At 43.4% G+C, this 941744-nt stretch overlaps 109 protein-coding genes, 2 long non-coding RNA genes, 4 other non-coding genes and 6 pseudogenes across 342 annotated transcripts; 62 read left to right on the top strand and 59 right to left on the bottom strand.

Moving 5' to 3' along the window:
- Positions 1–4066: 4066 nt before the first annotated feature.
- LOC100118995 (neprilysin-1) lies at positions 4067–12551 on the bottom strand. Its single transcript, XM_001602803.5, has 13 exons — positions 12151–12551; positions 11698–11920; positions 8420–8458; positions 8080–8325; positions 7625–7833; positions 7250–7429; positions 6973–7184; positions 6513–6729; positions 5828–6010; positions 5578–5740; positions 5058–5374; positions 4713–4981; positions 4067–4637 (listed from the first exon to the last, which is right to left on the bottom strand). Exons 1-13 carry the CDS (start codon positions 12271–12273, stop codon positions 4634–4636), a joined length of 2385 nt encoding a protein of 794 aa, XP_001602853.1. The 5' UTR covers positions 12274–12551; the 3' UTR covers positions 4067–4633.
- Positions 12552–16187: 3636 nt separating this feature from the next.
- On the bottom strand, positions 16188–36269 carry LOC100118918 (mitochondrial carrier protein Rim2). 2 transcript variants are annotated; one of them, XM_008211307.4, is made up of 6 exons: positions 35280–36260; positions 32844–33029; positions 32206–32501; positions 21437–21555; positions 20190–20412; positions 16188–18285 (listed from the first exon to the last, which is right to left on the bottom strand). In XM_008211307.4, the coding sequence occupies exons 1-6, from the start codon at positions 35321–35323 to the stop codon at positions 18005–18007; spliced, it is 1149 nt and encodes a 382-aa protein (XP_008209529.1). In that variant the 5' UTR covers positions 35324–36260; the 3' UTR covers positions 16188–18004. The 2 variants fall into 2 exon arrangements, with proteins under 2 accessions (XP_008209529.1, XP_001602784.1); XM_001602734.6 differs by having other exon boundaries at positions 16196–18285; positions 32206–32483; positions 35280–36269.
- Positions 36270–36992: 723 nt separating this feature from the next.
- On the top strand, positions 36993–43962 carry LOC100118884 (splicing factor 3B subunit 1). Of its 2 annotated transcripts, XM_032597215.1 has the most exons (20): positions 37020–37216; positions 37484–37662; positions 37741–37824; positions 37913–38039; positions 38613–38664; positions 38891–38959; positions 39254–39333; positions 39419–39595; positions 39686–39899; positions 39979–40380; positions 40468–40931; positions 41017–41374; positions 41455–41747; positions 41825–41950; positions 42033–42254; positions 42341–42712; positions 42794–42969; positions 43058–43330; positions 43410–43626; positions 43700–43962. In XM_032597215.1, exons 7-20 carry the CDS (start codon positions 39298–39300, stop codon positions 43856–43858), a joined length of 3489 nt encoding a protein of 1162 aa, XP_032453106.1. In that variant the 5' UTR covers positions 37020–37216; positions 37484–37662; positions 37741–37824; positions 37913–38039; positions 38613–38664; positions 38891–38959; positions 39254–39297; the 3' UTR covers positions 43859–43962. The 2 variants fall into 2 exon arrangements, with proteins under 2 accessions (XP_001602756.1, XP_032453106.1); XM_001602706.5 differs by lacking the exons at positions 38613–38664; positions 38891–38959 and having other exon boundaries at positions 36993–37216; positions 43700–43959.
- Positions 43963–44182: 220 nt separating this feature from the next.
- Positions 44183–46735, top strand: LOC100680081 (kinectin). Of its 11 annotated transcripts, none has more exons than XM_032597218.1 (10): positions 44194–44437; positions 44567–44628; positions 44688–44903; positions 44989–45133; positions 45215–45423; positions 45505–45651; positions 45722–45960; positions 46039–46215; positions 46287–46449; positions 46528–46735. In XM_032597218.1, the coding sequence occupies exons 3-10, from the start codon at positions 44754–44756 to the stop codon at positions 46588–46590; spliced, it is 1293 nt and encodes a 430-aa protein (XP_032453109.1). In that variant the 5' UTR covers positions 44194–44437; positions 44567–44628; positions 44688–44753; the 3' UTR covers positions 46591–46735. The 11 variants fall into 11 exon arrangements, with proteins under 11 accessions (XP_003427097.1, XP_008209519.1, XP_032453109.1 ...); XM_008211299.4 differs by having other exon boundaries at positions 46287–46455; positions 46528–46733; XM_008211301.3 differs by having other exon boundaries at positions 44198–44437; positions 44567–44596; positions 46287–46455; positions 46528–46733.
- A 78-nt stretch (positions 46736–46813) lies between these two features.
- Positions 46814–48388, top strand: LOC103316644. The gene has a single exon (XM_008211295.2). The coding sequence runs from the start codon at positions 47026–47028 to the stop codon at positions 48229–48231; it is 1206 nt and encodes a 401-aa protein (XP_008209517.1). The 5' UTR covers positions 46814–47025; the 3' UTR covers positions 48232–48388.
- On the bottom strand, positions 48304–56205 carry LOC100118741 (WD repeat-containing protein 75). Its single transcript, XM_001602588.6, has 14 exons — positions 55872–56205; positions 55595–55796; positions 55323–55507; positions 55134–55253; positions 54838–55046; positions 54607–54765; positions 54334–54527; positions 53908–54250; positions 53646–53832; positions 53399–53577; positions 53164–53333; positions 52904–53089; positions 48713–48831; positions 48304–48632 (listed from the first exon to the last, which is right to left on the bottom strand). Exons 1-14 carry the CDS (start codon positions 56000–56002, stop codon positions 48476–48478), a joined length of 2541 nt encoding a protein of 846 aa, XP_001602638.1. The 5' UTR covers positions 56003–56205; the 3' UTR covers positions 48304–48475.
- On the top strand, positions 50113–52868 carry LOC100680050. 2 transcript variants are annotated; one of them, XM_003427048.5, is made up of 2 exons: positions 50113–50459; positions 51966–52868. In XM_003427048.5, exons 1-2 carry the CDS (start codon positions 50172–50174, stop codon positions 52068–52070), a joined length of 393 nt encoding a protein of 130 aa, XP_003427096.2. In that variant the 5' UTR covers positions 50113–50171; the 3' UTR covers positions 52071–52868. The 2 variants fall into 2 exon arrangements, with proteins under 2 accessions (XP_003427096.2, XP_016837801.1); XM_016982312.2 differs by lacking the exon at positions 51966–52868 and adding an exon at positions 50546–50965 and having other exon boundaries at positions 50144–50459.
- A 258-nt stretch (positions 56206–56463) lies between the features above and the next one.
- Positions 56464–58662, top strand: LOC100118700 (ribosome biogenesis protein WDR12 homolog). The gene is made up of 7 exons (XM_001602556.6): positions 56464–56639; positions 56952–57037; positions 57108–57318; positions 57386–57702; positions 57781–58095; positions 58173–58305; positions 58376–58662. Exons 1-7 carry the CDS (start codon positions 56572–56574, stop codon positions 58512–58514), a joined length of 1269 nt encoding a protein of 422 aa, XP_001602606.2. The 5' UTR covers positions 56464–56571; the 3' UTR covers positions 58515–58662.
- Positions 58663–58667: 5 nt separating this feature from the next.
- On the bottom strand, positions 58668–65324 carry LOC116416158. The gene is made up of 2 exons (XR_004226689.2): positions 64951–65324; positions 58668–64853 (listed from the first exon to the last, which is right to left on the bottom strand). It is a non-coding gene; the product is annotated as an uncharacterized LOC116416158 (long non-coding RNA).
- Positions 59458–77057, top strand: LOC100118667 (protein ECT2). 11 transcript variants are annotated; one of them, XM_016982304.3, is made up of 18 exons: positions 59458–60035; positions 62903–63062; positions 64993–65203; positions 65277–65412; positions 65496–65708; positions 65833–65979; positions 66259–67431; positions 67907–68041; positions 68112–68361; positions 68736–68863; positions 68949–69345; positions 69421–69861; positions 69935–70089; positions 70173–70258; positions 70595–70687; positions 71570–71744; positions 73356–73474; positions 75464–75506. In XM_016982304.3, the coding sequence occupies exons 2-18, from the start codon at positions 62996–62998 to the stop codon at positions 75504–75506; spliced, it is 3969 nt and encodes a 1322-aa protein (XP_016837793.1). In that variant the 5' UTR covers positions 59458–60035; positions 62903–62995. The 11 variants fall into 11 exon arrangements, with proteins under 11 accessions (XP_016837793.1, XP_016837800.1, XP_032453104.1 ...); XM_032597213.1 differs by having other exon boundaries at positions 59468–60063; XM_032597214.1 differs by lacking the exon at positions 66259–67431 and having other exon boundaries at positions 59472–60063.
- A 5825-nt stretch (positions 77058–82882) lies between these two features.
- LOC100118519 (potassium voltage-gated channel subfamily KQT member 1) lies at positions 82883–156528 on the top strand. 14 transcript variants are annotated; one of them, XM_031923772.1, is made up of 21 exons: positions 82883–83174; positions 88152–88341; positions 119447–119535; positions 119726–119987; positions 131114–131284; positions 134858–134992; positions 135070–135152; positions 137713–137888; positions 140055–140177; positions 140661–140771; positions 140910–141094; positions 142255–142442; positions 142601–142777; positions 143557–143754; positions 146700–146770; positions 150875–151002; positions 152041–152137; positions 152325–152737; positions 152853–153145; positions 153713–153771; positions 155115–155228. In XM_031923772.1, exons 4-20 carry the CDS (start codon positions 119731–119733, stop codon positions 153751–153753), a joined length of 2847 nt encoding a protein of 948 aa, XP_031779632.1. In that variant the 5' UTR covers positions 82883–83174; positions 88152–88341; positions 119447–119535; positions 119726–119730; the 3' UTR covers positions 153754–153771; positions 155115–155228. The 14 variants fall into 14 exon arrangements, with proteins under 14 accessions (XP_031779632.1, XP_031779631.1, XP_031779630.1 ...); XM_031923771.1 differs by having other exon boundaries at positions 152853–153151; XM_031923770.1 differs by having other exon boundaries at positions 152853–153178.
- On the bottom strand, positions 105157–105566 carry hmm282804 (venom protein I). Its single transcript, NM_001170875.1, has 3 exons — positions 105507–105566; positions 105348–105428; positions 105157–105273 (listed from the first exon to the last, which is right to left on the bottom strand). Exons 1-3 carry the CDS (start codon positions 105564–105566, stop codon positions 105157–105159), a joined length of 258 nt encoding a protein of 85 aa, NP_001164346.1.
- LOC100679507 (probable inactive protein kinase DDB_G0270444) lies at positions 105776–107070 on the bottom strand. Its single transcript, XM_016983026.2, has 5 exons — positions 106824–107070; positions 106457–106546; positions 106232–106381; positions 106095–106154; positions 105776–106020 (listed from the first exon to the last, which is right to left on the bottom strand). The coding sequence occupies exons 1-5, from the start codon at positions 106872–106874 to the stop codon at positions 105883–105885; spliced, it is 489 nt and encodes a 162-aa protein (XP_016838515.1). The 5' UTR covers positions 106875–107070; the 3' UTR covers positions 105776–105882.
- LOC107980738 lies at positions 110327–111182 on the bottom strand. Its single transcript, XM_016983027.2, has 3 exons — positions 110843–111182; positions 110633–110758; positions 110327–110541 (listed from the first exon to the last, which is right to left on the bottom strand). Exons 1-3 carry the CDS (start codon positions 110891–110893, stop codon positions 110407–110409), a joined length of 312 nt encoding a protein of 103 aa, XP_016838516.1. The 5' UTR covers positions 110894–111182; the 3' UTR covers positions 110327–110406.
- A 1383-nt stretch (positions 156529–157911) lies between the features above and the next one.
- LOC103316673 (sodium channel protein Nach) lies at positions 157912–170545 on the bottom strand. Of its 4 annotated transcripts, none has more exons than XM_031923775.1 (6): positions 170466–170545; positions 161122–161320; positions 160866–161020; positions 160664–160807; positions 160215–160530; positions 157912–160154 (listed from the first exon to the last, which is right to left on the bottom strand). In XM_031923775.1, exons 2-6 carry the CDS (start codon positions 161263–161265, stop codon positions 159762–159764), a joined length of 1152 nt encoding a protein of 383 aa, XP_031779635.1. In that variant the 5' UTR covers positions 161266–161320; positions 170466–170545; the 3' UTR covers positions 157912–159761. The 4 variants fall into 4 exon arrangements, with proteins under 4 accessions (XP_031779635.1, XP_016838512.1, XP_016838513.1 ...); XM_016983023.2 differs by lacking the exon at positions 170466–170545 and adding an exon at positions 161924–166857; XM_016983024.2 differs by lacking the exon at positions 170466–170545 and adding an exon at positions 161924–166857 and having other exon boundaries at positions 160664–160768.
- Positions 166803–182728, top strand: LOC100118404 (muscle, skeletal receptor tyrosine protein kinase-like). Of its 2 annotated transcripts, none has more exons than XM_001602328.6 (8): positions 166803–167426; positions 179802–179984; positions 180075–180307; positions 180380–180542; positions 180639–180919; positions 181005–181178; positions 181269–181427; positions 181510–182728. In XM_001602328.6, exons 1-8 carry the CDS (start codon positions 167336–167338, stop codon positions 181810–181812), a joined length of 1587 nt encoding a protein of 528 aa, XP_001602378.2. In that variant the 5' UTR covers positions 166803–167335; the 3' UTR covers positions 181813–182728. The 2 variants fall into 2 exon arrangements, with proteins under 2 accessions (XP_001602378.2, XP_016838510.1); XM_016983021.2 differs by lacking the exon at positions 166803–167426 and adding an exon at positions 179652–179733.
- Or146 (odorant receptor 146) lies at positions 170627–173361 on the bottom strand. Of its 3 annotated transcripts, XM_032596350.1 has the most exons (10): positions 173306–173355; positions 172498–172864; positions 172301–172423; positions 172108–172225; positions 171751–172015; positions 171581–171679; positions 171413–171503; positions 171196–171332; positions 170985–171117; positions 170627–170897 (listed from the first exon to the last, which is right to left on the bottom strand). In XM_032596350.1, exons 2-10 carry the CDS (start codon positions 172681–172683, stop codon positions 170841–170843), a joined length of 1209 nt encoding a protein of 402 aa, XP_032452241.1. In that variant the 5' UTR covers positions 172684–172864; positions 173306–173355; the 3' UTR covers positions 170627–170840. The 3 variants fall into 3 exon arrangements, with proteins under 3 accessions (XP_032452241.1, XP_016837030.1, NP_001177547.1); XM_016981541.3 differs by having other exon boundaries at positions 171016–171117; positions 172498–173361; NM_001190618.1 differs by lacking the exon at positions 173306–173355 and having other exon boundaries at positions 170841–170897; positions 172498–172683.
- Positions 174380–176980, bottom strand: Or145 (odorant receptor 145). 3 transcript variants are annotated; one of them, XM_031922514.1, is made up of 10 exons: positions 176871–176980; positions 176526–176782; positions 176302–176424; positions 176101–176218; positions 175735–175999; positions 175268–175366; positions 175069–175159; positions 174851–174987; positions 174645–174777; positions 174380–174569 (listed from the first exon to the last, which is right to left on the bottom strand). In XM_031922514.1, exons 2-10 carry the CDS (start codon positions 176709–176711, stop codon positions 174516–174518), a joined length of 1206 nt encoding a protein of 401 aa, XP_031778374.1. In that variant the 5' UTR covers positions 176712–176782; positions 176871–176980; the 3' UTR covers positions 174380–174515. The 3 variants fall into 3 exon arrangements, with proteins under 3 accessions (XP_031778374.1, XP_031778375.1, NP_001177546.1); XM_031922515.1 differs by lacking the exon at positions 175268–175366; NM_001190617.1 differs by lacking the exon at positions 176871–176980 and having other exon boundaries at positions 174516–174569; positions 176526–176711.
- A 168-nt stretch (positions 182729–182896) lies between the features above and the next one.
- LOC100679453 (heat shock transcription factor, X-linked member 4-like) lies at positions 182897–184680 on the top strand. Its single transcript, XM_003427145.4, has 3 exons — positions 182897–183886; positions 184054–184174; positions 184263–184680. The coding sequence occupies exons 1-3, from the start codon at positions 183095–183097 to the stop codon at positions 184454–184456; spliced, it is 1107 nt and encodes a 368-aa protein (XP_003427193.1). The 5' UTR covers positions 182897–183094; the 3' UTR covers positions 184457–184680.
- A 223-nt stretch (positions 184681–184903) lies between these two features.
- Positions 184904–186139, top strand: LOC100679773 (actin-related protein 2/3 complex subunit 5-C). Its single transcript, XM_008211287.4, has 3 exons — positions 184904–185160; positions 185268–185340; positions 185567–186139. Exons 1-3 carry the CDS (start codon positions 184994–184996, stop codon positions 185804–185806), a joined length of 480 nt encoding a protein of 159 aa, XP_008209509.1. The 5' UTR covers positions 184904–184993; the 3' UTR covers positions 185807–186139.
- On the bottom strand, positions 185943–188147 carry LOC100118333 (programmed cell death protein 10). The gene is made up of 5 exons (XM_008211285.4): positions 187425–188147; positions 186764–186941; positions 186565–186697; positions 186326–186490; positions 185943–186247 (listed from the first exon to the last, which is right to left on the bottom strand). The coding sequence occupies exons 1-5, from the start codon at positions 187494–187496 to the stop codon at positions 186166–186168; spliced, it is 630 nt and encodes a 209-aa protein (XP_008209507.1). The 5' UTR covers positions 187497–188147; the 3' UTR covers positions 185943–186165.
- Positions 188148–188673: 526 nt separating this feature from the next.
- Positions 188674–193217, bottom strand: LOC100118295 (protein smoothened). Of its 2 annotated transcripts, none has more exons than XM_001602250.5 (7): positions 193008–193217; positions 192333–192623; positions 191570–192010; positions 190967–191477; positions 190687–190888; positions 190439–190609; positions 188674–190358 (listed from the first exon to the last, which is right to left on the bottom strand). In XM_001602250.5, exons 2-7 carry the CDS (start codon positions 192621–192623, stop codon positions 189035–189037), a joined length of 2940 nt encoding a protein of 979 aa, XP_001602300.2. In that variant the 5' UTR covers positions 193008–193217; the 3' UTR covers positions 188674–189034. The 2 variants fall into 2 exon arrangements, with proteins under 2 accessions (XP_001602300.2, XP_031779484.1); XM_031923624.1 differs by lacking the exon at positions 193008–193217 and adding an exon at positions 192699–192878.
- Positions 191477–192089, top strand: LOC116416171. The gene is made up of 2 exons (XR_004226708.1): positions 191477–191646; positions 191787–192089. It is a non-coding gene; the product is annotated as an uncharacterized LOC116416171 (long non-coding RNA).
- A 316-nt stretch (positions 193218–193533) lies between the features above and the next one.
- Positions 193534–196765, top strand: LOC100679641. Its single transcript, XM_003427043.4, has 6 exons — positions 193534–193876; positions 194013–194126; positions 194198–194302; positions 194400–194600; positions 194680–194809; positions 194896–196765. The coding sequence occupies exons 1-6, from the start codon at positions 193663–193665 to the stop codon at positions 196448–196450; spliced, it is 2319 nt and encodes a 772-aa protein (XP_003427091.1). The 5' UTR covers positions 193534–193662; the 3' UTR covers positions 196451–196765.
- A 210-nt stretch (positions 196766–196975) lies between these two features.
- On the top strand, positions 196976–240684 carry LOC100113887 (protein retinal degeneration B). 22 transcript variants are annotated; one of them, XR_004226706.1, is made up of 22 exons: positions 217521–218532; positions 218611–218761; positions 224436–224548; positions 224694–225030; positions 225202–225341; positions 225418–225535; positions 225720–226104; positions 226187–226362; positions 227034–227069; positions 227832–227942; positions 230178–230363; positions 230437–230599; positions 230835–231230; positions 231511–231797; positions 232279–232428; positions 232519–232781; positions 232852–233117; positions 233193–233523; positions 233601–233875; positions 234628–234743; positions 235391–235711; positions 238027–238138. XR_004226706.1 is itself a non-coding variant. In XM_031923618.2 (21 exons), exons 3-20 carry the CDS (start codon positions 224471–224473, stop codon positions 234728–234730), a joined length of 3813 nt encoding a protein of 1270 aa, XP_031779478.1. In that variant the 5' UTR covers positions 217521–218532; positions 218611–218761; positions 224436–224470; the 3' UTR covers positions 234731–234743; positions 238027–240684. The 22 variants fall into 22 exon arrangements, 19 of the variants coding, with proteins under 19 accessions (XP_016838326.1, XP_016838327.1, XP_032453101.1 ...); XR_004226705.1 differs by having other exon boundaries at positions 230835–231242; XR_004226707.1 differs by lacking the exons at positions 235391–235711; positions 238027–238138 and adding an exon at positions 234200–234301 and having other exon boundaries at positions 230835–231242; positions 234628–234742.
- LOC100679574 (keratin-associated protein 10-6-like) lies at positions 204032–209623 on the top strand. Its single transcript, XM_003427042.5, has 4 exons — positions 204032–208472; positions 208544–208845; positions 209097–209257; positions 209419–209623. Exons 1-4 carry the CDS (start codon positions 207970–207972, stop codon positions 209533–209535), a joined length of 1083 nt encoding a protein of 360 aa, XP_003427090.1. The 5' UTR covers positions 204032–207969; the 3' UTR covers positions 209536–209623.
- On the bottom strand, positions 228023–230316 carry LOC100118150 (farnesol dehydrogenase). 2 transcript variants are annotated; one of them, XM_008211262.4, is made up of 6 exons: positions 229565–230049; positions 229335–229483; positions 229098–229263; positions 228791–228914; positions 228539–228671; positions 228023–228443 (listed from the first exon to the last, which is right to left on the bottom strand). In XM_008211262.4, exons 2-6 carry the CDS (start codon positions 229464–229466, stop codon positions 228267–228269), a joined length of 732 nt encoding a protein of 243 aa, XP_008209484.1. In that variant the 5' UTR covers positions 229467–229483; positions 229565–230049; the 3' UTR covers positions 228023–228266. The 2 variants fall into 2 exon arrangements, with proteins under 2 accessions (XP_008209484.1, XP_008209485.1); XM_008211263.4 differs by lacking the exon at positions 229565–230049 and adding an exon at positions 230054–230316 and having other exon boundaries at positions 228134–228443.
- Positions 240685–240884: 200 nt separating the features above from the next.
- Positions 240885–242556, top strand: LOC100113852 (RPA-interacting protein A-like). The gene is made up of 3 exons (XM_001603977.5): positions 240885–241146; positions 241268–241502; positions 241568–242556. The coding sequence occupies exons 1-3, from the start codon at positions 241060–241062 to the stop codon at positions 241900–241902; spliced, it is 657 nt and encodes a 218-aa protein (XP_001604027.1). The 5' UTR covers positions 240885–241059; the 3' UTR covers positions 241903–242556.
- A 235-nt stretch (positions 242557–242791) lies between these two features.
- LOC100118070 (RPA-interacting protein) lies at positions 242792–244212 on the top strand. 2 transcript variants are annotated; one of them, XM_016982698.2, is made up of 4 exons: positions 242796–242810; positions 242871–243045; positions 243173–243428; positions 243514–244212. In XM_016982698.2, exons 2-4 carry the CDS (start codon positions 242941–242943, stop codon positions 243828–243830), a joined length of 678 nt encoding a protein of 225 aa, XP_016838187.1. In that variant the 5' UTR covers positions 242796–242810; positions 242871–242940; the 3' UTR covers positions 243831–244212. The 2 variants fall into 2 exon arrangements, with proteins under 2 accessions (XP_031779467.1, XP_016838187.1); XM_031923607.1 differs by having other exon boundaries at positions 242792–243045.
- Positions 244213–244382: 170 nt separating this feature from the next.
- On the top strand, positions 244383–249047 carry LOC100113823. 2 transcript variants are annotated; one of them, XM_001603927.6, is made up of 4 exons: positions 244383–244631; positions 244750–244972; positions 245176–245254; positions 248523–249047. In XM_001603927.6, exons 1-3 carry the CDS (start codon positions 244521–244523, stop codon positions 245244–245246), a joined length of 405 nt encoding a protein of 134 aa, XP_001603977.1. In that variant the 5' UTR covers positions 244383–244520; the 3' UTR covers positions 245247–245254; positions 248523–249047. The 2 variants fall into 2 exon arrangements, with proteins under 2 accessions (XP_001603977.1, XP_016838188.1); XM_016982699.2 differs by lacking the exon at positions 248523–249047 and having other exon boundaries at positions 244384–244631; positions 245176–246231.
- Positions 246043–248647, bottom strand: LOC100118034 (mRNA-capping enzyme-like). Of its 2 annotated transcripts, none has more exons than XM_001602067.6 (3): positions 248455–248647; positions 247035–248150; positions 246043–246953 (listed from the first exon to the last, which is right to left on the bottom strand). In XM_001602067.6, the coding sequence occupies exons 2-3, from the start codon at positions 248082–248084 to the stop codon at positions 246237–246239; spliced, it is 1767 nt and encodes a 588-aa protein (XP_001602117.1). In that variant the 5' UTR covers positions 248085–248150; positions 248455–248647; the 3' UTR covers positions 246043–246236. The 2 variants fall into 2 exon arrangements, with proteins under 2 accessions (XP_001602117.1, XP_008209466.1); XM_008211244.4 differs by having other exon boundaries at positions 248220–248639.
- LOC100118001 (MLX-interacting protein) lies at positions 248821–270652 on the bottom strand. Of its 10 annotated transcripts, XM_032597207.1 has the most exons (18): positions 269696–270636; positions 269319–269625; positions 268511–269243; positions 265645–266016; positions 257171–257277; positions 255146–255219; positions 254756–254881; positions 254248–254470; positions 254078–254173; positions 253569–253896; positions 252785–253337; positions 252132–252317; positions 251790–251934; positions 251477–251682; positions 250934–251394; positions 250726–250849; positions 250514–250643; positions 248893–250433 (listed from the first exon to the last, which is right to left on the bottom strand). In XM_032597207.1, exons 4-18 carry the CDS (start codon positions 266001–266003, stop codon positions 250312–250314), a joined length of 3240 nt encoding a protein of 1079 aa, XP_032453098.1. In that variant the 5' UTR covers positions 266004–266016; positions 268511–269243; positions 269319–269625; positions 269696–270636; the 3' UTR covers positions 248893–250311. The 10 variants fall into 10 exon arrangements, with proteins under 10 accessions (XP_032453097.1, XP_031779643.1, XP_032453098.1 ...); XM_031923784.2 differs by lacking the exons at positions 268511–269243; positions 269319–269625 and adding an exon at positions 266654–267181 and having other exon boundaries at positions 270200–270636; XM_032597206.1 differs by lacking the exons at positions 268511–269243; positions 269319–269625 and having other exon boundaries at positions 248821–250433; positions 270200–270652.
- A 268-nt stretch (positions 270653–270920) lies between these two features.
- On the bottom strand, positions 270921–275121 carry LOC100117965 (cGMP-dependent protein kinase). 4 transcript variants are annotated; one of them, XM_003427144.5, is made up of 11 exons: positions 274592–275121; positions 274255–274397; positions 273676–273813; positions 273406–273575; positions 273075–273328; positions 272667–272987; positions 272359–272590; positions 272047–272153; positions 271740–271979; positions 271584–271650; positions 270921–271515 (listed from the first exon to the last, which is right to left on the bottom strand). In XM_003427144.5, the coding sequence occupies exons 1-11, from the start codon at positions 274834–274836 to the stop codon at positions 271420–271422; spliced, it is 2013 nt and encodes a 670-aa protein (XP_003427192.2). In that variant the 5' UTR covers positions 274837–275121; the 3' UTR covers positions 270921–271419. The 4 variants fall into 4 exon arrangements, with proteins under 4 accessions (XP_003427192.2, XP_008209479.1, XP_031779646.1 ...); XM_008211257.4 differs by lacking the exon at positions 273676–273813 and having other exon boundaries at positions 274592–275107; XM_031923786.1 differs by lacking the exons at positions 273676–273813; positions 274255–274397 and having other exon boundaries at positions 272359–272604; positions 274592–275107.
- On the bottom strand, positions 275754–277309 carry Or75PSE (odorant receptor 75 pseudogene; annotated as a pseudogene).
- Positions 278216–279931, bottom strand: Or74PSE (odorant receptor 74 pseudogene; annotated as a pseudogene).
- Or73PSE (odorant receptor 73 pseudogene) lies at positions 280953–282565 on the bottom strand (annotated as a pseudogene).
- Positions 284086–315074, bottom strand: LOC100113791 (calcium-transporting ATPase sarcoplasmic/endoplasmic reticulum type). Of its 17 annotated transcripts, none has more exons than XM_031923533.2 (12): positions 309756–310677; positions 306783–306959; positions 299419–299436; positions 296609–296691; positions 295612–296486; positions 294526–295531; positions 294222–294442; positions 293848–294136; positions 293639–293772; positions 293430–293547; positions 293161–293278; positions 284086–284969 (listed from the first exon to the last, which is right to left on the bottom strand). In XM_031923533.2, exons 2-12 carry the CDS (start codon positions 306898–306900, stop codon positions 284941–284943), a joined length of 3009 nt encoding a protein of 1002 aa, XP_031779393.1. In that variant the 5' UTR covers positions 306901–306959; positions 309756–310677; the 3' UTR covers positions 284086–284940. The 17 variants fall into 17 exon arrangements, with proteins under 17 accessions (XP_031779393.1, XP_032453094.1, XP_016837880.1 ...); XM_032597203.1 differs by lacking the exon at positions 309756–310677 and adding an exon at positions 307942–308385; XM_016982391.3 differs by lacking the exon at positions 284086–284969 and adding an exon at positions 285333–286521 and having other exon boundaries at positions 309756–310190.
- Positions 315075–317747: 2673 nt separating this feature from the next.
- LOC116416113 (putative nuclease HARBI1) lies at positions 317748–319934 on the bottom strand. The gene is made up of 6 exons (XM_031922905.2): positions 319617–319934; positions 319033–319466; positions 318796–318928; positions 318552–318708; positions 318179–318425; positions 317748–318089 (listed from the first exon to the last, which is right to left on the bottom strand). Exons 2-6 carry the CDS (start codon positions 319458–319460, stop codon positions 317963–317965), a joined length of 1092 nt encoding a protein of 363 aa, XP_031778765.1. The 5' UTR covers positions 319461–319466; positions 319617–319934; the 3' UTR covers positions 317748–317962.
- A 60-nt stretch (positions 319935–319994) lies between these two features.
- LOC116416112 lies at positions 319995–322802 on the top strand. Its single transcript, XM_031922904.2, has 5 exons — positions 319995–320344; positions 320807–321020; positions 321131–321329; positions 321414–322271; positions 322427–322802. Exons 1-5 carry the CDS (start codon positions 320319–320321, stop codon positions 322639–322641), a joined length of 1512 nt encoding a protein of 503 aa, XP_031778764.1. The 5' UTR covers positions 319995–320318; the 3' UTR covers positions 322642–322802.
- A 2077-nt stretch (positions 322803–324879) lies between these two features.
- LOC100679341 (protein MMS22-like) lies at positions 324880–331704 on the top strand. Its single transcript, XM_008211234.4, has 19 exons — positions 324880–326382; positions 326475–326615; positions 326693–326846; positions 326915–327097; positions 327170–327283; positions 327347–327541; positions 327616–327878; positions 327952–328055; positions 328132–328307; positions 328380–328541; positions 328618–328858; positions 328926–329151; positions 329226–329322; positions 329397–329588; positions 329678–329848; positions 329935–330300; positions 330384–330586; positions 330666–330854; positions 330939–331704. Exons 1-19 carry the CDS (start codon positions 326180–326182, stop codon positions 330991–330993), a joined length of 3435 nt encoding a protein of 1144 aa, XP_008209456.1. The 5' UTR covers positions 324880–326179; the 3' UTR covers positions 330994–331704.
- On the bottom strand, positions 329873–333264 carry LOC100117847 (high mobility group protein 20A). The gene is made up of 8 exons (XM_008211235.4): positions 333022–333264; positions 332597–332794; positions 332353–332527; positions 332121–332235; positions 331861–332052; positions 331704–331785; positions 331400–331615; positions 329873–331279 (listed from the first exon to the last, which is right to left on the bottom strand). The coding sequence occupies exons 2-8, from the start codon at positions 332685–332687 to the stop codon at positions 331143–331145; spliced, it is 1008 nt and encodes a 335-aa protein (XP_008209457.1). The 5' UTR covers positions 332688–332794; positions 333022–333264; the 3' UTR covers positions 329873–331142.
- A 52-nt stretch (positions 333265–333316) lies between these two features.
- On the top strand, positions 333317–344240 carry LOC100117810 (serine/threonine-protein kinase atr). Of its 3 annotated transcripts, XM_008211223.4 has the most exons (37): positions 333537–333752; positions 333914–333995; positions 334084–334186; positions 334267–334466; positions 334549–334719; positions 334794–334951; positions 335020–335169; positions 335258–335453; positions 335522–335640; positions 335721–336283; positions 336356–336520; positions 336593–337093; positions 337178–337355; positions 337416–337778; positions 337863–337985; positions 338052–338299; positions 338387–338608; positions 338675–338846; positions 338916–339042; positions 339126–339250; positions 339329–339486; positions 339572–339732; positions 339798–339991; positions 340076–340160; positions 340242–340387; positions 340463–340719; positions 340790–341014; positions 341082–341339; positions 341432–341657; positions 341723–341910; positions 341985–342342; positions 342418–342561; positions 342636–342793; positions 342875–343106; positions 343171–343424; positions 343491–343644; positions 343732–344151. In XM_008211223.4, exons 3-37 carry the CDS (start codon positions 334131–334133, stop codon positions 344149–344151), a joined length of 7455 nt encoding a protein of 2484 aa, XP_008209445.1. In that variant the 5' UTR covers positions 333537–333752; positions 333914–333995; positions 334084–334130. The 3 variants fall into 3 exon arrangements, with proteins under 3 accessions (XP_008209443.1, XP_008209445.1, XP_008209444.1); XM_008211221.4 differs by lacking the exons at positions 333537–333752; positions 333914–333995 and adding an exon at positions 333317–333451; XM_008211222.4 differs by having other exon boundaries at positions 333539–333995; positions 343732–344240.
- LOC100117771 (actin-like protein 6B) lies at positions 344175–346327 on the bottom strand. 2 transcript variants are annotated; one of them, XM_008211232.3, is made up of 5 exons: positions 346198–346327; positions 345667–346009; positions 345277–345606; positions 344741–345190; positions 344175–344653 (listed from the first exon to the last, which is right to left on the bottom strand). In XM_008211232.3, the coding sequence occupies exons 2-5, from the start codon at positions 345988–345990 to the stop codon at positions 344438–344440; spliced, it is 1320 nt and encodes a 439-aa protein (XP_008209454.1). In that variant the 5' UTR covers positions 345991–346009; positions 346198–346327; the 3' UTR covers positions 344175–344437. The 2 variants fall into 2 exon arrangements, with proteins under 2 accessions (XP_008209454.1, XP_008209455.1); XM_008211233.2 differs by having other exon boundaries at positions 346101–346321.
- Positions 346328–346608: 281 nt separating this feature from the next.
- Or204 (odorant receptor 204) lies at positions 346609–348434 on the bottom strand. Its single transcript, NM_001190647.1, has 9 exons — positions 348282–348434; positions 348090–348209; positions 347880–347997; positions 347514–347775; positions 347318–347428; positions 347150–347240; positions 346930–347066; positions 346730–346859; positions 346609–346659 (listed from the first exon to the last, which is right to left on the bottom strand). Exons 1-9 carry the CDS (start codon positions 348432–348434, stop codon positions 346609–346611), a joined length of 1173 nt encoding a protein of 390 aa, NP_001177576.1.
- A 589-nt stretch (positions 348435–349023) lies between these two features.
- On the bottom strand, positions 349024–351041 carry Or203 (odorant receptor 203). The gene is made up of 9 exons (NM_001190646.1): positions 350892–351041; positions 350523–350642; positions 350329–350446; positions 349998–350259; positions 349797–349901; positions 349620–349710; positions 349381–349520; positions 349148–349277; positions 349024–349074 (listed from the first exon to the last, which is right to left on the bottom strand). The coding sequence occupies exons 1-9, from the start codon at positions 351039–351041 to the stop codon at positions 349024–349026; spliced, it is 1167 nt and encodes a 388-aa protein (NP_001177575.1).
- Positions 351042–354648: 3607 nt separating this feature from the next.
- On the bottom strand, positions 354649–356740 carry Or202 (odorant receptor 202). Its single transcript, NM_001190645.1, has 9 exons — positions 356591–356740; positions 356315–356434; positions 356133–356250; positions 355664–355925; positions 355358–355468; positions 355187–355277; positions 354983–355119; positions 354776–354905; positions 354649–354702 (listed from the first exon to the last, which is right to left on the bottom strand). The coding sequence occupies exons 1-9, from the start codon at positions 356738–356740 to the stop codon at positions 354649–354651; spliced, it is 1173 nt and encodes a 390-aa protein (NP_001177574.1).
- A 1088-nt stretch (positions 356741–357828) lies between these two features.
- On the bottom strand, positions 357829–358793 carry LOC107980646 (odorant receptor Or2-like). Its single transcript, XM_031923890.1, has 5 exons — positions 358672–358793; positions 358498–358588; positions 358275–358411; positions 358078–358207; positions 357829–358000 (listed from the first exon to the last, which is right to left on the bottom strand). The coding sequence occupies exons 1-5, from the start codon at positions 358755–358757 to the stop codon at positions 357947–357949; spliced, it is 498 nt and encodes a 165-aa protein (XP_031779750.1). The 5' UTR covers positions 358758–358793; the 3' UTR covers positions 357829–357946.
- A 3208-nt stretch (positions 358794–362001) lies between these two features.
- Or201 (odorant receptor 201) lies at positions 362002–364607 on the bottom strand. Of its 2 annotated transcripts, none has more exons than XM_031922516.2 (9): positions 364175–364607; positions 363655–363774; positions 363468–363585; positions 363090–363351; positions 362882–362992; positions 362709–362799; positions 362475–362638; positions 362263–362392; positions 362002–362177 (listed from the first exon to the last, which is right to left on the bottom strand). In XM_031922516.2, the coding sequence occupies exons 1-9, from the start codon at positions 364322–364324 to the stop codon at positions 362127–362129; spliced, it is 1197 nt and encodes a 398-aa protein (XP_031778376.1). In that variant the 5' UTR covers positions 364325–364607; the 3' UTR covers positions 362002–362126. The 2 variants fall into 2 exon arrangements, with proteins under 2 accessions (XP_031778376.1, NP_001177573.1); NM_001190644.1 differs by having other exon boundaries at positions 362127–362177; positions 362475–362614; positions 364175–364324.
- Positions 365650–367105, bottom strand: Or200PSE (odorant receptor 200 pseudogene; annotated as a pseudogene).
- Or199PSE (odorant receptor 199 pseudogene) lies at positions 367700–369436 on the bottom strand (annotated as a pseudogene).
- On the bottom strand, positions 368895–376171 carry CLGC1 (cys-loop ligand-gated ion channel subunit). 3 transcript variants are annotated; one of them, XM_008211086.4, is made up of 9 exons: positions 375436–375510; positions 374215–374404; positions 373742–373971; positions 373561–373643; positions 373300–373455; positions 372920–373075; positions 372136–372301; positions 371137–371323; positions 368895–370835 (listed from the first exon to the last, which is right to left on the bottom strand). In XM_008211086.4, the coding sequence occupies exons 2-9, from the start codon at positions 374365–374367 to the stop codon at positions 370554–370556; spliced, it is 1413 nt and encodes a 470-aa protein (XP_008209308.1). In that variant the 5' UTR covers positions 374368–374404; positions 375436–375510; the 3' UTR covers positions 368895–370553. The 3 variants fall into 3 exon arrangements, with proteins under 3 accessions (XP_008209308.1, XP_008209307.1, NP_001234899.1); XM_008211085.4 differs by lacking the exon at positions 375436–375510 and adding an exon at positions 375313–375399; NM_001247970.1 differs by lacking the exon at positions 375436–375510 and adding an exon at positions 376080–376171 and having other exon boundaries at positions 370554–370835.
- A 1589-nt stretch (positions 376172–377760) lies between these two features.
- On the bottom strand, positions 377761–382208 carry LOC100117610 (transducin beta-like protein 3). Its single transcript, XM_001601746.6, has 15 exons — positions 381506–382208; positions 381343–381394; positions 381054–381261; positions 380797–380971; positions 380550–380720; positions 380140–380315; positions 379872–380071; positions 379595–379798; positions 379315–379504; positions 379118–379239; positions 378880–379038; positions 378631–378796; positions 378322–378546; positions 378112–378239; positions 377761–378038 (listed from the first exon to the last, which is right to left on the bottom strand). Exons 1-15 carry the CDS (start codon positions 381529–381531, stop codon positions 377826–377828), a joined length of 2415 nt encoding a protein of 804 aa, XP_001601796.1. The 5' UTR covers positions 381532–382208; the 3' UTR covers positions 377761–377825.
- On the top strand, positions 381802–384559 carry LOC100117569 (HMG box-containing protein 4). 2 transcript variants are annotated; one of them, XM_001601717.6, is made up of 5 exons: positions 381802–382499; positions 382629–383206; positions 383288–383363; positions 383443–383583; positions 383663–384555. In XM_001601717.6, the coding sequence occupies exons 1-5, from the start codon at positions 382463–382465 to the stop codon at positions 384067–384069; spliced, it is 1239 nt and encodes a 412-aa protein (XP_001601767.1). In that variant the 5' UTR covers positions 381802–382462; the 3' UTR covers positions 384070–384555. The 2 variants fall into 2 exon arrangements, with proteins under 2 accessions (XP_001601767.1, XP_016838268.1); XM_016982779.3 differs by having other exon boundaries at positions 381876–382499; positions 383645–384559.
- Positions 384560–384812: 253 nt separating this feature from the next.
- LOC100117530 (protein yippee-like 5) lies at positions 384813–388293 on the top strand. 2 transcript variants are annotated; one of them, XM_031923759.2, is made up of 3 exons: positions 384828–385323; positions 385436–385563; positions 387618–388293. In XM_031923759.2, the coding sequence occupies exons 1-3, from the start codon at positions 385163–385165 to the stop codon at positions 387635–387637; spliced, it is 309 nt and encodes a 102-aa protein (XP_031779619.1). In that variant the 5' UTR covers positions 384828–385162; the 3' UTR covers positions 387638–388293. The 2 variants fall into 2 exon arrangements, with proteins under 2 accessions (XP_001603305.1, XP_031779619.1); XM_001603255.6 differs by lacking the exon at positions 387618–388293 and having other exon boundaries at positions 384813–385323; positions 385436–386594.
- LOC116738450 (protein yippee-like 5) lies at positions 386862–388293 on the top strand. The gene is made up of 2 exons (XM_008211220.4): positions 386862–387110; positions 387618–388293. The coding sequence occupies exons 1-2, from the start codon at positions 386950–386952 to the stop codon at positions 387805–387807; spliced, it is 351 nt and encodes a 116-aa protein (XP_008209442.1). The 5' UTR covers positions 386862–386949; the 3' UTR covers positions 387808–388293.
- A 186-nt stretch (positions 388294–388479) lies between these two features.
- LOC100117494 (tyrosine-protein kinase transmembrane receptor Ror2) lies at positions 388480–392382 on the top strand. Its single transcript, XM_001601666.6, has 6 exons — positions 388480–389250; positions 389334–389521; positions 389614–389875; positions 389948–390190; positions 390280–390467; positions 390562–392382. The coding sequence occupies exons 1-6, from the start codon at positions 389187–389189 to the stop codon at positions 391561–391563; spliced, it is 1947 nt and encodes a 648-aa protein (XP_001601716.1). The 5' UTR covers positions 388480–389186; the 3' UTR covers positions 391564–392382.
- On the bottom strand, positions 392289–394290 carry LOC100117446 (S-adenosylmethionine sensor upstream of mTORC1). 2 transcript variants are annotated; one of them, XM_031923758.2, is made up of 4 exons: positions 393772–393949; positions 393521–393693; positions 392549–393436; positions 392289–392515 (listed from the first exon to the last, which is right to left on the bottom strand). In XM_031923758.2, exons 2-3 carry the CDS (start codon positions 393689–393691, stop codon positions 392552–392554), a joined length of 1056 nt encoding a protein of 351 aa, XP_031779618.1. In that variant the 5' UTR covers positions 393692–393693; positions 393772–393949; the 3' UTR covers positions 392289–392515; positions 392549–392551. The 2 variants fall into 2 exon arrangements, with proteins under 2 accessions (XP_031779618.1, XP_032453086.1); XM_032597195.1 differs by adding an exon at positions 394185–394290 and having other exon boundaries at positions 392370–393436; positions 393772–393999.
- Positions 394291–394376: 86 nt separating this feature from the next.
- On the top strand, positions 394377–396583 carry Cox4I1 (cytochrome c oxidase subunit IV isoform 1). Of its 2 annotated transcripts, none has more exon segments than NM_001172340.1 (4): positions 394377–394442; positions 395512–395715; positions 395787–395979; positions 396058–396583. In NM_001172340.1, coding segments are annotated over 3 exon segments (504 nt in total). In that variant the 5' UTR covers positions 394377–394442; positions 395512–395517; the 3' UTR covers positions 396171–396583.
- A 3219-nt stretch (positions 396584–399802) lies between these two features.
- LOC100117376 (amyloid-beta-like protein) lies at positions 399803–431174 on the top strand. Of its 2 annotated transcripts, none has more exons than XM_001601585.5 (15): positions 399803–400234; positions 410262–410315; positions 412931–413062; positions 414194–414320; positions 415208–415298; positions 416197–416327; positions 416601–416841; positions 417195–417477; positions 418314–418496; positions 418581–418652; positions 419280–419470; positions 420086–420246; positions 420975–421318; positions 422497–422643; positions 423016–431174. In XM_001601585.5, the coding sequence occupies exons 1-15, from the start codon at positions 400145–400147 to the stop codon at positions 423124–423126; spliced, it is 2358 nt and encodes a 785-aa protein (XP_001601635.2). In that variant the 5' UTR covers positions 399803–400144; the 3' UTR covers positions 423127–431174. The 2 variants fall into 2 exon arrangements, with proteins under 2 accessions (XP_001601635.2, XP_008209440.1); XM_008211218.4 differs by having other exon boundaries at positions 399815–400234; positions 418323–418496.
- Positions 431175–431544: 370 nt separating this feature from the next.
- LOC100117342 (arfGAP with SH3 domain, ANK repeat and PH domain-containing protein) lies at positions 431545–442920 on the bottom strand. 13 transcript variants are annotated; one of them, XR_004226672.2, is made up of 19 exons: positions 441596–442920; positions 440553–440943; positions 439576–439648; positions 439354–439499; positions 439012–439266; positions 438845–438930; positions 438607–438763; positions 438259–438523; positions 437946–438173; positions 437644–437866; positions 437382–437562; positions 437035–437310; positions 436833–436952; positions 436738–436758; positions 436439–436649; positions 435479–435826; positions 434390–434565; positions 433930–434041; positions 431545–433061 (listed from the first exon to the last, which is right to left on the bottom strand). XR_004226672.2 is itself a non-coding variant. In XM_031923267.2 (19 exons), the coding sequence occupies exons 2-18, from the start codon at positions 440676–440678 to the stop codon at positions 433954–433956; spliced, it is 2997 nt and encodes a 998-aa protein (XP_031779127.1). In that variant the 5' UTR covers positions 440679–440943; positions 441596–442920; the 3' UTR covers positions 431545–433061; positions 433930–433953. The 13 variants fall into 13 exon arrangements, 10 of the variants coding, with proteins under 10 accessions (XP_031779127.1, XP_016837990.1, XP_016837989.1 ...); XM_031923267.2 differs by having other exon boundaries at positions 433930–434058; XR_004344621.1 differs by lacking the exon at positions 436738–436758 and having other exon boundaries at positions 435479–435805.
- A 396-nt stretch (positions 442921–443316) lies between these two features.
- Positions 443317–444438, top strand: LOC100113728 (40S ribosomal protein S19). Its single transcript, XM_001602766.5, has 3 exons — positions 443317–443454; positions 443660–443730; positions 444004–444438. Exons 2-3 carry the CDS (start codon positions 443660–443662, stop codon positions 444395–444397), a joined length of 465 nt encoding a protein of 154 aa, XP_001602816.1. The 5' UTR covers positions 443317–443454; the 3' UTR covers positions 444398–444438.
- Positions 444439–445064: 626 nt separating this feature from the next.
- LOC100113703 (F-box-like/WD repeat-containing protein TBL1XR1) lies at positions 445065–448325 on the top strand. The gene is made up of 6 exons (XM_003427038.5): positions 445065–445423; positions 445753–446040; positions 446358–446698; positions 446772–447116; positions 447223–447591; positions 447708–448325. The coding sequence occupies exons 1-6, from the start codon at positions 445366–445368 to the stop codon at positions 447837–447839; spliced, it is 1533 nt and encodes a 510-aa protein (XP_003427086.1). The 5' UTR covers positions 445065–445365; the 3' UTR covers positions 447840–448325.
- Positions 447957–456755, bottom strand: LOC100117305 (striatin-3). 3 transcript variants are annotated; one of them, XM_008211213.4, is made up of 11 exons: positions 455352–456345; positions 452721–452824; positions 452075–452251; positions 451295–451508; positions 450823–450984; positions 450615–450738; positions 450407–450528; positions 450028–450206; positions 449596–449933; positions 449194–449505; positions 447957–449110 (listed from the first exon to the last, which is right to left on the bottom strand). In XM_008211213.4, the coding sequence occupies exons 1-11, from the start codon at positions 455685–455687 to the stop codon at positions 448941–448943; spliced, it is 2238 nt and encodes a 745-aa protein (XP_008209435.1). In that variant the 5' UTR covers positions 455688–456345; the 3' UTR covers positions 447957–448940. The 3 variants fall into 3 exon arrangements, with proteins under 3 accessions (XP_008209435.1, XP_032453063.1, XP_001601585.2); XM_032597172.1 differs by lacking the exon at positions 455352–456345 and adding an exon at positions 452929–453024 and having other exon boundaries at positions 447972–449110; XM_001601535.6 differs by having other exon boundaries at positions 448679–449110; positions 450615–450735; positions 455352–456755.
- A 1344-nt stretch (positions 456756–458099) lies between these two features.
- LOC100113672 (cofilin/actin-depolymerizing factor homolog) lies at positions 458100–463916 on the bottom strand. The gene is made up of 3 exons (XM_001602442.6): positions 463473–463916; positions 459302–459544; positions 458100–458975 (listed from the first exon to the last, which is right to left on the bottom strand). Exons 1-3 carry the CDS (start codon positions 463473–463475, stop codon positions 458775–458777), a joined length of 447 nt encoding a protein of 148 aa, XP_001602492.1. The 5' UTR covers positions 463476–463916; the 3' UTR covers positions 458100–458774.
- A 2305-nt stretch (positions 463917–466221) lies between these two features.
- Positions 466222–471398, bottom strand: LOC100117263 (RNA polymerase-associated protein Rtf1). Its single transcript, XM_031923272.2, has 6 exons — positions 470809–471398; positions 469428–470100; positions 469117–469351; positions 468300–469026; positions 467952–468207; positions 466222–467864 (listed from the first exon to the last, which is right to left on the bottom strand). The coding sequence occupies exons 1-6, from the start codon at positions 470887–470889 to the stop codon at positions 467758–467760; spliced, it is 2079 nt and encodes a 692-aa protein (XP_031779132.1). The 5' UTR covers positions 470890–471398; the 3' UTR covers positions 466222–467757.
- A 147-nt stretch (positions 471399–471545) lies between these two features.
- LOC100117231 (WD repeat-containing protein 81) lies at positions 471546–479484 on the top strand. Of its 3 annotated transcripts, none has more exons than XM_016982181.3 (22): positions 471546–472190; positions 472264–472426; positions 472498–472753; positions 472840–473002; positions 473080–473628; positions 473701–473846; positions 473913–474106; positions 474179–474778; positions 474863–475304; positions 475377–475673; positions 475764–475900; positions 475990–476697; positions 476766–476941; positions 477012–477289; positions 477362–477461; positions 477548–477725; positions 477811–477893; positions 477986–478276; positions 478361–478654; positions 478722–478871; positions 478946–479052; positions 479142–479484. In XM_016982181.3, the coding sequence occupies exons 1-22, from the start codon at positions 471954–471956 to the stop codon at positions 479371–479373; spliced, it is 5781 nt and encodes a 1926-aa protein (XP_016837670.1). In that variant the 5' UTR covers positions 471546–471953; the 3' UTR covers positions 479374–479484. The 3 variants fall into 3 exon arrangements, with proteins under 3 accessions (XP_016837670.1, XP_001601532.3, XP_016837669.1); XM_001601482.6 differs by having other exon boundaries at positions 475764–475921; positions 477365–477461; XM_016982180.3 differs by having other exon boundaries at positions 475764–475921.
- Positions 479406–482587, bottom strand: LOC100117190 (RAD50-interacting protein 1). Its single transcript, XM_031923271.2, has 10 exons — positions 482263–482587; positions 481946–482184; positions 481704–481877; positions 481496–481630; positions 480933–481417; positions 480700–480865; positions 480467–480632; positions 480147–480373; positions 479777–480073; positions 479406–479690 (listed from the first exon to the last, which is right to left on the bottom strand). Exons 1-10 carry the CDS (start codon positions 482386–482388, stop codon positions 479507–479509), a joined length of 2199 nt encoding a protein of 732 aa, XP_031779131.1. The 5' UTR covers positions 482389–482587; the 3' UTR covers positions 479406–479506.
- Positions 482588–483002: 415 nt separating this feature from the next.
- Positions 483003–487274, top strand: LOC100117153 (carnosine N-methyltransferase). Of its 2 annotated transcripts, none has more exons than XM_008211197.3 (7): positions 483003–483362; positions 484227–484452; positions 484834–484991; positions 485121–485261; positions 485382–485544; positions 485664–485897; positions 485982–487274. In XM_008211197.3, exons 1-7 carry the CDS (start codon positions 483250–483252, stop codon positions 486156–486158), a joined length of 1212 nt encoding a protein of 403 aa, XP_008209419.1. In that variant the 5' UTR covers positions 483003–483249; the 3' UTR covers positions 486159–487274. The 2 variants fall into 2 exon arrangements, with proteins under 2 accessions (XP_008209419.1, XP_001601476.2); XM_001601426.5 differs by having other exon boundaries at positions 483004–483362; positions 484227–484434.
- Positions 487247–511254, bottom strand: LOC100117115 (protein KTI12 homolog). Of its 4 annotated transcripts, XM_032597181.1 has the most exons (6): positions 488624–488684; positions 488476–488537; positions 488227–488395; positions 487681–488081; positions 487545–487607; positions 487247–487469 (listed from the first exon to the last, which is right to left on the bottom strand). In XM_032597181.1, the coding sequence occupies exons 2-6, from the start codon at positions 488497–488499 to the stop codon at positions 487272–487274; spliced, it is 855 nt and encodes a 284-aa protein (XP_032453072.1). In that variant the 5' UTR covers positions 488500–488537; positions 488624–488684; the 3' UTR covers positions 487247–487271. The 4 variants fall into 4 exon arrangements, with proteins under 4 accessions (XP_032453072.1, XP_008209421.1, XP_032453073.1 ...); XM_008211199.4 differs by lacking the exons at positions 488476–488537; positions 488624–488684 and adding an exon at positions 511085–511254; XM_032597182.1 differs by lacking the exon at positions 488476–488537 and having other exon boundaries at positions 487253–487469; positions 488624–488717.
- Positions 489507–496063, top strand: LOC100117078 (probable chitinase 2). The gene is made up of 7 exons (XM_008211200.4): positions 489507–489668; positions 492547–492756; positions 493480–493645; positions 493726–493822; positions 493898–494290; positions 494366–494491; positions 494561–496063. The coding sequence occupies exons 1-7, from the start codon at positions 489599–489601 to the stop codon at positions 494813–494815; spliced, it is 1317 nt and encodes a 438-aa protein (XP_008209422.1). The 5' UTR covers positions 489507–489598; the 3' UTR covers positions 494816–496063.
- LOC100117036 (chitinase-3-like protein 2) lies at positions 498036–509596 on the top strand. Its single transcript, XM_001601332.6, has 7 exons — positions 498036–498295; positions 504048–504489; positions 504595–504676; positions 504754–504963; positions 505041–505208; positions 505291–505410; positions 505496–509596. Exons 1-7 carry the CDS (start codon positions 498220–498222, stop codon positions 505781–505783), a joined length of 1386 nt encoding a protein of 461 aa, XP_001601382.1. The 5' UTR covers positions 498036–498219; the 3' UTR covers positions 505784–509596.
- LOC107980695 (U-scoloptoxin(01)-Er1a-like) lies at positions 509683–511020 on the top strand. Its single transcript, XM_016982193.3, has 3 exons — positions 509683–510450; positions 510544–510731; positions 510805–511020. Exons 1-3 carry the CDS (start codon positions 510426–510428, stop codon positions 510937–510939), a joined length of 348 nt encoding a protein of 115 aa, XP_016837682.1. The 5' UTR covers positions 509683–510425; the 3' UTR covers positions 510940–511020.
- A 31-nt stretch (positions 511255–511285) lies between the features above and the next one.
- LOC100116961 (proteasome subunit beta type-4) lies at positions 511286–512837 on the top strand. The gene is made up of 5 exons (XM_001601271.6): positions 511286–511538; positions 511809–512015; positions 512094–512240; positions 512322–512520; positions 512602–512837. Exons 1-5 carry the CDS (start codon positions 511408–511410, stop codon positions 512704–512706), a joined length of 789 nt encoding a protein of 262 aa, XP_001601321.1. The 5' UTR covers positions 511286–511407; the 3' UTR covers positions 512707–512837.
- On the bottom strand, positions 512775–515357 carry LOC100116923 (methionine aminopeptidase 1D, chloroplastic/mitochondrial). 2 transcript variants are annotated; one of them, XM_008211208.4, is made up of 6 exons: positions 514211–514500; positions 514032–514129; positions 513727–513966; positions 513464–513655; positions 513127–513388; positions 512775–513053 (listed from the first exon to the last, which is right to left on the bottom strand). In XM_008211208.4, exons 2-6 carry the CDS (start codon positions 514104–514106, stop codon positions 512857–512859), a joined length of 966 nt encoding a protein of 321 aa, XP_008209430.1. In that variant the 5' UTR covers positions 514107–514129; positions 514211–514500; the 3' UTR covers positions 512775–512856. The 2 variants fall into 2 exon arrangements, with proteins under 2 accessions (XP_008209430.1, XP_032453071.1); XM_032597180.1 differs by having other exon boundaries at positions 514032–515357.
- LOC100113629 (60S ribosomal protein L34) lies at positions 514028–515976 on the top strand. Its single transcript, XM_001601899.6, has 5 exons — positions 514028–514272; positions 514427–514606; positions 514774–514845; positions 515441–515638; positions 515827–515976. The coding sequence occupies exons 3-5, from the start codon at positions 514781–514783 to the stop codon at positions 515921–515923; spliced, it is 360 nt and encodes a 119-aa protein (XP_001601949.1). The 5' UTR covers positions 514028–514272; positions 514427–514606; positions 514774–514780; the 3' UTR covers positions 515924–515976.
- Positions 515977–533029, bottom strand: LOC100678373 (zinc finger protein 77). Of its 12 annotated transcripts, XR_004344626.1 has the most exons (9): positions 530775–533029; positions 530566–530705; positions 517873–518033; positions 517681–517803; positions 517397–517539; positions 517192–517302; positions 517015–517124; positions 516587–516957; positions 515977–516504 (listed from the first exon to the last, which is right to left on the bottom strand). XR_004344626.1 is itself a non-coding variant. In XM_031923304.1 (8 exons), the coding sequence occupies exons 4-8, from the start codon at positions 517385–517387 to the stop codon at positions 516206–516208; spliced, it is 900 nt and encodes a 299-aa protein (XP_031779164.1). In that variant the 5' UTR covers positions 517388–517539; positions 517681–517803; positions 517873–518033; positions 530566–530673; the 3' UTR covers positions 516067–516205. The 12 variants fall into 12 exon arrangements, 9 of the variants coding, with proteins under 9 accessions (XP_031779164.1, XP_031779162.1, XP_031779165.1 ...); XM_031923304.1 differs by lacking the exon at positions 530775–533029 and having other exon boundaries at positions 516067–516504; positions 517379–517539; positions 530566–530673; XM_032597190.1 differs by lacking the exon at positions 530775–533029 and having other exon boundaries at positions 516073–516329; positions 516409–516504; positions 517379–517803; positions 530566–530673.
- LOC100116851 (bone morphogenetic protein receptor type-1B) lies at positions 530006–542553 on the top strand. The gene is made up of 4 exons (XM_001601190.5): positions 530006–530714; positions 539123–540122; positions 540209–540524; positions 540614–542553. The coding sequence occupies exons 1-4, from the start codon at positions 530618–530620 to the stop codon at positions 540740–540742; spliced, it is 1542 nt and encodes a 513-aa protein (XP_001601240.4). The 5' UTR covers positions 530006–530617; the 3' UTR covers positions 540743–542553.
- Positions 542554–543594: 1041 nt separating this feature from the next.
- Positions 543595–560207, top strand: LOC100116821 (RNA-binding protein lark). 16 transcript variants are annotated; one of them, XM_031923286.2, is made up of 9 exons: positions 543595–543791; positions 545002–545176; positions 545556–546101; positions 546271–546376; positions 546503–546605; positions 557837–558044; positions 558364–558639; positions 558726–559134; positions 559217–560207. In XM_031923286.2, exons 2-9 carry the CDS (start codon positions 545033–545035, stop codon positions 559342–559344), a joined length of 1920 nt encoding a protein of 639 aa, XP_031779146.1. In that variant the 5' UTR covers positions 543595–543791; positions 545002–545032; the 3' UTR covers positions 559345–560207. The 16 variants fall into 16 exon arrangements, 15 of the variants coding, with proteins under 15 accessions (XP_031779146.1, XP_031779147.1, XP_031779145.1 ...); XM_031923287.2 differs by having other exon boundaries at positions 543601–543791; positions 546506–546605; XM_031923285.2 differs by having other exon boundaries at positions 543601–543791; positions 546271–546400; positions 546506–546605.
- A 422-nt stretch (positions 560208–560629) lies between these two features.
- LOC100116786 (histone acetyltransferase KAT6B) lies at positions 560630–589405 on the top strand. Of its 6 annotated transcripts, none has more exons than XM_016981642.3 (10): positions 560630–561551; positions 569340–569729; positions 569963–570286; positions 576755–577269; positions 577616–577764; positions 581553–581953; positions 582038–582457; positions 582539–585418; positions 585500–586014; positions 586096–589405. In XM_016981642.3, exons 2-10 carry the CDS (start codon positions 569514–569516, stop codon positions 587219–587221), a joined length of 6546 nt encoding a protein of 2181 aa, XP_016837131.1. In that variant the 5' UTR covers positions 560630–561551; positions 569340–569513; the 3' UTR covers positions 587222–589405. The 6 variants fall into 6 exon arrangements, with proteins under 6 accessions (XP_016837131.1, XP_016837128.1, XP_008209412.1 ...); XM_016981639.3 differs by having other exon boundaries at positions 577616–579441; XM_008211190.4 differs by having other exon boundaries at positions 577616–579675.
- Positions 589210–593237, bottom strand: LOC100116717 (group XIIA secretory phospholipase A2). 5 transcript variants are annotated; one of them, XM_032597192.1, is made up of 7 exons: positions 593188–593237; positions 592269–592390; positions 591293–592197; positions 591080–591147; positions 590181–590997; positions 589748–590111; positions 589273–589479 (listed from the first exon to the last, which is right to left on the bottom strand). In XM_032597192.1, exons 3-5 carry the CDS (start codon positions 591525–591527, stop codon positions 590668–590670), a joined length of 633 nt encoding a protein of 210 aa, XP_032453083.1. In that variant the 5' UTR covers positions 591528–592197; positions 592269–592390; positions 593188–593237; the 3' UTR covers positions 589273–589479; positions 589748–590111; positions 590181–590667. The 5 variants fall into 5 exon arrangements, with proteins under 5 accessions (XP_031779171.1, XP_032453083.1, XP_032453082.1 ...); XM_032597191.1 differs by having other exon boundaries at positions 592269–592409; positions 593188–593219; XM_031923308.2 differs by lacking the exon at positions 593188–593237 and having other exon boundaries at positions 591293–591566; positions 591628–592197.
- Positions 591845–593773, bottom strand: LOC103316643 (glutaredoxin). Of its 3 annotated transcripts, none has more exons than XM_016981654.3 (3): positions 593157–593773; positions 592269–592390; positions 591845–592197 (listed from the first exon to the last, which is right to left on the bottom strand). In XM_016981654.3, the coding sequence occupies exons 1-3, from the start codon at positions 593284–593286 to the stop codon at positions 592000–592002; spliced, it is 450 nt and encodes a 149-aa protein (XP_016837143.1). In that variant the 5' UTR covers positions 593287–593773; the 3' UTR covers positions 591845–591999. The 3 variants fall into 3 exon arrangements, with proteins under 3 accessions (XP_016837143.1, XP_008209404.2, XP_031779173.1); XM_008211182.4 differs by having other exon boundaries at positions 592269–592409; positions 593188–593313; XM_031923313.2 differs by lacking the exon at positions 593157–593773 and adding an exon at positions 592546–592829.
- Position 593774: 1 nt separating this feature from the next.
- On the top strand, positions 593775–602367 carry LOC100116646 (Golgi-specific brefeldin A-resistance guanine nucleotide exchange factor 1). 2 transcript variants are annotated; one of them, XM_031923265.2, is made up of 17 exons: positions 593775–594318; positions 594906–595104; positions 595182–595409; positions 595487–595593; positions 595676–596213; positions 596298–596695; positions 596762–596939; positions 597013–597128; positions 597221–597409; positions 597488–597823; positions 597897–598105; positions 598177–598422; positions 598504–599002; positions 599600–600103; positions 600187–600897; positions 600985–601947; positions 602025–602367. In XM_031923265.2, exons 1-17 carry the CDS (start codon positions 594175–594177, stop codon positions 602121–602123), a joined length of 5664 nt encoding a protein of 1887 aa, XP_031779125.1. In that variant the 5' UTR covers positions 593775–594174; the 3' UTR covers positions 602124–602367. The 2 variants fall into 2 exon arrangements, with proteins under 2 accessions (XP_031779125.1, XP_031779124.1); XM_031923264.2 differs by having other exon boundaries at positions 597013–597140.
- Positions 599285–599356, top strand: TRNAD-GUC. Its single transcript has one exon. It is a non-coding gene; the product is annotated as a tRNA-Asp (tRNA).
- LOC100116603 (zinc finger CCHC domain-containing protein 24) lies at positions 602249–613263 on the bottom strand. Of its 9 annotated transcripts, XM_032597185.1 has the most exons (6): positions 612947–613263; positions 612302–612450; positions 606014–606283; positions 605626–605934; positions 604401–604565; positions 602249–603447 (listed from the first exon to the last, which is right to left on the bottom strand). In XM_032597185.1, the coding sequence occupies exons 3-6, from the start codon at positions 606233–606235 to the stop codon at positions 603334–603336; spliced, it is 810 nt and encodes a 269-aa protein (XP_032453076.1). In that variant the 5' UTR covers positions 606236–606283; positions 612302–612450; positions 612947–613263; the 3' UTR covers positions 602249–603333. The 9 variants fall into 9 exon arrangements, with proteins under 9 accessions (XP_032453076.1, XP_032453075.1, XP_008209403.1 ...); XM_032597184.1 differs by lacking the exons at positions 612302–612450; positions 612947–613263 and adding an exon at positions 606998–608573; XM_008211181.4 differs by lacking the exons at positions 612302–612450; positions 612947–613263 and adding an exon at positions 607217–608573 and having other exon boundaries at positions 604401–604577.
- LOC100116571 (cyclin-dependent kinase-like 1) lies at positions 605863–614823 on the top strand. Of its 3 annotated transcripts, none has more exons than XM_031923293.1 (6): positions 605863–605952; positions 611916–612153; positions 612239–612433; positions 612977–613268; positions 613338–613785; positions 613874–614823. In XM_031923293.1, the coding sequence occupies exons 2-6, from the start codon at positions 611986–611988 to the stop codon at positions 614274–614276; spliced, it is 1506 nt and encodes a 501-aa protein (XP_031779153.1). In that variant the 5' UTR covers positions 605863–605952; positions 611916–611985; the 3' UTR covers positions 614277–614823. The 3 variants fall into 3 exon arrangements, with proteins under 3 accessions (XP_031779153.1, XP_016837137.1, XP_016837136.1); XM_016981648.3 differs by lacking the exon at positions 605863–605952 and adding an exon at positions 611022–611361 and having other exon boundaries at positions 611961–612153; XM_016981647.2 differs by lacking the exon at positions 605863–605952 and adding an exon at positions 611111–611361.
- Positions 614824–615351: 528 nt separating this feature from the next.
- LOC103316642 (bifunctional methylenetetrahydrofolate dehydrogenase/cyclohydrolase, mitochondrial) lies at positions 615352–619257 on the top strand. 2 transcript variants are annotated; one of them, XM_032597179.1, is made up of 5 exons: positions 615397–615638; positions 615993–616480; positions 616554–618080; positions 618146–618699; positions 618778–619257. In XM_032597179.1, the coding sequence occupies exons 3-5, from the start codon at positions 618007–618009 to the stop codon at positions 619131–619133; spliced, it is 984 nt and encodes a 327-aa protein (XP_032453070.1). In that variant the 5' UTR covers positions 615397–615638; positions 615993–616480; positions 616554–618006; the 3' UTR covers positions 619134–619257. The 2 variants fall into 2 exon arrangements, with proteins under 2 accessions (XP_008209398.1, XP_032453070.1); XM_008211176.4 differs by having other exon boundaries at positions 615352–615638; positions 615993–618080.
- On the top strand, positions 615492–617497 carry LOC100116537 (annotated as a pseudogene).
- Positions 619258–619400: 143 nt separating the features above from the next.
- Positions 619401–621026, top strand: LOC100116505 (glyoxylate reductase/hydroxypyruvate reductase). The gene is made up of 4 exons (XM_008211177.4): positions 619401–619818; positions 619886–620206; positions 620267–620724; positions 620810–621026. The coding sequence occupies exons 1-4, from the start codon at positions 619628–619630 to the stop codon at positions 620935–620937; spliced, it is 1098 nt and encodes a 365-aa protein (XP_008209399.1). The 5' UTR covers positions 619401–619627; the 3' UTR covers positions 620938–621026.
- A 115-nt stretch (positions 621027–621141) lies between these two features.
- LOC100113599 (thioredoxin domain-containing protein 15) lies at positions 621142–622666 on the top strand. The gene is made up of 4 exons (XM_001600932.5): positions 621142–621443; positions 621529–621809; positions 621889–622115; positions 622187–622666. The coding sequence occupies exons 1-4, from the start codon at positions 621398–621400 to the stop codon at positions 622539–622541; spliced, it is 909 nt and encodes a 302-aa protein (XP_001600982.1). The 5' UTR covers positions 621142–621397; the 3' UTR covers positions 622542–622666.
- Positions 622667–622860: 194 nt separating this feature from the next.
- On the top strand, positions 622861–627091 carry LOC107980649 (cohesin subunit SA-1). The gene is made up of 2 exons (XM_016981644.1): positions 622861–622990; positions 623068–627091. The coding sequence occupies exon 2, from the start codon at positions 623106–623108 to the stop codon at positions 626577–626579; it is 3474 nt and encodes a 1157-aa protein (XP_016837133.1). The 5' UTR covers positions 622861–622990; positions 623068–623105; the 3' UTR covers positions 626580–627091.
- Positions 627092–627407: 316 nt separating this feature from the next.
- LOC100116404 (zinc finger protein 813) lies at positions 627408–632006 on the top strand. Its single transcript, XM_016981635.3, has 6 exons — positions 627408–628049; positions 628129–628240; positions 628307–629010; positions 629094–629457; positions 629539–630005; positions 630084–632006. The coding sequence occupies exons 1-6, from the start codon at positions 627780–627782 to the stop codon at positions 630645–630647; spliced, it is 2481 nt and encodes an 826-aa protein (XP_016837124.1). The 5' UTR covers positions 627408–627779; the 3' UTR covers positions 630648–632006.
- A 196-nt stretch (positions 632007–632202) lies between these two features.
- LOC103316641 lies at positions 632203–633537 on the top strand. Its single transcript, XM_032597134.1, is given in 4 exon segments — positions 632203–632253; positions 632320–632600; positions 632847–632931; positions 632933–633537. Coding segments are annotated over 4 exon segments (726 nt in total). The 3' UTR covers positions 633242–633537.
- On the top strand, positions 633537–635922 carry LOC100113569 (selenoprotein M-like). The gene is made up of 4 exons (XM_001600801.6): positions 633537–634157; positions 634237–634307; positions 634411–634480; positions 634554–635922. The coding sequence occupies exons 1-4, from the start codon at positions 634050–634052 to the stop codon at positions 634656–634658; spliced, it is 354 nt and encodes a 117-aa protein (XP_001600851.1). The 5' UTR covers positions 633537–634049; the 3' UTR covers positions 634659–635922.
- On the bottom strand, positions 635682–639564 carry LOC100113547 (E3 ubiquitin-protein ligase RNF185). 4 transcript variants are annotated; one of them, XM_001600581.6, is made up of 5 exons: positions 639129–639564; positions 638266–638432; positions 637686–637817; positions 637421–637596; positions 635682–637341 (listed from the first exon to the last, which is right to left on the bottom strand). In XM_001600581.6, exons 2-5 carry the CDS (start codon positions 638412–638414, stop codon positions 637244–637246), a joined length of 555 nt encoding a protein of 184 aa, XP_001600631.1. In that variant the 5' UTR covers positions 638415–638432; positions 639129–639564; the 3' UTR covers positions 635682–637243. The 4 variants fall into 4 exon arrangements, with proteins under 4 accessions (XP_001600631.1, XP_008209393.1, XP_032453085.1 ...); XM_008211171.4 differs by having other exon boundaries at positions 638787–639563; XM_032597194.1 differs by lacking the exon at positions 639129–639564 and adding an exon at positions 638987–639107.
- Positions 639565–639668: 104 nt separating this feature from the next.
- On the top strand, positions 639669–643477 carry LOC100116326 (WD repeat-containing protein 78-like). The gene is made up of 9 exons (XM_008211169.3): positions 639669–640317; positions 640377–640607; positions 640692–641044; positions 641109–641451; positions 641529–641864; positions 642119–642373; positions 642439–642580; positions 642645–643039; positions 643102–643477. The coding sequence occupies exons 2-9, from the start codon at positions 640386–640388 to the stop codon at positions 643387–643389; spliced, it is 2334 nt and encodes a 777-aa protein (XP_008209391.1). The 5' UTR covers positions 639669–640317; positions 640377–640385; the 3' UTR covers positions 643390–643477.
- Positions 643478–643522: 45 nt separating this feature from the next.
- LOC100116288 (solute carrier family 12 member 8) lies at positions 643523–647643 on the bottom strand. Of its 2 annotated transcripts, none has more exons than XM_001600771.6 (11): positions 647434–647643; positions 646903–647209; positions 646650–646830; positions 646427–646572; positions 646112–646352; positions 645820–646021; positions 645512–645746; positions 645113–645430; positions 644876–645037; positions 644616–644794; positions 643523–644535 (listed from the first exon to the last, which is right to left on the bottom strand). In XM_001600771.6, the coding sequence occupies exons 2-11, from the start codon at positions 647095–647097 to the stop codon at positions 644376–644378; spliced, it is 2019 nt and encodes a 672-aa protein (XP_001600821.1). In that variant the 5' UTR covers positions 647098–647209; positions 647434–647643; the 3' UTR covers positions 643523–644375. The 2 variants fall into 2 exon arrangements, with proteins under 2 accessions (XP_001600821.1, XP_008209388.1); XM_008211166.4 differs by having other exon boundaries at positions 644876–645034; positions 647434–647636.
- On the top strand, positions 647584–648910 carry LOC100679739 (probable 39S ribosomal protein L45, mitochondrial). The gene is made up of 2 exons (XM_003427150.5): positions 647584–647816; positions 647893–648910. The coding sequence occupies exon 2, from the start codon at positions 647981–647983 to the stop codon at positions 648872–648874; it is 894 nt and encodes a 297-aa protein (XP_003427198.1). The 5' UTR covers positions 647584–647816; positions 647893–647980; the 3' UTR covers positions 648875–648910.
- On the bottom strand, positions 648897–651171 carry LOC100116215 (survival of motor neuron-related-splicing factor 30). Of its 2 annotated transcripts, XM_008211168.4 has the most exons (6): positions 650902–651171; positions 650520–650740; positions 650221–650370; positions 649921–649926; positions 649614–649764; positions 648897–649522 (listed from the first exon to the last, which is right to left on the bottom strand). In XM_008211168.4, exons 1-6 carry the CDS (start codon positions 650938–650940, stop codon positions 649379–649381), a joined length of 711 nt encoding a protein of 236 aa, XP_008209390.1. In that variant the 5' UTR covers positions 650941–651171; the 3' UTR covers positions 648897–649378. The 2 variants fall into 2 exon arrangements, with proteins under 2 accessions (XP_008209390.1, XP_001600754.1); XM_001600704.6 differs by lacking the exon at positions 649921–649926.
- Positions 651172–651507: 336 nt separating this feature from the next.
- LOC100679015 (uncharacterized protein DDB_G0283357) lies at positions 651508–656604 on the top strand. Its single transcript, XM_003427140.5, has 4 exons — positions 651508–654327; positions 654403–655095; positions 655175–655412; positions 655494–656604. Exons 1-4 carry the CDS (start codon positions 651812–651814, stop codon positions 655755–655757), a joined length of 3711 nt encoding a protein of 1236 aa, XP_003427188.3. The 5' UTR covers positions 651508–651811; the 3' UTR covers positions 655758–656604.
- A 1813-nt stretch (positions 656605–658417) lies between these two features.
- On the top strand, positions 658418–666774 carry LOC100116180 (CSC1-like protein 2). Of its 6 annotated transcripts, none has more exons than XM_001600674.6 (12): positions 658418–658756; positions 659753–659876; positions 659951–660171; positions 660249–660629; positions 660725–660917; positions 660995–661112; positions 661260–661456; positions 661966–662292; positions 662380–662655; positions 662737–662970; positions 663237–663363; positions 666579–666774. In XM_001600674.6, exons 1-12 carry the CDS (start codon positions 658731–658733, stop codon positions 666632–666634), a joined length of 2280 nt encoding a protein of 759 aa, XP_001600724.2. In that variant the 5' UTR covers positions 658418–658730; the 3' UTR covers positions 666635–666774. The 6 variants fall into 6 exon arrangements, with proteins under 6 accessions (XP_001600724.2, XP_032453061.1, XP_031779128.1 ...); XM_032597170.1 differs by having other exon boundaries at positions 658432–658659; positions 666579–666772; XM_032597171.1 differs by lacking the exon at positions 658418–658756 and adding an exon at positions 659077–659378 and having other exon boundaries at positions 666579–666772.
- LOC100116149 (probable histone-lysine N-methyltransferase Mes-4) lies at positions 664536–675189 on the bottom strand. Of its 3 annotated transcripts, XM_008211161.4 has the most exons (11): positions 674454–675189; positions 674069–674307; positions 673410–673686; positions 672248–672663; positions 670649–672173; positions 670357–670579; positions 669646–670268; positions 669297–669564; positions 668987–669216; positions 668563–668897; positions 664536–665693 (listed from the first exon to the last, which is right to left on the bottom strand). In XM_008211161.4, exons 2-11 carry the CDS (start codon positions 674252–674254, stop codon positions 665511–665513), a joined length of 4266 nt encoding a protein of 1421 aa, XP_008209383.1. In that variant the 5' UTR covers positions 674255–674307; positions 674454–675189; the 3' UTR covers positions 664536–665510. The 3 variants fall into 3 exon arrangements, with proteins under 3 accessions (XP_008209383.1, XP_003427184.2, XP_031779126.1); XM_003427136.5 differs by having other exon boundaries at positions 673879–675189; XM_031923266.2 differs by lacking the exons at positions 673410–673686; positions 674069–674307; positions 674454–675189 and adding an exon at positions 672733–672983.
- A 464-nt stretch (positions 675190–675653) lies between these two features.
- On the top strand, positions 675654–678595 carry LOC100116111. The gene is made up of 3 exons (XM_016981676.3): positions 675654–676310; positions 677000–677459; positions 677546–678595. Exons 1-3 carry the CDS (start codon positions 676206–676208, stop codon positions 678013–678015), a joined length of 1035 nt encoding a protein of 344 aa, XP_016837165.1. The 5' UTR covers positions 675654–676205; the 3' UTR covers positions 678016–678595.
- LOC100116075 (spermine synthase) lies at positions 678596–685364 on the bottom strand. 6 transcript variants are annotated; one of them, XM_031923296.2, is made up of 8 exons: positions 685035–685364; positions 684138–684432; positions 682070–682181; positions 680866–680988; positions 680639–680793; positions 680474–680563; positions 680181–680372; positions 678596–680107 (listed from the first exon to the last, which is right to left on the bottom strand). In XM_031923296.2, the coding sequence occupies exons 2-8, from the start codon at positions 684417–684419 to the stop codon at positions 679961–679963; spliced, it is 1101 nt and encodes a 366-aa protein (XP_031779156.1). In that variant the 5' UTR covers positions 684420–684432; positions 685035–685364; the 3' UTR covers positions 678596–679960. The 6 variants fall into 6 exon arrangements, with proteins under 6 accessions (XP_031779156.1, XP_032453068.1, XP_031779155.1 ...); XM_032597177.1 differs by lacking the exon at positions 682070–682181 and adding an exon at positions 683586–683697 and having other exon boundaries at positions 685035–685258; XM_031923295.1 differs by lacking the exon at positions 685035–685364 and adding an exon at positions 684740–684871.
- A 657-nt stretch (positions 685365–686021) lies between these two features.
- Positions 686022–700606, top strand: LOC100115962 (trichohyalin-like). 10 transcript variants are annotated; one of them, XM_031923277.1, is made up of 13 exons: positions 692798–692945; positions 693977–694090; positions 694237–694388; positions 695985–696048; positions 696118–696362; positions 696423–696723; positions 698188–698319; positions 698391–698697; positions 699120–699431; positions 699501–699559; positions 699712–699878; positions 699999–700161; positions 700249–700606. In XM_031923277.1, exons 2-13 carry the CDS (start codon positions 693989–693991, stop codon positions 700306–700308), a joined length of 2064 nt encoding a protein of 687 aa, XP_031779137.1. In that variant the 5' UTR covers positions 692798–692945; positions 693977–693988; the 3' UTR covers positions 700309–700606. The 10 variants fall into 10 exon arrangements, 9 of the variants coding, with proteins under 9 accessions (XP_031779140.1, XP_031779141.1, XP_031779137.1 ...); XM_031923276.1 differs by having other exon boundaries at positions 698388–698697; XM_031923275.1 differs by having other exon boundaries at positions 698188–698322.
- Positions 686366–687912, top strand: LOC100116034. Its single transcript, XM_016981550.2, has one exon. It carries the CDS (start codon positions 686644–686646, stop codon positions 687871–687873), a length of 1230 nt encoding a protein of 409 aa, XP_016837039.1. The 5' UTR covers positions 686366–686643; the 3' UTR covers positions 687874–687912.
- On the top strand, positions 688988–690077 carry LOC100678785 (the record flags this gene model as incomplete). Its single annotated transcript, XM_008211695.4, has 1 exon — positions 688988–690077. A coding segment is annotated over one exon (999 nt), but the record flags the coding sequence as incomplete, so codon positions are not given.
- LOC100679888 lies at positions 690394–691756 on the top strand. Its single transcript, XM_008211156.2, has one exon. It carries the CDS (start codon positions 690511–690513, stop codon positions 691696–691698), a length of 1188 nt encoding a protein of 395 aa, XP_008209378.1. The 5' UTR covers positions 690394–690510; the 3' UTR covers positions 691699–691756.
- A 2867-nt stretch (positions 700607–703473) lies between the features above and the next one.
- LOC100115922 (PDZ and LIM domain protein Zasp) lies at positions 703474–729892 on the top strand. 9 transcript variants are annotated; one of them, XM_032597163.1, is made up of 16 exons: positions 703474–703895; positions 715394–715545; positions 715627–715798; positions 715870–716006; positions 716086–716186; positions 716366–716525; positions 718314–718499; positions 718580–718685; positions 719970–720023; positions 720465–720597; positions 721008–721052; positions 726883–727027; positions 727447–727633; positions 727779–727899; positions 728116–728231; positions 728318–729892. In XM_032597163.1, the coding sequence occupies exons 1-16, from the start codon at positions 703791–703793 to the stop codon at positions 728393–728395; spliced, it is 1998 nt and encodes a 665-aa protein (XP_032453054.1). In that variant the 5' UTR covers positions 703474–703790; the 3' UTR covers positions 728396–729892. The 9 variants fall into 9 exon arrangements, with proteins under 9 accessions (XP_032453054.1, XP_031779309.1, XP_031779311.1 ...); XM_031923449.1 differs by lacking the exons at positions 716366–716525; positions 719970–720023 and adding exons at positions 716691–716925; positions 718957–719403 and having other exon boundaries at positions 703475–703895; XM_032597161.1 differs by lacking the exon at positions 716366–716525 and adding an exon at positions 716691–716925 and having other exon boundaries at positions 703476–703895.
- A 1375-nt stretch (positions 729893–731267) lies between these two features.
- Positions 731268–735773, top strand: LOC100115848 (probable tubulin polyglutamylase TTLL2). Of its 3 annotated transcripts, none has more exons than XM_016981673.2 (9): positions 731268–731501; positions 732684–732886; positions 733538–733767; positions 733829–733961; positions 734032–734308; positions 734379–734581; positions 734662–734928; positions 735000–735289; positions 735357–735773. In XM_016981673.2, exons 2-9 carry the CDS (start codon positions 732803–732805, stop codon positions 735475–735477), a joined length of 1605 nt encoding a protein of 534 aa, XP_016837162.1. In that variant the 5' UTR covers positions 731268–731501; positions 732684–732802; the 3' UTR covers positions 735478–735773. The 3 variants fall into 3 exon arrangements, with proteins under 3 accessions (XP_016837162.1, XP_001600453.1, XP_031779305.1); XM_001600403.4 differs by having other exon boundaries at positions 734994–735289; XM_031923445.1 differs by having other exon boundaries at positions 731268–732886; positions 734994–735289.
- On the bottom strand, positions 735620–738088 carry LOC100115802 (40S ribosomal protein S4). The gene is made up of 6 exons (XM_001599883.6): positions 737834–738088; positions 737025–737283; positions 736606–736703; positions 736357–736528; positions 736138–736267; positions 735620–735793 (listed from the first exon to the last, which is right to left on the bottom strand). Exons 1-6 carry the CDS (start codon positions 737834–737836, stop codon positions 735667–735669), a joined length of 789 nt encoding a protein of 262 aa, XP_001599933.1. The 5' UTR covers positions 737837–738088; the 3' UTR covers positions 735620–735666.
- On the bottom strand, positions 735870–736008 carry LOC116416218. The gene has a single exon (XR_004226736.1). It is a non-coding gene; the product is annotated as a small nucleolar RNA SNORA16B/SNORA16A family (small nucleolar RNA).
- On the bottom strand, positions 736770–736904 carry LOC116416217. Its single transcript, XR_004226735.1, has one exon. It is a non-coding gene; the product is annotated as a small nucleolar RNA SNORA16B/SNORA16A family (small nucleolar RNA).
- Positions 738089–738233: 145 nt separating the features above from the next.
- Positions 738234–739764, bottom strand: LOC100113522 (deoxyribose-phosphate aldolase). The gene is made up of 5 exons (XM_008211144.3): positions 739555–739764; positions 739294–739481; positions 739073–739214; positions 738617–738993; positions 738234–738538 (listed from the first exon to the last, which is right to left on the bottom strand). The coding sequence occupies exons 1-5, from the start codon at positions 739589–739591 to the stop codon at positions 738368–738370; spliced, it is 915 nt and encodes a 304-aa protein (XP_008209366.1). The 5' UTR covers positions 739592–739764; the 3' UTR covers positions 738234–738367.
- Positions 739765–739842: 78 nt separating this feature from the next.
- On the bottom strand, positions 739843–742812 carry LOC100678489 (putative ATPase N2B). Of its 3 annotated transcripts, none has more exons than XM_008211146.3 (7): positions 742214–742812; positions 741582–741980; positions 741242–741421; positions 740919–741160; positions 740546–740855; positions 740343–740462; positions 739843–740259 (listed from the first exon to the last, which is right to left on the bottom strand). In XM_008211146.3, the coding sequence occupies exons 2-7, from the start codon at positions 741963–741965 to the stop codon at positions 740137–740139; spliced, it is 1359 nt and encodes a 452-aa protein (XP_008209368.1). In that variant the 5' UTR covers positions 741966–741980; positions 742214–742812; the 3' UTR covers positions 739843–740136. The 3 variants fall into 3 exon arrangements, with proteins under 3 accessions (XP_008209368.1, XP_003427154.1, XP_031779308.1); XM_003427106.4 differs by having other exon boundaries at positions 742249–742812; XM_031923448.1 differs by having other exon boundaries at positions 741582–741878; positions 742249–742808.
- Positions 742813–743274: 462 nt separating this feature from the next.
- Positions 743275–749670, bottom strand: LOC100115763 (TBC1 domain family member 9). 4 transcript variants are annotated; one of them, XM_016981671.3, is made up of 15 exons: positions 749368–749670; positions 748310–748476; positions 747821–747994; positions 747648–747744; positions 747308–747574; positions 747168–747224; positions 746874–747078; positions 746588–746793; positions 746231–746505; positions 745464–746155; positions 745018–745392; positions 744779–744941; positions 744371–744688; positions 744179–744288; positions 743275–744109 (listed from the first exon to the last, which is right to left on the bottom strand). In XM_016981671.3, exons 1-15 carry the CDS (start codon positions 749409–749411, stop codon positions 743888–743890), a joined length of 3372 nt encoding a protein of 1123 aa, XP_016837160.1. In that variant the 5' UTR covers positions 749412–749670; the 3' UTR covers positions 743275–743887. The 4 variants fall into 4 exon arrangements, with proteins under 4 accessions (XP_016837160.1, XP_001600394.2, XP_008209365.1 ...); XM_001600344.6 differs by having other exon boundaries at positions 744371–744703; positions 749368–749603; XM_008211143.4 differs by having other exon boundaries at positions 744371–744691; positions 749368–749603.
- Positions 749671–750203: 533 nt separating this feature from the next.
- On the bottom strand, positions 750204–751259 carry LOC103316638 (speckle-type POZ protein B). Its single transcript, XM_008211142.2, has one exon. It carries the CDS (start codon positions 751257–751259, stop codon positions 750204–750206), a length of 1056 nt encoding a protein of 351 aa, XP_008209364.1.
- A 1028-nt stretch (positions 751260–752287) lies between these two features.
- LOC100115676 (polycomb group protein Pc) lies at positions 752288–761567 on the bottom strand. Its single transcript, XM_001600281.6, has 5 exons — positions 759334–761567; positions 756126–756169; positions 755920–756043; positions 755117–755551; positions 752288–755035 (listed from the first exon to the last, which is right to left on the bottom strand). Exons 1-5 carry the CDS (start codon positions 759391–759393, stop codon positions 754292–754294), a joined length of 1407 nt encoding a protein of 468 aa, XP_001600331.2. The 5' UTR covers positions 759394–761567; the 3' UTR covers positions 752288–754291.
- A 76690-nt stretch (positions 761568–838257) lies between these two features.
- LOC100115635 (ras-related protein Rab-37) lies at positions 838258–890220 on the top strand. 7 transcript variants are annotated; one of them, XM_031923343.2, is made up of 8 exons: positions 838258–838624; positions 843002–843142; positions 844326–844595; positions 849013–849123; positions 886732–886840; positions 887923–888033; positions 888231–888372; positions 888613–890220. In XM_031923343.2, the coding sequence occupies exons 2-8, from the start codon at positions 843080–843082 to the stop codon at positions 888743–888745; spliced, it is 939 nt and encodes a 312-aa protein (XP_031779203.1). In that variant the 5' UTR covers positions 838258–838624; positions 843002–843079; the 3' UTR covers positions 888746–890220. The 7 variants fall into 7 exon arrangements, with proteins under 7 accessions (XP_031779203.1, XP_031779204.1, XP_032452604.1 ...); XM_032596713.1 differs by lacking the exon at positions 838258–838624 and adding an exon at positions 839398–839469; XM_031923344.2 differs by lacking the exon at positions 843002–843142 and having other exon boundaries at positions 838338–838624.
- TRNAM-CAU lies at positions 840318–840390 on the bottom strand. The gene has a single exon. It is a non-coding gene; the product is annotated as a tRNA-Met (tRNA).
- Positions 890221–891138: 918 nt separating the features above from the next.
- On the top strand, positions 891139–897349 carry LOC100679111 (zinc finger protein Xfin). The gene is made up of 5 exons (XM_003427077.3): positions 891139–891497; positions 891840–891986; positions 892102–892173; positions 892254–894224; positions 894310–897349. The coding sequence occupies exons 1-5, from the start codon at positions 891351–891353 to the stop codon at positions 895948–895950; spliced, it is 3978 nt and encodes a 1325-aa protein (XP_003427125.1). The 5' UTR covers positions 891139–891350; the 3' UTR covers positions 895951–897349.
- Positions 897350–906060: 8711 nt separating this feature from the next.
- Positions 906061–941130, bottom strand: LOC100115550 (atrophin-1). Of its 2 annotated transcripts, none has more exons than XM_016981769.3 (5): positions 940147–941130; positions 932541–932543; positions 925771–925839; positions 918478–919425; positions 906061–918392 (listed from the first exon to the last, which is right to left on the bottom strand). In XM_016981769.3, exons 3-5 carry the CDS (start codon positions 925788–925790, stop codon positions 917675–917677), a joined length of 1686 nt encoding a protein of 561 aa, XP_016837258.1. In that variant the 5' UTR covers positions 925791–925839; positions 932541–932543; positions 940147–941130; the 3' UTR covers positions 906061–917674. The 2 variants fall into 2 exon arrangements, with proteins under 2 accessions (XP_016837258.1, XP_031779202.1); XM_031923342.2 differs by having other exon boundaries at positions 906061–918399; positions 918479–919425.
- Between the last annotated feature and the right edge of the window lie 614 nt (positions 941131–941744).

Genomic DNA, 941744 nt, shown 5'->3' with positions numbered 1-941744 from the left:
TCTATTCTCGTAAAACAAAACATGTAGCGTGCGTCTGTAAATTATATAATTATAACCCTTATTAAAATTTCGAACGTGCGCGTGCGATAAGAGAGTGAGTTTCGAAATTAAGCGACTGACTGCGCGGGGAGTTTCGACTTTTCCGTTCTCCTTTTTTCGTTTCGACGCGCGCGTGAACGATCGATCGAACCCTGTATGCGTGCGTCCGTTAAAAAGTATAGGCAAGTGCAGTACTATTACTTTGTTTAGGAAATTCCGAAGGTCGTCGAGGCGAATGGACGTAAATTGCCGGGATTTATGATTGGTGCTTTGGAATAAATTAGACTGAACCTTATTGTTGTACCTTTTAAAAAAGAAAACTGCGCGAGTAGGAAAATTTAATGCGACTAGGTAAATTATGTGAAAATTAGGCAATTGGCATTATTATTATTATTATCGCCATCGTTTGGACGGAGTTTTCAACTCGCGTTTACCTCGTTCGCACAGGCACGATATATATATATTTATGTAGACGCTCACAGTTGTATTGTATAGTTATCTCTTTTTTCTCGGCGACAAAAATGGACTGTTACGATTGCACGACAATGACAAGTATTTTCTTTCTCCTCTCTCTTTTTTATTTTAATTTTTTTTACGATGAACATTATCGTATACTGCCACTGGAAAGAGCGTTGATTTCCAATTTTTTTTTTTAGCGAGATATTCCTTTTTTCGTATAATCATTTTACATTCGTACTTTTCGCGAATCATTGCAATTTTACGCGCGTATGCGGACGAAGAAACTTGTTTTTTTTTTATAAGTTAAATCTACGCTAACTTTCTTTTTTTTATAAAGACTCTAATGAAAGCTTCTTATTAGATGGATTTTTAAGACGAAACGCGTACATACGTGTATTTTTAAGTTAACCGCTAAGACTAAGCTTCGAGCTGTCTTTGTTTCATTAACGATGTAGCAAACTCTTCGTTTGGGATATGCAAGCAAAAAACCATTGACAGAGAAAAGATGGACGCGCGTCACTTCTTGTAGACAAGATAATTATTATGTATGTACGACTATAATCTACGCGAGAAACACGCAGACACACATGCCTATACATTTTAAACTAATCAACCAGAGGAAATGAGAGTTCGTTTGAGAGAAAGAGAGAACGAGTTTTGAATGAGAGCTGTCGGTGAGACGGAGCTGCGCAAATTATTTGCGTCACTGTAAACGACGAACCTTATGAAAAAATTATATGACAGACTCTATATAATGCATAATTCACCAATATGAAAAACAAAAAAAAAATCATCCGGCGCATTTGTATCTGTAAATTGTGCGCAGCGTCTATTGTAGCGCATCCGATCGATAATATAGTTTGAGAGCGTGAGTGAGTGGAATAGGAGAAAGAAACGATACGTCAACAATATTATTATATTCTAATCTAACGATTATTAAAAGTGAATAACAATATAGACAGTAATTATATAACGAGTTAGAAAGAAGAAGACAAAAAAAGGTCCTTGCGCGTGAGACGATAGGCGTTGATTTCTTATATTGAGAGAGATATTATGCGAAGCTGCAGCGACTCTGTAATGGAGCAAGACTCGCGTAAGTTGATGAGCAATTTGTAAGAGGAAAACAAACGCAAAAGTGCACAGCGCGAAATGGCACGCCATTGTTTTGCAAATATGTGAAACTCGGTCGCTTCTCTAATTGCCTTTTATATCAGTGCGGGTTTGTTTTTAATGGGAAACTAGAAGGGGCCGCCCTTGGGCCCTTCTTTTTCCGTTCACGCGAACTTTGCGCGCAGCATCGAACAGTTTTATTTCTTGTACATATATCTTGTTTTAACTCGAGAGGCAATTGGCGAGGCGACAGCGAGAAAGTCAGCAAAGTTTGAATTGCGATAAAATAGACTGACGACCGAGCGATGCGACGCGTACCGTTTTTCCCTCCCCTCGATGATATATGTAACGTGTATCACACACCTCGTTGCACGTGCGTCTTCGCGTTCGTCGAATCATCGCGTGGCCTCCTTTTCTTGGGCCGCTCTCCCTTCTTTGTGAGAAAAAAAAAAAAACAATTAACAATAACAATAAATAACGTGTTCCTGCAAGTTGTCTGCGAGCGGCCGCGAAGTGAGACGGCCCACGATGACCTGACGAGCGCCGCGCCGTGCGCATAAGAAACGATATAGATATTCCCGAAAAGTTTTAAGGAAACAAATGATAATGTGCGAAACGGAGGAGGAGCACGAGACAGCCGATGATGAAAAATAGAATATACGTTTAACGTTTGCCAGTCTACACACAGGCACTTGTCAGCGAACTCGACGACGGCCAAGAGAATTTTCAATTGTTGAACGGTAGAATCTATCTCGAAATGGAAAGTATTATTATTTTGATATATAACACTGTGGATGCACTGTGGTGGACAAATTGCCGCAATTTTCTGCGATAAAGGAAAATTGTAAATTTTTAAAGTTGATAGATATATTTATTTTGGAAAAAGCGCGAAGAAATGGCGAACCGCGAAGAAAATAAAGACTATTGAAAGAGAGAGGATATTTAAGCTACTTAACGAAATCTCTCTGGACGTCGTCGATTTTGCTGGTGCACAGGTTGTATGTACATAATAATATTGATATAATAATATTAATAATAATAATAATAATAATAATGATAATGATAAATGAAGAAAAATAATAAACTAAATACCGAGTCGAAGGAAAAATATATACAAACGATGATGAAGCGAGAGCGTCGAGGTAGTAAAGAAAGAAAGAGAGAGAGAGAGAGAGAGAGAGAGAGAGAGAGAGAGAAGAGACGACAAAACCATGTAAATAGCGATAGTTTGAGAGAGGAAGCGTGAGCGCGAATGTATGTAAAAGAGAGCGAGGAGGAGGGAGTCGATGAAAAAATGACACACATATGTATACATAGCGTACAATAAGAAAAAAAGACGAGTCTTGTTCTTTGCATATAAGTATATATAAAGAAACAAAAGAGAGAATACTAACCTTTTCCGCCTCTCGTCGCTCGAATGATTTGGTCAAGAAGCCTAAGCAACCGAATTATCCTTCGCGACAAAGAAAAGATAAGCAAAAATATATACATATATACAAAATATAGTAACGAGAAACAAGTCCTCTCTCTTTTCCTTCGATTAAGCAAGAAAGCCCTCCTTTCCCTCTTTTTTGCACGTGTCTGTAAATAAAAGATGAGAAAAATGTTGAAAGCGAAAAGCGAGATATAACGAGGAAGCGTATATAGGTCGAGAGAGAGAGAGAGAGAGAGAGAGAGAGAGAGAGAGAGCGAAGAAAACGAAGAAGAAGAAGGATACCGGAAATCGTCGCCAGTATATATAATTACTATATATATACGTATAGAATTAAGCACCCGGCATAAAGTTGCGTGTGTGTTTTACATTCGACATATATATATATATATATATATATATATATATATATATATATATATATATATATATCCGTTTGGTTCGATTCTCCGCCTTCTGTTTCTTCTTCCTTCTCTTGTAGGCGTGTATACACATTATATGCATATACATAGTCGACGAAGCGATTAGTTACTATGAATTAAATAATTGTTATTGCTTATTAATTATTATTAATTATTAATCATCATTGACTATTACTATTATTACCAATTATCATAAAACATGATTGTATTATTGTATATTACCGATCGATTAGTTGTCTCCCCCGTTGAAACGTGCAATATGTACAAAAAAAGAAGGAGAAAATATTGATAAACTGTGAAACACGAGCTGTAGCGCGCGAGTATATTATAATATATTATAATATCTGTGTAAAAGCGATCGCGCGAGTAGTTTCCTGCGGGAGTCGAGTGCCTCGGTCGCGCGTTTACTGTACTATAAGTACGCGCGGAAAGTCGGCCTCGACCGAAGCAGCAGACGACTCCGCGGATAGTGTATAGACGGGAGAGACGGTGAACATTGTGTAAAGGGAAGAAGGAAGGAAGTATAGGAAGGAGATCGAATGAGAGAGAGAGAGAGAGAGAGAGAGAGAGAGAGAGAGCAAGCGAGACATGTGGGAAGCGAGCCTTCTGTCTGTTGTATAGTACTTTTATTTCCACCTTTTTTTACATAAAAACAAGCAAGATCGGCATGGACCATGCTAATGTATGGATGATATGTTCCAATACTAGAGTAAATCTCTCAACAAACGCATAACATCGGTGTCTCTTTTCATTTATCTTTATATCTCATATGTATAATACCTGCACGCTCAACATTCCCAGTTAATCCCTCGAATATGACTATCTTGTATCTCAACTCTCGAGTCCGGTTTTGCGCATTCTTTTAAAATTTGTTTCTTTTGTTTTTCTTACGACGAAATAAGACGACGAACATCTAGACGAGAACGAGAGATCGATGGGCGACGCGGCTCTTTGAGAGTCGTGTCTGCGTGTGTGAGATATAGATGTGTAGCTGAGTGTGTGTGTGTGTGTGTGTGTGTGTGTGTGTGTGTGTGTGTTTGATTTGATTTATTATTTGTTCAATTCTCCTCTTCTCCCGCTTGACTCTCCGCCTCGGTGTCTCGGAATATTTTCTCGTTGAATAAGAAAGTTGTCTTCTTTGGCACGTCTCGACAAGGGGTAGCCTGCGCTACTACCTGCAACAGGGCGAATTAGCCTCTTTGTGATGCATATCCTATGCACAGAGAAAATTTTACTCCAACTCGACTAACCAGACGTTGCACTTGCGCGTCGGGTTCATGGGCGAGCCCTTGGGACAGTTGTAGGCCCTGGCAAAGTCCTCGCTGTTGGACAGCGGGCCGAGCACCCTTACGGGCCCCGGCGAGTGGACGCTACTGCGGATCTTGGTGAGCGCGTCCTCGGGACGCATCGAACCGCACCAGATCTGCGCGTAGTTGAGGAAGAAGAGCTGGTCGTGCGTCAGGTTGACGCCGGGCAGGAGCGGCTCCTCGCCGTGCGTCGCCACCCACTTTTTGTACGCCTGGAACGCATGAGAGGATCGTTTTTCGTTTCTTTTTTCTCTCTCTCTCTCTCTCGAACCGATGGATTACGCTCACCCTGAAGGACTGCTTGAGGCCGCCGTTGTCGGCGATGTTCTCGCCCTGGGTCATGCGGCCGTTGACGTACTGGTCGACCTCCTGGACCTTGTACCTCGAGTACTGGTCGACGATGCACTGGGCCTGCTCGCGAAACGCCCGGATCGTCGCGTTGTTCCACCACTGCATCATGTTGCCGTCCTTGTCGAACTGCCGGCCCTTGTCGTCGAAGCCGTGGGTTATCTCGTGGCCGATGACGACGCCGATGCCGCCGTAGTTGAGCGACTTGGGGAAGTGCTGCGAGTAGAACAGCGGCTGCAGGATCCCAGCCGGAAAGACTGTCGACAGAATGGCCATATCTCTACTTTTACGATTGAATAAAAACGCGATGAAATTTACGTTCATGAAACGAATAAAACTTTATAACGCGCTCAGCCCCCCCCGCGAAAGGATTTTCATGTTTAGAGGTAAAAGCAAGAGAGGCTATATATTGTGGAGAAATTATTAACAATTCGATGCACAAAACGCATCCAGCTCTCACCTATGTCGTTCTTGTTCGGGTTGTAGAATGCGTTGACGACGGCGGGCTCCGTCGACCATTTGTCCTTGTCCACGGGCTGTCGCAATTTCTGCAAGTTATGGTAAGCGTCGTACTTGAGGACGGCGAAGATGTTCTCGAGAAACCGGTCCTCCGTTATGTTGAGCTGCGGCGCACACAGGTGCGATTTTTATATTTCAAATGAGAGAGAGAGAGAAAAAAAGGGAAGAGCCGGATTGTTATGCTACAGTACCATTATGTACTCGTTGGAGAGCTCGACGGGGTCTTTGAGGAACTCGGGATAGCCGATGCGCTCGTTCATCGAGTCGGCCTTGTTCTTGGCCACGGCTCTCGTCTCGTCGTCCATCCAGTAGTTTTCAGCGAGCAGCTCGTTAAAGGCCTCGCGCAGCGTGTGAATCATCTCGAGCGCGGTTTCCTAGAAAAATGCACATAGTGTACACGTTATACCTTATTAGCAGCCGCTCCGCCAGTGGTGTGTGTGTGTGTGTGTCGTTCCCTTTTTTAAAATTCAATCTCCTCAAGGTCTCGCGCGCGCGCGACGACGTATATTTATAATCAACCTATCGAAATAGAAAGGGACAATGTGTGACGTGCGTTGTGTGTACGTCTAAGAAAATTGCGTGTGCAGCAATCGATTTTCGTCGTCGTCGTCGTCGTCGTCGTCGTCGTCGTCGTCAATAAGGGAAAAAAAAAAACTTTTGTATACCGCATCAGTGGTACACGAGCCGAAATAGTCGGACGAGCTTCCGCGCGATCCTCATCGAAGACTGCGTCGAAAATCGAAGGCGAAAGAGAGCTGCTCGCGAGCTGTGTGCACATGTTGTATAGGAAAAGGGGTCGGCTTTGATCGTCGAAGCGTCGCGCGTGCATATCGCGCACAATAGAGGGATAGTACGATGGGATTTTTCGATTTATACCTTGCTCTCGTGATTGAAGTTCTCCCGTATGAAGAGAGCGCCGACAGCCATGCCCAGCTTCTTGTTGGTCCACTCGACGCAGCGGGACCAGCGCACCCGCTCGCTCAGGATGCCCAGCAGGATTTTCCGGAACTCGATGCGCTTCTGCTGGTAGTCGTCGATCATGTGCGGCATTATCGACATCACCAGCCGCCAGAGGATGTAGTTGTGCAGCGTCCTGTGTATGAGGCAGAGAGTTTTCGATTTTTCAGAGAGCTGATATCGCTCGGCCGATTGTATCCTTCGTGTATTGTCGTTACACGCGGGTAATTGCCGTAGATCAAGGCGCGCTCGCGTAAACCGAATTAATCAATCACTCGAATTGTGTTCGGCGAGCGTGTAATCGTTGGGAAAATAGAGGGGAAGCTCGATCGAAATCGGCTTAAAATTAATTGGCTGTACAGAGCGCGCTCGGCATTACCTTCTCGGCGTTTTCTCAACGATCTGGCCCATCTGCACGAAGTAGGGCATCGCGTAAGCGACGAGCGGCTCCTCGTCGTTGATCGGCGACACGAGGAACTTCTCGAGGTAGAGCCGCCAGCGGAGCTGAGGCACTTCCCGCTGCAGCTCGCGCAGCGTCAGCTTCCTGTAGATCGACGAGGTGTCGTGTCGGTCAGCCTCCGGTAGGGAAGCCTGCGGCAGCGAGGAATCTGACGTTATGTTTGCTCATTGGGACGATTAAAAGAAAGGTCAATTACGTTAGCCAACTCGATCTCCAGGGCGATGACTTTCTCGAATTCCTCGGAGGCGTTCTTGGGATCGGCGCCGAGCAAGACCGCGACGTTGGTCATGTAGCGGTGATAAGCCGCGAGCTGCACTTCGCTGCTCCTCTTCAGATAGTAATCACGGCTCGGCAGCGCCAACTGCATCTGGTCGAGCTGCGAGTTATGAGTTTCCAACAAGTTTTTTCATCAGCGCAAACTTCTCGTCGAATTATACACAGTCATCGAAAGTCACGCGGCGAGTTAAAATTTCTTTCGACTTGCATCGAAAATGAATTTGAGATAATAAGCAAGAGAGACCGGTAAAGAAAAGCCCTAGTCGACGGCTAAGGTCTTACTTTGCCGGCGCACCTGGAGGATGTTCGTCGAGGAGTTCTTGTCGTCGGGCCCGACCCACTGCTCGAGCAGCACTCCCTCGTTGTACTCGCCCCGCAGCTTTCCCAGAAGCTCCTCTATCGGGTACCTCGGCTCCTGCCACTTGTCGCCCTCCACCGCCGGCCAGCCGCCCAGCAAACGCAGCCTCTCGCGCAGTGGCTGCTCCCCGATCTCCCGGATCTTGGCTGCACATCACAGCAAGGGAGGGAACGTTTTACTTTATACTATATCTCTCTATCTTGAATCGTCTATCTCATCGATTTTTGCGCGAGTGACTTTTCGTGTCGCGGATACGAGGACGTGTAGCCGCGCGCCGGATAACGACGAGAAACCCGATTCGCTCTCTGGTACGAGGATTAGACGCGGGGAAAAAGTATGTGAAAAGGCAACGCTCTCTCGGCGAATTTCGGTAATGCTTTCATTGTACCCACGGATGTCCATGCAGGACTTGTAGAACAGCTTGGCCTTGAGGGTGGCGTTGCTGTCGTTCAAGTCGGGCGGCTCCTCGAGTAATCCTTTAAGGATGACCTGCAGCTGATCGGCCAGCACCTCGAAGGTGGATACCGAGCTCCGGTCCTCGGGGATAACGTGCAGCTTGTTCCACGTGCCGCAGGCGTACTGGAAAAAGTCGACGCAAGGCGCCGCTGTCCTGTCCATCGCTGAGAGCAGACTCGCCGCTGTGGGGTTTTTTGAGATTTTTTTGTTTGTTTTTTTTTTTTTTTTTTTGGAAATTTCGAAAATATTGATCGGCGCATTTGTATGTACACGTACCTGTTCGGACGCACTCTTCCGTCAGGCAGACGTTAGGATCTGCAACAGAAATTACAGTAGGTCGCTCGAATTAGTATATATTTTCAGAGCAATTCGGGGAAATACGCGCGTCAAGGAGGATAAATATAGAGTTTGCCCAATCACGGAAACGAAGCTAATACACATTCTTATCTCCTCCTTCATAGAATACTGTGCAATCAGCTTTCGGAAAACCCCGAGTGCTAGAATCGTCATTAGGACGAGTGACACTTCGTTTCTTTTATCGAAACGTTGACTCGCGCTTGTTTTCATCAGTTAATGCGTTTCTCGAGTGCGAGTATAACCCAGGCCGGTTACGTGGACTCAATTTGGACGGTGAATTTAATTTGTGCGCGCTCGGCGAGCGTTAAACTTTGTAAACCGATGCGCTTTGCCGATAATAACCGCGCGGCGCACGTGTTGCGCGAAATTAATTGCAATTAAAACTTTCACTGCACCGATATGCGGATTATATGCTCTTGCCGTTATTAGCGCGGATTCATATAGCACAACTTTTATACACGTCGCGTTGACAGTCGCGGTGTGTTCTTTTTTTTTTTTAAAGAAATAACCTGCACGAGATTTGGGGCTAGAAACGAGAAGATAAAGCGAAACTTTGTTTCGAACGAGAAAAGCCAGGAAAAGTTCTGTATACTAGTTCGGAGTTTAAATCTCCCGCCAAAGTTCTGACTCTTTTAGCGCGCTTGTCTTACCCGCGTATCTTTTCGAAACGATTTATATATTACACAACTTCGAAGGGAATTCAAGTTTAACGAAAAACCCTTCCGATATTGAAAGACCTGTGTAAAAGCAACCGAACAACAAGTCTCTCGCGCGACGTTATACCCTCGGCCGTTTTCGCGTGTGCCGAATAAAAATCCTCGACGCGAAAATGCAGAATCGCAGAAAAGCAAATAAAAGAACGTAAATAGATCCACATAGGAATTGGCAGCGCGCGCTGTCACGTCAGTCGGCTGAAGGACAAAGTGCTCTTGTCTTCCCTCTGTCGCGCTCGCGCGAGTGTGTGTCATGTGCAAGCGCGCAAAATGTTAGACTCACTCACTCTCGCAAACGGCTGTTATTGAAATGTCCCGTGAAAAGCCGCGAGTATTGTTATGATATTCCACAATTATCGTCTCGTGTCACGAGTTTATTGAATTTTTTTCCCTCTGTTTTTTCCGATCTCTCTTACATAATTTCTCATCGTGACACACGTGCGCCGAGGAGGTGCTCTTTTCGCGGTTTTCACTCCTGTGCGCCTTTGTCGCGAGGAAGCGTCTGCGCTTCGTTATTCATTTTTATAAGCTGCTTATTGCGCAGTGTATAATTCTCTTGCACGTGAATTACTCGCTCTTTTTTACGAGCTGATAACAATGGGAATCCTTATAGCATAGTCGACGATAGGTGGCGCACTGGAGCTTTTCTATTTCCCTCATCAGTATTCTCGCTCGCGGCTCATATATAGCTGCGCGCAGACCTGCACAGCCTTGTTACGGGCCGTTCAAGCTATAACTGCTATCGCTAGATTTACGATCGATACCATTGACACTGTTGATCGATTACTATACTATCGCAACAGGCAAATATACCGTTTCGTATGACTCCTCTTTGTCATATCTCTACGATGCGGTGTGCGCGCCGTCGATCCAACGCAGCGTCCCGAACTTTTCTAAGCGAACAAGTTGCGGAACTGCTCGACTTCCGAACGGTGCGCTCGAACGAGGGAATAGAACTTTCAAAGATCGAAGATTAACCTGTGGATTTTGACAAGCCATTATACGAACTGCCCGACACACACACGCGCGTGCGCGCGCGAGTCCTTCAAAATTTTACGTAACCCGTCCAAGTTCAGCGAAATTGCGCGAGACTTGGAAACTTGGTCTTTCGCGAAATGTGTGTGTGTGTGTGTGTGTGCAAGTACGGAAGAAAAAAATCAACGCTCGATTTATCGAGGTAACCTACTTGCAGCCTTTGATTCGAGTAAAAACGTCACGGGCAAAAACTTTTACGAGCATACAGCTCTAAGAACCATCAGCTGCTTCTTATCGATATCCCGCTTATTAATAGTTTGACGGTGTCGTAAGAGCTCTAACTGAAAAATACACGCGCGGGGAACGGATTCCGAATATATTTCATAAAACTGATCCGGTCTCTCACTCTCTGAGATCGCGAAAGAACTCGATAACCTCGGCTCGATTACGTCTCGCGCGCGTCAAAGAGAACCAGACAGACGGACGCGTAACTTTGCTTTTGATCGTTTTTTTTTTCGGAAACTTTCACCCGTAGTACAGCACGAGCGCGACTTTGATTTTAAGATTTTTCGAGCATAATTAACCCGAGCGTGAGCTGCTCCAAAGGAAAAAATTCATTTTCTCCGTCAGCGCAAAAGTTTGCTTTGAGCGACTTTTCAAAGCTTTTATACGGGACGCTATATATATTATACTTATTCGTTTCGCACTTTTTCCGCTAATTATGAGAGAAAAGAGAGAGAGAGAGCGTATAATTGAAATTTATTCGAGACCATAATGTACTGGCTAACTCGATATAACACGCACACTCTGCTAGATAGAAGAAGCCAGAGAGGAATTGAATTTCGCTCGAAATTTCAAGCGTAATAGAGCAACTGATATACTGATCGCAACTGCATTTTCCTCAGCGACGCCGAGGAATTTCCAGCGTCAAAGCAGCGCAGCCGGAAAAATCGGCAAGAGCCTCGAAGCGATGGAGCGAGAGAGAGAGAGAGAGAGGCAAGCATTCGAGTATCGCGCACGTACATATAAGCTACACAGTTTGCCCCGAAGCCTCCTGAATTTCTTGACCGTCGCTGCGGTGATCCATTTTTCCACCTAGAAACTATTAGCATATCGCACAATGGGTTTGCCAGCTGATTTTCCAAGTATTGCCGGAAACTTTGTTAATATTGCTTCCGCTGCTGCTATACGAGGCAATAACTTTGATAATGCGCGGGCTATGCATATATATATAGCCTGGCGAATATTGCCTCGCGCTGATGGAAAATCTTCCCTCTCGTGAAATATGTCCTTTTCCCGAGAATCATCTCGCGCGAGCGGCGTGAATTATTACGGCGAAAAATTATACACGGCAAACGCTATATGCACTCTCTGCGCTTCTTGTTTGCTCTACTGCTTTAAACCGCGAGGAAGAAGTCGGAGGCTGATGGGAACGTTATTATTTAATCGACAGCGCGGCCGGGATGAAATTGAATCGTCGGAGTGGGTAATCGAGGAAAATCCACTTACACGGCTCCTGAGTGCACTCCCTCGACATGTTGAGGGTGAAGAGGAGACTGAAGACGCACATGGTCAACAGCGCGATCACGAGGATGCTGATGAGCTGCTGCTTGCTCGTCGGGCCGCGACGTCGCCTCGTCACCGAGCCCACGCTCGCGAAGCTTCCTATGGGCCTACGGCCGTTCGGCCTCACGACGTTCGTCGTCGTCGAGCCGCTGCGGCCGTAATTTACCTGGAAGGTGAGTGTATTTTCGCTGATTAAAGTTAAGCTTAATTGCCTTCTACTAGCTCGCTCTCTGGAAATGCAAAGTTGGCCGTTGGAGCATTAAAATCGCCCCCGTTCTCTTGTTCGAACGAATGAAAACCGGATCGGCGCGCGCGCGTAGTAAGTAAGTAGAACGAGTGCAAGTAGAGTCAGTCGCGGCGGTGCATATATATATATATATATATACATATAGGTACCTGTAGCGAAGCCGGCGCAGCTGTGGCGGGAACGTCCGGGCTGTCGGTCATCGGCATGTCGCCCTGCTCGCCGATGATCGGCGACCTGAGGTAGCCGTTGTTGCCCTCCATCCTCTTGGTCATCCTCTGCGTCGAGGAGAGGCGATCTATATCAGCCTCTGCGTCCAGCTGATCCGGCTGATCTCGCGCATAGCCCCCTCGTAACGCACAGAGGGGGAAGACTATGTGGGAGAGACGTGCGCTCCTAGACTGGCATGATCCCCTGACGAGATTGGCCCTGTCACGTGAAGACTGCTGCGACGTGGGTGTATATTTACAAGAGCGCGCGAGCGCGCTGGACGGCCGGTCTGCGCGATGCTCGCTCCTCTACTGATGCTGATGTCGGCGACGGCTCCGCGTACACACTACTCGCGCACTCCTGGCTCTGCCTTGTACTGCGCGCGCAGAGGGGGATGTTTCCTGGAGGGAGACACTGCGCGCCACGTAATGTAGCTTCGCTCTTCTCTCTCTCTCTCTCTCTCTCTCTCTAGCTCTGCCGACGGCTTCAGTCATCCTTTTCGACGAGCTACACGCAGGCGCCTAGAGAGCAGTGCATCGCCGCGATGTGTATACGAGAGCGGGCCATTGTCCGGCCGGCGGTGCGGCGCTTCATTTACTCGGAACACGGACACGCGTATACAGAGCTGCTGCACGCGATCTTAGACACGGGGTGCGTGCGCGTGTGTGCGTGCAGGAAGCGCCAGGTCGATAACGCGCACGCGTCCTTAACGCTTCGCTCTCCCTCCGTCCGGCTCTTTCGCGTGTATGTGTGTGACTACGCCTTATCGGCGTAAATGGAGAGCGCGATTTTCGGACCTGTGTCCGACCCTGTCTGTCTTTTACTACTGGCTCGCATTTTCCGAGCAACGGTATATAGAACGCCCCAAAGCAAAGAGGGGACGTTACGCAGGAAACTTCGACCCCCGCTTGTTCTTCTTTCGCCCCTATACACTTTTGACTGCCTCGGGCTGCAAGAGGTTGACGACCGCTCGTTTTGTACTTCCCCCTATTATTGACTGAAGCCGTAAATATAGAAAGTTCAGCGTTCAAAAGTGCATCTCGGAGCTCGATGTAGAGATGGGGATACATGGGAAATTTTTTGTATCTAAATTTTATTTATTACGTTTTCTCGCATCGACGATAGGTGGCGCATAGGCACCCCCTCACTTCCCTCCTCACTATTTGCAAGCTCATTGCATGATTTTTTATGTACACTACAATCTCATAAACACTTTGGAGCCAAGGCAAAAGGGAAACAAGCGTTCGTTTCTTCGTCATTTTCCCCAGATCAATATTACACGGAACGATCGCAGACCCTTTATTATGCCTCCCCTTCGCGCATTGCTGTGTCCACAAAAGGCTGATGGCTATTTTCTTTTTATTTTTATACTCGCTCTTTTCCCTTACTCTCGTCAACTCCGCGATTGATATTTTAAATCCAGCCGCAGTCTCTCTTTAGTTGCTTGGCATTGTCGTTGGATTTTTTAATTGAAAATCGCAGCCTTGTAATATGCGCAATTCAAACGTCGTCGAGTTTTCGATATTTTACGTGCCTCGAAGTAATCTTTCGCACTAATTGAACCATCAAGCTGTACCTTGCATTTCATTTCTCACAATCTCGCTAGATTTAGTGGATAAAGAGCGATGACTCAATTCAAAGTAAACGCAGGTGTAGCTTCGGGTTCAAGTTACTCTTTGTTTAAAAAGCAAGCTCTCACAAAGCTTTGGGCTCAAACGCAGATCTTCCTCGTCCTTTTGTCCCGTCATACACTCGAGCTTTGCATATTATGACACGAGCCGACGACGATACGAATCGAAAACGTTCGCTTCCACATCATCCGCATAAGACGCGTACAGGGCCTCTGAGATGCAAGCAACGCCGCACTCTTCAGATAACAATCGCCTCCTCGTCAAAAGACAGATCCCACGACTAATCGCGCTCGGCAGCAGCGCCCTCAGTCTCTCTCCAAGTGTCAAACAGTATACGAACGTCTCGCTCGCGTCGCGGCGCTGACAATGGATCCCTATCTGCAGAGCCTAATCGAGTCGCGCAAGAATGCGCTGAGTTGCCTCAAATTGTCGCTAGACAACGTCAACCAGATCCTCCGGATAGTCGCTTCCCTCAACAGTGAAATCTCAACGAGTGTCTCCGCCGAGAGCAACAACGACAACGATCCGCCGACTCTCCCACCGGCATCGGCGATCGAATTGATCGGTACCGATCAGTTGATCTGCCGAGCCGCGATACTCCCGCCCGATGGTAGCAGCAGGGATTTCAAGACCGCTCGAGATGTCGCGACAAAATCGACCCAGTAGCCGAGCCGTCGCGTCAGCAGAGAGCCGAGGAATCCAGAGATAAGGCGCCAAGGGAACCCGACACTTCCTCCCCGGCTAAAGACTCGTTCACATCGGCGGATCGTATCAAAGTCGAGCCGGTGGACGAGGTTGTGGACGTCGGCAAGCCGTCGGTCAGCAACGCCTCCGGAAACCTCATGGGCAGTTCCAAGCAGAGAAGGAACGTCGAAGACTCTTCCGGCGAGACCTCCTGTCGCAGGTCCACGAGGCTTCAGCCGATGGTCCGGCTGGAGGTACTGGACGACGAGGATCTGCAGATCGGCTGCAAATCCAAGAGGAAGACCGGAAGACCTCGCAAGTCAAGGGGCTCCGACGAGTTCCTCATCGACGAGGAGTACCAGGAGAGGAATAGGCGCTACGCCATCGGGAATCGGAGGAGGAAGAGGAGGAGCAGTAGGAAACCGGCCAAGATTGTAAGGCACGAGACCTCGCCTTCGAGGATTCAACCGAAGAGACCCGCCAAATCGGTGAGCACACCGATCACCGTGGAGATCAAGGACGAAGATGTCTGCAACTACGATTACGCTAATAAGGCGATAAGGTTGGAGTAGGCCGCAGAAGCGAGTGACAGGAGCGAGTTTTGAATCTCGGTTAAGCTTTTTTTTTTTTTTTTACGATTTTTTATACCCTGACACTGCAATATATTTGAATTGATTATTTTCTCAAACGCGGAAGCTTTACACAACGACATTTGTAAATAATATTCGATGTTCATTTGTAATAAATCAACATTTTATAAAATAAAATATACAAGTTATTTATTCCCACATCGAGCAAATTCCAATTACAATAATACACGACGAAAATTAATGAATCCGATGCGCTCTGGAAAATGTTATTACGCAATCAAGAGATTAACTCGGAAATGTAACAGAACCCCGCGGAATAATAACGCGCGCGGTATTCAAATACGTGCGCCTGGGACTTGTAAAGTTCGCGCGTGCGGAGCTTCCGCCAAGGCGGTAACCTTCAAGATTCTTGAATATACATACGATACGTCCCTGATGGGAAACTGTGATCTCGTGCATTTTCACCGAGTGGAGTAAAAAATATTGATTCGACACTGCCATTTCCTCACCCGCGGCAATAATTTCGGGAATCGTGTTTTACTCGAATTAGCAGCGCGTGATTATTTCCCTGCCTTGTGTGTAGCTTATCTCGAAGAAATGCGTTATTTTAACGGACCTCTTAAATTTCTGAAAATTAAAAGTTGTCAGGTAGATAATCCGAGGAAGATAAGTCGGGAGTACGTCGTTCTTTTTTATTACTAATGCGATATGGCGTTCTTGTATTGTGCTAGACTAGCACTATTGATGTTCATTACTCACGTAATTTTTCTTCTTCTTCTAATGCTTAGAATATTTCGTCTTTTTTCGTTGAGATACCTGAAGCTGATATGAGAAGTGGATTAGTAGAAATAGAGAAAAGTTATTAGACTTGATTGCTTTCGTTGAAATTAAATAATCCAGAAAATGAAATTTCAAAATTAGTTGGAACAATTAATTAAAGTCGAATATTACAAGCTGTATTGTAATGTTTTCAAAGTCGGATATTTTAGTCATCAGATCGGACATTATCGGAGCCACTTTGAATAATAAATATTGAGGATTTATAGGGGACAACAGTAATAAAAAACGCCAGAGTTTTGTCAATGCATTTTTAATATCTTTAAATATTACAACAGGGGAGGTTAATGTGTACAAGTTTACATAGGCTTTAATACATGTAGGAACATCGTTTCTCGACGCAATTGAAAACTTTTTTCTCGAATTCTTCCTTTAAGTTGTTGCTAATCTCTTTCTACAAGATAGTATATGATTGACTTTTTGGTTCATTTATCATCTATAATGTAAGAAAGCATTGCATTGAAAGCTTATTAAATATTTGACTTTATTTACGAAATGTGCAACAACATCGATACTTAAATCATGGTGTTGTTTCTGCAGTCGAGAAACTCCTTAAATCAATTCAATGCTCCGTTTATAAATTTTAGACGCAGCACTGAATTACTGCGTTCAATATATAACTAGCATTGTTTTCTGAGAAATCTACAAAAAAGCACGACAAACATTATAACAACTGTAATGCCTGCTTTCTAAATCAATAGTATGTCTCGTTTCAAAAACATCTTCTTCATCAATATCTTAAACAGCATCAAATTCTTGTCTCAATAAAAAATTCAAACGTAATATTCTGTATGAAAAAGAAAGATAATTTAAAGATGTCAACAAAGTACAAATAATTATTCTCCCGCATCTGAATTTGATTTTTAATCTTCCTCTTTTCCGTCCGTTCACTAGACGTACGCAGTACGACATAAGTACTCTAAAATTAAATTCAGTCTTTCGTGAACATAATTACTCTCTCACACATTCCTCGGCGCTCACTCTTTCCATGTATAATTCTTCAATTTCATTTCTATATTTACATTTCAGAAATGTGCGTTTTAGCTGCGAACAAAAATTTATACATGCGTATGCCCAAATAATGTAACAAATTTTTGCACAGGGTCTCGAGCTAAGCTAAAATCACAGAAGTATGCCATTCCCATCGCATCTTCTTGCATCGATCAGTCCGCCGATCAAGCAATGCTAAGAAAAAAAATGAAAATAATGACGGGATTCATAAACCACATAATTAATACTTAAATATTCTCTCCATCTCACTCGTTTGATCGAAGTAGAACAATATATACAACATGTCGTTACGTCTCCAAGAAATGTAAAGACTAAGAATCTACGAGTAGATTCTACCGCCTAACGACTATCACATATTTACAGGATTTACCGATCGTCCTTTCTATACAAAAAACGAACAAAAACTATCATTTGTGTAATATAAACGAAGTATAATAACAGCGCTGAGAAATCCGTACTCGTCGAAGTGCAAAAATGGCGCTTAACACGAACGCAAGTATCAATCATATCAACAGGGTAAAAAATCTATGTAATTTCAAAAGCACTTTTTTTAAAGCTTTACGTTCGACCGATACATACTTTTGGAATCGGGTGCACTATACACGATTTCGTAAAATCTAATAATTTAAAATAAGTCTGGAAAAAATTTAAGATTCAAAAAGTGGCGCGCGCTGCGCGCGCAGCTAGTGATTCGTTACTCCATCTACACGGGTGGCTGTGACTTAGCGCGGGATATTCGAGCTCCCGGCATCAGGTCACACAATACTTCGTTCGCGCTAGTGGGACGGTCCCGATGTTTCGAATTGAATTCCTCGAAAAACAATGGTAAATTTACGTGCAAAAAATGCAGCCGAAACCATAAATCTTAAAATTATTATTAACCTAATATCAAATTTCAAAACTTTAAGGTAACAGAATATTCGCATTTACAATCATTCGTCGAGGTGTTCAATCGAAAGCCTCAAACGGTCGTTAAACGCTATCGTAAATTGTCTTCGATTCGAGCACGGCCCTCCTTATTGTTCTGGGGCCGTTAGCAATCCCTAGGCGAGCTCGCGTTTATTTTTCGATTCGGAGTAGAACTGCGTGTTCTGCATCGAGTTGCTATTGTTGTTCGCTGCGTGCTCAAACTGATTGGTCAGCATGTAAACTACTGCCTCGTAGGTGGCCATCATGATAGCGGTGTTGGGGATCTGTCGTACTAGCTGCGTAGCGAGTCCACGGTACAGGCCACGATGACCTTCTTCTTTCCATATTGTATTCGTGGTCTGCCAGAAACCGGTATACTTGTTGCCCTCTTCACGAAGTCGTGTTCGCACCACCTCTGTAAAAAATATTTATTTGTTAGTAATTCAAAGGTTATTTTTGGTAATCCTCACTTTACTAATAAAGTTCATAGAACACATTGGCAAAATTAAAGGGAGGCAATTGTCGCGTAAACCACCACTTTTTTCACTACAGAGAGAGGAATTCATAAAGTTTGTATCACGTGCACAGCACGCGAAGTTGTGCGAATTTTTTATAAGGCAATTGCGTGACGATATGGCTTACTGCGACGAATGATAACACGTACAATTAAAGACCACTTGCAAATGCGTCGGGAAAAATGTATCTCACCGTCAAAACAGAGTCGCATATCGCGTCGTTAACGCCTCGATAATCTATATAAATCAAGCGCCTCCTTAATTGTAATGCAGAAAACGTGTTTTCATCGTAAAGAGTTCGCTCACGCCTCTTATACTTGTACAACTGCTCTGGTTTCGCGTTAATAATGATAAAGGAGACTAAAGGTGTGTATGGAACGGCATCGACAAGAGATAACATCGCATTTCAATAAATCAATCAGTCTTCTTCATTCAAAGATTAATTTCTTTTTCTTCTTTCACCCTGTCAGCTTAGTATAAGTTAAGCTTATAATCATTTTTTAGTCGTAATATTTCAGTGACATGATGAAAAATCGTAATTTCTCATTTTCACTTTACTGGATCATAAATCACAGCTACGGGTTGTAAATATAAAAGAAAACTACACCGTTAATTTATAGCGATACTGAATCTCTAAACTACTCGAAGAGATACTATCACAATAAAACCATTTACCTGGAAATTGCAATAAGTGGTTAACAAGTAACCTACTTAGATAGCAAATGCAAGGCCAAGTCGCACGAATTTAATTACAATAAGAAATCCATGTTCTGACTAGGTGACTGATTGGATCAGTAATAGTAAAACAGCACCAGATATCAATTCAATTTGCGGAAAGCTCTTCATCAAATCAGAGAAACGCAGGCATACGACGCGAAACCGATAATAATTCTGACGTCCAAATGTCTCCGCGTTCTGCCGACACATTGTATGTACAATGAACGGGTTCGTGCGTCTTGCGCAATAAGCGAACGAGGGGCTTTGGACATCGACCAAAAGGGAAGGTTAGAGAATTGGACCGAATTTAAGAACCGGCTGTTAAGAATTGGCACGAAGGCGATTGTCCTGAGTGAATTCGGTGCGGCGAGACGCCTAAGCGAGAGCGATGGTCTTTTTATACCCGAGGCTCTTTTGTGATTGCCCCTGTCTTTAACGACTTTCTTTGTACATAATTTCATGTCGGTAGCTTTTTACTGCTCGTAAGTTTACTTCGTTTGCGGTAAAAGAGGTGATTATGGTAATATGACGAGCGCTCTTTACATACGGCATAAGTTCGACTGTTCGTGTTATTGCTTCTAATGACCAATTGTTTTTTATGTTTCATAATTTTGACACGACGGTTCGGCGCCTTGCAATGAACATCGATTGAAAGTCAATCGATGAGGCGCTAAAATAATCTCTACTTCGCTGACAAAGTACTACATATTGCAAGTAAAGCATCTTACAAAGTAAAATCAATATTTCAATGAGCTTGACTTTTCATGCGTCCCAGTCGCCCGAGCTTTTTATATCTCGAGAAGCTTCTCGTAAAAGTTTAACGGAACCACGGAAGAGCATTCGGTCGGTTAGTGCGAAATATTCATGACTTGGCCCATTTTCAGTTATAGCCGCGCGGAGATTACTGTTCAGGTTATCGTAAAATCTAATTTGTTGCTGTTGTTGTACACATAAATAATTTCAAACTGTTAATGCTAAAGAGCAACGGTTATTCTAATTTCAACTGCAGACACTCCAAATGCTTCTTTTCTATAAATGTGTGTATCGGTCTCGCAAGATCCGAGCGCTGTACAACAGAGGACATTACCATGTGGATAGGCGATGCAGGATGCGACGGTCTTGGAGAGGGCGCCGGCGACCATGAACTCGACAAAGTCGCGCGACGTTTTGGAATTGTTGTCGGGCGACGGCATTCGGGCACGATTCGTGATCAGCCAGGCCTTGATCGCCTCGTAGATGACGAAGTGCACTACCGTCTCGCTGATGCCGAAGTATGAGGCGACGATGCCCTTGTAGAAGCCCATTATTCCCTGTGGAGAATATGAAAAATTAGTGAAAATATTGAAAAGGTAAAATTTTCCGCTACGGCAAAGATAACGGCATGAATTTAGTCTTTCGTTCGATTAACGATGCGCGTGTGAAAGTTACAGAAACTCGTAACGATTTTCGATCAAAGTTAAATCGCTTCAGACGTTCTTAATGGACTCAAATTGACTCCCTGACTCGAAGCATCAACAGTAGCAGCAGACCTCTGCACATCCTATACAGTGACCGGATAATCCCTCTCCCCATTGATCGGCAAAAATAACTGCCACCATCCGCTCACGGGTTCTCTGAACATAATACCCCATTCACGCAGAGCTTTCGCTAAAGAAATATCCCTTTGCGTAGATTTATTCTTAGAAACTGCCTCGGTCATCGCGCATTTTTTTATTACTGTTTCGAACGTCGCAAGCACAGAGTCGCACAAAAGAGGTGCGAAATAGCGCAAAACTTTGCATGCACGTCTTATCTTTCCGCAAGCCTGAATCTCGTGCGCGAGTCATAATGAGAATCAAATTCCCAGGAGTGCGCGACATAAACCCGCTTGTTTACTAAGCTCAGTATTTTCGCGGTTATTTTAAGCGCCGACTTTCTATTTGCAGTTTGCAAATCTCGATTTAGAAGCTTCTCGCGGCTCCGTGCCAGCGAAGTAACTCGACTTCGAAACTGGTGGAAAAAACAAGCGCCGTGTTTTTAATCCGCGTCTCTTCGATCATTTTGGTATCAACGAACCTTCCGTCGTACAGTGTTTACCTTCTCGAATGTGGGACGTTTGCATCGGTTTTCTAATCCAAGAATAGCCGATTTATCGTTACGAGCTGAAAACCGGTTTTTACGCGCACGTTGGACTTTCGCGTCTGTACAGCACAACGCACGCACAATCTCTCTATCATCACGATTGCGAAATTTCCTGTTTTTCTCGCGCTATCCAGTGTCCCTACGCGCACTTCCTTTGCATCTATTTATAGAAAGGCGCATGCATAATATAATGATAAAAATTGTCTCGCTTACCGACTGCTGGTATACACTTCGGATGCATTCGAGCGCGCCGGTTTGATTCGTGTGGTGATTAAGCTGCAGCCTCGTTTTGACGAACCAAATCGGGTTCGTTGCCGTGCACGAGACGAAGCCTGAAACGATCAAAACAAAGTCTTTCACAATTCGTCCGGTTGGTCAATTTTCTGTGCACATATTATCTAAAAATATATGCTAAGGTATTTCTATACTATCGTCGAGATAGCTTCGATAAGATTTTTCGAGTATATTAGATAAAATTTGTATTAAAAAGCGAGGTGTATCGATTACAAGTGCATCGTCGAGAAAGGGAGATAAGAATAGAATTGTGCGCTTATACCGAGAGGATGTAAACACAGAATGTATCTATACGCATCGCGCGCTCGGAACAACTTTTATAACCGGCGAGTTGCGCAACGATTGAAAACATAAACACACACATCCACCCAACACATATAATCGCTGTCTCTCGATTCAACTTTCTCGCCAAGTGCGACCTTGTCCATTACCCGCGCGTCGCGGAGAAAAAATCTCGACAAAAGCACAGCTGACCCAGTTTCGAGAAGACCCGGTGCATCGTCCTCTCTCTCTCTCTCTCTCTCTCACGCGCACGGGGGGGCTCTGTGTATATGTAATCGGCCGCGATGGCTCGCGCAGAGAAAGATACCGCAGCACATGCTGCCTGACACATTTGGCCCGCTCACGTGCGCACACCTCATAGCAAATTCAATTACTCTCTGTATAAATAATCGGCGACGCCGGAGAGTTGCACAAGAGCGTCTAGACGCGTCTTCGCGATTGTCGCACCAGGGATGGTTTATAATGTTTTAGACAGTGGAGAGAGAGAGAGCGAGAGAGAGAGAGAGAGAGTCGAAGATTAAATTATACTTGGCAGGTTTGGTCTAAAGGTTATTGAATTAAAAATGTGCGGTGATTTTCCATCCACGCGGTAGCAACAATTGCAATCGTATTATACGCGATGATCGCCCATTGTAAACTCTGCGCACAAGTAGCACGAGGGTCAAGCACCTGCGTCGCGTAACCTAGAAATAGTCGATTTCCATCTCGAAAATTCTCAAAGCGCACGAAAGTTGACATAGGCTACTCTATCTTCGAAACGCAAACGACGGAAATCAATGTCGCGCGGTGGTTTATTTATATTTACAACCGTATCCCTATACAGAACGCAATAGTTTCGCGAAATTTCCTCTGCGATGCGGGAGGGTAAGTGGGTCAGAGGCTCATCGGGGGGTGGCTCAGTCGACCGCACTTCGCTCTTAAAATTAACGAGATTTTTGCGTCGTATCGCTTGTTTATACCGGGGATTGAAAAACGCTCTCGCGACGAGAAAAAAAGCTACGACTCGCATGTCTTCTTATAGCGAGAACGATTTTTTCGATGCGCAATAAGCTTCGCGTGCATTCGTATATAACTCTCCTGTTACACGGATCAGCATAATTTTTGTTTTCCCCGTCAGGCGCGCGCGGCTCGCGAGTATTATTCATATCATGCGTGGATCTGTGAGGTAAGGCTACTTTGGATGCAAAGAATTTTCCGTGTGAAACATACCGTAGTAAACAAATCGTACATTTCGTATGGTTATACGTTTTGAGAACCTATTGCGTATAAATCGAGATTATTTTCCGCTTAGAAAATGTGAGCAATTAAAGATAAATAAATGTAGCTCCACGACACAAAATAGATAAAACTGCAGAAAAAAAAACTTATTCAAGGTAAAAAGCCGCGAACCTGTGCGCGTCTATTTTTAGCCTTCGGCCGTACCGTCAACTTCCTACAAACACACTTTATTCCGCATCCAGTCGCACATGCAAGTATGCATGCACTCATCGGACGGTCGATTCGAATAGCCGCACACACACACACACACACACACACAATGTATAATCTATCCCCGCATTTGTCGGCTTTATGCGCCGTTGAAGAAAGCCGCGCAGTTAGTAGTATTGAATTCGTGCATGCGGCTATAGCGCTTGTTTTGATCGTCGCCAAAGAGTTCGTTGCTCGAGTGCACCGCTCGCGCAGGTGGTACTGATGCGCGCTCCTATACTACGACTTCGCGAGAAAAGTCGTTTTCCTTGACAGGCTAATTGCGCGTGTGGAATCCTTCGTTCCATTAGGAGAAACAATGATCAGCTGTAACGTTTGTGTATTTTTTCTTTTAGTCGATTCGCCTTTGTTTTCTTACAGACATAGGCGCCCTCAAAGCGCATCGGTTCTCGATCGTTCCTTGCGCAGGCGTAAAATAATTTGCATCGAGCGGACTTAATTTGTTGAGACTATATCAATTTCGCTTGTTTGTAGCGGGAAAAGTTTCGTTGTTTTGGTTTGCGCCTGACGAATCCGTGTAATTTGTAGGAATTTTTGCATACGTCGTCTCGATTATCGCGTATGAGATGTTCTTTGTTTGAAAAAAGTTTTAACGCGCAGCTGAAGATATTATTTTGTTGACATATTTCGATGAACCCGCGCGCGGCTATGTGCGCAATTGCAAATCTAACTTTAGCGCCAAAGTTGATAGGCGGCCGTTGAAAAATTGAATATGCCACGATAGGATATCTATGGTAGTAGAATACTCGCATCTTACGACTTTCGAGGGAAAGAATGTTCTAGCTTTCGATAGTTTTATCAGTGTCGTTCAATGGCTGAGAGGGAAATCGAATTTTTCGTTGTTTTAATAGAACGAGAGCTCTCTGATAAATCAATCTATTATATATACATGCGTTTTTTAAATCCAACGTAAACAAGCTAGTTGTTGTGCATAGATATAGCGTATAACATTGCTCGCGAATATTCAGCAAAAATTGTACAAACTTCTATTCTATTTAAAAAAGACAGAAAAATTCTGCATGATGAAATGGAAACTCGAACAGCAATACACAACTTTGCGTCATTCATCTCGAAATAATAATAATTTTCAACCGCGATTCGATATTCATTATTCAACTTTCAATTTCCAGTTCGCCAAGTCAACAAAAACTCTTTCAAGCAACGGTGCACACTAATAATGTCGCAATTACTCGATTTAACAGGCGTGAACTCAATGAAAGACAGCCATAAACCGTCGCGACATTCCCTCAGTTCCGGTCGGTTATGAACAACCCTATTCGATCGATAAATTCGAGAAGAAAGGGGAAGCATCTTTGTTTGCGCAATCTGAGGAAACTCTCTCGTGCAATACGACACACCAATCATTGTACGTCGTAACAAGCTATATACGTTATGTTATACAGCGTAACGCTCGCCTCGAGTCGAGATGATAACGAGGAGCTTATCTAAGCCGAGGCGCCACGCAATCGGGGGACATAACCAGACGTAGCCGAATGATCGATCAGATCGATGCATCGAGCCACCGGCCGACCGATGATCAATTTGACACGGCGATAAGAAAGTTTGTGGGGGAAACGAGAGGGGAGCGATAATTTGTTTGCAGGGGATTCTTTGTGTGCTTATCTGCGTTCAATTAATTGTTCCTGCTATACAGTATACCAGCTCGAGAGTTATCAAATTTTCCCCTCGCTTTTTAAACGCTATGTAAACTCCTCGATTGCCGAATGAATTACGCGTTTTTTCAAGAGCACTTTTCAATATTCAAGTGCCGAAGGACGAAAAACACTCGTTTCCTTTCGCCTCGCGAGCTAGAACAGCAAGGGGAAAAAGGAATGCAAACATAATCCTCGCGCGCCTTCGTCAGACAATCGTCCGCTACAATACCTGGAGCGTCGCGTCATCGCGAGAAATCCAATACGCGCGCGAGTGCTGCAGTCTCTGCGTCGAAAAACCGAAACCGTACATCCATATTATTTTGCAGCGCAGCGTACATTGCATATTATACACGCGATAAACAAAGAGCGTCGCAATCTCAAGATCTCGAGCTCGATATATATAAGACGAAAATTGATAGCTACTGCGCGTTGACCTCATTCTATGCCACGGCCGTGCAATGTCGTTCGCTCGCGATTTGCGCCGCGTAAAAAGCTTGGGGAAACCCTCCCCTGCGGTCGGTGGGGGAGAAGAAGATAGCGCGCAATTCAACGCGACACAGACAGCTCGTGTCGTGTTTACGTATGCGTTTTTCAGACGGATAGGATAGCTTACCTATACGGATTCTTTATAATTGGTAAACAAAGAGTGGGAGGACTGGAAGTGAGTTGCAAAACGCTTTCTCATTGTGTTTTCGTGCAGTTTCTGCAGTTTGAAGAACGTGATTAATTTTTGCGTGGGCCGTTATTTTGAGCGGAAATATAAGGTAGATGGAATTCTTAATAACGAGTTTTGACTGTTGATAGGATTCTATATCTACTCGAAACGTGTATACCTCCATGCGGTTTCTTGGAAAACAACAAATTCGTTGTACTGTCTAAATGATGGATCGTTATTCGATTAACGACTCAAACAAAGCTGTTTAAAGAATGATAAAATTGGAGCATCGTTTTTGGTCCGCATAAAAAACCAACGATCGCCTTTAATATAACGAGCGAACTAGAACAAATTGTCGGCAAAGAGTACAGCAGAGCCCGTGATGGTGCACTCGCGAGGCTATTCTTAGAGCATAAGCGAAAACTGTTTTCGCGAGAGAGAGAGAGAGCATTTAAGCTCGGAGCGCGCGTTACGCCGATGCAAGACATTCGGAATTAACAATGTAATTGCCGCGAGTCGCGGGGAGTCTCACTCCCGCGACGCGAGCTACATGCGAAGATGTCAATTTTGTGCTGTAAGCCAGGCTAACGCCTCTAAGTCTCGGCATAATTCTAATGATTTGATTATTGATAAATAATCTAACTTGAAAAATTAGACTGATCTTTCGCGACAAGAAAAACTAACGCGATAATCCCAACGAAATGCCCGGATTTAAAAGCATCGTCAATATTGTCTCGTTTAACGATTTCGTAAGTAAAAGATTCAACAACCGAATTAGTCATGCTTGAAGAGCGATCGACCGCTGGAAAATTTCCTTGCCTGCACTCAGCAGCTGCAATTTTCATACGGTCACCTATCGACATTCGATCGAATTTCCTCCTCCGCAGCGGTCATCATCTCATCGGAGAAACGGCGTCGCGCGCGAGCTTGCGACCTACGTTAATGAAGTATCACCGGCTTTCAAGGACGTACGATCGTTAGTCCGCGCTTGCTTCGTAAACACGCCGGTTCTTTCCTCTCTCTCTCGCTCACTCTCTTGCCTATACGCGTGCATCTAGGCTAAAAATAAACGCAATCTCTCTCCGGTCGCCGCGTGCGCTGCTGTATACTATATAGTGGATTACGCGGGCCGAAAGAGATACAACACGCGCGTGTCCTCCTTCTCATTCATCGCTGATGCGTCGCTTGCAATGTCGGTGTGCGTGTGATGTGTTCGACGATGATGGGCTGATTTTGTTTGCCAGACTTGTTTTTCTTACTCGTGTGTCCAGAGGCGGCGCTACGTAATTTTCTGGATCGCGAGGCTTTGGAGTTTAATTAAAGCCGATGCTAGTCCGCCGGAGGCTCGACGTGTACCGACGTGGAAGTGTGCGTGAGCAAACGTGTGGTTTTCGATGCGAGATGCCCTGTATAAGTCGACGAAGGTGAAGGTGCACGGAAATAAAGAATTTTCTCGATCGATTTTACAAGAACTTCTAGAGTACCTAGTATTTCTTATTTGTTCATAATTTCATGACACATTGTGACCAAAACCGCGCGCAAAAGACACAGCTTGACCCCCATTCGATTTTAATTCACATTCGCGTTTATTTATCTTTTTTATTATTATTCGAATGTATTTATATCTGTAGCTATTTTTATAATATACGCTCATAAATATAAAAAATCTTGCTTTGATTTATTTTTAATTTCAACGGTTCGGCGTGGAAAACACGAGACTCGAAAAATAGGGCGCATCGTTAAGGTGCCTACGTGACCAACAGCATGCAATCGTTGTGCTCAAGGTACCGAAGATCTTTTGGCATCAGGCGTTTACTTTTCCTTACCACGAGACTACTTATGCGTGTATATTAATAAGTTCCAGAAGCGCAGTGTCACGGTATCCTTATCCTTTTTTCTGTGCTTATGCGCAAAAACACTGTCTCTTGTTTTGGCTTGTAATTATCATCTCGATATAGATAAAGTGTGAAAACACTCGGAGTAAAAATATATTTATAAAATAACGCTTTTAATTCATTATCACGTGTACATTGCACCCCTATGTGCCGAGCAGCTGCCTGTATAACGATTATCCGAACGAGAACGTAATAATAAATATTATCACCGTCTTTCCGGCTGGAGAGACTAACGAATTCGTGCGCTCCAGCCAAATATAAATGTTCTCCAAAAGCCGAACAATATCCACTGCACGGCATGCAATCAAGTTGACTCATCGCGGCTTTTTATAGCGCGAAGAAATAATTTTATTCGCTAGGTCGCATTGGATTACGTCTGCCACGTTTGCTTCCGCAGCTGAACGACCACGTTGAATAAGCGCAACTAATTTCCAGTCGTCGTGAAAAAAAAAGTTAATCGTGTTATAAGAAACGCAACGCCGATCCTAACCGAGACGAATATCGTTAATTCACCGATAATAATGGCCAACTCAATTGGGGGCGTCGGCTTAGATAAAAAAAGTCCGCAGTACCAAAGTATCCGCGTCATCTCGTCACAACAATGTACTTGAGCTATTTCGTCGTTGACGCAGACGTATCAAGCTGTGATAGTATCTAAGCAATTTTGTCGAGCTGTAGATACAGCAAGAAATTGCTCGAGTTTGACATTTTCAGCCTTGAGTGAGAAATTTATTGCGATAAGTTGCTGCCAAGATTAATACAACTTTTACTTTTATATTAATGAAATCAGTTTTGAACGATATAGAACCTTTGAATACTACTAATCTAATAATGTAAATTTCGTACAACTGAAAATTGATAATTCGGCAAAAAAGAGATCAATTTTGTAAACAGATAACGCACAAATCTCGCACATTTCAATTCCTGCCAACGACTCCACAAATTAAGAAGCGATCAAATAAACATCGTTTCGATCACAAGCATAATTAACACACTGCTTTATTTATCCGTAAACAAAGTTAATACCCTAATCTCATTACATCTCAAACACTCGGGTAACTGGTAATCCACGCACAAGACACTGGTTTTACGTCCGACGGCTCATCACGCTACTGCTTACGAGTTTTCCACAAATCACGAGTACATAAAAAAATAAAACGAAATCCAAGAATCCACGCAATCGATCCACGGATCATCCGAGAGCCGGAATCCCGCGCATAAACACGCTAAATCAATGAAAGATAGAAGGCAATCGTCGAGCTCGAGGCGAAGCACATGTGTGTTGCACGAGCAGCGCGTAAGTACATAAAACGAGTGTACGCAGAGCGGCTCCCCCGCGAAGAAGCGGCGGCACCGAAGACAGTGACGGAACGAGACGCGCTGCTCGAGGTCAGAGCTCAAGTCTGCTGAGTCTTTTCGACGAGCCACGTTATCGCCTCGTGTTCGCTCGCGAGATAACGAGCCTCGCGCGATCCTCCTACTCCGCCGCGTGTCTCGTTCTTTCCTATTCCCGCGACAAAGAGACGTGTTCGTTAAAGCTGTGCAGCGGTATATCATGTATCGACAGGATTGCGAAATCATTGATGAGCGTTCGCGGGGATGTCATGATTTTTCTCTTCATTGCTGTGGCTCGATACTATATGCTTCGCTGAATTGGCTGTGTGCTGACGAACGACTACTGCGTCGGTGAATTCTGCTAAGTGTGGAGGTTTTGACGATAGCGATATCGCCAATTTTTCTTGTTTCAGCGAAATGGCTTTAATTTATGATACTGAAACGTGATTTTACTAACCGTAATATAGAGGATAACAGTTTTTAAAAAAGCGTTGAATATGCAGACTTAAGCTTGAAATTGACATGATGAAAAGATATTTTGGCATGGATGGCAAATCTCTATAGCTACAGACTCGGTGCGCAGATAGGGGCAATAAGAAAAGAATTGCCTATGCGACACCTATCTTAGCTCGAGAGCCAGAAAGTTGAAATAGTGGTGGTGAAAGGGCCGGTCCAAAACGGTTTTGTTTCATGACTATTCGGGATCTGCACTATTACTAAGACCAATTTCGCCTAAAAAAATAAACAGACGTTAACTTGGTCGTGAAATACGCCAAAGTGTTTACAACGCATCGAGCCAAGCAGAGAAAGGTACGAGTTACTAAAAGCGTACATGCAACTGTTTCAATCAACTTGAAATCTCGGCATTACCCAATCCATTATCGAAGGTATTCCGCTTTTATACGTATCGCTCGTTTGAAAGAGTTTGAATTTCAAATCGAATGACATGCTATTATGTAATGTGAGCTGGATTCTCATTTTTGCTTAAATAACAAACTTCCGAGATTCTCAAACACGCCATTTTTGTACCGGCTGAGTAGGTGCTTTTTGTCGCATAATGAAGGAATACCGCAGGAAACGCGAAATGCTTTTGAAAAATAACGTGCAATTGATGCACGAATCAAACGCGTTATCCGGCCGCTGGAAAAAATTCCCTCGTGATTTGTTATTGTACTTCAGTGGCATTGTCCATGTCCGATTGACGATTGTTTGGCAAGTTTTATTTACGAAGCCGATTGCTCAACGTGTCTTCTTCGCGGGGGACTATACGCATTCTCACACGAATAAAGCTTTCTGATAAATAAGAGAATTAACGGTAGTCTTCTTGCGCCACGGAAATTTCTGATTCTGCTCAAAGTTACCTTGTTTCATCTCTAATTCCTACATCTCTTATTGTATAATTAAAAAGCGGTAAAAATCGAATTAACATTTTCAGTTGATTTGATTTTTATGATCTCGATATTATTTCTTTAAACCTGCAAAGTATAATCAAAATAATAAACGAAATAGCGAATCTCACACGCGGTGAAACCCCGTTCATCATCGAAAACCAAACAAACAGGCAGAGCGCAGTCTCGACGATTGCAGCGGAACTTGAAAATAAAATCGCGAAAATTAATTTATAGCACGTCCACTAATCCGACTTTGTTTATTTTGCGTCAAAAGCTCGGAGCTTATTCAGCTTAGCTGCACGATTCGACTCAATTCAGCGATGACGCACTTATGGTCCTATACAGCGCGCACCATATGGCTGCGAGATACCCTTCTTACCCCTCGAGGCAGTAGGAAAACAAAGTCGCAAAAATAAAAATAAGAAGCTCGTTAGGGCTTCGACGAAAAAATTCCGCGCACGTTGCCGGCGCGCGCTCGATCTGCGAAAACATACAAACATATATATAACACACGGCAATACGACGCAAAAGCCGGGAAACGTACGATAGGACGAGTGGATATAGAGATCAGAGTGCACCCGTGAACGTTTTCTCCCTCTTCGTCTCTCACGAATTTGGCTCCCCGCGTAGCCGGAATGCGCTTCTCTTTTCTCCTCGTGCAGTCGAGGAGCTTGTGTATAGGGGCGAGATAACGAGCAACTGTCGACGGCGATGTAGTGACGCGCGAGACGACCCGAGCTTATCGACTCTTATCATTCGCATAATTCTCGATTGCGGAAACTATTAATAACAACGCGTAGTCCGTGTGTCCCTCTATTTCCAGTCCTTTCTGTCTCGCGCACTTGCACTTCTGTCGATGAATGGGACTGTGCAATTGGAGAAATTAGTCCGCCGCGAACTTTGAAGCTGAAATGCGCACACAGCGGTACGAAACTCGTGATGATCGTTCCCCATGTGTAGTTTGGACTCTCGTTTTTTCGGGGATGTCTATGAGCGACGATGACTAGAGCCGCGCGATGATAAATTTGTATTTGTAATTCACTTATCGCGCCGGTTATCTTATTGGTTATTGAATGAAGCCGCTGCGAGTGCTTTGTTGTTAACATTTTAGATGCTTTGTGAGAATTTTTCCTGCAAAGAGAGCTGATTAAACGGCGAGTTACTAATTTAGCCTGATTTTTCTGTGTGCGCTGAGAATACCGGTGTTTTACGCCGTGGACGAGATATCGAGTTAACGCTTGCAACGTAAACCAAACGATTAGAGATTGTATATTTTTTTGAACGTATAAAAATTGTAGAAATTGTTGCGTTAAAGTACTTGAGCCGCGAGTTGAAATTATCTTATTGACGTTTACGTTGTACATTTCTCTTGGCGATAAAACTTTGACGCTTGATTTTTGGAGAAGATCCAACTGATGATGCACTTATACTCTGTGCGATGACGTAATTGCCGCAAATTTTAACCGGGCGATGCGAAATTAGAGTGTAATATTGACGCTAGCGGCGCGTCATCTGGACAAGTCATTTCGATAAACAAAGATTGATGACAAACAGTAGGTGATTACATTTACAATAGTCCTCAGGATGATTGAATTTTCAATAATGAAATACTCCGGTATTTACCGAACCACTAGTAGACGGCGTGGCCGCGAAAAAACTTTCCTTGTGTAAGTATAGAGCATTATACGTATGTCGCTAATTGTGATTAGCAAATGTTTTACGTCGTGTTACGATCCATTTAAAGTTCCACTGCAAAGTAAGGTACCGCAATTATTGTTAATATTTATTACGATGATCACGCAAAACCATCGAGTAATTAACGCATAGGCCGTTCTTAACTCATACCTTTTGCGATGTACGATAGACGTACATCATTCATGAATAATTGAATAAAGTTTATTTATAATAACCGCTCAATTTTTCCTCGTATTTTACTTGTAAGGAAAATTTAAAATTATATTTAAAAAAAAACTAAGAATTTACTGACCTGCACAAGAAGCGGAGCACATATGTACAAGAGGACTGTCTGGAGGTAGGCATGTGTTGAAGAAATTTTTGGTTTGTGAGTAGGTGCAAAAGTAGATGGCCCTGGACGGAGCGACCCCTATGATGTTTGGTACGAGACCTTTGAAAAGGGCCTTCGGACCCTCGTGCTCGACGATGTGCCTCAGGCACTGCATGATTCCTGGAGGCATTGGCATGTGATGTGGACGACCTCCTGGGGGAGGCGATACGGCGCAGTGTGACAGCGTTACCAAGGAGTATCTGAGTGAAAAGAAAACCCTAATTATTTCATTAAAAAGTCCTTAACGATTTTGAAAGGAAGGTTTTTTGCTTTATACAAGAGGAAAAAATCGAATTTTCGTTAGCCTTCGAAGAGCGCTTTTACATGCACTTGTCCTACTTTAAATCTGAATCTTGCGTACATAAACATTGATAATGATTGCAAATTGTGCAATACCAAAATAAACATTGATATATAATCTTATCGCCATCAAGAAAATGACTTGGAATTGAAAAATTGAGTTATGAATATCATCTTTTTTTTGGAAACGCTTTTTTATATCTGTTATTTATAACGTTTTAACGTATATAAGAAGCAATAAAGTGAGTGATAATATGTACCTTCTCGATTCGCCGGTGCACAACCTTCTTCGCTGCTGGGGGTTCGGGTAACCCGTTTTACATGTGACATGTCCGGAGGCCAACTCCTTGTTAATCGGTGGATAGAAGCCTGCTGAGGACGACTGCAGTCGCGTCTTGACTACTTCAAGAGGACATGTTACGATCGCCGCGACAGTTCCAGCAACTCTGTGGAGAAGATAAATATATTTTATTTTGAGCTTGAATGTAAATTTTGTGAAATAAAAACAAATCATCGAGGGGCAAGATGACAGGAATTTTAGAAGCAAAATTGAAAACCCGTATTCTAAATTCAAAACTATAGCATCTGTTATTTGTAGCACAATAACGCGCCTTATGTATTTACAATGTTTCATTTTGTGTTATAATTTTAGAACCGCGCAATCGCTTTTCAAATGAATCATACACAAATCATACCTACTTTTCAAAAACATTTCGAATTACGTAAATATAGCAGTACCGCGAGCAAAAGCAGCATAGCTTTTACCGAGTAGCCAGTAAAATCTTTTACTTGTTATAAGCGAGCCGAGATGCCAACTTATTATTAAGCCCGTCTTTATGTTTGTAAAACAATTATTAATAGCGTCAGCGACTCGTAAAACAAATAAATCATTGGCTCAATAAAATGCGTGTGAAAATTTCCTGCAACCCAAGGAAAACGTGTTTACATAGAGCGTTTGACTCTCTCGCGTACGCTTGGTTACCGTGCGCGCTCAAAATTGCGCAAAATTATTTAGTGTTGCATCGAAAAACAAATCCCTTTTGCAATACCCAAGCCGCTGCGCGTATCGACAAAATCGGCGGCAAGGGTTTGTTGACAAACACGTTTTGTGAGACGAAGCGACTGTCTATGCGCGTGAATGAAACCGTCAGTGTTGTCGCTTTAGGAAAAAAAGAAGGGAAACGAGGCGGTTAAACGTCTTTGGTTTCTCTTTCTACTGCGCTTATGGATGTCTGCAATTTCTGCAGCGGAACTTGTTTTTTCAGTCCGCGGAGAGCAGGCATTCCCGAGAGACAGAGAGAGAGAGAGAGAAAAAAGGCAATATCAACAAGTTTTTTGCTCATCTGTGAGCGAACTCGTTTTCGCGTCAAATTTCAGTCAGTCGCAAACTCGCTCTATATCATCAGGCACACAGAGATAGGTATACGTATTTTCGTACAAAATTCATTGCGTCAATCAGTCGGCTATCTCCGCCACTGAAATAAAGCGCGGATTCATGTTTATTTATCGCGCGGCCGGAATATGCGCGAAAAGAGGAGAAAGAAAAAACTTCGGACCTGACCACGTCTCTGCTTTTTGGAATATAAAAAATTGCCAAGGTTAGTCTCGCGCATACTCATATCCCGGAGCGTGTATTCATCAACCGTTCAGAAATTCCGATCATGAAAAAGTGTGTGACGAAAGGAAATAGACCAACAAACTCTTCATCAGATGTAAAAAAATCGCCAAGATAAGCACTCCGAGAGTAGATAACGAAGCGGCGAAGAAAGAAACTTTCGTTCTATTCGCAGATGGCATTAGTGAGCGCGAGTGTACGGTTGCGTAATAACGCGCGACACATCGGCTGCCGGCTACTGCGGCTTGTTTTACCCGGAAGTTTCTTCTGAAAATACGTGTCAACCGAGGGGGTAATGCACCGGAACACTCGGCGGCGAAGAATAAAAATCGATGCTATTTCGGAGAGAATGTTTATCTCTCTTGTCTCTCGTCTCATTACGGAGTGGAAAATTTTTTCTCCGAGGCAACGCGCCTATTTTAGCACGCGCCAGTCGTGAAGGATCCACTTCTCATTTTGCATCGAGATATTGCGTTAATTATTTCAGAAATTTTTACAGTTCGCTTGAAAATATCACTCGCGCACGGAGCCTTCACGTTCGGCCGGCGTGCGCTCGAAAGGTCGTCCAAGTTCGTTCAACGGCTCGCGCTTTCTCTCCGAACAGCCGAGACGACTTTTAGGAATTATACACATACATTCGCGGCCAAAAGCCTCGCGAGCGATCGATCGCGTGTCATGCTTCGCACGCCTACACCGCTAGGAGGAAACCGTAGCGCATCGCTTAGCTTCTTCTATATTTACATCGGCGGTGCACGTGTACAACGCGCCAACTCGTATATATACCGATCGTCGGAAGAATGCACGTAAACAACACCGGCTGCTGTCTATACATGTGGCTACAGATTCTGCTGCTGTTGGTGTCGTGACGGAGTATACCTTATATCCCGGAGAGGAAAAGAATACACACGCACGGGGCTCAGGTGTGGGAGAGCGCGCGTGGACGACGTTCCGAGCGGCACGTAGCCTCCCCGAAAAATCCGGCGATGGTCGTGAGAAGCCACAACTCGATCGTTATATACGCCTGATGTGTATATAGCGACGGGGTTAGATGCGAAGCTAAACAAAAGCAGGAGAAACCCACCCTCCGGCGACGAGGTGTATGACGGTGTCGCGCTGATGCGACATCCTCCCGAGTTCTCCCTCCTCTTTCTCTCTTCTATGCTGATATATCTGTGTCCTCGTCTCTTTATTCCCCACCAGTGCAGCTGGTGCGTGGAGCTATCCGCTAACAGTCAGCGCAGCTCGAGTACACTCGCGCACTCGCGGATTCCCGATGACGGTGGCCGAACAATGATGTAACCAGAGAGCGAAGACGGCGATGCTGAACGACGACGCTGATGGGCGACGACGTCGAAGGCACAGAGAGCGAGAGGAAGCGCGGGCACGAAGTTCGGCCTCTTCGTGCCTTCTTTCCCTTCCTCCGCTCCCTCCGACTTCTCGCGAAGCTTCTCTGATGGCTCGCTTATATATAGCTGATTCTCGCTGCTCTAGGCGTGCTCGCTTCTTCGATGATGCGCGGCGAGGGGAGAGAGAAAAAACGGTTCGTCGCTCAATGCTGCTTTCGGAACTGCGAATTTTTGCGCAGTTACCCTTTCCTCTCTCTCTCTCTCTCTCTCTCTCTCTCTCTCTCTCTCTCTCTCTCTCCGTGCACACACACGCGCACACGCACGAACGGATGTTATTGCGTACAGAGAGCCCGCACGTTCCGGCAACGAGGCTAAAGAGAGGTTATATATGGGACGACGAGCCGCCGCTGCCGCGCCGAGAGAGAATACGTGGAAGAAGCGAGGACCGAATGTATTATCGGGCACAACGTGCTCTCCTCTCCTTTTCTCGCGGCTTTGCACGAACTTATCCGCTGCTTGTAGGTATATACTTGGATCGATCGATCAATCACTCGAACTGTACAATTCGCGCAGATGCGAAGAGCCGGGATGTATGGCGAAGGATGGTATAGTGAGCGCGAGGGAAGAATATGTAGAACTGTGTAAGTAAACTGCGACACGCAATGTACACCGCGCCGCCGACTCAAAACAACTGACGAGAGAGCGTGTCGTGCGCGAGTAGGTAGAGTAGAGAGAGAGAGGGACACATACGCGCCGCTGCTTACCGCGCCGTCGCGGCCATCATTGGCACCGCGAGTGTAAGTGTGTGTATATATATATATATATAACGTTTTTTCTGATGGGTGTGTGTGTGTGTGGAGTTCATGTATAGGCCGGTACGCGGAGCAGCGGCTTTTGCGCATGAATGTGCCGTTGATAACGCCGGGATAAAAATAAACACGCGTGTGCAGCTCTCCGAGGACTGAATTGACAAGTAGAAAGGAGTCTTTATTACGCTGCTCTTGTTTCTTTACCGCTTGCTACTGTGCCTGATTAATGAGCTTCAGCTTTGTTTCTCGAGATAAGCTCCGTGTACTTTTGATGCGTTTTCAGCTCTGAGTTTTTCGGTTGCAGATCACGTGCGCTGCGCGTGCGATGATGGATTTTGTTGTAATTTTTTTTTTTTTTTTTATTCTGAGGATTATATTTTATTTTTGTTGTTGAACCGAACTCCGTTTTGAACTTACTTCAATTTTTTAATGATTAGATTATACAAAAAAAAGTTTGCAATTAAGTGCAGTGAAAACTATTGAAGATGCTTTTACGATGCTTGGATTAAATTTTTACAGTCAAATTCCTCGTGAATTAAAATTTTCCCGCATTCTGATGTTCGAGAGCGCATGCGCGTTGATGTTTCGAATTGTCGTCAGCGGCGCTGCCGAATGCAAACATGGCAGCATATATATGTATATATGTGTGTGTATAATAGCAGCGATAGTGTGCTTGTAACGCGTGCATCGTATAAGTATATGAGTAATAAATAATCGTCCCTTTCAAATATTTCAACGCAGTTTTCTCATCCGAAATAGTTCTTTAGTGTGATACGATTCCTGCACAGTTTTCGACAAGTGCAGAGCACGAGGCGTCAGTCCTCGAGACGCAAACATGGATCAGATACCGCGAACTCGAGAAGGTAAGTTTTCCTGATTCCCTTACTGCAATTTATATGTGCTTACGTTGACGCGACGATTACTTGATTCTCGGGTTTTCCCGGCACCTTTTTGAACTTTTTTGTTTATTTCGACTTGGACTTGGATAGATCGCAAATCAGCCAAGTACTTGTATTCGGAGCTTCTGACGATTCTATCAGGTTAACAAGTCCTCGCAACTTAACCTAAACATTGTGACAATCGTTAGTTTATCTGAAAAAATGGATGTCTCAAACAATTTTCTGTTCCAGATATTGAGGCGCAGATACGAGACATACAGGAGAAGAAGAAAACTGCAAAAGCTAATGCTGTTGAAGAAGATCAGGTAGCTCTAGGCAAAACTGGATTCTATGATCAAGATATCTACGATGGGACGAACAATAAGTTTGATGGCTACGTCACATCCATTGCAGCTAATGATGAAGTTGACGTAAGTAGATACATGGATGAATTTACGTTTACATTCTACTTGTTACACGCAGACTCTATATTATTTTTTCATCTGTAGGATGAAGATTACGAACCAAGTACATTTAGTACAAACAAGAGGGGTTTCAATGCTCCAGCTGCATTACTCAACGATGTTGCACAGGTAAGAAACTGCTGTCGAATTTTTTTTATTTTTCGTACTTTATGATCAGTAGTGACAAATTATAAAACACGTTTGTCCACATTTGTAGAGTGAAAAGGATTATGATCCCTTTGCGGACAGAAGACGACCAACAATTGCTGACAGAGAAGATGAATATAGGCAAAAAAGGCGGCGGATGATTATTTCACCGGAGCGTGTTGATCCATTTGCAGAAGGTTAGTATTTTTATCGCTTTTCATGATTTAAAAGATAAGCAGGTACTTGTAAAAACTCGATAGTTACGCAATTTCTTTATATTTAAGTTATTACATATTTTGGAATTATCTTTCTTCTTTTTTAACTGTGAATTTTATCTAACTACAGTACTTAAAATATAATTTACTACAACATTTGTTGATAATATCAATTGAGAAATTGAATAATCTGTTCAAGATTAGTTTAGTAAATTTATGAAAACGTGTAAATATTGTCATATTTAAAAGATAGGTGGTTGTTATTATAACTTAATTAGAAATTATTTTTAATGCTATGTATGAGTATGTGCGTTTGTTCAATTTTCTCAATTGCTATCTTAAAAAATGTTATGAAAATCAAATCCATATTTTTATTTTCTTATATAAAGTATATAGGCTTCAGATATAAAATCAGATATTTAGCCACAGTAGTAGTTATGCAGTTGGATGACATGAAAAGAGATGTGTGTTATCGTTAACTTTTGGTTTGGATGAAGTGAATGAATGTGTTTCTTCCAAGTACGTACTAATTCCTGCATTTTTTTCCAATCTTAGTGACGGTCTGCACATGTGGAATCATCTGCTTATCCTGGATACTAAGTCGAAGGTTATACGACTAAATTGTAAAAATCCACCTATTAAACCTGACGATTCAATGATAAAGATAAAAGTTTTTCTCTTGAAAAAACTGAAATTGTATTTTAAATTGAAATTTTTGAAATCTTGGTTTTAACTATTTTATCTTATCATTCAGGTTTAAAAAAGCCCCATAAATCAGTATGAATGGTTTGAGTGCATAAATTATTAATAACGAGATCAGAATTGATTTTTAGATGTCAAGTATTTTACAAACTGGATGATATGAGCAGGAGAGTGCTCTGCCTGTGGCACCAAAACTCCACGTACGTATAATGTATGCCAGCTACTGATGCAACTGTTTTACCTGCTTTACAATTTTAGTTAGGATTTCTTCTTGTCTTTGTTAACTTGTTGCATTCTTCAAGCGGGTAAAGGCCTCAAGTTCATTCAGTAGCTTATACTTGGAATATACTTTCGATATTCTAAGGGCATAATGATCTAGACATTCATCTCAAAACGATTAGGAGATTTCAGTCAGATAAATAATCAAACTTCATAACGTTATACATCCAAGTTTCTAATTGTCGCGTTTTGCGTGACTTGTTTCTTGATTACAGGTGGAAAGACTCCAGATGTCGGATCAAGGACATACACAGAAATTATGAAAGAACAGCTCCTAAAAGGAGAAGAATCAGAAGTAAGTAATAGGATATGAACAGCATTAACTATTATCGTTTTTTACAAATTCAATAATCACAACACTAATATTATTTTATTAACAGCTGCGTAAGAAAATAGCTGAGAAAGCTAAAGATGGAACTCTTAAAACGAACGGAGAAGCAAAAGTAGCTCCCAAGAAACGTGGTCGTTGGGATCAAACAGATGATACGCCAACCGCTAAAAAGCCGACTGCAGGACTTGGCACAGCAACAACCCCGACATCATGGGATAATGCAGATGTACGTAAAACCTACATAAACCTACATAAACGTAGTATTTCTGATGAAAATAAGTTATTATTTCGTTAATAATAAACTATTGAATTTCAGGTCACACCAGCTGTTGTAAGGTGGGATGAGACTCCCGGCCATGGCAAAGGAGGGGAAACACCCGGGGCCACACCAGGAGTGAGCACAAGAATTTGGGATGCAACACCTGGTCATGCAACTCCCGGTGCAACAACCCCAGGGAGAGAAACCCCTCTTGAAAAAGTAGTTTCTAGTCGAAGAAACAGATGGGACGAAACTCCCAAAACAGAAAGAGGTAATACATATGAATTAAATTTCGAAACACTTACAAATTTTCATAAGTATTCAATTATAAAATTAAAATGTTTAAATAGAAACCCCTGGTCATGGTAGTGGGTGGGCCGAGACACCAAGAACCGATAGAGTAGCTGGAGATTTAATACAAGAAACACCGACGCCGTCTGCGAGTAAGAGAAGGAGTCGTTGGGATGAAACTCCTACTCAAACTCCTGGATCCATGACGCCGCAGACTCCAGCGACGCCTTTGACTACTCCGCATCAAACTTCTATTTTGACACCTAGTGGCACAACTCCAATCGGTTCAAAAGCCATGGGAATGGCCACTCCAACACCCGGACATCTCATGTCAATGACACCAGAACAGCTCCAGGCTTACCGATGGGAGCGGGAAATAGACGAGAGAAATCGTCCCTTATCGGACGATGAGCTTGACGCAATGTTTCCTCCGGGCTATAAAGTGTTGCAGCCTCCTGCAGGTAAATTATTATTATTTTTTTTTAATATTTTCGTGATTCTAGAAAAAGCAAACTTGAATCGTAATTAATTATTTTTTTGGCATTCAGGTTACGTACCCATTAGAACGCCTGCTAGAAAATTAACGGCAACTCCCACACCTATTGCTGGAACACCACAGGGATTTTTCATTCAGCAAGAAGATAAAAATTCAAAATTAATCGACAATCAACCAAAGGGAAATTTGCCTTTCATGAAGCCAGAAGATGCTCAGTATTTTGATAAACTGTTGGTGGACGTTGATGAAGAATCACTAAGTCCAGAGGAACAGAAAGAAAGAAAAATCATGAAGTTATTGTTGAAAATTAAAAATGGCACACCACCAATGCGTAAAGCCGCGTTGAGACAAATAACGGACAAAGCGAGAGAATTCGGTGCTGGTCCATTGTTCAATCAAATTTTACCCCTTCTTATGTCTCCAACTCTCGAAGATCAAGAAAGACATTTACTGGTTAAAGTAATCGATCGAATTTTGTACAAACTAGATGATTTGGTCAGGCCTTATGTACACAAGGTACAATTTTTTATCTTATTAAAATGGTTATGCATTGTCTATTACACTAATCGGTATTAATTTTACAAAATGACCATCTTCACAGATTCTCGTCGTCATTGAACCTTTGCTAATTGACGAAGATTATTATGCCCGTGTAGAAGGCAGAGAGATCATTTCGAACTTGGCAAAAGCTGCTGGATTGGCTACTATGATCTCTACCATGAGGCCCGATATTGACAACATTGACGAATACGTCAGAAATACGACAGCCAGAGCATTTGCTGTGGTCGCGTCGGCTTTAGGAATTCCATCTCTTTTGCCTTTTTTGAAAGCTGTATGCAGAAGTAAAAAATCTTGGCAAGCAAGACACACGGGTATCAAGATAGTACAACAGATTGCTATTTTAATGGGGTGTGCTATCTTGCCTCATTTGAAAAGTTTGGTTGAAATCATTGAGCATGGTAAGATTAATTTTACTTTCAATGTTACAGAGCTCGCAATTGCTGAACCATTTATTCATCTTTAAATTTTTATTTTTAAGGTTTGGTGGATGAACAACAAAAAGTTCGTACCATCACTGCCTTGGCTATAGCGGCATTGGCTGAAGCAGCCACTCCTTACGGTATTGAAAGTTTCGATTCAGTACTGAAGCCTCTATGGAAAGGTATTCGTACGCATAGAGGCAAAGGTCTGGCAGCTTTTCTCAAAGCCATTGGTTATTTGATACCGCTTATGGATGCTGAGTATGCCAACTACTATACTCGAGAAGTAATGTTGATTCTGATCCGAGAATTCCAGTCGCCAGATGAAGAAATGAAGAAAATTGTGTTAAAGGTAAATTAATTGACGTCCAATTATTTTTGCAATAGATTATATTTTTCTGCTTATTAATTTTTTTTTTCCGCTAATAGGTCGTAAAACAATGTTGTGGAACTGATGGTGTGGAAGCCCAGTATATAAAAGATGAAATTTTGCCACATTTCTTCAAACATTTCTGGAATCATCGAATGGCCCTAGATCGTAGGAACTACCGACAGGTATCAATCGAGTTAATAATAATAATTTATTTAATTTGTTAAAATGTCATTATAATCGTGCCATCAAATTATTTATTTATAGCTTGTAGATACTACGGTTGAAATTGCAAATAAAGTTGGGGCCTCTGAAATCATCAACCGAGTTGTTGATGATTTGAAGGATGAGAACGAACAGTACAGAAAGATGGTAATGGAAACTATCGAAAAAATCATGAGCAATCTTGGAGCAGCTGACGTTGATTCTCGCCTCGAGGAACAGCTAATTGACGGTATTTTATACGCTTTCCAAGAACAGACGACAGAGGTATGATAAACAATAAAAAAATGTTTGTAACAATTATATGTCATTTTTATTTTATTTATATCTTTAAACAATTTGTTTTTTTTTAGGACGTAGTTATGCTGAACGGTTTTGGCACAATTGTGAATACACTTAGTAAACGAGTAAAGCCCTATTTGCCGCAAATTTGTGGTACAATATTATGGAGGCTTAATAATAAATCGGCGAAGGTAAGGCAGCAAGCTGCTGATCTGATATCTCGCATAGCGGTTGTTATGAAGACTTGTCAAGAAGAAAAGCTCATGGGACATTTAGGAGTTGTGCTATATGAATACTTAGGAGAAGAATACCCCGAAGTACTGGGCAGTATACTAGGAGCTTTAAAAGGCATTGTCAATGTAATTGGAATGACGAAAATGACGCCGCCCATAAAAGACCTTCTTCCAAGGTTAACGCCTATTTTGAAGAACAGGCACGAAAAGGTAAATTATTCCTTCGTAAACGCAATGTTCCTATAATCAAGCATAATTTCACATAGTCTATGTTTATTGCCTGTTATATAGGTGCAGGAGAATTGTATAGATTTAGTTGGAAGGATAGCCGACCGTGGACCCGAGTATGTATCGGCACGTGAATGGATGAGAATTTGTTTCGAACTTTTGGAACTGCTCAAGGCCCACAAAAAAGCTATAAGACGAGCCACAGTCAACACCTTTGGTTATATTGCCAAAGCTATTGGGTATGTGATATCATCAATAATATTATCCAGTTTAAAATAATAATTCAAGTATGGTGTAAATTATAAAATTTGTTCTCGTTCTTTACAGGCCTCACGATGTCTTGGCAACATTATTAAATAATCTAAAAGTTCAAGAGCGTCAAAACCGTGTATGCACAACTGTAGCAATCGCTATTGTTGCTGAAACATGCAGCCCATTCACTGTATTGCCAGCACTAATGAATGAATACAGAGTTCCAGAATTAAATGTTCAAAACGGTGTTTTAAAATCTCTATCTTTCTTATTTGAGTATATTGGAGAAATGGGTAAAGATTATATTTACGCTGTCAGTCCATTACTTGAAGATGCCCTAATGGACAGGTAATAGTTTTTTTATAGCTACAAAATTCAATATAATTCAATTCTGTACATTTAATTAAAACTAATTCAATTTATTTAGGGATCTCGTGCACAGACAAACAGCTTGTGCAGCAATCAAGCACATGTCGTTAGGCGTTCACGGATTTGGCTGTGAAGATGCCTTGGTACATCTATTAAATTACGTATGGCCGAACGTTTTTGAGACTTCTCCGCATTTAGTTCAAGCATTTATGGATGCTGTGGATGGCTTACGAGTATCACTGGGGCCAATTAAAATTCTACAGTACACTTTACAGGTATGCGTATATTTTTGTTGGAAGTGGGAAATAAGAAAGGTAATATTTGATAACCACTTATTTTTCTTTTCAGGGTTTATTCCATCCTGCAAGGAAAGTTCGCGATGTGTATTGGAAGATATATAACTCTTTGTATATCGGTGGACAAGATGCTCTTGTTGCTGGCTATCCGAGAATAATGAATGACCCAAAGAATCAATATATTAGATACGAGCTAGATTATGTTTTGTAATTAGGGTACTATTCTAAGTTATTACATAGGTATTGTATAACGTGCTAGCAACATAATTTGTGAATTTTTAAATATTGACTGTACAATAAAGAGATTCAATATTCAAATTGTCGCATTATTTTTGCAATCTAATTTAAAAAAAAATATTCGTAAGAAATAAGTGATTTTAGCAAAAATACCACGAGTTTTTGATCTATTAATAAAGATTTACTTCATTAATAATTTTATTTATTTATTTTTTTTTTTACCCAAACCACGTGACCGAGGATGCGCGTAAATACATATGTATATATCTATTAGCTACATATGGTGTAAGAGCACACTAGCGCCAAACTGATACACGCATTCTTGGTAGTTATACTTATATTGGCGGTTTGTTCATATACACTGAGAAAAAAAACAAAGTTATTTGACAAGTAACCTTAACCGGACAAAATCCATAGGCCAGAGTAGATGAATTTTCGAACTCGTGCTACCGCATTTACATTGTTCGTAAACTAGAAAATTATCAATAATAGATAATATGATCGATTAATGCAGTATAACCAGAAGCAAAATGCTATTTACGAGCAAGACAGTGTAGGTACATTTAGAGATTATGTTGGACTCCGGCTCTGGCTACCAGAGTCTCCGGTTGTGGCTACCGGAGACTCTCCAGTTGGTGCTACTTTGTGCTATCAAGTAACCCTAACTTTATTTTTTTCTCAGTGTACTTTATACTTAGCGTTGCTGAGGATGGTTGGCTGAAATTTTGAACCCTACGTTGTAAAGTAATACATTTTTTTGTAAATAGTTATCCAACTTACATAGTTGATAAATTGTGCCACAGGTTGTAACGTTAATTCCATCAGAAATGAACTATTAATAAGCTTGATTTTGCAAAAACTACAAAGAAATGGAGCCAGAAAATTTACAAAGTGTCCTGCAGGAAGCAGGTATTCAAGTTGATATGAAAAATCTTGAAAACCCAACAGAAGATTTCATGTTGTATCTTATAACAGAGTATTTGAACAAGTTTAATTTTGACGGCAATGAAATATCTAAGGTGTGAAATATTTAACTTCTTGTGTTATCTATGCCTTGATGTAGATAATTTTATAATAATAAATTCTAATGGTAATATTTTTTAGTCAACAATGGATCAACTAGAGTGTCTTTCTTGCCCTGACTCAGCTTCTGATGCAATCAAAGCTATAAATTTATACTCAGCTTTGTCTTCTGTTTGTAATGAAATATTTCTGAAAGACTTGTGTCTTACAGATATCACAAGTCCAGGTAAATCAATTTAACAACATTTAAAATTACTATAATTAAATTCTGTTGTCCTTAGAATTACTTTATTTTCAAATACTTTAGGTCCAAAAAAAGCACGTAGACAGATCAAGATTTTATTCAACTTTTTTGCCTATGTAAGGAACAAGATGACAGAGAATGAAATGGCTTTTATAGAGCTTGATAATCAACAAAAGGATATAGAGGACATGATAGACAAAAAGCATGCTATTATTGCCGAGACAGGGGCAATGATCAATGATAGAGAAAATAAATTAGAATTAAAACAACAAGTAAGTTTTCATATATTTACTGCTATTTAAACTATATATCTTTTGGTGAAAAAATACATAAATTTATTATGTATTTATTAGTTGCAACAAGAAATAGATAAAATTCGTTTGGAAATGGAAGAAAACAGCACAAGGTCTATTGAGTTAGAAAAACAAGTGAAAGATGTTATGATTCAACATCAAAATGTTAATCAAAACTACAATGATCTCAAGGCTAAAGCAATAAAGGTATTTATTATTTTAAGTCCTCAGTTAATACAACAGCTGATAATAATGTACTCAATTAATTTCTTGATAGTTACATAAAGAAACCACAGATTTGCAAGCTAAAATTGTAAAGTCTCCAGAAGAGTATGCAGCACGTTCAAAAGAATTGAAAAAAGTTTTGGAAATGAAAAAGGAAGAAAGACAGGTTTTGAATGATTCAATTACTCGAAAAAAACTACAAATTAAAAACAATGAAAACGCTCAAGAATTAGTAAAAACTCTAAATGATAAATTTTCAGCGAATGCAAGTGAAACTTATAAACCGTTGAAGTAAGTTGTTAACTTTTAATTAAAATAGTAAACACTATAATATGGCTATTTCTGTTAACAAAAATATACTTGATTCAGAGAAACTTGTGAAAAATTAGAATGTGTACAAAAAGAATTAAACCTATTGAAAGCAGATATTGATAAATGGTCAAATATGGAAATAAATTCATCTTGCAATCTTTCAAAAGATGAAGATCAAAAAGGGCATGAACAGCTGTTATTTGTATTAGACAATCAATACAAAGATAAAGAAAGGTATTTTATATTAGGATTAGACTAATAATTACAAAAAAAAATTAATGCAAGTTTTAATATTAACAAAATAGAGAATTGCATTCTCGGAAAAATTGTCTAGAAGAAAAGAAAGCAGATCTTGCTAAAAGTCAATCAATGATAAACGATGTACTCACCACTATATCTGCAGTTCAAGATGATAATGCACGTATTCTATTGCGATATAATGAGATATTTATCGTTAGTACAACCATGGTAAAAGTAATTTCTGTACATCAATAAATATTTTGTAGATTTATTTAAATCTAAATATAACTCATATTACTTTTTTAGGACAAGATACTACGGGAAGTTATAACAAATGGATTACATATATATGATCCCTATGAAGTATGAAATGAGTAAACATATGTTATAAGTGTAATGTATGATATTAATAGAAGCGATGGCGTTACTCTCTTTGTTAACTTTGAAAGACAATTTTCATCTATGCATTAGATATTTATAAAAAAACTAAAAATACATTTTTTTACGAACTAAATTATGAGTTATTTGACAATTTCCTGTAGCTACCTGAAAATCTTTACTCATGCAGAGTCAATCTTGAAACATCCTTTTTTACAAAAAACACCTCATTTAAGATTTTACCTCCGAGCCACATCAATGACTAAACATAAACAAGTATTTAGTAATCATTTATCCTTATCGAAGCTTTGCGAGTTTCATTTTATTCGGAGATAAGACTACGTCTGAATCAAGAGATATCCGCACGAGGCAGGCAGTTTAATAGTGCATTCTTTATGAAGATAGTATCCTCGGTTGCTTAGAAATATGGCGTTGGGTAAGAGAATTGAAGTTCTCGAGAAAAATGTCCAACTTGCTATGGCCAATGCAGTTGGTCCTGAAGTGCAGATTGTCGATTACAAACTTCGACCTTACTCAGAAGTGAAAGAAGGATACGTTGCTGTTCACTACGCACTTGCGGTAAATTACAAATTACCCAATAATGCGCAAGTTCAAGTTTACCATTTCTTCCTAAAGACAGCACACTCTTTAGACGTGGAAAATGCAGAAGCTTTAGTATTTCAAGATAGTTTGCCGTTCCCGAGAGAAGTCAATTTTTTCAATAAAATCATTCCATCTATGTTGAAACACTTGAAAGGTGACTCCTTCGCCCCGAAATGTTGGCTAGCAATGAAGGATATGCTATTTTTTGAAGACCTTGGGCTGATCGGCTACTCTACATCAAAATTAAAAGTTCAGGACTACAGTAGTTTGAAGTGTCTAACATCAACTCTTGGCCGATTTCACGCATCCTCCCTTTTGGCAGAGGCGGAGCTTGGAAAGCCTTTGAATCAAGTGGATCCAGAAATTTTCGAGGATGTCATGTTTCTGCAGGATAAAACATTCTTGGGGGGATTTCTAAACACTACTTTGACGATGGTAGCCGATCTAGTCAAGCTATTTGGTTTCAAATCTCCGAATATAGATAAGTTACGTGACTTTCTTATCGCGGCTGCAAAGCCTTCGCCAAATAAAATCAACGTGATCAATCACGGAGATCTTTGGAAAAACAATTACATGCTGAACGCTGGTAATCCACAAAAGTGCATTTTGGTCGATTATCAATGCCTTCGATATGCGTCTCCGGTTATCGACTTGAAGATGATGTTGTACATAAACTGTACTCCGGAGCAGCGGAAAATGCATGAACGCGAACTAATCGAACACTATCATTCGGAGTTCTGCACGACACTCGAGCAAAGTGATTTGAGTTTGAGAATACCCGAGTTTGAAGAGATTTGGAAAACCTATGAAGAATACAAACTTTTCGGTGTCACCTTCGCAGCTATGTACTTACCGGGTTTGCTCATGCCAGAAAGTGTACTGGGTAAAATTCTGGGAGACCCGGTCAGTTTTAAGAGATACGTTTTTGAAAATAGGTCGGAATTTGTCGTACCGCTAGTGAACAGTAATCCAGAATACGGAAGCGCAATCAAGGAAATCATTCGGGATCTTGTAGAAGTCGCCACATAACCAATTGCAGTACGTTGTATGAGATTACAAGAAAAATGTCGAAGCTGTGTTTGAAAAAAATGTATTGCAAGATTGAATAATATGTATTATTTTCAAACTGTATTCGTCAATAATTTTTGTACAATATTTAGACAAGTAAAAAATATTGTTTGCGTTGTACAAAGCTAACTATATTCCTCAACAATCAATAGATGCGAAAATCTATATACTATCAACAGCGATATCACGTCAGCTATTCCTTTCGTCAAAACAGGGCCTCGCGGTCCCAATCAAAATGAATGAGCTTTTCTTCCTTTTTCGCGTCTTTGTCCACCTTGTCCTTGCTGAGCGGAAACTCTTCAGACGTTACCGCCTCCTCCTCATCGCTATCCAATTCTTCCTCCTCGACATTCGCATTGCTCCTTGAACATAAAAAATTGTTTAAAAAAACATGTCTCATCAGATGAGAATGAACGAACTATGGATCACGCGAAATATTTACCTCGAAGACTTTTCGATCTGTTTGTTCTTATTGTTCTGGGTACCCATGAGCGAGAGTAGGAACGGCATGCATAGCATCCTCATCGGGGGCAGCGCGTGAGCCGGAACCGACATCAGGAGCTGGAATTTCGGAAAATCATAATTAACGCTCTCGCATATTTCTGCGTGAAGCTCGCGCGGCCAATTAGCGAGATGTGCGTAGCGATAAAGCGCGCGCTCGACATTTCTCGAATGTTTTTGTACAAAACAGCGAAATAGCGCTGACGGATCGTCGAGTGTTATGCACCGTAATGACGTCTGACCTAGCTGCAGGGATTCGCTGCGTCTAATGGATGATTGTTCTCGTGTGTGCGAAAATTATTCGTCAAGGCGAATGACGCGGTTTCTTCCCGAAACTGGAGAGGAGCTGCACCTCCTGTCGCGGACGTCATTTCAATTTTACGAGGCTTTCCCGCGACTTCGAGATGTTGGAACGTTTTTAAAATGAAATTTGGTAAATTTTGTAGATACAGCTAGAATTATACATAAGGGACCTTGTGCGTGCAGCAGACGATCTTAATCGCGAATCATCGACCTCACTTTTATTGCGTTATGCGTTGCGAGTTGGCGTTGCGGCGACGCTTTGAAAATTTCAACGTGTCTATAGTCGAGACGTTAGACTCGTGGAGCATAAACAATGTGTTGTATAAGTATGAGTGTAGAATATTCTGATTCGCCCAGAAACGAGGAAACAGTTTATTGCTGTTCGGTTTTCCCTTGGATTTTTTACTAACTACAACTTGGGCCTCGCAAAGTACCGACTGTAAACATGTTTGTTTGTATAATAAAACCGTCCATTATCTCGCTAAAATTTTACTTTGATAAATTCAAATGACAACAATCTACGTATCTGATGCGCAAGTGACGAATAAATAACTCTCGCTTCAAATGAACCCGGAAGAGCGTTAGTGGGTTAAATTGAACGAGAGAGAGAGAGAGAGAGAGAGAGAGAGAGTTCCAGCTGTAGAGTCAGTAAGAGGCAGTAAACTACGCTATAACCCATAAATAATCACGTAGCATTCTTCAAAAAGTGAGATTCTCATCAGTACAAAGATTTACATTCGAGATTAATTATATATACAACAAGCGAAAAAGAGAGCAAGCCGATAAAACTTTTTCAAAACAGACAACATCCACTTTCTCAGCTCCAAGCTCCTCGTGTTGTTTTCTAAAGCGCAAAACGTTCATCCACACACGCGATGCGAACAATCCCCGTCTAATTGAAAATATCTCGGAAAATTTCAAGAAACACGCGCGTAAATCCCGCTTGCACTGCACCGGGGTAAACAGTAAACAGCAGGTGCCTCCTCGGAAAAGGAAAATCCGATGAGAGTATATAAGAGGAGAAAAGCTCCGGTGTGTATATAACGTGCATATAAGCTGACAAACACAGCGTCGACGCCTAGGGAGGAGGGTGGGAGATGATGCGGCTCGCGCTATACTCTATATTAGATCATGGCGGGACCAGCGAAACTCGCAGTTCCCCGGTGACCAGCCAGCTCTCAACGCGACTCGTGTTATTTCCCGTGTCGCAAGCTCTACTGTCGCAAGCACGTGCACGTCGACAACGCCAGGCTATATCCTCGAGAATAGAAGAAGCAAACTTGGGCATGAAGTTCTGGGGCTTTGGACTCTTGGTGTACTCAGCGTGCCTGCTCTTCCTCATGGCTGCTACCTCCTCGGCTTATCCGGCTGGTGATCCCGAAGCCGTGAGTATTTTCTTTCAAATAGCTTAAATCGAAGGGCGAAAAGCTAATTTTTTTTTTCCACGAATAATAACGCCACTTTCCGAAAGGAATTGGCCTATCGAGGCATTATCTCGAGAGCGCAAACAAATTAAGAGGAGCTGCGTATCTAACAGCCGTCGCATACAGACGGCAGCGAGCTAACCGATCGGCGACGTCCCGACCTGAAAGAGGCCATCGACCTTTGGACACGATACGCTGTAATTTTGCACACACCTCTATTTACTCGAGAATCTTCAAATTCGTGCCAGCGAAAGCCAAAGAACGAGCCGCATCTAAACGTTCTCGGCTGCGCGCTATATAACACTCGTAATATTCGCACGTATATACTCTTTCAAAATCTGGGTCATTCGTTTCGCGCGCTATAATATCATAGCCGACGAGATGCGTCGCAAGCACTCGGGCGCGTACGTGCGCCCGCGGCGATTATTATTTCACGCGTACATATAGATATGGACACGCGTCTCCACTTGTGTATTATATATATATATATATATATATTCCTTCTCGTCATTGCCTGCGGGTGAGTATACCGCTATATACATCGATGCGCTTTCAGTACTTGTATTTTTACACATATCCAGCTTTAGAATTGTTCCAAATCGAAAAGCTCACCGACGCACAATCTCTGCAATCCGGTAGTTCGCAGGAAGTCGGCACTATTATAACGCGCGGCGGCGGCGCCCGCTTCCAGAAAGCGACGGCTGCTAATCGCGCGTCCGGCCCGGGGTGGAATGAACTGCGCGACAATAACTGGGGACCCGACTCGTCGCACATATATAGTGTGCGACGTATAGGGAATGTTTCGCCCCGAGCGGAGTTTAAATTAAAAACTCTCGTAATTTATAAAAAGCCTCGCGGGAGGTATATAATGGAAAATCTGTTGCGCGTAGGCTGCTGCTGCTGTTGTTGGGTAAAAAAAGACGCGTTTTATCCTTTGAGCCGCTGATCTGCGTTCAGAGAAAACGTTATTCGAAAAATAACGCGGGCGGAGGCGGATCGCGCAAGATCCGGAGTTTCGTTTTTACCTCGTATGCGCGAATGGAGAACGTGCGGCCGTCCAGGCGCGCGAGTATAGCTTGTGTATACGATTGTGGGCTTATGAAATGCGAACTTTTTCCAGGCGACGTCCTAGAACTTGAGAATTCGAAAAATAAATCGGGCATTGAAGGGAGCCTCTCAACAGAATGAGTCACGAGCGAAAGTCGCGGTACTGATGAAGATGACGTTCGAAGGCCTCGCGATTTGGAAACATCGTCCCCTGCGACTGACTGTTATACGGCCGTCATAATGACACAGTTTCTCCCGACTGACCCACTTGGGAGAGCTTTTTCTCTGATGCACTTGACGCCGCTTTCCAGGAGTTCAAGGGACAAACGATTTCGCGCGATTAAAATTCCCCTATTACACGTGCCTACCATATAAAGGACACTTCTGTACACGCGTGTGTGCGCGGGTTTTTGGTTGCAGGCCATCGAGAACATGAGGCAGATACCGCAGTGGCATTGTCTGCGCTACCGAAAGTTCGACCTGGTGCGCCGCTGTCGGAACTACCGGATCGGCCGCAAGCACTGACAAAAATTCAAATACAACAACAGGCCGCGAGATGAGAGCCGCTACTTAAGAAAGCAGCGCTGGCCTATTGGAACACTCGACCACGTGCTCGGTAGCGTGCGACACAACCCCGGCTAGTTGCGACGATGCTCCTCAAAAATGTTTCGGTGTCTTGTCATATATCAATTAGTATAGAGCTTTATCGACGACGCCGCGGGAATAGCCTATCTATATATACACACACACACACGAACACATCTACATAACATACTCTAACTCTAACGATGATTATCCAAGTACAGATGAAAAATATAATGCCTGTCTGCATGGTACCGGGCTAAAGTGTGAAGAACGTATAAAAAAAAAACCGTTGAATCGTTGACTATTCTACATTGGATTTCATTGCGGTGCGATCAGACTGCGCTTTGATGAACTGAGAAAAGGGTGTATAATATGCACGTGGAAAAAAATTGCATTACACGACTTATAGGAAGAAATATCGTATCACCTTCGACTGAGTACCTATATACGTTTGTTCATTAGGTAAACGAAATTTCTTGTTTGCATTTTACTCTCATAAGAACGACACCACGAAAGAACCAGTATTATTGATTACATGTGTCGAGAGATGTTCATTTTCAGTTGATCGACCCAAGTTATTTTTTATTATCTATCGTTGTGTTAGTCCTCATTCTGGATACTAGATTATTTTTACTTATATGTATAAGATTTTACATTGTACGATAAGAAATTAGCATGAGTCGTTGAATTATTTTGATCTCGTGACAAATTTCAGAAATAAATATTGTTACTCAACAATGTGCTTTTGAGAGTTATTGAATTGACAAACGTACCTCTTCCACGGCTCCTTTTCCACTCAATCTCGTGTAGTCGTGAACGTAAGAGGCCGGTTTCTCGGTATTCGTAATTTTTTCCGCAGCTGTGATGCGACTGAACGCCGTCAACGGTAAGTTACGACTTGCAGACAAATTTTCCAACGTTATCTTCGACTCCGATTTGGATTCTAGAGTAAGCAGCTCCTGAAAATAATATTACAAATTTAATATCTATGAATAGTGCAGCAGATGATTATACGCATTGGTAGAATACAAACTTGTTCCGAATTCAAAAAATGAAGCTGAGACTTCTTCTGCCAAACTGCCGAGCTTTCTTCGTTGTCCTGCAGATTCGGGGCAAAACAAGCGGCCAAGACCGCGACGTCCTTTTCGACAACATTTTTTCTAATATACACAGGGTCCGTATGTCCAGGGTCGAAGACAACAACTGAAAAGTGTAGCAATGATTATAGCAATGAGTATAAGAGAATTCCCAGCTTAAACCGCACTTACGCGTATTGTCAGTGGTGAACGCTGCCATGTAAACAGAAAAAGGATCTGCAGTCAATATCGTGAGGTTCAGGGATACACTCCATTTAACCCTTAAAGACAAAAGATCCCAAACAGCCAAGTGTTCAGTAGAAGCTACTACCACGAGATGACAGCATTCCTGTTTACCAAACTCCACTCGGCTGAAATTGTATGTTACATATTATTTTGTCTCAAAACTACTGTATAAAGAATAAAATGTGGTTATTACATTATAGGTTGTCGATATAGACAATAGCTTAAACTTTGTTTCAGTACACTGGTTTCAGGGACCCACAGCGTTAAAGTGGAGTCAAAACCAACACCAATAAGAGAACCGTCAGTGGAAAATCCAGCATCCAGTGCCGGCAAATTTCGATAAAATCCAACACTGTAACATTTCCAATGTTGTTTTTTGTCTACAAAAAAAAATAAAATTAATTCTCAACTTCGTTTCACGTACGATCGAATTGAATTATACGAGAAATATTAACCATCTGATGTTGATTCAGCGAGATGCCAGACTTTAAACTTGTCATCTTTTCCAACTGTTACAACAAATTGTTGATTGTTGTTGAGAGATTTTGGTCTGAATTTCAATGCATTTACTCCTTTTTCATGTGGAAGTTCAATTGACGTATTTAAAATGAAACTTTGCTTATCTGTACTAAACTCCCAAAATTTAAGCCTAACTTCAGGATAAGACACACTATCATCTCGCTCTTCCATTGTAGCCATCCAAGTACCATCATCATTAATAGCAACTCTAGTAACTTCAGTATTTACAATTATTGCATTCCTTTCTTGAGTTAGCAAATTTTGAGCAGTTATATTGAACTGGAATAATTGAAAAATTCAAGTTAAAAATAAATCTACCTGCATTCCATAGCACACATTCAAGACCATCTTCCATCACTTACATTATACAGCAAGCTCTTGGTGTGAGTGTTAAAAAATTGAACATGGCCAGTACGACCATTCAAAACCAAACTGTTGGTTCTTGGATCTACAGCCAGTCCAGCTGGGAATAGACTTTTTGGATTACTAGTAATACCCATAGTGAAGTTTTGAATTACTGCAGTCAGCTTATTTTGTGCATCGACAATAAGAATACCTAAGTAGAAAAGAACAAGTAAACATGACTATTTCGTGTACCAACGCTGTATAACTGTTTTAGAATTGGAAAAACTTACCATTGTCCAAAGTAGATACTGCCACATACCCTTTTTCTGGCGCAACGGTAAGATGTCTAATAGGAGCAGGTAACCGAGGAAGAAAAGAATTTTTTTTTTGATTTTCTAATGGCCATTTTACAAGAACACACTCACCACCACCGGAGTACATCAGGGTTCCTTTAAAACGTGAATAAAATGATTAATTTATTTTTTAATATCATCTATTAATGATGAAACATTATGTATTACCTGATGTACTAAAAACGATTTCTGTGACTGGTAATGTATGCCAATGGAAGGTTGTCTTGACTGGCTGCCTCTCGTCATAGTGTGTAAGTTGTCTCCATAATACAATTCGACCACTTGTATCTCCTACTGCCACACACTCTTCTGTGGGATGTCCAGATATGCATGTGATAGTTCTCACGTCGGGTCCGTTGTCAGTTCCAATTTTGTAGCTTTCATTTTATTGAAAAATAAGTTTTTATCACAAAATTCTTTGAGCTCATATAATCAACTATAAATATTTTATAATTTAAACTTACCGAAGAAACTTTAAATTCCACATAGGGCTCAATACAAATAAAAAAGTATTGTAAGCTATTGTTATAAGATTTTCACCATGGTTTCCAACAATATCAATGTAATAAACTTCATTAAAATTCCTGAAATAATTTATTAAACAAATTAAGACTCTACTGTAAATTGTAAGTAAACTAAAATATTTTACTTACTTGAGCTTCTGATATAAAGTCTTGGTTCCAAGAATCATGTCATACATTTGAATGCATAAAATCTTAGCATCATCTTGTTTTACAATATAAGTTATAACGGCATTGCAGACATATTTTTTAAACCTTGTGTAATGAGCAATGTGAAAGGTTTTGATTTTTACATCTTTGTCAGGTATTAATAGTTGCTAAAAGTAAAATTCAATAATTTAAAAAATCTTGTCTTGTGTATGTCTAATATTCACACGCTGATAAGCTAATGAAATTCACATTACCGTTTTCATTGTAATAAGTCCATTTTGAGAGTTCCAATACAGAATCTCTCCACTGTCTGTACAACCTAGAATAGTATCCGAGTTTTCCGGAGACAAAGTAATACTTATTATTTTATGTTTGGCTGGTTCCAATTCCTTGACAAAATCACCAGTTTTTGCACTATATGCTCTAATAACTTGCTTCCAGACAACGTATACCATCCTGAAACGTCAAATTTATCAATTAAACTGCACCTGATTGTTAATGCAATTCATGACATAAATAAACAAAACTTACTCTCCATCTTGAGAAAATAAGGGACGTTGATCTATAATGCTTCCACCACTTTTTCTCTTCAAAATCAAGTCATCAACCTTGGTTTCCTGGGACTTGGAAGGTTTGGTCTTCGGTTTGATAAGAAGCTGCATCTTGCCGATTAATTTTTCACTCGAAAATTAAATCAGCCACTGGGTTATATCAAAAGAGTTACAATATGCAGCTGCAACTAACATAACTCTAAGAAACCGAAAATAATAAAGCACGATCTTAACCCACGTGCGCGTGGTACATCAAAACACGACAACGTTGCGGGTTGCCGTAATGCCGTCTCTGCTTCGAACCAACGTGAAGTTGGTCGAATATCCGCAGTGCCGCGCCATATAAATTAAGTGATTGCGATATATTGTTGCGAACCTCATTATGCGTTAAAGTCAACAAATTGGACATATAAATATGCAATGATCAAGAGTATAATCATAATTTGTTATTTAGCTGTTTTTTTTTTTACGAACCGGTTACTGCAGACATGAAATTTAGAATTTTTGAATGAAGTGAAGTTGACTTGTAGTCGCATTTATTTCAATCGATTAATCGATTTTAACTTCAGAACAGAAATGAGAAACCGCGTGTGTCGGTGTGTAAAATCTATGTCATGCAAGTTGTGTTTATTTTATGTACATCTGAAAATCGGTAAATAAAACCCTTTTCATTCATCAAAATGGACAATAAAAATGCAGACAGTGACACCCCACAAATACAAATTCGTTTTGTAACCAAACAGCAACAGTAAGTTCTGAATTCACTCATTTTCGTAGCGAGGTTATAGTTTACAAACTTGTGTTTATTCGCAATTTTAATATTAATTGTTCAAAGACACTCGTTTGTCTATGTATGGTAACAATGTATTTCAAGTATTCAAGTAGAAAAGTTACTTTTCATCACTTTAAATTCGATCAAACGCTATTATTGTAAAATAAATTCATGTAGCATAACCTTTGAGGTTACAATATAAAAAATGTTCTAAAGCTATTTATCAAGTTTTAAGTAAATGTTTTATACATGATTTTCTATTTCATCGCGTAAAATTTTCAATTACAGATATGCAGTCCCAGATTATCCTTTATCAGTACCTGCAACAGTGATTATATCAGAGTTGAATGTTCTTGTAAATGAACTTCTAAAGGGTAAGCATCCTTTTTTTTGCAAAATATAATGGTTGATTGATTAATGAATGATTAACTGTTTTTCTTTCAGAATCTGGCACTGTAAGTCAAGAGGTAGAATTTGACTTTCTTGTATGTTCTGAGTTTCTTCGCACCTCTTTGGCGGAGCATATTGCAGAAAGGGGTGTCTCTATTGAAGATGTAATAGATGTTGAATATATTGAGAAACATCCTCCTCCAGAACCTCAAGACTGCCTTATACATGATGACTGGGTTTCTGCAGTTGCAGTATGTGAAAAATGGTAAGCTTCATACAGATAATGAGTTTAATTTTGTTCTATAAGTTTCAACAGAATAATAAAATTATAGGATTCTGACTGGATGCTACGACAATACTCTTCATTTATGGACAGCTAAAGGAAAGCATCACTTGACCATTCCTGGACACTCATCACCTATTAAAGCAGTAGCATGGATATCATTAGATGGTGAAAATGGAACTTTTGTCAGTGCCTCCCAAGATCAGACTGCAGTATTATGGAAGTGGAATGTCGAAAGCAATTCAGTAGAGAGCATTCATATATGCAAAGGACATGAACGAGGACTTGAAGCTGTTGGTGTAAATACAGCAAATAATTTGATGGCAACTGGTTCTTGGGATACTATGTTAAAAATTTGGTCAACTTGTAAGTCTTGCATTTATTAATGTTAATATTTTAGTCATCGTACAAGCTTTTAATGATTATTATTTTTCATGTTTTTAGCTTTACAAGATGATACAGAAGAAGGAGAATCTGCCTCAAAAAGAAAAAAGACTGAAAGTAAAACAAGAGTACCATTAAGAACTATGAAAGGTCACAAGGAAGCTGTTAGCGGTGTTGTATGGACTGATAAGACAGAAATCGTTACCTCTTCTTGGGATCATACGTTAAAAGTGTGGGATACTGAACTAGGAGGAATCAAGCATGAATTAGCTGGAAACAAAAGTTTCTTTGATGTTGATTATTCTCCTTTATCAAAAGTTCTAATAGCAGCATCAGCAGACAAACATGTTAGATTGTATGATCCTCGATCAACAGGTTTGTAGTGGATATGAATCTATTTTATTTTTTCTGAATTGATGATAATAATAAATATGTACATTTTTTCATTTCAGAGGGTGCTGTGTGTAAATCAATGTTCACCTCGCATACACAATGGGTGCAATCAGTACGCTGGTCAACGACTCAAGATCATCTTTTCATGTCTGGTGCATATGACAATAATGTAAAATTGTGGGACACGCGAAGGTATGTACTAACTTTTAAGGATTCTTACGATAAAAACAAAAAATTAAAATAATTTAAATTTTGGTGGCAGTCCCAAAGCTCCGCTGTTTGACCTCACTGGACATGAAGACAAAGTCCTAAGTTGCAACTGGTCAAACCCAAAATACTTGGTGTCTGGTGGAGCCGACAATACAGTGAGGATTTTCAAATCGAAATATGCTGTTAAATAACTGTACAAATAAATTTTTATAATGTTTATATGTGAAAAAACATAATAATATATTAGATACATTTTTTTGTATAAAGAGCTATTGAAGTAATAATAACGTGTATGCATAAGGCCGTAAAATTTCTTACATAAAGAAAAAAAAACTCGTATTCAATTGCTATCATACATTACATTTATTATATGTTATTTTTAAGTATAATTCACATATATTTTTACATCGAATAAATATAAGTTATTGCCAAACCTTTTCACGTTTTCTCAGAGCACAGTTGAATCACTTTTCAAATCTTGAATCACCTTTTCTATTGGTCGCAAGCGTTTCAGGTGGGATCGTTCACGTGATCCGATTTATTCACACGATCATTCAAACTAAAGCTTTGTTTTACTACATCGATCAAAGTTTATTTGCTTTTAAGAGAAAGTGAAAGTACTTGCACATGCATTAGAAAAAAAGGCAAAAACAGCTTTGCATCAACAAGATGAATCACTGTCCTACCGAGCAAATAAAAACACGCGTAAACAGAGAGGAGAGATCAGCACGTATTCGAGAACTGCTGATACCTATACACACTCAATCATATAGAAGCATAAAAGCTTGCGCTTATTTTTTCTGGACAGTGCCTCATCCGAGGGTGTATCCGTATACATCCGCCTACATCATAACACAGCAGCAAGAAGTAAGTTGCACGCTGTACAGTCATCGGCCGTAACGTAAACATCGTCTGCCCGCCGTTATTAAAGGTTTGAAAAGCCCGGCGCAGTGAGAGTAGGGGAAGAGTAGGTGGGCAATAACACCCCCCACTCCGATAATGTGCGAACCGTTGCTGCGACGATGACGAGCGCTTGCAAATACACGGGGCAGTGTACTATGGTGACTGGTGAGTCCTCTAAAGATGGCCTCGGCAGTCGGCACTCAACGCGCAGACTCCGCAAAGCAACAGTGCGAGTACGGCCGAGTGGCGCTTTTCAGTTCTTTCCATAACGCAAGTCTCCGTCAGAGGGAGATACAGCTATAGTGCCTCTTTCGCAGACCTTCAGTCTGTCTAGCTAACCTCCCCGAGCGGAGGCGTGACGAAGAACGCCATAAATAACGAGTGCGAGGGAGACAGATAGAAAAACGTTGCGCTCTCGCTAATAACCGTCGTCGACGGAACGGCGTGAAGGTGGCGAGAGAGAGAGAGAGTCAGAGAGAAAGAGAGAGCGCCATGCCAGTGTAAATATCGTCGGAAAGAAGCAGCAGTGAACGCGCGTCGCGTGTGTACCTATATATGTGTGAAAAATCCGTTACGAGGGAGAAAAAGCATACGTCCCTTGGTGTTCAGTGCGGTGCTGCTCCGGAAGAGAGAAAGCTCCGAGAATATTAATAACAAGCGAAGTAAAGTGTCCCGTGAGGAGCTGGCTGTATATGGTGGTTGCTCGGGCGGCCGCAGAACCGCGGCCTCGATGACGCGAGATTATGCATCAGCGGCCCAGCAGCTGAGGAGATTCGACAACCTCGTCGCCGGGAGCTGTTTCTCGTAACGTACGGCCCTGCCTGCTTCTTCCTCTGTGTGCGTGTGTCTGTGTATTATCGTTATATAGAAGCAAGCGCGTGTATATATAGAGCCTTGTTCATCTCTCTATCTCTCTCTCTCGTGGCTTCTTTTTTCTTCTAGAGACTCTTTCGCGCTCTTGGGTATATACCTATGCTCCGTCTGTTTGGCTCGTGATTTATTTTTTTCGCCGAGTCGAGAGGCAGAGAATCGGCACAACCTCACCTCCGCGCGCGGAGGGAGAGGGCCGGGATTATGTAGATGGTCAGGCGCGATGGCGAAAGAGAGAGAGAGAGAGAAACAAAGACGACCAAGGGACTGTCAGAGAGAGAAAGAAACCAACAGGTTCTTAGCGCGCGCGCCGCTGAGGTGCATAGAAAATGCAAAATATTTTAAATCCTCTATACCTGCACGTCAGACCGGCGGGAGTTTTAATTTTCGTGACTATACATAAAAGGGAAAGTCTTGGCGCTGTCCGGGAGGAGAAGAACAAACTGTGCAGGTGCAAGGGCCCAAGGCCTCGGAAGTGCAACGTACAGCCTATTTAGGGAGGAGGGGAAGTACCCATTGTTTTCTTCCGCGCGCGCGGGCAATTGACGGCGAGGAAAAGACGCGGTTTTCACGAAAGCCGAGAGTTAGTCACGTGAAGAGAAAATAACAGCGCGACACAAGAAAAACTGGCCGATGCTAAAGTAATAGAGTTGTTTTATGGATTTTGGCCGGAGTTTTCGGCTAGAATATTTTGTTGACATAGTTTTGCGGCTGAATGTGACGTTTTTATTGGGCTGGGAAGATTCATTTACGGAAGCGGACTGTCGGCCTTTCCAAATTCGGATAATCACCTAAATCGGTGATATCGGACGTTTGCGAAGTAAAAATCCAATATCAGCTCGATACGCGGACCGAAATCTCGAGGACGATCGAATCATTTTTTTTTTGTTTTCAAGAGCGCCTTTGTGACCTACTTTTGTCGCCTAATTCCACGAGAACGGTCTCCACGTGTAATCTATCATTATCAAGGTACTCGAGAAATCTACGTTTAAAGTTAAACAAGATTATACACACCCCCACCTCCGACACTTCCAGCTCATCCTCCCGCGCGCCTTTTTTCTCTATTTGATATCCGCCTGATACATATATTAGCCTGTTTACCGTACAAATTTGTCTTAAAATAAATTCGCTCTCTCTCTCTCTCTCTCTCTCTCTCTCTCTCTCTCTCTCTCTCTCTCTTTCGGAAACAAAGATTTCCGAGTATTCGGCTACGGCTCTGAATTTCTCATGGCGCCAAGACTTTATTTTCACGCTATCGCGCTTTATGAAATCGAGAGAGAAAAAAATATTGCTACATTGAGTGTGCAAATAATTTATCGAGCTGTTAAATCGATCGTAAAACAATTTCTCAAACTCGATTGATTTACTGGAGCGATTGAGTTTTTAACGAACTTTCTGCAAAACGATTTCAATGTATTTTCGTGCGCTCTCGGAAACTTCCCAATAACTTAGTATTTTAAGTGTTACACGCTAATCTCCGAGGCTTCAAAGTATAGAGGAAAATGTCGAGTATAGTCGTTGCTGCTGCACAAAAGGAGGTATTACGTCTCTCGGTCGTTTCTCGTCGATTTGGATTGCATTTCTGCCCGTTGATGAATTACGCCGCTGACTAAGCACTAATCGACGCGTTTTTTTTCACTAGTTTCCAAACGAAATGTCTCTCGACGACGACGGCCGAATCGCCGTAGAACTCGTTACGGGGATTTACGCACGAGGAAAATCTCGTTTTTGAATCGAACGAATTTTAAATTTATCGCTTCTTTTGTCACATTTGCGTAAACGTGAAAAAACTGTAACGTTCGCGGTGCTTTTGATCGTTGATAAAACACGCGTAATTTTAGACGAAGTATAGAATGCGAGAGAGAGAGAGAGAGAGAGAGAGAGAGAGAGAGAGAGAGCGCCTCGATTATCTATTCACGAGGAGAACACAATTGAGATATCAATTTTTATCATTCCGAGAAGCAGCCTGCATGAGGCTTAATAAATGCAGGAACGATAAGAATTTTTCGTTTGCACAAAGCCGAGCGCAGAACATTACACACTCGTCACACTCGCGAACCGCATGATATGAACTTCGATGTGCGTGCAATGATGTAAAAAGGGGCATTAAAATCTCCCTCGCGCACAATAGCTGTGATTATTCAAGCTCGAAGTAATTTTCGATTTCACTCAAGGATCTATTTATCTTCAATTAGTTCCAAATCGCGATAAGAAAGCATTCCAACCCGGTGCTCTCGATATGCGCGACGGACACGTGCGGAAATTTTAGCAAAAGCCCAACGTACACTCGTATATAGATATACTTTAGCCGAACACCTACACCGCCGAAATTCTGTGACGTCAGGTCGCGTTAAATTTAGCGTGAAAACACGCGTCATAATAGTAAATCGATATAACTTTTCGGCGCAAGCTGCGTGTGTGTCTCCTCTCGACAATCGTCGAACATCAAGGAAACGATTCTCGCGTCAGCTGTGCTTCTGCTGTGCGTTCAACAACCGCTTTTCGCTGCAAGCTCTCTTTCGAGCGTAACAGAAAAAAACGAAACGAAATCGGCCTACCGCGCTCTGTTTTATCAACAGCGAGCGCGCACCTGCGCGCGTGAAAATTCGGGGCGCTCGCGGCGGCAGTAGAACCGTACCGTCCGGCGCAGCAGCAACACAGAGAGACTAGCGGTGTGGTGTTTACAGAGCGAATATATCGCATTATACATAATACACGACGACTCGGCATTTTCCTCCCGAGAGCTGAGGGGAGAAATAAATTGAACATGTGCTAATCCGGGTTATGGCTGGTGTATGTGCCACAGGCTCAAGGAGCTGCCGCTGCTCTTCGCCCGTCGCTTCGCCAAGAGGAGGAGGAGGTGGACAAAGTCTCCGGCAGCAGCAGCAGTGCGGCCAAAATGGAAGAGCAGAGCGTGCACAGCAGTACCAGCGATATAAATAGTGAGGAGGCCGTCAAGACTGAATGTAAGTGCCCCCGAGAGTTTGCTTGTGCGCGATGCGCGATCTCGCTCACTCGCTTATACTATAAGCTCTCTCTTTCTCTCTCTCTCTCTCTCTCTCTCTCTCTCTCTCTCTCTCTCTCTCTCTCTCTCTCTCTCACTCGCAAGAGTGTCCTTTTCGACGCTCCGCGATGCGTGGAGGGGGTCGAATTTTTCGGAGATGATGATGCCGACGACTCGGAGGTTTGAATCCGAACCGTTGCGGAGAGGTGCGTCTTGCGTTCTCTCTCTCTGTATATCTGCGATCAGTTGACGAGATAGCGTTGATGATTCAGTTATACTCTTCTGGAATTCGAGCTTTCATTCAGAGGGGATGCTCTCGTGTAGTATTAGAGGCAAAAGCGGCTTTTATGATTCTTTTATCGCTGTGTGGGGATTACATTTGAGAGCTTGTTTTCCTCGTGACGACTCGTTGGGAAATCTTGAGAGCGCTTGCGAGTTTTCCTTCAGGTGATGATTGGGTTTTGACTCACGTCGATTTTCTCATCTTTAATAGAGCGTTTATGAGAGGATGATGTTTTGTATGCTAATTTCATTTCTGATAACTTGAAAAATTCGATTGTTGCTCTTAGGATTGAAAAATTCTGGTATATTCGCGCTTGGAAATTATTTACTTTATGTGCTCGCAGATGACTTTACTCAATCCATCAGTGAAAAGTGAATTAACTGAACTCAGCTTTGTTTATTTCAAGAGAGTACCGAATTGGAGCAGAAGTTTATTTTGGATGAGGTCGAATGCATTTGAAAAATAACGAGCCAATGAATTATTTATTGCTGCGAGAGAACAAACTCACAGGATTAAATTATTATTGTACTTGACTTTGTACCTACTGTACAGAAACTATGTAATTGTTTACATTTCAATAATAGACATTTTTTAATTACTTTTGAATTTGTTGAATACAGTCATGATGTTTTTGATTATAAATTTTTTCATAACAACAACAATAGAATTTCAGTTATTTGCTTAAACATTGAAGAATACTTGGACATTTTAATCTTTACATGAGTCAAACATAGGACTTTTATTTTGAGAAAGTATTTTCGTGATTGAAATAGCACTGTAAAGCTGTAAATTTTGAGATTGGAGTGAGTAATCTTTTCTTCTTGCAAGTCTCAGGTACAAGAGTTTATCTTTGTAAACCTCTGAATATGCAGAGCACATAGATAACATCATTGGTATTTCATTCTTTGTTTGGCCTGACCAGTGACCTTCAGCATAGGCCCTAAATTCTGTAGATTCATCTATCTCTAATACTTGTTTATTTATGGACTTAGTGGCTTGGAATCTAGTTACAGGGTTAATGTTGAATCAGGCAGTTGTGGAAAACAAATAAGTTTTCAATCTATTGTTATGAAATTATGTTAAATTATTACACGACAAATTTGGAATAAAATCAAATTACTCATGTTCTAGTGCAAAATTACAATTGCCTGAAATATTTGGCAATAGTAATTTTGAAAACAGTTTCCCTTAATTGGGATTTAATGTTAATACTCGTGAGAGTCATTGTTGTCAGAGGTAGTATAAATTTTGGTAGTATAATGGCAGTAAGAGTTATTTATTGCAGTTTTTATGCATAAAAACTTTACTATTCTCCACATGTGTATTTCAATGGAATAATTTACATCTTCTCACGTTATATTTTACTCCCATCCATTGAGCCTAATTAAAAGCCATGTATATATTGCATTGTTTTAATTGGAATCATGAGACTCGTTACAACTTGGATACATTTCTCCATCAACTATTTTCCTGAGAAAAAATTACAGTTACATTTAATTGCATGCAAAAATTGTTTTCTCTAACTATACGAATATAAGATATATTTCCATTATTTTCTTCTACTAACACCTTGAATTTGATTGACTGACACTTGAACTCTTCTTTATAGATCTAATTATACCTCGCAAAAAGAGGATATGCCTCGTTGGTGCAGCCAGTGAGGATCCTGCATTAGGTGCTGCAGCTCAGCAGTTCAACGTTCCAGTTCTTAAGTCAGAGACTGGTGTAGAATATATAGAAGATACAACCTACTGCACTTATTTTATACTCAAGCAATTTGAAGGAGTCGAATATGACAACTTACGCAAAAGTGCACACAGGTAAATTTAATCAGCTCTAGTAAGAAAATAGTCTTTATGTTATTTTTACAACAAATCTATGTTTAATTTTCAGGATTTTGGGGCCAACAGCTTTATTACAGCTGGCGGAGAAGAAGGAATCGTTACCTAGTATTAACAGACCAATGTACACACAGTCTATGCTAGGTACTGTTGTTGCATTTACAGGCTTCAGGAAAAAAGAAGAATTGGTAAGTTATACACATTGAATGTTTTGGATTTGTTGCAATAAATGCATGGGCATTGAAATTCATTCTTATTGCTATTTTTATAGACCAAACTCATCAACATGATTCATCACATGGGTGGCAGCATTAGGAAAGAAATGGGGTTAAAAGTGACGCACCTCATCGCGAATTGCTGTGGAGGTGAAAAATATAGATATGCAGTAACATTTCGAGTGCCCGTCATGTCTAGTGATTGGGTGTCTGCATTGTGGGATATGAGGGACAGTCTTTCCAGCTGCAGCGGTAACAATGAAGAATTGGTGAGTTCATATTATTTTCTTTATTCAAATGGTTGACCAACATAGGAACTGTATCTATCTAGTTATTTATAACGCGTAGTAAATTTAGAATAAAAGTGACGTCAATCTTTCAATCATATTGCAGGTCGCCAATTTCAAACTGAAGCCATTCTTTGGGGCCCGTGTTTGCTTCTTTGGATTTCCCGAGGATGAGAAGAGACACATGTGCGAGGTGCTGCAGCAGCAAGGAGGGGAACCTACAGAGATAACCGATCCAAATTGTACCCACGTGGTAAATATGAGCCTTGCCTCGCTTTCGAAATTCATTATCACAAAGCATACACAGGGCAATGAGTAGAAAAAGAGTCGAAAAACCGATTTCGCAAGAAAACTATTCAATCTTTTTCAACTTAATGCTATTTATTTAGGGCTATTTACTTTTACTATTTGTCAATTAAAAGTGAATAGTCTCTTGCTTAAGCACCGAAAAGAATAGCATAAACAATATTTCATTTTTTTTTCTTTTTTTCTTATCAATTTCCATTGCACATCGCTTTGCACACATGCTTAGGTAACAGACTTAGGCAAGCATCGCTATAGGATTACCAACAGCGCAAAAAACCCGCTGCCATACTTAAGGTTTTCCAACGACACTCTTCAGCTTGAATTAGCTCTCGCCAACAAGTCCCTGTCATACTCCTTTGAATATTACGATCCTTACACCAACACCATACCCTCGCCCGCAAAATCGATCTTCGCGTCGCGCCTTCTCAGCATGGGTAAGCGCAAGTTCCAACATGACGACGACAAGCCAACTCACGAGAACGTCAGCCAAGATTCGGCCATTTGTATGGACTACTCCAACGACTTGCCCAGTCCAAACAGCGAACCCGCAGCTATGACGTTCGAGGAAATCAGCGAGGAGGACGAGGAGACCATGGACCGAACGCTGAGCATTGGAGAGTCTTCCGAGGATTTATGGACTGACGGAACAATGGATGTCGACTCTGGTATCGACGATGTCAGAACGATGAGAAAGTCTGTGTCACTAATTTCCAAGTACGAGCACGGTAAAATCTACGGCACCAATACACTTGCCGGTAAGAAGCACACGCCCTTGAAGAACGTGCAGTCCTGTTCGCTCATCGCATTTAACAGCAGTGGCAAGAAAGTTGCAACTCCACGTCGTTACATCCGTTGGAAGAGATCTTCGTCACATACCGGAACACCTAATAAGCAACTAACCAGCTGTGCAAGTGAGCCCAAGCTACGAACCCACGTAACCAAGAGACACAGCTACCAGACGGCCAGCGTAACATTCAGCGACAGCGTAAACTACTTAAACGCGTCCGCGGGCGAGGGCAAAAAAACAAAAACTCGCAAAAGCTCGAAAACACTGACTAAGGCTCTCAAGCAGAGCTCCGCGTTATTCTCGAAAATCAGCGAGATTGTCTTTCCCTCCACCTTCAAGCAGTACATGCCGGTGACGCCTTGCCGACCGAGTCAGCAACAACGACGAGAGGATGACTGTGTCACCAGGCAGAAATATACACCATTACCTAGTCCGTTGCCGGTCCCGGCGAAAATGGCCAGGTTGGGATCGGATTCGGACTGCAAAGTCAGGGTCTCACAGCAGCAGCAGGAGACACAGTGCGTCTCGGTGACAGATTTAACAGCGCAGAAGAATTTGACTCCGAAGTGTGCCAGAAACATCAAAAGAGCGCCAGAGAAGTCCTTTCTAGTGGTATAAACTTCTTCGAAAAGTTGGTTTAAGGGGTTGATTTTATTAGATTTGATTTGCTCAATTTATTCTGAAAGAAATTAAAAAAGTACTTGCAATATTGGAACCACTTGCTTAGTGGTTCCTTTTTCAAGTAATGAACTTTCTTCAGACTAGCTGAACAGGTCATAGTAAAATCTCCATAAGTGGTCAGTGTTTTTCAACGAAGCTAATGGTCAAAATATCTAACTTAAAATTAAAAGACTGATGATTCTTAAATGAAACTTAAAATATAACGAGTTCGCGTTTTCAACAACGTGTCGTCCGCCGGTATTAATGTTCGGTTGTGGGTCAAACTTGATATTTCCAATCCATCCAAATCCTTCATTCGCCGTCAGATCCTTATATTGCATTTTGTGCTGTCTCGTGATGTCGTGCATTAAAATTTTGAAATGGAGCAAATCGTATGAATTATTAATACGAAATTGTTGATCAACAGGTTGTAGACGAATCTAACGTCAACGCGTTACCTGATCTTGCATCTGCAAGAGCACACATAGTTAAGGCTGAATGGTTCTGGACCTCTGTGCAAAATGAAGGTGCAGCCGATGAAAAAGACTACCTGTTTGAAGATGTAGGTTCCTGAGCTGTTTTCAAAACAAACGTTAAAATACGCAAATCGTATAACCATTATTTCGTTTCAGTACCTGGAACAAGTCATGTCGCCGTCAGCCTCGGCACGGCGGGACAGCCAACAAGCAGCGACGCCGACAACGGCTTCCACGAGACGGAAACGTAAGCGACTCGCGGAAACGTTGTCGAGTCTGGTACAAAATGGTGCGGATTCACCAGCCTTACACAAAAGACGTTCGAGCATAAGCGACGCAGGTCATCTAAGCGTTAGCGGTAGCTTCCTGGACTGCACTGCAAGTCCCGATAAACAATTACTAGATGGTGAGTTAGTTGAATGACTCTCGATATATGTTATTTGTTCACGTTTTTTTTTTAAATTTTCATTTGTGATAATTATTGCATAAGGGAACAGTTTTGTCTTCCTTTCTTTTATGGTTCATTAAAACCATTAGCTTCATGTCTCGTTTAAGAAAAAATTTTACTTGCTTATTTTGCAAAGCGCAATGCTTTTGAAGTGAGTGTAAATTATTCAATTTCAAAGAATATTTGAAACCTCTAATCGGATTGTCGCAAGCGTTTATTTGCATAACAAAAGGTTTGTTTTGTTTGCTGACTTTTGTGTTAATATTAACGATTGTCTGAGCCATATGTGAGAGGGAAGACTTTAATTTCTATGAACTGTTGACAAATCACAGATATTCCAGAGGTAGAGGCTGTGAACACAGATAGTGCGAGGAAAAATCTTTCTCCACGCCATCAAGTCTTTTTAGAACTTGTACAGACGGAATCGAATTACGTCGGCATTCTTAGCACCATCATGACTGTAAGTATCATATAGTTATTTGTTTTGATCAATCAAAATAAAATGCTGACAATTTGCTCACCACACAAAAATTAAATTTGTACAGCTGTTCAAATCGCCACTAGAAGATCTTATTGAAACAAGTGGAGAATTACTAAATAGTACAGAAGCCAAAATCATCTTCGGTAATTTTCCACCGATTTACGAGGTGCATAAACAGATGCTCGAAGAGCTGCGCTTTTGCGCGAATCACTGGTCAGAAGAAAATAGCATAGGAAACATATTTTTAAAATTTGCATCAGATTTGGTGAAGGCGTATCCTCCTTACGTGAACTTCTTTGAAAATACAAAGGAAATGCTGGATCAGTGCGATCAAAACAAGCCCAGGTTTCATGCTTTTCTCAAAATCTGCCAAACTAAGCCTGAATGCGGTAGACAAAGTTTGAAGGAACTGTTGATTAAACCAGTGCAACGCCTTCCCAGTATTAGTTTATTGTTAAATGGTGAGTTCTAATAGTATATTATATACCAAGGGACAATCCAATTGACTTTTATTAATATTTTACGTTGCATTTTAGATATCCTTAAGCATACACATAAGAGTAATCCGGATCACAGTGCCTTGGAAAAGTCATTAAGTAGCATTAAGGAAGTTATGACGTATATCAATGAAGATAAACGAAAGACTGAGGGTCAGCTCGCAATGTTTGATATATTTAATGAGATCGACAATTGTCCGCCGCATCTGGTGTCCTCGCACCGCTCGTTCATTGGCAAGTGCGACGTGCAGGAATTGAGCGAGGGACTGAGCGGCCGTGGCGATCATCTCGTTTTCTTTTTGTTCACGGATATGCTCGAGATCTGCAAGAAGCGATCGAAGGCGTTTAACTCGATGAAGAGTCCAAATACGGTTAATGGACTGCATTCTGTCAAAATGAGCCAGGTCAAGCCGTATAAGCATATCAAAATGTTGTCGTTAAGCACAGTTAAAAAGGTTGTGGATATTCGGGAAACAGAAGGTTGGTTTATACTCAATACGAGCTTCCATTACATAACTTATGCCTTTGTATATATATATTTTTTGTAAATCAGAGTGTCGAAACGTGTTTGCTTTAATGGTTCGGAGTAATCAAGAGTTGAAAGAAAAACTGTATTCTTTCACAATTACTGACGAGGAGGTGAATAAAACAAATTACCTGCGAACGTTGTGTCGACAAATGGCCAATACTGTTTGTAAAGCTGATGCGGTAAATTGATATTTTTGACTTATTTATGCTCATAACAAGTTGAGTACACGCATAATTTACTGGCATTTATTTATTGATTTTAGGATACGTTTCTTATCAGTCTCGATCACAGTCAGCTTGAAATTGATACTAGTGATGTAGCCTTAGGAACTTTAAGTAAAGCATTTAAGTAAGTAGTCTTTTTCTTTTATTACACGATTGTACAATTAATAATTATGATTTATTTATATAATTTAATCAATTGGGAAAGCCCTATTAGTAGTATGACTTGATCCTTGGGTCTCTTAAGCAAATTAATTGTACTACCTTAGTAGCAGTAACAATTTGTTACATATTTTCTAATCTGGTATAAAGTATATTACTTAAAAATTTGATATCTCAGCTCGCGAACTTTTTAAGTAATTATTTTTCATTTATGGTATTTTCACTGGAATAAATATGATTTTTTCTGGTTGATTTGCATGTAAACAAACAAATAATGGGGCGCCGATACGTTTGGTTACAGGAGCCTATTTCATAATTTTTACCTGGAGTATATGGACCCGTATGTGTTCCTACTCAATAGCATGTGTGAAACTACGTTACATGTCCCACTACCGTCAGTTTTCGCACCAGGCTGTTTAAATCTTTTTTTACTCGCTTCTGTCCTTTCCTCATACCATCTGCTTCGTAGAGTCCATTACTTAACACACTCAATAGAATTAAAAAGTTTGGATTGCTTTGGTAATGGTGTGGCCAGTTCAAGAATATCTTATCTTCTTAATTCATGAGTCATCATTTTTCCCAATTACATGCTCGTGTTTTTTTATCAAATAGTAATAGAATTTTTATTTCAAAATTTTTTCCTGCTTTATATTGTTTTAAATGTCGCATGCAGAGGCTTGAATTTGAATTGACCCTGCTAATTTTTATTTTGTTATTAATTAAATTGGGCAATTTACTTGACAATTGAAATTCTATAATTTTTAAAGTATTTTGTCCAGTTTTTCTTAATTTTATTTAATTGTATTCTAAAACTTGAACTGGTTTCGTGCATCTTGGGATTCGTTATACAGTTATTTCGTTGCAAACATCTTTTTGTTTGCGAAAAACTTTCTTCTCCTCCTTGAATTATCAGTAGTATGTAACAGTTATTAGAAACAATAACTAAGAATTCTTCTCTTGATATTGATTTTGAGGGGTGGTTAATTGCTGAGTAAAAATTGGTAAATCCAGTGAATACTTTCGATTCTGTCAGTTATATTTGTACATAAAATTGTACCTCTTTTTACACAATAGTCGACCGATATAGGCAAACTAGTTTTTAACCATGTTGATACAAACTCGTTTTGAAAAATTGAGTGATTTGTCGACATGTACATCTATTTCCAGCTTATCAAGGGGGACAGCAAAGTTTCGCGTTTGCACTTATCACTGTACATCAATGTTTCCAAGCTCAGCTATCGATGCAGCACTAACCCATTTTTGTACTGTGTCGCAGGTTCGCATCGCGCACGAGGATGAAGGTGGGCCGAGCATTCAGTTTCAACAAGACGCCGAGCAAGCTGAAGCGCGCTATGTCAACGATGATGTCGCCGTTTGGTTCGACCAACAGTTTAACCCCGGCGAGTCAGCAACTTGCTCAAATGAGGCTTGCCAGCTGCAATAATATTAACGTTAGTTAAACAATGAAAACTTCATCCACGCATGCAATGATTACAGAGTGTGGCATCCTGCTTTATATACTACGACTTCTGCTTGCTTCGTCTTCTCGGTGGCTGCCGAGAAAAGCGTTACAAGACGTTGGCGTGTCGGATTTTTTAATTTGAAATGTAGATTTGCTATTGTAGAACTAGATAACGATAATTAGCGTCCGACCCGCGCTACCTTTCAAGATCTAATGGGTGCTCTTTCTATTACTCTGTCTCTTCTCTTCCTCCTCGTAGCAGTATCGTTTGTCATGCTTTACATATACTTTATATAAATCCTGTTTTTTTTTGCCATCGCTATAAAAAAATTGATTAATTGGCCAGATGTGTACATTATTGATAAACTTAGAATTAAACCAAACAAAATTCAATATAATGAGTTTATACGAGGAATTTTGAGGGTTTGATTTCGAATGCATGAAAGATTCAAGTCTAAAAGTCATAACGAATACTCTGTTTGTTTATAAGAGAGAGCTTTTCTTTTACAAGCATAAGGTGTGAGGTTTACACATGAACGTATAAGTGAATATGCGTGGGTTTTAAACATTTGAACAAAGTTTTTACGCAGAGTTTTACAGTGAGTTTTTCGTGATTTTTCATGCATTCACACACGTAAACACATTTCCGCAAAATTTCCTTTTACGAGAAAACGTATTGATGATTTAAGCATTGAAATAAACCGTTTAAATATTTTATGCTCATGCCATCAATATGGAAATGCGGAGATATAATTTGTAATTAAGTAAGTATGATACGAACGATCGATTACTGAATCACGTTCATTCTTTCGCTGTAAGTCGAGTCAGACGAGGAAATTTAGACTCGGATTGCTTTTTCTGTTTTCTTATCTTATAAAATAAACGGTGAATGGTTTCTTTTTATAAAGACTTGATTGCGACGCTGCGTGGTTTTTCGACTGGCTCAAAATAATCCGCGGCGTATGTTGAATAAATTGGAATATAGGTATAACAATTTTTTCAAAGATAATGTAACTAAGATTAATGGTCTATTCTTACAGTAACTACACTGTAGTTACAACTACAGCGCGAAACTTTTTAGTTAAAAAGGAAGAGACTTGCTTGTAGTTACATACGTTTTTCTTTTTCAAAGAATTATCATGCCGACCACATTGCTCAATGTAAGTTTTTCCAAAAGTTAACACTGTCGAATGTCGGCAGTTGTGTGTGCAAAGGATATTGCCGTTGCGTGTTTAACACGCTTAAGAAATGTCTCTTAAGATTTGTGAATTTTTCTAGAACATTGAGCAGACTATATTTGAAAATACATCTTTACTTTTTTGAAATACATATGTATAATGCAAAAATATTTGATTTTTAATTGTTTTTTTTTTTAATAATTTTTTTTTGTTCTATGTGGATTTGGTTTGGTCTTTAATGATTGCATGCAGAATTTGTTTATTGGATTTTGTGTGATGCATGCACCATCTTTTCCTCTCATCCTACATTTGTATTTAGTAACATGAGTACTTTTTCTCTCGCAACCTAGAAAAAAAGTATTCGTGTTTGTAATAACATACTATTCCTCAAAATGTGACTACTATCGTATGTGTATTTCCAGGAACTGGGCAACGGTGGTTCGGGCTCACCGTCGCGAGACGAGGTTCTTGTTGCACCCATGTCGGTCCAGCCGACGCGCAAGGCTAAATGCAGTACCCTCAGTATGGCCTCCCTTCGAAGGTTGTAACACGTACCCACTCGCACGTGCATATATACAATAATAATGTGTACAAATAAGACGCTCGCAAAAGTACAGTCGCACACCTCATGCACTTTCAGCCTAATTGATTGAACGCGTCATGTGCACGCGCGTCTGTTTAACTTTTATTCGCTTTATCGCCTCTTGTCCTTTGTCAAAAGTCTTGTTGCCTAACTTGTGTTATCATGACTCGCTAAAGAGTATCTGTAAAGTCACTGCCTTGATGAGCAACGACGAGTATTCATGGTGTAGTAGTCACTTGAATTTGCAGTATTGAATATGCCTGGGATTGGCTGTTTTACTACATTGATACTGCGTTTGGCTCTGATCAGACAAGTCATTTTACAGACTTTAAGTTAACGACGACATTTAACTGCTACGTGCATAAATCAATTCCAGCTATTTAATAATACATTTTGTAACCAGATGACAAAGATAAAAATTATCCGGAATTCATCGAATGCCGCTTTGTAATAAAATATGCATTCGATTAATTGCTGTAAATTGACTCATAATTGCATTATTTTTGTCTTCTGGCACTGTGACTTATTTCGTTTCAAAGTATTCCATAATATTGCATTCAAAAAGCACGTAATATTTCGAATTAATTTTTGTAATTTGTCCAAAATCCTTAATATGGAGTATGTCGAAATGCATATGTCAACAGTACTACTTCATGTTTGTGTCTGTTTTGTGCAAAATTACAATAGCGAAATGTGTTTGCATAAAAATTGTTTATTTTTCAGTTTTTGAACTCGCAGCCAAATTGTAATTACAATAATGGTATTTAATATTGTGGAAATATTTCGTGTCATCGATTTGGGAAAGCTAATTGAAATCGTAAAAAATTGCAGTATATAACTACTGATAAATTAAGGTATAAGGCAATTTTTGACATTACATTTTCCCAAACAATCAAAGAATTTATAGTATTACATTTCAATACTCTCGACAATTTTTCTGAAATTATTAATTTACATTTTCAGATTTTTGCGCGTTTTTACTATTCTTAAAGTAGTGTTGTTATATTTTTCTATACTAATCTCTTAAACATTATTTATGAGTTAGACATAGTTTGTAGATATTTATTTTATAGAAAACAATTGTCATAAATAAAATATTTTCGTTAAATTTGCATTGTATGGTTCTGAATGCAGACACTTTTCGTCTATATTTCTTGAGAATATGTAAAAGATTGGTGCTTTATCGATATTTATAATTACATGCCGTTTGCATGTATCAAACATATCTACGAAATTTTATTTTTTGTTACATAATGTCTTGGTCGATAAAGTAGTACTTTCGCATATTTTGAAACTTGCTACTATTTTTGCGCAAGATGCTAGCATCTTACTCTCATTCATACATAAATAACCTAACGCATTCGACTGTGTCTAAATGTGTTCCTCATATAACAACGATGCAGCAATTAACACGTATACGTTCAACTCATAAATGATTGCTCTATTTATTACAAATATGAATTATAAATGTAGTTCACAGCATCTCGCTATGGAAAAGTTTCTAATTCCCTTATTTTTCTTGTTACACATTTTCTACCACTAATGTATTAACAAAAATATGACTGACAGCGAATTTATGTTCATAATATAAGTCTGTGTTCGCTGGCGACTCTTTAATGGCTAGTTTATAAATATATTATTAGAGTAATATCGCGTATGTATTTTTGGGATTGCACAAGCCAAAAAATATTTATTTTATACAATATTTTTATTCAAGCTATCGTCGATGTGAAAGTAATGATTATTCTAAACCTTCTCACCGATTTTTTTAGCATTAGAAGGGTCTTCTTGCTTGGTTAAAAAAATAAGATGCCTGACCAACTAATACTTTAGTCATGTTTGCCTTGCTTAATACAATTTATTGTTAAAACTCTAACCGCGAAGTTGATCTTTTAATATTCACGAAGGACGAATTGATCATCGTGTACTTCTCTCTACTGACTATAGAAATTGCTCCGAGGAAGTCATGCAGGACAAATCTGATCTCTGAGAAGAGATGTTTTTAATGGCGACAACAATAAAGACAGCAAAGAGATCGCTTGAGAAACAAGATATGCATCGCCTTCGTTTTTTGTCGCAACTGCGAACCTGGACAACGAAGAAACATCTATTCCTCAGATATCTGCCAATACATACTATACAACATTTTTAAATTTTTGTACTCTGATGAATTCGATTATTATCGAAACTATAATAATTGTTCTTCACTAAAGGTATGCATGTATTTGCAGTGAAGTTTTTTTGGTTGCTTGTTTCAAGTACAGGCATTTTTACAGAGAAATGTATAAAATTTTTCGAAATTTTTTATCGTTGCCTCACTCTGTATCATACGAGATGGAGACTGCCATTTCTCGTTTGTTATAGACGGTGAAGCCGTTGTAACATTTTTATGAAACTTTATAATGCCTTTTTTGTGATCAAACTCACTGTTGTGAGAATGGTTCGTTGTTTTTTTCTGTAATTACATTAATATTATAGCTATCAAAAGCTTTGTCTTCGTGTATCTATAACTTTTTTATACATATTTTTGTCATCGTAGTATTGGTGTGTTACAGAAAAAAGCTTTTTTACTTGTTGCCAAACCTTGTAAGAGCGCGAATGAGAATGTTACATGCATCGAGAATGATACTTTTTATAAACCAGTAGGTTGATTCAAAGTGAATAGAATATAGTGTTGCATTAACTGTGCTGTTTTGTAAACATGATGATTTACCTCAGGTGTAATATAATCTTTAGCAAGATGAATTTTGTTAAAGTAACAGCCTTGATGTTCGTCGACTAGTCTGGCTTTTCGAATTCACAGTTATCTACTCTAAAGCGGTCTGGCAGTTGACAGTGAGAACAAATTAGGAATTGAATTCTTGTAAAGTTTTACAAGAATCAAAATTGACGTAGAATCCTGTTGAATTGTGCGACATTAATATTAGGGCTTGTTCAGCGTGTTTACGAGATTACGAATGATTAAGCCTCGTTCCTAATATTTTAGAAGATACCGAAAGTTGAATCATCTCACGATTTAGTTACTTTTATCGAATTATTTACATACAAATTTTGACTATCCTTCAGGTCTCAAGGAATATCTTGTAAATTTTGAATTCTTGCATCCTTTATCTTGTACATACGTAATTCCCATGAAAGTCTGTCATAACAAAGAATATTTTTTGTTTCATAACGAATTATTTTAACAGGCTGCGTTGGCTATCTCTTCTGATTTGATTACAATACTTTCTTACCTATGAAAGTAAGAAATCAGTCATTCAGAGTGAATGAAAGCATGCGAAATTGAAAGGACGCAATCAGTTTAAAATAATTCTAAAACCATTGTAAATACGATATATATATACGAGCCAAGAACGTAAAATCTTCTAGTATGTAAATTAGTAGTATTTTTTATCACGCACGATAAGAGTATGTCTGCGTTAATTGTAATACGGTTGGAAAACAACCCTGATACTACACGTTGCCGCTATATTTATATCTTACACCTTGATAGATTGTATAAACTTTATAATGTAATCTCGAAAAAAGTGGTTCATTCTTACGTCTTTTTCTCTTGTTACTTCTTCCTCGCAACGCCCGTCCTCTTGAGAATCCTACGCTTTCCAAACGCAAAAGCATCGACTAACATTATTTTTTATGAACAAAATCAGAGCCTCCTCTCACCATGCTTTATGTACTAATTTGCATAGTTTCACGTGTCACAAGACCGACGCTAAAGCCCAAAAAATCCAACCATAAATTCCGCAGCGTAGCAAACGTTTCTCGTATTGGCTTTCATCCCCATCGGGGATTAATTTACACGTGGATCTCGGGTGATCCATTATCCGAACGATATCCCCGTATACGAGCGATAATCTTCGGTCTCGAATCGAGGGTATATATATATATATATATATATGGGGACAGCTAAGAAGGACGATGTTCGCACGACTGTCTATTAAGGCCTCGTCGCGAGACACTCGGGGCTTGTAACGACGATAAAGTGCGGATAATCCCGTCATGCAGGCCTGACGTGAAATCTCTCGAAACGGGGATTAATGAATGAAATCAGCCGGTGCATTAGAAGGGATGAATGATGGGTCGAGAGAAAAAGGGCGTAACTTTTACGAGCCACCGTGTCGCGCGGCTAAACGCCTTTGTTTCGGAAATTTTACGCAGATCATAATTATCTGCCGCGCAGAGCTCGCGCGAGACTGTGATTGATCGTTCCTACGTGTTCGAAAGATAAACGAGGCTCGATGACTAATTACATGGCCAACCTCGAAAAGTATATAACCAACGCGTATTGGACTCAATAGCGACGAGCTGCAGCGAATGGGGGCTTCATTAAAATCAAACGCCACGAGTAGCCCGGCAGCAATTTCACGCCCACACGCACCTTATCCTCGAAAAAGGACGCGCACGCAACAGCTGCTGCGGCGAACCACTACCAGCAGCAGCAGCTCCTCGGTCGAGCATCGTCCGGCGCAGAGACTAACGAAGCCGCGTACGCACCTCCGAAGGCCCGACGCTACGTGCGCGTGTATAGCATACAGGCTGTCCCTCGTTATTTTGCACGAGCCTCCACTTCTCCTCCGGGACATCGGGTTCGAGAGTCGCCATTCAAAATTCAGCTGTAATTGGCGCGAGAGTAGAGAGAGAGAGCGAGAATTGATCGAGGCGGAATAATTCAATGCGGCTGTACATCGAGCACTGGGAGACGCGAGCCGGCGCTTTGTGTTTATTTTAAAGGAGCTTGCGAGAGAGCTTTTGTTGTGCTTGGCCTGCGCGTTAGTCGAGGGTTCTTCAACGATTGGAACTGATGAATAATTTAACGGCGTGTGCGCTTTGCTCTCGAGTATTTGTTGTCTAATGAACTTTGAGATTGCGCTACTCGACGCTCGTCGCGCTTCGTAATTTTCTGTATAAATAATAGTCGCGAGCTTGCGGCTGATGTTGGACGGGCTGTAAAAATGCATTTCAAGGAAGAGAGATTCCGCCTTTTTGTTATATTTAGCTGGAAAATAACGTGGAAATGTAAAATAACCTGTTTTATAGCTGTCACTCTGTATAATAAATAAAAACGTCCTCGCGCATAGCTATAAATAATTCTCGTATGCCGATAAGCGTCTCAATTTATATCACCGAGGAAGAAAAATGCACACCTCTTTTGTCGCGCGCGGGGCGATAAGTTCGAGTTAAAAGAAAAGCGTCGCGGCGCCTCTGCCGGATTACCATCGTTGCCGCCGCAGCACAGATGTGTTCGCAGCTCGAGACGACGCTGATTTAAGAGACCGCGCGCCGGTGCAGTGGTGAGATAATGTCGCGTTTGTTGTCTGGCGTCTACGTCTTCTTCTTCTTCTTCTTCTTCTTCTTCTCGCTGTACTCGACGACGACGTCTTGCTTCCGAGTTTTAACGACACTGTATAAACGTATCTCTCCTTCCCGCTCATTCAAGCGAGAGAAATTTCAAGCTTTTCATTCGACTCGTCGACGAATTGATTCCGTTAAATTGCTCGAGTGTATTTCTGCTTGCTTACGAGCAAACAACGGGAGAGCGAAAAAGAGTATTTGGAATACGACCCACGCGCGTTCGACGGCCCAGATGTTCGATTCGTTTACACCAGCCGACGAGTTTTAAGTGAGTCTTGAGTACGGACTCGAACAACGGTGACCGGCCGTTTGAGTCATAGCGGTTCCTCTCTACCTCTTTTTTTTTTTATATACAGCGCACACACATATGTACTTCTCGTACAATAAAAATCTAGCCTATTCCGAGCTATACGCTCTATTAAAGCTCCAGCTATAATCCCGCGTATACGGTTCGCTGCACAAGCGAGGTAAACTCGCAATCTAATTGTACCTCCAGTCGCTCTCGAACAGCCTCGGAAACTGATGGCGCAAAGTCTGACCACGTCGGCTTTGTCGAATGTGCAGCTAGATAGCTATAGGTGTAGCTTTGAGAACAAGCGCCTAGTTTCTGTAAGAAACATCCGCTGCCGAGTATAAAGGGGAGAGAGAGAGAGAGAGAGCAGCTGTCGCCAAAACGCTGCTGCAGTTTGCGCGAAAGTGTATACTTGACTTCGTCGCGCGTCAGTGTCTCAATATCCGAGAGAAGGAAAATCGGATAAAGCTGCAGACGCGCGCCTACTGTATACTTTCGACTTGTTACTGTTATTCTTCTGAATCAGGGATCTCGCACAGCTGTGATTTTTCCTTTACTTTATTCCTCTCGTCTATTTCACGCTAAAATCCAAGCCGTACGACCGATTAGCCAATCCTCCGCGCGAGAAATCAATCAAGCTGCAAAATAAAAAAACAAAGATAATCGGAAACTCTATCAATTGAAAATGTAGACGCGTATCCGCGGATAGTGGAAAATTATTACAAATCGATCAGACGCCACAGGGAGACGAGCTCGACATGGAAATACTACTGCCATAGCCGATCGCTTCGGATGATGAGGCCAGCATCGCGGCTGAACTCGATAAGCTCGCGCTGGTCGACAGCTATATGTATATGGGTATAGCGAAAAACGCTATACACCTGCCAGTTGCAGCTGACGCGCTCGCAGAGAAGATACATGTATATACATCCAAGCTGAATATATATATATATATATATCGCGACGAACGTCTTCGTTTCTCCGGACGTAATCTGGAATATGTCGATATTCTGCAGGTGAAATTCCATAGTTTGTAACGCTTGAGTTTTTCACATTTATATGCATGGCTTTTTTGTTTAATGGAATAACAAATGGTTTACGGCCTTCATACGAGGGTGGGATCGGCGCGTGTTTATTCGAATGCTGTGTGTGTGTGTGTATAGCCTGTATAACTCACAGGATTGAAAGGGCGTAAAAGATTGAAATTTCGATTCGCGGCAAACACGTCCCGCGCCGCGGTCTGCCCGAGCGCCACGGGGCTGTTAATATCGCAAATCGATGTAAAATTTTGATCTATACACGCGCTCGAGTTCGTCCGACTGTTTTTTCAATTCCGGGATTACCAGTTCGGTGAATGCGCGATTTTGAAAGTTTGCGCGCCACGAATAGCTGTACCCGTAAATTCCAATAATGCATTGAATTATTTTATTTTTCTTGTCCCAAAACGTAAAATAACGCCGCGTTATAGCAACAGGCATGCCGGTATAAGAGTAAGGAGAAAGCGACGCTTTGATAATGTATATTCGAGAGCATAATACAGCTATGTGGGTTAAACGTTTCGGCCCTTGCGGTGTGTGCTGCGCGGCATATCGCATCTTCCTTGTGTGCGGACATTGTGCGAGCGTAAAGTGGTAATGGCCCAGGGGAGCCTCGGGAAATGTGTATCCGCGCCAAAAGCAGCGTCGCTAATAAACGCATCCGGATTGTGAGCGAAATATAGATGTTATAATAAAACGAGCTGTAAAGAGCTTGATGAATCGATGATGAAAAAAAAAAAAAAAAAAAAAAGTAAGAATTAAATATATCCAACTCAACCGACGTAGCCTGCCGCGTAAAATAGAGTGTGCGAGCCATTTGACGTTCCAGTCGAGATCAAAGCGAGACTCAAATCTGTATACAGCTCGAATACATTCGCGGCGGAATACATTCGCGCTTGTCCGATCGTAAACCGGCGAGTTTACGCACGTTTGAAAACAAAAGGTACCGCGAGAACGCGAAAAGCCACTCGGTCCATCTGGGGAATCAAATCACGGGAGTGTATTTATATCCTCACATCGGTAATGCGATATCGCAGGCGTTGCGTAAATGCCACCGCCGTATAACAATGAGCGCAGCGGTGTATGTGTATATCTAACGCAATGATAGAAAAGCCGATCTCGTCGCTAAGAAGAAGAAGCTGTGCTATGCAATTACGCGCGAAGAGAGCTTGCAAGCTTGTCCGGCGTATATTTATATTAGCTTCGCCTGCGATCTCGTTACGCTCCTCTCTCTCTCTCTCTCTCTCTCTCTCTCTCTCTGCTGTGCATCAATTAATTCAGATTAGCCCGCAGGCGGTCCCCGTAATGGCCGTAATACCTTTCGCAACCGATGGCGTTATGCGCTGCACACGACGTAATTATTTGTGCTCGATATATATATATATATATATATATATATAGAGTGAGAGAGAGCTTTTGCGCACACTCTTCCTTGCATAATGTTGCATGCCTCGTTAGTTAGACGTCGATATTGTGTAGCGATGCTGCGCAGCCCACGTGGACGTCGATTTAATCGATCGATTCCGCCGCGAGATTATTCTATTTTCATTTATTATATATTACAGCTGATTTACGGCCTTATTTTATCGTCCGTATTATGCGTTTTTATTCCGATTAATCGCTCGCTTGTATCACGAGATGAATGTGCCGAGCTTTTGTTACAAGCCGCTCGTTATGGCGCTGCTGTTATATTTGCTGTAGGTACTACACTAGACTCTTCGATGCGTTAACGCGTTGCTGCATTTGCGATTTTTCGCACTACATCTTCGGCTCTTACTTCGAGAGTAAGCTCTCGGCGTTTGAATAATTTACAAGGAGCACTGAAGCTACAAGTATTTCAATTTCCATATAGAATACACTCGGCGAGTCGTTCCTTTTTCGCTTGTTTTTCGCCAACTCAATCGCTATCGCCATATACTGCTAATCCTGCATCGCAGAGATAAAAGAAGAATTATTCGTTTCCATGCTTGGCCAACATATATATAATATGAGCATGACGCACACTTTATACACCAATTTCGGAGCGTTTTGCGGGCTTTTAGCCGTAATCTCTTCGAATCAGTGGCCGCCTATACTATTATCGTGCACAGGTCCGAAAGCTGCGGCGATTCCGAATAAATAATCTATTTTCAGCGGCGCTATGTACATATCCAAAAATCACGCGATGTCGGCCCCGACTTGGAAATAAAGCTTCTCGCGCAAAGGAAAGCCAGACAGATCGATCGTAAAGCGCGTTTATTATGGAAGCGTAAATATCCTCGTTATATTGCGCGCGCTAAATCTACGAAACGTCGTCCGTACCTTTTGAATATCATAGGACTTGGAATATCTCGCCTATACAGCTGCAGCATCATCGGCGTCGCAAGAAAAGCTCGACTATAAGTATATATGATGAAGAAAGCACGCGATGCAGTGCACGTATAGCTGTATATATGGCTGGATTAGGCTATATGCTTAAGAGAAGTAGATGCTCGAGCGCGATGGAATTTTAGAGTTATGTTGAAAAATTATTCCGAAGCTTTGAAGATTCAATCGCAAGCTCCGGAGCTCGTATATCGGAGAGACGCGGAGATATCAGAGCGAGAGAGAGAGAGAGAGAGGCGGGAGCTTGCGCGGTCGTGCAGCAGCCGTAGTCGGATGCTGAGGCGGGATAGAGCGCGATGCGGCCGCAGTCGACGTGCCGGTAGCAGAGCGAACGCACGTTCGCCGGGGGCAGCGCAGCGCGCCGCCGAGGCGCTTCTCTCCCCTCTGCCTATATACCTATAGCTATCATAGTTACAGGACTGTTGTACCACTGAGTTTGCAGTGCTTTGACTCGTCACCGACGACGACGATGCGGTCATAGTGTCATGTATATTTTGGTGATTTACAATATGATGTTGCTGTGAAGGTGCGCGATATCGCAGCGGATGCTATAATCGACATAGGTATCTTAAGTGCCGCGGGTGTGATAAGGAGCTGCTGCCTTCGCTCATAGGTACCATATCTTGTGTCTTACGATTTTTGACCTTGCGGGGATGAGCTTTCGTATGTACATAAGTATTTAACAAACGCCCTGAGCGACTTGATTTTCGCGTAAGCACCCTATACGCGCGGCGCTTCGAAAGTTCCTAATTGAATTTTCGATGTAGTTACCGTTCAATCAACGAACAATCAAACTAAAACTCCCCGCGCGCTCTCGTCGAGTATTAAAACGTCGTTCGTTAAAACTAGGCGAAATTTATTGAAGCTCGTTAAATTTCAAAGTTTCGCGCCTGCAGAGACAGGAATTTAAGCGTACAGTGTATAAAAATAATAATCGCATTGATTTTCCTCCTCCGCCATAAGCAAAGGAGCTCCGAGTTATTTACTTCGAGGAGAAGAGTCAACCGCGTTTGGCAATCGCGCTCGGCTGTTTGTTCGAGTTCACCACTTTTTATCTCGCCGCGCGGGCGAATCCGGCAGCGACGCTCAGATTTCACTTCGATTCAAGAGAGAGAGAGAGAGAGTGAGAGACGAGCTTTTATTACGTTCCTTTTTCGCGCTGTTTTTTCGAGCCGGCGTTGACCGGCAAAGTCGGAATGGATTTGCGGCGAAGTTTGGATGACATGCAGTTTTAGACCATACGCAAAGAAAGAGAGAGAGATAGAGAGAAAGAAACAAATAAACAAACTCGCGTATATTCCGACATTTCGCGGGAAAAGTTGAATAAGCAGGTCAAAGTTTGCGGAGCTTTTCCCTATCCGCTATTCACTGCGGATCCAAGTAGATACGCGCCGAGTTTGGTCAGACATTCTGCTGTCGTCGTGTGTGTGTACACAATAGCGTTATATAACGATTAAAGAAAAAAAGCCTTAAGAGCTAAAAACTCGGCGAGGAAATCGTTCCATCAGCGCGAACATCGCAAATCGATTTGAGAGAGAGAGAGAGAGAGAGACCGACGGTCAGTCGACACCTGTACAAATAATCGGCGTCTGCTTCTCTCCTTCGTTTCTTCCAATTCCACGGCTGCCGAGCACAGTATATACGTATCCTTATACCGCGGTGCCTTTGTGCGATCGACGTTTTCTCGCGTCGCGGCGACGTCCCGTGGGATATTGCCGAATCAATCGCCCACGCGTACACATGCATATAGCCCTCGCGTGCAATGCTCGAGGAAACGCAGGTGTTTGATGTGCCGGTCTGAAAGGGCGTTGCTTAATCGAAAGAGCGCGCACGGATCGATAATAGCTTACTAGAATCGCTACTTCATTTTTTAATTTATTCAAAATCAATATTTGAGCTTTTTTCGAGCTCGCTCTCTCGCCCCGGCTGTATTATTACCTCGTTCGAGCTTGCGGAGAAGCGTATACTTTTGGAATGTAAATTAATACCCGCATTGTTCTGGGGAGAAAAAAGTTCCATGGAATTTCCTCTGTTCCGCGTATTTACCAAGAAACCGCAGGAAAGCTCGTCGTGTGGGTTACGAGGCCGTCGTATTTTTCGTGACTCCCGGAAGCTGGCGAGCCGCTGCTTTTTGTACCGAGCTTTCAGAGGAATTGAAACAAAAATGAGTGAAATTTTAAAAGACAATAAAGAAGAGACTGAGCGAACTGAGTTTCGGATATAACGATCTTAAATTGGAAAATTCCAATTTTTACCCTTGACATCCTGCTCGTTAAAGCTTCTCTGGTGAGCATTGTTACCTCGCGCGACTCTCCAGCGCAATGCCTCTATACAGCATCGTCTTCCTAATTAGACGGCTATGTAGACCACTGCGTTGGTCGTTGTTCTGCGTAATATAATCAAACTTTACTCTCAAAAATCAATAGCGCAGCGTCATAACAGCGCGACGAGCTTCTCTCTTCCGCATAAAGCTCTCTCGGTATATGCAGCAGGAGAAGCAAACTCGCCGCGAAAACTGCAATATCGTAGCCACATAAATCTCGGCGTTTTCCTCACTCCCTTCCTCGGTTCGTATAATTCCGAGGCAGAAAAATCGAGAGCGACGACGTCGCCGGAGTGAGTAGGCGCTCGATTTAACGAGGGACGCCGCCGCAGGCTACACCTGCGACGTCAACGCGATTCGCCGACTTGGTACACGTACACGTAGACCGCGCTGTAGATTGCCGGATTCTTGGGTAATACGTATTTGGAAGCTTTTTCCTGCTGTGCCGATGACTTTTTCAGGTTTTGCGAACAACGGCGCGTTGATTTATTCGATTTCGAGCTTTCGAGCGCGCTATTTTCAAAAGGTGTATAATTTTTCGACAAAAATAAACGAACGTCCATGCGAGTGCGCATTGGCTTGTAATAAATCACGAACACAGAGCCGAGCCATTGTTGTGAATAATGAATAAACGAGACTGAATAATTTCCCGATATAAAACACTCGGGCGAATTCGATTAATCGACGAATTCGAATATAGGACATATTCCGCTGCGCGAGTTTCACATTTTCCAAAATAAAAGCTAATATCTTGATTACTCTCTATCGTGTACAATAAAGAAACTCGGGCGAAATGAAAGGGACGCGCTCGAAATACACGACGACGATGAATGCCCCCGGCTTACCCGACTCGGACATGATCTACTTAATGTCGGAAATCGCCCTCCGGCAGTGAGTAGTATACACCGAGTGTATAATGAATGGAAATTCTCTTCTCTCTCTCTCTCTCTCTCGCAAAAGAAAAAGCCTCCTCTTTCTCTCTCTCTCTCTCTCTCTCTCTGCTGCATCATAAAAGCGTTATTACATACACATTTTCCTAAACGTTTTGAATTCCCGGTGTTAATTAAAAGCTACGTAAGCTATACACAACGATTATTATGTTGATAAATTTCAAGCGCCACGAGTGATTCGGATTCCAGACGTTATTAAGGGCTGCAGCGCGGAGAAAGGCCAAATGAAATTACAACCGCTGCAGCAGCGGGGATTATTGCGCGGCTGGAATCGTGTGTCGTTGCCAAGTGATTTTAATTACTTCGCGAGAGGACACTCCGTTCGATTAGAGCGTCTCTATCGAAGTTTCGAATATGCGTCCTCTTGATGTTTTGAATTCTGTTTCAGATGTATTAATTTCCCGGCGATGCGATAACGCGCCGAAAAACAAAAGAGCATTATGGAATTGAAATCAACATGACGCGTTAATTATCGCGTCGTTTATAATCATCAGCGCTGCAGTATAGGGTGTGCGTCATAAGGACGAAAATCCGCGCGAATCTCCCGATAATTAACTGAAACAACGCGAGTTGGGGGAGAAAGAGAGCGTCAATCAGGACAATGAAGTACACGCGAACGCGAGGAACTTTCTCAAAATCACTCAGGGGCATCGCCGCTTCATTATTGGTTTTTCCAAGAGAGCATGGTATAGGAGCCCGCGACGAAAAAGAGGCGGAAAAATTCTCGCGACAAACAGAGAGCACACTTACGATATTACTCGGTCATGGCTTTACGTGAACGGCTGGAAATGCAAAACGAAGGAGAGATCCATGCCGCGCGCGTGTGTGTATGTGTACAGTAGAGCGCTTGAGGCCACTGCAAATTTTATCGCCGGCTCTTTCATCGCGCGACAACAGATGCTCCGACGCTTTTATATGCTTATCTTTTATGGATGCCCCGGCGGCTGAGTGTCGTTCGAGATTAGACGGCTAAGGGCTTCGGACTCTGTATACACTCTCTTTCTCTCTCTCTCTCTCTCTCTCTTTGCTGTGTTTTATTCATATGCACCGCGCGAGCGTCGAGATTTCGAGTGTCTCCGATTGTTTACTCTCCGCTCTCTCTTTTTTTCCTACTGAATATTTGATTCATCGCCCGCGCGCGATAAAGAAACGCCGAGTCGATCAAAGGGGAAACAAAAACTTATAGCTGACGAGGTGCAATAAACGGCGCGAAGGGGAAGAAGAAGAACGAGGGAACGCCGAGAGCCGTGTCTGTGTACATTCGGCATTCGCACCGGATTATTCATCGGAGTCATCGGATATTTATGCGCCGAACGATATAAAAAGCCGCTAACGAACCGATAAACGCGATCGTCGGTGTTTACGAGGTGGCAATTGGAAACTCGTTTTCCTATAACGACGAGTCGGCTTTCCTCTGCATGTATAAAATTTCGAAATAATTCAGAAGCTAATCGTTTCGCAGATCGATTGTCTTCCTTATTCAAACGACGAACAATCCTGTAATTGCCGAAGCGCGAAAAAATTCATGAACGCCCGATCGCGCATCCGATTCGAAAGCTCCCCTCCGTACAAATGCACTATTCTCTTTGTAGCGCGAGTATATAGTGCCGTTAACGAAAAAACGAGGCATTCGATGAATTAATCTGCAATTCAAATCGACGGAGAGCGAACACATTTTAATTAAGCGTTTTTCTCTATATTCGAACGCGCCGTGTGTATATCGATCGCATTAAAAAATGATCGGATAGCTCCCGTATTATAATGGAAAGTTTATCCCCGGCTTGTTTCGCTATTAAATTATTGATTCGGTACGAGAGCCCGGGCTTCGAAGGGAGACGAGAGGCCGCGTTGTAAGCATAATGTTTAGAATTTTAATGACGCGAGAGACCGAGGAGAAAGAAAGTCGAGCGTATAAGTCTTCGCGATGAAATTCAAGAATGCTCAACATTTAAGGCGCAATTCTAATTCATGAATTCACTTATAGGCCGCTTGCGCGCCTATCTTGAATTAATATTTTTATCGTCTTCGAAGGGCCGCTCGATCCTCGGCTCTCTTATCACCGAGAACATATACGCATTGCTGAGCGATACTGCTTTTGAATATACGAGAAGCAGATTCGATTTTACTCGTTCGAAAATAAAGATCCACTTGAATAAGACACGAGACGTTCGAGGCGATTAAAATTTCGAAAAGCCCGCGCATTCGTCCCACTTACACATACACGCAACGACCGTAAATTCCACTGCGAAAAGAAAGAAAGCACCGTCCCCAAAAATCTGCGAAAATCCAATTTACCATCCACTTCGTCTCTGCGCAGTGTGTCACCGGCAGCTCACCTGAGTTGCAGCAGCAGCAGCAGCAGCAGCAGCGGAATTTGACACCACAGGGGCAGCAGCAGCAGGTTCTCGGAGGAGCCTCAACGACGACGACAGGTCGCTAGGGGGGAAACTCGAGAGCGTAACAAACGGAAGCTCTCGCTACCTCTCTACCGGCAGAGCCACTTCCAGGTGAGTAATTAGTTTAGTTAACGACGATAGTTGACGTCCCGTTGCGCGCCCTCTACCGCGGCTCGCTTTGATGATTTACAGGTGTATGTTGCGCGGGGACGATTGAGTTATTGGAGGATTTTTGCGATTAGATTTAATTGAAAACGCGATGCTTATGCGCGCACACGCGGATTCGAGTTTTAATCGGCTCATGCTTTGACGTTTTCCCGATATATCAGGAGAGAGAATCGACAACGCGCTGCATCTGATTATAATTGAATTCACGCGGCGAACGCAGTCTATGGATGAGCCGCGTTTGTGATGTAGATGGCCCGAGTAATGAAACTATACACACACGCGCACACACGTGTGCTCCACTTCTCTATATACTCTATATACATACGCGAACAATTTAATAATTCACGACGCGCGATCGAAGCGATGAATACTGCGCGCGGCACTCGGAAAATCAAAGAGAGCGAATATTAACGAGGATCGCGAGTTTTTCTACGCTTCGGAGCCTCGACGGTATTTTATTAAGACGTCGAGAGACGGGAAGGAAAATTGCGCAAATGCCGGGAAATTAAATCTTCGTGCTGCGATTACAAGGGGTTATATATACGCGACGGATGGTTTCGCTCGTTGATTTCGGCGTAATTGATTCCGTCGTTATATATGCGGGGAGTCGTTGGAGAGTCGATTTTTTACAATTAAGCTCTCGCAAGCTTAAACTTCACAGCATTTAGTAAAATCTGCGGCCCTCTCCAGAATTGAAAAAGCCACAACATACACCCCCGTAAAATCTTCATTACACTCGCGCTAACGTCATAATTCCCTCCCACGCGCGTAACTCGAGGATGTATTACGAATCCCCGCCGGCGACGGCACTTCATGAATACAAATAGAAAACGAAATTCCATATTCCCCATGGCGGCATAAATCAGCTTAAAAAAAAAACACGCGCGCACCTCCGAAGAAAGGTGCCTATACGCGGTTCCAGCTCAATTGCATTTGCATCGCTATACACCTGCGGTGCGGGAAAAATATCGTTTGTCCTTCTCGAATTTCACTAGCAGCGGTGGATCGTTGTTCACGAGACACGTACACACCTGTTCGGAAAGTCGATATTTCGACGCGTGTGTCGCTGATGGCTCGTCTAATCGAAGTTGTAATAATACATGCGTTTTATCGTTCGTCGATTTTCGTACGGGATTACGCTGCTGTTTTACATCATCGTACGCGGGAGCGCGTAACGCCGAAATATTAATCTCCGACCTAACAGCCATTTTCCACTACATAAAGTTTAATAACAGCCGTCCATCAATCATCCCCCTGAAAAGTTCAGCATAAATAATAAGACTACGTACGTGTAGTCTAAAGGAAGAGTTTTACACCAGTTCGATATATCCCTCGTAAAAAATATCGCCGCGCACAAATTTCCGCGATTTGAATTTCAATTAGAAAACTTCTCTCTTTCTCTCCCACCCACGCAATGCGGCAGTAGTCGCTCATATATATATATATATATATACCCGAGAGATCCGCAAGGAATATAAGAAGCTCGCGCCGGACCTTATACGGCTCTCGAGTGTTTGCCGAATTTTCGCGAAACTTGACCCGAGAGCTCGACGCTATACTCGCACTCAGTCTCATTTCCGCAAGCTCTCTCTCTCTCTCTCTCTCTCTCTCTCTCTCTCTCTCTCTCTCTCTCTCATATATATAGATAGACGCGGATAGCTCTTTTTTTTTCACTCGATCCCCCGAATTTTTTTCTCCCTCGCGAAAACTTTGATCGATACGATTTCCCTTTAATTGTATAGTTGAAAAATTCCTCGACAGAGAAGTACCGAGAGGGAAACAAGATATCGACGCTGAGCAAACTCTCTCTCTCTCTCTCCCGCTCGGGGTATAATAAATTCCGCGAATCTGCTTATACGAAAAATTCCCCCGACTCTATAACGATCCTGCGCGAGCTTGCACTTGGCCGGGCTCCTCCCTTTATTTATCTCCTCGAACTCGCGGGGAGAGAAAAGTTCGCGCGAGAGAATTTCGATAACGACTATAACTCTTATATTCCCCGCTGCACTTTGTTGACGGAGCGTCTCTCGAGCAGAATCAAAGCTATTCGCGCGTTCTAATGCGCTTCGCTCGCTCTCTTTTCCTCTGAGCGCTGTTTTTTGAAAGCCGAGACGTCGATGTATCCGTTTCTATACTTATTTATCGATAGCGGCAGCGACGAATCCGCAATCGACTTTTGTCGCTAAATTAGCGAGAATTTTTTCGATGAATCTAAGAGAAAAATAGTTATTGCCGCTGCAGCTGATCAAGCAAGCAATCAGCGCGTCGTTCTTTGACGCGACCCTCTGTGACCTGTGAGCTTTCCTCCCCTGCACACATACACACTAGGTTCCGTTAATTCGCGGCTCCTTGTTACCGGCGCCAATTGAATCGAGCAAGCAAGTGGCTTTGACCCCGATTACTCGTCGGCCTACATACGCGCCGCACACACACACGATCTCGGCTCGACAAAGGAAGTTTGCTTCAATCGTCAAATCCACGCGCGTGCATTACGGCCCTCTGTATATACGCAGCGGCCAACTGTCCCGTACGCGCGCGGAGACTTGTTGTTTGTATGCAAAGGAGAGACATGGTCGATGCAGGTGCGCCGAGGCTCGATATTAATTGGCGGAAGTCCACGCTGAGAGAGGGATATTTGCGTCGTTTTGCGAATTTACGGGGGGCTACGCTCGGTATTAACGCCGGCACGAGAGCGACTGTGTGCACAGTTGAGAGACTACCCTATACTCTCTCTCTCTCTGCAGTGTGTCGGCGCGTGTCACGCTGGAATATACGCGTGTGAAGCGGGAATTGCGCGCGGAGAATTCGACGTTGCGGGGAGGGTCTGTAATTTGCGCCATGTGGAAATTCCGCGATTAACTCTCGAGTAAGAAACGGGAGGATGTCAACGTTTTTTCGGCAACAAGAAGAACGACGTTAGAGCTTCGTTTACATGGCGGCATTACATATCACCACAGTAGGACGGAAACTTGACCCAAGAGAGAGAGAGAGAGAGACGGCTAATAGTAAAAGACACCGCGCATGCGTACACTCGCACGGCGTTTTTCCTGCTCTCCCCCCTTATATGATACACACTGCAGAGCCGTGACCCTCTTAGCGGAATTCGCCGCTCGAGGAGGAGTCTCTTCCTTCTTCGGCGCATGATTTATGATAATGAAATCGAAGAATGTGAAATCTCGACGCCCACCTTCTACTTCTTCTTTTCCGCGTATATAACGAAGCAGAGGGCGTTTCACTCTCCGACGCGGTAGTATATACGCACACTGGAGAGAGAGAGAGAGAGAGCTTGCGGCGCGATATTGTTATTCACGCGCGTGTGTATATAAAGCGAAGATCGATGCGCGCTGCGGCTTCTCTATTAGCCGGATAAGTTTCTCGAGGCTGGAGCAGCCGATCGCTCATCATTACGGACTCTCGGCCGTTATACCGCGAATTTAGCGGATTCGAATATCGCCGAAAGCTTTAATTAGTTCGAACTTGCTCGAGAACGATCGATGCGACGTATAGCTCTTCAAAACGATTCGCTCCGCGGAGATCTGCTCCCGACAAAGCCTCGTAAGCTCAGCCGCTATCCTGAAGCAACGTCCGAATAAGAGCTGGATTTCATTATCGCCCTACGGGCTCATCCCCTTTTTCCCGTCGAGCGCGGAGGAAGAAAAAATCTTCCCTTTCACTTTCGCCCGCTACCGTAGCAGATTGCAGCGGTAGCTTTTCTTTCTCCATTCTTCCTTCCGCCTTCTTTTTCGCGAGCTTATACCGGCAGAAAATGCGCGCGGAATTGACTGCAATTTCGCGCAAAAAGCGCGCGGCAATTTGTCCTCCGCTGATCCCGGAGTATGAATAAAAGCTCCTCCCCTATAGTGGAGGAATGTTGTTTGGCCTATCCAGCTCTGCTGTGGGTAAAGCACACACGGTACTCGATGCGAGCATCGCGAGGAAAAATCGCTCGAATTTATAATCGAGTTTGCGCAATGATAACTCGCCGACGTCGAGGGCACGAGTTGCACCGAGTTTAAACTGCTGCAAGCTTCTGCTTGCAGCAGCGGACGGATTAAGACGCACTGCGCTTGATGGTCGTGTATGTGTGTGTGTGTGTGCGTGCAAAAAGGGAGCCGGAGCCATAAGCAAAACACACGGCTTGTTTCGCGGAAACAAACTTGGCTCGCGCGAGCGGCGACGCGTAAACTGATTCAGCAAAAGCTTCGAAAGCTCAAAGCCAGAAAGGCTCGTTTTTGCGCGGCTGGCTTAAACTTCGAACATCAACGAAAATACACCGAAGATGCGACGACGAATTTCTCTACTACGCTCTGCTGTGTACTACAAAAAAATAAAAAAAGAAACAAAAGAGCTCGTCGCGTCAGTCTTTTACGCTCAGCGAGATTGCCCAGCGGCTAGTTTAGAGCTTCTCCGCTGCACAAGGGCAGTTTCGCTTCATTTCTGCGCCTTTCTCAAGTGGCAGCTGGCGCGCGATAGGCGCGCAAACTTTGAAAACGCGGCTTTTGTAGGTGAATTTAATTAGGTCTCGCACGCGCTTGCGCCACGTCTCGATGCTATTTTTACAAGCCCCGCAGGCTATGCCACATTGTTTTCCGATAGTGCTTGCTAATGCTGTGCTTTTTTCTGCCCTCTCGTAGTAGTTTCGTACATTCAAGAGTCGATGAATAAGTTGAGCAGTAAATCAGTGCGATAAACAAGACATCTCGGTGTTCGATTCGAATCCCCGGCGATTCGATGCGTCCCGACAATCTCCTTACACAGTAGTGTACCATCCCTGTACACATCCCGTACACTCCGCGCTATAGACGGCCTCTAGGAGCTGATATTGATACACCTGCCGGTTGGGGTAACTCGTCCTCTATAGTCAAGCAGTTTCCGGGCTTATTTGAGTTCTCGGACAATACTAAGCTGCGTCTAACCGAATCCATCTTGCTGCCGCGGAGCTTTGCATTTTGAGCTACTGCGCCTGTATATACCTACGATCATTTTCGTCGACGATACGAGATAATAATACGTTCAGAGGCGTCCGCCCTTACCAAGGACGCTGACATCGATATAAAGCAGAGTTATTTTCTAATGAAGCGCGGAATTTTCAATTATACCCCGGCGCATAGTTCAGAAACAAGAGCAAGTGCGCAATTCTACAGCCAACATCTTTCAACAATACACACCAACACATAACACATCAGCTTCTAAATCTTGCGGCCTCTATTCCCACATGCGTAAATTATTCCATCCTCGTCCATTCGATATCCGGATACGCGGCGGCGTCGATATCCTCGCAGCCGATAAAGCCTTTTTTACTCCCTTTTGAAAGCTCCATCGCGCCGCCGCCGAGGCGTCAGACAGCGCCGATAAGTTCCCTATTCGTTTACTTTCCTTTTTCTTCTTCCCGTCGTCGCATAACTCGCGCACGCGCAAAACTGAAAAATCGCCGAGAGCTTTTTCTTCGCATTTTACGCACGCTTACATTGGTAAATCCGAGAGCAGCTCGATCGTTACAGAATGGGAGAGGAAGCGTCGTGTATAGAGATGTTATGCACTTCTATCGCTCTCGGTTGCGTATACAGTGATCCCTGTGGAGCTTGCGCGCGTATTCGCGAGATAATGGGATTTAAGGAGCTTTCCTTAGCTTTATGAGACAAACGCGAATCTTAGTCGGCTAGACATAAGTCGCGAGTCGGTTATTTATTCAACTTCGAACGAGAACGCGTGGAAGAGGACAAAAGGGGATTTTCCGGATTTTCAGCGCGAAATATACGAAGCGAAGTTCGTTTATGTGCCAGCTTGCGGTTGAGAGTCGCAAACAGCGATATGACGCTGTTTCGTATACATTCAACGCGGCACACAATGCGCGGTTATACATCAAAATTTCATAGTTTATATCGCGATCATATCGCGCGAGTTTAATTAGCGAGCGCGAAGTGTCACGAGGCTGCGATATCGATTCACATTAATGGCCCGTGAAATAGAGACCGATTATACGCGGTATTCGAAATAGCCAATCCCTATCTCGTCGCGGTAATCTTGATTAGCATCCGCGTAAATCGTCTATTCTTTTCTTTCTCTCGAAACGATGTACGCGAAACGAGCATTAATCGCGCATATGGTAACGAAATTATACGACGCGCGCATATAAGCTTCATATATACATATTCCGTCGGGAATTAACTCTGCGTAAATAAGCCCCGCCGGCAACGAGCGCGGCGCGAAATTATTCGGCGCTTCTGGAGTCACTTACACACTACTGCAAGAGAGACTAACTTTTTATGGCTTTCCCGCGAGCTTATATACCGAGAATGCCATACGTGCGCGCACCTCCCGTTTCAGGCATAAACAACACTCGGCCAGACGCAAGCTCGCGAGAGAACGCCGTATGCTTAGCATACTTTTACGCGAGCGGGCAATTAAATTTTAACGATTTAGACTCGCGATAGCATGTCAAGTGGAATAAACAAAGCCCCAAGATTCCTTAATTAATTTTTTCGAACCGCAGGCGCGCTCCTTGTTCTGGCTGTTGACAAATTACGAGCATAATTAAGCTCGCTTTTTCCTTAGAAACTTAATTCCCCGAAAAATCGTCGGCTTTTGCGCCCGCGCTGCTTTCTTTTTTTTTTTTTTTTTTTTAAACAATCCACAGCTGTGAATTGCGAAGCTCGGAAAAAGCGACGAATTTTCGCTGCGGAGTTAAGAAAGCAAAATCTCCGGACAAGAATAATATAACAGCGAGAGCGCGGCGAGCTCGGGAAAATATCGTTAGCCGGGTTAATGGACTCGATTTTGGCCCCGCGGCTCTCCTTTTAACCGCGGGAGAGCTGAGGGAGTCGAACATCGCCGGAATATTCCGACGTCCGGTCTTACTTCCACTTAGCCCGAATTTATACTATCGGTACATAACTTTTCCGGACAGAAATGAAACTCCTCGCGGTGGCCAGCGATACAGTTTATCAGCGTCGTCGTAAACATTTTATAGATGGACGGCCTTTCAAAGATTTTCGCTTTGAACTATATAGCGAACTTGGTGTGTAATATAAATACGACGATGAACATTAATCGTGAAAGGCTGTAGCTTCGTCTCTGGAAACGTGACTGGCATGCGCTGAATGCCTGGAATACTGCGCTGAAATATTCGCGAAATGCTCGACCGTTTCCCTCCCATATATCGATTGCAGCGCATACTTATTGTGTCTTACGGATTCCGCGCCGCGCTTTTTATCCCGATTACGTATAATCTTGTGTACGTCCAATGAATTTTATTTTTGTTTGCTCGACCGGCCCAACAATAAAGCTCTTTCCATTTTTACGTCTGCTCGAGGCAGTTAAACCGCTGACTTCCGCAAGCTCGCTTACGAAAAACCGCATTTTTCCAGACCAAAAACCTGGCTTCAACCGCAGCGCGTTACGCTATTTATAAAGCTCCTCGTTTACCGCGAGCGGCTTAAACAAACAAACTTCTCGTCCTCTCCGCGCGCGCGCATTAAAAAAAGCGCTCGCGAGCAGGCTTTACAGGCCAAACAGCGAAGAAAAAAAAACCGAGGGGGGGGGGGAGATGGACGGAATTCGGCGAGAGAAGCTTATCGGCACTGCGTTAACGGGCTGAGCTGTGAGCTTGCTACGGCCAGTCCATATTTCAACTGCGCGAGATTCCCCCCCCCCCTTTTCACCATGCAAACGCCGCGTCGAAACCTGCTGCCTTCATGCCGCCGCGCTGCACAGTATTGCGAATCTTCGTCGGTTAGATTTATGAAGGCGTTGCGTTTGATTGTTTCTTCTTTACTGCTGAGTATCTCTTATCCAAAAACACGCGCGTTATCGAACCCGATTTTTATTGCGAAAATTGCCCTCTTCATCTCTCTTTCTCTCTCTCTCTCTCTCTCTCTCCACAGAAGAAAAATTGTATCTCGCTCGAAACTAAGCTCCAATGCATTTCCCGTTCTTTATCCTCTGGGGGTAAGCAGACACGCACCGAGAGAGCGAAATCCGAATGGCTTTTTCTTTTTTGCGAGAGGAAGCCCAGAGCTACGCAAGATCGGCTGGAAACTGATTGTTGCAGATACGTGGAATTGCGCGCGAGTTTTTTCGCTCTCGGCTTGGATCGCACGTGACCTTTTGAAACTAATTTTGTAATTAATCTCGAAGACTGTGTCGGAACGAGCAAACTGTCGCGAAAAATAGACTTTATCGCAAAGCAATGTCGGAAGAGGTTAAGCATACAAAGTTCGAGCGAAGTATAAATAAGTACAGGCGAACGGAAAATTCGAAGAAAAAGAAGAGTGAAAAGACAAACAGGAGAAAAAATACATAGACGGAGATGAAACATTTGTGTAGGTAGATTGAGCAAGATAAGCAAGGCAAGCAGAAGTGAAACGGAAGATTTGAGATTTAATTTACGCGTGTTTTCGTGGATTTCATTTTTTTTTTAATATTATCACGGTTGCCATCGCAGTGATGTGTTGTATACTGTAAATTCTCGGTATTACGTAATCAGAGGATGTGCAATTAAAAAATTTTCAAATGAAATTCGCGCAAGAGCAAACAATTTATCAGTTCGTTAAAATCGCCCGTATGCACGAATAAATTCTACACGATCATATTTTGTAAATATACACCAACGATCGTAAACAATAGTATTTCGCGCTGAAATAATAAAACGAAAATTATTCTGCTGTAAACAGGAAATATAATCAATTCGAATGAAAAAATTTCAAAAAAATGACTTCCACACCTGCATTCCAATAAAAAAAAAAAAAATTACCCTTCAGCAGAGCACATGAACCAAAGAAGCCGAGCTCTATCTCGAAAAAAATTCAGCGGTGTACCTGCTCTACCGTCCGTCCGGCCACAATTTCCTAACCACCTTCCAATGCTCAGCCGTCCGTCACAGTCGAATTCGACAATTCCGTAAATTGCGCTCGGCTGCGGAATTCGTTTTGTTGTTTGCGCCGGTGTCCCGGGAATATAGAACGAAATGCCTCGATTCATTGAATAGCCAGACGCACACGTCCCGTTTTAATTTCTACTTCGAGACGATCGATCGATGATTTTTATGGTCGTCGTAAATATCTTCTACATCGCTTTTCACTTTTCGATGCGGCTATTTCAAAGCTGTCGATGAAACATCGCCCAACGCGCGCTAATTCGCAGCTCTTTTCGCGTGTATCCATTCGGAATGTGCGCGAGAGTGTATATAAAGTTCAGTCAGTCACTTCGGTGAATTTCGATTTGTTTTCGATTCGCGGTAATTACTCAGAAATACACATTGTTCACGAGAGTGGAAAGTCACTTTTATCGACTCTATGGGCAGGATGCATTGAAATCCGGATGCTGAATAAAACGCAAATATGTGCTGTAAATGTAGAAGGATATTCGAGGCAGTTTTTCAAGGGATTATGCATACATGTTATACAATTATATTTAAAGCGTGCAGCCGATTAAAGATTTAATCGTTGTTTGACCAAAGTTAATTACCTAATTTTGATGCTTGTTATGATTAAAGGGCAATTTACCGGAAGAACAGCTCTATTATAATTAGAGTTCGTTAGATATATCCATTTTCGAATGGCTACTCAATTTTGCACAGCTTCTTAACGATCCCTCGTTTAACTTTCCGCTCTTAGAGAGGTTGATTAAAGTTGAAGCGAGCTTTTTGCATAAAATTTCCAAGAAAACTATGCGCCCAGTAAAAATTCTGACGTAGAGCATCAGACTCGGTTCATATGTACAAAAAAGCCCTGCAAAATTCAGCCGAGCAGCTCCTCGAGTACAACTTCTTCAACGGTTTAAAGTACCTCCGAGCGGGTATATGAAATATTCCAGCGGGTCCGGACCAGCAAAGAGTAAAATATTCCGCCAAACTTTTCAACCCAATTGCGCATAGATTTTGATTTTCCGACCAAACAACGCGAATCTTTTCGAGTTAAAAGAAAAAAACAGCCACTGCACACTGCAGCCGGTTTAATATGACGAGCGCGTCAGCCCTGTGTCCCACGCACACAGCCTGCACTCTCTCGACTCGTATACACACGCTCGAGATACGAGAGACGTTAGAGAGCATCGGGCGGCGTCGAGAGCACCTAGTTTGCAACCCTCGAGAGCTACTCGCGCAGCAGCGCGGCGCTCTTTATCGGCCCTGCGGCAAAGTACACGTTCGCGTATCAGCCGAAAACTCGAGCCCCGCGCGCCGGCTTTTCAAAGATTAAAGACCAGTAGGAGGAGGAGGGGGGGGGGGGGAGGGACTACCGGAGCTCGATATAGGACCGCAAGTGCAGGGCTCAATTGAGAGCCTCGACGCGATGATGAGCCGCTCGTGTAGGGAGAGTGCGGACGCGATAAGGGAGCGGACGCGAGACGCAACGTGTTTTGCTCGGAATTTCGACAAAGCTCGCAAGCTCGAGTACAGTTAGCTGCGAACCGACGACGGCCTCTCGAGCTTCATTATATGTCGCACAAGTGGAGAGCTTCGGTTATAGTCAGACGCGAGTGACGAACTAAAAATAGTGTACCGTACATCTTTGCATCGAGTAAAAAGAGGGGCACGACAGGATAGATTCAAAGCACTTGAGCGGCAGCGATTTTTCCGGCTAGGTAATCAGCGTCAGAGTGTAATTGATGGATGGCCAGGCCAACGAGGTAGCTGCAGCGAAGCTCGTTTACTTTGAGTCTCTCTCTCTCTCTCTCTCTCTCTCTCTCTCTCTCTCTCTCTCTCTCTCTCTCGCGTTGTGATCGAATTAACCTAAATGAAAGGCAAACACGAGGCGATCGAGAGCAGCGGCAACGAACACACGACGATGCAAATACACAAAACGATATTTTGATAAACGGGTGCTGCTATTGCAGTCCTCGGGTCATTTAAACTACCGCTTTGTTTTTTCGTTCTCAGCCAATTACGCGAATAGATGGAAAAAAGAGAAAGGTATGTTCAATCTAATTTACGTTCGGTATCTGTAATAATATCCCGGAGCTGAGAGCCGATGAAACCCCCATGAAAAGGGATATATAACACTATATGGCATACCAGAGGTACACGTACGTGAGCGGAATATCGCTCGCACCTTTGCCGCACGAGCATCAGGATAAGCTTAATACCGAGCTCTCGGCGCGTCGATTTCCGTTCCTGCACTTATAAACACCTTCCCGCGTGCCCCGTTAAACAACTCTCGAGTGTTATCGCGCGCGTCATCCCTCGCGAATCTGCATCACTCGTCTCTGTCTGCCTCACTTTGCTTCCCACTCCGTTCCGGCCACTCCTTGCAGTCTCGATTCATATTTCCCGTGCACAGTGCGAGCGGACGAGGAAAGAAAAATTGTTGCTTCGATTTTTTTCAACCGAATTCAAATTTTCCCGCGTACTGTAATCGAGCGCGGACGACTAATTTTCCTGGTGAACCTTAATAAAGTAAAGTGGCTCTTTCTCTCTCTTCGTGCACTCGGTATAGCGCAGCTTTCTTTTTCCGCCGCTTTCCCGCATAATCTGCCCCCTCTGAGCGCCGTCGAGCTTATCAATCCATCTCCGTCTCGGGCTCCCTTTTTCTCTCGCTCCTCTCTGTGTTATATATAGTCGGCGGAGGAGGCATATCATCCTCCGGCGCGCGATATTATCTGCGGTCGGCCGCCGCGTCGAATTGAATTCTACGAATATTTCCCGCGGCAAATCCCCGGGGACTAATCGCCTCGATCCCACGATCGTTGCCGCCGACTCGCGGTGTTAAAGTCTTATATCTACTTTTTATCGTTCGCCGTATACAGTATACGAGGAAATTTGGATTCTGGACTGCTTTTTTACCACGATGATTAGAAAAGAAAAGGCATCGTCAGCTCTGTCCCCAAAGCAGAAAGTCGCGGCGAGAAAAGCAGGTAATCAAAAGCCGAAAAGACAAACCTCGAAATTCCTCCGACTCTCTCTCTCCATTGATAGGAGAGCTCAGAGAGAAAAAAGGGAGTAAACGAGCGAGAGCACAGCGAGGACGGCATTCATTGCAGCCAGCCCGGCAAAATCAATACGCGGGCAAGTTGCGGCTTCAATGAGCCGTAATAACGGCGTTGACTGAAAAATAAAAGGGGCCGAGAAAAATGAGAGCTTGCATTACTCATTCCTTACTCTCCTATATGACGCGTCAAAGAGCTTCGCTAGCCCCGATACAGAGACTCGCCATAAATTGCTCATAAGCGCGTATATAGATCGAGAGGTATGTAATCCCCTCCTCTCACGGGGTAGTGTCCCGCGAGTACTTTTACCGTTTCTTCCTACACGTCTAGGATGTGGAGGCAGCCGAGTAGCTATGTAGGTCGCAACCGGGCGTTCACACTCGATTTGAGTTTTCCGACGCGAGTTTTTCGAGTTATTATTGAGTCGCGCTGGGCTGGCGTTTTTAATACATCTCTCAGGAGCCGGCCTCCATCTGTTGCGGGGAGAGAGGCGACTCGTGTCGGAAAAGTTCCGTCGACGTGATTTCAACTTTGCGCGCGTCTACGCGTGTAATATTTTTCGTGTATAAGTTTCCGGCCCAAACTGTATACGCACACGCGAGATGAGATAGCGACCCCCGTAATTGAGCATCGGCTCTATACGATTTCGCAGAGCGGTAACTCGGGCTTCTTGAATTTTCAAGAAAGTTCCGGAGCTTCGGGAATGAAAATCGACGGAAAGCCGCCGAGATCGAATCGCATTTCGAGCTTTATCCCCGGCGCTTATTTCTCGCTCTATCTCGTGGTCGGCGCGCTATAAATAAGGCAACGATCCAATTAAAGGAGAACCGCAGGCAGAGGAGGAGAACAGTGCGACAAGGCATAAAGAATCCTGACCCCGCGAGCTCGCGTAAAATAAGCACTTTGCCGCTTTATATCCAGGAGCTGTGTGTTATTGTCACTCGCGCGCATAAAAACCGAGAAATAAGCGTCTTCTTCCCACAAGTGCTCGCTTTGTCGAATTTGCGAGCATTAGCAGCTGCGTCGACGGTTAAAAGTGAGCTTTTTACCCTTAGCGTTTGTGAGTCTTATGTTTTTCAGTGGAGAGACGGCTTTTTGGTCAGCCGAGTGGGATTCGGGCTGATTATTAATTTCGCGGCCTAATAACGAGTTATTTGGGCTTCGGTAGATAGAGGGCTCATATATTAGCGGATTTAATTGCTCAATTGTAGTGGAAACACGCGTATCATCCTGCAGAATTCAAAGCGAGGTGGTTCAAAAGACAGCGCGCAAATATAGCCGAGCTTGCTTTTCCTGACTCGACAACAGGAACATCCATAAAGCGCAGCGCGACGCGGCATCTGGAAAGTCGCCTGCATTACTATTGCCGCTACTTTTCTCCCCGCGATAGCTATGTACTTAACTCTCTCATGTGTGCGCGTATACGTGTGTTCCTACCCGATCCGATTCACCGGACTTATCTGGGTCGAATTTCTCTTTTGTGTATTTTCACGGTATCGCGCGCGCTATCTTCCAGCTGTGAATATTCCAGTCGCGAACGTCATTTCGATCCCGATGCATAGGTGGCGCGGAAAATCCCACGGATATCCTTACCTTCGATAGTCGCGGAATGACAAGAGACACATACGTAAACGTTCCAGTCAAGCGAAGACACATCCGTTGAAAAATCCAGCAGCGCTATAGTGTACGCGTGGAAAGCTCGAAATTGTAATTTCGCCCGACTCGCCTCGTGCTTATACCGCTCTCATAAAGTCATTTAAAATCTTAATGAAAACGCAGCCGGTCTCGTCTTTAATTTCACTCCAGCTCTCTCTCTCTCTCTCTCTCACTCTCTCTCTCTCTCGCTCTTCCTTCCCGCTTCGTATAACTCCGTGAAATACGATACGCGCAGCTATGTTTACATTAGACGCACGGTTAATCCTATTCGCGCGACGCGACGAATATTGCGCGAATACCGCATAGCCGTAAGAGGGGGAGGGTTCCAAAGCCGATCGCGCGCGCAAGCTCTACTTTCTACGTGCCGCATGACCGCGCGTGCGTGCCCGGGAGTGGATGTATGTGTACGTGGCTGGCTTGGAGAGAGTTAATTAGTGTTGATTTTGCTTTAATTAACGCCCTCGGCAATGGACTCGGAAATCGTCCTCGAGTTTCCCGGGGACGACGATGTAGCACATTAATTCAGCGCAGACATTCTTTGGCTGTTTTTATGTATTTTTATATGCAATGTGACCTTAATAGCCTGATACAATATATGTATCGAGCAAGCCCATTTTTCGCGTCGCCTGCTTTGTTTACTCGTGCGCTCTGTGGTTTTTCCTTTCGTATTCCTAATAAAAACGCATTCGATCGCGCGTCGTCCACTGCGTCTTACGAGACTCCTCGTTTAGCGCGCGCGTGTGTGTGTGTGTGTGCGATTGCTCGGTATTATGGGACACGGGGCAAATAAGGCGAGAAATTGCGACACGTACGCGTAGTGAATGCAACCCCTGCAATCATGCAAAGTGTTCGTTCTATTTTGGTACGCGTGATTTGCGGTTTCGGCTGGATATGGGTACTAAAATTCCCTTCGGAGCCGCGTAAATCATCGGAACGCTGCATTGAAATTCATTTGATTAGTATAATGCAGATCGGAGAGGCTGTTTTCGGACTGGATGATTTGCGGTGCCGAGTATGGACTCTTTCTATCTCTGCTGCATTATGCTGAGTAGATTCGATAGCGTTAGCGACATAGGTATATTATGATAGGATTATTTTTTTTTAGAATCAAATCGGGGCGAAGGCGATGCGGCTGAATTATTTTCGGCCCGTCACTGAGGTGGCTCAGTGTCTTCGTCCCGATTTTCGCGTTGCTGGATCACACGCAAATGCGCTATCTCGCACGTTCCTCTGCTATATGCAAAGATTCAAGGCTGGAGTACGAAACTCGAGTTCGAAATTGAGATATTATACAGCTGAAATAGTATAATAACGCCGTCGCCGCACAGTTTCTCAATCTCGCCGACTTAAAACTTGGACGACTCTCCGTTGGTCGATCAAGTCGTCTTCGCATTCGACAAAGCGTGAAACTTTCCCGGGGAGGAACGTCCCTCTGCGAGTGACAGTAATCGCTGTTTACGTAACTTTGACCCTGCGCTGATTCGCTCTAGGTATAAAAGCCTCTTCCTCTCGTCTCTCTCTCTCTCTACTGCATCTCGCGCGAAATGTAAAAAGCTCGCGCAAGAACCAAATTACAAGGAAAGGAGCGGCTAAATGATCTCCCGGTCTGCCCTGATATCCCGCTTTTTGCGCTCGCGGAGAGGCTTTTACCTCTTCTACCCGGTAACGACACGCGCCGCTTTTTTCCTTCTTTCTCTCTCTCTCTCTATTATTTACAGACGTTATTTAAACCATCGTTGCGTTTTCGAGCTATACCTGAAAAGTTCCGCCCTCTCGGCTCGAAACGGAACAGTCAGTCGAGCAGCAAATTAAGGAAAAAGCACCATACAAGTGCGTGATTCTAAATCAGGCTCGTTTCCTTCCACTTGGCCGTACTCGAGAAGGCGTGAGATTAATTAAAACGAGATCCCGCCAGTACACGTGCCACAACTTTCCCGAAATTACCTACTCCCCCGCGTAAACGCGCGCGCAAATTACACGAGTAAAAATGTAGCGAACACTTCGTACTTCTCGACGCTAAAAGAACCCGCCCAGCGGCGTCGTCCATCAAAGCTCATCCATTATGTAACCGCGCAAAGTAAATCCCAACTCAATCATAATTTCAGAGGGCAAGAAAAAGCTGTCTCTCTCCGGCGAGCGAGAGAAACACGCGTACAGATCGATGAAAAATGTACAGACCCTCTTTTTGGATATAAGGGAAAACTGCGTCGTACACACGAGGTATTAAAAATATCTCTCTCGTGCGACCGATACGTGCGCGGTACAGCGGTATAACGCGCCATAATCGAGCTGGAGGAAGAAAGTGCGCGAGACTCGGCTCTTCCCGGAATCTATATAACTTTCGGCTTCCTGCAGCGGCTCTAGGGCGTAAAGCGAGCGTATCTCTGCTCTGTTTTACGATTTTTTTCTCTTCTCGATCTCACGACCGAGAGCCGCTGCGGCTACACATCAGGCGAATTTCGTTTATTACCCCCGACTTGCGTAGTCTTTGAAGATAAATAAATAAAGCTAGAGAGTCGAGCCTTCCGCGCGGATTAGTCGCTCGTCGTGCGTCGACTGCGAATGCGCGCGAGCTTGGATTTAAATTCTATTCCGCTGAGCTACGCGTGACGAGCGTAATGCCGGTGTGCGCGAACTCGATTAGTCTTTTTTATCGCGACTGATGCCATTACGCTCTCAATTAGAGCCGGCAGAGCTGACGTCCGGATTATGCCTGGTTATGTATGTGACGCCGGGCTCGTTGTAACAGCGATTATTCTCCGTATGCGTTTACGCAGTTGTATGACGTTTTATATAGCTCCTTGTGTCGTTTTGTAAAATAAATCGGCAGCCTCTTGTAGTAAAAGCGTTTCCGATGCGTGCAGCCTTTTTAGAAATATTATACCTCGTGCGGGCCTTAGTGTGGGCCGTAAAAATTCTCCCACGTTAAATCGACCGTTCGGCTTGCTTTCTAAGATTTTACGATGCGTGAAGTAACCGGCGTCCCCTCAGAGCGTATAAGCTGCTGAGAGCTCACTTTTACTGTTTATACATTTTTGAATTTATGATGCGGAATTGTGTACTTTTTATTTTATTTTTTTTTTTTAAATTGAGGAATTACGTTTATTCGTTGGCTACGCACGTTTGCGTTGGAATAGAGATTCTCTTAATATAGTTTAACTTTCCGTACAAGTAATTAATTTAGCCAACAGCATTGTAAAAAGTAGGTTGTGATGTAATAGTATCAGAATTTGTGGGTAGTAGTTTCTCTATTTTCACGTCATCTTTTGGAACTGGTGAAAAACATTCGTCCGTTTTCTAAAATAAAATATGAGTTTAAAGAATAAAAATCCTGTATCAATGATATTATGTTCAAGGCATGTTTTACTTACGTTACATTTGTCTGCTCTTGATTTGTAACGACAGTACCAGCTTGGATCGTTACACAGAGGAGTTAGGTACATAGCTTCAATCTACACACACGTATGAAAGAGGTACATGCAATTTAATAATCGCCAATAAACCACTATATAATTCAAGTCAATAATTACCAAACTATAGAGCAGGCCAAGCGTTAGCAGCAGTAGAAGAAAAGAAATTTGTTTAGCCATGTTGTAGTTCACTGGGTTACTTACGGCGTACGAATAAAACTGCAATATCAATACCGACTTATAGCAACTACTTGTTCATACGTAAATACATTTTTACTACACTCGTGCCGGACAAATGACTCTCAATAGTGCAAAACAACGCATGACTCACATAACTTTTATGCGTTTGGTAATTATATTCGCGTCAAAATAATATTGTAAAAACTCAATTTTCTTAGCTGGTTTCGAATATTTATTAAAAAGCGGATTGAACTGTGAAGTACATTCGTAAACTATAACTAGGCTTGATGATAGAGAGAGGGGGCGGTTGAATCATTTATTCCTCATCTTGCACGAAGATATGCTTCAAAACGTTCTTGAACTCTTCCAACTGTTCCTTGTCAACCTGGTTGGCGAGCTGCTTGCTGACTTCTTCGAAGAGTTGCTTGAACAGCTCCTTGAGACCGTGGCCGATCTTTATGAAAAATAATATTTTTCAGTCATTGCATAATATGAAATGAGAGTAAATATGCGAAAATAAAACTTTACCTTCTTGACTTCTTCCTCGGTCACCTGCTTGATTTCTTCCTCGCTGGTGGCACGTCTGGCCTAGAAAATGCAATGGTTTAGTCCAAAGGGTTTTAATAATCTTTATTAACTGCAGTAAGGCAATGATATAAATTTACCCTCTTGGACTCTTCGGGTCCCTGTTTTTTCAGCTCCTCTTCGATGGCTTCCTTGATCTCGTCGAGGTCCTTTTGGAGCTCTTCTTTGTCGATATTCTTTCCAATCTGCTCGGCGATTTCCTTGAAGATATCGGTGACGGCACCATCGAGCTATGCGCAGCAAAAAATTTGATTTTAAGAAAAGTCCTGGAAAAGCACAAGCGTAATAAAAGTATAGATTCTTACTTCTTCGAAAATTTCGTCAAGAGCATCCTTGATTTTCTCTTCGGTCTCGGGAGCGAGGGTCACGTCGGTTTTGGGCTCGATAGCAGCACCCTGAATAAACAATTTTTTTTTAATAATTCTCGTAACATTACACGAGCTGCTGCTGAATAAATAATTTTCGACAGAATACTGAGATAAAGTTTCGCCAAAATTCATCTCTCCAACGAAGTAAACTTTCCGTTTTCACCGTGCGCAGTTTAACATTTGCCAACAAACTTGCGCATTCAATTTACAACTTTGGCTTTAAAGTTAAATTATTTACGACAAAGTCAAGTTGATTTTAAAGCCGCTTCACTCGCATGCGTACGTAGATATCGTTTTTACTTACAAAGGCGACTGCGCAGCCGACGAGGAGGAGAAACGCAACTTTGGGCATCATCGTGAAACTTTTAACGCTCTAAATTCGTCAGAACTTTAATGTAACTAGAATCGTCCCGGTATTTATATCGGAATACCCCGCGCATATGCTAACGCTGTGTCTACCGTCATTGTGTCAATAGAAATGTTCGTCCAGGTAGAAAATCTTCAAGTAGGCTATAATGGCTTTGGAATTGCGATAATGGGCGCTGATTTGCACTGCTCGATTCTTATTAAGTAATCGTGTACACATGATTAATGTATTCACTTTCATTAGGCATTCGAAACTTATTTTCCTCGCTGATAGTATTATAGACGCGTATTTGCAAATAGAGACGCTTTTTAAAATATAGTGCCTGCCCATCGGTAACGATTTTAAAACAGCGAGTCCGCACTTTCGTTTGCAGTATTGAGTAATTTGTCTGGAGGGATCGTTCGTTCGTATTTCGCTTATCAGTAGTAAGCGAGAATTGAAATTCAAATTGAATTTAACGGAAGATCACGTGATGGAAAATTATTAGTTTTGCTGTTACATCGAGTAATTGAAAAGTGAAAAATAATGTGCAATAATATTTTACACTGTGGAAAGGTTTATAATAAATGTGTATGAATATTTTCAACGCGCGTAGTCTCATAGAACGTATTTACATAATTAATCATTAATATAATTCTAGGGACTTACATCATCCAGCTTATATCTAAATCCACAATACGGGTTGACTGACTCACGGCAAAGCTCAAAACGTTAGTCACGTAATCTAACAAAAAGATATACGTATACCATAGCCAGTAGTGACTCAAAAGCCTTCGAGAAAATCGTAAACAGAAAAACCACGCACGCATAATCCGAGAAAAAAAGGCATCGATCATCATCATCGCTATCACCAGCACCACTGACTCGTAAGATATTTATCGCACCTGACAGTCAGAAAAACAGTCCCCCCCCCCCCCCACAAGAGCGCTGGAACCTTTCTCGAAAATCGAGCGCTCGAGGTCTTCTTTTCCAAGCGATCGTATCTCGCTATAATTGATCAAACCGCGCGAAAACTTCTCGTGATCGTGGTGGGATTTAAATTCACAGGCATTAAAAGCGAGGAGACTTGAAACACTTCCAGGCAACGAGATAAAAATCGCCTAGTCAATAGGTATACACTGCGACAAGTGGCCCATTGTAATAACAAACGACTTGGCATTGTGCTTTGGCTCGGGGTGAGGCAAACTCACTTATTCCATCGCGACTTATCGTCGTCATTACACACTGCGAGTAGTCTCGCATTGTTAGCCCTTTTCTTCGCGCAAACGCCATTTCCAATCTTCGCTGCTTTTTAGAAGCAAATCCCAGTGGAGAAGAGCTGCAGCGGAATCTGTGAAACTCAGCGGGATATCAGCGTGAAAAAGACAAGGAGCTGGGGCACACACGAGCGGAGAAGGCGTTGGTAATTCGTTTCGCTGGCCAGTAAATCAAGTGCTACCCCGACGCAGTAGTCTCGTATCTTATCCCTGATGTTTCCAAAACGCCGTCGCGCGTATACTCACAGACACGCGCGCGCTTAAACCACCAGCGTCTGCGTCAAGTGATATGACCTCATTTCGCTTCCAGCAGCTCGTTCGTCTACGTCGCGTTTGTGCTGCGTTGCTTCTTTGTTTTTTACACACTGCGCCAAGCTTTAGCTCTGTTTATGCAATACCCTCACGGCGGGGATTTTCTCTGGCGAAGGGGTGTTATTGAAGTTTCTTTTATGTATCAGCACGGGGGTTGAGGATTCAAATTAGCTGCAGGATTTCTTTGCATACCATAATGATTCCATTACGAGGAAAGGCAATCTACATTTCGAATCGGCGCGCCGTTTTATTTTCTCTCTCTCTCCCTCTCGGGCTACACGCGCAGGATAATTGCCGAGCTCACTGCTTAGCGCAGTTAAATTAGTTTCGCTCAGCCAGTATAGTGTGTACACTGGTGCAGGGATTTTGAGGAAAGAGCGTTTTAATTCAATTCATTTATTAAAATGTGCCCAACTCTGATGGCTTAAGCATTTACGTCATGGCATAGCTCAAGAGTGGCTTAAACGAACCTATACGGCAAAAGGTATAGTTTTGGTGTGGCTAGACATCACGATGACAAATATAAGAACCGTAAAGCTTCATCAAGCGTCTTAAGCCCTCGACGGCCGGAGCGAAAGTAAGACACAGAGCAATAGAGCCTATAGCTCGCGTTCCATAATTGCAGCTAGCGGCACAACTTATACTCCCCCAAGCCCATCTCGCTATTCCCGTCATCAGAATTTACAGCCTCGAACTCTTCTTGCCGGCCGGCGGAATCATCTCGTAAAAATCCGTGTGTATTTACGAGCCACGCCCACGTACGGCTGCACTTTTCTCTCTTACTTTCTCCGCACGCGCTCACGTCTTGTTTTCGGCGCGCGCTGACCGGTTCTCTCTTTTCTTCCGGATTAGTTTCCGCTCGCGGAAATCCGTTTGCGTGACCCACGGGATAATTGGCCCGGCAAGGAGGGACTGCTATCGTGTTTTCGGGAAAAAGTTCCGACGACTTCGGTGCTGCCGTTATGTGACTTTGAAAGTTGTCGCTGAAAAGTGCTCGGGAATAAGACGCTGTGTTTAGCTATCGGGTATAGATCGTTCGATACATCCTGGAGCCGAGGAAGCACGTCCTTTGACCCCCCCCCCCCTTTGATTCTCGCTAACTTTCGAAATTAGCCGTGTATACTGAATAAAGCGCAGCGAAATATCGATTCATCTCACCGTCTCACTACCACAGCACGATCGCGACGTCTCCACAGCCGAATTATCAACAGCGGCCTACGCTCCCTCGCGTACATGCACACACGGAAACACACTCGATCGAACAGACCAGGTCCCAAGCGAGCGGACAGGCTGCGAAGTCTCTCCGGGACTAGGAAAACAATCCCCAGCAGTGCCAAGTGTTCTCCGCATTCGGGAATATCGCGACGATCTGCTGCGGCGCATCTATCTTGCATTTCGGCATCGATCGACCGCAGCTCTGGTGACAGACACATTCCTCCCTCTTCCTTCGACGCAGACAAGAAAGACGGCGTATGTACTTGTACGTATAAACCCCTCGAGGAAATGACGGAGAGAGAGAGAGAGAGAGAGAGAGAGAGAGAGAGAGAGAGAGAGAGAGAGAGAGAGAGAGAGAGAGAGAGAGAGAGAGAGAGAGTAGGGTCGCCCGAAAATCCGATGTCTTCTGCTTCCTCGGAAAAATGACCGCCGCGGGTGTAGGAATTTATCGAGGTGTTATTTGTTATACGCGCGGGCGCGAGAATTCACTGGCCGCGAAACTCAATGGCCGAGCATTTGTTCCCGCTGCGCTTCAATGTAGTGTGTGTATAGAGTATTGATGCGCCTGTTTTCGCGAGATTTATCGGGCTTCAATTTCGCCGTGAGAAAGAGCTGAGCAGAGGAAGAAAAGTGTTATTTTTTTGAAGATTGACTGCGTTTAACCAGAAATTTTAGTTTATTTCGGACTATCGATTCGCTATTCGTACACTATACAGATGCGGTCATGCGTGGGTGAATTAGTTCTCGTTGGGTTTCTTCTGGCCGAAGATCTTCTGCATCTCCTCGAAGGCTTTCTTGAAGTCGCCCTCGTTGAAGCCCTCGTTCACCTTCTCGAAGATCTCGTTGATCTTTTCCTCGACGTTCTTGATGATCTGCGGGGGGTAAGAGATGACACGATTATTAGGGTATCGACCTGTTGTCGACGATGTATATAGTGATTTGTTTCGAAGAAAGGTCGTTTACCTCCTGGAGTTCCTCCTCGCTGACCTCAACGATCTCGACTTCGGTCGACTCCTTGGGCACTTCAACCTCAACGGATTTGTTGGGGACCTCGTTGGAAACTTCCTCGCGCAGAACAGTTGGCTTGGCCTGTATCGCGTAGAAAAGTCAATTAATTTATCTTTTCGATCGAAGTGTTTCGAGCTTCACTAATGACGTACGATCTATACTTACAAGAACCATGGCGCAGCCAACGAGGACGAGAAACAGCACTTTGGACATCATTTTGAAAGTTCGTTGTTTCGCACACTGTTCGAACTAGTATCAAACTGTACGTTGACAAATCAAACCCAGTCCTTTTATATCGACATCTCGAGGAGCAGCTATGAACAGCGTTTGTCATCGTCGAGTTTTCGAGAATCGCGGCATCTAATTTTTCGCCTCATTTAGTCCTGTATCAGACTCTCTCGTTAGCGTCGATTATTCATCCGATAAGCGCCGCGACTGTTTATTCGCCTGACGCAAACGTTGCACTTTTCGAGTGTGTCGATTCAGCCGTGGGTAAACAACAGGCGAATTATGCAGCGCCGTGTATGCGCGAACGAGTTTCTTTTTTTTTTGTTTTTTTTTTTTTTTTTTTGAATTATTAATCAGGCTTTAATTTATCCTGAAAATTACTGGAACGCGTTTTAATCCCTACGCTCATTTGCATCGTTAAATGATTGTATAATCTTGCACGCGACGATCTCTTCCAGTGATAAAATTAACTGATCGTTGCTGCCGAAGGATTACGGTATATTCGTTATTGAAATGGAAAAATTACATCGCATCAGCGCTGGAATAAAATAAACGTTGCGAGAACGGGCAGCAGTAAATTTTGATCCCTCCTCTCGATCTTATAGTACCACGCGCGAATAAAAGATTCATACCCCCCGCAGGTTGTAAAGCCGTGTGTAAGTACACGCTTGGGCCCATAACACTTTTGTTAAAATTGATCATTCGCGTTTCCGGGTTAAGTAGCTTAGGCAGCGTATACGTATATCCTTTGTGCATCACGTACAGGTGCACGCAGTCAGCTTGTACCCCAGCTTTGGTGGGTTATGCACACTCTGCTCTAAAATGTTTTACAGCGAAATACGTCTTGGAATAAATTTACGGAGGGGACTGCGCAATAATTTTGACCAAGTATAAGGGAAGCCTTGTAAACATGGAAATATGTTTTATCGGATACGAAGTACCTTCTGAAAAAAGAGCTGAACTTTCGCAAGCTCGACAGTTCGTCGACGGTCCGACAATACCACGGTTTCCTGACGAGCGTATACGCGTCTGTGCAACGTCGAATAAAGCAGCGATCCATGCGTGCGTTCGGCGATAACATTCCGCGGATGCGACTGCGATGTATACACGCGGGGCTGAATCGAAAGCCGAGAGATGAATTTCTCCAGTTACGTCGGAGCTATAGGGATTCTCGCTTTCTTCTCGTGTATAGTCCGACCGATCGGTTTTCAAACATTCGTTTTACGCCTGTCAAAAGGTCGTAGAGCCGAGTCACGCGAGAGAGAAGTGACGGCTGACGGATTTAAAGGCGGAAATTTTGACAGCTTCGACTTGGGATACCGTCGATTCTCATCTCAAGTAGGTTTTTCTCTCGATTTTGAATTTCCGGACTTTTATTTTCGCTACTCCGGAATCACGCGAGTCGTTCTAAAAATAATCGGAGCGTCGCGGGTGACGAAAAATGTGTCGCTCTTAATAAAACATCACAACACACTGCTCCTCAAAAAGCTCGCAACGATCGGCATGAATTTCACAGAGCATAACGTCTTCTGATGTAACGATCAGAAGACACTTGCGCAGAGACCAGATGTTTGCGCAGTCTTTCGCAATCGAGGTCACGATTGTTTTAGATAAAACGTTCATTAAAAAAAGAGTCATGAATATGGCGAAATTTCGCGAAATCACCGTCGGGAGTGAATGAACGCGAAGCCAAAAAATTCCTACCCTGCACATTTCTGCCGAATCGACTTTCCGAAATAAATCGTCGCACTGATATACGGAGTAAAAGCCTACGAGAATGTCGGTTCTCATCCTCGGATATTTTAAAGCTTGTTCGGTGCGGCGCAACGACGCCAAATTGCCGGACCATTTTTTTTTTTTTTTTTTTTTTGCCTCGGGATCTTTCACTTTCCACCCCATCCCTGGGCAAACAAACCCGACCCACTTAGAGCTTTACACGTGAAAGCCGCCGGTAACCCTCGGTATTTGACCTTTCGTCGCATTATGTACGCGCGTGTTCGCGCGAATGGTATGTCTCGCGAGGGGGAGAGAGCGACTTTTTGCACGCATTCAGAGCTGCGTGCATTTTTTAGACCTTGCTTGCTTAAGGGGGATGTGCTAGCTGAAAAATGCTCGCGGAACCTTATATCGGGGATTTATTCGGCTTTTCGATGCTGAAAAGGGAGGACGCAAGAGCGAAAATAATCTCAGCGGAGCATTAACTGATTGCTTCCACCGTGGGCAAAGCAAAGCTCGGCCGGGCAACAAATCAACGTCGTTTCCTGACTCTCCACCGTATACGGTATATATGTACACTCGCGGGCTCGCTCATAATCCAACTAGACAATTAGCGCAGGGAGCTCGCAAACTCTCCGGCAAAATTTCCGCGCACGCCAAGTCGGGGATAGTATGTATGTATATATGCGCAAGCCGCAGGGGGCAAGCAGATCGCGTGCGGTTGACCTTTGCGGCAAATGCTCGAATGCACGAATAGGAGCTTGAATAACAATAGACAGTAGTGTATGCGGTCTATTAAACCCCTTTTGCACGGCTTTCAATGGACATACCTGGCCTAGAAAAATGTGTTTTTATCACAAGAAATTGAATAAAAATGATTGAAAAAAATGGCCTCGACTGCGAGAAAAGTTATAGAGGATATACCGAGTACCGAACCCTAAGAATCGCCAAATTCTAGGGTTATCGCTTATCGCGCGATTTGGGTACCTTTGCTCGTTTTCTCGTTATGCCTATAACCTACCGAGGTTTGAAGCGTACGGAATATACTCTTTTATATCTTCTATATAATAACAATAATAACGGCAATAATGATTCCAGCGAGTCTGGGCATTCTGAGAGAAGAAATAATACAAAGGAAATACACGCAACTATTATTGGCTTCCCATTTCTCCGCGCAGCATCCTTTGAAAGCCTATGAAGATAAAAGGGTACGCTTATACAACGTCGATAAATCGATGCACGTGTATTTTGCATGGCGCAGCTTGTAAAACTCTCTTTCTCTCTCAAAAGGGAGAAATCATAAAGTATAATGGAACCTTAGCCGAGGTACTGGCAAGAGGGATTTCCTTTCGAATTCGACCAGGTTTGAATCGTAATCTGTCAAAGAGAATGCTTTGAAATTGCGCGGTAACGATGAAAAAAGCTTTTCTGAAAAACGCTCGTAAAAAAAACCGACGATGTTTTTGTCGCGATAAACGAGGATATTGAATATAGATCCGCAAACGAAGTTGTTTCATTATATAGACTGTATAGAATATCGAGCGCGAGCGGATAGCTCAATCGCAGGGAGAAGCGTATATATTCGTTGACAGCTGCAGTACACAGCTCTCTCGGCGCACCCAAAGTCGTGCATGGACTGTAAAATTTTATATACCTGATAAAAAAAAAACGTGATATCCCAGAGTTTCCGGAAGGCGATGCTCACACCGGCTTAAAATTCTCGCGCAGTGTGTAAAACTTTACGCCCGTGAAGAAAGGATTTTACTGTTCCCTGCACAAACACACCGAGAAATAAGCTTCGTAAGTGCGAGTCGCTCGAGAAAAGAGATTCTCCCAATTAAAAACGCCTCGGTACACCCAGCTGCATCGTTATTTAACAATTACGCGCTTCCCCCTCGCACACGGCCATACTGGCATATAACAATCGAACTTTATCGACCATAAGGAATCATTTTTTTCCTCTACTGCCCCAGTTGTTCGAGCACATCCTGTTTTATTAGCTCACACTCGGCTTCATCGAAACATTCCAAGACTTCTTCCGCGGAAGAAAAAAATGCTTTCCTCGGCATATACGCGCGCAGCTCGAATGCAAGGGAGAAAAAGAAAGGAGGAATTCCTCGAGGGATGTATCGTCGCGGTCTGATATTATACCCCACAGTCGAAGGCGTCCGTGAAAAAACAAACTCGAGGGGAAGCTATGCCCTTGCATAAAAATGAGAAAGGAGGCGTACAGCCGAGGGTCAGGTTAAAATTCAAGCGGCCCGCGGCGAGGAAGGCAATTAATCGTTAAGTAGCTCGAGTGTCGGGGGAAATAAGGATTCGGTCGAGCGACTATTGCGTGTTCGATTCCGTGCGTGGTTTGTCGACTGAAACTCGCGACGACGGGAATAAGTAATTTTTAGCGAGGGAAAAAATTAAACTAGTTTCCGCGAGAGTTAGGCGCACGTCTGATTGATAAGAGGATCCGAGCTTGCGAGAGGTATATCGGCGCGCATATTTGCCCTCGCTCGCGGATATATATATACGCGAGGATTTTTTTTCCGTACGCGCGGCGAAGCTCGCCGAGATGAAATTCCATCAGGCGTATCGGAACTCGCATTCGGCGGAGAAAATATGAAACGTGATCAGTCGTAAATATATACATCGCGCCGTGCACTTTCGCGCGCACGAGGCCGATGTGTGATGGTCAGAGGATCGTGAAAAAACGGCTGGTGTATTGATTATTCGCTTCTCCTTCACCGAATGATGAGAGCTTTGTGCGTGTATGTTATGTAAATGAGAGATGAAAGAGCTATACGGTCACATTTTAATCAAGCATAATTCGTGGATAATTCGCCTTCGATATGTCATTCCAGGGGCTACTTTTTTAATAACGAAATTTTCGGATTGCGGCTCTCTGGCGTTATTCGACCGCGAAACCGCGCGCGTGCAGCGAACATAAATACCTGCTGGCTTCTACACCGACTTCGTCGTCGTCGATATCGCGAAATTGGATTGAACTAGACTCAAAGTGCGGTTCAAAGTAGGATAAATAGAATTTTATGCAAAGCCGCAAGGCATCGCATTTGCATCCTCAAGTAGACTCCGCTCGCGATCTCATTACGCGCGGTTAATTTAAATATTTAGGCAATGAACGATTTCGCCCGCTATAAAACGTATCACTCGCGCGGCCGCGAGCGCGCGAGGAATTATTTTTGCCCGCGACGAATTTACAACCCTACTGCGCTACATCCGCAGACGTCGGAATATTTTAGAAATTCGTCGGGAATTCAAGAACGCGCGCTCGAGTCGCCATTAGTCTGCGTTACACCGAACTTGCGAGCTTGCGAGCCCTTGCCTAAGATATTGCAATAGTTGCCGGCGGACTTCGCTCGAAATTCTCCATTGATAATCGATATCCCAAAGCGTCGCCTGGTTTTCGAGGGCGAACCGATAACTCAGAGGATCTCGATTTCGAAAATTTCGCAAAAAGCTCTCTCGCTTTGAGAGTTACACGCGAAAATCGCGGAAGAATAATCATCCGTGCTGTATACATTCCGGAAGCGTCGGGGAAAAAGTTGGACTTGCTTGGTAATGTTGGTTCGGAGCCGACAAAAGCTCTTGGCAAAAGTTCATGCTCCGGCAAAACCGAGTCTTTCTTGTATTCGCGCGGGCTGTCAGGGTGAAAAATCGTCGTACCCCTTATAGCGCGGCAGATGCCGTTGAGCCGCGTGCGTGGGAAAAAACGTGATCAAAAGGGGCCGAAAGCTTCCTTATCGACGTCCGGTACGCGAGACGGCTCTTATCCGTGCGCGGGAAAGCTCCGACGATCAGGAAAGCGTCGCAGTCGGTAGGGAAGGTCGCGGAGCTTTTTTATTTTTTTCTCGAGTCGCCCGATCCAGGAAGCGCACGATCGAGTGGGTAAATATTATCATTTCCCGCTGAATGCGCTGCCGCGACGGAATCGCGTAAGATGAAAGCGGTGATTTCGTTGCGCGCGTGTTTGCTATGCAAATTTTCGGGGTGAATCGATTGAGCAAACGCGTGCTACTCTCGAGCCGAAGTCGCGTGTTTGTTTCGAATACACTGCACCGGTACAGTAGTAATGGCCGGTTGCGATCGGACGCGTCCCTTGAAAAAAAAAAAAAAAAAAAAAATTAAGAGAACTGTGTCGACTGAAAAAGCCTTATACCGAGAGCACGAATCAGTCGCTGAGACGGCGACTCGAAAAACAAGCTTACTCGGATTCCCCTCGATGCCGACTTACTCCATAGCCGTATAACAAGTACACGGAGAGGAAAGCTGACGACTCACGATCCGGCGTCGCGTCATGCTCGAAGGAGCATCACATGCAGTATACTCGGCAAAGCTACCTTTCCAATCAGTACCTCCGGATATCGTCGTAAAGCGAGCTTTCTCTCCCGCGCACAAATCGAAAAGGTACCCCCGCAATTTCCTTTCTCCAATGCTTATTGTAACTCGTTTTCTCCTCCTCGTATTCCTTTCTTCTGAAAAAGCAGAAAGGACGTCAGCTTGACGAATGGACCGCGACGCCCTCTCTTTGTACGCGTATACGACTCCCTTGCGTAAGATTCTCGTATACATGTATATACCGCGCGTGTGTGTGGACAGGAGCCAGTCAGCGCTTTCGTCGCTTCGGATTATAAGCTTCTTCTGTGTTTTTTTTTCTATTCTTATTTTCTCTTCTATCCGCTCCCTTGTTTTCGGAGGTTAGTGCAATACCGTGTTTTCGGCGCTGGACGCGTGGGTTGGTTTGCGAAGAAATGCGTTTATCGATCGAGAGCACATTGCGTGATACGTGGATATGCGGAGAGAGAGGGAGAGAGAGAGAGAGAGAGCTTTGTCGTCAACGCAGGATGAGAAGTCACTTCGAGGGAGTGGTGATTCCGGCGATGGTGTTGTTTTCCTATAAATTCATTGGGCTGCCCTCGCTCTCTCCCTTTAGCTCTCTAAAAAAGTTGCCTCGTCTTGATGAGATTTACTCTTCGTCGAGGTTGTCTTTCCCGAGCGAATCGAAGCGCCTCGCAAAATCTATCCTTAGCGCCGCTCAAAGCTCGCGACCCCGCACGTATGAAAAGCTCGCAACGAGCCGTAAAGCAGCTTACGCGCCTAGATCATTCCGGCTGCAGCGGCGTCGACAAGCCAACAAACAGCGTTTCTTTTGTTCTTCGTTTCTCTTTGAAAATCTGGCGAGCTTTCATCTTCCGCTCTCGCGTATCCCTTTGATTTTCGCCAATAACGAAGGAAAAAACGCGCGAAGTGCGATCTTTCACCATCGTTTATTCCACAACGACGACGACGACGACGACGACGACGACGACGAATGACTCTTGGCAGCCGGACAAGCCGTGCGAGAGCTGAATTTCCGCCAGTGAACTTGTTGCTAGTTATCGCCTGCTTAACGAACCGTCGCTCGCCGTGTATTTTCGCGCCTCGACGCGGGGCGATTTTATCGCGCTTTGTTCGCTACTGCGTGTGCTGTTGGGGGAGTGAGAAAAAGAGAGAATTCGATGTTTACGTAGGAGTTTGCAGCAGCTCGGCCAAATTGACGCTGTCGAATGGCTTGCTGCAAGCTCGACTTTTTGTTCGAATTAATTACGGAGCCGAGCGCCGCTTTGACGGCGGGCCGAGTTGAAAAATGTTGCGGGGCTTCTGATTAGGAAAATAAATTTTAATTGTGAAGTTTCGTAATTATATAGCTGCAGGCTTGTTAACGCACTTTTCCGGAGCACGAAAAGTTGCAATGGTGCGCGGCGACTGTGTAGAGGCTAAACCGAAGGGACGTAAGCTCTGCTGCTTAAACATTCCCTTTGCGCCGGCAACTTGATATATTAATTATCCGGGTTTGCGCTTCGAAAGCTCCTGCCTGCACCGAGTATATTATACTTTTTTCAAAATTAAAAATACCCTCGCACGATTCCGTTCAAGCTCGCTTGAATTAAAGCGTCTTTTTAGCCAGTGCGTTGGCATTGCTCTAGAAAAGGTCTCTTAAAAGACTACACAGATAATCGACCCTGACTACGAGAGCGCCGAATGACTAATGGATTTTACCAAGATCAACAAACTGAATCAGCCGTTATTTTCATGACTAATTCGGTGGCCCAAATCATTCTCGCGGCATGCGATCGCCTATATACCCGCAATATTGCGGCAAATATCATCTGTACCACTGCCAACAAACGCGTGGTACCCGAGAATAGCGCTTCGATAACGAACCGCGTGGAGATCGGAATTGTTATTTCTATAATAAAACGTGTCGCATGCTTCGTTATCGTCCGCTAATCGAGACCATCGTGTACCATATCCCTCATTGCTAATGTATGTTCCTAGAAAACTTTCACCTGCCAAGTTTGTAATATTATACTCATCGACGTCAACGTGCGGGGAGAAAAAACCGGTTATATGTTTAGTTGAAGAGGGCGCTTATATGGAAGTCGGTGTGGACTATTGGTTTGGGTAAATTCTATACTGCATTAGCGCAGCTCTGTCAACGGTAGGAACATCGCGTAATTGGCAGTTCAGCTAAAATTACGCGGGTAAGCATAAGGCTGCGGCTTCGCCGATCGACTTTAGACTCTATATACTTATAATCGAGTTTCGGAGTAAGGGGTGTGCTTTTTTGTAAATGTTTGTAAATTTTGCAAATGTAGACATAGATGTACCCTTTGTAATGTTCGTATGAATATTGATGGTAACCAAACATAGTTCGTAATTTATTGTATTACTACAGTTAAACTTGAGAATCGATGTCGTATTCTATAAAAATATATGAAAATTTGATGTTCAAAGCATATTTTTAATCTTAATCGTTTCGACTGTTCGCAGATGTCCTACGATTCAATGAGGCAGCATTGAATCGTTCCGAGAAATGTCCGACAAAGATCGAAAGAGGTTGCCTAGCTGACAAACAAATCGTAAGTCGGCTTTTCGCCTTTTCAAATTCCGCTGCACGCTTATACCACACAAACTTCATCCAGCATGCTATTCGGTATTCCAACAGATCACTCTTACTCACTTTTGGTGTGTCTTTTTTTTCTCTCTCTCTCTCTCTCTCTGTCTCGGCGCACGCAGCACCGTTAAAATGACGCAGTTTTTGTCCACCAGCGATAATGACGTCGGAGACGTCGTCGGCAGCTGACAGTCCAGCGCTGCTGCATCGGCCCCTGTTGACAACGTATTCCGACAGCGCAGCTCTCGGCGCCTACAGTAGCCGGACCGGTTGCAGCGCTGGGCTCGACGCGACGACTACTGGCTCGCCCCGAAGAACGACGACGGCGACGAGCAGCACGACGTCGCCGCCGACGGCACGATTCTCGCCCCCCAGTGTGCGATTTCACACCCTCGACATGGACCAAAAGACGCTTAGGTGAGCATTTGTTTTCTCTCGCGCTGTAAGCTAATTCGACGGCGCCGTGGGTGGCCCGGGGAGCTTAACGTTGGGCTTTGGATGAATCATCGTTGTATAGAGCGATCGATTGGTTGTTTCGAGCGCACTTTTGGTTGTTTTTTTTTTTTTTTTTTTGAAAAAGTCGCCCGTGGCTTATTTGTTCTAAATCAAAGCCAGAGCGCAAATCAGCGCGTGCGGATGAGTTACATAACGCGATCATGCCATACGGCAATAGATGCCCCCGTCATCCCTTAGTCACACCTCATCAAACTCCACTTTTTTCCCTGTATCACGATGACGCAATGTGTGTTGCCGCGGCCTTTAAAAAAAAGGAATCGGCTCTCTCTCTCTCTCTTCTCCCGTGTGTGTACACACACTGGCCGCTTTCGAGTCCCGCTGTATTTACACTGGCCATAAACCGCTTTTTCTCTCTCTATCTATCATAGCAGGGACGGGGAATATCGAAAAAAAAACAACGGCTCTCGTAAGATTCTATATAACTCGGAGGGATCGCTTTTCGAAAATTAAATCCGATTCGATTCCGACTCTACGTACACTACACTCGGCCCATTGATGATACGCGCGTATGTGTGTGTGTGTGTGTACTTATGCAGCGAGTGTATTCAGGTCAGCGTGTTATGAAATCTAATTGCCTCTAGACGTACACGGGCGTCATTACTAATTCACGCAACTTATGCGCCGAGTTTTTCGGAGCTGCTATAGATGCGCGCCTTGTGTGCAGTCAGCTCTTGAAGAGCGAGCAAAAGAGATCGAGCGCCAAGGAAAAAGGAAGCCAGGGTTAAGAACAAAGGGTTCAGCAAAAACCAGGCTCTCTTTCTCCGATTCGGCATCGAGAGATAAATAAAAGGAGTATACGCGATTTTGCGCAGTCTCCGCGGCTTCCGAGTGGGAGAGCTTTATTTTTAAAGACTGCAAGCGAAATTTGTTCTTAAACAAAACCGGCGCCTCTGCAGCAGTGCGTATGTACAGCGGTCGGGTATATAACGGAAAAGTACCCGTTAAGCTCGCTTCACCTACATATAGCGTGTATATATATATATATATACACGCAGACTCGATTAAAGCAGGCGCGACTCGAGATCAATAAATAAATATGCGTTTTCTTGATATACATAGACGCGCGCGCATCGCGGCCGGCACGCACAGCTAAAATTCCGAGCTCGAAATAATCGATGCGACGTATAAATATTTAAAAAGTTGTACGCTTTACGTTCATCGCTCGCCGCGAGCTTTTGGCGAATAAGAGGAGAGATTTTCGGCAACGAGCGCGGCGAGCTTTCGTAGGTGTACAAAAAAAAAAGAGAGAGCCGCAACGGAGAAGCGCAACGCCGGGTTCTGCGCAGCCGTGCGTATTCGCGGAGCTTTCGCGAAGCGAAGAAGAATAAGCTCGCGGGAGCGAGTACACAGCGAGAAAAATCGCGCTCTCCCCCCCCCCCAGAGCTTTAAAGCTGTTTACGCCGCTAACCAAACCAATTGCTCTCGATTTTCGCGGACGAAAATTCGCGGGTCTCTATAGAAAAAAAGCGCCGGAAAATTGCAGCCCTCTATAGATATAGTAGCTATAGAGTGCGGCTGTGCAGTATAAAGCATTTATGGACGGGCGATAGCGAGGGATAAATTAATTACCGTGTAAATCTAATGAAATTTAAATCGGATTCGGCCGCGATGAATCATTAATTCGAGATGTATAAAAATTAGGCTACCGATCGTATTCGACTCGTAACTGTCTTTTTATGGCGAGTAAAGAAAGGTTAAACGCTGCACACGTTCACACACGCGGTTATACCGGGAACGAATTAAATCCGACCTCGAATATATTTGACAACTAAGGAGTAGTAGTTCTCGCGTATGCGGTAATAGAGCGCGCGTAATAATAGAAACAATAACGCCGCTGTCGATTCCTTAAACGCTCCGCTGAAGGAATAAAAATATCGAAAAATCGTACAGAGGAGGCTCTGTGCGTACCTATGTAACCAGCCGATCGGAAAAAAGAGCCGCAGACAGTGTACACACGCGAGTGTGTGCGGTATATCTATAGAGAGTATAGAACAAGGGGAGTAGGAGGAGGTAGGAAAATTCGGCTGCACGCACTACGTCGGCGCTGCGGTGCCGAGAGGCGCTGCGCTCGCTCAGCTCCTATAGCCTCACAACGCGGGCCGACGCAGAGTCGAGCGGAGAAGCGCCAGCCGCGAGTAGAGTGTGCCGAGACGTCGCGCGCGCGCTCAGTGTGTTGCTCTCTGTGGCTTACAGGACAGAGAGAGAGAGAGAGAGAGAGAGAGAGTGATTCACGTGCTCTCGATCGACGTCATGTCGCGAACGGCCCGCCTCACAGTCGCGAGTGATTTCTGACGGAGTTGCAAGCTCCTTTCTCTCGTCTGGCTTTGTTTTCCTGGCTCGTCCTTTCCTTACCCTCGAAATAATGTGCCGAAAGGAGCGGGCTACCGAGGGCGCGCGTCGCGCGCTTCACCGAAGGGCTGAATGAAAAAGAGAGCATAAACCGGATTCAAAGCCGCGCGCGCTATCAGCCGCAAGCTCCGCTCCGCGATAAGCAGCGGGTGTTTCAAATCAGTCTCGTATCCAAAGCAGCAGCAGCAACAGCGCCGACGCCAAGGTCTCGTGCGAGAGAGAATCGTGCCACACGGCAGAAGAACGAACGGGAAAGAAAAAATGAAGGAGAGATGAGCGACGGGAGCGAAAAGCGCGGGGCCACGAGCCCGCCGCGCTGCTGCGTTTGAAAGCAAGCACCGAGGCCGGGAGTCGCGCGGACGACTCCGAATGAAGTGTTAATTACAGCGGTAGGTGGAACACAACAAAATCCGACTTTATTTCCACGAGCTGTGCGTTATTCTTCGCTTCGCCTCGCTCGCCAGCTGTGGGTATATTTCGATTTTTTTTTTTTTTTTTTGCGCGCGCGCGCGTTTTAGCTGCTATATCGGAATATCGACGTTTCGCGCGCGGGAGAATATTTGAATTTTTATGCGCGCCAGTCATGAATACAACGAGTGAGCGAGAGAAAAGAAATACTGGGGCATAAATATCGGAAATAGATGTAACGCGATGGAGTAGACGGAATATAATCAGTCGCACGGCTGTGCGTATAAAAGCGTTTAATATTCATCAGGCGCAACTTTGCAGCCGGTGATTACGGGGCATTTTCGAATTTTACACTGCACTTCACTTGATTAGCCGGGGAATAATAGCCGAGATTGATTGAGAAGTGCGTCGATGAAAATTCCAGCTGGAATACATAATCGGCGATCGTTTACGATTAATTTCCGAACGTGTGCGGAAAGTGCGTCATCTCGAGAGAAGCGTGTAATAAACGGTTATTATCGAGCGCGAGGAGTGTATGAAATTTAACGAGTTTATAAGCGAAAGAGCTCGCTCGAGTCCGAGTTAAATATAATCCAGACGCCTATACACGCACTTATAGCAGTATATCTGCATACTGTGTCCGCACGTGGTCCTCGTGAGAGCGCGTTCCCTCTCGTTAATTCCAAAATGTTCGACTCCAACGAACGCTGCATCACATTGTAGGTGTATAAGAGAACTTTGTTACAGCCTCGATACTAAAACTTTACGAGATTTGGCATGCATAATGCAAATTTTCGAAAAAGCTTCGAGCTTGCATAATTCCGCTTTATTACACGCTTCGGCAATATAGAACGCCGGCAGCTCCGACTTCTATATTTAGCTCCGTGCATGTAACGTATATATGCGGTATAATTTGAATAGAACATATTGTTCGCGCCTTTTTCGCCATGGGCAAAGTTAAAAATGGCTCCCCCGTCTAACTCGTCCCGGCCTGTATCCACTTGTATACTCCGTCTCTGCGTTTAGCCGAGCGCGCGCGTGCAGATACACGTCGCGATCACGTCTACTCGCTTTTGAGAAAAAGACAATGCCCGCGCGCGCGCGGTGTGTCTTTATCTTCCTCCTCGTCGGCTCCTCGAAATTGCGCGCCGGCGCTTCGACGTTTCGCGCATAGCTCATGTGTGCATGTATATACTGCGGTGAGAGACTCTCCTTGGAAATATGCAGTTCCGCGAGTCTAATTTGAAAAAGGAACGCGTACGTAATGCATGTTGTATTTCTTTCGTGAATAGCAAATTTTTCCAGAGTGACGCAATACTTTGGCGAATTACCCGCCGATGATTCACTCGAGCTCAAATCCGCCCGAGTAGAAGAAGCATCGGCAGAAAAAAAAATCGACCCTCGGCCCTTTCAAGACAACACATCCGCACACAGCTGACTCCCATAATGCTCTTTCGCTCGCAGAGAACGGCTCTCCTGGCGCGCGTTAATCAGACGGCTCTGCGGTATTTGCGAAATTGATTCGGCCGCAGAGAGAGAGAGAGAGAGAGAGAGAGAGAGAGAGACGAGCGCATCTACCTATACACACATGCATACACAGCGGACTAATCCAGGCTGCGGATCGGAGTAGAGCATAGAGTAGATATCGATCGATCCGCGGTTTGGCGCCGCGCGCGCGGACACGATCTTCTACTCCTTTTTTCGCGCGAGCGAGCGAGCGGCCCCCTTTTTTGCACACCTCGACCGCAGCGGGGCAGAATGCGGGACGGCAGTACAGAGGCGAATAAATTAACCTGCTGCTGCAGTAGAGGCGGAGCTTTTTTGCCGGATGGGCAGCCGCTTCGCTTCTTCGTCTTCTCGCACGCCGAATTCTATATCGGAGACGGGCAATTACGCTAGTTGTTAATTAATGGAGAATACCTATATGGATAGAACGAGGGGAAATTGAGCTACTTTTCCGGTTTTACGAATTGTTAACGACTCTCCCGGCCGAGTGTCTTGTGTGGCGTTTTATAATTAAGATTCGCTCTTGTAATTGTACCAGTTTTTCAATTAAAAGCTCGCCGTGCGCGTCGAGTTATAAACTCCTTCTTAGTTGCAGCTACACAGAGCCGAATTTCGGAAAATAAAAAGCCAGAGTAAAGCGCGAATCAATTGCGGCGCGTAGTGTCTCTAATTATCCGAGCAGCTGGCGCAGCTCACACGACGCATATCCCCCGTCGCGGACGAGCTTTATGTGCTTTCGATAAATGCCCGAGGGTATCGTTCTCCTACTGTGTTTGTCCGGTTAATTGGCGAAGCCTGTGTATTAGGGACTTTTACATGGAAAATGTATGTGAGTATACTACAGAGAGACTCGATGGTATATGGGGCATACATTAATCGGAACGCGCGGCGCGTAACGAGGCGAAATTATACAGCCTCTTAGAAAATCACGGCAATTACGGCCGGTATAAAGCACCGCGGCGGTGGTCGGCTGCACGCGTTGTATGCTCGCGCTAATTCGACGCGCTGATGCCGTTCCGCCCCCCGTTCGCGCGCATGAATCATTTAGAGTAACGACAAGTAAATAGTTTCCCCGCGGCGACGGGCTGGTCTCCCGTTTGTTTTAGTAATGACGACGACGTTCGGCGATTAAGTGAATTAATGATTCAGGCGTAATTATGATGTGGCTATATCCGTGATTCGAGGCTCGATTTTTTTTTACGCAAATAAGCAATTATTTTTCTACGACTTACGCCTGGCGAATTCTTGATAGATGAAGACGTGCGATGTACGAATGCAAGCTTTTTTAATCTACGCGCTCAGTCGGGCCTCTCCGCAGCACTAGCTCTCGAATCATGCTGAGTTGGCGAGTTTCCGACAAAAGGCCTTTATTGCACGCAAAACACAAGGTGTCTAATTCCGTATAATGTACAGTCTGAAAAACGTATTTCGTGTATTGCGACTTTCTTAATTAATCAGAGAATAATCCGAAAAAGCGAGTTAAAAGTAATTCGAAAGAAGTCGAGCATAAAAGAAGTCAAATGCGGCGACGACGGGATGACGTGAAAATGAAGAGAGAGAGAGAGAGAGAGAGAGAGAGAAGGGAAGAGAAAAAAAATAAATGAAAAAGCACGGCGGACGTTTATGACTCTTCGAAATGAACTTGTGTTCTGACGAGCGAGCGGCAATCCTCGGCTCCTTTTTCTCCTCTCGCCGCGCGCACGTGGCATTCGCGAGAGCAGAAGAAGAAGTCTCGAGGACGAGAGAGAGAGAGTTGTGGAATAGGTAAATGAACTGTTCCTCGACGGCTGCAGGCGGGGGAGGAGGAGAGTAAATTTAAAAAACTTTCTTACACAACTCGACTCTCGCGCATAAAACTTATTCCCGCCGCCGCTCCTTTCGATAAACTTCCGAGCAACTTAATAAAAATGACTCGATGCTATTATATTACTGCACTCGCGTCGTCCCCCCTTATTTCATTTGGTCCTGAAACGGGACGATCCGTAATGATTTTTCGAACAGGCTATAGTGCTTATATGTACACTCGACGATCTATTTGTCCAGGAGCTATATTATATCGGGGAGGTTGTTATTTACGAGGAAAGTTTTAAAACTGCGAGTGCGAGCTAGATAATGGACCGGCCGATTATTCTCTCGCTCTCTCTCTCTCTCTCGTGTGTGCATCGATTTATATTTTCTAATGCGATACTATACGCGTTTTTAACTCGGCGATATTTCACTGCGAGCGCGGGCGATAGTAAAATTCAGCTGTTAAACGTCAGAATTTCGCGCGCCGGATGGAATTTACCGCCGAGGCATAGTTATAAATTGTATGTTGCTCCGTTTTAGAAATAGAAACCACGTCGTGTGAAGCCGATTTCGACGTTTCCGATGCAAAATCCGATCCAGCTTCCTGAGCACTCTTGCGAGATCGTCCTAATCGACGGCTTCAAAAAATAACGTACTGACACATGCGTATTCCATTAGGCGTGCTTTACGAGTAAAAAATGATTACTTTGAATTACGCACTCGATTTTTCCATCCGAAACGAATTGATTGCTTCGCAGGGAATAAATAATATCTGTCACGCTACGAAAAAAGCATAAAGAGAATACATGTATAAAACTCGTTGTATTTCGCTCGCGATAATAAAATTCTATAATCTATGATTTTTCTATAAAACTCGCTATTCTTCCCTCGAGGCCGAATCACTGCGGCAAATCCGAACAATCATCAGTCCTATATACTCGAAAAAGCTAATCCGGCAATTTCGCGAAACCGCACGGCAAATCCATATCGCCGCACACTACTCTCTCTCTCTCTCTCTCTCTCTCTCTCTCTCTCTCTCTCTCTCTCTCTCTCTACTTGCGCAGCAGCCGCTAACAGCCCGTTAATAATGATCGTCGCGGATTTCGCGGAACGTATCGGAAATCGTGACGAGAATTCTCCTAGCTCATATCTCTCTCCCCTGCAGCACTTGCACACACACACACACACACACACACACACGTCCTCGTAGACAAATGACGCAATTCTAGAGCCGATGTATATATATATATATATAAATATATATATTTCGGGTCGGCTTGAAAATTGCACGATTGAATTGGTATTGCGCAATCGCGTTGCATACGGGACTACATCCATTTTCGGATCAACTCGCGGGGGAAATAAATTTTCGAAAAGCGACGGGGCGCTCGCGCGAGAAACAATTGAACCGGTTTATTTACGGCGTCGGATTCGACCTTGTAGGAGGAGAGACCGTTAGAATGTGTTGCGGCTACTGCGCTGTATTTCGAGAGCTGTATTTTGTGCGCAAGGTGTATACCTGGAAGATTTACCAGAGGCCGTCTCGAGGATGGAAATCGGGCCTATTGATTCATTCCAACGATTCGCGAGTGCAGTGTGGCGGTGTTGTGGACAGTCTCGCGAGATTACAGCAAGAGCCACGTCGCAAACATCGCCGGCGAGCCTATACGGCGAATAATGCAAGAATTGATCCCGAGACGGAGCCAGTGCCGGGCACTGCGGACCTCGAGAAAGAAGAGCGATCGGTTGGCAGCGAGCCACACAGCCCTTCGCGTTCCTCTTTTCACTGCGCATAGCTATATGTAACAACCACCTCCTTTCATTCTCTCTCTCTCTCTCTCTCTCTCTCTCTCTCTCTCTCTCTCTCTCACTCTCTGGAACGTTTTACTCGAGCCGCCGCCTGTATACCTTGGCTCGTCTCGGCTCATCGCGGTCCCGGGGGCTATAAATAAGTAGGCGTACACACCCACGCTCTTCTCTTCGCTTCTCCTTACACGTTCTCCCTCCTCGTACGCACGTTGAATTTCGAATTCGCGCGATTTGCCAGGTGTGCGCGCTCCTTTTTGCCACCGCGGAGGCTTATCGGATTATTTCCCGCAGCCCTCGCGCCTCAGCTGCGCCTTTATTTCATCTTCCGAACGGATTGATCGGAGTTTAAAGAGCGCGCGTGTGGGATGAAAAAAGAAAAAAAAAAGAGGGGCGGAATTTCCATTATATAGCCTTTAATCACGGGTAAAGAGGCTGCGGGGGGTGGTGAACATTTTCGGAAGCCCGAGAGCTACTATCGCGCGCCTAGTTTTTTCCCCGCAGTGACTCGCGCGCGCCGGGGGTTGACGACCTCTTTAGAAAGGAATTCAAAATTATGTCTAGCGGCCGTAGAAACTTTAAGGCTCTTTTCATTTTCTCCCGGCGCTCTTTACTCTCTCTCTCTCTCTCTCTCTCTCTCTCTCTCTCTCTCTCTCTCTCTCTCGCTCTCTCGCTCTCTCTTTATCTTACTCCCCCTGATTACGCGCGTTATGAACGAGGAATGAAAAGCTCCGCGACTATGGAGGGAAAAAAACGGAGATATCGTTCCTGCCGTGCATTGTCGTTATTATAAACGAGTCCGCGACGTATCGGAATATTGCGTCCCATTATCGATGCGCGAAAGTTCGGCCCCGCGACCGCTTTACGCTGCCAAAGTTTGTCCGTTTAATTAAATTCGGTGTCATATAGCGATAATGTTTTACCCCGACTCGATATACCGCGCGCGCGCGCGCGCGACTACAACTGCATCGAACTGATTCGAGAAGCGAAAACAGAGCTGTGTTTCTCGAAAAAATACACCCGCTATTCCAGCCGGCCCTGTACACACCGCTGTCTCAACTTCTTTTTTCCACGTACAACAGCCGAGAGCTGAAAGTAGGCTAAACGCACGGGAGGCAGCGTAGCCGGAAAAACCCGATAAAAAAAGGAACAGCCGCTCGTGTGTCCACACCAAACACGAAAGCTTCTCCGAAGCGCAATTAAACGAGAGGGGGGTTACGGTTAATGACATTAAAAATAATCGCGTTCGATATAATTTGTTGTCTCAACGCGGAGACGCGTATAAACGTAAGAGCGTCGTTACATGCACATGATGCCGCGAAAAGGAAGGGCCGAAAATAGAAGTGTCCGAGGTTATATTTAGCCCGGCGGAGAACGATGACGAGTATGTGTCATTGACTGGCGATATAGGAAGTCGAGCCTCTAATTTGTTTCTACAGTGACTCGGAGCCATTGGACGTTCGCTAATTATACGCCACGACGCGAGGCGGTGAAATGAGTTTCTTTTTTCTCCTTCTTTCTCTCGTTCTCGCCCATCGCGTGAAACGGAAGCTACAGGGGGTGGCCGCCGCCGCCGCCGCCGCCGCCTCCGCGTGAGAGTGACGTTGAAACGTAGGTATTTTCGTAATTCAATAGTTTTTTTCTCTCGAGCCCACTAAAGATAGATCGTTCGAGGTCGTAGGTATGAATTGTTTTACACGCATACGCGAAATGTTTACCGACGAGAGAACGAGATCAGCGAGACACGATTGTCCAGCGAAATAATCGCAGGCGCGCATATTACGGGATAATATTGTTCTAGGTCAGCGTTACATTATCTCCGCGTCAACACGCCAGCGCAGGTGTTATTCTTCCGCTCGTTGTACCTTCCAGCCGTGGAAAAAAAAAATGTACACATTAACGGCGATTCGCTGCATACATGCATTCATGAAAGCGAACGAGGTAATTAGCACGGCGATCCGCTAATGTCAAGCGTGTGTATAGAGCAGGAGCGGAAACAGTTGATTAGAAAAATAAAAGCACAGAAATGACACCCTCGTCGTATTTTTTTCTCAACGGCCTGAACTTGACTGCATCAATAACATACGGCACTGCTGTATACGTGTGCAGCGTCTGCTCGGACGAACGACTCGCAGCCGAGTTCCTCTAAACGCTCCATCGAGCGAACTGCTGCGTCTTGTTTACGCCCCCGGTAATTTGGCTTTTCCAACTGCCCCGTGTGTATACAGCCTTTTAGAGCAGCTCTTACGTCATGTTCCGAGAGGGCTGCTTGCGAGCTTTTCGGTTTTAGAGTCTCGATGCTGTTTGCCAGCAATTTCGAGCGGATCGTTTTCTCTCTCTCTCTCTCTTCGGATCTAATAAAAATCCCGTTTGATGAATTCCCTACTATTCACAAACACATATACCTACATGTATAAACGCGCACCGCAACACACACGCAGTGACCATAGCGCCGAGAGTATAATCGTTATAAGGCGCAAAATGAGATTCCGCAACTTTTAACGACGAGAGACCGCAGCTCGGCCCGTAACTTTTATCGCCGCGTTTTTGGCCCCGGAGAGAGAGAGAGAGCATATACCGCTTCCTTGTCCGCGCGTATAATTTTCCTTTCGCCCGGGAAAATTAAACGCCGATGAGCTGAGGGCGGGAAGCTTATATTTTTATTACGAGGTGAGCTCGATAAAATATGTGTTTCGTGGCGGGAATTCTTGCTTTTTAGCGTTATATACGCTTCGAAAAAATTGTCCTCGTCCGGCGGTGGTAAAAAAAAAGTTTCTTAATTAAAGCTGCCGCGAGCTATTAAAAGCCAAGAGTTTGGGCAAATTGAAAAATGTCGGCTCTCCTGGGTCTCCAGCTGGCGATCGGTCAGTCTGACCTGATCATGTTTTTCTTCTCTACACACGGGGAAAATGAATTTCGAACGCTGCCGTGAGAAATGTTAATTCCAGAACGCGCGCGGCCTGGATATCAGCGCATCGGTCGGAGGTAATAATGGAAACCATCGCGCGGTGTACACCGTGCAGCGTGACAAATAAGAAAAGCACGCTCGAGTGAGATGTTACGCGCGATGAAAAATTAGCTCGAACAACGAGGAGCTCATCACGCACACATGCCACATTGTTGTTTTATAATAATAGCTCCATATTATTGTGTCGTTGTACATGTTGCAGGAGCGGCGGCGTAGGTGGACGTCTGGCAGCCCCGCGGATGTCACTGCTGGGACGCCCGGTGAACTATCGGGCGACTCGTCGCGATGCCCGCTACCGGCGACTCCAAGCCCGCGTCTACAATTTCCTCGAGCGGCCCCGCGGCGTTTATGCCGTCACGTACCACATGATCGTGTGAGTATGATATATAATACATGTATGCAAGATAGGCATATATTATATACGCACCGGAGAGAGACCTATGCATATATATACAGTGGGCTGCGTTGGATCCGTATATTAATTAACCCCCTTTGTTCGAGCGCGCGACTATAATCCTTCCCCCGGCGCTGTATATATACAGCCAACGGCTCTGGGACGCGAGCTGCTTCCTGTATACACCGTGTCCGATGTCTAGTCGTTCCCCTGGTATTGTTGTGTTATGCTTTTCTTTTTCTCCTTTGCGGCTCTTATTCTCGTCCTTCTTTCTCGTGCAGCGCAGCTATATAGATGTACAATCGGGTAAAAGCACAGCAGCGTCTGTATCGGAAAACGTCCGATAGTTTGTCGCGAGTTCGCGCGAGAGATTCGCCCGCGCTGTCGAAGGTTTTTCAATTTATTAGAAAGTTTAGCTGAAGAGCGATTTTTCGATTAGTACGACATTTTAATGGCGATGTTGAATCGATCAAGTTTTATTGTACTAAACGACTGTCAGTTATAGTGTAATCAGTATACGAGGCGCGACACCGAGCATGACAGTAACGCACCCAAGTGACGCGACGGAATATAATCACATCGAAATTTAACGACGAAACGTCGATTTATCGGATCGCAAACTGTTCGCGCTGATATCAATTCAATTGAAGCTCCCATCAAACACGGCGTGGATTATTCGGCCTTTTAATTATAGGCGCGCGTGGAATTGCGAAAATCTTCCCGGGAACTCTCCTGTGACGACTTTGCTCGTTCTCGCGAGAGGCCCCTTGACAACTTTAATAACACCCGAAAAATGCGACCGGCGCGCGTTTTACGATTAATAGAATAATACTTCAAGAGCCATCAACTTCTCGCAGCGATGGAATATAGCCTCCTCGTATTTTTATCAAATTTCTATTTTCGAGAGGTAGCTCGAACGATCAGAAAATAAAGTATACTATATGTGTAATGGGTAGGATACAATGCATGAGAGATTGGCATTTAGATAGAGGATATCAGATTTTCATAATGGGAAGCGCAGTGGTACACTGTTCCCTATTATGTTCGTCGAGACGGCGCTTAAAATGACTTAGCGCGCGCGAGGCATATTGCTTTATCGGTACTATGTACGGGCGTGAAATATTACGCGTCAGTATCTTGCGAGAATCGGCGTCTATTAATAATTCCCGAACAGATAAACCCATTAAAAGGTCAACTCGAATTAAACTCATTTGCAACGGATTTCACTGGCAAACATCAAACGTCGTGTTTCGTGAGAGATCAACATCGATACACGAGCGAATTCGTTCTTTGATGAAAATTCCTCCTTTCGCGATAAAAACTCCCTTCGTTAAGTAAATTCTCCTCCGGGCAGATACAGTGCGTGGAAGTTATTGCGCCAACTTTTTCTTCCTCCTCCTTATTCCAGCGGCTCTCGTGTGCTTTATCCGAAATTGTGCGAGCGGCGAACTTTTTCCAAAACTTTCGACGTAATATCGCCCCCCCGCGCTCGCGCTATGATGATCTCACACGGTATTAATTTAATTTTCGCGCGTGAAATTTACTTTTATCGGCCGAGATCTTGACCCGCACTGCGCGCTGAGCTTTTAATTTTTAGAGAGCTGGAATAAAGTGTTCAAACCAAACGAATTATTGACGGATATTACGAGAAAAATTCTGACGACTCTGAGGAACCGATACCGCGCGTAGTTTTCTGGAACGTAACGATGACAATGGTACTCCCAGCCGAAGAATAAGAGTAGAGAGCGAAACAGCGGATCTTCTTTGATGTCGATTTCGTTATATTCTCCCGGTACAATACGGTACATGCGCCGTCGTCGTCTCATATCGTTTGTACGGACCACTTGTTTTCATTTTCCGAATCGCTTTGACCGAGCACCTATATATATATATATATATATATATATATATATATATATATATATATATATATATATATATATATATATATATATATATATACATCTGTATCCTCTCGTATACGGGCGCGAGGCTCGCAGCCAACGAAAAGCTGTATAGGCGGCATTTTCAAGGGGATTTATCTTTGCGCCTGGTGAAGATGTATAAAGCTCGCTTATATAGTGCAGCAGTGGCTGTATAGGGGAGAAAATTTCGTTTGAATCGCGAGCGGAGCAGCTCATCGAGTTGATTGTTCAAAATTCGCGCGGCGGCGGTATTCAAGAGAAATTCGGCCAAGAATTAAGTTGGATTTCAGGTACGACTGCGTCCTGTTTATGAAGTATATCCGTTTGCCTGGAGAATCGTACATTGACATTTTTCCTAGCCGACGACACCGTCGCGCGGCTCCCTGACGAATACACCTCCAAGTATACAATATAAATATTAGCCCACAGCGCTGAGCCCACCAATAACTTATGAGCCTCGCTTTCTCTCTCTCTCTCTCTCTCTCTCTCCCTAAAAAAGAAGCTCTAAACGCGCTGCACCTACACCGGCCCGAGAGAATCAATTTATCGCAAGCACACAGAAACACGCGCGATAAATCTCCGCCGCCCGCATAGTATACGGTATATTATATAGCACCATACACACTCGATATATCTCAGGCGAGCGGCAACTTCTCGAGTGGCATAAACTTAAAGGCCCGGTCACGTATATTAGTTCATCATAAGTCGGCGAAAGAGGGGGGACACGACGACACGCGCGCGCGCGCGCGTAATCGAGCCGGAAGCTCTCTCTCTCTCTGTCTCTCTCCAGCTCTTATATATATAGTATGATGAATTATGTCGATCGTTTTGATCCGCGAGGGCCATTCATTCTCGAATCGTCGCCGCCCCCTTCTCTCGTGCTAACTCCCTCTATATAATATCTCGAGCGAGTGAGACAGAGATATCGTCGTTATCGAGCTTTTCTAACTTTTGCGCGCGCGCCGGCGCGGCGATCAAAGCGTTCTCGTTATTTAGGTTGAAGAAGCGAGGCGCAGAGGGGGGGGGGCAAAGAGATTTGTTAACGAAAGTTCGTTTACGTAACGCGCTTAATGATCGTTGCGTGATGTGCTGCTTGCAGTCGAGATTTATGCCGGCTGTAACGAAAAGTTCCTTTCCCCCCCCCCTTTCTATCTCTTTCCGCTTTCCGGTTGCATTATCCGACTAATTTCATCCGGGCGTGTGTACCGTTGAGATTCGACGGGGGATCGTTAAAAAAGCGCGGAGGAGAAGCAACCGGTCGAGCATAAAGATCTAATTGAAAGTGGAAGCTATCCCTCTCTCTATATATCTCACTCCCCGCGAGAGAGCTTGATCCGCTAACGGTTCCGGCGCTAATGGCCGCAGTAAACTTGGGCATCGACGCGCATTGTGCTCTCCCTCTGTGTGACGCGGATCGCTGATCGAAACGAATGCCTATCCTATAAAAGCCGTAGGCGAGAGAGAGAGAGAGAGAGAGAGAGAGAGTGCTTTGACGTCTGGATGACAATTAACCCCTTTGGTAATTTAATCACGGCGGAACGATCGGAATAGGATGAATTATACTCGAGAGATGTGATTGCTGCTGTACGAATCGCAGTTGGAAAATATCGACGGATTTCTGTTTCAGATTTTGTATGGTCTTTATGTGCCTGGTCCTCTCGGTGTTCAGTACGATAGACGAGTACGAGAAAGAAGCTGGAGTTCTCCTTTTTTACATGGAAATGGTCGTAGTAGTCTGGTTCACCGCTGAGTTCTTTTTTAGGTAAGCCGACGATAAGCAGGTGTATCGCTTCTCTTAAAACTTTAAGCTTATCTAACGAGTTCTCCCCCTATCGGCAGGTTATGGTCGTCAGGATGTCGCTCGAGGTATCAAACAGCCATCGGTCGGCTGAAGTTCCTTCGGCGGCCGTTCTGCATCATCGGTAAGTCTTTTTCGATCGTAATATCCTCTATGTGTGCTATATAATTTTCTCCCCTTTGCAATCCACACCTTGGCACGCGCATGAATATGCATTGCACGAAATTTATTGAAATTTATACGATAACCGTTCAATTACTCAAACAAACTCGCCGCGAGTTAGCCGAAAAGCTAGCCAAACAGTCTCTAGAGCTGATGAAAAAAAGGGAAAAAATCTCCCAAGTCTCGGAGTCGGGGGGGGGGGGGGGCTTTCCCGGCTAATTTCGCGAAATAGAACGGAGAGCGCCCCCTGAAAAAGTACACAGAAGAGAATAGAAATTGAAAAATCCAACGAAATGACGCGCGAGCGCGCTAATTAGCCGTAGGGTCCAGTAGTCGCGCGTGTTACACGTCCGTAAAAGAATGGCAAAATTTAATTGCGAGATTCTCGAGGCCGACGGCCAGAGACAGTGGGAGACTGAAGCCGCTAATTAGACGGCGCTGAAGCGCCTTTTCCACTCTCCCTCTCTCTCTCTCTCTCTCTCTCTCTCTCTAGCTCCTCGCGCGCGCAATCAAGCCGGTACTGCCGCTGCTATACACACTATGTGCGGAGCTGCGTTATCTACGACCCAGTTCCGCACAGTGTCTGTGTGCAGCTCGCTACGTAGCGTTCAATGAGGGCCCGATTCACTTTCCGCACATTTGAATGCTGCCGGGGATTAGTGCGAAGGAATTGCCGGGCTTTGGGACGATGAGATGGTCGGGAGGGGGATTTTCCGGGGATTGTTGTCCTTCGATATTATGCTCTCTCTCTTCTTTCTGCCGTGCTCTGGCAGTTTCCCCCCTGATGGGGGATTCGGCTCTCGGCGTTCTTATTAAATCGTTCGTTTCGTATAATGTCGAAGAGTGCAGGGAAAAAGGAGGGAAAAGATTATCGCATCGCAGTTTTTAATTCATTCAATTACACAGAGAGAGAGAGAGAGAGAGAGAGAGAGAGAGAGAGAGCTGCGAAAGAGATAAGCCGGAAAAGTTGTCGTCCGCCGCAACTAAGTAAGCGGGTGAAATAAGCGGGTCGCAATTTTCACAGCTAAATTAACATAACCCCTATGTCTCCGTCTCCGCGCGCCAGCTTCTTCTCTCTCGCGAGATAGCGAACGACGTACACACAGCAGTGTGAGAGAATAATCCTAGAGAGCGGGAAAAATGAGGGCCGCGCGCGCGCCTCACGCAGCAGTGGTCTTTGGGGCGCGAAAATTGGACCCAGGCTACACCTCCCCCTGGAAGGTTGCCCCCCCCCTCCCTCCCCTCTCCGGCGCACTCTTTGTCCCTCTCGCAATTAGGCCGAGCCTCGCTCATGCGATAACGAACTAATTAATGACGCGACATCAAAGTAACGCTATTACGCTGCTCCTCGAGCAGCTTGACTCCTCGGCACTGGAGTACTACTAGCGCTGTCGGTGTAGCCAGAGGCGTCCGTCTCTCGCTCGTGTAATCCGAACGTGTGGATACATGCATGGGAATCGCGCGTATAAAAAACTCGAGCATCATCGGGGAGAGAGAGAGAGAGAGAGAGAGAGACAAAGGGGCTGCTTTCGCTTTCCGCTCGTACGACCGCGCGATCGGCTGCTCCTTGTCTCGTTAGCGTCGCCGCACGCACTGGGATTCTCGATGAGACGAGAGGGGGGAGGTGGGAGATTTTTCCCCTGTGGATTTCTTCTTTTTTTTGCAAGTCGTCGAGTAGACGAAGGGTACGTTTGGTCAGACGCATCGACTAGTGAAGCTTTCGATGGCAAATCATATCGGCCAAACGGTCGCTCGAGGGGGGGCACAGGGTGAAGGAACTCGAGTGTACACCGTACTCGGGGGGGGGGGGGGGGCGAAAGAGAGACGAGCCTCCGATACGACGTGGTCCCTTTTATTTCCACGGAATTTCCGACGGCAAATCGAGAGGTGACGCAGCGAGAGATAACGAGAGGCGGAGTGAAAGATGTCGCCGCGTATAACCCTTCTCGCCAGTGAATCAATTTCAGAGAGTCGGAGCGAGCACTTACTTTCCGATTATTGGAGTAAAACAGCGGAGAGAAAGCTTTTAGATACACGAATTTTTATAATCCGTCACTCGGAGAGCCGTAGAATAGTAGAGAGTATAAATTCTAAATTATACCAAGGAACTTTGATCACACTTGCTCGGCCGCGCCTAGCGACGAAGTTACATCCATAAATTTAATTAATCCTGACATTTTTTTTCCACCCTCCTCCCAACAATATACTATATTATACCTCTCTCAGCCGCGGGGCGGCGCGAAAGTTTAGCGAAAAAGTTCACGACGTTAATGGGGAGCGTCAGTTTAACGAGATTACGCACGTCTATTAGAACAATAATGTCTGCGAATTACGCTACTTAGAAGCACTTGAAGAAAAAACTTGATCCGCTTATATATTTTCGGCGTTATAAATTCAATATATCACAGCAGCAGCAGCAGCAGCAGCTTCGCATGCACGGCTTGCGCAACAGATGAATAATATCTGTATAATAACCATATATGTAAAAACTCGAGGTTAAATATCGTCGTTTCTGCTTTCAGATGTGATAACGATAATCGCGAGCGTGGTCGTGCTCGCGATGCGGAGCAGCGGCCAGGTGTTCGCGGCGAGCGCCCTCCGGGGTCTCCGATTCTTCCAGATCCTCCGGATGGTGCGGATGGACCGCCGCGGCGGCACGTGGAAGCTCCTGGGCAGCGTCGTATACGCTCATCGACAAGTAAGTGCGCTGCATAGCACCAAGTGAGAAGTATTTACCGAATTACAATGTGAATCGGAGAACTATTCCATTTGGACTTGCTGAGCGCAGATTCGCCCGAATAACTCGGTGGAGTTATTCCGGTCGCGCGAGGAGAAATCCCGAAGACCTTTATTCATTAAAATGCTCTTCCTCGGGGTTCTCGCTGTATAATGGATAGCTCGTCTTTTTTCTTTTCATCGAGATTCGACCTCCACACCTGCGACTCGTATAATGATTAATACAGCTCGCGATGCGTCGCTTATACGAATAAATTAGCCGAGAGCTTCTATAAAAAGCTCGAGGCTCTTCTATGTCGGGCAATCGGAGAGAGGAAAACAGCGGACTTTACGAGGGCGACGGAAATCTTTATGAAGCGCCTTCTTTTTTCCTCTCGGATCGCCGAAAGAAGCGGAGAAAAAAAAATGGAGGATCTTTGACCCCGTCACCGGGGTATATCGATTAGATCCGCCGCGGACTGAGCGGAAAAGACGTCCGGATGGAAAGGAACCCGCGCGGATAATGAGTTGCGTGAGGGAGAAGAGAAAGGGGGAGTCGATATCGGGGATGGAGAAAAAAAAAAACGGGGCGGAAGAAAAAATTCATCGGCGTCATTAGCCTGACGAACGCTGTCAGTTTCAGTCGCATGCGTGAGGTCAGACGCGATAACGCCCGCTCCGAGTTTACAGCTATAAGCGCGCGTGTGTGTGTGTGTCTATTTTTTGTGGACACACACGAGCTCTCTCGATTTTCTCTCCTCCGAGCGACGATTTACGCTCCGCGGAGGAACGTGTCGACTACCAATAAAGCCGCGATAATTATATGAATTCGGGTCAGAGCAGTCTATACGAGTCGAAACGTGTATAGACACTACAAACACACACACAGTGCCTATCGTCAATCACGCAGAGGGTGGCCCTCGTTAAAGGTGAAATCGCAGTCGTCGTGTACGGGGCCTCCTGAAAAATAATTACGCGGGTAATGAAAATTCACGTGGATCGGGTGTATAGAGTCTGAAAGCCGCTCGATCGGTAATAACAATAGTCCTCGACGACGACGAGCGATAAATCCTGCAGTCGAATCTCTGCACCGCTGTTGTCTCGTTCGAACGCCGCTTTATCGGTTCGTCGATACTAGCTGCCGCGGCGCGCGTGTGTTGGAGCAGAGAAAAAAAAACGAATAAACGCTCGTAGCGCGGGCTCTTTATACTTACCCGTATGTATAACTATATGATCTTTCTCGAGGCAAGTGAGCGCGGGTAAATAAATAGACCGAGATCTAAATTGAATCTGAAAGTTCGTGTGTATACAATATAGTCGGGGCGGGCTAAGTTGAAAGCCCAGTTCTCGGCTTATCGGCCCGAGTAGTCTAAAAATCTCGGGGGTGACATGAGCGAGAGAGAGAGGAAGGAAAAAAACACACACACGAGATAAAAGTCGCCCCCTGCAGTATAGCGTTATATAGTATAGCAGCTTCGGCGATATCACGAAAACCACACAACGCGCAGAGAAGTCGTCCGGCACTATAGGCCAAACACATTACGACGTAAAAAGTCCCTCTCTCTCTCTCTTTTGCTCGCGAGGAGAACGAGGTAACTCGGTCACAGGTATACGATAATACCGTAGCCTAGTCTCGCTCCTCATCGCCTAAAAGCACGCCGCCGCCGCGGGACATCGCGTGTCTCCAGCCCCTGGAAGAAGGAATATAACCGCCTCTATACGAGAGAGAGAGAGCATAGGCATCTTTACGAGCGCGGCACGCATTGAGGAAGCTCGCAGGAGCCGCCCACGCACGACTCTGACTCACCTGCCTCTATATATAGCGGCGAACGGAAAAGCATTTTCCCTCCGCCGAGGGGGCGATGTGCGCCGTAATGGAGAATAAAGCCGATCTGCTTTCCTTATTTCTCCACGTGTGTATGTGTGAAAAGGCGCGAGAGCTATAGTGAGAGAAAGATACCGCGGCGGCGGCGGAAATTGCGTTGAGAGGGTTGCGAAGGCGCGCCGGGATTGACCGGTTGCGCTCTATAGCTTCGATTCGTCGCTCCGAATGAGAATGGAGACGATTATGACAGGTGTGGCTGTGTTGATGAATGCTAAGTTATACGCGGACTATTTTTCAAGGACTAAGGCTCTGTGCCACTTTCAGGAACTTATTACCACGCTTTACATCGGCTTCCTCGGACTGATCTTCGCCAGCTTCTTGGTCTACCTCGCCGAGAAGGACGACGAGCACTTCAATAACTTTGCCAAAGCCCTCTGGTGGGGAGTGGTAAGCTATATACATATACTACAACAATACGCAGCAGCATTGCAGCAGCTCTCAATGGATCATTAAATGGAGCCGGTGTAGCGTGACAATGTACAGCGCGCGCGCGCAACAAGTAAATAACTAGCGCTGCTGCGAGAAATCTCTCTTGAACTGTTTATGCCACTTTACGGCCATTGTTTTCGCTCGTTATTGCGAATTTTTTCTCATTTCGACTGAGAGATTTCGATCGGGCTTATCAAAGAGGAATTTAATTAGCCTCGCGGCATACGGAGAAACTGAAGCTAGCGCGCGGAGAAAAATTTCGAATCTCGCGGGCTTTTCCTGTAATATCAGATCGTATAGCTTATATTACGACGAAGAAAAAAAAAATAAACGGCGGGAAAGGGGCAATTATTTACTTGATTTACTGCGACGACGACGGGTTACGCGCAAAGTTTACAACTGTATACGGTCGCGTGCGTCAATCTCGACGAATTGTTCCAGATCACACTCTGCACCGTGGGCTACGGCGACGCCGTGCCAAAAACCTGGCAGGGCAAAGTTATCGCTTCCTTCTGCGCACTGCTCGGAATATCCTTCTTCGCCTTACCAGCTGTGAGTTTTTCCTACCCCTATTTTTTGTAGACCGGCTGTTGAATCGAGATTCAATTTATTCGATGAAAAGTCTAAATTTAGAGTTCGATATCTTTCGAGCGAGCCAAATTGATCGAGCTAAGAATGTGTATGAAACAGGGAATTCTGGGCTCGGGATTCGCCCTGAAGGTCCAGCAGCAGCAGCGCCAGAAGCACATGATCCGGCGAAGACAGCCGGCTGCCAGTTTAATTCAGGCCCTCTGGAGGTGTTACGCGGCCGACGAGCACAGCATGAGCGTCGCGACCTGGAAAATTCATCAAGTTCCGCTGCCAAGTCCGCCAAGGTTTGGCATTTTTATTAAATCTCTTATCTCTCTCTCTCTCTCTCTCTCTCTCTCTACCTCTACCTCTGTCTCTCATCCCCCTCTGTACATCCCTTATACGTCTCCCGCTCCTCTTCCGCACAATCAATGCTGCGCGCGCTTTTCGATATTATTATATATATATATATATATATATATATATATATATATATATATATCTGTACATTTGTATGATGTATTATATATCTGTATTATCGTACGTATAGTTTTTTCTTTGCCAACTTTACTTACATGCGCAAATTCGTTTTGGCTGCGATGTTACGTGCAGTATATTGAAAAGATGTGTGTAAATGCGCGGGTTCTTTAAAGGCAGTTTTTTATTGACTTTTTTTTTCTTTATACGAAATACGCTATATACGCTTCAATGTCCCGTAAGTCACACTCTTATTTATAATTTATGATCCAAAATGAAGAAACGTAATAATGATTTTGATTTTGTTACTTTCAATATAGTCGCATTAGATGCTTCAGAAGACGGTAAGAACCATTGACTCGCGAATGACTTGAGTATATATATATCACTTATGAATTCTCTATCTAGACACCAAAAATTCTTGGCTACTTATTTTCTACTCATCTCTATTATTATTATACAACAATCGTATATCTACATATAGCGCATGATAATCAACAACAGCAACAACAAGTACAACAACTACTGCGCCTATATATATATATATCTGCTCTAGCTCATCATTTTAGTTCTCTTGTTATTATTATACTCAAGCAGCAAAAGCCGCAACGCCACATAGCATTTGAGTTTTATGCTTTGTTTGATCCTTTCATTATACTACAATTATTGTTCTACTACTATATATATATATATATATATATATACATATATTACGCTTCTTACAACTGTCTTATTCTCATTATGTACATATACTCTTTGAATTGCTATTGTATACAACAAAAGCTCAAATAGGAGGAAAAGCTTCAGCTCTGAATTAAACGCTTGGACGCTATGTATACATACTATGACATTCTCTCTGATTATCCTTTATATATAGCTGAAAGATTAAAAAAAAAAAAAAATGATGATAATAATAAGAGAGTTTATACAAGGCATAAACGAGACGATGATCATTAAAGGCAAACTGTGTTTTTTCTCGGTATTTTAGTAGTCGACCCTCTTCTAGCTTTAAGCACAATGCGTCATTTGTCAGCCGGCTGCCAACGATTCGGCGGCCCAAGAGCACCTCTTTGCACAGTCCTAGCCTTCACAAACTCGTTCATCAGGGCTACCAAAGTCAGCGGGGAAACGTTACCCGGGGCTTCGCGGATCTCATCGCCTCGGCCGAGAATTTGGGTGAGTTTTTCTCTCTCGTCTTATTCTCCTCTTCCAGCCTAATGACGAGTCCTCATTATGCTCTTCTCCTCGAATTTCGCCCGTCGACAATATTTTTTTATATATAACGTGTGCCTTTTACTTTTTCCCCGGCGGACGAACAAAAAAACAATGAATAGACAATGAGAAGGCGGCACGAATTCTAGGTGGTCAGCCAAACACCAACGGCAACAGCAACAACAGCAACGAGCAGACTGGTGGTGGTGGGGGTGGCATGACCACCGGCAGACAATTAAACGCGAGCTACTCGGAGGATTCCGTGACGGAAACGGCCTTGTCGAAGAGAAATTCCGACGGTGAGTAGTCAATTGTGCCGGTTGCCTCAGGCGTCCTTCCCGACTCTTATCCCAATAATATACTGATGTACATCGATGCTACATCCTCTCTTTCGAATCTTCGTATACTTTCCAGCGTGCGCTGAATGGTATTTTCTGATGAAAATAAGATAACTTTTGAAAAAACATATAACATATACATAACGCTTCTGTCGATGGTTTCGATTTAATTTGCTCTGCTTCGCTTGGCTTTGGTAAAGCTCTCTACTATATGTCTCTAAAAAAGACACAGCTATTCCGAATAACCGAACAAGTAGCATAAAGCTTTGCGTATCAACAGCAGTGTGAACAAAAGCAGCTCTCTTATCAGCACGCTTGTATACGTAATTTGAGAGAAATAAATATATGAAAAACAAGCGTTTCGCTCGATACACGCGCAGCAGCTTTCGTGTTTCGCGGTTCTGAAATACCATTGCGCGCCCGTGTTACGGATTCCCCGGCGAGCCATTCCTTTCATTTGATCCCGCCCTCCTCCGAGAGAGGATATTCACGCAACGGCCGTGTCTATCCTTTCGTTCATCCGAATTTCCGAAAATCCAAGCGCGAGCGCGGTGTAGACGTAGAGCTTGCGTACAGCCGCAGAAGAGAGAGAATGAGCCTTCTTCATCGATTTGAGGTGAAAAAAAAAAAAAAGAAATAATAATAAAGAAGACGTGGAGGATGATGTGTAAATTGAAAAGGCAATTTAATTCTCGGACTGTGAAACCCTGAACCGACCGACACACACACACAACACGCAGCAGCGAAGTACCGGATTGGGAGATCGTCGTCGACCCTCGAGCTGCGCGAGCTGCGCATCGACGGTCTGATCGGTCGACTCGGCGAGACATCCTCGACTCTGCCGCTAGCCCTCGCGGGTCTAGTCTCCCCGCTGCCCCCGCTGCCGGAACTCCTTGGATCGCCGACCTCCCCGAACGCGTCTCCGACCTCCGAGAAGAGTACGAACTATTAACGAGCACGCAACTCTCTTTTTTCTTTTTTTTCTCTCTCTCTCTCTCTCTCTCTCTTCTCTCGCCGACTATTTTTCTCTATGCTATATTTGCGCTTACGTATCTGACCACTGCTTCTCTCTGCTTACTCTCTCTCTCTCTCTCTCTCTATACTCGATTATTTTGGATTTTATTCTCTCGGACGCTGCAGGTTCGCCTCGAGATCGCGGGGCTCGGCGGGTGGCCTACTCTGGTGGCAACTTTTGTCCTTATGTTTTTTCTTCCTTAGCGACCTTCCACATTGTTTTTGCGCTCCGCGACGCGGTCGGTCCCTCGACTTGGTCTCTGCGACATGTGCAGGCACATCCGAGCCCCAACATCCTCGATCCGATCCTGCTACTACTTTTTTTCTCATCGTATATTATACACTGATGACTAGCTTAGTCTTAGCTCTGTACCTCGCATAAGAACTTAGTTGACACATAGACTCGTAGGACTCGTCGGTAGGCTCGTCAAACGTGCGCTTCGCTCTCGACCGGCCTATATTATTACCGCGTATCATTTACATTCAGGTCAGCCCAATCAGGCAAAAAGAGTCGGCAGCTCATAAATAAATCGCTTCGAAAAAGGCAGCTCGCGCGCGCGCAATTACTTTAATAATACACACGACTCGACGGCTACATTCGCTCATTATAAATCCATAACGACGCAGCGGGTAACGTCGTCTTAAAATTCAGCTCACGCGCGCGTCCCGCCGAAGCTCGGCGTTAACAAAATATACTATAAGGGCGCGAGAGCAGCAGTAAAATCTGGAGAACGTGACCGCGGAGAAGAACCAGGACACGCCGTGCTTTCGGCTGTTCAATTATCGCACGGCTGTCTCGTTACGGGAACTGCTGCTGCGGATGAAATTAATTCACGGGGATGTAGAAGCGGCGGGACTTTGACGAGCCTCCGAAACTTAAGCGGGGACGACGCCGCGCACTGTCGGATTTATAGATGCAGTTTTCACGTGTACATATATATATAGCTGCAGGCTCGCGCATAATGCCCCATGCAAATGTTCGCGAGGAATCGAGGCCCGCGTTTGCATGGAATTGTGACTCGAAGATCTCTGCGCGTCGGTTTCCGAGTGCTTTGTTTTGATTTTTTAGAGAGAATTGTGATGATGCTGTGAAGCGCTCGGAGACGAACGCGGACACCGAATAGTTTTTCTTTTTTCTTTTTTTTTTTAGTTCTCATAAAACGAAGGTCGGTTCTTAGAAAACTTTCATGTACTTCTGTTGTTTTACACGTGTATGAGACGAGTTATTACTGTTTAGTTGAATGTTATGTGTTGATTTCGTGGTATATAAAATGAACGAATGATTGATTTATCTGTCAAGACATCGTGCTAGACGATTGTTCCTGTTGATTTTCGTTTAGTTGACATCACAGTTACCACACTTGTACCTTATATGCACATGATCACACCTCACTCGGAGATTTCGTGACTAGACGTAGATTGAAAATGTAGATATCAAGCACGCGAAATCGGAGCATTCGTCGATGCCACCAACTGTGGAGTTAGTTTGACAGCTTCAATGTATACTTTAGACTCCTCATAGTTGGCATCGATCACCGAATCTCCGATAGTCTCACACAGATGCATCACACATGTATTAGTCGAACAACAAGTTTAGAGTGTCTACGACTTGTACAGTATCCACCAAAGTCCCAAAGCCCAAGTTCCCGCAAATCCAGTCGACAACAAAAGTCCAGTCAAGTCGGATCGCCTTGTTTCTTTTATTTCCCATGCGACCAAGTTTGCGTTGCTTCTTCGCAAATGCCACTCTTTGGTTCAAAAAAAAAAGAACCTTTTCGTTCACCGCTGCTTTGATTTTGGCTTGTATCGTTTTTTACCCACCACGAAAGCCCTGTACAGTATGCATTAGGAAATAAAGTAATCGCTGCGCCGAGAGAGAAGGAACAAAAAAAAAAAAATAACACAATCGAGCAAGAGCCGTCGTTAAATTCACGTTTTTAATTGAAGTTTTAATGCGGATAGAAAGCTTTTAAACTTTTATTGCCCGAATCGCACGTCAGTGTTGAAATTAATAATCAATTGCAAAACACGCGATATCGGAAAAAGTTTCGGAGCGCCGCGGTATAGAGTCACAAAGCGAAGAAAACATTTCGCGACGAGAGACGCTCTGCTGCTGCTGGCCATTAATTTACTTCCTAATAACGCGCAAAAATTATAGGTTGGAAAAGTGGGTTGAAGGCGTGTAATTATATTTTGAAGCGAATAAAAAAGAAGAGACAAGTATGTCTGAAATGGAAAATTAGCTTAACATTATTGTGCAAGACGAAGATTGATGATGTTTCCAACCTAATTTTCAGCTCGTGATCTTTTGTTCGCGCGCACACAGGCTTTTCTTCTCAGGCGAAAATGGTTTAATTACGTGTACGCAAAAGAAAAAAAGGAACGTGACTATACTACTTGGGAAAGCCAATGAGAAGATGCTGCTTTATACTTACTGTCTCCTGTCCTATCCCAGAAAAGCATGGCACGTCTGAACCTAACAATATGACGATCTGATGTTGACGATAACGAGGCACCGCAAAATGTGAAAATAAATCTGTCGTGACTAGCGAAATTTTGTAAGTGCACCTCACGAGACGATAAACGTGTAATAGTGACTTATCGTGTGTAGCACAGCATCGGAGAAAAAGAGCAAGGAACACGACTCATTGTGTACTAACTACTTGAAATTGGCTTCGTTTTATCGACTGAGGCGTATGCGAGTGCTCTGCGACGACAATGTATCACTTGTCCTTTACATATATTAACGAATAGACTAAGGATACGTATTAGTGAACGTAATGCACGCGAGACCGTAGTGGTGGCAGCGAGGACTGCAGGGGGCGGGCGAGAGTCGATGCAAACTATGATCTTTCAAATTTGCCTACAGATGAGGACGAGGAGCCTCGATGTGTCCAGCTAACGAATCAGCACAAGGCCGCGATTAGGGCGATTCGAAAGGTGAGTAGCTAAAACTATTTCGCTTTTAAATCTTGATTCTTCACCCTCTTGTTTCTTTGATCTACCTCTTTGTCACTGTTACTTTAGTTTGAATTTATAAGCAATCTATGGATGCGGCGCACAAAGGAGCATCGACGATATTCAATGAAACTTTGCCCCAGTCAGTTGAACACGATAGCTTAACGAGGAGGTTCAGGCTTTGACCGTTCGTAAGTCGGTCAAATCCTGAACGATGCAAAAACAGAGTGATATTGCCGTGTGTGTATTTTCAACCTGCAGAGTTTCATCGAGTATTGCCCACGATATCGATGCTTCTTTGCTGGTTGCCAAAAAGAATCCCTTACGGATGATCACAGATTAAAGTGTATCTTTGGGAAGTTCTCTAGTCTTCTGATCGCTCAAGCAATGAGAATTGGCAGCGGGTCTTGTTGAGTTTCAGAGATGATCTGATGAGATGACGCTTGCGAATTAAATCTAAGGCGGTTCTCGTTGTTTATGCAGAGTCGGAGCGGCCAGACGTCTAGAGAAGTTTCGAATTTCGACGAGGTTACTGAAACCGCGGTCGACAACAGATTATCTAATTCAGACACAATAATCAATGCGGGTCTACAGTCACACGAACACTATAGCTCACACTTTGTTTGTCAAATGGTAAACCAGTCAGACTTACACTCATATTCAAACTCATATATACTTATGATTTGACAAACGATCACGAATGCGATGAATAATCACACAACTAATTGCGCTAATTTAGTCACGCGGCCAGTTCGAGCTTGAAATATGAAATTGTAAGGGGAATCTTGTTTACTCTGCGGAGAAGCAATTTCCCTTCTCGAGAAATTAGCATTCGAATAAAGTGCTTGGAATAAGAAAAAGCTCACTCCAACTCCTTTCGTTCCCGCTGAATAAATCTTATCCGTATACAGTTGTGATTACTCATGGCAAGTAGAAATATATAGGCGATACGAACACATACACACACACACACGCGTACACATACACAGAGACAAAACAAATATGAGTACTTTGGGTCACGATAAAACACAATGTACAGCCGGTGGTTTAACCGTGTGAAATTGTCCGTGCTCTATGCCAGATGAAGTACTTCGTGGCGAGGCGCAAATTCAAAGAGGCACTGAAGCCCTATGACGTTAAGGATGTGATCGAGCAATACAGCGCCGGCCACGTCGACCTACTCGGTCGCGTGAAAAATATCCAAACTAGGTACCCCTCGCTTTCTCTCTCTCTCTCTCTCTCTCTCTCTCTCTCTCTCTCTCTCTCTCTCTCTCTCTCTCTCTTTCTCTCTTGCTCTCTGTTGGTACTTCTATCTCTCTCTCTCTCTCTTCTCTCTGTCCCCTCTGACAAAAGCTCTTTTTCACCGTCTGCGGATCCCATCCCTCTCTTACGCGCGCGGTTATATTATTTCACCCACGGCGAGCTCGAGAGAGACCCTGAGAATTATTGCGCCAGCACGTCTCCCCCCGCTCTTTCTCTCTCTCTCTTGCGACCTGAGGATCGACGTCGTTGCCTATACCCACCCCCCTCGCGTTTTCTTTTTTTTTTTCTTATCCACCTATACGCCTATAGCCCGGCGTCGACTTCTTGCCTATACTACTGCATGACCTTATTCCCGAGCGTCCAATCATGAATCTTGATTTTTCTATGGATTGTCGCCGTTGCGCGCGCGCGCGCGCGCGCTCTCTGTATACAGATATACATCTCTGTATGGTCGGGTGTTCGTTTGGGTCTGCTGAAAAAAAAAAGAGGGAAAATAATAAAGCGCGATATATACCCTCTCTCGGCGCGATGTGTGCCAGATTTCGGTATATCGTGAAAGTGTCACTGCAGTGCAGCGATGAGCGCGTGGCTTTAATGAGCGATCCCAAACGGACTATCTCTCTCGTCGACGTCAACAATAACGATTCTATTATCGCTTCTTATTATTACCACATCGATCATCTCACGAGTTTGTAAAAGTATATATTGTTTTCTCTTGCATATAACGTTGAGTATCTGATATAATCGTAGAACCGACACCCACCTTTGAGCTGTAGAACAACGTACGTAGAGAGTTATAGTGTCACGACTAGTAAAGCTAGATTGTATACGCAATAATACCGTATCTTAGAAAACAAAAATACTCGCGCGATATTCTCAAGTATTTTCACCCCCTGTGTCAGCGAGTCTTTCACCAGTCCCGAAACTCGAGGTGTAAATATTCCTTTTGTCCCCTACTTCAAAGGGCTCGTAAACCAGCTTCGGAATTGACCGGGAGAAGCAGTCTCGGCACTTTGTCAAGCGAGTATATAGCTCTTTGAAGCAACACCTGTTTCTCGAGTCACCCCTGCAACCAGTCCTTCGCTTTCTCTCGCGCATCTTCCACATCCCGTCTGCTCTCGATTTATCATCAGGAACGTCCCTCGCGCAAATTGTAAGCCACCTCAGCAGGTGACGTTCCCGAGAAGTGCGTCTCCGGGCGAAACAATCGCAAATTGAATCCACTGTACTCGATTAGCTCCACCTCGTCGATTCGATAAAGCTCCAGTTAACAAAGCACTCTCGGCGTCGCGTCGAACAAAGAATCAATGACGTCAATTAGTCGGTGAAGATACGCGTCACATCTCATAAAGCCTTTTTGTCCCCCTCAGCCTCTCTCCTCCGATTCCATTCGGCAAAGTTTCAGAGTTAGATACAGCCTCGTCCTCTGCAGCCTATACTCCTTTGATGCTCGATCGATCTTCTGTCTCCTCCACGCGCTAATGTCTCGAATACGCTCCTCCCGGCAGCGATTACCGTACAGCTGGCACACGTGCGCGGATAACTCCCTTCTGTCGACCCTTTTGCATTCTGAAGACATGCCGAAGCGATGTGTTGTCGAGAACTTTACGATATTTGTGAAAGAAATTCCGGTACTTCGCTCTTTCTCTCTTATGTGTGTAGCCCAAACGACTAAAGCCTCATATCTTCTCTCTCTCTCTCTTTCTCTCTCTCTCTCTAACAATAACTTGCTCTGTGTACCAGTGTTCAATAACGTGCGTGATGTGTCTGTGTCAATGTGAAATCGCTTGTCTAGCAGTGTCGTTCGTGATTAAAAAATAGATACATACTCTTCTTTCCGCTGTATCCTCCTCCCACGCTCTGTCTTCTCGCCGCGTTCCACAGGTGGCAGGCGCGATCGCGGATGGAAAAAGCGCGTTTTCCCTTTTTTCCTATAATATAGACACGGAGCTTTCGAATTGATTGATTGTTCAAACGTCTTTGTGCACGCGCGAACGATCGATCTCGGCTAATCGAAAGAAACTATTGTCCTAGACTCCAAGGATATATAAGGAGGCTTTTTAAGTAATAGCGAGCCTTATATGGGCCGATATATCCGCGTTAGCCCGGCCGCACTGTGTGTGTGTGTGTGTAGTGTAATAGATACGGATCTTCTCCCCACGCGCTGCTTCATTTCATTAGCTTCCGTCGCGTATATTTTTTAATTCCGTCCTGTATGTCGTCCGGGTATACAGGTCCGGCAGTAAATTTTAATCACACACTCGTTCTCCAGGAAATTTCGACCTTTCGACAATCTATCAAAAAACTCTCCGGTTCGGCCCATTAATCTCGGCATCTCGATGAGTGCAGTAGAGCAGAAGCTCTAGAAAAGCGCGAGTTCCGTGAGTTATATCGCCTTCCATTCCGAGTCCATCCCGCGAGAGTATAAGTTTCGAGGCTATACGTATAGACATAGTGTACGCGCTAATTCGCGCCGTCGTGCCATATCGTCGGGCGTTTTCTGCTCTGAATGAGACGCGTCGCGAAAGTTCCTTGAATATACAATCCGAGAGCAGAAGGGCGAAAACGAGGAGGGAAAAACGTCCTCCGCTAAATACACTATATATTATAATCCAACTGTATACACACTCTCGAGCGAGCTCGAATTCGATATTGTGATATTTATATGAATATGTATGAGATAGAGAAAACACATATGCGTATAGAATGAAACAAAGAAACAAAGACAAAAAGAAACATGAAAACAAAAGCAAAACAAATCAAAAGCGCCATAGCGTAAACTGTGTGATGATGTGTCTGGAAACCGCGGGGGCGTGATCGCAGCTGAAATACTTCGTGGCCCGCAAGAAGTTCAGGGAAGCCCTGAAACCTTACGACGTCAAGGACGTGATTGAACAATACAGCTCCGGCCACGCCGATCTACTGAATCGCGTACGAAATCTGCACTTCAGGTACAGATATGCCTCGCAGGTGCAGTCGTGCTCTCTCTCTCACTTTCTCTGTTTATTATTTATATTGTTATCGTCATAATGAATGAATAAAACACGACGAGCCGTTCGTTTTTTTTTTTATGTCAATATATTCAGCTTTCCTTTAAATATATATATATATATATATATACACAAGTGGCCGGCTGAAGCAGCACATCTATTGAAATTTTCTCGAATACTTTATTCTTAATAACTCGAAAAATTTTCGCTGCCTCCGTCGTCCACCTCGATATATATATATATATCACGCCGTCGTATTGCGCTTTTTATGCTGCAGAATAGTTATACAAACGCCCACCAATATATATCACACAGCCCCTTTGATTTCTCGCCAAATAAGCTGTGCTTTTATACATGCATATATTATACCTACCCCGAGAATAATTTCGCTATCTGTCTCTTTTTCTGCCACTGCTGCCTCGAAATGCGATCACCTTTGGCGACAGGCTCACGCGAATCGTTGAAACCCACTCACTGGAATAGCGATTCGCTTTTATGTGAAATTTCGTTTTTCCCCGTTTTCTTTCGCTTTTCCACCTTGTTATATGCCACTTATGTACTTTTCTTTGTTTTTTTTTTTCGATGATATATGTTACATATGAAACGCATTAGGCCGACGATGAGTATAGGTATATAGAGAAGCGTGTCTACGGCAAACCGAACTTGAGACGATCTGATCCGTAACTCTCTTCGTATATAACTTTTCCAGAAAACTAACTTTCTTTTCTCTCTTTGCTATCATACGTAATCTCTGTATAATCTTATCTGTACTATATAGTTAGTTATAGTTCGGTAGACAGTAATGTAATAGAGTCGGCTTTTACTGCGTCTATTGCACATTATAATTTATACTATATATTCTCCTCGCACTCTTGGTTGCATGTCCGTAGTGGCTTAATTTAGTGGCTGGCTGATTGCGCTGTGTTTGAACGTTATGCGACGATCTATCGCCATAAGCAGAAGGTATTAATCTCGGCGTTTCTCCTCCCGATTGAACAGGTTAGATCAAATTTTGGGTAAGCAAGGTTCCAAGGCGAGGGACGTTTACGCTTCGAAGATTAGTTTAGCCTCGAGAATCGTGAAGGTCGAAAGGCAGGTGAGTGTGTCCAGAGTCGCTTCCTCCTCTGAAGCATATCAATTTGAATAAAAAAAAAAAAAAAAACTTATGTAAATATACATCAACACGACCGCTTCGCACGCTATAATCGCACGCTTTACACACGCGCGCACACGGAGCAGGTAAATCGCTTGCCAGTAACGATCTCACGCATCTCTCCCACAAGGTCGATGACATCGAAATGAAACTCGACCAGCTTATCGAGCTGTACATGGAGGACCGTAAGCGGCTGCTGGCGCTACCGACGCCGGAACCGGGACCAGCTTACGGCAGCGGTGGTGGTAATGGTGCTGGTGCGGCAGCCGGAGTAGGTGCCGGGACGAGCGGCGTCGCGCCGGACACGCCGCTGTCCGCGGGCCTCGGGGCGCCCGGCAGCTGCGGCTTCGTCCTCAAGCCGATCCTCGTGGACAAGCAGCTGTCCGAGCCGAGCTCCCCGACGAGCGGTAACTTCCGCGAGACGACTCCCGATCGCAGTCACCACCACCACTACCACCACCATCACCCCGGCGGCAAGCCCAGGCAGATGCACCGGGGACACTCGGACCTCGGCAGTCGCGTCAAGAAGCGCGTTACTCTAAGGTCCGTATGAATTACTTGCGTCTCCTTGCGACCTATACGATGAACGCGATATATATATATATATATATATATATATATATATATATATATATATATATATATCGATATATTGCAGTTCCATTCCGTCACACTTGGTGCTTCCGGTGGACGCGGGCAAGCCACCCCGACTGCCAAGCTCGCCGACGATCCAGTCGGCGCCGCCCTCGGCCATGACCACGAGGCAGGGCGACGTCGTGATAATGGTGCCTCCGCTCGCCGGTGCCGGCTCGGATTCCGAGGCCAACCCCGAGCCCGAAGACTCGAGGACGACGCAGGCCTACTCCTCCGCCTCCTCCACGACGGCGGTGACGAGCGTCGCCGGGCAGGTCGAATTGCCGAGCAGCGCGCAAACCGCCGACGAGTCCTCCGGTGGGTGTAAGGATCAGTTCAACTTTTTCCTCAGTATGTTTCCTCAACTCAGTCTATAAGTGGTCGTCGTTGTGTACTTTGTGGATATCGTGTCTCTCTCTCTCTCTCTCTCTCTCTGTGTGTTATTATATACACTGACTAGTCGTGCTGTGTGTTTTTGCATTAAAAGAAGAAAAAAACACCTTGTCGTACAATACTTGGCACACACTTGATTTGTTCCGATTTCCAACTCTGACGGAAACTAAGCTTGAAATTCAAATTCGCGCGGTCGATGCAAACGGCGCATCAGCGTATGACATTTCAATTAAAAGCTCACCGATACAGCAAACTTTCGGCGATCGCGAACACGTGTACACAGTAGAAAAGTAGAGCGGCTTGCAAACGAGCCAACACACCGAGTACATGTGTGTATGCAGATCTGTGTCACCGACATACGTGTATACGCGAGAGGCGCAACTCCGACACACACACACACACACACAAGCATGCGGCAAACACAACACTCTGCGTGTTTATGTGTACACACAAGCTCGACACGTTATATCTCTGTATGTGTGCGTTTTACAGCATCGCCGAACACTACTCGCTCGTCTACCACGTCGTTATAGCGAAACAGACACTACACAGTAAGTCCAGTACCCTTGTACGCTGCAAGCATTCGGCAAGCTAATTTGCACATGTCTGCATCATATCGCTTAGACTAAAATTAGACGAGATTCATCTTCATCTCATAAGCATAGGCGCATCGTCATTTTATCTTCACCTCCAACTCGCATCCGCGCGTCCATTCTTCGCGGCTACTCGAGCGCGTATACGGCTCCCCCGCGAGCAACTTTTTATTATCCGGCTCCCTCTATCACCCCGTCGCTTGCACTTTTTTTTCAGCCCCGGCTTCTTAGCGGCTATTTATCCCTCTCTGTTTTCCTCCCCGGTTTTACGCCCACTGGCTCAGCGAAATTTTTCATCCTTACTCGCTCTCTTCCATTGACCCTTTATCCCTCCTTTCATCCGAGCTTGCGCGCGAGCTTTTCCTTTACAGTACTCCCCACTGCAGAGCGCGAATAGCGAGAGGTTAACCGCCTATCTGCGTCCGAGGGAGTAAATCACGTTTGCTCTCCGAATTTTCTCCCGCCGCGCGAGCCTATTACTCATGACTGGCAGGTTAATGTCCTCGTCGTGGATAAGTTCGGGGATCTGGCGATTTTCTTCGAGGGGTAAATTAGTATATGCGTCACGTGTGAGAGCTCACGTCGTGTGTATAAGTATATTCCAGAGCCCTTTGTTTTCGAGGACTGAAAATCGTGCGCGCGGCCGCGATAATCATCAATCGTCGCATTATTCTGGATTTTAAACGATTTTGGCCTGGCTTTTCTCCATTTTCTTCCCCCACACTGCCTCTAGTATCCGGTTGGCGAAGATGGGTGCATTGCCCTCATCACGATCAGCGCGCCGAGTGTAGATATAGAGTTGCGCCACCTCCGCCTTGCTAAGCCTGCTGCTCGGGCCGCTCGCGTTACAACTGCCTGAGTTACTTTGAAATTCAACTCGCATCTTTATAATTTCCTTATTTATAGCTACGTGATAACGCAACAAAATTTTGAACATAAACGCATGCCCTCGCATTTATCGTCAATCGTATTATCCTGCATGCCTTCAAATATAAAGCATGATGTCTGCACCCACGCGAAAGTTCCGACTAATCTTCGATCCAAAATGCGCGTGACGATGCATTTATTTCTCTCGATTTCGGAAACGCAAACGAGAGTGTGATGAAACAAAAAGGACTGCTACGATACAACGACAGTTCCAGCCAAAAAATGGCCAATGAGAATGAACTTTTTCTGCGATACCTCGTAGCCTTTCGTAGCTTATACATAATTAACTCTCCGGCTCGTGTAGTGCAAAAAAAAAAAAAAAAAGAAAAGAAAATAAATTGCAAAGATCTAACGACTCGAATCGACTCTTGCAGATCGGCTGGACGAGCACGAGGGCGTATACTCGCCGGTCGATTCGGAGGAGGACGACGAGGAGGACGAGGAAGAGGAGGAGGACGAAGACGAGGAGGAGGAAACGGACGAGCGCGGCGAGCCCGACTACGAGGAGGAGGAGGAAGAGACCTCCTGCGAGAACACGGCCCTCCTCGGCTCGGGCAGCGTGCGTACCCAGATCATCGTGACCCCGAGCATGTCGCCGGTCCAGAGCAGCCAGGACCTCGCCCTCGTCGTCGAGCACCACCACCAGTCGGATTCGCGTTCCTAGCCTCATCCTCGCCGTCAACAGCACCAACACCGTCCCTCGTGCGGAGCCTACAGGATGCTGCGACATTAGCTTTAACACCCGCGACACCACGCTCACACACTCATAGTCACACCGAGAGAGCGGGCTTGTGTACTGTATACTTGTTTATCATAGTCTCGAGGGGGGGGGGGGGCAAAGAGGTTCTTTGGTCTGTGCCTATCTTAGTTCGAAGTCGCGAAGCTGTACGGCATTGGTTCGGGGAAGCTTGTCGGTGAGGCTTGGTTTCCGCCGTTTTTTTTTTCTTCGAATTCGAAAGGGTGATCGTTAATTTCTAGTCAACTATAATGTACTTCGTCGATAGAGGAACCAAGTCCAACCGAGAGCTCGTTTACGGTCTAGGTAAATCATCGTTAAATACTGCGTTGAAGGTTGTTGATTATTGTTTTAGTTCTCGTAGTCAATGATACTTTTAGTTTAAGTCATCGCAATCTCTGAAATTTTGTATAGATGCGTGTACAAATTTTAGAAGAGATACGCTAGTGTTCGACTGTAAGAGTGTGTACAGAGTCTGTATGAACTTTTGTTATGATTTATACTTTGAGTTTTATACTTTGTTGTTAGAGAGTGTACTGCTTTGTCAAACTATCCATCGGCAACACCACGACTCACGACAGGAAGTAAAGTACGCTATATACGTCCAGTTATATATTATTCGACATTTTATCGCTCGATTCTCCGTCAGATGCACTCCACATATAGTTTTACCTCGTTAAGGCATAATAAGTCTGTTGAATTTGTTAGATATAGTCAACGATCGTTTGTTATAATCGAATAAACAATGCCATACAGCGAGCATGCGAAGAGGAAAAGAAAATCGTCGAACAACGACAGGGTCCAGCTCCTATATATATATATATATATATATAGTTGTATTTATACATATAATAAATAGATCGATTCTCATAGCCCTCCGGCAGGGCTAGTTCTAGTATAAACTCGTTTCTTTCTATATCAGTTAAGAGCTTCGGTTTGTAAATCGCGCTAGTGAAAGCCAAAGGGAGAAGTGGCACAACGAAAGGAGCACTGAGAACAAGAATATATAAGAGCGACGGCTATAATAGGTAGAAATCGAAAGTGCTATATATATATATATATATATATATATATATATATATACATGTAATAAATATCTCAGCGATCTTAACGCCGCAATTAGCAAGTATGTACAAGGAACAACGCAAAGCAAAAGTATATGTATAAAGTATAAAGCAAAAGTATAAAGAGAAAATCGATATATGGCATCGCGGCTCGCGTTCGACGACACTTCCTTCCGGTCAGTCTTCCACGCGAGGAGCAACTGCGCACAATATGTGGATATACTTGATATTTGAATGAATAATCGGTTTTTCTCATACATACGTCATTGTTATTACAGCAACACCACGACACTCGCATTAACACACAGTTACAAATTATTAACTTGATATAGAATAATAAATAAAACTATACATATAAATATGATTAAAATCAAACGTCACGGTCGCGTGAATCGCTGGCTCTTGAAATTTAAATACAAATTCTTAAATTTTGCATATAAACGATCAGATATATACATATACAATTTTTTAAATAAAAATCCTAATATAATTATATACAGCGGAGTCTCATAATTTCGCTGCTCGCTTCTCAATCGACGCAGAAAGGCTATAATAACTACTGAATATTATTACAATTAGGGTCAATAGCCGAAGAGGGCCGGGAGGAACGAGACGCGCATACACACCAAAAAATGTATAGAGATGTCGTTGTAAATATTTACACACACGCGCATACGTACTTTTCGCGATTCGCGAGGGACGAAGGTTCGGATCCAACATCACTCTCATTTTGGGGGACACTTTACCTATAACATACATACGACCCTCGCTGACAAAAAAAAAAGGAAAAATTATAAAAAAAAAAAATAGGACGAAAATAATGAAAGCTACACAATAAAATTTAACTTAGGGCACAATGAAGAAGCTTATATATTACATTTATATGATATAAACGACGATGAATCTTGCTATGATTATATACATGATAATTTAGCCGACGTTTCTGAATTATACACTCTGAATTTATTCCGCGCAAGCCTCTAAAAAGTATCTACATATAGAAAAACCTGAAACAAGCGCAAACCGCAGGCTGGACGCGAGCATGACTAAAGTTTCCAATGTGCTGCATGACGACCCTTCGATAAGACACGATGAATCATAAAGGCAAAATTTGACTGCTCGTGAAACAAGTTCCGTCGAGTCAACAGCCATCAAAATCCGCACTCTAGCGCGTTAGATTTTGTAAATCCGTTTCGAGGCTGCACACGCCAAACTAAAATACGCAGTGTTTGTCGTTAGTCACTTTATTTACGAAATTTTCTACGCTAAAATCATTCGAACGTCTCATCAGCTCACGTTGACATCGACAAGTGACTTAAAATGCTCGTATCCGCAAGCATACTGCATCCGTTATTAAAAAGGTGAAATAAATAAATCGCGAGATAAGCTTTTATTAACATGAGAATATATAAAACATAGATTTAAAGTCAAAAAGTATATTGTACGAACTAAAAAAACTCCCCTGATTCTTACACGCGCGTCTTCTTATGAATAAATTGTATACAAGAGGATATAATTCAACTGAACTTTCTACGCACTTTGGACGTAATGTATAAAATGTAAAACTTATGAAAAAAAAAAGCGTAATATTATATTATATATACACACGAACGATTCATGCGTCGATTTTATGTATGACGACGCAGTGTGCGATCGGAGCGAAATGGTGAAAAAAAAGAGGGAGAGAACATTCCATGCGATTATACACGAACATAAAAATACTCGTTGATTGAGAGATTTTTAAACGAAATATATATATACATACTTTCTTTCCAGTCAGTATAGTCCTTTATCTACATTATATTTGATTTCAATTTAGACTTAAGGCGAAAAAGTATAAAGCTAAAAACCTATGTGTCGGACAAGTTTTGACTTGAGTACTTCATTAATTGCCGTGATAATGTACATCGCAGAGATCGTTTTTCCACATTGATATATGTAATAAACGGCATTAGAGACATTCATCGCGCATTTGTAATCGAAGTGTATTTTGATACAATTTAAATGTTACAATATCGCATAAAAACACACAAACGCAAGGCGAGCAAAAATTTTCCGAACAGTCACGCGATTTTCCTTAATCGTCACACTTTTGCCATTAATAAAGTACTCGACGACGTATTTGTCCAGCACCGCGAAACGAACGTAGCGCAGACACGAGCGAAACGTGGACAAAAAAAAATTACGCGAGTGAGATACGCATGAGTTAGGTAGAAAAAAAATGGAATATGAAAAGCAATCAAAATTGTACTCATCGCAACGATGATTTAATTTAGGCGAAATATTCGAATCGTATTGATATTATAAAAGAAGTCTGTAGGTATAAATCGTAGAGGCGATTTTTGAATTTCAGGATGAGTTATGTACTTATGGAAACTATATCGTTTCTCGCAATGCAGAACGCTTCGACTTTTTGAAGGAACTATCGTTAACGTTATCGAATTAATAAATTATATATACTAGAAATGAATTTTAAAGCTCCAATCTATATTATAACGTTATTATTACACATTAAATACGTAAACATAATCTCAGTTTGAAATCATCGGTTTTCTAGGGACCAGAAAAGAGTTGCACGGTATACAGTTGATGAGGCTTTCGTTGTAAAGTATATGAGCATAGATTATATCACAGAGAATCTTTAGTTGATACTACTACGTTGTAACGACGCTATGACACTGTTGAATTTCAAAAATTTAAGAATTAAAACGCGCAGATATTAAACGAAAAAAAAAGTACAATAGCTAGAATCAGAAGCGTTGCAGCGTATCAGAGCAAAGGCGATTTGAGTTTCTTCGATCGTTTCAGAGTTATTATTATATATGAGAAAATTACACGATACGGCATGATTTTGATATACAAGAGTGTGTCGTGCGCCGCCTTAATTTCCGTTCATGTCGTTTCGGACCTGAAATTGAAGTGGAGGCGATCATATGCGAAAGTCAAAGATCGCTATAGTAAGAAAGAAAACAAACAAACACCAAAAATTCTCGTGTGCTACCGCTGCTTGGATATACACACACATATATGTGTGTGTGTGTATATAAATAAAAAAAAATTATAGAAGCGATTTTCACGGAGTCGGGATGTATCTCGAATGCGTAACATAAAACTAGGCGAAACAAGTGAAACGAAGGATTTGAAAAATCTGAAATAAATATATACATTTATTTTATAATCGCACTCTTGTTTTCATTCATAGTCCTATGTAATAATATCTATCAATAGTCCTTGAGATACCGCAGCTTCAGCTGATCAGAAAATCCATCAGCAGCAACCCTTTCCTTAGCTTCTCCCTGCAGCCTCTTGACTTCTCTAGGCTGGACCTGGACGTTGAACCTGCTCTTCGGCACACCGAGCACAGCGCCGCAGTAGGTGCGCAGCGTGAAGTAGTACAAGCCCTCGAGGCTGGTGATGATGGAGTAGCCGAGGAAGCAGCCGGCGACGCCCCCGAACGAGACGAGGAGGTCCAACCAGCCGAAGCGCGTCGAGCGCCGAAAGCGCACGTCCGGCCAGCTCAGGAAGCGAACTTCGCTCGAGTCGCCCGCGCGCTCGATCTTCTCGCAATTGTAGGCCGTGTGGTCGCAGGACATGTGGCAGTTGGGATCTGCCAACTGAGGTGAATTTTCATCCAAGTCTTATACTTTTAGATTTCAATACTTTCGGCCGCATACCTGCTTGGAATCGATCTCGGAGAGACACTGGTACTTGCTCAAGGGACAGTCCTCGGCCTGACCGGAAGCGTAGAACCAAGGAAGACAGCCGCACTTCGATTTGAACGTTTTCTCGACGTGTGCTCTCTCGCAGTGGACGTGGGAGGGACTCTCCTCCGGAAAGTCGCACTTGCGCTGGGACCTAGTGAGGAAGCGCAGACTGCTGGCCGTCTTCGTGACCGTCAGACTCAGCTGGATAGAGGACGGCCCGCTCATTACGTAAGTCGGCTGCTGCCCGTAAATGGGAGGACCTTCGGATCTACCCGTCACGTGCACGCTGGAATTTACCGAGAGATGTGTAACGTGTTCTTTCAGAATTCGCCTTCACGGCTGCTGGTATACATTATTTTCCCGAGTCGAATGCTCCGCCGACGGGCTATTAATCGGCGTATAGCTGAATCAACGTTTACCTTATAGGATACTGACTCGGCAGAAAGCGTAAACTCCAGGAGGAATCGTCTCTCTCGATGGCTCTGCTCCGGAATTCGCAGCAAACGCCGCCCGGAGTGGCGACTCTGCTCGCGAACGAATCTGCGCAGTCGAGGGATTTTTGTCTAAATTTAACACTTTTAGACCGATGATGAACGAAGTTTTGAATCAAAACAGACTAACCCGAATTCGCAGTCGGAGAAAAATTCTCCGCATTCCGGAGCGACTCGAAGCAAGTACCTTCCGAGAGGCCCTGAAACCTCTCCCATGTCCTCGTTTCCAAATCCCGGGGGATTGCCCTCCCACGTGTAAAGAGCTCGCAATATCTCCGCTTGCGACTGAAAAGCGGAAGAAATAACGTCAGCGACAAAACTCGCCGTGCAGAGGAGCCTCATTAAAAGTTGTCGCAAAAATTATAGCTCTTTGAAGTCGCGCTTACCGGAGTCAAATGCGATTCGGAAAAGTTCAGATGGCTCTCGTCGAAGCAGAGATAGACGTTTGGGAAATCCAGCGTCGAGTTTTCTCTCTCTATGTGAAGATACGTCAGGGTCGGCGATGTTTGGAATTTTTCCCAGATCGTCATGATCGTTGCGACAGCCGAGATTACCGAGACGTTGAAGATGAGAAACCAGACGAATCTTGAAAGTGTAACGTGTTTTGATAAAAATAAAAAAAAAAAAAAATAAAAATGGACTATGAACTCGGTTTAGCCATTTTGAAGCGATGTAAACAAAAACATGCGTACAGATAAAACGAGCGATAAGATCCATGGCTAGTCTTGTTGACAGCGAAATCAAACTATATATTTTCGAAGAAGCTTTCCCCGCTGTAACAACACATCAATTCCTCTGTACGCACGATGTATAAATAACTCTGCAATAAAGCGAAGCGAAATAAAATCCACGGATTACTACACACCGATTACCGCAGCTGACAATCCTATCAGCTTCATATCTCTCACTATTTATTCCCCGCTTTGCGAAATATAAAGATGCAAATCCGATTACTAGTTACGTTACTAAAAATATGAATTGCCCCGAGAGAATAATCGTCGAGCGATCGTAAAGTCGAGTCTTTAAGGCCTCGCTCTCGCAGGCGTTTAAACAAATCAAAGCGGCTCGCTCAGCAAAGTACCATATTTATTTCGCAACGCGCGCGCACTCTCGACTCGATCTCGCACCTACGGTGCACATAATACGCTGAGCGAATCGGAAAAGGAAATCGAGTATACGCGCACGTACCTTTCGTAAATCGACCTCGACGGGTCGATAAAGTAAGGGACCACGTGGAGCGAATTCTCGAGCACGAACTCGCGGCTCCTCTTGGCCAGGCTGTCCCTCAGCAGCCCAGCCGACGGCCTGTAATCCGAGCAGTCCAGCATAGCTCTTTCTCTCGCACTGCAGCGAGTGCGAGTATAAGGCTGATGGAAAAGCGTTTCGGTATCCTCTCGCGTGACTTGGCTGAGTATCAGCGGTCGAAATCTCAAACGTTCGCGCGCCCGCGAACTTTCGCCGGGTATCGCGATTTATCGCGCTCTTGAAAATTTACTACCGGTTCGGGGAAATTTTTTGATCGTTATTGCGAGCTGCGCGTTACGCGCGAACGAATCACACACACACTCGAGAGAGAGAGAGAGAGAGAGAGAGAGAGAGACGCAGTTTAACAGTAGTATACACTCTCGAGAGCGATAAAAATCGCCGGCGTTAATGCGAAAATACACACACACACACACGTTTTACGGCCGGGAAAAACGTGATCGTTCTTTAAAAAAAAGATGATACGCCGGATAACCTACTTTTTATCGGGCGACTTTTTTACAACCATAACGAATCAGCAATAATGCGTCGAGCAGCGTTTTTATCGCGACTTTCTCTCTCTCTCTCCAACATCAGCCGAGCGTCGTTTAATTATTCCGCGCGCGAGCTTACGTATTTTGCTTTCCGAGAGAGATTGAAAAGAGCGCGGAACAGCTGCAGCGAATAACGGAGTAGTAGTGAACATCGGCGCGTGTCGTTGGGGAAAAATCGATAATACCTGCATTGTCCCGGTGACACGGGCTATTAGTCACCTCGTCTGGCATCATAAGCCCATTTACATATAGCTACGTCTCTCTAACGAACCTTCCGCTCGTGCGGCCCCCGACTAATCCCGCAGTGTTATCTCGTCTGCGCTATCTGAGCTCTGCGGCTCTATGTGTGCGTCTGTTATGTCGATGGGCAGAGATATACACGGTCCTATATTTAGTGCCTCTACTGTGTTTGGGCTCTTTTGTCCGGGAAATGATTTGTCCCAATGCCCAGTCATCGACTCGCTTCTCTAATCGCCTTTGCGGCCCTTGTTTGCGGCTCCGGGAGATTCGGAGCTGGCTTATTATATTTTCGGATGAGACACGTGTCGATATTTTTTTTTTTTCTGTCGAATTTTAAATCAAGAGCTGCAACCGCGATGATTATAAACGCAAACGGAAAAGTCGAAGCCACACAGGCCGCGGGATATACACTTCCAGAATCCTCAAAGTCAACAAACTCGGAGTGACGTCCGACGCGGCGGTCGCGCTGCACATGCGGCGTAATTTGTACTCTTACACGCGCGGCGCAAGATCCTCAGCTTCCCGAAATCCAAGAAGATCCTTCCCGTCGAGGAAACTGTTTGCCCAAGGATTAGCACTGTACGTGTAAAGTTTTCGGGGCCTATAGCCACCCACGTCGCTACTACCGGGCGTATAGACACCGTCTTATCAGTCGAAAATCGAATTCACATTTCCGCGTCTCGATTTCCGGAAGAAGACGTCTATTTCAGTGCCGCAGCGCGGCTATCGAATTTCACTTATGTCCTGCCCCCCTACCGAACAATACCCTCTCGGTGTACCTCAACGGTGTCTAGAAACACAAACACACGCTCTCTTTTCCGGAGAGAGAGAGAGAGAGAGAGAGAGAGAGCCAGCGGCAGAACTGCAGCTTTATTATTTTAGCCAGTACCCCTTACAGCCCGCAAGTCGGCATCTGTCCGAGATTTAAAGCGCCCTCTTGTATGTGTGTGTGTGTGTGTGTGTCTGTACTCGCTGCTGCACTTCCGCACGTGTTATTCAAGAGAGAGAGAGAGAGACGTGGAAGAGGAAGACTTTGTTCCTACCACTTTTTCCACCCTTTTTTACGGCTCTTTAAGAGAGCCGCCGCCGACACACTCTCCGCTGTGCTTTTCTTTGCGCGCGGAAGAGAAGAGCTTAAGCGTCATGAGCGCGAGTTTCTCGGATTATACACGAGAAAGATGTATACGCGGCCGCTTCTCGGGACGGACGCGCGGCTTTGCGCCGTTTGAATTTCAAATGGAGCTCGAAAATAAATATTCACGCGGCTGCAGCGCTTTATACACATTACGAATTTTCAAAATGGATAAGCGAGGAAAAAATTTTCCGCATCGCCGGGGCGAGGAGTCACGCGGTCGGAATAAGATCCGTCAATCGCCTAACGAGTTCTTCAACCGCACGCCGAAAATACACAGCCACTCGGAAAGTGAGAGACAAAGATCCCGCGCGGCTTCAAAAGTGTCTCTCTAATACACACCCACGACTACCGCTACCAGTAGAAAGTATACGCAGACTCGGGAACAAAAGGCGAAAATCGATGCAATCCAAGCAGCGCTGCAACGACTCTCTTCGAACGTTTTCTCTCGCTATTCTCGTACACGCGTGTACACGCGACCAGGTGGACCGACGCTGCACAAACACGCGGCTCTTCGAACGTATTAACGAATATATCTCGCTTCCTGAGCTTTTTTTTCTCGAGAGAGAGAGAGAGAGAGAGAGAGAGAGAGAGAGACAGTCGCGACTACTTTGCCTACGTCAGTCTCGGCCTGTCACTCGTTGCGCAATTCGGCCGAGCTTTCCGAAGTGTTTTTTTTTTACTTTTAGCGGCGTTTTTACCTTTTTTATTTATAGGCGCGTGCCGACGACCCCTTTGACTCGCGACAAGCGAGATTTGTGGAGCGAGGTAAGGAGGTTTTTTTTTCGGGGGATATGGAGAAAAAAAGAGGATGTGCTACCTGATCTCTCGGGTTACAGGAAAGCGCTACTTTTTCGATCGTTAATGGAGCGACGGGCTTTTTTCGCGGCGCTGCGCGACCGCAGATGTTTCGTTTTTTCTCGATAGACGATCGAGCTCCGTATGTTCGACGGTTTGCGCCGAGCTTGGAATTTTTAGATAAAATGATGCAATGAATTTTTCCTCTCCAACAGTCGTCATTCACCGCTGACTTTACATCATTTTAATAAAAATCGTCCATCATCAACGAGCAGATACGGACCACGTATATACCTCGCGGATAATAGATCCGCGCGTAGTATTCACTGCATCGGCGATAAAAGTTGAACGCTCGGCACAGAAAAGCCGCAGCGCCGTCGAAAACAATATAACTTTCTCCGAGAAATCGGAGGGAAAAAGAACGAACGTCCGCGCGAGCAAATGACACGTGAAATGCGAGAACGATAGAGAAGCTTTTTTTTAATTCGCTGAACTCTGACACTATTACACATAATACGTTATCGGCGCGCGCGCTCGAGCGGTGGCCTTTTCAAAACAAGGGCTATTTTCTTCCCACGAGAGAAAGAGAGATTACCAGCCGTATTTTCATAATCCAACGGGGCTCAACTCATCTCGCCGACTTACGCGCGCGCGCTCGGGGATTAACAGTTAAAATATAATAGAAGCCGCGCGCGGCGAACGATTTGTGGCCGCCTATATGTACCTTTGAGCAGTCATTTTTTACACGCGTGCATCTAATTGAGTTAATTCCCTTTGTCGATTCAGAATTATAACGCGTTTATCGCGCGCGTCCGGAGATTTTTATTACGGCCTGGGAGAAGCGCAATTTAAAGGCTTCCGGTTTATGAATGAAACCTGACGTATGCTCGCATAATGGGCCGATTGTGCGCGCGTGTATATGTACGTTTTCGTTTCTCGAAAATCCCAACAGTCCAGCGTATTGATATGAATCTCGCGGCGCGAGCAGAGTTTCGGAAAATAAGCGGCCCTCTCGCGACGCTGTAATGCGTTCTTATGCAAATGAGCCAATAACTTGGGCAGCAGCTTTTTTACACGTTGGGGGGCACATCCGTTCGCGGCCTTGACTTTTATCATTACCGGGAGCGCGTATAACGAGCCTCGCTCGTTAAATCATCGAATAAACAGTACACGAGCTGTGCGTATCATACCTCCGATAAATCTCTCCCCGAGAAAAAGCGCTGTCGGTTCGTATACACTAATCGATTACGGCGATCGCGGCGACCAAAAATAAGCCTGCACTTTGACGTACGCGCCGACAGGCGGTGTATACAGCCTTATAAATCCCTCGGCCCGTTTCTTGGCCGATTTCGACAAAAAACCTGCGAGTGAGAAAGAGAGAGAGAGAGAGAGAGAGAGAGAGAGAGAGAGAGAGAGAGAGAGAGAGGGACATGGAAGAGGCCGAACTCGCGCGTCTGCCGCTGATTAAAAAAGGCCGAGCATTTGCTGATAAAGTGTTTACTGTTCTTCTCTCGATCGCGGGAAGAGAGGGAGCACGTGGTGCCGATTGTGCAGCAGCGCCGCTGCCGTCGTTTCCCCCACTTTTGGGCCTCTTTTTCCTACCCTTCCTAGCGAGATGCCAGCGCGCGAGAGAGCGAGCATTACGAAAATAAACGAAGATTATAGGCGGAGCTGCCGTCGAAAACATGATGATTTTCAGCGCCTTGTGGTACATCTATTGATCACAGCGTTCGAATCATCGGTCGGTTATGTTAAAAACAATCCCAAACTATTATGCCCGTTGCTAAAAGAAAAAATAAAACCCAAGCCCAAGCGAGGCCCCGCACATTAGCACACAATAGTCTCTCGAAGCGAAAGCCAAAAGAAAAACAAACTCGAAAAGCCCGCTCGCGAGGATCTCCATAAAACCGCGCGTCCTACCCAAAGCCAAACACCCTCGAGTCGAAAACTCATTTGCGCGCACGTACACACACACACAGAGACGATGAAGCAACCAAAGTCAAGCAGTAGCGAGAGAGAGAGAGAGAGAGAGGGGGGGGGAGGGAGCGAAAGGCAGAGAGATATACCGAGATAAAAAGGGAAGAAAGAGAGGGAGATAGCCGAGCGATCTCTCTCCTCTCTCGAGATAGAGCGCTCTCGCATGGGCGGACTCTCAAGCGCAAGACGCTGCGAGGGAGTTGACGTTGCCTCGGCGGCAGTGCCAGTCGTAGCAAAGCCCAGCGAGTAGTGTGTAGTGCAGTCTCTCTCTCTCTCTCTCTCTCTCTCTCTCCACCTCCTTTTTACCGGGGATCCTTCGCGCGCCCACTCGCTTCCGGATCGCGAGTGATATACTTGTGGGACCGCTCGCTGCTGCTCCATAGTGCGAATATCTTGTTGTGACACGTGCCGATCGGCGAACCGATTTATCGCTTGAAAAATCAGCCCTGAATAAGAGTGCGCGTGTGCGGCGAGAGGAAAATTAGTGACCCTAAGAGACTCTGGCCAAGCGTACAACGCTCTCGGGGGGCCAATTAGAGCGTTCGAGTTAGCGGGAGATCGGTAATTTCCGCGGCCGAGCGACATGCCGCGGTCGAGCCGAGCGGAGTAAGCTGAAAGGATCGGGAGCAGCAGTAGCAGGTGATGATGCTCGCCTGAATGGCCAAGACGTCCCGGAGGCGGAGGAAAATGAGCTGGAGACGACTGCCCAGGGGTCAAGGCGTCGCGTCGACGGAGCTGCGATCGTCAGGTACGGATGGGATGCGTGCGACGCTGTAATCGATGGTTCAAGAACCTTTTGCGCTGCGTTTAATATCGGCTGCATGTGCGGATAGAGAGAGAGAGAGAGAGAGAGATAGAGGGTATTAATTGTGCCGAGTGTAAACAGCTGTTCTCATTCGTCATTCGCGCGCGGGCAGTGATTCACGGAATCATTTGTTTTTGGTATATCGAGTGTAGGCTGTATCCCTTGTACAATAAGGTGCGAAACCGTATGGCTGAGCTTGCGTCGAAGACACGATTTTCGCAGTTGGTTTTCCCAAGCCTATCAAGTTTATTTGTCATGTCGTATTACCCGATGTGCCAGCGGAGCAAAGTTCATGAAAATCAATCGGAACGTAATATAGGCGTACCCATTAACGGTTTAATCGATTCGGATCCCAATCCGGCCGCGCGATCTCGAGCGGAGGCTGTTTTAAGATCGTTAGCGCGTCGTTAAAGCGGAATAACGCGAGAAGCCCATTTACTCCGAGCCTCATTTTTTTTTTAAATCTCTCTCGCATACATGTTCTATATCGATCCATCGCATTGTTCCGCGTCGTAATTGCGCGATCGCCGTCTGGGAAATCAATCAAGAAAATCCATTCCGAGACGCTCATTGAAAAGGAAAGCTACACGAAAACGCATTACGCTATACGCGACGAACGAGCCATTGTTGCCTCGCCGCGAGAAGCGCTAAACATATTCGATTCGCGGAATCTAGAATAGCTCGTTAATAAGCTCAACACACACGTACACACGCATACTCGCAATGAAATTTGTCGGTAAGATCGAGCGAATCGAATTCACACGATGACTAACAGCTCCTCTCTGGCATTGTGTGCAAAGCGCAGTGTAGTGCACGGGACCGTTATACACATTGAATAATCTCGCGGTAGCCCGAGGAACGAAGCGCAGCATCAGCCGCGCTCGTGGATTTCTAATGCCATCATACGTAGGCGCCTCGTTCGCGAGTTACGGCCGTCAATTTGTCTCCCGCGTCAAGCTGCTGGAGCGCTTGTACACACGATGCGGCCACCGCGGCGCACACCTGTACTCCGCAGATTGTCGAGTTCCGAACGCGCGCGAAAATAATAGAGACTCGGAACAGCGCGATGCTTCAAAGTCCGCCGCGCGGCAGGAGCAGCTACAATATTCCGCGAGAGCGAGATAATCGAAATCGAATAATGTGAAAAAGTCGGTGTCGCGCGAGAGCACTTATCGTTGGACGTTGCGAACGCGAAGTGTATTTTTTAACAATGTTTCGCAACGCGCTTCTCGGGCTATCGCCTGCGGTCGACTATTTATACAGCCGCCTCTCGCGCGGAGAGCGTCAACTCGAGCAGCGTCATCAGGACTACCGTTACGTCTATAAGACGCACCCCGAGAAGCAAAAACACAAGGCGCGCAAGTGTCTCCGGCCTCTGAAAGCCGCGTATTGTGTATCAGCCGCCCACGCGATCTTCGATTATATATATATATATATTATAAATACAGAAATACAGCCAGCTGAAACGCGCCTCTCGTATACGCATAATCGTATATATAACCTATAGAAAAGGGTAGAGAGTTATAAGCATATAGGCAGTAAGCATCTCCGAGCCTCGTGCTCTCTTTCCTAATCTCTATCTCGAGCGCGCGGCTTGTCTATTTAGATTTATCGCGCGCATTATCGGCTTTTTGCCGCTGCTCTCTCGCTCGCCCTCGTGCGCCGCATCAGCGAGTTATTCTTTTACGGCGGGGCTTCTGTGCGCGCTTCACGAGAGCTCTTCTGAAATATTTATATATATATATATATATATATATATATATATATATATATATATATACCCACACGTGAATCGCTTCGCATATGAATTCTAATGACGCTGCAGAAAAATGGATAATGCGCGGCTTAGGCGCTACTCGATCGGCTGCGTGGTTCGGATTGTACAATGTGTCGATATTATAGAGGTACACCCATAGCGCTTTGGCCGCGCAGAGTTCACCGTTGAATTTTCAAGTGCTTGAGTGAAAATCCTACGGAGATTTTAATATAGAAGGAGATTAGCCGGTGATGCTCCGTAGCGGTACTAGAAACAGAATTAGATCCCTTGGGTGTACTCTAATTATCGCGTCAACATTGAAAATCTTTTATCGGCATTACGAGTAATTGAGCGACGATGAGAATTCGAACTGTGCTTTATTTATGCAACCAGAAAATCATCCGTCGCGCCTATATTCCAAGTATACGGCGCAATTAGCGATACAGCCTCCAATGCGAGTATACACGAGAAATTGGAATACAACAGATTATCAACCGCACGCGACAGCTGCGCGGATCTCCAGAAACCACGTCGTAACATTCTACAAGTCAATCAGCGGCGGATTCGAATCTCCGAAAAATATGGGCTTATCAGTACACATTATACAGCTTCGCGTGGCGCGAAACACTTCCCCGGAATTCCGAGAGCGAAAGCTAGATTTACATATTACAGCACTAGCGCACGCATCTTTGCAGAATCGTCGATCAACGTCCGTTTCGCTCCGTAAAAAAGCAACAATACAGCAGCGGCGTCTTACGTAACGCGTGTGGCTTTCCAGCCGGCCGCGGCTAATCTAATACGATCTCTCGTCGATTCCGCGCTCATTTATTATAAGTCTCGGCTATATGTACAGTACCCGCTTTATGTAGACGCGCGCTATATCTATATCTGTCAGCTCCGATACCAGGGCCATTATTTTGCATTCGGATCAACGGAGGCCGAGGAGAGTGTGTGTGTGTGTGTGTAGCATCCGCGCGAGCATATAGTGTTTCCATATGCGCAATTCGTATATTACCGCACGCGAAAGGTCGCTTGCATTCCGATGCAGGCGATGCTAGCTAGCGCTTGCGGTTTATGGGCTTCAGATAGGGACTGCACGATGTCTGATAGCGCGCTGACACATACACATCTCGCTGCATACATTATGTGAACGAAAATCAGTTGGATTGTGCCGTTGACGCGTGTATTTATTTCGCGCGAGACGCAACGAATAGTCGCTGATTTACCTTGGCGATCGTACATGCAGACAAGCTCGACTCGGCTTCTATAGAGGAGATAAATTGCATTAACCTGATTATGATAAAAGTATTATGCATGTGGCGCCGACGCGGTGGTTTTCGATCGAAGACAGCGCGTGCCGTTGAGTATTCATGAGCAACTGGCTCTCTGTAATGCAACATATAGATTATTTATTGATGGTGTTCGAGCATACAAAGTTGGCGTATGTTATCACGTGGCACATGATGTATAAATGAGGCAAGATGTAGAAAAAATAAATTTCTCTTTTTTTCTGGAATATTATATCCTTCTCGCGACTAATAGACTTTGTGCGACTAGTAGATTTTATGTTTCATGATTATTTTGGTATACTTGGCGAATCTTTAGTCTTCTCTAAAAGAGGCTACGACTGTTATGTAGGAGACTGTTGATTTAATTATCTGAAAGATAATAAAGAGTATTTTTTTTAAATTCAATGCACACGACGTTTAAAGAATAATCCGATGATCGATAAAAGTTGTCGTTACTGCTCCATAATTTTCAAAATTCATAACGTACAATCCCGCAGCAGTCAAGCAACACGGCTTCATGCATCGTAACATCATAAATTTTAATAACGTTTTTGATTTTTCCGACAAGTTGTACCACTCGTTGTTGTATCTGTGAAAGTTTTCAAGACATCATTCATAACAACTGTCATAACATTTCGTGAAAGAAAAAAATAGATATTGGACATACGTGTAATAATAAAGATCTTCGCTTTCAGTAACGACCAACTGACCTGGCCAACTTAAATAAAATAAATGTATGCAAACACCGCATTCAAGTAGACTCAGCCGAAACATATCTAGATAACTATCAGATTCTTCCATAATCTGAAAAATGCATGAGTAAATGTTGTCGTACGATGGATTAATCAATCGTAACAATTTCGAGCGATGTATTTTGATATTACCGTTATGGCCCCAAAAGTGAGAAAAGTAACACATATGAGTATCAAAATAAGAAAGGATACATCATATGTATGTTCAATAAGATTGTTAAACCTGTGATTACATTAATAATTGAACTGCCTACAGATAAATATATTTCATAAACAGTATTTAAAAAATCGTTACTGAACTCCAATGAATCTTGATGTAGACGAATAGCGGAGATAATTTGCTCATAAGCAACATCTTTAACGGTATTAACGGCTCTTTTTGCTTGAGTTAATCTATACCTGAATGACCGATGCTCACGTTAGACAAAATGATTACTTACCGCATATTATTATGAATTAGAAACTCTTACTTAACAATGTTAAAAATGGCTAAATTTTGATGTACGACTGCAGTATAAGAAGTGTCGATTGCCATTAATACTCCTGAACTTACAACACTGATTGCACAGTATGCACCGTAAATATGCCAGTAATAATCATAAGGATCCACGCCGAATTCCGCTTTAACAACTCGTAGTTTTTCTCGGGTTCCGTTTTGCAAAGGTAAAACTACATCAATGAGTATAGGCAAAAGACCAAGTTGAGAAAAACAAATAGCAGCAACGGTTATGTATCCTGCAATACATTGACAGTACAATAAATTCGTAAACATTTAAATTAATCAAATCAAGCAATATCAGTATGGCAAATAAATTAAACTTATTTACCAACGTATCCAATAGATTTATATTTCCCTAATAGTGCAAACTTATTTAATATAACTCTTTCATCGGGATCAGTAATGGTCAACCAATTCGATGTAATCTTCTCATATACTTTGGTCATCTGTAAAATTTAGAATCACACCATTAGATGCAAGACGAATCTAGTTTGTACAAATAAGTTACATATTTTTAATACTTGATCTTTACTGCGCGTCACAACAAAATATTTTGTGCAAACTCCTGAAGCATAAGTAACTCCCGCTAAATTTTCTGCACAAAGGCCTAAATCCTTGCCACACCATACTCTTATTCCATTTATCTTTAAACAAAATATTTATATAAATATTATTATTGGGATTAATTATTTATTCATTGTTAACTTTTTATACGTACATGTGGCATTGCCACCATACTGAGAATGAGTATTACAATAAATTGTTTAATTAATGCATCAAATCTCTTCTGATAAGGCCATATTCCAATCAATTCTTGCAATATTTTGTTAATTTTAAAATAAGTGTTATCAAAAACCTCATTTATTATCTTTGAATTTAAGCTAGATGTTTCAAAACCGTTCATTTTTAGAATATGCTCAACGTCTGCTTATATGAAAAAAATTCATACAGTTGATGACGTTATTGATTAAAATGAGAAATACTGTAATAAAGCTACGCTTCAAAAAAATTCGTTTCGGTATTTAAATTTTATTGTTTAACTTTCTTTTCAATACGCTTTCTCTAGTTAACTTGAATATTCGCATCTAGTAATAACAATGTAGAGAAAAATCATTAGTAAAACTTAGCAGACAAATATTTTAGAATAAAAATAAAACGTCTACAATTTTGAAACTAATTCATTATACACACACACACACACACACACACATACACACTCGACTGAAACCGCAGTCACAAATCAATATAAGTTGTCAGAGCGGGGTGTCGGGTAAAAGAGCGTCGCTTGATTGCATCTATAAAAGGGCTGCACTTTGCCTTGTCGGGAGGAGAGAAACATTTAAAGCTTGAATTGAAATTCATTTTAATAAAACTTTAATAATATTTTTAGTTTCGGCTATACATAACATTTTCTAACATCTGTACGTCTGTTTTACTCGGACACAGTCCTAACTACTTACTTAAAATTTACATACACGCACTAAATAAAGCAATTTTAGTTAATTCTTTTAAAAAAAGTAGCTTACAAAAATATTTTAAATTGTTATTTTATAGCAATACACTTTTACAACAGATAACAATACAAAAAAGTGCAGTTTAACATTGTTTTCAAGTACACGTTTAGTCACTTAGAAACCGCCAAATGAATTAAATCAAAGTTCAATATTTATTAAGACGTACACTCGTAGATTTCAATTTAAAGCAATTAAAAGTTTTAATCAGAAGTTTCGTTCTTACGCGGTGGAAGTAAAGCGAACTCTAAATGGTTGACAATTTACATAACAAAATACTATATATAGACGCAATACTAGAAAGTGATGTGAACTTGAGATTCATACTTTTAAGGTACTCGATGATTGTAGAAGCAAAGCTTTAATTCAGGCTTGAATAAAAATTTATTTTAATTAAATTTGATGTCCTTAGTAGATAATAAATCAAATAAATCGACGTGCTCAACCATGTTTGAGTAATATTCTTAATGCTATAAAAAAGTTATAGCCAACGATTAACCTACGGTTCGGACTGAAGATATGAAATTTTACTAATATTACATCCATAATGTGTTTATGTTTGTGTTATAAACCATAAGTATAAATAATGCTAAACGCTATATTTCTGTGTGAATCTTTCCGAATACAACGTCCAATTTACTCGCTACTCTCAAAAACCAGGTAAAAATAATGACGCAGAGAAAAATTTCAATAAAAAGTCTATTTCAATATAAGTAAACATAAATTGAATTCTACTTAAATACAATATGTATGTATGACACCCGAATAACGTAGAGTGAAAAAATTGAGTACGTTAACTATCCTTCGCGTCTTTTCAGGTACGTATGTGTGTTCTGATAGAAAATTATTAGCTTATTGACCTGGTATACCTTACAAAAAACTGGTAACAGACAAAAAAAATCATCTCCAAAAAATCTGTCTAGTACAACCTAACTGATTATTCCATGACGGAATTTTCAGTATTATAAGAAGAGTTAATAAGAACGATTTTTCCTAAAAATGTATCTATGTTAACAGAATCAAAACGCAAGGAACGAGCACCTGTATATAGCTACAGCTACAGCAAAATAAGACTGACAAAAAATCATGTTTTGTACTTGAAAATATATTCTCATTATTGCAATCACAAATTTTATCGACTATAATTTTATGTTTTACGAATAACCTTAGTGTTTTACACAATGGCACTTTTACAAATCTCCTTACCCAATAAATCTCATATTTACTATTCTCTGAATGAAGATAAAACTGTAATGTAGGAAACTGTCGATTTGATGATCTGAAAATAAAAAATGTCATCATTTACATTGAATTCTGCTTGATATACATAATAGTCGTTGAGAATTATTATTACCGCTCCATAGTTTTCAAAATTCATAACGTATAATCCTGCAGCTGTTAAACAACATGGGTTTATGCACCGCAACATCATAAAATGCAATAATGTTTTTGATTCTGCCGATAAGTTGTACCATTCATTATTATATCTGTAAACGTTTTTAAAACATTATTTATAACAATTGTCGTAATACTTCGAGAAAAAATAGATATTGGACATACGTGTAATAATAAAGTTCTTCACTTTCACTAACCACTAACTGCCCTGGCCAGCTTAAATAAAATAGATGAATTACTGCACCGACTTCAATTGAACCTAATCGTACTATATCTATCCAATTGTCAGAATTTTCTAGAATCTAAAAAAGTTTTGGATCGATATTTCTATTTAAATAAATGAGTTGTCAAAGCAAATCATGCATTTGACCATTTAGCGTTACCGTAATTGCTCCAAAAGTGAGAAAAGATATGCAGACGAGAATTAGAAGAAGAAAACAGACTCTATACGTAACTTCAATTAGATTGTTGAACCTGGAATTTGAAAAATATATGGTTACATAGTAATCATTGTTGATGAACTTGTAGTAATTGTTATTCCTTCCACAAATAATAAATAGTATGACAAAAATGATACTAAACCCTAATGAATCTTGATGCAAACGAACAGCGGAAATAATTTGTTCATATGCTAGATCTTTAGAGGTGCCAACGGCTTTCTTTGCTAAAGATAAACGATATCTAACAAACATTAAAATAAAATTATTTTACAAAATGTTAAATATAATAATTTAATGTTGCTTTAAAGAGGTTCGGGTGCTTAGCGCGTGCGGGAAATAGTAGAGACGGACTTTTGTTAATTACTAGAAAATCATGCGTAACACTCTTAATGAATCGTTTTTTTATAACTAATTCTCACTAGAAACTATATTAAATAGTTAAATTTTTGACATTCATTAAGACTTTAAAAGTAAACCTATAAACGAATGAAGAAAAATGGGCTAAACTAGTGCTTCGAAAAAATGTTGCACATCAATATTGCGGAACTGGCTGCATTTTTTCGTAGCACCAGAATCTCGTTATAAAATTATTATTATTGTTAATCTTACTTGACTATGTTAAAAATGCCAAGATTTTGATGTACGACGGCAGTATAGGACGTGTCGATTGATATAATAGTAAATGCACTTACAAACGTAACTATACAGTATGTAGCGTAGATATGCCAGTAATACTCAATAGGGTCTACGAAAAATTCTGCTCTAACAATTCGTATTTTTGGTCGAGAGCCATTTTGTAATGGTGAAAAATAATCAAAAGCAAACGGTAAAAGTGCGAATTGAGAAAAACCAATACCAGCAGCAGATACGTATACTGCAACCATAATAAATTAGTTCAGATTATTAAAAATTAATTGTAGCCTCATCAAAACAAAAGTAAAAAATATCACGCGTAAATGAAACAAATATAAATACCAGTATATCCGATAGATTTGAGTTTTCCCAAACTCGAAAACTTATCTAATATCACTCTTTCATTAGGATCATTAATCGTTAACCAATTAATGGCAATCTTCTCGTATACTTTAGATATCTGCAAAATTTAAAACAAAAATTTCAATATGTAACGAGAATATGCATGTATATAAAAATTATAAGTTAGTTATTTTTTAATACATCTCTTTTACAAAGGAGTACGACCAAATATTTCAAGAAACAACCCGAAAGATAAATCGTTGCTGCTATATTTTCTGAACAGATTCCCAAATCCTTGCCACACCATACTCTTATTCCATTCAGCTGTACACAATTTTTAATTTATACAATATAAAATCTATAAAATCTCATCTGCGTGTTTGGCTTAAAAGTAAAAAAGTAGTTAAAATTATTCCAATACTTACGTGTGGTATCATAATGAATGAAAGAACAAATAGCATAATCGTTTGCACAACACGGACACTGAAGCCTTTTTGATATGGCCATAGTCCAACTAATTCTTGCAACTCTTTGTTGATTTTAAAATAAGTATTGCCGAATATATTATTTATCGTATCTATATCCACCGTAGATTGTTTAAGCTTATCCATGCTCAAAAGATATAGAAATTGGAGTTGGTTCGATTTTTTCTTTGCTACTTTTTCTTCTAGATCAGATCCAACTTCAAAAAATATATATTTTAGTTCTTTTTTTTTTTTTAATAATTTTTTTGGCACAACATAAATCCCAATAATAAAATGTCTTCTTACAATTTCGTCAAAAACGTATAAACGTTATTTGAGCATTGTGTCGTTTAATTTAGTCGTAAAGTCGTTCTAATCTGTGAAATAGTAACTTACGTATAAGTTCATCATTTATTGAGCTACATCCATTATTGTAGAGTTCAATTAAAAGTTGGTTCAGTGCCTATATATAGGTAGGTATACATAGTATAAATGATGTACATATATATAAATATATAAAGTATTGCTCTCGCGCCCGTAATATATACACATACAGCGAAGCCCGTTGTCGGGGACCGCTGGACCGCACAGATAACGCTCTGACCCGTTACGGGGCACCGCCGCAGCGCACCCAGGCAAATGAATGCCGCCTCTGTGCGTGCGTGTGCGCGAGAGTAATAGAGACAGAGAGACGGAAAGCTTGCCGCGAGGGACGAGTTTCGAGGCTGGTAAATAAGTATATGTATAAGCGTCAGGACGAGACGCAGGACTAGTGGTATATGTGGATCTAGACGAGAGGGAACTGTATAATATTGCGTACGAGTTTCGCTGCGGCTGCAGAATTCGAGTTTAATCCTGTCGATCGAATGCCGTTGTGGAATAACTTGTGATTTTACACGTGTGAAGGATGCTAAAGTATATAATTATTGATAATTTGACACTCCGAGCGATTCATTTCTGCCAGCCGCATAACGTTCATCGATTAAACGCGCAGTGTCCCTGCAGGTCGAAATTTCATTAAAATCATACGCGAACGCAGCTGACGTTTCAATTAAACGACGTTATTGGCAATAAGTTGAGATGGAAAGGTGCGCGTAATTTTTGTTGCTCAAGTTTCGAGAAGCCAGTATCCATACTAGAAAACTTGCTTCGTTGATTACATTTGCATAACAATATTCCGGCGCAAGCGCTCAATATACAGCTTGCACTGAAGCGCTTTTGGCCCTTATTCCCATGCGCCACTGCGGATACGAGCATTTCCGGGAAAATAATTTTCGCAGTGCATATTTTTTTCGTGGAAACGCTCGTGTAATACCTGCGGTGGCGCGTCGTGCATAAAATAATAAGTTTGAGTTGAGAAGAATTAGCGGAGTTATTGCAACGAAAACGTCGATTTCTCGCGCGTCTATAATAGTATAATAGTATAGTAGCAAGAAGTTTTAATTGCCGCGTCGCGCAGGACCCTTCGACAGCAATTATCACACTCGCGAAGAACATTATCCCTCAGTTTTATATAGGCAGAGAAAAAGCCATTAAAAAATCGAATTTCAGCGTTTTAAAATCACCCCTTGGCAAACTAATCGTCGAGGTGATAAAAAATTAATATGGGAAAAGAAAGCCGGTAAGTAAGCGTCGAACGAGTCGATAGAATTGCGGCGGCTAAAGCGTCAAATAAGTTGAGAAACTGAAATTAAACGCCACATTAAACCGCGCTGAAAACTCCGAACACACACATAGCGCAAGCCGACTGATTACAGCTCGAAACAATCGCGTATCCGCGAGCACTTTGCTCCGTCGACGCTTTTGTTTTCCTCGTTACGTTCGTCAAGGAGCCATCGTCTGTATACAAACGATGCCCTGATGCAACTCGAGAGAGAGAGGGGGGGGGAAGCAGCGATTAATCGCGCCGAGCAGAAAATTAATTAGCGACGTCGCAAATATAATACACTGATTTCGCTCTCTTCTCACACATTTGTATACTGATGCAGCTCTCTCGAGCGTATCCTATTACACACGCATGCATACGAGTAGGAAGAAACTTCGGCCGTATTTATCCGAGGTAGCGGTAGCTCTCGTAAGCCATAATCGTTTAGAGATACGCGTCGAGGGAGAGAGAGAGAGAGAGAGAAAGAGCACCGAAATATACGGTTATACGTCGCGGTATTTTGTAATCGCTTCGAGCGATTACCGCCTCATCCCCGACGAGCCGACGTCGTGTGTATGGAAAAATCGTTTGTCCGCAGCAGCAGCATCGGACGGACTCGAGCTTGAGGGAAATAAATAAACTCGTAAAAGTTATCGCGAGCCACCGCGAAAGAAAGAGATATATGGCCGCTTGCAGCGTTGTTGCGTGCTCGCCGCCGCCGCCGCCGCTGTGTATATTATGCCGCATCGAGTATACCGCGCTACTGTGTAAACGATTCGAGTGGCCTCGTTAACATTGCTTTTCGAATTCTGTAGATCGCGTGTGGCGTAACGCGCGTCTCAAGAAGGGCAGAATTTGTTTATATCTCGACCGAGTCGAGGATTTATCAATTAATTGAATGTTTCTTTTCAGAGACACACGCTGCGACGCTCGTGTCGAATAGCATCCTTGGAAGAAAAATTCTCGGACGGGCATAATACCCTTTCGTTCCGCAGCCGCGATCCAGAGCTGGATTTGCATAGGCCGGCATACATCGCTCGGCAGGCGCGAATCGAATCGGAAATTCATGGATGTAAAACGCCCTCATCGATCTCGCTTTTGTGTTCGAAAGTGAAATCGGCGGCATTTACAACTGCTCCCTTTACGCGGCCGCGGCTAAACACGTCGTTTCGAGAGGAAAAGAATACAGCTTGCACTTAGAGAGCGAGAGAAGAGAGACGCTCTTAGTGCGCGCGTGTTTGCCCACGTGGACAAGAATAACAGTCGTCGATCGGGAGCAAATAAACGCCGCCCCCCCCCCCCCTCTCTCTCTCTCTCTCTCTCTCTCTCTCTCTGCTGCAGAATTTGGAAATTCATATTACTACAAATATTCCGCCGGCGGAGCCTTTGTAAACACGTGCAGCCTCGAGATTGTTTGGAGGAGCGTCAGAATTTTCACTCCTACGAGAGCGAGCTATGATGCCTATAATAGATCGTGTCCGCGGAACAATCGTCAGATGCACGAGTTTCGTGGATTTGCTTTATGTATATTGCTTTAGCTGCTCGACCCAATTACATGACAAAAGGTTTATACCGCGGCCCTTACGTTACAGACTCGGAATCGCTGGGGATGGATCAGACGGCGACAGCGCCGAGCGTCAACTGCTCCGAGAAGCCGGGGATGTGCGGCTTGGAGGCCGCCTGTCTCAAGGTCGACGCGACCACCTCCAAGTGCATCTGCCCGCACGACAAGTCCGAGCCCACCGCCGATCTCAAGTGCCTCAATCGCTCGAAAGGTAAATACTTTGAAAACGCGTTCGATTGTGCCCTCTGAGATATTATCCGTAGAATCGCCACATTCATGCGTATCTTCACCACGTCCGCAGTTTCCAAAGGACCTAACCCCATCCGCAACATCATACTGGCGCCCGGAAACGGCACCAACAGCACGACGGTCCTCCCGGAATCGAAGCAGGTCGAGAGATTGGAACCGTCGAGGGTACCCGAAGTCACCGGCATCGTCATGGGCTGCGTCGTAGTCCTGGCTCTGGTGTTCGGTCTGATATACTACTGCAAACGACGCAATTTCAACGCAAAGTCCAAGCGCGGCGATCTCGAGGTGCGTATCAACGTATACGCGGCTTTCGATTTTTTAGTACATACTTATAAGACATTATTGCGCGCTTCGCAGGCGTCGCCGATGAACTTGAAAACGAGTCTACTGCTGGCCAACAAATACACGCCGAATCCCCAGTACTTCACTTGCGCCTCGCCGGAAGTGCCAATTCTCCCGAGAGACTCGCTCGTCTTCCTCCAAGACATCGGCGAGGGCTGCTTCGGAAAAGTCTTCAAAGGTGAGTCCGAGAATCTATAATCTATTTACGAGTGTATGTGTATTTTCTTTTCTAATATTACGCGCCATCACCCCCCCCCCCCTTTGCGACCACCAGGTGAGCTGACCTGCGAAGACGCGACGGAGATAGTGGCGATAAAGGTCCTAAAGGACACGGCGAGCCGCGAGGCCGAGGAGGACTTCATGCGCGAGGTCGACATAATGTCGACCTTCCGCCACGACAACATCCTCTCTCTCGTCGGAGTCGTTCTGCGCGACAGCAGCAGCAGTCCCTGGATGGTCTTCGAGTACATGCCCTACGGTGACTTGGCCGAGGTTCTCCGGGCGAACTCGGCCACGCTACGCACGCCGACCCCCGGACTGCAACCGTTGACCAAGGTCAGTACCAAATTCAGACCCCCCCCCTCCCCCTCCAAAGCGTATAAGCGCAGGCCTGTCAACGTCGTCTTTTATCGTGCCGCAGGACTCCCTCCACTGGATAACGACGCAGATAGCCGCGGGCATGACCTACCTCTCGGCGCAAAGATTCGTTCATCGGGATCTCGCCTGCAGGAACTGCCTGGTGGGCTCCGGACTCGTCGTTAAAATCGCCGACTTCGGCATGTCGCGCGACGTCTACACCTGCGACTACTACAAGGTATGGAATCGAGAGTTTGGCTTATTTACCTAAGTTTTTGCTGATATTCGAATTTTGAACAAAAAAAAAAAAAATGTTCGTTGCGACTAGATCGGCGGCTCGCGGTTATTGCCGGTGCGTTGGATGTCTCCGGAGAGCGTGATGTACGGGAGATTCACCCTGGAAAGCGACGTTTGGAGCTTCGGAGTCGTTCTCTGGGAGGTCTACTCCTTCGGAAAGCAACCCTACTACGGACACAACAACGAGGAGGTACGTGAAATTATTCTGACTTTATATTCCAAAGTAACGAACGGGTAGACGAGCCGTCAATAAAAAAACGCGCGTCCCGCAGGTCGTGAAGCTGATCCTCCAAGGCATAATGCTGATCCCCCCGGAAGACTGTCCCCCGTACGTCTGCCAGATAATGAGGGACTGCTGGAAGACGGAGCCCCGAGATCGTCTGCGCTTCGTCGACATCCTGGAGAAGCTCGAAAAGACCCAGAACAAGCCCAGCCAGATCAGTTCGCTGCCCAGGCCACCGCAGGGTCCCGTGACCATACGCACACCGGACGCCCTCGACTGCGACGGATACCTGCTGCCGTCGCCCGCGGCGATGCGCGAGTACCTCCAGCCTCTGCCCATGATAACCACGTGAAGTGGCTTCGAAAGCGCGAGAGAAAATTTGATACATTTCCTATGACACGGACGGTCCACGCGTTATAAATTAATTTTACAGGGAGTACATCGTAAATAATGAAAGATCCACCTACCGTGCCTTGAATGCAAGCCATGCGTACGCATTGTTGAAGACTGCACCAGAAGCTATTCAATGAAAAGTTATGCAATATATTTTACACCTAAGGTAGTAGGTAGTTTATAAGCCTAAAGTTATAGCGGGCGTAAACTAACTTTGTGAAATTACTAACTTTCCGTCTAACTTTTAAGAATTGCGACTTAGTTTAAATCCGCGAAATATACAACGATCGATATAATACTCACGCAGGTGATAAAGTATTAAGTTACATACGATTAACGATAATAAGTTATTTTATATAGGAATGAAATTTTGACGGATATCGCGTTGCCAACGACTTGAGATTACAAAGTGCCTTTGTTTAGATGTGCTATACTAATTTTATACGTAATTTAACCTGTGTTTGATATTAGGCTAATTTAACGAGAAGCATAAAAACTGGCGTTACTGCCCGCATACGGCGTTAATAATTGGAGATCTCGTATGATACATAGAATAATAATAAAAAAGAAATTTCTATGGCGATAATTATTTATAACTTGTCGCGAGCAAGGCCGTAATAATAATTTATAGTCCGACTATAAATAGCGTGATCCATGTCGATCTAATTATGTAAATACTCAAACCAATGTATCGTAGACTTACGTGTTAATGGATAACTTTTTTACTCAACGTATATTATTATGTGCTTCTTATAGAATAATCATGTGTACAAAAAATCGAAGGAAGAAATATTTTTCTCAACTTGTAAATTAGTTAATTATACCGGAAAAGACATTGTTACAAATGAGGGATCGTATTAAATTTTATATGAGTATATAGTCATTCACACCCGTTTTGATTTCTTTCCCACCCCGTGATTTATCGGTCATAACCCAATCCCAAGCAAAAAGAAAACAGCGACTTACCTCCAAGTCGCTCCGCAGTTACGCGAAAATCGAGCTTCCCCCTGAAAACCGTTGAAACCGTTGACCTTGGCTTGACCGGCCGGCGGCCGGCATCTTCGCCCCCTCGGCAACAACAAAAAAACCAGAGTCAAAAAAGTCACTGCGGCGGCAACGGCGCCTCCCTGATAGTCACTTGTTCGAAAATCCTTCCGAATAGTCCCTCACTCCGTGAACATACTTGATTGCTCCTCGCGTTCTCGTCACCTCGCGCACAACACTCGCGAACAAAAACAAGAATGGACCCGTCCAGCAACGCCATCAGCGCCAGGCCCTTCGACTGCAGTCGCATCGTCGCACCATCCGATCATCAAGAGTCAAAACTGTTCGAATACGTTATCGTGTCGAACGAAGCACAGAACTCCAAGGTCGATCAAGCGGACTCGGCGATCGCCTCCGACGAAGCGCGAAACCCCGTCGACTGTAGCGTCAGCGAAACTTCCACGGAGCTCACCTCCGAGTTCAACGAAGCGACATCGCGAGCCGACTCCAGTGGCGACAACTTCAATAGCATCGCCGAGGTAAACAACGCGTTCTTCGACGACAGCTGTAACGCGATCCCGTCGCTGCGCTTCCCGCAAAAGCTCTGGCGTATCGTGAACGAGTGCCGCAGCGGAGCCATCGGATGGGGTCCCGACGGCCTCAGCGTCCTCGTCGACTACGACAGCTTCCAGCGGGAGTATCTCAACGGCTCGGACTCCGGCATCTTCAAGACCAGCAACATGGCCAGCTTCATCCGCCAGCTGAACCTCTACGGCTTCCGGAAACTCACTTCGCACAACCGCGACATGTTCGGCGCCAAGACTGTGTGCGTCAGGGGAGGAGGCCTCGAGCAAAAGGTCCACGAGTTTCTGCACGAGAACTTCAGGCAGGGCAGGTTGGACTTGCTGTCGAGAGTGTGCAGGAAGACTGGCGTCAAGAAGAACAGTCAGCTAGCGAGACAAGCCAAGTTGCTGAAGGAGGCGCGGATGATGAAGATTGAGGCGCATGAGACGCGAGGAACGGGAATGACTAGACTTCAGAGGTGTCAGGTTGGTTTTCATTGCTTCTTATAGCGGACATTTTTTTTCTTGTGTTTTTTTTTTTTTTTTATTGTAACTAAGACGTGAATGAAGTTTATCTAGATTTTGATGAGCTTGAAAATATAAGTGAAACATGAGTTTAAACAACTTTTTTTTGTTATCAACAATTTTCACAGCTCGCTCTCACTGAAGCTTTGGCACAAGCAACCAGACAGTACCATATGGAAAAAAAATTGTGGCTGAATTTAACTCATAATAACACATCTGATAAAGATCCGCTAGATATAAACTGTAAAAGTAAATATGCCAATTGGACTTTCCGCACAAGTGAAATGTAGAATTCTTTTCCACAGAGGAATTTCATATGAATTACTTTTTTTTCCAGGACAATCAGCTGAGCCACTAAAGATTGAAATTCTTTTTCAAGATCTGTCCCAACTTCAAAATGTAGAATCAATGCCAATAATTGATGCTGCTGGATTAGAAAATGTTATTGACAATCAAGAGAGGATTCAGTGGAGCGAATTTTACACTTTGCCAGGGGAGAACGGTGTCACGATTTCAGTACCATATTTGTGATATTTTCAATACGTTGTTGTGAAATCACATTTATTCGCAATCTAGATCAATTATAAATAATACGTTTAATTGTAATTTTAAAGATTCTACTTCGAATTGTAGATTTTGTTATTGTATAAAGCAATTAATCTATAACTGTTATGTTAATTTAAAAACAAGTTTATTCTTTCTATCAATTGTTAAAAAGCTGTGTATTATAAATAAAACAATATTTTCAAAATAAATTATTTATATCCAATACTTTGGTTTGTAAAAAATACAAAATACTTCTTATCATACAGTACATGACTTAAAAATAATCGGAACAAAACATCGAATTTCTAGTTTTCAAAAACTCATTTTTTTGTCGAAGACAATATTTTTATAAACGCATACAAATAAGCAACGCTTCCATCGGTAAAACAGTTGAGCAAAGGCGTGAGATAGTGGCGCCAACGGGCGTCGGTTTTGGTGTTGCTGTCGCGGCAGATCCCGTCCGTGCAAGCGTGATCGCACGGAAACAAGTGATACGACAAGTCGCGGTTAGAGCCTCCGAAAATGTCAAAGTCCGACGAGAGGAAGATGAAGGATTCGTCGGGGACAGCTTTTCGGAAAATCGACGTCGACCAGTACAACGAGAACCAGTTCAAGGAGGACGATGGCGAAGGCGGTGTTACCGGGCCAATCGGACCGGACGAGAACGAAATTCACGCTCTACTTAGCCAATATCCTTTTCCAGCAACCGACTGACTAACGCCTTAATTCTTTCAGCTTCTCTACTGTTTTTTTCTCTCTCGAATCTATGTTGTTGTTTTCCTTAACAGTGAAACAAGGGCAAACATGCCGAGGCTTTAATTTCCGTGCTCAAATCTGCGCCGCTAGGAACGAAGAATCAGCAAGTTAAGGTAACCTCGCAAATCTATGTGTAATAAACGACCGCTCCGTTTTATCGTCGAATGAGTCAGATTTATTTCGAGGTGTACACTTTGTGCAAACGCGAGCTTTGTCCTTTTTTTCAGCGTCTTTTTGCACGAGCAATTCATACGTCGAGTTCTGGAGCTTGTTTACAAACATTCGATCTCGTTTGTACGTTCGCCGGTGCTAATGAAATCTTACTGTCATTTTTTGCAGGATAACGCACGACAGCTGACCCAAAAAGTACTCCTGAGTATAAAAACCAACCAAATGGATGACTGCATAGCACAGTTAGATCGGGACCTGATGGATGTTTTGATGAAGTACATTTACAGAGGGTTTGAAATACCAAACGAAGGTAGCAGTGGACACTTGCTGGTGTGGCACGAAAAAGTATATAATGTCAGTGGAGTTGGCAGTATCGTCAGAGTGTTTGCCGACAGTAAAAGAGCTTGAACAATCAAAGTGTTCATCATTGTCCAATTGATCTTCCTTTTAGTTACTAAAATCCGTCGTTAGTAACAGAAAGGATGTAGATAGCTAAGTCATACCATTTTTCAGTATGGAACCGCAGTGCATTTATATGAAGTTGTTATCAATAAAATATTTTTATTTCTTCTTATTAAACAAAGACTGTACATGTTCCGTTTTTTTATCTTTTTTTGGAATGCAAAATCGTTTTTATAAATCATACTATGAAAGAAAAGAATCATTTTTAATGGTTTCATTAAACGTATATTATACGTAAAAACGTCATTTGTTAATAAAATCGCACATCTCTAATAATAATACATTGCAATAATTATTATAATACTCTATTCGTACACCTCTACTGTAAACATAATCATATTTGTTTGGAGAATCAAGTACAAAGCGCTTACAAATACTGCATTAGCCCTAAAAGAGAAAAGTTATGAAATTAAGTACTTCGCACACTTGAAAAACTTGGCATCTGAACAAAATATAAAAACTTACTGTCCCTCTTTGAAGTACTCTTTCAGAGTGTTGCTGAAACGCTTACTGTATTTTACAAATTCTCTCTTGCGTTGATCCAGTGCCTGCTTTCCTGCAGAGCCTGGTATATATCCTGTAACCTCATTCACAGCATCTAATAACTTTTTAATGGCGCTGGCAATTTCTCTGAAAGTAGAGTCTCTTATAAATTCAAATTCTTGATCAACACAAATTTTACCAGAAGCTTCAATGGGTCTTACTTAATTGTCTCGAGGAATGTCTTACGGTCAGTTATTTCATCAGGAATCCTACTCAATATCCTTTTCAAGGAAGTTGACTTTCGATTGAGCTCTTGGAATGCATTTTCTGAGCGTGAAGAACGAGGCTCAACAACTAAAATTATTAATTCAGTCAATTCCAACACTTACGTTAATTAATGAAAATTTATGAAGAAATTACCTTCACTATCAGATGCAACTCCTTGCAAACGAAGTACGCTTTCATTCATGTCCAAGTTGAGATCTGCTCGGCGAATAAGACCCAACACCATGTCATAGCTAAGGCCAGGATGATTGAATTCTGCATTTGATATTGCCTTACGAAGTGCCTGAGCAGCCGCTACATTCTGCCTTTCCAACTGCAAGAGAAAACCATTTAAATGACACTGCATCTGAAGAAATGCATTATTCTCTACTTTCTCTAGTAGGACTTTCTCCCTCCATTCTATGAACACTTGACATCAGAGATTGAAAATCAAGATAACTATTTCACTTCATTAGCTTTTATTAAACTAATATAGTTTCTTATTTTTATATTGACTGACTTAATTGTTCTCAAATATGCATAATTGTAACAGTCTAAGCATTCAAAATTCCTAGCATCAAATGAATATGGACCAAAGTAAGCCAAAAAATAGCTTTTCAGGTCATACTGCCATTAAAACTAGTTTTCTCACTGCTCCAAAACAAGTAAAGAGTGACTTCAGAAAAAGGAATCCTAAAGTTTTCTTGACAATTATCACGCTAATCAGTATATAAATTTACTAACCAAAATCCCATTTATCAAGAAAAAGAAAATACAAAGTAATATAACACAGCATAAACACCAGTAAGAACCTTACCTTCGTCAAAATAGGGCTGAGTATTACTGGAAGAACAAGTGATGTAACTGGAGCCTCATCGCCCATTGTCATCCTTCACAGGTTTTGTTTTTTAATTCTAATGTCGAACGAACGTAGATACCTATATACTTTTTCTCTTTCTCGCGCGTTCGCAGGTCTATATGCGAAGCAGCGAAGAACGTCGACCAGCGGATAAGTTCCAGGAACGTTACTCTCGTGCTCCGTGTGGGTAAACAAATTCAATTTTTTATCATGTTTACATGGGCTTCCGACAGCAGCTGTCACAGCCAACAAGTGATTTTTCCACGGCAGAATAAGGTTATGATGGTTGTGTCGTCTATAAGTATATACTCCGTAGAAACGACCCCGACGCCTTGAATAACTTGCTAAGACGAGCCTCACCTTGTTATTACTGCACGGTGCACTTTCCACTTTCCCGTCGTCTCATTAACTATTTTTACCTTGCATTTTCCAGTTCCAACGTCCAACATACATCAGACAGCAGACTATGCTCTCGAGCCATTGGATGCAATGTGGAACTGGAGCCATAGCGACATATATATATATATAGGTATATAGGTATTAGGTATACGGACGATTCGCCACTTGGGCGAGAGTATTTTTGTTGCATATTTTCTCAAGCTAATGTGGCGACACCTTAACGTTTTATAAATTAACCGAATTAAATTTAAATTATACAATCTGTACAATGTTAATGTTTGGGAAAAATGGTAAAAGTTGGGGATCATAAAGATTTGTCATATTTGGTATATTTAAAAATTTTTTTATTGCATTACATATCAAATTTATGTATAAAAAACTTACAGACTATAAATTATATATAGATATATAAAAAAAATCAGATGAATAAAATTTATTGCTACGATGATCAGCTTACATATTTAAATTTATAAACTTTAATAAATTCGAAAATTCAAACTGTTATAATACTAAAATGTGATCTTTAACAGTAAATATGTATAGCAAAAGTATACAATGCTTCAAAGAGCCAGTAAATATTAAAAAAAAACTATTTAGACATTTAGGGGTAATCGTTGTAATGACTTAAGTACAAAATAGGCATTCTATGAATCTATGTCAAATTAATCATCTTAAAAATATGACGACTAATTTACTAAGACTTGTTTTTTTGGTAATAATAACAATATTCGATTGAGTATTAACAATTTCATTAAAAAATTCGTTGCATAAAATTGCGGTTTCTGCCTTCAATCTATGAATGCACTTGATAAAAATACGCATATTTTGACGAGTCCAAATAAATGTCAAAAAGTAAGATATGGAAGTCTCTTATCACAGTCTGAACGTTGAAAGAAAAAAACCTGCAGTGAATATTGAGATTCCTTAGGTACAAAAATACCTATTCACATAAACGAGAAACAGTCGATTAATAAAATTACGGTATAAGGCACGAGCGTGATTGATACAATACTATAAAAAATAGATATTCTTAGACGATATTAACTTTATACAGTTTTGATTTCAACCTCGACTTTATGCTCGCACACGCCACTGAAATCGCAATATTCCAAAATAGACGCAATAATTTACTTGAAATTTGATTAGAGAGTAGCGATTAATAGATATCTTCATTTATCGCCTTGCTTTGGTTGTTTTTTACTTTTTTTCAGTGGGGAAGAAATTTGAGTTCCTTTTGAACTACAACTACGACTATTAATAATTTCATCAATACTTTGTTTCAGTACTTCCATTTCGAGCACGTCGAGTGGGATTGTTTGAGTAGCGATTTCTCTCGCGTTTGATTGTCCATCAAGTCCATTAAGTTTCGATACATCTGGACTGCGAGACAAGCTAGAATCCACACCACCTTTCAATGATTTTCTATTCCTACTCTCTGCTTCATTCTTGGCCTTCGCATCGTTAGATTTTTGTAGAAGTTGTTGTAAAGTCTCATCCTCTACCAGGTATTTAGTTTGACATTCTGCAGAAGTCCGTCGATCTCCGTTCCTGTTACAACTTCTAGAACTTTTATTGCTTATCTTACTTTTTCTTCTTTCGCATATTTCTTCTGATTCCAACATCTTTGTCTCCTCTGTATCCTCTGTCTCCTCTTCTGGTTGACTATCTTCATTCTCGCTATCTTGATTATTCTTTTCTTCGCAGCCTCCTTCCAAATCGATGTCTTTGTCTCTTACATCGTTCTGTTTTTCTTCGCTACTTAAATTCTCATCGCTGTCGCTTTGTCCCGAGAATGAGAATGGTAACAGTCTTTCGACATGCTTAAGAGCTAGTTGACCTTCATCCACGCCTGCGCGTCTTCTCATATTTGGCACTTGCAACGGTACAGTACTCATACCCGAAGCTGGCACAAGTGGTAGAGCAGACAAAAGTTGCTGTATACCTAATTGACTCTCTTGTGACGTCGTGCTGCCCCTTCGGAACGTAGATATCATTCTTCCAGATCTGGATTTTTCAAGATCTCTTCTTCCCCTCTTGGTAGAATCAGATCTTTTCCTAGTTCTCTCTGGAATCTTCTTCCTTCTTTTGCCGTTCTTATTGACTCTACTAGTCTTCAATTCTGCTTTCATTTCACTAATGGACAGCGCGAATTGTGAGTCGCATGAATTTCTTCTAGATTCTACTGATACGCGACGCAAACTAAAACTGTATTGCGAGTCTGTTGAGTTCCTTCGGTTGCTTGATACTGATGCGCCTACCAATGCTCCTCTTCTTGTTACTAATTTTGGTAGAGCTGCAGCCCAGGTCGAGCTAAAATCCTGCGAAGCTACAGAATTAAGGTCAAAATTCAAACCAACTGGATCTTCGTGAGTATTACGAAAGCTTATAGACAGGCGACCGGCATCATTAAACATCTTCCTCTTGGCAAACGCTTGAGCTATTACTTTGTGCTTTTTTAATTTGACGGGCTCTTCAGTTTCGCGATTGCAAGTTCTAGACATTCAGAAAGAAAATACGATTTTATTAGTTTTTTCTTTTTATCATTTAAGAAAATCTATTATAAGTATTAATACCTTCTGAGAAATCTCATCCAAGTATCAGCTGTTGAACCTGTCCAAACCCAATGTGACATTAAGATTCCAGAAAAGAAAACTGAGAGTAAATGGAATTGTAGTTTTCCTGCACTAGGCCTTGGTTCTTTTTTGCAGTCAGATATTTCTGCGTATTTCGATGTTATTGAGCAGCTGAAAAAAATTTTAATATTCAAGATCATGGAAATTTGAAGATTTATAAAATTTTAATAAGTAATGGGTAATATTACATGATGTAATCCCTGAAACTTTGCTTCCATTCCGAAGAGTGCTCAAAATCGTATGCGTGACAATAAAACGTTACGAGAACAGCAACAAGTGTGAATAATGAGAACAGTCCCATTCTCACTATTGTTTCTCGTATTTTGGAGCTTGCTTGTTCTTGTAGAAATTCTTGACTGCTAATCTTCAAACGAATCAACAATATAAGGCCTGGAAAAAATTATTTTTATCAGTATGCAGTTCTTTATTTGCGAATTCAAAAGCATGGAATTTAACGAATTAACTCACCCCTAGACAAAAAGTATCCTCCAATTAGTAAGGAAGTCAGAACAGGGGCAAGCACAAACCATGCTCTAACAGTATGGTTATTATATCCTACAAAGCATATTCCAGTAGTGTGATTGCCATCTATCTCTCCTAACGCCATTATTGTCGCAGTTAACATTAATGGCAAAAACCATGCCAGTAGGTGAAAGTATGCGCTCTTTTTGTCAATTCTTCCTTGAATTTTTCCAAGTGCTTGGATGCTCATGAGCCATGTGTATGTCAAGATAACAAACCAAACCATAGCTGCCATGAGTGAGTAGTATACCAAAATGAATACTATTAAACAGGAAAAATCTCCGCTTGGTTCACTCATTCTCAGAGTGCCATCTTTCCTGCAATTTATAACTTCTCTACTCCCAGGTAAGAATTGTGCGAGCCATCCAATACAGTTAACAAAGAAGCAGCAGTTAATATAAAAAACTGCAAGTGCTGGATATTTATTAGCACTCCTCCAATCAATCAAAAATGTCACCTGCAATGTGCATAACAAAAAATGTTTTCATATCATGGAATAATAAATTCTTAAAAGTATACTATATTAATTAGTCCATATTGAAAACTTACCACTGCAAAAAGAGTGAATGCGCCACAAAGTCCAGCAGCCCAGAATACAAAAGAGTGGATCTGTTTTTCTTCTTCAGGTTTGTAAAGAGGATCACTGCATACAGTGCCACATCCATCAATGCCTTCAAAAATAGCAAGGGCATTATCTGTTGGCACTAGTGGATAAAGGCAACTTGAACTTGTGTTAAATTTTAATTCTCTTATTTCGCTTTTGCAGGATCTGGAAAATAGCTCCTCGTTGTCACATTTGATGAAATTTGGCCATATTGTATGATTGAGGAGAATTTTACAAGGGCCAGAGACCACTTTGCACATTTCTTGAGAAGGCAAATCTACGGTATCATTGACACACTTTGGTAGAAACAAAGAACACAAAAATGGCTGCACAACAGCCCAGCATTTAGGGATATGCTCCAAGCCTCTTAAAATGTGCAACTTTTCCTGTAAATTAAAAAATACAAAAATTTTAATATTATCTGTATTGGGTTTGCAATGCCATCAATAAATTCAAGGCAAAGAATGAATGGTGCTATTATTTATGAATTTCGAAGCATAAATATTAATTATTGTTTGTCGTTTTTATGAGCATTCTTTGTCAGCATCTATCTGTCTGGAATACAAATTACCGCATTTATGATCCTGATCTTAGAATGCACTTGCTGAGCCATAAAAACTAAGTACAAGGGTATGCATGGACAAAATGTATATATACAAAAATAATCCATTTTAAATAATCGGTAAGAAGAAACCAAAAGAAGTTTACCATTATCATTTCCTGTGTAGTATATTTTGGCATAAGATCCAGACTAGTGGTGTCGTAAGGTAACGTGGCACCCAGGCACGTTGTATTGATCATCTTCACGCATTTCGCAGGCTTCTTGCAATGCTGATAATCCATTGGGTCCATCAAAAAGTTGGGATCCTTTATCCTGTGGCGTGGGCCTAAGTCGGACCATGTTTTATTGTCATCGTTGACACCTCCTGTGTGACTATGGTCTAATTCTAGTCTCGCCGAAGGCACGAGAATAGCTAAACACACCAGTAGCAGAATCATCTGAAAGAGAAAATTTCAAATTAGTCACTTTTCAAAGCAAACAACTCGGTCGCAATAACAAAAGGACAAAAATACCCCTATTACAGTTATTTTAGATTTTAAAAAATCGGAACCGACGAAGAGCACAGACAAGCATCCTCTTTGCCGTCTCTTCCGCGTCTCCCAATCGACGCCGCGGTCAAAAAAAGCCTCGCGGATAATCGCGACACTCCTCCTGCATGCAAATGCGCACTCAAGCATCAAAGAAAGCGTGCCTTCCCCTCCCCCGCCCCGGACGCTCCAAAACACAAACGGCACACGTGTTCCTCCCCTCGACGCAAACACATAAGGAGCGTAAAATTGTAAAAAACACCGAGCCGAAACTCGGGAAATATAGTTAAATACCTTGCATTCGAAAACATCAGATCCGTTCCACCAGTCGAGATTTCAATCAGTCTCTGCTCTTTCTCTCCGCTTGAGCTTCCTCGCTCGATGGCGTCTTACATCCTGCGAGGTAGTACATAAGGCATCACTGCATCCCCAGGACCACACGCGCGGACGGCCCGATGCCGGCCACCCACGGCGAAGCCACGCCGTAAGCGCGCTCTCTCTCCTCTCCCTCCACCCCCTCTTTTGGACCCCCAGCCAATCTTAGCTTCCCCCTCGCATTAAGCCGCCGCTTCTTCTCCGCTTCCTTTATGTCTATTTCCTATAATAAGTATACCTATATAGCTTCTCCCCCGTCCTCCCTCGCGGCAGTCGCGGCGGTGGTGGTCGTCGTGCGAATTTTGAATGACAATCGCGGAGTCGTCGTGTTCGAATTCCCCGCCGGTGGAGCCACCTACGCGCCGTCGCCAACTTCGCTGTGCGGATGCGAGTTCGACTCTCGAAATGCGACCGTCGACCGTGTCTCGATATAATGACGATGTTCACTTGGTCTGTGCGGGAGAAGTTCGTTGTTGCGCGGGGGATCAGCGCGCAGATGTAAACATTCGTGTTTCCTTTGGTTTGACCTAAAAGCCGCGAGATGATAATTTAGTGAATCGTTTGCGGTCTTACGATGACTGACATGGAGGACAAGGTCCAGAAGTCCGCGAACAAGAAGTTCTGCAGCGTGCCAGACTGCAAAGGACAAGGGGCGAGCATGTTTCATAAGTTTCCCTTGGACGAGGCCGTCAAACGAAAGTGGATTGAGACATGTCACATAACCAAGCCAGTCACCACTAATAGCTATATTTGCAGCTCACATTTTTCCGAGGAGGACTACTCCTGTTGTAAGTTCAAATGGATTTTCTTTTGTTTCTGCTCGATGAGCTGCTCCGTTGTATCAGTTAGCAGTTTACGAGCAGGTTTTCCCTCAGATGGATGATTGGATTCGTTGACAAGATGAAACTTTGTTTTCTTTCGTAGTGAAACCCAAGAGACTGCGGAGATTTGTTGTTCCGTCAAAAAAATTGATCCACGAAGAGCCTGATTTTGAAGAGTTTGATCCTGAAAAGGAGATATCAGGCGCCAAACAAAATGGTTGGGTATAAGCATTATTCTGTTTGAACTTGTTCACGAAGTTGAAATACTATAACTATGTTTCATTTCAGATCCAGGGGCTGTATTACCTACGTTTGTCAAAGTAGACATTCTTTCTCATAAGATGCATGGTGATGCAAAAACTGCTGCAGAAGTTTTAGAGTTAGAGAAGCCAAGTAAGACCTTACATGTGTGAAAATTCCAAATTTATTCATTAATTGAAGAATATTTCAAACTTTATCGAGTACAATGTTAATTTTAATTATTTTTCAGCAATAGGTCAATTCAAACAGATCAAAAGAGTATGCTGTATATCAGATTGCCATGCAAAATCATCGCAAAGAACGTTTTTTCATACTTTTCCAAAACTTAAAAGGATTTACCAACAATGGTATACAGCTTGTAATTTAAGTGGACCTGTGAAATATCCATTATTTGTGTGCAATTCTCATTTCAGAAAAGAAGATTACTTGAGTAAATTCAAATTCTATTTGTATTGATCATTTCTATATATGACTGCATGAAATGTAACCACAGTTTTTATTTATTGCAGATCTGGATTCAAAGACGCCGATTTTGAAAAGTAATGCTATTCCATGCTTGAACATGCCTAGAAAACCAAAGTTTAGAGTGGTGTTTAAAGAAGAAAACAATGAGAAAGAGACATCTATAACTGTCGCAAAGTATGGCAAATATACATGTTGATTTATTTTTAACTTAGTATTTGTAATACCTGCAGTAGTAAATGGGAAAAATCTAATTCTTACAGAGATGGCGAAGACAAGGAGAAAGTAACTACAATTATTTATGTCCCGAAAAATTGTAAAAGCGTAGTTGCAGCAGATTCTGAGCCAGTTCAAGTTGTAAAAGCTCAAGATTACAAAAATAAGTCTATGCCGAAAAATGCTTCCAACGTTCTACAAAATCAAAATCCTATAAAAACAGCTACTCAGCAAGAAAAAGTTATTGTAAAAATACAAAGTAATGCTATTACTAAGAACCAAAGTAAAGTAGTAGTACAACAAAAACAGAGTACAGACAAAGAGGAACAGCCTAATACAAGTGATAACGAAGTAGAAATTACAAGTGTGCTTATAAAAAATGATTCTCATCATCATAAGCCTAACAGTACAGTAAGAACAAAAGAAGAAAAGAAAAATACTGTACCAAAGTACCTTCAAGTTGCTAATGAACGAATTAAAAAAAATGTATCAGCTATAACCTTGTGTGCTGATTGTGGTCAGTACACAACCGTTAGCGACGAAGATTTGATAGATATTAAGAAAAATCCCGAGACTTTAGCAGCTGAAGCTCTATTAGAGTTACAAGAAGTAAATCCACCAAACGAGGATGAACGAACAGTGATCACAAGAAAAGGAATTGAAATCTGTGATAGAGTAATTCGAAAGAAACGTTTTTCCTTGCTAGGTTTATTGAATAATGATTTGGAGCTAATGGCCTTTACTGGGATCAATATAGCACTACTGGACAGATTAGCAAACGCGGTGACATCAGCAGAGGGTCCCAAATGTGTAGCAAAAATCTCGCATCCTCCTAGAGAAAGGATAGCTCTGTGTCTTTGTAAACTACGTACTAATTTATCGTTTCGCTCGTTAGCAGCTATGTTCGGATTAACGCAGATCGTTTGTTCAAGTTATTTTTTCGCAATGGTGCGAACGCTAGCTGGAATATTGAAGCATACGATATATTGGTCAAAAACTGAAGAATTACTGAAGAATTTGCCCGAAGCCTTTCAATCGTTCAAACAGACCAGAGTGATATTGAATTGCACTGAAGCGGAAATTGAAAAGCAGAGGTGCCCGAAGTGCAAATACGAACTGTTAGAGAAGAAGATAGAATATGAATCGGTGAAATTCGTACTAGGCGTAGCCCCCAACGGTTTGGTGATTTTCAAAAGTAAGACTTTCGATGCCCAAGGGGAGGACACGTCCGTGTTCACACAAACGGCACTCTTAGAAAGCCTAGACCCGATGAAAGAGGCAATAATGGCAGACAACAGCTTGAATATCGAGGCCGAATGCGTAGAACGTAACATTACGCTGATAAAAGCATTGAGGCTCGAGAAGAATAAGCAATACAGTGCGAAAGACGTTGAGTTGATAAAAAACGTATGCGCTGCTCGAGTTCACGTGGACAGAACGCTTCAGAGGATAAAAATGTACAAAGTTCTTCAAACGAAAATTTCTTGGAGACTTCTGCCCTACCTGGACGACATTTGTACGATAGTTGCAGGAGTGGTTAATTTGAAAAATCCTATTCTCCCGGACGACGTGCACTTGGCGCAGGCTGGACTGAAGGTCTAAGAAATCGATTCTTCGTGCACATACTTAGCTTAAGGTATTTTTTTTTTATAAAAAAGAAGATGTATATAAACGCATAAAAATTGTTGCGATTGAAACGTTGACATATAGAGTTTTAATAATATTATTATATGAAAAAAGAAGACGAATCGAAGTATCGAAATCCTTTTTTTATTGTTTTCTAACATAATGCGTATGAGAGATCTGTATACTAGTGAGACTGTATCCACGCCGTATCCAACCACCGTATGCATTATGTAACAGCATAATTTTCGTTCAAAGTGTTTTTCCAATCAATAAAACCCGTTCATTCCTGTATACGGGTATCTTGTATTCGAAATAATCGAACCCCCTCGTGCTGTCCCGTTCGAAAAGAGCGCGCGCCACAGTGAGTACCTGCCATACCAACCGAGCGTCACTCACCCCCCGCAGTAAGATATTATAATATATATATATACGTAGATACAATAATCGCCGCCGCCGCCGCCGAGAGCTCCGCTGCTCGCGCGGATGGATCCACTGTGCAAAGCAGCAGCACATGACAGAGCGCGAGCGAACGTCTCCGCGCGCGGCCGCCGCCGACGTGACACCGACGAGCAGTGCGCGCTGTGTACAGTACAGATACCTACATAAAGAACAGGAGAGCGAGTAAATAAAGCTCTTATCCGCGCTGAGCCAGACAGACAGCGATATAGCCGAGAGGAGAGGATTAATCTGACCCTCTGGTCTGTGGGAGAGGCGAAGTGTGCGCGCCTTCAGGGCGGAGCAGTGTCGTCGATAATACCGGTGAGTAGATGTCGAGACGAGTTCGACTGTTTTATTTTGAATTTCTTGTATATGTATTTCTTGTGTGCGTGCGTAGTGCACATGTATAAGTATCGCTCGAGCGAATCTCTCGCGCGACTTTGTTCGTCCGTCTCTGTCGCTCTTTAGGCAAACGAGTGACCGTTGTGACTCGCGTAACGTGACCCTGTCACTCGCACGTGTGTGCGCGATATCAATGTGTATATGGCCAGTTTGTTATCGTCGTCATTTTGCGGCGTTTGTTGTTGGAGAGAGTCGGTTATATGGATAGACCGCGTGTTTTTTAGGGCAACGGGAGTCGGTGAATTCGAGCTTGCAGCGCTTCTGCGTACTATCTTTTGTTCGACTATATAGAACTGCGTGTCCATCCGAAAATCGAAGTCTTTGTTTACACGAGGAAGATATAGGTAAAAAGAGCCGCGAACAGCTGATTCTCAGTATAGAGCACACGCATAGCGTCCTCTTCCTCGTACGCGAGTCAACTAAACAAATTTCGAGGAAACGTCGCAGGTTTTCCCTCGGCAGAATTTTCGCGGTAAGGCTTCACCCAGTCGGAGAGAGGGAAGAGGCGCTCGATTGATCGATCGCGGCTCGCGCGCATGAGGTGCTATCCGCGAAACACACACACACACACAGCGAGATTTTAGAGACGAGATAGCGACCTTTGTGTCTCCCGCTTCTCTCTTTCTATTAAACTGGTACATCGCGCGGAGGGACGTGTACGAGAGATAACGCGTGTGTGGCCGTGGATTTACGATACATGAAGAGAGAAAGAGAGCGAGAGAGAGAGAGAGAGAGAGAGAGAGAGAGAGAGAGAGAGAGAGAGAGAGAAGAGATTTCGGAGGGACAGGCAAGGATTAGGCCGCGATTACTCAACGAGCGCTTTTGAATTGGAAAGATGAGGATGAGTCGACGTTGATTATGTAAGGTTTTTTTCTACTCGTCGTGCGTGCGCGCCGAGATTTATGGACTCTCGAGAGCGACGCGCGTCTATATACATTGTATAGCTACATGTCTGATTCGAAGCTAACAGGTGTAAAGTGAATTTACGAGTGTAGTGGAAAATTATTGCCGAAAGGAGTTTTTTGATTTATCGGTGCTAATTCTATATAGTAGGTCGCATTCGTAATTAGTGCTACAGCGTGTACATGTCATTAATAATAACAAAGCCCTTATTATTTCAAGCGCGTGTTTGTTCTTAACGATCGTCCTGTTCCAAGTTCTGCGCACGAGTTACCAAAATTTGAATGAAAATTAAAAATTCCATATTACGCCGCAGCTATACACGAGGCCTGCGAGTAAAGTCAGATCGTCAAGAGTTTCGCCGATACTTATATGCATGTAGTTAAAGAACTAGAATCCCTGAATCCCTCTCAGCACTTTCAGATGTAAACTAGACGCGATCCTCGAACTTAAATAGAAGTCAGCGAGTGGACCGTGTAAAAGAATATAAATTTATGCAAATCTCGCGGTTAAAGATGAACAATACGACAAAGCAGGTAATAATTTAAACGAAATTTTGAAAAGCACCATCGCGCATCTACCTCCAAAATCCACAGCGCGTAGACCCCACAACATCAAAGGCTCGTAATCTCGTTTTTAGACTCGCAAAATCGAAAGATTCCACCGCGCTCTTTGCGTCAGCGGCTCCGGAAAGGTGCGAGGAGGCTGATACGGAAGCGCGAACTGGAAAACGGAAGCGAGAAAAAGACAGAAGAGCGTCGATGAGTGAAAAACAACGAGCGGCGAGAATTGAACGAGTATAGACGGGGTAGAATTAGAATTCGCTCTGAACCTCGCGCGAAACTTTTCAATCCAATGTACTTATATATAGCAGCACGCGTGAATCGTCGCACACACACATTCAGCACAAGATTATCGATCTCTAGAGCGCGTGTCTAGAGCGAATGTATTTTTAACCGAACGCGCGATGTTTTGCCGTTATACATTAGAGTTTTTATCGCTCGATTGATTCCGCGCGGCGCAAGTAAGTATACACTTAGCGAGAGAGAGAGAGAGAGAGAGAGAGAGAGAGAGAGAGAGAGAGAGAGAGAGAGAGACAGAGAGATCTGCTGAGGAGGTTTTATTTTGCCAACTTTCCAGAGGCAAATAAGTAATTCTTTGTATACTCGCGCTGGTTGGCAGGTCACCGATGTCTCGAGAGTATTAAACGCGTATTCATCATCTCGTTGTGTACAGTGGAATATCGACGAATTCCGATTTTCCAAATTATTAGCTTGGCTTTTCCTCGTTCAAGCATAACGATCTCGCATTTTTCCCGTACACCATCTCCCCGTCTTCCAATAACGCCGATAATAGGATTGAACTTTGTAAGGATTCCTCTGGCCCAATAACTCGCTGCTCTTATACGCGATCCGAGTCGTGTAAGCTGGCTGTGTTCGAGAATTTCCCTCCAAACAGAAATCCACAGCGAGAAAAGTTAATATTCCGCTAGTGCATTTTTATCGCCGCGGCGTTTTATTAATACGGCGGAGCAATCTTTGAAGCCGCGAGAATACAAAGTAGCTATACGAAGCCGATACATCATTTCTCGGAAAGGAGGTTGACTCGATAGCGTCAATTAGAGAGACAAAGATAAAAAGATGTGCACTTGCCGCGCACGTGCACCTGGTGGCTCCAAATTCAGAATCGAAGCTTTTTCGGCTAAAGCGCCGTCCTTCGGCTGATTACACTTTTACGTGTGTCTATCATCTCGCTCGATTTCGAGTCTCTTTTAAGATCTTACAGCCCGGGAGGTTATTTCTGCAATCGAGCCGGGACGTGTTACCTTATGAAAAATCTAAGAGTCTCCTTGCATCAACGGTTTGACGGACGTCAATGGTATTTCTGGGATGTATCATTATGCCTTATTGACTGTCGTACTGGATTTGGTTGTCTCGCTGTCGATATAAAATTAAACCGTTGTACAAAGTGTATTTCTGCTGCGAGAATTGTTTGAAAATGAATGTCTGAGCGGTGCTATTAGGCGAGAGAATAAAGTGTATAATAGGGTGTAGAGATACTATACGTATGAATAATCAATAAACAGTATAGACTCGGAGACTCGATGTATAAACTCGTTCAAGTTCTTAACATCTAAGACTCTACAGGCTTCCTCCGCGCGGAAAGGCGTTAAAACTGCGATGAACCGCTAATTTCATGTCCCGAGATTATAGACGTGGTAAAATTAGCACTTGTACATTGTCAGCTATAGTATAGTAGCCTACGCGCCACGAAACAGCGCCGCTATATTCTATTGTGACGATTCCAGCCGCTAGACATTGGAGCCAGTCCAGAACTGGCGCATAGAATCCTCGGGGAGCTTTAGCTCGCGGTTACAAAATTTCCCGTGGATTCGAAAAAGCCAGTTTTATATATATATCCCGCGGATTTATCCGATATATATTTATAAAACCTTCATCTCTCGCGACTCTGCCGGGCAATCATGCTGAATGAATCATCAGTGAATTTGCGCTATCGCGGCTCTCAGCGTCGCAAGGTCACATGAATAATTTTCCAAAAGGCAGAGTGCGCGTGTCTCGGGGCAAAAACCTTACGCGCACACGTATACCACCCTCTCTAATACGCGCTAAGAATGATCCGTATACACAGCCCTTATACACACCTCATAAATATACAGAGCGGGCGTAACGAGTCCCTCGATCGATGAATTATTTACGCCTTTACTCCTCGCAGCTATATACACGTGCAGCGCTGTTAACGAAAATTCCACAGCCTCGAGTTTTTTTCCCTCCTCTTATGCGACTGCATGAAAATGAATGATACGCGCGCGCACACACACACACACACCAGAGGAGAATAAGAAGGTCCGCGTAGCTCGCGCAGGCGCTTATATATATTATTCCCGTCGTGTTCGAACGAGGGCAGAGTATAGCTGCGTCGCGCGGGGGCGAATTAAAAAGCCCCGGTCGCGACAAAGCCATCAGGAGAGAAAAAAAGCGCTGTATGTATAGACATCAGAGAACACAAAAGTACGGACATCGGCAAATCGCTGCTGAAAGTTGGCTACTGCGCTATCGCGCAACAGAGCACAGCCCGGACACGTGGCCATTATGTGTATACACTCAGCTCTCAGCTGCAGAGGATCCTGTGCCAGCTATATAGTCGGTCAATGAATAACGATGTACTATATATAGTCTCGATTTTATCATCATCGCAGATCGAGCGAGATCGACAAGAATGACGTTGAACTTTCCTCCGCAGCAGCAGCAGCAGCAGCAGCAGCGGCGATGACGTTATTTCGGCCGCCTGCCTCCTCCCAACCTAGTTCGCGTCGTCGTCGACGACGACGACGTCGCTTACGAGCTCGTGACGTAAGCGGCCCATGACGTCAAAGCCGTGCGCTCGCGCGCGTTGAACGCGGATCGATTAGGAGGTCCATCAGAGCGCTGTGTTCCAATAAAGAGCCGAGGATTCCGACCTGCCCTCTTCGAGCCCTCTATCCTCGGCTCTTTTGTATGCATGTATACTGCCGGAGGACGTCATCGTATCCCGTCTCTGTGTGTGTGTGTGTGTGTGTGTGTACCTGCGCGCAGCCGAGAGCGTTTTACTATGGCTTGTAACTCGTCAGCGGCTGACGTTTATGACTTTATATCGAGAGAGAAGTTTATTCGCGTTTGCGAGCTGGGCAGAGAATTACGGACGTCGGGATCAACTGACTTACCTTTAGAGCTGGATATGCGGGCGACGTTATGGACAAGTGGTAACGCTCGGATTTGGTCGGACATCTGCGCGCGCGCGCGCGCGACTATAAAGTTTCTTTCACTAGCGTCTCTGATATTTCCGCTGCACTCGATTATAACTACTTAAAACGCTATTCGAAATCAGAGCACAACATATATATATAATACGCTCTCTTTTATAGCTCGATTTTACAATCGGCCTCTTATTCGCGGCCGATAATCTTTGCTCCGTGTTCCTCGCACTAAATCTCCGCCATTTGTCACTTTTATTGCGGCTTTTCCCGCCATTCCCGAGAGCTGGCGCTATTCCGCGAGGAAAACACTTGGAATCGCGTATCCGAGCTGTATAAAACTTTCGTCGCCGCCGCGGAGAGAGGAATCTGGAATCGAGGGCTGCAAATAAAATGAATCGCGATGTGTGCATATACCGCTTGTTATTGCGCCCACGCGTTCGTTCTCTATATATTTGTCTGTCGCGAATGAGGCTTTTCACGCATACGTAGTTTTCAAAATCGGAATAAAACTTATAGGCTCTGACCAACGTCGGGGCGTTTTATTCGAAGATCAGAGGTATAATACACGCGAGGAGCGTCGGGGTAGTTAAATTCGCGTTACAGCAGGATAGCCGCGGCTCTATGCAGTCAGATATTTACACACCGGTTGCAGATCAAAGGATCATCGGCCGCACCAGAGCTATACACGTATATATGCATAAGATTCGCCTTTAGATGGGAATTTATATGCTTTCCCGAGGCAGGCTGTTATACGCGCGGGAGTACTTTCGGAGATGAAATTACTCTGTCGACGGAGGTAATTACCACGATGGTTGTGTATTAGTTCTCCAAGCAGATTTCCGAGCGACTTGGATGGTGCGATAAAAATACCCGCGCTCTTATCAACGCTGGCCTAATTTAGGAGACTCGAAACTCCGTTGAAATGAACCGACACCGTTCGATCGCTCAATTTCAGCGGCTATTTTCTCCGTCGTTCCAGAAATATCAAATTTTACAAGTCGCGCACGTGTGAAACGAGAGCAAAAGTATGATAAAAGTACCTCGAGCGTTCAACATTGTTATACACGCGCACGTAGTGCATATTTTTAGAGAGTCTCTACGAGGCGCACCATAGCGACTCTGGAAAAAAATACCATGAGAAATGCATATCAGATGGAAAATCGTCAGCTGTAGCTCAGCCGAGGTGAGACACGTGCAGGTGAATAACTATATCAAATATTCGCGGATGAACCGCCTCTTAACAAGTTTTTTTTTATTAACTAATCCGCGCGCGGTTGTACTTTGCATACATTATCAACAATTTATCGCGTAATACCTATGTAATTTTGAAAATTCATTTAAAATCTCATCTCACGCCGGCGTAACAATCATGCATTACAAGCCCTCGATCCGCGTTTTCAGCGGCTAACTCTCGATATCGGCACATCGCCAGAATAAACGCATCACCAGCTCGTACCGTCGTCGTCATCATCGTTACCCGGAAAATCCGCAAACTCTTTTTTACCCGAAATCGCGTCAGGAGCCGGTGAAACAGAAAATTATGTATATATAAATATAACGCAGTATCGACGTTGTGTAACACACGGAAAACGAGGGAGACAGAGAGAAAAAAGGCACATCAACCATCGGGGTTTACTGCCCCGTCAAATTAGAAGCTTAACGCGCGAGACGAGTGTATATTTTCACGTTCAAGGACCATACCGACGAGTTTTGGCATTCTCCGCGAGAGTTTGACGCTTATCTATGCTCTTTGTCTTGGTTCTCGTCCAAGTTTACGACGAAACCGCAGACTGCACACACACACGTATAGAAGACGAGCGATCGATTAGTCGTAGTCGGTTTTTTCTGGCTTTACGTCCTCTTTCGCGACGAGAATTTTTTTCGCCACGACTGATAAGGCACACATGGAGATGACGAGAAAAAAAATCTTGACCTCGTGCGCTTGATTGGATAATGGGCCGCGAGAGCACGTTGTTCTAGGACTCGGTCGATTTTAATCTGTCGCTCGCTGTGCTGTAATTCGCTCTTAATTGCGCGGAAATGCCGATCGTTTTTGAATTTTTGGAAAAAAATAAAGCCTGAATAAAATTTAATCTTCGAACGTAAAGTGAATGTATGAAGCTGTATGCGAGTGAACGGCGCACAAAGCGATGGATTTCATATACTCTGATTAATTTATGCGCGGAAAATTTATACGTGCGTACAAAGAAACTGTATACGCGCGGATTCGAATATCCTGATCGATATAATTGCATTTTGTTTGCTTCCTCAGTACAGTCTTTAATTATAGCACACCGTTTTATCTCATTTCATTATGCTGCATCAAAGCATTTTCGAATGAGCGATCGCAAACTCTCCTGAAATCCAGCTAAAATCCATTGTATACAGCGCCAATTATAGGCGCACGTGTAAACCGCCCTCGTCTCGAAAATGACGCCTAAAACGCCAGTCGCGCGTAGGCCCGACGCGTCAGCTGGAAATTCCGACGCAACAAGCGCCTCTCGCACGCGTCACCATATAATTGTTTAGCGCCACGGAAAATGGACGCGCCCCGGACATAGGTGTGCTTTTAATCGAAACCGGGACTAATTTATTTGTCCTTTGATCTCGGCGAGGCTCCGCAGCCGCACGACTCATTGATTTCGCATCGACTTCTCGGTATGTACACTAGATTTAATCGAGTTATTCCGGGCCGATATTGTCTCTACTTCGAAAATCGAATTATTAATAACTTTTCGTGAATTATCGACTGAGAGATAAAATCCTCAGCGTATAATCACTGTCTCTCTCGGAAGAGACGTATAATGCATTCCAAACTATCTCGATATATATAACTCTCTCGTGTTATTCCACGACGACCCCATCTCCACGCGCGATATTGGATTCGCGTTCGTGATTCTCTATCCTCCGTATTTATATATTTCCGAAAGGATATTCATCAAACGTCGCCTATACAAAGTTGTATGCTGGATTCATATCTGCTACTGCTCTTGTCACACGAGGAGACACGTGTACACCCGGAGGCTCTTGTTTTGATGTACCAAGGGAAATTAAGTTGACATTGCGTCGGTGAAGCTTCTTATGATTCCACGTCTGCACTTCAGCTTTTGCTTCCACCTATTGAAAGCTGCGTGATTAGACTTCAATTGTTGTAATTGTCATAATTAAAATACTCAGCACAAGTCGCATCGATTCACCAGCGTTGTACAGCTGAACTCGATAAAAGCTATGCGCGCTGCGACGAAACAGGGTCACGTTTATCTGTCGCTGCACCAGCGGAACGTACCCCGGCATATTTAAATTTTAAAAGGCGAAAAGTAGAATTCCCTTCGCGCTGCATCGTTTCTTTTCATTTGCTTAGGAGAGACGTAAAGAGCCGCGCTAGCTGTAAATGAAAAAAAAAAAGTCGCGGACAAAGGTGGCACGTAGTATTGCGCGTGCGATGCGCATTTTGCACGACTGATGTGCTCTCGGATGGAGACGAGACGGCTGTACCCTCGGTCTCGTAATATAAGAGTAAGGACCGTTTTAATAGCCTGATTAAATTAATAGCTCAACGGATATAGCCGCACGACGTGTACTAATATAACAAGCGCTCCTCGTCGCGGCGTCGTTTTTAGAATTTTCCGCAGACTCGATATTAGCGAAGCAATTAGCGAAATTAAAGCGAGGAGGAATAAGCCGGCCATTTCATTCCGTATATAAGTATATCTCGTCGCTGCGAAAAGGATCTCTTTTTCAGCTCCCTCGTGCTCGCGCAGTTATGTCAACATTATGTAAGTTAATCGCCTCGCGTGAATCTAGAAGCCATCGGGGAATTGCATTCCTTACACGGCCTCGGGCACGCATACGAATGCTGCTTATAAAAGTGCACCACTACTCGGCTTACTCTGTCTCTCGTAATGTAATTGCTGTTGTATATACGCCCGAGAGGAATTCGCTCGACTGTTGTATGCCTATTTATTCAAAATTTAAATTTTGAAACAACGACGATTCTAATTAGAACGTCAAATGATAGGTAATTGGAAGGAAGAGAGACGTAGACGCGGCAGAGCTTTAATCTATGTGTAGATTAGTACTCGGTGTATATAGTCGTGATTTAAATTGCACGCGATCCGCTGCCGGCGAAAATTCCGGAAACTCCGATGAAGGGCTACGAGCCTTCGCGCGCGAGAGGAGCGTGTTTGGCAAGTAATTCCGGACGTGTTTGCATTTCGCGCGTCGGCCATCGACTCTCTCTCTCTCTCTCTCTCTCGCGCTTGTACACACTGCTGCATCACAGACTTCGATCGGCTCACGAAATGTCAAAAATTAAGCCGGCAACTTCTCTCTCTCTCTCTCTCTCTCGATTAACGCGTATACGGGTTAATCGAGAGGCATCAATGCGCGAGTCGTTCAATATGACGACAGCAGCGTGTGCAGCTATACGTGATATTATTTGAGCTACGGAATAATTGGATTTGATGCGATTTAACTTTTGAGAATCGAGGAGACTCGTCGACGGAATATTAAGCGTAGATCAACGTTGGAGAAGTTCGAAGATTTGGGCGACTGTTAAAGCCGAACTTTGCGCTGTGCTATCGATTCCCGGGGCACACATAATGATGGTGAAAGGCGCGTGTATCGACTCCTGCTGTGTTGAATTAAGCCCGTGACTGTGACGTCAGAGACTCGCCGGTCGATCAGCTGACAGCAAAACGAAGAAAGCGTGTGTATGTGTGTGTGTTGTAAAGTTTCGAGCAAATTTACACGCTGGGACGAGAGTTTTTAATTACGAAGATATCTATATAAGAGTTCGCGCGTGCAGAAAATAAACATTGCATATTTCATGGTTAATTAGATGTTTGCAAGCCTTGAGGACTCGAGTACTGAGGAACGCTATTTAGTCTCCAATTAGCACGAATGCACACGATAAAGAGCTCGAGTGTGTTTCGGAATTGGTCCGCAATGTCGCAAATGCGATTACGCGACGCATAAACTTGCGAGAACATGAAACGAGCCTCGCCAACTCACTGTCCCATCGTCTAATTCACAGAGAACAATAATCGCGCGAAATTTTCTGCATCCCAAAAAGTGCTTTGTCACTCGTCCCAAAGATTATCGTTCTCATCGCCTAAGTACACTTTGTCGACGAGTCGCGCGATGACATCACTCCATCTTCGCCTCGACTCATATATTCCACCGCTAAAGCTCGCGCGGTAAATAGCGTGTCTCTCAACGGAAATAAATCGTCATCCATAGCGCTGCACGTTTTCGCTCGAAATTATCACCGTTTTAACGAATTAATTGAAGCATTTGCCGCAACGCAGCTCGCGTTGGTACAGGTGTGCATGTCGCGACGTCTATCTCGCGGCTGATGGGAATCGGCGAAATTTTAAGCTGCTGCGCAGTGTACGCGTCGGGGTAGCTTATTAATAGAACGACCGTGTAAACCCCGCGTTACACACGCGCGTCCGGCTTTGTTTGGTTTGGGCTCTCTTTGAACGTCGACGCAGCGGATTTCGACGCTTCGAAAATAAAAGTTATGCCCTCGTCTCTCTCTCTCGGTGTAGCTCGACGACGATATGGGGATGAGATTTAGTCGAGCGCGACACGAATCGCGATTAGATAATGCAGTCAAATTAGGGCGGAAATTCAGTTGAAAGTTTATAATTGAGAGTTAAGACTCTTGCCTTTTTTTTGCAAATTCGTCGGACGGCCAGAAGTTTGGCGTTTTATGCGATTAATTAATTACGGATTTTCGCGGCCAACTTTTAATTGCGTGCTTTTTAATCAAGAAAACGCTCCCGGGCAACAGTTGTTCGAAGCGCCGCGTGTGTGTGTATTATCTTTTCGCACACGAGTGTTCGACTGAAGTTCACCGCGAAATTCTCAAACAAAAGAATCTCGCGTCGTCTGTGCTGTGGCCGGGATGAGCTGTTAGGTTTTAGTTTCCCTCGGCCAAACAAATTCCAAAATTCCAAGTGATCCCTCGAACTAAATTTACGAAAAGAAAAAAAAAATGTTCTCCTCGTTAAAATCGTGCAAGAGCCTCTTATCGCCGAGTCGTCTGAAAGTTTTCAAATTAACCCCTGCGAAATGCGACATGAGCTGCGGGAGACGAGGTTGTCCCAGTGATCCGTGCAAACCGAGAGATTGCGATAAGTCGTCGAGGCCTTGCGAAAAAACTTGTCAGCGTCAAGCTCGTCCCTGCGAGCCGTTGGATCGTTGCAGGCCAGCTAATCTATGCAACTCGAATCCCTGTCACGATCCCTGGAAAGCTCCTCAATTTTGCAACTCTTCGGATCACCGCCAGCAGAGTATCCCCTGCGGACAAAAGCAAACTTGCAAATCGTCCCCGAGTCCTTGTCGGGAGGAAACTCCGAGCTACCCTCGTAAACCTTGGAGGTCGAGCAGAGCCACCACCTGGTCGCCGTCAACCTACATAGCCTCGCCTTGTCAAGGAGCGTCGGGATCTTGCAGGGCACCGGATCGTTGCGGTAAACCCAGCTGTCCGGCCCCGAAGTATGTCCTGTAAACTTCCTCACATTTTCTGCATATTCCTATAACTCACTGTGCGAGCTACCTTCGCGCAGCAAACCCACCTGTCCGTCGGATCCCTGCAAACCGCCTCAAATCCACTCCTGCCAGACTCCACCGGATCCCTGCCAGCCGCCCTGTTACCAGCGTCGAGATCCCTGCGAGCCGACAGCCTGCCAGAAGTCAAGTCCCTGTCTCTCGGATCCCTGTCCCCCGAAACCCGTGACCTGCTGCCAGGCCGATCCTTGCTGCACCTGTCCGACCTGTCCACCTAGTACGAACCCAAACATCTGGAGTCAAGAGATACTGCGCAGAAGGGACCCCTGCAGCCAGTCGATCCCCTTCTGCTGCGACAAGGGTAATACCCGGACTGTATAACCGTCTCGCTCCATTAACCCCGATGCCTCGGTGAATAACGAGCGTTCGGCTCTTGATCCGCGGCGTATAAAGCTGTGCGGGTCTTATCTCATTGTATGCGCGGGATGCTGTGTGACGAGGTTAACGCTTTGATGGCTTTTTACGTTCTCCGACGGCTCGTAATTCACGAGATGCGTTACGCTGATGTAGCGGAATACATCTCTAATGAAAGTTTCCCTCCATAACGCGCAGAGTCGGAAATGAAGGAGCGATTATGGCGGCTGGTCGTGCTATTCGGCTTACTTCCACTTATCTTCATATCGGCCGGCATAACAATGAGAAACGTGGAGGAGGAAAGAAACGAGCCGAGGCCGGAATTCATACCCTACGAGTACATGTACCGTCGTACAAAGGTGCGCGCAATTACGCTCCTTTCGAGCAACAGGTGTAATTACAGGGACTTATACTCGGTTGATATCATCATCGAGTGTGCCTCTAGACTTTGAACGTACGATGTATGTTTTATTCGAGGCGGTCCTAAAAATTTAACTGGCATATTTTTATTTCAACGCAGCGATTTCCCTGGGGAGACGGCAATCATACCCTATTTCACAATCCTGTAAAAAATCCCGTTCCTCCCGACGGATATGAGGTGGAGGATCCGAACGCGCCTGTGAAGAAGAGCGAGTGAAGAACGAGATTATTTAACAAATTGCAGAATTTCGTTGTGAAATCGAACGTTGTTGCCGTGTCTGACAATAAAAATTTGCTCGGATGTATGCTCTAGTTTACTTTCTGGAAATGGAATATCTCGTCTACGGTTTCCTCCTGAAACTTTCATTTCCCGAACGTGTTCGGATGAATCCCAATAAAGCGCCAAAGCAATACACGTATACGGAGAGCACGAGAAGCGCAAACACATATAGATATAGATATATGCTTCTGCGCGCAGTCTTCGATAACCCTTATCTCGAAGTTGATAGACTGCGCGTCGCCTTCGTTATATACGCCGATAAACCAGTCCGTATACATCTATATAGGTGTACACAGCTATAGATATACAGTCGTGAGCGACAAATAAGTATCGATCTTCCGCGAAATATAGCATATATAGCGTCCTCGGTAAGCCCCGGAAAGAAGCGCCGCACACATCGGAATCTCAATATCCCCCTTATCGATTGTAAATTTTTATGCTGGAGGTATCGGAGCAGGAGGAGGAGGAGCTGCAGAAAATGGCCAGGAAAAATCGTTACCGCGCGGAGGAGCCATCAGCGTTGCATCAGCGTCGAGCCAACATCCCGGCGATACCCTGAACGAGCCGCAACTCAACTATCTCATTCGCTTTTTTACGGTAAGTTGAAAATGTTTAATCAGGAGCCGTATATCCGACCCTCGTTACACAGTATAGGTGAATGTACACGTTTTGCCGGGCAGGTTAAATGTTAATAAGTGGAGGTTAGGTTAGGCATAGTGATCTATCATTCGTTGATTGAACGATAAAACCCCGTAGTATAGCAGTCGAGAGCTGCTCAGAAGCTCGTCCGAGTGCAGCCGAGTGCAATTTTACGTGTCTATGATCTTCTTTTTCCCGCAGCGATGGATTTCCTTCAGCCGACAAATACGACTTTTCGACACGAGCAGCGACGCCGACGGAGCTGCGCCCCGGAAAAAGACACAAGTGCAACAGGTCGGCTTTCCTTTCGATTCGTTCGATCGCGTGCCGTTCACTTTCGCACGCGCGAGAAGTTCGGGTTTCCGCTGGAAGGTGTGACTTATGTCTGGTGAGATGTATCTCATGGTAAATGGCCACTTTCAGCTGGTGTGTCGCTTTAGATTCGTTGCTCGCGGATGAATTTCGCGGGAATAACTCCTCGAGCCTCGATCATAGCCGCTTGTTACAACGCCTCAAGCTCAGCCCTCATTCATCCGGCTAATCTTCTCCCTCTCGCTTCGTCGCTTCTCCGGCAAACAATCCAATCGCGCTCCGTATACACCTTATCGGGAAATAATTATTATTCTGTCCGAGTGAACGGTTTCATCGCCGAACCGGATGAAATTTTCATTGGCTAGGTCGACGTATAACAGGGCCGAATCTGCGCCGCGAATAAATTACGCGCGGCTATATGTACAGCCGGTTCTCTCTCTCTCTCTCTCACTCTCTCTCTCTCTCGCTTTCGCTCTCCGACGTCACGAGGATTTCGCGAGGCACTTGGCCCCGGAATAAAGTCCTCGAGGCCGCCGCCGTCGTCGCGTGTGCCGACTAATTATCATTCGCTGTTGAGAGAAAGAGAGAGAGGCTCGCGTGCCGAGAGGAGAAAGTGAGCCTATAGATGCTCACGCGTGCGCTCGCCCAGTTGATGCGAGACAACGAGTCTCGTGCCTTATAGTTAGCCCGACGCGTGTATCTTTTTTCGCTCCTGGTGCAGTGAGTTTTGAAGATGAAAGTGCTACTTTTGGTAGACTGTTCGTGGGAGTACGCATCGATTTCTGTACAGGTGGATTAGCGTAGGACGTGTGCAGGTACTTCAGACACAAGGTCAGTTTGTGAAAGGAAAGAAGGAGTTGGTTTATAGTGTCGAGAAATTGGACTCTGTGCGCCTATAAAAGTGAAAAAACTTGACGGTGATTTAGCTGAAGATAAGACTTTTCCGTTGGCAAAACCGATTACCAAGAGCGAGTAAACATGAACGCGAGAAAAAAAGCAGAGGGAAACGTGTATTTTTTCCGCGTCATTTTCCATGTCGGGATCTAAAATTGAATACGCCCGGCGCACTCGGGCCGCAGGCTAACGGCTCGGCGTCACGCAAGCACGTCGAACAGCTCTTTTCAAGGTTTCTAAATAGCCGTCTTGATACTCGAGATTGAGAGCTCGAAATTTTCCAGCGCCCCGCCGCATCGATTTTGAAAATCTCGAAATTGCGTTTCCCTTTTTAACGGTCCCGATGCCATCCTTGTGCTATATACTCGTTAAATGTATATAGGTTGCCGAATTAATCTGATATATCGCGCGTGTACGCAATTCGAATTCACGGTACAGTATATTGCTGGCCGTCGTTTCACGAAAACGCGATTGGTTATACGCGATATATAAAACACTCGATATGGGATGCCGTATAAGAAATCAATTTCTCGAGGTACGTGGAAAGAAGCTCTTTTTTATAACACTACTTTGAGCAAGCGTCGAGCACAAAGCTTCCAGGCTTTTTTACTAATGAAATTTTAACCAAACCACTCTTCGTCGACGAGATCATCACCCCTTGGACTTTCGATTCTCTCAGCGACCTCGTGCCAAACACTATACACGTGTACATCTTCTTCTTCGCCATTTTTTCGCAATAATACCGAGCTATACTCTCACGTCCGGGTAGGTCTCGCTCATCAATTCCGCGTATTATTGCGTCGTCGCCGTATTGTTTACTCGGATCGATCAGCCGCGCAGAGGTATGCAATATCCTCCTGTGCAGCGGCGGAGTAGGCGATGCCATGATAAATGGACTGCGTCCAGTCCTCTATTTCCGTCCAAGGATCCCGCTTTCTTTCGTAGCGCCACGACTTATCTCACCGGCGCATCTGGAAATTTATTTACCGACTTGCGTCCAAGGCCGTTGATTATTTTCGGAGATATGCGTTCGGAAAAATTACCACTACTGTCGTGTTTTTTTGTTCTTTTCATTAGGATCAAGGTTGAACAAGCTTCAATCCCAGAGCCGTGTTCGTACATTTGGCCTGTTATACAACTCAGCGTTGTTGCTGCGTCTGTTGTTTAACTACTATTGTTTCGGTTCTTCGCTGAACAATACTGGCGATACAAGAGTATAGGGAGGAAATTTACGAGCTTGCGAAAGAAATTAGAATTATTAGATCGCATAGAAGGTACACTAATCAACCGTCGAGCAAACGGGCCCGTTTAACGAAACTCAACTGTCAAAGCACGTGCACAGCGAGGAGGCACTCGAAGCAGCCCAGTATCAAACAGTCGTCTCCCTCTGCATGGCAAAGCTCGACGACGAAATAATCGTCAAAACGCTCCAGCGGAACACGGGCCAACTATAAATTGCTTCTCGTCCAACTTTCTCTCAACTTGGAGAGCTGCAGCTCTCTCGCATAGCCTTTGAATAATTGCGATTGTTCAGTCGAAACGGCAGCTTTGACGCGCTGCAGCCAACGGCATCACGTATACACGCGCTATTTTCTCGCGATGCTCCTGTACATATCCGTCGGCCCGTTTTTAATGCGAAAGCTGTATTTCTCGCCGCAAAGGAGTCGTAAAAAAGTAGTAGGTATAATAATATACCTAAACCGCACACGCGAGGTGTTGGTATATCGATGTGTCTCTGGATCGGATCGATTTGCAGTGCAGAGTGGGCGCTCGTAATTTATGTAACACGCTTTGGGATTCGCGGCACTCGCTGAAACCATTCGTTAGCAGGCGCGGCTAAGGTAATAAGCTTGTTAGGGACGCCTTATTACGTTCTTCTTCATTAGCCGATTAAAAAATTTGTCGTCCCGAGGATATTGTATTATGCGTGTGTTCGTGGAAAATCGTTGATCTGGAATTCGAGGTGTCGGAGAGCTTGTATTGATTCAATCACGAGAGAGCTGTTGAAACAGCGCCGAATGAGTTTGATTAATATTCCATATAGTGGTTTTATTGACTCGCGTATGTGCGTAACGGTACACGAGCCTCGTTGTCCGCGTGTGTTTGCGCAGACTTTTGACACTTGAAGAAAAAGGCGTCCTGTTCTCTGATATATAATACACGAGAGACAGAAAGTGGAGAGTGTGCTCAAATCATATTTGTCAGCTAGAATTTGGCAAAGTGCCGAAAAGTGTGTTTCGATCGGAGATGGCTTTCTAAACAAACTTTTGTTAGTCTAATAAACGCTCGTTGGAAATACAATTATAAAATGTCGAGAAAAAATAACTTACTCTTTTTAGACCGATGTTTCGGATATTCAGGCTGAAAAGTTGCCCGAGCTCTGGCTTGATTAATGGGCTGTTTCAAAACTATAGGGATGTCTAAACCTTTGTTTCATTTGGCGCAGCGCGTTATCGAAGAGGAGACAAATCCCCGTGGAAAAATTGCCTCTTAGACTTTGCAAGAACTTTGCTTACCTTATATCAATTAAGTTTTAATAAAATGACGACTTTATTAGAATAATGGCGTTTATTTTCAATTATTTTATTTTATATTGGTCACTCGATGTTCCGAGAAATAAACAATCGCGATTCGAGCTAGGCCGAATAATCGCTTTAAAACAAAATCGTATTTATTCAAAGCGAAAAGTACACGCATATTGGAAAACGCGTTTCGAAACTTGCTCGAGCGGATGTAAAAGCGCGCACACAATAAATAACTCCAACAAAAAAGTTTGAAAAAAAAAAAAAATATTCGAACAAGTGGCCTCTTCGTTATTAAGCGCCGCACACACGTCCGCAGACTTGCATTTCACGTCCCGCATAAGCGGCAGCTGCCAGTCGGCCGATCGTCTCATCAAGCCCGTCACCTCGTTTATTCATAAGCGGCGCATATCGAATGCGCATTTCGCCGAAATTCCGCGTATATAAAAGCGCGCCATTGTCCGCCCTGCGGAGAGAGAGAGAGACACTCGAATTCGCGAATATGATATAATAAAAAAAAGCTGTTGTCCCTCGAAGAGTCGTCCTCCGTTAAATCCTATCCTCTCGACCGTCTGTGCACGTATATACGTGTACGAAATATAGAGCGACGGCACACGAGGGCTGTATGCATATATGCATGGGTGTGGGAGTATCGAGCTTCTGTCGCGAAAGTAATCCCGGAATTTAGAGAAGGAGGTATACAGAGGATGTAGACAGGAAAGGAGTCGAGGCGATTGCTTTCTTGGTTTCCTCGCGGTGCTGAATCGATTTTTAAAGCCGTCCGAGTTTTCCCGCCGGCCTCGCAATTAGATTAGCGAAAGTAGATTATATTCGTCGCGACGCGGTAAATCGAGAAGATGTATTATGTTTCCCTCTCCGTCAACTCGGCCTATAACGTGTAAACACATTCGCCTTCTTCCAAGACTTATGGGAGGGAATAGCTTTTATATTCTTAATTTCATCGGGAGCAGGGGCTCGATGCTTTTGACGTAGAAAGTTGTTTGTTGTTCCTGACAATGGGACGCTTTCGCGCGCAGGAGTGTAGTTATCGCCTCGAGTCAGCATGGTGACTATGCGCGCGTTGTTTTGCCTTCGTTGACTGGCACTTGGGAATCTCATTTCCTCATTTTGATAAAGTTTCGTGACTTTCTCGTGCTTCTTCTCGGGATGTGAAATTGAAGTTCGCGGAGTAGATGTAATACTTTGCTATATCGACGTAGCTCGACGGAAGAATCAGAGCTTGGGTGTATGTATATACAATATATAGACAATCGAGTTAGGAGTCCGAGGAAAATTGTTCCAGTCGACGGAAGCGTCCGCGTATAAACAAACGCGAGATTCGGAAAACAAATCGTTTGGTTCATATCCGCCCTGGAGAAAAGTAGGTCACGCGCAATGAGATAAGTAAGTTTGAAGAGTAAACAAAGAGACGTAGTCCGAGGAAGTTCGATCGTCGACGCGGTATTGTTATTACTTTTGCGACCGCGAATAAATACACGGTCGAAGCGGTTAATCGATTTACAATTAAATGAATCGACGAAGCGAAGTACCCCATCACCACTAGAAGCAGTCCATGAAAAGAGGATCCTCCTCCCTCGCAAAAAAACAAAAACAAACATCCAAATCGCGAGAGACTTTTCTCGTCACCGCAAGCGCGCAGCTGCTCTCGCGCTTTCCTCCGCGGCACGAGCTGCTATATACCCTCCCTTCCTCCTTTTCTCTCTCCCGGCTGCTCACGTGCTCGCGCGGGAGGATCGATCAATAGGAGAAACGCCCGTCGAGGCTGCTGCTGCTGCCGCTGCTCCAACCAAGCCCTCTTTCTTCTTCTCTGTTTATCTTTCTTGGATAAATATCTATCTCGTTGCCGTTTTTTACGAGGCACTTTTTCATTTCCTATCTCTCTCTCTCTCTCTCTCTCTCTCTCTCTCTCTCTCTCTCTCTCTCTCTCTCCTCTCGCTTGTTATTATTTTTCCAAGCCGAGACTGTACACTAGACGCCGCACGACGTCGAGCAGGGGGTATCTTTCTGGAGAGGAGCTTGTTAAAGGTGGCTCTTAATTTTAGACAAGCTTTGTACGTACGTATTGATTTTTTTTTCGGGAATACGAGAGCTTATAACGAGTTTGTTCGGTGGACTTAACGTGGGACGCGCGGTTTGCGTTACCGAGTATGCATGGTTTATTTATATACGCGAGGATGGTTGAATATTTCGCCAAGCAGGTCCCTCGCTCGTCTGTACACACAGCTCTTAAGCTTTTTTCTCATCCGCGCGAATCTAATTTAGCAAATCCACTTAGCTCGCGTTCTCCTTTTTTCCCTGCGCTACAAAAAAAAAAAAAAAAAAAAAAGAAAAGAAAAAGAAAAAGAAAATAAAAGCTTCTCTCTCTTCCTCTCACCGAACACCTCGATATTTTCCCCTTAATTGCCCGGCAGCGGTCCTGCAGATGACATGATTACGACTCTCTGTCCTCTTGTTTACTTCGTCCCTCTCCCTCTGTCTCTATTTTTCCGTCCACGTAACGTATAATTATACCATAGGCTCGGCACTAACTTTTCCTGTCTCATCCACGCAGCCGCTTTATGCGCGCTCGCGAGGGAACTTATTCTTCCACTTATTCTTCGCGGCGCGGCGGAAAATTTCGGCGAAGATCAATACCGAACTGAAATTTTAAACTCGAGTTCGTACACGCGCTTCCTCCCCTCCGTCAGCAGGAACTTAACACGAATAGAAAGAAACTGATGACACGGGGGATTAAATTAACGTCTATAAACAAATCGTCGGACGAAATATGGGTCAGTCTCGCGGCTGACACTCTTGCGCAGAGATTAAAGCTCTCGACAACGAGGCGGTCAAACATCCAGATATCGGCACAGTGCATAGCTCTCGCGCAGACCCGGAAACAATGCCCAGGTGTGCAATTAATGCTCCGCTGCTGGATCGGCTAGCCGATAAAGCCGCATTACCAGTTAATCAGCGAGTTAATGTAGTTTATCGTACGCGCTGACCGGATTCGAGGGAGAAAATTCGCATTCGCCGGGCTAAATTATGAATAAATTCGAAAGCTTTGTTCGCTCGCTCGTCGAAATTAAGTTTTACCTTGATGGTTTTTGCAGCGTTTTCAAAATCGCGTTGAAATCAAATCGGCTGCACGTGCTCGCGGAAAAATAACAAGTCTCCAGTCATTTTTCCAGTCGCAGCCAAAACAATCCGCGCACTCTTTTCTCTCCAAAGAATCCAAATATTCACGTCGAAAACGCTCTACGATCCGCAAAAAAAAAAATCACATCGACAACAGTGCGCAGCATATAATGACAATGATGAGGAGAGAAAAAATCGCGCGTGTGTGCTGCGCAGCACGTCTGGCATGGGCCGATTAGCTGATGGCATATAGCGAGAGGTCTCTCCCTCCTCCTCCAGGCATTTCCGACGACTCGATCCTACTCGCGCACCGCGACTGCGCGGGAGGTGCACAAACTGCTCCGGGAGCTTGCAAGCTTGCAAGCTTGCCCCGTCAGGCGACGAGAGAGAGATGCGCACCCTGGATCAGCTGGTGAGGTGGTGGGACTGGAGAGCGAGTCTCTCTTGTACTATACTGGCGGCGGCAGTCGCGACCAGCCGCTTAAGCCACGAGTACTTACGCGCTGGCGATTCTTCGTCGGCTCTTCGCGTACGTGATACTTGCGCCTCGTGCGCTTGCTGTGTGTAATTCGATTGACTGGAAGAGGAGGGTCTTCTTCGCGCCGACCTTGTGTCTCTGTGTCCGTGTGCTGTTTAGCCGTTTCGTAATCAATTTTTCTCCTTATGGATCAAAGCATGCAGTCGTGCGCGGCTCTCTCGGGGGTGAACACGCAGTGCAGGAGATACCGCTGAGTTATTTACGAGAAAGGACGCGAGGACGAGGCGCAGTTTTTTGTGCGAGTGTCGATCGCTGATTAAAAATAACGGCTGTGTAATAAAAGTAAATCGTACTTCTGTTCGCCACACACACACACACACATAGACACACAGCTCGTCTTTATTGCATTCTTCGCTGTATGAAACTGAGCATTCCGGCAGCTTTTCATCCTCCACTCTCTCTCTCTCTCTCTCTCTTCAATATGCTCGGCATTGTGTACGGCTCTATAGCGCGTCTCCCCTTTCAAAAGGTTTTGGATGGATTCCATTATATTCCGCAAGCACAGCTCCTACAATTCACATTCCCAGGCGTAACGAAATCTCTGTTCTCTGCGACATACACTCTCTGTAATAATCAAAAAGGGGAGAATCGCGCGTAACGAAAATTCCTGAATTTTCAAGGAAGCGGAAAACGAGACGTCATAAAGCGCAGAGAAGCCGCTGCTTAAGCTCGCGAAGCTATTGTATTTTACTCTGTCTCTATCTCTCTCTCTCTCTCGGGCTCGAGACGCAAGTCGAAAGAGAAAGCTATATACATCTCGCGCGGCAATTCAGTGGACTCGAGTTCGCGCTTCCTCCCTTGAATCTTTTACAAGCTATAGAGGAAGGACGAGATGAAGCCGTATTCCGGATGAAAAAAGGGAGAGAAAAATTCCCGAGTGCTCCGGTGAACGTAGATATATATATATATATATATATATATATATATATATATATATATATATATATATATATATATATATATCTGTAGATAGCGCGAGATGAAGGTGCGACGAAAAAGTGCAACTACTTCGCAGTCGAGGCTGAGGCCGTGACCGAGCCAAGGGGGAGCTGTTACTACTACTACTACTACTACTATACCGCTCTACGACTTCTGCGGGGAATGAAGCTCGAGACTGATCGTGAGTACCGTGCGGCATGGAGATTCCCTTGAATTTAGCCTGATCCTCGTATCCCTGCGTTAGATGAGTAGAATTTCGTTCCCAATGAATTTTTCACGAGGTTTTAAAGCCACCGTCGCTGCTAAGTGCCTGGTGTGGAGTTTTGCCTGCATTGTTGGAGCCGACGAGGGAGCGATGAAATTTGTACGAGAGGCCGTTCGCACGATGCGAGAGCATAAATGTTGTTGTTCTTTGTTGGAAAAAAGCTTGTGAATTATTCCTACTGCTGATGTGTGTCTGCAAATATTTGTTTTTTTCAGTTCGTCGTCCAATCAAACAATAACACAAAGTTACATTAATACAAGTATATACATACAACGTCCACATTTTCCGAGCAAATCGAAGTAAACCCCAAGTTTTCAAATCGAACTTTCCACCCGTTACACCTCGCGCCATTGAATCACCGAACCTGCAACAATAGGATTAAAAAACTTCTTCCGCCCGACTCTGCCCAAACAAACTTCATATTCCATTGAAATGCAACTCGTGCACGCGCTAATCTTTCTCCTCGTCTATATAATTGAAACGCGACTCGACCCTTTCGCCATTTCGAGAAATGCGCGTCCAACGTGTTCATCAAGTCGGGAGAAAAAAAAACTGCACGTGTAACGAGCGCGAAACGGCCCTCTCCTCTCTCTCTCTCTCTTTCTCTCCCTGGATCGAATCAATGGCTCGGTAAAAAAGTTTCTCTCCGAGCGCATCGTTAGTGTTCCGAACGATCGAGCACGAATCGTATAAGGAGGAAGCAGCGTATAACGCTGTGTATGTATACACCTATACATCGAGCGGCTATACGCCGGCATTTCGACCCTCTTGAGATTGCCCGGAATGCTCGTCAATTAGGGCGGGGTTCGCTGTTGATTGCTCTCTCTCTCTCTCTCTTTCTCTCTTTACATTATGACTTCGCGTTTCGGAAAAGTGTATTTTTAGGCTCTGGCTCTCTTTTTTTCAGAGCTTGCGTTATTGCGTGCCTTTCCGCGCGTTTTTTATCTCCTACCCGCGGAGCTTCGGCCTTTGTGCTTTTTTTCGATCGAAGTAGCCGGAGATATACCCTTTTGGATATAACAAAGGCTTTTCCATCTGCCGCGTGGATGAAAAGAATCGTCCGCGCAAACATTGGCTCCTATCACTCGCGCACTTAAAACCTGAAGAAAAAATCGAACGAATTCGAAAGCCGTATGCTCGAAGTTATTTTCCGTGTATACAGCGCGTGACGCAAGCTCGGCTATTTGGATAGGCCGACGAAGTTTCGCGAGATCCGTCCCGGAAATAGGCTCGTGTATAGCCGAGCGTTTTATACACTGTGTACCGTGTGCGCGCACGCGAACGTGATTTATTTAGGAAAGCTCGGCTCGCGCTTTATGACCGAGAGCTTATACGCGCGCTTGTCATTAATTACTCCGGCGGAGGAGGAGAACTCGATGAATCCGGGCTGTGCCGAGTTTTTTTCGCGAAGAAAATCGTAATCGTTGTTTGGATTCCGCGGCCGTCTTTTAGAGCCTTTTCAAGAAATATATCGAGGCGCATATAGGGAAATTCTGAGAACGTCAATGCGAATACGAGAATATTTTATTCTCGCCGATATGCGGTCTTTTCAATACCCCAATGATGCATATTCAGGAGTCAAGGCTTTTGCGGACGTATATGTGTTTGGGCGCAACACACCGAAATATCGAAGTGGCTTTGTGATATAGTATAAAGCAATGGACGCGTTGAACTAAGGCTCGAGGATTATCAAAGCTCCGCGATAAGCTATTTTCCGTATTTACTTTACGAAATACTCTGCGAAGCGATGTGTTTTGCTTTTAATTCCCACGCAACGTTTTCCAACGTTGCTTATAAAGCTCGTTAAATAAAGCACTCGTATCTATGGTGAAAAAATCCATTTTTTGCACGCAGTAGGCGGTGTCGTGTTTAAAAAAAAAAAAATAGCACGACATTGCTCTACCTTTCTGCTTATCTAAGTGTGATATCAAATCCGCTGAAAGAAAAGGGGAGAACGGTAACCCAATTTCAACGACGAAAATAGCGTTATTATCAAAGAATTACAAAAACCGCATACTTCGCGTCCTTTTCCGTTATTACGCAGAGTGCGTGTATACTCGCATCTATTAAACCCGTAAAAGCCAGCGCACATAGGGAGAAAAGTAAAACGCCGTACACTCGCATTTGGACCTAGCGGGGAATTTAATTTTTCACGTCCTTTGTATACAATCACACGTTTCGTGTGTTTTAATTTCGGAAAATAGCCGGAGAGCTCATTTTCAAAGCGATGAATACATCGGAACTTGTATATACCTACAAGTGTATGTGTAAGTTCAAGCGCGGGAGTTTTAAAAATACTCCTCGGTCGCGCAATCGATTTCCCATTGATGAAACAAGAATAAACGAGCGCCCATCACCTGTTCTAATAATAATACGTGTCCCTCTCCCCGTATACACTTATATTCCTCGTCGTGTATGTACCTACACCATTAACCGACGCTCTGATTAATATAACCCGCAGCACGGTAAGGTCGGTTGCGCAACAATGGCGAAAATCCCTAATTAATCCCCGGAGGCCGTTTTATCAAGCCGCGGTAAAAAATTCAATCAGCCTAAACAGAGCGGCGCCACAAAGCCGCTATATATACGCCTATTGAGGAAAGTCCGATATCTCGTTCCGACTAGACATACACATCCACGCGGCATCGATCTCGCGCGAAAGTAATGCAATTAGCCGACTTGCGTAATAACCAGAGGCAGCGTGCGTGCGTGTGTGTGTTTGTGTATACGCGCATTGTGTACACGAGTAGGGAAAAAGGGTTAGAAATTTAATACGTCTTCGTACACAATACACGTGCGGGGTATCGGATGAAAGGGGGAGGCCTAAGAAAAATTCAATGCGGAGAAGGTGAGTTTATGTGCAGTACGAGGTCTTTTTCCGTCCGGTTAAAATTGCACCAGCCTAGTTAGAAGACAAAGGAAAACTGAGAAAGAAACGAGGCACGAAGTTGTATGAAATTTTTGTAATTGGCCCCTGCGTGTACACCCGCGCGGATTTAGTTAGCTCGGAGATAAACAGCTCTCTCTCTCTCTCTCTCTCTCTCTCTCTCTCTCTCTCTCTCTCTCTCTACTTTTCTTTTGTTTTAATTAACGAGGTGTCCTGCAGTTTTTGGCAACGGGTTTGTTTCATATTGTGATGCGTCACCGAATGATTTCGTTGCTTGGGCAGCGATTTGCTTTGAATTTCAAACGCGCCGTTTCGACGAGTCGCCTGCATATACTTGTAATTTTTTACTAGACGAGAGTGGGTGGATGGTTACATTTCGCTGATTATGCAAATGACTTTTGGCTTTTTGCGGAATTTTTTTTTTCGAAATTTCGCTTGCATTTATTCCGCTGTTGAATTACGCGAGTCGAGGAAAAAGTTTCCTGCGTTAACTCGTATTCGAGCAAGTGTATAAGAAGTAGCTCTGTTTTCCCTTTCAAATTGCAAAATACGAGAATATACACGGAAATATTTTTAAACTCAAGCTCACTCGATAAACTGCACTATTCCAGCTTCGAAATACTTAATCATCATACCGGCAGACTATCTGGACCAGACGTTCTAATTTCACGCACATTTGACTCAAAAGCAGAGGTGCATCGCGAATAATTAAAACGTATTTTCAAGCCTGGATTCAACGGTTCAATATATCCGCGTCGCAATTCCCAGCCATAAATGGAATCAAGTCATCAGAGAACGCCGACACGTATGAGCGCTGTTAATGATGTTACTCTCAATCGCTCCTGACAACCATCGCGACAGATGTCATGTCTAATAAGCCGCATCCTCTCTCCTATACATCCACTATACATCCCGTATTCTGAAAAACGTTCTATAACCATGATATTTCAAACATTGAATTTAAAAAAACTCCCTTGGCGGATATTAAAAAAAAAAATCCTAGCAGTATAGTAATTTTCATCCCGGCACCGCCCACGTCAACCGCATCCTCACCCCCAAGCGATCGGAACGTCGCGGACGAAAAAAAGGCGCGCTGAAAGGCAATTGTTCGACTCGGAAGGGCGGAATCGTGTGTGTCGTCGAGCAAAGTAGGCCGCTCTTGTGGGACAAGGTTTTGCGTACGAGAAAGATATGTACAGTAGAAAAAAAAAAAGCGAGCGCGAAGAAGGGAGGCACTTGATGAGCTTCAGCGATCGGCGCAAGCTCGGCCTGTTTCCCCCGACAGAGACAGAGAGACAGATAACGTTGCGTTAGCTGGCACGATGTGCCGATGTTGTCCGATGCTGCAGTTTGCGGTCGCGGCAACGCGTGTAGGGAGTGATTTACGCTAACGGATGACGCGGTACAGATCATAGATCGGACTGCGTCGTTCGGTGTGTCTCGAGGAAGTTTATTTCGACGAACGGATCGATCGCGCGTAACCTCATACTTGTCGATGTGCATATTATGCAGTCGAGAGCTATAATTATGATTACGCGCTTTCGGTGCTCGATGACGATTGTATTATGTATTGAGTGAGAGGGGGACAATAACGGATTGATATTCAATCTCGCGTGGATGGATTAACGCTGTAGCAAGCTCTGATTGTTTGGGATTTGGGCTCTGAATTGGATGCAGGTTTTTTAGTTCTGAAATTATTCGTAGTAATCTTACAAACTATCAATTTTGATTAACTCAGCCACGACAGTAGCAAGAGGCTCGATCGAGTTCGGCAAGTCAATTTGGCGAAGAGACTACTCCGTGCACTTTATGCACATGCACGTAGAACAGAACGGAATATAGAGCACACACAGGCAGAGGCGCTTGTAACGTTTATGGACCGACAAGCAAAGGGCATGTCTTGTTTTCGACCGCCAGGGATTTAATCTAATGTTAGTTAAAGCCGATCGCACATCAGTGTCCTCTATCCGCATTAAAAAAAAATCAATATAACGGAGCGTTATTTCGTCAACCGGATAATGGCGAGTCTTTGTTCTGCGCGCTAATTACACGAAATTACGCTGTCTAGGAATAATTATGGTGATTCGATTATCCTCGAGCCAGTGAACGTTAATATTGCGCATGCCTTCGTGCCCCGAGAAAATTTAATTAATTTCAAAACGTAACCGTCCGAATTTCGCAGTGCGCGATAAATTCAAAGATTCTTTATTCCACGCATGTGTATAATACACCCTCCGCAGTGGGATCGCGCGCGAGATAATTCGAAAAGTTCGTCCTCTCACGCGATGTGTTGTTGCCCGACATGAGGGGAAAATATACAAGAAATCATCATTATTCGTAGCTCGAGCGGCCTTTAATTATAGTTCGAGAGACGCCGCTGGTATACAAGCCTCTGGAGGCCCTCGTGGCGTGACCCTATCTCTCTCTCTCTCTCTCTCACTCTAGGTGTGGCGTCTCTGGAGATTGAGAAAAAAAATCACAATATAACATATTTCAACCGCGCCGTTGGATACGAGTTAATCGAGGACATTTGACAAAAAATGTATCCGTGTTAGATTAATTAGGCGAAAACGCTTCGAGGCTCCCTCGGGAACGATCGTAAAATGACGAGATTGGAAGTATGGTGTTTACGAGCGTGAATCAAGGCTGGCATTCGAAAAAATTGTAAGCGTCATGTGTGTTTTTCGTTTTCGCCTGTTTCAGGGATGCGCTGATAAAAGGACGAACAGACAATCAAGATGTTGATTAAGGAGTATCGAATACCTCTTCCACTGACCGTGGAGGAGTACAGAATCGCGCAGCTGTACATGATAGCCGTGAGTTCCATTTACTCTTTTCATTGCTCACATTTCAACGTCCTTTTCTCCAATTATCCGCGATACCGTATCTTCGAACTGATCAATTAAAGTCGTTACCTCCTTACGAGGTTATTGCCTTCACAATCGAATCGTACATCCACAGAAAAAGTCGCGAGAGGAGAGCAAGGGGGCCGGCAGCGGCGTCGAGATAATCGTCAACGAGCCTTACACAAACGGTCCAGGCGGCGACGGCCAGTACACCCACAAGATCTACCACGTGGGCAGCCACCTGCCCGGCTGGTTCAAGTCGCTGCTGCCCAAGTCCGCCTTGATGGTCAAGGAGGAGGCCTGGAACGCCTACCCTTACACCAAGACCCGCTACACCTGTCCCTTCGTCGAGAAGTTCTCCGTGGAGATCGAGACCTACTACTTCCCCGACAACGGCTTCCAGGAGAACGTCTTCAAGCTCAGCGGCAGCGATCTGAGGAATCGGGTCGTAGGTCAGTAGACCGTTCTTAAATCCGCGCGACGAGCATCGATCCCCGCGATGAATTCTTGACGACGTCGCGACGAGCCTCTGCTTTATTCAGGCTCCGAATCGGGAACCTACGGCTATTTTTCCCGCCAGCATCGACCTTATTTTCTCTCTCTCTCTGTCCATCCGTGCGCAGATGTGATCGACATCGTGAAGGACCAGCTGACTGGAGCGGACTACATCAAGGAGGAGGACCCGGTGCTCTACGTCTCGGGGAAAACGGGGAGAGGCCCACTGAGCGAGAATTGGCTCGAGGAGTACTGGGCCGATGTCAAGGTACGTACAGCGCGAGAGAGAAATCCGGTAATCGTGGGGCGAAATGTGCTCAAGTTTTTCCTTAAAAATTCCCCAGGGAAAGTCTCAACCTACTCCCTCGGGAAAGTCGCTGATGTGCGCATACAAATTGTGCCGCGTCGAGTTCCGCTACTGGGGCATGCAGACCAAGCTCGAGAAGTTCATCCAGGACATAGGTGAGCGGGAGTGTGAGAGAGGGGGAGGAGAGCAAATTGCCTCGGAACTACTTTTTTCGCTTAGCAGGAATTTAACGACTTGGAGCTACTCCGCCAGCTCCTAATTCTCCAAGTCCTCGTGCATGCTTAAAGCTGTTCCACGCGAATCGAATTACGCGCGATGAATAACAAACGCGATTTCCAGCCCTGAGGAAAACGATGGTACGAGCTCACCGACAGGCCTGGGCCTGGCAGGACGAGTGGGACGGCCTGACGATGGAGGACATCCGGGAGATCGAGCGCCAGACGCAGCTGGCCCTCCAGGCGAAGATGGGCCCGGCCGAGTCGGGCGAGGATCTCGCCGAAGGCGAGGAACAGGACGATGACAAGGTCAACGCGACCATCACGCCCCAGGACTCGGGGCAGGTCGCCATGACCCTGGCGGCGACCCTCGGCAGCATCGAGAAGAGCGAGGATCCCCAGAGCCCGGCGTCGCCCCGAAAGCCCTCCGACATTCCCATCATCAACACAGGCGTCAGCTCCGGCGAGAACAGTCCCGAGGACTCGCCCACCGAGCTCTTGCCGCCCAGGTGAGCGAAAGGCAGCTTCTGCCGTGGCCTCGTTTTTTTCGTCCTTCGTTCGATCACTGCAGCGACTGCTTCACGTTCGCAGAAAAACGGGAAAGGTCTCGAAAGCGGAGAAGGACAAGACGTGGAAGAAGAGCAGCTCGTCCCTGCATTCCCCGAGCTCCGCCAAGAGCTTCGACGCTCAGATAGCCAACTGGCGGATGGAGAGCATCGTGAGGGAGTCCGAGTCCGGCAGCGACGACGAGTTCTTCGACTGTCAAGGTATTTTCACGCATTCAACAGTCCCGTAAGATCTACATACGTACCCTAGATTTTTACTCTCGCCCATCTCTAATTCGAACAGTCGTGAAAGGCTATGGCATGGCTATAGTTATATTACTATACACGTATTAGATTACACACATTATATTATATAGACTTTCAAAGACTGATTGAGCTATTGTTCGAGTTATGACCGAATACGGCATTTGTATTCTTGGAGCATGTCAATTTTTCAGCATTATAACTATATACTATACACACGTAGAGACGCTCGTAAAACGCCTTGATTAACTCGCAGTGGCGAAACTGGAATTTCTCACGCTTCATCGGCGAACTGGAAAACGCGATGCATGAACATATCGGATCGTGAAGGAGATTCCGGTGACCAGCTATTGCCACACTAACATGATAGTTTACACGCTTTAGTTACTATCACACTATATAGATAACACTGATCGCATAATATCCGTAGCACCGTATAATACACACACGCACACACACGCACACACACACACACACAAACGAATAAACTGACGTGCTCTTGCAAACATTTGCACTGATCCACTATAAAGAGAAACACATGTTGTAGCACGAAACGGCATCTGAGATGTTACTTTTTTTTATATGCATTCTTCTCTCTTTGTTTCTTGTCGCACGCGCAATTACTACAGCAGCAACCGGGTTCATTATACCTACTATCTTAAAAGGTAGGAATCGTAGATTGTTTCTATTGAAATCACGTAGATAGACCAGATTTTAGATCTTCAGCTCTTTGAATCCTTCATCATCTCGCCATACTATTTTTTAAGTTTTATCGTAGTTACAAGTAGTGGTAGACAATCTATGCATATATTATGATATCAACACGAAATTTCTACTTGCTTTCACTTCTACTTTTGAATATCTGCGACGACTTTGAATAATATTTTAAGTATCAACTATGCTCACCAAAATACACTGGATATTATTATCACCATATAAACTTCCCTTATGTGAATTTATATACATTAAATATTTGCATTCTAATCGGTTTAATTTTAATTGGATTCCACCCGCAACTGTCGTTATTCGGTGTTACTGGATCACTAATATAATTATTTTTTAATGTGTACAGTTGGCCGAACTTATTACGATACATTTGATATTTTACAAAAGTATTTACAGTCATTTCTCCCTACACTATTCGAGGCATGTTTTAAGCATGGCAACGTTTTCAAGTATTCAACATAACAACTAAAGTATGTCTATTTTGTTATAACATCTATTCTAATCAACACTTTCCAATTAACACGCTAATAACACGTTTAAATAATAGTCCTTTTCTACACTTGAATTTACTAAGCAACTTGATTCACTTTTTTAACTAACGTTTATACAAAACTAATTTCTTTCAATTTTTGGTATTCGAAAAATAATCGTCGCGTAATCAAAGTCAGATAAAAAGCAGGTTGACATTTCTGATCACACAGAGAATTTTGAACTCCAAGATAACTCGTCATTAGCTAAATGGAGTTCTTTGGATCTTCTAGCAGAAGAGGAAGACTCGACGTCCCCGACTGTGACAGATTTCAACAAACAAGGTATGCAATTTTATTTCTCACAAGTCACAATTTATACTCGCTGTTGTTGCAAATCATCTTCGTGCAAAAGTCATCACTTTATTTTTGCGAGTTTTTTTATTTCGATTTCATGTCATTATTTTTGCACAGCTAGCAACATTTCTAGTATTTAAAGCTATAGAACAAAAATAAATAAATACTTCATAGCTATCGCGTAAACCAATATTATTATAGTTTAATCATACCAGTTAAAGAAAAATATACGCATTATTTCACTTTCTTATTTACTTCATTAACAATTCTTGGTATTCCAACAATTTTATTTAACAATACTTAAGCGTTACGTTAAGAGAGAATTTTCGCAGGCGTAATAGTTAATTCCTCTATTTGAACTCGCGAAGGCGTGCCGATCGCATAAATTATTGCATTTGCAATATCTTCGGGCTCTAAGATCTCGAGCCTTTCTAAATTCCCCAAACTTTGTTGCATCATTTCCGTTCTCACAGCTCCTGGACTGATATTCTGTGTAAAATTGAAATGAAAATTATTTTTTTTTTTACGCGATGTATATAAAGTAATCGATGACGATCCAGCGAAATCTCACGCTATGCACATACCGTGATCCTAATGTTATCATCGTTTTGCTCGCGTCTCAAAACTTCCGATAAAGCTCTCACGGCGAACTTTGTTGCAGGATAAATATTGGCATAAGGCAATTTTGGAGAAATATAAACTTGATGTCCGAACACACTGGAAACAAATGTCTTATAAAACGTGCCAATATTTTCGTCAGCTATATCTTTCGCTTTTCCTAGACACGAATATGTTAAGACCAAGTCGTACATTGTTTAATAAAGTTAATTACTTGCCTATTAATGTTGACGATGTGCGCTTCGTGAGCTTCCTTCATCAAAACAATTGCTAGCTTTGAACAAAGCAACAGTCCGGTTAAGTTGACGTCAATTGCATTTTTGAGAACTTCGAAATCAAGCTCTAAAACCAATCAGTTTTTCGTTGCTTAATAATATTGTCGAACAATCGTAAATCAAGGCTTAAGCTAACGTAAGTGATTTATATAGTTTCTTTTCTTTCATGCTGTAGAGACATTGCTTTAAAAATTGAGATTTTTAAATCACGTAATATACTATTTGATGTGTGCTGACAGTTAATGCTAACCCATGATTTTGCCAGGTTTTCCTACCCCCGCGTTGTTTACAAGTACATGGATCGTTTTGAATTTTTCCTCAATCCACTGAAAAGCATTGCTTATGCTTTGTTCATTCGCTATGTCGCACTCGTAAGCGTAAAAGCTTCCTTTTCCATCAACGTTGGCCATTTCGTTCTGCAAATATCAGCATATTTATATTCAGTGGCGAATTATATCGATGTAAACATATAACGTCAAGCTTTTACCTCCATTTTTTTCTTTCTTCTGGCGAGTCCAACAACATTTAGTCCACTTCGAACGAAAGCTCGAGCAATAGCTAGACCAATCCCTTCTGAAGCTCCTGTAACGACGGCCAGCTTTCCTTCCCATCTGTCCATCGCGAATGTGCAAATAACTTTGAAGTAAAAAACAATTCAGTAACGGTATAACATTTAAACTTAACGTTTTACCGTATGCTCTTTTCTATTGATATAACCTAGATTTTATTAATAATAATACAGCGGCACAATAATATGAATAAGAGTAGTGGTGATCAAATGTTGCTTCAATTGCGAATGAGTTATTTTCAGCATTGCCGATGGAAAACTTTACTGACAACATTTAATAGTGTGGAGCTTATTATATACTTTTCCGACGGTACAAAAAAAGAGTTTTTTTTTTAATTGCACATACTGAATAGTGTGATAGATACGTGAGGTAGCTTTTACTTTTAAACGCAACCTTCATGCTAATGTACTCGTTGCATTTAAAAATTATGAGTAGAGTTATGCGTCTTGCGTTCCATCAATTCAAGCTGTATATTTTTTCATTTCAACACACCCGCCCTGAAAAAGTTGTTTTTAATGCCCTAATCACAAAATAGAATCGTTCACATTTGCATACCCATATGACCTGCTAATCAAAGGCTCACTCATGGTAACAAAGTCGATTTCCGAATTAAAAAAAAATACAGTATTCCACTCACTTATCCTCAAAATTTCCACTTCCAACGCGACCTATCTCAGCACACTCCTCGCACGCCGTCAATCAAACGACTGACTTCTAATCAAAGCGTCCTTTCCGGCGTTTCGCGCAATTTAACGTTCCAGACGACACGATATTCTCCCACTCGTACCTCCAGCGTGTGGCGAGTGAACGCAGTGGAAAGAGACTGGCCATCCGGACCTCGGCCAGCATCGACGTCTCCTGTCCGGCTTCGCCACAGCACTCGCCCACTCATCAGCCATGCAGTACCACAGTTATCCTTATCGTCATGCACGCCGGCAGTGTTCTCGGTGAGTTATCGTATTTTTTTTTTACTAAAAATTTCTTTTTTGTTCTTCTAATTTGTCGACTCCGTATCCGCAGATGCCAACGTGGACCTGACGGCCAAAAAGTCGGACATAACGACCTTCAAGGGAGCCTTCGAGTCGGTCATAAGGCAGCACTATCCCACGATGGTCGGGCACATAGCCATCAAGTTCGTTTCCTGTCCATCGATTTGCACCGAGGGCCTCGGAATATTATCTAGGTGAGCTACTCCATTAATCCCCGGTGATATAACGATGATTCGCCATTTCGACGAGATGATTATCGGTGTATCCAATTATTACGCTGTAATCGAGTATCGATGTAAATTAAAGCGCTTGGATTGCTTGCTTATATAATTCTGTACGTTTTAATGGAAAAAGAAATTCATTATCGACGGGAAATTAATTCACTATCGAGTGAATTCAATTCCTTTCTAACAACAATTTTCCGCACAGTCTAAGCCCATACAGTTTCGACGTGTCGCCGTCGTGCATGGACACGCCGCAGATAACGCACGACACGATACCCATCGGTGCGATCCCGATGTTGGCGACGTCGACACCGGATTACCAGGATGCGGTGACGCGGGTGGTGAACGGTGCCAACCAGGTCTACCAGGAGTTCGTGAAGAGCGAGGAGGGTCGAGGCTTCAACGGCCAGGTCTGCTTCATCGGTGACTCGGTAGGCTCGATACTCGCCTACGACGCCCTGTGTCGATCTGCCCAGTACCAGTCGAGGCACGACAGCGAGAACAGCATCCTTGACAATGACAATCACGAGAACAGCGGGCCTTACGAGGACGGACGACACTTGTCGGCTCCCTCGCCCAGGAGGAGGTCCTCCTCGACGAGGTATTTCGAATTGTGCGTGAGAGGACGACTGATTATCATTTATGTGTTTATAGTTAGTGCTGACGTTGCTGATGTATGAAATGTCGCAAACGAACGCTGATGAGAATGAATATGTAATCAGCGTAATTAAAAGCTACGTAAAAGATACGATGATGAAACAAGCTTACGTTATAGCCTCGTTGTTATCTGTTGTGATGTGTGTTAGCAGAATGCAAAATGTATGTGAGAAATAGAACGAAGAGAAGCTGGTTTAACCAACGATGTTCCGTACTTCTTTCAGCGACAATTCACATCAGTGCAAACTCGAGTTTGAAGTGAGCGAGTTCTTCATGTTCGGTAGTCCGCTGTCCCTGGTGCTAGCGTACCGGAAGATCTCCTCGACGGGGGAGAAATCAAGTAACATAAGTAAACCCTGCGTGCATCAAGTGTACAATTTGTTCCATCCGAGCGATCCAGTGGCCGCTCGCTTGGAGCCTCTGATCTCGGCGCGTTTCTCTCTGTTGCCACCGGTGAACGTTGCGCGCTACCAGAAGTATCCTCTCGGCAATGGGCAACCTTACCATTTGCGTAAGTAATTTCGATGCAAATATTCAAAGTGAACCCTCTCCAGTTAATTTTGCCCCATTTTTTTAAGTTAATTAGAAATGGCTCTTCCCTGATATTAATACTCCTTCGATTGAATTTTCTCTAATAGCGCATCTCGATGGTGCTACATGGAAGAGCTTTTAATCGATCTGGCCTTTAACGATAGACCTTTACCGCTGAACAAAGTTGATTTTGAAATGTGATAAGTCTTAATGGATTCGAGCATTATCTACTTAGGAACTCTTGTCGGGGCAATATAAAATCATTAAATCGGACGATTAAAAAAAAATAGATAGGAGCTCTTTATCCGAGCCATAAAACTTTTTTTTATGTATATTATACAAGCGGTAAGAAATCGCGGTAAAACGCAATAATGCTTCGAGTATAGAATAATTTGAATCAGGTCAAGGTTATCTGAGTATGAACATTCAACTTACACAATCCCGTAATGATCATGTTACAGTGGAGACGGTGCAAACTAATCCTCAACTGTTTGCCGATGGACTGAATGTGCCCAATATGACGATGTCTCACCTAAGAAGATTGTCGGATATATCAATCCATAGTACTATGTCTGGTATTGAAACCGTACCACTACAAGCAGTATCTTCTCGTATATATCGCTATTTGCTTATCGTAGTCCTTAGTGCTCTATCCTCCATTTAGCCGCGAAATCTCACTCTCTGCTCTTCTTCGTTCGCAGTTTCTCAGAAATGGTGGGGCACCAAGAGGATAGACTACGCCTTATATTGCCCCGAAGGACTTGCGAATTTTCCTACGCACGCTTTACCTCATTTGTTCCACGCGAGCTACTGGGAATCCTCCGACGTGATCGCGTTCATCGTCAGGCAGCTCGGCAGGTTCGACCCGAGGCTGCTCGGCAACGAGGAGAAAGAGCTCACCGACTTCCGTCCAGGCCAACCTAGAGAGAAATGGAATAAGAAGCGAACCTCTGTTAAACTAAAGGTTGGTCGTCGCAGCTCTCTTCATCCGTTTATTCTTTACAAATGTAATCAACGTTGCTACGTCTTTTCAGAACTCCGCTGCAACTCATAGAGCTAACGACGTCATCGTTAGAGATGGCGCGCCGCAAATACTCGTAGCTAGATTCGCGTATGGTCTATGCGGAGTAATATCATTAACGGGTGAAAAAGTAGATATTCATATAATGAAGGACGTCAAGTCCGGCGAGTGGGTCTTCTATTCGACTGAAGTTACGGATAAAACCGGTAGGATTACTTATCAAATTCCAGACGATAGGACTCTAGGATATGGGCTCTATCCTGTCAAAATGATAGTGAGGTGAGCAAATGCTTTCACAGTCAGCCGTACTATGGTCGTTCTGACCCTCACTCATCTACCGCATTTCGTTTGCAGAGGCGATCATACGTCCGTAGATTTCTTCATGGCTGTGATACCACCAAAAACAGAGTGCGTCGTCTTTAGTATCGATGGCTCTTTCACTGCGAGCGTCTCCGTCACGGGGAAGGATCCCAAAGTCAGAGCAGGCGCTGTAGACATCGTCAGACACTGGCAAGAATTAGGCTATCTGATAATCTACATAACCGGGAGGCCACACATGCAGCAGCACAGGGTCGTCTCGTGGCTCTCGCAACACAACTTCCCTCACGGTCTCGTCTCATTCGCGGACGGCATTTCCACCGATCCTCTGGCGCATAAGGCTGCTTACCTCAAGAACTTGGTGCAGGTAACGTAAAAGCAATTACTCGCGATACTTATCAACTCAAGTCTCTTCGATTCTAACGCACAATGTCTCGTCAACAGGAGCACGGCGTGATTATCCATCATGCATACGGCAGCAACAAGGACATAAGCGTATACACGTCGATTAACTTGCAACCCAACCAGATTTTCATAGTGGGCAAGGTGTCGCGAAAGAATCACGCTCTGGCGACGGTACTGCAGGAGGGCTACGCGGCTCATCTGACCATGTTGCAGGCGCACGGTGGCTCGAGACCTGCACAGGGCAACGCGCGCATGGTCATCCCGAGGGGCCAGTTCGGCCTGCCCGGGCAGAACGCCTCGCTTCGACGGAGAAGGTGAGCTTGCTCAATTGGAGTAGCTCTATTACTGTAAAACCCCAAGCGCGCCCGCGAACTCTCCGCCAAAGCTACGTCGCTTTCGATGATGCAGTATATGATTTACTTGCGATTCGTTTAACTCTTTTGTTCACTTTGCTCAACTCGAGATTCTGATTTCTTTTGTGTTTTGTCTCGTTTCCTTTGCTGGTTTTGTCAGATTAACGACGATGGCGGACCTGACGATGTATTTTTTGTTGTTGTGCACGGTAGAGAGAAAGAAGACTGGTAGAGATCCGGTAGGTGAAACGAAGTTTTAGCCACTTTTGAATTTGATATTTTTAGTAATTTGCGAGATAATGACTCGTCCTCGGTGGTGTAAAACTGTTGTTTCATCGGAGAAACACTGCGGAAGAGAAGAAGTTAAGAAGATAGCAGTTATACTAGGTGATATATTAGTAGACAGACATATTACTTTAATAATTTAGGTCCACTTAGATTAAACATAGATAACCACCTACCTGCATAGAACTTTTATACAATAAATTATGACAAATTTGATTGATCCTGCCGACTGGCGTGAACGGGCGAATCGCTGAGAATCGCAGTCTATGATACACGTATAGAATATTTAAAATCCCGTTCAAATATGTACTTAAACGTTTCGCCGGTTCACAAGTCCGCAGATCAAAGATTTTAATTAGTGGAGCCGTTGAAGTGTGACTATATGACAGTGAGTGTGAGTGTGAATACGAGCCACGGCTCTGTTCCAGTAACGACACAGCGGTCAACTCGCCGGCGCGCAGCAGTGTGTACTTAAAAGGAAAGTCTACCTTAGTCACATCTAACACACGCCTATTATCTACGTACAATTAACTTACTCACATTGGTAACTATTCTCGTATTTCTCCTTCTATCTTTGCTATTTTTCCCTGAGTTGAATGTGACAAGCATAGGTAGATAGATTGTCTCACGAGAACCTTAACGATAACATTGTATATTATGTCATGATGATGAGAAAATGATCATCAGCCATAGTGACTTCGTTTTAGGTGTACATACGGCGCAGTCGAGCTTTTATAATAACGCTTTCTTTGACTGTAATGCGACTTTGCCGATATACGTTGCTTCTTTTGTTCGGTCGAAAACCTGAAAATTATAATTTGGCGAATGCTATACTATTAATATAAACATATCCCGCTTATTATAAATCCATCAAAACGATTAATCGTAACAAAGCATGAAGATAATTAAATCTAGAACTGATATAAAGTATATACCTTAACGCAAAACCACGTGCATGCGAACTAAACGTAAAGTTCATTTGCCAAATTAATATTTTTAGGATTTTTACGAGAATCTCGAAGCTTCTCTGTACCAGAATCTCAGATTCTACGCTGTAAATGAAAGCTTGCCGAGAGTTAACGAGCAGTGAGACAGTCTCTATCTGTCCCCTGAAAGCTTCTGAATCATAGACCACCCGCTGCCTAGTGTATAATCGTGTAATTAATAATCATATTTATATAACGCGTTCAGCCAGCAAACTAGATTATAAACGAAAAATTCCGACACGTCGAAAATTCTCCGACGAGACGAGAGAGAAAGAGAATGAAAGAGAGCCCACGCTGCTGCTACTACTTCCGCCGCATCCCTCGCTGCGCTCTCTCTCTCTTTCTCGAATCATTCACGCACTATGTAAAAGTCAGCCATGCAAAAAACGAAAAACGCTTAGAAAGACAAAAACAAAACTATATTACGTCCAGGATTTGTGGTCCGTCGATATCGCACAAAACGAGTCGGTTTTTCCGTTCTAACTTCCTGGAAAACGAACTCTGATCTCTCAGCTTAGCGAGCAAGGTAAAAATTGCCCGCGTGTACACGTTTTTTTTTTTTTTTTATCAGTGTTTCTGTGTATAGACGAGATGTACGATATGATATGTACATTCGCGAGCTGTCTTTCCACCAAAATTCCGAGAGCTGGCTTGATTTGGTTTGCGTTAGTCTTTTCTGGCAAACACCAGGGAGAGGAAACTTTGATCGATAAAACAGCCGGATGCAACAGCCGGATTCTTGCCAAAACTTAAATTTCGAGTTGAAGTGCATGATGTATCGCCCGACCTATATATTGTCTCGAGTCACTTTATCAAGATCAAAGTTCTCTCTTCGAGGTAATTTTTAGAAGCAGTTCAATTTCGCCGCTGTTATATCGCACGAGAATTTGGTGCTTGTTACATACGAACGTAAACAAAAGCACGAACAAAAGCATCATAGAGATATTTTACATCTATACCGATACTTGTTTTTATCTTATTCATTTACATGTATACGTTGCACGATACGATATAGATGTGAATGCTGTCTTGTGACTATATTTATTATATACCACGACTCACGGAGTAACGCGGTTATCAAAGATTAATCAAATTAAGAGAAATTAATTTTTTTTTTTTTTGTATTACATAGCGTTGGCATAGCCGAGTTCGAACTTAGAAGTTTTATTTTAGAGAGTTTACTCAAGTATTTTTCCCTCTAGACGACTGCTCCAAATGTTATACGGTATAACACAGCGCAGTACATCATGTATATAGATTGAAAGCTTTTTCGAGATTTTTGTATTCATACATATCACGTGAATAATTCTGCCGTACACACGCTATGGAAGAGTGTATTACGTTATCACGAGAGCAAAACTCCATTATAATAATGGCTGAGAGCGATACAGAGAAGTATATCGCATCGTATACTTGAATTATCGCACTTTTTAGCGCTATGCACTTTTCAGACATTTTACCTCGCTGACCCTCTGAAGCTCGAATCGCGCGAGCGTTTTATCATTCAAGCTTCAAAGGATATCGATTGTAAATATATCTGTACGCAGTAAAGCGTGCGTAAAGCGACTGATAAAATTAACACGCTTAACTGTACACGATATCGATTTTTTACAAATCTAATGCTGCATTATATATATATATATATATATATATATATATATATATATATATATATATATATATATATATATATATATATCTTCATGTCACTATTTATACTAATTTTAATATAATTCGTTTCACGCTGATAATACAGGTACATCACGAATATGTTATACATATACCCTGCTGCTCGTCATTCAACAGCTTTTATACAACCTCACTCTTTGCATATTATCTCTGTGGAAATGTCGATCTTGATATGCTTTACAGATGCGCAGCCTACCAAACCACCGCTCAATATACATTATTACCTCATCGAGCTACATGATTACAACTATTTCTCTCTGCTCTTCATCGCTTTCACGTTCGCCGCAAATCCACTCACTTCTGCCATTTCGGATCTCGATTTATTATTATTATTACATACCAATATAATTATAATAGTCTCTTTACATATAATATGAATGTTAGAAGTGCATCTCGCTTATTATAATGAACTGTTTGTGCGCTTTTGTCGTCGTCGAGGCACTTCCAACATCGATTTCAACGATTTCTTTACATACAAAACAGAAATTACACTTTACATACCATATATATATATATTATATAATTGTTGATAATGAGTGTCCGCTTTAAGATGTAACTGTGATATTATATATTATATATGAACTATATGCAATAAAATATATGACTATTTTATATATCACATGGATATTATTCAATGTTTCAAGTGACGAAGGCACTGCTGCTTGTTGTATATGCTGCACATAATATATTATATTAAAAGTCAATGAAAACACTCACGCGAATAATCTTCATTTTTTTTTTCTTTGAAAACGATGTTTTTGTGTTAATCAAGTTTGAAATTTGTACTTTCGAACACGAAATAGATTTATTTAATCAGTGACTATTATAAGTACATGTTCATAGATTTAAGTAAAAAAACAAGTATTTCACGAGCTTGCCTACTTCAGCTCACGATACTATGGATTACACTCGCGTCTTACCACACCCGGTCTCAATCTACTTGACGAAAGCAATTTATCGTGAGCTGCGGTCTCTCAAAAAACTCGCCCATTGAATGTCTAGAACGCGCTTAGACCGAATCAACCTAGACTAGAAAAAAAAAAAAACTACTCGATCCCCCTCGTGGAGTACTTAGCAAGCAAGCAAAAAAAACAAAATAATTTAGTACATCAAAATCCTTCATCAAAAACTAATCCAATGAACGAATTTTAGGTCGGCGAAGCGCGCCATATCGCAGCCAGCAGAGAGCAAGCCGTCAAGTCCGCTGGAGCGAAGTGTGAGCGTCGGACCATCGGGTTCGCCGAGCCAGTCTCAGCAGCAGCAGCAGCAGCAACCCTCGTCTCCGGCTGGCAAGTCCAGCGCACCCGACAAGTTATGACGATTCGCCCGCTGTCGCTCGTTGTTCGAGCCACGGCGGTAGAATTCATAAAAGACGACGCTGTATGTCGCTGAATTGTTATTATTATTACTACTTGTTCCGATTTGGTTTTACAAAGCCTTCTCGACTTGTTCTTTTTCTCGATCTCGCTATATTGTCTGATACGTGTCGTATAGGTGTAGGGGGTGAAAGGACCCGAGGGTAGATCGAGGAAACTGAGTTGACAGTGAGCTTGTCGTTGCGACGAGAAATTATTTCTTTCTGATGATTGGTTTTCTCGGCGATGGTTTTTATATTTGTTAATTTTAATTTATAGTTTTGACGACGGTCGCGACCGTAGGAATTTACGTATATTTTAACGAGAATCGTGAAAATTCGAAAATCTGCACGTACAAAATTATCGGTAAAAAGGGAAGGATATTTTTTTATCGAATTATTTTACTTAATGCGGATCGCAACGGCATACTCAGTGCAGAGCCTTTTCTACACACATTCTAAAAGAAACTAAATCAAGGAAGTGGTAGAACTTTTGTAACAATCTATACATAGTTTTATTATCCAAGCGATACGTAGGCGCGCTATACATTATATACGTACACGACATAAGTGAAAGCAGCTATGTAATAAAACTATATATTTAAAATAAAAAAAAACTACGCGAGAATGATTTGCTATGGTTAAGTGCGAGAATGCATCGGTTATATAATATGTACATTGTATACACGTGCAGCAAATAAAAGTACGCTCCGGTCAAAGTTTATTTTTTATACGTAAACTATATGTGTTTCGTTACTATATGCGATCAATGTATACAACACAGACGCGGACACGGTGACTCCAACGGTGTATATTATATGCGCTCGGCCGACGATGTAACCGTGTGAGCGAGTCGTGATTGCGCAGCACTTGGTGATAAAGTTATAGCATTCCTGACGATCATTCTCCTGGCACTTGTCGAACAGCAAACAAACGCTAATTTGTAAAACTCTCAATAAATGCATCGATGCCATATTCTAACTTTTAAGGTGTAAGTATACTTGTTGAAACTGTTACCTGAACATAAAAAAAGGAATCAAGTCCTCCCCCATTATTGTTGCTAAGATACGAAGATACATATACATTATGGATGAATATACTCTCTAATACGTATGTATAAATACGTTATGTAGCACCTCGTTAAACAAAATATGCATGTGGCTGCGTCATAAACATGTTCAGCTTCATCGATGGTTTTACGACGATCTCTTCGAAAATGTAATAATGTTTCATTTTGCGTAATGAATACTATAATAGCATATTTATAAAATATACGTAACGCTGCTATGATTATATGTCAAGGGTATACTATGTCATTTCTCCGCGTTGCTATGATTTGCAAATATGTACTGGTCATAACGAACGCGCAGTCGATGAATTATTTCGCGAACTTCAATAGATCTTTTTCATTGTATAACTTCAGATCCAACTGTAATGACACGTTTGATATTTACTAATTATTAAAGAAAAAAGGATTTACGTATCTATACTTTCTGATAGTGTTGGTACAAAAGTATAATCTCGTTATTTAAGAAAGGACTGCAACGCGCTCCGTATTGTAAAAATGTAATTATACCAAGCATCGTTGAAAAATTATGAACAAAATGACGTTGTTTAATAAAACGTTAGAAACTTGTGCGCTTTATCTTGTAGTTCGCGGAAACTTAATCGAAAAGAAAAATGTAAGACAGCAGGTGTCTACAAAGACCCCGATTATTAAGAAGTTCAAATAAGTGTAAAATAGATGTTGCTCTAGGTTTACTCCTTTGATTTGTAGTCTTAAATAATAGTGTATATGATAAATCCATCCATTTCTAATGGATTTTTTATTCCATATAGCTAGTAAACCGCTGTTCGATTTAATCCGTATAAGAAGTACAAGAGGGAAATGAGCTGTTCAGCTGGCTCAACTCGGAGTCGAATAATAAATAATAGCATTACGTATTTCACCGCGTAAACAGAGTCCGAAGAAGGCGGAATGCGCTGAATTATTAAAAAAAAAACAAATTACCACAATATGCATACTGACTGTTTGTATTGTTGTAATATGACGCGGGCGTAGTCCACTACTATAAAAATATCTAAAAGATAGATGCGTGCACATATATATATATATATGTATGTATGTATGTATGAAAATACCCCCTACATAGGAATATCAAGCGACTGCAAAGGATATTTTAATTATGCGGATAGAGAATCATTATCACGGCGTAATAGAAAAAAAGACATATTTTTATTAGCAGATACTTGAAATATGTAAAATAACTGTTAAGTACGTTGATTGTTTTATATTTTACTGTTCTTGTTAGCTCATCTGTAAGCATTCGATGAAACGCTAAATTGAACGTATTCATTTTATTAAAGACCATTGACATCCTGTTAAAAAATTTATGTGCGAGTGGTGTATGTGTACATTAAATTATGGATCTTTGAAAATAAAGCTAAATAATTGATTTGTGACTTTTGATTGCGTAACCCGAATGTATCCTTTTTAAATTCACCGCTCATTTTGTTTTAATTATTAATTATGCACGTTATATCTTCAAATTATGTTCAAACGATCGTCACAATAATTTACTTTATTGTTTAAATATCAAATGCGTATACTACTTTGTTTGTGTCTTCGTCTATGCATATTTATATATACCGGGATAAGTCATAAATGTATGTATATACATAAGTACACATTCGTTCGATATATCTCGAGATTTGAAAAATTCGGTTACTCATTTTGGAGTTGTAGACAGTTGTACGAAAAGAAGAGTGCGTAAACAAGCAAAAGTTAACATACGTTCTGATCCTTTTTTTATTTATACATAGTATTAAAAATGTCCGCATATTCACCTAGAAATATAAATCATAGAGTTATGAAAAGGGGTAATGATTTGTCGAAATTTCAAGAAATTTTGAGACAGGTTAGGATTTTTAAGCACAGTTTGCGAAATTTTTATTTTGATCTGTAGTACTGTACATATATTGAAATTACACATTAGTTTATTAAATGAAAAGTTTTTAATTTGATATGAACGTTTGTAGAAATGTCACCAACAAATGCGAGAAAGACGAGGCCAGTTGTTTAATAAAGGGAGGTCTGGCTTATTTCCTGTCCCGAATGTGCAGGAAACATTAACAGAAATAGTTCGACAAGAATTCAACAAGTTGGCTACTGCAGAGAAGTCTGACATCACCATGAGTACAAAAACAATAATTAACAGTCCATTAAATCAAGATGAAGCATTAAGAGAAGAGAGTGAACTACTTGCTGAAGAAGGTTGCTAAAAATTTTTTAATATGAAAAAGTATATTCTTCTACTCAAGAGTTAAAATTGTTTTCAGAGCAATGGATTCTGCAAGAATATGAAAGACTGATGCACAGTGAAGAAGAGATGTTCGATACACTCGAAGATGAGGTAATATGTCCCATGTGCCATAAGTCATTTTTGGAAGAGATTCCTGACTTCATAGTTTGCAGCTCCTGTGGATTAAAAATTCGAACTGAAATAACTCTTACCAAGTTTAAGTATAATTTAGAATCGCATGTAAATATGCATTCAGAAAGATGTCTAAAAGTTCCTGATTTTTCTCTCGTATATGAGAATGATCATGTGTCTCTTGGTATAACATGCTTAACATGTTCATGTTTTTATTTAGTTAGTACTATGGAGCCATAAAAGATAACACTAAATATGTTACATATTAGTGAAAAGTTAAAAAATCAAGTACAAATATTTATGAAAAGACTTTTTTGATTAATGTTACATGAATTAATTATGATAAACTTTATTTAAAGATAATGTATGTATTAATTGTATAAAATTATTTTTTCTACTGTATTTTTAGATCAATTCATTAAATTATAGAGTTGGAGAAATGAACAGGTCGATGATAAAGACCACAATAGCGAATTGAAAAGCCACATTTTCTGTTATTTTCATATTATGTTAAAATTTCTTCATCATTGTTAATACTGTGATAAAATATTTATAAATTGAAGTTTTTTCACACTTAAGATTTCTGCAGGCAGATCACTTAATGAAATCATAATCAAATAAGGAATAATTTCATAAAATGTTGTTAAAGTACTGATGAATTTTTGAACAATATTTTTTGAATGATGTACCAATATGTTACCTAATTTTGTAAATCATGAATATTTTTCTCAACTGTGTGTACAAAACTAGAAGAAAATAGCTAGTAAGATAGTAAATTGTTGAATAAATATAATATCAATCAATCTTTAGCATAATTATAATTTACATGGTTGAATATTGATAATGAATTGTAAATTAATTTTTTGTTTTCTAATAAAAAAACTTATTCATCTATTTAACGTGGTATCTCTTTTCGACTCTCGCATTATCAAATGTAATTAAAACAGAAAGAAAGAGAAAGATCGATGTTTTCCAGTTATGCATAATGCATATTCAAATTTTGAATTTTCCGAATTTCCGACACGCAATGTCGCAATATATATATATGGAGTATGCTCACGTCGCCATCAGAGGTCAGGTCAATCGCAGCAATAGCTACATAGATTGGCGGGAATCGGGAAACTGTCGCTGACATTCATCAGTTGCGTCTGCGTGCTATTATTGCTTTCCACGCGCTCTCGTAATATATATATATATATTTATTCGCCCAATAATACATACATTAGCCAAACTTCTAAATGTTTCGTATTTAATTTCGAAAAAAATTCAGTCAGAAAAATGGCAACCCACTTAAGTCCAAGTAGTTCAGCGAAACTGAAAGCTATCAATGCCGTCAGGAGGATAAAAAATGGATCTCCCAAAATACGAGAAGTTCTTCGTGAGGTTAGAAATGACTTTTTAATTGTAATTCATTTGCATTTGCACAGCAAAAAACACGATTGTGCTTGAGCATTTAGTACTTGTTTAACGTTCAGATAATAGTGACTATAATGTTGCAAATAATTTTCAGAGATGTCGAAAACGTATACACGAGAGACGTGAAGAATTGTTTGTAAAAAGGAGACATGGTCTTTCAAATTTTTCAGAAGAAGTAAAAAATACTTTGACAGATATAGTTCACGAAGAATTTAATCAGATGGTGTCCATGGATTGGACAAAGTCTCCTGAAACCTTGAAATCTATTGTTGAACTTGGATTTCCCATAGACCAAGAAGAAGCCTTAGCAGATGAAGAAGCAACTTTTGACATTGACGAAGTGATTGAAGGTAGTTTAGAAAAATATAGCGGACAGTTTAATTCTTAGCAATAGCGCAAGCCCTCATTTTGAATTATTAACTTATACATTTTTAGAACAATGGATACTGGAAGAATACCAAAAAATGTTGTGGGAACAGAAGGAATTATTATCATTGTTTTCAGACGATGTAATATGCCCTATTTGTTTGAAAGGTGTACTCAAAGAAGTTCAAAATTTTGCAGTATGTCACTGCGGCCTTACAATACCAGTTCCAATGGGCTTACAAACTCTGAAATGTAATCTTCAAGAGCAAGTTAATGCTCACTCTGCAGCATGTTTAGGTGTACCAAAGTTTTCTATATTCCAGGAAGGCAATACTGTTTCATTGTATTTCTCTTGTATGTCATGTGATGTATTTGGACTAGTTTGATATGTTATACAAGATTTAATTCTACAGAAGCGTTATTTTAAATTATAGTGACTAGTTTAAAAATTATTTTAATGTGATATTTTTTTGAAGTTTGTATGTACAAAGTATTAAATTTATTAATTTATTATTATTACAAGTATGATGTATTTATAGTCAGTTGAACTAAGAAATTCAACTATGGTTCATATAAAAACACACATTTTTCTATTAAAAATCAAGATGTTGCAAGAAGTATTTACGACTATTTTTCAATAAACTATTTAAAATAAAATCAAGTATGTACAAATATAAAATAGAAATTGTTATAGTGTGTTGATCACGATATATGAAAACGTTTCCATGTAAATATGGTTAATAAAAGATTTCTAATTTTCTACTAAAATTAAGGTTATTAATGTTATTTAAAAAATATATATATATGAATAATCTTTAATATCTCTGCTTTAGAATTTTATTTTATTCCATAGGTAATTCGCAATTCTTATCTTTGTAGATTGTAGATGTATACATATATATACATATAAAGTAAGTATAGAATTCGTGGTAAGCGGCTTTAGTACTTACAATGGCGTTACCGTCTGCGGTCAACATACAATAACATTCAAGTCAGTGAACGCGCGACGCACAACAAGTCGAATTCGTATAAATACTTGTTAGTTTATTAAAACGTAATCGATCAAAAGTGTAACGATGTCCTCTACAAGTGCCAACGCTATTCCAGCGCTTGCAAAGAAAAGTGTCAAGGCTAGATTCTGCAACACTAAAAACGACTTGCTAAAGCTACGTGAGCACTTGAGAAAGGTTAGAATTTTAAATGATTTACACAAACATCCGGTATTTTGTGAGTGAAAATCATTCTCAATACACGAGCATACGATTAGAAATCAATTGACATTGTTTCGACTTTTATTTTTTGTAGAGATGTAAGCAACGAATGAACCAACAACGCGAAGAACTGTTGAACCAAAAGAGGTTTGGTGTAACTACTGATGATGCTGTGCTAAACAAACTGAAGGAAATATTTCACGCAGAAATGAAAAATTTAGTCGTAACAGAACGTTATAAGATACCTACAGAAAGAGTCGATGAAATTTTGACTCAACTTTCCACAAACGTTGCAGTTGAACCTCAATCCGCAGAAGGTATATACATGTATATGCACTTGTCATTGATTACTTAGTTACGTATTACAAAAAAAAGTACCATATCAATATATAGATCAATATGAATCACGGTTAAATGGGATATTCTGAATATTTTATTCAATAGTGAAACCTATTTCATCTAATAAGATACATTAATATTTTACAGTGTGCTTAATAGAAAATTGTCTTCTCTGTTTCAGAAAAATTAATCATTGAAGAATATAAAAGTTTCAAAGATTTACTAGACGAATCAGATGAGGAGGAAAAATAAATAACTCTGTTAGTGGTTATCAATTGGCAGTATTTTAGAAGAATTCTCAAAGTAGTTTGTTAATGTTTTTTTACTTATAATTGTTCAGTTTGCATGTACCTACTGCATTTAAAAGTCTTAAATTTTTAAGTCTCTTAGGCCTCATAAAATGGAGCTTATAGATTCTTAAAAATTAAAAGTATTTCTTTTGTCTCTTGCATTAATAAGAGATAGTATACAGATTCCACAAGACTAATGATTTAAAAGAGAAGTATATGTATTTTGTGATAGAAAAAGAATTTAAACTGTGACCAAATTTTTCCAAAGGTAGATCTTTTATAAATAATTCAATATTCTTATATATATATATTTAATTTTTATTTATATTTGTATTATCTGTGATTCGATTATGAGTAATTTATTAACTTTAGTTGTGTTTAAAATTTAGTTGATTCTATGTATTGAAAATAGTACTTTATAGGCTCAGTGCTTCACGATACATTTATTAATGTATCTTTCTTTTTGGAATACTATACAAAATTTCAAATGTACATATAATACTATTCTAAAAAGTAAAATTGTTGGAAAATATTTTTTCTAGATTGAGAAAAATTGGTTGCATTAAAAGCCTAAGACCTGTTGAGTACTTTTTTCATTAAGATTAACACATCAGTAAAGTTGTTTGAGATTAATACTTTAAAATATTACATTAGATGTACACAGTATCTCATAATTTTGAATAAGTTTTTTTTCTTATGTTCTTAAAAAAGTTACAAAAGAAAATCGTAAATAAAATAATATAAAAAGCGTATACAAGTTTTACCATACATAGAAATATTTTTTAATGTTGATTTACAATATCCATATCCTTACTTGCAAAAATAGTGTATGTACAAACATTAGATCACAACAGCAAGGATATCCGGCGTTCTGTATAAATTTCTTTATTTGTTCATCTTATGCATAACATACTTATGTCGTAAATAATAAATTTAAATTTACATGATTCTGTCACCTTATTCTTGGAGGTGGCATTAGTTCCTCGTCCAGAGAAAACCTGTGCTTGTGTATAAAGTCCAAAAGTTTTTCTTTAGTCACAGGATTACTGATAGATTGGCACACCGCCATGGCAGTGTTGTACGAATTCGGAAAAGACTTGTCAGTTCTTTCCCTCATGAAGACCCACTGATTGTTTTCAAATTTACACTCAATTATTTTGTTATGCAGTTCTCTAAGCGCCTTTGTCATTTTAATTGTTGCCATTGGTCTGTCCAGAGTGCCAACATACAGTTCACCAATCGATTTCCGAACGATTCCTTCACCACTTTCCACGACAATTTTCAATCTAAAGTCAACAGAGTTCAAACTAGCGGGTTTCCATTTCAAAATATCCGGACACGGACCGCCTTTGTAGGGCTCTTTGGACGGTTGGAAAATCAAGCCGTCGGGCTCGTGACTGAGTTGCTTAGCAAATTTTTCACTGAGCAGACTGCTGGTTTGTCTTATGTCCCAAAACTCTTTTAATCTCACTGAAAAAGGTTCCTTGTCACGCAGTATTTTTCCTTGCTGCATGGCATGACGTCGGGCTGCTATGATTTCTCGGTCGATTATCGTGTAACGGTCAGGATAAAACGATAATTTACTGACGTCTTTGCCGTCAAACATAATCACGTCGTAGGCAAGATACCGAGGCATTTCCTTGCCGTTAACCTTGTCTATCACCATTTCCTGCAAAAGGTATCGAACATTAAATTTCAAATTTAAAAAACTTTATAGTTTGGAAAAAACGCAACCGTAAACATTTCTTACCCCATCCAGAAGTGTATCTCTTAATCTCCTATTGCTATCCTTCAAGTGAGGAAAAGTCAGTCTTTCTACTTGGAAAATGCTGTTATCTCGGTCCGCGAAATAAACTTGTCCATCTCCTTGTATCATCATCATGTACCTAGTGCCATCAGCTTTCCAAGAAACTCTGTATGGTTTCTCGTGCAAAAGTCGAATATTTTCAACATCCATAGAAACAGGTTGCGCTCCAGGGAAACCGCTACTTTTCCAATGGCAAATATCTTGGATGCGTCGTTGAATGCCCGACGCTATTTGAATGTCCGTAATAGTCTTAACTCCAGGCACACCAGCCATGAAAACTGGATTCTTCTTAAACTGCTCTCTCTTGCGTTTCTTCTGTGGAGGCTCTTGAACATCCGACTCCACACTTGTGTCTTCATCTTGATCTTCCACATTGGAATCGTCATACTCTAAGCACCATGCAGGTCGTGGGGGAGGTTCAGGGGTATCCTCTGGATCATCATACCTTCTGTACAATTCTTCAATGTAATCACCTTTATAAATTCCTGGTGGTCTAGCATCTGTAAAGCGTGCTAAAGATGCATCCAGACTGTATTCATCTGTCTCTACCAAATAACTAACTATGAGAAACCCTGTTCTGTTAAAACCATGCGTACAGTGAACACCAATAATTTCCAGCGGATGCTGGGCTATGAAATTTTTACAAATGTGAACAAACGACTTTGTTTGATCTATTGATGGAGTTTCATCATGACCTCTACACGGAAGTTTGAGGTAGCGCATACCATTTCTCTCTATTTCATTCTTATCGTAGAACCTATTGGTATTTGTCAAGTCAATCCAAAGACCCATTTTGAGTCTCTTACTCTTCAAGGAAGCAACTAGCATTTCTACAGAAAAGCGACATCCTTCTGGCACCTGACTGTCAAAGTCGGAGGATAGGGGTGTCTTGAAAGCCAAAAACTTGTGTATGAGTTTCGTAGACTTTCTGGGACAGTGCAACCAGCGTGGTGGTATTGGACCTTTACCATCTCCTCTGTTCCAATTTGACATCTTTGTTGCATAGTTTTTTCAAGCTAGTAATACTGATTCATTGAAGAAATTCTTCTTGTTTTAGCACTGCAAAAGAATCATTATAAGAAGGAAATATATGGTGCATAGCAATCCTACGCTTAATTTTTATTTTACATGTAACTGGTGGTGAAGGTCCAAAGTTAGCAAAACTACAGCCAATAGAATACCGAAAACGCGCATTTGAATTCCCCACGAATTCAATCAGAGTTGAAACCACAACTATATAAATCCCTTTACAATTTGAATTACTTTTCAAGTTAAAAAACAAACACTTCTACAAAGGAAATCGAAACGCCCGCGCATATCCTTGAAATGAAATTCCAACCTCTCGCAAACGTCAAATGCGTACCTCGTTAATTGCGGGGTAAAACTTGTTTTAAGTGTAATTAAGTACATGTGAAAACTTCTTGATTTCAGTTGAAGACTATCAGCCCTAAACTCGGTAAAGAACTGAGAGGATGCACAGCTGGTAACTGAATAGAATCTTCAATATCTTCATCGTTCACTGGCGTCAGCCATTGCTGCTCCGTTTTTGCTATACTGCATTATTGAAGATTGAGCCGATAATGTTGAGGAAGGCATGCGCAGAAAGTACCGCACGGTTTTGATTTAATTGATGAAAAATAATTTTAATTATTGAACATCATAAAAGATGTATCTAATATTACAGTAGTTAGTTCTTTTTAGATTTTTTTGTACTGAATGAAACTAATTCTTTCTTTTCAATAAAGCTTTTTTATATTGATTAAGAATAATGACACGTTTGGTGATGTACATACAAAAGTTCTTTACAGTTAATACTCTATCTAAAAATTGGACTTTAATTGCAATAAGTGTTTTTTTTTACATTATCACATGAAATTTTGTAATAAAAATCTCGCATTACATAACATTGTAGATTTAACGTACGTATAATTTGTGAGTAGAATGCGTATAACAAGCTTTTTTGGAGTTCTTTGTTTTTCTGCAAACATTTCTATCTCCAAACAGGCACACTTTAAGACTTTTCCCACGTCTAACCCCACGCAAATAATCTCTAGAAATGGTTATAATATATAAAAGAAAAAAATTAGAATCCATACTATTTTACAAGAAATAACAAACTAAACTTCAATCATAGTATTTAAAACGAGTATAGATCACTTTGCAAGTTTTTTTCGCATATATTATGCCTTCCATAACAGAATAACAATTTATCTAAGTAACATTTGCCAAACTTACGCCTCCACCATTGTGTAAAATCTTCAATGCCTTGTACGTAATTGTAAGAATTTAATAATTAATGTACTATATAGCATTTATTTTGCAAGTCTGACCATACAGATACAGTTATCTTGCCAATTGCTTGCATCAGGTATTTTTTCCCCATCAGTTTACTAATAAATTTGCGCACAAGATTATAATTTGGTTATATTCATAAGAATATTCCTTAATAGTCAGTCGTCTAGAAATTTGTTTCAATGGATTGACTTTGTGCAAACAAATTATTAAATTGAAATTGAATTGTCAAAGACATGTTAGGCAAGTGTCAGGCAGAATGCTTGCTAATTATATTTTCAAATAGAATAATTATAAAGGTAATTTAATTTATTTAAGTAAGCTGAATAATTTTTATAGGCAATTAGTAAAAAAATAAAAGTATTTTAAGTCCGCACGGTTATTTTAGGAGCTTTTGACGATCTGTCTTTTAGAAACAAAAAGAAATTTAATTATTTTAGAAGAGTACAGAAACAAATAAATCTTAATTGTATTATGATTGAAAACTGACTATGAAGTGAGCGCGACATAAATTGTAAACGTAACTTACTTGATTTCTAAAAATATATATATATATATATGTTTCTATATTCGCTTTTTACATGCGCTTTCGTCATTTTCTTAAAAAAAAAGCATTAACTATGAATTTTCTCTCATACCGTCATACTAAAGTTTTACCATAGGTAACATTACATTAGCCAATGCCTTGAAAATCGCACTTTGGTCATATCTACTGGAGCTATACACTCGCAGAAACAGAAATTTGAATATTTCTAGCGCGTAAAAGACTCTTTAACGATCTCTGTACAAATTGTATTTTTCTGCAATTATATATAATCTGCGGTAACTGTCTTTTTCATTTACAAGTTTCATATCGAACTTGGAGAACAAATTCGCGCTAATGACGAATTCTCGCACTTTTTTTTACAATGTACACAATTGAAATCGATCACTGCATTGACTTCCGCCGCTCACTCTGGTTGACGGCGGCAAGCGCCTCTCCTGGTAGACGAGTCGGGTCATTTAAGATATCAGTGGCGGTGCACAAATACCTCAATGAATTGAGAACAGCTATAACAGGAAAGAATTATTAAGAATTCGCTTTGAATTCTGCCTAAATGATCACAAAATATAGATAAAAGCAACTTTACCGGGTCTGAGATCAACTAATGAACAATGCTGTTCAACCCACAATATTGTGGTTCTGTATAAATCCTCTATACTTGCTGTAGACACAGAAGTATTAAAAGATACCATCAATGGTTCTAACAATACACTGAACTGTATAAATGTATTAAGGAAAATTATAATTCTGATTATGAAAATCTGATTATGAAATAATTTAGTAAAAATAAAAGGATACAATCCAAAATTTCCAGTTATCTCTTGTCCGCGTTCTAACATATTCGTCAAACATCTCTTTCATCTTATTTGTTCTTTGTCTTGAAACTGGAGCCCCAGTGGCAGGCAACATTGCTTGGCAATTACTAAATAAAAAATAAAGAGCATGATTTTTACGCTAGCTTATTGACATTCCGTTTGATTAGCATCCAAAATAAATCAAGCCTGACCTTATGTCCGCGTTGAGTGAGTCGATCTGTGATCTGAGCTGGTCCATTTCGTCTTTGAGCTGGTGTCTCTCGGATCGCAGAAGTCGAATATAGTCGGCACCTTTCTGCAGCATCGCAGCTTTGCTCATCTTCGTATTGGGATTCTGGCTAAGCTGTGGAATTAGGCTAAAAAGCATGTCAAAACCATTTTTGATATTGTAGCGACGCTTTTGCTCGGCGTGAATATGCCCAACTCGGCGCTGTTCTTTATAATGACCCCGCTCGGGCTCGCCCTTTACGTAGACTCGCCCCGGCGACAGTGGACTGCCAATGCTCATGGGACTATGCAATGGGCTTAAACTAAGGCCCTGAGGGCTGTGTGCCGTCGAGCCGTCCTTCGGTGAGTTTGGATTACTGCTTTGCGACGCCTGACTATTTGTGTTTAAAAGCATCGCCTGGCCAGTAACTGATGTTTGCATTTGCTAGAAAAATCAATTTAAAGGTTAGTCTGAGAAAATTTTTAAAGCGATACCAATGCAACAGCTAAAATGGATTGAACATTACCTGCTGCTGGCCCTGACTTTGTGCGCTAGCTGCTGTGTGCATCGACTGTACAGTGACAGGCGTAGTGATATGATGTGTTGTGTTGGTCACTTGCGCACCAGCAGCCATAGTCGATGGTAACATCGGAAGAATATGCTTGACACCTATGACAGGCTGCGATGCAACCTTATCCGGACCCGCGCTCACCGTGTACAGATTTGACGAGTCTGCGTCAGAAGGAAAAACAAATGGACTCGTTTAATTAACGTAATCTGCACCTGTTACATGCATGTATTGTAAGATTCCACGCTGAGAAAAGAAGACATATGCTTACTATTTGTGAGTAAGTGTGCGAGCAGAACGTTGCTATTCAGGTTTAAAGCCGGATCGCTAACAGCAGATACCAGCGGGGGTGGGTGCATCCTGGGTGCTGTCAGCGATGAACTACTCCGAGATCGATTTCGCACTTTCATTTGGTACTGTGGATGAATTGAATGCGTTAGTTAGCCGATTTTTTAAAATATCATTTTTCTACCCTTTATCGAATGCTTTGATAGTTAAAAGAATCATCAGAGAAGCTGCAGTTTAAAAGAGCTACGACTCAATTATGCAAGAAATCAGAAAGAATAGAAAAAACTCATCATAACGAATACACAGAAAAATGAAGAAAACAAACTTTTGGCACTGCAAAGACTTCCTCTTTAACTTCGACTGGCGCAGAAGCGGCTAGCCGCGGCAGCAGCTTCGTCGGATGCAATGCTGGCGCCGTGAGATCTATACCCTGTGGCTTGCACTGCAGGAGTACGTGTGACTGCACCGGCTGCTGGGACGTCACTGCGACCACCGGCGGAGCTGGCAGTGCCTGTCGACAAGAATATAAACATTGAATAACCAAGAGAGCAAGAGAATTTTTCTTGGCCAAGATTCTGTTGCTGCGTGGCTTTGGCTATCGCATGCTTTTCAAACGCTTAATTGTAAGTATCGATGGACACAAACGTGACCGGTAAAAATTTTAATTGGCTGACCAATCCAAGCCTCCACGCACAGATTGTATCGCTTTGATTATAAAGCTACGCGAGTATTGTAGCTACAAACCGTTAATAGTCGGTATAATTATGGTTTTCTGAGTTGTTAATTTTAAAATACGGTGCTTGTTAATTATCGATTGAAGATATCTGTATTTTCAACTGGTCTACGTGTGATCTGTTAATGAATTGATAAAATAGTTATTTTCTATTCCAGACTTTGTTCTAGCAAACTGGATCATACCGATTACATAAACGATTAAAATGACCGCGTTTATTAAAATACTTGCTTCACACTGATTACCTTGAGGTTGTTACTTGTGAATTTGCACTGTTGTGTGTCGAAATTCTGCGTGGGCGGCGAAAACTTGTATCCCTGACTCGAGATCTTGTTGTATGGTTTAGATGACATGTTTGTTTTTAGTTGCTTTTGTATCTGCTGAGACTGCTGCTGCTGAGCTTCTGCTTGCGCGAAGCTCTGCTGCTGCTGCTGCTGCTGCTGTTGTTGTTGCTGCTGCTGGTTAATCAGAGCTTGCACATGTTGGTTCGCCTGATCGACCAGCGAGAGCTGCATCTGTCCCGGAGCAGTATTGAGCGATGTGCTCTGGATTTCCATAGCGTAATTTCTCTGTGGCTGCTGTTGTTGATACGCCAGATGCTGCTGTTGCGCCGCTACTTGGTAATTTTGTTGCTGTTGCTGTTGTTGCTGCTGCTGATGGGCTAATCGAGAGGAGCGCAGCGCAGCGCGGCTTTGTCGAGGTTGCTTATCCCTAACGGGCTGAGCTGACTGCTGCTGCTGCTGCTGCATCTGCTGCTCGTAGCTTTGCTGAAGCGAATTGAAATTCTCGTTGACGCCACTGAAAATTCAATTTATTAATAAAAAAATCTTGCTACTTCCGATAATAAAGACGAGATTGGTACGTGTTTTAATCCGCACGTTAACGTCTCAATCGTCGGCTTTATTTACACATAAGTAATGACTCACTAATTTGCCTTTCAGCGAATCATTTCCATGTATAATAAAATCGGTAGTAAAAAGTTCTGCATACGAAAAAAAAAAACTTAATCGACCGATAAATTCAACTTACACATTATTCCTAAAAACTCCAGCGGCGGCGGCAGCCGCCTCCTGCTGCTGTTGCTGAGCCTGCTGCTGCTGCGCCTGTGTGTAGATCTTGGCGGTGTACTGTAGGTGCTGCAGCGTGATGCTCGGCTCCTCGGTCTGCATAGAAGTCTGTCCACCGGTCGACGACTGCTGTGGTGGTGGCAACACGGCAGCCGGCGACGAATCGCTCATACCGCTCACTTGGTTCATCGGCGCCATGAGGTCGAGCTCCGGATAGCCGGAGCTGTTGAGCGCCGACCCGTGGAAGACGTCCTCCTCCGGCACCGGCGGCAGCCGCGAGCTCAAGAACTCTGTGCGCAGGAAAAGAACGATTTTGTGATCCTTATGGAAAGATATTCCGAGCGAGCGCAAGCATAGCCGTTCATTCATGAATATTGAAAGACCAGTTTATAGATTCCGAGTCCTTTCGCTTTTCATCGAATGCCATTTACATGGAGTTTGACGAGCGAATGATGACGATGATAAATTTACCTTGCAGGGGCTCCAAAGTATCTATGAAGTCGTCCAGATTGGGCTGAAGTGGTCCTAAACTAGGTTGAATGAAGTCAGCCAAACTGGCTCCTCGAGCTGGAAAAATCAAGGTTTGCTTAGTAATCCGAGACAGACAATGAATCGACGAAGCTTATAGTGCATGCGCATACCGATTTCTCGAGGGTCGGGGAAATAGAGTGGCTGGTTTGAACTGATCGTGGAGAAGAGGGTATCGGTCATAAGCTCCATGTAATCCTCGTCAACCATCATGCTGTGCACACCGTCCCCGGAGACCATTCCACTGCCGCCGCTGAACGAGCTTCCTGCGCCGATCCCGAACATCCCGGAGTTGCCCATTCCGCCTCCCCATTCCAATGTGTCCATCGATTCCAGCTGCTTTGACAAAGAATCGTACTTTTCATATGATCCATATTTAAATTTATTAAATTTTCACGAAGCATGCATAAGCTGCAGTAGAAATCTCGTCAAAGTCAACCGATTCAGCATACACCGACAACGCTGTGACGACGGCCGCTAAATAGCCCCATTAAGAAACAAAGTAAATCAGAAGCGAATTATGTAAACGAGCGTCGACTCCTTTGAATTTTCTTAGTTTATCATCCTCCATTACGCGATACACTTAGCAATGCAGATTTATGAAAGGCGCGTGTTACGTACCATGTCGCTGCCATCTTTGTTCGTCCAGCCGAGGATCTTGTTCCGGTAAAACATACGCCATTTTTTGTACTCGGCCGTCACCGCAGCTAGTTTTCGCTTCCAGTATTTACCCTCCAATACGACTGCCTGTGCGACAAGAGAAGAAAATCGATGCTTTAGTTCAGGTACAATTTAGGTACAATTTTCGAAGCTTATATCAACGACTTCCGCTGATATCTCTCACAATATCAGCGGCTGCGCTATCAGTTTCAGGAGAGCGTGGCTTATGAGCCGCTGCAGCTGCACGAGAAATCGTGCAGAGTGCAATTGAAACTCGTAATTTCGTTGGAAAACAAATTCGAGCTTTTTCGTTTAGTCAATTTAAGCAACTAGTTCATGGTGTATGCTTACCTCAGGTTTATTATGCGTATCGACGTCAAGTGGGGATGCGAATTGGCACACTAGCGTGTTTTGCTTCAGTATAACTGAAAAGAATGGAAAAAATAAGTTTGATAAAATAGGTCAAATTGATGTTAAATTATTTCAAATTCAAGCATACTAAATCGAATGCGACGTGTTCGACAAAGTCTAAAAATACATGCGTAAGCCTCGAATAAATTGACATCATCGCTCGTAATGATGAATATACTAACGTGGCAATAAATCATGAAGAATTCGGGTGTGCGGTCGGCAAACAAAATTGGAGTAGAAAGATGAGATAATGAGTACAGGAGAGAGAGAGAGAGAGAGAGAGAGAGAGAGTGCCTCCTCGACAGGAGGAGGTATACGGCTAATTAGCTGCCCTCCACTCGAAAAAGCTCGTGATCCTCGGAGGCTCGGGGAACCACCGACGTCCCAATGCCGACTTTCCGACGACGCATTTTTGCCTGTGGCCGGGAAATTGTCCTGGACTGCCCCTCAGGGCGACCGTCTCATAAAACTCCCTCAGGGATAGTCTGTACAGTTATACAATTTTGAATAATGAAATGAAGATATTAGAATTTTATGAAACGGACCCCTGTGCTCCACTCCACAGCCGCAGCTACTGGCGCCCGCAGTTGCCAACCGCAAGCTCAACCCGGATATCGACGGAAATCGCGCGCAAACTTCAAAAAGAGCGACTCCCTTATCCGATCCTCAACTTCCGGCAGCTCCGATCTTCGATAAATCGCTAAACCAACGCGATGTAAAATTAATAACAGCCAAAAAATCAACCAATCTCTCTGCTACGCCCGATCGAAACGACTATCGCTCGAGTCTCTACATCAAAAATCACGAAACAACCCAAAAATGAAAAAAAAAGAAGTAATTAATCTCTCGAGCAAGTTCCCAACGTAGCGTCGCGCGCCAAACTGCCGAGAATTAGGTATCTTCGCGGCCGCGATATCGAAGCGCAAAGTGCACGTCGAACCGCAGACTTTCTTGAAAGCCGCCGCCGCTACGGGGCGGGGACAGACTCGCGCCACGAGACAGTCGCGTGAATCGCGCGAGCAAGAGATTGTTTGCTTTCGCTCTCTCTCTCTCTCTCTCTCTCTCTCTCTCTCTCTCTCTCCTCTTTTATTAACTTTGCCTTATCGCGCGAGCGAGACAACGCCGACGATTCTATATAGGCTGCTGTATTTGAGAGAGAGAGGCTAAAAGCGAGAAAAAAACTTGCGTGCAAAAAATAAGTAGAGGCGATTCCTTATTCTCTCTTTTTGCAAAGCTTTCGAGACAGGAGAAATAGCGGAGTTGTAATATGTGCTGGCGCTACGCATTTTTCCTCGCTCTCTTTCTCGGGTTACGTAAATAATTTTTTTCTCCTGCACATGCACGAAATGCTAGCGCTAACGAAAGGGGAATGAAATGTACTGCGGCTCGATAAGCTTTTCTACTTTTCTGTCTATGAATTTTATATGTCGAAGCGAAGATTTTACGGTTCATACAATAAGAGCATGCTCCGGGTTAAAATTTATTGGCTTCTGATGGATGAATCAGCAAAGTTGTAGTGGGAGGAGTAGACAAATACCAGAAACGTGCGTTCATAAAATGACAAAAGAGAATCGACGGCGACAAGGAAATATCGAAAATTTTCAGACCGGAATGACGTAACAAAGTCGATTCGAAGTTAACGAGGTGAACGTCTAATCATAGGAATGGATCGATCAAGATAGGATCGAAATATAAGCGTCTTTTAAGACGAACCGCTTCTTTACTATATAATCTCGACTGTTTCGAATTGGCGCGAAGTACACGCCGTCTGCGATTTTCCCGCCTAAAGTTCATTGTCGATCCGCTCGCGCACGCTGACGGTATTATTATCGCGCTTCGAGGGGCTGACATGACGCAGCGGCAACTTCCGCGCGCCAGCCAACGACCGCTTGAAAAGGACAACGACTTATCTCTTCTGTATATACGACTCAATGCAAGGGACAGAATCCTGGTGCGGTAACTCACATTGCATGTGCCAGCATCTCCAGATGACGTTGTTCAACCGTATCTTGTCCTTCCATCGCAGGCGGATACCTTTGAAGCGATTCCACTTGGGCGACGTCAGCTTCTGTCTGGAACAAATTCAAATATTTCTTTGTTAAACCCATCTTTGTTAACTCTGATGTGCTGTTCGTTTCATATACAGCTAATTACGCGGAATTACAAAAATAGCGTAATGGACGATAATTATATAGGTGCTGACGGAAGGAATCCTACGCACTCCAACTTTTTACCCGATAGTTCGTATAAACGACATTTCCGTGATTTTCCACGTATCGCTATTATATTTTTATTGATACTGATAGCGCGTATCAACGGCTAGCTTGGAAACTAAAATTATTTCCTATACACGCACGCCGAGATGCAGACATCAATTGTTATGTTTTAATCCTGAGAGTCATTTGTAATCGCGAATGCATTCATCATTTTACAGTTTCGAAGAAATCGCAACATGAAAAAAATTCGTCGGATGAATGTGGATGTCAAGCGCATTTTAAAATGATTAAAAATAGCCAGCCTAATACACTGTGAGATTTGATAAACGCTGGCATAACGTAGATGAAAAGCATCTCCTTGAATTATAAGCTCAGTTTCGTTGTTTATTATTATGATGACACTGAAGCAATGTCATGCAATTCAGCAGAATCTGATCGTATAAAGTACCTACGCGCACAATCGTGACTAAAGTTGTTTACAACAGAACTATATACGTCAGTTTATAATGATATTTTTTTATTACTATGTCCTCTCTTAAAGTTCAGCAAGTAGTGAAATTCTTTTTCAAGCAGTAAAATTACAACTAACTATTTAAAAATAACCTTTATCGCTTGCGTTGCATTTTAATCAGGAAGGCATACTGCAATGCACGTTCAAAAATAATTTTAAGAATTTGAACGCGTAAACAACATAAAACGATAAGTGACTGATAAAAATCCGAACAGAAATAAAAAAAGTCGAGCTTTAGAGAAGATTCACGATAAGTAAGCAGGAAATAAAGCAGATCTGTAATACCTTGATTACAAAAAGATCAAAATTTGCTATTGAAGCAGATATTTAATAAAAATTTTGTTATAAGCAAAATCAAGAAAACTGCCTACTCGTAGATAAGTTCAGATAGAAATAAAAGAAACAAGTGACAAGTTTCCCAGGCTGGAAGATTTCTTCTCTTTTCTCACTCCCCACGTCACTTTATCACTGTTTCAGTTTCTCCTTGGCATTAGACCCTAGAAACCCAGCTCTATGCTACTTGCTACTATGTAATATGCTCTGATTATTCTGTCTGTTGATAATTTTCTAACACAAAGTAGCTTGGAGACAAACGAATTTTAATTTCAAAAAAGGGCGTACAAGTGAAACGAAATCGTAATTTTCTGCATTATTGTATATAAATTTGTATTAATAAGAAATAAATAACTTTTCCTGAAAAAATGACGTGTGTCGCGTTGAAGGGGCTTGAGCATATCTTTGACGTAGAAGAGGCGCGTTGTCGTGAACTTTTTCATTTTTCTTTCAGTACATGCGTAATGATAAGATAAGCGAAGTTGGAGAGAATAAAGCGGTGGAAAGATGCTTTTATGTTAAGATAATCTGCAAAGTCGAAATTTTAAAGAGTATTTTATTTTAACAGTTTTTCTGAAACTTATGAGCATTACTTTCCAACTTATCAAGACATAATTCAATGTTTGAAGTAAAATATATACACTGCTAATATGCCGATTTCATTAATCATTTTAAATTTGCAATTTAGACATAATCGCCCGGTTAATTTCTGGCATAAAATCAATTGTTGAAAAAGGTTTGAGGAACATTACGGTTTAGCGCTTCATAATAAAACATGTACGCGCAGTCTTTTAGATAGCAAGGTCAAAGTGCAGTGTAGCATAGCTGATTCTGCATTCTTCTACTTGCCACGTTTAACTTCGGAATGTGGTTCAATTTTAAAAATAAAACATTTTTCAATCTGATTTAAGATTTTTTCTCTTGGACAACTTTGAATAGATCTTGCTAAAGAAATGAATACTCATGTCAGCTTCTGACTACAGATTTTTTCAACATAAGAAAACCAACGCGTTGAAGTGTGACCGTATGGATAAATTAAAAAGTGCAAAATGATAAAAAATTTTTTTTTTTTCGGTTATCCTATAGAGCCTTTCGCAGCAGAACTTGTTTCATTTCTTCAGTACCAGCACGTGTGCGCGAGATCTCGTGCGCCTCGTCCGTTGGATTTTATGTCTTTCTGTTTTGTAAATTTTCAATTCAATATATACTGTCAAATACATCAAATATAATTGCTTGTTAAGTTTCTCAACTATATGAAAGTGCAAAGATAAACATTCGCGAAAACTAGTAATAAATTAATGATTATTGAATAATTAATGTAAATGTAAAATAATGCTTGATATGTTATTCAATTACAAATACGCATAGCTACAAAGTTTTCACGTCGATAATAATCCATAGTAATTATTAAATGATTCGAGTGATTGAAGATGACAAAGATGCGGTCGATCTCTATCATCAAGGTTAAATCGCCTCTTTTGAAACATTCCATCGATTTTATCTGAGGTATTAAACTTTGAGAGAAAAAATAAACTCTGTCGAGGAAATTCGATACTTTAATAAATTATCCAGCAGTCTGTGCATTTCATCGCACAGGGGCTCGATTCTAATTATCATTTCTTATAACGTTTTCGCTGCATCTTGCGATTATTACTTGCATTCAGCGATAAGGAAATATATTGATACATTCGTACATGCATTTTCTTTATGAGAAACTGGTAAAAAGTGTTTACTTTTTTATCAAATTTCAAAGTTGCTCAATTTAATAATATCGTATAATGGAATTTAAATAATTAATTAGTTATATTCCACAGAATAGAATGAAATTAAAACAATTATTTGTAAAGGTATTATGTTGCTAGTATAACTCCACATCCAAAGCCATGAGATGATTTCGATTGAATAAATACACACGTGCTGCTGTTAATAAGCCTGCTAAATTCAATTATTCGATTGACTAAACCCACGTTAATATACGCTGTTCAGCGTTACGTATGCGAATGCCGCTCGCCTAGTAATTTTCAACCGCAGTGTATACTTGACTTGGACATTTTGTTGCAGTGTCGCTATGAAAATTTCCGAAAAGGTTTAGTAGTCTTCGTTGCCCAGATTTTATTATATTAAAATATTATCAATTCAATTTGAAAACGCTGGGTATCTTAATTTATATTCATATTATAGTAGGATATAATTATAATGCAATTAAGCGACACGTTAAGTTTTGCAATACTTCGAAAATAAAATTTACATCGCCAGCTTCTGACTTCGCTTGTTGAACTTAAAGCTTTACTACACAAAGTGATAAGAATTGTATTAAAAGCGTATTTTTTGTTTGCTCTCCACTAATAAAATTCTTGCCAATAAAGCTCTTTAAACAACGCGAAACTTTTAAGTAATAACCAGCTTTTTAAATATTTATATTGACGTCTTATTATTGAGCGGTAATGCAAATTCTTTAAACAGGTGCTAATACTGATCAAATGATTTCGACTTGCCATAGATCAAAGAATAAACAGCAATCGCGTTTACCATAGTATCGGATACTTATCGAGGATTTTTATTGAATAATTGCACGTTCTCCTCATTACGTTGGGTATTAGCGAAAATTATAAAATCAAATCGAAGTTTGAGAAGTTTTTTGCTAGTAAATAACTGACTAATCAACCACACCTTACATCAGGTTCTGTCAAACAGAAAACATATGTCGTGAATGTCGATTTTGTAACCTGACTTGACAAATGAAATATCAATAACCCAGAGATGCATCAAATTAAAAAGAGTAAAATTATATTTCCTCGACATACAGAATGGATTTCCACCGAGAAGAGGAAAATTCAAAGAATCGTTTCGGGGCGCAATAAGTGAACACTCGGCTATCAGATAAGGAATGTTATTTGTCGCACCACCAGTCGAGCCTCGCTTGGCGGTTGCCTAGCTTATTAGCGCGACTTTATATGTGTGACTATACGTACGCGCGTACGATTCGCTGGAACAGCGCATAATACACGCTTATCAATCGGTGTCGGAGAGAGAAGCAACTACTTACGCGATTCCATTTACGATTTCCGTCGCAATCGCGGGAAAATTTCAGCGCAGCGCCACATGTTGCTCTGGCGTCGAAGCTCGTTATTACTGCGTATCGCCGGTAAACACATAATATATCTACGCAGTGTTCTGGTTTCCCGCGGAATAATGAATATTTTCACTTATTCGATTATGTAGGTACTTTATTTTATTGGGATGTTATTCGATTCGAAGGAAAAACTCATATTTTTCTATGGCCTTGTTACTGGTAAACAAGAAACGAGGGTTTCTAATTTGTCAAGTGAAAGATTATAGATTTTCTTACAATATCTCGTTTGAGATTAAGCGATTTTATGGAAGATTTCGAGTATTAACTTCCTACTATGACATCATTCCAGTTTCAAGTATATAAGCTGTAGGACGTCACCGCGCAATACATACATTGATGGAACGAACGTTGTTGCTTCTTGATCTATTGAATATCTAAGGAAAAACTTAATGCTCACTCCACGTCTCTCGATCTCTTATAATTTTGTTCTTTCTTCTTTTTATCTCCACAGCAAACATACGCCTCCAAGCTCGCCGGTGCACGTTGCAATTCTTCGCAAGCAGATACGCCCCCAAACATTGAAAAACACTTATGCTAAAGAGTAATTGTCGAATCAGGTCGATTTTGTATCTAGAAGTCAGTAGAAAATCGAGTAAGACTGCTTTGGACTACTCAGTTTGGGGATTTTATTGTGCAACATTTGAATAAAATTGCAGGAGAAAATTAGATCGTTGGTCTACAGCACTAGTAGAGCTGTAAAGAAGTCGCGCTCTCGCGTGCTGACAATTAAAAACAAATATAAAACGTAACACGCAACTTATGCAATTGTTGCGATACGAGCTTGTTAAATGGCTTTTTTATAACACAACGACGATTGCGTCCGGATCGGCCGATAAAGCGACGATGTACGTGTGAAACAAATACTGACCAGAGAATACCCACGACTTTGCTGACCAATGGTCTTAATTTTAAAGTTACTAACTATTTGAAAAAAAAGTATAATAAACGAATTTTTATAGAAAACAAAGCTTTAATTCATTATTACCAACAATCAAAACAATAACATTTGGCGAAAGTAAATCGAAGATTAGCTTTGTTTTGGTCGCGGTATAATTTTTTATTAAGGACGATGGCCCGTGGCCAAATCTTTTTTCGTGCTAACGGAGGAACGAGAAATTCCTCTTCGGGCGAGAGAAGAAAAAGAAAACGTGTTCCGCAGCCTTGGAACGACTGACTAGCGTAACACACGTGCCCGACGGCGTGGGCATTAGATTTATACGGTTCAGGCGTGAGGTCATACGGAAAGACTCGAAATCAATCGAAGCGACTCGCTTCAAAGACTGACGTCGAATTTACCATTTCACTTTTGTTTATTAGTCGAAGAAAGAGCATTCTTGAAAAATTCGAGACTCGATCGTTGATCCCTGTAGAATTATCTTCGATTGATTTAAACTATTAAGTAATGGCGGATGGAAACATGGAGTTGTATAAGCAACAAGTTTTTCACCAGCTAATACACGCACGATGTTTTCATTTCCAGCAAGAACCAAAGACCTTCAGTGGTCTCGGCTATGGGTATATGGGAGTTAAAGAGGCACGAGCATACATAGTGAAAGGGCATTCACTCGGCTTCGAGTTCAGTAGATAAACGATTACATTAACCGCGTTTACTTCGGTCACGTTTCTTTTTCACTGCGCGCGCGGATGTAAAACTAGTTTCAGGATTTTCTAGACGAAAATTTCTCCAACTCAAGCTCATTGTATACTTGACGAAAAAGTACATCTTCAGCAGTTGGTTACAGCGTTTAAAAAAATTTCGAACGCTTGTGAATTGTGACACATGCAATTTTTAGAATTTTCAAGCGAGACTTGACTTTTCAGAGATAAGGCATCTCCATCGTTTCGTCACAAGAAAGCTACGTATATGTATATTCATGCATGGAGAACACGAGGTTCGAGGGATAGAGAGGCGCGGCGCTGCGCGACATTGCGAGGCTGCTTTTAATTGCGGCATCGCTCGTCTCTGGACCTAGAAGGCCTCACTTTCATTAATTCAATTGGCTCTTATCAAGCTTGCCAGCGTCGGCGATCGACGCGACGACGTAAACGAGCTGCATGTATAAACAATCCGCGTACGAGAGTTAAAAATTTGCGCTCTGACGCTCTGACGGCTGTATTGCTTTGTTTTGCAACGCGAAGAAAAATTTCGACCGGCATTTCGAGCGATATCGAACTAATCTTTGAAAATTTTCCATTCGAGTTTTCGTTACGAAAACCGGTCTCTATACACTATATGGCCACATCCTGTCAACCGGTCGAAACAGCAAACGAAAATCATCGAAAAGTAATAAAGCCCCAGTGCGCTGCGAGAATTAATAGTCCCCCATCTTAGGCTATTCTTAGCAGAGCTCGTGTATGCAAGAGCATCGTCGACGAGCAATGCTTTTTCTTATCTTCCAGACGATAGAGATGTCTAGAGCGGCAACCTGCCCGGAACTTCGATCTTCCCTCTCTTTTTCTCGAGCTGTGTATCGCTAAACGTTTACATTATATTGTTGCCCTCGTAAACGAGAGGAGATGAACCGCGTAATTTTCGACACAAAGTTCACCTGTGCTGGTGGTTTCGCAAGTGACGTACTTTGCTCTTTCGTTCCTGATATTCCGAGCTATCGAGCTCTCGATAAAACGTGGCTTCCCCGTTGCAAGAAGAATATTTTCAACTGAAATCGTAAATGCATTTTAAAAAGAAAGGAAAAATTACATTTTCTAGAGAGTCGAAAAATGAGACTGGTTGAAAGTTTTTCACGAATTTATTTTTACGCAAAGCGCTCCCCCATACCTCCCATCGCTGTGACGCACATATCAGTTTTATATTCAGCAGTAGGTAGTAATTTTAAATCGTAGTTCGCGAGAGAGAACCGTCCAACTAAACGGAAAACTTTTTCTCGGCTTCTTTCATGCTCGGCTAGCCTCGAAACCTCCTTGACTGCGAGGAAAAACTACGAGAAAGAGTAGCTAGTGAGATAGAATTTTAAAAGTACCAATCGGGGGAAATGTGGAACGTCGAGTCGATCGCCTCGCTCGCTTATCAGTTTCTTCGCGACTTAAATTCGGTCTGAGCCGGTTGGACGATTACACTTTTCCGTATTTAGATTATAAGGTAAGTCGCTTTGCGTATCACAATCATTGATTATCATATACGTTTCTATTTTCTGCGAGCATTCCCTGGTAGAAAATTAACGGTTGAAATTCGTTAAAAAGTTTAATTGGCCAGTTTTATCAAATTTTAATGTAAAAAAATAAATTAAAATATTGCTAATATTTTAGTGATGCGTATCTATAATACCACATCAGTATTATTATTAAGTTAAAAATCGTTTTTCCCTTTTTTTGGCATTAAAACGTATATGTCTTATTACGAATATTTGGATTTTTTACGATTGAAACGTGTATTTTTCTACAATTTTTGGATTGTAACAGTCATTTGACAAATTTCAAGCAAAAGTTTCGTTTTATCATGAGTTAATGCGTCATATCTATGTATTAACGGTTAAACGCTTATTTAGTTAAATCGTTAACCACAACTTAGCTAAGTGTCTTAAAACTTAGCTTATTAACCGTTAACCTTTCTACCAGGGTTGATGGGTTGTATACGAAATTAAATTTTTCGTTACTCATTCTCGAAACCGTTAAACCGAAGAAAGTTTTTTTTTCTTTCGCGGTGTATCGATAAGCATATAATGCTAAAAGCAAACCGCTATTAAGTCGTTGCTCTAATTGCTTTGGTATATTAGCGGTTATATTGTCCTTCAGCGGAACAAATCGACATAGAAATTTTCATATGTAAAGTATTAATTTTGATACGAGCATCGTAAAACTTAAACATTTTTCTGGATGTCAAATGATTATTACGTTAATATTTGATAAAGTCTCATGACACCCGAGATACGCAAGAAAAATGTGGGAAGTTATCGCATACGACGCTATACGGCACTCCATTACATCATTACGAATTTCACATGGCCACAATGTATTGGAGCGATAAAAGCTATAGGAAATTTCAGGTCGTCCGAAGCAAAAAAGTCGAGCACTTTTTTCGCACGACTCTAACGTACGTAAATAGTAAACAAAGCCAGACGAAAATTTATGAATAAGCTTATTCGTTATACATTATATAACGTTAACTTTTTCGAAAAAAAAAAAAAATATTAAAATCGATAACGCAAGAAGAGATCGAATCACTGAATACGATAACGAAAATTCCGTCCCACAGCTCGCGCGCCGGGGGGAACAACGTGTTGCTCACCTGTACGCCAGCGACATGCACTGGAAGAGCTTGTTGAGCGAGGTCTCGATGCTGAGCTGCTGCGAGCTTTTGTCGGCCGACGAGCACGAGACGAATCTCTCGAGGGAGAATCCCGGAGGCGCGATTATGGCCAACCGGGCGGCCTCCTCGTCGGGCACCGGGACGGCCAGTTCGTCCTCGTCGTCCTGGGCTTCGGCCTCGAAATCCGAGACCATGAAGTGACCCGAGTGTATCGTCTCCCTCGAGTCACGCGATTCCCGCTTGTGACGATGTGAACTGGACGACGTCGCCATCGCCAACTCCTGGTGCGCCGAGGACGTCGCCATCGGCGTGCTTTTGCGGTACATCAGCTCGGCCATCGTTTGTACCTTTCTGAAAAATCAAACGAGGAAAGATGAGTATTTCTGCTGTTACGTATCTGGGGGGGAATTAAACATTATTTCACGAAACGGTGGGATGGGTCTTAGCGGGAGATCGATTGATAATGCCATGTACTGAACGACGCGTGTTTTAGCCTTCCAGATGCTTTTAGACCTTCGTATAGTTTTTTTTTCACTAAAGTACAAGTTGAACGACCGTATTAATCGTCAAGACCTTGTGTACATTTCCGCTCGGACTCCGCTTTGAAACTAAAAACTAGCTTTACACGCATTTTACATAATAATAAGCCGTCAACATTAAAGCGGTTGGTTTGCTGAAATCATTCGTCCAACGAAAAAGTAACGCAGCCGATAGCACATTATAGAAACAGCAACAAAGGACCATCGAATGGTCAGTGACTCCAGTCGCGACGGCGGTATCACCGTGTACTAAATTTAAATACACACACGAGTCATTACCGATACGTGTATTTATCGTCAATAAATGCGCCACAGTACAAGCGTCCGAAAAAAATTCGATTAGCCATCTCGGCGTCGCGCTTTGCTGCGCGAGTATATGCAAGCCGCGCGCAATCGCCGAAATTAATTGCGCACGACTCCGAATAACAAACAAAAAACAGCAACTTTACCTACGAGGTTTCTGTTCCAAGCCATCCCATGGAATACGCATAGCGATTCCGGGAAAATCGAAAATTTCGCAAAGTTTTCAGTAACGCAGAGCCATATTGTAATAAAAACGTGACACACACACACACACCAAGCACACACACACACAATCCGCGATTACGCACTATCGAGAAGCCGTTGCCGCGCCTCTGATGTGCACATGCTGCTGTATGACAATTAGCTGTACGAAAAAGAACGACGAGGAGGAATCTATATTTTGAAGTGTGTCCGCGCGTGCCGCCCGATACCTTCGCTATTATCTCGTCGCGCACATACTGGAGAAGCCGGCGAGGCGTTTATCACAAGGGAGGTCGGGCGATCGTTCGTTGCTTCTGTTGAAATATCTCTCTCTCTCTCTCTCTCTCTCTCTCACTTCTGTGATTTTTCAACTTTTTTTTTAACTCTCAGCACAATGATGCGTGATCTCTCGGACGATGGCTTTAATGAAGTCATCGGTATTCATCCTGACCTAGAAGTGGAATATCTCGGAGCTGTCGGGAAAGATGGAAGACGCCGTTATCGGACGATTATTGTCGAGCGCGTGGTTTTTTTTTTGCAAGGGGGAATGCAGCGGTCAAGGTGATACGCTCGCGATTTTACACAACAATAGCCGATGAAAATTTCACAAGACACAGAGAGGAGTACTTCTCTCGAGCGGAAAATGAAACGTCGATCGCGGTTCACATCGCCGACAATGTATCTCTGATCCGCATATCCCCGCGGCGCCTGCAGGAAAGCATCGATTTCATTCGGCTCTCTGGTGTCGCTCTGCAATGCAGTGGCTCTCGCCGAGAGCTTGTTTTTCAACCTCATTAAGCCGCTATTAGCGGCTGTTGCTGCGGCTACGCGACACTCTTGGCGTTCTAGTGTTTCGACCACTGACGCTTCGAGGGCCCTTTTACCGGACGCGCGCACGCGTTAATGCTCGAGCCCGAAAAGCCACGAGATATGCGGCTTGCGAGCGTACGGTGATGTGGCACTTTTTTCTGTGGTGTGCGTGTGTGAACGATGCATCCGCTTATTCAATTATGCAATATCGCGATTTTATGCACCGAAGGGAGAGAGTTCGTGAAATTCGGGGATTGTGATGCCGTTTCGTAAGCTTTCACGATATTGGAAATGCAACAAAAGTGTATGAAAAATGGCCCGCAGCTTATTAACTCTCGCGCGCGCGCGGCGTGGGATTATTTCACTTTCTAAAAATTAAAGATTTTTACTCCTTTCGGTGCCGCTTATCAGAAATATCCTGCCTTATCACAATTATTTTCAGCATTAACATATTGCATCGCACGAAAGGGGCGAAAAAAAATTCTTTCGAAAGCGGCGATATTCGAGCGCAAAAAAAGCAAACAGTGAAGGAAGAAATCGAGTAACGGTTGATCGTTGGAATGAAGTTCTATCTGAAAAAAATTGTTTCATCGATTATTTTTCGGTAAAGAACAGTGTCTGGCAAACTCGTAAGAATCTCTCAACAAAGGCAGCTGCGAGTAGGAGGAGAAGATTCGTAAACAGCTGATTGTAGCGAAGGTATTGTATGTGAGCGCGGCTATCGTGTGCATTTGATAAGTTTATTGAATGATTAAGCGGGTGAGCAAAAAATAAATGCTTTGAAGAAATGCTTCTCATACGAGAGAAGGCCGTTACGTAAGCGGCAACCTTAAACGCGCGCCTGAACGTTGTTTGTTATTTTTTCAATTGACGCCCTCACACGATTCCCGTTCGAATTTGCTCTCTCTCTCTCTCACTCTCCGAGCAACAAAAATCGTTTCGAGGATCTTTTTCGATACGCGCGCATACCAAGAGCGAGTAAACAGCTTTACCTGCGTGTATAGTATCTCTCTCGGCATCGGCACGAATAATAATCTCATTAACTCTTTACACTCTCTTCGCGCAGGCGATCAGTTTATAGCCATAAAACACCGATATCCGAGGCAATCGAAGCCAAAGTCTAAAAACACCCCCGAACACGCTCCGCCTTCCATGAGAAAAATATGCAGCGCATGGGCTCGACTTCCTGCGAGTTTATCTGGCAGCGGTGCTCATCATCGCCGTCCTCAGCAGCAGCCGCTTATGCAACCCGCATTATTTAAAGAGAGCAGCGGCGGCGTCAAAGTCCATCCGAATGGAAAACGCTATATCGCGTAGTCGGACCTCTTTCCTCGATTATACTGTAATTGGTCCCTACACATACGCACGTACATACGACTTTACGACGGCATGGTGATCACCACCATCGGTAGTTGTTATTTTGGTGTGTATAATAACGCGACGCTTGGCAGCGTTGCAGCCGAACCAAGGACGTTAATTGTTCATTCGAGACGAGCGCAGCCTATATGTCTCTGTGTGCATAGGCTTTTCTTGACTCGTTGCCGCTGTTAAAGACTCGCGACACGTATATATACGTCGTCGGCGCATCACTCCCTCGCGCGCGACGCGACGAGTCTGAGGATGATTGAGCTGATTCTTTGTTTGTGGCTTAAAACTGTACTTCTATTTTCTCTTGGATCTGTGGAGGTGTGTGCTTCTGCAGGGACCGAAAATAACACGTAGCTGCTGTAAACAGTGAGTTTGTTAGACTGGCAGTCTAGTATTGATAAGAATAACTTGCTACAAGGTATTAATAGTTACTCGATGAATTTTTCAGCTGTTATGATTGGGAGTTGTTATCGAGTATGGACATTCGATGAGACAAGAGTATGCAAGACTTGCACACTCTTGGAGAAGAGAAGTCCTGAGACTATGCTTTTAGAAATGCAATGATCAAGGCAGTCATTCTTCGAAGATAACATCCTATAAATGGATCACTTGAAGCAGTTGACCAAAATCAATCCAATATCAATTCTACTTGAGATCTCAATAAACCTGGCACTCGGAATGAGAACAACAAGATGATCTTTCAGTTTTCCATCATTCAGCAGGTTTTCAACTCTACAATCTAAAAACACAAGAGAAATTCCTTTCATTCCATGAACTGACAACATTGGCTAATAATATAGGTTAGGTACGTTCTCTCTCACGCGGATCGAAAGCCAGCTCCAGGGTGCAATCAGTTCGCAGCTGGCAAACAACAATTCACCGTCCAATGATAAAGCAACGAGTCTCCGGGGGCTCTCACGAGTCCGACGAAAAAATAAGCTCGCAAAGCTGTGCTGCTGCTGCATCGGGGAGGGGGTGGGGGGGAGGGCGAAGAAAATATACTTGTTGAGGATCGCTCTCTCCTCCCACTACTGCAGCACACACCATAATAACGATCGTCGCGCACAATAATAGTACATATAAGCGACCAGCTGCTTTCAGCCTTTCGAATTCCTGCGTCGCGCTGCGCTTTCTCTCGGACAATAACAAACTGCTGCTGCACGCCCAAAAAATCCTATACTCACGCACACTGCCACAGAAGCACGCGAGCGCGCGCGCGCGCGCACTCGCGTCAAAACAAAAACAACGAGAGACAGCTCATCGGTAGCTACTTATTATCAAGGGAGTGAAATTCGAGGATAAAGAAAACTCACCACGCGCGCACTCGTTGTTCTCACACGCGAAACATACGCGTAGTATACTCTTCTGGGAGTACAGATACGACGTCTCACTCCTGTTTTTGTAGGTTATCTGTCGTGAGGGAGAGCACACTCTATATAGGTATGTATCTCCGTCTCTGTCGAGCTCCTGCACACTAGTAGGTTGGTTTAGGTACAAAGTTGGAAGCTCCTCTTGAGAGAGAGAGAGAGAGAGAGAGAGAGAAAGAAAACAACACGCCACAGGCTCTTGGTGAACACAACGCGAGGGACACGGATATATATCACATACGCAGGTATATACAATGAAGTAACTCAGGAGGGCGACTTGAAGCCGCGGCTCGCGGCGCCTAAACGAGGCCCGAACGCGCTATTACGCGGCGCGACGCGCTCCTCGGTCATACTGTGCGCCAGGCGCCCGCCATTTGCCACTCTGGCCCCCTCGAGACCAGCTCGAATAAACGAGCTTCGAGAGAGAGAGAGAGAGAGAGAGAGAGAGCTGCGTCGCGAGCGCCACCACCGAGATTTTCCTCTTACTCCTCTCCCTCTCCCGCCGAGCGAGTTATATGCGCGTGTAACCGCGTGTGTAGTGTGTTTTTCTCTCGGAAGCGCTGTTGTCAGATTGTTCTCGTTATATACCGAGAAGCGGTGACGAGATTTGTTTTTTTTCTTCCGCGAGGATTCGTTGGGCTAAGCAGTTTTCGTCGGGTAACTCGAATTATTCGAGAATCAGCGGAACGCTTTATTTCAATAGATACACGACAATAGTAATTCAGAAGGTATGTGTGTATTATGTACAGCTCGATGTCAATTTATAATTTTATCCGTATATATATAAGCACAGCGTGTTCTTAGTTCGGATTCCGATCGCACCTTGTCGCCAGCGACTGTGCGATTGATCAGCTGATCGTGGTCCATTATATATATACTATAGGAATGATGGTGTTACCGACGGACAGTACAGTAGACATACCCGCGCCAACAAACTCCTCGTGCGCGGAGTAAGTATATATAGGCACGTGCGGCGACTCGTCCAATGATGTATATGCAAAACGGACGGCTTGTTTTTATGTCGCTATTCGCGTTACGGGATGTATAGGCGCATACGCGCGTATACGTCTCTTTGCGCTTGTGTTTTATATTCTAGTTTCGAGAACACTTGGTGGGAGCAGCTTTTCTCATCGGTGTATATATGATCAAACATTTTTGGCCCGTCGTTAAAAATCTTCATCCCAGCCAGAGAACTCAGGCTCGGCGACACCCTTCTCCGGTGGGAATCTGTCGAAGTACTTAGTGTCTAAGTGATTCCTAATCTGCAAGCACAACGTCTCGTGAGAATAATCGTTTTACAATTTCGAATAAGCGACGAAGAAGCGCATACCTTTGGTACTATCGGGGACGGGAGCGTCAGGTTGCTCAACGCGTTCCAGTCGTAAGTTCCGAACCACCTGGAATACCAAGCGACATCGTTTATGAAATGAACAGCGCAGTCGAATGATCCAACTTTGATAAAAAGCGAAGATCGCATATAATATACTTGTGCGAGCGAATGTCGGCGATGCCTCCGCGCAGATTACCCAATCTCTCAGCTGGATTCGAGCGCAGGAGAGCCTTGATGAGATTCTCGGCGTGCTTCTTCAGATAACCGTAGATCCCGGCTGAGTCGATGCCTTTGATGATCTTGCTGTAGAGCGAGAGCAGCTCCGTGTCCTGAAACGGAGGACGCGCCAGGAGGATCTCGTGGAGCAGGATCCCGAGCGACCAGTAGTCCACGGCTCTTGAATTTGTTTATCAATTCTCTTTTAGAATAACGTCGCTGGCTTCTGAAATTTGTTTTAAAATACCTGTCGTAAGGCTTGTTGAAGATGATTTCGGGGGCCATGTACTCCGGCGTGCCCACGAAGCTTCTCGTTCTCTCCAGTCCGATGACCTTGCTGTGCCCGAAGTCGGTCTGCAACAATTCGATTGTAAACATTGACGAAAAGCGAAGTTCCCAGGGTTGCGCGTTATCGTCCACAACTCTCTCGCCGCGCACAAGTAAAAAAGGCGACGACTTGGACAGATAGGTTATCGCAGTAGTGTATCGAGTGCGTATAAGATAGAGGCATCGACTGAAAAAACTGAAAAAAAAAAAAGAAAGGAAAAGTCGAAATTACGAGCTTGAGATATCCCTTCTCGTCGATCATGATGTTGTCGGGCTTGAGGTCCCTGCAGACAATTCCGTGCGCGTGAAGATAAGCTATAGCCTCGACGGTGCAGGCCATGACGAATTTCGCCGCGGCGTTGTCGAGCGGCCCGTTCCTCATGATGTAGGTGCAGAGATCGCCGCCGAGACAGGCCTCCATGAGGAAGTACACGTACCTGCTGTCCTTGAAGGTCTGATACAACCTGCCGACGGATAGCTAAATTGAATCAGTTTGATCGACCAGGTCTACAACGAGATCAGCATATCGTCGGCTCTCACTTGCAGATGAACGGCGAGTCGCAGTACTGCATGATCTTCTTCTCGTTCAGAATGTACTCCTCGCACTCGAGCTTCACCGCCTTGGTCTTGGCGATCTTCTTCCTGGCGAAGCTCTTGTCCGGTATCGAGGGTATCGTCACGAGATCGACTCGGCCGAAGGCGCCGACTCCAAGGGTGTCGCTCACCTCCATGTCGGTTAGCTTCACCTGCTCGTACTTGCTGGCCCACTCGGCTCTCTGGGTGTACAGCCTGTTCGCCAGCTCCATTATCCACTTGTCCTTGCGGATGAGGTCGAAGCTGCCGATGTAGTTGAGCAGGTCTCTGTGTTGCGAAGTGGGAAATTTTAAAAAATGATAAAACGCCAGAACAAGTTCCGAGAGAGTTTGCAAAAGACGCTCGGATTTTTACTTCGTTTCGATGGTGAGACACTCGACCCCCGGTGCCATGGCTATGGCGTTCACCTCGTACACGTTGTCGTAGGAGTGCTGCGCGTTGCTCTGCAGCGCCTGCTCGCCAAAGTACTTCTCCTTGCCCAGAACGCTCACTTCCTCCTCGTCTTTCAGTCTTTTCTTGGTTATTCGGACGGTGCCGCCGTTGATTATGTAGAACTTTGTCGCCAGCTCGCCTTGGCAGATTATTCGGGCGTTCTCGCGGAAGAATTCCTGCGAGTAACAACGATTTCGAATCCAACCGATGATAAACCGATCGAAAGCGATGTAATAATAATTCCTATGCTTACCACTTGGATCAGCTGACTGATCTTGGACAAGGTGTGATTCGGCAGAGTCTTGAAGATCGTTATCCTCCTGAGCCGCTCGACGCCGTCGCTCGTTATCGAGCCGTTCTCCTGGGCCATGACGGCCTGGAAGGCGCTGCGCTCGAGCACCCAGACTTTGCCGCCATGCTTGACTATAGAAAAGGAAAGCGAAATCGTTGAGACGCTTAGGGGGCAAAGATCGACCGGGTGTGGAAGTAGTTTGTAAAAATTTATATAGTCTGGGTTATATACCATCGACGGATCGCAATCTTTTCGTGTTATATAAAAGAGCTAATTCACCGAATGCGACACCGGGTCCAAAACTACTTTCGTATAACGGGCCTTGGTAAACTTCGAACGTTCCCTTTTCGGAAACGTAGAGATGCGAACCTACTTGCGTCAAGGAAAACTCCAGATTAATAAAGTATTCAAGACATATTTCGTGCGGGCCGAGCCTTTTTCACTCTATTTAAATATCACGTATTCTGCTGTAACACATTCTCTTTTGTTATTATAACACTAAGCATTATTTCATATGTAAAATAAGTTGAAGAAAGCATAAACAGACAAGCACAGTGTATTATAATGCAAGAACGGTGAGATAGGAAAACAGTTTGGTGTATAATTGTATGTGGATGATAAAGAAACTGGTTGCACCACAAAAAGCTAGCTTTCGTCTGATTACATCGACGCTGTACACAGATAACGTACAATTACCAGTCACTAATTACACCGCACACACTGTACGCTATACTCGAATATCGAGAGATCGATCGTTAAAAAGCATAGAGTTTCAAAGAAAATTCCGCTGGAAAAAGTGCACGATCGTACCTATGTCGCCCTCTTGGATGATACGCGTGTTGGGTGGAATGTCCTTCAGGTACATAGCCAGCACGAAGCCATCGATGTGTGCGTTGTCGAAGTTCTGGAGGAACTCGTTCTTGCAGAGAGCTTCCTTTATTTTCAATTTCGTTCTAAAAAAAAAAAAACACACACACACACACACACAATAAACGATTTATCCCAAGATACGAATCAGCCTCTCACACGCGCGCATTCCAATCTCGATGATCAGCAGTAACAACAACAGCTCGCGCTCACAGCTATATCAGCGCCTTTATCGCGAGTTACATAAATTTCGTCTCTCGAGGGAAAAATTCTCGCTTACGCAAAGTCCTTCGGATAGACCGGCGGAGGTGCCAAGTGACCGGTGTCCACACCGACCCCGTTGACCACCCTGTGCTTCCTCGTGCGCGAGAGTCGCCTGTAAATCTGCTGCTCGTGAGGCCTTGCCTCCGGAGCTGGTTCCGTCAAGTCACGGCTCACTCGCCGCAGACTCTTGCAGAAGAAGAACTTCATCCTCGCGCGGCAACAGCGCTGCAGCTCGTTCTCAGCAGCGGATGTGCATAACATCACATCTTTGTAGAAAATAACGTAAACCTTCCTCGAGTGGCCACTCGACACTGAGGCGCGCTGCACTCGAGCGAGCAATTTTTACGCGACAACGACGACGACGGCGACGACGACTCGATCAAGTGTCTCGCGTTTATTATTAGCAATGATTTTCAAACGATCAAGTTTTATGCGATAAGCGCGCGCGCCCGCTCGCGAGCGAGCACCTTGGGGAACTGCTCTTTTTTTTCGCTTCTCCTTCCTCTCGACTGGACAACAGGTGCGAGACTTCCGAGTCCGATCGATCGACTGACATTTGGCCGATGGCTTTTATCTTATCGGGAAGTCTGTGAGAGAGTGAGCTGCGTTCGTAGTCGTTAATTGTGTTGGGCATACCTAGGAGCGAGATAGCGCGAATCTATCCAGGTGATATAATACCCGTGCGGCGTTTAATTTTTTTTTTTGTTTTTTTTTTTGTCGCATACGTTTATTTATTTATTTATTTTTTTTAATGAACACTTGTAAGCAACTTTTTTCCACGTCATCCTGTCAATGGAGGGAAAGTCGGAAAAGAGGATCGAGGTTTAGCCTGTGTGCGATAGGTGACTGAAAATTTGTGATAAGATTAAAGTTTTATTTTTCCTCCTCTTTCGTAACGCCGATAGCACAAAGCTCTGAAAATCAACTTTTGTATAGAATTCAGCTTCGTATTGTCCTCTCTGTTTTTAAATCAATTTAATAAAGATAACAGGGATTCAGCTTGAGTGTTTTGTCTTAGGTTTACGCTCGACATTATATTTCTTCATGTGTCGGGTCCGACAGTCCAAAATGCGAGTATATCGGAGATAGAAAACGTCCATTATTTGTTATAAAATATCAAATGACGCTATTTATTTGCTAAGAATAACAAGAAATATTCTTTCAATTTCACCCATGTATTATGCGATCGTCTGGCGTAAAAGAGTGAAGAACGACATCGACATCCTCATTACCTAGAATAAATGAATAAACCGTTAACGATTGCTTTGCTTTTTAAAATCACAATGCACGAATATAAAATTCACCGATTGAAAAGTGATAAGCGTCAGAGGACAGTACTTCCCCACCGTCAAAATGCAGGGCCTTTGCGCTCGTACACTCACGATCTGCACGAGCAGCGAAAAGTGCTTCTGGTAGCTGGGATGAGTTATCCGAAACCAATCCGACGAGTAAATACCTTCGGATATTTTCTCGCTCTCGGTGAGTATCGCGTGCGACGAGTAAGCGTAAATGTAAAACTGCAGCGTGCTGGCTGCCAAAATCTCGATACGCGCCACAGCATAGTTCATGGACTCCTCGCCTTGATTCGACTTGACGAACGTGATTTGTCAACGTTTTGCTTAATTTTGTACGAGAATAGGTGATTAATCTTACCAATAATATCGTGATACTCGTACTGCTCACTTGGCAAATCGAAGCGAAGATTTGGCCCAACATGGCGTAGCAGTACAGATTTTCCATTTCATCGACGTGATGAATCAAAAGCTGATGCTTGCGGATGCAGTCCTTCAACTTTTCGTAAGTGTGCATCTGAAGTTTGATATCTACATTGTCGCTGTTATCATTATTTGGAAATTTACAGAGCGATCGCATTCGCAGGCTCAGCATCTTAAACTGGACAGCCATGAACATGTTGGTCACCAGTAGAAATATCGGAAACGCTAGTAGACACAGAATGACTCCTTGCAGGCCAAAGACCTGGATTTTCAAAAGGAACGTTGAAGAAGAAGAAGAAGAAAAAGATCGAAACGAAAACGTTAGGTACGTACCTCTAGAATGAACAAGATTTCGTATACCGGGGTTTCGTGAATGGGATAATCGATGTAGATGGGAAAAGGTAATTCTATTTCACGCGAAGTCGTGTTATGCCTGGGCTCTTGAAGTATAAACATAAACGTTTAATTTCAAAATTTAACTCTCTTTTACCCTCAACTTACCTAAATAAGGGGCGATCGTCAGATGCACAACTATTATTTGCAGCAATATGAGGTAGCATATCAACGCTTTGATGCACCAATTGTTGCATTTGTTGAACAGCACCGTCTCCTCTTTGTTGTACTCGACGTTCCAAAAATTTTCATACATATACTTATTGAGTTTCATTACCCTTTGGCGATTTTTACAAAATACCAGCAGCTTTATCAGTTCGGATGATAGCGAACAGAAAGTCGGCGCTACGCTGCACATCATCTGAATGAAAAGAATTGATGCTGAATTGATTCATAGTTCCATCGATTGATGTATACTGCATTACCATAAGGCTATTTCTTGCGTTATAAAATTCATTAGTTTGAATTACAAACGAAAATAACACCGACGCTGTCACAGCACTGAGCAATGCATCAGCGATCATTTTTTCTTTCCTATTCGAGACATACCACATGCCTAATACTTTCATTAATACAACAGTTATAACTATTGATTGCATTTTCTTGCTCACGTTCGACTTCTCCATCGAGATGCGAAATTTAGAAACGAGCTTCAGCCGCAAGCACAACTAACTTTCATCTACATGAACTGTATACGGTATCGCAGTGCGCCGCATCTTTCCGTTGCACCTCGAATCAAAGAAAATTATAGTGTAACACCTTTGAATGGCGTTTTGAACGCAGTGGTCTGAAATTACGCGCTCCTCCGATCGACTATAATTTAGTGCGCTACTTTTCGAACTTTTGTATCTTCGGAATCTATGAATTACGCGAAGTTTCTTCCGCTCGATTCCGGATACCTCGCGCAAGTGCTACTTTTAATAAGTAAACACCCTCGAGTCGAAGTGCGTGAAAATCCATCTAATGATAAGTCGTTCCTGCTGTTTTGCAATGCACAAAGAGTACTTGGAAAATAATAGTGTAACGCTTTGAGCTGGTGGCGCTATAAAGCTATCAATTTACGATCTTGCCCTGTTTTTATACTTCCTACGCTGCGAGGCTACACATTAACAAAATTAACGTGTTATTTGCAAGTTTGTAATTTTTTTAATACACGCTGTAAGATACGTTGATTTGTAGTCTACTGCCTTGACGCCTTGACGCCTGCAGTAGTATTAACATTTATCTGAAGTGTGTCGACGCGAGTATCCAGGAGATCTCCACGCGAACAATACTACAATCGAAATTCTCTGCTGTGTCGTTTTTCATTCTATACAATACGTTACTTTAAAAGCCTATTTATTTTGCTTCCCCCTAGAAAAAGCTTTATGATGGTAAAATAACGGTAGTAATATATGGCAACGTCGAAAGACAGGACTAGAAAGTTGTGCTTTTCCGCGAGGAATCGAATGAAAGTGGTTAGAACAGGGTGTGCCTCGATCGGAATTAAGAAAGTTATAACGGATTGCTTGCTCGGGCTCGTAACTATATACTCAATACCGCTTAACAAACTTATATTCTGTATAAGACGTTAGTATTAATTTACAAACAAAACTAATTGAAACCCGTTCAATTATACTATATATACTATCCGATGACATGGACATTCTCATTATCTATAACAAACGAATGAATTTCTTTATTAAGCTTTATAAGTAGTGACAAGCAAGTTTGCAAGATTAAAATTATAGTTATACCGTTGTAAAGGTGTTGAGTGTCAGGGGGCACTACTTTCCCACTATCAAAATACATGGCCTCTGCGCTCGGGCACTCACGATCTGTACAAGCAGTGAAAAGTAATTCTGGTACCTGGGATGAGTTATCTGATACGAACCCGTTGAGTAGATACCGTCAGATATTTTCTCACTCTCAGTGAGTATTTCGTGTGATGAGTAGGCATAGAAATAAACCTGCATCATGCTGCCTACTAACATCGAAATTCGCAGTACAGCTTTGTTCAAAGATTCTTCACCTTGGTTTGACTTGACGACGATGAATATGATTTATCTTAATTAATATTTTATTTAGTTATAAAAAGTAAGTAAAGCAGAAATGTAAATCTCACCAATAATATTGTGATACTCGCACTGCTTAATTGAAGTATCGAAGCAAAAATTTGAACCAGCATAGCATACGAGTACAGACTTTCTATTTCATCAACGTAATGAATCAAAAGCTGATGCTCAAGTATGCAGTCTTTTATCTTTTCATATGCGTGCTCCTGCACTTGAAGGTTCACGTTGCCATTTTTATTTTTCGGTAATTCATTGAGTAATTGCATTTGCAGGTTCAACATATTAAATTGGACAGCCGTAAACATATTGGTAACCAATAAAAAGATGGGAAATGATAGCACGCGCAAAACGACTCCGTACAAACCGAGAACCTACATTTTATAATGAAATCAAACATTGAAGGACGTTGATATTGGAATAGTCAATGAAAGAGTTAAACACCTCTAAAACGAATAGGATTTCATACACTGGACTATTGAAAATTGGATAGTTAACGTAGAGGGGAAAAGGAAATATTTTTTCACCAGAAGTGCTATTGTCGCTGGGTTCTTGAAGAATATGAGGATGTTTAATTTTCAAATTGAATTCGTTAATGAATTCTAAAATTATTTAAATCTCATTCAACTAACTTACCTAAATGAGGGGCCAGCATCAAATGTACGGATATACATTGCATTGTAACCAGGAAGCATGCCAATGCTTCGATACACCAACTGTTGCATTCGTTGAAAATCTTCGTCTCTCCTCTCTATTGTATTTAGCGTTCCAAAAATTTTCGTACATATACTCATTTAGCTGCATTACTCTTTCGCGATTTTTAAAACATACAAACAGCTTCATCAGTTCTGAAGAAAGCGAACTAAAAGTTGGTGCTGCACTGCACAACAGCTGCATAAAAAAAAATAGATATTGAATTAATTCATGTTTACAAAATGTTAAAGTATTTAAAAAGTTAACAAGTATATGCATAGCATTATTTTCTGTAATGTGCATTACCATAACACTCTTTCTTGCGTGATAGAATTCGTTAGTTTGAACTATGCATGAAAATATCATTGACACCAACACAATACCGAGTAATAGGTCAGCGATGATTTTTTCTCTTTTATTCGAGACATACCACATCCCTAATAGTCTCATTAAAATAATTGTTATAAATATCGATTGCATATTTTTATTATACGTATCTCCCATGGGATCGGTTAGACAAATATTTACAAGGAGTTTTAGCTAAACACGACTAACTTTATCTTGAAGTGATCCTAGAATGATTCTGGCGTCTACAGTTGAGTACCAATGTGTATACACTATCGCAATACACTGAACATTTTCGTTGATTTAACAAAAATTATAGTGTAACGCCTTCAATAATAGTCTATGAAATTACACGTTCTTCTGATAGGACTGCGATTTTGAGCACTGCCTTTCGAACTTTTGTAATTTCAGGATCCACAAATTGTACATAAAGTTTCTTCTCTCTCGATTGCAGACACTGCAAGCGTTATTTTTACACTTCCAAGCTGAATCGTGTGAAAATCAATCTAATAATCAGTCATTTCAGTTACTTTGTATTGCAAAAGAATATCCGGAAAATAACAGTGTAACGCCTAGAGCTGATGACCCTATAAACTATCAATTTCCTGTCCTGTTATAATAGCTTCTGCTAAAGCTACACATCGACAAAACTAGCGTAGGATTTGGAACTTTGTAATTTGTTAAATATACCCTGTGAGCTACACGTTGATTTTTTCTGCCGCCTTGTGTCGTATAACACCTGCAGTTGTATAAATGTCCATCCATTCGCAAGTGTGAAAAAAGTTCTACAATGAATGGATTATTTTAACATTCTGGACAATCTCGAGTTTATTGAGGCGGCTCAACCTGCAACTAGTAAGACAACTTGAAAAGTTAGCGATAAATTATTCGTCCGTATAATGCCGTACGTTTAATGTGATTCTTGTGCTTTCAGTGCAATCTGATAAAATGCGTTATTGGAATTGGGAAAACTCGAGTAATAGGAAGAGGAAAGATGCTGCCCAGATACGCACTCATGAAGGCAATATTTAAGAACGACATTGAAGAAAAAGCAAAACGAAAATTTTGACAATTCTTTTATATTGATAGAATATAGTATAATGTACGAAGGGCATAAAGCGGGCTTTTTTAGACCGAGTAAACGACTAACAATAATTCATACCCGTTTAATTGTACCATACTATCCAATAGTCTGTCGCATGACGGTGAAGAATGACATGGACATTCGCATTACCTATAACAAACGAATGAATTTATTTATTAAGCTTTATAAGTAGTGACAAGCAAGTTTGCAAGATTAAAATTATAGTTCGTTATACCGTTGTAAAGGTGTTGAGTGTCAGGGGGCAGTACTTTCCCACTGTCAAAATACACGGCCTCTGCGCTCGGGCACTCACGATCTGTACAAGTAGCGAAAAGTTCTTCCGGTACCTGGGATGAGTTATCTGGTACCAATCCGAGGAATAGATAGCTTCAGATATTTTCTCACTCTCAGTGAGTATCTCGTGTGATGAGTAGGCATAAAAATAAAACTGCATCAAGCTGGCTACTAATATCAATATACGCAGTACAGCTTTGTTCAAAGATTCTTCACCTTGGTTTGACTTGACGACGATGAATATGATTTATCTTAATTAATATTTTATTTAGTTATAAAAAATAAGTAAAGCAGAAATGTAAATCTCACCAATAATATTGTGATACTCGTACTGCTCAATTGAAATATCGAAGCCAGAATTTGACCCAGCATAGCATAACAATAGAGATTTTCCATTTCGTTGACGTAATGAATTAGAGATTGATGTTTACGAATACACTCTTTCAGCTTTTCATATGCATTTGTCTGCTGTTGAAGGTTCACATCGTCATTTTTATTTCTCGGAAATTGACAAAGCGATCGCATTCGCAGGTTCAACATCTTAAATTGGACAGCCGTAAACATGTTGGTAACCAATAAAAAAATGGGGAACGACATAACGCACAAAACAACTCCGTATAAACCGAGAACCTAAATTTTAAATAGAATTCAAACATTGAAGGATTATTTATTGGAATCAAAAAATTAAAGAATGAATTAAACACCTCTAGAACGTATAAGATTTCGTACGTTGGAGTTTCAAAAATTGAATAATTAACGTAGACGGGAAAAGGAAATATTTTTTCACCAGAAGTGCTATTGTCGCTGGGTTCTTGAAGAATATGATGGTGTTTAATTTTCAAATTGAATTCGTTAATGAATTCTAAAATTATTTAAATCTCATTCAACTAACTTACCTAAATAAGGGGCCAGCATCAAATGTACGGATATACATTGCATTGTAACCAGGAAGCATGCCAATGCTTTGATGCACCAACTGTTGCAATCGTTGAAAATCTTTGTTTCCTTTCTATTGTATTTACCGTTCCAGAAATGTTCGTACGTATATTTATTTAGTTTCATTACTCTTTCGCGATTTTTACAAAACACTAACAACTTCATTTGTTCAGAAAATAGTACAAAAAAAGTTGGCGCTGCACTGCAAATCAGCTGTATAAGATAGATATTGAATTTATTTTAAAAGTGTTTATTGCATTATTTTCCATCATGTACATTACCATAAGACTCTTTCTTGCGTGATAGAATTCGTTAGTTTGAACCATGCATGAAAATATCATTGACGCCAACACAATACCGAGTAATACATCAGCGATAATTTTTTCTCTTTTATTGGAGACATACCACATCCCTAAGAGTCTCATTAAAATAATTGTTATAAATATTGATTGCATATTTTTATTGTACGTATCTCCCATGCGATCGGTCAGACAAATATTTACAAGGAGTTTCAGCTAAACACGACTAACTTTATCTTGAAGCAATCCTAGAATGATTCCTGCGACTTCAGTTGAGTATAACCAAGTGTATACAGTATCGCAATACACTGAACATTTCCGCTGACTTAAAAAAAATTATAGTGTAACGCCTCTGATAACGTTGCAATTCGCTGCTTCAATATAGTCTATAATTTAAAGAACTTCTTTTCCAACTTTTGCAATTTCGGAATCTACAGATTATACGAAGATTTTTTTTTCTCTCGATTGCAGATACTGCAAGTTGTATTTTAACAAATTAACACTTGCTGGAATCGCGTGAAAATCAATCTAATGATCGGTTATTTCAGCTACTTCGTAATGCAAAGGAATATCCGGAAAATAATAGTGTAACGCCTAAAGTTGGTGACCCTATAAACCGTCAATTTACTTTCCTCTCCTGTTATAATAGTTTCTGCTAAAGCTACACATCAACAAAATTAACGTGTAATTTGAAACTTTGTAATTTGTTTAATACTCACTGTAAGCTACACGTTGTTTTTTTTCTGCTGCTTTGCGTTCTAACGCCTGCAGTTGTGTAAACGTTCATCCATTCGCAAGTGTGAAAAAAGTTCCACTAAGTGCAGATTCTAGTAGCCATCGAAGAGAAATACTTGAGAATGACATTGTGTATGGGTTAATTGAAGAATGATCAAGACAGCAAAACGAAATTTTTGAAAATTCTTTTATTGTTTAACATTAATAATCCGTACATTAAAAAATATTTCAATCAGCAGAGTTGATAATAGTACCTAAATGAAAAGTTAAAATTTTTCATATCTTGTCATTCTGGTAAACAAAGACTGTCCTAAAAAAGTATACCCGCTAAAATAAATCGAGAAAAAAATACAATTGACCAATCGAAATTAAAAATTGTGTATGCGATTCTTAATCTAAAAGATCAAATCAAACGAAGAAAAAGATCGAACCGCTATGCTGAAGTCCAGTACAAGGGCATTGTCGCGTGTGTATGGATCGTAGTTCGCAACACCCTTCACTGGCTTTTCATTTTTAAAAAAATATATATATTTTTGTTTTTCTTCTCCTCGCCATGTAATCACATAATTTACGTATTTACAGTATAATAATAGTATTGATATTATTTTGGTAATATAATTTCAGTAACAACGATATGGTATATGTATAATAATTTTTTCTCCGAAACTTTCAATAATATTTATATGAACTTGAGCCTACAGTGTTTATAAATAATTTATTATATATAGATACGCAATTTTTAACGCTAGATCTCGATATTCAGATAAAGCAGTCGATGGACAGCCACATTATAATTTAGTTATTATCCTTGTGTATGCACTTTTTCATATTTACCAAAGAAATCCTTATATAAATTTGTATAATACGTACACCTCTGTATATATAATATATTAATTTTTCTGATTGCGCACAGACTCAGTATTCATTGTTGGACGAATGGCGAGCAGAAAAGAGAAGAGATCCAATATCCAGTAAAGTCTGTGCACGACTTGTCATGTTTATTTATTCATCTATTCGGGCGTATAGAGTATATCAACAAGGACAGAAGATAGATAAACAGGAATGTAGTAAACGAAAATAGAACGAACGGGTATGGAGAACAGAAGAAAAAGAGGAAGACTGTGGAAAAGCTGACACTTTATTTGTCGTTATTTGTTTACTCGCTGATCGAGCGAGAGACCAAATCAATAAATTGTACGAATCGTGGAGGAGAAAATAATTCATGTATGTTTGGAGCAAATGATGTGGACGTATGTATTATATATAAAAATGTCGAGAGCGAGGTTGGCTACTTGAAAAAATTCAACATAGCCATGAAATAAACAAAAGAAAAAGAGAGAGCAAAAGGGCCAACTTAAACTAGGCTTAGTACAAGTCGTCGTAGTTTGTGCGGATTGACATTATTTTAGTATTTTGGTTATGTATATATTTATATAATTGGTTAAAGAGGGTCGTTTGTAAGGCAATGGAGGGTTAGTATACAGTGTCGCACTGCACGTCACTTGGACGTCTTATGTTAGTCGTACATTAGATTCACACGCCTTCACAGATCATCTCTTCCTCTAACAAACGATTCTGACGCTTTGCGACTTCGGACCAGCCGGTTTTGACGCAAGTAGCAGTAGTAGTGTGGTGGTAGCAGAAGTGGTAGTAGCTGTAGTAGTGGTAACTTTAGTCACTGTAATCTTTCTCTCTCTCTTTCTCTCATAATAGTCCCTTAAGTCATAACTCTACGTGTCTTTCCCACAAAACGTGTGTCCTAATCTCGGCGCGGATTAACGATCTCGTGTGCGAGTCATAGCAACGTGTCTCTCTGTCTCTTAGGTCCATATGGTCACCTCTTCGCTCACTGTAACAACAATTACACAGACGGTCAGAAGATTCGGGTACGCGTCGACGGAGCTTCGACGAACGAAGCTCGCTGACACGCGTCTACTTATGGCCTGGGAAATCGGTTGGGGAGAATTTTGCAAGCACATCGACACAGAGCTTGCGGGGGCTACAGTTCAATTCCTTTCTCCGCTGCTGCTGCTGCTGCTGCTGCTGCTGCTCGTCCTTGGCACTCCATCTATAATATATACATAGCTCCTGTAAAGAGCGAGAGAAAGGCCCCTTTAGCATATACATACGAGCGTTTCTCTCTTCGGGAAAAAAAAAAAAATCCAAGTATACAATAAGTATATAATATAGACATCGAGAACAAACAAGACCGTCAGTTTCCTTCTCCTCTTTAATATATTTAGCCCTCTCACAGTTCTATACAGTGTGCGTATTATTATTATTGTCATTTAATAAAAGAAAAGTGATTTCGTTTTTCTTCCGTTGTTAACAATCGTCTCTCATCATCACCATCATCATCATCGTCGTCGTCGTCATCGTCATCACGTATGAGCTGTTGTCCTCGCGATAGCATCACATATCGATTTTTTTATTATTATTATTTTTTTTGGTCGTTCATTTTCTCGTAAATTTTCGGTACAAAGAACATAATGTTGACGAAGGTGCTCTAAACACACGTCCTTTGACATCAACAATAATCATATCATCATCAACGATTTTTTAATTAATTATTTAAATATTTATATACTCTCGAGCGCAGCGTCGCGAGTGTCTCTTTCGCGAAAGAAAAAAGCCACTCGTACGCCGGGGTTCCCCTGTCACTCTTTGGTTTGTTTCCTCTACGTTTAGTGCTTTATCATCGCCTTACGTACTATAATAATCGACAGAGAACAAAAAATTAAACAAAATAACAAGTATAATTCCTCGCGTGTATATAGTTTGAACATTATACTCGGACGCGTCGCGGTGGTATTACATCGGGTGTCAACACACCCGGCGCGGGAATATATATATATATTAAAAGAAAAAAAAGAAACGAAAATAAATCGAATACAAGGTAAAAATCATCGCGGGATTGTCTCGGGATCCGACCGAGCCCGGCTTTTTGGATTCTTCTTTTTTTCATTAATTAACATTGTCTCTACAAACCCGTCCACTCTCTCAGTCGTTCATCGGCTCTCACTCACTCATATACACAGTACACACACATGCACGGAGATATTATTATTATTATCGTTTTTTTTTTAAGTCCGATCCTCGCATCGCCGCGCGGACACGCACGACCTGCGGCCGGGGAGGCGATCACGTTATTTTTATATATATATATATATAAATAGACTCGATTATTCGTGTGTACATGTGCATAGAATTGTGCGTGTCCGCGTATACTTATTAATTTTTCTGCTTTTGTTTCAAGAGACTGTATATACGTATAGATTCGCTGGTTTGGTCGGAATCGCTCTTATTTCTTCATCTGTCTCTCTTTCGCATGAGCTTCGTCGTAAGTTGTTAATGCGGTTGTCTGGAACGGCTTTAATGGACAGGCTTGACCTCGGCGGGAACTGGAAACATAGAAACAGGGGTTTACGCTACTTTGGGTGTCGCTAGCTCGACATCAGGCTTTCTCCTCGGCGGGAATGTATAGGAAGAAGCTCGGCGTTGCTGCGGCTGCTTTTTCAAATCGTTGCGCTGTTAGAAGCTCGGCGGCAAAGCTGCGAAGAAGCGGACTGAAGAGTTGGTCTACGTTGAGGATTGGCGAAGGTTTTTATTTTAGATTTTGAAGCCATGCTTGTCGGTTCTTACGAATATACTACGTCTAAGTAATCTGTCTAAGTATAAATTTAGGGTGCAGTATGTCATAGTATTTTGTGCTGAATCATTACTTACATAAATTTTTTGCTATAAAGGGGTTAATTCGATTATAGGTAAAGAAAAGAAGCAAATTTAGTACGGCGTACAAGCTCGATTCCTGGAAAAAAATCGTTGCATGGGTTAGTTCTCAAGCAGCGGCGTCACTCATGGATGTATATACTATATACACAGCTGTAATCGTAAAACGCTATCAACTAGATTATCCAAATCTTTTCCTCTCGTTAAAAGATCAAAAATTTCAGTTGTATCGTACAAGCGAGAAAAAGTCAAATCGATGCATCCAAGCGGCGATCAAAACCATTGCGTCGTCGTAAAAGTCCTCGTTTATGCTTATAGCGTTAGTGAGTTATAGTCTCCTCTGAGTTTCTTTCTTTCTTTTGCGCAGTGTAAAGTATCGAAAATTTATAGCCTCGTTTTATCGTTTTCCGCTCGGAAAAATGTCGCCGCCGGCACTATCATGAGAATGAGATGAGACATCAGGATATATTGATACACACTTTGAGACTCTTTGAGATAGCTGTGCGACTATATGTGACAAATTGCTGCATCTCAGAGAGCCGTTGAATATCGAAACATGTATACTTTTGAAAAATAATGTACCTTTCAAATGCGGACAAACCAGAAACGTGTAAATCTTGCGATCCGAGTCCGGGTCCACGTAGGCAGTTCCAAAGTTTGATTATTTGTTTAAACCACTCAGCAGGCAGGAATTAGGTAAAAGAAAAACAGCTTTGTGAAGTCCAGGGTAGATGATGAGGGTGTAAAAGATGTGTCTTGAGCTGGGGTTACAAATTTTTTTTTTTTGTTTCGGTTCATTCCAGATCCTGGATGTGATGAGACACTCAGATGCGTTGGCTACTTTTCAGGAAGAGCACATGCGCGGGGATGTTGGTATTTCATAATGGAAAAAAAATTGTCGTTCGCGTGTACGACGAAAACAAAAGATGTAAATATACTCGAAGCAAATCATCGTATAAAACACGCAAGGAAAAAGTAAATAAAAAAAACATCGATTAGATATACAACTAAAGTATGGCATCGGAGAGTATATATCTGTATAATTATGTATATATCAACAGGTGAAAGATGGACGTGTACTAAAGAAACTTTATTGTCCGATACCCAGTAATTTATAAAGTATACGAGCAGATCTGTACAATTCATCTCGTAATATCTCGATAAATATCTACATTAAGATATCGGCAGTAAATCACGATTAGTTCGAACAGTAAAAATCGTTACTTTTAAGGTAGTCGTTGAACGTTATATTAGTTTTCATTTTTTTCTTCTAGCATAATATAAGATTTTCGTTAAATCTGCATAATCATCATCGTTTTCATTTCTTTTACTTTTTTTTAATCTTTACACAATATAACAATGGTGGACAGCCATAATAGAAAAGGTTACGCAAGGAGAGTTATTGTATACGAGAGGGGATGATGGGAGGAGCTGGGGGTCTGGAAGGAAACAATGACAACGAAACCACACTTATAAGGGACGTAAGTAAAATCGTACACACGCATACACAAAAGTCAGTATCGACGAAATCCACTGTCAAGAGTCTACGAGCCCAGGCGATTGAAATTTCGAATAGAACTTTTTGTAATGAAGCTAATCGCCCATACGAATTTCCTTAGAGATGTGTCTCTTATATGCTGCGCCGGGCTCGCTCGACTTTGACACTGGACATCCGTCCTCGAAACTCGACACTTCGTATTAATGTATTGTTAATTATTTCTACTATTAGTAGGCCGATCACTGATTCAAGAGAAGAAAAAAAAGAGAAAAAAACAGGTATTAGTAACATACGCGTTTGTTCCTTTTCCTATATAATTCTCACTTTATTATTATAACAAGTATAGTCGAATAACTGCAATTATTCTCTATCTCTTTCTCGCTTAATCTAGTCGTCGACAATTATCATATCATTTGCCATCGTCTTGGCGATGCATGTATCTATCATCAAGCGTTACGCGCGTCAACCATTACTTGTTATAATACGTCGCTCGCGAAAACAGCCGAGTCCTGGCATTATATATATATAGCGATAGTATGTCATATAAATCCTCTTTCTCTTATAATTCCCCTATTATATTCGTCTTTCTCTCCTCGTCGACTTCTCCTACGCTCATCAATTTCTTAAACAGTACTATATAATAATAATAATAATAATAATAATAATAATAATAATAATAATAATAATAATAATAATGATAATGCTCTCGCGAGATAAATTAGACATTTAAGGTAAACAAATTTTTGCTAGCTTGGGGTACTCGGAGGATGCGGGACACAAGAGGAACAGAAGGATGCCCTAGAGATAGTCGCGCAGAGCCCCGTTCTGACAAGATATTATATATAAATCATAAGATCGACAAACGTACAATCTACACTGAGTTATACGGTTAATTAAATATTAATGGAAATCTAAAGTCGCGCTCGCGCTAATCAATGAATGAGAGCGTATTGCCACGCGCGCTTTTTTCCCCGCAATTTCACTGCTGCTGCTGCTACTGCAAAGATATTTTGCCGTTCATAATTATGTTCTCGATCACGATTATTCGGACATCTATATTCACGTATTCGACGAACGCGCTAAGTCCAGGACCGAAGGATCGGCTTTTTTTTCACTTTGGTGCTTCGAATAAGGATTTAAAAATGTTCAAAAATTTCCTACGATTTATGTACAATAGTTGGTTATTACCGAGTAGTAAGTTCGTTGGTGTAACGAAATCTATGCTCTGCTCGATTCTGGTTACCGACAATAACAAGCCCTAAAGAATATTAACGAATATGCGTATATAGATATGTTTATATAGCGTATATAATATTATGTAAGTCAAACAATCGTCAGTCGTATTGTTCAAGAATCATGGATCTCAAAGTTATACGATTACACCGACTAAAATTTAATAGTTGAATCTTAAAAATCTCGTACAATACATGTAGTATACGCGAATATCTATCACATCGTATGCCATAAAAAATCTCATACCGTTTCATTGCACACATTGTGTATATAGCTTCCACCCGTATGATGCATTGCAAAATTGTATACAAGAATCGTGATGAAAACGGTTGAGATTCTAAATTACTGGGAGTAAGAAAAATTTTCTAAAAAACAATCAAATCTGCACTCCATGAACTATTAAAAAAAAAATTAATTTGGAAATTCCTCGTTAGTCCTGGACGCGCCGCAAGCGCGATTTTCCCTCGCGTCGACACAAAACATAGATATACACACATACGATGCCGCGCGCGCGCGAGTCCCTTCGTTAAGTCATCATCTTTTCTTTCAAATAAATTATTAATCGTATAATAATTAATATTTATATATATTTATATTTAGTGCATGATCCCGTGAACGCACACGCGCCCACGAACATTCACACGAACAAATTCATCAGTCGCACTGACCGCCTGCGCACGACTATATTTTTTTAAAACATTATTTCCTCCCTCGTTTTTCGCCTTTTCATCCTCGCTTCGCTCGTCGATGGCACGCTCCCTCCCTTTACACGTGTCTTTTTTTCGATCTTCGTTCCAATTCTCGGCTTGAATCGACTATAAATCTATATATCGGTCGACGCTCATACATTCGCAATCCCATTTCGAAGAGTACTTATATAAAAAGCAAAAAGTCGCGGATTCAAACGGAAAGGTCAGTTGTTCGAGAAATCGTGTGCATATTAATGTTGTTACAGTCAGGGGTTATGTAGGGATAAGGAAAAAGAAAATTTACAAACACATATATATATATATATATATATATATATATATATATATATATATATATATATATATATATAAATAAAACGTCGCACACGCACACCGCAAGCCGTGTCGAGTACTTACACTTAAAAACAGCGGCAGGCCTGTATCGCCAGTGGCCACGTAGGACTATGCACTGGCGTCTCTGTGTTTACTATTATACGTATTTCATTTCTTTTTTTTTTTTTGCTGTTTTGCATATTCGTTACACGAATGAACGGATTCTATATGGATTCAGTCAACTAAACAGCCCTTTCAGTGAATTAAGAGTTTAAAACTGATCATAAAAGTTTTTTATTGGAACTTCCGATACGAAGGGTTGCTGATTTTCGTGTTTGAAAAAAAAACGAGTTTAGTTGATTGAATCTGATTTTTTCTTTCTTCAGTAAAAGTGAACTTTTCATGTTCAGTCGACTTTCTCTCATTGAAAGCATTTCGGTAATTTGCTGTTCGATTCTCGCATACAAACAGTCGCAAAGTAAATATGTATATTTGATTAGAAGAAAGAAAAAAACAGGACAAATATAACACCTTTACAATAATTCAGTTGCAATGTTGAAAAAGTCTTTCATTTTAACTGGAGAGGCTATAGGTAAAACGAACACACAGAGGATTTGATTTTTTTTTAAAGTGCTGCATAAGTGTGCAAAAAGCAAACACTGGCACTTGTACAACATGAAATGGACAGTCGTTTTTTATTCACGCTAAGTAGATGAAAGAACGGCTAATTTCAAAGTTGCCAAAATGCCACCGTCTGGTAAGAAATTGGTGCTTTAGTGTTTGAGGGGTAAATAGCTTTTTTTTTTAATGTAAAAAAAGGAAGACGCATGCATTATATGTCTTTTCTTCTCTTAGCAAAAGAAATTCCATTTGTTCGTCGAAATTAGTTGCATTGGTGCAGCATAACAGGCTTCTTCGCTTTCAGCTCTCACTTGCAATCACACTCAACTAAGCTGACATTATTCGCAAGCCACTTATAAAGTATTGCAAAAAGAAAATATAAAGACAAAGGTTATATATAAAGCGGAGGTATAGCAAGAGTGCGGCTATAATTTCGAAAAGTGTACTTTAATAATAAACATCAAGCGAAGAACATCGATAATTAGATAGGTACATCACAAAGACACGAGCATGAAAGATTTTATAAAGAGACTGCATTCGAGGGTGAATGAATTATAATATAGCTATACGTGATCGGAGGCTACTTCATTCGTGTTTTCGTTTCATTTTATTTTTTGCTTTTGCTTATTTGAGTTATTTGCGTTGATATATATTCGTGTGTCTTATCCATTTCACCGACGAACTCGGGACGAGATCAATGCAAAATTTTTCTCTGCACGACGAGCGAATAACAAAGTTCATTATTTTTTAAGCTTAAATTTACAGCAATACGTTATTCCTACGTCTTTATGTACAATGAATATTATTTAAAAAAAATCTAGTTATCTTCCTCCTTATAAACTCGTATAGGATGATATAAATTAGTTCTATCGAACCGTTTCTGCAAATGACAAATTCTAAGCATTACTGCAATACATATTATTGCAAAACGTGTGTATGTATGGATGTGGGCGTGTGTGCATGGGTATGTGTATGTGTGTATGTGTGTGTGTGCCCATACGTAACGTACTATTATGCGATTCGGTGCAAATGATACTCTTGTTTATGGATAAATTCGTAAAAAGGAGTGTTTTACTTTTTAATAACCATCACCGCACGTTATGATTATGTTATAGAGACTACTAAGATGTGGGAGACAGAAACGCGAAAACGTGGGTTAAAATCGTGTTAAAAATGTCTACGTGTGTGATCACCATGTTGAACAATCAACAGAGGCTAGAGATTTTGATCGGTGCATAATTCGTAAATATGCAATCAAAAGTTTGTTTTAATTTATATGTATATTACTATAGCCTGCACAAAGCATTTAAAAGAGAAAAAAATAAAGCTTGCAGTTGAAGAAATAGAGCCAGCGTTAATTAGGGATAATTGGCGTTTGGAAAAACAAGGTTATTGCCTCGCAGAAAGAACGTTAATATTAAAAGGCACTTGTACGAAACAAGATGATCGTAAGTTCTCGTTTTCACTTTCACGCCGGAAAAATCAAATCCAAAGAAAAAACTTAAGCGTCACTGAAATCGGTATAGTTTTACAGTGATATTTCCTTTTTTGAAGTACGGTGCGGTGCAGATACGGTCGACCTTTAGCTACAAATTATTTTTGTGTTTTTTCTTTTTCTGTTTATCTAGTTGCCCCGACTAACACCATGCGCAACAGTCAAAGTAATTAAAATCTCACTTGGACACACTTTTTTCGTTAATTCATATCATAAGCGTCCCCTCGTAGAGGGGATGCTATGCTTATTATTTTTTTGCTCTTTTTTAGTTAAATGCAACTGCAAGTCCAAGGCGCTGTGCTTGGCTTCCGTAAGAAAGGCATCTTTCATTTATGCTAATATTACACCCTTTGGTTTATCTATATCGGGCAGACAACCAAAAGTCCAAAAAACACAGCCCACATTAGAACAATCCAGTGTACGGTGTAAAGTGGGTTCTCACCATCTGCGATCTTTCTGGCAATGAACTTCAAGGTTTCGTCGAGAAGTACCACTGGAAGCGAGAACTTCAAAACAGTAAGCCACTCTTCCCCAGTCAGGGGAGTCACTTGGAATACGGACTGAAAAAGATGAATTGAAATATTATTAGATTTTGTTTCAAACGATTTCTCGCGTAGCTGAAAAGTGTTGAAATGAAAAATTGATTTTCGAGCGTCTTTCGCTGAAAAAAATTTTCTAGTTTGATTGTTCACACAAAGCCGTTCTACTTACTGAAAGAACATCAACGTGAAGAATGACGAAGTGGAGTGTGAAAGAAAGTGCCATCGAGGCAATGAGCCACAAGTTCGACCATGGAGGCATGCTGACGAGGGACTGATTTTCAGACAAGCTAAAGAGTAATAACAAAAATTGTTCGCATTAAGTTGGAGAGATCAAAACGCTGCAATAGCAATCAACTGAAAATAAAAACTGCAATGAACCTGTTCATGGCGTTCAACATCTCAATGGTTACAAGGACAGACAGAGCCATGGTCATGGGATGAGGATCGTTGAAGACCTTGCAGTCAACACCCTTGAATTCTTCACCACCGCCGATGCAAGCCAAGTGATGAGTCTGCGCAAGGGTAAAATCAGTCATTATGATGTGGAAAGAACAATAATTTTGGTATTCTTATTTCCGAAAACTTACGAGCTGGTAGTAGTTCAGCTGGGGTCCGTTGGGGCTGTACAAGAACCACCAGGCAGCAGATCCGACAGTAGCAGCGCCGACGTATCCACCGATAGCGAGGTAACGGAAGAAGAGCCATCCAGAGATAAGAGATTCGTCTGCCTTACGGGGTGGCTTTTGCATGATGTCCAAGTCAGGAGGATTGAAACCAAGAGCGGTAGCTGGAAGACCGTCAGTTACAAGGTTGACCCACAAGAGTTGTACGGGGATCAGAGCTTCGGGAAGACCAAGAGCGGCAGTCAAGAAAATACTGCAATTCAAGAACAGCGTTGATTAAAGCATGTTACAAATATACCAGAATACGAAAGATATAAATTATTCAGTTTGGCTCTTACCTGACAACTTCACCAATGTTGGAAGAGATAAGGTAACGGATGAACTGTTTCATGTTGTTATAGATGGCACGACCTTCCTCAACAGCGGCTACGATGGATGAGAAGTTGTCGTCAGCCAACACCATCTCGGCGGCAGATTTCGCCACAGCGGTACCAGATCCCATAGCAATACCAATTTCGGCTTTCTTCAAAGCTGGTGCATCGTTTACACCATCACCAGTCTGTTGAAAAACGAGCCGATTAGCATCATATTTGCGCGACGTGCTTTCAAATTCGTACGAGAAGTGAGATAAACTGTACATACCATAGCGGAGATTTCGTTCATGCTCTGCAGGTACTCAACAATCTTGGATTTGTGAGCGGGCTCGACACGGGAGAACAACCTGGCCCTGGCGCAGGCGGCCCTCTGTTCGGGAATGGACAGATCGTCGAACTCTCGTCCGGAGTAGGATTTGCCAGTGGTGTCCTCGTCCTCGGTGAAGACACCAATTCGCCTGCAGATGGCCTCGGCGGTGGCTTTGTTGTCACCAGTAATGACAATGACACGGATACCGGCGGCGCGGCACCTGACAATAGAGTCGAAGACTTCCTTACGAGGCGGGTCCAACATGCCGACAACGCCGATGAAGGTAAGCTCCTTTTCGTAGGTGAAGAATTTGTTGGAGTCGCCGAGATCCATGTCTTCGGGCTTCATGGGGTGGTCGGCGGTGGCAAGGGCCAAGCAACGCAGGGTGTCGCGACCGGTACCGTACTGGCGGGTCAGCTCGAGGATGCGGTTCTTCAGGGTGGAGGTGAGAGGGAACTTCTGGCTTCCGACACGGGCGTGCGTGCATCTGTCGAGGACACCCTCGGGTGCTCCCTTGACGAAGAGTTTGGGTCCGGTTCCGAGCTTGGTGGGCTTGAGTGGTACGCAGTACGAGGACATGGATTTACGATCACGAGAGAACTCAAGAGTGAACTCCTTTTTCCACTTGGTCTCGATGTCTTGTCTGACGACGATGGCGGAGCTACGGCGGTCCAGGCCGGTCTTGTTGACACCGAAGGGATTGACTTTCTCGGCGAGGACGATGAGAGCGGTCTCGGTGGCCTCACCGACCTTCTCAAAGGCCTGCTTGAACTCGTTGAAGTCGATGGCCGAGTCGTTGCACATGATGCAGATGGTTCCGAGCTCGTGAAGAGTCTCGTACTCGGAGCCCTTGACCTTCTGGCCCTTCAGGTACACATCACCAATGGGCTCGTACGTCGAGCCGGTGATTTCGAACTCGTTGAAGGCGCTGTCGTTGCCCTCGATCCTCTCGAACACGAACATGCTGCAAGGGAGCGAAGGAAAAAGCGTTAATAGCTGTATTTCAAAGAGAAAAGAGCAAGCTAAATCAAGCGGACAACTCACCGGCTAACGGACATCTGGTTGGTGGTGAGAGTACCAGTCTTGTCGGAGCAGATGACGGAGGTGCAACCGAGGGTCTCGACGGACGGCAGCGACCTGACGATGGCGTTCTTCTTGGCCATACGGCGGGTACCGAGAGCCAAGCAAGTGGTGATGACGGCCGGCAGACCCTCGGGAATGGCGGCGACAGCCAGAGCGACGGCGATCTTGAAGTAGTAGATGGCACCCTTGATCCAGGATCCACCGTGGGCGGGGTCGTTGAAGTGACCGATGTTGATGGCCCAGACGGCGACGCAGATGACGGAGATGACCTTGGACAGCTGCTCACCGAACTCGTCGAGCTTCTGCTGCAGGGGTGTCTTGATCTCCTCGGTCTCGGACATCTCGGTACGGATCTTACCGATGGCGGTGTTGAGGCCGGTGCCGATGACGACACCGCGGGCCTTGCCGGCGGCGACGTTGGTACCGGAGAACAGGATGTTCTTCTTGTCCTGGTTGACGGCTCGGGGGTCGGGCACCGGGTCGGTGTGCTTGATCACGGAGACGGACTCGCCGGTCAGGATGGACTGGTCGATCCTGAGGGTGGTCGAGTAGATCTTGGTCAGACGGATGTCGGCGGGGATCTTGTCACCGACGGAGACCTCGACGACGTCGCCGGGCACGATCTCCTTGGCCCTGATCCGCTGGACACCGGACTTGTCGCCTCGCACGACTTTGCCCATCTCCGGCTCGTACTCCTTCAGGGCTTCGATGGCCGACTCGGCGTTACGCTCCTGCCAGACACCGACCACGGCGTTGGCGATAAGGATGAGCAGGATGACGAACGGCTCGACGAACGCCGTGAACGCATCCTCGTGCTCCTCAAATAAAGCTAGTACCTGTGCGGTAGAAGAGAGCGAGACATGTAGTGTCGTGAATACAATGTTTATTTTTAACGGTAATTATATGCAGTGTCTTCGTCTTTGACCCAGTCGAGTTTTATAGTGCGTCGGATACTTACGAAAGAAATAATAGCGGCTAGTAAAAGAATCTTAACTAAGAGGTCATCGAATTGTTCCAGTACAAGTTGCCAGATGGATTTTCCTGCAAGAAGAAGACGAAAACAGATAATTAATCATCGCTGCCTTATTTCTCTCCGTATACTTGTTTGTATAACTAATGAAAAAAAAGATATACGATACGAGCTATTTTTATTCCGCGCGCACCTTTAATGTTAAAAAGCCGGTATAAATCATAATGCGAAAGCCGTTTTCATGCACTTTTCAGGCCGATTAAAAGAAAAGTGTCCCATTGTTCGAGTCGCCTACACACCCAACCAGGCCAGTATAGTAGGTCTCTTTTTCCTCGCGCATTGTTCGCTCGCGGTCTCGGACTAAAAAATCTTTCGAGAGAAATGAATTCCTCTGCGGTGAACTTGAAATCCTCATTTCTCTCTCTCTCTCTCTCTCTCTCACACACACACACACACACACACACACATTGAAATATTCGGCTCGCGCGTCAATCAGAAAACTCGCCTCAATCCGATTCGCTCAATGAAAATTAAGACGCGCGACAGCTGCCTTAATAAAGCCATCATCGCGACTTCTCTCAATACGTCATTTGTGTGCTTGCTTGCGGCGCATCGAGAAACGCTGTGTGTCTGTCTCTAATGGTCTCTCTTAACCCCTGCGAGGCTAATTTGGGCCAATCAGCTGTCGCTCGCTCGCGAGATTTCATTTCTCGCAAAATGTCTCCGCAGCAACTCGATTAGCCCGTCTATACGTACACGCAGTATATAGGAGTGGGGGCAATTTGATTAGCTCGCGTGAAAGAGACTTGATTCGCGAAAATTTAGATTGCACGTATATAGGCGACGTCCTCGAGTATAGCATTTTTATTTCCTCGTTACGAAGCAAACGTACGGCCCAACTTTCCTCGGAGCGACGAGTTTATGTTAGCGCCGTGCGGACATCATCTCGGCGAGTTTAATTATTCACACGAGAGAGTAGAGAGAGAGAGAGAGAGAGTGAAATTTCGTACAATGGTAGGCACGTACAAAAGGACGTTGCCGAACAAAGGAGCGTATTTTCGTAGGTTTTCACGGTGACCTCGAGACCGACGACGAGGACGATTTTTTAATCTCGCAAAAAAGCGGAAGCCTTTCGATCGTGTGTATACGTTTAGGCCTCTCGCGTTGAACGAAGCACAGGTCGGGAATGACTTTTATCGATCGATATCGAACAACGGTTAATGAGATTTTTCACGTTTAATCCCGACGGATTCCCCGCGCATACCGCTCGTATCTATATGCACTTATTCGCGCAATATACTGCGGGATTATAGTCCACTGCAGTAGCTGTCACGAGTAGACTTGGAAATAAAGGAGCGACGGAGAAACGGAATATTTGACGCACTACGAAAATAAACGTCTTTCAAAACATCCTCGCCGAGAGACAGAGAAGATCAAAGTATAAGAGAGAGGGAGAGAGAAAGTTTAAGTGCAGCTCTCAAGCTTAAAGAGATGTCACACAGGTGAGAAAGAGGTTTTTGCTTGTATGCGCCGCTCGGATATCGGGTGGAATGTTTTTTCGCGCCGCGCGTGTTTTTCCTAATCTCTGCGCTTCTTTCTCTCTCTCTCTCTCTCTCTCTCTCTCTCTCTCTCTCTCTCTCTCTCTCTCTCTCTCTCTCTCTCCCAACAGAGGAATTTTCGACCGCTCGCGCGTGTCTTTTCTTTCGTTTAAAAGCGACGCTAATGAGACGACGCGTCGCTGTACTTTTCAAAAACTCACGAGAGCCGCCGCGTGTCTTGATCGATAATGAGAGGAAAAGTAGGTCAGAACGGGACTGCTCATGAATTTTGCACGGCCAGCGATTAAAGCTGCGGAGCTTCGGCTCGTTTCCGTCCCTTCAAGTATTCAGCTCGTATAATTCGCGTAACCTCCACTGCGGGGATAATAATTCAGCGAAACACGTTGTGATGTACGAGTTATTTTTTCAAAAGTCGCGTAACAAAAGCGTCGACGCGAGAAAAAAAGTGGTGAGAGTGAGAGCAGAACAACAAAACGTCGACGCGTCGAAGCCTTACACGAGCGCATTGTTCCGCAGCTGCGAAATCGCGCATGTGTATGTAGCGTAGTTGGCCTGTACGCGCATCTTTTTTATTCCGCGCGCGGCGCTCGATGCATCAATAAATAAGCCGAGTGAGTGAGAGAGAGAGAGAGAGAGAGAGAGAGAGAGAGAGAGAGAGAGGCAGGTATCACGGCCCTTGCGACTCTTTTTCTCCTCACGGTTTATTATAGAGTAGCTGGCGCCGCTGCATAGGTACACGTGTATGACATATACATATATGTATACGTGCACGGTTTACGGGAGAGAGAGAGAGAGAGAGAGAGAGAGAGAGAATCGCTTTCCGCGAAACGGATCGTCACCGATACGGGTTTGTTTATCTGCGGTCCGATGACACGCGGGCTGTTGACTCTAATATTGACGATATCGTTCGATTGCAATAATCCGATAGAGATCAGTCGCTCCTCGAAAATAAGCGAACTTTTCAGTTTTCCGCGATTCGAATTAGCCGTGAACTTGTAGTTTCGCAGTCGGTATACACACACACCGCCGCAAAGTTCTTTACATAACGCCAAATCTCGCGTGGGGAAACTCGTCCCTTATTCGGTTTTACGGAATATATATACATATATAGGCCGCCACGAGGATTACAGCCTCATCGATCCGTTGTGCGGTCGCTAATCGCATTAAGCGGCTACACTCGCGACCGCTGCCGTTGTTGTATACATAGATATATGTATATGGGAGTTTCGGGGTACTCACCCTCCTCAGCTGGCAGTTCTGTAACAGAAAGATAGACACGATTCATTAGTCATGATGGTCGTATTGTATACGTTCATATGCGTGTGAAGGAGCAAGGAGGATTATCACAGGATGGATGGAATTTTATGGACTTATTGATTAAGTGTCGGCTTTATTGATTGTCACTCTGGGGTGTAAGTTTATGACTAGGGGGGTAATGAGCGGTATAGCTTGGCCAGCATGAATTTTATGGTGTTTTATTGATCAACGAGCTCTCGAGCTGTATGTGAATAAATTCTATGACTGCTGATAAAGCAGCAAACAATAAGGAATAAATTCAAAATCGTCTATAATAACAGGTCTACGACGAAGACGGGTGAAGGTTTATTAGCAGCTTGATTTACAAGCTCGCAAGAACCAGCTCCAATTTTCCGCCAAATTTATACACTAGCATGATTCAGAGCAAATACGCTATAGCTTGTGTCCGATTACGTAAATTTCATAAGGTATTAAACAACACAGCCTCTCCATGGCAGCAGCAGCAGCAGTAGCAGCTCGATAGCCGAAAATACACATCATCTCTCTACCAGCGGCGCGAATTACCTCATTGTTACAAAAGCGAGATCATCGAGTGTATTTTATCTCTCACTTGGACCAACGTAACGCGCAGATAATAATAATGGCGCCGTTGCCAAACAAGAGGAAGAGCCAACTGTGCGCGCGGTGTATATCAGAGAGTGTTACAGCGCAGAGAGCGCAGCGATGCATCAAAGAAGATATTCGGGATGCGGAAACGAAAATAGACGGCTTAGCCGTGGAGAGAGAAGGCGGAGAGTATGTAGCGCTTCCGTAATTGCGTTTCGCCGTGTCGAGAAAGTGCGATTGGAAACTGGCTAACGACGGGACGAGTCTCGGGGGGTGTTTAGAATTTCCGCCCTTGCGCTCGTTGAGACGTGAACTTTATTGATTAGTGAGCGACTCGTCGCATATCAGAAACTGGTTTTCCTTTTCCGGGATCGCATAAGCTTATGCAATTGTAGTAGTCGATTAAAGATTTTCCTCATCTCGGCTGTGTGATTCACAGAGGTGATAAATCACTTAACGCCCGGTGATATAATTTTACAATTAGCATTTTTTCTTACGGTCTCTCGACGTGTACAATTGATACACTCACCGTTTCGCGCGATGCAGTTGGTAAAACTTCGGCTCTATATGAAATTATGAAACTTTTTCGCGCGCGGCAGTTTCTCAACAACAAACTTGTCCGGAGAGAGAGAGAGAGAGAGAGAGAGAGAGAGAACGAGTGCCTACTTTACAAAACATATCTTTGGATTGAAATTGAAAAAGTTTCTTACAACAATGTCCTATCGCCTTACGCGAATTATTTATTTATACATCGATGTACAAGCTGGCGAAGAAGGTAAAGTTGTATTTTTGAAAAATTCACAGCAGTCGCTAAGAGCGACGACGGTGTCCTAGAGGCAGAGAGAGAGAGAGAGAGAGAGAGAGTCGTATACGTATAGACACGAAACTGAATCTTTTTCCGTACCGGTCTATTTGCGTGCCGTCTTTCTATGCGTAATATAACGCAGTAAGAGAGAGCAGACGGCCGCTAAGTATTGTAACTATAAAAACGCTCGAAAGCATTTCGAAACTATTTTCGACACTTTTAATACACACATAGAGGACACGCGATAAACGGTGGCGTTGTTTATTTTTGCGAATCTATATTTGTTTATGTCGATACCAGTTACGAGTGTTTCGAACTATAAAGGTGCAGCCGTTCGCACCAGCTAACCCTTTAGCTCGCGTCAGCTGACTCCGTCGACAGGACAATGTCGCAGAGAGGAGTAGCTGTCCCGACGAATCGCTAATCTCATACACACGAGATATCCGTGTGCAGCCGACGTTTGTGGTCTGACACTAACGCGCTGATGGCTTGACCCGCGAAATACAGCAATGACGCGTAAATTTTCAAACATTTTCGAAAAGGTTCCATTCCCTCTCTTTAGATTTTTGCACCTGCGTTCGTTGACAATTTGCCAGATAATTTACATCTAAGTCGCGCGGATTTACACTACATTTATATAGAAAAGCGCGTTAGGTGAATTTCTCCGAAATATACATTCGTTTATTTCGGTGAACGCGCATAATTTGTATAATATACAAGTATATATAAAATGAAATTACAAAGTATACCCGCGATCCATGCCCCTGGTACATCATACTGTGCACACGTCGATCGCCGCCACAACGCGGCCTGCAGCCCAGAGTAGCGGCGGCAGCGACATCGATCGACCACAGACCGAGCGGTCATAGGTGCAGAGTGCATGCAAAGGTATATAGTCGACACGCCATAGGCATATATATCGCAGCCCCGTGTATGCACCGGCCGCAAGCTCTCTTTCTCTCTCTCTCTCTCTCTCTCTCGCTTTTTATATTCAGCCCCGTGCACACGCCGCATCTCGAAGGTGAAGCTCGCTCTCTCGATCGTCGCGCGCCTAAGGTACAAAGGCCCTGTTGTCTCTTCTAGTTTATGTTGTACGTGTGTTATACATACACACAACGACAACAACAACAACGTGAGAGTATCCGCGACGATGACAAAGCGAGAGGGAAATGGCCCTTTTTTTAGTTATATATACGTTGAGAGAGAGAGAGAGAGAGAGAGAGAGAGAGAGAGAGAGAGAGAGAGAGAGAGAGGAAGTCGGAAGGAGCGAGAAACGTGGTAGGGGAAAACGCTGTACGGCTAGATGTAGGGGAAAAAAGAGCCGTAATCGGTGCAAGGTTCGCAAGCGCGCGCGAGAGAGTTTTTCACGCGACGCTGAGCCCGTCGTGCCACGCAAGGACAATATCAGCAGAGGCGAAAGCCGATATTTATCAAGCTAGATAATCCTTCGTTGCGGCTTTCTCTCTCTCTCTTTCAATCCCAGCACTCTCGTGATGATGGAGTGCTGTGGAAGCTATGTGTCTCTCAACGGTGATTTACGTCACGTCGGGATATGACTATTTTTTGTACGACTGGATTTTAATTTCGGCGTTTTGGGGAGATCCTATATAGTTTTCTTCTTTCTTTCCAAATATTTTCCATTCGCAGTACTTTCTAGACTATCCGTTCATTTCGGATACACGGAGAGGCCATTCAAAAATTCGGCTTCACACGGTCGCACACACCGCTGATGTCGATTTCCCTTTGCGACACTCCCTTAAAGCCGCGAGCACGACACGGCGAAGTTTAAAATAAACCCTCTATTAATAGCCTATCGGTATTGTTGTATACTCTATTTTTTAAATAGAAAAAAAAAAGTCGATGCGCGACACTTAAAGAACATATTTCGGAAAATCCATCATATCGAACGAAAATCGCGGCCTTGCCACTCCCCTCTTTTTATTATAGCACCTTTAATTATGTAATTTTACAACAGCGGCTGTGTATAATACCATCGTTGATTTTTGCAACGGCCGCCTCAAGGCCTCTCGCAGCGAATTTCTAATTTCACACTTGGAATGAAAAAAAGTGCTCGGCCGACCTCGCGCGCCTTTTTTTCTACTTATCAACAAACGCACATCGCAGTTTTCCACCGCGCAACAATAACGCAGTCGTCTTCGCAATTTTATTAAAATGGATTGGTATTATCCGATTACCGATCGGCGCTTCGCGTTTTCACGAGATCGATTATCGTCCGCGTAATTATCGCGATCAACGTGGCGCAGATTAAAAGAAAATAGAAGAAGAAAACTCGCTCGTCGCTCATTAAAACGAAAAAGGAAGAAAGAAACAAACGAGCAGTAGCTCTCGAGCATGTCCGCTAAATACACCTACTCGGATGAATAGAAATGAGAAAGAGGCGAATTAACGCCCGGTATGCTGGCGCAGAACGTGAGTGAGAGAGAGAGAGAGAGAGAGACGTTCGCGCGCAAATTATACTTAGACCTGCGGAGAGTTTGAAAAATTGCGCAATCGAAAGAAGCGCAGTGACGTCCGCTATGACGATTAACGTCATCGGCGCGCTATACTCTGCTCTGCCCTCGAGCTTCTCTCTCGCGCTCTCTATGCTTAAGATATCCGAGACTCGCCGACTGCTGATGAGGTTTTGAGGTGAGCTCGCGCGCGATTTTATTGGACTCGAATTTCCACGCGCTGCGTTTATTGTTTTTCAATTCGTCATCGAAGCGCAAGTTCAAAGTTGATCGATTGACTGCAATTATCCAGAGAATTTTCCTCTAGCTGTACGTTTGCGTAATAGCCCTTATCGTGCGTATTTTAGAAAATGTAGGACTCGCTCGTGCACGAAAAGGCGGCAAATTTAAAATCGTCCCCCCGATTTGAATTATTGATCTAACAGCGTGCAAGCAGTGCGAGAAAACTAGTTCAAGCGAAAATCGAATTCGACAATAGGAACGTGATTTCTCCTCCTCCTGCAGCGCACTAGCCTGTAATAATACTCGGGCGAGCCTCATTGACCATCGGCGAACGTCGAGAAAGACAGGCTTCGCGGCTTTATAATTCCGGATAAATATTAATGACCGGTATGAATTAGCATGAGATCAGCCGTTATCTGCAGGACACCGAAAAGCGAACACGTGGCGTCTGTGCGCCGTAGATAAAGTCGTGCATTATGTAGACACATCGTAAGGGGTGGGGGGGTAGAGAGAAAGTTCGGGCAACGTGGCTTCGCTATAATACAATGGCGGACGAACACGTGTTCGCGTATTATATGTCGTACGTGTGTGTGTGAACGTCAGCCTGACAAGGAAGATTGTCTTATCCTCGCGCGTTCTGCGTCGGCTTCCTGCGCGCTAGAGACATGGTTTTTTCTTTCGATGATGCGATTCGTTGTGATGAAATCAATTTGGAAGAAAGTTTTCTTTATTGTCTACCACCTACGCTGATAAGACGGTTCATTGTCTGCGGCTGTGTGTACTGATATCGGTTTATTACCGGGTTGCATGCAACGTACGGACCGAATTCGAGGCTTCGAGGGTCAGGAAAATTTATCCGTTTGTTTATATCTTATCGACGATCACCAGACGCCCAGTAGCTATATAACGAACCCGTTATCTATACCGATGAGTAAGTAATTTCTCTACAATTACAAATCCAATAAACTCATTACGAAGAACGAAGCTGCAGGCCCTCGGCTGACTTGGCGCTAACGATTCGCACGAGCTCTGGAAAGAAAAACGAGAAGACTCGCAACGATATCTCTCTCGCGGACACGTCGCGCCGCGAACGAAGGTAAAGCGCAAAAGAGAGACTCGGCGCGGCTATCGCGCGCAACGGCCTTCGACTCTCCAAGAACGACGACACGCGGCGTGTATCAAACAAAAGGAATCGACTCTCTCGTTATACACCGAGTATAGACTTCGTCGTCCGTCGCGCTGCACAGTAGCGAAAGCTATTACTATTATTACTCGCTCGGAGCGGAAGTGTTTGGAGAAATTTCTTGATTCAATTACGGCGTATCCGTCATCCCGTTTCTCAATTACCGTAGCGTCAAGACTTTTGATTCGAGACACACACTACAATACCTAGTTTTATTACAAGGTTTCCTTGAATTAATCGGCCGCCGGGGATTATCTTCCTATCCCAACACAGCTAGTGGTGTGTGCTTCAGATAAACGAAGCTATTCAAATAGGCTTACGCGATACGTCTGTGAGTCTAATAAACATTTCCCAGGCGTCGTCGCATCTCTCTCGTGTGTTGGCGCGACGAAGAAACGCTGGATTTAATTGCGCCGACGCTGTTTTCCTACGCGAAAGGCGCCGCCGCGCGCGAACAAATGGAAAATCGATGGACTACAGTTCGTAATGTAGCCTCCTCCCGCGTGTACAATCGAGAGCTTGAATTATGTGCGACGGTGGAGAAGAAAAAAGTGACGACGATGATGATGATGATGATCCAATAAAGTGATTTAATAAAATTCTCCCGATGATAAATCATTATTAGTACGCCTCGAACGTGTCATGCGCTTAATAGCTGCAAACCACACACATGGGCTTGTATTACATAGCCGAGAGTGAGAAGAATCTTCGTTTCGATTCGAAAATTATACGCCTCGTTATTCCCGAGCGAGAGAACACACGCGTGATCGGAAACACCTGTTCGATTGCTAACGTATAGGTGTATATACCTATATACTTGTATAGTCTCGTATAACAAATCTTCCGAAAATAAAGACGCGATAAAGATCGATCGCGCACTCGACCAGCTGATCCCGTTCAATTATAGCCCAGAGCAGATAAAGCCTCGGAATGAAAGCCCGCGGACTTTCGGCTCTTCAAAGCAGCTCTCGATACACACCGCAGATAGCGTATATCTCCCCGAGAGAGCCACGTCAGTTGATGTGTTGCGCTCTGCCGCGAGGACGTTTCCGGGTATTTAAAAGAGCGCATTCTCGCGACGCGATGCAAATTATAGAGGACAGCCGCATACCGGTTGACGAACTGAGCCGCGGTTTCCGTCTTCTGCGCCAGAAACTTATAGAATCGATGGTTTCGCGTGAAAATTCGAGAAAGGGATTTTTCCTCGTCTCCGAATCCCGTGAAAAAAAGCCGAGACACGCACGTGGCTTACGGCAGCTGCGCGCATAAATTTGCGGCGCTGCACACGTCTCTCGTTTTCTGTGTGTGTGTGAACGAACGCATAGAAAAACACGACGTATGTATACACTGCACACACATAGACGCATTGCGCGGGCTCTTTTTATCTCGGCACGTTCTCTCTCGCTCTCTCGTAAAAATTTTTATTGACCTGCCGCCGCTGGTATTTTCGGCGATTTTAACGATACAATCGCGCGAGCGTCTTTTTTCGGCCGCGAGAAAAATCGACAATGGCCAGTGTATGTGTGTGTGTGTGTGTGTGTGTGCTCGTAAACACTTCCACCGGACTATGTGAGTAACTCGATAGTTTGCTTGCGGACGAGCGCGATCTCTGTGTGTGACGCGGCCTCATGCGCATTAGCTAAACGATGCTTTTTATTCTCCCGCTAATGTTATCTCTGGACTATTACTGAATTGAATGAAACGTTGCAGAGTTGCTCGTCGAGCTGATAAGGCGTTGAGCCGAGGCTATTTTCTCGATCGAACTTGCAAACGAATTGTGAGTAGACACTGTTACTGGCAAAAGTTACCAGGAGCGAGGCAGAGCAACTTGTGTCATACTTATTACGCCTTTTCAAAAATAAACTGGCTCTGGCAAAACAGTCTGCTTCGGAGGAGAGAAAGAGCAATTTGTAGAAAAAACATCCTGCGTGTCCAAATATTTTGAGTTTGGTTGGCTGCTTTATGGGATGAAATACCTCGAGCTCGTTGAATCATAGGTCAAGGAAGCATGAGAGGAGCTGGAGGAGAATGGAGCTTCTGGAATGAAGTCTGTACTCACCGTTGAGACCATATTTCTCCTGGTTCCTCCTGACCTGGTCCGGGGACAGACCAGTTTCGGGATTGACATTGAAATAGTTCTGGACCTCCTCCACAGTTTTGCAATGAGCGTCCTCCATGTTTGCTTTTGCTCCGAAACTTGTCAATCACTGTAAACGTTCATTCACCCAATTGATTTCTGCAACAGAAGGATAAGTAATGATCAGTTATTGTGGTCGTGCAAACTTGTGAAATCCATCCCTAACACAGCTGAGCAAAGAGCTGTCGCACTCGCACAATTGTAATGTCTCTCTCAAATTGCTGCACACACAATTAGCTTCTGCGGACAGGAGAAATCTATGAAAAACCTAACCTGACTTGAGCTCTTGCTTACAAAAGTTGATACCTTCAAAGCCACGCATTGACTAACAACAATAAACGATAAGATTTGCATACAAAGCTACTGTCCGACGGAATGAAACGCCACAGCGCCGATAGACTATTGCAAGCTAACGCTCTCGTTCGGAGGTAAAGACCCGACGACTCTTAACTTATTGCTCAGCACTTTGAAACGATGCAGTTCGCTAATCGTGTCGCGCGCGCTCTCGCAGCACACAACACGCCAAGTCGAGTCGAGAACTGTACGTACGCAAATCGCTGGCGAAAGAGAAAAAAACGTCCGAAAGCGCACGTCATGACTGAACTCTCCAAAGAGCGAGAGCCACGCGCGATAAAGTCCCATCTTTCCGGAATTCGCGCTACGTACGTTATGCGTCCGCGTCAGCACAGCGTATAAAGAAAATCGCGCCGTCGCCATATCGGAAAGGGAGCTAGTCCGCCTACCTTAGCAGCTACGAATCGGAATAACGAAGCGCGCGTGCATCTCGCAAACTCACCAGGCGAACGTCCGCGAGACTATAAAAGCGAATATCGGAGGAAGGTGGCCCCAGCAACGTGGCCGCACACGGGAAAAGCGCTGCTCCTCCTTGGCGTCGGCTGTACGCACTATACTCGGCCGCAGCTCCTTCGAGGTTAGGAACACGTATATAGATCGTACGCGCGGAGAGGCTTCGCACTTGGCAGACTCGCGCGAGCTCGCGCCAACGGCCAACCGTGTGTACACGCGTAGCTTATATGCCTTATGTATATATACTTGTTAACGCACGCTATATCGTACCTACCGCTGCCTGCCGCTGCTGCTCTCTGCACACACACACTCGACACTGCCTCGGCTGTACGTATATTATAGCTATATACGCGTAGGTGTAAAGAGCGAGATAGAAGAGAGCGCTAGGTATATATGTAGGAGTTTTCACGGGCGTCGTCGAGAGTCTCGGCTCCCAGGATACATCACGCGCTGCTGAGAGAGATCACCCGAGGCTGGACGTCATGCCGTATATCTACGAGCGAGCGCAGTCTGACCGCGACGCGCACTAGTAAACCTGATGCGAGAGGAGACACTGTATATGCTGCACTCGGACACGACGACACAGGCTTCTAACCGCAAACCTCGTCCCCTTCGCGAACAACTGACGGACTGCAGAATCGGGGATACACACTGCACGCGCTCGCCACGGGACAATTTTCTCGCGCAGCTGCTGCTCTCGCTGGGGGTGGCGGGAGGGTTGGGGGGGGGGAGAGTTCGCGCTATCAGCGTCGGCGCCGGCACCGAGGCGTCCTCTCGCGGTGCTCCTCACCGGACTTGACCCGCTTATCCGGCGATGCGCTTTCCCGGACCGTGCGAGACTTTTTCGGCCCGTTTTCCGTTCGTACCTAAAACCGCCAATCCTGCCCCCAACGACGCTCCTGGCGTTCGGAAAAGGGATTCCAGCTGAAAGGAGGCTGGATCGACGCGGGATTTTCAAATCTCCCGCCGTTGTATCAGCGGGCGCATGTGGAACTCGACGATTGGCCGGGAGAGCGCGCGCAGCTGGTGACGCACTGCCGTTTTATTTTAAGGCTTCTGCTAGGCTATTTCCTTGGCGCGTATTTTAAGACGCGCTTTTCAAAAGGACAAGCGCAGCATTGTCGGCTTACGTAACGGGCGGCCGCCCGGGACACATCGCCGTCGCTCTTTCTCTCTGTGCGGGCTTTTTTGTCTGGACGACTTTTTGCCGCGGATGTCTGCTTTTATTCGGATTTTCACGAGGTTGCGGAAAATTATCTCCGTATTGGAATATTGCAATTTCGAAAGTATACGAGAGAATTAGGCTTTAGTTCGATTCTCGTAGAAGCGCGGATTTAAATAGAAAATTGAAAATCCGCGAGCTTTACGTAACGCAAGCGCGAGCGCACAAAAGCTCTCGCGTACGCGTCGGCTTTATGTAACGGCGGCTCCGAAAGTCGGGGCTCCAATTTTATCGTTAAAATATCAAAGCGAAGCAGAAGAAGAAGAAGAAGAAGAAGGAGGAGGAGGAGGAGAAGAAGAAGCTTTCTCGCGCGCGGGAAAATTATAAAAATCCAAACTTTTTTACGAGCCGACAGCTCGACTAGCCGCGAACCTCGATTTACTTTGTGTTACAGCGAACATTGTCAAGGTTCTTTATAAATACAAACACGTGTATATATATGTATATATATATATATATAAACTTCAAATTGCAGCGACTTCTCTCATTATTTTTAGCGGCTGCTTGCTCGGTATTTGGAGCGTCTATGCGTGCGCGCTCGCTTCGAAAGTGCTTTTTTTTCTTCTTCTTCTTTTATTTTCGCGTTCGCCGCTGCTTAACGATACCGATCCCCATCAGCCGGTACCGATAAGCGAATCCCGCGCACTCGGCGAAAACGAACGAAACTTATAAAATCGCGATCGATCATCGCCCTTAAACTTGCAACTCGGAAGTGCATATCAGTCAAGGTCACTACAGGGTCACTCACACGTCGCTTGGCTAAATTATCCTTGCGCGCGGAGGTGAACAACCGGGGGCGACCAAAAAAAAAAATAAAAAAAAAAAATAAATAAATAGAGCTCGGTTCATCTCGTATATGCACTTACATAATCCGCAGCCGTGTGTGGTCTAGTCGCAAGCTCGTAACCGATCGGCTCGCACTCGACGGCGTCGGCCGGCCCGCGCCGGCACACGATATATGAAAAGTTCGCCTCGCTGATCGACGCAGCCCCGAAACACTGGCTTATCGTTTTCTCGATCTCGTGTATAAGCTTGTTGTTATATCGTAGATATGCGTGTAACGCAACGAGGCCGAGAACCGACGAGGACAGCAGCTGCGACCAGCGGCTCGGATCTCGACGTACTGACCGAGAGCTGCGTCGAGAGCATCACCAGCTGTTCCCTCGTTTTAGTCTCTTTCGGCGGCGGCGGCGGCGGCGGCGGCCCGGGGATAGGAGGCACGCGTGTGCTTCTCGCTCCGGACGCTTTTAGACGACGCAGACAAGCGCGAGCGAGACGCACCCGTACACGCGCGAAAGAAAGAGAGAGAGAGTGTGTGTGTGTGTGTGTGTGTGTGTTATAGCTACCGATGCTGGCTTCCTAATTATTTTGGCAGCAACGACGCTACCTATATACTATGCCGGAGACTTTTGCGGGGATTGTGCTTGCTCCACATAGCTGCGAATGTGCATCGCTGCGAATTCCTTTTCATTTTCTAATTCGCTCGCCTATATAATTTTTTTTTTTTTTTTTTTTAAAGCACTTGTTGACGTTTAAACCTGTTGCGGTGGTTTCGCGATGACGACGAGTTTGATGATGATAGCGATTTATGCATGATCGGTCTGCCAAGCTCGATTTTGACAATCGTTGTAAAACCTAAAGAGCTGGTATCGGTATATTTTTGGATCGTCATTTAGACGCGCGGATTTTCTTGGCTTAGCCACGACTTGGAGAGCACTTGACAAACCGCTAAATAAATTCGAAAATTGTCAAGCTCGCCTCGTCTATTTCCATTGTCTGGGCGGCGCGAAACCTTCGCCGGTTATTGCGGCAGTTAAATCTCGCAATTATACACCCGTTAAACGTACAGCCGATCGAACTTTATAACGCGCGACGGCGCAACGCCCCCGTATCAGTGTTAAGTTCGGCCAAGGTCGTCGCGGCGCAAATCTCTCGATGGGAAAAACTCTCGAGCATCGAAGTTATATACATCAGCAACAGCGAACGCGTAATCGGTTATAAGCCGAACTCGCGCGTTTCGCGCGTCTCTCTCTCTCTCACCCACGCTCTAGCTCGTGAGAGTGCGCGAATTCTAAAAATAACGGATATTTTTGAATCTGGGGTCAAAGCGAAGCTTTCTGACCTCAGAGCGTCGATTCATTTTGCCTCGCGTCGCCGCGATTTTTCGAATCAAAGGCTGTAAACGTCGTAGCGAATCGAGAAAAATTTAGAGTACTATCGTAATCGGCCAGTGCTATTTCGAGGCCGCGGCGTGCGCGAGAGTCAAGGTCCGGACTTTGAAATAAATTAGGAAAAGCCGGGAGAGCTTTCAAGGCAAGTTCGCGAGTTTATTGCGAGAAACATAATTAACACCTCTAAATTTCTTCCCCTAAGCGCCGTAAATTTCGGAGTATGGAGAGCTCGGCGCAGATTATTTTTCTATACGGTATGTTCATTATAATTATACCGACGAGAGAGTCTTCGTCCCTGGTAGAAATGTAAACGGTTAATAAGCTAAGTTTTAAGACACTTAGCTAAGTTGTGGTTAACGATTTAACTAAATAAGCGTTTAACCGTTATTAATGCATAGATATGACGCATTAACTAATGATAAATTTTGAGATTATTGTAGAAAAATACACGTTACAATCGTAAAAAATCCAAATATTACGTTTTAATGCCAAAAAAAAAATGGAAAACAATTTTTAACTTAATAACAATACTGATGTGGTATTATAGATAAGCATCACTAAAATATCAGCGCTATTTTAATTAATATTTTACACTAAAATTTGACAAAACTGGCCAATTAAACTTAACTTTTCAACGAATTTCAACCGTTAATAGGGTTGCAACGGCTTTTTCTGCTTCCGACAATACTGCTCTAATAAGCCGTGAAAAGTATATAACGGGGAACTGCTTCGTCGTCTAGTGTAGGTGAATAGAATGGAAGAAAAAGTGAGCGCGTAACGCATATTTTTAGCGCGTAATAAGCGGCTAATTTTCCGTTTTGAGGTCGTCGCGCGCTGAGCTTTCGACGCTTCAAACTTGAAAACGCCACCCACGCGCGCTACTGTCTCGCGGAAAGTTTTCGGCCCCTGTGTACCATCCTCTGTGCAACTCGAAACTTTCCTCTGGAAATCGGTATCGCTCATATCGCCCTCAAAATATATCGAAGACTCACACACAGACACACACACACTCGTATAAAAAATTCTCTTACATGGCTAAAGACTGACCGGCTAGCGTGTACAAGGAGCAGCGCACAGCCGGAACTCGATCGCTCGGAACTGCAACGGCGATAAAATCCGTGACTCTTACCTACAGCGGGAGCAGCAGTAGCGAATATCGCGCGCGCGGCGCCAACGCTCTGCAGCTCGCGCGATATTTATAGGTCCGTCGCGCTAGTCAGACTGCAACGCGTACAATATATCAGGGGATTCTCGGGCTGCGACTCTGTATATACCTATACGATTGGCTGCGTTAACGCGAGTATTATTATCGTAATTGTGTCGTATAGACGCGGAAAATTAGATCGGATTATAATATAAGCGCGGTGGACGATTTACATAAGAGAATCGCTCCAAGCTTTCGGCCAATTGTTGTATATACAGGACGACAGAGGCTTCCTTTGTCGAGCCCGCCGCCGCGGTATTCGTATAAATAAGACCGAGCTCGCGAGCCAATAATTATCTCAGCAGACAGAAGCAATCAAACCTCGCGGCTACAGCCTTGTGTGTGTGTGCGTCTGGGAAAAATCGAGCAACGGACCGAAAGCTAATTTCCCCGGTATCACGCGTATATTAGCGAAGGTCGCAGCAGGGGGGGGGGGGGGGGGAAAGCTCGCGCACGCGATATAGCATCAGACACACCTCGCGGAAAAATCGAAATTGGCGCCGATTTATTCTCGGATAGCGATTAACCTTGCTTGCGGGATCTACTCTGCTTATATACACGTGTAATACCCCTTTTAAATACATCACACCTAATTCGTACGTTCGAGCTTCGAGCGCCGAGTAGAACGATGTCGCGTTTGGTCAGACGCCGATACATCATACAGGCGACGATTCTAAAAAAGAAGCGCATAACACGACAAGGCGAGCACCTGTCGCTCGGTTATATTATGAAACGCGGGGTATTACGGAATAGAAAAATTTCGCGTGCAAATATTCGGCTCCTATACATCCGCTCTTACTCTCTATCATCATTACGAAAATCCGTCGAGAATAACAGCCGCTGCCCTCTCGGTATAAATAAACAATCTCGATAGAGCGTAGAGAACAAAAAAAAGCATCGGGCGAACACGCGTTCGAGACATACAAGTGTCGCCAGAATTACGTCAGTCGAAAAGACATCACAGAAAGTCGCGCTATGCAGCGGCGGCGGCCGCTGTCAAGTTGTACGACAGCGACAATATATATATATATATATATATATATATATGTTCCGGCTGATTGACAGGTTCGACGAGAGCAGCGGCTATTGCTATACGTTCATCGTATCGCGCAGAGAGCAAAAAAAAAAAAAAAAAAGTGAGAGCTTTTTTTCCCGCGCGAGCGAGCTTGCGGAGCGTTCTATTTCTTCATGGGTTTTTTTTTTCAGTTTACGCTCTAACCTCGAAAAAAGCAGACACTGCACTCGAAAGACGGAGGCGTAAGTACGCCGAAACTGATCAAAGTAAATTCTTGGCTCCGCTCTTGTAGGTCAGCCAGTTTAATGCACCAAGGTCCGACGCGACGTACACGCGTGTGTACCTAGTTCCCGTTATACCGATGCTGCTCAGAGTGGAAAAGTGCCGAGGATTTTCGCTATTTTTCGCAGCACAGCTACACCTTTGGCGAGAGATTCTTTTGGTTTGCCCAATTATCCTTACGGCAGAATCCATTACCGACGCTCTGTTTTATCGGCGGATAATGTAAACAGCGTGATTTTCCACGACGAAACTTTTTCGAGAGCACGCGGTGGAACGATATTTCGCGAGCGACGCGTGTGCTGCTGTACTTCCTTGATTTTTTTTTTCCTCGCAAATGGGTTTCACTAAAAATAGCACATGCGCGTACATATACTTATAGAAGTGAGCGTGACGCGAGAGTAGGCGACGACTGACACGCGGCTGAACATCGTGAGACGTCGAATTATTAGAGAATATGACCGACAGGCTTGGCCCATTTGCGCGTGATGTTCAAGGCTGTAATTAGCTGGATACTCTTTTCTTCGCTGCTCGAACGTTAACTCGGCTTAATTAATTGAAGAGAGATCGCTTAATTAATTTGAGAAAAAAAGTGGCATTAACGGGGTGCTTGAAAAATCAAAAATAACCTGCGTATACACTGGCACACACACACACACACACACACGCGGTCCAAGGACTCGGTCGTCGAAAATTGCCAAAGCGTGCACTGATTCGTATATACACGTCTGCGGCGCTTTGCGCTTTAATATTAAAATACACGCCGCGAGCTAAAGAAACAGTGTTTCTTCGCCATTTCTCTAGCCGGGCTTCTATGTAATAATTTAATACACGACGTTACGTAAGGCTCGCGCAGTGGATCACAACGATATCGCTCGTTCACTGTAGTGCATTTCGTTTAGTTTGAAATATCGATCGAAAGCTATATATAATCTAGACGATAAAATCGCATGTACATGTACGAATTTCACTTATTCACACTGATGTAGCTCGCACACTATCCGAGCACACCGGCTACACCAGTGTACGAGATATCCAACATAATCGTGTTCCACACTGTTATATCCGCGTAATTTCACGCACTGTTACACGAGTCGTCCTTATAATATTCTGTCACTACATATTCTTCTCCTACACCTGTCGATCCACTATTCTTGAGGCAAGCACATATCGCAGGTGTCTATAGCTTTTGGGACGCTGTGTATATAGGTGTATGGCACTCTTGTCGCGGGGAAAGCTCTGCGTGAGTGTTGATCACTTACCACTGTCGAGCGAAGCGTTAAATCAATGGTCAGACGAAAGGGGTGCTTTTCCGAGGGCTTGCACCGGTCCCTCGTCTCGTCTCTACCCGGCGGCGCTGTGTTGCTATATATATATATATATATATATATATATATATATAGACAGACGATACGAGCAGTGTCGGGGAGAGCTGAGAAGTGCGCTCGTCCGCCGGCTGCCTGGGCGAGTTAAACGGGGCGCCGTAAGGCACCGATCGCTCGCTTAAGTAGCGCGGCTGGGACGAGCCCTGGCGGCGAAAGCGGCGAATTAATCGTCGCCAAGAGAGAGAGAGAGAGAGAGAGACGCTATTATTCCTGCCCAGGTAGGGGACATGCTTGCCGATCTGCGCGGCTTGGATGCTGGCCAGTTGCGCGCACGCGCTGCCGATCTACTCGCGGATACGATATGCTGTTTTTATTTATTTATTTATTTTTTTTTTTATATGTCTGAATTCAATCGATCCTGTCCACTATAGATTATATAGGAAAAGCGAGCGAGGCAGACATAAGGGATTTTCCGCGCAAACTCTATAGCTTTGCAAATCGATTTCAAATTTGCCATATACAGCCACGCATATACATTTTTAATGCGAGTAATCACATAAGGGCCTTCCAAGTCCGCAGCATCGGCTTGAGTAAATAATCATCCTCTATGAGTATAGGACGTTCGACAGGGCGGAGAATCGCCAGAGACGCGCCGAGGACTATTTTTAAAGCCGAAAGGGCATCGCTGTACAGACACGTGCGCTGCTAGCTGATGTGTATATATACCGTGTACATATAGATTCTTTTATTTCGGAACTCGTCTACCCAGGTATATACATAAGAGCATCAAAACGTCGCGGCTAAGGAGAAAAAAGCTTCGGCGAAGAATCCGCCTAAATAAATCAGGGAAATCCCGCGTCAGAGACAGTGTGTCGTTCTCGGGGGAATCTGTCGCGCGCCCTTGATCTTGCGAGAGCGCGACGTTATTCTTTTTTCTCTCTCTCTCTCTCTCTCTCTCGCTCGCTCGAATCGCGAAGAGAGAAAAATCCCATACAGCGACTTCGTGTACTACTCCTGTATACGATATAACATCTTGACACACAGATCATCGGCTAAAATGAGCTCCGCTACAGCGCATTAGCCTCGGAACAATCGTAAATCCCCCCCCTTATTAGCCACATAATACAAAAAAGCTTTTAGCCCGCGCGATGTGTGATGTCGAATGAAAATAAGCATCGAACCTCGTAAAAATTCAGCCGCGCGTATCTTCAAGATTATAATAGTATATATATATATATAGAGAGAGAGAGAGAGAGAGAATCGAAAAAAAGCTCGACGACGTGCAGTGATGACCGGTAATGATTCACTTGCAAGCACAGACGCCTCACTCGCAGCTTTTACATAACCGACATCGCGCACACACACACACGCGCAGTAGTATTCCTCCATGAGATGAGAGAGAGAGAGAGAGTAACAGAAGCAGAGACTCGACGAGAATAGCAGCCGGCGCTTTGAACCGGCGCGTACGGAAACGCCTGATGGCGAAATACAAGCTCTATTTTTACGGTCCATAATGAGGCTTGTATATATACGCGCGGCTTATGTGGCTATGAGATTCTTTCGATTCGAGAGAGCGTACACACGTCCCCGGTTATATCGCGAGCCTTCAACTGTCCCGCGTACACGCATCGGCTCTATTGTATTTTTAACTGGGGCGTATACGGGCATGGATCATTTTTTTCGAGAAAGAAAGAGAGAGAGAGAGAGAGGCCGTCTTGGAAAGCTTCCATATAGCGCGGCTAAGCGAGTGAAAGGTGGAGCGCTTTTTTTCTGGCAGGCTTTGATTCGTGATTTACGAGTTTTGCTAAAAGCCCGTAAGCGAGTAAGTATATATTTAGAAGCTCTTCCTACTCGCGACGAATTTTGCATATACAAGAATTGTTCCTGGCCATCGTCGATAGGATCGGTCGCGTAAAATGAGATGTCTAAAAAAAGCACGTTCGCGCAAGCTCCGCTGAGGTGCATCGACTAAAGCTCGCATTCTCTCATCCACTAGCGATAAATCGTACGGCATTGTTCAAAGAAGCTCGCATATAGGGTCCAACTAAACCGACCCCGATTCGAGGAGACTTGTAGTTGGATTTTTTCAAAAGCGATGCGGTCAGTGCAAAACATGCGTTAAACGCTCCGCTGCACGTGACTGAACCCGCAGAGAGAGAGAGAAAAAGAATTCTAAAATAAAATTCCTCGCGTAGCTCGCCGATTTCGGCTTAATTATAGCCGCCTAAAATTACATAAGACGCTATAAATAAGGAGCTCTCGCAGAGCGCTAAAAGAAACGTTGTTGGTAAATAGTTCGAAAAAGGAAGTCTCTTCGTCGCTACCTTTTTTTTTTTTTTCGATTATCGGTACATCAACTCCTCAATTAACATCTCGAACGTCCAAGTCGCAAGCTCCAACTGGGGCTCGATCGAACCTTTCGAGATATCGCAAAAATGACTAATTTCTCACTAACAGCGTGGAAGGCACCTTCAAGAAAGATGGCCGCCACCAAATGAAAAGAAGACTTTATGTTTCATGTTTTTCAGGTTATAGAAGTTCGAATTGTCCGAAATTCAAATTTGCATATTGCAATCATCACAATAATAATTATTACAATTAAAAATTATGAATAATAAAAATTTATAACTATAGCTTTATCACTCAAGAAAGTAAAGTGGTTATTACACTGTGAGAACTGCATGAAATATTAACTGTAGATTTTTTCTATTTTCTAATATGATAAAAATTAATAAAGTTAAATATAGTTTTTAATTGAACAGTTTATTGTATCTGCTCACACAGTGCAACAATCACTCTGCTTTCTTGGGCAATGAAGCTGAATTACTTATTTTTACATAATTACATAAAATAAGCTTGCGACGTATTACATATTAAGATTTATTAAACATCTTATGGCACAAACTGATCATGAGATCTACATAATTACAATTCTGATGAGATCTACATAATTATAAATAAATTATTAATAATTGAACACTTAAAAGTGGTGAAACTAGAGAGACTACTAAGTGAAACTAAACAAACTTGTGAACATATATAATTTAAAATATTAGAATTATTATCATTCAACTCAGACCTAAGCAAAATGATTGAGGATGATATTCCTGCGTACTTGTAGTCCTTGGATATAGTCATCGTCAACAAAGTCCACCATTGGAATGGCTCTCACTCGATGATTTCTTAAAGGCACTGGCATAGGCATCCTAGGAATATAATTACAATTATTTTATATTATTTTTACTAGTAGAAATGTTTTTTTTTTTTTAATATACAAATGATAAAAACAGCTTACCCTTGGTGTCTTAAGTAGTTGTATAAGACAGCAGTAGCCAATACTATTTGAGAAGAAAATTCTGGTGTATAATGGAGACTACGATCTCCATTGATGCATCTGAATACTTGTTTCCAAATGCCAAAGGTCTGTTCAACCCTACATCTGGTTCTTCGCACTCTGTCTGAATAGCGAAACTCTGGAGAACCTGGAGCAGCTTCTTGACAAGGTGTCAGCAGCACTGGTGATGGAGTGTAGCCTCCATCCCCTGGAAAATATGCAAAATAAGCATGAATACATCTAAAAATACTTTTAAAATGAAAAAAAAGTGCAAATATTGCAGTGATAATAGAATATTCTATTATATTAAAAGCTGAATATTGAACAAAATTACCGATCAAGTAGTATTGGTTGTTTATCTCTGCAGGATCAGGATTATTTCGTAGCTGGTACATTGTCTCCCTCATTTGGCTATGACGCCATACAAATTTATCATTACTGGACCCATTGGTAATTCGGATATTCAATATATTATAATCCATATCTGAAACCTGAAAACAGGGCAAAATAATAATTAAAATTTTAAAACATGTGTAAAAAAAAGATAACTGAAAAAATTAATAAATTAAATAACACACCACTTGTACATTTAATGAATGGTCCTGGTTGTGATTCACATAGGCCTCCTCGTGCTCATGTGGTGTGTGAATTTTTGGAAGAGTACAGTCGATAGCACCAATAACCCCTGGGAACCCAAGCGACTCTTCAAATCTGTTAAGTGAGAAATGAAAATAATGTGGACTGTATAGAGTAATGTAATGCAAAGTTGTATGAATAATAGTACAAGTAAACAAATAATTTTCTACAATGCCTACCTTCTTGACATTTCTTGGCGTTCCTCCATATTCCTGGGAAAGACAATGTATTCATCTGCTAGGCGTACTATTGCTGGAACCACTTCGTGTAGATATTTGCTAAAGGTGCTCTGGCCCATGGGGTGGTAGCAGTCGTGCGCCACACCCTTTTGATAAGATCCTTCAGCAAGGAAGCGTAAGACTGATAATACTTGCAGGTGTACCGGAATTCCTTGCTCATGTTCAATCAGCTGTGGTCTAAGCAACTCGATCAGGTGTATGGCAATTGCAGGAATCATTCTATAATGTTTCCTAAAAACATTATCTCCCATTGTAAATGGATCGCTCATGTCTCGTACAGTGCGTTTCCAGGCCATGTGCATCCTTTGAAATTCCATCTCAACATCTTCCTCATCGTCATCAAGTAAAAAAGCAGCTACTGCTAACATTTTGCGCTGAAATATTACATTTCATCAATTAATATTTTAATTTCAGTTGTGGCGCTTAAAATATACTATATTTTTGTATAAACATCTTAGAAACAACAACCCTCAAAAAATTGTTAAAAACATATACTAAAATAATGAATTTTACATTATACCTACCTTGAGATTTTTTAGGACTTTCCTTCTGCAATATAGGTTAACGAATGTCCTGCTTGAGTGTTTGGTTCCAAAACAGTGGCTTCGAAACTTCGAAATACTTGATGGAAACCCAATAGCCGTGCTATTTCGTCCTTCGCACAATTTACTTGAGCTTTCCTTTGGCTTCTCCGAGAAGAAAAGGAGGCGAGAAAATAATCTGTACTAACGTTAATTCACTCCCGCGCACCGGTTACTTTTTGTCTACACGCACTGTACAGAAAGGAAGGGAGTGTGAGAGAGCAAGAGATAAGCGTGCCGTCTTTGCCGACTCCAAAACGCGTAATAGGTTAGGTTAGTAGTATAGCGCGCAATAGTGCGCTTCGCGAAGGAGAGAGAGAGAGAGAGGGGGGGGAGTGAGTGAGGCAGAGAATCAGGTGGTAAACATAATACTAACGAGAGACAAGCACACGACGATTCTTGTATGCCGAGGCAAAATTTCGGAGTAAAAAAAAGAATGTTTAAATTCTTTGTAAGTGCGAGTAAAGGTGACGAGGAGGAGGAGGAGAGAGAAAAAGGCGATCAGTGTGCGGTGTTTGTGAGTGCAAGAAGAGTATTTGTCCGGCATTCTGAATCCATCGACGGAGAAGGCTAATTCATTCGCTTCCAAGCTTTTGTTGAAGCATTTTGGAGCCCAGTACAAGGTGAAGGTGAACTTGCTGAACTATGGATAACGAGGAAATAGTAGAGGAGTAAGTACAATTTGTTTGGATGTGATAACTCCACTTTTGTGAGAAAATAGCTTCGGTAAAAGTTTAACCTCAACTCTCTTTTTTTTGCTCTGCTTTATTTTGACTATTACAGCCCTTTCGTTCAAGGCCATAAAAATTATGTTTCCAGTTAATTGTAAAGTAATTGCACTTAATTGATAAATTAATCATTTTAATGCCAAACAATTGCAGCAACATTGATGAGATGTTATATACCATTCTAACCTCAAAATCTATTTGGCTATGCTAGTACTTTTTAATCATTAATTGCATGAATGTAATTAATGATTAATTAGTTGTAGTGCACTCAAATGCAAACAACTTTAAGTTTAATCAATCATAGCAGTATGAACATTATTGCGAGCATTAGTCTCTCATAGCCAAAAATCATCCTTTCTATTACATACCACTCCAATTGCTAATTTAATTTGGTTTTTCATACAGAAATGCAAATGGGGAAAGTCAGGCGGAGGGAAGTGCCAGAATCACACCTGAGCAACTTAATGCAATGCTCTATTATATGGAACAGCATAGTGAATTCGCAGCTAATAAGCTGCTTGGAGCAAATGGAAAGGAGAGCAAGAAGGCGCAGTGGCAGAGATTGGCAGATCTCGTCAGCTCATGTGGTCCAGCTAAGGATATCAAGCAATTGCAAGCTGTAAGTAGACTTTCGCACTAATACAGTCAATTTTTCAGTTAATTTATACCGTATACGCTCCAGGAAAAAATAAATTGTTTCTACTTTCTAATGTAATTTTTGGATTCCAGGTCTGGTCAAGACAAAGAGGCAAGGCAAAAGAGTACAACGCTGAAAAGGTTAGAGCAGCAAGGCGAACTGGAAATCACACTGAAGTCCGGTTTATTGAAAATCCTATAATGGAGAAGATATTGAAGATAGTGGGAACAACGCACAAAAATGGTCTGGAAATTGTTCCAGAAGTTGGTATCGCACCAGCAAAGTTGAAACGTATGTAGAAAAGTTTTTTATTTTTATTCCTATTATTCCTGTGTACCAAAAATATAAAGTTCACCTGAAAATATTTTGTTTTAGGAAAGCCAAAAAAGAGCATTATTGTCTACGAGCTTCCACTTTCTCTAACAACCACTTCAGGAGCATCTCCAGTGACTGCAGCTGGTGAAATCAAAATGAAGAATGCATCGTTGACTTCACCTGTTACTCGACCTCTGCATTCTGCAGCAACTACTAGTACATGTACTAGTGAATCTGCAGCAACTCCAGCTAACAGTGCATTGTTCACTGCGTCTGCAACTCCAGCTCTCCATCAATCAGCATCTGCCACTGGTTCAGGAATGAAAGATGCATCAATTCCACCTAACAAGGAGGCATCCACTACGTCTGTCACTCGAGCTCTTCTGAAGTCACAATCTGCCAGTCTGTCAGCAACTATATCTGCAGCGACTCCAGACAACCCAGTGATCAATACCAGACGAGCTCTCCATCACTCAGCACATGTCAGTGCATCTGCAGCTCATCATAGCAAACCATATGATACGTTTGCTGTACCACCAAAGTACACTTCAAGAAGGTTGAAAGTAATCAATCCTACGAAAGAAATGACATTATCAAGGTGTGTCACTCCAGCTCCTCGCCAATCAGAATCTTCCAGTGGTTCAACAAGTGAAGCTGCAGCGACTGTAGACAAGGAAGGGATCAATAGCTCTATCAGACAAACTCTCCATCACTCAGCATATGTCGGTGCATCCACAGAACAAGCTCCACCGAAGTTTACCACAAGAAGCAGCTCAAGAGTAACAAAGCTCACAAATGATACGCAATCAAACTGCAAGTCTGAAATGGAAGAGACAGCAGAGAACAAATTTTCAGCATCTTTGGAATACAGCAAAATCTACAGCAGTTATGTTAGTTCTTGGCAAAAGAATGCTAAAGGTGAGATTAATCTATGTTCCACAATCAACTTTTCTAGTTAGCTTCTTTATTAGTTTATTAGTTTAGTTCTTAGCTAGTTTACTTCTTTATTATTATAATTATAATATAATTATATTATTATAATTAAATTACATTCAAAATCTTTTTTATTTCAGCTTCTAAAGATGCTAAGAAAGAAGTGGCATTGGCTGCGGTGGCAGAAAACTCAAACTCCATCAACAAACTTGTCAAGACGGTAATTGAACTGAAAGAGGTGCAAGCGAAAAAGTGTGAGATTCTTCGAAGGCATTGTCGCAAAACGGAGCAATATTATGAAGAAAGAATGAAGCTTTGGTGGTCCAATGGATTCATTTCAGATGATTTTATTTAAAAAGTATTCTAATATTTTCAATTATATGCGTTTGCAAGTTTTATTTCTCTAGTTTCACCACTTTTAAGTGTTCAATTATTAATAATTTATTTATAATTATGTAGATCTCATGATCAGTTTGTGCCATAAGATGTTTAATAAATCTTAATATGTAATACGTCGCAAGCTTTTTTTATGTAATTACGTAAAAATAAGTAATTCAGCTTCATTGCCCAAGAAAGCAGAGTGATTGTTGCACTGTGTGAGCAGATACAATAAACTGTTCAATTAAAAACTATATTTAACTTTATTAATTTTTATCATATTAGAAAATAGAAAAAATCTACAGTTAATATTTCATGCAGTTCTCACAGTGTAATAACCACTTTACTTTCTTGAGTGATAAAGATATAGTTATAAATTTTTATTATTCATAATTTTTAATTGTAATAATTATTATCGTGATGATTGCAATATGCAAATTTGAATTTCGGACAATTCGAACTTCTATAACCTGAAAAACATAAAACATAAAGTCTTCTTTTCATTTGGTGGCGGCCATCTTTCTTGAAGGTGCCTTCCACGCTGTTAGTGAGAAATTAGTCATTTTTGCGATATCTCGAAAGGTTCGATCGAGCCCCTGGCGCGCGTAGACATCCTCTGAGCTTTCGACTTTATACTTCGACAGGTGAGAAATCGAGTCGTTGGAAAAATGCTAAATCGAACGACGCTGATGCCCAATACGCTCGTGCAAACTGGCAAGAGCGAGACGAGTCCTTATTTCGAGGCTCCGCGGATAAAATTTCGGAAATAGCCGAGGGCGCGAAAATCCCGGGCCCGCAAAATCGAAGCCCGAGAAACCTTGAATACGCGCACGGAGAGACAAAATCTCGGATGAGTAATATCGCGCGGCCTGTTCCATAAATAGACAGTCTGCGACCGCAGGTGCGTTATATACTATCTCCGCGCGTCTATACCTGAGCGAGGCGTTCGAGTCGCCGTTTAGGTTTGGGATCGACGGATTTGGAGCGAAGCTTTTTTCTTAATATCGTGTGCTTCCGTGATGCTTTATATTATACCCTATACCGATACACACATGGATGTACATCGCGATCCGGAATCTCGCGATAAGGCTCGACCCCACAAAGAGAGAGTGAGAGAGTGAGACGCTGCGCGTATGTCGGTGTCTAAAAATACACCTATATATACGCGTACTCCCTAATCAACGCCGGCCAAGTGGGCCAGAAGAGTCGAATAAGCCTGGCTCAACGTCCCAAATATAGTCGGACATCTCCCTGGCTTCTCTCGCATCTCGCATCCCCGCTATGTTATACGCGCCCGATATATAGATCTGCTGTACTGCACTTGTCACGATTATTTGTCACGCTTGCGATCGGCTATAGACAGAGCGAAGCGCCGAGATTTAATCCTGAGCTCTCGGATCGTAATTCGAATCGGCGCTGTATATACTGCGCGCGATGAACTTGCTTGCGCGTTTGCGGTTTTTTTTTTTATTTCGAAAATACAAGCGCCCGTCGCGTCGCCCGCTATTTTTTCCGGGTAAAGATATAATAACACGCGCGTGTCCGTGTGGTTTCTCGAGAAAAAAGACACGAGAGCGAATGCTTAATATTAAAGGAGCAACTCGGTGCGCGGAGTATAGAGAGGCGGTTTTCGATATAATAAAATCGTAAAGAGCCACCTATGCGGGGGTTCGCTCACTCTCTTTCTCTCTCTATCTCACGTGTGCGCCTCTGGGACTTTATCCATCGTCGCAATTTTTTGCCGAGGGCTGTGATCCACTGTGGCGTTTTTTAAATTCTATATATGTTCTATCTTGACTCGATTCGCGATAATACTCTCGATCCGAGCCGATTTTCCCTAGATCAGAGCTGCATAGTATCGCGTAAATTCCATTTAAAATCGAGCGTATTATTATTATCCTTCCGACATCCCCCCCCCCCCCCACCCAACACACACACACAAAAGAAAAGCCGCCGAGCCACGAGGTGCGCACAGCGCACGTGATCGCGTCTCGACTTAATTAAAATCGCTCTCGCGCTATACTGCAGCTCTTATTCATTTCGCATATTATTCGGCTCATCAAACACGCGCTGCGCCGTCGGCTTCGTCTAGCAGCCTTCCCGCTATAAATAATTTTCGCCCGTGTTTATAAAATTGTAAATATATATATATATATATATATATATAAACGGCCGCGCATATCGAGAGCTAGCTAAACATACTAGTTGTCGGAAGTGTGTAAGCTCGTTAACTCGATCTACTATCCTTTGTCTTATTCTATATGTTTTCGCGAGAGTGCGATTTTCAAAGCCTATATAGCTTGCCCCCGCCCCCACGCGCTTATATCGTGTAGCTATAACATCACCCACACGCATAAGGAAGTATATTAGTATAATGTACGGAGCGAAATCAGGCATTGTCTGCGATCTTAAATTATTCGTCGCGCGCTGCTGACGCGCTCCTGATGTGTGTGTGTGTGCGTGTGTGTGTGCGGCGCAAGAAACTTTGGCACCGGCCGGGTATATAAATGCGCGACGTCGTGGAAACTTCGAAAACTCTCATCTATCATGTTGAAACGCCTTACGCGAAAATAGTCGCAAGGATAGCCGCAAGGTCGGACGGCGAAGCGCGCGCTTATATAGCTTTTTCTTCTTCTTCTTCCATGTCGATGATGATCTCTGATATAGGACGATCGCTCGCGTACTATCAGTAAATATATGTATACGATTTTGCTGTTATACATGCTGGATTATTGGCATAGGCGTAGGGGGCGTGACGCGTTAAAAAGTTTCCATTCTCTTCCATTTCGTTGCCGATATTTCGCTGCGAGCTGATTATAGTATATATATATACGGAATCGGACAGGTTATACGCGCGATATTTTGAAGCAGAAGAGAACTTTGTATAAAACATCTATTTATGCAACAGAGTTGGGATATGTTAGAATTTTAAAATTTTAATAGAGTTGATGCGCGAATATTGACCGGACATTGGCTGCGGCTGGAGAGGGCGGAACGAGAGATGCACTTATAATTGCGACTATTATACCGATAAAATAATGCCCCGCGACTATCTTACTCGACATGTCTTACTACTCTTACTCATTGAATTATTATATTTTTAATCGTTGTAGCCGTATACGCCAAATTATAACAACCTGAGATTAAACGCATTTAGTACAATCACTTCGGTATAGCAGTATATCTATATATAGGAAGGTCAGCTTTATACATAAGCAGCCGACTTGTCATCAGACTGTTTCGGCGGGAAAAAGTGCGGCAGTCGCTGATGCATGTGCTCGCTTGTTGGTTAGAAACTTGAAACTTTGCAGAGCTGCTGCTGCTGCAAAAAAAGTGAACAATTTAGCTTTATCGTCGAGCATAAAGTTGATTCGAATAGTCGACTGCACTGACTCAGCCTGCTGACTGCCGTTAGTAAGAATCAACGAACCTCGTGCACATGCAACAGGTGCATAGTTTAGTTTGTGATGCCTTATAGTGTTAGCAAACTTGTCGAAGGATAAATATCGTCAGAGATGTCGAAAGGGACGTTTAACTGCAGTGGAAAAGTGAACCTGCACGACTGGCAATTGAACAGCACGAGTTTATTCATGCAGAAGGATCTGCACAATGTGTTGCATGAGAGGCCACCTTTGAATTCTCTTTTCAAAGTTTTCGAATGCGAACTACCGGGAATCGATATTCTCATGAATCTCAAACACTATGTTCGATGCATGGAGTGAGTACTCATTGATCTATGTATAATAATCTATCGCTAAGCTTAATGTTAACTAGTAAGCTCAACAACTGTTTCATTGCTGTTGCATTTAGATCAAATTTGAAAAAGTTATGCAGATTCAAAAAGATACCTGTACTGGCAAAACTTACGGCTACAAACGAGGAAATTGATTTTTTTGCCATTCGTAAAGTAGTTTGCGAATTTTTATACAATTTGCGCAGCTACATCAAGAGGTGAGCACAACACACTTTTACTTACTTATTTTGAAATATTGCTTCTATGCCCTATCTACCAATGCTTACTGTTTTAGTATCAGAGAAGACAATTTTACCATTAGAGATGTAGGAGATGAATCAGAAAAAGATTTTGAAGATCTGTTGGATACAATGCAAAGGTTCCTTGGCCGTTTGCATTGCATACCTGACTCCACATTTTTGTATGCTCCATCAAACGTTGGAAATAAGGTGAAGATTGCATTTCCCAAAGTAATTGCTACATACTATATTAAATGACAATGAAATTTGTGTTTCAGAGTAACCAGCCTGAGTATCACTTGTATCACAGTCATCTTGATCTCAGATGGCTATTAACAACCATAATCTGCATCAAAAGTAATTCATGGCACGAGTCAGAAAGCAACAACGAGCATTTGGAAAACATCATTTTTTCGGCTCTAGCTGATTTAATTTACATATCTATGAAGATATTCGTGACAGTGAGTACAGGAGAATCAAACTCCACTTTTTGAAAATATTTATTCGGATTGATACTCGACGCACTTTTTCAGATTCCCAACACAGATCTACACACAAGAACTCCATATAGCTGCTCATGTGTGCGAGAGCTCTGGCTTATGTTGCAGATTCTTGCTGATTCTCTATTTACAAAAGAAAAATGCAAGGTATTCACTTATACAAATTTATTCAAATGAGTTCAAAAGTTATATTCGGATCATTCATTTCAGATGTTCTGGGAATTTCTTAATTCCATTCTGGATCAACTATTCCCCAATGAATACAGAAGTACTTCAAAATTGCAAAATATCAATTTGCCTGATTGTAAAAACTCAGAAGTATTTTGCATCTGGTTAATCTACCATTTGACCTTACTTTATGGGTATGCCGATGATGGAGTATATTCGAATAAGCCATCTACTCGGGTAAGCTCGATTTCCTCTCCACATTCTGAAATTTAGCTTTAAAATTATAATCGTTCATCTTTCTATATTTACAGATGACAGAAAAACAAATCAGCTGCAGCATGGCGCAAGTTGTTAAGATTATGAAAATTTACATTAACAAAGGTGGAAAAGATGGAGCTAGAGAAGAGGTTGATGACGAGTTGTGTGTTATTATCCCTTTAGTTCATGTTTTAAGCTGTGAGTGGTGGTCACCCCAAGTTCAAATCATCTCTCTTTTGTGGGAGTGCTTTCATCGACGATTAGACCAACCATTCCTCTTGCAAACTAGAGGACCATGGTCTACATCGAGTGAAAAGTATGTGATCTACTAAATCTTGTAATCGTTTTTTTTTTGAGCTTTATTATTATATTTAAAAAAAACCCATCAGAAAAACTCCAATGGACATCTTAGAGCAAATCAAAAGTAGGATTAAAAATACAAACCACGAAATTAATCATGAATCCAGTTTTGGTCTATTCCTACGACTCTTAGGTATGTTAATAAGAGTATTTTTCTCTAGATTCTGCTCATACAAAAGTATTGCCATTCATTCGATCAATCATTACAGGAAAATTTCTGGAGAAACATTACAGTCGTAGTGAAACAAAAGTATGGAACCAAATAAAAGGACGTATATACTCTAGATTTTCTCAAAATAAACTGCAGGATTATTCTGAATCTGGCATCTATAACTTTATTTCACTGTTCCTCACCTTAGCTGTGACAACAGATACTGTTGATGTGGTAAGTTACAAGTCAAGTGAAAATTACATTCCAATCAATCTGATAATTCGTGAATTTGTTTTTTATTTTTAGTGCTCAGCTATGGTAAATTTACTGCCATCAACTATAGATTGGAGTGACCCTTCTAACTCAAAAAAGTATTGCCTCATTTGGAAGAGTAAGCTAGCTGTTTTGCTTCTGTATAATGATTGTAAATATTCTTTCAAAGACATTGCCGAAAGCTACACCGAGACGGTATTGAGTTGTCTCTTTCTGAAAAAATTAATATTTTTTATATATTTATACGAACTAAAATTAAATTACTTGTTAGGCTAATGCAATAAGCTGTCGAAAAGACGAGTTCTCTCGTTCTATGATGGTCTGGTTCATAGACGTTTTAAGGATTACTTTAATGCAAAGTGAAGATTTTGGACGTCACGAGCATGCTTTTCTTGGAGGGTGGATAGATCGTTATCTTTTAGAAAGTGCTCCAAACAAAGTTGGAGTTTTGACCAGCACTTTGTTGAAGGTTTTTGAAAAATGCAATGATCTCCTAAGCAGTAATACTATGGGTACAAGTTTAACTAAAATTAAAATTAATTACTTGAGTTTTTTAATATTCAATGAGATTCATTCTAGGAAGTACCTTGATGCTTAATTCCTTGTGGCAGCATGTGGCCTCCAGAGTACGTCAGATGGTCACGAACTGTGACTTAAGTACAGACTTTTACGAAAACCCAACAAAGCTTGCTGTTGCTTTTACACTCGAAGCGTGTCGTGATCCATCTACGGCTAAAAAATATCGACACTCGGCTGTTTCACTTTTTCAGCATTTCACTATGTCTGTGATTATTAAAGATATAAGGTATTATTTTTCATTTTCAATTCTAAATTTCGTTGTAGAATTATTTTTATATTATCACATTGTGATCTGTTTAGGATTACTCGATTATACCTAACTGCAATCTTGCAAAATGAGATTGCTCTAGAAACTTTAAGAAAAGAAATAGCCACTTTCAACACATTATGCATACAGGTACATGTACACATTTTGTTCAATTTCAGTCAAATTACAGAATTGTATTTAAATTCTTCGTCAACTTATTTCAGGCATGGGTAAAATGTAATATATTAAATTGCGAAATCAATAGTGACACGCATTTTTTGAAGAACTACATTTCCCATTTGCCAGAAATAAAAAGCATATTAGACTCTGAAAGAGACATTAATGAATTTCGGAATAGCAATGAACCCATTATTAATTTTTTTATGGTTATTTCGAAAAAACGAGCTACATTAAAGGTATCATTTTTACAAAATTTTATTTTTAACTCCAAGATCAACTTTGATCCATGAAAAAACAATGCTCAAATTTTCTCTCATCATTTTAGGCAGAACAATGTTCGTCTTTTGACGCTACATGTAGATCCTATTTACATAATCTGGACAAATGGGCTTTACAACTTATAAATGAAGAAAACAAGGATACGAAATTATCATTTTGGATTTATAGATGCATAGGAACAGTTATTTTCTGCTGTTCACCCGTATTATACGTAAAGGTCAACGAAAAATAAATCTGCTTATTTTTTGTTTTTTCTTATTGTACAAATATATTTCATTCTTAAAGTTTTTTTTTTGTTTACAGAACCAACCAAGCAACATGTTGCGGGTATTGATTAATAAAGTGGCTTTACCTCCCGAGCAACCAGCCCAACCACATTTGGTGCACTTAGCCCAAAGAATATTTCACATGATTATATTAGGCATAGAGAATTTGAATGTGAAAACGGACATCTCTCTGCAAACTATGATAAGAGAACTTTTTGAAAGATATCTCCCGTTGTTGATAACAGTGGAAACATCTAACGAAAATGCTTTCAAGGTGGCAGATTCACTTTCAAAATGCTTTTTGGAAGCAAAACCCAATTTCGTCCGTTCAATTTTAGATATGTTAGCAGCTAATTTCGTCACTATTTGCGGAAGTAATTCCACTCACAAGCATTGCTACTTGGTAAAACAAAATTATCTCGTTGTTTAAATACGAATGGAAATAAAAGATTCCTATACGATGATGAAAATTAAATATTTTTACAGGTGATGCTACTATTGAGGAATCTTATTAGAGCTGGGAAGATTTATTCTATCGACGTTTTAGATTCAATTGTTTCAGTTTCTGCCTCATCGGTATTTAATTGTTACATGAGAGTTCATGATCATCATCCTCACAAGCAACAAGCAATTGATTTTCTAAAAGACGTCTCTTTAAATTCTTACTATAAAGAAAACCTATCGCTTAGGTTTGTTTAATATACATTTATGTATTTATTTGCAAAAAAGACTTATTAATTAATTCTATACGTAATTTGTCCGTTTCAGGGAAAAATTAAACGAAATCGTTTGGAACGTGTTGAATAAGTATGTCCAAACGAATTCAAAAGTTAGTTTTGAATTCGTGAGTTCTATCTCAAAAATCAATATCGAACTGCTAAAATATGTCTATCCACGTATTAAGCAGATCGTATCAGAATGTGAAAAAAATAAACTTCCAAACGCAGCTGCACTAAGGTATCAAGAATATCAACTTTTATCACTAGCGAGTTAATGTCGTCTCCTTGTATTGTATGCCGGATACTCATTTCCTTTTTACAGATACTCACTCGACAGTTTAAAAAGAAGTATAGAACTCCTTAAATCGAAATCTTGAAAAAACTACTTGACTTTTCAAAGCAAAGACTGATACAATTTTAGCAATTATATGACAAGACTACACTCTCGATACAGTCTTTAATTTGAAGATTTACGGTGATTTTGCCGAGAACGCTGATGTTTTGGTGGTGTCACTGAAAGCATGGGTCATTTAATAAAGTCCAGGCGAGAAACGGCAGTTCGGACAGCGCTGCGTAATGATGGTTCCGTATTAGTGTTCACTAGAGAATCAAGTCTTTCAACATAAGAATCGATATTTTGTGGCGTTGCACCTTCAAAGCAATCTAACGACAGAAATGTATAAATTAGACTACTGCGTGAATATAAATTTGTACAAGTTATATTAAGTTTAATACAAAAACGTATTAAATGAATATATTATTTATTTTATTAGCTATACACACCTGTTAAAGGTATATTGGCAAAACAGGAAGCTAATTGAGATCTCAACATATCTAAATGTCGTTGCAAAGCCTCATTAGCTGTTTGTTGATAATTTGTTTCAGTCTCCAATCTATTTACAGCTGTATGCAAACTATCTACATGTCGTTGCAGAACAGCATTCTGTGATTCATAATCGGCTGTATTTTTTCGTAATTGGCGCAACTCTACTTCGCATGCTAAAAACATAACAATTTTCATAATTTAATGCTGTTTTCGAAATTACCTCAAGTTAAAAGAGTTATATACATAAATATATTTTCTTACATTTATTATGTTCTAAAAATTCTTCCGTGAATATCGGAATATCCCACGTTCCAGTTTGCTCGTTCTTTTCTTTCCGAGATGTCTGAAATAAGAATATTTTCTCATTTGTACAAATCTAAATACAAAATGTTTGAATTGCTTGAAGAGATGATCTTACATTGTTTTCTGAAGCAGCTGGAGGAGCGGTGGAAGTATCAGTACCATTACTCTCTTTCTCTTTTTTTTGGTTTTTCTTTTCCTTCTTAGTAGCCTGCTTTTCTAAAAACAATTTATAAGCATCCGTTTGTTTATAATCATTGAATTCTCTGTTATAACGTTCTTTATCTTGTTCCGCAGCATCCAAGTATTGCTGAAATACAAAAAACAGTTATTTTATCTAGTATGCAATATGAAGGATTAATATTAACTTTAATTAACCTGTTTGATGTCGGCTGGTAAAACATTCCATTCAGCAGCAAGCTGCCTTGTAATTTCAGAAAATGGCATTGTAGGATTTTCACTTCTGACTTTTTCTCTTCGATCATTCAGAAACCTTGCAAATTGTTTTGAAAAAAAGTGTTAAATTAGATCTTGGTTAATTTACGTAAATATACGAGGTAAATCTTTTTACTAAACTAAACGATACAATAATATTTACTAGGTTTCTTACCTAAAGTAACCAGTTAAAGGTTGTTTGGGTGCTGTAGCATCTCTTGGACATCTTTTCCGCTTCTTTGCCTTACCAGTTGAATTATTTGCACTAGATGTACTGACTCTTTTAAGTGTGCTATTTTCTTGAACAGAATCATTAGCCTTTTCGCTCTTAACAGGTGATGATTTGTTATCTGATAATAATTAATATCATGAGTTAACAAAAATTTTGCAACAACTTCAATTATACAAACAAAACTTACTGGATAGATCTTGAACTCCACCATTCAAATTAGAGTGTGATGCTTCAGTGCTATTTTCACTGACATTATTTAAAGATTTTCCTTCGTTCATTTTGAGCAAGTGAGTTTTGAATTTATAACCAAGTACAAAATTAATAAACAAATATAATATTTGTTTTCTTCCCGAGTTAATCACAGAGAATATCTTCTACAAGTATTCTGAAAAATTTATACAATTATAAATATTACGCGCACGCTAAATTGATTCTCTAAATTCGTTAAAACTACGATTGTTATTCTATAAACGAGTATTATAAAACATATTATTTTATAAAAAAAATTTCGTGTTGTAACGAAAACGCTGCTAAGATTTATAGGTTATGATTTATATATATGTGTGCATCGCATCAGCCATCAGCTGTAATACAGTAGTGTGTACAACCAACCATCGTATATATGCTACAACGCGAAGTCAAGTGAAGTATTCCCTATCCCTCTATAGACGTTATGTGATTGGCTCATGTAGTGCGCGTGCGTTTAAGTCAGAAGTCCATGTCTCCTTTATTTTTGAATATGAATTTTGCAAATGAATTTTCTTTACTTTTATTATTTATGAGCTTTGTAATCAGCTGATTACTGTGTTTACATATGCGGAACACAGCTCCAGTAGTCAAAAACCGTTGCTGACCGTTTCAAGACGTCAAATGTTGTACACTGAAACTGCGCTGTTGCCAAATTTACTTACTGTTCCCGCATCGGAACACAATCCACATCCTCATGACCAGTGCCAGCTAGAGTCGCAGGACAAGATGTTTGTAAACATAATTGACGGCCACGGCGGGAACCGGCGAACACGTCAAACACGTGCGCTCATAAGTAGGTATTTGAGCGAGAGAGAGAGAGAGAGAGAGAGAACGAGCAACGGCGGCCAGCGACGGTTTGGCTTATGTGTATATGGGGTTTCTTTTGTGTTTAAACTTTGACATGAACATACCTATACATATATTTAATCATGTAATCATACATTGATATTAATATGGGTAATAGATCTTGATTGGTCGGAGGTTGCCATATTAGATTTCGCGAAAGCGCGGGTAACCTGCCGCTGCCGGTACCCATAATCAAGTCGCTCTGATTTTTGCAAATATTTTATTAAATTATTGTGTTAAATAAGATCGTAGGTTTCAACATATGTACATACATATATCATATAGTTTGTAGTAGTTATGTGTGACCTAAGTTTTCGCATGGCAATGTTTAAAGAAAATATGAGTTATATACATACATGTTGTACAAGTTCATTAAAAAAGTTTTATTGAATTTTTTTGATGTTTTTAGAGTGATGACATGTATTTGTCAGAGTAATTAAAAGTGCATCAACATTCATAAGTAGTTTTTCGAAAACTTTATATTCACTTCTGTAATAATTGAACTTTTCCAAATGATCAACTTAACCTATTGATGAATGATAACAATGAATCTACAGGAGTATAACTATTATTTTACAGAATGAGAATTAACGTTAATTTCACATGTTGATATAAAAAACATAAAGATGGAAGTAGAGGAATCTTCAGATCAAGCCAGTACCAACTCAAGCAATGACAACAAGTATTAATTCATTAAAGACTCATAATTTTTTTTCTATATTATTAATGCTTCAACAGTTTGGTAATTCTGATTCTTTTCAGCTTGAATTATGAACGCCAAATATGGGTTGTTATGAATAATACATTTTTAACAATATTTCCAACTTTGGATTATGAGAATTCTGAAGACAGTTTACATCAACTTTTGGAATCTTTATTATGTAGGTTTAATAACTTGAATATATTAGTACCTCCATTGACAAATAATCCAATACCCAAAGATGTCCAGCGACGATACACAGGTAAGAGCCCTTATATAAAAAAGACATGACTCACATCAAATTTGTAGTGTATTCACTCTCTAATAACATTTAATTTTTACAGCATTTACAACGTGGTTGTTTGGAGCTATGTTTTACTTGATAAGTGTTCCAGTTAGTTCTGCTTCGTTGCAAAAAATAATTGACATTCAAGTATGTATGGTGCGAATTTTATCTCGTTTAAATTGGGAAATGCATGAAATCATTACTTCTGAATATTTAAGTATTCTTGATGGTATGATAATTTTAAAAAATTCAATTTTTTTTATTCCAATAATTATATGTGTACATAAGTTTTTTTTTTTAAAGAATTAGTAAGTTTTGATAAGCAAATAAAACAGATCAAAGAGATAAAATTGAATAAATTTCAAGCGGATCAAAATGCAGCAGATTATTTGAACCTCACACCATATACAGTTACTGTTAAATATGATGATATTTCATTATTTCTTACATCAGTTTTGAAGGTATTTTTAGAAGCTTTATGTAATCGAATAATTTATTATTGCACAATTTTGAAATATTATTGTGGTAGGTAATAGCAGAGTCAGATGTTTCTGTATGGCCAAAAGATAGACTTAAAAGTCAACTCTTGGAAATTTTAGTATTTTCAGAGCCTAGAGTAAAATTAGCAGCTTTAAAAATTTGTATTGAAATGATTGATTACGGTTTGTTAAACAATAGTGTAAGTAAACTTAAATAGTACATTATTATGAAAAATTTTCGAAAATTTATTTCATATTTTTTATAATCCAAATTAATACGTGCTTTAGGATATGCAAAGTTTGATACTTTATGCAACGGAAATTGTTAAATCATTGTCTATCTGGGATGAAAGGGGACTTATTCCACGTAGTATATGTCAGATCCATACAGCAACATTTAAACAATTAGTCAAGTTAATAAATGATCCTGCACATGCTAATTTTTATTTTGAAATAATTTCTGCACTACAAAATCATATACTAAGTAAGTTCGTACACAAATCTTTTCATATGACTGAATACCAAAATAAGATTAATTTTTTTTCTGCACAGGTTCTGAAAAACTAGAGTATGAAACATGCAAGAAAATTGAAAATAATTTGATCAAAGTACAAAAAAGCTATAAAGAAGATGAAATCAAACAATTCTTATCCTATTTTGAAAACTGTCAAGTATGTGTCGAAACAGTGATTAAGAAGTAAACTGCATTATTTTTATGATATTTATCTAATTATTATTATTTTTTTTTCAGTATTTTATGAAAGTTATTGTGTGTTTCATTCTTCAGGAAATAAGAAACAATAATGTCTCTGCTGACATTAATCAAGTCAGTAAATTGTGGATAACTATTAAAGATCAATTCTACAAATATTTGCAATTAGAAAAATATAAAAATTTACTTCTTATACTTCGTTTAACAAACTTGTTGGACTTACAATTAGCAGAAAGTAATATTTCAATAAATTTATTTGAACATGATATTGCTAACATTCAATTTCAATTATTGAAAGCTCTGACCACGAATAATTGTGAACAGAATAAGCTAATTTTTGAAAATTTTTGCCAATTAATTTCACTACGAGGAATTGATAATAATGAAATTCAGAATATTTTACTATTGCCTTGGCTTGATTCAAATGCTCTTACTACAAATATCACAAAAACTCATCTTGCAAATGCCAAATCTTTAGATTGTGCTACAAAAGTCAAGTGTCTCATTGCTATTTGTAGACATGGCAAAGGATATCAACGTTTGCATATAATAAATATGTGTATTTCAAGTTCTGAAATCGAATTAGCCGTTGCTAGTATTCTGTAAGTATGTTTCAAATAAAATATTTTTAACTTAGTAGTAGCCATAACTTATAAAAATGTTGCTTGCTTTAGGAATAGTCCGGTATTACTTCTGGATAAAAGCATTAAATTCAATGACATAGTGGAGAAAATACTTGTACCAGCATACAATACGCAAAAGCCATTGCTTCATGAAGCACTTGCTACTGTTATGGGACAACTGGTCTGTTTAATTTCAGAAAATGGAACAATAATTAGGTACAAATTAAAATGAAAGTAAAATATGTTTAACGATTTATGACGATTTTTAATTTCCCAATGTTATTTCAGAGATCCAAATGACTTTGAAAAGTGGATGGTAAATTGTGAATATTGTCATAATTTACAAAACCATACTGTACCGACTGTAAACCACACTGTAAAACCAAAAGTTGTTGCTGCAAAATTTGAAATCTATTTCAATTCTTTTTTTGAGCTTTTAAATTCTAATTCTAAAAAAGTCAGATTGAATTTGTCCAAAAACTTGATCAGACTTTCTAATCATATCAATAATTTTAATAGCAATGCTACAGCAAAGATGTGGATATCATATGTGAAAGATAATGATGAAGAAATTCGAAAAAATTTTGCTGATTCAATTGGACATATTCTAACTAATCGAATTAATTCATCAATCCCAAACAAACCTTTACAAGATAATACATCTGAAGAATTATTGGAATTCATAAAAACAGTAATGGACAATCTTGTTGCTGTTTTAAATGATACATTTAACACTTCAAATCAATCATTGCATCAAACTTTGATATATACAGCTAAGAATGCGGCATGGTAATTCAATGGCTTACATCGGATACATCGTTATCGTTAATATTATAATTAATTATATTATTTTATGTACGATTGTTCTTTCAGCATACAATCACATTTAACTGAAAGAAGATGTCTCAATATTTTCCTGCTGACGGTTCTGCATGCAAAATCATCACCTCTGGCTGTAGCGTTAGCTACAGATGCTTACAAAGAAGTTACTATGTATCATAAGGTTCCGTTAAAAACTATGTACATACGATATAAAAAGGATTTCTTAAAAGTAAGTGTACAATTATTGTTAACTATTAATTACATTTTTTCATACATACTTTTTTTTCAGTTGATGATGGCATTGGCGGTACATAATAGAATTAATTATGACTATAATATGGCAACAACTGTACATAGAGTAGCCAAATGTATAGGCTTTCAAGGATCCCGGCAACTATTGCGTAAAGATGGGCATCACGCTTTATGCTTTTTGTTACCCCAGATAGTGAAGTCTCGGAAAGCTATCACATTATTTCACGACATCGCTGAATTAATAAATGCAGATGAAAAAGTGATGTTTAAAAGTTATTTTGAGCATATATGCTGCCGTGTACTTTTGTTTGAAAGTACTGAAGATGGTATACAAATTTTCAAACTTGTATCTGAAATAACAAAATCTAGTATACCTGTTTTAATAGCAGACTCTTTTTCGGTATTTAAAATTTAATTCTAAGCTAATGATCAAAGCAACTTTAATTTTACGATTTCATATATGATAAACATATTTAATTTTCAGTTGATAATTAGCGAAATAATGCTACATTTCCACTCTCAGAAAGAAAAGGTTCTGAATCACTTACAATTTCTTTCAAAATACGATGATCAGCAATCAGCAAGTTTTAAGTCTCAAGGCGAAATCGTAAGTAGATATAATCGAAATTTTTTCCTGATGATTACAATTGAACTAATTGAATAATTATTTAAGGCTCAGTATTTGAATTCAATGCTACATGGTATACTTGTTACTTTTGATGCTAATCTTGGTCCTAATTCTGAAGAAACTATGCAAAAATATGCCCTGGCATCGCTTGCAGAAGTAATGAACTTTATGGGGCCAAATTATATCACGCAATACAAGTATAAAATTTTGGCGACGTTAAGAACTGCTCTTACTTTTACAAGACCAGGATTTAGAAATCTAGCGTGCAATGCATGGAGTGCTTTTATTAGAAAGTATGTTATATTTATGTATTTCTCGAAACTAAAACAGCCTTGTCTATCAACGATTTTTCAAATTTATAAAATATTTTATATTTTTAGTACATCGGTCAGAGAATTGGGTCCCCTTCTAGCGACGATTTGTATGTCTTTGGTTTCTTTACTAGAATTCTATCCCAAAGAGACTAATGCAATGTTGGAGTATCTGATAATAAAAAATAGAGAGCTGGTTAAGGAACACATTTCAGATTTGTTTTTTATAAAAGATCTGAAAGTATCGCCAAATATATCAACTCGAATTATAAATCACATAAATCAAACGAAGTGAGCAAAGAGAATTTAATATGTTCTTCTTTTACGCACTGATTAATTTTTGTAAATACTTTACAGGCCAAAGACTGTAGAAGAAAATCTAAAATTATGGATCAAGCGCATTGTGCACCAAACAGACGAAGTAAGACTCAAGGCTCTACTGTACCTGCAACAGTTTCTTGCCAAACATCGCAACGATATAAACGACCTTATTTTATCCGACAGTACGGTTCATCCTTTGATTGTAGAAGTAAGTTTTCATCTTAGGAATCTTTTTTTATTACGAATTTCAAATTGATTTTCAAATTTTGTCCTCAAGTTATTAGACACATTAATGGCTGGTTGTCAAGATAAGGATGAAGCGATCTGCATTGCAAGTGGAGAATGTATTGGAGAATTAGGCGCGATCGAGCCCAGTCTTTTACCAAGAAGAATTATTTCACGAAGTATACATGGCACTACTGTATAATGAAATTTACGATATTTGTTTATCATGAAAAACTGATCTTTATTTTTCTATAAATAACAGCTGATACCAAGTTTATATGCGATATGAACGAAGAATTTGCTGATGGTTTATTTCGTGAATTAGTCAAAGACTTTCAGTCGCAAAAAAATACCCAGAGTCTGGATTGTTTCTCGCTGGCAATACAAGTATGAATAACTCTTTATTTTGTAGTTTGCTTATATAATTTCACGGCAATTTAATCTGATTTGATTTGAAAAATTCAGGAAATATTAAGATCGTATGAGATTTCACCCGGTGGTAGGAATTGCAGGCTGTGGAACGATTTATCGTCAAAAATTCAACACATGATCTACCCGCTTTTAACGTCTCACTATACAATTACAACGGCCAGTGAAGTTGAATTGCCAAGTCCCATATACGGGTTTGTTGCAATAAAAAGTGTACACAATAGTAGTGATTTTTTCGTTAAATCTACATTGAGCTATTTATCGTTTACTTGTTAACAGGTCCGAGTCAGGGTCAACTTTTGAAACGTGGGCTTTTAATTGGACTGTTAGTATGTTAAAAATTATAAAAGACAGCAATATTAGTAACGTTCTCAATGCATGCCGGCCAGCATTTAAACGTAGTATAAGAATCATGACATTTTGTATTCCTTACATTGTTGGTAAGTTTCAATTGCCGTTTAAAAAATGTAATGTATCTACTATAAATTTATTCAATTTTCTTCAGCTTACGTAGTATCAAACGGATCACACAGCGATGTAAGAAAATTATGTACAGAAATGTTAGCAGTAGTTGCAACAAACGAGAAGTCTCATGTCGACCGCGAGCTCTCACGCAACCGACCGCTGCGCGTTCAAGTTGACACTGCATCAAACAATAACAGAGTATCTGATGAAGCTCGGCGGGTTCGGTGTTTACAAGTAATTATTTAAATTTGATACTTAATTAAGCTCTAACGGCTGTAAATGTTTATTAAATAGAACATTATTTTATTTTTACTGTAGGTAATTTTTTCGACCCTGGACCATCTACAAAGATGGCTGAGAGAAAGACGAAGAATGCGCGACAGCCAGTATGAACGAATCGAAAGTAATAAGCTTTAGTAATAAAACTAGCATAACTAAAATATCTAACCAGTTATATATTGATCGGTTTCATGAAAAATTTCAGAGTTCTGTGATTGCTTCCCAAAATTAGCACTTGCTCAAGGGTGTTATCAGTCTTACGAATATCATAGAGCTCTCATTTATCTGGAGCAACACATGACTTCAAGTAAAAAAGGGCTGTCAGAATCTTTGGAGGGTGGCTTACTTGCTGTAATTATTAATACTGTAAAAAGAAATGGATGCAAGTTAAATATTGTATAAACTATGAATTAATCATCATTTTAGAAAATATACACTCAACTTGAAGAGCCCGACGGTGTATCCGGCATCTTAGTCAGTCAAGATAAGTGCCCAGACCTTCAGCAATTAGTCTTGGCTCACGAAGTTAGCGGCCAATTCCAGGATGCCGCCACTTGTTACGAGAGACTTCTGCAAAATACTGCTCCTAAACCCAAATACCTGCAAGGTATGATCCAATGCTATCTTGGATTAGATCAACCGTTTACTGCTATGAGTATAACAAATGGTATTCTCAAAGACAGGTAATTTGCATAATTTAAAGATTATCGCTAAAATCATACTATTTCTAAAATAAAACTTGCAAATTTGCAGGCCAGAGCTTGAGACCCTCATTTGCGACTCTGAACCTTTTTGGCAATTGGCACACTTTGGAAAGCTTGGAAATGACATAAAAAATAACGTGAAATCAAATTTGCTTCAAGATTTGAAAAATAACGTTAAACCTGATATGTTTGCCATTAAAAAGAAGCTTGTCTCTCTTCTGACGGTGTCGTCGCGCCCTGGTGCCTATGAACAGAGTTACTCTTATATTATGAAGTGAGTTTTAATAAATCGTAATGCAAATTAAATATTCTGTAATTTAAGTAATTATTTGTTTTTAAAGATTACACATTGTCAACGAGTTCGAAAAAGCGTGCACAATAATGTTAGAAGACTTAGAAAATTTGCCTAAAATATTTGAAGAGTGGGAAAAGCGGGACAAGCTGGTTAATGCATCGCGCGGTGCGGAATTCGTTTTAGGTATGCGAAGGGCTATCTTGGACTTGGCAGTGCAACTTCAGTCAAACGTCAATGCACAGAATACTATCATAACAGAAGAAATCGGAAAGTTGTGGTTAAAGAGTGCGAAAATTGCCAGAAAGTATGTATATTGATTGTTTATCAAATCTAATTGCAATTATACTGTGCTGCGTGCAGTTAATAAGTAACGCATTGTATATTGGTTTGTATTAGGGCTGGATTGTACCAGCAAGCTTACATGTATATATTATCAGCTACCGGCACCTGTCCGCAGCAAGATTTATGCATTGAACAAGCTCAGCTGTACTGGCAAAAAGGATCTCCCGAAGAGGCTTTGATAACGCTGAGACGTTGCTTGACGACATTTTTCAAAAACTCGACCGATTACAAGAAGCAGCCTCCAGGGATTTTCACCACTGAAAGAAAGCAATGTGCCAAGGTTTGTATTGCAAACACAAATCTTATAAATATTTAATCGTATAAAAATTTTTAAATAAATTTTAGACAAAGTTACTGTGGGCCAAGTACAACGATGAAACTTTGAACGTCGATGCCAATGGCAACATGATCAACTACAAAGAAGCGTATGAAGTTTGGAAAAATTGGGAAAAGAGTTGCCTTGCCATAGCTCGATATTATGAATCGGTGATCGATAAAATGTCTGATGACGAACGAATGTCAGTAAGCGGACGGTGAGTTTTGTTTATCTTTATAAAAGCCATCCAAAAATGAAAATTTGCAATGCTACATATTCAATTAAATTTAGTGACATGCAAGCACACGTGATTAATTACTATGGAAAGTCCTTGCTGTATGGCTGCAAATATATTCATCAATCGTTGCCGAGAATGCTGACAGTCTGGTTGAACTATGCTTCACGAGCTAGAGCCCATAACGTAGGCTCGGACAACGGTATTGCAAAAACTTTAGGTCAGATGACGAAAATCATAGAGGCTTACATCGAAAGAGTGCCTATTTTCATGTGGCTAACAGCATTCAGCCAACTGGCATCTAGAATTTGTCATCCGAATCGAGAAGTTCAGAATACACTCTTCACTATAATTGTGAAATTGATCAAGGCGTATCCGCAACATTGTCTATGGATGATGGCTTCCGTTTTTAACGTAAATTTAAATAGTTATATTTTACTTAATTACAGAAATAATGCATGTACTAAATACATTATTTATTTGCACCAGTCTGGATATTCTACGCGTCAGAAATGCTGCAAGGAGATACTGAACCGTGATGCCTTAAAAACTACGGAAATGGCAAAATTGATATCGTGCTTTCACAAGTTTTGGGAAAGACTCATTGAGCTATCAAACAAACATATACCTGATGTAAGTTTTTTTCTCATTAAAAGTACATGCGTTATAGCATTAGACGTTAATAACCAGCTTTATATACGATGTAGGGTGTACAAACCACAACTGTCAATGTACTTTCAAGATCTTTACCGAGATTATTAGCTGATAAATCATTTGGCCCTATTATGATGCCAACTACTAAATTTAGGCAGCTTCATCTACCTATGAAAGGTGCTTCTATGGAACAGCATAATCCTTTTGCAACGTAATATTTTATTATTTTTATTTATGTATATTTTTTTAGTCCATTAAAACAAAATCAAATACGTTATTGCTTCATTTGCAGTGATTGGGTATCTATACAAGGTATTGACGAACAAGTCGTTGTGATGCCATCACTCCAGCGTCCCCGAAGAATTTCCTTGCGTGGATCTGACGGAAAATCTTATTTGTTCATGTGTAAACCTAAAGATGACTTGAGGAGAGATTTTCGTTTGATGGAATTTAATGATATTGTTAACAAGTATCTCCAGAAAGATCCAGAATCACGCCGAAGACGTCTTTATATTCGTACTTATGTGAGTTTTGATTTTAACATTGTGTTTTTTTCATTGTAACTAACGTTATAATAAATATTTTTAGAGCGTTGTACCACTAAACGAAGAATGTGGCTTGATAGAGTGGGTGCCGAATTTGATCGGATACAGAAATGTTCTTATGAATTTATACAAAGAGAGAAATATTCTAACGTCCCAAAAGGAGATACGAACGATGACGTGTGCACTTAAAGATCCACTTGAAAAAAAACGGCAGGTATTCACCGAGAAGCTTGTACCTCGTCACCCTCCAGTTCTCGGGGATTGGTTTCATTTGGCTTTTCCAGATCCATATGGATGGTAAATATACTTTTTTCTGCAGTAATTGGATGCATAAAATAGTGTTCATATAAAAAATTGCTTTAGGTACGAAGCTAGAACAGCTTATATTCGAACTACGGCTGTGATGTCAATGGTTGGGTACATACTGGGATTGGGTGATCGACACGGCGAGAATATTTTACTCGATTCCAAATGTGGAGATTGCGTACATGTCGATTTTAATTGTTTATTCAATCGGGTAATTTTATATTAATTATTTTATTCCATCAAAGTAAAGCGAGCACGGTAATTAGTTTACACATACAATCGCCTATTTATTTTTTAGGGGGAAACCTTTGAATGGCCAGAAAGAGTGCCTTTCCGTTTAACTCACAATATGGTTGAAGCTATGGGGCCATTAAAGTATGAAGGCCCTTTCCGCCAATCGTGCCGTACAACAATGAAAGTTTTACGTGAACAGGCAAGTACCCTTATAAGTGTGTTAAAACCCTTTGTATACGATCCATTAGTCACTTGGAGTAGGAATCAGATAAGTGACGTAGCGGAAAAAACGAACGAAAAGGCCGTTGAGCATATTAAAAGTATAGAAGAGCGTCTTAAGGGCATGGTTGGTAACAGAGGAAAGAGATTAGAAGCTCTTAATCTATATCTTAGCGTCGAGGGTCAAGTTAATCACTTGATTTTGGATGCTATTAATGTGGATAACCTTTGTCAAATGTACATAGGCTGGGGACCTTACTTATAAAGTAATTGTGAATTCAGTATTATCTTTTTGATAAGCCATAAATTATTTTTATATTCATAGTCTTTTATACTATAAATGACAATAAAAAATCTAATTTAAGTTTTTAAAAATCAAAAGATTGTTATGAAACCTTTGTATTTTAATATTATGTAATTAAATCAAATCGATAATAAAATAATTACACGCTTAAAAATATGAATTGCTCAGTCATAATCTACAAGAAATCGCGCACAGCATACCGCCATTGTTTCAATAAATGTAATTCACGTGTATAAATCATACAGATTCACGGACACTTTCTTTCCACTTGACTTTTACCACTTTCTTCATACTCTTGACTTGATATCCACATTTGTTGGAAAGTTCCAATTGATGCTAAAATAGATCCGCCAATCCAAGATCCAAATCTACGTTCTGCACATCCATTAGCACTTATTAACTTGAGTCTCATACTGGATGGTATCCTCATTGACAGATCTCTGTTTAGTCGTTCAGGGAATCCCTACGAATAAAATAAAAACGACGTTTTCGAAAGTGTCAAGTAAATTACTTTTAATATCAATTTAACAGAAATAAATATCTTTATTACCTGAATAAAGGAGTTGCCTCCAGTCACAACCACACTGCCGTAAAGAGCAGGTCTGACATCCACATCACACATACCAACACTTGTTGTAACTATATGACCAACACCAAGCATTGTATTTCCAACCATGCCCCCTCTCATCTGCACCATACTAGGATCAAATAAGGCTTCTGGTATACGAAATCTTTCAGATCCAAAGTCTTGTCTATAACCAGTAGGAAATTCATAAGGAACTGCTGGAATAGTTGATACACCCTTCTCATCATAAGGACTTTCAGAGACTTGTAAACAAGTTGCTTGGAAGTCTTGCACAAGTTTCTTCACCATGTAATTGTGCCAAGATTTTGTGACCTCTGGAAGATTTTTCTTTTTCACCCATCTGGGTTTATCATGATCTTTCACTACTTCTTTACTTCCAATCATATATGCCGGGGAAAGATCTACGTCATTTTCCTGAATGCAACAAAATTCATTGATTTAGACATATTCAAATTATTCCACTGATCAACCATAATGTTTAATTGTTTGCAAATACTCACTTGCAAAAACTGTCGACACTGCATGGAGATATAATCTCCACCGAGAGGAGATTTCACGATAGCTTGTGTCAAAACAAATCCATCTTGAACTGGAATAGCTGACGTGTGGGTTGCTCCACTGTCCACTACAATACCAGTTGCCCTGCCATTTGCAAAAGCTGCAAGTACAGCATTTTTCACAAGAAAGTATGCTGGAACGTTGTACTTCTCAAACATCAACTCTGTCAGCTTTTCCCTCTTTGTTCTAATATTCCAAGGGGACTCGGAGAATAATACTGGGTGATATTCAGCATCCGACTGGATAACTTTTGAATATGTGTAATCCAAAACCTACAGCACAAGTAAAAAGTGTACGGGAGTTCCAGATCTTTTATCAATCATAATACATACCTTTTCAAAGTGATCCCAATCTTCTATCATTCCGTCCTTCATGTAACTGACCACTTCCATTCCCTTACGCGGTACATGCAAAATTGTTGTGTTGATGTAATATTTTGGAGTAGTCTGCGTTATGTTGTTGTCCGGTTTCTTATCGTCTACATCCATAGGTTCTACCTTCGCTGCGTTACAATTCGCATCTTCCCCGACACCCACAACTGCAGGAATCTCGGCTTTTGGAGTGTCCTCTTGTGCATATCCGACCCGTAACGAATGGTGGCCCAAGTCAAAAACCAGGGCACCGATTTCGTCTCCTCCGTATAGCATATTCGACATTATGCCAAACTAATTTAAGCTAAAAAAAGAATACATGTTACTTGTCAATGAACGTTTAGCTTTTGCTCGCGAATCATACGCTTAAAATCCGATAGATTTCACTTATTCACTTTGATTTTACAACTGAATAATAAGTATAGCGTTTTTCACAACAATGGAACATTCAGAGTGTTATCGTGACAAGTTAGTAGTCAACAATAGTACCACCTGCAGAGGTTATGATTTATCTCGGGCTGAAGACGCCGAGATCCACCACCGATGATGCTTCATAACCTATCATATGGTCTAACCATCAGTGACGGACGGCGGGAGTTGCGGGGAACAAGCAAACAGAGAAAAAGAATTCGCGTATTCCATTATTAATTTTGTTTTATCCCCTCCCTTCGTGTATATCGCGGTCCAATTCCATTGAACCGCGCGGGAAAACTTGATTTTTTACTTATATCAAGTCAATTTTGGCATTTGACTATTTTCGGATATTTTTGATTAATCATCACTAATATTCGTTGTGAGAAGTCATCGTCGTCGAGATGCATACAGGGAAAAATGCACATTCACTAAAATACAATTCCTTTATTTCAGAAAATACAAACCGTATAAGCGCATTGATTTTTTAATTCATCGAGAAGATTTTAGAACCGTAAAGTACGACATGGATGTTTTTATTACCTGCAAAATTAGTTAGTTTTTTTTTTTATCGTTGGAAACGTATATATTACGTCAAGTATAAAATTGTTACCAGTGTAAAATTTGGCAATGACATGACATAAACTTTTGCTGTGAGCAGGAAAGGCTTCAAGCTGCGCATGGATACCATCGTCATGATTTTCCTGGTTCTCAGCGACGCCGTGTACCACTCGGAATCGTATCTAAAATCGTGTATTCGTACTTTATTTTCCTTGGTATATTACTTCAGAACTCGCGGTTTTAATGCATTACACGCAATCGCTTATCATGAGGCTTCGATCCGACAAAACCTGCCCCTGAAAACTGTAATAGAAGAGATGAAATATTTGCGCGAACGTGAATATCCCGTTTCTCAACATGTCGTAGATACGACCCCACATCAGTATGAGCTGGAAGAAAAGTCGCCAGCTTTGCCATCATTCGAATACGCACTCGATTATTGTATATAAGTACATCTGCGATTGTTTTATACCAAAACTCCGCAGAAACTCAGGCTAATCATGTTGCAGCCCATGATGTAGAAGAAGGAGTCGGTGTACGTGTCGTTGAGATTATCGCAGTATCTGTAAAAAGATAATTGACCATTGGAAACTTAAACTACTGGATGGGAATTTCATCATTTGTGCAGGTCTGGTCTAACTGAAGTATCTTGTCGTGCTGAATCGCGCAAGAAACTATTTCTCGGTAGGCATCCTCGTCCGATCTTTTTTTCGACTTGCTCATCGCACCGTTAATCCTTCTGAGGCGATGTCTTGAAAATATATAATTATGAAACTTGATGGGCATGCAATGCTTTGTTTTTCGAGAGCGACAATTATAAATGACGAATTATATACCCGAGGATAGCGAACATCCCACAAGCGTGTTGCACACTGGCGGCGTAAAAGGTATCTATGGAAATGAGGGGTATGAATCCAATGAGAGTCGTTGCGTACGAGTGAATTTGAATTTCGTAAAAATATTTATCCTCGTCGATGAAAAACTCCACCATATAAATTAGTTGCCTGGGTCTCGTTTCGTTCAATGGTCTTATTAGATCCAGAACGAATGGTGTGAAGGGAAACAACAAGTAGCAGATTATCGTGGTGGTGCATATCCCTGTTGAAAAAATAGAAAAAAGTCATTGCATGAAAGATTTTATTCTATATATTATAGAATAAAATAAAAGAAAGTGAGATCACTGAAGATAAGAGCTAGCTTACAGGCCCATCCAACAGTACATAGTTTTCCAAACGAAGAGTAGTTCGCTAAAATTCGCGCTTCTTCTTCAGTACGTAGACTCTTCCAATCGCTCTGAATCGTATCTAATGTTATTTTTATCTGGGAGAAATATGTTTTCAGTTTACCTTGAGAATACACATGACAAATTGTATATAAAATATAATTATTACATCGAATAACGTTTTGATTACCTTATGCCTATTGAGAGAACCATTTACAAATTTTATACCAACAACTATATTGTATATAATCGGAGAGAAAGCTAGAATGACATAATCGACGTTATTTCGAATCTCCACGAACTTTATTAGCTGCAAAAGACGCGAATTAGAAAGATTTTTCTCGATGCCTCAAATTTTCAACAAGATGACACACGTACATACTTCGGGTAGTAGAATGCTGAGGTGCTGAAATATCCAAAGAAAAGTTACGATTTTTACAGAATTTTCAGATTGGTAAGGCCAATGACCGAGTAATGTCATGGAAAATTTGTTCAATTTGTAGTATGCACGGATGCAATCGTTTTCTTTTTCCATTTCTTTGTGACGAAAAAAAAACTTGGAAACAAAGCACGCAATACTGTTTCTTTCATAATTCCAGGGGATCGTTCTACACTGTGTGTATTTTTGCGATCGATATGTAACAAGGCACGGGCGTCCCGTGTCGTTTAATTGAGTTCTTACCTTCCAAATTGCAGCATTTCCTCGTCAATTTTGTTATTATACAATTTTCTTCCGAACCCGGGGCTATACCCGACCACTTATGAAAATTATCCTTAATATGGGCATATACCGCGCGTAGGGCGCAAACAAAGAATCGCGTAGTTATTATCGCAGGCCATAAGTATATAAAGGTATACTTATAAACGCTATACGGAGTATTGTACAAAGCTGTTGTATTATTATAAGTGTCCAATTATATCTACATTATTATAAATAATGATGTATAAAAAATATTCTTAGATTGTATTATTTTTTATATATTATATAACATATAAAATTAACATTTTTACAAAAAATAAAATTTGCGAGCATTGAAATGCTTGGAATTTCCATCTTGAAGACTACTGTATGAGATGTTGCTCATAAGCTGATTTAAATAATACTATTATTTTTCTATACATAATTATCTTGTTGATTGTAGTACCGTAAAGTATGACATCGACGTTTTTATAACCTGGAATAACAAACAAACATACATATTACAATCTTATTGAGAACGAGACGATGCAGCAAAAAGGTATACGTACACGTGTGAAATTTGGTAGACATAAGGGAACGATATTTGCTCGCAAAATTATGGGATGCATATTTTTCGCCATCATAAATTTTACGAGTCGTTGTGTTTTTAAGGACGCTTCATACCAGTTAGTATTGTATCTGCAACGAAACCACAAATATGTCTTCTATTCTCTTTAGAGATGATTTGCAATATAGTTTGGAAACTATATTATATTCTAAATTTAATTATTATAATATTTACATTTGGGCTCTCAGTTCTTCCCCATAGTTCAATACGTTTTGACCCATGTAATTATAGCAAAGTAAATGAAAAATTTGAGCCACTGAGAAAAATCCAAATCTTATAACGTCATTAAAATTGTCGCCCAATTTAATAACGGTCTAGATCCAATTGAAAACAATCGACAAAATTTTTCAATTATTATAAAACATTTTAAAAATTGAATATTTTTCAAAATCAAAGCAATTTCTATACTTTACCGCTACTCCACTAAAACTCATCAAAGTTATACTGAAGCATAATACAATTAAGAATGAAGTGCTATAGGTTTCATTGATGTTATTACAAAATCTATAAATCATCTTATTGTTGTATTATAACAATGAAATATATGTAGAATATGTCGTAAATCTATGTTAAAAATCTTTAATACGCACTCTATTATGTTTTGATGCTGAATGATACACTTTACCATTTTCTCATATTTGATTTTATTGGACAGTTCCCTTGATGAACTATTTAAAATATTTCTGATACGATTCCTGAAATATGAGTTTTGTTCCATAATATAACACTAGTGAAGACTTTAATTTTTTAGAGGAACGATATTATTGTTATATTTTATATAAATTATTAACCCGAGAATTTTAAGCATTCCGCAAGAGTGATGAACGCAATTCATGTATAAGGTATCTGTTCCAAGTAGAGGTATAATACCATAAAGTACTGACAGATAGGCATGTATCATTAGTGGATAAAAATATTTGTCTTGATCTATAAAGAATTCGGCCATTATAAGCGGCTGCTTGGGCCTTGATTCATTTAAAGGTACTATGAAATCCAGTATAATTGGTGTAAGAGGAAGAACCATGTATGATATCAAAGCAGAGTAAACTGCACCTGTACATGTTATATCCAATGTATAAAAAGAGACGGTTGATTAAATTACAAAAAGTTATTATAACATACCAATGTACATAAAATTGAAAAGCTTGCCTAATCTAGCATAGTAAGACAAAATTTTTATTTCCGAATCATCTTCTAGACTTTTCCAATCGTCTTGAATTTTTTCAAGGATGATTTTTACCTTTATATTATTATAAGAAATTTATTAATTTTACTAGCATTTTACATTTCCAATTTCATCTATTTTTTTTACATACTTTGTGTTCGTTGATAACTTGATTGACGAATTTGATAGTGATGCTAATATTATAGAAAAAAGAAGCTACTGCTTCAATAACTAAATCAGTGTCATTTTTAATTTCGTACAATTTTATTGACTACAAGAGCGCGCGTGAAAATGCAAAAATTATGATAAATTAATACAATTTTAAAAATAATTTTGTTCATAAGTGTAATCGTTTGCATATTTAGACTTGTATAAGTCACCTGTGAAGAAACTTTATTTCGAAATAATGCTTTCATTCGAATAAAATAAAAAAATTAAGTAAGATACAAAAAAGCGATATAAACATAAAATACATAACTGATATTAGCGGAATGTATAATGTTATAAGATATCTGTATACCTTAGCCGCCATAATAACGATTTGTTGGGTTATCCAAAAATATCGGAATGTTTTTGCAAAAATTGTATGCTGATAAGGCCATGTTCCACAGCTAAAAAGAAAAACTTTATTAACTATAAAATAAGTTTGCAGACACTGTTTGCCATCCATTTTATTCAGTGGAACATTTCGCTAACCAAAACGCTTTGTACAAGAAAAAAACCCTTGTCAAGTCTGCTCTTTTCAGCACATAAATGATTGACAAAGCTATACTGTAATAATTACTCCATCATATTGCTTAATATCAATCACTTTGTTACGTGCTTCAATAAAGCTTTCTAGGTTCGAGTCAATTATTTTACTAGAATTTGTTCTGAAAAATAAATGAAGTTATTCGTGTCACCGCGGAAGCTTTATTATTTTAAATACCATTTTATCGATCTTGTGCATTTTTTATTGCATTGATCTTTTCTTGATGTGTATGATTGATACATTGTATAAGATAATTGACAGCAATTCTTACTAAAGCTATGATGCTTCCAATTTGTTTCAATTGATCATATTTATTTAAAATCTCACAAGCTTACGCAATCGGTAAAAGAACGATAGCCTCCGTTACTTCGTGCAAAATTTCAAGTACAAAAATCAAGAGAAAAAATTTCTTGCTAAAAACATAAGTTTCACAATACAAGTTTACGGGTTGTGAACTCATAATTCTCACCTATATGGTAATGTAAAAAAATGATTTATACTAAAAGTTTACATTGAAAAATTGTAAAAAAACATATTTTTGATTATTTCTTTTGATTCTAAGTCATTTTTATTAATTTCCAATGCTAAAAATAGTAAGAAACGCACAATTGTTATTAGTTCTATTTTCAAGTCTGATTCCCCAATCCTTGGCCAGTGACTGTGTCAAAAATCTGACGAAATAGGCACAGCGACTGGCGAGTCACTGCTGAATGCACTGGCCAGGTCAATCTGAACTGGGCAGTGACTGCTAATAAACTGCTGAACATTTCTACCAGGGTAAGAGTGCCATGACATTTGGATAAGTGAGCATCAGAAGATGAAGTATATTTGCCAATGCATTTTGAAAAATCGCACCTCTGAAAAATCTACTCTTACAAAAACCCTGATCTGAATAATCTATCAACTTATGTTGGGAATCGTATAAATTTGATACATGTTGCATACAAGAGGTAAGTAAAAATAAGATAAAAATAAGATAAAAATTAAATACATAATACTAATAAATTTTTCTAAGATGTTTGTACGTACCATATGTGTTTAAGAGAGGAAGTTTTATTAAAGCAGCAGACATTAATGATTGGAATTTTTTTACAATCCGAACATTTGTAACCGTCGCGCTGTATTTATTTAAAAATATAAATAAAATTATCGGTTGTATTTTGAAAAAAAAATCTGTTTCAAAATGAAATACCTCAGGTTTATGAATCATCCTGCTACAATAATATAGTTTTGTACTCAAACACCATATTATCACGTACATTTTTTTATCTCCAACATAAATTTGCTTTATGACATCATCTACTTTGTCCATCTGTATTAATAAATGGTATATTAGTAATAAATATGTAAATAATGACAAAACAAAGTTTAAAAAATAGGCGTCAATAGAATGCGTATAACAATTTCACCTTGTATGTTCCAAAAAATATGTTTAGTTCCAAATTTTCAACAGTTTTTATTTTACAGCTTGCAGATATAATGCTTTCTTCAATTAAATTTGTTACAAAATGAATTTTGACGAAGCCTAGTATTACGAAAATTAAAAACTGATTTTTGTACAATTAGATGGTAATTCAAATGAATTTGAAAAGATAGTTTGTTAAAGATTGTTAAAGGTTGATTTCATTTATGTTCTCGTATTTTTCTACCACAATTTCTAAAGCAGTAACTTTATACCATACGTTTTGCTTCCTCCTAGAGGAAGCTTTGTAATAGTAAAATTTTGAGTTTCTTCAAAACTTCTAGAAAATACTTTTTAGTGTGTTAGAAGTTCAAGTCAAGTGCTTTTGGAAAATGTCCGTATGGATACGTGTGTGTGTGTGTGTGTGTGTATGTATACCGTAATATTTCTGGAACTACTTTGTCAACATCAATAAAGTTTGACATGCACATGTCAAACGATATTTTTGGATTCTGAATTTGGGAAAAACAGTTATTTTTTAATTTCTTAACTATATTTTTTATGGCCATTTTTTGATTTTTAAAAAACACTATTTTGCGTTTTTTGCGTATCATCCCATTGTTACAAACAATTCAGCTATAATGCATTTGAAAGAGAATAAAATTACCTATTTTTCCTCGTTTGGTGCTCGGGATTGACCGCTTTGTTCGGCAGATAAAATGAAAAAGGCGTTTTTTTTTAAATTCATATCTCTGAAACTAAACGTTATAACATCGCGAAAAAAATTATGTCAATGGGTCACGTGTCAAACTATAGCCCATTAAAATTTCAAGTGATTTGACTACTTATTTTTTCAGTAATAAATCGAAAACTGAAAAAAATGAGTTTTTTTGTGCCTCGATTACGGACGCAAAAAGGCCTTATTGCACTTGAGATTTCGGGAAAAAGTAGATATATTATGGGTTTTGGCTAAGTTTATTGCACAGCTTTCAAACCCCTATGGTTCGTAAGATATCAAGGATCCATTTTTTTTTAAATTTTTTGATTTCTTATATCTCTAAAACAATGTAGTCAAATGCTTCAAAATTTTATCTGGCGATTCACTATAAGAAAAGCTATCTGCTGTTAAAATTTTAAACGATTCCATCAAGCGGTTTGCAACTAAAGAGCTAAAATGTAAAAATCGTTTTCTTGAAAATTGCGCGAGCGACCTATCTAATGAATAACCTGCTGTTTTGATGGTTAGGTTGGTTAGGAACACATGTAAATATGCGTGAATTTCTATGAAAAAAATTGACGACAGTGTTCGTATTCTATAATAAGAAAACAGAGGGGTCTGCAAACTTTTGGACAATGAACTATCCAAAACTTTTATTAAATTGTGTATCAAAAATCACCTCATACATTAGCAAGCAGATATATAGATATATTAAAACAATATTTTATTTATTGGACTTATAAATTTAGTTAGAGGAAGCTACGTGCCAATGAATTAGCAGCGGTTTTTGTTTTTTTCAGTGAAATTGCATAGCTGAATAAGATAATCACTAGGCTTTACAGTAATCATACAAAATTAATTAGCCTCTTATAAATTCTTTCGTTTATTATCCTAGCAATAATTAAATTCTGTCTTGAATAATGCTAAAATGTATAAGATAATAGATCATGATTCTACAATAGCCATATTGAATAATTAAAAAAATTAAATATGCAATTGTACTTTTAAAACATTTGTAGAACATTCATACGTACACTATAATGTTAACGTTACTTTTATAAAGAACGTTAGTTTTACCTACGTAGTCGGCTGAAAAGGATTCGAAATATTCTCTCCCCGTCTTTGATAAAATAAATGATGGGTATGTATTCATATGAATAGTGGATAAAACACTTCTGAAAAGTAATACGTTCAAGCCTACTATATTAAAGATTTATTTATATTTTAATAGGAGAAAAATTAATTTTACAAAACATTTTTTTATGAAAAAAATTCACACAACTCTTGTAGAATATAAAATACAATATTTATTGTATTGGAATATGTTTCTTCTCGAGTCACATTTACGTAAAAAATATATTGTAATTACTAATTTGTCTCTTTCAAATATGATTTTTATATTTTACTTAGAATCTGCATGATTTCACGACTGTGAAATACGAAAACATTGTTTTTAAGATCTTGAAAAGATATTAAAGCATTAGTAACACATACATTTGAATTTATTACATAAAGAATCTTCGATTATATTACCGTCGTAAAATTTTCCATACTTAGAGGGAAAATTATACAATTGATGAGGCATGGTTTGTTACTTCGTAAAAACATCATTTGAACAAGGACTCTAGTTCTCATTGAAGATTTATACCATCCCGAATTCATTCTGAATTAATAAAACATTTGTTAACAACTGAGAAACCCTATAAATTTGCTTATTCTACAAAATGTATTTTACTTTACATAGATTTATGTATTTGATTGTTATGATCTATTACATCTTGACTGTGATAGCTATAGCAGAATGCATGAAATAATTCAGCCATAGTAAACATTCCAAACCGAATAACTTCGTTCCAATCGCCCCATTTAATGAGAACCTGCAAATTTAAATATCCATCAAACATACATAATGAGGTTTATTTACAAAATCTTTAAATTATTTACCACAATTCCCGTAAAACTTGTCAAAAACGTTAGAACTGCTAGTAAAATACCAAATGCTGTACTAAAAATGTAATTTATATCTTCAATAAAACTAAAACAGAAAGTAGGAAATGTAAATATTGAGACCTGTTTAACTATCGACACTATAACAAGAATGAAAATATTCTATACTCAAGAATTTCTGTGTGCAAAATGGTACATTTCCTTATATCTTTATAAATATTATCATCAAGCTTATTCACAACTAATTTTGTTGTTTCCATTGTTTTTTCTAATCGTTTTCTAAAAATCAAAGCTGAATTAAAACATTATATTCTTCATTAATTATTTTGATTTTTTACAGTTCGATGGCAAACCATTCTGATTTACGCATACATAATTGATTATCAAGATAGATCTTGATACTACAAATGTATAATAAGTCCGTTTGACAAAAAACAATAAGTTATAGAATGTTAGAAATGAAGGAAGGAATACCCGAGAATTAGCATCATTCCACATATGTGTTGAGTACAATTTGCCAGAAAAAGATCGACTGTTAGAAGAGGAATAATGCCAATCATCGTCGTCGTATAAGCATGCATTAAAATAGTCCAATAATACTTTTTATCGTCAACAAAAAATTGAACCCTGTACAGTGGTAATCTTTGCCTTGATACGTTCAACGGATTCACATAATCCATGACAATTGGCGACAAGGGAAACAGGCAAAATATAAATAACGTAAAATAAAGAGCGCCTAAAAAGATGTAGTATGTATTATATTCTTAATTTGTGTTGTAATGGGATACTAGAAATCAAAGATATATGTTATATGTCGTGTTAACTTTGCAAAATATATTTTTTGCCGTTTAATCCAAGAAACGTTAAATATAATGTGTAACTTATTTTATTAAATAATAAATATACGTCTGTAGATACAAGTACGAAAAACATTATTTCTCACCAATGTACAGCCAACCTATTCTAATTCCCATGTTAGAATAACGCGTTAGTATTTCAACTTCACTTTTCTTCGATATTGTTATCCAGTTTTTCTGTATTTTTTCAATAAGTTCCTTTATCTAAAATCATCAAAAGTTGTCCCATGTATTATAATATATTGTGACTTGAGAACCAGAGACTTGCCTTTCGTTGATGATGAATTGTAGTTCCATATAAAACTGCGATAACAATGTTGTAAAAAACTGACGGTATACATTCCAGTAAAAGGTCGGCCATACCTCTAACTTCAATCAGTTTAATAATCTGCAAAAAGATAGATACATCGCATTTGAATTTTAACAGCCAAATTTCAATCACTCGTGCCTTCAGACCATAAAACAAAAAATTATGCCAATTAATAAGCCTTCTATTACAACGCTGATAATATCGAGTTCAAGATAATTTATGCAAATTATATACCTCTGGAGTCATAATGCTAATATGTTGTGTTATCCAAAGCAACCGAATTATTCGAGCTACGTGCAGCGGTTGATATGGCCAAACCCCTGAACTAACCATGAACACTCTATTAAGTTTAAAATAAGTACGAATACTATAATGTTGTTCCATTTTGAATCTTCTGTTAACAAGTACGTTCGTTACGATGCATCTTTACGTTGACAAGCATTACTTTGACTCGGTGTGATACTCGTAAAATAAAGTTGAACTGACTTATTGTATAGGTTCGCGAAAGAATGTAATAATCAATACAAAGGGGTATTCGCACGCTACATGCAAATTAAGAAACATTTTCTTATATCTCACTATATACTGCTAGGAAGTATTATTTATAAGGAAGAGTATTAAGCACTGGCATTGAAATAAGTGGTCTTAATGCTGTAATAGGTGAAAAGCTTGTAGTTAAGATGTAACTGCCTGTTATTATCATAATGCATAATATACCTACCATTTGAGTATGTATTTTTAAAAGAAGATCTTCCTAAGATGCTTTATTTGAAATGAATCAGTTATACCAAAAATTGTTATAGAACGATTTCAGTTTCCGTGCAAAAAATGTCTATTATTCATTACCTAATAAGAGCTGTAAAATTATCTGGAGTATTGTAAAGGAAAAATTCCTCTCATTATTTGGTTTCGAAATTCTTGTCATTGTATAAATTGAATAATGAATTCAAATTTTGAGAAGAAATTTTTATATACCAAAAGATTTTAAAAAATCTACGTATGGTTTGCGATGTATCGATAAATTTGAAAGTATTGTATATGCCAATTCTACGTAATCTAGCTAGAGTTTATTTTGAATCACACCAGAAAAACATACAGAACTGTATGCTTTCTTATGATTGAGAAGATAGACTGTGCATTGGTGTTATATGTGAATTGATAAAGGTTTTTAATAATAACACATTAAAATTAGTTCGACTTTGATAGAGTTTTATTGACTAGTTGATGTTCACTTTGCAATATACCGTATAGAACAGTAATCCAATGTATTTTGAAGTTCTTAGGAGTATAAATAAGATTTATGTGAAGCAGAACTAACAAAATATTTTTAAAATAGTTACTGCATTATCCAACGTTAAAGAGTGAATACGAAAGGGTGACTTGCACAGGAATGTATGTAAAAATGTTGAAATTTAAAATATACTCTCCCAGATAAAAACGGGAAAACATTCAAAACCCTTAGACAACGATCGTTTTGAGTGTACTTCATGTGTATTATTCTATTTCATTGCTTTTTTACAGTGTAATTTAACAATTGTGTTCTCTACATTTATTTATACCTCAAATCTGCATGATTCAGCAGCCCACACATTAGTACCTGCATGATTTTATGACTGTAAAGTATGAAAACATCGTTTTGATCAGCTTAAAAACAAAACATAGAGATAAAACTGCACTTATTTTAATTTTGTCAATTATAATAAATATCTAGCAATATCTACCCATGTAAAATTTTCCATACTCATAGGAAAAACTATACAATTAATAAGGCACGGTTTTTTACATCGTAAAAGCATCATTTGAACAAGAACTTTCGTTTCCATCGAAGATTCATACCACGCTGAGTTCATTCTGAATCAATGAAACATTTGTTAAACAACTCAAATTTGCTGTATGTTCAAAATCAATTTTACTTTACATTGATATGTATAGCCGATTATTATTGTTTATCAGATCTTCACTATGATAGCTAAAGCAGAACGCATGGAATAATTCAGCCATGGTAAACATCCCAAATCGAATAACTTGATGCCATTCGCCCCATTTGATAAGAACCTATATAAATTAAAGTAATTAATGGCAAACCGTTGATGTTGGTAATCGTAGGTCTTTTTACTTCCGAAAATTGATTTAACGCTTACCACAATCCCAGTTAGACTTGTTAGAGATATCAGGATTATCAGTAAAAGACCAAATACTGTACCAATTATATTATTTATATCATCAAAAAAGCTAAAATTAAAAAATCAAAATATTAAGATCTATTAACTTATGACAGCGCTATACAAGAATAAAAATATGAATATTATTTGTACTCGAGAATTTCAGCGTGCAAAATTATGCATTCCTTTATATCATCATAAATATCATTATCTTTTTTCGTACCCGGTATGGCCTTCATAGTGTTCAGTTAAACGTCGAACTTCATATAGTTTAATGATCTGTAACCAAGTATTTATATCAAAATTTGCATGAATCAAAATAAATTATAATTGAAAAGTTAGTGTATAAACTTTTAATTACAAATTATCGATAGTTTTATTCATCTCTGCATGATATCGTTGTAGTTTGTTGTATGTATTTTGTTTACAGTAGTTTGTTATATGTATTTTGTTTACAGATCTGCTCTTATACGGAGAAAAGTTACAAGTAAACTATATGCACATCAGAACTATGAACATTTACTTTGTCGGTTGAAGTATAGAATGTTAACAGAACACAATTTTTAGAGTATTTTTTAGCGATTATTTAAGATAGAAAAATTGAATGATAATTGTTAAGTGACGAAGTTACTGGATGAAATTGTGTCTTATTCCATTTGAAAGTTATTTGAATTCTCCAGAAACAAATAAAGGAATTTTTGAAATAGTTGAGTCTAAGAAATTGTTTGATTTGAGAGTTTTGATCGTCAACCTTTGGGTCATCCCCGTCAACAAACACAAGTAAGTCGTTCTCGTTAACAATTTAATTTTCCTTGGTGTTTTATTATCACGCAAACAGTTTCGTGCGAAGTACTGATCTCCCCCGTATGGGAGAGTAAGCTATCATCCGCATAATCACACAACGTTACTTTGTTAGTTCGGTAAATTTATTACTACCCTTACAATAATCTTGAAAAAAAAAACAACAACAAATGTTACACACCAATAACCACGCAGATATCGTACAAAAGATGATTACACCACACAATAAAGCAAAATGATTAAGTACGAAAACTCATATGAGTATAAGCCTTACATAGCAGCTATAAATTATATACATATTATATTTTTTTTTGTATTTATTTAACCAGTACAATAATACTACATGTTTGTCTATATAGCTATAGACAACAGTAGCATATCCTGTAGAGGATATGCTACTGTTGTCTATAGTTCAAAACAAGTTTACCTGTACATAGGGCCGGTTTACAAAACTTAAACTTAAAACTTACATACTAGTACTAAAACTAAACAATTCAAGATTTGGTCTTATAAAACTAGTTAACGGTGTTATAGCCTTTGTTTCAAATTACATTTATATTTAATGAGTTGCTTTATAACTATATTTGATATTTTTAACCCATATTTTTATTTTCTTTTTTATCGTTTTCTTATTGTTTGATATAACCTTAAGTTCATTAGGTAGGTTCATTAAATAGTTTAATAGCTATTATGTAACTATTCTTGTTACTTATCGCTATTGTTATTCTAGGTAACTGAATACTCTTATTTGTAGTATTGGATTTACTTGTCTGATATAGTGCTTTTAGTTTGGAATGGTGATAATATAACGCCTCTGTATAAATAGATTGTTCTATGTTAGGAGGGTAATTATTGTTAAGAAAGGTATTTTTGCTAATGGTTTTTATAAGTCTGGTTTGCAGCCTCTGGAGCAGGTTCAGACAATTTTGATACGCACCTCCCCATGCAATAATTCCATAAGTTGCTATACTGCGGAATAGTGCATAATATAGGGTAGTTAGTACGTTAGTGTTCATGAAATTAGAAAATTTGGCAAAGATATAGTTTAGATATTTTGTTTTGTTTATTATATACTCAATGTGTCTGTCCCATTTCATGTTGTAATCAAAAATTAGGCCTAGGTATTTACAGCTCTCTACTCTTTCTATTAAAAAGTTATCAATTCTTACGCAAATATTTGCTGGTACGTTATCACGATAGTTCCCAAAGGTTATATAAACTGTTTTGTTAATATTTAGAGACAATTTGTTGAGAGCCAGCCACGTTGCCGCATGACTTAGATAATTGTTCATTTTGCGTTCTGCAGATTCCCACGTATTATCAGCTGATATAACAGCTGTGTCGTCAGCATAAGATATTATGGTATCATGCTTAAGGCTATCAAGTAAATCATTAATATATAATAAGAAAAGCAAGGGGCTTAGTATCGTGCCCTGTGGCACACCAGTTGTTATGCTTTTGGAGTCACTTTTTATACTGTTTATTTTCACACATTGCTTCCTATTTGTTAGGTAGCTTTTTAGTAGCTCTAATGCACAACCTCGAATCCCGTAACAATGCAATTTTCGCAGTAGTATTTTATGATCTACTGTATCAAACGCCTTGGCTAGATCTAGGAAAGTGACTATTAGAGGCTTGATTTGATCTAAGTTGCTGTATATAATATTAGTGAAATTAGTGAAATTGGTCTATAATTGTTTGCTGTGTGCTTGGAGCCATTTTTATAATTAGGTATAACTTCAGCTGTTTTCAATGCATCAGGCCAAATTGATTTTTCTATACATAAATTAAAGATTTGAGCCAAAGGTTCGCTAATATAGTTTGATAATATTTTTAGTGTCTTAATGCCAATTCCATCAACTCCACCCGCTTTTTCTTTGAATTTAGTAATTACGTTCTTAAGTTCCATACTGTTTGTTTGTCTTATGAATATCGACTTATCATTGAATAGAATCTTTGGAGTATTTGTACCCATTGGTACTTTAATTTTATCACTTAATTTTGGCCCAATTTCACAGAAGAAATCATTCATCTTATTTGTAATTTGCTCTATATTATCAATTTTATTGTTAGAGTCATCCATTATATATTCTGGAGTCATGATGCTTATATGCTGTATGCACCAAAGTACCTACCTGTATTACCCGAGCTACACAATGCGATTGGTATGGCCAAACTCCTGTACTAATCATTAAAAATTTATCAAATTTAAAATAAGTACGAATACTGTAACTATGCTCTTCCATTTCCAATGCTTTAAGATAACGAATGCGTTTTCTTGTGACTCATATCTTTTTATAACGATGCATTTCTTGGGCTATTTGTATGAGTCTTACAAAATAAAGTTGGGCTTATACTTATTCCAGGATTTCGATGGAAATGTGAAAATCAATACAAAGGGTTATTCACGTGCTACACTTAAATGAACAAAGAGTTTATAGTACTATTATAAGAAAGTATAGCTTAACGTTAAACACTAGCATTACAATAAGTGATCATTATAGCTGTAATAGCTCAAAAGCTTGTAGTTAAGGTGTAAGTGCGTATTATTCATAATATACCCACCATTTGAGTATGTATTTTTAAAAGAAAACTTTGTCAAACTACAGTGTTTCATGTTTCACATTAAATGAATCACACATTGTATACGAATGTATGCTACGCATGTAGATTTGGTTTTCATGAGAAAATACTATTTATTTCATAACAACGTGTAAGTAGTTACAAGAATAAATTTTCAAGCTTTACTATACATATATGTTAACCACAGCACATTTTTACTTCTTATTGGAATTTCATTCTGCGACTCATCTAGTAGACTTAATAACGGTAAAATACGACATTGTCGTTTTCATTAACTGTAACAATACATCATAGCATTATTAATGTCTATTTTTTAATTTAAAAATAATAAAACTGATAGTAGCAAAGTTCCATAATTACAGTTGTGAAATTTTCTAAAGTTAGTGGAAAAATTATTGCCCGCATTGTAGTAGGTTTCAAAGCCCGCATTATCATAAATTTGATAATATATTTAGTTTTTGGAGAAGCTTTATACCAATTCAAATTACTCCTATATAAAAGATTCAACGATTTCAATATATGTGTAGCGCATGATTAACAAAGTTGAAACGGTCATTATTAGTAAAACTTACGCGTAATCTTTCAATTTTTCTTCGTGATGCAAGACAATTTCTCCCAAAAAATAATAACAAAACATATGAAATATTTGGGCAAAGGTAAACATAGCAAATCTTATACTATCCTTAAACTCTTCGCCCATTTTAATGACAGCCTGTACTCGCGTAGAAAAAAAAAACTATATGAGAAAAATATGAAGGCAATCCATTGTATAGCATTGTCTATAAATTGTTCACTAAAATGAATACCACAAATCCAGTAACGCTCATCATCACGATCGCAAAGCTCAGCACAAAGAAAAAGGACGTACTGTACAACGAATTGATGCTCTCGCAGTATCTAAAACAAAAATGAGAACAAAAAAAAAACAAAGTTTATTTAGTCGATAAAACCCCTTACTTTACGTTCAGCGACTCTCAACTTTATTACACCTCGGTGCTCAATAACACACGCAATAGCATTCTTTTCTTCCTCATTATTGTCAATTTCTTTTATCGAAGCTTCCTCATTTATTATATTTTCTAACCGGCCGCTAAATTAAAAAAAAAAATGGAATTAGTTTCTTGAATAATATAATATGTATAACTTTTTAATCGCAACGTAACGGAAAGATTTTGTGACGAACAAACCCCAGGATTTCGATCATTCCACAAGCATGATGAGCACAACTTGAAAATAAAGAATCAATTGCGAAAAGCGGTAGTATACCGGCAAGCGAGGTGATGTATGCGTGTGTTAAAACGGAATAGAAGTATTTGTCTTGATCAATATACAGTTCTACCAGGTAAAGCGGGCTTGTAGGCCTGGACTCATTAAGAGGATTTACGAGGTCCAAAGCGGCTGGCAACATCGGAATGAGCATGTAAGATAGTAAAATGACGGTCACTAAACCTGTAAGAAGTCTGTTAAATTGGACGTAAAAAGAACCGTAAAGTGTAATTACATGTACAATAATTACACCATTGATAAACATCAATTAAATTAGAATAATGTTTATGTGTACTCACTCAGGTATACGGTATTAAAAGCTTTTCCCGTATCACTGTAATCACGTAGCATTTCGATTTCCTTTTTCTCCGATAGTTGATTCCAATCATTCTTGATTTTTTCCAATATAGATTTTATCTAAATCATCGATTTATTAAAAGATCTCACCAGCAGCTCTGTGTGCATCTCATCATTATGCGTACGTACCTTGTGTTGATTTATGATTCCGTTTATGAATTTTATTGCTATAACTACGTTGTATATGAACGGAGGAAGGCCGTCAATAATTGAATTTAAATTCTTTCGATTTTTGTAGATTTTAATCCCCTTAAAACCATATTGCACGATTTACGTTACGCGATGGAACATCTTGCTCGGCATAAAGTCAAATTATGAGTATTCTCTCAAGTTATTTTCAATATGAACGAGACATACGTAAAACAGCTTGAAATGTACAGATAAACTTTGCCGTATGTATTTCAGGTGCTGCTGCAATGCAGACGAGTATCCCCTACGAACTGCGGTCGCGGGGAATTTCAAGAGTATAGGGGTCTGGTATAGTATATTATTATAATGGCATGAAAGGGTGTCTTGGTGAGGGAAACAGGGAGATCATGTCTCCTTTTCTGCGAGACATAGTATGTATGTATATTTGTGAAAGTAAGAATTGAATTTGTGTTAAAGTTATAAAATCGATAGTTATATTACTGAAAATATTCGTAGATACCTCGGGTAACAAGATACTAATATGTTGAATTACCCACAAAGAACGCAAGGTAAGCATAGATGACCAAGACTGATAAGGCCAAATCCCCAAGCATAGCATGGATAATCTGGTGTATACAAAGTAAAACTTCATATTTCGCTCCTTATCCATAGTATCAAAAATATATGTAGTTATAAAAAAAATATATATATATATAATTTTTATTTTATCTTTAACGTTGCCTAAAACTTGGCAGTTCTCATGACTGTCGTTCGAGAATACTGCATTTTTTTACAATGAAATATAATGATCTCCACGTATTTAAGCGATTAATTTTCAATACTGAAAATAATGGGTCTTCTCTAGACTCCGAGTCTTGGAAAGAAATTACGCTAATTTGAATAAATTCGCTCTAGAGCATTATTTTTCTTGCATCCTACAAAGCCTACTCCCATTGATAGCGCACTTTGTACAGAACAATTTGAAAAGTATAAGATAATAGACCGTAATTTTCGCACATCAAAAATTGAACAATGTAGTTTTTCTGACATGAAAGTAAATTGGTAATAGCAATGACAGACCACAAAATAATGTTCCAAATTGCCAATTATACCCAAGTATAAAAGATTCATTTCAATCGTTCGAATCATCCGCTCAGTATATGTCGACGGCCCCTGCGAAGAGTAGCACTGTTCAAACCTCTACGAAAACTATTTCGTTTCGACGCTTACCACGAAGGTAAGCATTGAACAGAACCATCCCCGAAAATAAGCACGATTCAGCAACCATCCACGAAAAGTAGCACGACTCGTCGACTCGCGACGAAAAAAAAGGGTCTTTTACAGCCGCGCGAAGACGAGATAATCCCTTAAAAAAAGGCCCGGGCCTGATCGAGGGCGTTTCAGACAAGTACCCAAGAGGTAAAAAATAAATAATATTGCTGTTTAAAATTTAAAAACAGCAATGATTGAGAAATAGTTAACATAACATTTTCAATTAAGAAAAAAAGATTAATGAAACCGAATTTCAATCTTGAAAATCGGTCAATATTGAACACTTGAACGCGGATTTTATTTCGGTACCACGGAATATAAAGCTTTTACTTGCGGAAAGTGGTAAGCTGGATATTGGCCGATTTTTAGAGTTCAAATTCTGTAAAATTACATTTTGTTTCTTGATTGCAAATTTTGTATTACTTATCACCTGATCATTGTTGAACGATACCAAATTTTTAACAGCAGTATAAATTATTTTTTGCCACTCATAGGTCAGTTCTCACCCTTCGCAAACTAACCTTTTTTTTGGGAAGCATTATGTCGCCTTCGGCCGCGCGCCTAGTTTTTTAAATTATAAAAAGTCTACTGTTTCACATACATGATTGTTATTTCATAAAAAGATGCTGTACGCGTAAGTAAAAGAATAGATCGTAACAATTTCTAGCTGTATTTTCTCGTGTTTCAACAACAATGCGTAACATACATTTATTGCTTTTGAAGTTATCTTGTGGAATTCATAACGGTGAAATAAGAGAACACAGTTTTCATTAACTGAAAAAGTTAAGAGATAGGTGTATACAAATTCAGTAAATCATTTAGTATAACTATTATAATGTTTACCGTAGTAAAATTTTCTAATGTTAACGGAAAAATTGATACGCTTATCAGACAAGGTTTCAAACTTTTCATGATGATGAACTGAATGAGGTATTTTGTTTTAGTAGACGCTGCATACCAGTTCAAGTTGTATCTGAAAAATTCAACGTTTTCAGTAAATTATGTTATATTTGTCAAATCAGTAACGTGGTATTCTTTTAAAATTACGCGGTATCTCTCAAATTTTCCGAATAATTTAAAACATTCTGTCCCAGGAAAAAATAGCAAAATACGTGGAAAATTTGCGTATGATGGGACGTGGAAAATATAGCTGTATGAGATTGACAACGTGAAACTCAAATTTAATACTATTCATTTCTTAAGTTATTACCGCAGTGCCGGTGACACTCATCTCTAAAAGCTCGACGATCAATATGATGAAGAAGGAAATATTGTAAATTTCATTAATGTTATCGCAGTAGCTGTAATTAGAATAAATCTTCAAATATGTGTGTTTCTTTTGATATTTTACGTTTTACTTAACTCAATGATGTTTTGATGCTGTACAACGCAGTCAATAGCTTGTTTATATTCATCCAATTTTTTAGACTTCTCTTTCGATGTATCTTTGTTCTACTTGTCTTGATCAATATACAGTTCTACCAGATACAGCGGGCTTTTTGGTCTTGTTTCATTGAGAGGACTTATAAAATCTAAAATCATCGGTGTCAGTGGAAAAAACATGTAAGACACTAAAGTAAGCCACGCCATATCTGTAATATTTTCAACTCAGTATCTTCTGTGTATAATAATTGAATCATTTTGATACAGTCTCGGATTGGATACTTACATATGTATACTGTATTCAAAAATTTTCCTGAACTACAATTATAACTTAATATTTCAGTTTATCTATCATCTAACAAGGTATTCCAATCATTTTTCACTTTCTCCAAGACTGATTTCGTCTAATAAATTGTATTTTTTTCGTGTTACACAAAAATTATAGTACAAGAAATTTTGAGAAGTATAAAACTCGTACACGTACCTTTTCCAAGTTAAAGATCCCATTGAGAAATTTGATGAGCATAGTTGTGTTGTACGTGAAAGGAGCAGTACCTTCGATTACTAGATCAATATTGTTTCTATTTTCATACAATTTTATTGCCTGCAAATTTATTTAACAATAGTAAGAATCGAAATAAGTACATTCAATTGCAGTCAGCCGAAGCCCTGTGCGTATTAATTGAAAAATAGAATAACTTGTGATAAATACCTCGGGAATCATGATACTCATATGTTGAAATACCCAAAAGCATCGTAAAACAATTCTGGATGGCCAGAAACCGAGAATACTCATATAACTACTAGTTTGCCCCGCGCAGTCATGCTGCGACTCAGAAGCTGGTACAGTTCCGTCTGATACTACATAGTAATCTCGTCGCAATCAAACAATGAATTTCCCATACTGAAAATAATGGCTTCTCTAGACTCTAAAGTCTCTGAAGACATTATATTAATTTGAATAAATTTACTTTAGAATATTAGATTTTACGTTCAGCAATTTAAAAAGTATAAGATAATCATCGGCAATCTTTGTACATGAAAAGTTGCGCATGTTAGTCTTTACCCTTGAAACTGACGATATAGTATAATATAAATGGTAAACCACAAAATCGTTTTAAATGACGAACATATATGTATAGGCTACAGATAAAGTATTCACACGGTCTGCAGTCGAATTCATCGTGAACGAAGAGGTGCATTTGTATCGTGAATCTTGTACTGTACATAACAAAAGACGAACTTGCTTTGCCATTTACTTTGGTCTTCTTATCGTTAAAAAAAAAAACTCAAAAGGCAACATTTCATTATTTTATTTTTAAAGAGTGTACATCTATACATTGATATCGACGAGTAGCTGCTTAATCCTTCTCTGCAGTACATAATAACTTCATCTGGTGGATTTTATCACAGTAAAATAGGATATCGAAGTTTTCATGACCTAAAAAATATCATCATTGTTATTATTTCTTCTATTTGCGTGCAATGAAAAGTTGGAATATCAAAATTAATTTAAAAAATACCGCTGTAAAGCTTGGCAAGCTCAGTGGAAAAATGCCTCCTTGTATGACAGTGGGTCGATAATTCTTCAAAATCATAACTTGTACAAGTACTCGCGATTCCAGAGGTAACTCGTACCAATTAACATTGTATCTACATTAGAAGTAAATTATTATTATTTTTTTTTTTTCATTATATACTCTTGCATTTTATTTTATTTTCAAGTATATCAATGTAATTATATCGCACACAATTTCTGTGGACATAGAGTTTATACATACATTTTTTCCTCCAATATTTCTATAGCTGTCAGTATACTTTGTCCCATGTAATTAAAACAGAACAGATGAAATATCTGTGCAGTTGTGAATACACCAAAACGCATGACATCGTTTATCTGACTGAAATCGTCCATTTTGATAACAGCCTTTAATAAATTGATCGGATCATGACTTTTACATTATCATCTCATATTTCATAATTTTTGCAATAATCTACTTACAGCCACTCCTGTAAAACTCATCAATGACATGTTGATAAAAAGCATGACCAAGAAGTTGGTACTAAATGTGTCATTAATGCTATCACAGAAACTAAAATTTATTAAAATAGGCATCTCTTAACACGATGTACTTGACATTCATTAACATTGTTTAGGATTAGAAACATTCATAAAATTTTTCCGTACTCAAAAATAATTTGGTGCATGTCCATGCAGTCGCACAACTGTTTGTATGTACTTTTGGATTCTTTGTTTAACGCTTCAGTTTTCGTTATATTGTCGATTCTAAAGCTGAAAATGATTTGATAGACGATATTATAAAAAAAAAATTACATGCGCATGGCAACAAAATTATTATCAATTAATCAGCTGACCCAAGAATCCCAATTATTCGGCATATATGGTTGCAGCAATTTATAAAGAACAAATCCATTCCAACAAGAGGCAATGGACTGGCGAGTGCAGAGATATAATTTTGTGCTAAAATCGTGAAATAATATTTGTCTGGGTCGACAAAGAACTCGCACGTGAATGGGGACTTTAAAGGTCTTGACTCATTGAGTGATTAAACGATATCCAAAACCAGTGGTAGAAGAGGAATGATATTCGAATACATGTATTGCGTAGTTAAGCTGAGTAAAGCTACCTACCGATATGAATCCTACATTAATTAACATTCCGAATTTTACAGTTTTAGCTAATATTTGAATTTCAGATTCGTCTGTAAGACTGTCCCAATGATTTTGTATTTTGCGACGAAGAATTTTCATCTAAAAATCACGTGTAAATATAGTTTGTATCATTATTTATAAAAAAATTTCTGAATTATATTACTTTACCTTGTGCTGATTTATGATACCGTTCGCAAACACAATGTCATTAAGTCTATTATATATGAAAGGGCAGGTCTATTTCTTTATAAATTTCGACTAATTTGATGGACTAAAATAGGAAATTCAAAAAGTTTTAAGAATCATACGTCATGTATATGACTCACAAGATTTTTCTCACTAAAAAATTAATAATAGGGACCTATACCTCGGCCCCCGTGATGATAAATTCTTGAGTGATCCATAAGAATTCGAATATTACTTTGCTACTTTTAGATTGCAAGGGCCATATTCCACAGGCACTGAGGAAAAAAAATGTTGTACTTGAAGTTACTTTTTGGCCCAAGAGCCTCACGTATGTCCATCATTTTCATGACAGAAAAAAAAAAAATTAGTCAACAATACACAAAGATTATTTCATCGTTACTTATTGTTTGTCCTTTTATAACATATAAGATTAACTTTGTCTTCTGTGGGTTGCTAAAATAGCTGAAAGCTGGTGCACTTCTGACGTATCATTTGCATGATTAATTGATCAAGTAAATAAATAAATAAATACCCTCTGGACGACTGACACAAACTAACTCTCAAGGTTGCGAACAAGTAAGGCATTAAAGTGCAGAGGGTAAGTAGTATAATATCATTGTCGCGTATTATACTGACACATTTGAATTTTTTCGAATATATTAGGCACTTGGCCATGCGTAGCTTCTTTTATTTTAATTTGCCTTATATTCATGTGTATATATATATACACACACACGCGCACATATATATATATATATATATATATATATGTGTGTGTGTGTGTGTGTCGATTTATGATATACCGTTCGCATGCAAATCACATCTATGATTGAATTCGTCTTAAAATTGACAGCATATTATTCTACGTATACTCTTCACTGTCGTTGTATAAGTAAGTAATCATGTTCTTCCTTCTCGTGAAAAACGTGTATTTACGGTTTTCAATTATATTACACTGTTATAAACTTATAGTCAAAAAGTTAAATAATTCTATAAACGCGCGTACAATATATGCATATATAAACTAAAATCTTTGATGATCGCTTTTCGTGAAAAAAAGTCTTCGCTGAAACTTCTCGCAGTAAATAAGAGCCGATCATTCATACCTAAATCTTTGTTCTTTATAAAATCCTATCACTTAGCCTATACACTTTTATATTATATGATCCGCGTAAAAAACTAGGTTTCTCTTATCAGGCTCTATTCCTACATTATATTACGAATAAATCGACACTCGTATACAATAAACTGGCCCTGCACTGAAATTCTTCTTCCATCAGATCGCGTTCGCGTTCTGCAAGTTCCCCCAAAACTGGGTGATCGTCACACACACACACGCACACGCACACACACACACACACTATACAGCAGTAGCAACAGCCACTTCAGATCCAGATGAACGACCAGTAGAGGATATTGAAGATGAGGAAGGAGACGGGAAAAACGATGCGGCACCGCTTGTCGATCCACTGGGCGATTTGCTGGGGCGTCATCGTCGTGAAAGTGTTGAGCCGGGCAAGAGTCCCGCGTCGCTGGAACGGCTTGGCCACCGGGGGCGCCGGTGGTGGAGGCGATGGATTGCTGTCGATCGTTACCACGCTGCCGATCGAGTAGTCCTTCTCGTCGTCTATCCTCACAGCGGGCACGTTTATCGTGCTCGGGAAGCTCTGGGAGGAGAAATTTTATTTTTAATCGATTAATCAATTATTGAGAATATCGCGTTGGGCTGTCGGAAATCGGCAGAGTCGAGAGGTCTCTTGTCTAGTCAATTGGAAATCCTCCGGAGCTTCTGTTGCCCTGTTATCTCAATGTCCGTCATTTCGAATAGAATTACCAACTCGATCGTTAAAGTGTTTCGCGAAATGAGAAAAGCAAAATTTACGATGGCCAATCAAAAGCATAATGGGCCTCGATGAATAAACCGAGCAATTCGAGGAATCGATCGATGCTTATTGACCTATAACTTACGTGTATGGTGAGGTAATTCTGGCTCGTGTAATCCTTCTCGGATACGTTGCCGTTGTCGAGGGACGACCAGGATCGAGACCTCTCGATGCCGGTCGTGTTCTTTTGGAACTGCTTTCGCGCCAGCCTCGGCGTCAGCGTCGATTTGAGGATGTACTTGCTGTTGACCTTCTTCAGAGGCACGTTTTTTCTGCGGAGACGACAATCGGACGGTGAGAGCCGTAATAATGTTGTATTTGGGCAGAAATTAAAAATTCGTCAAAACCCTGAGAGTCTCCGTGACCTTTGCCGGTATATCTTTATGGGTATCGAGATAAAGTAGCGCCGAGTATGCTACTATAAAGCTATATATAAATTAAATAAAACCTCGCGCTATAAAAGGATATTATACGACGAAAGCAATGACACCATACACTGATTTACAGCTAAAGCACACACACACACACAAACTTTGCTTCCCTTATCAAAAGGCAAATCTGTTTGTCGTGCGGAGCTGCTTCCTCTTAATTCGTTTTAACTAACTCCACATCGTATATCTGCGTATTATAAACTCGCTCGCAATGTTTGTGCCGTAAGCTTCGCGTTGAGCAAACTCGCATATACGCGCGACGATCCGGAACGTATAACATCGCAAACTTTTCGGAGAGACAGAGACAGAGAGAGAGAGAGAGAGGGTAAAAATTTTTTATAATAGACTACTGCTGGTTGCACAAAGCGACGCTAGTTTGAAATAAAAGAAATAAGAACGCGTGTTCTGGAAAGAGATGTAGCCCACGCGTGACTTTTTGGACGATGTATGATGTGCGCAACGGCACGTGTGGTCTTGAAGCTCTGTTTGATTGTTCTTCAACGACGACTATCACTGATTTTGTTGTTTTGTTTGAGCTCTCCTATCTATGTCATATCACGCTTAAAAAACCGCGATGCTTTATTGATCGCAGGGAAAACAATTGAAACCGACAGAATAGCGCGATTATGAGAAGCAAGAAAAAGAAGACTCACTTTCTCCTGTAGATCGTGTTGACGAAGGCGAACTCGACCATCGCGGCGAAGAGGAATATCGTGCAGCCGAGGAACCAAATCTCGCTGGCTTTGATGTAGGACACCTTCGGCAGCGAATTCTCGACCTTCGAGGCGAGAGTCATGAAGGCGAGTATCGTGTTGGTGCCTATAAAAGACGCGTATTATATTCTTGTAATAATCAAGTCCTTGAACGAGGCCGCCGTTTATGTAAAACAATTTTTCAGCGCGTCGACGCGTCCATTGTAACCGAGCGAGGTCGATCTGGACGAAAACTCCGAGTTTTCATCGGGTAGCCGTCTGTGTGCATCGTTCGATAAGATGTAGTTTTTAAGGTGTACACGACGAAAAGCTCCCGCGCGTGCTTGGTTTTGTTCTATACGAACGAATGATAACGTCTTTTGCCGCTTCGTAAATCTTTTTGTACAAATACCAGTCATTTTCACTCTTTACACTTGGACATTATCAGAAAACAGAAGCATAAATATATCGGTGTAAAAAAGTAACGCGAGAATGTTAAGCTTCTTGATTCGCGCAGTCGACGTCACTGATGAGAATATACTGGTGCCGTTCGAACGTTGAGACAATTGTCAAGCCACGTATATAGGCCGTTTTGATTTACAAAGCGATTCGAGAAAGCTGCGCGGTTAATTGGGAGGCGTTAAAAAATATCGCTTCGCGGCCCCGCAAATGACCGATCTACTGGAAATATCCGAGGAAAGAGTCAACATCTGCGCTTATCAGCGCGAATATTCCAATAACTTGCCCAAAACGATCCTAGGCGGACTGGCGTCCACGTGTAGCCAGAATGAGACCCACGATATGACGACGATGAGGATCGAGGGTATGTAGTAGTCCATCATGAAGAAGCCCATTTCACGGGCGAGCTTGAACGTTATGCTGATGGAGCTGAAGTTGCCGGCTGAAATCAAAGCGATCGGTTTGATCATATTTCCGAAAACTCGACTGACGTAAGAGGCCGATTTAATCGTATATCGCTATTTTTAACGATTGTTTGTTCCTCTTCCATCGGCGCGCAAATATTTGAATGACGCGCGTATCTCGATCGACGAAGAAATCGGCATCGCGAATGTGTCTGTGTGTGTGTGGGTGTTTTTTTAAAGAATCGCGTTTGCGACTACTAACCAAAGTGTCCGTAATGTTGCTGCGCCGTGGTGTAAGAGACTTCCGACCGGTTTACCCACTGCTCGACCAACCGATACTCGGTCAAATGCAGCTCGTCGGCGAGGACAATGGGAGCCTCGTCCCAGTTCAGGATCATGTCTTGAACGTTGTGTGTCCCTGCAAAAACAATAAACAATGCCGACATTGATCTCCGATCGCTAATCTCAATTGATTCGAATAAAATGTAATATCGGTTCGGCTGTAAAGATAATTGCTTCGTACAACTTTCGAAAACCATCGGACACTCCTGCACGTCGAAGGGGAATTTCTCGAGTCGCAAACCGCAATTGAGAATCGCTTCCAACCTGAAAGCGTCAAAGTTACGATAATGTACAGGTACTAAACGTATATGAGAAAAATGTCGACTGCTCTTTTCCATTAAAATTTCGTCGAACCAGCTCACCTGGTATTGAGCACGACCATACCGGACGGATCGATCGAGATGAGCAGATCCTTGACGCTGTTGCCCATGATGACGGAACTCCTCTCGTTGGCCACGTACACCGAGGGCGTCCAAATGAGATCGTGCGCCGATTGTCCGCCGTAGATCTGGTTCTGGTGCGGCGCGATGTCATCGAACTTGAGCCGAGTGTCCAGGTAGCGGAACTGCAGCATCATGTGCACGTCGAATTGCTGGGAAAGAATAATCTATATACAGGCCTTGCCCGATTTTAATGCTAAAATAACAGCTCTGCAGAATTGACGTCTTTGAGAAAATCGTTAATATATACGCGATTTAGCTCAATTAGGCGTACTGTAATCGACGAGAGCTGCGCTGAAAGCCGTAAATTTATATACTGCACTGCTCAATTATTCGAAGGCATAACGGTGTATTCCGATATTTCCGCTCTTACTAAAGCATATATAATAAGGTACCAGAGTCTTGGCCATGTTGGACTTGATGGTGTAGATGTAGGCCCTGGCCCAGACCTTGACCGGCTCGCGATCGTTCAGCTCACCGGGCGGTCTGACCATCTTGTCGTAGCGGCACTCGTTCGTCAGTTCCTGCAGCAGTTCCGTCTGCGTCATCGGTCCGGCTACGCTTATGTTTTGGCAGCTTTCCTGTCTGTTGTGCAAATCAGGATGATGTTACTCTCCTTACAGTAAACCCGCGCAAAACGGCAACAGCCAAGCTTGGCCTTGCGTTTCAAGTTGCGGGAAGAAAAATATGTAAAACGGTATGCCTAGAGCGGCGGCTTTTTACGCGATCTCTCTCGGTAAATTGATTTCGGAACAAGCGAGGCGTGAATCGCTTAAATGTCGCTCCTTGTACAAAGAGTGAAAAATACACGCTATATACGTCAGCTATTATGGATATGTGTATATATATATATATATATATAGGCAATCGTGTTATCGGAGCTCGTAAAAGATTTGCGGGGGGTTTCTATAATCGCTCATGCAAATTTGCTCGACGTGTCGTTGCGAGCCAAGTGCCAAATTGGGTGAATTTTTTTGACGAAGCTATCTTAATTCATTACGTCTCAGAATCATCAGTACATAATCATAATCCGCTATCGTTCGCCGATAAAGCCAAGACCTTGCTCGTTCCCTCGTTATACACACACACACACACTGCAGGATCCAATCGACCAAAGCCACCGCGCTGCGCATCTGACGCACCGAAAGCGCTTTTTACTCGTCCCGTTAACCCGCGGCACACGCGCGCGATAGACCCTGAAAAGCTAACACGTATATATATATATATATATAGAGTGCGCTGTTCTCTCGGAGCAAACGGCGCAGCGGATAAAGTGAGCGTGTTATCAGGGCGGTTTTGAGACGCGAGGTTATAAGAGATTTACAATTCCTCCGGTAAATAATGGTAAATATTGCACTGTTTATGCGCTGCTGAATCGAGTGAGAGAGGAGCTGAGTGAGTCACTAGCGGAAATGATGAAACGTGTATAGGGTGTATTTTTGCGCGGTATACCGCGGTTACGTTATTATTACGAAAATAAAGCACGACTTTACTATTTTTCCCTATTTAAGCAGCAGCGTGTAAAATGTTCAGATATCACAGTCGTCAGAATACACGACGTTAGAGTTATGCTCTGTTAACTTCCATCGAGCGGCTTTTTACAAAGTGAAAATAACCTGCGACTGCAGCCGTGATATCCCTGGCGGCGCTGAATCAGAGTCAGAGCTTATGGACTCGCCTGAAATTGTTTGCGACTGGAACAACTGACTAGAAATTTCAATCGACCAACGACCCCATCCAGAGACTTTTTATACATATACGCATTGGTTACAACACTCGATAAAATTCCTGTACAACGTAATGTCTGTACTAGTCGACGCGTAGGAGAGCGATAAGGAAAACTCAAGCTCGAAATTAATATCTCAATCAATTCTCAACAGCTCGATCCGCCACCTTCTTTAATGAATAATTAAGTGGAAACGATGATGCTGTAGCGATAATGAATTGTACGCGTGCAAGATAAGAAAAGCATCGCTTCACTTTTACCGAATCTCACGACGACCAGACAAAGGACTTAACTGTGCTAATTTTCTTTGGATCGGGCTCTGCATACCTTTTATACCCGTATAATTAGCCGTTGGTTAAATTTCCGTAATAGCTACTTGAAAAGACTCGTTTATAAGACTCCGACATTGCTGTATACCGCGCGATACAATGGCGCAACGCGATCGGCTAATGTCGAAACCACAACATTTTCCATCTCCTCTGACATAAACCTACTTATATAAAAAAAAAAAATACAGATCGAAATCGTACTCACTGCCTCACAGCCCCGACGACTCCGCACAGCAGCAGCATCATCGCCGTCGTGGTCAGTCCCCATCTTACGCAGAAACCGATCCGCGCACCCATCCTCCAAAAGCGCGCGCGCGCGATTCGCTCGGAAGCAAAAAAAAAAAATCGATGAAACGCTCCGCGGCACAGCAGCTAAACGACTGATCGGCAACAGCCTCCCACCTACGCTATATTCTACGTCTCTTGAGAGCAAGAGAAAGAGAAAGAGAGAGAGAGAGAGACGAATACTGTGCACAGGTGCGCGTCGTTGTCTTATACTTAATAAGCGCGCGGCGCGGGACGAGGTTTTCTCCTGCCGCAGGCGCCACACCGCTTTAATTTCGCCCGGTGTAAACAGCTGATCGGGAATTTTAATTGAGACGTCGTCGTCGTCGTCGTCGTCGTGTACGTCTAGGTCAATATTGGCTTTATTCAGCGATAATTCATCGGCGATCGGTTATTGAGCTTTCGCTAAAGTATAGATGATGCAGTTTCAGTTACAGGGCTGAAAAATCGGTACTTCTTTGATCGGCGAGTTTTGATTGGCTAAGGTGTTTTTTTTTTTTTTTTTTTTTTTTTTTTTTTTTGAAAGCCTTATCTTTTAGCCGCTCCATTATTTTTGTTTGACTGTTATCTCTCGTTCGATCGCGTGTTTGCTCGTGTTCACGAAATGTGTATAGACGTATGTGCGTATGTAGCCGCGAAAAGCCCCCTAAAGTTTGTCGAGTCCAATTGAAATGTTTAGTTGTCTATTTTATGATGGCATTAACCCATGGGCGTAAAGAAAACTTTGATACTTTACGAGGAGGTCGTACAATTTTTGTACAAGTTGTGCTTGCGGTCTGATCCAACGCGTCTTTGACTACTGTGGCGACTTAATTCTAATGTTTGCAAATTAGCTTCAAACGATTTTATTGTTCTAGGGAACTTGTAGAACAATTAAAATAATCTTTTCATAATCATGCGTAAAGACAGGGTAATAATTGTGCAAGGATGGAAAACATTCGAAACGTTTAGGAGGCGCAAGCTTGCGGAATGTAAATGCAGTAGCGTATATAAAAACTTTCCGAAATCATATTATCTCTCGAACGACAGAAATGAATATCGAGGAATGTGGAAAAATCCGCTTCGATTTGTTCTGTAACTTCTGTAGCTCTCCCGATGAATACACACGTGCGGCATAATGATGCTGAAAATATTGATTATAAATAGATTTTCTAATCAGTTTCACTACGATAGCTTTAATGTCTACATTTTCCAGCGTGTATTTTCATGTAATTCTAATTAACTCGCGCGTATATCATCGTGATAGCCGAATTAAATAATATCGCTATTTGTATTACTCGACAAAACAAATAAATAAGCGTACTTTAGTTATGAAATATCAATTTAAAATTTCCTCGTTCGAACATTTAAAAAACTCCGAACGTAGGTGTTATGACCTGATATCAATGCAGCTCGTGGAAGTCCAATGTATGGAAGACAGCAGTTTTAGTACAATATGCGTCGTACGTGCTAGGAATTTCAATAGTTTTCAAGGAAAGTTTACATTCGCGTGCCTTTAGCCGGAGATGGAGCGATTATTCCTCTATAGATTCCGGATGCAAAAGTTAAGAACGTTTTTGTTTTGACCTTCTATTATAGGTTTTGAATATGAATGAGAAGCATTTTTAGGTGTAAAAATACGTCATAAAACTTTTTTATTTAACAATAACTTAAAATATTTAAGTATTTACACTTCGGCTGTCTCCTTGCCTTCAACAGCTGGGTTATGCGCTTTCATGCTATTTATCGTGTACGATAGAAGATGCAAGTCTTGATAATGTTGCGTTAACCTCTTCAAATGTCGGTCCGTGTACGGGATCATCGATTGCAACTTTTCTTTTAAATCTACCGATTGAAGATTTTCTAAGCCAATCTCTTTGAGAAGTGTGTTTATGACAAGCTGAAAAGAATTTTTTGAATTGTTAGCCGCAAAAAATATTACAACCATTTTTTTCAGCTAAAAGATAAAGTACCTGAGCAACTTGGAAATTGCGCGCATTTGTATTCCAAATAACAGCGCATTTCAATAATTCGTCCTGCTGCGACGGCTTTAAATCGACAATCGTAGTTGTCAAGTCTTCCTCTCCTTTTTTCACTAGAGCTATAAATACAAATTTGTAATTATTCCGTCGAATTTTTAACATTCACAGTTCTCTTAGTTAAACGAATAGTGCGATGTTTACCTTCGATGATACGTAACACGTGCATCGGCTTTTGTAACTTCAGGGCTAATCTCAACGCCTTCGTCAGTTTCTGTGCCTGCAAGCAATTTGCCAACTTCTGTTCATCTTTCATTAACTCCTCTTGTAATGCAATTGCCTTTGCCTTATTTTCTTGCGTTGTATCTCTCCATATGACTAATAGCGAATCGCTTCCACCACTCACCAGATGGGTTTCGTTTTTATTCACTACAATAAACACGTTTTAAATATTTATTTTAATTTTTCCAAAAGCCAGTCATTAAACTAGAAATAAATATTAATGTCACGCACCAGCAATGGACCAAACCCGATTATTATGCTGGTCTAATGTTGCGTTACACTCTGCAGATTTTACACTCCATAATTTAAGAAGTCCGTCTGCTCCCGATGAGATGATTTGCATACCACGCGACAGAAATTCCATTTTCAACACTGCAGATTCGTGTCCTTCAAAAGTCTAAAAATATAAGGAGGAAAAAATTACAATCCACATAAACGATAAAAAATTAAATCACACGATCAAAAAAAAATAATAAACACCTTTAAGCAATTTAGTTCACCGAGAGACCACAATTTGATTGTGCAATCAGCGGATGAGGTCGCTAGGACTTGATCTATAGGGGAAAACCGCACGCACCAAACGCCTCTGCGATGGCCACGAAACACTCCCAGCTGTTGTAAATTATCAGCAGACCACAACTAAAACATTTAATTCAACATTGTAGATGACTTGAAGGATTCATAGGTATAGCAGTTTTATTTTCATAAATATTTTTACCTTCGCAGTTTTGTCCTGAGATCCGGTAGCGATAAGCTTATCGTTTGGCGATACCGTCACGCTGTTAATATCTTTTGTGTGTGCCGCGACTGTATGTGTTGCATTAAGGGCTACTTGGGTTCCTAAAAAATAATAAATTGCTTATAAAATATGTTTTTCAAACAAATTGTGCAGTCCAATGTGTTTGTCTAATTTACCAGTGTATGCTATATTTTCTGGTAAATCCCACATCTTAAGACATGAATCTTGACTTATAGATACGAAAAATTTAGCTTCCGTTTGGGAAAAAGCTACACAGCCTACTGCTGCTGTGTGTCTAGTTCCTGATCCTATGCAATTAACAGTCCTTGTTTCTTCGTCCATCAGCCATAATCTCACGCAGTTATCCTATTCCGAAAAAAGTTGTATTAGTAAAATTAAAATAAATGGTAAAAATTTAAATTTACGTAGTTAAGTTTTATCTAAAATTGTTCTTACTTTATCGGAGGATAGAAGTATATTAGGATTGGCGGGTGTTGATGCAAGTGACAATACGATATTTGTGTGACCACACAGTATTTGACAACTCATTGTTGATAATTCATAAAGTTTGATATCAGATGTATTAGTTGCTACAGCCAAATGTGAATTATTGCTACCTATGTAAGCAATATCTAAAATTTCATCTATATAGCCTATTAACTAAAATTTGAAATAATTATTAGCATAGAGTCAAAATATGTAATACTTTAGTAGACTGCGTTTTTGTACATACTTGTTTGCTACACTCGAATTTTTCTAATGAGTAAACCAAGATATTATGACTAGTAGAGACAAGTCCAACACTGTTGCTCTCTTCATTGTAAAGCAAATGTTTTACAGCAAGACCATTCTCTTCTTTAGCAGCTGGTATCAGAGAATTTGTTTGCTCATAAAGCATTCGGCCAGATTTCATTTCCCATATTTTTACGACACCTGCAGGTAGTATAATTTAGTAATACATAACAGATACAAACTTTTTGATCAATTTAATATTTATTCACCTTTTTCTCCAGCACTTGCTGCATAAATCGACGATTTGTTTTTGGCCTTGGATACAGGAAGAGAAGCACTGTCTGGTATGATGAATGCACCTTCAATACACTCATATACTGGTAAAATACGCACTGAGGCCTTTTTTACGATATCCCACAATATTAATACTTTATCTCTGCCAGAACTGTAAAATAAAGTTATTACATCTGATTATATATTTTAGTAGAACACACAATTAAGCATTACAAAATATCTCGGGAAGGTCAGATTTGATGATCAATTTTAAAACTATAAATTATGACTGTTATTAGTGAAGTAAACTGCCACACTTGGAACTAAAGTATTCCGCTATAAAATATGTTAGATTGCATATTTATGTAATAAAGGAACATGAGTCAGTTATCAAGAAAGCAATTACCTCAATGCATGGACTCCATCTTCATGGAATGATAATGATGTAACTTTACTAAAATGCCCTTCTAAAGTTACTTCCTTTTGACCAGTTTGGGTATTCCAACCATGGATAACATAATCATCAGCAGATGCAAAAACTAGATGCTTCTCCACATCCGGATGATAACATATAATGCTGACACACAAAATTTAAACAAATATAAAACAAACTGTGAAATATTTATAAAACTGGAATGTAGATGAGCCTTTACCTCACAACTCCCTGAGCTCCTTTCAAATTATGCGTACAAGTGTGATGTTCAAAGTCCCATAATCTTACAGATCCATCAACACCACCTGACGCCATATTCGATCCACTGTTTGTCAATGCTATTGCAGCTACAGGACCATTATGGATAGATTTCCAAACCTTAGTGGGTTTTACATCTAAAAAAAAAAGAAATTTCTTGTTCATATGCATATTTGTTTCATAGACATGGTAAAATTAGCTTGGCTCAACAAGATTTACCTGTTCCATTCCACAGTTTGAAAAGACTACTTTTATGATGGGTGACAATGAATTTGCCATCTTTACTGGTAGTAAAACTGTTGATAACATCCTCTTCTTCATTTTCATTAGCTTTTCCCAATGTGAGCTTCACAGCTCCTTTACTCACCGATACAACAGATATAAAATCTCTGTTTTGACAGAAGAGGTTCTCGCTATCTTCACTCCACTACATAACAACAATATAGCTTTATTAATGCATTGTTCAACGCACAAAATAAGCATTATAATAATTTGAAAGATTGCTCACCAAGATATTTCCTCCGGTGTAAAAAGCCTCATGTTTACTTTCCACCTCAAACCTGAAGCGAAAAATCGATTTGTTTACTCAACAATAAGTACTTAAAAGTGCCTGTTTACAGTCAAAAAAGACACCATCGCAACACACACTTATTGCTCCAAAAAATACTTACGACTCCTTCAAGTTACCGCTACTCATTTTGCTCTCTCATTTGTTTCTCACAACAATGTTTAAATAAATAATCTAAGAAGCAGCATCACAGCCACTCTGCGGATCGGTCAAAAAAGCACGTGGGCACACTTCATCCACAAAGCAGCGAAACTCGATAAAATCGTGGACGCGCGTATGCCGAAAAAACGCATCAGGAAAACCGCCGCCACCAAACAGCGACGGCTCGAACCAGCAGCGCTTAAACTAACGCCATCTGCCCGGAGGGACGCGCCGGTCAGGTTCCTAGCTTATCAACTTGTGGCTCATGACCGAGTTGCTGGCCAAGGTTATAACGGAGTCGACAACAACAAAGTTCCGTGATCCTCGTCTTCTCGTCGTGTCCCGGACCTCGAAGAACCAGCTGCAAGTCGAGAATCGTTCGTCCGGGTCGTTTTCTTAACCTTTTGACTGGACGAAAACCCGAAGTCAACTGCTCGTCGGCAGTGGGAGGATATTCGTTTTTCCCGCGCCGCTTGCAAGCAGTGCAATTTGTTGTTGGTGTTTGTCGAAACGTCGGGGCTTAATTTAGATATAAGTATCCAAAACTTTCGGAAGAATCTCCGAACGAACAGAAGACGATTGGTTCGATTGTTTATCAGTGGGTGAAGTGGATTTTTCTCAAGCAGTTCTGCCCTGCCTCAACATTGGGTATACACAACGAGACCAAAGACAACGGCGACTCGCGCGCCTTTTTTCTGGGAACTGTCTCTTTTTCAAAGGTCCGACTTTGTGTTTACAAGAGGTCGAGAAGGTGTTTGGAAAGAACCGAGTCCCCGGCCAAGATGAACAGTCTTCTGAAGGAGATGGGATAATTGGAGTTGCGCCCAAGTTTAGATGATTAATCGTTTCCCGCAACCGCAATCAACGCTATAAAGTTTTTTTATTAGATTATAGGATATAGCTTACAAACGAATTTACAATGGATTCTTTTGTGACACCCAAACGTGAAGGAAATGGTAAGTTACTATTATTAGATTTAGTTTTTGTTTGTTTATAACTGACTTGACCTCCCACTGCCCCGGATAAATTATTAAATCAGTTGGCAGCGTAGAACTTTTGTTGATTCTTTATCTCTCTTGTTGCAGAGCTGGAAGTAACTGGTATCTCTCGCAGCGGCAGAGTTCGTAAGAAGTCTTCCAAGCTCATGGACTTTGAATCATCGAGTAATATAACTGAAACCAAGATTAAAAGACCAAAAATGCAGTCACCTCAAGACCAGCCCAAGAAGAAAAAGCCTACGACAACTGATGGTCAACCGCTCTCCCCTGTTCCTCAAGTAACTCACACTGTGCACGTTGCACAGATCCACCATCCACCACCTAACAAAATAACTATAGCACCACCTAAAAAAAGTCCCAAATTGCCAACAACACCAATTCAGCAGAAAAAGAAAAAGATTGAATCTAGTTCTGATTATGAAACACAGTCGCAATCAACCAATTCAGAATCTGAGGATGATGTAGTTAGTAAAAAGCTACACATAGCTGAGTTCAGTAGCAAAGATATGAGTTTGGATGCTCTAGAACCAGCTGAGGATGAAATTACAACTCCTAAGAAAAAGCCACCATCCCCTAAGAAACCTAAAAAGACCGTTACAATTGCTCCATCTGTTAAGCCAGATATAAAACCAAAACCAACTAAGCCAGAACTTGCACAAAAACCTGTAAGAATCATAGTTCTCTATGACATCAATTTCGATAAATGAATATTCATTTCATAATCAAACCGATACATTTCGTTTTAGAAACCAAGGTATACAGCTTATATGCTGTGGTCTAAAGAAATGAGACAGCAGTTATTAAAAGAGTCTCCTAATATGGGTAAACATTCTTTTAACATATATTTAAAGAAATAATTTACCATAAATTCAAATTGTTCAACAGACAATCAATTTTTCAGATTTCACTTCTATTTCAAAACGATTGGGAGAATTGTGGGCAACAGTTCCTAACATGGAAAAATACAATTGGAGCAATCGTGCAAAGCGCCTTGCCGAAAAAAACCAAATGTCACCTCCGAAAAAGTTTATCACTAAAAGTAGTAAGTTTGGTTTATTTTCTTCTATTACAATCTAAAAACGATTTCAATAAAAAAATAAAAGATATTTCAAATGTTACAGATATAATGAAATCACCTTCATCTGACTCCCCTAAAAAGAAGACTGACGTTATTCGTATATCAGATTTGAAAAAGTTATCACCTCAGTCCATTCGTTCTGGGAAAGATGCAACAAGAGATCCCACAAAAGAGATGAAAATCTTCAGAGCAATTGAACTGCAGCCAATTGATGTTGCTGCATACTTGAAATTATTGGGTGAAAGTTTGACTGTGATTGGTGAAAGGCTGAAGGAACATAATGGACAAATCACTGTTTCGGGAAGTCTTTCAGTACTTTTGGATTCATTATTATGTGCCCTTGGTAGTTTGATGTGTCTAACGCAACAGGTTCCTGCCATTGGAACTCAAAACTCTGCCTCTTTGTCAAAAACACTAGAGAACATAGCATACATTATGCCAGGCTTGTAAAAACTTTCTTTCGCAAAGAAGTTTTTGACTTTTTACCAACTTAAAATGTAAAACTGACTTTTTAAGATATATATTATTTTGTTATTATATGCTTTATATGCAACGATCTGCTTTTTAATACAAAAGTTTTATGGTACTTCGAGGCAAGGGTAACTGCTAGGATAATTGTGATAAAACGTAGAGCTAAATTAAATTTTGATTTCATTCTATACTAACAACCCTTTGATAATAGATATTTTTTAGACACATTTTTCTAAAAAAATGTTGTGTTTTCGATACAATTATTATATATATATATCAATTACATGTGTGAGAAGCTCTTAAACTCATTTATGCTCAAAACTAATCAATATTTTTCTTTACAAAATTATTGTCTTTCTTTCAATCAAGCGTGGCTGATAAAATGAAAAGAAAGTTTAATTTAGTCTTAGCGCAACGAATGACGAAATTATAAAAAAAAAAATTAAAATAAAACGTTTCTATTCACAAACGACTGCTATACTTCTTCTCTTGTACTATTTTCGAATTCACCTTTGTAAAAAACTTGAAAAGCTTTTGCATTTAAACAAAATTTGCATTTTCTTTCAATAGAGCAAATGAATAACACTTAAATTATCAGATACAAATGCATCAGTCGATGCAAAGGAAAAAAAATTCTAAATTAAATGTCGCTCATCTGCGCAGGTCACAGATTGTGGGGGGGCGAGGCTTGAGCGCAGCTATATGTGATTGGTCAGCGCAATCAGCTGCTCGAGCTCACTCGCGTGAAAGCACGTCGTAAACAAAGAAAGAGAGCAGCAGTCAGCAGAGACGCTTGTTTTGGTAGCTGTATATGTCTATTTATGCACGCAACTTAGCCAGCAGCTAGCAGCATTGCCATCTTGCACTCGGTCGCGCTGGTATCACTGCAACAGAGTATAAGAGCATATTATATGCTCCGAGCTCCCGTCGTCGCCTGGTTCTACATGCAGAGAAGTATCTCGACGATATTGTATCGAGGCGATCATTGTCCCTTGCTGCTCTGACGTTCGCGAAGCCTCGCTTTTTCGATTCTTCGGAGAGACGAGGAGAGCCATCAGCAGCAGGGAATAAGATGGGCGTCGTGTTCGTCGAGCACATGGGTGGCGTTCGCCTGTTCTCCTGCCAGCGCTGCGACACCAATCTCACCAACAGGGACCAGCTGATCAGCACTCGTTTCACTGGTGGTACGGGGCGCGCGTATCTTTTCCACAAAGTCGTCAACGTCAAGTACAGGTGAGCTAACAAACTACTCGTACTGATCTGCTCTGGCTTTGGTCTTGATTATGTCACGCGTCATCAGCTGATCTGACTCTTTCCAAAAATATCATTTAATTGTGATTTTCAGTGCTTTGCAGGACAGAGTGATGCTGACGGGTCGTCACATCGTACGAGATGTAAGCTGCAAAAACTGCAATACCAAACTGGGATGGATGTACGAGTATGCCCATGAGAGAACCCAAGAGTACAAAGAGGGTAAAGTTATTTTGGAGAAAGCGCTTATTTTAGAGACCGTGGGCATAGCAGAAACACAAGAACAACCTCGATAACTTAATGGAATTCCAATGTGATAAACAGATTTATTATTATGATTTTATTATTGCTCTGTTATCATTGTAGTAACTTAGACAATTTTATGAAACTACGTCAACAAATTAGAAAATACATTATTAAAATACACGATAATAATCATTAGGCTATAATGTAAGAGGTAAACGCGTTACTAAAAATATGAGACTGCTGTTATGTGCTTTGGACAAAATTTCATCAAAGTGAGATAATCAAAACACAAATAATAAGATATAGGCATAGAATATTCTTTCATCTTAAACTAAAACAAAGTACCTTAGATAAATAATTCGTTGCTTTTTTTCTTAATCAAAAAGTGTTCAAGAATATATAACAAAAAGCATTAAACATCAAATTCCCTACTTTGTCAAAGCTGACTATTGCATAGATTTTAAGTTGAGCTTTTGTTTTTTTTCTCTAAGGTATTTGAAGTACATTTAATTTTTTTAATATTTTTGAATTGCTAAAAGTTTATTTTACTTTTGTATTAGCTTTATAAGCACTTTTTATTAACTGTGGAATATATACATAAAAAATGCTTATTATTGATCTATTAGGGACTAAGACAAGTGGTTTTCTGAAAAAAAAAGATATACTTAATGTAAAATATTCTATAGATTAATCTGCCATTTATATTTACACAAATAGGGAATAAATGTGTACCAGGATATACAATCATAGTATTGTAATTTATAAGCATTCCTGATTAAAAGTCACATTAAATAAATGAAATAGGCCATTGAATCTAAAAAAAGTCACCATATGAAGTTCAAATAGTTTGTTTATAATTAAATGTATATAAGTTTCAATTTGTAGTGCACTTAACTTGAAATAAGTCTATTATACATCTTTGTTTCAAAGTGTACTACTAAAGAATTTTAGTTTTTAAACAATAATGTGTTCAATATTATCTTTACAAAATATAGTCGTCTATAACATTTTTATCACTTTTTATTACCAATCATTACTACAATATAAAAAATTACATTTTCAAAAGCATATCATAAGGCTATCTCACACTGGTCCTTGAGAAATCGCGCTCGATGCTATTTTCCCCGTTCTAATAGCGCTAAAAAGCCATTGTCTTGCCGCGCGATCGATCCCTGAGAAGAAACGAAACGCCGAACGGAAAGTAAGCGAACAACCGCGGGAGAACGGCTTATCAGCTGATGTGAGCGAAGCTTAAAAGCTCGATACCTAGTCTTCTCTGAGCCGCGAATCGCTACTGCAGAAAAGAAAAACAAGCTGCGGGCGCCTGCACACACCGCGCACGGCACAAATGTAAAAACAAAAATGGGTGTTATATTCCTCGAGCATATCGGCGGCACCCGCCTCTTCTCCTGCGCGTCCTGCGATACAAATTTGACGAATCGAGATCAGTTGATAAGTACGCGCTTCACCGGAGCAACGGGCCGCGCGTTTCTCTTCAACAAAGTCGTCAACCTCAAGTACAGGTATGTTTTCGATTTTTGCCAACGCCGTGTGCCATCAGCGCGCGCGGATATATCTTTCTTTCGCAAGCCGAGGATGCGTATCAGGTTTCCTCGGGAGCAAGGCAATTTTTAATTTACCTCGTTTTTTTATATGTTTTAGAAAGTAAGCGCTGCTATGTACAGTGACATTTGTATATACTCTATAAATAACCAACCGACGCAAGAAACGTTGTTAAGCGTTCAGCAAAATTTCACTGATGTTGCACAGAACAACTACATTACTTCTAAATAATATGCTTTTATATTAACTCTGCTAGCCGCAGCTTTCAATATTGCAGCTTTCAAAATTATACTCTTTACGAGATTTTTTCATTTTGGTTCGCTAGCTTTTGCTCAAAATTTTGCAAGAGTCTAAATTTACCTAGTGTATATTTATGCTTTTGCTATGATTTTGCAAAAGACACTTAACCCAATGTTCTGCTTATTTTCAAGCGACAAATCATTCATCAGCCATTGTTTTCTTTGCAGTGATGTACAAGATAGAGTAATGTTGACTGGTCGTCACATGGTACGAGATGTGAGTTGTAAAAATTGTGATGCCAAGCTAGGATGGATGTATGAATTTGCTACGGACAAGAATCAACAGTACAAGGAAGGAAAAGTCATTCTGGAGCGTGCACTAATTACAGAGAGCGACGGGATTGGCGAAAGCATATAAGTTTCGCAGCATAACCTTTTAGCATCTCGATTCAATTTACGTCGATGTTGTATTATTACTGTAATTATTTTACATTTCCTCATGCACGAAGAACGTATTTAGATCTACATTGTTTTTAAATGTATACACTTTGTGAACTCGACTTCAATATGTGACTGATATACGTACACTACTCACAAAGTAAAATTTATTTTCTATAAAATATGGGGCAATACGAGAAAACCTTTTTTGTACATGTGATCAACTTTTAGTTTAAGTTTATTTTAAATATTTAACATTGTCTTGTTTGTGCAAGATACCTATGCGTGAATGGTCAGTGACATTTACTACAAACCTTTGCACTTGCGTAACTACAAAAATTACTCTGAATTTAATACTAATGATTTATAAGAAAAAATACATGTTTGTATATTTAAACTCGAAAAAAACTACAAGATCGGATAAATTAACGTTGTTTTAAATTAAAATTATTATTTAAAAACAAAATTGATCACGCTTTTTTATTGCAAAATGCCTTTCCCAAAGAGTAAAAAAAAAAACAAGATATACATACACATCAGAAACGTAGAGAATTATTGAGAAATCTAAAAATATAAACCACCCCGTTTTTAAATTCGCCCCCCCGAGGAATAACACGCCCTCTACCTGCTGGTCCGAAATCCAAAATGGAACACGACGCACGACCACCGGTGGCGTTTCCTCTCACGGGGCGGCTGATGCGCGCGCGAGCGTTATTGAGGCGCATTTTTGTTGCATTTCTCATATCCACCGCAACACGTATACAGTATATACACGCATGTATATATTCTATACCTATACAGTTTTCCAAGAATTACAGGGCACAGGGCTCCCTCAGTCGATAAAATTTTCGCTGCCTGGTGGTTCGATTAGCATAAGTATATATAGTTTTATTTGTACACACACGCACGAATTCGCGCACGGTATGAGATCCAGGCAAATCAGTGACAGTGGTTCGCGGAGCACGAGTTTCTTCACCCTCGAGATTATTTTTTCCGACCAGAGGCGCCTACCAGTACTGGAACGTTGAGAATTCCTCGCGCGCCGTCACTACGCGATATCCGCTTTTTTTTACGCGAACCTCGATCCCGTTCATTCAATTTACTTCTAAGTTTTTTCATGCAGTTGACGAGCAAAGTGCGTAAGATGCTCGTTCGCGAGAGCTCCAGTAAGGAACACAGAGGGGTAGTTTTTTCATGCCTATCGAATGAATGGAGCCAGTGTCTGGGGCGAAAAATGTAATCAACAGCTATCGTCGTTGAGATAAGACTGAACAAAAGATCCTACTTGTTCTCGGAAATGTTTATACAAAGATATTAAATTAAGGAAAAACCCATGATACAGAGTACAACTATCGCACTATGATGCTTTGGAATGTTTTTTTGATAACAATCTCTTTTTACGTTGCCACTGGAACATCCCCATGTAAGTTTACTCCAGTTTCTCTTTGAGCTCAATCTTGAGGTGTGAATTTTGCCAATTCTAATGATAATTGCACTTTGATCTAGATCAAGCAGGTGGTTACTGTGCGCCATACAATGGAAAAATTTGTAAAAAGTATCTTACTGGTGCTGGGACAGTTTGGTTCAATGACTCTGTTGATAATCCTAGCGGATGGCTGAACGAAAAAATAACAACGGATCTGTGGGATGAACTGATACAAAAGTTGACTGAGCCATGCCGATCAGCAGCAGAGGTAAATAATAATACAAAATTCTTCTCCACTCATTCACACAGTATTTTGGTTGTTAGATCAAATTTTTGAACTTTGTTTTAAATATATTCTAGAAAATGTTATGCTTTTATGCATTTCCACAATGCCATGGAGGTGCTAGCTTACCACTGTGTTACGAAGACTGTATGGCCATTAAACTGCAGCTTTGTTTTAATTATTGGGCTCTAATTGAAGACAATAAAGTTAGAGATATTCATATAAGATCCAGAGGTCACTTTAGACTACCAGAATGTGAGAAACTACCAAAGATTTCCAAGGAAAAAACTACGTGTTCTCATGTTGGATTAACAGTTGTGGATCAAAATCTTGTAACATGTAAGTAATACACAGGTAAACAAACAAATATCACTAGAACAAGTTTTAAGTTAAAAATAATTTACTTTCTAGACGACTGTTACAAGGACAGAGGGCGTTTCTACATGGGTACAGTGAACAGAACAAAAAGTGGTCGAGCATGTCAGATGTGGAAAGATCAAAAGCCACATAGTCATGATCGTCCACCAGATTTCTTTCCACAGATTCGGTATGGAGAAAATTATTGCAGAAATGCTGGAGGTGATGAAAAAATGCCATGGTGTTTCACTATGGACCCTAATACAAGATGGGAACTTTGTGATGTTCCTCTGTGTGGTATATAAGAAAAAAACTCATTGATGAATTTATGATTCCTCTCTTTAGTTTTAAATGTACTGAAATAACGTATATTATTTCTCTTGCAGAAAATTCAACGGCAATAACTGTTGAAGATAATCCTAGTGATTTGACTATGGAGGATTTTACAACAACAACTTTGATACTTATTATATCAGCTTTAGGATTTATAATTGTCGTTATTTCTATATTAATAATACTTATAAGCCAAAGATTTTATAAACGCCATCATGGTTATGACCCAACTGACTGTCAGGTATACATTTTGTCTTTTAATTTTTACGAAATTGTTAGGAAGTTTCCGTAATTCCTTGTCTTAAACATTTACAATTTTTGTTTTGCACATTTAGGAAGTGAACATCGACCTAAACAAACTACCAGACAACGACGCATATCACAAGACCGGTATTCAACTGAATCCAAAATTAGAGAAACTGGAGTTTCCAAGAAATAACATTATATACGTGAGAGATCTAGGCCAGGGAGCCTTTGGCAGAGTTTTCCAAGCGAAGGCGCCAGGATTAGTGCCCAACGAAGAGTTTACTAACGTGGCTGTAAAAATGCTAAAAGAAGAGGCCTCTGACGATCTACTCGTAGATTTTGAACGAGAGGCTTGCCTCCTCTCGGAATTCGACCACCCGAACATCGTCAAACTTTTAGGCGTTTGCGCTCTGGGACGTCCCATGTGTCTCCTGTTCGAGTACATGGGTCGGGGAGACTTGAACGAATTCCTACGCTCGTGCTCTCCGGGCAACTACATAATACGTAATGTTGAGAAGGATGATACCTTTACGGACTCGCGACTGTCGCACATGGATCTCATAAACATCGCGCGACAGATCGCCTCAGGCATGGTGTACTTATCGGACAGAAAGTTCGTTCATCGAGACTTGGCAACGAGAAACTGTCTGATCAACGACGATATGGTAGTGAAGATAGCGGACTTTGGACTCTCGCAGAAGATCTACCTTCAAGACTACTACAAAGGGGACGACCAGGACGCTATTCCCGTGAGATGGATGCCACTGGAGAGTATTTTATACAACAAATACACAGTGGAGTCAGATGTCTGGGCTTTTGCTGTATGCTTATGGGAAATATTTAGCTTCGCGCTTCAGCCCTACTATGGTATGACGCACGAGGAAGTCGTTAAATACATCAAAGAGGGTAACGTTCTGCAGTGTCCGGAAAACACTCCTCAATCTGTCTATGATTTAATGAAACTTTGCTGGAATAGAAAGTCCTCAGACAGGCCTACTTTTAAATTCATCTATGAAACACTTAACAATATCAAATGTGAATTAAAGGCTGAAAACAAGTCGAATAGTGTACCTCTACGTATACACCTGTAAATGTAATTTAGTTTCTTTTTGTAAAAAATGTCTGATATATTGTCTATTCACTGCAAGGATATAAAAAAAAAAATCATTTATATTCTCTTCTCGTATTCGACGTGTACGAGTCTATAAAACTTTTATACAATTTTTATACGATGCATACAAATGATGTTGTGAAATCCTATAGATTTCTTTGAGATACTGTTACCAATACACAGATAAAATTAGTACAACTCTAAAAATCTAAAAAAAATTCTTACAAAAGCGTTTCATATCTGCGTTTTGACGTATCTAATTACGATACTAAGTTTTTAACTATACTTATATTTTAGAATTGCTTTTTAAGCTATCAAATTTTTTAAAGTTCGTTAAGTCTAACAGTTATCTGCTACTACTTGTTAAAATTCAATTAAGTTTGGAATTTTTTTTTAAGAACTGGAGTTTTATGAATTCATTTTTTTCCTATGATACTATTATAATATTATTACTTGAACAATTATATAAATTTTGATGTGGAATGCTTTTGTTCGCAAAAACTAAATGTCCTATGTCAATTTCTTATGACTGAAGTTTTGTTGTTGAACAATATACGCTCAACAATAATAAATGTATTATTTATAATTTCGATCAATTTATGTATAATTTTTGTCGAATAATTTAATTTAATTTATTTTAGTTAAATTAGCAGAGGTAGATTTTTGTCAAAGAAACTACTTGATACCATTTATAGAAAAAAATAATTCCAGTGTTCCATTCCCTTTATTATGTATATGTGACTATCGTAATTGAAAAATGCGATATGACTGATGGAAAATAAAGTGTTGTTTTTAATAATTTATTAGAAATTATTTTATACTATATGTCCGAAATTACACGGATTACTTTAGAATAAAAAATAGTACTCTTACTAAGATCCAGTAAAAAATGATTGGCATTGGATCTTCATAAGCTTGCATAAAAAATATATTTACAACGATTTTTTAATATTTTTAAATAATATTTATCAATCTTCACAAGGCAATTCACCAAACAGACTGACCAACTCCTGATCATTGTGTTCAAATTTCTTAAAACTAGTATCAGGAATTTCCTCTTTCAGTTTTGTGTGAAAATCTTGTGGAATGAAAATTTTCCCAGAGGAAAATAGTTCATCTTCTTCATTGATCTTCTTCCAATCTATTTTTTTCATAGCAGCTACTTTGTAGAAACATTTTCTAAAAACTAGGCAATGTATGTGAGGAAGTTTCTCATACTGAATCCTCATGAATCCCAATTTAGCCAACACAACTTTCCAAGATGTGTTAATAACTTTTGTATTAGCACCCATATGTTTTGAATCTGGAGTTGCAACGATTAATACACCTCCATTTTTAAGTAAATCATACGCTTTTTGGCAACATAAAAAACGTTGCTCTGGGCTTGGAATGTATTCCAGCAGTAAGGAAAAAATAACTGCATCAAAAGAATTCTTAGGCAATTCAATTAATGCTTGTTCACTTTCTAGGAAAATTTTTGTATTTCCTACATTTAAATTTAAGAAATCACATTTAGTAACATCTTTTGAATAAGGAGCTATATCTATAGCTGTCACAGAAAACAAATGTTCTGAACTAAATGGATTATAGCAACTACCAACATCAAGTACGTTAATCTTGGAATCAATTGTGGTTTTGATTTTTGTACTATAGTCAATCTTCTTCAATTCCTCAATATCTTTATTTAGAAGATGTACTTCCTTATCATCAAATTTCTCCATACCTCCATTGAAAAAATACTCTTTGCATTGATGCTTGATCCACTCTACTCTACAGTATGTAAGTGGAGCACTTGTTTTAGATTTCTCAACCCAATGCTCAGTAGCCAGCTGATACATTGATTCTGCATAGTGCTAAAATCAAAATAAAGAACTTAAAATTATCGCAATGAATTATTAAGGAATTAATAATTTTATATAGATTAAGATTTGCTTTACGTTGAGCTTATCATTCCGGGTGATATGTGTTTTCCACGTTTCCTCTGCTCCATACTTTTCGGAGTCGATGCGCAACTGCGTGTGTATTTCTTTTATAAAATTAGCTAATTGTTTGTGTTTTTCCGAAGCTTTTCTTTCAATTTTCCTCTCTACTCCACGCTTTTCTTCCATTTCTGTATAGGTTAGAACGTATTTAGCATCTAATTTGGTTGGTTAAAATCAAATTCATATTTAATTTTTATAATAGATACCTGCTTTCTATCCAAACGTAAATTCAGAAAAAAAGAAACTTTAATTTTTTCAAATGAAATGCTCAAAAAAAGTAATATTTTTCAATATGTCAAAGTTGATTTCAAAACATCCGGGAACACCAAAACACTGGTTATGACAGGTATATATATATAGTGCGTTCTATCCAATCCGCACATGCAGTCGTTATAATAATCGTAAGCTTGCAGTAAAATGTGCCACTTTGTAGTCTTGTAATAATACAAAATGTAAAAATTATAAAGTTCACCAACAATTTTTAGCTTTAAGCATTTTAAATGATAATATTTATCCTTTCAAAATTGGCGCCAGATTCCCATTCACAACTCTGATCAAAATACGCAAACAAGCTCTGGAAATAAAGTCACTTCGTATACCGCATGATAAAACGTTGTACCTTTACAGAATGCGATGCATAAACAAGTTTCCAAGCTCAAAAGCTTTCGAGCACAAGAAAATCACAACAATCGACAGAGAAGAGACACCCAGAAGGCCACGACACTGGTCAAAATCGTACTGCGTCGTGTGTCGTCCGCAATCTGTAAAACAGCTCCCTCTGCCGAGTTCGTTGACAATCGACCTTCCGAGAGTCGTTCGTTCATCGCGAGGCACGCGAGCCGCAGCTGCGATCGTCCCGTGTTTTAACAGCAATAAAGTAAGTATTATCACTCGCAATTCACTTGTTTGGAACATCCTCGTGCAACAATCCAATCGAGGCACGTTAGAAAGACCTCGTTTCTCGGCACCCGCAACCTCGACACTTGTCCTCACTCGCGGAACATCAAAACACAAACCGCTAGTCTTCTGTAGTCTGCCCGAGACATTTTCCCCACCGATGATTAGGTAATATAGTGCGACACATCTTCGCCTTTGCTCGCGCAGAGCCGCGGATTCTTCGCAACTGTCATAAATATAGAATCGGTCTGCGAAATTTTTTCCCAAATTCGCTTCGATGCTCCGAAATTATTCTGCCGGGACGACTCTTATTTCTGTATCATGTGATGAGTTGGTGGTCATCCTGCGACTAACCAACAAATAAATACCTTCGTGTATACTTTGGTATTTAGATTGTATAGTAAGAATCGTTCTTCCTTGGGTGATCTGGTCGACTGTTATCGTCGAGAGAACACTCTCTAGATCGGAGAATATCCGCGATGACAGCTTTATTGTTTTGGTTACTGCTGCTGAAATCAGACTGGGCTATTGATTGGGCTTGGTTGTTCCAAAAACCAGTTGAAATCACTTTGATTTTTTTACTTTGGCACTGTGTCTTCACATAATGGTTTTAAACTTGAGATTAGACGACCCAGCCAATTGTTGCTATTTTAGATTTCTTTTTACTATATGTCAGGGCAATCTGCAGCAGAATGTTATGTGAATGTATATATATGCTACATCCACGCTGCTAATTTATTTATATAGTTGCACGATAGGATGTAATACAAATGTTATGAGGATAACGAATTGTTGTACCCAGACTTTGAATTAATAAAATATTATCACTAAGTTAGATTTATATCATTAATCCAGATAACATAGTTGATTGCATTCATCTTTCAAGTTATCTTTTACTTCTCATTTAACAGTGAGAAGTAATTTTTATATACTAGAAAGCGATTGACATAATGGCAGCTCATTATGTATACTTTTTCAAGATGCTGGGAGTAAAATTTAATATCTTGATTTAGTTGTTATAACAATCTAATACATGTATATTTTTTCAGTTCAGTATGGCATCCAGAGCTTTAACCACATTTCTGCGCTCTGCGGCAGTTCAAGCGCAAACCCGATCAGTATACACCATTCAAAACAAAATTGGAAACCGAGAAGTGGTATGCCATGGTATGAACTCTGAACCTATTTACATTGACACAACCGATTTCCCAATGCCAGCTATTCGTTACAAGGAGGTCACTCCTGACATTCAGGTGAGAGCAAAGAACATTCCTTTACCATGACACGAATTTGACATTGGCTTTAACTGTGGTTAATTTTGTAGGCTTTGAGAGAAAAGGAGAAGGGAGACTGGAAGAAACTTTCCGTTGAGGATAAGAAAGCTCTATACAGAGCGAGCTTCAGACAAACTTTTGCTGAGATGGAAGCACCATCTGGTGACTGGAAATCTGTGATCGGATTGAGCTTAGTGGGTATCTCGATCTCAATGTGGCTTTTTGTCTGGACGAAGCACTATGGTAAGGATAGAGCAATACATTTATGCATCTTGAATTTAAGAACAGAAGATATTGATTACATTTGAAATTCTCTTGCAGTGTACCCACCACTCCCATCATCCCTCAGTGAAGAGAACCAGCTTGCACAGCTTGAACGTATGAAATTGTTGGATATGCAACCTATCACTGGACTCCCTGGAACTAAAAAGTAAACAAAGATCATTTTTAGTAAGTTACTGCAGTAGTTAAGGTCGACCGAAACTGTGCTACTGTGCAAACCTTGTAAAAATCTGTGCATTGGTACATGCAAATAAAATTATTATAGATCTATTACAAGTAACGTCGATTAATTATTGAAAAAAACTGCATACACCACGAAAAAGAATAAACTAAAGTTACACTTCTTAAAAATATCTGCACTAATATGAGCAGTAAGATGGAATGTAAATTGAGTTCTTTGATCAATCATTGTCAAATAAAATGTTATTGATGAATTGAAAAAGTACCAGCTTTATTCTTTGGTTAAATTATATAAGCAAATGAATCAGAATAATTTCGTAAAATAGATTTATTTCATTTGTTCCTCAGTAGCATTATTATACGTTTTAATAAAACAAAAGAAACTTTAAATTTTGAATTCGATATTGTTATTTCGCATCAAATATTCACCGACAACAACGTTCATGAAAATCAATATTGTCGCTAATTATCCTTTGACATATTGCAGGTTACAAAGCGAGTAAGCAAGAGTAAATAGGTTTACCGAGCTAGTTTAGCGACAGAGTAATTTCGCCCTGCAGTATATCGAACGGCTGCATATTAGTTTTAGAAAATCTCCCACTCGTTTATATACTATAATGTTCTCCTACCAGATATTCAACATCGCAACTTTGTCAAAGGAAAGTTTTTAACAATCGAGGCATGCACTTGCATCTAAAATGTTGACTAACTGCATTAGAGGCTAATTTTGAAAGTCTACCGCTTGAAACCGATAATGAGATTGTTTCGCACGTTTACCATGAATGACAGGTAGTTTAGTCGGGTAGAACACTGTTAAGAAACAAAAAGGCCGCCGATAATTTACAAAGCAACTTTACCAAGAACCGAATATTCGATCCGAGCTGAAAATCGAAATTCTCGGCTTTATTGCAGAAAATGAATATTTCAAACTCCGTATTTCTTGGTAAACAAACCAACCGCGCGCGCATCACCAATATAAACCGAGATGAATATAGCCTGTTTACTTTTAATCTCTATCAAAAGCTTTATAAAATGAACATAGACGAAGATAACGAAAAAAAAAAAAATTAACCATCATCCTTCTAATTACAACTCAGTCAACGAGCAAATTGTCCATCGCTCGTCAATAACGACCGTATCAGCTCCAAACATTTGCGCACACCGTCATTATAACCAACCACGCGCTCACGATACAGACCATAGACAAATACACGCATCTCGCGCGAACGCCCATACATTTAGTTCGCGTTTTATTTCGCAAACACGCCCGGGGCATTTTTTCAGTTTCCCCCCCTTTACACAGGCGCGCAGTATGCATAAGGATCTAGGTTGGGCAAATTGCTCGTCGGCATCTCGAGTGTACGTGCGTTTGTACGCACATTTCCCTTGTCTTGCCAGAGCCGAGCGTAACTACTCGAAAGAAGCGACGAGGAAAAAAAGGAAGCGGCGCGTGAATGGAATGGAAATCAAAAGGTCGCAGAGCAATAAATCGCCCCTAGATTCATCCCCCTCGCGGCCATATCAATTCGACGATCAAAATTTCGTCACGACGCGAGTAGTAGCATAGAGAGAGAGAGAGAGAGCTGAGCACCCCCTCCTCTTGACGCAGCCAATACCAATGCTCTCCATGGTCCGCGCGCGCGCGCGCGCGGGGAGACGATCAATCATCGGCCTTTTGCTTCTCCGCAAACAAAACAGCCTGCAGCAGGCGTCGCGTGTGTGTGCGCGTATATACCGACAGCGGAGAAAAAAATACACACGTAAAGCCACCCCCCCCCCCCCCGCCATGTGTATTATACACGGTGGAGCTGAGAATTTTGAAAACCACCGCGCGTTATTGACTAATCCTCTTCGGTGGCAGCAGGTATATAGTCGCTGCGCGCAGGCGTGTGTGTGTGTATATTAGCGAGTGCAAACTATCCTCTTTGTGGGGGGGGGGGGGCAGAGAGGTATGCGTATATGCGCCTTTTTCGAGCGGAAGAATCGGAGGCGGCGCGCAAAAAGAGAGCTCCATCAGCACTGCATCAGCAGTAGCGCATCAGTGTTGCGGATAGCTTTCGTTTTCCGGGTGGAAAAAAAGTGGGTTATGGGAGAGAGAGAGAGAGAGAGAGAGAGAGTCGAGGGCTTCGAAAGCCACACCGCGGTCGGCGGAAAAACCCGGGCTGATTGAATAGCGGGATAGAGAGGCGCAGAGAGGAGCTACTAGTAGTTTACGTAACGCGCCGCTTAATACTTGCCCTGTGATAATTAATATTTGAGGATCGGCTAATATACCTATATATAGTATAACGCAGTCGTATACCTGTATTTTTTTCGAATTTCGCGCGGCGTTCGACGCTGCTGCACTCACAGAGACGTTATATTTTTAAACGAAAGTCTACATCCTTAGAGCGTGTACAACAAAGCGTTTTCGTCCTTATTTCGAGAGTTCCTAAACGCGCTTGCTCTCGTCCCGAGGAGAAAATAAAGTATTTACGAGGAGGCGCGTAAAACGTGCTCCACTGCGTTGTACACACTCTCTCGCTCTTCGCTCATTAAAAACGGCAGATAGCGTACTATACTGCAGCTTTCGCGCGGCTCTGCAGGAAATTATGAAAAAAAAAAAAAAAAAAAAACGCCGGGTATAATAATTTTTTCCCGAGAATATTCTGAAAAAATCCAGCATCACGACGACGCGGGAAGGTATAATTATCCTGCGCGCTACGTTCAACACTCGTCGCGGCGGAAGACGTGCGCCCGTTAAATTTTTCTCCTCCTCCGAGAAACTTGCATATATACATAGCTATATCCTTCCATTTTTAGGGTGCCGGCTAATGCGAAATGCGATCTGAGCAATTATCGATTCCAGCGCATTGACCTTCACGCGCCGTCGTTCGCGTTATATAGGCGAGCTGTCTCTCCCTCCGAAACACACGCAGTTCCAAGAAACTTTATTAAAAAAAGAAGTAGCCAGTCGGACTCTCTCTCTCTCTCTCTCCACTTCTAGACTACGTGCACTAGCGCCGGTGCTAAAGCAATTGAAAATTCCTCGCGCCGGTCAGAAATATATGGCTCGGCGTCGCCGGGAATTGAAATGTTCATTTCAGCTCTCGCTCCGTTCTAATTCCGCAACGATAATCCACCTACTCTGTGTAGCATACCATCTGCTGTGCGGGGCGGCACACGAGCGAAAAGGAAAAGGCAAAGTACGTGTTCTTCTCCCTCTATATACGCGCTGCTGCGAAAATGTATAGAAAGGGAGACAAATACAAAGTAGTAAGTAGCTAGTCTAATACTCTCAGCGGGCAAAGTTCGTCCAGCAGCCGCAGAGTCTCGAACACCTCGCTCAGAGATACACAACATACTCACACGTACTTACCTTACACACAGGGGGAGAGAGTAAGTAAAGTACCAAGTATAAGGGCAGCACATAGCATAGCAGAACACGCGTCTATATAGATCAGGCCTTGGCTGATAGGATAGCTGCGGCTATAGCAGAGTTCGCTCCCTTCGCCGCAACCGGCGGCGCGCCTGCGCAGTGACTCGCGCATCCGCCCCAGGTCTCTCCGCCGCTGCTGGCTTTTTACTCGATAGCTCCGCGCCGGCGCCACTGCGCCGTCGCGTACCTACTCGCGTCAGTGCGAAACCCGCCGTCGTCCAGAGGACTCGTACAAAGCCCGCCCGCGCGCGTGTGTCTCGTTCCCCCCTTGAATCGCGCGATCGATCGCGTTTTCTTTTCCAAAGTCACAGCTTCCTGCCAGCAGCCTATACACACAGTACGAGTAGTTGTCTCGAGATTACAGCCGAAGATTAAGATATAGGAAGACCAGCTCACGTTTCTAACAGGAGCGAGAGAGTCTTGCTCGCGACTGTGGACATCAGAGCGCGAGGGTGAGAGAGGGACTGTAGGAGCGTCGTAGTGGAGTGTGCGCGAGTTGTGCGAACTGTGCGCGGCTTCGGGAGGTTGATGACGATGACGATGATGATGATGATGATGATGTCGCGGCCGCTGCTGCTGCTCGTCGTCCTCGGGGTCGTCTGCACCTCCGGAACTCAGGTGAGTCTTAATTTTACCCAGCGCTGAATCGCGACGGGGGGTTAGAAAAGGGGGCTGACACGTTCCTCGTTCCTCGCCTCGCTCTCCTTCTGACTCAGCCCCTGCTGTATACGCGCAATTCACGGAAATTCCCGTGTCTCTCTCTCTCTCTCTCATACTATAATAGCCACACTCGATGCAATGGTATTACATGCCAAGACGTCGCGAAGCGTGACTCACGCATTGCAGCAACGTCTTATCGATCCGCGGCCGAAAAATTCCTCAGGAGAGAGAAAGCTCAATTCAATCGGACGACGCACTGCGTCTTTCGAGCATCTCGCGGATCGGCTGGAAAGCCGCGCATAGCCTCTTTCTCGAGAGAGTGCATTACACGGCTGCGCACTTTGTTCGCGGAATCGGTTTTCCGCGCAAGTGAGAGAGCGAGAGAGAGAGAGAGCTACCTACTTATGCACCGATACGGAGGGGGGAGGCAGGGCTTTTTTAATAACGCCAGCCTTTCTTTTGAATAAATTCTTCGATAACTCGCCTTCTCTGCACGTATATATATATATATTTGTGTGTATACATCGCACAAGTACGTCGAGAGGAGAGGACGATATTGCCGATGCAGCGCCGACGCATCACTTTATTATTAGTTGGCGATATCGATGCGAGACGACCTCTATATACACCTGCGTCTCGTCGCACTTTAAGGATCGCGAGTCGAAGCTCTTCCCGCATTATACGCCGTAAATCATCGGGATTAGACTCCCCCTTATATAAGTACTCGTTTCTATCAAAAACGCGCAGCGGGAGAGACATTTGACTTTGAAATGAAAGAAACTAATTCGGAGGAGGAGAGCGTGAGCGGCTCGATTTTAAAAGCTCGATATGCAAATTCACTGCAATTTATCCGGCTTTGCGTATTCCAGCCGTCGATTGATACTACTGGTCCGATAAGAATACCGCCGCGAGTGTCACGTGTGATTATGCGCGATGGTAATTAGGTGGGAGGGAGGGGGGGGGGATGTATCGATTCCGAGAGAGGAGCTCGTCGTACTGCACTTGGATTTCACTTACTCTTCGATTTTTATAAAACTCGTCAAACGAAGCCGGCGATTAATTTGATTGGCCTCGCGTATAATAAAAAAGGAGAATAACCCTTAATTTCACGGCAAACAATGTCTGTACAAAGAAATTAGTTCTAACGAATGTTTACACAGACGAAACTTTGCTCCATCAGCGCCGTTGCGAGAGCTATGCGCACAATGATAACAAGAGAAAAGAATAAAGGTTCTTTCTCTCTCGTAGGCGCACAATAACCGCCGGCGCAGTCAATCTCAATTCCGCACGCGCGCGTTCGCTATTCAATAATCGTAAAATTATTCCGAGGCAGTTCTGCAGCTCTCACTAAACAACAATTTACAGCGCGTAAAACTGTCGTCTGTTGAAGCCGTTATACAGCTATATACTCTACGGCTGTATAATATGTATTAAAAAAAATAAAGTATCATCGATCGGATGACTATATAGCACACAACTTTAGAATCCGAATTCCGGGCGATTCTCGCGTCGGAAATGGCCCGGCACAAAGGTGCTCTGGGCAGCTCGGCGTTGCGATGAATGGGGCATGCAGCCGTGTATACTATACATACATACACAGAGGCGGGCTGAGTAAGGTGGAAATTCGAAAAAGAGGAAGAAGAAAGGGAAAAGCCGCGAAAGCTCGCGCGTGACGAGCGGTTTCGCAGCTAGCGGTTCTCTGTGCTCTCTCTCTCTCTCTCTCCCTCCCTCTGTATACACAGGGGGATGTGTGCCGGAAAAAATCACGTTTTTCGCGCGGCCTGATGGATCCCCGTCGGACGTGATCTCTCCGCGCGCTGGGATTGTTAACGAATTTTTCGGGCAGATTTATCTCGCCTCGTTATACATTTCTCCGGATAATTATCCCGTACCTATAAAAGGCGAATACGTAACCGATGGCTTTTCCGAGATACGCGCGCGCGCTCGATCATCGGATTAATTCGTAAAATTCCCGAGAATTATGCGCGATTTTCACACGCTGCACCGTATTCGGGAATAAACAACAAATCGAAGAGAAAAAAAATTCAACAACAATCGGAACGTAATTCACTTGACCCCGGCCCTGTATGTCGCTTGCGTGTATATGTGTATACACGCGAAGCTTCGTCCGGCGGCGGTATAGCGGAGAGCTCGCTCGTCCGTTAGCTCGCGCTTCGTCGATTTTGCCCACAGCGGTATATATGCGCCGGAGGAACGAGAGAGAGAGAGAGAGAGAGGGAGCGATATCGATCGTCGTGCAGCTACTGTACACCTACACACGCGCTCTTGTTTCACCGGCGGCGGCCGACAGTCAAACGAATAATATACCTCTCTCACCCCCTCTCGTATTCCTTACTTTCTAGAGCCTCGCACACACTGTGTAGTAGTATCTCGCGCCCACGTATATATAGGCGTTTTGTTCGCGCCGAGCGTATGAAAGCGAAGGAGGCCTCATTGTCGGGATGAAAACGGTTATCGGGTACTTGAAATTTCAACGGCGCGGCGATGCGCCGATTGTTATATATACATACTCGCGGCAGCAGAGTCTCGCGTAATTCAGTGGTACACGCGTGCGTACAGTCGGTCACTTATATGGAGTGTGTGAGCGCACGGGTTCCGGTTAATCAATTTCGATATTTGATTTTCGGCTCTTTGCAGCTGCCGCGTCTTGCAAGAACTTGGAATATGCAATTACGAGCGATGCCTGAGGGGCCGCGTACATCTCGCCTGTGTAAAGTTCATCGACTCTTCTCGTCCGAGTAACGCAGTTATTGGCTTTTCCGGGAATACGGCAACTATGCGAAATTCGCTGGGTTTTTTTTTTTTCTTCTTTTTTCGGGACGATGTAAAAGAGGAGGTACTCGAATTTAGTTATACGTGGATTTTCGGAGCAGCGCGGGGGACAAAGAGCGGCGATACAAGCCGCGGGACGAGATACAAAAAGCTCTCTTTTCATGAATATCTACTTTTTCAATTTAAACATATAGTGGATTCTTGTTCAATTTGGAGTAAATCCTCCGAGTGTAGTTGGAGAGGGAGAGAGAGGGCATTGGCTTTTTTGATTATTATTTGAATAAAAAGTATAAATTTATTCGAGATTAAGCGAGGAAATCCAGATCGTGCCGAGAGAGAGGTTATATAACACTGAGAGAGAAGCTGGAGTGGGTACTTTTATTGTATTAGGAACAATGAGTTCCGCCTCACAAAGGAATTCAAAGGGGATTAGGAGATATAAATGCAATTAACTCGGGACATTATATGACGAGCCACTTATCTCTCTCTCTCTCGAGTTCCCGGAATTATTTCTTTGCGCATATCGAGTTGCCTCTTTCTCTATATGCCCCTATTGTGCGCGAGCAAGAATGACAATTCGGTTAATGGAACACGACAACTTTTATACGCATATAAGCATAACGTAAACTTGCGGATATACAAAGAACGAACGCATCGTCGCGGCTCGTATGTCTTGTGCCATACCTATACACACCATTCAAAAGTTGGACCAGTTAAAAACTCGCGCTGCTCTGTCTCTCTCTCTCTCTCTCTCTCGCCGCTGCGGCTCTCTCTGCTATATATAAACGACGCGTAGCATGAATCTTTAAAGTTCGTTCGGATGTTTCGAACACGTATATATTTTACTCTCATCCCCGCTCGCGTACTCGCGCTATAGTGACGAATGGCCGATAAATCCCCCGATTTAAAAGCCATACCGTCCGCTCTCGATCCCCGACGACGTGCGCGCAACGCCAGCAAGAAAGAGCTTAGGCTCATATGTACAGCTTTGATGTGCGCAGCAAGCCGCCCCTGAAATATGAATGCCTGCATACAGAGCAGAAAATCCGGCGAAACTTTTACCTCGATTAATACAGTTGCGGTATATCCGTTTAAACGTGTGCTATACGCCCGCGCAAGAGAGAGAGCGACGTATTCAATTTTGATCAACCGAAATTCAATTAGGGTAAACGCGCGCGCGCGCGCTGCACAGAGGCTGCTCCCCGTGAATGCAGCTCTGAAAATTCGCGGCGGCGCGACCCGAATAGTCCGATAATTTTTAATGCCATTAAATCTTGCCACTGTGCGTGCGTGTGTGCGCGCGCGCGACGATGGTAGCCTGTACGTGAGAATTCGAGTCTGCGCTTTGACGGATGCGACCTCGTTGTCGCGGAGAAAATAAAGGTGATAGTTGGAGGTATGGTTTGCTTTTAATTAGCGAGCGGGAAAAGGGAGATTTTCCGCTGCAAATAGGCGCTAATTGGGGGGTATAAAAGTGCCTCTATCTCTCTCTCTCTCGACGGCTGATTATATTCCATCGATATCCGGGAATAAAATCCGGACGGAATTCGAAGGTCGACAGAGAGATGGAGGAAGAGAGCCGAGAGCTTTTTTCGTCAATGGAAAAGACGCGCGCGGGGATGAGAGAAAGAGAGAAGGCTGCGCAGTTAATCGGAAAGAGAGTAATCAAAGTGACGATTTCAAATAATGACGTCAATTATAGCCGACTATGGTCCGTTCAGTTAACTCTCGAAGCTTTTAAATCCGTCGCGCTCTACGCTGCAGTGTCTTCCGAAATAGCGAGGGACTGTACTTTTTCCTCTCGACTATTCTCTCTCTCTCTCTCTGTATAAGTAAAAACGTTATCTCTCGACAAAGAGTATAACCGAAGCTTTTTCGTACAAAGAACGAATAGCCATTGTCTTCAGTCGAACGCGAGTAAAAGCCGGCGCCTAATCACGCGGATACTTCAAAGCTTCACACAAAAACTTCGCGTATATATACAACGTATACTTACCAGACGCGTCGGTAATCAACGGAAAATAATTAAAATAAGCCAGAGAGCAGCTCGCGTCGAGGCTTCTAATTTTATACACGTTTGCCGTACAGCCTTTCGCGTGTAAAATTTTTCGTCGGCGCCGAGAAAAATAGAGAGTATCGACTCGGCGCGTGTGCTGCACGTATACGCGCTAATGTTTCACTGGACTATGCTTTCTCTCTCTCTCGAGGCTGCTGCTATACTGCTGCTATATGGAAAATCGTTACCGGGGGCCACTGGCTCTCGCTGTTCTTTTTTTTTCCACGTGCAGCTTTTCTCTCTCGTTGGTTTCGTGTCTCGGCGGGACGTCAAGTCGATATGGTGCTTCTCTCCTTTTTTTTTCTAGTCGCTTTTTGCCGGAGATATTGGCTTTTTTCTCAACGCGAACTTTTTCGAAAAAACGAACGGCCCGCGCTCGCGGGAAATTTAATTTCCTCTCTCACATCATGTTTGTCCGATGGGCTATTCACGCTAATGCCTCGTATAGCCGTCGCCCGGCTAATGCCCCCCGAAGCGCTGTTTTGACATTCAACTTGTGTACAGCGGCTGTGTATTGATTCGATCCCCGAAGATTTACCGGAATACGTAGTGAAACTTGTAATTGCTACATAATGCAGCGCTGGCTTTGAATATAGATATACATTATTGAATGGCTGATATAGCGCGCGTTATCTCTCTCTCTCTCGCTTTATAATTCGCGAATGCGTGTATTATAGATCGATGCAGCGCTGACTGACGATGTGCGGGTGGATTCGGCCGTGAGATCGATAATAACGGCGGAAACGTTTGATTTTCGAAACGTCTCTGTCATAATATAGAAGAAGAAGTATAACTTGGAGTGGTATATGGTTCTTACTCTTATGTGCGAAGTTATAATTATATAATTTCCGATACGACGTCTTCGTCAGAGAGATCTCAACTTCGATAGTGCGCAGTTTAATTAAAAATGTGCAGTATTTTTCTTGGGTCAGCGGCGATACCTATATACATATATTACTTTATCTGCGCAGCTAGAGGGAGAAATAATTGCGCAAACTGCTCTCGCATTGCAGTTAATTTAATGAACGTTGAAGTCTTGTAATTATTTCTCATAAAGGGATGCATATATAGGAGCCGTTTTGTTCGCGGATGTTGATGGGAAATCGTAAATAGCTGCATCATTAGCTTCGATGATCTGAATTTTACTTATAAAGCGAGAGTTCTCTACACCGAACTTACTGAAAAGGGCATTTCGTCGAAATTCACTACGTTCGCGTTGTATTTTCAAAATTTCCAAAGGCGGAATAAAAATATGCTTTAACGAGAGAGCGCCGATTAAAAATGTTTACGCTCGAGCTTGTAAAAAAATTAATGAACAATTATTTCCTAGTGCTTCTGCTCACCGTATAAGGTAAACTTTTCCTCTTTTGACCCGTTGCTATTGCATACGCAAATCAAACATATTTCGAAGAGATAAAAAAAAAAGCAGTTGCATCAGTTTTTGCCTCTTTATACGCGATGTGAAAAATATTCTCTATTAAACGCGGTATCAACCGCGAATATAATTATGCAGCCCCGCATCAAAGAGGCTTATTATTACTCCGTTTGCGCGCGCGTCAAAAGAACCCGACCAGAGAGAAAGAGAGAGATGAAATAATTCATCATCTTCGCAAAGCCGAATACCAGTCAGTCGGGAAATCTCAGCCCCTAAAGTGCATCTCCGCAGACATTACGAAGAGAAAAGAACGCTGAAAGAACACGGAAGAGAAAGAGCGAACTGTCGCGCAATGACCGGTAACGAACTTGAATCCTTTCTCGAAAATATCCTCTTATCGGCCCCCGCGACGAATCAAGTCTATCGGAAAATCTGCTCGAGCGCGTCTGATGCACTCTCCCTCGAGGAAATAAAACAGTTGTGACGTATAAATGTTTACTAAAAAGTGGCGGACGACTCGCGCTTTCTCTCTCTCTCTCTCTCTCTCCGAAGGTATTGATTTTCGCTTTTCGCTGTGTTCGGCATAGCAGCTCTTCTCGGAAATAGCTAGACTGAAAGGGCTTTTTCACGCGGTATCGATTATGGATTAGAAAAAGTCACACACACGTGGATAGTTCGGTGCGATTATTGTAATGCCTCCAAGGATAAAACTATTGTATATCGATTGATGCGCGGCGCTAAAATTTTTCAAATATTTATTATTAAACATTTTCCCGAAAAGTCATGCACACTCGCTTTTCGATTTTCAATACACACTCGAACGCGTACGTGTATTATTTGTTTCTACCGAGAAAGACTCCGGCGTTTGATTGATTGCCATATCGCGTGTATACATATAACCGATGAAAGAAGAAGAATCGACTAATTGATTTTTTTTTTTTCTTTGCAAAAGAGCCGCGCGCTCGGGAATAATGGCGCAGAGAGGGATGATTGCGCGTCAGAAAATAATAAACCCACGAGAGAGCGTGAGAAAGAGTGGTGTTTACGCCCGATTGCTCGTTAAAACGTGACACGTCGAATCCGAGCCACTTTAAATCATCGAGCTATCAGAAAGCCCTTCTCGTGTCACAGGCGTCCCGAGATATTTCATTTCCACGAACGCATATAACGTGTAACACAAAAGCGCGGATTTTTATAGGAAAAGCAGTGTGTAAACTTTGCGGGCCGTAACGGCGCTTTTATTGTATCGCGTACGCGAGGAGAGCTTATCATACGTTCGCTTTCCGAGAGAGAGAGAGAGAGAAAGCCCCGTGAAAATTCAGCAGTCCATAAATTAGGCCGACAGGAGAGCTTTGAAAGTCGGTAAATATCGTCCGTTATTGTTTTCCCTCGCGAGCGAGCTCGGCGACATCCATTTTACGCGCGTGTTATATACTACTGCACATTCGCGCCGCGTTTGAAGATATTATTTCTTTCTTAATCTGCGTACGTATACGCGTCTCCATTGTACGCCGGCTATTGATGTCTTACTCGAATTCGAGACACTTAGCAGTGAGAACTGGATGAACGCGAGCTTTCGAGAGAGAAAAATTCCGTATTTCCAGCGGAAAAATCGATCGGCCGTCAAAATCAGAAGCTCGTGCGCAACCCTTTGAGAAAAAAGCTCGAGCTTTCAGGGCAATTTAGCCGGGCAGTGTAGGCAGTAGTAAAACGCAGGCGGCGAGCGCTTACATACGCCTATGGGAGACACGTAGTCTATACGCACACCTATACACGCAGCGACGTCCGGGGGGAGAGTGAGTGAAAGAGAGAGAGAGAGAGAGAGAGAGCGTCAACCGGGCGAAATCGATATTTCGCGCGCGCAGCGAGAACCGCTCTTTCTCTCTCTCTCTCTCATTCTACAGAAAGCGACGTGTCGATGACGCGATTTTTTTCCTATCTCCCTGTCCTCCCCCTCCGCATGTATGTATATTCCGAATTGGAGCGCGTGCACGCGTTGTACAGGAAGAGAAGCACGACGTTATAGGTGTTATACGGTATAGAGAAAGGCACGAAAGTTCAGGGGAGCGGCTCTCTCTCTCCGCACGTTCGTGTCTTCTCTCCCTCATTCCGACGGTGCGAGGCTCGAGCCCGGGCTCTTTGAGATGGCGCTGCTGACTCTACCGCGGCTCCTCTCTCGAGTATTAGGTATAGGAAGAGCGCGGCGAGCGAGGAAGCCAAGGTGGTATGTGTGAGCGCCGATCACGAGATAAGGGACTTGACTGCTTGACGTATGATCCTCGGGATACGAGCGCGACCCTTCGCTTCTTTTTTTCTTTTTCTCTCTCCACTGGCGCGCGAGGGTTTTTTTTTCTTTTTTTACACACGCGGGGGAGGGGGGGGGTGTATCGCGCTAGAGGCATAAATGTTTACGAGCGCGCAGGCGGTTAACGGGGATTAATGCGTCGAGAGCTCGTTGTTATCAGTCTATATTCGAGTTCTAGTTCTCTTTCGTTGAAATTTTATTCACACACACACGCGCGCGCAGAGCCTGCGATGCGCGTGAAACGCGTTTTGATTAAATTTTTCACTCGATCGCGCGTGTCTCCCTCTCTCTCTCTCTGTGTACACAAAGGCGGAATAGCGTATATCGGGAAACGAGAGATTAGCGCAGCGATGATTTCGCGATACATTTATACGGGGGGTAGTTTCATTTGGAGCAGAAATCCCGCGTATCGGAGCGTTCGTGTACACACTGGGGTGACAGAGAGAGAGAGAGAGAGAGAGAGAGAGAGAGCCCTTTAATCAAAAGGAATCGATCGCCGATGGAAAAGTTGCAAAAAGCGAGATCCATATCACGCTGCACTCTCTGTGTTATTACATACCCATATAGGCAAAACGTCCGCGTCTGACCATGCGCCGAGCTCGTCTACTTATGGAAAGCTTTATAATCTGGTATACATACGCGAAGCCGGTCGTACACTGAGAAAAAAAAACAAAGTTAGGGTTACCGGGGAGAGTTTGGTAGCCACTATACCGGCGTTGCTCAAGTAAGCATTGACAAGTAACCCTAACCGGAGAAAGACCGGTAGCGAGTACCGGACAATAAATCCATAGGCCATAGAGTAGTTGAATTTTCGAACTCGTGCTACCGCATCTACATTGTTCGTAAACTAGAAAATTATCAATAATAGATAATATGATCGATTAATGCAGTATAACCAGAAGCAAAATGCTATTTACGAGCAAGAAAGCGTAGGTATACATTTAGAGGTTACGTTGGACTCCGGCTCTGGCTACCGGAGACTCTCCAGTTGGTGCTACTTTGTCCTATCAAGTAACCCTAAATTTATTTTTTTCTCAGTGTAGCAGCGTTAAGAATAATCTGCGCGACCTATAAAGTTCGATCGCGTTACATCGGTTATATCGGAGGTAGTATATATATATATATATCTCCCGTGGGATTGACGGGGTCTCTAAAGCGCAGCCCGTAGTAAAAAAAGCAGCCACTGCAAAGTGAAAGCTCAAAAGAATCCCTCCTCCTTGTAAGTCCAGACTGCCTCTATCTCTTTCTCCCTTTCTCGCTCTATATAGTACATTAACACAGAGAGAGAGAGGGAGAGAGAGAGAGTAGCAAAGGCGCCGGCAAGTAGCGCAAACGAGATTAGCAATTATTTTGCGGCTAAGTGAATTTTGTCGTCGAGCGAGATAGAGAACGGGAGAGCTACTCTCTCGCCCTCTATGTACTCTGTAATAATTTTAACTCCGGCATTTTGTTGCAGGCGGTCTCCGAGCGACTGGAGCTGGCCCCCGCAGGCGGCAGATCCGAGCCACAGGTGAGTGTGTCTTCCAATGTGATATATACATATATATATATACACACAACCATATATACTCATTTGATACGAGCCGCGCGTTTGGTATAACAGGCTTTTAATGGCCCTCGAAACATTCAATTTTCAGCTCGCGATTCTTGACTCTTGGGCCAATGAACCTTGGAGAGAGTAGGTCGCGAGGCTTGTGCTTTTTACGAGAGAGCTGCAGTAGCTTTTTTTCGACGCGCTTGCGCCACTGTTGTTGTTGTTGTTGTTCGAGTTGATCCGAACCGTTGGGCGCACTGTATAAACGGAGTCGTTAATCGCTGGGAGAAGTACTCGCGTCCAATTTGCTCGCTCGTAAAAGTACACGGGGCTATACTTGAGGAACGAGGATAAGAAAACGATGCTTTAATGAATCTCTCGAGGCGGCTAGGTGCTCTTCTTAAATCATGTTTTCCGATGAAATTTTTCAAATTTATGAAAATGAATTTCGCGCGTTAATAACGCGGTGTTTAATCTACCGTAGACCGACGAGCTTATAAATCATAACTAATGGATATTCGAGATTGAGTAAATATAGCTAGACCGACAAGAGCTGCCGCTTGCCCTCCCCCCCCCCCTCTCTCTCTCTCTCTCTCTCTCTATAGGTGTACGTAAACACGAATAATTGCGCGTTCGGCGTTAATCCCGTCGGTGCATTACAATAGCAAATATAATTCGTCGGATTCAGTAGACTTTACATAAAATACGCATCGTATACACACGCGTTCGTAATTGTATTTCATATAAGAAAATGCAGGAAACGCATTAAAAAATAACGGCTTCTTTTTACTTATCGTATATAATGCGCGCAGCTCTATATACCGACAAGTGTCACGCTATACCGAGATTTTTCCGAATCAATATTTCCCCGAAGTGCGATTGACTTTATTTTATTTTCGGCACACGAGAGCATGCCGGTGCGTGTTTTTTTTTTTTTTTTTTTTATTTTTTATCGACGCGCTGACGAAACAACGAGCGGAAATAGGTTTGTAAATCGACGAGAGAAATTTAACAGTCACGCTTCCTGTAACGTATACAATCATCGTTATATTCCACGAAAATAAAACGGTGATTTCGTTGGAAGGCTAATTTTAAATTAGTGAAATAATGATAAAGCTCCCCGAAACAACCGCGCGCGCGCGTACACATCCGCAACTGATTAGCTCTTGAAAATGCAAATCCGCTTAATAACAATTTAATTTCCCGCGTGTATTTACGCGGTCGTAATTAATTGCGCCGAAGCATCAGCTCCGAATCCAGGAGGACTTTCGTTATTCGCAAAGCCGCAGCTTTGAAACGTGCACCTACTACTACTTCTTTCTCTCTCTCTCTCTCTCAAAAAGCCAAGCTCGCTTAATTAAACGTCAAAGCGCCTATTATTTCTACATAGCCTAGCCGCGTAAGACTGCGCGTATAATCAGCCATTAAAAATCCTTCCTATATAATACGCTCGCGAATAAATTATTACAGAAAATTCGCTCAGTAGCCTGTCCGTTAAAAAAGCTCGAGTAAAAATATATATATATATATATATATATAAACTCGTAGCAGCAGCGGCTCAAGCTCTCGCGGCACAATGGCAATTGTCGTGTGCTCGCGGCATCTTTTGTCGAGCTTGCGGCGGAACACGAGCTCTCGGGCTCGGCTATATGCGCATAAAATATTATTTATGTGCCTTTAAAGCTTCGTACGCGAAAAACTGCTGCTGCTTCGATTTTTAATCGGCTGCGGCGCGACGAGCTTTAACTTTTTAAATAAATAACGTATGATGTGCATCAATTAATCTTTCCCTTTGTCGCGCGCGTGCGGCATCGATTTTTTATCTCGGGGTATATAATATACAGGTGCGCGTGTGCAGCGCGTAGGTTTTTAAAGAGTGTCCGAGTAGCGGGTAATTTTATCCTGGTTTGCTGGTGACGAAGGGGGCGATTTTTATGATACACACACACATATATAGGCGAACAGTCTTGGCGCGAGCTATCGTAAATACGATCTTGATGCTGGTATACCTATAGCAGTTCTCTCTCGTTGTTGCTAATTTATGCTCTCGAAACTCTGCAGTATATACGAGTTAATTATTATGCTATATTACATAGTTGGTATAATTATGATGTATTCGGCTATAATACTGTTGATACAGCGAGTGGATCCGCTGTGGATTGTATTCTTGGATATTATAACGCGATAACGCAGTACGCGCTTTATTTATGCACATTGCACATGCATATAGATAACGATATTTTTGGATATTTTTTTTTCCCTCGCGAAAACCGATATTTATACGTCCAAACTTTTTGCGAAACGGACGTCGATATCCATGAAACGGTTCAAAACAGTTATAGGGGTGACCGGGTCTACTATACGTTATGATACTTTTATAGAAAAAACTGCAGCGATTTCTACGACTGCGAGCACTTTTTGACGTCGAACGTGACGCCTGTAGGCTTTCGATAAAATTTTAGATATTTCCTTTATTTATTTTTAGTTTTTTGTTTTTTTTTTTCACCACAAACACCCCCACTCACAAGCACGCACATCTCGACACTGACAAAATCCGTATAAAAATTCCCGTGAATTTTTTCTGCCTAAAGGTGGCGACTCTCTGCGAAGCTGGCGAAGTGTACCTGGCTCAACACATGGGCGAACAGGGCCGTTGGATCTCCTCGTCGGACACCAAGAGCTGCATGACCGACAAACTCGAAATTCTACAGTACTGCAAAAAGGTGAGTTGCACAATGCGAGACCTTCTCGGCCTACGGATTTGCTTCGTCTTATATTGTCGAGAGGACTTTGATTCCGCGACGCGACTTTTGTCCGTGAGTTATATACACGTAAATCGTGCAGTGTATATATATATATATATATATATATATATATATATAAAGTATACTGTCCAGCAGCAGCTGCAGTGTATTACATGCGATGATGCGGCGGATGTGAAAGGGCTGCACGTGAGCTTGTGCTCCTGATATGTATCGGGTATACGCGGATTTTTCGCCGTCGAAATTGTATGAAAGCTGAAATCCACCGACGCTGCAGGAGCACTCGGGAGAGCTTTTTTGTTTGCTTTACGCGTATTGAATTTAACGTTTTTCTGTGTATGCAACGCTATACCAATTTAGATACGTATATATGTACTTTTTTTTTTTTTTTTAACGAAAGCTAAATCAACTAATGCGCCTATATAAAGTGTCACCGATACATTAAAAAAATACGCGAGAACTCGTATAACAACACACCCGCCGCGGGTTCAACAGCGACGAGAGAAATCCAATCAAGCAATAAAAACCTCGTCCGTCTCGCAATTAAAAGCTCGCGGCGTATGAAACCGATCAAAACGACAGCAGCGGTGGCACATCGTATAGTCGAAAAATCGCCTCGATTCGCCGCGCGATAATCGCGCGACAGCAGCAGCGTCGTCACACAGCCCGATGGCGTACAATAATTACCGGTCGCGCGTAATATCTCTCTCTCTCTCTCTCTCGAATTTCTCCTTTCGAAATTGCCGCGCATTTTAATGATCCGCTCAAACAATGGTCCTCTCGCGCGAATTCGGCCTGTCGCGGATAATTGCATTTGATGCGGGGAGAGATTCGGACACGCTGACGCGTCCTCCGCTCGTTATGTACCTCGATCCGTGGCGGCCGTGTGTGTGTGTGTGTGTGAGTTGAAAACGCTTGGCTAGTCGAACGTGTAGAGGGGGGGGGGAGGAAGTAGTCGACGACGATGACGAGCTGTCAGCGAGAGCGTCCGCGGGTGTATGTAGTAGTTCTGGAATCGGGAGTGAGAATATATGGATATACGATTATACGATATGATAATAATGATGAATCATGTATTCGTATATGTTTCAGGCCTACCCGAAGCGAGACATCACCAACATCGTCGAGTCGTCGCACTACGTTCGCGTGAGCGGCTGGTGCAAGCCCGGCAAGAACAAGTGCAAGCTCTCGAGATGGGTCAAGCCCTACAGATGCCTGGGTATACAACGCGCGAATTTCCAAAAAGCTTTCTCTCTCCGGACCGCTTCGCGATTTATGCGCGCTATGAGCGTCCGTATAAGAGTGAGAGAGAGAGAGAGAGAGAGTTTGAAAAGCCGCCTCTCTCTCCGGCACGAAAATCCGATATTCCTCGCCGCTGCGGTGGCTCCTGAAAATGCGTTTTGCATAACCGGAAATACCGTTGTCCGCCTGATTTATTCCGCCGCTTATTACCCGGCCGGAATTCGTTCCTCTCTTTCTCTCTTTGCTCTCATTTCCGCTCCGACGACGACTTGTTTTCTTCGTTCTTTCTTTCTTTTTTTTGTCTACGTCCTCGAGGAAAAACGATCGTTTGTGTATACACGATGTTTTCACGGAGCATCTGCTACCCCAGTGGTCCGCAGTATGACGATTCGAAACTAAGCTCGGAAAGTTACGGTTAACCCGCAATAGCTGTGTAGTGTGCGGCCGCGAGCGGCCGTTTGCGCGTACTTGTTCGAAAACAGCGCTTCGCTACAGCCCCGAATTTCCGGGCTGACTCTCTCTCTCTCTCTCTCTCTCTCTCTCTCTCTCGAGTACTCGGGCAGTCGGGTATTGTACATATATAGCGCATCAGTGCGGAGCCTTGAACTGCGGGCTTGAAAGATTGAAGCGAAAAATTCAGTTTGATCGAATGGACGGAAATACGAGAGCGACGAGACCGACTGGTCTCGCTGTAAATATAGAGGATACGTAGTATAACCCGGTTACATTGAGGCGCGAGAAGTTGTCAATGTCAGTGTCGCGTTCGTCGTGTGCATTAATAGATTCGCTTCCGTTTCCTTGTATAGTATACATACGTAAATGGCCATTGTTAAAAAAATTAATTGTTTTTTTTTTTTTCGGCAGAGGGACCCTTCCAGAGCGACGCACTGCTGGTGCCCGAGGGCTGTCTGTTCGATCATCTGCATAATCAGACCAAGTGCTGGGAATCTTACAGGTAATTCCATACATTCGTATCAATCAAGCGTCGATATAATTCTCGTTAAAAATGTGAAATCAATGCTGCGGTTTGAATTATGCGCGCGTTCTCGGAAATTGTAAAATCCGAAAGTGCGTTTTACGTCATTCAGAATCGCTGATTACTGTACATTGCATAATTGATATGTGCAGCCGACGAATATTGTATGGAATAGCCAAAAAAAAGAACTCCCGGTATAAATGGACGTTCCTGCGGCCATCGCAGGAAAAACTCGCTCGCACGAGGACGACCTTCGCGGAGCTTTTTTCGCTTCTATTAATAGAATACCTCCGAATAAAAGGAAGGATTTCAATGAATGTGGCCAATTATCCGCTGAGATGTGCATTCTGAGCGCCGACACGCTAATGAGTCGTGTTCCGCGCCAACTCGTTCGAATTTCGAATTTTTAACCACTCCGTCGACTCTACACACACACACACATACGTTATTGTAAGGTCTTCCTTTTGTTAGAAAATCTCGAACCGACAAGGTATTCAATTTTCGACTCAGCTCGTATAAAACCTTCGGGCAAGCGAAAAAAGGGAGACAGAAAAAAACGTCATTGCTAAACTTTTATGGCAGTGGGTAATGCGTCGGCCTCACTCTGCCTCTGCCTCTCTCTCTCTCTCTCTCTCTCTCTCGACACGTTTTAATTAAACCTGCCTGTGCAAGCGCGCCAAGTATACACGAAACAGCAAATCGATATTCCTGGCGCGCGCGACGACGACGACGAGGAGGAAAGTCCCTCTCGACGACTTGAACACGTTTCGCCGAGGCGCGCCACAACAGCGTATAATACTCGCTCTGTACATACCGAGAGAACTATGACTGCAGCTCGAGAGTGGATATTATTAAAGATGAAAATTAATTATTCCAGATGGAACTCAACGGCTGCCGATACCTGCCGGGATCGCAACATGAATCTCCGAAGTTTCGCCATGCTCCTCCCCTGCGGCATTTCTCTCTTCGCCGGTGTCGAGTTCGTCTGCTGTCCGAAGCACTTGAAAGGTATATGTGGACACGCAAGCGCGATGTGTAACGATGAGTATAAAAGAAAAATCTGCAAATTACGCCGCGCGAGACTGCTTACAGTATGGCGGCTAAATAATCAAGTCAAACAGAACTATGAGCCGGTGCGAGCGTAATTAAAACTTGCCTGCGCTCGCCGCGAGCTTTTTAAGAAATTACGTCTCACTTTGAGAGGCAAAGCTCCCTTTGACGACGGCGACGATGAGTCGGTGACGCGTAAATATTATATCCCGGACGCTTTTTCGCCCGCAGAGAACATGAAGCTGAAGAAGCACTTCGAGATGCACGTGCCCAAGGGAGTGGACGACGATTTCGAGGAGGAGGAGGAGGAGGAGGAGAACGTGAACGATGATGCAGCCGCGACCGCCGAACAGGATGACGATGCCGACGACGACTCGGATTCCTACGAGAACCTCGACGATGTGCTCGGAGATCAGCCCGACGACGACGACAGCAACGAGGAGTACTTCGAGGATTATGAGGCTACTACGCGGTAATTTTTCTTTGCGATCTTTTCATCCACGTGTATTCGTTAGCGTCGATTATTTCATCGCGTTTTCGACGCATATATATATATATATATAATTCACAGTAAAATCCGGCATTTTTAATTTGATAATGGTCGAAATAAATGTTGCGATATATCCTTAACGCACGCGCGCGCGCGCGCGCGCCACAATATTATATTAATTAAATCGGAGCTTGCACAGCGAAACGCATCCAATTATTTCGCTGACGTGTTTACGCATGTGTGTTTACGCTTCGAATTTCAATTTCAATTTCATCGTCGACCCTCCAAATCAAACGCATGATTTAACCGAGAAAAAAATAATCAACCCTCGACAGGCCTTCGTCATCGTTGCCGCCATCGACGAGCCTCAGTCCGTCGGACAAGATGAAAGAGCCGTCGAGCGGCGAAGAAGCCGGTGGAAGTAGCAGCAGCAGCAGCAGCAGTACCGTCCCGAGCACCTCAGCCAGCAGTGGTAGTACTCAGCAGCAGGCGGCAGCTTTCTTGCCGCACGGCACACCCGATCCCTACTTGACCCACTTCGATCCGCGATCGGAGCATCAGAGCTACAAACAGGCGCAAATGAGGCTCGAGGAAATTCACAAGGAGGAGGTTACCAAGGTGAGTAAATATCAGCGACTTTCATCGGAGTAGCCATTGTTTCGTCCTATCGATCGATGCCCTCTGCGTTCTTGTTTTTATTTTGCGGCTAGTGGGGTAATATTTGATCGACGGATACGGCTCGAGGCTTTTTGTTTTTTTTTTTTCTAAAAATGAATTGATGATCCCGTTTGAATTGATGATTCGAGCGCGAGGTTGAGAGAAATTTCAATATTTCATGTTGGTTTTGCGTATTCGGACGCGTGGGATTTTGTGTTTGATGAAGGATTCGATATGTATTAATATTTCACGCGGCTCGTGTCCACCTCGTTCGATACGCGATACGCAGAAAAATACCACCGATTCCCAAGGTCTGACGAATCCCGGGCTTTTCTACTGAACGACACGTTCAGCATTTGCGCACTCCGCGTTCTTACGCCGTGTGTCGCGCGAAAACAAACAATGATCGAGTCGAGCAGAACGAATTCGCTGCGAAAAAGTGTACGGTTAATAAAGGAGCGAGCAGAGCAATCTCTTCCGTATTCGGGAAATGTTTTCATTTGATTAAAATCAGCTCCGAAACTACGAGCGCGCTTTCTCTCTTTCTCCGTATTTATATGATATATTCATGCAGGCACACGCTCAACCGAGAGAAATTCAATCCTCCCACCCGCGCGCGCAATTTAGTTATTTCATATCTCTAAAACTTACACAGTGTAAAATGCATTAATGTATATCTTCTCTTCCTGCCTGTACGAGTTACGAATTGAGCAAACGTGTGCGGCAGCGAAAGGCATGCGCGGATATAAACGAGTAGTGCATTCGCTTTGAAATCTGTGTTGTTACAACGTTTCCAGGTGATGAAGGACTGGAGCGATCTCGAGGAGCGCTATCAGGACATCAGGGCACGTGATCCAGTGGCCGCCGACGCGTTCAAGCGATGGATGACCGTCAGGTTCCAGCAGACCGTCGCTGCTTTAGAGGCCAGCGGCGCAGCCGAGAAGCATCATCTCAGCGCAATGCACCAGCAGCGCGTCCAGGTAATATACGTTATGCGAAAGGTCGTTTTGTGTTGAAAAAAAGAGGAGTCGCGTGCTGTACTGAATAAGCTTTTCGTTGAGCAGGAGACCGTCAAGCAGAGGAACGAGGAGGCGATGTCTTGCTACACTGCGGCCCTGAACGAGATTCCACCCAACGTGAGTTGTCGTTGGAAATTAAATTTGGCGCGTATTGATTTTTTATCCGATACTCGCTGAAACGTTATCATTTGATTTCATATACACCCGGGAATCTAACGTTGTAGTTTCTATTGCGTCTTTCCCAGCTGTATATCCGACGCGCTATTGCATTTCATAAATCACGTGTATAGCGAGGAAATATGCAAAGTTGAAAATGCCGCGACACAAGGCTAAATGCAAAAATTCTGCCAACTTTCAAGTCCGACCGTCCAGAAATGGAAAAATATAATCCCCCCGCTCCGCTGCTGTCTCTCTTTCTTCCTCGTTCTTTATTTTATCTTCAAAACAACGTCGTCCAGATTGCTCGTGAAAAATATTAAAAACTTGCCGGGGAAATTTACAAATCAAAAGAACGCGACAAAGTAATGTCGGACGTAACTCTTCTATATAAATATGCAATCGTCGATTGTGTCTGCAAAACTATAATGCTCGGGGAAAAAAGCATCCCCTCGAGGCTCACTCGTATAAATTCTATCCCACACGCGAACGTCGAAAACTGCGGCGGAAAGAGCGAGAATGAAAGACAGCAGCAGTAGCAGTGAAAAAAGACGAGAAAGAAAAGGACGCTTATCTGGTGTCCCGCAGGAGCACCGCATCCAGAAATGCCTGCAGAAGCTGCTTCGCGCTCTGCACAAGGACCGACACCACACGATCGCCCACTACAAGCATCTCTTGGACAGCAGTCTGGAGCAGGCGCAGAGGGAGAAGCCAGCGACGCTCGAGCACTTGGCCGACATCGACCGAATAACAAATCAGAGCCTCCTCATGCTCGAGCGGTACGTGTGTGAGATAAATAAAAAACGCGTGACGTATTGCGAGGCGAAGGGGCGGAAGATATTCGCAAAACGCGAGATTGGATTTTTGCTAGGCTATATAGCCGGCGATTGAATTCGAGTTTCGCTATGTGTGCACGATTCCGGTAAAGCACGGAAATCCTCGCTCATAACTGATGCCTCATTAAGCTTTAACGATCACTCCGACCGGAAACCAGGCTGTATCTAATATCGGATTATGTGCAGACCTATTAACGACTATGAATTTTCCAGTTATATCCGCAAAGATAGATGGATGTACATATACATCTGCTCGAGAAAGGGACGCGTGTTACCGGGGGGTGATTAATCGCTGGATTATTCAGCAACTCCCTATATTACGCTTCGAGTTGATCATTTGCGCGTCAAATACATCGATCTTATACTCGTTAATATTTACGGATCTTTCTTTCAACGTAAGTAATGTCGGCTACGAAATAAGTGTACGAGAAGGAGGAGCTGTCTATCGAAAAAAGCAATCGCATGGCTGGCTGGAGTTCGCGACACGGGAGAAAAGCTGGCGCACGTAATAATTCAGTATTGCACTCGGGTGCATTATGCCTCCTTCTCTCTGTATAGCTACCCGGAGTTGAGCAGCAAGATCGGCAAGCTGATGGACGATTACGTGCTGGCGCTGAGGAGCAAGGATGAGACGCCGGGTCTGCTCTTGGCAATGACTCGCGAGGCAGAAGCCGCCATTCTGGACAAGTTCCAAGCTGACGTCGCTAGCAAGCAGCAAGGTTTTACTCCTCTTTTCTCTATACTCTCCCGCACTTGTACTCTACGTATATGAAATTCTTATATCGATCCCTTAGCAAGGACGTTTCGCCTTGTAATGTTTCTCTTATCCTCTTCTTTTTTTCCTTTTTCTTTCGAGAGTTGTAACGCGAATTCGTGTAGATTGTCCAGTTTAAAGGGGGCGGATCGATATTCGAATGGCGCGTTTGCGATTGAAAGAGTTTTCGGGAGAAGTCGACGTTAATGACAGTTGGGAAATAAATGTCACTTTTATTATTATTATTATTCGCGAGTATTCATTGAATTATTTCAGATATTTCGCCCGTGTAAATATTTGCTCGTTTCCGCGTATACGGCGAGCCGTTTGAAATATGACGCGCGACGCAAATTCGAAAGTTCAGCTAATGAAATTGATTTTACGCTATCTCGCAGCTCGTTATTGGAATACTCGAATTTATCGAATTTTCCCGTGTACGTGCAGATGTGCGCGCGATAAAACTTTTCTCCCTGCCGACGAATAAAAAAGTCAAGGCCTTGATAAACGAACGATTCCTCGCCGACTCTTGAGAATCAATTTTACAAACGGGATGCATCGCACCGGTCAATAAACAGGACGTCGAATCCAGATCCCGCAGCAGCGCACTCGAGAACTCATTTATTCCCGCCGTTCCCATCTCCCGATAAAAATTCAAATGAGCTCAGCCACTCACGACAAAACTGAACCGCACAGAAAAGGAGCACCAGAAGCAGTTGGAGCGCGAACGAAAGGAGCAACGCAAAGCCGAACGAGGTGAATTACGTACCGAGCAGGAGCAACAACAGCAGCAGATCAAGGACGACTCGACTGCGGCCGTCGTCTCCTCGGCGCCTGTCGAGAAGAAAGAATTGGTCTCCGCGTCGCTCGTCAAGGAGAAGAAGGACCACCAACAGCAGGTACAGCAAGTGCACGAACAGCAACACGAGCATCACGACCAGCAGCAACCGTCAGCAGCGGCTTCCACGGCAGTTAAACACAGCGAGGGACTGATTCGCGCGGCACACAGCATGACCCACGATGTATCGCACTCCGAGCCGGTGAGTGCACGATAGTTTTGTGCGTGTTTATAAATAATGAGCGATTAATCGAAATGTAACAGAGAAATAACGTATAAAGGTATACCGATGAAAATGGCAAAGTTCGCGTTTGAGTAGTAACAGTCGGTGTCTGGTAAGACGTATCGCTGTGCGTGCTCGAGGGCGACCCTAATCAAATGTCAATATATAATGTCTCTGTGGCTTCGAATGAGTAGCAACAGTCAAGTTCGAGGTAACTTCTGAGCAAACACGCAAACTACGTCGCGTCTTCCGATTTCTCGGCTATACCTATATGTACTCACCCAAGTAATGGTATAGATCACTTTTGCAGCAAACATTTTATCAGTGGTTTCGCTTTAATTTACCTTTTCGCGCTCTCCGGTGCAATAATTCATGAGCAGTGTGTATCTTCAGTTTTCCCGTGAAATATTTCGCTGGAAACTTTGTAATACACACCTCCTGTATTGCGAACGAGGCGATTTTTCAACTGTCAAAAGCAGCTACACTCGCCGGAGGAGAATTCAGAGTTTTTTAAAAAAAAATTTATATACGGTGTACACGATGCTTTTGTGAAAATTCGGGATGCAAAATATTTTGTAAAATCAAGTCAATTGCTCTGACGTACCGAGGTAATACGTGCCTGAGGTATGAAAATAAATCTTGGTGACGTCGATTCTCTCCTTCTGGATTCCGCTATCTATTTCCTCTGTATAGCTCATATGTCTCCCCTTTTATTTTTGAAAAAGGAACACGTCGTGTATCTCGTGCTTGAGACAGGCTCGACAGAGTGCGTACCGTATATATATATAAACCGTTTCGGGCCATACCTTTTGTATTCCTTGTATATTTTACATGTCAAATACAATGTCTGGAGGATCTGTATCGGGAAAATGTCGAGGTTTTCATGGGAATGATTTTTTTTTTATTTCGCAAACTTGTTTTGGTTATCGCGAAATTTTGGAATCATAAATTTACATTGGCATACGAGTAGCACCGGAGTTTTATATAGTTACTGCTATTTAATTACTTAATGCAGTTTTTGTCAGCGAGAATTTTGTACAACCAATCGATTTTCAGATAATGAACCAAAATTGATTAATTTTTTCAGCGCAGCGCTCTAATTTCTCATTTTAAGTAATTATACGATGTAAAAACCTTCTTCCTTTCTGTTTTATCAGAGTTATTCGGTGAGGCGCGAGGTCTACCACCGTGAGAGCAGGTCAATCTACTTCACTATGGCATTCGCTGGCATCGCGCTCATGGCTGCCACCATCGTCGGCGTTGCGGTATTCAAACGACGCAGCGCACGAAGTCCCCACAGCCAGGTATACACTGCATATACGTTACCTCTTCTACATCGAGGCTGGTTATATTAAAATTTTTTTATTAACGTTTCTCTCTGTCTCCGCTGCTGCATACGACCCGTAATTGTAATTGCGCAATCCGTCGAGTCGCGTTATTTGTTGGAATGAATAAACGCGTACTTGCACACACGCGATGCTTTTTGTCGCGAAACGACCCTCGTCACCTTCTTGCAGACGATTAATGAACCGCACCGCTGTCCATTTCGGTATTAACCTGCAGCAGCGGTCTCGAGTTTCTGCTGCTCGGTCTCCGTGCGGTGTGATGATGACGTCGGCGCAAAGTAGGCATATTCGATTGAATGAGTATTAAAGAAATTGTTCGATAAAATTCAGGGCTTCATCGAGGTGGACCAGGCTGCCACGCCGGAGGAGCGGCACGTGGCCAATATGCAGATCAACGGCTACGAGAATCCTACCTACAAGTACTTCGAGGTCAAGGAATAGACGGACGTCCAGCGACAGGAGTCTCCTCTCTCCCCGCGCACGGCACGATGAGAAAATAAAACTTCAATGAAAACCCAACAACAACAACAACAACAACAACATTCCCACGATCAGTATAATACATCTCTTTCTCTCTCGTGCGTCTGTTTGCGTATCTGCGGTATGACAGAGTAGTGCGCGCGCGCGTGGCTGATGTGTGTGTGTGTGTGTCTGTGCTCAGTCGTTATATACTTCGACACACGTAGATTCCTCGCTGTTGTTTGTCGTTTTCTTTCTCGATTCCACTGTTCTCTACGTCAGCCACATTATACCCGTGTTATATTATTCACCCGCAGACCGAGCGTTTATTTGTTATTATATACAGTGTATTGTGTACGATAAGATGGTATGATTTAATATGTGTGTAAACCGCGCGAAGAAAGGGACGAGAGATGACAGGAAAAAGTAAGCAAAAAAGTAAAAAAAAAATTAATAATATACAAATCATCCCTGATTATACGCATATCCTGCGAGACCGCGTTTCTAGTCCGACGAGGATAATAATACTAATAATAATCATCATCGCGAAGCTTGTGGAGGTCTCGCAGATTCAATAATATCGTCGACGATAAGTTTTTATATATTTGTAGGGGTCGAATTCGAGAGAGAGCACGCGAGGTTCATCGAGTAGTAGATACGGAAGCTCAATAATTTTTCCGGGAGGAGCAAGTCTAGAAAAGTGTATACATTATACAAAAAAAGTCCAAAAAAATGGAAGAGAACGGGAGTTACGTGACGCCACTTTTTCCATGGCGCGAAGGGTTATATGCGGAGGAAAAAGTGTCTCGAGGATCGCTGCCGCTTGTGAGTATATAATAAAGTAAAAACGATAACCAATAACGTGACGTCTTGTAACTGCATGAAATAGCGCAAAAGCTTCGCTTGACGAGCGAGTCAGCTCCTTATTCTTTGCGCGTCAAGTATAAAGAGATCGAAATAATAAGATGCCATTATATAAAGCACGCGAGCTATAAGGGTGCAAGAGACGACTCACCGTCTGCACGTTCGAGACACTTTTTTCTTCACCGATGAACAAAGAAGAGGCTGCAATCTTAGTTCCAGGATGTTAGTGATCTCTGGTGTTCCTTTGATTTCGTTGGTTCGTCTAACATTGACACAAACACGCGACTTTTTTTCTCCTATAATGATACATACCTTCGTTTACTTTCAAAGTATAATATCGATGTATACAAGAAAAAAAAATAATACATGACGCGGTACTTGATGGTATTAGCGCAGTTCCTGTTAAAAGATCCCATGACGGATCTCGTGTAGCTTTAACAATGACGATATGGTACATAGACATTTGTGCACTGAGAAAAATTTATTGAATTCAAAGTTACGACATCGATCATCGATAAACCTGTTTTAAACACGAAAGTTTACTTTGACTGATTAAAGTGGGATATCGACAGCCCTTTAAAAGTTTTATACAGACTAAGTACAACTTTATCTAGGCACCGATTGTTTCACTACTATACATTCGTAATTTCTTAATGATACTTAATTTAGATTATTGGGTTGAAGAAGTTTTCCGGATTTAAATACATTTTTGTCAGTGCAAAAAAAAGTCCACATGTAAGAGAACTAACAAGGGCGAGTGAAAATAATAAGAATGATAAACAAGAAAACTAAAAGAAAATACAGATAATATCCTTACGAAAGAAAGAATACTAATGATCCTTTGTACCTTGAGAAAAAAAATACTGTGCAAACACTATAACTCATATACTTGAGATACTTGATTGACATCTACACAGATACAATATTATTCGTCGATTGAATTCTGCGCACCATTGAAAGCAATAAAAATTATGTAAACAAGTGGTCCGAATATTAAAAATATTGAAGAAAGTAATCGCATTGGCTGGCTCAGAGAGTATAAGTGAAAAAATTTAGTAGAGAAGCTGATCAACTATATTTTAGTAAGGCTCTGTTGATAAAGTGACAAACGATAATTTATCGCGCTTAAAATAATATTATAACTATAACTTTCTATAAAACTATGAAGAATATTGTCCAATTAAATACACATACTCATTAAACTATAATTTGTTAAAATCAGAATGACTAAACATATAGTTGATCCAGATATCTAGTGAAAGAAAAAAGAAAGCTAAAATATTTATAACTAATATAAAACTAGTTTAATTAATGTAAACTAAAAAATTTCTCTGAACGCATTGACACTTGTTTAAGAAAATAAAAGTACGAACTGCTGAGAGTAGTAATACGTTGGGACCTGATGAGATGGAAATAAAAGCCCAATCAAGTAATGCCTAAAATGTGTGAAACAAGGCTCAATATTGCGTCAGACGAAAAGAGCGAGAGAAAGGGAAAAAGCAACAAAAAATAATAATAAACGACTGTTTGAATCTGAGCAGGAGGAATTTTTTTTCAACAAGCCGATCACGTCTCGTTATATCGATGAATGTTGTTTCTCGAGCTGCTGATTTTTCATAATATACATAAATGTAGTGCAGAAATATGAGACAAGAGGCTTCAAGCTTCGCTACGAGCTTTCGATTTTCACAATTGAAATATGGATTTTAGTCTTGTAGGGCACTCACACAAGAATATTTTGTTACACAAACACACACGTCGAGTACCGTGGATATGATATGTGCAGCGTGCAGTCTGGCAGCAATGAAACGCTTTGAGTATCCGCAATGGCACGGAAACGAATCGATGGATAAGAGGTCATAGGTGAAGTTTAATAATTTTGTATAGCAGAGAACAAACAATCGGGATTGCATCAGGCGGGCGGAGCGTTTCATCGGTGCCCGATATGCGAAAAATTAGAAAACGAGAAAAAATGACGAATACGGCGCAAAGTACATTGGTTTTCAATAGTGCGCACCAATGAGTCTCTGCATATATAGTTTTTTGTAGTACACACAAATTATATTGATAAACACTAATAACGATATTAATACTATTAAAAAAACACTAATAATTAATTATAAACGAGATTAAGAGTAATTATAAACAGTACATGTATAATTTTTAAGTGTAAAACATTTGTCATAGAGTGTGTCGGATATGCTCTCTATCATTTTGTATACCTTCTTTATATAGCCTTGAAACTTAGTGTATTGATTATTATTGTAAGTTTTGTTGCGAAAACTTTGAGATTATTTATTTATAGATTATTTAGATATTAACATTTCACTTGCATATGATACTATTACCATTATTATCTAGTCAGTTATTATTTATTTATTTATTTACTCAAACTATACGATCATTGTCTATTATTTGATATTAATTTATTTACATTTAGTCTGATTTACCATATAAGTTTTTACTGTTCATAGATTGTTTATTACGATTAATAAAAAAAGTGCATGTCTTTTGAGCAAAAAATGTGCAAATTTGGCTTCTCATTTTCATGGAATCGTGCAATATCTAAGCAATGTTATACGAAATTGTAAAATTCCAAATCAGGAAATTTTGTTTATTAGTTCGAATTTCGCTTAAGTCTTTTAATAAATATGTTTATCAACAAATTGGCCTCTGTCTAACTGTATTTCTCTTCTTTGATATCTATCCGGCGAGTCTCGCAACTTTTTTAATACGTTTTCAGAGAAAAAGTATGTATATTTCCAATTACAGCCTACTTCAAGTTCGTGTTTCTCTTTCTTTTGAATATTTTTTTGTCTTGAATTTGTATGGTTTGTTAATTTTAGCCTTCCAAATTTACATCACACCTTTGCAATCTAAATGTTTATCGTCTTTATTATATCAGCACACTATCAGCTCCCAATATTCTACACGTACATAGAGTCAAAGCTCTTTGTTGCATTTAAAACGCGATATCGTGAAGGCAAAATCAATGTCGCCTAAAAATAATTCGATATAGAGTAAATCTTATCTTATCGAAAAGATAAGTGCAGGGAATCGCGCTGATTCTCGATCAAATTTTTTTTCGTAAGGGTATGAAACATCGGAAAAAATAACAAGTATAAGAATTCACTGGCCTTATACCGCATAGGAAGAAAAATATACTCTGCGCCTATTTATACACACAATCGCCGCGAGCCTTGGTTTCATTATTAATGAGTGTCTAAGCAAATACCAGAGGCACACGTACATAAGTACGTGTACATAAATCCGGCGATAAGGTTAAAATCTCGCAGTTCTATATGATAGACGGCGATGCACTGGCGATATTTTTTACTCTCTTTTATTTTTAAACTCCTTTTGGACGAAAGAGGGAAATTCGACAAACAAGCAAACGCGTATACTTTCAGCAAACTTTTGAGCGTTGCGTGTTATACCCTGTAAACTTTCTTCGCCTTCGGAAGTTTTCTAAACAGTGCAATATTAAAGAAAAAATCACGTAAATATATAACGATAATAAAAGTACATATTCGGTGTATGCGACGTACGACGAAAAATACAAGCCTCTGATTTATACAAATTGCAGCGAATCCCAGGGATTCGTTGCAGTCGCAAACTATAGATGTTATCCACCTATCCGATCGGGACCAAGTCTTCAGTTCACCCTCGGTACCGTTGACTTATAAATATATACCCATGTAGGTATGCCTAATACATATATAGTATATATTATTATACAATAATAGAAACAAGAGGGTTCTTGTAAAAAAACCAAACCGATATACGCGTCGAAGATATTTTAACAGGAAACTCGCTCTACATCAGCGCCGGTGTATTATATAATACATTGGATCTCTACAAATATCTGAAAACTTTTCTCTCTCTTTTGATTTCGATTTTGCGCTTGAAATCATGCAATCTAAGAATCCTCCAGACCCTAAATGTTTACCACACTCTGAGAAAAATTGGATGGAAAGTTATGTGTTGCGCTTGAAATTGTAGAAAGGAACGAATAAAAAATAACGTAAGAAAGTTTATGCACTGCTGGAGAACGATGTTGAATGTTTAGAGGGATTACGATAGAAAATCACAAAAAAAAAAAAAAAAAAAAAAAAATTAAACGAACTTTCTTTGATCGATTGTATGAAATTTGATGTTAGACACTGTCATATATTGTTACATCAAGCTACTTCTCGAATCAGCAAAAAAATGCGCTGTTACAAGTTAACTGTTTCTGGAAAAAGAAGAATTCTATATATCCCGATATATATATATTATGTGAGATGCTGTATATGTAATTTGGTTCCTTCGATACAACGGAAAGTTTTACTCCTCAAAAGCGTATATTTTGTAGGTGTGTATAACGATTGAAGGGATGAAAAAAGCGTAGTTGTTAGTGTAAGGAAGATGGCATGCCATCGCAGCTTATTCCTTTTTGCAATATTTAACGATTTGTAGATGCCGTGTTCATTGTAAAAAAAATGATTTATTCCTTGAGCTGTTTTTCTATTTTGGAAGATTTTGTATAGAAAATGGTTGGAGTTTACTGGTACGCAAACAACAATCAAATCCACATATTACTCTTGTACAATCTTACGTATATGTATTCGTCGTTGACTTTTTCGTAATTCATCATCGTCACAAGGTCCGTTGTGCACAATGTTTTGCATAGCTTTTTTTACAACTTAAGTTTAGTGTGGTTTGTGCAGAACCTGTCAAAAGAAAGCAGCTTTCGAACTCTCCATCTTTTTAATTTATTTCGAATATCATTTAAAAGAAGCTTATATTATATGTAAGAATTAATAACTGATGAAGTTTAGTATCTTATTATTCCAGATTAACATGTAACATATCGAAGAAAAACCAACTTATCTATAAACTTACTCTCTAAGAACTATACAATAACAATATAAAAGCTAATTTTATCTTGAAAAGCGCGCAATAATTCAAATTTACGTTCCTAGTCGTCGTCGTGATATAAATTGAATATTTTTAGATTTTTCATCATATGTTTCATATTCATACACTCATAAGACAATGTTATACTTATGAAAAAAAAAAAAACATGTAAATTAAACGTAGCAAAAATACGTCGTCGAATCTTCGAGTAAGCCCTGCAATCATTGTTAAAAATCAAACTGCTTCTCGACGCTCCGACGATGTATACTATATGTATACACCTTTGTTCAGTATGTGTATAACAACGTTTCATTGAGATCTTTAAGCTGAGCATTCAAAATCGTCGGTTTCGAGATCATCATAATTTCACACTTATAATATATAATCCCCAAATATATATTTATGTATAATAACGAAATCAGGCACTGTTGAAAAACTATTCTGCACTTACAAAATGCACCTATACATCGATTTTCTTTGCATTCAAAAAAGAAGCTACTATATATATACATTATCTATAATACACGATTAATTGTAAAAAGGAAAAATTGAAATATCCAGTTATTACGATGCGTTCGAAAACGACGAGGAGCCAACTACGTACGAACAAAAACAAAGTAAACGATTGTAACGTCCGAGAAAAAAGAAGAGCGAGAGAGCTGCTTTTTTGGAATGAAAAGTAGGCTGCGCAATAAGAATCTTTTTTTTTTTATCTCGGTTCTCCTTTTCCTGCTTCATAAATTATAAGAACGTAATAAAAAGGCGGCAGATTAGGCGCTTGTATCCACTGAGTGACAATAATTTACGAGCGACGGTAGATAATGAATTCGAACAACAGAAGCAGCAAACATTGCTCATTTGAATTATTCGCGAAATTATTACAAAGTCTTGCTTTTCATTCCGAAAAATTCGAGGCCTCGAAAGGATAATAAAAGGACATTGTATACCGCGCGGGATAAAGAACAAAAGAAAAAAATAGCGAACGCAGGTTTCCGCGCAATGTATGCAACTCAATTACATAACGAGATCTAAAAGAAGCGCCGGAAACACATCTCTATATAGTATATAATATACGTGTGCAGGCTGGCCTCGCGGCCATTTTTACTAAGAAACAAAAAAAAAAAAAAACGTAAGAGTAACTAAGTCATTGTTTTACCGAGGTATATACAAAGCAAACACTATATATATATATACTATAATCATCGGATCAGCTGGAAAATGTTCGATGGCTTCGTTCGGCTTTGCCTGGTCTTCGCGATTCTGCGGCAGCTGCACGGTGCGCGTCTGCATATATTATACATGTATATATGAGGGTAAAACGAGTGACGTACATCTGGAAATTCGAAACCTTATATTAATCGCCGGCGAAGCGGCAAATGCGGAAGCAAAAAATCGATGCCGGCGTTAAGCCACGCCGAGGCCGTCGAATAAGAGGAACAAGTCGAAGATGGACCTATTTGAGGAGCGCGAGCATTATACAAACACACAATACACGCATACGAATATATACACATATTATATACATATACCTCTCCAGTACGTGTTTTTCCAGTTAGATTATAATGAAGAGCGAGGCGAGTAAACAGAGAGAAAAATAATTGCGAGAAAGAACGCGAGATGGATGTGTAATGAGGATGCGAGAGCATATTGAGAAGCGATTCTATATGAACTAAAGTTATATAAATGTAAGGGGGCGAAGGGAAGAATGTTGGAGAGCGAATTCGATTCGGATAAAATTGTTCATACAATAACTATCGTAAAAGTATAATTATGAATGATATTATATTATACATTGTGACGATCATGGTAATATATATTATATATTTAACGTTCAATGCTTATATATTTGTATATGATCGGATGACATTAGAAATGTGCGCTTTGATCAGAATCGCATTTTCTCGCGTAATAGCTTTTACTCTTAGTGAACCAGTAATTGTATGGAACTATTCGTTTCGATCTTTTTACAGTCGTACGTGCCATCGATGATTTCGAGTTGACCGTAGATACATACTGTATACATCACCGCTGAAATTCGAAAGGGCATGTGATGCCTCTTGAGCCGTCCTTATATTACACGTCAAGCTGCAATTGTACATCGTTGCGTTCGGTTGAGCTTTCGATTACCGCAACGCGATTCTGGTCGAAGAAACAACACGTGCGAAACACACACATGGACAGAAACTAAACGATAAAAATATTTTAGATATACCGAGAAAAAGGATAAAAAAAAAAAATAATAAGTAAAACAAGTAGCAGTTATCTATCACATAAGTGTACTATGTCGTGCAGCGTAAAAGCAGCATAGAATTAATATCAATCAATGAAAATTGACAAAGATAATACACTTGTGAATCGCATGATAAACACACACACAGACATACACACCGCATTACACCTGGAATGGAAATTACTACGTTAATACACACGCAGAATGTCTAAATTCCTTGACAAGAAACTATTAAGTACATTATGTGGGCTGATTTTCGCTATATAAATGAATAAAAACGAGCGATGTGAAAAAATTGTCGGTGTTCTTTTTTTCGCTTTCACTTAACCACTATTTTAGTGATACTTATAAAGGACGCAGGTCTTGATCCAAGTCGCACGTAAGAGGTAAGTGAAAGAACAAGTCGATTTTAAGTATGCAATTTTTGGTATTTATTACTGAAATATACTTAACATCTCTTAATAAATAAATAAGAACATAATTTTATTACAGTAAAGAGAAAAATATCTAAAATTTTTATTTTAATACTGGTAAAAAAATTCGTAAAAAATTTTAGATTGCTGATTCATGCATTGTGAAATCGTAAGTAGATTACCTAAGCATTCTTAAAAAACATTATCAGCATATGACATGCCTAAAGTAGTGCGCTAAATCTTTTAAAATTACATTTATTTTTTAAAGTGTAGTCTTTTCATTCAAAGACGTATTGTATTGTTTTTTTAAAGTACAAATAAATCATTATCGGATAAACATAATTAATAGTACACCTTCACATTTACATTAAAAGAATAAATTGTATACAACTGGCGATCTAATTTAAATAGTATTTTTCGATAATAAATATATCTGGGAAAAATTACAATATTTGTTACACGTGATGTATGAACATAACAAAAACATATACATATTTATAATATATATATTTATATAATAAATTAATTATAAAAATCACTAGCATCGATATACTAAGGCTACTTCATTGTCAGCAAGTACGACACCTTGATCGAAGAAAAAAAAATAAATCGATTTTTCAAATATTCAATGGCACTGCTATGGAAAAGAAAATAGCTTATATTTTTCTCGTAAACAACAGATTTTTCCTTTCAGGGACATAATACTCTGTATCGTTCTCTGAAAATTCACCAATCGCAACACGTGTATAGTGACTTATTTGTATCATCTTTCTCTCTCTCTCTCTCTCTTTTATACTCCCGTATTCTCTCTTCCAGTCTCTAAGCAAGTATCGCAATCGCAGATAACTACTACTCACACCGTGTGTAACTAACGACACATGAATTAAGCAGTGGTTTGCAGTTACAGTCGTCGGCAAAAACTACAAACGTTTGCCCTCAACTCTCAAAACGGACACGACATAATAATTTTTCTCTCAATAGGGTCAATATTAAATCTTCCATTCTCCTTCCTCTCGCTCTGTCTCTCTGCATTTTCTCTAATACGTTTCACTTAACAAACGAGTCTCTTCAATGCTAATCGACAAAACTAGTAATACTGGCAGCATTATAGACAATAGCCGAGTGTGTGTCGTACGTGTGAATGTGGTCATGACCAGTGTAATCGTATGTGTGTTTGTGAGAGAGTGTGCGTGTGTACATAGGTGTCAGTGAGCGTGTCATCGAGAAACCTATTTATCCTCCTGCATCTTCTTATCGCAATCCTGATCCTTCGAAAGTCCGAGTTTGCCTTAGTCTTGCAGCATGTGTACGAAACTAATAGGAATCATGCCTCTCCGCTCGGGCGCCCGCTCGAGGAAGCCCTCCATCCAGTTGTCGTCGTCCGTGTGCTCGTTCGTAACGACGATGACGTCGCCCTCGTGGAACGAGAGCTCGTCCTCGTTGTCGGCCTCGCAGTCATAGAGAGCACGACAGCGACGCAGACCGCTATAGCCCGTCGCCGATGCCGGTGGCTGTGAACAATGGTCAGACGTTCGTTATTTCGGTGCAAAAGCTTTTGCCCGTATATTTGCTTCTTTTTCTCTTTTCTTTTGTTAGATGAACGAGTTATCATTAATGAATTTTCACGTAAACGGAAACACATTTACTCCTAGCTGTTAGTGACGAACGATTGAATAACGATAGTTCCTTGTTTAACGCGATTATATAGTCGAATAATGAAGTAATTTACAAAATTCCGGCCAGAGTCTTCCGAACAAGTATCGAACGCTCACTCTTTAAAATTCAACAACCGAATTATCTGTTCGCTGTGACATTAATGGAATATCGAAAATTCTGTTCTAGTTTTCTCGCGTGTTAGTTTGAAAACAAGCAAAAACGTATTAAGCTCAGCCGCTCATCCATTATATCTCGACTTGGATGCATCCGCAATTGGAAAAAAGCGCTTTATTCCGCGAAGCTATTGTATAACGTGTCGCATTCGTTCAGCATAAAGCCTTGGCATACGAGTCGTGGGTGTAATGTTTTTGCCCGCAGCTTTGCGAAAATCAATTTTTATCTGCGAGCTAAAAATGCATATTTTATACACGACACGTTTTACAAATTTATACGGAGTTGTCACGACTCCTGCTGATAACGTGAATATATATATATGGATTTTTGAAGTAAACGAGCACACATTTATTCGATGTGACCATCTAGACTAGACTAGGTAAATTGACACGTATCACTTGGTGAAAATGTGTTTTTTCTCTCACATTTTTGCGTGGACTGTACAGTAGTAAACAAAATGTCTGTTTAAACATCAAAAGCAAAGCATTATACGAAAAATTTAGTTTAAAAAAAAAACTCTTAATCAACATCGTTCACAAAGAGAATTACCTGCTCCAAATCTTAATCTTCGAGTTACCGTTTGAAAATAGTTCTCGGTATGCACATGCGATACGCGAGCTTTTTACCCAACTTGCAATGTCGTGCACAGTTTTTTCTTAAACTGCTGATTTTTAAAAACTAGTGATAGCATTATACAATATATATAGTACAGGTATCATTAAGACAATATCAGGTCGACTATTAATTATTATTAGAGCGATGTCTTTATCACCGCAAGCTCATACCTACGACTCGAATATTTATATTATTAATGAAACTTTTCCCATTAATTATTCAATCATATTTCATTTAAACAAGCTCCATCGTGAGAGAAACTAAGCAATGACGATCCCCAAAAAAACCATCAATCAAAGAAGAATAAAGCTCTTGAGTCGGGCTATAATCAAGACATCCCCCTCGTCGACAACGTAAGCAGCAGAGTCGCGTATAATCTCGTGGACAGTCGTACCTTTCTGGGCGGTGGCAAGGGATTGCCTAGACCGCCAGTTTCAGCGACAAGGGACTCGTTGGCCGGGTCGTCGGACACTCGCGACGACGTCGTGCTGCTGACGGTGGGCGGTGCCGGTGGGGGCGGGTTCCGCGGCCTCTGCAACGTCGACGTGTTTATGCCAATCTTGTCGATACCTACGATGAGAAAAGAGAAACACGCACGCGAGCACGTGCCAATGAGTTGTGGCGAGCTTGTTATGCGCGTTACATGCTATACAATCGATTTCATTTGGTTTTTGTCGCGGATGAAAAAAAGAACAAACGAGAAGACACGCTTGTTTTCGCCGGTGTGTAGCTTCAGTTACGACACGCGAATTTCCAAGGTTTCGCTGATTGCGGTGGTCGATGTACACGTATTTCGATATGCTTATAGATACTCTGTATTACATTGATGGTGAATCACAAGAGATCCTTTTGTTTAAAAATGCAATTTCGTTTTGGTGAATCGTTCGAATGTACTATTAACGTAAAGAAAATTCTGTTCGATACTCAAATAAAAATTAACCTTCTCATACGACGCAATAATGTTTGGGCGTGTTTACGCAATCGATAACTTTTGAGTTGGCTATAAATCAATTTTTTTCACATATAGGCATGAAATATCGCGTGTAAATATGTGAATCCACTTTTAGAGCTATTATGAAAACGGAGAATCGATACTTGCAGTACTGCGACGTATAAATATCGTTTCTTCCAAAAGGAAATGTCACAAATCGACATTTGTTTTGCGCAACACAAACATATCGCGATGCGTAATAAACTTTTTAAAAATTTTGCTAAACAACTACCAACAACAGACGTTGGAAAAATAAATATACCAAAACTAACTAGATCAACCGTGTAGTATACAGTAGTCTGTTCATGAAGTGAAATACTTTAGAGACCAATACCATATACACAGTTGATAAAACTGAGAGTCAAAACAAGACGTAAAAACCGAGAGAGAGAGAGAGAGAGTACAGAGAAAAGCCAGATCACAAAACACAGGAAAACAAACAAAACAAAAAAAAAAGATAAATAATCTGTAATTTCGCAAATCTTAACTTACGCAATTCATCAGGGCCATGTCCCGTTGATGAATCACCGCTGGGCGATCTTTTGTGATTCTGAGTGGTAGTGTTCAGGGTTCGCAAAGCGTATGGTAGAGTTTGAATAGTAGTGTGACTAGTCAAAATGGGCTCACTTGTCGTCCTGCTGTGCGAGGCCGTGGGCAAGGTGCCGTAATGAGGCGAGAGGATGCTGCCCGATAAGCCACCGACGGCCCCGCCACTGGTGGTGCTGCTGTCGAGGCCCGCAGGTGGCGGCGGGGCCACCCGCTTCTTCAGTGAGCCATGAAAGTTCATCGAGGAGACGTCCGGAACCACCGGCGTCGGGACTACAAATAAGCGTGTCATTGCTTTACGACCGACGTCGCAATCGTCAACATTATTATTGCCAACAACAAGAAAAAGCTTAAAAATTATAATTATGGGTTAAGAGTGCCTAAATCATAATGCTTAAAACTAGAGCGCGCGTGTGATGAGTTAGCAGTGGCCACTCTCGGGTCTGGGCTGATTATTCATCTCAGCATCCCCTGTTGTAGTAAAAACACAAACATTCTTGTATGTGCATCACATGTATGACTGACATTTATATATATTATTTTGAAAACAACGAATAGATTTTTAATGAGGTAATAAAAGAATCATGGGACTACCAGTAAATGCGTTCAAAAAATATTAAAAACTAAATTTTATAGGATAGTGGCCACTTTAAAAATTAACTATATTTTTTAAAGCCTCGTGATGCATTAAATAATAAATAGTTGCGCATAAGCCATAATCAAAACAAACTTAAAGCAGACGCTGAACCTATGAAACTCCGAATTGAAATAGTAACTCATATCTTGCGTTTTCATAAAGTGTAATCTTCTAACGCGATTTTCAGGATTTTTCATAGGTTATTTCAATTCTAAAATTTAACAAAAGCTAAAATATAACTATTGAAACATCGAAAAAAGCGAACCTACCTATGACCGGTTTTTTAATTTGTGGCGGTGGAGGCGGCGGCATCTGTTCTTTGCTTGTACAGAAGCCAGGTGACAAGCCACTTTGTAAACTGTCACAAGTACTGCTCCGACTACGCAATGTCACGGGTGAGTCTGTTACACCCGACTCCGTTCCACCAGCATACGATGGGGGCCTACTACGTAATTTCTTTTCCGGCGTTGAACAGCCATTCTGTGTAAATGTTTTGATAATTTTAATAGGCGTTTAGATTTAATTACTAACAACAATTGAAAATATGTATAAAAGAATACTAACTAACTTTTTTAGTCAAATTAGCAAACTTTGCAGCGTTAACAATCAATTAGTTATGAGTCAGTAAATTTTTAATAATGAATAGTTTTACGCAGTACTTACTCTTTCTTCAATGATAGTTTCATCGTCGGAAAAATCTGTTGATGCTTCGTCGTGTGAGAGGTTCCAGTCAATATTTACATTATCGAAAAGAGTCTTCTGTCGCTGCATAGCGTGGTTCAACTATGTAACAAAAAAAAGAATATTTCTCGTTCATCGATATTTACATTTAAAAAAAATGAAAAAAGCATTAAAATAAACTTACCAATTCTTGGCATGTATGATGCCCTACTTCTTGAGCAATATCTAGTGGAGTCTTTCCTTGTTTATTTCGAAGCGATGGATCTGCACCGGACTTTAGTAATAACTTCATAGCTTCCGCCTTATCATGCTTAGCGGAAAGATGCAGAGCTGTATCTCCTTCCGTCGTGGTTTTATCTATAGTGCCTGTCGGCATATTTTGAATCAGGAAGTCTACGATGTGTAAACTGTTTCCCATTTCTCTTAAGATCGCCAAGTGAAGGGCGGTCTCGCATAAATCCTTTAATCGAATGCAATAAAAGTTGTAAATTCACGTGACGACATCACAAGAGAATAATTTCCCAAACTTACCGATGTGGGTAAACTAGCCGATAAATCTACGTTTTCTGCATAAACTTGTAACAGGTGATGTAAATCTCGATTATTTACAGCATGCTCAAGATCCGATAGTAGATCTTGTTCGTTAACGCATGTTCTTGTGATATATTTTTTCTCTACATATTTGGCTCTAATAAATTCGTACCTTTCCTCCCTGTGACAGGAATATTAAAAATTAGAAAACTTTTATGTAAGCAAGGAATACATACATTTTTAAAGGGATTTGATGACTTACATTGTAGATGTAGGAGAAGGTTTAAAATTGTGACGTAACATTGCTTCCATAACTTCATTGAAAGCTTGATTTGTCATGTATCTTGCTAACAATAATTGAGATGTACCTATATTATCGAGTGTTAAAGATTGTATTCTAGATATATGGACACCTAAATCCCTATGTATACCGCTACATTCTATACACACAATTATTCCGAAATTTGTTGACAGCCAAGTTGCATCTGAAAATAATGAAAATGAATTAGTCTTGCTGTTTTGTCAAAATATTAGACTTCTAAAAAGAAAAATTGACACGCATACCATTTTGTGAAGAACAGTCACAGCACTTATCGTTACCAGGTAACCTCATGACACACCGTATTACAGCTTGTTGAAGCTCAACTAAACTAGGATTACCATGATTCGCCTCCGGTTTGCCACTAGCATCAAAAGCTCTTAATAAAGCACGCTCTTTGCAGTTGACTAGGACGGACATCCACGCCCGTTGATCCGCTTCGTCCTCCGCTTGAAAGTGATAAGTCCTATTATCTGAAAACGTTAATAAAGACTTTTAATAAAATATAAGAATGGCTATATTTGCAAATGAATTCGACGAGTACGGAATCGTACTTACAACTTATAAGGTCAAAGCTCCTTTTATCATCAGGTACCAGTTTAATTTGGCACGTTAGTAAATTCACCCTCGTGGGAGGTTTGTTCTCGTCAGCGTGACAGATATCCAGATATCCTTCAGCTTGCACGGAACATCGCCGCTTTTGCCAAACACGCCTCATTTTTCCCTCACTCTTTTTCAAGAGATGGCCGGTACGAGTTACGCCATGCTGCTTATCGCCTTGCAGCTGATGTAGGGAGTATCCGCTGCTTGTGTTTGTATTTAACTATCGCGGTACAAAAAAAAAGAAATCGTTACTTTTTGCACGAAATTTCTTGAAAGTCAATTCGAGATGACGAAAATAATTACCTCTTTATCACATCCAGAACTTCTGAGTAGATTTCTTAGTTCCATTAGGCGCCTTCTTTCTTCATCTTGGGCCTGTCTGATTTTTTGGAGTTTCATGCTTAGGTCCACAACGTATGAACCAAAGTGTTCAATAGTTTTCAGTCCATCTTGAAAATAGCTAAAAGATAAATAAATGTATAATATTAGATGATGTGATGACTGTAAGATTTTTATATTTTATCAGCTTTATTGCATTTACTTTGTTTGTGCGTGGTAATATTCAACCAAATGTTGAAGCAATTCTATTCCTTTCTTAGTCTTAATTTCATTAACTTTCATTAAATACTGAAAAATAAAATTCAGTTAGGATTAATATACATATGTGACGAATAAATCAAATTTAATGGTTTTCACAGATGATCTTACTTCACACATTTGTAACTGAAAAAGTCGCCTTTCTTTTTCCATTTCATCAGCTACTTCTGCTGCAGTGATTTCTGTACGAATGAGGCCAGCCTCTTTTGCATGCTGTTTCTTTTCTTTTTCAATTTTTGCATACTTAGCTTCATAATCTTTCCAAGCTTTATCAAAAGGTCTCTTCAAATCACCCTTAACACCTTTTAAGTCACCTTTTAACACTGAGTCCAATGGAAACATTACAATGTTACTAATATTTTGCATCTGAAAAAGAATGAGTGCTAATTAATCATGCTTTTAGAGAATGTTCTCTAAATAAATAAATTTGTTCAAGAAGAAAAAATATCATACCAATGTTTTCATCAATGCACTTAATTCTTTGGTAACAACAGCAAATTTAAGAAAAGCTGCACCAATATCTGGTTCCTGTTCCTTAAGTGCAGCATCACCTAATCTCTCTAAAGCTCTTCCCAAGTACATTTCATTATCAACATGGGCTAGAAAAAATAAATGTTTAATGTTTTCAAGAATGCATACTGAATAAATAAAGGAATTACCAAAAGTATTACTAACCATTTCCTGAGTTATAGATTGCCTTGATTGCTTTTTTAAGCTTAGTAAGTCCTTCGCGATCAAAATCTAGAGTCTATAAAAAGATGTGAATCAGAATTTCATTTGAGTGTAGAGATAGCTTTCACTCATGCCTACTTATTCAACTTCAGCTAATTGAATCAAATATAGAAATTGCAAGTGGTGAATTTAGAAAAGCAAATTACACAATTGGAATCTGCTATTTCTTTACAAAATTCCAAAATTTTCAACATAACTTGGGCTACACCAAGGTTAAAAACTATAGTTCTGCAATTATTGCAAACTTCATATTTCACGCTGCTTAACACCTATAAATTTTCTGTTTATCAATTCCTACTTGAATAAGGTGATTAGGTTCCAATTGAACATTTAAATCAGCTTAATATCAACTAGTGTAAAAAACATCAAAAATATAAGGCAAATTTTTTTTAAATCCCCAGTCAGTTGAAAAATATGGTGTCAATAAGTCAATGGATTGTTCATGTATTCCGCAGTGGTAATTATGTGCAAATTATGTGCGCATGAGAAAAAATAATAAACATAGTTTGCTACTTGTTTTGGAAATGCATGAATCATTTTCAACTTTATAATCATCAGCCTTGATTCAGAGTAGCAAATGCAAGCAGTTAATGGACATGAGCATTGACAAATAAAATAAAGTTTGCTGTTATTGCAGAGCCTAGAGAAAAATCAGTTTATTCAGAGCCAATTAATGCAAAAGGCATATATTGCTTTGGGTAAATCTACCAATTATTCGTCACTGATGCTGAGTACTTAAAATAAATTGATTAGCTACCGAGCTTGTTTTTGTTATATCACCGACAAGAACTATCACTATACTAAAGGCGCATACAGTTGCATGTTTGATCAATTGACCAAAATATACGTATCACCATTTGCACACTCCGAAAAACTTCCTCATCACTCACTAACACACAGAGAGAAGAGAACCAACTCACCTCCTCCAGAGCTGCAATGGTCTGTCTGCACTGAGGCATCCTGGAGACAAAAGTGGACGTGGTGGGTGAATTGTAGTCCCCCCTGGTCTCATCGATAAAATCACTGACAGCGATAAGGCCTGGCATTTTGTCAACTCTGTCTCGAGACGAATCTCTCTTTGAAAACAAAGTAGGAGCAGCCCTGATGCTGTCCGCGGAATTCGTCTGGCCGCTCCCTTCCTGCTTCAAAGTATCTCTTCCCCTAGACGATATCCTCGCGCAGAGAAAGATTACAGCGAGGTTGCTCTCGAGGAGGATGCTCCGACGACGGGCGGTGGGCAGCAGCGGCGGCAGCAGCAGAACTGCGTCACACTCGGCAAGTTTTTTGGCGTCGCTCCACTAATTTCCGCACCTACAATACACAGACACCTCGCTTACGCCGCGGCGAGCGGTGGCAGCGGCAGCGGCGAGGGCAGCAGAAATAAGAGACCGAGCAGTAGTATAAGCAGCGAGCGACTGTCGAGCAGCCGCACTAGTGTGTGTATACGTAAGGCAGTGGAAAAAGCGCGCACGCCAATCGATATACATATCGGGTAGAGGCTCCTTACGACGAGAGAGACTCTCCGTCTCCCTCACTCGCGCGCACTCGCCGTCTCGCTCTTCCCCGCGCTCTTCTCTCGGTGTATAGCGTACTCGTACTGTACTGTGCTGTGTATGGCTCCGATATATTTACGAAAGCAACGTGCGTACACGTACGCCTCCCTCGCTACCATCGCTCGCTAACCACACGTATGTACAGGCGGTATATGTACGTATAAAGGACGACGGAAGAGCTGTCATACAAATACGCGCCGCGACGACGAGGAAGAGCGAGATATAGTGAGTGAGTGAGAGAGAGAGAGAGAGAGAGAGAGGGAGAGGTGCACATCACAATGTAACACCGCGCGCGCGTATATACATACACACACTCGTGCACGGACAGTCCGTAGCGCTGCGTGCACAATATATGTGTACACCTACATATAGATATAGATATATGTATATAGGATGTGAGCTGTACATACCGATGGGAGGCCGTCGTCCGTCTGTGCAACTGTTGGGCGCCGCGAATCGCTGCTGCAGTGATAATCGTCGCCTCTCGGCTGATGATCATTTTCCCATACCGCTCTGCGTACGCGGATATGCTATCGCGCTGGCTATCTCCTCTTCCTCGTCCTCGTCTTGGCTGCAGCTCCGGGTCGACTCTCGCGGGCGGCGCTCCTCTTCTCGGGGGGGGGGGGGCGGCTATATCGACGATGTAGCCCGGAGAAGCGCATGTGCACACACACCCGCACGAGAGATGCGCAGACAGCGACGCTCGTACGCTTATACACAGCTACCACACTGATATCCCCACACAGGGACACTTGCGGGTATTGGCGATATATCGTTATTCCGCTCTGCGACGATCCTCTGCAGCTCTCCCGCGCGCGCGCGCACGTACCTATATTGTTATTTTGCTGCAGAGCGAGTGGCGAGCAACAGTAGACTACTGGCACACCTGCGCGCTCTCTCGCGCCAAATCACGCACACGCGCCTCTTGTGTTATGCCTGTATCGCTGCAGAGCGCGGCGCAGCTTTCTCTGCTTTGTGTAATATATTCTCGCTGCTGCTGATATTTTTCTTGGAACTGCTTATATATATATATATATATATATACACTCGACTGACGAATGTTCACTCGACGGCACCGCTGCTATCCGCTGCTGATGCTTTTCGGAGTGCCAAGGTTGACGTCGTCGCCGCACGCATGTTTTCGCGCTGCGCTATATACTTCTTCTTTTGTTTTCCTTCTCTTCTCTCTCGCCCTTTGTTTTCCTCCCCCCTCGCGCGACAAGTCCTTCTTTTGTGCGATGCAGGATGCTGCAGCGAGTATTTTCAGCTGCTCTGCACACACGCACACACACGCGCACGCAAACACTCGTATATACACTGTGTAACGTACAACACGGCGAATGTAACTGAGCCAGTATAACGTTTTCGATTACTCCCCCTCTTTGCTTATTCCGATGCCTAATACACCTACTTGTTGAGGTGCGTAGCAGCGAGATCGCTCGCGCGCACTGTGTTTACAGACACTTCTTGCGCCGCCGCGCGAGGTTATGGCGTGGGCGGCCGCGACGTTTTCCGCTGAGCTGATCACACACACGCGAGACGCGACGAAACGCTACTGCGGAAACAACACACGGGATTTCCTTGCACGTACTGACTGAACGATGCGCGCCGAGCGAATCTCTCTCTCTCTCTCTCTCTCTCTCTCTCTCTCTCTCACTCTGCGGACTTCCGTGTTTTTCCTTTTTTGCTCGAGCTGCGTATTCACTGTATATTGTATATATGCTACATGCATTATACTGCACACACTATATATACAACTTCGTGTTTTGTACGTTTTGGAATCGCGAGTTTGCCAATTTCGTCGCCATATGAAAACTGCCCTTATGAACAGGACTGGGCTGCGATGAGTGACGCTTCTAAGCGATTAACTTGAAAAATTAACATTTTAGAGATATATTTAATATTTAATAAATTAATAAGGAGACCGTGTAAAAACATGCCTTTTAGCCCTGCCTAAGCGCACAGCTTATAGAGTTTTTTAATAAATCGCAGCATAAATAACTATTTGTTAGTTGCATCTGCTGAAACGTTTATTAAAACGCTTGAATTAATTATAGTGTTATTGCAACAATAAGGTCAACAATATTAAATGTTAAAAAATATAAACGCGGTAAAAATTTCAAATTTCACAAGATGGCGCTCGAGATATCGAACTATACAGCGCTTCCTGTGCAAAGGCTACGCTCTGCTCTCTCGATAATCGGTCAGCCTTTTCCGGTCTCCAAGCTCGTTGAGAGACGTGTTGTTGACAGCTTTTGCAACATTAAAAGTAATAATTTACCCGAATTCAAGCGTAATTAGACGTTAATTTTTGCGACCGACACTTCCAACTATTATTTATCGTCTTTTAAAGACACTGATCACCTGAAAATTCATTTCGTCGGCTTATGTTTGCGATTCGCCCGCTCACGTGGCTTCCATCGGCTTTCTCGCTACTTTATCGTGTTTGTTAATTGGTTTTTTGCATTTTCCAGATGCCGTCTGTCACGCTAAAGGATGTTGACCAGCATAAGTTCGTCAAAGCATTTGCTGCTTTCTTAAAAAAGTGAGTAATCGCACACCCTATCTGAATACCTAACCTCTCTCGTTGCTCCGACTAACCCCCGTGTTCGTAGCACCGGAGACGGTGAATGTAAACGCTATATGATATTTTGCTTTGTTTTAGTAGTCACTTGAAAAATTTGGAAAACTGATTAAATCAACCGATGTGCACTATTTCTTTCAACTTTTTACGAACTGTCAATTCATGTTTTTGAAAAGAGGAAAATTGCTAATGATATAAACCGAATGCACTGATCAATGTTATAATTATTTTTAGGACTGGTAAGATGCGTGTCCCTGAATGGATCGACATTGTCAAGTCTGCCAGGTTCAAGGAGCTGGCACCCTATGACCCAGACTGGTACTACACCAGGTGTGCTGCCCTTGTGCGACACATTTACATTCGCAGCCCCATTGGTGTTGGAGCTGTGACCAAAATCTTTGGTGGACGCAAGCGCAATGGCACCCACCCCAGCCATTTCTGCAGATCTGCTGGTGGAGTTGCACGTAAAGCTCTCCAGAGCCTGGAACAGCTTAAGCTTATTGAAAAGACCCCAGTTGGTGGCAGGAAGCTCACAAGCCAGGGCCGAAGGGACCTTGACCGCATCGCTGCACAGGTTAAGGCTAAGAGCAAAAAACAACTGAAGTTACAAGAGACCCTTGTACTGTAAAGTATTTAATAAGAATTGAATAATAAAAAATGTAAAAACTATTTTCTTGATATATTCATTCAAAAAATTACTGTCCTGTAATTATTATTTTGAATAATCATTGATTAGGGCTGACATACAACGATTCACAGTATAGAAATAATCGTCCAAAAAATAAAAAAACAATCTGTTCTTATCTGACTGACTTATATAATGCTTTTTCCAAAAAAAAATTGAAACCAAGTAAATTTTCAAACAATATATTCACATTCTACAGAATGAAACAATTATGACGAGTAACTAACAGATACGCATACACGCAGATATAAGTATAAACAAAAATTTTTCGAAAGTCCCTTAAGTATCGACAGCGTTAACGGTATATCTACAAGCATAGATTTCAAAACGCCAGCCGCGTTTAGACTCATTCGTGTAAAACTGCAAAAAAAAATCATCGCATATTCGTCGCGTTCCTCAAGCTCTGGACTCTCTCCTGAATATCCCGATCCTGTACCATTGTAAGTTATAGAAGCAACGAATATAGACTTGGTATAGAAGAACGGTCACGGGTTAAATCGAAGGGACAGGTATAGTGCGTTATAGTTCTTTCCTATGCAGTCTTGGGGGACAGCTATACGTGTATTTCAAAATGGGACCCCGGCGCCAATACTGACCGTCCTTCTATACCAAGTCTATATTCGTTGATACAAGTAGTCCTGTTCCTGAATAGAGAGTAGAGATGCTTCTTTTCCTTTCCTCTCCCCCGCGCCATCTCCCTTACATATCTTTGTTGTGCACGCAGCGCGCGCCGCGGTGGCTTCTTGCGTGCGAGTAAGTATTCCAAGCCAGCTCTGTGTATAGCTCAGTGCTGATGTGCGACAGTGGAGAGTATATTAGCGTATACTAGAAGCGAGATCGAGTGAAAATCGCCTCCGTGGCTGGTGCAATAATGCTTTAACTGAGGAGTGGAGTTGGATCAACTTGGTAAAATGAGTTTCTCCAGCGACGAAGTAAATTTCCTCGTTTACCGCTACCTTCAAGAGTCGGGTAAGTATCATAACCTCCAATCGATCGGGTCACTCTCTGATGTTTTGACTGAATTTCGGAGTCATTGTTGACGGTTAGCCAGGATTTTGTTTTTGTTAGAACAATCGGAGGGTTTTAATCTACTAGAAAAGCGACTTTCGCTTCCTCGCTTTTGGAGCGAAGTACTCGAATTTTTTCGTTGAAATTTCAGTGTTAATTGACTGTGCTTACAATCGCTCTTAGGTGTGTAACGTTATCTCATTGAACGTGTATAGCGTCGCTCGCGGGCTTTTCAGACATTTCAATGGATACTGCATATTTTATTCTAACTTGTAACTCTTTCTTTGCAGGTTTTCAACACTCGGCATATACTTTTGGAATCGAGTCACACATATCCCAGAGCAACATCAATGGTGCTTTGGTGCCTCCAGCAGCACTCTTGTGCATTCTCCAGAAAGGCCTACAGTATACCGAGGCTGAGATCTCAATTGGAGAAGATGGAACGGAACAAAGGATGGTTGAGTCTCTTTCGTTGATTGATGCAGTTATGCCTGATGTGGTTGCATCGAGACAAAACCAGCAGAATCAGCAGAAGCAGCAACTCAAAACAGAGATTCAAGACACAAATGGCGAAGAAGGTAATATCGTGATTGTACTTGACTATGTCGATATATTATTCCTGGTACACCCTGGTTCATAAATCTTCTATTTTATGATCCTCCTCAAAAGCCAGGTAGAGTAAAATCATGTTTTAATCATCAAGGTATCTAACATTTTCAACATTTTTTCTGGATTTTAATTTGTTGATTTTATTAAGTTCATTTTTTGATGTGAAAAAATTTTGAAAATTATTTATAGAATATCTGTTGATTTGGAACTAACAAATTTCTTACTTTGAATTCAAATGCTTAATCCTTTTATGAAACCACTTTCATATTGACTTTTTATTTACCAGTTGTTACCTCAAATGAGAGTGTGGGTAACAATGACAAGGGTGACAGATCAGAAATGGAAGTTGATGATCAACAGCAGGGACAAGGTGGTGGAAATGCAAATTCTGTAAAAATACCAGCAAACAAAGCTACCAAACTGCAAGGTCACGAATCAGAAGTATTCATTTGTGCCTGGAATCCGGCCACCGACCTGTTAGCATCTGGATCTGGAGACAGCACAGCACGTATATGGGATATGTCAGATAATTCACAATCTCCCAATCAACTAGTCTTGAGACATTGCATACAAAGGGGTGGGACAGAAGTACCCAGTAACAAGGATGTCACTTCGCTTGACTGGAATGTGTGTACAATGTTTTTATTATTCATGTCTCGAAAGTTATTAAATTTCTAATATTTACATTAACTACTTTTAGTGTGATGGAAGTTTGTTAGCAACCGGTAGTTATGATGGTTATGCTCGAATTTGGACGACTGATGGTAGATTGGCATCAACGTTAGGACAGCACAAGGGACCGATTTTCGCGTTAAAGTGGAATAAACGGGGCAATTACATCCTCAGTGCCGGAGTTGATAAAACCACGATTATTTGGGATGCGGCAAGCGGGCAATGTACTCAGCAATTCAGTTTTCATTTAGCACCAGCCTTGGATGTCGATTGGCAAACGAACACATCTTTTGCCAGTTGCTCCACGGATCAATGTATTCATGTTTGTAAACTTCACGTCGACAAACCAATCAAGAGCTTCCAAGGACACACGGTGAGTGGGCAATACCTCGTACATAAATGCGAAAATTTCGACAATCTCTATTAACGAGAAAAAAATCGTATTTAAAACAACCATAATAACTAAACTGTCTTTACAGAACGAGGTCAACGCTATCAAATGGGATCCTCAAGGAAATCTACTAGCCAGTTGTTCGGATGATATGACTTTAAAAATTTGGTCAATGAAACAGGACACTTGCTTGCATGATCTTCAAGCACACAGTAAAGAAATTTATACAATCAAATGGTCTCCAACTGGACCTGGTACTTTAAATCCAAATATGAACTTGACCCTTGTAAGTGCATCCTTTGATTCTGATGTAAGACTTTGGGACATCGACCGAGGTGCCTGCATATACACACTAACTCAGCATACCGAGCCAGTATACAGCGTTGCTTTTAGTCCTGATGGAAAATTCTTGGCTAGTGGAAGTTTTGATAAATATGTTCACATATGGTCCACACAGGTAAATCTATTTTTTTATCACTTGCAAAATTAGAAGCTTGTTATGTTGAATGACATTCAAGTGTAAACGATATATTTTTGTTCTGTATATTCAAAGTCTTTATTTGATTTCCACAGAGTGGTCAACTAGTGCATAGCTACAAAGGAACCGGGGGAATTTTCGAGGTGTGCTGGAACAGTAGGGGAGACAAAGTTGGAGCTTCAGCTTCTGACGGCAGTGTATTCGTCCTTGATCTTCGCAAACTATGATTAATGACAAAAAATTAGATTTTGTAACTACCTGCGTACACATAACGTCTAATTTGCCTTTTCGTGATATATCCCTACAACTTGATGGCCGCGATAATTTAAATTATATAACCTACATTTTTTTATATTAATTTGACGCCTTCCATTTATTGTCTTATTCGACTTTTACTTTACTATCTCACAATTTTCAGAGGCAGTTATCGAATATAATTTTTTGCATCAAGTATGGTCAATTTTTTAAATTGTACATTATATTAAACCGATTTCTGTAAATTAATTACATTTTTGTATTTGCTAAAGACTGTAGAAAATATTAATTATCATGAAAATCAATACTTCTATAAAATATGTGTTTTAATTTTAATATGGAGTAACTATTATATATATTATATATAATTATATACATATATATATCTACATATATATGTATATGATTTCTGGACAGAAAAAAAACTTTCTAATAAACACCTGAAAGAAATGACTAAATCTTCGTTTTCATTTAAATTTTAATAATTCAGTTGTTATTTGTTATGGTATTTAATCAGTCGTGTAAAAACACGAATTACGATCAGCCAGTGAATAACACGAATTTCGAATACAAATATAAAAAAAAAATAATGTAAGTGTCTAATTGCAAATTTGCATATTCAAAGTTTGTACTGTTATTTATAAAATAATTCAAGGCACAACTAAGACTTTTATGCATGTGATATAACTTGACTAAATAATTAACTCAATCGACAACAAAAGACTAAATCACGAAGTCGTTGATTCGGCTGTTATACAAGGAATGGCAGATCATATGTATAATGTGCAAATTCACGTTCACACTAAATGTCTACCAACAAGTGATGATTTTTATTAACAAAAAAGACTTAACTTGAAATAGTTTTAATTTTGAAAATTATACAATAATCGTACCTTATACTGCGTGTCTGAACATTCAATAAGGTATTTTCTAAAGAGTTACTTCTATTAATAATAATATCTTAATTTAAAACGGATTTGGAAGTGTAATGCGTACACGTAAATCTACAAAAAATATGAGTACAAAAACCATTAAATGACTCAGACCAGAAAATTTCGATCTGATTTTGGTATTCACACGAATACTTTGGCGAGAGCATCGGCGCCTGCACTTGCGATAAATGGCCGCGAAGGATGAAATGCTACGTCTAAAATACTTTCATCAAACTTTTTACGATGTGCTGTTATTTCCTGGACACAAGTCTTGTTGTCCATATTCCACAACCTTATACTGCAATCATGACCTGAAAGAGAACGAATGGATCCGTTAGATTCATATCGACACTCGATGTTACATGACCACGAAAGTTAACGGAATTGGACTTACTTCCAGAAAGTAGATAAAGACCATTAGGATCTACAGCAAGACTAGTAACAGCGTCCAAATGCGCCACCATTGCATGTGCGAGGGTAGCCGAACGGTGATCATAAAAACGAATATGACGGTCCTCATTGGCTGCTACAACCAACGGCAGTATAGGATGAGCTACAAGCCGATTAACGCCTTGCGTTTCATCGCCTTCCAATCTAGATACAATTGAGCCGGTCTCAGCGTCAAAAATTACACATGCCTCTTCGTAAGCGACAACCAGCTTATGCGGTTCGTCTCGTATAAAATCTACTGATGTGGGATTTCTGTCTGCAAGTCGGAAGATAAAGAATTATTCAGTAACTTATTTGGGTATCAAGGTAACAGATGATAAAAAGCATAAGGATCTTGAATCAGTACCTTGCTCGGATGTGTAAGTGTTAAGAAGCCGCGTTTTACTCGCGGGGCTCCAGAGCTTGACAGTTCCATCTGCACTAACGGACAGCAATTGTGAACGAGGATGACACATGCTTAAACCCCAAACTGCATCTGTGTGACCGGTGAGCGTTTGATTAAGCAGACTAGGATCATACGAATCGTAAGGATCTATGTTGGCCGACGGAAGCGCCCAACAGTGTATTTTTCCGTCTAGTCCACCGCTAAAACAGTGACTGCCATTGCTATCCATTGCTAAACACAAAACTGGTCCTGTATGCGACCTAAATGTGTACAGAGGTTCTACATCCAACGATGCTGATCTGAAACAAAAATGTGATACCAATTAATGAAAAGTTTATGTTAGAAAAATATTAGCTTCGTTAACAATACAAAATCAGGTTTGCCATCACGTACTTTTTTGCAGGAACAGTCTTATGAAGATTCCACAATTTGAGTGTATGATCATCGCTCGCAGTTATAAGAACAGGATCGGTCGGATGAAAGACAAGAGCTCTGACACCATCAAAATGTGAACGCAGTGTGTACTTAGCATTCCAAGATTTTCTAAATGGCTCTTCGTTATTTGCTGCCATCTGTTAAAAATGTTAATCATGATAAATGGATTCATTTTTAAAAAGCTAGCAGTCAGTCTCGATTCAAAGGTTCGTTAATATCGAATAGAAGTTGTGTATTTTAGTATTCAAAATTTCTTAAATTAAGTCATCCTCTTTAAGCAACACGCAAAAATGTGCAAAAGTTAAGCGATAAAAGAGAAGCATTTTTCTGAACTTACATCATACGCCGCTTCAGCGTCATTGTTTACGGTCAATTGTGCTAGTTCCCCCAAGCCCAATGACGATCCACCTTCTTCGCAAGGACGTCTTGGATCTGGTTGCATTCCTCTACGCACTGCGTCTGGATAAAAGCGAAATATATTTTAGAGACACTGCAAGAACGTCGACAGTTTCTACAGTTGACCGTTTGCAGATGAAACTACTTACTCCAATCATTCGTATCCATGTCCACGTGAATAATAGATTCTTCTGATTCCGTTAATAGATTTAACTCATTTAAAACCTCTTCCGCTTCCGCATCAACATCTTCGCTTAACAATATAGACGCCTGCTAATCAAACAATCTTATCAGTATACGAGAGAGCAAACTAAAAATTTCGCAAAGGCTAAGTAAACGGCGGAGCAGCTATCTTACTTTATTCTGTTTTGCGTCTGTCTTTGAGTCATAAATTTCCTCTTCGCCGTCATTTTCTTCTTCTTCCATGTCAATATCCGTATGGGCAAGGAATTCGAAATTCGCCATGACGGCCGCTTCCGTGTCCAGAATCATAGCCTCGGCAATTGATGACGGTTGTTGCTGCGAAATAAAATTTTGACTCTTCATCCATGCGACAATTGTCATCACATATTTTATACAAGAGCGAATCTACGTATAGCTCGTCGCCTCTCGTCCGAATTGAGGGAGATAAAGCGGGACATCGCGACATTGAACTTGAAAAAATAATACTCTCGCATTTTCTAAGTAGAAATAGACGTGACTAATCGCCGGGTCGTATAAGCTGATATATAGATTCAAAGTTACGTCACGAACTTTAACTTTATTTTTTATCTCGGTACGTAGTCGAGTGCTATTCTCGTACTATTAATATTCGCTCGAAAATGCTTACCTTGTACGCTTCCTTCCTGGGTGATGTGTTCTTAAATTTTGTATTCTTATATTCATTAGCGCGCTTATTTGATTCGACGCGCGATTCGTTCCCGTTGAGGGCTGGAGTATTTGTATCTTCTGAGTCTGTGTTATTGTTTAAACCGAGGAGGGACCGTACCCTGTTTGATCGCACGTCGATTATTGTGTCGGTGTAGCCGATTTCCTGTAAATACCTGCGGAAAAAACGGAAAGAAAATAATGATTAGTCTCTGTGGCTGACATCGTTCTCCTCTAGTACAAAGATGATCGGAAAAGATACTCTATTACATGAATGACGATGAAACAAGAGAAAAGAAATTGCTTAGTATATAAGCTCGTAAAGTTTGCACCCGACAAGCTTCACGTAAAAGTGGAGTTAAAGGCAACTCTATAACGAGGATTTGAATTTCTCATTATATAGCGGAAAGCGCGCTTGTTATAAAGAAGAAACATCGAACGTGCGTCTGTGAAAAGAAACGCCCTGGAAGTTTACGAGTTTGTCGAAACTAACTTATTGTGTAGACGTAGAGGTGGAAAATAGCTCCGAACTCCTTTTTCTCGCGCGAATAAGAAGAAAAAAGGATCGAACTTTGCTGCAACAACATAATCAGCCCGAGTTGCTTTAGTTATTACGTTGCTTCTTTCAACAAACTCGCAATTTTTCAGAACAGCATGTACGATGAACCGATAGCGAGGAAACGGCTGGAACATAATAGATAAGACGATATGCATATCAGCGTGTCTTATGTCTGAGTCTTACTGTCTTAAGAGCTGACGACCTTGTCTCCAACTAATGTTACTGACAGACGTGAACGGCGCCTCGCCATCTCCGCCACCGCCCTCGGTTCCAGTGCAGGTACTACCTTCATCGTAAGCCGGCTTACCATCCCCTTGTATAACTAAGTCCGTACCGTACTTTAATTTGTGGTATTTTGCCCTGAAAACAGAAGACGACAATCGTACCTTCAGCCGCTGAGTCGTGTGTACCTAGAATCTGCTGGAGCATCGTCGAATTTTTATTTCTCTCCCTCTCGAGGTTCGCGCGTTATTCTGTGTACCGTGTATGAAATTGTATTTTTTTTTTTTTCCAACTAGCTAGAAACTAAACAGTGTATCGAAAATAATTACTCCAGGCTCTCGTATATATGTATAATTGTCCGTAATCGCGCGCGCCAAGCGTAACAGCTAGACGTAAAGCAGATTAAATAAGAAAATCGTTATTATTATTACTGCAAATAACGACAATTTAAAAAAAAGTCTGATCAATGCACGGCTCTTCATCAAATCTATGTACCGATCAGACACTCGCGCTTAAATCAACTTTCCCCCGTATGGCAAATCATCTCCATCGCTCGTGAAAAGACAAACAAATAAGGAAAAATAATTCCTCGACACCTGATGCTTACCTCTCTTGCTTGAGTGCATACTCCAACATTTTGATGCGTCGCACAAGATCGGTCTTGAGGTTCTCCTGTCCCTTCCTCTCGCCCTGAAGAAAGGCTATTCTCGCCTGCAACAAAAGTGCCATATGCAAAGTGTTACGCACATCATCATCATCATCAGCATAATCGTATACGACTATATGAAGAGGAAAAAATAGAACGGATAGCGGACCGCTGAAAGTTCATATGGAGACGCAGCTGCGAAAAGTCGATGAACCGCCTGGGCCAAACGGAAGAGCTACTGCCGCGATCGCGACGTGGACGGAATCGAATGATTCAGTCGTGATCGCGTAAGGCTTCTCTCTGTGTGTGTGTGTGTGTGTGTGTGTGTGTGTGTTATGTAGGATAGGTATACGGCTCCGTGGGTGCCTATAGAGTTAAGCGAGATTGAACGCGGCCCTCGATGCGAACTTGTTGTCGTGCGCGCGCGGGATAATTGATTCTTGGACTACTTACTTCTTTTATCCTCGATGGAATCTCTCGCTGTACGCTTTTTAAATAAAAACTTATCGATTTTCGTTTCAAAGCGACACTAAAGCTAAGCGCTGTTACAAAGACGCTTTCGTAAAAAAAGTCGAGAGGTGAACTTGCGTTGGCTGGATTGACGCTGATAATACGTGTGTCGGCTTTTTTTTTATATCGACAACGACGCGACTATTATAAAAAAGACGTACTTTTTCGGGTTATTAATAGGTGTCTTATTTTTTACTGAAATATAATGCATTAGCGTATAAATACGCTCATTATAGTAGCCGGAGTCACACATGCGCGTACACGGTCTTCTTATTCATTGAACAAATTTTTAGTTCTTTGACGACGAAGCTCGCGACGACGGGGTTCGATAAAAGAGGCGATTGTTACTCCGTAAGCTACTTAACTTATAACTTCGTTATTTTTGCATTTAGTTATGCCAGTGACGGGGGGATCTATTTTTGTTTACTCGTTCTTCGCGAATATCCGCGAATTATCACTCTACGTGATGAGGAGCTCGAAAATTGCGGGATCGAGTTTCGATGTTTGCATTTTTGAGCTGATTGATGCTTATCGTGCTAATTTATACTCACAAGCTTCTTTGCATGTTTTTGGCGGTGGAAAAAGAACGAAAATCGAAAATTATTTTTTTTTTACAAAAGACAGACAATTTTTGTGCGAATAATCAGTATAGCAGTATTCAGCTTTCCTCCTCCTTTCTTGCGTTGAAAATCAATAAATTAAACATTTTAACGTTATAAAAATGGCTAATTTTCGCCAATATTTTTTTACGAAAATGTTTGCATGAATTAATTTTCTACGCACACATAGCTTAAAACAAGCTTTGCATTTAATTTGGGACTTTAATTTTGAATGTAAATTCGGTTAACGAGTTTTAATTAAAAGGTTCTGCCTCTATTCAAAAATACACGCTATTCGAGAAATGAACTGCTTGTATAATCATAACAATGCACACGGGCTGCCCACTTGTAATTATGTCAGCAAAGAGTGACAAAAACATCAGAAGACTTATTCAACTAACCTGGCTTTCAGAAAACACAGCACATCATCGACATAGAGATCATGATAGAGAAAAAGCATGGTGTCATTTGTGAAAGTACTTGAGCTTTACTAGAAGTAATTAAGGTCTTCTCGCTACAAGTACAAAATGTCAATAACACATGTTGATTCTTGTGGATGGCTCTTTCATTAAGATATAATTGCGTTCAAGTAACGTGCGCTTTTTAAATTGCCTTACATTGGTATGATAGATCGATGCTTGAATGGAAATCTTTGTTATCATAAACGGTGCGACCTGATCAGATAATATTGACATTTGGTCTTTTGATAGCTGCATAGTTGCATTTGATGCTTTGCTAATTGAAGAAAATAAGATTTCCACCGCATTTGAGCAATGCTCCAATTATTTGTGCTAATTTTACTTCAGAAATGGAAGTGAACTTTAGCATTGTAATAAGCTAAAAGTTGATAAAAAATTATCAAATTTCTCTCTTAACTGATAACAATTCACTGATATCTGATTATATTTTGCGCTCAAGCATCACTTGTTTTAGAGCAACAACAATCACAATCATCTTATAATAAAGTGTACGTTTGTAAAAGGAATCCACAGTATTGATTCAACACCTAGCCATGATTACACTTTTTTACAGTCGACACTGTGTTTTGACAGATTAAGCATACATTGTGCTGCCTCTAGAGCTACTAGTCTGGGCAAATTAATTGGATCTGCCCGCAAAACTAAATATACCAACAGTCTAGAAATTAGCTTTAGTTACATAAATCATCATATTGCTGGATAAGCCATTGCGTACTGTCTCCGAGTAGAGAGAAAGAGAGACAGAGAGAGTGATCAGGTGTCAGTAAATAAACAAGCATCAGTGTAAAAGGAAAAGGATTTACAGGAGTGGTGTAATTCACAGAGTCACATGGAAGCTAAAGTTGCTGTCCTGCAAAAGCAGCAATGCTGACAGCAGAGAAAGAGAGGCGTGTCGTGTTTACCCGCGGGTGAGCAGACATCGGACAGAGAGAAAGAACTAAAGAAGCACAAGCGCGAGTGAGTGAGCGAGTGAGCGAGTGAGAGAGAGAGAGAGAGGGACAAACCTGAAACTCGGCCCTGTCGAGCTCCCACTGCGAACGCTCGAGCTCGAATCTGGCCCACTCGTGCTGGAGAAAGTGCAGCACCCCGGGCATCGTGTACTGGGGGTTCTGCTCCTTGCTGGCAGGGCCACCCTGGCCTTGGGGTCCGGCGCCGCTGCCGTCGTTCTCGCCGCCGCCAGACTGATGCTTATTGTTCGCGGCGGAGACGTTGACGCCGCCGAAGGGCTGGCCGCCGCCGTTATGGTTCTGCGCCGAGCCGACGGACGAGGACGACGAGATCGAGCCGGAGTTCTCCTCCATCGTGCGCGTGCTGTAAAACTGGTGGATGGGTACCTTCATTTCATGATACGGCAGCCATTACAGCACCTTTTCCACTTCGCGTATAGCAGCACACGCAGCCAGTAGCAGCGAGAGCGCGCGCCTCGGCCACAGTGTAGTAGAGTGTAGGTATAGCAGCGCGCTGAGAGAGACCAAGACCAAGCCGTGTGCTGCTGCTGCTGCTGCTGCTGTGGCGAAGAGTCGCGAGCAATGTAGCTGTACGACCGCACACACACACACACACACGGACACACAATCGCGAGAGCGCGAGACTGAACTCTCTTCTCTTCTCTCTTCCTCGCGAGTAGGGGCTACTACTATAGGTACAGCTCCTGCAGCTCGCGCCTCCTCTCTCTCTCTCTCTCTCACTTGGCGCACGCACGCAATTTTCCTTCGCGGCTCTCTCGCCCGATCCCTCCCGCACTGAGCGAGCTGCCGTACACAGCTATATACTAAACACACTCCGCACTATACGACGATGACGATAATAATAATAATAATGTGCTCGGCACATAAGCTGGCTCTGGCGCACGAGCTGTCCTTCTCGCGCGATCGACCGTGAGAAAGTATCAAATCGATATGCACGCAGTCGGCGAGTGTGTCCGCTGTGTGCCGACGGCGATGACTTCTTCTTCTCTTCCGCGAGTTTGCGAAGAGATGCCTCAGTCCTCCTCCCCCCCCCCCCCCCACGCTCCTCGCGCTCGCGCAGTCGTTCTCTGCTCACGAGAGCGCGCGCGACGCCCCGACGCTATATATGCGCTATACTATACTATACTCGACGCGCGAGTGTTATAATCCTCGCAGCAGCTGCTGCTGCTGCTGATGACGGCACACACCCTGCTGCCTCGCGCGGCCCACGCAAGCACGTATATACACAGAAACCGGCGGCGGCAGAAACGGTGCTTGGTGTCTTTTGTACTCAGGCTCGGACCACTGTATGGACGTAGGTATATATCTACCTATCTACCTATAGTCGATCCCCCGAACGCCGCCGCGACTATCTCGCTCTCCGGTCTACGCAACTGTATACCGCGAGTAAGAAAGAGAGAGAGATGGACTGATGTTGTCGCCCTGTTTACTCGAAGCCCCTATACTGCGAGAGTTCGCGGCGCTGCGCGGGTTCAGGATCGCGAATGCCGTTGGCTCCGATGTGTGGGCGAGGGACCGCGAGGTCTCGTGACGAGCCGCCGGACTGGTCACTTTCACGATGCCGCTATTGCTTCGGACTCCGTTTTGCGTTTCGGAGCACATAGAGTATATCCTCGCATTCTTTAAATGTACTCCTTGATTGGATTTCTTATCCTCAAGTTTGCGTATCTATTTATCCGTGTTCTGACAAAAGTGAGTTTTTCCTGGCTAAATATTACGATAAAATTGATATCGATCATGAATATAACATCGGAGCCAACTCAATTTTACAACCGCCCAAACTCTCGAGTGCGCCTCGCTAATTTGTCATTGCCATCGAAATGTGACGCTGATAAAGTGTAATCTGACAGTCAATTTGCACAACAGTGCGAACTATGACACGCTATGTGTATACGAGTAAGTATATAGCTTTTAATAGTCCGCGATATTTCCCTCTGCGAATATCGGCGCACAAACGATGCGCGTAGCTTCTCCAGCGAATTTGGCACAAGTTTAAACCTTACGCAACAGCTGAAGCGTCATTTTTCAAGCGGTGCCATCAGTGGATTCTCTTTTTCTCTCTCGTTCGAATGAAATATCGAAGCGGAAACGGCTTTTATATATTGAATGAAGAAACGCGTATATAAGGAATGCGCCGCGAGTACCTATGTGTACTTATGGCGATCGTCGAACAATGGATTTCACTGTCAGTGTTGGCATCCGACGAGTCAGATGGCGCTGGGCGTCATTTCTCTGACCGCTGCTGCTGCTGCTGCTTGTGTTGGCGAGAATCGGATGAAAAAAAAGTATGCGCCTCAGCGACTTTTTATCGGATTTTGCGTTATTTATAACAAGAATTTATCTCCTTTTTTCCTTTCGTTTTATTTCATTTTTATCCAGTCAAAAACGAGAGAATGATAGCGAATGCTTGTTTTGTTCTTTCTTTATCTTCGTCGTTGGAGTTTGCGTATAAAGTAATCAATTTTAATGGCAAATCAAAGCGTGCACCATTGCCGACTTACTTTCTACGAAAGGTGAGTGGCACTGAATGGAAGTACGATGCGGGATAAAAATCCATGGATGATTTCATACTTCGAATGCAATCAAAAGATAATTGATAAATTTGTTTGCATTAGTCACATTGATGCGAGAGGAATGATTTCAGAAATGGTTATTCTTATATGTGACATTGCATACAAGTCTGCTAAAACGAAACGAGAATCGAAAAAGAAAAAACAACTTTAAAATAACTTGAATAGATAAGTTCGAAAAAAAGGGTAGTCAATCAATTGATATTTTACAAAATTAGGAAGGTAAGATTTCATTATTAATATTTAAATCATAAAAGCCGTCTACATACTTTTTTACCTCAGTTATGTTCAATTACGCATGCACTTCAAGTACCTGGTAGGTTCAGGCTTAGCAGTTACTTTGAGCGGTTATGACGAGGAAATCGCACCGAGACCGAGTCCCAAACGCGTCAAGACATTATTATGAAATGGATTTAATTTAAACATTATACAGCCTGTGACAAAAAAATTCAATTGTTTCGCTCTCCTACATCTTGACAGTTTGTGGTATATCCGTACGCTGTTATTACAATAGTTTTTCCTTATATAAATCTTATTGTTACATTAGTTTAGCGATATTGATTAAACCAGGTTTTCTTTTTTATTTGCTTTTTTCCACACGATGTAGTGGCGGCAGCATGACAAAGTGTGTGACTGCGTTACTTTTTTTGTCCATAACGTACGACGTAGAATACTCCCTCCCTTTGTATATTGTAATAAACGTTTTCCAAAGTGAAAAACATGTAAAAACACGAACTCCCATTTATAAACGGTACAGAACTTTTTTTTATGTTTTTGTTTGAGGAAGGGGAATTTGTGCATTGTAGCCCCTTTGAAATCTTTAATGATTATATTTATCAGATTGGTTGTATATTTTGTTTGCTTGTTTGTTTGTTGCTTTTGTCGTCGCTTAGTTCCTGTCGGTGGCTCGGAGTTTCTCTTCGACGGCTTCCTCGGAGGCCTCCGAAAGGTCCGTCGCCTGGATGTACTTTTGCACACCGACGAGGGACTTCTTCAGGGCATCGAAAGAACTGGAGTACAACATCTTCTTCTTGACCTTGGCTGTGTCGGGACACCACGACATCAGGAACAACTTTTGTTTCTTGGAAGCCTGCGAACAGACGAGATAGCGATTACAACTTTGAAAGAAAAGAACAACATTGCGAACCGATAAGCCGATTGACGAGTCCGATCAATTATTTCAAGAACAATTCGCGACTCCCCGCGATAACGCGTCCACCGATGTGTGTGTGTGTGTGTGTGTGTGTGTCGTCACACTCGCATTTTTCCCAAAAGACTTTAACCTTTAAATAACTCGCGGCTTATAAATATCAATACAGCGGCGACAGCGAAATGCTAAAAACGTAGCGCGCGCAACTTATTGAATGAACAATCGGCGAGACAAAGCTTCGTCGGAAATAGACGGATTATTCATACCTCAGAAGTTCCCTGGCATTGATGAGTATACTCAAAGTCGAAGAGGCCATAGCGGCACTCGCCGCTGCCGCCCTTTTGCAGATCCTCGAGGAAAGCGTCGTAGGTGGCGTCGCGCGGTCCAATCACCTCGACGTCGATCTGCTTTTCGTCTTTGATGTAGAAGATTACATATCGGTGTTTCTTATCTTTCTTTATCTCCTCGTAAGTCGTCTTGCAAATATCCGCCACAGTTACTCCTGACGCCTGAAAAAGAGAAAAAACACAGTCTCGCGTTAAGTAGGTACAAATACGAGCGAAGAGTCGCAGGGGGGTTAAAGTGTATTGCGCAACAAACCGCTTGTTGTTTTCACGATCCCACATGGCGAACGAGAAAACACAAATTTATTAAACAGCTCTTGGCAACTCGCACCGGCGTTTATATATACGCGATATTTCAATGCTCCGAGAAGCGCTCTCTGCGTCAATGGGCTCTTTTTTATTTTAGCTGGCCGTTACGCCACGATTATTCAAAAACCAAAATACCCGATTATCGCTCTATATACACATTCTCACGGTTATAATTGTTAATCGTAACCGCTTAAAAAAAAATAAGTTCGTCACCAGAAGCGTGACTAATGCACCGGTTCGGTGTCGATAATCCGGGGGTTATCGCCGTTCTCAAACATCCAGAGCCGAAGAGAAGCAAATTTCCCCGAGAGGTGCGACACAGTAGCCCCCGAGCGATCGTTACGTAACGCGTGTGTGCGCGCGCGCACGTGTGTATACACACATCGGTCTCTCTGCGTTGCACGCGCTTTTTGCGCCGGGCGAGAAAGGGCAACAAAACTCGGGAGAAGAGAGAGAGAGAGAGAAAAGCGTCGACGCTTTTTACGCGCGCGATGTCTCGGGGGGTAATCGATACGCCGTGGATGTGCGGCGTTTTATACTAATTTCGCGCGAATCGAGTCGCCGATCGATATCCACGGTAAAATCAGCGTCATGAGAATGTAACTGATTAAATAACAATTCATCAGCAGGAAAAATCCAAGCGTCGAAAATCGAGCTCTTACATTCCCCTCGAGTAGCAAAGCTCTCAAGCGTCTCTCTCTCCGCACGTGTGTGTCGCGCGCAGAGAGAGAGAGAGAGAGAGAGAGAGAGAGAGAGAGAGAGAAGCACCGGCGCACAGCATACTAGATATAACTTTAGAATAAGATCCTGGCTGCTTTCTTTAGCATCGGATTCGCGCGTGGGAAGACTTTATTTTTATACGCGGCCGCCGCGCGAACCGACGAACACGACGGACTGCGAGAGCGCTTTTCAGCAGTATTATAATTTTTACACGGAAAATACGAATGCAAGTTCGTTACACCCTTGCGAAACGCCATCAACAGTGTGTGTGTGGCTTGGCTAAAGCGACCGCTTAATCGTCAGGCTGCACCTGTAATACGCGTGTAGTGCCGCAAGGATTGTCAATTGACCGAGAGGGAGAAATCGGAGACACTGTGCGCGTTGTCGAGATTTTTCGCACGGCTGTGTGTGTGTGTGTGTTGCAACACGCGCGAGAGCTGAAACTTTCGCGTTACGCTATTGATCGCTCGCGGATGATTTTCCGAGTATCAGCGATTTTTTAAAGCGATTCCCTCGAGCCAGTTTTTTTTCAGCGAACGAATCAGTGCAAGCGAGTGACATCCACGCGCCGTTTACGAATCTTACATTACAGCGAAACGAGCGATTTTCGAGCCGGCTAATGGGCGCGCGATTGACGCATTTTATATCGTTATAAAAAGATTTTATAGCACTGCGTGGCATAAATCCGCATTTATGTCACGTCTATCCGTGACATTAGCAGTCCTTTTTTGCACCGTGAGGTTAGCATGATATACACGATGCAATAAAGGACTACTTATGGCACAGATAGACGTGACATAAATGCGGATTTATGCCACGCAGTGCTATAAAATATCGTACGATACACGCGTCATAAGTCGATCTTCATGGTAGTGCCGTAAAGTACGACTTATACCACTAGTATCGTAATGTACTATTCACCATCGTCAGCCTGAGCAGCTGCTGCTGTAGGTTAGAAGAGCTTTTTTTCCGTACACGCAACGAATAACACCGTGAATGGCGTTTAAATGCTATTTTCGTCCCGCTTCGGCTACATTCGGTTACAGCCGTGCTCTCCGTAAGCACACAAATAAGGAGCTCTATATCGGATTCACTTTGAATCCAGCCGACGGCTAAAAAGCACGTTATTTCGCGCGACGATAAGTATGCGCTCGGTCAGGTGAATCAGAAGCGAGTGAAAAAGAAAAAAACACGCCTGTTGCTACGATCGTCGAAATTTCGAGGAAAACGCGCAGACTATCCAACAGTCTCCGGTGGATGTATATCTCTCGTTGCTCATCGCTATTATTACGGCGATATCGCGCGAGTCGGTTCGCTTCCACGAGCTCTCTCATCATGCATCTCGATTAATTTGAGAGAAAACGTTGCACCTGTGATCGTTAATTAGAATTTCCAATGCCATAATCAAAATCGGGATCGCTCGCGTTAAAAAGAAAATGATCAAGAAGCGTCAAGATGGGCAGCGGCTGATATGGGCTCCGACGTAAATAGTGGGCGATCGCGTTTAAAATTCATCGAAGTGTCAAGAGGTTCGCTTCTCCGGATTCGTGCACGACGCCGCTGCGTAAAGAAAATTTCCCTGGAAAGGGCGAATGCGAATCTCCGACCTAGCCGCGGCATGCGAAGCCTTGACCCCTAAAATCCGCCGGGCGTGAGTCAACTCGTGCACGAAATTTTTACTCCGCGAGCGCTCGCGAGTGACTCACTCGCAAGGACGGCAATTTTTTTTTTCCCCCCGAACGAAGAAAAATAAAGCAGCTGTAATACGCGCGCAATCGAAGAAGTCACGTCGCCTTCCCTGCTGTTATCCGAGTGCAAAGGCGCGCGGCGAGCGATAAACAACAAAAGCCGCGCGAGGGGCTAGAAAATCTCGTCTCTCTCTCTCTCGCTCACCCACACTCGGCATCGGCCTCTCCCCGAAAACCCCCCGCGCCACACACGGCTCGACTCCGCGCGCGCTTGCTTGGTGTCGGTAACCCCGGGGCCAAAAAAAGAACCTCAAATCGTCTCGCCGCTCTGCGCCGCGTTAAATAAAGTCGGATGTGCCTACTGCTCGCAGCTCTCTCTATCTCTCTCTCTCTCTCTCGTTCACTATTGGAGAGAGTGCGAGAGAAAAGGATCCCGTAACGAGCATTGCACAGGAAACTACACGCAAACGCCTCGCTCGCTCGCTCGGTCGCGCGCGCGACGCTCTGCATTCCCATCCTTCTCTAGCTCCGTCTCGCTCGCACTCGCGCTATATAAGCAGAGCGAGACATGCAGGAAATCAACCGGGGTATGGCCAGCAGCAGCGCGCACACACATATATATAGATACACAGGAACACAGAGAGCGACCGGCGCCCATGCGAAATCCTGCCGAGGAGAGAACGCGAAGCTCTTTCCAAGCCCCGATAGACTGATATCGGCTCTCGTGGCCGGCGTCGTAAAAGGGAAACGTCGACGAGAGAGGCCAATAACGAATTCAGCGGTCGTCACCAAGCGTGCCTACCTCTTTCTCTCTTTCTCTGCAGTTAGCACTTAGCAGCGGAGATAGAGAGAGAGAGAGAAAGATGATTCATCCGTCCGTCCATTTTCTCCGACTCGCGGCGGTGTTCCTGCGAGCCGGCTGTTTTGCTCGGGAACGCGGCTACGAGCGTATGCTACGTTTCGAGAAGACGAGGAGGTTTTTGGGGAAGAACGTACAGCGGAGGGGACGCCGGTTCGCGGAAGGACCTGGTGCCGCACGCGAGGCGGCGCCGGGTGAGTGCGAGAGAGAGAGGAAAGATGGCGGACGTGCAAGTGAGAGAGAGAGAGAGAGAGAGGGAGAGCGCTTGCGTTTTCTAACCACAAAAGTGCCGACTCGCGCTTGTTCCTCCTCGTCCTTTTCGATGCGCACACGCTCGTCTTCCTCGAGATCGACACTAGTCTACACGTCGAGCGGAAGTTGATCGCGCGATGTAAAGGATTACCGTCGGCGCAGAGGAAAGGACTCGCTCTCCGTCCCTCTCTCTCTCTCTCTCTCTCTCTCTCTATCTCGCGAAGGGCGGCAGCATACATAAGCGTAGAGACGTGTAATACGTTACCATTGCTCAGCAATCGGTCTGTGTCGTGGCCAGCGACAAACTCTCGAAGCTCTAAAAACGAACTCTCTCTCCCTCGGAGATAGAAAACAACAAAACACAGCAGTCTCCTCTGCGGCGGCACTACTAGCACTAATCTCTCGTGTGTGGCTCTCGCTCGTCGCAGTCGTCGTCGTCGTCGGGAGAGAGAAACGAACGGGCAGCGACGGTTTGGCGGCGTATACGTGTCTGCGGCGAAGCGCTCGCTCTTGCCGCTGTGCCGGCGTATGTGTGTGTGTGTGTGTGTGTGCCTGAGTGCGTTAGTATATACGACGCGTAGGTCTGTGTGCGTGTTAAAAAAGGAGGCGGCGCCGCCGGCGGGAGAGAGAGAGAGAGAAACGTTCGTTCGACCGGGGGTCGCGTATATAGCGAGCGGAAAGGAATAGGGAGGTTCCTTGCCTCGCCTCGGCTCCTCGGCTGTGTTCGGCTCCGTTCGCCGATGTAGCGGAGGGGGATAGCGCTGTCTCGCTTCCTCGCGGACGCTGCGTCTGTGTTCCGATGCTTTTTGCGCCCGCGAGAGCTGTGCGTGTGTTGGTGCGTGGATTTTGCGCGTTTTCGACTCGACGCAAGCGCAGAACCGAGTTTTGTTATTGGGTGATACGCCGACGGGGCTTCGGACGGTCATTCGACGCTATATAACTATAAGCAAAGATTCGCCAGTCTGAAAATCATAGACTTTTTTTATACTTGTAGAGCTCGTATAAAAAAAATTTGTCTGATGACGTAGGTGTGTGCAAAGTACTGACAAGTGCGGAAACATTTTTCTTTGGTATAAAGCTTTAGTGATTAAAACAGGGCAATACGAGTTGTGACGGTCACCTTTCCCGCAAACTCGCGGAGAGCAGCGGGCGGCGCTATTTTTCATCCTCTTTTCTTTTCGTTCAATAGCACGCGCGTGCGCTGTGTACATATATACATATAGGTACCGCTATCTCTCTCTCTCTCTCGCTTCTTTATCCGCGAGCCGCAACACACACACACACACACACACTTCTGACACGGTGTATACGTATATATATATACTTATGCCTACACCTACCGCGGAGTATATTTTGAGTTTTCCACGTTACGTTCGAGCGCGTGCGTTTTCTCGTTTCTCGTCTGTTTTCGTGCGCAAAATTTGGCGCGCGAAGATGCTTCGTGAGAATATATATATATATATAGTGGATTAGCGTTATAGATACAGTATATACCTACTAAAAGATTATAGGGGAAAGGGCGAGCGTCCCGCGATGCTGATATTAGGATTGGAGCAAAGGCGGCAAAATTCAAATGGTGGTGTCGAGTTTGCCCCGAAAATTCGATCGAGTATTATCGAAATTTTTAATTCTTCTATGAAATGAAATACATGAAAAAATACAGTAGATGGTCGAAAGCTATTTTATAGACACATCTCTGAAAGCTCACGCAAACAGGTGAAACGGCGCGGATAAGAGATAGTAGAAGTAACACGCGATAAAAAGGAGAGCACGACCGAGACCTTTACCTTTTGACAAGTGGCCTTCGAAGGTTGCGCACTAATTTTTTAACGTAACGACGATGCGCTATCGCAGCCGCGACTTCTTGACCTTCCCAATACAGTAGAGATATGAGATTTCGTTCTTTTTCATTTTAAGTAATTTAGCTCTACTACCATCAATAAGTTGCTGCACGTGCTGTCTGAGATGCAATTCTTCTTGCAATCACTATTCTTTTTTTACATTTATGCAATAAACAGTATATATACTGGTCAAGGATAAATAAACTAAAATTGTAGTCATTTAATTAGGTAAGATCCGGCGACTATAATAACCATTATTCATCGTAGCCAATGCCTTATCCTTATTGTGCAACAATAAAAGCATCCTGAGAATCGTTGAAAATATCGCTCGGCCGTATATAATTCGCGAAATCTCGATGCGTCGTTGTCCATATACGGCAGAAAATGAAAATCAAACGCGCCGTCAGTCACGATAATAAACCAGTAGTCAGAGCATCGTCACAATCATAATCGCAGAGCGAGAAGTAGATTAACGTCGGGGGGTGGGGCTGGGAGAGTTTCGGCACATGTCATCGACTCAGCTCCCGGCTCGCGGCGGCCGCGAGCCAATCGCCTCTAAGGACGTGGGGAAATTGCCTTATATGGGCAGCGGCATGCATCTGCCGAGTGAGAGAGAGAGAGAGAGAGGGCTTGTGTATACGTACTCTGTGCGCAAGCGTATGTACACGTTGTATATGTATATGGAGTACGCAGTAGTACCCGGCATAGTTTGCGCTTCGGAGAGCGCATGACTGCGATGGCTTGTTGTGTATTTGGAACGAATGTAAGAAGCTTTCGAGCTTGCGAATGAATTCGGATGTTTTTTTCTGAGAAAATATGAGGCGAGGAACCATTCGTTGCAGGTTGAATTATTTTTTAAGAGATGACGCGGCGTACGATAGTAAAGTAGACCGCATGCCACATGGTCGGACTTGTGCGAAGAAAGTCGAAGGCCTCACAGGGAAACCTGCTTTACCGATTAGAATATACTGAGCGCTTTCCCGCTAAAAGCGCAAAGATTTTAAATGCGGGTAAAAATAAAAAGAAATCTTATGGGATTGTCTGTTCTGAGATAGAGTTGATCGATTCGAAAAGAAAGGCTTGACATTTTCAAAACTGTTAACAAAAATCGACACATTAATTAATACATTAAAGGAATGCGTATGGAAAAGTGGTAATCAAAACGTACAAACATTTTCTTGTATGATGGTATGATTTTTATTCGTAAGTACAGGAAATTGTCGCTACGCATACATGCATGATTTGCAGTAACAGTTGGATTGTTCACGATTACTATAATACTACGTCGAATATCTAAATAAATAAAAAGTGAATTTTTTGTGTGTATGTATATTTCAAGTAGTATCGTAAGATTATATACAATTGTATAACAAATATTCATGAAATATACATCTTATGTACATACATCGGAATACTGCAGCGAGCGCCGTTATAGAGATGCCTTCGTTCCTATTACAATTTATTATAATGTACAGTAATCAGTCCAGAGTTTAACATTTTTTTTCCCTATCTAAATATAAATGCTGAATCGCAAAACAAACATTCTTACAGAATTTGAATGTGTGTAGTGCTTTAAAAAATCGAAGCATTGCCCTAATACAAATTAAGATCGCAGTCCAGCGTTTATTCTTAATTAAAATTCTTATTTTTACAAAAACCATAAAGACGATTTCTTGTTTCGTTCAAACCAACTTGCCACGAAATATCATCTACGTCAGTTGTGTAACACTAGCGTTAAATTAAAATATCTAATTTTCAAAATGCAGGCTTACAATTATTTCAATTTTAACATAAAACGCTATCGTTTGTAAAAATATATCAGTTTCTCTCTACATGAGAAACTTTTTAAAAAAAGAACGCATATGCCTCTAAAAGAAAATACAATGTATTAAAAAGAGAAATTATTAACAAAAACTGTTGAACTTATTTGTTACTAAGATTGTAAAAAGAAAAATAGATTTAGCGATGCAAGTACATAAAATAGAAAATAAAAAAAATATCCTTAGCATAACGATTCTGTATTTGTTGTTTCCCCATACAGATACTGTGAAAAATAATATTAATACTGTTCTGTAGCTATTTCACATTACAGAAAATAAAAAAATATATCATACTCTAATGGAATAGTAATCAAATTATAAAGTTATGAATAAAGTATAACCTGCATTTTGAAATCGTTAACAGTTAAACGTTTTTTGTCCACACAATTTATTTGATCTTACATATGTTCACAAAGTTTAACATTAAATTTACGCACTTGAGACGCAATATTCGTACCACTCCACAAAGTGATGTAGAAAGTAAACAGTCTCAGCTGTTTTCTATGTCCTATATTGGACTAGTGATCCGCGTATAAGATGTATTAAAAAGTACCCATAGTTGTTGAACTTTTACATAAAGTTCGACAGCTTACGTCATTGCAGATTTCCAATGATATCTGCACAGTGTGAGTTATATACTGACTCACAACATTATTAATTAAAATAATCAAAAACCAGTGTTTAAATGATCAAATTGGATGGATCAGTGTTGCGAGAGCAAAGTATTGTAGAACTTCGAAGGCTTATTATCCAAATTAAGCAATGACACTCGACCGCCATTATTTTTTATTTCAATCACGCTCTCGTTTGTTCATTAACAAACAATTAATTCATAACGATAATCCCTTGAGTCACTTTTCGCTCGATTAAATTTACGTTTAGAGAAACGTTAGATCAAGCCACGTTTCTTCTTGTAATCTTCCAAGTTCAAAGACCGACGGGGTCCTGAATCCTTCATATTATTAATAGGTTTTGGAAGAACATTAACTGGATTGTCTGAAATTATAAATGTACTCAATTAGATCATGGTTGATAAACAAAAAAGTATAGTAATCTAAAAGCTTATTATAGACAGTAACTTACTCGCTATAGGGACCTCCAGATCTATCATAATATCGAAATTATGAGCATTAAATAAATCTGTGTTTTGCTTTTTCTTGACTTCTGGTATTGGCTCTTTCTCTTTTAGAACTGGTTTTTGTACAGTTTCAATTACTTTGATAGTAGGAGCTGGTTCCTGTTGCTCATTATCATCCTTTTGAGAAAACATTTTGGGCCTTGTACTTCGTCTAGTAAATGGATCATCTACCACTTTACCTCTATTTGCTTTGATTTCCTCCTGTAAATGATAAAATTTAGTGTCAAGATACAAGTGCGAATCTTGTCTGTTTTGAAAACCTGAATAAATTTTTATAAAATTTTCATACTCACCAAAATTGCTTTTTCAGCTTCTTCCACATTTTTCTTACGATTTCGGTCGTTAATATATGAAATGCTCGAAATAGTTGCAGATCTTTTCTTATCTAGATCGGAGGCTCGTTCTTCCAATTCACTAATTTCGATATTAAGACGACTGGCAGTCTCGTCATCTCCTCGGCAGTTAGCAGCATCTCGCTCCCTCATCAGTTGAGCCTTCTTCATTGCGTAGTTGTACGGTGTTCCCTTGAATCGACCCTTTTCTTGGACAATTTTTTCTATATCTTCCTCCTTAAATTCGTACACCATCGCCTCCTTGATATCTTTAAGTTTTTGGTCCATTTCCTCAGAAGTAGGCATAGAAATGCCCTGCAAAGCACAAGTCTCTTTCCATTTGAAAAACTCAGATTCTGTGAACTCTTGATTCGATACGAATTCTAGCCTAAATACACGCTCTTGTGCTCCGTGTCTTAGTTTCAGTCCTTTGTTAGTTTTGGTATTACCTAATTGGTAGATTTTGGCTGTTTCACAAACACCACTGATTTCCGCAACTCTGTACACTGGTCTTCCGTTATTATTTCCAATACCGATTCTGACGAAACAACCCTGCGCGACTCGCTCAAAGAATGGAAGATGCACAAATCTCTCGATTTTATGACGTGATAGTCGAATTTTGTTCAAATCTTCTTTTGTATTAACATAGGTCACTTTTTTAGATTTCGTTTTTACACTACTAACAGATCTGAAATAAAGCAATAAAACAGTTAAATTTATTGTATAATGATGAATTATTAGGCATTGTTAATTGCTTATTATCATTTTAAAAACTTACTTCTTATCGTCATCCGAGTCAGAGTCTCTTGACGAACTAGAGGAAGATCTTTGCCTTGATGCTGGTTTGCTTGATTCTTCTTCATCACCGCTGTCTGAGGAACCACTATCATCTGAATAAATATCAGATGCTTTGAGTTTTGTTTTAGATCCACCCTTGTGATCTCCCTCTAATTCTTCTTCGTCATCCTTTGATTGCTCTTTCTGTTCTTCCATTCGCTGCTTTTCTTTTTCCTCTGTAAAGCAGTATCGAATTTCCTTCATAAAAATTGCTTATAAAAAGTATTAATATATTATTAGTATTTTCCTTACCACGCTCCCGTTTTTCGGCACGCTTTGCTTGTAATGCAGCCATAGCATCAGATTTCTTATCCTGCTTTTGTTCAATTGTTTTTTTGCGGTCTTTACTCCTTTCCTTAGGATCTGGTGCTCTATCAACTTTCTTTTCATCGCCACCTTTCTCTTTTCTTTTAAACTCTTTTTGTTTCTTTGCTTCTTGCTTTTTTTGAATCCTAAGTTTTTTTTCAATTTCGAACCTTCTCTTTTTTTCTTCTCTTTGCTCAATGCGTTTGAAAATTTCTTGCTCTCTTTCTTTTTCAGTCATTAGAGCAAGTCTTGCCTGATCTTCAGCATCTCCCATGAGCTTTTCATCATATCCATCGTCAAATTCTTCTTGGATTGAATCAGAGTCACTAACATCTGAATCTGATACCTCACCTTCTTCAGGCTCTGAGACTTTTTCTGGCTCCTCCTCCTTTTCACTATCACTTTCTCCGCTACTGGACTTTGTCATCTTCCTTTTGGTTCTTTTTGCAGGTACCTTTTTCTTTTTTGTTTTACCACCCTTTGCATTCCACTCGTCGTCAGAATCTGACGTATCTGAGTCAAAGACCTTGCTGTCCTTCTTATTCGAACTGCTTGCTTCGGAACTAGAGCCATCATTGCTAGTCTTCTTTTGTTTCTTTTTTGCCAAAGTCAGTAATTCCTAAAAATTAGAAAGTGAATTAACTCTACAATGATTTCATAATTCATTTTTATGTTAACGAAATAATGATGTATCATTGTTTGACTTTAGAACAACATTCAACAACTAAAAGGTTCTAAAACTATCGAAATAAATTTGGCAAAAGATCTCAACTATACACCTAGGCATGTTATTATTCTATTTATGCCAAGTTATAAGTATATATGAAAGTTGCTTACTTGCCAAATAATAGGATAGATTCGGAAAGATAAAGATTTCAACAGTTTTTCATTATTATTAGATAGTTGAGCAGACATACAGTAAATTAATTAAAATAAGTTATTAGTGGATTCTAGAGAGTGATAAGAAAAATATAGCAAAACCTAATATTTCTCCCAGTACGATGCTGCACTTTCAATCTATGAGAATCAAAAGAAAAGCAATTTACCCTCCGGTTAAAACGAAACCTAGCCTTGCATAGCAAAGTAGACTTTTCCAGTAGACCTGCACTACAACGGGTTTTCCACAAGAAAGACGTATAGGCTTGAGAAACCCGAAAACAATCAAGGAAAACGAGGTTATGTTAGCAACGTTTTCCCCAAGACTGTAAACCCGTGTTTTCCTCGACCGACAAAACATCAAAGCAAGTCAATCCGATAAGAAAGCCCAACTCTAAAAGAATATCAAGAAAAACAGCTGAAAAAAATTAAATAAAGCAGTATAACTAACGTTGTCTAAATCGGAGCCACTCTCCTCAGAACTCTTGCTGCTGTCCGAATCGATGAGCGCTTGGCTTTTCCTTTTAGGCATCCTTGACGAGCAGCTTGGGACAAGGCAACGAAAACGAGTGCTTTGGTCCTCAGACAAGCACCAGCACCTTGGAAAAACACTCGCAGGTCGTCCTCTAGCTGAGTTTGCGCAAGGGTATATACGAATCTCTTCTCGGAGGCTTGCAGCTGCGCGGCACTACTCGGCCTACCACGATTGCAGAGTGTGCAGAGTGCAGAGTGCGTCTGCCGTCTGTGCGTGTAATGTAATAGGCGCCGGTTGTGGAGGCGAAGGTGGCGCCAGAGGGCGCAGGCGCAAATCAAGCGATCACAACACTGATGCGTGGTGGGCTTACGACAGGACTCGGAATTTTCGACGTGTCGCGTGTAAAATATGTCATTTATGTATAATATGTATAATATGTAATAATATACGTGGTATATGTCGTAAATGTTGTTGGCCGCTTTTCTATATACCGACTGAAAGCCCAACTAACCACATCATAACTTCTCCACACCATTTAATTTTACACGTACTTCGTGGCGCTGATGGATACTTTATAACAAGGCGAATGCATATACGTTTATAAAAATAGCGGTGTAAAATATGTAATATTCGACGCGTAATATTATATACGTCCCCACCACTGACACTGCTAGTGCTATAGCGATATATATATATATAGGTCAATAGCTGTCATTGTGAGCGTGAGGTTAGGACTGCGATATATGAACAATAAGTTGTAATATTTATATGCGTTACAAGAAAACGATTATTTATCTGCAAGTCTCTTTATCTGCTTATTCGTCATTTGGGAAAACAGTATTGATGGCATTTCAAAGAAAGTGAAACGCAAGCGATGCGAATAATTTAATCCAGTGCTTATAATGACGTTTGAAATGGCAAAGGGGCAGACACTGCAGTATTCGCTGAGTGAAAACAAATGAAGACTTTGGACAATCGAGATCGAATTTCCTGATAATGCGAGGAACGAGTGTTAATTATTTATTAATTATGCCTTAACAGAACGATTCCAGAATGTAAAGCACGATTACTCTTTCTATTTGGCAAGGCTGAAAAAGTAAACAAAAACATTGGAGCTCAAGATGAAAGAAGAAGCTTTGAGTATGGATATCCTGAAGAAGGAATTGAAAATTCCTGAAAAATATTTGATATGGGCAGGGGAGAAAATCAGTGCCACTGTGCACAAATCCTGGCTCATTGGATTTTTAAATCTTAATCCAATTCAGTTTGTGGTGCATGATCAACTCAATCCGGATGAAATAGCTGCTCAACCTTCATTAGAAGAGCTTGGAGCTGGATGGTCCAAGGTTTACCTTAAGGTATTTCAGAACTGTATTTTGCAAAATCTTGCTTTATAAACAAGCTATAATAATATTATTTGCTATTCTGCAGGTCTACAAAAAGAAGCACATAAATGTTTTTACACTGCCAAGAGAAAGATGTTCATTAACAAGTTCCAAAAATGAAACTGAATTAACTTTTTCTCAAGTGCTACATTATGTAGCAAAAACCAATTATCAAAATCTTTGGAAAGATTTCTACAAGAGATACTATGGTGAGCTAACTTCATATGTGATATTTCAAGTATCATCAGTTTAGTAATTAATTTAACATGCTTATCCACAGCTCCATGGACTACATTGGATCACAGAGAACAAACAAATATAATTGGATGTACTACTGATGTGGAATTGATGAAAGAAATAATCACTCGCATGTACAATTGTACTATAGTGCAATTTCAAGAAAATAATTTGACACTTGTTAAAGCTGCTGCTGTCAATCGTACTCATTGCAACCTGTTACCTGCTATATTAGCAATAGAAACTGAATCTGCATTTATTATTTTTTATGAACAAACAGCAAAATACTCTTTGAGAGAGTAAGAGATCAATATTATTTTGACTTAAACTTAATTTACTTCTTGACTTGGTATACAATAATTTATATGAATATCCTTATTTTTAGATGTGTAACATACAGTCCTGCAGCAATATCAACAAGTTATGCAAAACCACTCTTTCTTACATATCAACTACTAAGATTATCACGAGATTTGCATGATTGTGGTCTTTTATTAGGTGAAGTTACTTTGAGTAATATTTTAGTTATGGATAATCTGAATGTGCAGGTATGTCAAAGAAAACTTTTTATTAATTATTTAAGAATCGTGTACATTGGACTAAATAAAAACAATATTACGTTTAGGTTTTGCCAAATTTAGAAGATAATCTTCATTTAATAGATAATCCCAATGAATTTGAAAACAGCAAATCAGATGCAAAAGCGAATGTAAATAGCAATACAAATTTGAGTATTAGTGAGCTGTGTGAAATGTGGGTACATGGCCGTTTGAGCAATTTCGATTATTTAACGGCGTTGAATAATTTGGCTGGTAGAAGATACGGAGATCCTAGTTGTCATCATGTGATGCCGTGGGTCACGGATTTTTCGTCCCGGTGCGGCGGAAATTGGAGAGATTTCACAAAATCAAAATTTAGATTAAATAAAGGTGATAGACAACTTGATCTGACATTCGATCCGGAATGCGCAGAAGTTGGCTATCACGTATCAGACGTATTATCAGAAATAACTTACTATGTTTATTTATCGAGACGTTATTCGAGATCTATTTTATGTAAGCACGTAAGACCTTTATGGGTACCTGGAGAATATCCTGCATCTATTCAAAGATTGTATGATTGGACTCCTGACGAATGCATACCGCAGTTTTTCACTGATCCAAGCGTTTTCAAGGTAAAATGTGGTTAATAATCTGTCTATTTTTACACACGTACAACGTAGTTACGAAATTTGTTAAATTTTCAGTCCATACACGAAGATCTACCAGACTTAGAAATACCAAGTTGGGCAACTTCTCCTGAAGATTTCATTGAAAAACATCGCGAATCTCTAGAAAGCTCATACGTTTCTGAAAGACTTCATCACTGGATCGACTTAACATTCGGCTACAAGTGAGCTTTATACATTTTTACGAACACTAGTAATTTTACAACAAGCTAGTAATTTTCATCTTATAGACTTTCAGGTCAAGCAGCTATCAAGTCTAAAAACGTATGTCTTCATCTTGTCGATAATCACACGAATCTGTCAAACTCTGGCGTCGTTCAGCTCTTCACTAATCCACATCCACAAAAAATCATTCAATCGCCCTACTGGAATAAGATTCCACCTCGGTTGCGAAATTTTTCCGTAGATGAAAGATTGGTTTCAAGTAATTAATTGTCGATATTACTGCTCCGATGAAAATTTCTACAATTTGAAAGAACAATGTATTTTTTTTAAGGCAGCGACGAGCCGATCAGTAAAGTCGGCAATGACGAGCATCGCAGCTCAGGCGACGAAGAGGAGGACTCGCACGCGGTCACTGTCTCGAATGCTACTCGATCATCACCACTAACTTTCAGCCGATTGTTGAGTCGATCCCGAAGTTCGCTGCCTCTGGTTGACGACAATATCAAACAGGAGAAAGTCAACGACCAGCCTATTCTCTTGCCTAAGGATTATAATCCAGCCGCGGCTTTGCTGCAGGTTGAGACAATCCACGCGTTCATAAACAAGGTCAGCCACAAAGCGTATGAACCGAAAATTTCGACAGTCGATGGTACACCCAACCAGAGGCTTGTCATCGCATCGGCCAGAATGAAAGAGCAGCAGATTCTGGGTTGTCTGATCGTAGAAATATTCTTGGCCGAAAAGTTTCGAGCCATTTGGAAGGTCGAAAAGATCTCGTTTTTTAGCAGATTAAACGCGAGCTTGAATATCATTAAGAATACGCCGAACGCCTTGCCCAAGTGTGTACAGAGCGCGGTTATGCTCTTGCTGAGGATCGACGCGATACCAAAGAGCTATAACATTGATTTTGCGGAGTCTGGAGATAGTGCGGGTAATTCTTTTAAAAATAATTTAGAGACGTTATATTTTATGGACTGAGAAAAATTGAAGTTAATTGTTTATAAATATCGTATAGGCACTGCTCCGTCAGCTCAAGCAAACGCAAACGTTTGTCGGTATCCAACGGTGACGTATATGGGACTTCCACCGCCTTCAGCTCATCAGATTCTTCAACCATTGCTCTCTGGATTACTTTTTCCCTCCTCAAAGTATCTACAATATCTTTATGGAGTTGTCGAGATGATTCAAGAGTACAATAATCTGTGTCGTGAGCTGGACCAAGTCACGCAAGGTATAGAAGATGACGGTAATATGGAGAAGACGAAAATAATTTTTCTGTGCAAGATCAATGAGTGCAAAGTCAAAGCTATCGCAAACGAACTAGAAAAACTACTGCCACACGCGGGAATACCTACGGAAACAAGTTTGCAATTGATCGTGCCCCACGTGAAGCAAATTTTTGAGCAACCTTTGAGCGCGGTACTCGCGGCTTGGCATCTGTTTGATCCCATTGCGCGGTGAGATTTCTGAATTGTTATAAAAATGTGATTGATAATAAAACACCGTATTTTTATATATTGCATTTGTAGAGCTCTGGGGCCTCGAGAAACTGCCAGCATATTCCTTCATCCAATCATGAATCTCTACGATAGAGGTTCGTTAATGGATAAACTGTCATTTGCAAACACCTTGCCGGGAAACTTAGTAACAAAATTCAAGACTGTTAGATTGTATCATAGAAGCTTTTTACTAAAATTAATAGTCCGCCTCGGCCTGAGGTGTTTTCTAGACAATTTTATTACTCCTCTTGTGGAGGCTGTTGGTGGTTACAGAAATCACTTATCAGGATCCTTAAATTCCAATCTCGATAAAGCGGGAATTTTGAAGTAAGTCTTTGTGTGCATCGTTAACGCGACTTATTATTGAATGAAACGTTTTAATACAATGATTTTCTATATCAAACATATGACTTTCAGAGACTGTGATTTAACTGGTAGTAGCAGTGATGTAGACGTCATTCTCTCGCCGCTTGACGAAGATTCTTCCGTTGAATCGGAACACGTACTTCTAATGCTAAATGAAAATAAACTGGATGTTGGCACAAAGAGTGATGGTGCGTCCGACAATAGCGATGGTAATAATTAGAGGGAAACTTTTACCGAATAAATCAATTGTCTGAAATGAGTAATCATATTTTTTTAGGAGTTTTCGTAATGGAAACCGAGGATACATTCTCGCCGTCACCTAATGTAGAGACACCTCAAAGTCTAAACTTCGACTTTAATCTCGAGATTGAGGACTTCAGTAGCGAAGCAAAATCGTCATTTTTAAGCAGCGCTAAATCACCAATTATACCCATACCAAAGACTCTTGACGTGACCGCCGGCAAATCCGTACCGGAGTTCAACAGTATTTGTTGCAAGGTAGGTAGTACGACGACCAGCGAAGATTTTCCTTTTCCTGGTTCCTTAACGGAAGCGATCAATCCACCGAAGAGCGAACTTTGTGTCGGTGTACAAGAGGAAAACAGCAGTTCAACTGAACCGGAATCCTTTGTGTACGTACAAAAAGAGGATGAGGTGTCCGTGGTTAAAAAAGAAGCTAGCGATGATGAAATCATCACTAGTAAATGTCAGCAACGACGATTTACCTACACCGAATGTTCGGCATCAGAGATGAGTGCAGAATCGGTGATTTGGTTGTCGCATCGTTTGGGACCAGTTCTGACGGCTCGATACCTTTCGCGCAATTTACTTCGAATGCTGACGTTGTGCTACTTTGGTAAGGAGAACTTAACGCCGAGCTTCGACAATAGCGATAAATCCGACGAATCTTTCGAGTCAAACAAACTCAGACTATCGGGTGACGCGAATGCCGTGAAAGTCCTGGAGTGTCTCAGCTCTATTGTTGGTAAGTAATGATGGCCTTTCAATTCTTTTTAATTTCATGAGCAATAAAAAAAATATTATATATTGTAGGTCTGTATGGAGAGCACACCATTGTCTTGCAGTATTTTTCCCACATGACGGAACTTGTAGCACAATGCAAACGTAAACTAACTCCAAATTTAGAGGGAGGACTAATTTCATGTCTCGTCCTACTTATTCATGTGATCCCTTATTTAAACGATTCTTCGTTAATGGATGTTATTCATGTGAGTATAGTTAGAAAATTACTAAAACATTGTAATTGAATCAAACTGATTTTGAATTTACGAATTTTAGGAAGGAATAGTTAAATCAATTCTGTTACCTACCGTCCGGATACTATCCACAACTAGATTTACGTTTCCGAATGGGGCAATGGCTCGTTTTGTTCTAGCAAATAAATATCTTGAAACCTTATTTATTTTAATAGTTCGCTTGGGTAATGTAATGGCAAACAATCACTTAACTACACCTATTCAACGATTTTTTGCCGCTTTTGAGAAAGTTTTTAACACGGATAAGCCACAAAATAATGAAGATGATTTAAACATTTCCAAAGACAACAATCGTTTAAGGTACGTGTATCTCATAAAATATGATTTATGATTTCATAGAGTTCTTCACATTTAAATTTTAATCTCATTTAGCAGCTCACACCCAAAATCGAGTACTGATTTTGCTAATACTGAGTCTTTCTCGCCGTCTACCATAGAAGATTCAAGTAACGTGGACTCTAAAAAATACAAGGTATATTTTTCTTACACAATTTTAACTGTTTCACGAATTTAATGTAAGAACCTCTCAGTGACCGACTATGAAATTTTATAATTCAGGCATTTGAAGAACTGAAAGAAGTATTTTCAGCGTCGCTTGCTCACAAAGCTTATGTAGCGTTCTATCGTCTTTTGAGTGATGAAATCATGGATGAATTGATTAAAAACCATCAGCTTATACGCGACCTGTTTCACGAATTCGAACAGGAACTACTTTTCCCCGCATCATCCAGCATTCGTAAGATTACTTTTTCTTAATTTGATGGTCGATTTACACAAACATCTTATAAAATATTTCAATTAATTATTCATGACCATTATAGCATCGGAAAATAAAAAATTCCTAGATTGCAATGCTAAAGGTTTTGGAAAAGTATCCACGATAGGAAATAAAATAAAAGTTCAGGTGTGTAGCTCTAGACTTTATTTTTGCAATCATCACTCGAACTTTAAAGCATAATATGTATATTAACGCTCATATTTTCACATTTAAAATAGGATTTTATAACTACGAGGACTCAGGGAGCGGACAGCGATTCTTCAACGGTCAGAGAATCGAGTCCTTTCTCGTCTGCAGGTCGCCAGCTCAGAGGTAATTGGTTGGCTTACTGGGAACACGAAATCGGCAGATCGGATAAAGATACGAAATTCAACATTAAGCAAATAAAGCTTCAAACATTTTCTGGTCACACCAACAGTGTGAGATGCATATATGGACTCGATAACGAGAACAGTTTCATGAGCGGGGCTCGAGATAGAACTGTCAAATTATGGAGTTTGAGAAGTCAAGTACGAGAATTTAAATTATTAAATTTGAATAAAATTTGAATAAAATAAACTCACCAAATTGAGATTTACTATGGAATCTTTCAGGGCGACGGCAGCGTTGTTTCTTCTTGCCAATACACGTATGCAGGCCATAAGAAGTCCATTCTTGCATTGACGTTTTTGGAATCCCTTCGATACGCCGTCACTTGCGATGGCACTATTCACTGTTGGGATCCGTTTATGGGATCATTCCTTGGTTGCCCAGAGTCTCCAAGATTAACACCTGTTAATGTGTTGGTAGCGAGTCCAGCACCTTCTACGACAATCTTTGTCGCGACTGCAGATATTACTTTAAGGGTCATAGATTGTCGTACATTCCAGTACGTCAATGAAATGAAGGTTTGTTACTTTTTATTCGTATTATCATGAAATAAAATTGATTCGCTGTAACGTTTCTAAATTTTAGGTATCCATGAATCCTACTGGTTTAGTCAGGTGCATAGCAGTAGCTCCAAGTGGACATTGGGTAGCACTTGGTCAGGCTTCTGGTTTTCTCACTATTTTAGATATTCGCACTGGTTTGATAATTGCTTCTTGGAAAGGACACGAATGTGAAGTAAGAATCAATAATTTTCCTAAATATTTTTTTTGCAAGCCGTATTTCTGACAACTGTTATCGTTGAATTTTAGATACTTCAATTAGAAGCTTTAAATGAAACAACAATAATAAGCTCTTCACTGGATCAAACTATTGCTGTGTGGAGCGCAGTTGATGGAAAACTAAAGTTCTACTTGAAGTGAGTTAAAAATTTCAATTCAAGTTCAAGTGGCTGATATAATCGCGACATATTTTTTATAAATATTAATTTATGAATTGATTTTACAGAGGTGTAACTGAGCCAATACATTGTATGGCAGTATACGAGCAACAACTTATATCCGGAACAACGGCAAACCGAATAGGCGTACATTCGGCAGTTGAAGTATCCGCGTCATATTCGTTTTCAAAACTTCGACATGATGCTTTCAAAGGGGTTTTAACTGCAATGGCGCTTCTACCTCTGAACAGATTGTTGCTACTAGGAGCTGACAATGGCAATATAAACTTGATATGCTAAGATATGTGAAAAAGTTGTACATACGTTGAATGTAAATATATAATAGATCAAATTTATTTAATAATAATAATCTATAAAAAAATATTTTCAAATATAACGAAATTCAATCGATCTCAAGCGATCTCAGTCTTTGTCATCTAGTACTTATATCCATTCTGCTTTTCAATACTTTTAACGCCATGCGACCGGAAAGTTGATAAATATTGACATCTGCCAAAACTTCCTTATTTAAATTCTCTTCCTCATCCTCCAAAGCTTCTATTAGAAGCATAGCTGAACCAATTAGCATATTTAACAATATGCAGGCCTCTCCAATTCTTAGAAAAAAACATTGTATGGGTAATATTAATTTAACAAAAGAATTTACTACAAAATTACGATAGAAACTTCGTAGTTTACTTACAAAGAAAAATAGGAGTCTGATTTATTCGTATACAATCCAAAAAGAGGAAATAGATTTCGCTTGATATCAAACTGCAATTGTGCAGCACCTCCGGCATTGAATTGATTTCGAAGAACAAGTTCATCAAATAAATACTGATCTAAGCGTTTTGCTAAACTTATCCACGATCGCTCAAATAGCGGTAGAGCAAGAGCATTGTTGAGGCCATTCAAACGATTAGCTACTTCTTGAAACATTGGGCAACCGGTTGGAGTAACTGATGGAATCGTGTCTTTATCGAATGACATAGCAAACCACCTAGAAAATATTTTATTTAGTATTCAGTTTCGTATTGAAAATATTTTCTACTTCCATTCATAAAGATCAATACTTTTCATTGCAGTATGGTCTACTCTTAGCTTTTATTTCCATAAATACAAAATCGCCAATTTCCGTCATTAGTTTATTCTCCAATCGTTGCAACAAGCTTATTACCTCATCAAACACAGTTATTTCCTTTTCACTATCTTCTATGAACGAATCTGAGAAATCGTCTTCGTGCATAACCACTTCTGCATCTTCAAATTGTTTTTTGAAAAAATATAATTTCAAAAACGGCTAAAAATATTCATAAATTTCAATTCTTTTAGTCGTTTATACATTTAACAATGAATTGAAAAAGTCGATCACATAATTTTATTTTTAACTTACAACACTGACTCCCCAGTCTTGTAATATAATGGTCACATAGTACAGAGTATTCAGGATTGAGGGCATGAGAGACAAAAGTGGGTCTTTGTAATCTTCATGAAGCAGCTGCAATAATCTTACCCTCCAATCGTCTATCAGCTCCAATTGTAAATCTAAAAACTGCAATCTGTAGGATCAAAGTATGTATTTTGTTTGCTTGAGTTACATTAATTAAATTCAAGTATCTTATTTACCTATGTCCAGGTTGCGGCAAATGGTTGTACCTATCAGATATTGTACTCAGAAGAGTAAGAAAAGCATCTGCACATTCAGTAACTTTCATGTCATCTTTTATAAAACTAGGTAATCTTGCCCAGGCTGTATCAGAGCTCAGTATTGCATCCATTCTTTCAGTGGCATCTGAGAATATAAATTTATAAGAATCACTTTTTAATTTGGATTGTTACTACGCTCAAAGTTATCTTACATTTCTTTTCCATTGTAATCCATTTAACGAATATCTGTGCTTGGGTAAGGACAAACACAGTGGCAGGTTCTGAAGCTGGATAAAAAAGAGATTCTCTAAGCTCTCTTTCAAATCCAAGGGCTTCATCAACAGTATGAGCAAAAAGGGCGTCATCAAATTGCACAATAGCAAGTTCAGAGTTGAGCTTCTCAACAGCTAGCTGCACTAATGCTCTCATGAATTGAACTTTAACATTTATCTTGTCAAAACCAGCTGTATAAGCTATTGGTTGAACCATTTTTTCAACCCATTCAAAATGATCTCTAATCCAAGTAAGTGTTTGTGTTAAAAACCATTCAGGTTTATCACGTCTATTAGTCTGTTTAACACCAGTAAAATGATATAAAAATCTCTGTTTCAATGGAAGTACAAGCAATGTAACTGGTAAGCAAACTGGTGGAAAACTAGCTGATAAACCCGCTGAAGGCTGTTTTATCATGCTATCTCTATAAATGCATGAATTAAGGAAATAACTTTATCACTCATCCATTTAATGCAAAATTTGAATGAACCAAAAAGGATACGGCAATTGCAAATGAAACAGATGCTCTGTTATTATTTTAAATCTTGCAATGGTTTCATGGCTTGGTGTAGTTGTTGTAGTTAAATTATTTCCCAGAAATGGCCATTTTAAAGCCTTCAATATTTCTGCATATTCTCTAAAACATTATTAAAAGAAAAAAGAAAATTAGAAACTATGCAAATAATTGTGAAAGCTATTTTTATTCTTACCCAGCCAATTTCTTTCTGATTTCAGTGTACCAATAATTCAAAGTACTATCAACATAATTTTTCAAATTTTTACACAATGAGCTATCAAGATTCTGAGAAGTTTCTTTTAAAATAACATACGATGAAATACAAGCTTCGTCATTTCCTGAGAGTAGAGACACTTCTAGCTCCGTACTGAAAGAATTCACATGCAAATTTTTCACTCATTTGATTTATTTTTTAATTACATTTTGACAACATACCTCAAGTCTTCAATAAATTTAACAAATTGTAAGTACAAGGATGATCTTTCTAAATAAGTAATGTCATCGATAATAGTTTGCAGCTCTGAAGTCTTGTTTTCCTGCTGCAATCTCTCCTCAATACTCAAGCTCACTGACTGACAACTTTCTTTCATGTCGTTTATACATTTAACAATTTGAGTAACTTCTTGAACAGCTTCCTGGATCTTTGATGGTGCCTCTGAAGAAGCCAAAGATAACTAAAACAAATGTTTTTTCATATGCTTTACGCGGTCAAGTATAAAGTGTCTTCCAAATTGTTTGTAATATAAACTTACAGACTCCTCGACTTTACTTTTGTCATATTCTAATTTGATGTGTATCCGTTCGATTTCCTTTAAATTTTTCAACGCAGAGCCCAGCTCATTGTTGAACTTTTTAATCACTTTAACCTTCACATCCATTCTACTTCTAAATGTACTCCAATCAAGTTTCGTCTTATTTACACAACTCTTTCCACTATCGAAGAATATGCTGATGAAGTATGAGTATAGCAATACATGAAGTTATTTTTCATAAATAAAATTTCAATGTTCTAATTTGTCTAAACCCACATATGTGAGTATCGTGTTATGTTCTAAATGTTCGATTTACCGCAAACGTCGTATATATATGTTCGGTCCGCGTCCACGTTCTGTGTCTTGTGTTCAAATGATGTTGGGTGGCATTCGATTTTCAATGTTATATGTTGCACATATCGTTCGTGTCAAAACTGATGACATGTCCTACGTTTTACATTTTAAATAGCGTTCTATGGATTGAGCGTGATTTGGACGCTGTAAGTACGACAGATTAACCATATCTGCATTTTCGCGCTAAACTAAAGCTGGATGCGGAACATGCGGTATCGCGAAAGGAACGAACGACCGCGATTCTTCGCGGTATAAATGTAATGGAACTTTAACCCTTAACCATATAGCTATATATACATTATAGAGAGAGAGAGAGAGAGAGAGAGAGAGAGAGAGAGAGAGAGAGAGAGAGAGAGAGAGAGAGAGAGAGAGCGCGCCGCGCGGCGAAGGAACAACGATAGACATTGTTCTCTCTCCGCTCGCGAAAAAGCCGCCCGCTGATCCGAAAAGAAAAGAAAGCGCGAGAGCGTCGTTGTCGTTACTTATTGTTCGCGCCTGAGCTCTTACAGACGCATCTCTCCAAGTTTATCCCGCGCTAAGATAAGTACGACTCTCGAGATCGAAGAGAAGAAGAAGAGACGAGCTGCATTAAGAATATCGCCCTAGAAGAGCAGAGATATAATCGGCCCGAAGATGGAAGTCGCCGCGACCGCAGCAGCCGAGTACCCGAGGGTGAACAGCAGCTACGAGGACGAGGAGGAGAAGAAGCACTTTCAGCGGATCGTCTCCGCGTTCAAGTACTACAAGTGAGTATTACTGATCCGTACCGAGAGGAACCTAACCTCTACCATACAAGTAGCCGCCTTTTTCTCATCTCGCGTTATCGCGAGCACGCGAAAAAAAATTTTCCACACGTGCGAGGCTCTGGATCCGCGTGTCTCGCGTAAGCTTATCTCACGAGATTATCGGGATAGCGAGACACGCGGTCGGAGTCTTATTGTGCGAGGGTGGATTACACGACCGGCCGGTGTCTCGGCTCCCTTGGGAGAGTTGTTTTTTTTTTTTACGCGAGATGGGAGAAGGTTCGACCGTTATGGATTTTCGGATATTCAAAGCGGATCGAAGTTGTTTTGATGTATTATAGGCGCTGATGCGTCAAGACGCAACGACCAACGATTAATTTTAAAATTGTAGGCCTTCCAAAAGCTAGCTGGTTCATTTTTTTGTTTCTAATTTGCTTGATTGGGGTAGATGATGACCTTAGAACTATGTACACACGAGTTATTTATAGTAAAAATAAAAAATAATTGCATCATTAAATGATGGAGCTGATAGCAATGCCAATTTAAAAAAATTTTAAATAATCATTTTGATAAAGTAATAATGAATAGGCTGAGAACTTTATACATTTTGTCTTTATGTCCTAGTATCTTGTGTACACTGACAAGTAATGTGTAATCGTCTTATCAAATTTTTATGTATTAATAGACCAGCTTTGGGATGTCATGGCTGGAGTGTCATGTATAGGGTGATTTGGTATGATTTATAGGAATGATAACTTTGGTGCATTTGATTATATCGCCAATTTGAAGTATTTAATTTTGCAGTTTGCAATTGATGAAAGTTATCAGTTGTGGATATTTATTCAACAATGTTGCTTTTTTTCACAGACCTCATTCACTGCAGCGGGTGAAGAAAACTGAGCGATATCTTCTCAGTCTACCACCACACCACCAGAAGCTATTGAGCAAGTACAGAGAACATTTGCAGGAGGTCAAAAGGTGTATAGAAAATAATGATGATATAATCAAACTCATAATTAAGGATGTGGCACACATCTTTGAAAATGTCACCCCTGCAAGCTCAGCAACCGACAGTGTAAGACCAGTTTCTATGGTGTGTAGCATGTATTTCTTCTTATTCTACTATTAAGCAGCATCAGCAATAACAGATTAGGTTCACTGCATCACTTATCTGTGTAATGTTTTCTGCTTGGTAATGTTTTTTTTTTATTATTGTTTTTTATAATGTCTATCATGAAAGTAATTTTTAAAATAGACAAAAATATCATTAGGATAAGATATTACTAACATTATTTTAGGATGAGTGTTAAGTAGAATAAGTTCAACACCGAAAATGTTTAAACTTGATGATTTAAAGATTGTACTACTAAAGCTGCATGATTTCTTAATAGTAATTGAGTAGTAAAGAAATCTGTACATTCGTGTGTTTGTACTGTATTCAACAAAGTACTAAGAAATGTAAAACATTTTGTAGGCTCTTGCTCACCGTCCCATCATGGCAGATCAAGAAAAAGTTCAAGCTACGATAAAGCAACTGGTACGAGATTGGAGCACAGAAGGGATAGAAGAAAGGAGGACTTGTTACCAGCCAATCATTGACGAAATCCTGAATCAGTTTCCTCTGGAGCATTGGTATGAATATGTTACATTTCTTCCATCGCTTGTATGTCCAATTCCATACTTTATTCATCTTCACGTCTTCTGTCATAAAATGATAGATAACCGTTCAGAAAGACAATGGAATGATAGCTAAATTTCCAGTACACCAGCGGAAATCCAAATTCTCGTACCTGGAGCTGGACTTGGGAGGCTTGCTTACGAAATCGCGAGGAGGGGCTACACTTGCCAAGGAAATGAGTTCTCGCTCTTCATGCTCTTCGCGTCCCACTTTGTACTGAACAAGTAAGTTTTTGTATTTTTTCTAAAACATTGTTGAAATAAATCAAAAATAGAAATTTCATTACATATACTAAAAACCTTGACCAGTGCCTAATATTTGTTTTATTCTGATTATATTCACAGATGTAGGGGTATCAACTCCTATAAAGTGCACCCATGGGTCCATCAATATATGAATAATTTGCAACCTGAACACCAAGTCCAGGAGGTTTACTTTCCGGATGTAAATCCCAGCGATCTTCCCGAGAACGCGCAATTTTCCATGGCAGCTGGTGATTTTCTGGAGGTATTGTAATGAAATATTATAGAATAGTAATTACTTAGTTTTTGCAAATTTTGAAGAAAAAAACTGCCATTGCAGATCAAAATACTTGAGGTGATGATTAAATCTGTTTCATTTAATAGGTTTACACAGAAGAAAATCATTGGGACTGTGTGGCCACGTGTTTTTTTATCGACTGTGCAAACAACGTAGTTCAATTTATTGAAACGATATACAAAATACTAAAACCAGGTGGCATATGGATCAATCTTGGTCCACTTTTGTATCATTTTAGTGATATGCCAATGGAAGAATCTATTGAGCCGAGCTATAGCGAAGTGCGTGACGTGATTCGAGGTCTTGGCTTTCAAATAGAGGTTTGTGTTTTTGCGCCGTTCAAGTATATATATGTACATTGATAAGGATTATTCAGTAAGTAATATGTATATATATTATTTCAGAAAGAGGAAACGCACGTTAAAACGCGATATGCACAAAATGTGAATAGCATGTTACAATATGAATATAATAGTGTCTACTTTGTTTGCCAAAAACCAAAAAGGCCAGGAAAACCAGAACCAATGAATCAGTCAAATGGCTCTGATAATAATGGACTAGGAGAAGAGCAAGAGAATTAGTAGCTTGCAAGTTGGTTGTGTTTCACTCATAAGGAAAATTGAAGGATACATATTTTTCGTCATACCGCATTATTTTCGGTTTAGCTACTCTGGTTTCTTTATTTTCATGTTTTAATTTATATTTGAATTTAGTTATTGATTTCAAATGCATAATTAACTTGAAGAGTTAATCATATTTGAACTGAACATTGTAAAGTACAAATCTACCGGAAAAGAGCATTGCCTTACTATTTCCTTGGTAAGCCCTGTTGGGTTTAGCACATATTTGTGATGTAGCATATTAATTTCTGCATTATCGATCGACAGTTATAGATGACATGAATTATCTTTATTGCATTGAAGACACAGCTTTTATTGAAGCTAATAAGATTTGTTTGTATTATATATGGCAATACGTTGTAGTTATTATTTACATAGACACAACTCTTCGTAAAATATTTTATTGCTGACTTGAACTACGCGTTTTGAACGCATACTAATTAAAGATAACATGATTGGACGTTCGCAATTAAAACTAATGGAAGTACAAACGGTGCGCAATTGAAAAATTCAGCACTCCTCCAGTATTTGTAAATTTAAAGAAAGCATAAAAATGAGCGTTAGAAAATTCTTTTGATACTGTCTTAAAATTTTGCGATCGATGACGCATTTTCATGAGTAGTGCCTTCTGTATACGTTCCCATTTTAACGCCAATATTTTTTTCATTTGAATACGACAGAAAAAAATATCTGCGCTATGTATAATATTCCACGAAAAGTAATGTAATTTAAAAAATAAATATGGCTTGCGAGATCTACAAAATATCTGTTACAATTGGGTTGAACTGTAGAGAGAAATTTAAAAGTTAACTTAAAATCAAAAATGATTCGCTTGTTCTTTTTAAAAAAATCTAAAGCAGCATAAAGCTTTTACTTTGTTCCCGAGCTTCCTAGATCTACAGTTGCCCACACTAAAGTGCAGCATATTAAAATGTAACTTAGACTATCTGTAATATTGTAATTAATATAATTTTATATTTAAAACGTCACTCTGACTTGACCACTCATTCTACCCAACGTGATCTACTAGCTGAATGAGCAGAAAGGCATTGAAAATAAATAAATATCTTTATTTTACAAACTTTTGTTAAGATATTGTATAAATAACGAAGGTATCTGATCAGTCTCAATTTGTTGCATCTTACTGTACGTCAAAAACTGTCTTCTCAATTTCGTGAGCTGCGGCACACTTCCAGAAGTCTGCAGCACTACATTGTACTTTGCAATTTTAATATTGTTCTCGATTCCCAATTGCTTAGCCGCGATGACTTCCTGTAAAATCGTGGGATTTCGCGTTAAACTAAAGACCAATGTACAAACCAATCGGTATCGAACTGTCAAACTTACATTAACGATCTCTTGCGTTATCCTGTCCATGTCGTACAGATAATTGGTAGCTGACAAAGGCGGCTGAAACAAAAATTCCGCAATGAAACTGCATCAGCTGTAGAAGTGTAGGCATAAGCAATTGACTCCAACTCACCGACTGAGTGCTCAGATTGGGCTTAGGCGCTTTGACGTTGTACAGCGAAGCGTAGATCTCCTCGCAGCGCAGCTCGTCCTCGGGATTGACGACGAACAGCGGTGAATCCCATCGATTCTTGCTGTCGGGCGCTTCGTACCTCAGAACAAGAGCGTCGAATATCTCCCTGGAGTACTGCTCTTCGGAAGGCCTCTTTTCGTTCCACAGCCAGGCAGCTTCGACTGGCAAGTCGCACTGCACGCTGCATTGAGGCGCTTTGTACAGTTTACTCATGCAGTAGATCTCGTACCTGAAACCCTTGATGTAGTTACTGCCGTCGATTATGAGAACGTCGTCGGAGTTGAGAAGTCGCTGCGCGTTGGATTTGATGTCGCCGCGTATGAGCTTCTCCTTTTTCGAATCTGGAAGTAATCATACGCGTTATTGATACAGTTTGAGGTTATGATTACCGGAGCACAATCCGTGCCGAAATGGAAAATATTTCGTTCGCGACGCACAGAAAATGAAGCAGTAGATCGCGAGTACGCGTTCGCGTGTTCAACTTACCAGCGTAAAATGTATTCTTGTCAAAAGTGGCTTTGGTTATCGCCTCTTCCTCGCTGATGATCTCCACTTTCTTGCCCTTCTTAGCCTCGAAGAATTCCTTCAACTCTTTCGCCCTGGTGGTCTTGCCACTGCACGGGATGCCGGTCATTATTAACAGAGGCATTTTGTTCTAATAAACAACAGACTTTCGTATATATTCGATAAAATCTAGGAATAGTCGATCGACGAGGTCGGGCACATGCTGTTTACGTTGTCACTTGTGGGCGCAGACATGTTTAAATGCGCGTATATACAGCAGAAGCTCCGCGCACCTGGCGGCAATTCGAATTCGTCTCGCATCGTATAACTTTCGGATTGACGACAATCGGTAATTTAAAAATGGGAATGAAAAATATACCTGCGCCATAAACGAAAAATTGCTCGCTTTCAGCCGTTATCTCCGTTTCGCACGCGATGGGCATCCGAAACATCCGACAGCCGCCCCTCTACGCAAATAGCGTAGAACGGCCATAAAGCGAGAGCTCGTAAAGAGCAAAATTACATTCCATTCGCCACATCCCGGCTATCGGCCAAACGCTCACTCCGCTCTCCTGTATACGAGTCATACGTGTCTAAAGAGTCACCTCGGTCGAACGAGCAACATACGAGCGAGCGTCTCGAGGAGGTGAAAAAAAAAAAATCGATCGATCGCTCGCTCGTAGGATTTCAAGTTAATGAGCTGTGCATGTCTGCATGTATAACAGCCGGCACACGTGCGCCTCTACCCGGCACTGCTGTTCTCTTACGTTAAGTTATGCTACGTAACATATGGCCCTTTTGCTGTCTTTCGGAGCCGACTCTGTAATACACGACGTTTTTCCTCGGCCGCTTATTTCGATGATGTTTTAAGAAAAGAGCCTATATTATAATACGAAATCCCGTCTTAATCTCTCGACAAAGATCCATAATCATTCACACATCGCTCATAAAATTCCCATCGATCTTCCAACACAACGCACTTATCACGCAAAAAGCATACCATCAACAACAATACAAGAATGAAGCTCTCGAAAAAGCCAAAGAGCAGCTCGTTTCCAACTTTCCCTCCTTTCGCCCTCGCAGCTCCGACGCTCTTCCCCCCCCCCCCTCTGTTATACACGTCGCGGAGAGAGGGACACGCCTCGCGTCATGCGCCGTATATATATATATGTATGCATTTAGATACTCGACTCGGTGTGCGTGCGTATGTGTGCGCGCGCGCGCGGCACTACGGTTTCTCCGGCGCCGCCGTCTGCGAGCAGCTCAGAAACGCGCGCGCGCGGACAGAAGAGAAAGGACGCTTCGCTCGAGCTGTCTGTGCTGCTGCTCTCGCTCTGGTATACTTAAGTTCGAGATGAAGCGGATTATCGCGCTGCTGCTGCTTATCGTCGCTGCTTTCGCATCGGCCTCCGTGTCTTACTCGAGTGAGTACAAAAGAACATATCTCGTGGATTTGAAAATTGCCGCTATAGATTACAGCGTACTTTGCAGCGTCTAACCGGTTTTACGCTGCTTCATTTGAGATATGCGCTTCGAATTGGCCGGTTCCGGTTGTTACGCATCTTTGACTTGCAGTTAGACTTTGTACATTGACGCGGCACGCCGCCGGTTTAATTGACACTGACAGATCTTTCGGCGTTATATATACAACGCGCAGCTTTCTCCACACAAGTAATCGCTCATCGGACACGCGCCGCTTCGATTTTCGCGACTGAGCGATGTAACGCCTTCCACGAGTACATTATAGTGGCTAGAGGGCTCGAATCGCGTCGCTTTGTCGTAATTACGCCGGAAAATATGACGATGACAGGTCAAGCGGTACTAGAGATTTTTCAAAACGAACTCGCCGATTTATGTGCGGACCGATGACGCAAGCCGGGCGGCTTCAACCGGTTTTCGAGCATGTTTTTCAGCGTCCACTTCTCTGATTAATTTTCGCGTATTCCGTATATATTTTCGTACACTAGTGACGCGGATACATTATTCTGTGAAAATCATCGCGAATCGGAAGTAGTGTAAGCCGAATAGGCCGAAAAAAGCGCGCGAAATCGGATACCCGTCGAATCGGGCCGGTTGTGGGGTTTCGATGCTTCCTTTTATCGATTCTGAAAATATTCAGCCTCTACCTGAAGTATCGAAAGGTATTAAACTCGAATATCCCAATACGTAACGATATAAGCTTGGAAATTCGAACTTTGATAAATTCAATCAAAAGTACGTTATGCAAGCGCCTCGCAATAAACATTCGGCACCATTCCCGCATGTATATATATATCGATTGTCTCGCACCGCCCAATCACAAGCCGTTAATAACACGGAGGGGCGATTCTCCTCGTTGCACTTTTCATCTTCGTTGTAGCTATATACATCAGAAACCGTATCTCGAGTGTATTGAAGATTAAGCTATCGTCAACACAGCGCGTGTGGGCGTGCGATAGCCGAAAATAGACCGGGGAGGGATTTAATATTGAAAAAAAGATGATTGCGCGCAATTTTCGCCGCGTGTAAGGACAGGCTTCGCGATTCGGATCGAAATGATAAAATATAGAGAGAGAGAGAGCTGTGCACCCCGTGAATTTTCGTCGCCGTGTATTATATATACACTCCACGGGACACACGCGCCGATAATCAGGGCTTTGGGAGTCGTTAGTACGAGGATTTACAATTTGATGGACTTTCCTTCGCTGCGGACGACACGAGGAGGGGATGTTCGGACAATTTCTCCCTTTACTGCGTTATATATTCGGACGGCTCTTCTTTGCTTTGAAGAAGCCAAATTGATCTATCTCTCGACGTAGGCGAAGCGGAGTTAAATAAATTATGAGCGACGATTAATTACACGGGCGATTGTGTCCGATAATCGTCTCACTGCGCGTACCTTCGCGCGATCCGAGATAATAAAACTTGCGTCGCGTGCACACACACACACACACACACACACAGGCAGCCCTTGTGCGGCGCAAATTTCACGATTACCGATGCGTCGCGCAATTGATCGAGTCCCTCGAAATTGTTTAATTACGGCCGAAGGTAAAACAAACGACGCCGGCAATTTCTCCGGCCTCGCGTGGGAGTATAGCAGCATCGCATCAGGGCTTATATATATATATATATAAGATATATATATATAAGATATATATATATATTCTAGTTATTACTGGCTAATTAGATTATGAAAACGCCGCCGAGAAGGAGAGCTTGCAAGCAATAGGTTTCCAGAGCCGAATATCATTATTCGTCTTATGTTACGCTACGTTATAATTAATTATGTGAACGAGGGAAGAAACATCGCGTTTTCCAAATACACAGCACGAGTATGCGCAGATGAAAGCCAGGCGACAAATTCAATCAATTAACGACTTCCCGTGCGTCGTCGGGCTCTGCGCGTATCATCTTTGTTTTGTTTTTCTCCTTTTGCGATATGATTTTATCAGATCCGCTTCTCGTGTATATAGTTAAAACTGTTTTACGCGTTTAATTTTACAGCGATCTCGATTAGAGATCGGTACATACGTCGTGGCCGAATATCAGCGGTATAAACACTATGCAAACGGACAAGGCTGTATCTATTAAAAGCTCAAGCTTTATACGACGGCGCCGAAACGCCAGGTATAACCAGAGAGAGAGAGAACACAGTCGTCTCCAAGAATTCCAGGCGATCAAAACACAAGCCGATTACGCAATTCGACCTCGGTGACATCACACGAGACTTGACGTTACTGCCTCTCCCAAAACAATACCTCCCTCACCCAACCCCCGTCTAGACCATTAACTTGACCCCGTTTTTTTGGGGGGCGAACACACACCCTAGCTGCTTGCATTCCGAATATTATCGCTGGACGAAGCGTATATATACATTGCGCGCTTGCTTACAGCACAGGGGGTGAGATTAGGGCGAGTGCGTGACGCATACCGCGGCTGGATCGATAATTTTACCCTTAATTCTGGCACACACGTCATCGCGACGCAGTCAAATGAGCCCGAACCCCTCGAGCTTTTCCTATACACGGCGAGTCGCGCTGCAGTGGCTTGGAAATATACGAAGCTTTTCATTTACCCCGTTTGCTGCGAAACGCCAAAGAGAGTCAGTTCTACAAGTATATATACACCGCGCGTATATAGCTTTAGAAAAATGGAATATTCGGATATAGAATTGGCGCGCGAAGACGCGGAAAAGCTTATGCGCGAGAATCGATAATACGGCGACAAAAGCCGGATAGATACGCGAGGAAAACTGGCGCTGGTTATTGTCCATTACGCGAGTTTTATAGCTAAAACTATAGAGAAACTTGTGTGTTACAGATGCCGGTCTGAAGAAGCCGAATCACGAAAAATACGTCGCCTGTTACTTCCAGAGCTGGGCGATATATCGAAACGATCAGGGGGTTTTCCAGATCTCGGATATCAATACTGAGCACTGTACCCACATCATCTACGCCTTTGCGGGCCTCAATGCTAGCAGCTGGGAAATCCAGAGCTTGGATCACTTTGCCGATCTCGCCGATCACAATGGTGAGATTTCTGATAAGGATCGAGTTGTCTGCATGACGACAAGCTGTCGATTAAATATACACTCGATATCAAATATTTGATGTATTGTGTTTTAAAGATTCATCTGTGTCCGATCCCTTAGTTTCATTTTGCTTTTGCTTTTATACTAAACGATTATTTTTAGATGTTTTTACGCGATTAATATAGTTTATCTGGCGTTTCGAGTGGTAGTACTACAATTGTGCGTTGTTTGCGAGATAATGAAAAAACAAAAGTAGCAGAGCCCCTCGAAGCAGCCTTGTAAATACGATTGCAGAATTACGATGAACGACTAACCCTGTGTTTTAATTTTTCTTATAGAAGTGTACTTGTGTCTCTTATACTGCATACGAGCCAGTCACAAGGACGATTTTTGTACATCCTATATATATATATATATATATACATATATATAAATATTATACCTATGTCCGTAAATGTGTGTTATATATAAAGTATGCCTCTCCGCGTCTCGTTGACAAGCACATATACTCTCTGTACGTAAATACAAACGAGCAACGGACCGAAGATGTAAGCCCAAAGTAGTCCAGTATGTACAGTGTTCTCTCCGTCGTAAAGTACCTTTCCTGTGCAGTAAAACCACGTTTTCTCTACTCTATTATATACAAATTTAGAATCTTCCGCAAGGGGCCAAATAAACACTTTTTGATAAATCCTTTATATGCAAAGACACCTTTTCTACAGGCAAAGACGGCTATCGCGAGTTCACTAAGCTGCGCTACCACTATCAGCACATCAAGCCGATCCTGGCCATCGGAGGATGGAACCAGGGCAGTCGAAACTACTCGGAGATGGCCAACGACGCCGGTCGCCGTACCATATTCGTCAGAAGCGTAGTTAGCTTCCTGAGGTTGGTTTGCATTCGTGTACAGAGGATATAATCTAGTGACTCGCAGTCGATATATGAGAATCAACGCATCTCTCTTGCAGAGCTCACAACTTCCACGGCCTCGACATCGACTGGGAATACCCGGGCACCAGAGGCGGTTCCGAGCACGACAGGGCCAACTTCGTCAGGCTGCTGAAGGTAAGGAAATTTACCCTTGTCCCGTTACCAGAGGCTCACTAAGGCACACGCGAGTTATGAAATTTCACATTTCAGGAATTGTACTACGCGTTCAAACCGCACAAGTTTCTGCTGACTGCGGCGATATCGGCGCACCTCGACGAGGACAGCCTCGAGAGACGCTACAGCCTCAAGCCGATGGCCGAGTACCTGGACTACATCCACGTGATGACTTACGACTATCACGTGGGCAACCGAGTGGTCATGCCCAATGCGCCGCTCGACAAAGTTAACATGACCATCCAGATACTCAAGAACACGGCTGTGCCCATGAGCAAGTTCATCCTGGGTCTCCCGACCTACGGAAGGGGCTTCATCCTGGAGGAGCCTCTGAGGTCCGAGCTGGAGAACCCCATCGGCAAGCCGAGTAGACAGCAGAGCTGGATGGGACCCTATCTCGCCCAGGAGGGCTTCTTCGCTTACAACGAGGTACCTATACGTTCGTGCTTAACCTAACGTTAACTCTCGAAACGAGCTTGCAATACAGGCTTTCTTCTTCCACAGATCTGCAAGTACTTGCTGTCGGAGGAGACGTGGAAGCACAGGTGGGACAACATGAGCTACACACCCTACGCGATTTACGACAACAGGGTCATCGTCTACGACGACTCGAGGAGTCTCCACGCCAAGGTAGGCTGCTTTTAACCTGATATTCTTTGCCAAACTCTATAAACTATAATCCAACAACTCGATCAACAGATCCACCTGGCGATGCAGAACGGCTTCGGCGGCGTCTTCGTCTGGAGCATCGACGAGGACGATTTCCGGGGCGAGTGCATACCCAAGCACAAGCGCGACCGCGTCAACGTCCTCGACTACCAGTACCCGCTGATGAAGGCTATCAACGACGCCTTGGAGCACGACTCGAGTGCTTCCAGCAGCTTCACCTCGTCGGCCAGTGCCTTCGTCCTCCTGTTGCTCCTCTGCTTCAACAGCTTGCGCTACTCGCTATAAGTATGTCACCCCGAGGGGACGCGCTGAGATCTCTTGGTCCTTTGGCGACAGGGCGGCATGCGCGTACGATATATGTACTTCGAGTCCGCAGGACTTTCACATCCCGTTAAACGACACGCGAGCGAGTTTTTTCGAAAGACTATGCATCGCTACGACACGATGTTAAACGAGTGTTCAAACGAGTTGAAATCGGCGTGGAGCTTTGCCTTACAACTATAGGACACTGACGTGCCTCGGAAGGCTGATGCGATCCGCGACGCGACGAACAACGGGGAAAGGTAATGAAACGAAGAGATTGAAGATAAGTCGATTTTACTGCAATTTTACAACTGACGCGTTATCGCGGCTGCCAAGGCAAATCGACCGATTCCGATCGTTGAAATGTTGAAAAGCTACCATTTGGATAACATTGGATGCTCGCGTCGCGAGACTCGATTATTGTCACGTGTGACACTGTAGATAAGAAAGAAAAAAGAAACTATTTTTCAGCGCCACATCATGCCTTCTATAGCAATTCAACGATTGGAATCGCTTCGGTACTTCCAGTTATCGCTTATTAATTCCGCTCAATATATAATATCCTGCCCTTATTTTGACCTCGATTATACGTATAAATTGTGTTTGGCGAAAAATATTATATGCGCGCAATGTTAAATTGATATACATATATATATGGCGGCAAAAGTAAGTATTACAGTAAGTTTCGTCCATAAATCGTAATTAACGTGTAAAAAAAGTTGTATTAAAACGAACCTTCTTACATGCATACTGGCTATGAGCTTGAAAAAGTCAAATAATGGCATAATTGGCAACATTTAAATTTTTGATTGGAGCGAAATGTAATTTCGTTATATCATTCTCAACATGAATATAGCAGTACTCAAAAAGCGTCATGTGTTTAGGGTGGTTAGTCTTCTACATAAATAAGTATACATATAAGCTCACTATTTTTATATCGATCATTATCGATAGTAATACAAGTGTCGTATAGTAGTGCCTTTTTTTGTACGAACGTTGGATCTTTCGAAATCCACAATAAAGTTAGATCCTCTACTTTTGCAAAAAACAAATATCATCTCCTACTTGGGTTGCAAAACTCTCAACGATACCGATCATTACTGTAATTTTTTGTAAGTATAAAGTTAAGTAACAAGTCCAGTCCGATTCCATGAATGTACTAGTTAAGCGATTAGTTTTTATGTTTGTAATAAATTAATTATTGAATAAAAATAAAGTACAATATCATTACTATACTTTGAGTGTTGTTAAAAAAAAAAAAAACCCTCCGCAACAAAGCATACTTGATCCCAACAAGATTTTAACGATCGCCGCCGATCAAACTGCCGATTCATCCTTCAAACTCGCATAAAACCCTTGCATAATACCATACAACTTTTCACGCCGCGCAATGCCAAGCTATATTATTACAGAAAAAAAAAAAAAAAAAAAAACGAAGGCGCAGACGCACGCGCGCGCCGGAAGTGGTCGTAAACGTGTTTTTGTGCCGGCCAAGCCAGGGGAGAAACTATAACGACGGCGCCGGGGTGAAATTCGACTGGGATCGCGCCCGGCTATGGGAGTGACTCATGGCTCGGATGGCGTCGTGCCGTCGGACCCTCTCGCGCAGACACGCGCGTTATAGAGTAGTACACACGCACACACAGACACAAGGAGGGGATTGGAATAACGCTCGTTGAAAATTTCCCGCCGATATGCTGTCCACTGGATTTTCATGAATAATTCCAGCGGGGAAAGGGTGCTTGTCACTACTGCTCGAGATAGATAGACGTAGATATAACGATTGGTAGATGGCCGACGTTGATTGTAACGATTTTTCTGGAGGCAATAATTATCGGTTTTTCGGCAACCCGGTTAACGTATATTTTTCATTCGTCTATACATACGTTGGAAATCGCAACGAGATTGAAACCGCGACTTTTACGGAGATAGCGAGGGGTGAAAGTCGGTATACCCGACTAGAATAGCGGGAAGGGAGATCGGGGGAGTGAGTCACTGGCGTCGTCCTGACGGGCACCAGCGGCGTCGCCGTATTTTCCCTTCCTCCGACGCGCCGAGATGACGTCTCTTCCTCGAGCATTTTCCGGATCGATGCTACCGCGGAGTTGCGTCATACCGGCGCCGATTTTACCAGAACCAGTCGGATTTCGCTGTGTATACTGACAACTAAGAGAGAGAGAGAGAGAGAGAGGACTCGATAAGTTTTATTTTCAGAGCAGCAATTAGGAAAAAGAAGAGAGCAGGGTCACGGCGATCAACGGGTCAGACGGCTGTGCGGCTTAATTACACGAGGAATGTGGAATGTGTGCGTTCGATGTTGCTATAGGTACTCGTTACAGTGTCGGGGCATGACTAAAGCGTAATTACCGGGGGGCACGTAATTTTGCAAACGAGAGGGATTTTAGACAGCTTGGCTGCATTCGTACGTTATCGGCCAGATGAAAGGTTGACTCTGAAATAGTGTCGGGCACACTCGAACGGAAGTCGAATCATTCGTTATGCAGGAAGTTGAGATCTAAATTCCCTCGAGACACACACCGCGATGATGGAGCCGGCACGCGTTGGAAATTAACCCAGATGATCTGTCAAATTTAATATATTTCAACGGAGACCTGCAGTTAAGGAACTCTTAACCCTCGTACGCATATAGAGGTCGTATAAGCAATGTATATCGGATTTCTTGGGTGAGCGTGTTGACTTTACCTCTCAAAAAACACCCTATAATCTTTTCAATGCCACAGATCGATCGACCGATGGATACTAACGACCACGAAACCGATGGTTATTATACTGCAATCTGTCCATCTGCCATATACGACAATATCCTAATTACGCCTTCTTTTCCCACACTGCGCTATAACAATCTACGAAAAGAAAAAACCGTTATCTCGCCCGCAACAAGAAAGCTTTACTCGCGACGAAAGTTTCAAAAAGCCCACATCCCCGGCGATGTTTACCAACAACAGCAAAAAAACAACAAAACAAAACAAAAGAGGGACACACGCGCACAGTAAACAACGAAGCCTCTCCCCGGCAGAAGCAACCGCAGAAGCAAGGAGGGGCACTTGGCGTACAGCATACGAGTAATTCGAACCTATCCCCGCCTTGTCTCCCACCCCGTACATCGTTCCCCTTCTCCGCGTGGAACATCTAGTCCGTCCAAAAAATAAACAGCGCCGCTTCCTCCTATACGCTGCAACATAACGGAACCGGCGCCACCGGCGCGCTCAACGGACAAACAGAAGCGCGCGGAGCACCGTCAAGCTCGCACGGCACTCGCGCGGAAGACACCGAACTCGCCGGACGCATTCGAGGATCGTACTACTACTACTACTACTACTACTGCAGCTTACAACTTCAGGCAACGTCTCCCGCACGAACGAGAGATGCTGAGGGGAGCCTTGCTGCTGCTCGCCGCCGTTCTCGGCCTGGCCGCGGCTTATTCCACGGGCAACTACAACGGTCAGTTGATTTACTTTTGTTTTTTTTTTGTTTTTTTTTCATTTTTCATTTTACAGAGATATACAACCTATAAGTCGCGACACTGCGCTCTCAAGGTCGCCGAAAGCTAGAGGCGCGTCGCACATGTGCGCATATGAGAGAGAGACGTTTTTGTGCGTCGGGCGCTCTCCGAGGCACTCTCTCGGGCTTTTGCGCGTTGGTTCGTATATTATACTCGAGCTTCGAGGTAAAAATAGGATTTAGCGTTATTTTTTTATTTTTTTTTTTATTTTTGTTATCTTTTCACAGCTCGCGAGAGACAAAGTCATAGTTATCAATTTGCACGAACGAGTCAGGAGGTTATCGGCGAAAAGAACCGCATAACGTAAACTTCCAATTAGAAATCGGTCGAATGGCCCGAAAATGAATCGAGGAGCATTATCGGCATGCCCTAACGAGCCTCCGTACACACACACACACGTTATAGAAAATTCAGACCGAATCGCGAATCCTCGTGGCAACCATTGATCCGTCGATATTTCCTCCCTATTCTCCTCGGTGTGTTTACGGCCGCTAAGGAGAGCGCTCGAGGGGTTGCGGAAAATTACTGCACTATTATACGCGCGAATTATCCAATCGTCGCGACTCTCACCCCCGACCATATATACCAGGGCGTTATACGTCCTTTGTTGCCAACCGACCGACCACATCGTGTTCCGGCGAAAAAAGAGCGAGAGAGAGAGAGAACAAGACACAGCTCGACGGGCGAGGCCCACTGGCTTCAACGCGGCGCCTCGTGGCTCCAATTCACGCAATTTAGCCGCTTCGTCCTCTCTCTCTCTCAACGAGCGTATCAGCTTGGGTTCTTCTCTCTTGTCTTTCTTAAATTTTCTTAATACGTTATTTACGTCGATTACGTCAACTTCCGCTCGGCTCGTAAGCGGTGCGTATGTACTCGTGACTTTCGCTCGAGACCCTTTCTTTCGCTGATGTGCCAGTAAATCGATTATTCGGGCGTATTGGAAACGATACATTATTATAACAATACGACGCCTCGCAGTGCGTACATTGTAAAGCTTCCCACACAGCAGAAGAGATGTTATTTCAGAATATACAGCGAGTAGTGTCTCTCTCTTTCTTTGCTCCCGAAGCTCTTATAAAATCGGCTTATCCTCGCCCGAATATTTTTAAGGTTTTGCGTGAGAAGGCGCGATAAAAGCCAGGTGCAGCAGCCCCCCGACGCGTGTTATACGAAGTTGTTGTAATTTCGTGCCTTTATTGCGTCGTGGTATATGTATAACGTATAGACGAAAGGCTGAGGAAAAAATTTCATTCGTCTGATGGAGTCGAGACTGATACGACCCTATACATGCGCGCGCGCGCGTATGCGTGTGCTTGATTAATTAACATTCGCGAAGATTGCTGGGTGTTTCACGCATACGTCCTTTGACGCTGTGAGAAGCGAACCGGCAATCATCGTGTTCGCATACGGTGTCGAGGCATTTTCACGCTGCGCGAGGCAAGTGTTACACGCGCTGTATGGAGCAGAATATACGAATGAATTTTCCAAAAATTAAATATCCCCAGCCGTAAAAAAAAAAGAAAGGAACACACGGAATTCCTGCGCGCGAAAAGCACCGAGGGTCCGACGAATTAAACGCATCGCCATATCTATGTAAATTCGTTTCCATGCCACGTTATTGCATCGCGGCCAAGTATGCGACGGGTCGCATTTTTTACAAACGACCGACTTTATGCGTATACACGCAGCCATGTCAATTGTACTTCAATTCTGCTGAACAATAAGCGCGATTATGAATGCACATGGGGATTATTATTCCGGCTGTAATGACGGCTCGTCGTTATTGGCGTCGTTAACTTTCTACTATTTTTTTTTTTTTATTCTCGTCTATGTATATCCCACATAGCTAGAATACAGTTGAGTCAGGGGAAGCTTTATGCCGTTGTTGCTCTCTCATCCCTCATTTCCATACATCGACGTTGTACACTGGCCGATAAAAGCTTTCCCAAGTACGTGGCAAGATTCGAGGGCAGTCGGGGCCGACAAAAATAGAGCCGTATACCCACCCACGTACGCCGATATGATTAACCCCGACATGCGCTAAACCGTAATTGACTCATCTCGTTGAGTAACTTCGCGGCTCCGAAAGAAAAAAGGAATCGGCCGAATCAGTCGAAGGGGCCCCTACTGCATCTTGACGGATAGCGCAGCTTTGTAAGTATATTCGTACAGAGCCGATCAGGCGCCCCGGAGTCGCGGAAGTGCGTAACCCTCGGGGGTTCGAGAGATTCCGACGGGGTTACGGCGCATAGACACTGTACCTACGTAATGGTCTCTCTCTCTCTCACTCTCTCGCGAGAAGACAGATAGTCGTACGCGGAGCTAAGTGACTCATCGCAGCGTCACCGAGGCGCCCCCCCCCTCCCCCTACTATGCGCAGACGTAATCTAGCCATCTAATCAGTTTAATAAAATCCACGGATATAGATGCTGTGCGTCGAATTGGAGGATTTTTTAATACAAGTGTCCTTTCGCAAAGGAGGATCGATCGGAAATTCTTCGAAACCCATTAGCGGAAGCGTTTCCGAGCTGTCTCTCACTTCCTGATCGGCTTATCGTGACTTACCGTCGCGCGTTCTACTCCGGCTTTTTAATAACGGAGCGGATCCTCGCCTCGCGATAGGGGAATAATAAATTACATCGTATTATTTATACTTCGCGCTTTCCCGGAGACATCGCAGGAGCAAATTTATAGCTTCGACGACAGGCTCGTGTTCGTATGGATAACGTTCGGGGCACGCATACGTTTTAATACAGTCGAGCGTTGAGTATTCGCGAATTTTTCTCCCGACTATATGCGACTCTCCGGGGAAGAAGGGCGGATTAGCCGAGGTCAGCGAGTGCAGAAAAAAAACAAAAAAAAAAAAGAAAGAAAGAAAGAATCCTTTCATGCGAGATTCGCTCAAGCGCGTCTCCCATAAAACGTATACGAAAATAGACTCCGTCACATAGGCCGCGCGTACTGACACTCGTTTGAATAATTAAACGTATAGATAATTGAATGAAATAATAACCTCCAGGTATATTGAGGTCACGCGTCGCGTAAAGCGACTTTCAAGAGCTACTTCTACTCCGCGACGTATAAACGAAATAGACGCTGATTAGCCTCGATGAGCTTATTGTTACTGTCCGGCTGCTCGCTTAAAAATACCCCTACTCCCGACTCGAGGAACGAATATATAATAACGCGAGTTTGAGAGAAAAATCCCTCGCATCGTTGGATAATCATCCCCCTGTATCGAATGACGCATCGCGCGAAATCGTAAAATCAACAAGCCCCTCTTTTCACCGCACCCTCCTAGCTCTGTGCACTCTGACGCATAGACTCGCTCTCTCTGTGTGTGTGTGTGCGTACGGAAGGAAGCCCAGTTTCCCAGGACGCGAGAGAGATGCATCGATTCCGCGCTGCTGAACCCGACACTCCGTCCTGACTCATATATAGACGTGGGGGGGGGGGGTGTAATGCTTTCGTAATATTTATCCGCTTCAGTGCCGGCGTCGCGTGGCCTAGCGCGCGAATAATAATAATTATATACAAACTATAACGACTGTTATTTTCTTCTCGGTATATCGGTAATACGATCGGCTTAGCAGTATCCACGACGACCGGAATATTAATTGGGAGATCCGTACACCGAGAATCGCCAGCTGCCGTAGTATAGTGGCGAAGAAAAAGAGGAGAAGAAGAATAGCTGTAGCTTGAATTTCGTCGATGACGTAGCGCCGCTCGGCTCCAAGGCCGATTTCGTCTCGCCGAAATAAAGAGCTTCCCTACAACAATGCGTTCGATCGATGCGAGCGGCAAATATTCGCGGGTGTACGATTTTCCCTACAGCCCATTAGTCTTCGCTTGGGAGGTCTCTCTCTCTCTCTCTCTTGTTGTTATTCTTTTTCTTAGCTTGCGAGGCTTCTCTTGTTTCCCTCAGGACGGATGTTTCTGTCGTGTTCCCCCTTTTATATTGCGCCTGTTGTGTAACTGACGATGGATTGAATTGTCACGGGGAAGCTGGCTGCTCTCTCGTATTTTTCGACATTTCCATTTTTTTCCCGCGCAAACGTTCAATCTCGGAGATTGTACGGAACAATTTTTCCTTCTCCTTCTGCCGATGGTACTGGAGGCATCGTATAATACGACTCTTTGCGTAACGCGCTCTTCTTGTTTCTCTCGATTCTACGGGCTTCGGCTTCCCCTCGAGCCGTACGTCTCGTGTATACGGGATTAGACGGACTTAGCCACGGGCTTTTCACTTGTACAGCTGTAATGGAGGTGATTAGCTTACGGAAGAGTCGGGGGGAGGCACAGCATACACCAGGGTGGGATTTTTCCCGGCGCGCGTTAAGGAGGAGAATTGATTGTCCGTTTGGCTAATTGATTCTCGGAGCTTTATGGCTCTTTTCTTTTTGCCCTAGTCGGTAATTCGAATTCGTTGGAAAAGTTTGAAGCGTACGGATGTGTATAGAGTAGGCGATCGATTTTTTCATTCCCTCGGTGACGCGGCGATTTCGGCTGGCTTTCATTTATATATGGACAGCGGGGGAAACGTACAGATATGGGAAAGTACGGGCGGATCGATCAACCCCGTCGGATTCGGAGCCGAGTTGATTTTTTCGAGCTTTTGGGGACTTCCTTTTTTAGGTCGACAACGAAGCTATGATCCAAACGTTCGAATCTTTAGCGATTACGCAGGCACAATTTTCCTAATGCGAGTGCTTCGCTATCGAAGCAATTTGGATAAGGAGCTTCAGTCTCGAGAGGTAAATCGATCGAAAGCTCTCGCTCGTGCGCTTAATCTCTAAAAAATAAGGAATAAGAAAGGTAGATAAAGCTCTATCTCAAAATTCGCACGAACGCGTGAAACGCCGTAGCAGCAGCTAGCAGCACAAACTCGCCGACAGGTATACAACATCAAGCCTTATACATAAAGGAAGAGTCCACGTCGCCTAGTTCGACGCTCGCCTGCGAGCAAAGTAGAGCAAAAGGTAAAAGCTCAAGCCTGTGCGTACACTATCCACGCGAATCAGGCATCGATCCACGCGCAGGAGTGTCGTAGACCCCGAGAGAGGAAGCCAAGCCGAGACAAAGAAAGCGACACGAGGCGTAAAAGCGTCGAATGGTATAATGGGCTTAATTTTTCTCGAGCCGTGTGTGCTCGCCTAAGGTTCATTGCCGTTTGACACGCAGCCGAGGGGTTATATTCCGATTCGTTAAACCTTGACTCGTCCTCGGGATATTATTCAGTAAAACTGCAGTACGCAAGAGAGGATGTTTGCTACTTGTATATGTTAAACAGCACGATTCCTTTTCAGCTCGTTAAGCCAATGACTGCATTAGAAAGTCTCGCGCGCGTTTGCTCTCTCGCTGCAGTGTAATGTGCGAGTGACTCGATGGGAAGTTTCGTCGATTTGAGATCTGCAGGGCTTTCACGTGCGTCAGAGAGTGCGCTCTTTGCTCCTCGCAGAAGAAAGAAAAAGAGATATTTAATATCTTTCTCGTTATATCGAAGGATTAACCGAGTCTGCAGCTCAACGAGCTTAATTTCCCGAGGGCTGAGGAGTAGCAGTCATTGAATCATGTATCGCGAATTTGAACTTTTAATTGCCCGACATTCTTCCTGTCTGATTTAACCAATTGAAGCTTCGCTCCTACGCGCGCGGCCAAATTTCACCGAGGACTTTTCCCTTCTGACTTCAGATAACGACCGTTACAACAACCAGAACAACAACTACTACAACAATCAGAATCAGCAGAGATACAACACGAGCCAGCAACGCACAAAGGACATCTTCTGCTTCCTGAACGCGACGAACATCGTGCGACATCCGTTCCACGAGGTCAACTCCGATACCAAGGGTCCCTTCACAGTGGATATCATGAAGCCCGAGCTGTGCACCCACATCGTCTACAACGCCGTCGAGCTGGATATTCGTAGCAATAACATCCGACCCGTCGATCCAGAAGTCGAGAGGGATTCTGGCAGTCAGCCAACCTTCTCCCAGCTGGTTTATCTCAAGGAAAGAAATCACCATCTGAAGCTCATCCTCTCCGTGTCCGGTAGTTACTTGGACTTTTTTAAACTGGCCCAGGACAGCCAACGGCTCCCACAGTTCATCAACAACGTCGATCAGTACTTGACGTGAGTACAGCTTGGCTTTTTTTATTTTTCGTCTTTAATTACGCCCGTTGTTTATTCCTGCTCTCTTGTACTCTCTCTCTCTCTCTCTCTCTCTCTCGACATCAGGAGGATCAAGTTCGACGGAGTGAACATCGACTGGCGGTATCCGGAACTGAACCAGAGAGCGGCGTTCACCACCTTCATGACCGTAAGTCTTGTACTTTGGGGGAAAACATATCGAAAGAAATCCCCCATGTATCGAAAATTACGTGAACCTATTTTCAGAATTTGAAATCTGCGCTGAGGAACCACGGACGCTTACTGACAACCGTGCTCCATCCGTACAAACGCCTCGTTCAAGAAGTTTACCAGCAACAACAGGAATTGTTCGACGTGGTCGACTACTGGTTCATCATGATCCCCGATCTGGCCGGAGAGAAGATGTTCAAGAGCATGGCGACCGCACCGTTGAAAGCTGGCGAAGGCTACGATGTTGTAAGTATATAAAGGTTGCAATGCATCCATACTATAACGTCACACGTCACGCTCACGAACCACTACGTGAATTTCAGGACCACTCGGTCACCGATCTCAAGGAAATATTCGCCCAGCACAGTTACAAGCTGATATTGGCCATACCATTCGGCGGCAAACAAATCACCACTAATCACGAGAACACAGGATTCGATATGAACAGAAGGGGCAAACCACTCACGCAGGAGTCCTTTGCTTACAACAAGGTACGAACATCGCGGCGATCGATACATCGGAACTTTTCATTTCGACTAACTCGAGAGAGTAATAGCTTCGCTTGAATTTTAGATCTGCAAAATAATACGCAACGATTGGAAGCTCACCTGGTCTAAGGACGAAGAGGTACCGTACGCCCACAACGGCAATCGAGTCTTCACCTACGAAGACGCAGAATCCGTCAAGATCAAGGTATGCAATGAACAAATTTCCGCACTATATTGTCGGGACAAAAGCAAGCATAATTCATGACTAACGTCATCTGGTTTTCCGATAGACCCTGTACGCTATGAGAGAAGGACTGGGCGGCGTTATGGCTTATACCATCGACATGGACGACTACGACGGCGCCTGCACGAACTCGGGCTCGCCCTACCACAACAACAAGAAATACAACGACCAGAGCTACAGAAGCAGTCAGGACAGTAGCGCTAACAAATTCCCGCTGCTCCAGTCGATGTACGACACGATTCAGCGGGGCCCCAACTCCGCAGGTGTTCACACCAGCTCACTAGCTCTTGTCCTGGCCATCGCTCTTGCCATGATCTTGCAGCATAACGCCTAAGGCTATAATCGGAATAATAATATCGACAGGGCTGGACATAAACACACACGCGAGCGCATTTAAATACCCACGCACGACTGTATGTATGACGACGGTTTTTATTTTTACGCGTCGGGGTCTTTTCGACGATGGTCGTTGAAAAAATCGCGACGATGAAGATTCCATGATCGACGGTATACTTTCGCTCTATGCATATAGCACGGATTTTTTATATATAAAATAGACGTTTTTTATCACCTAAGCGTAATTGCGACTTCCAATGACGGAAAAATATTATATATATATATGATTTTTGTTACTATTAAGACACGCTGATAGTTGTGTAAAGTTAGAGGTATAAGTAGTTTTGTATTATTCGGTTATGACGGAAATTCAATTTCTTTTGCGTATTATTATTAGTACATTGGTACACATAAAACGCGTTTCGTTCTCTAAGTTTTAAACGACATATTATAATATGGAGTTCGAAATTTATCAGCAAATTACATTTTATACACGTCTTTATACATGGAGTACAGTACAAACGAAGTATAAATAATTTATATAAGGTAACGTTATGGGATAGTCACAAAGTGAACGATCGTTGGTGTTGATCTGTGAGATTAACACTCTTTGACCACAGATAAATACTTGATTTCAAAGATACTTGTAAAAACTTTATACGACCATTATATATATATATATACTGAGATTAAATTTGGACAAATTACAACCAGTAACTTTATACGTGCCATTTTTCTATGCCAATAATGACTGTAAAATAGTACTGGCTTCTACTTGTGCAAGCGGAAAAAAAGCATTTACTCGATCCCGTAAATTTGATTAACGTTCGCAATAGTTACTAACACTTATTCTAAGAAAGATGGCTTTAAATAGACATGTTTGCATATAACCATTTGCTGAGCACCAAAGCACTTACTGACACGATTAGAAAAATTATCCTCGCATGGGCATCCACATTTTTACACGCACAACACCACTGTTTGTTTCACGACACAACACAGCAAGCACATTCTTAACACCAACACCATTTAAAGCTAACAAAATCGATAGATTAACGACCATAGCAGATTTACATGAAAATTGTCGGTACACCTACACAACTACACAGGTAAGTTCATCATACACAAATACGGAACTCAAGATACAAATCACTAATAAATGAACACTCACACATATATACTAGATTTATAAATGATTCACATTCACTCACACATTCACTCACACTTCATCATGCATATACATGCAAATCGACATTTACGTGAATAACTACACAAACACATCATACATAAAACTGTTAGCTGTAATTGTTATACACGAAATTACAACAAACACTACAATTACTTAAACCTACTCACATATACACCTACATAAACTAACGTACATATTTTACACTGAAACATTGAATCACAGCAGTGCCTTAATTACACTATATTGTATACTTCACACTTTACAAAATTTACTTGCACACTGCACAAAAAATGCTACACAAAATATATAACACGTACCCACAACATTATAACATGCACCAACTACAATTACACTTTCATGAAAAATGATACACCTCAACACAATTTACATGACATTAACATTATCTTGCACACTCAGCACATACACGATTTTGATACAGGCAAAAATACACTAAAAACCACATATATTACACACAACTAAATTTACACTCTACCAACTAACAAAATTACACATCACACTACACATATACACAAACAAACTACATATCACAATAGCACACTTATACACGAACAAAGCTACATATCACAACAGACATGCACAGTTAGAATTTCACATTGCAGCACATGTACACTATCATAATTACACTTCACATATAATACACAATTTAACACACAAACTTATACTGAAAGCTACATACAATAAAATTACACTACATTAATACACAGAGTAAAAATGACACATAGCAGCACATTTATACAACTGAAACCACATATCACAGCACACATACACTCTCACAGAATAAGACACATCACAGCATACGTATCTAAATCCAACATTGCACATCACATTATACTGACACAAACAAATTTATACACCAATCTACACGTACATACATAAAGCAACAAATTAACGTTTGCACACTGCATTCACGTAAACTAAACAAACACCCTACACTCGTACAAACAACATGACATGACAAACTACATTACACGCACAAAACCATACGAAGTAATTTACACGTACAACCACACATTTAAAAACAATTTTACATTTCAATTTACACTTACTACGCAAACAAAATTACACGTTAGTACCCGCACATGCACACAAGCATTAGAATCACACACATACACAAACAAAATACACGTAAAATGCAATACCTAACAATATTACACCACACCTTGCGGCGCATTCTCAAACAGTATTATACGCCAATTTCAACACGTACACGAACCCGCAAAAAAAACTACTCCAAACACACAAACAGAATTATTACAAATTAATAAATCGTACACACAAGAAAATACATTACACTTTCATAAATACACTACATGTTTTGTTAGCCAAATTTGCTAGCAAAAACTTACACAAACACAGAAAACCCATGCAACAACACAAACGACAACACGATTTCATATTTAATTACATAAAGTACAAAACACCTTATTTACTTTATAATACATATACACTTAAAACATGTATCACAGAGATGGATTTGTACCGACACTCACACAAATAATCCGGATAAAACTACATCATCACATGAAATGCCGAAAAAAATCATTTGTACGCCCATAAGAAAATCAGAATCAGATATATTGATAAAAGTTATTGTTATATTTCATATCATTTTACAAAAATATCGTAGCAAATGAATATGCATACATAAAAAATGAAAGTATATATATTTAGAACTAAATATTTATATCGAATATTTAAATTCATCACAACAACTATATGAATGGTATAATAATATTCCATTTTTCTTGAAAAAAATATAGAACTCAAGATATAAAATAAATTTTTCGATTGGCTCTATAAATGTTAAACGTAATGAAAAATGTACAATGCAATTTAAAAATTTATATGAAATGTTTATTAATAGGCAAAATATATTTAATGAAAAAAATAATAATATTTAATTGACCAACATAAGTGTAGTACACATTATGTAAATGATTAAAACTATAATTTAATCAATTGCACATATTTTTAAGCTGTGATAGATGGTGATTTTGGCTTTATGCATTCCATTTTGTCATAGCGATTTCGTCGTTGCCTTACAATTATGGTTTTTGCTGCTCAAAGTCTTATTGTAAAACAAGATGATCAAGTAAGACGTTGATTTAAACAACGCGCTTTAATATTTTAAACTGTCGTATATAGTAGTATTATATCATTTTTGTTTGACATATAGTAAATGACTAATTCTTTGAAAGGTATATAGAAAAAAACTTTAAAAACACGTATAATCGTAAAAAGGTATCACAATCGTGCTAATATTAATTAAAGAATAAGACGATGCCAGCAAGAGCTGCAACGACAAAGTATAGATAATTGGTTGTATTTGTTGAACGATCGAATCTGATTTTCAACGAAGGATTCGTGTCAACGTATAGAATTATTAATAGTTTTACCAGTTAATATAAGCGGCAAATAAAATACCGAGGAACTATGATAGTATCTCATTAAATTGCGATTCCGACAAGCTTCGCCATCGCAGTGATACTTAGAAGTAATGCTACGTGTATGTTTACACTGAATACATATATATTATTTTAAGGAATATTAAAAGAGTATATTGTGAATTATCGTGTATTTAATAAACAATAAAAAAAAAAATAAAACTACACCGATGTTTGTCAAATAAAAACACGGGAAGCTACGTCAATGATCGACTTAAAAATAAAAAAAGCTATCTATTTTGAAATCGATATCGCGTTCGATTGGTAATTGATGGTAGCAGCTCGCGAATCGACAGATGTGGGAGGATCGCGACGCAACCGTCCAGTTTGGCCAGTGAATGCCTCTCGTCCGAATGTAGGTCGACGGGTTCGCGATATCGCTAAGTGACCTCTCCGGTCGGTCCTTAATTTTTGCTCAATCTATAAGATATCATTGATTTATTATTTACACGGTCTGCCTGATCAAGGACCAAGCGAATTCCTCGTTAATTAAATTCGGCTTCGGTACACTCGAACAGAGGCTGGGTGTCTATAAGTATATTCAATGTCGATCAAATCTTACGTATAACCACCACGCGATACTCTTGAACTTGATGGAGTCTTATCCTTCGACCTCGACCACGGACGTCATCTGATCTAGTTAACACATTTCACACGACCGAGAGGTCGACCCGCGATTGCACCACAAACATCGTTATATTTCTCCTCCTTTTAGTGTGCGATTGCGTAAATAATGGGGGCGCGGATTCGAGATCGCGACAAGCTGATCCCCGTATACTGTACCCGGCAAAATAATTGTGTATACATACACCTTGAGAAGAATCTCGCTTGGCAGTTGACTCTCGGCCAGCATCCGAATAACAAGGGTCTTTCCAAAATCGATATTACTTTTAAGTTTATCAATTTGTTATATTTTTTTTTATAAAATTGCGGCGCAGTTTCCTCGATAAAACGATAATTTAGTCTGTCATCTTCGAATTGAAATAATGAAGGTCTTTGTCTTCCTTTCTGGTAAGTAATATGCTATTGATCAGACACAACGTTTGCTACTTCGTTTTTACTAATTTACACGTTAAACCGTTCGGAACTAATTTTCAATTTTAGCTATCACAGCGAGTGCACTATGTGGCCACTACTACAAATCCGACGGCACACCTGATGATCCTTACCACAATTTGCACTTGCCGCATTACCCGGCTCTATATCCGACTTATCACGCGATCCCCTACAGCGGATTTTCGTGCATCGGACTTCGGGATCAGTTGTGGGCAGATTTGGCGACTCAGTGTCAGGTATACTTATACGTCAGAAGCGTAAAATACTTTTCGACGATTCCAAAGAACTTTTTGAAAATAAACCTTTCAGGGCTATCATCTTTGTTTGAATCAGCGTTTGATTACGAGTCAATTGTGCACCAATGGGACGCTCTTCAATCAACAATTTCAAGTCTGTGATCAGTTTTACAACGTCCGATGTGGCAGCCCGTACGAGGATCTTTAGTTTCTATTTCATTTATATCTCTGTATAGGCATGTGAAATCGTCCAAACCTTATTTATTAAACTACTTTTATTGTAACCGAAGAATAGTACGATAATTCATTACTTGAAAAAAAAAAAAAAAATAATAAATAAGCTTGTTACATACCTGCATAATAAACGCCAATATAAAGTAAGCACAATGATAACATAACCTTTCTCACGCCATGCAGTTGCAACTCGATAACCCGAATCCGACTATCATAACGTAACGGCCGATCTACTAAAACTGCACAAAAACACTCATTTGTTGAAAGTTCAACCAACCTCAGGCGATTTCAAAATAAGTGAAAACAGCGTTCAACAACTCGCAAAACACTCGCCGTCGAGCGCACATGCGCAGTCCCGTTTGATGGTTTTGAGAACGCCACCAGCCGGAACCCGATCGGGGGTTCGCGAAGCAGAGGATGACATTCGAATTTTACAACAAACATGTCGTTCTTCAATAAAGCCGACTACTTTAGCCCTACGCCTTTTTGGCAAAATGGCCCGGCACCAGGTGCAATTTACAATTTCCCAGGGCCTACCGCGAGCTCCGGTACGAATGGCATGCAGAGAACACAGTAAGTCCGAATATTGTACTGGAATTTTGCTCGTTATTTTGCTGCTTTCGACAACGACTCACCCGATAGCTTTCTTTGACTATTTTTGAAAATTTTCTTTTAAAGAGTTCATTCAGTGTTGCAAATTGCGGGAGAGTGCTTATGTCATTTATTACGTCGATTTATTTCATAATATTTGAGCAAATAGTGACGGAGAGTCGTAAGCAAGATACGTAACCTAACCTCGAAATGAAAATTTTGGTGGTAATGCAAATTACTTCTTTTGTTTAGATCCCCGATGACCACGGGTACATCGGTCATAGGACTGCAGTTCAAGGATGGAATTGTCATCGCGGCTGATGTCTTGGCCTCATACGGTTCCCTAGCCAGATTCAGGAACTGTGAACGTGTTATTAAAGTGAACGACAATATCATTCTTGGTGCTGGTGGTGACTACGCTGATTACCAGTATCTCAGAAGTATTATAGAGCAGAAGATGTGTGTATTACACTCAATTTAATAATTATTTTAATGTTATTTAGAACCTTTGTTATTCTTGATATAACTATCTTTTAGCCTGGATGAAAGATGTCTGGATGATGGTTTCACTCTCAAACCAAAGTCTCTCCATTGCTGGTTGACCAGAGTTATGTACAACAAGAGATCAAAGTTTGATCCCCTGTGGAATAACTTCATCATTGGTGGCATTGAAGATGACAAATTGTAAGAATCAGTTCCATTAGTTGAATTCTGTGAATATATTATTCAAAAATCAGTCTTATGAAAGTTTCTCTCTTGTACTAGATTTTTAGGAACAGTTGATAAATTAGGAACGGCATTTACTGATCCTGTGATTGCCACCGGTTACGGTGCATACATGGCTTCACCACTTCTGAACAAAGCTTATGAAGCTAACCCAGAGATGACTGAGCAAGAAGCCACAGATCTTATTTACAAAGCTATGCAAGTACTTTTCTACCGAGATGCAAGGTCTTTCCCCAAGGTAATTAAATGCCATTTTACACCAATAGTACATTTGCTAATTTGCTAACAATAAATTAATTTTTAACCATCTCGATTCTAGTACCACCTTGGAGTCATCACAAAAGAGAAAGGAGTAGAAATCAAAGGTCCAATCACCATTGATCATAATTGGGAGGTGTCTACAATGGGAAGAGATTACGATTAATTCAAATTTAAAGTTATTTAACTATAAGCCGACTTTAAGTTGTTTTTCATAAATAAAATTTCAATATACTGATTCGTGAAACAAGCATTTTATTAAACATTGAATAAATATTCCAGACTCTTTGTACTTAACAGTTATTTACAATTATTTTTAATTTGGTCTAGTTAAAATGTCACAACCATTGTCAGTGATCAGTATTGTGTGCTCTACTTGTGCAGCTCTAGCATTGTCGAGTGTTACAGCTGTCCAGCCATCTTCTAAAATTCCAACATCCTCTTTTCCTTGAGATAAAACTGGTTCAATGGTAAATGTCATTCCTGCTTTCATCACTCCTTTATAATCATTTTCTATCAACATATAATTCAGATTAAAAATTGCTTTATGATTAATGAATGCTGTTTATGAAATTTGAATAAATACCAATATGAATGATGTCTGGAGGTCCATGAAAGTATGAACCAATACCATGACCACCAAATGCTGGTAGTACAGTAAATCCCTGCTTTCCAGCAGTTTCTTCTATAACTTTGCCTATATTACAAAATTTTTCATTTGGTTTACAAATAGAAATAGCTTTTTGCAGACAGACTTCTGTTGCTTCAATTAACTTTTTGCCCTCTTCATCTACTTTTCCAACTTCAAACATTTCAGAACAATCTCCATGATGTCCATTCAAGAATACCTTAATTTGAAATAAACTCATTTATAAGTGCACATAATATAATCATGACAGTTTTAAATAAAAAATATTTTTTACTGTGACATCAATGTTTATAATATCTCCATCCTGTAAAGGACGATCATCCGGTACTCCATGACAGGCTACGTTATTGATACTAGTACACACTGACTTTGGAAATCCTCTGTAGTTCAAAGGACTTGGGTATGCTCCGTTATTTATAATCATTTCATGAATTTTTTCATCCAGAAAGTCAGTGGTAACACCAGGCTAAAAATTTGTCAAAGGCTAATCATCACTGCGTACAATTTCAATTTAGCGATTTCACGCGATAATCTTACTTTGACAACTGATCTTATTTCCTTTAATACTCTTTTGGCCAACATACAGCTATGTATCATACATTCTATTTGATCCTTATTCTTGATCTCTGGTTCAGTGGGTGGAAGCTGTGGTTTACCTGTGTCAGCGTACACTGGCTTTGGAATGTATGAAGGGACAGATCTTCTTGCTGACACAATTCCTGGTTCCACTATGTCATATCTGCCAAATGCAATTTGAGCTTTTCTGCGAGCTGCATTCTTGTAAAGAAAATCAATTTAAAGCAACGTTGACATTATCCAATTACAGTATTAATGCAGTATACCTCTAATTTAGTCTTAAGAAAGTTTTTGAAGAACGTCCTGACGAAAGTTTTGTTGACACAGTTTCGGGACATCATTGTGGCGAGGATAACGCGAGAATCTAGCAATAGTTTAGTTACAAAATGCAATTCAACACTGCAAGTTTACATCGTCCGTTGTTGTTGTTGTTGTTTGGACTTACAAATTTTCCGTCTGCTCTCGACGATTCGCGAGCGCGTATATACATGTATATATCGGTACCATGTAAGACATATATAGGTGACACCTATTACACCACGAAATAAGTATAACTCTAGAGCGGATAAAAATTAACTTAAAAAACTGCGCAAAATGCAATATTAGCGATCTTACAGACAAATACGATCTAGATCTTTGCGTGACTTATCTAATTTTACAGAAAAACTGTAACACTACGGATAAACAACGAGTAAAAAGCAATTACGGCGAATAGATCGATGTCGGCGAGCCGTCTAGTCGCCAGTTCGAGAATCAAACGTCCCAGAAAGCGCGCGGTGCGCAGGCGTGAAAGGTCTCCGCAGCGGCGCTCGTTTCCTTTTCCGTTCCTCGGCTGACCAAGGTTCGTTGTTAACAAATTGCGATTGTCGGAAAATCCGTTTTGTAAGCGGTAATCCGACAATCGATGCAAAAAATAACGTCGCGACAATAAACTAGAAGAAACGGCGCAGCCGTTGATGCCCGTATCGAAGCCCGACGATTTTTGTAACGGCCAATTTTCTTTTCCAGAAGCAAGATGGTGCAGCGTCTAACCTACCGACGACGGCTGTCGTACAACACAAAAAGTAACAGGAGACGAGTGTGAGTAATGATTTTGAGATATATCGGATTGATTAGCGCGAGTTCGAGGGCTGTCCTTGCGCGAAATTTCGACTTTTAGGGTGTACTTTGTTGTTGGAGGAATTTTGGAGTAAAGGGTTCCGGGTGCTACAGGTTATGTTTTGATTGACGATTTTGTCACATAAACCACGTGTACTTATTATCAACTGTTTATCGGACGTTGATGAGGGACAAACCTACGGAAAGTACTTGAAAAGTACTTGCCTAGAAGCCCTAGTACTTGTGAACGTTGCTATCAGCATATAACCTGTACTTTGATCCGCACTTGCTGTGCTTAATTGTTGTGGAAACAGTTTGCATAGATTTGCCAATATTTACTTGTTTCTAATTAAATTGGAGTCAGTTGATCTCATTTCACATAATTCGTACCCCAATTGACAAGTTATATTTAGTTTTTAGCCTTGATAATTTGTATAAACAAGTTTCTTAGTTATAGTTCGCAAGCTTGTGCTCTGTATATAAACAATAGTTTAAAAAACGATTCCTATTTAAAGCTTTTAAAACAAGTGGTTTACAAAAAAGTGTAGAAAATATTTAACAAAAATTGTTACTACAGCGTCCGTACTCCTGGAGGTAAACTGGTCTACCAGTACCTTAAGAAGCCCAAGAAGATCCCCAGATGTGGTCAGTGCAAAGACAAGCTCAGGGGTATCCAGCCGGCTAGGCCTATGGAACGCTCCCGCATGTGCCGCAGGAAGAAGACTGTCAAGCGTGTCTATGGTGGAGTGATGTGCCACAAATGCGTCAAGGAAAGGTAAGCAATATAATCAACATTGATTTTGAAGAATTACAAGTTAGAATGAAGTGTTGCTAATGAATGTCCTGAAAAATAAATTATAAAGAATAATTTCTTGAATTAGCGGCACTACACTCTGCTACCATTTGATTGTTTTTGGAAATAGCTTATTAAATAGATTTATTTATCAATCATACTTTTTTCAGGATTGTCCGTGCCTTCCTTATTGAAGAACAGAAGATTGTCATTAAGGTTATGAGGGCACAACAGGCTTCTGTCAAGACGAAAAAGGCAGAGAAGTAATTTACCAACATCTTTTACGTGTAAAGCTTAAATAAAAAAATCAAAAAACTGTATCTTCACGTTTTCAACATTTTGACTATCCCCATCTACAGACAGCTCTACTTTTTTCGTAAAGTTCTAAAGGTATTGATCAGAACTATATGTAGAGTCAAATATTATTTATTAGAACTTATTTTTTTACAAGTGTTAATAACAGTACTTTATTTCATTTATAATAAATAAGTATCTAAACTATAGTAATATCACAGTTTGAACAGTGATGGGTTTTATTTACGAAAATACTTAATTATTCATCTTTGAGCATCTTCTACGTGATTTTGTTGGTCCTTGGTGAAAATTTTGCTTATGCTGATTGAGTTTCTGATTTGATTTGAATTCACGATTGCAAACTTCACATGTAAATCTCCTACCCAAATGAGAAATTTGTATGTGTTTCTTTAAATTTCTTTTAAACTGATAGATTTTGTCACAATTTTTATACGTACAAGAGAATTCTTTTTCTTGTACTAAATGAGTTGGTACGTGTACCCTTAAGTTATTTTTGGCATAAAATACTTTGCCACAATCTGCGCAGGTATAGTCTGTAAAAATTAGACATGATGTGGACATGATTAATAATGTGCTGAAAATTGTAAAAAAAAAGATTAGAATAATGAATTTTACTTTTGTGAATTTCCTTATGATCAGCATGCTCTTTAGCATGAAAGTAAACTTTATGGTCCCTTAAAGCTGTTCCTGTATCAAATTCTACTAGACAATGTTCAAAAGGGCATTGCAATTTATTCTTTAAATGTCTCCTCTTGTGTTTAATTAGAGAGTACCAACTCTTCAATTCTTTTCCACACTGATCACAATCAAACGAATTTAATTCCTTTCCCTTCTCTTTGTGTAATATCATGTGCTCATTCAGTAAACTTGGTGATTTAAATCTTCTGGAACACAGTTTACAAAATTTTGCAGTGTCTGAATGAGTTCGTTGAATATGGCGCTTCAAATTACTGGTGTTACTAAAATACTCTTGACAGTGTTTACATCTGCAATACAAGATTTTGATGATCGTGTATAAACGATTCTTGGCTCATTACACTTACCTAATCTTCAGCTTAAGTGCATTATCATGAGTTAGTAGCACATGACGTTTTAAATGCGAAGGATTACTGTAAGCTTTATCACAGTCATTGTGCGTGCATTTGAAAGGTTTCTATAAAAATTAATTAAATATTAGTGAAAAGGTGTGACATGAATTTCACTGCGATATAAAAACAAACCTCTTTCAAATGAACATTTATGTGGAACTTTAAACTACTTGGCTTTGAAAATTCGAGTTTACAGCCCTCAAAGCTACATTTATACAACTTTTTGGATACTTTCTCATCAGTCTGATAAAAATTGACATTTTTCGATTCAGTCTCCATCGTTAAGTGATATGAATACTTAAAACATTATAATATTTACACTTCGCATTATACCTACTCTGCTACACTCAAAGCAGACCAGATAATCGCGAAGAAAACACTGACACAAAAGATAGAGTCGTGCATGATGACGATACTGCAGAAGCCGGCTACAACTAACTGGTCAGACTACTTTCGTAAAATAGCCAGACACGTGAGAGCCTTTGTCATCAAAAGTTTTGTACAAAAAAATCTCATTAATTTTACATAATGCGCGTGAAATATATATGGCTGCTTCATAAATTAAAATTTATAATTCATTGATCAACAAATTCGAATGACAAAAAGGTTACTTCCTAAGACCTCGTGATTGGCTGGTTCTCCTGACAAAAAGCGAAGATTGGATGAAGGCCGCAAATATGGCGCGTTGACGCAGCTGAACGTTGCTGTACAGGTGCGCCATCAGTAGTGAAATTCGTAAGTATACTGGAGATGAGGAAAAAAGTGCCGGTTTTGATAGATTTTTACGCACAATCGTAGACTTTCTTTTATTACCATCATTCGTCGTCTTCGATTCCTTGAAGAAACGTTCCTCTCGATAAAAGCGTAAGTTGTTTTGCCAGTTTACCACAGAGCTAGATGCCTCGACGACAGTTTATAACGTTGGCGGATTATAGGGAAGTACTTACAGGTCCAGAAGTTTAGTTTTAATATTCCTGCCCGTAAAAACGACAAAATGTGAGGTTATAATTCACTACAAAAATGGCATCAACAACACCTCTATCTACTTTCAAGGCGAAAAAAAGTCAAAGCCATATAAAACATCAACTATTGATTTTTCCAGGTCGAAAAACAAATACGGACATCGCGTACTACAGCACGAGCAACAGATCCATCCTTGCCTTACAGCAAAGTCCTCTCATTGTGCTCCGATTATGGTCAACAAGTGTACACACACGGCGCACAGAAGCTGCCTTATTTGTTGCAGCTCTCCGCGCTCGCGTTCTCACGCGCTGCAGCGCAGCCTCGCTTCACGCAAGATGAGAGAAAGAGAGAAAAAGTCGTCCCGAAGCAAAACGAAAAAGGAAGCATCTGCGCCGCAGCTTGATACATACTGATTCCAGATAAGAGAAGGCCCTTGAAAATTTGAATTTTATAACGCGCGAATAATCGAAATAAGCCTGGGCTCTCGCGATTAAATCTCGAATCAATCACTCGAGCAAGAGAGAGAGAGAGAGAGAGAGAGAGAGAGAGAGAGAGGGCTATTAAGGTCGATGCCGCCTTTTACGGCAAGAAGCTCGTGCGTTTTCGAGGATGCTCGTACGGTAAGTTATTCGCGGGTAGATAGAGGCTGTTATTTTCACGCTTTACGTCTGTACTTACGCGGAATAATATGTTAATCGTTACTGCGAGCGTTTACACGTTTTTTTTTTCGTCTCTGTTATAGGTATTATGGTACAGAGAGCCGATCGTCATTACACCAACTTTTGCTGCTGTTGCTGTTGGTGCTAAACGGCCTTTTTACGCATTCATGCGCGTCGTCCCGAAGTGAGAGAGAGAGAGAGAAATCGATCAATTAAAGAGCCTCTGGAATTTTCGAGCTGAACAGGCTCTCTCGTTATGATATTTCGAAAAATGAAGCGACGAAAGCGCCTACAGTATACACACACGATGGCGTGACGGCCATGTGGTTAATTACCAGCTTCACTTGGCTGATTAAATCTCTCTTGAATAACGCCCGGCTTCTGTGAATTCCTGCCTCTTTTTGCGAGCGTACACACACTCGGCACGCAAAACTGCAACGAGCTCTCGCGCACACTGCAGTGGAGTGTATACAAGTGTATATAATATAACGGTTTTGGCGCGAGCGGAAGCGCTCGTTCTAAAATTACACGCCTCGAGATAAGACACATGCTCTGCAGCGGCGCAGCTCCGCCCGTAGCTTTTTATCGTCCGATGCGTTCATTGATACGCTCTGTGCACTACTTATATATATATATATATATATATAGAAGAGAGGGAGAGAGAGTTGCATCGGCCGGTCGGAATTCACGCGTAGATCGTCGGCGGGCCGCTTATCGCGTTATCCCATTCAGTAGTGGCGACCGGAATTCCCTCCTCTGCTATACACCCGACACGAGGCGAGAGTTTATCTGTGCAGCTTCTGTTGTATACTGTTATGCAAGAAAACGAATGAATGAACGGAGAGTACGAGTGAAAATTGCGTTACATATATTACAGCTTTATTTTTCCGTCATTACAGGTTGATGATATCAGCGCGGTTACGTGAAGCGGACCATCATCATCATCATCATCATCGCCAGCACGAAGAGTTCCCCGAATTCACGGTATAATTTACGTCGTGTATCATATTTGGATCTTCGCAAAAAGAAGACGGCTCGCTCAGGAAGAAGCCTCTCGGGAGAAAAAAGCCCGGCCGAGTTTTGCACCTGCGGAACCAATGCGATTTCGAGAAAAGCTCCTTTTTTCTCTCTCTCTCTCTCTCTCTCTCTCTCTCGTCGACGCGCTTTGAAGAGCCAATTGGAGATAATTGCCGCTGCGGTTGCGCCGGCTCGAGAATTGCGAATAGTACGGAGCTTGCAGCAAATTGCGAGGACTTTTACGACGCGGCGAACGAGCCCAGGATGAAAGGGAGGATATTTTTTTCTCGTCCGCATCCGAGCATTGTACATCTGTGATTTATCCGTGCGCTTTGAATTCTGCAGCATCGCACACTCGGAGCAGGATGTAAAGAATGAGAAGAAAAGGTCGAGCGAGAGCGAGAGAGTATACATAATACACCTCTCTGCAGCAGGTAATGACTCCTCCATTTTCGGTGCGGCCCGTCCGCCCAATCTTCGCGCCTCACGGCCTTCAACTTGGCCGCTCGCGCGTGCGTTCACGTGCGCAGAGCTACTTTGGAGTTATTTCTCCGTTCGATTACCCGGAGGAATGTGGGATTCAATTGCCCGCGCAGGAAATTACACGCTAGAGTGCAGCGGCTGTGCCTATTGATATTTCCGACGACGTACGATTATGGTTGTTGTTGTTGTTGTTGTTGTTGTTGTTGGAGAACTCGATCAAGACTGGCGTGCGATAAAATTACAAATTCATCGCGAAATTAGAATATAGATCGAGCTCGGGTGCGTGTGTCACCGCAGAGAGAGGGAGCTTGATTGGCAACAAAAGCTGTAGGACGAGGCGAGGCAATTTGCGACTCTCGCGCATGATTCCTATAATTTGAAGCGAGCGATAGATATACAGAGAGAATAGCCTCGGTCCCGTATACTGTTTGACAAAATAACAAGCGGGTGGGTGTCGGTTTTCACACCCGACGCACCGCGGGGCCTCTCCCGGGAATGTAGAAAAAGAAGAGCTGAATGAGGGATGGCTGGGTGAGGGGGAGGGGGGGGGTAGAGAGAGAGAGAGAGCTGCCGAACGGACGATGGAGAACCGGTCCCGATGGATCTTTGTCCGTTGGACGGACCCTCGTCTTTGCTTCTTCTACTTCTCATCCTTCGCTTTTGTGCCTTGTGTTTCTCTTTCTCGGCTGGAGAGGCGCGCGTCGAACCGAATAAGGAGCAGCCGCAGGGACGTAAGACGAAACTTTTGTGTATTGCGAAAATTTTGGGTTTCTCGGATGCACGCAATGCGCACCCACAGCTCGTACGGATAGCTCCGACAGCGACTAATCAAACCGAAAACCGATCGTCGTACATTCGCATCCATAATTAGTATAGCTCTCTCTCTCTCTCTCTCTCTCTCTCGCGCGCATAGTCGGATAAAGCCTCGGCGGCGGCGTCTTTGATCGTCGATTCACACCTGACTCCTGGGCCCCGATAAATGCGGGGACCGTACTCAACTTGCGGTTAGGCATATCGCGTTGGCTTCTGCTTTTAAATACGACGAGGAATGGATTTCTTAATCCGAATCGAGGATTGAATAATCGCGTCCACTTGTGCTGCGTCTCTACTGCACGATTATATGAGAGAACGGTCACCCCCTTCGTATACTACAACGCTCGGGGCAATTATCATCGATTATCCAATGTATCCTACAGATTTTCAGGCCGTCCGAATCGTGAGTAAAATAATGCACGTAGACAAGGTCCGGCGACTCTTCCCTGCGCGGAAAGGCTCTCGAAATTCCGATCCAATAACAAACTCTCGAGACTCGGAGTGAAAAATTCAATACTCGAGTTTGAAAAAAGAGAGCCGATATACCCGGCCCTGATGTAGCAAGCTCGAGCCCAGCGGCTCCGAAAAAAAAAAAAAAAAAAAAGAGGGGCCTGAAAGGAGGCAACGCGTTACGTACATCAGGGCCTCCTTTCTCGAGAGGCGCCTTTTGTGTGTAAGCCTCTCCGAGGGGATCCCAAGTCCTTTGGGTGAAATATACTTCTAATTCACGGGCGTTTTTCTCTCGTCTCTCGCTGCGCGGCGCGCGACGCCCACTTTGTCGGGAGCTGTGCAGTGCTCTTTTCCGATTTTCCTTGCTCTCTATATCGATGCTCTCGGAGGAGGCGAGTCTTTACGCGGTGGTCTGTAATTCTTCTTGTGCTCAGTGTTTCGTGGCTTTTTTTCTTCTCACCGGGGGAGAGTCCGTGTCTGAATGCTGTTTTCCAGGGGTAATTCACGAGGAACGAAAGCCTAACTGTTTTCACATTTCCGACGAGTTATATACTCGCGGAAAACTGTTGTTCTATGACGTCGCGGTTATGTTGAAAACAAACTTCCTGCCGCGAAATGTTGTTTAAAAGTTATCGGCAAATCGACTTTCCACCTATATACTTAGAACGAATTCGCCGAACGAGAATAATAAGCCTCTCGCGCGCTCGCAGCGGTGTGCCATTGTCATGTTTCTTCTCTCCCCGGGCGCGCGGCACCTTCCTCCGCTTTTTTTCTCGCCTCTGCCCTTCCGTCAAAGCCACCTTTCTCTCTCTCTCTCTCTCTTCGCGCATGTATATACACACGCGCACGAGCACACTCGGAGCAAAAGGATAGAAGGGGTCGGTCGACTATGTATGGGATTTTAATCCCGAAATCCGGTTCGGCGCGACGAGAGTCTGAGCGCGCGCGATGCCGGCGCGCGCTATTGTCGCGCCTCGCTGGCGTCGGACGGGCCCTCCGCGTACGGCAGGCCCCTACTCTCTCTCTCTCTCTCTCTCTCTCTCTCCGTACTTTTTTCCGTTGCTCCTTTTTCGAGCTTCTTTGCGCCCGGACAAACTCCTCCGCGCCTTATCTTTTGCGCTTTCTTTTTTCGGCTCGACTCGCGTGTATATTGTTAGACGCGTTACACGCTACGAGAAATGACACCGCTATCGAGGCGGCTATATATAGCATATGCTATATAGCCGCTACTGCTGCGGGACTTAATGAGAGGCCGGTTAAGGGGGCCCATTTGATAATAGCATACAATTACTTTCCTGATGCCTCTTCCGCTCTCTATACATTCAATTATACAGCGATTTCGGCCGTATACGCGAAAAAAGAGCTCTATGTGGGTCCATTGAATAAACTCTCGCACAGCCAGCCTTCAGGGACGCCGCCGCGGCGGAGAGGAGATTCCCGGCGACGATTGCCGGCCGTCGCCGTACGTGTATACACGGACCTATCTGTCTGTCCATCTTATTCTTTCCTCGCTCTCCCTCGTGGAGAGGTGAAATAAGGGGGGGGAGAGAGAGAGAGAGAGAGAGACTCTGGCGGCGCGGCTAATCTGATTTTGCGCGGGAATTTATTTCTCATTTTCGGATTTATAATTGCCTCGCCGTAGCTAGCTCTCTCTCTCTCTCTCTCTCTCTCTGGGATTCCGGTGATTTAGCCCGACGTCCTTCTCATTTTTTCCCCCACAAGAGATTTATGTCTCTTAATAATAATCGCTTGTATTATAGGCTCGAAATTACTATCGATGAGAATAGAGGAGAAAAATCGCTAATGAATCGTCGATTATAAAAGTGTATATAAAGTATATACGTCTATATTAGAGTCGTGAAGCAGACAGAAGCTCGATGTGTGTATCTCGCGGCAGTAAAGTTTTCATTCGCGAGAGCGAACAGTTTAGATTATGAATATTGGAAATTGCCCAGTCTCCCCCCGGCGCGTTATCGGCTTAACGCCGGCAATTAAATTCAGTTATACGCTCGTTCGACGGGCCGCAATAAAAGTGGGCCTTTTAAAAATTTATAATATCGGCTGCAGTTACGCGTTGTTAGAGGCCAATTTAGCTCGCGCGCGCGCGCGTGCTTTCGAAATTTCGCGCGTTAATTCATACACCGTCATCGTTTTGCCTGAACGAAAGCGCACGATGCGCCCACTGTATAAGCGGCTTCTTACTCCCGGTCGACGCTGTTGCCCCGATGCATATTTTTTGAAAAGGCCGCCTCGAGTTGAATTGCAATTTAGTTTATCTTGCGTATCGAAGGACGAGCGTAGTATATGGAAAAATGCAATGCGTAAGAGATTTTTGGGGCCGATCGAATCGATCGGTTATTAGAAATCGGCGGAAAACGCTGTGGGTATACACAGTGACGCGATTATGTAATTTCAGCACCTAGTAAATTCGAATTAATAGCTCTCGGAATATCTGATTTATGGAACGAGCGGTATAGCGTAATAACCGATAATACGCATATAAGTACTCAACCTTCGACTATAACATTTACAAAATTCCACTCACGCGCAGCGTAATACGCTCTCCCTCGAGAGATACATCCAGTCCAATTACGCGGCAGATCGTCTCTCTCTCTCTCTCTCTCTCTCAAAGTTCCCAACGAATTCCAGGCCTAGAAAGGCTATACCGATACACGTCTCTCTCGAGCTACTAGAAGAAAAGCAGAGATGGTCGAGCGCAAAAAGCGGTCAGCGCCTCGCCGGCGACGGGGCTCACCTGATATACGCACACTCACAGGCGCCAAAATTACTCGGGCAGTCGGCGTATAACGAGCTCGACGCGGCGGCTGCGGCGATTTTCGCAAAGTGCCTGACGTAAGCCTCCTGTTCTAGCATAACGATTTTTAATGGCCAACGCTCACTGAGCCATTTCAATAATCCAGTTCATTCGGCTGCGGCTTATTTTTTATTTTTTCTCTTGAAATCTCGCTCGGTTCCCGATAATCCCCGCCGACGCGCGTCGTTTCGAAATTATCCTACACAATATGAGCTTGATACACTCGGCGGGACTTTTTTCTGAATCAGCGAGAGCGACGACTATTAATGGCGAGGCTGCTGCAATTGACGCGGATAGGCTCGGCCCATCAATTCGGATTACGGAGAAGACGGAACACGACACACGCACACACACTCGCAAGTGGCAATTGGCGAAATTAGATGCGAAAAGTCGATTTTTTGCCTGCGCGAGCCTCCTTTTATCATCCTTCTCTCCTCCTCCTCCTCCTCCTCTGTACAGCTTCGCAAGGCCATCTCGCATAGAGACTCGAACTGACCCATAAACGCGGCCGCACGACGAATTACCATAAGATAAAAGTTTCGGCTCGGCGTCTAGACGTAGAGTTTGATTATTGCTCTTTTCTATACACTCTCGCGGCGATCACTCATCCGAAGCGTACAGTGCGAATGGAACAACTATAAAAGCCTCTTTATTGGCGGAGAGAGAAGGCGAAATCGCCACCCACATCGGATACATAAGGCTCTCGCGCCTGTCGACACTTTACGATTAATAATACACTCGGTGTGTTCCTGAACGTATACTGGCGAGAGAGAGAGAGATGGCACAACGACGCGAGTGTTTTTGCCTCGCAAATTGGCCCTGTATATAAGCTCCGAACGAAAGTGTCGTCGAGGAGCGCAGAGCCCCTGATAATCCCGGCGTTAGACGTCTAAACTCGATAGTATAGTACTATATGGTATACCTGGACGAGAGGATGTTCCGAGACGCGGTTGTGGGCTGGATCCCTTTTATTATTTATGGCCTGCGAGGAAAAGAAAAAGTTCGATTTGCGGGCCGATGCGCGGCGCGTTATTCATTTTCTCTTTCGAAGGGTTTCGGCGCTGCACGAGCGTCGGCGATCGTCATGCTAATTCCAATTATCCCTGGAATGTCGGACAAAGCTCGGAAAAAGTTCGATTATTTCCTTTTAGCGCTTTTTAATCGCTTTCTAGGATTTACGATCCGAGCGGCGATTGAAATTCGATATAGGATTTTATAAATTCCGCAGAAAGTTCGTTTCGCGCGTGTATCAGCACAACGATTGCTCAATCCGAGTGTCACTCGAGAAAGAGCATTAATTTTTTCCTCTGCATCTGTACACTCGCCGCTCGTGTATATATATATATATATATCATTAATCAGCGCCTCGAGCGGCAACTCTTCCCTCCGTCGCTTTTAGAATATTTCGCGCGCGTCATTAATACACACAGCACAGTCGAGGCGGCCACGAGAGAGAGAGATAGAGCGAGTTCATTTTGTCGCGGCCGTTATAAAACACGCGCCGTAATTAGAATGACCCGCGCGCCTTTCAACCGAAAATTCAGTTGGTTTGGCGCGCTTTTTTAAAATCGTATCAAAAGCGCAATCTCTCGTTGACGTACGATTCGTCATATTTATTATTCAAGGCTAGTCGCAGAGGTGCTCTGGCTTGTCCGAATTTAAAATTGTTTTCACTGTGAAATTGTGACGCGAGGTTTTATACCCGACCGAGTACATAACACGCTTCACCTCGGCAATTATCGTATGGTCAAAACGATTTTCTAAATTTATCGCTCACGCAAGCCTTTTTCCAGCAGCAGCTGCAGTATTATAATCTATAGTGTTAAAGCTGCGCTGCACACGCGCGTATTCGAGCTCCGCACGTACGCTATAGCTTATCGTTAATTAAAGCGCCTCGGCGCTTCTTCCTTCGGCTGTACAATCGCGCCTCTCTCTCTCTCTCACGCGCGCGCGTTAGCTATATATTTTATATAGTACACGCGAGCTGTGCTCTCATCTCGATTTGTGCAGTTAGTCGTTTAGTGACTGTAATCATGTCGATTGTCAGTTCCGGAGTGTACAGGGAGCTTTTACCGGTTATTACGTCTTATGATTTCGTATGTGCTCCGGGGTATATTTCGAGCGTTTTATTTCATGCTGGCGCGTTGCTGGGAAAATGTTTTTGGAAAATTCGAGCCCAAGCGGCCGCATGGGGGTATAGGGGCGAGGTTATGGATTGTTACTTATAATCGAGGAAAATATACGCGTTGAGTGCTGAGTTTGCTAAACATTACGTATAACGAGGCTTACGCTTATATTAGTGAAAAATTTCAGTAGAGCACAAAGACATACTGCACGAGGCGCCGGCGTGTTGATACAGATGCGCTCATATAGATATATATATATATACGCGTGTACCGATTACACTATAAGATAAAAGCACGCGCGCTACGATGAGGACTGCATATATATACGAGTAGGTGTATAATATCATTTCTAAAAATATACCCGTCTAATAAGCCAGCTCAAGTGCGCGCGCCGGCTGCGCCGAATTGCTAAATTGACGGTTTTCGCAAGCGACGCGCCTATCGGAAATCAATCGGCGAATTTGCATTAGCACCGCAGCGATATATACCATCTCTATAATGGCGCTTCTTATACACTGCTTTCTATAAATGATAAAACTTTACGTAATAGCTATACGCACAGAGGATCGGGCAGTATAGAAATGGGATCGGCAATTAGGCATCGGCGCCTGCGATATACCTCGGCCGATTTCTCCGAGCCGATCCCGTTCGGGGCGTCGCGCAACAACTCTGCAGAATCGCATTGACCGCTCGGCGCCGACGTCGGGATTCCGCGGATTCATTCCGTTGTCGCGCGCTCGACTTTTCCCCGCCGCGAGACCGGCTCGAGGTTACGCTGCGTGAATCGGCGATAAGCTCGTGGGAAAGCCGCCGGTATCGTAGATTCAATTGTACATAAGAAGCTGCGCGAAATCGGGCGGCAGGACAATATATATATATATATATATATATATAAGTGTAAAGCACTGTACATGAGCGGAAACGTATGTCAACGCTTTGCCGCCGCCGTTTCTGTAAATAAACCGTCGGCGTGTATCGAGATAAACGAAAAAAATCCGAATGTCCGATTTTACGACTCCTCGAAATCGTACGGGCCGGGGCATTAATATTCAGCGACGCGCGCAACACTTTCTCGCTCTGGCAATCATTAAATAATTACACGGCTACCACACAATACTCCTTACGCGTATCTCGCCATGTTTTACGCATGACACGTGTTCTCTCTCTCTCTCTCTCTTGCCGATTTATGCGAAGAGAGGCGCCGGTTTTTCCGTGTTTCTCACAATAAACAATGCGCGGCCCGCGCGAAAACTGCAGCAGCGGCAGTAAGAAGGAGCTTCGTCCGAGGAATAACAATAAGAAGAGGAGAAAAAGGTCTGCAGCAGCAGCGAGAGAAAGAGAGAGAGAGAGAGAGGAAGTATTAGCTGCATAAGAACGTACGAGAGAGAAAGAGAGAGAGAGAGAGAGAGAGAAGAGGATCGGCAGTCGCGGCAGCGTGGCGCCCGTTGCATGTATATAGGCCTGGGCTGCATGTGCGGCGCCGTCGGCTCGGCGTCGTCGCCGCTCTATCTCTCTCTCTCTCTCTCACACACAGAGGCCCGTATACGTGTATTTTTCTCGCTTCTCTCCAGCAGCGGCGGCAGCCACTCGTTTACCCGCCGAGAGAGAAGAAGGCCGGCGGAATGAGAAAAACGAGAAGCGGCCGGAGAGGGAGAAAATTAAAATTAGGATTATATATGAACTACCTGTTATTCCGCGGGCGTCCGTCCCGCCACCGCCGCCGTTGGGACATGTATTTTTCTCGGCCCTCCTCTCTAAGGGCCGAGATGCAGCTCTTTTCGAATTCGATAATACCGAACGGAATGCGACGCGAGACTGTATTTTCAAAGCTGCGCCTTTGTCCGCGCGCATTGTGTCTCTCTCTCTCTACGTTCGTTGCTCAAGCGTCGCGAATTTATGCACACCCAACGCCCTCTATACTTACGCATTACACATAGACAAATTGCAGACGTTACGCGATTCTTCGATCGACGTCTGTGCTCGTACAAAGTATCGGCAAATTGGCCGGGAAAGTGCATCAGCGAATCGGATACACAATACAGCGCGGGAGTTTCGCGTTTTTCGAGGCTCTCGCGTGCATCTCGATCGAACGGCCTACCCACACGCGATATATTAAAATACCCGCGCGATCCCGTTCGCGAGATGGTATTGGACGATTACGACCTGTGGTTTCTCTCTCTCTCTCTCTCTCTCTCTCTCTCTCTCTCTCTCTCTCTCTCTGTGCGTTCGATGTGAGAGAGAAAATTTCGCTTTGTGTATAATAACGCGCGTGTATTGTGCTATTCGAAGATACGGATCCATTAGGACACTGCGTGTGCTTAAACGACTTTGCTCGTGTGCTGAGCTACCATTTACACTTCTCGATGCTCAATTATTTCGACCGGCGGAGAGAGAACAAATAATTACCGAGAGCCTTGCCAATTATCGGACACATCGGACAAAGCCGGAAATTAGCGCGCGCTTTTTGCGGAAAATTAGTTATTCCTAGGAGTAGAGAGAGAGAGAGAGAGAGAGAGAGAGAGAGAGAGAGGAAAATTTTTTTCCTCTTCTTCTTCTTTGCCTTAATCGATCAAGTATTAACGAGTCGTTCGTTATCGCAGCACCGATTTCCAGCTGATTCGTTGAGCAACGCGTTTACGGGAAAAAAATATACAAGAGAGAGAGAGAGAGAACAAAACAACGCCGTCGCCGATTAATATAATTACACCTCGAGTTTTACAATGCAGCGCTCTTTTTTCAACAATAATAACAGCCGCGCACAACGACGAGCCTTACGCAAGCCCGGGTTAAGTGGACATTCCTCTCGCGACGCTCTATAAAGCTTTCATCAATCGCCGTATGTATACAGTGTACGGTGCAGCTTAGTATATAGGTTACGTAAGCGGCGCATATATATAGGTGTATACAAATTCACGAATTAGAGCTATAGCGCATCGGCGGGGAAGCGAAACGCGATCGATCCGCTCGTTGGGCAACGACGACGAGCGCTGATGCATTTCGCAAGCGGACGTCCGGCGCTAATTGCGCCCCGGGCAGCATCCTCTCGAGAACGCGCGACGAGGGGTTACGTACGAAAATACGAGTTGTTTCTGCCGCGCGAGGCTGTGCGTCCTTTCTCTCGCTTCTCATCCTCTTCTTCTTCCTCCTCGTATCGCCAAGGCGAAGGTCCTCGCTCGGCTCTTTTTCTCTGACGGCTCAGGGAATCGGATGTGCCTCGGCAGCGAAGAGTCAAAGCCCGGGACGTGTGTTTGCGCGGCGCGATTGCTCTCTTTACTTTTACCCATTTTTTCCTCTTATCGCCGGAAAGATATAGCTGGAAATTGACTTTTATCGCTTCATGCACGGATACGCTCTTATTTCGATTTTTCTCATCTCGGGCCTGTTATTTTTCCTGCCACCTGTGCGGAGCTTTCCACCCACGGCTCGCCTCCTATAATGTGTTCCCGCGAGCACACGGTGTATAGCCGGCCAAGTGGGAGAATCTCGCGAGTGTGGCGCCCTCTATTCGCCTTCTCTCTCGCCTTCATCTCCGATTCCACTGTACAAATCTGCCTGTGGTAGCCGCGTACGGCGACACACACCACTGCATAGAAAAGACGAAGAAGAAGAAGAAGAGGAGGAGGAGGAGGAGGAAAAGTGGTGGGGGGTCAGCTCGCACGCACACACAGTGTCCGCCGCGACTCGGCTCGGCAGTTCTCTCGCTCGGCTCGGTGCGGCCAGTCGTGTGTGTTCGTATCTGTACAGCTCCATCCGTCGCAGCAGCAGCAGCAGCAGCAGCTCTCGTTTCCCGTCTGGTTGTCCAAGGGGAGAAACATCATCGCACCCGCGCACCCACATCGAGTACACCATTGAGGAATACAGCAGTCGAGAACTCGCAGGACACGCACACATGTGCGGCGCGAAGGAGAAGCAAGAAGAGGCCGCGCATGGCGAAGAAAAGAACGACGATGGAGAGCAGCCTCCGCTAGACCTAGTGCTCTGAGGAGACAGAGCGAGAGAGAGAGAGAGAGAGAGAGAGAGAAAGAGCAGCGCAGTATATATATATATAGATACGCCACTCGTCTGCCGTGTATGTGTGCGTGAGAGTGCAGTGCAAGAGAGACAGAGAGAAAGAGCGCGAGATATACATCCGCCAATAGGTTGTGCAGCAGGAGCTTACATATAGCCACTACATACTTACTCTCTCGGCAGCGCGCCGTGCAGAGATCTCGAGAGCGCGAGAGCCTCAGAAAATGGCTGCGCTCTTGGCTGGGCAGAGTCGTCGCGCCCGTCGGACGAGCCTCTGGCTGGGTTGCTGCATCGTCTTCCTCGCCTGCAGAACTATCGCCGGTAAGTTCAGAGATCGTAAGCCTTACTTTCCGCCCGAGCGAGGGAGCCGAGGATTCTAACCTAGCCGTCTCTACTGGCGCATCTTCTTCCTCCCGTTTTTTTTTTTTCATTCTTCTCGCGTCCTCCTCCGTCTGGACTCTCGTTCTTCCTTTCTTTCTTCGCCTCCGATGCGTGTCCGAATCTCGGGACGATGCTCCTCTGGAAGAGAGAATGAGAGACTGTGGGGCACCTTCGGAGTAGACGACCGCCGTGGGGGAGTGTTTACGCGACACTCGCGGTAAACAAAGCTGCCAATTTCAATATCAATCCGTTCTAACCTAAAACTCGTCCGGCTCAGTCTCTGGAATGCCGTCTGGTTCTCCGAGATGCGATTTTTTTTTTCTCGTCATATTTCCATATACTGTAGTCGAACCGAATTAGCGGTGAAACAGCGAGGCGTGATCCCCCCCCCCCCCCCACACAAGGTGTGCACCTCCATAATCTTTTGGCAGATTTAGCGTCGCGATTCGCTTTAAATTTAGAAATGAATGACTCCGCGCGATTTTGGCCCGGAGTGTATTTACCCACGGATTCGATAGCGATGCACAGACACATCGCGCTGAGGAAGTGTATCGAAATCGAGTTAATTAAGCCCCGCGCGCGAGCGCTGCATTGCGCAAAAAATGTACAAAAAACATAGAGACAAAAATATGCAAATATTCCGTCGTTACGAATTCACGAGACGATCTCAGCCTCGTAAAAAACAAGCCGCGTGTATTTTTTCATCCTGTCTTTTCGCAATTGAACTCGAGAAATGTACGTCTGTCTTGAAAAAGAAAAGAAAATCGCGCTTCGCATTCTAAAACGTTCATCCGACACACATATTTTTAGACGTCCGCGCACGTAGAGCGCACATGCACGCCGCAGCCGAAATTCGCGACTTTCCATTCGCCCAATTTTTTCGCTCCACTGCAGCACAGCTCTTTATAGATCGAAAATTTCATTCGCGCGTGAATCATCGCGGCAGCTCTGGATGATGTGCTAGAGGTGACGATAATTCGTATCGAGCGTGTCAGATGAGAGACGGAACACACACTCTTGACGTCAGCGAACTCGAATAATATGATGTCACACGGTTCGAGGAGGCGAGCCATGCGCAGATTGAGTTCCGCGAATCAGGCTCAATCGCGAGAAATTTAAAGAATCAACCCCGAGTATAATCTTTGTATTTCTCGGTCTTTGTGTGTGTATAGCGAGCACAAGGTGGTCGAAAAAGGTCCGAGAGCGGCGGCATTCCGTCGCAGGCCAGCTCTCGCTCGGAATGTGCCTCTCGGTTTTCCTCCGAGAGCAAGAGAGAGAGACGCATTTTCTCTCGCGGCGCACACGTGCGCCCATGTGTTCTGCACTAGAATGCGAGGGTATAATGCGCTTTTCTCTCAGGCCTAGTCTGCAGTGCGATGTATCCTTCTGTGGCTATTCACTTTTTGCTTAGGAATCGAGGATGACTTCAGAGTGATCAAGTGACTTGCAAATCTAATATTCTAAGCACGTAAAAGTGGATCATCGCAGGATACATCGTTTCCCGGACGCCGCAGAGAGATAGCCATCGGTTGTATACGGAAAAAAGACGAGTCGCTGCTTCCGATTTTTTCCTCTTTCAGTCCTCCACGTCGTCGCGCCAGATGTTGCTCTCTCTCTGCATCAGTCTTATCGGCGAAAACGTTTTATTTCAATACAACGTAGAGACTGTACTCGTATTCCTGCTCGACACAAAGGAACGGAACGTACTGACGTATTATCGAAAGAGAAGTAGATAACTCGGGTAATTCCGTCAACATCAGATTCGATTGCGGAGTCTACTGCGCAGCCTCTGCCGCGAAGCGAGATCGAATCTTCGCGCGCCGATATAATTGATTTTGAATAAAAAAACAGATAGCGCGCGTTACGGACTTTGATTGTAAAAGTATAAATCTTTTTTCCACTAGTTTATATACACCGTATCTCCAGGAAGTGGACTGTCGCGTAAACAAACGGCGTATACGTGTAATATCGCTTCGGATCTTCCGAATTGGAAAATCGTTGTTTTTCCTCCTATGTAGCTCATTACCGAGTCCATCATCGCGAATCGATACAGCGGATGATTCACTTTGAGCAGAAGAAAAATGTATAATAGCGGCACGTGTACTCGATAAATCTCGCGATTCAGCCTAGCGCGACAATTGATTCCCGACGAGCCGAGAACGATTATGCAGATGCGGCCGCCGGACGGGACACACGAGTGGGCTGTATGTATAAGCGCAGAGGGGGATGAACCCAGGGGTCGGAAGAGGGTGACGGAAAAATTAAGGGTACGGATTAAGTCGTTGAATCGCCGCGCGTTATTTATCCGTAAATCAATACTCGAACTGAAATTCCGAAGCGCATTTGGCTGTTCGCATAATCGAATGTCGTGTAGTACCTAAATAGAAACAATAATAACGACGAGTTTGTGTGTGCACAGACGCGTAGCGGAGGAAAAAGTCAATTATCGCCGCAGGGGGTGACGGGGCGAGAGAAGACGAGAAAAGAGCATTAGCGACGATGCGTCATTGTAGCAGCAGCCGAAATATCCCTGGACGGAGGTGCGAGAATGTTAGGCGCGCGAAGAAGCCTCCCTTAGATCCTGAAATAAACGACTCGGTATGCGCTCTCGCTAACCGGATGAGTCTCTCTTTGCGCTATACCGTCTCTCTCTCTCTTTCTTATGTGCCTCGCGAGTATATCCCTGATCGGAATATAATATATATCGAGGAAATCGCTCGCGTATAAATGATCCGCGTTAAATTTAGACGCTTCTAGATCGACTCCGACGTGTGTTCCGTAAGGCCGAGGAGAGATGAATTACCGACTGTTTAGGCGATAAACTTCGGCGTAAAAATGTCAAGGCTGTTGACGTTTCTTTATATTCCCTCGTCGCGCGGGATTATTTATAAGCAGCTATATCTCGCGTGTTTGTTCCTCTCTTGATTGGCAAGTCTTCAAAAAGCCAATCTTTCGCAAATGAGCCGCTTCGATTCTCTCTAAGAAATCCGTTCTCCGAAAAAGTCAGCGCGAGAGAGAGAGAGAGAGAGAGAGAGAGCCTTAGGCGAAACACTGCAGCAGACGGCAGCGTGCCAGCTTTTTCCTGCCTCTTTTTTTTTTCGAGGAAGCCTCTTCCGACGAATTGCGGCGGCTCCTACTTCAAAACACACGTGCGCGCGAGTTTTTCCCCGCTGCAGGAGCATACGGAGTTTCTCGGATTTTCTCCATTTCGAGCGTGCGAGCCATCTTCGTCGCTTTCTGTCTGGAACGTTTTGGGCGTCGCTCCTCCTTTTTCACCGTCTACCGCAATTTCGGCTTTAATAAAGAGGCGCGCGAGACGCGCACACTCTCGAGAGAGCTATATTTGAAATTGGAGGACGACGACACTTGGATAAAGCGATAAGTCCTTAAAGCCGGGTAAAGAGCTCGTTATCGACAAATTGACGCCGAGAGAGAAGCTTTAATGAGCGTAAGCCGCGCGTACGCGTGTACTTTCGAAAGTGGGTTATTGCATAATAAAAGCCACTGCGGATATCTCCGAAAAAGGCGGCGACCGCGTCAGCTCTTCCCCCTTGATACGTGCGCGATTTTTTTTGCCGTTTGCATTGAAATCACGCTACGCGTACATAGCAGCGGACGATTAGAGGGTAAACAGCGACGGGAAGTTGTTTCACTTATATACTCGGTCCTAAGCCAATATTATCGCCTGCTTTCAATCTCTCGCACGGGAGAGAGAGCAGGGAGAGACTCTTGTGTGTTTCCTCAGACAACACGACGCGAGGACATCCGAGCGCGCGCGTCCTCGACGTCTTTCTCCCCCTCCGAGAGAAGCGAGAGACAGAGAATCCGACACTTTTTACCCCTCGAGAAATGTGTTTTCTCTCTCCGAGCTCGCGCGAGTACTTTTCTCTCGAGATAAAAAACTTTCTTATCGAGTTTTACACTTCCGCTGCGTCGTAAAAAAGAGCGTTATACAGCTCTCGCCTCGTCTCTCGGAAGAAATATCAGCGTCGACTCGGGCTGGGCGTAATTGACGAATAAAAATATGAATTCTTAAGAATAAATCATTCAAAGCACTCTCGACAATGCAGCGGAGCGAGTATACACTCTCCCGATCGTAATTCAACCAGTTTTCCGAGAGCGAAATCGCCTAAGACGCAGCGCTCCCTCCGACGCTCATACAGAGAGAGAGAGAGAGCCAGCGAGCTGGAAAGGATTGCGGTGCGCACGTGCGAATGTAAATTACAGGGGCGAGGGGGGGGGGGAGCAGTAGTGTAGCAGCCTTTTCAAGGCGATCGACGGGAGAGAGAAAAACGGCCGACTGGTATTTTTCCTCCTCTTCTCGAAGAGCAGCGGAGTTGTTATACATCCATATTCTTCATGCCGCGAAGAGAGAGAGAGAGAGAGAGAGAGTATAGGTGGCTTTTGTTCGAGGGTGCAGCAAGCTATATCTCTCTGCACTGAATAAATTTGAATTCGTCGCACGCGTGTTTATATCCGAGTACACGAATTCGCACGATGGTACGGCGCGTATATGGCAGAGAGTCGATTCGTTGGTTGTCGAGTAAATATTTGTCGATCGAGATAATTAAAGGAGAGACAGCGGCAGATACGAGGTCGTATCTCCGCGCGGCCGTCGTCGGCGTCATCGTCCAACCGCACACCATACCACGTAACAAGCTCGCGCGCGCGATTTTCGCATTGTTTACGACTAGCCTATATACCCACTGTTTACATTCAACGGCGACTCTTGGATTCCGCGTATACAAGTGATGAAACAATATACATCGCTTATTGCCTCGGAACGAAGGTGCGTGTGCGATGCACGCGATGATGCATCGGATAAACGTCGTCGCTTCTTTTTGTCGAGGCAACAAAGTATCTCTCTGCGCCGAGAAAAAAAAAGCAGCCGCAACAAAGAACAGGCTTGTACACACGCAGCTAATCCCGTTACATACGCAGTGTGTAAAATGCCTGCTTTACGATCGGCGTAAAGTCTGCGCTTGGGGTGTATTGAAATGAGCTCGCGCATGCGATGATGATAATGGATTTACACGGGGCTCGCGAAAAAGCGCCGCGCGACAAACGCGCCTTATAAGTCGTACGCGCGCGCGCGCGCGTGTGTGTGTGAATGCGACTTTCGTGTCGCGAGCGACTGGCGAAAAAAGGCCGGTTCGTTGTATGGGAACTTGCTCTCTCAGAGGTCTAGTTGTGCGTCCGAGCTAGAGAGAGAGAGAGAAAGGAGAGAAAAAGTCGAAGGAATCCCGTGATTTATTCCGTTCCGGATTTTTGTGGGAAAGAGCGGGATGAAGCTTGGAATTTTTGCTGGGATGCGTTTGGGGGAATCGGTATTTTTTGCATTGAATCGCTCTTACTACATCCTATCGCGCGAGTTACTCTCTGATCGAGAAAAATTGAAATCCATGAATAATTCCCCATCCCCTGGCTTTCTTCCACTTTCTGAAAATCCGAAACCCAATCAATCTTCTCTTCCCCTCGCTTCCGGGGCATAAATCAAAAGTCAACGGATATCCATACCGCTCAGCGTGTCATCCTTCAGGCTTTTCCTCTCGATCGATCCGGCGCACGTTATGTAGTACACATCAGTGTCTCTCCTCGAGGCATATATCCGCTTGTCTCTCTCCTCTTGTACACAGACACGCAGCTGGCGCGAAAATAGCGGCGGCCGTCTCGAAATTAGAAGTCGCGGGTGTGCATATCTCGCTCTTTTTTGCCTCTACCATGGAGCAGCGCCAATTTCGAGCGATGAATAATAGTCGCGGATTCCCGGCGCAAGTGTATATAAATCCCGACGCTCTGTACGTCTATGTGCGTGCGTGCGTGGTGTGTGTGTGTGCTATATATACACAAACACACGCATCCGAATATCTCTCGGACAACTGATAGCTGAGCTTTTGGTGCTAGTGAACTGTCTGGCAATGCAGCTCATCTTCGTAGGCGTTTTTCCGCGGTAATTGCCCCCGGCTGCTATTCTGCTTTTTGGTGATTAAGTATGTCTGCGCTGCGCGAGAGGAGAGGCTATTTTTGAAAGAGACTCGTCGGCACGCGAGTACGTGAGAAATCGCCGTTTTGTCGCGGACGACGATCGACGATTATCTTTTTGGAATTCAGTGCTCGACATTCCCGCTAACGGTCGGATAAACTACGCGCGAGTTTGTACTGCGTTACCGAGCGCGCGGGAAATTTGAATTGTTTTCATACTTTTACGCTTCTGTACGATTTCGATTAAAGACGAGCTTCTCGATTTCCTCGTTCCAAGACTCATTAACTTTCCGGCAGCCGAGTAACTCACGATAGGCGCATCACGCAATCGAAAATAGAGCCGATTTCTCGGTATCGGCTTTGAATTATTACTCGATGCTCGGCCAATCGATTCCCATCAAAGGGGAAGAAAGAGAGAAAAGGGCGCTCCATACAGCTGTTCTGTGCGCACATCGGTCTAGCCTAAATCCGCTGCTCGCGATATCGGCAATCGATTATTTTTGCGCAGAGGGTATAAGCCTGGTATAGGTGGTACCATGCTCGTTATATGCCATAGAAATTATTCTCGGAGAAGTATTACACGAGGCCGCCGACAGCATTATTATTATTAGAAGCGCGCGACACGCGACTTTAGCTGGAATTCGCGGTTTTATGCGGCCATCGATTATCTCGCGCTGTGTTCACTGTGCGGAGTACCTGGCTTACATGTATAGCTATTTGTTGCTCCGAGTGCAGGCGTTAAAAAATTCATCGTGTTTTCGTTGTCAAAAGCAAAATAGCCGGTAGGTCAAGCCACAAGGATATAGAAAATTGGAATAAATTGCAGTACACGCTGGCGGTCTGATGATCGTAAATATTTAAGCCCCGAAAGTGTAAAATCCAATATTTTGTATTTTGCGAAACCTTCGCCGTCGTCGGGACTACACTTTTAATGCGAGGCGATTTGACATTACAGTGACGCACGTAGAACCAAAAATCTAGTTCATAAAAAGCGATAAGCGCCGGCGCGTATGCCGATCTAATACGCCAGAAGCTCCCGACCATCAGTCCTCGTGCGTATAATCGCGCGCGCGCAGAGATTCGGTTAAACATCACGTCGTATAAATGGCATATTCCGTTACGCTTCGTGTCTCGTTTTACACGAGCTACACCCGCGGGGGCGTATACTCTCCCGGCTTATAAAATCATCGGCCATGTTATTGTTTTTATTATTATTACTATACTGTTTACGAGAGTCGATGCCCTATTATTATTGGCGAATCGCCCCCGTCTCTATAATTACAGGCTGCATCCTCGATATCTAGCTAAAGAAGCGTCTACATCGCAGAGGCGCCGGCTCGTATCTATCTAGGCGCACAGCGGAGCCTTATCGCCGCGCTCTCGTTCGCACCGCGCGTGTGTGTGTGTATTATTGAAGTTATTGCAAAGAGCGCATTTTTCGCCCGCAGCATCGCGCGCGAGGCGTCTCTCAGTCGCGGTTCGTATCGGCTCGGGATAAAATTTTCGATTCGCATATATATTATATATATATATATATATATAATACACTTGAGAAAGCAGCAGCGGCGGCGCAATTCCTCAGTTCGCCGAACGGTTTTCCCACGCGCGAACCGCCAGATAAGGAAGCGCCGAGAGAGTGTTACATTCGCGCATGAGTCACGCACGTGAAAATCCCTACTTGTCTCCTGCCTACACGTGCGCGCCTCTTCCGCGTTAATTTTGATCGATCTAATTAGGTATAAGAAAATATACACGTCTCTGCCACTGAGTGCGCAGGAAAAAATCGCCAACCTCCGCATCGTCAGAGACGCGCCTCTGTCGATATATGCATCCGGCGAGATATGCACACCTCTGTGTGCATTATACGCGCTCGCCGGTATCTCTCTCACTCGCGCAAACACACAGGTATATTGAAGGGGCGCACCTTCTTCCTCTTTCTCTCTCTCTCTCTCTCTCTCTCTCTCTCTCTCTCTCTCCTCTGCGGACGCCTACACGCGGCTGGCATTATCATTTAATTACTCGTATCCTGCTCGCTCTTTCACTTCGCGTCTCGTATTCTCGCTCTTCTTTTTCCTTTCTGCTCGTTTGCCGCGAATATGCGTGGCCGATGCACCTACGCGTGTATTTTTGTCCCCTAGAGAGGGAGACCGAGTCGTGGGTTGCGCAACTCGGCTGTTTACAACGGACTATTTATACTATAAGCCCCTCTTCTCTCAATCGCGCTCGATAATCGGAAATTATCGATCTGGGATCGGCTCTCTGTCGCGCAAAAAATCACGGCTATTTTCAAGTCCTCCGATTATATCTACCGCCGCGCGTGGCCGTGTAATATTATGAAAGATTCTAACGAGCGCCGAAATTTTCAGTCTCGGCGATAACCTGCTACTGCGACGGCCACTGTCCCGACGGTCGTCAGAACGGCACGTGCGAGACGCGACCCGGCGGCCACTGCTTCAGCGCCGTCGAGAAGGTCTACGATGCCGACTCGGACGAGAACGTGCCCGAGTGGTCGTTCGGCTGTCTGCCGCCCGACGAGCAGGGCTTCATGCAGTGCAAGGGCAACCTGGTACCCCACATCCAGGAGAAGAACATCGTCTGCTGCAACAACACCGATCTCTGTAACAAGGACGTCTTCCCCATGTACAAGTCGAAGCCGACGGTGCCGCCGGATCCAAGAGCTCTGCCCTCCGGTGTCCCGCTCATCATCCTGGCGGTCTCGCTCTCCGTCCTCCTGATCGTCTTCAGCGTCTCGATGGTACTTATCTACCATCGCTACCGCAGGAAGGAACGGGGACCTTGTCTCGTCTCGTCCCAGGGTACGCTCAAGGACCTCATCGACCAAAGCAGCGGATCCGGATCCGGACTGCCCCTGCTCGTGCAGAGAACCATCGCCAAGCAGCTGGCTCTCTCGCAGTGCGTCGGCAAGGGCAGGTACGGTGAGGTCTGGCTGGCCAGGTGGCGTGGCGAGAAGGTCGCCGTCAAGGTCTTCTTCACGCTCGAGGAAGCCTCCTGGTTCAGGGAGACGGAGATTTACCAGACCGTCATGATGAGGCACGACAATATTCTCGGATTTATCGCCGCTGATATCAAGGGCACGGGATCCTGGACGCAGATGTTGCTCATCACCGACTACCACGAGAGGGGATCGCTGCACGACTATCTGCAGACCTCTGTTCTCGACCATCCCTCGCTGCTCGCGATATGCCTGTCCATCGCGTCGGGAGTGGTGCACCTGCACACCGAGATCTTCGGCACCAAGGGCAAACCCGCCATCGCGCACAGAGACATCAAGAGCAAGAACATACTGGTCAAGCGCAACGGCGAGTGCGCCATCGCTGACTTCGGCCTGGCTGTGCGCTACCTGAGGTGAGCATCGAGACTTTCTTTGCGAATCTCTTGTTCCGTGCTGACATTGCCGGGCGATTTACTCATTCATTTTATTTTCGTTGCAGCGACACCGGAGAGATCGACATCGCGCCCAACACGCGAGTGGGTACTCGCAGGTACATGGCGCCCGAGGTTCTTGACGAGTCCCTCAACACATCCTCGTTCGACGCTTTCAAGATGGCCGACATGTACTCGGTCGGCCTCGTCCTCTGGGAAGTCTGCAGAAGGTGCGCATCCGGTGGCAAAGTTTCCACGGCGGAGCCCTACGCCCTGCCCTATCACGACGTCGTGCCTAGCGATCCTGACTTCGAAGAGATGAGATTCGCGGTCTGCGTCAAGAGGATACGCCCGGTCATACCGACCAGATGGGAAAATGATCCGGTGAGTTCGGCTAACTGAGTTTATATACTTGTGCTTCTCTGATTAGTATGATTAGTAGACGATTGCAATAACGATTTTTTTTCTTCTAGATCCTCTTCACACTGAGCAAGCTGATGACCGAATGCTGGCACACGAATCCAGCCGTTCGCCTGACGGCTCTCCGAGTCAAAAAGACAATGTCAAAGTTGCACATCGATAACGCCATCAAGATCGTGTAGTGATTTTAACCGAGTTTAGCCGTTAAAACTGTTATCACTTTTTCTCCTCTCTCCTAGTTGTGAACTCTGTGTCACATACGTGTCCCGTGTAAATAGTATCCCACCCCCGTGTCCAGTATATCCCCTTGTGTACATAGCATTAGGTAATTGCAGACTGCAGCCGAAGACTGATGATGAGAACTGAAATTTATAATAACGCGAAACAAAAAAGCAGATGAGTGCTGGACAAATGATGACGATGATTATCTCAGTGTGATTCCCCGAGAGCGAGTGCGTGCGCGACGTGCAATTATCGAGTAATACTATTATATATATATATATACTATGTTATAACTATAAATGTACGAAGAAATATGCGAGACGACAGCGTTGTACTTTTTTTCTTAGGTTTTGGACTAACCGGGCCAAAGACTTACGTCGACGTGAGTTGTAACGAGCTCTTCGAGGTTTATCCTGCAATAAAAACTACTGGCTTCTACTTATTAACGATTCTGTAAAAAAGCGAGTACATTAATGTTGGAAGGCTTTTAATCAAAACTAGAATGTAACTTTTTAACAACGCTACAGCAGACAACTTCTTTTTGTAACTCGTTACTTACCAGTCAATTTTGAGACGAGAGATTTTATTAGCTCCACGGTGTGAATCGCTACAAAGTGTTCAGAACGTTTGACAATATTTTGCGCACGAATACGTAATTTTATATGTATCACAAGAAATCAAGGACATACATCAAAATTCTGAATTCGTTGGAGATAATACAAAATTCATAGAGATAATGTATTACCAAAGTAAATTTTACGATTCACGCTAGTTTTGCTTTTGGATTCACCTCGGCGCTGAAAACATCGATACGTTCATTTTTCGTCACTAGTTTATAGTATACTAAGAGGAAACGCCATTGCAGGATGTTCACGATTGACATAAACGCGAAAGTTTTCATAAATGTATGTAGCTTCGTATACAGAGATTTGCTTGAGAAGTTTGATAATTACTTTACATGATGTACATCTTAATTGTGCCGTGGACCATGCCATGTTTTGAGACTGATCACGATATACAAATATTTTTTGTAATATTTATAAGCGAAAAAATTTCCTATGTTTCAAGACGCGCAAGAGCGAGAAAGAAACGAAGCGACGAAAACCAGAAAAAATAGAAGCAAACGATGTCTATATCTTTGTCAAGTTCTAACGGCCTCCGAGCGGCTCTGTGTAACGCAAACTACGCTGTACAATTTAATCCTTGTAACTCTGTACAGATGCGAAATACCTTAACGTTTTTTTTTTTTAGAATTATATCGAATAAGAAAGTGAGCGAGAGCGAATTTGTATAGCGAGAGTGTATGATTGACGGTTTTAGGCAAACGATTAGCGATTCCAGGCAAATCATTCTTATCGAACGGCAGGATATGCCGATATCAACGATCACTGATCTGACCTCTTTTTGGTACAAACGAGCAACGATTCGGCATATCTTTGTGATACTTATCAAACTCAAAAGAGAGACGGCAATGCTGCATCAGACGAAGAAAGTAAAAAAATCAAGCTACCTAAAAATAATAAAACTGGGCTCTCGGTCGCGAGCCAAAAATCGGCGTGTTTATCGTTATTATAGTATGATAAATGCTTTTTGCACTGCGCTGCAAATCAGCGGAGCCATTGTTAAATACTATTCTATAGCTCTTCAATGCGAAGATCGATTGTAATTATTATAAATATGTATTGTAAACGACGGGCTAAAAAAACGATCGAAAGTATGAAATTTATATTTTTAACGAATTATTAAACAAATATAAACTTTTCCAAACGAACTCTAGTTATTTTCAACGCTATTCACCCTCCGTCCAATCGTAAATTCGACTAATCAAAGAAACCATTTTGCCGTATACTTATTCACGTGCGCGTGATTTCTAAGCGATTGCCTACAATCAAGTAGAAGAGAAAGTTAAATAACCGCTCAACAATGAATCCCAACTTCTTTTTGCTATTCCAAGCCGAAACATTGCTCGAAGTTCATACTCTCTCCCCCGAATGCATCGATTCAAATCTAAACATCTGCTCCAAAATTCAGAAACTCTCGGAATAACCGTAATTCGCTAGAGGGAAAAAGCAGAGTGTTGCTTGGCATAAAATGATTCATTCGCAGGACATCGACACACGCAGTGCGAGAGAGAGAGAGAGAGAGATGTGGAATCAACAACATCTCGTTCAACCAATCAGAGCAGTCGGCGACGGCGAGATCGATAGAGGTCCTCGCGTTTGCGCGCGCTCGACCCGGTGAAGCCGAACTCTCTGGAATAACCAACATCGTCCGTCTCTCTCGCACTCGCGCCCGCGCGCCATGATGCTTTCTTTCGCTTCTTTTCGAGGCACCGCCGTAGGAAACCACTGCGAAACTCGATTTTACGTTGATGTAGTTTTGGAGAAGGTTCGGAGAGAAGGTCTGGATTGCAGAACGTGGAATATTGCGAGAGCGAGTATAAGCCGGTGGCGGCCGGTGTACGGAGAGAGAAAAAGGCGCCAGTCTGGATTGTTGTTATTATTAGCGCCGTGTTCTCTCCAGCCGCGGGAGAAAAAGGGGGAGAGGGAGAGAGGAGAAGCGCGCAGTTCGGCCAACCGCAACGATCACCGGCGTTTCTCATATTCGCCCTGAAAATCGACGATACATGCACTCGAGGTCACTCGAGGTTCCTCGAAAATTAAAAATTTTATCGCGAGACGCCTCGACTAGGCGGATATTCCGCGTAAAATCAGTCCCGAGCAGGCGGAGAAGCCGGTACGGTTGGCAGCACTGCGGGCGGTTGTCGCTGCGCGCGCAGCTCGGGGGACGCCTCTCCTCTCCTTCTCGGTTCGTCGCCATGTTTCTCTCCCATCAGCAGCAGCCCCGCGCGGAGAGAGAGCGCCTTGCCGCACACAGTCGTCCATCGTCGTCGGGTCGCAGCGCGTGTACACCGGACATTGAGATACATCGGACTCGTCGCCGCAGCAAATAAGCATCAATCGACAACGGCTGTTTGACGCGTCGACTTTTAACGGATCATTTGACTTGGTGAGTTTGACATTTTGTTTTAGAATATGTCGCGTAGTATACGAGCCGAGAGCAACGAGAAAGACTAATCGAAGCGAGTGAGCGCCATGGCGCCGATCGCGTTTTCCACCCGTCGCTGATGCTTCCTTTCTCGGATATCGGGGCCGACGTCGGTTTTGCGCAACCCCGCGATGCATTTGCGCGGCTTCGTAAACGGATTATGTAATATCACGCGGAAGGGAAAGGGCCTCTCGCGCCGGTATAGACACGACGCTCAGCGTGTATCTGTTCTGTATAAGGCGGAGGGCGAAGCCGTTGGTCAACGTTCGTCCTGATGATGCTTTTGTTTTTACTTTGCTCTCTCTCTCTCTCTCTCTCTCCTAGCATTGTTGTGGCCAGCCATTGTTCTTAGGCGTCGTGGCCGAGATTCGTTTCTCCTGTCCAAGGACGCCGACACGCGAGAATTTCTTTCCACCTATAGCTATATGTCTCTGTCTCTCTCTCTCTCTCTCTCTTACTTCGCGATCGAAGATGGAGCGAGCGAGGATTATAATCGGCGATAATGGACGCCGCGCGGCTAACGAGTTCGCGCGAATTGCTCAGCGAAGGTGCAAGTACGTTAATAGCGCGTTCGAGTTAACAATGTAAACGGGGTGAATATACTCGATATATCGAGCAAGGTAATACGGAGCATCGCTGGCTCACGAGGGACGCTGCGCGAAACAAGAGAAGCGGCGGCGGTAGCTATACGCGCTCCGAGCGCCATCTTTTCCTCGCGCGTTATATGCATGTACGCCCGGAGCTCTCTCGGCGTGGAAATTTCCGGAGCCGCAGCGTCTCCGCATTTCGCGTTTCTTTCTCGCTCGTTTCAAGTATACGGAGATATACACGCACGAATCGCGAAACTCGCTTGTGTGTGTGTGCGAATTCACCGCTGTACGACAGGTAGGCGAGAACGGGCTGAAGCTAGCCGAAGGAGGAGTCATCGTCGTGTCGGACGTGGAACGAACGCCGCCACGAGCGTCGACTTCCGGTTTTGATTCGCGCGGCGTGTGTGTCGACTACTCGGTCACGCTCCGGAGACGAGAATTCGCAAGTGCGCAGTTTCGTTATATATATAGATAGAGAAAGAGTGGAGGCGGTGACTGTGTGCGTGTGCGTGTCCAAGAGTGTGCCTGGCTTATCGATTTTTCTTCTCTCTACAATATAGATCTAACGCGTGTTTTTGCAGGTTCTAAGAACGAGCCGCGAAAATAGAGAAAATGCCGGGTTTCAGCAGCGTGGGTACCTTCAAGATCTTCATCGGCAACTTGGCCGACAAGACGACCAACGCCGACATCAAGCCGCTCTTTGAGAAGTACGGCAAAGTCTTCGAATGCGATGTCGTCAAGAACTATGGCTTTGTGGTGAGTGATATACCTGTATAAATGCACACCTATACGGTGCTGTTTTCTTTTTGCTAACTTCGGCCGTTCACGCGTACCGAGGTATTATACGCTTGGCTGTATACGTGTTGATAATTGATTTTTCTGCTTGAAAAACGGAGGGGGGAACTTAAGCTAGGTTTGTTGAGTCAGAATTTTTACTGCAGATAAAGCTACCATATCTTATTGGAGTAATTGGACTTTTTTCGTTCTACGATAGCTTTGCTGCTCGATAAGTAGCTCGAGTAAAATAATTGTCAATTTTATAGAGCATCTGTAATTCCTGTATTTTGCAAGTCCTGGTTTATTTTTAAGGTCTGATTGAATATTTGAGAAATCTAAGCAATCATTTGCATTTTAGCATATGGAGAATGAGGAATCTGGCAGAAACGCCATCCAGAACTTGAACGGCCAGCTGGTTCATGGCCAACCCATCAAGTGTGAGGCTGCCAAGAGCCGCAAGGGTCCCAACACTCCAACAACCAAGATCTTTGTTGGAAACCTGACCGATAACACCAAGGCTCCCCAGGTTCGCGAGCTCTTCGCCAAGTACGGCACCGTTGTAGAGTGCGACATCGTGCGCAACTACGGCTTCGTCCACCTTGAGGCCACCGGCGACGTCAATGACGCCATCAAGGAGCTTAACGGTCAGATCGTCGATGGTCAGCCCATGAAGGTGCAGATCTCGACCAGCCGCGTGCGGCAGAGGCCTGGTATGGGCGATCCCGAACAGTGCTACAGGTGCGGCCGTGGTGGTCACTGGTCCAAGGAGTGCCCCAAGGGAGGTATGGGCGGTGGACCAGACAGGAATGGATTCAGAGACAGGATGTTCGGACGCGACCCCTACCCACCACCACCACCACCACCCTTCCTGCGTGACAGGCTTATGGGTGGAGCGCGCTTTGGCGTAAGTTATAGATTGCTTTAAACATAGATCGATCCTCTTGGGATACGAGACTCGTGGTAATTGTAGAATATCGATAATCGAGTACATACGAGTCCGGAGTACAAAAGGATTGGTTCCATTTTTATAGGGTATTTGAGCACTAGTTTATTAATGAAAATTTTTACAACAGAGCTACCCGCCTTTCCAAGACTACGACAGCTACTATGATCGCCGAGGCTTTGATGATACCAGGGACTTGTATGAGAGGAGGTTCACAGGAATGACCGGAATGTCGGGTAATGACGGCTCTCAGATTCCCGGTACGATTATTTAACCCGCCTAGTGCGAAAGAGACTCTCTAGCGTGTAATTTTTTTTCTGCTTACTCTGTTTTCGCTCTTCATGTTGTTGACAAATGTACAGCAGGTATGGGCTCGATGCGTGACACTGGATTTTCTCGCGGCCAGGACTACGGCATGTTCAGCCGCCGATCGCCACCACCAGCCGGTAACAACGGCAGATTCAGGTGAGTTAACCAGGTTTCATCCACCATCCTCGACCATCAACCCCTCTACCTCCACGTAAGCGAGAGATTGGTTGTTGACCACCCATTATCCGGCTTAACATTGTGAACACATTTCAGGCTGGATTAACAGTTCATGCGATTTGTTGTAGGGTTGGGCGATTAATGCGTCTCACAAACATTTGCCTCACTCTCTAGCATCTCACTGTATAACTCTCATTACTCCATCTATTTGTTTCTCACTATCATGCTCTTCACAACCCTCTTCGTTCTCTCTTCACTCTCTGTTCTTTACTGTCTTTATTTAATAAAATATACCATTTATTTACCCTTTATAGATAGTTTTAAAAGTGCCAATGTGTACAATGGCAGTGGAATTTATCGGGTCGGTGTGGTTTTCTGTTTTATAATTTAAATTTGTCTTTGTTTTGCTCAGTAGTTACATATTATATACTCTTACAATACTTAGTTAGAGATAACAAACAAACAAATACAAAATAATGAAACATCTTTGGCTCGAGTGTCCTTAGAAAAATACCTAAAATTAAGAAAGAAATACACACAGTCGAGCGTGGTGTTACTGTACAGTTATACCAAAATGACAACATTGGACATCTCTTTACATTCTAAATTTCAGTGCGATTCCGTCGGCTCCATACCGAGTTTATCCGTGAATACAAGCAACCTTTAGAGATACAGTTCTGGGTCAACGTTCAAGTCACGAAAGAGTAAGTCTCTGTGAATATTTAGCTCTACATAAAAATTTAGTCTCTCTAAATCTCTATTCTCATGGTTGCCGGTGCCGCCGTGCCGAGCGCGGGGCCCGTGACAATCACATACGAATATCAGCACTCTTGTTAACCAAGGACTACTGTTCTTGCCTTGAACATTAAAAAAAGGAAACAAATTAAAATTAAAAAAGACTGCACTTCTAGGGATGTGCCAATTCATACTCTCTTGTTCCATGGCCTTAACTGTGAGTTAAGTCAAACTATTGAAGATATAGCAATTTGAATTTTAGCTCTGTGTCGCAAGTGCATCAAAGCCATGAGCTGCAGCACACTCTAAATACTTATTTTTTTAAGTCTCACACGCGCACAATTCACCGAATTTCACTTATAGCGAAAGATGGTTATGCAGCTTCTTACAAGTTTGTATTGATTTTAAGGTTATTTTCCATTTTGAATGTTTTAATGCACGTTATACTACTTGCTCTATTAATGTATGTTTGTCGACTTGTGTTCTCGAAAATTAATTTCATTTGTGCAAGTACTCTGTAAAACGTCAATTTGGTGGCAGTGATTTTTTAATCGCATGGATTTAGATCCAGCCGAAAATTGCCTGCCTTGAATGATCACATAAATTACATTCCATTCAAATTTTATTGTCGCTTATTAATTTTGAGAAAGAACAGAAAATAATTTTCTTTTTTTTTTGCAAAATGCTGTAATGCTTTCTTGCTTTTTGAATACTTGTACTCTTACAAAGTCACGAGGTACTAAGCAGAATTGAATTCGTGTATCTTGATAACAGGGACTATAATTCACAAAGTTAAGCCTTGGACAAGGGAGTACAGTAAGCTCTTGAAAAAAATGCATTTATCAAAAGTAAGATAGAATCGATAATTGATTTATAAATGCTGTTATAGTAGAGGCATGTACGAGGACTTCAGCCGAGACTCATTTGAAGAGCGTAGGTAAGTAGACATGACGTCAAAATACCACACCAGCCCGAAGATTCTTTTTTTTTCTTTTGAGTTTTTAACAAAAATGTGACTTCCTCTCACTGTCCCCTTTCTTTACCTCGCTTGCATCATCGTCTTCATCAGCTTGAAAAGTCGAAATTGCTTTTACTTACAATCGTATTCACAATTGTTAATAATCATTCCATGTACAAATAAGTATTACTTTCACGACATGTACAAACAGAACTATTCATTTTATCATATACTATGAATTTATACACCTATATTTATATGTATAGATAATATATACTATACACAGATATAAAATACATTTTATACCATTTTATAATAAATTATACGACTTTTTTTTTAACAAATATACATGATAATAGAAGGTAAAGTGAGGTAAAGGAGAGTTGACAAGACTTTTTCATTGTCCTAATCACCAAGTGCAATTTGTTCATGAATCACATTTGAAGAGTAATAATAAAATCAAACTTTTCAATGGGAGACCTAATTGTTGACCATCGATTAGATCTTTCATCCTCTACCTATCTATCTTTCTCTTTCCTACTGTTCGCTTAGTTTTGGGAAGCAGTGATGTTTCGGGAGACTTTGAAACTTTCAGTCGTGTCGTCACTTCTTCTCAAAGCGAAGGAACGGATGTATATAAAGAATAATATCAATAATAATCTAAAATCATGAAAAATATACATGCAAAAGAAAAATAAGAAAATTAAAAAGAAAGAAAAAAGAACGTGCTACGGTTGTTCCCGATCTCGTTTGACTGACGTGGAAAAAATTGATTCTGCTTTACCAGACCGGGAATCCGAGGGCCATCGCCGTCGCGCCGGTTCGCACCATACTAAAGCGCCGCCGTCTACGTCGTCGTCGCCGCCATCCGCCGCCTACGCCGTCGTCGCCGCCGTCGCGCGAGCGCCTCCTCCGCCGGCCGGGATAATCTCGGATCGGGTGTGTCTGTGTGTCGCGGGTCTGTGAGAGATGATGATGCCGCCGTCGTCCACGCCGTCGTCGGTGACCTTAACAATACTGAGCCGGGGTACGAAGCGTTGCGTTCAAGCAATGCCACGCACACAACACACACGTCGCTGATTATAAGAGCAGGAAGCCTCGGGATCGACAGTTATCAATCAATTAAGATTCAAGGTGTGTGTGCGGTAAATAGAAAAGAACATTTTGGCCGGCGCTGACGCTGTCGACGTCGTCTTCGTCCTGTTGTCTCTGTTGTTGTTCTTACACGATATCTAAACTGAAACAACCAAAACACAACACTCACAACACACATATACGCTCTTCACATGCTCTATCACACTGTCGAATTAGGTACGCGCGAAGGTCTGCCGCTATCACTGCGATATCAAGATACAGGCAATTTGTTTTATATATACGAGTATTATTCTGTCCACGTATATTATGTGTTTAATATACATTAATCTGTGTAACGTGTAAAATCTAAACAAAGAACGAGTCTTTACAGAGCTGTTACTGGTACAAGTACAGCCTTCTAGTAACTAGTGAGATAAGCGTTAACGCAGTGAGATGGTGCGGGGAGATCTTGCTTAACATTAAAAATCAGTTTCATTTATTCTTTATATCCTAGTATATAGTGTATACATATAGCATTGCGATCAGCTCGCGCGCGCACGCATGAGAAAATTTGCCGAACGATCGGCGGCGGTTGTAAAAATGAATATCAATATACAATGTATAAATTTTATTTTATACCAAGGCATAGTAATTTCTCGTGTATAATTTAGGTTAGATAAGACAAACAAATTACTATGTGAGTGTGAATTTTTTTATGCGTGATCTATATAAACTTTTGTAAATCAACTTTTTTTCAAGCGTTTAGCATGTAGTGATGATTTTTAATGTTGCACTCTCTCCCCAAGCGCGGATGCAGAAAAACTCGACAGGCCCTCGCCCTGACGATCGACAGTTATTAACATTTAAGTATGATTATCTGTAGACTTTTGACCAATGAAGACAGAACTAATAAATCTAAAAACAGAAGAAAAAAATGAAAGACAAGAATTAGATTTGATTTATATGAAAAGTGATATGAAAGTATAATTGATTATTGAAAGAAACAAAAATTAATCGTCTTCGTTACTCCTCGTGGCAAATGAACGATTTTTATCGGTCGGACCTTGTGAAACTTAGGCTCGGATGAAGCCTTCGTACGTAATCCCTCGCTTTACGTCACTTATCGTTGTTTTTAAGTACGCTTGTGTAGACATGCAATCAGCTATAATTTTTTATATAAAGAAAACGCGCATTTTCGACGCGCCTTCAGCTACAAATAGCGATTGCAGCCTCTTCGAGTCCGCGACTACTACTGTAGTTTGCCATTACATCGGTATTTTTCATTGTTCATAGGCGAATTGCAATCGCATTCGTAAAAGAATACGCGTCGAGGTTTAACAGGAGTTGAGTAAGATGCTGTCACGATGATTTACAGTATCGTAGATTCGCGTATACATGCATTACATTTAACATAAAAGTTGACACATTTTGACACAATCAAAAAACACACACACACACACATACATATAAACATGATACACGGAATCTTATAATTATTAAGTGTCAAGTGATTATCGTTAAATTGCACCAATTTAATAAGACAATCGACGAATTTATTCTCTGCGTTTCGAGAGGCAGCGATGCCTCGCCCTTTCAGTAACGTTTATTATACGGATTATATACTATCTCGATGCACGTATTGTAATACTTTAGCGGGTACATCAACTTGTGTAAAATTAATTGCTAATTTGACTAACGGCAGATTTTTCGGCGATATCGCTCGCGAGGACTGATTTCACGGCTTGCGACAATTTTGCAATTACTTTTCTCAGTTTGAAATTCAACAAGAACAGAATGTCCACCAATACGAAATAATTGTCAATAGGGTTGTAATTCGGGAAAATTCAAGATCGCAGGCGGCTGCATCGGAGAAATCTGTCGTTACTTTTATTGTCAGTTTCGATTGTTCTGCGGTTCGCTTTCGTGTATATTGTTCCAACGACATGTGTTTTGCCCGAGGAGTAAAAGTTAGCGTGAGCGAGAGAGAAGTAAAAAAACGAATATACTATCACAGTGTATTGTGGTCCGAGTATCTCTATCTGTACGAGAACAATTAAATAATTGAAGGTAAACAAATAAGTGACACAAAAATAAAATTAAAATTAGCTTGTAGTCGATAACGAAATCTATCTCTACTATATGCAACAAAAAAATTGTCGGCTCGTTTTTAATATTTTGTGCAAAAAATCAAGGAATGATATATAAGAGTAAAATGAAAAAAATATAGAAGTAAAGCGAGAGAGAGAGAGAGAGAAAGAGAAAGAAGTAATGATTAACGATATAGTACACGCGGCGCAAGTTTTGCATCGAGTTTTTCTCTTAAAATAAAAATTCCGCTAGAGTGAAAGCTAAGTAACGAGAGCAAGAGAAAACAAAACTTTTTTTGTAAGATTCGTGTTTTTTCACTATATATATATATACACAATAAATATATATTACGATGCGATAGTAATATTTCCCCCCCATTTACCGCCCCCAAATGAATAAGCCAATAAAGAAATCTGTGTAATACAACAAATGTAATACTTGTGGAAATTCAGAACAATGAACGAAACGTGATTTGTTTTTTTTTTTTCTATCATTCTCACAATTTCACTTTTCTCTCTTCACATCCGATTACAAACGATACTGTCATGTAACCGTGATTCTCTCCTCACCCTCAGTCAAATTCTTCCTCTCAAGCACATACCCTCAAAACCAACCCCTTGGACGGTTCCGCTCTCAAGAAATATCTCGAAGAAGAGCTCGGTCTAACGGATACGGGAGAAGCAACCACATTTTTGGTCGGCCGCGTGTATGTCCGCTGGCTTCCTGCGTCGACCGCGTTGTCGCGAACTCGCGTCGCAACGAGTATCTAGTTGTTCCATGATTGTTATTGTTTTTAGTTATTGCACTCTTATTCACAATTTGGAACCATTTTTTTTTAATCATCAAAATTATTATCATCATTGCAAAATTTTATTCGATACATTATTTCTTTTCATTCTGGAGTTGTACGTTATCGCTTTTTCTTTTTTTTTTTTTTCAAATTGCTGCACAGTTACATAATTTCCGTCTTCCCAAACTCTTGTTGTCGATAAAGCTCTCGCATTGTGTAAAAAGCCGAAAGCAATTGTTGTAGTGTTGTGTACGAATATACTTATACACAACGGGCTATGGGGCTGAATAAGGTCTGGTCTTTCCTTCGGCACCGCTATTTCTGTCTTTTAGGTGTTTTATGATAATAGCAATGCGTTGTACGACAAACATTTATGCAACGGTTCAGTCGCACGTAGTGTCACGCTAATGTTTCTCCTAATAGACTACTTAAGCATACCCGTATATGAAAGAGACCATGTGGCGAGAGGCTGCGCGCGTGCAAAAATAAATAACAATAACAACGACGACGTTCACGCTCTGTACAGTAGATGACGCTTAGCACTAACCAGATTTTAACGTTATTAACACAACACACACCCACACATATACAGAAAGTAGCTCTTAGGCGATTTTGATGTACTTATTATACGAACAAGGCGGAATATAATCGTAACGATCGTGATGTGTATACAGATTTTTAATATGGAAACATTGACCTGCTGTTTTGTCTCACGGTTTTTTGTCGTATGATTATGAAAATACAATACGCGCGAGAGGATTATCCGTACGGCGCGCGATGTAGTATGATGTCTCTTCTAATGTGTCTTCGGCTGAGAAAACAATAAAGTATCTTACGCAAAACTGAAAAGCATACGTCGTATATGATTCCTTCGGAAATACCCTTTCGTTTTATTTTTTCTCTCTTATATCAAGTATGTATAGTCATCATGTCTGTCTAACCGCTGGCGTGGAATTTTCGCATTTGCGCCGTATTATATACAGTAGTAGATCTTTGCATTACTTTTAATTATTAATACAATCATTTTTCTAAAGGTGAATCGGGTTGATAGTCGAAAGACGAATACGTTGCATTAACAGTTGCCATGTTGCGTCAACGTAATCGTCCGCATGTTTTCGACCGTATATACACATAGTACTCAACTTCACAGAGTCGATAACTTGTAAACGCCGTTTCATGCTTAGAAAAAAGAAAACATACAAAAAGAATAACTAAAAGTCGTTCTAACGAAAACTTCTATTTCTACTTTTTTTTTTTTTTAATTAATTTATTATTATTTTTGTTCTTGTTGATCGACTGGTGATAATTTCCTGCTGAAATGTAAAAAAAACGTTCGTTTTTGTGTGACTGATGATTTCAGAACGATTGGTACTGCGCCGCCGGACAACATGAATTCGCACGGTGCGGTAGCGTACGGTGCAGGCGCGAATAAGCCGCTTGTCGCATATCCAGGTGTGGATTACAAACCGTATTGATGCGCAAGCGAGACGTCGAGACGTTGCATTAAAAATTAACACACACACACTACCTCGGAACGTGAGAGCGAGCGAGAGAGAGAAAAAAGAGACAATGCGTAAGCAGATCATTGAAAAAAATGAAATGAAAAAAAAAACACAAAAAAAAAATTGAAACTGAACAAACAGCGTTTGTTTTTCTGTTTGTATCTTCTTTAGCAGTATAACACTATACTATATTTTGCAGTTGATCATTTTTAATAAAGGACTGAGATGAGAATAAATAAAAAAAAAAACATTATGATAATAAAACCAAACAAAAAATCGAGAAGCGTGTTTGTCATATGTATATTTGCACACTATATATATATATATATATATATATATATATATATATATATATATATATATATATATATATATATATATATATATATATATATATATATATATATATATATATATATATATATATATATATATATATATATATATATATATATATATATATATATATATATTATATATATATATATATATATATATATATATATATATCCTCTGCGTTGTTTCATTGATCTCTTTTATGTGTATGTAGCATATAAATCTACAATAGCTTCACGAGAAATTTGTTATTTTGCAAGCTTTACATTGTAACTCCAGAGTCGCGGCGTAAATACTCAGTTGAGTTGAAACTGTATACGTGTATAAATGATTTAGCACTTTCTGTGGTTTTTCATGTGTCGAAATTGTTGAGTAACTTTGCTTTTCTCTTATATTTTATTACACCTTCGACTCGCGCGTTTTCATGATCGATATACACGTGTCTATACTCTGAATAAAGATTTCAACCCCATATAGTATATTTCTAATCTAGCGGATGTCGGACAGGCTAATTTAGAGGATCTTGAACAGGTAATTGTAAGCTTTCAATTTTATAAGTACATATTTATTATACATACGTAGGCTACTTTTCTTTTTCATTTGGTTATCGTAGGTCTTATTACACTAGGTGTTTTTAATATTTACATTAATTTTTTTTTTTTTTTTTTTTCAAAATTGAGCCTTTCTAATTTTTGAATCTTTAAGACGACTACGTTGGCATGTGTCAAACGTTCACGTAGTCGTTTGAACTGTGTAGAAACGAATTTTGCTTCTTTTTTTTTTCAATAAAAATTGGTCAAAATTGTATAAACATTCTCCATTATCGTCATCCTCATTTCTCTAGCGTTATCATTCATTGTCATTTTTATTCAAATTTTTTCTTTCACCATATATCGACACGATTGTCTAACTCTGTTGCTTTAAGAAAACTGCATTATTCTAAGCGCCAACGAAGAAGCGAACGCGCCGCCGCCTCAGCCTACGACTGCGAAACTGAGTCCGCGCGTCTGTGTCGCGGGCACGTCTGCGTGTACGCCTATATGTACATGATTTGCAAAACCGTCGTGCGTGGGTCGTCGTCGCCACTGCCGCCGCCGCCACCGCCGCCGCCGCCGCCGCCGCCGCCGTCACATACATTGTATCTATATACATGATCTACTGTGCACTATCTGGTATATATATATATACGCACGCCGACGGTCGTCACACCCAAGGATTTCGAAAGTCCTCGCAATATGATACCTCGACGGCACATACGGCGCAAATGATCTTGTACACTTATATGTGCTTTATAATAATGTGGAAGAGACGCAGACGTGGACTTGGCGGAAAGCGCGAAGAAGGGGAGAGGTATAAGGCCTGTGGGAACACTGTGTGTGACGAACAAAAAAATGTGCATGCACTCGCCGGGATAAAAGTATTATTTTTGTTGGGCAAAGAGTCAGGATAACTATCAGCTATGCGGCTGTTGACACTTTTTTCCTTACGCGTCCGCTCGCTTTCCAATTGGTTGGGAAACTCTCTTATGCAAAAAATTCTGCACATAGACAGCGATACTTTTATCCCGCGGTGCACGTGCTGTCGCAACAATATACAATAACGCGACCAAAAAATAAAGCTTGCCACCAGACCAAACCAAATCAATAAAAACAACAAAAAAAAAAAAGAAAAAAAATTGCACAACGTAATGTAACTTGTGTATATGTGCTGTAATTGTATATAGGAGCAGCTTGGTCTACCGTCAAGTCGGCTGAGAAAGCGAGAGAGAGAGAGAGAGAGAGAGAGAGAGAAAGATGACGATCTGGGATTTGAGCTTCACCGCTGAGGGATGAGACCCTCCGCACAGAGAATCTCGATTGTTATGTGAGAAAACGTGGCAGGCTTTTGCATTGCAAAAGCGAGCTTGGAATTAGTAAGAGACGCTCTCCTAAAGGCAAGTTAGATCCAAGAAAAAGGAGCGCGTATTCTCGACGCGGTCGAATGTGCCATTATCGCATGTGCGTCGCTTGTACTATTTTCGATTCTTTTTTGAATGACTAAAGAGAGTATTTTCGAACGACATTCCATATGGCACATTCGAACACGCGAGCATTGAGATGTAAAGAATTGCATTTTTTCCTTTTTTCAACACACTCATTATTCTGTCCTTCAGAAATACTCTATTCCTGAAAATGAATTTCTTTGACTCTTATATACATACGATTAGAAGCTATAGCGAACGATTTAAAAAAAAAAAAAAAAAAAAAAAAACGCTCTGGATATTAGCATGTTTCTTTTAAATCTCAAAATTCTTACTCGTTGTTACTCACAGGAGACCTTTTGGCTGTTTCGATCATGCATCGGTTGTTCGTCGATGTTCGACACGATTCAACTGCACAGAGCGTGTAGCTGTGAAAGATCTCGCTACCGATCGAATAATCAATGTTATTCGAGAAACTACACGAATAAAGAACAATCATTTTTATTTAAAAGAAATTCTGCGACTAATTTCTTTTATACCTTCAAAATCTCCTCTTTTGCTTCCTTCTAAAATCAAGTATTACCGTTACTTTTCAAATATTCTCAAGTTTTGTAAATTGACGATAAAAAAATTCCTCGCAAAATCTATTCGATAAACGGAGCGAGCACAAGCAGCGCCAATTCGAATTTGAAGATCTCGTCCATCGAAAGCTGTATTATATCGAGGTAACGTATATGATCAATCCCTATTATCGCTCAGACCGCCTCATCAGCATCGGCGAATTTCTCACAGATAACAACAACCCCGCAGAGCTCGGCAGCGAAATCCTCCGCTATAGGGTCACGTGATCAAAGCGTCTATACACTTATCAATCAATCAAGCCGTACAGACACTTTCAGCGCGCAAAGCAGCTCCTCGATTGGCCGTCGTCGGTCTGCGCGCCGAGAGGAAATCTTGAAACTCGCACAGTAGGAGCGGAGCACTAGCCGAGAGCTGTCTCAGTTGCAGGCGCGTGGCCGCATCAGCGAGTTTGCACGCGTGATTATCGCCTTTAGGTGCCTTAAACGAACGACACACGCCTCACTCGTCGTTTCGCACGAAAATGTCCAAGGATATCAGGTGAGAATAGAGACGCCTGTATACTTTTGGCGCGTTGACATCGATAAGAAGCACGTGTTCGCGGAAGTTCGAGATAGATGTTGTGGGTTGTAGGTTACGAGGGCTCGGTGTATCTTTGTTTGATCGATGTTTCTGGCTTTGATTACGATGACGTTCTCGAATCTCGCGAATTTTCAATTTGGCATGATTTTAGATTTGCGAATTTCGATGTTTCGGAGCTCGAGCGGTTTTAGGTTATACGGGATGGTTAATAAAAAGCTCGCGCACTCACTCCCACACGTCCTGCATGTCTGTGTATATGAATTACGATCGCATTACCGAAGGCAAGATAAATAGAACCCGTTATGCAATCTACGCCGTGTTCACTCTCGAACCGTCCAGCGCGGTCATCTTCGGTTACTTTTGATGATTTTTGACTTGCTTAACACGCTTTTTACGCCAGCTGCTGCGAACGAGCAAAAAAGCACATTTTTATTTCCTATGATTTGACGCTAAAACATGACTTAAAAATAGCACCTATTATTCAAATTTTCGCCTCGTTCTCTCTTAAAGACTGTCACAGTGCTAATAGACAGATAAAGCATCGGCAAATTTTGCAATTCTTCATTTGATTTGACTGCACATTTGCATACGTTACGGTATTTTCAGAGAAGGTATTCTGCTGGGGATTGGTAACCCGCTGCTAGACATCTCAGCAACGGTAGACGATGACTTCTTGAAGAAGTACGAGCTCAAAGCCAACGATGCTATACTTGCCAATGAAAAGCACAAACCCCTATATGATGAGCTTATTGAACAGTACAATGCGGACTTCATTGCTGGAGGAGCAGTGCAGAACACAATGCGAGTGGCACAAGTAAATTTTCTTGATTTTTTTTTTAATTCTTGAATACCAAGAATGCCAGATCATGCTTTGCATAATAATGCTACTGACTTATCTGAAGCAGAATTTTCATCATAGTGTAAACAACTATTATTAGGTCAGATAAGAGAATGTTAATGATATTCTTGTTAGGAACTGGTGATGCTTGAATATTAATCATCCTATGTGAATTACTGTTTGTACTGTTCCTAAGAAAATTATTCAAATTGCATTTTTGTTTGTAGCTTTATTATGTAACTGACAAAAAATGTTGGAGTGCTTCTCATGTAAAGCATGAAATGAAATTTTCTAGTGGTTCTTGGAGAAGCCAAAAGTTGCTGTTTACATGGGGTGCGTTGGAAAAGATAAGTATTCCAAAATCCTAGAAGAAAAAGCCAAAGAAAATGGTTTGAACGTGAGGTACCAGTACACAGATAAAGAGCCAACAGGAACGTGTGCTGTACTTATCACCAATGGTGGAAAGTATCGCTCGCTTTGTGCAAATCTAGCAGCTGCTAATTGCTTCTCACCGTCGCACATAGAAAAAAACAAAAAAATCATCGAGGATGCCAGCTTCTTTTACATATCCGTGAGTAAAAAACTTTTTTCATTGGACTTATTTTTTTATAGTTGACACAAACTTTAAGCATCAGAATTCTTAATTCTATACTCCAGGGATTTTTCTTGACAGTCAGTCCAGAAACTATACAGGCTGTGGCTAAACATGCATTTGAAAAAAACAAAGTATTCACGATGAATCTGAGTGCTCCATTTTTGTGTGAATTTTTCAAAAAGCCTATGAGGGCTGCTTTGCCTTACGTTGATGTTCTATTTGGTAATGAATCCGAAGCAGAAGCCTTCTCCAAGGCAAATGACTTGGGAACTACAGATTTGAAGGAGATTGCTCTGAAAATTTTGAACATGGAAAAAATCAACACTAAAAGGAAAAGGGTTGTTATTATTACTCAAGGTGCCAGTCCTGTACTGTTGGCTAAGGATGGTAGTATAAGTGAATTCCCAGTTCCCAAATTACCAGAAGAGAAAGTCATTGATACCAATGGTGCTGGTGATGCATTTGTAGGAGGTTTGTTTCAATCAATATTGGACAATCATTTCTTAAATCTCCTAAAATAAGTAAATTAATGCAATCCTTTCGTATTTTTCAGGTTTCTTAGCTCAGTATATCCAGGATGAAAGTTTGGAGACATCCATAAAATGTGGTATCTGGGCAGCTACACAGATCATACAAAGGTCTGGATGTACTTACGAGGGAAAGCCCGATTTTGCGCCATGACGAGATCCATTACCTTGAAATCCGTCTTGTTATTGTACTTAATGAAATAATCAAAATTTTTGGGTTGTGGTTGTTTGGTGCTAAACAACACTGTTTATAGCAATCATGATTTCTTAAAGCAATAACTGTAATGGCAAACTTCTTCTCTATAATAGAGAACAATCACGCTACATGTTCCATAATCGCACAAAAATGCCGATGCATTTGGTTTTATACACAAAATTTTGCAAAAAAAAAAACAAGAATTTTATTATGAAAAATTAATATCAAATTTAAATCGATATAAAGATAATTGATACGAATTGTCAAATGAAGAATTTTTAATATTTTTGATGGAAATATTTCTCGATGCTATTGCTACTGCGAGATGCAAAAAAAATTGTATAATTTTGAAATATATTTTATTGCTCAACACATCACTTCTGCAAAACTACAAAAAGTCACGATTTTCGAGCTTTGCTGGCATATGTCGTAAACTACTTTGATGAAAGTAATAATAGTTCCAAATAATAGCATAATAACGAAGTAAAATAGAAAGCTAATATATTTTTATTTGAATATGCAAAAGTCGGCGAATGAATAAAATTATAATGAAATGCACAAAGGAATATAAAGCGAGTGTAGATAGTTAAGATACAGAGATTTCTGATTTGTAAAAAGAATTGTAAAAATGGCTGATAGTGAACCATTGTTATGTTTATTCATTAAGTGAACAGTAAATGGAATTGTAGGTATATTGAATGTTGTTGTTACGAGTCTTTTTTGAGACGCGTAAACTTGCCATAGGACGTTACCATGTAATCAGTTTTGTCATATTGTGATCTAGCTAGGCAACTTCAATAAAAATTGACATTAAAATAAAACGTTTCATCTTTGAATTATGGAAAAACCATTAAAAATTCAAAAGCACAGAGCGCGCAAGAGTGAAACAACCGAAGACAATGTTCATTATACGTCGTGAAAAATCACTAGAATCCCGATGAGTCTGAATTTTGGGTCGAATTTAAAAAACGTTCACTAATCCCCCTTGACTTTCCCGAATGAAGTAAGTGGCGCCCTCTCATCAAGCTATATGTATATATAGCGGATAAACTGGTACGGAGATGGTTTTATGCCGAAAAAGCGAGAGCGGTGGTCGGTAAGTGGCGCACCCCAGCGGCCGCGCAGTTCGCATGCGCGCTCACTCAGTGTGCTTTGTACAGGTATAGTATATGCCACCAGCTACCAGCTAGGCAGCTACACGGGCGGCCCGCACAAGAGTAAGACAGTGTACAGTACAGTCCAGCTATATACATACAGTAGTGCGGGACGGCGCGCAATATAGAGATAAAACGGCTTGCTCTGCCGAGAGAGATCCGCTCGCTCGGCTAGCTGCTACCTACTATATACGCTCGCACTCTCGCGCGCGCGCGCGCGACGGCCATCTTTGTCAAGTGGCTATAACCTTTGTTGATTTCAGTGAAATGTGACGTCGCCGCGGCGAAAAGTAGTGTGTCCGTTCTCGGTGTGCCATCGTTTATTAGTCTCAGCTTATGCTTACGCGACCACGGCTCGGATTCACCGCGACTACAGTGCGGCTCGACGTGTACAGTGTTCGAATACATAAATAACGTACAACACATCGAGTACACAGCTATGCGAGAGAACCGGAGGAGAGAAGAGGTGGAGGCGCAGCAGCAGCAGCAGCAGCCGCAGCCGCAACAGCAGTAGTACCCATGTACATATACGCGCGCGCGTGTACGTGTGTGTATAAAGTATCGCGAAAGAGAGAGACGGAGAGAAAGTCGTCCATCTAGCTCCTCTGGCGGGCCAGCAGTGTCGTCGTGAGGCGATTTCTCTCTCTCTCTCTCTCTCTCTCTCTCTCTCTCTCTCTCTCTCTCTCTCCCACTGTACACAACAAGACACGATCGCCACGGACGGGATATCTGTGTTACGTCTCCGGAGCGCGGAGTGATAGATGTATGCGTGCATGTGCCGCCGCCGCCGCCGCCGCCGCCGCCACCGCTGCTGCTGAGTGTGTCTCCGTGCCAGGGAGCAGCAGCGCTAAGAGTGAGAGAGAGAAAGAGACAAGAGTGCGCTAATAAGAAAATTTCTCGCGCGAGCTCGTTATACGTGAGTGAGACTCTCCGCGTATACTGTAATATCCAGTGGCTGCTGCATCAAGGGACCTTGGCAGCAGCGGTTCGCACGAGGAGATTTCGGAGCAGGTAAGCAGCGAGCAAAGACTCGTGCGTAGAAGTATATAAGTGTGTACAGGGGAGTCATCGGCGGCGAACAGCGCCCCGACGGCTCGCGCGATCCGACGGACCGCCGCCGCCGCCACGGATTTCCGTTCTCTCCTTCTTCCGTCGCTTCTCGTGTTTCTCGAACAGTGCGCGATCCGACGGCGAGCATCGGTCCAGCCTGAGCCTAAGCGTTAATGCAAGGTTGCCCGACGGTTGCTCCGAAATGGAAGTCGGAGCGAGAGAGACGGGCGCTACAACGCAGCGTAAAAAAGGCGGCAAGTGCTCCCGGGCGACCGCTCTCTCTCTCTCTCTCTCTCTCTTGCGCGCGCGCGCTCCTTATTGTCGCTCATCCGGAGACGACCTTCTTCGGTCCCCCAGCAAAATGGCTGCCGTCGGCGACGACGTCCGTCGGTCAAACTCTGCCCCCTCCCCTGTCTTTCTCTCGCGGGTCGGTCGGTTACGTGCATGCCTCGCTCAGCCCCTTGCAAGAGCGAGAGAGAAAGAGAGAGAAAGAGAGAGGACTCGTCGATCGACCGGCCGTAATTGCACCGTTAACCGACGCTCGGCGGTTCTTTGCGCGCCTGTTCTCTCTCTCTCTCTCTCTCTCTTCCTCTTTTCCCCGCTTATACACGCACTTGCACAAATACACGTGCCCGTCCGTCCGTCTCGCTCTTTAACACAGCAGCGCCGATGTATAGTGGTAGTAGTACCTACGCGCTGTGTGTTCGTGCATGAGGGACGAGACGCTCTTTTACGGAAGTGAGAGAGGGAAGGCACACAGCAGTTCTCTCTCATATACTCGTGTGTTTTACGTGAGCGAGCGCGCTCTCGAGAGATAAAGGAGAGAGACCCCGTGTATGTCAGTGTGTATATGCGTGCGCGCGCCGCTCTCGGCCAGCAGCAGCAGCAGCAGCAGCAGCAGCAGCAGGCAGCACAGCAGTGTAGCGGAGAGAGACACTCGCTGCTTTTTTGAGGTTAGGAGAGAGAGGTGACGAACTGCTGCCGCCACCGCCGAGACGCGTCACACGGCATTTTCTACTCTTCTAGACGACGCGCGCGACTGTGTTTTTTTTTTCTCTCTCTCTCTCTCTCTCTCCCTCTCGACGAGCATCCGTCCGCAGTGTTATATATACCGTGCTAGTCACAGCCCGCGTAGCTGCGCGAGAGAGTTATTGATTTTTTCGTTTCGAGTTTTGTGTGCGCCCCGCGCGCAGCGACCTGCAGTATACGGTGCGCTTGTAGATATATACATATACGTGCATATTCCCTCAGTGTGTCCCTGTGCAGTGCTGCTCGTATCGCTTGTTTGCTGCGTCAACTGCGTGCAGTTTTCGGAGCGTTGTTGCTCGCTAGCTCTGGATGTGCGGAGAGAGGAATCCGGGGATAGACATCACAAGTAGGTATGTGCGCGCTGCAGGAAAACAAACGTAGTGTTGTCATTGGGTCGCGCAGATCGGAGAGGTGTACGTGCGTGTATATATATATATATATGTGTGTGTATATAGGTGGTTGGCAGAGCTGGCTGCTTAACCTCAAACGGTGTCGTTCTCGCCGCGCGTTTTGCGCGAACCAAATTGAGTCGTAGTATAGAGTGCGTGTATTATAGACCGAATGACGGCGTTGAGGCGTTTGTAGTAACATACTTCTTTTTCTCGGTATACGCCTAATGGTAAACCACCAGTGTACATGACGCTTGGGTGTTGTTATTATTGATGTTTAGTGCCAGCGCGCGACGCTGTATACGCACTGGCGTATGTTTTTCCGAGAAAACCCGAGACGACAGTTACATAAACATTATTATATTGGAAAATCAACTTGACACAGTTTTCTCTAATGGTTTGCAATTTTCCAGCGCGCGCGCCTAGTTATGCGCGCTAAACTTTCGTAATTTAAGCCTGGAGATTCTCGCAAGAAAAAAGAAGCGCATGCATAAACGATCACGACAAATTTATTCGCGCGTTCAGCGAGAATAGAGTTATTATTATATTGTCTCGAACGAAAAATTCGCCGTTTCCAGGTAAGAACGCTCCAAAGGCAACTTTCTTCCTTCTAAAGCCTGAAAAACCCAGCCATCGACTCTCGCTCGCCGGGTCGTAAACAAACCGTCTGACGCACACTGTATAGCTCCTCGGCGGGGAAAAAAAAAAGACAATAAAAAAAAAGTGCTAGCCCGGACTTTTCCAAGAGCGCGCGCGCACGCGTGACTCACCTCGGGCGTTCGAATTCTACACGGCGGCTGATTTTTCGCGCGCGTACACTCACACACGCGCGGCAGCTGCGCCCGATTTCGATCTCGATAAACACACGAGGACACGAGTCGGGAGGAACGAAGGGGAGAATGTGTGTGTGTGTGTGTGCGCGGGAGGAAGTGGAATAAGAGAGAGACAGGCGAATGTAGGGTAGTTTCACGTGGATAGGTGAGGCTCGTTTAAATTTAATTAAGGGGATGTATGCTTGGCTGGAAAGGTGTGCAGCGACTGCTGCCGGCGAGAAGTTTCTTGAAGGTGGAAGTGCAGCGGAAGTTGAGTGTGTGCATACACGCGCTGCATAATTGCGGCCCTCGCGGTGCATTATTTTCTATACATTGTTTCTTCCTGCTGCTGCGCTTTGTTGTGACGGCTCCCCGTGTACACTGTTGACCGTTTAATTTTAACGAAGCGAAATCGTAGCAGATCGAGCGTTTTGTGTACGATTTCGTGTTTTCGAAAAATTATCGGTCAACCACGTTCTCACTATATCTCTCGCCACAATGGGTACTCCATCGACCTAATCGTTGGATAGAGATAAAAAAAAAGTGGGTATCTACACAGGCGCAGTCTGGAAAGCCTTTGAGTAACCAGAGCTTCCGACCGACACACGAACTTCCCGCTGGCAAAAGTCAAAAACATAAGCTCTCTGAGCAGCGCGCGCGCATATCGCACACAAACGAGGGGCAGCAGCAGCAGCAGCAGCAGGCGCCCGTTGCAGCAGTGTATACCGGTGCAGCTGCTCTCGCAGCCGGCCCTGCCCGACATTTCTCTCTCTCTCTCTCTTTCTCGCTTATAGCAGTGTAGGTACCTTATATATACACACTTACCGGACGGCCGCCAGACAAATAGACGGACGGCTATTTCTTCTTCCTACATATTATCTCGTCGCGTCTTCTTCTTCTTCTGCTGCGCCGTCTTTCCCTTTTCGGAATCTAGGTGCTTTCTCGAGTTTCGCTCGGCTGTTTGTCGCGCGGATGGAATTGATTCCGCGTTCAAAACGTTGCACGAGATCTCGCAACGCGCTTTCTTCGACGGAAATATACACTGCGGGTTTAGCTCTTTCTTTTCGAAGCGCGAGTCGTCCTCTCTCCTGGGTTTTTTCCCTCGTCCTTTCGATGCCCTCGAGTGCGTGCGCTCTGCCGTCGCGCGTAAGTATATATCTGTATACATCCACTCCACTTTGCTCCGGCCAAAGTGTTTTTAGCGCTCGCGGAGGGTTGACCCAACATTGTGTAGTTTGGAGAGAGGATCCTTTTTAGATTCGCCTGTGACCGAGTTGTAGTTTGTTCTCTCTCTCTCTCTCTCTCTCTCTCCCGTTCTGTCCCCGGGTTACTTTGAAAGAATATCCGCTCTTTTTCCTTGCAAACTTAGAACATACTCTCCAGCGTGTAATTTTCGCTGTCGAAAACACGATCTCTCTCTCTCTCTCTCGAAATACGCACAGGGCCCCCTCTCACCTCGGCTCTTTTTACCGCCACGCGACGAGATACGTAATATATTTTCCCCGATAATACATGTAACGTATAATAATACACGACGGGGGAAAGGGTATGCGTAACGCCGTGTGGCAGCCAATGCAGGCTTTAATGTCCCTTTTAAATTTCAATGTTGAATAATGCACCGCGTAAGCTGTGACCACCGCGCGCGCGCGTAATTCATAATTAAATGTCGCGCGCCGAGAAAATTACACGAGGTAGTAATTTGAAAGTAATTTTGTTTGCGCTGAGCGATGCGTCGATTATTAAAAATTAACCACTTTTTCAAAAATTACTCTCGACTTGTACATACATTAGATGAGCGTTGCAGCAGAAACGTGTAATTCTTCGCCGCGCGGCAATGAAACGTGCGTCGCGACAAAAATCTCATTCCTTCTCTCTTGACGACATGCGCGCGTGGTCGACCTTGCCTCTCTTCCCTCTCTCTTTCCACATTTTTTACTTCCCCCTGAAATAATAAAGAGAGAAAAAAAAAGAAAGGAATCGATCGACATCGTCGTCGCTGCTGCGTTTTTTTTTTCAGCCTTCGTGTATACTCGTATATATAGCCGAGTTTAACGACACCGGAGAAAGAGAACTCGCCTCTCTTTTTCATTTCGGATAATGTACAATAATATTCCCTTTTAAATACGCAGCGAGTCTGCGGTTTCCTCTCTTTGAGAGTACATTACACGCGCGTTCGGTGCGTGTGCGTGATGCGAGAGGCGGATTTTTCGAGGGGGGCTGCTCGCGGCGAGCATTCAAAGGGTATTTTTCGCCTGCGTGGTGTATTTTATGTACAATGTGTTGCCCGCGCTTTTACGCGAGCTCTATATTTATTTTTTTTCTTCATCATCGTTTCGCCGCGCTGACGGTTTCGTAATTTTGAAAATATTTTAATACGACTCCAAAAGGCTAACGCATACGAGCCAATTAACGCCGAACGCATAGCAACCGGTCTATAAATCACACACAGGGAAGATCAAAGTTCAGGTTCATCGTAGAGTCATAAATCAGCGCCGCAGGCCTACTAACCTCGACTTTGGCCAAAATCGCACGCATCGGCTCTGCATAACGCACAGCACGTGCTCCTCTATCTCTCGTGCAACGACCGACCGGCATCGCTTTATACACCTCTGCTCTCGTATACATACACACACACACAGAGAGAGAGCCTGCATCGAATCAGGCACTGCGCGCACGAGAAAGGCAGCGCGCGCTCGGCAACCGCAAACGCACACAGATTACGCGCGCTGTGTGCTTCCGGGCAAGTTTCGCGGTGCAACTTTGATGCCCGTCGTCGAAGCCGAGAGTCGATGAAAAGAGAGGTTTATAGGCTGGAGAGTCGGTTCGCGAGGCGATTATCGACTGCCGGCGTATTGGCCTTCATTAGGATAAACACCATTCCATTATGCGATTCAATTCGGTAATTTCGCGGCCGCGAGGCATTGTTTGCTCTTCTCCTCGCCAACGGGTCTATTGTGCCTGAGTTGCTATTGCGGCTGCTCTTTTCGAGAGAGCCAACGTTTTACGCCCTTGATTATTACCGCGTGGGAGATTTCGTGTGCGATATGTGAGGAGAGCGAGTTTGCTTCTTTTTCTTCGAGAAACACGGGAAGGGAAAGTCGAGTTTGGATTTGACGCCGGGTTCTGTTAAGAGAGTCGCTTTATATGGAAGAGAGGAAAGGAAAGTTTTGCACAATTCAATTTTCTCTGACGTTATATTCGAATGATGAAGCACTGGGAAATGCGAAAATGACTCTTGTCTACTTGAAAATAGATTAGAATTTACAATTCGGAGAAAAGCCATACATGTTAAATTTATGAAAAAATCGAAGCGTTTCATTATTACGTCCCACACACCTATCGAGTCGACATGAAAACTAACCGAGAACACGGACACCGCGACTAAACGCCGCCGTCTCTAAAACACGTATACACCACGCAGGGTTATATCTATTCCAAACCGGTTCGTATACAAATGAACCTCTCGAAAGAAAGAGTAAAAAAGCGAGTCTTACCAACACCGTCGATAAGCCGTACCGGCAGCAGCTCCTAAACCGATCGATCGCGTTCAGGAAGAAATCGCCGCGCTAATTGGCGACAGGCGCGAGTTCAGCAAAAAGCCGGAAATGCACGAAGCAAAACACGACGCGACCCACACGTATACACAGCATATACAGATAGAGATCATTGACGCTCGCGCTTTCACCTGCGCGTCGATGATTTGCCAGGCTGGCAAAGGTGTGTACACATGGCCGCTGTAACGTTGAATCGGCCTCCGTTCTCTATCGACTCGTGAAATTCGATTGCCCGGTGCAGCGGAGCTGTTGGCCCTTTTTGCAGTATTGATCGACCAGAGAGAGAAAGAGAGAGAGAGAGAAGAGTCGTTGGAATAGACGGATGTATGCGTCGGTCCACCCCGACACCAGCTCGAGCATTGAGTGCCGGGCTTTTTTGCATGTTCCCCGGGAAATTCAGAGTGGAGGGGGGATATGCGCACAGCGATTGGATACCCTCGATAAATAATCCGACTCCTGATCACATCGCGCTGTATTGATATTCATGGTCGACCTAAAAATCCCTAGCGTCGCACCCGCGCCATATTAATTATCGATCCCCACAGACCTCCAGCTTCGCTCTTTCGATTACGTCGAATTAGCCTTTCCACGCAACACACGGAGAGATAGTCGGGGGGAAGGGGAAGAGAGAGACGGATAATAGATATACAGACAGACAGAGACAGCGGAGAGGGATTAGGCCGGCCGCGGCCGCACACACGCAGGTACGCGCATTTGAATTGTAGATATAATCAAGCGCGGCGCGCTTTATCGATGTGTTTAGTAAATAACGAGGCTCTAATTGCATCAGTCGTCGACTCGGCTAATTAATCACGCGATTGCGTATACACACGTGTACACGTCGTCGGTCGTCGTCCCAATAGGGGGGAACGAAAACAATGGCTCGTGTGTGTGTCTGAATTCGGCCGGGACAAAAAACAGCGCACGCGATTTATTATCTCTGATGTGTGTTTCGGAGGCTGTCGTGTCTGCTGGCTCGACTAAGGGGAGAAAAAATTAAGCGACGTTTAAGGATTCAATTGCGAACGGTTAGATGTGTAATTCAGCGATTATTCGATTAGCTTCGTTGCAGTCCGATTCGATCGGCACGACGCCCTGTACATATTTGTTTATTTTCAACGCGAATAAAAAGACTCGACTATCACCATGACGCAGGCTTATTCTCCACCGGCCCATTGTGCCGATTCGTCGCGCCGCGAGCGCACGTGCTGGATATTTTCGAGACCTGTATATACCAGTATCATTATGTACACCGCATGGCTCTCTCGGCCGCGACAATGCGCAATTCGGCGTCGCTTTAGCAGCGCTAAACGAGCTTATGATACGCCCTGACATTACACCGGCGAGAAAGAAAAAACTCCAAGCGTATAATGCGTTACATCTCTCGCGGTGCGGGAATTCCGATGAGTCATCGCGGCGCTTCAAACGTTTCTGCTACGAAATTCGCTGTTGTGCGAGTGACTGTTTTGGAATATCTCTTCTAATGATAAATTCTGCAACTTCGCGTAATACGGCTCCGTGCGTCGATATAAATATTCATATGAAAATGTAGACAATTGGGTGATCGCATTCCTCGCTTTGAAGAATTCTTCTTCCACGTAAGCGTTGATGCTGCGAGCGGAATGCGGGATCTGCAAATGAGTCACTGAAACGACTTTAAAAATAGCTGCGAGAGGGATAAAATAAGACTCGCCAGAAAGAGAGAGAGAGAGAGAGAATGTGTACCTATACAACTCTCGCAATTAAAAATTCGATAATCTTGGCAACACGCACGACTCGCTATTCCAACTCTCTCTCTCTCCCGTCGTTTCCCAATTTCAATGCATGTACGAGAGCGAACTTTACATAATAACTCGTGACCGATTAAAAGTTCGACGAGTTTAGCAAGACGTCTATTTTAACGCCGTTCCTTTTCGAGGTACATAAAACTAACTTTCCTTCTCTCTCTCTCTCTTCGTGTTCCAGGCAAAAATCAACCTGGCCTCATCAGCTGGACGGTCAGCAGCATCAGCAGCAGCATCGGCAGCCGGCAACAGGCTCGGCCATGTGAATGCGGGCCCCCGTAATAGCGGGGGACTCCTGGAGTCAGCTGCTGCGTCCTGAACGAGATCGTTGCAGCAGAGGAGCAGCAGCAGCGTCATGGAGGAGCCGGACCCCGAGACCTGGACCGCCTGGTTCCTCGATGCGATCCGCAAGATCCGAAGTCAGAAGCAACGGCCAAGCGTCGAGCGCATCGCTCACGCGATTCGGCTGCAGCACGACTATCACGAGGAGGTCATCGCCGAGAACCTACAGCTCGCCGTCAAACGGGGCGATGTGCTCAAGCTCTTCAACAAGGGACAGTCGTCCTACAAGGTACGCGTATGCGAGCGTTAGATAATTTATTGCTGCACTTTCTAATTCGTTCGTTATACCGGCGGGCGAACGGGTTTCGGCTTGCTTGAATCGAAGAGAGAAAGCGACTCGCACGTAATTCGCACTGATAAGATCGAATCTGTAACGCGAGCTTTATGCGCGGACGTGGAAAGCCAATCGCGAGAAGAAAAATAAGAGACGTATGTGTACTAAAACGTTCCTCTTGTCCGCAGGACCCGGGAGGTCTGCAGTCGAAGCCGCTGAAGGTGAGCCGTACGAGCGACCTATGCAAGGTCATCATCAAGGCGGTGCGTGAGTTGGGCGAGCGAGACGGTTCGAATCTCAAGAACATCGAGAAGTACGTGAGGCAGAGCCACAGCGTCGATGAGGAGCAGGAGGGCGATCTCAGGACGGCCCTGAGACTCTCTGCCAAGCGAGCAGTCGACAGGGGCCTGGTGCTGCAAGAGGGCAGGCTCTTCAGGCAGCCCGATCGGCCCATTCATCTCGCCAAGAAGTTCAACGCCGAGCGCGAGCACAACGATAGCCTCACGCCCAAGGTCGGTCTCTACACGATTCTGTCTTACAAATTATTCTGTACACGATTACTTTGATATTTCTTTTCACATATTCGGCGTATCGCACTCGAGAGGAAAAAAGTGTATAATTTATGGTCAATCGAAGAATCGCAATCGACCTCGCAAATTCGTGCATGCGGATACCAGCTCCCCGTGACCTGATTCCGAACCGGCCTTGAACTCGCCGCGGCCGTAAATTTTCGGTGCGGGCGCCTTGCAACGACGAACTTCAAAAGCCCAGAAAGCCATTATACACTGCACAGACACACGCAGAGCTAGCGAGCGAGAAGCAGCACAGGTCTTTAGCATCGAGTTCATCTGGGGTCAAGTCCTCCGCCCTGCATAGCCCATTAATTCTCCGACGATCGAGAAAGAGAGAGGATCTACGAGCTAGCGAGCTCTTTTTGCCTGCTTCTTCGTCGGCCTATTTTTATCCCCTGCTGCTGCTGCTGCTTCCTCTCGTCGCGCGCGAAAAGCCCGTAACGAATCGCTCAGCCGGTGTGTATAATGAGGGAAGCCGATCCCCCCCCTTTTGGGCCTCCTCTTCCTTCTCGCTCGGTGGCCTTAACCCCTTTTTCACCCGACGACGGCAACGAGTGCGTATGCTTCATTCTCGCTACTTTCGAGATATCTTTGTGAAAGTAAAAGTCTCGCGATCGCCGATCGTTCGTCGACTTTTATGCAGATGTTTCTCTCTCTCCCGCGCGCGGTGATTTATAGAGCGAGTCGTCAAAGACCGGCATTGTCTATAATGCTCCGCCGCGAACTTTCTAACTGTTGCCGTATTATTTTTTCTTCTGCGCGTTCACATCGCGAATTAAATCGCGCGCTCGCTCGGCCGATTGATCATGCTCGGCTGTGAGTCGACTGCAAATATTTAAAATAACACTCCCACATTGCTCGTTTTTAACGGTTTACACTCGTCTCTCCATTGAAGTCATCGCTCACAGATCCCGAGAAGAGATTCTCGCGGTGACGCAACCACTCTCTCGTCGTTCTCCGTATCCATATAATCTCGTCGAATTACACGCTCAACATCTCCGATACTCGAGGCGATAATTCTGTTCGCGCGGCGGTAGCGGAAAATAAACTTCGGGCCTCCTCCTTGTTTCTCCGTTTGCATTGAAAGATTTTTCCTCCACACGCGCGCTAGCGTTTAGCATTTCAATTATATATTCCGTCTGGATTTCCAAGCGGTGTGAGGCACGAGCTCCGTTTCTTAATTAGCTCAATTTGAAACGCTAGAGAAGGATCGAGGGAAGCAGCGAATTTTTACTTTTACATAAAGCTACCGCGCGTTCTGGGAGAGCGGCTTCACAGCCTTGAGCTGTTCTAACAACCCGCGGGCGAGTTCTCTCTCTCTCTCTCTCTCTCTCTTCTCTTTTCTCTGTATAAGTGTATATACACACAGCGTGTATTCAGCGATGATTGATAAATCCGTGCGCTGCGGGCGTCCGTCGATCGGTGTCAAGCGGTTCCCTAATAACAGAAAAATCCGACCGCAGCTCGAAAAGTGTCCAAACACAGGAGTCGCCCCCCTTCTGCAATCGAATAAAGTCATCAATCAACGCGGACTTATCGTCGATCTCTGACACCCCCCGGACGGTTAACGCGCTTAATAAATCGGCGCGAAAATCAGGAAACGAAGCTGATAACATTTTCCGCAGGACGAGAGCTGATGTATAATACACACACAAAGTTGCGCAGGATCGCTTACTCCCGGGACTCGTACTCGCACTCTCTCTCTCTCTCTCTTTCTCTCACTCTCTTATTGATCCTCTCGCGACGAGAGAGCCTCTATACGCACGCGCGATGGCAGAGAATGGACGCGTGTATATGCATGTATACAAGCAGGGTTATTGTAACAACGGGATCAGTACGTACACAAGGGGGGGGGGTGATCGCGGAGAGTAGGGGGGAGTCAGGTGGTCAGATTCTAGTGGCGTCGGCGTTGGCGAGTCAAGTGCGATCCTCTCTCATTGAATTCGCTCTCGATGGCGGCGCATATGCGTGTCCATCTGTCTGCGTGCATGTATATGTGTGTGTCATCATCGCCCACTCCGTTCCGTTGCTATCCTGGAATTCGCGCGAGGGGAGATATTCACGACTCCATTACCGCTTGCTCGCAGATTTTTATCTCTCTTTCTCGCTGCTACGCTTCTCTCTTTTAAAACGAGCCTCGCCGAGAGTTATTATGTAAATTAATTACGATACGCGCGATGTAGACACAAAAAGCGAATCCCTATGGCTAAAAGCGTCGCTTCGAAACAAAAGCGCGCGCGCGCGCGCGACCGCATCAAAAGTATGAACGCGCGAGCGATCTTAAAAACGTCTGATGCCTTCTCATGTTATATATATATATATATACTCTATATAACAGGGGGGAGCGGTGTAGCACTTAGCCCTCTTCATTTGGCCGTTTAATTTAATCAAGCCGGGTGCCGCACGCGCGCCGGACCACGTTTAATTAGGCCCGGCGCAAAGGCTCCAAATCGAATCGCCATTACGCGAGTGCGTGCAGGTGCAGGTACATACGGTAGAGCCGATTAATTATAGCGAGGTACGCGCGCCTGAGTAATCGACGCTCACGCGCGACTGTGTCTGTATAGGCGAGGACCGAAGGATCAAATGATTTCGAGCGAATTTATACGCCGGCCTTTGTTCGTCGATGTTCGCATATGCGCGACAGAAAAAAGTCCACCACCACCTCCTCCTCCTCGCGAAAAAGCTGCGCGGAGCCGTGACACACGGGGCGCACAACACAGCCACCCCGGCAACAAGCCCCGATGGCGCAATGACGCACGACGCATTGCGCGGAGAGGTGGATTTGTCCGGGAGCTGCTGCAGTGCCGCTGCAAAAAGTCTCTCTAGCTGATGGCTGCCCCCCCCCCCCCCGCCGGTCGAGGTCATCTCGTCGCTGCTGCACACACACACACGCGACCCCCGAAATCGATATAGCTGAGCATTTACGCCTCGGGATTTCGAAGGGCTGCTGCTGCACCGGACGTGTATGAATCAGCATCGGAGGAGTAGGGAGACAGAGAGAGAGAGAGAGAGGAGGGATTGATCGACGGGAATCGAGTGAGCTCGACGTTCGCAGGCCGAGAGAGAAGTTTCTGTTTTATTTTTTTTTTTTATTTGACCTGGATGTGCAGCGGCAGGTTGAACTTGAAGAGTTGTAAACAAACAACACGAGTGCGTACGTTTCATCGTATACACAAAGTCATCCGCCGAATTCAGCAGTCGCCGTAAATCACTCGACGAAACGCGTCGGGCTCGAATTAAAGCTGTAGGCCATAAACCATCCGGCGATGCAGCTCTCTCTCTCTCTCTCTCTCTCTCTCTCTCTCTCCTCGCCCTTCTGTACTATAGCGGAGAGGGAAAAAAGTCGCTCGGCGCGTTACGGTACACTCAATTAGCGAGCCGCTTGCGCCAACAAAGACCGATCGTCTCTCTGCGATTCGAAACGCACTGTTATGGCAGCTTGGCGACAGTCACTGCACTGCAGAGAGAGAGAGAGAGAGAGAGAGAGAAAGAGAGAGAGGAAGAATGAGTTCGACACGTGAGAAGCTGCCGCCGCCGCGCGCTCGCACGGTGTGTTTCTCGCGCTGCCGCCGCTACTGGCGACCTGTTGCGCGAGTATACACACGCGGTGTTCCGAAAGAGACCGATGCGACGATCGAGGAGGATCGTACTAATATTAAGCTATCGCCAGCAGATGCGCGCGTTACATAGGCGGAGAGGAATATTCCGCGCAGAAGAGTAGAGAGATAGAGAGAGAGAGAGATGGCTTATCGGCGCTCGCATGGAAATTAGGGCCTGGCGTGTACAACCCGCGACGCCGTGAAATTACATAATGCCCCGGAGCTGCTCTCTTTCGAAGCCAAGAGGAGGAAAGAATAATAATCGGACGCGTGACGAATAAGCCGAGTCGAGATAAGAGGAGCTCTCGCATAGCGCGAGCGAGCGTGACGGGAACGATAGGATAAAAAAAAAAAGGCTCTCGCCGCCGACGCGCGGACGACAGTTCGGTCTCGGCTCTCGGAGCGAGCCGTCGTCGTGTGCGTTAATTTCCCGAGACGGAAGGGAGGATGGAACGCACGCGTTGTACGTAGACACATATAGCCCCCGAAAAAAAAAAAAAAAAAAAAAAAAAAAGACATCGGTGGCCCGATGTACGAATAGCGCGAGAGGAAGAGCATCGCAGGGCTAGACCCTCCTCCAGCGTTAATGGCAATTGACGGAAGCCTATCAGAGGCCGGCTGAAGGCGAGCCGCGCCTGCGCCGCTGTCTCTTCATTCATGAATGGCCACGAGGGCTGCGCGCGCGATTTTCCGGCGGCGCTGCTATAACCCCCACTGCCGCCGCCGCCGCCGCCGTCGTCGTCGTCGTCGTTGTCGCCGTCGTCTCCTCGCGGCGGCGGCGCGAGCCTCCTCTAAACACACTTCGCCGTCGTCGTTCGTCATATGCATGCGTGCATAGAGGGGCTGCGCGTCGGCCTTTTTTTTCGCCGCCGCCGCCGCCGCCGCACCGCGCGCTCCCACATATACGAGGGGGATGAAGCTTCCGAGGATCGTCTTCGACTTCTTCATACAATCTCGTGTCTATACCGTTATCATCACACGCAGTGCGATCGAGAGTGAGCTTCACGAGTGGACAGGACAGGATGACTGTTTTTCGCCGGGTTGTTGTGTTTTTGTGAAGTGAATTGCGCGCGGATATCCGCGGACATGATCCTGAGATCCAATAGGCGGCTGAGGGCACCTCGCCGCCGACGCGGCTGCCGGCGTGCCAACGACGAGGTGAAGGATCAATAATGTATTTATATAGGCGGCGGCGGTGCTATACTCTATAGTGTGCCAGAGCGATGGCCACCACCGCCGCCCTCTTCTCTCTCTCTCTCTCTTCTCTCCCTCTTTCTCTCTACACTTGTGTGTCTGTGCATGCATATACATCTACGCACGCGACTCTCTCTCTCTCTCTCTCTCTCTCTCTCTGTGATTATCGGCGATTTCGCCACTGCGTAGAAGACGGCCCGCGTCACGCGAGCCGGCACCTGTTTTACCGACCGCTATACGTTGTGTGTTTTCCCTATATCTATATATACGTATACGTGCGCGCGGATAACTAGAGTAGAGAGTGGGAGGACTGCGGAGATTATCGGGATTCTCTTCATTGTTCCGAGGCGCTTATTGCTTTTTCGAGCCCCGCTTTGCGGACTGATTGCGGTGCGATTAATTCCGGCTCGAGTGCCGTAAAACTATTACGATTATTATACGGTGCCTTTTTCTCTTTACCCCTGCAAGCTCACCTCGCGCTTCGCGAGATACTCAAACCCTGTCGATACGCTTACGATGTGTTTGATCGATACGAGCCGCGCGGCTCGATCGCGAGTAAACGCGCGGATAATTGTCATCGATGCAGAAAACAAGCCCGTCCGATTAAAATATCACGAGGCCCATTACGCGTGGTTTTTTTTTTTTCTTTCCCGCGTCGAGGAGCGAGAGAACCTTGCAATTTCGCGCTCGGTGTTAACCTTTCTCTCGCGTCCTCGCCGCAGCCGAGTGTTTTATACGGCGTAATTTTATAATCGACTACTCGAAAGCTCGCGCGCGAGATCGATATATTTACAACGTCCCCCCCCCCTCCCCCTTCTCGATGCTCGCCAATTAAAGATCTTCCGCGTCAATAAGAAAATCCGATCGTGAATATTCAAAGGCGGAATTAGAGGCTAATCCCTCCAAAGCGTTCGCTTCGTACGCGTAATTGCCGCGATAATAAGATGCACCCTCCGACAGCGCCGAGATACAGCACGCGCTTTATAACTACTAATGTAGACGTACGGCGGAACGAATAATTACGCTCGCGGTATAAGTAGCCTTCCCTCGTGTTTTTTGCTCTCTTTGTGCAGCACACGGCCGGTAAGAGAATTCGCGCGCTCGCGGCAGGGCTTCAAGGCTCCGGCCTTGGCTGCCGATTTTTTCAAGACGCCGGGCTTGTGGGTTGGTTGACTTTTTTTCCTCTCCTCGAAGCTTGTAATTAAACAGGATCTTTGATTTCGCGTCAAGGATAATGAGGAGGAAGCGGGGCGGGGGGGGGGAGTATCTCGGGCGCATTGTGCTCGAGAAAGAGAGAGAGAGAGTGAGAGAGACGGGGGGAGTATAATATTATCAGCTTCTCGAATCGTACCAGTTTGCCCGACTTATGAATACCTAATTGCGGCTTCGCTGCTCTCTGCGTCGAGAGCTGGGTCGTTCGCACGCTAATCTCCCGCCGAACCCATTGGCGCCGTGTGTTGACACGTCGACCTACATTTTGTTGTCGAAAGATTGCTCGAACTCCGCTAGGGGGCGTGATTCCCGATCCGCGTAACCCGCTAGAGAAGTGCGATACGTCGAGAATTTTAGCGTAAACGCGACTAACCTGAACACCTTTTCCAACCTGTTACAGCTCCCAGCGCCACTGCCGATATGCAAGGAGTGCCTGGGCGCGACGGCCGCCGGCCCGAACAACAACAAGCGCAACAGCAGCGGAGGCGCGACGACCCCGAGCTCGCAGGGCTCGATCAACTCGCAGGCCTCGACGGAGAAGAGCCTGAGCCGATGCAGCGTGTGCGGCGCGGCCCTGCACACGTCCTGCGCCCCACCGGAGCTGGCGGTGCTGATCGAGCGAGGCGCCAGCTGGTCCTGCGACGACTGCTCGAGCACCTGCGCCGGCTGCCAGGAGGAGCGAGAGTCTCAGAGCTACCTGGTCAAGTGCGCCGGCTGCCCCAAGTGCTATCACCCCGGCTGCCTCGAGCCCGCGCTCGACAAGCGGAGCAAGGCTCCCTGGAGGTGTCGACACTGTCAGACCACGCACCAGCAGCCCGACGCTGCCGGGAAGAAGCTCGCCGAGGCCAAGCAGCCGCTCGCGAGCACGCCCACCAGCGCCAGGAAGAGGCTGAGTAACATCAGGGAGAACAGAAAGTGAGTTCTCCCGAACGCCGCTGCTTCGTCTACGCGTCTCTGCGTCTTTCTCTCATTCTGTTGCTCTCGCGGATGGGACGGGTGTCGAGGGTTTTGTTTCGTCGATCTATCACGACGACACCTCTCCCATCGCCGTTTTATCATATGATTTGATTTGATCTGATTTGTTTTCCTTCTATCTAATTTTTCTCTTACGCCTCTTACCCCAAAGCGCGACTCTCTAGCGGCTCGATTCCCGACCCGCTACTGAGAAGCGCTCTGTACCAGTGTACTATCACTCGCTCTCTCCGCAACTAGCGATTGCACCCTGCGCCCTCTTCACACCTCGTCACCTTGTTCTGTGCAGGTCAATGGCATCCAGCAGAAAGAGCACGTCTTTGACGGCGGGCTCTGCTGCAGCTGCTGCGACGACGCCGACATCGACGACGGCCGCGAGCACGCCATCGGGAAAGAAGAGCAGTCCGTCGCAGGCTCAGGTGGACAGCAGCTCGGACGGTAATGCGGGTGTTGTCTCCCCTCGTCAACCGAACCCCCTTTCCTCATCCCACAGCCCCAACCATCATTCCCTTCCACACCACCACCATCACGTACAAAGCACCGGCCAGGGTGGCGGTGGCGGCGGCAGGCTGCTCGAGGAGAAGAACGACCGAATCTCCAAGGAGAAGCAAAAGTTCTTCAGGCTCAGTGTCTTCAACGCCAAGCACAACAAGCTCAAGCGAGCCGCTGCCGCCGCGGCCAACACCAGCAGCAGTAGCAGCAATACCAGTCACGTCTCCCCGGACAAGGCCAGCAAGGCTCTCGTGGCGGAGGACAACCCTACGAGGTCGTCCCGGAACACCGGCAGCAACGCCTCTTCTTCGAAGAAGTCCGTAGCGAGCGCGAATCGAAGGGTGCCTCCGCTGCCCAGTCAGAGCGAGGACGAGGACGAGGTCGAGGACGACGACGACGACGACGACGACGACGACGACGACGACGAAGAGTCGGGTGCCGATGAGAAGGTTCAGGAGGAAGAGGAGGAGGACGACGATGACGAGTGCTCGAGCACGTCGAGCGACGACGACAACTACACCTCCTGCGAGGAGGAACTGCCGGCATCGGACCATCGCCTGAGGATGGTCCAACCGACCAGCAAACCTCCTCCCCCTTTGCCTCCCCCGCCTTCCTCGAGTTCGTCGTCTGCGAACAGAGCCCCCGGCAAAACAAGCGGAAACTCGAAGGGACCTTTCGCTTGCGACCTCAATGAGGACAGACCCTGGGGCTTTGCCGCGGCGGCGGCAAAGCTCAGCGTCGACAGCAGTCCCTTCTTCAGCAACATAACGAACACGTTCGGTGCTACGCTACCCAAGCTCGACGTGGCGATCAGCGCCGACAAGCCAAGCTTCGGCCTCTGCATCGAGCCCGCGATAGTGCCGGCGTCCACGATGGCTGCAGGCAGCAAAAAGGAACAAAAGAGCAACGAGAGCAAGAAGCCAGTCGCCGCTACTCCCGCTACCACGATTAGCAAGAGTACGACAAGCACGAAAGAGACTCAGCCGGCACCGCAGCCGCAGCAGAGGCCGAAGCCTGGTAGTGGACAGTTGAGGAGCCTCTACGATGGCTTGAGTCACTTTTTCGCCGCGTCGGGCAAGAGCACGAGCAGAGCAAAGCCTGGAGCACCGCCGCCCAACTACGCGCCCGATCGCCGAAAAAGGCAGCACGCTGCCGAAAAGGACGCGGACAGTAAAACGACGGCGGTGGCGCAGCCCAAGGCGCCCAAGCTCGTGGCCCCGAAGCAAACCGCCGCCGCTTCTACGGCAGCCTCGTCTACGCGGAGCGCGAGCGATGGGCCCACGAGGGGTAAAAAGGAACTCGCCAAAGTCACGAGAGTTCCGAGACCCGGCATCTTCACGCCCTCGGAAGAAAGCAGCAGCAGCAGCAGCTGCCTCTACACACTAACGGGCGAGAAGCCCTCAAAAATGACGCCGTCGAACCTCGTCAAGACGGCCGTCAACAGCAAGCGACACGAGCAGGAGAGGCGACGACTACGCGGCATCGACGGCGCATCCCTCGTCAAGTGCGCCGCCACCGACGCCCGCCGAAGACAACAGCAGCAAGATCAGCAACCGCAGCAGCAGGAGAGCACGAGAAGAAGGCCAGAGGGCAATAATCGCCACCACCCTGAGATGGCCGGTGGTACGTCAACTAACGCTGCTGTCCCAGCGACAGCGGCGAGCGCGTCGTCTACGACGACGACGACGACAACGACGACGACAACGTCGACGACCTCTTCTACCTCCTCTACCGTTCCTAAGACTAATCCTAGCCAACTCAAGTCCGCTCCACGAGCCTGTACTAGCGCCACTACCACCACCAACACCACCACCAACACCACGACACCCCGCGCGACACCCTGCTCCAACAGGAAGGGTAAGAGTCTACCCCACCCGCTCTTCTTTTCTCTCAATCTCGATCTCTCTTTATCACTCACAATTATCCTTGCAAAAGTCTAACCAAACGATAAGACCCCGTCCCCGCCGTTAACGATAATTAATTACATGCACCCCCACGATTCGCTGGGATTTTCTAAATCAAACGAAGACGACGACTTTGATTATCCCCATCTAATCTTAATCCTAGCTCTCAAGTCTTTCTCTCTTTCTATCTCACCACCGTGGATGTGTTGGCGGTGTGGTGTGGTGTGGTTTTTGTGTGTGCTTGTGCGCGTGTGCAAGGTGTCATTAATGATTTTTTTTTTGTCTCATCCCCGGCCGGTGAGACTTGGCGAATCCCTCGCGATTCGCGACGGCTCTGGCGGCTGGGGGTCGATGTGATCATGGAATAACGTGATTGTTCTGCACCGTTAAGTTCAAGATCTAAAATTAGAAGGTCGTCTTGAAGATTTTTGTACAAGATGTCGGCTTTTTTTTGTAAATCGCAAACTGGACGTGCATACTTCAGCGCTTCTCGAAATCAGGCCGATCATTATTTTTCATTTGCAGCTTGTTTAGGAGCTAAATTATTGTCAAAGTAGGCTTTGAATTGTTTTTATTTCGTTTATTTACGCATGCGATTTATTTACAAAGAAGCTATTTTTCAATGCTCCAAGACGACTGGTTTAACAGCTGTACAAGACAATTATGATCAAATTAACGAGAAAGAAGCCTAAAACTATCAGAACAATCAAGTTTTTGTAAAATAATCATCTAACATAACCTAGTGTAAAATCTTTGGACATTCGCGAATATGAGAGAACACAAGGAATGAATCCTATTATATGAGCAGATACACCATTGCAACCCATTGATTTTACACTGTGGTATTTTGAATTCACTGCATGCTGTCATCGTCCTATTACAACACAGCTTTGGTGGAATAATGTCGTCCGCATGTATGGACCGTTAACTTTTTGCTCGCAGAAAGTTGATTCAAAATTTTAACTGAGAAAAGAAAAAGAAAAGTAACAAGATCAGAAGTTGTAAAATCAATCAAATCGGAAATCGCTCGGATAATTCCGTACATGCAAGTTTAAACTAGCAAAAGATTGTGCTGTAAAAGAGTCTTAAAATTCTCTGTATACAATTATTATCAGCAATGATTTTTTGGATTTTGTAAAATTGACTATATTGTTAAAAAAAAGTCTTTGACATTTATTTTTTTTGCATATTCCTGGTACTTAGCGATACGCCGGGGAGTCTCGACCTGCTGCTGCTGACTTAAGCAGGCTTGTATAATATAAGCCAGCAGAATTATTTTCAAGTAACACGCAAACGCTTATGTGCCACCGAAGGAAGAGAAAAAAACGTTTTGTTTTTTTTTCGCTATACCCTGACATTTTGCCAACACATCCCAAAACAGACATCCCGAAGCTTTTGCTTTGCCTTATATTTACTACTTACCACATATATTTTTTTTGCATTTGAATAACAAGTCAATAATACTCGACCGTCATTACGTTTTTTTTCCCCTCAATTTTGGTTGACATCACATTGCTCGAAACCACAGCGTTCCTTTGACTAAAATCAGTAACCAGTATAAGTTATAATTATTAAGAGAATCAGTTCGAAGTCAGTTTTTATGCACACGACTTTTTTTTTTTTTTTTTTTAGATACCGCGTGTAAAAGTTCTCTTTCTCGAACTCGAGAGTGTAATCGAAAGCTTCGTAATGATCGTGCAAGTCATTTTTTTTTTCACCTTTCTATCGCACTCTCAAGTACAAACGATTCGCGCTTACAAAACAAGAAAAAAAGCTAAGTCAACCCAGCGACATAACACACTAACCCATGATCTTACCCGGGCCTTGCAGAGGAGCTGGTGTTGCCGCAGACCCTACCACCAGGTGTCACGCAGAAGGATGTGGAGCTGTTCAAGGACACACGCGACCGGGCCAACCGGCTCACGTTGCAGCAGAGCGCGAGCGAGACGCGCGACGAACAGGATGAGAATCTGCAACCTGTGATGGTCAGCCCTGGTGGCACCGGTACCCGCAACCCTGCCGCCATCGTCTTCGGTCGCTACGAGGTCGAGACCTGGTACTCCAGTCCTTTTCCGCAGGAATACGCCAGGTTGCCCAAGCTATTCTTCTGTGAATTCTGTCTCAAGTACACTAAGAGCCGGGCTGTTCTCGACAGGCACATGGACAAGTGCCAGTGGAGGCATCCGCCTGCCACCGAGATCTACCGCTGCAATGGATTATCAGTATTCGAGGTGACTATAGCTTTATTAATAATTTCTTCATTCTTGATTACATGCTTCATTCTTCCAATAATTCGTTGTTTGTATGGTTTTCAGATTGACGGCAATGTCAACAAGATTTATTGTCAAAACCTGTGCCTATTAGCTAAACTATTCCTTGACCACAAGACCCTTTACTACGACGTCGAGCCGTTCCTCTTCTATGCCGTAACCAAGAACGATAAGTACGGTTGTCATCTGATTGGCTACTTCAGCAAGGAGAAGCACTGTCCGGCTCAGCGCTACAATGTCTCTTGCATTATGACGTTGCCCCAGTATCAGCGTCAGGGCTTCGGTCGCTTCTTGATCGAGTTCAGCTATCTGCTGTCCAAGGTCGAGGGCATTCCCGGTACTCCGGAGAAACCGCTGTCGGATCTCGGACGTGTTTCGTATCACTCGTTCTGGAAGAGCGTTGTTCTCGAGTACCTAGATTCTCATCGCGAGGCCAAGGAGCTTAAGATCGCCGAGATTACGAAGGTAAGAGATATTTCTAGTCTTTGTCTGAATCCCTCGTTGATCCGTGACAAAATTATTTATCTTTGCTGCGCGTTGTTGCAGGAAACGGGTGTCTCTGGACACGATATCGCAACGGCAATGCAGCTACTGGGTTTCCTGCGTCACGTTCCAAACGGTCCGAACGATAGTGGCAAGCACCTCGCGGTTCTGGTCGACTGGCGCAAGGTTGACGCTCACATGGCTAAGGTGCGCAAGAGCACGCGGATCCAGCTGGATCCGGATTGTTTGCGCTGGATACCATTGCTCACGCAATTACCTAACGCCTACCAGTCTCCAGAGGAGGGGGACACGAGCTCAGAATTGGCCTCACCGGCATTAGATCAGCCACCACCATGTGCCAACAAACCTGTAGCTGCGATGCCGGAGAAGATTCAGCGGGTTAAGATTCGCAAGAAGATTCGCGGACGAAAAATGGGTGGCGCACACAGGCGCATTTCACCTATAAAGCACAAGACGTCGCCACCGCAGCGGGCAAAGCTGTTAAAAGAGAAAGAACTGAAAGTCGGGGATAAGAGCTCGGGGCACGTTGCGGATACCGAAGAAGATATCAAAGACGAAACTCTAAACGAGTCCAAGAATATCGTAACGACGCCCAAAACCACGCGGACGGGGACTGCAACTACACCTAGAAGTGCTTTAAACTCCATCGGTTCGCCTAAGACACCGACAACGTCCAACTCCAACTCCAACTCCAACTCTAACATCACCACGAGTACTCCAGCGGCTCCTCTCTTGTCGTCTAGGCGAAGTGTAAGAACGGCGATGAAGACCCCGGCGGCGGCAAGTACAGCAACGACGGCTCCAGCTGCGGAAACGCTGACAGCCGTGACAGTCACGCCCCCTCTCAGAAAACGTAAACATTCCGAAGTGACTGAGTCCGAGGAGAAGGATGAGATTGTCAATAGCAGGAAGAGAACTCGCGAGTCGTGGCGTGATAAAGAGAAGGAAAAAGAAAAAGAGAAAGAGGTGAAGAAGAAAGATACCAAGACGGCTACGAAGGAGAAGGAGACTAAGGAAAAACCAAAATCGGTAGAAAGAGATAGTCGAGTTAAGGAAAGCGCAAGATTGAAAGAGCGAGAAGCTGCTGCAGCTGCAAAACAGGAATCGCCCAGCTCTAGAACACATCGAACACCACCCAAGGAGTCTGCAACGCTCAATACTAATAGTCCTGTAAAGGCTAAGAAGCAAAGCAAGCTGGATGACATACTGATGAAAGTCTCAAATCAAAAGTCCAAATTCACGCCAACGCGACAAGCCCGCGAGAAAAGAGCTAGTGCCGCTCAAAACGCCAACACTGAGGAACCCCAACAGAACCATCGCGGTAGTAAGAAGGAAGCAGCTGCGGATACTGTCAAAGAATCACCGGCGTCGACTAGGAGAGGCAGGCCAAAGGTTGACAAGGCAGCAAAAGATTCAGCGACTGTGTCTGCTGAATCTGCCAAGTCTGCTGACGAGTTCGTTGACGAACCCAAGGAGGTTAAAGCATCCAAGAAACAGCTTACTATTCCTGACATGTTTTCCTCAGCTACTTCCAACACTACTGCAAGCACCACTGCATCGAATGCAAGTCAAGAAGATGTTGTGGATAGCAGCAACAAGACAAACTCTATCGAGGAAAATTTAACCATGGCGGCTATCTCGGCCACCACGGAAAATGAAGCGCCAAGCGCTAGTCCAGGCGAATACGAAGGTGGCGACGAGGACGATGGGGATGAAGAGGATTTTGTACCCAGATCCAAGATGACTAGTGTCATACAGTCTCTGGACGCCGCCATCGAGAATTCCGAGAAGAACGGCGAACTCGATGAGAAAGAGACCGCTGTAGGCCCGAGCGAAGAAAATGGTGTATCTTGCAATAACACGGAGATGGCTGAACCGGAGGCTCCTGAAAACAATGCCATGGAAATGGAAGAGCCTGTTAATAGTTTAGAAAAAAGTGAAGAAGCCTTGCCAGCGTCAGATCAAATGAGCATCGATAAATCCATGGGAGAAGAAATACTTGCAAATAGCACCAGTTGCAATGAGGAAATTATCGGCGATAAGATGGAAAAGGAATCGATGTCCGTTGACAAGAGCCAACAGTTGATGGATGATCGCATGTCGGAGAGTCGCGTGGTTGAACCAACGCATAGTCCGATGGAGACTAAGATGGAGAGCATGCCGTCCATACCAAGCGATAACAGAGATCAACAGCAACAGCAGCATTACGCTCCTCCAGTTAGTCATCCAAGCGTTATCGAGACGGGCGAGAGCCAGCTGCAGCAACAACAGCAACAATTGCATCAACCAGTAATTATGCCACAAGAGAAAGTATTACCAGTAGTTACTGAACAACAACACCATCATCACGAGACGACACAGGTGCACTCACAGCCCGAGGAGAAGCTGCATTCTCCAGAGGAGAGTGGTAAGACAACGCCGCATCCGGAAAATCCAGGTTCTGTCAAGCGTACACCACCTTCGCAACCGGATCTTCCCTCTATGGGCGTATACACACCAGATTCTACGACAAACTCCGTGCACTCTTTGCACTATGGTCAGTGCGACCTGGACGTCAGTCAATTAGGTCTAGAATCGCCGACGTCGATAGCAAGCGATCTTGCCTCGCAAAACAGCATCGAGAGACCTCCTAGTGCTTTGCCAACAATGCCAAGTCAACAGTCAACAGTTTCAGTCACCTCAATAACGGGAGGACCTATTCAGATGAGCGCAGCAGCCGCTGCTCAACAACAGCAACATCAACAACAACAACAGCAACAACAACAACAACAGGCTGCCGCACATCCAGTAAATCTCCAGGCGCAACAGGTGCAGCAACAGCAGCAGCAACAGCAGCAGTACACTGACTGCTCGATGCCGCAGCATGTGGCTATTCAGCAACATCAACAGCATCAAATGCAGCACGCTGATAAGAATCCTTACGTAAGCAATCTCTTCATTAGAGATCAGATTTTCTCCGGTATGAAAGGCAAAATTATTGATGGTTATAATTTTCCAATGCAGCATCAACAGCAGCCACATACGCCGCAGCCCCTGCAACAGCCGCGAACTCCCCAGTCGCACACTCCACAGAGCTTACCAACACATAGTCCGCAGCCAATGCCTCAGCAGTCGCATACTCCACAACCGCTGTCTCAGCCTCATACACCACAACCTATACAAACTCACACACCTCAGCCAATGCCTGCTCAGTGCCACACGCCGCAGCCTTTGACGCCTCAACCACAACTGTCCATTGCGCAACAGCAACAACAGCAGCAGACAAATCATCGAAACAGTCTTGTGCACGCTCATAACCAGCAACAGGCCCAACAGCAGGCCCAGCAGCAGGCACATCAGCAGGCACAGCAGCAAGCGCAGCAGCAGGCGCAACAACAGGCGCAACAACAGGCGCAACAACAAGCGCAACAACAGGCTCAACAGCAGGCGCAACAACAAGCGCAACAGGCGGCACACCAACAGCAACAAGCGCATTCGCACAGCAGTAAAAGAACTAGTGGTTCACAATCTTCTCATAGGTTAGTATTTCTGATTGCATTTCAATTAAATAAGTTTGCATACGAATGATCATCACTAATCATAAATGTCTTATGTTGTAGATCGCGGTCTGCCCAGCAAGGTAGCAGCAGTAGCAGTAGATCGCATCGAAATACACCTCCTGCTTCGCAAACTCAGAGCAGCAGTCAACACGCCACATTAGCAGCAGTTTCTCACAATAGTCATCTACCGCCTCAGTACCAGCAGACAATGGCAATGTCAGTGCCTGGAATGAGCCATCCGCACTCCCATCCAAGTCACACGGCGCATTCGCATAACATGGCCGTGATCTCGCAAGGTGGCAATTACATGGCAGTCTCACAAGCTATGGCTTTCCCCGCGCAAAATACTTATGTCATCCAACATCGAGGTAGTCGTTCAGGCTCGCATACGCCCTGCACCACCGCAACGAACTTCTACATTCAAACAGCACCAATGCCGCATTCGCATACACCAACGCCGGCGACCTTGAGCACTGCACCTGGACCAGCCAGTGGTGGCGGTAACACCACGACCAATCATCAGACTCCCAACAGCTGTAGTCTGGCGAAGCTCCAACAGCTAACCAATGGATTGGAGATGACACCACCAACGCCGCCTCAGGCGATGAATCTGACCCCGCCGCCGCCCATACCACACACGATGACGCCACCACAGCCTTCTAGGCAGCTATCGACACCACCTCAAGTGCCGCTGAGTTACACTAAAAATTACTACAACGCTGTGAATGCTGTGCCACCACCGCCTGGTACACCTGGACCCCCACCACCCAGTCGGTCTACCTCCAGGTCGTCGGCAAGCGCCTCTATGACACCGATCCCTCAATCTTATACCAGCGAAAGTCTCTACAGACAAACGCTGGATCCCAGTGGTAGCTGTCCACAGATGCAGAGCGCGGCAAGTCGCGTAAGTCCGAACGTTGCCATAAACACAAACCTCATGGCAGCGCAAGCAGCTTACGGTTACAGGGTTGCTCAGCCTACTACTGGTTACATGAATCAGGCCGCGGCTCAACTCGGAGGTTTTATGAACCAAGCCAGTCAATTGCCTGTCGGCGTCGTAAATGTTGCTGCACCTTATGCTCAAGATCCTCACCAGCAGAACCCTACAGCCGTTTACACAACTCATTATGGTTACATTAATAGCGGATTGATGCAGCCTCTCAATGGCACGATGCGACCGCGCTAGCAGCAATCCGATCCTTAGGATACAGTCGTAGGCGCGAGGCAACGTCGAAATTCCTCCGCCAGCTCTGCTTTCGTCGTGCCACCTGCGAGATATGCAGATAAAGGCGCCGATGTTGTTGGGCTTCCTTGAGCGATGATCTTCCTGTATCGCGCGGCAGTCTTCGTTCTTCTATACCGATGGACAGCGAAGACTCTTGGCGTTGTCTTTGAATTTATTGTTTATTTTTTATTCATTGATTCAAAGTATCTTTAATTTTTTTAAGCTCTACGCAGCGTTACGATTTTAATGTTAAGTTGTTCCTATAATTAGTAGGGACGATGTGACTTTTGTATTGCGTAATTAAACAAGCGAGCACGTGTGCATTTTAAAATTTTTTTTTTTATGCAAGCTAGATGGATGTTTCTCTTGTTGAGCGCGTTTTACTTTGAAGAAATGACGATCTGTCAATGCGTAAAAATTTGCGTAACAGTATTTCAAACTCTCCCATAACTTTGAATTTTAGTCAAGACCAAGAATACCTGCAAAGACGATGTAATGTGGGTGTAAAAGAGATGCGAAATAAAATTTGATCGTCGCGTTTTACCGACGCTCTCTTATCCCTACGGTTATAGATAAATATAGTGATAATACGAGGTACAAGTTGAACTCGATCCCGATGGATCGGGGCCCGGATTAAACGATGATCAACGTATGCGGACATGGAGCGCGAGCGAAGCAAAGCAGAAACAAAACCCAAAAGTGAGCGTTGGATTTTTAAGGATGTGCACTCGTGCATTTACGTAAAGTAACGGCGTGTACTGTCTTGCGCGTGAATTTGTGAGTGTGTTAAAGCGGCGGGACAGAAAAATGTGGATCGAAAAACAATGTGAAGTGAGAATAATTAATAAGAGATACGGACTCTTACGCGAATTCGGCAGTTTCTCAATACATTAGGGCATTTCCATCGATTTCCCTCCCAACTTACAGTGTTACGTTTTATGTATGATAATATTTATATAAAGATGATGAAAAAAATACTTACAATAATATTCTGTTTGATATTATCCAATTGTTGAACGTTGTTGTTTACGTTTTACTGGGCACGCTGTACTTTACTGTATTATACGAGTGAATTGCATATAAGTTGCTACTGCAGTGATAATGATGATAATAATAATAATGATTAGTAGTGTTATTATTATTATGTATCGTCATCATTATTTTTATTATTGCTATAGAGGTAAAGTGAGGAAGAATTTCGCAGCGTACACATAGAGAATACACGAATAGCACATGCGCGCAGACACATTTATTAATTTTTACTTGTATAATCGACAACACATTACCCTTATTTCCTCTTTTTCCATACCCTAAAATCATTTAATTTCATAAACATTCTCACCCAGTCCCATCTTTTTTCCTTTACTTATTGTTTCTAATTCTCTTCCTTTCTTTTTTTTACACAGTTGTATGAATACCTAACGCATATATCATTTTTTTATTACTTCTATGTAGGCGATGCGAGAGTGCACACGTTAGTTACGATGAAATGGAAATAAGAAAAAAGTAAATAATATATGTATATATACATAATAAATTGATCATTGATTCGTCATGCTGTTCTGCAAACTGTCATGCGGGCTATACAAGCTACAAATGAAATAAGAAAAAAACAAATTATTTTTTGTATTAGAATTGCGGGAGGAATGAACGATAGAGAGGAACGTGATGAGCGTATGATGAGAGTGAGGGTAAAACGAGAAAGAGTGATATATATCTGATGAAAGATAAAAAGATGCCTACTTTGCACTGTCGAGCTCTGAGAAAAAAAACTAAACGTCTATTCGTGCTCGCGATGGTGTACGACTTTGCTCTTAAAAATTCCCGTGACACTTTGTGGAACGGTCACAAAAATATAATATATATAAATAATATAAATATATATATATATATTATTATATATTTATATGAATCATAGTATACAGTACACTCGAGTTACGAGTCAAAGCTTTTTTTTCAGAAACGATGAGTACAGAGTAAATGCGAGAGAGCGTGAAAGAGTAAGAGCGAGCGCAGTGCTAGTTTTTAGTGTAACTTGTAAACCACAAGGAAGGTCTTTAAGAATATAGTGTAAAAATACATCAATATTTATTGTACATAGATATAAAAAAGCTACTAACAAATAAAAATGAAATCGTAAAATTATTCGATAATAGCCTTCTTCATTTCAACCTCGTTTGTCCGCTCCTTTCTTTCGTTTGCACGTTCTTCTTTTTGACCTTTCGAGCATGCACCAAGAGATAGAGCAAAATGTTAAACTTTATGTTTTTTCAAAATACCGTATTCTAGTAGTTAACGAAAGTACAAAATCCACTCGATAATGACAAATGTGAGTATACATGTGTAATTTTAAGGCCTTCAAAGATTATATCTTTAACTCGTACGACTAAGAATAATGTTATTTTTTTCCATTGAGTATATTTGCCCCCAGTAATTGTTAATATTTTTAATTTAATAAAGCTTTTTTTCGAAATAACCGATAGTTACCTGTATCTCCTGCACTTTCGCCTCCTCTTCTCCGCGTTGGCCAAGTCGATGTACTTTCTCCTCTGCTCGTCCGTCATCTCCTGCCAGCGTTGACCGGCTACCCTGGCGATCTTGGCCACCCTGACTCCCGGTTTCTTGGATCGAAGCCTCAGGAAAAACACGAGAAAAGGGTTGGTGGTTCTGTGTAAAAAGTCCCTTCGCCGTTTCTCCCGTCTGGCGCATCTCCGTCTCTCCGACGATGACGAAGCCTTCACTAGTGGACGAGGTGAAGGTGAGGAGGGACATGCTTCAGGTTTTGGAGTGGAGGTGGTGATCGGGTTTGCGGAGGCGGTGGTGGGACGACTCCGGGGAGGACTGACGGCTGCTGTGCTGATTTTCAAAGTTAGCGTGAAGGATTTGTCGAGTTTTTCGGGGGTCGACGAGAAGGTCTTACTTTTCTGATGGAGCTTTCTCGGGAGTCGACGATTGCTTGCTGACCGGTTTGGAGCGCACGACGTTGCCCATAGTCGGGCGAGGTTGCAGGTCTTTGTAACAAACTGCTCACTATACTTGATAATTTATTTTTAGCTGGGGGTTGGGGAGGCTTGTCCCTGTCCCTGAAATCATCGGAGATTCAACGCGACTGGAAGCCTGTCTTTTGTTTTTATTATTAACGATGTTCTGCAGTGGTCATTGTCTGACTATACATGCCAAGGTTAACCCATCCATACTATTTTCAAGTTTACCAGTGATGAGACCTCGTACTTATGAAAAATACTTTTATTTACACGATAGTATTTTTATATGTAGTTTAACGCAAAAGTCATAATAATATCTAACTATACACTTATTAACTGTATAAAAAAAACGGAAGCATATAATATAATGTAATAGTAATCTCTTGTATATGCGTATATACAGCACGAAAACATCGATTAAACCTAAAATTCTCCCCCAGCCTGCGCCGCCCGTTTATTGGGTTTCCGGTTCTTCCCGTTTTTATTATCCCCGCAATAACAGGCTTGTTTCTGCGCGTCGAGAAAACTCTTGCAACCCAAAGCCGTCGTCCCCGTGTAGAGCAGCTTCGCCGCAGCCTTGCACGTGTTCACGACCGTGACTCCTGTAGTCTGATATCCCTCGCAGTACTTGTACAGACATCTCTTGAATTCAAGGTCGCATTTTTCCTTGTCGGAGTTGCAGGTGTCGTAGCAAATGTCGTGTGCGTTGCAGCATTTAGTCATCTCCTCCAGCGGTAGGTACTCTTGATTAATCTGCGTAAAAAACGAAAATAGCGATGACATTTGGTTCGAGTATCTGTATTGTATATTTTTAGGCGGAATCGTTATCGCAAACCTCGATACCCAGGGAACCGCATCCGTTGCTCTGAGGCTTGTGATTCCAGTCGGGTTTCGGTGTTGCTCCTGAAAAGAAAAATACCGCTGTTGAATGCGCGCGATCCAATCGCTAGCGAGAACGTATAGCTTTTAGAGCGCGGAATCAGCTGATTCAAAACACCGCCGAGTTTGATAGATCTAGATTTATAAATAAAAAAGACAAAACTCTTACCCGTAGCACATTGAAAGGAGCAATTTTCCTCGACAGCGGCATCGAACACCTCGTGAATGTCCTTGATCTTGTGAGCGACGGTAATGGCGTTTTCGAACAGGTCAGAGAAAACAGTCTCGGCCGTGAGAACCGCGTCTCTGAGGTTCCCCAGGAGTCCGGCTCCGTAACCTGACCAGGCGTATGCCAGGAATGTCAGCGCGTAGACGAAGAATTTCCGGTACTGGAAAATATCCATGATCACATACGCGCGCCTTTAGCGCCGACGATTCACCTACTGCAGTATGAGACACGACTGTACTAAAGGGTATAGAAGTAGGTGCTAGGTATGTACTTACGTGGATGAGCGTATTTTTAGGAGGTTTATTGGCAATGCCGAGTTGGGAACTTTACCTGTCGCGAGAACGACTGGTACAGCAAATGTGTGTATTTTCGGTATGCATCATTGTTTTCTAATGAGAAGTCATTTTTTTGGGACACTTGATGCATTGCATTCATTGGAGTGTAAACACAGTTTCTTGTTTTACTTCTATTTTGAAATGAATAATCAGAGAATTCATTTTATACATAGATATATTTTATTGTTCTTCAATGTTTGTGTGTTGGTAAATTAAAAAAAAAGTAAATCACGTGATTTGATTGGGAAATAAATGTCCTGCTTAGAAAAGAACTTTTATAAAAAGTCTTGACAATAAACTTGAGTATTGCAGCTACAACTTCTTGGCAAGTTCGCCGCTCTCATACAGTTTCTTCACATCAGTACCTCCTCCGATGAATTCCTTGTTCAAGAATACCCTTGGGACTGTTCGAGCTCCAGTGATTTCACCAAGAATGTCTTGGATTTCATCAGCATCGTCTCTCTTGTCCAATTCGATGGCAGTGTATGATTGCTTCAGTTTATCAAACACCTGTGCAAATAGATTTACGATATGACTACATTGATGACTTCATTTTTAATTCACACAGCAATCTTACTAACCTCTTTGGCCATTTTGCAGTATGGGCAAGTGGTCTTTGAGAAAATTACCACCTTGTCGGAGGCAATTAGCTGGTCCACAGCTTCACGGGTGATCGGCATCTTTAATACTCTGGTACTGGAAACTGAACCCATAGGTTTTAGCTACAGGGATTGTTTTTATAAATATATTGGGCTTAGAATTTTGTAATTGAAACTCTTTCATAATCTAATGACACTTGTAAGACAAGCAATGCAACTATATATATTGATCGAAGCATGAATCATGATCTTTAGTCACCTGACTCATGAAAGTTTCCAATTTCATGAGCATGTTCTATGCTTTTATCTCCTATGGATACTTTGATGTTGTTAGTGATAATTTCAGAAAAAAATTGCAAATTCTTTTGAATAAAGAAGTTTAACATTTCAAACATGCTGTAGCAGTATGATTAACAGGTTATAAACAATTGCACTATAGGCAGAGCAATTTTGTATAAAATAAACAGAATGACTCAATTATGAAATTATAATCTTTTTATCTAGATTTATTTGAGATACTTTGTGTTTCGCAACATGAATATGACTGTGAATTAACAGAGTAGACACACTTATGAAAACAAAAAGTATAAACAATGTGTATAATTTCTGTTGAAAAAAAAAGAAAAACAAAATAAGTAGAACGCCCAACATTTAAAAAACCTTGATTTCGCACAACTAATAAGCAGGAAACGAGTCAATACTTCCTATATCTAATCTTATAATCGGATAACCCATAAAACATAATTAAGTAATTATTTCAATAAAAAGATTATTAAAAATCGAATTTTTCTTTGTGATCAAATAGATTATGTATAGAATATCAAGATTTTACAGTACTTAGTCCAACACAATCGTTATTAAAACAATTACACGCGTAAAAAGTAATGCAAGAGCGACTCACGTGCAACACTTGTAGACGTATCGGCAGCTGCTGAGTGTCGATCAGTCTCGAGTCATCCAGAGCGGAACCACCACACAGCAGATTGCAGAAAACAGCCATAGCGCAAGCGCAACAATCGCGGGTTCCAGTAATACAGCTATATACACTTCACACACACACGCGTGCACACGAATCGATATAGTGTTAGTTGCATATAGGTTTGGTTAGACAGATTATATGTATATCCGGTTTTCCAAGATCAGTGTCGATCATTAGGTATATCTTATCGATGATCTATCTACTTTAGATTTTATTTTACAATACTGATAAAAAGCTCTAATATAGGTAAATAGTTGAAATGGTTGAAAATTTATGATGAATCTTATTCAAGATATCTGGTACTTAGAATAACTCGTAAATTATTCAATTGAATTCATTGAACTCCTAAAAATGTATTTCTCCCGAATAACTCGCTATCCACTTTCGATATAACGGAGCGGGAAATTCGAATAGCACGCAATCTTTTTTACCAGCCACAGATGTCGCGCTTTTCTAAATCTATATAGAGCTATATATATATAGTTCGACGGACATGATAGTCTCGTCGACGTCAACAAAATCCCCTGGACAGCAGCAGTTGCACGGCGCGCGACAGCTAGAGGAAAGAGCAGGAGCCGCCGTCTATATGTCCTGTCGGTTCCGCAAGTGAGGAGCGAATGTCTCGGTGCTGCTGCACTCGCGCAACGAAATAACGAATAAGGGCCTGACAATGCGTCCACCGTCTGCGTAATATCGGTCTATAGTGCAGCATATCAGCAGATACCTGTACACCTACATATCCGCATCAGTGTTTCTGTTTCTCAGCTCTCTCTAGCCGCAGTGTAAATTAACATTCCTTGACAATCGCTGCCCTGGCGAATAGGATAAGTTACACGTCAGTTGGCGAGAGCAGCCGCGTTAAGAAGAGCCAGGAGGTAAACAGAATGGTGTGAGATTGCAACAAGCTGAATGACAACGACGACGACCACCACCACGGACAGGATGGCGAAGTCCAACTGCCCGGGCGGCGGCCTCTACGTCGTCGAGGGCGAGGTCGGCCTCCTCATGACGGCGATGCGTCGAGGCGTTCGCTGGTCATCTCATTCGCACCAGGTCAGTGTACTTATTATATTCCCGCGTCTTTAATCGTTCAGCTGACGGACTATGATTTATGTATCCCTCATTTCCGGGAACCGCGACAGGTGGATCGGACACTTGGATCCGTCATATGGTAGACTCTCGCGGTAGACCACATGCTCCGTTGATTTTGACAAAAATAGAATCAACGCAGTTTGTAAACATACGCCACAGTGTCCGAGGGTCGGAGGGTTGGGGGAGAGAATAGTTTTACGATGTCGGGGGGGGGGGGTGGATGCTGGAGACACTTTTACGATGACACTGATGTTATGGCACGGTTGAGAGACTTTCGCATTATAGCGACACGATTTTTCTTAGAAAGTATTTCGAGAAGATGTTGCTTTCGTAGAGTCTTTGTTTGCAACGGATATTTTTAGGTTTTCTTTAGCGATTTTGCGCCAAAGAGTGATGGGATGATAAAATTTTCTACGGTAAAAATTATTGACATTGCACATGATCAGCAGGCTTTTTCTCACGAGTAGCACCTTGAACTTTGACCTATCATTTGCTCTCTTAATGCATTGTTTGTTAAAACAAACTATTTTCGATTAATTATTTTACAGGATGAAGACCAAGATGGGCTGATGAAAGGTCTCTCAACATTGAAGGAAGCCTTAAACGAAGCCAAAAATTTATCTCAACTGGAACCAGGAGTTTTTATGGCTCCTTTTTTAGAAATCATTCGATCTGAGGAAACGACAGGGCCTGTTACTAGTCTTGCTTTATCAGCTGTAAATAAAATAATATCATACGGTCTCATTGGTATGTCATTATGGTATTGACATTTACATCGTTTTGAATGGAAGGAATGCATATTTATTTTCTACTTGTCTTTGTAGACGCTGAGCATCCTGCTATTGCACCATGTGTCGAAGCTATAGCAGATGCAGTAACCCATGCAAGGTTTGTTGGAACCGATGCATCTGGGGATGGAGTTGTTCTTATGAGAATACTTCAAGTTTTAAGAGCACTTGTATTATCACCTCCAGGGGACAACCTATCGAATGAAAGCATTTGTGAAATTATGCTTAGTTGTTTTAGGATATGTTTTGAAACTCGTCTTAGTGGTAAGTTTAAAGGATTCCAAGTTTTTAATAAAAGTTTGTGGTGAAATAAATTACATTTTTTGTCCATGACTTTTCAGAATTATTGAGGCGGACTGCTGAACACTGTTTGCGAGACATGGTACAGCATCTTTTTGTGAGATTGCCTCATTTTGCAGATGATACCCGAGGCCTTCTGAGCATGAAAGTAATTATATTAGAAATTTTTCAATAATATTTCAATAAGTTATTTCGATTATTGAAATTTTTTTTTTTTTTTTTTTTTATAGAAAATGAGAACTGGTAATATGGAGAACACCAGAAATAAATCTAAAAAGAGCAGCAAAATCCATTTAAAACCAAAGTCAAAATCAAATTTAAATGAGATTGATGATCCAGAAGCCCAACTTCTGAGTCCAGTGGAAAGGGTCAAAGTTAGCCACTTAGCCACCACACCTATAACACCTGCTGGAAATATTGTTGATATGCAAGGTTCTCTTAATCAGATTACACCTGACAAAATTAATGATGATAATAGTGATAATAAAAATAAAGAATTAAAGAGCGAAACTATTAAAGATGATAGTAATAAGGATAGTGCAATAGTAGAATCAAGTCAAAAAGAATCAAATTTATCTAATGAAACTGATGTATCGAAAAACGACAGTGAAAATAAGGTTGTATCAGACAATAACAAGGAATCACAAAGTCCCAGTACAGAAATTAAACAGTTGTCTGAAGGTCAAGTAGAAGTCAATCAGCTCGATAATAAAGTTAGTTCACCAGTATCTGATTCTTCCATAAAACAGAATTTAACAGAAAGTCAAGGTAGTTATTTTGGTATATCATTTATTCATACAATTTTAATATTATAGATGTTATTGCATTTTATTTATTTTTTTTTTATTCAAGATAATCAATTGAATACAGAGGACAAAAGCAACCATTATATACAGTCTCCAACAGGCAGCGTCGAAGACTTATCGGTTGACGACGCGTCAAGTATGAACAGCGTGAAAGTACCAACTGTTAAGGTAGACGGTGAAGCAATGGAGGAATATGTAAATTCTCAAGGCGTTCGATTCATGCCTGTGCAGCAGCATACTCCTTATGGTTCACTATGTATTCGGGAGTTATTCCGATTCTTGGTTTCTCTGTGCAGTCCTCTTGACAAACAGAACACTGAAATTATGATGCATTTGGGTTTGAGTCTTTTACAAGTAACTTTGGAAGTGGCAGCTGATGCTCTATCTAATTTCCCATCTTTGCTTGCGCTCACTAAAGATGACTTGACACGAAATCTGATTTTGGTAAATTAAAAATATTAAAACTAGTGTTCGACAACAATACGGTCTTAATAAACCCTTTTATTTTAGTTATTAGGTACTGATAGGTTATCGATTCTCGCTGCCAATCTGCAAGTGTCGTTTTTACTTTTTGAATCGCAAAGAGAGCACTTAAAATTCCAGATGGAACAATTTATCGTTAAACTAATGGATTTAGTTAATTCAGATTCGAATAGAATAGCATATGAGCAACGAGAGCTCGCGTTAGGTAAGTATGCTGTTGCTGTGCTTGTGTGATTTTTGTTTTGTATTATATTTTTATTTTGTTTACCGTTATGTAGAAGCTATAGTTCGATTGTGGAAAATTCCTGGTTTACCTGCAGAATTATTTGTAAATTATGATTGTGGGTTGTATTCAATAAATTTATACGAGGAAATAATGAAAATGCTCTCAAAGGTACTGTTCAATGTAAGAATAATTCTTCATCTTTATAGATGTTTGATAACACGCTTTACAGTATCATTAATCATTTTAATTTTTTTTTATAGAATGCTTCTGCATTAGTTGGGAGTATGTACAGTATGCAATTCATTTCCTTGGATGCTATTTTCGCGTTAATTGCTGGAATAGAAGCAAGATGCAAAGGATATACGGATATGTTAAAACCCTCGAGACATAGTGCCTTGCCAAATCTTCCACCTCGTGATGAATTAATGGATACCAAGGCTAAGAAACGAGTGAGTTTCTTTATAACTTACTCAGTGCGGTTTACTTTGTAGTGTAATTTTACTTATATAGAGCAAACATTATTCTAGTGGTTGGCTATTGGCGCCGAAAAATTCAATGAAAATCCACGGGAAGGTATTGCCAAACTAGCAGAACATGGACTTCTGGGAGGAACTCCCGGGCATCCCGATCCAGATGAGATCGCTAAATTACTTCGGGAAAATCCAACATTAGATAAGAAGGCTATTGGAGAGTACCTCAGTAAAAAGGAAAATACGAGTATTTTACATTCTTTTGTCCATAGTTTTAATTTACAAAACACTCGCATCGATCAAGCCGTTCGTCAATACATGGAGACTTTCCGACTGCCCGGTGAAGCACCACTTATTTCTTTGCTACTCGAAAAATTCGCTGAACACTGGCATGTAAGTAATAATTTGTAAAATAAGTAAACGAAATATGTTTGACATTACTTAACATTGAATTTATGTTAATCAGGAAAGCAATAATAGGCCATTCGCTTCCGCTGATGCTGCATTCACTTTAGCATATGCTATTATTATGCTTAACGTTGATCAGCATAATCACAATGTCAAACGACAAAGTAATCCTATGACTGCGGAAGAGTTCAAAAAGAATTTAAAGAAGATTAACGGAGGTGCTGATTTTGATCAGGACATGCTTGATGAAATATACGTAGCCATAAAGTGCGTGTTTTACTAACTTTTTATTTTCCAAAAATAGTTTCGTATTCCTCTAATTTTTTTATTAATTTCAGGAGCGAAGAAATAATCATGCCGGCTGAGCAGACGGGTCTTATAAAGGAAAATTATTTGTGGAAATGTCTACTACGAAGAGGTGCTAGTTCAGAAAGTTTGTACATAAAAGTCTGCGATTCTGGCGAATTTATCGACAAAGATTTGGCGGAAAGAGCTTGGGCACCTATAATCAGCGCTTTATGCCGGGCCTACGACAAAGCTCCAGATCGTACGTTACAGCGTAAAGTTGCTCAAACATTCCTTAGGTAATGATGAAAAAATAATTAAAGTATATATGATTTAAAATTGTTCTTACATAAAAACTTTTTCAATCTCTGAAACAATAGTTGTGCGGCAATAAGTGCGCACTATAACATGACCAGCGATCTGGATACTCTAATAGTCAGTCTCTGCAAATTCACTGGCTTGGCAGCCGGCGGCCAGCCCGATCAGGTCGTCTTGAAGCTCGGTGGCAGTGGTACCTGTCAACTAGCCACGCGAACGCTCTTCAAGATCTGTCACATGCACGGTGATGCATTACGAGCCTCTTGGAAGAACATTGTCGACTGTCTGCAGATGCTCTATCGAGCAAAGTTGTTGCCTAAAAACTTGACCGAGGGCGAGGACTTTCTCGATCCTTCGGGTAAGGTCAGCCTAATTAGGGAACCTACAACACCAAAGGCTCCGCCTGTTGAGCAGGGTATACTATCAAGTTTGTATTCATACATTGCTTCGGATACGTCGAAAACACCGCACCCTGCAGAAGCTGTCGCTAAAAAGCGGGCTTTGGAGTGCGTGGCACATTGTTATCTCAAACAGATCATCGACGAAAGCAAGTTTCTCCAGGTAATACTTACCAACATTTTATACCTTGGATGAACAAATTTAAAGCTTTTTATGATTTGAACATTCATTTCACGGCTTTGATTGATCGTATTTTTACTTTGGAACTTTAAATTGCCTTAAAATGACGAAAAAAGGTACTGTTTGCTGCTATCTATTCGGTATAGTGTGCTCTAATGCTTCGTGAAGGTAGTCTAAAAATAGACGTAACATCTGCCGGAAAAGTGACGTATTTAGATGCCTCGTAGTCTATATCTTGAACCACTGTGTCATGACGGGCATGAATCTTCAGTAGTATAGTGGTCAGTATCCCCGCCTGTCACGCGGGAGACCGGGGTTCGATTCCCCGCTGGAGAGATTTCTTTTTTTTTATTATTAATTGTTATATGAATTTTTTAACTTAGTTATGCGATTGCATGAATAGTTCTGTATTTTTTGGTGATTTTTTCTTTATTTTTCGATGAAAACCGTAATATAGGTTGCATGTTTTCAATTTTCAATTGATTGTAGTCATGAATTTGTACTTCTATTATTTTTAAACGGCTAACCATATCGTATTTATTATTTGATAATAAAATAATATATATTGTTTTCTCGTAGGTGGAATCTTTGCGTCCCCTAGTGACCGCTCTAGTCTCAGCAAGCTCGTCGGACGAAGGCACGTCGGTCTTCCTACTAGAGCAACTCCTGGATGTAACCATTCAGAACCGTGATCGAGTAAATTGTATATTGTCAGTTATCCAAGGTCACCTTGATATTCTTCTTACCACTGCGGCCAGAGAAAATCACCCCTACTTGCTCGAGCGCGTCACTGTGGGAATGCTGAGATTAGCGATACGTTTGCTGCGAAGCGAGGAGTTTGCTGGTACCGTTCTACCACCACTTACACCTCTAACGAATCTGCCCTCGAGCTCGGTACCTCCTTTAGCCAGACAGATTGCTTTTGGTCTATTTGAGCTGCTGAAAATTGGCGCGGCGAATATCCACAGTACCGAAGATTGGAAGGTTGTGTTCAATTTACTCGAGTGTGCTGGTGCTGGCGCGCTGCAGCCTAAGCAAGTTTCTAATGCCGTTATGGATGAGACGAACCGCAGCAAGTCACCTGTGAGTTTTGTAAATTATTCAAAGCTACCGTGTCTGGCCAACACCATCTGTTACTACTCTCATTTACAAATTTTTTTTTTTAGATTCTTGATCCTAGGCCTATAAGCCCGGTTCCCGAGTGGGTTTTGGTTTCACCAACGGGCACAGAAGCTCCACTGCCTGTAGCCGCCGACACCATAGTCCTAGACCGTGATCTACAAGCCCACGATCCCGCAGCCTTGGTCAAGTGCTGCGAGAGCTTGACTTTTCTGGTGCGAGACGTCGCTCACGTCACACCGTTCAACTTTGAGATTTGCGTACGCTGCGTGAGAACCTTCGCTGAAGCCGTGCTAGTCTCGGCCGGCAAGCGCAGCAGAGTCCATGCTTCCACTGAAGAACCGGCTAACTATCAACAAATGCCTATACAGCTTCTGGATCTTATGCACACGTTACATACCAAGACGGCACAAGTATTCAGATGGTGGGCAGAGGAGAACAATAGCGAGGCTGCTAGTCCAAATACCAAAAATGTCATAGCCACAGCTTCTCTTTGGCCACAGGCATGGCGTCCGTTGCTTCAGGGTATAGCTAGACTGTGTTGCGATTCAAGGCGAGCGGTACGTGCTGCAGCTATCACTTCGCTTCAGAGCACGTTGCTCGCTCACGATCTCAGCCAGCTATCAGCCGTCGAATGGTCTCAGTGTCTAGAGCAGGTGCTATTCCCATTGTTGGCTCAGCTGCTTGGACCTATCGCGGCTAACGATCCACTTGCTGTCGAGGAGACGAGAGTTCGAGCTGCCATGCTTCTATCCAAGGTAGCCTTCAGATGAAATATTTTTAATCGTTAATTCTAAAACAAATAAATTTTGAATATTAATTAAAAGCATAAATTAAAATTGTAGGTCTTCCTGCATCATCTCAATCCCTTGCTGACGCTTCCGGGCTTCCTTCCGCTCTGGCTCACGGTCTTGGACTTACTGCGCTCCTACATGCACGCTGACAACAGCGAAAACCTCTACGAGGCGATCCCCGAGTCATTAAAGAACATGCTTCTGGTGATGGCGTCGGCGGGAGTTCTTCAACCGGAATCTTACCTGTGGACGCCGACATGGCGCGCTATCGACACCTTCCTACCCAATCTGAAAGCTGAGCTCTTCCCAGAACCACCAGCACCTCAAGCGGCGCCTCCCTCACCCCCGCAATCACAATCACCCACTAGCCAAGTAACTTCTCCACACCAGGGTGCGGGTGTTATAAGCCTCGTGGATCAGCAACAACCTTCTTACCCTAAACCCATTCCCCCTCAACCTGAAGATCAGCAGACCTGCAGCAGCCCCATGTCGCAATCACCACCGTCGGATACGAGCATACTCTCGACTTCTCCAAGGTTACAAGAGATCCCGCAGCAACAGCATCAGTATCAACAACAGCAACATCAACTACCAACGATGCCGCAGCCCCAACCTGTGACACCTGTTAAAATAGTCCTGCCATCGCTCGTTCTCGATCCTGGTAAGGAGCCTCAACAGGTTATCACACTCGTCAACCAGCCACCGCCCAGTGTCTCGAGTCCTGTGGCTGTGCAGCCACCAACCGCCACACTTTACAGACCGCATGTGCAAGAGCAGCAAATTCAACAAGAGCAGTATCATCAACAGGTATACCCAGTGGAACTGAATGCTCAAGATCAGCAGTTGTCCAGTGTCTATCAGTCGGACTATAGGCAGCAAACAGTTAGCATCAAAGAAACGAGTTCGCCCACCAAGCACCAATACGCGCATCTGCCTCAAATGCAGGACTTTCAAGCCGCGGCGTACGCAGAGTCGGTTAAAAATGCAGCTGCGGATGGCTCAAGTCAAAACCAGGTAAGAAACAACGAAAATAATGAAATATCAAAAAGTGCTTTGCAATTTGATCAAATAAATATTTTTTTTTTTTGTAGATAACATCGGCAGCAGATACCACGACAATTTTCAACTCTGCGGCGTACTTCAGTGAAGATCCTGCGGCGGATCGCCTCTTCGTCGTGACCAACCCTTGACTATGTACTGTACATTCTTCGTGTATATTGTATCATATGAATTCCACTATGTCGCATAGTCATATCGGAACGGATGTCATAAAATTACAGGTGTGATAAAGAAATGAGGATAAGAGACAACAACGTCGCACGTCAGAATCTTTGGCTTGTATATTTGGCATGATGATATATGCATATTATATACATCATATGTAATGTGCATATACATACTACATATAATTAATAATAACGTTTATAACAGTTATTTCTCATGCGTCTTCATTTTCAACTAAAACATACAATTCACAAGATTCGACTCTAAACAATACATTTCTTTTTCATATTCTTTCGATACGCAGTTAGTAACATTAAAAAGTTTTTGTTTTACAAACTTCATGGATCATTGCCGAATCGCATGATCATAGTAAATGCGCAACATATATCTCTTAAGAACTACACAATTACATATCCAAGATTATACGCGTAAAAATCTTGAAGAAAAGAAAAAAGAACGCAGTAAGAGAACTTCTATTAAGGCACCACGATTACGGGCATCGACGAAAGCGAGAAAAACGAGTGTATATACACAGAAACATATATCAACAATAATTTATACAGATCATCGGTGGAGCCCGTGCTTTCGTCGTTCTGTACATCATCGTAGAAAAAAAAGTAACTTGGAAGTCTCCTCGAACGGCGTTAAGGCACTACGCGTCGCTGCTTCTTTTTCAGCGAGTCGCTTCTCGCGCGCTTACATATAATTTTCCGAAAACACAGCGCACCAGCGGCAGCGGCGGCTATTAATACAACGCCCTGAACGGGCAAAGCGTCTTTATGAATCCTGGCCTTCGAGGAGCCTGAGCGTGAAAGAGAGCGCGCGACTTGAACAATACGAGCCAGATGCGCCGCGTGTGCTCGTGTATAAAAATACAAAAAACGAAAGAGAGGGAATAAGATAGGCGCCTGCTTCGAGGGAATCGTAATTCTTTTAAAGGGACACGTGTCGAGATTGTTTGACGCTGTCGTGAAAATTTAAAAACACGTCTTTAAAAATAAACCTTGCGATCGTGATTCAACGGGTTACTGCAAAGCAGATGACCGAAGCAACGTTTGCTTGTAAATAGCTTAAACGAAATCATGTTTTTCCGTACTGATGGCCCGAAGCGCTCGACTCGCGGCTCTCAAAAAGAACTTACGATTCGAATCGATTTGCAGTCTAAAAGTTACATAGCTACTGGACGCGCCTACAGTAGTAGCCGAGGGTCTTGCACTTCTCGCAAAGCTGCTGCGGGTGCACCTTGCTCTGATCCGACACGTCCAGGCCGTCAGGCTTCTCCAGGGGCCTCTGAAACCATACGAGTAAACAGTGATGCATATATTTTCTTATTAACATTCTCGTGCTATTTATTTGTCTCTATCATAAGGTTTTTTAATCGAATTTTTGTTATGAATTTTTATCGTGGATAATCATTACTGTCGCCGTTGTTGTATGTTTTATCTTGTAGATATAATATATACATGTAGTTACATTATTAACATTATTTTATTATTATTATTACCACATCGCGTTTTCGCGTAAAATTTATTTTACTCTTTTACAAGAGGTGTTTAATTTTAGTTCAATGAGTTGTCAATAAAAGTAATCATGAAAACCAAACTTTCTTCTGCGTTCATTATACTAATCATTATAACTCTCGACGCGTTCGACTATATAAATTCGGCGTTCTACCGCGAAAAAGAGTCTGCAAAAAGCCACTCCGGGCCAAAAGTTCGTTCGCCAGGAATTCGCGCTTTCTCGGCTTTGGCGCGTCCGAGGCCGGGGAATCGAGCGGAATTACGCGTTATAATTAGCTCCTATGCGTTTACCGAATCCTCGCGGGACGTCCCGCTTTATATAATTCGCACCGCAGAGAAGCAAATGACCGGTTTGTGCTGGTTTCTTTCGATCGTATGTACAGTTTTTTTCACACCACTCGAGTGTTTTGAGGATGCGTCTGTAAGTGTCAAGTGCAGTCTTGAGATCGACCGAAATAGAACCGAAAACGGCCTTGTTGTGAATTGATATACGAAATTGGCGAAAATATTATAATACGTTGTATCCAAGCCGATGGACTGAAGGCGACAGTGATAAAAAAAAAAAAAAAAAAAAAAAAAACAAGGTCACATTGTTTACTCTAGTTTTAGAGTACTTTTATCTAATCTATTCTCTATTTTAAAAGTTAGCATGCTCTTTGCAGAATAGACTTATTCTATAATTCTTGTATAATAATAGAGAAGCACCACTCTGAATATACCGACCTGCTTGTGTGGATAGACGTTAATGTGACATTTGATGCATTCCTGGCCCATATTGGCCCAGCTATTGCCGGACATCCACTTGCGCTTGCACTTCGGGCACTTGTACTCGCCGAAGCAGCGTTTTTTGCCCTGGTAAGGCGTCCGTCCTTTGCCCTTCGGATGCGCCTGCAACAATTTCTTCTTTCAGAATGAATCGACTATAGGTAAAATATAAAACTCGATTTGTATTATTTTAGCATAAAAAATTGCCTAATCGTTTCCCTCCTCACGGTTATAGAAACTCGATTCTCACAGGGAGGCGCCGTGTACCCTATAGGTGCTATACACACACACACGCGCGTGAATTGAATTGGGAGCGTCGAGGGTGACGTCAACTCTCGCGGAGATGTCGGACAGAGATGCGTGTTTGTTGCTTCAATTAACGTTCAATTGGAGCGGCGCGATGATCTCTCGCCGAGAGCGAAATGCGACTATAGATGTTGCACGCGATTTTTCAAAGGTATATAACGACGTTCGCGTAATTATTAGTATTTTCTCACCTCCTCGTTATTCTTATTTTTGTGTCTGCTCGACGATCCGATCGTCAGAGCCGCCAAGCCCGCGTTCAAGTCGAAATTCATGTTTGAAATCGATGCGATCGATGCACTGTTAATCGAATAAGCCTGTCAGTCCCTCTTATATTATTGCCTTATCTGGCAGATATACTATCCACTGCGGCTTATGCCGTTTAATGGCTCGATAGAATCGCGCATAGCGACTCCTATATAAGCAACGAGATTAACAACGTCGCGAATGTTATTGTTTAATTCAGATCGCGACAGTTGACGAGCTCAAACGTGTTCCCGTGTCTGAATAAAGCCCGAGTTTGGATTCCGTTTCTTTAAGTGACGCGTGGTTATTTACATCATAACGATATACAACGTATCTCGTTATCAAAGAGCGATAAGCGAAAGCAGAAAAGCGACACGCGTATCTGTAAATATAATTTCAATTGTTTCCGCCGCCAGAAAGAAAACGGAATAATGCCGCGCAAAGAACGCTATATAAGTATATATCAGAGTCTCGGCACGGTGCCAAAGTTTCGAATGCACGTTTAGCGGGGCTCGTTGATGAATTTAAAGAAATCGAAAAACACGCGCAATTCCTTGGGATAATCGACTAAGTTCAAGGTCGCTCGAGACGCAGAAGAAGAAGAAGAAGAAGATCATGTTGAAAATTCAAGTACCTTGGGACAGTCTCGAATGTAGTGATGCCCGGCCCAGAAACAGGCATGGCACATGTAGTCCAAAGGCGGCCTCTTCGGTGGTTTCTTCTGGACGATGAGCAAGTCTCTGAAATAATCGGCGAGATCGGTTATGCTGTCGGTTAGGCTGCCGCCGTAGTGTTTCTGGTCAAGGCGGTTGCTCGTTGGGCTCGGTACGCTTTGCTGCTGATGCTGTTGCTGATGCTGTTGCTGTTGCAGCGCAGGCTGGAGGTAGTTCCCTTGGCTCTGGGACTGCGGGAGGCTGCCCCATCGATTGGACAGGAGTTTGCTCTGGAATGAAAGTGACTCGTATGTATAATACGCGAATGTTCGAGAGTGACATTTCATGGTGTTCCATTGCTGTACCAACCTGATCGGTCGGCCGATTGATCGGCGCTTGATTCTGATCTTCGATAGCGAGGTACACCCAGTTGAGTATCTGGGGCGAGTAGTGCGACTGCTGCAGCAAGCCATTGTCCTGTTGCTGCAGCTGCAGGTGAGAGATCTGTTGTTGCTGCTGCTGCTGTTGATGCTGCTGCTGCTGCAGGAGCTGGTGGTGACTCGGAAGGGCTCGAGGTCGGCAAGCAGCCATCGTCCTCAAGAAGCCCGCCCTATGGGCTCATCGGTGGGGATCTCTTGGCTGCGACAATAAAAAAAAAAAACGTGTAAACGCGCGTTGGAAGAGGAGCGAGAACTGACGGTATGCGAGAGTGGAATGTCGCGCATTCGCGCAAGCACGTGGATCCATCGTCGCGGAGCTTTCGGTACGTTCTTTTAATATTCAACAGCTGCGTGTTTGACAGTCCAAACATTGCGACGTCCTGTTTGAAAACGGAGCACAACACCACGGCGCTGAGATTCTGTTTAGTCTATACCGAACACGACACTCGTGCCCCGCAATGAACCGGCATTTTACAACCTCTCGAGCTTTCCGAACAATGAAATCTCAATAGTGTCTCCACCTCGTAAAAGATCGCCCATAGCACAATCTTTCTCTCTCTCTCTCTCACACACACACACGCGCGCGTATTAATTTACGTTCCCAGAACGAGCAACATCAGCTCCTTTGTCTCCCCCGTGGAGTATAAGTAATAGGTGCCGAGAGAAAGAGAGAGAGCTTGATCAAGTGCGTCCTTTATTATCGCGACGCCGATATATATATGTGTGTGTGCGTATACAGCGAGTACGTACCGATATGCGATTCTTTATCTGAAAGAAGAATACGACACCGGACGCGACGACGATTTGCATCCGAGTTCCCGGGATTTGCATAGCGGAATTTTTCTTTCTCGACTTTTTCGATAATGAGACGAATTTCACTCTCGACGAACGCGGCTACTTAGTGTATACTTACGTTTCGAGGAGGAGACAAAACCGAGAGGAAAAAATTCAGGCCGTCAAAGCTTCTAATAAGAAAAATAACGACACTGCAGCGAACTTACGCGAGAACATCCGTTGTTTTATCAATTAAAGCATCGAGATATTCCTATTGGCTCTAAACTCGCTCGCTCTTTACTCGAAAGCTCGATCGGTTCGTACGATATTTTCGAAAACTAAATTTTCTACGACGTACTTCTTTCCGCAGATCCCCCGTCGCTTATCCCTCACATGTATATATGCCACACTTCACTTCACTGTACAGCCACTATATGATAGAAGAAAAAAAGCTTCGTCGCACTTGGTTCGTTGATCCGGACCGTGACTTTTCGGCTGCTGCGCTGATCTGCGGCCGGAGGAGCGCGAGCGTACAATGCGCGAGTCAGGCAGACGCCCGCAATGGCAAAGACCCCCGCCATGTGGTGCCTCGTCTATTTCAGCCTTACTCTCTCTCTCTCTCTCTCCTTCTCTCCGTCTTCTTTTCCAAAGGCCGAGATCGCCTTTAAATGCGTATACGTATACGTGTGCGCGCGTATTAACACAGTGACGCGAGTGTGTTGGGCTTGCCTCTCTGATGCGCTCTTGTGTTTCTTTCTGAGAGAGAGAGAGCCGTTTCTGTTCTCCGAATGCGTGGGTGTGAGCGAACGGCTTGTTTTTGACGTTTTCCGATGGATTTTCGGATTTTCTTCTGTATTCACTTTGGAGCTTTCGAGACGGGTCTCTTCGATAACACATATGTTCAAATAATATCCGAACGCGCCGGTTATTTACGTTAAACCAAAAGCCGGAGACTGAAAAGTTTATTTATAGGAGCAGCAGTCAACTTTTCACGTTACCATACACTTCGTCCATGTTTTATACTCCGTGTACCACTTTTCCTCCAAAAGTTAATGTTGCTACGTAATCGCGAGCCGCAGTTTCTCGTGAAAATAGGCGCGAAGCGGGTAATCGGTACTATTACTTATTGCTGTCGGTTGAGGACGTGCGTTCTATAGACGGACGAGAATATCGTTCGGAGCTTTTTCCTTCGCCGTGACGCTCTTAAATATAGCCATCTCTATTTCCATCCTACCTTTTACATAAACTTTCCATAATCGTTAACTTGAACTCGGAAACTCGTCGAACGAAAATTCAAATTATCACAACGTACGAGTTAAGGGCGAAAAGCTGCGCCGATAAACAAACGAAAACACGTATATAAGCGATCCCTTGATATCTATATACCGATGCTCGAGTTATCTTCGCGGAAACGCGACACAGGGCTCGTGTGTTGTTGTTATACGCATATTCACTATATGCGCTGCTGAGCCGCGGATAGAGAAAAATCGTCGCGATTAAAAATGAATTATCGAAAGATGAATATTCAATCAAGTGTTCAGTGCAAACAAAGCAATTATTAAAAGCGATCCCCATTTATATACACCGCGTCACGCATCAATTGGTCGTCGCGAATGTTTTCGCGAGTACGGCACGTTTCGCACACGCGACGTTCTTTCAAAGCGGCATATAATAAACGCGACTCGGTGAGTACGTATATTATGGCACACACACACACACTCTCGATATACGTATAGTATAGGTGTATCGAAATAGAAGCAGGTATTATTACTCTCGAGTCGTGCGGCTGGCTGCAAAAAGTTGGAGAACTGCGCCGAAGTTGCGAGTAAATGGGTCAATGGTGGATCCGCATGAAACGATTGTGCTTTACGCGCGATTTTCCTCGCTCACTTTTAACGGTCCGTCTGCGTATGTTTCTATCCTCTCGCGAAGAGATTTTCCCATCTGTATATCGATCTTACATTACTCCGCGGAGATATGCACTTTAGCCCTCCCGAAATCCCTTATCGCGCGAAGCTCAGCCGCGTATATCGATTAAAAATAGAAAAGCTCGACTTTCGACCTTTGAACTTCGCGGCGTCAAGGATAATATGCACGCAAAGCTCTCCCGCGCACGTATCCCCCAGCTAAGTTCCATGTTTGCCGCCCTTGCGGATACCGAATTCTAGTGCAGGGGCTGTAAATGAACGAGATAAGATCGCGGACGAGTAATTGACTTCGTTACGAGCGTCGTTCTCGACTTATGTTATAGTTAATTCGTACAGACGGTTACTTGCTGTGCTTTCGCCTATTTTTACTAGTATACCGTATACTTGCACCGACACCTTCGCAGCCACGCGATGATCTCTCGGGTATATAATAAGGAGACAAAGTTCAAAAATAGAAATAACCCACTTCGTGTAGTCATACACGTCGTAGTCTATTAGGATAATAAGACTTTCGCCGACTGTTTGCGAAGGTCGAGCTTTTTTCCGCAATCCGACCTTTTGTCATGTGCTTTTCGCGAAAATTCGATTAATCAAGCCGAACGACGACGTTTCTCTGCTGCTCGCGATCGCATGATACGATTAATGAGAGAAAGTTTCGTTGCACGATCTGTTGTTTTTTTTTTTCTTCTACGTCACCGGAGATGCAATAGTTTAACCGCTGCGCTGACGCGTTTGCCGCTTTTAATTTTTACGTGTACAAGGCTGCGATCGATTAAACACGTGCGCGAAAAGTTGGGATGTGCCTCGTGTGGAAAAGGGTGTTTCTCTGTACGGAGAAAAAGTTCGGGAATATAAAGCTGGCAGGTGTTCGTTAATTTTTCTGTAAAAGTAAATGGTCAAAGCGCGCTTTGGGGATGTTTTAAAATGCTGGGGAAAAGCTATTTTTCGTTCTTGATAAAAAATTTCATAACTACCCGATCTAATTTAATCCTCGAACTTTGGGAAAGTTTCTCCGTGCACAGAGCGTATGCGCTTTTGATCGGGCAACTTTTGAAACAAAGGTCGAGAATTCCGACCTTTACATTGAACGCTATATGTTTATACCCGCAGTTAATTCGTTATACACGGACAGGCCGACGCCAAGACATATATACTTTCTCAAGTTTAACGATTCAAAAACGAATTGGAAAATTTTCCGGTCACACGATATATTTCGAACCATAAAGCTCCTCTCCCTTTTTCTCCAAGCCGTAGCTATAATTACGCGCTGCTCCGGTCGATACTCATCGATGACAGGGGAGAGTCGTTCCTTCGTGCACTCGTCTCTCTCTCTCTCTCTCTCAGTCTTTCGCTCCGTGTGTATATATGCCCTAAACCTATATAACAACTTGGCGATCGTATAACTCGGCGCGTGTGCACTGCACTGGCTTATTTCGCAGTTAGCTGGAAAATACCGGCCGTTTCGAGACGCTAATATACTCTCTTTCTCGGATAATCGCGGCTGTTCCCCGAGTTTCCATTACCAACGCTACTTAAGCTCTGCCAAGTTTGGAGCTTGTTGTCCGGCTGGTTTTTCTTTCTTCTGCTCGAGCTGCTCGAGTTTGTACAGCTTTACGTCGTGGGACGTAGAGTAAAGCTAATTTATCCTGTTTGCTTCGAAAACGGATTTAGCTCAAGCAGCTCCGATTTAGATTTCTCGTCTAACATACCCCTTATTGACCGATGATTATCAGAGCTTATTACGACGTCAGTTTAAGCGAGAATCCCTGCGTCCTGATTCTACTGCTTACTATAGCAAGTTGTACGCGTAAAAAGACGTCCGTATCGTAGATTTTTCATAGCCTGCTCGCGAGAAATCCGATGCTTTTTTAATGGCCAGAATCGAAAGCCACGAGATAATTCTACCTCGCTAGTGTATAATTCAACCTTATCAAACTCCTACACCCACCTTTGTCACAATGACTCACATAGTGTCCGTTGCACCTCCTTAGCTATGCTCAACCTACACGGGTCGCATCTAATCTCCTTCTTCCCTCGCTTATACATAAATACGGCGCATAAAACATCCCAGCACAGCTATACACACTCGTATACAAGTATACAGTCGACGGCGTTTAAAGGGAGGCGACGTCGCGGGGGAGACAATCGATAGGCGTTTATATTTTTGCCATGGAGAGAGCGAGCGAGGAGGGATGAAGAGCTGAGTTTCCTCGAGCTTCGCCGCGTGACTAGTGCCTACGTAATAGTGGCGACCGGCGCGCATCCGTCGATTTTCCACCTGAGAAATAGCGACTCGAGGCGAACGACAGGTAGTCGTCTCTGCCGAGCCGTTTGGGTAAGTTCAACGCCTGCGTGAGAGGCCTAGTTTTGATGTTACATCCGCCGTACGACGATTTGTTTATTCTTGAATCTGATGGTGAAGTGAAAAAAGAGAGTAAGAGTTAAGTACGTCGAGTGAATTGTGAATCGATAGACAAGAGGAGAAGTCGTCGAAAAGGAGGATGCCCGCACTGGCGAGCTTATGGATTAAGGGCGCTCTCGATGAGCCGACGTCGCGTGTCTACTTCAGAAGGAGGTACCTGTGCCTGCTATGCCAGCTTTGCATTTTAGCTTTTTTTTTTTTTCTCTCTCTTTTCTGTTATGTGCCCGGCATGAGAAGTTCTACTTGTGCGCTTTGTGCTGCTTAGCGATATCGAGGAGAAGAAGTTTTTAAGCTTTTCTTCTTTTTTTTTTCTTTCGGTTTGTCGGAGCGATTGAAGATTCACGAGAAACAATCTTACTTTTTTCTCTGCGTTTATCCGAGTAAGACACATTCGAACATCCAAATTCTACAAGTGAACGGAGATAAACAAACTGTCAAAAAGTTAACCTACGCTATTTTAATTTTTTTACTTCTTTCCGCTATGATCGTTCAGAGTTTCGAAGGACTGAACTAATAACAACAATTGTATCCGACTCATACAAATAACTGTACGGCGATAAAAAAAATTAACGAACAATCTTTACACGTTGAATTCATAGACTCCGCGCGCTACTTATTATTAATACGCATTTATGGCCGACGAGTAAATAACCTATTTATTCGAAACGACTCGATATACTCATAAACTCGATGCCTTCCTTTCCAAGCGAATTCGGGCCGCACAGCCGCAAATAAATCCGACAAAATCTTAGGCTTCATCAGTGACGCAAAAGAGCAATGGATAAATACGAGAACATCGAAGTCGTAGGCGAGGGTAGCTACGGCGTCGTTATGAAGTGCCGACACAAGGAGACAGGCCAGGTCGTGGCCATAAAAAAGTTCCTCGAATCCGTGGACAACGTTCACGTGCGAAAGCTCGCCTTTCGCGAGATTCGCATGCTCAAGGTGAAGCTCTTTTTGATTTTTTTGAAATACTTGGTATAGAAAGAAGAATAGCGAACGAGTTGAAAACGTTGATTGGAATTTTCAGCGATTAAGACACGAGAATCTAGTCAGTTTGATCGAAGTCTTCAGAAGGAAAAAGCGCTTTTACCTCGTGTTCGAGTATCTGGATCACACGATTCTCGACGAGCTCGAGGCGGTCGGCGGTGGTCTCGGCTTGGAACTTTCGCGGCGACACATTTTCCAAGTTCTTCGAGGCTTGAATTTTTGCCACAACAATCATGTGAGTGCTCATTGTCCCTGAAACAACATTTATAATTGATTCGTTAAATAATTGCATGGCGAGCGAGTATAATGAAAAAAAATCGCAGCATTTCATTGCGTTTGAACTACATGAACACACACAGAGAGAGAGAGATTGAAACAAGCTTCTTTATTTTTATCTCGTGACTCGGATATACACATATCGCAGGCAAATAAAGTGCCGTAAGTGCATTGACTGTTCGTTGACACGGATGGATGCATCTGTCGCGTAAGCATTATATCGAAAGCAGTGAATGACATCGTTGTGTCATGCATATCGCGGCCTAAATAAAACAGCTTTGCACACTGCCGATTATACCTTTCGTGTTCGGCCAATTTTCTAATGCTTTTTTCACATGTCAATGCTCGATAAATTTCGAATTTCATTCGTTTAAAAAAATAAATATAAATTACGTATTAAATTTCGTTTCAACGATTGCCCACAATACAGTCATGTAGTTGAAACGCCGAGACGAATTTAAATGTTATATACCTGAAAAAACCGATCGCTTTCCTTCCCCAGATAATGCACAGGGACGTGAAACCGGAGAACGTTCTGGTCTCGCCTCACGGAGTGATAAAGCTCTGCGACTTTGGCTTCGCGCGCATAGTCACTGGTCCCAACGAGTCGTGCACGGACTACGTGGCGACGCGCTGGTACCGGGCACCAGAGCTACTCGTCGGCGATCCTCGTTACGGAAGAGCCGTGGACACGTGGGCTGCGGGCTGCCTATTCGCCGAACTGCTGACGGGCGAGCCATTGTTCCCCGGGGACAGCGACGTCGATCAGCTCTTTCGAATCACAAGGTTACTCGGTGAGTCGAGCTCTTGTGGTGAAGTTAGAATTGAAAAAGGATAACCAAATTCGAATAACGATTACCCAGGCGGACTCTGCGGCCGGCACCAGAGTCTGATGAACCGCAGCAGCAACGGTCGCAGCGAAGCCCGAGCCCTGCGCAAGGCCAGCATCGAGAGCCTGTCCTACAGGAGCTCCTCCGGTCCCAACAATCCAGGCGCCGGTATCCATCGCGGCTCCAGCGGTGGTCTTCGCTCCCTCCGGGCACTGCTGCCCAGCTGCAGCAGTACCTGTCTGGATTTCCTCTCCCAGTGTCTGCGCATGGACCCGGAGACCCGGCCCAGCTGTGCCAATCTCTTGCAGCATCCTCTGTTCATGCAGGACTGCTTCGCCGAGAAGTTCCTGCTCGAACTCAGGGATTACGTCGCCCAGGAGGCTTCGGAGAACCCGCTGCTCCAGATGAGGAGGGATGAGGAGAGGAGGTTGAGTGTCCTGTCGCTGGAAGAGCCTCAGAGGATATACAGCGGTGCCGCCAGGTGAGTCACTGGAATTCAAAGAAATTTTATCGATTTAAGTACTTGAAATGTAGGATGAATAAAATTGCCGATCCTCCGCGCTTCGTAGGTGGCACATGAAGCTGATACCCTCGATGAGCCACGAAAAACCAGCAGATCACTCGGACACCCCTCACGACTCTCTGAACCAGGCTCTGCGCAGCCGGGGAACGTTGGATCAGGAGAACCACAACCAGCAGCAGCAGCAGCAACTACAAAATAATCAGCAAATCCAGAAAAGCAACCAGCAACGCAACCAGCTGCACCTGACTCGACCTCGAGAGTTATGCTTCATCGGGCCGAGTACCGTCGCACCCAACGCCACGTACATCCGACGACTGGAGCACAAGGGACTCCTGCCAGCCTCCATGGAGACCAACGGGAAATTCACTTTGCCAGCACTGAGAGACCAGCAATTGAAGGCTGCCGGCTACAAGAGGACGAAGCTCGACCTGTCGTCGCAGATCGCGTGACGTTCGAATTTTCGATGAATATTTATTTAGTATCTTTCGGTCGTCGATAGATTTGTAAATTGAAAATTTTTAGTTAAAGTGTAAAGAGGCGCAACGTAGACTTTTTTTTAGAGCGAATACAGACTAGAACGTTTTACATTGGAAATTCATTCCTTGATTTTTCGGTTAATAGCTGAAGTATTTGTGTACCGATCTTTTTACGGCTTTAAACTATATCATATCGATGGGCGTATACATATAGCGAACATTAACGCAAAGTGTTTTTAGCTCTTTGTAAATGGACCTTGTTTCAGTGTATACGTTATGGTTGATACGAGCTCTTGTTATAGCTACTGCCAAAGGTATATGGAAGAATAGTAAAAGAATATCCCAGCCGTTGAACACTTGTAGAGTCTATAACGTTCACACGAAGTTAAAAGTTTATAATATTATTATATAGTGATGTATAAGGGATACGAGTCGGCGATGTAGCAGTTAACGAATGTAAATAACACGATGTTTTATCCAAATTTTTATTTGAATAAAGAGATAAATATTCACTGACTAATTCTTTTGTCATTTTTTTATTTTATTTATTATTTTCTACACCTCCGCAAAAAATCGTATAAATGCGGTACAGTGATCTGGCGCAACTTTTGTGAATATATATATATATATATATATATATACTTTACATCGTTCAGCTTACTTTCGGTGCCAAAGAGCGTTCGACGATTTATGCAAATTAATGAAACGCTCGAATTAAAATGAATTGAATCGCGCATGATCGATAACCTTTCCAACAAGTTCAATAGCACTATCATTGCTGCGTAGCTATGTGTGCCAGCTTTTTTCGCAAAAAAATTCCGAGCGTCATATGCACATCATTAGGGAAAGTAATTTTTTATTTCATTTTATCTTCGCGAAAAATTTCAACTCGTTGCGCGCGAACGAAAGAGAAAAAACGCGGGAATCCGAGCCGCCTCGAATCCCCCATCAGTAAAAAGATTCCACTTTATAACCGTTATTGCCATCTCTCGCTGCTCTTTACCCCTACCATTTGCCATTTGTATGTTTCAGCTCGATATATAGATTGAATCTTCAAGAAACATCAAGACGGCAGTTTGTTCTAGTTTATTCTTTCGACGATTGTCTGCACTTGTCCAGTGTCGTTACAGTGCTATCTCGGTGCACCTCTGGAATAAAGTCGATTCGCCGAATAAAAAAATTAAATAAATGGATACCAAGACGAAATTGCGGGAATTGGCTGTGGAGCTGTACGACGTCGGAGCGATCGAGTACGGGGACTTTGTCACAAAAGTGGGACTGAAAACTCCGATTTACATCGATTTACGAGTCATAATATCCTACCCAAAATTATTGGTGAGTCGGTGTTTAGAAAAGGATAAGTGGCAAAGTAGTGTAGTATGACTGCATCGCATATCTTGTGTAACAATTCTAGTGGGGCTTATCTCGGAAACGTGTACTATACGTGCAGTGCATACTATATACATAGTGCGTGACGTAAAATTGACTCGTCGCGCTTTATCATAGAAATTCGAATTCAAGTTCATCAACGTGATTCACGATTATCCATGACTCTTCCTAGAACGATAACTGATTAAAAAATCATATTCTTTTAAAAGCAATGACTTTCTACAGCTTTCGTATTACACTATCTGCGTGTATAGATATATGTGTATACTATTGTTAATTCTCTCACGATTCCTCAACCAGGTCCAGATATCGAAAATGCTCTGGTCCCTCATGGACGATCAGAGCCAATACAGCCACATCTGCGGAGTCCCCTATACGGCTCTGCCCATCGCGACGGTCATCTCCGCCGAGACAAACGTCCCGATGATAATCCGCCGAAAGGAGGCCAAGTCCTACGGCACAAAAAAACTGATCGAAGGTGTCTTCGTTCCCGGCGATACCACAGTCATCGTCGAGGACATCATCACCAGCGGTTCCAGTGTCCTCGAGACCGCCCAAGATCTGATCAGGGAGGGTCTCAGGGTTGGAACAGCTCTGGTGATCGTCGACAGGGAACAAGGCGGCAAGAAGAACCTCGAGAGCGCGGGTATCAAGGTCAAGAGTCTCTTCAAGATTACCGAGCTGATGCAAGCTCTGATGGAGGCGGAGAGACTGACACCGGGAAGCGTTAGTGTAGTCACGGACTACATCAGGAAGGTGGAGGCGCCGATAAAAGACCGATAAAATCGGCGAGTAAACATCTTCGAACGTGTAAAAAGCAGCTTTGTTTCTTCATTTACACAATTACATTTTTCAATGCAGTCTCCGATCCACGTCTGAGCCAGGACTTTGCAACACGAGCCAAGTCAGCCAAGAACCAGGTGGCCTCGAAGCTGTTGAAACTCATGGCCTCGAAGAAGACGACCATCTGCCTGGCCGCGGACTTCACCAGGACCTAGCCGGTCCCCACATCGCTGTCCTCAAGATCCACGTGGACATCGTCGAGGACTTTAGCAGAGACTTCATCGCGAAACTCAAGTCCCTGTCCACGAAGCACAGCTTCCTGCTGATGGAGGACAGGGCTTGTACAGGATCGCCGAGTGGACGGACCTGATCACGGTGCACGCGGTTACTGGTAAAGGCATCCTCGACGGCATCAGAACCGGCTGGGACAGGCTTACCGATCAAAGAGGCCTCTTCATCGTCGCGGAGATGTCGTCGACTGGTGCATTGACAACCGGTGATTACAGCAACGCAGCTACAGCTATGGCGAAGGACGACGCCTCGGTGGCTGGGTTCGTGTGCCAGAAGAACGTCTTCAGCGATCCTGGACTGGTACAGCTGACACCCGGAGGAGTCAAGCTGGTCAGGTCTGAAGATGATTTCGGACAGCAGTACAACACGCCCGAAGATGTGGTCAAATCCGGAGCTGATTTGGTAGTCGTGGGCAGAGGAATCACCGAGGCTGAGGACAAACTGCAGGCAGTTTTGCAGTACAAGAAAGTGCTTTTCGAGGCTTACGAGAAGAGGCTCCGCAGCAACTGAAGTTGAAGTGACGCGGATTTGGATTTTTCTAAAAGACTGCTGTGATCGAATACCTTTGATTTTAGTTAAATATTAAGTTATTAGATTAAGTTTCAATTTATCGGAAGATATTGTAGAATGGAAATTGCAGTGTTTTTGTATTCAATATAAAAGAAGATCGCGCTTGTATTAAAACTCACGAGACCAGAGCAACTTGTCGCGATACCACAAAGGAATATGAATATCAGCGTTATAAACAAATTACGCAACATAAGCGTCTCCGAGTATAACCCAAGCAAAAAAAGTTATCATATTCTGTCGCCTAAAAAGCTTCCGACATAGGTATACTCGCATGCGCCAACGTCTTCACGAGCGAGCAAAGTGTCAACTTATCAGGCCTATACCGCGTATGTATATATACGTTATAGACAGTGTTTTCCCACGGCGCGATAAAAAGGGAATTTCAACACCCCGAGCGCGTCAAATCGCACGAGTTCGTTCCACTTTCGAATGGACCACCAAGGGAGTTCGATCGCAAGAACTGCGCTTTTTCTCGGCTCTCTCAGTGCGGCAATAGCTGCCGGAAGATAGACTTGGTAATTTAAAATCAGCTGCGAGGTTAGATTTTCTACGCGTTCGAATCGCCGGCTTTTTGAATTTTCGAGCTTTTCTCGCGGTGACAGCGCGCTGACAAGTGGACGGGCTGAGAACAAATTTGAGCGACTTGTAATAATTTTTTTTCTTGTAAAAAATGTCGGTGTTTAAAATTCTGAGGCCACTTGCCAGTCAGTGGGCCTCCAGAGGACTGCATACAACTAATAGAGTGTGAGTATAGCGAAAGCGTGCGTGTAAATTTGTTTTATTATATAAAATTGTCAATGTCAATTTAGCTGCGATGCTGCAATCATCGATGGAAACGGTGTAGCAGATCAAGTACTGGAGGAAGTCAAGGCCGAGGTGGATGAGATGACTAGAAATGGTGAGAAAAGGCCAAAATTGATTGCTATATTGGTGGGGAACAATCCTGCCAGTAAAGCTTATGTTGGCAGGAAGGTAAAAGCTGCCAAGACTGTTGGAATTGAGAGTGAAACTTTGAGATTCGAGGACAGCATAACCCAGGAAGAGCTTCTGCACGAGGTACAAAAGTTGAACGATGATCCCACGGTTGATGGCCTTCTGGTACAGCTACCAGTACCGGAGCATATTAGTGAAAGAGAAGTTTGTCAAGCGGTCACACCCACCAAAGATGTGGATGGTTTCCACTTGTCTAACATTGGTAATCTGGCACTGAACAATAAGGGAATCATACCTGCAACTGCATTGGGAGTCAAAGAACTGATTGTCAGATCAAAAATACCTACTTTTGGTAAAAATGCCGTGGTTATTGGCAGGTCAAAACATGTTGGTTTTCCAATTGCTCTGTTACTACACTCTGATGGAAATGGTGACTAAAATTTCAATGCTAATTAAGCAAAAAATGTTCAGTCTTTCGACGTTACTCAATTAAAATTTATGTTTTCAGGTGAAACAGCTGGTCTTGACATGACAACCACCATCTGCCATCGCTACACACCACGTGTTGAACTTGAAAGATACACAAAACTTGCAGATATAGTAGTGGCATCTGCGGGAGTCCCTGGCTTGGTTACCAAAGAGATGATAAAGCCAGGAGCTTGCGTCATTGATGTTGGAATTTCGAGAATTAAGACTTCTGAGGGTAAATACAGATTAGTGGGTGACGTTAACTATGAAAGTGTTAAAACTGTGGCAGGACACATAACACCAGTGCCTGGTGGCGTAGGGCCTATGACTGTGGCAATGCTAATGAAGAATACCCTCTTTGCTATCCGATTGAGAAAGAGCTTGGAAAATAAATAGTATTGACATCTCAAGTATTTCTCAAAAAAGCTTATTTTTGTATTTATATAGCTATACTAAAACCACAAACATATGTACAGATTAAAAAAAGTTGCGCAAAAAATAAAAAAAGTTTTCTAGAATACTTATGGGTCAATTTATTTTACGTAAACAAAAAACGTTTCGCGCAATTTTACTTGTAGGTTATCATCCCACATTGTTATCCAGCCGTCTGTTGTTGTGCTCTATCTACTCATATATACGTACATACAAGTACATACATACCTCTTTGATATCAGGAACTTTTGTAAGAATATCTCCCAAAACCCGGACGAATTTCGATTGGCTCCGACCGTTTATTATCATAACCGCATGATACCGTCTCGCTCCCGCACAGCCGCAACTCATCGAGGAGATTTAAATGGCGCCCACGTGACCGGAAACTTTTTAAAAAGGGTCGTCTGCTGTAATAGCTGTGTGATAGCGCTAAGCTATGTATATAGTTATCACCGAACATGTTTTCCTTCGTAACGCGAACCGTTTACGGTGCCGTACGCCGGCAAAGGCTCAACATCGTGCTTCAAAATTTTGAGAACAGCTGGAATCATTCGTACACGAACATCGCACACGCAAAGATGACACGACCCAAGGTGCTGGTTACCCGAGCGACTGTTCCAGAGGCCGGTTTAAATTTGTTGAAAAATGAGTAAGTTAAGAATGCAATATTTTTGGCAAATAAATAAAAAACTTATTTTATTTTTGTCATTTGACAGGTGTGATCTTGATACATGGGAACATACAGAGCCGATTCCCAAGCCAGAACTGATAAAAAGGATAAAAGAAGCAGATGCTATTTTCTGTCTACTGACAGATAAAATAGATGAGGAGGTTTTAAGTGCTGCTGGCTCAAAATTAAAAGTAATAGCAACAATGTCTGTTGGCGTGGACCATCTAGATTTAAAAGCTATAAAATCCAGAAACATTCCAATCGGTTACACTCCTGGTGTTTTAACCGATGCTACTGCTGAACTGACCATGGCTCTGTTGTTGGCTACCTCTAGAAGATTGATTGAAGCCAATAGAGCAATTTACAGGTAAATATCGCATTTCTCAAGCATTGGTATGCTGCATTATAATTAACAAACAATTTACAGAGGTGAATGGAAAGCCTGGTGTCCAACTTGGATGACCGGACCAAAAATTTCTGGCTCCAATATTGGAATCGTAGGACTTGGTAGAATTGGTCTCAGAGTATCAGAGTACCTAAAGAGTTTTGGAGTTGCCAAAATTCTCTACACAAGTCGTACAGAAAAACCAGCAGCTACCAAACTTGGAGCACAGAAAGTGGATTTGGACGAGCTGCTGAAGGAAAGTGACTTTGTTATAGTCACCACTGCTTTGGTACCAGAAACTAAACATCTTTTTAAGAAGGAAACATTTGAAAAAATGAAGAAAAACTCTATTTTTATAAATATTAGCCGTGGAGAGGTAGTTCACCAGCCTTCTTTAATAGAGGCTTTGAAAAATGGTACAATTAGAGCTGCTGGTTTGGATGTTATGACACCTGAGCCCATTCCACTTGATAATGAATTACTTAAATTGGATAATTGTGGTAAGCTCTCATACAAAAAAAAAAAAAAAAATCTTTAAAAAATGTTTGTAAAAATAGCTGACTGAAAATTTGTTACTATTTACAGTTATTATTCCACACTTGGGAAGTGCGGCGGCCGAAACCCGTGACGAAATGTCTGTGATAACTGCGAAAAATATATTAGCTGTTCTGCATAATAAACCAGAAGAAATGCCAGCCCCTCTCAAATTTTAAAAAGTTTTTTGATTTTATGAATATTACGCATGTTTTTGTTAAATCTGTTAAATAAAAAATAAATTAAGATTGTAATTTTATAAATAATATACACACGCTTTTTTTCTTTCCTAGAAATTATGATTGATTATAAATTTGTTATCAAACTAATTTCGATGCACGTATAATATACCTTATACGAAAGTTCATGTGCACTCGAGAAATATAGTTGAGAACCTCTGCAGTGTACAGTGCAGGCAAGGAAAATGTAAATAAAGTGCAAGAGTACTTACTCCTAGTGATAAAACTACAATGACTACTGTGCAAAGATGACTACTATGATCTTGCATACATTTTTTGAACAACTGCCATATATTGAAATTAATATACGTTTCATTATTAATAACAATTGAATATAAAGTTTTACGAAGACCAACGCGTTTGTGATTCTTGTAAACAGTGTTTTAGGTTATGAGTAAAAATGAACATCCGTTGTAAAAATATTCATTTTCTCTTTTTAGTTTTAGGTAATATTTTTGTGATAAAATCAAGGTTTATTTACTTACGTTTGATGTGCGAAATTTTCGATATAAAAATTGTTTGCTTTTTCAGTTATTCAGGCTATAGGAATTATTGGAGAAGAAGAGACTCAAGTAGTTGCAGAAGAAAATCTCGAAAGTCTACCATCAGATCAGCCAGCTGAAACGAAAAATGAAATTACTGAAGTCGATCCAGAGGCTTTCTCGGAATTCAAGGAAACTGATCTCCTATCCAATGCTACATCAAGTGAAGTTTCATCTCAGGAGAAAAGTAATGTGACAATAACAGATGCATCAGTGACAAATTTCACCAAAGTAAATTGTTTGATTGACAAAACATATGGACCTGTTGAGGTAAAAATAATAGAAAAATACTTTATAATGTGACGAATGATTGTACAAATATTTTCAAACTGCTGAAATAAATTTTCAGATTGTCAACTACACTCGCTTGATGGAACTCCTCATATTGGACATTGGAACACCTAATCGTACAAGGAATAGCAAAGAGGACAAGCAACTGCCAGGAGCTTGCATTTTGGTAATGTTTTATGCCAGGTGGTGTGTATTTAGTAGTCAAGCAGCTCCGCACTTCAATGCAATACCCAGGTTCTATCCTCACCTCAAGGTAGTGGCTATCGATGCTATGAAATACCAAAAGTAAGAAAAATTGTATTAATCATATCCTTGTAATAAGAACAAAATCAAATTAAAATGTTTTATGATTTCAGCTTTAACACACAGTATGGCATTGTTGGAGTGCCTACTTTGATGCTTGTTCACAATGCAAAACCTGTAGCCAAGTTCAATGCAACTGTTTACAACTTGGAAACTTTCTCTAAGTTTCTATCACAATTTACAAACCTGCAGCCTAATGATTCATTGTATGTGACATCTGCAGATTTCAGTGGTCCAGTTTCGAGTACCCCATCAAACGAAACGGACTATTGCTTGGTTTTGTCTTGGGTTTTCATAGCTGCATGCTTACTTTATTTCACAACAAAAAGTCACTGGTGGAGACAGTTCATAGAATTAGTACAAAATACATGGAGGGAGAGCAATGCACAACATGAGCACGCCGATTAAAAACTTTTCAAATTTTTTTTATAATAAATTATTTATTAATGTAATATATTTAATGAATTTCAACAACGTTGTGATAGCATGTAAATATACCGGGCTGTAAAATAAACTGGAAATTTGTCAACTTATTATCATGCATCATATTGATTTGAAAAATCCACAAGTTCCCTCTCAAATTTGCACGGGTGAAGTGCACACGATTTCAGGTCACCTGCGGGGCATCGGATTTCGCATTGTGTTACGTGGCTGTACTACACCGGTGAGAAAAAATGTGCCGTTAACCGCCAAATTGAAGCGACGCATGCGTAATACGGCCAACGCCATTTTGAATCAGGCTGCGGCTCTCCGCGACCGCGAGTCCGCGCAGTTGATGTTAACCAAACAGTAAACAGACTGGGTGCATTCCATGGCGATGTAGACGCAAATCGTTGTTTTATATTGTCTAATTTAAGGTAGTAATAGTAAGATCAATCTTAAAATCTAAGCCAAGTCAATAAATAATCATTATCTGAGTTCATGTTATTTGCAGGTATTTTTTCATCGCGGAGTGACGTTAAAAAAGCAACGATGCATCGAAGAGGAGGAAAACGTATCCGGATGGACGACCCGGTCCCTCCAGAGTACGAGACTGCTATGATAACGAACGAAAGCTACAGCGAGACTCCAGATTATGCTCAGTCCTCAAATGATTATCAGGATCCAACTCTGGATGCCCAGCTTGCTGCACCCAGCAACATGCGAATTACTAGGAACACCCGTGCCAGGCTACGTGGTGGTCCCATTCAGCAACCGAAATACAAAGAAATCGATGAGGATTATATACCCTCTGCAAGTTCAGCCGCCGCCGCCGCCGCCGCTGCCTCTGCTGCAGCTGCTGCCACTCATCATACCACTCATACTACTCATCATGTAACTCATACACCTCATACTCCCAAGGTAAGAGCTACGGGAAGAGGACGAGCAAAGCGCGCCCATCAATCCCACAATTTGGAGGATGAAACTAGTTTATATTTTGCTGTGCGAAACAACAGATCCTCCTTAACTGGCATTGTAGACGAGTGGATAGAGAAGTACAAGCTTAACAAGGAAAATGCTTTGCTTATGCTGATGCAGTTCTTTATCAGTGCCAGCGGTTGTAAGGGTCTCATCACTGCAGAGATGCAATCACTGGAGCATACGCAAATCATCAGAAAGATGACCGAAGAATTTGATGAAGAAAGTGGAGAATATCCATTGATAATGTCAGGTCAACAGTGGAAAAAGTTTCGCTCCAATTTCTGTGAATTTGTGCAAATTTTAGTACGTCAATGTCAGTATTCTATAATTTATGATCAGTTCTTGATGGACAATATAATTTCTCTACTCACTGGATTGTCTGATTCACAAGTCAGAGCTTTCAGACACACTGCTACTTTGGCAGCTATGAAGTTGATGACTGCATTGGTAGATGTAGCATTGACTGTATCTATTAATCTAGATAATACACAAAGACAGTATGAGGCAGAACGTCAAAAAAATAGAGAAAAACGTGCTGCTGACAGATTGGAGTCTTTATTGTCAAAAAGAAAGGAACTGGAAGAGAACATGGATGAAATCAAGAACATGCTGACTTACATGTTCAAATCTGTTTTTGTGCATAGGTACAGAGATACCCTCCCGGAAATACGAGCAATCTGTATGGCTGAAATTGGTATTTGGATGAAGAAATTCCACCAAAACTTTCTCGATGATTCGTATCTCAAATATATAGGATGGACTTTACATGATAAAGTGGGAGAAGTCAGACTCAAATGCTTGCAAGCATTACAACCACTTTATGCATCTGAAGAGCTCAAAACCAAATTGGAACTTTTTACCAGCAAGTTTAAGGACAGAATTGTAGCCATGACGTTAGATAAAGAGTACGACGTCGCTGTGCAGGCGGTAAAATTAGTCATTTCGATATTCAAACATCATCGCGAAATTCTCACGGATAAAGATTGCGAGCACGTTTATGAATTGGTCTACTCTTCTCACAGAGCTGTTGCTCAAGCAGCTGGAGAATTCGTAAACGAAAGATTCTTCACCTCCAATGAGGAGCACGACGTAAAAACAAAACGTGGTAAGAAACGTTTGCCAAACACTCCTTTCATCAGAGATCTAGTTCTGTTCTTCATTGAATCTGAACTTCACGAGCATGGAGCATATCTGGTTGATTCATTGATAGAAACTAATCAGATGATGAAAGACTGGGAGTGCATGACTGATCTTTTAATAGAAGAACCTGGTGATGAAGAAGATGTGCTGGACAATCAACAGGAAACATCCCTCATTGAAATCATGGTCTGTTGTATCAAACAGTCTGCCACTGGTGAGGCTCCTGTGGGTAGAGGACCTACGAGAAAAATCTTGTCTGCTAAAGAGTCTAAGCAAGTCCAGGAAGATAAGCAACGTTTGACTGAACATTTTATTCAAGTTTTACCTATTTTGTTGGACAAGTACAGAGCTGATCCTGAAAAATTAGCAAATTTATTGTCTATACCTCAGTACTTTGACTTGGACATCTACACCAAATCTAGACAAGAACAAAATTTGGATCTTCTGCTGAGAAAAATTCACGATATCGTAGACAGATCACCGAATTCGGAAGTTTTGAATACAGCCGCCAAAACTCTCGAGTACATGTGCGTTCCCGGATCAGCTATTTTCCGCAAATGTGATGTAGCTAGGTCTACGCTGATCGATGCGATTGTCATCAAGTACAACGAAGCTATTACCACCTTCAAATACCAGATGGATGGAAGCGAGCAACCGACCGAGGATGAAATCTTTGCCGTCGTCGAGTCCTTGAAGAAGGTCGCTATCTTCTACAGCTGTCACAACATGAATAGCTGCGACATTTGGGAGCCCATGTTCAAAGACATCAAAGATTACCCTTACAATCTACCAGTGGAGGCAATCAAATACTGCATCAACGCTTGCTTCTACTCGATTTTATGGTCGCAGAGCGACCTGATCGAGAATCTTGAGGGCGACAACCGAGCCGACGAGGAAGCTCAAAGGCTGAGAGGCCGACTGCACGACTTTATGCGATGCATGTACGAGTTTATCAGTACCGAGAACGAAGAGGAGATACCAATCCTGCTGAAGGAGGAGGCCTACAACACGATCTGCGACCTGCTCGTTATATTCTGCAACCAGCTGACGACCCAGAAGAACCAACTGCTGCATCAGCTGGTCTACGAAGCCGACGTCCTCATGCAGGACTCGCTTAACAGATTCGTCCAGCTATACGTCTTCTCGGATAACGAGGAGAATGAACACGACGAACATTCCAAGATCGAAGAGCTGCACAAGAAGCGCAACTTCCTCGCTGGCTTTTGCAAGCTCATCGTGTACAACATGATCCCGACCAAGGCGGCGGCTGACATCTTCAAGCATCACGTCAAGTTCTACAACGACTATGGCGATATCATCAAGACGACGATAGGCAAGGCTCGAGACATCAACAAGACCAACTGCGCGCTCACGATGCAGCAGAGTCTCAACATCCTCTTCAACGAGATCCTCGAAAAGGAAGACAAGGTCAGTAGGACCAGCGAGGAGTTCACGGCAATCAAGGAGCTGGCCAAGCGCTTCGCCTTATCCTTTGGTCTGGACGCTGTGAAAAATCGCGAGGCTATCACAGCCCTGCATCGTCAGGGAATACTCTTCGCTGTATCGATGCAGGATAGCGACGTCGATCCAACCGGACCCCCGCCCAACCTCGCCTATCTCGAAATTCTCAGCGAATTCACCAATAAGCTGCTCAAGCAGGATAAGAAGCTGGTACTCAATTTTCTGGACAAGCATTTACAGGCAGGTATGCCGTCGTCGAAAGGAGAAGACTGGCAACCGCTGCTGCTCTACAGAAACAGCTTGCTCCACGGAGACACCGATACTATCCCGGTCACCAGTAAACGTGCTTATACCAGACGCAGGAAAGATCTCATTGCTGAAGAGGATGACGGCGATGAAGGAGACGACGCTTCGGACCACGAGTTTATGGCCATGAATTATTAGGAATTTTATATTGTTTGAAAGGACGGTTGAAAGAGCGACGTGACAAGTGTTTGTACTCCATCTGAATTATTTATTTATATAATGCAATTTTTGTATCTTGGATAATTATAGCGTGAAGATCGGTATTCGAGTGAAATATGAAAATTGATATATTATAGTTGTAGAGATCGTATGTGTTAAATGTATCATTTATTTTTATTATTTTTCAAGACATTAATTTGGCGTATTCTTCTTAGTCGACTTTCTTGTTCAGCAAGTTTCAGTCGATGAATTCGTAATTTTACGATCAGTTGAGAAATTAGCAGGTTCAGCACGACGGTATCTTTAATATACTAATAAATCTTCGTCGAGAGTAACCAAAAGTTTCATTTTTAGTTTTAAACTATAAATTATTAAGTTATTTGAGATTTGTTTGTACACAATGATTGTGCTAAATCTGTTAAACTTAATACAAGACTTAAAAATTCTGTAAAGTACTACTACTTATAAATAAATCAAAGTTTAATACTGTATGTTTCTTTTCTTAAATCAAATTTCCCGCTCCATTTGACTTCATTTATAGTACGATTAATTTTCACCCCATCGCGATATATAAAAAAAAACAATAAGTAGCCCGATCAAAAGATTATAATTTACAGAAAAAAGGCAAATATAAGAAATGAAAAAGAAAACACCGCTAATCATTTATTTCAGACAAATGAATACAAACGAACTCTTCTATCAAGTTTGACTCGCGTAGTGGAGGTTCCCCCCCCCCTTCCCTGAACGTGAACATCGTGCGCTTGGTAGCAATATGGCGGACGGATTTTCGGTTTGGCTCGTTCACTTATTCACTGCGTTCACAACTTCATGATTGTTGTGCACGGCATTTGTTTGCGCTGAAGTTCGCTTCCAGTCAGACCGAATCTCGTGTCCTGTCCTAGTGGCGGTCTGTCCGCGGATCGTTTCAATCTTTTCAATTCCTGGAGTCTTCGTCAATAGCAAATCTCGGACTATTTTCTGTTGCCTGTTCACTGGTGGTCAGACCCGACGCTCCCAGCATGAAACATGCTCTAATCTCCGACTCAATAACGAGTCTTGGTTCAGTCAGGTTAGACTGTTTATAACAGGAGAATCTAGAGTAGTGGTTCTGACAACGACAAGAAGCTGCTGTAAATTACGGATTTTTCAAGTTGCTGTTGATCCAAGAATTCTGTGAAGATGGGGTCCCTAAGCTTGACCTGTCCCATGTGCTGCGGAGAGACTTTCAACAACTCCGAGTCTCTCAAGTATCATTTGCTGAGCATTACAGACAACCTGTACTGTCCTGGATGTTCGATCAGGACTTACTCTATGGCTGCGTTGATACAGCATCTAGATTGTTGTGGAAAGCAAGAGGAGCCAGAGGAGCAGCAGAAGCTCCGGGAGGTTATGACCGATCAAACTGAAAATAATGAGAATGCTGCAGAAGGATCTAACATTTTGATACATGTGGGTAGTAGCCGTGTATACAAACTATTAAAATTCTTTGATAAGTTGTTATAATAATTATTTGATGATTTTTCTACAGGATATGCCTGACAACGATGAGGATACAATTAATGACAGTTTTTTAGCTACAGTTAATGAAGAAGGAATAATGATTGTGGGTGAGGGAAGAACTATACAAGTTGATGAAAATGGTTAGTAAAGACTACTTTGATTGTTAAATAAAAAATTTTCACTACATTAGTCAATATAATTTTTAGGTGATATTCAAGTCCTAGAAAAAGGGACTCCAATAAATAGTCAAAAATCTAATGATATAGATAATAGTATAAAACAAGATAACTATGAAGATTCTGAGACATCCAATCTCAGACCTGAAGAGACAAATTTGGAAGGAAATAGTTGTACCTCAAATATGCCTGACACTTCCGAGTTATTGAATGATAATAGCAATGAATTTATGGAAATGGTTGATGGTGATATGCCGTTTGAAAATCATGAAATGCTTGGAATCAAAAAGGAACATGATCAATCAGATGAGAAAGAGCAAGAAGATGCAGAAAGTGAAGTAATGTACAGTTGTAGTACATGTGGTATGAGTTTTGCTTCTGTATTGGATCACATCAAAGAATATCATGACGGACAAGAAGTTGTATTAGAAATGGCAGAACAACAAATTGATGAAATAGCTGCAACAACAGCAGCACAGAACATTGATGAATCCCCTGCTGATGCAAATGCATCAGAAGAAACAACAAATAATGCTACAACAAAAGCTAATTCATCAAAACAGAGACAAGCTATGAATACATTAAAGACCGAGGAATGTATTGACAGTGATGGTAGATTATATACTAGAAAGGTTGTGCAAATTGAAAGATTTTGGGACAGGACTCCAGTAACTCTCTCAACAACCAAAGCTCCTATGATTGAAAAGTTTTTCTCTAATGTTGAAGGAGTCAAGGTATAATTGTTGTACTCATCATAAATAAGTATCATATTTCTTAAAAAAACATCGTTAACTTGGATAAATTAAACATTTTTTAGGTTCGGGACAAAAGCGTAACGGTCGCTCCAACTCGAATGTACAGATGCAATCAGTGCTTGGAGCAGTTCGCCAAATTGAGCGATTTTCGCATTCATGTGTGCCTTCAGGGAGCCCATCGTTGTGATAAGTGCGAACAGACGTTCGCCACGCCAAAAGCACTGCAGATACATATTAAGCAGTCACATCTAATAGATCCAAGCGAGATTCCATCACAAAATCTGTTTTTGTGCACAGTCTGCGGAACCGAGTTCCTGACGCACAAGAGTCTGCGACTGCACTCGCGAATGCACGCACCCGTGAGATCGAGACATGTTGACGCACCTGTGGGCACTGGGGAGGAAACGTTCGATTGCAATGAATGCGGTACGGTACAACGTTGTCACTATAAATCTTGTAAATTTTGAATATACTAAACAATTATTTAAATTATTAATAAATGTGTAGGTGCCACATTGTCAGAGTCGTACAGGTTGGCTCACATGGCTTTGCATGCTGGTGATCCAATAACTTGCCACGTCTGCAACCGCAAGTTTGATTCAAAAGAGAGTTTAAACATGCATGCTGCAGTGCACTTAGAAATCCCTATGAATTCGAACAGTGGAGCGGCAAACAGTGCTGCTATGGCATTGGCAGCTGCTAACGAGATGATCATCTCCACGACGGAAGATCCGACCGATCCCATATTTGTCAGCACCGGTATTACTCCTGCTAAGACTACACAGGTTAATACCATGGCGTCAACGTCGTCAACGGTGACGACTACAACAGCAACGACGACAACAACCGATTCAGCCGAGCTGCAAAATCAAAAGCCTTATCAGTGCCAGCATTGTGGGCGCAGGTTCACGAGACCTCACGAGAAAGTCAAGCATGAGAGAATACATACGGGGGAAAAGCCACACTCTTGCGAGGTAAATATAAGTTGTTCTTATCGTTGCATTGATCAAAATGATAATCAAAAACTAATTCAACGAAATTATTATTCATAGGTTTGTGGCAAAAAATTCCGAGTTTCTTATTGTTTAACTTTACACATGAGAACGCACACGAATGTTCGTCCCTACGAGTGTCAACACTGCGGCAAGCGATTCAAAGCTTCTTCTGTCTACAACCATCACTTGTTGACCCACGGCGAGGAGCGCGCCTATACCTGTCCTTACTGTCCAAAAACGTTTAAAACGCGAGTACAGCTGGCTGGGCATAAGAATAGTCATACCAAGCCGTTCCGATGCACCGAGTGCTCAAGGCCGTTTGCTTCGCTCTATGCTGCACGAGCTCATATCCAAACCCATAAACAAGACAACAACCTCAAGTTTAGTTGCAACATATGCGGAGCTTCCTACGGGCGTGCCTTTGCTTTAAAAGACCATGTAAAACAGCACGAAAGGGAGAACACACTCGTGCCACCTGAAGCTACTCGAGAAGAAGAGGTACAGGAGGTTGAAAGTTTTTTGTTGCCAACAGTTGAAGCGGTGGAAGATGACGAGCTTATAGTGCCATCGCCTCCCGCTTGTAACGATCCAATGGACGTTGAGTTAGTAGAAGAGGTGTGAAGATACTGTTTCGAATGTTGCGCTTGACAAAAAGTTGAAACACCCCAATTAACTGTTTTTTAAGTCTGCTACGCGGTCAAACATTGATAGCACTATGGAGGTTCTTATATTTTAAGTTTTACCTAAGTTTTAACCAGAAAATTTTCGAGAAAAAGCCAACTGCATATATTAGCGATACGACGTTATCGGATAAATATTATATGACAGCCATTTGGATTCGTTCTTGTTCGATTTTGCGTTTATCAACTGTGCATTTTCTTTCAATTTGAAATTGAGCGTTTCTTAACAATTATTACTGGTTTGACTCTTATGCATCCATCACAGCTATTCTCAAGCAAAATTCACGCAAGTGCCGCTATCTGATATTGTAGAATACAGAGAACGTTGCAGGAAGCATTTGCGTAAAAACACTGAGAAATCCATGCAAGTGTTCTTGAGTCTTGATTTTTCAATAGTTGCTTAATTAACATAGTTTATAGTTTTATTTTTCTAATTAATTTAGTTGATACAATAGGTTAGTCAAGGTTCTAGAAAGAATAATTTATTTATATCTAGCATATAGTATATTATTAAATGTCCATACGTTTGTACTGTCTAAATTTATTAATCATGGAGTGTTCAAAAGGAATGCAAAGAGCAAGTTTAGCTTCCAATAAAAATCTTGAGAAATACCGTTTAGCGACGAAACTTTATTGAGTATCAAGTTTTGCGACTGACGTGCAAAATGATGTGGAGTACAAAATCACGTTATTTAGTGCAATAGTTTAAGCTCTTCCTATTTACAAATCACGTAAATAGGTTTGGATAACTGTATAAATACAATATCTGTAATGCATCAATGAATGTCTTGAAAAACGAAAGGAAAATATCTGTAAATATTGTCGCATTTTTATCACTGTAGTCTATCATACACGTAAGCGTGAAATGATAAATTTAAGGGTTATAGACATTTTTTTTAGAAATCACTAAAAATAATGCATACAGTTGTACATTTTATGAAATGGCCATTCATAATATATTGTTATTAATTTAGAATTACAAATTTTAAGAAAAATCTACCAGAATCTCGACCGAATAACGTTCGAATGAACCACGAACGCAAAACAATCAGATTGTTTCTTATCAGTTTCTGATCAAAGTTTTCAGTTAGATAAATAAGATTTGTACAAAAAAAGCGAGTCGGCGTTGTACAAATCACGAGAAATCGATACTTTACCACGAAAACTAATCGTCGAAACTCGCACCACACGTGTGTCGTTTCCCGGCACGTGCGATCACTCTCACTACTACGCACTGCGAAGCAAAATAAGCAAGAGAAGCTCGTCACGTTATGCAAATAAAAAAATCTGTTCTATTGAATTAGGTGTATTTTTTCTGTCGCATTATCTCACCCGCTATCGTGCACGCGCTCGATCAGAAGTTCAAAGCCATCAGGTGTACTCAAGAGCTGGGCAAACAGTTCGACTAATGCATCATCTGCCGCGCAAAAGAGAGTGAACTCATGAGGGTTGTGCGACATGCGGCTTTGATGGTCGAGAGAGAGAGCTAGTGCGGGATGACGTCCGAGGCTCCGGGTTCACCAAACCATTTGAATAATGTTACCGAGGTATGCTTGCTTGATTTTTTTTTTGTTTCCGCGTTCGCAAAAAATTAATCTTCATTCTGTACGCAGATCCCTCAGGATGTCGACACTTCGCAGTTCCCGTTTCCCACGGACATCTGGGGCATGTGTCCAGTCTGGGAGGTGGTGGTCAAGGTCGCGACACTGGCACCGGTCGTGATGATCGGCCCCGTCGACAACGGCTGCCTCATTCACGCGATCTTCCGCCACAAGATCCTGCACACCACCGCCAACCCGTTTATCCTCAAGATGGCATTCGCCGATTTTGGAATCAGTTTACTCTGTCCGGGACTGTTCATATGCATCGACATATTCCAGGAGCTTGGCTGCAAGTTCGACGGGTTCCGACCCTCGTTGCGATCTTCAGTCTCAGCGCCGTCAGCTACGAGCGCGTCTGTGCTATCGTGCTCAACAGTTCCGGAAAATTGTCGATAAGTTAATTTATTATGTTTGTCCTAGATAGATGGTTGGTAATTATCGCTAGAGTTTGTATACACTTAGCTTAAAAACTTGAAAAGTTAAACCGGGACACTTTGCGCGTTTTCGATAACGAAAAAAAGGAAGCAATGATATTGACGATACAATTTGTTCATCCCAAGGAGTGCGCGCATCTTGATATTCGTCTCGTGGATCGTAGCTTTGGCTGTGGCAGTGCCGCTTGCCTTTTTTTCGCAAGTACTATGATCCCTTTTGGCACATCTTTGTCGGACTTAGTGTCTGGACGCCTCTTGCCATCATGGCTGTTTGTTATACAACTATTTTCATCAAGGTACGCAATGCTCTGCTGTACGGTTGCACGAGCGGCAGTTTGCCCCAGGAGTTAGCCACTTACCCTCCTCTGTCGTGCTTGATTCCCCGTTTCCGTTCGGACCATTCGCTCAAGCCTTACAACCAGGCACCGATAGCTCACGGGCGGCTCAAATCTCGTTCGCCTTGCATCAGACTCGAGGGAGCGCATGACAACAATGATTAAACAATGATTAGATTTCAAGTTAAATCGAAATCCGAGAGCAGAATTTACAAGAAAATCAGGATCAGTTCCATAGTGATGTAAATATTGGAGATCGCGCGTGCCTTGCAGAGATGTATATTTTTGTTGTAAATCAATTTTTTTCTTGATGTTTTGGTCCATATGTTTTATTTTTATTTTTAGCTATATTCGTTTTTCGAATCGGGCGATGAGTATTTTAGTACTGTATACATATGTTGCGATAAGGCGTAACTGTTTGTTACATTTCAATAATAAAAAATAAAATATTTTATTGTAAATGTTGATTCTGAACGAATGAAGCAGCTCGTATAAACACATTCAAATGCATCCCATTGCGTACGAATACAATTGGCTATATACTACACGAGTCAAATCGGAGTCATTCGCTCATATTCCTTTAAAAACTTCAATCAGACATTTATTTCGTAAATTGTTGAAAACGCCGAGATATTTAAGAACTGAAAACGCACTTTTGAAAAAATGCACGATATTCTTTGAACAGCTTGAAAAATCCATCCCTGTACATCAGACGCTCTATTGATCAGGATGGAGCAGATAGTTCCACTCCTGGAAACAGATGATAAGCCGACTGGAGCGGCGGCGCACGCCCACACTCGCAGGCTCGATCGTCCGTGTGTGAGCAGAGTGCATTCAGCTTCAGTCAGTCTCTCGGGCCTTTGTTGCGGCGATAGAAGCTGTATTTGGAATCTCACGCTTTTTCGTTTATTCCATTGCATCTTAACTGCGACGTACTTGTCGATTTAGAGAGAGGAGAAACGTTGAGGAAATAATGAAGCCGTCCAGAGTTGCAGTTTTTGCCATCTCGGCTATCGTCTTGTCCGTCTTGACTGACTTGGCGTTTGCTTCCAAGGGAATGTACTCTCGTGCTGTTGTCGAGGTAAGGATTTTTTTAAATTGACCGTTTGTGATAACGATTGCTGGTATATAATCTACGAGTAAATGTTGTTGATTCGCAGTCCTGCAGAGGCTGTCAGCTGAACCGACTGCCTGATGTCAAGGCTTTCATCTTGGAAGATGTACCGTTATAGTATCCTTTTAAGATTGAATTTTTTTTTTTTTATGAATAACGTCGAGTGTGTTTCGGGCTGAAATTCTGCGAATCTCTTGGTTTTCCTCAACTAAATTTTCAGTGACAACGCAGAGTTCAAGCACATCCAGGGGGCACCACCGGAATTGGTTCTTTACGACCATGCAGAGAAGGTAACAATCATTGTTCATAATAGAATATTTCAAATTATAACAGAAGAGTTGATAATTTTTATAATCATCGTAGGAAATTGAGCGATTGCAAATAGGACTGTTGACGAGAGAGGAGTGCAACGAGCTGATGTACGAAAAGGGCTTTAAGAAGTCCAAGCCCATCAAGGATGAGATTTAAATTGCCGAAGGCGACAGAAATCTCCCCGAAGATTCTCATCGATTCGATTGACCGTTAAAACACAATCACGAGATTTTAATCGCGCGAATCAATCCACCAAGTCGATGTAAAACTTTCGTATAACGCAAGCACGCATTCATTATTACCTATATATAGAGAAGAAGGAACCAATAAACGAAAAAAAAGCTAACTCGTAAGACAAAAAAAAAAAAAGAAACCGTTGCACAAGATGTAGATTATAAGATATGTAGGCACTTTTGAATGCACCCGTATGAGCTTTTTGGTTGATCTTTTTAAACCGTAGTCGAGGGGAGTGCACGCTCTCCTCCTTGGAGCTGCAATCTGTGATAAAACCACTAGTAAACACGAATTCGTAATGCGACTAAATTGTCCTGCAGCGCAGCGCATGCATCGGCTACCTTCGTCGTAATAAGCAAACGTTTTCGCTCTTTTTTCACTGTATAATTACTGCTTAATGAAGAAACGAAATTTCCTGTCCAGGCGTGTCAGTAATCAAACGCACACACGAAGCATGTTTGTCTCTATATCCGCGTTGTCTATCTCTGTACCAACTGCTCCGTTTACGATCATCATTCCTTGAGAAGGTATAGCCATGCACCTGCGGAAATTCATTGTTGTGTGCTCCGCATACTCTCAGTGCACGAAATACTAATTCAATTATATCGACACTCAACTAATCGTGACTCTCTCGAATCATCGGCTTTGAAAGCCGCGCGTTTCTGTAATTAAATAGCTGTCCTCTTCAATATTTAGAGAGTGTAAAATGCAGCGAAGGTATAACTTGTCTCGCTAATGTTTCTAGTATTCGACGCCGACATGTGACGCAATAAATTTCAAGCAATCTCTTATATTCGTTTGTTGGATGTTGTGACAATTTTTCGTAAACGCTGTATACTCTGCTTTTGTTTGTGTGAAAAATATATGATTGCTGCGCGGTGCTTGTGAAATGTTTCTTTTTCTCTTTGCGATGTGGATTTTGAAATCAACTGTAGACACTCACGGTTGATTGAAATGTTAGTAATTTTTATTCATCACTTGATTTAATTTACAAGAGCATTAAGTTTAAACAGAAGTTCTTTTGTAATTATCTTGATGATGCGCAATTTATTTTACATCTTTATATAAAATGCACTCTATATCAACGCAACAAAATAACGAAATTTACAACAGGATTTGTAATAAAACTTTGATATAACTCTATAGATAATCTGTAATAAATAAAGGCATTATTTTAAAGCTATAATTTCTTATAATGTATCATTATAAATAGAAATTATGCAGATCAATCATAAATTAACATGAGCACAATTACTCAACTTGAGTTGACAAGGATTTGCACCAGGAAAAGTTCAACTAGGAATTATTTTAATGATAAGCTAGTAACTGAAAAAAAGGAAACTGCTGCAAAGAGTGCACATAGTATATTAAATGCAATTTATTGTAACTATTACGCATTATTGATTTGTTAACATGGTTGAATCTTGAAAACATTGCAGGCAGCTGTAATCTGAAGACAGTCTTAATCTTGGGTCCGAAGAACGCGCGTTTTATCTTACGACGATCTTTTATTTCAGCAATTTCATGATACGTACTTTTTACAAGCATCTGCACGGAATGTAAACTCTAACGAGAAATTACAACCTCTTCTTCAGAAGCGTAGGTTTTGGTAAGTTTTAATCGATAAGCCTGCATTACAATTTTGAAAATAATGTAAAAATTATCTCTGTATATCTTGCGCGAATAAAAATCACAAATTACTTGTAAGTAATCTTGAGTGTACATTTATTCCCTTAAATAAAGCGAAGTTTGTCATTAGATTACTTATGGGATTTATAAAACTAGGAGCTATCATCAATATGTATTCTACAGCGTCGCAATATTAAAATATTGCGACTCACTAGTTTACGACGTAAAGACACGTCCTTAAATTATAAGGACTCTCAAGTTTGTAATTAAGAGTGCAAATCCATATGGGTCGTCTTAATAACTAAATTATATACATTATGATGGCCTGGCATTATTTCGAAAACCGCCTGGGTGTAGTGATGAAGTATCATGTTTAAGGTATGTAATCCTACACTTTCAGTATGATTGGCAATACTTTATGTAGCTAAAGATATTTTTTATATATATATACAAGTAAATAATCATTAACAATATCTCCAGAACCAAGCTTGTCCATAGACTTTTACAATAAAGAAGAAAGACAACAAACTGATACAAAGCAAACATTCGAAATATAGTATATAGTCAAACCTTACATGCATTTTGTACACTGATAAAAAAGAATTACGCCATTTAAAATTTTTCCAGTTGGCTTGAAAAATATCAGTCAACAGCAGCATTCACACCTCCGCGTAATAACCGCTGCGATGCGCTCGTTTTTGCGTTAAACTTGCTACAATAAGCATCGACATTGTCCACTGATGAATTTCATCAAATGAAATGTTGTGTCAAGAGATAGAACCCAGTTGTTTTACGATAGTCACACACAAGTCGATGTATTAGTACAAGAAGTGGATGAGTGGACTTACACGTCCAGGAATTGAGTCCTGGAAATAGTGTTATGCCAGGAGCAGCCATACAATGAAGGCGAATGCTAGCCATAAAAACAATTTTGACAGGAACGTATCATCTTCGAATTGTGTACTACCACGCGGTGCTGTAGAAGAATATTAACGTTAATACCTTCTGAAAAAAGTATACAGATCGAATCTAGTGTAAGACAAATAATAACATACCTGCACTTGGTCGTGATCCTTCTCCGATATTAAAAGTTGAAGTAAAAAATCCAAACGGGAAAGCCCCAATGCCAAATGACATATGGAAACTACCATCACCAAATCCAATACCAGGAAAACCTACATTAGCTTCAGGTTCTGATCTTTGGCCCACAGGACGAGGTGGAACGTTATTTCTAGTGAGGAAAATACAATCGAAATTAGTTGCAATGATTTTGTTGATAAAATTTTATTTAAATTAACGCTTCTTTAATTCTTTACACACCTTGGGTCTTCTTGTTTTGTAGCTCCTCTACCATAGAGTGGAATGACTTTTTCTTTACTGATTGCAGCTTTACAAACTGGGCAAACTTGTCTCGTAGGACGGGTTTCTAGCCACTGATGTAAACAAGGCCAACTGTAAAAAAAAATTAATTGGAAAATACTTTTAATGTGTTATTTAGGAAATATTTTGAAATTATGTGAATGATTTATCAGAAATCTTTAGAACCAACTGGAAATAAGGCGTTGACGCATTGTTTATATAATGAATGATTTGACATTTTACAAGTCTCAATTTAAATATTTTCTATTATTGAACCATAAAGAAACTAGGAGGTTGTTGTAGAAATATTTTGTCAGCATAAGAGTAAGAACACGTTTAGCCAAATTTTCTTCCCTGCTGGCATCATCTCAACTGGGCAGCAAAAATTATTATAGTCATCTAAAATAGAAACCCAAAGATTCTTGGCTATGCTAATTCTACAATCTACAATATTGCTGCTATCTTATCGCTCTCTTACATACATGACCTGATAACTTGAACAATATTTACACATCCCAGATTAGACTGTAGAAAAACTTACCAAAACAAGTGCCCACACATGCTGACAACCGCATCCTTGGCAGTGTCAAGACAGATGTTGCACTCGAACATGCGATCATCCCTCTCCTTTTCCTCTGTAGCAGAGCCCGATGGGTTCGAAGGCCCAGGCTGCTCCTCTGTCATCACCATTTTGGTCAACAGCTGCACCTGCATCAAAACATCAGCTCATCAGACCAAGGATTCCACCGGAAAAAGAAATAATATGCACTGGCTGAACGGTCAAGCCGCGCGGAAGCTTCCAGAAACTAGCGAGTCAGACGGAAAAGGGACGGCTATTAGCAGTATAATTGTTGCACCGCAGCAGACGTAAAAAACCGACCGGGGGTACACTCCCATTTGCCAATGCGCGTACGTACGTACGCAGAGAGCAGAAAGAGAGAGACACCGCGCCGCGAACAAGACTAGAGGGAGAGAGAGAGAGAGAGAGAGAGAGAGAGAGAGAGAAAGAAAAGTGGAAGAGGAAAAAACGAAGAACGAGAATGAGAGGCAAGGTCGACTAACCTTTCACCTTATATATATATATATCTGCGCGCGACCAACTTTTTTCTCCAGACCGATTTATTCTTGCGAATTCCCGAGTTCTCAGGATAATTATATGCGCGAGTACGGGAAGCGTCCAAACGAAAAGATAATAACAGAGTCGCGCCAAAAGTCGTCTAGGAAACGCGAGCCTGCGAGAGAGAGAGAGAGATGTCACGCGCTTTTGGCCGCTCTCCAGCGCAACAGCAGTGTGTATATGTTTATGCTATACGACGAGCTCTTCGATCGAGAATCCCGAGAGATAAACAGCTTCCGCGCGACGTGCACAACGCATCCTACTGCAGAAACGCGATAATCGCTCACCTATACAATAGCCTACACGTCGTAGCTGCGTCTTATCGCACAGACGCTGATGCACTTGTCGCTATATGTCCTTTTTCTCTGCGCAGAGACGACCTTTGTACTATATTAGAAGCACTTGAAACACACTCTCGCGCGCAGACAGAAGAAGAAACCGATATAGTTGTTTTCTCGGAAAAAGCGTAAGTATATTGCGCAATTGTCCCGAGTACAGCGCTAACTGCAAGCCACGGCGACGATGTTCATGATTCCTCTGCAGGACGCGATATTTTACACTCTGGCTCGAGCTGCTCTTTACTGCGCTTGTAAGTGGATGTAGATGGGTATGTATTGTATATAGCAAAAACGGATGTTCGGAATAACACGTAAGTCATTTGACACACGAACGCGCGCCATACGCAGGCGCTACACCGCCTGTTCTGGCTATACGTATACGTGTATTATAGTCTCCGGGCGCCGTCGAGAGAGAGAGATATGGAAAATGCGGCCAGTGGGAGAGAGGAGGGGGTAGTGCGCCAGGCCGCCACCAGGCGATCCGTATGTTTTCGAGATTCGAGACTGTTTTACTTTAATAGGACGTATAACTGTACCACGTGACCGCGAGGATGCGCGTTTGTACAATTTACGACAGCTGCGCAGACCCACTGACAAAGGCGGCAATGATTCGAATCGCTGTCGATAATGTCATTTTTGCAGGCAGTTTTTTTTCAGGAAAAATAAGCCGTGTTCTGCAAATTCTCCTGATATAAGGCACTCAAAGTGAAATAGATCAGGCATTTATCGTAATATGATGTATGTAAACGAAAATGCAGAAAACGTGTGTGCGTTAAAATGCGCGCATAACGCCAGAACAATTATCGATATATACAATGTGTTTCCAAGCGACGTGGATATATCGCCGTTGCCCTAGTATCGTTAACAGTAGTATACATATAGCTATGCGTAAGCGCGACGCATCAAAGCTACTAGAGAGAGAGAGAGAGAGAATATAAGTTATATTTACAGTTTTGTTTTGCGCAATGTACCGGTTCACGTTGGATTATATAATAATATTCATAATTTAAAATAGATAACGATTATACGATTAGCTCTATATAGCGCGAAGTTTGTTATCGTTGAATATATCAAGGTATAAATAATCGCGTATTCGAGCAACTTTACATGACCATCGCGTGGACCATCGAACCTCTCGGTAAGTTCACTGACCTCCATAAAGTCGTACCCTTCGTCGCATAAAAGTCAAAATTCAAGCGCCCAAAAATGAGCTCCACTCAAAACCCGGCGAAACTGCATCGCGAGCGGAGCATAATCGAGCGGCAAAGTACAATCGGGACCTCAGAGGCGGATCGTACAGCCACGAGGTCCCGACATCGAATGAGCGCCGCATCATCAAGTAGGATAAAGGTCAGCGCATCTGCGGCTTTTCGCGCCAGAGGCTCCCGAGCGCCGACCAGCGCCGCGTCCAAACAGCAACAGTCACAGGTATGCACAATCCTTACGATACCGGGGGGGGGGGGGGGGTGAAAAAAAAAAAATAAATAAAAAAATGCTTAACTTGATTCTCAGCACCACCAAGCGGCAGCAACGATCCTTCAGCGTCGGGACCGTCTCCGGGTGTACGAGTCCGGCGAGGACGTGACCCCGCGAAGTCTGGTCCATCCGCTGTACCCCAATTTGGAGTACCGTCGGACGGCCTTCGACGCGATCGGTTTGTCTCAATTGCTCGGATCATCTCACGGAGGCAGTGTCTCCCAGATACCGATGCATCAGCAGCCACGACAGAGTCTCGCCACTGTCTCTTCCTTCTCCTCGATCTATAGCGTGGACGAGGTCGAGAGTTTAGCGGGATCGGTAAGAGTCTCGCTCAAAGGATCTACCAAGGACGAGGACGACGCGCCGTCCCAGTTTCATCTGCCGAGGTATACACCATATTCTTCCATCCTGATTGGAAAACTAACACCGATTTTGCGTTCCATTATACAGGCTGGACTCGCGAGAGCGTTACGGTCCGAACGACAAGCTGACGATAACGTTACGCGAGACGGAAACCTTCTTTCTCTTCGATCTGCCGCAGCTGACGGAGGACGCGCGGACGGAAGCAGGTCGAGCCGTCATCGAGGAGAACGAGAGGTACCGACGGATCATGGCTGGGGCCGGACGGAAAACCGTCGACGCCGAGACTCAGACGCCCCAGCTCTACACCAAGACCAGAGGCACCTACGTTGGCAGAGAGGAGCGCAAAAATAAGCCGACTTTCCTCAACAACTGGGTCATGCACGACACCTACAGGGACGAGGGGAAGATCGGCACTGGTGAACCTTACGAGGTATACCTATTTGTAAAGCTTATCTCGCACCGATATCAATATTCCTCGTCTCTCGATTTGTATTTTCCTTATCCCAGAGGGACCGCTTCAAGTTCCCTCAAGCCAAGCCGAACGAACTGCACCTCCAGCCGGAGGATCAGCTGGCCGCTATCGCAGCGACGGACGCCTACGAGGAAGCCACCCGCGTCACTCTGCGAATCCTGGCGAGTAAACGCTACGAAGATGCTCAAAAGCGATTCGCTGGTCTGCTGCGACAGGATCCATGCGACCCGGCTCTCGAACTCGTCTACGCTCTGGAACAGCTCTGGAGCCACGAGAACGAGAGGACCAGACACAGAGCCGTGTCGGCTTTCAGGTGGAACCCGGCGAACGGGAGTCTGTTAGCCGTCGGCTACGGGACCGTCGCTAAATCGGTACGCGAATTTCAATTTATACGGATTTATACGCAAGTTGGGACATCTATTCCGAGCGGATGGTTATTACTACTATCTGCTTTGCTCTCCGATATATCCTAATAAACTTGAGGCTGTTTAAACGAAGGTTACCGCGTTCTGGAACATGCCAAGTTTCTATATTCGTAGCAAACTTGCATAAGCATTGTTAACTTTGCGAACACTGCACACTGATGCACTCGATATAATTAAAATAACGGCCAATTCATTTCCAGTCCAGCCCAGATGAGCCATCGCCAGCCGACGGTTTGGTGCTGCTCTGGTGTGCCAAGAACCCGAGCGAGCCCGACCGCTGCTACGAGTTCGGCAGTCCCGTGAGCGACCTCGACTGGAGCAAGAGCCGACCGAATCTTCTCGCCGTGGGTTTCTACGACGGTATGGTCCGCATCATCGACGTCAGCAAGAAACAGCTGACCGTCGTCAGGCAGTCCCAGAGGGAGAGTTCGCCGTCTTACGAGCCGCATTGGCAGGTGCTCGATCGAAGTATTTTATCTGAACGAGCTGCTGGCGCTAATTATCGGTTTGGTGCGCGCAGGTTCAGTGGTGGCCCGTGTTCGACGATCGGCTGGACACTCGCGAGCAGCTCTACACCAGCAACCAGGACGGCCGGATCAGCTTCTATCCGGGCCAAGAGGCTTTCGCCTCTCGACAGATCTTCAAGCTTCAACTCATCCAGGGTACTGCACACTAATATTATAACGTCGTCTGTATCATCCCTTGATTAAAAATTCGAAATTCCAGGAAGAATACCAGGCGTCCGCCGCGCGAACCACTGTCTGGGACACGACATTCCAATCAGTCGCAGCCCAGGCGCTCTTCTACTCCGTCGTCATCCGGACCAGCCAGGCATCTACCTGGTGGGTACCGAAGAAGGTTGCGTGCTACGCTGCTCCACGGCTCAGCCTCAGCAGTATCTGGACAGCTTCCTGGCTCACGACGGGCCGATATACAGCCTCGAGTTCTCGCCGTTCTGCGGAAAACTTTTGCTCAGCTGTGGCGCCGACTGGACCACCAGGATATGGGCGGAGGGGCTCGACGAGCCGCTGCTGTGCTTCGGCACGAGGATGGCTAGCGTCAGTGCTGCCGCTTGGAGTCCCAGGAACTCGACGATCTTCGCCAGCGCCGTTGGCAACGAGGTACACAGCTCTGTATTCAGTCTACCCAACTATGGTTACGCTGAACGTTGCGATTGGTTTAGATCTGCATATGGGACATCCGACGAAAGACCCACCGACCGGCCTCGGTGACACGAGTCTGCGAAGGTAACGCTAGATTACAATGCCTCGAGTTTACGCGCAGTGGTGAGCAGATAGTCGCTGCCGACGACGAGGGTGTGGTCTACGTCATAGGACTCACGGGGATGCCCCTGCCACCGTTCGATCAGACGCGGACACTCGTAGAAGCTCTGCGCAAGGCTCTGCTCACCAAGCCTGAGATTCTTGCAAGACTTGCCAAGATAGGTCAGCCCTTCGGAGCGGTTGTTTAAAGTCCGTTTCTCGTTTTTTTTTTTTTTTTTTGTTTCACATGTAAATAGATTTTTTACCTGATGCAATAAAATCTTGTTATAACAATCATGCGCCACGGGTGATATTTCATATTAATCGTTTTGCTAAAGACGATTTTGTTAGTCGTTCTTGTATAATTTGTTTATTTGCTTTTAATTCAGACATTTTTACAAATTCTTTAGAATTCGTTTTTCTGTATAAAGATTCATTATTATGTTAGTCTCACAGCAATAATTATTTACAAAGAAGAATCATCACTGCATAAAAATGAATAAGGATGTTATTCATAATTTTCAACGATATAAAGAAATATTTTATGGCAAGAATGTTGATTATGACAGTAGAAGAACTTTTATGACGAATTAACGCGAAAAACAATATCGTATAAACATACAATATATTATGCCTTAATTATTATACAGAGTATTACAAATAACGTTGTCTGCAAAAGTACAAGTTGTTGTATATAGGTAACGTCGTAATTTCATTTTTGTTATGTATATATATAAATTTCTATAGTTTATTTCTTTTACGTACGTCGTATAAATAAATACATAATCTCGCGATAGTACTGTAAGACGATAATCAAGCGGTGAAAACATACGTCAAAGTGGACCCTCGTTTTCTTTGGTTAAACAGTTATGTACGTACGAGAACGCAATACACTTTAAAAGGGCAGTAAAAACGTTAGGCTGTGTGCGTAAGTCTAGCAAGTTTTGTTTTGTCTCTCGTGGGAAAAGAAGCTATAAAATTAGATTAATTAAGATTAATTGTGTGAAACGTTTGTCTCAGCTTGTAGTTATTTTTCCCTTAAGAGTTATACGCATCCTTAATTCATAAGTGATTATCATTATTTTGTTCACTCAACGAACGGACTCTCACTGTAGTAAGCTGCCTCGTGAAAATTGCGATCGCTTTTCGAAAAATACTTTGTAGATTGCAAAAGTTTCATTTTTGAGAAGACTAATTACTCAACAGTGACATATTGACCTGTGACGTTAGCAATTTGATGATATCGCCTTCTTCCTGCAAAGTCTTCGTTCTCTTCATTCAGCTGGGCAGAACACGTCTCTACGCCAGGATGAACTGGCGTTACCACAATCTGCTCATAATCGTACACTTTTCTCCTAAAAAAATAATCGTTTTTTGTTTTTGTTCTTGTTGATACTTCGGTGTGCAATTGAACAACTTAAGACTGATTATTTACCCCATTATCCTGAGAAGTGCATTTTTCAGCCACTCAAAAAATTTGAACTCGGCTGATACCCCAGGTTTAACAGCGGGATTCGCATGACCGATATAACTCCAAACAAGGAAACAAACAATTATATTCGCTAAAGCATATCCCCAGTGAACCAAAAACATTATCAACAGTTTGACCAAGGCCTGTAAAAACACGATTTCGCTATTAAAATAAATACTCGAGTCTTTGTAAGCAGCGAGTATAGAAATTTTTGATATACTAACGCCCAAAAGAGAAAACCATCTATTGCAAAATGGGCTGTACCAATTTCCTAATTTACCATGAATATGGACTTTTCTTTGTACTTCACTCGTAACACTGTTATTGTCTTCTATACTCGGCGACGAATCTACATAACCATTGCTTTCAACGCTTGCGTTCCTCTGCTGAAAAAATAATTAAATTGCTCATTTTCTAATGCAAACTGAATTTTGAAAAATATATGCAAAACAAATATTTACAACTAGATTCTTGTGTCTAGTTCTTTCTGGGAACAGACTATCAAGGTCATTTTCAGTCTCAACCAAGACATTTCTATCCGAAGTGCCGTAATTTCTATCCGCGGATGGGGACTGCGCCGAGAATCTCTGTTCGCGTGAATGCCTCAAGTCGAACGTTTGCGCAAGTGCAAAATATGCATAATCCATACAAGCATATGTCAGCAAGAATGGCATTGTTACGATAGGTGCTAGAGTATTAATTTCTCCGGTGATGATGAACGTTAATGTAACAACAGCCACGACCAACATTGCGTAAATCGGCACCTTGTTGGGACCTCTCTGAAATTACAATGGAAATTATGAAATGGCTTGAATGAAATCGTCTTATGGTTTAAATATGATTTTCTGCTCGTGACGTACGCCTCTTTGTAAGCAGCTTATTCCAGGAATGACGTTCTGACTGGCGATCGATTGTAGAACGCGAGGTGTCCCATACATCGCACCTAAGCAGCTGCTGAATGATGAAACGTAAAGACCAGCAAGCAGGAGAACGGAAAAGGCGGAAACAGTCGAGGCAATCATAAAGTTTGATTGCAGAGTTATTCTCGTGCACGTTGATGCAAGGAATAAGGAGAAGCACAGATACATAATTGTACTGCAAATGGAAAGTCTCGTTTTAAAAATGCTCATGCTTTTATATGTTATATAATCGAAAAATAATGCTTTACCTAAGACCTAATGCAGCCAGAGTACCGTTAGGAATATCGGTCGACGGATGTTTCAAATCACCGCTCATATTGATTCCGGCAAGTACGCCAGTGACAGTAGGAAAGAAAACACCGAAAACGGTGAACCAACTAACGTTCTCTTCATAATCAGGAAAAGTGTTGTTTTTTAAAATTTCAGTCGACCATCCAACAAATCCAGCCGCTAAAATACAATATAAAAAATCATTGCCTTTCAATATTCAAAACCAGCATAATGGTTAATTCTAATTTTACTGAAATATTCAGTACATACTTGGCTCTATGTGCGTAAAACTTCCAACAATAAAATCAAGTCCAGCAAACAATAAAATCAATAAAAGCATAAACTGGAGTTTAATAACCCACTTTACTCCAGCTACATTTATTACAGACAAAAGTATCACTGCAGCACAAGCAAAGCCTCTTTGACCCCAAGCCAATTGAAGGCCAGTAAGACCAACAAGTCCAGCCATGGATTCACCAAAACCTAAAACGTTTAAGGCGCATCCAACTGCCTGTAACAGAACGAAGTTAATGCATAAAGGCTTCGTTGGTTGCAGTTTCAAAATATTTATATGAAAATATTTACCTGTCCAAAACAGTATAATAAACCAATGGATCCTCCAAATCTTGAACCCAACACATGTGATAGTAAAAAATATACTCCTCCACTTTCCACCCTACATCTCTCACAAATTCCAACGGCTGAAAGTACTGACACCAATGCAACACAAACTAGGCAAAAAAAAAAATTAATTTTATTCCTAACAACACATTGAGTAATCTCTCCAAGAATTATTTATTCTCATTACCTGTACAAAATATTATAAATACAGCATTCAATGCACCTGCCTGACCTACGATCCAGCCAGATCTCAAAAAAACTATCACTCCAAAAATATTGATTAGACATGAAGTAAAGACACCATCCCAGGTGCCAAATAAAACTGGCTGGGATATAAAGAAGTTTGATTTCCACCAAGGATCCGAATTCTGTAGACAAATTTTCTCGAATTATGCTTGATAGTAAAAGACCACTAGTTTTATAAAAATGTCAACACTTACAAATTCTTGTGCGAACAATTCATTTGTGCCAGTTTGATACATTTCTGGTCCCAATTCCTCGTGTCCTCTGCTTCCACTCTGAGAGGGTCTTCGATTTTCTGTGCTTCCAAGTCCATATCTAGACCAGTCAACTCCACGGTCATTTCCAATGCCACCATTGGCATTGTTACCACGACTCCTCTCATAGTTAGCCATTTCTTCAAACTTGGTATTTCACAGGCTTAACAGTAAATCATACTGTCTATGTTCTAATATCACTATTTATACTATTTTACTATAATCTCTTGTCATTTTTGTACAAAAACTCCTGAAACACGAAAAATAATGCTGCACTAAACTAAAAGTATATTAAAAGTCTGTTGTCAAAACGGAGTCAAATCTGGTATAGAACTCGCACGACTATCATATGATAGTTTACCGTAACACTTCACATTCACCGAAACCATATTTATTAAAAAAAAAAAAAAAAATCCATAGAACGCGAGAATCGCTACGTTTGACAGTTCACCTGACGCAGGCTAGAAAACTCACCTTTTTCCGAAGTTATAATTTTGCGTCGCCTGCGACTCCACGTCAGCATCAAAGATCAAAGACGAAAAAAGTAAAAGTCCGCTAAACGCTCTAGAGATACTCAGGATCTTGAGCCGATGAATCAATGATAACGCGTCATTTTTACGCGATAACGGTAAAAAGCCGCGGACCTACTGCTATCCGCGTGGGCAGCCATGTTCCACAGAAACATATGGGATCAATTGTGTTATATACATATGTTGGAAGAGCCGGCTGGTGGGGGGGTGCCGTCCGAAAAAATTAATAAGGAGCACCAGCACGTTCACGGCGGCTCACCTACCGTGCCGTGTGTGTGTTGTGGGTTGATAGAATCTTTTGTTTTTCTTCAAGTTTCTTAGATTTTGGTTAGTGTTTGAATTTATATTCGATAATAATATTTGGTGTGAAATAATTAATATGGATTGTCATTTATTTTCGCAGGATATTGTTGGTCTGCTCCACGAATCGAGACAGTGTGGTTATGTGGTAGATTTTGGAGCTTATTATTTCACGTCAGAAAGGAAGAACAATGAATTTATATCAAATAGCTCGTGCTGTCTTGGGTAAACCGAGTTTGTTCGTCGCAGACTTGTCGCTCATAAGATGTCGACACACGAAACATTGGAATCCAAAGTGGAAAAAAGAGAGAAGAGAAAAGGTTATAAAGGTCGACTTGAGCGATTTCGAAGAAAAGCACGACGATAATTCTGAAATAGCAAAAGAACGCAAACGACAAAAGATGAAAGAAAAGGGTATTTATCCCCAGAAACCCTGGCAAGAAAAACCCTTGTATTTGAGTTGCACAGGAAGTATATTTGAGCCTTACGTACCTCCAGAAGGAGATGGAAAATTCTCAGCTATGTCGACAAGTGGTGCAAAACAGAGTATGCAGTTTATACAAAAGAAAACCACATCGTACCGAGCTGTTAAGAAAATTAAAAAGTATGAAGAAGAGTTTAATGTTCATGATTTCACGGATCAAGTAAATGATATCTATAGAAATGCACATGAAGCTTTGGCTAACAAGGAGAAGGACAAACTTACGGACTACGTTACAGAAAAATTGTACCCTGAAATGTTGTACCATTTGGAAAACAAAATTATAAAATGGAAATTCATTGGTTCCTTAGAACCAACAAGAGTAGTTCATGCAAGGTGTACAAATTTGGTCACAAATGATAACCACTTTGCTCAAGTCACAGCTCGACTTCATACTCAGCAGACATTAGCTATTTATGACAGGTTTGGAAGATTGATGAGTGGCTCGGAAATTTTGACGAAAGATGTCTTAGAATATGTTGTACTAGAAAAACATTTAAGTAATCAATATGGCCGATGGCGATTACATGCTAAGATTATACCATCATGGGCACCTGCAAGGCCTGCCATTCCAAAAACTTTTGTCTTGAATAATGAACTGTAATTTTAAAATAAAAAGTCGTTTATTTCGAAAACAAAATAGTTTTATTATAAAGAAATTTCAAATGGTCGCTGTCTCTTATTAAATTGAAGCAGATTTTCCAAAATAATAGTTTTTTTTTTCGTGAACCTACTTTTATGCTCTAATTCTTTATAGCCAACTGTAGATCCAATGTATTGATTGCAGTAATAATGACTTTTAAAATAATATTTTATTATATTAGTTACATACAAGAACCTCATTTGAGAATGCAAATAATTAATTGCTAAAAATGTGTACTTATCGACAAAACTCCTTTTTCATACACACAGGATCACACACATTCAATACATAATTTTGCACAATCTTACATCAAGCTTCACAAGTGAAGAATAATCAAAGCCCTAACATGCTTTCGATTGGAGATAAAGTCAAAGTACAATTGGCTTAAGAGATAGTCAAAATTCATCTAAATTTATGTTAACAATTATCTGTGGTAAGTCTAGTGTTGATTGTTTTTATACAGGCTTAAGCTCCACGCCTCCACTTTTCACCATTACTGAATTTTGTCATTTCTTTGCCACTTACTCCACAAGTACCTATTCCAACTCTACCATTTACATTTTCTGGCGTTGCAAATATACTTTTTTTAATAACTCCTTTTTTTGTAGACTGAAATGAGAATAAGCATAATATAAATTTAAGCATTTAAAAGATACATAGTCATAGAAATCTATAGTGTCTATAGTATCGATATAAGTACCTTGGATGCAAATGAAAGCCATTTGTTCTTTTCTTGTTCTCTTTCTTCTTCCAATTCCTTAAAACGCTGTAACTTCTTCTGTTTCCTTTTCTTTAGATATTCACGTTGTTTAGTTGGATCCATACCTGCTATGGCGGATACTGCCATTTTCCTAAACAAAAATAAAATCTATTATTTTCTAATACAATGTAAGATTTAGGAATTAAAAAAGCTTAGACAAATACAAATAATGAATGGATAAAGGGCTCTTGTTTTTTATGTACAGATTAAGTTCACTGACAATGTCAAGTACAACTTAATTTCTTACTTTTTTCTGCAGCATCAGCACCAAAGGTAAGCAACAGCGTACATCACCAATGGACAGGTAGCCAGTAAATATAATTTCAAATCAAGTCACGCCAATGTCATGGTAGATGGATATAATGATGTTGTTTAGAGGGAACAAGGAAAGGAAAGTTTACGTGTTAGTCATATTGTACTAAGCTTAGTAATACCTTTCTTAAGAAAAAAAAGACGGATACCAACAAAACTAAAAATTATAAACTTAATATAAATAAATAAGTTGTAAGTATATTTGGAAATAAAAAGAAATAGGAGCAATGCTTACTTTGACTTTTGTTCTGCCCAATCGGAGGCTGGTCTTTTTGCAACCGATTTCAACTGACTAAGCATTGTAACATCTTTATTTTTGTATTCATTGAATGTAATATTTACAGATCCATCCTCACCTATAGATTCTATCGTTGCTTCATAAAACCTAAAACCAGAGCAAAACCGTGTTATCAAACATGAAAATATTCATCATATGACAGTTAACAATTATATAAGAACATTTTAAATGACACATAATGAACAGATTATGTGCCTCAAGGAAAATAAAGGTTAATAAGATCAACTCAGACTTACTTTCCATCTTCGCTCCACGGTGCAAGGCACTGATCCCCAACCTTCCATTTGTTAGCCAAAACTGCTAATAGCTCTGGATTTTTTTCCTCTGCCTCAGCTGGCTTTTTCTCCTGCTGTTGTGACTTTATCAGGTCATGCGTCAGTTCAATAACTTCCTCCAAATCAATTTTCAATTTTAACAGTTCCTCATTCTCTGGGTCAGTTGTGAGAGCTGCCTCAACCTATACGTAGAAAACAAAATTGAAAATTTGCAATTAAACGCAATATGGGAAATGAGATTCGCAGAGACGTAGGTATCATACGCATTTGCTTTTTCCCTCATTGCAGACAAAAGAGACGAGGAGTAGGTCAGAGATGAAGAAACGTAAATATGGTATCTTACCTGCTGAAGCTGCAACTTATAATTTTGGAGATCATCCATGTTGGGCGTCTCCAAGACTCGATCGTTTGTTTAGGCTGTAATGCGTATCGAGGATACGCACAAATTCAGGCACAAAGCACGCTTCCGTCAAACGAAAAACGCACGTAAACTTTCGAGACGCCTCCTTGTGATTGAGCAGAACAGAACTAGAGGCAGTATATAATCACGCACACGATAGCAACATCGCTATGTGAACGCCATTTCCCAAGTAAGAGGCGTCGTAAGAGGGCGCTGACAAGATATGTTGATTGTGGTTCGTTTACAATTATCGATATGACAAGAGTGGAGGTAAAGGCGAACCACACACAAAAGTCCACAACCGCGATTTGATAACTCGGTCGGTAACCGAAGTTGTCCTCGCATTGTTACGCGGGGATTTCGAATATTCGAACAATCACTGAGATACTCTCTGATTTAAGAAATGTTTTATCAGGCGTAAATAAAGCGATACAATAATAAAGTTATCACGTGCGGCACAGTAAGTATTTCATCCCTTTCTATAGCGAGTTTTAATAATCTTGCGCACCGTGCACAATTCTCTATTATGTACGCGCACGCGCAGTGCATACTTTCTGTGCTGTGCAGGTCTGAACTTGATTGGTTTACTATACAGCGCAGAACTGTTTGTTGTCAGTTTGTCACATATACTGATTATATATTGTTGAATATAAAAATACATTTCAATTTTTTTGAAACAGACTGTTATATATTAAGAATTATTTTACCTCAATAAGAGCATAACCTATATATTTAGGCTAAGGTAGCGTATATACTACTATATACAATATGTGCATAATGTTTGGTAAGCTGAAACTAAGATTTTCAAAACAATATCAATGTTGCTGAGTTGAAGATAACAAAAGACGCTACAATGGCCCGAAGTAAGCGAAAAAAGTTGGTTACACGAAAAGAAAGTGGTGACGATGACAGTTTTGCGATTCTCAGAGCTCGACGAAGCTCTATGAGGGTTAACTTGAGCTTTGTGTCAAGCTTGTCGGACTCGGGATTATCAAAAAGGACAACTGACGAAAGTCGTGAGACTGCGTCGGAAGAGCCTTTCGTGAGGAACGATGGTATAGTAAGTACAGTCAAAAAGTGTAAATCCAAAAAGATTGTGAACAATGAGTCTCTAACCTCTGCAAGCGATACAAATGTCACAGTAGCCAATGGGGACAGTCATTCATCTAGTACTCAAACAGTAACAGAACAAATTCAAAGCACATCGTTGAATATCATCACAGAAAAAGAACAGCAACTCAACAGAAGCTGTATGCAGTTGAAAGATGCAATAATGAGGAAAACTCAAGCATTTTTTGATAAAGAAAACGAGCTTGCGATAAAAACGTCAGAGGTTTTGGCATCAGGATACGTCAGATCACCTATACACAATATTGGTGAGTTAGATGAAGACTTTGGTAAAAGATCGCCAAGCGTACGTGTGAATCTTAAAAAGAATGAACAAGTTGTTATGTCAGGTGATGGTAAAAGGAGAAATCCTGTACAAATAAGTTCAATGTTTAGTCAAAGCTCTCCTACTAGGGAGCAAAGTATATCTTCAGACATAACAGAAGAAGATGATCAAAGTATAGTAAGTACACCAAAGAAAATAAGGACTGACAGCTCTTCAGGAGGAGACAATTCTTCTATTAGAAATTCTCAAACAATGCTAAGAATACCTGTCACTAGATTATTTGCTGATAATGATCCAAACAATTCGCTGTCCGACGTTAATCCAGTTAATAGAGTAAGCCATAGCAGCCCAATGGAAACTGATGCAAATGCTCAAGAAACAAGTGCAAGTGCTGCTAGTAATATTTCCAGGATATCGAATGATTTGAATTATTCTATAAGCCCCATTTTAAGTCAAGGCAACAGAACATCCAGACTGTCTCTTTCTTTGAAGAAAAAATGTCAAAAAAATGTGAGCCAAGCTTCTACACGATTATCAACCACTACTGTGAACGAAAGTTTTATAAACAAAGGTCCACTTACTTGCTCCTCATTTATTGAAAGACCAAGTAATGTTAACAAGATAAATGAAGAAACAGAAGAAAGTAGGATTGTAAATCTTGCAGAAAAGAGTAATTCAGTTCAAAATTGTAAAACTATAGACTTAGAGGATAATAGTAAGACTATAGAGATTGAAAATTCAACCAATACATCATGTATGGAAATTACAGCTGTTTCATCTAAAATGCCAATTATTCGCAGATCAATTCAACAACAAACTCACAAATCACAAAACACCATTACACATAGCAGTTCAAAAAATTCATCTGTGTCAAGACAACGACTTAATTCATCAACTTTAATTCAGAATACAGAGTCCAATAAAGAAGTGAATGCTTTGGAATCTGTTGAACACACTAATAGTAATAATATGTGCCAGGAGAATTGCAGTACTAATACAGCACGGACCTCTTTGAATGTAAATACTTCACTTGATAGAATCAGCTCAGTAGATCACATTGTGCAAAAAGAAAATAAAACACCAAATAACTTGCAAAAAAATGCTGTAAATTATGAAAATCATACAGACAAAGGAAGTGATACTGCAGCTGTACAATGTCAAAATATTTATTCTGCACGTTCGTCAATGCAAGTAAATACGTCATTAGATTCTGTAAAAAAGTCATCAAACACTAACAATAAAAATCTAGAAATCTGTAATAAATTGCAATCCAGGCAGTCAACAAGCAGCATAGCTACAACGGTTCGATCATCAATGCAAGTTAATACTTCTTTAGACTCAGTCAGAAAATATCCAAGTAAAAAAAATTTAGATTTTAATAAAATGCTCTCTATGGTGCAAGAAACTTCTACTAATGAAAATGAAAGTACAGAAAGTGTTTATACTTCAAAAGAACAATCTTCAGAAAGTGATAGCGATTTAGAAAATGTATCATTGATGGAGAGGATAAGAAACATTTCAGCCACCAAAAAAAATGGAGATCCTAAAATACCAAGCAATAAAGCAAGTACAGCCAACAAATCTAAAGAAACTAAAGATGCATCTTCAATCATTGTAAATAAAAGTACTAATAAAACAAGAAAATCGGCAGCAAATAAAGATACTAGTTATAATGAAGCAGAAAATGAAAATAATAATTCTAGTACAACTAGGAAATCTGTTCGATTAGAAAATAATAGTTCAAAAAGAAAATCTATTGGAGGGCAAAATGTTAGTTCAAATTCTAATGAATCTAGTGTTATTGAAGCTACTCCGTATCCTGTAAGTCGTTCTGTTTTGATGAAAACAATGATAAAAAATAACATTGCTACGAATACTATAGATCCTCGTAGATTTGTAAACTATTCAGATGATGAAAATTCAAATACAGAATTGGAAACCATTAACAGAAACAAATCAAATTCATCTTCAAATAAGTAAGTTACTAATACCATAGTCATTATATAGATATTACAAATTGTCCTATTAATAAATATACTTTATTATTACAGATATACAAGCGTTTATGCCAGAAAAGAAACTTGCACTCCAGATTCAATGGATACAGTTGTATTAGATTCATCAGACGAATCAATGGATGAATCTGATAAAAAGCAAAAACAAAATCTCATTGAAGAATCGCTAAATGATACTAAAGGTAGCAAGAGTGATAAAACGATGAACAAATCGAAAAAAAATAACACCTCTGGAGATGAACAGAGTAACAGCAAGAAAGAAGTCATCAAACGAAAATTATACCCCGTTCGAGAAAATTCGCAATTAGTTTCATTTAGCTCTACTGAAGATTTACAAGATCCTCCTGCAAAAGAAGAATGTCAAGAAATTAAACCAAAGAAAACGCGAAAATTGACACAGAAAAAAAGACAAGAAAAAAAGCAAGTACAAAAAAGTCCAGTTGAAGAAAGTGAAGCTGAAGAAAATAACATTCTTCCAGAAAAAGCGGAGAAAAAGAAAAAGAAACCTAGAAAGATAAAAAGTAAAAAAATTCTAGTGAAAAAAGTCACAAACATGACTTTGTTAGATAACATGATGAACGACGATTCATCGCAGAAAGATGTAGCACCACGTTTAAGCGACAGAAATTCCTTACGAGAATTCGATTTTAAGAAATCGAGAAGTCATAGAAAAGAAAGTACCAGCAGGGGGCCTAAAATCAATATTGTGGTTACTGGACTATCTAAAGAGTGTGTAAATCATTTAAAAATTAATATGCGATACGAACATATTTATTTTTTGTTTTTCTAACATCAACTCTCATTTCAGGGACAAAGATTTAATAAAGTCTGTAATTAAGACTTTAGGATCAGCCGTTTTAGAAGAAAACGTAACTCCTCGAACCACTCACGTCATAAGCCCAGGAGTCCGTACAGTGAACCTACTAAAAGGAATAATACGAGGCTGTTGGATGGTGAGCTTAGAGTGGGCCCTCAAATCACTTGAAAGTCAAAAATGGCTGGATCCTAGCCCTTTTGAGTTGAGTCATTTCTCTAAAGCAGTGCAGGTATGCTTAAAAAAAAAAGATTTAAAATCCGAATTTTTAATTATTATCAATAAATTATTGAAGAATATGTACAATTTATAGGAAAATCGTCGAGATCGACAACTGTTTGGAAAAGCGTATGTGCCAGAGTTATTTGTCACGTGTGGTTTTATTTACGTTGAAAATGGCACGTCACCACCAAAGTCAACTTTGAAGGAATTGATCAAAACGGCTGGTGGAAGAATAACGGATGATCCTGGCCGAGCAGAAATCATAATTGGTTCAGATGGCTTGAAGGAAATTTGGGTATTAGATTCCATTACTACAAATGAAGTTCAATCTATTGATGAGTACAAACGCAATTAAACAAATTAAATAATTCGTTACATAAAAAATATGATCCATACGGAAGGAAATGTTCAAATCGTGTTGAACAAATTATTATATTTATTTCAAAATATAGATGCATCATGAAATTGATAATTCATGATAACAATAACATAAAATATTGAGAATTGCAAGGAAAGAAGTACAAATTGTAAATAATATTAGACAAATAGTTAAAAAAATATACATATAACATAATTTATTAGACAATAATAAACTTTAGACTGTATTAGATATTAATCATGTATATTTTTGCGATTTTTTTAAAGAGCTTTCATCTTGTGAGTATTATCGTTTATTTCAATTAGTGTTTCTTTATAATAGTTTATCGTTTATTTCGAGTGCGTTTATATTGAATGACTATGAACTTTTGAATGTGTATTTATATTATTGTAACGATTATGTCCAGAAAGAAAAATCGTAAAAATATAGCCTATTTACAAATTAGGAGTCGTGTATTGAGTCTGGATTAGCGATAGAAATGAATATATATTTTGTGAATATTGTTCTGTTTATTCTGTATTACGTTTTATAAATATAATTAGATTATATTTATGATATAGAACAGGCCTTTGGTGCCACTGTTGTTGATGCTTTAAAGTTTATACTACATTATTAGTAAAACAAAGCGTATGGAAAATAATTTTTCTTATCTAAGTTAGGTAATTTTTTTTGCAAAAAAGGCTCAACTATTTCGGTTGTACATTGTATACACGTTAATATAAGATTAATCATATTATTTATTGTTTAGCTTAGTAAGAAGAAAGGAAATAGATATTTATTGAGTGTACAAAGTTCTTACAATAAATTATTTATTGTAAACAGATAAAACTGGCATTGATAAACTTCGCATATATGAACCAATCCAATTTATGAATACTCGATGATTTCCGAGCTGAGCTACTACTAGACTAGCGCCTCCGTGATGTAAAAGAAGTGATGGAATCAATATTTTTACATGCGCATACATTATCTCACATAGCATAGAATGCTAGTGGCTAAGCGGAACGAGAGCAGCAACCTCGTTGGTAAAAAAATCGAAAACGCGCGCAGACTTTCGGCAACAAAGCGAAAAAGGAAAGGAAACATAATAAGGAGAGAAAGTGCGCGCGAGACGTGCGTGTTCGTAAATATCGCAAAAGATCTTCATTCCTGGAGCGTGACGATTCGTGATTCATTATATCGTGTCTTGTACATTAGTTGCCGTACGATAGGAGGTAAACGACGTGATTCTCGCAGCTTTATATACATTGTACATGTCGAGTAATTGTTGAGTTTTCCGGCGAAGCGAAAATCGCTGCGCGAAAGTCCGGTTAACGAGCCCCCGCTATTGTACTGTACGTGAAATGTCGACTATACGTATTATAATGTGCTTAATGTACGTACACGGCTATTATCGCAACGTTGCATCGCGGCGAGACTGAAGCGCATTAAGGGATCAATGCGGAAGTCGTGTTTCAATACTATTCGCTCCTAACTGTTCGGTCATAGTTCTGTCGAGCGATGTATTTACAGCTTTCCATTAATTAGGAGGAAGAAGAAGATTCTAGTAATGACTCTATTCGGCACCTATATCTCGAAATATTGAAGCTTATCGCGCCGTATGCTTTCGTTTTCGCATAAATAATTCTCGAGCTGTTTAAAACAATAATCCGACACTCATTGACAGAGAATAGGGCAGTCAAAGTAACTTTAGTTCGCGTTAGCTTCGTTCATTATTCATCCGGAGAGTAAGGAGAATCGATGCGAGTTTCTTAACATTCGAAAAGTTGTAAACACCAGGAATGCAATAATAGTTTTCCGCGCATTTACTGAAACGACCTGACTTTTCACTTTTTTTACCAGCTAAATATCTTGCGATAAAAAAAAATTAAGTATTTTTTTTTTTTTTTGTAGAATCAGCTGTCCGTATCGCGAGCACATTTGAAAACAACGTCCGATATCTGTGTAATTGTGTCGTATTATACACGCACGATACGCGCGAATCTTTAAACAGATAAGTATTTGCGTCTGCGTTGTCGAGTTCCTTGTTGATACTTTTTCACCAGGGAACAGATTCGCATGAATCACGCCGCGTACTCGGTAGTACGATGTATGGCATAGTTGTCGAAAGAGACACTAAAATTGGATTGTCATTTTAAAATCGACGCTGATCTCTCGCGCAACGCGTTTTCGTATCAATTATGTGTCCAGTGAGCTAGTCTTCTCTCAGCAAAAGATATCAAAAGATATTGCGAGAACACGAGTGGCTCGCGCGTTTCCTCGCTGCTCCGAAATGAATTTCGGAGCAGATCAGTCGGTACTTATCTCTTTGTCAGATTCTTCGGTATCGCGATATAGCCGATTGAAATTTAGTCAAGGAAAAAGATAAGAAACGTATAAAAAAGTAGCATAAATCATGATGAGATACGAAGGGCAATAATTCCACGAAAAAATAAGCGCAAATCAACGCTTACTACAGCTGAACAAAAAGAAAACGCCAGACTGAGTGGTCGGTGAGAAAACTCGGGAAAGTAAGTATAGAAGGGGCCGTCGTCGCGCATTTGTATTATAGGTAAGGTCAGGACTCAGGAGTAAATGCGAGCTCTCTATAACTATAGCTATACATGCATATAACGACGAATCGGAGCTCAGCGCGCGCGAGCGAGCGAGCAGACGGTCGGAGCTGCGAGCGACGAGTGCGCCATATCGTTCGACAGTGTTGGCTGCGCGTTGGAGGCCGATCGACCGTCCGCAGTGTTGTGTCCGCGTGTGCTGTGTCTCTCGTCTTTCGCGGGATGTGTCAACCTGACACATGTTTTCTAACATGCCTTTTTGCGCACGACTAACGCGACGACAACATCGCCAGTGCTCCTGAGAAGCGACATAAAGCGACGAGAAAGTGCGTATGTGCCTGTAGCTGGTACTACGAGAGAGAGAGAGAGAGAGAGAACAACAGCGGCAGCAGCAGCGATGGATTTCAATCAGGATTACCCGAAGTGAGTGTCTACTGTGCAGTGCGCTACCGTCGCTCTATTATATATATATCTCTCTCTCTCTCTCTTTACTGCGCGATGTCGGAGAATGTAGACATTGGCACCTGCTGTTTTTCTGCGTCGCGTTTCCCGAAGATGAGGTCACTATACTGCTTCTACACCTGCGCGTCGCAACGGATTTTCCAAAAATTTTCAGGCATCTGCCCCCTTCGTGCGCGTCATATGCTTTTTTTGCAGGCTTCGAGCGAATGTATAGCGCGCTATTGTCTATGTGTATGTCTGCTCACTATACTGATGCTGCTGGCTGCTGTGGACTGTGGGCCATACTCTTTGTGTACACACTATAACATGAGGAGTATATCTATACGTGCATAGAGATAGCGTGTCTCTCTGTCTGCTCTCGCGCGGCAGCTCATTACACGACACGATGACGTTCGCGATTGTTGTCTTAATTTACGTTTCGTTATTATCCCTTTGCTGATCTACATTCGCGAGTCGAGAGGATCGAGCGATTGGAAGAGAGAGAGAGAGAGAGAGAGAGCTGTGACGATGCTTCTCGTAGATTCCACTGAGCTCCGGAAGTCGTGACGCTGTTTACGTGAGCGTTAAAAACTTTCTCTCCAGGGTGATTTTCTTCGTTTTATATACTTATATAGATCTGCCGATGCCAACTGTTGCTTCGTCCGCGCGAAAATGACGTTAATCGCTTCGATTTTCCATCTATGGACTCGCGCGGCTATAGATAATACGATCTCATTCCGTTGCTCCGCTCAACAAAGTTTTCCAGCTTCGATTCGCGCCACGGATTAGTCATTGTCAATTTTTAGATACATATTCCTTCAATGCTGCTGCTCGGCGAGTTAATAAACGCGGCGCGATTGATTTGGCTAGCGCTAATTAATTACGTCCGCCTTTGTAGTTTTGTTATGCTAATTAGTCGCCTTTTTTTTTCGATAAAAGCTGCGATTCACAAGGGTTCCACTTTTAATGTTCTTTCAGCACAAGTCAATACACACCTATATCACCGGACCAGTGCTTTGTGATAAGAAGAAACACAACGTTTGTAACGAATGCATACAATGGGGTACCTGATAATCTCTTGGTCAATAGTGTGGCATTTGTTGTGAGTGTCATTTTGGAGTATTATGGCATATTATGTAATGAGTAGATCTTTAATTGTATTTTATTGAATTACAGTTTCTGGTGTTGTTGTTTGGTCTGCTTCGGAAGAAAGCTTGGAATTATGGGCGGTTGGCCCTCTTGCATAAAACAGAGAACAGGTGGATGGAGCTGTTTTATGGTGAGCATTCTGAATCTAGAGATGGTGAAGTGACATGCATAGAAGCATCCGTGAATTCACATCTTTCCCATACGGATAGAGGATTTCTATCGTGGATAGTAACAGCTTTCAAATTACCGTAAGATTTAGAATGATTTTTACAACATAGAATACTTCATAATTTACTCATTGGAATGATATATTATATTCTTGCAGAGATGTTGAGCTGTTGAAGAGAGCTGGTCCAGATGGCCTACTTTATGTCTCTTTTCAGAGACATTTAATTGTATTGACTGCCATGATGACTGCCGTTTCGCTTTGCATCATTTTACCGATCAATTTTCATGGGAAAAACAGCGGAGATGAAAGTACTTTCAGTCACACAACCATATCCAATCTTGATTCCAAGTCTCATTGGCTCTGGGTACACACGCTGATACTCCTATCATATTTGCCTATTGGAGCAGTTGTCATGCGACGATTCATAAAACAAGTCAGAGATATGAAACCAGCAGGAGAGTTGGCAGCAAGAACTTTGTTGATCACAGAGATTCCAAAGCACCAATGCAATGTTGATGGATTGACAGAATACTTTACGTTAGTACATGACAATTTTATAAAACCGAATCTATAGACTTGTGGGTATTATATATTTTTATTAACTTAAACCATCATCAATCTACCAATTACAGAGAAGCTTTCCCCACTTTAACCGTCGAGGATGTAACTCTAGCATATGATATTAAACAACTAACGAAATTGGATGCAGAAAGAGACTGCGCCGAGCAGGCGCGACTTTATTGTGAGAATTACAATAGAAGAAAGGGGCCATTGAAAATGTATCCCCAGCTTTGTGGCCAGGTTGTGGGATGCTGCTTCAAACAAGTAAGTGTAACGGCGCAATGAAACTCTATCTATTTAAATCGAAATAAATCACGACGCTCGCATTTAAAATATTTCAGCAACACGTGGACGCGCTTGAATTCTACACGGCGGAAGAGGCGCGTCTGACAACTCTCGTCGAGGAGGAGAGAAAAGTTTCCTTGAGTCGACCGATAGGTGTAGCATTCGTGACGCTGGGTACGTAGAGCCGAACGCCATCGGAATAGAAAAAAAAAAATTAGTCTTGGTTCTGATTTGCATGCGATCGAGCGTATTTTATTTATTCATCGTGTCGATGCTCTGAATCATCGTTCAACTCATGAATGCACCAATCTGTTTGCGCAGGCACGCCGGGAGCCGCGAGGACTATGCGTCGGCAGCTGCGCTCCTCGCCGTCCATCAAGTGGGTCGTAGACTATGCACCGGCACCCGCGGACATATTTTGGGAAAATTTGAGCATCGCCAGGCCTTGCTGGTACTTCAATGCGATTATGATCAACACCTTGTTGGGCCTTACTATGTTCTTTCTTACGACACCTGCTGTAAGTAGGGTTTATTACATCTCGCTAAATTTTGTCGCGCCAAGTTCGTTATATAGTTAATTGTTGCCGGCTCGCTAAATTTATTTGTTTGGACTGATTATGTAATTAGTCTTGATTGCAACTAGAACTCTAAATACCGATAAAGTATACAACTGTTATCTCTATACCACCGAGACTGTCTGAATGAAAACTGCACACAACTGAAAAGAGCAACTCACACACTTGGCATATTTACATCGCTTGCTAGTTAAGCGCGTCAGAATGATAAAATGCATCTGCGCGCAATCAATATACAATATCCACGTCCTCTCTCTCTCTCTTGCGCGCGCGCTCCTCGTGCTATTCAACTTGGTTACGCAATGCCCGCTTCATTGCGACACGGACAATTACCTCGACCCCGGTAACTAACCAGCAATGCAGTTACACGAGCCGCATTTTTCCGACCACGCACAAGTACATCTATGTATACTTATACCTTATCAATAATCCGATTCGATCCTTACGCACAGGTCGTGGTGACGGCAGTGAACAATTTGTCGACGACCGGAGAGATAAAAAAGCTCAGCCCTCTGCTGTCAGCCTTCCTGCCAACGGTCCTGCTGGTCAGCGTGGCTGCGCTGATGCCGGCTCTGGTTGGACGTAGCGAAGCTCTGGTGAGGCACTGGACCAGAAGTGGCTTGAATAGAGCTGTTATGAGGAAGACGCTGCTCCTGCTTCTGTTGATGGTACTGATTCTACCGAGTTTAGGATTGACCAGTGCCCAGGCATTCTTCGAGTGGACTGTAAGCGCGGGAAATAATACCGCGCGCTGGGAGTGCGTCTTTCTGCCCGATCAGGTAAGCCCTCATCTTTTGATTTATTTATTTTTTTTTTATGTACACGAGGAGTGTAGATTAAAGCGCAGAATTTTTTTCAAATTGCAGGGTGCGTTGTTTGTAAATTATGTGATAACGGCAGCATTATTAGGAAGCGGCCTGGAGCTTGTGAGATTTCCAGAGCTGGCACTTTATACCTTTAGGCTATGCATAGCGAGAAGTCGCGCGGAGCGCATTTACGTTAGGAAAGCTGTTCTGTGGGAGTTCCCTCTGGGCGCGCACTACGCCTGGCTACTGTTGGTCTTCACAATGACGACGGTTTACAGCCTGGCATGTCCGCTCATCACGCCCTTTGGGCTGCTCTATTTATCAATTAAACATTTAGTAAGTCCATCTGCATTCTCATTTGTGTATACAATACATATCCTAGAAATCTGTTTTCAAATGTTTTGATTTTTTTCTCAGGTGGACCGACACAATTTGTGCTTCGCATACGGCCCGAGCGTTGGAGGAGGTCAATTATCAGGAGCTGCGGCGACCGCTGCTGGAGCTGCGCCGGTTCTCGCACAGGCTGCATTTCTGGCCTTGGGTCTCGTGCGAACGGAACTATCGCCATTAGCCGCAGTCCAACTTATCGGACTTGCAGCCAACATTCTGGGTCTTGTCACCGGAGCGACCTTGCCTGCTTCGAAACCCAAGGTAAGTTTTCATTCCTTCGCTATGCTTGATTTGATGATTGGCTTTTAAAAGAAAGAATAGCGACCGTTGTTTGAGATTTTTAAATCAAATGCTACGAGTTGATTGCGGTTTCGTTAATAAGGAAGCGGAGGTTGTAAAGTTGCTCCTTCCTTATTGCTTCGGCAACTTTTAACGAAACTGAAGAAAAAAGAATTTGAAAGTAAAAGGTTTCTTGCTGTATGCAGAAACGTTTTATTTGACACTTATGATTCAATTTCAAATTCTAGAGCCAGTCATCGAAACGAGATTTATCCGCGGGTCAGCATTTCGTTGCACCAGTGCTGCGGAAGAAACTTAACGTGGGCAGTCCGGAGGAGACGGTTTCAGGATCTACATCTGTGCAAAGCTCACTAAGTACGAAAGTTTATACCACAAGTTCTTCCACTCAAGGAAGTCCAAAATTATATCAGGATTACGGCAGAGAACCAACTAACGTGTAACTCGTTACACTGTTATAGGCTATTTTGTTTCCCCTTTTTTTGTTTTAATATAGAATAATAATTGATCGGTTGTATCAATCGGTGTTTAGAAAGAGAAAGTATGAGATGTTTCGAGTAATGGAGGTAAATATCTAACTTATTTAGCGTTAGGAATTGGTAAGGATTAACGAATTATCACGATAGCGAATTTGTATTAAAAATAAATGGTGCGACAAAAGAGAGGTGAGTGACCCGATTCCGATCGAAACATCGATTAGTATTATAGAAATTCGTTGATCAGAAATTGGATTCCTTACGTCACTCTGCGAGGTCAGGCGAAAGAGAAAAAAATTAATATTTTAGGAATAACCGGAATTTTAATCAAAGAAAATATTATTGAAGAGAATCGACGAAGCAATATAAATATATACATATAGATATTTCTACATATTTTAATACATTGATTTTTTACTGAAGCCTTAAATAATTTTCATCTAAGATACTTGAAAGAGATTTATTTAGGAATTTCTTTACATTTTTGGATTTCATTGATTTGTACAAACTAAATATATATATATATATATACTAGTTGTGATCTTTTGCATTGATAAGAATGAACAATCAACTACCAAACGATAACTATATATAAAAAGAATTGTAAAATATATATTATTTATACAGGTCTACTTCGCGTTTGTTATAAGATTTCAAATCCAGGCAGATTACAATTTTTTACATTTTTTTCATCAAAATTTGAGCCATCACGCACAGACATCACGGGCCACACTTTAATTTAATAAACGGACATTAAAATGTGTAAAATTGTATTCGGTTTCGTTTCGGCAAAGTATTATTATAACGGTACTTAATTAAAAGTACGCAAGTCAATCGTTGTATTACACGAAACAAGACTTACAGTGAATCTCATTTTAAGCAATTTTATATTTGTACAGTGTCAAACAAAATGAATTGTAGGCTGTTTCTTCTTTTTTTTTACTTGAGAAAGTACGTTGTCACGTATTTAATTTTTTTAATGAAGCAGGATGATAGTTACGGGGGTACTGCTACGCGACTGTCAGGGAATATGGAAATTATAATGCAGAGATCTGTGTGTTGTAATAATGTGCATTGTATATTTTTATATAATAATATAATGTTACATAGTTAAAATTATATTAATCTTTTTGACACTCACATCGATCAAACCTAACGGTCACGCTCGCTTGTACACTGAACTTATGTAAAAAAAGAGATTAAATAAAAAACGCTATGTCTGGTAAATCAGTGTCAGTCTCAAATTACAAAGAAGCACGAAGATGAACACTTGTCGCATACGCTAGTGCGCTAAAAATCAATACCATCACAATTGTCAATAAAAGAAAAGCTAAAATAAAACTCTACCGCGGTTCATCTGCCAAGAGAAAAACGTATATTACAATATCAGATATTTGTGCATTTGATCTTACAGTTAAAATCATTCTCGTCTGAGTAAAAAAAAATAATCATCCGCTATACATTAAAAATCAGTTACATTTATATAAATAGATTAAATTCAGTTCTCCGTTTCTTCGACCACGTCAAGGTATACAAATACAAGTTAAAAATTTATTTCCTCTACAATACTATTCGTATGACTACCATGATCTTCGATTGGACTTACACATAATAGAGATTCAAAAACAGGAATTTTTTCGCACCGAAGCATTATAAAGACATATTATACAAAGATAGAGATCCACGGGGGTGACTGTACGGCTTCGGAGTTTCATAATTACAGCCAGCCTACTCGAATATTGTCAACGAAAATATACACACGAAAACCGCGAGGCGTTAAAACACACTCACAACTTGACGCACAAATAAAATTAAATAGTTCTTCACAGTCGATTCAGAATTCCGAATAAATAAAATAATTCATCTCTCGCAAACTCGACAAGCCGCAAGCCGTGCAAGATCACACACGCCCGATTATACAGTCCATACACATGTGCCCTAAGCATCAAGAGTCGCTTCGGAATCAGTGCGGCGGCGTTTCTTCCGATGTCGCTTGGGCTGGAGCAGCGAGTCGGTGAGACGCCGGGCTCACTTGACGATGCCGATGATCGCCGCTATCTGGTCGAGGGTGAAGTCGCTCTCGGCCGCGTTCTGTTTCCTTCGCTGACGTCTCCTGCGGCGTCTTTTATTACTGGCCGTCTCATCCTCGTCATCTTCCTTTTGCGACGACGACTCATCTTCCTCCTCGCCTTCTTCGCTGCTCGCGTGGACCTGAGGGTTTTAATACACACGGTCTTTAGAATTTCTTTTTTCATTTCTTATCGAGGTGCTGTTGTTGGTTTTTATTTTATTTTGTTTTCTCAGTATTGGTCTGGGTCATTGTCTGTTATATACTTATAATTTTAGAAACATGCGCTTGAACCACGACAAAGATCAATGTTTTCTAGTACTAGTGAATGTATTGCGAGCTTTGTTATTGTTTAAAATAATAATAGACTTATCGGTAGATGAAATTTGCGATTTGATAGATTATTGTTATAAGTATGAGAGCGATTGCGCTATGTATTTTTATTTTATGCTTCTTAGCTGCGAAATTATTTTGCAACAATTATATATGTATGATGTGCTATCGATGTATGCAACCGACAATTTTTTTTTATTATTCTGTTAATTTATTAAAATATTCGACGTTGATTAACTTTGTATTGTGAAGTTATATTCCTTTTCTATCTATCAAATCAATTTCGATTTTTTAATTTTTAGTCGATCGAACAACGCGATATTATACTTAAATTAGAGTTACAAAACGGAGATCACAGCTTCAGACATTTTTAACGTTACAATAACACTTACAATTAAAAAGATGCATTATCATAAAAAAGAAAAATAAATAAACCAAAATCATACTTACATATGGGAGATGTGACTAAACTAAAAGAGTGGAGATGGACTTACACAATAACACGTTTTTAATTTTTAAATAACAATCATGTGTTACTTCACGCAATGACCATCAATGTGTATGCTTGATTTAGAAAAGTGCATGAAGTTTTTTAGTTTTTAGTTTCTGTACACCAATAGGCTCATAGATTTAGAATATTTGCAACGATAGCATATACATTTTATCTAAATACAAATGTTTTTTCTTTTTTTCAGATTACACGAATCCTCCTGACGATACTCGTATAAAAATTGAAAAATTGCAAAATTAAGCCAACACTCTCCAGATTTTATCCCCATACAAATGCAGGATAGATAAACGTGTCTTTCATTACATGTGGGCATTCGATCATGTACAGCGGTTATAAAAGTGTTTTAACTTTTATACGAATAAATGATTATTATAATTTGACAAAGACTTTTTTTCTTGCATCTACCATTACCTACCTAAGCTGAAATGTAGAAAAAAGCTATATGTAAATAATCGGTGCATGAGGACAGTTATGGGGTATGAAAAAGAAGAAATCGAAATAGAAGATACAAAGCTCATTGAGTATTAGCAAGTGCAAAGATTAAGACAGGCTTGTTTTTTTCTGAAAATTTTAGTCTAATATTATCACTACAATGTACATTAAAACAGAATTTTTCGATTGGTATTTTATTGTGTATATATTTAATTAATGATATGTTGCAGACTCTACACAACTAGTTCAATATATCTTGGGTAACTAAAGTATGCATATGAGGACATAACATGATTTTGAATAAATACTTGTGTACAATAAGGAAACATAAAGGGTAATATAAAATAACATGGTTACAAAAATTAAATATAAAAGATGTTTCCTTCATAAAACACATTATTTTATAAAACAAAATAATTTGAGATTGGTACATGATGCAATATCGTTTCAACATGTATACATGCATAGAGTATACTTCTCTATACAATATTAACAATTTGATAATCATAATTAGTAATAACTTTTGAAAAAATATGTATAATATATACATATTTTTGCAATTTCATATCAATGATTACGCGTAACATCTGATGTATGACTCAAAACGAAATTTAAAATATACAAATGTTGGTGGATACGCGTTAAAGTAATAGAAGGCAGTGAAAGCGCAGAAAATATAAGAAATCTAAAATTCTTGAAAGAATTTGTAAAAAAATGTATTATCGCTTTTAAATGGAAGTGTAAGTAACACAAACAAAAATTATCCTATTTAAAAGAAATCAATGCACATTCGTAAGATTTGCCAACAACCTTAAAAAAAAAAACGATTGTAGAATTTTATATCCTATATAAATCGAAGTAACCGAGACAGAATCTTTACGGTTTATAGCATTGCACGATATTTTACATAATGATTCACTATGTTTGCGTATTCACAGATTTATGATTTATTTGTTAATTTCATTTTGACGGGATCTGCATGGCAAAACTGGACTATTTGGGGAAGACAACAATGACAGAAGACAAATAAAATGATTATTAACATTCAACAATATTGAGCTAATTTGTTACTACTGCCGCCCGTTTCCGTCTCATGCTTTGCCACCACCGTCGATGATATCGATGGCTTTCGATAAAAAAACCCATCTATTTCTTACGTATAAAATATAGAATACACAATTCTTTGATGTTTTTTTGAATATCTTGTGAGAGCAAATTAGAAAATAATAACACACGCAAAATAAGCGTTTTTCAAAAGAAAAGTAATCTGGATTATTTTTTATAAAAAACCATTGAATTGGTTACAATTAAAGGAGTAAATTATTATATACCCATTCCGCAGAGCATTTTTTGCTGAACTCGACAGAAAAAAAACATCGATTATTACAAGAACTAGATAGACGAATATCTAGGTTTACCTATTCGAACTTGACTTTTGTGATGGCATCGACTTTAGAGCATTGATGCAATTTTGCGATCTCTTTGATGCAAACTGAATCTAATAAATACATTTTCCTAGTTTGGCGCAGTTCAGTAAGTAGAAAAATAACTTTTTGCAACTAATCATGCTCATGCACTACAAGCTAAGCCAATTGAAAAGCCAAGTTCGAAAGAACGATCCCAACAAAATGAAAAAAAAATTGAAAAATTTGTAAGGACACTTGAGCAATTTACAGATCGATCGATCGATGCAGTGACGCTGCTGACCTACTCGCGCGCGTCAGCCTCTGTCTTACCTCGACGATGGCGCCCCTTGGCGAAATCTCGTCGGGTTGCACAGAACAAGATGCAGGCGTTTCCATAACCACTGGCATGAGTGACGGCGGTGCCGCTAATGGTATTAGTGGCGGTGGAGGCTCTAACGGCTCCTCGAGAGCTTCATCACAAAACGTTTCCATGCTATTGTAGTCATCATTGATGATCACAACATCGTCATCGCCATCATCGTCCATGAGAGCTTCACCCGGTTCACCCAGGTTTAAATCGATGTAGTCTCCGTTTTCTGTCTGATGATTGTAGCATATCAAGTTAGCAGTCTCGGGATCCTCACGTAAATTGCCGAATACGTGAACTAGAGTAGCAAGAGAATTGTTTTGATTATTAAAAAATTATAGGAAATTTTGTTCATTTTTAAATGATTACAATACGGATTGTACATACGCTGACAAAATGCATTACAGCAATAACTACATCGTATTGACGTTCTCTTGTAGCATTCGGCACAGAAATGCCAAGGGCAATGAAAAATATGATCTGGGCCGTCTTCGATGGCAATGCAATGTGCGTGGTAAACTTTGCCACAAGTCTTTTGGTCACATCGATGTGCATCGTCGGGATTATCGATCTTTTGACTACAATTCCAACAGCTTAATAAAACCTTTTTACTATTTCTTGAAAAATAAAAGATAGTTTGTTAAAAATTGTGCATGTAAAGCTGTTTATTTATTTCTATCTATTGTCAGTTACTTACTTTCTCTGTTTCTTAACTTTTTCAGCCTTTTCAATTTTCTTTTGTTGTACTAAACTCATTTGTTGCTTAGGAACTTTCAGACCTATAAAACCGCTGCAATTGGGAGCTTTGCAAAGACACGGCTTTCGCGTCTCCCCATCACAAGCTAAATTGTAATTAAAAGTTAACTCTTCACCAGGTTCAATATCGCGTAAGGCAAACAGTCCAATTCGGGTATCACCATTGACTTTCCATTTTTGTGTTTCGCAATTGGGTTGACAGGAATGATCTAGAAATGAGTAAAAAAATACTTAAGTGGATATTCAAAATTGCATTTGAGAAATTATAAACAATAAGAAATCGAACTTACTCATAAACCGACTTAAATTTCCCTTTGGTTCAGCATCTATCATTCTAGAATTATCTATAGTTAAAAAGTAATAGTTTTCGTTTTTTCTCTCCTTTTTTTGTTGCAATCGAAGCTTATATTCCGCTTCATCGATGACTTCTCCCACGTATTCAATGATGAATTGTCCGTGCTTTATGGGTTCAAGAGATACAAGTCCCCAGCCTCGTTCTTCTGTATGAGCAGGCTTCATAGCTGGATACTTTCTCTGTACGAAAAGCTGATTCTGACACTTCGTACTAGCTGGACAAGTATCCGGGCTGCATTCGATCATCAATATACGATTCAAGCAGTCCGAGTCAGGTGAACACGGATATGGTTGGTTGGGATTACAGTCGCATGCGACCATACTGTCGACTTCGGGAACCTTCACGTTTCCAACGGGCTTGTTTACCTTAAGCTTTACGTAAGGAGGTGGTTTGAGACTTTTGGAGCTGCCTCGGCATTTTGCTACAGCCCTTTCATATACAAGACGTTCGTGGAAAAGCTTTGCTTCCTGTAAAGCTTTTCTATACGATTCCTCCACTTTCTTTGAACCTATTACCTTTGTATTGGCATCCCCATCTTGGTAAAGAAAAGCTTTTCCCCTAGAAAGTGATAATTACCATTAGAAGCCTTGCGTTATAAACTAATTGCCAAACGACAATAAAGAACAAATAAATAAAATGTATTAACCTGTGAATCCAATAGTAGTCCCTCGTACCCAAAAACATAACACAAAATTCACCAGCTTTGTGCGGTCGCGTAGCAATATTCGTGGGAATTTCTTGTGGGTAACAGATAACTGAAGGCCACCATCGATAAGTGCCAAGTTTAACCCAAACAACCTCGCCATAAAGCGGCAATCTTCCAGTCTCGCAATCTTCGCAAATGTAGCCACCATCTGGTGCGTCTATGCCTAATAAATGAAACATAAATTATTGCAAGAACTTTGTTTCGAACAATTAAAAATTAAAAGAAATCCTACCTAAACATTCTAAATGGAACGATGTTGGGCAAGTGTCGCAGCAAATTAAACTGCCGCCTTCTGTGCATAGGAAGCACCAAGTTGCATTGACAGGTGGATGCGACGATTTGTAATGTTTTGGACAGACAATTTGACTCCCAGTCAGTATAGTCGAACCAGCAGGTAAACAGGAGATAGAGGCGTGATAGGTCGAGGGGCACTTCACGCATTTCGCAAACTTCTCGCCGGCCGACCTTGGATGACTATTCTGCGGATTGTCGGAAGCACAAGTGTGACAGATGTGGTGAGGGCAGGTTAGTCGACCGCCCTGCCACTGACACTGAGGCCAACTCTTAAGACAGTCCGGGTGATAATGCTTGCCGCAGGCAAGTATCGAGCACTTGGTGCGCTCGCCATCACGCTCATGGCAGACAAAGCACGGCGGCGCCACACCAGACAGACAGTCGATACACTTGAAGTTATCGTAGTCAAAGGCAGCCTCCTCTTTCTCTTGGATCTCCTTGGATTTTGCCTTGATTTCTTTGAGATCTTCCTTGTAGGCGTTGTTCTCTTCGATGTCCCCAGCTTCGCTGGGCTCAGGACTTGACTCGCCTGGCTTTACACATGCTAGATGGAAGTACGAATGGCAAGGGCCTCGACAACGAATGAGCTTACCCGTTTTTTCGCAGATCTGACAAACTCGCTCGTTCTTCATGCCCTTGAAAAGTTTGTAGGGTCGATGTCGCTTGCCCGTATCAATCATTAAAGAGGGTGGATAATCTTTTGAACTTTCATTGTCAACTTTGGACCTTCCCTTTTTCACAGGTACATCTCCCGAGTCTATGGATATAACGTCGTCCTGATCAGAGGATTCCCGTCTTTCTTTCGTCCTTCGCTTCTTTACGGATTTATCCGATTCCACAGAGGTGCTCTCCTCTTCTTCTTGATCTGAAAACTCATCCTTGGTTGTATTAAGGCCTGCTTTTGATCTTTGTCTTCTTGTAGCTCTTTCCAAAGGCTCCTCGTGACTGAAAAATTCATCAATTTTTAATTGACCTTTTGTTCTTTGCCTCCTGTTGACAACTGCTAATTTCTCAGGCTCAGGCTCGGATTCAGCTTCTTCATCGTCATCATAGTCGTCATCGTCATCATCCTCATCTTCATCGTCATCTTCGTCTTCCTCATCTTCTTCGTCTTCATCCACATCTATCGAGTATAAATTTACCTCATCGCTTTGGAGGTAATCCGCCCTATACTTACTGCGCTCTTGACTGCTCATGTTTTCCCACAAGTCTAACAAATATGCTTTAATGTCTGCTTCTGACGCGTCTGGGTCTAACTGTTCTGCTGATTCTTTATTGCGTTCGCAAAATACTTCGAAGACTCCATACTTTCCTGATCGCTTTTTATTTTTGAACTTCTTTGATGTGGCACCTTCATCACTGGAGTCTTTATGGCTTGATGGAGGAGTTGGTGGAGTTTCCAAATTTAAATGACTTCCTAATTTATTATCTAACCTTTCATCTAAAATTTCTACTTCTTCAATCTACAAAACATTAAAGAATAAAAATGTTGAATGAATGTAAACACACTTTTATTTAATACTTCAATTATATTTACCTCTTGTTTGGATTTTTTAGTCAAAATCTCATCATCTGTAAAAGTTTTCTTTCTCTTCTTAGTGTTTTCTTCTGATTGATCAACTGTTTTAACTGATTTGTTTAATAAACTGTTGTTTTTGCTATTTTTTGGTTTGAAAATTTCAATTCTTGCTTCCGGACTCTTAGCCATTAAGCCTGATGCTTCGGCAACTGCATCATCCCATTTTAATTTCATTGAGGGTTTGATCACAAATGCTGCAGCGTACTTTGGATCTTTCTTTTTTATTTCAGGAGTTATTTCTTCTTTACGTTTTTCAAAGTCATCAATTCCATGAAAAGGTATAACGTTTCCAAAAGATACCCAACTATGTTTTCCTTTATCTGCGCAGAATGTGACATGCACAGACCGAACTTTTGACTTTGCAACACCTACAACTGGAAATTTTTCATTGAATAAAAGAAGTTACTTGTTGTGCAAATAAAATTATTTTTCATTCAATTAACTCTTTAATAGAAAATTTTAGCTTATTTGAGGGAATACTTTGATGTAGAGGCTATATTAAAATTCAGTAACCTCTGAGTAGCTATATTTGTCTATTCCAAGCTAGAATTGTTAGTATTTTACAGATAGTAGTTTAAATAATACAGTCTAAATTGCATAATTTACGATTATTATTGCAAAGATATTCACAAAATAAATATCAAAAAGTTGGGTCTGCAACATGCAGCCAACTTGATACGTTTAATGAGAAAATCAATCATGGTTACTCTGTTGGTAATGTAATATTTGAACTCTCTAGATATATATCAAAATGTAATGTACATAAAGGTAAAACAATTTGAAAGAAACAATTCACAAGATTTTCATTAATTTTGAAAAAAAATTGAAATAATGTTAATTAAAAGAATACATGTATGTATGTCCATTCTTTAAGGAACAACAGAAAATTGGCATATTACTAAGAAACATTAATTTAATTCATTGTCAAAAATAAAAACTTTTTTAAAGAAAAATATTAATTAGCCAATTAAAAAAAAGTTTTTTAATCCCTTTAATAAATTTATTATAATTTCACGAATAAGTACATAATATAATTCTGCACGGAACAAAAGAGACTACGTAACAAACTCTGCTAAGACAGTTTTTCTATTTAAAAAATGCCTATCTCTATCATACTAACCTCTTTCTGATACGTATGTCATTGTTTCTGGATGAATTGTGACAATGCCTGGCCAGAATGGATAGGTACCAATTCTGGACCAAACAATTTGTCCCAAAGTCCATGGACATTGCGATTGAAGATCTTCAATGTTGATGCTGTCTTCTTCAACTCCCACGGAGCTACAATCAAGGCTGTTGTTGACGGTATCATCCATGACACTTGAAGTATCGTCCATTTTGGTGCATTCGTCTTCAATGGAGGCTTCTGGCTTTGAGTTCTTTGGCATTTTTAAATTCTGTAAAAATTTGATGAATAAAGTTATATACTCGGTTTTTCTTAAATTCTTAAAATTGGACTCAATAAAATTAATTGAATACAAATAAATAAAATAACTAATAAATTAAAATAATATATGACTAAACTAAAAAGTTGAATCTAATAAAAAATTAAACGATTGCACAAAAGTTTCAATGTCAGTGTTATAAACCTAATAATTTATCCCAGATGATTCTTGTGTCCTGCGCTAATTAAGAGTCCCCTGTTGCTAATGATATTACAGACCACACATTGTACACAACTACAAAGCGAAGGCCAGTCTTTTGTGGTCACAAACGCAGACGTAGAATATAATCCTCAGTCTATTGTCATGAACAATATAACATCTAAGCAATACATGCCTTAGGAGAGTCAAGCATTACATTGCTAGGAGACTTAGGTTTAATGAGCCTGCCATAACGACTGGTGCCCAGGGGTCTAGGAGACGGCGAGCATGGTTTGTCAGTACTCTTGGCAACACTTCCAATCAGTTCTTCGGCTGTAGAGTCATTATTCTTTCTGGCAGCATCTTCCTCGAGGATATCCATTGTTCGAAGTCAGTACACTGTCTCCACACATAATCCCCTAAACTGTAGACCAACTATAAAATACAGTCAGGAGTTTACTGTTAACCTCTCACATTCATCTCCCACAACGAGAACAGGTCACAACCAGCTATAGTTAATACATCGTTTGTTAGAATCAAGAGTACACAGTAGGATAACCTCCTTTCGTGTTTTCTCTTACAAGCGTCTAGAATACCGTCCAAAATTTGGGATCTTCGAGCGAGGAGAACGCTATCACCAAAAATGCTCTTGTCAGCGGCTGCCTTCGTGGATGACGTGCTCTTGGAAGCTGTAGCAGCAGTAAATGCTAGTACACGACGCGTTTCCCGCGAATTCTGATGTCCCGCCGCCGCGGCTGTACCAAAGCTGTATACTGCAATGCACGCTGCCGTTGGGAGAATGTCTGCTTGTTCCGCCCTCTCTCTCTCGCTCTTCTCCTTTCCTTTCCATCCATCTCGCTCTCTCCCTCTCTCTCTCTCTCTCTCTCTCTCTCTCTTACTTCATGCTATACATATACAAAAGTTTTAAATAAGTACACTGTGTAAGGACGGAATGGCAGAATCCAGTCAAAATCTGCTCGAAATACACTTTTTCAATAGAAGAGCTGCATTTTGAGTATATGTAAGTTTAGCCTGCCCAAAACATTTACGTAAAATTGCAGTCCCCATATAAGTACCCGGGGTGGGGGTAAAAACAGCAAAACTATATATTTTTCATCAATTTCTCGAAAACAGTGGTAGCTGCAGAAAAATGGATACCACCATCTTGAAGAGCGTGAAATTTTACATCGGATATGCCTTGGTATTCAACTGATCGTTGTTTATTTATTATCTGATTAAACAGGTTTCTTTATTTACGCGAGTAAAGCAATATATATATATATATATATAGGTATACAGAAGCCTGCAGATACCGACTGACTAGAGCTAAGTACCTATAGCTAACGCTATGGTTGCAATCACGAAATTTACCGATTACAGCGCCGCCACGCGGCGGAAATAGTTTTCAGCGATGTTGTCGCGCTCATGATGTAACTCATGTTGATAAAAACAGGTTCGTTCGTTTAGCCGCCTTTGGGACCTGTCTACACACTCGTATATATATATATATACGCCACACGTCCGATTTATATAAAAAACGGTTATTTACAATTTCATAACACCTTTGCTCTGGATTTTCTTTAATCCAACTTTGGGCCGCTTCAAGCTCTGACCGTCTTTATTTCAAATTTTGCGCTGTCGATTAAACCTCTTCATCGATAAATAAAGGATATCGCGCAGCGCGCTAAGCTCGGTCGGTACGATATTTACTACATAGATATATATATATAACTACTCCGAAATCGTAACAAATGCTCGTCATTAACATTTTTTCAGTAAGCTCATCAGCTCCTTCAAGAAGTCCAAAAAGAAACTAAAACATTTATAATTCCATCCAATCCAAGGAAACCAAACGCTCGTATGGCTAATCGATCTGGACAGAAGAAATATCTTGGATCTTATTGCCTCAAATAACAAGCATAAAAAATTCCATCCTGGAGTAGGTATACTCAGTGTCACTCGACACCAGCATAATAATAATCGCGCGCGTCTCGGCTAACCGGTTACATAGCGCCAGTGAGTAAGAAAGAGAAAGACATCGGACTCTATATATTATGGTCGGCCATCCATCCATCGATCAGCAGCAGCAGCAGCAGCAGTGCACAGCTGCTCCTCGACACAATAACACACGCGCGAGCGCGAGCGCACATCGCTCGAGTCTCTCTCCAGTAGTCTGCATAGCAGCGAGCGACGCACAAGTAGACATACAAGTCGTATTGTACAGCAGATAGTTTACGCGCGTTGAACTTTAGCAGTGTGCAGTGCATTTGTTACTTTTTACTCCTCTTTACACGCACACAAGAGACTGGCGATCGTGCTGGAGAGGAATAATTATGGTAGGGAAGGATGAGGGGCTCGGGGACATCGACGACGAGAGTCTGGCCCGCGTCAAGCTCATTTCCGACAAGAAGAAGCAGCTCGAGGAAAGCACGGATCAGGTATACCTGTGTTTCCGTTTATTTGATCAATTCCCCGATGCGTGAATATGCGCTCCCGCGAGTTGATTTTGTACGAGGGGAGAGTGGAGGGAAGGCCGCGTGTGACGTAGATAGAGGAATTTCCGAGCGAGAAAATGTGAAAGGTGCGGCAGTTTTTCTGTCGTCTCATCGCTTATTTTTTCTTTCTCGACGACGGTAATAGCACTTGGTTATATTGTTTTTGGAGGACGTTGCGCGACGTTCGAAGGGCCGCTTCGAGCGGCCCATACAGGCTCGTTGCGTTTAATTTGGCGGTACACCATGGGGTGATGGAGACAATTGCTTCGAATTGTACGAGATCCATTACGGGCTGAGTGCGTTCAATTATTGTTGTGTGCGCGCGTTCTTCGTTGTAATCGCGTAACGGTTACTCGCGCTTTATTGAGAGAACCCGCGTCACGCAGGCGTGTAGATTAAATTCCAGCTGCAGGCCTTTTTTCATCAGTTTCAAATGAATGCGAGTTGCTCCACGAAAGAGTTCGGGATATTTTTTTTAAACGAGAAATAGCAGTTTGGCACGAATTTAAAAGAATTCGTGTAAACGGATGCAAACATTGAAATTCCTCACGAGCATACTATAGCCCCTTTGAATAACGATGACAAAAAAAAAACTCGCCAATCAACTAATCCCTTCTCCGGCATTTCTGCAGGTACGCCAGGAAATAAGAAGCTGTTTCGAGCGTTTATCCGATGCCCTGAGAGGCCGGGAGAAGCAGCTGCTCCGCCAGGTCGAGGCCATCCACAGGCAGCAGCTGTCGCTAGTCCAGTCAAACTCCGAGTTGCTACCCTGCATCACTTCGAGTCTCAATGCGAATCTCGACTCGGAGTCGCAGCTCCTCGAGCAGCTCCGAAATTTCGGCAAAATCGAGCTGTCCAACAGCATCGCCGTCAACGACACCGAGCCCTACAAGGTCGAGGAGTATATCGAGGCTGGCGAGGACTATGTCAGTTTTGACAAGTCGCTTAAGAAGGAGAGCGAGGAATTCGACGTGAGCAGCGTCATTCGTTATAGGAAGCGCGATAGCTCTGGAAATCACAGCAAGACTATCAGCATCAATCTCAATTGCACGTCCTGCGATTCGTGCAAGTACGAGACCGATAGCAATTCGAGTAAGGGAGATTTCAGTTTTTCATTGTACGTTTTAAAGATTTATCGTAAGGATTAGTCATGTACGACGTGTAATTTTTTTTTTTAGAAATAGGAGTTGCAACCACGACGAAAAAACTCGACGAGAGACCTGCGTCCCCTTTACCAAGTCCAAGCTGCAGCACCAGCAGTGCCAGCAGCTCCGAAAAACAGTCCCCCGTCAAGGAATCCGAGGAAAAGTTAGCCTCTCCAACAGAACCGGAATCTCGGAATTACTACTTCGGCGAGAACCACAGTAGCAGCATATGTAACAACGCGAGTAGCCCAGTCGAAAAGCTCGACGACGAGAGCAAAGATGCTTCTTCCAAAGCGACCGTGGGGGAGGACGAATCGGCGGGCGCAAAAGCACAGGATATCAAAGCAAAGGATGGAGGAGGCGAGGAGCATCCGATACAGATTCAGCAATGGCTCCAGCAGATACTCGCGGAGACCGAGACCGAGCCGATAATCCACGAGATTGGGCACATTTCCAAGATACCAAATGCTCGACTGTACCGGGAATTTCCAGTAGAAACGTAAAAGTCTGATAATAGGAATTATAAACTACTTATACACACGCACGCAAATAGGACGATGGACGAACGAACGATATAAAACACTTATTATAGACGAATTTGAACCACTGAGGAATTGCTCCAGTTTTCTTATTACTATCAGCAGCTATAGATAGGACAATTATATGCCCGAGGACGTTTTGATTTTCAAGAGAGAAGAGAATCGCTACTTAAAAACGAATACCAAGTCCTACGTGGGGCCAAAATTCCATTGACGATACATGGAACGTGAATTGAGAAGTCTGATTTTTCATTTATTCTCTTATCATACTTCTCTGTCTCTCTACGTCTTATCTTCTTCGACTTCTACTATAACTGTACTCTTTATTATTTATTTGTAATTTTAGGCTGGATTCACTTGATGAATTGTATCCATAATTTGTACTTACTGTGCGAGCCGCATACCGCCATTTGCACGCGCTTACAAACAACACTAAGTTGCCTCGATTATTATATACCTTATATTACGCTACATTGATGATTGTAAAACTTGATACGATGTAATACTTTGTTGTGGATTAAATTAAACCAAAAACTAAACCAAATTTGTCATCGATTGAAATATATCTTTTAATTCTCTTTATCGATAATACATGAATTAAGCTCTCTATTTGTTCAGTTTGTTTTTTCTTTACGGTTGAATCTCATTAATGCGCACACACGTTTCGCACAATTTTTGTACAAATATATCAAGTGTGCGACTTAAGTTCCCAAGAAAAATAGGTACATGAACATTTTGTACTATAGAAATAGCGTTTATAAAAATAACGGTGAAATATCGGAGCAGTCTGATGAGCAAATATATTGGTGTATGTTAAAACAATTCGTTATGGCACTATTAGACTCGTTTCCAAAAAACCATCGATAGAAACTTGATCGGTAACGATAAATTCCTTTAAAAAATGATAATTGTTGAATCGTGTTTTTCTTTTCATTTGTTTTTTTCCTAGGAAAATATTATAAAATTCATAGCAATATCAATTGGAAATTGTTCGTTAAAGACACATTTACCTAATTTGCAAGGAGTATAGAAGCATTGAGAAATTTGTAAAGATTGCGGTACATTATATTAATCGTTTACTTTGAAACTAACTAAAACTGTGTTTTATAACACATGAATACTATTTCAAATCGTACTGCTTTAATTACTGATGACACTAGGTGAGTATCATCTGACATAATATAGCTGTCCTTACTCTATACTGCATTTTGTAATAGCTTCACGCGCTTCTTTACATAACAAATCATTCATACCTGACATTATTCAAGCAACAGCCATACCTAATGTACTTTTTCAATTCCGTCTTAGTATCATGTTTTTATTCGATATAACTAGGTTTATCGAAAAATTTGAAAGACGAAAAAGTATTTAAGTGTTTAAAATAGTAGGATCAATTCACGACTTTTCAACGACATACAAGCTAACTTGTACTTATAAAACAAAATTGTAGTTTCGTCTATCGCGACGCTGTTTTAACAATAACATTGCTCTTTGGCATTAACAGATTCGTAATGGAAATAAGGCTGACAAGTTTCGCGCGTTTCTTTTTATACCTTGGTAAGAAAATGATTTCATCATCTTCCCTCTACATTTATTGTTGCAACTAATCGTTATTCAAGCAGCAAGCTTTTCTCCTTCTCTTTATCTTTTCTCCCACCATAAAGAATAATAAATACTTCGTTTATGAAATAGTAGTATGCGTGAATATTTACAATCAGTTTGAAGTGACTTTAAATCTATCCAACTTTAATCGTGGATCTGAAGAGTGCTATCTGAATTCAAAAGAGGAACTGGTATATGGATTTACTTTGATGTCGAAGAAAGAGCGCAGCTCGGGTCATAAGGAGGTTGGTGTAATGTGACTGAGTTTCGCCAAAGTTCTCAATGCATCGGAATTCGTTCTAATCCATCATTTGAGCGAAACTTGGTAGAAGATCCAGTCTTCAAAGAAAGATGGAATGAAGGCGCTATCCTTGGTAAACTTGACCGGCACCGAAAGCTGCGACAATACTTCCTCGTACATCTTCAATGACTCCGGGCACGATGCACCGTTGCCCTGAAATTAAAAATCAACATTCAATAACAAGTTTCGTTTTGCTCTCATGAAACGTCACTCCAACGAAACTCACGTGGGTCATGTATTTTCCGGTAGGCTTGAGCACCTTCATGGACGAGTTCAAGATGAGTCGGATGAAATCCCAAGCATCGCCATGAGGGGTCGTGCTGATGGGAATGTCGGTAAGATCTCCGAATACGTAATCAAACTGGCGACCCTCCTCGATCATGTGAGACAAAGCTTTGACACAGTCTCCGACGATGATCTAAACGAAAAAAAAATAAATAAATAAATAAATAAAATCATCGCGTATGAGATAAAAAATTTAATCTTTGAGAATAGGAAATCGCACGAGTCGAAACTCACCTCATACTTGGCAGTCTTTCTCTTGTCCAAGCAGTCGCCGCAGACACTTCTCATATACTGGCTGCAAGCTTTCATCACAATGTCATCGATCTAAAAATAGGAGGAAACAAAGTAAGTTCAAACAGCCGTTCTTCGTCGAGGAATACGAAAATTTTCCATTTTTACCTCGAGCATTGTCACATGCTTCGGATTTTCCTTGAGCAGCTCCCACAGCAAGCCACCATCGCCTCCTCCCAGGATCACGATCTCCTTGCCCTCGTAGTTCTCTTTGCCTCGTTGCATCAAAGTCTCTGTGTAGATCAGATCCGCCTCGGACATATCTGCGAACGAGTATCGTCAATTTTAATACTTTCGATTCAATATATTTTCATTCTTACGACTTGTATACCTACTTTGCAATTCGTCGAGGATCAACATGTTGCCGAGAGATTTCGAGTGCACGATCTGCACCTTCTGGTATGGCGAGCGAGCCTCGAAGACTAGCTTGTCGATATCATACTCGAGCAGCCTTTCATCTTGAAAAGAAAGTTATTTTCGTGAGAATAATCATAGTTTTGGGTAAAACAATCTCATATAGTCTCACGTAAACGCGTGTATATTCATTTGATATATGAAATGTCGATGTATAATAGATATTAAAAACATGCCGTGTATATGTCGATTCTGTATTGTCTCTGAGAAAACTATAATATATGTACGAAATACACGTGCAAGGTCAAGCCATTCGATCGTTTTAAAATAGCGAAAACTGAAAATCTCAACGAAAAGAAAACGCTGTTACAGATAGGCGGATAATATAAGCAAAAATGTCTAACGTTTGTCTTACCGATATCAAAAGAAATCGGTCATGCACTATGAGTGAAAAAAGCGGTTGCCTTTACGAACGTCTATGTACATTGTATATACAGAGAAAGAATAAGAAAAATATATATTTATGCAGGCAGGCGCATGAGATGATAACAATAACTCGACAAATTCTAATTTGTAAAACTAAAGACCTTAACTGTTATATTATGCGCATACATGGCAGCAACACAATGCGCGCTTTTCATCGTCCACCTTCCCCCCAACAATCTATTACGGAGCTGCGTTAAAAGCAATTAATCCAATATGTTATATCAAGTTGCGCCAATCAGCTTTTCAGATTCCTTATATTGATAGTATCGCAAAAGAACAAAAAAAAAAAAAAAAAAAAAAAAAAAAACACAAGATATACAGAACTCGTCTCATAATATAATCAAAGCCCGCAATATATGTATAGAGTATATAGAGAATAAAAGAGAGTTTGTACAGAATAGAACGAAACGAAACTTCAGACTTACAAAGGAAAGACAGTCGTATTTTAATCAAATTTATATGTTCACATAAAATTAAAAAAAATCTCAAATACACCATCAGTTATGTCGTCATATACGTATGTGAATATCGTATATCTACGTGCGAGCGACGGCTTAGTTATTATTTATACGATATACATAAATGTGCATTATAATAATAGAATCTTATAAATCGACAATTTTTATACAGTAAAGTAATATAGTAAAATATTCGTCTGACTGTCGAGCCGGCAACATAATATTAAACAAAAAAACTCACCAGCGGTAGGAAAGTATCTCTCAAACGGGCCACCGCGTTTTATGGGAGTTAGCGAGTGCGATCGAGTGGCTGATGTCGCTGCCTGTAACGCCGTCTCCAAGTCTCTGGCCGACTACCATTTTAGCCATCGAGCGAACCAATACAAATCATTATAAAAAACATCGTACTTTGTTGTGAAAAATTTTGTTTTCTAGTGGTTGTCACAGTAAAAATTATTCACAAAGTAAATTTGTTGGAAAATGTTAAAAAACAAAAATATGCTCCATCAGAGTATTGTTTGGTTTTGTGTGTACAGAAGCGCGTTAATCTTCACTTGCGCTTCTTACTCCATTTAGGTCAAAGAGCTATAAAGTATAGAAACTTGCGAGGCATTACTCGGAGTTGTAAAAAGCAGCCAATCAGGAAGATTGAACTTTTTTGTTTTCCGCGACGTTTCAACGCTATTTCGCGAAACGAATTAGTTGAATAAAAGATCCACACAACTGGCCGAATCAAGAATATATCCATATAATTTATTAGCGAAAATAACGCTCTATAGCGAATTAAAAAATAAATCATTTCGAAAATTTAACTCTTGAATAATGTTTACTGTTCATCTTCCCTTGGATATCCATGTTTTCATTGAAATTCAATTTTCTCATTGAAATTATTCCACTATATATTCCCGATGCTTTTTACGTATTTTTATAATTTTCCAAATCATAGAGAACGCAAGCATAGCAAAAGAAAAAAAATGAGTGATCAGTACTTTGAAACTATATAATTTCTGTAAAAATATATAAATACATGTTTTATTCAATATAAAAAAGGAATCGCAAAGTTTCAATCAAGTGCTACGTGCACTATTTGCCGTTCTCATAAGATGTATGATAAAAAATCAAGTGCTAGGAATGTTGAACAATAAAAGTTTAGATTGTAACGTATATAATATATGGGTGCTAGGATATATGAACCAACTAACTTTGCATTCTTAAACAAGCGATATACTTTTATGTAAACTATATGATTAACCCTCAAATGCAATACATAGGGCAATACAGAGAATGCTTGGATTCACTTGTGTGCGCTTCAATGTGACAACGTAAAGTCAACAAAAAAGGTTTGCTTCGTTTTATTATTGATGTCTTGAGCACATCTTTTTATAAGCTAAAGCCAAGTTTTAATTAAGTTAAAAAAACACCTTGTGTTTTTACGATACAAGATTAAGTTTGCATTATTTTTCCAGCGAACCTTTTCACACACTCAAAAATAAGGTGTAAATAAATCCACCACAAAAAAGTTTTTGTTTTGCTTGGTTGTCAAGTGATTTACACTCAAGGAAGACAAAGGACTGCACATTAAAAAAAAAAGTAAATATTGGGGAAATACATGCTTTTGAGGGTTAATGGTATATGAAAATGATGATAATAATTAGTATTCTATAAAATGATGGCAATATAAACTGCTAACAATATTTAGTATTTATGATCAATTAAACGAGGATGAAGAAACTTGATCGAGGCAAAACAGTTTCTACCTGATAGGGTCAGATAGAGATCGTAAATGGTTCCTCGTCTTACGGGTGGCAGACGTTTGCTGCGTTGGCTGTTCAAAGCCATGGCAACGTCAACTTCCAAGTCTCGCCATTGCTACAATATTCTCTTTATTATGCCGTGTTCTTTAAACTTTTTCTTTTATCATTACATAAATCTTATTTTCATTGCTTACTGGTCAGGGATTGGTGTTTTGAAAGAAAACTAAAAAATTGCTGGCTTATTGATACACTACATGAAAAATTGTAGGTGAATGACTACTGAAATTATGTCTACGAACATGAGAAAATAAATTATTTTATAATTCATTATGAATAATAATTACTCATCAAGAAAAAAAAAATTCAAAATAATCATAGGGAAAAGAGTAATTAAAATAGAAAAAAAATTTAAGATTCTATGTCCAATAAAATTTCAGTAGAGTTACCTTGTTTTTAGTTAACAAAAGAATACTTTGTCTTGCTATCTCTCAAGTATATTGCATTGATGATTCTCTACCAAACAATTTGATAATTAAACTTGAAATGACATAGTACCTCGAAGGACAACAGAGCTTCCTCATCATCCTGCTTGTAGTATTCAATGTTGATGGTAACCAATCCTTCAGCATAACCACGCACAGTGATGATACTGCCTCTTGGCCCCGTGAACAAAATGATAAGACTGCCATCGACCATGGACTCTGTCAGGTGTTTCAGGCCAATAAAATGCTCCTTCAGAACATTGGTGATGTTGGCCTTGAGGTTGGCCCTCTTGTCCACGTCCATGATCTGGCCGGAAGGGACGGTGAAGTCCAGGAGTACGGTGTGAGCAACCATGACTGTTGTATATCTGCGAACAGAATATTCAATGTCACCGACCAGTGACAACCCTTCCAATCACCACAGATCACTCGGGCACAATCATTCAATTGTTGAATTGAAGCTCCCCCAGTGAAAAATTCGATTCTTAAAAAGACCGAGGACAAGTTTGAACTCACGAGGATATAGCCTGTGTATCGCACAGCTCTTCGGGCTAGACACGAACGAGACGTTGATGACAATACGCGGAAACGGAATCGCAATCGAGTTTACAAGTCGCAGCCGACACCGACGCGATTAACATTACCCAGCTGCATTATATAATTGACTTAACAAACCGGGTCATGCAAGTGCATGTGTGCCAAGGATAAGTGGCTTGCTCCGGGTTTCGCGTGTGTATGCAACCTGCCTGGCAGTGGCTGCTGCTATATATATATGTACACTACTGACTACACATGCACAATGTATCTGTATATAGGATACATGCGACTATGCGAGTAAGAGAGAGACACGGAACTGAAAGAATAGGCGGCGACGACTTCACGGCGAAGTAACGAACATTCGAGTAAAAGGGAATGAGTATCTCTTTGCGGAAGATACGCGGGGGGTCTGATGAAAAGTCAAGGCACTTACCGGGTTCGGCGTCAATGGGAAAATCACAGCAAAAATAGACCAAACGAGAGGGTGTCGTGCAGCATGCGGGTCGGAGACGGTTGTCGTCGGCGCCACCACCAGCAGACTCGCGAGGCACGAATTTGCTCCCTCTATCAGCTCTATATGAGCACGATATTTTGCGCATATAGCGTGATATATCTGGTATAATCCAGACTCGGGCGCTCGCACATAGGTCCATACGGCTACAAGAAGATTTTGACAGGGTTTCGCGCGATCTGCCGACATTTCTGGCGAAAATACCGTGGGTCGATAAGTAATCGCGCGCGCTAATAAAGACCGCTGCCGGACGACCTGAAGTTTGCCAAATTCAGTCGGCCACCAGATGTCGGGTGCAGCACGAAAATATTTACACAACGATCTGCGCTACGTTTACAGTGAGAGGTAAACAAGAGTAGGTTTCCAGTTTTTTTGGTTGGACTTTTCATTGAAATTGTGTTATGAACTATATGACGCGATGAAGTTGACTATTGTTGGTTTGAGTGCAGTGTCTGCAGTTGACTTTCTATTTGGACATGAGCTATATGTGTACAGAAATAAAAAATATACAGTCCAGGGGTATTATTCTCGATGCGACATAGCGTACACCAGTATACGTCGGTCAAATTCATGAAAATTCACCTGTTCTTTTTCAGTTTTTACGGTAAATTTTAGAGCTATTTCCACCGCGGATTTTATCATATTTACTTTTCTTGCGCGTGTCTCGTAATCGATTCAAAGTGACATACGGAATTTCGTCGGAAGTTCTTTTTCAAGATTACTTGTAGATACATATAAATATGTACCGTTGAAGGAGGAAATAGGATAGAAATCCTTATCAATCCACTCTAAAATCTATAAAACTGTATATTTTTTATTTCTGTACACATATAGCTCATGTCCAAATAGAAAGTCAACTGCAGACACTGCACTCAAACCAACAATAGTCAACGTCATCGCACCATATAGTTCATAACGCAATTTCAATGAAAAGTCCAACCAAAAAAATTGGAAACCTACTCTTGTTTACCTCTCACTGTAAACGTAGCAAAGATCGAGACAGTTAGAGAATAATATAGGTACCCCAGTACATATCGAAAAGCCGGTAACGAGAGTCAAGAGTAAAAACGAGAATATAAGGCTAATCTTGACAAGTGCTTCGGGTATCGAGGTGAGACAGTTAATTATATACGATATTTACATTGCGCATAGCCAATGTGCTGCGTATACTTATATATCATTGAGCTGACAACTCATCGCAACAAAATTTTTACTGTTCCAATTTAAATATAGCTTTCGATAAATATGAAAATTCTCCATTAATTTCATTTTGAACGAAATGGAAAGGAAAATTCCACTGGCATAATTTTTAATTTGTTCACTTCCATTTGCTCCAATGGCTCACTGATTATTCATATCACGACTTTACGGAGGAGTTAATCGATGATAGATGACGTTTGTATATACGTAATATCGGCAAGTGCGTGTCGTGAGCTTTGGAATTTGCCATTTCTGCGAATTCGTCGTATAAAAAGAGTAGGTACTTACTAGTGCCAAGAGCGGGTTAGTCGAGTACGAGTGTTCATTGAACATGGCCGAGGAAAAATCTGCTGAGTTTCTTCTTTTGACCAAGGAAGATGTGAGTACTGTCGTGGAGAATTCTCTGGGTTCTGCGTTCAAACTAATAGACTACAAGATCACAAACTTCTCAGACCGGATACTTGGCTTCATGGGCGCGCATCGACTACTCTCTGTCAGAGTTCGCGAAGAAACTAGCACTAATGAAGAAACTCACAGCTATTTTGTCAAGTGTTTACCGCCAACGAACGAAGAGCAGTCTCGCGTGTTGCAAAGCGTCAACTTTTTTTACAAGGAAGCCAACTTCTACAGTCATATCCTACCTAAATTGACGGCTTCCATCGGTGACCATTCGTGGTGTCCGCGAAGCTATCTGGTTAAGGGCAGCAATTTAGTTGTCTTGGAAAACCTTGCAACGAAAAACTACATTGTTAAGGATAAACTTCTAGACATTGAAAGTCTGAAGAGTGCATTGGTCGCGATGGCCAAGTTGCACGGGTCAACTGTGTTGGCGGAAAAGCGGCTGGGAAAGACTTTTCTCGAGTTACATCCAAAAGCTCTGGAAGAGTCTCTCTGCATCAATCAAGGTTACACCAAAGAGTGGTACCGAACTGGGCTCGATGTAGCCGCGGCCGTCGCTGAAAAGCTGGGTTTGAACGCAACTCTTATCCCAAAAATATGCGATCGTACTTTTGAAGCACTTTCCACCTTGAAGATGAGGCAGAACGTTATCTGTCACGGGGATGCTTGGTCGTTCAACTTCATGTTCAAAGACTCGCCGCTTGCGCCCAATTGCGTTATGATGGACTTTCAGATAATTCGTTACGCACCGGCGGTGATCGACGTAGCCCAATTTTTCTACTACACTATGAGAAGAGAGTTTAGGGAGAAGAATGAGTATCAGCTGTTGAGGCATTATTACGACGAATTTGCGAAAATTTTGAAGATTGACGAAGAAGTAGTGGTACCGAGCTTTTCGCAGATTCTCGAGGAATTTGAGCTTTGTAGAATTGTGGGAGTTGTATCGGCTGTTTTGCAGCTGCCATTGACTATGGTGGATGACGAAGTTGGGGCCGACATATTCAGCGATGCGGGTGGTTTTGCCAGACTTGTTTATCTCGACCGCGTCGATTTAGTACTGGATATTATGAAGAAGGATTCCTCGTACAACGATAGGATTGTTGAAAGCGTGAAGGAAATGGTTGAGAGATCTAAGAAATTACTTGGAGAGATTATACAATGAATTTAATCAATAAATACAAATTTATGAAACAATGAACAATTCTTTTGTCAAATATATAATTATTCCTCTTATGTAATTAAAAACGTTGTTATCAAGTTACATCATGTTTTGAAGAATTGCTCATTATCGGCAACAGATGTTCAATGTCGGTGTGTATGTGTACACTGACTGAAAAGAATTTCGAGAAAAATAAACAAAAAAGAAAAAATTCTTCAATCATTTTGAAACTTTTTAAAGAGATAAATATCAGTGCCCTTGATGTATTTTTTGTCATTTTCCCATATAAGCTACACATTTTTGCAACCGTTTAGTTCCGAGAGAGCGGCCACCAATTTATGTAGAATACGTGTAAAATACCTCAACGCACAGAGCGAATAAATCTACTATTCCCAGACAAAAAAAAAAAAATCAAAAAATAGGAGAAACAACTAATGAAAAAAACCTATTATGATTGACTGAAATATTTCTATCATAGGTCTATAAACTGCCAGCAGATTATAGCAAGAGATATCTTACGATATAATTTATGCATAAAAATAGTACATATATCTGTCATATCAATAGAATGATAGAGAAATAATAATAATAAGTTTCTTATTAAATCCATTGATGCATACTCTATTGTGAAACAGACATATAATAGTAAATCTTGGCTTAATGCCTAAGTTTGTTTTGTTGCCGCATAATGTTCATTTATCATACGACCTTTATCAATCATTCTACGATAAAAACTATTTTTTCATGATCCCTGCATGCGTTCTCCGACGTTTCATTACATAAAACTAACGCAAAGCGCTTGGTTCAATCTATTTTACGATACACTACTGTGTAGAGCAGCAGCATAGTTAGATGCTCTAAGTGGATGTCGGTATCATGGAACCTAGTAAAAATGACCAAGATAATCGCAAGAACCCTTTTCGAGACTTTTTACAAAAAGAAGAGGTTGAAGTAGTGATGAAGCGTGCCTTAGAACCATGAGTTCTAATCATCAATCATAATGTGAGAATTTATTCGACTGAAAAAGTAGGCTTTCTGGGAGATCACAGAAGTTTGGTCGTGACTGTTCAGAAAGATGGCAACATTGAAAAGGAGATACATACGTTTTTTTTTTTAAACTGTACCCTTCGATATAGAAGAGCAAGCATCATTTGTCCAAGACTGCAAGGCTTTCTACAAGGAGACGAGTTTCTACAAACTGATCATACCTGAACTGCTGTATGGTCTCAAAGACAAATCGTGGGTGGCAGAGTATTATTTAGTAAAGAACGACCTACTGGTTTTCGAGGATCTCAAGTCTAGAAACTTTTCGATCAAGTCTGCACACCTGAATCTATCAGTTCTGAAATCAGGTCTGACAGCGTTGTCGAAACTACATGGCTCCACATTACTGGCAGAAAAACGTCTTGGAAAATCTTTCGGTCAAATTTATTCAGAACAACTTCAAGAGTCCCTGTTCGTTCGTGAAAGCAAAGTCTACGAGTGGTTCAGTACGAGCGTCAACGTTTTTGTAGCGATAGCTAAACAACTCAAATTAGACCATACCTGTATTCCCAAAGTTTACGATCGTATATTTGAGTTTATCAAAGCTTCGAAGACGAGACGTAATGTCATCTGCCATGGGGATTGCAAATCTTACAATTATTTGTTCGACGATTCACGACCTATCCCAAAATGCGTTATAGTGGACTTTCAACTTGTGCGTTATGTACCCGCGATTATTGATGTTTTGCAATTGATGTATTTGACAACCAGGCGAAAATTCCGGGATGACAATGAGAAACTATTGTTGAAACATTACCATGAAGTTTTGTGTAAGTTCATGAGGGATCACGATGAGGAAATGGATGTACCTAAACTTACAGATGTTTTGCAAGAGTATGAAGAAACGAGTGCAGTAGGGTTGATAATGTCCGCCTTATATTCACCAATAAATCTCATAGATACGACCTTGTGCGCCGATTTGACACAAAATTCTGATGGGTTTGCCAAGGTTTTTTTTAAAGAAAGGGACCATTTTGTGCTGGATCTTATGGAGAAGGATGCTTTCTACAAAGACGTTCTTAATGAAATTGTCAGCGAAATGGTTCAGAAATCGAAGCATTTTCTAAAATAGTGATATAATTATTATTTCAAGTCTCACAGTATTTATAATGTACGTGTGTGTATGTATTCTTTTTATGTTTTAATAAATGTATTATAGTCAATATGCCTTTTTTTAATTTTTAGTACCTATAATAATTCCAAGATATTGGTTGAGCTGTAAATAGTCTTTATTCATAGATAAGCATTCATTTTGATTTAATGCTACAATGTTCACTTATCAGATGGATATCAACTTTACTGACATTCAGCAAACATTCACTATATGCATTTGCCAGGAAGAATGGTCCACAATATGCAGTATGTAAACCTTCTATATCGTCTTATTTCGCGCTGTAAATGCATTTTTACTCTCGCAATAAGAACTCTAGTAAATTACTGGATTTATAAATGAAGAACTTGTTGCAGGTTTACTGCCCGACTATGCATTTCAGTTTGTTTCTTATTCTCAAAGGCTTCGATAAAAACTCGTATCGTTGCTAGGTTTTGCTCTTCCTGTCCAAACTTTTGGCCGAAAAGCATCACTCGTCGCTCGCCATGTCTGTGTTGACGCTTAAGGATATCAAGACGGTCGTAACGCGTGCACTCGGTCCAAAGGTTACGATTGTCAGTCATCGTCTGGAAGACTTTACGAAAGAGAAGAATGGCATATTTGGAACTCACCAACTGCTTGTGGTTGAAGTTGAAGATGGATCCTACGAGAAGAAGACCGAAAGCTTCTTTGTGAAGACACGTCCAGAATCTGCTCTGATCATGGATACACTCTTGGACGAGGAAACTTTTCTCGAAGAGATTCACTTTTTCGCCCAAGTTCATCCTCTGATGATGAAGGATTACCAGGGCGAGAGATGGTCACCTCGATGCTTTTTGGCCAACAAAAACGTCCTCGTATTCGAAGACCTTCGCGTCCAGGGATTCACCCATCGTACGAAAAATATCCTAGACGAACAATCATTGAAATCCGCTCTGTCATCGCTAGCCAGGTTTCACGCGTCCTCCCAACTCGCAGAAAAGCGTTTGGGCAAATCTCTGAAGGAAGTCTTTCCGTCCGCGTTTGGGGAAAAGGTGTACAACAACGGCAATAAATTTGGACAGTCCACATCCTGCGGTTACGAGACCATCACCTTGATGGCCGAGAAGTTGGGCTTGAACTCTGGATTGGTGTCGAGAATCCACGAAAAAGCTTCGAAGCTTGTCAAACCTGCGGTAGGTAAATTGAACGTTCTCTGTCACAGTGATCTCTGGATGAACAACGTTCTCTTCAACGACAGTGTACCTGCCAAATGCATTTTAGTGGATTTCCAACTCTTGAGATACGCTTCACCAGTAATCGACTTCTGCATGTTGGTGTACTTGCATACGACTCCGGATTACCGAAAGAAAAATAATCTAGAACTGTTGCAGTATTATCATTCCGTTCTTCGCGACGTACTTCTGCGAAGCGAGATCAAGCCCAAGATACCGTCGTTCGAAAACCTTTTGAGCGATTTCAACGAATACAAACTCGCGGGAATGGCATACGCCTCGTTGTACTTGCCTGGTATCTATTTAAATCCGGAAGATTTTGGTACGCTGTTAAACGATCCAACAGCACTGCAGAAATTTATGTTCACGACGAGGATGGACCTTATAGGACCTGCTATGGACAAGGATCCCGTTTACAGAGAAAAACTGAGGGGCATCATAGAAGAACTGTTGGAAGAGGCTGAACGAGTATTCGGTTAACGATAGAGGCACTTTTTGTAGCATTGTTGTTTTTGTGAAATAAATTGCTATTAATGTGCACCCGCAGTTTCTCTTCCCGCGTCAAACAAAAGATGATTGTACGGTTTTATCATCGTGCAAACGTCTCCGATATCAAACACGAAACTGTTTTTTAAATGCGCTCAAAGATACGCCATGTGGCAGTCAGCTGACGAGAAATGCAAATATTTGATCGAAAAGCCTGCTCTCGATTACAATAGACCTTATCTCTCTCTCTCTCTCTCTCTCTCTCTCTCTCTCTCACTCTCGACTATGCTTTAATTGCGCATACGCACACTTCGATCGTTAAGCAAAGTTCTTATTTATAGCGGCGTCATTGAAGCCATATACACACACGATCCACCTGCTGTACGTATATTCTCTTGCGATTAAGAAGTGCTGACAATACCGCGATTGGCCAAGAATAACCGAATCGCACTCAATTAAGAAAGCTCGAAAATAATAATAGGGCTGACAACTTTGATTTCCGTCCCTAGAGCTGTTTGTTGACAAGCCTCGCGGCAACAGTTTTTAATCCAATCCATGCAGAAGACTATTTTCTCTCCATGGCACAGGCGACAAGAGATGACGAATACGAATGTTTTCGCGCGCGTGAGTCAGTATAGATGCGTACTATCCGGTAGCTTGGCGTCGAAACGGCAAATAATAACGTCAAACGCAGAACCGGAAATTCTTCGTCGGACAACAACAAAACAAAAGCTTGCCCACCCTAGCGCTGCAGCATCCCTCTGCTTGCGAGAGAGAGAGAGAGAGAGAGAGAGAGAGAGAGAGAGAGTGCAAACGAGAGCGCTCATCATCTCGCTCGGGCCTCGATCTAAATAGATCGATCAGTAAATAGATCGGAGCCTCCGTGCAGCAGCGAGGCCGCTTGTTCACCTCTCTCGCGCACTGCACTGCACTGCAGCGGGGATATTTGCAGCGAGGGCAAGCGCCGCGAAAGTTGCTGCTGCTGGCAGGGCTTATCGTGACACATTTTCCCTTTCGGCCGCCCCTCCCGTGAGCTTGCAACTGCACCGAGTGAGAGAGAGAGAGAGAGAGAGAGAGCTTAGGCTAGATTTCTCCGCGGCGAGTCTGGCCAGTAGTAGTTTCGCTCTCGGCTTGTCGCCGAAAAGCTCCTCCGTCGCGTGGTGTATTGTCAGTCGAGAGAGTCGAGTCTCTCCGCCGAGGGCCCCCGCCGCCAAAGCAGCGCCTTTTGATATCGCATTGCAGTGAGCAGCGTTCCGACATCTCTCTCTCTCTCTCTCTCTATCAATCTTCAGTGCAGACCACGATATTTCAATTTTTTTTCTATTTCTTATCAATTACCACTACATTTAACTATTATCTCGCCTTTGCATACTGCAGCAAGCACCTTTGCACTTTGCGTCATATTTGTTATCGCTTTTGCCGTTTTTTTTTATTTATTTATTTTTTTTTTTCACGCATATACTCTCAGCTTCGCTCATTTCTTTTGTGTTGCATAAGTATATAATCGCCAAGACAAGCTCGCTTTCTGCCGACGCTACTACTCTGAAACGCAAAGAACGATCGATGTACATCGACAAAAAAAGACGCTTCTGTATACTGTGTGTCTCACTCTGTGTGTTCAAGTGTCTTGTTTACGTCTTCTCAGGATATATTCCGTCCGTCGAACGAAGCATCCATCGCATCGCACATAAGTATATCGATATTTTTTAAGTCGTATTAAAAAAGAAATCCGGCGAAAAGCGATGCACTCGGCGCAGGAGCAGAGTGCAGTCTATATAGTTATACCGCAGCGTTCCGGGGAGCGCAGCGCGGCAGCACCGGCTTTTCTATTATTATATCGAGTGCTCCGGTTTCTTTTTGCCCGGCCTTTTTCGCGTATCGGCTGTCTCTTGAAAATACTCGCGCACAACCCGATACCCATTCTCTAAGCAGCCGAGCGAATTTTTCCGAGACGAGGCGTTATTATTACGTATATTACGTATACTCCGGTATGCGCTGCATACGGCCGGCGAAAATTTCTCTCTCTCTCTCTCGCTCTCGCTCTTTCCCCTTTGGTACGCTCGTCGAGAGAGCTCGCTTTGTTATGTGAACCGGGATTATGTAATGCGGACTCGGGAGAGAGACGCCGGTCTATTTTCGCGGATATCGCGATTAATGAAGAAATGCAGATGAGCGAAGCGTGCGAGTATAGAGGAGAAGTGCAATCGTGATTGCCGGTATTATTGTAGATAATGGCACGAAAGATGACAAAAGTTGTCGGGCGATTTTGTAGATGTAGAGCACCATGGCGACCCTCGACATTAAGTTTACGAAATTCGACAACCGGCCATGGGGCTTTCGTCTGGCGGGAGGAAGCGACTTCCCCGAGCCCCTCACAGTAATTAGGGTAAATATCGACTCGGTACAAACTGGAGATCGCTTATGTTTTCCTCGTAATATATAAGCGCACAAGCGCTATTGTTTTCGTTATTTCGCTCTCGTGGGAGAGAGTTGTATGTAGAGAGAAAAAAAGACAGCAAGGAGAATTTTCAGGTATCGGAGGGAAGTCTCGCGGAATGTATGGGCTTGAAAGTCGGCGATGTAGTCGTAAAGCTGAACGATCAGCCGATAAGCGAGTTGACACACGGTCAGGCCCACGAGGCGCTTGTTCTCGCCGGAAACAACTTCGTTTTAGGAGTTCGAAGGTAAGAGTCCAATCTATATAAATTCGTTTATATCGTACGCAGAGGTTCGTCGGCATTCGATTCCAAAGATAGCCCTATGCTGTTTATACAAACGCATGTTTTGTACACACTATTGCCAAGAATAAGTCTATTTGCCCGAAAATCTATGAATGAGCGTATATATATTTTGGCCCAGAAAGATCCTCTTTTATCATTTTTTCATGCACACCTATATATATATCCCGCGAGAAGAGTCACGAACGGCTTTCGTGCTGACAGTCTTCTCTACAGGCTAATAAATCCGTCGAGATTTATTATATGCCTCGCGAGCTTCGTAAAAAGCCATTAATGATGGCCCAACACGGAATATATATATATATACATATACACAGAGGTATAAACATCGCAGACACACAAATTGTCCAGCCGCTGTAAAATCGCGCATATATATATATATTTAGCGGATATTCCCAGAAGCGTAAATCCTCCGCGCGTCGAAGCTCTATAAACCTTGAGTCATTATAAAGCGTCTCGTTTCGCGCGAACACAGTCTCCGAGCATCGTCTAAAAGTCTAAGAGAGTAAAAGCGCTGAGAAGCCGAAAATCTAATCGCTCGTTAAAATATGATCGGCCGATTAATAAAGCTGTGATCGATCGCGCGACAAACAAGCTGCACGGAAGCGTCGCATTAGTCAGTCAGAAAAAAAGTGCATCAGCAGCAGCGCTCGCCTTGAGCCCGAGCAGCGCAGCCTAGCAACATGTGGCAATGTCGCGCTAGCCAACATAAATAGCTAACCCAGAATCAAACTCGCCGACAAAGTGTCCTGCAGCGCCGAGTTTAAGCCGCTGATGGGGCTCAAGAGGCTCATTACGCGCGCGTATAAATTTCGGCTTTGCGCCTCTCCTCGGGATTTATCGTCCGCTCGAGGGATTACGAGTGTAAATTTTAATTTGATCCTCTACCATATTTACGCCGCGCGCGAATCCAACGAGTATTATTATTGCAGAGGCGCTTGTTATTTAGTCGCTCCGTAGCTCAGCTCTCTGAGCAAACACGTTCGAGAATAGCCCGGCGCTGCCGGATTCGGAGGCCAAATTCGCCGGGACTCTCTCCGCCGCGAGATTGATAATCGTTTCAAAAAATTCGAAAATACCCGCGTAGGCTCTGCATTAGTGCAGTATAGCCGATGATGATTTCGATCGCGCTTTTTGGCACAGCCCGCTCGGTTTTGGCCCAGTTCTTAGCGCCTCCTAATCTTCTCTCTCTCTCTCTCTCTCTCTCTCTCTCTCTCTCTCTGGCACCTCGGGAATTCCTCCGGCCCTTCATACGGACTCTGCGCTGTACCGAGCGCACGATTTATTTTCGCGCGCGAGAAACGGAGGGAATGTGAATGACACGCGCCGACTGACGGCCTAAATTTATAATTCGCCTACTCTGTCGTAAGGTGCGTTCGAGCTTTCTTCTTCCCGAGTCACGGCCGCGCGATCTGGCGATTACGATGCAGGTGTTTCGAATATCTGGGCTTTTGGCTTATTCGCTGCGCTTATGCTTTACTAATTATCCCGTAACATCAACATTGTACGTGGGAGGATTATTTTAATTTTCTCGCCTCGCAGAACAGAGGACCCCAACAAGACGGTCGAGGGCATCGAGGAGAAGATCGAGCCGTATATGCTCCCTGTAAGTCTAAATCGAGCCCCCGAAGAATCGCGGGACGGCGGCGAGTATACAATGCCGTGTGATTTCTAGCTTGAAGAAATATTATTCGCTCCGATCGAGGGAAAAAGAGAGACAACACCGGACGAAGCGCCGCAGATCGAGGACGAGTCAGCGCCAGTGCCCGAGCCCGAGCCCAGCGAACCGGTCGAGCTGTACCCGGAGAAGCCGCGCGACGAGAACAGCGAGCCTCTGCCCAAGAGCGACCTCACCGACGAGCAGATCGCCCAGCTGATCCTCGAGGAGGAGGAGGTGCTCAACGAGCAGGGCGTCTTGGGGTGAGTCCAGCTCCGACGATACAGCTCCCCGTTAACGTAACCGAGGCTCTGCGTTCGCAGCGTGAACTTCAAGAAGCTGCGCCCGCGCGCCCCGCTCCTCAAGGAGTCCAAGGTCTTCCAGGTGCTCCAGCAGGAGGCCAGCTCGGAGCCGGCGCAGCTGCAGGAGCTCAAGCGGCAGACGACCTTCCTGCAGAAGCCCGAGCGCCCGGTGCCCAAGCCCAGGCGGCTCTCCCAGTCGGAGGAGGCCGAGCCCGAGGTCGAGCCCTACCGGGTGCTCATCAGGAAGCAGCCGAGGAAGAGCGTGACCGAGCGCCTGCTGGAGCGGGGCCTCCTGGACCCGTCCCGCGCGAACACGCCCGAGGTAAAGCCAGAAATCCTCCTCACCGAAATCGTTCTCGACCGCGTGCTCGAGAGAGCCCGCTGCTGCAGCTGGTCCTTCACCCCGAGCATCGACGACGACGACGACGACGACGAGATGCTGCCCATCAAGGAGGAGCAGTCGCTGGTACCGGCCAGCCTCGCGCCCCTGCTCAAAGAGCCGGCCGGCCCGCGCAAGCGGCAGAGGCTCCGCCGCCGCGGCAGGTACCTCAGCCGGGCCCTCGGGCTCGAGTTCCTCGAGTCCGGCAAGCGGCCCGGCAAGCCCCGACTGCTGCGCCGGCCGCGCTACTTCGAGCGCATCGTCGGCCTGCTCCGCGTCCTCGTGCTCGCCTCCCTGGCCTGCAGCATCCGCGAGACCTACGACTCGGAGATCCTGCATCGGGGCTCCAGTCGTCGGAACTCGCGCCGCGCCTCCTCCTGTCGTCGCGAGTCCAGCGCGTCCGGGCCGATGAGCTCTTTCGAGAGCGGCATCCTCGCGTTCAAGGCCAAGAAGGAGGCCGAGAGCCTCAACAGCTTCGGGAGCAGGTGCGCCGAGGGTCGGCGCCGGTTATCGCTCATGTCGATGATGCTCGCCGAGAAACTCAGCAGCGCCATGCGGGCCGACCTAGCCCGGGGACTCGCCTACGCGGTGGTACCCTGCGCCTCGGCTCTGGCCTTCTTCATGTTCAATTACGCCAAGCGGTACAACGATAACGCCAACGAGTGAGGGAGAGCCTTCTCTTTTCCTCGTATAGGGGGATCGATATTCCTCTTTTTTCCCTGGCTGTCTAGCTGTGCGAGTGCCGGTTTTTCCGACTGAAATTTGCTCTTATCACGATATACACCGTGCGAACGAGTCGCCTAGGCTCGTGTAGATACTAGCCTTATTCCTTTATCCTCCGTATGCACATTCATCGAGTATAGAAAGTCCTTCGACACGAAATCATCCGCGAGATAAGAATACACGAATATTATATACTGCGTATGTAACTTTGTAAAATAATAAAATCGTAAATCGAACAGCCACAAGTCAGTTTATTGTATGCAGAGAAGAGCCGTTGAAAATAATCGCTTCTACGCTTGATGCGTACTGTATTGTCCGAGACGGCAATTTTTGTCGTAGATGTATCGGTAGATGAGAGTTGCACGCACGTCTTCGTAAGTACAGAAAGGATTGTGAAGCGTCGTTAAAGTCTTTAGAAAAAGTGGAGTCCGTAGTTTCATCAGTCGTCATTTGTAATAACTCATGAAAAAAATCGCTCATTCAATGTAACGTGGACCATCGTTCTCGTTGTTCTTCAAGTCACCCATGCCGCTCATAATATCTATATCTATACGCAAAGCTGCGCATCCCCTCGCAACATCCCACCCATCTGCATGAAGAGCCACACGAGGCTCGACCCTGTATATCGCAAGCTTTCATTAACGCTGCCTAACGCTCGCTTTTTTCTCCCTCCTTCTCCCGCAGAAAGCAACACCGCCGACCACACCGGAGCCCAGGAGAGAAGCCCAAGGATCGGAGGTTGGCGACTCGCGACCCCAGTCACAGGCCGAAGTCATCGAGATCGTTGAGTCGACGGAGGAGGACAAGGAGCAATCGGTGGTAAGCGGCGCAGAGTGCGAAAAGACGAGCCGAACAAGATTCTCATGAAACGCGCGTCTGTGCAGCAGGAACCGGAGCCGCGAGTCGAGGAGCCAGCTGAGGAGGAGTCGGCGCAGGTGCTGATCCGACGGCCGTCGGCAGCGTTGCAGGACGTCGACGTCGAGGTCGCGGTCACGATGGACCGGGACAAGATCAAAGAGCTGGTCACCACCGAGATCAGCCTCGAGCGTCAGCTCGAGAGCGTCCAGAGCCAGCTGATGGCTCTTAAACAGCTGCCCAGCGAGATCGAGAAGCATCTGAAGATCGTCTCCGAGCAGCTGCACAAGATCATGGAGCTGAGCGGCGTCGAGGCGCAGGAGGCGGCTCAGACCAAGGGTGAGCGAAGCAAAGTCAGGCCCAGCGGTGGCCAGGTCGTGAGAAAGGCCAGTAGGCAGGGCTCGCGCTGCGACGAGCGCAATCCGTGACTCTCTTATATCTATTTTTTTTATTTATTTTTTTTTTCCCCTCGCTGTACAATACTTTCGCCGCAGAATTCAAAACGGACAGATTTATCGTGCATTTTTACAAGCGCGCATTACATCCTTCGAATTTTCCAACAAGATTAATACAGGCAGCTTGCTTCACCAAAGGGATGGCATGTAAATTCCATACTCGCTTGTATACCATGTTCTCGCTGTGTTTGTATCTGGTGATTAATAAAAATCTTAAAATTCAACTGTGAAAATGTGCGTTTCATTCTGTCGTCACGTCAGCCTCGCGATCGCTTTGTCAAAATGGCAAATTTCAAATCCCAACAGAGGCGGAAGAGGAACAGCGCGAGGAGGAGGAGGAGGAGGAGGAGGAGGAGAAACGGAGGAGAGAAGCCGAGGAGGAGAGAAAACACGAGGACGAGGAGCCGGCCTCGCTCGCCTCGCAGGACGAGTCCTCGAGCTGGGCGCCACATCTGATCTCGACCGAGGACACCTGGACCGACCTCAAGGAGCTCGAGATATCCGTCAAGAGCAACGAGGACGACGGCAAGCGCGTGAAGAAGTACATCGTCACCTACGAGTCCAAGCTCGTCCAGGAGATGGACAGCTCCAGGAGCGCCAGTCCGGCGCTGTCTCAGAGTTCGTACCGTTTATCCTTAATAGCTTACAGCTCGCTTAAAGCTTCTGACTAACGCTTCCGCTTCGCAGAGAGCTTCGAACCGGACCCAAAGCTGACGCTGCAAGACCAGCTGGTTCAAGAACTGAAGGTACGCTGAGAACGAGAAAAAAATAATTGCTCCCCAACCCCCCCCCCCGCCCCTCTAACCGCTAATTGGCGCGTTGCGCAATAGACGACGTTTTGTGCGTTTGTGTGTGTGTGTGTGTATGTGTGTTACTTCACTGCTCCAATGCACTGCAGCACAGGAAAGGGAGAAAGCCGGCGCGCGATCTGTGGCAGCCGCAGGCTAGGCAGCTCGAGCTCACTTACGGGCGCAAATGGAGGTGTCCGAACGATTTCTTCAACGACGAGATGATCGCCGACGTGCTGTCCTCTCAGGCCGAAGTCATCCGCGGAAGGGCACTGGGGTACGTATCGTATATCTCGCTCTGCTTTCTCTTCCATTATAAACCGCTGCTTTTAATAGACAGCTCGGAAATAATTAGCGGTTATAATATCTGACTATCTTTTTTGCTTTCTGCGTATAGGGTGAACTTTAAGAAATTCGAGAAGACGGCCTTGCCCAACTACGACCACCTGATGAATTCGAGCGTCTACAAGATGATTCACAAGATGGAAGCCGAGCCGAAGAAAGGCATTCCCGCCAGGCCGCCAAAGGTCATCGCCGCCGAGGACATCGTCGAGAGGGTGGTGAGTATCGTCGTATATATATATATATATATATACACACACTCGTAACGATATATCGCTCTCTATACTTATACCGTCTCTTCGCAGAACACTCCGGTCTGCTGCATGGCGGACGACAGGAGCGTGAGAAGTGGGGCCAGTCACTGAGGAGCTTTATAGGTCGCCGCGAGCTCGTCCCTTTTTATCGAGCGATGCGCTATCGATAGTCAGGAGACGAAAAATCGCCGAGCCATGATTGCGCGCTGCGAGAGGAGCTGCTCTGCTGAAATTTTTATTCTTTTTTTTTTCGGACACACACACACACACACACGATGCCGAGAGCCACGTTGTTGTACTTACACTTAATTTTTAAGAGAGAAAAAGTGACACACACACACCTACACAGGCGCTTACGGTGCACATCTCTGTATGTAAAAAAAAAAAAAAAAAAAAAAAAAAAAAAAACGCGAATGAAGAGGCGCCCCCGAGAGACGGGAGTAATAATTCTGGAGCTCCGTCAGCGAGCGATTCGTTTATTTTATATAAGAATATACACTGATGCGAGAGCGATGAATTCGAGCAAAAAAGTACAGAATATACAAAGCATGAGAATTTTTGACATAATAAAACGACTCTATTTCAAATATATATATACAAGCCTCGCTCTTCATTCTCCCCCTAGATATATAGCATGCATAGCAAATTAACGAGGCGCGCAAAGAAAAACTAGTTTCCCCGCGCAGTCGAGAGATGGGCAAGCGGTGATAATGCGCGCGGGGGGGGGGGGCATTTAAGCGCATCTCGAGCTACCGAGAGCGCGTTTGCTCGCGAGAATTAAAGGAGCTGCTCCTCTCGGGTCCTCTTATCTATATACGCTCTCTCGAAGCGAGTCGTTAAACGTCCGAGAAGGGGACCCCCTGCGCTTAATATCGCTTCTCGTGGTGTTCGACAAAGAAGAAATTATACCTGCGCGCGCGCGCGCAGCTCTGCGGAGAGAAGAAAGTTAAACCGCTCATTACAAGCGGATCCTTGCAGCGATGCATGTACTTGTGTACTCGTTTTCCGCTGCTTCTCTTTGTTGTGCACAGCTTGATGACGTAATCGTCGCAGTGAATTTATAATATATTACAGAGCCGAGGGTATTTGAAACTGCCGCTTTTCTCTATAGCGCGATTGCCGGGCGCTCTCGCACGCGACAATTTTTCGGCCTACTTCGGATCCGCGCTTTATATCAAAACTCGACACACCGTACTAGACGCGTGTACTTTATTACTGGAGCGGGCCAAGTTTTAGAACAATGAATAATGCGCAACGGCGATAACATCTATATACGCGCGCCGCGATTTGGGCCATTCGTATAACAAAGGATCGTTAAATTTTCGGAACGAAGTATTATAACTCGGTCGGCTAAAAAGTATACTCCGGAATTTCCGTTTTTTTTTTCTCTCTCTCTCTCCTCCAAATATACTCTCGCATGCTTACGCGCGCGGATTATCGAAATCGGCCGAAAAATCGGCATCTGCTACTCTCTATGACTCACCGTCGACAAATCGTTCCTAGAGTCGCTAGGTGAGAAGGTTCACGGAAGGACAGACCGTAGATTCAGCCGAAAACTCACGCAGAGATAAGAGAGAGAGAGAGAGAGAGAGACGACCGAGGAGTACAGTATATGCAGCGCATACCTCCTATAAACGTTTCGCAAACCTTGACGGATCAGAGAAAGAAGCGAAGCGAGCGCAGGGGCCTAATTTACGAGACTGGACCCAGCTGTGTGCGTGTGTCCCCACCCCGTAGGGATCCTCTCTTCTCGTCTGCGCTGAGTCACGTTCTCTCCTCAGCTCTTCTGACGTTTCTCGCCGGGACTGCGCGCGAGAGGCGATCCTTTGTATTATACAGCCTCGTGCGTGTGTGTGTGTGTGTGTGTGTCTGTGAGATGATTCACAAACTAGTTCGCGTGCGCGCCGTAATGGAATGCTATGCCCAATTTGTGTACGTTTGTTTTGCTTTTTACGATGCAGCAGCATCTCTCACACACGTGTGTGATTTGTTGTTGTGTGTGTGTATAATTGGGAGTGTAACTTTTTCTGTTGGTATAGGCCAGCTGTTAACGTTTGTTTTTTTTTTTTTTTTATACATTTTGGAATGCGTGTGTGCTTTATTAGAGATATGAACATTCCGGAGGGGCTTTCACGAACATCCGAGTGTGGATAGATGTAGCCTGACGTCATACACACACACACACGGAGATTTTCCCCGTATCATCTTACGTGTATAATAAGCGTTTCTCGATTACTGGGACACGAGAGTTATATAGCTTTGGAAAGTGACGAAATTACGTATATCCATCGATTTTTAAAGCTACCGCTAAGTAACGACTTAATCGCTGGCTGCAATTAAAAAATTCCGGTCACCGGTGTCCATTGTCTTTCCGAAAATTACCCGGTCTTTCGCAAAACGTGCGTCCTGGCACGTTTTCTCTGCATTAACGAGTGCAGTACAAAAAAAGAGGAAAAGTTCAGCGGCCGTGAGAATTTCTTTCGGCTCTAGTGTGATGCAAATTCATTTCGTACAGCCCTTCTACGTGATTTTTCCGTGGGAAGTTGCGAACGAGTTCCCCGCGAGGATGTACGGCTATTTTCGGGACGACAGCTGATATGAGATTTATAACGCGTTGCATCTATCGCGCGGCTGTGCTGCAGGTTGCTTTTCGTTGGACGACGTTCAATGCGGCTTTGCAGAAAACGTCTTATAAAATAAAATGTCGCGTAGCGTTCGAACCTTGTGCCAGTTCCGAAAAATAGTCTTAATTTCCGTCTTGTGTGCGTTTGTGTTATGCACGTAACGTTATAAGACGGGGGAAGAATATTTGACTAGCTGCCAGAAATTTTCTAACAGCCATTTACGTATACAGCATTATCCAATTTATATTCGCTCATTACCCGCGCGACAACTCGTTTTCGTAATCTGCGCATCTGAACAATTTTTGAGAAGTATCGCTTATCCAATCGCTTGCACATCGTTATCGGCGTTAAAATCGACGTGTGCTAGAGAGAGAAAGTAGCAGGTAAAAAAGAGGAAGGAGGAAGCGCATCGCTCGGAAGAGGAAGAAGAAGAAGAGGAGGAGGAGGTAGTGTGGGGGGGGGGGGGGGATCGGCTGGACTCGCGGCGCAACAAGGACAAGAGAGAGAGAGAGAGAGAGCGTAATATACCTATACAGACGGCGAGCTCCGGGAGCGAAAATGCCGAGAATGCCACCACCACTACCTACTTACTTCGGCGGCGCAGGCGCATGGAGCGAGCGAGTGTGAGAGAGAAGCGGCGCCGAACCGAGAGCTTAGACACTCGCCGAGCCGCAGACACGACTGACCGACCGACCGAGCGCGATCGCCGTCGCAGCTCCTCGCTATATATATATCTATACACACACACACACACACGCACACACGGCACTCTCGCTCTCGCTCGAAATATCCGCATAAGTACAGAGTATAATCGACGCGTTTGAATTTCGCGCGCGCGCGCTCTACCGAGTATAATACTTGTGTGCCGCCGATTGTGCGAGAGATCGAGAGAGAGAGAGAGAGAGAGAGAGAGAGAGATTGTGCTCAGTGACATAAGAGGAGATAGATCGTCGTAACACACCGACGACCATGGCGCAGCTGATAAGCGTCAAGCTGTCCCGCTTCGACGGATCACCCTGGGGATTCAGGCTCCAGGGCGGCAAGGACTTTGGAACGCCGCTGATCGTGCAAAAGGTCAGTATATAACAATCGCATTCGCGTAGGATGAGAATAAAAATTTAAACCTCACCGGGCCGCTTTTTAATCGACTTATCGCCCTCCGCGTCGTCGCACATAGCGATTTTTATCTCGAGATATTTTCGGCGCGATGCGAGAGTGCTTCAAGTGCCACAAGTATACGCTTGCGCGCGCTCCAAGAGCGACGTTCAAAACAATCGGCATATATTATTAGATATAGCGCATGCTTGTATATCCCCGCTATACCTCGAAATTCAAACGCGCAAGCTCGTACCTCTCCGCTATACTATTACGTAAGGGTATAGTCAACGCCACGGTGTACGCGAGCAGTCGGTGGTGGCCCCCGGGTACTGCTCTCGCCGCGAATCATTTCACGCGCATCGGCAGAAATCCCTGCCAACAAACTAACTCAGCGTTCGAAAAGCTCATGCGGCTCTGGCTATACGTCGACGGCCGTGTTTTGGCGAGGAGGCGCCTTGTAACTCGAGACGGGCCATTTACAGACGACTCTCTTACTCTCTCTCTCTCTTTTTAGCGCTGTTTTGCCGCGCGCGAGGGGATGTATGAGCCGCTTGTTATGCGCTTGTAGCTCTTATGGCTGCGACGACGGCGATTATTATAAGGGGATGTGTGTATAGAGAGAGAGAGAGAGCGCAAGGTCGCCGCAGCTTTTTCCTTGGCTTCGTTTTGCAGAGGCGCGAGCGCGCGGTGGAATATGCGTGAAAAACGCGGGCCGATGATTTTTCCTCCTTTCGATGTGTGTCGCGCGACGTTTGTGGCTTTTCCGATCGAAATTTTACCAATGAATTTAGCAACGATTTTAAATAGCCTTTCGAGCGAGCCTCAAGCCATATTCCGCTACGTAAGCGCGAGCGCACACGCCTACAGCGCTAGAATAAACAATAACATTGGGAAACGTATATACTCCTCGTCGTGTGCATCGCCGGCGAAATTTCGCATTTTTTTTTTTTACCTTAGCATAATCCTTCCCGCGGAGCGTCTTCCGATGCAGCTGTGACCTACTTATTCGAGCGCACTCGGGCTCTCCTTTACCCGCGGCCCGGTTTTTAGCCTCTATAGCTGTAGAATTTTACACAGGCTCGCGGAGAAATTCGAATTGAGCGGCGATGCATCTCGGAAAAGCCGACTATACCTTGTACGCGTCCGCAATCTTCGGCTTATATCCGGTTGGTCAGTGCGCGCGTGCGTCAGAGATTACGCGCACGCAGAGCGCAACCGTCATATACTAGCAGGACGCGCGCGAGCACCGATGTTTCGGAAGTGGCGACTTGCGATTTTAATTTTTTTTCTCTTGTGCTTCGAAAAGCTCCTCCGATTTCGCGAATCCACGAGAGCCTCTCTCTCTCTCGGCGTCTCTTTCATCGAGGGCTACGGCACTGCTCGCGCGAGCGCGAGAAAGAGAGGAAAGAGAGCTGGTAATCCGAGGCAAATTATTTGGGCGTTCTATTTCGAGAAGGTGCCTTTGCGAAACTCACTCGAGAGCAAGAGAGAGAGAGAGAGAGAGAGAGTCAGGTCGAGCCTCGCGCTATATAGTACGCTCTGTACGACAAGACGGCGGCAAGTCGCGCCTATACTCCATTCGAAATAAAGACGCAGCTGCGATTGATCGGTATTTCTTTCTTTCGTTCGCTTTGAGAGCGATTTTTTAAAATATACGCGTATACAAAGAAAATGTTTTCTCGGTGAGCCGCTGTAAGTGAATTTGTTTAACTAAGTTACCGGCGCACGAGAGAGAGAGAGAGAGAGAGAGAGAAAGAGGGTGACTAATAAGCCGACGAATGAGTAAAGGCTGACAAGTTTCTTTAGTCTTGAAATAAAGAAAAAAAAAATAATAAACAAGGTGGTACATCCTCGAGCGCAATTATACAACTCGTTCCAGCCAACGACACCCGCGTCTAATCGATTAATTTCCCTCTCTGCTCGTGTCTCTCGAGCAACAACAAAGTAAAAAACGCGTGTAATGCACTCTCGACACATGAAAACGGCCCACTTTTCGCCGCCGCCGCCGCCGCCGCCGGCTGTCAAGAAAACGACGATGACTTTCGCCTCGTCAGCAGACTCGCCGGTTCTCTCCTGTATACCTACGTATAGAGGCGCTTGTAAACGAAATGTACATAAGCGCAAAGTGCGTTTGGCTGTCGCGATTATAATCATCAGCTCGGCTTATATACGGATATCTTTGGACGCTCGGAATTTTGTTGTACGAATAAAATCGATGAAAATCGAACGGCCAATATGTGACTCAACGCGAAGCGAGCGAATTTCCGGGATGCACTTAAAAGCGAGCTCACGAAGGCTGACAAGAAACAGCGGCGCATGTGTGTATATACTTATAAGCAAAAAATAACACGGGCGCTTATCGCTCGCGCGTTTGTTCTCTCTCTCTCTCTCACACTTTCGACGCACATGTGCAGCTGTCACGTGCCGTGAAATTCGCGCTCGCGGCCGCCTTGAGATATTAATTAGCCGCGGTTTGTTTTCTTCGGTGCTATTTAGATACGGCTTTTATATAGCGTTGTATACCGCAGTTGGGAGAAAAATCCGCTGGAAAGTTATCCGCGATTTTTCCATATTCTCTATATACTATTGTGCGAATAGGTGTATGACTCAGCGCGATTATAAGAGCTAGCGCGGATAGTAGTTAGAGAAAAAGAAACGCGTTCGCAGCTGTGTCTAGAGTATAAGATATACGTAGTCGCGAACATAATATACTCGAGAGAGAGAGAGAGAGCTATTACAACCCTCTCGCGATATCATTTCTCGCGCACGTTATGAGCGGCGTAAATTTCACGGCTTTACGAGCGGACGACCTCGGAAAATAGTATCTATCTCTCTCGCTACTTTGTACGAGTCTATTCGCAGATTTCACCCGACTTCCAGCCTCGATCGATAATTTCGTTTCGGTGGTGTCCCGAGTTTTTCGTCAATCGGGCGCCCAGATATTCGAATCGTCCGAAAATAGCCGTGGCGACCGCCTTTTTTCGCGAGAGAGCGATCCCGATGACGATGATGATCGGTCGTCGCAGTTCTTGGGTTACTGATTGATCGCGAGCTTTGATGCTTCCCGTTAAAATAGCCGCCGGAGGATGATTCATTTTGTTTTTCTGTCCCGTGGGCTGATTTGTAGGAGAGAATTTTTGAATTTACGAAGCACAAGAAAAATACCTCCGTTTTCCACACGACGTTTGCCCAGGGTCGAAGCGACACTTTTCGCGCCCTGGCGCGAAGAGGCGCGACTTTCGAAAGCTGCGCGTTGACCTTCCCCCGTCCACCAGAAATAAACGAAACGTTTTCGCGCGCGAGCGTACCTTGAAATTCAAGTCGAAGGTGAAAGCTCCGTCGTCGCTTTTGACAGGTCGAAGTTTTGTTGTTGTTGTTGTTGTTGTAGGCGCTTTTCGATACTTTGCGCGCGGAGACCAAGAGATACAAGAGCTCCGAGACGAGGCTGGGCTAAATATGCGAAAACGTGGACAATCGGCTAGAGAAACAAATACACGCGCAGAGACACGGGACGATTGTCCGGCTCGCGTAAATTACGCAAGGGATTGAATAAGCTGCGTAGGCATCTGTCAAATTCTAAAAATACCCGCTCCCCGCTCTCGGCCAAACAAACAGTCGGCGACGTGAAATTCGCGAATGCATTGTTTTTGCTCGAAAGCTCCCAACGGATTATCATCGCAGTCACCTGCCAGCGCGATCGGCCAAAGAACGCAAAATTTCAAAACGTCGCAACCTTCACCTCGGAAAAGTTGCTCCCGTTGAAAAAAAAAAAAAAATAATCCAAAGCGGCTATTCTAGACACACACACACACACACACACACACACGGGAGCGAAGGAAAAACCGGCGGCGGCACACGCGGAGAGTATAGCTCGCTGCCGGTCTCTGCTGCCGCTGCGGATATTAATAGAGAGCGAGGCAAGCTCTCTCCTCTGCCGAGAAGCTTTACACGCACACGCCTCTCGGGTTATAAAAATATCAAGCGCCCCCAAGCACACGGAGCTTTTATTCCGCGTGGGTGAATACTCGAGGAGCTTTTTTTCTTTATTTTGGTTATTTCGAATTAGGTGAGCGCCGACAAGAAAATCGTTGGAAATAGCTCGTTATTGCTCTCTTTTATTAAAACACGAGAATATCACTGTATAAGGTTAAAATTTAGAAAAAAAAAGGCTGTACGATCGTAGAGAGAGAGAGAGAAGTACTTGGCAGCCGCTTGGCTCGAGTTACGGCGAAGCGCGCAACTATAGTCTCGAAATTGATCGCGTCCGGCTCCGTCGCTTCTCGAAAATTCCCCCGATCTCGATAAACGTCGATCGGATTTAACGCGCACCGGACGGCCGCAGAGACAGCCGCGTGCGGGAACGATGCCAAGATTCCCTCCTCTCTGCCTCTATATACTCGAGCTCTATATCGCTACGCCTATTTCAAACGCACGCTTTTAAAAACTGACGCGTATACATCAGCGATAAGCCATATCCTCTATACCTATATATATATATATGTGTGTATATAGAGCGGTGCAGCAACGTAGTGTAACCCACACTCCGAATACGGGAGAACGAAGTTCAGGGACGAGCACTGGCAGCGAGCGCAGCGAAGGTTTCGCGCCTGCAGCTGCAGTCTTCTTTTCCGCTCGTTGTTTTGACATTTTTTCGCCCCTCCTGTGTGTATACAGAGGAGACGCGGTTTATCTGAATAAGCGAAAGGGAGAACGAGAGAGATAGATAGCGGAGTTACGCGCGGCGATCTTTTGTTTGCGAGTGATAAGGGGGGGGGGGGGGGAGAAACGCGATACTTGTCGGGAATTTCTTAATTTCTCCTTTCGAAATAGCATTGTTATAAGCTCGCGCTGAACAATAAAAATTTTGTTTAGCCCCCTCCAGCGACGCGTGTGTTCGGAAATAGAACGAGGAGGAATCCGGTTATCCCCGCGCGACAAAATTCGAATAATAATAACGATGAAAAAAGCCGAAGCGAGAGAGAGAGAGAGAGAGTCTAGCGGGCTCTAAAAAAAGCAGAGTCGTAATGGCTGTTTGAATGCACGTAAACCAGTAGCGGCCGCGAGAGCCATCATCACAAAGATCTATTCTCGTCTCTCTCGAGGAAAGTTTCCGCCGAAAGTCGCGGCTAATCGTGCGTTCGAGCGGTATAAGCTAATGGACGAGATAATGGGACGGTTCTATTGGCGTATTTTTCTCTCTCGAGGTTAACGAACCTGGACTGTTGCAGACGAGCTTTTGAAAAATTTCAATTTTCACTCTGGAAAAAATCGACAGCTCGCGGTATTATCTCACGCCTGAAGCAGCTGAGGTATTAGTCGAATTGAATCATCGAACGGCAGCCGCGAAAGCGATGACTCATGCGTTGCGAGTGTGTCTCTGCATAGGCTCCTGGCACGCGTTATACGTGCCTCGCGGTCCCTTGTATAATTTGTTTAAACGTTCTTCTTTTTCCTTTAATTGCGGGATACTTATAGGTACTCGATAAAATTGTTATAGATATCTTTTCAGCTCAATCTATTCGCTATCCCGGATAAATCTCCTCCCAACGGCACTGATTCAATTAGCAAAGCTCGAGGCTCTCGCGTAAATTAGTGTTAAACATCTTCGTGTTTACGTTTTTTCTTCTCCTCTTCTCTCTCTCTCTCGTTATAATACACTTTTCCTTTTCGCCTCGACGTAGACGCGACTGTGCAAGTACCGTTAAACGCGGACTCTCGCTCTCTCGGAAGCTCGTAAAAAGCGAATATAAAAGTCCGAGCGAACGGAATGCAAATTGACTACCGGTTACGTCCGAGCAATAGGTAAGGGTTATTCTTACTCGTGTGTAATACTGTAAAGTCGCTTTTCTATTGCGTTTCCGCGTTGATTCCGCCTCGTTTTATCACTGTATTCGGATGGGAGTTTATGGGCGAATTGGAAAATCGATTTCGTCGCGGCGAGAGTCTAAAGAAAACTTTCGAAACACGAGCTGCTGAAGAATCAGTCCGCTGGTTTTTTCTTTTTTTTTTTTTTTTTCGGGGGAAAAATAAGAATACTAGATCAGTGGAGCAGCGATGACGAAACGCGAACCGTTACGGATGCATTCCCCGCGTCTATCGGTTATACATCGATGTACGAATAAAAAAAAAACAGTCGAGATTAATGACTAAGCCTCTCAAAATTCGAGAGAGAGAGAGAGAGAGAGCAATGATCCAACGCTAATTGCGCAACGGCGCAACGTAAATCGGCGCGTAATCGCGGCCGACTCATTAACCGCGACACCGTCTCTATATACAAGATCGATCGAGAATTTCCCAACGGACGAAAGTAGTCTGACGATGATTCAAGCGCTTCCTGTACTATTCCCACGCGCATCGCTGTATACAGAACGTGTGTTCGTATACGATACGGCGTGACTTAATCGGCGCGTCACACGTTTCACTTTTGATTTTCTGTATCCTCGACGACGCTGCCGGGGCAATTTATCACGGGCGAGCTGGCTCGCGCTGATATTGCACGAATGCGCGCGTCCCTCATGCGCCGGATTACGCGATGGTAAATATTTCTCCTGAGGCATCACGGTGTTATAGTGAAAAATTCGTTGCATATCCCCCCTTTGCTCTCGTACACGTTATACACCTCTCAATCGTCTCCTTTCACCGGCGCAGTCGTGTGCTGCTTACCTATGCGCGCTGTACCTCTCTCTCTCTCTCTCTTGTCTATGACATGCCGCCGTGCCAAAAGTCGATCGACCTCGTCGGCGTCGGTCCTTTGATGCGGTTTGTCGCTAGGCTCGCTCGAGCGAAAAATCGAGCCGATTTAATGAGACGCTACCGCGGGGTGGTCCGCTCGATTTTTTCTTTTCTTCTTCTCCGATTCGAAACAATGCGGGAATTTTAACAACGTCACATTATTGCAGGAGCCGGCAAATTGATAAATAATTGCATAGCCTCGCGCTTCGGAGAAGAGCCGACGGGGAACTCTGTGATTTATGCTCAATTACGCGCGGTAAAGCCGTCGGAAGCGAGCGACGTTTTATTATATATTCCATAGATTATTACGCCTGCGTGTTCACGGCTCGCTGATGCCGGCGGAAATTCTGCAAATTCACGAGCCCAATAATAATAATAATCCTCGGCGTGTGCACACACTGAAATCATTAAACCTTATCGAAGCTCTGCTGTAGCGCGCACAGTAGCTGCTGAAAAGTCCGGGTCATCAATCCTCGCAGCAACGAGGCACGAAAGATTAAAAAAAAACGGCGGGAAAAAGGATCACATTGCAGAAGCTGGCTAGATAAGACATTAATAACGAGACGCGAGTCCGGAGAAGCTCGCTACATTACCCGATAATTAAGGCTCGTCGCGACGCGCGAAATCACTTCATACGGGCCATTCATCTCTCGCTCCGATCGCAATTAATCACCGCTCGCCGCGCAGAGCAGCGTAGGGGCTAAATAAAGCGACGTGTCCTGCGCGCGAAATAAACAAAAGCTCCTCTCTCGCGCGTAGGTGATTAATCATTCGTATGTGCGCATATACAGTGAAGATAAGAAAAGAGCGAGCGCGCGCTGTACTCTTTCTTTATTTTCGGCGGGAAATTCAAACCGCTGCAGTTATGAGCCTTAACGGCTCTCTTCGCATCGGTGTTGATGAGAAAGGGGGGGGGGGGGCAACCTTTTGAAATTCGCTCGAACGGATAGACAAATAACGAACCGCTATAGAGAACTTTATGATCCGGAGAAGCGCAAAGGTTCGTGATTACAATTGAGCACGATAAACGCGAAAAGAACACACCGATCCTTTGTGCTGTATTTCTCTCTTTTTTTTGCGCTGCATCACGGCGAGTTTCTCCGAATCCGAGCAGAAAGTGAGAGAGAGAGAGAGAAAGAGCGGAAGCACCGCTGCAGAAACCGGCTCTCAGCCGATGCGGCGATGACGCCACGTATACAAAGCGCGGGGGCGACTCGCTCGGTCCGAATTCCTCGGATGCCGCGTGAAAGCGACGAGTTTTCGATTATTGTCCCTCTTTCTCTCTCTCTCTCTCTCTCTCTCTCTCTCGTCGGCGAAGAAATCCGATCGCGTTATCTGCTTGAAATATGCGCGTGTGCGAGGGTGGGGGAATCGTGAATGCGTGTATGCGTGTGTGCGCGTGTGTGTGTGTGTTTGGACCGGATTTAGATAGCATTGACACGGATAGAGCAGCTATTTTCGGAGCTTCGTTCGATTGTACCTACGGTGAGCTCGCTTCTTCCGAGGAGAAATCAGAATCGCGGAGCTTTTCTTTATTAACAATAACGATGATATCCGACTGTCGGGCGTTTAAATCACTCGAATCGCTGTGCAATTTCCGCAGGTTCATCAGAGCGCGCGGCAATATAAACGAAGCAATTCTCTCCGAAAAATTAGCGGCACGATTTAACGATTACTCGGAAAAGAAGAGACAATAACGAACGTTCCCACGTAGCTTCGTTGTATACCGTCGTAAATCCACGGCGCCGATAAGTGCGCGCCTATACTCCTTTTCGCGGTAAACAGAGGCATAAATTTCGGCGCCGTTTTTATTTCGCCTCGAATAAACGCGGATTACACGACGATTTTCACTGATTCCCACTTTTTTACGCTAATCGAATGTACGCGAGGCAAAAAGCTCTCGGCACGTAAGTTAAAAAGCGAAATTCGGATACGAATTATAAGGCGTATTTAAAGCGATTACTTACCCGAGGAATTTTTAGTGCGACGCGTAAGAAAAAGTTACGCGGCGAGATTTAACGAGAAAGTATGATAATAAGCGTGCAGCGACACGGCGAGAATCTAATTATAAACGCGGCGAATTTAAAAGAGAGAGAGAGAGAGAGAGAGAGAGGAATGTCAAAATTTACGTTTATCCCCTGTACACTCGCGCGCAGGTGGAGTAAGTCGCGCAGAGATACACAGAGAGAGAGAGAGAGAGAGAGAGAGAGAGAGAGAGAGAGAGAGAGAGAGAGAGAAAGTCCTCTCGATCATGAAAAGCGAGAGCATAAAGCATCGCACGAGGATCAGCGCGCACTACCTTTCAGCGTCGTCGCTTTTGATATTTTTCGCCCGCAGGAGCTGCAGCGCGCACGCAAAGCCTCGCGCTCGCGGAATGCGGGATGGATCGGCGCTGGCTGATAAGTCGCATTCCCTCTCCCTCTCTCTCGCGCGCGCGCGCGCGGCACACATTCCCGCCTTCGCTCTTCCTTTTTTTCTCTCTCTCTCTCTCTCTCTCTCTCTCTCTTTCGCGAGAGTACACACACACACACACACACACCTACAGCCTCGGACTCCTCTTTCTCTGATTACGTGTGTGCTGGCACCTTTCCTTTGTGCGGCGCGACCGAAAAATCGCGACTCTATAGCCACCCCCTATAACGGCTCTCACGCGCGTGTGTGTCTATACGTATTGCGCATTACGCGAGAATGTAGCTATACCTCGCGCAGCGGGTAGTCTCTCTCGCGTTGTATTTTTAGACCGGTTCGGCTCTATTTTTAGCCCCGGCTTTCACGGTGTGCGACAGGTTTAACCCTGACTTACGTGCGCGCGCGAGAGTCTTTTCTTCTTCTTCTTCTTTTTTTTTTTTCGTTTTTCATCACCTCCGCGCGTCACATCCGACGGTTTCTCGTGTAATCGCAGAAATTTTCAAGCCGTAAAAAGCTCGCGCGCAGTCATGAGCGAGGGAAGGGATGTTGCTGCAGGTGCTCGTTAAAGATAGAGTATATAAAGTGCGCTTTAGTGCCTCGAACGGATAACTCCCCGGCGTCTCTTGGTCGTCGGGGAGCTCATGTGCGCGTGGCCGCAGTTCCAGTCATTGAACCTTTGTGTGCTTATAGCTTCAAACTCTCTCTCTCTTTCTCTCTCTCTCTCTCTCTCTCTCTCCGGAGCGCATTTATTTTCGGCTGAGCTCAGCGATATCCGTTTTGCTTCTTTGCTATCTATTATGTACCTATAGCTAGAGAGAATTTAAAATTATCGACGTGCGTGGGTTACGCAAAGGCACATCCTGCTTTTCGGCAACACAATACGCGCGCGCGCGCGCGACTGTAGCTCGCGGAAAAGGGGTAAAAATAAGCGCAAACATTTGGCACAGGCGGAGCGCGACGGGTACACACACACACTCTCTCTCTCTCTCTCTATCTCTCTGATGGCTACGTCGTGTGTATAACAAAGTTTACGACGAAAAGCGACGACTTGCCGAAAGAGAAATAGACAAGCGAGTGTGTATACGGTTGAGCTGATAACGAAATGGGACGAGTCGCTCGATTCCTAAGTGTCGCTACGGATGCTGCGATGATACTCCGATAATGCGACCGACTCGCTTTTGTCGCGTAAAAATCAACAGAGTGTACAACATATCTCACAGCGATGCAGATCGCGGCTCGCGATCTCGTTATGAATTTACGACGACGTTGCATCTGGCAGAGCCGATGCTTATCTCATCGGGGGTGGAAAATTAACACCTATATACATCCTCGAAAAATTGGCTCGCGGTACCAAACGACGCTTGTGTATGTAATACACCGGGTACAGCTCGGCGTTGCATAAATTACTCCGGTTGGATCCCGATTAATTTATCGCGACGCCGCATCGGCCTATTCATCGTCGTCTCCAAGAAAAAGAAAAAATCGTACACCCTATATTATACATTGAATATAATATACACACACATAAACACACAGAGGCACAGAGCGCAAGCGCGTCCGCGGGCGTATATATATATATATAGCGGTCCCACCCCCGCGAGCGGTCGATTGGAGCGCGGTCCATTAATTGCCGATGCGCGGAATCGAGGGCACGTTTATTATGCTTTGCAGTAGAGCGTGGAGAGAGAACTGTAGCGTTTTGAGGAATTAGCTGCGACGCGAAATCGTTTGTTTTACTTTGAAACAATAGCTTCCCTCCTCTGGGATAGAATAACAGACTTGCATATAGTCAGCCGTTGCAGAGCTCACGTGTAAACACGCTGTTTGATGCATACGGTGAACGTTGTACGGTTTAAAAGGGGAATTTTCTCTGAGCGCGCAATAATCGCGAAATAAACGTAGAGCTAAATTCGGCGATGAATGAAAAAGCCTAAATCTCAGCTTTCGTCTCCCTCGACTTGAGAGACGCGACGGCCGACTATAACGTGTGTTACGCACAGTAGGCAAAGTCTCTCTCTCTCTCTCTCTCTCTCTCGAATAGCCGTAAAAATAGACGACGCACGGCCGCTCTAACTTTCTCGTTATAAACCTCCGAACGAATCGCTGTTCCATGATGCGATAAAAAAAAATTACGCATCCTTATCGCTCGCCGGAGCAAATATTTCCCCGCCGACCAATCATACCGTGTATAGCTCTTCTTATCGCTCGCCGAATCGAAGAAGAAAAAATAAACGAATCGCGGTCAGCCGATGATCGTCTATGTTTCAAATCCATTCCTTCTATCGTATATCGAGCAGTTGTAATGAGGAAGAACGTCATTGGTATTTTTCCAGGTGAACAACGGATCGCCGGCCGAAGCAGCTGGTCTGCGCGCGGGCGACGCCGTAATCCGAGTCAACAGTACCGACATGTTCAACCTGAGACACAAGGACGCGCAGGACGTGATCGTCAGGGCCGGCAACAACTTCGAGCTGACCGTGCAGAGGTACGTTATTCTTCTGCTTCGAATCGAACCAATAAACCAATTAAAAAAAATATATTAATAATCCGATCGCGCATATTCCAGAGGCGGCAGCACGTGGAGGCCGAGCGTATCTCCGGTGACGGCCTCGATCCCGTCCCCGCAGCCAACGGCCCCAGCCAGCAGCATATCCCCGGTCACCAAGACTTCCCTGGCCGCCAAGAAGCAGGAGGTCCACCTGATCGGCAGCGGGCACAACTTCAGCCCCAAGCCATTCGTGAGTTATACAGCGCCTTTTGTTATGTCTACAGCCGGCGCGCGAAAATAGACGTTTCTCTGTCGTTGCAGCTGAACGGAACGAGCGACGGCACCGTCAAGTCGATCGTCAACAAACAGTACAACAGCCCGGTCGGTATCTACAGCGAGGAGACCATTGCCGAGACCCTGTCGGCCCAGGCCGAGGTCCTCGCCGGAGGTGTTCTCGGGTGAGCTCTATAGATACGATGATATTCAGCGTTCGCTGAAAAGTTCGCCGTATACATGTTTACAATCGGTGCTTCGCAGAGTGAACTTCAAGAAGAACGAGAAGAACTACAACGCGCAGAACAGCGAGGTCTTCAAGATGGTCCAGGAAGCCGACAAGGAGCCGAGAACTCCCGAGCCCGGTTGGTCATGAAATTCCACTTATTGTTTTCCTATCGATATCTATAATCTGTTTAATACCTTCCTATGCAATTATATACAATTGTTGGCCCGCTTGTTAACTATGAAAACCCAAGCTTTCCCTTCCCCGATCAAACTCGGACGTAATAATAAAGAAAATGCAACCCAACGCACGAAACAGCCGAGCCAGTGCCCCAGAGCGGAGTGTCGAGCCCGACGTCGGCAGCAGTGGCCGGTCTGCGCTCGGTCCAGGCGCCGGAAACGAAAGCCCAGCCGCCGACAGCCCAGGGCAGTCTTCCACCGGGCCAGAATATCTGCGCCGAGTGCGAGAGGCTAATCGTGTAAGTCTGCTTTCTTCACAGGATACGTCGCCTCGGATTGTGTAGCCGCAGCTGAACAACGTCCTCATTCGGCCCATGTCCACCCCGAGCTCGCGAAAGCCCCCATATTCCATAATATCATATGAGTAAAGAGAGAATAATGCTGATGTCTGGTGTGACGTATAGTACCGGCGCGCACGGAGTTCTATTCGTCGGTGAGCCACGCGGTCGGCGGCAGGTCGACCTCGCCCAGGTCGCCGACGCCCCTCAGCGCCGAGCTCGGCATCACCCAGCCACCGGTGTACCCCACACGACCCGCCCAGAAGCTCGTCCAGCAGCAGCAGCAGCAGCCAGCTACTAGGAACGCTGCTCCTCGTCCCGACGGCGTCGTCATCTGCAGCAACTGCGACAGCGCGATCGTGTAACTTTTCTCGAGACTCTCTCTCTCTCTTATCGCAACCCCTCCAGCTTCTCGATGTACTACTACTGTATCAGTCTTCGAACTGCCCTGCTATGCTATCTCTACTGCGTCTACCTCATCGCTGCTATGCTGTCGTTGTTGCTGTTGTTGTTGTAACGTGTTGTTGAATGTTGTTGTTTTGTTCTCCTCTATACTTCATTTTAGAGAGATAAAGGAATACAGCAAAGACGCTTCTCGTTAAAAAGTTGCAAACAATTTATTGTCTCAAGGCATGAGCCAGTGTATAAAGGAGGCCCTGCAGTTGTAGAGCATACAGTACTGTATGATCTCGGTGAAGCAGAGCAGCATCATAGCGTAGAGCACGAGCATGAAAGCGACGAACTTAATGAGAAAGTAGTCCTCTAGCTGCACGGTGTGCCGCAAAAATGCCGTGTTCACTAGCATAACTCCCACATGGATCTCGAATCGGTCCCTACTGCGGCACACGCACACTGCACAGCCTATAAAAGAGCAAAGAACAAGCAAATAGTCAGCTCCCAGCCAAACTCTAAATCACTGTCACAATAATCTCACTCGCTCGCTCACCCAGTCGGTCGATAGAAGCCCCAGCCTGATCTAGTCGCGCGCGCGTCTCTGCCGTGTCTGTCTGTTGTTTTTTTCTTTTTTCATCTCTAAACTATACCTCGGCTGATCGAGTATACATCTACGTTACGAGATATCAATCGTCGCGAGCAAGGCTGACGCCGCTGATTTCCCTGAGCGGCTTTGCTAATCGAGAGTTTAAATTTGGACCTCGGTTATATGTCCTGTTGACGATTATCGAGCATCGCAGCGACAACATTGTAATGAGGAATCGAGACAAGAGCGAGTGCACAACTCGAGGTTACTCATCGGCTGATGCTAATTTTAATCTCCCTGGTTTTCCTTTTTGCCGCGAACCTTCGATCCCAGCAAGCCCTGATTTTTCACTGATTTTTCATGGCTTTTGATATTGAATATTCGACACCTGAAATTTTATTCCCTCGATGTTGTATGGGCTATATAGACGTTGTTCGCTGCTACCCGGGTGATTTCGAATCGAAGATCGAAATAATTACAATTCACAGACATGAACGATTCATCTCTCACTGAATGTTACCAATGTTTTGTCGAAAATGTCGAGATAACCGATGCGAAATCACCTACCTACACGCTAATATGATTATCGTCAATGGATAACTTGATTCTTCTACCATATAAACATGGAATTAATCAGAAACACGCGTGCATAAAGCATTTGAATGTAAATTCCGACCTCACGAAAGCTCTGATTAATTCCATCCCCAATCGCCGTCGCAAGTCGATTAATCCATCAAAAATTCTCTTCACTGAACCTTGGCGCACGACAGTGGCGTCTTCGTCAGAATAAAGGAGAAGAACCTCCACGTCGAGTGCTTCAAATGCTCGACCTGCGGAACTTCGCTGAAGAACGTCGGCTACTACAACATCAACAACAAACTCTACTGCGACATCCACGCCAAGCTCGTAGCCAGGCAAAACGCCCCCGCTGGAATGGTACCAGTCACCGTTGGACCGTACGTGTACAATTAATTCAACAATATACGTTTTCATTATTTTTTATATTACACTCACGCCTCGTTTGCGCCGTCCACAGAGGACAGAAAGCTCCGGCCAACACGATCTCCGCGGCTCTGTCGAACGTCGGACCGCTGTCGCCTGCGCTCAGCAATCACGGAAGCTCGTCGCCTCAATCCTTCTCGGTAAGTCCTTTGGACTATCGAACACTTGTATTTTTTCGCTATTCTAACGCTTAAAGAGAGACGAACAGAGAGTTGTTTTTGTATTGAAAGAAGACGCTTGCGCAATCGAAAGCTTATCCTATAATCACAGGATTAAGATTAAATATTTGTCAAACATTCAAAAGGAAACACAATTCTCTCGGGCTCGATCTACACGTTATCCGTCTTCTCTAATGTTTGTTTTATTGTGTGTGTGTGTGGTGTGCGCTCGCGCGACTAATCGCTTTTGCAGACGAGCTATGCCCGAGCCTACAGTCCGGACACTCGTTACCGAAACGCCTACAACAACGGCTTCAGCAGCGGCAGCAGCATCAATAACGGCTACGAGCAACAGCGGCCCGAGTCGAACAACAGCTACGATAACTCGAACGGCTACGAGTCGTCGAAAACCTACACGAGCACCCTGACCATCCAGACGAGCCAACAGCAGCAGCAGCAGCAGCAGCAGAACAACGGACAGGACACTCGGGAGAAGCTGCAGCAATCGCCCGAGCTTGACTATAATCGAAATCCTACTAACGATCAATTTAACAATTTGGACAACAAGCTTCACAAGCTCACCGACGACATTCGCGATTTCGCTTTCGACGAGCAGAAACAGCAGAGCAAACTGCTCACCGGCAAGGACTACTGCGACGCGAATACCGTCCAGAAGCCGATGCTGCTCAGGGCCTTCAAGGTGACTATTCGCGCACAGACCGCGCGGCCTCGACGACGCACGTTTTCTTTTTTTTTTTTTTGCTTTGGGGGTGCGGTTCTGTTTTCGTTTTCTCTCTTATATCCTTGCCTGTGCTCGTACCGCCTCTCTCTCTCTCTCTCTCTCTCGCTCCGTTTCTTACTCAGCCGGATGATTCAATCGTTATCAATTTATATACCCGCTCTCGCCTCGCCTTACGTAAGCCACACCTCGGCTTTTTTTATCTTCGATTCCGCAGCCTTCTGAAGAGCACTTCCTCGCCGCATCGTTTCCCCCCTTCGACATCCGCAAGCTCGGTTATATACTCCTCATTGACATCGCATCGGCGTTCGTCACGCTGATTTCTCGCGATTATTTCGGCCCCTCGTGACTCGCGCGATCGAGGGAGAGAGAGAGAGAGAGAGAGAGAGAGAGAGGCGCGATCGAGAGGTTCGAAGCTAATAAAGAGCAGCGATTGTGAAAGCTCGCCTCACACTCGCGGCGGCAGCATCCACGTGACGAGTAGGCGAGAAGCTACCAACTACCTACCCCCTATCCTATTGTTGCAGCCCACTCGGTTTGGCAGCGCGCCCTTCGATCAGCCCAGTTTCCGACCAGTTCAGGTAACTAAGCTCTCTCAGCGCGATTCAATCGCTCTCGAAAGCTCGGACCTTGCGGAGCTTGCAGATATACCAGACGCACAAGCGGCTGGAGTTTTTCGTTTTCGCCTGTAAATTTTTCGCGAGTGATGTGCTAGACTAGTATATATCTCTCATCTTTCGCTGGTTATCGCTCTGGTTCATCTCGTCACCTCTTTGTTTTCCCATCGTGATCGCTACTTTTCATCCAGCGCCATGACGAGATACAATATCTTTGCGGTCTGTCCATTAGGCATATAACAGTGTGAACTTTATTGTAATCCGTACTAACGGCTCATTCGAAACCTAGACTTTGATCGATTCTGGTGCCAAAGAAAAACGTTGCGAGGGACCGCAATACGTATGATAAAAAGACGATATAGCTCGGAGAATCAAGGGTAATAACGCTTCTGTTCTCCGTCTTAGGCACCAACGAACAACCTCGCCGGCCCCAAGCCCTTCATCGGCTCCAGCCTCTCGAACCAGAACTACTCGTCATCGCCTATTATTAACACCGGAAACAGCACTCTGCCCCGGCCCCAGAATCAGTCCGTAACTGGTGAGTACTGCTATACGAAAATCCTATTCTAGTATAGACTATACTTTTATTTATACCTACATTCTTACGGCTATGCGACCGATGTGCGACACTTACTTGTTGTATAATTTGCTTTTGAGCAATGCGCTGATTACGTAACGCACATTTCGACGGGTCGCAGGTCGGGCGCATCGCTCCTATAAACGATTCTCGAAGGAAGGTGCCTACTTGTGTATAATAGTAAAGAAAGCGAAATATAGAACAAAGTATGCTTATCGATAACGCAAGTGTCGCTCTCTCGCATATCCATCTCGATCGTCTATTTTCAAATCGAGCCACGAGCGATAGATCGAGGTCGACAAACTCGACTGCGAGACTGTACATCCTCGGCCAGTCTTTTTTAACCTTGAATTCGATTCTTGCAAATATAGGTCGTTTCTCTACCCTGCCAAAGCCGATAAGCTCTCCTTTCAAAGGTACGATCTACGACAATACGACTCGCTCTATGTTATAACAATATGTATCGCCGCCGCCGCCAAAAATTCAGATGTTCCGCCGAAGCTTTCTTCCAATTAAATCTTCTCTTATCTCGCCGCCGCTTCTATATTCAGACATGCAGTGTACAAACAAACGCTCTCACGTATACACGTCCTTTCTTTTCTTTTTTTTTCTTGTTTTTTTTTTGTTTTATCGGCCGCTGACTCTAACCAGAATCCGCACACTCTGTGTGTGTGTGTGTGCGTGTCATTATAAGCACCAAAAGAGCTTGATGTATATACACGTCTGGATGGGAAAATTCCGGCGAATCATAAATTAACGTCCCCACCAACGCAGCTGTGCATCTCATCATGCATCATATCGAATTCCGGGAAATCATCTTTCCGGGAGAGAAAGAGACCTTTGAAAAAGCTATATTTACACTCGAAAATAATAATAATCGCGCGCATAGGACGTCGGTGACGTGTCGCGATTGGTACATTGAGAGCTGCCAGCCGCGATGGTCTCGACAGAATCCAGACCGTACCCTCTTTCATCCTCCGCTACGCTATATATATATATATATATACGAGGACGATTTTTCGTTTCAGCCGTCGTCGCCGTCGGGTATTACTTACGTCAGGGCCGTTTTTTTCTCGCCTCTCGAACGTCGTCGTTTAAACTTCATCCCCGATTGTTAGAGCGTTAATATTGTAGCAAAAGCGGACATTCGTTCATTCATTGATAATGTTGACTGTGTTGTCTTGTGTTTTTATTTTCAGCAGCCACGTCATTCAACCCGAAACCCCGACCCTTCTCCCTCCACGCGTGAACGTGAACACGGCAGCTCTCAACTGCACCGAATTTATACTCTGATGCGCGAATTACGAGATGTGTCTTATATTTATATATGATGATTATTATAACTACGGACTCGGTTTCCACAAGCGAAGCTCCGATTGTCCGACTTGTAATTTATTTACTTTAAGATTACACACGCCATGTGCACATTATACGTTGTAATTTTTTTTTTTTTTGTCGGCCGTTGACAATTCACGAGTACATAAAATAAAAGAATAAGAAAAGTTCTGCGCGTTTACGCGGGAAAAGTTTCAAAACAAAGACAAATTCAAATTCATTTTTTAAAAGTACCTATGCATACCACATCACGATCGCTCGCTTCATCGCTTTTCTCTCTTCTCCTCGCTCGAGTGGCGTTTTTTCCATCGCTATTATATCCCCCCCCCCCTACCCTCTCTCGCGGCTGATCGGCTTTTGCGATTCGAGTTTTGAGATGTAATTGAGTGGCTTAGGCTGTAGAGTGAGATTATACTTATGGTTTTGAGCTGCAGGAATTTGCGAGTGTGCGCCTTCGAAGAATTCTATATGCTGTTTTTTTACTTTAGTTTTAGTATAATGTATTTATGATTTATTTTTTTCATTTTCGAGGATACCTTGCTCGAACGAGGCTTTCTTTCGAGTCAAACGCGGCGTCAAACCGTTCGATCAAGGTATCCCTCACACATACCATATTATAATAAATAAACCTGTCGATTAAAATGTCTTAACGCGTCATCTCGCCAGCAAGCCATCCAAGCCTTGCTCGCGAGATCGCCTCAGTAAGCTCTCTATTCGCTTTTAACACGTTTGACACATTGAACATTGACTCTTGTAGCAATGAGACCTTTAACGCGCTTCTACTCAACTAAATTTTCTTTTTTTCTCTTTCTAACTCGAACTAACTCTCCTCTGCTCCCCCTAATCGCTTTGTCTCCACGTGTGTATCGATATATGTTTGCCAACGATCTCTGCTAATCCGACTACACCTCCCTGGCTCTGCACCCCTCACCTCCGTAAAACCTGTGTACCTCCCGCTGAGCCTGTCTCCCTTGATAATCGCGCGAACGAATCGTCGCCGCAAGACAGAAACGAGCGTGTACCGTAACGAGCACTGCAGCCGCGAAAGCAGCAGCAGCCGACCCCAGACCTTCCACGAGGAGTGCAGCGCGAGCTACGAGCTCGTCCAGGAGGTCTGCCGACCGAAGGCAGCCGAGAAACCGCCGACCCCGAGGAACAGCCGGCCCGTCTGGCCACCGGTCAAGCCCATCGAGGACATCACCTACCCCACGGCTAGTCCCCTCTACATCGACCCGAACCCCAGCATCGACAAGCGCACCCGCCAGGTGAACCGCGAGCGCCGCGCCACAGTCGAGCAGGTCATCGGCAAGCGCAACCACAGCTACCACGAGAGCGGCGACATGGACCAGGCCAGCTGTCCCGGCCCGGTCTACCGGCGCGTCGAGCTCGTCAACTCCCGCGAGTCCAGGCGCTGCGAGAGGTCCTCCTCGCGGGCCAGCTCCACCGACAGCCTGAGGCGCTCCCTCACTCCGACCAGGATCACCCAGCCGACTCCCAGACCGTGGACCGCGACCGTCACCAGCGGCACCAATCTCTACCAGTCGGCCTACGCCGCCCCGCCCGACAACATCTGCCGCAGCTTCTGCGAGAAGGAGGTCTGCCAGCGCGAGCAGTCCCAGGAGCGGGAGACCACCAGGGTCTGCCAGAGGGAGTCGTCCTGCGAGAGGCAGCCGGGACACAAGCACCGCGAGCAGCACGAGCACCGCGAGGAGGACACCTGTCGGCAGGAGGGCGACGTGCACCGCCACGAGCACAAGACCACGAACGTTTGCAAGCTGATCTGCGAGCCGGAACCGGAACCCGAGCCCGAACCCGAGCCTCAGGAGGAGGAGCAGCTGGACCTTTCGAAACTCGTGCCGCCGGACGTGGCCGTCTGTCCGAAGGGCATCGACGCCGAGCACGACCTGTACACCGAGACCGAGGAGGAGGACAAGGGTAATCTGCACATCAAGAAGACAACGACCTACGAGAAGACCGTCGAGCTGGTGTCGCCTGACCGCGAGATGGGAGCGCCGTTCGGCCAGCAGCAGGAGCAGGACCGGACCGAGGTCGTCCGCGAGGAGTACAGCCAGCGCTGCTCCACCGTCGACCGGGAGGTCGAGGACATCTCCGGCAGGCGACACATCACCGGCACTTCCGAGACTCTCTCGAAAACGATCGACACCCAGCAGGTGTGCGAGGAAGCGCGAAGACAGGAGGAGGAAGACAGGAAGCGCCGGGAGGAGACGGCCAGGAGGCAGTATCAGGAGGAGGAGAGGAAGCGACAGGAGGAGGAACGCCTGATCGCCGAGATGAGGCGCAGGGAGGAGGAGCAGCGCAGACAGAAGGAGGAGGCCAACAGGCAGCGACTGGCGGAGGAAAAGCGCCTCATGGACGAGGAGGAGGCCGAGAGAGGCAAGCTCTGCTGCAACATGGAGCAGCGCACCGAGGTGGTCGAGGAGCAGCAGTACTCCTGTCCGCGCGAGCGCATAATCGACATCCAGCTGGAGCCGCCACCCTGCTCCCAGTGCTCGGAGCGGCCGCCGTCCCGCGAGCGCATCATCCCGATCCAGATGGAGAAGGACCAGCCACCATGCAAGAAGGAGGTGCGCGAGGTCAAGGAGGAGATCAACATCAAGCAGCACTGCGACCACCAGGACTACGAGGAGCAGCGCAGGAGGAGCCTCCGCGAGCAGGTCGAGGTCCACCAGAGCCTGCGGGAGCAGCAGTCGGGCAAACGCCAGCCGACGCTGCAGGAGCGCCGCCTGTCCTCCAGATTCTCCGGAGGACAGCAGCAGCAGCAGCAGCAGCAGCAGCAGCAGCAGCAGTGCACCAAGAAGCACGTCCAGTTTGTCAAGCAGACGGAGAGTGGGGTGTGCCCTCTGCCCCAGACACCGGTGAAGAACTCGACGCCGAAGGAATGGCAGTCCGAGATGTGCAGGGCCCTGACCACGGCTCCCGAGTGCCCGTACGCGTCCCTCCAGCCCGTGTCCAACGAGCAAGTCCAGGCTTGCAGCGAGAACAGGGAGGTCTACCACCGCGAGGTGACCTACGAGCAGAGCAGCATCTGCACCAAGTGCCAGCCCAAGCTGCCGCCACCACCCAACCGACCGGTATCGCCGTTCGTGGCAGCGCTGACCACCGCGTCCGACCGACCGTACTCGCCTCTGGGCAGACAGGTTGAGCCCAGCACCTGCTGCAGGTGTCGCTCGCAGACTCCGGAAATGAGGAACACCTACGAGGGCTACAGCCAGCCCTCGCAGATCCTGTACCGTAACCCGCCCAAGGAACCGCCGAAGAAACCCGAGGGACCGCGGCCCCTACCGACGCCGCCGCCGGACTTCCGATTCCGCAACCGATCCGCGTCAAGATCACCTTGCCGATCCAGATCTCAGACCCCTTGCAGTGGCCGAGTCTCGACACCCTCGAACTGTGGACTAAAGCGTCCGGACACCATCCCGTCCTACCAGAAGCATCTGGTCTGCGAGGAGCAGGCGCCCGTTCAGGGCCACGAGTACCCCGAAGGCAGGACATCCACGCCTTGCTGCCACAAGTCCCCCGCGCCCGGCCCACCGGAACCACCGACTTGCTTCACCATCAAAGCTCAGGCTCCCCGGATCAAGGACGAAGAGCCACCGTGCCGACGCCAGCGTGACACCACGACGCCCGACAAGACCGAGACCACGCGCTACCACTACGAAGAGGACACTCCCCGGTGCCACAAGACCAAAGACACCGTGTCGTCCAAGACCGTTTCGTGGGTTGGAGAGGGCTCGAGGAGACACGCCCACCTCCAGGAGCACGAGGACACCGTGAGCGAGGAATGCGATGGTAGCCACCACGTCAAGAGAATGGAGCACAGACTCAAGGAGTACGACGACCCGGAGCAGCCGTCTGAGTCACCCGTCGAGGAGGACACCTGCTACATCTCTCAGAACTGCAACACGCAGCCGTGCCTGCCCTGTCCAGCCGTCCAACAGAACAGCGTCATGGACCGTATCCAGAAAACCGGAGTCCGCGTGTTTGCGCCCATGGGCACCCCCGAGGTCAAGAGAATCAAGCACGAGGTTCCGCCTCCCTCGCCGAAACCACCCTGTCCCATGACCGGCGTGACCGTTCTGCCGGTCCGAGCCCACGGCGACGTCACCTGCAAGGACGGCGTCGTCGTCGTACCGTGCGATGGTATCGGCTCCCGCGGCGTCTGCATCACCCCGACGCCCGACCGTTCCGGCGTCAACGTCTCGCCATGCCCGGCCGAGTCCGGACGCATCTGCCAGAAACCAAAGTGCTACTGCGGCTCCACCTCCGACAGCTGCACCACCAACCTCGGCAACGTCGAGACCACGCGCACCGTGTACGCGACGCCACCGTGCGCCGGAATCCCCGGCGTCCGCTCGGTTCACTGTCCCAAGCCCAACAAATGCCTCGGCGCGGCCAAGGCGAACCTGCCCTTCCCTCAGATCCCGCTTCCCGAGGAGGATCCCGAGCCTCCCTGCAAGGGCTGCCCGCTCGCCGGCGACTGCGTCACCACTACCACCACAACCACCAGCTTCAGCTCCAGCTCCGACGGTCGCGACTGCGGCTTCCAGCCGATCCACAAGCCCCGAGAGCAGCCTCGCACTAACCTCTGCAATCAGATAACCACGCTTACGCTTTGCAAGCGGGAGAGCAAACCGCAACCGGCCGCACCACCCAAGGTGCCGGTCGTGCAGCTGTACAAGCCGCAACCGCCAGCGCCACCTTGCCGCAGCAGCAGCAGCTCGCAGCAGGTCAAGCAGACCGTGCAAAGCCAGAATCGTTTCCGCCGCGAGACCCAGACCACCACCACCTGCCAGTCCCAGAGCCGCACCCAGTCCCAGACTTCCTGTAGCTTGTCTAGTAAGACCCAAAGTTCAGTAGACCCACCAAATATGTCGTCCCTCCCGGATCTAGGTGCTGGTAGCTGCGGATTAGGAGGCGGCAACAAGGGCGGCACCTTCGCCGGCAGCAGCGCCCCCAACCGCGGTCGGGGCATACTCAACCAGGCTGGTTCCGGATTGCGTGTCCCACTTTGTGCGGCCTGCAATTCCCAAGTCAGGTACTGATGAGTGGACTCTGCGCTGAATTGTGTGTTATCTTTGTTTTCAGGCTGTTTTTCGTTTGCTGCCTGACCCGCGCGACTTAATCACACACGCTTATTGATTCTTTGTTGTTTTTTATTTTCAGAATTAATCCTCGTTACTTTTCTTTCAGTCTCTCACACTGGCATGTTATGCGTTACTAGATTAGTTTTAGTTGTAAAACCAAAATTTGACGTATACCTAATCTGACCGTTTTCGCATGTCTTTGCGCAGTTAACAGAGAAAATACTAACAACAAGCTGAACGGCCTGAGTAGCCTAAAACCCGTGTGTTGTTGCTGTAACAAAGAAATCACAAGGTTTGTTGCAAACTCATCTCTCGCCATTTAACGTTGCCCACGTATTAATGAAACACCAATACAATTGTTGTCCGTCAGGGGTCCATTCATTTCCGCATTGGGACAGATCTGGTGCCCCGAGCACTTCGTCTGCGTGAACCCGCAGTGCCGCCGCGGCCTCCAGGATATCGGCTTCGTCGAGGAGAAGGGCCAGCTCTACTGCGAATACTGTTTCGAACGATTCATTGCCCCATCGTGTAACAAGTGCAATAACAAAATCAAAGGAGTGCGTACCACCGATTTTGACCATGTCATGACTCTTTATATTATTCAATTATACATCTGTGTTCTTTCGTTCTAGAGCAAAGATACAATTGTATACATATAACCTAGCGATTATATTTCTCGTGCTAATATCCGTGTTCTTTTAGGATTGTTTGAACGCCATCGGCAAACACTTCCATCCTGAATGTTTCAACTGCGCTCACTGCGGCAAACACTTTGGCAACAGTCCTTTCTTCCTCGAAGAGGGACTTCCGTATTGCGAAAGAGGTTCATATACATCACACAGCTAATTGTTAAACTTTTCTGTTTTCCTCAAACTTAAAGTCTGCTTATAAATCTTTAACGAATTAGCTACATTCACTAGCCATTTCGACGAAATCTTTCAACGACACTCATTGCATCTCGTGAATGTTTGTCCACGCCACTGTATAGAGTTCGCGTCGCCGCGCAGAGTCCCGATAACCGTAAACTTTGTGTCCACAGATTGGAATGACCTCTTCACGACGAAATGCTTCGCCTGCGGCTTCCCGGTAGAGGCTGGAGACCGTTGGGTAGAAGCCCTCAATAACAACTACCACAGTCAATGCTTCAACTGCACGGTAACTATCTAATTCTCAGTAAAACAAGCCTATCTCTGGGCTTCAATTATATAATGCTAAACTCGAACGAATAATCTCTGTTCCAGATGTGCAAAAAGAATCTTGAGGGACAGAGCTTTTACGCGAAGGGTGGTCGCCCCTTCTGCAAAAACCACGCGCGCTAGATATACCACATAGAGATGAATCTTACGAAGAATACATAACGTTCTACAATCGAACTACGCAACAAGCATCGAGTATGGATATTATTATACGAAAAGAAGAAAAAAAAAGCCGCACACGCACTCATCGAATTATTAACTATCCACATAAGCTTACTTGTAATGTAGATAAGAGAATGTTATGAAAATTATATATTTAATTATACGAGCTGCGACGGACCGTCGCAGCGAGACGCGATTGAAACTTTCTCGACTTTCGTCCTGATACATTTAACGCCGTTATTTTCTCCGTCTCTCTGAATTCGTTAGAGAGATATCCGCGAGAGACGCGCTAATGTATATTCTTCACTATACGAATACTGTAATTTCGCTATATCTAGGGAATTTTATCACTAACCCGCAAAAAGTGGCAAATAATAATAATAATAATAATAATAATAATAATAATAATGATATACGATGAAATATTATATACCAAAAAGTAAAGTATAAGGGAGGGGTATATTTTGCCATTTTTTTCCGCGTACGGATTCCGCAAACGCTCGTGCCTCCTCGAGGATCTACTACTGTTCCGTGACTCGAGCTGCTTATTTCCCGGCAATTGATTTTCCTCGAGTGCGCGTACTTGCTTTTGAAAAACAAAAGCTTATATACTCGACGAGGCTACGATCGTTCGCATTTTGCGAATTAAAAAAAAAAAAAAGAGCTAAGAGCGAGCTTGACTAATGAAAAGGACGTGCGATATATAAGATACCACTTTACTTGAACAAGCGCGTATATGTAACAATTATTTTTCTGCAGAACTTTCAGCGAGAGATCGATCGGTATGTTTGTAGCGCGTCTTCGCGCTGTGTGTACAAGTGTACAATAGCGTCGCCGCGTCCTGTGCTCTTTTGACGCGCACCGACGGTCCAACGATTCCGAAGACGCGACTACAGCCCCGACTTTATATACAGTTGCCATATATTTTTCCGTGCCATCTCTCCGATCGATTAACTAATTATTGTACACGGACACACGCGAGGGTGTCGTGATGCGACCGTCGTCTATGTAATAAACAAAATTTTTGATCAGTAGCTTGTGCGAAAGCGCCTGTATGAGAGAGTGAGCGTGTCTGAAAGTGAGGAGTTTTTAATAATGGACCCTGCGAAAACTGGTTTTTTGCTATTATAATAATGTATGCTTCGGTTTTAAGCGATATTATTGTACGCGACAAAAATTACAAAAAAATAAATAAATAAATAAATAAATTTGCTCCTTCGAAAAATATCTTTAAAGTTCTGTTCTCTACAGCTGCACCATCGCGCTCTTGTCGCGTATTCGATGTGCATTTTTTATATCTGGGCTTTTGTACTTTAATCGTATTTTTTGAGGAATTGATCGTTTATTGACAAAGGAAGAAAATTATATCATACGTATGTATAGTTGCGTCGCGTGCGGCGTTAAACGGAGCCTGCGCGTCCGTCTTTTGTGTTGCTTAAAATAAAGTTAATTACGATACAAAAGCTCCACCTTTTTCCCTCTCTCGATTCGCATCCCGCATTCAATTCGCAAAGCAGTTCGCTCGAGAGCTTCGGGAGGAAAACGAGGCTGCCTGAGAAAAGTGAAGCTACTTCCGAAGTAATTGCCCTCGATTTACTGGAAACCCGTAAATAGTTGCAGATCGCACGCGCGTTAAATACATCACCTCTCTCGATCACCGATAAAATCGTCGAAATTCACACGAACGTCTGAAGAGGCCGCGTCCCACTCTCTCAGCCCTTATCCTCGCACAGGGAAATAAGCAATGAAAGCTCTCTGCGACGGAGCGCGTCAGCAGCAACAAACTCCGCTAATCGATTTGTCATTATTACAGTGCTCCCCGCACGCCCGACTAGTATACACGTGTGCAGCAGCTGCACGCGAGGCATCAGCTGCGAAACCCTTTCTTCGGCTGTACAACGTACACAGCTAATAAAACTCGCGCGCGATGACGTATACGTCTCTGTAATAATACCGGAAGTATCGATGCAGTGGATGATTATGACGCGATTTCACGCCGCTCCGAAGTTTCGAGCCGTGCAATGCTCGCTCGAATAAGCGCCGAGAGGGATTCGAGTTTGCGACTTTGAATGATCTCATCAACGCGTTGCGAGCTTTACATAGCCGCAAGTCGATTAGGTCGTGCTGCGGTGAGACGGCGCCGTATAGAGCATTCTTTTGAAACATAATTTAAAACTCGCTCTAGCCTGTATTATCGTGTTGCCGGACCGCAAGCTCCTAAATCAGCTGAGCCGAGCTTGCAATTACTTCACCGCGATAGTGCGCCCAAGTTTCAGGGACGCTCACGGCTGTTGGGGAATTCTTTTCCGCCGACCTCGCTCGAGCCTCGTTTTCTTTATTCAAAAATGTATATACGGGCGCTTACCTAAACTTTTGTATAAATTTCGGAAGCCGCGAGTTTTTTTCCCTCAGTTCGCTTCGAGATTGCCTCGAGTATACTACGAGTAGTAAAGCCCGGGACTAGCCAGACGCACCAGCGCATATAGCGACTAAATAAAACAACCGTAAAAAGTCTATGTATACGCGTGAAAAAATCATCGATCCCATACCTACTCCCAGGGCTTTTACGACGGCCACAAACTTTACTCCGCACACTGCGCACAGCCGCAAGCTCTAAAAACTTTTGATACACATTACACCCGCCGATTTTCCAATGCACAGTATTAGGGATAGAAAAAAAAGCAGCAGCGAGGAAAGATCGTAGAAACTCGATCGCGACTCGATCCCCCCCCCCTCCCCCTCTGCTCCCGTGTGTCCGTATCTATATACCGGAGAAAAAGAAGAAAAGCTTACATACCGTGAGGCGCGCGAGGGACGGAACCGTCTCTGCGCACCTGTTTGTGGGAGTGTAGGAGGATATCGCGTGCTTCCTCGCGAGGTTCGCTAGTGAGTATCAGGCCGGCGAGTCGCGTGCGCCAGTAGAGTCGGGAGGCCGGAGGAGGAAGCGTTGATGAAGAAGCCCACGAATGCAGCGGCAGAGGGATAGGACTGCTGCTGCGACGCCGGCCAACTCCTATACGCTGGAGGATGGATTGGACTACCGGAGAAGCGCCGACGAGATGGACACGTATATCACTGACACGTATATTTTTGCCGACGAGTTACGCGCGGGGGGATGTGTAATTTTCTCGGCGGTCTCGTTAATAGCCGACTTGAAGCTCGGCTTTATATCGATCAGCTGCTCTGCTGACTTTTTTTTCGTTGCCCTTTTTTTCTGTAAACGCAGAAGCTTGTGCAGCCGTTTGGAAGAACCAAGTCAACGAATTCAGAGTAAGAGCAAACGGTTGAAGAAGCCAATCAATGTCTTTCTAAATAAAGCTTCATTCAACAGCATGCGCGTAACCTTGAATCCCGCGAGCTTCAGAATTTAGCGTGTTTCCGCGCGTCACCGTACTGTACATATATCAATAAACAATCCGGCCTCTCCCGGCTCTTACTAACACAATCCACGTAGCTCGAGCCGTATCGGATTCGGCAAAAGTTGCTCGAAAAAGCAACTGCTCCATTAGAATGAAGGCATAGTCATTGAAAGGGTTAAAGAAGACATCAGATACTTTTTATAGCCCGAGGCACGCTAATATTTCCTCGTCGCGTATAAATCGCCCTGCATCGGGCATTTTCTCTTTTCTTTCTCCTCGAAACTATACAACTCGTTGCTGTATACGTAAACCGCGTAAATTTACTATGCGAAGCTACCTCCTTATGCTACAATGATCCGTAAACACGTTAATTTTGACGACACGAGCTTTTAACGCACCGCGAACGCGACTCATTCGTCGCACAGCGAGATTAATAAATTAAAAACGAATCGATCACCCGCACGCAACGCAACCGATCGTATTACCGAACGAGAACTACAAATCCCACCCTTCCGCAATTTCGACTCGTGTTTCCTCCTGCCTCTATATAAACATGCATCTCGGCAATAATCTCCATAACTCCTGCGCCTCTTCATCGCACATCACGCCTGCGGCTCGCGCGCCCGCACGAAACCGCGGAACAGCAATCGTCGCCGAGCGGCGGCCTTGCCTGACACCCGGCCACAAATCGTCGCGTCCCTTCGATTTCGCACAATCTAAAAATAACGATACAAACGATATAGGGCCAAAGCGAGAAGGAGGGGGGGCTGTATGATGTATTACACACACACACATACACGTCGCGAGATTGTCGCGTGCGGCAATCATTGTCAATGTATATTACACCGAAGCTTTTTTCTCCCTGCTCTCATTCTCGGCTCGACGGCCAGCGGCTGCACTCGAGTCGGCCCCATAGACGAGCCGAAGAAGCAGGAAATCGATCGGGAAGCTTCTTTAGAGGGACTCGCTCGGAGCTTTGGGTCCCGCAGCTGAGTGGCGACGCATCGGTATGACGACGGCTCTCAACACGATCGACGGGCCATTTGTCTTCCGGCTGAACGACAACGGCGTTGGACCGCATCTGCTCGTCCAGGTGATTATATAGCGCGTACGAGCTTTTTTTAGAACCGTTGAGCGAGCTTGCGAGATAAAACAGCTCGCGGGGTAGGATCGACAGGCACGGGAAGAAAGAAAAAATGTCGGTACGTGTCACGATACGCGAGCTTTCGAGCCCCCGTCGACACAATTAGATACTGGTCGGGCGTATAACTACAACTCGATATTTTTCAGATGTATACCTATAGCGCCCGAATATAAAAGCGCTGCAATTATGCGAATCACGCAGAGCCCCGCGGTTATCCAATTATCCTCCATATTTATAGCCGCGGAATGTGTCGCATAGCGCATTCCCATTATCAACTTTGTTGCCCCATTTGTAAAATTACTCGCGCGAGTCCTCCCAACTTTTAGCGACTTATTTATAACTCCCTTATCGCGAGCTTTCGTCGGAAAAAGTCGCGTCCTACCCCCGATGGCATAAATTTAGAGAAACGAAGCAGAACAAAAAAACCCACACCCTTACGCGACTGGAGTTTCCCTCGCATACCGATCTCCGATCGTTAACGTTAGCCCATGCCGTGACGGGATTTAATTGTAATTGCCCTCGCGATAAATCAAAAGGGCCGAGCGGATTAATCAGGCGCACGGAACGAGGATTTTCTGACAAATCGATGGATACATCTAGGTCTGCACGGAGAGAGGCTGGCGCGAGTACACGGGCGACAACAATGTGTTCAAGGACCGCTGGAACCTCTGGTGGAAGTCCGGGGGATTTTCGCAGACGCATTACAAATCGCTGCTGCCCTGGCAGTTCATCAATCGGATACCCAAGGGAAACTCGATTTGCAGGAAGGACAATCTCGTGCGACACTTGAAGTGCATGAAGAAGGTCTACGGCAACGTTTACGACTTTAGGTATACCTACTCTGGCTTGATGATTTCGAAGGAAAATCATTGCAAAGGAATTTTCGTAAAGTCCCTTAGGCTACAATCTCCCGTCGGAGTACACGAGACTCGCCGCGGACTGCAGTCGTCTGGAGAAGGACGAGAGGATATGGATCTGCAAACCCGTCGGTCAGAGCCAAGGCAGAGGGATATTCCTCTTTCGCGTAAGCAACCGAAACGACTGTATTCGATACATCGACTCTCGCTATTTGCCAAATTAATCCATCACCACAGAAACTGAGCGACCTCACCTACGACAGCGTCGCGGTGGTCCAGCGCTACATCGAGAACCCGCTGCTGATCGGCGGCTACAAGTTCGATCTGCGCCTCTACGTCTGCGTCCCGTCCTACCGTCCACTGGCGATCTACCTCTACAAGGACGGGATAGCGCGTTTCGCTACGGAAAAGTTTTCCCTCGACAGCATAGACGACCCCTTTCGGCACCTCACCAACTTCTCGCTCAACAAACTGGGACCAGGATACTACGAGAAGAAGGAGCGAGTCGGAGCTGGTGAGTCATTTTTAGAGACTTATATGCGGGCCTTTTCGACTCAGCGAATTTACCGCTCTTTTTTCCGAAGGTTGCAAGTGGACCTTCCGACAGTTGCGGAGATACCTGGAGCAATCGGGATACCTGGACTGGCTGCTCTGGCAGAGGATCGCCTGCATCGTCACTCTGACCGTTCTCAGCCAGGCCGCGGGTATTCCCAAATCGTCCAACTGCTTCGAGTTCTTCGGGTTCGACGTGTTGATAGACGATAACTTGAAACCTTGGCTGATCGAGGTACGCTAGTCTCAACTATTCCGAAATCACAACTACGACTCACGCTACGGCAATCGACTATCGACTATCGACTTCTATAGGTGAACGTCAGTCCTGCGCTGAGCAACGACTGCGAAGTAGATTCCGAAGTGAAGAAGCCTCTGCTCCACGATCTATTCGACCTGCTGGGCCTCCCAGTTTGCAATACCGGACTGTCTCTATTCACGATCTGGGCCAATGCGAACATCGAAGAGGAGGAGGAAGACGAGGGGGGCCGATTCTATCACAATAAATGCTCCAAGAAGAGATGCAAAATCGGACGCGAGCCGATGAAAATTGTCAATCTCTGCCCTGAAACTAGATCCATGGTAAGGATACATCGAGGAGTAAGAAAACCGAGATGAGCTGTATACGGCACTGGCTAAACTTTCAGTTTCAGCAACAGGCGCCGGACATTTACTCCGAGAACTCGCGCTACAACCCGCTGTTCGTGGAGAAGAACATACGGCGAGGTCTGAAGAGCCAGTCCAGCAGAGAGCAAGCCTCGACTTCGATGTGGGACAACGGCCGGGACTGGAGAAGACCGAGCAAGAGGGAAGGCGCGTGGATCAGAATCTGCCCTCTCGTGCAGCAGCGATCTTCCGAGACCGTGGAGTTCGGCACGGGCTGCTCGGCGGGGCCCAGATACGTCGAGAAGGAGATTAAAAATACGGTTCTTTGTGTTCAAAAGTGAGACTCTGACGATGTATCAAAATAAAAATTGTTACAAACGAGATTAACTCTCATGTCGTTCTAGATTCTTAAAAACTGCCAAAGAAGTACATCGGAAATTCGGAAAGCAGGGTGACGAGAAGTGCAACGACATGCTGCAAGCCGCCATGGAACTCGAGACCGAAATTTGGCTTCCGAATAAGTGATTTCAAGATTTATGATAATTTACATTCGATCGTCACGGAAAAGTGTTCAATTTTCAAATACTGCACTAACTGTAGATATTATTATATATAAAAACAAAAAGTAATGCGATAAGTCTGAGGATATTGGTGTTAAAAAACATCGTTTACCAAGACAAACTCGGTTTATTGGATTTTTGTTGAAAATTTACATTAGTTTACTCCCTTGGCTGCTAACCTCTTATCACGCTCCTCGGCAATCGTGAGCTTGACACCGTTGCCTCTTGGTAAACTGACGTAAGGCTTGGTTCCCTTGCCAATGATGAACACGTTGTGCAATCTAGAAGAAAACGTAAATTTTCATTCAATTTTTCGCACGCAAATAATGGGTAAAAAAAAATTTTTTCTAATAATCAAGCTGTATCCTCCTTGGGTAGTACGAAAAGACTCATGTTTAGTCAATCAGTGACCATAAAGGAGGATAACATTAATTTTGGCTAAATTTTGACTGCAAATTTCGATAGTGTAAAAATCTCAGCTTCGATATTAGCCAAATTTATAAAAGGTACTTCTACGTTGTAGTTAACAAAGCATTTATCTAAATGTTATAAAAATGATTTTCTCCATTAATAAAGAAATTTCTTATAAACTATCTTGTCATTATACTTGAGAGAATGAATTTACCTGGTGGCGAAGGTGTGGCCTTGTGAATCCTTGATGTGGCAGATGTCAAATGATCCCTGGTGACGTTCACGGTTTACGACGGTACCGACACGACCCAAATTCCTTCCTCCGGTGATCATGCACAGGTTTCCTACAAGATCAAGGTAACATTAATATTGTCACATTGTGATAAATTTCAATGCAACCAGAAAACAGCAGTTATAAAAAAATTCTACGTACCGGTGTCAAAACGGATGGAGTCAAGAATCTTTCCAGTGGCAATCTCCAGCTGGATGGTGTCATTAACCTTGATCAAGGGGTCAGGGTAACGGATGGTTCTTCCGTCGTGTGTGACAAGGAAAGGAATTCCTTTAGGTCCAGTCTGAACTCGCCTGACTTTGCAGAGCTTGTACTGTAAAATAAAAAATATTGATTAAGAATCAGTTTGGATGTCAAACATTATATATTACCTAAAAAAGTAATGCATACCTTAGCTTCAACTGGAGTGATGCGGTGAATGGTGAAACGTCCCTTGACGTCATAGATGAGACGGAAGAACTCGTTGGTCTTCTCAATGGTGATGACATCTGAAAATGGAATAAAACATGAAATAGTTTGTTCAGCATATAGCAAACAGACGTCAATATTTTTCATGTTGTATCCATTCTGGGTAATACTGAAGAGATATTTAGTAACTTAATCAGTGACCAAAGAAAGGATTTTGCTTTTGGCCACATTTTGACCACAATATTTAAAAGACTATATTGTGGCTTCGATGAAGGCCCAGATTATTTAAAACAAAAAAACTTGGAGTATCTCAGCTACTAGAATTATGAATGAAGTTATCTCAAGATGATTCGAAATGAACAATTAGAGACAAGAAATAAAATCTTTGAAATGTTGCTCACCCATGAATCCAGCAGGGTAGTTGGGGTCAGTGCGTACTTTGCCATCAACCTTGATCAGGCGCTGCATGACAATCTTTGTAACTTCGCAGTTAGTCAAAGCGTACTTTAGCCTGTTACGGAGGAAGATAACCAAGGGAAGGGACTCCCTCAGCTTGTGTGGCCCAGTGGATGGACGGGGTGCATAGACACCCCCCAATTTGTCCAACATCCATGCCTTGGGCGCGTTGAGACGCTTCAAGTGCTTTTTTGGTCCACGGGCCTAGAAATGACAAATTTTAATGTAGTAATTCCTTCGTACTCACTTCAGTATACTTTGCACGTCGTATTTTTCAGGTAATTCACGAACTCCGATTAAGGCAAATGTTATTTAATGAAAATCCACAGCGATAGATAACATTTAAAACTTGTACACAAAGTTCACAAGTGTAACTACGGTCTCACGAGTACCGGAATGTTGATTTGAGGTTATGATACCACGTTGTTTATAGAATAAATAAGCCGATAAACAATGTCGTCCCAGAAGGTAGTGAACAATAAAAGTAGATTCTAAGCATTCGAACAACACGGTAGAAGCTCACATGAGCACGCAAACATCAATAACAGGCACAAAAAATACGTGAGAAATCCCGTAAGCAAGTGGGACGAATCTTGTCAATTTTTGTGAAAATCGACGAATTTCGGCACTAAATACACACGCGATATTGCACTTCGACACATCGGCTTCATTTTCTGTGAAATTGCTGGAATCTCTGTGTTGTTAATTTAACGATGCAAACGGATTTTGAGTTGAAAACGCGAGCTCAACTTACCATGTTGGATCTCTAAACGGAAAAGGCTCCGTGGCCGTGGATGAAACGCGAACAGAATGTCAGGAAGCGAGTAGCCGCGCCACTTTTACCAAAATGGCCGCCAATTCAAATATCTAAATTGATTAAAAATTTGTTGCAATAGCGAAGAAACTATTGCACAGCGGCTTGATGAAATAATTATTTTTGGTCAATACTTAATGTTAAAAAAATTATTTTATAATTTTCTTAGAGTGGAGTGACTCGGATAGCCTTCATGCTATGATGCTTAATTGCCGCTTGGAATAATATAGTGGCCCCATCTATCCTTTAAAAAAAACCGCTGCTAATTATTGGCACGTATAGTTATTTTCTTCCAATATAATACGAAGATTGGACGTTCTATGATTATGTTATAATAATATATTGTTCAAATATAACTAATTTATTGAGTATTTTTATCTTACAACAAAATGATTATTTTTCATTACAAATATTATAAAAATATAACAATGATTTGGTAAAAATTTATATATTTATATTATTGATCTTCATCATTCACGATTTTAAAGTGTCCACAGTTTTGATAATGTCATCAAGGACACTTGATGCCCCAATCCTGAACAAATCTTTGGTAAGCCAGTCATTTCCTAATTTTTCTTTGATGAGAGTCAACCACTGTACAATGTCTTCCGATGTTTTTATTCCTCCAGCAGGTTTAAATCCAATCTAAGCACAATGAAATATGATAGTTGATATGTGATACAAATTATTTAATTGAATATTTAAGAAGACTAAAAATTCTACCTTCTTTCCTGAAACAGCATGGTAATCTCTAATAGCTTTGGACATAACTACACCAACAGGAAGTGTAGCATTTACAGCCTCTTTTCCTGTAGATGTCTTTATGAAGTCAGAACCAGCTAGCATAGCTACAAACGAAGCAGTATAGACATCTTGCAAACTGGGAAGATCACCAGTAGCTAATATTGTTTTCAATTTAGCCTTGCCACATGCTTTGCGAGCCAAAGTCAGCTCATCATAAAGTTCTTTCCATTTATGAGCAAGAGCTAACTTCCTATTAATAACAATATCAACTTCATCAACTCCATAGTCAACTACTTGTCTGATTTCTTCCAAACGAGTTTCCAAAGAAAGCTGTGCAGCTGGGAAATCTGCAGCAACTACTCAGAGTAAAGCAAATATTATTTATTAAACATATACAAACACAGTATTCAAAATGTTCATTAATAAAATACTCACCACTAGCAACTTTTACTTTCTCTCTTGCATTCAATTCATTTAGAGCTTTGATTGCATCACGCGCGCTCGCTGGAAAAACACATACTGCAGCTGTTTGCACTGGCTTCTCTCCATCAAAACTAACATCAATGGCATTGGCTGCCTAAAAATTCAAATTTCATTGCTCTTATACATTTATATAATTTACAAAAATTTTAAATATTTATGTGTTTAAAAAATACCTTCTGGCACAGTTCTTTGATATCTTCAAATGTTTCACCACCTTTCAAACTTGTCAAGTCCAGATGAGTTATACCACGTAACAGCAATTCAAGTTTGGCCTCATCAGGTACTGTATTTGCTTTGTCAGTTATTTTCTTTACCTCATTATTGATTTGAGATTCGTCAATGTTGGTTTTTGCGACCTTTTCTGTAAAAATCAAAATGTTTTTTTTTTTAATATCTAACCTATATACAAACATTTTTGGATCATGTGTGTTTACCTATTTGAATCGCTACCGCGGGATTTTCGTCTGCCATTGTTATGGAAATTTGAGAATTGAACTAATAAAAGGTTATTAGAGCTATGTGAAAAAGAAAGTCACGTCAGCACCATATCAGTAATCTCAGCAGTCACCAACCACGAAGAATTATCAGTGGTAAGTAATTGATGATAATAACTTGAGGCATTCTCAAAAAAATGCAGGAAGTTGACATCCTAGAGGGCGGGAATTTCGAAAGCAGGAGTCAATGCATATTATTATATACAAAGTGAAAATAATTCAAACAAATTAAATTTTCATAAAAATCTATTTATAGGCATGTACATATTTACATCGGAGTTATTTAGTTTCTTCAAAGTCATATCAACAAATAAAAATAAATAAATAAATAAATTAATTAAAGTCACCAGTATTACATATGATCATGTAAAAAGTTCTAAGTACAAATCGACGCATCACAACAGTAATACAACTTTTAATGTAAATAAAAGTTTCATGGAGGAAAATAAAATTTGTACCTCATCTACTTGACTTATGATCTATGGTCAATTTTCAGCAATTCTGACTAGTGTAATATTAATGTTATCTGTGATGTTCCCATTGATCCCAGTATGCTGCAGTTTGCATTTCAGCCAACCTAGACACTGTACGATCAAATGCAAACTGCTCTTCTTCTCCAGTAAAAATGTTTGATTTATGATCTTCCTACAGAAAAGCACAAATAGATTAAATGGTATAGAAGTCTTGTTGAAATACAAACGATTGTATAATTAATATTAGAGTCTTACTGAGCCATGTGATATTTTCAAGTCATCCATCAACATACGCTTTTCATCAGTGTATTCTTCCTCACCCTCTGGTACAAATAATTGATTGTAAGGGGCACTAGCTGAGATTACAACTCTTACCTATGAATTTCGTAAGCAACTTTGATTATAAATTTGTACAAAGTATGAATTTTAGGATATCTATAAAAAAAAATTGTTTTTACCTTATTGTCATATAAGGTATCAATGAGGGTGATAAATCTTCTTGCTTGTGACTTGAGCTTTAAATTAAGTTGAGGAACATCACGAATAATAACTGTATGAAAGGCTTGGCAGATTTCAATATAATCACTAGCCCCAAGTGGCCTATCGCATAATTCTGTAAATGTTGAATCCATAACTTGGCCACAAGTTTTATTGAAAATGACATTTCGACCTTTTATATTAAGTGTTCGGGCTCTCACAACATCATTTTCCATTGAACACAAATATTTGAAAATCTTTTCAATCCCTTTTTCAGCCTCTTCTCCTCTACTATAAGTGCAACAAAAAAATTAGTTTGTGAATTGCTCATAAACGTGATAACTGTATACTTACATGAAATAATGTTTTTCACTCCCTGATACAGCTTTAGCTCTGTAATCAATTCCGGAGTCCAATGAACTTATTTGGCAATGATCTTTTAAGACTTGAATAAAGGGCAAAAAATTTCCTCTTTGCAATCCATTCTTATATAAATCGTCTGGACTTCTGTTACTTGTTGCAACAACAACAACTCCTCTTTCAAAAAGCTCTGTAAATAATCTTTTGAGTATCATAGCATCAGCAATATCTGTAACCTGATAAAATAATTTTCGTCTTTTACAAAATCAAAACTATTGTATATATTAGAAAAATAGAAAAGGACTAAATGAAGTTACTTGAAATTCATCAAAACACAAAAGCCATGTATTTTCAGTAATGGATGCTGCTACTGGAGGTATTGGATCAAACGGCTTAAGCTTAGTCGTGTCTCTTACAACAGTCTTTTTCACTTCGTGTATTTTACTGTGAACATTCAGCATAAAAGAGTGGAAGTGAACTCTCTTCTTATTTTGCATCTACGAACAAACATTTCATTGAGTAAAAAACAGTTCAAGTTAACAATAAATAAATAAAAATTACATGTATCGCACGTAGGAATTTTTGTAATTGTTCAACAGCTATTGTCTATACATTGTTTCCTTCTTGCAATACATTCAAGATCAAGAGCTGAGATACCTGACAACAATTATAGAAAAGGTCCATCAACATAGTTTTACCTCCACCTACTGCTCCGTAAAGGTAGAGTCCTTTTGGTGATTTTTTCTTTTTCTTGCTTTTGCCCATCCATTTAGCGAGAAATCCTTCTTTCTCCGGTTCATAGCCTCTAACATCTTCATAAACTCTTTGCAGCTGTTCCGCTATTTTCAATTGATACTCATCGTTCATCAGTTCTCCCTTGGAAATTTTCATCTTCAAAACTTCCAAGGGACTTTCTGGATCAGCAGGCTTGGCATTGTCCGAATAGTTGCAGCACTGCGTTTGCAGCAGAAAAAATGGTCGATGAAGCAAGAAATTTATGAAGTTTATGTTTACTGACTTTTTGGCAAATACACAAGCCATATTCTGTTATTTCCACTGAAATATGAATAATATTTGCTTAAAGTCAAATTAATCAATTAAACAGTGAACTAAACAGTTGTGACTGTATAGGCATATTGTTGCTGTACACATCATATGTATACGATAGTACTAAAATCGCTCAAGTGATTGTGTAATAGAAATATTATCGATTCGAAACGGGTTTCGCAAAGGTGCTAATACATCGCAACTGTATAGAGATTACGAAAGTAAGTTAAACTGCTTCCTACTTATTGTGCAGAGTCGCAGAGTTTGTAATTCTTACGTTTACTCGTTGAAATTTTCTTCGGCGACGAACCGCGCCCGCCGCTATTCGAGGAGATAGAAAAATTTAGTCCAAGGAAATCCCGTGCGAAAGACAATTTCGAATGCCAAGGTGATTTATTTTCAAACACGTGAGCCGACGTAAGTATGTGCAGGAAATCATTCAAAGGGCGTATTTCAGTCGCGCGCGCGCGCTCACTTTAACACGAGTATGATATAACGAGCACTATTGACAGTATTTTTTAAGGAAAAATTTCGAAGAGCGACAAAAATTTTCCACGGGCTATTTTATAATCCAAATTCTTCCTGCTCGGCCAACGATTCGCGACTGAGAGCGTTTTAACGCGTGCGCCTTTTCTCTTCTCTCCCACCAGTTATCGATGCGACTACAAAGCTATAGCTATAGATATATAAAAAAGCTATAGCCTTATATCTCTGTCCTCTTCGCTCACAGTGCTCACGCACCCACCTCCCGCGAATACGCACGTGCAGCTTCGAGCAGCTGACTGACTGCGGACTGCTCTATGCAGATCTTACTTATAACCTCAACAATCGATTTGTTAACGAATGGCCAGACACCCGTCAAACACCTGATGAAATGAATATGAACAATCAGCTTTTTTTACAGAATTTATTTTTACGTTTAATAAGAATAACATAATATATATATATATATATGTGAAATTATCTGATAAACATTATATACATATATAGTACATTATATAAATGTTTGAAATTTACGATTTCATTTTTTGATATCTTCATTCACAAATTTCAGAATGCAAACACATTTTGCACTTTAGTGTGATATATATATAAAAATAAAAATCATCTCTATAAAATATAATTGCATCACGTCGAAAACATTGCTGAAAAATATTGATTGTTAACAAAAATATTTGTCAATATAATGACACTAGTAAATAGGTAATTTCAATAAAAAAACAAGAAATTATGCAGATATCTCTAATAAACTTTCGCGTCTCGCATCTTGTATAACAATTCTAAGTACTAAAGACTCTAGCGGTTCCAATTTCTGTAAAAGAATCGCCCAATTTTTTTTATAAGCACTATGTATACACATACGAATAATCTTGCAAGTTTTATTGTATAATAGATGATAAATTTTAACCAGGTGCAATTTGATTTTTCGTACAATACTTTAAAAGCTTATGAATATATAACTATTTATACTCGACTGATAAGCACGCCGTATGCTTATATTTAACAGTACAAAAATGTACTTTTTTAACGTTATTTTTCTTTTACCGGATACTAAATGACGACTTTGGAAAAATGGACTAATGGAAGCGATTTATAGGTTTCCCTATTGATTGAAAAACGTTCTCCTTGTTTTTGTGAGTATTCTACAAAATTGCAGAATTTACCAATAGTCGACGATAAAAATAAAATCCTATAGGCCGCATGCAGTAAAAAGAATCAAAACGATGATCTGATTTCGTTTCCCCAATTTTCGATCGTATCACATGCCGACTCAAGTATTAAAAAGGAAATAAAAATTAAAAATCACATTCTTGATAAACATTATTTCTCGAAATTTCTCAAAGATTTCACTGCAAAAATCTTCACTCATTCTATCGCTCGATTAATATGTTTCAATGATTATGCTATTTTGAGTATCACACGTGCAATACCGGCGGGTCTGAGAGAGAATGTGCGCGTTTAAACCTGCGATCTCTAATCGAAGCTATTGCGTCTAGAAGATTGGCGCGTTTGCTGAAGAAATTCACAATCGGTTCACCATTCAACGCTGACGCTAAAAACTGCTCCACTGTTATTGACCAATTAGGATCTGCGGCCGAAGGCGATGGGGTTGCTGGATTTCCGTTACGATCAGGAGACTGAAAAAAAAAATCGTTTTTGTGAAAAATACTCTTGAAACGTAACATTTTAATCATGAATTTTATTACCATTACTGTAGGATGCTTAGCGGATGAGGCTGCTGCTAAACTGTCCTCTGATTCTTCTCTTTCAACATAGAATTTTTTCCCGACGTCTCCTAATTGTAGTAGCAACGTACCTAGAATGACAATTGTAGATTTTTATAAGTATACATCAAAATTAGATGAGATTACAAAACAGCAATCGAATTTTTTTCTTACCGATTTCGGCAATACAATGATATGTGTCTTGATCCTCGGGTTGAGCCGGGAACATATCGTACAAAGTTTTCCACAAAGCTATAAAATGAAGCTGGGACATTTTTGGCACATTTTTTAAATCTAATGGACTGTCTCTGGACGCTATCATGGACCGCAAACTACCCATGCTCTGTTCTTCCCAAGATTGGTCTCCTTGTTGACTATTCATACTCGTTGATCTGGACAATGTGTTACAGGGTTCTTCGGCTAGACTAACTGGTACTTCTAGAGAAGCCACGCTTTGCTCCATGCTGTCAAAGAAGTCTGTTGCTTCTGCTGCTACTTCAGCACCATCTGCACAATGATATATATTTGATTCATCTAATCTAACACTTTTTTGTAAACTCCTACGAAATGAAATTATCCTACCTGATTGGGTAGGTGATTCAAAGTCCACTGGCGTCAGAAGTGGCGGTAAATGGAGTGTGTAAAGTAGCTTTAATCTCTGAGATGAATCGACGGTTGCGGTCATTGCAATCGCTTGCACTACTTCTCTGAAGTTCAAAAGATTGTCGTGATTACGATCCATCAACTGAAAAAATAATAAATTTAATATACATCTAAAAAGAAACTTTTCATGATACATGATATTCGAAAATAATAGTTACTCGGAATAGTCTTGCAGACAGAGATTCAGCTTGAGTACATTTTCCCCAAGGCGACAAACCGGCAAACAATATTCTAAAGAGATCATAATCGATTTTGTACACTTCGTAAGGTGGCTGCGTCGGATCATATCGATCTGGTTCTGATTTTCGTTGACACATTAACTCTCCTCTAACTAAACTCAACAATTCCTGTAATTCTTCTGCCGTCATCAATTTCTCGGCCACAACACTTCTTATGACGTTTTTTTCAATACCTTCCTCTAAACTCTGAACTACTCTAAGTCGATGTTTTAAACGCAGCCTTTCGATTCCTCCTATTGTTAAAGACCCATATCTTGCGTATGATTCATATATTAATGTCTGAATAGAAATGCTCTAAAAAATTGAAAATATGTTTTTATAAATCTTATTAATGTGTGTAATGTACGTTTTGAGATCAAGCTTACCTTGTTCGGCGGTGCGCTATCAACGGGTCTAGGTAATACTGGACCTTCATCATTGTATACTCCTCCGAGATAATCAGTCAAAAGCTGCATAGCTTCACCATCATCATGACACTTCAGTAGCTTCTCCTGGTTCCACTCCAGCACAGTTAAAGCTACCTGGAATATGACCTTTGCTCCATCGTAGAAAAAGCAATCCATAATATTTACAGCACTGCTGGTCGGCATAACACTTAAAAATATCGTCAAGAACCATGAGAGTGAGATGACTCTGATCAGACCCAACTCCTGCAGTTTGACGTACAGGGCTGGTAAATGCTCTTGGGCGAGTTCCTCTAAAAGACCCTGATCAACCAATGCGCCGACTACTCGCCTGTCGTAATAATCTGGCAGTAAGGATTCGCATACATTGCACAATTGCCAAAAAGCCGATTCTTCGGAACAATAAATTAAAAGCACTGATGCTACTATGTTCATTGCCTGGCAGTACCCGATTTGAGGATTCCTATATGCATACGCTGAAAGAACGCGCCTGAGCGCACTGATTCCAATATCGGACTGAAAAGCGGGATGTTCCGGTAAAGACCTATGAAGATCTCTTTCAATTTCCTCATTAGCTTGACACGTCTTTCCAAGAGATTGATCAACCAAAGATTTGTACAATCCAGGGTTCACTGCCATTTCATTCAGTGCACCTAATTAGAATAATCAGTCATGCGATTAATTTTACATCAAAGCGATTCCTCAAATTAAAAATTAATAATAATTACCCGAAAATGTTAACCAAACTTCGCCTCTTAGATTTTGCGGTATGCCAGTAATGACAAGTTTAGCAGTTTCCACCGTTCTGTAGATAGTCATTCCCCTACCGTACTCGGAAAAGTGTAATTCCCATTGCTTTTCTTTTGCTTCTTGTTTAACTGCCGCTTCAGCGCTGAGTGGTGCCTTGAATAATTTCATTAGAGGTGGTTGTGACGTCCAAGTCTCAACTGGTTTTGCTTCCCTTCCTTTGTTCGACTTATCGACGATACTGTCTGCCAGACTTCTACAAAGGCAATTTAAATTATGATACTACATTCTACAATCAAGTAGATAGACTTACAAGAAATTACGTAATATAAACTTACACCGTAGCTATTTTCGTTTTAGCTAGCAATTCTGAAATTTTTTGCAATACAAAATCTCTATCGTGTATTTGAGCAAAAAGAAATGAAGCTCGCGCGGTCGTAACTAATATTGACTTATCTACAGCGGTATTCGATGCCTGATTTTCAGCCGATTCAATTAGTCTGACTTCTCTCAATGGTATGACCAGACTTACTAAATTTTTCACCTAAATTGAAAACACAAGCATATCATTTTCTATAAGCAATACATTACTTGATAATATGTAGCGATGAAGGACAAACTTACTCTACTTTCGAAGCACAAATAATTCTGAGATAGATAAATTTTTCCCCAATTATGTCTTTTATCGTAAGGAGTCCATAAAGTCGCGTCCACACAACCATCCAATTTTTCGCTTCCTGGTAACCTAAACTGAAGTCTATAAGCTTCCGATTGTGCACGGGCATCGAGATCTCTTTTTAAAAACGACGGTTTTTTAGGCACATTTTTACTGAAAATAAAATAATCGGAAAATAGCGAGTTTTATTCGATATTTCAAATCTTATCAAGGTAATCAATCATACAGTAAAGACATAGTACCTTAACTTATTAAGGAGATCTCTATCTTCATTGAAACCACTTTTTTCATCAATAAGTCTGAAAACAGAAACATAACGTATTTTAATTTTAAAGTGATTGGGAGTGATAATTTCAAAAATCTTTATTTAGTTGCCACATACCGTTTCATAGCAAGATTCGTTAATTGCTCCATTAACGAGTATGTTTCTGATTTGTGAAGGAACATCGAAAAGTAATGCTCTTTTCCATCGCGCGTTACAATACGAATACTGTCAGGAAATAGAAGAGAATTTGTTTTATCTAGTTCTACAATGTCTGCCCATCTGATGACTAATTTCGTTTCTTTAGACAAGATATAAGCATAAAAACACATTTGGTTTACAGATAAATATAACCATCCTTGTCTTGGCAGGTGAGTTTTCCAGTAACTGCAAATAATACAAATGTTTGTACTGTGCTAGTATTTAAAATAAATTATTAATCATCAAACAACCAAATTACCTGCAAGAATAATAATTTACAAGTTTGTCTTCCTTGGGCAAATTGAAAAGTTGATGGAACTTATAAGAAACTCTCTTAAATGACTGCGAGTCTTCATCTGTAGAGGAAAGTAAAGTGTATATTATAAATTGAATCACTGGAGCATGATTCAAGCAGCAAATATAGATACATACCATCAACTAATTTGCAGTCAGATGCATTGTTTGCAATAATGGATTGAATTTTACAGCAAACAAAGTCTGTTATTTCTTCTTCTGTATCAAAGGATTGCAATGTGCTTGTCAGATTTGTATGCAGCCATTCCCAATCCTTGACTATCTCTGTATGTGTCAAGGAACATGCGACCACTGCAACAAAATTTATTTAAATAAATATTTCGTCAACATATATCGAGTTGTATTTGAATGAAAAAATATACAGCATGCTACTCTGAAAATTTATTTAGCCTACGCTTGTATAAAGATAAAAACCAGATGCCACTATACTATGTTAAGCAAAGTATACGCAGCTGGCATTTCTTCTTGTCACACTGAATAACTAGCTATCAGTTACTGTCATTGCCACTGATAACTTTCTGAAGCTCCATTGCCCATTAATACATGCTTTATGAGCGTATTAACATTATTTTTCACAACAATTTAATGAATCTCTTGGATACTCACTCCAATAAACTTCAGACGAGGGTGTCTGGTGCAAGATTCGGAACGGTGGTGGTTTCGTGTCAAAGACACTGTCCAAAGTTCCAACAATGATCGAGGTGAGACCTCTAGTTTTTCCATGACCTTTCCGTCGCTGCCTGACAAAGTAAACACTGGCTTCTTCAGTTATCCTGAAAGTACCATCGCTCGTTGTTAAAAAAAAGAGCTCAACACTCCTGCCAACATTATCGCTCAACATTTTATTCAGCTCTCACACGCAATTTTTATCAACAATGGACGTGCATACATACAGCATTGGAAAATAATCTCAAAGTGATTCAACAGTACGCCATGAATATGCAATTGGAAAAAATAGACTGCAGGATGCCTCGGCCAATCATTACATGAATACAGGCACACATGTCCACGTATTCGCAAACACACACACACACATACATACTCATCCACCTCCCCAGGACCATTACACAATATTAAAGGCTGCAAATGGTTGTTAACCTTAATTACTTTTCAAAACCAAACGCTCGGCATTTTGGAGCGGCGACTTGAAAACCGAGCAATCGAAAAATCAAGCGTGTTCAGAGATATTTCATCGAGAAAAGATCTGCAGCAAGTAAATAGCAAGGTTCTCCGTACAATCGGTCGCGTGAATGTAAGATTCTCCAATTGAAGCCAGTCTCGCTACTCTCTGCTATCGTAATCGGCGCAAAAAGCGCGGAGATAAAGCGGCAGTCTCCGGCGGCGATACATAATAAATCGCTCGCCATCATAGTTAATAAGCCAGCAGCAGTAGAAAAAAAAAAAAAAAAAAAAACGAGCCACTGACCGCGACGTACGTAATATACGCACTTACAGCACATATAAGAGAGATGCGGGTATCGCGAAAAAAATCCGAGCAAGGAAGGAACAGCTGATGGATAAAAACCATCAGCAAAGTCAAAACAAAGCGGCGTATATTATTGGGGGACAGGTAAACAACGGGTCAACAGACTCAAGTACACAGCCGCGCAGTCTATCGTTCAATATCGGTCTCTTGGCGAGGCTGAGTAATATTTTCTCTTTACCAGAAAGCGTTGGCCAGCAGAACCTCTTCCGGCTTCACCCACATATTACGCGGCTGCGAGCCAGCGCATATGGCACTAACTCGTTGCGAGGCTCGCCTCTTCGCTCCGGAAAGAAAACTCGCTGCTCTCTCGGCTCTTTCTCGACTCGCGATTCTCCACAATAATACTTATATACGTGCTCTGTGCGACGAGAGATGCGCGCGTCCTCCTGCCGTGTCCGTCTCTCCGATACTGCTAAGCGTTGCGCACAAAAAATAACACACCAGAGCTCGGACTGACTGCGAGTGAGAGGGAAAATGCGACAAAGAGATAAGCGGGAGAAGGAGAGGTGGACGACGAGATCGACGTCACGTAGCCACTGCTGCCCCGTCGCGTCAGCTGTCGGAGCTGCTGCTATCCTATCGGACGCCGTTTTATTGCCTTGTGTAGTTGTGTATACTGTATTTGCGCGTCGCGATGGATAATACAGTCTGTTGGACCGACCGAGTGCGCACGGAGGGAAGAATTAGACAGTGTGTACTTATTTGAATGAGTATATGCTTATGAATATTTGTGGAAACTGTGATTACGGACAACTTTCGTGCGCTATAACGAGAAATTTGGAGAAGCCATAACCTCGATTAGAAGATGTAGAAAAATTCGTTTGAAAAGATTTTGGAATATCCATTTTTTGAAATCAAGCCTTTTGTAGAAACGTAGTTATTTAAAAATGTATTTAAAAATAGTGGGGAAAAATGTAACGAAAATAATTGACGAAGTAAAGTTTATTAGTTAATATAAGAATCTTATTAAAATATAATATATATATATATATATAGGTAATACCAAAAAATTCACTATTTGTCCTTTCTCGACAAACCACAGCACACTTTGTACATGATATTATGAGGCAGAAACTTAAACTCTGGTTTGTCAGTGACATCACTCCTCCCTTTTTCAACAATAAACTTAATAGCTTCCACCCTTAGCTCTTCTATAAGGAGTTTGTCGGCGATTTGAAGATAATCGATGACATTGTCGATGCTTATATTTTTTAGCATCTTATTTACGCAGATTTTCTTCAGTAGGTGAAGTTCGTATTTGTCCGCTGCAAACACGAGTTCACTGAGCAATGCATTGATGTTGTTGGCCCTTCCAGTATAAACAAAGCGAACCATCTCCACGAGAACGTCATACTCGATATCAAGAATTTTAACGGTATTCTCTTGACTTTCCTTCATACCAGCTTCGAACATTGCGGCAAACACTGAGCTGCTGTTTGCAAGTATACACTTGTGCGCCTTCACGACTTTGCCGCCCGAAATGAGCGACATGTCACTGAATTTGTTGTCGTTGAGAAGAGCCTCGAAATTGTCAATCACTTCGAGTCGAGCTTCAATATAGTCTTCTTGCTTCTGCACTCCTTGATCTTCTTTATGAAGTTTCACTACATCCTCTTCATCTGTAGGCTTATAAGTTATTTCGCATACGATTGTAATTTTATCGTTACTCAAAATGCCACTTTTCATGAGAAAATCTTGCGTTGAGAACCGTGGAAGTCCACAAGCCATATAACTCGCAAATGTGCTTTTATCACAATTCTTTTGCACGATTATCCTACCTTCATTATTTACAATTTTAAAGATACCCGATGCTGTGATCTCCGTGTCCGCCAATACATAAATGGACCAATAATCTTCCTCGTCATCTCTTTCTCCTTTTGGATACAATTCCAGACACCACTTTATTTCGTGAGGAATTTTACCACTGTAACTATATGACGTGAAATTCGGTGATATGAGGAAGTCGCCAGCGTCCTTGCAATCCATAATGTAAGAGTTATCAATTTGCCATTCGAACGTAATTTTCGATAAGCAATTAACTTTGAGTTTTCCAACGATTTCTGAAGCCATGTTTCATATATAAGGCAATACACTACTGGCAGCAATCTACGAATATAATGATGAATTTCTTGGAGATCGGTTTTTCAAACTTTTCAACGATAGCTTGGTAAAAGCTGTAGTTTATGATATTCTCACTTAGACACTCAAGTGTCAAAATATCTGTCAAGCGTGATAAAAGTGCGTAAATATAAGTAATAAGTATTCGACGAAAAAAGAGGGAGAAATCCCAAGAGAGCACTGTTCGCGATTTCAAGTGTACACCGATTTTATATATAGGAGCTAATGTTGTGACGACGCGCAAATCCGATGTCTTTGAGAGCACCTGTTTATTGAAAGCGAGATAATCGTTCTACTTGAAGGAGCATTGAAATACTCTCTAGGGATAAACTAATGACAAAACAAGCGTTGCTTTTACAATTGAAACAGTAGTCAAATAATAAAATACTGAACTGATTTTTTGTCGGTTCATCGAAAATAAGACAAATAACTCCTCTGTGTTATTTCACTAAGAGAAATGTAACTTATGAAGTAATTTTTCGAATTACAATTTCGTGAGGAGGTGATGGCAAATAAAAAATTGAGTTTTTCAAGTAATGATTTTATTGAAATATAAGGAATCTGTACCAGACAGAACTAAAATTACTGTTGGATTTGGTACTACCGGGGTTCACATATCGTATATGCCTGTGTTATTTTTTACGCGATTATGGTATAGGTAGATCGATCGTCTATAAGTACAGAAACAATATCGAAGGTACGCGCACAGTCTATGTCGAAAGTTTTAAACCTAAGAAAGATCATTCTCCTATATTCCATTCATTTTATTTTATTTGCATTCTTTTACTTGTTACCCTTTGCTTGTTTCTTTATCTTCAGTTATTTTCAGCTCTCGCTGCGGTGTAACATCTACAACACAAGGGATTCAAGTTTTTATGTACAATACATAACGTGATAATCTACAACATTCACAAATATCTCGCACTCGTACGTTATTTCATTCTGTCGCACGCACGCTGCATATAACTAGGTTTTTCTCGCTATTTACAAATTCATGTTTTTTTTTTTTATACAAGACACGCATTGTTTGAATTCGCTCCTTGCTCCTTCCTTTGAATTTCATTTTTCTTGCTCTTCTCTCCAATGTACACTTATTACAACATGTTCATGCACTGAAAAAAAAACACAGTCGTTTCTGCTGTAAAGTCCGGTAGTTTTAACCGTTCTGCCACCGTAACGACTGTTCAGTAAGAACAACGGTGTGCCACTGGTAGTTTTGGCGAGTCGCGACTCGTAAAATTGGTCGCTTACGCGGGACACCAGCAAAAACGACCGAACTGATTCTTTAAAACTGCTGAATTCTACGGTAATTTTGGCGAGTCTTCGTACAATGACGGATTACTGGTGCGAGTTCAGTTAAAATGGCTGTGTTTTTTTTCAGTGTGTTCGAATTCTAAAAGATTGGAGCTCTAGAAGAGCAAATCCTACTTGAGTATACAAGTTGTCCCATTTGTGATTAAATTGGTAAGGAGCGCGTTCTTTCGTGTCTTTTTACGAGTAAAAAAGTTGATATTTCAAGTTTTTTTCTTGAATTCACTAAAAATAATGGTCAGTTTATAACTCATAAACCGTTTTTCAACTGTATTTACAATATTCGTGTGTGCGAATCGGGAATTTAGGAAATCATTTCTCGAATGATTTCATGGGACATCCTGCATACACATTGATAGTTTAATTCTATAATACTAAGAATTTAAAAATCTACAAATTATCGTAACCGATTTTTAATAAATAAGCAACATATACGATTAGTTTTTTAAGGGTATGTATATTAATTATCTATATATCACGGATTTACTGGTTCTGAAAGTGCATACGAAGAAATGCACAGAATGTAGGCATTTATAAAACAATTGCGACTGAAGTAGTAGTATTCTATGCTTGGTAAGACGAACAATTTGGTCAGTAAGTTTCATTAAATCTTAATTCTGTATAGTCTCCTCGATAATAATCCGAACAGAGTGCACTCAGGACGAAAACAATCGAAATGCTGAGATATGCTCGAAGACTTACACACGGCTGTCAAAGATCGATCGATCCTAATATCGCGCCGACAATCATCTATATAGTATCAATAACAAATGCATTTCATTTCTTTATTATAATAGGTTTCAAAAAGAGCACATGAACGTCTATTACGTTTGCTTAATAGAAAAAAAGGAACTGACTGTGCATATCGATGAAAAATCATTAATTTTGCTTGCTTCACTGCACTACAAAGCAGAAAAGTAGTTATTGAACTTTCATAAAAGTTAAAAGTAAAAATGTTCTTTCGCAAACGATTAATTTTTAGGAACTTACGCAAAGAAAAAGAATCTACCGTTTGCTCATCTTAAGCGGTATAATCAATAAATACACCCAGTCAAGTTTGCATCCGATCCCTACTGACTTCTCGTACGTTAAACTGCCATTGGCAAAAGTGCGATTCACCTTAAAACTGCATATGAGAATATTGCTTCGACTGCCATTTATTTTTACGTTTTTTTTGTATTATTTCAGCGAATCTATTAACTACAAAGCGTTTTCTTAGATTTGTTTGTTTATGTGTTTACGATCGAGTCGAAAGCAGTAGTGATTTACATTATCATCTTATTTTCACTTATTATGTTACAATCATCGCAACCTTGTATTATTCACCAATCCTCCTCCGATTACTTAATAAATGACCACTTTCCACATGCGATCCGCGCAATTCGCGATTGGCGAAACGAAAGTAGAAACCCGAGACAAAAAAGAGTCGTTTTTGTTTTACCAAGCCTTGCAAAAATCGTCATAACACCCTATATGCGCCCGTGAATTTAGAAATCAGAGTGCGTGTATTTAGGTCACTTTAAACTTTGCTACTACGTAACAACGCTCTCTCCCCATCGTTCGGCAATCTGTCTACCTGCCACCCGTGCTCTTTTAGTGCGAAAATAATTTATATATACAAGCTTTGAAATATTTAAATATTACAACACGTGGCTATCTCTCTCTCGGTCATTCTATTGATAAACGTCGCTCTTGGGATCCCGCTCGCGAAAGAATCCCTTCTCAGTCTTGCACTCCCTGATGGTGACGGTCTTGAGGTTGACAGTCACGTCCGTGATGAAGACCTGATCGGCCACGGGATTGCGCGCATGCCAGTAATCGGTGCCAGGACTCGTCAGCGGCACGTAAACCGTCTCGTTAGCTTTCAACATATCCGTTTGCTGCTGCTTGATGCTCGACGACTTATTATTGTTGTTTATGTTGTTGTTATTATTCGTAATGTTGTTGTTGAGATTATTATTGTTGTTGTTATTGTTGTTGTGGCTGTGGTGGCCGTTGAGTATACCAGCGTTTAACCTGTTGTTGTTGGTGTACGAATCTGTAGGGCTGGGAGACTTGTGTCCATTTGCGTCGACGTTCACAGGGCCGTTTGGTTGCGGCTGTTGCTGCTGCAGCTTCTCCTTGTCGGGGCTCTGGCTCTTGTTGATGTGATCGGTTTGCGCGAGCTGTTGCTGCTGCTTCTTTTTGGTAGTTGGTTGTGGCTGAAGTGAAGGTTCGAGCGGAGTGTCCATCTGAGGAGATTGAGGAGCGGAAGGTGCACGCGGTAAAGAAGGCGGTGGGCCACGTGGTACGTCGGCCTCTGGCCGCTTCTTGTCCTGGATAGCCGGTGCCGGGGTAGTCGGTACAGCCGGAAGCGGCTCTTCGGGTGTGGATTTGACGCTCGAGGACGAGGGTCGCCTGCCATTCACCTTATGCGTCTGTAAACGATGAAAATTCAAGATAAGTAACGTTCTCTTAAATAATAATGTCAGCTGTTCTCAATATCGAACAAGACTTACATGATAAGTCGGTGAACTGGAGCTTCCTTTGATTTTCTTGCTGGGTGGAGGACTGCCACTGCCACTGCTGGGACTGCTCGTGGTGATGGTGACGCCGATCTTGCCGGACTCTTTGCTGAGTACCTCGGCCTTTCTCTTGGTACCCGCGGGCATTCTCCTCGGCATCAAGGGGAGTTCGAGGCTGCTGTTACTGCTCTCGGAGTCGCTGACAGCAGAGAAGTGGTCTGGTTTGGGTATCGGCGACTCGTGTCCGTCGAGCGAACTGGCGAGCGTGTCCTCGTCGACGTTCAGAGCGTCGACTGGCGAGCTGAGGCGCGTGGCTGTGACTACTGGAGCGACGGTGGTTTCCGTAGCGGATTCGTCCTGACTGTCCTCGCCCACGCGTTCATCCCCACCCGGTTCTTCTTCGACCACGAGATTCGCAAGTATCTGTTCCTGAAATTTCAAGAAATATTGCATTAGTACACGAGTCGTCGTGAAACATTCCGAGTCTAATGATGCGAAGATATTTGGCGGCTGAGTGCACCGCGATAAGGCAATAAAATATTTTGAGTCTCGACACCGGGTACCCGATATCCCCTGTGAATAATTCTTCGACAGAAGCGTGACTCTTCTCCCAGACGCTTTCTTATTTTTATTTTATATCGCGGCGCCTCTGCGTCAAATGCGACGATCGTCATTATTATTACAGCGAGTTTGAGCGTAAAACAAAGTTTTCAAACATCAGGATCGCAAAGTGCATTGCTTAAGTGGAGGATGAAAAAAGGGAGTTTTAAAAATACCGAAGGAGAAAATAAACTCACGCTGTATCTTGTGTCCCTTCGCCTTGGCCTTCTCGCTGTGACATCGCCTCCCCTTTGACTTTCCTCGTAAAGCTCTATTAACCTTACGTCGAGGATGTTTTCCTCCGGTTCCCATGTGTTGTATCTAAAAATAAAGAAAGTCTCCTTTAGTGAATTCGATCAAATTTTCAGAATTCCAAAACACATCGACGTCGATCGATACTCACTTTTTGCTCCATCCTTTCCATTTGACGTAGTATTCAACTTTGCCCTGCAACAGAAAAAGAGAGAATCGTTAGAACTCATTCGATGCAAGAATAAGAGAAATGAATTCACCGATCGCAAAGACGAGCCGTGCCAGAAGAAAAAACTGACCGCCAAAACAAACCCAGGGGGTATTAAAAAAGACAATAGTCGAAAATGAGCGCCGGGCGCAAGCGCAGAAAAAAAGGCAACCGGGCATAATTACGGTGCGCTCTTCGGGTCATCGGTCTCTCTCCCTAGCTCGTGTCAATAAACTTTTCCGGGGGCGGCCGTTACAGGGCAGCCTTGGCCGTCGTAAACACAAGAAGAATGACCCGGTTTTATAGGCGTCGGCGGAGCTTGTAAATAATCTCTCTCTCTCTCTCTCCGCGTGTCATGCCGATGCGCTGTTTTTGTCTCTCGTTATATGACGCTGACTCCGAAGAGAGAGAGAGAGAGAGAGAGAGAGAGAGAGAGAGAGAGAGAGAGAGAGAGAGTGAGAGAGGGTAATTAGAGTGAGGGCCTACCGCTGTTACTGTCCCGTTTATGGAGTGATTATGGACTGCGGTTTTTCGATTTTTATTTCCTTTTACGATACAACGTGAATTTACGGCTTTGTATATCATCCGAGTAGCTGCGATTGTCTAGCGTTTGCTTTTCATGTGAATATTCGCGAGTTTATTTATGCATCTACCCGTTCGAGTTACATAAAGTTTCGCGATTTTCGCCAAACTCGGTAACCGCGCGCGTGCGCTCAGTCTTGCGTGAATATATGTGTATAGTCGCCGGAGAACCGCTTACACTCGGTCGAACACCACGCGCACACACACACACACACACTGTACACCGTCGACCCTAATCCCCGAAACAGGACACCGGTGGCCCATCTTCGAGCCGGCACAAAAAGAGAACGAGTTTTCGGAGCGCGTACACGGCAACGGCCAGTGTCAACCGCGGACGGAATCGTCGAACGACGTGTGCGTGTCGAGTCGCATGCGGCGGCGACACGGTCAATAAAACGGACGCTCTCGCGTAGAATAGCTCTGGACGCTGTCCAACAGTTTTGTAAGTGAAAACGTTGCTACTCTCGGCGGGCGGATTCGATAAGGAGAGATACTTGCGGGATGGAAGTTTTCGATTGCAGTTTCGGAGGGAATTTCGCTTCGTTTGCAAAAGTAGGTCGCTCTCGCAGCTTATATTGGCGAGAAAGATCGCATCCTAATGGCCACCGCGATATTTTCGAGCGCAACAACGGCGCCGAAGAAAAGTTTCTTCCGCAGAGTCCCGAGACGTCGTAAAACGAGAGTGAGAGAGAAGCCGAGAGGATTAGTTGGAAAGTTCTCTCGGCGGAAGAAATGACTGCTAATAAGCCCGATGACCGCAGTCGAGCTGCATCGCGGCCGGCTTCCAGGTGAAACCTTTTAACGGCTTTGAGAGCAATGACTCTGAAAATTTTCTCTCCTCGGCCCGGCTGCATGAATACATGAATCCGTAAGCCGCATAATCTTCGAGCGTATAATCGCCGATGATGCGTGTGCGCGCACGTTGTTGGCGTTTGAGAGAACGAAAAATTCGACTGCTCCGAAAACGCAGAGGTTTCGAGAACACGTGCACCGGGGGCTCGACCTCATCAATCACGCAGCCGAGAGAGAGAGAGAGAGAGAGAGAGAGAGAGAGAGAGAGAGAGAGAGTACTTTCAAAACAAAGCGAAACCGGAACATTCCTTGCTCTCTTTCTCTCCTTGAAAGTCTTTCTCCCTCGCTCCGAAAAACAACAAACCGCCCGCGTACGACGACCCTGAGAGAGAAAACCGGCGGCAGTGCGTTATGACCCCCAGGGAAATATCTCTCGCTCTTCCGATCCCTTATTTCGCGGAACCGAAAAAAGAGGAGGTCGCACGAGAAACCTTACGCCGTTACGCGCGCACACACACACACACACACACACACCCGTCCTCTCTTCCTTTCATTCTTTCCTCCGCGCGTAGTAGCGCTCGGTTTTTTGTGGATCGTCGCAGCGGCAGGTTTCCCACCTCTGTAACGCCTCTTTCGCGCGGATCGTGTTCGGGTTTATCAATGAACGCTTGAGAAACTACGCGTCAACGTGTACAGCTAGGGGTTCATTCGAATTCGGATTTAACGTGCAACTGCGGGATGCACCCACGAGATAGAGCTGACAATTCGCTGAGGAATCGCGGAGAAAAGCGAGGTTTACCCGTTACTTTTTATTACGGAGTAGAGAGAGAGAGAGAGAGAGAGAGAGAGAGAGAGAGAAAGAGAGAGAGAGACCGCTACAGATTTCCATCTCTCCGCGCGGACGGAGGCATGGAAATGGAGTTGCTCGTGGAGCAAAGTTTTTCTTTAAAAATTCAAGGCCTTATCAGAATTAGCATTTAAAACCATCACCCAACTTCATCACAAACGACTCCGGATAAACGAAGTTGAAAACGATCATATCTCTCGCGCGGAGTGCAATCAACGGCTAAACTATTGTCTCGTTAAGATATTCTCATTTTCGAAAAAGCCCGCACGAGAGAGCTCGCCCCTCGCTACAGCTCACACAGAAAGAGAATCCGCTGAAAAAAAAGCATCGGAGCTGAGAGAACAGGCATGCATTTTTTCCCTCGCATCTCCCCTCGCGGCGTTCGATCCGCGCGCGCGCGCGCGCACAAAAAGCAGCAGCGAGAGAGGAGCGAGAAAAGGGGGCCAAAAGTGAGCCGCCGACTCTAGCCAGCTATATACGAGTTCCGCGCTAACTGCGCTAACAGTACCGCGTCCGTTGATACACTTAACGAGCGCAGCAGACGGAGGGAGCGAGAGAGAGAGAGAGAGAGAAAGAGACGTACACCCATCTCACTCCCACTCGCAGCTCGAGAGTCGCTCGTAGGAGGGGCGAAGAAGGAAGGGGGCGGTAATAGAATTTCTCGCGGCAAGACTGCATCAGATACAGCGTGCGCGTGCGGAAGAAGAAGACGGAGTTAAAAAAGGGGGAGCGCGAGGGGAGGCGCATGCGCAGGCCCTGGGACGAGGACGGGCGGCCTATCAGGTGGCGCCGCCGCGCGGCGAGTCCCGGCACTAGCCCGTCCGGTCGCGATCATTCTCTCGCTGCGTCTCATAGGCGCAGCAGCTGCATCGCACATACAGAACACACATAGAGAGAGAGACGTGCACAAACACAGCGAGAGACACTTACCCGCTTCTCGCGTTTCTTCGTGATCCTCTCGGCGGCGTAGACCCTGTCGCCGAGATCCATGCTGCCGGCGTTGCTCGAGGCGTTGCTCGACGCGCTGGCAGTAGTTGCACTGGCCGAGGCCGCTGTCTCCTTCTGGCCGGAGGACTTGCCGCCTCCGCTGAATAGCTTAGCGATAATGCGCCGCTTGATTTGATTTATGGCGGTGGCGCCCGTGGTGGCGGCTTGCGCTGCTGTTGCGCCACCGTTGCCGCTCGTCTGCTGCTGGAGCTGCTCGGTCAGCAGTTGGACCGACTCCTCGCAGGCGCGCTTGACTTTGATCCTCTCCGAGGAGCGGTGGGCAAAGTCCAAGTCGTCGTAGATGCTGCCGCTGCTGTTGCTGGTTGACGACAGCGACGAGGGCTGCGCTCGCTGTTGCCCTGCACTGCTGCTAACGCTGCTTCGCTTTAGCGAAATCGTCGTTGCGGACTGGGACAGTGGGGGCTCGAAACTCGCCGGAGACACGCAGCGTGCGCGGCTGGGGCGATGAGGTTTCGAAGCACACACCAGTTGGGGAACGGGTCGACGAATCAATTAGCTACTACTGGCTCGGGACAGTAGTAGGAGCTCGCTCTCGCCTCTGCCACTCGCGCGAGTCGCACTAGGCACCTGTCACACTCTCGGCGCACGAAACACCAAAACAGCGCACCGACACACAGCACGAGGTCGGCACCGCTACTCCGACCGGACGTTTTCCGGCGGGTTAGTAGCGCGCTGCTCCTGCTGCTGCTGCTGCTGCTGCTGCTGCTGCTGCTGCTCACCGGCTGCTACTTTGCTCGTCGGCTGCTCACAGCAACTCATTGGCACTGCACACACTATTTCACGAGAACCGGCGTTTTTCCTGTCATCGATCCACGAGCGGCACACCGGAGTCACTGCACTGGAGAGAAAACAGCTTTCTCTCTCACTCGCGCAGAATCGAATTCTCACTCGTCCGTCTCTCTCTCTCTCTCTCTTTCTCACACACTGTATATATCGTCGGCTCACTGCTGCAGGCGAATCCCCCTCGACTCGTAAACACCAAACATGGCCGTCGCGCGCAGTGTGATGTACTGCGCTCTCTCACTCCCTCTAATGCTCCAAAAGATCCAGGCAAGCGCCGAGCGCGCGCGCCGCGGAGCAGACACACTTTTTCAGGGCACTCCCGGAGACTTTGAGGTTATGACACGGCGGTGGTAGTAGCGGAGATCGTTACGAGCACAGTTCGCTTTCTCTCTCTCTCTCTCGCTCGCTCGAGAGCGCGCGCGCGCGCGAGTGTGTGTGTGTGTGTGTATACGATGATTTCGGAGCGGCGGCTCCTGCACACTGTGTGTCAAAAACACGCTACGACGTCCGTCACATTCTCCGGTTCGAGGCCGACTGAAGGCGCGCGCGCGCGCCGAGCAGCGCTGCCGCTGCCTCCCCACCACGATCGCGCTATCTCGCTCGCACTCGCGGCGAGCTATACGTGGGCGCCCCTCGATCGCGCTCCCCTTGGACTCGTCCGACCCGTACGTGGGGTCGGCGCGGTGGGAGAAGCCTGCGCCGGGAAGGGGCCGCGGCTCGTACTGCAGCGCCGTCCTCGGCGTCCACGGTAAACAGCTGTTCGGCTGTATTGTCCCGTGCGTGTGCTAACAGCGCACTGGTGTGCGTACGGCGAGACGAGAGATAGCGCGGCGTTGCCAAGTCTCCTCGGCTCGATCGTGTCGATACGCGGCTGCTTCTCTTCCGCGCACCTCTGCCTCTCCGTCCGGCGCTGATGCTCCGACTTCTTGTTTACCGGCTGCACAGAGCCCTGGCCGTGTCCACACACCGTCGCACACCCACAGAAACACACAGAAACACAGTCCGTCGCTCGGCAGCGGTGCTGCGGGGCTGCTTTCGGGGACGCAGAGACGTGGCAACGTCGCGCGACTCGTCGCTCCGTAACTCTCTCGCTGCACCAACACACGGACTCGGCTCCTCGCTTCCACAACACAGACACACACACACACAGACACGGCGCTTAATCGCGTTACACGCAAGCTGGAGATGCGGAAAAAGAGCGGAGCGCGGGGTTGCCGCTTCTCTCCTCCGCGTTCGATCAAAACTCCCGATGGCTCAATGTGCAACGCCGCGCGTGGAGCTCCGAAACGAGAGTGTGTGTCCTGAGTGCCGTAGCCGTAGCCGTAGCCGCTGCTGCTGCTGCTGCTGCTGCTGCGTCGACACACCGCGGAGAAAGAACGTAGCCGCCGCCGTCCTTCGGCGCGCGAGTGTATGCTTGAATAAAAAGCGCGAGCTCGCTGCCGGCGGCCGATTGGCCGGGAGCCGGCGCGCGCCTCGGGATTGCTGGCTCGGCCGGCTCGGGGACCAATGGGAGCGGAGGCACTGCCCACGCGGCTACCCCCACCCCGGACCGGCTGGGCGGGGCTTGGGAGGCGAATCGCCGGCAGAGCAAAGGCCGACCTCGGCCCCGCGATTTCTCGTCGACGCCGAGCGTGTGTGTGTGTGTGTGTGTGTGTCTGTGTATGAGCGCGCGCGCGCGTGCGTTTGTGAACGAGTGTAGGTACGCGCGGCTGCTACCGGACTCGCGGCGCGTGTATGTATGCTCACTCTTATTCCCCACCCGAGAGAGCCGCTTTTTCTCTTTATGCTCTCGCGCTCGCTTTGTGCGCGGTGCCCGTCTCTTTCGCTCCCGGCGGCGGCGTTCTCCGCAGTTACGTTACATAGCTCCTCTCTCTCTCTCTCTCTCTCTCTCTGCCAATGTGTGCATATATGCATGTGTGTGGGCACATACAGCGAGATGCGAACGCGCGGCGCAACCAGCGACGCGTACACGGCGGCCGAACACATCGAGCGGCTCGTATGCGTGTGTAGGTGAACGTCGGCGCGACGATATTCGCGGAGGGGAGGCGAAGGTGGGAGGGAAGGGCGCCGACGCTCCTCTCTCTCTCTCTCTCTCTTTCCGTGTATAAATGTGCCGGCGCTCGCTATCCCTCGAGAATGTCTCGGTGTGCGCGGTCCGCCGTTCGTACCTATACCTATGTATACGCTTACCGGCGGCAACGGGTTGGAAGAGCGCTCGCGGTCCTCTTTTTCTCTCTCTCTCTCTCTCTCTCTCTCTCTCTCTCTCTCTCTCTCTCTCTCTCGACTCTTGCGAGCAGCAGCAGAAGCAGCGAGTCGGTATTGAAATATCCGAGCGGTCGTTGGCGCTTTACGCGCGCGCCTCCGAGTCTTGGGCCTTTTTTTACAAGACGTGAGAGAGATGGAGAGCTTTTATCGCTCGGGGTTTTAGTGGAGAGAGGAACCCTTCTTTCAGCAGCTTTTATTGGCCGATGAAGTGCGCGGAGGGAGAGAGGAAGGAAACGATGTTTCGATGCTGTTTTTTATGGCGTTGGTTGCGAGGGTTTTCTTGGAGCTGAGTCGCGGGGTATTTGGGATGAGTTGGCTGATTAGTCGAGCGTTATTCATGGTTTTTGCGATGGGAAGGTTGGCGCGGATGCCCGTGAATCGATTACACTTTGTACCGAAAATTTGAGTTTTCTCTCAAAGATTTTCATAACAGAAGCTTGAAACTTGGTCAAATGGTTAACTGGACCCATCATCTCGATCATCGGATTCCTATTTTGCCCAAAAAAACAACTTCACGCTGCGAAAAACTTGAAAAATAAGCCAGAAATCAAAGAAAGCGTCTTGGACTCTGAAATAATGAAACGAGTCACGAGGAAAACTGCAAATCGGGGTCGAACTGGGATGACTAACGATAAATTGTGTCTTGTACACGATTGTTCGAATACCGAGTCAACTGAAAATCAGCGACAAATTCACCTGCAAGCTTCGAATATTACGAAAGTGCGATGATTCCGAGAACAGCCACAAAGCTCCCGCGCGACAGATCATCGTCGGAAAAACATAGAAAAAACGTATTCCTGATTGAAATATTTCGATGATGGCCCTTACTCAAGATTCTCATACATAACCTGTGATCGTATCGTTATCCCTTTGCAATATTTCGGCAAACAAACCTAAATAACCAATGAAAAACTCTAGCTATCCCGCCGATTTCTATTTCCGCCTAAAAATCCACTTTGTACCGAAGCGCAACTTTCGCCAATCTCCAAAAAATCACATTAATCCTCCATCAGGCCATCGTCAATCTGCACTCTCCATTCCCGCAGTCGCATGCGCGCATGACGTCGGCATTTTCGTCGACATCAACCGTTCTCGCAACGGTATATATAAAAATACCGCATCGAGCATAGCCGCCACGACATCCTCGAGGAATACCAATCGCAGCCCTCATTTTCTTCTCTCATCGTCACTGCGTAGCTTCTATATATAAATTACTTTCGTAGTCGGCAATAAAATCCCGACGCGCAGTTGCTCTGAGCGATGTCGACAAACAAGTCGCGATCTCTTCTCGGAAACTGATCGTTGTTGTCGCTGTTTTCCAGAGCGGCGATCTATGATTCCACCGAAGAGAAAAATAAATAGTCTTCTCGAATTATACTAACGTGGGCTGGATGGATTTGAGAATATGCAATGTAGAAAATGGCCGTTTCTTTCTCGGGCGTGGGTGTTTTTGCGTCAGAGCTATGTAGATTGTGGGTGACTGCGTCCGGGGAATTTTGCGGTGGTTACGCGCAACAAACATCTGGGAGTGACATGTTGGAATTCATGGGTTTTTCGGTAGATATTGCACGATTGTCGGCAATAAACATCGCGCTCAGCTGCGATTTGATTCTATCAGTGGGAGAAACGTATATAGAAACAGCCCCACTCCCCCGCGAATTTTTCATCCGAGATTCATCACGCGTAACACGCTGCTATTACATGATTCAACGCGCAGCGCTTCATAACTTTATCAGTAGCCTGCAAATTATATACATCCGCAGAGAGCAGAGCGCGCGTCTCTCTCTCTCTCTCTCTCTCTCTCTCTTAAAATATGTAAAATCCTTGTAACAGATAAGCGATTGTTAATGAAACTCGTCTCGCTTACGCTTAATACACGTCGCTCATAACACACGCAAACGTGCACACTCGCCTCTCTCTCTCTCTCTCTCTCTCTCTATACTCTCGTGCGCGCATGAATCATCCAAACAAAAGCCGTGATTCACGAGTAGGCCGGCGTAAATTAAAGCCGCGCGCGAGAAATGGTTGCGATAATTTTCATTTCTTTGAGCGTAAATCGCTCGGGAGAGACGTGTTTTAATTACTCATAATACGCGCGCGACAAGACCCAGATATGCAAATTCCTCGCGAGCACGTGCGTATGGCCGCGCGCCATTGTTCCACATGCTTAATGATCTCGAAGTAGCTGTGTGCCTGTCGTGGATAAAAAACGTTCGTTTTTACAGTTCCAAGGAGTAGATGCAGGAAAATAGTGTCGCGTGCGTTGGGTGTACATATACGGCATACTTATTCGAGGTGATCGATGTACGGTGTATATAAGTCAATTTGTCGCATTAAGCGAATTCCGAACGTCGAGTCTGCGCCAGATCGAGAAAATTATACATTACAAAAATCCTGCGTTTCTGCGCCTCGTTTTTTGTGCTCGAGATATTGATCGCCGATACTGGAAACATAACGCGCGTATACCGGAATCGCGTCGAGTGCAGCTATTAGAAAGTAGAAATATTTATTTTACAGGATTCCAATTACAAAATATTCCATTTTCAAAAAAACTACTTTAAATGCGTCTGCGAACGCGCCAACCGCGCGTGTACACATAGACAGAATTAATTTCACACATCGGTAAACATACAATACACGCAAACGCATTTTCCGTGGCTGTGCGCTGAAAATAAGAGACGCGAGGAATTGGCTTTTGAGTTTTGTTGGGCCGCGAGGATTCGCGAGCGATTATCTCAAAATAGCAGTAGAGGCATATCGGCTGGTTTGGTAGTCGGAATCGTCACGCAACAATGCACACGATGACCTCGAACTTAGAGGCGCGACTATTATGCGCCTCTGTTGAGCTCTGTTCCTCGTGCGCTGAGTGGTTATGTGTGTTATTCTTTTGGAGGACGTGACATCAGTCTTGCTCGTAGGACGCTTGGAAGGCGATTTATTTTTCGTGGAACTTTTCGTGAAAATAAACGGAAGACGTGAGGTACGATGTTCCACAGTAGAGGTTTTTTTTTTAAATTAACGAGTCGATGTAACAAATCGGAATGTTTATCGCCAACGTAATCTCGCTCAAGCGTTCGTTGACGTCGACATCTCAATTACATTGTCTAAAGATCATTGATGAACGATAAAACGACTATTGTTCATTGAGATCTTTCATTTCGGAGCAGCCGGGATAACTCACAACTCTCCGTTTTCAGGGTGTTTTTTAACCACTCAATCGGTATCCACATTTAACAAATGCACGAGTTGTCAGTGCATAGCATAACAATAGCGGAGCTGCTCATAAATGTTAATATATTAGCACACGCGTCACGAAACTAAGAGCTGATGCAACATTTCGAACGCTTGACTATTGTCGCCATGTTTCCTTTGTCTAAACTGTATATTAAGGTTTTGTTTCAGTGCATACACAAAGTGGAACTACGCGGAAATAGAGTAGAATCACTGCTTCTTGCAAATTCTAGTTTCTTATTGCTTTGATTTCGGAGCAACAGCGAGTCGGAGTAGACAGTGGCGGTCTCCGTGCGAATTCCTCTAGAATAATGGATTTTCACGATCAGGAATTTATTATGGTTGCTAAAAAGTTTACCCTTTGAAGCTAGCTAATGTTGCGGTTTCTTCCAACAATGTTTATAGCGTGTCGCTGCAATATTATTAACAAAAGGAGTAGAGACCAGGCGTCGGGGTTTATCGTTCTCTTTTGAGAACGTCCGCGATTCAACGTATCTTCCAGCTGTTTTTCACCAGTTTGTTATCGTTTCCTTGTCGCCGAACCAACGTTAAGAGCTTCCGAGACAACTCAGCGAGTTAAATCATGGCGTCTTACATCGATCCTACTGCTCACGCGGCAAAAATCGCCGATCGCGCAGCCGATCAGTATCCGCAAGATTACTCCTGCTGATCAGGCCCCGAATATCAACGTTGTCCTCTGCAAAATCGTGCAAAACGATCGCTCAACCATCTCTTCTACCCAGTGCCACTTATCGATCATCCGAATTTCCGTCCGTTTTCCCGAAATCTCGCGTCGTTCCCCGAAAAATCCTCGATATCAGCCCATATCCTCACGCTCCGATAGACTTCTCGAAAAAACCTCTTCTTCTCAACCCCGCGACCTCACGCCTCTCTTCCCTCTCACCACCCGAAAATCACGCCTCCCACAATCAAGCCCCCTCGCACACACACACACACACACACACACACACACACAGAGTCATTTGTCCCCCCCCCCGTAGCCGCATCTGCATCGGAGCATCATCGCGGCGTAGCGGATCGAAAGGGACACCATTATCCCCTCGGCAGAGCTCCTGCATCGCGCACCCATGATCGAAATATGCGCATTGCACAGCGGCGGCAATACCGCGCCACGGCGGCTCTTTCTTTCTCTCGCTCGCGGCCGATTCAAAGTTCCCTCGCGCCGCGCGCACGCAGCGCGTCGTCTCTCTCTCTCTCTCTCTCTCTCTCTCTCTCTCTCTCTCTCCAGCAGCAGCGTCCATCGCTCGGCGGGACATATGGCAACGTTGTGAGAGCAGGGCGTGGCGCGCCAGCGTTCTTCTCTCTCTCGCTCTCGCTCTGCATGCCCAGGCTGTATACCTATAGCGCGCATACTGTATATCTGTTATAATTCTCGCTCTCTCTCTCTCTCTCCTCGAGTCTGGCGGCAGCGCAGCTCTTTTCTCTTTTCGGCTCTCTCGCTTCGCTCGCGTGTATATATAGGTATACACAGCCGGGTCTTTGTCTCGCTGCCGATGGGTAAAAGCGCGACGCTTTGTTCGCCACGAGCGCCCGCGAGAGCCCAGAGAGACTTGAGCTCGTGGTGCGCTAGAGTTTTCCCGAAGTTTCGGGCGAGAGACACTTTTCCCGACACGCCCTTTCGCTCGTTGAGTCGAAGAGAGAGAGAGGAACCCGGCTATCGAGGAGGCTTCGGGCTTTTATGAGGGACGGGGCCGAGATATAGTTTATTGCTGGCTGATGGAAAATGGACGTTTCGAGGGGATTCTCGGGATAATTCGTCGACCGCAAAGTCGCGACGTTTAGGAGATCGCTCCGTTTTTTCCCGTTTACGGCTGAGCTATCGGGAATTTTAATGTTTACGCTCGAGGGATTCGGAGTCTGTACTTCGGAGTAATGGATTTTGGGATTCAAAGTTGGAAAATTCGCTGCGAATTCGTTTAAAACCGCCGTTCTAGCTGCGAGCAACCGGTTCAGCTCGCTCCGGAATCCGTGCGAAAAATCGCTGTTTCTGCTACTTGATAGCGGAAAAGGGTCAGGCTGACGCGAAAAACCGTTGCTCGATGAGTTTCTCTACCTTATGAGCAGTGAATTTCACCCGTAGGTCAATTATTACTAGCGTAATTCACGAAACTCGCGTCGAAAGTCGTGGCCGCGTCTCCACCTTCAGCGTCCATGCCAGTTTTTCCAAGCGATTTAACGCTTTTCTAACCCGATTCGCAGCTCAACGTTCCTCCATCCGCGTAACCCACCTCGTCCCGAGTCTCGATTCTCAAAAATCACCCAAAAATCCACGGAAAAACGAGCCAAACTTTACACGCAGTAATCCGATCGAAACATCCACCAAAAGCGCTATCGTGCGATATCTTCTATAGCTCCGCGGCAGAAAGAGCGAGATAACGCTCGCGTCGAATGATGGTTACGCAAGCGCGCGTAATTATAGCAGCTGCGAAAAAGGCAGCCAGCAGCGGTTCTGTACAGACGACGTCGCTAAGCATTTCGTCGCGCGGCAAACGTAAAAACCACCGGCAGCGCGCGCGATAACGCGCTATGTGCTCTTCGGACGCTATAAATAAACTCGCGCACACGCACACATGCGTCGTGCATCGAGCCTTTACGTAAGAGCCGTCCTCGCTCGCTTCTCTCTCTCTCTCTCTCTCTCTCTCTCTCTCTCGCGGCTCTGCTCTTTTTCGAGCATACGACGATTTCGCATCGACGGCGGAAGACGGATTCGACGTCTGCGCAGCTCACGTTAACGATGATCGTTTAACCAAAAGCTCTTTTTCGCAGTCGAAACGGCGGTATAGGCAGCCAGACGGCTCGAGTTTTCTGCAACGCAGTTACATAAGTAAACGCCGCCGCTGGCACGCGAGAGAACAGCAGTAGCCGCGAGGCCGCGTGGCGCGCCTGCGCGCTGAGCGCCGAGTTTTCGACTCGATCTTGGCGAAAACGAGCTCGTTGGATCTCGCGATCGGTGACAGCTAGAGCGATGCGGTTTTTTCTGGCTGAAAGAGGAGCTTTTGTCATGGAGAACGATGCCGGTCTCGAGTTCGTGGGTTCGGCGGTTCCGGAAATACGCGAGGTTTTTGGTTAGCCGGTTTGAGACTTTGGAGGGGGATTGCGGCGCCGTTCGAGGGACGAAGATGGTGGGTTTTCGGAATCGGGGTCGGGATTGGCTGTGGGATCGACTGGACCTATGGGATTTTTGGTTTTTTCGGGGTTTCGAGACCGTTTGTTTACCAACAGCCTCTCGATGTTGTCGCTCGCGAGCCGAGGCTATTCTTGAGGCGAGAAGCTTTGTTTATTGATGCGGATTCTATTTTTGATGCGGTATACGCTGGCAAGGGAGAGGAATGAAAACGACGATGAAGCATTGATACAGAAACGCGACGACGCGAGGCTTTATTTGCGGCGCATCGATTCGAACGTTTATAACTTTTCATTAACGTACCTCGCGCGATATGTAAGTGCTGGTGTCGATGTGCATTTGAAATCATTCCATATCGAGAAGCTTCCCTCAAATGGATGGACTCGAATCGCGAACATTTCATACCCACAACGCAGACTAATCGCAGCTTTCGAGCTATAACGAAGCGGCCGCTCCGCAAAATGGCATCGTTGTTAAAAACCTGAAGAAATCCCGAAGACTCCCGCGAATATAAATCAAGGCCTGTATATACTCTCGCTCGCGATATCTCTATAACGAGCTACGCGGAATTTATTTGCTAAACCGACTGTACCCGCAGCATACAGCACAATACCTCGCGCTAGTCCGCTTGCGATCTGCGAGCAGGGAAATAAACGAGCCGCTCGCAACCTACCACCGCGGCTATCCTTCTACTTTGCTCCTGCCCACGGCTTCCCAGCCGGCGAGTCTAGAGAGAAAGAGAGAATTGCGGCGGAGGATGCGATTATTCTTCTTCTTCTTCTTCTTCTTCTTCTCTCTCCCTACGTGCACTTTTTTCGCGGTCTTTAGGTCTTTTTCTCTCTTTGTTTTCTGCACCTCCGCTTCTCGCTGCCGCCGCTGCACTCGTCCTTTTTCTTTCTCCGCTGCTTCGCCGGCATCAGCAGCCTCGTGGGGATGAGAGCTATGAGTGTGTGTGTGTGTGTGTGTGTGTGTGTGCGGTTGCAGTCGCGCTTATAAGCATTGTGCAGCAGCAGTCGAGGAGAAGAGCCAGAGATTTATACACGCGCGGAGATGAGGCGGTCGATCTGACTTTTTTTCTTCGCGAGTATAGGATTAGAATTAATAGTATAAGAAGAGGATCGCGGAATCTCGGCAGAAGCCGCTCGGAATTCCAAGCTTTCAGCTGATGTAGTAGTAAAAAAGAGGCTGCGTTGCGGTATCGGCTGTATACACTCTCTGGCGCTCGTTACATTCTCGCGGTCGACCGCCGCGGCGTTAGATGCCTGATAGCCGGCGTATCCGCGGATCTCCGGGCACGACTGGACTTTATTGTATACATATCGAGAGGCTGCTCTGCTAATTATTTTGAAAAGCCACTTTTTGCCAGCAGCGGCAAACTTTTGACGCGGCTGTAAAGCGTGTCGCTTTTTGCACTGCTGCTCCGCTTGGCAAGTCTTATATACGCGCCGGGAGAGTCGAGAAAGGCCGAGACTTTTGGAAATAAATTCTACTGCGCGACAGACGACCGGTTCTTACCCTGATGTGCTGTACACTACTTGCACGATGTTCGATTGGCTTCGCGAGTAGTCCCGAGGGATGGACGTGTGTACTGTGCGATTATTAATGCATTCGCCGCGCGTAAAAATAGAGTATGCGGTGTAGAGTAACGTGATTTCACCTGAAAGTTTAAAACGGGTATAATGCAAAAGCGAAGCCGGTTTATAACTTTCGCATGAATCTTTAAGAATATACACACACACACACACTCGCCGACTGTAATAGCCGGGTTCTATTTATAAAAAAATATTAAGTTTCCGCGCCGCGGCTAAATAATTCAGCCGCGCTTTTAGCGGCTCGCGGAATCGATTTTACATTATTAATAACCGCAGTTTAAGCACACAAGAACTTTTGCTAAACTGTCTATACATTAAACTCTTCTTTGAAAAACCCTCTCATCCCAACGAGCAATCATCCTCCGGCGGGTCGATCGTCGCCACCGCGTCACATACAGACAACAATCAAAGGTAAAAAAGCATCAGCGGCTATTCGCGCGAGCCGATAGGACGGTCAATTATTAATTCAGCGCGAGCGCGCATGCACGCTCGATACACACGCTATACGCGCGGGCTAACTCAACCTAACCCGAGCGCGCAGTCGTTCTCTCTCTCTCTCTCTCTCTCTCTCTCTCTCTCTCTCTCTCTCTCTCTCTCTCTCTCTCTCTCTCGTGCATTATGCACCGCAGGTAGCGCGTGAATATGAGCGCGCGACTCCGCGATGTTTATGGCTCGCGTGAGTGTGCGCGTTATCGAGCGGCTGTTATCGCTCGCGCCTTATACGGCCGAGGCTTTTGTGCATTAGGCGCAGCCGCGCTGCGCGGATGCGAGGATTGAAAGGACACAGTCGATGCGCACTTTGCTGCCGCTGTGGATTATTCACTGCCGCGGAAATTGATTTCGCTCGTGCGTCTGCAGAGGGGAGGGAACGAATGACGATGTCCTGTCGATGAAGTTCGATGACGAGTGCGTGTGTGGGTGAGGGTGAAAGAAACGCGCCGAGAGCTGTCATTAGAGGGGCTTTAAAGTTTGATTGGTCGCAGGGAGGGGGGGGGGGATCGGTTTGTTTTTCCAGGTGTAATTAGCTAGATGCGAGTTTGTTTTACGTTTCGATGGGGAGTTCTCATAGGGGTATGAATTCACTTTTCTGCTGCGTAGGTGCAGCGGTGCTTCGCGCTCGATTATTAATCGAGAGTGGCATTCGATTTAAGCTCGGGAGAATCTAGCTCTTAATGCCAGCGATCGTCGGGCTCGTGAATGTTCATTATCGAGTAGACGTCGGGAAGACGACTGACTTTGGCGTTTTATCAGCTCTCGCGATGACAAACAAACAATGTCGAGCATGCAAGTGGGAGAAAAGCCGCAGAGAGCCTCTCCACTATACGCGCAGGCTCGCTCGTAAAACGCACGAAAAATCATCTCATCTCCTTCCTTCCTTTCTTTCTCTCTGTCCCTCTCTTTCTCCCCGAGGAGCAAAGTCGTCCGAGCAACAGCCGCCGCGTGCGGGGCCCGCTCGTTCAGGTTTTCGGGCTTACAATTACGTATACGAGAAACGAAGGAAGGTTCGGGAATGCTCTCCCGGCCGTGTCGGTCCTCGCTTTCTTCCTTTCAAGCAAACCTCCCCACTATGCAGCCCACAGAGAGCGGCAGCGGTTTTTAAGTACCGCTGACTCTCTCTCTCTCTCTCTCTCTCTCTCTCTCTCTCTCTCTCTCTCTCTCTCGCACTTTTTCGAGCTCTCCGACCATTTTGTAGTATGTCCCGGCCCAACGTCAGCCCGAACGAAAACCCGATCCTGCCGCTGGAACAAATGCCAGCCGGCTGCGGCCCCTCGCTCGCTCGCTCGCGCGCACGCACACACGCAAGCAAACACACGAGGCAATATCGTGCGCCGCCGGCTTCTCGCCTTCGGTCTCTGCAGCGCGGCGTTGTGTATACCGTACGGCTCTCTCTCTCTCTCTCTCTCTCTCTCTCTCTCTCTCTCGCCCCTTCTTTCTCGCACTCGTGTGCGTGAACACACGTATACAGCCGCGCACACAGCCGATGCGCGGGCACGAGGGCCGTTTCTTCCAGCAGCGCGCGCACGGCTCGAGCCGAGAGACAAGACGAGCTGATATTCTCTCTCTCTGCCGAGGGGGACTACACTCTCCGCGCACTCGGAATTATATTATACGCCTCGAGTCCGCGTCTGCTGCATGCAAGAGAGTTTTCGAAATATCCGCGAGATGCGGCACGATTTTTCTAGGCCGGATGCAGGACGAGAGCTGTAGCCTTCTTTTTCTCTGGGAAAGTCCGCTCCGACGCGAGATGGAATGCCCGCTGCGGTCGCGCTTAGGAAGCGAACCTCCTCTCGTGTGTGTGTGTGTGAGGACGCGAGGAACCGCAGGGGTTTGTTACATGCTCGCTCGATGGCTAATTGAATTTTCGAGACCTCGGTTATGCGGGTGGATCCGACGAAAATGTCCAGGACGTCGAGAAAGACAGCAGCCGGTATATTGCTGTGGGAAGCGCAGAGCCGATGGAACGTCTTCGCCGGTGATTCCGCGAGATTAAGCTGTGTTTTTCGGATTTTCCCTGTTTCGAGCGTGTACTCGGATTCCAAGAGACTCGAGCGATCGGGAAACGATGGCGGACGTCGAGATTTCGCTTTAAAAAACCGAGATATTCAACGCGCAAGAATGTTGGAGCGAGCTGACGCTCGGATTCTTGGAAGAATTTAGCGCGAGAAACGCGAGATACGCGTGGGTTTCGTCACTCGCGATACTCGGCTTTCCGGGAAGACTGTTGGAAACAATCGGGGAATGCGATGTTACGCGGCGTTTAGCGCTGATTAGCCTTCGGAAGCGATGAAGCGATTGTTTAACGCGGAGTTCTGCAGTCGCGCGCGGAAGTTTCGACTGAAAAACGCTCGAAAAGTGGCGAAGTTGTTGCTTGTAAAACGGTAGGATCGTCGACGAATGAGGGCAATGTGTTTGGCAAGGTTCATGTAACGAGTTTAGGTGCCGGGAGCGATTGTTTATAAAGAAGCAGTCGAAAGTAGCAATAAAAGTTTCGGAAATCTGCCGCGCGCCACATTTTCTTCCGAAGATCGCCTTGAAACTGAGCGAATTTATCGCTTAAGAGCAAAAAGAGATATTGAACAATGCGTAGTGGACACTTGGCCAACTTCTTGCGAAAAGCTCAAGTTTTCAAGTTTGTTCGTTGAATCTAAAAACAACGAAAAACCAAGAGGGACGCCGCGCGAGTATCGCCTCGGACGCGGAACCTTTCCGCAAAACGCCGCGTACGTTGAAAACTACAGTAGTTGAAGCAGCGACACTATTGAAATAAACTTCCGAGATTGTCATCGAAGTAGGTAGGATCGATACCAGAGTCAAAAATCAATTATTGCAACCGACATCGCCATATTTTCAGGAGCTCCTGCAGCGTTCGCTCCACACCTCTCCCGCGTTTTCCTCCATTCTAAGCTGCATTTACGACTAATTTTCCAAACAAAACTCGCAGCTCGCATGCGGCAGGTCTTGAGAACATTGCATCAAAGTTTCATAGAATCATCCGTGCAATATTCGTGGCCTTACGAGACCTTAATTCATCGACGTCGTTCCTCAGCCAAGCCGAGGCTCGAGCGCAAAAAACCCAGATCCGCAGTTTTAAAAGCACGTTTCTTGTTAACGACGCGTAAACGAGTCTTATTTTCACGCTCGCGGCGGTTATTGTTCCGCGCAGTAAGTAGTCCGGTATTGAACGTTTCGCCGGTGAAAAATGAGAGACGCGCCCGAGGCTCTGATGCACAGCGCCGCGCGTATTGATTTTCAGCCCGCTACGTTTAGTTCAGTCCCGCGATAACGCTGAATTTTCGATAATAACGTAATCGAGTACTCGAAAGAATGATACTACTGGGCTCTGCATCGTGGCTTTGTTGCTTCAGCGGTGGAGCGAATTTTGCAAGTAGATTTTAACGAGTTATTATTCTGGGCTGTCGCGGCGAATGGCGACGTCGGCGCCTCCGGAAAACTGCTGTCAGAGGTGCAGTTTTTCTTGAATAAACAATACGATTTTAAGAGTATAGCCCTGGGAAACATGTTGATTGTCCTGTGGTATATAATTATACTGCTCATCGCGAGTGAATAATCGAATAAACGAGATTTTCCGGGGAGAGCGGATGCGCGCTGGACCTTATTCCTCTGGTTTTTGCTTTTTCAGTCGACGAGTATTCGATATGCGGTGGTTTTAAACGTATAAGCGCGTCGTGCCAAGTATAAACATTCTTCTTTCGTATTCGTCCGCGACTCGACGACGATAATATTGTTGTAAATGGCGTTTTATCGACCGGGGCTTCTGCCGACGCTCGACGCCTAGCGGGAAACGAGCCGATTTGCGTTTATAATTTTGCGAAAATTCGAAATCGGTTAACAGACCCTAGTGCGAGAACCTCCTGGGAAAGCGTTGCCGATGTCAAAATTTCTCCAGAACGAAAAACGTTAGCTTTCCAGACGATTGTTTAAAGGGATGCAGTCGGGCTCTCCCGGCAGCACGTCGGTTTTTGCTTTTTTACTCGGCGATTTCGAAGGGATTAGACGAGGTGAAAACGGGAAAAAGGGCAGAAATGTACAAGGATTCTTCTTTACTTTTTTAACGAACCCTGGCGCGAATATTCAAGCGGATAGCGACGATTGTTGAAACGCCGCTCAGAACGCCTTTTTCGGAGCTCGCCGAGATCCCCGTTTTTAACCGGCAAAGATACAACAATCGAGCAAAAAAGTTGCAGAATCAGCAGCGCTAGCTCATTGACTACACGTTTGCAATAGCGTAACTTCGTTTAAACAAATAGTTCTCAAGGCACAGCCGAATCCCAAATAACGCCGCTCCGCAGCTTACTGAACAAAGTCGTGCAATCGCCTCGTTAAACATCGCACGGCTCCGAATCACGAAAAATTACAATCTCGAACCTTTCGACGACCTTCCGCCATAACAGCAACAAACGATACCCCGCAATTAGCAACAATATCCGTCTCCGAAGCAACAAATCCCGGAAATCCGCCGAATTTCCGCAAAACTCGAGCAACAAAACAAAGCAACCACCTCTGAAAATCCACTCCCTCTCCATTCCCGGGCACTGTACCCCAAAAACCCCGCAAAAACCCCAAAAAATCCACCGCCCAGCGTCCTCCTCCGCCCGAGCCGGCCCGCCTGGAAAACCCCCGTAACTCCCAGAGTTCTCGTCCGATCCCCGTGAAACTCGAAACTTAGGACTGCGAAATGGTCTGGAATCTTTTGCAAAAAACCCCAGCCTCCTGCCCCGATAAACAACCGAGATCCAGAACACCGGTTTTGAACGTGCGCGGCTCGGTGCGAAAACTCCGCCGCGTCGCGCAGCCTTGCCTTCTCCCTCTATACAGAGCAGAGTAGTGTGCGTGTGTCCGTGTGCATAAGCGAGCGTCGAGACCGAGAGAGAGCGTGCCGCTGCCTGGGAACTTTCCGTCGGCGCGCGGCACATCGACTTTTTACCGAGAGAGAAGGAGAGAGAGAGAGAGAGGGAGACAGAGATAGGCGCGCGTATATATAGGTATACAGGCGCGCCGACACGACGGCGGCAGCGGATTTCTCGGCGTTTTCGAGCTGCGCTGCCGCCGCCGCCGCCGCCGCTACTTCTCCCCGAGGTCGCGCTCGCCGGATCGAGACGGATTGCGCGGCGGCGGCAGCGGCGCTATATACTCGCTCCTTTTCTTCGTGCGCTCAGCCGGAATTAATGATATTTTACTTCGGCGTTTCTCGCTCGGCGCACAGTGTATACCGTCTCTCTCTCTCTCTCTCTCTCTCTATCTTTCTGCCTCCTTTTTACACACAGCTCTTTTTTTCTGGCTTATTGGACTACGCGCCACATAACGCGTGTATAAGACACGAGCGAGAATAAAACGCTTACGTAATGACTCTCCGCGAGCGAGCGAGCGCGTACGTATTTTTACGAAACGCCGAGAGCTGTATACGCGGTGAAATTTATCGAGAGCCGTCGCCGCGTGCGTGAATTCTCGCGGGAGAGAAATTTTTTCGTGTATTACGCGCCCGAGAGCGCGTAATTGTCACGAGGTTTTCTATTATTAGGCAACGCACACGCGCGCGCATATCGACGGGCTGCTTGCGCTCTTGCTTTTTCACCAACCGGCGCTCTGCTCTCCGAGAGAGCGATAATTATAGCGATGATGTAATCGGGAATTTTCTTTAAAAATCACCTCGTAGGCAAAAATGGAACGCGACTCGCCGAGTCTCTCCGCTAAGCTTCTATGCAAATGTCTGGATTTTTAGTAAACATCCAGCGAAAAAGGCCGTTTAGATAAGATTATACATGCTTTCCAGTGATAAAACGCTTTTTTCCGTCGGACGATATACGACTGCGCGTATTGTGAATGAAAGCGCGTTCGGTTGTTGAATCCGTCGAAGAATTTTTGTGACTCGCATCGCCGCGTAAAAAGTTTAAGCGCCTGAAAAATGTCGACTCGAGGCGCCTGAGTTAGCGGTGGATTTGCATTTTTACGAGAGGTTTTAGAAAATTAGCCACTTTTATCCACGAAAGTTCGCTCGGATCGCTCGAAAGAAACTAGTTTTGCGCGCGGGAAGCTTTAATTTTTTTATAAAAAAAAAAAAATACTCCATTGTAAGTGGTGCGTGAAGATTTAGACGCAGCTGAATCGGCGAGAAATTTCCATTTTAGATTTTAATACCTTGCTTGATTCATAGACGACCATTTGCATACGTTATCATTAACGCGCCGGAGATATTGTTGGTTAATGGCATTCGGGAGAGTATAAGTTATATACACCCCGAGCAGTTATTTATCAAAGTTGTCGGAGACTGTATGTAAAAGGCGGCGCAGTAGCCTCGAGTGTCGAGTTGACACGAGAAGTACTTGCGTGTTTTGCAACTTTTAAACTTTTTCCAAAGGCTTGTTTAACGATTGCTATGCATTTTCCAATGCACTGCTTAGTAGATTATTCGGAAGTTGTGCTCTTACGCGTAAGCAATGATAATTTATCGAAGAAATAAGGGAGTTTCCGAACAAAGCGCAATTCAAATTTTTACGTTGCCTATCGGAAATGTTTGAATAAAGCTGAAATACGGCATACTTTCGCATGACGATTGTGCAAAATCGTTTACACAACATTGCAATATTGATTGTTTTGAAGTGGCCGCGTCGACTATTAATTATACGGGCAATAAACAAGAAATACGTATGGAAGCCGAGAAGAGCGCTTACGCCGTTGCCGCGAATAGAAAGCAAATGGCTTGGTATTGGCCGAGTATAGATAAAATGAGGATGTTTTCGTGTTTCGCAATAAAGCATCAATGATTCTCGAGCTTTTGGTTGCAAAAATTCACGATGAACGATGGATAAATATTGCGAAAACTGCGGGATTTGCCAGTCGTCGCTTGCCGTTGGATTTCGGTTCTCCTTTTCAACAACCGTTTGTCGTACTGTTTTTGCTATTCAGGAACTTGCGATTTCGTGAAACGTTTATCCAATATCTCCTTTCAATATTGCAAGGACTCCTTTACGATAGTCGACTAAACGTTAACAACAAATGCCAGGAAACGTCGCGCTACTCCAGACAGCTCTCAATTGAACTCGTGCATTTTCTCTAATTTTTTCCTAAAACACTAATGTTTATGGCAAATTATTTGTACATGAATGCTGAGCAAGTATTCGACAATCGCTTGACGTATTTTGATTCTACTCACTGCTATTTTGAGTAGTGAAAACCACGAAGTTTCTGGGACGCGCGGTATCGAGCGAACGACGCTTCGATGAAAAACCTCGATTTTCGTATTATGTTTACAGCATACTTGACAGTTGGTTTTTCATATTCTATTCCATAGCAAATAAAAAGTAGACCCTAGTTTTATTTTTATACGATTTCTTGTTGTTAATGGTTTAAGGAAACGGGTAAGGCAAGCGACGCTCGATCGCAGCGTCGGGACGAACCGACATTTTGAATTTTGGAGTCAGACTATAGCCAGTCGATTGAACAACAAATCAATTAACGTCGTAAGCTTTTCCGTAAAAGTGATGGGATAAATTTATAAATAATTACACGCAGTTTCTCGTAAGTATACTTTCGTCAAAACAAAATGGAAGAACAGATTCGCTACGCGTTATTTCGGCTGCCGGGCAATTTCTTCACAGAAATTCGATTTTTTGAGGTGAATTTTACAGTTTGGACAAATTTTACGCTTCAACAACGTTTCTGGGTAGATGCTTCTTCGAACGGTTTGACATACGACTGCAAACTGGTAAACTATTGTATGCTAATAACCGAACGAAGAGCGACTTTACTGCCGCCGAGCTCAAACAGAATTGACTCTTCGACGGCACTTTACTGCCTAAGTTGACGTATTTTGACTGCTGTGTTTTCTGTAAACTCGTGTGAGTACTGTTCGCTGCTTTATTCTTACTCAGGAGAATAGAAGATGATTGAATTTTTAATCGAAATTCCACGTTCGATTGAGACGCGTCGCGGAGCTGAGGCGAGCTCGATACTGCAGTGTCTCGGAAGTTCTCTGGCGTTTTATGCGTTTGTTTGAAAAATTATTGCTTTTTACAGCGCTAGGGTTGTCGAGCTCAAGTTGTCAGTCAAGCAGTCGTAGTTTAGTTACACTTTCGGCTATTCTTCTAAATTTCATGAGCTATACGCGATGGAAACCGAACATTTTTGCACGATTCAACGGCTTGATCGTGAAAATAGTGATCGACTTCCAAGAACTATCAACATTCCCTCTTAAAATACTACCCAGATACTATATGCAAAGCCCATCTCTCCTTGCCAAAAAAACATCCAATCCTACAATCCCTTCCCCGACACGAATGAACCCATCTCTGCATGAAAAACCTCCAACGAACCCACCTCTTTTTCCAAAGCTTCGCACTGCAGCACAACGAAGGCAAAATCGATATCTCTCCCGCACAAACGAAGAAAAGCTACGAGTATAGGCCCATTGGCGCGTCGCTTTAAAAGCATTCTTTCGTGTCTAGCAAGCCTACCGCCGCGTTTTCATACACTCTCCTCAGCGCGCGCTCGCGAGAGTCGAGAGGCACACGGAGTCGCATTCCGGCCTACTCCTAAAATTATCTGCCTCACTCCTCGACGATGTATACCCGCAGAGAGAGAGAGAGAGAGAGAGAGAGAGAGAGAGAGAGAGAGAGAGAGAGAGAGAGAGAGAGAGAAGCGATCTCGCGCTCGCGAAAAAGACTGGCGCACTGCTGCAGTCGGTTGGAAAATATTTACGCAACCTGCTCTGTCTCTCTCTCTAGCTCGCGCGCGCGGAGGTCTTGAATTACGCGGATGAAGGCGTTGTATCGAGTTTCTCGCGGCATAGCCGCGGACAAAGTTAAAGTCGTCGTCGTCGTCGCGATGCAGGTATGCGGAGAAAGAGAGCCTGCGCCAAGTTCGTGCTCCCCTGATAGTCGCTCCTTCCATTTGGAAAGTGTAAGCCCGCGTCGCTCTCTCTCTCTCTCTCTCTCTCCATCGCCTCGCGCACTTTCTTAAACGCCACGCTCGCGCGGCACAACTCCAATTTCGTAACTCGCCGCGTAGTACAGTGCTGCTGGTGAGCAGCTACGAGCTAGCGCGAGGCTCTCGACCCCGCTAGCGCGAGAGATCCGCTGACTCTCTATCGCTATAGCGCCGAGAGGGCGAAGAGATAGAAAAAGCGAGAGCGAGCGAGGAATTCCCCGTGGTAGTCATGGCAACACCCCCTTAGGCGTCCCCCTTTGCGCCGGCCACCCCCGCCGCCTACGCGACCCCTTCTATGTGTGTGCGTGTGTACACGTCTCTCTGTGTGCAAGGCCGGGCTCTGCGGTATCGATCCGGACGCGCGCGACGTAGACGACGACGACGACGACGACGACGACTACACGACGTGCGCCAGCGCAGCAGCAGCAGCAGCAGCAGCAGCAGCGGCTTCAAAATCAACGCGTGTATGCCGCTGACAAGCGCTTCTGCACCGTGTGCAACCCCCTGTGTCTGTCTTATCGTTACGATTCTTTCCGCGCGCCCGCCCGCGCCCCCCCCCTCTTCAATTATAATATGTATTTCAGGCCGTATAGCCTCAGCTGTTTCCAGTCGCAGGAATAATAAATTCGGCCCTCCCTTCGCGTCTATCATCTACATTATACACCTATATAACACAGCGAGAGCCTCGTCACTCGTTCATTATTGGCCGGTCCTCTATCTACTGAGTGCGCAAGCCTGTATGTGCACACGTGCTGCTTAAGGGGGGTATGTAGCTGATGCGGGGGTGGAAGCGCGCGCGCGCGCGCGTGTCCGTGTAGCTATGTTATAGATTGCCCACGCGGTGGCGGCGGCGGCGGCGTGTCTTTTTCCTCCCCCGCGGATTATCGCCGCTTTTTTAATCCTCCCGAGCTGTGGTATACGACGTACGTAACGTTCTGCGCTTTTATGAGTCGGAGATTATTAGCCGGTTCGATGGAAAAGGAAAAGTAGGCGAAAAAAAAAATACGCACAGGTAGCAGCCGAGAGAGCAGAGTATAACAGAGGCGATCGACAAACAAATTTCGCTCGCGCGAACGCCGATAAGATAAGCGATTCGTAATCACCTCACCGAAAACAAAGGAGGACGCGCAGCTTTAAAGCCGACGTGTCTCGATCTGCGGCTGGAATTTTCAAGCGCTACGTATATAGAACTATATGTGACAATCGAAGCTCTCACACGGGGTAATTCGGGCGCGAGCTTTTTATCATCTCTCTGTACCTACAGAGTAGGCGTCTATTTTTACGCGCTTCTCCTCGTATTCTCTTTTCGGCGCGGCGCGAGGGGCACTTCTCTCTTTGGTTAATTCGCTTGTTAGCCGTAATCCACTCGCGCGCGGATCTCCACTTAGGGAATCAACGCCGCCGGAGAGATAGAGAGAGAGAGAGAGAGAGATTTAAAATTGCTTTTAAATTTGTTCTTTTAACTCTGCAGCATAGCGCTTCTGCCCGAGTATTATTGGGACGTGTTCTTCCGAGTCGCGCTGGATCCGTGCAAAACTCTCCCCTATCAAAATTTCCGCCAAGCATCACCCTCTCTGTCGCATCAGGATCCGCATACGCGATAATCGCGTCAATTCGATCATTTTCGCACGTGTAAACACGCTGCGCACTCGCGGGAGCTCTTTTTCTGCTCTCTCTCTCTCTCTCTCTCTCTTGAGTTGTCTCGTTCTTGCGGCGCGCAGCTCGTTAGGCTTAATTGCTGCACGCATAATCGCCCCGACAATCGGCGTCGCGCGCACTTTTCAAGTCGCACTTGTTTCTGCTGGCTCCGCACTTACTCCGCGATGACGCGAGATCCGAGGAAGAGAGAAAAATTGACATGCCATCCGCTGCAGCTAGCGTCGCTCAACTCGCTGCCCGCCTGTACTTCCTCCCCTCGCTTCGACGAGAGAAAGAGAGAGAGAGAGAGAGTGAGAGAGAACCCCCGCAGAGGTTCCTTTTAGCTGGGACTCGCCGCGCTCTCTCTCTCTCTCTCTCTGTTTTTCTCTCGCTTCGGAAAAGCACAGCACCCTCGTACACAGGCCCTACTGCACTGCCGCTTTCTCATTGCGCGCAGTGTTTTCCATCCCTGCGCCTTCGAAAATAACTCGTCACCGACAGCGAAGCTTTTTCCTTCCTTATGTTTTCTTCAAAAAAGAATCCCGCATACCTCCATGCGCGCTTAGAGAGCCGAGGAAGTAACAGCAACCGCGCACGTCCCGAGAGAAAATCCAAGCATCGCCGCGGCACACACGAGCCTCGCGCGAGAGAGATAATCTGAAACGCGTGCATGCATGCGATCATTCGTCGAGGCCAGCAGCAGCCGGACGGACGGGTAATTTCGTCGACGCGAGTAGCCAGCTCGGCTCGATGCTCTCCTGGTAGGCGCCTCATCTTCGTATGCCCTTCTAAGTCCAAACAAGGACGAGGCGAGCGGCGCGCTGAGAGAAAAAATCGACCTAGAGCCATTGGTGGGGGGTGTGCTGTATGAGCGCCCGCGACTGATGCCGCTGAAGCTTGTTGCTGTTATCGGCTCTGCATTATGCTCCGCGGAGTTGACTTTCACCGCTGTGGATGCATATGAGAGGAGCTGTTTATCACTGGAGATTGGCTTTGTTTTACGGAAAATATTTATTGATTTTCCATTCTTTGGACTGTGATGCAATGTGCTCGATAAACGCCGGCTTATCGCTGCGGCTAGTTTGAATTCAACAGAGGACGAGTCGCGAAAATAGGCCGGTTCGCGATAATCCTCGCTGCTCTGGGAAATTCTAAATTCATTTCATATAGAGGCTCGTTCGACAGCGCGAAAATAAAGCCGGCACTTTACACAACGCGTCGTCGACATAATCAAAGCCCGGCGCAAAATAAAGGAAGATCAGAAAAGACGGACCCTCGTCACCATTAAAGTAGCGCGCAGCGGGACGCGCACCACCGCCTGTCTCTATATCTCGTCTTCTCTCCTCCACTATATACATGTGCATCGCCTGTACATGTATATTGCGTATACCTGTGTTGTGTATAGAGATTCGCTGGCGCCGAGACTATGCGGCGGCCCGCCGCTCGTTACTTTGAAATAGACGCTTTTTGTTGCGCTAGCAGTAAGGCGACCTTTTTTACTGATTAACATCGGGTTTATATTGGGGACGCGGTTATATGAGAATTGCTTAATCGTAAAAATGTTGCTTGTAAAATCGTGTAGTTCGAATTAGCACTTTTGATTGCTCTCTTATACTACGGTCTTTCAAATTACATCCACACAATGAAGCTTCCGCAGAGCAGGAAAAGTCTCCGACCCAATATAGAGTCACTCAGCGATATATACCTAACCCACGAATTTCATCTCGAATTCGCGAGACGAAGAGGGGGGAATCTCTCGGCCTTAAACGTAAAGCGTGCTCCACATTTCCTACTAGCTATCTGCAGTGCAGCCGTGCGCGCGCGCGCGCGTTTATTCATATTTTCTTTTTCTCTTCCGATACATCGGAGATATCGACGTCTCTCTATGTTCAATAAACTCTCTCGCATAAATTTTCCCCGATGCGAAATCGAGTTCGCGGACGGAGAGTTAATTCGATTCGAAACAAACGTATCCGGCGAATCATCTAAATTACGCCGAAAAATATCCCTCCCTCGTCTCTAGCGAACAATGGGTGCCGAGAGCTACCTCTCGCCGAGCGCAATCTCTCATTTTTCCTTTTGAACCTACTGCACTGATTGCGCGCGTACATGCGCGGCACCGAGCGCGATTACTCGTCCCGGACTGAGAGAAAGAGAGAGAGAGAGAGAATTTCACCGTCATAGCTTTCACCGGAGACTTTATTGACTTCCCCGATAAACGCCGCCGCCGACGAGAGTCGAGAGAGCTGCGGAATTCCTCTTTTCTTCTGTCCCGCCTACTGTATGCGCGCTCTATACTGTCGAGCGAGCTGACTAATTTTTCAGCTCGTCCTTCGCTTCGCTAACTGTAGAACGAGACACGACGCTGTGCTTTTTATTCGTGTGCAGGCTTGTCGCGTACCGTATCTCGAAATCATGTCTCTGCTCGGCAGAAATATTTCCTTATTATTGTAGCATGAGCGGCCCGCAAGCAGTAGGCCCGACACAAGGCTGTTTTGGCATAGGCAACACACCCGTTTATTATATATACATTCTGGGGGCAAATTTTGATGTGAGAAATGGAAAATTGCCCGTGCGCCACCTATCTTCGTTGGACAGAGACTCGGAAGGCTTAAACGGTGTGTCTAAAACTGATTGGTCTTGCATGCTCGGCTATACTATTGCTCGGTGACAATTGTTCATGCAATTGATTTCGCACAGTTCTCTGAAATATCCCAACGCAGGCAGACGATTCTAGTTAGTCCATCCCTGCAGTAACCACGTCAAAGAAAGCAAAACAACGAGCGATAAGCGAAAATAAGACCAAAAAACCCAGCGCACGAAACCAGCAAGGCCAGCGCATTTTAATTTCGGCTCGACACCTCTCTGCACGCGCCACTCGATTCCGCGATAACGAGCTGCTGCCGGCTGCTCTCGCTCTCTCTCTCTCTCTCTCTCTCTCTCTCTCTCTCTCTCTCTCTCTCTCTCTCTCTCTCTCTCTCTCTCTCTCTCTCTCTGATAGCGGTTGGCTGTATCGCGGTTGTTTCGTCGTCGAGATCCTCGACGAAAAATTTCGGGGTAGCTACTTTACACGAGCACGTGCGCTTTCGCGGCTGTTATAGATATTTGGCGGCCCGTGCGAAAAATTATGGAAGAGGCCTTGAGACTCGATCCCGATATAGAATTGGCACGAATGAGAATATATATATATATATATATATATCTCATTGATGAATCGAGCGCTAATGTATGCGCCGATAACCGCGCGCTGCTGCTCCCAATAGCCGATAGATAAAAATATATTCAAAACAGGACTGATTTACGAGCCGGTTTTCCCCTTATCTTTTGTTATTATTTACACTCTCTAACAAACTCCTTGAGAAAGCTATTCCGCGAGCGAGCAGAGTATATAGGAGACAGAGCCGCGTTCTTATCACGCTATTATATAGAAGAAGCGAAGCGTCAATCAGGCAAGAAATTCCGGCGTCGCGAACGAGGCTAACGAACGCGGCGGCGCACATCGAAAGCCGCTCGCTCGCACATATATATATATATACAAGTATATTATACACTCGCTGCTCTTGCGCGAGTATATACACACATACACAGAGAACGTGAAAGCAAGGCTGCGGCCTTTCTTTAGTCCTGGATGATCCGCGCGCTCGGCCGTTTTCTCTCCATTTCGCGTCGACGACCTCTTTCGCGCACGTGTACCTATCTATATACGAACTCGCGTCAGTGGGTATATTTATACTCTCTCTCTCTCTCTCTCTCTCTCTCTCTCTCTCTCTCTCTCCCTCTCTGCCGTGTGCCTTTCGCATAGCGATAATCCCTCGACTCTCTTCTTTCCTTCTCTCACTCAGTCTGTCGTATAGGTGTACATTCGTTCGATGTTTAATGCATGGATCGGACAATTTCGCTCTCGATGGAACAATCGCAAAGTCGCTGTACGTTTTTCGCGCGAGGATACATATTATATAGCCGGAACGAGTAATTGGAGAGTGCGGGGCGCGATCGTTTTCATTAAAATTTATGATCGCGCACGCCAGAGTGCGACGATTATAAAAGTCCCGATTTTACATGTAAATCGAGTGAGCTCCGCGACGCCGCGAATGAATAATGCCCGTCGAGAATAATTACGGGACGTACGTGTGATATAGGTGCAAGCGCTGCGCGATGTATGATACAAAGCTTTTACGTTATATTCGATGGAAATTAATCGGGCTTCCGAGGTTTCATTGAAACGAAGTGGAATTTCATACGCTCGTGGGTATATGTATATTTTTGAGGGATACATCGTGTGTGTATAATGAGTTTATTAATTTATCGGGGATAACTCGCCGCGGTGTGACACTTTGGAAAATTGACTTCACCGCCGACGATCCGTAACTCAGAAGCTCTTCTCTATACTATACAGAAGCATAAAGAAGGCCTCTGTGTCAACCTAAAAAAAAAGAGCGAAAATCGCACAGCTGCAGCCGGACGCACGTATCAGTCGAATTGCGTGCCAATCGCAGTGTTTGCGTGCAGGGGCGTTACGTAAACCCTATCGCTGCTGCACCGATCACATACTAGTCTTCTTTTTCCAGCCGCAGCCTTCTTCGTCGTCGTCATATACTTACACACGCGCGGGCTTTAATAGCCGATGCCAAGACGCTAATATACGCGTGGATGACGAGTGTACAAGAAGACTAAGTCGAGCACGTGCAGGCAGTGGTGCGCTCGTTAAGTATTCCACACGCAGGTCCCTGCGTGAATTTATTATCGGGAGTGAGCCGTGCCGTCGTAAAAATCGGCTGCGGTTGTTAATTCAAGCGAAGCTCGATCAGTCGAGCATACTCGCATAATATACATAACATCGCGCTTAATTCCTGGAAGCTTATCTCCCAGCACGTGTCGTAATTTCGCATGCTGCGGAGGAGGTCGCGCGTATACGCAACGTCTATTAATTCACGGCTGATAGCGCGAGTGTGTCAAAGTTCTCGGAATTGTAACCTCCTTCGCGCAGAGTCCATAAATTAGGCAACGAATTAGCGGCGCGTCTGGTAGCTGTAGACACCGGCTACCGCGTGGACTACGAGCAACTACAACGTGACCGAAATAAAGGGTGATTCGACGAACTGTCAACTCGACGCGCCGCAGAAGTAGAGAGAGAGAGAGAGAGAGAGAGAGCCATTGTTACGCTCCTACGAGTGAGTCATTCAGGCTCCCCCGCACCACCGAACTTGCGCGGCTGTGTATACATCGATACACGCGGAAATACGCGATCGAGGAGTCGTCATGGAGGACGATAAAAAATAAACGGCTGCGGCGAGCAAAAGGTGTCCACTCGACGATTTTCGTAGAATTTCCTCGACACTCGCGCTGTGGGAGGCATTGTCAGTTCGCGGTCGCGCTTTCTTTTTTGCGGGACGAGCTCTGATGTCGCGGCGAGATTTTGCACGCCGCGGCTTTAGAAAGTCGCGTGGGCCGCGCGACAACGCGGCTGCTGCACGTGACTGCGGAATTCGACGAGTGTGTAATTGCCGCGTGTAAATCGTCAGGTGTCGAGGGACATATGGTACGACGCTGTCGACACGTTTTTCACGTATAATTCCTTCTCTTATATTATTGCACTATACACGCGATGAAAATAAAGAAATGCCGCCACGCCGTCTACGCCCGTTTAGGCATCGGTTCCGGAGTCGCCGCGCGGACCTTTAATAGAATGATGAGAGCTGCGACGCCGCTATACGTTGCGCTCGTGCCGACAGACTCGACTGACCGATACAGGATGAACCATGCGCTGTCTACGTGTACGGATGAATGCGACGGACCACCGGAAGAGGCCCATCACCGCCCCATATTCTCCACTTCCTCCCGCGCGCGCGCGCGCGCAGCGACGATCGTCGACGTTTGCCTCTGTAGTTGTTGCATCTTTCGGAGTCGCGAACAATTACGTAACTACCGGTCCCGTAATGGATACAGAAGCACCGAGCAGTAGTAGCTCGCGCAGGTACACACACGAGCGAAAGAAAATTGGATTAACCATCCATCATATACGCGAGAGTGAGTTCCCCCGTTGTCAACGACAGCGGTAAGCCAATCGACCGCTGCTCAACTCTCTCTTACTCCCACACGCGGCTACGGCTCTTCATCATCTATATCGGGGGTTGAATCATCGGCCCGCGTGCGCGCACACAGAGACACGCCGCGCGATGCACGTATACACGCTTCTATTATTGGCTTATTTCGGGATAGCTCCCCGACCTATCGAAATTTCCGACTAACCGCGTTAAGCAAATCGGCTTAAGTTGTGTAAGGAGAGCTGCTACTGCGACGCGTTATATATGCAGACTCGAGTTTTGACGCGAAAATCATTGCCCGCCGGATAAGATTTTCAAATGGCATTTAACTAATCGATTCGCCGCATACAAGTCTCGCTCCTATATACTCCGGGACGAGAGAAACGCCTTAGATAATTCTCGTACGCGCCGGACGAATTAGGACAAATCACGTAGGCTATATCATTAAATTCATATACACACTCGCGCGAGCGCGCGCTGGCTGTGCGGAATCACGACTAATTTGTCAGTCGTCGTGAGAGAGAGAGAGAGAGAGAGAGAGAGAGAGAGAGAAACGAACGTGCGTACACGTACACGCGTAACGTATAATACTCGGTGTGTGTGTGTGTGACGTAATTGAAACACACACACACACACACACGCGCGCACTCGTTCTATCTCTCTCGCAGTCCGGCGCGCGCGATAAATATTCATGCGCTCTCGGCGGCAGCGTTGCGCCGCTGTCGCTGCAGAGAGCTCGGAATACCCGAGCCGAACCGCGCACACACTATACACTCCTCTATAGTGCGCGTCGAGCGCAGCAACAGAGCCTGGCGTCGCTCGGCACTGCGCATGCGCGGATATACTCCTCTACTCACGCTCGCGTATTAGCATAACCAGCTCCGCCGCCGCGCACCGGGGGCCTTACATTAAGGGGCCGTGTGTGTCTGTGTGTGTGCGGAATCGAGCACACGTACCGAGCGGCTAATTAATAACAGCGTGCGCGCGAAAAAGGCAGCAGCAGCACAGAGAGACAGAGAGAGAGAGAGAGAGAGAGAGAGAGAGAGAGAGAGAGAGAGAGAGAGAGAGAGAGAGCGAGAAATTCGAGATCGACGTGATTTTTAATATACTCGAGAGTCGCCGCGCTATAAGGCTGATGCGTGGTTGCGCGCCGCGTACTTTACATACCCGCTCGCTCGGCTAATCGCCTGCTTCGAGTTAATCATACGGCTGCAGCGCGCGGGCTCATTATCCTTATCGCTCCCGCAAGCGAAGGTTTCGCGTGAGGGGAGTGTTTGCTGCCGCTGTTCGCTGTGTCTATAGCTGTGCTGCGGAGAGACGATGCGCTGCACAGGAAAAGACGGAGCGCGAGGGTGACACAAAGGGAGAATGTGTATAGGAGTATTCTTACGTGTACATACAGAGAGAGAGAAATCCGTATATAATCGACGCCCGAAGGCACGTGTGTACGAGCGCGCGCATACCTCGAGCGAAAAAAAACGCGCGATTATGTCAGGTTGAAAGTCGACGGCGAGAGAGAGAGAGAGAGATACGATCGGCTCAGCGCCGGATTTTTTACTCGCTCTCGCTCTCTTTCTTTCTGCGGCCGAATACTTATAAGAGCGCGCTGGCGCCGGTTGTGTAAGTGCAGCGCTGCTTATCGCCTCGGAAATGTTGTAAGCTCTTATCGATACCGTTTCGTTCGTTCGCGCTCGCGAGCTTGAGCTTATCGCGGCGAGAGCTGCGGAGAGAGAAAAATAATCGCGATCGCGAGGAGAGATTTTTTTATACACGTATTTCAAATTTCTCCACGTGTCGCGTAGTGACGACGGCGTTTTGAAAAACTCGACTCTCTAGTGATTACGTCGAGCGGATCGTTACGTTAATTCGCTCTACGGCACTTGCCTCCGAACTTCGCACGTTATGCACATACACACCTGGTAGAGTATATAGATATAAGGTGTCTGGAGCTCCGATAAGATTCCAGATACCCGAGATTAAACGGCCGATAGATAGCCGAGACTGACGCGTGAATTTGTTGCAGAGCGAGCCAGAAGTTGAGCTATAGGCACGCCTACCGCCGCGCCGACGATGATTTAGCGTATATACCGTGTCTTATCGGGAAGACCGAAAAGAATATGTGTGACGTCTGCGAATTCGACTCTCGAAACCCGGGAGAAATCGTAACGATTTTCACTCCGCGAGATGCATATAATACCAGCGGTCCTGATATTCATAATTGTTCTCTCTCCGCGAGGAGAAGAAAAAGGTCGCCGGTGAAATCGCAGAAAAGAGAAATCAACCGGTCGATGCGCGGCACGTCTCGCTGCGGATTCATCATTATACACTCCTCGTTCTCCGTCGTCGGGTAAAAGGATTTTCTCGTCAACGCGCCGATCGATCGCGCGAACAAAGAGTCCGAAAGCTGCTCCGATATCATCGTTATCCACAAAACTACGACTCTCGACTCATAACGAAAGCAACTTTCTACTTCAATGAAGCGAATAACCGTAGCGCCCGAGAGCTGCATCGGAACGACGACGAGCAACAAAATCCCACAGATGGTTCATTATCTCGTTCCCCGAACACGCGAGCACAGTGACAGCCGAAAAGCCAAACAGCTCACACACGTACACGAGCCTCCTCACGCACACACGTTGTCGTTCGCTCGGTCATCGCGCCATTTTGTCGGCGCCGCGTAGCAGCGGAGCCGAGTGTTCCAACAGCCGCCTCAAGGCCATCAGCAGCAGCAGCAGTAGCTTTTCTCCGACGAGCGACAGTACTGTCTAGTACACGCTCGACGGGGCCTTTGTGCGATGCCCCGGGGTCTGACCTCAGCGCTGCTGTGGAGAGAGAAAGGCCCTTCGCGCGCGCCGCGGCAGCTTTTTTCGTTGTCGCTGCATGATCATCGGGGTTGGGGGGGGGGGGCAAGAGCGCGCGGGGGGAGATCGTCGAGGATGTGAAATTGAAAATGAAAAAAAGGAAGGGACGCGGAGAGAGCAGAGACAAAGAGGGAGAGAGCGAGAGAACGGCAAGGCGTGGTCTCGACCCCCTTGGCCGCAGCCCTTTGAATCGGGCTTTTTAAGTGTTGGTGCTCAATTACCGGCAGTCACTCTATGTCCGCGGGTGCGTATAAATAACGAGAGGCAGCGAGGCACCGCCGAGTGGCCGTATACCTGAGTCACGCAATGTTTTCCTCTGTAGCGTCCAAGCCTCGGAAAAAAATAACCCCGAGACACCGCTTCAACTAGATCAAACAACTGGCAAACGCGCGCAGCCCGAAAAACGTCCAAACAAACGTCCCTCGCTCTTGCGCGCAAATAGCTCTCTTTCTCAAGCCTTCCGCTGTAAAGTGGCATAGCATCGGAAAAGCCGCGCGTCGAAATGAGCTACTGGCGCCAGCAGTCGCGTTGGTCTCACTCGTAAACACGGAGTAGGCGCGTCCGAAAATAGAAAATCCAATGTCTCGACACCTGCGGATATTTACGGTTCTCGACGCGGCGGCCGCATCTGCGCTCTACACGCTGCGATGAGGCTCTGGGGAGTCGTGTGTAAATGCAGCGGCGGCGATGATGATCGTCCTCGGGTTTCTCCGGATAAGGCCTTTGAACGCGATGACTCGTGGAAAATGGCTTTCCGATGAGTAACGAAACGAAAGCTGCCGCGCTGATCGGTTTATTACGCTGGAAGAGGAGAGTCGAGAGGGAGCGTGATGTTTCAGAAATATTACCTCGTTGACATCGGCTCTTTATGTAATTGGATGTGAATTTCGGGAGAAGGTATATTAGTAACAACTTTGACTCTCGACGACGACTGCGGGCCCGGTGCCGTATACACGCGTCGAAAATTTGCGCTCAACAGGTGCGCGCACGACACGACGAGTCTTAGGGTCGTCGACGTCGACTAACGTCGTTCAATATCGGCCATCCGTGTGGTCAAGTAATGCAAATTTCGTCGGTTTGTATAATTACCCGAACGCTCTCTTCCTGGCCGCTTATCAATTCCCAGCCGCGGAATTACGCAACGGCTCACTCGGCGTAATCCTCCGCAACAGTTATAGAGCAGCGCAGGAGGATAGCAGGCTCGCTTCTCTCTTTCTCTCTGCCGGCCATCGTGATTCAAAGTTTCGAAAGCCCCGGGACTTTAACGGCTCGGCGCGGTAAAGTTAACTTACCGGTGGCGACTAATCGGGGCAATAAACCATCGGACCCCCCGCAGCGCGCTTCTATGCCTCCGTGTTTCGCTTGCGGGATTTAAATATTATTCACGCGCGCTGAGAGCCGCCAGCTCGCATGGATATACCTACCTACCTGAACAGGATGATGCGGTCGTCTTTCTCTCTCTCTCTCTCTCGAAGGTTAGCTCTCGCTTGTATCTTTTTTCCTCGCGTTTTTCGACACCCGGCGCCTTACGGGAAAGCGGCCTCGTAATGGGCTCGGTAAAAGGATCACGAGACATCAGCCAGTGGACAGTCGTAAAAGTGTGATGGGCTGTTTTCGTGCATTATACACGCGCGGCTTTGATTGAATTGTCGCCGGAGATCTTCAGAGGGGCGTGAGTTATGGCTCGCGGAAGGATCGGATTTTTTTCCGAGATTTTTAAGGATGTCGTAATATCAATTTCGCGCATAAACTGGGTCGTATATTATCTCGGGCTGCGGAGGAAAGCTAGCTCTCGGTGGGGATTTTTCTCACTGACTGCGGCACATTCAGGTCAGTCCCCTCCAACGAGTATAACAAAGGCCGACAACTCGCGGAAATTCACATCGCGATTTCTCATGATTATTCCGGTGTGTGTGTGTTATATACCGCTCCTCCTCTGCTCTTTATTCTTATCTGTATCGTCGTGCGCCCGTGCGCGCGGGCGATTATTAAGAAGATATTTTCGCATAGAGCGAGTTTCTCGAGCGAAATTATCTCCCGCCTAGCTCTCAGACATTCAGCTGTATAGCGAAGCTGCATCGCACTATCGATTCGAGAGAGCTAATGAAATAGCCAAAGTAGATTAAAGCCCGTGAGCTATAAATTTATCAACGATCTCCGCTGTTATAGCTATATCGGTGCAAAAAATGCCGAAACTAAAGGGTTGCGGCGGCGCCAGGCGAAATAAGGGGGACGATCCCGTAGGTGGGACACGCTATGCTCGCCGGCTCTCGCTATTCACCCCTTTATCGATCGGCCAAAGCTGCGCCGCGAGAGAGTCAAGCCTTGTTCGCGCGCGTCCACTTGTCTCGCCCGGCTCTTTCTCTCTCTCTTTCTGCGCAATTCGGGGGAGTAGCGTCGGAAAAGAAGCGTCGTATCTCAGGACGAGTTCGCTAAGAAGAGGAAGGAGGAGAAGTGCCGAAGAGGAAAAGTTGCAGCAGCGGACAAAGAAAGGAAGCGCGCGTATGGAAGAGAGCAAGAGAGAAGAGCTCGAGCGACTATAGCATTGTAAATCAATACTCGTCTGTTCGAAAATGCCGATGCACACATGCGGCGCGAAACCCTCTCTCTCTCTCTCTCTCTCTCTCCCTCTCTCTCTCACTATCCGAGGGAGCTTATGGCATACGTACGTCTAAAAATACGAGCGAGAGGGTAACGGGGTGTGAAAAGGGACGCGAGCGCGCAGCGAGGGGTGTGCGGAGCGCTCTCGGTCGCTTTTTGTCAGTGCGCTGATGTAGTAGGGGCTCTCTAGGTGAACGCGAGCGCGGAGATCGACTTTTTAATAACGCCGACAAAGGCAATTAATCGGACAAAAGCTCCTCTATGCGGTGTCCGCCGCGAACAATCAGATCGAGCTGCAGCGCAGCGCCGGTCAAGGGGAGGACTTTTCGCTCTCTCACACAATGGCGAAAAACGCTCTTTCCGAGCGTGCACGCAGCGCGATCGAGTAACTCCTTAATTCGTATTACGATATAGTATAAAAGTCGTCGTACGCGGAGGCCACGATACTCGCAAGCTCCGATGGTAGTACGTAAAGGAGCTGGGGAGAAGCCGAATGAAAACTCGCGCAATGCGTATACAGTCGAGAGCTTTTCACGGGGGGAGCTCTCGCTTTGTACTTTCGGAACTCGCTCGCGGAAAAAAGAGAAGGCACAGAGGAGAGCCGCGCAATTAGCGCGTACGCGTATACGAGATCTACTCCGCTGCATAAGTATACGCAGGGGAAAGGGGGACAGGTGGAGCTATTTGGAGAACGGCCCACTTCGTGCCCTCCGACGAAAAATCCCTCTCTCGGCCGCTTGCATGCGCCTGTGACGTCATGAACTTGGCAACGTCGCCGCAAGTGCAAGCGCAAAAAGCCAAGCGCATAGAGGCGCGCGTATATGTATAAGACGACGGTGAGGAGGAGAGGGAAAGAAGGAGAGCCATCTGGTTCTCTTCCTTCCTTCCTTCCTTCCTTCTTCTCGGCACGTCGCTCTCCGGCTGCACAGCTGCCGCGAAGGCGATGATCCTTACGACGCCTTTTCGGGAGAGAAAAAATAATGTGTATAAGGAGACTCGAGGGGGAATAAACGCTGGCTTTGGCTTTTCAGAGATGACCCAAGCGAGTTTTTGTGCGCGGCGATTTTTATGTATCGACTGCCTTATACAGGACTATACTGCTCTGGCTTCGATGGCGCGGATCAATCGCGCTTCACCGAATCGGACGCGAAGTTTCGCTGCTGTCCATCTGCTGCCGCACTGTGATGCTTTATCGGATCTATGTAACGCGTATATACGACGGTTTAGTTGTTGCGCGAGAAATACGAGATTTTCATCACACGGCCGCGCCTATGCCTTTGTGTTGTATTTTCCCGAGAAATATCGGACTGAATAGTTTCTTCTCCGCGTGTCTTCGGAAGAGCCGCGTTTGTTTTTCCAATACTAACGAGATTGATCGCGTCGGCATCGCTGAGGGAAAATTTTTTCAGTTTCCTCCGAATACGCGTTCATTAGCATAGCGAGCGCGGACGAGAGCAAAAAACTCTGAGCAGCTGGAGAAGCACGTGTACGCGAGCGAGAGAGAGCGAGACTTTTTTAGCATTTCCACACACACACACGCGAAGAGGAAAACTATGACGGCTCTGCAGCAGCGGAGCGGCGGCCGACATTTGTCAGTCGCACCGACGAGTCATTTGCATTTCCCGCCGCGACGGCGGCGACGGGAGATTTTCGTCCTCTATAGTACAGCGCATGTGTGTGTGTGTGTGTGTGTGTGTGTGTGCCTAACGAGAACTCGTTAGAAACTCGTAAAGAAGCTTATCTTCGATCAAGGCCGCAGCACATAGAGCGACTCGTCGCCTGAATTTAAAATGAGCGCGCGCGACCACGGCCTCGGGCCTCTGAACTACTCTGTATGTGCGCTTGCTGGAGCTTCTCATACGTCTCCGCTCCGAGTGTCTGCGATGTGATTACTCCGAAGTCGCGCGCGAGCGAGCTCTGCGTCTATAATATCCGTGTATATTCGTACGTATAGTGGCAAATGACTTTTAAACGAGTCGCCACCGTATTCGCTCGAGTATCAGACTCTGGAAGTATTATTTTCCGGACCTTTGGCTTCAACATCTTGAAATGACTGTTATACTCGTTGCCCCAACTAACGTAACACTGTCTAAGCAAATGTCTACTGACTCGGGCAGTTGTAGCATCAGCGGCTCAAGGAGCTTAAGCTACAGTCATACACAGGAGGTATATGTACACTCTTCGCGCCGATTGTGATGGAGGAAAGAGAAAAGCGCCCACGCGCCACCTATCTTCGCTAAACGAAAACAACTCAAACGCAAACCCATCAGTATACCTCTCGACTGTCAACTCATTCATCCCGGCAAATTACTCGCTTTCCCAAAGACGCGGCCGACGACAGACGAGGGTTGCAGTACACTCTGTATGCGCCGAAAGTCAGGCCAACTGCGCGTCGCAGCAAGCCCGGAAAACTTTTCTCGCGCGGTCAGTCACCTCCTCCGAAGAAAGCCGCACCGCTGCGTAATCTTCTTTCTGTGTGTATATATATATATATATATATATATATATATATATATATATATATATATATATATATATGCACGCATAGTCCGCCGCAACAGGTGGTGAGAACGAGAGAGAGAGAGAGAGAGAGAGAGAGAGAGAGAGAGAGAGAGAGAGAGAGAGAGAGAGAGAGAGAGAGAGAGAGAGAGAGTATACAGAAACGCGCTGCACAGGGACTACTACCTACGACCTTCGTGAGAGCACAGCTTCTTTTCGCCGCGCAGGGCTGCGAGTTATTTTAGCGCTGATGCTGGAGAGAATAATACAGCGCACTCGTGCACCGTTATACTTTCGACTTCTGTTTTTCCGGGCTTGCTTTTCTCCGCGAGACCAGAAGTAGCTTTGAGAGGGAAAAGGCTGCTTTTACACTTGCTTCGTCACGGCGAGAAGTATAGCTTCGAACGAATTTTTGGAAAAGAAAATTTAGTCCGAAGAAGGCATCACGCAAGGTATGCGTTTATCTATCACGCACACGTGACGCGGTGTGGCCTTGCGCATGCATCGCGTACACCGTACGCGTAATATAGCTACGTGTCCGCAGAGTCTCGCCTTTGTGCGCACTGCTGCAGCCGAAGGATGAATTAGACGCTGATTGCGAGCCGATGCTTTCGCGATTTATTCCGTCGAAACAACATTGTTGCGCAACATTGTACAACTTTCGGGGCGAAACCACAGGACGAGAGAAAAAAAAATCCGCTTATGGCTCTCCAAATTAGGTCCGCATTCTACAAGAAGCAAACAAGCCAGCGAGATATAAACAGCTCGCTCCTCGAAAACGAGAAGAAGAAGCAGCAGCATCGGAACACCTCTAAAAGCATCTCGTCGCGCTGCAGGCAAAAAAGCGCACAAAACTCGAGCGAAATTAAAAAAGGGTAACACCCGCAGGATATACCGAGAGGCGCGCGAGCGCGATGTAAATAGGCTGCGGGAGAAGGCGTGGAGCGAGAGAGAAAGAGAGAGAGAGAGAGATAAAATAAAGAGGCGAGAGAGAGAGAGAGAGAGAGAGAAAAAAAAACGGCCCCTCGCGGCACGTGCCTGGCTACATCCCCGAATCATTCTGAATGGCTATAAGAGCATAGTAGTTATAGTAGACGCGAGCGCAACCTGTTACCAACCGACGAGCGCGCGTCGCACTTGTGCGCGAGTGAGATTTTCTCGCGCGCTTTGTTCGCGATTAATTCGGCCCTCGTTAGCAGCCCGTGCTAATTAGTCGCGATATCGAACGGTGCGAATGACGCTAGTGCGTGGGTGGTGTGTGTATGGCTTCGGTTCGCTTTTCTCGCTGTCATAATTTCGCTGGGGCTGACACGTTTTGCGGCGATAATTGAGGGTAGGTTTATATTTAGATCGACGCATTGTTCGACAATCACAAGATTTATGCAGAAGCGAATCACAAACAGCTGATAGAATGATCGGCCCAAGGCTGTTATTTGGCTAAGTGGCACACCGCACACCTCTATTTCTATCGAACTGGAGAGCCGGAAAGTGTTGAAGCGATGCAAGGGCCAATCCAAAACTACGACTTGAGGAAGTATAGAAGCTATGCGATTCTTCGAATACGGTATACAGCTCGTGGAAACGCGGATAAACTATGGTGTAAAAAATTCAGAGCATAATTTTTTCAAACGTTATATCCAATTACGGAAGCCATTATTAATACAATAAACCAAGATCGTAATCGCGATCGCAATAATATAATAAATCATCGTAATTGCAGCCGAACAATTAGGCGCAATTAGCTAAAACCGTTGTCAATTACACAGAGTCATTATTAAAACATCAATATCTTCTAACCCAAGAACTCTCGGCTATATTATAATAATACACCGCGCTATTAACGATCTATCTCGGCTGCCTCAAAAGCAGATTAGAGCTCTCGGACAATCCAGTCTCTCGTAATTTATTATTATCCCGGCGCGCTCGTAACCTCGAAAGCCCGCGTACCATTCTTCCTCCGCGCCGCGATTTTCCTTCTACAACTTTGCCGTTTACACCCATACAGATTCTACGCGCGCCGAAGATATAGAGCAAAAAAAAAAGGCCTGTATCATAGAAGCCTTAAAATATTAAGAGAAATACTCGCGGCTGTCGGTTGAGCAAGACCGGTTAAGTGTGCAGCAGCCTCGAATGTGTCGCTCGTAGAAAGTGCGCCTGCCGAGAATAGACCGCCGCGCGCGAGCGTTTAGATATTTTAAATCGCGGATATATAGAGCGTAAGGCCGAGCGGAAGAGCCGTGAAACCAACGCGCGATCGTTAGTCAAGGGAGACCAGTGCGCGCCGGGCTGATTTACGGCTTAATAAATAGACGCCTCGGCTCGTGCTTATGCGCGAGTTTGGCGGACGGGAAGCACGCGTTCCGTGTGATACAATGGACGAAAATCTAGCGGCCAGGTCCTAGATCCTCGTGATCGATTGGACGGGTCGGATGTGTGATATGCGCCGGTTTCGGGGAAAGACACTCCTCCTAATTATCTCGAGAAAGAACGGGCCAGCTCTCCTTCTATCTATATATACGAGAAAAAATTCTTCTAATACTTCTCGCAGCGAAAAATGTAGAGTCGGAAGCGATAAACTCGCTCTCGTCAGCGGGCAATTTGCAGTCGATGCAGAAAAAGAAAAGCCGGCCGACGACTCGAGAGCGCGGCCCTAATAGCTTGGTTTTCACGAGTGTCGGGTGTCGCTGCCGCGACGGGAAATCATATCCCCGTCGTCGGCTGACCGGTAAAGTGAGTTGTCTCTCCCTCGTATATTTTCGCGCTCTGTGTGTGCGTATGTTGACGCTCCGCAGAGATTCCTCATGACGCGCGCTGTTTTTGTTTTCCTTCTGCACGTCTCGCAGTATAGGTATTATATATTATACACGATGCATACGGAACGATTCAATTTAGCGACGATCGCCGCCGTGGATTATAAAAACTTGATAGACTCGCGAATGACTTCATCTCCCGGCGTGTGCGTGGATGGGGAGTATACTTAGCGTCGACCGCGGCGCAATTTACAATTACGCGGCTGCTGATTAACGGAAATAGCGGCTCCAGCGGCTGGAAGGATGTATCGCGTTCTGGTGGGTATTATACTCGCGAGCCTGCGGCGGCTCTTCATTAAGATGTTTTTCCCCTCCGCTGCAGAGCTCGTACCCACTAGTCAAACCGCAGACTGCTGCCGCGCGCATCTTTTCTTCGCTGCGTGTATTTCTCTCTTTTTTCTCGGCTGCGCCTTTTCACGACGAGCTCGCAGCCGGGAAAGGGGCAGCAGGAGGAGAAGACGAATACGAGGGCCTTGCGCAACATACCTGCGCGCAGGACCGATGGCGGAAAAGAGCTGGCGCTCGTAAATTATGCCGAGAGAGATATTGAAGGAAAGAATAATGTATAGAGAAAAAGCTCTTTGTTGTCAGCCGAGTTATAATTGCACGAACGCGATCATTATACGCGTGTGTGTTGGCGAGTAGAGGGCGAAAGGATAGGGATTAGGTCCGGGGCTTTGAATAGTTAAATTATCGGGCTCTGCCGAGCGAGTCGATTGAGGGAATTCGTAAAGTATCTTTCGGGGGTAATTGAGCTTCTCCCGCTTGCGGGGCGAGGGACTCTGTTATTTGCTCGGTGGGCCCGTTCTTTGAAAACGACAATGCGCGCACAAGTGGAGACACTAGCGTGTGTGCGACATTTGCATATTTTTTACATTTCCTAGTATACACCTAAGCGTTGCCGATCATTATTACTCTCGGGTCTATATATGAAAAGAACGTTTTCGAGCTGATATTTAGCGGAAGTCGAAGCTACTGCAGTAGCTGCTACACACCGACGTATTTCTCAACAAACGAGCCAGAGTCACGCGAAACTTCTGTATATTATAGACGCAGGCAGAGAACGTTAATAGGAAACGCTGTCCGATTTCACGCGCGCGTCTGTTTGCGGATCGGAAATGCTCCGAGAGCTGCGTATCCCTTGGGATCTCGAACCCTCGCCGCCGTCATCCCGGTAATCCATTTCTTGGACCCCGGCCCTTTTTGCGCTTCTCTCTTCCTCTCTCTCTCTCTCTCTTTCTATATGTACATACGCATTGTGAGCCGCTGATATTTTTGCCCGGAGATTTGGTCTTGAATACGGCTTATAACGAGCTGCCTATATACGGCCTGTTTGTATTTCTTTTCCAGGCCCTACACTACACCGTCGTCGCGACAATGGCCCGGCTGATTTTATTGGATTGCGTATGCTGATGCCTTCGGCGCGCGGCTAATCTCCTTATTCTCCTAATTTGATGGCATAAGCGATAGCGATTCGAGTTTTAAAATCGGAGGACGAAGGCTCGAAAGAGCGAACTAGAATACGGGAAATCAATTTCACCGAAAAACGCGAGTGCACGCGAGCCCGTGGATCAGCCTAAATACGCTTTACGCACTTATGAATGTACCGCAGTAGGCAGGATGAATGATGGCTGCAGAGCTGGCACACGCACGTACACGCAGGATCGAGGGGTGCGTTAGTCGCGTATACCTATATATATATACGCACACATCCATTCGGCTCTACGCACAGAGAGAGAGAGAGAGAGAGAGAGGCGCGCGTCGCCGGCGCGTGTCACGGGGGCAGCTGCCGCGTATACGTATATATATATATATATATCTCTCTCTCCCGCTCATTGTGTGCCAGCCTAGTATAAAAAAGGGAAAACGGTCCCTGTGTGCGTGTTATATCGCGCATACCTGCCCGGCACACAAAGCGCGATAGACGCCGGAGAGCTGTATGTAACACAACGAGGCGAGCGCGAAGAAAGGAGAGGGAGCTGCTGGTAATGGGCCGAAATGGCCGAATTATAGAGAAGTATGTCGCGATAATCGCTTCAAGGAGCGGACAACAGTTTGAAGTTCCGAGAATCAAAGCCGCGCGTTTGTTTAATATTTATAATCTCTCCGCGCTGCAGCGACATATCGCGCACTCGATTTTCCTACCCTTGGGTACACCGCAATCGCGTCGCGACCCTCCCTTATTTCGCTTAGCTACCCCCTTCTTCCGCGGCTGTTTGCGCTCGGTCCGCTGTTTTCTTCCAACGTTGCTGCTGCTGCTGCTGCTGCTGCTGCTGCTGCTGCTGTGCTTGTTTTCTCCTGTTTTCAGCGGGAATAAACACTCGTGTACCGACTATAAGTTTCCTGCTGCATCTGAGATCCGAAAACCATTAATATTTAGTCCGCGTTGTGTATAAAACCTCCAAGACAAATAAGGCTCGTCTTATCTCCAGCAACGAAAACAACGTGAAAAGACAGGCGTACACCAGCTGGGTGTATTATTAAAAAAAAAAGTTACTCCATCAGCGGCGGCCGTCACCGCGGGCGAGAGAATATTTCGCTCTATGACGAAAGCCCGGCCAGCGCGAAGAGTATACATAACATAACCGGTTTTCCACGTGCTTCTCGCCCAATTCTCGCGCGCTTCTCTCTCGGCGTTTTTTGCGCCGAAACGTAATCGCACGCACAGCTTCGTTACTCCGAAGGGCCATCGCAGCGTTTGAATGATGATCCGTGCGCTAGAGCAGGTAACGATAAATTGTTTATCGAGCACACGCGATAGAGCCGGTCGTCGCTAAACGAACGCTAATGCGGCTTGTTTTCATTATAGAAAAGCATATACGCGCGCGCGATAATCTAGCGCAATAATCTTCATAACGGGTTTGACCAGACTCTGTGTGACTTGCGAAACTCGCGCATTTCGTTTCTGCGAGTGTACAGCTTATAGCGAGGTGTAATTAAATAACAGCTCGCCGATCGCCGATGCAGTAAAGTATATTCACTTCTGCGGGTACTCGAAGTACAGTTGATTAGCCGAGTGTTTTTTTCCCCGAATACCTCGTAAATCTTGAGTGGAAAGAGAGTCGCGAGTCACGCACAGCGCTGACCAAGTGTCGTCGTCGCGGCGATGAAGACGAGGGAAGTGCGCAATTTTATACATAATCTACGAACGCTGCAGCGGTTGCTCCGATTCTCGTAGGCGGATGTTGATGTATTCGCGGTTTGTTCTCGGGACACGGTATATGTATAATGTGTAGCGCGGCGAGGATCGATTGTCTCTCGGGGAACGCGACTCGTCTTTTATCATCGCGAGCTTATACAGACACAATGCCGAGAGAGAGAGAGAGAGAGAGAGAGAGAGAGAGAGAGAGAGAGAGCTGATTGTCTTTGTGTCTCTCGGGCTGATTAGTGCGTCACTCTGCTATATTTAGCGCTGCTCCGTAACGTTGCGTAATGCGGTTTCGCGCTCTGGAATTGAGACGCTTCCGAGCAAACTGTTGTATGTTTGTTTATTATTCGGGGGAAAAGTTGTACACGCACGTGGGAGAGTCGGAAATTATCGAACGAGCTCGATGCGCGCAGTAGGGCGTAATAACTCGGATTCCATTCAGCTCTAGCGTTCGTATCAATACCAAATAAGCCCGCGCGCGATTTGCATACAATGCACCTGTGGCTCGCGCTCTTCGCTATTTCGTTCTCTTCGCGCGCGATATTTCACCGCGCTGCACTGAAGCAGCAGCCGCAGTGAAGATTTAGCAATCTGCCCGCCGCGAAAAGGCACACGCCGGGCGTATTTGCATAAACATCCGCGCGCGGCTGCAAAAAGGGCGTCTAAATTATGACGATCGCCCGCTCGCTTTTATGAAGCTTTGCGGATTGGCAAAAGCCGAAGAACCAACTCCGCCATGCTTCAGCATTCAGGCGTTTAGCTAAGCACGCGACTAGTTTTTGTCGCGATGCACTGGAAAGGGAAGGAAGAAGCGGCGCTGCTTGGAAGCGAAGAAGAAGAAGAAGAAGAAGAAGCGAAGGGACCCGAGAATCGCCAGGTGGCAAGTATCTCTCCCCCCTTAGGGCCGCCGCCGGCGCCGATTGCGTGCCGGTCGAGAGGAGATCCTGTCGAGATAAAGAATCCGGAGAAGGTCACGGCTCGAGGACCGGGCTGCTCTCTTCGTTCCTCCACGCTTCCACAGATCGTATACGTTCGCAGCTTTTCGAGTATATAAGCGAGGCTTTATCCGACGATTTTCTTCCGACATCGATATTTTGCATGTTTCGCACGTCCATCAGACGCATTACCTTTCGCGAAATCCAATTATCCCAATAAAACTCCGCGCCGCGCTCCGCGACAACTACTCCGAAGGGATTAATTGCTCCGTAATCACGTCTCTTCCAGTGCGCGGGAAATAGTCTCTTATTAATGAGCGAGCGGAACACCAACACCCCTTCGGCTTGATATTGGCACAATAACGGGGGGCGCGCGGCCGCATAAATACGTAAACAGCGGGAATAATAGGTAGAGTCGACTCTCTCTCTCGAGTGGGTTGACGGCGGCCTATAAATAGTCGGCTGGTGCTTGCCAGCGCCGCTAATGTGCAGCCGAGGAGTGGGTACTTTGCGCCGTAAAGTTTTAGGGGCTGCACCGAGTCCCCCTCCTCGCGCACTACCTATACATCGAGTCGAGCACATCACGGGGGTGAAGGACTACTACAACTCACACCGCGCGAATCGTCGCGGGCAAAATGGCAGAGTGTGTGCATTATGGTCCGGTCAATCGAACATCTGCGCCGCGGCGGTCGATTAGGCCCTCGGGTGCGAACAAATCGGGAGGCGCGCGCGCGAATCATCGCTCGGCGGCAGAGAGCATCTGGTGTCGACGTGTGCGGAATGCGCGCACTTCGTTCCCGGAATTTTCCAGCCGCCGAGGAGCCAAGGTCTCTCTCTCCATTGGTCTCCCGGCGCGTCTTATTATTGTGCGGCACAAGTAGCCTTAGCTTTTCTCCTGCAGACGCGCCGACGCGCGCAAACACACACACAGAGAGGGACTGCCGCTGCTGCACCGACGAGGGATATAGGTATAGGGTCGTTATGGGCCGGAATGACAGTATGAGAGGCGCCTGTAGCTTTTGCCGGCCGAGTCATTGTGCGCTTCTTCTTTCGGCGTTTTCCTTTGAGCGACGCGCATTATTGGCCATGACGACCGGGGTGGCGGTGTCCGATTTGGAAAATTACCGGGCCGATCTGTCGCGCTCTCGATTTTAAATATAACAAAGTCGAGTGTCGAGTATAGCCGGGAGGCGAAGGATTTATGACTCAATGGGCTCTCTCGCGTCGATACAGGTCTGAGAGAGCGCACAGCGGCCGAGAAACAATGTATCTCGTAAACGCGCGCTCTCGAGGGCAGTTCCGGTGGTCTAACCGCGCGCAGAAGAGCTTTATCAGTCCGTGTACACCTATGCGCACGCATGAGCGAACGATAAATCAGCGTAATCCCCGTTTCGGAAGACAAGCGCCGAGTTGCCGCAAAAAAGGGAAATCCTATGTCGCTCCTACGTGGATTTCGTCCTCCTCCAGCGCTGCGCGCTCCTTTGTTTCGCTTCCACGTTACACAAAGAGCGCGTCGGAGCGTGAACACGCCGGTCGTTGCCTTCCGAATAAGCGAGCTATTCCGCTGCTCTTTTTACACGCGTAGATACATCCAAAATAACAGCGGCGACTCCTATCTCCGCGAAGCCCATAGCACACGAGAGCGCGCGAGTCGACCTTCCCCAAGGAATGCACGGAGCGAGCCGAGAGAGAGAGAGAGAGAGAAAACCAGTAGCTGCGGCAGTAACGTCGCGCGACCGCCTAAGTGGTACTTTCCCGCAGTTGCAGCGATGCAGCATCCTTATTTGGACTCGGTCCGTACCTGCGCCGCGCAGAGCCTTTTTTCTCTCTCTCTCTTTCTGCGAGGATTTTTTTGCGCCTCGTCTCTCGCGCGCTCGTTTTCGATCAATCGAGGCTGCGACATTGTAATATCCATTGCACGCACGCGCCTGTACACTGTGTATCGCGGAAAGGTAGGATACGGTCTCCGGCTTCTGTATGCATTATTCAGGAGAGAGGAGCACAAAGCGAAGATTAACGCGCGATGTGTGTAAGAACTGGTTTACTCTTCGCGACAATTAAGCGCGAGACAATCGCGCGCTCGATTATATTCTCTCGCGCGCGGCGTTGCGAGAGATTTATGCGCCGACGCCATCTTTCAGTATACACACGCTGATCGTGTGCCGGAGGCATGTTGTAGGTTCTCGATTATTAACGCTGGTGTCACTTTTAGCGCGATGATAAGATAGAGAGAGAAAAGCGGCCTCGAATAACGAGTCGGTACGCCGTATGCAAATCGCGGCTTACGCTGTTATGATTGCCACCTTATAGCAGCTACAGTTAGAGGTGTAATCGAAAGGAGAAAGAAACTGGAATATCGCCTTGGAATTCCGAGGATGACGCCGCGACGACCCAATTTGCGGAAACTGCTCTTGGTCTTTCTTTCCATTCCCCCGCGGACTTTTCCACCGTTTTCTCCCCGGATACCCTCGGCTGAGGACACGGACTTTCAATTCAGCGATGCCTAAGTCGTCCTCGTCGTTGCTCGATCCCTCATTCCGCATTTCTCTTCCCGCTTTACTGCAGATACTCGCGCGCGAGCCAACTCTTCACTCTGTGTGTGTGTGTGTGTGTGTGTCTTCGCCGGCGGGTAATACATATACGCCGCTGGCTTAGCCGGGAAGTTCCTGGAGGAAGAAGTGCACGACAAAAAAGGGCAAGAATAGGAATTTGCTGAGTAGACGAGTTTTTTAAAGTTTCGTTAAAAAAGGAAGAAAATAATTGTTCATCCGATATGCCAGCCGAACGAGAGCCGTGCCCGGTAATAACCCCAGCGTATGCTCTCTCGCTTCCTTCCAACAACAACCCACACCTCCGTACACTCTACACATACACACGACTATAATACAAGCTTCTCTCTCTCTCTCTCTCTTTCTCGCTCCTTTCATCCTTAGAGAAAGAGCGCGGCGGAGAGCGGCCGGGATCATCACGATTTCGACTCGCCTCCGGCGGCCTACTATTCGCCGATAGGTGCAACTGGCGCTCGTGCGCGCGCGAGAGCTCGAAATAGGACCAAAGCGATTCTCCTGTTCTCTCTCTCTCTCTCTCTCTCTCTCTCTCTCTCTCTCTCTCTCTCTCTCTCTCTCTCTGTACACCACAGCCGTATAGTGCACTAGCTGTTTTCAGATATAACCGAGAGAGAAGGCGGATGGTATGCAGAGCAGGCTTTGCAGCGCAGTACGATTTTAAATGCGGAGCGGCTTCGGGAGATAGCTGCGATAGGGAGAAATGCCTTCTAATAATTCAAACGCGCGAGATTTTCGCCGAAAGGATAATACTGTTATAGTAGTCGACGGTAAATAATCGCGCGATATCGTGTATTGAATGTAATACAGTTATAGAGCCCAAAAGTCGGGGGAATTCCAACGCGGAAGTCAGTCGTGTGTCCCTCTTGATGCGCGATGTTACATAGAAGAATGAGTGCGTATCTCGAGATCGCGTGATATGGGTTTCTCCGGAATCTCGCGAGTTCAAAACAACGTACGCTTTCCAATTGCGTGTTGCAAAAAAACCCAGCGTAAATATTTTTGTTTGCTTCGGGGAATTCCAGCGATACACCTACAGCGTCAATCCTCTCTCTCTCTCTCACCTATAGGGTGAGAAAAAGAGAACCAGCACTTACGCGCGTTAATTTATACAGATCAATCGCGCAGCCGTGGAATAACTATACCGCGGCTAATTTTACTCGGAAATTAGCTTCTGGCGCGACGGGGCAGCGGCACTTCTCTCGCCACGTCACGTTCCCGCGTATGTGCGCCAGAGACGAGCGCGTCATTGCGATGAGGCAAGAGAGAGAGGGAGAGAGAGAGAGAGAGAGAGAGAGAGAGAGAGAGAGAGAGAGAGAGAGAGAGAGAGACAAACGCTGGATCGTAAATTCGGTCAAAACACGACGTCGAGTCCGTCTTTCTCGCGCGCGAGGGGAGGTCCTCGACGCCGCACGTTTCCCAGCTGTTTTCGCGTCCGCACCGAATACAAAACAGAACTAATGGTGTGCGGCGAGAGTGCGATGCGTTCTAGCCTCTGCTATGCTTATATTCTCTAGTGCTGCAGGCTTGCTGTGGGGGAGAGGATTTCTGCTGAGTATCGAGGGCTCGCGCGCTGCTTTCTTTTCTTTCGCTCTAGGCTTAATGGCTTTGAAGGGTTTCCTCAGCTCTCTATGAAGACGTTATTATTCTCGCGCTGACGTTGATTGATTAATGCTTCCTTCGCTTGTTTTACCGATCGCTGCTTGTGTTTATGCTAATTTATATGAGGGGCAAGTTTGGGCTTTCGTGCGTGACAACTGTGTGGGGAAGGTTTTGCGGTTTCGAGAATAACGTTCAAAAGGGTTCGTATACCGAGCGAATCTTCTCTTCGCACATACGATTCTCGTATCGCTTGCGCGCGATCGTTCGAGTGGAAAAAGTGGAGAGAAATCGAGATCCCTCCGTGTACATATTTGCCGATGTGTCGTCGAGAGACAAAAGTGTATTGCGCATACGCATAAATATACATCGGTTTCCGCTCCCGCGCACCCGTATACACGGAGAGAGGAACTCGGTCTTTCATGAAAAATCCAACATAGCGCCATGCTCCATTACGCCTCGGGCGCGCGTGTAGGGGGTGCGAGACGCCGTATACGAGGCTTCTTTGCTCTTTTGTACACGCCCCGAGCGGGAGGATTAATAACGAGGTACATTTCAATGAGATTTCAATTATCGGGATGTGACACCTATCTGTCGTTCTATAGAACGTCGTACCCAATACCCAAGAAAAAATTTCGCATTTACATACAAGTACGAATTTCTGGAAACATCCGCGATCGGCTCTGTATCCGCATCGACGTCGTCCGTATAGACAAACGAATTTACGCATGCATTACTTATAAATCGACTCTATCCCGCGGGCGCGTGTACGCGAATAAGAAGGATCACGTGCTCGTCCCCCCTCTCTCTCCGTCTCTCTGGTAAGCGAGAGCAAGGCTGTCTACGCGCAGGCACGCGCGTCCATGTGTGTGTGTGTGTGCGCGCAGCCTCGTACAGTCGCTCTCTCAAGCTCGTTAGATGGACAAGGACGAAGTCATCGAGGGGGCCAAGGAGGGAAATCGAGAGACCGACAAAGAGAGGGAAGAGCCGTCCGTGTGTGCGCGCGTGTAGTATAGAGTACGTACTGTATGTGCAAAGAGAGGAGAGAGGGATTATCCGCGGCGGAGAAAGACGTAAAAAGAGCAGGCGCGCGGTATATATCTGGATTTTCTGTATTTAGATACATACCTCGTGTGCAGTATATCGCGACTTGTTTTTCTCTCCGGGATTATCGTGTCGGACTTAGACGCGCGCGTGTCTTTTTCGGACATCGATTCCCGATAAGCTCGGCTTTTCCTCAAAAGCAAAGCTCGACTGCGTGTCGCGGCAGCGGAAGTCGGCTATCGCATATTTTTCTCGCAGTTCCCTAAGATGGAAACGCGACACTCTCCGCTCGATAAGATAATCGCTCTGTAGCTTTGACGTTTATCAAACGGCATAATACGTAAAAGTCCGCAAAGCTCGCGCGACGTTTTGTTGCGGCCTACGCTCGCGCGCGCGCGCGCGCGCGAGAGAGAGAGAGAGAGAGAGAGAGAGAGAGAGAGAGAGAGAGTTTTGTATCTGCGAAGCCATAGGAGCGAGTGTGTGTATTAAAAGGAAGGGAAGCGAAATCGGAGAACAGCGTGACTAATGAGAGAGAAAGACGAGACTCGACGAGGAGGACGAGCTGCAGTAGATCGGGATTAAGAGAGGGAGCTGAGCAGATCCGGAGAATGAGATACGTACACTCGCCGGGGCTGCATACGAGTAGTGCAATGAAAAGAGAGCGGAAGAGAGGACGATGCTATTATTCATGTTCGGCCGCTTGCGTAGGAGTGAGCGAGCTTTTCTTATTTAACGTGTTAGACACAGCAACGCGGTTATTAAATGCAGCTCTCGATCCTTATCGGATCACGCTATCACATATACAAAGAGCGAACTTCGCGCGCGTGGAACAACCTTCAGCAGCCGCTTCCGAGGGATTTTCACGAAACTTCTGCCCGTTTCGCGCGCAGTTTCCCGCACCCCATTCTCCGCAAGACACGGGCGGGGTGTTTCCCTCTCTGATGTGCGAGCGAGCCTTATTTCGTGGCTGGCGCCTTCCCGAAACGCCGGAAAACGCACGAGCCTGATAAGAAATTCATGGAGGGTAGCTCTCTTTCTCTGAAAGAAGAAGCCTCGGATGGAATTAGGTTGACGCCGTGTTTTCCGCTCTCTCCGCAAGGGTCTCTGGAACTTTTTTTTACGTGAGAACTACACTCGCGGGTATGGGAATCATACACGATGATTTTCAGTCCTGACGGCAGGATGATATGGTGTGTAAGCGTTGATTACCGGTTGGCTGTCGCACAGCTATGTAACGGCGATTGAGTGACAGCAATAGCGGTGACTGCGCGCGTGTGTGTGTAACCGGCAATTAGCTTTCTACAATACATCTACGCCGTGGCGTATTACGATTTCATTCGGTGTATAGCCGAACTGAATTTTTTCCTCGTGTCGCTTACGCGCGCGCAAAAGTCAGAGGAAAGAATAGCGTCGAAGGTTTAATGGAAAAGGTCTCTCTCTTATTTTCTAAGATGCAAATGCGCGAGAGCGGGGTCACGACCTTTAGGGGGGTCAATCCGGAGGAGACCCTGAGGAGAGACGGAGCGAGAGAGAAAGAGAGAAGTCGCGGCAATTTGAATTTCAAAAGGCCAGGGACATCATGGCGGATGGATCCACGTGCGGCGACGACGACGACACTTTCTCGCATATACTACGCCACGTGTGTGCATCAGTCGGGGAATTTAATATTCCTCGTACATTTCCGCTCGGAAAGTTTTTTCGCCGACGATCGGCTTTTCACGAGCTTATATCCCGCGCGTGTAAGGCGAGAGGAAAGTTAATTTCGGAAGTGCGTCGGAATTTATCGAGGCCGAAAATAAAAGGACAATAGAATCTTCTCCGTAAGAATAAATTAAATATCCCGCGTCAATAAACCGAAAATCATCATCGTCATCCCGCAGCACGAAACTCGCGCGCGAGCGCGGGTGGACGTCCCAATAAATCAACAAGTATATAAACGTGCCGTGGCAGAGAACTTCTCCCGAACCGCTTTGCCGACTCTCTCGACGGGGCGCTGTACGCACACACACACACACACGGCTGCGCGCGAAAGCCTCCGTATTATAAAGCCGCGAGGATGTTTGCCAGCTTGAAAGGAAGCCGAAAGGCGAGAGAGTCGGGATTTATCTCGTCGGTCGATCGCTGCGCAAAGAGAGAGAGAGAGAGAAGGAGAGAGAGAGGAGAAGAGTTTTCGGCTCGACTTCTGCTGTGTGTACACCGTCGCGATGCAGAATTCGAAGGACGGACGAGCTTGGAGGATGTATTACGCGCTGGGAGGATTTTTCCCTTAATCGAGGCTGGCTGTTTATTGTTTTGGAAGCGATCCTTCACCTGTTGATTCCCGGAGCGTCTTGTACACGCCGCCAGAGGAGAGGGGATTTTAATCGACGCCTTTACTCGCAATTAGTCCACCGCTATCGTTTTACTCTCGATGAAAAAAAAGGCAATCATCGTCGCGTGAATAACGTGCCCTTAATTACCGCCGGGAGGTCTCACGAGTGTGTAATAACGAGTGACGCTACTGTCACATCCCAGAGAGAGAGAGAGAGAGAGAGAGAGAGAGAGAGAGAGAGAGAGAGAGTACATAAACGTCGGAGACTGCACCTGTTAATGCGAGGATAATGTCCGGAGCGAGATGATAATCTTCGACCCTCGCTACCGCGTAATTAGACCGTCGCTCTTACCGAAAAAAAAACGCGTCGCGTCATTGAAATTTTCGTCGTCGTCGCGATAAATTGAAGCCCGAGGGCAGGACCGCCGTTCATGCAAGTATAATATGCTCTTCTTTCCAGTCGCACAAGAGCGCTGCTGCTGCTTCCAACCATTCAACTCTCCCTCCGAAGACGGTTACGCCTACGCCCCGCGAGAACAACGAGAGCGAGAGATCCCATCTCGCGGCCGGTCTCAATTAAATATTCCGCCGCCGATGCGACGACGTTCGCCTGATTACCTCTCGATGTACGTATGCGTGCATAGAGAATAGTACTCGTCGAGTAGTATAGCTCTCTCGATGATATACGGCGACGCGATGACTTCCGGGCAATCTGCAGCGCGCCGCAGCCGGTGATTAAGTTTCAGACTCGTGTTCATAAATTGTCTTCGAATGTTTTCATTACGACGAGGCTGGACGGGTTCATTTGCCGGTAAAGAGCTGACGTGACGTTTCAATCGAATCTCGTATACACCTCCCGTTGTGTATAATAATGGATTCGAATGATAATGAAACGGCGAAGATTTCGCGTTAAGCAGCTACTTCTCGTTAAATCGAGAGCATATTATAAGCTTATCGGCGATTACAACCAGCTGGTCTAACGGTCGATTATTATAATGCACTAACTTACGGCTAATGATCGCGCAACCCGTTTTTCCCGCATATACAGCCGACGAAGTGCGTACACTTGGCGGTGATACATCGGCCGATATCACGTAATAAAATTAAATTACCCACCGAGTTGTGTAAATCACTGCTGCTGCTGCGGGTGCAGCTTTTTCTCTCGTTTATTTTGATAAATGTAAATGAGCACGCGTTTATCTCGGGACACCTACAAGAAGCGGTGGTAACGGCGATTTTCCAGTTTCGATTTTTGCTTGCATTAGCGTACGCCCGGTATACACTTTTAACAGGCTCTCGGGGTTACTGTCCTCTGAGCCTCTTGCTACTTTCGTAACTCGACGAACTGTCGATCTTACTTCGCTCGTATTTCATTGAATGAACGAGCTCCGCGACTTACGCCGAACAATTACGCTGCATTCTCTCTTCCAGGCGTGTATACAGCGCGGAGTCAGCGATTTTTAATTTTAACGCTGTCGTGCTTGGTTTGCGAAAAAAGCGTTTGTTTACAGAGACTCCGCGGGGCAAAGTATAGGTATACCAAAAGTCGATCTTCAATGGTCGTTCTCCAGAGTCCGCGGCTGAAAAACTCTCTATTTTTGCGGGTAAAACGCGGCGGTCGGTTTCGCGCTCTCTCTGTGCAATCCGATACTCAGCGTTGGATCAAGCGCTTGGCGTCGGCGGCGACCTCGTGAATTCGAGACGGTCGATTTGATCGTTCGAGCGGCACGACGACCTCGCGCTCAACAGCAGTGGCAGTAGATTCCGAAGAGCGATTTCGACGCTATTCCGTATACGCGCTCCCATTATTTCGAGCATGCGTTGTAAGTCTATGTTGATTACGCTTGGAATTTGGGATTTACTCCGAGCGAGATGCAGCGAATATAAGAAGGAAAGTGATTTTGTGAGATGGCTGTTGTTCGTGATTTTGCCGGAAGTCCAAGCACGAGCGGCTCAAGCAGAAAGTTTCGTAAAAGGCAGTTCTGGCATCGATGACATATACCGATATATATGCACTGGACTGGACGCAGATTCTGATGGGGGGCGTCGAAAAGCGCCTATGCGCCACCTATCTTCGCTATCCAGAGGCAAGCTCGAGAATATACGAGTATTGTACATCGGCGTGACCGATGATTTTCATTACCAGCCATAGCCCTGCTATCGCACACGGCTGAATTTCGATCTTCAGCGGAATGAATTAAACCTACTCGGTATACAACGAGCGTAAAAAGACGACAGCGATGCTATCGGCTCGTGATGAATTTCGCAAGCGATGTGCACAAAAGCAATAGCGTCTTGCGCGCGAGCTTCGCCGCGGTTAAATCGCTCGCACACGACTTTCTCCGAATAGTCGAACTCTACCGATACACAGCATCCCTGGATGCAATGAAATCGAGTAAAAATTCTCGGTAAACAGAGATAGAGCAAAGCAATACTCTCTCTCTCTCTCTCTCTCTCTCTCTCTCTCTCTCTCTCAGGCACAAAGCCGCGCGCGGCGGAGCCACCCGCTATAAATATATTACTCTATTTATAACGCAGCGCCGGCTTGTTTATATATGCGCCGGGAAGGAGTGAGCGAGAGAGAGAGAGAGAGAGAGAGAGAGAGAGAGAGAGAGAGAGAGAGAGAGAGAGAGAGAGAGAGCAAGAAGACCGGCGCGATTTTGCCTCCTGATAGCTTTACTGTCTCTCCCGCAATTACGTGACGATTTAAAGACTTCTCGTCCTTTATTCGCTGCGCTCTCTATCTTGCTTAATTCTGACCTTATCTCGACTGCGCATCGTCGGCTCGATTATAGAAGCTCTGTGTGCCTATGTGTATGTAATGATTCAAATTGACCAAGGCGCGCGACTTCTGTGCGCTCTTATCGAGCTGGAAAATTTCCCAAAGATCGGCCGCATAAATCATCGCGGGCATCGGGCGGTTTATCGTCTGCGCCGTTTAAATTACCCACCGCGCACACACCGCACGTAACGAAAAGTTTCTCTCGACGAGAGGAGGATGTTATTTATGTGCCTCACTTCACGTCTTTGAGAAAAATCGAAGATTTTATTTCTCGAGGTTGTTAAATGCTTACACCGCCGCGAAAAAGGGGGGCACAGACAGGAGAGACACCGCGCGAGTATCAATGACAAGAGGGCACGTGCGCTGCACGTATACAACACACAGCGAGAGAGAGAGAGAGAGAGAGAGAGAGAGAGAGAGAGAGAGAGAGAGAGAGAGACAGGCTGCGGAGAGAAAGAGCGCGCGCGCGGTTGGCAGCGGGCCAATAAACGGGCTAGTTCGAGGACCGAGTTTCGACCTACACTGCGCGCCTCGTCTTTTTTCCTCCGCTGCTACTCTCGTTCCTCCTCCCCGACGTCGTCGTCTATTCTGCGCCGATATTGAGAACGCGGCAACGAAGGCAGCTCCAGAAATCTATATCGTCTGGGTCTCTCTCTCTCTCTCTCTCTCTCTCTCTCTCTCTCTCTCTCTCTCTCTCTCTCTCTCGTTTAGAGAAATCCAGAAATAGAAACGGCACGATGGCGGCGGCGGCGCTCGAATTGCTTTTTATCGACGTCGTAAGTATACGAACAACAGCGATATCGATTGCCGCAGTCGGCGACGCCGGCCGGCGAAGAGCGAGCCAGATAGAATGCCCCGAGGCGTCTGTGTATGCGGGCTGGTTCATCGGCTGCAGCTAAGCGTGCTTTTCCTTGTTTTCGAAGGCGGTTTGGTTTTGTGCGACCGGATATTGTGTGTTTTTCTACTGCTCGCGGGTGAGATTGGAAGTTTACTTGTTATTCGAATACTCGTGATGTGTGTATAGAGGACGATACGATTTTCACGCAAGCTTGGAATTTCAAAAGCCGCAGCTTTTTCAGACGCACAATGAATACACGGATGACGGCGGCGCTGCTATTATCGATTGACTTGCGCGAACAGGAGCAGTTCACTCAGGCAACCTTGTTGTAAGCGTGGCTCCCTCTCGCGATTCGCTCGCTCTTTGTAGTGGCCGACGAAAAAACAACCGAGAGACCCCGTTTCCCTCTAAAGAAAAACTCATCTCTCTCCAGCGCGAGCATCCATCTCAATCCAATCACTCCGAACTTACAAATCGCGCGCAACTAGCGCTGCTGCGATGCATCTCAGCGATTTAAATCACTTAGGCCGAAAACAGTTTGCCATCGTTACGGCAACGCCTCCGCACTCCATTTCTCACGCGGCTGGCTCTCTCGCATAAAACACTCGTAAAGGGCGCGCGAGCAGCCCGCCGAGAGCGAAAGGGTTAATTTACGCATTAATCCGGTTCATCCGAATTCCGGGAGTAGTGCTGCCCGTAAAAGCCCGCGGCGTATAGCTATATACATTGCAGCCGACACGTTAACGAGATCTGCCTTTTAGGAAAATTCGCAGGAGAGAAAAAAAGGAACGCGAGCGGAAAAGAGGGAGAATAAGAGCGAGAATTGTCCCGCCGGCGAGCTCTCTCTCTCTCTCTCTACCCTAATTTCGAGTTCTCGGAGTGGAGGCGGGGAGGATCTCATCTGGCGAGCGAGTTGCCCGCTGGCGAAGAGAGAGAGAGAGAGAGAGAGAGAGAGAGAGAGAGAGGGAGAGAGAGAGAGAGATGGAGGGAAAATTCGCGTCTTCTCCTTCTTACCCCCTATATATCAGAGGTGAGGACTGGAGTGGAAAGAGGGTGATTAGCGACACTTCGTTATGCCGGAGATCGAACGGTTTATAGATTGCGTCTGCCGGATGTCCCGTAATATCAAGCTCGCTCGAAACTATTTACAGCGGAAAGAGAGAAGAATCACAGCATTACCTCCGACACCGAGCACAGCTCGCGTTTCCGCACCCTCGCGAGGAGGGAGCCCCGAATACAGATACATAACTCTCGTCTTCTCCACAAAAAGGGGGAAACCCTACGCGCGGTACACTCGCTCTACACGCAAATAACGAAGCATTTAAAGAAACAGAAAGGGAGCCAGAAGCAATCCCGTACCCTCGAAAGGGAAGGTTAGGGAAAAAGCGGAAGGCGCGAGAAAAGAATTCAAAGGCGATCTGCCCTGGCCGAATCGAATTGGAGTGCCGCGGCGGTGATTTAAATTGCCCGCCGCCGCCGCCGACGTTTAACCCATTTATCACCTCTATCCGTCGTACTTTGTTCGCTTTCCGAGCTTTCGAAGCGTCCGAAAGTTTCGTAACTGTTGCTGCTGCGTCGGCGAACTTTTCAAAGCCGCCGCGGGGGGACGAGTTCGCCGAGTGATACTTGAGTGCCGAGCCAACGGTTTCACGTGTGTCAAGAATCTGGAGCATCTCGATTCCCGTTCAAGCTTATAGACACACAATATAATGGATGGCGCGACCGCGAAATTACGGCGACACGCACATCGAGCGTCACCCCCGCGGCGCAGTCAGAGGAGCTCGAAATTATCGGCTATCAGCGTCGGAGCTACGACTCCCTCGGGAAGCTATGACTCGATCCTCCGCCTCCGCTAATTGAATGTTCGAGGATAAGCGCCGCAGCAGTGGAGGAGGAGCTCCGAGACCCTATTCAAGCTCCGCGGAATCGAGGATCGGCCACTTGATCCCGGCTCCTTTGGGGACGTACGCGTATATACATATATATATATACACACACACACACACACACATATATATAAAGTAGGTCTATTTTTCCACCGGCAGTCGGGGTTGTATGAGAATTACAGACGAAAGTAGATGTACCGCGTGGCTCAAAGGCATACAAAAGTACGAGATATCCAGCAGCGCCGCAGCAAAGGAATCAGCCGAAATAAAAAGCGCTTCGCGCTGCAGCAGCTCGACCGCAGAGGCGAACCTTTCGCGCTCCACATTTTAGCTCTCGCGGTGGCGAACCCGCGCGAAATTGCTCTTTCGCCGCCACAAAGCCTCTCTCTCTCTTTCTCTCTCTCTCTCTCTCGCCGCTAAATAACTACTCCGCGCGCACGAGAATCAAGATCTCGAATCCTGCGCGCGAGTTGCTTCGACGCAAATTGTTCACTATACCTTTCTCTCCCTCGATAATTCAATAACACCGTCAAAATTGCGCGACGACCACAATAAAGCAGGCGAGCCGCGCTCTCTTTTTATAACAGAAGCAAATCAGTATATACAACGTATACGCGCGAGAGCGTCAGGGCCGAGCTCGAGGTATATAGCTGTACGGTCCATTTATTGCGCAAATGGAATTAAAGCCCATTCGCGGAGAGAGCTGCTGCTGCTGTAGCCCACTTGCCGGCAATTACGCGCGACTGACGCAAACGCGCTCGACTCGCCTCTATACGCCGACGTGCATGCCTATGGATGAGCTATGCCGCTGACGCCGTTGTTCGGTATTTGATCGTCGTCGTCGTCGTCGTCGTTATTGTATCGGCGAGTTGCGACGAATTTTACGTAAAATTGATAAAAACTGCACCGGCTGCTGCATCTTATATCACCGGCGCTTTCTCCCGACGACAATCGTGCGCGCAAACAAAGCCGAGAGCGAAAAAGCAACGATAAGAGCTTCTAAAAACACTGGGTGATCGTCCATAACATAGTATATTATATAAATGACACACTGCAGCTATAGCGTTTGATCCCGAGTCACGGGCGTAACTCGATTGTGTCCCTCGAGGTGGGAGTGCACACGTGTGCATATATAGGGCGGATTCTAGCTCCCTTCGGGCGCGCGCAGGTTTCCCTTCTGCGGTCTCTCGCGCGCGTGCTGCTCCAGGCGCACGCGAGCACTTATAATTGAGTCAGCTACGAGAGAGAGAGAGAGAGAGAGAGAGAGCTGCGTTCAGGGGTAATCAGTGCTTCGACTGCTGCCGGTGCAGTGTATATGGATGTCGCGTAGTAGGCTGTGCGCTTCGGATGATGATGAATGTAAATACAGAGGGTGTTGATTTCGAGAGAGAGAGAGTGTGTGTATCGTGCGAATTCGATGGGATGGAGAAATAAGGCCGCCGTTGGAAACTACATACTATAAGGCAGCTCTACTGCGAAGCTGGATTTTTCTAGTCTCCTGCGGCGTTCTGCGCTCCGGATCGCGCGGCTCCTCGCTCGGGCCTTCTCCTCTTCATGTATCGACGGGTGATGCACACCTCGGAGCCACTGGTTGCGACCAACTCGAATTTTTCTTACGAAATTCGAGTTCGGCAACGATCGCCGACTGAATTAAACAATATCGACGACAAGCGAGTTTTCAAATCCAAAAACCAAAAAATCCAACAAAGTGACACACATAAGCGCATTCCCCGTCCAGCAATCCGTCGTCCGCTTAGCGAAGCATCGCGGCTGGGCGACCTTGTTTCCGCGCTGTCGCGCCGTTCCACAGCGGAGTATTGCTCTCCTAGACTCGCGATCGGTTCCCCGGGGATCAGGCTGCGCGCGGAGCTGCAACGCTAGGCCGAAAATCTAGTCCACAGAGCAGCTCTCTCTCTCTCTCTTTTCAATCGCTCGCGCGCGAGGCCGCAGCGCAGTCTCTCTCCACTGCTGCTGGCTTGTGTATATCGAGGTCAGCTGTGTGACCCGGCGTCAGGAGAGCCTACACACGCGCGGCACCGTTATATACACCTATATACGGCGAGAGCTGCTCGCTGTGCTCTCTCTCTCTCTCTCTCTCTCTCTCTCTCTCTCTCTCTCGTCGCGGCACACTTGCCTAGCTGTGCAGCGCGCACAAAGAGAGGGAGAGATATGTATACCTGCAGCGCGCTGCCACTGCTGTTGCTTTGAAGGAATATCCCCTTCGTGTGAAAAAAATCACGCGACAAGCGAGTTGTGTGTGTACCTATACGGGATCGATTGAGCGCGAGGAAATGGGCTGACGCGACGAGAGAGCACCGCGTGTATGTTATATGTGAAATTTTATCCGAGAGAGCATTCTTCTTTCGGTTTTTTAGCCTTTTTTCCCGAACGCGAGCTTTCTTTCTTTCTTTCATTCTTTCTGGCGATCGGTCGCCGGGTAGAAACATTAACATTCGTACATCGAAAAAAAGTAAACGGCCGCAAGCAACGCCAATCCCGAAACTCCGAATTCCAAAGCAACCCCCATCCTCGCCACAGTAGTGCGCACAGCGAATGCACACACGCAGAGAACAACGACGACGACGACGACGAGGACGCCTACGACACGTCACACACGGAAGATTTTCTATCCGGGTAGCAAGGCAGCGGCGGAGGAAGACTCGCGCATTTCGCGATCGAGCTACAGGCGCGCGCGCGCGGCGTCTCTCTGTGTTGGGAATTCCGAGCTCGAAGGGTTCCCACCCCTTCGAGACTCTCTCTCTCTCTCTCTCTCTCTCTCTCTCTCACTGGCGCTACGTGTGTGCGTTCGTGCGCGCCTATACGTATACCTGTTCGCCGAAGCGAGACGCTACGACGACGGCTATATACTTTTATATATATATATATATATATATATATATATATATATATATATATATATATATACACAGCGCAGCAAAGAGCAGTACTATATGCTAATGCGTTATGGGTATCTGCCTCTTTTGCTCTTCTATTTATTGCGCAGGGCCGATATCGCTCAGATACGCGCGATGACTGCAACAAGTTGCTCCGAGGCACTCGATGACAGCTCGTGATCGTCGCTCGCGCGCGGTAATAAGCGTGTAGAGACACTCCGCGAAGACGTTTCCGCTCGCGGTGATCGGCTAAATTTTTCATGGGTGAACTTGCTCAATCGTTGCATACACCGTACTGTATACCTGTGGTAAGAGATTAAGAGGCCACTTAATCGGCGAATTCACGTTTAATCTCGATCGCGAGAATCGCTCGAACTCATAATAACGCACTTCCGGCGAGCTCTCAAAGTTCGCTCGCGATATGTGAAAGAAGCGTTTCATACATTATGCACACTACAGCTGATCCGCTCTGCCGGTGTAATCAGCTGCGCTTCGACGCGTCTTTTATCATCCAACGTTTACCATTTTTTTTTCTTTTTGCTTGTATCCCGAAAACTCGAAAAGACGGATCGGTTATGCACCTGCAGGCCCTCGCGAGCGAAATTAAAACAGCTTCATTGACAGTAGCTCCTTCTCGTCTCTCCGCCAGCAGGTCCCCGCATATATCCAGCGGCGCGCACACTCGTCGAAAAGTCCACACCGATGCGCGCTCGTCGTCCTCTCCGCAGCGGAATATACAGGAGCCGCATCAGCATACACAAAGCGAGGGTAGGGGAAGCTCACCCCCGGCCACTGTGGGAATTTGTAATTGCGCGCCAGAGAGCAAGAACGAGAGCGAGAGAGAGAGAGAGAGAGAGAGAGAGAGAGAGAGAGAGAGAGAGAGAGAGAGAGCCAAGGACGCTGGGGACACGCGATAGAGGGGGATCTGCAGAGAGAGCTCAAACTGATTGTCTATTACTCGCGCGAAAGTACTCGCGGCATACACAATGGACCGGCGCTAGGGGGGCACAGCCCGATGGGGGAGAGCGAGCCGAGGGTATTAAGTGAGCGAGAAGCGCGCGGCCGTACTTTGCCTCAAAACTGAATTTTGCGGGGGAAATTTATTCCTCTATACGGCTTCGCGCGCGCGGCTATTTGTTCGATGATGACGGCGATGAGTTTTTAATTTATACGTTCTACGCGAACTGATCAATTAGCGCTGGTATAAACATTGCGGTGCACAGCGCGGATAAATGTAAATGCACGTCACGTGGGCTTGAATTCGCGTGTCCGGCACAGAAGTACATTTAATCTAAAATTAGCAGATTTGTATAGTGCTCTGGATTCGAGACGAGAACAATCGCGATAATTATCTCTCCCTCGAGCCGACCGCAGACTGTAAACCGCTATTATGCGAAACCGATCCGTAAAGAGTCGTATGTGCGAAAACTCCCTCCAATCTCGCGGTTCGTTTTCAAAGCCAGCTCTAAACTCTCCAAACACGCGCGCGCAGTTTAACGAGAAAAGCGTGGCGAGCGCCAGCATTAATTCGGCTACCGTATAGAGCGGGCCGCTTTGATCTGTCCTTTCTCGCGTGCTGTGCGACATTAATGAACTAATTGAATGCACCGCGAGACAAGCTACTCTTCTCTCACGCGCTTCTCTCTTTTTATCTCTCATCGTCCTCTCTTTCTCTCGCGGCGTCGAGCAAGCGAGCAAGCGAGCAAGCGAGTGAGAGAGAGAGAAAGATTTATGAACACGCCCAGAGCGCACCTCGAGGGGCACAGGCAAGCATTGTGATTCGCCGCCGGGCCGCGCTTTTTCTCTCTCGCCCGAGAGATTCTGGGAGAGTCGAGCGGCGATTTATAACTTTCGAGAGAAATAAAACATTATTAGGTACAACGACCGTTCACCTAATTGCTTTCTCGTAGCGACGCGTCGCGTCTTTGCGTTTGGCGAGCTCTCCGAGTGAAATTCTCTAGTACGTTCAATTTTCCGAAACTTCTCCCGGGATATAGGCGTAGGTAGAGAGTACAACGAAGGGCATTGTGTCTGCGCGACTTCTTATCGAAGTCAAACACGAGGCTCGCGTACGAGCTAGCTGCCACGCCATAGCCGTGTCTCGGTGAGAGAAACTAAACTGGCGCCTGAAAGGAAAGTGCGCGCGATTAGCCGCCAGAGAGACAAAGACGCCGCGCGTGGGCGGATATATATCCTATTGTCTTTTCGACTTGTGTGTGTTGTCAAGCGAGCGCCGAGTCTGTGTGCAACTGGTATGCGTTATTTCGCGGATTTGAACTTTAATACTGACGAGCTATAGAAGATTATTACTCTTTCGCGCAGACCCTTTTCTCAGAAGCGCCGTCCCGATGCTGGGTGTAAAATAAAAAAAAAACGACGTACCTGTTCGCAGGAGGCTCTGCTACCTTGTGACATATGCCACTCATATTCGGATCGGCGAGTGTAGCTGCACCCCTCGGTCTCCCCCCGGCCGGTGTATGTGCGCGAGATAAAAGAAGCGGCAAAAAAATTCCAGGAGGAGCAGCAGCGATTCTCACGAAAATGCAGTCTCGTTGCGATGCTCGCTTTCCGGAGCCGTAAACGTACTGCTCTATTTACGAATGTTTTACACTCTGATGTTTCCAAAGATCAAGATGAGTTCCCGGAACACGCGGAGCGAACGACGCCGGTTCTCACGACTCTCGAACAACAGTCGGCATTCATTCACCGGGATAGATATCTGAAGCTGGCGCTTTTCCACCGCACGATATTCCTAATCACGGCGCCGAAAGCCTGGCAAATTGGCAAAAAGACCGAGCGACACACTTATCCAGCAGATATAACACCAGAGAGAGGGAGAGAGAAAATCATGTGGAGCGCGCGCGCCACAGGCGTCGGTCACGGTCGCGGTTCCGCTAATTAAATTGTAGAGCAGCCGCTGCGGCGCTCCTCTCTCTCTCTCTGCTGGCCATTAATAATGCTCCGTGCATGCGCGCGCGCGATGCAAAATTCACGCGAAGCGCATGTGCTAGCTGCTGTATACACAGCGCATTTGTGTCTGTGTGTGGGAGCCCTAATCGCGTGCGCGGCACCAATGATGCGAGCTATGGCCTTAATCGATAAGTGGGAGTTGTTGCGATCGCCGCGATGCTCTCCTATCGTATCTCTCTGTGCAGTTCGTGTGTAATGGGATTGCGCACTTCGGCTGTAATTTTTTCAAGTCGACGATAAGTTTGAACCGTAGAAACTCGGTTTTTTCTCCGATAACTAGGCGCTCGGCGGAGAGCAGCCGCGGAAGTAGGTTAGACGGTTTTTCACCGAGAGCAGCTTTCTATGCATCGTTGACACAGTTATTAACCGTTTAGTTAGCGAAGACCAACAAAGTTCCTCTCTCTCTCTCTCTCTCTCTCTCTCTCTCTCTCTCTCTCTCTCTCTCTCTCTCTCTCTCGGAGGAGAGCAATCTAAGTTTGCTGCCTCGGAGAGAGAAAGTTGCTCATCTCCGGCGCTGACTATTACAGAAATTAAGCCGCGGCGCGCGAGGATTGATCGTCGCGTCGCAGAGAGGAACTTCCGGAAAAAGCGCAGCCATTATGAGCGACGAAATTTTTCAAAGGCGCCACGCTCTCGTGAAAAGCCTTTCAATCCCAATTAAAGGGGACTACTTCGTTAAAAGTTCATTAATTCGACGCCGCGAGAGTCGCGCGGCTAATTGGAAAGAAGAGCAGCGCCGCGGCTATACCGCGTCTCGCGCCTATACACGGGGGCGGCTTGTGTGCGGCGATAAATAAATACGCGCGCGAGTCGCGTTCCCTTTCTTGGAAAATGGCAGAGCGAGCGTTATCTGCGTTTATTCATACTTTCTCTCTTCGAGCTACTTTTATTGTGTTTGAAAAAATGTCACGTATATGGAGGAAAGACGAAAAAGGGCCGCGCTGGAATTTACGAGCGCTTAATGATTAAAAAGCCGAGAAAAATACCGCGCTGCTGCAGCCAAGGCTGAACGCGCGCGCAACACGTCCTCTCTCAGCGTGATTTAGAGCTTTCGTCTCGGTTAACCACCTTTTTCGAACTTCCAGACTTTCGAATTGCCAGCCACTCGGTGTTAAATTACACCGACTTCGACCCGCACACACACACACACTGCGCATTGTGCGCACTCGAGTTCTTTATGAATTTTCACTTTATCGCCTTAAAATTCGGAGAAAAAACACGTACGTCTCGGCGAAGCGAGTATAGGCAAAGAGCTGCCGCCGGCCGTCTTGAAAAGCTGCGAAATTCGGGGCAGGTGTCAGGCCGAAGATGATTATACGCGTTCCGGCCCATTTACATGTGAAGATCGGTTGATCGGACGCGTGCGTCGTCGCTCTGTACGGGGAAGTCGAAAATAATAAAGCCGAGAGGGTAAATAGGAAAGCGAAGGGCGTTTCTGAGAGAGATGATGTACAGGCTGCAGCTATGCGCTATATCCATGTCCCGCGCGCGAATCGCCGAGAAACTGCAAGGTGCTCGACGAAAAGAGAAAGATAGAGAGAGAGAGAGAGAGAGAGAGAGAGAGAGAGAGAGAGAGAGAGAGAGAAGGTTGACAGAGAGGAGAGACGGGTGTACTGGTAGTTGCGGTTGAAGGCCACTCGAGTCGTTCGGCGAGCGTCGATTTATTTCAGACACCTCCTCGCGAGCGGAGAGAGAGAGAGAGAGCGAGCATATAGTAGTTGCAAGTCTCTCGGAGGTGGTCGGCCGGACAGAAATATCGCGGCTGTAAATGACAAACGTTAATGCGGCTTTACAGCGAAACTTTGCGCGAGTCGTCGTAATTCATGCGCGCCTATGCGTATACCGGTACTAACGCACACACATACACCGCGGAGAACTCGTTAACTTTTCCAGGCTATTGTTTTTTGGCCCAATACGCTCGAGGATAATACAACAATGGATCGATACGATATATCTGCCGAAGTTTACCCGAAACAGAAGAAGAAGTAGTAGACTTTGAAAAGAGGGAATATATTACGGGCTGGCAGCCGGCCAGGAAAATCATTCCACAGCGGCGAGCGACTCCAGTAGTCCGGTATGCAGCTATATGCCCGGAATATCGCCGCCTGCATTCGCCGAATGTCGCGCGGCAGTCCTATCCGCAAACTACTCCTTGCGCAGCTTCTTCGGCAAAACGGGCAAACCTTCCGCGGAAGTATCCTCCGAACTATTTCGCGGTGTCCTTCTCGAGTCCCTATTGTTTACCGAGTCTGCGTTGGGAGAAAAATTTCATCGCACCGATAAACGACAGGAAGCCTACGAGGGCTTTATCTTATCCGGCAGCGGTGCCACCGGCTGCACAGAAGCTTCACCGCGGCGAACGTAAAAATCCACCGCCGATCGCGTCTTATCGCTCCTCGATCCTCGGAATCGTCGGCTGATCCAGCGTTTTCCCTCGATACATTCACTCTGCGAGCACACTTGTGCATATCCACGCGCGAGTGAAAGACTCGGCGCTATACGACCGGAAGCTGCGCCGCGCGCACTATCGGCACGTATATATATATACCGTACGTATGCGCAGCAGTCATGCCTTATCGGCCAGGTTCCGCGACAATACCGTCGTATGTGTGCAGGATAACGGAGAGGGAAAGCTGCTGCTGCTGGCTTTATCTGCGTTCACAGGCTGCCGAGCTGTACGGCTGCGGCTCGCAAATATGCATGAGATCCAGTTCAAGTCGTCTGAATAATTTCCCTCATTATGTGATCTATGGAAAAAGCTCATTTCGCTCGATTAATTTTAATTCCGAGACTTATCCCCCGTAGCGTTCGCTATTTCTTTTTTTTTTCGTAATACCGATGCAGCTTGTCGACGATCGCACACTGTTTACGCGACGCGCTACAGAAGCGCTAACCAAAATTTATGCGCGCACTTTGCGGCGTCGTGATTTGACGATGTGCTCAAAATTTCAAGAGGGACTCTACACACGGCGTAGTCACGTTCTCCACTGACGCAACGATTTCTGCGGTCTGCGCAGCGCAGGAAATTGAACGCGTCCTGCAGGCAGCTCTCTTCCAAAATTCACCGGGTCGTATGCCGCTGTCCTAATGTTCCATTGTCGTTGAGCTCGAATATATAACTCTCAAAGCGTGTCGGATCCCTCAAAGACATAAGCAGCAGGTTGCAATTCCGGCGGAGCTAATTCGGTCCCTCATCAAACGCGCACTGGCGGTGTCAGTAGGCTTTTCGCCAGAAATACATCGGCGCTTCGAAAAATAAGACCCCGTCGCTAGGAGGACTTCTTTCGACTCGCACAGGTGGACACACGCGCCCGATCATCTTCGCCGGGAGAAGAATCGCCTATAAAACGTTCTCTCTCTCTTGTCGTCGGGCTAATTGAGCTTCTAGCTCTGTAGAACAGGCGACGACAAGCGACACTAGAGCTGCAGCTCGTGTAACCTCGTTGAAAATAAGGTCGAGTTCGCTGTTTCGCAAGACGCGACGATTATCGCTCGATGCGTCGAGAGAGGAAAGTTTATACGCGAAAATATGTGTACGAGCTTTCGCGGAAATACATCGCGTTTTATGAAAATGCATGCGACATTTATACGCGTCGCATGTGACTCGAGTATAAATTAGCATGAATCTATATAATTAATATCGCGTCGACCGAAGTTTTCCCGCGATGCTGTTTGCCCAAGACAATTACGCCGTCCAGCCGAGCGGGTAATTGATGAATTCCAACGGCCTGATGAATTAATAACAGTCCGAAGTAGCAGTCGATCGAACGTGCGCGAAATTCTTCAAACGCCGCATTTGAATATACCCGCTCGGGATAAAAAGCGCTGCGCACTCGCGTGTGAAATGCGACCGGGTGACTTGGCGGATTTTCAATTTTCACGCTGAAATAAGTGTAATTACGACTCAGAGTTCAAAGACACACGCGGAGCGAACGCTGTACAAGGTTACAACGCAAAAATGTCATCGCACGCGACGAAGAGGAGAGAGAGAGAGAGAGAGAGAGAAAGAGAGACGCGCTCGCGATACAAAAGTCGCGCAAGAGTGCGCTCGCTCGCTCGCTCGCTCTCCTGTCTATTGTCGTGGTCGTCGTCGTCGGTAAATATCTGCCGCAATTATCATAATCAGCAGAGCGAGGGTACGTCAAAGAGTGACTCAAGCCTGCGGACGGACGTGCTCCTGTGTCTCTCTGCCCATTGTGTCTACCTGCTCGCGCTCTCGATCGCGTCGACTTTTTTTCACTCGATGCAAATGTATCAGTACATTAGAATACAGCGCGGACGTCGATCGAGCGGAAGATCGCACACGTGCGCGCAGAAGCCAGTATATACAGGCTCGATTCGATAATTGGCAGATATAGCGCGGCTGATTTCGCTCTCGCGACGAGCGAGCCAAGAGCCAAACGCGCGGCTCTCCAATCCTGGACGCGCGCGCGCTCTGACGTCATCGCTACGTATACTCGGTACTGCGCGTCCTGAAAACATCCGGCCGGCGAAGCGGGAAAGCTTGTGCACAGCCTATACGGGCTCGGAATCGAGCGAGTCTCGTCTGGCTGTGTGTGCGCGGAAGATTCACCGGCTATACGCAGCCAGCGCAGGGGGGACTGTAATAAGCGACGCGGCGGTGTATATGGGGCTGAGAGAGACAGAGAGAAAAAGGAACATGGAGGAAGGGTGCGCAAGAGCCGAGCGAGAAAGGGAATAACTGATGGATGGGTTGGTGTATACGGACGCGTGGGGGGGGGAGAGTAATCAAGACGGAGCATGGGTCAGGCATGACGTACTTGAGGAAAAAAGACGACACAGGGTTCCAGGAAGGCCAAGAGATGGACGCGGGGAGGAAGACACCACCGGGATCAGGAGCTTTTAGGAGGAAGCTCGATTTCGCCGATTGATGATCCACGGCCGCGGGGCGCGATCGGGAGTCGCGCGGTTTGAGCTGTCAATTATATATCGAGCGACGGTGTCTACCGAAAACACTCGGTGAGTCTGAGGGAGCCCGAACGAGAGAAGAGGCAAAACCTGTGTGGATTTAAAACCATCGAACGATCCTCGGGGAGAAGATTAATGAAGTCTCGCCCGCCGACTCGATCCTGTACACGCCTCGACGCGCGAAGAGGGCCGTCATGAAATATTTATCGTGAGAACTGCGGGCCGGGAGAGTTAGATTTTTCCGCGCCTTCCCTTATTCCCGGCGAAGCTTTCTCGTCGGAGCCCCGCCGGAAAGTTAAGCAGGATTCCCGAAGTTTAAATCCTCCGGCGATTGGACCCCCGAGTAAATATTCACCGGCACGACTACTTTGTGTATAAGAGAAATCCAACGCCGATTCTCATTGCCGATAGCGCCGAAAACAGACAATGACCCTATCGCCTCGGTGAGGCAGCAGCAGCGACGAAAGGACACACGGCTCTCTCTCTCTCTCTCTCTCTCTCTCTCTCTCGCGCGATTCCGCAATTCGGGCCCCATAAATAATTCACGCGGCGTAAACCAGCGCGAAGGAAAAGCAAACAGATCGACGCCCGGTGTGTGTCGAAAGCCGAGGCGCGCGCGCTCGCCGAGTCGAGAGCTTAATCGGTCGCGCGATCGATTTCGCGGAGGCCGACGTCGTGCACACACTCGGCTATTGCTTGGCAGTAGCGATATCATATATATATACCTATATTCCGAAGGTATAAAAGTCGAATCGGGCTTTCAATTCCCGGGAATCGGAAGGAAGCTCTGCGAGAAAAATGGCCGATCAAAATGCAAAGGGCGATTCGAGAGGGAATTTATGGCGGTGTGACGATTTGCTCTCATCGCGAGGGGCTAAGAAAACTCGTTCCCACTCGATATATAGATCGCTTATTATAATATATCGGACCTTGAAATCGTTATACCGATTGCGCTGAATTAGCCCCTCGTGCGCATATGCATACAACGTCGATCCGCAACGAGTAGACGTCCATCCGCTCTCAGACTGGGCCGAACGATCGCATTGACCTGGATTGATCTAAATTGAAGAGCATAATACCGAAGCTGATGCGCGCGAGCCATTGGAAAACAGACGAAGACCAGTCGGCCGAATGATTTCGTACGCACATATATATTGGAACGACGTTTGATTGCACCGCGTCGAGTGTCTAATCATTCTCCGCATATCGAGGCGTGTGATGGATTAGTTCAGCGAATGCATTTGTGCATTAGCGAATTCGCGGATCGACATTTTTATATCATCTCGAAAATAAACCAAATCCGAGATCGACAAGGCGAGTCCCGAGAGTCCACCCCAATATCCGTGTTATATCGAGGACCCGATCCGCGAATCCACAGCGGCGACATGTACCAGCCGGCCGTCCTGCTGCTCTGATCCCCTTTCGAGGATGCCATTGTCCTACTCGATTCTCGCTCTTTGGTCCTTGCGCTCCGCTGCTCGACTCCTTCTCTCTCTCTCTCTCTCTCTCTCCCCGGGCCACTCGAGCGTATCCCCCCGACGCGCGCCTCTATAACAGGATACAGGATATTCGATCCTTTCTCTCTCTTTCTATCCTTCGCGTCGAGGCACATCGAAGACGGGCGGGGCTCATGATCGCCTGGTAGATCCTGGCAGCGGTGCGTGCGAGAAACAAGTTTGCCGGAGCTGCGCGCGCGCACGAGCCGTCCTCGACGTTCGGCCGGCTGCGATGGGTAGAGCAGCCTTTCCTAAAATCCTAGTTGTTTTTTCACGCCAGAAACTACTCCGAAGCCCGCACGTGAGTGTATAGAGCCGCTCGCTCGTCGTCTGGCTTCGAAGTTCGTAGATCCGCGAGCTGAGGCTGATTCGATGGCTCTTTGAAGTTATTGAAAAAAAAAAAAAAATCGAGTCATTAAAATTTTCCAAAGTAGCGGGGCAGAAGACTATACGCAAGCCAGATCGAAAAACACACCCGCTGAATTTTGGCGCGGTTCCCCGGTAATGCGGCACATTTAGTCGAAGGGACGGGTAACAGATGTCGGCTGCCTCTCCTCGTGAAAGGTTTCGCCGCGGGATCGATATATACCCTGTCCCGTACGTGTACGTATACGTATACGTATACCCACACGTACGTACATCCCGCCTCTCACGCTCGCGTCCCGCATAAAGGGATATTAATGCCGTGGAGAGAGACCACCTCCGGCGCAGAGCCTGACAGCGATTTCTAATGCACTTTTTCGTCCTCCGAAATCCATTAACGAGTACACGACGTCCGATAGAGCCGATATGGAGAAAGCGGCCCCCGATGTTTTCCAGCGCGAGCGAGTATTGTGCGATCGGGTATCGGAGCGAATGGACTGATTAGAGCTTCGCTGGTCTGAGTAGTGGCAAGTCACGTACAATTTCAACTTCGGTATAGATCCTACTAATTTGGCGATGAGCAATAACGTCTGCCTTTTTTCGCCCACGTACCCCGCAACGAATTCGGAATCACTTGCGCTCGCTCATCCGTGAATAAAGAACCTGACATTAGAGTCGCGCGTAAATCTCGACGCCGCGTTTTCAACTCGTTGCTTATCGCGGTTGGCTAATGCACTGCTCTCGTGTGGTTCCCCCTGACTCTCTCCCCCGGCGTCAACGACGACATTGTGTCACCCTTGTTGAGTTTTATGTCATTGGTCTTTACGCGCGTAGGCGAGGGGGAGTAGACGACGAGCCCCGCAGCGCTGCACAATCACTGCGCGCCGCTGATTCCCTTTGGCGCCGCCGCACGTGTACTGTGTTTACGCTGTCCCCTGCTACTTATCTAATCCGTCAGTGACTTTGTTTTTTTTTTAGATTTCACACTTTGGATTGCAACGCTTGGAGCTTGCGGTGCTGATCGCGATTTTATTGCCGAGAGCGGGTGAGCTGTCATCGAATCTGCTGTAGTTTGCTTTAATCGTGCATCGATCCTCTTGAATAACTCACTGGAGGTACTGCGTTACACAACGAAGTATCACACCACGCCGGCACGAAAACTCTCGGGCCACAATGAAACTGCCGCTCTCAGCACGTCATTCACGAAACGCCCTCACAAAGAAAAGTTACACCCCTCTGGCTGCCGAAAGAAAAGCACTTGAGCGGCAAAAAAAAAAAAGAGAGAAGCTCCGCCGGCGCGCGGTACACATCGATTCAAGAATTCTCATTAAAGCGCACGCAAGTGACTTTCCGCGCACTCGACACGAGGACAAAAAAGCAGCAGCGAGTCCTCGAGACTCTCCCCGCTTCGGCTGCGCGCGGGGAAGAAAAAGAGGCTCGGCAAGCGCGCTGGAGTGATGCTGCAGAGAAGAAGAAGAAGACGGAGAAAAGGGTCCGAAGAAACGAGAGAAGCAGAGAGAGAGAGAGAGAGAGAGGAAAACTCATGAATAAACCGGTTCGCTAATGCGCTACCACGCTCCGTGACGTTTCGCGCGTACACTCCCCTGCTCGAGAGCTTTGATTCGAGGGGGGCGGGGGGGAAAGAAAGCATAAGCCGTTGAGGCTTCGCCTTCGCTGATTATGATAATCGCTCGGAACGCGTCGCTCGTTAGCGGCTCGTTAAACCGACTGACGCGTTGAGAGGAGAGCTTCTTTAATTACGCCGATCCGAAACGGACGGCTAGCTTGGCAGATCCGACGACGGCTACAGCGGCTACCGCGGTTTCGGACTCGCCTGACAAATGAAGCGGCCGTCGAGCCGGTCTGTTGCGGCTGATTCGACGGGAAGGTGATCGAGTGATGAAATGTGGGGCGATCGTTTGTTTCGTTTGATTTGCAATAGTTCGTTATGCTATATCTCTATACCGATCTGAGCTCGTTAGAGACGAGCTTCTCCTAGTTGGTTCGTTGCCAGTATAAGTTGACAGGTGTACGAAAAATCAAGAGGAATCGCCGAAGATCGCGCCAGTTTGAGACTGTTAACTATATAACATTCATCTATACACAAAAGAAACAGTTTGAGTCAAAAGAATCAGCATATTCATCCATCTTACAGAGCGCAGTACATAAACCCTCGGCGTTTCGACTCCGTGCGGGACACCCGCAACGCGACGCCGCCGGTGCGATGCAGTTTCACAGCAGCCAAGAGAGAGAGAGAGAGAGAGAGAGAGAGAGAGAGAGAGAGAGAGAGAGAGAGAGAGAGGAGAGAGAGAGAGAGAGAGAGAGAGAGAGAGAGAGAGAGAGAGAGAGAGAGAGAGAGAGAGAGAGAGAGAGAGAGAGAGAGAGAGGAGAGAGAGAGAGAGAGAGAGAGAGAGAGAGAGAGAGAGAGAGAGAGAGAGAGAGAGAGAGAGAGAGAGAGAGAGAGAGAGAGAGAGAGAGAGAGAGAGAGAGAGAGAGAGAGAATACGGAGATAGCAACAGAGCGGCGACTGTGTAGTAGAAGACGCGATGCCGGAACCGAAATAGCCGAGGAGATTTATATCTGCGCGAGTGTGCCGCTGCTGCAGCGCGAACCCGTTAAACGACTGACGATAATTCGACGGCGGCAGCAGCGGCGCATGATAATGCGCCGGGGTTTACACGTGTAAATTCGCTGCTAAGTGGCGTCCTCGTATAGTAGGCGATGCTCCTACTGCTGTGGGTTAATTTCCGAGAGGAGCTCTTTAATGGCTGCGGTGTTTAGGGGATGCGCGAAGAAATTGCCGAGTATTTGCAGGGATTATACCAACAGGGTGTAGAGAACGGAGAAGGAGAGCTTTCGTTAGGTAATTGATTGGATGATTATGCGCGTAGCTAATAGCGTCGTTTAATGGTTCGCGCGTTTGGAGCGACTTGAGCGCTGGCGATTGATTCGAAATCTTTATATATAACAAAGTCAGAGCTCGTATACTCGCGCGGTCCCGGGGCATAATTAGATCGATCCGAAGTTGCGACGCGGGCTCCTCTAAACCAATATTGCCGGGGCAACTTCGAACTCTGATACAAATTTCATTAGCGTAATAAGCGTAACTACGCGTAAACTAGCTGGTATAATATGTAACCGCCCACGCGACAAGTTCGCCCCGTGTAACGGAAGCTTCGCATCGTCGATAATAACCTGTGACGTGATTTGCGCGGCGGTGTTATATGGTTCAGAGAAAAAAAGCGAGCTGGGTACATTCAGACGAAATGCCACCGGGTATACCATAAGACTCGGTAACTCGACACAGTCGAGGCGTGAGACGAACGCGTGCACGGAAAGGCGTCGGAGTATCAACAAGTGGAGGACCGTGACATCGACGACGTCGCGGTTGTGTTATATGTGTGTGTACGCACTCGGACGAAAGCTGCGTGGCGATCCGTCAAACTGTCGCGGCGCGAGGGAGGGCCGAAGATACGCATCTCATCGACGGAGAAGATTCTCGCCTAATTGGCAGGTATTGCGGGGTTGGTATGGGTGGTGATGTCGTTACTTTCAAGACCCACAGATATATAACGTTACATTCACAGCAAAAAAGCCCAGCCAGACCAGCTAACGTCTCCGATAAGTCAGCTCGCTTGATACACCCGCCGCCTCGAATCCGCAGCCATCAATCTTGTCGCAGTCTGCTGTACACCGAGTCCGGAGCAAATAAGCCGAGCGAAGACCAAGTACTCCGTTAGTCCCTCGCGCGGAGCGCACGGACGATTGAGATTTCGGTGAGCGAGCCAGAGAGCGGGAGCAGGTGCTGCTCCGCAATAAATCGCATTGTAAGCAGTCCCGCGCGCAGCCACCTGCGAATCAATATCCGGTGTGGTGTGTCTCTCACGATCGCATGCAAATTCCTCGGAAGCAGTCCCCGTATACAAATGAGTTTATCCGCAGCCGCGTTTTATGCTTATTCCGAGTTGGCGAACACTTCGAACGCGATAAAGGCCCGCGGAATCCGGGTTAATATTCAAAGTTCGCGCTTCATTCCGCGGTGTGTATAGGACGCTATCTCGGCGATCAACCGCGCGACGAAAGGTCGCATCGCGAACAAAGGACACCGGGTAATTCTCAAGCTCGACGCGGCCTCCTGTCTACTCCTTCTTTTTACCTCGCAGCGGCGCGCAATAACTCTCGCGCGGCCCCGAAAGTTTATCGACGAGCGCGAATAATCGCGCCGGAGAGCCGCGGACAAAGAAGGTCGTAAGTGGACTTAAAAGCTGCGGGCCAGCGCGTGTATACCTATATGGACCTGCGGGCATTACTGCAGCGCTCGCAGAAATGAATGGGCGAGCGAGCGAGAGAGAGAGAGAGAGAGAGAGAGAGAGAGAGAGAGAGAGAGAGAGAGAGAGAGAGAGAGAGCCGGTTCGGCGAGTTTTTGACCGTCTGGCGCTAACTGCCGCAGCACGTCCCACGCGCTCCTCTTCTTCTTCTCCTTCTTCTTCTTTCTCTCGCCGCCGCCGTGAAGCTGCTGCTGCTGCTGCTCCTCTTCTCCGACTGCGCTGATTTTTTTACACGCGCGGCCGATTCATTCATGCCGCTGCGGCGCGGTTATCAATTAGCGCCGCCGCTCGAGTTCTACTTCGTTCGCAGGCTTTGTTGCGGCGGGCCTCGTTTCGACGAAGAGAATGGAGAGCGCCGGTATATATCGATCGGCGCGTTTCTCAAATCTCGTAAATAAATAACCGCGCGCGTGGCGCGGAGAGAAGTTAGCCCTCGGGTAATTAGAAATTCCGCTTCGATCGGCGCATTGTTCCGATGTAGGTGCTATACGCGACTTGGAATAAAGTTTGGAAAACCGATCGCGGCTATAATAGCGCCACCGCAGTCATGAAATAACGAGGAGAGAGAGAGAGAGAGAGAGAGAGAGAGAGAGAGAGAGAGAGAGAGAGAGAGAGAGGCATAAAAGGTTCAGTCGCCTCGTATCGATTGCGAGAGAGAGAGAGATACCTGCGCCGACGCTTTGCTCCGTAAGCACGCCGTGCCCCAAGGTACGAGGAGCACAGAAAAATGCGGCGGTTGCGCCGACGAGAGACACGGGCGACTGCTGTATGCAACGATGGCTCTTGTGTACTTGCTCTTTTTCTGGCCTTTGTTGCAGAGAGCGATGAAGGCTGATGCACGAGGGAATTGATTTTAGGATGGTATTATTTCTTTTGGTGATAGCGGACTGTGGCTCGTGCAGGGCATTGGAAGAACTTTTGTCGATGAAGAGATCGCGCGGTTTTTCTGAAGTCTGGCGTGTATAGCGAATAGAACGAGGTAATGAGAAAGTCGAGTAGGAAAAGGCTCGAGCGTAGACTAATTCTGTTTTGAGTAGTGGAAAAATGTATTACGTTATATAAACGATGTTCTAGCAGAAATTTCCCTTCGGTGTATAATTCACCATATAACCAACGTTTTCCAAGCATATTTCCAAGCACACGTTACGTGCGAAGTCGATCGAACAATTTTCGTTGTAAATCTCGTGAGCAACAAACCATCACGCCAAAATTGCGAAAGGCGCTTCGTTTCCACAGCTCGAACTTCCGTCGCTTTCAAAAAACACGCCGAACGCACGACGAATTTCTCGCTGTAAACCAGCCCGTGACACTCCATTTTTTCAAAGAATAAGGAAGTAACTCGCACAATAAGTGTACGGTTTATTTATAACCAAACGTTCGCCGGTATAAAAGTGGCAGCAAGTCTCGAGGAGATCATTAGGCCTGGCTTCCGAGTAAATACCGACTTCGGGCGCCGTAAACATGGCAGCAGCGGAATCTTTTACGGTTCTGCGGCCGCCGTTTCCAGGCATTGTGAGCTGTCTAAAAACAATGAGTCTGTATAGGCATGTGTGTATTGGCAAGCAGTGGCGAGATTTGTCCTGGAATGTTTTTGAAAAATTCGAAATTTCTGCTCTTGAAACTTCGACGACGAACACGGACTACGAACCCCTGCGCGACTCCGAAATGTCTGGATGATCCAGCTCGTTACCACTGGTTTGCCGATGACAATTATGCTTTAAGTTTATAAATCTTCCGCTTTCGCTCCACGAAAGAAACGCTCGGTTGGATAAATCTACATTCGCTTTACATAGAATATACGCCCGCAATCAGCCCAAAAATCCCGACATCCCAGCACCACAAAAACCGACCTCGACCACAATCAATCCTCTAATAATGCACCCACCGCGAGCTCGGCAATAATCGATCCGTCGCGCTCAACGGTCTCTCTCTCTCTCTCTCTCTCTCTCTCTCTCGCGCGCGCAAGGACAAATCGAATCGCATTACGCAACGTAACGTCCTCCGCGTCCGTACAACCTGAGACCTACGATATATAATACTCTCTCGGCAGCTCGCGCTTGAAAACTCGAGCGTCATTCCCCTCGCTATGCGCGCGCGATAAAACGTCTGCGCGAAAAGCTCTCGCGTGCCATCAGCTGCGAAATCTGCTCTCCTGATCCCGGAGGAGCCTTCTCCTCGTTTCTTCCATACATGGTAAAGCCGGCGTCGCTCTCGATCTATCTCTCTCTCTAAGGCATTGCGAGTCGCGCGGCAGCACTTGTTTGGTCGGCCGCGCGACTCATGGGCGGTGTCCCGAGTGCGGAGGGGGTAGCTAGCCCCTCGCAGACGTCGATTCACGAAGACTCCACGTGGGGGGAGAGCTACTGCCGCTGCCGCCGCTACTGAGTAAGAGTACACCAGGCCCGCTCTCATGTTCTCCTGCTTTCATGGGCAGACGGACGCAGACGTGCAAGATGGCGCTCGCTCGTCGTTGCCAGCGCTACGCCGCGCGCGGCTCCTATTAAGTCTACACGGACGCATTCCTCGCGCGCGGCGCGTCGCGTTATATACGGAGTGCTGACGCACGACTCTGCGGAACGGCGCTGTACGCGCTGTTGCCCACTGCGAGGAGCGACTGATTGATTAATCGCACGCTCTCGCTTCTTCTTTTTACTTTTCGAGGGGGAGTAAGATGCTAGCCCGCTGCGATGCTGATTTGTGACGCTGATGCGCGACCTTTCTCTCTTTGTGATATTTCACGGATCTGTCTCGGGGAATAGCGACGCTGCGCGTGTCACTCTCGGGCTGAATTAATTACGGCGCTTTAAAAACATAATTGAAAGCCTCGGACCGCACTGTGCGCGAACGAGGAAATTCGCTGTCACCCTTTGATCTTTTTTCCGCTTTTAGATCCACGCGCTGCCGCGCGTTTCATCATCCTCGCTCCACATCTCTTTCTCTCTCGCTTGCCGCATCGCTTCCGGTTTATCTTCCATCGTTTTCAAGCAGACGCTCGCGCGTCGTCGCTTTCTTTCTGGCCCCTTTGCCGAGTGCGCGCATCGCCGAAATTAACACCGTGTATCTTCACTTCCAGGAAGTCTCGCGGCGCGTGAGCCGCGCCGGAAAACCGACGTCTTTCAAGACCCCTCCGAGAATCTCTCTCTTTCTCGCGCCGAGGCTCGTCACTGATCCGTGTAATGAAACGCGCGTTTATTTACGAGCCGTCCGCGTGCTTGCTATCTCTCGGAGCGCAGAAACCAGTTGCGTGTATTTACCTACGCGGGCGATCGGGTCGAAGGACGGTTACGGCAATTGCGCCGCGGATCCTTCCGCTTACGAGATATCCTGCAACATCGCGATCGCCCTCCCACTCCCTCGGCGAAAATTCGCGGCATGTATATAGAATCTCGAAAGCTCCGATGTTGTCCTTCCTCGCGCGGCTATCCCCGAAGCGTCGCCATCTGGCAGTTCGCCGGTAAAGCTCTCGCAAGCTCGCGGACGAGGGCGCATGCTCGGGTCTGTGCGTAACGTGCAACGCATCGCGCACTGCACGACGACAGGCCCGCAGCTTCCGGATCGAAGTCCGCATCCTGTGCCGCGTGATTTTATCGGCCGCAAGCTCTACTCGGGCTTGCGGAAAAGCTCGTCCCTCGCGCTGGGGGCTCTGCCTGTGCGCGAGAGGTATTGCACTTACGCGTTCAGCTCCGATTGTTTTCTAGAAGAAACGTGAACGCATTTTCATATTCATCAGATAAGGTGTATTTTATTAACGAGCGATTCGCTAAAATTCAAACTCGATAAACAGCTCCGAAAACGAATAAAGTTCCAGCAGCCAAGCCAGACCTAAACTGATTGCCCGAGGCTACTGTGCGCGCCGCTGTATCGAATGAGCCAAACGAAGTATGCGCAACAGCACGTTCTCCAAATTCCATTGCCACCTCGGAGCTGGAAATCAGGAAATCAGAAACGAGCACGTAGGCTGCGCTGCAGTCCCACGAAATCAAGTCGGCTTTGACTTTCAGCCGGCGTACACTCGCGCACACACACGCGCGCGCTCTCGGCTCTTCACAGTGTAGGCTACACGGCTGGAAACCCGATGTCGTTAGATATGCACTGATGAGCCTCGCTTCCGCTTCCGTAGCCAGCCAGCCGGCGAACGCTCGGCCGGCGGAGGAAAATTGTCGCTGACTTCGGCTGTGAGCCCAGTTTTATGAATATAATATATTAACATAAAACTGGAGTCCGTGATAATATTCCATCGTTGATAAATTTTTATCATAAACGCAGTTTTGGCATAGGTAAGACACGAACGAAAATCTCGCCACAGGACTGCAGGTGCAGAATTTTTATTCCACGCGATGGCAGCGGGAGGTGTGAATCAACGCATACGCGCGCGAGTCAAACCTGTTTTTAAAAGTCGCGTCGTTTTGCTGGACACGCGGTAATGCGATGCACGCGAGGGATGTATAGTATCATCATAACCGGCTACTGCGAAAATAAGAGGCTTGAATTACGAATTTCAGATGACGGACTCCGCTGTGTGCGCACTCGGTCATTACGCGATCGGAGAACGTATCGTGAAACTAGAAACACCTTTTAGTGCAGTGTAGCTAATGAGTTGCGTCGAATGTGTGACCATAACGTCACTGTCTGTTATTTGCTCGGAAATTTTTTCACGCTCGATAATGCGTCGAAGTGCAACAAACTATTCCTCTCGTAGTATACGGTGTGCAGAAGTATAACACTTTGTATCGATTTGACTTCAGCGATGGGGACGTGTCCCTGCACGAGGAAAATTCTAAAAATACATGGCGAATATATTTCATTAACTTGCGGATAAGATCATTCATCATAAAAAATGAGTACCCCCGAAGCTATAGAACCGAGCCCAATAGCCTAAATTAAACTGACTTTTCCGCACGAAGAATTCCGTCGGAATTGAAAAACGTTTCCAATATCCCAGTCTGCTGTACCCTCTGGAACCCTCTAAAACATCCGGCCATAAACGAATCTATAATTCGCCAAACCTCATTGGATCAGAAGTGCTCCCTTGGGGATCCTCGATACCTCTCGCCATCCATCCCAATCCAATATATAACTCTCCCCGACACACACTCCGATACGGAGGCGAACCGAGACAAAAGGACTCTACCTACACGTACACATCAGCAGCAGCAGCATCGCGTGGGAGAGTTTCCCACTGCTGGCGGAGTAGGCTTGCATCGATTGCCGACGTCGTCTCTTTCTTTCCTCGTTCTTTCCTTCATCGCGTCGCGAGCGACAAGGTGTGGGTGTACGTGCGCTGCTATAATACACGGGAGTCCGTGCGTGACGTCACCTCGCCGGAACGGATCGATTCGCGAAGCGCCGCTGCAGAGCGAAGGCGGAGCGTGCACACGGCGCGGCAAATTCAAATTCAATCAGCGGAGAGAGAGAGAGCCGAGCGACGATGTTGATTACTTATACGTACTCGAGAGCTGGCTCGCGATAAGTTTTATGTACGGCTTTGACATTGCTCGCGTTTACGAGCTTTATTTCCGAGTTAATTAATTGGCCGGTCTCGCAGCTCGTTATCGCTATCGCTCGGCGTAATTAGGAAGAGATTGCGGGGAATTATTTATCGAGAAATATTCAGCAAAGAGGAAGCTGCTGCTGTTCTAATAGTCGAATTTCAAAAGTAAAAGCTCCTGCCTGGAAATTCATTCGCCCGCACGATAATTGCTCTCAGTATTTATACTCCGCGCGCTACAAGGACCCATACACCCGCACCTGACGTTACATCCAACACACAGGCATATGCAACAAGCTTCGTGACGCAATATCCCTGCCTCCGCTGCTGTTCCGTGCTATCGCCGCGAAATTGAAATTGAGGTTAGGTCGTCGACGCAGGCGTACACTGTGGGCGCTCTCTGACCGTCGTTTCTCTCTCTCTCTCTCTCTCGGGGGGAGTATGCCGCGCCACAGAGTTTTACCAGTCGAACGCGCGATCGTCGTCCGCGTTTTCCTCAATGAACGGAACACCTCTCTCTGCGCCAGACTTTTCGCTAATGCGCGGGTCACGTGATCTCGAGCAGACCGCACAGTAGCAGCCGTTTTGTTGATTTCCCGTGCGTGAGTTCGGCAATCAGCCGAGAGTGTGAGAAGCTATAAGTGTCTCGCGGAAAATAGTGCAAGATTGCAACAGCACACTGCCAAGGGGGAGAAATCGACCTTTGTTTACACTCGGATCGAGGGGTGAGTTTTCAAGGGTAGACGAAGCTCTACGCTCTTCTTTAATTATTCAGCGGATCGACGTGTGAGTTTGCTTGATTAGTGATAATCGATGCTGGGGGAGAGTGTTTCGAAATTCAAAAATTATTCCGCGACCGTTGAGTGCGTGCTTTCTAGGCCAGCTTTGGAAGAAAGGATTCGAGCGAGACTCAGAGCTAGCACTGCGCGAAGTTTCAAAAGGCCTAAACGGCCAGTTAAACGCTACGCGAAAATTACAGCTCGGTGAAAAGGCGAAAAACTAGGTCACAATCCTCGGGCGCAGGGCTGCGCCACATACGCTCAGACTCTGCACGTACACTCCTCGCACAATGACGCCTCGCGGCTGTGCATTTATTTTCGTCGAGGATCGATCCGTCCTCGCGCACTTTCTCAACCCCTCTCGCGCTATTTTCCTCGAGAAATAAAGCTACGAGCTAAGCATACAGGCTCTTTGTTATCGCCGCGAACTTGGGCTTTTTACGAGAGCGCTGCGTGTGTATACTTATTGAGAGATGTGTATGGCCAGCACCACGTGACGAGCCTGCTGATCGAAGCGGGAACTGCCCTGCGAGAGCGGATTCTGCGCGTTGCGAGGCTGCTGTGTAGGGAGAAAGAAAAAGAGAGAGAGAGAGAGAGGGAGAGAGAGAGAGAGAGAGAGAATGTCGGTAAGGGTTAGGCTGGGGGAGCTTTAACCTCTGGCGCGAATCAAGGGAGATAACGGATCATCTCCGGCTTTATTGCCGATTAGATCGCGCGATTCAGGCTGATTGGCGAGGCGGTGGTTTAGACGCGGTGATGGGAGGAGCGAGGAATTTTGTCATTATGTGCAGGTATGCAACTTTGCGTTATATGCGGGTGAGGAGTATGTGTGGAAATGTACGGAATGTAGAAATTGATATGCTCGAGAAAGTTGCGAAGTCAAGATTCGGGTATAGAGGAAAAGAGGAAAAGATGAAAATCAATTTAGGACCCGAAGTATCAGGGCCATGTCAATATCAGACTTGCTTCGCTTTTATTTCAACAATTCGCCTCCTCACTGCGCTTCAAGCCCTCATACTAGTTCACAACCATGTAATGAATTTCGCAACGTTTAGCAAGTTTGCAACAGCACGTTAACATTGAGAGCGACTCTCCGGCCTTGAAGCTTTCATATCTCGAGCTGCATAATTCAATAGCAGAGGGAATCGCGTTGGGTTGAAGAACAGAAGCTGTCAAAGCAGCTGGTAATGCCTGCGAATGTATTCCACTCCGTTGCAATATTACCGAGACGTAGTATACGTGCATAGCGCGGCGTTTCTCATCGTCTGAGCCCGTACATATGCGAGTTTCAATATTCCTGATTGCTCCGCATTGATTTCATATAATTAATTCAACGCTGTTCGGGATATTAACCGTGAACTCTGGCATTTCTGCGAAGTATGATTGAAACGTGGCGTTATTGTTTTATGCAGATTAATCGAGTAGATATGTTTTATTCTACGGCTTTTTAAATTCGCCCGTGCTTTTAGAATAGACTATACGCGTAACACTACTACATGTAGCATTCACGTTATCGACTATGTTCTGTAATGAAATGCCGAACGTTCGATCACGATAAGAAGTGCTGAAAATGAGAAAATTAGAAGCACGGCAATAACATTTGATAAAATGAAATCGCGGTGCGAGAAGAAAAAAATATTGCCCCGGGTGAGGATCGAACTCACGACCTTAAGATTATGAGACTTACGCGCTGCCTACTGCGCTACCGAGGCGGGTGGGCACCAAAAATCGCATGTTTCTCTTGAAGCAGGCTCACCGTTGAAAATCACAGTTTTAGAATAGTTTATTTATTTATTTATTTAACTCCAGAGCTACAAAACAATTGTATTCGATACAGAGCTGATATTATTTGCACAATAACACACTATAACGACGCAATCCTGCAGAGGAAAAGAATATTTCCTGTTCGCAGGACCGGATTAACAATACTAAAAATACATGAGTACTGGTTAGTTATTGCTATTTCTTCAGCAATAACATCATCCAGTCATACAACATACCATACAATCTCCATTCATTCTTAAGGATAACATGAAACTATGTCAGTTTTGGTTAGTTAATTTTTATTTTGCAATGTTTTTTCTCATTTGGGCACGTTTTTTACGACACGAATGCTGGAATATGCTTCCACGATCGGAAACTAATTCTTCGTTTCATCAAAAACACGTTCTTTAGTTCAAATATTATTGTTAAATACCATCATTACGTAATAGTTGATAAACATGTTATAATTGAGTAATAAAATATAGCAGCTATAATCTTCAGTAGAACAACAATCCCACGACGCGTTACATACATCAACCTCCAAAAACCACAAACTCCAAAATCGTCAAAGGAAGACTCTATCATACACATACACACGCTTGCACACATCCGACAGAGTCCGGTGTCCGGCGCGTCTATCTTACGTCACTCATCTGCTCGTGCAGACAGCCAATTAAAAGTCAAGAAACGTCGGCTGCCTAGAGTCTCTTTCAGCGCCAAACGCAGCGAGAAACGCGAAAAAAGCCCTCCGCGAGTCTCCTCTTCGGTTCTCGCGTATATAATATAAAACTCATCGGACGAAGGGGGTAACGAAGAAGAAGACGACGGCGAGATGCGAACCGGCGATAAAGGCCGCCGACGACCTTCCAATCGGCGGCAATGGACGCGCCCGTGTCTGTGTGGGTTAGAGAAAGAGAGAACACGTGTGGGCGGGTGGGATCAGCGAAGCAGTGGGTGGGCCGGTGTCTTATGACCAACGGACTGACACACGCGTGCGACAGCCACTGCACACATGGCTATGCCTATCGCGTATATAGAAAGAGAGGGATGTGGTAGTGTGTGTAACGACTGAGATGCCGGGGACAGATATATAGACTGATAACGAGCGGAGAGGGGGAAGAGAGCCAGAGCGTGAGAGAGAACATCTGCCTTACCGACTCATCGATTTTTCTGCGGGGTTAAGCTGCTCGTCCACTAGGGCAGACTCGTTTTGCCGCCTCCACCGAATCGAGGACCGGAATATTTTTTTTCAATTCTCAAGAGCAAATATTTCGCCACGACGTCACGTCCTCAACGCATAATAAGCGCGTCGAGAGCGCGATAAAAGAAAATTGAAAACAGCGCACGCGCGAGCATAAAATACATTAAAATAACATCGAGAGAGCGAGAAAAGCAGCAGCCAGCCAGAGAGGACAAAAGGAAGACGAAGAAGTCTCGAAGCGCAAAAATAGCCGCAGAAATGAAAAGAATAACGCAAGCGCTGGCTCGAGGATGATTGATCGAGCGATATGTTTACACTCCCCCACTCGCGCATGAAAGTCGCATTAATCAACGCGCGCATCCGCAGCGAAGCTCCTATACACGCCGCAGAAGAGACGGGAAAAAAGGAATAGCGTAAAATTAGAGTAAACTCGCGGAACACATTCAGCCGCCGGTGTGGTACGTGTCGCGCGTGCAAAGAGCGTCTCAAAGCCGAGAGAGAGAGAGAGAGAGAGAGGGACGACATGTGTGCGCGCATCGAAGAAAGATGAGTCGCCGGCTTATATTTGCATTGGCGAGAGGACGAAGAAGAAGAAGAAGAAGAAGAAGAAGTTTGATAGAGATGGATGCTACGGACGGAGATTGCACATACGTGACTGCAAGCGCATGCGGCTCGAATCGAAAATAATAATCCTCTCGTTCATTAAAACTAACAGTCCTCTCCAGAACAAAATACCATCTGTCGAGAGCTGCAGCGCGAAACTCGCAGTGTAAGATACGAGTCGCTCGGCGGGCTTTTACGGAAATGACGCATCGTCGCGCGCGCGATAAGGATAAAGTCAACGAGGGGGTGCTTTTGTAGCCTGCGGCTGCTCGCTCTCCCCCTCCGGGCAACTTTCTGTCATGGGGCTTCGTTTTAATTATGAATGGACTCGAGCGCTCGCTGGATTGAAGCGCCGGCGCGGCTTTGCTCTTTCGAGTGGGTGTACGAGTTGCGGGAAGAGGAGTTTTGGCCGTATGCACGTGCTGCTGCCGAAGCTTGATTATGCCGAGTGGAGATATGCAGCAGCTTCTGGATTAAGAAAGTTTAATTCGTTTTTGAGGATACACATCGAGCGATTGCGAGAATACGCGGCGGGTTAAAACTGTTACTCGGACGGGGGTTATTACGGGTTTACGCGTGCTTTAGTGCTGCTTAATTATCGGCCGTAAACTCGAATAGTCCATTAAGTCTGCAGTGTATGTATAAAATCAACGAATTTATAGATTTACCCGCGAGAGCGGTTTAACGAGGGACTTTCCTTTCGCCGGAATTAATAATGATCGAGCGTATATAACCTAGATAATTTCCCCTTTCAGAATGCACCGCGCCTATATAGCAGCAGCAGTATTAGTCTACGTTACGCAGTTCGCAACTGAAGCATCGTCGGTAGAAGCATGAGGGGCGGCAGCGGCGACAGCCCTTCCACGGTGACAGTACCCGCCTCCACCTCCCTGAACGTAAGTACTCGGCACGCGCGTTGCGAATTCAACGTATAATACAGTGTATACGATCCCTCGAATATCCTCGTCATCGCGCAGTCGGATCGATAGCACTCTTCGAACCTCCAGACGAGAACAATTGCGCGAGCACTTTCATTCGTCCTCGCGAGGCGCGGAGAGCACTCTCTCGTACATAATTGGCCCGTGGCGTCCAAGGTCGCAGGGGTCGCTAGAGGTGGGGCCCGGCGACCCCTGCGCGGGGCGGTCTGCCGCTGTCGAAAAGCGTGATGGAGGGCGGCCCACAGCTGCGGAGGGTGATTTGAAAATTTTTCTCGGCTGAGGTGTATAATGTATTCTCGCGGAGGAGAAAATCTCGCGTAAAATCTCGCGTATATCGTTAGCGGGGCAAAACTACCGTGAGCTGTGCGCGGCTTTTACAACTCGCGCGTAAAAAGGCCGTTCGCCGCGCGCATAATATGTGCTCCGTTGCGCGAGCGCCCTTGCCGAGTCAAACGGAAGTTCCTCGTAAACCGGATGACGGAGATTACGACGCGAGAGCGGGCTATCTCCATCTCTCTCCCTCTCTCTCTCTCTCTCTCTCTCTCTCTCTCTCTCTCTCTCTCTCTCTCTCTCTCTCTCTCTCTCTCTCTCTCTCTCTCTCGGGCTTCAATTGTCTTCTTATACTTCGAGATCGCGCGGAGTGTCCGCCGCTCGAAGATACGCGGTAATTTGAAGTATAACGACCGCAGAGCCTTTTGCTCTGATGGTGTAATAACGTCGCGCGATAAACTTGTTTTGCAAGGAAAGAAGGGCGCGCGAGTGTAAAAGATCGTATTACGTTGTATTAGAAATTTCGTGCGAAAATTATAATTTCATGTTCTATAGAAGAATGTTCGCCGAGCTGATCATCGCTACCTCAGCCGTAATATCACGGGGAAATAGTCGCTCGGCCGCGCGCATACTGCAGCTATACGCTTCGATAATAGAGGGAGGCAAGCGGTTATGCACATAACGCTCCCATGGCGCGTGTCTAGTCTATAGACTCTCGCCGGCTAATATAACACAATGGCGCGTAGCCTCGCACTACTGACTTTCTCCCCCGTCGAGTATATAGGATGTGCCAGCCGATAATGCGAGTGAAACTTTAATCCTCGAGACTCGATTTGAAAAACTGGCCAAATATGATCTCTTCGGCTTACAGATAATGACGGGCGACGACAGCATGAGCGACGACGTGTTCGAGGTGGAGGACGGGAAGTCGCAGATGCAGGCCCCGGGGTTAAGCGAGCGGCTCGCAGGGGCGGTTCAGGCGACGCCATCGCCGACGGGCTACCGCGACTACCAACCGCCGGCGGAGGTGCTCCAGAACTACAGCCAGCAGCAGTCGAACTTCGCCAAGTCCCGACTGGCCGACAACGTCTGGAGCAGCTACAAGCGCGACCAGGACAACCCGGAGAACTACGTGCACAAGGTATGTATAAGCAAAATGACTTACCGATCGAGGCGTAGCTGCGTTTGATCGTCGAGAGAATCGGCCGGACCTGAAATCAGACGAGAGACACGCTTGAATATCATTTGCCAAGAAACAAACAAAATACATCCAATGATAATCCCCGCTCTCGCGGCGAATTCCAACAAGACGATCTGCGGATCTGAAAGCCGATAGTATAAAACTCTCCTCCTCCTCGTCGGCGGCGGCACGTAGACTCTTATCTCCGATCTCGCAATTGCGGGCATAAATTTATGCGGCCGCGCGGGCACGAAAATGAAAAGTAATTGGAGCGATAAGCCCCGAAGAGAGACTCGAAGCAGAGAGAGGAGAGTAGGTATAGAAAAGGAGCAGCAGAGAAATGCGCGAAACAAGTCCTGCTGCAGCCGGCTATATCTCGTTCAAGGTCGACTCCCTCGGCGCACAGCGCGCGCAGCGCATACAGAAGGGAAACGAGCGGAATAATGATCGACAATGTCTGGGGGCCGGTGGCATTTAGCTACGGCCCTCCCTCCTCCTTTTCCTCTTCCTTCTCTTCTTCTTCTTCTTCTTCTTCTTCTTCTTCTTCTTATTCTTCTTCTTCTCCGCTGCAGCAGCAGCCTCGGATTCTCGGACCTCCTCTTTGGCTCGTCGTTCTCCGATCGCGCAAAAAGAGCGACAGGAGGTCTACTGGCTCTCGGTTTATAGACCGATTGCCGCACGCGGTATGCTCGTTTTTTGCCTCCGTTCAGTCGCTCTCCCTCTGCTGCTTCGTAAATTAGCATGAATTACCGCGACGCTCGCAGAAAGCTGCGTGTTCTACATTGTGTTCTCTCGCGGATTGATCAAAGTAGTTTCTAATTTATATAGAGGCAGCTACTCCACTCTAATTAACCCATTTTCGTGAGAGAAAGGGGCTAATGAGCGGAAATAAACAGGCTCGAATCGTCGAGATTACGCCGTCGTCGGCGGCGGCCTGCTCACATCCCTTATCTCTCTCGCGGCGGACACACACTCGAGTTCGAAAAAAGCACCGACATATTTTACGCTCCTCAGTGTCATATCTCATCAATAATCCTTTTTATTCGTCGGGCCCGCGTCGCTTCAGCGAACCGGCGCAAGAAACCTAACGAGAAAGAGAGGGAGGGAGAGATAGCCGATCTGCGAGCGAGGAGTTCTTTGCCGAGTGGAAACCGGTAGGGGGTCTCTATCATCTCGCTGCGCGGCCGGTTTTTGCTGCCCCGAGAGCTGCTTTCCTTTTCCCTCGCCGCATAAACACGACGAGCCCTTTATTCCCCCGCGCGCATATTCCGCGCTATCTCGATTCTAGTTAGCCGCTACCGCGGATCTTCCTTCCTATGCATCATACGAGTCCATCGCGTCGAGTTTTCAACACCCGACGAAATCGAATTTCGCGAAAATCGTTTAACAAAGCTTCGCAGCGCATGGAATGCGATTAACGAGCCTAAAGGTATCTCGCGCACGTATGTCCACGCGCAGACAATACAAAGCGGGGGTACACGAGGCGACGAGACGAAAGAGTCGCGCGCGACCTTAAGCGCAAGCCCAAGCGCGAGCGTTCCCGCATACAAATTGAGTTAGCGTCCTCGCGGTAATGGGACACACGCACGGGAGAGAGAACGAGCGCATTGCAACGTGCGGACGATTTCGAGGTTGAATCGATGTTCCGTACACGGCTTTTCTTTCGCTCGTTGTTTCGCTGTCCCGGACGTAGAGTCGATCGGAAAACGGCGGCGAAAAATCGAAGAGAAAGAGAGAAAAGCACAGCAATCGAAGTTGCGGTGCAGGTAGTGCATCGATCACCGGGGGAGAAACGACGCGGGGAATACGTCTGCTGGATTTTTCAATTATTCACGCTGACATTTCCACCGTCCGTAAATTTTCGCGATGCACGTGTGCAGAGAGAAAGTCGTAAGGCAGCTCGGCTTTTTTACGATTTGGAACGTTTGACACGGTTTCGTCGAAGCTAATAAGGAAGTTGTACGTTCGGGTGGGCTGTTTCGTTGTCCTAGCCGTCGCGACGACGGAACTTCATTTCCCGGATAGTGGAATCGCAAAGTTCGCTCTCGACGAGCTGAAAGCCGGAAGTACACAGATACGTACTCGAGTCCTCGGCGAGAACGGCCTTGGCTGCACAACGAAATTAAAGGACGCCAAAAATACCGGGCATTATCGAGCAATTTTTCGCGTCACTCCTTTCCCACAACCCTTGAACGAAGAAGTTAGGTAGAGGAAAAAAACTCTCTAACGCTAAATTCAGCCGGTCGTAATTTTCAGGACTATACAGCGCTCGAGCCGCGGCGGCGCATCGGTGAGTAGCACGCCGCGGGGCTAAAAGCCAACGAGCCATTATCTATGCTGATGTGTACTTACGAGAGGCGCGCGTTCACGTTTATCGGTTTGTCGAGTCGCGGGAGAGCAGTTCTCTCTCTCTCTCTCTCTCTCTCTCTCTCTCTCTCGTCTCTCCGCGCCGCGCGATTAGCATACGAATGTCCGCGACCTTCTCTTTCTCTCTCGTATACTACTGCGCTGCTGCGGTTGCTGCATCGGGGCCGATTAATGCGAGTCGTTTTTTCGCGTGTAATTGAGTTTGCCCGATGAAATGATAAACCGCGCATTCCACGGAACTATCCTTCTTCCCGCAGCCGTTCATCTTTCCCTTCTCTCCGCGAGTATGGAATCAATTCTCCGCGCAAAAAAGAAACCCGGGTGAATTCCATCGAGTTCCACAATCGCTATCACACATACACATACCGCAGTGGTTCACTTCCGCGCGGAGAAGAAACTCGGCTATCCAAAAGAAATCGCTGATCGCGCGAGTGCGGCGCAACTTTGCGCGCCGATAAATCTTCACTGGCTGTCTCCATACCGGTTTTACGAGTGAGAGAGAGAAAGAGAGCTCCGGCGCTCTTTATGGGCGTCGCTGCGGTTACGCGGCCGTACGCGCGCGAGTGTAACGAAGAAGCTCTGGAGAGAAATTGATTGGAAACGGGGGCGAGTATTAGGTGATGCCGTTGATGAGCTGTGTCGCAGGTGCGCTGGCGTTTCCTCGAATTTTTCTATCGACTATCGGCGCTGTTACGTAAAATATCAATTCGATTTCACGCGTAGTTACATACCGCAGCGCTGAAAGCTTCTCGAGTGTCTCGCGGGAAGAAGTGCGCGCGCGCGCGGGTAAGTCGATACGGTGCGCTGATCGAGTTGTCATCCTCGAGCGAGCTATCTTCTTTTATAGTTCGATTAGAGCAGTCGTTCCCGCTCGACACGATCCGAATGAGCGCGCGATAGGGGCAGCACACACGTGGAAAGGAATCGACTGGGTGTGTCGATTCTAACAGCGTGAGAATAGCTTAATTTTTAGTCTTTCGCGCTATTGTTCTCAGCGCGGTTTTCATACACTCCTCCGAGATCGACGCGCGATATCACACGTGCTCCTTATCAGCCTCGAATCCGCGCACTATCGGGCCGGTCGCTCGCGCACGTCCATCTACAGCTCTCGTCCGATACGTGACTGCCTTGCCAACCTGGCCAAAAAACCAAGGCACGTAGCTCTGCACGCAGATGCATCTGAAAATTGAAAATACCGCGCGCGCTACAGCCTGTTCCCAGGAGAGCGATCGCGATCGGCGCCGAAAGTGCAGGCAGCTCGTGTGCCGCTGTACTTTCTCTCGAGGAATAGCTGCCGCGCGCGTGCTAATTGGCGCCGCCGCGCTTCTCTTCCGGGTATGGGGAAAGAGCGAGCGCGCGCTCAGTCAGCGGAGGTGTTGTTAGGAGAGCACAATGAGGCTTAAATCACCGGGAGAGCCGTGATTTGGCTCGTTTTTTTTTCTCAAGAGTGGGGGGCGATTATCGAGCGGGGTATTACGCGGATTACGAAATGCGCGTGACTCTTCCGCGTTGGGACGAATTTACGCGCGGAGGGACGTCAGGAAATCGTTAGTCCTCGGGACGTTTACGACTTGGCTGCACCTGTCGATATCCCGCGTTTTACGACGCGCTTCGCTGTGTACATCAATTCGTCCTTCTGTAGAAGCGGCATAGACCGATAAAATAAGCGTGTGTATAAACACGAGGAATATAAGAGAGCCGGAATGAGATTTCGGGGCAAGTCCGCCCCCCAGACCGTCGCCACGTGACTCGGTCCCGATTGGACGATTCCCCTGCGCTCGCTGCGCTCTTTCTTCCTCCGCGGCGGCGTTTTTGCCCATGGCGCTGATGCCGACTAGAAGCTTTATACACATCTATCTCTATACCCAGGCAGAGGTCGGAAGTTAATCTCGTTATATTGGATCCGTCGCCTCTCGCGGGATCGAGAGAGAGAGAGAGAGAGAGAGAGAGAGAGAGAGAGAGAGAGAGAGAGAGAGAGTGTATCTAAAGCCGTGTGTGCTTTATTTTTCAGACCATACTACTCGGCGATAGCGGAGTCGGCAAAACATCTCTACTTGTGCAGTTCGATACGGGAAAGTTCCAGCACGGAAACTTCGCTGCCACCGTCGGGATCGGTTTCACGGTAACGTTTTGCCCGCAACAACTTTCATCAACACACACGCACACGCAAACACGAACCGAAACGATTTCAACTCTACACTCTACTGTGTAAACATAAACTCTGGCACTATTTCAAAATCGTATATAAATCGCGAGCTCATCTCGAGAAGAAGACAATGCGATAGCGAGACGGCTGTACTTATTCATGAGCGATCGCACACGTGTCCCATGAATACGTCGAGCAGCAGCCGGGGACACTTTTGTTGTGTGTACTGCTCTCGGCGCCTACAGGAGAAGACGCCAACGGCCAAGGTAATAAGTGCAGAACTGAATCTTCGATACTCGTGTATGGTTCCGAAGCTTGTAGCTACAGCTTGTAAGCGGAGGTATAGACGCGCAATTAGTAAACCAATACATCGGCTGCAGCGGCCGGAGAAAGCGATTTATATCTATCGAGATATTTCGATGAGTATAAAAAGCCTGTATCTGCGTCATTTGCTCGCCGATAACGCACGATAAACGCACCGTATCCGCACTAGTTTACACACTCTAAATCCGATTACGAACAGGATGTACACCTGGAGCTCTTAATACAGCCGTGCACATCCGCGTTTATCTTTCTCGGCACATAAGAGAGCAGAAGCTTCAAAGGCGTATTAAATCATTGCCATATACGAAGCGACTGCGCGGCGAGGAAGATATGCGATAAATCAGGAATCGCAGAAGCTCGCGTTCGGCTCTGCCAATAGTGACGTCAGTCATGCGATCTCTCCGCGCTCCTCGCGATATCGCGAGCTTCACTCACTCGAGGCGCCCTCTAGCGGCGAGCCGCCGTCGAATGAATATTTATGGGGCTTTCCTCGTCGACAAAGAGTCGAGAGACAGCGAGAGGGGGGGGGAGAAATTGAATTTATGGCTTCATCTCCGATTTGCGTGTGTATATACCGGTGAAAAAGCAGGAGCAGAATGAGAGAGAGAGAGAGAGAGAGAGAGAGAGAGAGAGAGAGAGAGAGAGAGAGCCGACGACGAAGCCATTTGCATTTAATATTCCCCGGTAGGCCGGCGTTATAGGGTGTACGCGACTGACTGCATCACCGCCGATGTGATCGAGGGGAACAGGCGATTTGAATTCGAGTTTAGAATGCGAAATGAATTCGACTCGCGACTGTCTGGAAAATTCGCTTCTCGTGCGCTCCAGCTCTCGGAGATGGCTCACGATGAGTATGTGTGTGTCGAAAATCGCATAATACGAAACGAGATTCGCGATAAACAGGGAATGTTCGTTCGAGGGCGAATAAATTATAGCCCGCATTACGCCGAGCTTTTCCGAGCTTCCAGGCACTTCCGCGATAAGAGGCTAGACACTCGCGATGTTCAACAAGTTGCTCGCGATCTCCGCCCACATACGTGTGTAAACGTGTATGTGTGTGTGCTCGAGCTGTACCGCAGAGCGCGCGCTCTTGAAAACACGATCAGCAAAGTGGGCAACGCGCCATCTTGGCGATGTATCATCGTCGCTCCTCTCGCAGGCATCTGTCTTCCTATACACGTCTACTCGCTTATGTTCCGTCGATAGACTCGCTCGAGATGTGGGACGTGAATTAGTCAGAGGGTAACAGATGTGCCAAGTAGTAGCTTCTTAGTTTTCGGGATTTTCGTTTCAGCGAGTCGAGAAGTAATGATTCTAACGTACAACATCGATAACATTATTAGATACATACACGTGTGCTCGAGTGATGCCGGTACTGGGCACCGGATAACGGATCGATCGCGAACACGAAAGCATTGCGCTTGTGCGCGGTCAATCAATCATCCGGCTGTATAACGGGGATTACAAATTTATGAGACAAAATTGAAGTTTACGTTTCGAGGCTTATACGAGCTGGCTTGGAAGAGAATCAAAATCAACAGGACCCTTTCGCGCCGTTGATCCAAATTGACTATTTTCAGTTATCGTTTCGTTGAGTGCGTCCGATGGCAAAACACTTCAATTATACATCGCAACTTCGATAAAGGTCTCTGTAAAAGCAAACTCACGATCGCGGGTAATTAGTTAATGCGGCAATAACGATCTGTTTCGCACGCGCGGAAGATTTATCGCTCGACGTTCGCAAAACAGAGGATATCCGCGAAACCGCGCAGTCAATTACTTATCGCTCGCGCTGTAGCGAAGTGCGCAGCTGTATTAACCGCGAACGCAAACACGATCGAAATTATCGCGTATCGAACCTAATAAACCGATAATCTATCACTCTCGACGACTATAGCATAATTTCTCCACAGCCCGCATACCCGGAGAAGAGTAAGAGAAAGAGAAACAAAATCGCGCCACACAGCGCGCGGCGGATCATTAAATTTTCAATTAACATTTCCCCTCCCCCCAACAGCGCACGCACACATACACCCCGGTTTTTCTCGGTGATCCCCGCGCGTATATTACATGCGCCCAGCAGCTCTCGCTCGGCGAGGATATCGCCCCGCGCAAATTACAGGCCTCGAGCAAATGGCAGCGAGTAAGACTCCGACTGCGCTGCATTTGCACTCGGAGCTGCTGAGCGGCGGCCGGTGTAATCTCCCTCGGCACCTGCGCGAGTTATTACGTCGGCTACTGCATCGGTGGGTGGCGCAAAAAGACGCTTCCGGAAACGGGGATTATTTTTTGTGCTCTACTGATTTATCGGCCGAGTCAAGGCTGAGCAATCGAGACCGAAATATATATATCGTCGCGGTGACCGCAGGAGAGAGATTATTCCAGGTTTTGATTAGCTCGGAGTATAGAGCTGAATTTATCGAGCTCTTAGCTTTTTCCACGAAAGCGCGATTGAATTTTAAAAAATGCAAGCGCGTAAAATCACGGCGAAATTCAAACGGGAACACGGTCCGAGTGGGGGAGAGAGGCTGTATCGCGCGATCGTATACGGAGAAGGAGGAGAGAAACACGCGCTGAAGTAGCAATAAATCAGCGCAGAGCTGACAGTGGCAAGTGGGGCCGGTTCGTTTCATGACAAGGCTCCGCGCGTAGACTCTTCCCTCCTGCTCCTTCTCTCTTACTCTCTCCTTCTGCTTCTCGTCCCTTTCTCGCGAGTCGGCTTCAAGACACTCGCCGGAATTGAGACGCAGAACGGGGTTGGGCGATAAGCGCGTTTCATTAATTTTTCGAGTTTATTAATCCTCCCGGACTAAACAGCTCGCTGCAGAGCACACAGCTTCCGAGAACCGTGTCCGGCAGCGCGCAAATAAACAGCCGAGACAAAAGCTTAGTTCTCGCTGCTCATTTACCAGAATGCAATTAAACGAGCGTACTTAGTCTCATTACGCGGCCGCGCGAGTGAGATCGCGTGCAAAGTCGTAGCGGCTGGTAATTAAATCAGCGCTGCTGATTATGCGCGCGCGTGTGCCGCAGTTTGACGCTGCGCCGCCGAGAAATCATTCGCGGATGCTGCTCTCGCGCGCAGTTAATTAGACCTTATCGTTCACTTCGGTCGGAGAGCTCTTTGTCGAAAATAAGGCGCGTCGACTGAGCTGGATTTTTATGCTACAGCCGCGTCCTTCTCTCCGACCTTTTTCTCATACGCCGGTAGCAGAGAGCGGCTCCTGGAATCGTCCTGCGGATCGTTTTGCGCGCTCTCTCTCGCGTGTAGATTCCCCCCTCGGCTCGCTCGAGATCGAGCGCCTTGTATTCTGGTCACGAACTCGGGAGACAGAAGGAGAGAGAGAGAGAGAGAGAGAGAGAGAGAGAGAGAGAGAGAGAGAGAGAGGAGAGGTGCACAGCCGAAACCTCTCTGCCGTGCGCGCGAGCTCACACTTTTATGCTGATCCGCTGTGGGAATCGAGACGAACGACGTCGAACGTTTGAGGAATCAGGTTCTTCTCGCGGATGGCATCATCGTGCGATGTGAGAGCATCGAAGTGATAATGTAAGAAGACGCGGAGAAAGAGACAAAGGGTATATGCGGCGCTTGAAGCGCAGGCAGGTATGCTTCACGCTGCACACACACTTCTTGCCGCTCGTGTCATACGTTTCCGGCTCCACTTTGTTCTCTTTTGCCTCTTCGCCATTCTCCGCGCGCGGGACTTTCAAAGCTGCGCGATCTCTCATCGAGGAATAAGAGAACTGCGGTAGCTGCGCACAGCGCGAGATCGCGTCCTTCATCGCGTCTCCGCTGCCTTTTGCTTCTTTTCTCTCCCTTTCTTGAGTCGTTTTTGCCGCGGCAAGCAGCCGAGATGTCGCCCCACGTTCACTCTCGCTCTGCGTTTTTCCTCATCTTTATCCGCGTCTCTCTCTCTCTCTCTCTCTCTCTCTCTCTCTCTCTCTCTCTCTCTCTCTCTCTCTCTCTCTCTCCCGACGGCGTTATTTTGCCTTATTTCGCGAGCGAGTATCCGGGAATGCCGGCCGAATGATAACCTCGAACCCGTTCGCGGAGCATTAATTGCTGCTCTGTGTGCTCGCAAAGCTTTCGTGCGCGCGCTCGTCTTATTGCAGTGAGCTGATTATTTTTCCATCTCTTCTTGCGAGATAGAAAAAGAAGGATTCTTTTGAGAGGAGACGTGTAGGCTTGCTTTTACGGCGATCTTTTGGGCTTTGAACGTATAGGTAATAGCTACTACTTTGAGACAAATTTCCAATTGAATTTATTGATATTTCGAAAAAGTGTTACAGATTTATCGTTACAAGTTTGCATGGCAATAAGAGAAATAGAACTCAATAATAGAACTTTACCATACAATTGAACATTAAGGAACCATTGGTTTTGGTGTATTCATCCTGAATATCATCCGGTAACTTGAAGTAATACGTAGATAAACCCTTTGTAATTCTTTCATGAACGACACCGTCGATGCACAAACGAAGACTTGAAACAGAGCCGGCAATCGATAACGATATGCTGGATTGTAACGAAAGAAGGGACTCTCGTTTGATGCGGATCGGCACCGCGATTTTCCCATCCGTAATATTTAAAATTATTTTGCCAACAATTTTAGAATTCAATAAATCAAATTTCTTGGTTTCAAGTTCTCCGTTACTTTTAGCAATCAAATTCCAATTATTTATCGTCCAGTGGATCTCGGAAACTCTTTGGTACTTGGAATGTATTACAATCAATGATTCCATGTTGTAAGTATTGGATTCTCTGATATATTGCTCGACGGTCCGCTGGAATAAAAAAGTAGATTTACTTATTTTGAATACACACAAAGATTCTTAATGTATTTATTATTAACTTGAACAAGCCATGAGTCAAAGGGACTTTAATATGCAAAACTATACATTAACTTATCGAATTAGCAGTATACCATACTACAATACATTTACGAAGAAAAATTAATTTTATTTATAGAATATAAATAACGCCAATTACCTTTAGTGATATTTTATGATGCGAAATCGTAGAGAATTCTACAGTAGTAAAAACATCAAATCTCTATTTTCATAGATATCATCGAATTCGCTCGATTGTTTTATGACATCTATATCTTCTCTTGCCAAGTCTAGAGCTTGATTAAGTAAGTCTTTGCAGTGGTATTTGTACGAAAAAGACAAAAGTTTGGCTACATTATTCTGATTTAGGTTGTCACATAGATATTGCTCACAGGTTTTTTTGAGTACTTGCATGTCGTACTTGTCGGACAAAACGAGGAGTTCCATGACAATATCTTTGAGATCGTTAACGCTTTTTAAACCATATACGTAATCTAGAAAGCCTCGATAAACTTCTACGGTGGCGTCTGGTCATTTGACAGATTTAGGGTGGGTTGAGTGCTTTCCTTAAGATTTTGGTGGGCAAACATTGCTAAGAAGTACGGACTCATTGCTAGTATAACACTATGTGCCTTTAGATTTTCCTGTCCTATTACAATAGTAACATCGCACATGATTTGTTTTTTCATATAAAGTGCCATAATTATTGAATGTTTGCTTTTTATCGTACAGACATTCATTTTTAATGTCATAATCTTGGTTCTGATCATCATCTTCCATATTCACATTGTATCGCACTGTGCAATCATCCCAAAAGAACTTTGCCACACACTTAAATGTTAATGAATCGCAATATTTATACTCACTCACAAAATTTTTAGGTAGACTAAAATAATATGTAGTCAAATTTGTAGCAAATCTGTCCCGCACTGTATTGTTTAATACAAGATCTAAAAGTGGATCCATAACGGATACTGATACTTTTGATTCTGACGTAGAAATGAAATTCCGTGAAAAACGTATCGTTACTGAAACGTATTTATCTTCAATGCTTAAAACCATATTACAACTCATTTCAGAATTGAGTAAATTGAATTGCTTGGATTCAAGTTTTCCGTTTCCTTCGGCAATGAAATTATAATTTTCTATCGTCCAATGACATTGAACCTGTGCCTTTTGGAGCATGGAATCGATTGCAACCGATAATTCCATGTTGCGAGTACTTATTCTTTGGTATTGCTTGACAGTTAGCTGTAAAAAAAGACATACTTTATTTCAATCCACATATATTTTTATTAATGTATTTATTACCTTTCGCACATTTGGAACATAATCAGTAAATCGTACTGAGCTGCGTTTTTTTTCATGGTGGCGCTAACGATCTTCTTAGGTAGGAATTGTTGCGAGATCGTAATGAAGTTTACAGTTATAAAAGCATAAAATCAGTGTTTACATTTACAATACTTAATTATCTTTATTTTTATTTTAAAAAGTTGTTATAAAATCATAGAAGTTTACAGTAATAAAAGCATCAAGTCCTTATTTCTATATATATCTTCGAATTCGTTTGATTCTTTTATGGTATCTATATTATCTTTGGCTAAGTCTAGCGCTTGCTGCAGCAAATGCTCGCAGTTATATTTGTGTAAAAAATATAAAAGTTTGGCTACATTATTCTTATCTAGGTTGTCGCATAGATATTGCTCGCAAGCTTTTTTAAGTTCTTGCATGACATACTTGTCGGCCAAAACAAGTTCTATTATAATACTTTTCAAATCTTCAACAGTTTTCAAACCGTAAACGTAATCTAGAAACCCCTCGTAAATTTCCAAAGTTACGTCAGTGTCTTTCGTTAGATCAACGATGCTCTCAGCATTTTCTTTGAGATTTTTGCTAAACATCGCTAAGAAGTATGGACTCGCAATAGCTAATATGACACGGTGTGCTTTTAATTCTCCTTCTGCCGTCTTAATAGTAACGTCGCATATTTGATTCTTTTCATGCAAAGGACCATAATTTTTCAAAGTCAACTTTTTGCGGTAAAGGCAGTTTTCCTGATTGTCAGATATGATTTAAATCTTTTTCTCATCAGTATGCAGATTGTATCTTACAACGGATCTATCCCAATAACAATTTATAGTGATATGAAGTTAGTGTGATTGCCCGATATATTCATTTACTTCCTGTTTTTCAGACAATTTGTAACTATAAATATAATGCCCGGAAAGTTCTTCTCCTGTGACATAATCCTCATCTAAAATTCTATATGATTTTTCCTTGGAATCTTCTTCCCACACAAGCACCATGGATGTCCTTGATCGTAATAAAGCAGTCGATGGTCGGTTAATATCAATCGATACCGAGATTTTCCAATCGGAAAAATTTAAAATCAGACTGCACTTTACCGAAGAATCAACCAAAGTAAATGGCTTGGGTTTGAATTTGCCTGGTGTATTAGCGATTAAATTCCAATTTTCTATCGTCCAGTTAAATGCGGTGTTTTGCTCTTCAAGACTGGAAAGCAGTGTGCACTCATAGCCCATGCTACAGCTTGAAGTCTTCGATATTGCTCAACAAGCAGCTGTAATTTAAAATGAAACGTACCTAATTTGAATCTGGATAGTTTCTTAATACATTCATTGACTTTACGGAAATGGTCTAAACGATCGAAAGCCAAGCAACTACTCCGCAAAAGAGTTTTTGATAAAAAATAAGTACTACAAATAAAATACGTGCGACTAAAAGACAAAAGATATTGAAATAGAGAGAATGCATTTTGGCGTTGAACATTTTCGTAATGGTAGCGACTGTGCGCGCGCTCAGTATGCGAAGAGCAACGCACAATTGTTGCGTGTAGTTCGAAAAATAGGGGCGCCCCTATGTGTTTTCAATGTCGGGCAGAACTACAAGGGGTGCGGGACAAAGAGGGAATAGCTCGAGCTGCAGCGAAGTACAGCCGCGTTTTAGAAGCACGCGCTATGCCTATTTCATTCCTCGATATTTTTCACAATCGAATTTGAAAATCAATACTCATGATTTGTCATGTCATTTACAATCAAACGTTTGCAAATTCAAATCTTGCTTCGCAGCAAGTCTGTTCAAGATTTTAAAGGATGTTAAAAAACACTTGTAAAATATTGTACATTTTCATGGCCTTGACTTTAAATCAAAGAAGAAGCGCAATATTTTGTCGGGAATCTAACGAGAGGCTCGTATCCCTATAGCCAGGCGGGGGGTTGAGCTAATAAACTCCGGCCTCCGGGCTCCGTCCGTTCTTTCTCTCTATCTCTCCGTGGGACGCCCGACACACACACTCACACACGCACACACACATGCGCGGCTCGTTCAAAAGAGTCGCGCATAAACGAAGCGACGTGCACTCCCAGCCCTTTGGCTACTTCTACGAATTATTCTGAAAATCGGGATCACGTTCGAAAGCGACCTACGCGATAATTATGAAAAAATAAATCAAGAATATACGGATCTTTGATATGAACTTTGAAGTAAAAACTCGTGTTATCGGCCAACAAAAGTATCTATCTCTGTAAATCCGTATACAAATTGGATCGTTTAGTAACGACGGCGCCACTTTGAAAGTAACAACAGTTGATTTGAAAATTAATTTATATACCTCTCCTTGTGCTGACCTATTTTCTTACACTGCGCCAGATAACGAAAGATGAAATACTGGACCAACAAGTTGCACTCGGCCACGAAAGAGGCGTGAAGAGTATATATTTCGATTTATTTCTGTCGCACTATTCGATACTCTACGCCCAAGAGACCAAACAAATATGAAGAATCGAGAACATATTCGTCAGTCGAGTGCGCGGCATTAGTGTATTATATATGTAACATAAATGCTTGGATTCGAAAGGCAGCGTCGTAGCCCAGAAGAAAGCGTTCGTACACGGTTGTTGTGATTTAGAATTTCGCACGTACATGTTCCAAATTGCCTGGTTCACGATATGGCATTCCTCCTAAATTTTCACTTTTCATCTCCCGTCAATTTATACAGCAGTAGCTGTTTGCAGTAATTTTCGTCGTAGCGTGTAGGTGCACTCGAGTCGCAGGCGCATACACACTCACATCAGTATGCACGCGCCTGCGAGAGGCTGGCGGCCGCTGCAAGGCCGTCTTGTGGTTCATTGTTGTTACGAAGTGCTATTTGCGGCCTCTCGCAATTATTGTGTGTGTGTATGTGTGCGCGCGCGCGCTCGCTCGCTCGCTCGCGCCTACGAGCCAACAATCTGCTCTTTGCGCTCGGCTCGGCTGCAAAAAAGCTAATATGCAAAAGAAACGGAAAATATTACGCCGGTCAAGGTAGTTTGAGTTAGCGTTTTAGTTAAGAATGCTTCGAATATGATTGTGAGCTTCGAGTGATTATGCTCTTACTTCATAGCGTTTTTGCATTGCAAATTTTTTGAGACCGAGATTCGGTATTTTTTTTGTGAATGCGCGATAGTCCTTAAATTCGATATTGCGGAGATGGAGAAATATTTTTTTAAAATTGATTCAAGAAATAGAAAAAGTACTTTTTATTGATCTTTATTAACATTACAACGGATGATTATCTGATCGTAGCGCAGTATTAAAGTTTACAGTAATAAACGCATCAAATCCTTGTCTTCAAATATCTTATCAAATTCGCTAGAATTTTTTATGACCTCCATATTAGCTCTCGCCAGAGCGATTGCTCTTTTCTTCAAAAAATTACAGTTATTTTTATGCGAAAAAAGAAGAAGCTTAGCTACATTAGCATGAGTTAAGTTGTTGCACAGAAAGCTCTCACAAGCTGCTTTTAGCGTCGGCATGCCAAATTTGTCGGCCAACATAAAAAGCTCCATTACAATGTTTTTCAGATCGCCAATACTTTTGAGTCCATAAACGTAATCCAGAAAACCCCGACAAATTTCTAAAGTAAGATTGGTTTCGCTTGACAGATCTACGATGCGTGGACTGCTTTCCTTTGGATCTTCGAGCATAAACATTGCTAAAAAGTATGGACTAACCATCGCCAAGATGACCCTGTGTGCTTTTAATTTTTTTTCTTCTGCTACCACCAGAATAACTGGAACTCTTGCTGTATGTTCAGGATATGTACCTGCTGGTGTTCAACAATTAAAACTTTCTGCTCTGTTCGCACATTTCTCTCCATCTTCGTGGACTCGCTGTAGTCACGAAGAGGCTATAAATCTAGTCTCCGGGTCTCCCTGGTGCGGGCGACGCGCTTGGGCATGGCCGCCATGATAGATCAGAAAGAGTTGAGCCTTCGTTCAAGCAACAGCTCGCAAGCTTGTCCATCGAGAGAACGTTCTGAAGGTTTCTTGCTGTAGGTTCAGGATATGTACCTGCTGGTGTTCAACAATTAAAACTTTCTGTTCTGCTCTCACATTTCTCTCCATCTTCGTGGACTCGCTGTAGTCACGGAGAGGCTATAAATATAATCGATTTCGGCGGTGCCATCAACCATCTGGGAATATCTATTCACATTGTTAGTTGGCTTGCTGAACTTTCGAGGATCTAAGAGGCAGAATAGAGCCATCCATCAAAGGCCATCTCTCACGGCGATCCTATTCTTCAAGGATCAAAACTGAATGTTGCTGCTGTTCATAGCTGGAAGCAAACTTTCTGAATTTTTCTGTCATTACAATGGCGGCACAAGATAATAAAAGGTACAACCTGAGAAATCAAGCGACAAAAAGGACGGAGGCAAGCAATGGGAAAAGGAAACTTCCTGAGACTGGTGTAGTACCTCCAAAAAAAACAAAGCTACAATCTTCCAAGCCAAACTCAAGGACGGAGGCAAGCAATGGAAAAAGGAAACGTTCTGTAGTATCTCCAAAAAAAACAAAGCTACAATCTTCCAAGTCAAACTCAAGCAGAGGAAAATCTGGGAGCCGTACTCATGGTCGTTCTTCGTTAAGTAGGTCCAAGTCAGTTGTTGCCAATGCATTGCTTACCGACTTGAAGGAAAATTTATTGGTTTTGAACTGTGTCAATTCTATCGACCCTAAGACAACTGTCAACTTTCTCCAGTCTCTGTTTCATTCAGAAACTAAGGTGAACATTTCTAATAAATCCGACAAGGACTCTACTAAGAAGAATAACGATGAGATTCTGAAAACATTCGCTGAAATTAGTAGAAAATGTTATGAAATCGAAGACGAGGAACAATCAATAAGTCCATGTTGTTAAAATTTAGACACAAATACATTAAACAAACCAACCACAAATGATGAAGGATCGAGTAAAGTTTCAACAGAAAAACCAACCATCAATACAAACAATATCGATGATACGTTTATCAATGATTTGATTGCATGCTTGAAGAAAGAGCTAGAAAGGAGAACGGTGATTGTGTACGCGCCTGAAGAAATTATTAGTCGTCTACTGCTTAATAATGATTTCTGTTTAGTTGATAACGACGATGATTTTTCAAAACCCTGTGGAATTACGCGTATATCAGAAATGGATTCTGAAAAATTTAAGAAGATAAAGGCAGACCCCAAATTCAAAAAAGTTATCTATACCTTGACAAATCCAACAAAGTCTCAAGTGATGGTTCCAGAGAATATTTTTAAAATTGCAACGAGCAGGGAATATTTTGTACTGCCATACATACCAAATGGTGAACGCTTTATTACTCTATTAAGAAATTTAGTAGGCTATAATAATATTAACCTCGGCATAACGCTCGACGCAGCTCTCAAAGAAGAAAATATAGATCAGTTAACATTTTGCATTGAACTATACTATGGAGGTGTAATTGACTGGGTGAATAATTCTGTTTGTTTGTTTGATTACGCGAAGGAAAGTGTTCAGAATCTAGTTCAATTTTACGAAAAACCTACTTATAGATATATACTTATAGATCCAATAATGCAAGCTCGACACAAATTAGTGGATGAATTCAAAAAAGTTCTTACTACTGCAGGAAAACCAGTTAATGCTGCGTTAAACGAACTAGACCTGCAACCATTTATTATTAAGTTAAATGAATATTTAAACTTCTACATACAAAAAAAAATTGATGAGTGGAAAGAGTATCGTGAGAAATTTAATGTTAAATCCAAACCGCTAAATGAATACACTATTCAGGGACATTTAATGGCTGTATTGGAAGAGATTCAGAATGGCGTTAAAGCAGAAGTTTGTATTTCTGATCATGGAAATAAAAGGTTCATAGACCTTCTATTTATTAACAAATATATTTGTGTAGTTTTCGAACTGAAGGTTCTTAAAGCAGAATCAGCTCTGTTGCAAGGCATACATCAAAGCCTTCCGTATTTACAGAACGTTGTTAATAAAAGGTTTAAATGTGCTATCGTAATAAATTCGAGAATTAACCCAAACGATGCCGATTATAAAGTAGATATCCAAATAGGATATCGATTATCATTTCATTCAGATGATAATGCCACTACTATTTGCTACAACCTAACAGATTTTAAGAACATTGGTGGAGAACTAACTTTTAAAAATAATAATTTGTATTCCGCTCTTTCGGCACATGCAGGCAACCGTAGCCTTTTAGATTAATCTAAAACTTTTTTTAATGTATAACTACTTACATTACTTACTACTTAATTAAGGTCCCTCGATCCCAATCTATATGTAATATCAATATATATATAGTAAACTAAAACGAAACTCACAACTGGTGACCCCGACATTCGCGCCATAGCGAGAAAAGGAAAGTGTCAGTGTTCAAGAGTCCGAGGAGTTTTCGTCCCCCTGGAACGAGGCAGGTTGCGTATTTCATTCCTGAGGATTTGGTTCCATTATCGTTTAAGGAAACCAACGAGCAAAGCACGCAGGGAAACGCGTCCGTAGATCAGAGCGTAGAGCAACCGGTACCGAAACTCAAAACGTATGAGCGAAAGAAAAAGGTCTCATTTAATTTAGCTGCGAACCAAACGAAAGTATTCGAGGCGAAACCATAGTTTATAAGTGTTCTTTGTAATAGTTTAAGTAACTTTTGTATCAACGTTTAAGACTTTATAACAATGTCTAAGACTGACTCCTAGTCTTCCGAGTAATCATATTTAGAAAAAGTCGTTGTCACTCGGGGGGGAGTGTGTGGGTACTCGCCACGAACACTCTAGCGCGTGGGTAGTGGGGGAAGCGCGAGAGAGTGAGAGAAGAGCCGCTCTGCGCAGCGGCAAGGAGAGAACCGTCCCGATTTCCGAGGAGAGATAACCTCGCGTAAACCTCATGTAAGAGGCAGAAATAAAGAGAAGTTCCGAAGACACTCTGAGTTGTGAATCTCGGCCTCATCTCCTGGACATCCTTTCCGGTGGACGTGGGACCACCTAAATTATATCGGCATTTGCGTGGCCGAAACCCACAACTGAATCCAATGCCACATGCACAGTTGTTCAGAATCGAACTTTCATTGATTGTATATCTTACATGACATTTAAAGGTTAATGAGCCATTAGGCTGCACAAATTGTAGGAGTTCGCCTTTAGGTAAGTTAAAACGTCTTGTAATGTTAGCTAATCTACATGGGCCCACCGATGACACAGGCTGGCATTGCAAAGTATGCATCACCCCGTTGCCTAAATCATATAACTTATCGTTTGGCAATACAATGGACATCTGCAATTGTGGGTGTAAGAAAGCGGTTTGGTTGTGCGTAATAATTACGTAGATCTCATTTTCAGGAGAGCGAAGATTTAGCATCATATTGCAAGATATGTTGGTGTTGGGCCAAGTAAATCTTTTAGTTTCACACGTTCCTTGTGAACTACAAATTGCCTTCCAATCATCTATCGTCCAGTCGACTTGTGCTTGTTGCTTTTTAAAGTTGGATTGTAGTGAAACTGATGGAATCTTTTGCATGTTGTCGTTTAAATGCCTTGCTCAATACTCACCTGCAATAAAGTAAAATTAATATTATTATAGTTATTTTAGAGTTTTCGAAAAATAGACATCTTATAAGCGAAATTCAGACGCAATATCTATATTAATTGATGAAAATTGAATCTGCTGTCATAGAATACATATTAGATTTTTAATTAACATAAACACAAGGTTTCTAGTCTCAATATATTGAAAAACTTTTACAAACAGTGGGCTTTTACGTACAACTTAAAGATCACTGTATACCTATATTATGATCGTACAACGGAACGAAAATATTTTCAGAAAAATAACATTGAATCTCCGTGCATTCCAATAAACAAGCATCTCAAGGCAACCATAGGCAAAGCCCTCGCATGTTTTCCGACTAAACACGAGCGAACATTCCAACTAGCGGCGACAACTGCTCCGCACACATACCCCTTTTGACGAGCGAGAAATTTCCTGCCACCCTATTTAAGTTAACCGGCAATCGAACACCGGTGTAGGCGCGTAGGTAACTTCACGCTGCGGACAGCGCAAAACAAACCCGATACGCCGCGCGGATTGACCGCGAGCACACATACGCAGTCGATCGACCAAAGCCAATATCAACGGCGCGATCGTCATATCCGAGAGTTAACCTCTATAATTCACGGGCCGTTAATGGCGCAGCCGACACCGCGTGACTAATTAATATCCTTGGATTTGCCATAGATTGCCGGTCTATTTCGCGGACTGCGCTGCAGAATGGCGGAAGTGTGGAGAGGGAAGGGAGAATAGACCGGCGGAATTAGCCGCGCGCGCGGAGAACGACGACTGTGAAAGAGATCCTTATTCGGTCCCCCTCCGAAATTCGAAGGCTTCTTCGCAGGCTCCTCCTCTCGTTCTCCGCGCGCTGCACCTTCTTCTTCGCCGCGAGGAGATCCTTCGGATTTCTCATTATATACATTATATTATACACACATTTCTCGAGGAGGACTTTGATCTCATCTGACGGTTGGCGGATGAAAAATAACCCATTATTCGCTATTTGGATCGGTGAATGGGGTGATTGACACGTTCCGCTACAGATGGAGTGGATAACGTCATGGACGCACCGGAATCAGCTACTGAAATGAGTGTCCCGGTGTGGATATAACTGATTTATCGCCGAGACGATGATTAGAATCACCGTTATTCGGCATGCACAAAGGGCACTTGCTCTAAAATCAATTATTAACTAATTAAGGCTGGTCATCAACAGATGACCGGTGCACAATACGTTCCATTCAAAATTGAAACTGGCGAATTGTAAAATTACACCGACAATGATCGATTGTTCACAAACAAATGAATTGTCTTGTAACTATAGGACAAACGAGAGGCACGAAACAAGAGAAATGGCAATTATTGAAAATCGAGCATATTTTTCGTCGGTGCATGTATGCCCTATAGAATGTTCATAATGGATGAAAGCCCATTTAGTACGAGCGTATTTGTAGCATTTTCATTACCCAACACTCGCTATCAATAAAGCCAATGCAAACAGTCAAACGACGCGTGGATGGATTTTCCAATTCAACGAATGTACAGGGTTTTTTTTGTAAATACACACGAAAATATTACAATAAAATCTTGTGAATAGCATTTAAAAACTCTGATACTTGCAAACATTCGTCGACAAAGTCAATAACGCGAAACGCAGCTACGCAAAACTTTCGGGTTCGCGGGGGAAAAAAAGGAAAAATACACGCGAAACAAATCACGCGCACGTATAGTGTTTGAAAAATGATTCCGAGTCTGCAGTGTACACATGCCTAAAAAAACGCGCATTTATTAAAAAGCGATCGCCAGGCTGAACTTTTTTCGATACCTTGCATACTCGTTCGCGCTTCTCGAGAGAGCGATTCATAAAACGAAATACGAGTAGTTCACATAATCGAGATAAGGTGGTTGATTGCAGAGGAAAAACAGGTCCAGAAAGTTCGAATCGAACGTATCACGTCGATTTGGAAATCGCCTGAAGCTATATACTCTTCTTCTCTTCTCGGATGAAGTCCTAAAAGTAGAAAATGGGGTAAAGGGTGTTTTATTTGAACTCGCAGACGTGGAACTTCTGTATAGGGAGCGATTCGTCACTTTTCGCCTTCGTCTTTATTGGCTGACGATGCAGTCGTAGCGACGACCTTTTCTCATCGAATACACGCAGGACTCGAATTTCCAGAAAATCCATGTGTAGCGAAGGACGCGTTGTAAGTGGGAATACGAAGGAACGAGGTGTAAAAAGAATTTTTATGCGGGACAACGTGTAGGACTGCAAAATCGAGGACACATAGGATCGAAATTGAAACGTGTTGCTCTGCTTTATGCAACGTTATTATGCAATGCAGATGAGAAAATGCAACGAGATCTTTGTCGTGATAATCGTAAAAGACAAATAAAGTACCTACCTTGCAATATTTTAGTTCCTCCACCCGATGAAGGCAGCAGTTGATTACAACGAACAAAGAAATTAAAAGGCGTATTGATTTGCTGGTGAAAAATATATAAAACGAGTCACAATACGTATAGCCATCAATAACTAAATCAGTGGAACAAATGGAACGGAAACGAGCGAACGCAGAGGAAACCGCTCGTTTCCAGGCTTATATCGTACGCATGCAAAACTGTATTCTTTCGGTTATCCTCTTATTGCAACGCGATTAATTCATGATCGAAGAGTTAACGCTTTGAAAGGAGCCGTTCAAGCATTGTTCTCTTTTTTTCGCCGAATTCGCTGCGAAGAGTCGGGGAAAAAAGGAGTGATCCACTCCTGCGTCGATAGTTCTTGGCAGCGTTTTGAAAAATGTCCTGCGGACAGTGGATGCCATTGTATGCACGACGTGCGAAATCGCGGTCTCACTTCGCCGAATTTCCATGCACGGCTGAGCAATCGATTTTGAGAAAATAGCCAATTGTTCACACTTATCGACTGGCTGGTATAGCAGAAGACGGATGAATGGAAATCCAGGATGCTCGATTTCCAAACATCGGGTGAGAATTATCAAGCACTCTGGAGGATATTTACAAATCGAGTGCACCGGGAATCGCTATCGGCGTCCCCTGACAGTAAATTGATCAGCGAAACGTCAAAGCCATTTGACGACTTTTTACGCGTCTGACAGCTTGATTGCTGGGATCTTTATATGTGTGACTGCAACTGTATAGAATCTCGTCCTTTGTGCCAGTTTTATTTCGACAAAAACGCTGAAGATTCCGGGAGCCAGTGAAATTTCATCTCGTCGGTATTTGCTTTTTTCTCGGTTCCCTCCGACTTTCGACGAGTGTTTTTGTCGACCTTTACATATACCAACAGTTGAATCTGAATTCGCGAAACATCGAAAAAGTAATACGCGAAAAAGCGAAGGTATACGGACGTTTTTCAAGCGTATTGAACAAAGTTTTGGAAAAAAGTAGGGCAATGATGAATTTCTTTTTTTTATGGCATTCCGCAATAAACCCAGAAGAATGTTTTCTCAGGCGAAATAACGAAACTCCGCGAAATTCTTTACAAATCCAAGCACTTCTCCACAACCTGCTCCGTTTCGCAATCGCAAGAACGAACAAAATTAATAATTTTGAAAAATACACAATAGCATCAACGCGAAACAAGTTTAAAAAAGAAGCGAATAAGGTAAGCGCGTGCACGAGCGGCATCAGCGGTAAAGCGCCGGCGTGAAAACGCTCGCGCACGTGTCTCCATGACGACGGGCGTTCGGCGATGTATAGCAGAACAGAATCCGTCTGAGCGCGCTTCAGGTGGTGCGCGCCACAGTCCTGGGGTGCTGCAAGCGTATCAGTTAGTCCGAGTCCGCAGATACACGAGCTTCGAGAGCGGGTCTCTCAGAGAGCGAGGGAGAGCTTCCGATAAGGAGCGCGAGACATTTGGTGCTTCGCGGGTGATTCAGATTATCGAGTGTCTGTGGATTTACTTTTGTGCGCGGCGCTGGGGTGTTGTTGACGTACCTGATAGAGGTGAGACGGTTCTGAGAAAATGTTGGGATTACGTTTGAGAGCAGACGATAAACGGATTTTTTATACTGAATCAATTTGCATTTGTAGGGTTTGTTGTAATGTAATGCTTGTTAGGGATAATTTGTTTGCAAAACTATTATAACATACCTTAGAAAGCTAATAATGTAAAAAATTGAAACAGATTCCCTGGTAGAAAATTAACGGTTGAAATTCGTTAAAAAGTTAACTTTAATTGGCCAGTTTTATCAAATTTTAATGTATAATGCAGTTTATTTAATACCGAACTTTCGTACTAATTTGCGTGTAAAGGATAATGCAAAATATTGGAACTTTCAAAATATTGAAATTTTCAATTTTAGTTAAAGGGAGATCATAAAAATTTTGTTTCTCAACTGATCTCCGAGATCCCAGGGTATTAAACGACCCGAAAAATTAAGAAAAAAAAAACACGAGGCAATCAAACTTTTAAGCTGCCAATTACAAAATAACACAACCCGCAACCAGCTAATGAAAAAAGTTGACTTTCCTCCAAACTGGCCCCAGTCGCCTCGGTCTGTCTGCCGACTTTTCTCCGCGAAACTTAAAAAGAATCGTCTCTAATCCCTCCGGATTAATGTTCCGGCGCAGTTTTCCACGGCATCGGGCGATAGCGCGCGAGTGTGTTTGCAAAATCGGGCCAGCGCGCGGCGACACGTGACGCGGATTATCCGCGGGGAAGCCCCTTACTTCCTCTCACTTAGGAGACCCTTTTACGAGAGACGTAGTTGAGCAAGCGCAAAAACGAGCTCTTTACGGCCCGCAATCTTCCTCTCGAGCACGGCAGGGCTCGTTCCGCAGCCGCGCGCGAATCGTCGCCGTTGTTCCACTTTCAAGTGCAAAAACTCGACATTCGTGTGTGCGCACGTGAGTGAGCGCGGCTCTCTCTCTCTCTCTCTCTCTCTAGTCCCTTTACGACGAGACTAAACTGACTTTACTCAGTGTCGCATCTCGGTCGAAAAAAGTTATAGTCTGGCGGGATCGTGATTTGTTGGTGTCAGGTTTGTTTGCTGATTGCTCGGGGTTTTATTCCTGGCAAGGACCGATGGTTTGCTTCTTTTCTCGTGCTACAGAGAGGAAATTAGGGAAATCGGCGTTTTTTGCCTTGTTCAATTTGGTGCGCATGCTTCTTTAGAAAGAGAAAGGCTTTATCGTTTAGAAAACGCTTTTCAGAAATTGAATAATAGACTTTTAACAATAGAAGGCTTAGGTCCAGCCCTATCTTTGTACGGCAAAGCCAAAACCTTTCACTTCTTGCGCTTTTATAAAGCAGCGCTTGCGCGCAATAACCGGCTGATGTGTATGGCTGGGTCATGTATTTTGTCTCTGAGGATGAATGCGATACGGTTCACTATCTTGCTCTTTAGGGAGGATTAGCTTTTTAGATACGAGCGAAGTAGATTTTTTATTAATTTTGCAAAACCCTATTTATATGATCAATTTTTCATCTTCGTTGCCGCACGATTCTCCGTTAAAAAGGTCTGCCGATAATTAAAACTGATTTTAATCACTTGTTAAAACAGAAGTACCTTCCACTGAATAATTCATATTAAAATTGACTGGCGACTTCTTTCCACAATAATGAATGAGATATACGAAGCCGACCGTGACACTGGCTTGCATCTCGCATGCAGACCCCTTTCAACGGGTGCAGGGACGCGAAAAAAAGAGAGAAGCTGGAACCTCATCGGATTAAAGGTGCGCCTTTGCCTCTCGCGCAAAAGTTAACATTCGCTCGCGTAATTGGATTCTAATCGGATACACCCAGCCGGTATATAATTACGCTGAACTTGGCAGCATTCCAAAAAGACTCCGGTTACCGATTAACTCCCGAGACGGAATGATCATAGAAGTTGCACACGGGGAAATGTCTCTGTTCCAGCGAAAAACCTCTGGAGAGTGATTGGAGTGCATTTTGAGTGGAGCCTGTTCGCTGCTCTCAATTTTCATAGAAGCGCCTGCATCGGAGATTGACGAAAACGTCAAGTCATATATGTTGGCGATAAGGACTATAGAGCTTTATAAATATCATTTTTCTAGGCGAAATTGAAAAGCGAGATGTATTCTTGAAAGGCATCACTCGCGAGAGAAATGAAGTTTCGTGCCGCGCTAGAAAAAAATTTCTCGAATTTATATAAACCTTTCCGCTTGGCTTGATATATACCTGAAGTAAAGTGAAATAAGAACCGGCATTGAAAGTGCATCACTATACTGCGTCCTTCCCATCACCCAGAGAAGTTCGCGACTCTCTTCTCGTCTCTGCTTCGAGATCGCGGGAACCCGTAATATCTCGGGGCGGGGAACAGCAGCACACTCGGATATAATCTCCCTCGCAGCTTCGGCAGATCGAGTTAGCCTTGTCAAATGGGGATTTCATTCGTGCAGCTGAATATTCTTCTTTCCTCCGACGCTACTGGTGCATGTCGATGATGCCGATTGATCTCTGCGGGTTTATGTTTTCAAAGCTCATCTCGACGCTGTTATATTTAGATTTTAGCGTTACGATGGTATTTTCTGAATTTTTACTTTTTGACATTACAGGAATTCACTGCATACGCAGAGTTTGTGTTCTCTCCGCGGCAAAGCGAATAATGCTTCGTTATCATAAAATGGACGCAGGTGAGGTTCTCGTTTGACGGCTTTTAAAAGATTTGATAAACAGATACCTTTTGTTGATAAATCTTGTAATGAAATTACTTTTCGCATCTCTCGCTTTGTCGTCATGTCAAAGGTTCCGATTATTAAATTTGTCGCTAAAAGTCCGAGACCTCGACGTTTGTCGATGTCCTTTATGGCGAGAATAAATTGAGTGTTGGATTTTCACTATGAGCGTTTCTCACTAATATTAATTTTTATAACTTTATTGGATGCAAGCTCGTAAACCCACAAAGTGCAAGTTAGTTCATAAACAAAGTTTAATTATACGCCACTTTTCAGTCCTCTTTTCAACTCTATAACTAGAATTCCCGCCATAAAACGATACATCCTGAATAAAAACGTGATAGTTTTATAAAAATATCAAAGTGCAGAGCGTAAAAATTTACATTCTGCTCTGGGCGTCGCGGATAGAAGTCTTAAACAAAAAAAAAAATGCAAACTGCCACTGTCACTCATTTTCCCGTAAAACATTTATACTCCGCCGAAAAATCTATTCGCGTATAAATAACCCCTCGATAATTAAATTTCCGTCGACGAAATTCGCGCGTTTTACTCCTTCGCGTATAAAAAAAGTAGCTTGTCCCCGGGAATAAATAACCTTTTACAGCCCCCTGTAAAAAAGTCGACTTTACGCGAGCGCTAGTCGCGTCTTCGAAATCTGCGTAAGAAAATAGGCGGCCATACGCTGCTCTCGACACACATAAAACGCACTCGCATGCTATATGCTCTACCCCCCGAGTAATAACAGGCCTAGCTCATGCTCTCGGTGTGGTACGTCAGATGCCGCCTCGGGCTCGGCCGCCGAGGGGTGAGCTAAATAAAGCGGGAACGCGAGCGGAGGAAGAAGCGCATGTGTGTGCCGCCGCCGCCGCGCTACTGCCTCGAAATTGAAATATGAGATTGGCGATCCGTGGAATCCGGATAAATGAGACTATTTTCCGAGCGGCCGCGATAAGTGCGTTATTTACCTTCGTTTGTTACGGGAAAAGTGTTTATTTTTCGGGATACCTGCCGAGACCACCGGCGTGATTCGATTTTGCGACGTTTTAAGCGGAATGAAGCTTACTCTGATCGGAGATCATTTGACAAATAGAACGCGGTTATTTTAACACTGCTAAGTGATTGCGAGATAATAAAAAAGCTGCAATAGCTTGATTTTATTCGATATCTCTCTTCATTTTCAATACAACTGAAATCAGCACGTGAGTTCTCCGAAACTGTGCGCAATCGATGTCCTCCAACGCTGTCGTAATAAATCCAGTTTATTAAAGGTTTTCATAAACGTCATGTAATAACTCTTTCGTTTCTGCCCGCATAAAAAAGGAATTCACTTCAAAGTACACAGTGGGATTTAAAAGCTCTAAGCTGCACCGAGTAGCGCATTTATCTTTTGAGAGACATTACCGTAAACTTACTCAGCATAATAACTAACGCAGCTTTTTTATTTCCGTAGAGAGAATAAATAACCCAATCAAAGAAACTTGTTATTCTCGCGGTTACCCGCCGAAGGGTGTTTTTTTTCCGCGTTTCATCTCGCAAGCCACACTTTTCCGCTTCTGCGAGCTTCAAAAGGATTTCGAAATAATTTTTCAAAAAACTCCGCGTTAATCCTCTATCTCGCATTTACAAAAGTCAGGTCGTTTCAAAAAGAGAAAAACATTCCTCATTACTCCGCAACGCTACTGCATCCTGTATACTCATCCCCGAAATTTCCCGCTACATCGCCCACGGCAGAAGAGCTCATCATCCCTATAACGCCCCATACGGCTGGCGCAGAAAATTTTATTCCGCGCGATCCTCGAAAGAGAGCCACTAATTGAATAACGCGCCTGTCAATCCCTCGCGGCGCAAATAAACTGGCGAACGTCGCTTTGTGAGCCGCGCGATTCCGTGACGATACGACGTGTGCGACGCTCCCCCCCATCATCCGTCACATAATGGGGGAGGCGCCTCTGGCATAGAGCACGTATATTCCTGTACAGATGTGTTCGGGACGCACACATGCGCGCGGGATAATTCAAAATATATCAGGCGCAGCGCTTATTATACGGAAGAGGCGCTTTACAATGGACTCGAGAGCGCCGGGCTCATTTTGGCTCGCTGTGCGGAGAAGAGAAAATAAGCGGGGCGCGATTGTTGAGGATCTTTAGATGAGCCGCACGGCTTGTTCTGCGGTGCAGCTTTATTGCGCGATCGTTAATCAGGGCTGTTGCTATTAGCGCGGTGAGCGTTTATTATATACTGTTGAAATTCTGAGGTTTCGAAACTCAACTTCTTGCCGTTATCTTTTCAAAGTTATTAAGCGAGTGGCGCTGTTGTTAAAATCTTCCGAGAAGAAGAGCCCGCATGAAGTTGCAGGTACAGGCAAGCCAACTTTGAAGCTATCTAGAATCGGTCGAGACGGAGCAACAAAGAGCGAGTTTAGGATCTGGTCGCGGGTCTATTGTTCGCGTCACGAGCGAGAAAATCAGCAGCTCAAAAAAGAAGGCAACGTAGACGTTTGTTCGAAAATAAGGAAAAAAACCGCTGCTAAATTAATTGCTTTTGATCAAAAGCTAAGAGAGCGAAATTTCGTTTGCCTCAACGTCGTCAATTTCAAATTAAATTCAAGGCTTTTCGTCGCTCGCGAATCCATTTACAAAAGAGGATCAACAAAGCAAACACAGACTCCACGAAACAACCGCGATAAGAGTTAATTTCAGCAAGTCCAAGCGGCGGCGGCACCTCATCCTACTTCTTTTCAATAATAAGCCTCGGCGGTATCGCATCCGCGCGACTAGAGTCGCGCCGCGGCTTCTCCCACTTCCGGTCGAGCGATAAGCGCCTCGGACTATCGGCCGCGTACAGCCTTTTCGCGCTCAGTGCTCGGCTTCTTGCCGGCTCCGTCGAGAGAGCTGTGTATAACACGTGTACCGACGCGGGATTTTAAGTGCGGTTTCGCGTGATCGGCCTGTGTTAATTTTCGGAAGCGTCGTAAAACTTTTGTGCTGCTGCGCGACTCGCTCTCCCGATATGGTGCGGGGGTGGATATCAGTGACTCGTGTTTCGCGATGATGACGTATTCGGCGTAACGTATGCTGATTCAATTTGAAAGAATAAGGTTCGATCGAGGAGGTGTTAAGCTACTTTTTTGTTTTATACGCGATTAAAGGTCTCGAGCGCGCGAAGTAAGTCATTATTCTTGCCCATCCATCAGCAGCGAGGTCGCTCTTCAATATCTGATGAGCAGCATTAAAGTTAACGAGAAAATCGACTTCTGTCCCATCCAATCATAAATCCCTTCTCGATCGGGAATACCTAGCTCTCTCGGCTTCTCGCTCTCGTGCACTTCAGGCTCTGCTCAGCATCTTCAGCTCTGAAAAATCGCGTAGTGTGTCGGAAGGGTCTCTCTCTCTCTCTCTCTCTCTCTCTCTCTCTCTCTCTCTCTCTCTCTAATCTCTCGTCGATCGCTGCACATTCACTTTGATGAAAATCAAGTAGTTCTCGCTTTGCGGTTAAATTGACGTGCATATATCGCATATAGAAGAGGGGGAGAAAAGGGAGCGTGACGGCGGCGGCCTTTTACTGCTGCAACGCTTCTCCCTTTGGCAGAGCCGATCGGCATATTTTCCGGGACGCTGGATCGCTTTTCTCTGCAGCTCCGACCCTTCGAGCGTCGATCCCCGCCCTTTTTTCTCATCTCGTCCAGTCGCCTCACTGCACTGTATTATACGGCCTCTCTCTCTCTCTCTCTCTCTCTCTCTCTCTCTCTCTCTCTCTCTCTCTCTCTCTCTCATGTGATATAATCTTTCGCGTTTTTCCTTTTCGGACGGTCGTTATTGGATGTACATGCGCGCTCGTTGAATTTGCCCGTGATTGATGGCATCGGGCCGTTTTAACGGATTATCGCGGCGTGTATATTATTTTCTGCGCTCGGACTTTATCGCTCGCTCGCTCGAGCTGTGTGTGTGCAGCTTCGATAAAGCGTCGCGTCTATTATAATTTTTCCTCGTCGGCGCTATAAATAGTGCCGGCTATAAAAAAAAACGCGTGCAGCCGGTGGCTAGCGCGCAGTGCGCCGGTACGAAATTAACAAGTTTTTTCTCGTAGTTCCTTTTGTGCCTGGAATATTCACCCCATTAAAATATGATTGATCGCGAATCGCGCGCTGTTCACCTGTCCGGAAAGCGCTGGAAAGATATCGATGAATTACTAAAATGCTTCGTCGTCAACACAGTTGCAAAAAAAGTAGTGCAAGTTCTGTGCGTAAGCCACGAAAACGCAGCTTTGGAGTGTACGGGGCGAAGCTCGTTAATTCGAGCCCAACTGCCCCCTCGCGTGTGAGCCGCGTTGTAGTTTCGCAGCGCCCGGATAAAGAACGACTCAAGGTCACGATGATAAACGCGCGCTAATGGCGTAAGGGGAGCTGTTTTTTGGAAGTTTATCGCCTTTGGCGAAAGCACACACGCGTGCCCATAAATCGAACATCTGTAGGCTATTAAATTATGGGATGATCGAGCTTCCTGACACGAGCAATGATATTATCGAAAAGTTGATCGCACAAAAACAAAGCAATTTTTATAACAACTTTCTTAACCAATATAATAATATTGAGAAAGACATCAGCCGAGCATGCGGACGCTCATTTGTATATAATAGAGTACACCGGAAACGAAGTTCGCGTGCCTTCGCCGGGTAATCTACGTATCCGGTGCTGCCCTTACTCCATTTCTCGCTCTTCTCCTCCGGCCGTCCCTTATAGCCGAGCGAGTCAACGACGCCACTCGTAATTCTTTTTTTTTTTGCTCCCGCGCGCGCATCATACAGTATTATAGCCTTCTTTTTTGCCCCAACTCGCCGTATAACTGCCCGCGGCATACATGATTAATGTCGGAACGGATCGCGAGGCAATCCATCAGCGCCAAGAGGTTGTCGCGGCGCAGTTCGCGCGTCGGATCCAAAAATGGGAATGGACGCGGCAGAAAACAAAAGAGATACGACTCGGGAATTCGAATGGCGGCTTGTTATTGGGGATAAATGATTGTTTGTCACTCTTAACAAGAAAAACGCGTTGCCCAATTCGCAATGATCGTTCTCGCGGGGATTTATATCTTTGCGCTGGGACTTTTGTTGCGTCACGGGAGAGGAGGATATAATTGCATAATTACGTAATCTTCGACGAATTTCATAATGGTCCTTCGGAAACCTTTGCAGACGGCGATCTATTGTAAAACGCGCTGAAAACTTTTCCCGTTGTTCGAATATCTCCAGAGTTTCAATAGAGCATTAAGAATAACGAGCCACGAAAGAAGTCCGCTGACCGTAATTGGCTTATTCCTCGATATTCCTTCATAGCCTTGCAATAACGTTCGAGTGTATACACCAGAGTTCGATGAATACGTACACTTGTTCAAACCAGCAGCGCTATCGGAGTATGCGCTCTTGCGAACGCGCGCATTAATAACCGTTGATTCAAAGACACGACTCTACACGCACACGCAGAGAAATTATAGTTTGACCTGAAAATAATTCAAGCAGCCGAGTTTGAGCAACGAGAAAAAGGCCGAACATTGTTCCGACAAAGCCATCTTGACTTTAACGGATACTCCTCAAGACTCGTCCCTCTGAAATTGCCAAACTTCCTTTGTCACTGTCAGCCTGTGGTTAGCCACCTGCCAAGGGTCAAGAACAAACTTTCTTTTGCTACTCGCGCGCATTATAAAGCGAAAGACGCGCGCGTTAACTTCCCAAGACGTCGCTCCTCCCTTTTGGCCGAACTTCTCCGCTGCGAGCATCTGTCATTTTTAAATCGATTTACCTCTTCCCTAGACATTTTCGCCTCGCGTTTTAGCCCGAAGGTTAGTCTCCTATACCGAGTTTCGTGACTTTTCGCCCCTGACGGATTCACCCCCGAGTAGTAGCGCAGGGGTGTGTACCGCGAAACTTTCCGACTTCTTTCACGGCTGCTTTCTGTTTCTTCGCGCAGCAGCGCAGCGGAACACGGGATTGTACTCTCTCAAGGATATTGTTCAGCTGATAAGACAAATTAAAGCCCGTAAGGCCAGCGGCAAAACTAGCCGAGTGCGTATAATTTATCGGCGTTCGTTTGATTAAGTTATCGAGTTGCAAGCGGTGTATTCAATTTTGTATTCTTAATTTGCACATTCAATCTGGATAAACGATTAAAATGACTTTAAAAGACATTTGAACTGTAAAACGGAATACACCCTGTACAACGATCTAGAAAAAGAACAGCCGTAGTTATCCAGTAGAATTACGAACAGCAGATAGTCAAAGAAGCCGGTGCAGGCACGGGTGCACACGGAAAAGTACGACATTCCAGACGTTTTCTCTCTCTCTCTCTCTCTCTCTCTCTCTCTCTCTCTCTCTCTCTCTCTCTCTCTCTCACTGGCGAGCTTCACAAAAGCCAGCAATACATAGACCGTTGCTTTCTCTATCTTTCTCTTCTGCCCCGGCTGCAATAAACCGTCGACAGGACGCGAACAATGGAGCTCTAGCGCAGCGCTATTTCGAGCAAATACGTTAATTGCAGGTTGATCGGCGGGGCGAGTAAGAAAATTTTACGGTCGGCGATGAAGGCTACGAGCATTTTATAACGGACCGCTCGTTTTTGCCCCCCTCTTATCTCTTAGCTTTCTGAAAACAAGAGAACCAAAGTGCACTTTTGCATCGAAAAAAGTATAACTCTCGGGACATTGAATTCGAGCCACGAGATTGTTTTCGGAGCAAAAGAGAGAACTTTTTTATAATGACGCTAATATCGCTCGCGGAAGCGTATATAACAGAGTCGAGAGAACGAGGAATGAATATTCACCGGCGAAATTAGAACGCGCGTCATTATATAGCGAGATTACGCCGTACGCAACTATACTCGCGCGGCCTGTACACACAAGTTCTTAATTTGATCATTTGTTCTCCGCGGCAATACGAATTAAAGCTGTGTACCCGCGTTGATTCGTGTTTGTTAAACTCTTACTACCCGTTTAGCATTTATATACAATGAGAGCGACGGGAGCAGAACACATAGAATTCCGCAAAATCCGACAAGAAATAAAGCCCATATAGCTCACTCTCTCTTGGCTCCATTAATCAGAGATATCGCTGCTGCGCGACTCGCCGCTCGGTAATAGAGAAAAACGGCCTGCAATTACATTAGCCTCAGTTCGCGCAAGGATACGCGGACACACGTACACCACGCGAGCGAGAGAGAGAGAGAGAGAGAGAGAGACTGCGTCTAATACCTCCATTAAAAATAACGGGGGTGCACGCGCGCATCGTGTCCGTTAATCTGGCCTGCAGCGATGCACACACACAGACACACATACAGTGAGAGATATGCACTTCTCTGCGGCGCGCAAGGGGAATTGTAAATGGCCGGATTCTCTGAGCCTTATGATATCAGCAGCCTGCATGTATATGCGCTGCTATATGTATGAATGCGTATAAGCTCTGACGGGCGTGTGGACCAATTAAGGGCTATCGCGAGAGTATAGCGCGCGCGGCATGCTACTGTCTCTCGATGGCTCTTTCAGAGACTCGCTCCTGTGGGAATAGCCGGAGCGCGAGCGCGGGGTGTGGGGAAGGGGCGCGAGGGGTTGGGCCACGCCGACGCCGGGGATTTGACAGTCTGTTGCTGTTACGCTGCGCGCGACCGACAGTTTTGACGGTCTCGTATTAATTGCCGATTAGAATTCGGGATTGATCCGCTTTTAGCCTGTTGTGTATTTTAACGTTTTATGAGATTTCAAAGTTTCGCCATTCAATGCTCGACTTTCCACATCGTTATAAAGTCCTTTTTATCTTATTATTTTATGCCGCGAATGTTCCAATTAAATCTTCACCAAAATATCGCATGACCCACTCGCACTTAATCGATCAACTCAGTTTAACGTAGACCCGCTGGATTATACTCGAGCGATACCGCGTACGTTCCACGTCCCTGGAAACATTCCCCGGCAGATTATTCATCGCGTAGCACGGGGCGACGACAAAAGATATCAGCGCGATGATTAGTCGACGCGTCGTAACCCGAGGACATACACTCGGTTTAGCATTCCACAAGGGGATGCAAGACGCGTTATAGAATTCCGTTTGCGCATGTGTGTGTGTGTGTGTGTGTGCGCAAAAGGCTGGAAAACCTTCTCATCAAGTATTCAGTTTAAGGAAGCAACTTTTTGCAAGGTCAAAGCGGAGGACGTGCTGCACATCTCCTGGAGTCTAAAAGAGATTTGCTAGCGGGAGGGAATATTGCTCGCTGCAATTCGTGCGCGTACGTTATTTTGTTTGCAGGCTTAACTTAGCTCTTGGAAAAAATTAGCTGTGCGCGATAATATTCGCTTAAAAACAATTACAGATAAAAATGCGGTACAAAAGATATTCTATGATGCAACACTCTTGTACGGCGACGTGAATTTTAAGAGAAAAAAAAATCGTATCAGCAGGAAAAGTAGAAAAGCGTATTTCCGCGAAAAAGATATGACGCTCGAGGGCGCACAGCTCGTCGGAATATCGAATGCGCGCACGCAACACGTATTCGCCGATTGATGGATTATCTAGCCCCCGAGGCTGGCCGATATAATTCTGCGCGTATAAATGCTGCAAGAGGCGATGCATTGACGAGAGTTGCAACAGTCGAAAATGTAATGCATTATGTACACACATATAGACTACGTATACGAATTGAGCACTCTATATGCGCCCGACTGGCGGTTCTGCACTGACGGCGGGTTGAATTGTTCTGACAGCCAAATTGCGCGCCTAAACAGGATTCGATATTCGGCTCTGTGACGCTAGATCTGGTTCTCGTACACGATTTGGAATCAATTAAAATTGTACACGCGGTTAGTTTCGAAAATAAATATTGTTTTTCTGGGACGACGTCAGAGTTTTCGCTAGCCTTTCTTTCGAAGAAAATCTCGTGAATGACTATGAGAAAGCAGCAACGAATGGCAAAACGGGACTTTTTTGTTTCTACAGAGCTACCGCAGATGTACAATTAGTCTCTGACATACGATGTACGTGCTCCCCGCGTCCTTAGATAGCAGTAAAATGTCTGGAAGAAGAGAAGATTCATTCGTACGATTCGTTACCAACAGCTCCTCGCGGCTTACAAATCGTTTTTATACAAGTGTACACGAAACAGTTTGCGATAAGCACTATACTATACACAGCGAAATCTTAAAATATATGCCACGCGCTAATTTTGTACACGGCGTGTTACAGGCTCGTCTCGATCTATAAGGATTATGCAGCTTCGTAATATTAATTGCATGTTATTAAACTCATCAAACTTTCACGTTTCACAAGCCGTCGGTTACGTCAAAACGCGGTAGTTTTCGTTTTTTTTCCGAGTATACCCGCGAAGGATTACAACAGTATATAGTTCAATTAAAACTTAAACGCTCTTCGGGGCAAAATATAATTATAACAGCATAACGATGCACGCCGCAACAATTCGTGGCAGTAGCCTTCAAAGCAAATTAAATCGCGTTCGGAGAAATATTTTCCTCTCTTACGGGCAAATTATATCATACCCCGTTTCTCGCGTTTGTTCGACTTCGCGAGATTTTAATTAAAAGCCAGCGGACGAAAGTCCACACACAACGTACTCTCTGCACACAAGGTCTATAGGTAAATTACAGTGGGATGACAATACCTTTGTTAGCGCGTCCTACAGTCGTCCGATTTTTTTTTTCGACCTCGCGATCTGTATGTACACACAAAAGAGGTCTGCGCTAGTCTATACGTATACCGGGAAAATGAATTACTATCAGCGTTCGAACAGGTGGCAGAGCAGCGCGGACCTCGACACTAAATTACGGGCTTTTCGCAATCAAAATTTAATAAAAACTTCGCCGTACGTCGTGTCCCTTTTCGCCGGGCTATCTCTCTCTCTCTCTCTCTCTCCCTCTCCCTCTCTCTCTCTCTCTCTCTCTCTCTCTCTCTCTCTCTCTCTCCGCTTCATTTGAGTCATGTGTCGCGTGCAGAGCCGCACCGGAGAGTGAATTAAAGCCCGGCAGCAGCCCACGGGCAGAGAGCAATTCTTGCGCGATCCCTTTGAGCCCCGGGTCGCGCGCGGAAATTTTCAATATAATTCGCTACAAAAGAGGGATCAGCGCGGCTTTGCTGCGGGAGAGTTGCACCGACTGGAATTGCCAGTTCTGAGAATCACGTTCCGATCGCGAATCAGGAGGGATGAATTATTTCTATACTAAAATTGATACACCTTGATACGCGTCATTATAACATTTATCGTTAAAAAACGAAGGGCGAAGAGTTATTAATTAAACGAACGTATGATAATGATTCCCAGAAATCAGCGGAATGCCCCTGGAATATTCGAGAAATTCGCAATTTATTCCTTAATTAAGAGAAATTAAATATTACATTTGATTTTCCGAACTGAAAACGCCTAATTATGCGCAAGTAGCTTCGAAAAAGCCGAGGGAGAGCAGAACATTTTGAAACGGCTGCGTGAGCGTACGGTCGACTATCTTCCGTAAGGCAGCATAGCGTCGAGTCGGCCGAGCGGTTAGCGCGTGAGCCTGGCATTCCAAAGGAAGGGAGTTCGAGCCCTGGCAACGGGAAAATGATGGAACTTCCTTCGACGACGCGTCGCACGATGATGAAGAGATTTGCTTGGAGATCGGCGACTTGCGGGATGTGAGCCTCGTTCTGAGGCTCGCTCCCATGTCGATCCGTGAAACAGCGTCATAGTTACTCTGAGTGTGATCAATTTTTAGGACTTTTACGGGATTCGTCGGCGAGAGCAAGGCTTTTTGAAAATTCGAGCGCGGTGGCCAGAATGAAGCAAACCCGTGCAAATATGGAAATGGAATATTTTATAATTGCATAAAAGCGTAATAAGCATATTAAGATTAAAATATGTGTTTTAACAATTAATTTCTGAGAATATTGTGGAATTTCGTAGGCGCGGCTGTATACTGTTATGAGTATCACGCATCGAATAATATCAAAGTTTATTAATATAAAAGTTTTCGAGACTTCCTCGTTTCCAACTAGATCAAAACAAAACCTTAACCCAGTACATCGCTGCCTTCGAGTATAGGTCAAGCCGTAGCAGCGCATACAAGCGAAGCAGCAACAGCAGAACAGACAAGACGACGACGAGTCGCTTTTGTGCCGCAATCAACGCGTTAATTAGCATGTTAATTATGCGCCATATCGAATTGTGCGCGGCAGCACACACGCGTGCCGACCATTCCTCAGACGAAGCAACCACTTTGCCGAGCTCACACTGCGCACATGCACGTATACACGTCGTAGCGAATCAACCCCTCGAGGTCGAGAGAAGCTATTTTAACGACTCTTCGCGAGGATGCGAAGCTATTGCGGATAGATTACTGTCATTTTATTTTTGTGGATATCCGACGAGAGAGAGACTCGAGAAATCAGATGGCGTGATTAATAAGAAGGTGCGTCGATGGTGTATAGCTGGGGTGATAAAATTTTAAGCCAAAGTAGTGCAGGGGATTAGCTGTTGTGCTTTTAAGAGCTTAACGAACTGCTTTATTATGTACGGGTCGGGTTTATTGAATTTTTAAACGCTTCCGGACAGACGAGCGGCGTCATAGCCAATTTTTATAATGCGAAAACTTTGGGGTAAAGAATTAATAGGAAAATATGCTAAATCACTGCGCCGTGACACTCAACGACCAATATGTTCCATAGTGAACGACGATGCATATAATATTCCCTTATATACGCAGAGGCTCACGAAAAAACACCATTAATTCTCCCCATAGTTCGGAGCTCCGCGCGCGCACGCGTCGTCGTAATTGCCTCCGCCTCGCCTTCGATTCGGATTAATCGTCCCAATGGGATAACCGCACGAGCATATGCTTCGTCGTCGTCGTCGGAAAAGGAAAAAAAAATCGCACAGTCACATCACGGTCGGAGTAAGCGTCTATAGATAAGAGAATCACGAGCGGAAAAAGGGGAATCGCTGCACTTTTCTCGCACGCGACCGCGATTAACTTTTCGAACGCAGAAATTTCGATCGGAACTTTCCAGAGTACAGGATCAATTTCGCAAAGCGCCGCCGGGGGTCCGAACGCTCAATTAAACTTCCCCGCGAAGGAATTACATAAAAGCCGGGCGTATAAAAATAAGTTGCGCGCGCACAATTAGCCTTATCAGAACGTGTTCCCGATAGAAACATCCCGATTCCGATTGACGAACGCGCGGTATAGCACTCTCGATTGCAGGCAATTAACGCCGACTCGGCTCTCTTTCTGATTAGAAAGTCCTCGATACCGGCGTGTAAGAATCCCCCGATCTGTTACACGCAGCCGGTATCCGGCGCATAATTCGTGTCCAGGCGAAATTTTTCCTTCTCGACGACGACGTAGCAGCAATCGCGTATAACCGGATGTCTTTATGTAAGGAGGACAAAAACCTCCGACAAGTCGTGCGTATACGTACTGTGTGTCGTTCAGGACGTTCAACTCGCGGCGCGCTCTTACGCGAAGCTTGCCGTCGCGTGTGTAACACTCTAGAACGAGAGTGCGTGTGCATTTCGGCGCGTTTCTTCCTTTTGCTCGAGTATAGTCGTTGCGTAAGAGTAGCGCAGCGAGTAGTCTTTGACTCGAGCCGCGAGCTCGCCCATGCGGAAAGAAGTGCGCGTATAGGAAGCTCTCCTTGTGCGCGATTGCGTAACCGTTGATACACGCCGAGATTTTTAGGATACTCCGATATCGAGCAGAGATAGAATTTTTCAAACAGCTCGAGAGAATTACTCGTATACACAGCCGTCGGTGGCCTCTCGCTCGCGTGTACACACAGAAGACAACAGCGAGCAGCCGCGCATAAAGGCGCGAGAGCGAGCGGCCGCAGGAAAAAGGCAGCCTGCAGCAGTCGTGAGTCACGTGACAAGATGGTGTCAGTGCCCCGCGCTCACAAAGACCGCTTTTACAGCATCGGAGCGAGCGAGAGAGAGAGAGAGAGAGAGAGAGAGAGAGAGAGAGAATGGAAAGCCCGCGCGCGAGAGGGAACATTATGCGCCGATGCTGCCGTGGGTCCCCGCGCGAGCCGCCAGGGCGCCACCAGTCGGAACCTTGGTCCCACACGTCCGCGAGCGAGAGAGAGAGATGCTGTGTGCTACGCCGTCTTCTCTTTTCGCCCGAATCGTGGGTGGGCCCGGCCGAGGCTGCGCCTCTCTTCCTTGCCCGAGACCATTAACTTCTTTATGGTGCGCAGTTGGCCCGGGGATAAGCCTGGCGAAAAAAAAGTCCACACCGGAGCGCGCTCGGCCCTCGAGAATGCAGAGTTGGGATCTCCTCGATGACTCTTTTATTTCGCGCTCTGTTGTTCCTCTTTTTTTATTGTACGTGTGGGGGGTCGTCACAGCTCGCGCGTCGTCGCTTTGGACTTTTTTCGCTCGTAAAGTATCGAGAGAGAGAGAGAGAGAGAGAGAGAGAGAGAGCTGCGCTGGGCTATTGAAATACCTCGTGTGTTTTTTTCGCGAGTTAAATTGGACCTTTTGGTTCGTGCCCCTTGGTGTATATTAATCGAGGCTGGATGTTCGTAATTTCGCTGTTACCTTGGCTCGAAAATTCATCGCTCCAAAGTTGGCGAAGAAGGTTAATCCCGCGTTTGCCAGGCTGTAGAGTAACAATATTTGGACTTTATATTCCGAAGTTTCGTTGAATATTATAACGAAGCCGAGAAGACAAGCATTGGGGCGCGGGGGAAGCTCGATTTTATTGTGGATTTTGCTCCCGGGAAACGCGTTGCTTGCTTTCATAATACACGGCGAGGTCTTATTTAAACTTTTTTATCCGCGCGCAAATTGGTACGCAACCTATTTTGTTTCTCGGGCGGAATAATTCCTGCGCGTCCGGTTTTCATTTTCTCCAAAAAGTGACACGGTATCGAAATTGTATATAAAACCAGTGTACACGCATATGACCTTCGTTAGTTTCAATGATAGAGCTTTTAAGGCTAAATTACGCGCGTATCCTTGATAATCCATCAAGCTAAAACTTTGGACACAGAAGGGCTCGTTCATCGTAGACACAAGCTGCGCAACAATTTATCCTGCCAGGCAGTTAGCTAATTTCGCCTCTCGGAGCCAACCAACCGAATAAAACAATCATCCATTAGCGCGCTGAATATTCGTTTAGTTCCCGTCGCGCAACATTTTGACGCGACAGCTTCTACACGCTGAGAGCATTGCGCGATTCCACCTCGTAGCCGGGAGTTACAAAAGTTCGCGTGCACGTCCCTCTTTCTCCCGACGCTGCAACGAGTTTATGCGCATTCGAATGCACATACACTTTGCTCGTTTAGCCCATTAATTGCTTTGGTATGGCTTTATTCTCAATGTCCTACTACACTGGCGCTTTTTCAGGAAAGAGAGAGAAACGTACGTGCGGTGTATATTTTTTGTGTTCCATTAAAGGTCCGATTGATTTTTTCGCGGCTATGTAGCTGCAGCGCGTTTGTTTAACGTCGTTTGGCGTCGTTCGCATGCATGCACCGCGCGCGATACGCTGTAATTGTTTGTTCGTTTAAAAATAAAAATGATGGTTATATATGAAACTGCGAGAGAATTTCACGGTGAGTTATCCTACTGCCAGCGCGATGCGAAATAGAATGGGTTTACCTTCAAAAATGATTTACACGATAGTCCGCCGCGATAAGTGTTGCAAGCGCTTTACTCCCACGATCATGTGTATGATTTAGGCGTGTGATTTCGATCGAGGCGGCGATTCTCTGCCGATTCATTCGGCTATATAACGCTCGAGTCTGAACTTTCAGGATAAAAATTCAATTATAGCGCATTCTACGAACTTGTTTTATTGCGAGATTATAGTTATTTTAATGTGTACTTTACGAAATCGATGCGCGTGTGTTTTAGGGTAAAGCGAAGCAGTCGAGCCAATCTAACTCAATCCGTCTGATAGTTTTGTGATAGACAGAAAGTGATAAAAAATAACATACTTTAAAACGTTATATGAAGATAAAGTGAAATCGAGGAATTTTCGACTCGACCCGTCCGCAAGGGCACCGCAACTCGGCATTACGCTCCTGCAGTAACGCTCGGGCCCACAACGACGCAAGAGCGTACACCTACATACAGATACATAAGCAGGCGCGCTTAGCGTGAGCGCGGCGTCCTTTTCCTCCTTCTCCGCGACTCTACTCGCGAGGTTGACTGACCTCTTCTTGGTCTGGCTGCGTTCGCCGATATCCGCCGCCGCCGTAGTCGCGCGAGTGTGTGCGGCATCCCGTAGCCCAGGCCGCTTTTATACAGCGGCAGCAGCAGAAACAGCGAGAGGGAGAGAGTCATCGACGTGGGGCCCTGCCGGCCGAGCCGAGGCACAAGGCACCAGCAGCGCGGCGAAGAAATCCGCGAGCCCACGGTCCGCCGGCCAAGGAGTGGTCGAGAAGAAGAAGAGCAAATTGGTGCTCCGCGGAGCAGGCTTTCATGAACAGGCAGGAGCCAGTAGCGGTGGCGCGGGTCGCCAGGCAGCAGTCGACGGGGTCCACCGGGCCGCGCAGCTCCGATTGGCCCCCCTCCACCTCCAACAGCCGGGCCCCGCAGGCCGGGGCCGGTAACCCCCACTACGCGGCGCGCAGGCAGTCCTCGAACGACAGCGCCTGCTCGGCGCAGGCCACACCCGAGCACTGCGACCTTCACTGCAAGGTGCTGTGCCGTCCCCCACCACTTGGTCTCTCTCTGTCGCGGCGAGCTGCCTGGCTTACCTGGCAGCTGCGCCTGCAGGCCGGATACCTTTTACTAAGAGCGCTTTTCAACGGTGCTCCTCGCGCTGGCTAGAATTTGTTATAGACCGGCTAGACGCGCTTTCGCGGCCGTCGACGCTCGAAATCAGTTGTTCGTGACGAACTTTTTTAAATTTTACATTCCTTGTATATTAAGTACGATGAAATTGTCTGAATGCATTTTATTTTTTCAAAAATATCAATTTTCAGTGCGCGTACATAAATCACGGTTAATGCATTCAATAGCACGATGCAATGATAATTGATATGCGATTGAAAATTAAATGGCCGTTTGCTCTGCATGTTCTCATTACGCGGCTGAGTCAATTTTTTTTTATTTATATGAACAACGCAATAAACGAAGTGAAGGGAAGCGTACCGTCGCGCTTATGCACACATTAGTCCACTGAATAAATAAGAAATTATTGGATCGACTAGGGAAAATGAAACGCGTTAAGAGCTTTGCCTTTCCAAGCGATTCAATGTTATTTCAAATTCAAATTACTTATTGCCTTAGATCTTTTGCGCGTTGTGAAAGAAAACTTTAAAAGGCTGCACGCTTTACATTTCTCGGAAATATAAAATTACCAGCTTTCAAGCTCTCGGCTTGCGATTTCAGAGGACGGTTTACTTCAATCCTGCCGTGTCTTTTTCTCAGATACTCTCAATTATCATTCCTGAAACGCTTCGCTGTAAAAATTACTTGAATATGAAAATTCGATTCGACCTTTCAAACAATTCTAGCCATACGCGAGGTCGTCGTCGCGCTGGAAATGCCCATTCAATAGCTCTCTCTAACGATATTTACAAATCTGTAGGTCATGCTGTTGGGCGACAGCGGAGTGGGAAAAACCTGCATTCTCACGAGATTCCGCGATGGTCAGTTTCTGTCCGGAAACTATATTACCACCGTTGGCATCGACTTTCGGGTGATTCTTTTTACACTATTTACCATACACGTAGTCTTGAACGTAGGAATAGCTGATTTTAGATTACAATTAAGTCTGAACAATGTAAGAGCGCGCCGCGTAGGCAACATCATCATTGTTCATAATCAGACACGAAACAGAGCAATACACGTCAATAACAGACATGCCCTCTTAAAGCCTCGAAATGGCAAAATTAACCAGAACGTTATTCTTACAGAACAAAATGGTCACTGTAGACGACAGCCAGGTCAAGCTTCAGATATGGGACACTGCTGGACAGGAAAGGTTTCGAAGCGTGACGCATGCTTACTACCGTGACGCACATGGTAAAAGATCCTTAACCTCGTAATTTTCGCTCTCCGCGTATCATCATTTCAGCTTTTGAGAGAGAGAGAGAGAGAGAGAGAGAGAGAGAGAGGGCGCGCGCGCGGAACGCAATCCCCCTTTCCGCGAATAAAAACAGACGCCTATTCGCAATTAAAAAATACCATACTTGCGCCGCGCGTAAAGTCGCGGCTCTAATACTCTCTTTCTTTGCATTCGAATGGCTGCAGTGCATTGACGAGCGTCTCGAATTATTCATATGGAAATAAGATGAAATTATACGGAGAGTGCAGCAGCCGAGCGCTCGGATGAATTAATAAGAGAGCGGCAAACTCGGAGTCTCTCTGTGTGTAGTATATTATGCGCTCGGAGGTACTGCACGCGCTAGATTCACGCGCTTGTAAAGTGGAGCATCTCCTCCGCTGCTTCGAGGAATTCGCGTCGAAGAACAATATCGCCGGCGCGGCGGTACTTCCCTACTCGTGTCAAACAATCAATCTCTCTCTATATCTTCGTCTTCTCGGGGCGTAACGCCCGCGGCTAATTTTATTGCCAAGTTTAGCGCCAAGTTCGCTGTACCGACAGCTGCGCGCGCGTTCTGCGAATTGCGTGGAAGTTTAACGAGATTTTTCGCGCGAAGTATACGTCTGTGAGCAGTGCACTAGAGCTGTAGCTTATAGTCGGCCTCGCGCGAACTTGGTTATTTCACCCATCGCGAGTGGATTGGTTCGAGCGACCCGCTTTGGAAAATTGTCGCGTTAACCGCGTTAACAACTTTCGCGAAATAATCACGGACGGCAGGTAATTGCCTCGCGAGAGCCGGATTGGACTTCCGAAATGGCCTAATCGCATGCGCGGAGCGAGTCTCGCGATTTACCATGCGCGCCGAAAAATGAAACAGCTGGCGTTTGCGCGTCGAGAATATAGCCAGCAGTCTCGTGGTGTTTTCTTATGCAAATCCCGCGGCAAGCCACACAGCGATGGCCTTTACACCTCTGGAGACAAGCTCGCCTCTACATGCGCGCACGGAGAATCGTAGAATAATAGCGCGAGATGGGCTGCATAATCGATGACTTTTTTCCAGCACTGCTGCTGCTCTACGACGTGACGAACAAGCAGAGCTACGATAACATCAGGGCCTGGCTGGGCGAGATTCGAGAATACGCTCAAGACGACGTCGTCATTATGTTGCTCGGTGAGTGTGTGCGTGTGCCTTGCGTTAAAAATACCTGGCGGTCATCGGTTGGCTATATAATAGAGACCGAAGACTGGGGCTAGAGCGATATAACACGAATCGGTGAGGAATGCGCTGGTTGGATGGAATCGGTTGGATGACTCGACGTGTCTTTATCATCTTAAAATGACTAGCTTATGAAAAAACGATGATTGCAGGTAACAAGTGCGACTGCGGCTCGGAGAGGATCGTCAGACGGGAGGACGGACAGCGGCTGGCGAACGAGTACAAGGTGCCCTTCATGGAGACCTCGGCCAAGACGGGCCTCAATGTCGAATTGGCTTTTCACGCGGTCGCCAGGTGAGTGTTTACTCGCGGCGATTAGGCGAGTCGTAGTTAAACAACGGCTCATCTGCGGACGGGCTTTTATCGCGAGCCTGTGGGTAAATATCGTAAAGCTGCATCTCGCGGAGCTCCGAGCGTTAGAGAGGGAAAGGGGAGATAAGACAGTGATCGCTTTTTTGAATGTATATGCTTATCGTTGAAATTTCAAATTTTCGAAAATTATTCCGAAAAAATTAACGACTACGTCTGTTTCAGGGAGCTGAAAGCGCGAGCGAACAAGCAAGAGGGAGGCGACTCGGACGACGCTCGCTTCAACGTGCAAGATTATCTTCGGCAGCATCAATCACAACGGAATTCCTGTTTGAGTTCCAATTGCCTAACGACTTGAGCACTACTGCTGCAGTAGCTGGCCGTCGTCGTCGCGCGCAGACGTCTCCACTGTCCAACAGCGTCGCTGATTCGAACGGCCGGACCGAGGGAACGAGTCGAACCGGAAACCGTTGGCCGATTCGAATTTCGAGCGCGCGCGCGCGCGCGCGACCCTTTGAAAATTCAACGTTTGTGTATGCCCGCAGACGATGCCGCTTATGAATTATGTTACAACATATACACATACATATGCCAAAATATAAAATGTACTCGAGAGGCTCTCCCCCTTGTCGTTTGTTTATGCAGGCCTTACGAACGAATTAATATGTGTAATTGATGGTGTAAACAAATGACATTCGCTGGCGAAACGAAAATATATGTATTGCAAAAGCAAGTCTAACTAATATGTGTTCTTTCCTGTAGAAATAGTAGGTACTGCATGTAAACGGGTGCGCAAATGTTAAAGTTGCATAGAGATATATACATATTAAAAGTTGTGGGAGAAAAGAAATCTGTATGATCAATATATTTAGATACCCGAGAGATGGATATTGTATAGAGGCTAGAAATTCGACCAGTGTAATTCGATATTGACAAAAATTCGTGTACAGAACACCACTGTTGTAAAAGTTTCTCTTATTTTTGTACAACCTTAGGAAATTCAAAAGTCGTACTTGACCACTTCCATACTTTACTGAGCAATCCCTTAGAGTTCCTGTAGTATACTAAGTCAATCGCAAAATGAAGCTTGCTGAAGAATCAAGTTCAGATTTGTTTGAATCAATCAAATATAACTTTAACATTTACTCAAATCGTCCGATATAATTTCACTTGCACAATAGAGCACAATTGATTTAGAAGACCAAATTATGTTTTGAAACTTTCAAACACGTTACGTCTACTATTATTGGGGATGTATTATAAAGTACTTTTCTCAAGGAGCTGGCTACAATGTTAAAAAGAAGACACTACAAAATAAAAAATATACTGTCGCATGTGAAACCTGCAAAGCTCAAACTATATGTAGACTGCTACCAAGAATAGAAATGTACAAGTGCATCGTTGTATAAAGTGTTATAGTGCATGGTCAAATAATAATTAAAAGGAACCAATGACCAAAAGATATAAAATAATACGACAAATCATTTGTATTATATTAGATTTGATTTTAACTTTGTTGCCACAAAATGATAAAACGACATTTGCTTATACAATGCCTTATTTTCTTACAATCGAGAAAAGTTCTTCTCTGTGTAATGAGTATCAGTTTCTAATCACTAATGAATTTTGTAACAGAATAAAAGTTCTGTTATGTATCGAAAAAACGTGTTGATTCTTAAAACATGCCTACATACCAATTTTTCATAACGCAATAATTAATCTTAAGTTTGTACTCGGACTTAAGCTAATTTATTTAATGTATAGTTGCATTGTAATCGGGATTGAAAAAGTAATGTAATTCATAATTTCGAAATAAATTGAAAGCTTACCTTACCTGGAGAGTAGTCGAGAACCAAACAAACCAAAAGAACCAAAAGGATGATTGCAGGGGATTTGCCGCAATTGTATGAATCTGAAAAATGAAATTGAAAGCGTGCTTTTAAAACTGTAGAATAATTAGATATGTTCAAAAAATCTGTTTACAAAATCCAACAAAAAAGTTACTTTATCAAAACGAAAATTGAATTCGAGGCATTTTGAAGAACAAAGAAATGGCAAGCTACCTTTGTTGAATCCATAACCTTTATTAACGGATTCGCATAACTTCACTTATACGAGTAATAGATTTATTGACTCAGAGTTTCTTACAAAAAGAATTAAAATTGCAATGAATAAACTTACCTCGGCAACAAAGACGCTTCGCGTTGGTTTTTGACTCGCGCAAAGGTTAGAGAGATGAGCTCGAATAATGTCGCTATTTCCGTTCGATTCTACTTTAACCGTTATTAGTTCACTATCTTAGAATCTAACGAATCTTTTTTTACCACTACTCTACAACAATGAACTCGGTAATCGTACAAAAACAAGATAAAAACGCAACGAACTCTCGACTAGGACGTTCGACTGAGCCAGTGATCCTGTTTGAACCGGCTACTCGGCAAAAACGAAAATTCCCGGAAGTGGATGGCGTCGCTTTGACTTCGACGTCGATAAAACTTTCTTTCCGCTATGCAGCCTATGCAACTCGATAATCCTACTAATCTCACTAAATGATTTTCCTAAACGATATCCGACCGGTATAGTCAACAACAACGAATGAAAAACCGAAACAAAGACAATGAACAAAAGTCGCAGTTTTGACTAGACAAGTCGTCTTTTAGTTCTAAAATCCTCCGCGTTCGGCGCTCGGCTGCGAAATGCGAATCTCTATCTCCTTTGCCGCCGTTCCGCATCATGTGGTAACGAACTTGCAAAACAGTCCTGATACTGAAGCACAGCGCTGGGGAACGCGTGAAACCACTCGAACTGTCTATCCGGGTCTGGCTATTGTTCGGAGATGTAGATAATACTGGCGGCATCGGTCACCGCAGCAGCTACCCGAATGTCGGCTCCGTCGCACGGAAGTATTAGCAGCAGCAGCAGCAGCCAGTAGCCCGATTATATTAACACAGACAAAAGACGCGATGGAGGACGTCGTCGAGATCACTGCTGGCTTGGAAAATGCCTGCCGCCTCTGCCTGACCACCGAGCAAACGAGGTCTTCGATATTTGGCGTGCCGCACGTCTCCGTGCCCTTCGCTGAGAAAATACGCGCTTGTCTGTCTATACAGGTTTGTCCTTTGTTCATTTACGGGGATCGCGATGCATCGTTGTCTATCAACAGTGGGATTGTTTTTTTGTTGTGGCCGAACGCCGCATTGGCGGGCTTTAAGGTTAGGTCCCTGGGCGAGAGGTTACGCCGAGGGTAATGCCGCCGAATTGGACGATGACTTTTTTCTTCTCGACTCGTTGATCTTTTGATGCTTCGGTGACCGGTTTTCCGTCGCTTATCGAACCTTGGTGGTTTTGAAGCAATTGAGCAACTGTGCCGCTCTGTCAATTGTTATTGTTGTTGTTATTGTATATCTCTCTGGTCGTTATTCATCTCATCAAAGTTTTTGTTTTCACTCTAGGTTTCTTCTAATGACAAATTGCCGACACTAGTATGCAATACTTGCATCAAAAATATCAACCACTGGCACTCGTACAAGGATACCTGTCTGCGCTCCCAGGAAAAACTCCAACAATGGCTGATGTCAAAGCAGAACACGACAGCTGTGGTATGTTGCATGATATTAAATTTTAATTGAATACGCCTTATTATTGCATACTGAGTAATGGTTCCCATATCGCTTTGCAATTTTTCATTACCTAAGTTTATCAATAATATTTTAGCCAACGGTGACCATAAAAGAAGAGCCAATGGATGAAGCTGCTCCAAATAATGCACAAAATGAATCTAGTGCTGTGAGTTCTCTTGAATTCATGATTTCTTCTAATGTAAATCATATTTTGCTTTGCATTAATGTTCTTGTATTCCTTTTTAGACTAATCATGCTGTACAAAATGGTATGGATGTTGACTCCGAAACTAATCCTACACTTACCACTGGTCCGGAACTGGAGAAATCCTCAAAAATTAGTGAGATGGATAGGGCGATGATTCCAGAGATACAAATCAAAACTGAACCTTTAGATACAGAAGATGAAGATGATTGCAACGTGGATGTAGAGTCAGTAAATAGTGGAGAACTACTAATCAACCCAATGGCAGTGGCAGCCAATAATGTGAACACTGACAGAATAATGGAAGCAGATTCTACACAAAAATTTGGCGCAAGAAGGTTTGCAACAAGAAAGAAATATCGACGTGGACCTCATACACACTTTAGAGGAGCCAAGCTATTCAAGAAAAAATGTGTGCATTGTAAAATTTACTTGCATTCAAAACACTCATTCATGCAACATATGTCTCGATACCATGGCATTGTCAATAGTTTAGGATCAAATGAAACCGTCAAAGTTGTTAATCAACCATCAGTGAACAAGCAAAAATCAAAACTCTCTGAGCATCCCGATAACGTGGAACTTTTGGCAGAGATTCAGCAAGAAAGTAATCCTGAAGACGCGGAATTTGAGCAGATGATAAAAACTGATCCTCTAACACCAATTCAAAAGAACATTATTGGCCAGTTGAAAACTTTCTCTTGCTACTCGTGCAAACAAACTTTCTTTGATAGAAGACACACTTTAAATCATATCAGACAGCATATGCCAGATTTACGTCCATACACTTGCATTGCTTGCCTTACTGAGTTCTCTGACAGATCAATGTACAAACTTCATTGCGGTGCATCTTTTGAATGTGCTATGAAAATTGCTCTTGTAGTGCCTAAAGGAGGCAATGAAAAGTACTTTACATGTAACATGTGTCTTCGACCTTTTGCTAATCGAAGTGAATTGTTAACGCACTTAGCCATGCATGCTGATAAGCAACACAAGCAGCTAGCCCAACAACCTGTGAGGTCGCCGCCAAAGTCAAATCCTATTGCGTCGCCTTCACTAGCTCCTACAGCGGAGTCTTCGCCTTCAAAACGTTCCATTACTAACAAAATTGCAGGACCATACATGAATGGTGATCCAGCCCACAATCACACATGTGACCTGTGTGGTATGATCTACAGGTACAAGCCTAACATGTTCAAGCATCGCGAACTATGCTCTTCTCTGGCAGAAAATATTCGCACATCCTACAGATGTGCTCACTGTAGCATGACCTACCTTGTGTACAAAAAGTTCTATTCGCACGTGTTCAGCGATCACAAGAAGCGTGAGATCACTTGCTTTACATGCCACGAAAGATTCCCCACAGCCGATGAATATCTCACACATCACGAGACGCATCGCGTTTTTTCAAAGGACAAAGAAACGGCCAATGAAGTCGCGAGTGAGCAGCAACAGCAACAACAGGAGAACGACAGCCCGAAGTTGAGCGACACGAAAGCTTCCGAGGATCCTTTGAATGCCATTGAAAAGCCATTTAATTGCGCTCTTTGTAGCGAAAGATTCGCTACAAAACTTGAACTCACGGAGCATCGCAATCTCCACCTTAAGGTAAAGATCTACTCGTGCGTCATATGTCGTAGCATGTTTAGCAGCTCCGGAGCTCTTGAGATTCACATGAAGGAGCACGGTATTGATGACGCGGTCGAGCAGAACGCCAATAGCTCATGCATCGAGTACAACTCGCAGAGCAGTATGAATGAGTCTTCTATGTCGGCTACGTCTGATCCAGGAGGAAAATTCCATCATTGTTACCCGTGCGGTAAAAACTTTTCTAACTATGCGAATCTGAAAAGACACGAGAGGAATTTGCATATTAAGAACATGAAGCGCCGCTGGAGCTGCGACGTTTGTAAGCGACGTTTCAAGTCATCCCAAGCTCACGACGAGCATGTATTGTCGACTCACGGAATGCATCCATCTCAATTACAGCGTCAGTCGCAAACGCCACCACAGGTTAATACAAAATATACATTATTATATTAATATTATATTAATACCATAGTTCGTGGAAGAATGTAATTCGAATATTTGTTTTTAGGTCGTACCGACACCCCAGTTTTCTGCTGCCACTGGCAAACCCTTGATGCAGTGTCCGAAGTGCCCGAAGACCTTTACCTACCAAGGAAATCTCATTCTTCATTGTCAAAATGTCCACAAAGAGAGTCCTTACGAACGTCCGCAATCCAGTGCTATGCGACAGTCAGCTCCACCGGCTCCCCGCCGTGCATTACCTATCGTAACAGCGCGTGGTTACGCTTGTGACATCTGCGGTAAAAGCTTCCGCGAGGAACAGTCTCTTAAGACTCATCGTGGTTGGCATTTGCGTTCCAACTACCGATTGAAAGTCGACCAAAACGCTAGTCTCAACGAGAAGGCTATGAGTTCTCCTGGCTACACGATGACTTCGGCTATACCAAAGCCAGCCAAGGCTAGAAAGTCTTTTCCCAACAATCCATCTCAGAAGCAGCTGAGTGCCCTCGCGAGTTTGCAATGCCAGGTTTGTGACGACCGCTTTGCTGACGTGGAGATGCTGAGGAAACATCTTTGGGACGTGCACTGTGCTCGCAATAAACCCGAGAAAACCTTCACTACAGATCTGCAGTGCGAACTCTGCACTAACAAGTTCCCAGACGAAGAAGAATTAGAGAATCATATGAAGTGGCATGCTCAGAATCCCATACTCGGTGGACCGATAAATAATAGAGTTCCAGTTTCTGAAGTCCCTAAAAAGACTTTTTGTTGCGACGTTTGCGGTAAGTACTACAGCAATCGTAAGCTCTTCTTGCGTCATAAAAAACTACACAAGGTCTTACCTGCTAGCACCATGATGAACTTGCATTCACTGCAAACTCGACGTCATTACTGTCACGCTTGCCAAAAGAGCTTCGCCACCGAAGCTTCACTCCGGCGACACAAGGCTTCGCCTTGTCATCAGAGCGCAACGCGTTCACAGATGCAAGCATCAAAGAAAATAACGACGACAGCACTGGTGCATCATCCACCGCCGGATCCTATGCCTGAAATCAAAGACGAGCCTCCCGAGATGGATTACTCCAATCTACCAACACATGGCGCTCATGGGCAACTTTTAAAGAAAAGACCGGTTACTTGCCACATTTGCAATATGATATTCCCGAATATGAGTGTACTCTACCAGCACAAGCAGCTTGCGCACAAGCAATCCGCTGTTTCCAGTAAAAGTCCGGCCCCGCAGCAGAAGGATTGCGTACCGGTCGCCAGCAACCAAGGTCTCGTCGCCTGTAACCTATGTGGCAAACAATTCCCTGGAATTTCGAATCTGAAGCAGCACTTCGCCCATAAGCACAAGACCAAGGGAGCCTCGTTCCCGTGCTATGCGCCCGGTTGCAAGCTAGTTTTCAGCAGCCTTAGTTCGTTGAAGAACCACGAAACGACGCATTCGAGCATGATATTCAACTGTCTGTTGTGCGACCGACACGTGTTCTCCAGGGCCGCAATGACCAAGCATATGCTAGCCATGCACAAGCCCATCTACCAATCAGGGGCAGACAAGAGTACTCTCTGGACTGAGACGGATCTGACGAATTATACTATAAAGAACTGTCAGAGCACAGCTTGTCCCAAGTGCAAAGTTAAGTATCCTAATTTGCGAGCACTAAAGATTCACTATCTCAAATTCCACGATAACAAGGCGCAGTGAGAGAAAACTATTGTGAGATAAGAATATCTTCCGAGTTAGATTCATAGAGGAACCCATACAGGCACGTTGTGTCAGGTTCATGGAGCTTGACGATGTCAGACTTTCAAGCATTCGAGACTATTTTTTTAGAATGGGTGACATTTTCTTTGAATTTATTTTATTTCGTATACAGATAATATGAACTCTAATGTAATTTACTTCGCAAAAAAGTAGAAATATTTTCAAATGATATAAGATAATGTTTTAAAAAGCACTAAAATCTAATGCATCTTCATCGATGCAAACACGAAGTATAAATCAAGTCCATTATTTTTAAGTTTAACCGGTTTGTGTAGAGGAATAATATAGTTTATAATAATAGCTTTTGTCGCATCACAAGGTAATAAATCTGATCTTCATGAATTTCACCAAAATAGTCTGTACTTGTCATTACATTGTCACTTTTTTAATAAAAAATTATTTATGTAGGAATTTATAACAAAATTTATGACATTGGACAAAATTTGAGTATTTTTATGTTAATTTCGGCTTGACTCGTGAATAAAAAAAAACACTTTTTATATAAGAAAACGAAAGAAAAAATAAGTATTGCATATACTGAATAGATTACGTTCTCTACCGTGCGATATTAGTAGCGCAAGTTTATGTAAATAGAACGTAAAAAAATAGTTCAAGCACTAATTTTAACCTTTTAGAATAATATTCCGAATGCGTCGCCTAGTTTTACGAATATTCACTATAATCTTTCATTCATTTTAAAACTTTTGTTTTACATAGTGTCTTTCAGTAATTATGTGTAGATTCGTTACATTTAAATTAAGAGAAATCAAGCATTTGAATAAATTAAAAGGAAATCGTGTGTTAATTGTCTAAGGTGAACTTTTTTATAAGAAAAATGTGTAGTTATTAAAAAAAAAATCAGATCTTCCGTTGACATGACAAGCTTTATGATGAATATGAATATATGATTTTTATTATACGGGAATGTTAAAGTCCGCAAATGTTGTAGACAATTATGAAAATTATTTGTACAAAATCTACAATAATATCTGAAAGATATCGTTAACGGAAGCAAATATTTATTTATTGTAAAAAAGAAACTTGTGAAAATAATACGAATTCACTGCGGATCTTCGTGGCTGTAGTAAGATGATGACTGCAGTAGCGATTGAGAAATAAATGTAAACTGTCAAGCCAGTAATCCCCAATTTCCAACACTGTTAATAATCCGTGAAAAAAGTATACATAAAAAATGTATAGCAGTAAAATCAACGAAAACATTTCTATATTTTCATTCTCTTAAATGTGGCGCAAATTTAGCCTTGATCTTAAAGTTCGTATTACATTTTGTAAGATGTAACGTTTAATTAAGAAATAAAATGATAACATTGACATATGACCAATGCAGTACAGCTTTTAATTTATAGTTCCTTTGAAAGTTCTTTAGAAGATTTTTCGAGGATTTTATTTGTAACTAATGATGCGTGATATGCATAAAGCTGTAAAAGGATTTGTATTGCGGAGTATACTATCAATGAAAGACAAACGTTTAATACTCCTTTATGAATGCACAAAACATTTTAATATAAACTTAAAAATTTCGTACAACAATATGAAAAATTATAGACTATTATACACATGTGTATAGATATACATATTTATTCACTTCATATATATATATTCAATTTTTTTCTTCATATTTTGCTTGTTTTTCTCAACGGGATGGAAAAAATTTCCGTTTCTCACTAAGATATATATATATATATATATATATATATATATATATATATATATATATATATGTATGTATGTATGTATGTATGTATGTATATAAGGTATACGTAGTAGAAATATAAAGTATAATTGCAATATTATTTTTCTTTTATATAATTACCGTTGAACGGTCTCGCATCTACACTTATTCTTTTACAATAATTAATGAAAAGAGCTTTAATGTCCAATTGATGGTTGGGTTTACTTTCTACGGCAACGCAACTAAATATACTGATATAGTAATCATGGCAATCATAAGTCTCGTATTTCATTTTACTGACGAATCTTGTAGTTGATCATATACTTACAGCAACAGCGATGATTTGTTCATTACTTTTCGTTTGCATCTGTGATGCGCATAGTTTGTTTTTATCTTCGAGTGTATGCTCCGAGGGCGACGAAGTTATTCGTTCACAGATGATAAATTTGCTTGTGTCCTGTATTCAGATAACTCAACGGAGTCAGGGCTTCGTGACTGGTCCAGCAAATTCGTTGAGAAAATTTGTCAAAGCGATTAATCTTCGAAATCTGAAAAATGTAGCACCTATATCCGTTGGAGAGTAAATCAATAACATGAATTGATCATAGTACACATGTGGACTTTGAACGATATTTTTTAATAACGCTATTGATAATAATACATCGAAGCAGCGTGTATTCTGTTATCGCAGTCGACAGTATATCAGTGTGTTATACAGGAGAGTTAGCGCATGATTTTCTCCGTTAAAAATTTATTATGTGTGTGTAAAGTATGTATTATACGCGCGTCTTTTGTAGATGTAACTATCTTCGCGCGCTTACACTGTTTATAGTAAGTATTTAATATGCACGCAAGATAGTCGCGTTGCAAGGTGAGATACACAGTTTAGTGTTTGTGTAAATGTGTCTTGTTTTTATTTTCTCGATACAACTGGATATAACTCAACTGTCTGTCGCACGATTATATTGTATTAAATATTACGTAGATTGACGGTGACGTAAGTAGATAAAGATATAGGTAACACATCGATGTGACACATAGATTAGGCCAAAACTCTTTGAAGATTTATTTTCTCTTTCTCCCGCACTCTCATTTTTTTTTGTTCATTTTCTTTTGTGTATTTCGCAACAGTGGAAGCGCGACGGCTATCCGACGATTGCGGCTTGTGTTGACCAACGGCATTGTCGAATATTACAATTTTCCAATCGATTGTTGACACAATATTTATCCGGCAAATGTATCGCAATAATTTTTTGACGAGTTTTATTTTTTATCGCATATACCCATCGAAAATGCAGCTAATCGGATCAACTTCAGCTCCCACTGTATACACCGTATGCCATTTAAATAGCTCTGCGCGCTTTGATATGCAGATGTTTTTTCAGTATATTAATCACGGACGTCTTAACGCCATTATTGTCGCCGCGTCCATAATGTATACATTATGCGTTTTTTTTTGTATTACGAATCAGTATACAGCTCGAAGAACAATATGAATATAATCGGATCCGTTCTCCGCCTCATCGTCATCTACAGTATAGAGAGTATCGTAAAATTCGGTGAATCTTTCGAACTTTTTTCGTTTCATTCATATTGGTGCGAATATAACTGTGATTGCGAGGATCGTAACGTAAAGTTTTGCCTCTTTAAGCCAATTCTAGTGATGTAATCGTCGACGCGAAGAGATATAGTTTGCTATATAGTAACGATTTTCAGATATTATAGTCCTCAAAGGAGAGAAACACGATTTAGATCTTGGTAATACATTGTCATGAGACGCGAAATACGTAGACGAGTGTTATAAAGTAAGTTTAACCCTCTTAAAGTCATTATTAAAAAGTCAATTTAACTTAGTCTGACGTGGTTAAAAAATGTGTACGATACCGTTAGAAAATTAGACAAATATAATTTGGATCGCATATTTATGAAACTTATACTTTCTATATCTTATTATAATGATAATATAGTTTATAAACTTAACAATTTCTTTGAGAATAACTTTGCCTCTACAAACTTTAGTTCAAATTAGTTTTACAAACATTTCATACGCTACCGATAAAAAACTAGTTTTCTTGTAATATTCATATATCTTTAAGTAATATATTTTAGAAAAGTTATTCATATAGTGTATTAAAGGAAGTCTAGAACTTCGTTAAATTCTTTCATCAATGCTAAAAATTAGATTATACAAACTATATGATAATGCGTAATCTTACGTTCTAATAATTCTATAAAAACTTGGAATTTATACAGTGCACTTATATTTACAAAGTCCTTTTGACAAAAGCATAAATCTTCGATTCGTAATTCAGTTCAATTGTGTGTGAATCAGGAGGGTCAAGCTTGAGTGAAAAAGGTAACAAGGATAGTAGTGATAATAATCATACAAATAATAATGTACAAATGCGCGTGATCGAAATTTTGTTGCATCTAATAATGGCCAATCGAATATAGTTCGAATGTTCTCTCTTGACTTAATTATACGCTATAGTATTTTTTTTTCACTTACTAAAACGGCGACTGAGATTACTTGAAAATCTTTTCGTCGCCGCTCGTAACTTTAAGATCATGTACAATTGTGTAGCTGCGCATTTGAGACGTTCGACGTTATTAATTATTTCAGTATAATAATAAATAGTGATACTCCAGTTTAAGTTTAAGTTTACACGCTAAAAACATCGATTATCGAACGTTGTTACGTCACATTCATAGTAAATATAAAAGAGAAGTATATTGAGTGATTTGTTCAAGGGGCTTATTCGAGAGGATCAGTAACACGACATCGAATCAAAAGAGACTCTTATTACGAGGTAATACAGGTATATGTGTTACGTAGGCTTTCGTTTACCTTCTTCTTACGCAGACTGTAACATTCAAGAATATAATCGAAACCCGTCTTCTCTTATGTACTTTTTTTTGCTTCAATTCGCGCACTTTAGCCCGACTACTCATTTCCCTGAAAAATATATAGTGTACGGGCGCGCAGCGAGTGATCGAATTCAAATTATGCCCATAGTTTAACATTCAAAACTTGGCGCCTAGAAATTACAGCTACTTAATACTTTTGTTGTGAGGGAATCGTTATTGTAAAGTGTGTTATAATTTTTTCAGAGATTTCGCAAAACCGTTTTCTCAAAAAGTCGACTGCAAGCTCTACGGAAAAACACCGGCGCGGAAAAAGTCGCATATTGAAAAGTATTCGTACAACACGTCACATCCAGTCAGACACAAGAGCTAAAGGAATCCTACACATACGCGAGAGAGTGTATACAGTTCTTTTTTTCGCGCCTTCGCGACGATATTATAAGCATGTTTCATCGTTTTCCTCCAGTTTTTACTTTATTATTCTCCAGAGTAATACGGTTATATTGCCTCTTTGGGCAGAAGGATTATCGTTTTTCATTCAACATCTTCAGCTCGTTGCATTATTTTAACGAGTATATACAGTGTATGATATCTCGTGCGTCTCCTGTTTGCATAGGATGAGTATAGATTGAGCTCTTCGAAAACGACGCGTCGATGCAGAATGAAAATTTGTTTAGCGTTACTTTCGATCGATGACGAGGTCGCGAAGACATTTGGTGCGATATCGAATCTTGGCTTCTCGATAGTATCTGGATAATAATTTTTCTTTTACACATATTGACCCAGTTACGAACGTTTTGCGTATAGTACCTTCAAAACGACTTCGCGAGGGTTTGCTCGTTCTAGTTATTGCGATTCTTAAAAATTGATAGCATTTTGATTCAACGCGCTAAATTACAAAACTATAAATACCTTTGGCTTGATTGCGCTTTAAAAAAATACCAATGTCACATCGCTCGTACATATTTTGATTATATGCGCTTTACGTATGCCTCGTATACCGCGTGTGGCAAAAATCGAATATTCATACGAATTTTATGTAATATATTCCACTGAAAGCGAAAATTATGTAAATGATGAAAAAGTATGGTAGGTATAAGAGAAAACCTGCGTAAAAACGCATCAAATGCGACATTTGATTGTTCAAGCTTTCAAAGTAAATTATGCTTGCGCGCGCGCGTGGATAAGCGCGAGTCCATAAAAACAATAGCAAACGGATATTTTACGCTCTTCAAACAATTGATTATCAAAGGCCAACGGTTATGCAGCTTCTTCGCCGGAACCTTGAAAGTAGCCTGTCACGTCACAATTATTCATGCACGTTGCATATGCACCGCTGCATCGAAGGCTGCTCTATCATTTTTCTTCGATTCGCATGTACAGTACACACGTCGTCGGTTATGTTCGGTTGGGTTTTATATATTTATCGCTAATTCTCTGCGTTTCAGCTCTCTCTCTCTCGGTACAATTATACGATACATCGTTATTAATATAGCTCGAAGGTGCATTTTCAGCGTTGAAGAAGCTACTGCAGCGTTATGCTTTTTTTTTATTTTTCCTTTCAGCGAGAGAACGTCTATTACGACTCTGATTTTTGGCTACTCGATCTACGCGCTAAAAAAAGTTATTGCTCGATTCTTTTAGTCGTACGCTGCGCACGAGTGCAGCATATAAAAGTTATATATTGTGTCTCTTTGAAATATTTTGCTTGAATTTTTATATTATTGAAACTGCAGCGTGTGTGCGTTTTTATTTACAAAAAATTCTCCAGATCGCGTCGCCAAAGTAATGGATAAGCTGCACCTAGAATCGAAATCTGCTGTTCATATACTGTATACGCTATTTTAGAAAACGGGTCTATATAATATTACGAAAAAGCAGTTTTTTCTTCTCTCTCTACGTGTGAGGTCTCAGCGCGTTGATGATAAATTTCAAAGAATCATTGCTTTTTGAATAATTGCAACCTTCGAGTACGCGAGTGTGGGTAAGTTATACACGTTTTGTTTATTGTATGTTGTACGTATCGGCTCTTAATTTTTCTCCTTCATTTTTGGGCCGCGTTTGGTTAACCGGTTAATAAGTCACATCAATGAAAAGTATAACGATCGCGCGTAATGCTGGTGGCTTATCGCGTCTCTCTGTCGACGTCGTCGTCGGGTTATATCACCTAAAAAAATACACACTCGGTTCGCGAAAAATCTTCTCGTAGAAAATTACGTCTAATCTATTATCCCTTTACCAACATGCTGTTTATCTGTAATAATCTAAGCGTTATATAATAATATACATGATTATTCTGCTGCTGATGTGTTGTATGCTACCTTTCTATATACATATATATATATATATATATATATATATATATATATATATATATATATATATATATATATATATATATATATATATATATATATATATATTATTAATCTTTTGTGTGTGTTTCGCGCTTCCTTACGAGCTAGGTACTTAATAAATGATGTTTGTATTTTTATACGTGTCTTATCATCTTTTTGGACTACGTAGAATACCTACGAGCGACTAGGGTATACGTCTCGTCTCAGTATTAAAATTCGTGAAAAAAGGTATTTTACTTAGATTCCCTCCATACGAGCGCGTTTTTCTAATCCGTTTTCCAATAATGTACCTATACCTCAATCATATGCGTTTCGTAATCTGCGTCCCGTCGGTATTATCGAAGAATATATAGCCTCGTTGCTTTGTCCCAGTGACGTAATTGAGTGACACAATATACTAAGATTTGGCACAAAAGTTTTTTCAACAAAATTCACGACACAGTAGATTCTCGTAAAACATTTAGAGCTCGTTTGAGGAAAAAAATTATGCAGTTTTCTGAACAAAACGATCGACGTTGATGACCCGTCTTTTGTAGCTATATATAAGTACGTTTATTGACATCGGAATGACGTATAGTTTTGTCGAAAATCATCTCCATTTCCCCAACAACATCAAACGCGTCTGCTGCACATCGATATATCGACAGTCGAAGATATGACTATACATATTGTGTCTAAACGTACCTACTTTTACAAATTCTACACTTGTGAGTAATGCTGTATGTGTGTACGTTGTTTTTATAAGTATACCGTACTTTAGAATATAAAATCCATCGTAATACCTATACACATGGTAAAATCGTTATATAATGCCAAAGGTCTTCAGAGCGACGTAAAATATAGAAGTTTTACAATTCACGTTTATATATATTAGATATATATTATGTACTTGCAATAATTTGTGTTCTCGATATTTTATTTTTATGTACACGTATATAACGCAGCACACACTTAGCGCCGTTAGAACCTAGTCCTTTCGAGGTAAAAAAAATATATAACTCATTCTTTCTTTTTTTTCAAATATAGTTTCTTTTTTATACTTTTCATCATTATTTCTCGTAGCCGTTTATACAGGCGCGCTAAACTACCTAACCATATCCTCAACTTCTCACATCGATATATTATATTTTCTGAAAAATTATAGTCGGTCCTCAATCTTCCCACCGAAAAAAAGGATTTTTTTTTGTTAGAGAGCGATATCAAAATAATTTGCGCGAGAGATTTAGACTTGTATACATCGTGTATAGCTTACTTTGACTCTGCAATCATACAGTATAGACTTTTGTCTGAATTCATGTGAAGCATCACAATAGATCACAGAAACGCGGTTCTCTGCCACATCAACTATACGAGAACGATAATTCCACTAAACTCTAAGAAAAGATGTCTAATCATATTGAGAATCAGGGTTTTTTGTTCTTACTCCTTTCGGGTACTCCATATAATAGTCTCTCGCTTTAATGTACTCCCGCTTCGCACGGAGTGACCAGTCGGGCGATCGTGTCTTTTTAGAGTTGTCGTGCGATGAAGATGATGATTGATGATCTTTAACGTTTTTTTTTTATCATGTCATAAGATTTCGTGCAAATATGTATAGCTCCAGAAAATAAAAACAGAATTGAAAGCCAATCGTGTCAAACAGCACAAGTAGAGCATATGCTGCTAATTATAGCATGTTTGCTTTCGCAGCTTCAACTAAAAGTGTTGTATACACACAGACATAGTGTAGAACGTCTCTTCAGTCTCACATTCGGCCATTGTTCTGTATCTGAAATGCGAGATAAAGTATACATTGTCGTGTGAATAAATGTATGCAGCCACATCTCGTTTGGAAAGTAATGAGCAACGCCGTCGCACAGCAGCACAGTGAATTGCATGACAAGTTTGCAAAGACGTGTCTAAAATCGATGCAACCGTAAATATTAAATTTGGAAGGTAAAACATTTAAAGAAATAAAAATGTAAAAAAACAGAAACGAGTACGAAGACCAAGACTAATTACTGCAAAACGCACTAAAAATACAAGTCTCTACGCATATTCGAAGAAAATCGGCAAATAAACGATCCCCATCAGCAGCACGATACCGCCGAGCAATGCCAAGACTGTACGTGTAGTCGCGTGAATACTGCGCGTAACTCGGATTACGCCTAGTCGGCGAATCGCTTTTTTCCCTTTTTCTTCTTCTTCTTTTCTCTCGAACGTCGCTTTATGCCTGCGCATGGAATGGAACGAGTCACCGCGAGCCGGATCGTGAGCTGCTCGGAATTTACCGGCTCACCAGCACCACCGCCTCCGCCATATCCCTGCTGAAAAATCGCTAGCGTGTCTCTCGAATATTACGCGAGTATATAGTTATAGGGTATGTGCTTGTGTGTTGCGCGTTTCTCTCGAGCTAATGAAACTGTGTACAGCATGGAATAGCACACACATAGTAGTCGTAAAAATTAGAACAGAAGCTGCATAAACGTAATGTAAAACACATCGAATAACAGAGAGAAGAAAAGTAAAATCTGAGTATACGTAAGAGTAGAGAGACATGCAATAAATAAAAAAAAAGTCACGTTCTCCAATTTCAAGGACAAGCGTGCCGATATCGCGCGCGGGACGTTTCATCATCGCCGCGCGCGCGCGCCGCTCGCCTGTCCTTGCCAGTGAAAAGAGAAAAAGTATCGTATAAAACGAGAGGAATGAAAAATAAAAGGCCGGCACAATATGCACAACGTAGATGATGAGTTTTTGGGTATACACTTCGGCGGCGGGTCGAGCTTGCAAGCTTTCGTTCAAATTTTTCCCGCCGCCGACGATTATTAATATAGTGTGTGCGAGCCCGCGAGACACACCGTGCGTGTTCGGAGAGAAGCCGTCAAAGAAGCCTATGCGTGTTATGTTTTTTTTTATTCAATAGCTTTTTTATTCGTTTTAATTATAAAGAAGTAACAAAGAATAATAATTTCATGATATTATATCGTACTCTCTTTCTTTCTATATATACTATTTATATATATAATCATTCACATATTAAATATTGTGGCAAATACCTATGTTATAGATCAAAATTTTTTTTGTTATCTACTATCCATACATCACGTGGTAAATCGTTAATTAATTTTATCGTCTCTCAACGAAGAGTCTTAACGTACGTCTCTCTCTCTCTCTCTCTCTCTCTCTCTCTCTCTCGCTCTCGATCATCGTCGTCATTCGCCTCGTCTCTCACTTGCTCTCTCGAATTCATCCCTCGCACTCTTATGTACTCGCTCATATCGTAATTATATATTTTATAAACTCGAGGAGAGCGTCGGCCCCGTCGGCGCGCGACCCGACACCACGCGGACTTTGGATAAGAGTCGCGCTTAAATTTATCGTACGCGTATATAAAAAAACGTTCGTCCCGCCGCCGCAGCGGGAAGCTTGAATACTGTTTTCATGCGCTCTTCTTCTACAGTGTGTATACAGAGTGTGTTTGCGTTCAATACGCGGTCGCGCGTGGACGACGTGTAGGGGCGACGCTCCTCTCTCTCTCTCTCTCTCTCTCTCTCTCTCTCTCTCTCTCTCTGATGCACGTCTTTTTTTTGTTTGCTGTTCGCCGTTGTTTGCTCGTCTTTGGTTTTTGCCTTTCTCTTCTGCACTTATCGATTTGTTTGTATACTCTGTTTTCTCGCTATTAGAAAAAACGACGTTTGAAAAATCATTGCTACCAACACCGAATCGAGAAGAGCGTGTCGCGTCCCGCCGAACCTCGGGCCTGACCACTCGCGCGATTTTGTGTATCTTTCCCTTTTGTTCGCGATTTTTTGTAAGAAAATAGAGATGGGCTGTGTGCGAGTATGTGTGGATTACAAAGTTTCATTCGTCGGTTATAATATATAGTTATTCTTTTCTTTTTGACTCGGTTACAATAAGGTTTATACTTTTAAGCCCAACTTACGTTGTTCCAATTTGTACTATGATCACGCGTTATTATTTGTTTTTCATAATTGATGCTCTCTGCACTGAACGAGCATTTATACCCCTCTTGTTTATACTTTACTTTTGCTAGCATTATTCGCCATTCGATTCGTGGAATATCTCGTCCGTCACACATCCGCCAATGAAAATCGAAGTTACATTACATAGCCAATTTGCTTCGATAATGCTAACACAAAGTCGTGTAATAAACAAGCACGTGAAACTAACGAACGGATTACGTAAACATCGATCAACACGATTATATAGTAGGTATATATATGTATAAATAGGAATATGAAAAACCAGGATCCGAAATAATGCTCGAACGTTGCGATACGTAATCAAATGTACATACGGATCTCGATGCGGTCGGTTACATAGAAAAATACTATACAAAGAGTTATAGCGCGCTCGCGCGAGTGGTCAGGCCTAAAGATACACATGATCGAGGCTTTGCGCGCTCGTAATATGTAATATACGTTATACAAGTAATATCATGCGGAGAGAACCGAGTAAAACTGCTGCGAATAACGCGCGCGCGCGTCTTTCTCTCTCGCCACTATTTGTTTAGCTTTATTTTGTATTTTTTTCATTTTGTTATCTTTTATAAACGTGAGAGAGGAACGACAACAATCACAAAACTAACGCGGGAGGTATTGCCTAGGCTACGAAAATTCCAACAACTAATTGGGCGCCGCCAATTGAAAAACTAGTGTGTACTAATACCAGGCGCCCTGCTCTCGACCTCACCGACGACTTCCTGGATCATCGTGTCGCGGGCGTATACGATGTAGAATATAAAAATCGTTTTTATTTTCTCGTGTATCAAAAAAGGATCGTTATCGTTTTGCTTTGCTCATAGTTGTCTCGAATAAGGGTATAGAATTTTTTCGTGCGAATCTCAGCGTCGATCCAGGAAGCGGCTGCCGGCGCCACCCTCCTTTCTACCATTCGGTGCTCGAGTTTTCTCTAAGTGTGTTTTTTTGTAAGGTGAGAGCTTATAATGCACCGAAAAATAGCCAGAGGATGGCGGGGCGTCGTTCGAATGAGCCTTTGACGTTTAATTATTATTTATTACTGCTTTTTTGTTCTCGTCGAGTTTTCTCTAATTTTTGGCCTGTTGTTCTCCACTCCTCTGCACAATTATTATACTTCAGCAGCGTTATCGTCGTGCCTTTACTTTTCTGTGGTATCTCTTTTTGTTTTGTCTCTGTTCAAACTCTTTGTTAGCGATCGGTAATACAAGTTATGAGCTTCGAGAAATAAACGAAAAAAATGAATCGTGACTCTCCATCCCGTGTCGCCTCTTTCGCTCGTGATCTCTTTATACATCTCGTTTATGCTCACGCATCGTCAGCTGGCTCTCCGTTGGTCACTTTTTTCGTGTCTTTCGATGACGACCACGCGACAGACGTACGGATAAACGTACATATGTGTATCGTTTCATGTATAGAACTCGGATAATAGCCACAGAGTGTGATGTCTCGTGTTGTCGCACTTGCGGCGCAACATCGTCATTTTATCGTCGGATATATTATCGTGTGTGTATGTATGTATTAATTTCTTTCACAATGCCATTTTTTTTGTTTTTTTTTTCAATAACTTTTTAATCTTTATTCATTTCTTTTTCATCTCGTGTTTCATATATATATTTCACACTCGCTAATATAATAACTTCCGTGTGTGTTTATAATGTATTCCATTAATGTGTTCTTTTTCTCGATATAAAAATACAAAAAATAATTTACAAAATTATATAAGTATGTTACAACGCGAGTCGTAGATTATGTGTGGTGTATGTCGTTATTACTCCTTAACTCTTTAAATATATAATATTATATATGTAATTATTATAATATTATCGTTACAGACGGTCAGAGCCTAGGTGATCCGCGTAGTTCGATAAATTTACTTTTAGTTTTATTATTATTATTAATTTTTTTTTCAAGAAACATTTCGCGCTCGGGTGCGGCGGTGCGCACGCGCCACAATTACGGCGCCTCCCGCCACTATATATCATATATCATATACATATATACTCATATTTATATATATTAAGCGGAAAGCGCTCGCGCTAATACGTCGCCTCTCTTTTTGTCGGAGCTTACTATTTCGCTTGCTCTTTCTCTCTCTCTCTCTCTCTCTCGCTTTGCTGGAAAATGAAAAACGATGCCATGCACATAATACGTACGCGGCGTATGCAGACCGATGCACTTCGAGTACAGTTTGGGATTTCGAGGAACGCGATCTCTCTGCCGGAACACTACTCACTTTGTAAAAAAATTATTCACTTTTTTTTGTCTTTGGTTTACAACTCTGCGATAGAAAAGATGAAAAATATATACTTTTCGTATTCGATATACGATATAAAATTCATCGTTCGGGTTATTTATACAAAAGTTATATGTTGATGCTGAAGATAAACAAGGTGCGATCTGTTTTTGGCATGTATATGCAAGTCCGCGCGATGGGCAGAGAGAAAGAATCGCCTCGACTTTTGCTGTGTACTTCGGAGCCTTTTAAAGCGCATCGATCCGTGCACGCTCGCGTTTACATCGATATTGTTTACGCAGAGATATATACGTGTACCATATAGATACAGAATTCCACTGATATATATGTATGCCATACACATATGCGCGTTACATGTACAAATGAAAATACATACGCTTTTCGTTATGATATTCCTCTGTTCCGTACAAGCTGTTTTAAATTTTTGTTTTGCATGCGTGTCTGCTTTTGACTCGTTTCTTGTTTGTTTTTTTTCGTATATAATAGATAGATATATCTATTCTGTATTGTAATATATATATTGTTGATTTTTTCGGTTTGCGTGTCAGCGTGATTATTCGTTATAATAACTCTGTTTACTTTTAGTCGTGTGTGAGAGAGAGACAAGAAAACTATATAAAACGTAGAGGACGTACATACATAAAATATATAGACAGAAAAAAAAATTTGAGAGAAATCAGTAATAAAACTCAGTAATAAAATCAACTCTCTAGTGCAGTTATATATCAAATCACTATATTATTATTAACAAAAATATATTATATATATTATATGTATATGCGTGTGTTAACGCTCATGCGTGCGTATAAAAGTACAAAGGTGCTAGCAGCTCGTCCTCCCGCACTTTTATGACACATGCGACGATCTCTCTTATACAGTTATGTATAGTATGTATAATATGTATATATTTATATTATATATATATATATTTATATAATTCAAGTATCATACAAAACAACAATAACAAACTATGAAAAAATTCTTAGGACTAACGCTGATCTTGGTATACACGATGTAGTATAATAATATACATATATATATATGTTTATGTATATATGTATAAGAACAACTCTGTAGTAGTGTACAGCAGTATATATATATATGTATCATTAATATATATTTATAATAAAAGTAATAATTAATAGGTAACGGTACGATAATAACGCGCTTCGCATCGCCGTATATTATTTGTTTTGCTTTCTCATTTATCGTCGCATATACAAAAATAAAGGAACAAAAATCTAAAAAAAGCCAACGAAATTACATCACGATTAAAAAATCATTAGAGGACAAAAAATATATGTGTGTGTAAAGTAGTAAAAATAAAAATGAAACAAAACACAGGTATCCACAATTACAAGTGCTAGTATTTGTAACGATAGTAAACGTTCATGTAACACATGACGCGTCATCCATATGTTATAAGGTGGTAGTAGTATAGTAAAGGTGAAAAAAGAAAACTTAATAAGTAAAAAAAAAAGACAGTAGGCTCGTGACTCTTGCGTCGCTCGCGTCGAATCGTTTGACTAAACCGTCTCGGACACGGTCAATCTTTTGCTCTTGCTTCGTGTGTGAGAATCGTCGTTTGATAATAGTAAAGTAGATAATAAAAAATAAAAAAGAAAACAATTAAAAACCAATGACAAACTCAGGAAAAATATAGTAATAACAATAACAGGCGATAAAAAGAAACAAACGAGAAAAATCGCTCGATGCAGTATATAATATAACAACAGCAAGTGTCATCATGCTCTCGTATTGAAGAGGACCGAGAAACGAAAAACGAATAATAAAAAACCATTATATATGCAATACTATAAAAAGCATGCAAAACAAGGAGAGAAAGACGTTGCACAGCTCTCTTTTTGCCACGTGTTTTTGCCGCTCGCTACGAATAGGTATATGCGCGCGCGCATTGATACACATATATAGAAAACATTCAGGATAAAAAAAGTATATATAGACAAAAGTGTCGCCTCTCGCACTCTCACTCGCGCGCTCCTTTCTAATTCATGTAACATAACGTTATAACTCTCGCACTAAATATAATTCTGCTGTTGTGTAAATGTGTGTGTGTGTGTACATCTCTCTGTTCGTGTACAATTTAGCGTGTAATACAAAGACGAGGGTTGGTTACCTTGATTCTTTCGGTGGAAGATTGCGGGCTCAAAGTGGAAAAGGGGGATGTTACACGTTTACATGTCTACACGTATGTGTATATATATATATGTGTGTGTGTAGGGGAAAAGGCCAGTCTGAGGGAGAGAGTAAAAGGGTTGGCTCAAGCGCGCGCGCTCCGCTTCGCGTATATCCTGTATATATATATATATATATATATGTATAACGTGCGCTCGATTAATGAGCTGCTCTTGGATTCAAGGGGTACAAAAAGTATATATTTCTCGCGGGCGCGCTTCGGGCTGTGGTCACTTTGCTGCTCGCCGGGCGGTTTGCACACATACACACACGCACACACACACACACATGCGCACACGCATGTGTAGGTGGCTACCCGGAAGTGCCACCGATTCCCAAGTTCTCTCTTTTCGAGTTTAGTCGACCCTCCCTATGTGTGTGTGTGTGTGATGTATACATATATAGAGGATTACTCTCGGCCGCAGCGCAGAGCCCCGATCGCGTCGCTCTGTATTATTATATATACGAATTTTCCTTGCTCATATTTACTCGTATCGCGCGAGGGATGCTATAGCACCGTGCAATAATTTTTGCTTCCTCTCTGTATACATAATATATATTTATAGTTTACATACAGCAAGTAGTTAAAGTATTGAAAAATATATGTTATCATAGTCAAATACAAATCTAATTATATCATCCTCTTATCGCATCTGTGTATTCTTTTATAAACCGTCGCGCGGTATATTATATGTATATAGAATAATCGATAGTTTTGTTTAAATTTTTTTTTCCTTTTGCTTTCTTCAATAATTGATTAATCAATTTATTTTTGTCTCGGTGTACTCGTACTCATCCGCAGTGTATTGTTTTGTGTGCCTTAGTGTCAGTGTGCAGCTGTCCTCCCACCGTTCGATTCCGTTCGAGAGAACGAAATCGAAAACAAATGTTTTCCCTCGAAAATCGCCCTTTTTCCCCGTAGTTAGTTTCCTTCCTGCTTACTCCCATACTCGCGCGCGCGGCGCAACGAAAGTTCATCGTGTGCATGTGTGCGAATGTGTGTCTGTATGTTTGTGAATATTTTAGCTCGCGAAATCGACTTACACACTCGCTGACTGTAAAATCTTTTTTTCTTTTGACTAAGTATAAGAATATAGCGTTATATGCAATTATGTTCAATTATGACTATTATTATTATTTTTTTTTGTATTTCCATTATAGATTATACCGTATTACGTGTACCACACTGCGCGCCGCCCTTCTTATATTTTCTGCGTCAAAAGTTTTTTGTTTTATTCTTATTCGCCTTATGTACGTAGACAATATCGATCGCTATAGTTATTAGACACTTGAAATTTGAAAAAAAAAAACAGATTATCAGCATCGTCTCTGTTCTGTGTGTACGAGAGAGTTTATATTATATTGCGCATGAAAAGTGTGTCGCGTGTCTGTGTTTTATGCACGTATACAAGGTGTATAGCTCGCATCTGTAATTATCATTATCGTTATCATTATTATAATTTTTTTTTTCATTTAAGTGCATGCAGTTTTTTTTTTGGTTAATTCTCATTATATACTGTAACGAATCCCGCTCTTTTCATCCTCATTATCATTATTTTTTTTCCAATGAATACACTCAGTATTAGGACGTGAAAATTTACAATGGTATATAATGCCTACTCCGTTATTATCGTAAACATATAATACTATAGGTTCTGTGTGATTTACCGCCGCGACGCAGTTTATTATTTTTACTTTTTTTATGTATCACTAACGACCACTTTTTTTTGTTTAAGTTACCATTATATTATGTAGTTCAATATCGTCACCGTGTTCAGCACCTCGATTAGACTACGTGTATATAACGCAAGGTGTCCGGTTCCCTTTTTAAGCGCTTCGTCTTTTTTTATGCTATTCCATTGTTACACATATTACACGTCGGTTTATATTCTCGTTTCTTTATTGAGGAGTATACATTGCGTTTGATTTTTTGCTGAGCCGTAGACGTCTACTGTGTACGCGGTGTGTGTAATATTCAACGGGATGTACAGGTTTCTCGAGCCGAGATTCGTTTGATTCGCGATTATGTATTGCAAAAATGCCTCTCGATTTTCCGTCACCGCGCGGCTGTTGTTCGCTTTCCTCCGGCAAGTTTCCTCGTTCGACTCGCGGCGTCGCGCTTTTTCCTCAAGCCAGTTGGAATTACAATGCCTTTGAATTTCATGAGCGTCGTGTGTTCATCAATTTCAGGCGAAAAAAAAGAAAAGGCTACTTCGAGATGGGAAAAAGCCGACGAGCCTCGAGCCGAGCGAGCGGACTCTGCACTTTTCCGTCGCTCCTTTTATTTTTGAAGATCGATACTGCCCTCGCATTATAGGTCAACTCCGAGCCAGAATTGGCCAACACACGCGTAGTACGAGCCTTGGCACGTTCGACAGTATTTTAAGCGCTAGAGCTCTCTCTCTCTATCTCTCTCGAGCGCGCGCGGGAACCCGTGCAGCCGGCGATGTGGTCTGCTTGATCGTACGTGTCGTCTTTGTGTGTAACCCTTCCACTCTTTTTTGTGTTTTATTTTGTTTTTTTTTTAATAATAGCAGGTACTAGCATAGCTACCACAGTCGTACGTATCGTTTATTAGTTTACAAGTTTCTTTATTCAAGTTTACGAGAATATTAAACTAGAAGGGTACGGCTTGCTGTCGTAATTTTATCATATATTTCCGTTGCAATCGCTCCCTAGTAATTTTCCTTGTACACATCGTTCGCTCGCCTTCGTTCTTCTATACGCGAAAGAGTCGATTTTCCCCCGCGACGGGACGGCGACGCTGTCGCTCTGCCTCTTATATACTCTTTTTTTTTATATCCAAATCTTACTATACACGACTTATTTACGCACGCGAGTATTACAGCCGAGTCGCGCGCGCGCGTGTGTGTGTTCAATTTTTCCGTGTTCAGCTTTTGCATCATTATTTTTCGTTACAACAATTACTCGACGCACGACTAGATGATGTGTTAGTTTTTAAAAGTATAAAAATGCCCTTAAAAAAATATATAAAAAGTATAAAAAATAGATATAATATTCTCCTTAGCATTAAATATATAAAAAAGAAAAACGACGCGACGCGCTTGTTATTAAAGAATAATTAATTTTAACGCGAGAGAAACTGAAGAAGATTACATAAATACATTAACGTACATATACTCTAAAAGTATGTATCATATCCGCATATAACAAAGGTACATCTATTATAAACACTTCTCGCGAAATATAAATCAAAATTTCCGTACAAAAGAAAAGTAAAAAAATTTTTTTCCTCCAAGTATACCACCACGTTGTATCGTAACTTTACAAAAAAAACACACACACACAGCCACATATATTATTATATACAAAAGCGCGAGTGCAGAGCTACAGCGACGCGGCGTCGAGCGCAAAGAACGAATCGACCTCGCGGTGCGAGCGCGTGCGCGCTACACGCACACCCCCCATACCCCCGAAAGTCATTTTTCGCTATACCTATTTTAAAGCGCGGAGCAGTAGCAGAGTATGCGGATTTTGCAAGCGTTATGAGAGTCGGCCACGAATGAATGTCGCCGGCGCGACGACGTCCTTGAAGCTGCGCCAACGACTGGTATTCCAACGTGACACACACACGGCGCGACGTCCCTGGCGCGGACTTTCTTCTTCTGTTCTCTCCGCTATGCTCGTCGCGGAGAGCTGCCGACGTAACGCCGCGATTATCTAACGCCGTTAGAGCGCCAGCGCTGAATCGACTCGGCTTCTGTCATGTATCGACGGCTTTTTCTTGCTTTCAAGGGCGCGATGATAAATTGTTGCCGGCCGCGCCGCGATTCTTTTTCTCGTATACGTTATAGATATTATTATCGGATTTGTTCCTTGGTACAAGCGGAAATTCTCTCGACGATCTTGACGACCGGCCAGTCTCGCAGGCGTGCATCCAAATTCCGCGCTTTTGGATATTTCTAGACTCGATATATTCTTACGGTATAACTCTGCTCCGCGCTCTGCTCGAACGTTCTCGCCTTTTGATTTTCGACTCTGTTTGTTGCTTTGTAAATCTCTCTCTCTCTCTCTCGCAATTCTCCCGTGGCTCGGATCTCGTGGCAAGAATCTCGGGGACAAACCAACGAAATGAAAAAGGGACTACTAGCAGATAAGCGATGGAAGGACGGCAGGTTCGGGGGGACCGTGATATAATGTGTATGGGATCGATCTCGAAAATCGATCTCGGGGGTCGCGGACAAAGGTACAGCAGCGCCACTTACGTCGCTAACGAACACGTTCCTTCCTCTTCTCTCGCTCTCCCTAATATCCGTCTACTGCGTTTATCGCTTATAAAAATAAAACGTTAAGATCGTTACTGAACGGCGAGTCTCGTATTTCGAGGACGACGTCGCGGCCCGACGACTTGTACGCACTTGGCTTTTTGAAGTTGCGCGAGTGTCGGGGCGACGGGACGCGACGTCGACGTCGACTCGCGCAATTATAATATTCATAGGCTCTACAAGATATTATATTCCCGTTTATTCCACTCTCCGAACTATTATTCAGTGAAAAAATAAATTATTACACCTCGACTCGTTTTCATCTTATATATCACTTGAGCAGCAGCGGCACAGTCCGACTATCGATCCTCCTCTTTCTCTCTCTCTCTCTCTCTCTCTCTCTCTCTCTCTCGCTCCGCCGTCTCTTCTGCCACATCGTCTCCCGTTTTTTCCGTCCAATTTTCCAAGCGTGTGTGTGTATAATATACGTGCGTCTCTGTCCTGCAGTGCGTCGGTCCTGTTTGTTCTCTATGCCGGGCCGTAAACAGCCCGCGCGCACACATACGCAGAAGAGACGGAGAGAAAGAGTGAGAGAAAGAGAGAGAGAGAGAGAGAGAGAGAGTGGAGATTGCCGTCGTTTTTCCTCGTTTTTGTTCCTCTGCGCTCGCTGCGTATACAATACGGCCTGCTTAGCGCGAATAACCGGGGGTTCGTTCGCAATATTCGGGCGCTCTGCGCTCGTGGTAGTACCTGCCACGTGTCTCTAAGTATATATAATTTTTTTCGTTTCTCGCCTCGGTTTTTCTCGTTTCCTTTCTTTCGATCGCTTTCTTTCCCTACGTTATATTCTCTTTCTGCTCTCGCTCGCGCGTGTCCCGAAAAAACGAGCACGCTCTTTCTCTATCACACCTCTATGCTCGGTATTGTAATGTATATATATACGTGACTCGCGGCGGTTCTCTGCTATGTCGTACATAGCAGCTTCCTCTCCGTCGTTTCGTTTTATGCATCATCGTATATTCGCTCGATCTCTTTTGGATCGACCGGCCGTTCTCGAGTTATGCGCATACCGAGTGCTCGTTACTCTCGTTATCTAATATACATATGCGCCAGGAGTGAAAGCTGCAAAAAGAAGAGATTTTCGTACGTGCTCTCCCCCTCTCCCCGATGGGCCTCTCATAGGTGAGATTTTATGAAAGGGACCTTCTCCAGTGAGAGAGGGCGAGAGACTTGCGGTAAATACACTCTACAGAGGAACTAAAGTGCGACTCAAAAGAATCATTCGTCCGAAGGCAGCGCTCGCGGTGCGGGGCCGGCTCGGAGGTGTTACACTATATCATTTCGTCGCGAGAACGCGCTCGTGGACGCGTTCGCCAGAGTCGCCGTCCTCGCGAGCGCACCTCGCGCCTCGGCCCCGAGACTCAGATTCCACTCCGATATTATATATATATCATATACATTATACAACGTAAATCACAATTGCGCGAGATTAGTCAAGCGAACTAAACGGTATGTAGTAAAATAAAAAAGTTCGGTAACGCAGCACTGGCCGGGAGTTCGAGAACGCTCGGTTTCGCCTATCATAGCAATGTAGATTACACAAGTTGACGCCGTCTTCGGAGTCGTCGCAGCAGAGCCTCGATGAGCAGTGTGTGGGTCGATCGTCAGCGATGCTCCTCGCACGCGCACACACACACGCACACAAACACCTTGGTTGTCTCTCTATACATTACACGTAGCGGGACGTTGCAGGGCTGGGGTGTGGGGTATCGTATAAGCCGCCTCCATTAAATCCAGAGGTAGTAGTAGTAGTAGTAATAGTAGTAGTAGTAGTAGTAGTAGTAGTAGTAGTTATAGTAGTAGTTATAGTAGTAGTAATCGCACGTAGTCTACGAGGATTCGTACATAACGACGACAAAGACTGGTTATTCCGACGACAAGAAGTCTCGCCCCTAGATCGCGAGGACTCGCCGCGGGGAGGGCGTGCGGGTGTGTGCGTGCGCGCTGCTCGGGTGCGCCGGTGTGCGCCGCTATCGTCATCAGGCGACGGACGAGGGCCTGCTGCAGCCGGCGATGGGTGGCGCACTGTATTAATTGGCGACAAGCAGGTGCTGGTAGTTGCTGGCGGGATAGGGCGTCACCGAGCCCAGCCCGAAGTTGTTGAGGCCGTCGACGAGGGCGGACTTGTCGGCTGCCTGCTGCTGCTGCTGCTGGGAGGTGGCGCTGGAGCCGGTCGGGGCCGCGGCGGTGGCGCTGGCGGCGGAGCCGATCGGGCCCAATCCGGCGCTGGCGGCGCTCTGCGAGGTGGCGCCACCGGCAGTCGCGGGCATGCCGCCGTAAGTGCTCCACTGGCGGGGGTCCATGTAGGGGAACTTGGCGCCCTGGCCGAGGAGGTCGCTGGCGGAGGCCGCGGCGCAGGCGGCGGCCGCCGCGAGGTAGCCGTTGTGCGGGCTGTCGTTCGAGTCGAAGATGTTGCGGTGCGGGAACTGCGGGTGGTAGACCGGGGGCGGCGGCGCCTGGTAGAAGTAGGCGCTGGGGTCGCTGGCGGCGGCGGCGGCTGCTGCGGCGGCCACGGCGGCCGCGTGCGACTGGTGGCCGTTGACGGCGGCGAGGCCGGGCGAGAGGCTGCGGCTGTTGGGCGAGCTCTGGGAGACGGGCAGGCCGCCCGGGGTCTGCGGGCCCTGGCCGCCCGGCTGCTGGTGCGGCGGCTGCTGCTGCTGCTGGTGCTGCTGCTGGTGGTGATGGTGGTGGATCTGCTGCTGCATGACGCGCTGCTTTATGTAGTTGGAGAACTCGGTGGGCGACATCCTAGATCGGGAGAAGGAGGTCAAAGTTAGTAAGGTCGGACGCAGGGGCGCGCTGCGGGGGCGGGGCGTAGGGCGTAGATAAGTACCTGTTAGCCCGCTTGCTGGAGGTCTTGAGCTTGGTGCTGCCGAACTTGGTCTGGGCGAAGGTGGCGGTGGTGAAGGTGAGCGGAGCCTGGGTCCTGGGGATGAAGGCCGGCACGGGACTGGGCGAGCCCTTGAAGGAGCTGCTGATCGGCGTGGGCGAGGGCGCCGAGGAGGAGCCGGAGCCGTGGCCGTTCTGCTGGCCCGGGGGGCAAGCCTGGGCGGCCCCGGCTGCCTGGGCGGCGGAGGCCGACTGGGCCGGGGCGCCGGAGCCGTTGCTCGCGCTGCTGGCCATGGAGCTGGGGAAGGGCGAGGTCGACTTGGGGCTGAGGCTGAGCCCGCTGAGCGAGCTGCCGACGGACTCGATGGGCCGGAAGCACTGGGCCTCGGGGTTAAAGGTCTTGGTGACCTCGCGGTCGGCCGAGGACTCGTCGTGCGGGTCGGCGCTCTCGGAGTAGAGGATCTTGACCGGGCTGGTCTCGCCGATGCGGTAGCTCACCTCGCCCGGATCAACCCAGACGGCTAGCTCGGCGGGCAGGTTCTCGAGGATGTCCTGGATGGGCACGCCGGACTCCTTGGCCGCGCGCTCGAGGACCGGGTCGATCGGGTCGCCGGTCTTGAGGCATCGGAAAGCCGAGCCCTTGAACGGCTTCTCCGGGTACCAGTGGCCCTTGAACTTGTCCTTCAGGGCCTTCTCGAGCTCCTCGCCGAAGATGTTGACCCGCCGCCTCGGCAGCTTGTTATACAGGTAGGATATGACAAAGTTCAGCGCCAGCTGCACCTCTATGTGCATCTTGGGCTTGGAGAGGAGAATTTTCGGGCTGGTGGGGATCGCTACGAGCGATTCGCTTCTCGGCTGCGGGCGACGTGGACGGCGCGTTCGGCCGTCGTGGGGGGCGCTTCTCCTTGGGCAGCCCTCTTCCCAGCTCTCGGCTACCGGGTCGGCGTTGAATCTGAAAGCAGACGGAAACAGAATCGTCATCATCGAGATTACGCAACGAGCAGAAGATGATAATTGGGGAAAAGTGTGGGTACATCGGCTGTATCGGTTTTCGGCGCCGCGCGATTCAATTAGCGCACTACTTCGAAATCCCATTAACGCGTTCGCATAAGTGTCGGTGTCGCGTGCTCCGCTTTCGTTACGACTCATAACGCAGAGATAAGCACCGCTGCTTCCTCATCAGATAAGCCCGCACACATTACCCGCCCAGATAACGCATTCGTGGAGCACGATTCCGAGAAGAAGAAGAAGAAGAAGAAAAGCATGAGAGCGTCAACGCGCGTGAGAATCGCGGCGCGTAACGAATGTAAAGCAATTATATACCAGTGATTGCTCGCACGCACGCGTAGGTGTCACGCGAATGCTAATGCGAAAACTTTCGGTCTCCCAATCAAGCGTTTTCACACCCGACGATCGAACGCGCTGCAATAGAGGAGAAAAAGTCATCCGCCTAGCGACGAAATTCCGGGAAAGCCAAAGTGGATTCTTGCAGAAGATTAACACCAATTCCGTCTAATGTAGAGAGAGACAGCAGCAATGCCATAATCCGCGGGAGACAGTTATCTCGGCGCGTTGCTCCTCTTTCATAAGTCCCGCGCGGCGGCGGAGAAAGAGAGAGAAAGGACGACGCGACGCGCAGGACGTTATACACTGCAGCGCGCGGAGAAACAATTTCGCGGCAATTGCGGAAGTCTGCGAGCGAGAGAAGATTCTTGGGCGTAGTCCCGTGGATTTTTTCCTCCTTTATTTCTTCCAAAGCGACGATTCTCTCTGGACGCGAGATGAAGATTTCCTTTCACCGGGGCGCACATGCAGCGCGCGGGATTTGAAAGGAGCCGAGGATAAATGGGCTCTCGGACTCATTGTGCCTGGGGATTGATGGTTTTTTAAAAAGCGTATAAACAGTCGAACTCCGGCCGCAGGCTTTTCCAGCCGACAAAGGAGGACCGCTGCATACTATTCTCGAAAATAATTAGCCGGGACTAAGAGGCGATAATAAAAGTTACGAAAGCCAGGAGGCGATGAATGGGAGAGGGGAAAGTGTGAAAGAGAGGCGTTACCTCTCTCTCTTTCTCTCTCTCTCTCTCTCTCTCTCTCTCTCTCTCTCTCTCTCTCTCTTTCGTCTTTTATACGATTGAAATTTAAGGAGTAAAGACGTGCGTGAACATGCGATCGATTCAATGCAACATTCTAGGCGCGGTTCGCGATACGAGTGCAGTCGTTCGTCTTTCCCCGCTCACTTTCACCCGTGTTTTCGATCGCAGGGAAGAGCTTCGTTCTGCAATTAGTGCCAAGTAATGCAGGGTCGTATACCGACTATATACTAACGTATTCATCTCTCTCGGGCTCTTTATAGAAACTGTCCCGAACTACAATTAGAGCGACGTGCTTTCGTGAGCAAGCTCGTCCGCGTTCGAGCTATGTAATAATTACCGCAGCCCTTTCGATTGCCGAGCGGCTGCTGGGGCGGAAAGCGAGAGTCGCGTTAAAATTTAGTATTCGCTCGGATCGATAAGTCCCCTCGTGAATTTTCCGAAAATAAAATTTACGAAAAAATTCCCGCTCGATCAACAAATCAGCCAACTGCTCGTCCCTCGAATTATCTCCCTCTTCAGTGTCTTCCTCGCCCACAGCGTCTACACGAGCCTCACTCTCTCGGGGTGTATTGATCCTGGCATCGCCGCTGACTCTCGCACACACACACACACACACACTAACTCCGCCGGCATCGCGTGGAAGCTTTCCGAAGTTAAAAATACACGCGGCGGCGGCGGCGGCGGCCTTCGAGCTACGGCCAAGAAGAGAGAGAGGGACTCGGGCTAGGATCGCAATTTCCTGCTTTGCTCTTCTCTCGTCGGGAAAATTTTTTTGCGCTGCTTTGATCTGCCTTTTTCTTCGCCGAGCCAGAAGACTTTTGCCGGGATATTTCATAGAGTTTCGGCACAAGTTTCGCGGATATATAACCGGCCGCAGCGAGAAATCCGTATCTGCGGTTTATCGGTTCTTATTTCCCGCGAACTTCCGCGCGCTCTATCTACTTTGCCGGGGGTATTTCAATGAGATTTCGTTCTTGCCGCCGCCGCCGCCGCCTAAAGTTTGGAAGTGATTCTTCCGCGCGCGTCGTCGCCGAGAGGACGGTTATTAATTCTCTCCGCCCGACTGCGCGCCTCTCTCTCTCTCTCTCTCTCTCTCTCTCTCTCTCTCTCTCTCTCTCACGTGCGAGAGATTAAAAGCCGCGGCTGAATTGTTGGATCGATAACGCGTGTGTGAATTTACTATTTCACGGAATGTCGCGACGATGAAGTTTCGTTGCCCCAGCACTTCAAACGCGCGATAAGACGTTATGAAACGCGTAGCGAGCCTCGCTTCATTACGCTTATCAGCGCGGCGTAATGCGGGAGCCCTAATCGCTGTCCTCAGGCGTGCACGTTTGACTTTTCGAAAAAACACATCGAAAAATCCATCGAGAGTAGACTTTTCGCCGCGACGACAAAGTGTACGCTTATACACGTACGCAATCATCGGCGGCGGCGCTTCGTGCAAGTTGCGCAATCGTTAGTGCGGCACAAAAGCCCCCGGCGTGCGTCAGAAATTTCAGAGACGGTATAAAGCCCGCCGTCGTCCGCAGCCGTGAACAGCTAGCTGCTTCCCGCGCTGTACAATGGCCGCGTATTATCGTTCTTCATGTGGGCCACGGTAGCAGCGTGCCGCTGACAAATTTAGAATCCATTATAATGGAACTCGAATTTTCGTTATTTCGAAGAAAAAGCAAAATAAAGTAAAAAAATAGCGAATGGGGGTCACGTGAATGCCGTGCCCTCGTCGAAGCCGAGTCAATGGCAAAGAGACACGTTCCCGTTGCGCGAAGGGAGTCGCGCCCCTGTTGACGCGCTGTGTGTATAGGAGGGTAGATCGCGATGACCTAGTTTCGCGCCTGCGTAGGTTAGAGCTGCGGGGTTGACTGTATTTTGGACTTTTCGTGCGTTCGTACATCGATTATCGGGCGAGGCATGGTTGTTTCATTTTTTTTAGTTCGACTTCTCCTTGACCGCGATACGACATTGACCAAGCGTGGATTCTTTCAAAAGTGTCCGCGCAGGACCAGAGCGACACACTATATCGTGGAATTCTTTCGCCGATAGATGCTTGAAATACTATTTGAACGAAGTAGGAGATTTCGCGATGGCTTTCGAACTCGTGTACTTTCTATAGAATTCGATCATTTCTCATCGGCGTCGACAAGCTTTCCTAATGGCTCAATCAACAAGAGGAATAATTTTCAATTACGCGTCTATAATCTCCCGCTGAATTTGCATTAAATATATCAATTATCGCTCGTCACGTTCCGCGCAAATCCCGCGCGCCGGCTCTCGACGACTGGATTCGCGCATACATTTCGACGCGTAAAACAAACCTCTCTTTTTTCGCCTTTCTCTCTCTCTCTCTCTCTCTCTCTCTCTCTCTCTCTCTCTCTCTCTCGAAAACCGGCTGCGATAATGCGCGTCTGTTTTTTTCTCTCTCCTTATTCTTCTTCTTCTTCTTCGCAACTCATCGTGTAAAAGCGCCATTCACTCGCGACTCGCGTGAACGATAGCGAGTGCGGCGAAGATTACGAGCGTAAAAAAGGGGAGAAAGAGCATTATCGGTGCATACACTGTGCGCCGAAGCTCTTTAGCGTTTAATTAGCGCGTTACGTGAGCGAACCGCACGCAGTGCGAGTGTATAGAAGTTGGCTTGCAAAATCGAATATTACGGACTTTCGACTTGAACGGTCTTGTCGGGAGGATCGCTACCGCCGTTGGTTTTGTTTCTCTTTTCAGTGGAGGAGCCAGTTTTTCAGCGTCTGCGACCGGTTTGATGTTTGGTCTCGTGAGATAATGTTGTCTCTCTCTCGCGGACTGTTTTTTTTTCTCGTCGTGCGCCGTGTGTTATTATATTGTTCTCCTTTTTTTTTTTGAGGCTCTATACGCGGCGATGTCAATGTTCTCGACGATTTCATTATGCAACTGTTCTCAAACTTATGGAATGATTATCATTCGTTCAAAAAAAAAAAATAAAGGATTCCGAATAAGCCAGGCCAATATCTGTCGGCAGTGGCACGTGAAAATTTGATTGCAGAATGGATTAGCGGGTGTGTCCTGGCCGCTGAACGATCTGTACGCGCGCGTCCGTGATGGATGGCACAAACCCGTGTATCTCTTGTTTTGTAACGAATCGATGAGCTTTTCTAAAAATAAAGAAACGCCCGAAAGCCCCATGAAACTCTCTCGACAAGTGGACAAGTGCATCAAGTGCATCTCGCCTCTCTATTTCCGTCTCTCTCTCTCTCCTTTCTCTCTCTTCGGGCCGAGGCCGCCCACACACACCCACACACCCACACACACACACACACACACACACATTCTCTCTCCTCTGGTTGTAACGCAGCGGCGCTGCTGCGACTCGGCGGCAGATCAATACGACGACTCGACGAGCTGCTGCCGCTGCCGCCGGATACAGACTCTGTGCTCCAGATAACACCGGCTGCGCGCGAGCGAGAGAGAGAGAGAGAGAGAGAGAGAGAGAGAGAGAGAGAGGGAGAGAGGACCTGCCCTATAAGCCTCCATTCGAGCTCGGCTCCCTCTCTCTCTCTCTCTCTCTCCCCCGTATACCGTGCATTTCGGAGCTCGCCCCAAATTAGCCGGTATTAGTGGCGGCTCGCGAAAAATTACCGAGGGAGCTTGGCCCCGCGCATCGATTGTGCTCACTGTGTACAGGCCGCCCCGCCGTCGCCGAAGCTTGATTAAAAACAAAGCGTCGCTCGAAGTGTCGCGAATCGAGCCAATAAACATTCCAGCGAATAACAGCCACTCCTCATTAGCATAAACACACAGCATCGGGAAGGGAAGAAGCCCTCGTATAAAAACATCGATGAACGCCGGAGAAGCGGAAACTCGCTGTAGGTGTATCTGTACTTAATTCGCTTAATTAGCGAGCGCTGGAGTGTCTCCTCTTTTTTCCAGCTCGAAAAATAGCTGCGCGAGGGAGAATATCGCGTTACGCCGCTACTGTCGTAAAAAGGCATCGCTCGAGATACAACTACACACACACATCGGCAGCGGTGCGGAGCCGTAAAAATTTCACTAGGAGAGCGCGTTATAAAAGCTCGACGACGCCGCCGCTTATTTTCTGCCTCTCGGCGCGTCTGACGCCGTATTTGTGTGTGTCTGCGTCGGTGCAGTACCGGAGTTTCGATGAATTTTTAGCAGCGGCGGCAGTGAGATCGTTGATCTTTGACGCGATGCTTTCGCATTGATTTTCAGCCTTTGCAGCTCACACGCGCTGACCTCCTTTCTGCCGAGGAAGAGTCGCGTACACACAAAACAAACATCGATCGCCGATACGATCCGTCTTTTAATAAACCGCGACGGTGCGCCGATTGAAGAATATTTATTCGAATAGAGAGGCATAAGACGTATCCAGTCCAGAAGGATTTATATACGGCATCGATATAGAATCGGAGAACTGCTTCGCGAGCCTCCAAATGGCCAAAGTTGCGAGTGAGAGGCCGCTGGGAAAGGGCCGCGCAACGACTCTATCCTCCGGAGAAAAAGAGATAACAAAAAAGAGAATAACCGTGAAGAAGAATAGCGGTAAGAGAGAAAAAATGCCAGAGAAGAGGGAAAAAAGACGCTTCGCCGTTATATTCTCCCGAAGTAGCGTATACAGTATTGTTTGTTCCTCTCCGAGCAACTTTTACGCTCCCGTGCCTGGACAGTCGTCTAGACGGAATCTAAGAGACCCGTCCCGCGTCTCACCAACTCGGACTCGCACTACTCATCGAACCCGCGTACGCAACTATAATTTCTGCATCTGAAACTCCGGCACGTGCGCACATCGACGTTTTCGTACACACACGAGAGGGAGAGAGAAAGCCTCGACATTTCACCGGCGTAAATTCACGACGCGCCATTATGCGCCGCGCGAGAGTTTATGGCCTATACTCTCGGAAAAGAAGGAACTGCGCGCGGCCGAAGATTGGGTGGCGCAGAGGAGAGAACGCTTTACGAGCGCCTTGTGTAACGCGCGCGACCAAAGAGGAATTTGAATTTCGCGCGCTGATATGACGCAACTGCGCGAGCGCAGTGTAATTTTCGGCTGCAGCAGTGACGACGGCGTTATGCACGAGAGACCTGAAAATTTGGCGCGATCTTGTATAGTAAAGGCGAGACAAGATCGGGGAATGTGTATAATTGCGTAAGTATATGTGTACGGACGTAGAGTCTACTGTCGGCGAGTTAGATAAGTTGACACTTACGGCTGAGGGATTAGTGTCATAAAGTCGCGGCAGAGACGAATGCAATTAACGTCAAGATCTGCGGCTCACCTGGAACAGGCAGAGAGAAAACATCCAATTATCACAGAGTTTATCGTCGATAAAACGCTCGTATTATAATATTACTTTCAAACGCCAGTTTCCAAAAATCAGCCCTTGATTTCGATGAAAAAAAGCAACCCGACCGCGAACTTTTCAGAGCCGTTTTACGACAAAATTCTCGCGCCTCGTGAAAAAAAAACTACGTCCTCCAGAGAGTTCTAGCCATAGCATGGCTAGTGAATAGGACGAGCATTACATACAACGGAAAAGCCGCCGACGGTCGATCAAGTTTTCGAAAATTGGCTATAGGTCGCGCGCTGCGTCGGTGACGTCAATCGCGCACGGTTCGAGAAAAAAACAAAATTACTCGTTACTTCACATTGTTAATACGCGATCAATTTTAATTAGCGTACACCGATATACCAGCGATCGTTAAGGTGAAGTAACTCGGCGGGCCCATTAAGTCGAAGATAAGACCTACACACACAAACACACATCAACTTATTATTCGCGAAACTTTTCCTCACGATCCGCACCACAACGGCAAACAACCTTTCCCGGAATTCCCCGGCATCGGCGCCGGGAATAATAAAAATTCAAAAATCCCCATCACCTCCTCCTCCACTACTGTCTACAAAGCCAGCGCGCGAACACACAGAGGTCGAAAAAGCAAGCCTACACACACACAGAGCGTCCAATCGATCGCGTCCTGACGTAACCGCTCGGTGCGCGCTGCAGACACGTGTACTCGCGCTCGTGCTCTGTGCGGGCAATATTCGCGTCCTCGCCGCCGGCTGCGGCCCCTCTACTGCTCCACACACCGCATCGCGCACGGTTTTACGTAAGTAGATGCGCCGTAGTCGCGCATACAGGCCGGCTCTCGGAATGTTCGTCGAGAGGAACCGACCTCACTCGGATGGCTGCGCTCTGTCTGGGGATATGATATTTTAATTCGGAGGAAATTTAACGTTTTGCGCTTTACACAGAGGAGAGTAAATTTGAAAGTTGAAGGGAATTGAGAGAATTACATTTATACACGCTCGCTCTGCTAAACGCTTTCGTTAACGAACCGCGAAAAATTCTGGAAATGTGCAGTCCCCCGAGAGATATAGCTCACTGAAAAGAGAGAGAGAGAGAGAGAGAGAGAGAGAGAGAGAGAGGAAGAGAGAGAGAGAGAGAAGCCGATCCACGCCCGGAGATGGCCGTGCCGGGCTCGCGCGTTCATCGACCCACATGCTGCAGCGCTCCGGCATTTCACGCACGCGTACTGCGCGGGGAAAACCCTTTTGCTCTCTTTCTTAGGTCCTGTGCTCGAGCTCCGCTCTACCCGCGTTGTTATAACAATGAGTCGACGAGCTGCGAAAGTTCAGGGTGTCGATGCGATTGCGCGTAGGCGCAACTTTTAATAGCGGGCAGAAATTGTAAGTAGACCAGATGCTCTCCCCGAGAGCGGTCAGCGAGCTAGCGACTCCCCCGCAGCGCCGAGAGCGAGAGTTAATTGGATCTGTCTGAAGATGAACGAGGGGAGAGTTCGCGCGTCGGGAAAAGTCAAGTCCTGATGTTTATAACGCTCTCGTCTGCATCGAGTGAGATTTACTAAACAGCCTGACAGCGGAAAGTCAAGACGAACACGTGACTCAGCGGTCACACGTCGAGAAAGCACATGTACAACCCGTTCGCGGATATAGCGTCGCGATAAGATGCCCGCAGGCGGATTTTTTTTTCAAATTTCGCGCCGCTGGATGGATTTTTTCGACGCGTGTAACGGTAAATCGTACGAGCGAGCGAGGTGACATAAGCTCGCTCTTTTTTTCGTCGCGTGAATCACTGATAAAGCCGCAGCTTTTTTTCATTCGCGGCGCGCTTCGATAACCGCCGGCGAGTGTGTATAGCTAGATTTTTGTACATCGTATCCTAGACTGTTACGTAAACAATAGCGCAGCAGTTTCTGCCCGTCGCGCGCGGGTTAACTATGCATTATTCATAATAGCGTAGCAGCAGTAGACTGTTCCAGAAGACTTTGACGAGTGTAATTCGCGCTAAACGGAAAAAAGCGAGTAGCCGCGACTGTTTATCGTTTCTCGTAAAGGCACACACACACACACGCACACATCAGAGAGACTATATCGCAATAAATCCGCAAGAACATAGAGCGGCGTCCAGAGCGGCGCAATAATTGCGCTATTAAATTACCCGAGGAGAATCCAAAGTAGTTTACGCATTCCTCCGGTAACCCACGCACACTCGCGCTCTAAAGCGTCCTCGCGCGGAATATTCAATTTCGGCTCGCTCGCCTTTTTCGATGTATACAGCCAATCTGCCCGAGCGCGTAATCTCCTGAATATTTTCGGCAGTTGCATCACAGCCGAGCCAACGTGTGTGTTTGCGTATGCGTCGAGAGCTGCTCCTAATGAGGCGGCGGGAGGAGATAGCGACTTTTACAAGGCGCAGGAGATAAGACCTTCTGTTTCGAACTTGTTCTCGGATAAATCTTAACGAGTGTTGTACGTGTTATAACGGTATCGACCTTTTTGAAAATTTCGATCGAAACCGAGACAATTCATGCATTGCAGCGACAAATTGCGGCTCGTTTTTTTCGATCCAATTATAACCCAAGCCGCGAACAATAACGGCTATCACTCCGCGATACATCTCAAGATAGTACGCAGACCTCGTATGCTTCTTTTCGTCTCGGCTCGCGCACTTGGGATGCAAGGCTCGCGTTTTGTACTCGCTGTGAGCCGCTGTAACGGTTATTGCTCCGTGTCACGCTTTAATCCGGAAACGCACTGTAGACGGACTCGGCTGCGGAAGTACGTCTCCGAAGCGGACTTTTCTTCGCCAGCGCCCTGTGAGAGAACGATCTCGTTTTCATCGAGCCCCTATACACACACACACACAGAGAAAAGTTTTTGACCGACGCGCCGATCCAAACGTCGTCATCATCATCCGGGAATTAGCGCTGCTCGAAGAGAAGGCGTCGATAATCGATCGACAAGCTGCGAGATTGATCGGCGCTCTCGGTTTTTGCGCGCCGATCCCGTACACATCCATCGCACAGAGTGCGATGAACCTCGAAAGTAAAAGGCAGAAAGAAAGAACGGCGCGAGGCGCGACGAGAGGATATTACATTCCTCGAGGCTCACGTAACATTATTTTCGTGTGTACAGCAGTCGTTGACACTGCGATGCTCGAGTCGCGCGTATAATATGAATATACGTGTGCGCCGATGATGATGAGTCAGTAGACGAGTAGACGAGCGAGCTTTGTAACTCGGCTGCAAATTTTCCATCGACTACACACTATATCGCGAGTACTTTGCACTTTGGCCGAAAATCCCTGCGTCGCACACGCAAGGAGATAACGGAAAGTCGATCGATCGACGTTTTTATCGGCGCTTTGTTGACGGATCGAAATAATGCGCGCGAACGAATCCATCTATAATTTTGCTAAGCGCCCGCGCGCACGACTCGCGACAGTCGTCAAACGCTGTTCAAGGCTGGAGTGGTATGCGAGCAAAGGTTACGGGTTTCGCGATTTCAAGGGCGACGCGTTTCGTGCGCGCGCTGTTAGGAAATTGAGCTGGAATTTTCGTTATAATTGGTGCAGCAACGATTATTTATATTATTATATCGATCGGCTGACGTTTGGAAATAGAACCTTGTACAGCGGGCTGATTGCTTTTCTTTTTGGTCTACGTGTGCTTAAAAACGGATTATCGATTATCAATAAAAGAGTGTGTGTATTTATGAATGCGCGACTGCAGCTTGATCCATCAGCAGAGAGTCGTTATTTCCAGGTAAATATAAGTCTTTATCCAAAATGGTCTGTACAAAAGAGGCTACTTTGCTATAGCTTAATTAAGGAAGGCGCATTTATTATTTACTTTTTTTCGACTCTTAACTCGAATATGGCGTCGATATAGCAGTAGGTCGTTTTTACGGTTACTTGGAAAGACTTATTCAAAAGTGAAACAGGTTAAAGTAAAAGACCGATCGCGTTTTCCAATTCTATTGTATTTAAATCGAATATTCACGTTTTCCGTAGCAATGAACTTCATATTATTCGCTTTATGCGTTTACAGTTATTCCGATTCAGCTCGACTCGCTTAATTTAACAGTATAAAATCTGCGTATATGGAAAGCACCTGATGCAAGCGCTTGTCGTCGTTGCGTCACGCTCAAAATTATATGGTAAAGAAAGTGAAGCGAGCGAACTTGCACTTTGCCTTCGCGCGCGTATTTCCGGCTCTCGACTAATTATAATCGATAATTTATCGCCCGCGCCACCTTTGTTCCGCGGTCGCAGCCTCGTATAAATTGTTTGTTGTTATAAAACGCGGTCGCGAAAATAAATCGAGTGTTTGCGGCGGCTAGTACGAGATGCGATATAAATTTACATTTATGAATTATAAATAATGGCCGAGAGACGAAATACTGGAAGCTCGCCAAAGTCCTCCACGTGCGTTTATATTTCGAGAGCCATAGGGGGAAAAAATTCGTCAACTCGGCATTCCCGAGCGGTGAATCGAGATCCTCTGGACTATTCCAGAGAATGATAGCATTGCGAAAACTGCAGCAACCGCGAAAGCGCAGTTACGAGATTAAACGTTTCCTCTTTTTATGACAGGACGGAAATATAATTCGGTCGTTCCTCGGTTGTAGTGAAAAAAATAATAGCTTTCGGCACACCCAAAACACCTCGAATCTTCCAGACGCTCGCGACTGCTCGACAAAAATCGAAGCCTGATAAGGCTCTTCCCCCCCCCCCCCAACTACGTACACCCCAGAGTCTGTGACGCAAGACGCGTACACAGCCGTCGCCGAAAAAAAGAGCGAAACTTTCCTCCGACAGGTGAATTATTCGCTGCGCTATACCGAAGGCGTGGGGGAAGGAAAACAAACGTGGCCGACGATCCGGAGTAATGATAAGCCAGTATAGACGACGATGATTTTTATTGATGCGCTCTTGGCACAGTATACGTATATTGTACATACGGCGAACTTTTATTAGATTCAGAATAACGCTGATTCACGCCGTATTATCTGCTCGCGTTTCGTAATACGACGCTTCGTATACACAACACATATCAATCGGAGTAACGAGCGTTTCATGCTGATCCGAAGCTCCGACTCGATTAAAGCATCGTTATGCCCGAATCGCAAGAAATCCCGGTGTGAGAGATCGATCGGAGCTTTTGCCGTTTAAATAAGTCTTCTCCACACACACACACACACACACGTACACAGTGTGACTAAGCCACTAGTAGGCAGTGTACTCGGAGAGAGAGAGAGAGAGAGAGAGAGAGCCGCTGGCAGTAGTCGAGCACTCGAGAATGCAAGCTCAGATTCGCGGCTATTTCTAAACTAGGGCAGAGAGCACGCGAGAGAGAGAGAGAGAGAGAGAGAGAGAGAGAACCGACGCCGACGGCGGCCACTCGAGAAAGAAGGGATCGATATTAACGACACAGGAGCCACCGACGCTGCTGCAGTAGCATTTCGCCGATAACACGGGCGCGCGCGCGCGGGAGGGGCGCCCCCGGGAATTCCCGCAATGCACGAGCGCAAGCGCGAGCGGTGTCTTCGACGTACGCAGGGGTGAATAATGCGAGAAAAATTGAGAGTCTTTCTATAACCGTGTCATTATCATCGGATGAAATATTTGTATACATCCGTTCGAGATTCGCGATCGAATGTTGTACGCTCTTCCTTCGAGAAAATCCTGGTTTCTCCGCCTATGACACACTGCATCCTCTTTATTTCTTTCACCGGCTTTACTTCTTTTTTTCATACACATTCTCCGCAGCCGCCACCGCGATGCTATAGGCGCGATAAGCCGACGCGAGAGAATCGAGGTTATGCCCGCGCCTGCAGCCGGCCGATAAAAGAGCCGTCTCTTATTCTGTGCACACACTGCAGGTATGCGTCTTTAATATTTTATCGCGATTAAATTTATACGGCGAGTGTATGCATGTGTTTATCGAAAATCGAAGAGTATTCAAACGACAAAGCGGCTATTAATGCCCCGCGCGCGCCGAGCGAGCTTCGAATAGAGGCGCGAAAATTAGAAAAGAGAGAGCCGATTTGTTTTCTTGCCGTTAATTGTTCGCAGAGCGCGAAGCACGTTCTCTATTCATAAACAAACGTTGCATCATCCGAGCGATCTGAGCTATAGAACCTGTAAGTCAAGCTCGGCATCGATGAAAAAAATCGATACCATCCCGGCATTTACGCGTCCGCCCGAAATTTCAGCCTCGTCGCGCGACGAAACAAGAGAGAAAGGAGCAGCGGCGGCGCCTCGATATGTCGACAGTCAGATTTATACACATACACACACCCGCAAGCGTCAAGGATGCGTGACGTTTTCCGTATAGGGCTTCCCGAAATCGGTCTGCCGCGAATTAGCCTCGTGGTTTCTCTCCTTCTCGTCGCCCGGGCTTTTTATTCTGCGGCTGTATGACGCGGCGACGCGCACTTGTGGGACAAGGTTTTTGCGCTCGCGCGCGAGTTATGGAGCGAACGCTGATGCGTTATGTTGTTGCGTGGCGTTTTGCCGCCGCTCTCTCTCTCTGACTAATCGATTTCGGCCGTGGTGTTTACTGTTTTGTATGCGGCTTTTTACGGAAGCGATTAACCGACCTATTTAACGGATTGTATGGGACTTACGAGGTGTGGGAGATTAGCTGAACCGGCCATGATCGCATAACTCACCAACTGTAACAGAAAGAGAGAAAATGGCGGTTAGATTCGTTGTGTTTTGATTACACCTTGAGTTCGTTGTCACTCTAACGAATTTCAGTCTCGAAGTACGAACTCTTTATTCGCGAACGATGATCGAGCGTTTTTACCGCGCGCCGGAGAATTATCGCGGTTTTGGTCAAAGTGCAAGTTTCGCTCGAAGCGCGCACTGGAGGAAACGCTCGCGTAGCGACGAGAGAGAGAGAGAGAGAGAGAGAGAGAGAGAGAGAGAAAGAATCAGCTCATGAATATTCAGCGATCGGCTGTTACGCGCACGTATGGCGATGCAAGGAAACGGCTTTTCTCTACTGCGCTTCGGAGTTTCCTAGAAAATAGAGTTTAACCTCCGACGTCGCTCGTATCAATCCGAAAGCTTTCGCAAGCAATCGAAACAGGCGAGGAATTCCGATGCACGCTTTCGGCAAATTTGCTCTGCCGGAAATAAAAAAACAAGATAAAAAGAAGCGATCGCATTCGCGAAAATACCTCTCGGCAGCGGCGGTTTATTTAAATCTTTGCGGGCGAAGCTGGGCGCGAAATCGAAGGCAAAACGACGAGCGGCGTGCATCAGCGTCGAAACAAGCTCTCTCGCGTGTTCTTTTTCCATTGTAAAAGCAGTAGCAGCAGCGGAGCGGCTCCGCTGGGGATTAGTTAAACGGCTCGAATGATTCACTCGCAGCTTTAATTCAGCAGCGCGAGCGTTCGTACATTTCCAGCGAATCGCGAGCTTTTCCTTTCGCGGAGAGATTGTAACAGCGACGACAACAAACATCACACTCGCGGAGATCTTGGCTTTGCGCACTTTTTTCCTCCCTCCCGTAGGGGTCGATAATAGTTTCACGCATGACTCGCGGCAACCCCTCTTTGAACTTGGAAGAGAGAGAGAGAGAGAGAGAGAGAGAGAGTGAGAGAGAGTGAGAGAGAGAGAGAGAGAGAGAGAAAGAGAGAGAGCGAGAGAGAGCTTGATGTATAGGGAGAGAAGGGACGCACAAGTGGCATGGAAAATGGGCCACTGGGTCGTTTCCTGCGCTGCTGCTCTCGGGTGTTGCGCGTACAATGGGGCCGCCGTGATTGAGATTATTCCTACGTGTGGATGTAGTCGTCATCTGCTGCGACTACGTTATAGCGTCTGTAGCGGAGGCGCGTCGGTATGCGATACTTTTTACACATTTCGTACACAAACAAATTCGACGTAGGTATTACACCGTCCGTGCATCAGAGCACAGACAGACGTATAAGTAAAAGTTTGCTCAAGTGTCGCGCGAAGAAGCCGAGGAGAGGAATAATCGGACGCCTTGAATTAATTTAATTCTGACTAATCCGCCTTGACACTCGATCGCACGCGCACTCGATGATGATTTTCTCCTCGGGGACGGCTGCTATCGACGCGCTGCTGTCGTATAGAGTGGAAAATTCGAGAAAGGCCTCTGCGCGCAATCGATCGTAATGATCGACGTATACGAGCTAGTATACGACCGTTTCGGATCTAATAAGCCGCGTGCGATTGTTTCCGCGGAAAAAGAGCGTCGAGGGGTTTTATGCAACGCGCTTCGGCAGAAAAATAATTATTTTTTTTTATTTTTCTCTAGAACACGGAGAGCTAATCTGTTCGCGTTGTAAACCCGTTTTTATCGATTACTATAGCCTCTGCGTCTCTGAAAAAGCCTCTCCAATTGGCTTCGTCGTACGCACAAACACAACTGCGTTAATTAGCGTATACGGCGTATTATCTACAGGCGAGCATTTTCCCTCCGTGTGTAGACGCTTCGGAATCGTTAATTGCCACCTTGCAGCGAGCGCTAGGGGGGGGGGGATCATTCGAGAGGCGGCGCGCGACGAAATATGCACATCGTAGCGAGAGTCGAGTCTCTCTCCCTAAACACAGGGCAACCCGAGTCGCCCTTTAACGAGCTGCTATAACGACTCCCACGCCTCTTCCTTTTTTTCCACCCTCGCTCTCTTATATACATTTTTGGAAAAGGCTAACGGGCTCACATTGCGCAGCAGGTGCGAATTTCGTATATAGGAGAGATTTAAGTTCGAGCGAAGAACTTGCGAAACAAAGTCGGCCGTGTGATAAGAACTCCGAGCGAGCGACAAGTACGAGTAGGAAAAGTCGGATATTCCCCGGATATATTCTCGGGGCGTCGTGGCGGGTGGTCCGAATAAGAGATTATACCGGGCCGCCTCTCTCGTATATTATCTGGGTCGCGGGGTAGGGGGGGAAGGATTCGTGCTTTTGTATTCCGTCGTCGCGGCGTCGACGTCGCGAGTTTTTAACGACGACGCCGACCTATATAAAAGTTGCAAGCAATGCGCGCGAGGAGATCGATAAGCGAGAGAGAGAGAGAGAGAGAGAGAGAGACTCCGTGGATGCGTCGTTTGTGTCTCAATCGCACGCGAGTATTATTATTATAGCGAGATCTCCGACGTGATTGCGTGTGCGTGGGGGTCTATTTTTAAGAGCCATAAAAAACGTATTAATTAAACGTCGCAGGCCGGCTAAGTATACGCATTAAACGCGCGTCCATAAAAAGAGTGTATAATAAAAACGAAAAGTTATCCCAAACGCGAGTGTGTATAGCTCTCGTTGAATCAATTACACAGCAGCAGCAGTAGTGCGGGGCGAGTTTGTCGGAAACAATTAATTACACGATTATCGCGCAAGACTTCCGCGTGTACACATTCATACACACCCACACACACACACACACACACACACGCACACGCACTGTAACCCAAGAGAGAGAATATTCCATCCGTGTATAGCAGTCGCGCGCTTGGGCCGGCTATCTGGCTACTTTATATTAATTAAGCGGAGAGCCAGTCTAGTGTAGCCTGGGCATAAATCTCGGTATCGAGAGCGATAGATTTTGTTCGCGCGCGCTCGCGACAACTATACATTCTATACACGCAGGCGCACAATGCCCGATATATCTTCCGACGCGGAAACAGCCGTCGCTGCTGCGCGGCTAAAGGTTAGGGTTATCGGGAGCGCGCATGTGCGTCGCGTGTGTTTACGCCTATCTTCTCCGTATATTAATTTTAAAACGTATATAAAGGCTAATAGTAGGGCACCAGCGTGATGAATTGCGGCCGGCAGGTCTCTCTCTCTCTCTCTCTCTCTCTCTCTCTCTCTCTCTCTCTCTCTCTCTCTCTCTTTTGTCTTCGAACTGGCGGCGGAAGATTGATGTCGCGTACACTATTTGGACAACTGCGACTCGAAGTGTGTACAATTACTCGCAGTCGAACACGGTTATGAAATAAAGCGCGAATCCATTTCCGCCGTACACTCGCTGAATTGTGCAACACACGCCAGCTATATAGAGCTGCTCCAGTGAAATAAAACTCGCCTATACACACAGCACTCTCACTTTAATTGTATCGAGAGAGAGAGAGAGAGAGAGAGAGAGGTCCATTGTTCCATTGACATTTCTACATGTGCAGCTTGCACACAGTTGGATTGCATTAACGAGCGGCGTTTTAAACGCAAATATTGTCTTCGATTTTCATTCCGGCAGGCAAACATTAATTAACACTGCCGTACACTATATACCAGCACAGCACTGTATCGAACCCCCCGCGCACATAAACAGGCGAGTTTATACGCGCGATAAACCCTACATCGACGATTATAGAGAGAGAGAGAGAGAGAGAGAGAGAGACTCCGCTGCAATTTCCCAACGGGAAAATTTAGCCTTTATACGCTTGTAAAAACACGCTCGATCGGGCATTGTGCGATGATCCTCTCTCGCTCTCCGTAATACACTTTCTTCTTATCCAACGATTATCCAACGTCTCTGCTCGCTCGCGTGCGAGAGAGCAACGCCGCCGTCGTCGGTTTCACTTTCACGCGGCTGCACGGCTCGCTGGAAAATTGACAGGCGTGACACTGCAGCCCGTTACATTATATAGCCCCCCCCTCTCTCTCTCTCCGATGCCCGATATACACTGTATACCCGCTGCTTTCTTCCCGCAAGCGCTCGTCCGCGACGTAATCGCATCACCTTTCGATTTCGATCGGCTGACTTTTACGATGATCGCAAAGGATTTTTTTTTACACTTGGTAAACATCTCGGATCCAAAGTTCGGATCCAATTGTCCATTGTCAATGGTTACGACTCCATTGGCGGTTTGCGGTACGAGAATAGCCAGGTATCCTAGGGAGAGGAGATCCTAAATATATTCATCGTGATTCATGTTCGACATTATGTAAGCCCAACATACGCCATTGAGTCGCCTTGGAAACCGATACCTGCAATATTTCTACATTAGCGTCGTCGTTTTACCGTATACACACACGATGCTTTCCATAACCTTTCGCGCTGCACCTCGACGATAGGTGTACCGTAAATCAAGCTAATATTCACTTAGGATTTCGCGTCGATAACAGCAGAGAAGCTCCATTACTCAGGAATCCGTCACAAGATGCGCTTCCTCCTCTCTCTCTCTCTCTCTCTCTCTCTCTCTCTCTCTCTCTCTCTCTTTCTCTCTCTCTCTCTCTTTCTCGCGGGTATACACTCGGAGACGAAAATCGCATCTCGCGCGCGCTGAATTTCCGATCGACGTCGTCATCGGCCTTTCGCGCTATTTTGTTTTCGAGCGCGCGCTCGCGAGGGCGAATAAGTTGCCGAGTTCTATTTTTGCGCGCGATCGAAGCCTCGAGAGAGAGCCGCCGAGTCATCGCTGATGCTGATGTCCGTCTACTTTTGCGATCGGGTTATTTATTTGTTTTTAAACGTTCCCACCTTTTTATAATTATTTTTTGATAAATAAAGCTACGGTAAACAGACGCGCGACAAAAGGAAAACGTACACACACGCACACACGAAAGCTCCCACTGCGTCTGACAGCTCCGCCGACGAGAGCGCGCACGGCAATTGGAATGTATTATTTACGACAGGCTAATTAATTTGTTAACGACGAGAGTCGCGCGGCCATTTTAATAAACGACGTACACTACCTACAGCCGTGTGTTCTCGCGTGTTAGCGTGTGTGACAATTTCACGCGCCGGCTATTTCTGACGCGGAAATTAGTGGCGCGCGCGAGCTTCATCGTTATAAATACATGTATCGCGGAAAGCTTATATACGGAAAGAGAGTAAACATGTTTTTTTTTCTCTCTCTCTCTTTTCGCGCATACACTGGGGGCTGTACAATCGCGTGTGTGTTGTGTTATGAATCGGATGATTGACGGAAGCGAGGCATAAATAATGCATGCGCTCGGCGTTTTGGCGAGTCGGGACCAACAACACAGGAGTCGCGCTGTCGTAAACAAAGCTTTCTCTCTCTCTCTCGCGCGCGGTGCATCGACGCGCGGGGCGAAAGAAAAAAGAGAGCGCACATATACATGCACACACGCGGGCCTATAAACCCGAGCTTACAGTAGTACACCTAGGCAGAAGAAACTAAACTAGGTCAGATCTCGCGAGGTCGGGACGTTTCATTTAAAGCTCGCGCCAAGCGCTTACACTCTCGGCTCCGATAAAATTATCGCTATGCATATAACCTGTCTCAGCCGGCGGATCCATTCAGCGGCTTTTAAAATTTCATCGGCTCTTTGTGTCCGCGGTGCTGTTTTTTCCTTGAGGCATAGCTAGCCGCGAGCTCGACAAGTATGTCGAGCTTTTCTAATGCATCAATTGCAGGCTAATGGGCGAGTGACAAAATTGCGTATAAAAAAAGGAGAGGAGGCGTCGAAGAGCCGCCACATCGATCAGCAGAACGACAACGTGTAAAAAAGTGCGCATTGCGGTAGAGCGAGGCTTGCGCGCGCGTGTGTATCGGCAGCTTTCGAGCCGTCACTCTCGCGCAAGCTCTCCTCGATGAAACTTTGATACCGTACGCTCGCGTCGAGTGGAAAATGAAAAATTCACGCGTAAAACTGATTGTACGGGCGAAATGTAGGTCAAACACCTCTGCGGTAGACAGCCGCTCGCAAATTAGGCATCGCCCGGTTAAAGCTCCGAATCTCTCTCTCTCTCTCACTCTCTCGGTGTCGGGTAAGCCGATCTCTCCCGGCGCTTCTGTGTCTTTCTCTCTCTCCTATACGTTATTCGGGCACGAGTATCGAGTGTCGAGCACCCGATACACTCGCTGACCTTACGAGGACACGGGGTCTTAATCGCGTGCTCTTTTCACTTTCTTCAACGCTACTTACAGCGAGAGCTTTTTTCAGCAGGTGACTTTTTCCTCAAATCTCGAGAGCTGCCGGACGATGATCGATGCGGTAATTGCGCGCTGGCTTTATCGAAATTTCGGACTCGGCGTGTCACGCGATAACGAAGGCTCGGAATTATAAGCGGGGAAAATTGAATTTTTGATCAGCGCGCGCAAAATTGACCGGCGGTTATCCAATCAAGCGCAGTTGCAAATAGCGGACTCTTCGATCCCCGTTACAAGCGACACGCTCGCGCCTAAATTAATTAGAACGGGTCGATGCGTGTTACTCGCGGCGCGCGGCGCAAAGCCCTTGTTTTCGCAAAAAGAAAAATAACGCGACATCGACAATTACGCGAAAAGAACAATCGCCGTTTGCAAAAGACAGCCGGGCGCGCTGGCTCTGACAGTCTCTAATTAGCAACACAATCCATTATACGCGTGTCCCGTTTATTATTCGCTGCGCGACACTGCAGCCGCCGCCACGACGGCGTCGTCGTCATAACGAGAGAGATCGATACACACGCGTTTATTATAGACGTCGTCGTCAGCCCCGAACCTATCGGCCATTATCATCTCTCCGTCGACGCGTTACGGAAAGATCTGGAGCTTCTCTATGGAGTAAACAACAGCGCCCACGAAAGACATGAATGAGCGATACGGATCGCGCGCTCTGTATGCGTGTGTGTTTACTCCTCGACTTTTCCACCGCGCACCGAGTTTCGCGACGCGCACAGACAGAAGCCACGTGACCTTGCGCTTGCTTTATCGGGTTTTTATTGTAATTACCGCTCGCTCGCTCGTTCGCGCGCGTGAATTCCCGAGGCGTCTCTCTCGCGAGGAGAAAAACGATGCCAGATAAAGCTCGGCGCGCGCGTTACGACATTTTCGAATTAATCGCACGCACGTTCTGAAAAGGATTTTCGGAGCACACATAGCTCGTGAGCTGCGATCGATATACGCGCGCTCCAATATTTCCGGGCAAAGTTCGCGCCTCGAAATAGAATAGGCTTTGTTGTGGAAAGATTCAGCCGCGGGAATACGCTCAAGGTGAAGATAGTTTCGGGGCGAGATGAACGCATTCTGGAAAATTGTCATTTTTCCTCTTCTCGCATATGTTGCCGCGGAGTCAACGTTCTCGCTTGTTGTTAGAGAAAATAAGTGCGCGCTCGAACAAACAAATCGTTATCTCGCGCTACTAAAGCGATGGATCATCTGCATCCCAGAGAGCGGCCAGAGTGCGAGTGAGAGATTATTTTCGATCCAGGAAATGACATTTTCGGAGCACTTAGAGCCCGGCCCGCTCTGAAAATAGCCGTCGCTCGCAGCGCGCTCTCTCGCTCTCTCTGAAAAAAGTCGGGCGGCGAGAAAAAGCCGGCGGCGCAGAGAATAGAAGCGTAAGTATGGTAGTACTACTCACGTGTCAACTCGTCGGTGCCGCTCGTTAGCAGCTGCTATCCAAGCGGGAGACGTCGTCGGGGAGTGTAGTCACTGCAGATCTGCTGCACACACACACTTTATTATTTCCCCCGGACAGTCCAGTGGTTCTCACGTGACGGTATGTTAGTGCCTGCACATAGAGTTACGATGCAGGCAATGACGGCGCAAGGACGTGCCCCGCTATTGGATTATTCTTCCTCCTCTTCTTCTCTCTCGGCCGCTGTCACTGCGGCGATTTTTCTCGCGGATTTTTAGCTACTCACTCGCGCTCTGTCTTCTGCTCCGTCGGTCGAGAGCTCACTGCAGGAACTATGCCTTCGTCGTTTGTTGTGTCGTAGAAAAGAATAATCAACGCGCGCGCGCGCGTCTGTGTTTGCGTGTCGAGAGAGTGTGTGATAGAGTCGTGAAAACGTCACGGATAGAGAAGACACGGACGGTTATTTATAAAAGTAAAAAACAGAGAGGCGATGCTAATGATACAGGGTTATCTGGAGCTCCTATGGTTTGCGCAGACGGAGATAAGAGCGGCGGCTCCTCTCGAACTCAAAGGTGATTCGCTACTAACTCAAAGGTTGCAGTGTCCTCTGCTTCTTTCCTCGCACTTCCTCCTCCCTTCCGATGTTCTCACTCCCTCCTCTCTCTCTCTCTCTCTCTCTCTCTTTCAGCTCGCTGTGATGATACACCGAGGAGATCGATTCACTAATAGCAGTGCAGTGCGGGACTCACACCGAAACTCTCAATCTGATCTGACTCTCTCTATCTCTCTCTCTCTCTCTCGTACGTTTGTGAAAAAAACGAACCCACAGTCGCGCGATCCGTCGCTCGCGAGTGCCGCTGCGAGACTGAAACGCGGGGTGTCATGTGGTGGACTTAACTCGCTGCGCTGCGCGACGAGTGGGGCGTAGACCGGCGCGAGAGGAGAAAGAGCACGTCGCTCGCTTCGGCCCGGCCGTCGGAGGGGAATCACTCGCTGCTGCTGCCGCTGCACGCGCTTGCTTCGCTCCGGTCTCTCTCTCTCTCACGAGTGGGGAGGGAAGCGCGGGAGGGGCAGCCCTGGGAGGAGGAGGAGGAGAGCGACGCAAGGACGGGAAGAACTGCTTTTTTTACTCGCGATGTGCAGCCAGCGCGCGATAAGACGCGCGATGCTGCGCTGACATAGTTACGGGATTTTTTACTCTGAACGCGAGAGAGGGAGGGGGGGAGGTGAGATCTGGGTTGCGAGGGGTAAATTTCGGTGATTGCGCTACCGCGTATTTGCATTTTACACACCGGCATGCGTCTCGCACATGATCGCGCGCAGGCAAGAACGGCAGAGAATAGATAAGAGAGCCGCGGGCGACTTGTAACCGAGTCCGAAACTTTTGACGAATCGATAAGGCTCTCTCTCTCTCTCTCTTCTCTGTCACCGGTGCTCGATAATGATGGATGTTCTTCGAGACGCGCTTGTCAATCGAGAGAAAAAAGCCCGTTCTCCCTGCTGCGCCGAGTTAAAAAAAATAAATAAATAACAGCGGCGTTTTTGCCGAGAACAACATATATATCACCAAGCGCGCGCAAGGCGTTTCCATTCCAATTCGC

The sequence above is a fragment of the Nasonia vitripennis genome, chromosome 2 (assembly GCF_009193385.2).
Source record: "Nasonia vitripennis strain AsymCx chromosome 2, Nvit_psr_1.1, whole genome shotgun sequence".
Taxonomy (NCBI): Eukaryota; Metazoa; Arthropoda; class Insecta; order Hymenoptera; family Pteromalidae; genus Nasonia; species Nasonia vitripennis.
Note: the sequence above shows the minus strand (reverse complement) of the source record. Positions and strands in the feature narration are given on the sequence as shown.

Coding starts and splice junctions, on each gene's coding strand:
- LOC100116603 (XM_031923299.1), bottom strand. CDS start 606,235: ATGGCTGCTTGCCGACCTCGAGCCCTTCCGAGTCACCACCAGCTCCTG. Junction 604,598..605,625: donor ACATTCGAGACTGTCCCAAG/GTACTTGAATTT, acceptor TTTTACCTATAG/TCGATTCATTCTGAAAGAAG. Junction 603,448..604,400: donor ACGTCTATCCACACAAGCAG/GTCGGTATATTC, acceptor GTATGGTTTCAG/AGGCCCCTGGAGAAGCCTGA.
- LOC107980646 (XM_031923890.1), bottom strand. CDS start 358,757: ATGAAGGCCATACCGGGTACGAAAAAAGATAATGATATTTATGATGAT. Junction 358,208..358,274: donor AATCGGCTATACATATCAAT/GTAAAGTAAAAT, acceptor TCATTGATTCAG/AATGAACTCAGCGTGGTATG. Junction 358,001..358,077: donor GTATGGAAAATTTTACATGG/GTAGATATTGCT, acceptor TTTGTTTTTAAG/CTGATCAAAACGATGTTTTC.
- LOC100117965 (XM_003427144.5), bottom strand. CDS start 274,836: ATGTTATGCACATCCGCTGCTGAGAACGAGCTGCAGCGCTGTTGCCGC. Junction 272,988..273,074: donor TGTCTCACCATCGAAACGAA/GTAAAAATCCGA, acceptor TTCGCAACACAG/AGACCTGCTCAACTACATCG. Junction 272,591..272,666: donor GACTCGCCGTTCATCTGCAA/GTGAGAGCCGAC, acceptor ATCCGTCGGCAG/GTTGTATCAGACCTTCAAGG.
- LOC100116646 (XM_031923264.2), top strand. CDS start 594,175: ATGACAACGACGACGACCACCACCACGGACAGGATGGCGAAGTCCAAC. Junction 596,214..596,297: donor GAATTTAACAGAAAGTCAAG/GTAGTTATTTTG, acceptor TTTTTATTCAAG/ATAATCAATTGAATACAGAG. Junction 596,696..596,761: donor TGACACGAAATCTGATTTTG/GTAAATTAAAAA, acceptor CTTTTATTTTAG/TTATTAGGTACTGATAGGTT.
- LOC100118333 (XM_008211285.4), bottom strand. CDS start 187,496: ATGACAATGGGCGATGAGGCTCCAGTTACATCACTTGTTCTTCCAGTA. Junction 186,698..186,763: donor AGTTGCATCTGATAGTGAAG/GTAATTTCTTCA, acceptor TAATAATTTTAG/TTGTTGAGCCTCGTTCTTCA. Junction 186,248..186,325: donor GAGTACTTCAAAGAGGGACA/GTAAGTTTTTAT, acceptor TTTCTCTTTTAG/GGCTAATGCAGTATTTGTAA.
- LOC100117494 (XM_001601666.6), top strand. CDS start 389,187: ATGATGCTTTGGAATGTTTTTTTGATAACAATCTCTTTTTACGTTGCC. Junction 389,876..389,947: donor GGATCAAAATCTTGTAACAT/GTAAGTAATACA, acceptor TTTACTTTCTAG/ACGACTGTTACAAGGACAGA. Junction 390,191..390,279: donor TTGTGATGTTCCTCTGTGTG/GTATATAAGAAA, acceptor TTTCTCTTGCAG/AAAATTCAACGGCAATAACT.
- LOC100679453 (XM_003427145.4), top strand. CDS start 183,095: ATGGACCCGTCCAGCAACGCCATCAGCGCCAGGCCCTTCGACTGCAGT. Junction 183,887..184,053: donor CTAGACTTCAGAGGTGTCAG/GTTGGTTTTCAT, acceptor CAATTTTCACAG/CTCGCTCTCACTGAAGCTTT. Junction 184,175..184,262: donor GCTAGATATAAACTGTAAAA/GTAAATATGCCA, acceptor TTTTTTTTCCAG/GACAATCAGCTGAGCCACTA.
- LOC103316642 (XM_008211176.4), top strand. CDS start 618,007: ATGTCGGTGTTTAAAATTCTGAGGCCACTTGCCAGTCAGTGGGCCTCC. Junction 618,081..618,145: donor CTGCATACAACTAATAGAGT/GTGAGTATAGCG, acceptor ATGTCAATTTAG/CTGCGATGCTGCAATCATCG. Junction 618,700..618,777: donor ACTACACTCTGATGGAAATG/GTGACTAAAATT, acceptor TTATGTTTTCAG/GTGAAACAGCTGGTCTTGAC.
- Or204 (NM_001190647.1), bottom strand. CDS start 348,434: ATGGAAAAAGAAAACGATTGCATCCGTGCATACTACAAATTGAACAAA. Junction 347,998..348,089: donor GTTCTCTCAATAGGCATAAG/GTAATCAAAACG, acceptor TATTTCTCCCAG/ATAAAAATAACATTAGATAC. Junction 347,429..347,513: donor GGGATGTTCGCTATCCTCGG/GTATATAATTCG, acceptor TATATTTTCAAG/ACATCGCCTCAGAAGGATTA.
- LOC100116505 (XM_008211177.4), top strand. CDS start 619,628: ATGTTTTCCTTCGTAACGCGAACCGTTTACGGTGCCGTACGCCGGCAA. Junction 619,819..619,885: donor TTAAATTTGTTGAAAAATGA/GTAAGTTAAGAA, acceptor GTCATTTGACAG/GTGTGATCTTGATACATGGG. Junction 620,725..620,809: donor ACTTAAATTGGATAATTGTG/GTAAGCTCTCAT, acceptor TACTATTTACAG/TTATTATTCCACACTTGGGA.
- LOC100118884 (XM_001602706.5), top strand. CDS start 37,189: ATGGATCAGATACCGCGAACTCGAGAAG. Junction 39,900..39,978: donor AACTCCCAAAACAGAAAGAG/GTAATACATATG, acceptor ATGTTTAAATAG/AAACCCCTGGTCATGGTAGT. Junction 40,381..40,467: donor AGTGTTGCAGCCTCCTGCAG/GTAAATTATTAT, acceptor TTTGGCATTCAG/GTTACGTACCCATTAGAACG.
- LOC100679111 (XM_003427077.3), top strand. CDS start 891,351: ATGGAGGACGTCGTCGAGATCACTGCTGGCTTGGAAAATGCCTGCCGC. Junction 891,498..891,839: donor GCGCTTGTCTGTCTATACAG/GTTTGTCCTTTG, acceptor TTTTCACTCTAG/GTTTCTTCTAATGACAAATT. Junction 892,174..892,253: donor CACAAAATGAATCTAGTGCT/GTGAGTTCTCTT, acceptor ATTCCTTTTTAG/ACTAATCATGCTGTACAAAA.
- LOC100117342 (XM_016982501.3), bottom strand. CDS start 440,678: ATGCCAGGCCTTATCGCTGTCAGTGATTTTATCGATGAGACCAGGGGG. Junction 438,931..439,011: donor TTCAGTTACAAATGTGTGAA/GTAAGATCATCT, acceptor TTTATTTTTCAG/TATTTAATGAAAGTTAATGA. Junction 437,867..437,945: donor TGACTGTTCTTCACAAAATG/GTATGCGTGTCA, acceptor CATTATTTTCAG/ATGCAACTTGGCTGTCAACA.
- LOC100117847 (XM_008211235.4), bottom strand. CDS start 332,687: ATGAACGAAGGAAAATCTTTAAATAATGTCAGTGAAAATAGCACTGAA. Junction 332,236..332,352: donor CCTTTAACTGGTTACTTTAG/GTAAGAAACCTA, acceptor ACAATTTGCAAG/GTTTCTGAATGATCGAAGAG. Junction 331,280..331,399: donor TGCCAATATACCTTTAACAG/GTGTGTATAGCT, acceptor TTCTGTCGTTAG/ATTGCTTTGAAGGTGCAACG.
- LOC100116149 (XM_008211161.4), bottom strand. CDS start 674,254: ATGGATATCCTCGAGGAAGATGCTGCCAGAAAGAATAATGACTCTACA. Junction 672,174..672,247: donor CTAAAAAATCCAAACAAGAG/GTAAATATAATT, acceptor AATGTTTTGTAG/ATTGAAGAAGTAGAAATTTT. Junction 670,580..670,648: donor GTTCCATTTAGAATGTTTAG/GTAGGATTTCTT, acceptor TTCATTTATTAG/GCATAGACGCACCAGATGGT.
- LOC103316643 (XM_031923313.2), bottom strand. CDS start 592,681: ATGTTTGAAATGTTAAACTTCTTTATTCAAAAGAATTTGCAATTTTTT. Junction 592,391..592,545: donor TGGAAACTTTCATGAGTCAG/GTGACTAAAGAT, acceptor CTATGGGTTCAG/TTTCCAGTACCAGAGTATTA. Junction 592,198..592,268: donor ACTGCAAAATGGCCAAAGAG/GTTAGTAAGATT, acceptor CTATTTGCACAG/GTGTTTGATAAACTGAAGCA.
- LOC100117036 (XM_001601332.6), top strand. CDS start 498,220: ATGCTGAGGGGAGCCTTGCTGCTGCTCGCCGCCGTTCTCGGCCTGGCC. Junction 498,296..504,047: donor TTCCACGGGCAACTACAACG/GTCAGTTGATTT, acceptor TTCTGACTTCAG/ATAACGACCGTTACAACAAC. Junction 504,677..504,753: donor CGTTCACCACCTTCATGACC/GTAAGTCTTGTA, acceptor ACCTATTTTCAG/AATTTGAAATCTGCGCTGAG.
- LOC100118519 (XM_031923764.1), top strand. CDS start 119,731: ATGACGTCGGAGACGTCGTCGGCAGCTGACAGTCCAGCGCTGCTGCAT. Junction 119,988..131,113: donor ATGGACCAAAAGACGCTTAG/GTGAGCATTTGT, acceptor TACATGTTGCAG/GAGCGGCGGCGTAGGTGGAC. Junction 140,772..140,909: donor CCTTCTTCGCCTTACCAGCT/GTGAGTTTTTCC, acceptor TGTATGAAACAG/GGAATTCTGGGCTCGGGATT.
- LOC100679015 (XM_003427140.5), top strand. CDS start 651,812: ATGGCCCGAAGTAAGCGAAAAAAGTTGGTTACACGAAAAGAAAGTGGT. Junction 655,096..655,174: donor GTTACTGGACTATCTAAAGA/GTGTGTAAATCA, acceptor CTCTCATTTCAG/GGACAAAGATTTAATAAAGT. Junction 655,413..655,493: donor ATTTCTCTAAAGCAGTGCAG/GTATGCTTAAAA, acceptor TACAATTTATAG/GAAAATCGTCGAGATCGACA.
- LOC116416113 (XM_031922905.2), bottom strand. CDS start 319,460: ATGTTAGCAGTAGCTGCTTTTTTACTTGATGACGATGAGGAAGATGTT. Junction 318,709..318,795: donor ATTCATTAAATGTACAAGTG/GTGTGTTATTTA, acceptor CCCTGTTTTCAG/GTTTCAGATATGGATTATAA. Junction 318,426..318,551: donor CAACCAATACTACTTGATCG/GTAATTTTGTTC, acceptor CATATTTTCCAG/GGGATGGAGGCTACACTCCA.
- LOC100679739 (XM_003427150.5), top strand. CDS start 647,981: ATGAATTTATATCAAATAGCTCGTGCTGTCTTGGGTAAACCGAGTTTG.
- LOC100117771 (XM_008211232.3), bottom strand. CDS start 345,990: ATGTCGAATATGCTATACGGAGGAGACGAAATCGGTGCCCTGGTTTTT. Junction 345,607..345,666: donor ATTGGGATCACTTTGAAAAG/GTATGTATTATG, acceptor CTTGTGCTGTAG/GTTTTGGATTACACATATTC. Junction 344,654..344,740: donor GAGGCAACTCCTTTATTCAG/GTAATAAAGATA, acceptor TTTTATTCGTAG/GGATTCCCTGAACGACTAAA.
- LOC100113522 (XM_008211144.3), bottom strand. CDS start 739,591: ATGGCAGACGAAAATCCCGCGGTAGCGATTCAAATAG. Junction 738,994..739,072: donor GAAAGTAAAAGTTGCTAGTG/GTGAGTATTTTA, acceptor TACTCTGAGTAG/TTGCTGCAGATTTCCCAGCT. Junction 738,539..738,616: donor ATGCTGTTTCAGGAAAGAAG/GTAGAATTTTTA, acceptor CATTGTGCTTAG/ATTGGATTTAAACCTGCTGG.
- LOC100679574 (XM_003427042.5), top strand. CDS start 207,970: ATGTTCTCCTCGTTAAAATCGTGCAAGAGCCTCTTATCGCCGAGTCGT. Junction 208,473..208,543: donor CCCAGCTGTCCGGCCCCGAA/GTATGTCCTGTA, acceptor ACCTTCGCGCAG/CAAACCCACCTGTCCGTCGG. Junction 208,846..209,096: donor CCCCTTCTGCTGCGACAAGG/GTAATACCCGGA, acceptor CATAACGCGCAG/AGTCGGAAATGAAGGAGCGA.
- LOC100118918 (XM_008211307.4), bottom strand. CDS start 35,323: ATGTCGCATCAGCGCGACACCGTCATACACCTCGTCGCCGGAGG. Junction 20,413..21,436: donor GAAGTGTATACCAGCAGTCG/GTAAGCGAGACA, acceptor TATTCTCCACAG/GGAATAATGGGCTTCTACAA. Junction 18,286..20,189: donor CTGCATCGCCTATCCACATG/GTAATGTCCTCT, acceptor TATTTTTTACAG/AGGTGGTGCGAACACGACTT.
- hmm282804 (NM_001170875.1), bottom strand. CDS start 105,566: ATGGCTAAACAAATTTCTTTTCTTCTACTGCTGCTAACGCTTGGCCTG. Junction 105,429..105,506: donor TTGGCCTGCTCTATAGTTTG/GTAATTATTGAC, acceptor ACGTGTGTGTAG/ATTGAAGCTATGTACCTAAC. Junction 105,274..105,347: donor CAAGAGCAGACAAATGTAAC/GTAAGTAAAACA, acceptor ATTTTATTTTAG/AAAACGGACGAATGTTTTTC.
- LOC100117115 (XM_016982191.3), bottom strand. CDS start 488,565: ATGCGAGACGAATTCGAATTGCCGCCAGGTGCGCGGAGCTTCTGCTGT. Junction 488,396..488,475: donor CTGCGCCCACAAGTGACAAC/GTAAACAGCATG, acceptor GTTGTTTATTAG/AACAAAATGCCTCTGTTAAT. Junction 487,470..487,544: donor TAACGCAAGAGATCGTTAAT/GTAAGTTTGACA, acceptor ACGATTTTACAG/GAAGTCATCGCGGCTAAGCA.
- LOC100679641 (XM_003427043.4), top strand. CDS start 193,663: ATGACTGACATGGAGGACAAGGTCCAGAAGTCCGCGAACAAGAAGTTC. Junction 194,303..194,399: donor TTTAGAGTTAGAGAAGCCAA/GTAAGACCTTAC, acceptor ATTATTTTTCAG/CAATAGGTCAATTCAAACAG. Junction 194,810..194,895: donor ACATCTATAACTGTCGCAAA/GTATGGCAAATA, acceptor TAATTCTTACAG/AGATGGCGAAGACAAGGAGA.
- Or201 (XM_031922516.2), bottom strand. CDS start 364,324: ATGGATAAGGAGCGAAATATGAAGTTTTACTTTGTATACACCAGATTA. Junction 363,775..364,174: donor TTAGTATCTTGTTACCCGAG/GTATCTACGAAT, acceptor TATGGTTTTAAG/GGGATTAAAATCTACAAAAA. Junction 362,993..363,089: donor GGAATGATCGAAATCCTGGG/GTTTGTTCGTCA, acceptor TTTTTAATTTAG/CGGCCGGTTAGAAAATATAA.
- LOC100113629 (XM_001601899.6), top strand. CDS start 514,781: ATGGTGCAGCGTCTAACCTACCGACGACGGCTGTCGTACAACACAAAA. Junction 514,846..515,440: donor AAAAGTAACAGGAGACGAGT/GTGAGTAATGAT, acceptor TTGTTACTACAG/CGTCCGTACTCCTGGAGGTA. Junction 515,639..515,826: donor CACAAATGCGTCAAGGAAAG/GTAAGCAATATA, acceptor TACTTTTTTCAG/GATTGTCCGTGCCTTCCTTA.
- LOC100113823 (XM_001603927.6), top strand. CDS start 244,521: ATGTCCTCTACAAGTGCCAACGCTATTCCAGCGCTTGCAAAGAAAAGT. Junction 244,632..244,749: donor TACGTGAGCACTTGAGAAAG/GTTAGAATTTTA, acceptor TATTTTTTGTAG/AGATGTAAGCAACGAATGAA. Junction 244,973..245,175: donor TGAACCTCAATCCGCAGAAG/GTATATACATGT, acceptor TCTCTGTTTCAG/AAAAATTAATCATTGAAGAA.
- LOC100680050 (XM_003427048.5), top strand. CDS start 50,172: ATGATGCGGCTCGCGCTATACTCTATATTAGATCATGGCGGGACCAGC. Junction 50,460..51,965: donor CGGCTGGTGATCCCGAAGCC/GTGAGTATTTTC, acceptor TTTTGGTTGCAG/GCCATCGAGAACATGAGGCA.
- Or146 (XM_032596350.1), bottom strand. CDS start 172,683: ATGAACGGTTTTGAAACATCTAGCTTAAATTCAAAGATAATAAATGAG. Junction 172,424..172,497: donor GTATGGTGGCAATGCCACAT/GTACGTATAAAA, acceptor TTTTGTTTAAAG/ATAAATGGAATAAGAGTATG. Junction 171,118..171,195: donor GAAGATCTTTATTATTACAC/GTATGTCCAATA, acceptor AAACTTTCACAG/ATACAACAACGAGTGGTACA.
- LOC100118667 (XM_031923401.1), top strand. CDS start 62,996: ATGGAAGAGCAGAGCGTGCACAGCAGTACCAGCGATATAAATAGTGAG. Junction 63,063..64,992: donor GGAGGCCGTCAAGACTGAAT/GTAAGTGCCCCC, acceptor TCTTCTTTATAG/ATCTAATTATACCTCGCAAA. Junction 65,709..65,832: donor GCGGTAACAATGAAGAATTG/GTGAGTTCATAT, acceptor ATCATATTGCAG/GTCGCCAATTTCAAACTGAA.
- LOC100680081 (XM_008211297.3), top strand. CDS start 44,754: ATGGAGCCAGAAAATTTACAAAGTGTCCTGCAGGAAGCAGGTATTCAA. Junction 45,134..45,214: donor TACAGATATCACAAGTCCAG/GTAAATCAATTT, acceptor CAAATACTTTAG/GTCCAAAAAAAGCACGTAGA. Junction 46,456..46,527: donor TTAGTACAACCATGGTAAAA/GTAATTTCTGTA, acceptor TTACTTTTTTAG/GACAAGATACTACGGGAAGT.
- LOC100117376 (XM_001601585.5), top strand. CDS start 400,145: ATGACGATGACGATGATGATGATGATGATGATGTCGCGGCCGCTGCTG. Junction 400,235..410,261: donor TCTGCACCTCCGGAACTCAG/GTGAGTCTTAAT, acceptor ATTTTGTTGCAG/GCGGTCTCCGAGCGACTGGA. Junction 410,316..412,930: donor GCGGCAGATCCGAGCCACAG/GTGAGTGTGTCT, acceptor TTCTGCCTAAAG/GTGGCGACTCTCTGCGAAGC.
- LOC100116326 (XM_008211169.3), top strand. CDS start 640,386: ATGAGCTCCACTCAAAACCCGGCGAAACTGCATCGCGAGCGGAGCATA. Junction 641,045..641,108: donor TCCCAGTTTCATCTGCCGAG/GTATACACCATA, acceptor TCCATTATACAG/GCTGGACTCGCGAGAGCGTT. Junction 643,040..643,101: donor CCAGCGCCGTTGGCAACGAG/GTACACAGCTCT, acceptor CGATTGGTTTAG/ATCTGCATATGGGACATCCG.
- LOC100679507 (XM_016983026.2), bottom strand. CDS start 106,874: ATGATGCCCAAAGTTGCGTTTCTCCTCCTCGTCGGCTGCGCAGTCGCC. Junction 106,382..106,456: donor TTGACGAAATTTTCGAAGAA/GTAAGAATCTAT, acceptor TGCTGCGCATAG/CTCGATGGTGCCGTCACCGA. Junction 106,155..106,231: donor GACCCGAAGAGTCCAAGAGG/GTAAATTTATAT, acceptor TGCATTTTCTAG/GCCAGACGTGCCACCAGCGA.
- LOC100118700 (XM_001602556.6), top strand. CDS start 56,572: ATGGACAATAAAAATGCAGACAGTGACACCCCACAAATACAAATTCGT. Junction 57,319..57,385: donor GTTGCAGTATGTGAAAAATG/GTAAGCTTCATA, acceptor ATAAAATTATAG/GATTCTGACTGGATGCTACG. Junction 57,703..57,780: donor GTTAAAAATTTGGTCAACTT/GTAAGTCTTGCA, acceptor TCATGTTTTTAG/CTTTACAAGATGATACAGAA.
- LOC100118741 (XM_001602588.6), bottom strand. CDS start 56,002: ATGCAGCTTCTTATCAAACCGAAGACCAAACCTTCCAAGTCCCAGGAA. Junction 55,047..55,133: donor TGGAATTTAAAGTTTCTTCG/GTAAGTTTAAAT, acceptor ATAAAATGAAAG/CTACAAAATTGGAACTGACA. Junction 48,633..48,712: donor CAGATCGAAAAGTCTTCGAG/GTAAATATTTCG, acceptor TTTATGTTCAAG/GAGCAATGCGAATGTCGAGG.
- LOC100117530 (XM_001603255.6), top strand. CDS start 385,163: ATGGGCGTCGTGTTCGTCGAGCACATGGGTGGCGTTCGCCTGTTCTCC. Junction 385,324..385,435: donor GTCGTCAACGTCAAGTACAG/GTGAGCTAACAA, acceptor TGTGATTTTCAG/TGCTTTGCAGGACAGAGTGA.
- LOC100115802 (XM_001599883.6), bottom strand. Junction 736,704..737,024: donor CTACCCTGCTGGATTCATGG/GTGAGCAACATT, acceptor TTCCATTTTCAG/ATGTCATCACCATTGAGAAG. Junction 736,529..736,605: donor TCACTCCAGTTGAAGCTAAG/GTATGCATTACT, acceptor TTTATTTTACAG/TACAAGCTCTGCAAAGTCAG.
- LOC100118150 (XM_008211263.4), bottom strand. CDS start 229,466: ATGGACAGATGGGAAGGAAAGCTGGCCGTCGTTACAGGAGCTTCAGAA. Junction 229,264..229,334: donor GAAGAAAGAAAAAAATGGAG/GTAAAAGCTTGA, acceptor TGATATTTGCAG/AACGAAATGGCCAACGTTGA. Junction 228,672..228,790: donor CACATCGTCAACATTAATAG/GCAAGTAATTAA, acceptor ATTTGTTTCCAG/TGTGTTCGGACATCAAGTTT.
- LOC100113599 (XM_001600932.5), top strand. CDS start 621,398: ATGAACATCCGTTGTAAAAATATTCATTTTCTCTTTTTAGTTTTAG. Junction 621,810..621,888: donor AAACATATGGACCTGTTGAG/GTAAAAATAATA, acceptor ATAAATTTTCAG/ATTGTCAACTACACTCGCTT. Junction 622,116..622,186: donor GATGCTATGAAATACCAAAA/GTAAGAAAAATT, acceptor TTATGATTTCAG/CTTTAACACACAGTATGGCA.
- LOC100118995 (XM_001602803.5), bottom strand. CDS start 12,273: ATGACCAAGAGGATGGAGGGCAACAACGGCTACCTCAGGTCGCCGATC. Junction 11,921..12,150: donor CTGCGCCGGCTTCGCTACAG/GTACCTATATGT, acceptor CTCACCTTCCAG/GTAAATTACGGCCGCAGCGG. Junction 8,326..8,419: donor GGAAGAGTGCGTCCGAACAG/GTACGTGTACAT, acceptor AAAACCCCACAG/CGGCGAGTCTGCTCTCAGCG.
- LOC100117078 (XM_008211200.4), top strand. CDS start 489,599: ATGAAGCGGATTATCGCGCTGCTGCTGCTTATCGTCGCTGCTTTCGCA. Junction 492,757..493,479: donor CGATCTCGCCGATCACAATG/GTGAGATTTCTG, acceptor CCTTTTCTACAG/GCAAAGACGGCTATCGCGAG. Junction 494,492..494,560: donor CGAGGAGTCTCCACGCCAAG/GTAGGCTGCTTT, acceptor CTCGATCAACAG/ATCCACCTGGCGATGCAGAA.
- LOC100117263 (XM_031923272.2), bottom strand. CDS start 470,889: ATGCCTAAAAGGAAAAGCCAAGCGCTCATCGATTCGGACAGCAGCAAG. Junction 470,101..470,808: donor GTGGCTCCGATTTAGACAAC/GTTAGTTATACT, acceptor TCTAATTTTTAG/GAATTACTGACTTTGGCAAA. Junction 468,208..468,299: donor AAGCTGAAAAAGCAATTTTG/GTGAGTATGAAA, acceptor TATCATTTACAG/GAGGAAATCAAAGCAAATAG.
- LOC100116034 (XM_016981550.2), top strand. CDS start 686,644: ATGGCCGAGGAAAAATCTGCTGAGTTTCTTCTTTTGACCAAGGAAGAT.
- LOC103316638 (XM_008211142.2), bottom strand. CDS start 751,259: ATGGCTTCAGAAATCGTTGGAAAACTCAAAGTTAATTGCTTATCGAAA.
- LOC100115763 (XM_031923444.2), bottom strand. CDS start 749,411: ATGTGGGTGAAGCCGGAAGAGGTTCTGCTGGCCAACGCTTTCTG. Junction 748,477..749,367: donor CTGCTGGCCAACGCTTTCTG/GTAAAGAGAAAA, acceptor TGGTACTTTCAG/GATAACTGAAGAAGCCAGTG. Junction 747,995..748,309: donor CTCGTCTGAAGTTTATTGGA/GTGAGTATCCAA, acceptor ATTTTGTTGCAG/TGGTCGCATGTTCCTTGACA.
- LOC116416112 (XM_031922904.2), top strand. CDS start 320,319: ATGGATAACGAGGAAATAGTAGAGGA. Junction 320,345..320,806: donor AACGAGGAAATAGTAGAGGA/GTAAGTACAATT, acceptor TTTTTCATACAG/AAATGCAAATGGGGAAAGTC. Junction 321,021..321,130: donor ATATCAAGCAATTGCAAGCT/GTAAGTAGACTT, acceptor TTTGGATTCCAG/GTCTGGTCAAGACAAAGAGG.
- LOC100118070 (XM_031923607.1), top strand. CDS start 242,941: ATGGCAACCCACTTAAGTCCAAGTAGTTCAGCGAAACTGAAAGCTATC. Junction 243,046..243,172: donor TACGAGAAGTTCTTCGTGAG/GTTAGAAATGAC, acceptor AATAATTTTCAG/AGATGTCGAAAACGTATACA. Junction 243,429..243,513: donor CATTGACGAAGTGATTGAAG/GTAGTTTAGAAA, acceptor ATACATTTTTAG/AACAATGGATACTGGAAGAA.
- LOC100679888 (XM_008211156.2), top strand. CDS start 690,511: ATGTCTGTGTTGACGCTTAAGGATATCAAGACGGTCGTAACGCGTGCA.
- LOC100116288 (XM_001600771.6), bottom strand. CDS start 647,097: ATGGCTAACTATGAGAGGAGTCGTGGTAACAATGCCAATGGTGGCATT. Junction 645,431..645,511: donor TAAGCTGCTTACAAAGAGGC/GTACGTCACGAG, acceptor TTGTAATTTCAG/AGAGGTCCCAACAAGGTGCC. Junction 644,795..644,875: donor GATGGTTTTCTCTTTTGGGC/GTTAGTATATCA, acceptor GTGTTTTTACAG/GCCTTGGTCAAACTGTTGAT.
- LOC100113791 (XM_008211238.4), bottom strand. CDS start 306,900: ATGGAGGACGCTCATTGCAAAACTGTGGAGGAGGTCCAGAACTATTTC. Junction 296,487..296,608: donor TAGCCGCTATTATTTCTTTC/GTAAGTATCCGA, acceptor TCTACCGCACAG/GTACTAGCTTTATTTGAGGA. Junction 293,773..293,847: donor AGCTGAACTACTACCAGCTC/GTAAGTTTTCGG, acceptor ACCCTTGCGCAG/ACTCATCACTTGGCTTGCAT.
- LOC107980695 (XM_016982193.3), top strand. CDS start 510,426: ATGAAGGTCTTTGTCTTCCTTTCTG. Junction 510,451..510,543: donor GGTCTTTGTCTTCCTTTCTG/GTAAGTAATATG, acceptor TTTCAATTTTAG/CTATCACAGCGAGTGCACTA. Junction 510,732..510,804: donor ATTTGGCGACTCAGTGTCAG/GTATACTTATAC, acceptor TAAACCTTTCAG/GGCTATCATCTTTGTTTGAA.
- LOC100117305 (XM_008211213.4), bottom strand. CDS start 455,687: ATGAAGGTACCCATCCACCAGTTTTACAGCACGCGCACGATGGAGGAG. Junction 452,252..452,720: donor TATGCACTCAAGCAAGAGAG/GTAAGCATCAGG, acceptor TTCTGTTTTCAG/GGCAAAATACCACAAATTAA. Junction 451,509..452,074: donor GGTCGTCAGCTCTTAAGACA/GTAAGACTCAGA, acceptor TTTTTTCCGCAG/GTATTTACAGGAAATCGGCT.
- LOC100115676 (XM_001600281.6), bottom strand. CDS start 759,393: ATGGATCTCGGCGACAGGGTCTACGCCGCCGAGAGGATCACGAAGAAA. Junction 756,170..759,333: donor CGAAGAAACGCGAGAAGCGG/GTAAGTGTCTCT, acceptor TTTCTGTTGCAG/GGCAAAGTTGAATACTACGT. Junction 756,044..756,125: donor TGGAAAGGATGGAGCAAAAA/GTGAGTATCGAT, acceptor CTTTATTTTTAG/ATACAACACATGGGAACCGG.
- LOC100117190 (XM_031923271.2), bottom strand. CDS start 482,388: ATGGATGTGAAGGTTAAAGTGATTAAAAAGTTCAACAATGAGCTGGGC. Junction 482,185..482,262: donor AAAGTAAAGTCGAGGAGTCT/GTAAGTTTATAT, acceptor CATTTGTTTTAG/TTATCTTTGGCTTCTTCAGA. Junction 480,074..480,146: donor AGACCATACTGCAATGAAAA/GTATTGATCTTT, acceptor AATATTTTCTAG/GTGGTTTGCTATGTCATTCG.
- LOC100116571 (XM_031923293.1), top strand. CDS start 611,986: ATGGATAAATACGAGAACATCGAAGTCGTAGGCGAGGGTAGCTACGGC. Junction 612,154..612,238: donor GCGAGATTCGCATGCTCAAG/GTGAAGCTCTTT, acceptor TGGAATTTTCAG/CGATTAAGACACGAGAATCT. Junction 612,434..612,976: donor ATTTTTGCCACAACAATCAT/GTGAGTGCTCAT, acceptor TTCCTTCCCCAG/ATAATGCACAGGGACGTGAA.
- LOC100116786 (XM_008211190.4), top strand. CDS start 569,514: ATGGAGGAGCCGGACCCCGAGACCTGGACCGCCTGGTTCCTCGATGCG. Junction 569,730..569,962: donor AGGGACAGTCGTCCTACAAG/GTACGCGTATGC, acceptor TCTTGTCCGCAG/GACCCGGGAGGTCTGCAGTC. Junction 582,458..582,538: donor AGATCGCCGAGATTACGAAG/GTAAGAGATATT, acceptor GCGTTGTTGCAG/GAAACGGGTGTCTCTGGACA.
- LOC100115848 (XM_001600403.4), top strand. CDS start 732,803: ATGACGACGGCTCTCAACACGATCGACGGGCCATTTGTCTTCCGGCTG. Junction 732,887..733,537: donor GACCGCATCTGCTCGTCCAG/GTGATTATATAG, acceptor GGATACATCTAG/GTCTGCACGGAGAGAGGCTG. Junction 734,309..734,378: donor GAAGGAGCGAGTCGGAGCTG/GTGAGTCATTTT, acceptor TTTTTTCCGAAG/GTTGCAAGTGGACCTTCCGA.
- LOC100117231 (XM_016982180.3), top strand. CDS start 471,954: ATGAAAGAAGAAGCTTTGAGTATGGATATCCTGAAGAAGGAATTGAAA. Junction 475,674..475,763: donor GATAAAGCGGGAATTTTGAA/GTAAGTCTTTGT, acceptor TATGACTTTCAG/AGACTGTGATTTAACTGGTA. Junction 476,698..476,765: donor GTGTCTCAGCTCTATTGTTG/GTAAGTAATGAT, acceptor TATATATTGTAG/GTCTGTATGGAGAGCACACC.
- LOC100117569 (XM_016982779.3), top strand. CDS start 382,463: ATGGATTCTTTTGTGACACCCAAACGTGAAGGAAATG. Junction 383,207..383,287: donor CAGAACTTGCACAAAAACCT/GTAAGAATCATA, acceptor ATTTCGTTTTAG/AAACCAAGGTATACAGCTTA. Junction 383,584..383,644: donor AAAGTTTATCACTAAAAGTA/GTAAGTTTGGTT, acceptor AAAAAATAAAAG/ATATTTCAAATGTTACAGAT.
- Or145 (XM_031922514.1), bottom strand. CDS start 176,711: ATGGATAAGCTTAAACAATCTACGGTGGATATAGATACGATAAATAAT. Junction 176,000..176,100: donor CAAATCTATCGGATATACTG/GTATTTATATTT, acceptor TTATGGTTGCAG/TATACGTATCTGCTGCTGGT. Junction 175,367..175,734: donor GGCATTTTTAACATAGTCAA/GTAAGATTAACA, acceptor AATGTTTGTTAG/ATATCGTTTATCTTTAGCAA.
- LOC100113728 (XM_001602766.5), top strand. CDS start 443,660: ATGCCGTCTGTCACGCTAAAGGATGTTGACCAGCATAAGTTCGTCAAA. Junction 443,731..444,003: donor TTTGCTGCTTTCTTAAAAAA/GTGAGTAATCGC, acceptor AATTATTTTTAG/GACTGGTAAGATGCGTGTCC.
- CLGC1 (NM_001247970.1), bottom strand. CDS start 376,171: ATGGGTGCGCGGATCGGTTTCTGCGTAAGATGGGGACTGACCACGACG. Junction 374,405..376,079: donor GTCGTCGGGGCTGTGAGGCA/GTGAGTACGATT, acceptor TTTGCACAACAG/ACAGGAAAGCTGCCAAAACA. Junction 370,836..371,136: donor AGAATTACCTCACCATACAC/GTAAGTTATAGG, acceptor TTCTCCTCCCAG/AGCTTCCCGAGCACGATAAA.
- LOC100113887 (XM_016982837.3), top strand. CDS start 224,471: ATGTTGATTAAGGAGTATCGAATACCTCTTCCACTGACCGTGGAGGAG. Junction 224,549..224,693: donor CGCAGCTGTACATGATAGCC/GTGAGTTCCATT, acceptor GTACATCCACAG/AAAAAGTCGCGAGAGGAGAG. Junction 227,070..227,831: donor TATACCTACTATCTTAAAAG/GTAGGAATCGTA, acceptor CTGATCACACAG/AGAATTTTGAACTCCAAGAT.
- LOC100116215 (XM_008211168.4), bottom strand. CDS start 650,940: ATGGATGATCTCCAAAATTATAAGTTGCAGCTTCAGCAG. Junction 650,371..650,519: donor CCGTGGAGCGAAGATGGAAA/GTAAGTCTGAGT, acceptor CTCTGGTTTTAG/GTTTTATGAAGCAACGATAG. Junction 649,523..649,613: donor GGCTTTCATTTGCATCCAAG/GTACTTATATCG, acceptor TTCTCATTTCAG/TCTACAAAAAAAGGAGTTAT.
- LOC100115550 (XM_031923342.2), bottom strand. CDS start 925,790: ATGACACTAATCCCTCAGCC. Junction 919,426..925,770: donor ATGACACTAATCCCTCAGCC/GTAAGTGTCAAC, acceptor GTCTGCTTTCAG/ATTCAACGCCGACCCGGTAG. Junction 918,400..918,478: donor CTCCAGCAAGCGGGCTAACA/GGTACTTATCTA, acceptor CCTCCTTCTCCC/GATCTAGGATGTCGCCCACC.
- LOC100113569 (XM_001600801.6), top strand. CDS start 634,050: ATGAAGCCGTCCAGAGTTGCAGTTTTTGCCATCTCGGCTATCGTCTTG. Junction 634,308..634,410: donor TTGGAAGATGTACCGTTATA/GTATCCTTTTAA, acceptor CTAAATTTTCAG/TGACAACGCAGAGTTCAAGC. Junction 634,481..634,553: donor TTTACGACCATGCAGAGAAG/GTAACAATCATT, acceptor TAATCATCGTAG/GAAATTGAGCGATTGCAAAT.
- LOC100113852 (XM_001603977.5), top strand. CDS start 241,060: ATGTCCGCATATTCACCTAGAAATATAAATCATAGAGTTATGAAAAGG. Junction 241,147..241,267: donor TTCAAGAAATTTTGAGACAG/GTTAGGATTTTT, acceptor GAACGTTTGTAG/AAATGTCACCAACAAATGCG. Junction 241,503..241,567: donor TGAACTACTTGCTGAAGAAG/GTTGCTAAAAAT, acceptor AATTGTTTTCAG/AGCAATGGATTCTGCAAGAA.
- LOC100116923 (XM_032597180.1), bottom strand. CDS start 514,106: ATGATGTCCCGAAACTGTGTCAACAAAACTTTCGTCAGGACGTTCTTC. Junction 513,967..514,031: donor TTCTTAAGACTAAATTAGAG/GTATACTGCATT, acceptor TTTCTTTACAAG/AATGCAGCTCGCAGAAAAGC. Junction 513,054..513,126: donor TCCAGACATCATTCATATTG/GTATTTATTCAA, acceptor ATATGTTGATAG/AAAATGATTATAAAGGAGTG.
- LOC100678373 (XM_032597187.1), bottom strand. CDS start 517,338: ATGGAGACTGAATCGAAAAATGTCAATTTTTATCAGACTGATGAGAAA. Junction 517,125..517,191: donor TAAATGTTCATTTGAAAGAG/GTTTGTTTTTAT, acceptor TAATTTTTATAG/AAACCTTTCAAATGCACGCA. Junction 516,505..516,586: donor TCATAAGGAAATTCACAAAA/GTAAAATTCATT, acceptor TAATTTTTACAG/ACTATACCTGCGCAGATTGT.
- LOC107980649 (XM_016981644.1), top strand. CDS start 623,106: ATGCATCGAAGAGGAGGAAAACGTATCCGGATGGACGACCCGGTCCCT.
- LOC100116075 (XM_031923295.1), bottom strand. Junction 680,794..680,865: donor GATCCTCGACGAATTGCAAA/GTAGGTATACAA, acceptor ACTCGTTCGCAG/ATATGTCCGAGGCGGATCTG. Junction 680,373..680,473: donor GAAAGACTGCCAAGTATGAG/GTGAGTTTCGAC, acceptor TTTTTCGTTTAG/ATCATCGTCGGAGACTGTGT.
- LOC100118295 (XM_031923624.1), bottom strand. CDS start 192,863: ATGCTTGAGTGCGCATTTGCATGCAGGAGGAGTGTCGCGATTATCCGC. Junction 192,011..192,332: donor CTACACAGGAAATGATAATG/GTAAACTTCTTT, acceptor TTTAATTTACAG/GAAAAGTTGCACATTTTAAG. Junction 190,889..190,966: donor AGGATACTTTTTGTCTAGGG/GTGAGTTAATTC, acceptor AATTTTTTCCAG/GCCTTATATTGTTGATTCGT.
- LOC103316644 (XM_008211295.2), top strand. CDS start 47,026: ATGGCGTTGGGTAAGAGAATTGAAGTTCTCGAGAAAAATGTCCAACTT.
- LOC100118404 (XM_001602328.6), top strand. CDS start 167,336: ATGGCCAAGACGTCCCGGAGGCGGAGGAAAATGAGCTGGAGACGACTG. Junction 181,179..181,268: donor ACACCTGCGACTACTACAAG/GTATGGAATCGA, acceptor CGTTGCGACTAG/ATCGGCGGCTCGCGGTTATT. Junction 181,428..181,509: donor ACGGACACAACAACGAGGAG/GTACGTGAAATT, acceptor CGCGTCCCGCAG/GTCGTGAAGCTGATCCTCCA.
- LOC100117153 (XM_008211197.3), top strand. CDS start 483,250: ATGGAAGTCGCCGCGACCGCAGCAGCCGAGTACCCGAGGGTGAACAGC. Junction 485,262..485,381: donor TCCCACTTTGTACTGAACAA/GTAAGTTTTTGT, acceptor TTATATTCACAG/ATGTAGGGGTATCAACTCCT. Junction 485,545..485,663: donor CAGCTGGTGATTTTCTGGAG/GTATTGTAATGA, acceptor TTCATTTAATAG/GTTTACACAGAAGAAAATCA.
- LOC100679341 (XM_008211234.4), top strand. CDS start 326,180: ATGTCGAAAGGGACGTTTAACTGCAGTGGAAAAGTGAACCTGCACGAC. Junction 327,542..327,615: donor CGAATAAGCCATCTACTCGG/GTAAGCTCGATT, acceptor CTATATTTACAG/ATGACAGAAAAACAAATCAG. Junction 329,589..329,677: donor AAAAACGAGCTACATTAAAG/GTATCATTTTTA, acceptor TCATCATTTTAG/GCAGAACAATGTTCGTCTTT.
- LOC100679773 (XM_008211287.4), top strand. CDS start 184,994: ATGTCAAAGTCCGACGAGAGGAAGATGAAGGATTCGTCGGGGACAGCT. Junction 185,161..185,267: donor ATTCACGCTCTACTTAGCCA/ATATCCTTTTCC, acceptor ACAGTGAAACAA/GGGCAAACATGCCGAGGCTT. Junction 185,341..185,566: donor CGAAGAATCAGCAAGTTAAG/GTAACCTCGCAA, acceptor CATTTTTTGCAG/GATAACGCACGACAGCTGAC.
- LOC100116180 (XM_008211158.4), top strand. CDS start 658,731: ATGGATTTCAATCAGGATTACCCGAA. Junction 658,757..659,752: donor TTCAATCAGGATTACCCGAA/GTGAGTGTCTAC, acceptor ATGTTCTTTCAG/CACAAGTCAATACACACCTA. Junction 660,630..660,724: donor GGATTGACAGAATACTTTAC/GTTAGTACATGA, acceptor TACCAATTACAG/AGAAGCTTTCCCCACTTTAA.
- LOC107980738 (XM_016983027.2), bottom strand. CDS start 110,893: ATGATGTCCAAAGTGCTGTTTCTCGTCCTCGTTGGCTGCGCCATGGTT. Junction 110,759..110,842: donor TTGGCTGCGCCATGGTTCTT/GTAAGTATAGAT, acceptor TACGCGATACAG/GCCAAGCCAACTGTTCTGCG. Junction 110,542..110,632: donor GCGAGGAGGAACTCCAGGAG/GTAAACGACCTT, acceptor TACCCCCCGCAG/ATCATCAAGAACGTCGAGGA.
- LOC100115635 (XM_031923343.2), top strand. CDS start 843,080: ATGAGGGGCGGCAGCGGCGACAGCCCTTCCACGGTGACAGTACCCGCC. Junction 844,596..849,012: donor CGGAGAACTACGTGCACAAG/GTATGTATAAGC, acceptor TTTATTTTTCAG/ACCATACTACTCGGCGATAG. Junction 849,124..886,731: donor CCGTCGGGATCGGTTTCACG/GTAACGTTTTGC, acceptor TTATTCTTACAG/AACAAAATGGTCACTGTAGA.
- LOC100678489 (XM_008211146.3), bottom strand. CDS start 741,965: ATGGCTTGTGTATTTGCCAAAAAGTCAGTAAACATAAACTTCATAAAT. Junction 741,422..741,581: donor TTTTCTATAATTGTTGTCAG/GTATCTCAGCTC, acceptor GTTTGTTCGTAG/ATGCAAAATAAGAAGAGAGT. Junction 740,260..740,342: donor TGAAAATATCACATGGCTCA/GTAAGACTCTAA, acceptor GCTTTTCTGTAG/GAAGATCATAAATCAAACAT.
- LOC100116404 (XM_016981635.3), top strand. CDS start 627,780: ATGGGGTCCCTAAGCTTGACCTGTCCCATGTGCTGCGGAGAGACTTTC. Junction 629,011..629,093: donor CTAATGTTGAAGGAGTCAAG/GTATAATTGTTG, acceptor AACATTTTTTAG/GTTCGGGACAAAAGCGTAAC. Junction 629,458..629,538: donor GTTCGATTGCAATGAATGCG/GTACGGTACAAC, acceptor ATAAATGTGTAG/GTGCCACATTGTCAGAGTCG.
- LOC100115922 (XM_031923449.1), top strand. CDS start 703,791: ATGGCGCAGCTGATAAGCGTCAAGCTGTCCCGCTTCGACGGATCACCC. Junction 716,007..716,085: donor CTCGCCGGAGGTGTTCTCGG/GTGAGCTCTATA, acceptor GGTGCTTCGCAG/AGTGAACTTCAAGAAGAACG. Junction 727,028..727,446: donor GCCTGCAATTCCCAAGTCAG/GTACTGATGAGT, acceptor GTTGTCCGTCAG/GGGTCCATTCATTTCCGCAT.
- LOC100115962 (XM_031923273.1), top strand. CDS start 693,989: ATGGCGACCCTCGACATTAAGTTTACGAAATTCGACAACCGGCCATGG. Junction 694,091..694,236: donor AGCCCCTCACAGTAATTAGG/GTAAATATCGAC, acceptor GAGAATTTTCAG/GTATCGGAGGGAAGTCTCGC. Junction 699,560..699,711: donor AGCTGGTTCAAGAACTGAAG/GTACGCTGAGAA, acceptor AATGCACTGCAG/CACAGGAAAGGGAGAAAGCC.
- LOC100116821 (XM_031923282.2), top strand. CDS start 545,033: ATGCCGGGTTTCAGCAGCGTGGGTACCTTCAAGATCTTCATCGGCAAC. Junction 546,606..557,836: donor GGTAACAACGGCAGATTCAG/GTGAGTTAACCA, acceptor CGGTATTTTCAG/AGAAGGTATTCTGCTGGGGA. Junction 558,640..558,725: donor CCAGCTTCTTTTACATATCC/GTGAGTAAAAAA, acceptor TCTATACTCCAG/GGATTTTTCTTGACAGTCAG.
- LOC116738450 (XM_008211220.4), top strand. CDS start 386,950: ATGGGTGTTATATTCCTCGAGCATATCGGCGGCACCCGCCTCTTCTCC. Junction 387,111..387,617: donor GTCGTCAACCTCAAGTACAG/GTATGTTTTCGA, acceptor TTTTCTTTGCAG/TGATGTACAAGATAGAGTAA.
- LOC100117610 (XM_001601746.6), bottom strand. CDS start 381,531: ATGAGTAGCGGTAACTTGAAGGAGTC. Junction 381,395..381,505: donor AGCGGTAACTTGAAGGAGTC/GTAAGTATTTTT, acceptor TTTTCGCTTCAG/GTTTGAGGTGGAAAGTAAAC. Junction 380,972..381,053: donor CAAACTGTGGAATGGAACAG/GTAAATCTTGTT, acceptor TTTTTTTTTTAG/ATGTAAAACCCACTAAGGTT.
- LOC100116961 (XM_001601271.6), top strand. CDS start 511,408: ATGTCGTTCTTCAATAAAGCCGACTACTTTAGCCCTACGCCTTTTTGG. Junction 511,539..511,808: donor AATGGCATGCAGAGAACACA/GTAAGTCCGAAT, acceptor TCTTTTGTTTAG/ATCCCCGATGACCACGGGTA. Junction 512,241..512,321: donor GGCATTGAAGATGACAAATT/GTAAGAATCAGT, acceptor CTCTTGTACTAG/ATTTTTAGGAACAGTTGATA.
- LOC100116851 (XM_001601190.5), top strand. CDS start 530,618: ATGGCTGCGCTCTTGGCTGGGCAGAGTCGTCGCGCCCGTCGGACGAGC. Junction 540,123..540,208: donor CTGGCTGTGCGCTACCTGAG/GTGAGCATCGAG, acceptor TTTTCGTTGCAG/CGACACCGGAGAGATCGACA. Junction 540,525..540,613: donor CCAGATGGGAAAATGATCCG/GTGAGTTCGGCT, acceptor TTTTTCTTCTAG/ATCCTCTTCACACTGAGCAA.
- LOC100118001 (XM_031923783.2), bottom strand. CDS start 266,694: ATGCGTATTCCATGGGATGGCTTGGAACAGAAACCTCGTAG. Junction 255,220..257,170: donor GAGATGCTGGCACATGCAAT/GTGAGTTACCGC, acceptor CATTCTTTTCAG/TTATACTGAAGCAAAACACG. Junction 250,644..250,725: donor ATAACTGGAAATTTTGGATT/GTATCCTTTTAT, acceptor ACATTTATACAG/TTCAGTGTATTGTTAGAACC.
- Or202 (NM_001190645.1), bottom strand. CDS start 356,740: ATGGAACAACATTATAGTATTCGTACTTATTTTAAACTTAATAGAGTG. Junction 356,251..356,314: donor CAATTCATCATCAACGAAAG/GCAAGTCTCTGG, acceptor TGATGATTTTAG/ATAAAGGAACTTATTGAAAA. Junction 355,278..355,357: donor TTGCACACAGAAATTCTTGA/GTATAGAATATT, acceptor TTTCTGTTTTAG/TTTTATTGAAGATATAAATT.
- LOC100113703 (XM_003427038.5), top strand. CDS start 445,366: ATGAGTTTCTCCAGCGACGAAGTAAATTTCCTCGTTTACCGCTACCTT. Junction 446,041..446,357: donor AGACACAAATGGCGAAGAAG/GTAATATCGTGA, acceptor TTTATTTACCAG/TTGTTACCTCAAATGAGAGT. Junction 447,592..447,707: donor TTCACATATGGTCCACACAG/GTAAATCTATTT, acceptor TGATTTCCACAG/AGTGGTCAACTAGTGCATAG.
- LOC100117810 (XM_008211222.4), top strand. CDS start 334,131: ATGGAAGTAGAGGAATCTTCAGATCAAGCCAGTACCAACTCAAGCAAT. Junction 338,300..338,386: donor TGGAGTGCTTTTATTAGAAA/GTATGTTATATT, acceptor TTATATTTTTAG/TACATCGGTCAGAGAATTGG. Junction 343,425..343,490: donor TTTCCAGATCCATATGGATG/GTAAATATACTT, acceptor AAATTGCTTTAG/GTACGAAGCTAGAACAGCTT.
- LOC100113672 (XM_001602442.6), bottom strand. Junction 458,976..459,301: donor AATGCCAGGGAACTTCTGAG/GTATGAATAATC, acceptor GTCTGTTCGCAG/GCTTCCAAGAAACAAAAGTT.
- Or203 (NM_001190646.1), bottom strand. CDS start 351,041: ATGGATGGCAAACAGTGTCTGCAAACTTATTTTATAGTTAATAAAGTT. Junction 350,643..350,891: donor TCGTTATTATGGCGGCTAAG/GTATACAGATAT, acceptor GCGCTCTTGTAG/TCAATAAAATTGTACGAAAT. Junction 349,902..349,997: donor GGAATGCTTAAAATTCTCGG/GTTAATAATTTA, acceptor CTCATATTTCAG/GAATCGTATCAGAAATATTT.
- LOC103316673 (XM_016983023.2), bottom strand. CDS start 162,063: ATGCTGGACTGCTCGGATTACAGGCCGTCGGCTGGGCTGCTGAGGGAC. Junction 160,808..160,865: donor TTCTCCGACTGCGAATTCGG/GTTAGTCTGTTT, acceptor TGTTAAATTTAG/ACAAAAATCCCTCGACTGCG. Junction 160,155..160,214: donor CCGAGATCGATTCCAAGCAG/GTATGCGGCCGA, acceptor AATTCACCTCAG/TTGGCAGATCCCAACTGCCA.
- LOC100113547 (XM_031923309.2), bottom strand. CDS start 638,438: ATGCAGGTGCAGCTGTTGACCAAAATGGTGATGACAGAGGAGCAGCCT. Junction 637,818..638,265: donor ATGTGTGGGCACTTGTTTTG/GTAAGTTTTTCT, acceptor TTTTTTTTACAG/TTGGCCTTGTTTACATCAGT. Junction 637,342..637,420: donor AGGATCACGACCAAGTGCAG/GTATGTTATTAT, acceptor ATTCTTCTACAG/CACCGCGTGGTAGTACACAA.
- LOC100116111 (XM_016981676.3), top strand. CDS start 676,206: ATGGTAGGGAAGGATGAGGGGCTCGGGGACATCGACGACGAGAGTCTG. Junction 676,311..676,999: donor TCGAGGAAAGCACGGATCAG/GTATACCTGTGT, acceptor GCATTTCTGCAG/GTACGCCAGGAAATAAGAAG. Junction 677,460..677,545: donor CGAGACCGATAGCAATTCGA/GTAAGGGAGATT, acceptor TTTTTTTTTTAG/AAATAGGAGTTGCAACCACG.
- LOC100117446 (XM_032597195.1), bottom strand. CDS start 393,691: ATGGAAGAAAAGCGTGGAGTAGAGAGGAAAATTGAAAGAAAAGCTTCG. Junction 393,437..393,520: donor CCCGGAATGATAAGCTCAAC/GTAAAGCAAATC, acceptor TTTTGATTTTAG/CACTATGCAGAATCAATGTA.
- LOC100118034 (XM_001602067.6), bottom strand. CDS start 248,084: ATGTCAAATTGGAACAGAGGAGATGGTAAAGGTCCAATACCACCACGC. Junction 246,954..247,034: donor GAGATACACTTCTGGATGGG/GTAAGAAATGTT, acceptor TACCTTTTGCAG/GAAATGGTGATAGACAAGGT.
- LOC100116717 (XM_032597192.1), bottom strand. CDS start 591,527: ATGGATATTTTCCAGTACCGGAAATTCTTCGTCTACGCGCTGACATTC. Junction 591,148..591,292: donor CTCCTTTCAATGTGCTACGG/GTAAGAGTTTTG, acceptor TTTTCTTTTCAG/GAGCAACACCGAAACCCGAC. Junction 590,998..591,079: donor GCGGTTCCCTGGGTATCGAG/GTTTGCGATAAC, acceptor TTTTTTACGCAG/ATTAATCAAGAGTACCTACC.
- Cox4I1 (XM_032596280.1), top strand. CDS start 395,518: ATGGCATCCAGAGCTTTAACCACATTTCTGCGCTCTGCGGCAGTTCAA. Junction 395,716..395,786: donor AGGTCACTCCTGACATTCAG/GTGAGAGCAAAG, acceptor TTAATTTTGTAG/GCTTTGAGAGAAAAGGAGAA. Junction 395,980..396,057: donor TGTCTGGACGAAGCACTATG/GTAAGGATAGAG, acceptor ATTCTCTTGCAG/TGTACCCACCACTCCCATCA.